Raw genomic sequence first — 867,328 nt, forward strand, 5'->3', positions numbered from 1 at the left:
GTTAAAGTGGGTGCTAAATGCACTGCTGGGTCAAAGCCTGAAAATGTTTACAGGATCAGGGATTAAAATACAGTAAATTACCTCTGGAGCTTCCAAAGCCAAGTGGACCTGAGCAAAGTCAAATGGAAAAGCTTTTCATTTTAAACAAGTGGCAGAGGCTTCGGCATTAGCTGTGATACGTTGTCTCCTCTTGGGAAACTAATAGACAGGGAAGAGCAAGGCTTTAAATGATTTATTCAGTACCCTGGAGATTTTTTTTCTTTTCTTTTGCGTTTCCACATAAATTACACAAGCATTTTATAAAATGAATACACATAAAACACCTCATAAGTGCATAAATTAAAAAAAAAAAAGCCTTTAAAAGTCTTGCTGAAAATAGTTTTTCCAATTGCTTGTTTGTACTGGATGTTTACATTGGCAGTGCTGTTTTTAGATTACAAGTAACTGAAAAATATATACTGTGTGCATATATATATATATATATTCCTGGCATTTGCTATAAGAAGTGCTTTGTTTAATTGTGTGTCATTGCCTCAGTACAATTAAAGAAACAACTAAGTTAAACAGTTGAAAGTGAAATTGATTTTTTGGCATCAGGAATTGCCTTCTAAAGGGAAACAGGTAAAATAAAACATTGAACAACATTTTGCAAATAATATGGAAATAATCCACAGAAAGAAACTGCATTACCCCCACAAACTGCCAGCAAGGTCTTCTCGTTATTAAAATACACACTGATGGGTACAGAGTCTGTGGCAGCCAGGGACAGTTTGGGCTCATCATACAATTGAGATATCATATTTACCGTCCTCAGGAGTCTGTCAGATCCTTCTCTTATTCCCCCCTTGCAAGAAAAAATTAATGAAAAAGGGGAGGAGAGACGGCGAGGTGAGCTCTGAAGGGTTCCCATCTGGTGCAAGCAGAAATTGCTGCTGTTTCCTCCATTTGTTGTATCCCTAAACGTCTCCGGTACAGACGACCCGAGGAGGCTTTCATAAGAGTCATGTTTTCCAGGGAACGTCCTCCTTTTGTTTCAAGCCACCAGTCCGAAGAACACATATATATATATATATACACACTATATATATATACATATACATGGATATATAGGGGTGAGCCCAGGCTTTGCACTACTGCCAGCAGAATCCAAAGGAAGTTTTTTCTCCCCCGGCTGGGTGAACGCCGGCAGCCCTGTCTATCAGGGCTGGGCTTTTGTCTGTCAGCACGTCCGCAAGTTCATGGTCGGCACCAGAGACTTTCAAGAGAACAAGGGCTGGGGGGAGGCAAGACACCACCGCTGCTCCAGCAGCCCCACAGGCAGGGAAAGTCTTTCGATTGATTTCCCTTCCTTTCAGTCCTCATGGAGGGTTTTCCTGGCCAGACACATGGGATTCATGAGTGGTCAGGGGATCGCAGGGTGCCACCCTTCCCTGGGGACAAATAGGCATGTCACACATCCCACTGGGGATGACGCGTGTCCCACCAGGTACAGCCCCACTGGCAGAAGGTGCATGTGCCACTGGTGGGTGCCAGTCTTATTCGCAAGCAGAGGCGACAGTGGTGACACTGGTGATCTTGGTGGAGTCATCAGACCAAGGCTGGAGGTTCTGGAGGGCGAAGAGGGAGGAGTTATGGACACAGATGGGGTCGGCTTGGATGGGCTGGTTGATAGTTTTTTGGAAGGCCTCCTGCTGCAGCTGCATGAGGATGCGGTTTGCTTGCTGCCGCTCAGCCTCCCGCTCCTCCGCTGTCTGCCTCCTAGGAGAGAGGGAGCAGTTAGGGGGGCCTGGAGAAGCAAAAGAGAGGTGTCTCCACAGAGAAAGGGTTGTGCTGTGCTGGGTGCTTAGGGCTGTGGAGAAGTAGGAAAAGAGAGTGCCTAGCCACAGCATGGTCCCACATCCCTGCACAAACTGCCAGTAAGTCACATAAACTAGGGACCAGGGCTGTCTTAGTGGCCCCTGCAAAAATTGCTCCCATCAGAGAAAGCCAGGAACAGCCTACCAGTCTGATGTATTTTCTGCCCATGGGAAAAATCCAAACAGAGCCAAAACACCCGAAGGGGCATACAACGGGATTGCAAAAGGTGCGATTCCCTGCAAATGTGCTCAGTACACAGTGGCAAGAGCCAAGCACACAATGTCCCACCAAGGAACCCAGGGCAGGAGCTAGGTGAGACTTCACCAACTGGCAGAGCCACATGGCTGGGAGACAGGCAATGTCACCCTGGCCTGCCATCTCCTCTGCCAGGCTGTGGTGGCCAGCTGACAAGAGTCTGGATGAAAGCAACAACACGCCCATGGCAGGCAGGTCAAAAATCAGCAAAATGTCAGCTAAGCACTAGAAACACATTCTTAGCAGTGAGACAAATCAAAGCCCAGAATAAACTGACTGGGCAGGGTGGAGAACATTTTTAAGAAGAGGTTGAGCACTGTCTGGAATGACACCAGCGGAGCTGATCCTGTCGAGGTGGGGATTAAGGGGCCTGCAGGGGCCCTTTCCAGTGCTAGTTGGGTCCCAGCTTTGGGTTGTCTGGGAGGAGGGGATGGTATAGGTAGAAATGGCCTGAACACACTTAAATCCACAGTGAAAATCCTAAATCCCCCTTGCCTGGATGATGGGTTAGTCTGGAGGCTACAGACTGTAGTCGCTTCTGCTTTTACTAGTGAATATCACCTGGCACCTTCAGTGATGCTGCTGGGAAAGCCTGGGGGCAGTTCATAGTGCTGGTCCCAGGATGACCCCCAAAGCATCCTCTTCCTTGCTCTCACCCTGGGCCCAAACAACACTCTCCTGGCAGCTTCAGTGGATCAGCGAGAGGGGAAATGGCAGCTTTTAATTTAGCAACTCGGGGACATGAGATATCTCACCTTCTTTGGCTGTGGGGATTGGAAGTGGCAGCTCTGAGCTCCATGATGACATCTCGGAGCACAGGGCAGGGGGTCCCTGTCTCCTCCCTCAGGAAGCGGGCAAGGGCTGGATGCAGGTCATGGGCCTCTGGTGCACCCAAGTCTCCAAGCATGTGGCCAGGGCTCCTGCCTGGGAGCAGGTAGCTCAGGGCTCAATCCCTGCTCTAATCACTGTGTCAACATTTCATGTCAGACATCCCGGTAAGAGTGGGCTCAGAGCAGCAATTGCCCTCCCCGCACAGCCCAGGAGCAGCTCTGTCTCTGCATCTATGAATATTTAATGACTCCCTGCACAATGAAGAGATGCTCCTGGGAGAACAGAGAGAGTCCCACGTCCAGGGCAGTCGGGAGCATGGTAGCTGCAAGCATCCAGCTGGAGCAAAAACCACCAGGCTCCCAAACACCTCCCTGCTCCAAGCAGCTGGCCTGTTCATGCATTCATGTCAGGCCGGGATTTGTAGGTTCAAATCTTCTCAGTCGAAGGAAGGAACTAAACCTCAATTTCCATGTCGCAAACAAGAACCCGAATCTGGGGAGAGGGTCATATAGCACCTTGCTCCAGTAGAGGTGCCCAGGCAAGGAGCAGAGGCGAGACTCTCTCCCCAGCCTGCATTTATTTAAACAGTTAAATCCCTCAGAGAGCTTAAAGCAGCTCTCGGATACTCCACACTGCTCAGGCCAGTGGAGATTCTCCCATGTCTAGTACCATGGCTGAGGTCAGGCTGCAGCCTTTCCCTTAAGCAGAAAAGGGATTTCATTTCTCTTTACCCAGCTATTTTTTTTTTGTGAAATGTATGAATAGGTTTGTATCCTCTGCTCCACTGCCAAAGGGGCCTTAACTTAGCCAACAGACGCAAAGAGTATTGACAGACAGATGAAGATCCAGCCAAACCACATTTGCTTCACTTCCTTAGGGAACCAGGTCAGAAGACATTGCCACAGCACGAGTGCTCCTCCTCCAGGACTCTACTCCTGGCTAACAGAGATCACTCCAGCTGGAGACTTCCTGGCACTTGGGGAGTTGCTCTTCCATGAGCTTTTCAGGAAAGGACTCACTGAAGGGGGGGATTCATCCACATTCTTGGTTTCAAGTTCCTTGTCCCTTATTTCTTTTCCAACCTCTGCATCTCCAGGCAATCACTGTCCTATTCACCCTCGGGGGGATCCCGGGAAAACCATTTTCCCCTGCCTTGAAGAAGCTACTGCCTGCCTGCACCCAAGTGTCCAGTGCTCAGCACCCTGCAACACCGCTGTCCCCTGACCCGCAGGGGAGCGGCTCCTTGCCCAAGTCCTCCCTGAATATGCCTGTCCCTAGACCGGGGCAGGGCCGGGAATGCTCCCACGACTGGGGTGCCGCCCCTGGGGACACTGCGGGAAGCTCCGGGTCATGGCGACGGAGCCCGGGAGCCTCCGTGTAAGCCCGGCCTCTTCTCCCTCTCCTGCCCGGCTTTAATGGCACGCCCGGAAGGAATTTTTTTTTTTTAAAAAAAAGGAGCATTATGGCAAGGAGGTGCCGTAAACCCCGCAGGGGTGAGAATTTTCGTGTTCTGCAGGGCCCGATATCCCGGCAGACCCGGGAGCAGGATCCGGTCGGAGCCGCGCTCCCATGCCGGGGTGCGGCTTTGCCCCGGCGCCGGAGGGTCCAGCGGCCGCGCACCGACGGGTCCTGCCGTCTCTGTCCGCCGCCCTCGAGCGCCGCACCCCGCCGGAACGGGGGCTTCTGCACGCTGCTACAGGGGAAGGAGCTGCTGGAACCGCTGCACCCACTGGGCCCCCGTGATACCACCCGCACCCCCCCACGGCACCACCACACACACACACTGCGTACACACGCATTCCTTCATGTTACATACATGCACACTTACCTGCATGCAGACCTAGCGTGATCACACAGCATAAACACAGACAGAAAGCACACTGCCTGCATGCACACTGCACACGCATCCATATGCAGACAATCCAGTTTGCACACACACCCACATGCATGCTCACACAGAGGCACACACACATATGCCTTGCATGTGTGCACACCCAGGTGCACAGGGCCTTCACATGCACTGTGAAGAGCTATACACTCATACCATGTTTGCACACACAGAGGTGCACACACACACTGTATGTGCACACATACACGGGCATGTGCCCAGATGGCCTACACACACACCCCCCACAAGCACATTCATACCCACAGGCGCTACATGCACACACATGGCTGTGCACACACGCACATTCCCATGCACGTGTACAGACACATCCACATTGCACACACGTGTGACCTTCCCCATGCGTGCACTTGGAGGGCTCACAGCCTGTGTTCAGCCACCCTTAGCAGAGTCGGCAGCGGCCGGGCCTGCTCCCCCGGGGCTGCCCCAGCAGCTGCCCCCCGGGTCTGCCGAGCCCCCCAACCGCTCACCTCCACTTGGTGCGCCGGTTCTGGAACCAAGTCTTCACCTGGGCATCCGTCATCTTGAGGGCCTTGGCCAGGGCAGCGCGCTCGGCCGAGGCCAGGTATTTCTGCCGGTGGAAGCGCTTCTCCAGTTCGCAGATCTGCAGGCGGGTGAAGGATGTCCGCGGCTTCTTCTTCTTGGGGGGCGTGCGGTTCTGGTAGGGGTGACCTATACGGCGTGTTACAGTGAAGGGTGAGAGGGCCACTGGGGGGGACACGGGAGGAGGGGGGATGAGAGGCAAAGAAGCAAGCAGCGACACATCAGCAGAGGGGTTCCGGCTCTCGGGCGCTGGGCTGGGGACCCCCCCGCTGCGAAGCCGCCACTTCGCCGCTGACACCCGCGCACGGGCTGCAAAAACGCGGCTGCGGCCCCGGTGCCTTCGCCGGGCGCTTCGAGCACCCGCCGGGCACCGCTCTGCTTTGGCTACGGAGGAGGCGGCCGATTGCCCGGCGAAGTGCCTGGCGAGGGGCGGAGGGGACCGGCACGGGCCGGGGCTCCGCGCTTCGTGAAAACGGGACTCGGTTTAATTTCGTTTGGCCGCGGCAGTAACCGCCGCCGTCCTCGGCCCCAGCGTTTCGTACCCGGGAAATAACTTCACGGGCTGGAAACGGGAGTTACGTTTCGTTGTGCTGTGGGTTTTTTGTTTGGTTTTAATTTTTTTCTTGTATCTTTGCAGTTTTGTCGTTGTTTTTTAAATATTGTTTTGTTTGTTTGTTTGTTTCCCCCCCCCTCCCCCCCACACACACACAAAAAAAGGAGAAAACTCGCAGCGTGTTTCAGCCGCCGCGGGCCGGGAAGTGACTCCGTGAAAACCAGCCTGGTGTCTGCAGGGGGAACGGCCCGTTTGTTCGCCCGCCACCGTGCCTGAGCCAAGCTAAAGTCTGACCTCGGTTTCTGCCCCCGGGAATAAGGGCCGGTGCGGGCGCTACGGGAGCGGGTGTCAATTTTTTTCCCCGTTGCAATTTCGTTGCTTTTTTTTTTCCCCCTGTTGATCGAAATTTTGCTTTGTTAGCAGCGAAAGACGAGTCCAGATACACCTAAAAACGGTGGTGGGTCCGGAAAGCGGCTACAGCCCAAGCTCGGCTCGGATCGGGGCTGCAAAAAATCTGTTTTGGCGGAGGAAAGGCAGAGCCGAAACCTGCAACCTGGAAAAACTTGCCCAGTTACAGTATGCACGGGAAAAACGACCGTACGAACGATTGGCAACAGGCCGGCCTTGCCGTGCGGGCGAGGAGTGGGTCCGCCGGGGTCCCTTCCCGCCGGCCCGGGCTCTGGTCCCGAAATAACCCTCTGTTTTAAAGGAAAATTTTCCCGGGTGTTGTGTCGGGTGGAGAGGAGCGGGCAGCCCTGTCCAGGGCTTGCGAGAGGTACGAGGAGTTTGCCGTTCCGTTTCCTCCCTGCCCGCCTTTCCCGGCGGAGTTAAAAAAAAAAAAAAGCAACAACAAAATAAAACTAAAAACAAAAGAATGCATTTTAGGGGGAACTGAATGCGCCTGATATTCCACCCCTTCTTGCTTCTGGCCTCCTCCAGGACCGACTTCCCAGGCCGATCCGTGGCCGTCTCTCCACCCGCGGCCGGATCGTGCTTTCCTCGGCGGGCACTGGCTGCCGCGCCGAGGCCGGGCGGCAGGGAAGGGAGCAGGACGGCGGGAGCAGGGAGGGAAGAGGGGGGTCCCGGTGGCCCGACTCACCTGTGAACCTGTCTTTTGTGTATCGCCTGTTGCTCTCCATCCAGGGGAAGGTGAGCCCCGTGAGACTGTTCATGCCGTTCACCGCCGGCACGGCGGCGGAGAGGGGCTGGTGCACGCCGCCGGTCACCGGGCGATGGGCCGGGACGCGGATCACCCCTCCGGCCGAACTCAAGGTGTTGCCGTTCATGCTCACCGCCATGTTCACGTTGTAGGAGCCGGGCAGGCCGCCCATACTGCAAGAGGTGCTGGTGTAGGCGCCGGCCGTGCCGCCGCTCGCCCCGTAGCCACCCGTGACCGTGTTGTAGGCGCTGCCCACGATGCAGCCCAGTCCATAGTCCGCCGAGTCTTGCAGCCGCGGGTGCGACACCATGCAGCTGCCCGGCTCCGACGTGTTGAGGATCTGGTCGATGCCGAAGCTGATGGGCTCAGCTTGGCCTTGGTGCAGATGGTGAGCCCCGAGGTGCTCCATTTCGCCGCCCGGTCCCGGCAGCGCAGCCGTACAGAACGGCCCGGGGCACCGGGGCCGCACCTCCACCCCGGGCAGGGCAGCACAGACCCGCACCGCCCCGAAAACACGGCAACAGCACGCAACGGAACCGAGTACAGCGGGGGCACGCCGCCTACACGCTCAGTCCCATAGCCCGGCAATCACGCACCTCAACACACACGAGCAGAGCCACGCAGAACTGGGACACGGCAGCTACACGCTCAACCCGAAGACACAACAGCAGAGCCATGCGCAACTGAAGAACAAGAGCTGAACAACACGACAGCCGTGCACACGCGAGACACAACCGCGCCACACACACACCCTGGACCCAAGAGCCTCCAGGAGCAGAGACGTGACGCCCCCACCCACGGACACCGGTCCCGCTTCGATGAGACCCGACACCCTCACGCCAACAAGACAAAACCACCCCAAGCCAGGAGCCACTCACCCAACAGAGAGACACACAGAGACACACAAACACACACGCGAAGGTGCCCCGCAGACCCCTCGCCGCCGCGGGCGGTGAGGAGCCGAGAGCCCCGCGGAGCAGCGCAGCGTGGAGCAAAGTGCGAGTGCGATCGCCCCGCCACCCCGCTTGCCCATCAATCACGCTACCCCAGGCCTGCTGCTCCCAGGCCCTCACTCTCCATTGGCTGGATGCTGAAAGGAGCCGAGTGAATGACAGCAGAGAAGAGCACACGAGAAAAGGAGTTTCTTCTTCCCCAATCCCCTCTCGCTTCCCCCCCGCCCTAAAAAAAATCACCACTCGGATCGGCCTTATAAAGTCAGAGCTGGGTGCGCGCAGGGCACCGGCGTGGGTAAAAGAGTGGCAGGTACCGGGTGGCGGAGCGGGACATTTTGTCCCGGAGTTTGTGGCCGTGGGCTGCTGAGGTCCTGTCTGCCAAACCCCGCGGGGGAGCTGGGCACTGGGGGTGGCACGGGGCCGAAATCCCCGGGGGCCGTCAGCTGATCCCGTGCGGGGATCCCCTCCTGGAGGGGTCCCAAAACGGCCGTGCCCCTTTTCTCCAGAGGAGTTCTATCAATTTCAAAAGCCAGAACCTCTCAAAAAGTCGTGGAGGAGGAGAAGGGGGATCCCCCATCTCCTGAGCCCAGGACAGGGACACGCAGGCTGTATGGAGACCCCTTCACGGATGCCCAGGCCCGTGGAGATACTTCTTAAGGGAGGAGACGATGGCAGCCCAGGTCACACCTGCCCCCGGAGAACCGCGGTGGGGCCGGGGAGATTTTCCCGTGGGGTCTCACTCCCCCGGGTTGCGGCCGGCCCCAGCTGCTCCTCACGGGAAAGCGGCGCACGCCGCGGCGGAGTGAGCTGAACGAGGCACCCGCTGCTGCCGGCCCCGCAGCTTGTCGCGCCTCCGCCACTGCCCCCTCCCGCGCCTGCCCGCGGAGACATGGGTGTTTTCGAATAAATAAATTTTAAAAATAAAATTTTTAAAAGATATAAAATAAAATAAAATAAAATAAAATAAAATAAAATAAAATAAAATAAAATAAAATAAAATAAAATAAAATAAAATAAAATAAAATAAAATAAAATAAAATAATAAAATAAAATATCGCTGCCATAATTTGCTGCAAAATTTGTTTTGGACCTGGCCGGTCGGTGCTCCCTCTCCGTGCAGCCGGGAGGGAGGCAGAGCCGCTGGTGAGGCCGGGGCATGGCTGCCTCCTGCATCTCCCTTTGCCGCTGCCGACCGGCTCTGCTCAGCCGGCGCCGAAGCTCCCGGCCGCAGTGTCGAGGGTTTCCCCGCTGGTTTGTGGTCTGCCAGCACCAGGCAGCCCACTCCATCCTCCCCGCTCCCGGCTGGGGCCGGCCCGGCAAGCACCCTCCTCTCTGGCTGGGGCAAACGCTGCCCTCTGTCTTCAGTGTGCTGGTAGTTTGGTGCTCACTGCGGACCGTGAGGGTCCCACAAGACAGCCTGTTCTGGGGCATCCCCCATGCAGTACAAATGCACTGGCAGAGAAACTCGTGCCCAGGCACTCAGGTACACCTCCTCACTCACTGCTATGCATACTATCACATCCACATCCTTGCACACATCCACCCACATGGCCTCACCCTCACAAATAAGCACACACACGAACACCGTCACAAGCTCACAGACACCCATGCTCCCACACAGTCCCACACATTTGATTGCACATGCACCTACATGAGTGAACTCTTATTCCCCTCCCCATTCTCACAGACACAACCCTTCCTGTACTCACACAAATTCGCACAGACATGTGTTCTCACACCTTCACAACTGTGTGCATTCACACACACACACAGACACAGGCATACACACCACCCCGTGGGATCCTGCCACCCTCACCCCAGCCACAACCCAAGATCCCCAGTGGGGACCTACCACTATCACTGTACCCACCACTATAGCCCCACAGCAGGGAGGTTGTGGGGGCACAGCAGACAGCAGCAGGTCATGGCCACCCCTCAGCCGCATGCCCAGCCGTGCCCAGTGCCCAGCCTGCCGGCTCCTCCTCTCCGCCACCCAGCCCTGCCTGCCGGCCGGGGTCAGGTTTCCCCCCTCCCAGTACCTGCCTCATTTCGTGACTTCTGAACTCTTCAGGGAACTCACTGGCGCCAGCTCCATCAACCAAAGTCCTTGTGGTTAGGAGGAGCCGAGAGGGAAGGGAGTGAGAGCTGGGGCCAGCAGGGGCCAGGAGGTTGCTCTCGGGTAGGGGATCTTCTCAGCCCCGGGGCTGCAGCTGCCTTTGCCCTTCTCCAGGACCAGCATGGGCCTCTTCTCCAACCCCTTCCCACACAGGGGACGTGGGGCAGAGCCTGCTCACCAGCCCTGAGCACATCAGGTTGTCTCCACAGGGAAGCAGCAGAGCATGCCATGCCATAGAGTCCCCTGCCAGTGGGCTCTGACATCCAGAGGGACTCAGCTCTGCTGCTGAGACCAGGGAACTTCACTCTCTCCAGTAAATAACACAGCTGCCTGATGCTTCCTGTGCATCCCAAAGGCCCTGCTCAATACAGGGCAAAGCCTTCAACCTTCCCTGCACCAGACATCACCAAGGCTGAGCAGATGACAAGGGCCCCAGAGTGACTGGCTTCAAGAAATCACAAGGCCTCCACCAGTGAGCCAGGCTGGCTAATGAGGCTGCTGAGTCCAAGGTAGCAGCTTTTGAGCAATAAAACCTGCCAGGAGATAGACTAAAAGTGAGTCAGGTCTTTCTCTGCCCAGTGAGCACAAAAGAAAGGGTCAGGAAGAGGTAGGTCCCAACGGGGATTCAAGACTCCCGGAAGTCAATGCAAATTATTGATAGGTTTGGGAATGATGCACAGCCCCAGGATTTAATCCCTGCACAAGCCACCGATTTCACCTGCAGCCTTGGGAAAATGATGCAGCTCCTGGCATTGGAAGTTTGGGCACTGCACATCTAAGCTTCAGGACAACACCCAGTTCAGATGCTTCAGTTCAAATTGTTCCCGGACTCAGTTTCCCCTCGGGCTCTCTGGGGCTGGTGCTTGAGCAGTGCAGTAGAGCACAAGGCTCTGAAATATTATGTCTCAAGAGCGCTGGCAATGAATATATAGCCTTTCTATCCAGCTCCCTAATTCTGGGGCTGAAGAGGACTTGCATGCAGTACTGCAAGTTCACACATCAGGACATGTCACGGCCAGTTTTGGTGCTTTCAGGTTCACATCCTGATGGGAGAGTTTACAAGGGTCAGCACCTGCTTTAAGGTGAATCCAATGATCCTACAAATGGATCCCTGGGGTGAGGGGCAGAGGCACCCCAGGCCAGCCAGCTCTGCCTGGCTGATGCTTGGAGGCTAATCCCCAGCCGGCATTCTCCTTCCTACCAAGGGCTGGGTTTGTCTGTCTTGTAAAGGGCTATGGATGTCAGGCCCTGCAAAAAAAATATTCAAAGACCATACTCTAAGCAGAGCCTGAGGAGACAGGCATTCTCAGATGTTTGCCCAAAGAGCTATTTAGGTCAGTGGGGTTTCTTTTCTGGCCAAAGAAATCCTTCTCTGCAGGAAGCAACAAGCTGGATCAGCCCTCTCCAGAGGTGGAAAAAAGCCTCCAGTGCAGGAGCTAACATGTGCACTAAGTTGCTGAAAAAAGCAGTGCATTGACAAGTCAAATACTCTTGATCTCCGCTTCCCCAGAGCATCTTATGCCCTTCAAGCACCCACAGCCACTTACATATTCCTGCCAGCCTTGAAACTTTTGTCCCCCCTCACCCACCTTGAGCAGCTGCTAGGCAGGCTCATTTCCAAAGCAGTGGTTCAGTCCTGCCCCACTTGAGAGCTTAGCATATCTGTGCAAGGAGACAGCAATGGAGACAAGGGCCCTTCCCGTGCTGCATAAGGCTTCCCTCTCCATACAGGCCTGGGGATCCTTTCTCAGGTTCTCTCATTGATCGGGTGCATCTGCCTTCTGCTAGTGGAGAGGGGCAGCCCCACCAGGGCCTGACCTCCACCTTCCACTCCCATTTTCTTCTGCCTTGCTGGCTTTCCAGGACTCCCCTTAGCCACTGAGCTCTTCTACAGCCTGGGGCTCCCGGGAGCTCAGTATCACAGGCCGTCTCCCAGCCTCGCAGCTGCTGGCCGGGAGACTGCTGTGAAATACAAGCCCTCCTGCAGGGACTAGGCACAAAAGTGGCATGTCTGGGACCTTGGCAGGGTCCCAGAAAAATGCACCAGGCTTGCCCTGAAACTTGCACTTCAAGCAGCGCTTTCTGGAACCTGTAAAATCCTCTCATTTTCCGGAAAGGAGAGCGAGCAACTCTGCCCCAAGCAGGTGCCCAGTGACAAACACACCCGCACCCTATCAGCAGAAGGGTGAACCCCAACTCTTTCCCTTCCTCGCTTTTTAATTCGTTTAATTCATTGGGTTGGGGGCTCTCCCAGCCCCGGCTGACTATTCACCCTGCCACACATACCCTCCCGCAGCTCTTTCCCTCCCTCCCCGACCGCTGTGAAATCAATTACGGCGGAGGAGCCGGTGCCCGTGCGGGGCCATGTGGGTCCGGGCTGCGCACAGGAGCCGGCCAGAGAGCCTCGGGCCAGGGCAGCCCCGCCGGGCAGTCCCCACCGCTCCCCGGAGCAGGGGGACGCGCTCTTCGCTGCACTCGGGGTTGTGCCTCTCAGCGCCGCCTCCTTCACTAAATATGTCGCAAATGTCGCGACAGACGTCAATAGCGAAGCAGGGAGACCCCCGCACCCACCAGCCGGCCTCCCGCGGCCGTGTAGGCTTCCCAGCGCAGATATCGTTTCCCTCATTTCTCACCGAAACCCACCCTATACAGACGGTCCCCAAAGCCCCCCGTCCCGGCGTCAGCGGCGGCTTTTCCCCAGTTCCGCGTCCGCGGGATGGGCGGGCAGCGCTTCCTGCGCATTAAAAGCAATTAACACCATTCGGGGAATTTTTAATTGCTCTATAAAGCACTCTGTAAATTATTACTCCCAGCTCTGTTGATCCCTCGAACACGCACTGACAGTTGTAATTTATGGCTTTGGAAACGTGGCCTCTTGTATTCAGCATAACTCTTTATTACAGTAATGACTTAGCGCCGCTGCACTTAATGAGTATAAAGTGCCCGGCGCAGCGGGAGCGGGCGGCAGACGCAGCATCGCACGAACTTCGCCCGCAAAAATATTTCTCCCCTTTATGGTTACAAACGATCGAGGGGCTACGAGTTAGTACGGCGGGAAAGGAACAGAGGGCCGGGAGAGCGCAGCAGGGCCCGGGCGGGGAGGGCGGCCGGCTCCGCGCCCCGTCAACGATATCTCCGGGGCCAGTTGTTTTCTATCAAAAATAAGTAATGCAGTCCGCAAACTTCCCCCTCGCCTTCGTGTAGTCGCTGGCTTCCTGAGGAAAATGGGTTCACGAGAGAAAAGAGAATGGTCATAATTCATTGCACCAACGGGCGCACGCAACGTGGGTGCCGCGGAGCCCCGCACGGCCCGCATCCACCACCCCCTTGGCTGTGCCCCTGCTTCCCGTTGCCTCGGGTCTGACCGGCTCGGTGCAACAGGCCGGGGGGCTCACACCCCTCCCGGGCCCCTCGGCCGGAAGGTACCCCCGGGAGGAGAGGGAGCGCGGTGGTGGCCGATGGGGGCTGAAGTGCCCGGCGGCGCTGCATGAATATTCAATATTGCTGGTTGCCCGAGGAGCATCTGCTAAGAAGTTATTGGTCCTGCGGCAGCAGCCCAACTCTCCACCGTGCAGAAATGCGTGTAATCCCATTAGCCCCTTCCCCTTGGCCACCCGCCCCGCACCAGCCCCGCTAATGAACAGCGTCTGGCCGCCACCCCCAGGGCACCGACGGCAGCAGGGGACACCGGGGGCTCTGCCCCGTTATTAACTCCCAGTTTAATTAAACCCGCTGTGCCAGTTAATACAGTCGTGCGGTGAGGGAGCAGATAACTGGGTCCCTCCGCCGCCTTCCCTTGAGTCTCTCCTGTTCCGTAAGCTGGCCCCTGCGACAGCCAGGCCTGTCGCGACACAGAGGGTGACGGTCGTGATTTCTCCCCGATCCTGCGGCTCCCCCGCGGGCTGCTCGCTGCCCCCGGCCCCGGCTGCTGGCAGCTGCCTTGTTTGTTCGCTCGCCGGGGTAGCGGCGGCTGCTTTTGTCTCCTGTCCGCTCCCAGCTCGAAGGCCTTTTTCCCCATCAGACAAAGTCCCGTTTTACCAACAGATTTGTGTTTCTCTCCTCCCGTTCCCCGCGTCTCAAAAGCAGCCCTCGGGGGCAGGGGCGCAGACAGCTCCGCAAACGCCGCGCAGGCAGAGAATCGGCACGCCCTGCCGGCTCTGCTAACAAAGTGGCTTTCACTAATGAACAAGAAGATCCAATAATAAGGGCCTTAATTATTGCAAACATTGTTACGGATTTAGCTATAAAAACCTCAAACTCCTCCTCAGTAAATCTTCGCGTTTATTTTTTCTTTTCCCTCCCCGAGGTTAATTAGCACGCAAAAAGCAAATACAAATTCTAGCAGAACCAATGGGTAAACTTAAGTCTAATTTGCTGCTGTTTGCATTAGTCTTTGGAGAGGAGGGCTGGGCAGGAGGGGCAGCTTCCCCCCCGCCCCGCTGCAGGCAGCTGCCATGCAGGTGGGCGACTGCGGGGACGAGTCCTTGCCCCTGCCGCGGGGTCCCCTCGGCCCCCGAAGTCTGGGGACTCCGGCGGGTTCAAACGCTTTTCCTTCGCCGGCAGAAATACATCCACGTTCTGGTAGGGCACTTGGAAAACTCGGCTCGCGTCGTTTGCAGCGCAGAAGATGCGGAGGAACAGAGCGGGGTTGGCATTAACCATGACAAAAAAAAAAAAAAAGAAAAAGGAAAACGATGCAGAAATAGAAAAATCATCGTTTTTTCCAAAGGCGAATCGTCTCCCCGTGGCACAACCCGCCCAGCCCAACGCACCCTGCTCGGTAACACACCGAACGAGTTCCACCCGGGGGAGTAATGTCCCGGGGACGGGGAGTGCGAGAGATTATGTGGGTTTAAACACGATCGGCAGTTTATGCAAATAGCATTCTCTACAGTTGTAAGTTTGATTAATTAATTGCATTTTCAGCTATTGTATTAATTGTATTTTTCACCTGTAATTAGTTGTAATTTCCGGTACTACAGCCCTCCAATTCACCGAGCACACACGGGGAGAAGACAGAGCCGTCTCCATCCGTAAGGTTTTGCGGATGCTGTTTCTAACCGCCCAGGTGGGATCCCGAAAACAAGCTTATAAAGAGCACGACAGAAAACAAACAAATTAAACAGAGCGTGTAAACATTAGTCGGGGGAAGGAGTAGGTGACACCGTTTTTTCAGTCCCATCCACATCACCAGCGGCTTTGAACTGTTAGTCGGGTGTTGTGTAAAGTCGCCGTTTCATGTCACTGCTTCCTCCGCGACTTTCTAGAGCGGGCGCTGGCGGGACACCAGCAGAGCCAGCGGTGCCTCCCTGGCCCGTGGATACCGGGGACAGCAAGAGACGTGGGTGGTTGCAGGTGGGGAAATGAGCTTTACTTTTTGGGAGAAAGTACTTGAAGGTTTCGAAAGAACTGAGCTGTCCGAAGCATTAGATAATCTTCCAAGACGGCTCTCTCTGTACCGCTGCTGTAGCTGAGCTCGGTACAGCATGCCCTGAGAAACAGGGACAACTTCCAGCAGCTCATACCCTGCTGCAAATTCTCCCTAAAATGGGAAGTGGCGATAGCCCGGGCTTCAGAGATGGGGGGAAAGGTGCACAGCCAGCTTTGACCTCCCAGGTTGGGGGATGTTGTATACAGGACAAAACTCTGTTCTTCAGACCCTGCTATCGTTCTGGAAGGTATACAGAGAAATACAGGGCTGGCTGGAAGGATTTCAGTCCTAGGGGAAATCCCAGTCAAGCATTGTGCTTAGCGGGCAGCATCCTCAGAGCTGAGCCCCGAGTGCAGCCTCACAGCAATAGCTGCAGAGAGATGCCAGGAGGGTGCTGGGGTCCGACACTGTGTAGTGTAGGAAGAAGACCTTGCAAAACCCAGGTCCATACCCCAGCCTCAGTCAGGTCCAGGAGAGCTCAAGCTTAGACAGAGTCCCAACAAACACCAAACTCACTGTGAGCAAATCAGCAGCTCTGACATCCCCTTCCCAGGCTCCCACAACCCTTGCGGCATATTTTTTTTTATTTCCCTAGGACTTTTACTGCTCAGAGGAGATGAGCCAAGACATTTTCTCCTCCCCTTTCATAAATATTGCATCTCCCAAATGCAATTACCAAGGGCGAAGTGACACAAGTGTTTGCTAAATAAGATTATGTGATAATGTTAATGTATTTTATGTCTGTGCTGTGACACCAGACAATCCCCCTATTAATAACAGCTCAATGAGATGTGGAAGTTCTTAACAGGGGGCTTTGTGGGACTGGGGATTTTATGCACCAGGGGAAAGGGAAGCACAGTACCATGGCATCAATTGCAAGGGAGGAAGAGCCATTCCTAGGGATCAACTGTGATGGCAAGTGGAGTTGTAAGTAGCCCAGAGGGTCCGGTTGTGCTGTACATAACACACAGATCAGTTAGCTGCTAACAGGGTGTAAATCACTCACAACAATTCATAATGCAACAGGCCTAGGGAGGTTTGTGCACATTATCATGATCCTGTGACTGAATTACTGCCTGGCTATCAGCCATGCATTACCCAGCATTTGGGGGCCCCGTGGGCTCATCAGAAATGCTCTGTGCCAGCCCACGTGTCCCCAACTATTAATAACATAGGCAGAGCCTCACCTCTCATCCCAGCCAATGCAAGACCAAAAAAAGCAACAACAAACCCCATCTCTCCATCCAGCTTCCCTCAGACAGAACAAAATCTGCTCATCAAATCTTAGCCCTCCTCTGTTGATCTCAAGACAGCTCCCGAAGCTCTGACCTTTAACCGCTTGCCTTTCCCTCTCTCCAGTGGCCATGTCCATCTGCCACTTCCTATTGAACCATCCATCCCTCGTGGTCTTCTGCCTCTATCGTGTGACTGTCAACCATGTGCCCATTTATGTATGGCCAAAAGTGACTGGAGATGTCGGTTGCCCAGCCTGAGACATTTAGATGTGGCTTTTTTTTTTCTTTTTTCAGAAAGTCCTTTAAAGACTGTATGGCATGACCCAAGCTTTTCAGCAGTTTTCAGCTCCCAGTGGCAACAAGGTTGACATAAAAGCAGGAGCTCCCAGGTCCATCCATCTGCAGGGCACGCAGCAGCCCCACAATGACTTTGCAGGACATTGTGGGAATCACAGCAACTTTCTTGTGCCAAGCTGCCCACGGGGCACCACGCTGAAAGTTTGAGCAGCCCCAGGCCTCCAAGTCAGGGATTTCCCCATATCCTTTCCTGCAGACCTGCTTCAGCCCTTGAGCTGACAGTGTCCCTCCTAGAGCCGCTGGCCAGTGCTTGGTCCTCTGGGTGGCAGGGCCATCACCCCGTGTTGATGCAAACAGGGAGTTACATGAGTCCTTTGCCTTCTTTGATGCTTCCAGGATTAATTCCTCCAGAGCCCGCAAAGTTTGCTTCTCTATTTCACATTAGCACTAGTTTGTAGCTGCCCTCTGGCCCCCAGGGTGGAAGGTCAATCCTTTATTTACTTAGTCCTTCACTTAGTTCATCTGCAGCTCTTTCAGTGCTTTGGATAACAGACACAAAGTGGACTGCTAACCTGCTCCCTGGCCAGGAGCCTGTGCTTCCCAACTCCTGTGTAGAGAGAGGAGTGTTGTCTTCTCCAGGTGATACCAGTGCAGCACAGCAAAGCAGGCTGTGTGGGAGCAGCTTTTTCTTACCCAGGGGGGTAAGATCTGATTCAGCATGTAACAAAATGAGGGATGCAGAGGCTTCCAGGTACTGACAAGTTCATTTCAAAAATCATGAATGGTAGGGAAAACATATAGCCCTCACATCACCTGGCAGGTCCTGCTTGCTCGTGTCTCTGGAGCTGGCTGTACCACATCATTCACCGCCCTGTGGAACAGCAGAACCCCTGAACATGACAGCATTCTTGTGTTGTTGCGCTCCAGGAGGGGCCCAGGGCCTGTCCTGGGCCCGTTAGGTGCTTCTGTGCCTATGAGAGCCTCAGCAAGCAGATCTAGCGCCCTGTGCCAAGTAGGGGAACATGCCAGCTCCAGGCTCTGTGCCCAGTGCAGGCAGCTGGTTTCCCCTGCCCAGTGCCCTCTGTGCAGTTAGAGCATCCCCAGGACATGAAAGCCTGGTGGGTCTCAGATGAGCCCTGGGGTAGCTGCTGGGTGGGCTCAGAGACAAAAAGTCTCCCAAAGGCAGAGAGGTGCAGCTCTGTAGGGCATCCACAGCCTCCCAGCCAGGACTGGCCACAAAACCAGCAGCTTTCAAACCTTGTCTGCTTGCATGAGCCCCAGGGAGTGGTACTGTCCCACTCCTGGGGACAGACACTGCAGAGCATCTCTCCCCTCACCTCAGATGCTGCAGCTTGCCTTGGGGTGCCTGAGGCTGCCCTCAACCCCCCATTTTCTGTAAGTAACATCAAACCAAACCAATCAATAGTAATAAATAAGCAGTGTTAATCAATACATATTTATTAAATCCTTACTGTTGAATAATATTCAAAAGGATAATTAAAGTACTTCTCAAGTACCTCTAACATTTGTGCAGGGTGTAGGCCATGAAGAAGCAGATGAGGGATTCCAACTCTGCACCAGATGTCCAGGCAGAGGCCAGAGAACAGCCCCATCCCACCCTCTCCTAACAGCCAGGGACCCACAGTGCTGCTGCAGGCAGCGCTAGCTGCAAGGAGCAGAGGTGGTTTCAGGGGGTCAGCTGAAGGCAGACACAAAAGAGGTTTCCTTGAAGGCTCCAGGCACTGGGAGGGAAATGTGTCCTTCACCTGGGTGCCCCAGGCTGAGTGTTTATTCAGGTCCTGCAGAACAATGCTGTAGCCGGAAAAAACGGCCTCCCCGCTTTGCAGGCCTGGCCAAAGGGACCATGTGTCCTCCTCGACCTTGTCCCCAGGGTGGGTGAGTGGTGCCTTGGCTCACAGCCATGCTGCTCATGTTTGTCACCACAGGGGCTTTTTTTTCTTTTTTTAATCTTTTTGTTTCGGTGCTCTCCTGTTCCTTCAGAGGATGGGAAGCAGCAGCGTCTTGGAAAGGAGGCTGGGGATTTGGGGAGTTTCAGGCTGGGAGGGAGCATGAGCTCGTCTGCCCTGACCCCCCAACCGCAGCCCTGTCCCACAGCATCCTCTGGCCACAGCAGTGCTGTCTGTAGCCCAGCACATGTTCTGGGGAGCCTGGAAAAACACAGCCAAACTGGAGCAGTGCCCCTGCTGCAGGTTATAGGACCAAGGCACAGCTATGCCCCAGGTGCTCAGCATTTAGCAGGATTAAACTCTCACAGTGGCAGGGAGTTTTTTTTCAGCTGGAAGACGCTTCAAGGCCTCCTGGTTGAGTGTTCCATGTGTTCCCTGAGTGAGATCTGTGTGCTCCCACTTTGCATTATAGGATGTGACAAGCTGATCCCTGCCATGAAATTAATGAGCCCCGGACACCTTTCCCACCCACCCTGGTCACACATCCACTGCTGCTGGGTATTGAAGGTGGAAACCTTCACTTTCCAAGGACCTAATGCTGCTGCCAGGCTGGCAAGAGGCTCAGTTCACTGATGGTCCAGCACATTCCCAGCCCTGCTCACTCCACAGCAAGGGCGGGTTTTTCTGCTCATGCTTCCTTCCAGATAGTTGTGTCTGACCTGTGTCTGCGTTCTCCCTACTCTTACCTACAGGAGCCTCTAAGGCCATCACCATCTCAGGTGGCAGGGTCATGCAGAAACACCCCGTGACTACCAGCAAACTCAAACATCATGTTCAGTGATGGCCATGGCAGGCTAACACGGAGCTGAAAATGAGAGCAGAAAATCTGGGAGGCTTGAGAAGTGTCTCCTCACTGAAGCAGAGCTGGGATTTGGGGGAAAAAAATGAATTATAGTGGTTCTAGGGCACAGGAGTGGGGAGAACATCATCCCAGGGCTGCATTTCCCAGACTAAGGGTGCAAAGGGGCAGTCACAAAGTACTAACAAGTGGTAACAATTTTCAGAAATGATAATAAAAAGAGCTGAAAGGTCAAATGGATGAAGGTACTTCCAACTCCTTAGGGCTGACTGTGCTCCCCAGCATCTGGTCCCCACACGTCGCCATACCAAAACTGATACTTTATTTGCTCACAGCCTTGCAGAAGTTTTTCTGAGAAAGTGGTGCACTGCACCACATTTGCTCATCCTTGCAGCTTGCAAGGTGGATCCCCTGAAGATGCTGATGGGTTTTGGGGCACTGATGATAGACGCCTGATGTTTAGCAGTGCAGCAGCATTGAGATGACAGCTCCCTGGGCTTGTGCCAGGCGAGCAGCCAAACTGCCTGGCACCACAGCATCCCACTCATGTGCCCCACTGTGTGCACATCTGGGGCTGGCCAGGGGCAGAGGGATGCTGGAGGGTGGGGGAGAGGGGGGTCCCCACCTCCCCAGGAAGAGATGTCCTGGGGGGGAGTTCCCTGCTGAGACCCCCAGTGCCTGGATGTGGACCAGGAGAAGAGGAGCAGGCTGGCAGCCACGTCTCTCCTGCAGCAATAGGACTGGGGGAGTTAGGGACACTGAACCCCCAAAACCTGCCCAGCAATGGCTAATAACAGCAGATGCAGGGAGGGAAGCAGTTTGCACAGCAGGCAAGGCCAAGCGAAGCCCCAGCGGGTCTTCACGGGGTGGGGGTATTCGCAATGTCCTTTTGCCCCTCCCCAGCACGTGCGAAGAGCCTGGGCAAGGAGTCAGCTCCTGGGGATGGGGTCAGGTCCTGGGGATGGGGATGTCTGCAAATGCTTTCTGACGATTTGCTTCTTTCCCTGAAAAATGGCATTTCATTAAATCAGCTTTGAAGTACTAGGGGAAATTCACATGTTGTCCTTGTGCTTCACTTTGTCTCCATTGGATAATTATGAAAAATACAGCTTTCCAAGTGTGACATTTGTTCTTCTTCAACTTAAATATTTCCCTTCCACTTCTTTCTCCAGGCAGTATTTTTTTACTTCATCTCAATTGTGGAAATAAATTATTAAAATCTTCTATTTCTGGTACTAAAAGAAAATAGGGACATAAACTTTCCAGTTTAGAACTTTCTCACTAACAAACTAAGGACACAACAAAACTTTTTTTTTTTTCACAACCATCTTTCTTCTTCTTGAAAAAAATCAAAAGGAAAAAAGCCACCAAACCAAAAAATTCAGTAGTTTCCTCCCCGAGCTGATGGAGATCTCTCTGGAGGAAATGTGTCCGATAAGCTAAAGTGAAGCCGCCTCCCCTGTTTTATCTCAAGCAGCGTGTCAGATGGGTATTTCTAGCAGGATCTCTTCTGGACACTCAGAGCATCAAATTACTCTCCCATCCCGTACTCCTCTGCTGAAATGTTTTGGAGCTGCAGTGGGATGCGGTCCCCAGCCAGGCAGCGGCTGGAAGGGCTCTCGCTGAGGGCAACAAATGTGCATCTCCATCCTTCGAGCCAGGTGCTTCACTGGAGAGGGCTGAGGATTCCCCAGGAGCTGGCCCCTGTGCCACCTGCTATGGCTGGGAGGACCTCTTTTCACCAGGGCTTTTTTGATGTTAAGAAAGCTGCTTCACTGTTTCGGTTTCCCCACTAAGTGCTGCAAGCAGCCACCTCACTGCTGCCTTTCCTAAAGCAACCGTGGACCAGAAATATTTGCAGTTCCTGGCATTAGAGGCATCTCAATTCAGCCTTGAAACCAGAGTCAGCAGCCCTTGCCTCTGCCCCCACACAGGGCCGTGCAGGGAACAGAAACCCTGAAAGCATCCAGCCCCCAAACACCCCATGGCTCTGGTGGGACATCCACTTCCAGCCTGGCTGAGGCTGGTTGTTTCCTCACCCAGTTGAGCCCATGCTCCTTGTCTCAGGGTTTGTTGCTAATATCTCTTCTTGCCCAGGGAAATAACCCCCTTTGCTGTCATTGCCGAGTGATCAACCTGCACTCCTGTCCATCAGCTCCCTCGCGGTTTTGCATCCAGGTCCTGCGATGGGGATGCCCATCCTTGCAGCGGAGAGACAGCCAAGAGAATTCTGGCCTGGAAATGCTGACCTAAAATGAAGCCAATTACTCATTAATTGATGCTGCTCTCTCCCCAGTGATTAACTGTCAAGAGAACCTGTGTCACATTTTGCAAGCCCAGACTCCAGCGCAGCGACACGGTGGGTCCTTTATCAGCCCTGGGGCCAGTCGTGGCACCAGCCTGTCTGAGCCAGCCAGGTACCTCTGCATCCCAGGGCTTGTTTGTTTTGGTATAAGCCTGAGTGTAACTGGGACTAAAGAAAAATACCCATAGCAAAACAAATGCGGCGCCAATGATGGACACAGCCCTGCAGCCAGCACGAAGACAGATGGGAGGAGAGCCTGTCCCAAGAAACCCAGGTAGGGGTGCTCAGAGAGTTCAACATGTGGCTGTTGACTGTGCAATTAATTTCCAGCAGGCCTTGTGACGGCAAAGAACCTGGCCAAGCTCCTCCTGCAGCCTGGATGTGCCCAGGGCTGAAGGGAGAGCCCCGCCACATCCCACTCTGCCCTCCTAGCTGGGGGAGCAGGGCCACCCACAGCAGCCACGGGGCTTTCTCATGGCTTTCCTTGCCCCAGCCTTGCCCAGCACCACCCTGAATAATTAATGTACAAGACAGAAAAGAGGATAAATCACAAGCAATGATTAACATGAGTTATTTTATGTGCTAGGAAGATCTATTGATGCAGCTCTGCCAGGTTGCAGTGATTAATGCAGTGCTGCTCCCCTGGACAGAAGCCCTTATATTCAATTACAGCTGCTGGGGGGCTTCCCAGCAGCAAGAAATCAAACGGTGACAAGACTGACTGGGGAGACCCCAGGCCACTGTAAGAGATTTCGAGTGGATACACCCCATATTAGCCCCAGTCAGGTTTAATGGGGTTCAGACAGGTGAAGAAAACAAACACACACAAAATTCAGGCACATTCTGATATCCCCGTGCATTTGTGATTTAGTGCAAAGCCATCAAAGCCAGTTCTTAGGTCATGTCCATCACATGAATGTGCAGGTTTATCAGGTCAGCCTCCCGATGCCATGGGAGCAGAATACCTGGGGCACAGTGGCTATTTTAAAACTGAAAAAAATGCAGCATCCTGGCTTGATTAACATTAATTAACGATTAATTAACATTAATTAATTAACAAAATTAATGTTATTTTAATTCATTGGTAACAGCTGACTCCGAGTGTCCGTTTTTACCCCGTGCAGCGCTGTCTCTTATAATGCATTATTTCCAGGCTAGCCTGGGAGCTTTGCTCTTTTGTGGTAGGATCCTTCCTGTGCCACATAGGTAACAACTGATTTGTTTCTGATGGCCAGCCGCCTTACAGAAATGCATCTACATCTGCTGGAGTGACCAAAGAAGAGAAGCTCTGGGGGTTTTTATAGCCAAGCTCTTACCAAGCTCACAGGTGTCAGGTGTGATGTGATTTGAATCCAGCTCCTGGGCTGACTCTGTGCAGTGACTATTTTTTGCTCTTTGATCTCTCTGCTATAGTTATACCTGACTCCTTCCTCTTGTATCATTGCCCTCAATAACAAAATGCCTGTTTATTCAGATTTGGGCCTTGCTAACCAATGCAACACCAAACTTAGGACCAGGAAAGCCACCACTGAGTCATCTCTATGCAGTTAGGCTATAACTACATATTTTAGAGCAGTGACAATCACATCAGACCTGCAGCACCCACTAAGAAGAAGGGGAAAAGCTGTGGTCGCAGACCTCTAGATGGCAAAGCCCCCTGCCCCGCTCTGTGGCACACATGGCTCCAGCTCCCCCTGCAGCCTGCCCAGGTTCTCATTCCCCACTGTGTGGCACAGCGATCTTTCAGGGAGGAGTTGTGTTAGCCCAAGCCATTCATACAGAAAGTTATTAGTAGGCTCTTGAGCAGAGTCTATTTTCATATTCATTTGGCTGATTAAATGTAAATCATTGCTTGGAATTATCATGAAGGATCCCAAGCCCCATTAGTTAGCCTGTATTCACAGGGAAGAAAGGGTGTCACCCCCAAGCAGAGGCGTTTCACGGTCACACAGGACATGCCTGGTCTGCAGCGGCAATGAGTGGCTCCATCACTCTCGGGTGATGGCAGACATTGGGGTTATTTGGGATCTGAGGAGCAGGCATCACTTCTTTCCACCCATGGGGTGTTTAAAGCAGTGACATCTGGCCATGGCTCTCTGTGGCAGCCTGGCGTGGAAGATGCTCTCTGAGCATCCCAGTTGTGATCAATATTTGGAGCCTGCTGGCCCTGGCTGCCCTCCCCAGAGCCCAGCAGAGCATATGGGTGTTCCCAAGCCACCGGCTAGTGTTGCAGCAGCTTTTAAGATGTCACCGACCTACTTGCAGAGACCCTCTGCCAGTCACGTTGACTGAATCAGTAGGAGAGTCCAAGGACCTCTCCAGGGTCATGCCACCAGCCTGGCCCCCATGCCCATGTTAGTATCTGGCACATCATGTGGCAATGCTACAAAGTCACCAGCAAATGGAATTTTCTGCTCCAGAAAGGACACAGAAGTGCTGCAGAGTAGGCTAGGAGGGATAGAGATGGACGGAAGCAGTGTGGGGGCACTTCCGCATGGCCAAGGCATTTGCAGGAAGGACACAGTCTCTCTGGTGAGCACTGGCCTCCCGCCGCTGTTTACCATGTCCCCTGTGTTTGGGTCAGGGCCTCACCACAAACAGCAGCATGGCTGGATCTGGTTTCACTCTTTTTCTCAAAGCAAACAAACACAGACAGCACTGCCCACTGCTTCGGTTTGGGGGGCAGCAGGGCAGGCATCTTCCTCCCACGGACACTGCATGCAGGGAGCCTGGGCTGGGTTGCATGCTCCAGGCTGCACCTTCCACATCCCGCCCCACTGCCAAGGCTTCTCCTTGCATCCTGCTGGTGGGAGAAACCAGCCTATCTCTCCCCATGGCAGAGAGCCTTAGGGCTGCCATGCCACTCACACAACAATGAAGTCACTCTTTGTGTGGTATAAGCAGGACAGAAGTCTGCACTGCATGTGGGTTTGGTTGGCAGAGATGCCTGGAAACTCATGGGCATGGTGCTATGTCCACAGGGTGCTCCAGGGATGGGCAGAGAACATCAGGGCTGAGCTGCAAAGCCAAGGGCAGGGAGATGAGGAGGGATCCAGGCTGGGGAAACCATTGGGCAGAGCCAGTCCAGCCTCAGTACCTGGTGTCTGCATTTTGGTGCCCATGGCAAAACCCACCTGCCACTCAAATCAACCCTGCATCTGCCTGCCTCACAACCCAGCCCAGCTGCAGGTCCCAGCTGTTTGCAGACAGATGGGCTGAGAGCCAGCCAGGAGCAGGCAGAGGAGGGAGTCGGGAAAGCTTTGCCCCATTTTGGGCAGCTCACCTGCATGCCTCTGCGGGGGCAGAACCATAGGAGAAGGCAGGTCCCTACTTTCTCCCTCCAGCCCCATCTCAAGGCTTGGCAGCAGCTGGGGCCAGCACTGCTGAGGGTCCCCAGGTACTTTCACTGCCTGGCAGCTGGGACACTGCTATTTGCTGCAGATGAACCAGCAGCATCGTGCTCATCCTCTGAATTCCTTGTTTACTTGGCATATTCTGCCCAGCTTCCTGGAATCCAGCTCAGTGCTGGTAGCTGGCAGCATCCACCAAGCTGGGCACAACCCTACGAGCCCTGGGAAAGCAGGGGAGACTGTCTCCCAGGAGTTCAGGGATGCCATGTCCTGGGCAGCATGTGCCACGCTGCCTGCCATTCCACAGGCAGGGATGGAGTGGGGGGCTCACTCCCCATTGACTTCAGATACTCAGCAGCCCCATACCCCCCAGCCAGGCTGGTCCTGCCACTGCCAGGTCACAGCCCCACCACACGCCTGTCCACGCTTCCCCCTGTTATCGGTTGCTGAAATTCCACCTGTTTTCTCTGCCATTTGTAGTAGCAGCCCTGCCGGTATTAACCCCTGACCCCACCGAGCTGCTCTTTTCTTCTTTCAACAATTGTGTTTACCAACTGCTTGGAGGTTGGCTTTTTTCTCCATGCCAGAGCTCAGCCATCCTGTCTCCATCCCAGGATGCTTCCTGGTCCTTCCCAGCTTGAACAGTCTGCAGTAGCTGTAGCTCAGCACAAGGATGCTGCTCCTGCCAAGCCAGCTGGTGAGACAGAGTATCCTGGCATCTCTGAAAAGCCTGACAAAAAAGTGGTCTTCACCTTTTGCTGGAAGATCTTTGGAATAAGACCCCCATCGTCTCCAGTCCCTGCCCCTAACAACTTCCCACAGGACCCCAGCCTTGCCTGGATACAAGCAGGGAGGACCCCAGCCTCACTCCTCCCAGGTCCAGAGTCACCCATGCTCCTGGGTGCCCCAGTCCCAACTGGAGAAGCTGGACATGTCTGGGGCCTTGGGAGCAGGGACAAGAGACCATTTGGGGGTGAAGGCCAAGAGCAGGGGGTGTGGGGTGGAAGGGCTTCTGTAAACCCCCACCAAGCCAGCCAGCCTGCCCCAGCTTCAGGGGAATTCACTCTCCTCCCTTCACTCACCCTTCCTTAATTATTCTTAATGGGCAAGCTCATAAGAACTTCTATTAACTTTATTAGCAGATCAATTAGTGCTTTTTTTTCCTCTCCTCCTCCCCTGTGCTAATAACCCCATCAAATACGAAGACAGCAACCACAGCAGTACCCAGGAACCTGGAGAAGATGCTTGGAAATGCAGCCTAGCCTGAGCTCCAGATGCTCTGTTGGGCACTTCTGAGATCGATGGATCCTCCCCAAGATATGGCCCAGCAAGGAGGGGAGGGAGCCAGGGAAGGGGAAGATTAATTGGAGAAGACTTTGGCACCAAACAGCTCCAAAATCCAGCAGCATGAGCTGAGTGGGAGCAGTGTTGGCACCAAGATGCAGCCTCTTGCCTGCAGCCCTGCGAGCCTGCGGGGTCGGCGCAGCCAGTGGAGGATACAGGTGTTTGTCAGTGGATCCAGGGGAAGGAGCTGCAGCATCAATCAGAGCTTTGCAGGACAGCAGAGATGGGGCCATGGGAACAGGAGATGGGGGAATGGCTGCAGTCACGTGCTCTGAGCAGAGAGGACACCTGCTCAGCATGGAGTACAAGAACAATCCTCTGCTCTGCTCCATGGGAGACATGAGGGAGGATGTGGATGCCACCAGGACATGCATCGTCCATGGCAAGGAGGCCCCAGGGAGCCCCACATCCCCTTCAGGATGTGGAGGATGAGTGCTGGCACTGAGAACATCATGCAGCAATCCTTCCTCAACCCCTGCCCCTTTTAGGGAACCACCCTCAGCACCCCAAAGGCAGCTGCCCCCTCTCAGCCCTCAGCACAGCTCTTGCATGCCCTCAAGTGCTGGATGCACAGATACAGGAGCTGGCTGTGAGCTGCACAGCCATTGCTGCCTGACTGACAGCCCTTGAAGGGGATGTGCAGGGAAACTGTGGGAGCGAAAGGATTTTGAAATATTTGACCGGAGAGCCTTGCTTGGAAACAGCTCCTCCAGCAGGAACGCCAGCTCCCACCCCTGAGCATGTTTCTCAGAGACCCATGAGCTGCCCACGCAGTTTGTTCCAGCTTGGAAGGATCCACTTGAGCAACCCAGAAAGGCCACAATGTTCCCAGCAGCATGAGCCACGTGTCCTGCTTGTGTCACACTGATGGCTTGCAGCTTTGGCACTGGAAAGGACTCCAGGGCTGCTGAAAAACGCCAGCCTACTGGGACCTGGGGACAGCATGACCATGAGCCCAGGGCTTAGCATGGGCTCCTTGCTTCTCAGCCAGCCAGGACAACCAGAAGAGCTGTGGTACAAGGAGGACTCATGTCAGTGAAGCAACCACAGCCTTTTCTTTAAACCAGCACTCACACTCATATGGAGGACCCATGGCCACCAGCCACCAGGAATAGGACTCTGCAGAGCCAGCCCTCAGTCCCCATGTATTTGGGCCATGGTCAGCCCTTGAGTTCAAAGCTAGAACCAGTATGAGCTGGTTCACCTGGCCAGGTCTCCTCCCAGCTCCTGGAGGATGCCAGGTGAGGAATCATGCATTTGATCTTGCAAAAAAAGTCCCAACAGCTTTTAGTGGCTGCTTGCAGTGACCTCTGCATGGAGATACTGCTCTTTGACTATATCCCCTGAGAAGATGTTCCCAGTCCGAGAGGAGTTATCAAGGGACAATATCCCACACTTCTCATGCAGGGAGGTCCCACTGCCTCCAAATATTATGGGTGATTTGCTATGAACAGCCAGTAGCTGGGTGCACATTTGTAGCAAATGATTCTACAGAGCACTGGAGGTCTCCTAGATTCACTGCAGTGCGGGCTGCTAGCTGAGCACCCCAAATTCCTGCTCCTTCTGTCATCTTTCCAAGTGGCCCAATGTTAGCTCCCTCCTGAAATAGCCCATTCCCCAGTCTCTGGCTGGACTTGCCCCTGCTCTCACCTGCGAGTCTCTTTTTCTCTCTGGAGTTGATCACTCTTTAGAATCCCAACCCTGAGCCTGTAGGACCTGCCCTGTCCACCTCCGAGGCTGGACCAGACAAGGTTTCTGCACAGCACCTGGCCAGCACAGGGGTCCCCAGCCCATGTGGGTAGCGCCCTCCTCTGCTGCTGCGGTGTTGTCAGTCCCAAGGCTCAGAGCAAAGAGGGACCTGCCCAGCTCTCACCACTTCTAAGCTGCTCCATTTGCACCCTGTTCCTGAGGAAGAGCTCCAAAGAGAGCTCCTGGCCTTCATCTGCTGTGGGCTGTGCAGACACAGCTCCAAGAAGCTCCAGTTTGCAGCTGACTTGGAGTGGCTCAGTGGCTCTGTGACCCTCTGGGGACACGTAGGGACTGTGCCTGTCCGGAGGGGTGCCCTGGGCTGAGCATCACCAGCCCAGGGGCAGTCGCAGCCTGGGGGCTGGCAAGGAAGAGCAATGCCATTACCATGGGTCTGGGAAGAGGAGGAAACCCAGCCCAGGTCTTCTCAGTATCAGGCAAAAAGTCTGGTGTTGTCCCTTGGAAAACAGACCCTAAAGGCTTCCAACTTCATGGCCAAGGGCTTTTCCTTCACATGTGGAAGTGGTGGACACACAAGAGGGAGAACGATGCTCCACTCGGATGGGGCTATTGCTGCTGGGGACAGGGGAGGAGAGAGCAAAGCACCGCAGCTCCTCAGCTGCCCCCAGCCCTTCCAAAATATACAGGCCTGGGAAATAATAGTCAATGTGAAAGGAATTAAAAAGGCTTCTGCGTGTGTATGTGTGTGCGAGTCCTGCCAGGTTAATACTGCTGCAGATTTGCCTGACAGCTCCAAGATTGATTACCCGCCTCAGCGCTCTTTATAACTTGATCAGTCGAATTAATCTCTGGCTGCGGGCCCATCTGATGCCAGGCATCACAAATTTAATTTGGAGGTGTACGGGATCTTTTATTCCTCCCTCTCTCCACCCCCCCATCCCTGTCCCTTTCTTCTCAGCTCAACAGCACGTGTGATGCTCCCGCTGCCGTAGGGATGACCTGGGCTGTCAAAGCTTCCTCAGGGCTGCAGGGAATAACATCATCAGGTAAACCCGTACTACCCACAACAACAACAACCAAAAAAAAAAAAAAAACAAAACAAAACAAAACAAAAAAAACAAACAAAAAGAAAAAAAATACAAAAACCCCAAACCAAGCAAACAAAACCCCATCAACAACAACAAAAAACAACAACAGAGGCCAAAGCAGACACTAAGTAAGACATATTAATGTACTAAAGACTTAATGAAGTTTGGGGGGGTGGTGGGGATGGAGGGGAAAGTGCTTACTTTATTAGTTTATGGCCGATTAATGGGAATGGTCATTACAATGATGGAGATGGATTGCTCCCATCAAACACAACCACCAGCCTCTTTCAGAAGGTAGAGGGGTGCCGGCATTAGCACCTCATTGCTTTGCCGGGATCTGGGAAATGGGGTGCTGGGGAGGGAGGGGTGATGGGCTCAGGGTAGGCAGGGGGCTATAAGGATGCTAGGGGGATTTTGGAAGCTGCTACGAGCTTGAGACCAAATGAATGAGGAACTCAGGTGGTGGGAACTGTTGGTTCAGTGCTTTGGAGGAAAGATCCTGCAAAGGAAAGGAAAGAAGTGGGGAGGCAAAGGAGACCTCATGCCAGCAGGCATCCTGGAGGCAATTTAAGGGCCCCCAAAAGTATATTCAGTTTCCAGATCCAGAGGTAGGGCATCTCGGATATGTTAGTACACAGCTCCCAGCCAAGGAAGGCACAGGATGGACAGAAGAACTGGCCAGGAGCTCAGCTCCATGGGTGGTTAACAGCTCTTACCTCCCATCCCCCCAAGGCTCTGTGCTGGGACACCCAAGTGGGGTCTGCAGGACCAAGCCCTGGCCAGGATGTGGAAATCAGTTCACTCCAGAACACAGTAAAATACCTGCTCAAAGCCCAGGTGCCCTGTGCTGATGACCTGGAGGTCCCCAGGCACCTCATGATAATCTGAATTATCCAATAACTCTCCAGCCACTAATTGGTATTTACCCTTTAGCTCCCTGGGGCAGGGTAGTAACTCTCATCCACGAAGAGCTGTACTACCAACTGTCATTTACTAGAGTCGGGGGAATAAATGCATCAGGGAAACTCTTGCATCCACTCAACAGCCTTTGATTCCTCCTGTACCATGGCTGCAGCCCCTTTCATTCATCTCATGCAAAATATTTAGACCAACCATCATGCATAACTTAATTTTTTTTTGCCTTTAATGGCCAGAATATTTGCACCAGAGACAGGACTTGAGAGACAGGAGGGAGCATTTTAGACATCTGTGCACACTTTCCTGTTTGTCTGGAAGTCTAAAGTCTGTTGAGCTCTAGATATGGAGGAAAGGGACAGACAGAGACACATCTTTTATCTTTTTTCAGGTCCAGGGTCCCAGGGCACAGCCGGGCCCTATTCTGGCAGCCTCCTGACCCATCTGCCCAGGCACTGAGTGGCAGAGTTGGAAGCGCATCTGCCAAATCCTTGGAAGAAACCAACATGTGCCCAGGGCAGCTGCCTTCCCTTCGTCCACCTCTCCATAACTCTGGTCTCACAGACCATGGCCTTTCTCTGTAGGGATGGGTCCAGTTTGTTGAACACAGTGGTGTGTGGACTCTAAGAGCCATAGGAGGCTGGCTTCATCCTGCAGCCTTAATCGTACAATTAAGCCTCAGGAGTGATGCAGAGATCCGATGGAGAAGAGCAGGGCTACAGATTTCTATTTCTGCAGGTCCTCTCCCAACCCAGCAGCTCTCTGACTGCATTACCTGGTGGTTCAGCCAGTTCCCCAACCAATTGCTGGGCAAGCCTAAGGTGACCTGGTCTCCAGAGTTTGGCTGAGCAAGCCTACCTTGCAATTTGGTGTTGTGAAGAGGTTGGGATGACCCAGCAGCTCATTTGCCATCCCCACTGATGGTCAAGCTCCATGGTAAGGGAAGGGCTTTACGCCGGCATCGAGCATCAGCAACGCCACTCTCCAGCAGCCACACAGATTCACAGCCTTTCATCATTCCCGAGTGATGAATAACCATCCTAATGAATGGAGGGAAATTGGATTAGTGCTGAATGCCCATGTGCTTAAACTGTGCCTGATTAAACCCCCCATCTGTGCAGGAAAAGGCCGAGTCTCACCACTGCTCAAAAGCCAGAGAGCTGGCAGCTCTTGTGCACGGCCTTATCTGCAGCCTCTTCAGAAATTTCAGGTCTTCAGGAGCTTTTTTTCCCCCCTCCACCCCTGGCAAACTACCCCTTAAAGGCTGAACTGGAAAGTTTGGGGCTGGTTTTCCTCAGTGTAGTGACCTGTTCCCAATGGATGCTTTTGCAGCTAGAAGAGGAAAGCTGTACAAGACTTTGAGTCATCTCTGGACTTGCTACCAATCAGTCTCATCCTCTGTGCCTCAGTTTCTCCATCTCCAACTGATATGAGCAACAGCTTCTTACATGCAGGGACTGTGTTTTCTTTAAAGCAGAGACTGTCTCCCACTAGGAATTTGCTCAAAATTCTGGCCCATGCAGAAGCCACTGCTTTTCTTGGTGGCTTTTCACAGATCCCTTAGAAATAGCCTGGAGACACCTATGTGACTGACAGTTCATAAGACCTGGGTGCCAGGACATGGAGTAAGAAACTTGCCAGGACTGAGGCTGCAACAAGATAATTCAAGGCTAGGATTGATGCTAGGATCTTCTTCAGGTGCCCTTGAAACTACCCAGGACAGGTTATTTCAGCTTGCCTCCAAACTCCAAGAGCTGTAACTCAGGTTTGCTTAAAGCATCTTTATGACAAAAACATATGGAAAAGCATCCCATGTTTCTCTGGAGTCAACAAGCTAAGCCACCTCTTATCTTGGTGGATAGGTTTATTTCTGCTCCCTCACTGTTAAAACAACTGAAAACCAAAACTGATTTTATTTTCAAGTGTTCTTTTTCTTGGTTTGGACTCAGGTCGAGATTCATGTTTTCCCTTTCTTAGTTTCATGAGCCAGACCTTCAACACTTCGTGATTCCTCCTCACAAAGTGACCAGGGGCCCTCACACTCATTTTGATAGGCTCAATCCACCAGACCCAACAAGGCATTTTTCTCTGGACCTGAAATCCCCCCATGGCTCTCCCCTGTGCCAGCTCCAATGGCACCTCCATCCTCCCACCCAGGAGATGGCATTGACCCACAACCCTCCATCCCAGGAAGCTCACAACCTTTGGATGGCCACCCCATGCTGCAGACCCCGGGGACTTGATGCTGGGCTCCTACCCACTCACAGTTCTGGTTACTCAGGATCATTTTGGGGGGAGGAATAGCCACTGCAACCCATCTCATTGGCAAACACAATATGCTGATGCTATCCCAAAGACACAGCCCAAGGAGCCCTTTCTGATCTTCACAGTAAGTTCCATGTTCAGGACACTGCACAACAGCACATCCCACACCAGGTTCTGGCTCTACACCCAGTCCCCAGCTCAGGCCAGTGCTGCCCCATCCTTCCCCAGCCTTCACACACCTACACAGAGGACCAGGACTTTGACATATCACCAGGCCGACCATGAGGTGTTTTGGATCAGCATGACCTGGGTTTGGCTGCCAAGAGCTTTTGGCATTGATTTTTCTCTCATGCTTGTACAAGATGAGGCTGCAACATCTGCTGAATGGGCATTGGTATGTAATGAAATGCAGTCACCGCTCTGACTGACAGCCCAGCAATCATGCAGAAGGACCGAGGAGCAGACAACCAAGCCAGACACCAATCCCAGGACAGCTTTTCCTGGTTTCCATGCAGGGTCAGGCTGTGTTTGTCTCAAGGCTCTGCTGGGTTCAGAAGAATAATCCTTGCCTTTGCATTTCATGGAGTTTGGCCACTAATGCTGCTTTAATTGCTGGGCTCTTTTGCTACCAGGCCTGAGCAGGGAGAGTGTAGCTGACTTAGTCAGCTCTGCAGTGTCATTGCTGTCTCAGTGTCATTTGGAGGTGGCTGTGGGGCCATCCCACCCCAAGGGTGCTGTCACAGGGCCCCACAGGCCCCTGGGGCAGGGACCTGCAGGAACCCAGAGAGATGTTCAGCACCATCCCTTGCCAAGGTGGTGTCACAATCTGACATAGCACCACAAGGGGGCCCAAAAGCCCCCAGCCTCTTCACATCCCCGTGGAAGGAACTTTCCAGTCCAGGACAAGGTTGCCATCAAGGATCCATCACAGGCAATGAGAGCTCAGGCTCTGTAACTCCCGAGGTCCTGCCCTAGACCTCAGGCACATCCCGGCCCTGGGGCTGTGCTGCCCGGCAGCTCACCCTGGGGCTGGGACTACCCATCCTGTACCACCCTACCAGCTCTGCTCCTGCACACCTGTATTCTACTCACACATCAAAGACAACCTGAACCCCTAAATCTAACCCCCCCCTGAGCACTGCACCATGAAAACCCTAACTCAGCCTGCCTGCAGACATCCCAAATGAGCTTGGGCCCCCCAGCTCCACAAGCAAGGGCAGCAGAGAGCCCTCACTAATGTGGGGAAGAGCTGTGGGTGCCAGCAGCTCTTCAACTGTAATGAAAGTCTCAGGTATCCCAGATTGGCCAAATCACCTCCTACAGACGCGGCACAGTGCTGGAGTAGCAATAAAAGTGTCAGGGATGTCTCCTTGTGCATCACCAGACTGCAGCATTTCGGGAGCGGCCTGCACAGAGGTTAATTATTGCTTCCCTCTTTTCCCCTCTCACTCCCAGTTTAAGATGGATCTGACTGTCAGGAGGGGTGACAGATGAAGACAAAGCACAGGTACAGCTCCCATGAACTCTGCGCCCGCCTGTATCATCCTAGAGCAGCTGAGAGCACACGGAGCGGAGCTGGGGGGAGGCAGAGGAGACGGCAAAGAGGGGGGAGAGCAGCAACCCTACCAGCACTATAATGGATATGCTGTGTGGGATGTGGGGTTGCTGGACTGGGAGAAGAGAAATTACAGATTCTTTCGCCCCACTCTCATTTTTTTTTCTTCCTTGCCTCTTTATGCAGCTTCAAGACTACAAGTAAAACTGGCGGACACCTTTCACCAAACATCAAGGACTGAGGTTGAGCATGAGAAAGAGCACATGGTCAGATGCTTTCTGCTCCATGGAGTTTCCATCACTGCAAGCAGACACATATTTGAGCATCTCCCCCTTGAGATTTAATGCAAGAATACCCCACAGGATCAGGGTTCCAGCTTTGCCATCATCACAGGTCTCTGAAGTCTCATTCTGTAAAGCAGCCTCTGGATGGAACAATACTAAGTCTTTTGGGTGGAAGAAGGTTTGGAGGTGCTCTTATGAGCACTCCCTAGCAGACAGACAGTTCTGAGCATCCCTCCTCCATGTGCAGTGCTAGATGACTTGTCATTCACTTCCCTCCCTAGTCAGTGGCTTTAGTGCCAGGATAATTATTGCCACTAAAAGCTTTATTTGACTGCTGGAGGTGGAAGAGATGACCATGACCTTTCTCTGTTTCCCAGGACACATCCCTCCCTCCAAAGAAACTTTCACATTTGTTGACCAGCTTTGTCCTCACAGTGACCAGACACTGCCCAGGAGTCACCCAGCCTCACTGTTCCCAGCTGGGATAGGACACAGCTGCCTTCAGAGTGACTTCTCTCCATTTTCCAGCCAGATGGGAAAAATCAGCTCCTAGGTAGCAGACAGGAGCATACTGGGCTCTCCCATGAAAAGCCAGCTGCTTTGCCTCCCAGGCAGTTTTTTGGTAGTTAAGGGATGCTGTGACAGGGGAGCACGTGTCCCACTGTTGCTGGTTTTCCCTGCTGCCCCCACACAGGAATTCCCCAGACAGCAGGAGCAGGGACTGGCCTTTTCCTCTCCAGGAGGGCTTGGAAGGATTCATCAGGAAGATGGATTTGAGCCTCTTCCCCTGGCACTCCCCACAATCTGGTTTAGCTCTCACCCGTGTGGAGGGACTGTCAAAGCAGCACTCAGCATCTGGCTCCTGGCCGGGAACCTGCCTTCCCCTGGCTTGTGAGCACTGACACTGCAGTGGGTTCAGAAGGGCAGAGCCATCCTCAGGTATCCAGGATGGGAAATTACCCCTGTTTCTACTTCCCAAAGGGCTTAGATTTTATCCCATGCCACGAGCTGAGGGTTGAGAAGCGCCAGCACTGAAAGTTTTAATCCCCGTGGAAAGGCTTTCACAGATGACCCCAATGGGAAGATCTGCCTCGAGCCATTCCCAAACGGTGCCTTTCCTTTCCAGGCTTTCCGGCTGTTTCAACCTCATTTGATGCCATTTAGCTGCAGTTGCTGAAGGAAACATCACTTCAAATTAAACCAAGGGGGAGCACTTCAGCCGGACAACTTTGAAGTAGGAGGTTTTGATAAAAGCCTGTATTTCCTCCCCCTCTTGATCTTTTTTTTCTTCTTCTTTCCAAATGGTGAGCTTTGGCATGGCTGGTACCGCACAGCCAAGGGAAAGGCTGTGTCTTCCCCCCAGGGACACTTCCCGTCACTCAGCCAAACAGCCTCTCCCCCGCCATGATGGGCTCGGTACCAGCAGCTGAACCCGAGTTCAATCCCTCGGTATCACCCAGCAGCAAAACAGCGGAATTAAAACAAAGACACCCAGATGTCCTTTCTTCCTCTTTGTGCCCCCTGCACGGGCCAGCTCCCAGTGCAGGGAGGGTGCAGAGCCCAGAAGATATTTCCAAGGACTTAAAGTTCCTAGAGAAGGGGAGCAGCACAGTTCTCTTAACCTACTGCCAGCCTGCCATGTGGTTTATACACTGAGGCTGCCATATTGCAACCAGGCTAGGATGGCTTCTCCAGAGCCAGAAACGTTCTGCTTCATTTATACTATGGGAATAAACAAGAGGACACTTTTAAGCTGCCATTTAGTTACACCCTGCCTTTCACACAGCTCCTACAACCCCAGGAGCCTTCCGTCTCCCCAGATGCTTTCCCAAGCTCTTTGGAACCTCAGTTCTCAGCCCTAGGCAGGCTGGACCATCAGTGCATCGAGCAAGTCAGGGCTCTGCCCAGCCCCTGGCAAGCCCCCAGTGCTGTCCTTGGACAGCTCATCTCCCACCACCTCCTCCTCCTCCTCCTCACCAGCCCTCCTGGAGGGCAGCAGGAGCACCTAGACTGCAGGCAAGCGTATGTGCCTGCCAGGGAGGATGTATAGGAAAGGCTGAAGAGCTGAGCACATCCCTCCCTACTCGACAGCTAAACAAGCCAAGACAATTAAATGTGCCATTTGATGGCTGCCTGGCAGAGCCGGAGTCTCTCTCTCTTTTAATAAAAGGTCTCTTTCCCAAAGTCGCTCAGGCTGCATTGAGGACTGCAGCTTGTGAAGTGCAAAAGCCCTTCACATTTAATTAAATAGCCCATCCAAGACTGCCTCATGTCGGTAGAGCCCACGGCACTGCCAGAGGTGCCCTGGCACCTCGCTCACATTACAGCCCTTGCCAAGACTTTGGACCCCTACACCTGCACCCCTGGCACAGGCAGAGCACAGCCCTAGCTTGCATGAAGCCACCCCAAACTGGACTGCCATGCCCTCAGATACCAGTGCCCAGAGGGTACTTTAATCTTGCAGAGCTACCACCCCCTGTGACATGAGCCCTGCTTTCCAGAGAGTAGTTGAGATCCAGCAGCTCATTACATGCAGACTGCATAAATGAGGCTCATCTGGAGGTCTCTGAGATGTGAGACAGCCTGTATGGGACAGCAGACTCCCTCAGTGAGTCCAGTCCCACTGCGGACAGTATCATCCTTCTACATCTCTGACCTGCAGCTACAGAGGCCACCCCGCAGCCAGGACACCATGGCCATGGCCTCCCCAAGCCCTGTGCACAGGCAGCTCCGGCTTCCGCCCGTCGCCAGCTCTGGTCCTCGTCAGTCCGAGGAAGGGAAATGCCCTGCTCTCGCCCAGGGCAGATAAGAGAGATGGATAAGGGTGGGGGCAGAGGGGAGGCCAGCATTTGGGTAGCCTGGCTGGTTTTTTTGGAGAGCACTTGCTTTGCTGAGACCTGCAGCTTAACCCTTCCTACTCCAAGGTCAGAGTAAACTGGAGGTAGGAGAGCACTGGAATTTGGGATGACTCCTGAGGACACCATCTTAATGCACTCGGTGCTTTTGGTGCTTTTCTCATATTTAAAGTGAGGTCTCTTGAGCTGAAATCAGAATCATCACTTGTTTCTGGCCCCTCCACCCTTGGGCAGGGCAGACAGCGTCCTCCCCCCCAAAATGCTTGAGAGGGAAGTGCTGGTCCCATCCAGCAGCCCAGTGGCTGATGGTTTGTTATCTACAGGCACAGCAGCTTCAACCCACTGACTGCAGCTGCACTTGCAGAACACAGAATACTAGGGCTCCCAAGACCCTCTTGGTCCCACCGGCCCCAGCCAAGATGCCATAACAACATTTTTTTTTTTCCCTCCTCCCTAACTTAGCTCTCCTGGAAGGAAGGACTGGCTCCAGCAGATGCCCTGGAGAGGTGCTGAACAGCCACCCCAGCCCTCCCCTGCCTACAGCAACATGCAGCTGCAAAGCAAGAAGTGTGGACAGGCACAGGAGATGCGAGTCTCCCACTGCTTCTGCCTTTTCTCCTAGCCATGGCTAAGAGAGAGAGCTGATTAAAGGCGAAGGCTTGGGCTGTGTTTGGATGTGAGCATCCAACTGAGTGAATTTTTTGGAGGTGTTCACTAGTAGGCCAAAGTTGCTGTCCCATGCTCCCCTCCTACATTCCCAAACCAGTTGAGCCCAGTCAGCTGGAGAGGCTGCTGATGGGTCTGAGCATTCCCCACCCACCAGGGCTCAGGGGCTGCTCTGCAGAGCCCCCATCACTCACACTTTCAGGCCTGCCAAGCCAAAGGCACAGTAATTGCAAGACAGATACCCCCCCCAACTTCCGAAACAATGCTCTCCAGCAGGGACCAGACAGAGGGGCTTCCATTTCCGCCTGCCTCCGGCTGTTACGGAGCAGAGAAGTGACAGAGAGCAGCCCCCAGGCAGAAAGGGCTGCGAGGAGAGACAGCAACCAGCCCTGCGATAAGGCAGGTCCCTGCTGAACACCTCCTTGCTGCTGAGATAACCCGCCCCAAAGGGTACCTGTTGTCTCCGCAGGTTGTGCCCAGGCACGGGCTATTGCCTTGCTCCAGTTCATCTCCCTCTCTCCATGGGGTCAAATCCTGGTCCCACACTTCAGCCCCACATGGAAAGCCCAGATCAAGTGGGGTGGTGCTTGGCACAGGGAGCAGACTTGAGACATCAGGCAAGCACACATACTGAGATATAACCAGGATCATCTCCATATACCACTAAGGGCAAGTCCTTCCCCCAGCTGAACAGGGCTGAAGGACAAAAACCATCTGTGTTACAATGAACACCCCCAGCCCCCCCCCCCAATTCCTTCACATGGAGAGCTGTGGGGGCCCTCCTGATGGCCCTACCCAGGGATAGTCACCTCAGGAGGATAAACAAGACACCATGTCCCTTCACTAGATTCAGGTTCAACATCCCACTTGCAGCCTCAGTATTGGACACAGATTCACATCAGCAGACTTTGGGCATTTAAAGCCGGGGTAGTGGAGTCACATCAGCAAACGCAGCTGAAAGGAAAAAAAAAAAAGCAAGCAATCTCAAGAATCTCACATTAAAGTCCTTTAAACAGGCTCCACCAGGCATTGGTGCTGGCAGGAAACAGAGAGTGTCACCCAGCATCAATCCCAGCGTGAACACTCTGCTGTCAACACCAGATAAAGAGCCCGCAAAAGCCCTGCCTGCACTTCAGCCAAGCTGGAACACAGGGGCTGTCTGTGTGGCTTTATCTGACTGGAAAGCCTTCCTTAAGATAGGAGGCTGCTTGCTCTGCTGGAAGGAGCTGCAGGTGCCCTGGAGCCCCTGGATCAGCCCCAGTCTGCTCCTTGGCTAGACTGGGACAAAGCCATCCATCTCCCACAGCTTTAGTGGGGAAGGAACTCTCTGTTGTCTAATATAGTGGGAGCAAAGCTTGCATGTAGGGACCTGCATCTCCTGAAGGCCATTCCCCCAAGCCAGAGCACAGGGCAGTCATACAAACCCCATTTCCATAGGGGACCACCACAGGCAATCCCTGCACCACCTTTCATCCCTCTTCCAGCAGCTGTGCTGGTCTCTGCAGTAGGTGCTGGGGTTTGCCAGGACCCTTCCCAAACAGAAAAAATGCTGCTGGGACGCAAGACCAAGGAGAGAAGGCAAGAAAAGCACATCCCCAGGGGAACTGTCAGCATTCAAGTGCCCAGGAAAGCCCAAAGCAGAGATAGTGAGAAGGCAGTGCCCCGCTCCTGCTAGGTGATGAACACTGAATTGTTTGGGTTGAAAGGGACTTTCTAAGCTCGTCTAGTCCAATCCCCCTGCACTGAGCAAGGACATCTTCAACTAGATCAGGTTGTTCAGAGCCCCATCCAGCCTGGCCTCAAATGTTTCCAGGGATGGAGCATCTACCGTCTCTCTGGGCAACCTCTGCCAGTATTTTACCACCCTCAAGCATGGGGTACTGCCAGCTACATCACCTCTCATCTGTGCACAGAGGGTTCTCTGCAGCCCTGAGCAGGAGAGGACCAGCTGCCTCACACTCAGCTCTATCACTCAGCTGAGCCACCTCTCTGCAGAGATTCTGTTTGTCAGCAGCCCTTGAGCAGGCCCAGGGCCTGAAGGAACAGCCATGTGGCCCAGTGGGCAACACACACACTTGCTGCAGTACCAGCCACCAGCTCCTGTCCCCCACACCTTGCAGCACCTCACCTTGCACAGGCACACTGTCCCCAGAAGCTCAGCTGCCCCCTTTGCCTGCTTTTAAAGGCAGCCCAGGGGATGGCAAGGGTGGAGCAGGGCAGGGCTGCCCAGTGGAGCTGAGTTAGGAAGGGATGTGGGTGAGAAAGTCTTGGGGGAGAGTGACTAAGCCTGAGGCTTTAATCTGCCCTCACAAGCTGTGATGCCAGAGCAGAGCTCTGCCAAGGTGCTCTGGGCAGCTGGGCAGCTGTGAGAGGTGTAGCAGGCAGGGTGCAGGCAGCATTTAATGCCTTACCCCTGTCCATGCAATAATCCCCTTTTCCCCCAGTCTGGCTCACATCCCTGTGCCCTGCCTGGGGTCCCTGTGGTTCCAGCTCAGCGGTGGTGCAGCAAAGCAAATCTGGCTCTGTGTGCCCCTGTAGCCAGCTCAGACAGCTTTCCCCAGCAACCAGCATCCCCCTGCTTGCCATGACTGATACAGTGAACCTGGTGCCTTTATTAAACTCTTTGCTTCCTGTTTTAAGCTTAATAATAAATTGCATGTCACATTACAGCCGTGTTTATTAAAAACCATTGGCGTGGGCTCTGCTCTGCAATGGCATTTGAATTATTGAAAGCAACCCCCCGTAGAGACCTATTTGCTGCAAACGCAGGAGGATTTATTTCCATTTTGTTTATCAGGTGGTGTAAGTGCTGGGTGGAGGCAGGGAAAAGGTCTTGTTCTATTTATTTTCTCCCTGAACCAGCACAGCAAAGACATGCCATGCAGAGGGCACAATGGAAAATGCCACCATGCTGGGGATGGGGACAGGCTGGGGCCATAAGTCTTGGGTTTAGCTGGCTGCTCTGCCCTGCTTGTCTCCCTGGCTCTGGTTGAATTTCCCATGCCTGGTTGCTCTGTGCCTCAGTTTACCTGTTAGCAGAGCGAGGTTACAGTGCTGCCAGTTTCCATCCAGGCATGACCAACCTTCAGCTCAGGCCTGCTGAGACCCTTGCCAGAAGCAACCCATCTCCCATGGGAGATACCCATGGTGTGTGGGAACTGTCAGGGCAGCCAGGACCCTTCTGCAGCTGCTGTTTAAAGTACACACCTCAGGACAGCAGCTGAACATCTCCAGGCTCTGCCCCACCCCAGCTATACCTGCTGCAGCCATCCAAAGACACTCTCAAGAGGATTCTCTGGCTCCCATGAGCATTCCAAGAGACAGTTTTGCACCCACATCCCTCGGGGTGGCATCGTCCTCCCAGCAAGTCAGAGCTGCTGCCAGGGGCGAAGGGAAGGGCATGGAGCAGGCAGGGCTGGATTTGGAGGGTCAGGGTGCTCAAGGGTGCCCAAGGCCCCATGTTCCTTCACCGGCTGCCCAGCACGGTGGCAGGGCTCGGCGTGGCCGGTGGCTTTGCCAGGAGATGGCACTGTTTAGCGGCTAATCACGTCGGTGGCCCAAATTCGGACTCTGGGATGAAGGCACAGATGTGCATCTATCTTGAACTCAGGAGCCAGGCCTGGCACCCCTGAGGGGAGGGAGAGACAGGGACAGTGTGTTTTCACTGGTGGATCATCTTTATTTTCCAAACCTGGTGGGGTTTCCCTGCAGACCACAGAGTCCCGTGGGTAAGTGGCTGCTTGGGGTGCTTGCTGCCAGGCAGCACCAGGGGGGTGCAAGGATGGGGGAGGCACCAGAGGTGCCCAGGTCAGCTGTTCGGGGAGCAGGGCACCCTAGTGTCACCTCTGTGTCAGCTGCTGACCATCTTGGTGGACTCCTGCCCCACACTGGTCCCTGAAGAGGTCTGAGGATGTGGATGGTGTCCCCACACTGGAGGCTGGAGCGGTGGGAAGAGCTGAGGTCCCACAGGCAGCCTGCAGCAGGGACTGGGTGCAACACTAACCACAGGTCTGGAGCAGAAAGCAGCTGCTTTGGAGGTTGGGGGGCCTGTTTTACCTGAATGTCCCCCATAGCACCCCGAGATGCAAGTACACATCAGAGGTGACCAAAATACTTGATGGTATCAGCAGTGCCAGCTTTGTGCGTGTCCTTGCATGAGCTGGGGTCCAGAGGGCTTTAAACCACACAAACCACAGTTTTGGCTCCCTTAGTGTGTCTTCAGGGTACGTCAGGTGCTGGCAGGAGTAGTGCCCCTCTTTCTCTGTCCCCAGCCTCACAGTGACCTGCTCACCCTGGGTGGCCAGGAGGTGCTGGGGCTGGTGTGTGCCCAGGCCCAGTGGCCACGTTAGCATTTCCTGGTCCAGCTGACCCCATCCCTGACGTCAGCCTAACATTTGGGCCAAGCTGCTGCTCTGAGTACAGGCAGCTGGGCAGGCAGGAGCTGCTCAGCTGCCTCTGCCCCCACCACCCCCAGGTAGCAACCACCCAAAAACTGGTCAGCGAAGGGATTTGGCACTGCACGCTGTTGTGGCATGATCACACTGACACCAGGCAAGGTTTGGTTGGGTTCCTAGGATCCTCTGGGTGCCCATAGCCAAGCAGAACATCCACTGCTAGCAGAACTGGGGAGGGACCCCTCCTCAAAAGCAGCCATCTGAGCAGCCAGTGGCAAAGCTGACCAAACATTTTTAGAGCCAACAAATAACCTCAGTTAAGCTCTGTGAAAGTGACCGATTCCAGCCATGTAGCTATATTGGCTCCTTTAATTTTTAAGTGGTTGGAAATGGCAAGGCTGGGAGCCAGGGGCCTTCCCTCCATGCCCCTGGGCTTGTTCTGTTGCCCCTCATACTGGACTGAATGGAGCCCAAAACTGGCTGAAATGTCAGCCTGTAATGCAGACAGCCCTCTCCTGAACTGGGATCCAGGTAAACTGGGAGATAAAGCCTTCAGTTTGGTTAATTTTCACCAAGGACTCATGCTCAAGCTCCCCCCTCCCTCAGCCACTATGTGCCTGCTGCCATCCCTGCAGGGCAGGAGCGGGAGCTGACAGCATCCACTGCCAGGTACACAGGGGATACCACAGGGGCCAGGTGAGGAGCTGAGAGGGACAAGGACTCAGACCAAAATGCAAGTGCCCAGCTGTGCCCAGGTATCACCCTGCAGAGCATACAGAGGGCCAGAGACAGGGGTCTGACCCATCCAAACCCCCCCAGCCAGCCCAGCACTGCACCCACATCCAGCACGACCTGGATTCATGCTGACGCATGCAGGGTGGACAGGGGGAGCCTGGCCCCTGGGACGGTTGGCATGGCAGCCCTGGCCAGAGGCCAGCACCAGGCACCGGCAAGGAGCCCAGCAAGCAGCTCATGCCTGATGAAGCTCCGGGATGCTCTTGGGTTTCCCTGCGGCAGCCTCAGCTTGAACATGGCCCAGTTCCACCGGCCAACTTGTGTGTGAAACGGGGAGGGGATCAGGAGAGATGAAAACACCTTGGCTTCTCTGAGAGCAGGTTTTGCACCCAAAAAAAGCAAAATAAAAGCCAATGGCACGTTTCTGTCTGTGGTCTCTCCCACCACCCTCCGAATCCAATGTAGCAGCCCTGGGAGAATGCTATTATTCCATTAGATGAAAAGAGAAACTAAGGGTGGCTTCTGCATGTCTCCAGCAGAGAAGGGGGCTGCTGACAGAGGGGACAGGGAGCCAGGCAGGCAGGCAGGGTGGTAGCACTGCCGGCTGTGCCCCGTCAGGCTGCAGTGCTGGCTGGCCCAGCCTCACTGGCTGCAGGAATTTTGCGCCACTGCCAGCTCCAGACAGATCCCTTTTATTTGCTTGTTCAGGTTTCGATGCTGTAATTGCATCGTCTAAGCCAGCTCTCAAGAGAAAGAGGAAGAAAAGAAATTTAAAAAAAAAAATAAGGGGGGGGAGGGAGAGCAGCACTGCGCCCAAGCCGCCTGCCTTGTTACATCCTGCCTGCTCCTGCCTGGGGACCGGCCAAACCCTTCCTCCTGGCTCTGGCTCTCCTCTGCAGCTTTGGACCTCCCTGGAGCTCAGATTGAGTAACCCGAAGCAGTTTGGTCCACAGGGATGTTTCGAGTCTCAAAAGTCCTGTAAATGCTGGTGGTTTGGGGGTGAAAAGCCCTCCTTGAGTGTGAGCTCAGCCACAGAATGCCCATGGGAAAGGGCCCTGCCAGCCCTGTCTGGGCACAGAGCAGCACAGCACTGTTCTGGCTTCCTTCCCACCCTCCCCCAAAATGACAATTTGCTCTAAATCACCAGCTCTGGGAGGCAGGTGGGTTTTCTTTAGAAATGGAGTATTTCCAGTGGAAATGGGAGCCTCTCTGTCCTTCCCCAGACACACACAGAACTGCTTTGCTCCCTCAGAGGGACCCTGGGATGACGATGGGCAGAGGTGGGATGGGACTCGAAGTGACAGGGGTGCAAAGAGCCAGCCTAATGTAACCCCACTGCACAGGGGATGGTCTGCTGGGGACCCCCATCCCCATGTGGGGTGAGAGGGACAAGACCCACACCAGAACCAGCTGCAAACACCGGATGGGCAGGAGGGCTCCTCAACTCAAGCACTTCCACCACAGACAAGGGAGCATCCACAGTGTTTGCACCCTCCCCCACTCCCACAATAATCCCTGCAGATAGAGAACAGTCACCTGGTCTGTGTCAGCTTTGACCTACATGTATATTTTAACTAGCATTAACTGAAATGGCAAAGTAAATAGCTGCTTGGTAGGGAAAGCATAAAATCAGCTGAAAAAGGCCAAAGTGTTTCTAACCACAAGGGTAATTGGCCCAACATTGTCCAGGGAAGCAAAAATAGCACTGAAAACCACAAGTGTCTGGGTTCCTTAAATCACTACTTTTCTGGTTAAAAACAAACCAGAAGGATGTTTCAGCAGCAAGTTCCACAGGTCCTGGGGACAAGCCTGGCTGTCTCTGCCCTCGGGACACCCCAGCCCTTGACACCAGCTTCCCCAAAATGCTTCACACAGGGCAGGGATCCCCCTGTCCTGGCTTTCCTTTCCCAGTGAGGCTGCCTGCACCCCCAGAACCCAGTCCATGTCACATACAGCATGGCCGTCCCCACAGTGTCCTACCTGCCACTGCATCCCTGCTCGGTGCTGAAGGACAGACCCACCCTGCCCCAGGTAGAGCCACTGTCAGTCCCAGCCCTGTGCCACCAACTAGCCAGTGTCCCCTCCCTGAGCAGCCCCAGCAAAGGGATGCATCACCGTGTCCCCCACCCCAAAAAAGAGGCTGCTGTGCCAGCGCTGTTCAGAGAAGGAGTTTTGGGCTGGGGGTTGGTGCTCAGGAGACGTCCCTGACCCCTGGGAACAGCCACCATGGGCAAGGTGATCTCCGCGGCTGAACATCCCATCTCTGGGCTAGTAATAGTCCTCCTCACTTTCTCCATAGTCCTCGGGCGTCGTGCGGGGCTTCGGCAGGGAAAAGCCCGTCATGTTGAGCTGGTCTGAAATGGCAGCACAGGGATGATGTGACATTGCCACCGCTTGGTGCCTGCCCCCTTCCCCACCAAGACCAAAGCCAAACCATGCATAGCAGCTTGCTGGGGCATCCCCAGCGCAGCCCTATGCGCCAGCAGCTCCCACCATACCAGTGCACTCTGCCCAAACGTTCCCTCCCTTGTCCCCATGAGTACATGTGGACAAGGATGTGGCACTCACCTGGTGTGAAGACAGTCAGGCTGGCTAATGCCATCACCTCTCCAACCCTGTTCCTGGCAAAGCATCGGTAGGTGCCTTCGTCTGTTACCCGCACATCCTGGATCTGGAGCCAGCCTGTCACTTCGTATTTCTGGGGGCCACCTCTGAACTACAAGGGGGGAGATTTTGGTTATCCTTGGGGCCAGAAAAGCCCGAGTGGGGCTGGGATGGATGGGAAGGGGAATACAAGCCCAGGGAAACTCTTTGCCCCCTGCCTAAGTATCACTCTGGGGACAGGTACAGATCCCCTGGATGCAGGTCCCCCTTTTTCCCACTACCCAGGGGAGGTTGGGGGAATGGGAATCTTCTTGCCCCTGGGGAGGCCTGGGAGCCCTGCTTTCAGCAGGACCCTGCAGATGTGCCCCAGGCTCCCAGTTGTGCCCCCAGTGCCACCATGGTCCCAAACAGCAGAAGGAGACTGGGGTCGTTGCTTTGCAGGGTGGCAGTAGCAAGGAGGTACCTGTGCCACGGACACAGCCAGCCTGGGAGGGCTCAGAGGAAACCAAGTCCCCTGTTTTGACAGGCAGTGAGGTCCCAGGACTACTCTGGCACCAAACATGCTATTTTCTGTTTGTCCCCAGCAAAAAATAACCTTCTCCTGACCCAGCTGGGCTGCAGCTGTGTTTGCAGGCTGCTATTATGGTGCAGTGGCTGGGGGTGGAGGACAGTCAAGTCTACTCCAGGCAGGCTGAGTAGCCCTGCTTGGGGTGAAGGTCCCTGGCCAGACCCTGTGACAGCGTATGGGGCAATGTGAAGGTCAGAAATGTGGAAGGAGACCAGCCTGTCACCCTGAAATATTGCTTGGTCCCACCTGCTCCCCATCCATCCCACCACGGTTTCCTCCCTGCCAGTGCCTGGCTGTGGTGCACGGCCCCTGTGCCTCAGCTCACACCCTCTAATAGCTGGGTACGGCAGACTGGGGGCTATTTTGAGGCTGGCCATGGGCAGGATGATGACCTCTGGTCGTGCCAGCCCTCGGAGGGGAACCCTGCTCGGAGCAGTGGTCAGTAAAGTGCCTGCATCTCCTGGTGGGAGCAGAGGATAACCCAGGCTGGAAGGGGCCTCAGGAGGTCTTCTCCAGCCCTGCTGCAAGTGAAGCCAGCAGGCAGAGCAAGCAAAAGGCAGGGAGGTGTGGATCTGCCTGCTGATGGCCTCTGCATGTTCCCAAAAATATTAGTAAGTTCAAAAACTACTAGAGAAAAATTCCAAAGAGAGCTATGCTGATGGCTCCTACCACCGAGACACCAGCCCTTGCTCAGCCAGTCCTCGTGGTGTGCAGACTCCAGTCACGCCTTCTTGTCTCCAGGCACCCAAGCTTGGCCACCCCCAGAAGATGGCGACACTCAGGTCTTGTTCCCCACAAGCTCTGGGAAGGGCTGGGTCATCCCAGGGCCATGTCCAATGCCCTAGACACACCACTCACCTGGACAGAAATGTGGGGGTCATCTCCAGGCAGCAGCATCTCTGTGCCATCCTTCCTCCACTCGATGGATGCCATGGGGTAGGCAAAGACCTCGCAGCCAAAGATTACGTCCTGCCCGGTGATGTTCCATGTGTCATAGGGAGGAGAGGTGATCTGGGGCTCTGGGGAGGGGGGACAGGAGAGCAGGGTGGGCTCAGACAAGGTTCCACCTTTGGCAGGTCCTGTGTGCTCTCCTGGGCTGGGTGGCAGCATTTGGCTCACACAGAGGTGCTGGGACCCTTCCCCTGACCTTCTCCTTTCCCACTTATAGCACACCCTCACCTTGACCCAGGACACAGTCCCTCCTCGCAGCTGGGTTTGGGGCTCCCTCCCCAGCCCATAGGGAGTTGCTATCCCTCCTGGCCTTGCTTTCCCCACCTGTGCAGTAAATCTCAGGGACACACGGGCAGCAGGAACAGTTCAGTAACAGCAATATTGCAAAGCAAAGCTCTCCTGTGCAAGATTCCTCCTGCAGGGCAAAGGCCAAAGAACACTAATCCACCTCAAGGCTGGTGGGGATGGATGAAGTAGATGAGGTTCTAGCTGAATGAGGCTCTAGCACAGGGCTCAGGCCAGTGATTAAGGAAGACAGCAGGTCCCTGGTTTCTGTACAGAGCAAATATCTCCAGGTCCCACATTCATTCCTGGAGAGATGGAGTGAGGACCAGCCTTCCTACTGACACCTGCCCCAGGATCTGACCCAAAGCATAAGAAAGAGGTTGAGGGAAGGACTCCACTTCCAAATATACCTGGGAGAAAAATCTCAAGGACATGATGATGTACAGAAAATAAAGTCAACCTTGATGCCCCTTGGGCTGTGGTGACAACACTGGGCAACCTGTGTGGACTGGGCAGGCTGGGGCACTGCCTCCCCACCACTGCCTGCCCCCCAGCCTCCTGCTGGCTTTTAAGCAGAGATGGAAATCATGCAGCCAAGTCAAACCACCCCACGTTTCCATTTGCAGGAGGCAGACTTATTTCTTGGGAGCTCTGGGCCAGCATGAACCCGGAGCTGCCGCCAAGAATTTGCTAACAACTCCCTGGAACTCCCCCATCTGCTCCAGCAGGATTTGCTGCTTCCCATAAACCCCAATCCCACTTGGCAAAGCTGCTCCCAGACCTCTCCAGGCATGGGATCTGCAGGGGCTGCCCCAGCGCAGCAGAGCCAGGGGGACTGGGGGAGAGGGATCCCGGAGGCTGGATACCCTGTACCCAGCCCCTGGTGCTGCTATGTCCCTGCAGATGCTGTGGTTTTGCTGCCAGGTGAAATATTTAAACCAGACTCCCTTCCTTGTTCCTTCCCAAGATGCACAAGCCTCCACCCCACTGCCTGCACAGCCATTCCTGGGGCACTACCTGACTCGCAGGGACCCTCGTGGGCCACGGTGAGGTTGACGTCGGGGTGGGCATGGGCAGCTTCCAAGAACCTGCAGATCTGGGCATAGGTTTTGCCATCGGAGCCACAGAGGGCCAGGCTGGAGAGGCAGGCACACTGAGGCTCAGGTACCTCTCCGTGCCGCAGGTCCCCAGTATCCAGTCGGCACTCCAGGTGTTCCCCACACTTGCCATAGAAGTGGTTGGTGTTGTCCAGGTCACAGATCTGTCCCTCCAGGTTGGCACACTCCCAGCAGCAGTCACAGGCATCCCGCACTGTGCCTGCCAGGCACCCGCGGGGCACTGGGCACTCCTCCGGCCGGCACTCGGCACAGCCCTCCCCTTCCTCCAGCAAGCGCTGCCAGCCCCGCTGGAGGTAGTCAGAGGTGCTGGGAAAAGCCTGCCCTGGCTGGAGCAAAGCCCAGTGCAAGGAGAGCAAGGAAAACAGGAGGCAAGAGGAGATCAGAGTCTTGGCTTCAGACATCCTCGCGACAGCTCCTCTATCCCAGTTCAACCATCACTTGGGCAGGGATCTCCAGCACTGCTCTGGCCCCCTTGGCTACATCCGAGGAGCCATCCTGGCCTGTGAGGAGAAAGGATGTGTGTTACCAGTGCAGGGAGTGTTTCTCACCCCTCTGGCTCCTGGCTGACTTGCCCTGAGCAGCACCACTGCATGATGTGCAGGGGAGGGTTGATCCCAGCCTCTCTCACCCCCAGCCCTGCAGCCATGTCCTATCCACCCTGGGGGTCCCCAACTCCTGCCAGGCTCCTCAACCAGCTCCCACTCCATGATGCTGAGCAACTTCTGGTGGGACAGGGCTGCTGGCGCCAGACTCACCAGATTCCACCCTTCTTCCCTGGCAGCCCAGCAGGCAGAGCTCAACCTGCACTGACCCCACCATGGCCTGGGGAGCCACAGGGATGGCAGGCAGCCGGACAGGCTGCACTGCACCGTCACATCTTGGCTGGTTTGTAGCCTGCTCCTTCTCTCCTCTCAGGAAGCCACTTTCAAGCCAGGTACCCCCTTCCTTTCCCCATTTCTTTGCAAGAGTCACGAGCCCTTTTTTCCTCCCTCACCATCCAGCCAAGCACAGTGGAGCAGCTGATCCTGCAGACAAGTGGCTCTTTCTGTGCTGGAGACAGCCAGCCGAGAGGAGCTGAGCCAGGAGGATGCTCTGGGTCATGACTAGCTTTTGTCCTTGTCCTTTCCCTGCACCATAACCCCTCTTTTTGGCACCACCCGCCTGACCAGGAGCAAAAACATTCCCCCAGGAGAGCTCTGTGACCCCCTTCGATGGTCATGTAGGCAACAGGCTGAGCACAGGGCAACTCAGTGCACAAATGGATAGTCAGTGAGCTGGCAGCAGGCCCAGTGTGATCAGCCTGTACCAGCACAGCAGGGTCCCTGTCCCCAAATCCCAAGCCTGCATAACCCATTCTGGGTAAGCAGATCTGCCCCTGGGCTTCCCATCCTCTGTCAGGGGGCCATGAAGGGTTTTGGAACCCATCCCCAGAGGGGGTGATGATGAACGAAACCCCTTTGCGAACATCCCCTGCCCCCCGTTAAACTCCGGCTGCCTTCCCTGAGATGGAGTGAAATTAGTGTCCCCTGCTCCTGGGCAGGGGAGAGGACCCAGGTGACCGGGCTGTCCCCTCCCCTCCTGATGGGAAAAGCACCGAAGGGCAGGCTGCAGCCCCGCACAGCTGCGCCCCGCAGAGCTCCTACCTTCCGGGGCTAACGGAACCCAGAGCGGGGGTGATTGGGATGGCCAGGTCGGTGGGTTTGCAACGTTACATACACATAAACCCCCCCGCCCCGTATAACAAACTGCGAAGCTTTGACCTGTTTACCAGAGAGCACCGAGCCCCCCGGGGCCTGGGGGACCCCCGGCTACAGCAGATGGAAAGAGGCAGGGGGTCTCGGTGCCGGAGACGCCCCCAGCCCTCCCTACCCCGGGCTGCAAAGTTGGTGTCTGGCTCCCCAGGTCCGGGGTGCAGGTGCTGGGGGTCCTGGCTGAATGCTGGGAAGGAGTACGGTGTCCCCTGGGGTCCCCCGGGAGCCACCCCGCCGCAAGTCACCACTTACCGGAGGTGCCGGTGCCGGGGAGCGGCGGGTGCGCAGCGGCCGTGGCGATGGGGCTGGTGGCCCCCGGCTGCTCCGGCACCCGCCGTGATGTCAGCGAAACGTGAGTCCTCCCGCCCCTCTCCGGGCCCACGGCCCATCCCTGGACTGGGACCCGGGCTGGCCGGCACCCCTTCTCTGCCGGGGTCCTGCCACCCACTGCACCCCTGTATCCTGGCCCCGGGGCTCTGTTGCTCTTGTCCCCCCAACACCGGCACCTCCCGCTGAACCCCAACACTGGGGTCACCCCAAGCCGTGTAGTGGGACCTGGGCTGATGCTCAGCTCCATTCATGGAGGAGACTGGGGTGGGGGGCAGAGACCGCCCCAGGCCAGGGGAAGGCACAGCCAGGGAAGCAGGCAAAAGCATCTTTTAACCGGTAGTTTAGGTGGGACACACAGGCTGAAACACTGTAATTAAACGGAGGGATAATTCTCAGGGGATGTCCACACTCACCCTACCCTGGAAACCAGGTACGAAAGAAGTACTGTGGTGCAAGTAATGGCATCACCTTGGCTGGAACAGAGCCGTCAGGAGCAGTGGTGGGACTGCTCCATGCCATAGCAATGCAAAACCCATGTGCACAGGACCGGGGCTCCAGAGCCCCCCAGAAAGCTGCCTCAGTGCTCTCTGCCTCAGTTTCCCTGAGTCAGAAGAGCAGGGGACCCATAATGCCTTTGTAGTACAAACACGCTGTGCATTTACATCTTGCTCCTGCCACTGTGCAAGGGGAGCCAGCAGCCCACTCCCCTCCTCCAGGCAAGGAATTTTAGGGATTTGTTTCCCTGGTGAAGCTCAGTCAAAGCAAAGCTGTTGCAGGACCCCTCAAAGGATCTGGTTTCCTTCACCACACTGCAAAAATCTACTTTTGCTTTCCAACACTCTCCTGCAACTTTGTTCTGGGCTCCACGGCTTTTACTTGGTCACGTTAGGAATCCGGCCATGGCTAATGACGGAAAATGCACCAGGCTTCACCCTCCCCCCCGCTAAATCCACCTTTGCTGGCCAACCCTCCCCCCTCCAGCCCCCAACCACCAACAGGGTTTTCTTGCTAGCTCTGCACTCGGCCTCATCTGCTCCCCCTCCATGGCCCCCAGCCCCTTGGCTCAAGGCTGGCTTCCTCCCCAGCTCCCCTCACCGCGCCCATCAAATGCCGTCCTGGCGTGCCACAGGTTTTTGGGCCCCTCATCCACGAGTCACCAAGCAGCTGAGGCTGCAGTTGCTTTGGGAGCAGGGAGGCTGAGGTTCCCCTGCCCACATCCCCAGAACCAGTTCACAGCCTGAGCAGAGGGGGGATAGGCTGTATGTGACCCAGCTGAGCCCCCTGGGCTGCACTCGCCATGCCCCGCTTCCTTGCCTTGGGATGAAGCATCACCTGTCAGTTTGGGCATCCCTGCACGAAGTGTACCCTTGCCTGCCCCTGCCCCACACCGGGGCAAAGCAATGGGGCAAGCCTGGCCCCAAATGCCACCTTCAGCCCACACAGCTCCTGGCCAGCACAGAGATAGAGCCAGCACTTAAATCCTAAACACCACTGAAAAGCAGGGCCAACAATGATCCCGGATTGTTTGCTTCTCCTGCCCTGGGCAGGGGGGCAAGGAGGGACAGGCCCCAATGCTGCCTCTCTTCTCCACACACGAGGACCCCAGCCCTCACTCTTTCTCCCATGTGCGATGGCCTGGGCACAGGTGCCTGGCATGTCCCTGTTCCTGTGGGCTTACTGTGGCCTGTGGGTGGCTGGATTCACCCAATCACCAAAGCAGCATCTGTCACCTGGAAGATGGAGAGAGGTCATGACTCTGGGTGGAGATCTCCCAGCTGAAGGTGAAATCCAACCACAGATCTGATCGGGGAAAGCTCCAGCCATGGGGCAACATAACCCAGTGCATGGAAGCCATGGGCAGCACAGTGCAGCTCAGGGAAACAAGATGAAGCTCAAACCTGGCAGGTAATTAAACCTCCCACTTAATAAGACTGTTGAATGTGCTAATAAATAGTAGCAGCTATGAATGAAGGGTGGAAGATCTAACCTGTGCTTAACAAGGAGCTGTGTTCAATCACCGTGATTCAATCAGCACAGCTTCTGGCTATACCTTGGGCTTGTGGCTCCAGCTGCTGGGAGTAGACTGGGGGCAGGAAAGGGTGGTCACAGCCCTGCATGGCCTGACACTGAGATAAATAAAATTCCCAGCTCTCTGCCCATGCTGGTCAGTTATCCTTCCTTCCTCCTCACTTGCCTCAAGCCCAGTGAAGCTCCTGAAATTGGTCTCTGAAGGTTCAGCAAGCCTCAAGCACCAAAGCCCCCTTCTTCCTCCCGAGTGCATTGGTCCCTGTCACCATTTGCCCCCCATGATGGTCCCATTGAAGCCAGTAGTCTGTAGATGCTCCCATTGGTACCACAGCCATGACATCCATCCATGGCTCTGTCATCAGGATGTGCCTCTGGTGGCAGAACCATCACAACAGGTCCGGGTTGCCCCACTGACCTTTGCCCCAGCCCCAGGCTGATCTCCCGGACCATTCCACAGGGATCTGGGGTTTCCAGCAGGCAAGGTCTAGGAAAAAAAAACACCCTGGAAAAAAAGCCATGAGCCAAGTGACTCAACACACATCATGTCAGGGAGGGCCAGCAAGCAGCATTGGGGCTAGTGGGGACATGAATGTGGGTTATGCCACAGCAGAAACAAATGTCACTGGGAGATCCTGGGACAGTGATGCAGCCAACATGCTGTGTGGGGCTGTGGGGTTCTCATTTTTATAATAAACTAAACCTCCCTTGTTTCACTGCAAACACTCCGCTGCTTCTCTCCATTTCCTGCTGTTTGGAGCAGCCTGACACAGCCGGGGTGGGGTCAGGCCAGCCCACCCCAAGGCCACGTAGCTCTCAGGGCCTCCAGCCATGTTTCAGAGGTCCACCATGGGGACAAGGGACAAGCAGCAGGCAGGTCCCTCCTATCAGCGCGTCAGGCAGGACCGGCACTGGGAAGCAGCCAGCCTCAGGTTTCTCCAGGCTTTTCCAGAACAAACCCATCAGCAAATTCTTGTGGAAATGGTTGCAGCTGGGAGCAGGAGGGATGGGGGGCTCTCAGCTGCCCCCGAGGAGCAGTGGCCAGTAGCCAGGGATGCTCCGAACCCCGGGCTGCCAGACCACCTCTCCCGCAGGAGCTGTGGCTCGGCAGGGCAGGATGCAGTTCGGTTCCTTCCCCGCAGAAATCCCCCTGCTTCTCCCTGGGATTTTTCCACCAGCCCCATCCAAAAGCAGGTCGTATAATCCGGGGCCAGGAACCAGAGAGGCGGTGGGGGCTGCATTCCCGGGGGTGCCCCCCCCGGCTGACACAGCTATGCCAACTTTGTCACCTCTGGGCCTGGTTAGCGCAGTTCCCACCGCCCCACGACATGCCAGGCTCCCCCTGCATCCCTGACCCCGCAGGAAACAGAAGCACCCCCTAAACGTCCCCCACCCTCCCGCAGCCTCTGCCCGAGGGGCTGACACGGCAGAGGCGCAGGCAGGTTGTGCAGGCAGCGGGCTGCGGGGTCTCTGCTGCCACCTCCAGGGCACTGCTGGCCTCGTCCCCGTCCCCTTGCCGCGACACTCTGTCCCTGTACCTGGGGGCTGCAGATCCTGGAGCAATGCATGGCCACCTCAGCGGCCGCCATCTCCCCGCACCCCAAAACACCCCCCGCCCCGAGCCCACCGCGGGGATCCACACCCCAATGGAGCATCCTGAGGAACTTAGGGATCCTCCTGGGGTGCGGGGACCCTCTGCTCAGCCTGCTCTGGATGCACAGGGCTGCACAGCCCCCCTGGCTGGGGTGGGTGCTCCCGAGAGTGCTGCCAGCTCAGTGGCACGGTGCCCTGTGCCCACTGTCCTCTTTGCCACCCTCCCTTTCCCCAGCCTCCAGCAGCGCCAGCAGGGCTGGAAAGCAGCCAGGGAAGGTGACCCACGGTCAGCCACCCGGCACCCTTTGCCACCAGGGACAGGCATAGGGGAGGGGGAGCTTGCCCACCCCCTCCTGCAAGAGGCTGCCCGTTTCCAGCCGCCATTAAAGAGCAATTAGCTGGAAATTAAGCTGAGAACAAGTATTGATTAGCTCATTAAGGCTGGGGGAGCCGGCTGTGGCAGTAGGAATTGCTGCCGCTCGCCCTCATTATGGGCAAGGTTAAAGCTTGTGGTTGGGAAGCTCATTAAAAACGCCAGGGACCAATCGATGTCCCCAGCCCAGGGCCGCCCAGCATCCCTGGAGACACCCAGCCGCTACCTTTCAGGGACTGGCCCGTGACCTCTGGGGTGAGCTAGCTCAGGAAGGGACTGAGCATCTTTGCTCCCCTGCATCCACTGCTGCATCCTGGGCTCCCTGCAGAGGCAGTGGTGTCACCTTTAGGCTTGTCAGCCCCCCAAAACTCACTGACTGGGGGGGGTCACATTCCTCACTGACCAGGTGACCCATGGGGACAGGTTCTCCCTAGATCAGGAAAGTGACCAAGTCCATGGTCTTTCAGCAGTGCTGCCAACTCTGGGAGATGACAGCCAGTGGCACTGGTTTTCAGGGCAGCACCCCAGACCTTCTGAGTTTGTCAGCTCTCACCCTAGCACTGTCGGCTTGTATGGGTGGGGGGCAAGCCAAAGGGGGTCTTAGGGGTGGGATGAAAGCAGGTGGAGACACAGGGAAAGGGGAAAGACACTCAGAAGCTCTGTGCTAGTGGTGCCATGTCAACCTGTCTTGCATCCTGGCCACCAAAGCTCTAGGGGATCTTGGGCTGAGTCCAGACCCTGCCTGGCCATCCAACCAGACCCAGCCACCCCGAGGCCCTGTGTCTCCTGTCCCGCCTTCGGTGTCCCTCCCATCCCCACCTCTGCCTCTCCTGGCCACTGGCAGCTCAGGGCCAGCTCCCAGTCAGTGCACACATGGTGTTCCTGTGCAGGCTGGCAGTGTGGGGAGGGGCAGGTGTCATCATTATTTTTGTTTTCTTTGCACTGCCCTGGAAATATATTGTATTCTCAGCTAATCCCGTTCAATTACACCACAATAAAACACATAATAAAAACGTAATTCATTTTTCCCGAGCGCTCCATCTCCCTGTGTCTTGGCAAGCTATTAAAAATTTGTCTTCATTTTTCTGGCAAGAGCCTTGTACCTTTTCATCTTTAATTTATGAGAGCAGAATAGCTACTGACAGGCCCTTATTGCACGGCGAGGGGCTGCATTATTTATAAGCCGCCAATGGCTGGCTCAGGGGAGATATTTGCAATATGCCGGGACTGGCAGAAGGAGGGGGACAGATCCCCAACACGCCTGTCTCAATCCTCTCCCCCACCCTGTGTGGGTGCTGGGTGCAGGTGTTTTCCTGGCTGCCCCAGGGTGGGAGCATCCCCTACCCAGCCTCTGTCCGCCAGGAAAGCTACAGCACAGGGTGGTTATGGGCTGCCTGGCCCTTCTCTCACCCGCTGCTGCATCTCTCCATCTTTGGCTTTGCAGCAACACTTGCTCCCTCATCCCAGCTTGGTGCAGGGTGGAGCATGGTTACCTTCTTCCCTCTTCTCCTTGCATGGACACCCATAGCTCCTTTTGACTGCCCTGGCCTGTGGGTGACACAGTAGGCTTGCCGCGGTCCCACAACAGAGCAATGTGCTCTCTGATAGCCGCGCATAGAAAGCAGGATAAAAATATCCTCGCTGGGGAGGCAGGCACAGGCCTGGGGCTGGTGATTGAAGCCGAACAGCCTGTGAGTGGGCTGCGAGAGAGGGTGGGAGTGTGGGCAGAGCCAGGGGGATGCACCAGCCTCTCCAAACCAGCAGCATCCAGAGCAGCAGCTTAGCAGAGCCCTCTGTGCAGTGGTGAGGTGCAAAGCCGACTGTGCTAAAAAAAGACCTCCCGACAGCTGGATGAGCTTAACCACACACCAAGCCAGCCAGAGCCACTGCAAAGGCAGCAGGCTGGAAAACAGGAGCAGAGCCTGGCCCCAGGGAGCACAGAGGCACCCCAGCAGCTGACTTGTCCATCCCTCACATTCCCATCCTCACACGGATGGCAGTCCCTTTCCACCATATACAAAATGGCAAGCAACACTTTTCTCTTTGCTTTTGTATAAACAACCTGCTTTTATTATTTGGTATATATAGGTACATTGTATGTTTATCAAAAATAACTAGAGGAGAATGTGGTGCACTTAAAGCTGTTTAAGAAGGTCTACCTGAAAGCAAGCACTCCAGGAGGGGATAGAATGACCCCTCAGGGGGAGCCCAGCCCTGAATAGAGATGGTATTAAAATGAGAATAAAAATGGAGACTCTCTGCTGGGATTAAAATGTGCCATTTGCTCTGGGGATGGAAGGAGCAGAAAACCAGATTAAATCCCCGGAGCAGCCCAGATGAGAGCAGAGGGTGAGCTGAGATCACATGCCTGGGCTGGGAGAGCCCCCCCAGCATCTGAGCTGCTGTGTGCGCTTGAAATCACTCACCCTCGGCTATTTTGGGTATGGGGAGTTTTCCTCTCCGAAAGCTGCTCTGCCATCCCCAGGCACCAGCTGCTAAACTGATGGGGAACATGAGGTGCCTGCAGAGGGGTTCAACCCATAAACGCCATGATTGTCCACTGCCTCCTAAAGCTGAGGAGCACCATTCAGGCTACACGTGAGGAAGAAATTTTTTACCACTGGAAGAGGTTGCCCAGAGACCTGGTAGATGCTCCATCCCTGAAAACATTCAAGACCAGGCTGGACGGGGCTCTGAACAACCTGATCTAGTTGAAGATGTCCCTCCCATTGCAAGGGAGTAGCACTAGATGACCTTTGAAGATCCCTTCCAACCTGAACTATTCTGTGATTACATTATTTTCTTCCCCACCCCACATACCCACTCACAAGGTCCCTGGTGCTGCTGCCCATGCTCCAGCACACAGCCACAGGTAGGCTGAGCACGAAAGACGTGCGCAGGGGTGGCAGCCAGGATGTCCCCAGCGCGGGGCTGAGCCAAGGCATGGGGACAGGGTTTGGTGTGGTGTAGTGCTGCGGGCATCCTGGGATGCAGGGCTGAGCACCTGGAACCTACAGACACGTAACAGCCAAGGGAAAGTGGCAGCGGCCTCGAAGGGATCTGAGGGGAAAAGCTCAGCAATGTGCTGGCCCAGCAGCTCCGCAGTAGGCATCTCGGCCGCCTGACCCCTGTTCAGAGCCCTTTGTTGAAGTAGACGGTTTCCAGCCGTGGGTCTTTCTCCCGGATCCGAGCTTGGACTTCAGGCTCCAGGCGGCTCACGGACATCGAGCTGCCAAGCAGACACAGATAGAGGGGATGGAGAAGCAACACCCACCAGTAGCCTCAGGTTGGGAAAACACCTGCTGTCACCCCTTCCTCACCTGCAGGCCATGGGGATACTGTCCCCATGGCCCCGCTGCACATGTGTGTGCACATGGACATGTGTGTGCACACAGATTCAAGCCTCTGACTGCTTGAAGGAGCCAAATCATCTCTTGGGAGTTAGAGAGCACAAGGAACCCATGCACCCCCACCTGCACCCCATGTCCTGCCCTGTGGGGCCATGCATGCAGGCAAGGTACCCATCCTCACCTTTTCTGTGGGAAGAGTGCACAGCACAGCGGGGTCGCAAACACCAAGCTGCAAGGGAAAGACACAGAGAGGAAAAGCTGGGCTGCAGGGCAACAAGGAGGCAGCCCATAGCTGTGCTGGGTGCTCAGCCAAGGAAGGGGTAAGGAGATGCCCTGTCCAAGCTCCGGACCCTGCATTTGACTCCTGAAGTGGAGCAAATCCTGTCCCCATCAGTGTGGGGGTACAGCAATGATGAGCAGGAGCCCATTGGAGCTTGAGGTACATCAAGACAGAGCAAAACAGCTCCTGGTCCCAGGACCTCATACCCCATCCTATCTGCCTGGCGGGGGATAACAGCCTGGCTGAGCTCTGGCACCTCTCCAAGGAGCTCTGGGGTGGCTCTCACTGCCCCTGCCAAGCAGACGCCCCAGCAGCATCGCCCCTGTACCCAGGTTTGGTCTGTGCCTGGGGTGGTGATACCTGTTGGCAGAGGGCGACTTACCAGAGTCCCACCAGGCCGACCTGCAGAGGAGCGTTCAGGTACGGGTACCGCTGCCAGGAACAGGGAGAGGCTGAAGTCAGTGGGGCAGATGGGGCGGGATGTTTCCCAACAGGGTGCCAACCCCAAGGGGTGCCAGCACAGGCACATGCTTGGGGGTGTCCCCGTGCCCATTCTCCCAGTACCAGTAGTACCTTCAGGAAAGCTCTCTTCTCCAGGGCATTCATGATCACCGGAGGGATGGCTGGGGCAGAGGGGAAGGAGATGAGTTCCCAGTGCTCACAGCGCCCCTGCCAGCCATGGGACCCTGTCCCACGCTGCCAGGGACCAGCTGCAGCCCTTGGACATGGGTGGAGGAGGGGATACTCACCCATGGCCGGGGCTGCCATGCCGATGCGGGACACCACAACCTGGAAAATTGCCTTCTGGGCTGCGGCTGTGGACTCGCCCAGGCGGTTCCCGTTCTCATCCGTGACAGGGATTCCCAGCTTGAGCTCTCTGCAGGGAGAGGAGGCATGAGAGAGGCCCCAGGGCACGCAGGTGGGGAGATCGAGACACAGGGCAGGGACACAGCACAGGGGCACATCTCCAGGAGAGGCTGGTGTCCCGCTATTTTCCCCATTACTGCCTGTGTAATGAGTCCAAGGGGTCACAGCTGGATCCCTGTTCGCACCTGGGGGTGGTCCTCAGCAGGGCTGGGATGGGGAGTTCATAGCTGGCATTAACTGATAACCCCTTGGGACGCAAAGGGGAGCTTGTACCCTCAAACCAACCCTCCTGGGGAAGGGCTGCCAGCAGGGCCAGGAAGGAAGCTCCCTGTAAGCCCAGGGCACTGCTACCCTCCCTGTGTCCCCTCACCAGTGCCTGGTGAACCCCAATGCAAGCCCAAGTGCCCTATCCCAGCCCAGGGGCTCACCTCTGCCTCATCAGCGGGATGTTGATGCAGTTGGCAGCAGCCACAGCTGCAAAAGGCACGTACCGGCCGATGATGGCTGGCAAGTGCTGTGGGGGCAAGCAGGGAGCATGTCATGCAGAGGGTCTGGGGGCAGAGATGCAAGACCCTGGGGGATTCCAGCACTGGGGAAAACCATTCTCTCTTCCCCTACAACTTCCAGCTGGTGAAAACCCAGGGAGTCTGGCACATCCCACGTCCCCTCCCAGCCCTGGAGGAGGCCAAGGGGTGAAAGAAGCTTGGAGGGATCCAGCTGGGGATGGAACAGGGCCAGAGGGACAGGCCATTTCCAGAGCCATCACTGGGGAGAGGGGCTGACTTGTGTGGGTGTCCCCAGGAAACCCCTTTCCTCCATTTTCTTCTCTGCCCCAGGTGGTAGGGTAAATCCCCTGCTCAGCTCAGGGAGACCCCATGGGGAGGGTCCAGGTGCTTCCAGATAGTGATGGCCAAAGGCCACCTTACCTTGGTGAGAGATTTGAGCCCCAGTGCTGTGACAACTGCCCCCGTGGTTGCACTCACGTAGGCTGTTCCCAGCTGGCTGCAAGAGCAGGAGGTGACACCAATAAACAAGCATCTCCCCAACCTGCCACCCCCTCAAAGGATGGAACAGCATGATTTTCAATAGCTGCAGGACACCTGGGTTCCTCTCCCAGCTCTACCACCAACCTTGACAGCCCCACTGGTGCCCATCTCTAGCTGTGCCAGGTCCCCATTGCCCCATCTCACAGCTCCCCACTACTCAAGATGGTATTCAAGGCACCCTCCTCATGGCCTTTTGGGGTTCCCTGGGGACCTGCTCAGAGGGACGTTTACCTGGGGGAGATGGGTGCATCCCCGCTGCGGTTGGTGTAGTTGACGATGGCGTTGAAGGACTGGTTGACCCACTGCCAGAACAGCACGGCCGGTGTGGTCCTATCAGAGAGAGGATGGTGCTGGTGGTACTGGTGGACGCCACCCATGCTCCTATGGCATGGGTGCCTTGCAGGGTACAGGACGTGTTCCCTCCTCATCCCATAGCCAGAAGGGCAATCAGGGGAGGGCTTTATCCCCCTAGACACCCTCCTGGCCCTGGGGTGAGGAGAGAACGGGTACCTGTAGAAGGTCAGCATGCAACCGGTGATGGTCATGTTCATGGGGACTTGGGCAGACATGCGCCCTATAAGGAGCATCTTCTCGCCTGTGTCAGGGTGGAAAGCTGAATCGTAGATGTACTTTGCCCGCCAAAGCTGGTCCTCCGTTAGACCTGGGGGTACTGTGCCTGCCCTGCCAGGTAAGAGTAGCACCCGTTTGGAGAACTTCTGGCAGCACCCATGCCATAGCTGGTCCCCACCCCTTGTGGGGCAGCTGGGAGATGCCTTGGGGACCAACCAGGCAATTTGGGGGGTTGGCTTTGACTGGAGAAGGCCAGCACTGCTCCCATTCTCACTCCTGGGGATGGCCCTAAGGCCACAACCTGTTCTGGAGCATTGCTGGAGGTACAGCCCCCCCAATACCTGTAGTCCTCCACCACCCGGCGAGCCTCCTCCAGAGTGGCCCCCGAGAGCAGCAGGTTTCGGGGGTCAGTCACCATGAAGAAGTGCTTGGCCCGGCCCTGGAAGGTGCTCTGGTCCCAGCGGGGCTCCCGGATGTTGATGGTGGTAGGAAGGGACGGTGGCATCTTCTGGAGAGGGGCAGTTAATGGGGATGCAGTGCCTGTGTGTTCCCCTCCTGCAGCCCTGCTGCAGCAGCTCTGCAGTTCCCCCAGCCCGGAGGAGCTGCAGGGGACAGGATGCCCCTGAGTTGGACCCCCAAGCCCAACCAGCAGATGGGGCAGCTCCCGGGTGGGGTGACCCCACCGCTGCACCCCCTCACCCTGCAATCTGTCAGTGAGGCTGGCTAACACCAGCCACCAGAACAGTTAGGGACCCCCCAGCAGGACACCCCAGCCACGGGTGAGGGATGGGGACCCCCAACTTCGGGGCTGGTGTTGGTGATAGTCGCAGGGAGGGGGAGGAAGGGCACAGGAAGGAGGAATATCACCCCGCCCGGAAGGCACCAAAACACACGGCACGGCCCCATCTCCACGCCCGCCCTTCCCCGCGAGAACCGGGGCTCTGCTCCCCCCTCTCCGGGCAGATCAACCCTCCCCTCGGCCCTTCCCGTACGCGTAACCCTCCCTCCCCCGCCCCCATAACGACCCCCGCACTCACGGCTTCCAGGGCAGCGCCCACCGTGCCCGCGCCGCCGCTGCCACCGCCCCGCTCCCGCCCGGCGCGCTGACGTCCGGCCTCGTCACGGGGGGGGGCGTCCCCGCGGCGGGGGGAGCCGGGCGGCGACGCCGCGCGGGGGGCAGCGGGGGCCACGCGGGACCGATCTGGCTGCGGGAGGGGCGGTACGTGCCGAGCCGCACGCGGCGTCTGCCCCCCTCCCGCCTCCGATCGCTCGCGTGGGTGCGTGCGCGGGAGTATTCGCGCGTGGGCGCGCGCGCTCTCACGTGGGTGCGTGCGTGTGCGCTCACGTGCCTATAGGTGTCCGTGCGTGTGCGTTCACGTCGGCTTTCCGCTCCCTCGGGTGCACGTGTGTGTGTGTTTTCACGTGGGCGTTCACGTGCGTGTTTCTGCGCGTGGCTGCCCGCACAAGGGGCGTCCCCGTTCCAGTCGTGTGTGTCCGCGGGGCTCACGAGGGTGGTGGTGCCTGTGCCACGCGCGCGCGTGCTCGTACCGTTGTGTTCACTCGTGTCGCACCGGTGTTCACGCGTGGCACGGTGTCTCGGCAGGGCGGCTGCGTCCCAGTGTGCGTCCGCTTGTGCAGAAGGTGCGGGCACAAGCGTGTGCACCGCTGTGCCTGCGTGTGCACAGGGCTGCGTGCATGCGTGTGGCCCGCTGCGCGTGCAGCAGCGCTCCGTGGGTGTCTGCGAGTGTGTGCGCACAGGCGGCACGGCTGGGCTTGCACGCGTGTGACTGCGCAGGGGTATAAACACGCATGTCGTGGACGTGTGGGTGCATGGGGTGTATGTGTGTGTGGGTGCGCGTCCCCACGCCGGCCGTGCCCCCCCAGCCCCTCACCCCTGCCCTTCCCCTCCGCTCGCTGTCGGGGTGTCCCGGGGGGGCTGCCCCGGAGCGCAGCGCGGACCCTGCCGCTGTGGGAGTGGAGGGACGCCCCTACTCCGGTCCCCGCCCCCGCCGCCCGGCCGCAGCCCCCCCGCGGCACCCCCGGCCGCCACGCATCACCTGAAACCGCCACGGTGTCGGGTTCGCTCTGGCGGCGCCGGGCCCCGCCGGGTGGTCACGGCCAGCCCGGGTTGGAGGCGATGCCCCACGGGGAGGGGGAACACGGGGGGACACCGGCTTGCATCACCGGAGCGGGCGGAGGGGGGGACACACCCCCTTCCCTGGCCGTGCCTCAGTTTCCCCTGTGAACCCCGGGGTGCCTCGCGCTAAGGGAGGGGTTTGGAGGGGCACCGCATCCCTCGCCCCACGCGGCCCCGCGGGGAGACTCGCCCCCCTCGAGCCCCACCACGCCGTGCCCGTGGGGAAAACACACACAGAGGGCTCCCTCCCCAGCTGCGAGGCCAGCCCTGGCCGCTCTTGATTGACAGCTCCCGCGCCCGATGGCCGCGCCGGTCCCGCAGGGACAGCCAATCCCCGCGGGCGGGGGGGCAGGGGGCGGTGCTGCCCCCCCCGGCTTCTCCATCCCCCCCGCGCTGCCGGGTGTCTCTTTCGCAGGTGGCACCATGGGGACAGGTGAGGAGGGCACGGGACGGCGGCAGGGGGGGCGGCGGCAGGGGGGTCTCCAGCGCCCCTTTGGGGAGAGAGCACCGCCGGATGGTGCTGGGGGGCGGAAGGAGCAGCCAGTGGGCGCCATGGGGGGCTGCCAGGCGAAGGGGACACCAGCGTGTTCCCCTGGCCAGGATAATGACTTATTTATTGAGGTCAGGCTGGGGCAAACGGGGGACGAAGCGGGGGGGGCCGTGATGGCGTTTCATCCATGCCTGGAAAATCCCCGCGAGCATTTTGCTAGGGGCATCTGCCGGTCCCCTGCCCCATGGCAGCTCCCAGCAGTGTAAACCTGGGAGGACAGAGGGGGCTCTCCCCGTCTCCTGCTGCAAATCTTCCCCAGGGAGGGGCTGGGGGTTCAGGTCTTGCTCTCTGGCCTAAAGCTGAGGTCCCTGACAGGTAAAACCCCTCTGCATCGCAGCATCCTCGCCCCAGGGCAGGGCAGCCTGTGCCTGCCACCCCCATGGTAGTACCCAGGACCCTGCAGCGGTTTGGCCCCCGGGGTGCTGTGGAATGAGAGGAGACAGGGCTTGAGAAGGGGTCACGAAGTTCCTTGTCCCCCCAGGCTGTGTAGCTGTGCCCAGGACCTGTCCTGCCAGCATCAAGTACCTGCACCAGCTGGCCCCAGCATCGCACTGCTAAGAGAGAGCAGTGTCGGAGCTTGGGTATGTGCTGCTGGACTATGCCATGTCCACCCCCAGCCGACGGGCAGCCCTGGTCCCGTGAGGACACGGCCAGTCCTGAGCCAGACACCGGGACGCCGGGGTGCCCAGCGCCACCATGGCCCAGGGCTGGGACGCAGCGCTGTCAGGGATGACGACGGGCAGCCGGTCGCGGAGCTCCAGCAGCGAGGCCAGCCTGGCTCCCCGCTACCTCCTCAGTAAGCAGAGCCGCCTGCTCAACGGGGATGACCGGGACAGCCGCACCACCTCCCCCATGGGCCGTGTCATCCTCATCAACAACCCCATCGAAGGTGCGTGTAGTGTCACAGCCCTCTACTCACCTGCATGGCCAGAGGGCCCAGACACCTGAGTTGCCCAGGCCCAGGAGCAGGGAGAGTTATCCTGGGACTGGGGACATCCCCAGCAAGAGACACCCCTCCCTGTCACTTGGACCCAGCCCGGGTGACACGTTCTGTCCCCACAGCCAGCAGCAATGAGAGCAACATCATCAATGCCATCACGGTGGAGAAGAGCATGGATGGCAAGCTGGGTTTCAGCGTCCGTGGCGGCTCCGAGCACGGGCTGGGCATCTTTGTCAGCAAGGTGGAGGAGGGCAGCGCTGCTGGTAAGTGGGACAGGCTGAGCGACACTGGTGGGTACAGGCACAAGACCCTTTGGGGAGTTTCCAGTGACACAGTGCTGCAGCAGCGATTCCACCCTTCATGGTGGCAACCCACCATTTGCTCCCTGCCGCATGTGGCCACAGAGAAGGGGCAGGGACAGGAGTGGGCAGACTAGTGCTGATGTCTCTGAGTTCCACCCCCAAGCCACAGCAAGGTGACAAGCCCCTCATGCCTGCCACAGCCTTGCTGCATTTGCTGAGCATCCCCACCTCTGCTACCATGGGGTCCAGATCAGGCTGGGGTCACGTTTAAGGAAACACCAAACAAGGACATCAGTGCTGGGTCAGGTGCCCAGCCAAGCCACGTGCCCCTTGCAGAGCAGGCCGGGCTGTGTGTTGGTGACAAGATCACGGAGGTGAACAGCGTGAGCCTGGAGAATATCACCATGAGCAGTGCTGTCAAGGTCCTCACTGGCAACAACCGCCTCCGCATGGTGGTTCGACGGATGGGCCGTGTGCCAGGCATCAAGTTCTCCAAGGAGAAGACGGCATGGTGAGCAGGGTGTCCCTCATGCCAGCATCCCAAAGCCCAGCTCCATGGAGGTCATGGTGGGGAAGCTTGGTGGGGAATGCTGGGGGATCCCCAGGGTGGAGGGCAACAGAGGTCTCCAAGAAAGGTGGGGAGAACCCAAGCTGGGGCACAGGATAGAACAGGAAGGTCTGGAGCAGGCAGGGTGGGTGCAAGCCCCATCCTCACCATCCCCCATCCCCATCATTCTTGTCTGCTGCGTGACACTGATGTCCCCATCCCACTGGGGGACAAGAGCCAGAGCACTGAGGCCCGCCCCAAACACTGTGCCCATGCCCCAGGGTGGATGTGGTGAACAGGCGCCTGGTGGTGGAGAAAAGTGGCTCGACGCCGTCGGAGAGTGGATCTGAGGATGGATTGCGGCGCATTGTCCACCTCTACACCACCTCTGATGACTACTGCCTGGGCTTCAACATCCGTGGCGGCAGGGAGTTCGGCCTCGGCATCTACGTCTCCAAGTATGGCCACCCTGGGGGGCAGGAGTGGGGCATGGCACCATAATCCCTGCTGTGCCCATGCTGGGGCTCAGCACCGCCTCCTTGACTGAGCCCCTCACCCTCACAAGTCTGGGGGCATCACCACAGTGGGTGTTGGGCCATGGGCCTGCCCAGCTGGAGGTGTGGGGCTGGAGCAGAGCTCCGGCGAGAGCTTTGCCCCATCCTTTGCCTGCATCTGCCCTAGGGTGGACCCTGGAGGGCTGGCAGAGCAGAACGGCATTCGGGTGGGAGACCAAGTCCTTGCAGCCAACGGAGTCAAGTTTGAAGACATAAGCCATAGCAAGGCAGTGGAGGTGCTCAAGGGGCAGACACATATCATGCTAACCATCAAGGTACCTGTGGGACCCCTGGGTGAGGTGGGGGGTCAGTGTCCCCCCACACTGGCACTGCCCCAGCTCGGCTTGGCGCCTGTGGGGCTGGTGCAGCTGCTGGCTGGTTGGATTTCAAGTGGGTGGGAGGGGGGAATTTATTATTCATGGCTGGCACTGGATCGGGTTCGCCTAGGGCAGCCAGTGCTCACTGACCCCCATGTCCTCTCCCCCTGTGCCTAGGAGACCGGCCGGTTCCCCGCCTACAAGGAGATGGTGGCCGAGTACTGCTGGCTCAGTCGCTGTAAGGGCAGTGCTGTGCGGGTACCAGCAGGGACACTGGGCTGGGGCACGGGGTGGGGCTGGAACCTGCATGCAAGGGGCACCCATCCCTGGTGGGGAGAGAGAAGGTCCTTGTGCCATGGGGTCCCATGGCCTTGGAGGAGCATGAAGCTTCCTGTGCCAGAGTCAGCATCCCCATGGTCCTTGTGGCCCTGCAGAGTCCCACCTGTCCCATATCCTTGGGAGGGGACATGGAGAGCCCTGTACCATGGCCAGCAGCCCTGTGGTCCCATTGATCCTGCAGAGTCCCAGATGTTCCCATCCTTGCAGGGGACATGAAGATTTCTATGCAATGCTCAGCAGCCCTTCCCCAATTCCCTTGACCCTGTGGGTCCCCACATGTGCCCTGTCCTCAGGAGCTATGTGAATCTCCTTGTGGCCCCATGGTGTGTCACACCATCTCCGTGCTGTGACTTTGCAGTGACCAACGGGCAGCTGCAGCAGCTGTCTCAGACCTCAGAGACCAGCTCCTCCATCTCCTCCTACTCCTCGGGGCCGGTGCCAGGGGCAGTGAATGGGCTGGGGACGGCCACCCTGGGGCCTCCTGCCCGCACCGTGGATGTGGCCATCTCCACAGAGGATGGGCCACGGCGGAGCTGGGCACGGGAGCGTGCTGAGCGGGCCATGCAGACTGAGCCGGCCACCGAGGGGCTGCCAGAGACACGACGCACAGTGCGTCCCCCTGAGCTGCTGCGAGACACAGCCATCCGGGGCCAGAGTGCCCGTGAGCTCCCTGGCACCCACCCGCGACGGACCTTCACCCACTCACCCAAGACGGCACTGCTGCTGGCTCTGAGCCGGCCCCGGCAGCCCATCACGCGCTCCCAGAGTGACCTCACCGTCGCCGGTAAGCACCGGGGTATGGTCCCATGCATGGGACTCAGCCCTGGCTGGGGTCCCCCTCCAACCCTGCACCCCCAGCCCTGGGAGTCCCATAGCTCAGTCTATGCCTCATGTGGTGCCTGTCCCTTGCTCCAGTATCCTATGGCCCCTGATCCACACAGATCTCTGACTGCCACTCCTGGGCATCCTATAGTCAAGTCCCTGGCCCCTATCCCAGCATCATATAGTGCCCTCGCCCCATACGGACACCAGGCCACCAGCCCTAGGCATCCTATAGCCCTGCATAGCCCCAGTCCTGTCCTTGCAGCTTGCCAGGCACCCCAAAGCCCAACCTCACAGCTCCTGGAGACCCCTTGCTCCACACAACAGGTCTGTCTTCCAGTCAGTGTCCCCTAGTAGTCCCTCTGCTCCGCCGTGTTCCCAGCCCAGATCCCCCTTCCCAGGTGCCAAACACCACTTGGTGTGGCATCCCCTGGACCCTCCACCCCAGCCCCTCTCTCTGTCCCCAGAGGAGAAGCGGAAGAAAGAGAAGCCAGAGGGACAAGGGGCACGGGGAGCCCCCCCAGGGCTGCACCGCTCCAAGACCCTTGTCAACCTCTTCTTCAAGGGGGGCCGTGCTGCCAGCCAGAGCTGGGCCCCCCCCAGCCAGGAGCCCTCCACCTCTGACCGCTGGACACGCACCAAGTCCCCGGGGCGCCCTGATGGGGACAGAGGTACTGGATTGGGGGACAGGGTGGAGAGGGATCCAGTCTGGGACCAGTCTACCCTTCTGTGGCACTGCAAATGCCATTATGGCACCCCTGGCATGAAGGGGTTGTAGGAAAGGGGTCCTTGGGCATGCAATTTTGGTGATGGGCAGCAACGCCGCTGGTCATCCGCCCCAGGTGCTCACCCCTCTCCATCTCCATTGCAGTAGGCGCTGTGCAGAAGTTTGTCATCCGGAGCCTGAAGCGGGGTAACGGGGGTGCCTGTGTGCCCAGGGGGGGCTACGGGGCAGGCTCTGCATGCACCTGGCCCTGTGCTGCATGTGTCTGTGCAACTCTGGTGTGGATTGAGCTGGTGGGGGTCATGGGAGGTTGTGGGGTGCCCAGGGTGGTCCCTGCCCCTCTGGCCACTCCTCCTTGCTGTCTCCCCGCCAGAGAAGAGCCGGCGTGCCAGCATCCTGGGCCCGGCCAGCATCACCGCCCTGCAGCCCAACGGCAGTGACTCCGAGGCCCGGCTGCCACACATCCAGGACACCGCCGCACGCCTCCTCAGCCCCGATGAGGTGACAGCCGTGCTGCGCCACTGCTCCCGGGTATGGCACTGTGTAGCGGCAGGGTGTAGGCAAAACAGTGCTGGTGCCCTGGGCTTATCCCCAGGCAGCTCCTGCAACTCACGGGGCACCACAACCAGTGCTACCTGCCCATGTTAAGGTCTGGGAGGTAAACTGAGGCACGGGGTAGGGAGCACCTGTCTGCTAACACCCCTCCTGTGCCCGCAGTACCTGCATGAGGGCAGTGTGGAGGATTTGGTGCGGCCACTGCTGGCCATCCTGGACCGGCCCGAGAAGGTCCTTTTGCTGCGGGATGTGAGGTGGGTGATGCCAGCGGTACCCCAATAACATCCAGCGGGGTGAAACGGACCCAGGGCCTTCCCACTTGCTCTTCAGCCCCACTTCTGCTCCATCCCAGAGGTGGCCGCAACCTGTCCCCTCTCTGTGCCCCCACAGGAGTGTGGTGGCCCCCACAGACCTAGGCCGGTTTGACAGTATGGTGATGCCCCTGGAGCTGGAAGCCTTTGATGCCCTGAAGAGCCGCTCAGGTAGAACCCCGCCCCCCCAGGACCTTGGCTGGGATATGGGGCAGTGGGCAGGGTGGGCACAGCCTGGGGAGGGTGACCATCGTCTCTCCCTGCTCGCAGTGCGCTCGCCTGCCCTCCGTCCAGCCCACCATGATGTTCCCCCCAAAAGACACCTTATCACACCAGTGCCTGGTGAGTGCCACCCCCTGGGGTCTGCCTGGCAGGAGCAATTTGAGGGAGGAGAAAGGGAGGTGGGAGCCAAAGAAGGGTGAGCTGGATGTCTGGGTGCAGGGGGTCCCAGAGGAGGGCAGATCTGGTGTCCCTGGGTGGTCCAGGGGTAGCAGGATCTGTGGAACCTGGAAACCAGGGGTGTTTGGGGAGAAGGATCTGGAGTCCCTGGAGAGAGGTGGCTGGGGGTCCTTGAGTGTCAGAGGTCCTCGAGGGGGAGCAGGGTGTCCCCGGAGGAGGAAGAGATGGTGGTCTTGGTGCCCAGGGGGTCCCTGGGTGGCAGGAGTCCCCGGACTCTGGGGTCCTGGGGGGTCACTGGGCGATGGGGGTCCCAGGGAGCAGGGCAGTGGGGGTCTCTAAACCCTTCTCATTGCAGACTACCGGGGCGGGTTCCTGCTGAAGCCGGCAGGAGCCCCAGAGCCAGAGGAAGCTGGGGGGCTGCAGGCAAGCCCAGCCCGGCCGCGGGCCTCCCCCAGCCCTCACCGGCTTCACCCCCGCACCTACACCCCGCTCCCCGACGTGCCAGTGGATGCCTACGCCTGCGCCAGCCGCCCCCCACCTGCTGCCAGCCCCCAGTCCCCCAACTGGCTGCTGGCAGAGCCACCCCAAGGCGAGGGGCGTGGGCGCTCGCGCAGCCCCCGGCCCACCTGGCACAAGGAGTCCCCTGGGTCAGCACCTGATGGAGGGGCTGAGGTACTGGGGAAGCCCCGGCGGGCACGGCCCCCCCTCGCACCCCTCTTTGGCAGGCCAGGAGGCGAGGCGGGGGCTGGGACAGCCATCAATGGTCCTGGGGATGCTGGCAGAGAGGAAGAGGAAGAGTACCGGCTGCTCTCTGTCACCCTCTCCAAGCTGAAGCACTCGCTGGGTGGGTGACATTCAGGTGGGACCCTGGGGGTGGGGTGGGAATGGGCGTCCCCCTCGACACCAGCATCACTGGGGTGCATGACACCCCCTTGGCAAGGGGCACCCCATTTTGGGGGCAGACAGCAAAACTCTGAGCATTGCCCAGTCGCAGTCCTCCAAAACTAGAAGGGGAGGAGCTGTCCCCAACATGTGCTCTCATCCATGTAGGACTTACCAAGACAGGGTGGGATGGAGGCACAGCTGCACGGGGAGGCAGCGCCACACCTGGGAGTGGGTGGGGGTCCCAACCTACACAGGTACGAGGGTGTTGTGTCTCCCCTGCAGGCATTAGCATCTCTGGTGGCATCGAGTCCAGAGCGCAGCCAGTGGTGAAGATCGAGAAGATCTTCCCAGGAGGAGCTGCCTTCCTCAGCGGTGTCCTCAAGGTATGGGGGGGACCTTGGGGGACACAGCACACACCAGGAGGGGCGGTAGGCGTGAATCCAGACACCCCCATCCTATGGTGCTGCTGAGTGCTGGCAGCCCCATGGCAGCCCAAAGGCAGCTGCACTTCACCCCACTGCCTTCTCTCCTGGGGATCAGGCTGGGCAGGAGCTGGTGTCAGTGGACGGAGAGAGCCTGCAGAATGTCACCCACCAGCGGGCTGTGGACATCATCCGCCAGGCCTACCGTAACAAAGCCAAGGAGCCCATGGAGCTGGTGGTGCGGGTGCCCAGAGGCCCCCCAGAGTGATGCTGCACCCCCACTTTGAGGAGCCATCCCCTGGCTCTGGAGGAGCAGGACAGCTCATTCCTGCACCAGGCTGTCGTCAGTCTCAGCGTAGCCAGAGGGTGTGAGAACCGGAGCTGCTCCACAGGCACAGAGGAGCTGCCTGCAGCAGGACCTGGGCGGGGGGGCAATGCTGGTTATGCAGGAGGGGGGCATGCAGCCCCTGAACCCACTCCGGACACATGGACACAGCCCTGAAAAAAACCACAGCCAGGGGCTCGTTTTTAATCGGCATTTCTGGGTGGTACACAGGCGAGCCAGGCTCTGGGAACAGGACATGACTGAAATAAAGTACAAAAATCCCCCCTCTGGAGCTGGGGGCGACCAAGCCAGAGCTGGACACAGCCAGGCTTTTCCTTTGGTTTGACACCCTGTCTGGGTGCCCAGCTGGGCCCCCCCCACGTCTGCCCACCCCAGGGATGTCCCCAGCTGTCACTCCCAGCACCGTGCCCCTCTCCCCTGGCAGTCTGGGCATCACAAGGGCATGGGCCAGGCGTTTCTTTGCAGGGGGAACAGAGGGATGCTGGGGGTGAGGGCATGGGAAAGGCACTGAGGGTAAGTTGCCCCGCGGCAGGGGTGAGGGGGGACACAAGCAGGTGGGGTGTGAGCTGAGCAAGGGTGATATGTTTTGGTAGGTCCTATAAAAATAGAGTTATTTAAAATGGCACAGAAACAATCCCCTGACAAACACACGGGGGTGGACGGGAGGCTGGCACAGGCAGGGACAGGGCACGTGCCATCACCTTTGGAAGTGGCTGGGTGACAGTGCCAGCAGGGATGAGAGGGAGGGGACAAGCCAGCCCTCCCGCTGCCCAAGGTGACCCTGGCTGAAGCCAGTGCTGCTAATCCCCTGGGCGCTAAGAGGATCAGCTGGAACCAGTTCTGGGCAGCCCTGAGGCCAGGACTCAGCACCCACCTGGCCCCGCATCTCACAGGCATCCCCCCACTGTGATGGGTGCCGATGTACCCTCACCCCAACATCGCAGTACTGAGGAGGGGGCAGCACCTGTGGTCCCTTCTGCCCCCTCGCAGTGACAGCAGCCTCTGCAGAGCTGGGGAGAGAGCAGGGACCCCCCCATGGCTCCCCAAATCCATTGGGCTGGAGGCTCCCTCCACCCTCCGAGCACAGGGCAAGGGAAGGCAGTGTCTCAGATCTCGGTGGCTGTGATCTCCTCGAAGGGTGGGTCGGGGCCGGGGGGGTCACAAGGCTCAGGCGGCGGCTCCTCGCCCTGGAGCCGGAGATGCTGGAGCCGCTGCTCGAGCCGTCGATTGCGGCGGTACATCTGGATGTAGCTGTACTGCAGCTGCTTCTGGTAGTGGATCACCCGCTCCTTCTCACCCTGCCATGTGCTGCGCTCCTGCTCAAAGGCGTCCCGCTGCTCCTGCCCGCGCTGCCGCTCCAGGGCCACCTCTGCCCGCAGCCGCTCCAGCTGCCGCCGCAGCCCTGCACTGCCACGAGGCTCCTCGCTGGATTGGGGACAACCCTCAGCAGGCGGGGGACACCCCTCGGCGGGCTGGTGGCATCGCCCACGGGTGGCTTCCCGCAGCCCTGCCACCTCCTGCTCGAGCCGGCCGGCTTTGGCACGGAAGAGGTCGGCCTCGCTCTTGCGCCGCTGCAGTTCGTTGGCGCAGACCTCCAGCTCCAGTGCCTTCAGGCGAGCAGCCTCCTGCAGCCCCTGCGCCCGCCGCTCGCCTGCCTGCAGCTGCGCCCGCGCCTCCCGCAGCTGCGCCCGCAGCCCCAGCAGCTCGGCACCCCGCTGCGCCAGCTCTGCCTGCGCCTCCTTCAGCTGCTGCTTCAGCAGTGAGATCTCCCCCGACTTCTGGCACACCTGCGGGATGATGGAATCATAGAATCATTTTGGTTGGAAGAAACCCTCAAGATCATCGAGTCCAACCATTAACCCAACACTGGCACTAAGCCACGTCCCTAAGATCCTCATCTACACGTCTCAAACACCTCCAGGGATGGTGACTCCATCACTTCCCTGGGCAGCCTGTTCCAGTGCTTGAAAACCCTTTCTGGGAAGAAATGTTTCCTAATATCCAATCTAAACCTCCCCTGGTGCAACTTGAGGCCATTTCCTCTCATCCTTTCACTTGCTACTTGAGAGAAGAGACCAACACCCTCCATGCTACAACCTCCTTTCAGGTAGCTGTAGACAGCAATAAGGTCTCCCCCTCAGCCTCCTTTTCTCCAGGCTAAACAGCCCCAGTTCCTTCAGCCGCTCCTCATCACGCTTGTGCTCCGGATCCCTCACCAGCTCCGCTGCCCTTCTCTGAACTCTCCTGAACCTCCATGTCTTTCTTGTGGTGAGGGGCCTAAACACGTACACAGTATTCAAGGTGGGGCCTCACCAGCATGGAGCACAGGGGGACAATCACTCCCCTAGTCCTGTTGGCCACACTATTCCTGATACAAGCCAGGATGCTGTTGGCCTTTCTGGCTACCTGGGCACACTGCTGGCTCATATTCAGGTGGCTGTTGATCAACACCCCAAGATCCTTTTCCTCCAGGCAGCTTTCCAGCCACTCTTCCCCAAGCCTGTAGTGTTGCGTGGGGTTGTTGTGACCCAAATGCAGGACTCGGCACTTGGCCTTATTAAACCTCATACACTTGGCTTCAGCCCAATGATCCAGCCAGTCCAGATCCCTCTGTAGAGCCTTCCAACCCCTGAGCAGATCAACACTCCCACCCAACCTGGCATTGTCTACAAACTTACTGAGGTGCACTCAATCCCCTTGTCCAGATCATTGATCAAATTATTAAACAGATCTGGCCCTAATACTGAGCCCCTGGGGCTAATGGGGCTCAGGTGCTGGCCAGGACCCCGCCAGCCATACCCTGCACTCAGCCAGTGCTGTCGGGCAACTCACCTCCCACTTGGTCTCCTCCAGCCGGGGTGCCAGCTCCGTGTGTTCGCGCTGGAAGGAGGCACAGCGTCGCTCCAGCAGGTCCCGCTCCTGCAGCAGCTGGGCCAAGTCCTCCTGCAGCTGCTTCTTCTCCTGCTGCAGCTGCAGCACCTGGAGCTGCAGGACCTGCTGCCCGCGCTGCGCTGCCTGCGCTGCCTGCCGTGCCTGGGCCGCACAGCGCTGCCGCAGCCCCTCCAGCTCCTGCTCACAGCGCCGCTGCTTCTCCTCGTACACCTGGGTGGCAGGGAGGGACGTGTTAGGGGGCGTGGCGTGGCACCCCCATGCTTCTGCTGCCCTCTGTAGGATGGGCACCCCCTGCCTATAGGGAGGGGGGTGGCATGTCCTCCCCAAAGCAGAGGAGAGGCCCAGAAGTAGTGTGATGTAGTGGTGTCCCCTCCCTCCTCGTGCCCCCATCCCTTGTCATGCTGGCCCCCCTATGTCAGCACTCCCAGAGCCTATAGGGCTCCCTCAGCCCCAACACCAGTGGGAAGAAGTCTCAGGTGCATCCAAAATAGGGCACCTCAAGACAAGGCACCTCAGTTAGTACAAATGCTCCCCCCACATCATATGAGGGTCCCCCAGAGCCTATATAGGACCACCCACCGGTGAGGAAAACCCCTATTCCCAAAATCACAGGAAAAAGTATTCCCATACAAGGGTCTGTAGAGGGTCCCCAAAGGGGGTCCCGTGCTCCCCAACCAGGAGAGATGTCCACATAAGGCATCCCAGGCAGGGGTACAGGTACAGGATGGGGGGACACTGGGGCATACCTGGCAGATGGCCACTTCGTTCTCATCCAGGCTGTCGCGCAGGAGCTGCAGCTCAGCCTCCCTCTCCCGCAGCTTGTCCTCCAGCTCCCGCACCAGCATGGCCTCCTCGCTGGGCAGGGGCGAGCGCCCGCAGGAGCCGCTCTCTGAGGACGGCCGGCCCCTGCCGCTCAGTGAGCCCGTGCTCTTGCTGGAAGATGAGCGCCCACTGTCCGAGTTGGAGGGGCGGCAGCCCCCTGTGGGGTCGGGGGGACCGTGGAGGGTGGCTGGCAGGGTGCCCGCCTCAGGGTGCTGGCTGCAGCCCGTGCTGTAGGTGGGCAGGCTGGAGAGGGAGTTGCGCCCTGAATCCGAGAGGGTGCTGGCGCGGCAGCTCAGGGAGCCGGGCTTCTCAGCACCCAGCAAGTGGGTGAGGCTCACCTGGCTCTCTGAGAGCCCTGGGCGCGTGCCCGGATGGGTGCTCCGGAGCTTGGGCACCACTGGTTTGAAGGCCATTGGGCGGATCAGGGTCTTCTCCACATTCTGCCAAAGGAAGACGAGAGAATAGAGGGCCTCGGGGACCTGCCACCATCCCAAGGGTCTGCCTGGGGTGGTGACAGTGGAGTGCCCTCAACCCCAGTGCCTTTGCACCTAAAAAGAGACAAGGGCCGGTCGCTGCCTGCTCTGTCCTTACTCTATGGGGTGCCCATACACACCCTTGGCATGAAGGAAGGGACATAAAGGGCACAGGATCACCACCTCCCCAGGTACAACAAAAATGGTGCCACATGGCCCCAGTTCACACCCCCCAGCCCACAGCCAACCCAGCATGGCACAGGGAGCAAAGCCAAGACCCCAGCACCCACTCAACCTGTTGCTGCCTTCCCCTCACCTCCTCCAGCTTGCCAGAGACAGGGACCAGCTTGGGGGGTGGCCCCTGGAGGTGATCACTGGGGGCTCGGTCATCGTGAGGCTCATCCGAGTCACTGCAGAGGCTGGCAGGAGAGGGGGCGTCGAGCCAGTCGCCGCAGAAGCCCCCGTTGGCGTAGGCGTGGGCAACACTGGGCACGGCCATGCAGGGCTCCTCAGGGGATGGGGGGTCCCGGGGGCTGGCCCGGAGCAGCCCCTCCTGCTTGCGGAATGAGGCGGTGGGGGGCCCCCCATCACAGGGCTGGCCAGCACAGTCGTGGCGGGGCCGGCCGGGCAGGAGGCTGCCGACGCTGCCCATGGCGGCGGGGGGCGAGTGGGTGGCGGTGCGGAGCTTCGCAGATCCCTCAGCAGCTGCCTCAAGGGGCACTGGCAGCGTCTGCACGATGGCCATGGCGGGGGGGCCCCCAGCGGGCAGGGGCACGCAGGCAGCCTGTGGGCAAGGGAGATGGGATGTCAGAGCCATGGGGACTGCTGGCTGTGCCCCAATGGCTGCCAGCATCCCTGGGTGGGCATGGGGGCAACCCCAGGTTCCCAGACATTACATCCAATCTCATGGGTGCAGGTTGGCCCAATGGAAAGCAGACAGAATGAGAGGCCAGATGAACAAGAATGAAACAAGGCTTAGCCTCGGGTGCAGCGCCAGCACCCTCCAACTGGGCTCAGCATCTCAAGGGAGAAGCCCAGGGGTGCCAGGGCCTGTGGGGTGCTGGTGGCACCATGGGGCAGCAGCAACAAGGTCCTGTCCCGCAGCATGACCCCGCCACAGGAAGCATGCCAGGGCTGGAGGCGAATCCCCAGAGGCACACAGAGAGATGGCTCCTGGGCAGCCTGCCCGCCTGCCTGCCCCACGGTTCCTGCCTGCCCCAAGGCACTCGCCAGCACAGCCCACATGGAGACCAGGGGACAGCCCCACAGCCCCCATCTCTTTGCAGTGACCCCACAGAGGGTGCCCTCCAACCTCAGATACCCACAGCAGGGTGCGGGGTACCCCAGAGACCTGCCAGGCCCTAATCAAGCCTCTGCTGACCAGGGGGACCAGGTCGGGGGTCCCTCCCCTAACCCACCCACTGAAGTTGGGGGACTACCATGGTACCACGTGGGTGAGTTGGAGCCTACATGGAACAGCACAGGGCAGGGGGCTCTGCCCCAGGCACCCCCCACTGAACCCCTGCTGGCCACCCACTCCACTGAGAGGACTGCTGCCATGCAGGCAGGTGGCCCAAGATGTGGGCACCAGGCTCTTTCCCAGCCCCAACACATAGGTGCCCCTTGTTCCTGCCCCACATGCCCCTCTCCAGCGGGGGAGGATGCTCTGCTAGTGCCCTGTTGTGGCCCCAAATGCCCCAACCCATGCCATACGCCTGCGTGACGGGCGCCAGCCGACAGGCTGGATCCGTCCCCTGCTGCCTCATCGCATCTTGCACGTGGCTGCGGCTGGCACGGGGCACAGGCGGGGGGGCCGCTGCCCGCATGGTCTCGCCTGCCGAGCTGTCACCTGAAATCAATCTGCCTGCCAGCGCCCGGGGGGACGAGCAGGGAGAGGTACCAGCGAGCCAGCCCCCCACGACACCATCGCCCCCACTGGCACACACACCCCCAGGGACACCGTGACCTCACATAACGCCTGTGACACCCCAGGGTGAGAAAGCAGGTGACCCCCCCCGCCACTAACCTTGCCAGCCGCTGCCCATCCGTCCGGTCCACTTGGGCTCTTGCACCACAAAGATGGCTCCACCAGCCCCTGAAGCAGGAAGGAGAAAGAGGAGCGTGGTTAGGGTGCCAAACAGCAGCGGGGGTCCCTGCGCTCCCCCTAGTCCTCCCTGCCCAAACCCACTGGTGCCAGCATGGCACAGAGGCTGTGAGGGCAGCGAAGTGGCTGGTACACTTCTCCAAACACCCAGGCAAGGCTGTGGGTGCCCTGGGAGGGGTGGTGGGGGCAATGGCCTCCTGTGGGGACCTGATGCTGCCAGAGGGGCAGGATCAGGGACTGGGGAGGGACATGAAGGAACCCCGTCCCAAAGGGCATCTCAGTCCCCCACAGCTGCAGCCAGGACTCCACCCCTGCGAAAACCCCCCAAGACGTGCGGGTCAGGGGGAAGCCCCTGAGGACAGCCAAGTCCCCACAGAGCCACAGAGGGGATGCTGCCACCACCAGGGCCCTACACTCGGCAGCCAGGCTGGGAGGTGGTGGGAAGGGACTCCATCTTCTCCCTCCCACAAGCCCCCCCAGCCCGCTGAGAGGGCCCCACTGCCACCAAGGGGAGCAAGTCACCGGGGGGCAGGGGCAGCCACCCAGCCGGCTGCCAGCGCCCTGTGAAACCTCCCTCCAGCCACCCAGTAAAACCAGTCAGCAACTGGGGCGGCGTCACCACCAGCTGCTCCGTCTGGGGCACAGCAAAGCCAGATCACATCGTTCCGACCCCAAAAAGGCAAGGGAGGGCTCAGTCCCTGCTCCATTGAACCCCCACCCTGAGCTGCTGGGTGTTTCTGGTCCCTGGGGTCCCTCACATGACAATGGCACCTTAGGGCCACCCCAGGGCAAGGGGAAGCAGCCCCTCATCCCTCCCAATGCACCTGGCCCGTGTGCACCCCCTCATGCCCCTCTCTAGCCTCCCCCACATCCTGAGGCTCCTCGAGTGGTGCTGCCCCCTTTGCCCACCCCACACCCCCCCTTGCCCTCCCAACCACCCCATACTGCCCCACTGAGCCCTGCAGCCCCCAGTCTGCCCCACGGTGCTTCCATCCTGCCTGACCCCACAGCTCCACTAAGTGCTCCACGGCTCCCTTGGGCCCCTGCTGCCCCACAGCTCCCTCAATATACCCTAAACATCCGCAAAGTTCCCCATGACACCCCCAAAGTGGCCTACGGAGCCCCAGGGCCTGTACTGCCCCACAACACCCCCAAAGTGCCCCATGGCACCCCCACAGTGCTGCACAGAGCTCCTGGGCCTCTGCTGCCCCTCAGCTCCCCCAAAGTGTCCCTAAAGCACCCCCAAAGTGCTCCAAAACACCCCCAAAGTGCCCCACGGGGCCGCTGGGCCTGCACTGCCCCACAGCTCCCCCAGAGTGTCCCAAAAGCACCTCCAAAGTGCCCCGCGACCCCCAAAAGTGCCCCATGGACCTCCACAGCCCCTGCATTCCCAGGACGCCCCAAAGTGCCCCTGAAAGACCCCCAAAGCGCCCCACGGCGCCCCAGCCCCCGGGACACCCGGTTCCCCCAAAAGCGGCCCCCGGGGCCCGGCCCCCCCAACAGTTCAAGTGCCGGCAGCTCCCCGAAAGCGCTCCCCGTGGCCCCCGCGCCTTGGCCGCCCCACGGTTCGCCCTGAACGCCGCCGCAGCCCCCCCACGGCCCCACGGGACCCCCCGGGCCCGGCCCCCGCACTCACCGCGGCCCCGCCGCCGCCTCCCGCGCCGCGCCGCGCCCGCCGCCCCGCCCCGCGCCAGGCCCCGCCCCCCTCCCCCGCCACGCCCCCTAAGACCCCGCCCCCGCTCCGCCAGGCCACGCCTCCGAGAGGGAAGGGGCTGGGGTTACGTTGCGGGTCCGTGTGGCAGCCGTGTCGGGGGGACCCCCCGCGTGGGTCACCCTCACCCCGTACAGCCCCAGTCACGTCGATCCCACGGCTGGGGGGTCCTCATCTCCTGCATCGCACCGGCCCAGCCCACCCTGGGGATCCCCATCCCCCAAAGCAGCCTCTGGCCCCGGGGAGAAGGTCGCCCCCAAGGAAGTGCTCCCCCAAAATTTGTCTGGGGAACCCAGCCCCCGTGCCAAGGAGACTGGGGGGGCTCTGCCTCATCTGTTGCTCCCCTCCCACGACAGGACGTTGCAGCTCTTGAGACTCTTCAAGGGCTTCAAATTAGAGGAAAATGAGGGAAAAAAATAAACATATAGACCGACCCTCAGCCCGGAAAGCCACGGGGCAGGACTCAGCCATGGGCAGCCAGACACACACCACCCACCCCAGGCAGTCTGGTGTCACCCAGGCTACCCCCCCGGGTCTCCGTCACCTGCTCCCAGCCCCAGTGAGGGATGGGTGGGTGGGCGGGAGATGGGGGTCCCAGACTTTCCCACTGCCCCACTTCCGCTCCACAGCCCTGTGACAGCACCAGCCCAGAGCTAGACCGATGGAAAATAGGGGCCAGGGAGCCGGGGGGACCCTTGGGCCAAAAGGGAGACACCCACAGCCCTCACCCCCACACAAAACCTCACCCCAGCTGTGCTTGGGGCCTGGCATCCCGCACCTTACCTCCATGTCCCCAGGACCCTCCTCCTCCATCACCCACTGCCTGCCCTGCGGGGCCTCACACCTGCACAGACAGCACCCAAGGGTACTCTCCTGGCCCTGGTGCACCCCGAAACCCGGGGCTGGGTGTGTACCGCACGCACCAGCCCCTCATTATGGCTCAGGTTAAAACTATGCCCGGCGTGGAGGCTGGTAATAACCCGTGGGCCGGGGCGGGATGCTCTGCGCAGCAGGGACCTCCCCTGGCACCACACCCCCCAATCCTCTGGGGGACACCCCCTCCCCAGGGTTAGGTCGCCTGGTCACAGGGACAGCAGCACAGGAAAAGCACTCACGTTTTTGCTTTAATAAAACTAGGAAGGGGAAAAAAAACCCAAAGGGATTAGACCAAGATCCAGCCATGGACTTGTCCTACCACGGCAAGGACTGGCCAAGTCACAGTATTTGTGGCCCTACAACCCAGAGGGCACAGGGATGGCCACTCCCCACAAGGTTTTACTGCTGGTGACGTCCCCTGGAGAAAGGGGACAGGGAGACCCTGAGCAGAGAGTGCTGTGTGAGGCATCAGCCAAGCAGGCAGAACTGGCGCGGGAGGACACCAGTGGTGCCTTCAATCCACTGTGAGCAGCGATGCCACGGGGGCCCCAGCTCCCACCACATCCCACGAATAGATCACAGCTCTGGGGCGAGAGCCACCCCCAACCTCTCACACTTCCCTGCACCACCTTCCCCTCGCTGCCTTCAGCCCAGCCAGGACTGAGCCCAGAGACCCATACCCCTGACAGGGGGTTCCCACCATGTGTCCCCCTGCACAGTCCCTCCCACCAGTGACAGCCCAGGATTTTGGCTCTGTTTTAGCTGCAGATTAACAACGTGCCACAGAAGTCCCAGAGCTGCAGGTTACTCCTCCACTACTCAGCCCATGCTGACTCTATTCCCCCTGTCATGCTCCCAGGACTCAGCACCAGTATGGAGCAGTCAGCATTTGCCAAACACCCCCCCCCCCCCCACTGCTCTTCTCCAGGACAAGGCCGCCACTCCTCTCACGGTAGCCCCATGTCTCTCAGAGATACTGTGCTAGTGGCCAAGAGGTTGCTTCATGCAGGAAACAGGGACAGAGCAGCAGGTGGGTGCTGCTCCCAGGGGAGAGGGTTGGTGTACCCCAGCCCCGTGCTCTCAGCACCAGTCCCCATTCCTTCTGACAGACCAAGGAAGAGACCTGCCGGGCTCACGGCTTCTTGGAGGTTCCTGAGCCTCCCTCTGGAGATTTTTTAGCTGAAACTGCCTTCTCCTCCTTCATCTTCTTCAGCTTGACCTTGCTTTTGCTGGATGATGAGAAGGTGAGTGAGGCCTTGCTGAACTCCAGGGGGAAGACACCCACATCCCCATCAAAGCGGTTCTTGGACACCTGCAGGTAGCGCTTCCCTGGCCCCGACACCAGCTTACGGTCCTGCAGGATGAGGACGTTGTCGGCCTCTTGGCTGGCCTGGGGGAAAGAAAACATCTCCAGGATGGTGCTGGCAATGCAGCCAGAGTCACAGGGCTTGGAGCTGCTCACAGGCTCCTTTGAGCCCTGTTACAGGGCATCTCAGGCCACATGAACTCCAGCACCTCCCCACCACTGACCCCTTGTCTTCCCCTGGGACATCACAGTGACAGGTTGGGGAGAGAGGCCTGAGCTGAAGCCACAGCCCTGGGGAAATGAGGGAGCACAGGGGTGGCCATGCACACTCAGAGCCATCTCCTGCCCACTGCTGCACCATCGTGCAGCATCACAAAAGACTGTAGCACTCAGAGGGCCCATCCCTGCACCCTCCCTGGCTCCTTCTTTAATTATCTCATTCTACATCCCACTCACAGTCAATGAGCATTAATTAACCACCTAAAGCCTCAACAGAGCTTTAGTTGGCAAAGAGTTTGCTCCTTGTCTCCATCTCTGTACCAAGGCCTAGCCAAATCAGCATTCCGCACATCCCCAAGAGGTGACCGGAGTCCTGGGGACATCCTGCCCCTCACAGCACCTTTCAGGTCCCCAGTGAAGACACAGGGAGCTGGGAACAGCTGCCCAAAGTATCCCAGCTCCCTCCTGGGAACACGCTATGCCTAAGTGACAGGAAGGGTCATCCCAGCCCAGCTCACCTTGGCAGAGCCAAAGATGGAGGCCGTCTGCAGCTCCTTCTCGTCATCCTCCTTGCGGGGGTGGATGACCAGTGTGATGTGGCAGCTGTTGTCCGTGGCAAACTTGCGGAAGGCACCGACGATGTAGTCCTGGACAGCGAGCCTGCCAAGGCAGTGAGAAGGGGGTCAGTGGCTGGTACTGCCTGGGGTGCGAGGCAGGAAGGCGCTTCCAGGTTCAGCCCATCAGCAGGAAGCACCCAGGGGTACAGGCTCACACTCCATGGGGCAGGTGGGCCCTCGTGGGCAAAGGGATGGAGAGTGACATGGGTCACAGGTAACCGGCTCACCCTTCCCCACTCGCATCCCCCCCGGGGCAGTGATCTCCCTTTTAACAAAACAAGGCTGCCACGCCAGTGCGGTGAGGGAGGCACAGCCAGTGTATGTGTCCCCAGCACCTGCCATGACACCCAATGGTGCCAGCTCCAGTGACAAGAGTGGCAGAGGAAGGAGGGAGCAGCTTGGAGAAGGGCTACCTGTCCACAGAGAGGTGCTCGTGTCCCATCATGAACTGGAGGTTGTCAATGACCACGTGGGTGATGTCGTACATGTAGACAGCATGCTGCATGGTGTCAATCACTGTCCTGGGTGGAGGGAGATCAGGATCAGTTGGGATCAGCCCCAGGGACGCGCAGAGGTGAGAAGGGGAATGCTAAGGCAGGAACAGGGATGGGGAATGGCAGAGCGGGGAGGCACCAGGCTGGTGCTGGTGACAGCTGGCCGCTGTCCACCAGGCCCTGGGCACGTCCCACCTCCACATCACCTGCACTGCAGGATGGGGCAGCCCCCTAACCAGAGGTAAGGTCAGCTGGATCAGCTCCTGTTCCCAGCCCATGGTGACCATCATGTCCTCCCTCCTCAGCAAATGGCAATGCTGCCAGGTGAGCAGGGTGTGGGGGGACACGTCCTGCCAGAAACAGAAGCTGATTTTGGAGTGGCCAGCAAGCACAGGGACAGGTCCCTCCCCTCATCTCCACCCCAGAGGGAGGATGTGACAGTCCCTGTGACAGCAGGGATAGGGCTGGTTGAGCCACACAGTCCGCACGTGCCAAACCCAGGATGTGACCAGCCCCAATGTGCCTCCCTCCAGCCCCAAAGCCACAACCCACTGCAGGAGAAGAGCTCCAGCTCCCTACGGCCCCGCAACACGCGCCACAAGGGGTAAGTGCCACCAAGGAGGAAGGTGTAGAACTATACTTGATGTTCTGCTGGCCATGGAAGGTCATGAAGTAGAGTGGGAGGTCCTCAAAGCGGTCAGCCCACTCGTCATACAGCTCCAGCTGCTCCTCCAGGCGCCGGGTGGCAAACTGTGTCAGCATGATCTTGGCCAGACGGACGTTGTTGATCTCGAAGCTGCCCCACAGCGTGCACACCCCCTGCATGCACAGGTCCAGTGCGTACTCACTGATAAAGGTTGTCTTCCCACTGCCCGTTGGGCCTGGCAGGATGATGAGGGGAGAAATTAGCTGGAGGAGAAGATCTGACCCCTCCTGAACATGCTGGAGGCTGTTCAGAGGTGGAAATGCCGGGGAGCAGGATTAGAGCAGCCCATCCACAGCACAAGCAGCCAGGCTGCAGGTCCAGGTGCATGTGTGACACCTCCAGCAGCCAGCAGGTCCATGTGGGGTGCGGGGAAGAGCTGAGCAGCTAAGGGGTGGCACAGGGAGGCCTCAGATGGTGGGGCGGTGGGTGGGAGCAGGGGGTAGGGCGCACCACTGGGCTTCTTGTGCCACCCTGGGCAGGGAGCCCATCACCACATGGGTGTGCTCAGCCATAGCGCACCCAGAAACGTGCCCCAGCCTCTCATGCATCCCCACGACAGGCTCAGCTGAAGCCATGAGCAGAAATGGACCAGGAAGACTTGTGAGGCATCACCCCCAGCAGGGTGAAGCCACTGATGTGCCCTCTGCTGCCCCCACCCCCCAGCTGTTTGCCCATCACCTGTGAAAATGGTGAGCTCCCCTCTGCGGTGCCCTTTGAGGAGCTTGTTGAGCTCAGGAAAACGCGCCCACTTGACGCCAGCCACCTGCTCGGTGTTGACCAGCTCCCCAAACACCTCCTCACGCAGCTGCCGGAAGGAGACGATGGATTTGTGGCTGGCGGGCAGGGCGGCGCGCAGGATCTTGGTGAGGTTCAGGTCCTGGTTCAGGGCCTCCAAGGGCCGGGGCTGCAGGTCGCCAGGGCGCACCACGGAGCAGCGTCTGAGACTCAGCTTGCGAGCAAAGAGCTTGGCAGCTTCCCAGGAGCGCAGGTCCTCACCCAGCCACAGTGTGATGCGCTTGAACTGCTCCAGGTAGGGGAGGAGGGCGGGGGGTAAGCAGGTGGCCCCCCGTGGAAGGGCCAGGCTGGCCACCCCTGTAGCTTGGTGCAGGGCCAAGGCATCCAGCTCCCACCCAGTTAAGACCAGTTCTGTGTCTCGGCGGCCAATCAGTGGCAGCCCAAAGAGATTGTGATAGGTATCGAAGCGGGGTAAAGTCTCTTCCTCATAAGCTATCGCATCCCCCTTCTTCTCTGCCCGCAAGAGCTTCAGGCCCTTCAGTGTTGCATCACGGGGGCTGAACCAGGGGAAGACAAGGGACTTGGCAGTCCTTAGGTAACGCACCCCGAAGCGTTTGAGGGTGGCGTCTGTCACCAGGGAGATGCCAAACATGGCCTTGGTCTCGTTGGTCTCTTTCTTATCCAGCAGCTCCCAGAGCGGCAGTGCCCGGTCCCAGATGCAGCGGGCATCCTCGCGAGCCCGTCGTGCATCCTCCTCTTGCTCCTCGGAGCTTGCGGGGGGAATGCCGCGGTGCTGCAGCTCCACGTTGGCCTGGAAGTCCTGCCAAGTGCCCTCGGCCAGGGTGGCCGTGCACAAAAAGCTGCCTGTTGTCTTGTCAATGAAAAGCGTGAACGGGGCGCTGGCAGGCGGCGGCTGCTCGTCCCGGCCGCCGGTGAAGAGGCTGGGGGTGTGCAGGCAGCTGTACCCGTCGTGGAAGGGGATGCCCTGGGCGCGCAGGTACTGCCGGATCTCGGTGATGGAGACGGAAGGCACGGGCCCCTCGGGGGAGGGCAGCACGTCCTTCTTGTAGCGCCGCTGGGTGAGGCGGCCCGGCACCCCGGGACTCAGGGCGGCTCCTTTGCTCCTCACAGCCCCGCACAACAGCGGCAGGAGGCGGCCGGCGGCTCTGCAGGGCCGCAGGGGCACCAGCGCCATCCCGCCCGCGCCCGCCTCCGCCCGCGCCGCCCCGGCCCCCACCCGCGGCGCTGCCGACCCGCATCGGCGGCGGCCCCGCGAAACCCCGGTCCCGCGGCCCCGCGGCGCTCAGGCCGCCCCGCTCACGTGGAGCCCCACGGACGCCGCCATTGCCCGGCCCCGCCGCTGCCGCGCTCAGCGCGTCACATCCGGGAGAAGCCGGAAGCGGATGTTTCCCGCTCCCCGCGCTGTTCCGGGTCCGGGTGAGGCGGCACCATGACGGCCCGCGGGTCCCCCAGCCGGTTCCTGACCGCCGTCCTGCACAACGGCGTGGGCCGCTACGTGCGGCAGCTGCAGCGCCTCCAGCTCCTCTTCAGCCCCACCGCGGCCGACTCCCGCGGCGCCAGGTACCGCCGGAGTCACCCCGACTGCTGTCCCCGACCGCCGGGGATGGGGACGGGGACGGGGACGGAGCGGCCTGGCGACCCCTGACCTCTGACCCGGTGAGGGAGGGGCCTACGAGAAGCTGCGGTGACCTCTGACCTGTGTGCGTGGGGAAGGTGCTGCCGGTCTGTGACCCGCTCGGGGGGGCGGGGCAGGGGCCGTGACCCCCGGCGGTGGCGCTGCTGACCCCTGACCTCTGAACCCGGCTGCCTGGTGACCCCTGACCTGCAGACGGCACAGCCCCGCCCTCTGCGCTGGGACCACTGCCCCGAGCGGGAGTGACCCCGCCCATGACCTTTGCTCTGGCTGTGGTGACCTGTGACCCCGCTGACGTCCCCACCCCCACAGGCAGTTCGTGGAAGAGGCAGCGCTGGACTTCGCCCGGCGACACCCCGATGTGGTGCTGTACGTCAGCCCGCGGCCCGGGCTGGCCCCCGCGCTGCTGGCCGAGTACCGTGAGTGTGGGAGCTGGGGGCTTGCGGGGCGGGTGGGGACTGGCCCTGCCCAGCTCTCCGAGGCAGGGGAGCAGCAGCCGCCCCCCGGGGGGCTGCAGGGTGGGGGACACCGGCCTGACCCCCTCGCTCTGCCGCAGTGAACGGGACAGTGCGGGAGGAGCTGATTGCCAGCAAGACAAGCGAGGAGATCGTGCAGTTGGCCACCAAGCTGGCCGGCCAGTCCGGCCTCGACATCATCCGCATCCGCAAGCCCTTCCACACCGACAACCCCAGCGTGCAGGGCCAGTGGCACCCACTCACCAACAAACCCTCCGCTCTCACCGTCCAGGGCCCGCGGCTGCAGCCCAAATAAAGCCTCTGCCCCTCACCTTGCGCCTCCACATCCTTCCCTCCTCCCGCTGTCCCACATCCACAGAGAGATACTGCCGCAACATGTCCAGACAGAGCCGCGTTTATTGCTGGGGGCATGTGGGGCTGCGCACAAGGGGTGCCACGTACGGAGGGTGATGCCCCTTATTGGGGGCAGCTGTGCTTGGGGGTGGCTTATCCCCCCAGCAGCAAAAATGAGGGTGGGGGCAGGACAGGGGAGCCCAGGGGTCCGGCTCTTGGCTTTTCCCACTAAGCCTTGCTCTTCTCAGGGAGAAGGGCCTGGGCTCCCCCTGTTATGGACCCCTGGGGCTGCTGCCTCCTCCTGCCCCCTTGCAGGGCTGAGCTCCAGGTGATGTCCTGATCCTGGCAACGAACAGGGTGGGAACACACACAGCCCCCAGCATATCTGTCCTGGTGTCACCACCCTGTCCCCAGGGCACAACACGTTCTTGTCACCACAGTCCCTCGGGTTCCCTCAGGAGGCGGCAGGAGCAGAGGTAGTTGGGGGGATTTAGGGACAGTGGCTGTCCCTGGAAAGTGCCATGAAGAGCATGAGTCCCCAGAGGGAGCCAGGCCCTGGTCCAGGTCTGTGTGAGGACATTCCCCCTCTCACGTGTTGTCCCACAGGTGACAGGGCTGTGCCTGGACCCAGGTCTCCAACGGCACCACATGGGAGAGCAGAAATGTGGTGCTGTGGCTGCTGGGGAGACGTGGGTGCTGTGCTGGTCCCTCACCATGCTGCAGAGCATAGTGGTGGCTGCTGCCTCTGCTGCTGGTGCATCTTGTTGCTGGCTGCTGCTGCATCCCGCTCTTCCCTGCAGTGCCCTGGAGGGAGTCAGCAGAGCCCTGTCAGGGTTGAGGGCCCTGGTGGTGCCACCTCCCCAGGCACCCAGCCCCGCATTTCACCTGGGGTCCCCTTTCAGTGGGCACACGCCCCTCCAACAGCTGCTCCAGGGCATTTGGGACATAGGCTCCGCACCCCAGCTCCATCCCTCGCTGAACCATCCTCTTCCTGAAAGGAAACCCTGGGGGGCAGATGTGGGGGAGCAGGCAGGGGCTGGCAGCCAGTTAGGCCACCCCTGACATGTGTTTGCAGCCCCCCTCCTGCAGCTGGGGGAACCCCCTCTGCCTCACACTGGGAAGGGACCCTGCACCATGTGAGAGGCACAGGCACCTTAGCGTAGCCCCCAGCCCCGCTCCCAGCTCCTTACCCACGTCTCAGCAGCCATCCAGCTCCAGCGCACCGAGGGATGCCCAGCAGGGCTGCCCAAGTCCATGCGTCCACAACAGTGTCTCACACCTGGAAGGACAGACAGACAGAAACTCTCCCTCGCCCCGGTGTCCACCTTCAGCCAGGTGCCAGCTCCTGCCTCCAGCTTGTGGCCGCCATCGGTGGGTTTTTATACATAAATAGAGCTCCCAAATTTAAATAGATTCTTTTCTTTTTTTTCTGTACAGCGAGTCTCAAAAGTGAGTGAAAAGCTGAAGGAATGGCTGAGCCCAGGCCCGGCCTGGCTCTGCCATCCGGGAGGTAGTTTTGCCCAAGTCTTGTAACACTGCTGGCAGGGGGTGGGAAAAGGGGCCAGATGGAGGGGGGGTCCCGCTGGCAGGATCCCCCCCCCGACCCCTACACGGAGCTCTCGTCCAACTTCTCCACCAGCTGCGTGTGTTTCCGCTTCTCTAGGATCTTGCTGAGCTCCTCAGTGAAGGACGCGCTGTAGAGCGGGGAGGCCAGTGGCTCCTCCTGCTGCTGCAGCAACATGTAGCTGTTGCCATTCATCTTGCGCAGGACGCTGGGCAGAGCCCCCACACCGTTGGTGAGCTCGGCTGGCAGCGGCGGTGGTGGCGGCAGCGGGGGCACGGTGACCGGCATCTCCTTCACCGGGGAGGTGGCAGCCGTGGGTGCCTCGCCAGGGATGATCCGCAGGCAGCCATCGGGGTAGGCGAGCCCTTCTTCATCCTCCTCCTCCTCCTCCCGGCGGCCCTTGCGCAGGCAGTTGGCCGAGACAGTCTGCAGCTCCACACTGGCCGGCCGTGGCTCCCCCAGCACGTACTTGCCCTTGCGCTTCTCCAGGCAGGAGACGTAGAGGAGGACAGTGCTGAGCACGGCACACAGCACCACCAAGGCGACGATGGCGGACACATAGGCCACCTTCACATCACCGGCCGCCTGGCTGGCGGCATGGGGCCGTGGGGCAGTCGTGGCGCCGTGGGGCAGCTCAGGCAGCACAGTGAGGCTGTAGGCAGCCAGCAGTGTCTGCAGTCCCCGCTCCTCCCCATAGCAGCGGTACTCGCCGCTGTGCTGGGGCAGCGTGTCTGTCACCAGCAGCCCGTCCACCCCGACGCGCAGCCGGTCCTGCCCCGTGGCTGGCACCTTGCTGCCGTTCAGCAGCCAGACGGCCTGGGCCAGGTTGGAGCGCTGGTCACAGGGCAGCAGCACGTCATCCCCCCGCAGCACCGTCCGGTTCTTCCACAGCAGGGAGCCTGCGGGGACACACAGCACCTCACACCTGGCCCGGAAAACCTAAGGGACACTGGCATCCCCTGTGGTCCCGAGGGGTGGCACAGGATATATAGCAAGTGATGGGATGAGAGGAAATGGCCATAGTTGCACCAGGGAGGTTTAGATTGGATATTAGGGTTGTCAGGCATTGGAACGGGCTGCTCAGGGCAGTGGTGGAGCCGCCATCCCTGGAGGTGTTTAAAAGATGCAGAGATGAGGTTCTTAGGGATGTGGTTTAGTGCCAGTGTTGGGTTAACAGTTGGACTTGATGATCTTGAGGGTCTCTTCCAACCAAAATAATTCCGTGATTCTGTTCTATGAACTCACCCCGCCCAGAGCTGCTCCGGCATCCCTTGTTGCCGCTCTGGATGTCCTGCACCAGCCCCATCCTGCAAGACATGGGGGGCTTCAGCCATGCAGCCCCAGCTGAGCCCACCCTGATGGGGTCACAGCCACTGCCAGACCTGCCGCTGGATGCCAGACCCTTGGGGGTGGCACTGGGGTGACCATGCCATGGGGTGACATGCAGCAGCATGGGATGGGGCAGGTGGGAGGCTGGTGGGGCCCCTCCTGGGGACAGGCAGCCTGTTCCTACCTGTCAGCAGTGGCGGTGGTGCGGCAGCCCCGGCCGTCCCAGGCGCAGTAGGGGTCCCGGGCGAGGATGCAGTCGTAGCAGGAGATGTACCTGTCGCAGGAGGCCAGGGGCACCTGCAGGACCCCACTGGCTGCCCCCACGTACAGGCTCCGCTAGGAGAAAAGGGCTGGCTCATCATGGGGTGGCTGGGCTGTGGGGTACCCCATGGTGCCCAGAGATCCCCCCAGCCCCACAGAACAGTTCTCCCTTGGTGGGGGTGCATGGGGCCAGGCCCCCAGCTCCAGTTGGTGCTGACAGCTGTGGCTGGCACATGTCAAGGAGGTGGTGACCAGGCTGGTGCCTGACCCCCAGGCTGCTCCGTGGGGCTTTGGCATGTATCCCAAGCTGGACTGACCCAGGAGTTGCGTGCCTCCCACCCCCAAACAGCCCAACGGCAGCTCCACAGCACAAACATGCCCTGTGCATGGTGTCCCCCCACTTCCCGAGCAACCCGATCTTGTTGAAGATGCCCCTGCTCATTGCAGGGGGATCAGAATAGATGACTTTTGAAGGTCCCTTCCAACCCAAACTATTCTATGATTCTATGACTCTTCTACCCCTCACCTGGGCGTGGGAGATCACCAGGCTCTCCACGGGCTGTGGGTCCCTAAACACCTGCACCTCCTCCATGATGTGGATGCTGGAACCCACCACCACAGCCTTGTGGATCCAGCCGTCCCCTAAAGAGCAGAGCCGGGGAGTCAAGAGGGAGTGTGGGGTGTTCCCACTGCCCAGCAGAGACCCAGGAAACTCATCCTGTGCTCACCTGTCCCCATGAAGAGCACATCATAGGAATGGCCATCAAGAGCCCGCACCCTGTCCACGGCCAGCTGGCTGTAGGCCACGTTCTTCTTCACCAACAGTGGCCCGCCACCTGCCGGCTTCACCTCCTCGAACATCAGCGGGTGCAGCTTGATGAAGTCCAGGACGCTGTTGGGCAGGTCCTGCGAGGAGTTGTAACCCTTCCTGCGGGAGCGGTCCGTGATGCACTGCCCAGGGGAGATGGGGGATCAGAAGGGGATGCGACTGTTCCGCAGCCCCCCGCTCTGCATCCCTGGGCACTCACGGAGCCAGGCCGGGGCTCAGGCACCACGCCGTCGTAGCGGGACCACTTGCGAGCCGAGTCCTGGTACTCCATGTAGGGGCCCTCGAAGGCATGCTGCACTGCCGAGATGCTGTAGCGGCACACAGCTGAGGCCTCCATGGTCCTCCTGTGGGGCAGAGCCCTGCCTGAGCCTGGGCAGACACTCAGGTGCTCGCCACCATTGCACCCCCGGGTGCTCATCACCCGCCTGCACATCCCCTTGAGCATCTCCAGTCCCCTCCATACCGCAGAGTCTTAGCCTCAGCCGTTTTGAGCTCTGCCCTGCTCACCACTGTGCTGAGAGGGTGAAGGCAGCATAGAAGACAGTGCTGGTCCAGCCGCCCCCGTCCAGGCTGCAGACGCTGCGCAGCACCTCATAGTAGGGGATGTAGCAGACCAGGCGTGCCTTCATGAAGGACGTCCACTTGCGCTGCAGGATCTTCTTCCCCCCCACGTCACTCTGGGAGGGCGCAGGAAGCGTTTGTGCACAGGCTGGTGGGGTTGTGTGTCCCCCTCTGCCCATGCCTTGGTTTCCCCCAAGGTGCAGGCACACAGCTCCTGCTGCCAGGAGGAGCAGAACTTGGCTCCCTGTGGCTGGGGACATGCCTACCTTGCAGACACGGGCCACCCGGGCCACTCGGGCCACCTGGCTCTTGTCAAAGAAGGATGTGGTCTCCTCGCCTGCCCGCTCCGTGAAGAAGTAGTAGATTTTGTCATCATCACCCACAGGGCTGTCTTTGCTTTCCCGGACCAGCACAGAGGCCACAAACTCAGCATCTGGGGAACGCAGAGCGAACGGCAGAGATCAGCGACCCGCCATGGGATGGGGGATTCCCTTCCTGCCTCGGTTTGCTCTCATGGCAAACCACAAAGGACCCCAGGGCCACCCTCCACCCTCCCCGAGGTGATCCACAGCATCCCACGGCCCATGACACTGGTCCTGGGAGGGGGACGGAGATGTCTCACCGTTCAGCCAGTGCAGCGGTGACTCCTCTGTCTTCAGTGGCCGCTGGTGCAGGTTCCTCCGGATATCGGGGAGGCTCCGAAATTCGTAGCGTGTGGCCGTGTACAAGCCGCCATCTGGGTAGAGCAGACACCTGTCAGCATGGCCCCACAACCTGGGGACAGTGGGGACAGCCCCAAAAGCCACCAGCATCTCGATGCCCCAGGCAGAGAAGGAGGAAAAGGAGAAGGAGGACCAGGTCCTGGCTTGCTAAGTCCCAGCATGCAGAACCCACCCAGCTCAGGACCCCCCATATGGATGCTTGGGATGGGACGAGGATCGGTGGCTTCCCACATGTCCCCGCCAGCCCTGGGAAAGGTGCTGCTTACCCACGATGAGGCCAGTGTAGCCACGGGCAGGGTCGTATGGGCATTTCTCCTTGCCTTCCTCAAAGTGGGATGGCAATATGAACCTGTCAGCATCCTTGAGGGGGGAGAGGGGACAGGGTTAGACAGGAGGAGACAGACCAGCCTCACCTGCCAGCCCCAGGCTCTCTGCAGAGGCTGCTAGTGGGGATGAAGCGATGCCCATGCGTGTGTCATTGTCCAGGCAATACAACCCCCCCCAGCACCCTCCAGCTGGTCAGAAACCACACGGACACCCAGACCCACTGCCAAGGGCAGGGAGAGAGCGCAGAGGGGAAGGGGAGCCCTGACTTCCCACTTTGGCTACGTGTGGGCACAGGCAGGAGCCAGCGCAGCCGATGTTCTGGGGCTGTACCTGGCCAGCAGATGCCGCCCAGCCTGGCTGGGTCCCCCCAGGGGACATCCCTGTCATGGCAGAAGTTATTTTCTTTGGGGTTTGCAGTTCAAAGCATGTCAAATAATGACGAGGCCCTTCCAGCTTTGCAGCTTCGCTGCCAGATTCCCAGGGCGTGTGATGGCCAAACCGGACAGGTGGCACCGCCGTGGGAATGGGCACAGCCCCTCTAGGGCTCCCCAGCCACACTGGGGACATGGCTCCAGGCCCCTTTGTCCCCCAGCTCAGGGAGGGAGGTGGGCAAAGGGCGGCTGAGTCACTGAGAAGCCACTACACAGGGGTGAAAGTCCCACTGCTGGGGGACGTGGCTGCCCCAGCAGTGAGTTACGTGAGTTACAGCCACACAGGAAATTCTTGTGGAGGGGCCGCTGAGTCAGCCCCACCACTGTCACCCTCCCTGCCACCGTCACCTTCCCTGGGCATGCCACTGACCCCCAACTGATCAGCAGCCCCTGCTTTGGGAAGGAACCCTGCAACAGCAGGGGCTGGGGACCAGCTCCAGTGCAGGCATGTCCCACTTCCCAACATGTTCCCCCCACAGCCATCCCCAGCCATCTTGCTATGGGGTCAGAGTCCAACCCCAGCACTGGAATGGGGACTTTATGCATCTGCATCACAGCGGCTGTCCCCAAACAAACCACCCCACAGCCTGGGGGTCACTCACTATCCCCCTGAGCTGGGAAAGGGCTGGGACAGGGGCAGAAACAGAGTGGGGCTGTGGATGGAGGTGGTGGAAGAGGACAGGGGCTGTGCCACCCCAGGGTGACGCAGTGGCAGGGGACAGGTGACAGCCATGGGGCCAAGCAGTACTCACGATGGTGGCACAGAGCGGGTGGAAGGCGTAGGTGCCACAGGCATAGAGGTGGGTGCTGTTCAGGCGCTGCAGGAACCGCACGTGGTTGAAGCACTCAGTCTGCAGAGGGGGAGGACAGGCATCACCACCTGGGGAAAGTGGCAGCGGCCCCCGCAGAATGCCCCCACCAGCTCTACCTTGTTGTTTTTGCCCTTCTGCAGGCAGTCCATCTGCTTCTCCGGAGAGGCTTCCCAGTGGATCTGCAAGGGGAAGATGGACTGTCACTGTGTGACCTCGCATCACTGCAGGGTCCCCCATCACTGCAGGCTCCACCCTCTGCCAGACCCACTCGAGATACTAAAATCCTCTCTTCTATTTAGAGAGGGGACAGCTGCTTAGAGCAGGAGGCAGCACCCTGCTCGCATCGCTCCAGCCCAGGGCGAGAGCGGTCCCACACCCTGACCTGTGGGCAGAAACCCCAGAGCACCTGCAGAAGCCTGGAGGATTTTGAGGTGTCCTTCCTAGGGGAGCAAAGGGGTGTGCTTCCCCCTCTGCCCCTTGTCCAGCCGGGATGTCCCTGTACCAGGCAGCTCTGAACTTTGGGACACCTCCCACCACTGTCCTCACGCTGCCTGGCTGAGGAGAAGGACCAGGCACCCACAGGGGAGCTGGGGACAGAGCTGGGGACAGAGCTAGGAACAGCACCTCCAGGCAAGCCCTAAGATGGTGAGCAGGAGCCTGAGCAGGGACAGGGTGGCCACGATTTGGGCAGGGACCAAGGCAGCACAGGACAGGAGGGGACAAGCAGGCCGTGGTGGGCAGAGGCTGGGCTCACCGTGCGGTGGGAGCCATCGGCCACGTCACTGGAGTTGAGGGCGAAGATGGCTCCCCTGGCGCCCACGTAGAGAATGCCCTGGTCGTCCTCCAGCAGCAGGGTGCTGTAGTTGAGGCTGCGCCCACTGAAGCGCCGGACACCTGAGAGTTCTGCAAAGGGAACAGGGGGGCTGATGCAGGTCCCCGGGGCAGGCAGGTTGCAAGCCACCAGGAAAAGACAGAGGATGGAGCCACAAGTGGGTGGGAAGTCACCCAGCGAGGTTATCAGGCAGACGGTGCCAGGTACCAGCAGTTACAGCAGGAAGAAAGGGAGAGGGGAGGTTTGGTAGGGGGTGAAAGGCACTAATTGGGCTAGAGCTCACAGGAGAAATCTCGCCCTGCTAATTACAACAGCAGCTCCGGGTAGAAGCTGTAATGTCCATGCCCAGCGCAGACCTGCCACACTGTTTGGGGAACCGCTAGAGGAAGTGAAAACACACCGGCAGCCAGCTCAGCTCTCAACCAAACCCAGCCAGCCCAAAAGGGAGGATGCAAAAAACCTGAACCAAAACTGATGTGCAAGGGGAGGGCTCCTGCAGCAAGGCTGGGTGCTCCCTGCCCACCCAGATGGAGAAACCATCCAATTTACGGTGCTGAGAAGTGTGAGGGGGGACTCAGCCTTGGCCAGAGAGACCCCAAGCCAGGCTCAGATCCTCGTGCTGCAGAAGGAGAAAGTACCATGGGGCTTGGGACCCCAGAGGCAGCTGGAGAGAGAACGACCCCCCTGAAAGGAGTCATTGCTTGAGGAGAACAGGGCAGCCCAACTGCAAATGAAACCCTCTCCCACCACTGACCAATGAGCTGAGCCTCACTAACGAGGTCAAGAATGTCCTGTGGGTGCCCAAGGCACGATGACACTGTGGGGCTCGCTGACACCACGGAGGCTGGAGGACAAGAGCCCAGTGGCAATTAGAGACAATATGGCGTAAAACTCTCTGCCAACTATTTGGTCCAGGAGAGCCCAGCCTGGGTGTGATGCACAGCTCAGCTCACCCCCCACGGGCTGCCGGGCAGGGCTGGGGGCTGGCCCAGGCTGCGTCCCTGCATGTCCTTGTTCCCCCCTGGCTTTGGAGGAGATGCCTTTGCCCTGCTCCAACCTGTGGGGCGGGTGAGTTGGGATGGAGGTCAAAGAGAAACAAGTTGCTTTGGTGGCACCATGTCTGGCACAAGCTATGTCTGGGCATCCAACACCACACAACCATGAGGGCTTCAATTCCTGGAGCCCAGAGGACCAGAGGCCCCCCTGTAGCTACCCCCATCCTGAGCCCCCCTGCTCTGAGAGGTTAGTGAAGGCTGGATGCAGCCACGTTGCACCAAACCAGGTGCCAGCAGAATCCTAAACCTCACTGCCACCACCAAGACCCACACCCCCTTACCGTCAAAGGTGACTGTTGTCCTGGGGGTGGCATCCAGGTCAGTGGCAGACCGCCGTGACGGGTAGCCCATCGCCGCCACCGCCGCCATGAAGAGAGTCATCAGGAGATGGGCCGTGCTGCTGCTCATCTTCACTCTCCCCCGGCCAGGGCAGCCACCCAGCCTGCTGCCGACGGCCCGGCACAGCTGATCCTTGGGACGGGCTCCCCAGCTCCCCAGGATGGGGCCAGCCACCAAACCCTCCTGAAAGACAGAGCACCGGGTCAGACGCTCCCGCCGTTCCCAGAACCTCATGAGTAAGTGGGCTTGGGAAGGAGCTGGACGCACACATGCATGGACACTTGACCGGGCATGGCCTCAGCCCAGGGATGGCTTCAGGGAAAAGCAAACCCTCATTTGCCAAAGGGGAAACTGAGGCACAGCACAAGGCATCCAGCCTGCAGCCAGCCCAGGGCATGGACATGAGTGTGAGCAGCGTGACCACCCCTGTGGTCACTCGCTGAGCGCTTGGCTCGGTTGCTCGGAGGCTCATTTTCCTCCAGGTCTGCTCCTCCCTCCTTCGCTCCCAGCCATCTCTTCCTGCAGCTCCACCTGACCGAAGGACATGCATCAGCAGAGCCAGCTGATGCCCCACTGCATTCTCACACCCAAAAAGCAGGCACATTCACCCCAAAAGCAGAGAGCAGGGCTTGGGGCCAAGCCCTTCTGCGGGTCTCTGGGCACACTGGGGTACCCCAAGCCCTGCTCCCCAGAGCGGCTGTGGTGTGACAGGCGGCGGGATGCCTCTCGGGGAGCCCAAGCACTCTGCTCCTGTCCAAAAGTATGGCTGGCTGTCTCCTGCCCCACAAGATAATTGTCCCCAGTGTTTTGCCCCTCTGAAATTATGAGATTTCCGAGGACAAAGGTGCAGGGAAGGATGCCTCAGGCACACAGCAACACAAGGGGAAGGAAAACTCATAGGAGCCCGTTGGCATCTTCATCAAGTCTTTTCAAGAGAGAACAGTTCCCCCTCCACAATGTTTTTCTACAAGGTTTCTGTTTCTCTTTCATCCCAAGTTGCCTTGAAGCTCGGTATCCACCTCGGCTCTTGTTTTCACGCATCTGATCCCTCCCAAATAATCCCCCACCTCTCCCGGCGGTGTCAAGCAAAGCCACCGGCTCATTTTGTAGGTGCTAAGGAGGAAGGAATCAACTGGGTATCTCCGAGCAGGAGAGCTTCCCATAAGCAATCAGAACCTATATGTTTGCTTAGTTTTGGTTTGTATTTTTTGTTTTAAGATATATATAAAGCAAATACCTGGCTCTGTAGAGAAGCTGTTCAAACACGCTTGCTGCAGATGGTTTCCCTGAAGCAAATACCTCGCCAGGTCACAGGCAGAGGGGAGGTAAACCCAAAGTAAAACGAAAGTGGAAAGGGCTTTTGGGGCTCAAAAGGAGAAGTGAGGGGCTGGATGTGGGGTCCAGCCACAGTCCTGGAGCCTGCACTAAACCGCTGTTTCCATCAGGGAGGTCCAGACCCAGACCTTGCACCTGTGCTGGCTGCTGCCCCAGAGCATCCCCAGGGTGGGGCGGAGGGGAAATGCTCCCCCTGCTCCCCCTTGCCTCGCTGCCCCCCAGGCAGAGCACCCATGCAACACCCAACCCCAGGAGCTGGCAGGGTGCTGCCCGCAGCGCTGAGCTCCCCAGGGAGCAAAGGACAGTGATCTGGAGCATCTTCCCTCCAAGGAACTCCATGGCAAGCAGGTGAGTTGGGATGGAGGTCACTGAGAATCAAGTTGCTTTGGTGGCACCACATCTACCACAAGCCAAACCCATCAAGGTTTTTGGGCAAAGCAAGCGGTGGGGTCACATTTGGAGCACCAAAGCACCCAAGAGCACTCTGGCCAGCCCTGTGCTGACACCTCTCCATCCCAACCATGGGACTGGGGACACCAGGGAAGCTGCAGGAACCCTTCTCACAGGGACGTGATCCCAGAATCATACACAGGCCACAAGAGCTGCCGTGAGCCTTGGCTGGGAAAGCAGAGGGGAGGAGAAACCTTCTTACGACAAGGCAAACAATGATTTCCAATAGAAGAGTAACAGCTCTGCGAGCTGCCTGCACACTGCGGGGCGTCCTCCTCACCTTATCTCCCCCAAACAAATAATCCCTGAACTTTGCCTGCTGCCCGGCTCTGGGTGCAACAGGGATTGGAGCCGGGGGCGCAGCCAGGCAGGGACGCAGCTTATGGCAGTGCAAGCACAGTGCTGCCAGCCAGCCCCGGCTAACGTTTAACCAGCGAGAGCACCCAGCCAGCACTGAAGAGAAAAATAATAACAATAGCTTAAGCTGTGGGGTTGTGCAGGGTTCCCAGCCAGGCAGGGACAGGGAGAGCAGCATTCCCTGCTTCCAGGGCTGGGGTCTTCTGCTTTTTCCAGGGGAGAAAATACACTCATTTCCAAAGGCCCCTTTGCCCCAGATCAGGTGTAACTTTGTCCTAAAGGACATTTAATCAGTGAGCCAGTTAATATTTTACTCGAAGGGAAGGGCTGCTCCAAGCTTCTCTGTTTTTTTTTTTTTTCATACGTGGGGTGGGAGAGAAAGAGCAAGAAGGAACTGAAACCATCCTTGGTCCTGCTCAGATCATCACCCCGGGCTGCAGCTGCAGCAACCCCCAAACCCATCATCCTCCTTCTCAGCAAGGTGCATGTTCAAAGCTCTGGGAGGCAAAGGCTGGGGTGGGAGGCAGAGGAGGTCTTAGTCCATGGGACCCCCTGGTTGGGCTGAGGGTGGTTAGGTTGCTCAAGCCCAGCTCTCCCATGGGAAATGGGGAAAAGCCAGAAGGGGAAATGTCACAGAGAGCTTTCTCTTGAGGAGGAACACAAAATGAGGAGAGGAAGAGGCTGAAAAGCAGCAGCAGCTCTGATGAAATCCGAAGTTTAGGAGAAAAACTGCCCAGAAAAACCCATCCCATCCTCAGGTGAGAGCTCCCAAGCTCACTGCTGCCTCACCTACTTCCTGGCACAGGGCGGGCAAACATAGGACCCAAAATATGGCCCAAGCTCCCACCCCAGTTGGTAACACTGAAGGAGAAGGGTGGTGGAAGCAGGATCTGGCTGGGATGGGTTTGTTGGTCCTCAGGGAAGGGCAGGAAAGCAGTGGGACCGCGGAGGCGTGCAGGCAGCGAGTGAGCCCCGGTCAGGTCTGACTGGGTTTACTGGGTCACGATGGAAGCTGTGCAAACATGACTGTGCCGGCCTCAGCCTCCCACCGGCAGCCAGCAAGGCACAGCACACCCAAACGAGCTGGCCCGGTCGGCACCTCCTTAAAATCCCCACGACCAGCGTCTCTGGAGGTGCAAAAAAACTTCTGATGAGTGAATTTCCCAGTAGCAGGCCTCACCAACCTGGATCCAGCCAAATAAACTAGCCAAAGCTGCTGCACCCCTCAACAGCTGCTGCACCGGGAGGTTCTGCTGGCCATGGTGGTCCATTCCTGCTGCCCACTGGTCCTCAAAGCCACCAGGCAGCACAACCTGGGAGCAAGAGCTGGCTGTGAGCTGTGGTCCAGGGAAGCTGTGCTGTCAGCGGCGCTGGCAAATCTGGAGGGACCTCAGCCAGGGTCTTATGGTTCTCCCTATGGCTGTTTCCTCAGTGGCATAGCTGAAAACGATGCCGGCTTTTTGATTTAAAGGGAAGCCAGAAGAATGGAAGCTCTGGGTGGCAGCAGCCCTTCTCCAGCTCACCCCCCGCACCCACCGTGGATGGTGGGGAATAGATGTGCAGAGTGGCATAAGACATTTTCCCATCCCACCACTCTATAGACAGCTTGTGGTTGCTCCACCAAGCTCTAGTGAAGCCCAAGCTGGCTCCCGGGAAGGCTGCCAGACCTTTGTCCCCTCTTCATGAGCTTCCCCGCTCGGTATCATGCATTCCTATGAGTAAGCGCTGCTGCTTCCTGGTGGGAGCCAGGATTTCCAGTGGGTGTCCTCCAGGTTACAGGGCTGCAAAACAGCCTTAACAAAACTCCCGTCAGGGACCGCACCAGCAGACGCCATTTACACTTTGCTCTTTTATGGCAGCCCAGCCCAGGTTCTCCAGAACACATGCATCCAATTCAGCTTTACTCACTGGGGCCAAGCCTGGCACATGAATCCCCTCGAGCCCCCTTGACTCCCTTGCCGCTCACTCCCCCAGCCACGTTCCCACCAGCCCAGTGCTATTTTACGCCCCCAAGGACTCAAGTTGCCCTCAGGTGCAGCCAAAACAGCCCGACCCGTTCCTGGTGCAGGGATGAGGTGAGGAGAGCTCCCAGCTCCCAGGCGTGGGAACGAGCCAAGGAATTACGGGAACAGAGACATCCAGCGAGAAGCGAGCCCGGCCTGTGTCTGCCTGCAAGCTTGGCGCGTTTTGGACCCCCCTTTCCCTGAAGCCGGCAGAACTTGAGTGGAAATCCTGTGAGATGCGGAAAGAGGCGCTGAGATGGAGGTTGCCAGGCAACTTTAATTCAGTCCTTGACGAACTTCCAGCACTTTGCTTCTGCTGCAGAGCCCAACCAGCAAATGATAAAACATCCGCAGGTCCACCCCCAGCCCACGGCATCCTTCTGTCCATCTGTCCATCACAGGGACTTGCTCACAGTCTCATGCCTGGGGTGCCCTGCAAGGCAATGGGTCCCCATGGCAGCATCACCGAAGGCCAGTCCAGGAACGAGCCGCTCTTCCTGGCAGAGATTTGCAGGGGCAGGATTTGACCCATGGGACTGGGTTGGCGCTGCTGCACGGATATTTCTCAACCAGCCAGGATTTTTGTCAACAACAGCAAGAAAAAAAAACGCTAACTAGACGAAAGCCCTGCGGGAAGAGGGGATCCATGCCGGGTTTGGGGGCTGGAGATGGGGAGGGAAGGAGCACAATGACCTCCTGGGAGCCCTCCGCCAAGTTTATTTTAGTTGCTTTCTTTAAACAAAACCATGCTCAACCCTGAGGCATTTCAGCAGACTCGCACGAGAGCTTTGGTGATTCGGGAAGCAGATATATTCCTCTTTTACCCAAATTTGGGATTTAGGCACAGAAGATGGGAGGGAGAGCAGTGACATCGACTCCTCTCAAGAAGCACCCCACGCCGCTTCTGCAGCAGAGCTCCCACACATGGCACAGCCGCCACGGAGCCAGGGGGCGGGCAGCGGGCACCAGCAGGCCGTGGGAACGGGCTCCAAATTTCCCCAGCACAGCACAGCCCCCATCTGCTGCCAGCAGAGCCTCCATGCAGCAGAGGAGAGCACCCAGCTCTGATCCCAGCAATGTCACAGTGGGAAGGAGGCGCAGGAAGGAGCAAAGTGATGGATGGGAGATCAAGCGGGGCCGGCCAAGGACGTGAGGCTGTCTAAAGGGGCATCAGTGCCAGCAGAAGCCAGACATCTAAACAAGCTGAACCATGAGCAATAAAATTAACAACAGCCCAATTTCTGACAGATTTACCCCACTGGCCTGCCAGCACCGTGCCTTTATCTCTGTCCCCCTGCAGCATCCCAGCGAGGAATGCTGCCTGCCCAGCAAGGGGCAGGGACCAGCCATGGTGCATCCCAGTGTGGCTGCAGGGATCAGGGCATTTTAGCTTCTCCCCAGCTCGCTGATTTCACTGTTCTTACAAGAACTTGTTCCTCTCCTCCATCAGGTCAGGTCTGACGCAGGGCGGGAGGTTCAAAGAAGCTGCCAGGCAGTAAGGCAGCACAGTGCCAAGTCCCCACCAGAGCTCTCCCAGCATTCTCATCCAAACTCAGTCAAAACACCCGAGAAAATAAGGAAAACCGCTCCAGCCTCTGCCATGGGCAGGGATCACCTGCCTGCAGCTGGCTGCCAGGCACGGCGACGGCTCCGCTCCAGCAGTCCCTGGTGCGACACAAGCAGACAGCAAGAACATGGTGCCTGGGACGGCAGGGCAGAGCGCTTCTCCACTCCCCATCTGTATGGAAAACCCACCAACGTTAGCCGTCAGTCAAAACAGCTCCTTGCCTGGCTCCACTGCCCCAAAAGCCTTGCTCAGAGCTGGCCCGGGAGGGAAGGGTGCAAGGAGGGCAGACTGAAGGGCAAACCCTTGCAGCTTGGTGGCGGGACCAGGAGCACTAAGGGGTGCCCTGGCAGCCCAGACCCAGGTGCCCCAGGCAGGGCAGCAAATCTCCCCTTGCAGAAGCAATTGCCCGTGTGCTGGAGGCAGTTTGGCTCCTGCAAGCCAGTGGTGAAGACACAGTCCCTGCGGCTTTTCACTCCCACCCAGCACATCTTCCCCCTGCAGAAACCCCACAGCAGCAGTCCTGGGCTGATCCCACAGCCTGGGAGCACCTGAGAGCCCAGCTGGGACCTGTGCAGGAACCGTGAAATGAAACCAGAGGAGGATGAGCTGCAACAGCCTGATTCTGACTTCACCCCACCACAAGCGTGCCCCCACGTCCAGGCCACAAGGGATGCAGAGTGCAGCTGACGAGCCTCGGGATGCGAGGTGCCGACCCTCAGGGTTCCCACCTCCTGCCTGGCAGGGAGTAGGGATGCTCAGCCCTAACAACATCACCTCCAAAACCCCAACATTTTCCATCCTTTCCCGCCTCCACTGCAGCAGGCCAGGCTTCACCACTTGCCAGCAGTCCCTTGGCAGATCGGATGGAAGGCAGACAGCTGGATGGACAGCCCTCCGCATCACAACAAAGTTTCTCAGTGAGGGAGCATTGGCATCCAAGTGGCTCAGCGCTGGATGCGATCTGCAATCCAGCCTTCAAAGGTTTTGTGGCTGAAGCACATTGTCTCCAAGGCAGAAGCAGGAAAATAATTGTAGAATTAAACTCCCAGGAACAACTGGGAAGAAAACAACAAAAGACCCCAACTCTAAATATAAAGGGAGATTTCAGTGCCAGCAGATTTCAGGGCTTTTTGACGCACTTAAATCCATTTGCTTGTCCCTGTGGCTGCACTTTGTTTCATTTCACTGGGCTCATACAATGCAAGACAAGGAATTAACTTGGGTGTTTGTTTAGAGCCGGTTTGTCTTCCAGTTTCTTTCCAAAGCCAGGTTTGAGTTTCAAAGATGTTTCTTGGCAATGCCCGGGGTTCCCACCATCAGCACGGGATGAGGCTTCCCTGAGGGGAAACTGAGGTTCAAAAATCCCACACAACCTGGGGACCACTTATAAGCGGGGGCAAGAGCTGAAGCACAACCTAGCTCGCCTGCTGTGAAACGGGGCTTTCTTATGCAAGCCTGTCCCTCTCCTTTTTATTTATTCCAAAGATAAACTGTTTTCCTTTCAAAAGTCCAGCAAAAACAGATGACGGGAGCAGTTTTATGGCTTCCAGCTTTAACAACCTCTTCTTGATTCCTTTGCTTTCCCTCCAACAAAGCTCCAAATTTGGGGTCAAACTCAATTTGATATTAAACTTTGCGTTCACAACTGCACGGCACAATGCAGCAGCCTTTCCCACAGTCATTTGCATACTACCAGCTTTGCTGCCCCAAAATCAGCTCCCCAACTTATTTGCACAGGCTTGGCTTTGCAACAGGCAAATGAGATCCCTCCATCAGGTAAGGGGAGGTGGGGCTGTATCTGGAGGCAGCTTTTAAGCAGCAAGAAAAGCACAACCCGGAGCACACCCTGAATCGCCAAGCTGCATCCCAGCCTCCACACTGGCTGGCAACATGGTGCCTGAAACCCTCGTCTTCCTTCGGCTCCAAACAGCAGAGCTGAGGACCCAAGAGGATGGAGCGTGTGGGCTTGGCAATGACCTTGCTATTGCAAAGCCCTTGTGCTTGTAAATCACCAGGAGCGGCGGCACAGCCCAGCAAGGAGGGACGTCAGTGTTTCCTCCCGAAGCACGAGTGGGGCAGGGAGCTCTCACCTTTGAACAGGACCATGCGCCTGCCCAGCACCCACAGCAGCAACCAGATGCTTCATGGGAACATAAAGCCTCTCATGGTATCATCCGCACTTCCCCAAGAGGGAGTGGGTACCCCAGGACCAGCACCCCCCTACCAAATCACCCATCACATGAGCCACTTCCCAACAAGTCCCATCACGATGCCAAGCAGCGCCGGCGGGCAAGTGCAGGGAGGGAAATTCCCTGCATGCGGCCAGGCGAGGCTGGCACCGCGTCTCCACCGCACCCACCACTGCCCTCCCGATCGGGGTGCCGGCACAGCCCCCCCTTGCCAGCCCTGCCAAGCACACCTGGATGTTTTTTGCCGGCACGTGACCTGCCAGATTTGCTGAATAAACCTCCCAGCTCCGGCAAACCCACCGCATTCTTGGTGGGGAAAGTGGTGAAAGGTTCAGATGGCTGTTGGAAAAGGCAGGGGGGAGAACAAGCCTACAAAACAAAGCCCTCATCTGCAGGAACCAAAAGGGTTGTTGGGGTTTGGGTTTTTTTTCCCCCCTCCGGTTACAACACAAAAGTAAAACTGAGATAGGGATCACGGCATGCTGAGGGGGCAGCTTCCTGCCCCCGTCCCTCCGGGCAGAGTGAGCCCAGCCAAACCAAGATGGAGCAGAGATGCGTCCCACAGGACACGTGTGCAGCATTGCCATGCCGTCCCCCCCAGGTTTGGGGTTCAGGTGTGGGGTTCAGGGAGGCAAAGCAGTCCGAGCCTGTGGCAGTAGGCCAGCTAGCCCAAAAAATGCCATCATTGTTATGAATAATTTCCCTGCCTCTGGGGGAATCTGCACTCCTCATCCATCTTGGGCAGTTTCTTTGTTTTTGGAGACTGTTTTTCTTGGCATCTGAAGAGCCCTTTCATGTTTCGCCCTCACTTCATGCTCTCAGTTTTAAAGGCCAGCTACAAGCCAACAGCCCACCTGGGTACTGTTAGGGAAGGCAAAGAGAACCCCAAAACCCAGTGCTGCTCCTTAGATCAGCAGATATGAAGCTTGACCCCAGCTCAGACAAGCCACCAGCATAAGCTGATCCCTTCCACCTGGGAGTACCTGCAGACACCCCCCAGAAGAGCATTCCAAGGAGATGAATCCCAAGGAGCCAGGGCTCAGACAAGCCACGTCCCACAGCCCCCCACTTCCCACTGCACCGCCTGCATCAGTTTAGCACCTCATCCCAGCTGCCTGAAACACCAGCTGTCCCCAGGTAACTCTCAGACTCCCCAAATACTGCCAGCAGTCCCCCTGCCCGTAGACCCTTGATCTGCTGGGGAAGTGGGGCTCTGTCTAGCCCTCACTCCAAGAGCTGGTGGCCCATCTGGCTGCAATGTCCACCATCATCTCCCCTCACCCCTCCAGCAGGTTCCCCAAGCCCCACCTCACCCCATACCCCAAACCTGTTTCCAAAGCAACCTACATGCACTGCCCTCAGATCCTGCATGTCCCCACCCCCTCTAGCTTGTCACCCCCAAATCCTCACCTACATCAGACCTCTCATGAACCCCTCTCCATCCTGCTTCCAAGGCTCTGCCCCCTTTCTTCCCCCAAGGCATCATTCCCTGGACTTCAACCCCAGTAGGTCAGCCCCTGCTTGTGCATGTAGCATGTGCGCCCATCACCCCTGATCCTGCCTGTGGACTCAGCATCCGGATCGAGCACACCAAAACCTGCCTGCAGACCCAGACCTGGACCGAGGGACTCAGCACTCAGACCCAGCACCCTCAATTCTGCCGGTGGACCCAGAGACCCAGCACCCCAAACCCACCACCCCCGACTCTGTCTGTAGATTCAACACTCAGACCCAGCACCTCCGACCCTACCTGCAGACTCAGCCTCTGCCTGTGCACGCAGCACCCGGACCCAGTAACCAGATCCAGCTCTCCGGATCCTTCCTGTGGACGCGGCGCACAGCCCAACACTCCCGGCCCTGCCTGCAGACCGGGACCCAGCACCCGGCCGCCGGCTGTCCCCACTCGCGTCTCCCCGGCACTTGCCTGGTGCGGTGCGGTGCGGTGCGGTGCGGTGCGGTGCGGTGCGGTGCTGCTCGGCTCGGCGGCGCAGCAGGTGCGCGCGGCGCGGCACGGAGCAGCCGGGTCCGGCAGGGCGCAGCGCAGCCCGGCTGTGCGCGGCCCCGCCGTACCGAGCCGTACCGAGCCGTGCCGCACCGCCCCCTGCCGCCCAGCGGTGCGCAGAGGCGGAGGCCGCGGTGCCCAGCCCCGGCCCGGAGCCACCCAGCACGGGTCCCGCGGAGGCGCAAGGGCAGGAGCGGCACGGCGGGCGCCCGGCAGCGGGTTACCCCTGCGCTGGGTCTGCCCAGCACATGCTGGGGGGGCAGGCGGCAGCGTTTCTCTCAGCAGAGCCGCGGCAACGCCCCCCCCGCCGCAGGGACGGTCAGCACGCGGTGGGGGGTGTTTGCTCAGCACGGGCAGGTTGGGTGACGCAGCCCCGAAAAGGCGGCTGGCACAGGAGCCTGTGTTCAAGCTCTTTGCCAGGCCAGGGAGGCAGAGGGCTGGTAACTTGGGCTTGTGACTATAAAAAAGTGTTGCTGAATGCAGATAAGCATCGTTCCCACTCTGCCAGCACAGCACCCGTGGCGTCATCACACCACAGCCACCCAGCCAATGCCACAGTGTCCTCCAAGGCTCCTCACCCCCTGAACCCACCCTGGCTCCCTGCACCCCTGACTGAGGCACCATGCCCCATGTTCACCCTGCTACAACACGTCTCCCCATGTAGTCTGCCTTTACCAATGGTGGAAGCTTGTTCGGAAACACAGGCAGGTAATGGTTTCTCTACAACCCCATGTGGAGCCTTTTTGTGCTGGGTGGCTTCTGTGGCTCCTCCCTATAGGCAGGAGCTGCCAGATTCAGGCCTGTGTTTGCTTTCCTTTGGCAAGCTTTCAGCACCTGGCCAACCCTTCCTCCTTACCCGTCGTGGTGGCAGGCCTCCCGAAAGCAAAACCCTGAGCGCTCTACGTAATCAGCAGGTTGGATCTAGGGCAACTGAAAATCAGCTGGAGCGGTAGGTGGGGAGGTGCTGTGCCTGCGCACACCAGATTGCAACGTCCAAAGCTGGCAGGGTGGCCAAGTGCTGCCAACCTCTGTTTACAAAGCCATGCGGTACCCAGTCACAGCACTGGCTCATCCCCTCCGCTCCACACCAGCCCTCCTCAAGGGGTGGACTCTCCAGGAAGGGGACAATGGTCACCTCGACCCCACACCCTGCAGACCCAGAGCTGGACCTGTCGAAGGGCTTAGTGCTGAGTGAGTTGTCCTGAAGCTGCCCAGTATCATCTGAGGATGAGAGTCAGCCCTGACTGAGCCCTCCCCACCACCTGGACCCTTTAGAGTCAGTAAGGTTGGCAGGGACAGGGTGCTTCCGTGGGGAGACCAGGTGACATGCTGCTTTCAAGGTCTTTAACTGCCAGGGTCTGGCCTCCTAAAAACATCATGGGTGTGAGGGAAAGTAGCAGAGGCTTGAATCCCTCCAGTCTCCACACATTGATGGATCTGAGCTGAGGAGGGACCCATCTGGGTACTCCTGTGAATGGGGTGGCTCCTGTCACCCTTGCACATGCTTACCAAGCGGCCACCATCCCCTCACCAAGCCTGAGACACCAGGACCCGTTCCCTGTCCCCATTCCCAGGGACTCCAGGAGAGCAAAGCAGAGACACTACCCACCTCCTCCAGCGCTCCCTGTCCTCACTCCCTCATCTCCTGTATGCTCCAGCAACTAACTACCATTTCCTCCTGTCCTTGGGCAAACCCCCAGCACCTCCTCCACGCCTTGCCTCGCCTCTCCACCCACCCTGCGGAAGCGGGATGCCCACGCACAGGGAGCTGGGCTCACCCACAGCCCTGCCCGGCCAGACCTGGAGCACTGTCCGGGCAGCAGGAGGGCGGCCTGAAGCAGCAGGTGCTGCTGCAAGGCAGGGGTGCTTTTGGCCAGCCTGTCTTGGCCAAGGATGGGGGGTTAGGATGCTGCGAGCCAGCTGGTCCCTCACATCTGCTCCTAATCCATCCCCTGCCTTAGCAGAGGTGCAGCTGGAGGCTGCTGGGCCAGTGACAGGGAGAACTGGCCCGTGGGCACTGGGGAAGGGGGTGCCAGGGTTGGGAGGGGGCTGGCCAAGGCTCCCCCCCTCTCTGGGGCGCTGTGCATGTCCCATCCCGCAGCAACTCTCCCTGCCCGTGCGGGCAGCGCAGGCAGGCAAACTCCCATGTGGCTGCAAGCCGAACTCAGCACAAATTGGAGATGCGTTAGCTCCTGGCCTCACAGTGGGGTAATTAGTGCATGAGCAAAGAGTGAGCAGAGCTTGGCGCGATTCGGCACTGTGTATTTACAGGCCTGAGCTTGCGAGGCTTTAATTAATTAACACGAGTCATCGGCAGCTGAAACGGATCTATTTTCAGAGCCTTCGCCTGCTCTGCTGCCCCCGCAAAATTGACTGAAGGAATTTAGGGCCCCCACGAGGCTGAAGGCCAGGGTCTTGCTCTTATTTGCACGGCTTTTCCAAAAGCCAGAGTGAGATGCAGATGGCAGCGGGAAGGAGCCAAACCAGATCAGACCGCTTCCCATGCCTGCATCCCCCTGCCCCACAGAGCGGTGCTACCAAGCAGGGTGGTCTGTCTTGTGCTCCAGCCCCAGCCCAGGGCCAGCAAGGTGCTGGAAGGGGAATTTCCCATCAGAGCAGCCTTGCAGCCCCCAGGACAGCCCGGAGCAGGGCCGCCTTCGGGTCATGCCACGGCACCTTGGGAAACTGCCCTCCCCGCGGCCATGCAAGGAGATTTTATTCTTAATACTCTTTTCTCCCTGTTAATCCAAACAGCCTTTAGGAAGAATAAATGCTTTAGTGCCCTGATCACCAGCCCAGAGTCTGGTTACTGTTTAATTTCTTCTTGTTGTCCATTAAACACCGTGTCTCACTGAGAGAGGACTGGGCAGAGTGGGTTTGTCCCATGGGACTGCCCTGTCCCTGCCAGGGTCAGCTGCCCTTTGCCTCTGCTGGCAGCTGCCCATCACAGCACAGACCCAGCACAGACCCATGGCTCCGGCACATGGCAAAGCCCACGGTGCCCATGCTCAGCCAGCAGGTTTGGCTTCACCCGTCTCTGCCAGATAACCCCTACCCACAGCAGTGGTAGAAACACCCGTGGCCAGCCCCTTTCACCCTTCTGATGCCCAAGGAGCCAAGGCAAAGCTGTGTCAGCTCTCATGTTTCACTAGGTACTGCACCCCCATCCCAGCCAGCTTCCCAGATGATGCATGTATTTATAACAGGGCCACAGCGCTGTGAAATATTGATGGGATTAGTGTGGATCAGCTCTCCCAGCACACCCTGAGCCCGGGAGCCAGCAACCTGTGCGCTCTTGGGTTGCAGCTCAGCGCCCAGGGCAGCAGCGCTGCCAGCTGCTCCCTGCCCGGCCCGCAGCAAGAGACGTTTCTCCAGCCATCACCAGCCTGCAGCCTTCCTGGGGGGATATGGGGGACCCCGTTACAGCACAAAAAGACATGCATTAAGTTGCTTAATATACAACACCCCTGTGCCTCAGGCTCTGCTGGGTCTGAAGTGTCATCTGGTTTGGCTGTAGCTCAGCACCCACTGCCACCCTGGGTGCCAAGGAAGCCCCACCCTGCCTGCAGGCCTGAAACATGCCAGCCCCCTTGCGCCCCCTCTCAAATTCATCCCACATGGCCAGGACCATAGGGGATGCCCCAGGCACAGGGGTGTCCCAGGTGACTGGCAGGAGACCCTTGCCCTCCCCGCCACCACTGGGAACCAGGTTTAGCCAGGAAGAGGGTTTCATTATGGATCACAGTGGCATATATACAAACAACTTTGTAGGACGGAGTAACAGCCAGCATTAAACTGGAAATACGGCAGGGGCGCACACCATGGAAGCAGTGTGTTATGAAGCCCTCACTTTTGGGGTTGTAGCGCTGACGAGGTGTCGATGACTATCAAACCCATGGTGCTGCTCAGGGCTTTTGTAGGAAACTGCTTCCTGGCACAGGTCTGGCTCCTCCCCAGCAGTGCCTGCAGCCTCCTTTCCCTTGCCCTGAGCAAAAAAAAGTGAGATAAAACCTCAGTATGGTTTGCAAGCCTCTGCAGTCCAGGGGGCAGCAGGCAGCCGACCGTTTCAAGCTGCTCTCCAGAGTAGTTTGAAAGCCAGGAGTTACAAAATCACAGCACTCCAGGAGCTGGGGATTTATGAAACCTGCGAAAGAGTTATGAAACTCATGCTATAGCCGTGCCAGCCCACACTGTACCTAGAGGCAAGTTATAACATCAAAACCACCAGCGGAAAACCAGGTACTTTTCCCTTTTGACAAGAGAAAACAACAACGAGCAAGCCAGCCTTTCTCCAGGCTCCTCCATCCCTTAACCATGTTGTGAGACCAGCATCACTGCTTTGTCTGCCTCTGCGGAAGAAAAGCCCAGCAGGCAGCATGCCAACCCCACACCAGGAGTCCAATCTCTCTGCTCCAGCATCCACCATCTCAGCAGCCCCCTCTGCCCACCCCAGGACCAGCCTGCCCAGGCTCTGGGCCGGGAGCACTGCGTGAAGCAGAGGAGCAGAAAGAGCCACCAGCGATGCCTGGAGCCTGGTGGTGACACTCAGGGCTTCCCAGCAGATGGGCACATGCTCACCAGGCTTGGATTTGTTTTCTGAGAGTGTCATAGACTTGTCAAGCCAAGTGTGATGCTCCACAGATTAGCCTCAAGAAAAAAAATACTCCAGTGGGCAGAGAGCATGAAAAGTCAGGAGCCTCTTCCCTTTGAGTCATTGAGCAAACTTTCCAAACCACTGTTTCTTTGGGCTGAGAGCCAGCAAGGAAAATTACAATTGCAGAAGAATTTGTCTGAGAAAGCTATAAAGAGCTGGAAAAAGGCAGGGGGAGGCCAGAAGGCAGCCGAACAGCCAGCCCGTGCTGCAGCCACTCCAGCCCAGGGCTTGGTTTTGGGCAGGGATGAGACTTTTCCCTCCAGCTCAGTACAGCAGCAGAGTTGCTGCCCCAATTTCCCACAAGATCAGATGCTGGATTTTTCCCCTGTAAGTGTTTGACAGTGGAAATTGGGATGTTTTGCCCAAGGCCATTTGCTGATGAAGCTGCCGGGTGCCAGCAGCCCCAGCCATGGAGTAGAGCGCCGTGCCAGGGTGGATTTTCTCAGGGGAGAAGCAGCTGAGTCACAGCAGCCTCCGATGTGTTTCCACAAGCCCGGCTGCGAGAGACGCACGGGGGTTCACAGAGGACAGGCGCTCACACGGGGAGCCGGAGGGCTTTGCTTTGCTTGTCTGCAAACCTCTCAGAGCCAGTGGAAAGCATGTGCCTGGCTCGGGATCTGTCGACAGCGCACCTGCGGGGAACGGCTGGCGAGACTGCGGGAGGGCAGGCTCCTGACCTGCCTTTCAACCAGGCAGGGCTGCTTCGGGATGCTCCTGCAGCACAGGGGACAAACAGCAGCAGCCACTGGGAATCCTGTGGGAGAGGCGAGGGTGGCGTTTCGGGCTCGTCCTGGCTTTGAGGCAGGAGCAGGACTGCGGTGGCTGCAGGTGGGAAAGGGGCAGAGCTACAGCTCCAGTCCCATTAGGAGTGCCCGGCTCAGCTGGACACCAGCAACCCCTCTGCGTGTCATCCCAGCTGCTCCCAGTAAAAGCAGGGGGGCTCCAGCCTGGTCAGGGAGTACAGGGGGTCTCTCTGCAGCTAGGGCAAAGCCCCCTCTGTTTTCCCTGCATGGCAGGTCAAGTCCCTGGGACATGCTGTCAAGAGCAGCAACGTGTGTCCCTGGGGATGTGCAGGGGCTGGGGAAACACCAGTGGGTTTTAAGAGCTGCCCTTTTGGGTGAGCCAACCTGCACCCTTCAGAGCTAAAGCCAGCAGGGTGTAACAGCCCCCAGCACCCCCGCTCTGTGCCAAGGACAGGATTCACATCCCCATGGCTTCACCTTTTGGCCCTTTGAGCTGCCTTGCCAAGTGACCTCCACAGCCCTACCTGCTCCCAGGCTGACCTGTGGGCAGCCTCTGCTCACCAGGCACCAAACTCCAGTGCTGCTGTCAATGCCACCAAAGAAGAAACAACCCGAGCAGTGCAGTAAATAACCCCTCGTGCACAGAGAAAGCACTGGCAAGCAGAGCCAGGCGCATCCATCGCTTTCACTGTTTTTCTTTGGCTTTGACACTTTGATAGGGGTGAGGGGGTAGGGGAAGGGGAGTAGCTTCCAAAATTTATGAGCTTGGATTTAAAAATATATTTCCTAGAAGAGCTGCAAAACCCAGAGATGGTGAAGGCAAGTGGCTTAAAAGCTGCCTTTGGGAACGAATGCAAAAGCTATACCTGCCTTAGAAAGAGGGATCTGGCAAACCTGTGTGGCTGATGTCGCAAACTGTGTCCCCGTTGGGATCGTTTTGAAAGTCACAGCTCGCTGTGCCATGCATTGCAAATGAAATTAAAGGTAGGGGTAACAAATGACAGGTTAAAATCCCTCCAGCCCTACAGTAATGGCAACCTTAGCGCAGACAGGATTTGGACTGTCACCTTTGGTCTCCCAGAGTTTCTCCTCTACATCACTGACCTCCTGCTGCTCCACACATAGCCAGTCTCCCAGCTCCTTTTGGAAATAGATCTCCTTATGCAAAGGAAAGTGCTTGTAGCTGTAAATTTAACACAAAACATCTCTACCACAGGGAATGACATATCAAACGATAACACCAAATGAATGCCAGGAAGAACAACCACGATATCAGAGCCCTTGGTCTTTACAGACGGACTCTCCCCCAGCAGGGTGCTGCGGAATGAGCAGCTGAAAAATGTTACCCAGTCATTAAAAACATCTAAAAGTAATTTAGCCTGAGTGACAACGATGCTCAAAGCAAGTTATTTGTCTGCTGAGATAAAATGAGCTATTTCAAGCTTGTCTTTTGTCGTAGTTTTCTTTTAAAGTCAGAAAGGACTGAAAAATGCTGAGCTGACAGCCTCCCCAGCAGAGCCCCGGCGCTGCGGCACAGGGAGCCCCCGCCACCGCACCCCCACCCCCTCTGACAGGGTGCTCAGAACGGCCTGGGAACGTGGTCCCCGGGGCCACTGCTGCATCTCTGAGCTACAGTGCCATTTAGGATGGTGGTTTTGCCATGGAAACATCTCCTGCCTAACAACAGATCTAGCAGCGCAAATCCCAAAAGCAGCTTGGCGTTCATTACATGGTAATTTTTACTTCCCTGGGTCAGAGGCCAGAATCTAACCCTTCCTATGCTGTGCCTTTTTCTTTTTTTAAAAACAAACAACCTTAGCCCATTGAAAGCATTGTGTGAGCCAAAGGTTCCTCTGAAATCTCCTTGTGAGGAGATTTTTGGTGTGCTCTCTAGATACACAGAGCATTTCAAATGCCCAGTGTTAAATATTTCAGGTGAAACATAACTCTTCTAAGTGTAGCCAGCCTGCTCTGAAGCTCCAAGTTAGTGAAATTTCTCCGCAGCCTTTGGGAATTGATTTTCTTCTTGCTGGTACCATCTCCCTGTGCTGTTCAGCTGAGTTAATGTATTCCAAAGCTTGATTCCCCCCGCCCCGTAATCAGATTTTGGGAAGCTGCAGTGAGATGCCTTAAAAGCATTTTTTTGTCCTCAGGTGTTTTCTGAGTAGGCTGCATCCCTCACATCCTGGTGCTTTAGCACATCTCTGTACAAACGGCACGTTCAAGAGTCAGCCAAATTCCTTTGATTCATGTTCCTGCATATCCATACAGCTAATTTACCTTTATTAAAAAAAAAAAAAAAAAAAAAGGCAAGAAGAGGGAGCTATTAAGCAGGACAGAGTCCAGGCCAGCAGAGCGAGTGCCGCAGGGCTGGCTTAATGGGCTGCGCGGTCGCTGCTGTCCGAGCGCCCAGGCTGGCTGGAGCCAGGAGCTGCTCTCCCAGCAGGTCTGACTCAGTCCTTCTGAGCCCTGCACCCCTCTCATGGCCACCCCCTAAAGCTCCAGGGTCTGTGGTTAACCCTGCTCGTGCCAGCCTCCCCTGACGATGTTTTCCCTGCGTGGGTTCCCATGTGCGCTGGGTTCGGCCCGACCTCCCTCCCCAGCCCCAGCTGCATCTCTGCGTTGGGGAGAAGGTGAAACAGGAATACGGATAAAGCAGTCTGCCCCCACATCTCACGTGAAGGCTGCCCCGTCTGCCTCCTGCGGCTGGAGGAGCCCGCTGCTCCCGCTCTGCCTGCGCCAGCAATGTCACAACGTCACCCAGCTGCTCCCTCGCAAGGACACGTCCAAGGCAAGGGAGCGAGGATTTGCAAGACACCCGTCACGATCGTTTATTCTTGTCATTTCTGACCCTCAGGGTAAGAAGAACATCAGAGCACTGCAGGCACGAAACAACTAGCTTTGTAGGTCATATCAGCGTGTAAAGTACCATTAGGAACCACAGCACAAAGCATGAATAATGCTCCCTTTATTCTACCATCTACCTCAATGCCCTTTAAATAAGTGCAACTGGTTATTTATGGATGGGGTTTGTATGAGATGCCTGCTCAGGAACACAGGGCTAAAACAGAGCTGGAACAATAAGTTTGCTATGACCCCTATACACCAATGAGAGCAACCACAGGGTTGATGGGCTTAGTGATAGTCCAAGGGATGCTGGGCAAAGGAAGAGCAGGGAGACCATTGTAAATTTTCCTCATACAGATTCATGCCCTATCCATTAAACTAGAGCCATAAACCACATGTCCTTCTATGCCACCCTCCTCCCTGCAGGGCAGCAAAAACTGTGAAGGACTCCAAGCCTGGAAAGGGACCTTCAAGAACTGATCATATCACTCCTGAAAAGCCATGGACAGTCAACCTCAATGGTTTTCCTTAAATCCTTTCAGCAAATAATGACCTAGATTGCCAAAAATGATCTGATAAGGCAAAGGCAGCGAGAGATGCGCAGTGAGTCACCATCTCCCAAGCATGTTGAACTCCCTTTGGTCTCTGCAGTGACAGAAGCCACGCTCCCAGCTGGAGCAGGGTGAGGTTGCCCCCAAGAGGCAAATCCAACACAGCAACCAGAGAGGGAAAATGCTGAATTCTGTTCTGAAGGCACCACATAAGAAGATTAAAAAAAAAGTCCTCACATGCCCTTATTTTTACTTTGCCACTAGCTGCAAACATCTCTGGGTATGGTGGGAGGAGAGAGGAAGGAGGTCAGCTTCGGCGTGTGGTTGGTTGGGCGTTATTGTGTTCTGCGGGAGGTCCTGAACCACACGACTTGTTTTCCTGGTCTCCTTTGCAGTGTCATTAGAAAGATCAAAAAAAGCCACTGTTTTTTCTTCGGCCACATGAGACATCTGATCCCACACACCTTGCCTGGCTCCTTCTGAGCAAGGGCTGGCAGCACCTTCAACAGCAACGTGTGTCTTAGGAGCGCAAGGAGCGTCACAATTGCGGATCCGGCAGTTTGTGAACTGTGAGAAGGCACGATGTGAAATCCCTTGGCCATTCACATAAAGCGCACAGGCACCCCACTGTGCTGGCCAAAAATCCTGGTGCCTTGCAGGGGGCACAGGAGCAGGACAGAGGCCCAGGGCACCTCCCCGGCCACTTGCTCTCGCCCTCCAGGGATCAGCAGCCTGAAGCTTTCTCAGCCAGCGACGGCCACTTTGATTCCATAGACCCTGATGGATTTTTCTGCCATGAAATGCTCTTTGAACCTCTAAGCTTTTAGCATCCACAAGATCCTGAGGCAAGCAGATTCCCAGCCCGTCTCCTTTGGTTTGCTTTGAGCCTTCCTGCTCATAAGAGAACTACGGAGTCTGAAGCCAAATTACAAAGCACCACTGAATAACTTCTATTTACCCTTTTTTAGGCCATTTGATTGTTGAGCCCTCCATCTTATTTTCCAACATTACAAACTATTTCTGAGCCGTAGAGATGCGGCCAACTTACAGCCACTGCAATTTATTCCTGTCCTATACACACACATGCAGTTTCCCTCCCAAATGGCTAAACATGGGATATAACCTAGAATTTAAGCATTCCAGGAGCTGCTTTTCAAGAAGACACAGTTTAAATTCCCCAGGTGAGATGTACCCAGAGTACTCACTGCTCCTGTGCCAGGCTCCTGGTGGGTCCCTCTGCCCCGCTCAGCCGCAGAACATCAGAACATCCCCTCGCCCCCGCACGCAGCCCCTGCCGCAGCACCCCAGCTTACTGTCAGCTCCAAACTGGAAGCGTCATCTCCAAAATGACTGTCGCGCTGACTCCTGCCAGACTCTTAATTACGAGGAAGGCTGACACAGTTTCTCAGCAAACGGCGTTCGCGTACTGTGGGGAAAAACAGAATGAGGGCAAGAGGAAAAATGGGCTAATAAGAGAAAATCAACTGCAGGGAAAAAACACGTTGTGCTGTGCAAACTTTACCATAACAATGCTGAAGCCCCAAATATCAAAAAAATAGGTTAGAACACAGGGGAGACATGCAGTGTTCCATGAACATGGAGGAGAGCTGATATGCGGCGCAGCATCTCACCATCTTAATCCGCCAGGCCTCTCCCCGCAGGTTGGGTTAGAGCAAAGGGGACAGGTTCAGTTTCCAGCATGCAAATCAATGTGTCCGAGAGCCTGAATGATGTCGTCTGGAGAGCCCATGGCTGCCCTGCATGATTTACGCTGCTTTTATAAAAGCCTGCAGCGTGAATAAAGCATGAAGCTTAATGCCTAGCCATCCCCTCCCCATCGCCGAGCCTGGAAGCTTTAAGCTATTTTTATTCCAACCGCAGCCTGGTGGTCAGCCCAGAAAGGAAAGGGACCCCCTGCTCCTGCCTGCGCTCGAGAGCCAGGACTGTCATCTCCAAACAGGCTGTGAGAAATGAGAGCCCAAGACTCGGAGGCAAAGCCACGGAGGCTGCAAGCTGAGTCCCAGCTGCCAGTACGAGCTGCTCCGGTGAAGGACGCTCGCCCTGTAGCACAAAAGCAGTAAAAAACTATTTACCCTTTCTGCTTTTCTCTGCGAGGGCAAAGGAGCATCGCTCGCCCAGCTTCAGCAGCGCAGCGGTGAATGCAAATCCCAAGGGAAGCGCTGGGAGAAGGGTGTGTGAAAACAGCCCTGTATCCCGTGGCCAGGAGCCCTTCATACGCAGCATACGGGCCAAACCTGTCTTGAAAAGCTTCAGGTCTCCCCCCAGGCTGATGGCAAAGACGCCTTGATGACAATGAAGGGAACAATTCCAGTTTCCATCCCCTCCCCTATGACCTCCCCACAAGGAACTGGGAGGTGGCCGGGAAGCTGAAACACAAGCAGTACCTCACCATGCAGAGACAGGGGAGGCATTCGGAAGAGTACAACACATCTAAATGCTGCTTAAAAGTCACCTGAAAACACATCTTAACCAGCAGCCTGGAAGTGTGGAGACCAGCTTTCAGCACACAGACCAAAATACCACGATGGGAAGATATGAATGTTTTTCCTCTCTCATCACCCAGCCCTGCTTTTGATACCAGATAAAATATTCCCTTTCAAATTCCTGACTGCAAAGGCAAAGCAGCACTTGCTGAAAAAAGCAGCAGTCAGGCAAAACTAAAAGCACCTCCACAAGCAGAATACCTTCAAGGAATTTACTTTCTCTCGCTGATCTTCCCCATCAGCAGCCCACACCACTCCCCAGCACTGAAAGCCCTTTTCAACACTAGATAAGAAGGGGCCCCACCAGTAAAGCTGGGAAAATATCCACAAGGCAACACATCAAGGTATTTCACAGCCTGGGGGGAAGATGGGAAAATGCGTTCTGATAACTTAAACCACAAGGAATGAGCCAAATCCACTAATGATGGTCTGACCTCTCTGGGCAGCTCCTTTGGAGCTCCAAGGGTGGATCCCAGAGCAGCTGCCTGGGCTCCTACAACCTCATCAACCTCTTGCTCTGTCTCCAGGTTGTCTCCCGACACAGCACCCAGCCTGTCCCCGAGAGCCTTTTCCTTCCTGGGACACTGAAACAAGCTCTGGTGTGCCAGTGCCAAAAGCTACCCTCTGGGCACAGTGGGGCTTCCCCCCTGGGGAACTTTGGGCAAGTAGTTTCTCAAGAGCCTGTAAGCCCAAGGAACAAGTCCCCGGAAGTACCAAGGGCATGTCCAGCAGCACCCTTTCTGATTTACCCCTTCCAGTGGAAGAGAAAGTCACAGAGACAGTAGAAGCCAGTGGAAGAAAAAACAAACAAACATACCCCCAAACAAAAACAACAAAAAACCCCAAACCCATAACCCACAAAACAAACAAACCAATCAACTCCACCACCAAACAAACAAAAAAGAAAAAACAACAACAAAAACCCACAACAAAACACAAACCCAAGCCATACTACGCTATATATGCAGTTCTGACAAAGAAACATACAAGACCAGTGCTGGCCCTGTGGCTTGGTATATTCCTGCTAGTGATGAGGTCAGCAGAATAACCCTCTCTGTAACCCAGCTACCTCAGCTACCTGCTCAGATGTCCCAGCAAGCGGCAGCTCCCCCCAGCCCACATGCCCACCCCAGAGACCCAGAGCTGGCTGCCAGGCACTGCTGAGCATGGGCACCTTTGATGGAGACAGACCCGGCTCGCCTGTGCTCTGAAAATCACCACTGCAGTATCCAGCCCTCGTGATTAAAAAGGGTCTTTTTTCCACATTGAAATGCTACCACTAAAATCCTATCATGAAGCAATCTCACCGGTGCACTTCATGGTTGTTCCAGTCACCAGCCTTTCCCAAAGATAGTCTCAGCTCAACTATTAGCTTTGGGGACTTTAGAGAGTTCCTGCAGCCACAGCATCAGTGAAGCGTATGTGTCCTACTGACCTTCAGCCAGACCAACCTGCAAGCCATTAATCACTTCTGAAATCCCCATCCATTACTAAGTTCCACAACGGGCGCAGTGAGAATGAGATGTGCAAATAGTTTTGCTGGCAGGATTCTTCACCTTAAAGCCAGGAGGTTTTTTTAAGCCACACAGACACTTGTCAGGAAATCAAAGAAAAAAAAAAAAAGAAAAAGGTAAAGAGCCACCAATGTATATTTTATAGTCAGCTTTTAATTTTTTGTCCATGATTACTGCAATAAAGTGCACCTAATTTCACATGAAATGAGTCAAAATGGCTCTTAATACGGCCAACATAAAACCAACAGATAAATCTCAGTGCAAAATGCTTATCTGAAGACAACCAAAGCAGTTAAGACATGTACTGTGCAAACAGCCTTCTCCAATGCATGTAATTTCTGGGGGCCAGTAAATGAGTCAGAAAAACACAACGGCAGCAGGTTTGCTCTTTCATATCCAGGAGTCCCGAAGCAGCGCTCAGCTCGGCTGTCCCTCGTGGAGACTCTGCGGTGAAACACTGGGGTCACCTCCATAAGGACACTGATGAGCTCCAAGTCAAACCCTGTCTAGACTTAAGCAACTGGGGAATTACTACTCGGCTACAAAACAGATGGAAAAGTCCAGACAAAGCGGGAGGGGGAGAGAGATGGAAAATGCCAGGATGTATACACAGGCATTAAGCATGAAAACGCAGGACTGGCTGAGCTAAGATTTACTTCGAGATCTTCTCCATTTATAGTAAGCTAATCAGCTGTGAACCCAAGAACTACAGCATGTGCTGCAAGACTAAAATAGGACCTGCAGCCGTTTTTTTGTGAAACAGAGCCGAGGCATGCCCACTGCATGTAGGGACACTTAATTAGAAAAGCATGTCTGGTTTTATTTTTTCATTGTTCTATTAAATAAAAGTAAATATCAAAGTGGTTATTTTATCTGGAAAAAAAAAAAAAAAGCCAGCAGTTTCAATGTGCTTTGAACTGCAATACAAAAGCTGTTAATCAACCCCCCCCATCCTTCTTCAAAATATACACAACAGCAACTTCAACTTTACATGGTAAGAAAATATATACACATTACATACAGTAAACATTTTCTACAATTTTTTTAAACTTTATATGACATTAGTGAGAAAAAAATATAAACATTAATAAAATTACATACGATATATTCAACATAGTAAGTAACTGCTATCAGAGGAAAGGTTGATACACTATCAAACACAGGCATAGCAAAGGATGGCACGGCCATACCTACATAACATGACAGTTTTTTTAGCCTAAAGCAGTTCTATTGCCAAAGAAAGATACCCTTTGAGGTAGATTTTGCCAATTCTTAAATAACATGTTGAGATTTAAAAAAGGGGATTTTTTTTCCACCCCTGAACAATGCCACAAGCACAACTTTTGTTTGAACAACGGTAAGCCGATTATCCTGTGAAGGACACAGATGCCGCAGCCTTCAGCTCACTCTCAAGCACTTGAAATGAAAGACAAAATAATCAAGATGAATTTGCAAGTAAAATACCTTCCCTATAAGACATGTCCATCTTATAGCAGTTCTCATTTTGGAAAGTTCCAGGGAATTTATCATACAAGACAAGACAGGTAATCTACAAAAATTAAAAAGAAACAGTATTCTAAAACACACATGTTGACATTATTAAAAATCTCAATTGTTAAGGGAGCTCCAGTTGGTTCTTCTACCAAATACCCTAACTTTCTTCTTCATATATATACACATCCTACAGACAAACCACAGCGTGAGATTTAAATGATGGCATTTGCAGAGAGAGCACAAAAGGAGATCGCATCTTCCTTTGGGTATTTCACAAATAGCTCTTGGATCTTTGTGCACATACCGCACGTGTGGTGAGACTTCACACAAAGGAATTCAGATCTCATATGGCTTTCACAGTTTTTACACATGTAGCCAAATGCTCATCTCTTCAAATCTCCGCTACGTGTATATTTTAAGAACCACATTTTCTCTCTTTAGAGAAAGTGCTAAAGCCAGATATAGATTTGCTTGTTTCTTAAAGAGCAGTACAACAATACTACTGGTGTAATAAGATCTCATTTATAACTTGGTCTTACAGAATCACTTCCTGTGCAGTCATATTCACTGCATAAGTAAGTGTCTGAAGATGAGGAAGTTAAAACGAATGCATCGCTGTAATAACAAATTCAGTTTTGTCATTTGATAAAACACAACCACAGAGCAAAGCAGCATCCACTTAACCTGCTTGGGCACAGCCACTCTTAAGCTCTGTTTCCGCCCTCAAGTCAAAAGAAGAGCAGCCACTTGTTCACATGCAACTTCTGTATTTTGGTGGTGGGGCTTTTGTTGTTGTGTTTGTTTGGTTGGTTTTTTTTTTAGAGACATTGGAGGGCCATACCAATTCTGCTTTGCAGATTAACACAGGCAGGCAGTTCTGTTATTCAGCCCAGTTCTGAACGACTTGCTCACCTGCTCACAACAGGGGAGGTCTGACACTGCTCCTGAGCTCAAATCCCACGTCACAGGGCAGCTCTTTCCAGCCATCTAACACAATGCTTGCAGGTGTGTGCTGGCAAGAAAACCAATACATATGGTTTTCAAATACCTCTTGTGATTAACACTGGAAACGAGAAAACTTCCCTCAGCTTTCAGTATCATAAAGTATGTCTCGCCAATTCAAACAGGGCTATAAGAAATAGCTGGGTTTGGCGTTTTTTTTTTTCAGTTAATCCACTTCAATTTTTCAGGACTACTGTATTCGTAGTAAAAGCAATGTTAATCAAATTTGATCCTTGTGTTCTGCATATTTGCCTGAATCATGCTCAAGTTCTAACTCAGGTGACTGATTTCTTCTGTTCCGACCAAAGTGAAACCCCATTCATTCCACATCTTCCTTGATTTCAGAGGTTTTATGTTATTTTCCCTGAACTAGGCAAGATTTAATTAATCCGGCTCCCAGAAGTCATGCAGTTTTCCCTAAAGAGTAAAAACAAAATAGTAAACAAATCAGAAAACCAGTGACATAAGAGTAGGCAAGTGCTTCGCTTGAGATCACCACACTGTGTTGCAAGTCCCTAAAATTCTTTTCTAAAACAGTTGCCAGTTTCCCCATATGTGAATCAACCCCAAATATCTCTGAAAAAACAACTCTGAAAGACCTGCATCATTATCAACTTTCATCAATTGCTAAGTAGCTTCTGCAGTCATGTGTTATGGGTCTAATTCCCCCTTCTAGAATAGGAAACATCACATACACTACAAAGTGTCTTTTTTGCACACTGTACATTAATAGACTTTACAGACAAATGGTCAATTACATAATTTTAAACTGAAATTAATACTAAGCACATATGCGTAGTATTTCTATGTAAGTGATACACTACATTACTGGAATGATAAGCCTTTCTAAGACAGGTAGCTTTGTATTCCAAGGCAAGACTTGCACAATTGTTCTTATCACATTACAAAATAAACCTCACAACCACAGACTGGAAGAAACAGCTCTGAGCTCTCGCTACCTATCCCAGCAGAGCCAGCCAGGTATCATGAAGACAAATTTTAATGAGAGACTAATAATGACATTATTTACTATTGCATACTTTTATAGAGCACAAAAGGCTTTTCCTAATCACTGCATGAAATTTGACACATACAAAGGAGAAGGAGTTGTCAAGAGCCGTTAAACACATATGAGAAGATCCTTGGACTCAAGTAGTGTCTAAGTCCCAGGCCGCAAGGCCACAGCAGGAGCATCACTGCATTCCTGCCCCAACATCCTTTCCGAAGCATCTGCTAATGACTAGAATCAGAGACAGGCCCTGTGACTCGACTCAGTACCAGCATTTTAGTATATTACACAAACCATTTACAAAAGCAGCACTTTTAAGGGTAAAGACAAAACCTTGATTTTATTGAAGCCAGCAAAGTAAGAATTTCAATTAAAATCTGTTCTAATACATCTAAGCGTATTCCACAGCTATTCTTTTAAAGGTATTTTTTTCTTCATAAATGGAATGTGCTATTTTCAAATGGTAAAAAAGGAGTTAAACGCACCCTGCAATATGAAATAGAGGAAAAAGGTTTTATTACAGTACCTGAGTAAGCCGAGTGGTTTGTATCATATCTTGCCATTTGCCATATATCCTAGCAACCAAATCTTTTACCTAGAAATTCAGATTGATTAGTTTAGCCACTTAAGCTAAAAAAAAAATCATGTCCCCTGTCTCCCCCTCATTCCAAACCCATAAAACCCCAGATAACCCAACACCTGAAGTTTACTGTGAACAAACAATTTTACAGCTGGCACAAAGCATCATCACCTCAACTCCAACCAGATACCTGTAATTTGGGACTCTGAATTCAAAGTCATGTACTCCACACAAGCACATTACAGGCACATGATTCCCCTTGTTAAGTGTTTGGAATCAGCACACAAGTCTCTGGCCTCCAAACACCCACCTCATCCTTGGGGTGAGTGAGGTTTGTTACACAAGTCTGATGCTACCTAAAAAAGGAGCCTGTAACTGCCATCACAAAAGCCAACTATGCAGCACTGCCTGCTTCTGAAATAAACTCCTTACACATAAAACTGTGTTTTTTCATAACCAGGCAAAAGTAGGTGTTTAATCCAAGCCATTCAGAACTGAGATCTGCTTCATATGCTGTGTTAAAACCTAGCACAGTGGTGTCCTCTGGAAGCTACTGTACTATTCCACAAATGACATGATGGGGAAAAACAGGAAGATTTTCCCCTCTCAGTGCAAGGGCTGTAGAAACAAAAGTGAAAGCAACGCAAGATACAAAAATACAAGGCAAGATTAATTAACTTTTTAAAAGGAACTATACTCTGCTAATCTGATGGAATGAAAAATAAAAATGCCCTTGAGAGGTAAGGGTGCACCCAACTGTAAATGTTTGATTTAAAGCTGAAGAAGCCAAGGTTTTTCAGAGTTGAGGTCAGTCACCATCACTGATCTGATGTGGCTTGCTACAACGGCATGCAAAGCGTGAAAGTCAGGAAATTAGGACTATCATTAGCAAGCCCAACACCACAAAGCAAAAAACAGGCAGAGAAGTGATGCACAAAGAGACACGAGGACAAAAAACAAAAACCAAAAAAACCCAAACAAACCCATGAGGCACTCTTAAAATTTTCAGGGCTGGGATGAAAGAACAGTGTACATCAAAAAAGCTAAAAAAACACCAAAAACCCTAAACCAAACAGAAGTCCCCAACTTAGGTGTCTTACCTTAGTTCGATAGAACAGCCTTGCATCTTCCCTAATATCACATTTTATGTGCTTATCTAAGGCACCACAAAGCTTCAGTAAGTGTTGCTAAATAAAGACAAAAAAAGTACACAGCTATTTAAATTCTCCATGTCAAAACTAAAAGATTTCTGCAAATATTACTTCAGTTTAAAAATTATAGGCTTCAATTTGAAATTTTCTCAGAAATACACAGTAAGGAATCGGGAAAACAAAGAAAAAAAGAATCACAAGACCTTCTATCAGTTACAGTAAACCAGTTATAAGAGCTTTAAAAAGTAGTTACAAGTACAGCAGACCTATACATCACAAATTTTCAAGTGCCTACTGCCTAATTTGTAAATCCTTTCTGTCCCCAAAGTAGCAAGCACAGTGCCATTCACATCTTTCACCAGTGAAAAATAGTTCTGAAGTTACAATAGCTAAAAAGAACCTTTTCAGTAATGATGACTCCTGCCATTTTCTTTTGCAGGAATTCGCTGAGCAGGTAAAACATATCCAAGGTTTATGTACTGATCTTTTATTTCTCTCTAAATTTCTCATTAATAAAACAGTTTTGCAACTTCATCATCTCTTGATAATGGCTCCCGAGATCCTTCACATTCTGTCTTTCTTCATAAAAAAAAAAATTCCATTTTGAATCCCTCACTGAACAGCTGCAAAGAGGCTCCACTCTGCACAATGAATGCTGAAATTTTACTTATAAACATTTGCTGGTGTCTCAAGATCATGACAATTTAGCCCATCTAAACTGGAAGAGGACCAGAAATGAAACAGCGATATTGATTTTATACAAAGTCTAGCCTGCACAATATTAATCTACTGCCCCATTCAGCCACATCCCTCTTGCCACTTGATGGCTACCAGGCCAGTGAACAAGAGAGTCCATCTTCATTCAGAAATGCAGAGACACTTTAAAAAAACCAACACACAGAAAAACAAAGCACCAAAAGACTAAACACACACAAATACACAAAAAAAATGTTGACATATCTTCAGAATGGCAGTTGTAAAAAACAAAACTCAAAAGATCATAATGATATAATTACTTTCTTTACCAAAGATGATTTTGTTTCAGATTACACGCTGTGATCATCTTTTTGCATTGAGTAGGGCACTGAGACACGTAAGCCCTGGAATGTAAGCAAATGTTACTGCTTTGCCTCTCTCAAGCAGTTCATACGACAAATTTCTTAACAGCCAAGAGTGATTCCACAGGGCAGAAGGTGCACACAGATACCTGGCAGCAAGCAACTCACACCAAATGATCACAGAAATCTGAACAGGATTACTGAGAGGCAAAGCAGAAGGTATCACTTAGTGGATGTTCACATCACATGGTGTAAGGGAACTACTGCAACAGAACAGAAGATACTCAGTCCCAGCTCTCACTTGCTGCAAGGCTGCACTCCAGCACAGAAAACCATGACGTGTTTGACTATATTTTACCGGATATTTTCAAAGTGTTTTTCTTCTAGGCTGAAAAATTTCAACCCTACTTCAAAAATTCACAGGACCATTGGGCTTCTGTGTTGGGTTAATCTGCAGTTACTTTCTGATAAAGATTAACACAATAAATGTTTGCCGATCTGCAGCCTTATGTTTTGAGGTAATTCCTTTGCAGAAATGCAGAAGAGGTTTCTTTCTCCACAGTAAGTACAGAGAAAGCTCTCCTGCATTTACTTTGCCCCAGAACAGATTTTCCCACTGGTTTGATCTTCTATCACATGATAGCTCTTACCAAAATAGACCAAACATGCATGATAAAGTCTTCTAAAATCTAAAGATCTAACCACTGAAATTACTTACCCTTTGATTAGAATTTACAACATCAAAGAAACTAGCTTCGCTGACTAGATGAAGAAGGATGTAGAGCAGGTAGTATGCCTGGAGAGAAATCAGAACTTCAGCAGTCAAAGCACAATCATTACTCCTCCCATCTAGATACAGCACTACCTTTGCTTTCTGGAATGATTCCACCAACTGTCAGATCAATGGACAAGTATGTCTACACATTTGCCTAAATAACTAATTTGAAACGGTACATTCATATGTTAGAAACATTTAAAACCAGTTTTAACATTGTTTTAAGTTACCTAAGTAACAAAACTCTCTGTAGTTTTAATCACTGAAAATTAAATCCAGCAGTTGGCTTTATTTTCCTCTCATCTGCACCTAGATCAAAATACTTGCTGAGATTTCATGATAGACTCCAATAACCAAAGCAATATTCAGTTTCTGGATGGATACATGGAAATACCAAATCTTTTTAATACTTGTTTACAAGAAAAAAATTCATAAATGATTCATAAATCTCCTTATGAAGCCTGTAGGTGAAGGTCTGGCTCAGCAGCACAGTTTCCACTGATTACATCAGAAGGGACGGAGGCTGGTTCTCTGATTACAGACAACAGGACTCAAGACATCCATGTGACTTTGCTATGAAGAAAATCTGGTGACTTCCCTGTTTGTAACACAGTCTAATACAGGTTCCTCTGTCACATGCTACTTATTTCCTTCCTCTGTGACTATAATAAAAATTGAACATGAATAGTTTTTAAGTCTACAGCTGAACAGCAACAAAATTGCATATGTACAGCTCCATGTACAGAACTGTCCTCAGTTAACAGAAATTAAAAGAAACATCTTCAAAATTGTAGATGCATAAAAAGACAAATGCACTATCAGCTTTGCACCTCCTGTTCCAGTTCTGTGTGAAGGTGATCTCCAGTGGCACTCTGCTGCTCCAGCCCCTCTCTCATCTTCTTCAGCAGATTAGAAGGTTTCATGTACACCAGATACTGATGGAGAAGAGACATCTACAGATACAAACAGTAACAGACTGTTTTACTGGCCATGGAAAACTAGAAACCAAGTGCCACTACAATACTATTTGCCCACTAAGACAAGAATATAAAAGGGATTTTTCATTAAAATGGAAAATGCTTTGGGTGATTTTTGACTCTCCACAAACTAATGTGTTTGTACGGTGCCTCATTAGAAGATCAGCCCTACAAAAAGAAGTGACTCTACATGAACACCAAAGGAAGACCGAAAGCAGCGCAGACCTCTTTCCAACGTCTAAACCAAATGCTAAGGCACATAGAGAACACCGCACTTACAAGCTGCAGAACATGCAGGTTATACAGATCTGCAAATATACTTATTATAATAATCTAAACTAAAAATTACTAATTGGTCATTTTGCAAGGTTCTTTAAAATACGCTTACAGTACTAAAACACAAAACAGATTCAAGCACAAACAGTATACACACTTCCTAAATTTTCAACACAATGCATATATGCTGTACCTGCTGGTCACTGTCATCAGGTATTCCTATATGCTGTTTATTAAGCAGCTTTGAAATTATCACTAGGCTGAGACGTCTTCTTACTTCCCTGAAAAACAATTTAAAAAATTTATTTCCTAGACAATTTCTTAAATCCACACTGTTTCTACAAAGTATATGATGCTAGGCACGGCTTCCCTAGAGATAAAGTTGCCTACAACTATTATATTGGATTATCTGAATTAGGTGCTATTAAACTAGTAAAGAGGCTAGTAAAATATAAGTACCCTTAACTCACTGCAGCTTTTCTTCTGCACAAGTAAACACTGATGGATGCTTGCCTCCAAGCCTGAAATTGAGGACCCAATTCATTCTCCCCACTCAGATTTGTTATAATTAATTCATTTCAAGGATACAGAACTCATAACAGATTGACACTTAAAAGCAGCCATGAATCACCCAAAGAAAATGTAATTTTTTGGTCATTCAGACAAGAATTAGAATAGGTGATGGATGTCAGAATCTGAAGTTGTTAAGCCTTTTTTATTATTGGGTTCCAGGAAGTGTGCACCCTGAAAACTACACATAAAATGTAAAACAACCCTTTTTTCTTTCAGCAGAGGTGATCGAAAAGCTACATATACACAGTAATAATTGCACATACATCTGTAACGTAAGAGAAAACCCAAATATTTTTTTTTAAGCATTATATAATACCTGTTGCATTTATCAGACTTTGAGGTTATACAAATATATCAGCTGTTAATGATACAAATAAATTAGCTGTTAATGATGCTGCATATTTCTGATGTTACACTGTCATTACCGTCCACGTATTATCCAGCTCGGGACCAGCTGAACCAGCCACAGGAGATTATGGTGATGACTGGAGAGTTCACTCATCGCCAGGCAGAGCTCAGGCATCTTTAAAAGAACAATAACAACAAAAAAATCCTGAAAATTACTGAAGAACGGATCTAGTGGGCATTTTCTTCATTTGTAAAGGAGTACACATTACTCCCTAGAAACATACACAATATAAATGTTAAAAGGAACAGGCCTAATAAGAGATGGTGTGCACAAAGACATTTCTGCATTGCACCTATAATTAGGTCTGATAAATACTATTTTACAGTCAGGTTGTTGATATCAGATTGCTTTTTATGACATTTTATCAGCTTAGTGCAATCAATCCTTCATTCTTTCAGAAAGCCAGTTTTAAACATACAGCTATTTTAGTAAACACATGATAAAGTCCAACACAGCAGTCCCCTTGCAGAAGAGGACAAGAAAGCACATCATATAAAAATCCTCTCAATATACCCACCCATCTCCCAAATCTCACACAAATCCAAAGCTCCAAATTTGTTATTACATTTTCAAGCAGTGTTTTTATGATATGTCAAGAAAAAAATGGAAACTTCAAAACAGATGTTTCTTGAAAATTAAGTTGTGGTTTCATAAATCTAGTATTAGACAGTTATTTAAGTTACCTTTGTAGCCCAGTCTTTTATACTTATGAGAAGCTTTACGAAAAGGCACTGAAAATCTATCAAAGGAATTTGCTTTAACTGTTTCTCCAAGCTTATTTTAAATAGCAATAGAAGCAGCAGTAATATTTCTTGATCGGTATATCCACCTTGAATTACTGTTGTACAGAAACCTAGAAACTTTAAAAGAAATAAAAACATTAAAATCTGAAATTGGTTTAGCTTATTTTAAAGCATGACGAGAGCTTAAGTTTTCCACCCTCACATTAACATGTACCTCACATGATATATTGTTCTTGCAAAACCTGTGTACCAACAGCTCCCAGTAACTGCACTTTATTTTTCTTTTTACTTCTCTTGGAGGCTCATCTTTTGAGCAATGGCAATAGTCCCTGGACATTACAGGAGTAGGAACAATCTTCTCCACTGCACAGATAATCCTCATCTAACCAAAAGACTGACAGACTTTCTAAATACACAAGCAATACTCAAAACATAAATGAAGAGATTTTTCCCCACCAAAGTCTTATCAAATGGGTTACTTACAATATGGGATGTGTGTGTGTAAATGAGAACACAAATTAATACAGTGTTAATTCTGTCTCTAGCGGAGGTGCTCCAAGTGCGTCCTCTTGAACAAAGTGTTTTTACAGTTAAAAATCTCTAAAGAAATTATGTTAGGAGGATTCAAATACTTCTACAAGGAACTCTGAAATCAGCTAGAGAGTCTGTATCTTCACCATACAACCTTTAATCACAGAGAACTAGCCTGTGATGTGACCTGCACTCATTTAGCCTGTGGTCTCACAGGGCACAGTGCCTGATCTAAGCGCTCAGCTCCACAGAAGTTGGTCCCAGCTCCACCTGCCCCCTGTGAGCTCCCACCTCATTCATGCCGTCCTGCCCAGGGACTGACCACTTAGCCCTGGGAGCTGCACCAACATCGATGCAGCACAAAACATACCCCCCAGTGTCAGCTCCCCTTCCCAAAATGGAACATAGAAATGGATGGTTTGTACTACATGAGGGAGCAAAGACTTTTGATAAAGTGCTACAGCTGGAAGAGAGGCAGCAGAACTGTGCAGTTGTGAGTGAAGCCAAGAGAAGCCAGGAAGAAAGGAAACTCTGAAGTTGGCAACAAGCCTGCAATAATCCCTGCTGAATGTGGAACTGAAACCCTAAGACATCATCTACTCACAAAGCATGCCTGGGACTGGATTAAGACATGAAGGTTTTTGCTAAAAAAAATAAACCAAAGAAACAAAAAAACCCCACCAGCTTCCCCCCAAAAACAAACAAACAAGAACAAATAAATAATAATAATAAAAATGCACAACTCCCACACTAACTGGAGTTCTCTCACCTTAATCACATTAATTAAATTGTTTTCTGGTAGAGTGGAGAAGGCTGGACTGGCAGAGGTTAGGTCTCCGTTCGGCTGTTGTTCACTCGCTGTTTCTTGCATCTGACTTCTAATAAAAGAAACACTAATCTGAGCAATAAATCACAATTTCAAAGCCCACAAAGGCTTATTTGCATAAAACTGAAGAAAAAAAACCTTTGCGTTTCAAAATGCCTTCAAATCCAAACAATCCTCAGTTACAGTGCACAAACATCTGTCTTAACTTACAACCAAGCACCTATAATTCTACCCAGCTATTTACACAACAATGTTTGTAAACCTCCGATAGGAAGGTGCAGGACAACGGACAATCCTCTGGTTTGACAAATCCTTACCTGGCAGGCATTGTTTAATGTTCTGGTTTACTCACTCTTAGTAAGACCTGAGCTGAGAATTTAAAGAAGAGTATGGCTTGATGGAAGGGAGGGGAAATAAAGGAGAAACTTCTGATTCTACATTTTAAGCACAAGACTTGCTTTCACAGGATCTATGCAATAAATATCAAAAGGAAGACACTTACAAAATATCACACTCGTTAAAGCTGGGCTGAAGATGCTGCAATGGAAAGAGAGATCTAAACGCAACACCCATATTGACAAAAACAGCTGACACATCAGCTAGTGAAGGAATCCATGGCTTAGACTGTTCATCGCTGATGGAAGCTACAAGTAAAAGACATGGAATGGATTAGTTTTAAATTTAGTTATTAGCATTAGCTCCTTCTAAAGGAAATAAATAAGCTCAGTGGTTTGCACTAATTCTACCAGCTACCAGAAGATTTGGTGCATTGAACGATATTTTCAGAAGCACGAGGGGAAAAAAAAACAAAACTAGCCTAACAGAGTATTTTATGCTAGAGAAACATCTTGCCTATGTAACAGAAGAATTACTTTAAAGTTCCACCCATTTTCCCCTCACAGCTCTCTTTCATCACAACCAGCAGAATACACAAGCAGGCAATATTTACTTTTCAGAGAATATATAAATCACTGTTCTGTGTAGATACAAGTGAGAGGGTGTTAAAACAGTGGGACTGGAAGTGTAGCTAAATGAGCTTTGAAAATAGGTAAGGTTTCTAGAATAGAAGTGCTAAACAGATGGAATTCACCTATTTGACAGAAATGAACAATGCTCGTTACAAGAAGGGCTGGTTTGCGTCTGAAAACTATAGAGGATTCTCCATAGGACAGTAAACTAGCAAGGTAACATGAAACCAGATGCAGCGTTTTCCACTAGAATTCTGAATTGGGTCAATTTCACGTTTTAGAGCTAAGTTTGTAAGAAGAAAACAAATACAATGGAAGGTAACTCTCAGGACACTGCAGGTTCAGATCTCAATGTTCAATTCACTAAAAATCAACAACAAAAAAAGATGAATCCTTAGTTAAGCACTGGAACAGAATGTCTCAGAATGGTTTAAAGACCCCACATTTGTCAATTTTAAAGTGGTTAGGCAACTTTCCAGGAGCAATTGTTTGATCCTGCTCCAAGCTCAGAGATCTGCTGGGATCTCTCCCAGCCTTAATTCTTTGAATGCTCATTGATCAGCTTGAAATGTTCATTCAGAACCAACCTTAAGGCCAGCAAAGCACAAAATAAAGGCAGCTACATTCCCTCTCATATCATCTCAGTCAGATGTCAAACAAGATTCAAAAAATGGGGGACAATTTGGACAGACCCGAGCAAGTACTTCAAGAGAACGACATTACTTTAATGATGTTGATAGGGCAGGCTTCAATGAATTAGTGATTTTTGATGGATCTGAATAGAAGGAAGACATGAAGAGCATACAAAGGAACTTGTACTAGAGAAGCATTCGAGAGAACAGATGAAGGAAGGCAAAACACGTAAGTCACAAGTGGGCTGAACCAGAACCCTGGAAGTGGTTTTGCACAGGTGTATGATCTTTTCACTTTTACCATTTATCTGCAAAGTAAACTATGCAGTGCTACATACTGGGCATGACTATGTGAAAAACCTCTTATAGCCCTTAAGCTATGAAATGAATGTCTGCATTTTCCAAAGTAAAAGATGAAAATGAGAGTAAACTTTTGAGCAGACTGGGCTCCTCTTCAGGTCAATTCTACTTGTGAAATAACACAAATGAGTATAAAAGGCTCCGTACCAGATGCACTGCTTTGCAAATACATGCCAGGACATGCCATGGTACAGCTTGCACCCACCCAGTGAAGACCAGCTCCTAGCAGTTGTGCATTATGTCAGTAACAGAAGAACCTAAAATCATGCCAGAATCTCAGAATGAAGCCAGTGCCTTTTACTTCCTCCTCAATACCTTTCTATACTTCACCGAAGGGAAATGCCTTCATTCAAGTGGTGGCTTTTCCATCTTTCAAATACTCACCATTTTTAAGTGTTATTTCCATCAATCTGTCTAAAATCTGGGTGGAAACACAATAATCAGGATGAACAGACATCATCTGTGGAGAGAAAAGAAGTTACATGTCAAACACTAAGTTGCATGATGGCATCACTTTCCTTTTAATTGAAAAAAAAAAAAAAAAAAAGACACAAACCAAATCCAATTCTTATGTAAAATAAAATAAGAAACTGGAGGAGGGGGGGTGGAAATCCCAAAGCCTCTAAAAAAGGATACACCAAGAATAGAATACTGTGAACATGAATTATTTCAAGTAGTGCATAGATTATATTAATACTTTAAAATTAATTATTTGCATAATCAGAATGCTGTAATCCCACATTGAATCTGTTGGTTCTTAAGAAGGTACTGAGGCTTAAGTGAATGGAAACTATCATGTATCCCTTTGGAACACATTTGCACCCATGATTGAATTGAACTCCTTGATCAGGAGTGGGGGTCACACACAGTTAACTACAACCTCTTTCACTCATGGGCAAGTTAAGCATAGGCAATGCTAAACCGAAACAATAAATTATTTGTTTTTCAAAGAACTCTTAACTACAAAAATAGGATTATGAAGTACAGTTCAGGTTTCCTGGAGCACTTCATTAGCTCAGCAAAAAACCCTCAGTTTCCTGCTCTCTAAGTGAGGTGAATTGGTTCACGATTCTTCCTTATCAGAGGAACACCAGGGCTGACAGAAAGGCTAAAAGGCAATTTTTTACTGGCTGGAGGGAAGGACATGGAGGAGCAAAATGTCTCCCTTCCGGCAAAAGCAGAAAGCCATTTAACAGATGAAGGCTGCAATTTCACAGACAGTCCAGCTTTCTTTTTTGTTTCAGGCACAGTTATAGCGTGGTAAATGATAACAGAATGGAGACTGATGAAGGGCATTTTTGTGAGTAACAGAACAATGTCAATTTCTGAGGATTTAGACAGGGACACAGACATCCAGAAAGCAGCCAGCCATCACACTTCCTTTGAGAATGGCTCCAGACTTTCTCCTGAGGCATAATGCCTGACTTTTTCCAATGAAAATTATCTGATAATGCAGGTATCTCTGATAATTTAGAAGGTGATATATGCAGAAATGGTACTCTTCCATACTGCAGCAAGTTTGGGTTTTTAATTTGTTTAAGGGTGGAAGGAAATAAGATTAACATAACAGTGTGATTTGACCCACACTATTACATCCTGAAATCTCTTCTTACTTAGCATGTACTGTGCCCTTTTCAAATGCAGTAACATGTATGAAGATAGACAGGGATGTGCAGCTCTGCAGTCCCTCAGAGTGTCAAGAAAAAGCTGTGTCTACTGTTTTACCCTTAGTGACAATCAAAGTATTTCAGACTGGATAACAGATCAGAACCCAGAAAGAAAGATTTTTAGATTTAGAAGTTGTTAACCTAATGCAACAGGTTCACAAACTTGTTCTGATTATTCCTGATACAACTGGCTTCCACGAAGAACATTATACCTGAACAAAGTATAACTGCATGAATAATACAGTCTCACCTGGAAAAGCCACTTTAGAATTGGTATGGGACACAAGATACAGCTGTAAGCAGAACTTAGAAAGCCATTAATAGCTAAAGAAAGCTGCTGTGCTGCACCAGAACTGCAAGACAAAGATGGGGATGGGGAAAGAGGAGAAAAATCAGTTAGTGGTTGAATCAGCACTTTCACAAAAGCACAAGAACTTCCCTGCTCGTCAGATCATCAACAGCAAAGATCAGAACATCTAAAACAGATTTCTGTCGTATGCTTTTATCTATATGAAATACTACAGTAATTAAACCTTATTTGTTATCTAGAACTACTCTATTTTTCATCATAATGTCATACCGTATAACTTGGAAACATTTGTATGCTTAGAGAATAGCTTCAAACAAGCATTGATTTACACTACTGTACTATGAATCATTATGTGTGTCTATGCAGACAGGCTGCCATGCTCAACGAGACCAGCGAAGAAGATTGTTTACTGTTCAATGACCTGTACCAACACTTCTAGAAGTAAAAAATAGACTTTGTTGGAAATTCTTAAAATAATCTTTTAAATAAAGAGTCTGGAGGCAAACTAAAGCAGTTATAATTAAAGAGTCTAATCTCGCTGTGCAAACTTGTGAGGTGCAAAAAGAAGCTGTTGGAAGAACAGAAAAGATGTCTTTTTTATTATGGAATTATTATAGCTTCAGTCTTCTTTAGAAAGTCAGGTATGTCAGAAGCAGCTGAATTAGTGATATCCAGTTTCCCACATACCCTTCTTGAGTCTCTTCTCTGCTCAGTATCAACTAAACCAGGGAGCTCTGTTGAGAGATCTGTGTCCTAAGTTCTCCATGTACGCTCTACCTGTCTGACTAAACAAGTGGCTAAGAAGATATCCATGTGCCAACTGGACAGCCAGTATGTGCTGGCTGTGTCAACTGCACTGAATGCATAAGCAATTAAATCATAACTGCCTTCTGCAAGGGATGATTTGTTTAATCCTCACTCCCCAAGTCACTGATTTACAAGATACTTTTGAAGCTTATATCCTTGTCGTCTTCAAAACATTAATAAAAAAGCCTGAAGCCAAAGGATTATGTCAAACACATCACTTCCTCAAGAGAAAGGGAGAAGCCACCCTCCTCTTCTTCACACCTGCAATAGCACATAGACATGGACACAAAAATCCTTTAAGATAAAATGAATTATCTCAGTTTCACTAATGCAAGTTTGGAATAAAATGCCAACTGAAATAACCAGAATTTTTCAGGATTTGCACTTGTGGTATTAGGCAAGAATTTGTCCAGCTATTTGTAGCCTGACAGACTCATAAATATAGAATAGAAATCCCTATGAGTTACAGAACAGTTGAGTATATACACACAGACACACTGCAAGCTCAGTAACTGAATCTAACAGATGCCAGGAATCATGACTTTCTGCAATCCCCATTAAATGGAACCCTAAGTCCCAGGTCCATCCAGGACAAAAACACGTAAAAGCCTTTCAGCAGACACAATGCAATATTAGTAGGTCACAAATCAGTTCACCACAAAGGTCTTTCTGTCTTAGGATAGTTTTTTTTTCATGATAACATTTCTCTTCTGCATTTATCTTCCACAAACTGGCCAGGTTATCAACAACAGCCCAACACAGTTGAAATACGGAAAAGGACAGAAAACTTTTTTTTTTTCCTTATGTCTCATTTAAGACGGTTTGTATATTTTTTCCCCCAAGAATTCCAGAAGAGGAAAGAAGGATGCTTCAAGTAACAATTAACTGTTCCACAAAGCTAACCTAGAAAGGAAAATTCCAGGAAGAGTCAGTCTTGCCTACTTAGTAAGACTAAACTCATTTGCATGCATATTTTATCTGATAAACCGCTAACACTGAAGTACAAATACACACAAGAGAGTGAAGAGGATATTCTCACCCAAGAAGGAGCTTTTCTATAGGATTTTGAGGGATGAAATGAAAATTCCTCAAGTCAAGGTTATGTTGATTGAAGACTTTCCCAGAGGTTGATAAATCAAATATATCTTCTCCAGGGTGGTAGTCAGGTATGGCACGAGTTACTACTGAAAATCTCTTTATAAATGCCCTGTAAAATTGAAAATTGCTTTTATGAATTTAAACAGAGTCTATTTGCTGGTTGAGACAGTTATTTTCAGATGATGAACACATCAGCCTCATGTGAAAGATCAATCATTAAAATACAGTAATGTCCAGAAAAATCCACCCAACCCCAAAAGACAATAAAAATGGTTCACAATAAACATAAACAAAAACTGATGGAGAGAGATCAGAAAAAAGGCTAGAAAAGTGAAGAACTAGATTTAATTGGTTTCGGAGTTGGAAGGACCTGTGTTCTTCTGAGAGGTCTTCATCTCCACTGGCATTCTCCTCATCATCTCCAGCTGCAGAATCAGTTTCCCTTCCTTCTATGTCTTCCTGCAACAGCTTTTCTAGTTCATCTACCCTGAAATAACAGCAGCAGCAGAATCTATGATCACCACTTAGTACTTACAACAGAAGACAACAGAATATAAACTCCAAATGTGAACACAGGAGGCAGTAGCCAATTACGCACGGCAAAAGTATGCAAGACATCCAAGCAAAATCCAAGCATCTTGCTATTCCAAGATACAAAGTAGATGTTTCTCAAGGCCTAAAGAATTCCCAACAGTACATTTGATCACTAGTATGTCAGAGACAAATACTCTCAATCAACTTCTGACAGAATTTGTTGTAATTGAACAAAACTTTCAATCTTCTGGATGCATTTTTAATTTTTTTTTAAATGTTAGACTAGTATTTTACAGTATTTTATTGTTAAATAGTTACAGGAGCATTCACTAGTCCATAGTCAGTCAGCCCATAGTTACTAGGATCAGATCCTTTAATAAAAACAGTTATATACTGAGTATACATATATACTCATCACCACCACTTGCTATTAGTACATATCCCACATTACACTTTCTACCCCAAAGACCTCTTGTAAGAACACTCATTAGTTCTGTTCACTGAACTGCGTAACTACTCAGATACAACTCTGGAAACCAAAACTGAGCTACAAACGCCTTTGAAGAAACTAGAACAGTCCATCTACATAAATACTTCTATTTCATGCCTGACCAGCAGCTGCTAGCTGGCTCAGTGACCTACAGTAAATTTAGCCCAGCTCTTGAGAGGTAGACAGATGTATCATAAATCACTCATTATTGCTTGGAAGGAGCCTGTCATTCAGCTTTTACAGTTAAGCCACACTCGTAGGTCCTGTCAGGTGTATGTTGGTGGCATCAGCAGGCAAAGCTTAGCTTGCTGCTACCCAAACTGCATCAGTTGCAGGGAGACGAGGTAAACCTAAGCTTCTACAACTCCATGCCAAATTTTTCAAAGTAGCTGTAAGAAACAAACCTTTTTGATTCTTCTTTCTCCTTCAAAAGATGTTCTAAGCTGTTCACATATGACACCTGGTTAACAACAGGAGTCTTAGAAAGCTGTAAATGAAACAATAAGAAATTAAAAAAAAAAAAAACCACTAGCTATCAATTAATTCAGTTAGACAACAAACAACCATAATAGAAACCTCTTCCAATTTCAATGATATTTTACCTGAATATAAAACCTCAAAGGAGACCCTGAAAAACAGGACAATTAACAGTTCAGGTCCCTTGACAATTTTATATAACAGTCACATCTCCCGCAGTGGTTAATTTAGAAATAACTGTGCTTCACAATGGATCTGAACAGCAAAGCAAGTCACTGCTTCTCTCCCTGGGGCTGACCTCCAGCTAACCTTCACACGGAGCATTGGCCTTTTACCTCACAGCTTTATTATTATCATCCACTGAGACGCTGGGCATCCCCATTTTTGTGTGAGACAAGAACCCCCCAAAATGATTCAGTATCTCTGTGTTAACTTAATAGAGTCATAGAATAGAACTTCTGGAGTCCCTAGAGGTCAAAGCACCATGGTTTGCTAAATCACTTCTAAAACCATCAGACAACACAAAGCTTCCAACGAAGATGCTAATACAAATCCAAGTTAAGAAGGTAATAAATAGAATTAAAAAACCAAAAGCACACTCAAAGAAAGTCTAAACTGCTAGTGAAATCAGCTTGTTTTTCAGTAGCCAGTGTTTATTCAGCTAGTAGCAGACAACACAGATTTGAAATCTTTGATGGCCATGATTCATTTCTCTGGACAGGCAGTGTCTTTCTGACATCACCTTAAATTACAAGCCTCTTACAAGTGACAAAGCTTCTTCCTATGAGCTCCTTTATTTTAGGAGAACACAATTCAATAAGAGCGTACCCTCTCATTAGGGACTGCCTCTTACCCAAAGGTAACAGAGTTAGTTTAAGAATGTAATGTCCACCCAATTAAAAAGTGAGTTAATTCAGCATTAATTTTTATTATTCAGACATATCTTTCAAGTAACAAGCAGCATGAAGCAGCATGTCTTTGTGTGGGAAATCTTGTGGGAAAGCTGAACGCCTCTTACCTTATTTTATATCTGGTTAATATGCCTAAAATTACTTTTGAACTGAGGAATCAAGACTTCACTCCAATGTGCACTTTTGTCCCTTCTCACAAGACAAAAGAAGTTTGTTAATGTATGAAAAAAGCCATAGAAATTTTGGGACAGTTCTTAACCGTTTTGTCTTACTTGGCCATTAATTATGCAGAAACTGGATAGGCCAAACATCGTGGTCACATACGTGTTCCACAAACATTTGATTGAGGCTGCATCTGTTTATCAGTATTAACTGCTAATTACATAGACGTATGTAACCACGTACGTCTGATCTGCAATGTGCTTGCATAATGCATTGTAAGGACAGATAAAATAATTATGGCTGTTCCACATCTGCCTGTGGAGAGAGAAACCTCAGTCAACAAATAAACTATTTCAGAGACTTAAAAACTTGAGGAGAGGAGGATGAGAATATACAGGTATTCTGCTGGTTTCTGCTGCAGAAAATAGTAGTGGGTTGACCCCAGTCAGCAGCTTAGCACAACACAGCCTGTTCATCTCCCCACCCAGTAGTTCAGTGTAGTGAGTAAAAAGAGCAAAAGCAAGAAAACTCAAGACAGTTTAATAAGTGAAGGAAGTGGGGGGTGAGAGGGAAAAGACAAGGTGATGCAAAGGCAATCACTTAGCACCTCCGATAAGCAGGATGCCCAGCTAGACTTCTGAGTAATGGCTACATCACAGACTGACTCCCCCTGCTTGGTTTTGATAGCTGAGCATGACACTGTGTGACAAGGAATATATATATGTATGTATGTATATCCCTTTGGTCACCTGGGGTCAGCTGCCCACGCTGTTTTCCCTCTCAGCTTCTTCTCCACTCCAGCCCACTCGCTCTGGGAACAGAGTGGGGAGAACAGAAAGCTGACGTTGTGCAAGTAGCGTTCCCCAACTGCCAGGAGACTGGTCCCTTGTCAACAACATTTTTGTTCAAAATATGCAGCACCATACAGTCGTTATGAAGACTAACTCCATCCCAGCCAGATCCAGTACAAAATCTTTCTATTTAAATGTAGCCATTTCCAATCTGTATCAACTTTGTCAGGAACGCCACACTAAGTCCAATTGCAGGACTTTCCTAATTAAACCTTTATTTTCAAATAAAACTTATTTAACAAGCTGTTATTGAACAAATAGGCTAGCTTCTAAAAACACAGACCTATTAATCGTCATAATATCCTGTAAACTAGGATTCAAACACTTCTTCATCCATCCCTTGTGAGCAGAGGAAGTAACTCAGCTTTTTCTAAAATACTTCTAATTTACATGGAATTAATACATCACACTTAAAGATCAAGAACTTGTACACAGATTTCTGACAATCACAGACTGTGACAAGGACATATGATAAGTCTAGCACACAGATCTCTCAATGTCTAGATCAATTTCCTCTATTTAACTTCAACTCATAAAAATCTTACCTGATCAGGTAAATGAAAACATTAGATCCCACACATCTTCTAAATGTAACCTCCTGCCTTTTTCTTTAGAGGGGAAAAAGCAAAAACAGAACTCCTAAAAAACACCGAAAAGCATACAGCTAATGCAATCCGGCTGCACAAATCATTTTTCAGCCATTCCAAGGGCAAGCACAGTAACGAGCGCACCCTTCCTCCAACTACATTGCACTGTATAGCATAGGACCCTTAAGCTGTGTAAGCAGTTTTGCAGGCAAATAACTTGAGTTTTCATGCATTATGAACAAAAAAAAAAAAATTATAAGAAAATACAACATAACAAAGCTGATGCAATGCCTGTTTTGTTTTTTAGCCACTTACATGAAGCTTCAGTAATGGAGTCACAGTGTCCTGAGAAAAACTGTCAAGAAAAGACTCTTCCAGGGCTCCCGCCTGTGGCTTGGGACTTGAGGAGAGAATATCTTGCAGTGGCATGAATACTTCTTGGTCGTCATCGTCATCATCATCTAGAGCACATTCCAAATTCTCATCTTCACTGTCAAAACTGGGTTTTGATGCTCCATTCATTTTGGACTTGTCTGTGCAGGTGTTTTCAACTTTTAACTCTCCTGAGAGTTGTGAAGATATATGGCCCCTGTCCAAACGTCCTTCTTTAAAAAACAATGAACACTGAACACTTTTACGAGCCTCTTCTGAGAGAGCAAGTTTCCCAGAACCTTCCACTGAACAAGAATCAGAAGCATTCTCTGAAGTCCTGTCTTTTGTTTTTGAAAACCTGTTGCTGGATTGAATACTGTAAGCTTTATCGTGTGCACATCTTTCTGGTGTTTTCCCATCTTGCTCCTTCTTAGCATCCAACACCTGAGATAAGCCACCATTCTGGAGATGAGATTCCACACCTTTTGTTTGTGTTAAGTGATGGAGAGAAGGCAACACAGTAGTTTTTTCCTGAGAAAAAGTAATGGACTTTTCCAAGAAAATGCATGAGTTAGCCACCTGCAATTGATTCTCTTTGGTATCCACAACAGAAATGTGGTTATTTTTATCAGGACTGTGTGCAGAATATGAAGATAACAAACCTAGAAAGGAACAATTATTTTTCTCATTTTCGTTGCTTGAGTTGAGGTATTCCTCTGGAAGAGTGGAATCGTGTCCAGGTAGGGCAGCACCTTCCATTAGCTGCAGAACACCATCACAAGTAGACTTTAAAAAGACATTTTTTACAAATTCAGACCTCCTGTTTTTACAATTTGGAGATAACCTACTAAAAGCAGGGTCACTCAAACTTGATACTTCAGATTGATTTGAACTGTCTGCATCCAAACTCATGGCAGTGTGTTCTCTTTTCCCAGGAAAGTCTATTTGTTTGGATCGCCCAGAAGACACCTCAGATGAAAGGCAGCAAGAAGAAACAGACTGGCTCCTCCGCATACCAGCAGTCATCCCAGATGACATTCTCAGTGCATTTGGAGAAGATGCCTCGTGTTTTGAAACCTGCTTTGGCTTTGGTTGAGCTGGGTCATCTGTGAAGTGTTTAAGAAAAAAGTAAACCACTGTTACTATAACAGCTTACCCTTTAAAAAACTAACTTCTGGTTTTAAGTCAACTATGACTGAAATTTTTATGAGAAACTACAGTACTTCCCTTCTTTCTGAACACAGTGGATGGCAGTTAAGACTTAGCCAATGCTGTACTGTTATGTTAGTATTGTAACTCAGAAATTAAATTAAATCCTTTTATTTTAAAACACCTCAATCACCACTGTGGAACAGTCTTTCTGTACACTAGAATCAATTGGCCTTTGGAAGCAGACAATAGGCCAGTGGAGGTATGGGACTGGAAGAAAGTTTCTGTAATTAAATATATGGTGATCAATAATGAATATTATGAAAAGTATTTTGGACATACTGCAATAATTTTAATGGTGCTCAATAAAATGCATTCAGAATACAAAGAAAGATGTTTTCAGGCTATGGTTTTATAGCATCAGAGCCCACCATCATTTTCTGCTTCCTGCCTGAAGCTGCCTGCCTGCCTGAAACTGGACACTTCACGGCAACGTACTTCATGGAGCTGATGTGGCTGAGAACTTCCCAACTCAATTTTCAGCCCGATCAGTCAAGCACTGGCCAAGTCCCGGTGCTAGAAGAAGTGAAAACTGAAGCACAGCAGCAGAATCTGATCGGTTTACACAGCCATGGACCCACAACATGGGAATACTCTCCTGGGTTTGAGTTTCCTCTCCCCCCTCCTATTTATTTATTTTAAAACTCATCCTACTGACCTAGCTCAAGCTTCTATTCATGTGAGTTTTTTATTTTAGTTCTACTTACTGTAGAACAAAATCATGTGGTTAAAAGGAACAAAAAGCAACAAGAATACCAGCTAAACTTCAGTGTTCAGTTCAACTATAATGGTTTTTCTGGACTAAGCTGAAAGGCAAAATTCATTAATGACCACTTCAAGAAAAATTAGAAAGAGACACTAAGTGATGAACCTGATCATTTAAATAATATCATATTATCAGCACTGCTTCTACCTGAGGCAGTCTCCCTTGAACCGGAATGTGACATTTTTCTCAAAGGATATCCATTTCCCTAAAAATAAAGACAGAAGGGATAAAGTGAATTGCATACTTTCTAAAACCAGGATGTTGATGTCTTAAGTCAAGTGTTGAATCCAGCATAGACTTATTTCCACACACCCCAGAAATATGGTAATGTATTTCATTTCAAAACATAAAACACAGCTGTAAAGATCTCAACAAAAGGACTCTCCATAACCTGAATTTTAGATCTTCTCCTCAGTTTGGCCTCCAGTTCTAAATCTCTCCACTTTTCAGGCCATTAGCTACTTGTGTCCTTGGGCTATATGGCAAGATAGCCCAGCTGGTTTTCCTCAAACAAGTCATGAGAAACTTAAATAACAAAATAACAGAAAGCATAGACAAGCAAATACAGAGGGAGGGGTGCTAAGGAGAAAAGGAAACATGAGCTAAACAATCTTTTCTGTTCCTTTTATAGCACATTATGGAGGCACATATAATGATCTTCCTTGCAAGTAACCACCAACCTTTTAAAGGATTTTCTTGGTTGATAAAAAAATTAATATAACTCAACCTGTAATAAAACACTATATAATAGGACCACTCCCACATCTATCTAAGTACTATGGTTTAAGTTCATAAATTTGAGTTGCTATTAACTGCAACTTCTATTTAGCAGAAACTTGCCAAGCTGTTCCCTACACTACACTGTTAAAAAACCACAAAGTTTTAAGACACTTAAGAAAATAAAAACGTTTTATCTACAAAATAAAATTTAAAGTTATAATTTTCATTGCATTTTCATGCTTGCATCTAACTCAGAATATTTTCTCTGCTTTTAAACGAGAACTTATCATTTGTAGTAAAATAGTTAAGAATCAGCTTACCCAAGCATGACCTAAGGTTTACAAAGGAGTAGCAAAAGAACAAACTTCTGTTACATCTGAAAAAGGCAGCACTAAGCCTCTCATCCTACACTGAAAAAAACAAAACAAAAAACCCCACACAAACACGTGCACAATGGGTCACTGATTTCCACCTTCAACAACCCCTTTACACACACCTGATGTGATACACTTGTTCCTGAGAACGCCCTTACAGAATGTGGCTGTGATTGTTGAATTCCATGTTTCTTCCGCTTCCTTTCTCTGCGGAGAGCTTCCAATGGCAGCCTCAGTTCAGAGACAGCTGGAGCGCAGGGCCGTTTCATGGGAAGCCCTGGTTTCTGGCACAGAGACATGTTCACAGCGCCATTAGTTCTAGCCCAAGCTTTTCGAGTATCACCTTCTTCTGATGACAAAACCCAATTGTCAGAGTCTGAACTACTGTCTTCTAGATCCATGTAGTCAGTTTTCTGTTCCCAACTATTTCCACAAGACAACGGTGCTCTTGTTACACCCAGACACTTCTCATTTCTTCCCTGCTCCAACTTGGCAGTTTTATCCTTTTTGGCCAAGATACGGCTGTGAGACCCTGCATTAATAAGGATTTTTTCGATCACAGCTTCATGGGCAGGGTATGATGAACGTGGTGCCTTGTATGCTCTGCCATTCTCTAAAATGTTTACACTGTCCTTTTTCCCCTTAAGTCCTCTCTGAAAAGCATCCATCACAGGACTTGTGTTTGGTGTTTGGTCTGGCATCTTTTTTCTTCTGTCCTTCTTTGGAGAAGATATTTTCTTTTCAAAATGTTCAGTGCATAAAGCCGACAGTCCAATTCCTGCATCTTTTACATTTCCTCTGTCTGGTGAGCACAACACAGTTCTGTCTTTATGGCCAGTGTCAGAGAGAAAAGACAAATTGTTTACAATCACAATGTTGGAAAAAAAAACCAAGTCTTATTGGACTGTATTACTTGATATTTTATCTCTCACATGCAATCCAAAATTAATTTACTTAATCATTTCATTTTCCTAGTGCTATGCGATTTATTTCATATCAAAGAATTGCACAATCTGTTGCACAGCTTCAGTTCTTATAAATAATCTAGCCTAAGCATGAGACAATAACTTGAAATAATAATTACATCACTATTTAAAGAAAATAATTTTAATGAGAAATCCATGTTTTCAGTTACAGTATTAGAAAATGTTTAAATGTACACATTTTGACATGTTTAGTAAGCATTATATAGCTGATCAAATCTGGAATGAGATTGGACTGTAACTCTGCACATTTCTATAATTAAAACACATATAAATAACTTCCATTTAAAAAACATATATTTACCTTGGTTTAAAACTGGTTTGAAGAACTCTGTAATGGTCTTGTTTCTGAAGAGAAAACATAACTTTGTCATTTTAAAAGAATAATACCTAAATGGCCATACAGTGAATATTGATAAAATTAAAATGCTGTAATTTATTTCTACTTTTTTTTAATGCAAGCAGCCCTTATGTCTGATAGCTCTTTCTCATAGATTAAAGAAAGTACCATCATCCTCATCACTTTCTAGCCTTCCTTCTGCTTGGCTAATGAAGCCAACCTGTCAGTTTCTTCACTCAAACTGTTTCCTTTATCATCCTAGTAAGTCTTAACCACCCTTCCAGCTTAAACTAAGCTTTTTTTAACTGGGACTGACCTCACCTGTACCCAGTGCTCCACATGAGACCTCACCAGTACCTTATGTGATGGTGTTAACAACCTTCCCATCTCCACTGCCAGCACTTTGAGCTGGTAAGTCCTACCATAATCTTTTTTTTTAAGGGTTATAGTGGGAAGCTGCTGACCTTATCAATACCATCAACAACCAAACCCTCTCCAATGCATTATTAGTTGCAACCAAGTCCAGCCAAACAGCTCTATCTGTAAGTCGTAAAGTTCAACTAACCCCATAACTTTCTTGCTGCCCACACCACTGTGTGTGGGTAGGTTGTTTTGTTTGGGTTTGTTCGTTTGTTTGTTTGATTTCTCTCTTCCCCCACCCCCATTTGGTGCCAGGCTGGAATGCAAACTCCTATTATCAGACTTCTCAGCAGGAACCTGTACCAGCACTGCCCGTTAACAACATACACGTGTCAGCAGCATCTCTCCCAGCGCATATTACAGGCCCCTTTGGCTTCCAACAGAAACTGCAGTCTACAACCATCTTATTTTTACGCATACACATCAAGATTACTAATAGCTTTAAATCAAAGGTATTTCCTCTTGAAAGAAGAAGTGGTGTTCTTGCATCCCAAGCCATTTCTCCATGAGAGAATGACAAGAGGGTGGTATCGGCTCTATGGCTAAACTGCCTGGAAGGTGCTGCCTTATGGATGGAAAGGTTCTTGTACCGTAGGAGCTTTAGTAGCAAACATCACACTAACTGGCAAAAATCAAAACCCATCGGGCTCATGGTTAAGAAGCTATGTGACATGTGCCAAATGAGGCATAAAAGCCACAGCTGAGCGATTTCAGTTTTGTAAGCGGGTTTTTACCTTGAGAGAGTAAGTGAATCAGAAAAAACATTAGTCAATATCTCAGCCACCACAGAAAGCATAGGGAATCGAACTATAGATGCTCTCTTAGCCATAGAAGTTACCAGCTTACCACAAGTAGTTATGCAAAACAGGATGGCTCTAGATCTACTTTTAGCTTTACAAGGAGTATGCACAGTCATTAATACTAGCTGTTGTGCATACGTAGACCAGAGTGGAAGAGTTTCTACTGCCATGCACCAAATATGGCAGCAAACAAATTTTGCACCTAGATGACACCACCTGGGGATTTGAGGAAATTTAGAAGACAATAACTTCATGGCTACCAAATTTAAATTGACTAAAAGGTTTATCTGCAATCATGGCACACATTATTGTAGCGTGCATTCTAGCCTGCCTTACAATTCCCCATGTTAGGTGGTGCAGTAATATCTGTTAGCAAGACAGCCTAATATAGCAAGACTAGGCATAATGTAACAGAAACCTAAGGGAAAAACAGTAGCTCTATAGAGACTGGACATAAGGCAAAGCGGGATGTCCTTGCCTTGCAAACTGGGAAAGTAGAATGTTCCACTAAACCAAGAAAGAGCTACATGACTTTTGCAGAGTAGCAGCACAAAATGACAATATGCATGCTCAAGAAATTAGGTCAAGAAGCTGACACCGGGGAGGGCACCAGGCTGTGAAGACACCAGGGACCACTAGAGACCCCTGACGAAGACTCTTGAATACCAAAGATGGACTGCTGGCAAAGGGCGGAGTTATGGAAATAATTTCTGTTTAATGCGATTAACTAAGCGGTAGAAACAAATGATGCAATAGGCATATGTAATAAATAACCAAGAAGTGCGAATCACGCACATGTTTGATTAGAGGAGCAATCCTCCAAGCACCCAGCGTGCTGTAATAAAAGTGCCTGCTTTTTAACACTTTAAAAACAGTGTTAAACAGTTTTTTTGGCAACTTTTCAGTATCAAGAATGTCACTTCTAAAAATGGGCAGATTGTCTAAATGATGTACATTTGGTCATTAAAATACATCAAGAACTAGAAACCTGCTGCCTTCAACTTCTTCCATGTAGCAAGGAAGTTTACTCACAACTTCAAGGCTATACTTAAGGCTGTTTTGAAAGTTTGTCTTCAAGTTCCAACCAGATATTGGTGTGAGAAAACAAGCATAATACAGATTTGTTTAAACCTTCTTCCACTTTTGTAATCTTTCTGTGTCTTACAAAACAAAGCTGTATCATTACTGTCTGTGTAACAGTGTTTACAAAGGCAAAACTTACTTATTCCAGATTCTGAGCTAACATATTCAAGCATACACACATGACTGTGCTTTCACAGACTCAATAACCGTTTTTGAAGTTCAGGCCAGAAGAATCCACCACTCACTTGTTCAAACTAAACTTGAATTTAATTTGGAATTTTTCCGTAAGCTTATTACTTTCAAATTTTCTAACATGGCTCTGCATTTTTAGCACCTACAGAAACACAAAAAGCTGTTTATAATGCATTGATACTTCTTTAATCAGTCTACTGGCAAGTGGTGACATTTGAGAACATTGTAATTCAATAAAAACCCACCTGTACTCAGAATATGTGAGTGCATAAAACCATCATTTTGGCAGAAAAACTATTTGTCACGCACTACTTACCTCTGACCTGTTTCACATTAATTTGACGTAGACCAAAATACACCCATACTTCCCAACAAGATCCCCAAATTTCAGTTCAAGAGAAGAATCAAAAGGCTAAACTGCAGGTTTATTCGCTGTTATTACTACTGCTGATAGATTTGTCTTTCTGCCCTACACAACCTCCCATTCTGACACCCTGACCTCACCTTCTCACAGCAGGGCTCTCTCCACCTTGCATTCCTCAGTGTTTACCTGTGACCACTCTCGAAACCATTTGGTGCCCACAGCTTCCTGCACTGCACATCTTTCCAAAACCCTTCTGTTTTCCTAACTGGCTGTACTTCTTCCTTCCGGGTTAAAGCTCCATCTGCAATACCAACCACTGTGGCAGCCCAAATCCCATCTTCACTTACCTCTCAGGTTTCTCTCTACACTTAAATCTTGAAGGCAAACCAAACCCAAAACCTTCCACTACCTTATTCCTTCTTGCCGCAGCCACTGAGTTAAAATAATTGCATATCTCCTTCCCACATCCACTATTTCATTGTTGTATCTTTTTGTTGTCTTTTATTCTAAGTGCAACGGCCTTGTAACATAATTATAAAAAGCCTTGTATAACATAACTGAGAGACTAGAGGCACTAGCACTAAAAAGAAAAAGCTTGTTTTTGTGGTTTTTTTTTTTTTTAATGGGATAAAAATTCAACTGGAGTAGAAAGTGATTTGTCTTAGACTATTTGTTTTAAAGGGCTTATGCACTGACATTTTCTACTTTGCATTCTACTGGTTTTTGGAAGTGCAAGGGATACAAACTGTCCCACTAAAATAGAATAATAATTTCTCAAGTGCTGTATTGTATCTCAGACACGGAAGTGTACTAGAAGCTTCAAAGCATGTGATACAGTATGAGGAGGAACATGAGCAAGTACTTGGCTTTCTAACCTGCTTTTCATATATATGGAAGTACAAAAAGAGCACGTGGCTTTTTAGGTGAAGAGCATCATAACTATTCAAAGATTATTCACAGGACAATTTCCACTATTGTTTTAAGAAGAGGTCAAATAATCAGCCCTAAAAGAATGAAGAACTGATGAAAGAATGATAGTTACTGGTTTTCACTCTTTTACCTGACACAAAAGTCACTGTTGTTTAATGTACCCTTGCCAACAACTACACAGCTCTGGTTAACACTTTTCATCAAAATACATAAATTCAGTGAAACATTATTTATCCCTGCTAAAAATAATTCCGTCATTTTTTGGCAAAATATCATCATGAGACACCAGGGAGACCACTAAAAACGCAGATAAGAAAAGGCAAAATCCATGAACACATGATCTCATTTGACAAAGCTACGCAGCCAGGACATGCACTTAACAGACCTTTCAGGTCTTTCAAAATTAAGGGCATAACCTGCACGAATGAGGGAGGAAATTCTTTCACTTATTTAAAAATATAAGCCCTGGAATAGTCTTTAAAAGTAATTAGTACTTACAGTCATATCAGTGCTTATCTCTGATTGGATAAAAACTGTACTTTCAAAAAATCTGTGCTGCGAGCACTAACACTAGATCAGAGGAGGCAAAGCCACACAACACAGGAATAAACTACCAAATACAACTGCATCTTTGATGCAATGGAGCATCTTGAAAAGCACTGCAGAAATAACAAAACAAAAAAGTCACACATAAAACCTCAGAATGTTCTTTTAGATGACCGCAGCAAAACCGAAACAAAATAGTTTCACTTTCTTGGGCAAGAAGCAACATGGAATCGAAACTGAACTTTTACCTTCCCTCTTTCCTTCAAATGTCAAAGCTGTCAAATGAGAGGATGAACAGCAATGAACAAAGCAAGGTGCTGCTGTCCCTGGCCACCACTGCCTTCCTTGGAGACCGCGTCCTCCAGCACCGGTCACAGCTGGGACAGGCTCAAGAGCTCAATCCATGACAACTGGATTTCTCTCTTTAGAGCCGAACTCCCGAAGCCTCCCAAGCTCTGCAGGTGGCTCTGTCCACAAATACACGAGATGGGAGCACATTTGGGTAGAGTTATCTATTTTGAATAATGTGTTTTAGATGCTGGTCAGTACTTGGCCAAACATCTCCAGTTTCCGTGTGTCAGGTGCCTTTCACCTCACGCCAACTGTCAGCACCACACAGACACGGCCCAGCGGCTCAGGGCGGGACCTCCAGCGACGGGAGTAGGATGAAGACAGCGGTCGCTCCTCGCGGCTGGCACGTCGCCGTGCTCCCTGACAGCCTCACACCCCCACCTGCCAAGCCCGGCCGGGGCCGCAAGGCCGGAGCGGGGAGCGGCGCCGCCAGGCTCCCACCGCCCAACAGCCGCGGAACGGCCCCGAACCCGCGACCGCCCCTCCACCTGCGCGCGGGCCCGGCGCGCTGCACGCCGGGAGCCGCACGCCGGGGGCGCCCCCTGCCGGAGGCGCGGTGCACGCCGGGAACCGAGAGGCGCCCCGCGGGGCGGGCTCGGTGCGTCGCGGCGGCTGCAGCCACCTCCCACGCGCCCGCCCGCCCCTCAGCCGCCCCCCGCCCGTACCTGAAGTCTTGGCCCGTCTCTCTGGTCGCGGCCGCCGGCGTAAAATGGCGCTGGAACCCCGTGACGGGCGGACCTAGGGACGGCACACCCACGCCGAGCGGCCGGGTCATGGTGCGGGTTGCCCACCTGACCCCACGAGGCGGAGGGGATGGAGAGGACCGGGGAGACCCGCCGCTCCCGGCACCATAGCAAAGACCGGCGGCCCAAACGACCCTCGCCTCCGGGGCCTGCGGGCGGGCGGCGACTGGATAGTGGGTTTTTTTTTTAAAGCTCGGTCGCTGATTGGCTGATCGGCCGAAGTAGTGGCGCCTCCCATTGGCTCTTTACCGTCGGGGGCGGGACGAGTAGATGGGGCGCATTTATGATTGGCTGCGAGGAGAGCGGGAGGTGGAAGCGTCCTTCCGCGGCCGAGGGAGGAAGGGCTGTTTGGCGCCTTGGTCTCGTGCCACTCACCCCCTCCCATTCCCGCTCTCTGATTGGAGCGCGTGGGGCGGTCCCCACCCTCCTGCCCGCCGGGCCTGGGGCGGCCGCTCAGCCTTCAGGGGGCGCTCACAGAAGGGCCGGGCCGGGCCGGGCCGCGGGGTGCTGGCTACGGGACTTGGGCCGCCTCCGTGAGAAAGCCCAGGCTGCGGCTGTGCCTCCGCAGCCGCTTGACGAAGTCGCAGCTGTTGCAGGTGAAAACCCAAACAGCGTGCAGCCCTGTGCCTCCCCAGCCACAGCCCGCTGGCCAAGTGTCACTATACCTTACTTAAAAACGCCCCTCCCAACAAAGTGCATCCTTTGTGTGACTGCCCCATGTGCTGCACTCCACATGCCAAACGTTTTGGCCCAGGGTCGAAAACCTGGACTAGACAACCTGAAGAACCAGATTTGCAATATTGGAGAACTCCCAGTCCTGTTATCTGTAACGTTCTGTGCAAATTCATGCTATTTGTCTCTGTAAAAATTAACCGTACCAGAATGTCTCCACACCAGCTGCTTTCACAGTTAAAAGCAAGCACTGTCCAGATACACGCTAATCCTGTTACGGTTAGCTGCATTTTGCTTTGTAAACTGTATCCAAGATTCTTACCTTATCTTAAAAACTATGCAGGTTGTATATGAGTTTCATATTTTAGAGAACTAAAAGTTAGTACTTATCTCGAGAGGATAGGATGTGCTGAGAAGGTACATTTGCTATCATCCAAGAGTTTATATAATTTTGAGAAGAGTGCGCATGTGCTGTGATGAAAGGTGAAAAGTACACTAGTGATGAAGACTACTTACTTCATCCTGAAGACCCCCAAAACGACCACCAGAGGACACTGCGCATGCTTAGGGTAGTTCCAAGGTGTTGCAACTGATATTGTGAAATAATTGTGTAACCTAATGAATATGCAGTATACACGTTGTAACTCTAATGAATATGTATGTAACCAAACTGTATAAATGTAGTAGAGTTCAAATCGGTGGTCGAAGCCAGTTTGGGTGCGAACCCCTGGTTTCCCAGCGCTGAAATAAAGCACCACATATAACTACGTCCATGGTTATGTGTCTTTGAACACTAACAATCCCTGTCCCCCGTCTGCAGGAGTAAGAGGTAGCATAAACAGAGCTTCCTTCATCACAACAGTGCCCCAAAGGTCATCTGGGGCAGTTCCTGGTGAAATCAGCTTTGGTTCTGTGTATTTTAGCACTTTGTCTAAGAGTGGAGGTGACCCAGGCCACTCTTCTAATTATTTTCTTGGATCCTTAAACACCAGGGAACAAAACCCACCCAAAGGGAGTGACCCATCTCGTGCCTCTTTCTGCAGCCTGCCTGAGGGAGGCTGGCCCAGGGGAAGTCTGCAAAGCAAAAGAGGTAACAGTAATGGAAAACCAAAATAAAAACAGGAAGCTGTTTTTTGAGCATGTGAAATATCTGATTCTGCCATGTACCACACAATCCAACCCTTCCGCCTTTGTCTTGCTCCATCCCTCAAGGTCTGTTTTTCAAAAGCTTTCATCCATGTAGCTTATGATGTCTTAAACCCAACCTCAAAAGAGTAAAACACTGGCTGCCATCACATCATGTACTTGGCTCCTTTCTTCCTTTAACCCACCCTACACCGTTCTGTCTGCAGCCCGGAGCTCTCTGCCCTGGGACCATCCCTGACTGCGACCTTTGTAAGAAACCTCCCAGGAGGGGATCCCACTGTTCGACAACACACTTCAAGACCCACCCAACACAACAGCACAACCAATTCATGTTTATGCTTGGTGTGATTTCCTTGAGCAACAAATAAAGAACACTTGGGCTTGCTGTAGTATAGATTTGCTTGAAAAGACAATAGTGTGTGTTTGAATTACTGCCTAAGAAAGTGTTAAAGTTTCACACCCAGTGTTAGCCAAGAATTCCAGAAATATTTTTATATCACCTTGAAGGAAGAGATGAAGTTGAAATAATATAAACATTTGCTCTGCTTTTCAGTTTAGTACTTTAACCTTGCAAAATTGCAATAAAGGCATTTTTACAGCTACATGACCTGGAGACGTAAACAGTTACAAAACACAACAAAGGAGTCAGATACCAAATGCATTGGTAGGTTTGCAGGAAATGTGGAGACACCAAACAGCCTCTACAGAAAGTCTGATTCAAACATTAGTGATGGCAAGGTGAAGCTGTTTCTCGTAAGGAGCAGACAGCAAGGACACAAAAACCAGTAATTACCTAAGCAATAACATGGCTTATAAATAATCTGCTTACGACAAGTGAAATTCAGAAACCACAGAAGGCAGGGTATTGTGGTACTGAGGGCAGTGGGGGAAGTAAGAAAAAATGTGCAACAGCTCCAATTGTATCAGATTTTTATTTCTGTTACTTCTTCCCATCACACAGTCTGAACACCCACAAATAACCAGAAACTTTGAAAAAGTACAAATCTAGGAAACTTGATAAGGTTTACAAGTAGAATCTGGGGTATTATGCAAGTAATTATTTGCTATTTATTTCATCTCTTCCTTAATAGCTTTCCAGAGTGACTCACACTTTTATTTTCAAGCAAAAGCAGGAAGCAGCTCAGAGGGTGGAGGTTTTAAGCAGTATCCACAGGGAAACAGGTTGCCCACAGCGCAGCTACATCATGTTGAAGAACTGTGATTTAGCCACAGCCCATTAACATCTGAAACATACCAGTCACGACCATGAATTCTTTATTATAATATTTTAATGTAAATGTTCTAAATAGAGTTTAAAGTGCTGAATCTGAAAGGGCACATACACATTTGTCAAAGAAACAAAGGAGGTGAAATCAAAACACCATTTCAAATCTGTAAAGAAATTGCCTTTTTGGCTTTTGGAAGCATAGCTGGACTTCAGAATTGTCCAATTTTCATTTAAATACATCAGTACATTTGATCTTTCTTTTAGAAAACCACTCATCACCACAGAATTACCTTACTTTAACACTAGAAACTAAGTATTTCTGAAGTCTTTGAATGGCAGCTGAAATCACACTGTAAAAAAACCACATCCATTTCCTGAACAGTTTTTGTTTGCTTTCAATTTCAGAAGCCACACATAGAGATAGTACCTCAGATTTATTTGTAGAAAAGGAAGAAGTTTGTTGCTTCCCTTGGTAGATCCCTCACCCAATGGGTTCTGCATGCAGACACCTGCTCCTCTGGCAAAAAAAGATCTTTTTAGGCACATTCCAGCTTCCAACCCCCACAGCAACTGCAACCACCACCTTTATTGGGTTCTTCTGTGTTGTTGCAAAAGAGCAACCAGCATGTCCACACGTGGCCAATGGACAGAGAGCCAGCAGATCAGTTGTGGAGAAGTATGGACATGTATGTAGGCCAGGGGATACTCACAGTCATGGGGCCACCCTCAGCAGTCAGAAGAGGGCATCATCTGTGTTCAACCAATAGCTCAAACTTCCTCTTCAGACAGTTTGTGAGACAAATGTGGTTCGCTGGGGGCAATTTGCAACCCTGACCTAAATGAAGAAGGAAGTGCTGCAGGTCACAGAGTAATCTAGTGTATGACATGTGGGCCACTGCACATGGATGGCCATCTTAAAATATGAACCTGCATCCACTTTATAACATCACTGTTTCAAAGATCCATATGAAATACTTACCCTAACCACATTCTTTGAAATTCTAGGGACCTCTGGTCTCATTATTGTGACTGTTCATTTCCTCCTTGTTGAATATGCCTGACCTCACCAAATGCACAGCAAAGGATAAGTTGTTCAAAACCATTGACCTTTTGCTACCTCAAGGGAATCAGAGTGAAAAGATTAGATAGTTTTCCAAAGTGGCAGAGGACCATGAAGCTCTCCTGGAACATTAAGTACAAGAACAGAAGCAAAGAAACAAGCAGTGAGGCTGCAAAAGGAATATTTCTCTCAGGAACCTATGCAGAATGACAGGTAAGGGCAAAACCAGGTATCTTAATAAATCTGCCCTCCTTGAAGTTTAACTATTGTCAATTGCCTTTTCCCCGATACACAATCAAGTCTGTGGAGAAAACAACCAACCAATATTTATTAGCATATCTTTTATTAAGCCATTATAATAGACTTATTAATCGCAAATAACTATCCAGACAGTAAATGCTGTTTTTCTTTCACGATTCACACACATGCAATCACTCATTGTTACTCAGTGGGGAAGGGGAAGCTGACCACAATGGTCTTCTCTGATGCAGAGGTTCATACTGATATGCCATATGCATCTAGATGTACCTGTAGAGTCTGTTTAGACTCAGGAAGGGATTTTGAGACACAAGTGCTCCAGGTACATTGTAGGCTGTTTCTCCCAGGCACATCTCTCCCACCAACCACTGTGAACACAGTTGGTCACAGTCTGCAGCACAGATTCCCAAATCTGTCTCACCTAGAGCACTGCTCACCCACAAAGCCCAGCGTGCCACCACTCCAGTCACACATTTCTTTTATTTCACTAGCAGGGATCACTACATTGTGTGTTGCCAATATAATGACACACTTCGGGAGGAGCTCAACTTTCCAGCACCCCAAGCCCAAAAATTCACATCCATCTTTCCCCTTTAGAGATATTAAAATAATTTCTTGTACATTGCATGGTGCATTTTCATGTTTGTGGTTATCTGCTACCACAGATTTTTTCCAATTTTTTTCATTACACATGCATTTAATCATACTTTCAAGCCATATCTAACGCTTAGCTACTAGCAGTTCATGCTGTATATCCCAGAGCTATATTCAGACACTATCATATTCTGCCACAGGTGTTCTGATGAATACTATTGTGTTTAACAGCTGCAGATACCTGCATGTTAGTGTTGCCTAGCTGCTTACTATTCATGCTTTCAAGTTTCCCCTTATTTCAGCTGAACAGCTACAATAATGAGGTTTCCCGTCCTTTACAGCTTTGCTTTGGTTTACCCACACAACAATAACAGAGACAGGGTGGGACAGGAAGCAAAGACCAACTCTGTCTCAGCATCCATTTATGTATCATTTTATGTGGCACATATGGGGAAAGATAGGAAGCAATAGAAAATAGGTGACCAATTTGAATGCATATATGGCAAGGAATGGATAGGGGCAGGAAACATGGAGATTTTTCCTTGGTTTTCCTGGGAGAACACAGATGCTGAAAGAAAGGATAAAATCTGGTAGAAAGGATAAAATCTGCACTTGTGTGGAAGCATTCTGCTACAGGCAAGCCACTCTTCACATAGCAAAGGGGACTGCTGAATACTATACCGTTGTTGTTTTTTAAAGTAGAAAAACACTCATTTCAGAAAGCAGCATAAGGATGTTTTCTTTAGACTTAGCCTGGCTTCCTCTGACTGAAATGTGTACCTGAGCGTATAGCTGTACCTCACACGAACATGTCTGATCTCAGCCTGTGCAAGCTCGTCAAGCTGATGTCCTCCTTTTCCAGGCGCCTGCAGACCCAGCTGTGCCTGCCTCAGCTGCTCTTCGCTCCCTTCACCACCAATTTGCTGCATGGTTTCAGCACAGCCACAAATTACAGTACAGTTCAGATACAGACATTCCCTGGCATTACCAGTTTCCGTTTCTTCCATCTTTCTGGAGAATGTCTTTCCTTCCCACTTTAATTGCCAGATGTTATCAGATTGGATGCTCGCTTGGATGCTCAGCAGAATCCCTACTGAGCATTCCAGAAACCAATTTACACCTCCTTTACCAAGCAGACACTGATATCCTGACATGCAGCTCACTGAGCAGAAGGCTGCAATTTCATTTAGCTGAACATCTGGAGAGAATATTTGCAGTACCACAGATTCAACTACAGTAATAGTTTAACCAATGGGGAATTTTCCTATCTAAAAAATATGAAGTATTTGCTTTTATTTCAGAGCCTGCATCATCCAGGGAATTGGCATCTCTAGCCAGGAACTCAACCAGCACACTAGTTTCCTTTTTTTGACTGGACAAAGAGCTGGCAGCATTGCACAATGTGTCAAGGGGACACATTGTGTAGAAAATACCATCTGTCATAGCTTTGTGTACCATAATAATTCTACTACATTAATACACATTTACAAATCACTACATAGTTTGCTCATACCTTTAACACACATTAATCATTCTCCTGACATGCATACCCATTCCCACAATCATTTTAGTGGAAAGCTTCAAATCACTCAAAGTTCTCCCTGTTCTATTTCTCCTATACCCTAGCTTTTAGTTACTCAAGTCTTTCCAATTTGTGAGTGCCAGGACTCTCAATATGTAATCTTCACAGTAGAGAGCCATATAACTACATACACAAAATTCCTTTGTCATGAGCACTAGAAATACCTTGGTTTACAGCTTAAGCAAATTTAAAAGGGAAATGGCCTTCACCTGTACCTTCTTCAGCAGACATTTGTTATGCCAACATTCACCAAAGCTAATAATTCTCATCCTCACAGATCCCTTTCTATGGAGGCTCTATTGGAGAAGAACAGCACTAGATTCTTGGTAAACATCCTGTTACTCACTGATTATTACTGTAAAGATTGTAATAATTACTCTTTGTAATAATTACTCTTTGTAATAATTACTCTTGACACAAAGGTCAAACAAAAATAGCTATGAAGGGCAATCCACTGCTAGCAGTCCGTGGAAAGGGTTTCCCTTCGGCAGGTCATCCATGTTTCTCTGGCTTTTTTTCCACAACATGAACACATTGCCTTCAGTATACAATGCAACAGAAATGTTACTCAGCAGATTCAGTCAGCTAAATCAAAGTTGCCAGACCTCTCTCCTCTTCTTCCTCTTACATGTTGTGCTGTGACCAACTCTTAAAATTTCTTTTGGAAATATTGAGAGAATCCCTGCATCAGTCTCAAATGTTATCTTTCTTTGGCAATCAGAGACCTAATGAAGTCAGGGGCTGCTCAGCCTGAAAAACAATTCATTGGGAAATACCTGCTAGGACAGGACAAGAAGAGGCACAACCTTCACCAGAAGGACATTTGATGTCGAGTCGAAGTGAATGAACACTTTGTTGTATTTCAAAAACAATATGTGCAGTCAGTCAGTAAAGACCCTTAAGCTGCCTTACTACTATTTTTATCCAAGTTCCATATCTGTGAGTGAACAAATGGAAGGCTGATATATCAAAAGTGGCAAGTACTGGCAAATCTTTTTTTAAAGGACTTTTTCTTCAGTAACTAGCTAAATTTGAAGGACCTGGAGGCCAGGTACCACACAGTTGTCACTTCAGTGAGGAAAAAGCCTAGTGGATGACATTGTCACAGCTTGGTGAAGGAGGAACAGGCTTTTAAAAAAAAAAAAAAAAAAACAGAAGAGATTTGCAAGTTAATAGAAAAAGAGCTTGGGCCAGCAAGTTAACCAGCTGGGATGCTCAGATCTGTTCTAGTAACAACGAAGCTGTTTGCTTTTGGTTTTTAATCTGTCACTGATATCACAAACATGCCTGAGATACCAGCTGGCCTTCAGAAAAGACATAATTACTCCAGCAGAATGATTAGTTAGGGATATTTAGGCAAACTGGCAAAAGCCAACATCTACTTTACACAAATGCAAGCTGTAAACACTAATCTGGAGTATCTCAGTTTTATGACCAACACCAGGGTGGCAACAAGCTTTGTGGACAGCTGTGAAAGGACCACTTCCTCCTACACCAGTTTTAAGATTCATTGCACACCTGCAAAGTGCTATGGATCATGATACTTCGCATCCACCTACCTGTTCCAGGAAAGCTGGCATGCAGACAGAAATGCAGAAATACTAAGGCTGATATGGAGGAAAGCACCAACAAAAAGTGTAAATCAAGCAAGAGCTAGAAGAGTGGCTTGTGTTGACAACCAAGAGCATGATCAGCAGCAATCAGACTGAAATATTGACAGATGAGATGTTTACATCATGAAGCCTGTGCTCTGATAAGGCCATGGCAGAAACAACTCATCAGGAGACCTGGGCTCCAATAAAAGGAGGATGGTGACAAGGTTGTGTCACCTTGTATGTGCCACTGCTTTCTGCTGTCCTAACAGGGAGGCAAACCGGCCATAAGGATACTCACAATGAGACAAAGACAGTAGGCAGCCACCGTATCTAAGACTTATGGAGAAAAAAGAAAGATTGGGGTGGGGAGGTGGTGTAGAATCACTGCAATAACTTTCTGACCTCTTAAGGGAATAAAAGACCTTGGTTCAAACCAATTAAACACTAGATTTAACATGATCAAGAGGAACCCAGAAGATGCAGCAAGCATTTGACAGCCAACATCTCATCCTTTGTGTTAGGTAAGTGATCCTTGTGAGCTTTGACACGTGTCTTGGAGCCCATGAGTATGTGGGTGTGAAAATGGGAATGAAATGTGTGACAATATGAGTGAAATAAGTTTTCTTTAGAGTAAACTTCCCCTTTCATAAAGATTCACATGAAATTGTTACTTTTTTTCAGGCATAGGGCAAGCGCAGCACGTCTCATCTTCCTAGGGTCTCATGTGCTTTCCTACACTCTCCCAGTCCAGCACCCCAGCAAGCTCACCCAGGCTGGCCCACAGCACAGACACAACAATTGTACACCTCGGATTTTCCCCCCCTCAGATACAGTTGTGATTTGCTACAACCCACAGATAAATTTCTGGCAGAGCTGCTGCTGAACAACCGCTCTCCATTTGACAGCCTTGCAGTTCATTGTTTTAACTCACTGCAATCCTTTGTACTGTTCCTTGTTGCATTCCTGAGACTATTTCTCAAGATACCTTTTAGCTCAAATCCTGTTCTCCAGTGCTCACCATCCCTCCCAGTTTCACAACAGTTTAACAAACATACTCTGCAAACATTGTAAGTATACCTTTTATGCCATTATATGGACTGCATGAAAACTGAATACCCTTGGACACTGGACAGACACCTGTAAAAGTTTAGCCAATAAATCCTTCTCATCTGGCAACAGTCCCTTAGTAACTCACCTAAGTATGAGTCAGCACAGTATGGATAAATATGTCCAGCAACTGATGCTATTTAGGCAAAACCCCTGTCAGTTTTGCAGGCTACATGTCAAAACAGACAGATACCTAAATGTACATTGTACAAATGTACATTTGCTCAAATATGCCTTGCCAAATGGTGTTCTGCAGGGCAACATTGTTAGGGATTCATGAGCCTGGTAATTTTAAAGTGGTTTCAGGTATACCTAAGCTAGTCGGAGTTGCACTTTATAGTGATTATATGTAAATATACTCCTAGTGACAAAGTCACAGGGTAATAAGGCAGCTAAATGCAACACAGCATTCAAAAAATCCATCTGCTTTTTGCAAATATTAGATATCTGCAGGCTTATCTTGGATTATTCTTCATCCATTTCTCTTTGCTGTTCAATTGGTACATTCAGTATGCTCAGCCTGGCTAAAAAGGAGAGAAAACTGCCCACTCTCCCCATGCTCCTCTTCATGTTTTCATCACTTTCAGCATCACTAAAACAGGCCCCTCCGCTACAGTATCCTGCTTGCAACCAAACCTCATTCTTTCTGATTTCAGAGTTACACTGAAGAACCATCCTGGGACACCCACAGGTGTTTTTCTCAGTAGTTTATCTGCCATTTAATGATCAACTGCTGACTCTGGAATCACATAAACAATCTGTGCTGATCCCAAAGGTCAAACCCTGAGCTAAGACAAACTGGTACAGTTTCAAAATAAACCTTGGGAAATATGAGTGACCTTCTAAAACCTGAATTGCCATTTTAATCCTTAGAAAGTCAATTTCCAGGTACAAGGTTAGTATTTTCAACAAGCTAGCTGAGTTTTATTATCTGAATATCATCTCTGATAATGAAATGGTTTGGAGCTCAGCTGTGCCTTTAACTTTGCATTGTGTGACAGCCCTAGTTTATAATTAACTCATAATTAACATTATAATGTCTTGTTTATAGAGAAGCTGAGTCATAGAGTCTGTTTATTCTAAAACTTTTGTTTTCATATAATAGCCTTGAAGAAACTGAGGAATTTTTTTTTTCATCTACAAAACATGATACAGCATGAACTCACCTAGAAAGCATTTCCTGTGTTAGAACTATGAGCTGGTAGAATTGAGTCATACAAAGCATGAAACATTTACAGCTTCATTAAATGGGCCACACATGCTCCTGATACCTGTAACAGGAACTAATGTTTAGGATCAGACACCAGACAGACTGAAACAAGAAGCAAAAAACAGAAGAGTGTCAGTGGTTAACTAATAGAACAAATTATCAGGGGAAATGTTGGTTTTCTCATTTCCTGGTGTCTTCAGATCTGTCTTTTTTTTTTTTGGAAAAAAATATGTACTTTAGTTTAGCATAAATCAGTGGGCTAATGTCAAGAGAAACAAATTGCATGGCCTGTGAAAGACAGCCAGTCTGTGGGGTTTAATGCTTTTTGCCTGTTCTACAGCGCTGAAATCCAGGAGAAGAAATAAAAGGTTCCTTTTGGATCTGCCCACACGCACATCCTGCACCCACAGGCAGCTGGTGTTCAGTCCCACGAGGGGTGTTCGGCTGCTGACCACCCCATCCACACACAGCACTTTGCTGCCCGTTCGAAGCCACATGCCAGCTCATTTCACATCCAATTCCCGGCCCTTCTGCTTTTCTCATTCCAGAACATGAAATAAACTCAGGTTTCTCTCCCTCCTGCTTCACACAAGTTATCATCCCAGACAAAACAGATCCTGTGTGTCCTACATACTCGATTATCCCTTTTACTGCAACACAAGTTTTCTGTAGTTTCTCCTGTAGTTTGAGAGTCAGATTAGACAAGGACCCAACAAGCACTTCTAATTTTCTGGGGTCCCACTTAGACCACCACACAAACCCAAAAATATTTCCTTTGGCAGAAAAATATTAACTATGCCTCTTATTTCCTGCTAATATCAGTGAGAAGCTCTGACAAAGAAAAACCCGACCAGCATGGGGTTCAGAGTACTTCACTTACACTTCTGCCATCACTCCACTTCCAAGAGGACTCTAAAAACCAAAAAGGATGGGTTTATTCTCATCAGAAGATCGATACAAGTCAAACACTGCAAAGAGAAAGCAATTAAGCTCAGAAGAGTCTTCACAAACATAACAACACTCAAGATTTATTTTTATGTGAGAGGAAAATGATGCTAATCCTAAGGATCCAACATACAACAAGTAGTTTCTAAAGTGACTGGCCTGCTTTTCCCAGGATCTGTTTACCAAAGTGTAGATCAGAAATGACACGTCCTTAACCTGGACTGAAACAGAAAGCTTCAGTTTTCGAAGAGGTAATAAATATGATTCTCCAGTCTGATACGCTACCAAGCAAATGCGATTTAGGGTTCCTTGTGCACCCATGAATGAGCCTGTGCTGATAGTACAATGAAATTGAAAATATTTGTTTATTGGAGGAACACAAACACTTGCTACTGCTGTAAAAACTGTAGGGTTTAAATCGAAAAAGTATTAATGAATCCTCCCAAAGTCATCATGAGCCTAGCGTAGGCAGGTTGATTTTTACCTAATCTCCCAAGTGTTGGCTTTATCTTCCCTTCATGCTCTATCAGCTCCCTGAGCAGTATCTGCAGACACTCCCTCATCCTCAGCTATTCCTACAGTTCTTTCCCCACACTCCATTTATACCAAGTTTCTGGGGACGAAACCATTGTTTTTCCTTTTTTGCCCCCAGCCACCCAGGTTATTACAAGGTAGGACAAGTGTCGAGGGTTAAGATTGCGGGGTGACAATAAAACCCTGGCAGATGTATTGTTAACCTCCTCTCCCCCCCCCACTTCCCCCTTTTTGCCCCTCCCTCTCCCCCCTTCCCACTAAGGACAGGCGATCGGGAGGGAAAGAAGGACAGAGAGAAGAGAGTTGGAAAAAATTAAAGATGTTTTACTAATGCTACTAATAAGAATAGAGAAAATAATACAAAATGTACAAAACCAATCTTGAAAGTCTCAGCAACTGCAGAGCCGGCCACCAAAGTCCTGGATTAGACTCTGCAGCCAACTGGAGCTGGATTCAGTCTCTCACTAGGCCTCAGTTCTCAGAGACGACCAGCCAGATCCTCTCCTAAGGTCGGCCATAAGCAGAAGGGACGAGATCCTCGTGGTCTCCCACTTTTATATGAAGTATTCACGTGAATGGAATGTTATACACAGTTGGTCAGTTTCTTGGTCACTTGTTTCTCGTCGCCCCTCTCGCGAGATGTCCATCCATGCTTATCAATATGTTTGCATTCCATTGCTAGGTTTACCAAAACATGTGTCTGGTTCTCCAGGAAAATGCAGTTAATATGAAGGCTTTAGCTGACAGGCAAAATTCACTGAAAGAGAAACTTGTTTTTAGCAAAACCAGGACAACAAGGCAGGACTCAAAGCCTGATGAGCTCATGTGGAGACCATCTCTGACAAATGCCTCCCTCTTATGCCACCAACACCTTTGAGGACAGAGGTTTTACTTCATCCTCCCCACCCAGGGTGCAAACCTGCGCAGAGTGCATCAGTTCACGCTGTCACTGCTGTGCACTCGAGGGCAGCCCACATTTCTCACAGGGCACCTGAAGATTTATCCATGTGCTGTGTGAGGGAAGCCAGCTGTACTCCCCAAACAGCATTTGCAGAGGGGGATCTGCTCAGGAAGGCAGTGCTGTTCTCCCTGGGTTGGTGCCCCCAGCAGGTCTCCGAAGTGTTTTACAGCGCAGACCTCAGCTTCAACATGAGCCAGTTCATTACAGCGAGGCAAACTGAGGAAAGGAAAGCAGACTAGATTTGCTGCTGTTCTTGCCGTACTATACAGCACCCTGGCCAGGACACTCAACAGGAGATGAGAAGCAACACCTCGAACAGCCCTGCATGAAAGAGGGAAGGCTGTGAGATGCTGTCAGTACTAACTGCAGAGCTGAGGACAAGAGCTGGCACCAAGGGGAACACTTTCATCCTCTGCTCTCAGCAGCACAAAGCAGGAAAGTGACCCAGAGACAGTATTCACCGAGCTAAGAGCAAACATCTCATATACCTTGAGGCGCTGTAATGAACATTAATAGATTTGTACATAAGTTTTTAATCATATACCTGTGTGTGTCTATAAGCAAGTGATTTAACTTTCTCTTTTGTAAGTACAGTGTGACCCTTGACATCATTGAATCTGTAATCAAGTTGCTGTTTTAATTATAGAAAATCCAATTTAATGGTTTTAAAGCATTTTGTTATACAGCTGTTGATTAAGTGTTATTAGAAGCTATATATTAAACTTGTATTTACCTTAACAAATCCTAAACAGTTGCTGAATCAAAGCTGTGTAACATTCTGTTCTGCAACAGATTTCTGCAGTCTGCTCCTGGCCAGGGACGGCACTTGATAGGGGCACAGCGCTTCCCTGGAGATGGGGTGAGGCTGCGTGGTCTCAAGCTTGCTAGCATGGGCATATCCTTCATGCAGGATATGGACATGACTTCTCACAGGGTGCTCAAACTGCAGCCAGACTTTCATCTTGCGCAGAAGACACCAAGGATGCCATGGCAGGTCCACCTGTGACAGTATGGGAAAGGTTATTTGGAGCAAAATGCAGGAGAACTGCAGCAAGGGGAGAGGTCCTAGAAGGTCACAGTATAGCAAATAACCACACAAGAGCTTGCAAATGGGGTGGAGGGGCCACAGCTGGCCCCAAAGCAGTGGGGACTTCCTGCAGGGGAAGGGAAAGGCCAAATACAGCTTTAAAAAAAAAAAAAAAAAAAGCAGTCAACATAAGTGGTAATGTGAACATTGCTCCAAAATTACTTGAGATAGATAACTCTGTAACTCCACCTTAATTTTCCACCTTTTCAGTGTTGCCACATTCCCTAGAAATCCATGTGAGGAGAGAACTCAGTGGATGACCCAGACCTGAGGCAGGATCAGCCATGCCCGCACCATTCCCAGCCACTGCTTACCTCCAATAAACAATGCAAGGACCTCACTGCTTCTGCCAAGGAGGCAGCTTTCAAGGGAGCGAGGGCTCTGCTGGAGCAGCTTCCAAGGGCTCAGGGAACCAGGCAAGCTCAGGACACGCACCTCAGCATCAAGTTCACGCACAGCTTTCTTCATTTCACCTTGTGAGTTTGCCTAGGCAGCAGCAGAGCTTGGAAAGAGTGCAAATAAAATGAAGAAAAATCACCACCTCGGCCACATAGTGGGTAATTGTTATATATATATATATATATATATATATATATGTTGTTTTTTTTTTTTCAAAGTTATTCACTTCTCTCTATTAGGTCACTGAGTCTAGAAGATGTAAATCGGCATTTTCAGACCAGGCTGTGCAGTTTGAGACACCTCCGACAGCAACAACGTGAGTGTGCAGCCCTCTAGTGCCCACTCCCAGCCATGGTTCGGTGTGGCCATGTTCCCAACACTAGTGTCCCTGCAGAGCTGCCAGAACTTTCTGCCCCTCTTCTCATGAAGGACCTGTCACTTCTGAAACCAGTGACCAGCAGGTCACTGACTTTGCACCCTGAAGCCCATGCCATCTCATTTTCAAACTCTAACTTCCCAGCTTTTGGCTGCACTCTTCATGCGCAGGGTCCGTCCAGGAGCATCCTCCTGCACCTCCTGCTGCTTCAGCTCCACCCAGCCACAGACCTTCCCTCAACTTGCAGAGCTGATACATCTGCATTTCTGTTGAAGGGAGCATCCCCAACATTTTTTTCCTGATTCCTCTAACTTAGCCACAAGTGCTGAACATTTCATTTTCACCTGAGGCATCAGCTCCAACACGGGTTGTGAAGAAGCCCAGGCTTCCTTGAGGTGCCTGCTCCAGCTTCGCTGCTGCACTCCAGCACCCTGCACATGATCCAGCTGCTCCTGTCCTCTCTGGCAGGTGTAACCTCACTAACCCCAAAGGGACCCAAAGCTGGGTCAGCAGCCAGTGTGGCATCAGGGCTGCAGCTGGAGACACCCTACAACCACAGCCCCTGGGCAAGGTCAGCCCTTTGCTGCACACTCAGCAGCAGCTACCACCCCTGCCTAGGGTCCCAGGTGGCTTTGAGGTGTCTTCTCCCCTTGTATCCCCACTTACCTCCACTCCTGCTAACTTCCTGAAGACCCCAGAACACACCTCCAGAAGGGACCCAGCTTTCCCTGAACCCATATGAGGGATCCAGCAACAGGCTTCTGGGTCTGCCTGCCATGACCTTTAGATGCTGACCACAGGTGCCTGCAGTCTGCCCTTCCCATCTCCCACTGGTGGATCCTAACAAGGCCCAGACCCCATCCCAAATGCTCTCCAGGTGCTAAATGAAGCCGGGGTCACCATCCTCTGCTGCTGCAGCCCTGGGGGCACAGCACACAGGTTCAGCACCAGGCTGTTTGGTTTAAGGCCACATCTGTGGGGACAGTGATTGCTCCAGCTGCTGCAGCTGGAAGGTAACACAGGTCTTCATGGACACAAAATGCTTTTCTCATCTGTCATTTATTGCAGTTGGAAGTAAGCTTTTCTTGTGTTTTGTGCTGAGATGTTGAGGGCTCAGTTTTGCTGCCTGGGCTCTGCCTGACACCAGAGGGTATCTGAGACAGTCCATGGGGCTGGCAGAGACATCAGAGGACCCCAGCAGATCCATGTCCTTCTAGAGGCCAGATGGAGCACCCCAGGCCATCTCCAAGGGCCCTGTGCCCCTGTGCTTGGGCACCTGTAGCTGCCAGTCCTGATTATAGCAAGCCCATATTCAAACTGATCTCCTTCTCCCATGTCTAGAGAAAAGCACCTATTTCCAAGTGTCACCTCTTCCTTACCAGCCAGGACATCTACCCGGCAAACTGCACTTTGAGAGCTCTGCCAGGCTGAAATGTGGAGATGAAAGTGCTGCTGCTGTGGGCTGCAATGGGTTTAGCCACCTGTGCTTATGGGGCTGGGGTAGAAATGGGTGCCATGTCCCAAACCACAGCAGAGCCAGCCCTCGCACCCATCCCTGGGGCACCCAGGCTGCTGAGTTGGGTCTGATCCCTGTCAGGTGTTCTCCAGGCAGCTTTCAGTTGCCTGGAAAGCTTAAAAAGGCCCAAGTTTGATGTGTTTTCCTTCCCCACACAGATGATTCACTGCACTTTCCTCTGTAAACAGTGGGTGGATCCTAGCTGGATTTCCGGGAGCGACATGGCACCAGTTCCCGGCTTGGGGAGCTGCAGCTCTGTGACTCCTTCTCCTTGTCCCCCCAGCCTGTCCTGCAGCAAAGCACAAGTACAGGAGTAAACCTGTGCTCCACACACGCTTGCACAGCACTTACAGGGGGAAAAAAATTCCCAGTGTGCCCCAAGCCGGGTTGCTGGATGCAGGAGAGCTGCTTCCCTCGCTGCCGTGTACCCCTCGCTGCCATGTACCCCTCGCTGCTGTGTACCTCTTACTGCTGTGTACCCCTTACTGCTGTGTACCTCTTACTGCTGTGTACCCCTCACTGCTGTGTACCCCTCACTGCTGTGTACCCCTCGTTGCTGTGTACCCCTCGTTGCTGTGTACCCCTCACTGCTGTGTACCCCTCACTGCCGTGTACCCCTCACTGCTGTGTACCTCTCACTGCCCACCCAGCCTCTGCAGGTTCCCTTCCCCACCCTGCAGGAGAGCAGCCTGCCCAGAGAGGAGCCCAGAATCAGGGGCTCAGCAAACTCATTGTATCCACCTTGCGCTGTCTGCAGAAAGCTTGACGCTAGCTAACAGCTAACCGGCTCTCACCTCCCACTGTGCCCTAGTTACGAGATGAGGGCACTGTTTGCAAAGAGAAGTGCTGGCTAAGCCCAAAATCTATATTTTTTTTCCAAAATACTAACTGCAAGTCTCGCTGAAAGGAATTACTTAGAGATGAGCTGACATTTCCCTTGGCATTCCTCATCAGGCATTTGTGGGCATGGAGCAGTGTGAGAACCAGCATGATGCCTATCCCACACTAGGCAAAAGCTTCCCATCACCTGTAACACGGTCCCTAGTCCAAAATCCCCCTGCAAATCTCCGTCTCCTCTTGGACGAGACCTGGGGCAGGCAGGAGCATCCCTGCCAGGAGGGCTGGCAGGGACTGGGGTCCCCCACCCAGTATCCCAGCATACGGGTGACTGGGGTGAAGGGTCCCCCTGCACCCCCATGCCCCAGCCCTGGGCGATGCTGGGGGCAGTGGGAGCCCCGGGCTCAGCGGGGATTTTAGCCACTAGAGGGAGGAGCAGGAGATCCGTCGCTGTAGGGACCGAGCACAGAGCTCCAGCACTGTGCGAAGGGTCCCAGATCTGGACACAGGCAATGATCTCTCACCCTGAGATGCTTTAACCATCCTGGGACACATCCTGCCCCAGCCACACACAGCGCCTGACCTTGGACAGACTCTTTTAAAGCAGCAGCATGGTTTTGCCCATCAGGGGGATTTAAACTCTGGGGAGATGTCAGTCCTGGGTGCAGAGTGTAGGGAAGAGGCAGCATGACACTGCCCGAGGCTCACCAGCCTATTCCAGCAGCGAATCCCAGAATGCGCCTAGTGCTCGTGCTGGACAGCCAAGCCTCCCACTGGCACTCCTGGCACCAGTAGCACCCAGGCAATTCGGGGGCTACACCGGGGCAGGACATGGGGGAGCACCAGGGCCATCCCTTCCCCCCGCTACAGCTCACTGAGACATTTCTGAGGGCAAAGAAACACCCTTTTTCTGTGCTTCTGTTCCTAGAGAAGCCATTTCCACTCTGTGACCTTCAGGGTGGCTCTTCCGCCCCTGCCAGCTCCCACCACCGGTGGGAAACATCAGCCCTGCCACCTTTCCATCAACCCCTTCAACACCCCAGCCAAAAACATGGGTTTCTGCAGGTGCCGGGGCAGTGTTTGGAATGCTCCCTGCCCTGCATCCTCCTCATAAGCCGCTCTTCCTTTATCCTAAATCCCTGGAGTATCATCCTCTGGGCTGGGACCAGAACCTGCAGACCGTCACCCCAAATCCTGTTCTGTTTGCTAATGTAAAGCTTGGTGGAGAGGGACCACCCCCAGCTTGCCCATTTTTGGGGGATGCTGAAGTCAGCACCCACTTTGCAGTTTCTAGTAAGAGGATGGGCTTCCCCGCAGCCCCGCTCGCCTTCGCTCTCACTTCTTCTTCATCAGGGCATCTTTCCCTGACGGGAAGCCTTCTTGCCTTCCGATGGAAACCCGCCGGAGCCGGCAGCGGATGCTGGCTGAGCCTGGCCAGCCGGGGAGGAAAGGATGCGGCCGTTCCTGTAAGCCACCCGTGACGCCCCGCGCAGAGGTAGCGGGAGGGGGGCTCGACTGGAACTTGGCCAGATGCAAATGCCTTCGGAGGAGTGACTCAGCTCTGTGGTTTTCCTCCCTTCCCCACCAGAAGATTTGGCTCCCAAAGAGTTTCAGGGCTGCTGGCAGGCACGGCTGTGCTGGCAGCAGGGCAAGGGGGCACCCCTGCCTCCCTGTGTCTCCTTCCCATCTCCTCCATCTCCTGGGCTCCTTCATCTGTAACCAACTGTTTTGCACCCTCTGCAAAGCTACATGGGGATGGGGGCTGCCTGCTGGCATCTGTGGACCGGGGCTGAAGGGGAAACAGGAACCCTGAGGGGAAAAGCAACCGGAGAAACTCCCTTCCCCCCCCGCCACGCTTCCTCTGGGGCTGCCAGTGCAGAGGGGACTGGTTTGTGCTGTCACAGCACACTTAGCGGGGAGCTGCATGGGGTACGTGCTGCCTTCAGCATCTCTTTGGGGACAGAAAGAGGAGGTTGAGAAGGGTAAATTATATCTCTGGCAGTTGCACCAGCCAAACCCCTATACATGTCCCTCATTCATTTCCATTTCTTGCCTGTAGTGGTAATTTAGGAAATCTCATCCCATTTCTATCAATCTGGCCCGAGGGCAGAAGGTCTCGATGCGAAAATCTGACATGGGATAAATATAGCCAGCCAGGTGGAGGGGGAGCCCCAGCTCAGAGAGACGCAGCCTGAGCAAAACCTTGCAGGGGAGAGAGGCCGTGAGTCCCTGTGGCAGGAAAATAGCCACTGCTGGCCGTGCCTTCGCAGGGAGAGGTTCCTTGCAAGATGTCACTGATGGTTATAACCACAGCTGAGCTCCTCTGCAGCTGTGCAAATGCTTGGCAGAGGGTTTGGTGGGCAGGAGTCCTTCGCACCAGCATCCCCAGGACGGTGGGGTCTGGGTGCATCTGCAAAAGCTGCGGAAACAGCTTGTCCTGTGGGATGCATCAGTGCGTTGGGGGCTGCGTGTGGGTTGCTCCAGGCTCTCCGTGCGTAGGGCTGGCATCCCAAATAGAGGGAATGAGAGCAGGCTGAGCACCAGCAGAGCTGCAGTCTTGCCACCTTGGCTCTGAGGCCACTGGAACAGCCTCTCAAACCCAATTTTGAGGGATCTGGCTCTGCTGATGAGCTAAGGCTGCTGAGCTCTTTCAGTGAGGGCATCTCTGGCCTCATACTGTCATGGTTTCACAGCATAAGAAACACCTGCTGAGCCCAAACTGCCCCAAATGCCGCATCTTTCATCCCAAGGGCAAGGCTGAAAGATGTGGTTTCCCCCATGTATTACATTTCTCAGTGGAGGAATGTGAGCATGCAGGCGGCTTGCTGGCTTAGAGAAAGGAAAGGAAAGAAGCACAAGAGCCAGACACTGAATCAGAGAAAGACTGATGTTGGAAGGTTTAGGTCTGGAGATAGACTGAGCCTCAGCTAAGGCTGAAGTGTGGGATTACCTCTGTATTAGACACCTATGAGTCTATGCTGGAGAGAAATTTTGCCTGGGGAGGGGTGGCTGGTGCTGGCTGGGCATAAGCGTGTATCAGGACTCTGCATTGGGTTTCTCTAGTGTTTACTAACGGGCTGACCTTCACAGCATCTCCAGCTGCAGCCTCCCTGCTGTGCACAGCCTGGGGCTGCATCCCCCAGCAGCCTCCCAGGAAGGGACCACATCTCAGTGGTTATGGAGCTTGGAAAACCCTTGTGTCCCCCTCAGCCCTTGTGTCCCCCTCAGCGCTGGAGGCACTGGTGGCCACTGGCACAGTCCTGCAGGCTGCAGCTGTTTCACCAGTCCCCTTTCCAGGTGTCCTCCCCAGGACACTGGGCAGCTGCATCAGCTTTTGTCCAAAACTCTGCAGGGCTCAGGCTCTCAAATCACCCATCAGCCCTTCCCTTAAAGCCTCTTGCTGCTTCAAGCAGCAACACTACAAGGTATTTTAATTGTCACCTAACTTCTGAGCCACAAAATGCACCTTGGTCCTGCCAGCTAGCTTTCTCTGCAGTCACAGGAGCTCAAAGGTGTTTTGTTTTTTTTTAAACTGTCTTTCTTTGGACAGGCAGGAAAATCAAGTTGCCACCTCTTCCTTGGCTCCCTCCCCAGGGCTGGAAGGTGGATTTTCTTCCCCCATCCCTGCAGCAGTCTGTCCCCCTACCTCTTCTTCCACAGGACACCCCAGGGGCGAACCCCTTGTCCCACTGAGGCTGCAGGAAGCTCCCACTTCCCCCCAATAAACACTGAGCTGCTGCACTTCCACAGGGATCCAGGCCAACCTGTTCCTCACCTGTGCCCACTGCCCTTGGACAACAGGAAAACGAAGGGAGGGATGTGGCCAGACCCTTTCCCTGATGGGGACATCAGTGGCACAGCCCCGATGCTGCAGCAATGCTACAGGGAGTGCTGAGCTGCCAGCTGGGGCAGGAGCTGGTGAGGAAGCAGTGGGGAGACACCCAGCCCCTGGTGTGGGACCAGGAGCTGCTGCGGCACTGGCTGTGGGGAGGGAGCAGTGGGTGCTCGTAAGCCGTGTCATGCCCGGGTGAGACCTGCTGTGGGTGGGAGGGTGGCTCAGCCTTGAGAAATAGGAGAAATTCCAGCTCTCCGATTCACATGCCAAAGTTCTTGTCCAGCCCTGCTGTGACTGAGACACGGGGCAGAGAGCCGTGGCCATGCAAAGCTGAGGCAGGCAGCCAAGCCCATGCCTGACCACCCAAAAATACACCCCAAGCCCCCCAAGCTGATGATGCCAGCTGTCTTTAGGGACTCGTGTGCGTAGATCTGCAGTTCCATCTCCATCATCTCTGTGGCACAGCCTCCCAGGTGCTTCCCACCCCAGAAATGCATGGCAGGCCCCAAAAGCCAAAACCACCCTTCAAATGTTATCTAAACGGGGAATCTCTCGAGCCTCGGCAGGGGCAGTGCAGGCAGACAGGCATGCTGAGGCATCTCACCATCCCCCTATCAATTTGTTTGCTGATTTATTTATTGATTTGCTTGCTGCGGCGCAGGAGGAGCAGCGGTGCTTGCCCCACCGGCAGCTCAGCGCTGCAGCCTGCACCAGGGCCCCAGACTCTTGTTTCCAAACCGCCGGCAGAGGGGAACCCCGGGGGACCTGACGTCATTTCTGAGCAAAAACAATGGTCAGGCATCCAGCAGCACGGAGGGGAAAGGACGGGAAGAGGACGCTGGCCAACGGCAGCTTATGGAAAAGGAGTCTTACCAGGCAGATGTGCTCACCCCACCAGAGCCGAAGGTAACTGGTGGGGGGTACCTGCCTGGCCACGGTGTCCCAGGGGACATCATCTATCAGTGTCCCAGGGGAGGAGAAACAGCCCCCCACACTGCTGACGGGCACGCTGCTGGATGGAACACTGGCCAGTGCAGCGCCAGGCCCACGGCAGTGCCTGCTCTGGCAGGGCTCTGCGGGCTGAGGACAGACACCGCTCCCCACAAGTGTCAGCGACATGGAGGTGACCCCAGCCCCAGCGTTGGCACCATTTGCAGAGACACCGCGTTAAAGGAGGAGGTCAATGGGCTTTGACCAGCCAAGGCCAGGATGCATTTGAGTCCTGCGGGGGAATTTTCACTCCCAAAGGGAGGTCTAAGCCAGACAGGCAGCCACCCTCAAGCCCATGCCAGGGAGGCAGCACCCAGGCATCCTCTCCACTCAGCCAAGGAGGAAAATCCCCCCAACCCAGGACAGTCATGGGGTGCTGGGCAGCCCAGTGCGAGCAGAGGGGGCTGACAGCTGTGCCACAACTTCCCAGGAAAGCAGCCCCCTCTCCGGCATCCAGCCCTTCCCGGGAAGCAGAGGCTGCTGGGGACCGCAGTGCTGGCACAGGGATGCTGGTCGCTCCCTCCCACAGCTTCCCCTTTTCTCAGAAAGCCTGGAAACCAAAGGTGAAAGAAGTGGGTGGAAACTCCGCACGCCACCGTCCAGGAAGAGAAGTGAGTAAGTCGGCTGCAATATTTAACAGTGCCGCCCTCCCCGCTGTTCGCAGACGCGCCTCGACGGGAGCCGGAGCTGCCGGGTGAGTGCCGGGGTCACGCTGCTGCCGCGGGAGGGTCTGTGCTGAAGCTGGGGGGACTGGTGTGGCTGGGTAAGGGGTGACTTCTTGCTGCTGCTCTCCCCAGGGAGCCATAGCCTGGGCGCTGTGTAGGGTGACTGTCCCCATGCCAAGCAGTAGGGCTGCGGTGACGTCTCGTGACCGATGGCAACACGCTCGCTCCAGGCTGCAGGAAGTGGGAGAGGAGGTGCCAGACCCCGCGTGTGGGACATAAGCATCTTTGCTTTTATCCCTGTTTTTTTGGTAATCTGCAACACTGGACCCATTCTGCTAGTATTTTAAAGGGCCAGGACAGGAGGCAAACTTCCCAGGAGGACAAAGCCAAACATCCTGGTTTAATGTCCCAGCCACCATGTCAGCGCGGTGCCGGTGGCTGCGCAGCACCCACACGACTCTGCTGCTTGGCCTCAGGGATGTCCTGGCTAATCAGTAATTCCTGGGCTAATTAGCTGGCAACACTGAAAGGAGGGCACTGCTGCTTTTTTAGCCACATAAAGCAATAAAGCGTTAACTGCCAACCAATAGAGGTACCTGGGGGATCCTGGCAGGGCAGCCGCATCCCCTCCTGGCGCAGCCGCTCATGCTTCACCTTCCCAGGAGTGAGGGGAACCCCCAGCCTGCCCTGTGTCCCCCATGGGATGCGGGGTGGGGACAAAAGCCAGAAAGGGCTGAATGTGACCAGCAGCTCAGGGCTGAATTGGTGTGGTGCTGGTCTCCAGGTGGTGGGGTTGGCTGTGTGTGAGCGTCTGCTTCCCCGCGTCCTCCCATCGCCTCTTGACACAGTTTGCCGTCGGGAAGTTTGCTCATGCGGCCACCTCTGCTGCGCTCTGAGGGCCAGGCCAGGCTGCTCAGCTGGGGTATTTTGTCTTTGCTGGTAATATTTCCCCCACTCGATGCAGAAAAAGGAAATAAGGGTTTTGCAGAGAAGTCAAAGTGTGCCTTGCAAAGCCTCGTGGAGAGGTGGGTGCTGGACAAATGGGGCTGCAGGAATGCCTCCCTGGGGTGGTTCTCACAGCAGCTCAAGGCACACATGGGTGCTGCTGTGGGTCCCTCCAGGGTCTGGCTGCCCCCAGCTCCCAGCTGGCTGTTTGCAATCACTGCGGCCACAGGGCCTCAGAGATTCCTGCCCCAGGAGCAGGGGCTGTGACAGGCTGCAGGTTAACCCAATACGACACAGAAAACCCCACAGCAGCGGTGTCCCATTGGGCACCTGCTTGCCTGGGGTGTCTCTGGACTCACCAGCAATTTTGGGCTGAGGTCAGGAGTCTTGAGGAGCTCATGACTTCTTGGTTCCTGCGCTGGAGCCCATCTTTTCCCTGGTATCTGCTCCTGGGTATGTTTATTTGTTCCAGTGAGCCATCACCCAGCTGCCAGGACCCACGTTGGGGTCTCAAATCCAGACCTCTCCCAGAGGCAGGACAAGCCCGGAGCTGCCAGCACCAGAAGGGGATAGGAACCAGAACCAGCACACCCCAAGCCAGGCAGAGAGGAGGATTAATGCAGTGCAGGGTACCACGGCCTCCCACCTCAGCGAAATAGGTTGCAGTGAGGCCATGAAACTGCCACCTGCACGGCAGGCAGCTGGGCTGATGCAATCCTCCCCAGGGCTGAGCTGGGGCAACAGGCTCAGCACCTGCTGCTCACCCCATAGCTCAGTGCTGCATCGTGACACGTCCTCAAGAAAACGCGGGGTCGAGCCAGGGCAGGGCACCGCCACACCAACAAAACACACAGCACCCACATGGCTCCCGCACCTGTGTTCATCCCCGGCCTCCCTGGTGTTACCTGGCACCATGCTCCAGTGCAGACTAGGGGCCAGGGATACCCTCAGAGACACAGGGACACATCCACCCTGCCTGGGTGCAAGAACGCAAGGCAAAGCTGGAGATGGGAACACCAAGGAGCAAAGGCAGAGCCTGGAGGAGGAGATGTGCCCAGCACACACAGCACATGTGAACCTGCATGAGCATCCCAAAAACACCATGGAAGCACCAGCTTCCACAAGAAGGGAGGTATCTGGAAGCAGGAGGGTGGATCGTGCCTTCCCTTTGCCCACAGTGCAGGAGCCCAGTACTACTGGAGGGGGTCACAGCCTCTTGCACACCACAGCTGCCTGCGGTGCCGTGCCCCAGAGCCAGCCCACATCGCTCCCAAGGCCCCTTGGTCCCAGGAGTGCCATGGATGCCATGTTGAGGGAAGATTGCTTGTGAGAACAGCTAAGAGTGAAAGATGAGAGTTGGAGCTTGTCTGAGTTTGCATTTTGACCTCTTCTTTCCCAGCTCAGCCCCCATGGGCTTCCCATTGCACCCAGTTCAAACTGCCTCTGGTGCCTTTTGGCAGTGGGGGTGCCCCAGCATCCACAGGACACTGACAGTTGCTTGCTGGAGCTGTCCCTGCCCCACCCTGGGGTGGGCAGGGGCACAGGGCACGGTGGGACACATGCCAGGCTGCTGCTCATCTGTCCCATGTGGCCCCAGCACCCACATCACCTCCCTGGGGCCACAGAGTGAGGGAAGGGGATGACTGCTGGAGCACCACCAGGGAGGGCTTGTCGGGGTTACCCCGCTCCTGCTCCTCCGCCTGCCTGCTTGAAACCCTTCCTCTTTCTGTGCAAACCTGCTGAATGGAGGAAGATGGGGAGGAAGGCTTTTCCCTCCCCTCCACCTTTCAGTTCCCAAAAGCAGTGGTTGCTCAGAGCAGCTGAGGGCTGAAGGTGGGTGGCCAGCACTTTGAACAGCAGTGATCCTTCCACCCTTTTGGGAAAAATGCCTTGAAATGGAGTCTTACAACTTAAAAAAATGAAGAACAAAAGCTTTGCATGTGTTTAAATAGCCAGAGACCACAGAGTGACCACCCCATGGCATGAGTTGGCCAAGAAGCGGTCTCAGAACACCCCATCCCTACAAGCCATCACAGACTGACAGGTCTGGTCCCACCCAGCTGTAACATCTCTGACAGACTGCCTGCCTGCAGAGCTGGGGGAGGAGGAGGGACATCACCCCGCTTCCCTGAGCTTGGGGGGCTCAGAGCTATTGAAACCTCTCTGCCATGCCACGGGGGTCTGAAAAACAACATAGTGCACGGTCTGGTCCCTGAGACGCCTTTTTGACGCCAACAACCCGCTGTAGAGTGTGGGGACCCTGGTGTAAGACTCTGTTTACCTCATCTCCCTCCGCCGCTGCATCTCCAGGCAGCCCCTTTCTGTGGTCCCCAGGGTGTGCTGGGACTGGGACCTACAGCCTGGGACCTCACAGCTTTTGCAATGGGACTTGGCTCATTTAGGACACTCATCCAGATGGTGAGTTCATGCTGCCCCAGCTGAACCTGGATTCCCCGCAGATGGATTAAAATAGAGCCCCGAGCCGGCTATTGAGCAATCGCAGAGTTAGCTCCTCGTGCCAACAGTTGCTCGGTGCTTCCCCCTCAAAATCTTTGCCCGTGCTCCAAAGCAGCGTGTGTCATTTCCCGTCTCTTCTGCTGGGCTGTCAGACCTGAAGGCTCCCCTGCTGCACTGCTGGTGTACAGGCAAAGGGTTGTGACCCTCTCCCAGCAGTTACTCCTGCCCAAGCCACACTGAGCTGCTGTCATCGCAATTGTGTCAAACTCTTGCCAAGCCTTTCAGCTATCAGCTCAGTCCCTGGGTTTGAAAAATGAACATCTCCTGCTGAGAACTGAGGCTGCCCAAATCTACTAGCAGCGTCAGCATCTCCACAGCTGCTCACAGGGATCCCCATATGTACCCCACATCTGCCCCTCCCTGCACATGAGCTTTGCAGCCCAAACTGGAGGGTGAGGGCAGTGCACAGCAAAGGGCATGTGAATAGTTATAGGATGCACCAGTATGTCCCGACTTGGCCCAGATTGAGATCGATCCCTCTCTGGATCTGCTCTGTGAGCTGCCTGGAAAAGGCCTTTCACTGCTTCATTTTAAGCTGCAGAATTATCCTTTGTGCCTTCTCAGTCTCAAATATGCAGGTTTCCCTGAGCCTTGTGGTCCTCCTGTGGTACCACTGGCTGCACAGACTGTTTCCATCCATCAGCTGGCACATCTCAGTTCCAGGTGTTCCCATGAGCATTGGTTTTGGTATGAATGGAGCAGAGGGTGTGCCCAGGAGCACCAGGCTGCTCCCACAGTGCTGAGCATCCCCACACAGTGGCTGCTCCCCATTTTCAGATGCAAACACAGAGGAACAGCTTAGACTGAGAGATGTGTTACCACCCACACACAGAGCAAATACGTAGGTGGGATTCCCAGCGCATCTGTGAATATCAGCCCCATCCGGAAAAAAATGGAATTTCTCTTACAGCTCCAGCAGATTTACACAGCTCAGGGCTGACCTGAAGCTTTGCAGGATGACACGTGGAAGCAGTGGAAAAAAATAGCAGCCAACTTGAGCAAGGTTTCCAAAGAAAGCTGTAGCTGTGTACGTCGCTTCTGGAGTGCTAGGTGCCAGAGTTCTCTCCCTGCAGCAGCTCCCAGTTGCAAAAATCTATGTCAGCTCAGTGCCTGCACTGTGTCAGCAACACTATGAGCTTTTTGCTATTTTTTTCCCCCTCTTGCAGATGGAGACGCAGCCGGCTAGGGCCAGGGGAAGCTGACTCGCACTGGCTACTTGGCTCTGAGAACTGAATTCCATAGGCATTAAAGCCTCTAAAAATGCCCTATGGATTCAGTTCTGCAGCTGGGCAGCAAATGAGCTTCAAACCTTCAAGAAGAAAATGCAACTGTGAGCTGTTCCTGCAAGGATTGTGTAAATCTTTGCTCCTGCACAGAGACCAGAGTAGGGATGGAGGTGAGTTACAGTGACCACGAGAAACCCTGTGTTCAGAGAGCTGCTTGAGACGGTGGCCATCCACAGCAGGCTTTCCCTCAAGGGGAAAAAGAATCTAGCTATGGAAGAGTTTCCTTCTGTCTGGAATTGAAATGACACTTCAGAAAATAAATACATTGCTGGTTCCTGATGTACTGCATGCAACTGTAAACCTCTGCTAAGAACACACATTGTCAGAACCACAGCCAGGGTGTGCCCAGCAATCTCCTGCTCAGAGTCCGGGCAGCAAAACCAAACAAAACTTCAGAGAAGATAAACAGGACAGGATGGGTACAGTTAAAGGAGATATCCCTAGCAGGGACAGCTATTTGGAGAAAGCTTTTGCAGAGGCAACAGCCTCTCTTTCCACACATTTATCATCTACTTCTGGGAGACCCTGGCTGCCTACCCTGAGTTTTGGTGACATTTTCCACTATAAGAGAGTTCAAAGCTGCCAGCAGGAATGTATTGGCTGGAGGGGCAGCATTTAGGATAAAGTATTATTAAATTATTATTATTAATTTATGTAGCATCCAATCAACACCACAGGGTAAACCCCATGTTCTCCCCCACCTTGCCCAGAAGCTGGTTTGCAGCTGCTCCAGGATCTCAGTAAAGCAGCCCCTTCCCAAGGCAGGCAGCATCCATCTCCAGCTGTGTCCTACACCAGCTACACGGGACAGCGAGGAGACTCCTTCCAGCACCCCACCAGAGCACTGGTTAGCCACCAGTCATTAGTGGAGGCCTTTCCCAGCCCATTCAGTAAGTCCCACAGCCACCTCTTGCAACACAGCCAAGGAACATCAGCTTGTTGAGATCTCTGCAGCAGTTTTTCTGTTTCAGCCTTCTCAGAGCTTTATCTGGCAGCAGAGTGAACCCATTTCCACGAAGCTGATTAGGGAAGGGAAAATCCAGATAGTTGCTGAGACATGCTGGCTATTGCTTAAACAAACAAAAGTTGTTGCATTAATTGGAAAAAAAAAAAAAAAAAAATCCACTTGCCTTGACCTTACAGCAATTCAGAGCTACCAAGGGCTTCCAAGTTCACGCTCACAGACACTCCGCTTTGCTATGCAGATGGGGAGCACCCAGCTCTCTCCTGGCCTTTCTCCCATGTGGCATGTCAAGGGGAGGCTACAGGGGGGCAGAGCAGGTCCCTATTTCTCCTGTATGCTCAGAAAGCCCCTGCTGGTCCCCAAAGAGGAAGCTGTCAAGCAACAAACTGGGGCAAAGCAGCGTGCTGCCAAGCAGAATAACCCACCATGGTTGGGCAAGAGCAACAAGTCAGAAGTCCTCTCCAATTTTGGAAAAGGTGTCAGATCAGGTCACCATTTGTTCACAGGCGAGACTGCTGTCAGGTAGCTAAAAACCAGAAATACGAGCATTTGCATTTGAGGAATTTTTATTGTTTATTTATAACTATTTAAAAGGTACAGAAGATTGCAAGTAAGTCAGACCCAGCCCCTCACAACCCTCCAGGTTTCCAGCACAACTCCCTTACAAGAGACCAAGTTGTGGTACTGCTCTGGTTCACTGTCGCAACCTCACTGGAGAGACAGATCCCCCACCCAGAGCCAAGGCAGACCCAAAGCAGGGCTTCAAGCAATGACTTCAGAAGGACACATGTCCAGAAGAACTGGCCACCAGTTTACCAAGTGCAAGAGGATAGGTGCACTAGGATCTTCTGCCAGCATGTAGGGAAGTGCTGTGTACAGGCATCACATGGTGATTAAGCACAATGGTATGGTCATAAACAGCAGTGACAAGATATGCAGAAAATTGGTTTTTTTACAGTGTTCAGGAACCCCTCTCTCCTCTGGGATCCACACTGCCCCCAGCCTAGAGGAAATCCTGCTTTGATCTCCTTAACTGAGTGCCAGGAAGGGAGCCAGCTTCCCTTGGACAGGGTAGGAAGAGGCCCGTTTTCTCATCAAGGGCTGCTGTCTGGATGTCCCCAAACCAGACTGTGACTACTCAACCAAACCAGTGAAAATCAAACATTCATTTGAAAGCCAGGACTAAAGAGCAGATCCCAGACAGTCAAGTGCCATGTGGTTTCTTCACAGGATGGGCATTGTGCAAACAGGGTAAATCTGCCATAAGCTTGTGGAGGATGTGGAATAATTAAAAGCCAACAGGAGTGGTGGCATCCGTTACTTGTGCTACTTGCCAGTGGCACCAAGAACAGCTGTCAGCTGGCTCCCATGAGGGCTCTGGAGCATCTGTCCATCGGGTGACTGACTACATCAACGTCTCAGTTTCTTTTTCTTCTTATGGTTCTGGTCCTCACTGCTGTCATCTGCCTCGCTGGCACTGGGGGTCACAGCCTGCTGGATGACTTTTTTTTCCACTGCATATTCCTGCTCTCCTACCTTGGGGTCTCCCTTGATCAAGAACTCTCCTTTCCGGTAGGTTATGGAGACGTTGGTTCGTGGGTAGGTGCCATAAACTCTTCGAAGATCATCCTTCACAAACTCTGGGAGGTCTTTCCTTGGTCCAAACACCTTTCCAAGCTTCCCCCATTGAAGCTCCCCTCTCATTGTGAAGCCTTCTGGCCATGTGTCTCGATACTGATCTGACCTGCGGTAGGCAGTGTAGGGATTGTAGTTTGCATAGGGATTGTAAAGAGGGACGGGGACCACCGGAGGGAAGTGCCAGGCATAGTATGGACGGAAATAAGGATGGGAGGCGCTGTAGAGATGATGATATTCCACCTGACCTCCTGCATAGTCAGGGTAGCCATTCTGGTCCACCACAAAGGTGATGGGTCGGCTGTAGAAGTTGTGCACATGGATGGGAGGGAACATCATGGAGCTGGTCATGTCTTCTGCTCTGCCAGCCCGCAGCGGTGGGTAGGCATAGGCAGAAGGTGGGATCACGGTTGGGTAATAATCCCGTGGCACAAAGCCAGACTGGTACATGGCACAGCAGCTGGGGTTTTATACAAGGGACGTTGCTTCAGAATGGCTGCCGAGTCTCAAAACCTGTGAGGACAGGAGGGGAGGAGAAACAATTTACTTCAGTTATATGTGTCCCAGAACCAGGCTGAGTAAGGAGATACACCTAGCACTGTAAACGCAACAACTAATTAATAAAAATTGCTCCCTGAGCCTGCAGCTTGCAGGGGCAGTAACATGCCAAGAACAAGCAGAGCAACACTGCCAGCAACTGCCTGTTGGCTGCTCAGCTAGAATCACCATTTAACCCACCCAGATCTCAGGGTTACAAGGATGGGAACAAGCTGGTATAAAAACCACTGAGGGCAGAAAAGATGGCTGCACATCCTCGTGACACAGCTCTGCACTGCTGGGAGACCACAAGACAGACTGCAAGAAACTAGAGACCCTTGAGTAGGCATAAAAATGGGGAAGGCAAGCACAAGTGAAAGAAGTGCAAAAATAAAGCAAGCAGGCAAAGAGAGGAGAGAGGAAAGAGGACACAGCCCAGCTTTGCTGCAATTGATTCAGCTGCCATCCTGTTCAGACAAGGAGATCTTAAAGTCTTCAGCTGTCCTTGACCCTCATTCCTCCCAAAGCACTGCTTCTATTCTGATACGCGAACAAGAGCCGTGCCTACTATTTGTTTCTAGAGCAAAATCCAGGAACACCTACATTTCCTCTGACAAGTTCTCACATGAAAACATCTCTTTTTGGTCTCACTAGTTATCATTCCCCATTCCCGTTTAAGTGTGTGTTTACCTTGAGCAACTCTGACCCACAGCTGAATGTGTTCCTGGCCTGCCCTCACCAGATGATCCAAGCACCCTCCAGGGCATTAAGCAATGTCCTCCCATGACTCATTATCCTCTCCCCAAGGCCTGAAAGGGAAGCTGTACATAGCATGGGCTTTTTAAGAAAAAAATGCTACCAGGAATAGGAAAAGACCATGCACAGATCTAAAGGCAGTAAGCTTTTGTGGGTGGAGTTTATTTTCTCCTGCCCCCACCCCGGCCTTCTTCCCAACCCCAGATTTTGTAGAGGCTTTTTGCTTCAGCCTTATTTACAGAGTTGCCTCTCACACAGGTGTCAACCAAGAAGGTAAGACAGAACTCATCCCCCATTTCAGTGCTTTCCTCCAGCCTACCAGGAAATTTGGCAGGTCCCCTAAGAACCTGCCTGCCACAAGCAATTCTGGGTACTACACAATGGAAATGGATTTGTTTGTTTGTTTGTTTTTCAACCAGCACAAGTTGTTCCTGTCCCTTGAGGTTTGCAATCCACACTAGCTCAAGTCTGCTTTTGCCATAAGCGCAGAGCTAGAAGGCCACCCCTGAGCAGGGAAACTGCACTGGAGCATTTAGACCACAGCAGGCAGCACCCCTGAACTAGAGCTGCAGCCTAGGAGCCAGAGCCCATCACAGCCACCACCTCTACAGACAGGAGGAAAGAAAAAAGAAAAAACTCCAACCTACGTCATTAAAGCCCTTACAAAAAAAGGCTCAGACAGCTTAAAGCAAAATAAAGCAAGCTCAAACAGCTTTGGCTGAGGTCTCCCCAGCTCGCTAGCAGGCGTTGGGGAGGAGAGCAGGCAGCGTGATGCTTCCAGCATTTAGCCCAGCTTACAACAGAGCACAGGCAAGGACAGGGCTGGGTGCCTATGTCCTTGAGGGCTCCTAAACATCTCTTCCCATTAGACTGTTATTGAAAGGACACTATTAGGTAGCTTCCAAATACCATGCTTTACCTAACTTGCTCACAAACACCACAAAAATCCAGAGGGCTATTTATATCAATTCAGCACAAGGTGGATAAACAGAATAAATGGTCTCCTAAAAAACAGTCTCAGTGCCTCTTTTAATCCAGTTCAGTCCTGCACCTCTGCTGAGATCCATAGGATAATTTCCATGGATCCTTCATGTTTCAGAGCACAGGGAGCACACAACTATTGCATCCATGAGTGAAATAAAGCAAGCCCAGCCCACCCCTCCCACTGGATCAGTGTGCTCCTTCCGGCCAGTTCGGGAGAGCCCTGCAGAAGCTGTTATCTCATCTTGCTGATGACCAGCTCTTGCTCGAAAGCTACAGATGGCCCATCTACTATCTGCTGTATCACCTTGTATTTTGGCTGGCAGCATCAGTGCTCCCAGGTCTTCCCTGCAGCCACAGGGGAAGGGGTGACAGGCCATCTAATCACTCAGGTTTTAGCACTGAGGCAGCCCGAGCACAGCTATTAATTTCTTTGATTTTGCACTGGAAAAAGAGGAACAGGCAGGGTGGCCCACAGGAGGAAGCAAACCAAAAAGAAGGGGAATGAGATGAGGATTAAGCAGCACTGGAAGCATCCCATGGCAGCACTAACATATGCCTGACCACAGAAGCAAAGACATTTCTCTGGAAGCAGATCACCCCGGAGGAGAGCGGTGACAGCCACAGCGCAGTCAATACCTCGCAGCCCCAGAGGAGGTTTGCAAACCCATCAGGACAGCCTTGGCTCAGTGGCTGGGGCTTTGCCTTCCCTGGGCTCCGCTGCACATCTGCCTGGCACTGCCCTGGCCCTGTCCGCTCCCCAGCACAGAGCCACCGGGACTGCCCCGACACAGGGTCACCTTCGCAAGCACAAGAGCTCAATCCCAGCTCCCAGCTTGCAGGGCACAGCACTGCTCCACATCGTAAGGCATACGGGAGGCACAAAGCTCCTGTCCTGTCACTCCAGAGCTGCAACCTTCTGCTCCCAGGGGCAGACAACATGGTTTACCCCACCATTGCACCAGTGCCTGTTGCTCATATTGACCCTCAGGCTGCTCCAGTGTCCAGAGGCTGGTTTTGGGATATCACAGCTGGAACAAAACCCTGCTAGACTCTGCAGGGCTGAGCAAGGGTGTGACAAATCCACATGTCTGGGAACAGAGGGAGCTTTGAGAGCATCAGTACCCGCCTCACCTGTGTCATGCTCACTGGGAAGTGAGAGCAAGCAGTGCTTCAGGGGAAAGAGGGTTTGACAGAAGGGTGGGGTTTTTTTAGGACATCTGACAGCCAGAAGGCATCAAAAGCCAGATGCTTAAGAAAACCAACCCCCAAACACCAATATTACCTAGTGGTATCCATTGAGGAAATGGTCTAACCCCCAGCCTCTTCTCCCCTGCTCTTATTTTTCTTGTTTTTCCAGTGCCAGCAGCCACAGGCTGCCCTGACTTTGGAAGCCTGCATCCAAGAGCCTCCAGCTCTTCAGCAGCAGCTGTAGAACCAGAAGGGGAGAGGGGATCCTGGCTGACCACTCTCTTCAGGCTGCCATGCTCTTTCTTCCCTTGCTCCAATTTCAAGCTCTGCTATGCCTTGAGAAAAAAAATCACCACATCCATTGCCTGGTACCTGGGTGTCTCAAGCAGGAAAGGGCAAAACAGTCCTTAAAGCTTGAGCTGAGCTCTGCTAAATGCCCCCCTGGTCCTGAGAGCCACTGACAGCCATCAATATACACCAGCTCCGTGGTGGCACAGTCTGAAAGGGTGGATGGGCAGGAACCATGATGTATGTTGCATGAGAGCCCAGCCTCCCCAGCCAGGGCAGTTGGAGCTGTGGTTGCCAGCAGGGAGCAAAAAAAGACCAACCCAGTAAGAAAGGCCACAGCAAGAGACAAGGTAGCCTCTTCTTAAAGCCTTTCCAGCAATTTTGACCTTGATGGAAAAGGGTCCAACACAGCCTGTCTGGAGCTGAATGAGAAGCCAGGCACAAAGCCGGGAGGGAGGGGAAGAGACAGGGAGAGAGACACAAACTCTCAAGGTCACAGCCAACTGAAAGGAGATCACCATCGCAGCTTAGTGAGAACATACTTCAGACTCTTCCTGGGCTTGCCAGAGCTGACTCCAGCAATTCCCTCACCTACCATCCAGCCATCTGGCAGGGCTTCTCCCTCCTCACACGTCTTGGTGCAGGTCAAGGGGACTGACACCACAGCTCCCAAAATACTTTGCCTGCCAAGGAAAGCGTGCTTCAGTGCCAGCCAATCCAGACTGGGTTGCTATGGAGCAATCAAGCAGTGTTTGCAATACAAAACTGGAGAGTACACTTGGTAGCTCAAGTACAGAGATTTTGTTTCATTGCTTTGTTAGGCAGTAACTACAGGTCATGAATCCACCACTAGTTAATACAGAAACGTCCAAGGTTGGTAGGGCTGTTTTAGTATCTAAAGCAGCAGAAATTACTTCCTACCATTACAAAAGAGTGTGGTTTTGCTGGACATGTCTCGGGGCAGTAAAGATTTACTGTCACCCAAGCTAGCACTGAATTTGGGGAGCTTTCTGTTTTCATAGTCATGGAGCACACAAACCACTGTGAACTGCAGAAAACAGGAAAGTGGAAATATTCAAGTCCATGCCAGACTACACATTCTCTAGGAGAGACTTAAAGTGAGCTTGATGGTAGCATGGGCACAGACCAACATACAAGGTGTGCCAGATTATCCAATGTGTAAAATCTCATACAAGTATCTCATGTCTAGAGAGAATGGTGTCACCAAGTCTTCTGTCCACCTGAAGCAGCAACCAAAGTTAGCTGGGTCCTCAGGTCAGGCTAGCAGTTTGAACAGACTTAAATGCTTCCTCAGGGAGCACACTGACAGCCAACACAACTGTAGAGACTTTGGGCCCACAGGAGAGGACGTGGCCATCTATTTTACTCTAAGTATCAATCAAGACTATTATTGCCTCATACCGTTGCCCTGTGATCAGCTCCCAAAGAGAACAGGGAGATTCCATTAAATTACCTTTTTCTCCCCACTGTTCCAGAACCCAAACTTTCAGATCCTTCTTTCTGGCTTTCTTCTTGCCCTCCCTACCCTGCAAAAAAACCAGATCTGTTGCCATTGCCCTGTAGCAACTCCCAAGGGCACAGGGATGAATACTGCAAAAGCAACATTTTCCCCTAACCAAGGGGATGAAGAAGTCATGAGTTATTTCCAGTTAGTCCCTCCATTTTGAGCAGACTCTGCAAAACTGTTGTCATCTGACAAAGCTTTGGCAAACGCCTCCCTTGGGAAAAAAAAAAACAACACAACACCAAAGCAAAACAAAAATCAAACCCACAAACAACCCACACAAACACAAAACCACACCACCACCAAACCAAAACTTCAAGGACTGTTCTAGAGGTGAGAAGTCAAAACCAAACCTTCTCAAACCAAAGGTTTATCCTCCACAGCTCTGCTGTCTGAGTCCCACACACTCGGCATCCTAGTAGCTGGAGACAATGCGTGGGAGAGGATTACAACTACAAAGTTTCTCATTCTTCCTTGTCATCTCCCCCCCCACTATTGCCAACATAAGACAGTGCTCTGCTTGAGGTCTTTGAAGAAAGACTGACTCAGGAGAAGACCCCCAAGTACTTGTTGGTGCAGTGGGAGCACAGCACAGAAAGCCATGCAGCACAACACTGTAGCTTTGCTGCTGCATCACCAGGGCTGATCTGTAGGACAGAGACGCTTGGCTGCCTTCCTAAAAGGGATGCTCGCGCTCAGCCAGATGTGCCTGGCAGCAACACAAGAATTCAAGGAAAGTGCAATAGCTCATTTCAAACTGGGTCCTTTCAGGCCTTAATTTTAACCTCGGGGAGCAGATTCCCACAGCAGCGCTGCTTAACCATGGAAGCGCTTTTAGATTTTTGCACATACCTTCCATTTTCAATGCTAGAAGGGCACCACAGGTTTTTGCTGCACTCTCCAAGAAAAAAGCAAACCCACACTGTCCCAGCAAAAGCACTCCAAGGAGCATTGAATACTTCCACATTATGCCCAGTACAACCAGGTGCCATAAGGCAGTAGCTGATTAACAGCAGCACAAAGCAGGGCTGAGGGAAGAGGTCTTGCCTCCCATTTGCTGGGCAAAGCCCACCACAGCCTGAGACAACCGTTGACTTCTTGGAAGAGACAAGCTCTTACAACATTGAGAAAGGGAGGAAGATGCTGTGTGGTGGGCTGGGATGAAGTGGGGCCATCTCTGTCCCTCTCCTGCACACCATGGCCTCTCCATGTTCGGGTGGCACAGCAGGCCAGCTCAGGAGGAGCCACCTGCTTCAGACTTGTACCCCAAGTGCCACCATGGTCACAGATTTTTATATGCGATTCATTTTCTGTAAAGCCACAGTGCACATAGCAATAACCAGCCTCCTGCAGGCACTGCTGGAGCTGCATACCAGGAGCTGGGCAGTTGTTACACACCAGTGCCTCCTTATGCTGAGCCTCTCTTAGATATTTCTAGACAGAAAGTTTGGTGAGGCAGGAGAGCAACGGCCTCTGCTTCTCAGAAAAGGAGTTCAGCTTTTTGCCTTGCTCCCTTGTGCTGTCTAGTGGCAACAGGTAAAGGAAGCTCACCGATAGTGAACTTAGCTTTAAAATAGCCCATGAGAAAGAAAAGGGCTTTGCAGGAAAGAGCAGGTACTTTGAATGAGAGCTTAATGACTCCCCAAAGAGCAGTAAAGCTACAAGTTGGAAAGGGAAAGATTAGAAGTAGAGATTAGTAGAAACAGGAGAAACCCACCCATCCAGACATTTTTGTATGTTTTTATTGAAAGGTAAGTACAGACTCTATTTCGGTCCTTGGACACACCAACTCCACCTCAAGAGGTGAGCAAGCTGCCACCCTGCCTAGAGGACATTCATGCAAAACCTACTGCACTTGGTGCTCCCCTCCAAGAGGGGTGGGTTCAGAACTGCTCCCAGCTCTTGCACCCTCAGCTCAGCCAAGAGGGAAGATTTAACTTCCGAAGCCAGAAGACTCCAGTCCTCACCCTGCTGTTACTAATGCACCAGGAAGAAAAGAGCCCCAACTGGTACTGGTAATTGTGGAAATAGCAGTTAATATGCATTACAGTCAGTCATCCCTGTATATAGGCCTTTTGAAGAGCAAGCAGATCCGTTTCAGCTATTCAAAGCAGCATTCCCAGAAAGCACTGAAGTCTAGTATGGGTCTGGCATTTATTTCTGAGGTCTGTGCAAAGCCCAGACTCTGCATGAGGTCAAAATACCAGGAAAAGCCCTAGTCATCGCAGAGCAAGCCTTTACTTGACTCCAATGATACAAAAGCCACCCCCTTGCATAACTCTGCTCAAATAGTGGTCAAAATGCAACTCACTGATGACAGAGAAGTTTGGAGCAACCACTCCTCCTGCTCTCACTGCAGCTGCTGGATAACATAGCAGGTCTGGAACAGCTGCACTGCCAAGAATAAAACACGGCGAGCGTTAGAACAGGGTCAGTGCATCAGCAAGCAAGGCTCTGGAAACCAGCCCTGCCTGCTGCCGGTGCCATCCTGACACCATCGCCACCTCAGCGTCTCCCTGCGTAGAGATGCACCAAGGTCTAGATTTTGGACACATTCCAAGCTTTCTCCTTTCTTGACATGTCCTCCTTTTGGTACAGCCTAATGTGTGTTATTAGAGCTCCCACCATGAGCCTCATCTTCCTGCAGGCACCCTTTGCTGCAGAGGTCTTCCTCACCTAAGATTCAAATCTCTGTGCCTCACATCTCAGGACCTCAGTCACCCTTCCAAAAGCCACCACCTTTTTCTCGCCTAAACCCTCTTCCAGACACAGCTCTGCATCTACATACTACTTTTGCTTTAACTTAGCATATTTTAATCTGCACTTCAAAGGATTCACAGCCCAAATGATCCTTGCCATGTTCAATCACAGCCTGCACAAACAGACCCAGCTCCTCCTTTCACTCGAGTTCATCCAATATCCATCATCTTAATCCACACACCCTCTTCCTCAAAGAGAAAAATCTCAATATCAGTTAGCTCAAGCTTCCAAAGTGGGAGATCCTAGACAGGCCCCCAGCTGTCACTTCTGCCCAGCTGTCCCCCTTCAGATTCCAGTCTGAGACAACCAACTCTGGAGATTAACTTTTATTAATCAATCACACCAATAATTCAACTGAATGATCAATAACCTCATTAACACACCACTAATATCTCATGGTTATTTATATAATTTTGCACACAACCATGAAGCTACTAATCAAGTCTTACGAACCAGAAATGGTTGCTATTGAGTTACAAGTGTGTCACCCTTCTGTCCCACACCAGTTAGCACTGGGGTACAAGTCTAGCCACCCCCCTTTGCTCTGCCCTCCCACACAAAATCTTCCCAATATAGACCTGATGAAGAGTCCAGCAAGTTGTCCAAGGAGCATCAATGCAGCATCCCAGTGTGTTTGGGCCCTCAGGCTTCACCACCATCTGCAGATGTCTCCTGCAGTCAGCTGATCCTTCCTTCATATAATTTTATACCTTATCCCCTGTTTCTATCATTTCAGGATCCACTTTTTTTTCCATGATCATGCCTCTTCCTCCAGCCAGTCTCCTCCTGAACAGACAATCCACCCCTAGTTACTTCTTCCCCATTGGTCTCCGTTTTGCTACATTCTTAATCAAGTCTGGCATTTCCGATATCATTACCTTGGCGATCTCAGCCTTACATGGAACTACTGATACTGGATGCTGGCCTTGCAAGGTTCTAACCTACAGGAGTTGCTTCAGACACACCTACAATTATCTGGTTCCTCCTGGTTATATATTGTTTACTTTACACACTGTAAGACAAATCATTCTACTTCAGCCTCAGTTCCTCTGCCCAGCTCCAGTTACCCACAGGCACTTTCTTATCTCGCACACAGACAGTTTGCATAGCAGCACAAGATGTTTTGCACACTGTTTTTGTGCTTTCACAGCATCCCGCTCTCTCAGCTGCCTGATTATAAGTCTTTGCCCTTGAAATGTTTTTGGGAGAGTCTCCTGTTGCCCTGCAAAGGCCTCAGCTGGTTACACAGCCTGATTCCCCAGAGAGGCTTCACGCTCACAGCGGGTTTCTTCCATTAGAGTCCCATGTCACAGCAAACCATTTGCTTTTTAACGACATTTGGATCCCATTCCAGTGCATTCTGCATTGAGGATGTGTGTTTAGAAGTGAGGAAGGCATAACTTACGCACTTGTACTAGTTCTTCCCATAGGATCAATACCCCAAAAAGCGGGAGAGGGCAGGAAACAGATTATCCAGACTTTGGGCTTGTATTATGTATCATCTCTTTAGTGTATAAAAATGCCTTCTGTTACAACAGCAACACAAACTGTATTTCTAGCTTAAGTTCAAACATCTGAGCTAGAATTACCCATGGGAATACTGCTCTTATTGCAGCCCCCAAGGCAAACAGCTGCCTCATCTGCTGATCGACAACTCTGTAATACATTAAAAAATTCCAACTACCTTCTGTTACAGTCTTTAGACAATACAGAACATAGCTCACAAGTAGCATTATTGATTTTTTAATGGGAATCAAAAGGCAATCTTCTGTTTCCAAGAACACAATCACTCAGAAAAGCCCTTATGTGTCATTCTCTCCAAACTAAAGTGCTTAAAGCCTATCATCACACAACAATAACAATTTACGTTAGTACCTTTCACAAGCAGGAGATGCTAGGAAAGCTACAGACTAGAGCACTGGAATGAATCAATGCCCCAACTGAGTTATGCTACTCTATGTGGACTTGCATCTACTAGATAAAACAGCAGATGTGCTGGGGTGAAAGAGGCATAACCTCCAGAGGGGTTTTAGCATTTGTGCTTTCAAAAAGCCAAGCAAAGCGCAGAACACTTCAGTTGTATGCTACTACTACAAATACTTAAGGTAGCACTAGTACTGTTTTGCTATCACAAGTGGTAAAACGTTACAACATAAGCTAGTCTTTCGTCATAAGTGCAAAAAACAGAGATAGACATTTGTTTGGTGTGCAGGTACTCACATCCTGAGAAAAAACAGCCAAGATGATGCCTTCACTTAATTGAGAAGCAAGAAGCAGTAGGGTACACAACCTGATCTTAAGGCAGTTTGCCTTCTATAGTCTCTTTTCACTCATGCACCTTAATAACATATTCAGAGCCAGGAGATACACTAAGATACCACATCACACCTCACAGAAGCTTTCTCGCAGTAACCAGGGCTGCAATACCTGTCTGAACATGCCCTTGTAGCTAACGGAAGCAACAGGAAACTCATTCCTTCAGTAATTATATTACATGCTCAGACAGGGAGCCTTAAGCCTAGCTGCCTGTAGACAAGACTTCTAAAGCCAGGGCAAGGTACATGTCTAAGCTAGTGAGATGCCTTGCAAACAAATAGAACTTGAACCTAAAAAGTTAGTTATAGCAAGGATAGAAGACACAAGTAAAGGAACAGCTAAAGCCAGCATGTGAAGCCAACAGCAAAAAAATCATGAAAAGCGCTCACCAAAACTGCATGGTCTTCCTCAAAGCAGCAAAACACTATTAGCAATGCTCAAAGAAAAACCATTAATTTTAAAGTAACAGACTGAATAGCATTGAAAAGAGCCCATCACTGGATACTTCCAAAATAGACCCTACCTTTTCTCTCTTTTGTCCCCCCCAAGGTGTTGGTTTTTTTGCTTATACTCAGCAACAGGCAGCTAAGCAGGTATTTGTACTCACTGCTCATTCAGTAGGTTGTAAATAAGTAAGAGGCCATACAAATGACTCCCATCAGCACTACCTTGTTGTCAACACCTGCACTGTCATGGGCTTTTACAGATACAATTCCCCACACAGGTTTAAAAAGGGTGACTGGGTCTGCAAGGTCAGCTCATCACTGCTCAGCGCTACTGCTGCAGTGGAGCACACTCCTCAGGGACGCTGAATGCCTCACCCCACCGCAGGTGATCTCAATAGCCAAAGCTAATTACCTACCAATCACTCTTTAATTACAAAACCTGTTGACTGATTAATTGCCTTGCTTCTATGAATTCATAAAAAATTGCCTGTTTGGGAAGATGCTAGTAGGTCTAATACACAAAAATGTTGGTAAGTAATAGGATGCGATGCTACTTTTCAATTAGGCTTTTACCTCAGATTTCCCTGGTAAAATTTGTGAATAGTTGGGTGGGAGCAACTGTTGTGGTACGAGGTGGAAGAAGATGTATACATGAGAAACAGGAGTTGCTTCTTTGAGAGAAGGCCCCAAAGAGAGAACTTAAATGATAAAGGACAATTAACTGTCTCTATTTTGTGAAATATATGGAATGTAATGTAAATAAACATTGGGAGATAAGTGTAAGCACATTTATGTACATTTACATTGAGAGTGGTGAAACACTGGCCCAGGTTGCCCAGAGAGGTGGTGCATGTCCCATCCCTGGTGACATTCCAGCCCAGGCTGGATGGGGCTCTGAGCAACCGGATCTGGGTGAAGATGTCCCTGATCGTGGCAGAGGTGGGGCTGGACGAGCTTTGAAGGTCCCTTCCAACCTGAACTATTCTGTGATAAGTAGCTGATAACTAAGGCCAGAGACAGGCAGTGTATGTGATGGATTACAGGAGGGCTACCTGCCCCCCGGGCAGCAGTGTGCATTGCCTTGTTTACACTTTGTCACTTTGCAGCTTGGCACAGTGCTCTTTTGAGGCTCCCTTGGAGCACTTCAAGGAGTTAGGGTAAAAATGCACCAAGAGTCCAGCTGCTATCACCAAGAAGCATCCTGTGTTTCCCGGCCCGTTCCTCCTCCAGCCCCACAATGCCAGAGAGAGGAGTGGAAGGCTCCGGGGCAGCCTGCCCACTGGAGGACACCCCGGGGGACGAGCCCTGGGTGGCGGGACCCAGCCCGCAGCCTTCGCGCCGCCGGGTCCCCCCGGCCCAGCAGCGTTTCCATGGCGACAGGCGCCGCGCGAGCCGGATGGACCATAGAGGAGCTGACCCGCTCTGGCTAGAAAGGCCCCGGGGAGCCCTTCCCGACTGCGACTCGTGTTCGCGGAGGGGCGGGGCTAATGCAAATGAGGCGGCCGAGGCGGCCGGCGCGGTTTTCAGCTGCTTCCCGGCGAGGTGACCTCACACGAGATGGCGGCCGAGAGGGGGTGGCTTCACTTGCCAGGACACAAGATGGCCTCAGGAGGTGGCTGGGCGCGCATGCGCGGGTGTGCCGTTCGGCGGCGGGACGGCGGGGGCAGCGCCGGTAACGGAGGCAGGTAGGAGGCGCTGAGGGGATGGCTGCGGGGAGGGATGCGGTGCCTTGCGTCCTCCACCCCGATGCCGGCCTGGGTTTGTTCCCCCGCTTGCAGCGGGGCCGTCTGAGCGGGGTGGGGGATACCCCCCTCCCCTCAATGCAGTGGGGCCGTCCGGGTGGGGATTCCCCCCAGTGGCGCCGCCCGTGCGGTGAGAGGTTCCCCCCCTCTCTGCAGTGGTAGAGCCCCGCTGTGGGCCTCCCTGTGTTACAGTGGACGAGCTCATGTGGGCCTAGGGGGTGCCGTCCCTCTCCGCTGTCAGTGCTCGTGGGCAGGGGCCTTAGTCTGTCTGTCCCCGCTCTGGAGCTCGTCGGGGTCTGGTTCTCACGTCCTCGCAGAGTCCCGGCAAGGAGAGATCGCCCTGGCATCGCCCCACCCAACCCGGAGGTGTGGAGCGGGCTTTGGCTGCCATGTCACTGTCACATCTTCCCCTCGCATGGCAGCACAACCCCAGACGGGCCTTTGGCTGCCATGGAGCCTAAGCCCAGTGGGAAATGCTGGCTGTGCCCTGCCCAGCCACTGCATCCTCTGCCGGGGCTGCCAGGCGTCCCCTCAGCATGGAGGGACCTGCGGGTGGGCTGCTGTGGGTGGCACAGCTGCTTGGGCTTGTCCTCTTGGTAGCCAAAGAAATGGCGTCCCCATCTGCGGCCTTGCCCTGCAGGCACCGCCTCGCTCCCCGCATTCCTCCCCACCATGGGTGACGTTGGCTGCTTTGGTTGGTGACCTGTGTCTGCGTTTATCAGGCCCAGAAGTCACAGAGATCTCTGGTGGCCTTGGCAGCTGGACTTCCTTTGGCCCTTTAGTTAGCAGCATGAGGCTGGTGGCCGAAGCCAGGGAGCAGAAGGGAGGTGACAGCTTCTTTGAACAGTTTGTGTTGGTGAAAAGTCTCCCTGGTGAGAGAAGATGGAGATACTGTAGCAGAAGCTCCCAGGTTGCATGGGCAGAGCAGTAAACCAGACCTCTCGCCTGTGCTTCCTGTTATGTCTTAACAAGAACAGGCTCAATATGTGCAGTAATCCCATCCTCTGCCTTCTGTGATTCCATTCTTGGGAGTTGTTTTCTGTAAGGGTTTCACACTTCCAAATCTGTAATTTAGGCCAAGGCTACCTGGCAATGGCCCCCGTAGCAGTGGTGTGGAAGTCTGCTATAGGATTAGCACTTATGCAAATGGTAACATCGTGGGAAAACAGTTCTTTATCTAATATGTTTTTCTTATACTGTAAAACAATGAAATGCTAAGAAAAGGGATGCAGCTTGCTGTTAAGTTAAATGCCTTACCAGATTCCAAGACTATGAGATCTACCCGGTTACCTCTATTAACCAACCTTGTAATCTCATTACAGAATGAGATCTGATTTAATGAGATTGCTCTGCGGGAACACAGTTCTATAGAAACTACCAGCTGGTTCAAGGTGTTAATTGTTGTCCGTGTGGCAGTTCTGTTGACGTGTATGAACTCTGCAGGAGTGATGGAAGCACGTGATTGCTTGTTGTAAGAAGGGTATTACCAAATCTCTCATGATACAGAGCCATCTGTGATTGTTGAATTAGTAAACAGTGCTGGGAGGTGCCCTCAGAGTCTCTTTGCAGTGACACGTTTCCTTGCGTGATCCAGGTGGCATCAGGTTTTCAAGGGCTTCATTGCTTTACAATTCAGATACTGGGCTGCTGGGGGTCTGGGGAGTTCGTTTCACTCTGTCAGCATGTGGGTTATCTGAGGAAGTGTGGAGTTAGGATTTCAGAAAATTGAGAAACTGAGAGTCTTGGAGATATATCTGCCTCTAAGAGGGTGTATGGAATCAAATCTGGTCAGAGGAGCCTAATTTTGTGCAGTATGTCTAGATAGGAGCTTTCCTCGGATAGGAATAGGATTTTGAGACTTTTTTTGGTTTAAGTGGAGTCTCTTTCAGTCAATGAAATAGTTCCGTGGATGGATTCCTCTCTACTGAACAGAGTCCTGCCAGAATCTAAGTAGCTCCACGGTGTGCAGACCCACGGGTGTGTCTGTGCTTCAGGGGCCTCCTGGGGTACCACGCGCTGGGTAGGAAGGAGTGTGCAGAACCTAGTCTGTGCTTACAAAACAGACTTGTCACTGGTGGATTAGCCCAACCAGAGGAAAACATCCACATCTGTGTCCTCTGCCTGAGAATGTCACTTAGGGGACCTGTCAGGAATCAATGTACCCAGCACCAGACGCTGTGCTGGGATAGGTCACAGGGCAGCAGGTTTGTCGCGGGCACAGCTCCAGCCTGGCTTCCCTGGGGCTGGACCACCAGCCACTCAGTCCTATCTGGCCATGAGGAATGTCTGGAAATTGGGTGCCCTTTTGGGCGGCTTATCTAGCTGATGGATTTATTGTCTAGTGGATGCAATGGCACAGAGCTGGTATATTTTTCTAGTCAGCTACCCAAAATCCAGACTATGCAGCAGAGGCAGCATAGTGGCAGCTGGAGCAAGCACAGACGTATCCTAAAGTAGTATTTGGAATATTCCAGCCTGCATTACCCATATAGTGGAGAATGAATGAGAGACTCATCCTGCTACTGCGGTCAGGTCTGCAGATGACTATTTCAGGTTCCTGAGTGGCAACTGCAGCATATAGGAATTGTCTGGCCCCGCTTAAAAGACTGGGTTAGGCCAAGATTCACGTATGCGGCTCTGCTGCCAACTTGGTACAACCGTCTTCCGCTGTGGAAGGCTGGAGCTCAGCTTTGTTGTAAGGCCAAAGAGTTGCTGAGTTGCTGTGGGACACGATGACTTGTGAATCCAGCTGTGAGCTGGCTGGGAGGTTGGAGCAGATGTGCGAGCCCCAAGCTGTGGTGTGTTTCCAGCCACCATACGCCAGCACTCTCAAACAAAAGCAACGCTTTCCTGGTAGCCGGTATTCAAACATCCTGCTCAAGAAGATAAGATCTGCAAACGTCACTGGCAGGAGCAACGCCAGATGTCAGATGCGGAGGTGGGAGTTTCTGAAATAAAGCCTTGTTACTTTCTAATTTACGAGCTTGTTGCTTTATGAGTGTGCGTTAGAAGTTCAGCAGGAATGAATGATAGCTATTCCCTCCTGCAGCTCCTCTTCCCATCACTACTTAAAGCCTAATGTTGAAAAGTTCTGACATACTCCATGAGTAATTTCCATCCCAAGGAAAAGGTTATGAAAATACCAGTGTGGCAGGCTTAAATAGCGCAATGCTTTGGATGTAGAAGCAAAATTGACTTTTTATGGACAGCTATGATTTGTTACTTTTCATCTGCACGTTTGAAGATGGGGAGGGAAAATAAAAAACTAAAAAATGACCTAACAACTATCCCAGCAAAGTGAAATCACTTACAAATGTCAGCTGGCTGGACGAGTTGCACATCTGTCAGGGAGTGACGAGAGAGAAGAAGGCGAGAAGTGGAATTTTGCCTTCTTTAAACAGCGCCGTAGCATGTAAACTACAAAATGTGGTGTCTCTGGAAACTTTAGCAGCTGTGGCTTGTGCATCATGTGCTTAGTGAAGCACCATTTGGATGGGTACACGTGTAAAGTGCAGCACTAAGGACCAAGCGTAGCGCAGGCTTTGCTTTCAAGCAGGCATTGGGTAGCAAAGCCAAGTCCAGGTTTAGGTTTAGCACTGCCCTGGGGTCAGACCCCATGTTCTGCCCCATGGCAGCAGCAGGAGATGCTATTTAGGGGGAGAGCACGAGAGCCGGGCTGCTGGCTGGGGGCCTTTCTGCTCGTCCATCCCCAGCACGCGAATTCCTCAGATTAGGGATGCTAGAGGGAATAGCACCTCTGCAACCTTCTTTGGCAGCAAAAGTCAGGTGTTTGTTCCCTGTCAGGTAAACAAGTATTTTTGTGTGCTTTAAACTGATATCCTGCTAGTTACAGTGAATGCTCCCAGCTCTTGTGTCCTGTCACACAATAGTTCCACCTTCACCTTATCCACCGTAAACCTCGGTCGTGTACCCCTTCAGCCTTTCCTCTCTGCCTGGAGTCCCAGCTGTTCAGTCTCTCCCCAGCTCCCTCAGTCCCTGCATCGCTTTATTTGACCTTCTTTGATCTCCCTCATCTCTGTGTCTCAGGAAGTTTGTTGTAAGGTTAGATGTGCACACAGTGGTCAAGGTTTGGATATGCAGAGGTTTCATATGGTGTAGAATGATACCGTCCATGTGTGCTCCATCCCATTCATGAGGGCACCCAGCTCTCTGGTGGCTTCATCTGCCCGTGAGCCAGTTCCCTGCAGAAGGCTCTTGGGGAGAGAGAGAGCTCATCAGTGGGTCAGCTGGCTGAGCTCTCCCTTCTTAACCTTTCTTTTTACACATCACAAATTCTTGATTCCTTTTCAATTAATGACCGCACAAAACGCAATTTCCCCTTGAGGCTGCTCGTCTGTCTTTAATTACACCCATAAAAGTTCACTGTCTGGCTGAGATCCCCTCCACGCAGTGTCTTAGCTGTGTCTGGCGGTGGGTTTTGGCGTGGCGGGGACGCAGGACGGTGGCTCAGCTCCACGAGGGCTCTGCAGTTGGATCCAGTTGAGGTCTAGTGCTTTGGCCGGGAGTGGAGCTGCTGTGCGGTTTCAATCTAGTGATGTAATTGACTGGAACAAATGCTGTTCCTGCTTCTTCTGAACTAGTTATGAGGAATTCCTTGGGATAGGCAGAGTGGATGGTTATTTTTGCTTTTCTAGTCTTGCCTAGGAGTGGTCAGACTCGTGGCTTTTGGGAAATGCTGAATGGGACTAGAGTTTCACTGGTTTTCATACCTAGCCATTTATTCTTCCCCTTGATCTTCCGTTTGGACTTGCTGCCGCTGATGTCGCAAGCCCAAGAAGGCTAGCGTGGTGCGTAGTTTCCCATTTCTGATGTGCTTATTCTTATCCTACGTTGTGAAGTTGTCCCCATGACGTGTCCGAGCTGGGTGAGTGCAGACCCCGGGGGGCTGAAACAGGAGTGACTTCAGCCCTTTCTCTTGGTTGTGACAGCATTAAGACCCTGTTGTCACCCATCATGCGTACACTGTGAACAGGGCTTCTTAGGAAGGCACGGGCTGGAGAAGCTGGCATGCACTGATGTAAGGACCCTTAACATCTTACCAGACACACAAGTGCCTCTGAAGAGGTGTCTTGTGTTTTTTCTTTGATCTGTAGTGACTTCAGAGTGAGAGGGGACTCGGTCTGAAAAGCACAAGAGTATATTGAGGGAGGACCGTGGTCCCACATCTGGTCCATGCTGGTGTGAGGAGTCCTCCCCTCACACCTCAGCCCCTTGTGAACATACAGTGACTTGTTCTGGTATAAACCTGCTGTTTCCATTTATTTCCTTATATGTTGCTGTCCAGCCAAAGCATCTTTGTCTCAAACACTGATCCTAAAATTCAGGTCATCCCAAGACAAGCTGGACAGCTGCTAAGTGACCTTTGATTGCCTTTATTGCATGACAGGAGTGTGTCCACTGCGTGCTGTCATGTTCTAGTTGTGTCCTGTCATGCCACAAAGCAGCAACGCTGCTTGCCATAAATAACTGCTGGCTGAGCCAGCCCAGGTGCAGTCAGCTGTGACTGCTGGGGGAAAGCAGTGCGCACGTGTGGTGTTACCTCACAGCTGCTGTGTTTTTATTTGGCTAAAATTTACACTGGTATCTAAAAACGTCAGTGACTACGTGTATTTTTTTGAAGGCTGCTTTGTTTTTTTTTCAGCTATATAACTTAATTCCTCCTCTGACCTTGCCTTTTAAGAGCTGGGAAGAGCTAATTGGCTACTTGCTGGATAACAAAGAACATTACAGGGTAAAGGACGGGGCAGCCTCCTAACGAGGAGACAGTTGTACCTTCGGGAGACCGCAGCCTGGCCTCAGCTTAGTGAAACAGCTTTAGTGCAGCAGACAGCTTCTAGCCTCTTAAATCCCCTCCAATCCACTTTTGAACAGCTCCTCAAAGCAATACGAATTCTGATCTCTGCAGACAAAGATTTATCAATTAATTTGATTCAACTTTTAATTAAGAAATTGAACCTGGTTTCATTGGTGTGGGTTGGTTGGTTGGTTTGTTTGTTTGTTTTCTCTCTTGCAGGAGCAACAATGGATTGGCCCCAACAAAGGTGTAGCAGGTGTTGGGATAAGACATCCCATCTGAAATGGAGGTGATCAAGGGAGCTGAACGTCAACTGCACCAACATGGGGTTGCGACTGTTGGCTTGGCTTTTTCATTTGCCCACTGCAGTGATCTACGGGTCCCTGTCGCTCTTTGTTTCCATTTTGCACAACGTATTCCTCCTGTACTACGTGGACACCTTTGTCTCCGTTTACAAGATTGATAAACTGTCCTTTTGGATAGGAGAGGTGAGTCTTTTCCGTAGGCTTCTGCCCTCTTCAGTAAGAAATTCTGAAACCGAGACCACTCCTTGTGAGAGGTGTGAAGAGTGTTAGTTGCAATAGCAGTGTTACCCTTCGGAGAAGGGTGCAAGGGACCCTTCCAAGTGCTGAGCTGGGCTTTCCAGTTTGTCCCACTTACATAAAGGTAGAACAAGCTGTGATAGAAAACACAGACTTTGTTCTTAAGACTGCCTTTGCTCTGGGGATGTTGAGGTGTTTCACAAGCAGGAAAAACCACTGGCCTTGCTGTGTTAACCTGGCAGCTGCCCCAGACAGGGGGATTGAACAGCAGTGATGGGGCAGGGAAGGTGCTCTGGGACGGTTCCTGCTGCTCGTTCACTGTGCCAGCTCAGCCCTGCTTGCTTTGCTAACAGAACAGAGGCTTTGAGTAAGCTGTCCTGTGGTTTGTTTCACTGTCCTGTTTTCTTTTCTAGACAGTGTTTCTGATCTGGAACAGCCTCAATGATCCTCTGTTTGGCTGGCTGAGCGACCGAGTGTTCCTTAGCACGCAGCAGTAAGTTAAGTTCCACTTCCAGCAGAGGCTAGGAAGTTGTTTAGTCTCTGGGGGAGATGATGCAAAATTGGCAGCGTTAAAATGACAGTGTGGGAATGGTTTCTGGGGTGTGAAACTCTTATATACCTCCTTCTCCTGGCATCTTTGAAGTTTATAGTGCTCTTTGTGAGTTATTTTAGTACCCAGCTGTATAGAGGAAGTCACACATGTGTCAGGTAGATGTGACCCTAACCCTTAACAATCACCTGACTTATACAGAACCTAAAATATGTCATTTAAAATCTCAAGCCCCTGCTGTATGGCCAGGTCTCTTAGAGGGGTGCTGGAGAGTGTCTGTATGTTGTTTGGGAGACACAAGGGCGGAAAGGACAGTTATTTCCACCTGGAATGCCTTAGACCAGTTGTTCCCCAGCTCACTGGATCGTGGATCACTGTTGGCCTTTAGCATTTCTCATGTATTTACGTCAAGCTTGTAATGCAAATCATGGTGTGGCTTCCTGCAACTAGTAAAAATTACAAGTGCTTGTTGAAATAATTTTCATTGTACAAGGTGCGGACAGTGCAGTGCTATTAGGGAGAGGCTTGCTCTGGAGAAAAAAAACAAAACAAAACAAACAACCCTTCATGCTTTTTGGCCTTCTCAAACCCAAATTTTCAGTGCATTCAGATATTAGCTGAGAGGGTGTCTGTTGTGGGTGCTCATTACATAAGCAAAAGCTGTATTTGTGTCTATGCCACTTACTTGAGTTCTTTGGAGAGGGAGAATACATGGTCATGCAGAATTTTGTCCAGATGTCTAAAGTATTTTTCTTCTGTTGCAGGCCAGGAGCAGAGATTTCCTCCCCAGAAGTAGTTCTGAAGAGGCTCAGAGCACTAAGTCACAATGGCCCCCTCTTTGCCATCTCTTTCCTGGCTTTCTGGGTTGCCTGGGCTCATCCTGGTTTGCAGTTCCTTCTTTGCCTTTGCATGTATGACAGCTTTCTCACCATGGTTGACCTCCATCACAATGCCTTGCTCGCAGACCTGGCTGTTTCAGCAAAAGACAGGACTAGCCTCAACTTCTACTGCTCCCTCTTCAGTGCCATAGGCTCCCTCTCTGTCTTCATGTCCTACGCAGTGTGGAACAAAGAGGACTTCTTTTCCTTTCGCATATTTTGCGTGGTGCTGGCCCTCTGCTCCATCATTGGTTTTACCCTGTCCACACAGCTGCTTCGCCAGCGGTTTGAGGCTGATGGGAAAGCAAAATGGGACCAGGAATCAACCCTAAAAGAGTAAGTGTCACCAGTTCTGCAGCAGGGACAAAGGCCTGGCATAGATTTGCAGAGTTCTGTTATGCACTGCAGCAAATAAAATCTGTGGTAAGATCCAGGACAAGGCAGACTTTTGTTAATCATCTGTGGTTCTTGTGTGTTGATACAGTTTTCAGAACCGCCTCTGTCACACTGGCTTCTAAGGCCCTCTGAAAATACGACAAAACTATCTCGTGACATCCCTGGCCCAAACTGGAGGCAGAGCCCTGACCTGCTGTATGAGAGTTTGGAATATGAAATGAGTTAATATCTAGAGCACCCAGTGAGGCCTGTGAGTGGCAAAATGTCAGAAGCAGCTTATCATGAAGGCATTCCTGCATGAGACCACCTCGCTGCCCATGTCCTGTGGAGTTGGACAAGCGAATGTCTCTTACCCTTTTGCTTGCTTTAGCTTCCTTATAGCAGCTGGGCTGCTGGTTGGCCACAATGCAGCTGGTTTTCCGCATTCAGCTCCCTTGCTTTTCCTTGGGCTGCCTTACTTGGTTATGAGCTGCCAGCATTTTGCTGTAGTAACACAGCACACCCTGATGTGATCTGCCACGTGAGCTAGCTGCAGGGGTCTGGAAGAGGAGCATATGTGTAGTGAAATGGCTAATAAGAGGAGAACGCTTCTATGGACAGAAATCTGAATTTTGGGTTCAGAAGACAGATGTTCTTTGGGAGACCTGTTGCCTGTGGTTCTTGCTAGCAATAAGCAAACATTGTTGTAGATTCTACTGGTTGCATTTTGTCCAGGGAGCGGGAAGGTTGGGGTAGGAGCTGAGGAGAGACAGCGCTGCATCTACATGAGGAGAGCTGGGTGTGCTCCCCTGCTTGGTGTGAGGGATTTACAATTGCTTTTTTTTCCTCCTCTCTCTTCAGGCTGTACATTGAGAAACATTCTGTCCCCCAGGAGAAGAGGATCACCCTGGCAGAGTATCTCCAGCAGCTCTCCCGGCATCACAACTTCCTCTGGTTTGTCTGCATGAACCTCATCCAGGTAGGCGCAGCAGTAACATGTTTGTGATTCAGAGGATGAGTGCTGGCTCTGGCCTTTTGAGGAGGTGATACAGCAGTCTGGGAATGCCCCAGAGAGGGCAAAGATATTTCCAGCACCCACTTGCTCTTGGAGCTTCCTGCATATGCTCCCTGGTTCAGCATCTGGTAGCCACTCTCCCTGCTTGTGACCTGAGGATAGTTCCTTGGCAAGCTGTGAGGTGCTCCTTTCCTATCTCCACAGTGCAGGCTGGATTACAGGGGCTGGTTGAGTTTTGTGCAGCCCATCTGGGGTACAGAAGCACAAGGCTGGGCTCATGGAAGGGATGAGTTCAGGAGTGCAGTTTGCTGGTGTTGACTATAAGCACAGTCTCCTCCTCCCTTCTGTTTTCCTGAGGCTCACATCACTGTTCTCACTGTCCACCTGGATCCACCTCCCAGCTGGCTTTTGCCATTTCTGTTCTTCATCCTCCTCAGTGATTACCACCAAACGCTGGCAGCCTGCCCAGCTTTGTGTGCTGCAGGTACAGCTCCCATCTTCCTGGGTATCCCTCAGTTCTCCTCAGGCAGGCTCTTGATGCTGGTCTGCATCTTTGTGTTCAAGCCTCGCTGCTGCCTTATCCTTGTCCTCCTGACAGCTGCTTCCTCCCTCCTGCCATGCCACTGTCCCCCCGAAACACTTGTGGTCACTGCTGTCACCTCCTTGCCCTGCCTGCCCCAGCAGCGCTGCGTGCTGAGCAGGAGCCCTGCGAGCAATGCCTCGCCAGCTGGGAAGCGGGGCTGACCCCTGGCACGTGGTGGGCATGGTTGGTGGCATTGCAGCTTTGCAGTCTCAAAGCCTACGGAGTCATAAACTCCACAGCCAAGCTCTTGCTCTGCTGAAGTACTCCAAGGCCCATCCTGCGTGGTCCCTTGGCACAGGGCTCCTAGGATAACAGAGCCCAGAGGGCTCTTAGCTTGTTCTGTCCTCTCTTACTGCTGTTCCAGCTGACCAGCTCATCTGCATGCTGCCTTCACAGGTTTTTCACTGCCACTTTAACAGCAACTTCTTCCCTCTGTTCCTGGAGCACCTGCTGTCAGACCAGATCTCTGTCTCTACTGGATCTTTCCTGCTGGGTGAGTCTTGGGTAGGACTGGAGGGAGCAGCTGGGTTAGGACCTGGCCTGAGTCTGGGTTCGCTCTTCCCAGACTCTGTCTGGGGAGAGGTGTGCTCACATGCAGGTCTCTGGGATGTCAGATTCACACATGTGCGCACCCCACGTGGTTCCCCAGGACTTCTGAGTTGTCCTTCCTGAGCACAGAAGTAATTGGGAGCCTTTTCTAATGATGATGAGCCTGGTGTGCTGGACTCTGGCCTAGACTTCGCAGAGGCGTTGCTCTGAGCATTAGTGGCTGCAGATAGTGTCCCCAGCATGCAGCAGGGAACAGCCCTGAATTTAATCCCTTTCTCTTTGCGGCACATGGACCATTTACAAGCTGCTGGAGACATGTCCTGGAGTTACCCTGGGAGGGTTCTGTGTGGACCAGGTCTGGTCACCCTGTCCTGTCCCTCATTTCTGCTCCAAGGCTGAGTCTCAGCCCGTGCATGACACTGGGGAAGTAGTTTCTTCCTTCCTGCCCATGAGGTTGATGGAAGGTGGCGTCCCTCGGCAGGAAGAGGGTGTGCTGTGCCACAAAGCCACTGAGTAAATCTGCCGCAGCATTTTGTATGTGCGTGGGTGCTCTTCTGTCCCCTCTGTCCTACAGCCCTGCTGGTGATAGCCAGCCTCTTCTCTCTTGGTAGCAGTCCTGGGGAATACTGAAACTCCCTCAGGCTATTTGAGCCTTTGTCTCTCTTCAGGTGTTTCCTACATTGCCCCCCATCTCAACAACCTCTACTTCCTGTCCCTCTGCCGCCGCTGTGGGGTTTATGCTGTGGTTCGAGGACTCTTCTTCCTGAAGCTGACTCTCAGCGTTGTCATGCTTCTGGCAGGACCTGACCAGGTGTATCTGCTCTGCATCTTCATTGCCAGGTAGGCAGGCAGCACTCACTTTTCCTGCCCTCTGCCATCAGGGAAGGGAAATGTCTCATCTCTGTTGTATAGAGAGGAGTGGGAGGCGCAGGGTACAGTAGTCAGAGTCACACAGAAGCCATGTGGCTTCCAGCTCTGACAGCACCTGACTGTGGGATGGATCACTGCAGAACCCAGTGGCTGTGCCTGCAGCAGAGCGAGTGAGGGAGCAATGTTCAGGAAAGAGACTTGGAAGGGCTGTTGGCAGCCTGCAGCATCCTCTCCCAGCTCTGCAGCTTGCCTGGGGCCACAGCCCTCAGTAGGTGCCACAGCTGCCTGTGAGCCTCTGGCCCTGCATGTCCTGTCCCCAGGACTGTGTGGCTGTTCAGAACTGATCCAAGGCATCGCTGCAAGGTACACAAGGCTTACTGCTAGCAGCACTCCTTTCCTGTAACCAGGGCTTCTGAAATTCTTTAAGTGTGGGGGAACCTTTTTCACCCTCCTTCCATTTTTCTCTGATCTCTTACCTCCTCCCATTGTTTCTTGATACCCCTATTCAGTTCTTTGCCTGTTGTTCTGCAGCAACCGGGTGTTCACAGAAGGGACCTGTAAGTTGCTCAACCTGGTGGTGACTGATTTGGTGGATGAGGATCTAGTCCTGAACCGTAGGAAGCAGGCAGCCTCCGCACTGCTCTTTGGGATGGTGGCTTTGGTCACGAAGCCAGGCCAGACCTTCGCCCCTCTGATCGGCACCTGGCTGCTCTGTGCATACACAGGTAAGGATGCTCCTGGGGACAGCAGCAGGGCAGGAGAGGGTGGACCTGTGACTTCAGTGTGCTCTCCACTATGTCCTGCACCCTGGGTGGGTGTGGAGGGCTCTTCCTTTTTGCTAAGCTGTGCCTGGTCTCTGCATCTCCAAGGCCAGTCACTCAGAGAGAATGGATAAGGGTCCATCTCCACTGTCCCCAGCCTCACAAACTCTTCTCTGCCATCAGGCTACGACATCTTCCAGCGCAACCCCTTGAGCAATGTGGTGAGTGCCCAGCCGAAGCTGGAGTCTGCCGCAGCCTTGGAGCCAACTCTTCGCCAGGGTTGCTTTTACCTCCTTGTCTTTGTACCCATCGCATGTGCGCTGCTGCAGCTCCTCAGCTGGTCTCAGTTCAGCTTGCATGGGAAGCGTCTGCAGATGGTGAAGGCCCAGCGCCAAAGCCTGACGGAAGGCCGAGCACCAGAGGTCAAAACGATCTAGGGGTGTCTGAGCCCCTGGGGCACTGCTGGTTCCAGGCTGGTGCAGGACTGCAGGCTAAGCGCAGGGATTGCGGGCTGAGAAACCCTGAGGTTTAGGGTTCAACTGTGAAATGCTGTAATGACAGTGTTTACTCATTCCAGGAGGTGGTCATCAGGGAAGGCAGAGTTGTTCAGTGGCACGGGCCTGGGATAGATCGCTTGGCCGCAGGAGCAAGAAGATTTTATCCCAAGCTGGCCTGGGGAGCAGAGGGCTGCTCATCCCAGCAGAGAGGTGCTGGGTTGCAGTGTGGGCTAGAGACAGACGCATCCCTGGTGCAGTCCTCCGCCCTGGGCATGGCCCTGGGGAACCGCAGCCTCTCCAGCTGAGCAGGAGGCTGCACAGGAACCACAGAAGAGGCTGCTTTACAAGACCTTGCCAGAGCCCTGCAGCTTTGGGGAGTGGAGTGGGAGGCACCTGAGGGGGACCAAGTGACCCAGGGGAAGAGCAGGGTCAAGAGGACCCTGAAGGCCTCAACCTCTCCCACATAGTTTTGCAGTTCTTGGACCAAATCAGTTCTTATGCATTTCTTGTTTCCAGGACAATATCCTGCGTAGCCAGGGTCTGCTGGCTGTGCTTATTTTATGCTGAGGCTTCCTCTGTGGCTTTGCAGGGAGAGTTGTTGCTGGGCTGGGAAAGGCACAGGGCTTGAGCTGGGCTCAGAGCACTGAGCTGGAACATCTCATCATGTTGCCTGTGTTTATCCCTCCTCTCCCCTCCACTGCCCCCGAGGTTAGGGAACCACCCCCTGATGGAGCTGAGGGAAGTGCCTCCCTGCTCAGGCCGGCAGAGGAGACCCAGTGGTGCAGCCTGGTTATTTCCCCTCCCACGGGGGGAGAGCACAGCCTGGAGGAGACACCAGGTCTTGCTTTTGTGCCTTCAGTTCCTCTTAAGAGCCTGTTTGACATAATGCTGGGCAGTCACAGGGTCGAGATTTTACCTCTCTGCAAAGAGACAGACACCTCAGCTCCTCTCCACTTGAAATGGTGGCCCAGAGTTTGACCATCTCACCTGGCTGCTGAGCCATGGACCCAAGGAGGAGAGCAGGGGGTTTAGTCTTTGGTTCTGGGTGGGAGTATTTGGGGCAGGTTGTCACTGAAGGGTCTCAATCCCTGCAGCATGTTTGGGGGCAGGTGGAGATGTGCCAAAGCAGAGCTCTGCCCATGCTGCCTGCAGAAAGGGGGTGCAGGCAGCATTCGAAAGCTGTTGTGCTGAGGGACTGGCTGTTTGTGTTTAGTGCCAGGTTCCCTCTGCGGTCTCAGCCCGCAAACCTGCCACATTGCCTCAGGACATGTGGCTGCCTTCTGCCTTGGACCAAGGTGTTCCTGCCATGAGGCTTCTGTAGCTCTTGATGGTTCAATCGTAAGTTATTTGTGCAACTTCTAATCAAGTTTGAGAATGATTCTTCATTTCATAAATTAAAGATGATCGTTTCTGTAATGTTTGGTGGGTTTATGTGGTGCTGTGGTTGTATAGGAGAAAAACAGCAAAACTGTGCTGGGGCTGGGCCTTTTTGGGGAGGCCATCAGTGCAGACCAGGGCTGCAACCCAGGCCTCTCCTCCCTCAGCTCAAAAGCCAGATCAGGAAGGTAATCCTGGACCAGAAATGGTGCCTCCTCACAGAGATTGGCCAGCAACAGTTCTGCACAGGCAAGAGAAGAACGCAAGTTACCTCCTGAAAATTGCAAATGTGGGCAGACGAGGCCAGGAGGCTTGAGAGTTGTATATGAATGACTTTATTTAAATATGCTGGGCACCACCAGGCAACATGGTTTGGACAGTGTGCGAGGGAACAGTCAGGCAGCTCAAATGAATGCTAGATTGGAGGCGGCACCTTTCAGTGCAGTCACTGCAGGTTACAAAATGGAGCACTGCTGCTTCTGCCAGGTCAGCAGAGGGGCTGGGGGAAGATCACTGGCACTGCCTGGGGTGTGTGCAAACTGCACCAAGAAGGGTTTGCTTCCCGTCTGCACGCTGCAACAAACCCGCAAGAACGCAACTGATCTTACAGCAGAATAAGGCTGAGCACTGCCTGCTCTTTTCTGACAGGTTCTTGCTTAAAAATACACACTCTGCTCTGATGGGGGTAGGTGAACAAGTAACCTGGCCTCAGCTGGGAAGAGACCACCCCACCTGCCTGGCTACAGCCTCTCCGAGCACAGCAGTTCCCCCTGGAGCAGCACCCCGCACCCTGCTGCTGACATCCGCTCAGCTGGGCCAGTGCCCCCGCTTTGCCAGGCCTCTGCAGCCCCCCAGCTCTCACCCCATCTCTGCGCTTGAGGGTGACCCCGAGGTGATGCACGGCAACAAACAGGAGGGAACAGGGATGAACTGCCACAGAGAAACTCCAGCTCCACTGCTACTGCGAGGTCCTGCAGAAAATTAACAGGATGAAAGAAAAAAAAAAGCACCAAATAATGCATAAGGAAGAAAGAGTGACACATGCCAATGCAAGCGGGGCTGTAGGGCTGCCCATGGCTGTGAAAACAGAAGTGAAGCAGCCACCAAGTGAGCAGAAAGGCATCAGCAGTACAGCAGAACGCAGCCATCGCCACAGCCTCCTGCTAAAAAAGCTGCTGCTCCCACCAGTGTCCTCGTACAGTTTATTGTCCTCTCATTTAGTGTATTCACAGAGAACAGGGAGACGCCCTAAAGAGCAGCTGCTGCGCGTTGTCGCAGGGCTGGCAATTCCACTAAGCATGTGTGCTGTAAACAGTGTTAACATCAAACAACGGACAGCAGGGTAGCAGGTGATCAAAGAAGACCCAAAGAGTAATTCCCAGGTGCTGTGGTCAGTATTTGAGATATCCTCAGACATTGCAATAACTAAAACAATTCTTACATTACAATGCACCTTTCCGATTATTATTTTGTCCCAGAACGGATAAAGTACACAAGAGTTATGCCTGGCTGCAGATACATGCTCCCTTTGGCCTGACACTGCAGGAAGGAGGGAAACAGCCTTGACTCTTACAGAGAACAAACATGAGAACTCAGCACTGTATATGCTGGCAGGTTGAGGGGGAACACACAAGTGCCTTCACCCCCACTCTGGGGCACTTGCTTCCAGCGGAGAAAAGGTATTTAAAAAAAGGTACAAGAGAATAACCGTCTAGTACAATGACAGCTGATTAGATTTGCTTTGTTCTACTCCATGCAATACAAACTAAGTCCTATCACCAACTTCTCCAGCTGCGGTGCAGACCCGCACATCAGGCTAAGAAGTTACACATGCGTACACACATTCACACACCAAAAACAGTGGGGGCAAATGGGCTTAGCTGTTGAGAATGTGCTTTCTCTTAATAAAAAATTATATTAAAAACAACTTCAAAAAACCTACTGATGGTGAAGACACTGCTGAAGAAAAAAGTAGCGATGGGGCTTCAGCTACGTGTTTCCAGACAATCCAGGCATTGCAGTCGGCTGACTAAAGCCCATGTGAGCAGTCTGCAGTGGTTGGCTCCCTTCAGGCTTGCTAGGCAGTTCCTATAAGCTGTTCCCTTTGTTTTTGCTTGCTTTTTTTGTTTTAAAGTGACAAATGTGATTGCGATACAGAAATTAAGAGACTGAAATGAAAAAGGAATGGGCCGTTCAGGAGAAATTCAGATTGGTATTTTCTCCTTTCCATTTAAAAAAACAAAACCAAAAATAAAAACAAAACCAAAAATAAAATAAGAAAATAAGTAGTTAGTAGTACTAATACAACCCTCCTGCTGCTGTCGTCTGCTCAGTGAGATCGGGGCATGCTGGCACACACACACACACAGGCAGCTCTCAGACACTCGGACTCAGAAAAGCGAGTTTAGAACTGAAGTGAGTCTTCGGAGGAGACTGAGGACAGGTCCCAGGGCTAGAAGGCTTGTCGCTGGATGGCACGAGCTCCATCTTCTTCATATTCCTTTTTCGAAACCCACATTTTCTTAAAGGTGTCCAGTGAAGCCAGGATAGAACCACTGGGGAAAGACAGGGATGTTACAGGTTAGTGTTGGGAGCACTCTTACACCTCTGCAGAGATGAGCTGTTTCTATTGTGTGACACTTCCCCATGTCAGAAAGGTCCTGAGGCTCCCAGTTACCTGCAACAGAAACATGCTCTGGACAGTCGCTTCCTCTCCTGTTGGCCTCAACCATGCCCAGCCTGGCACCAGCCAGCCCTCCCAAATGACCTGCGACTGCTCCTCCCAACAACAGTGCTCTTCACTATGGATCTGCTCTCACTTTCTAGGATTACAGAGCAGAGTGTAGTTCTCCCAATCTGCAGCAAAGACGTACACAAGAGGGAGAACGTACCTAGAGCCTCTGCCCTAAGGAATGTACTACCTATGAGCTTGTTCTACCTTAGACTCTATGTTAAGACTGGTAAAATGAGGAAAATTAACAGGTCCTGCAGGAGCTTTAAGGAAAGAAAAGGTACAGGGGCTGGCAGTGCGGAGGGAGTCAGGCTCAGTAACCGTGCTGAGCATTGCGCAGCTGAGAGGTGAAACCCTCCCGACACGCAGCACCAGAAGGGACAAGAGTGCAAGTGCCGACAGGCTGCACCTCCCCAGCACACACCCCACAGCGAGACATGTCACTGCAGTACGTACCCAATCCACGTGGAATACAATCTCTCCTGAGGAGCTGATATCTGGGAGAAAAAGAGAGAGTCGGTCAGTACCTTCCCAAGCTCCAGTCTGCTCCTCCTGCCACATTGCCCTCATGTCACTACAGCTGACAGTGCACAAACACAGGTATGGTCCCTCCCACCAGAAAGACACCCAGCAGCTTCCCCTCGAAACAGCCACTGCGGTCCAGGATCCTGGATCATGTCAGAAGAGACACAGTGATGAAAACAAACAGGTTTTCATCACAACAGGAAAGGCTGTTGGGCTGTCTCACAAAAGCCATTTCTGGTTTGAAGCAAATGGCAGCTGCACTCTCAGCGTGGGGTTCTTTAAAGGCCACAGAACACCACACATAGTGAGTGATATAAAAACAAAAGACCCTACCCTTATTTTGACGTCCTTCGGAGCTAGTTTCTTCACTTCGCTCAACAGTCTGTCTCCAAAGCCTACACAAGACAGAAAATACGTAGTCTGAGCCTCTGAGCAAACTCCCAGATTCCATCTACTAACAATGCGGACATGCCCTGTGCAGCCCTACTCAAATATCCCACTGCAGATATCAGAGTGAGACCAGTTTGGAGAGGCGCAGAACACAGCCAGTGGGATAATGGGATTCTCTCTCCCTCAGGCAGACCTCAAACACTGGCTCAACAGGCTCTATGCCTCAGCAGCAACCTGAGACCAGCACACAAGATTTTTAGCTAGGAACACAGGTGGGCCAGTTCTCTCATCCTTCCCTGAGCATTCCTCCTGTGTCCAGCTCATTTGCACTGGGGAGCAGGGTCTGAACAGGAAGACTAGGACCTATCTGGAGATGTCCACCTGTGGATAACAAGCTGACGGGTTCTGGCAGAGGGTATATTGAAATTGATGGGGAGAAAGCTTTCTGCACATGTGCAGCTGACACTTCATGCAGTACTGGGACCATTGGACTCTCCCACACACCAAAGACCTAAAGGAACTTAGCAGGTGCAAGAGCCTTTCACATGCCTGGTCTCAACTATCCTGAAGTAGAGCAGCAGAAATGAGTCACACAGGCAGAGTGACAGGAAGAAAAAGCCCTTTGAGCCCAGGAAGTGACGTGCAGGGCAGTGGTGTCTTGCAGGCCCAGAAGAGTATGACCAGGACTCAGAAAATTAAATAACCCGAGAGAGCAGAGTTCCCGCAGCCCTCATCCCACAGGACAAGCTGGGTGCCCAGTTTCATATGAGAAGGAAGCAAGAGCTCAGGTGTGTCACAGCCCCCTGAAAGAGGAGAGGCAGGAACCTTTGAAAAGCGTGGAGCCTCCAGACAGCACGATGTTGGAGAACAGTGTTCGCCTCAGGTCCATGTCTGATTTTTGAATGGCAAAAACGAGCACTTCGTGGAGTCCTTCACATTCCTCCCCTATCAGGTCCGGTCGGAACAGGAGCTCTGGGGCCCGAAAACGGGCAGGGCCGATCTGCAAGGGAGAAGTTAGCACAGAGGGGAAAAGAGTGCATTGTGGCTCTTTTCATTCTCTACAGTTTGGACTTGTCTTAGGTGAAACTTCAGAGTAACAAAGTTTCCTTGACATTCATGCTGCATTGCTAGCTCCCAAGTGTACACCAGTTTGGTCTACTGCTCCTAGAAAAGGTCCTATTTCCATTTTGTAGGTGAAAGAGATGAAGAAACTTGCTCAGCCCCATAGAGCAGGTCACTGGCAGAAAAGGGAGCAGGTCCACCCCTGGGTGCTGGAGGTAAGACCTGTATTTCCCCTCCTTCAACCATTTTGTAGAGGGCTGTCTTTTGAGGAGTCTTCCTAACTCACTCTTCAAAGCAATTGTTTCTGCACCTCTAGGCAGGTCAAAAGCCACATGCAAAAGCACCGCTGAATTTACAGTGAACGGATTACAACTCACACTCCACACCTGATCTGTATAAAGATCTGCTAGACCAGAGCCTGCACTCAAACAGCTCAGAGTCCCCATTGCCAAACTACATCCTTACCCAGGACTTCCAGTAGAAGTTGGGAGGTTTATAATAATACTCTCTTTCCCTAAAAATTCTAGTTCCCAGTCAACAGTCTGGAATCAGTTCTGGTCTTTTAAAATTATCCCCTCCCACTTAACAGTGCATTAAATTTCCCATCACTGGGCAGAAGGCTACTCTGGAAACCCTGTGCTTCACATGAGGAATCCTCTGAGAGTGGTCCCTACAAACCTCAATAGTGCTTCCATCTGGCAGGTAATACTGAGCCTTCTCAGTTTCCAGAGTGTCATCCTTCTGGGGGTTTATTGACAGGTAGCAGGCACGCTGGAGAGGAAACAGAGTCAGGGAGAGGGAGATGAGAAGGGTAAACCCAAATGCCTCTGAGAAAATACTTTTCTCACTAATAATCAAAATCCATGTATCTCTTTGGGGAAACCAATTTCAACAATATTTTGTGCTGGGGTAAAGAGCTTTTAGGTTCACATTAAGTAAAATACCTATTCATGCTACAGCTTCATTGAGGATGCTCACACCCCCTCTAGCTGCTGCTCACCTCTTGCTTCCAGCTCTCTTACTGCTTAGAATTTACCTCCCTCTAGTGCAGATGGTGTAAATAACCTGTGAGCGCTTCCAGCCTACTGCAAGGCAAAGTAAAACACACACCTAGATCACCTTTAGTGACATTAACCTTGTATAAAGGTAGGCTCAGGTAACTTCACAACAGATTAGGAGCATGAACAAAGTGCATTATTGCATTTCAACAGGGTAAAGGATAACTAAAAGCTAACAGCAAAAAATTCTTAATGTGATCTAAGACGCTCACTTCCTATTTTAAACTACAGGAAACAAAATACTGTGACTTTTCAAACTGCTGCAGCACCCTGTATTTTCTATTCCACAATAAGCTTCGCTATTCCAAATGTTATCATTTGGGTATTAAAAAAAAATAAAATCTAAACAGACTCACTGAAACATGTGAAACATGTGGGCTGGAAGAGGCCTCTTTAGATCACCTAGATGACCTTGCTCAGGCAAGGTCAGTTAGAGCAGGCTGCCCAAAACCATGTACAGTCATGTCTGGAGCAGCTCCACAGGTGGAGAATCTACAAACCTCTTTGGGCAACCTGTTCCAGTGTTTGACCACTCTCACAGTAAACCAAGAAATAGAGAACAACGTTTGCACTGAAGCAGGTATTAAGAGTTCCCCTTTTGAGGTAATTTCTCCTCTAGACTTCTAAACATCTCCAAATTTCTTTCCTAACATTTTCCTCCTTTAAAACAAAAAAACAAGCAAACAAAAAAACCACCAAAACGTCTTGAGTCCGACAGACTCCAACAGACCACAGGCAGCTTTTGGGGCTGACAAACTCCAGGATCTCAGCTTTGTGCTTGCCATGGTGCATTCAGGCAGCATATCCAAACTTCTCCCAAGGCAAGAAAGCTGCAAACACAAGAAGCTGCTCTCAACCCCTCAGATTTGCAAAGCAAGTCACAAATGGCACCAGCATCAACAGAAATCTCACTGCAAGTTCCAGGCCCATATATCCTAGAAATCTGCAACACTTTCCACAGCTAAAATTAATCTTAAAGCGAAGTGTATAGACTAGAGAATGAACATCAAGTTGTTTCCTCCTGCTTGTGATCCCTACCTGCCCTGGATTTTAGAGCCTTGCCCTTAAGTCCAGCACTAGTGAAACGTATCATCAGACTCTGAGAAACTGCAGCACAGATAAAGGCAAAACAGACTCTGAACCACCAGCCTGTCTTCACCTTCATGTTAATAGCCCCTCAATAGGGATTAGATGTGACCTTGACTATAAGTCTCCCAGAATACGAGATGGTTGAGGTTGCCAGGGACCCCTGGAGGTCATCTTCTCTACCCGCCTTGTTCAAGCATGGCCACCTAGAGCAGGTTGCCCAGGACCATGTCCAGGTGGCTTTTGAGTATCACTAAGGATGGAGACTCCACAGTTCTCTGGACAACTAGTGCCAGTGCTTGGTCACCCTCACAGTAAAAAAGTTTATGTTCAGACAGACCCTCCTGTGCTTCATTTTGTGCCTCTTGTCCTCTCACTGGACATCACTGAAATGAGCCTGGCTCTGTTTTCCTTGCACTCTCCCTTCAGGTATTTATATATTAATACATTGGTAAGATGCTCCCCAGCCTTCTCTGCTTGCAGCTCAACAGTCCCAGCTCTCTCAGCTTTTTCTCCTATGAGCGATGCTCCAGCCCTTTAACCACCTTGGTGGCCCTCAGGCAAAGGAATGAGGTGTGGAACTATTCTTAGTAATGGGTAAGCTGGCAATTCCCATTAGACTTCACAAGTCACAACCTCCCTTGGGCAGAAATCCCTTCTTGGATAAACACAGAAAAAGACAGTACATCACCTCCTTGATGGTCTTGACAATCTCAAACTCAGAGGTGGTGTGGAAGTCATAGCCTTCCTTCCGGAGATAGAGGCGCAGGAAGCGTGAGACATCCCGGCCGGCAATGTCAATCCGCATGATGGAGTGAGGCATGGCAAAGCCTTCATAGATGGGAACCGCATGGGTGACGCCATCCCCGGAGTCTAGCACCACTCCTGTAGTCCTCCCAGTAGCGTAGCTAGCAAAGGGGCAAACAAACATGTCAGAGCAAGCAGTCCCAAGTGACAGCAAGTATCCAGCACATCCAAGCTCAGCTCAGGGAGCAGAGATTTCACAGGACGAGGGGTGAGAAAAACCCAACAACCTAGTTCTCCTCATGGTCCAGCAAACTCCTGTAAACTCCATATTACAGAAATTAAAATTGAATTTCAGCTCTTGTTTGAAAAGGGGATAAGTCAGACATCAGGACAGTCTTCTGTTTTGTTTTGGGTTTTGTTGTTGTTGTTTGTAAAACAAATGCATTTCACAGCAACATTTCACAAACACAAATCAAAGACAAAACACACTTACAGGCTAAGCACAGCTTGCATGGAGATGAATAGTGCTGGCACATTGAAGGTCTCAAAAAACACCTCAGCAGCACGCTCTCTGTTCTTGCGTGGGTTTAGAGGTGCTTCCGTCAGCAGCACAGGATGCTGGTAAAGAAAAGAAGGAGCCGTGCTGCAGTAACCAGGAGGCAGCTAGATGTGTGTTCCTGAAAATTTCTGCTCTGTGTATTTATTTACTTTAGGTACCACTAGTGCAAGAGGACAGGTACTGAGGTGTGCTTAACTGTGAATAACCTCTATCAAATCAGAGGACAAGCAGGGCTCTGGTCTAGTTATGAAGAGTGTTAGGAAATCTGCTCTGTGACTGTTCCTGTCCTGTGAAGGATGAACAAGATGACTTTCAGCACCAAAAGTCAGCCAGATTAACCAAAATACAGACACTAAGAAAGGGTAAAGGCATACGGTCTTAGCATAAGCCGGCAGAAATATTCCTACTCCACTTATACAACCTACTGCTCTCAGTCATTTAATAACTTCTTGGTCAGCTCCTTCCAGACCAAAGGATTGTGGTTTTCTCCTTCCTCTGTTCAAAGTATGTCACTGCCAAGTGGATGTGCCTGATGCGCAGGCCAAACAGGTAAAGTTAGAAGCACTTGGCCTAGAGCAGAATTGTTAGAGAGAGTGTGAATAACAAATGTTGAAAGTCAGATTTTCAGTCAGGCCAGAACTAGAGAGGAACTCTGCCTGGGCACTTTTGTGCAGTATTTCCTGAGAGGTGAAAGAGCCCAATTTAACAGCAGACACATTTAGAAAGAAGAGCAAAGGAAAAGTCCCAAATCTTTCCTGGACTTCCAAGACTCCTGTTGTACGATACACACTGAATGTCACCTGTGCCATTCTGTAATGAGGTATCTCACCTCCTCTGAGAACGTCTGAAGCTGGTCTTTTGAATACACATACTGCCAAATGCGCTCCATGTCGTTCCAGTCCTTCACTATGCCGTGCTCCATCGGGTATCGGATCGAGAGGAGACCTCTGTGCTCCTGAGCAAACAGAAAGGACAATAGAGCATACCTGCCAGAGACTCAAAACCACATTTCTGAGCACTATGACTATGATTTCATCTGGCAGACTCATTTTTGATTCACTAAAAGACAATTTAGCTCTAGCATATAGGGCAAAAACTGAACATTAATCACAAACATCTCTCCTAGAGAAGTATTAATGAGATTAAACAAGGTCTTTTTATACCATGTTTGCAGAGCACATTCTATCCCAACAGTTTTCAAGCCAACATACAGACACCTATCAAATGGTATCTTTGTTCTTCCAGCTCAGTCATGATACAAAACATAACAGGCTGGTATTGGGGAATGTTGTTTGGAGGGCTCACAAGAAATGTGAGGCCCTAAGACTCCATGCTGACAAAAGCAGGACTGTGGAAAGCAAGATTCTTGTTCACACCAGGGAGACAGAAGGCAACCAAAGTAGAGCCCATTTCTAAAATTCCCAGTCAATAAGATGGGAATGTAACCATATAGACCTAGAATAAGCCTACCAAAAAAAAATAAATAAATAAAAAGGAAGGATATAGAAGGACTTGGGAAAAAGGTCAGCAGGTTGGCATGAGAATTTCATGAAGCTTCCCACTCCACCTTGGACACACTTAAAAGCAACAATCTATTCTGCTCTTCAGATCTATACACTGGTACAAATGAACCACAGCCCTTTTAAACACAACTGCTACAGCCCCTCCTTACAGCAGCATACAGAGATATACGGAGACGTGCAGCATAGAGGTTTTCTTACCTCTGCCTTTGGACCAATGAAAATGTCCCCTTCTAAAGCACCAGCCATAACACGAATGTGCTTCGGTCTGCCCACACTAGAACAGAGGCAAGAGTATAAATGCTGAGAGCTCAGATACACCCACTACTTTGTGTTACTCTCTGTCCTAACCAGTGCTTTCAAAGTGCTGGGCAAGTATGGGGGCGCTAGCAGGTGCAGACAGACCCAGGTTTGCTCTCAGCTAATCTCAAAATCAGAGGTGAAGGGAACAGATTGTAGACAGTTCTGACCTGGCAGGACATAAGCCAGTTGAGTCTGGCCACACTTTCCCTGGTGATTCGGGACTTATTTGTTCCAACAGTGCCTGGGGGGAACACAGCTAGAGTGAGCAATGGTCTGAGGTGATAGATCCACGTGGTGTTGCCTGACCTCAAGTAGGCTTTCTCAGATTAGACATTTATAGTCCCACACCCCACCTCACCATACAGAACACATTGCTCAGAACACAAATATACTCATTAAAAATCCACCTCATTGAAAATAGAAGACATTCACTATTCAGAGTTCCTGATCTAGCAGTCCTTCTTCCAGCAAAACTCTCAGAAAACTTCCAAGGAAGTTTGGCAGGAATCGAGACATCAGACCACACACCAAAGAAATATAGAGGACTTCACACCTCTCGTCCCAACTTTGTCTTTTTCTCGGTCCTTTTCCTCGTGTCTCAAGAGTAAAGGATCCTACATCTTTGGCTGGGTGTTGAGCCTGACAAAATGATAAGTCATTTTTATGGTGTGTGTCCCCCAGAAAATCTCAAAGTATTTAATAGCAGAGACCTCCCCTCCCTGATGCTTCTGTGAAGCAGGAAGAAGAATACCTTATTTATACAGTTGCAAAACTGGACCATTGTTCCCCTCTATGCATCAAAGAATTGGTACACAGTACTAAGAACTTACCAAGACCAGCAGAATACTTACTAGTTTGGAAAGCAGTATTTTGGTATTTGATCACCTGCAAAACCTGCTTTTATCACACCCGAGCCCTGTAGGAACAACAGATAAATACGTGAGCTTATCATTAATTTGGCCATCTTCACAAGTCTTAAAGGAGTAGCCAAGTACATCAGCACTGCCAGATCCTCTCCTTTTTATAATACTAGAATAAAGCTCCCCAGGGATACATTCTCCAGGCAGAGCTGGGGATGGGAAGGCACCAGCAGGCCAGCTTGGCCACTGAAGGGGAGTAACTAGCACCTTCCCTGGCACCAACATCACACATGGCACAAACACCCTCGAGTGTCCTGGTACTGCTCCACACACACACAAATGCTGCTCTGTACAGGCAAGTAGTTTTCCACCCAATGCTATTGCTAGGGGTGCAGGAGGCTAAATCCCAGCTCTGCAGTTTTCCGTTGATCTTAAATACTCTCTGGGTAGAGGAGAGCACTGCAGAAAGCTGAGCAAGAGCAATCAAACCCTGCCAGCATAAGGAGCCAGTGCTAAAGGGGGAGGATGAAGGCTACAGATTTGGAAAGGATGGAAAGGGGGTGTGGATAAAAATCAGAGAAAGGAGTAGGAAAGGACCGTGTGAAACAGGTTGGAGTGGAGACTAAGGAAAAGAAGATCAGGTGGTGGATAAAGTAGCTAATATTACGGAGACAGGTCACAGAAATGTGGTCAGAAAAAACACTGGAAAATAAACCAGACTGGGGCCTGTAAAGAACAAAGGTGCCAGTCAGACTACAGGGCAAGGGCTGGCAGCAGGAGGAGCAGCTGACAGGATGGGGCTTGTTTAAAAGGGACAATGAAGAAGAGATTAGGTATGGCAGTCAGAAAGGCACAAGTCCAAAAAGCCTCCTGTGACATTCAAAGCAGCACAAGCAGCAAACCCAGAGCGGGTGAAAGCAGCTCCAGGGAGGCCCTGGCAGGGAGTCAGTGCAGGGCACAGCTCCCATCCCTGTTGGTATCATCCGGAGGCATCCTGGGAACCCCATCATCGACTTGGATCTGTGCTGACTCCTTCCGCTCCTCTGTTTCCTCTTCCCATGCAAGTGAATGGCTCCTTGAAACAACGCGTGGCTTGCAGGAACATCCAAGTTTTGCTAAGGAGTGGATTTTCATAGGATCGCCTTTTCAGTGATAATGCTACACTACCATTGGAGCAAATACTTCTGCAGAAAGAGGAGCAATTCTACTTTATCCTGTACTTGGAGCAAAGCACATGAGTTTGCACTGAAACCTGTCAAGTTCCTGATCACTCTCAAGGGCTCTGCAGCAAGACTCCTCTTTTTTGAGGCCAAAAAGGTGTTTTAGCTGCCCCAGAGCATTTTCAAATGAGTAATGAGACAGCTCCTCCACTGCTTTTCCCTTTGCACCACCCATGCACAAGTCAGCATCGCTGCTTTCACCTGGAGGCTGAGGCCCAATGAGATGCTCAGGGCTTTGCCAGAGGAGCTCTGGCTGCAGCGGTTTCTGATGCTGACATCCCAGCCGCCAGCACTGTTCCAGTGCCAGAGGTCACCAGCCAGAGCAGGCTCAGCAGAAAGGCATGTGGGGCGGCGCCGGACACTCCAGTTCACAATCTAGTGCCTTATTCCCAATCTATTTCCATCAGCAGTGCCAGCCGAGGTGCCAGGCTCTGCACAGAGCATGTGTGCTCTGCCATCAAGGCTGGGGCACTCCTGCCTTAAACCTGCCAGAGTTGGACCTGCCGGGATGCATCCAGGAGAGATGATTGTCAGGAACACTCTGCAAACCAGACTGAGCTAGTTATAAGACAGATCCCTTGAATCCCCATGTCCTGACAAACAGCAGCAGGCAGGCTGGCTCACAGAGCAGAGACAAGCTGGCGCCCAGGCAGGACTTCTGCCTCTCGGCAAGAGGGACTCCCAGGGTCTGCACTGCCAGGTACCCATGGGACAAGGTGGCCTCTGAAGCCTAAAAAAGCCTTTCCTTTAGACTGACTCTCTTCTGGCTATTCACTTCAAAGCGAAACGAGGAATAAAACAAACCCACTGTTTTGTTTTTCTTTATCCTAGCTTATAAACAACTCTATACCTGGGAAATAATACCATCCTTTGTAAAGCCCCATAGCAAACAAATTAAATCAAACGCAGTAACGTGACCACATAAGAATATTGTGCTTATTGAACACTGTATTCAAGATAGCGACTGATCTTGTTGCCAGCATAGTCTGCTGCTGGAAAGTGGTTACAGGAGAACAATGATGCTCCTATTTTAACACAGAGACCAAAACTTCCTTATGCTGGGTCCAAAATTACCCAGCATGTCCTGGTGAGATTCCCAGCAAGTCATGCATTTTAATATTTACATACTGAAGTTCAAAGTTAACCGAATGTGTCGGTGGTTCTGAACTCCTGGCTGGAGCCAAAGGCAAATGGCTGGTGTGGATATGGGACTTCAGCACAGTTGTGCTTCCAGGTGCCTGGGGATGAACAGAACGCAACTGTTCGCCATCTCCACACTAAAAATACCCAACAGCACTTTCTGATCTATTCAGTTTTTCTTTAAAACACTTTACTTCTTTGAAGATATATGTGCACCAGGTAAATCTATATCCTATAGATCAGTTTGAGATTCCTATACAATGAGAGGAAAAGGTTTAAATTTTGAAATAACCCTGACTAATTCAGAAGGTTTAAAGACCTGTTTTTTAATCTTTGTTTCAAATAAACAAAAAACCCATGCATCCTCCCTTCTGCTACAAGCTCTGATTTGTTAAAACTTAAAAAGAATTTCAAAATTAACATATTTTCACTTGTAACTATCCTGGCTGGGCTTTCATTTTTGTTTTGGTTTGGTTTGGTTTGTTTTTTTACATGAGCAAAAGAATAGAAGAAGAATAAAAAAAGACATGTCAAATGTAGAAGTCAAGGAAGATAATCTCATGGAAAATTCTCGTATCTTGAAGTAACTGAACATGCCATTTCCACTATCTCTGTGGCTAGTCAGCTATTGATTAATTCATCTTGATGCATTTAGGACTCAAATTTAAATGAAAATCACAAAGAGAGCCAATCTGCCATGCAGCACTTTCTATAGAGAGTACACATTTCATGTTGTAAAACTATTTTATTAGATACACATTTTATAAGATCAGGAGCAAACCAAAGACACAACGGTTGTTACTGGCAGCTTAGCTGTTTAAAACGCCACCACTTATCCTCTTTTACATAAACACAGACAATTCCACAGAGGTCAAGCAAATTGCACTTGCTTAGGCCATGGCTGAACCATGCTGTCTGTTTACATGTGTGTTACATCATCAGAGCTCCCAGACCATCTATTTCAGAGAAAACTTGCTGGAGTGCAAAATGGGAACACAATTCTTTTAAAAATTACTTATTGGACAATGAGGAGTACTAAGGCTGTGCTGAGGTACAGCTCCAGCCCTCACTGCATATTACAAAGCTATCCCTGCTGAAAACACAAAGCTGAGGGTACTGTTTGGTAAGAGAAAAAAACCTTGTTGAGTTTTTAGCTACCTACCTTAATGCCCTTTTGGAACACACGGAGATACTAGAGCAAGGCTGGGAGTGGGAGGGGTCTGGCTTGATCACCAGCTCAGTATCTCGTTTCCCCCTCCCATACACACACAAACACATGAGACAGGGTAACATTCAGGCTTGAAAAGCTGCTTGCAGCTCTTGAAGGAGCAGCAGCGATGAGGCAGCAGGAACGGCAGCACCTACTCCGTGTAGCTCCACTTCCCATCCTGCCTGAACTCAGAGCAGCACCAAAAATGCAGCGTCACCACAAGGCTCCTCGGCTGGCAGCGCTAAAGGCAGATGTCACAACAACTGCTTCATTCTACTTCTTGTACAGGGATGGGTACTCATTTATCAGAGGGGAAAGGAGAAGAATTAGCTTTTATAAGACCAGCTGATAAAATGAGAAGAGAAACAGATTCAGTTGCTGCCATGTGAGCCCTTCTTCAGGTCTGAAGCAGAGGCAGCAATCGTTACGTCAAATAACAAAAGGACAGACTGAAATTAGATATAGGCTGCAATTACATGACTACAGCACAACAAACTCATCCTCACAGTATCAGAGTGCCTGGAAATAACTTTAATGGTTAGGTAATCACCCAATACCACAGCAGAGTCAGTGCAATCCCAGTCTTTTCTAAGAACAATCAACCTAACTTATTCCGTAATGTTTCTAATAATGACGATAACATGTTTTTCTCCATGTAGTCAATTCTACTGCTAAATCTCCTTTTCCATAAGGTATTTCCCTTCATTGTCTAACCTACATGTCTCTGCTGTGATTCCAGAGGAGGAAACAAAACCAAAACTGTATCAGAGAGCTCAAGTTGTAGAAAGTAAATTGGGATCAATAATAAAGAAGGGGTCAGAAGAATAGTTGGCTTGATCTGAGGAGACCTACATCATTCAGCTTATAGGAAAAAAAGCAATAGGTTGAGAAGTACTAGGCTAGCAAGCTCACATGTCATACAGCAAACAGATTCAGCAGAAATTAAGATTATGGAGAAAGGAGTACAGCACTGACCCTCTGAAACAACAAAATCTGAATCACTGGCAATAGAGGTCAGAAGGGAGGAGCATGGATTTGTGACTCACAACACTAAAGGAGGCTCCCTCCAAGATATGCCCTCCCCTGCTTCCTGAATAGACCTTTCTCTTGGGAGGCCAACATGGATGGGGCTAATCAGAACTGGACCCAGAAGTACCTCACCAAGGCACACAATCACTCCCATTGATCTCCAACTCAGCTATTACCCACACAGGTCGAAGGGCTGCTTTGAACTAACAAGAAGCATTATCAGCCAGGAGCCACCATCTGTGACACCACACCCCACTATCAAATTAAATCTGATGCAACCCCTGTTGAGCAGTTCCTCCAGGAGCTCTGCTTCCCGTGGGCTTCAGCACGGGAATGTGAGTCCTGAGTGGCAGCTCCCACTTGCTGTGACTGCCAGGCTGGATGCGCTGGGGCTGTGCTGGAGGAGCGGCTGCAGGCCCTCAGCTCCACCATCACCTGACAGGGAAGAGCGGGCACCCCAGGGCATGCCGGGAGTCCAGCCAAGCACTGCCCCCAGAGCATGCTGGGAGCCTGGCCAAGGCCGGGCCCACCAGCCCCCATTGTCCCCCAGGCACAAAGAGGGACAAGGCGGGGCCGCAGAACCGGGGTGCAGCCCCGCCTGACGGACAGCTCTAGCTGCCAATGAGCACAGCTGCTCCCCGCAAGGGCGTGGCGGGAGGAGCACGGCTTCGCCAGGTAACGGCGAGCAGCCTCCAGTGATTGACAGCCGCCCCAACCAATGGGGACGCCCCGCCCCTCCCAGCCAGCTGGCACCTCGGCGGCGCCGGGGGCTGCTCCCCACCAGCGAGGGGCTGCGGCCCTCCAGCGGGTGAGAAGCAAGCGCCGCAGCCAATCGCGGTGCGCCGAACCGCGGCGGCCCCGCCCCAGCGGCGGCCTGCGAGGATGCAGCGTACGGCGCTGTACGAGGGCCCGAGGCGGCGGCCGGGCCGGCGGGGGAGGGGGGGCGCGGCGGCGGGCAGGGCGCGGCCGTCCCCGATGACAAAGGGATTGCGGCCCGCCGGCCCTTCCCGCCCTCCCAGCTCCCAGGACGCGCGGCCGCCCGCACTCACGTTGTCTATCACGACGGGCTGGTTCGCTATCACGTCGTAGGACTCCATGGCGAGGACCCGCCGCAGCCACCCGTCAGGGAGCAACAGCCCAGCCTCTGCGGCGCATGCGCGGAGCAGCGGCGCGGAGCCGGCTGGGTGCTGTATTCCTCCGGCCGAGGTGCCTGCTGGGAAGTGTAGTCTGCGCCCTGCGCGGCACCAGCGTGAAGGCGCGCCGGAAGCGGGGCATGCTGGGAGATGTAGTGCGGATAGCAAAATTAACCCTTCAGATGAAAACTGCCTTTTCGGCGAGAAACCCGAGTGGGGCGGCGGGTGCCGTGTTCCGGGGCTAACTGTGCCCTTCCACTAAAAAGCACTGGATTTCAACTGGCTGATTTCTGGTTTAATATTTTTTTTTCCCTCCTAATTTTTCTCAACGGAAGAGAAAAAAATAATCACATCACCTTCTGTAGAAGGAATCCATCACTAATTAAAGTGTTTTACCACCCCATCATTTCATGGAATCATCTCTGTGAACTGGTCATAACATGTCTGTTCTGAGTATTACCTGGTTTCTCTGCATTTTTTGAGGTGCAGCAACCAGAAAAGTAGCATCGGTACAAAGAATGCACCTAATAGGCATTCTAAGTATTAAATAATGTGTTGCCTCTTATTTACCATTTGTACTAAAAGCACTGTGAATAACTGATATCTGACAACAATACTAAAATGATATGCTTACTTCAAACTTGGAGCAAGAGTGGATCGCCAGATGAGTTAAAATGAACTTCACAGCCAGTGAGTGCACACAAATGGTGATTGACAACTCGCTTGTCTTGTCCTGCATCTTTCATGTGGACACTGAGACTCTTCTTCTGTAAGTTTCTGCCTTTAGTGCAAGCAGATACTCTCATCTCAGATATTTATCTTCAGTGATTTTCATCATTCACCTAGTATAAAGGAGGGTTTTTTTTGTATGACAGGGTGGAGGGGTTGGAATTATTTCAATACCAGTATTGTATCACCTCAGTAAACGCCAGGAGACACACATTATGTGTGTTTTAAGCCAACATAGCATTCTATACATGAGTCTGTTAAATTTACCTTCTTAGTTGACCGTAATTGACTTCTTGGGTGGATGTCACAAAAAGTAGTGTCACAGGGACAAGTGAAATGTTAAGCTCACCTCCTTTCCCAGTGGATAGTCATTTGTCTGCTTGCCAGCTTCTTGAGTGCATGGGATCTCCTAAAAGGTATGTTGTGAATGTTGATTTTAGAATAAACTCTCAGCTACATAGATCAGAAATGCAACAATCGGGAGCACTCATCCTATCCTCTCAGCACTCTTACAGCTCACTTTTTCTCTATGCTGATTAAAAAGCAGGACACTGCTCTAGCAAGGGTATATAGGACTATGGAACATGCACCAGCTCACACATATGTACAAAGCTTTGCAGGGCACAGGTGTAGTTGCAACTCAGGTACGAGTCAGATCTTCAATGTGTTGCTTTGCATTGCTTCACAGCTGCCACTGGGGTACCTACAGATACAGAAGGGTGCATGGGCAGAACAGAGGCACTGTGAGGACTATAAAAGATACTGAGACAGCAGTAACAGAAGCTGTAAGAGCAATAGTAAAGCAAATACAGCTGTTAGCTGACCAAGTCTTGGAGCATAGCCGTGGTCCCACAGAAACACAGGGTTATGAATGGCACGGGGTGAGCGCTAAGTCTCACACCAGACCCTGTTGCACGGACAGATCAAGCCCAAGAGAGCCAGCTCCTGAACCGCCGCAATTTACAGACGCGCTTCTTCAAATGAGATTAACACAGGCCGGAGATGGCTGCGGGCGGGGAGCTGCCGCAGGACGGCCCTTCCCTGCTGCAGCCCCCTGGGTGAGCCAGGGCCGGGTCAGGTCCCCCCAGGCCTCTGCCCCAGAACCCCCGCCAGCCGGGCCCGGCGCTGCACAGGCCTCTCCCCGCTCCTTGCTGCGGGGCTCCCCCTGAGGCTGCCCCACGGCCACCTCTCCTCTTCCCTCGGGCCCACCCAGGCGCCGGCAACCTTCTGTTCCCTCCTGGGCTCTCCCTCATGCCCACGGCCTCCGATTCCCGGGCCTCCCGCGCCTCACAGGCCCGCTCATCGCTGTGCCCGGCTGCCGCCGCTAGAGGGCGCGCTGGCGGCGTGCCGTGGGGCGGGGGGAAGAGGAGGGGCCGTCCTCCGCGCCGCGCGTCACCATTGGCGGAGCAGCCGTGTCACTCACCATCGCCCGGGCAGCGGGGCCCGCCCCCTCCTCCCGCAGCGCCGCGCGCAGCGCCGCTTGGGCCGGGCCGGGCCGGGCTGGGAGCGGGGCCGAGCGGAGCCGAGCCGAGCGGGCCGCACCGCGCCGGGACCAGCCGCCTCCGCCGCGCCGTCCCTGCCGCCGGGACATGGAAGGCGTGCGGCCTGGCGGGGGTCCTCCCGCCGGCGGACCGGGGTCAGGCTCGGGGTCGGGGTCTGGGTCCGGCTCCGGCTCCTTCCCGTCGCTCTTCCCGCCGGGGCTGCACGGGATCTACGGCGAGTGCCGCCGCCTCTACCCCGACCAGCCCAACCCGCTGCAGGTCACAGCCATCCTCAAGTACTGGTGAGGCGGCCGGGGCTGCGGCCTGGCGGGGGCCGGGGGCTGCTGTGGGGCTGAGGGGGGAACAGTAGGGGGGCTGGGGGCAGTCGGGGGGCTGGGGATGCCGCGCGGGGTGAAGGGGGTGGGCAGTGGGGCAGGGGAGGGTTGCAGCAAGGAGAGAGGGACTGGGGTTTGTGTGCGGAGTTTGGGGGTGTGCAGTGAGCTTAGGGAAGGAGGCGTTGGGGTGCAATTGTGTGCCTGAGGGGTGTGTTTTGGGGAGGTTTCTTGGGGAGGATGCACTGGGAACAGGAGGAAGGGCCTGGGAAGGTGTGCATTGAGGCAGGAGGATGTATTTGGGTTTCTAGGGTGGTTTGGAGCTCCCCTGAGCAAGGGGTAGCTGGTGAGGGCCTTGGCTGGGGTAGGTCATAGGAAAAGGGAATGTGTGCCACCCAGCAAAGGGCGCCCACGGAGCGTGTGGGGCTGGGGTTTCCCCTCCTGGACCCTGGACGGGAAGCAGGAGCTCTGGAGCTGAGGGTGCAGGCTTGGCCAGTGCTGACCGGAGTGAACCTGCGCTCCGGGCTCCCAGCCGGACGCATGCTGTGCATGTACCCACCCGTAAAACCCACGGGGCAGAGCCAGCTCCTCTTGCCCTCACGTAGCCATGTGTTATCACAGACTGCAAATCTGCCGCTGCTGTCTCTGCTGACACAGTGTCTGACACCAGTAACAGCAGTTGTTTATGTGGGAGAGTAACATGAAGGAAGTACTTGGCTGTTTAGCTGTGGAGATAAGTGTCTAGTGTCTAGCCCTGTGCAAAGAGGCTTCCTTTTGCTTTTTACTGTTTCTTTGCTGCTCAACCCCCTCATCTGGGCCTACAGAACACTATCAGGTAACCCCCAAGTGTTTGCTGGACCTGACATTGACCAGTCCCTGCTCCAGCACTTGGGAAAAGTTTAGTAAACACTTAACTTCTGTATTTACACTTCATTTTAACCAGGATGTCTCTACTGATTGAGTCCTGAGCAACAGCAGAATAACATCCTCCCTGTGTTCTGCTCTGACAGCCAAGCTGTTGCTGTTGTCTTCCAAAGAAGTGGCATTTTTCATGCGGTTCTAGCAAGAATTATGTCTGTCAGCCCTTATTGCTTAGTGTTTTTTGTACTTAAACTGATACAGTGGGCCGAGATAAGAATCTGAGACCTCAAAATACAAACAATTTCTTAATCATCTGTGTGGGTTAGAACTGTGGTACTTTGGTGGTCTGATTGGTCTGTTCCTACACCTATTTCTAATCGTATATATTCAAGCTTGATGAGTTTCCAGTCACCTTGATTTGGAGTCAGCACTTCTTTTCCATCAGCAGCTTAAACCAATCCTGACTAGAGTGACCCAAAATGTGTGTGGGATGGAGGGTCTATAATGAAGAATGTCAGAGACCCTTGTTTGGAAAGAAGCCTGCCTGCTTGTTTGCTTAATCGTTTGAATATGGCTTCACCGTGATTGGAACTCAAATACTAGAAAAACTGCTATTGACAGTGATGGCCAGTTGCACGCAAGTAGTAATGTGACGCCCTGTTTATCCCGGCATTTTCCACTTAGCAGTTCTTCTGTCTGGCAGCAAGAGTTGAGAGTTGTGCCTGTAGAAATCAGAAGTGAGCTTTTTCCTGCTGTCCTGTGCAGGAAATTCTTGTGCGAGGTTGAGCTACAGGTACCTGCTCTCCCTTTGATAATGAAGTTGGCTAAATTTGGAGGTTGGTTTTGTTGAAGGCTGGTATAATGACTCCTACCACTGCTTGCTCTCTGTTAGTGTGTCCTCCTTTGCCTAGGCTGCCAGCGATTACTTGGTTTAGATTAGAAGAGGAAATTGCTGAACAAAGTTCCCTGCCTTAGGAGAAATATTGTAACGTTAATCAGCTTTTAATTATACATATCAGTTTCTCTATGGTTAACAGCAATTTTTTTTTTGTTCAGGGAGCTGAGGTGATGTTCTACGGCTTGCATGGCAGAAGAGATACTTACTTTGTAATATTGGTGAATCTGCAGAACTGTCTACCTATTAAATGCAGGAGATTAGCTGTATGGATTGATTCATGGAACTGGTCTTTTTTTTACACTCTATTTGCATATCTTGGGAAAGAGTTTGTGATTGCAGTTGAAACTTCTTGGAAAAGTTCCTGGCTGTATTTATAAAGGTCACGTGCTGAGAAAGGAGTTTCTATCTGTATCCGCTTTTATTTTTAAAATGTGATTCAATATCTCTCATTGAAATATCTTCATACATAAAATTGCTGGTGAAAAAGCAAATTTGTATTTTCCTTGCTTTGTGATAGGTTTTGAGATAGGCAGAATTTGGACTGGACTGTTGTTTTTTCCTCAACTGTCTTGAACTTAGGCCACATACTTGAAAACCAGTGTGCTGGTTAGTGGCCTGTAGCTGTTTGGGGCTCACGGACCATTTCTCGGGGGGATGTCAAAAGGTAGCTGTGAAAAGCAGTCCTGTTGTCAGCTGTGAACAGTCCACTAAGGACTTCTCAGGATGAGTGGATTGAGAATTTTACATTTTTTTTTCTCATTGGGGAGCTGTTTCCTCTGTGCCCACTTTGGGTTTCTTCTTCTACACAAACTTCAGAGCACTCTTAATGTCAGTCAAAGAAAGGCTCTTGGTGCCGATGCAAATCCTGGGTTTCCCCTGAGGCTGCCCTTCTTGCTCCTGAATGAGCTTCATGAATAGAGAATGTAACAAATTTGTACTGTACTTCTAGCTTTGAAGTTGGGCTTTCCTAATAAAATCCTCCAACGCTTCCAGCTCTTTGTGTGAACGTGTGTACTGATATGTAGATTGTGATACAAGGTCGAACCGTGCAACAGCGGCTGTGGGCGGCAGCATGTACCGCAGCAGGCATCAGCAGCCTCAGCTAGTCAGCGTGGCAGCGAAACCTGCCACCGAAACTGGATAAACATCTGTGCTGACGAGCCTTTGCTGAGCGTTATTGCCATGGGTGCATTACTAGCTGTGCTCCAGGTAGCTGGTTTAAAGCTAGTGCTGGCTATTCCTGCAGTTGCAGCAGTTTTAGGATAGGTATATGGCTTGGATTTTTTTTTTTTTTAATGTAGTTAGTCACTGCTGCAGGCTTTTTGTCTGAATCGCTTCCAAGCCTACCAAATTTCTCAGGGAGTAAAGACAATCTGGGTTATTGTGCAGTGTGTAAAGCAGTGGGTAGCTGACTCTGGGCAAGACCGAGCTCAGCTCCCCGAGCTGGCTGGTGCCGCATCCCTCAGCTGCTCCTTGCGTCCTCGGGAAGGCTTGGCCTTTGGAGAGAAGCGTGGGATTGTGGCAGGAGTGAGGGAGCGGTGTCTGGCTCACCTGGTGTGGGACTTACTCTCTGTCTGCATCAGACCTGATAAATGTGCTTGAGTAGTGCTGGGGAAGAGCGAACTCGCGGAGCAGTCCCTGCCCTGAAAAAGGCCAGCGTAAGGGTTTGTCTTGTGTGTTGTCAGTGTCAAAGTGCCTGTGCCAGCATGTTCCAGTGCAAATCATTTGACATCCAGGGTTCTATTAAACCCAGTTTGGAAGCAGTTTTGGTGTGGGGGGAGATGCTTGTTGCTTAGCAGATGGAGGCATTTTGCCTGCATTGCAAATCCTACACACCTGCTCTGACCACTTGCTAATCTCTCACTCTGGTTTGCTGGTCGGTGTATTGACTTCCCTAGATCTGGAGTCTTCCTGGTCAGGTGGTAATTGTGTGTGGCTGTTGCTGTTCACTTCGGCTCCTCGGGGGTGAGTGACTGTCCTGGCTGGAATTGCTTCCACCTGATCTTCTGTCATGGATCCGGGAGTTACTGCTGAGGGGACCCTGAGTGCTGGCTGGGGTGTCACTGCCACACTCTGGATGTGGCCACCTGAATGGGTAACTACAGCAAAGATCTCAGACAGCTGCCAGCACGACCTGGTGCTGGTGAGGGGGAGTGGAAAGGCAGGTGGAAATGTGGTGCATCAGGGAGACTTTTGTGTCTTCTGAGTGTTTCAATCTGTTGCCAGACTTGAAGAATGGGTTTTCTCAGACTGCCCCACTGGGGATCAAACTCTGATTCATCCCTGGTTCTAACATGCATTCACGATGCTTGCTCACCAGTTTACTTTTTACTCCGTAAAGATGACGCCTGTCATATGAGAAGGTTGTGTAATTCTGACTTGGCCCTTGGGCTGCTCACCACTCTGTCCTGCCCTGATATCCTGGGACTGCATCCTTGACTGACCCTCTGGGAAGCTGGAGCTGGCCTGGAGCCACTCTGGTGGCCTTATGTGACTTAAGAGGAGGGAAGCTGTCCTAGGGAAAGTCATTCATTTTAGATAACCCTGCTCTGCCTTTTCTTTTTTTGTTTTTTACCTGCAGCAGTAGGAGAGAGGGCAGCACAGTGCACTTGTGGAGACAGCCCACAGTCCTTTAATACAAGGTGACATACTGCTTTGTACAGATTTGATAAGGTTGGGCAGAAGATTTCAAATAGTTTATCACTATCACTAGAAATCTGTGTAGAGTGTATAGGTGCCTTCTGGAAAAAAGAGGAAACTTGCTCTTGTGGCCCTTTCTGGCACCACCTTTCCTGCGGGTGAAAAACTTGGGGAGTCCCCATGTGCATTAACTCTCCTCAGTGCTCATCTTGGAAAGCATCTTCTTACAGGTGCCTTGAAAGTCAGCTCAACTGGGTGCTGGCCTCTTGCCAGACCCGTGAACCACCTTACTCATGCCTAAGAACTGAAATGCTTGTCAGTGTTTCCTCTGTGCTGCTAGATGGGACTTTTAAGAGGGTACTGGCATTAGGTGGGATAACTGCAATTAAGCTTTGCTTTTTGATCACCCCAGGGCTTCTTTGGTAAGGCAAGATAAGGATCTCCACCTGCAGAGCACAAACACTTCCAGGAGGCATGGAGCAGTGGGGCTGGAGGCTGCTACGGAAGGCTGAGGAGCAGGCTAGGTGCTGAGAAAGTATTTATTGCCCAGCCTGCCATTGTTTGATATAAGGCAGTGGTACTTTAATCAGGGAACAAATCTAAGGTGTTCAAACACTTTTTGTGCTGCCGTTGTGGCCTGTGTAATGATGATATGCAAACCCCCAGGACTAGCAAGGGAGACACCGGCATGCCCTGCAGCCACCCTGCAGATGAAAGTCAGGATCTGAGCAGACAATGCAGACGAGGGGATTTGGTGTGTAGTAAGTGGTTTGAATGGAGGACATCATCTTAGCCTGGATTTTCTTGTTTGGAGCAGCTAAGAATATTTTACCTGAAGAAGAAGCAAATCAGAGGCAGGAAAGAGTTAAACAGCTGCTCATGCTATTCTGTAAATGCTTGTGGTAGGTGCTTTGTCTTGTCTCTTCTTGCTTGCTTCTACCTGTGTGTTTTATGATTGACAGGGCAAACTGAGCAAAACAGCCTAACACGTTCCTTCTTACGACGGGGAGCTGACCTGTCTCTGCGTGGGCAGAAGCGAGGCGAGCGCAGGAGGAGCGTGCTGTGCTCCGCTGTCCCACCAGCCCGGCTTCCTTCTGCCCTTCCAGGCTTTGGTCATGGCTGCTTAATGTGGTCTGGCTCTGCTTCATTGGCTTTTAAGCGATTTTCTTTTAAGGAACTCATTCTAAGGTCGAAGCAGAGGTTGCACTGATGCTTTTTACTCATTCTTGATTAATACAGCTAGTGTATTTTACAAGTTCTGGTACTAATCTTTCTGAATCAACATTTTTCTCCTTGACTGTAATAACTGTCATGCGTATGTTCAGAAGTAGGGATTGTTCTCCTCAAAACTTAGCCATTTCAAATTCTGCTTTGAGGAGTAGCATCAGTGTTGTTTTAGGTTTTTTTTAATTGAGGTATATACCTCTGGACTGAATTAAGAGTTTACAGTGCAGATACAGCTATTGCTCTTCTACTACTACAGTCTTCCAATTTTGTGTTTTGTCAAAGCTTTAATATGATTTTCCAGCGGTTTTTATGCTTTAATATCAAAAACATTGTAGTGTGTTGCACACATGCATTTTGTCTTCCTGTGCTTGAGAATCTTTCTGGACTTAACACAGCCTTTCTCATCAATTATTTTTTTAGAGGTAACTTGGACATGCTAATTTAATTTTTGTCACTGGGTATGTTTTAAACAGGTCTTTGTACAGCCCCTTGTAGCACCTGTGGAGACTTCCCATTTGTCTTGAATAAACTAACTTACCTAAGAATCTTTCTGTTTTGAATGCAGGTTGGGAGGACCTGATCCCCTGGACTATGTTAGCATGTACAGAAACCTGGGAAACCCAGCGCTGAATGTTCCTGAGCACTGGCATTACATCAGCTTTGGGTTAAGTGACTTGTATGGAGACAACAGAGTACACGAGTAAGTGTCATTTACGTTCTGTTGCTGCGTGTTGTGTCTTGTGACGCATTTTGGGGGAGTGTAAGTAAAACCTTGTCCTGCTGTTATTATTTGAACAGCTGTTTTTCTGCTGAGAATACCCTAGCCCTGGTCTCACAAGAAGCGACGTATGTCTGTACTTGGATATAGGAGAATTACTATGTGCCCCTCTGCAGGCTTTGAGTGCTATATATTTCTTTGGCAGTGTTGAGTGCTTTTATTTTTTATTTTTCTTTTAACTGGTTAGGATTTTTTTTTTTAACTGAATGTCTTGTGTTTTTCACTCCTGGTAGTCTGTTATGGTCATTTGCTTAAATCCTGACCCCTCCCTGTGCACGTTAAATGCCTTCCTCTGGAAAAATGCTGTAAGGGCATTTTTCCTGTTGCTGGCACAGCAGTGTTACTGTCAGTGGACTGCCACCCCAGTGGCTGCTGTATGAAGTGCCAATTTGTGTAACAGAAGCATAAAATTCTAATTGTTTTACTGTTTTTTTTTTCTCCAGTAATTAAATTATTATCCTAGCTTGTTGGTATGGATGGTCTTTAGCAGGCATTTTGTATTAGATCAGGCAAGCAGCATGATCTAACCTTATCCTTATCTTTCTCTTACTGACCTTGCTCCTTAACTCCAGTTAAAGTGAGTAGCAGTAGTCAAGCTGTCATGATTTTGGGGCTGTGGACGTGGCCTTTTAACCAGGCAGAAGTGGCAGGAGGTTTCTGCTGTTGCTGTCTCTTTGCGCTGGTTCATAGCTGCAGGGTAAACGTCCTTGATGAATGGTGCAGCAAAGACCTCAGTTTGTTCACCCAGGCTTTCCTTCTTTCGTTTGTCTTGGTTTAGATTCAGCCACCAGGTTTTTTCACTCAGCTGCTTCTCTTGCAACAGCAGCAGTCAGGCAGTTTCTTTAACCTTACCCACATCTACAAGGCAGTTTCTCTGTATTGTTTTCCTCTCATCTTCATGATTACAGAACTGTTTTTCAGAAGACAAGTCTTTTTAAGTTTCTACAAGACCCTAGTGTCACAGAGATCTGCCCGGGACATTTAATCAACACTTCTAACAACAAACCCAGTCATGAGTTGCTGGGGCAGAGGAAAGGTAGGGCAAGTGAAAGAAAGAAGTGAAGTTAGAAACTTCCTTTCCTTGCTTCCACAATAAGACCTTACCATGGCCATGCAGGCCTTCACGTGGTGCCTTTGTTCTCAGATCCTAGTATTTCACCTTTGCCACTGAAAATCTGAGGTTGCCAAGATTAGATGGCATGTTTGCCCACTTTATTTTGATGGGACTCATTTTGGAGGCAGTAAGTGCTGTGCTGCCTTCCTCTCTTTGCTGACTTGTCAGCCTGATATTTTCCCATTGTGAGACTAATTCTCTTTGCTCAGACTCTTTCCTGATGGTTTTGGGTGAGAACAGGGAGTGGACTTGAGGATCTCAACTGAAGATGTGAAGGGTGATGTGTTTTTATGAATGAAGAAGCAAATTATGTAAGGACACAGCCTACCTGGCCCTGGCACATGCTCTGGCTTCCCACTCCTGAAACCTGTCTTCTAGACCCAAACCTGCTGTTCTTCTATAGTGGAAAGCTTGGGGGTGGAGGAGTGAAAGTGTCCCACAGGTGGAATGTCACAACTTTAAATAACTTCCTGGCATGAGACCTTCTAACTCTTTATACTGTTGTATGGTTTGGTCATGAAATTTGGACTGAAGTAGTGGAATATGCCTTTTTCTGGTTGCAGGGCATAAGAATTAAACCCCCCTCTCTAGACATAGGCTGCAGGTGATTTCCAAAGCCTACTGGGTGAAGCAGAAGCAAAGTCTGGAAGATGTGAAGTCTCTGAATGCCCCAGGTGTACGTGAACCTGGGAGGAGGTTTGGGGAGCTGATGTGCCCTGGCACTGTGCTGCCAGGGGCTGCTGCAGCTGGGCGCTGTGGACACACAGGGGCCCTGGCTGCTGCCCTGCGTCAGGGGTGTTGGCTGACACCTCTTCAGCAGAGGCTTGTTCAGATCCATCAAAGTGATCTCCATGCCCTGAGTACGTGCATGTGTTTCCTGTCTCTCTCTCTGGCTGAACAGTGTTCCCAGACGTACCATGTCACTTGCCGGAGATGTTCAGCTGTCTGCAGACTGTCACCTGTATTTTGGCCTAATTCTTGGAGCTACAAAACTTAATACTCCATGTGCTATTGAGAAGGCTGGCTCTGCCTTTGCAGCAAAAAGCCTTAATATACAATTATGCGTGTGGTAAAGCTGTCAAAACCTGCACATCTCTTGAACACTGAACCTGAAGTTGCCACCTGGTAGGCTACCCTTGAAATGTGGCTGCCATGCGAACTGCACGTCGCCAGACCAGCACTGGGTGCACACTGCAGGAATGTAGTGGTTTCCCTGTGTTCTTGGGAAGTTCTTTTTATCCGACAGGGAACTTAATAAAGCCTTTGTTTAAGAAAATGGGAATCAGTTTGTTGCTTGAAGGACTTTGGGATTCTGCTGTCCCAGGTAAAGCGTGCTGTGGGATGGACGGCAGGCGTGTGGGGTGACAGGGGTGTTGTTTAAATCTTCGGAAGATTTCCTTTAAAGCTGGTGTGGCACTGAACTCTGCTCAGCTGCCCTGGCCTTTGGAGATGAGTTAGTTTGTGGAGTGTTTTGGTTTCCCAGCCCTCTCTGCAAAGAGTGCAGGGAGGGATGTGCTTCTATAACCTTGCTGTCCTTTGTCCTTTAGAAAGGGAAGGACAGTATGCTGCCAGAGGTCTCTTGAATCTCCTAGCTTGACTTCGGACAATGTATAGCTTATTTCTTCTAGACCTATTTTGGTATTACAGTACAATCTAGACCAATTATAATGCAGTATTAAATAAAAAGGACTTTCTGACTTTTGAGTGAAGTGATGCTGAATTGGAGGCCCCTGTATTTTTATTTATAATGGAATAGCAAACAGATGTAGCAAGTAATGTGAAAATGTTGACTTTAATTTATATTTTTTAATAAGAACCTGAAAAGTCTGATGTGGAGCTCTCCCTGTGCCTCATTGTTGACAGATTTATTTTCAGTTAAAGCAGCACTATTTCCTGCTCTGCTTAAATATCAGCTCTACTCTGCTCACAGACCTGGTCTGGTTTTAAGAGGCCACAGAATAAGATGGAAGAAATCTAAGAATTTCAAATGGGGAGACCTTTTTCATTTAAAACCGCTCAGTGTTTCATGGTATAATGGCAACCATGACACCAGCTGTGCTGGGCTGATCGCTCTAAAAATCCTAAATCATGACGTCATGACAGCGCTAGGGAACCGCAGACCTTTCAGTGGGATTTCATGCCAAGCCGCTTGCGTGGAAATAAGTGGAAATAAGTCTCTCCAGTCGAGCATGTTGCACAACTTGAGTGGCAGCAGAAATCCTTCCGGGACATTTTTGCAAGTTATGCTCCATTTTTAACTTTTTCTCTCTACTTTAAAATCAAAACCAATGTGCAACTTCTTGAATCTATTCAGCAGGGTTAGAGTAGAGCCTGCCTTTTTTTTTTTTTGGACTGTTCTTGCTTTCTGAAGGGGTTCTTCGCTGCAGTGACGAGTGTGTGTGTAGTGTGTGAGCACGCACTGGCCGGGCCTGTCTGGCCTGTGTGGCTGTGGGAGAGGGGAGATGTCCTGTGCCCTCCTCCACCTCTTGCTGGCAGCTGCTGCCCACGGCAATGTCAGCATCCAGGAACGTGCCCCTGTGCGTCTGCACGAAGCGCAGTGCCTCTGCTGGCAGTTGCAGATCTGTGCCGCGATGCCAGGCTGGCAGCAGCACCATGGCACAGGCACCTGAGCCTTCCTGCAGCTTCCAGGCATGATGGTGACTTCTGCTGACGTGGAAAACAGGTGCCCGAGGACGGCAGCGTCAGCAAGCGCAGCTGGACTCGGTCTCCATCAGTGGCAATGCCAACTCCAGCCCTGGATTCTGCTGTCCAGGGAGCGACGTGCTTTTTCACTAGACCAACTTGTATCTCCAGTTCGCTGTAAGGCTAAGGCTGAATCTCCAATTAACTATTACTGCAGTTCAAGTGCTCCCTCTTTTTGTTAACAGTTCAATAAGTGCGTGGAGAATGAGAACCATGATGCAATAGAATTCCTAAAAACCTTGAATAGTCTTATTTGTATTAAAATTGCAAGGTTGTAACTCAGAACCACAATAGAAAGCAAAGCTTAAATTGTGGCTAGGTTAAGAGATAAGATTTGTATTTGCGGCTTTCCCACATCCTGAGAAGAAACATGCCAACTGTGTTTTGATGTTTAGCTTTTTATGCAGATTTCAATAATTGGGTTTCCTGGTCCACACAAACTTCATATTGACAAGGGTGGTGGTTTTTGGTTTGTTTTGTGGTTGGTTGGTTTGTTTGTTTTTTTCCTGGCAGCAAGCCAGGAGCCCAAGTGCCGCATCCCATTTGCATAAAACCAAAGAGATTACAGCTGCCTTCATCTCTCATACAGATGCAGGGTACCACCCGCGGAGACAACAGGTTCCAACTTGCCGTGGTCCTTTTGATTTGCGCTACTTACCATTTGGATCGGGAGGGAGCGGTGCATGCCGGGATAACCGGGATAACGTGCTGCTCTGTGGGTGGTGCCTCCCTATTAAAGGTGAGGGTAAGCATGAGCCTTTCAAGATCTCCAGTCCAGCTTGTGTTCTGCTTGCTTGTATAGATCCTCTGAATGACCTTAACTTGTAAAAGGGCAAGAATGCTTGTTAGAGCTGGGAGGAAGAAAAAGGAGCGCAAAACTGGATCAGGTAACAAATGCAAGGCTTGCAGAGGGGTGGATGTTTTCTGGAAGGCTTTTTCTGAGCATGAAAGGAGTTTCAAAAGAGTATTTAGAAAATACCCTGAAAGTTGGAACGAGTGCTCTCCTTCTTTTAAGTGCGTGCTGGCTTTTACTTTGAGCCTGCATGAATGTAGGATGGAGTGGTGCTGACAGCTGTCACTTTAGTGGCCTCTTAGTTCTGTAGCCTTTCATAAGTTTAAAAGCTCACTGCCCTCAGCTTGCTAGCCTTTAGCCTTAAATTTTGGTATTTAATGGGTCCCTCAGTGCTTTATAAACCACATGCCTAAAGCACCGCTGAAATATTACACCAAACTCCAAGGTGACAGTGAACACTTTTAAAATGGTGGAGACTGATTCTGCCCCTCTTTGTTTTCATGAAAATGCAATAAAGGGCCTTTGGGAAGACAGTAAATTAGAGAGGAGTGGTGCTTGTTGCGGATCCATATTTCACAGAAGATTTTGAAACAGTTTTGCAGAGTTCAGCATGTCAGCCTTGGAGAGATGAAAAATCAAATCACTTTAGTTTGGGAGTTGAGCCTGGAATTCAAAGAAAGTTACTTAAAACCCAAGCTTTTCTTCCACCTCTCATGGTGTCTAGTTTCTTTAGAGTGTGATATTGAAGCATACTTCACACAGAGGAACTTAAGGACTTTCTTAAATAATAGCATAGTGCTCACTTGGTTGTCCTGGTTTTGTTTTACCAGGCTATTACCTCTGAAGTCAAAGGACACCTCCTGTGTCAGGGCTGGCTGCTTGGTAGCTAATTTGGCACGTGGAACAGGGAAGTGAGGCTGAGTTTTGGGGACATATCCTTGAGGATCAGGAAATAGCAGTTCTGCTCTTGGATCAGGCTTTTGTGAGGTATGACTGTGATAGGTTGGTTGCGGGGAACAGCCAGGACAGCAGTGAAATTGTGGGGATTTAATGTCACTCTGAGGATCTTCTTCCAGGTCTCTGTAGCTTCCTACTTCCTGTTGCCATAGCTTCATCTGTGGGAACTGGACTTTAGCCAGTGCATTGAAGAAATGTTTCTTCTGGGTATTGTTGCTGGAGGTGGAGCATCTGCCCCAGCTTAAAGGGAATGATGTGCAAGAGGACACTGGCAAGCTTTGGTTTAGGAAGGAGATAAAAGAGATAAGACTTCGAGAGCCCAAGATGCGCACCAAAGTCTTATATACCTTTACCTTCCTAGGTCTCATTTGTCTATCAGAGATTAACCCAGATGTGATGCTTATTTTTCTAGTTGGAAGGTTGATGGCAGAGTGGAGAGAGAGACCGCAGAATCAGGGAGTTCTGTGTCAAAAAAAGTATTTCCTCCTAACAATTGCTCATTTGAGAAACCATCAAAGTTGAAATTAGTAGTTTAGCTGCAGGGATGGCAATAAGATCTGTTCTTTAATGGATTTGTCTTGTGGTTGTATTTTTTTTTTCGTGTCTATAAAGATATGAGTTAGACTGAGCTTTTCCTAAAATGAGGGTGCTTTTAACAGGTCTCACCTGTGTGGATTCTTTGGTGTCTAGAAATACGATTGTGCTTCTACTGAAACTTGCTTACTGGGAGTGCCTGTAGATCCTTCTCTTCTGTCTGGCTGTTTGGTTTTGCCTGCTTTGTAGAAATGTAGTATTTTAGAGACAACTCTTCCTTTGAAGGACTTGATTGAATCTGAGTTAAAAAATGTTGGGGAGATTTTAAAGAAGCACATGTACAAGTGTGATCATGTAAGGTTCAATTCCCCATTTCCCAGGCAAAAAAACAGTTAGATCAAGTGTCATGCTTATTTCCGTGCCCCATTGACAGTGTCCTTCCAATGAGTGAGGCAAAGCACCGGGGCTGTCTAAGACTTGTGTTTCTCTGCTGGAGACAGACCTCCCTTGAAGCCATGGTCACCACAGGGAAATCTTTTTTCCCTCCTCCAAGGTGGAATGCACTTGGCTTCAAATGTCATTTGTCGGAGGCAGTTAGCACCACTAATAACGTGAAAGATGTAGCCCACCTACAGAGAGAAGTCCACTTTGTGCTGCGAGCTCTCCGTGTTTGTGTGCAGAGGTCACGGAATGAAAGCATGTTTGAACTGCACTAGATTTGGATTTTTTTGTTGAAGCATTGAAGGAAAACCATTTAACATTTACAGCACAGTAGTTCAATTTACAAGAAGGACTGTTTTCAATAAAAAAAAAAAAAGGAAAAAGTTTGGAAGTAGGTTTATAGCTGAAGGTTGCTGATGGCAGCCCTGCTTCCCCTTCAGTAGCGCATCTGCACATGCATCCTGGTAAGATGAGCCTCTTGCTGCCATGCAGGGGAAGAGGCATGGTGTTCAAACTGGATGATTTCTTTTTGTCAGCAGAACTTTGACATTTATGATCTTGGCATATGGGAGAAGGGTTGGCCTGGGACCAGGCTTCCTCACTCTGATCTCCCAGCTGGGTGCGTGCTGTGTGGGAAGAGGAGCCACTGGGGATCAAAGTTGGGTCTTCTTGTGAAAAAGTGTTTTATTTGATAAAGATCTGTTTAGGATGCTCTAAAAAGCAAGAATTAAAATAGTATTGTGGTATGTGTTGTTTTTTGGGGGGTTTTGTTGTGGTTGTTCTTTTTTTTCAGTGGGACATGAAGGTAAAAGCATTTTTTGAGCTGTGTGGCCATTCTGGCTGCGAGATCAAAGGAGGGTTGACTTTTTTATCCCTTTGCTTGCTGGAATAATGATACTAACAAAATGGATGTTTGAAGAGATGCATCTGAATGCTGTTATTCAGACCTAATCCCCTTTTTTTCCCTCAACGCAGATTTAGCATTGGGAACATACCTTCCTGACTAGTGCTAGAATAGTCGTCTTTTTCTTGATGGAACAGTGGTTACAATTCGTAACCACAAATTACCATCGGTAATAAAATGACCAATTTTATTTGAAAATTTGAGCTATTGGTATCTCTCTCTCCTAAGCTGGAAACTCCACAGTGGTTACCAAACTTGGCTGCCTCTCTACTGTCATCTCGATTTTGAATCGAGGCCCAATAGGCCCTGACACCAGGATAACAAAAGAGGGCTGCAAATCTTTGGTGGTCTCCATTCAGATGGTATTCCCTTCCTGGGACAAAGGGGTGGCTGGGGCTCCTGAGTGCCACTCTGCCTCCAGGGATGGCAAACAAGGAACGGATCATCTGGTGGGAGGCATTTTTTGATCAGCTGACAAAGCTGGGTAGATGGGATACCACCTGACAAAGGGCTGAGGTTTAAAGGAAGAGTTTTGCAATGGGTCTTAAGAACAAAAAGGAAAAAAAAAAAAAGGGCCAGAAAACTGTTTTTTGCAGATTGTAAACAGGGTGGGCGGAGGTGGAGGGGGACCCGGCCATTCTTGGGGAGCTCTAATTTAAGCCCAGAGGACAGAGACAAGGGAAGGAGGGAAGAGCGCACAGATGGCTCATTGTTTTTTCCAGCTCCTCATTCTTGGGCTGCTGAAGTGAAGGGCAATTGTTTTAAAATCCCTTTTGCAAAGAGTGCTGTTTGCTTTTCAGCTATCCCTCCCTGAAAATGCAAACTGTAAACCGGAGGGGTTGGCCTTTAACACCAGCACCTCTTGTTTTGGAGGGTCAGTGCTCTGTCCCAGGGGGCATCACTCCTGCAAGGGATGTGGGGAAGGACTGAGGCATCTCTCCTAAAAGGGATGGGGATGCAATCATATCTGATGTACGGTATAGTTTTCTTACAGCATTATTTTTTGTAGCAAATAATTTGTTAGTATAGAGAAATACTGCCATTTCTATACTGTTATTCTTTCTACCGCTCCAGTTGCACTGGTGTAGCTCCTTCCCCTCCTCCCCTGTGAATTTTTGTGATCTTTCTGGAGCAGGGGCCTTTTTTGGCATAGTTGACAAAAATAAACCATAAAGGCGGCTGTTGTAAAGAATAAGGCTCAACAGGGGAATTTTACCAGTAGAACTACAACAATATAATTATACTGGTAGACTAGTTACAGTAAATTTCCTCATGAAGACAATCCTTAAGTTGACATTTCCTAGCTAAGTTGAATCCATATGTATAACTCTATTACGCAAAAATAATATGTCTCTGGGCCTTGAATTCTTTTTTACCCAGAAGAGTAACGTTAAGCAGAAAAGCAAAGAATTTAGTGTTCAGAGATGGATGGGGGATTTTCTGTAGCAGAGCGGCTGTGATGAGCGTACGCTGAACTCTATTTCACTGGTTATTCCTCCTAAAGTGATTAGCGACGTGAGGAGCGTGTTTGTGCTTCCTGCACTAAAAAGTAAGTGGTACCGAAATACGCTGTAAGTTGATGTCTCCCTCCCAACTTTACTCCTGTTTGTAAGAGAGGCTGAGCCATTTTGCTGTTTCCATAACTAAAGTGGTTTGTCTGAAAGGCAACACTGTTTTGCTACTATTAAAATTTTTAGGGGTAAGCCTGAACCCACTGAAAGGAAGGGGGAGAATGATGCTTTCTTCCCTCCTTTGATTTAAAAAGACCAAGATTTATTTTGTCCTTTTGGATTTTGTCCTTCAATGGATGGAGTCCGTGTAACATTCATAAGCCAGGTGTTTATTTCTATAGGTCAAAAATATCAGCTTATGATTCCTATTTCTGAAAGTTTTCAACACTTCAAAGGAACGCTAGTCATGGAGAAGCAGCTTAATGCTTGAAGGCAGCTTAAAAAAAAATAAAATATATATATATATAGAGAGAGAGTAGACTTTTAATTGCAGCTATCATTTGTTTCCCTTTCGAGAGTCTTTCACCAGCAGCCTGGTGCTTTCTTTTCCCTGGAATTGCAGGTGGGGCTCCAAGGGCCTTCTCCTGCCCATTTAATTGGTTAAGGTTTCTTATTATGCTCATCGATATGTTTTTGAGTGCAGTATTTACAGTGAGATGAGACTATGTAGCACCTCAGCAAGTAAGGAAGTATTGCCTTGATTTCAACAACTGATGAAGTGGAAGATGGGGGATTGAATCCTAGATCCAGCAGGATGCTCGGGTACCTAAGTCCTTCTTGAAAGCTGGAGTTCAGGGCCCTAAAAGCTCCTAAATATCTTTTATGCCTCAGGCTCATTTATTGCACAGCTGAGATCTTAATTACATGAGAGTCCTAAAAATGTGCTTGTGGGTGTGCTAAAGTTGTTTCTTTTAACCTGTGTTCTTTTGTCAGCAGGAAAGGAATGGGAGACAGCAGTGTTTATAATCTACGTAACATGTTGGAGCCCAGATCCTGAGACTTTAGGCAATACTGAAAAAAACTAACCATAGTTGTTAGTGTAGCTTCTGGCTTTGGGTTTTTTTTCTCTTATTCTTTCCAGCCTCCCATACTGCTTCTGAAAGCCGCTTTTGTTATGCCAATGGGTTCTTCCCAGCAGCTGCAGAACTTTCTCGGCAGTAGAGGCTGGGAAGGAGGCAGCAGCCACTGCAAGGAGAATCGGTGCCCTTTACCCAGCTGCTCCCCAAGTGCAGCAATACCGCCTTCCCCGCCACGCTGGCTTGAACTACCCCTTCACTTCTGTTCTTTCGCCTGGTGAGGTTGCAGCTGAGCCTTTAGGTGGAGTTTTGGAGATGTGTAACGTTACCATTCCCTGCAGGCTGTGCAAAGACCAGTGTGTCAGAGCTAAGGGGTCAGTCAGTCCCTGTACGAAATGAGATCTGTGTGCAGATGGAAGGTTGTCTTCCCTGGTGTGCTGTGCAGCACGGTGACTGCATGCTGTGTTTGCAGAATCACCTCCAACTCAGGCCAAGCGAGAGCAATGTTGTGCTGGACCTTGTAGAAATGAAGGACAAGTAGCTCTGAAGTGCAGCACAAATAGCTTAAATAAAATGTTGGAGTACAGATCTCGGTGAGTTGTTTTCTTTTTCACTAGTTCCCTGCCCCTTGTTCTGTAAGTGCCACAGAAAATCCTTATTGTGCTCTCAGCTATTCTTTCCAGAGCCTTTCAGTGGGCATTAAGATGATGCAACTTTGCAGCCCCTTCCCCGGGCCATTGCAGCGAGGCTGTTCGTGTTTTCCCGAGCTGCTGTGCTGCCTGTGCCTGCAGTGTGCTGCCCAGAACCCGCTCTGGGGACACCTCAGCTGGGCTGGAACGGGTTCTGCTGGCTGTGAGGTGGGAAGCCTGGATGGCTCTGTAGATAAATGTGTGAGCCCTCAAGCTGAAAAGTACAGCCAGTCCTTTAGTCACTTGATTCCACATAATTTATTTTTTATTACCTGTTTTGGAAATTGTGAAGATGAAGTGGCTTGGTCTTGTCAGTTTAGTTATGACTGTAATGGGAGATCAGACTATCACCTACTGGTAAAGCTAGGTCCATGGATCGTAAAACAGTGAAAATAAAAAATAAGCTGCCTGTATGTGGGCACCTTCTGCTGGGGTAGAGAGTGACATGTCCCGTGCAACCTCCTGTTTCATATTTTGTTGTTTTAGTCATTTCCTATGTTCAGTATTTGTCCATGCTGTGCAGAATGTGGAGTTAATTTCCCAGCTTTTGTGACCTTGATAGGTGGAGTATATAAGCACTTCCTATATGATGAGTGTGTCATATTTCCCTTTGAAGCAGGGAAATATCATTATTTTACCTCTGAGAATCAAATTCGTAAGTAATTTGTTGAGGAGGATGGGAAGACAGAGGGATTCAAACTCAGGTCACCTGGATGCCATTTTAAGAGTGTTCGAAAGTTTCTTGACTTAATGTTAACAATGAAGCAAATAAATCCCTTTGGCAGCCTTTTCCCCTTAATCTACGTGCACTATCCTTACACGTATGACTGTATGTTGACACCCTCCAGAATGAGACGATGATGCTTCGAAGCCTCTAGAGCTCAAAGGGATTAACCTCCAGCAGCTAAGAGGGATCCTATGCTTCTTCCAGATGCTACTACTTTCATGGCATTGACAGTGGAACCTCGAAGAAGCAACCCCTAAATTGCCTCAACCTGCAGCCCAGCACATTGAAGTGACCTGAAAACTGACGGTGGTTTACTTTAACGTGATAGACTGGAGAGCGTAGCTCAGGAGCTGAGTATAGTAACCACTTCTGTCAAAACAAGCTTACCTCGTGCTCGTGAATTATCAGCTGCGGGCCCTGCCAGCTCAGTTTTGGATACAGGGTACCGGTAGTAGAAGTTCATACCTGTGCTCTTGGCTGTGTTCCTTCATAGGATCACTGGTTGGAAAGGACCTCTAAAAGTTTCCAGTTGATGCCTGCTCAGAGGGGCAGCTTCCCCAGCCTCCCTGGATCCTGTTCCAGGGTTAGCTCAGTATCCTGTGAGAGAGATTTCCAGATCCATGTAACTGGAATTGACCTTTGCCATTTTCCTACGCATCTCTGAGGAAGGTCTGGCTCTGTCTTCCCTTCACCCTCCCGGTAGGTAGTTGAGTGATAACATCCCCCTCTCCTTTTAGGCTTATTTTATTAGAGCTGAGCAGACCCAGCACCTTTCCTCATGTGATGTAGTTGACTGTGGTATGGACACCTTTTAATAACGGTTGTGTGCTGAGTGCTTCTCAGGTGCCTGACTGATTTGGGTGTCTAAAAAGTGGCCAATCTGTCAGGTCCACAAAATGCACACAACAGTTCCCATGCTGTTTGTGTCCAAAGCTGCTGGAAACCCTCACGATATTATCGTGGACTTTGAGTGACACTGTCTCATAAGATAGTTGTGTCTGCAGAGTTAGGAGTAAAATTGATTTGAGTCTGTAATCTGAAGGTTTAGAGGAAACAGTCAATTGATCTGTTTTATAAACATTCAGTATTTACACAAACAATTTAAGAACAAAACCTAAACTCTCAGTCTCCAGGCTTCAGGGACAAGATTGTCACCAGCTGAGTTTTGAAGAAGCTGAATAGTAAAAAGTGAATGAAACTTAAACAGAAGGTTCCTCTTCCTCCTGTAGCAGTACGTCATGCACTGAATGGCAGCTCAGTGAAGCACAGTTCTGTTTGCGTACTGGCCAGGACAAATTGATTCACAAATATTACTCAGATCTATCTCAATGTAAGCTTTCTAAGTGGATACTACATGAGTGTTTTGGAAAACTGAGAAAACTGCCTCCAAATAACTACAGAGCAAGTGCCTCTGCATCTGTTTGGATTTAGATGTTGGAATAATTCTCTAAAAACAATTTAAGTTGTTGTTTCTAGGAAGGTTTTGCATCTGGCTGATGGCTTACAAGTTGGATATGATGTACTGCAAGAGCAGACTCTAAGCAACAGCTTTGAGCAAAGCCATAAACTGTCTCCAGCACCATGTGTCATTGGCTTTCTGACCCTGATTTTACATGGACAGAAGTCTTTGAGCGTGTATTCTTTTAGCATTTGTGTTTGCCCAGCTTATGCATGAAGCTTTTTCTTAAGCTAGAAAGGAGTCCACTAAGACCCTGCGCACAGGTTTGGGGTGGCAAGAGCTCATGGAATTTCCTGTTGAGTGCTCTGAAGAGATAACTGCCCCCTGCTTCTCTCAGATGTTTTTATGTGCTTTTCTTTAAAAATGATGCTTTTTTAAATGCCAGGAGATAATCTGAGAGAATATGTATATAAGCAGGTGGGTTTTGGCCAAAATAACTTTTCTGGATATTTTTCAAGCCTTTTATGTATGGGGGTCGCTCTGCCTATTGTCTTATGAAATTGCTTCACAGGAGCATCCCAGCATGCCATCGGGGGCTTGGATGAGACTTAAGAGTATTTGACAGCTGCACTAAAACCAACCATTTCCCATTAAGCGAGATGCTGTAAGCACTAGGTGGGGTCACTTCTTTGTTTCTTTTTCTTCTTTTTTTCCCTTCCTTGAAGTTCTGGAATCTTGAGTGTCATTTGCTTATAGTGGGAAGACATTGTGTAACACGTATGGAGCTTGAAGTCAGAAGGCTGACTCTCTGCATCATCTTGTTTGGGACACATCATCTCCTGCCTGACACCCTTCCTGGGAGACGGAGACACTGAGGTGTTTGACTCAATAACAACCTGCTGAAGGCTTCTCCTTGGGTTTTAGACAGGAGACCACCCTTTGTGTTGCTTGTTTGTAAGCACATGTGGGCAGTGAAAGGGAAATTGTATACATCTTGATTTTTCTCAGGGAGGACCTGTGAAGTCATTGAGTACCCTCAGTCTTTTTGTTACAGCAGTCTTCTGTGTTGCTAATACTAATATCTTTGCTAGCTAATAGAAAAATCTTCCAGGATGGTTACTAGCTCTGCAGTATTAAAACACTAATGAGAGCTGGACCTTGAAGTACTTTGATCTTGTCAAGCAGAGTGGTGGACACTGCCCATCAGCTTGGTATAACCACCTTCTCAAACTTCTCAAACATCCTGGTAAGTTGACTTGGAGTACTGAAAGCAGTGGATTGGCAATTACCGTGGCTTTTTTTGAAGGGTTGAGGGGGTGAAGATGATGGTAGAATTAAAACTGTTTTCTGATGGAAATAACAGCAGCTCTTCCAGATGCCAGGCTTACAAGTGTAGTGATACTGTATTTCTGCAGCCTTCAAAATGGTATCAGAGTGGCTCACCAGCAGAGCAGGAAGCTTTGTCTTTGTAGAAGATGAGGGGAAATGCAATTCAGGAGTTGAAGCAAAAGGCATCTGTGAAGCAGCGGCATGAAGCAACTGTTTAACGGAAGTAGTGGTGATGGAGCTGAAAACTGCAGCTGGGACAAGTCAGTCCAGAGTGCAAGAGCCTGTGCTCGCTGCCCGGGAGAGACCTGGTTTGTCTCCCTGGAGGTGCTGGGACTGGAGCTGTGACTTCTGAAAGTGCAGTCCTGACTACCCCTGAACTATCCTGTTTAACATCTTTATTGATGATTTAGATGAGGGGATTGAGACCATCATTAGCAAATTTGCTGATGACACCAAGTTGGGAGGGAGTGTCGACCTGCTGGAAGGCAGGAGGGCTCTGCAGAGGGATCTGGATAGACTAGAAAAATGGGCCGATTCCAATGGGATGAAGTTCAACAAGGCCAAGTGCCAGGTCCTGCACTTTGGCCACAACAACCCCCTGCAGCGCTCCAGGCTGGGCGCAGAGTGGCTGGAGAGCAGTCAGGCAGAAGGGGACCTGGGGGTGCTAATTGACAGGAAGCTCAACATGAGCCATCAGTGTGCCCAAAGTGGCCAAGAAGGCCAACGGTATCCTGTCCTGTATCCAAAATAGCGTGGTCAGCAGGACAAGGGAAGTGATCCTTCCCCTGTACTCTGCATTGGTGAGGCCACACTGGAGTATTGTGTTCAGTTCTGGGCCTCTCAGTTCAGGAAGGAGACTGAAGTGCTGGAGCGAGTCCAGAGAAGAGCAACAAGACTGGTGAAGGGACTTGAACACAAGAACTATGGGGAGAGGCTGAGGGAGCTGGGGTTGTTTAGTCTGGAGAAGAGGAGGCTTAGAGGCGACCTCCTCTACTCTCTAGAACTACCTGAAGGGAAGTTCTAGCCAGCTGGGGATTGGTCTCTTCTCCCAGGCAGTCAGCAACAGGACAAGGGGGCATGGGCTTAAACTCTGCCAGGGGCAATTTAGGCTGGATATTAGAAAGGAATTATTTGCAGAGAGAGTGGTCAGGCATTGGAATGGCTGCCCAGGGAGGTGGTGGACTCGCCGTCCCTGGAGGTTTTTAAACTGAGATTGGACATGGCACTTAGTGCCATGATCTAGTAAACGGGCTGGAGTTGGACCAAGGGTTGGACTTGATGATCTCTGAGGTCTTTTGCAACCCAGTTGATTTCTGTGATTCTGTAAATACCCTGACAGAGCTTTCTTCTTCACTGGCTGAAAAAATCATAGCATATGTAAACTCCCATTTTCAGGGATTGGTTCATTTAATATATTTCTATACACAAACTCTTAAACTCTCAAAAAATAAACACCTAGTACACTCGGCTCCTTGTCTAGAGCTGTGTAGCTTTCAAAAGCAGAATTTCAGAAATACAGCCATTTTGCACTGCACTGCAGAAGCAAACTTTGTCCCGTTCCTTGCAAAAGTGAGAATGAAAATTCGTTGGCAAATTGCTTTGATTTAAACTGAAAAGCCTTGGGTTTTCAGAGCTGCTTGCAAAGCAAAGGGCTAGTTTGGCTTTTGATCCTCTTAAGCTGGGCTATTTGATGTGAAAAACGCGCTGGGTGCTCTGCTGCGGGGGGGAGCAGCTTCTCAGTTCTCCGTGTGTGGCTTCAGGAGAGGGGCTGGGGGGGCCGGCCGCACGGCTCTGTAAATAAAGGGGCCTCTATTTCTTTGGATTCTTTTGCTGGAACTAAATATCGTGATCAGTGAAACTCTTACCTCATTAAAGGAACAAGCCAGGCTCCTTCAGTGTATGTGCAGTGCTGCAATGTAGTCTGTTCTGCTGAGCTGATTTGCTGAACAGATAAAGGGAGTTTTAACCCAAAGAATGGTATGTAATATATGACCTTGGCTTTCAAACAGTTTATTTTTATTCATGCGAGAAAATAAGGTTTTAATATTAAATATAGGGTTGGATTTGACTTGGCAGATACCAGAGCCTTCCATTACTGCTGTAGTCATAATATAAAACTATGTGATGTGTGCCAGTGGGCATGCAGCAGGCCAAGAATTTCTCCATCGATGTTTGTTTTTGTGAAAATTTGGGGCAGCTGCTTCACAATTGGGTTGGCTCTAATGATGATGTTTGCCTGTGTTGGACGGGGCAAAGGCACAATATGATCCATGCTGTCTCTTCATGGTTAGTATCTTTAGTTTTGGGGCAAAATATTGATTTCATATTTTTTTCCCCTTCTTAGCATTTCAGGGATGTTTAAAAGAAACTTTCACTCAAAACTGCAGGGTTCAGCAGAATGAAGGCATAAACCAAACTATGTGAAATATTCAGATCTGTTAGCACAGAAATTTAATGCCGTGTTGCAGCTTTCAGTTTATTTACCTGGGGCCATGCACAGATACAAAATACTAATTTTGAAGTGTCCTTCCTGCACATGCTCCATCTCAGGTCATGGTTTTACCACAAAGCTGAGGCGCTTTTGGACCGCTGCATTGTAACCGTTTTGGTGAAGAAATTACCTGCAAAGCACTTCAGTGTTGAGATGCTGAACTGAGCTCCAAAGCTTTTGTTCTAAACTGGCTGTGGTTTGAATTAGTCACCTTCAGATTTAAAAAAAAAATAATTAAAAAAAACCCCAAACTAAAACAAAAACAAAACCAACAACCCACACAAAACAAACCAAAAAACCCACACAAAACAAACAAAACCACAATCAGCCAAACCACAACCAAAAAACCCCACCCCAGAAGCAGAGCCCCAGTCCCCACCTCCCTTCTTCACAAGAAGCCAACCCCGAATAGTGCCAGGATCTTGTTTCTGTACAACATAAAGTGTGTAATAAGGACGTTTTCCTTTGAGGGCTGACACAGGGATGGGGGTCAGGCTGAGCTGCTGCCGACGCTTTGCTGTGGCTTGGAAGGGAACAAGGTAGGACAGGTAGCACTGAACTTGGGGGCCGATGGAAGAGGTCACGAGCAAACCTGGCTTCTGTGTGCTTTGGCAGGACTTCTTCCATCTGTGGGTTAACCTCACCCCTCCATCCAGTTTTATGTGGAAATGAGACGTACCAGTCTTTCTCTTTAACTATATGGGGTTTTTTAGCTTGTTATTGACTGTGGCTGGCTGAAGGTGGTTGACTTTTCTGGAAGTTCAGTGAAAATTGGGAACTTGTGGGAAGGAGCATGAGTTTGACATCTACAAGCCTGCAAGATATGATCCTTTTTGTCCAGTTCCTCAGCAGCCTCCCAAGATAACCCCCAAGCAGTGGGGATGTACCCTACAAGGAGGAGACTGCTGCAGGAATTCACTGTTTCCACATGGAAATAATGGAACATCTTAGTATAAATTAACTTGTTTATGGGGATTCTCACCTTATTAGCTCCCCCACCACGGATGGATTTTTTTGTTACAATAGCTGCATCTTTTATCCTCTGGATAAGGCCGTGAGCAAAAATGGACACAGGTGATTTGAGGGTATGAGCAGCTGCATACAGCCCAGATATGAGGGAGGAGTCTCTATCCTTGTGAAGGACAAAAATCCCTTTGCTTGGTCTTCCATTCATATGACATATGTATCTGGAGGTCTTGGTCTTCTTAGTGGGCAGATTCATTTCCCGTGCATGTGCTGGCTGTGGCTGCTGCTTCCCTCTCTGCCAGTGGACTGGGGCATCCTTATCCTCACAAATTTTGGAGTGAAGAACAGTCAAAGTGCTCATTCCCTGGTGAAAAGGACTTCAGTAAGAGAAGCCAAGCTGCATAACTCTATTACTGATTTCTTCTCTGTAATTTTCATTAGACTTAGGGTCAGAGGCATGTGGCAGGGTTATAGGTTTATTTAGTTCCTCAAGCTCACACGTGCCTCCATTCTCATGTGCTTCCTCTGAACCTTGGCTGGGAGCTCTGGTCCTGGGTTATGGTCCATTTTTCATTGAGAGGAATTTTATGGCAGCTGTTGAAACTCCGTTCAACTTACTTTCAAATACAAGACTTTTTCTGAAGAATAAATCAAAAGCTTTGGCAAAAATGCTAGCTGAAAATGACTATCCTAATTGCATTCTGAATATTAATATTTCTTCCTATGAAAGACTTGTCAGAAATAAACATAAAGAATTTCTAAAATAATTGCAAGCTTTTAAAGCCACATTTGTCACAATTTCTTCAAAAACAAATTAGCAAGCTAAAATTAAACAGATCAAAGTCTTTTACTTTATAGACTGTTACCTCACAACAGCTGCACAATACTGGTGAACTGCGGGTATTTAAATTTTTGCTGTAGCAAAGCAGTGTATTTTCAGCAACCTGTGACCATTAACTACTCAAAAATATTTTTAATCTAGTCACTAAGTATAGATCTCTTACATGCAAATAGGATTTTTTTCTCATATTTGATTGTTAATTTAAGAATTTGAGAACTACAAGCATTGTATGCTGCTGCACTTTTTGAGTGTTTTTTAGAAGAAATATCTTTTGTTTCTTCCGGGATTTTCTGAAATCTTAGAAGGGAAGGAACTTCCTGCTCACTTCCTTAGCTTTTGTTCTATTTATTTTCAAGTAGTTCTTCTCTGTTTTAGAGTCTCTTTCATTACTGTACAAAAAAAACACATAAGTAACATTGCCTGTCAGTTTTATTGCTTCGCAGCTACTGTGGACTGACCAGCGGTGTTCTCCTAAATGCTCCTCTTGCTTTAAATGTGATGGATGTTCACCTGAACGCTTCTGTTACTCAGCAGCTTGCGCAAGGATCGATATGAAGCATGTGTGGCCTTCTCTTCAACAATTATTTCTGAGGAACAGAGAGATCTGTGGAGTTAAAAAAAGAAAACCTCACTAACCTCTAGCTTGATGCATATTAGAAGTAAAGCTGTGATTTCAGAACATGTCTTGAAAGGAGGAAATTCAATAGGGAGCCATCTTAACTTTACAAAAATTTTAACTGTGAAAGATCAGCTTGAAAGCTTTTCATTAACTTTGATCCTTCTTAAAACTGACCCGTTCATGATGTGTTTCAGTTTCTGGTGTATGCTTTTTCCTGGTATAAATCCTTGAAAACTACCAACTTTGAAGCGTTCTTGTTTCTCCCTTTAAGAAATATTTCTGGTTTTCCTTTGCTATCTGATATGTGAAACTAATAAAACCCTACAGGGCTGCTGAATGTTCAAAGGGATGAAGTACAATGGGATGAAGTTCAGCAAGGCCAAGTGCCAGGTCCTGCACTTTGGCCACAACAACCCCCTGCAGCGCTCCAGGCTGGGCGCAGAGTGGCTGGAGAGCAGTCAGGCAGAAGGGGACCTGGGGGTGCTAATTGACGGGAAGCTCAACATGAGCCATCAGTGTGCCCAGGTGGCCAAGAAGGCCAACGGTATCCTGTCCTGTATCAAAAATAGCGTGGTCAGCAGGACAAGGGCAGTGATCCTTCCCCTGTTCTCTGCACTGGTGAGGCCACACTGGAGTATTGTGTTCAGTTCTGGGCCTCTCAGTTCAGGAAGGAGACTGAAGTGCTGGAGCGGGTCCAGAGAAGAGCAACAGGAGTGGTGAAGGGACTTGAACACAAGAACTATGGGAAGAGGCTGAGGGAGCTGGGGTTGTTTAGTCTGGAGAAGAGGAGGCTTAGAGGCAACCTCCTCTACTCTCTAGAACTACCTGAAGGGCAGTTCTAGCCAGCTGGGGCTAGAACTTCTCTTCTCCCAGGCAGTCAGCAATAGGACAAGGGGGCATGGGCTTAAACTCTGCCAGGGGCAATTTAGGCTGGATATTAGTAAGAAATTATTTGCAGAGAGAGTGGTCAGGCATTGGAATGGCTGCCCAGGGAGGTGGTGGACTCGCCGTCCCTGGAGGTTTTTAAACTGAGATTGGACATGGCACTTAGTGCCATTGTACATGTCTGACTGACTTTCAGCACCTGGTCTCTTGATTTCAGTCACAGCTGTTATTTCTTTGGGCTGTCCCATACCTTAGTTCTGTGCTTGGGTACATTTCTTAACTACGTTAGTGACATCATTTCAAATTCTACCACAATCAAGCTTTCCTTGATGGATCCTCAAATGAAGTTCCATTGCCTGATGAAGGAGTTACATCCATGCTTATGTTTAATCAGTTTTAACACTTGTAATTAGCCAGGGTTGAAATAAAGCGTTTCTGTTTCAAACCCAAGTTCTTACTGTGGGAACAATCCACCCAACACTTGGAGCTGGTCACCACTGCTGCTGGTGAGCTGTGTTTTTCAAGTGGAAAGTGGTCTTATCACTTTCCTGGTGGCTCTGGCTGTTTTTAGCAGAAGTGCGATGTTAACACTTTGAGCGCTGTACCTTTCAGATGTGCCAGCAAGGTACCAGCATCCAAGGCATTTGCAAAGTTTCTCCAGAAGATTTGCCAGTGGCTGCAGGTCTTGGAGATGAACTTGCAGAATGATACTGGTTTATGAAAGCTTCTGTGAGGTGTCTTTATGCTCAGTGTAAATCCTTTTTTATTTTCTCTGCCTTTGTGGAACAGCCTCAGCAAGAGTGAGAGATGCAGTGACAGTGGTAAAAAGGGCACAGATATTCCCAACTTGCTTTCAAGTTTGCAAGCGTATGTATTTGTCCTTGGAGTTTTGCATTTTCCACAGGCAAATGTGACATTTTTGGCTGTTGGGGACTTGGAACAGGAGCTTTCCCTTATGTATAAATATTTTTTAAAGTGTTCTTAAGGACTGGTTTTGTTGAAGCAGAAAGTACTATGGAGTATCCTTTATTTACTCCTTTTTGTTAGAGCCTTCATACTTCAATTGTGACTTTATTCTCCTCTCCGTGACCCTATCTGACCAAACCAAATAAATTGATACCTATCTCTGTCAAATGGGGAAATGGGCAGACTACTGCTTCTTGAACAGTACTTGTCAAATTCAAAGCTTGTCCACTCTTGTCTTCCTAGATATATAAGGAGAATGTGTGCGGGTATATATTGGAGCAGAATGGGAATTAGTGCATTGTTTGAGAGGTTATTAACTTTCTGCCTGCATCTTCTTGTTTCTGTCTCCCTTGCAACACAGAAGTTGTATGCTGTACATAAAAATATTCAGCTGTTTCAATACAGAAACCTACTAGACAGTACTTTAGTTTCATCCCACTTCTCAATGTATAGAAATTTGAATTCACACGGGTGAAATAATGTTATTTTCTGTTATGCACTTTCTTTGGTGTTCCCATTTAGCTATCAGTGCAAAACTTACAATGATTTTTAAGAATAAATTCAGGTTGCTGAAAATCCCACCAGTCCCAGGAAAGAAGTTATGGTTTCAAGACTGCATTATTCTAATTGGGAACACTGCTGTGATACTTATCTTCAAAATTGTATTGCATCAGCTGACCTAACAGTGTTATGCCATTTGAACTCAAATAGTAGACTGAAATAAGAGAACTTCTAAACTCCTCTTTTTCTATGAGGAAAACACTCTACTTTTCCCATGATCCTAATCTTGAAGCCTGCTCTCCTTACAAGTAGTATGTTGTGACTTTTTATTTTTCATTCTCTCCAGGTTTACAGGAGCAGATGGACCAAGTGGTTTTGGATTTGAGTTGACGTTTCGACTAAAGAGAGAAACGGGGGAGTCGGCACCACCTACCTGGCCAGCAGAACTAATGCAAGGCTTAGCCAGATACGTCTTCCAGTCAGGTACTGCAGGGTTAAATATGCTTTTTCCTGCTTTCGTTCTGAAGGACCACATCTGTTTCACAATGCAACACTTGTCTTGTCAACACTCAATCAAATCTTGGGAATTATCTTTGTGTGAGAACCCAAAAGAGTGTGTTCCCTCCGTCAGCCCAGCTTGCTGGGGACAAAACCCAGCTGCTCTTCAGGTAACTCCAAATCCTTAGTATTGAAAAGCTGAAGATACAGATCAGTTATTAAACATAGGAATTTGGCCCAGTGGTTCTTTGTTTTCCTGCATTGTTGGTTTCACCTTCTCTTGGTAAGAAAACCTCATTTGCTTATCCTGAAATGGCCGAGGAGCACCCAGCTGGTAAGGTCTCCCTTCCCAGCAGAAGGGCTGTAACTTCCAAAGCCGTTACAGTTCCTTCACAAGCAAGTCTCTTCCCATGGTCTGTGCACCTGGGCAGCAGCAACGCATGTGAACAAGGAGCTGCTGAGATGAGAAAATGTCTAAGTCATAAGAGATGTCAAGGCTGGGAGGGCTAAGGAATTAACAATTGGGAATCATTAGTGCAGATGGAGACTTGCCAGAAAACTGCAGACCAGGGTGCGTACAAAACATCCTCTTGCACTACTCTTTCTGGGTTTCATTTATACCAGTAGGTTGAATATTAGTTTGTAGTGTGATCATGTGAAGACCCTGGGAATGGCTGAGCGCGTAGCATACTAGAAAGGCGCTCTCTGGCATCACAAGATCTGAATGAAAATATTTGAAGAACTTCTTTTAATATAGTTTGAGGTCCTCTGCAGGTAAAGTACCTTCTAAATCAATGATTATTGAATTTGTAACATTTGGTGCTGGCTCTACTAGTTAATAAATTGCTAAGTAACTTCTGATTCTGTTGCTGGTGTTCAGTCAGCTGGCTGACTCCCAAAGGGGAAAGGTCTGGATGAAAACAGGATTGCTCTGCTAACCTCTGTGACAAATCTCTGAGGCACTGGTAACTCTTGTGGGGTATTTTTTCTAAATATTAACTGCCAGAGACTGGTGCCAGCACAGGTTATTGCTTGTCTTCATGTTGGGAGAGTCTCTTGTTACAGTTTAAAATGACAAGCTGCTTTTTTTTTTTTTTTGTGACCTTTGCTGTGTGGCTGTCTTCTCTGATGGCCATTCACGTTTGGGTTTACCCCCTGATCTTGATTTTTGCTTCTCTTAAGCATCTAAATCCATGTGACTGGTCATAATTTTTGCCACTGTTTGATGTTCCTGTCTAAATTGTATTTTACAGTAGCCTTTTGATACTGACCATGCAGTGATGAATTCATACTCACATTTTCTGTGTATTGACTACAGGGTCTGAAGGAAACATCCAAGTCTTATGTCTCCATCTTAATATAAAATAACATACTACATGGTATATGTCAACTTAGTATCATATAAGATCCCTTTTGGAGCCTTTTAAATTTTCTAGTCCAGTGTAGGTTCTCCTAACAGTCTCTTTATTAAAGTAGTTTCAATGCCTTTTATTTGCACATTAAGCAGCCTCCCTGTAGCAGCTGCTTGTTTGTGTCACCCTTTCCGTGGGCGGGAGGAGGTTTGCAGAGTGACTTGGGATTTGGTAGGGTACTTCAGGACAAGCTTCTTGGTGTGGAAGCTGGCACTCCGGGCAGAGACTTTCCTTGCTTGGTTTCCTGCACTGCTGCAGTCTCACCCTTCTGACCTCAAAGGCAATGAATTGTTTTTAAACTGGAAAGAGCGGTTATGCCCATGCATATCAGTCTGATGTGAACTTCTAAGGGCCTCCTGTATTATCCTCTGCTTATCTGTCTGGGTTTGACTTTCTACCCACCCTGACTCTTTAAAGGTGCTGCTCAAACATACGTTAATGGATTCTAGCCTCTGGGTGTTTAGCTCTTGATTTATATTATTAAAAAATCCTGTATATGAATCATAAATTGACTTATTTGAATGTACAATTGAGTATGAGCCAACACTACACTTACCATGCAACAGGCAAACCATGTGCCGGGTTACCTTAGGAAGAACATGAGCAGCAGATTGAGGGAAGTTGGTCATTCTTCTGCATGACACTGGGGAGGCCTCACTTAAAATACTGTGTCCTGTTTGGGGTTTAAGAGATGCTGAGAAAACAGAGTCCACAGTGGTGGGGATCCTGGAGGACATGAGCTCTGAGGAGATCTGGAGGCAGCAGGGCCGGGTTGGCTTGTGAAGAGAAGGTGCAGGGTGATCTGAAGGGAGCCTACAGTTGTTGGGAGGGGAGTTATAAGATTGTGGGGTCAAGCCCTAGATAATACACAAAGGGGCTACAGCTCTGAATTGTAGTATCAGAGGTTCTAGAAGGGCTTCAAGGAGAACTTGCTCATAAAGAGGGTGGCAAAGCACAGGGAACAGTTTATCAGGGAGCTGACAGGGTTCAGGACTCAGTGAAGCTACAGTGACCCTGATCTAGCATTGGTGATGGCTCAAGTTCAAATAGGAAGCTGGAGAAGACATCTCCAGAGGCCCCTTAAAATATCAGAGTTGGATTTTTTTTTTCATACAGCTTTGTGCCCTTCAGCAAGCAGCTGTGTGCTGTCATTGGGTGTTACCAACCGTTCCTTGCCTTGTATAAAAGGAAACTTGGTCTTGTTGCAGCAAGTGATCAGGCTCTAGCTTTATTTTTGTACAAAATTATCACTTGTCTCTTTTGAATAAGAGCTTTCTCAGGCTAAAATCTGCTGCTTAATCATAGATGTCAGGTTAATCCTGACGAGATGATGCATTTAAAAGTAAAAGTTGTAATGGGGCAGACTATCATGTTTCTTCTTGATCTCTCAGGGAAATACCAGTTGACTAGGCGCAGTCATTTTCTGGTTTAGTGTAAGCTCGCTCACTCCGTTCCTCTGCCGAGTCCCCAGTCCTCCTCCTGCGTCTGACGTGTCCCGCTTTGCCTTGCTCATTCCCTGGAGCTGTGCTTCTCAGGCCGGCAGGCTCCAGAGCAATCCCGTGTTCTCCCTTGTGTCACCTCTGGGTGATCGGGCACCCAGGCCAAGGCAGTGTTTTTTTTGTTTTTTTTTTTTTTTTTCTGCCTAATGGGATTTCCCCCAGTTCAACTTGGCTGTTCTGCAAAGCCAGCTGAGCTTCTGCTGTTGGTTGGTATTTTTTTTTCACTTGGTCTTCTACAGGACTTCTCTGGTCAGACATTAAAACTTTAAAACTGTCAAGTATTTGAAGAGGTGGTTCTTCTGGAACCTGCTGGGCATTGGGCAGACTGTGGCATGACAGCATCGTTTTACATGATGAAAGGTTTCTTTTTGTTCAGATTCTTTCTGACTGTGCCACTAGGAACGTTTGGCAAATGCAACAATGATGAGTGTTGTTTGACTCTGGTGTATGTACCTTAATGTTGTCCTCTTCAGTTGTTTAAAGATCTGTGGAGTCTCTTTAATACTCCAAAACAGTCTTGAAAACATTTGATGAACTGAAACAACTTGAGTAATGCTTATGAATCCACTCTGAACGAGGAGCAAGAAAAAGAATTAAAACTGGCGGGAACTTTTTGGATAGGCTCCAGGCACTTTGGCATGTCAAAGGATTGTTTACTTTGAAAGCTGTGCTAAGGGCTAAATTCTTACCTCTTGAATACCAAGGCAACTTTTTGCTTATCACAGATGTGCTTTGCTGGGCCTGGTTGAAGTTGTGGGAGAGGAAGGTGTAGTTGCATTCCTGCGGAGCCTGAGCATTTTCAGATGGTGATGACTGTGCTGAAAACTCACCCAGCAGCTACTGCTGTCCTAAGTACTGTTACTGTGTATTGCAGTTACAAAGCTTGTCTCATTGCAGGTGGTGTATTTTCATAACAGACACTTCTAGGCAAATGAATGTTGTGTTCCTTTGTTTCCATCTCTCCTGCACTGGTTATGCTTTAGAAAAGCAGTCTTCTGCATTGAATTTCAGACCTCTTTGAGCCTTGACTTCCCTGTTCACTGTAACGAACACTTGATGCTTTGTGCTTTTGATTAAATGGCACTATTTCCCCTCCTTCAACAAAACCAAGCTTGCAAGTCTCAAAAAAATTTTGTGGCTTTATCTGTTCTTAATTTTATCACTGTTTGACCATGACCATAAATTCCAGCTCTGTTATTTTTAGTTTTACAAAAACCGAAACCTGCAAACCTTGAAAATGAAACCGCACAATTCAGTGACCTTAGCTTGTCATGGTTCGTGGGTATACTGGGAATATCTCATAGTAGAACAAACTTATACTTCAAACAAAGAAGAAACACTATTCCTGCAGAAAGCTTATCCAGGGCTTGTCACAATGGTTAACTCTTTAGGTGCTGTAGTATTATGATGCTTGATCAGTATAGAGAGACTATGGTTTATGCTTTCATCAAATTAAAATCTGCGATTTGTTTCTCTCTAAGGTAAATTTAGGTTGTTTTCAAGGGTCTGCCTGATATACATCATGAGGACAATATATTTTAAACAAATATGTTGTTTGTCTGAGTTCTTGGTTCTTCCATGTTTCTTGGCCCGAAAGAGAAGAGCTGTAAAGTACAAATTTGGAGAAATTGCCAGGAAAAACTCATCATGGATAGAGCCTAAAGGTCATGGTATGGCATATGTTGTGGTTGTATTCTCTGCAATGCATATACTGTAGTGGGGAACTAGCTCATGAAACGAGCTTCAGAAGTGTTGAGACGATGTCCATGAATTAGTTAGAGGTTTGCAGGTTGGCTGAGCAGTCGGAGTCCCCGCTGCTGCAGGGGGGACAGGTAGCATGAAGTGAGGCTTGAAATGGCAAATGCTGTTCTTCACTCCCATCACACCAAGAAAAGACAACAGACTTCAGGTCTTAAGAAACTGCTAGGAAAAACAAACCATGTAGAAGGCATTCAGGGAATAATAGATGTCTCAGCATGGATTGATCAAGAACATATGGAACAAACTAATTGTGACAAGTAACAGGCACCATGTGGAACAGGGAATGTTGGTTACCTTGATACTGATGAGATTTTTGACAGGTATGTGTAGACAGAGACAAAGAAGGCGTTCGGTAACTCTGCCTTCTCTGTATCTTCTGTCACCAGAGCACCCACCTCATTCATCAGTGGGCCTACATTGCCTCTAGTGTTAGTTTTATCTGCCATGTATTTGAAGAAGCTCTTTCTGTTGTCCTTGACCCCTCTTGCAAGGGGGAGGAGGCCTTAGCTTTCCTAGTTGCCTCCCTACATCCTCTGACAACAGCCTTATATTCTTCCTGAGTGGCCAGCCCCTCCTTCCATGATCTGTAAACTCTCCTCTTCTTCTTGAGTTTGCCCAATCTTGGTAAAAACTAAAGAGGGATGGCAATATTGGCTGGATATTTAGACTCTGAGTAATTGTCAATGTGTTGTCATCCGCCACGAAAGATGTGTAGAGTTTGGATTTATCCAAAATCTATCCTTGGTATTGACCAGGATGACGAAATGCAGAGTCTCCTGATGAAATCTGCAGACAGGGCAAAACATAATGGTGCAGAGGGCTGGACTTCAATTGCCTTTGCAAATTGAAGAAATGGTCTGAGGTACCTGTGTGCAGTAGGGTCAGGAAGGTACAACAAGTGCAAAGTCCTGTGCTTGCATGGGAATAATCCAGTGCACAATGACCAGCTGGAGAAGAAAATTATTTGGAGTTAAGATCACAAATGGGGTATATCTGGACCAGCACTCTCTTCATTCTGGGGGATAAGAAGCTAAATTATCCTGATGTATAAGTGTTCTGTGTATTGGATGTGACAGGGTTCTACGCTGCTGGCAACACCTTGAAGGGAAAGGGAGAGCACTGTTTCTTGTTTCAGACAAAAGACTTCACGGGAGATAGATCCCAGTTGGAGACTGGAGGACAGCAATAAGAATGACCCAGAGGTCCAGAAAATATGACTGTGGAGGAATGATCAGAAGAGTTGTGTTGGTTTAGTGCAGGGAAGAGAAGATGGAAGGAAGATGTGAGAACAGCCTTCAAATATGCAAAAGGTTGCTGTAGGGAATAAAGTAATAATTTTTTCTATGTGCCTACTAGGGATATGAGAGACCAATCACTACTGAATTTCTGTAATTTAGGGTTATGGTTTGTTATTAGGAAAAACGACGAAGCACTAGAATAGTAGCAGGTTCCTCATTGCTGCATATCTTTGAGAACAAGTGAAACTCTTTTTCATGTATATTTTTCAGGAAGAGTTGATCCTTCCTTTAGGTGAGGGTGGAGTAGGAGCCTCAGTGCACTAAATATATTTAAATACGAATTTTGAAGTCTCAGCTAATTTAAAAGTTACATTTTAATATTTAACTTTTGACTAATCAGTAGTAGGAAGCTGTTTGTGTCTTGGGGACTGCAAAACAGTAGTAACAAAATCTATGAGCAAAGGAAGTAAGCATGCAAGATGCAATTTGTGGGTAGTGATTTAAGGCAGATTTTGGCTGATTACCTCAGGAGAAACTTGCTTACACAAATTATTCCTTAGAAAACTTACTACGCTTTTGAAAAGTGTATTGGACAGAACTGATTCCAGCAGGTACAGAACAAGTTATACATGTTGATAACAACAATGACCAGATTAGCTATAGCTGATGTGTTAGGTTGGGATTTTTCCCTACGAACACCTCTCTTGTCATCTCTGCCCCCTCTGCACCATTATGGTAAGAGATTCCCATTTCAGAGGATAAGGTATGAATAGCTTCTCTTGTCCTGTAGTTATTTCTGTGAAACCTGCAGGAACTTACTATCTATGAGCTTCTGTCTTCTATCACGATTCAAGTCCATGGGCCAGTTTCCAAAAGTTACTGGAAGGGAGGATGGTTCTGACTGATGTGTGCGAGTGCCCGAGGCAGGACGGCCACACAAGCCTTCAGCAGCCCGGCTGAAAAGCCAGCCCAAAGTGAGGTATGTCTGGCCTTCCTTCGTTATTTTTGACGTCATACTCTGTTCAGGTAGGAGTTGTTGTCTGATGTCTTGTCTGTAGTTTAAGGAAGCTCGTACACTCTTCCTGCCCATGTCATTGGCTAAGCACATCGGTTTGAGGGTATTATGCCAGCTCTGCGTGCCTCAGTTTCCCCTTCAGTAAACAAGGGTGACTACAGGGGTTGTAAGGACTGCAGGTATAGCTGCACTCTTCTTACTTAGCAATTTTAATCTGATTCAAGTTAATCTGAGCCATGGAGGCACTTTGCATTTGACAGGCGGTATAACTTTTACACTGAAAATGGGACTCAGTGGGATTAAGTGATTTGTCTGGGGTCACAGACCTGCAGCCATTAAGCCAGCGGATACCTTGACACCTACTGCCCTGGTGTAACCACTAGACCTCATCTTCAGATCTTCTGGAGTCCAGAAAGCTTCAGTGTGGTAGCCTCAGTGACTCTTTCTTGCCAACATGTTCACAAACATTCTTGACAGTGGCCAATTTCTGTGTGTAAACGGGGGAAAAAAAACCCAAACCAAACTTGTTGCTTCCTTGAATACAAGTGAATCTTGTCTAGCTTGTTTGTAAAACAGCATTTATTTATTCTCAGTAGGATGAGTAAAGCCAAATACAATCTCTCAGTAACTCATATATATTTTTCCTTCACTGTGCCTTTATTTTTTTTTTTCATCCCCAGGCTGATTTATTGTTCTCTTCTGTTGCTATGGCTCTGTATGGCTCCGTAAAATATATATATTTTTTTCTATCATCTGTTTGTAATATTGACCAGTTTCCAGTGTAGAGCTGGCCCTGGCTCCTCTGTAGTATTTCAGGATTTCAGATTAAAAATGAGGGGATTAACTGTGGTTTTTAGCTCAACAAAGAAGTATAAATCAACATCAATTTCATTTCAACAGAACCTGTTATGTAGTGAACCCTGCTGTGCAAACACTGAAACTGTAGGGCAGTAAAGTTTATAAAACAGCCTCCTGGCCTGTCATTTGCCGTAGGTGAACAGAACCCAACAAAGCGTGCAGGCTACATGCCTTTATTCTGCAAAGGGGTATGGAAATATTAAGTCACTGGTTCCAATTTAACCCAAGTTTGTCATGGCCAAAGCTCTCATCATCTGATAGTTATTCAGTGGTCCATGAGAAATTGCTTGGGTTTTAGCCTAATTCCTCTTAGACGTTTCCCATAAAACAAGCTGTTCCGTGAGCAGCAGCAGCACAGATTTTTACGTTGGTATTTTACGTCTCTGTGCACCAGCCCCTCTACGTCCCACACTGCCACAATAAATCCACTTTTCCCCATACTGCTGCCTGTGAGCTCACCTCCCCAGTATGTCCCATCCCTCTCCCCATCTCGTAAGCCAGTCTTGTCACAACCCCGAGCTTCCAGCTGAGACATACGTGCTGGGGCTGGTACCAAGCAACGTGCTGGCTGATAAAACAAACCAGTTGCTTGTGTGCAGAGCGGTTGGCTGACATGCCAGGCATGACAGGCAGCTGTAGAGCTCATGCTTCAGTCTCCAACCTGTCCCTGGCACTCCCCAAAGCTGGCTTGGAGGCTCTGAAGTTGTTAGGGAGGGAATTGCCAAATACAACTCTTGTGAGTTATCCTGATAGACACTGCAGTGAAGTGCTGCTTGCAGATGGACCCAGACCTTTTTACTTCCGCCTGTAGATCACAAATACAGCTTATGCAGCACTGCTGATAATCCAGGGAGAAGCATCTGTCTGCAAATCAGATAACACCAAAGAGACCTCATGGGAAATGTTTTTGTCTTCAGAGGAGATGACTCTAAGAGGAGGCATTTTGCAGGCACATAAATGCATCTTCTCTTGAAATACTGTCCCAGGGTTGCACAGAGAGAACACTGAAGCTGGGAGCAGGTTTACTCTTACCATCTTGTTGCTGTTGCTGCTCGGGATGCTCAAGGGTTGGAACTCACCTGCTAGCACTGTCCAATCACACTGCCTGAAGCTGGATGCCCCATACCTGTTGCACGTCCTGCCAGATGAGCGTTATTCTGCTATAGCAACTCTGCTCCCCCTGTGTGTGCACACCCGTGAGCCGGCACACAGGGTAGTGCCAGTTGCAGAAATCCTTCTTTGCAGCATGAGGAGATGGCAGCTAACCTTGTGCCAGCCTCAGCCTGTGCGTGCATTTATAGCTTGATTGTGTATCTGAGCTCTCAGAGAGACGTCAGTATTGCAGTGTGGCTTTATGTGCTTTTTCTTTGCATGTTCTTGAACAATGAGGCAGGTAGGCACCTATCCGCTTTCCTGACAAAGCAATTCTCAGACACTTAACGAGAAGCCTTGTCGCTGTTTCGTCTTTGGCATCAAGCTTTCTTCTCTAATTGTTTGTGGGGTTTTTTTCTGTGACCATTCTGGGTTTGGTCCAGCAGAGCTCATTGACATGCATTATTACAGCTCTTCTTTTCTTCCTCTCAAACTGTAAACTTCCAGCGCTTCCTTTTAATGTTAAGATGGTCTTGCCAAACCCTAGCAGGGATCTGTAGGGAATAAGCATAGCAATATTGACCGTCTGCAACATCCGTGCTCTTTGGTGGAGGGAGCCTTTCACTTGGAGAGGAGGGAGAGGACAGGTCTTGGCACTGGTGACAGTGAGACTGGCACATGTCAGCATACAGAGGTGCTTTAGGGTTCCCCAGGTGAAATTAATGCAGCTTCTCTCTGCATGCTTGCAAAGCTTAGTGTTATTTGTCTGTTTGTATGACCATAATTTTGGGGATCTTCATAGTCCAATGATTTATCCTCACTTGTGAGAGGCAAACACTCAAGTCCATTTTGTTGCTGGGTGCGAAGGCACAGAGAGAGGTAAGAGGCTTGCCAGTTGCTGGAGAAGAGCTTCATGGTGGCTCCAGCTGTTACTGAGGCTTCCCAGGCTGTGAAGCAGCACACACCTGGTGGCCTGTGCTTCCTCTGTGTGTGTCCTGTCTCAGTCAGAGGGGTTTCAGGTGATAAAGTAGCTGAGGGCATAGAGCAGAAATACGATTGTGAATGCTGCTGAGTGCTGTTATGCCATTGTACAGGTGGTACATATTCTCTTTCCTCCTGGCAGTATAAATGTAGTTGCATGACCTTACATTCTGGCTAAATTCACTTCTCTGTCTGTTCCAAATAGGCAGAGTGCTGCCCCTTTGCAATACTGGAAGCACCCCAGTTCCAGGCTGAGTCCTGCCCTTTGCCTTGGAGCACTGTCACTCCTTCAGCCACTGATGTGACAATCTGGCAGTAGTTCAGCTCTTGCTGGTTTTGGTAGGTAACATCTTCCTGGCCTATGCTTGGGACTTGGTAGGACATTGTGCCACACCAGAGAATCTCTTCTCCGTGAAATTCCTTTTGCTGTGGTGATAGAAAAGCCTTTTCGACCCTGTAGCCAGGTTTAAAAAGCACAGAACACTTTCTCAGGAACTTGAGAAGAGGGGACCAGCACCACTGCTCTGTGACATTGCCTTTTGGGTGGTGTGAACCTGGACCGTGCGTGAGGCTTCTCCCTGCTGCCTCCCAGTCTGCAGTTCAGCAGTAGGAAGACGTGACTGGGAACCCAGGAGTTTCCAAGGGCACCTGTACTCCTATTTGACTTGGTGGAGGAAAAGTCTATGGCTTATGTTGTCAGTGAGCTAGCTATGTTAATATGAAGTAAAGCCTTTTCTCCTCTACCTCCCTAACCTCATGGATTTTGCGCTTATTTCTCTCCTGCAGTTTGTCTGGACTCATCAGTCAGACTGGGTACTTCTGTGCGTTGTTGTGGAAGCCACTATTGTCTCTCCAGCTTCCAGCTCTCGGCTGAGAACAGGTCTCTGACCTTTTCCAGCCCCAAAGGGTAGGTTGACACTAAAGCACGGAGAGACTTTGTACCAGGAGCAGAGGCACAGAAAGTCTTTGTTCCTTAAAAAAGACTTTGTTGAAATAGAAAGAAAGCTGTCTTCCCTGGACTGCTTTACTGATTACATAGCATTTCTAGTCAGTAAGCAAGAGACCTCAGCACTGCCTGAAAGAGGAGGCTTGTTTTTAGCTGCTACTGCAATTTAGATAAAGTAGGTCTAGGCCCAGTATGAACTGGCTAGATTTCAGATGATCCTGTCCCTTTTAATTCTGTCAGCTCCTGTCCTGTTCCTGACTGAGAACTGAACTTGGCTCATTGCTTTTCAGCTGTTCAATACAGTTCATTCAGTTGGTTTATTAAAAAAACATAAAAGGAGGACCTGTCTTCTCTCTGTGCTTTGCCTCAGTCAGTGTGTCCCGAGGCTGCTCCCAAATGTCAGGGATGGACAAAGCGTTGGTGCTTCTAAGTCTGATGTGCATGTTGCATTTATAAACGCACAAGTTGTTTTAGCCTTCATACTCCATGTGGGCTGCCACTGGGAGAGGGAGGGAAGAAATGGGCATGGAGACCCAGAGAAAGCTGTGTGGCACATGTCCATGCAAGGCTGCTGCAGCAGCCAGAGCGGCGGCAGGACAGCTGCCGGCCCTGTGCCCTGGGGTGCTGTCCCCAGCCGGTGTCATCCCGAGTGGCCGCAATTCAGGATCAGAACTCATCTCACTAATATTTTCAGCAGAGGGGAGCCAAGCTCTCCGCAGGAAGCCTTTTCTCCATCCTACCTGGAGCCTCCCTGCTGCAGGAGGGTGAGCAGGAGCCCCCATGCCAGGGACCAGCAGTCCCCGTTAAGAAGAGCATCTCTGACTCCTGGGGTGAGGATGCGGGGGAGAAGCTGCACGTGGTCAGCCCAGCCTTGGACAAAGGCTCTGTCCCCTGCTCTGAAGGGGGAATGCAAAACAAAGGAAACAGCCCGAGGAAGGCAGAAAACTCCCCCTCCTGCTGATGTGAGGTCCTTTGGCATCTTATATATGAGGTTTTTGTCCCACCCGGCCTTTTCTGGGAAACGGAAGCAGCTGCTCTAACAGTTAAAGGCTTCTGCTCAGAATAGTGTTGCCTCCTCCTATCGAGAAGCTGAAAGCCACAACAGAGGGATTGTTCTGCGGTCACAGGAGCATCCTCTCTCACTGCCTGTGTGCAATTGTTTGGGATGCACAGAGGAGAGTTTGAAGGTTACACATACTGAGTAACCTTGTGAAAAGCACTGGTTTTTCCCTTGACAGCTGCCAAGCCCACGTTAGATGAAACGGCAGAGAAGAGTTGACTGAGTTGAAAGTTGGCTTCACTGTTACATATCCACCTTCTTACACTTTCTATTGAAGATCTGTGCTGCAAGTGGTGCTCAAACTGTGCTTTCTGACTAACCTGCTCTGCACTGTGCTGCGAGCGGCAGTACGCAGAGCTCATTACAGACCAGCTTCTGACGGACTCCCATGCAAAGAGCCTTTGCAGCAGCCTGCTCAGCCAGGAGGCAGCAAATGGGCACAGTGGGGGATGCGTTTTGTTCTTGGTGGGGAAGATAAATTGGGAGAGTATATTCAGAAGCTGCAGGCAGCCCCAGAGCCTGTGAAAAGTGGACTCTCCTGCTTTTTGGTTTAAAATCAAAGCCTTAAAGGAATCACCTCTGAATACTTGGGATGGCATTTTGAAAGGTGCTCCATAACCAGGCTGATCAGTTTGGATTTGAACCATAAATATAGCTTTTGCACTAGGTTTGTGTGTTTCTCTTGAACTACTGTAATGGATTGGTAGAGCTCAATGTGCAACTAATATTTTACACAAATATGTGTGAATACAAAGTTCCCCTGTTTCCTGCCCTTTGGCCTCCTGCTTTGCCAAAGTAAAACAAAATTTTGGCCTGTGCAAGCTTTAAATTCCTGAAAATTTAATAAAAAATAATCAACCACTGAGAAAAATGCTGCAGTGCTCTCTCAAAGACCCTTGCCCTTCCTGTTTGTTATAAGCTCCAGAACTAATGCCTGGGTAACTAAATAACTTTTCTGAAGTGATAACTCCATAGATGTTTTCTCACAGACCATGTTCCCTTTCTTACCCTTTCTTGAGTATTTTTTGCCAAAAGGGATACCCTAGTGCAGCCTTTCAGTCTTTCTGAAAGTCAGACGTTGGTGCTGTGAAGGCTATTAAAAGAAGCTGCTTGAGTCTTATTTGCGTCCTTCAGAGGAGGAGAGTGCCTTTGCTTCCCTTTCAAAGTCCTTGAAAGCTCTTCAACAGAAACATCTCATTGATGTCTGGGGGAAGATCACAAGTGACTGTACTGTCTTATGGGGCTGCTGTGTCCATCTAAGCATCCACCCTTCTCAGTGGCTTGTACATGTGCAAATATGTAGGAAGCTCAAAAACAAGAAAAGTTTTCTCTCTTGCTGCAGTTCTTCTCCCTCACTGAGGACACCTAAAGGTTGTTAAATACTGCAAATACAAGTCTTTGTTTTAGTTGCACCTGGCTGGGAAATATTCGAGTAACTGTAAAACATTCTGGCTTTCACATGTCAGAACACAGGATAGGGGTTTTGAATGAAAGGCAAGTATCTCTTCAAGTTTGCTGTGTGGGACAACATTATCAGTAAATAACCTGTCATTAAATATGTGTTTTGAGCGGAGCCCTTATCTGACAGGAGATCCTGCTGTATAACATCCTTTCTCACTTCTGGGCCTCCACCCCATCCTGAGGCTATTCGGTTGCTGAAGCTGTTGGAGACGTAAATAAGATCCTTTGAAGGGGAGCTGTAAAATGTGTGTTGTTCAGGTGAAGAGTGGAGAAAGCTGGTGGCGGAGCAGCTGGACAGAGATGGGAAGGGTCTCGCCTAGTCTGGAGCTCAGGATTTGGCACGTGGATCACTCCCTTGCAGATACTTGGCTGCGAATGGAGCGGGTAAGATAGAGGTTGTCCCACTTGTCTGTTGGAAGAGGTGAAAGCCCAGCTCTGCAGCACTCGAGGGTGGTGGGTCTGAATGGTGGGGTGTAGAGGACCAAGAACCTGGAGCAAGAGAGTTTTGTGTGGCTGCGAATGATCAACTCGCATCTGCATTTGTTTTCTTTCTCTGCCATACTCAGCAATGCCAGGTAAGTGCTTTCATGCTGCCGTGCCATCCTCCAGCCTTCCATCCTTGTGAAAGGGAGGCACGCAGATAAATCTGGAGGTAGGTGAGAACTGTGGTGTTGCAAAAGCAGGGCAGGAGATGCATCCTGCACCCAGCCATGCTGACACCTGGGGGATGCCAAGCACTAGATGTGCCAGCTCCTGCCTCTGCTCTGCGAGGAGCGGGCACGGAGGAGCTGAACGGAGCTGCGGGGAGGAGAGGCAGCGTGGGAGGAGGTGGCTGGCGGGGCGGGCTGCAGGAGTCAGGGAGAGGACAGGGGGCCCAGCGCTCGCTGAGGGCGGGAGCGCGTCCTGGGCACCAGAGTCACTCGCTGGGAGCCTGCGTGAGAAATTCTCAGAGGCTGCAGTCATGGAAATTGTACCCGCCCGTAGCGATGGGCAGGGAGAAGGAGCAAGCCAGAGACGTGGATGTGCGAGGATGGAAAAAAATGTCCTGGAAAGCAGAAGAGGTAGAGGAGGCCCAGAATCAAATTGGTTATTGCATGATAGCATTTTAGCATTTGTTTTTCGGCTAAAATGTTACACTCTCCAGCGTCACATAAGGCATCTGGGTGTCTGGGATCTAATTTGTGATATGAGAAGCAGTGTTTGTAGCTCCATAAGCAGGAGCTGCAGTACAGCAAGACATGTTCTCCACTGTCAGTAGGGGTGAGGGCAGGCTCTGAGCAGGGCATGGAGGAGCCAGGGATGGGGTTATCCTGCTGGTGATGTACCTGTGCGAGGGCCCAATTCTGGCCCCTTCATCGGGCTTTCAGTCCAGGAGACTTAAACAGTCAAATAAGCTTATATATGCTTGCATAAATTGATGGAGCTCTTTTGAGGGGGTGATTTTTGAGACTTAACAACCTGGAGCTATGCAATAATCAACTTTGTGTTTTAAACCTGCTGATCAATGTAAAAAAAAAAAAAAAAAAAAAAGGATAAATTTTCTGTCTTCTGAATTCTGTCTTCTGAAACTGTCTTCAAATTTCCGAGGCTGAGCACTCTTTACAGTCCTGATAATCTGTTTTTTTCCACGCTGTTTTATTTTTTCAAAGAACTTTTGGCCTAGGCTCCTTGTTTCTAAAAGCTCATCTTGAATCCCTGTAGTGGAGCTATTGTTTAATTGTGCTCCAGGGATTTAACTCTTCCGAAGGCGCCTTGTCTGTGCTGCGTGTCTGCGCGGGCAGCAGCACCGTGTGAATTTGCAGCTCTTTGGAGCGCCGGGGCTGCGGCTGTTCCTGTTTCCCAGACAGGAGATGAGGAGCAGCAAAACTGACCTGAAAAAGAAAAACATGGAGGAAGAGTGTTTTTTTTTTTAATGTCATGCTAGGAAACATCATAGCTTGTATTCTACTAATTCCTTGTATGTTCTTAAAACACGTTCAGCTTGAGTTAAAAATGAAATTACAAACTAACTGCCAGTGGGCCCCACAGATTATATCACCATCGTTTTTTGCTTTTACCAGTCGATGTGTACAGTCCTTTGTAGGCTAGGAAACCAAGCAGACAGACTGTATTTAATTTCATTTGATTATCCCTAGATTATTTTAATTTAATGTGGCTGGCAAATGAGTTTGAAAGAAGTCTTTCTCTTTATACTTTTTTTTTCTTAAATTTGCATCTATATGATAAGTTGCAATAACAGAATTACTTTGAGATTTTTAGACATGATTTTCATCTTTAATTTTTGTATCTGTTTATTATAGGTATGTCTTTGCATACTTGCTTATATCCATTCTTGAGCTAGTAAGAAATATATTAAGTAGCACCAGAGAAAAATATAGCTAATACATTTCAGCATTGAACTTCGTGTCTACGCTTAGTTTCTCTCAATCCTGGCTGTTCAGTCTGCAAAGTGGTACTGAAAAACAGCATCAAATCTTATTTGTGATAGATTGCCAGATTACTCTTTTTTTTTTTTAACAAAGCCAGACTGAATATTATAAATGTGTTGGAGAAAATACATTTATGTAATAAATTATACAGACCGTGCATGGGGTAATAGCAATGCAATAAATTACGTTGTTTCTGTAAGTATTGGATAAGCTGCGTTCAATTTAAACGTCTGGCTGCATCACTGTCATGCTGGTCAGGAACTCACTGGGGCCTTTTTAACATTCCTGCACCCATAAGTCATGGAGTCCAGATCCTCCTTTGCTTTGCCCTCAAATGCAGAATTCCTCTGTCGTGTGTGACTCGCTGCCCGCGGTTTAGCCGAGATCTCACAGTCAGTTGCAAAATGCAGGTTTGTACCTCTTGGAGCAGCAAGTTTTCAAGCTGGTCAGTGACGCGGGTAATGTAGGTCTGGCTTGTGTGAGGAATGTGGTCATCTTGTTTGCATGCCAACGTCCCCAGTGGTACATGCTGTTGCGATCTTATTGGGTGTATTTTTTTTAGACCAGGCTAGCAGAGAAGAGCCAGGCGTTGTGCTCGCACAGCTCAGCAACATCGCTGCCTCAGGTGTGATCCAGGTAGCTGCTGCTTTCTCTGGGACAAGCAGGATTGTTTCTTTCAGCATCGTCTCACACATATCCCAGAATAAAGTTGACCGTGTGATGGTAGCCTGACTTTCCACAGAAACTCGCTGTTGAAGGAGATGAGTGCAGTAGAGCAGCTGTTTTCCTAAAACCAAGCACACTTAGTAGTTAATGTACTTAGGGCTTCTCCTACTCTGCACAGTATCAGCTCCGCATCACTGTCCAGATGGATTTATCTGACTGATTAGTTAGAACAGTTTAACCCACCTGTTGCAGATTTTAGCTGCATTTCAAAGGAGGACGTGTCTTAGAAGAGATACAGAGTGGTAGTCAGGCTACGAATCTATTCTCCTAAATTGAAAATCTATGTAAAGAACTGCATGATGTGACCACGTCAGAAGGGAGAAGTTTCTGGCCTTTGAATGAACGAGGGTGCTGCAATCTGAACTGCCCTGGAGCCAGACCCAGTCTGGGGACTGTATGCCAGGCCACGTATGGTCAGGAGATAGGCTTCAAGTTCCCTGGCTGTCTGCTTGCTGGTAGAACAGCATCAGCTCCTTGTTTTCCCCCATACAGTCCCCTTTGAGTCCCAGATGTCCAAACAGCTGTTTCCCCTCTGCTCTGGGTGCAGGGCAGCAAACTCACCTGAGATGTTCCCTGACCCAGGTTGAGCCTGGGGCCACCCTTTGGGTGGAGCTCTCTTAGGTCAGGTACTTGCCTGGTTTGCTGTCCTTTTCAACTTGCTCCCTGTGGCTATTTAAAGGAGCGAGGGTTTCTAGCAGGATCCCCCATAAAAAGCAACACTGGCAGATTTAAAAAAGAAATTGAAAATACAGTGGGAAGTAATCAGTGTTTCTCTCTGGAGCTGGCTAACACCTCTTGAGCGTAGACTGCGTGCATTACACTGTTTATAAAACATCTTGAGGCCAAGAATATGATTCAGTTTTATTTCTTTAGGCATCAGCTATATTTAGTCAAATTAAAGGTGGAGGGAATGCACTCCAAGAAAATACATGAACAATGTTACACAAAGAAAATTTACTAGTCCCCAGTGGTATGCAAACCTCTGAGTTATTTCCCCAGTTCTCATTATCGAGCAGTTGGATAGTAAAGTTAGGCGAGATTGCGCAGCTGAATTATGACCATTGCTGCACAAAGGAAGCTCACCTGCTTTATGTGGGCTGTAAAAGAAAATGGATAATGACATTTTAAAGACTTCAAAATATGGGAAACTTAACAGAGTGGTCTGGTATAACTGTCTTGTAGATGCTGCTTTTGCAAAATAGAATGGTACAAGAGCTAGTCTGTGGGAAATTTAAAGACTTCTCATTTCTATAGAGATGGAGAGAGGCTTCGGATTTGCTATTATAAATTATGAAATAAAACATTAAGTTTGAAGTGAAGTGTTTTAGTTATTTCCTTGTTTGAGTTCTTTGAGTTCTTCAGTATCTCCCTATGAAGAAGTTTGATTTCATGGAATCAGGGTTGCCTAACAGAAAGAGTAGTTTTTGTTAAAACACAAACTTGCAGAAAAAGAACCAGTTTCAAGTCTGTGAGGATGGATCACCTCGCTGCGCTGGGTTTAACTCCGGTTAGTGCCCCTTCCAAGCAGGAGGGGTGCGAGTGTCACTGAGGTTACTGTAAGCAAGCCTGTGCATTTACAGCATTTCCAGCGTGCCCGTGGTGACCGCCGAAGGGTGTGTGGTTATCCTGGGGCAGGTCAGGTCGCTTAGCTCCTCCTTCCATGGGGGGACATGTAACCACCTTAGGTTTACTGTAAGGCAGAAGTATTCAGCAGCAGATCCTGTGAATCAGCTCACATGCTATAAATCAGTCTTAGTTTACTCCTGAGGATTTTCTGATTTAGCCATACACTAAAATAATTTGGTTTTAATTTTTTAATGTATTTTCTTTGAGTTCCTTTGCTATTTAATTCCTCCTGTTGATAGCTAGATAGTTTCTGTGCTTTGCCATCTGTCCTATGCATTTGACAATTCCCTGGTGAAGTCCTGGTAGCTTTTTCTGGTGACTTGGTTTTGCTGTGCTCACCTCAGGAAACCAGGCTTATGCAGCCATGCTGGTCTCCTGCCTTGAAAACTGACTGTGCTACTCTAATGGTGTTTTTTCCTGCAATTTCTTAGCTTTTGAGGCTACAAGTCCTGCAATTCAAGCTGCTCTCTGTGCTGCAATGGTCTCGGTGCAAGAGCTGATGTTACATTCCATAGGGGTTGCAATGCAGGAAGCGAAGAGCTGAGTTTCAGCCTGTAATTCTGAATTTCTTGAACTCTTACGGGTTTTAATTCAGCTTCATATTATTTGCAGAAATTTTTTTTCTGTGATTTAATTGAGTAGTCAGTGTGAATTTTGTGGTGTTTGTGCGCATGCAAGGGAGAGAGAGATTTTCAAAGTGTTCACTGTTCACATGGACATAAACAGGTGGGTTTCCAGCAGAGACATTTGCATTTGAAAACCTGCTCTAAACGGGCTGGGCTTTCCCAGGAGAAGCAACACCAGCAGTGAAACGCAGGGATCGATCAGCATAGAATTGTGTGAGCATTTGATGAGCAAAATGTTGTGGTATAAAGACAGGGCCCAAGAATAAGCTCTTTGTGGCTTTGTTTCATTCCTGAAAACTGTGACTGAGAGGCTTTTATCATTTAAAAAAAAAAATTAATCAGCCACGTTTTGGTTAACCTGGAAAATATCGCCAGATCCTTTGCAACATTCTCAGTGCTCATTCTTTAATTCAATTTTGATACTAAAAGAAAACAGTTTTTCATTTCTGTCTGCTTTTATTTCCCCAACTCTAAAAGTAAAGTAATATCTGAACTACTCCTTTCAGTCACAGAGCTGAAAGCGTGTAATTTAGTGTACATAATGATAAACTCTCCAAGCAGCTTGCATTTGCTATGTTTTCTTTCTGTCCTAATTTTAACTAAGGAAAACATTCCTTTACTTATCGCAACACTTCTGTTACATGCCTTGTTTTTCATGCCAAGTTCCTTATGGTATTTCAAGTTTATTTTAATTCTTAATCAAATGAGATGTTCAAGAAATTCATCTGCAAAAACATACATAATAAATGTTCAAATACACACCAATGGGGACACCTGGTGGGGAAACTCTGAGTTGCCCAGGGCGCCCCCTGTTAAACCCTCGAACGGGTGTGCAGTTTGCTCATCAGCGGCTGGATGGCTGTGGGGGTTTTTAACCACAGAGGCTGCAGGATAACTCATTATTTCACCCCAGTGCTGCTGGTGGCTCCCCGAAAGCCTCCTGCCCGCACACAGTGTGGTGGGGCCGCTGCACGGTGAGTGGTGTGTGAGCGGCTCTTTAACATGACCAGGCACAAAGCTGCTGTTGCTGGCAAATGCTGCTTCTCTCTTGCAGCTGCAGAAGCTGCCGTGTTCAAGGATTCTCATGTAAGCCCTATAGATATTTATTTGAGAGATGTCCTATTGACATGTATTTGGAAGGTGATGTGGGAGGGTAAAGAGGTGAAGATGCAGGACCACACCTGCTCGTAACTGCAGAGCAAAGGAGAACATCCATCTGAATTGGACCCTGCTCCGTATCGTATGAGATGCTCCAGTCTCAACAGGCAGCAACTCAAGTAACCACCACCATTTTCCAGTCTGTAGTGGAAGCCCTAGTCCTCCTCCAGTGGGCAAGGGCTCCCTTCACACTCTCCTGGAAGAGCTGCCTTGTGAGGGACCGTGGTGAGGACAGCAGCCCAGACTGGCTTCATCCCTGAGCTCGGTCAGGGATAGAGGCACCGTGCTTGCCCGGGCTTTGGAAGCACACAGGCAGTACTCGCTTCATGCCTGGGATCCTGTGCCGGGGTGGGGGGAGGTGGTGGCTTCCAGGCTGGTTATTTGAATGTGCTATAAAAGTTCGACCTGCAGCAGGACGAGCACAAGACCCAGGGAGGAGGCAGGTGGTCAGCTCGGCAGCACTGTTGCACACGTGCTTAGGAACTGTGTGCAAATGGAGCATGCTTTAATTGCTGTGAAAATGGTTTTAGTTGCTTGGTTTACTTTTAACTCATTCAGAAAGCAAGTGTTAGCCTTTTCTGTGGTGGGACAGAAATGTGAAGGTGGGTACTGGTGTGCCTTCTGGTGTGCACCAACTGTGGAACATGGGATTATCTGAGGGTTTTGTCTTTCTAAGGAGGAGAGGAGGAAATGAAAAGAATGCTTACAGTCGTGAAGAGGAAAAGATAATTTCTGACTCTTTGTTTTGGTGGCTGTTCTGACATAGAGTGAAATTTATAGCCTACTTGGTTTTATCATTGTTTGGGAAAGAAGGAACTTATTAATTATAATTCTGCACCAGAGCCACCAGACAATTAGGAGAGAAAATTACTTAGACCATCACAAGTTGGGCTGCAATCTGTAGATTTTTATTAGATATAGCAGAGTATTATTTGTGTGTAGTTCACATTTCATAATATTTTCTCTGTGGCACATCAGTGCTGCAAATTAAGTATGAATTGCCATCCCATAGGCATCCAGTATGACCTGCTGACTCTGCACCCCCTTGCAAAACAAGACTAATACTAAATGAGAGAGAAGCTTATTTGTTAGTAATCCTGTGTTGGTATTAATAACAAAGCAGGACACCATTTTTTGCCACAGGACTCAAGAGAGGGCAATTTTAAAGTCAGTACTTGAATTCAGATGACTTAATGAGAGATGCCTTTCCTGCTTCAGGTGACTCAGAGCCTCAGCAGAGGTGGCTGGAGCTGCTCACTGTGAAGAACCACCAGTGACCGTCCTGGTCCAAGCCAGAGGTCCCTGCCTGACAGCAGTCAGGAGCAGGTGCTACCAGAAGGAATGTTCTAGCTGACTTTACGGACTATATATTTCTCATTTCTCTTCTTTACAGAAAACACCTTCTGCAGCGGTGACCATGTATCGTGGCACAGCCCTTTGGACAACAGTGAATCCAGAATCCAGCATATGTTACTGACAGAAGACCCGCAGATGCAGCCGGTGCAGACTCCTTTTGGGGTTGTTACGTTCCTACAGGTATGACCCAGCAGTGGTGGCTCTGACTGTCACCTCCTGAGAGTGGAATGCAGCTCACATTACATTTCATTTAACTTTGATAAGTCAGATGTTTATTATCCTGCCTTCCGCCTTTCTTCCTTGTTTATTACTGTGGATCTCATCTTTGAGTTGTTATTCATTAAGTATTTTACTGGGATTGAGCACACTCGGTTCTCAGGATAGAGGTCTATCTGATGGAGAAAGGTTTACATGTTGAAACAGACCTGGAGTTGAATATTACATGACTACTCTGAAATTTCAAACATGAACATGAGGAAAAAAGCTGAAACACTTTTAAAAGATTATGTAGAGCTAAATTCAAATTGATTCTATAGCACTATTGGTAAATGATCCACTGGTTTGAGTTCCCGGAAAAGAAGTGTTTGGAGAAGGACTTGGTTGCTTTAGCATTATTTTAGGGTAGAAATGTAGCTTTCAGCATTGACACAAAGATTCTTTAGAGACTAAGTGAGTTTTCCCGTATTGGCCTACAGTTTAAGAAAGGTTCAGGTTTGCTTTGCAAAAGAAACATTTTAAAAATCCCTTGTATTTCAACCCTGCTATTCAGTGAGAGGAGCTTCCTTGGCCAAACAGGTTGGCTTGCTTTCCCGAAGTCCTTCTCAGTGATGTCTCTTAGATATGGGCTGCTTTGGACATTTAAAAATTCTCTATGGAGTTATTAACCTTAGTGGAAGAGCTGGCATACTTTATACCAGCTGATTTCTCCCTGCTCTGTGGAAAACCTTCCCTCCTGGGGGAAAATGCAAGTGTCTATATTGTACAATTTAGGTTTCAGTTTGCTTCCATTTGTCCTTGGCTGTAGTTGCAACATGTAAAGGGGAGCTCCATTACCACAGACCTGCACAAGGCAACTGCTGTGCAAGGGCAAAGGCTTTCCTGAATTTTCTGAGGTGCCCAAAATCTGTATCTTACCAACAAGAAGGAGATGGGTATGGGATTGATCTGTGAAAGGTGAGTTGTGGGACCTGGGAGCAGAGGTAAACAAGCTGAGCAGGGGAATTCCTGGATGACTCTGCAGTTAGAGCTGCATTAGTCCCCATCTCTTCTTCAGTGTGCAGCTGTCCTGGATGAAAGGACAGTCAACTTGTTGCATTCTGAGACTCTGGGCCTCTGATCTTCCACAACACATGTGATTGACTTGTTTTTCCCCTTGGTTTGGTGCTCATTGTTACGGATTTTGACCCATGAGGATAAATGGTTGCAAAAAGAAAATAATTAAAACAAAATAATTTCCTGTTTAGAGTCTTGCTGTTTGTATGTAATTAGTGAATGAAGACGCAGGGAGGGGTGTGCTGAAGCGAGGGTGATCCAGGCTGTTGATGGAGGAAGCCTGGGAGATGGGTGGGGATGAAGCGCATCTCCAGGGACTGGGTCCTCAGAAAGTGAGCTCTGCAAGGGGCAGGGGGTGTGAGGTGTGACGCACCAGGTACGCGCTGACGTTAATGGTTTTCCACGTAGTTCTCTATAGGTGCAGATGCACGCTTGCAGAAGAGGCGCAAAATGTACTTCTGCTTGGTGCTCTTCAGAACTTAGTTTTCAGATTTCCTCTTTTCTGATAAAACAGCAGTTGAACAGATTTTGACCAAAAATCCTGTGTCGTTGGAAAAGGTTTAGAGTATTGAGAAAGAAGACAGAAGGCCATGGCTAAAATAATTTTTAATCCCAAAGAGTGAATCATTGTGTTCAAAGGCACAAGCCAGTGCTTGATGGATCAGGAAGAAACTGCCTTCCTCTGTCAGCTGAAGGGTGTTTCACCCCTTCGTTTGAAGTGGCTGATCTCAGCTGCTGGGAGAGGGACATCTGGTATTGCTCAGTGTGGCAGCTCCCGTCCTGAGCAGCAAAGACGTCCTGCCTCACACAGGAAGGCAGAAGTCTGCAGTTGCCTGCAGTGACAAGAGGATTATGCCATGTGTAAGCAGCTTTACTTTACGGTGCCGCGCAATATGTAACTAGTCAGCAAACTGAGTTGGTCAAGGATTTATGAGCAGCGAAGCATTCCCTGGTGGCAGCAGGTCCCTTGCCTGTTGGAATCCTGGTGCAGTATCACATTTGCCCCCCGCAACTGGCTGACAGTGCAATGTCGTGAATGTACTCAGACCCTGACCTGTCCTGTCTTGGGGGAGAAGAAGTAGAACTTTGGTAAAGCCTGATGTGTTGCCAGGCCCTCCTCATAGTTAAGTTTATACACACCATGCAAGATCAAATATTACATGACCAGGGTACTTCACATGGTAAGTGTAGAGCAAAGGCATAAGGGATTGAAGAATCCCTCAGGTTCCATTTGTCCTTACTCATCTAGTTCATTTTAAGAAATGGTGCTTCTCTGTATCTGCACTGTTTGATCCAGCACCACGTGGTGCATTTTCTCTGCAGTTCTTGCACGGTTCACATCCAGTTTAGTATCTCTCTCTTCATTTATTCCAGATTGTTGGGGTTTGCACTGAGGAACTGCATGCGGCTCAGCAGTGGAATGGGCAAGGGATCTTGGAACTGCTTCGGACAGTCCCAGTGTAAGTGCTCATATAGCCGATATAGGGGAGCATTCCCACAGAGAACAATGCAGTTGTTTATTTTTATTAACAATCTTTAGCTTGTTGATGGAATTTATTTAATCCTGTGCTGTAGCAAGAGATGGGAATTCATTGCAAATCTGTTCTCACGCACAGACACTTAGATGGCAGATTAATGTATGTGAAGTCCACATGTTCAGGGTGAAACAGAATGAGGTCTTGAAAGCTTAATTTCCTTCTTCTTGTGCCTGCAGCATTTTCTCATTGGTTCTTCCTGAGAGAGCTGGGATAACTGTGACTGGTGACCTCTCTGTGTAGTTCAAAAGAAAGGAAGGAGGGAGGGGGTCGGACTTACAGCGCCTCGCAAAGTTTGGGTACTGTCTGAAAGTCAGAAAGTCACTTTCAAGCTGATCGCACTCTTGGTGGGCCAATATGCAACAGGAGGAGTGTTCATGCAAGTGAAGTTCATTGTTATTTCTCCCACGGCATAACAAAGATGGGTAAAGGAGGAAATGGGGTTTAAATGTTAAATGATATGTGGATGCTTTATTTGCTGCCAGGTTGCAACTAAACCTTTTTGGCTTGCATGTTTTTTTTTAAATACTTTTCTATTTAGTGGCAGTTATTGCTGTGATTGTAGCTCAAAAGATTTTATATATATATATATATGCATATATATACACAAAATGGTTCTGAATATGTGTTCCTGGGCACAATAGTACTATCTCTAGTGTCTCATTAGCCTTTGATTGATTGATTGTTTGAAAGACCCTTTGCTGCTGAACTTCTTAAACTTGAACTTTTCCCTTTTAGGCACAAGTGCAGATAATTCATGAGAATTCCCTAGAGTAGAGTGAATTTGTCCAGCTGCAAGCTTTGTTTCTGGGTCCCCAAGACAATAAACACTATCTGCAGCTCCCTTGGCTTTTCTAAGTCAATAAAGATAGAGCACCCCTCTCCTCAGTCTGTTCGCATGTTGGTTTTTGGGTTTTGTGTTGTGGTACAAACACCTTTCCAAGGATAAAATGAAACCCAAATGTGCATGATTTGAAGGAAAAGCTGCAAACTACTAAGCCGCTGATACGGAGTCAGGGCAAAAGTCTCTTGCATCCCAGCAAGGGACTGAAGCAAGTGGCACCTCTGCAGTTAATAATTAACAGCTTCCAAAGTTATGTGAAAAAAGAGCGGCTATCAATGCATCTGAAAAGCTATAAAATATTAACTTCTCTTGCTCTCACTTCAAGTGCTTTAAGAGACTGTAACACAGACAAGGCCAGAGGAGGGGGCTTTTTGACTGCAGTAACAAAGTATCTCATGAAAAAAATGAAAATGTTTATGACAATTCCAAAAGACTTCCATTTTTACTTCAAATGAAAAGCACCATCTAAGGCTGACTACTGCAGTCTGCCTGCACTGTGACCCAAAGTCCAGTCTCTGAGTGGCTGATCTTCACAGTAATCTGTTTTCTGTCACCTTTGTTGAGAAACTTCTTGACCCTTCAGACTTTTATGGCTAATGAAAACAAAGATTTCCCTGAACCATCTGAGTACTCAACCAACTGGGCAAAATGTCTGTTGTGGGGATATTTATCAGAGCAATAAGCTTTTTATGATACTGAACATGACTGCTGATCTCAGCAAAAAGAGCAGTCCCATTGGGTCCATGCTGCATCTTTAGATATTTAATAGCGATCTAAATCTTGACCCCATACCTTGCCCATCTTTCTTAGACCTAGTCTACACTGGGCTTCTCAGTCCCAGTTCAGGTACCTGCAAGATGGAAACCCTGTTCAGTCTTGGGTGAGTAAGTGGATCCACACAGGGGTAGCCTGTGTCAATCCTGACTGGGTGGTGCCAGACACCAGGCAGGTGACAGCGAGGCCTTGGAGGGCTTTCATTATGTACATGGGAAACGTAAAGGACAAGTTCATGCTCTGGGATGTGTATACAACACAGAGGGGCTTTTAGGCTTGTTTTGCACTTGGCCTTGTGCTTCCTTCCTACAGAGGTCCACTCGGAGGACTCTGGGGAGTGCTACCTCTAGGCCTTGTTTGGTTCATTGCCTTTCTTTCTTTGTAGAGCTGGAGGCCCCTGGCTGATAACAGATATGCGAAGAGGAGAGACAATATTTGAGATTGACCCACATCTGCAAGTATGTCTTTAGTTTATAAAATGTCATGTCTTTTGTAGTAGCCAGGGAGAATTGATTTAGTAGTATAAAACAGTTCTGTTATTTTCTGCAAAGGTGCTGTGATCTTCTCAATGTTTGCAGTAATGTCAGAAAGTCTTACAGACTCCCTTTGCCCTCTCGGGTTGTTTAAGAGTGCACATGTTCAGCCTCAGGTGGATGGCAGCTCTAGGAAGAAATTTAAAGAGGGGTGACCAGGAAAACAGAATCTCATATATGAGACAAATTGCTAAGATTTGGACTGCGTGTGATAAAAACATAGAACATTACAAAATTTAGAGATAGTAGATCAAGAAGTTCCTCCTTTGTTTTATATGCAAACATAAGGTGATGTAACATGCAGAAAATTCAAAGCAGAGTAATATTTTTTCACAGCAAATGTGACAGTGTAGCTCATGCCTGTAGGATGTCACTTGAGGCCAAGTAGTTGGTATGGTCTGAAAAATAATGGGAAGCCAAAAGTTATTAATAATCATGGATGAATATATATTAAACCTTCTTCTTCTTTAGCGTTCAAATTAATTTCTGAAGCTTAAAGATCAGAACAGGACCTCTATGGAGGGGTTACCATCCCGTGGACTGCTGCTGCTTCATGTGTTTGGGAGACTGTTCTGCTTCCCTTCAGAGTTATGGTACTGGAGTACGTAGGTCCCAGGCAAATGCAGTGTGGTGCTGATCTTCTTTCGGTGAATCGCTGAGTATTTGTCTTTACCAGAGAACTTATGGCCTAGCCTGGTAGGGCACGTGCATGTGTGCACGTTTTATACAAGCTATTGCGTTTGCTTATGGTCTGTGTGTCTGCATCTGATTAGCCTCAGTTGCCTCACAGCTCTTTTATTTTGAAAGCCTCAGAACAAAACCAAATTCTACTTTTACTGTTTTTAAGAATTCGTTCATCTAAAATAACCCCAGTCTGAGAGACGCACACAAAAAAATGTTCCACAAATGTCCCAGAGTGGGAGGTAATTCAACTACAAGTCCTATGAAGTTTTTAGGTTCTTAATGTTTTTGCCTGCTCTCTCCTCCTGGAGGGTGTTTGTTCTCTGCACACTGGTGATTCCTAATGATAACAGGGTTTTCTTCAATTTACTGTAAATGAAAAGTAGCTCAGCTTACTGGAATCTGAGTCAGCCAAGGCAAGTTAAGGCAAATAAAGAGTACGTCTGCCTCACCAGTGTGTCCTGCCACTGAAAGCTGCTATGTCTGTGGTCTTTCCGGACTTCCTCACGTTGAAGACATTCCTGTTTCTGTTCCCTCTTGCCCTTGCAGTGGTGCGTATGTGCAGTTGTGTCTGTACCTCCATCCTGCTCCGCCGCCGCAGCCCCTGGGCATTCACAGGGCAAAACCTGCCGCTGCTGCAGGGCTGAGTCCCACAAAGAGCCTCTGCTGAGTGCGGGGAGCTGGGCTGGGTGCAGCCACGTTGTTTGCCTCCCGCTCTAATTGGTGACAACAGGATAAAGTGTCGTTCGCTTGGCATTTTCTTGGTGGTGGTAGAGGGTAGGTAGGAGCTGAAAGGCAGCAGTGGAAGAAAAGCCGAGGGGAGAGAGGGAGCAGGCAGAGAGAACAGACAACTTTCTGGGAGCAGGCAAGCACGCTGCCTGCCTGGGAAGCGGGCAGAGCTTGTTTTGAGGCTTCATTGTCTCTGGTGGGAATTGGTTGAGGCCTAAACCCAGCCCTGGCAGCAGCAGCTGTACTTTCTGTTCGGAGTCGCTGAGAATGGATCCCAACTAAGATGTCATCCCAGGATGTCGGCAATTAACACTGTGGCAATGCTGGCTGTTTTCTGTACAGCCAGGCTTCCCTGTAGGCCATTCAGATTTCCCTGGCAGCACTGTCAAACAATCCCTGTCAGTCCCCAGCTCTGCGCTGATTCTCAGTGCTTTGCTTCTGTTCTAGCAGATATCTCAGAAGAGAATAAAGCTGATTTGAATTTCCTGAGTTGTGGTTGCTGCTCTGCGGGTCACGCTGCAGTGCTCTGGCTTGTTTAGAAAGGGATCAATGATTTATAAGAGCCTCAGAGCCATCCCTCCCACATGCTGAGAGGGAAATGGGACAGAAACATCCTTTCTTTGAGGAAGGAAAAAGCTGAACCTCCTTTGCCCTGGGCTCCTCCAGCCTCCTGCTCAGACTGCCCTTTCAAGGAAGGAAGAACAGCCCCTCAGCCCAGGCACATCTTTACTGGCTAAAGATGGGGTAAAGCTGTGCATTGCCCCAGCTGAGAGTCTGCACTCGTTAGGGTTTTTGCTTTTTGTTGTTTGGTTGGTTCATTTAGTTTGTTTTTTTTTTTTCCCCTTCAACATCAATACTTGCAAATGTTATAAAACAGGCATGCAAATTAGTCTGCCTTAGGCCAGCTCATTTCCATCAGCCCCCCTTGATCTCCAAGGGATGCCAGCAGAGCAGCACTTCTTCCCCTGAGGAAGTGCTCTGCGAACCAGCTGAGATGCAGATGATGAGTCCCTTTCCCCCTCCCCAAGACTCTGTGCACCGTCCAGAGGTCCTGACCGTGTCTGTGAGCAGGGGGCCCTGGCTGCAGGGATGGAGAAGCACGTCCCACCAGAGCTTCTGCCCCATGGAGTCCTTGGGGCCCTCTGGGCTCTTCTGCTCCCTGCTCAAGGGCAAGTTTGGTGGCCCTCCCATGCTTCACCAGTCACTGGAATGAAAAATAACTGTGTTGACAAGTTAAACCTCCCCCTGCAAGCTGATTTGGGTCCACACAGAGCACCAGGGAGGGCTCCCAAAGGAGCCACGTGCTAAATATCACTTAGAGCATCATTTGCATATGTAGGATCGGATGTATTTTTATTTCTTTTTCCATTACTTCTATTTCTGGGTAAAACAACTAATTTTATGTTTAGTATATAACAAAAGAAAATCCCAGCAGATTTATTATTTCTCAGATGTTTCCATTATGTTTTCATAGAAGCCAGCTTCCCCTGACGCCGAAGGACAATCCCAACAAGGAGCAGCTTTTCAGGGAGAGAGGCAGAAGGAAAGCAGTCTCTTGAATGCTTAAATCAGGACCTAATGCCTAACCCAGCCACAGGCCTCCACTTGGCCAAAGAGCCAGTTTAGGCAGGTGATCCAGCTTCCCTTGAGTTGGCTCAAGCGAAGGGACAGGAGCACATGGAGGAGGGTGGGACTGCAGCCACTGCAAATTACATCAGCTAAAACTGCTGCACAACCGCACCCAAGTGCTTGTGCTTATCTTTGAGCTGCTCAGATCTTCTCTTGAATGGTCACAAGAACAGGCAATGCCCTTTCTAGGCCGCAGCGTGCACAGCTGGGCAAAGGGAGGAATGTATGTGGGTTTTAGTCTGGAAACTGCTTCTTAGGGAACAGATTTTGCAAAGCGCTGGATGCTCCCACGATCTGACTCCAGTGGCAGGGTCAGACTGGAGGGTAGTAAGAACAAGCGGGGAGATCCGCTCCTGTTGTAACACAGCTCTGCTCTTTCCTCAAATCTTCAGTGTTTCTGTCCTGCAAGCGGTGGGACTTATCACCAATTCTGAGGTGGCCCAGCTGTAAGTAGTGAGATGGAGACCTTGCTAATGCCATTGAGCAGTACCAGAATTGACACCCGTTCAGAAGAAGGGAAAACCCGACAGGGTTGTTTGGGTGCCATCGATAAGAGCAGCCCTTTCTCGGTGTAGCTCAGCCCTGAGTTTGTTCAGCTCAACATTACCCCCTTGTGGGACACAGGTAGAAGTTCAGACTGATGCCCGTTCCCCTGGCAGGCAGGTGTCCTGTGGAAGTTTTGGCTGTAGCTTAGCATGGTCTTGCTGGCGACTGATGCACATGTCCTTGAGAAAATGCATGGCGTCTGAGAGCATCCAGCTGCTTGTTGGTGTGCAACACCTTCCGAGACCCAAACAGTGGTTAGTGCTTGGAAAGTCCAGCTTGTAACGGAGGGAGTTTGTGTATTTTGCCAATGTTCTGCAAAATGTTCTGCAAAAGCTTTGATGTTGTGAACAGACCTGTGTCTCCTTGCACGTTTGTCCTTTTGTGAACACCCTAGCACACTGAAAAGCTGTGGTTGTCTGGGCAGTTTGCAAATGACAAGCTCTTGTGAACGATGAGTCTCTCTGTGAGCTGTTTTGATCGTGGGACTTCTTGGTAAGCTTGGAAAGAGAACTTAAGTTTAGTTATTTAGGGGTTTGTTATCACTGATGTATGATAGGTAGACTGTCAGGCTGTTTTCCATACCGGACTGTATAAATACTCTGAGTTGGTGTAAACCGGAGCTGACACTGAAAGGAGCAGCTCTGCGTACCCCAGGCTGTCGATTTCCACCTCTCTCTTTCCCTGCTTTGTGCCTGCCAAGGCCACGTAGTGAAGCAGTGGGGAAGGGGCAGGAGTTCGGACCAACCTGCTGCAGAAAAGGTTTGTTCCAGTTCAGACCAGCTCCCTGATGTGGCTCAACGTGCAGTCACCGTTAGCGGACACATCAAAGCAGAGAGTGGACGCTGGGCACACAGGGGGGATGTGCAGGAGCTGCTGAGGGCTGGGCTGAGCCAGGGTGGGGTCCAGCTCAGGTTCAAGCCACATCCAAAAAAGTCTTGGGGTTTTGGATCTTTTCAAGCAGGAGAGAGTGGACAAAGGGATTGAGACAGATGGCTCAAACCTGAGTGGAGTGAGTGCCAAATGTGCCTGGGATGACCTCAGCCGGCCGCCGGAGGATGACGAAGACAGCAGGAGCATTTGCATTGGGACCCAGCCGCGGCGACTCTCTGGGAAAGGTAGGAGGTCCTGGGCAGAGTTGCTGTCATGGCCTTTTGGCTTGTATTCTGGTGGGTCTGGGCAGTGGGCTGGGTCATGTGGCATCTTGGGGTTCATAACAAACATCACAGTTACTGGATGGCTCAGTATGTCTCAAGGGAGCAAAATTATTTTTGGTGTGGCCTTTCTGAGAAAGGTAGGAGAGAGGAAAAAGAGATCTTTGTGTGTTTTGTCTGAATGTTTCTTTCAGTTTTTAGGCTATTTCTAACCTGAATTTGCAAAGTTAAACTGAGCACTGGGTGAAACCAGGACTGTAAACACCCACAAGGTGAAGCAACTGCGCTTTCTTAGGCTGCATTGCCATGTTACCATTGTCACATGGGCACAAGCTGGACTGACACTGCATGTTGCTATAGCTGAATTCAAGTGTTTCTTGCAAATACAGAACTCTGGAAAGGAGAAATAAAATACCACGGAGTTCCCCTTTGTGAGATGCCATCTTAGCACGCAGATGTCATAGCTATTACACATGCTTGAAACTATGCATGTTACCTTTCAAATGGGTGAAGCAATGTAAAATTTGAGAGCTTGAGATTTCCTGGAATTAACAATGGTTTCCACAGGAATGGAATCTTACTTGTTTTTAAGTACATGGTAGAAAAAATATTTAAATGCATATAGGGTTTCTTCTGGCTTCTGCGCAAATACCTTAAACTGCGCTGGATCTAAAAAGGCTATTTTCCCTCAGCACTGCAAATGAAAAGCCCGGGACAGGTATATATCCTTCAAAAGATTTTGAAATAATTTGGATATTTTTTTCTCTATCCACATTTCCCACATTTCTCAAAAAAAAAAGATGAGGAAACCTCTGAGAAAGGTGGGAAAGCATCCTATTAAAATATTGGGCCATTAGACATTATAGGAAAATGAAACATTAAAATGACTGCGTCTGAACTGCCTAATTTGCAGTTTATTTTCAAATGTGAGCTTGAAGCTAAGGTTTGCACTGCATAAAATTCCATTCTTTTGTGAGTATTGGTTGCAAATAAATCAACAGATTTGCAGAGCCAATTGCAAAAATTCTGGAACCTCCTTAAACTTGTTTGGTAAAGGAACAAATTACTATTATGTCTAGTGAGAAATGTATCGGGAGGTTCTGTGGGAGCTGCAGAAACAGCAAAGATCTCATTTATGAAAGGATGCAAAACTACTCAGAATTTCCTCAGCAGGAGGGCTTAGTACCAAAGGTTCCAGCTCTCCTTGCCTGACATGACATCACAGTCCAAACCGAGAGAATTCAAGCTGACTTTATAACGTGAAATAACTCCTAAGGTGCAGGAAGAGTGGCACCCTTAGCATCTCTTTATTCTTTCTGAAGAGGAAGAGTTTAGAAGAAATACAACATAGAAACAGGCCTTTAAAAAATAAAAAAGCTGACATCTTGTGTCTGTGACGTTTCTGGGGAAACTAAATCATGTTAAAAATATTATTTTTGCAGATACGGAGCAAATCAGGGAGACTTTGCGGAGAGGGCTTGAGATTAACAGTAAACCTGTTCTACCTCCGATAAATGCACAAAGACAGAACGGGTTGAACCACGACCGAGCACCGTAAGTATCACCTGGCACGTTCAGCTGATGGGAGGAGGGAGCCTAAAGAGCTCAACCTAGAAAACAAAGTTAAAGCTGGGTGGGAAAAGCCTTGATAAGGGGAGTGGAAAGCTGGCAGCAAGTACTTGCAAAGCAAGGGGATAGAAGGAGAATAGTTATTCAAGTTGGGTTAATGGGCTAGTGCTCAGGAGGGCAGATTTTGAGAGGGATTTTAGGCAACCCTTGTTACTGCAGAGTGGTTCTGACTGTGTTCAGGAGGACCTGCTGCTCAGGGTGTGCAGTGTTTGAAATCAGACTGTGGCAAACAGTGCTACGGTATCCAAAGAGATAGGTGGTATAGATGAGCATTTGCTGATAATTGTCGCCTGAGCACTTTGTTTTCAAGTTCATAATTATGAACCTTTTGGTTAAAATGTTGATTGATTTATTTATTTTTTTTTTTTTTTTAAGTGACTTTGATCTTGCCCTGCTTTTAAACAGACAGGTACTGGCAGTAATTATATGCCAATACCGCCCTGGTCTCTAATAGTCTGCAGACTAATGGGTGATTTAAGTGGGACTAGATGGATCTGTAGATCTCTCCTCATTTGTAGTTTTTGTCTTCAGTGAATCTATAGGATATTACCTGTAGTTTCAAGCCATCTGCAGCATCTGCACCTCTGTCTTTTGGAGTTTCTCCCCTTCTCCTCTTAAGCTCATTTCAGTTGCTAGTGAAATGTCTGCCCATCAATTTTAATGTTTTCATCTAAATGATACAGAAAGGCACACATCTTTGCTGCGCTCTTTCATCTGGGTATTTCCTTTGGTTTCCTAGTCTCCGATGAACATTTTTGCTTTCTTGTTCCAGGAGTAAAGATCATCATGAAATCATCTCTTTCCTGTAGTGCCAGGCAGGGACAGCATCCTGCTCTGTTTCAATTCCTGTTTCTTTCTTAATTCAAGCATTTAATGAGAAAAAGATTCCTCATACTTGGTTAGGACCCTGATGTTCTTTTTTGTTACGTTTTGTGCTTGACTTCTGATTTGCCTTACACATGAATGTTTCTGAGTTGCCCAGTCCTTTGGGGAAGTATTATGTCAATTGCTGATGTTGTGTACTAATAACTAATTTGAGATATTGGTGCTTATTAAAAAAAAAAAAAAAAAAATCTCAAGTGGATTTATTATTGCTTTAGGAGTAATCTTACTTTTGCTATATAGTTCTATGGAGCCAGATTGTGACCTGACTCAGATTTTGAGTAGTACTTCCCTACCTGAAGGTCAGTCCCATTTGACCGGTGGGTGGTCCATTGGCTGCACTGAAAAAATAAAATTATACCATTGCATTTGCACATATCACACCCAGCCTTGGGAGTCTTGAAAGTATTGAGCGTGATTTCTCACAGGTTCTGTGCTCCTGCATGAATCTGCATGCCCAGTAAAAGCTCTGAGTTCACAGTGGTTGGGGATGACCAGAAACATTTGGGGTGCACATCAGGTCAGGGAGGCAGCTGATGTAACCCTTAATGCTAGGAGGCTGTTGTTGCTTAGATAAGAAAGCTTTACGTTATTCAGGGTAAGATAAACAGAGATATGTTCAAGACAGAGTGGTGAAAGAGTAGCAGAGGTCTAAGATGGAGCATACAAATATTTACGTGGGTTTTTAACTGTTCTGAGAGAGAAAGGAAGGCAGGTCAAATTCGGAGCCTCATATCCCTGACAGTGATCTTTGTTGCCAATCTGTCTTATCTGCAGCAGCTGCACGACCTGAAGCCTGAGTTGCAGGAATGGCTGGTTCCTGGTGTTTGCCTCCTGGAAGATCAATACATTTCTCTGAGGTCTATGGTTACCATTGTGGAAACTGATAGGTAGCCTATTTCTCCATAATAGCAACTCGGTTAAGGCAAGAGAGCTGTCAGCTGTGGGTCTTGCCAGCGGTTCCTCTGGTGATAGTTAGTATCGGAGAGATAAAGGAGATCTCCTCAACTTAAAACAGCAGTATGTCCTAATACTTTCTTCCTCTATGTTACTGACGGCTTTGAGAGGAGTTTGGAAAAGGTATTCTTCTATTCGAGTGGTGGCTTCTCTTTTCCAGTTCATGTAGCAGATGTAACGGGACTTGTTCAATGCATTGACTGTATTGAGAGGAGTGGTTTGTTCTGGAAATCAGTGTTTACTCACAACCTCTAACTAACTGGTACTTAAATCAGACTTGATTATTACCCTTACTGTGGCTAAAACTTACCAGTCAACGTATTTTCCAGCACAGTGCGGTACAGATGAACCAGAAGAGGAAGATCTTATTAGGTCTCAGCCTTTCTTAATACACTGTCTCAACACATCTTATGTGTTTGAGCAAAGTTGCTCAACGTGCTGCTAAGTACCTGAGTATGATCTGGAGACTCTCATTTCCAGCTGCTGCAGAGGGATGTAACTTAGGAGTTCAGCTTTTGTGTGTTAGTAGTATATCTACACCCATGTTCACTATAGGAACAGGTAGCAGTGGCAAAGGCTGAGACACAAAAGGCACAGAACCCAGTACAGATATAGTCATTTCATAAGATTTACAAGCACCCGAGATGAAAGACAACTCTGCATATAGATCTGGTCCTTCTGGTGTGATCCTTGCTTGGGCATTGTAGGGCAGGAACACAGTTCTGTCCTTCACTGTAAATCTTGTCTAATTAAAGGCAAGTCCTTTAGCTATTGAGCTTCAGTTCTGAATCTATAAAATGGGACCAATAACAATGTCATCTTCTTGAGGCACCACAAGGATAAATGTGTTAACGATTACGAGGTGCTGGCTGATGGGTAGCAGGCTTGTGTGTAATCATATCCTGCACTGTACACACCAGACCATAAAATATCAAACCCGTGGTTCGTTGCAAGGGTCCTGTGGATAACTGGTGCATTAGACGCTCCTTGGGAACTTGACAGAAATGCTCCGTTGGGACATGGCAAATTGTTCCAAAGCTGCTTTCCATAGCAAGCACTGCAGAACCCCAGGCTGTCAAATTTGCACCCAGCTGACATTAGGATGTTGAAGTCTGACACAGACTCTAATGGCTTTGTGCAGAAGAGGAATGTGCTGTTTATTTATCATAGATTTGCAGCCACCAACTGCTTTCCTAGTAGCTTTCTTCCCTTTTATCCTAACCTTACCACCCACACACAATAATCTATCAGGGTTTAAATCAGACAACCTGTTCTGCATTCAGCGTCACAAAATAGTATCAGAAACACGCAAACTTTTGAATATTTATTTGTATAAAGTGTGAAGGATTCAAGTTCCATACAGATTTCTCTGTCTTTGTGTAGTTTCAGTTTTCAGTGCTTATGCAAAAGCCTCACATTGTTTGGTTGCAGATAGGCCTTGATTCAGTTTTCTGGCTCCAGCAAAGAACATGCTTACATGTTAAGCATGCATATTACCAGTTGTTCACTGTCCCAGAGTCCTAAAAAAAAAGTTCCTTTGAGAAAAAGCTGTTTTCTGTCAAACCCCGTTGGGCAGCTGTAGTACTTTGATTCATTAGTGTTAGTACTGTAGACTGTGTAGCCCTTTTCTCCTAAGGATATGAATAAAAGCACTCTTAATGCTTAAAACTGCATCGGACATCTGTTTCTCGAAAAGACTATTAGCTCAGTTCATAAGCAGCCATTAAATCAGTTCGTATGCATTAAACAAAAGAACATGTAAATTAATCTTTGGAAACATGACTAATCATTTCGACCATAGGTAACATAATACTCTTGATTACTGCTTGGAAAAATGAGGCATGTATGAATACGAGTGTACTTTACAGTGGCGCATTATTTATTTCTTAGGATCCATCAGGCTCGTAGGTGCTGCTCAGACAGACGGAATGACAAGGCTCCTGGTCTCCTGAACTGTGCAGATTCAGTCTTGTTGGATACGACGAGCTGTTACCCATAGGGAACGTTTAGATGTCAGACTAAACACTGCTGCTGTTCAGACCTCAGTGGGCTGGAAGCTCCATATGTCAAAGATCAGTGACACTTACGGAGTTTTGCTTCATTCGCTGCTTAATTTCTTGATGTAATAAGTTCTGGGGCCGAGTCTTTAATTGTCCCTGGCAATTAGCTGTGCTCTTCTGGGAGGTACCAGGGTAGTATCTTCATTTTACAGATGAGGACAGAGGAGTTATTTGCCACAGTTGCAGTGAGAGCCATGGTTGGGGTAGGAGAATTTTTGACCTTTTCCACCCCTCAGGGGTCCTCTTGATCACACAGCATTGCTGAAAGTCGTGTTTTTCTGCCCCTTGGCTGACTTAGACCGTTCTCTGCTCCTGTGAGCTGAGGCATGGAGTAGAAACCTAGAGCTAGCACACTGCATTACTGCTCATGTTGAGGCTAAAATTATAAGTAATTGCTACGTTTTGTTGTGCCAGTATTCAAGTGATGTCCATGCGCGTCCCGAGTGTCTGCGGGTGAGGCTTGAGTGGTGGAAAAAGGTCTCCCAAGGCTGTGTTACTTTGACAAGGCTTTTCTAGCGCCTCTCCGCTGTTTATTGCTCTCCCTTTTCTCAAGAAGGATAAAGCGATGTGGTTCAACTTGTCTGATTCCCATGTTTCTGTCTTGGATTTCCCAGATAACTCTGTATGTGCTGGTCTCCTCATGCACAGTGGTCATTTGTCCAGAGACAGACAACAGATGCCCCAGAGACCTCAAATCCCATCTGCATTCAATTTCCGGGCAGAAGGACAGGTTGAGTCTAGGGAAACCTGAACATATGGTAACTCTGTGCCCATGTGCTAATTCCATCCAGCCCTGAACAGTTCCCAGCTGTGCAGGGAAATGAAGACAGGTTCCTGGCAAACAGAGCAGGGAACAACCCTGCGGCAGGTGGGGCTGGCAGGACTGTGCTGGCTGCGACCTTCTGGTTCACTGCACCCTGAGCATCTCAGGTTGTTGCCCTTCCCTTGTGGCAAGAGGGAGAAGTTGTGTCACTCCAGCAGTCCTGGGATAACCCCAGACTGTCACACGGTGTGTCTGCTTTGGAACATGTGAGCAACAGTGACACCACTTGCAGGAGTGGAGCCCACTGCTCATGTAGTTCCTCTGAGTCGGTAAATAGGGCGCGCTGATCTCTCCTTTCAGTCAGTAAAGTTGGGTTAATGGACATTAACAAGCTCCATCTGAGCAGCATTTCTGAGGAAGCTCTGGCAGTAATGTCAAGATGTAGGATTTGCTTCGAGGCGAGTCTGCACTTTGCTTCTCCCAGTTGCGCTGGGGTTTGATTGCTGCTTTGCTTGGGCGGAGGGAGCTCTTGTCTGTGTAGCTGGTTTCCTGTCTTCAGTTCTTGGAGGCAAACTTTTACATAAGGGGAGCATTTCAGCGTTCTCCGAAACTGCCCGGTTCTGGCTAGACTTTCTGATTCTGCAACCACTAAGCAGTAAGTTTCCAATCCAGTCCTGCTTATTTAGGCATGCTCTCTCATCGAGACACCATTCAGTGGTGTCTTGCTGGAGTAAGGAATGCTGAATGGGGGGAGGCAATATACTTTAGGGAGTGTCTCTAAGCATGAGGCTGAGTGCTGGGTGACAAGCCTGCGAACTAGGAAAGCAAATGTCTGGAAAACCAGTGTCAGTAGAAGTGCAGAGCGGTCACCGTGCTAATAACTTGCACTTCTGCATAGCTTTCCCCATCTAAGAATCCAAAAGTGCTTTGCAAACATTGACTTAGTCCTTGCAACACCCCTATGTGGAAAAACGTCTCAGTTTTACAGACAGGGAACCTGAAGCATAAAAAGAGTTGACTTTGCCGGTGAGTCTGCAGGGTGCCAGTGGCACAGCCTAAATCTCTCAATCCCAGTTCAGCTGCAGGTCTGGAACAGTCTGGCCCCTGCAAGCACTGGGAGTAGTTATTATGCAGCTTTCCAAAGGGATATGTGAGTGGCAAGAGGATTGTTGCAACTGGCATTGTCCTTGGAGGTCTTCTGTGCCAGGAACCACACACAGAACATCTTCACAGTCTGGTTTAACCAGGCTGATGAGCACCCAGGCCTGAGCACCCAAGCTAGCCTTGTCTCAGAGTGGCCCCAGCAGGAGCTGTGGAACCGTGTCCTCCCCATTCCTGCCTTTGCCTCTGTGCGTCTGTGACGTGTCCCGTGGCTCTGTGTGTCAAGATGCTCAGGGCTCTTTCCCACAACTGCTGGTTTGCCCTTCAGGGGAAATTGTGGGAAAGACACTGGAAGACTGCTGGCACTTAAGTGATCTTTGACCATATCTTCATTAGGGAGTGAGGAGGTCTGAAACAGCAACAGTTGAGAAGGGAAGAAAGGAGGAAAAAAAAGCAGTCCAGCCTTCCTTTCCAAGCTGTGTAAGCTTGTGCTAGTGGTTTGCATTTGCTAACTCAGTGCTGGGATTTGTACCAAGGAAGCAAGAATCAGTGACTGTAACTCAGGTTAGTGAGGAAGTGGGCACCCACTCCTACAGAGAGCCCCTGCTGCATACTTTGCGATTTCGGTACCTGAGTAACTTGGAAACACAGAAAAATTATTTTCCATGTCAGCGACAGAGCTTGGAAGAGAACCGAGGCCTCCTTCTGTGACAGATCCATGAGATCAAGTGCTGTGATCATAAAGCGAAACGCAAATGCAAGAATAAACAAACCTTTCTTAATCCGATCAACCTGGTTATTCTTGAACCCAATAAAATAAGTGCCAGTGGGGTTGCTTGAGAAGAGGTTGCTATAAACATGACTTGTAAGGAGGGGGCACACAAACTTTGTGCAACCTAGTGATTGCATTGGCAGTTTTCCAGGATCCCCATGGGCTGCTGCTAATTGGCATAAAATTAGGCAGGTTGCAGCCACCCTCATCTTGAATACAAAGAGAGGGCCCCCGGGAGGCTACAAGTTCCAGCGTGTGGCCACTCACATCAAGGAGGAGCACAGCACACTGGGACCTGTAGTCTCCTCCGGCCCTTTCTCCCTGCTGACAGAGTTCTGGGGAAGCTGCAGGCCACATGGGGCCCCCTTGCAATGGTTTGACCACCCCTCTTTCTCTCTCTCTCAAAAAAAAAAAAAAAGAATCGAATATGGCTTTGGTTCAGTTCATGGACTGTTAATCAGCATTCACAAGTTTTAAAAATACAAAAAAACAACAAACAGCATTTCCTCCCTCTCTTTTCCACCCAGAAGCAGACTACTGGTAGAAACCAAAGCTGGAAAAAATAGTTGAAAGTCAGATAAAGTCACCTTGGTAACTGCAGCAATACACTTGCCTAGAACAGGAGACATCAAACCCAACTACAAACAGCTTTAAAGAAACAAAAAGAATGTAATCATCTAAAGAATTAATCTGACAACTGCCCACGTTTACACCTCCCACAAGCTCCCAATCAGAGGGAAATGCGCTTTAATCTCCTCCAGCTCCCCTCCAGTTTCACAAAACACGAGATGTGCAGTCCTTAAACTGGGGCATTTCCGGCACGCTGCTTCCATTTAAATCCACTGCCTTTCCTAATGCAGCAGCCCTGGCTTTTGCAGACTTGTTTTTTCTGGACACTGAGAAACGTGATTTTTTTTGTGGGGGTTGGATGAAGTATTAAATCTGGAATAGACAAAGTTTGCAACATTTTACGTGATAGTCAGCTAGGCCTTAGTCATAACAAATAAAACTCCACTGGCTTTTGCTGCTGATTTATTTGGTGATGGGGTAGAGAAAGCAAAGGCTTATGGGTAACTGACAGTCATAAAACCAGGAATGTTAGTGTTAGAAAGCAAACTTTTTCCACATTTTTCTGAGGCTGAAAACTACAAGCTGTGGATGGCAGCATGTGTTACAACAGGAACTTGTTATTAATAACAACCTAGGAGTCTGCTGACCCTTCATCTGGGCCATCACCCTTCGGAAGGGTCAGCATAAGGATTTCCATTCCCAAAGGGAGAATTTTAATGGGTCTTGACATGTTCCAGAGTCTGGAAGTGATGACACTCTGGCCCTGTGTCATGTGCATGCCACAACATGTCCAGAAGTGCCCCCCCAAAAAAGCTCTGGTTTAGAAAGGTAGGGCTGCCTTAGAAGGTTGGTTTCTGCTGTTGGAGTTTCGCCTTAACTTTAAATAGCTGAAATTGTGTGAGGTCTACTAAAGTGAAACAAGAAACACAGAGACCGTGACTATTTTGGAAAAGTTCCGTGGAAAGGATTAATAATTTCGTACCATTCAAAGTATTAACTACCATTTTGCTTCACTCCTCCACCTTTTTGACAGAAGGGCTGGTTACTTATTAATGTGAAGTCATAATTATTGACAGCCTTAAAGTCATGACAGTTCCGTTTGATAGTTATACATTAGTCAACATCTTCTCTTGAGCATGTAATGACAAACAGCATTCGCTGTTTTTAATAAGACTTAGAAAGCTTTGCCCCTTCTCTCCAGAATATTGTCGTCATTCCTGTTATTGCATTAGCAGCCGGAGGCTGTTTCCCCTCCGGACCACAGCCCCATTGTGCTGGTAGCTGTACTGGCTGGCATGCTGGAAACCTAAAAACCCACCTCAGCTCAAGGGGTTTGGAGCCCAGGGATACGGGCATCAGTCCTGGGGCTGTCTGTCCTTCCAGAGCATGAACCCGCAGCAGCGGTTGCCTTGGAGGGAGGCTGTGTTATGGGACATGCCCAGTGCCCTTAGGCAGTCCAGGTGAGAAGGGCACAGTCTCTTGTCTGTAGCAATAATATTTGCTGTAAAACTCCTGATCTGCTCCAGGGTGTGTAAACTCTGCAGCTGCATTTAATGAGTGCAAGCTTATGGCCCGCTTGAAAATCATGCGTTGCTAATGGCTGACACTTTTGGTAGGGATTGATAAATGAATGATTGGAAGCGGTAGACCACAGGCTTGACTTTCCCACATTTGACTGTGTATATAAGATCTGATAAGGAAGTTGAGGTAAAGCTTAGCTTAAGGTCAACTGATCATTAATCAACTGTAACTGCACTTTCAGGTAATCAGCCTGCAAAATGCTGGCCCACTCCACTCTTTGAAGACCCCACCTACAAAGAGCTGTAAAATGTTTGCTGAAGTAGATTAAACACAGCTTTAAGTGCCACCTAGAGACTACAAAGCAGGTTGTGTCTTTGCTTCGGGGTTAACCCGCCAGACTGACACTCTGCTAACTGTCAGTCCATCAGCCCACCCCATGCATAAGCTCTCTCCTGACCTACTGTGTCCTTGCCGGGTCCATTATTGTTTTTGTGTGGTGTCAAGACAGAACATGGGACACGTTTTACAGATTTTATCTTGTAGGGAGCTGAGCTGCTCTGATTTCTTTTTTCCTGCGTGTCTCGGATCTGGCCGTGCAGAGTATTTGCAGGAAGGCACTGCAAGGTATCAGTTTTAGCTTGTATCCTCAGTTCAGAGCAGGCAGCTCAGCAGCCTGGGGGGAAGGCTCACCTGGGACTAGGTGACCCGGCAGAGCCAACAGGCTGATCTGCTTTGGAAGCCACACTGAACTGTGTTACAATGTGTGTCGTAGATGGGAGTAATTTTGGGACAGCACCCAAATGTAAAATCAAGGAGATGTGTGATCTAAGTCAGCTCATGAGGGTCAAACTGTTTCTTTACAATCATTTCCAGATGTATGTTAAAGGTGGCTCCACTTGGATGGAGGAAGGAACAGTGCTCCCAAACAGACTTTTGGTCTGTCTGGCATGATGGAACCACGTTGCCCTGTGGTATCTCTCAGTTCACCCCTGCTTTCCCTGTCCCCTCCTCTGGTGATTCTGTACTGTAGAAACTATCTTAACAAAGTCTCTACTTAACGTCACATGGAACACCAGGTGGCAAAATATAAATAATGTATCAGACACGTCACATCAGTCCATGTCATCCGCAGAAATCATAAACCCCCTGTCCTTCATTCTTTTTTCTGGACTATCAAATAGGGGATCACACTGATGCTCTTTGAACATATGAAGTGTTTATGATCAAGTATTTTGAGATATACCTGTTTGATTATCTGGAGGATTCTATCTGGCAAAGTTCATAATCATGTAACAAACTAACCTTTAGCCATAGCTTCACAATATGTGAGTCTTGCAGAAATGAATAAGAAAGCAAAGCTGCATTGTCTTAAAGCAGCCTCACTTGCAAGGGAAATCAGTCTGTGGATATCCTACTCATCACGTGTAGAGTCCATCTTCTCACTGTTGCACTTGATGCTGGTGGAAGCAGAGGGTTCTCAAAACCTTTTGGTTGAACTGTGCAAATAAATTATTTGGAGACAATTGTAGGGATTCCTGAGACCTCAAAGATCAGCAAGGGTACAAGGGACTGGACAACTCTTTCCTGCAGAGTACCGCCAAAAAATCCTGATGATAAAGGAAAAGCAGGAGGGAGGGCATGCCTGCTCATTCTTCCAAGCCATTTTCTAGGGGCTTGGGGTTTTGGAGAGTGTAGTTTTGCTCCAGTTCTTCCCAGAAATTATATTTCTTGTATGCTGGGAAGAGATGCACCATGTGCATGCACCAACTCAGATCCTGTGTCATTAAATCAAGGTCAAGAGCTGCGTGCTGGGACTAGTAGGCTGAGGGAAGCTATGTCTCTGTAGGGACAATGAAAACTCAGATGTGCCTTGGTAACAGTTTGCTCCTGTGTCCTTCAATATTTGCACAATCACTCTGAAAAGCAGCAGAAATAGCACACAGCACTGGGATCCTAAATATGTGCATTTTGTCTTTGCATTTAGAAGCCGTAAGGACAGTTTAGAAAGCGAGAGCTCAGCCGCTATCATTCCTCACGAGCTAATCCGCACAAGACAGCTGGAGAGCGTACACCTGAAATTTAACCAGGAGTCCGGAGCACTCATTCCCCTCTGCCTAAGGTGAGTGAAGCCCTCCTCCTCCTCAGCATGTGCTAACATGCTGGTTTTGCCTTGGGTCTTTGTTTCACCATACAGACATGCATGCAATGGGTCTTTAAAGGCCAGAGCTGAGGTATTTTGCCAAAACACATTAGAAACAGATTATTCTTTGCATGTATGTTCCTCATGGTAAGATTGTTTCTCATTGTTTTTATGTTGTCCAGTGTATTTTGAGTGCTGAAATAGGACGGGGTTAGTATAGGGATTTTTTCATTAGTCTAATGCTGGCAACTCTATGATAAAGAAGGGGTGTTTTACTATATTCTGTCAAAGAAGTCTCTTAAGTTGTTAACTCTGGCTTATGGACTCAGACACAAGTGTTTGTGCAAAGCCTATTTGCAGTCAGTTTATGCTTGTAAGTGTGTTTTTAGACAAATTATGTCACTTACATGATTGAAGGAACAAAACATCGCATGCATATTCTACATATTGTCTTTTGAAGGATCAGACTGTGCATACCACTGTAAGAGACTTTTCTAGGTTTCCACAATGTAAGTCAACACTATTTTTAATACCTGTGGCAAATGTAGTCCTTAACATAAAGATGAGCTGTGGGGTAAAGACAAATGATTGCAGGTTGACTGAGTTACTTTAGAATAATGAGTTACATATCTGTCGTATCAGAGTTATCAGCAGCAGGTGCACACTTGCCTGTGCCTGTTGAGAAACCAATGGGATGGTTAACATGAACATAATTTATTTTACATCACAAATGCGTGAACAGTCTGTCCTGATCAGTTACCACAGCTCAGCTGACCAGCAGTAACTCATCAAGCAACTGTGACTCTGTTAGGCACTATATATCATACCTGAATTTTTCCCCCTTGCATGTTGGAAGCTGTTCATGTGTGTCACACAGGCTTTGAGCCTTAAGCACCAGAGCCATGATTTCCCCCGTGGAAAGCATTGAATGAAAAAAACGGAAGTGTAGGTAGTCATGTGTGTATATTTTCTAGGCATTTTATTGAAATGCTTAAGTAATAAGAGGTTACGTTTGTCAAGCGTTGGGGCAGTGGGATTACTAGGTATTGTCGCAGTTGGTAAGTTTGGGCCCCACAATGAGCCTGCTTAGAAAATGCATCTTCATATTCCCACATGATGTGGAGTCTGGATTCCCTCCTGCAGTTTTCATCGTACTGAAGGACTGCCAGTCCCCTGCCTTTACATACTTCAGTGCGTCATCACGGGGATAGGCATCCAGTGGGATTTAGATCTATTCTAGTTCTGAAACAAGGCCCCGAGATTAAGGAGGGAGATAAGGGGGACCTCTGTGCCTCAGAAGGAGGCTTGTGGCCTGCTTTGTGGAGCAAATCATTCATGTATTCCTGAAAATTTAGTGGTTACTGCCTTCAAAATGGTTTCTCATGCTGATGGCAGAAGCTATATTCTGTTGAATACTGCTCACACCCTGTCAATTCACACACACGTTTTTTTCCCCAGGGGAAGACTCTTACATGGACGGCACTTTACATATAAAAGTATTACAGGAGATACAGCCATCACGTTTGTATCAACAGGAGTGGAAGGAGCCTTTGCTACAGAAGAGCACCCCTATGCAGCACACGGACCCTGGTTACAAGTGAGAGAGCCTCCTTACTTTTTCTCCCCCTTCATCCTTTACCGTGTTGTAAAAATGATCCTGCTGAAGTCTTGTGTGGTTTAAGAGTGACAAATCTGTATTTTCTGCTGCAACATCTTCCATAGCTCTTGCATAATATTTCCAGTGGTTATGAACTCAAAAAGTAATGGTGAACTGTTACTATTTATATTAATGGAACTCAAATTGATAAGCAGTGGCTGGAAAGTTCAAAAATCATCTCTGAATACGGTAGTGTCCATTTCCTGCAGTCAGTGAACACTTTACAGGCTGTATTTACTCTTGATTTCTTCCAGAAAGGAATTTGGGGAGGCAGAGTGGAATGACCTAAACAAGAATGGAGCCAGGGTGGAAGAGCTAGAAAGCTGTGGGGCTGTGATCCTACAGAGCCAAGATCTCAGTTTTACATCATCCCCTAGCAGGAGAGCAGCACAGAGAGCACTGCTTCTTTCAGTTTTAGCTCTTTCCTATTGATTCTTTGACAAAAGCTCGTGGTTGCTTGAAGCACCCACACATTTTCTGCACCCATATTTTTTCCGTATCACAGATTTTCCTCGGAAACTCCCCATCTGCTCAGTGTTGAGGGTCAGCCCTACGGAGCACTGATGCACTAATGATATGATGGCGTAGCACTATTCTAACCTTGAATTTCTTCATGGTTATAAACATATTGCGAAAGTAAAAAAGCTTTGAGGAATGTGTTTATGCAGAAAAGCTCATCTCTGAGGGACTATATGCATGCAGTACATCTCTGCCTTCACTGCATTCCTACCTCCCCTGCTATTTTGAAGGCAAGGGTTAGTTTTAGCATTGCAGTGTTGCAGTTAACCTTCCAGTGACTTGTTTTCAAGGCATTCAACTGCCCGTATTCATACGTCTGGAGGACATCATACCTTGAAATCTGTATGACTTGTAAAGAAGCTGATCTTGGCTAGAATCATCTTGTGTGTAGGGATTTTCAAAGAGCTTCCGTGCTTTGATTGTGCTGACTGGAAAGTGCAACACTCCCGTAATGATTAACAGCAAACGGTCAGGTTTAAGGGTGGGTCATTTGCTGTTGGTTCCTGTGCTTGCCAGCACACGATACACAGGATCTTGTGACTGTTTTAACTCCAAACATAAGAGTGTTTGTTTGCATTTACATCACATATCGAAATGTATTGATGTGTAGAGTAGTCAGGTAACCTCTAAACAGTGAAGAATAGCAGTAGTTAGGTCACCATTCAGACGTGTAACTGATATTAACTCTTATCAACCTGTTTGCTTCCATGTCTGCTGAAAATTATGGAAATCTTTGGAGTAGCTGGGAGGGAAAGATGGATAATTGCTGCCTTCCAAGGGGTAAGGAGAAGCAAGTTCCCTCTTTTGTCTCCTACACAAGGTCAACTTATTGGATCTTCTCTTCTGATGTGACTGGCTCTGCTGCTGGCTCCTGCCCCGTCCTGGGATAAGAATGAAGGAGGACAGACCTGGTGGGGGAGGAAGGGAGGCTAAAAGCAGCCTGGGACAAGAGGAGGAGCACCCGGTTGTGTGAGATACATGTGGGAGTGTCGGAGGCTCTTGGCTGAATATGCAATGGGAGGCTTGATCTGTGCTCAGCAGTCCCTTGTGGTCTTGGGAGCGGAGGAGGGAGGTTCATGTGGCTTTACTTCAGAAGTAAAAGAAGTTGTGGTGCATAAAATTTCCGAGGAGGCGAGCTGTGTTTGGTTTAGTCCCTTGCAGCCTGGGCTGGCCAAGTTGGCAAGCCCCACAAAGCTTTCACAGCGAGGCCCAGAGAGGATTTTCTTCCTCCCTCGCTTGGGACCCCAGGCACAGCGACGAGCTCCAAGGAGAGTTGGTGGTTGACAGCAAATCACTGCAATGCAGGGGCTTGTTGCAGAGACAAGTAAATGGAGGGACTGTGGAGAGGAAGAGAGGTGGCAGGCATCTCCTCTGGACTTTTTCTGCTGTCTTAGGGGAGGAATAAGAGCCTGAAAAATTCTGGCCTCCACTCTGCAGCAGCCAGAGACTAACTCCTCTTGAGCCTGAGCTTTGGTGCAGTGAAAGCCCAAACCTGCAGACTAAACACAGCGCCTCCTGTTTACATCTCGTGGGCTGGAGTGAAGCCCATCCAAGGTGGGACAGGCTGGAGGTGTTGCACAGTTTATCGGCCCCCGCTGCCTGGGCTGAGCAATGAGCTGCCGGTCGCTGGGCTCCAGGGGAGGGTTAGCAGACGACGGGAGTTTGGCACGTCCCAGCGCCGTTCCTACCAGACAGGTGTCCATGTCGCCACCGCAGCTGGTACTCAGCGGGAGCCGTTTTAGCGGTCTCAGCAGAAAAGGCAAGGAGTCGTTAGAGCACGGAGATTGTACGCCACATTTCTATCAGCAGGCTTTCCAGGTCGCGTTCGAGGCATGTTAGTAGGGGAAGCCTGTCCCGCTGCTGCCCATGCACTGGGTATGATTAGATTATTTCATTCTCCAGAGCTGTCAAATTGGCACCTTTCCCAAGTACTTGGATTTTTTTTTTTTTTTTTTTTTCATTTAGGTAACATTTAATTAGTTCTAAGAAGCTAAATTCTATTAAAGGTCTAAGCATGTCAGGCTGGTTTATTTCTGAACTTCTTCCACAGTGTCATGTATTGTTGAATAGGGAAATTGCTTTGACTCAGAAATGTACAAACATATTCAAGAAGTCCTCCTTGTTAACACTAGACTCCTGTTTATGTGCTAGTTACTGTGGCAAAGTCTCTGATGTTTAACACTTGCATTAACATTACACATGATCAAAGGCTCTGCAGTTCTTTCTTCCACTCCCCCTTCCCCCAGAGCTGTGACAGCAGAGCCCCCACGCTGCCTTCTCAGCACCTCTCCTTTCCGAAGGGTAGATGTTCCGGACGCACAGAGAAAGGCTGTGCAGGAGGTGTCTGGCCCCACGTTAAGGATGCTGATCATGCAAACAGGCTCTGACATTAACTGCCCCACAGTGACATTTGTATTCGTGGTGGAGCGTCCAAGGTTCTTGGTCCAACAGCTAAGCTATGCCAAGCGTGCAATTCATCACGAATCAACCTTGTTTGTCTCTGAGCCTACCCAAAGCAAGGTGAGGCTGTGCGTGTGTTCTCCCTCCCTCCCTTACTTATGTTCCAGCAGATGATAGGGATGCTCTGTTGAAATGTGTTACTGATCAAGCCTGTCCCAATAAAGTTGCCTGAGCCTTTAATACATATTAATATTATCCTGGGGTAGTTTGTGTCAAAGCCTGTCAGCATGCATCATCCTTTAGGAATTACCATCATTAAGTCTCCAGTGATGGGAGTCAGGACATGCTTCTGCAAAGCTCCTCTGCTTTTATGTGGGGCTCTCTGCCTGTCTAGCACAAAGCAGACTGTTCTCCCCTCCTACCTTGCTCACCTGGACTGCTTACTCTCCCCAGAGGGGAGAAGAAGGTTTGTTTAACACTACCTTTAGATAATTTCTTCTCCTGCTGCTTTAGGCAGTCATTGTTCTGGGGAAGAAGATGACACTCAAGTCTTTGATCATGTGCAATATACATGTTACGCATCAGATATTGCTGCAGACTCTGACGTACAAGCCAATACAGTGCAGTAAAAACAAACCTATAGTTAAAAGAGTCCTTGTTAACTGCAAAATCTAGCACACAGCATTTAAGAAATATCTCTGCATTTTAGCCTTGCCTCTGTTACATATGTGTATTTTGATACTATATCTAATTGAAGGATCATATGTATTCTTTACAAAGCATGCCTGCCTCATTCAGTGCACAAAGGTGCAGCATGTTTAGGGGATGAATCAGGAGTGTGGAATAAAGCAGACTCTTGCTTATAGGACTTCCACTTTGTTCGTTTGTCAAAATTAGAAGGTGCATAGTGAATGAGGCAGATAATTGCAGAAGAATCACAACAGTCTCATGGCAAAGCCTGTTAAATGTTGCCCTGGAGAACTGGATCGTGTTCCTGCCTCTGCTACCCTGTTCTTTCTCAATGCTGTTCCAGAGTCTTAAGCTGAAATGTTTTTGGGTGGCAACTGAGTTTGTGTTCCTTGTTTTCTGAATGGTCACTCGAGACCTGAGGTCTGATCTGTGTACCCAGAGGCCGGGAGGCCAGGAGGAATTCCTCTGCTGGTACCCCTGTGCCCTGCAGTGCTGAGTGGGCTGGGAAACAAGGACCTGCGAGTCTTGAGATGGTCACCCACAAAAAGTGGACATTCAGACTCAGTTTTCTCTTTGCTGATTTTCCCGTGTCTGTTCAGGAAAACCTTCTTCCAGTCATCCTGGGGAGATTAATTCAATGCTTGCCAAGCATTCCAGCTCCACAGATGAACACCAGAAACAGTTTTAGGAAGAGATTAAAATTCATTCTGGCAGGTCAGGAGGGAGAAAGGGTCTCTTTGGGGTAAGGGGTCAGCCTAGGAGCTTGAGTCCCATGTTCAGCTCCCCACTCTTGCAGATTTTCTTCTGACTTTGTTAGGTCTCTTAGCTTCTTTTACCCTCCCTCCCCCATCTGGTGCATGGAGAAGAGCGCTTCCCTGCCTCGCAGAAGTGTGAGGCTGAGCACGTCAGAGGCTGTGAGAGTGGTAAGGACAGTAAGATTAGGTACTTCCAGTGTAATCCATGCTGACAGTAGTCGGATGGAGCGTACTAAATAAAGGGGAAGAGAGTAGGAGGGGACAGGGAAACAACTTGAATGATAATGAAAAGAAATGATGACTAATGCTGCATTCAGTGAGCAGAACCATCCTGAGGACTGAGCAGGGCAGAGGTCTTGTGGGAGAAAAACAGCAGGCGATCCTGTGATTACAGATTTGTTTTGTGAGGCAGACGCACGCTGGGGCCAAATGAGCATGGCGCAGGCAGTCCCTGTGCAGCCATTTCCAAAGTTTTGTGTGCCCGATGTCGCTGGTTTCTGAATGCAGAGGGATTTTTTTTTCCAGGTAATTTACTTGGTTTCAGAACAAATCCTGTTAGGCAGATGGAGGCTATGGTTCATTTGCGGTTGGCACCCCCTGATTCTCGGCACAAGGTCGATGACTCCATGTAAGCCGAGGAACTCACAGAGGCAGTGGGGTGTTATACCCTGGCCCCAGCCGCTGCTGGAGGATGCTCTTTGCTCGCCTCCCATGCCAGTGGGTTTACAACATCCAGCAGACAGCATGTGGATGCTGGGGCTGTGGAAATGGGGTTCTCCTCCAGCCTCTCTGCCCTTTGTGTCACCTCCAGCTTTGGCCTCTGATCTGCTCTCCATCCTGTTTTTCTGTGTCTCTGTCTTACCCTTGTCCTGGCCCGTCTCTGCTTTCCTCTCCTCCCCTTCATTCAAGTTGGCAAATTCCTTCTCTTCCCCCTCAACACAGCCTGACTTCCAGCAGAAATGAGAGCGCTGGAGAGTTTCCCTGCCTTTCGTCCTGATGTGCTGGGTGCCATAGCAATCCCTCGCTGCTCGGAGGAATGATCGGAGGGAAAACTGCTCCTTAGCCCTGTGTTTGGGGCAGAGCCACCTGGGGCTGGGACATGCTCAGTGAAGAGGGCTCTTCAGGACATTTTTCTGCCCTTCTCTGAAAGGCTATGGGCAAACAGTTACTTTCAGAGGCTTCTGACTTGGCAAAGCATTTGCATGATTGGGAGAAAGACTTTCCCTTCATTTGCAGGGAATTTTTTGCTAATCTTCATTGCCCTCCTCCTAAGGGTTAGTTCTAGTGCTTTGCAAGAAAATGATCATCCACCTTTGTTAGCACTGTCAAAAAGTACTTTTTCCAAAATACCTCTCTGAGATAACTTGATTCCTTTTCCCCTAAAAACCTTAAAAAAAAAAAAATAAAAATCAAAAACAAGGCATCCAGCATGGAAAAATAAGTTGAGGCTTAGAACAGCAAGGTCAAACTTCTCATAGAAAATGTTAAACGTGCCTGTGGGCAGGATAGGTACATGGAGGCTGTGGGAAGCGTCCAGCATTCAGGAGCTATCAACATGCGCTATCTGTGCTGGCAGTCGGGGGGCGGGGGGGGGGTGGATTACTGTGAGCAGGGTCATGGGGGATGATCCATTCTTTTGGTTTGGCAACCTAAGGGAAAAATCTGGGAAAGAATATCAGACTGAGCCCAATCTTTAAATATTTTCAGTTTTTCTTGCTGAAACAAGAGCCTTCAAGAGACCAGAAGCTGAAAAAAAAATCCTTTTATGTTGAATGAGACCAGAAATAAGTTTTCTTCAATAAAAACAGAAAAAAAATATCTAGTTTTGCAGAATGGAGCTGGAGTTGTTAGAAGTTTTGCTTTCTCTAATCAATATTTGAGGGATAAAATGCTCGTCTAGGATATGAGAAACTCATGTTTTATCCCTTTCCTTTTATTTGAACCCCTGTTTCTGCTGCTTTGCTTTATGGGCACCACAACTATAGGGTATTTTGGTTCTTCCTCAGCTCATCCAATTGGAGTTGTTCCACATCATATAAAACACTGAATTAGTCACAGAGACGGAGAGCACAAGAGAATGACTCTGTTCCGGTAGCGTTAGGACATTCCCCTGGAAATGAGCACATCTGGTTCTTCTCTCTGCTGTACCACATGTTAAATCATTTATGCTCATTGGCATAATGGCGGCAGCAGCGGTTCAAGGCAGCATTTGGAAAGAGCTGCTCTGGTGCTTGAGATGGTCGCCTGTAAGCGGCAGCTGTGAGTCAAGCCCTGTCTTGAAGAGATAGAGGTTGATTTTTGGTCTCATCAAACTTGAGTAGGTGTGTTATGCCTAGCATGGTGAGTGTAAGAACAAGACCCACAAATGGGTTTAAGTCATGAACAAACCACTCCTCCCCAAAGCAGTTTTATGCATCTTTCCTAAAAAAAAAAAACTTTTTCAGAATCTTTTGGGTGGCTTCCCTCAAATTCTTGAGCAAGTCTAGGGCAATCTAAGTAACACTTTCCAGTAAGTTTGTCTTCCCCAAAACCTCACCACATCATCCCTTTGTGGTGTTCTGTCTCACTGCTGAATGAAACGCTGGGGGAAACGTACACTGGGGTTAAAACATGTCCCGTTAGATCATCACGATCCTCCTCGTATCAATTCTTCTGCAGCATGTTCTCTGGTACTTCGTCCAGGCTGGTTTTGGATGAGTCAAGTTCTTCCATCCTTAAACCGACTGACTATCCCGCCGCCTGATGCCCCTCCCTTGCAACTCAAACACTTTGGCTACTTTTTGTAGGTTTTCTTCCACCCACTTGGAGCATTCCCTGAAATGCCTGTTCTTCCTTTGAATTTTCACTCTGAAAGAATTGGTATTGCCACTTGTCTTGGCTCCCTGGTCAGTCCTCTCCTCAACTGAGCCGAACTTTATGTTCACTGAAAGCAGCTTTGTCTGCAGGTCAGATCTCGTCAGTCTGGGCTCTGAGGAGCCCAGGTCCCCGGGATCAGCCTTGTAATTGGGAATGTCACAGAGAGATCAGAGGAGGTCAGAATCTTTCAGCATCACCATATACTTCCTCTTCTGGGATTGTAACATCGCGATGTGAAGCAATACGGTCCCTGAGGCATCTGTGCGTGGATGTTTTTCCTTTATACAAAGAGGATTGTGAATCTCTTGGAAGAGCAACAGTGGAATTTCCCGTCAAAGGTGTTTGTTGCAATACTGATACCTTTGAGGCTGTAATGAGAGCTGTGGTGGATTCAGGCAGCAAGGTGGCCTCTTCAGATGGTGTCGGGGCTGGGTGTGACGTAGAAAGATGCAGTGACAAGGCCTCTGCCCGGAGCCACTTGCCGTCAAAGCAAAGCAGCGCAAAGAAGGCCAAGGCAAGGGGAGAGCAGAGAGATGGGCTGGGGGATGCTTGTGGCACAAAGCATGATTCATCCAGGGGTTTTAGTGGTAATGTTTCATTTCAGTGGGAAATGCTGATGTACTTTAACTTCACTTTTTGCTGTGCTGTCGACAGTAATTAAGCTGAGACATTTTTAGGGCAAAGGGCTCCTAAAATTTGCTGGATATTTATGTGCAGATGAACAGATGACATGTGGCTTAGGGTATAACTGCTCCACCCATTCCAGGCACAACACCTGGACAGATGAACAGTTTCTTAGGAGGGTTGGTATGGTTTACATAGGGGTTTATTGCAATGTATCCCCACCTTCTCTGGCTGAGCCCTACAAGCCAGCTCTGTACTAAGTCCAGAACTAATAAAACCTTTCATTTCTTTGACAAACCTGCTAGAAAAGCAAGTGGCAATGTTTAATGCAAACAAAGCACTAGGGCAAAGTGTGGGATTGGTTTGTTTCTGGGTAGGCAAGAAAATTGGGTGTTATCAGTTAAAGCACTCCTACTTAATTGTCCCTGGACTAATCGCTTGTGTCTTGCCCTGGATAAAGCATGTTTCCTGAAAATGGATGGAGCTGCAGCTTGATCCAGAAGCTCAGCTTCTGAGGGTCTTCCTTTTGATCAAAGACTTCCCAGCCATGCCAGGCTTTCAACATTGGTGTGATCTTTGTCCCCAGCCAGCCTTTCCTGAGCTGAGAATTTCAAGCCCTCATGGTAGAGTTGAACCCTATAGTGAGAAATGGGGTGTTAACTCTGGGGAGGTACCTATGAGCTGACTATAAAGTCTTTAATGTTTTACTAAGCACCAGTTGCTTTCAAAGTCAGCCGAACTAGTCTAGAGCCCCATGACCTTGTGTACATTTTAGATCTCGCCTGTTTTCAGACACTCGCAGCCATGTACCTGTAACAAGTCACGATACAGGTTTCTCAACTATGTGCAGGTATGAAAGCTTCGACACCGAAAGCTTCAACACGAGCTCCTTCAGTTGACCCATGAGTAAGCCCTGTAGGTCAGGAGTAGGTTTCAGCAAGCTCAGGTGAGACTTGCCATGAGAGGGAGACATGATGCACACAGCCCTTGTCTTCCCTGAGTGCATCCACCAGCCTAGCCTGGTATTTTGTAATGTGTCTCTACACACAGCAGCTATTAGTGAGGCAGTGAGAACCCAAAATTCGAACCTCAGTTGTGCAGTAGCTTGCTGTGATAGAAAACACAGGACTTATCTTTTGGCTGCTCATTGTCTTCCAAGCATTTGCAGCGTGACTAACAGTTACAGAGCTGCAAAGCACACAGAAAATGGAGTCTGGATCTGCGGGCAACGGGATGGCACGTGTCCGGGCCTCTCTGGGTCAGGTCGGGGAGATCCTGGCGCGAGCAGGACTGTGCAGCAATGAAGGAGATGTTTCCGATACCCACAGCTGGCTGGTAAGGCCATTCCCTGTTCATACTGCAAACAGCCATGACAAAGGCTGAGCTACACCCGTAACCAGCTTCGGCAGGCTGGGCGGTGGGAGTGTTTGCACAGAGCTGTGAAAACACAGCACTGCAAGCACCCGGGGCACCCGCTGCTGCTCGGGGGAGCTCCTTTGCTTCCTCAGCACCGTCCAAGAGATTTCAAGGGAGAACAGACGTGCTCAGTGCGCATGGGACGGCTTCGTTTGCCCTCCAGGTTGCAACGGCTTTTCCCATGGCTGCAGCACAACAGCAGGGCTCTGTTTTTCTTTGGGGAGGGAATAAGCTGCTTCATCATTGTGATCTCTGTGCAGTGTCCTGTTGATAAGATCAGTTAACAGTCAGAAGAAAACTCTAGATTCAGGTCTGAAATATAAAGTGAACGGGGCCTGTTTGTTTAATTTGAGCTTCTAAGGTTTAAATCCCAGAGGAAATTAAATTAGGTGCCTAGAGCAATGGCAGTCTGTCATGTTTATTTGCTGGGAATGTCACCTTTAATATCATGCACATATAACGTGTGTGTGTTAATGTAATGGGGTATCATACTGTGCAGGAGCAGGCAAGCTACAAGAACTGGAAACCTGAAATATTGTGACTGAGGGAAACTGAGATAGGATTGGATTTATTCCCATCCTTCTCTGCAGGAGCAAAGACTCACCAGCACAAAGGTGGTTTTGCTGATTGTAGGTGGGGATGGCAGCCTGATCTACATGCACAGGCCTTCATGCTGTTGGGCCATTTTGATTTGGCTGCTTCTAAGAGAAGAAATCTTATCTAGACATGAATCCAAGATGACAATATCTCTAGCTTCAAAGCCCTCTTCAGCAGCTGGCGTGCTGCGGACACGTGCGTTCCCCCGCGCGCCCAGGAGGCCTTGAGAGTGCCAGTTCCTCTGCAAGGGACAGGGCTGCTTGTGCGTTTGGTTACGCCCGTGCATCGGAGATTCCCTTCTTCTCCGCAAAGAGCAGATCTCCCCAGCAGCGTGTGATAGTGAGGTCTGGAGTGGTTTTTTTCTGACATGAGCTGTTGAGGATGAGCTCTGAGTGACACACTGTGTGAATGTTACTGCAGCAGTTTGTCATTGCAGCCTGTGACACCTGCCATCCAGCACAGTTAACTGTCTGTGCAGGGCTTGCAGAACAGTGCCACGATCTTTTCTCAGCCCGCTCCGTACTCAGGCTGCCATCACTTCAATCCCACAAATGCAGTCCACGAGACAGCTGAGCTGTGGGGCACCTGTCCCACTCCACTTGTCAGACCCTTCAGGGAGCCTATTCAGCTCACTACATCAGTGGAATTTGGGATTTTTTTCAGCCAAATTACCAACATTCACTGAGGGGGAGCAGCGAGCTGCAGATGGGCTCAGCCATCTCAGGGAGTTGCACCCCAGGTCAGTCCTCCATGTAGGTTTGTCCATACTCTGGGAGTCTGTGGCTTAGCTGGGACCTGACCTGTCTCCTCCTTCAGTCTTTCCACCCTTTGCTTTTTACCCCTGTGTACCCTGTCTTGTTTTCCTCCAACCTCGGAGCAGCTGGCTGCCTCGCATACGTGGTTCCCATTTCCCTCATGCCTCTGGCACCTTGCGAGCACCCATGAGTCTTCCTGCTGCACTTGTCTTCTAGTCCCCCTGTCAAAGCAGTGGCTCCTCATTCCTGCTTTCTCACCCATCCCAACCTCTGGCATTTCTGCTCATCCGTGGATGGCTGAATATTCATTTCCTCCTTGCCTGATTGCTGTGAATACCAATTCCTCCTCCTTTTTCCGGCTGTTCTGTAGATTTTGATGTCTGCCAAATTGTTTTCATTCCCTCACCCCATTGCAGGCTGCACCTCCGCAGAAACAGATCTGCCTGCTCCTTGCAGAGCCCCAGCTCCCCACACAGCTCTATTCTTCAGAGCTGAGCGATCAGGTTGCCCTTCTGCCTCCGACACAGCGGCTTCCTCCTGCGAGCAGCCAACAGCCAAGTGTCTCCAGTCCAACAGGCAGAACAGTTACAGGCTCCTGCAAGGAGACTGCAGTAGTTTGCGGTAGTGCTGCGTGTTTCAGTGCAACATTTCCCGGCTTGCCAGTCTGCGGATTGGTGCCAGGTTGCAGAGTCCTGTCCAAAGCAGCAAGCTCCTGGATTCTGGCTGGAGCAGGGCTTTTTCAGGCTCAAGGGATGATCCAGGTTAAAGGGGAGAGAACGGCAGGCACCTGGTAGCTTTTCAATCTCTTTTTGTTGTTTTTGCATCTTTGCTCTTACCAAAGGAAGAAAGAGAGACCAGAGTCTTCTCTATCTCTTTCTGTCCAATAGCCCTGCTTATATGTTACCAAAATGAAGCCCAGAGGCCTCGACTTGCCACACAGCCCTTGGCATCCTGGTGGTCATTCCACTGATGTTACTAGCACCAAGGATCTGGTGGGCATGAGAGGTGGCTCTCTGCACGGAGATGGGACAGCCTGGCTGCCCCGAATGGGACAGTGGGGAGCAGCAGGCTGGACACTTAGCTCTGTCACTTTGGTGCTGGAGTAGTCCTGTCTCTGGGAGGGCATGGAGCTCGTGGCTGGGGGGAACAGCATAAGGGGAGAAGAGTGAGAAAAGAGGCCTGGGGATGGTGGTTGCTTCAGGATGGAAAGCAATGCCAGAGACAGAGGAAAGGATGCAGCAAAGGAAGGAAAGGAGGAACAGGGGGAAAGAACAAACCTGTAGGCCGAAATGGGAATAATCTGCTGGATGCTGCTGCAACCCAACTCCCAGGAATGCCGCTCCAACACCCCCTCACCACACAGGGATGTTTGCCTGGTCCCACGCTGCCATCTCTGCTCCTGTGCCAAGCCAGCTGGCCTGCCTGGAGCTCTGGCCTTTACGGCTGTTGTGAGGAGAGGCAGGATGTGTTTGCTTTTAGCTATCCCATGCCTTTTTAAAGAGGGTGGGAGTTCCTCCCCTCGAATTCCCAGGTTTCCCTGCTGTCTCTGGTTTGTGTGACTTGAGGGCTCCATGCACCCAGGGCTGTGGCCTTCAGCTGGTAATTTTGACCCATCGGCAGCCACTTTCCTGGGCAGTTTTGTGCTTGCCAGCCTGGCCTTGAGATGAGCCAAGAACTTTCCCAGCACGGGTACACGTGTGATACAACGTAGAGGTGCCTGGCACTGGCACCTCCCGTACCCGGCATCTGGTTGATGTGTGAGATGTGCCGCGCTCGGGTCAGCGCCCTCCCCGTGCCCAGAGCATGGGCTTTGTGTGGGTCTCAGGCTCTCCCTGCGCTGCCGTTTCCCGATTAAACTGTGCGTTTACCTTCAATGGATCAGATGAAAGCAGCTCTGTCTCCCACTGTCTCTCCAACAGTTGTTATCTTGACCCCTTTTCCTCCTTTCCCACTCTGTCTGTGTAAAGCCGAGCCTCTAATTTTAGCCTGAGGAAGATAATAGAGGGTCAAAAAAAGATTGCTGTATAATTTTAATGTTTCTTTGCAGTGGTTGGGATGGGAGGCAAAGTTAGGAGCTCCTTACCCTCCAACCTTTGTATTGCAGGAAAGAAGGACATGAGGGACGGAGTGAGCTGGTACAGTCCGCTCTCTGCAGAAGTCATTCTGTTTCTTGGCAATTAGCTAAAACTAGGAGTGTAAATGCATAAACTACTGTATTTCCTTTGCAGATCCTATTGACCGAAGAGTTTGTAGAGAGAATGCTGGAAGATTTAGAAGATCTGAATTCTCCAGAGGAAGTAAGGCTGCATCATTCCCATGTATCTCATGTACTGTCCCAGGGAGCTCAGCCCGTCCTGCAGCTCGCCTTTGATCCTGCCCCTGGCTCACGGGCTGCAGCCCTGCCCTGTAGACATGAGGCCTTGCTAAACCTTCACGTTTGCTGTGAACTAAGGCACTGAGAGAAGGGATTGCAAGAAATACAGGGCAGGGGTGGGTACTAAGGGAGACTCTGCATTTCCTTTCTACCAGCATCTTTCCCGACATGGTATCTGAGCACCTCAAATCAAAGTGGTGCAGCCCCTAGGCCAGGTTTTCCTCCATGTCATGCACAGTGTCCTTGGCAGCAGCGCCAGGCACATCACCTTCCCTGCTTTCAGAAAGGCTGAAAGCAGTGGCAGCACGCTTACTGCTGAGCAGTCTGTTATAGGGGCCTCCTTTTTTGGGTTTGGGGAGCAGATGGGGGCTTTTCACATCTGCTGCTCGGCCTTCACCTGCTACCCCTGCACGGTGTGCAGAGGACCATCACCAGCCTGGAAGTGTTATAGCAGCAGCCAAGGGAGCTTTATAAAGCTTTGCTGTGCGGTGCTAAACTTCCCCCTGCCATGTGATCTCTTCCTGGGGAACATTTAACACCCTGTCTCCCATGCATACCATATAAATATTCTGCTTGACTTCAAAGAGTAGTGGCAGAAATGACATGTAATATTTTTAATCCCATTTTTTACAGCTCCCTGCAGACTCTAAAGAAACTTTCCTTGGCTTGTAGAGCAGCCCTCCCATCCCTTGCCCTGCTTCCCTCCCCCCAGGAAAATCTCAGGGCTCTAATTGTTTAATCCAGGGTTGATTCAATGCCAGGATGTTCTTCACTGTGCGAGTGAGGGGAGCATGCTGCTGGCTGTGCAGTGACTTTCAGGCCAGCTTTTATCCAGTTAAACCTAATCCAAAGCTCATTTTTGCTAGTGACATGGAAGCCTAGGAGCGCTTTGGTTTGAAGGCCCATTAGTTAAGGCTTTGGATGGCTCATGTGCTTTCGCTGTCCACTGAGAGGCAGCGCAATGGGCATGGCAGCTCCTGGCACAGTGACCAGGCGCTCAGTTCTGAGTTACTGTGACTCTGCTAAATTAAAAAGTGGAAAACAAACAAATGCAAAGGATGACTTCTCCAAGAGGATTGCTTTGGAACCACTCCTGTTTATAAAACAGAAAATACTTGGGATGAAATGTGATCTTTCAGCATCCAGATTCCTCCAAGGATTTGTAGCTTGCAGGATCTCGGTTTGGGCCAACTCAAGGCGTTCCTCTGCAGCCATGACTGTTGCTGATGATATTCGTGTGGTAGGACGAAGCACTGCAAGGACAGTCTGTCCTTTGCTGCATGAAGAGCCACTCCTGTTAAGTGAAATTAAGTGAAATTATCTGAGTATCTTTAGCATGATTTTCACATACCCTAGACGTTGAACTCAGAGGAATCTTCAGGGCAGTGTAGGGCCACTAGATTATGTGGTGCAAGATACAAGCAGAGCTTGAGGTTTTTTTTTAAAAAAAAAAGTAAGTGGGACTTGGGTTGTTTATGTTTCCTAGGGGAGAAATAGGGGTAGTTTATGGTAGCCACCATCCTGAACGATTCTCCCACTGTGCCCCTGGATCATGGGTCAGACCCTAAGCTGCCAGCCCACTAAGGTCAGTGGGTCTCAACTACAGGTTACCTTCGTACACAGCTGCAAATGGAGCAAGGTCAGGAGCAAATTCACATTAGAGCCGCCCTTGCTGTGGAGCAAGCAGCTGGAGGGGATCTCCTTTAGCAGGAACCTACCACTCAGCTTGTGTTAATGTCCTTCAGAAATGGGGCACTTACAGGAAGAAAGACAAGTAATTGAATAAAGATAGATGTCTCACAGGCCTCCTTGCACCAACTCTCTGATTCATGTAGCCCCTGGGAAGCTTACCCACTGCTGGCCTTGGTCTGAGGGCTCTCCCAGGGGAGGACTGCTGTAGCTGTTCCGAATTGTCCCTGGTGGTGTGGGATCCTGGCGAGATTTCTCCCTGGGGTTCCCATTGGGGTGTCAGGTGGTACCACATCATGGGTGCAGCAGAGTCTTAAAATCATCCTGCAAATGGGCTTTCAGAACTGTCCCCCATGGCTTTTGGACCCTCAGTCTGGGCATTGGGATTGCCTGAAATGCTTGTCCAGACTGGTTGCCATCTGGCTGTGGTCAAAGGTGATTGTGAGAAGGGTTGGTGGTAAGGTTCCTTGGACATCTGCCCCAACACAGTCATGATTGGGACCAGAGATGTTGAGTTGACATCCCAGCCTAAAGTGAGATGCCCTGGAGCAACATCAGGATTGGACCAGTGCACTTGCCTTGTTTGGGAAGCACTGGCCAGTGACAGTGCTGTGTAAACCAGACTGGGAAAAAAAAATCCCTGTTCCCTGTGTTTCAATCAACGTTTGCAAAACAGCCTGAGCAGCCAAGTGCCTGTGTGAATTTGAGGCGTTGTACAGGTGCTCTGCAAAGCCTTTGTACCAGAGGTGGGGAGGGCTGGAGCAGAAATGCTGTTTGGGCACACTGGCCCTCCCCAGCCAGGGTGGCACAGTTTGCACCCCCGGAGGGGATGGCCATTTGCAAGCCTGTCGCTCAGCAGAGCTGTGCTAGATCACAAATATCCCACCCTGTATGAGCAGGAGGTTGAAGCCTGCCATAAGTCTCTCTTTAAAGCAAACGACGGCTCTGGGGGCTGGGGTAGGTAAAAGGAAAGGGACATCGTCAGATAGGAGCGGAGATACTTGTGCTGTGAATTTTCAGAGAGCTTGGGGAAGAGGAATGATGATGGGGGCAGAAACGCTCCAGAATCCGTCTGGTGAAGTAAACAGCGCTGGGGCCGAAATCTCAGAACTTTACTTTGGCAGCTGAGGCACAGGCCACATTATCTAATGTCCACTGCTGTCCAAAACATACTAATGGGGAAATGTTTTCTTAGTGGCCTCTTGTTTGAAAAAATAATAACAACGTGGGGCTGCCTGCCTTTGTAACGATTTTGTTTTCTCTGTGAGTTAGGTTGCAGTGATATACATTAACTGGTTCTCTTTACTGTCTTACAGTTTAAACTTCCAAAGGAGTACAGCTGGCCTGAAAAGAAACTGAAAGTTTCCATCTTGCCAGATGCCGTGTTCGACAACCCGCTGCATTAGAGCTGAATTACACCCTTCTAACAACCGGGAGAGCCAAGTTACTGTCCACTGCCCAGTGACTCACAGGATAATTAATGCAGTAAAAACTCTGCCTGCAAATAAAAGAGTTTGCTGCACAACCACTGCGAACAGAAGAGAAGCTACTCAGCACCAGCCCAGACCGAACTGAGCCCTTTCCTTTATCCTTCCCAAGGCTGAGCTCTCTGGGAACAGCCTGCGTATGTGTGAGTGCGAGTGAGAAATATTTAACTATGAAGATAAGTAGTAAGAATCCTTTCTTTCTCCTAGCTACAGAACTCCCCTCTGCCTTAGCCCAGGGTGTAGATGCTCTGCACGCCTGTATTTACACATGCATTTCTGCCAGGTGCGAGCCTATAATCCATGGATTAAATGTTCTTTACGTGACTCTGGAGTCCTTTTGTTAGCCAAACTTTTACTGACTGCAGAACTGTTCTTCCATGTGCTATTTTTTTTTTCTTTTCAGAAACAGAATGGTATTTCCCCTGTTTAAAGGAGGCCAAAAGCTCACATGCTTGAAGCTGAACAGATTTAAAGATGAACTTTCTAGTTCAGTCAAGAAAAACAAACCCAGATCCTCCCTGCCCTCAAATTAGGCATGTTTTAAGTGTTGGTCTTGGTGCTATTAGCTATGGTATCACTGCAAACAGAGGCAACTTTATTCTCATGCATCCTGTCCTTGTGCCTGAACCCCAGGGAAGGTCGCAACCTCTGGTTTTGCACAAGCAGGAGGAAGAAAGCTACCGGGGCGGGGGAGATCTCCTGTTTACAGTGTGTTTATCTTTAAAGAGATACTGTCAAGTATTTTTTCCTTGCTATTGTACAGAATTCAAGAAGCTAGAAAGGACCATTTGTTCACAGGGACAACTTCAGCAGCTCTGCAGCATCCACGGGGCTGCCTGAAAGTTTGTGAAATGGAGATCTCCACTGCCCTGGCACAGCAGAGAGGAGACTCAGCCTCAGTTCAGCCGACTATTCTCCCTGTTCCAGCAGAGACGGGCCCTTGCGCAGCTCTGTTTTCCCCTCTAGCCTCACCGTGGTGGCTCTTGTTGATGATGTCCCTTCTTTCAGATAGATTTGAACTGTAAAGCATTCAAATCAGTTTGAAAAGACACTCTCTGAGATCCCCCTGGCTTCCTCCTTGGAGCAAAACGTGGTGTGCAGGGGAGGTGGTCTCTGCAGGCTCAGGTTGTGTGTCTGCATTGAGATGCTGGCCCCTGTGGATGTGCTGCAGCAAACCACGGCAGGCTTTACCCCCTGCTGCTGTTGCAGGTTGTTTCTGATGCGAATTCCCCAACCTTCCTCTGCCCATTGTTTTTTCATGACAACTCTTCACTCCTTGTCAGGGGAGGTGCAGCTTTCCTTCCACCCCTTTCTGCCTACAAGCGAACTTGGTGATTTATGCACAGTTGCTGTGTGATCATAATACAAGTATAACAAAAGCTTTTAACACTGAACTCCCCTGATCAAACAGCAAAGTCCAGGAAGCCTTGCAGTACCCCAGAGTTGGTTTTCTGTTTCCTGATTTAATTTCTTCCTGGCAAAGTCAGCTTTGATGTTTTTTGCATATATTTGAGGCTGGTTAATGTTGGTCAAGAAGCAGAGCTAGAAGCCACAAAACTCTCCTTGGACTTGCCACAGAATTCCTCTGTGGCCTCAGGCAAGTCATTCAGTGTGTCTCTGTGCAGAGGCTGATTATTGACTAGAGGGCTGTAGGACCTACCGAAGCATGCCAGGGTTTGCAGGGGAGGGCGTGCTTTGTGTATTAAGTAGTATTTGTATTATTATAATTGTTGTTATATTATAATTTAAGGCAGACCAAATGCAGGGTCCAACACTGCTCAGCAGAACCTTCCTTTCTGCAAAGCTATGAAAGCAATTTACATGTAAATGAGTTTGTCATTTGGTCTGAACTCAGAGGATCATCTTAAAATCCTGCTGTGAAAGAACAAACTTTCAGATATCTGCCTGTGCCAGCCAGAGTGATTTCTGTGCTGTGGCAGACCGCATTCGTCTGTGGGATCTTTGGCCAGTTTTCATTGTCCTGGTTAGCACTAAGCATCCCTTCAGCACTGGAGATGTATATACAGGGGACAGCATGGGCGAGAAAGCGGCATGAAAATGTACCAGTCCAGCTTCAAAAATGACGTGCCCAAGTGTCCCACCCCAAGATAATGAACAAACAGACGATTGTGGCAGTCGGGAAAAAGGCAAGGGCAGCAGCTACAATTTTGTCCCAAAGCTGTCCACCAACAGTAGCCCATGGAGGGCTCTTGCAGGAGCTTGCTGGGGTGCCTGCAGCAGAGCTGGCCCCTTGCCACGGTGCTGGCTGCTCTTCCTGGTTTCCAGATGCTAGCTCTCATTAAAAGGAGCTTAAAATCCACATCTTAGTGGAGAAGGGACATTTGGAAGGTCAATTGTTGCTGTTCCTGCAGAGATCAGCACAGGTCCGTCAGACCCTCTGTGGGCTCAGACACACATCTGGAAAGCTTAGGGCCTCCTGCCCTGTGAACTCCTGGAGCCTCCGCAGTGGGGCTGCACGCAGGGAAAGCACCTCCTCCGAGCCAGCTTGTGCTCCAGTTCTGCCTTGCTATGTGTATGTTTTCTTCACCATATTTACTCTCATCAGACGCTCTGGGTTGGGTTTTCATTGACTTCAGAGTGAGCAGGCTGAATGCATTTGAAAATCCACCCAGTATCCTTGTGTATGTGTATTTTTGTTCCATGTCATGTATTTATATATAGTTCTGTGTATTTGAGTTATGAACAGGTGGCATGCCAGAAATCTCTATTTCTGAGACATTTTCTCACAGATCTTTGCTGGTAGCCAGATAACAATTGAGGGGAAGGTTTGAAGGGAAGGAAATGAAATCTTCCTATTTAGTCAAGGAGAAAAATATTAGGCAAATAACTGCCAAAATAGAAATCTCTGTCTTATTGTTAGACCAACTACAAGAGAGAAACTGGTGAGAGTCAGCCCTTAAGCTCCAGGGTCATGTCGCTGCCTCTCAGAAGTTGTCTAAGAATAAGAAAGTTGCACGTTACTCGGTATCATGAAGAGCTGTTCACCCACAGGACGTCCCCTCCCGACTCGCATCAAGCTTGCAACTGTGCCAAAGTCTTACTCATTGGCAAGTAAATGAGATCTCGAGTTTGGATATTTTCATCTGGGGGAAAAGGACATGCCTGCATGTGAAGGGAATGGAAAAGAAACCTTTGTATTTTAGTGAGCAAACAGTTTGCAAGAGAGAAATGCATCAGTGTTCATATATGTTGTGGTATTTTTCTAGCCCAGAGCTGCTGAGATGGTAGGTCCACTGGTGCCGAAGTTTTCTAGAAAGAAAAGAAGCAGGAGTGTATGAAACCAAAACCTGAGAGGCTTTTGTTGGCTAGAGAATGATCTGAATGGACATGAATGCAGTTTAGAAGCAGCGAGTGTAGGTTTTCTCCCTCCTGGAGAAATCTTGCAGTGGAGGTTGATGGGGATGTTTCCAAAGATGAAGAACCTTGTGACAGACCCTCAATGCCTTGAAAATCCAACATGTGACAGCAGTTTTGAAAGGAGAAGTCCCAAAAGCCAACTCGTGATTAAAAACAGGAGAAAGAATGTATAGTTTCAATATGTATGTGGGATACGATCTGAGCAGAGCAGTCAGTCTTGTAGCTGGTGTGACCTACAGTGATATTTTCAGTGGCTTAGATAGGTGCTGCCTGCTGTGCATAATGTCTTTGAGGATGGTGATATATTGGTTTTACTGTGCATAGATTTGCCAACAGCGATTTGAAATTATATTCTGAAGCTCTTCAGTTCAAATATTCAGTTGCTCTTGGATGGCTTTTGAAATGACACCACCAGGTCATCAAGTGGTCTTTGAAGAAGTGGGGTTTGTGTTGTGTTTCATCTGCGACCAGCAGAAATATTTAGAGGGTGTAGCTTTAAAAAAAAAAAAAAAATCACAGTTGAAGGCAACGCTTGGCTTGGAGGGAGCAGGTGCTGCGGCCAGGTTGTGGTGGGGGAGCGGGTTACAGCCGCCCTCCCGCACCCACAGCTCGGGGTGCTTGAGGCAGCACAGCCCTCAGGTGCTGCAGGGGGAGCAAACACGGGTACAGGGAAGCTAAAAACCAAAGTGAGAGTTGTCAGGGCCTGGGCGCAGTGTGGGGTCCCCGCAGGCAGGTCCTCATTTCCACGCCAGGACCCACTGAGGTCCTGCACAGGCACAAGCAGCTGGGCACGCACGTCCCGCTGCGCGTTCCCGCTCTGGCCTCCACCCGCCGCTGCTGGTGGAGACTGCAGAGGGCTGCAATAGCTGCGCCTGAGGTTGAGTCAAAGATGGGGACTCACCATGTGGCTGCTTCAGTCTCATTTGTTATTTTAATTAGTGTGGGGTGGGGAGTGGAGCTCCTGCTCCACTGCCCCTCGGGAGAACCTCCAGGCTGGTCACTGAGTGAGCTTATTGCTCACCCGGCATCCGTTCCCTTCATCAAAAGTCTCCCCAGCTCCTCACAAAAACCTTTCTCAGATGCATTACTGGAAGGTGCGTGGCTGCCCGTGTGCTTGGCAGGACACAGGTCAGACGGCACGTCGGTGTGGGGTCGCGGCTGCGTGGCTGTTTCTCTGTCCTGATGACAGTTCCCCCCGCCGCTATGGGCATCTGGAGTCCCTGACCCGCTTTGCCGGCTTCTATCTGGCCAGGGCAAGGCAGCGTCGTGTTGGGTGGGGAGAAGAGATCCGCAGATCTTCAGGCCAGAGGAAACACTTAGACCTGTGTGTCCGATTTCCCCCTAGCCCAGGGCACAGCCTTGCACCCTGCGGCTCCACTGAACCAAGTCTTGGGCTCTAGCCCCCATGCCATCGCGGCCAGGTGAGGAGGGGTCCGGCACCGCGAGAACCCTTCCACCTCCCAGGGACTCCAGCCTAAATGTGACTGCCCTTCGTTTAGACTATATATTGTGCCTTAATTCTCCCTGTGAGTGAAGCTGTGAGGGCAGATGGATTGTCGAGCAACCAGGTATCCCTTTTTGTGCATCTGCCCCTATCGATGAATGCCAGCCTGCACAGCAGCCAGACTGTATCCAAAACAATCTTTTGTTGATGGGGTTCACCTCCCAAGGTTCTAAAGCTGGATTTAGGTCTCTGGGACTGTGGCAGCTTTTAATGAGCTCTGTAGCAACCTGCTATTTTTATAACATTTTTTTTTTCTGTTGTGCATTGCCTGCTTGTTTTCTTTTTATTTAAAACAAACAACTTGTGTTCAACATGAGTCCAAAATTTCAAATGGAGAATAAGCCTGAGGTTGCAAATGTGCTTTAAATCCAGCCCCGCATCGACCTGTCTCTCTCAGGCACTGAACCTGTCGTGTATCGTACTTCACCACCTCTTCCATTTCTACTGTGATTCTGTTTCCCCTAAAACAACTGACAGACCATAAAATCATCATAAGCGGCACATCAGTTCAGAAGCATCATTTCCAGTCTGCCATGAAGGCAGCCCCTGCCCTTTCCCTCGCCAAAAGGCCATGGCATCGTTCACCATTCGGCTCACAGGGCTCTGATAGTGGGAGAGGAACATCAGTCCAGAAAGGATGGCACGTGGCAGATGCGGCTGGCCAGTGCCTGGTTGTCTTTAAACTGTCCTGATGCTATGTCTCCCCTCTTTAAAAAGAGGAAGAGAGAAAAAAAAAAAGCCGGAGGAAAATTTCCTGCCGATTGTAGTGTTTTGCAAACACTGGTCTGTTCTCTCGCCCTCTCTCTGCTCCTGGCGAGGCTGGAGATGAAAATGGCTCCTTTGTTCCTTTCCCTGGGGCCCAACTGCAGCGAAAGTGCGGCTCCGGAAACCCTCGCTGCACGAGGGTGGGAGGGACCGAGCTGTCGCCACCGTGTGCGGTAGGTCCTACATAAACACGGCGTGTGTTGACAATGCCGCGGGCAGGATGGGCGCAGAAGTGCACAAGGACTTGGTGGTGCTGGCGGCGAAGCTCAAATGCTGTTCCTGCAAACAGGCTGCGAGACTCACGGGCGGCAGAGGAAGGGGAGGCGGGTGTGAGTGGCCGTGTTGTCCCGGCAGTGACTGATCACGGGCTGGGGGATGCCGGGCCCTTTTGTTCCCAGCTTTTGGCTTTCCCTGAAGTGGCAGTTTGCAGCCCCGTGGAAGCAGATGACATCCCGCTGGGGGCTTGTACTGGTGCCCTGGCCCCCGCGATGGGATGCTGCTTGCACCCATCCAGCCCAGGAGTCCTGGTGCTCCATGTTTGGCCACGGTCATTCAACCCAAGTGTAGTCGTTCAAAACTCCTCTCATCCAGCTCAGGTTGGACACGCTTTTCCCTTTTTTTAAAGGATGGAGTTTTTGCTGCTGGCCGGGGACACTACTTGTTTTGTATCCTGGATGGTTGCTGCAAAACCTAGAGCAAAGGCAAGCTTCTGAGGGCAGGGGACACATGGGGTGACCAGCACCACAGCGAACCCTGACCGCTGGGGCTGCCCTCGCAGCGCGGAGGTGAACTGTTCTGTAGGTCAGGCGTGTGAGTGTGCGGTCTGTGTGCGGGGTCGTGTCGCGCGAGGAGCCTGAGGACACCACCCACGGGGCTGGAAGGAGCCCGTGTTTCTGCAGCCGGTGTATCGGTACCTTGTAGATGGCCTTTCTTCCCCCTCCCCGCCTCCTTTTTTTTTAATAAAGTCAAAAAAAAAAACAAATGGAAAGCTAAACTAGCAGAGGTTTTTAAATATTTTATATTAGTTTCTAATGTAAATTCTTACATTGGTATTGCAGTGCTGGGTGTGTTTCGCCTGCACGTGACTTTTTGTAATATTTTTGTGAATCACAGCGTTTTTGTTGTTTGTTTTTTTTTTTCCTCCCGTGTATTCAAAGTGCATTAAACGTATTTGCAGAATTGTTGGTGTCCTTCTCTTCGGGCGACTTGGCGGGATCACCCGCCTCCGCAGCCCCCTCTTCTCATCGCCACCTTCTCCCCCGGCCCCAGTGGAGCAGGGTCTGTCGCTCAGGCCTCCCCAGCGCAAGCATGGGAGAGAAAGGGATCTTCCTTTCCCAAAAAAGCTCAGCAAAACAGCCACTCCAGGGCCCCAATGGGTGCAGGATCCTCCCTGAGCATCCACTGGCGAAATCCCTTGAGCCAGGGCAGCCCCGGCTCCCTGACAGCCGGGGTGTTCTGCGCTGTTTGGACCTGCCAGGCTGGGGAATGCTCACACGTGGGTCTGAAGACACGGCCGGTCAGCTGAGGGATGGCAACCTCATCCTCCGGTGCGGGAAGGAGGGACCGGGGTGAGTGCCGGGTCAGGTCCACGCTCCCATCCTCCGCCAAGCGCCTCTTGGCTTCGGCGGGATTTGCGGGGGTGTGGATGTGCGCGTGGAGACTGAATGTGTCAGAGCAGAGACACAGCAAACATGAAAAAATATTACTGAGCTAATGTTGCAATGATTTCCCAGTAACGCAGAACGATTTTGCAGTAATCTTTTCACACTCCTCAGTAATAAATTCCTTTAAGGTCAAGAAGGGTGGAATATCTCGCGAGGGGGAAGGGAGATTGCCGTGTGTAGAGGAAGGGTGGCAGGGAAGGGAAAGGATGCAAGGGGAGCCAAAATCCAGCTTTGGGCAGGTTTTGCCCTTGCTCTTCAGGGGTGTTATCTCAGCACTCCCTGCATGGGAAGGGGAGCAATCAGCGGAAAGCGTTCCTGCGAGGATTTGTTTTCTTTTGATGTTTGGGGTGAGAACCATCCTTTCCTGATGAGCCTCTCCCGCAGTCGCCGGCCGTGCTGAAGGAACGTGGCCACAGCTTGGCTGGGTTTTGTCATGTCACTTGAGGAAACCTTGCTGGACGGCTGGGCTCCTCAGTGAGGTTATTTACCCAGGCAGGGGCCTGGGGAGTGAGAGGCTGCCCACAGCTCGTCCCCTGGCCCGAGACCCCCCGTGCCACTCACCTTCCCAGGCCTCGAAGCATTCGCAAGCACAGGGCCGCCCTGCTAGGACATCCAAACAAGAACAGTGGAACCAGGACTGGCCAGGGACCCCGCTGCTCATGCAGTGGGGGAAACCCTCCCTGCTGGAAACTCCGTTAATGAATGAATTAAATGATGCATTTTCACCATCCCTGCAGTGGCTGGGCAGCAGCTCCTTTGCAGCCGATCTCTCCGTTTGGCCCCAAATTCGAGGTGACCGGTGTCCCTGGGGCTGTGGCACAGCAGGGCGCCCCTCTCCTTCCAGCACCCGTCACCCCGGGCCCCACCACCGGCGCGGCCGTGCCCGGCCTGGGCAGCCTCACCGCTCCGCCTCCCCCAGCCAAATGCACCTTCGGGCACTGAATTTAATTAAGGTTTCTGAAAAGCAGTGTCTGGGAGCCCCTCCTGGATCTGCGGCTCTGAACTTCATTAGGAGCGGTTTGTTGCTAATAATGCCGGCAGCTTCTCTAATTAATAATGCAAGGGCTGTGAGCAGATGCCAAGCCAGGAGAGGGAAGGGATTTGTTTGTTTATTTCTCTCCTCTCTGTTTTTTGGGGTTTGGTTGTTGGTTTTTTTTTGGGTGCAGAGGGAGGGCTGGAGCTTGTTTCCCATCTGAAAAGTGAACAGCAGTGCCTGGGAACCTTGATGTGGAAGGGGGTGCACTGTAGAGTGGGAGAGGGATGGGGAGATGGGACCCCATGGGGTGGGAAGAGGGAACAGCCCCCACAGCAACGTGTCCCGGTCCCACGGTGCTCCCTGCCCACCCAGGGCAGAGCCCATGTGGCCGCTGGTTGTGCTGGACTTGGGCACCCAGGGATGGTCCTGACCCCAAACCCCCTCCCGTAGCATCACCCCACAGCATGTCCCTTCCCATGGCATGTCCCCAATCCCACAGCATGTCCTCCATCCCACAGAACATCCCCCAGCCCATAGCAGGATGGTGCAGACACGGAGGGAGGGATTCTCCATGCTTTAGCCCGCAAGGATGTATCACGCAGCACCCAGAAGCACGGGCTAGCAGGGAATTGGCACACCAAGTCCCTTGGGATTTTTATTTTACCCTCTTTTTACCTGGTTTCTCTCCTGCTCGCTGCTTCGCCCAGCGCTGTTCATGGCACAGCCGGCCACAGTAGCACCTTGGCGTGGAAGAAAAGCTCCCAGTAGGACCTGACACATTAACACCCCGTGCTCCTGGGGGCCCCGTGGCCAGGCTGTAACCGGAGAGGGGATGAAGCAGCAAGGCTGGGCCAGGTCCTGCTGCCTCCCCCACAACACGGGACAAGCACCCCCAGCCCCACGGCCGAGTCTTGGGACGGCAGGGAGCCGGCAAGCATCCTCGCCCCGCTGCCGGCCACAGCCTCGCCATCCAGCGCGGGAAAGCGGGACCCGCCGGGGCTGGGAGCAACACAGTAGGAAAGCTCCCTGTCTGCAGCCCACGGCGTGCCCAGAATCTCTGGCTTCTCCAAGAAGCTTTTGAAGCAACTGTTTCCGCTGTCAGGCAGAGTTCACGTTGGAGAAAATAATGGCCCCATCTTGCCCCAACACCTCATCGCACATGCTGACTGGAGCAGGACATTGCACAGGTCATGGCAGCCCGGCTCGGAACGCCCCTCAACAAGGGGTCTGTCCCTTTGGTCCCCGCACTGCTCACCTACGGCAGGGATGTGCTGGCTGCCGGTGCCTTTCAAGCAGCAGCCATTGCTGCTGCAGCTTTCCAAAAAAGTGTAATTCAGGTTTGATTTTGTTCTACCAAGGGGACAAGTATTTTTAATGCCGTTTCCCATCATTAATATTTCCTCAGACTTGGGGGACAGTGAGCAAGGCTGCCCCGCGCTGGAGATGCTCCTGCTGCAGGAGATGAGGTACCCCCTCCAGAAGCGTTGAGGAGCAGGGAGCAAAGAGAATAGCATGGTTAGATATTTAAAAATATCTCCAAGAGTGTCCGAGGCCAAGGCGACCAGGGAGACGCAGCTTCCCGCCCAGGCTGGGATCACCCCTGCCTGCCTAACGCACAAGTCCCTTCTCTGGCTGTCAAAAAAGCTGGAGCGAGCACAGGGCCACGGCACCTCGTACTCCCCGCTTGCTTCTTGAACAGGAAAATTATCTGGAGCATCCGGCAAAGGGGAAAAATAAAGGCAAAAAGGGCTGAGGGGCGGGGGGGCTGGCGGGACGTCCCCAGGGGCGCGGGGCGGCGTGGCAGCCTGCCCGGCCCCGGTACAGGCAGCTGAACAATAACGCAAGGCGTCGGGAACACGCTTGGCGGTGGGAATCCCAGTCCTTTCCTTAAAAGGAGATTTCGGGGGATGCTTTTATTGGAAAATTGTTTTCTGATTATTCAGCTTATTGAGAGTTTTGTTTCGTTATTTGCAACATGACGCGAGGGGGGCTTCAGCTGCGCACGAACAGCGACAACCAAGGATATTTCTGTGGATTTCCAGGCCAGAAGATCCCATTAAATCTTCCTGTATGACCTCCCTTGTTCGCAGGCCAGAGAATTTCACCCAATTCTTCTCACGTTGAGCCCAATAACTTGTGTTTTTGATTCAAGCGGGTGGTCCAGGACAATGTCATGTCTCAGCTCCATGACTTCAATGGAGCAAGAATCTGCCACTGACTTCCTTTGGCTGTTTGTCCTGGTGGCAAAAAAAAGCAACGCACCCGCGGGAGCAACACCCCGCTGCCAACTTATTTCTGATGCGGCTGCATCCTGCTTGCTCTGAACCTCCTTCGGACAAAGGGGGATGCCCACATCACCCCTCGGCCCGCGCGTCCCATGCAGGTGTGCTTTCTGAGCCACACAGATTAATACAGATAAATAGCGGGATCCCTCCCGGTCTGCCGTTAGCGAGAAGCTCAACAGTTAATAAACTTCGAACAGATGTGACCAACATGTCAAGACATGAGAAGTATGTGGTATGGATGTTTATAAGTACATCGACAGACAGCATTCATAAAAGGTTATAAACCGTGGTAATAAGCAACCTATCAACTTGCTTGGACTCTAACACTTGATTAACTATTTATTAAAAGGCGCAGTAATCCTTCATAAGCAGGACCAAATGTAAAGTATGACTCTTTTCATGTTAATAGATGCCTCGAGAATTTCTTCTCCTGCTGTGCGGTGTTGTGGGTGGTTAAAGGCTTACCCTGGCCGTCGGGTGCCCCAGCCCCTCCTTTGTGGGGTGCCTGGGATGAATTCACACCGGGAGCCTCCCGCTCTCCCTGCACCCATGGAGGGGACACAAGAGCCTCCACCCCAGGTTTGGCCATGCCCCCGGGGTTTTGCCGGTGGGGAGCCCTGAGTTTATTTTGGACAGGGTCTGGGTGGGCCGTGCCAGTGCCTGAGCATCCCTCTGGAGACCCCGGCAGGGACCCGCCCGATGGGTTTGGGGCTGCCCCGGCGGCCGGGAGCGACGGGCGGGGGGCGTTTGCTGCCTGGCAGTGCGGGGGGCAGCGAGGGCAGCTCCCCGGGAGGGGAGGGCTGGTGGGGGCTGTGCAGGCAGGAGGAGCTCAGACACTTCTGCCAGGCTGTCCTGGCACAGCCCAGCACCAGCCTCGCTGCCCGTGGGTCCCCATCAGGCCCCATGGACCAGCTGTGCAGGCACCAAGTGCAGAGCTGAGCGGGGTGGATCAGGGACCAGGTATTTCAGAGGGGTTAAAACTACCTACCCTGAGTTCCTGGAGCCGTGGGGTGCCTGGGAGAAGGAGCAGAGCCGAGGGAGAGCCCGGAGCCTGTTCCCTGCCTTCTGCTGCGTCCTGCATCCCCCTGCATCCCCCTGCATGGGAGTCAATCCAAGCCCCAGGCTGCTGATGCACCAGGATGGGACAGAAATGCCTCCAACACAATGGCAGCTTCATCCTTGTGTCAACAGGACCCTCCTTTTTGTTTGCCATCACACTCCTCCTATCCCAGACAAACCATGTTTTCCTTGCCGATGTCTTAACAAGGCCTAAACCCATAATTGCTCCCATTACACAACCAGAAGTGACAGTTTATTATCAATGCTTCCTGACCTAATTTACACAAATACCCTCATGCTCTTCCCTTTGCTCTGGGCAAACAGATCTCTGAGCTTTCAGAGGAAGGAGAGCCCCAGCAGCGGGAGGTGCACGGGCTGCAGCTCTGGGACAAGCCCCTGCCCTCGCCCTGACTCAGTTTCCTCCGGCTGCTCCGAACCAGGGCTCAGCGGTGCCACTGGCCTCGGGGGGGCTGCGGGTTTGGGGGTCGCATGGGGCACTGTGGCTGCGAGTGCTCTGCCCTTCAAAGGAAAACTCAGTAGCTGCCTGGCGGGGAGGCTTTTAACATGCATGTGGCCCTGGGTCATTTGACTGCAGCCGGCTTTGATTGCAGGGAGCACGCAAGAAAAGGAACAGGAAGGCTGAGAAATTGCTCCAGAGTGAAGACTGCAAAGGTTACACCTCGGCCCGGCTGGGGACTGTGGGGGCCTTGCGATGGGAGGGCAGCTGAACCCAGCCGCAGGTTGGTGGTGGGATTGTACCCCGCTCCCACCCGCAGTGTCCCACCAGCGGGTCCAGGGCCACAGCTTTGTGTCCCCAAGTTCATGTCTGGGCCGGCAGCACCGATGAGCTCTGTCCTTCCCCCAGTGAGGTGCCCAGCTACAGTGCAGGAGGCTGTACCAGGGCTTGATGCACCAGGGAAAGGGCTGATGGAGAGAAGGGAGAAACTGGGCTACTGGTACCCACAGGCTTGGGGAGAAGGTTCACTGCTTTCTGCCTCAGCCTTGCAGGCAGCGAGGGGTGCATGTGTGGGGCCCTACACCCCACAGGGGACAGAGGGACAGTGGAACAAGAGCCATGGAGCAGGAGGGCTTGCACTGCTGCCTGGGGGCTGTAAAACCTGCCCTTGCAGCTACAACACAGAACACACACAGGAAATTCCTCAAAAAGTGACTTTTGTATCTGCAGCACAGCCTGGGCTCAGGGCAGCGCCAGCCTGGACGGGGCTGGGGGAGCAACCAGAGGGATTTGTTCCTGGCATCACCTTCCCCTGCCCTGCCCTGTGGTGGGAGACCCACTGCGCTGGGGTCTGCCAGCATTTGCCAGCATCACTTCCCAGTCCCATTAAGATGAATTAGTTACTTTTGACCCCGGCCAGTATGTTTTTCAGGACACAGTGGTGAGGCTGCCCTGGAGCACTGCCGAGGAGTGAGAAATCCCAGGCAAACCCCAGGGCTGGCAAATCCCTCGGATACTCGCACCGTCCATCCCCTGTGAAAGACAGCCCGGCTCCGACAACACCTCTGCGACTGGAAGCAGAGGGTAAAATTAGACTGAGCTGCATGTTTTCCCTCTCAACCACCCAGCAAACTTTTGCAGTTCTTCTGTGGGGACCCATCCTGTCTTGGGGGAAGCAGCTGCCCCAGTGGGGGAAGAGCACAGGAGCCTGTCTGGCTACCCGTCTCCCTTGTGCTCAAATAAAATAAAATTGTGCTAGTTTTTTTGTTTCGTTGAGGTTTTATACATATATATATATGTGTGTGTATATATATATATGGAAGTTTTGTGGCTTTGACGCAGTTTCCTGAAAATCCTGTCTCATCCTGCCAGTGGCTGAGCGAATGCACTTCCCAGCCCTCGGCAGTGAGGGAGAGAATGAGGAGAGGCTGGGGAGGGAGAGAAGAAAGCCTTTGCCAAACTGGCCTGACCAGAATGTGACACAAGAGCAGGAAATGAGTCACACCGGCAGGGCAGCTGCTCCCAGGCATTTGCATAGAAAGTAACCCCACCAGGCAGGGAACTGCTCCGGCCCTGGTCCCGGCTCCCTGCGCTCCAGTCCCGCAGCTGCCGGACCCGCTGCTGCACTCACCAGCACCCACTGGCACCCCAAGGCTGGCCAGGGTGCTGAGCCCCAGAGCATCGCCCCTGCGCCGGGGCTGGCTGTGCAGCCCTGGGTTTGGTCGTTCAACCTCAGATTGGGTTGTCCCACCCTGGATTTGCCCTGGGCCAAAACGGAGCTCCCCTCCGTCACCACCCCCATTGCAGTGCCCCTTGGCCACCTCCCAATATCTTCCTTGCCCCATGCTTGAGGCTTCAGGAGGGAGAAAGCCCAGCATTTTTGCTCCAAGAGGAGCCCCGGTTGCACACCCATTGCATGAGGGCAAAGCTCTCCCAAGGGGCCAGAGGGGCATCACCATCCCTGCATCGAGCACACTGTCCCAGCCCTGTTCCCAGCTGCCGGGTCAGGTGTGAATGTCACTGGATCCCAGCGCCTGGATGTTGTGCAAGGGAATGTGCTTTGCATGTTGCAGGGACCAGGCGGCACACCCAGCTCCTGGTCACTTTTTATTAATTGTAGAGGGCAGGAGGTTTCTCCTGCAGATGCACCAGGCACTCTGCATCTTTCCCCAGCAGGTGCTGGGCTGTGACTATGCCAGAGCAGGCAGGCGATAGAGTGGGAGGGACAAGTGTGACACTGCAGTGGGGACATACATGGGATGGCCAGGCACCAGCAGTGCATGTCAGTGTTGTACTCTGTGCTGCCATAGGGGGTGACTGGCCCTGGGGACCTGTGTGTCGTGCTTCCTCCATGGGGGTGTTTCCCTCTTCCTCTGCCCCAGCCAGGAACAGGGGACAGATACAAGCAGACAGATTCAGTGCTGCAAAACAGGCTATTGCCACCCTGCAAGTTCCTTAATTCCCCAAACTCAGTCTTAAAACTTCAGCAAAAGCACTTAATGCATTAATCACAGGGAGCAGGGTGGAGGGAGCTTTCTCCATCAAACTAAGCCACCTCGCCAGGCTTACATGGAAGGGGACCAGAAGGGCAGTGATGGCTTCTCTTTGTCTGGTTGAATTATAAGTGATCCAAGAAGCACATCACTTTGTATTACTTTTGGAAGGCTCAAGGCTTCTGGGGAAGGTGTGAGGCTGGGTGCTGGACCCCTCGGGAACATCCCAGGGACAGGGTGGTGGCAGGCAAGGAAGCTGTCGCTTTAACAGCCAACTGCTCAGTAAATCTGTGTGAACACCCTTCGTCTCGTCAGCTCGGTTGGGTCCGTGGCCCTAAATAGCAAACAGAGTTTGTGTCTGTTTGTAGGCTGGTTCAACACCCCTGGAGTCTGTCTGGGAAAGCAGAGGCAGGTCCCTGGTGGCAGCTGCCAGGCACAGCCCCGCTCATCCCCTGCCGCAGTGATGAAGGCAGCCTGGCTCTGCAGACCGGGCAACACCTCCCTGCCCCACAGGGACGAGGTCGCTCTGTGCCAGGCAATGTCACACCCCAGTGACAAGTTGTTGAGTGTCCTGGCTCTCTAGGGCATGGGGCAATGCTCTGCCAGGGTGGGAACCCGCAGCCCAGTTAGTGCTAACTGGCCCTTGGCAGAGATGCTGGTACTTTACCAGGGGCTGGGGGGGTGGTGGTCTCTCCAGGGCAGGGCTAAGGGCTGCCAAAGTGAAACTGCCGGCAAAGGGGAACGATGGCCTGGCGGCAGCTGGGAAAACCAAGGCTTGGAGGGATTGAGGGATGTGCACCAGGACTCAGCTGATAACCAGTTCTGTGGCCCCACAGAGCAGACTGGGACACCCATACAGGGCCGGATCCTGGTGGAGGGGAGCTCAAAGCATGGGCAGGCTTTCCGCAGCTATGTCCTGCTGGTGTCCATCGCCCACCCAGCACTAGCAGGAGGGTGTTTGGAAGCTGTGTGGGCAGGGGGGTCCCTGCCTACAACCCCCCCAGGCAACTCCTGCTGGCTGTGGAAGGGTTGCAATGCCCAGCCTGTCTTTGGGGCTCCCCTGGCAAGGGGGAAACTCCGGGCTGGGCAGGGAGATGGCACCATCCAGATGTGGGTGTGACAGCAGCAAGGCCAGCAGTGCTTCTTTGGCAGTGGGATTCCCAATCGAGAGCAGGGTGCATTTTTCAGTTTGAGTCAGCCCCATCCCATCCACCTTCCTTTATTAAATCCTGTGAGATGCCAGTTGGCTTCCCCAGCCCACCTGCACTGGGGGGTATGGGGGGACCCCAGCAGCCCCTGCAGGAAAGCCATGTCTGGGGGGGGGACAGTGGCTGCCACCGGGCGCTGCCTGCGTTTATAAAGAAGTGAGAGTCACAAATAGTTTTGCACTGACTTTTCGAGGAGAGATTTGCCTCTGCGCAGGCAGAGGCTCTGACACATCCCATGCCACCCTGCACAGCTCTCTCCGGTCCTGGCTGCTGGATGGCTTGTAAAACCCCAGAGGAGACTTACAGCCCACAGGCTTTGAGGCCTGGCAGAGGAATTCCATGGCAAACCGCTCCCTTTGCAGGAATCAGTGCTCGAGCCCCGGGAGCTGAGGGCTGGGTGTGCGGGGATTGAGGAGGGTGGTGGGGGGTGACAGAGGGTGAGCCCCAGTCCTGGGGTGGCCTGGCTGTGGGTTTACTGTGCAGGCAGGAACTGGCCAGCTGAGCCCAGAAATAGGTTTTATCATGGCAAAAGGCTGTGGGAACCTCACCCAGAAACAAGAGGCAAGTGAAGTGTCCCAAGCCAGCCTGGGCACTGCACATTGGCTGTGATCCCACCAGCATTGTGGGATGTGCTGGGGTACGGATGCTGTTATTGTTTGTTATTATTTGCCCCGGGGCAGCACTTCGGGACTGGGGTGTGCTGGGCATAATGCAGATAGCAGGTAGATATTATACCTCATGTCTCATCGAAGCACAAGGTGAGAGGAGAAAGGTGGAGGCAGGGAAGTGGGATGGGGGATCCCAAACCAAAAACCAACCCAAAGATGGCTGGTAGCCGTCACTCCATCTCTTTATTGGGGTGTCTCTTGGCAGGACCTGCCTGCGCACAGAGGGTTCCCATAAAGGAAAGCTTGGAAAGACCCTGATCACCCCACCTCGGGTGTGCTGTAGGAGGCTCATCCCTCCAGCAGGCAGCCAGCTGCCCCAGCTGGCCTGTTGCACTGGGGCTATAGGGTGCTATAGTAGACACTCCTAGGTGGCGTCTCTGGACAGTGTGGTCCGTAGCTTTGAGGCTGCGGTCAGGGAATTCCTGGTAAAACCCTCCCGGACGCAAATTGCCATCAGTGGGTGTCACCCAGGGGCAAGGTTGGTGCCATATCCTGAAGCCACTGTCTGAGCCTTTGCCCCTTTGTCACTCCACTGAAAACCTGACTGTGCACCCTGAGCATTTTTTTGGTCTAAATACTCAATTTTGAAGACATTTGTGACCCCCATCGCCAATTGGAAATGGATTTACACCAGCAATGTGATTTATTCCTGGTGGCCCAGCACATTTGGCAGGGCTTGGATATACAGCATCCCACCAAACAGCTGCAGAAACATTTGGTGGGAGAGCTGTTAACAGAGACACCTCTGTGTCCCAGGCTGTGGCAGGAGGTGCTGGGGCAGCCAGTTTTGGAAAGACCCCAAAGGACAAATGGCTGTTGCTCTGCAGACCTGAAATGGTCCTGTGCAAACTAACAGCCCATCCAGGGGGGAGCCAAGAGGGTGTAGGAAGCTCCAGAGGGCTCTTCTGATATCTAGGGCCAGCTGTGGCCCAGATGTGAGCTGGTTCCAGGACAATCAGCCCCTTTTTATGGACCAGCATCCTGAGCAACCCTGGCTCCTGGCAACGCAGGAATGCTGGTGGCCAGGCACGATGGCCCTGCCGCTGGCGTAGTGGCCAGCGGGGACATCCCAGACCGGGACAAACCCGGGCCCCGCGGAGGCTGGCTGCAGCAGCACGGACAGCCATGTCGCCAGTCGAGGGCCGCGCAGGGCCGAGCACCGAGCGGACCCCACCGCCCGCCGTGTCCACTTTAAGGCAGCGCCGTCTCGGGGCGGGGCGGGGCGGTGGGCGGTCCTCGTGACGCGCGGTGGGCGGGGCCGCGGGCGGGGCGGGGCCGGTCGCGCCGCAGCACCGCGCAGCTCCGAGGCGGCAGCGGCAGCGCCCGGCGGGACCTGCGGGCTCCGGCGCCTCCGTTCCGCTCCGCTCCCCCACCCACCCGGACCGGCTCCTGAGCGGGGCGGCCCCCTCGGCGCGCCGGGGCGGGGCTCGCCCGCTCCCCCCCTCCCGGTCGATATATCCCCCGCGGCCGCCGCCCCCATGGCCACCCTGCCCGCCCCCCGCCACCGCCCCGGCCCCCCGCGCCGGGGCTGAGCCCGGTCGCCTCCGAGGCGCCGCCCCCTCCTTCCCCCCCTTCCCCCCCCCGGCTCCCCGAGGAGATCCGCTGCGGGGACCCCCCCCGCTCTTCGTCCCCCCCCGGGCCGCGGCCGCCTCCCCGGGGGCGGTGGGAGGAAGGCCGGGGCGTGGGGCTCCGTCGGGCGGGCGGCGCCCAGGGCGAGCCCAAGATGGCTGGAGGCGGCGGCGGCGGGGGCAGGCGCGGGGGGCTCTGCTGAGCGGCCCCGCCGGGACGGGACGGCTCGGCTCAGGCTCGGCTCAGGCTCGGCTGGCCCCGCAGCCGCAGCCCCTCCGCAGAGCCCCGCCGCGTGGGCGGGGGAGCGAGCGGGAGCGGTTTTGTTCCGGTGACTTTAATTTTTTTTTATACCTTTTTTTTTTTTTTAATTTTATTTTTAATGCGCCTTCGATCTCCGTTCTCCAGTAGGGCAGCTCAAAATGGCTGAGAGCTGACTCTGCTTTCCCGGAACCGCACGCTTCGGCCGGCTCCTCCCGGCTGCCCGCCGCCGCCTCGCCCCTTCCCGGCGGGGCCGGGCCGGGGAAGCGGCACCGGGAGCGGCAGGCGCTCGGCGGGCGGCTCGGACACGCGTCCCTCTGCCCCGCTCTGCGGGACTCCCGGTTCCATCGCATTGTTGCCGTCGGGGCTGCGTCCCCCCGGCCGGCCATGAGACCGGCGTAGCTCGGACACCCCCCAGCCCCCGGACGCCTTTTTTCCCCCAGCCCCGGTGGGAAGCCGGAGCAGGTTCATTCGGGGCCCGCGGGGTTTAGATCCCCCTTTGGCAAAGCCGATCGTCCCTCCCTCTCTGGGAGCGCCGGACGAGGCTGGGAGGGCTGCGCTGGGCTGGGGTTTGCTCTGAATGACCGAGCTCTCCCATTCAAGACCTCGCAACCTCGAAGCAGGCGAGAGGTTTTTTTTTTTCCTTCTTTTTTTTTTTTTCCTGTCTTTTTTTTTTTTTTTTCCCCCTCTTCCTTTTTTTCTCAGCTGTTCCACCGGGTTAGAAGCAAATCTCGGGGGCCGCGGAGCGAATTCGTTTTGCTGCCATCGTCATCATCGCTATTATTATTATTTTTTAATCTGTCCTCTTCCCATTTTGGATCTTAACCCTTTGATCTGTTTCCTTTAAAAGACTCTGAATCCCAACTCCCATCAGGGGGAGAGGGAGGAGAAATACAGGGGAGAAAAAAAAAAACAAAACCGAGCAAGTCAGTGCTCTCAGCTGTTAGCCAGGTTGCTGGGGGACAAAAGTCCCTTTAAAATATTGAATGTCAGTTGCAAACCTAAGAAAAGAAAAATCAGATCCGGAGCGCTAAATTTAGGAGCTTTATACAGAACTTGGACTCTGCTGCTGGATTTTTGTATGGATTTTTTTCAACCTTTGGTAAGTTTTGATTCACCTTCTGGGGTAGAAGGAAACAAATGGCTTTTAGGGGTGGTTAAGACTCTGGGCTGTAAATCTTACAATACCCTGTTGGGTTTTTTTTAACTGTTTGTGTTGCTTTTCTAACGAAGTGGCGGGGATGTCGTGTTTTCTCTCTGGAGATTCCTAGAGCGCTGCTCTGTGGTTTATTATATCCTTGATTTTAAGATCTGGTGCGGTTTTTTTATTTATCGCGCGTGCTGCGGGGAGGGGGGAGTGCAGCCGTTCACCCCCGGGCTTCCCCTTCCAGGAAGGACAGACCCCGGCGTCCGCCCCTAGACCGCACTGAGCGACCGAAGCGGGTGGTGGGAAACGTCGCCAGAGGCCGCCGGCAGAGATGGCCGAGAATTGGAAGAACTGCTTCGAAGAGGAGCTCATCTGCCCCATTTGCCTGCATGTCTTCGTGGAGCCCGTCCAGCTGCCCTGCAAGCACAACTTCTGCCGGGGCTGCATCGGGGAGGCGTGGGCCAAGGAGTCAGGCTTGGTGCGGTGCCCGGAGTGCAACCAGGCCTACAACCAGAAGCCCAACCTGGAGAAGAACCTGAAGCTCACCAACATCGTGGAGAAGTTCAACTCCCTCAACCTGGAGAAGCCCCCCTCCGTCTTGCACTGCGTCTTTTGCCGCCGGGGCCCGCCGCTGCCGGCACAGAAGATCTGCTTGAGGTGCGAGGCTCCGTGTTGCCAGTCCCATGTCCAGACCCACCTGCAGCAACCCTCCACGGCCAGGGGCCATCTCCTGGTGGAGGCGGACGACGTGCGGGCCTGGAGCTGCCCCCAGCACAACGCCTACCGCCTGTACCACTGCGAGGCCGAGCAGGTGGCCGTCTGCCAGTTCTGCTGCTACTACAGCGGGGCCCACCAGGGACACTCGGTCTGCGATGTGGAGATCCGCCGCAATGAGATCAGGGTAAGTCAGACCTTTCTGGAGACGTGGGGTTGTCCGGCCCAGGTGGGCTGCCGGACTCCCTGGCTGCCCTCTTCTCTTTGCTCCCCGAAGGCCTGTGTTTGTGTAGGGCTGAAACAAATCCACCCTGGTGCTCCTCCTCCTCCACCTGGTCCCCCTGTGGCAGACATGTTAGGTGGCCGCTCCAGCCGAACAGTGACGGAGTCTGTGGTTGCTGGGGGGCTCCCTGGGGATGGGGTTCTGTGCTGTGGGTCCTTCGGAGCTGTTTGGCCATGGAACTGGCAACCCCTTGGGTCTGGGCTGTGCGGGGAAGGGTGGAGGGCCTGGGCTGGGGGGGTTTGGAGGGGCCGTTTCCTCAGTTCCTGCTAGGATGCGCAGCCGTTTGGGGAAGGCAGGGCAGCCACCTGTGTCCAAGGTCGAGTCGCCCCGAAATCAGGCTCCCTGGGGGGACAAAGCAGCTGCAGACGTGGACCCCGTTCATTGTAAGGCCTATGAATGTCAAACTGCTGGCTCTTCCCACCCCCTCCCGCCGGGGCCGGTGGCCGCCATCCCCTTCCCCCAGCACTGGGAGAGCTTCATGTCAGAGACCCACGGCTCCTCGCTGGCGGGCATTCGTGCTCGGGGTTTTGCCGAATAATGGGGGTTTTATTAGGGGACACAGGGCAGCCCCCTCTCCCTAAAGCAGCATGGGGCGTAGCACTGGATTCAAGGGAAAGCGAGTCTGTATTTTGCTCGTGGCCAGACCATCTGGCGGGAGCTTTCACCCCTGGCTCCCCACCCCGAAGTTCGTGGCAGGCGTTTAACAGCCCCGCAGGCAGCCCTGCTGTGACCCCACCACCACCTTCCCCCTCTCCCGGGGCTGCCCCTCTGCTCCCCCTCCGACCCTTCGAAAGAGGCCCGACGCTTGTCCGCCAAATAAATATTTAACAATGAATTGAATGGTGATTACTGTAAAATGGGGATGATTTCCTGTGTATTTTGATGTTGCCAAAATGAGTCACCATTTAGCAATTAAAAAAAAAAAAAAAGTCATAAATAAAAATTGCACTATAATTACTTTCCAATTGGATGGCCAGGCCTGGGAGGGGGGCAGCTCTGTGCAGAGAGGAGTCAGCCTGAGCTCACAGGAAGGTTATTTTCCTCTCCAGGTTTTTTGGGGGAAAACCAGAGACCTCCGCGGAGGTGCCAGCAGCTCCGCCACACGCGCTGGAAGGGAAAAGACCCAGCCAGGCTTTTGGAGAAGCGTTTTTCTGCTTCTATTTATAGGGAGTCATTTTGGTCTCCCTCTGCCAGGGTGGGGAGCCACCCCGGGAAGGCTATGCAGGGCCGGGATGGGGCTCGCTTGTGCATTTCCCGGGAGTCTTAGCCAGGGACCAAAACTATTTTTCCAGGTCCTTTTCCAGGACACTTTGATCTCATCTATTCCCGCTCTTGCTGCGTGGGTTTTTTTTTGTTGTTGCTGCCGTTGTTATGGCTGGATGTTCACTGCTCTTTGCGGATGCACACTGCTAATGACCTGGCAGAAAGCTGCCACTGGCTAGGCTGGATTTTGGCCCTGGTGTGAAATTTTAGAATATGTGGCCAGACACAGAATACGTCGGACAGCTGTATTGTAGAGCCGCGGACTTAATTTGTGACCTTGGCCAAAATCCCTCGGTACCTCTGTCGCCGTGTTATCTTAATTTCCTTTCTCTGCGATGATAAGCTTGTCTCTTCCCGCTGGGCGCGTGGCTTGGTTAGGCATTCGGAGGCTGGGGCAATGGAGGGCAGCCTGAAGCGGGGGGATGGCGTGCCCCAAGGATCGCCCCTGCAGCTGGAGCGATTCTTCCATGAACTGGCTGTGGGAGGGAAGGAAAAACACCTTGCAGGTTGCTGGCACCCCCTGCCTGGCCTTGGGCAGGTCTCTGGCTGAAAGCCGCCCCTTGCGAGCCGGCAAGGAAGGTGGCCGTGCTGGCTCCCGAATTAGGGTGCGTGTGCTCGGCCGGTGACGGCTTCCCGCCTGCGGGAGCCAGGCCCGGGATTCCTGGCTGCTTGCTCACCCCGCAGTGGTGAAGCTGCTCCTGGAGCATCCCGGAGAAGGAGGGCTGGGACTGGGGATGAGTAACACCGGGCTTGGGAGGCCCCGTCGTGAGAGGTTTGTTCCATGTGTGGCTCACATTCAGGAAGCCGTTAATTGAGAAATGAGTCAAAGTTCGGAGGCTCAGAGCCCTGTCCTTCGTGTGGGGGGTGTGACGCTGACCCGGTGTGGCAGAAGAGGGATGGGAGCCTATTAACATCCTCCCCATAAACTCACCTTTTTTTAGCATGTATTGCTTTGGCTCTGCTGCCAACCCACCTCAAAGGGCATCTTACCCCAGTTACAGTCCAATTTGAAGGGGAAAAGGTGCTCAAAACTCCTTGGGGAGAACACCGGTGCTTTCTCAGCTGGCAACTGGGACAGGAGACCTTGTGCTGGCAAAAGGGGTTGGAGGTGGGTGTCTGTGGAGGGCTGGCTTGAAGCGGAGGTGCATGCTTGGTGGGCTTGGGTGAAGGGGGCCACTCGGCGTTAGGTGCTGCAGAAACCCGCAGAGCCCTGGCCAGGAACTGGTTGAACTTCACCGTGCAACCGTAATACAAACAGTAAATAAAATATGTGGTTAATCTTTCTTTTGTGGGCGTATAAAGCACTTACCTCCTCTTCCCCCCGTGAGATGTTTTCTCCTTTGTTTCCTGTTTTTGTAGTGCTTAAAGAGGAGAGGGGAAAAAAAAAAGCCAACAACTCACCCTCTTTTTTTTGCTTCTTGTCATTCTGTTTGTGTCAAGGTCTCAAAACGAAACATTTTTTCTTCCATCTTTGCCTTTGCTGCCCCAGCCACGTGCCTCCTGCCTGCTTGGGGGAACCTGCTGCCTCTTGAGCATGGGGGAACCTACTTCCAGGGCTGAAAGTTTCTCCACTGTGAGGCTGATGCATTGCCTTTTTTTTTTTAATCCAAAAAAGGGGAAAAATCCATTGCTGGGATTGGAGCACAGGTCTGAAGGCAGCAGCCAGAGAAAGGGACTCATTTATGGGGTATTACCATGTTTGCCCTGTCTTTGTGTGGGACAAGATTTGTTGAGGCTGGGTGCAGCTGAGCTTGCTTGGGGATGTCCCAGCCGCCTGTCCTCAGCTGGTGGGGAAGGACTTGGGCAAAGGTTCTGCTCCTGCTTCTGTTCGGTTTCAGGGGGTGGAGGTAGATTTCCCTCTGACCCAGCTTGCAGTGCATTTTTGGGAAACTCGAGGAAAATCCCTCTACATTCTGAAGATCTCTGGTGGTTTTGAACACTATGAGGGAGGAAGCACATTATGGTGCTGGGACTTGCAGGAAGACATTGGGGATCTTCCGGCAGGTGTGTAGGAGCATCCCCCAGCACTGGCCACGGAGCAGCACCCATTCTGCAAATCCAGGGGGACGGATGGGGACTGGGCTGCTAGGTCCATCTGCTCCTCTGTGGCTTTGGGCTTGCTTTCTTGGAAGCCCCTCAGATAAGGCCAGCTCAGGTGCTTTCTAAAGTGCCAGAGGGAGGAGAGGTTGAGCCCTTGGTAGTGAGCACAGCAAGAGGTGAATCCCAGGTCTGTACCTGGAATGCTGGCCCTTTGCCAGCATTGGTCACCAGCCCCAGTGCAGAGGTGGCCTCTGTGCTTTTCCTCCCTGTCCCAACTGATTGCTTCTGCGGTTTGAACGCTCTAGGTCTCTAGAAGGAAAATGCCACCAGCTTTTCTTCAATAGATGGCTCTGACAGCAGAGGCACCTTCCTGTTTGAAATGAGTCCCATGTCACATCTCCATGCTGCCATCCGTGCTGGGGGGTGTTTCTGGGACCTGGGGAGCCCCAGTGCTGAGAAGACTGGGGTGGGCTCTGCTGCCAGGATCCTGACGAGTTGTTTTACTCTGAAACAGGTTTGGTAACTTGTGATGGGCTGGATCTTTACAGGCTTACTTATTTACCAGATGACTTGTTTATGAGGAGCGCAGCATGCAGCTCACTGGAGGCATTGTGAGTGCAAGTGCCCAAGTGCTTGAGTGTTAATTTAGCTCTTATGACTGTAGATGGTGTGGGTGGCGCCTGGCTGCATTCCCTGCAGCACTCTTTGAACATACCTGGTCCATAGACAACTTTGTTAGTGGGTCCTATGAAGGTGGAGATGTGCAGGTTCTCCCCGCACCCTCCATCTCAGCCTCCACCAGCACCCCAGAGTTGAACCACCAGCCCCTTCCCCCTCCCTGGTCAGCCTAGCCTGGGTCCCTCCCTCCCCAGGTCTTGCCCATGCCCTGGTTCCTGCCCAGGGGCCTCGGGTGTCCAGCGCCAGGCTCCTAAATGTGACTGATCATTGTGCCCTGGGATGCTGTCAGTTGGTCAAGCTGCTGTGATGAGTAATGACTTATAGGGCCTTGGGCAGTTGCAGAGATCCCAGCACCCACCTTGCCCTGCTTTGTAGCTCCGTGCTGTTCACCACCATCGATCTGTCAGGCTTTGCTGTGCTGCATTGTTAGGGGCAGTGGGGGGATTTTAGTTGAACTGAGAGTGGTCTGTACTGCCCTAGAGAGGTCTCAGCAGTCTGAGCCACCCTGCTGTAAACCCATCTGGGTTTGCTGCCCCAGTGGCAGCAGGTATCTTGGCAGTCTCAGATCTTTGGCTGAACTGGGACAGTCTCCTGCCACCCCAGGGTTTGGATTAAGGGCTTTTACCTGCTGCTTTCCTGCTAAGCTTGAGCATTTTCCTTGCCCTTTGCCCACCAGGTTGCCAGTGGTTGCTTACTCTAGGCCTGCAGCTGGTCTGGCATGTCTGTGTAGAGCCAATCTGAGAAGTGAGAGCAGAGATGGAGGACGCAGGGGGGCAGCCTGGTGGGTTTGGGTGAGGAGGCTTGCATGGAGGGGCCAGCTCTGGTAAAGGAGTAGGACAGGGGCTGCAGTGGAGAACATTCTTTTCCCATGGGGACAAGATGATTTGGATGGATGCTGCTGAAGAGTGAGGTGGGAGGAAGAGAGGGAAGGAGAGGTTCATCTGAGGACCTTGAGCTGCTTCGCAAGGAATAGCAACATATTGTAGCCCAGGCTTACCCTGAGGTCTATAGGACTACTGCGCAGGTGGCGATGTCTTAGGCACAGCCTTGCCCACCCCTGCCAGCCAGCCCTGTCCGGAGAGCTTTCCACCTTGAAGCCCTCCCTTGGAGGTGGCTTTGAGCCCCTGAGATGGACGTGTTCTGGTCTGATCTCTGAGCCAGGAGGTACAAGCCAAGCTTTGGCTGGTGATGAGGGCATAATAAACTTAGCCCAGACCCTTGTTTAGTCTAAATCCAACCTTATGTAAGTGTCTTGTGGATGCTGGCATGGAGGTGCACAGCATGCTGCTCTCCTTGAGCCCACGAGCATGGTGGATAGGGAGAAGTAGGAAAGACCTGGGCTGTGGTGTGACACCCTGGGCTTTCCTCCACCCCCAATCTCGTGTCCCGCATGTGGGAGCCCAGGTGGGCGCTTTGAGGGATGTGTGAGTCCCAGGATCCAGCAAAGCCCCATCCTCGAGCTGTCCCACATGCTTGGCCAACCCTGGTGCTGCCGGAGCGGGGTCCACAGCCTCTCCGCTGCTCTGGTCTTTGCCTCTGGAGCTGAGGAGTTGCCTCTGTCCCCATCTGAGCAGGGAGCCGAAGGAGGGGGACTGGTGAAGGGGGTGGGAGGAGAAGGCAGATTTCCATGTCTCACAAAGGGCACAAGCGATCAGATTCGTGCAACTGCCCAAGAATAAAGAGACTCTTACAGTGCTGGCTGCCCTGACCTCTCTCCTCTCTGCTCCAGAGGACAGCGTGTGACCACACAGGGATTTCTTAGCTGTGCTTTGGAGGGAGGCAGCGGGTTTTCTATCCCCAGATCTGTCTGTAGCTTGCCTTGCAGCATATTGGCCTATTTTTTGCTTCTTACCTATCTGTTTACTGGAAATCTTAGTACATGGTGGTGATTTCTTCTTCTCTTTAATTTCATGTAATTGTTTTGGGTTGGTTTGGGTTTTTTTTGGTTTTGGTTTTTTTTTTTTTTTTGCCTTTTTTTTTTAATCTAACTGAAATGGGGCTGAGAGCAGCAGCGCTTCCAGAGCAGGGACAAAAGTAACCAGGAAACACAGGGCAAGAGAGGAGGGATCGGCACCGAAACAATGAAATAGCCAAGCAAGGAAAGACTGAATGCTCAATAGCACAAGCCTTTGCAGAAATGCCTGGCTAGTGCAGCATTTTATAATCAGCTTCTGTGCTGGGCTGGCCTGCAACAGTAGTGTGATGGGGGAGGAATGCTTTGAATTAGCTGGATGCCAGAATTAATTCTGTCAGAATTCAAATGTACGTGTATGTACGGATTTATAAATAAACACTTGGAGCCGGATTCTGCTTTGCCACGCAGGCTCCGGGGCAGAATCTGGTCTGGCCTGGCATTTTTCTTTTAAAATATAAAATGCAATGGATCTGGGCTAGGTTCTGGTGACTTTGTCAACTTTCTACATTTATCAGCAGCCTGTAGGATCATGAGGTGCTGATTTGGTTGGAGTAAGGGGGGTGGCTCAGAGGAGTTGGAGCTGCTGAGCTCGCTTGCAGTGGTAGCCAGTTTTCTGCCATGAACCTCTGTTTGCTGGTAGATAAGATGGGGCAGATGCGGGGGGACCAGTGGGGAACTGTGGAAAGCAGGGGGGCCAGGCATGTCCTGCCCTTCTCCTTCCATGGGCCCTCCTTTACCCAAGAGAGCTGCAGCAGGCACTTAGAATTGGGAGGAAGAGATGCCTGGTCCCAAATACGGAGGGAGGGACAGTTATTTGAAGGCATGAGACTGGATGCACGCAAGAGTTCTTACATATGTCCCCCAGATGAACTCAGGGAAGAGGTTCCTAGTCCCAAATTCTCCCTGATAAGGACAGCTTTGGCCTGTTCTCGTCAGGGGATTGCAGTTGTACCTCTCTGCCTTGTCATTTGCTTGTGATAGTAAAGTGAGCAAGGTTCCTGGCTCAGGGCAGCTCGCTGCCGCTCTGCACCGTGCTGCCTACATAACACGCACTCTAAGTCACCCATTCGCTGGGACGATGTACCAGAACTGTAAAAAATTAAAAAAAAAAAAAGGCATGAATTAATTTTTCTGTTTCTTCTCTTCCGCCTACCTGTCCTTTCTCAGTTCCCTGGTGTGTGGATGCTCTAGGGGGGCTGTCTCCAGAGTGGGCTGGGAAGATCCAAGCTGCGGATGGCTCCAGATGAGGCAGTTGGCAGAGAGTGATGTTCCGGATGGCTGTGTCTCTCTGAAATATGAGTAAACGTTGTCAGACCAGCCGCCTGTGTGATCTGGGGCTTAGGGAGGGCTGATCTGCCCTTTCCTCCTTCCACCTACCTCTCCCTTTGTGGGATCCCCTGTTTGCTCAGCATCACCCCCTTCTCCTCTCCCTGCCTGGGTGACCTGGAAGCTTCATCCTAGAGCTCGAGCTTTGGAGAAAGGAAAATCCCTGATATCCTAATGGAGGCAGTATTTTCCCTCACTGTAAAACAGCTTAATCCAAACCCTCATTTGAGCCAGTTATTGTGTGGCTTTAAAGCCCCATCCCCTGGAAACTAGTCACCCACCCCCTTTCCTCTCAGTCGATCCTGGTCGGTGGAGCCGAGCTCCAGGATTTGGTGCTTGGCCACACGCAGACACAGATCGATCATGCTGGGGGGTGGGTTGATATTTTTGTGGCAATGGTTTTTATTGCTGATGTGGTTGTTGTTCAAAGTGAGGGGTTGGCGTGGGCTGTGACGGGCTCGTGCATGTGGCAAGGGGAGAGAGGGTAACGCGATTGTGTCTTTCTGCTCATTATCCTCTTGCTAGCGGGGGGGCTGCATCCCTCTCCCCATCTGAATCCATGTGGAGCTGCCGGCTCTGCGGTGGGAGCTGGTTTTCCCTGCAGGTGAACTCCTCTGCGCTCAGACAAAGGGCTGGGGGTGCCAGTTCCTCCCTTTGTTCTCCTGTCCTGGTGCACCCGCCTCCAACAGCAAAAAGCCCCTTGAAGCGCGCCTCTCAAATGGATGGAGCGGAATAAATGCGCTGTGAGGTCTCTGTCCCCCTTGGAGACCCTTTGGGGATAGGGGGGGTCTGCAGTCCCCCTTCCCTGAGCAATTGTGCTGGGCCCTTAGTGATGGGGGTGGCCAGGCTCGGGAGGGAATTACTGCACCGTTGTGGCTGGATGTCCGAGGCCTGGCGAGCTGCACTCGGGTCAGAGATGCTTTGTTGTAGGGAATAGGGACAGGATCTGCCTCCCACAAGGCAACAGGAGCACATTTGTGGGTTATTTTCCTGCCTCTATTTCCTGGCATCCTGCATCAAGGCAGGGGACTGGAAATGACACTTAGCGTGTCCTGCAAAGACTCCCCCCCTCACTTAACGCAGCTCCCAGGGGTGAGAGCCCAGCAGGTAAAACCACAGCCTGTCCTCCAGCCAAGGATTCTGTAGCATTTTACTTACAATAGGGGAGAAAAAGGTCAGTTTAATGGTCAGTATCAACGTGAAGTCTGCTTAGGGGAGTTGGTGTTACCCTGAAGTAGAAGTAAGTGGAAGTGGGGAGACCTCCTATGGAGTCTGGAAGTCCATGGCACCATGGGGAAGTAATCCTGGAGACTCAGGCTTTCCTTGCTCAACACGGCCCTGCTACCAGTTCCCACCCAGTTGCTTTCTCCCTTGGTGCTTCCCAAGGTTGACTGCTGGCTACCACTGTCATCTATGAATTTACATGGTACTGATCTCCATTTATCAAAGTGCTTTTGCAGCAATCTGATAAACCATACCGAGGCGACAAGCAAAAGCTAAACCTCCCTCTGCATGTCAAACCTGCCCACTGGAGTCTTCCTCGGGAAACATTCCTCCTAAAAGGCAAGGCTTAGCTTTGCAGAACAGACAGGAGGCATCTGAGAAGACAACCTTCACATGCACGCTGCCTCCCAGTAATCATAGACACAGATGTTTGAGGAAAACCTTGTGGTTCTCAAAAGGTGGAGGCTGGGAAAGTCTGTCAGCCAAGGTGGAAGATGGACGAACCCATGGGGCAGCAATCCCAGGTGTGTCCCATCCACAGGGCATCGTGAATCCCAACCCTGCCTGCTGCTTTGCCTCCGTGGAGCCTGGCTGTTGTTCTGCCCTGCGGAGAGAGCAGGCGTTAACGTTTTGAAGGTCAAGCAGAAATCACAAGCTAGTCCTGCAGCATGGCTGTGCTAGCCAGCAGGTAAGGAGAAGCCACCACAAGCGCTGGGTTTCTTTGTGGGTGCAAGCTTGCCAGGGGACAAGGAGCTACTGTTGTTGGTCTCTCTCCCTGCTGTAGAAAATGGCAGTGCAGTCATGGCTAGAAATGGCTGCTCTGTTTGTACCCTGCATGCCGGCACTGCCCCCCAATCCCTGTGCGGCTCTCAGCAGATCCTGTAACCTTTGTGCCTCCACCGCATCCTCTTTAAAAGAGGATAATGAAACTGAAAGGGGGAAGCAGTGGGTGTTGGAGGCACCTTGGACTGCTGGGCTTGCTGCAGCACTGCTGGTCTGCTGGAGACCTGAGAACCTGGACTTTGAGTCAGGAGATGAAACACCAGGTGGGGAGAGGGCATCTGGTGAAAGCCACCTCAGTTGTGGATGGAAACTGAGCTGCAAATACAGCTCGCACGAATCAGCAGGATGGGGAGCAGAGCGTTTCCCCTGGCTCCCCAGGAGGATGGAGCTGACTGGGGTCTGAGCTGTCAAGCTCTGACTGCAGAGTCAAACCTGGAAGATAAATGATACTTCAGGGGCCTGAGATCAATAATGTCAAAGGCTGACCCGTAATCAGGCGAGATTAAAAACCAATGACGGGCCTCCTCCTAGGAGCAGAAGTCAGCACGTTGAAGGAGAGGAGCAGGGTTTGCTCCTTTGTGGTTATTCCCTGGCAGTGCCTGCATCCAAAACCCACCTTCCCAGGCTGCCCCCCACAACATCAGCGATTCCCTCCCACAGTCAACATCAACCAGATCCTGCAGGTTCCCCTAGGGCCACCCCCTCTTCACCAGTCCCAGTGCAGCTGGTGCAGAGCATTCCTGCCCTTGGGAGGGCGGCTGAGGTGAAGACAAAAGCAATGCAGCCCGGTGCTGGCCGCCAGCCGCCTTCGCTGCTGGGGGATGAGCTGGGGCTGTGGGAGGCAGAGGAGGTGAGGAGAGGCTGAAGCAGGAGGTCATGTCAATGGTGCGGGTACTGTGATTTGCTGCGTGTTTTAAAGACGCTTGGCTTTGGGGAGCACACTAGGGAGAGGAAATGGGAAACCTGGCTGCAGGTCACTCTTGACTTTGTCCTGAATATGTTGGTTTTACCTGTGCTTATCAATTAATGGGTGCCGTAAGCGTTTAGCCACCTGTGGGCAGGAGGCAGATGGGGTGTGTGGTTGTGCCCATTTTGGGGGTGCTGGAGTTCAGGCTTGTCACAGAGGTGGTTTTTCTCCTGGGTAAGCACTGGGCAGGGGGCTCTGCCCCCATGTGCAGCTGGATCGTGCCTCCGCCAGTAGGCAGCAGCCACAGTCCGGCCAAAGTGGAGAAGGTGGAGTTAATTTATTTGCAGGACCAAATTAAAATAAACTTGAGTCCCTTTTTTCTGTGCATCCTTAGAGGGGTGAACACTCCATCTCAGCTCTGCGGGCAGGGCTACGCTGGGGCTCCTGTGAAGGCTGCTGGGAAGCAGGTTTTTGCCTCTTTCCTTCATGCAAGGGCGATTAAAGGAGAAGGGGCTGCGCCATCTCCTGCCGCTGCCCCTCGTGCATAGACCGGGAGCCGGAGATGCCGCTTGCCTTTGCCCCAGGCTCCTCTTCCCCTTCCTCCCCGCTCCCCCACCCCTTCCCCACCAGGAAGCCTGGCCTTTGTGTGAAGTGATGCCTCCTGACATCAGCCGGCCCCGCGATTTCCTCCGCAGCGGGGAGGGCTAGCAGGCGAGGAGAAGGGTGCCGCGCTCCCCAAAGGCTGACATACGGTCCCGGCCTCTCTGGAGCTGGGGGAGGCTGTGTGCCTGGCCGGCAATGCTGCGGGGTGGTGGTTGCCCCCAGCCCTGCCAGCCTGGGTGTTCAGCAAAGCTTTGCCTGCTGTGTTGTGCTTCCTGAAAGCACCGTGCTGGTGCGTTGCTTCTTGCTGCCTGTGACTCTGATTGCTTCGGCGGCAGCATTATTTGACCCCTCCAGGGATGCAGTGTTGGGCCCTGTGTAGGTGAAGCTTGGACAGGGTTGGCTGTAGGATCTTGCTCCGGTGTCAGTGGTCCAGTGCCATAGAGCAGAAGCGGAGGAGCTCGCAGCAAGGCAGGAGCGAGGCTGATGTCTCCTGGGGCCCAGGGCTGCACCGGAGCTCTGGGAGCACCTCGCTGTCCGTGCAGGCAGAGCGCAGCTCGGCTGCCGGGGGGTTTACGGGGTGCAGCCTCTTGGCCACTCCTCAGAAAGGAGCTAATGCAACACATGGGAATTGGCCAAGCGCCTGCCAACAAAAAGCCGTGGCTGGCGCCTTGCCAGGAGCTCGGGGGCCTCGCATCTCTTTAATTTGAGACGTGTTTACTGGTGGATGGCGTTTTGCAGCTGGCTGGCTGGAAACTACAGGTTCCAGCATGCTCCATCGTGTGTCGCCTGGCTGCTGAGCTCCGTCAGGAGCGTGGTACCACGGGTCTTGTAGTCTTGGTGCTCACCGCTGAGGGGGCTTTGCTGCCACGGCAAAGGGCTCCTGTTCAGCATTGCGGGGCAGAGTCAGGCTGTGAGACACAGGGCTGGTCTCTGCATCCTGCTTTCTTATCCTGCCACCGCCCACTTGCTCGATTCAAGACCAGGTTGGCCTTTTTATGTCACCAGGCTGGGGAGGGCATCTGGTCCTATTCTTACTCGTGTGCAACGTAAATATTTTGGTCTTGAGTATGTTGCTGGGAGCTGGGTGTCACATTAAAGAGAGTGTGATTCATTCATGCTGTTGCTGCTCAGAGCACAATGAGGCAGCCTTGGGACTGGTCCCAAAGATTTCCTGTGATCTCGGCTGGTGGGGAATTTGGGATGTCACGTTTGACTAAGTCAGAACCCTCTTTGCGCGATTCCTGCAAGCCAGAAGTACTGAGCCAGGTGCGGACTGTGCAGCGCCCAGATTTGTTCTGGCATCCTTCGTTATACAGTGTTTGTTCATGCTGCATTTTTCTTTTTACTGGCTTGTTTGGACACGCACTGGTACATTCACGGCACTCAGGCAGTAACGTGAGTCTCTTTCCCATTAGGAAAGGGGCCAGGATTTGGGGGGGCCGGGAGGGTGGCTTAAGCGTAGTTTCTGAGATATTTCCTTCTGTCGCCACACCCTGCATGAAAGAGTAATATCCACGGCTTCAGCTGCTATCACAAGGCTCCGAACGTCTCTTTTTTAATATAGATTGGTATCATTTTGCATTTTAAAGTAAAAACACGCTGCAAGCTGCAGACAGCTGTCGGTTGGCAGCTTTGTTTGAACATCTGGTATTGCTGGGCTGCTGTTCAGTGTGATCTAACTATGGGATTCATAAAGATTATAATCCGGGCTTTCAGATTCTCAACAGCCGCCTCACAAAAAAAAAAGGGGGAGAGAAAAAACCCAGCAGGGAGGCAGCTGAGGGGTCCTTGGCGTTCAGCAGGTCGTGGTCGGACCCCTCGTGGATGCCGAGCGGCGGATGGGCTGACTGTACGCCGCCTTGGCTGCCGCAGGTGCTGACGGGCTGATTCCAGCCTGCGAAACGCTGAGTGTTGGGAAGCTGTAGAAGTGCAAAATCCTCTTCTTTTTTTTTTTCTTCCCCCCCCCCCCCCTTTTTATTTTTTCCAGCTTGTGTGCCGAATCCGGTTGAGTCTCATACTCCTCTGGGTGTTGTCTGGCGCTGGCGAGCTGAAGCAGCAGATTCTGCTGTGGCTTTCGGTAGATGTTTGTAACAGTTGTCTGCAGCAGCAGGACTTGGTTTCTTTTTCTTTAAAGTAAGTGATGGAGGAGCCAAGGCTCACAGTATACATATCGGCATGTCAAAAGCTCGTTTCCAAGAGAAATTGAGTCCCCTTTTCTTGAAGCAACCAAAAAGTTGAGATAGCCACTTCTGTAAGCCACATCCATCCTTCTGTGAGTCAAGCACTTTCACTGGCACCTTTGAGAATTAAGCGGCCTCTAAGCCCCTAGCGGGTTTTATAAATCTTGTTAGTTGATCTGCATTTTTGCAAAGCTCTTTGAATCCAGCCTATTGGTGCGTAAGTCACCTTGACTTTCCGCAAGGCTTTGACTCCCAGCTCGCTTTCAGGCTCCATTTGTCAGTCGGAGGTGCACAAAAAAAATCCGCCCTTATCTTTATTAGGAAAAAAAAAAAAAACGCTGCCTGGAGAAATCTAGCTATACTCTAGTTGGTGCAGGCCAGTAACAGAGGTGCATACAAACCTGTTCTGCCCTTGTTTGTGTTGATTTAACTTACCAGTACAAATTAAAATAGCCTTGAGCAGTTGGAAGTTTAACTAGATCAGTTAGGAGGGAAAAAAGTAAAATCATGGCCTTTAAATCAAAGCAGGGTTTTCTTTCTAGTGCTGCCTGAGCATGGAGAGGGACTTTGTGCCACCTGTACAGCCCTACCGCTTATCTCTGGGTCTCCAAGCAAGACACTGATGGGAGACATAGACACAGATTGTCACCTTTGCACACTTATCGGTGGTCTCACGGCTGGGATGTGTGGGTGTGTGTGGGTATGGCTGCTCTGCTGGGTTCCCCCAAAAACCTGCTCATGCATCCAGATCCTCAGGCCAGGCTCTCTCCAGAGCAGAAATTAGCAGTTTGGGAGCTAGGAACCCGAAGGGGCTGTTGTTCGGATCTCATGTCTTCCTGTGGTGGCTGCAGAGAGGAGGTCTTTGGACAGGGAAGAGGCACCTCAGCCTGCAATGGAAGGAAGGGTGGAAGAGGCTGGCTGTGGTTCACCCCTGAGGGAGGGAGCTCTGAGATCACGCAGGCCAGCTGGATCTTGAATCCAAGATGTTTATCTGGAAGAGGGAGTGAGGGTTTCTCAATTTTGCAGGGGCTGCAGATGGGGCTAGGTTTGCTGCCAAGCGATGGGAGTGGGTCTTTGCAGGATGGCTGCTTTTGAAGGCAAGGCAGCATGTTGGGAAGATCTTGGGATTCAACAAAGCTAGAAGAGGCTGGGACAGCAGCAGATCGAGGTAGGATTGGAGGTGTTGCCAGAGCCTGTTTATTTTTTGTGGTGGCTATGGAAGGAACGACTCACATATGACATGTCAGAGGAACAGGGCTTGAGTGAGGAGCAGGATTTTGTGATTTGACTGAGTTTCAGTGCTGAGCAACCTCCCATTTCTGCCCAGACTGCCATCACCGGAGCTGGCAGAGTGCTGGTGAGAGCCACTTTGGAAACATGGACCAGCAAAAAAGAGACTGCTTTTTTTTTTTTTTTTTACTGGCTTAGTTTTTCAGCTGGATCCGTGGTCAGGAAGGGACAGATGTATGAAAACAGAGACAGGAGAGGGAGAAAAGGAGGTTCGAGCTCCTGTAACGTACATGTAAGTTGATGGAAACGTTCAAGAAACCACAAGCATAGAGTGCGCTGAAGGCGGAAAGGGCAGGACTTCTTACACAGCCTCTTAGGCTCTGAAAAACTCTGAAACCTGGTAAATCCCGGTCGGTGCGGCTGAATTTATCTTTTGGCGTGGTGGGGAGGAAGCACAAGGCAATGTTGGTCATCGGGCCAGATCAACTCCAGGTGTTGGTGTCAGTCTGAAGTCCCAAGTGGCTGGAAACGGTTGCTCAGGGTGCTTGGGTCTGAAACTTTTTGGGATGTTGCTGCCACTGCTGTGGGACCGGTCACTCAAAGGGCGTTTGGTGCTGGGTTGTGCTGGGCAGGGTGAGCTTGTGCTGGGATCTGCAGCTGGAGCCCTGTGCTGGAGAGGCAGCAGCATGAATTTTGGCATTGATTTTAAGCAGCCCCAAACCAGGACATTTTCCCCCTAAAACCAAAAGTCGGGAGGGGGGAAGTGCTCCTCCCTTACATCCCTGGTGGTGGTGAAGATGTGAACCTTGTCCTTACTAAACACAGCGCCGAGCCCTGTGACTCCTCCTGGCTCTCCTTGCTCCCAGGCGAAGGAGGCCTGGACTGTCTTGCCTTCCGAAAGCTGGCTGAGGGGCTGCTGGCCTCCATCCGCGCCCAGGCCTGGGTGGGGATCTCCTCTCCCTCCCTTTCAGCAGAGTGAAAATGATTTCTTGAGCTCCTCGCTGCCCCGAGGGCCTGGTCACGCCTGCAGCTGCAGCCCCAGCAGCTCTCGGAGCTGGTCTTTCTGTCTTGCTCCTGCACCACCCAAAAGCATCTGCTGTCCCCACACTGCTGGGACACAGTGCGGGAGTACATTTTCCATCTCTTCTGGCAGATCTGGGTCAGGGGGTGGCTGTGCTGGCCTAAGTCATGGGCATCACCAAGGCTCATCTTTGTCTTGTGGAGCAGGCGGCATCAGTTGGGACTCACCTGGCTGCACGCTCGGCTTGCAAACCAGCTCCTCCCTCCACATATTCATCTTCCCGGCATGTTTCACCTCCTTTCTGCCTCACCTCCCCACGCTGTGAGCAAGGCTTGACCCTAAGGTCTGGCAGAGTTGGTTCACCCTGCTTTCGCTGCCTCTTACTGTGGTTTGCACAGGGGCAGCTCATCTGGCGCTGGTCCATGATCCCCACAGCCTCGTTCCTACCCTCCAACATGCTGCAGAAGTGGCTTTGGTGTTTGGGGTTCCCTGTGCTTTGGGGAGCACATCGCCCATACTGGGCATTCCATATCCCCCTCCTGCTTCCAGGACTTGTGGGGCTTCTGGCACAGAGGGGATGTTTCTGCAGCTACCGGCCTTATCTCCCTCCTTGTTCATGTCCTTTATCCTCCTTTTTCCCCTCAAAGCAGATCTTTGTCCCTGCTCAGAGGATGCTGACAGCAGTGACAACCGGGCCATGGCTTGAAGTTTTGGTCTGAAAACTGCAGGTAGAGCCCCAGCATCCTTCTCCCATTTGTGCGAGAGGCACAGCCACAAATAACCTCTGCGGCAGTGGAGAGGAGGGGGGGACACAGAGGCCTGGGGAGGCAAATTAACATCCTCAAGGTCCTTCTGAAGGTCGCTTTCCAATGGAGAATAGGTCCCCGTTTCCTGGCCTTCAGAAATCCTGCTGCTGGCCCCACGCGACATAAGGCCTTGTATTTTCCCCTTGCTAACAAGTTCTTCCTTTCTGCTGGGTGTAAACAAGGGGAAGAGCTGTCCTGGGCTGTGGGCACTGGCACAGACCCCTGGCGCTCTGGGGTCTGCTGGCTCAAGGCCTGTGGAGGAGCGTGGTCTGTTGTGCCCACCATCCTGCCAACCTGAGCAGCCGTGAGTCGTGGCTTGGGCAGCACGTCCAGCTGCTGTGTGCCAGCCACGCTGCAGGGATGCCCTGTGCCGGGGTGGGACATGGGGCTTTGCATCTGGGGTAGCTGATGGCGGTGGAATGTGGGGCTTAGCCTGATGGTTCCTCCTCCCTGGCGTGCTGGGGAAGGCTTGGAGACCAGGCAGTATCTCACAGGGAGATGGGGACAAGCATCTCCACCCACCCTGGCGTGAGAACAGGGCGGAGAACCGCCTTTGTGAGAGGCACCCTGTATCCTGTTCCCCTAGCTCGGCACTGGATATTCCGCCTCCAGCCCTTTCCTACAAAGTGCCGACTCTCTTGATGACCGAGGGGGTCCCTTGACGCTAGCAAGGGACCTCTAATGCCCATGCCCTGCATGACTGCTGCTCCCATCCTTTCCTAGCAATGGCAGCTATTAATATCCCAGAGGCTGTTCCTTTCCCCCGTTTCCTTCCCCAGCTGGGATAAACCAGCCTAATCTCTGTGCAGGGAGCACCATGAGAAGAGCCAAGCCCTGGAGCAGTGTGCGTGTGCTCCGGGCTGGCTGGGGAGAGGTGGAGCTCCTGCTCTGGCCCAAGACCTCCCCTCCTGCCTGGTGCTTACTGTAAATGTGTGCAAGATGAAACTCCAAACAGAAAACATTTCCTTCCTGTCCCTGTAAGCGAATCAACCTCCAGCAAGGGCCACGGAGGGTGTGGGGAGTTTGACAGAGCTGCTTTTGCCTGGGTCTGGTCAGCAGGAGACCATGGGAGGGATGGTCAGGGGGTTTGGGCTGTGGAGACGGGTCCCCTTGGGCTGCAGCGGTGTGGGATCTCATGGTTTGAGATCCTGGTTTTGGTGGCACTGGGGTACCTTGGCCCAGAGCAACATGGTGTCAAGGTGCCGGTGTGTTGGCAGGTTGGCAGGTGGGGTGACGCTTTCAGGAGGGATGAGAATAGCTCATTGCGTGGGTTTTTCTCAGAAAACTGGCCAGCTGACAGCAGAGTGGGGCTGGGGAGCAGGAAGCCTGTGAGTGGGAGGCGCTGCGAGGAGAAAGGTTGCGCTCGCCTCCTCGGTCCAGGGCTCTCGGTGCATTAAAATTCAGTCGCTGTGACTTCAGGCCTGTCTCCAGCAACATGCCGGGATGTGGGTCTCAATGGGGGCCCTTGATCCCAGTCCTTGGGCTGAGCTGCAGGTGTCTGGAGCCATTCCCGCAACAGGCATCTGCCCTTCACAGCTTCCTCACTCCGGTTCCACCTTCCTCCTCCTCCTCGCCCTTCCTCCCCCTCGTGCTCTGAGCTGCTCCCTCAGTTCTGGCTTTCCGGTGGTTGCAGACAATGTCCTTATTCACTCGGTGCTGGGATTTGGCGGCGAGGGGAAGGCCTGGGCGTAGAGGAGGAGGAAGGAGGGAGGCAGAGGAGCAAGCGTGCCGGTCCTGGGCCAGCCGTCCAGCTGCAGTTAAAGGCTGTCTGTGGGGCAGGCTGGCTTCCCGCTCCCCCCGCTTTCCTATGGGAATGAGAGCTCTGTGCTCTTGTGGTTTGTCCACCTGCCCTCCTGTACTACCTTCTGAACCCGCAGCTGTTTTCAGCCCAGTTTGTTGGGAATTAGCACCCTGCGAGCATCCTGCAGGTCAGTGTGCAGGGACGTGGTTGCTTTTCCCAGGGGACCAGCCCTGAAGGATGCATAACCCTTATTAGACATCAGAGAAGCTGCATGGGCCTCACTTCACCCATGAACACGGTGAAGCTTTTCACTGCTGCCACTCTCGTTTAAAACCAGAGCTGCTTGGTGGGTTGCGTGGCATCTTTTTGGCTTTGGTGATGGTGCCAGGCTCCTTCCTGATCCCACTGGATGTCAGACAGGGGCTGGCAAGTGAGCCGCAGGCTCTCCCCGCCAGCTCTGCCCAGGAGGCACACAGGGACCCTGGCCATCCTTGGAGCAGGTGACACCTTGAGGCACATCGTGAGATTTTGCTGCACTGGTGCTGGCCCCGGAGCCATGAGCTGCTGGGGGCTTCAAAGAAGGGATGAGGGGAGCACTGGGCTCCTGGCAGGGCAGGGACATAATCCACTGTTATCGTGGGCTCAGCAGCAACCGCAGACTTAGCCCTGTCCTTTGGGAGATGACAGTGGTGAGAACAGCCTGAGACAAGCCAGGGAGACATCTTACCCACAGGTTTGTCCCTGCCTGGGAGGTCTCAGGTGGGTGTGAGCTCCTTCCCACACCCCAGTGCCCCTCTTTGCAGTGGGGGGTTGCCTGGCCAGCTGAGCTGGACCCACGTGTGTGACACAGCCGATGCTTGTGATGCTGCAGCCATTTAATGACTCTTGGATGAGGACCCCACATGCCCTGCGTTATCCTTGTTAAACGCTTTATTTCCATCTTTCTGTCTCGTGGCTGCAGACATTTAATTTTGCAGAAGTTCTGCTCTGCTGGGGCAGCCCTGTCCCCTGGCAGACATCCCTCTGTCCCCTGCCTGGGGAGCTGGACGTATCCTACACTGGAGTGGCCGCTGTTGCCAGTGCAGAGCTGCCCGTGTCCAGGCTCGGGGGGACAGACCAGGAGGTGCAGTGTGGTGTGCAGGGGGCGAGGGCAGTTTCCCTGGCCGCAGTGTCCTCCCAGGAGCGCTGGGCACATAGCAATGGCCAGCGAGCCTTTCCCCAGCACCATCCCACGGGGACCAGCTGTGCGTGTCCTTCCCACAATGAGACCTTGCAGCACTTGTCTCGCTTCCCGCAGAGGTAGTAGCCCTCCAAGCAGCATTTCTGTCCCAGTGCATGACCTCGGTACCCACCCAACTTGCCACGATTGCTCCCAGGGTGCTTCCTGCTCTGCATGGGGCTCCTGATCAGTGCGCTAAAGATAATTCTGCTCGTCTCTGCTTCCACCTTCAGTGATCTTTCTCTTGTGTGGGGTTGATGCCCGTGGCATGTTTGCAGAGAGCCCCACTAACCTCCTCTTAGGGCTCAGCCTTTTTTCTGTCTCCCCCTTTATTTTTTTCCCATGAGGAGGGGGGAGATTCCTTGCAACTCCAGCCGAATAAACTGGTGTCTGTTGACTATGCCCATCTCACTGGGGCCTGTGGGGTCAGGGTGGACCAGCCACTTACCCCTGCCACAGATTAACTTATTAATTAATTAGGTGGGTTCACTCTCAACTGGTGTTGGAATACAGAGCATTTTCAGTGGCTGTTTTGCAAACTGGCAGCGTGTCTTGGAATAGACAAACTGGGATCACGGAGTTGCTCGGAGCCCAGGAAGGGCACTGTACGGAGGGAGCTGCGGTTCTCCCAGCAGCAAGGTCATGCATGAAATATGAGAAATTACCCTGAGAAATTCTGGTCCTGGAGGAGGAGGAGTTCATGACTTCAGAAATGCCAGATCTGGGAGGGGATGCAAGGAGAAGGGATATGTTTTCCTTTTCAAAATACCTAAGGAATTCAGCCCGTGCTGTGGAGACAATGAGATTTCTCCCCTCAGTGCCAGAAGGAGTAGTTCATACCTACGTGTCTTGTTAAGGTTTCAGTTGCCATGGGTGAAAAGCCCTCACATCCCACCGCAATCCCAGGCATGTATGGTTTTTAAATCGCCCTAAAATCAAGAGAGTGGCTCAAATGTGAGATTTAAAGAAAACACTGCATGTCCTCTGTTCTCTCTGATTTTTGTGGCTGTAGATTGGATTTTGGTCACCTTTTCCAGCTGTGAGGGCCTATTAAATTCACTTTCATTTATAGAAGTTATTTTAATATATATATTTTTATGTATATATTTGTGGTTTCACATAATTGTATGATTCCAGGAGCAAAGCACTGTGAGGTTTGTTACAAAACACAAAGGTTGGCAGCTCTGCCACGGCAGCTGCAGGGCGGCGGGAAGGGGACGATGGTACGTGCATGTCCGGGGCTGTCCGGTCCATCCCTCGGGGTCCCTCGTGCTGGTGGGGCTGGCTGGGTGGTGCATGCAGTGATGGGAAACCCTGCTTTTCCCTGTGAGAGCATCCTGGCAGCATCGGGGGAAAGAGCAGGGGCTGCCTCGATTGACCTCCCACAAGTAGGCATGTGGGAAGGCATCTCCTTCCCCAGAAGAGGTGTTTTTTCTATCAGTTGACAGCGATTTCAGTGGGGAGATTCCAGCCTGTGGATGCTGGGGCAGGACCCAGAGCTGGGTGCACTGTGCTCCACACCAGACCTGCGCAGGGGGATGTTGCAAACCGTGTTTTCAGCCAGCAGTGCTTGGGAGCAGGTTGTGTCGTGCACTTGCATGAACTGCTGCCAGAACAGGGTGCTGCGTGTCGCCTCTCTGCCCGGGGCTGCTGCCTGTCCGCCCCACGGCTCTGCCTGGTGCCGGACCCAAAACGCTGGCTGAGCCCTCAGTAAAGCCACCGGCAGTCCTGGCACAGGACCTGGGATGCGGTTCCTGCCTGCGCCCTTGGCTTTCTCTGAGCAATTGGGGTTGCACCCACTCTCCGGAGCTCAGTTCCCACTGTGTGTAACCCGTCAGCAGTTTGCAGCCTCTTAGCGCTGCAGCAGCTCAAATAACAAGCCTTTTACTATGAAAAAATTAGATTTTTAATATGTGCATCAAATTTTTCTCCATGTCGATGCTCCCACCTATTCAGCTGGTCTTAAAAAAAGCAGCAGCGATGCCCTTGGATGCTCGCAAGCCCCCGTGTTTCTGTACCCACGCGCCAGCAAATGCCTCCCCATGCCTGGGGGTCTGCGTCGCTGTTGCTGCCCCTTGGGCCCTGTTTCAGTGGATGTACTGTCTGTGTGTCCCTCTGCACGTGCGTGGGTGGGTGCACGCGTGTGGCACTGGGCACATATGTGGAGTGTGACTGTGAGTGGGAAGGCAGATTTTTTTAGCTCCTCGTTATTATTAGTGGTAGGAGCCCAGCAGCAGTGAGGCTGGAGGTGCCTGAGACCTTAAGAAAAACAACAGGAGGGAGGAGGCTTTGCATTCCTGCTCCCGAATTGAGTCGGAGGTGACAGCCTTTCCCTGCAATGCAATTAATCCCGGCAGTGCCTCTGCCACCCTCCCCCTCCCGCCTCGTCCAGGAATTAATTACTTGATTATAAATCCCCAAGCGACGGTTTATAATAGCAATAATCCCCTCGAAATACGTCCTCACTGCCGCTTTCTTCCCATCTCGCCCTCGTTGTTGAGAGTCTCCAACGCTGCCTCCCCATGCGGGGCGAAGCGTTCTTGCCCGCTGGTGTGGTGGCTTTCCCCTGGGATAACCACTGGGGGGAAGAGTTATAATAGGAGTTGATTTTGAGAGGTGTTTTGGGAAGCCCTGCCCCTGCTCACAGGGACGGAGCCATTCTCTCATGGGTCATGGGTTTCACCCTGGCCGGGGAAGCGTGCAAGAGCGAGGCGCTCGCACCGATGGCTGGGGATAAGGTTTTGTCCCAGTTATTCAGCCGATAGCCCCGGCCCAGCCCCGAGGAGTGGGGGCCGGGGCTGGCAGTGTGGCTGGGGGAGACCTCATTCCTCCTCTCTCTGTCCCTCCCGATTACACTGACGCTGGCTCTGGGGCTTGTCATGGGGGCAGGGAAGGGAGAAGGGATTTGGCGTGGTGTACGGGGGCACAAAGGGGGTGGCGATGTCTCGCGGGAGCCTGCCGGCAGTGGGTGATGTGCCTCCAAATAGTGCTGCCAGAGTGGGAAATGAGCCTGTCCCTGACTCCCCAGGGCGTGGCAAGGGGCTGCCCCCATCCAGGGGACCCAAATCAAGGTCCCCAGCTGATAAAGAACCGCAGCACACATGGCCCCTCTGCATGGCCATTGAAATAGCGAGGTTTCCACTTGCATCAGACACATGGGGGTTTTCAGCTTGGTGATGGCATCCTGCTGGGAAAAAGCCCCCTCCTCTCCAAACCGTGTGGGCAGAGCTGGTGCGGGTGGCACCGAAGCTTCCCAGCACGTGTGGCTGCCGGGCTCTGACGGCTGCTTTTCTCTCCCGTCTCTGCAGAAGATGCTGATGAAGCAGCAGGACCGCCTGGAGGAGCGGGAGCAAGACATTGAAGAGCAACTCTACAAGCTGGAATCGGACAAGCGACTGGTCGAGGTAGCTGGTGCTTCACCCTGCTGTGGCCAGCCCTGGGGACTGTCACCCCATGGCACGATGGGGACAGGTTCCCAGGATGCAGGGGCAGGGAGGAGGGAGGACACGCAGGGGAAGAGCAGCTGGCCAGACCTGCTGTCTCCATTCCTGTCCTGGCAGTCGTATTTTTGGGCGATTAAATGCATTTGAGGCTGCCCTACAGCCTTGTGGGTCCTGGAGTTGAGTTGGGAGGCAAGGAATGAGGCTGTGCCTAAGTATCAGGTGGCCCCTCCACCTCAGCCCAGCACAGCCTTCCCCAGGCCACCCTCTTCATCCGGAGTGCAATGGGAGGGTCTGGAGATAGGAGAACCTCAAACAGACCACTGAAATATCCAGCAGGTGGAAGAGATGCAAGCGTTTTGCTGGGACACAGGTAAAACAAGATTAGCTCGTGGTCCGTAAAGCCCCTCGGCCTCCCAGACCATGGAGGGAAGGGCTCTGAAGTGTGACATGACCTTATCATGGCGGGGGGGGGGACGAAGACAGGGATGAGGGTGAGGATGGGGCTGGGGCTGGGCAGTGTTTCTCAAGGGAGCACATCTGCCTCGGTGCAGCAGGTCCTTGCTTGGCATTACCTCTCAGAGGTGATCCCCACCTGCACCCCAGGAGGTGGGGCCAGGGGATCTGCTGGTTTAGCCAAAGCTCCACAGTCTCCAGCACACAGGAGTCCCACACAGCAGCTGACCACAGAGTTTGGTCTGTGTGGCTGTTGGAGGAGAGCAGAGTTGTAGTGCAGATCTCAGTTTGCACCCACCTCTGCTGGGGAAAGGACCCAGGTGTCCTGGGCCATCACAGCAGAGGTTGGAGGGTGCAGGGGGCCTGACCCTTCTCCTCTCCCCCAGGAGAAGGTGAGCCAGCTGAAGGACGAGGTGCGCCTGCAGTATGAGAAGATGCACCAGATCTTGGACGAGGATTTGCGGAAGACCATGGAGATCCTAGACAAGGCCCAGGCCAAGTTCTGCAATGAGAACGCAGCCCAGGTCCTCCACCTCAACGAGCGCATGCAGGAGGCCAAGAAGCTCCTCAGCTCAGTCCAGGTCATGTTTGACAAAACCGAGGACATCAACTTCATGAAGGTGAGACGATCTGCTTGTGCTGGGGGTGAGAAGGGGCTGGGGGAGGTCTGGCTGTGTGGGGAGAACCGGGGAGGTGTGGGGCATGTTGGTGAGTGGGCGGGGGGCAGTGACCAGCACTAACTGATGCCTCTGGAGGGCTCAGCAGTCCCACTGCTGGAAGGTGAGGAGCAGTGGGGCAGTCTCAGCACCAGCCTCGTACGAGGAGGTGCTGCAGCTGGAGATGGGGCTGGGGCAGCCTGTGCTGGGGGGAGAAGGAGCTCAGCACCCCTGGGCAGCCTGTCCCCTCCTGAGGGGCCACAGAAGGTGACACCAAAAGGGGATGTGGCTGATGTGGCTGCAGTGACAGGGACTGTCCTTACTGACCAGGACTTCTCCTTCCCCTCCTAGAACACCAAGTCTGTGAAAATCTTAATGGACAGGTAAGCATGGCTGGGCAGGTGCGTTTGGGGGCAAAGGGGACTGTTGTGGGGGCAGCAGCAGCACAATGTCCAAGGGAGGAGCAGGACTGGGGATGCTGCAGGGCCTGGGAGAGGCATGTTCTGTGCCTCAGTTTCCTGCTGTGTCTGGGAGGACGAGAAATCCCCTCCCAGGGGCACTGAATCAAGTCTTCACCTTAGACTGGGGAAAACGTAGTGGTGTGTTTGTGGAAGAACAGAGCTGGGACCCAGCACCCCAGCCGGGATGGAACCAGCTGGTTTGGGGCGCAGGGCTCAGTCCAGCTCTGCTTATCTCCTCTTCCCTCCAGGGCCCAGGGTTAAAGCCAGCACTAGCAGAGTGGGGGCGAGCTGGGGTGCTGATACAGGGGCTGTGAGATGTGCGCGATGGCACAGGATGTTCACAGCAAGGCTGGGTGGGAAGGGACTGGCCCATTGGGAGGGCCGGCTCCCCACTGCCCTCGGTGCTGCTCCCCTGGGGAAGGGATTCAGCCCTGGGAGAGTGCTGGGAAAGGAGTGTGGGGGCTTCCTGACCCTCTCCTGAGTGTGCTTTGTCCCTCACACCTCTCCTCTCTGCGCACGGTCCCCATCAGGACCCAGAACTGTACAGGTGGCAGCCTGCCCCCACCCAAAATTGGCCACCTCAACTCCAAGCTCTTCCTGAATGAGATCGCCAAGAAGGAGAAGCAGCTCAGGAAGTTGCTGGAAGGTGGGTGAAGCCTGAGGGGTACTGGGTGGGGGGCATGGGACCTCTCTGCCTCCTGTATCCATGGCTGGCTGCCCTGTGGATCCCAGTACAAGAGGATGGGGAGAGTTGTTGGGGTGCAGGGCCCTCTGGGAACCCCTCTGTGGTCAGTGGGGTCAGGACACGGAGATGCCATGAAGCCAGCTCCTGGCTGTCCCTAGGACATTTGCCTTGGCTTGTGTAACAGCTGTGTTTTGGGGTGACACAGCAGACAGGCCGGCCATCGGCAGGAAGAGTCGGTGGCAAGATGTGGGTCCCAGAGCCCCCACCTCACACCTGGGAACCGACCACGTCCTGGAAGGGCTTCCTAGTCCTCTCTCCTTGGGGATTTGGGTTTGTCACCCAGGCTGTCCCTCTCGGATCCTGTCACAGATCCCATGGTCACGAGCTGTGCACAGGCTCAGCCCGTGCCCGTTTGCAGAGCAGCACTTGGGGCTGCTCCGAGCTTGCTGGCAAGGTCCCAGAACAGGACCTGCAAATTCGCCTGTGTTCAGCCATGTGCCCAGTTTGCCGCTGGAGGGGTGGCTGGGGGACCCTCTGCTCATGCAGGGCTGGACCGCAGGTCTCGGTGCTTCGCTGTGAGTTCAGACCGGCAGCCAGAGCACCAGGGAGCTGTGCTGTGCCGTGCTTGACGCAACCCTCTTCTGTTCCCCTCCGCAGGTCCTCTGAGCACCCCGGTTCCCTTCCTGCAGAGCATCCCCATGTACCCCTGCACCGTCAGCAACTCTGGCGCGGAGAAGCGCAAGCACTCCACCGCCTTCCCCGAGGGCAGCTTCCTCGAGCCATCGTCCGGGACTGTGGCGAGCCAGTACATGAGCCAGGGCGCTTCGGCCGGCGAGGGGCAGTCCGCACAAGCCATGGTGCCTTGTAGCTCCACGCAGCACATAGTTGGACTTCCCAGCGGCCCGCAGCCGGTGCACTCGGGCTCCGTCTTCAACCCATCTCACTACCCCAACACCACGTCATCTCAGCAGTCCGTGCTCTCCCAGTACGGCGGGCGCAAAATCCTCGTCTGCTCAGTGGACAACTGTTACTGTTCCTCCGTGTCCAACCACAGCGGGCACCAGCCCTACCCGCGGTCGGGGCACTTCCCCTGGACGGTCTCCTCGCAGGAGTACTCGCACCCGCTGCCGCCCGCCCCTGCCGTGCCCCAGTCGCTCCCGGGACTTGCCGTGAGGGAATGGATTGATGCATCCCAGCAGCACGGGCGGCAGGATTTCTATAGGGTCTACGGCCAGCCATCGGCGAAACACTACGTCACCAGTTAACCGTCACTCTCCGGAGAGTCCCGCTCGATGATGCGTTTGGAGAGAAAAGTCTGAGTTGGGTTGGCTTTTTTTTTTTCTTTCCTTTTAAATCAAACCCAATTTTTTCCCACCTCGCACCCCTCCAGGATTTTGGGGAGGGTTGTTCTTTAATCTCTCTCTTCTTTTTTTTTTTTTTTTTTTAATCCTTTTAATTCCTTTTTTTAATTTAATTTTGCAAAGTCCTTCCTGCCCCTCGCTGGGAAAAGACGAGGGAGATATTACTGAGAAGAAATTGATGGGGATTTCAGTCGGGCGTCTGGGTCTGTGCATCGTACTCTTCCTCACTCCTCTCTGCCTTTGGAAAACTTCAGAAGGGACAATGGCACCTTCTCTCTTCCCATTTCTCTGAGTTCATTTCTTTTCTGGTTTGGTTCAATTTTTCCCCTTTCCCCACCCCTCTCTTTCCCTTTTTAAGAAGAAAAAAAAGAAAAAAATCTATCATTGATTCAATATGAAACGATACTTGTAGATTTTGGGTTTGTTACCTTTATTTTTTTTTTTTAAGGCATTTTTTTTTTGTGTTTTGAGGCCACTTCTCATGCATATTGGCATTTTTTTTTTCCTCCTTTCAGAGATTTGTAAATACACAATGGCAGGAAATTTAATGCACAAACAAAAAGGGAAAAGAAACTTTAAAAAAAAAAAAAAAGAATAAATAAAAAAAAATCTGTTCTAGTTTTCAGGAGGGGAAGCGTGGCCAGATACACCTCCCTCCTGCGTATCGCTGATGCAACTTCCTGTAACAAGCACTTTGTATAAAAAAAAAAAAAGTGGACTTCCTGCTATAAGGCACAGGTATTTATTCTGTAACCGATTTTAGAACACACACACACACACACACAAAATATTCAAATAAATGTGATCACTTAGTGCAAACGCCTCGCTCTGCTGCAGCTCGTCCCCGGGAGCGCCGGCTCCGGCGTGAGGCTTCTCCGGCTTTGGCTCCCCGCCCCGCGGGTGCCCGCCTGGGGGAGTCTCTGCAGGGCTGTTTCGGAGGGAGCAGCCTGAGGACGGGGTGACAGAGGGTCCCGGCTGGGGAGGGGTCCCCACCGGTGCCGCAGGGAGGGGTGCTGGAGCCGTGGCTCTGTGCCGCCTCTGTCCCAGCGGGTGAGGATGTGAGTCAGGGACAGAGCTGCTGGGTCGCATCCTGCCCACAGACTCCGGAACAGTCCCCATCGTGTGACGGGGACGGCGGCTTTCCTGCCTCCGCCGTGCCGGCACCCAGCCCTTGAGGCTTTTTCCCCCCGCAAAGCCCCCTGCCCTGTGGGGCTCTGTGGGCACCGGCAGCACCTTGGGCTGGCTCCATGCTCGGCCAAGGCTGGGAGGGCGAGGGGGAAACCTTGGGCTGGGGCGTGTGGCGCAGCCGTGGGCTGTCCTGGCTGTGGTCGTGCAGGGGTGAGCTCTTCAGCTGGGAGGACGCAGCCGGCTTCACACAGCAGAGCAGCGTCTCAGAGCCGTTAGGGTTTTTCCGTCGCTGTCTTCAGGCTTGCCTGCTTTAATTTTTTTCCTGTTTGCAAAACGTCCCTGGTTTTGTTCCTTTTTGGATTCCCCCCCGTGCAGCCTCCGTGGGAAACGGGAAGGGGATTGAGTCTCAGTGAGCGGAACCCAGGAAGCAGCGGGTCCGAGGGAGGGGGACCCTCGCACCCAGCTCCCCCAATTCCATCCTGAGGCAGGTGACAGTGAATCCCTTGCAAACAGGGCCCCTTTCCAGGCTGCGCTGGGGGGCAGCGCCCTCTGCCCCGTGTGCTCCGTGCCACCCTGCGCACAGGGTGCGGAGGGCTTTTCCCAGCCCTGTCCTGCTCAGACGCTTCAGGAAACACCCAAACCGTTGGGGTATTTGGGGGTTTACTTCTTGGGCACCAGCGAAGCACCCCAGGGCAGCAGGAGGGAACACAATTCTCCCAGCTTCCTCCACAGGGACCCTGCGCTGCCTCCTCCGTGTCTGCATGGCCAGAGCCGAGGGGTGAAGAGCCCCCGTGGTGATGGAGACACTGAAGCAGAGGCGAGATGGGCTATGTCTGTCCCCATGGAGGGGGGGCCCAGGAGGGTCCCTGATGCACAGTCAGGGCCACCCCCCACCCCAGGGTGATCCCCAGCTATGGCCCTTGTGTTTGGTGCTTTCAGGTTTTCCCTCCCAGCTGTCCCCATCATCATCATCATCTTCGTCCTCCTCAGCACAGCTGCCTCCCCCGCTGCGAGCAGGCAGCTGCCAGCCCCACACAGGCATTAAAGCACCTGTCACCGACAGACGGGGGGATGCGAGCGCAGCTCCCACCCTGCAGGGTGACCCCAGGGGCTCAGGACCTGTTCCCACCACAGATCACCCTCACCCTGCACCTTCACCTGAGGGAGGAGCCCAAAAAATGGGGTGCCCCTTGCAGAACCCTGGTGCTGTGGCCAGTCCAGCCCCACTAGCTGGGAGGAGGACCCTGGTGTCCCGGCTGCCTGCAGCGTGGCACCATCACACCCCACGCATTGCTGGTGGCAGGGAGGGAGGCGATGGCCCCCCAGGGTCACCCCTGAGCAGTGGGAGGAACGTGCGCCCTTGGCCCGGTTGGGCTAACGGTGTCCCGAGCGGCTGGGGGGAAAGCACCGATGCTCGGGTGCTCAGGGGGGTTTTGTTGATGGATGGCTCTGTCCAGGGGGGGTTAAAAGCAGGAGGAGCAGAGAGACATCCATAAACAGCTCAAGTTGTGAATGGAGAGAGACGGATTAGGAGCCGGGTGAAAACATGTCACACGGTGGAAAGAAAAATGAGCAGCTGCGCCAGACCAAATTGGTGCCTGATGAAGGACGTGGGGCCTGGTGGAAAAAGGATCCCAGGGCTGGCGGTGCTGCGCGGGGGAGGCTGATGGGGAACAGCTGGAGCTGGGCACGCACATCTGGCGGAACAGGGCGAGGGGAAAGGCGGCGGCACCGATAACCACTGTGCCTCTGGCCACCACACTTGGGTTGCAGGGCTTGTCCCCCGGATCGGTGCCAGGAGAGGGGCTGATGCTTCTTTTCCAGGTTGATTCTGGGGAAGGGGTGGCAGCGCCATGGCCCCGTCCTTCAGCAGGGATTTACTTGTTGGGGTTTGGGCTCCACCATGCCGAGGGATCCCCAGGTGGAGGAGCCGCTGCCTCTTCCTCCATTTGCATACATGTAAATCAACAATCAACATAATGAGGGCAAATGCAAACCAGGCTTTGAGTTTGCAACCAAGTCCTATTTTTAACCTTGGAAAAGGGTTTCGTCAGGAGCCGCAAGCCCAGCACCAGTACCTGTCGCCACGTCCAGCTGCAAGGGCGCTCACACCCGTCCCTCGCACAAAGCGCTGCTGACCCCACGGCCACCAGTGGGTCAGCACTCACTGTGCTCAGCTCCCAGTACCCAAGGAAACAGAAATCTCACGTCTTCTTGGAAAGAATGCCAACACGGCATCCCGCCCCAGCTCATGGGAGCCTTTTTGGTGGCTGTCCCACCCACCAAACCCCCAGGTCCTGCTAGAGCTGGAGGTGTGCACCCGGGATAAAGCCCCTGTGCCCCGGCAGTGAAGCCCCGTGCTTAAACATGAGGGGTATATTTAGACGGCATCAATTTAAGTTCACACATCAACCTTATAAATATGAAAGCCCATCTCAGAGAGATGTTTAAGATACCTCATCAGCCCTTGGAAAATATGCAGGAATATTAATTAGCCAGATTTGGGTATTATCTTGTAATGAATAAATGAAGAGACTCGCTGCCTAAGATGAATCCCTAGCAGCTTATGTTTTTTTCTGTGTTTTTTGGTTTGGTTTGGTTTGCTTGTTTGTTGTTCTGTTTTGTTGTGGGGTTTTTTGTGTTTTGTTTTCGGTTTTGTTTTGTAAGAAAAGTGTGTTTCTAAGGTAACTCACTGTTTTTAACGCAAGGCCCATGGAGAGGCTCGGGGATGCGGCTGGGCAGGGTGGGACATTCATGGTGCCCCTGACCTGGCAGGGCCCCAGTGGCCCGTGGTTTACACCCCCTGATTTGGTCCCAGCTGGCTGCAGTGCCTCTGGGGACAGCGGAACGGGGACAGGGTGCAGTGCCTCTGGGGACAGCGGAACGGGGACAGGGTTGGAGCCCTGCCCTGGCCGCAGCAGCCCCAGGCCCAGGATGGAGGAGGAAAGTGCAGCCTTGGCTCTTTCAAACCTTATTTTTGGCTTCTTCCCCTCCCGCCCTCCTGCTCCGCTCCCCAGGCTGCTTCGCTCCCTCCAGCCGGGCCAGGACAGGAACTTCCCGGTTGCTGTAGAAACCCAGATGAAGGACATGGTTCAAATGAAAAACGCCGAACAAGAAATGGCTTTGTGTGCACCCAGACGGATGCTTTGCCATGCTGAGATGCAGTGACTTCGGGCCCTTCTTCGGGAGACCTCGTGTGGCTGGGGGGCTGTGGGGACGACAGAGGCTCCCTGCCAGCCCCAAAACCCTGCGCAGAACAGTGACTGGAGGCTGGGCTTCCCCAGGAAAAGGGGTTTGAAGGTCTCCATCACCCACAGGTGACCAGAGCATTGCTGCACTGCGGGATGCAGCAGCCGATGGGGTTTTGCTATCCCTGCCAGCTCTGGAACCATCTCTGCACCTGGCCTTAAAGCTGAAGGACCCCTGGGACCCCAAGGGGCTTCACCACCTGGTTTGCAAGGTTTTGGGGTAGCGGCACAGTTTCCAGCTGCTGGGAAGGGGCTCAAGGCTGAGTGAGGAACAGCCCCAGTGGAGGTGGCTGGGGGTGCACAGGCCTCGAGGTCCAGGCTGGGCTGCGCCGAAGGGCCGGGGGGCAGAGCCGTGTCCGTGGGCGCGGGAAGCGGCTGCAGAGGACACGGGTCGGGACGGAGCAGCCGGCAGCCGCTGCCACCCGGGAAGCGCCGCCGTCCCCGTGCTCGGCCCCGGCGCGTGGCGGCTGCGGGGCCGGGGCGGCGCGTGGGTGCGGGGCGCTGCCGGCTGCCGGAGCTGCCATTGTTCGCCTTCAATCAAGATGTTTCAGGCAGAATGAAAAGCACCAACTGGGGAAATCATCATCACAAAAAATCTTGCGCCTGCAAAATAGGTCAAGTAAGACTCAAAAGAGAGAGAGTGTCTGATCTGCATTGCAAGGAAGAATAGCAACAGCTGTGATCTCCAGTATATATGGATGGGCCGGGGGGGGATAAATATATATATCTATGCATATGTATAACCGCTTACAGCTGTTGGGCCGTATGTTCATTAGGGCCAACTGTTTTGGAGGCAGAGGGATCAGCGCTAATCGGGAAAGGGAGTTTATCATTACATTCAGAAGCAAAAGTGTCAGGAGCAACTGCGGCCCCCCTGCCCCGCAGCCCGCACCAGCTGTGCCGCGCTGAATGTGCTCGATTCAGCGTCCCCCCCAGCCCCCATGGGCCCGCAAGAGCTGCAGCTTCTGCCCTGGCTCTGAAAGCGCCACAAGGCTCAGCCCAGCACCCTGCCTGGCCCCAGGCCCAGGGGCTGCCCCCGGTGCACAGGGGTTGCTGTGCCTCAGTTTCCCCATTCCCCCAGACCAGCTCTCCACGACCACGCCACCTTCCTGGCCCCCCACAGTGTGGCCCCTTCAGTTATCCCTGCCTGGTGCTGGCCTCACAGGTGCTGGCTATAAAAATGAACTCAAAATACATATAAATCCTCCCGTCTGACATCAGGGAGGGTGATGGAGCCGGGTCAGGACAGCTGCTCGGACACCCCAAGACGCCGGGCTCTGCCTGGTCGCAGGCACCGCGCTGTCGCAGGCCCACGGGTGACGCTGGCAGCGTGGGGGGACCCGCGCTCCCTGGCAGCGTGCACCTCAGCACCCCCAGCCCCGACAGCTTTCCTGCCAGCCACAAACACATTGAAACTCGCAGGATCCAGCTCCCATCAGTAGCACAAAATAAAGGTTGCGAAGCCAAGCAGCAAGGACAACGTCTATTTAAAAATACCTCTCATCCAGATGATTTATTTGCAAGGCGTTCCTGCCAGCTCCTAACACAGGGGCCTTACCTACCCAACAGCTCCCCTTCCTCGTAGGATTATTTATCTGGGGCTGCGTTTGGCTGCCCAGCTGTGCTGCCCATAGCGCTGCGGCTCGGAGCCGCACGGCCACGGCACGATGCAAGCAGAGGAGCGAGCTACTTCCAACCTTTGCTCTTCTGAATGGAATATTATTTATTTTTTAGTTTTCTTTTCCCATTAAGAAGGATATAGATGCTCATCTTGGTCAGCTGGCTAAATGGGAGATGTGGAGGGGGCACCCCACCCGTGCTGTTCCCAGTGAGCCTTTCACGGCTTCCCCCAGTGCAGGCGCAGCCCAACTGCGGTTTTACAGGAGTTTTGCTTCCAGCCGGTGCTGGGAAGGGAAATAAGTGAACAGATTGCAATAAAAAAATCCAACAAGCCCAAATTCAGCCAACTGAGCCCGAAGCTGCAATTTAGCCGGGAGCCAATCACAAGGCTGCGGTGCGAGCTTGTTTCCACTTAAACAAAACAAAATAAAAGAAAATTACAACAGCTCCAGCGCAGCACCTGGGTGGGCGCCCGGCCGGGTGGGCAGCAGGGCTGGGCGCAGCCCCTCGCCCACGCGTGTCCCAGCGGGGCTGGGGGTGCCCGTGCAGCAGGCGACAGCTGAAATCTTGGGCTGTGCAGCCGATGGTTCCTCTGCTCTGATAAAGGCATTTGGCCAGGGGCTGCGAGGCCGTAAAGAAGAAGGAAATACTGGTCAAAGAGGAACAAAAATCTCAGTGTTTATTTCTCCTTCAGGCTGTGGATTATTATTATTTTCTTTTTTTCCCCTCCCCGCATCCAATCCACTTGGTTCCTTGTCCTTTCAGGAGCACTAAATTCATCATGTGGATGTAAAGCGGGGCTTGTGCGGGGAAGGGAGCTGTGGTTCGCTCTCGCAGACGCATGCAAGGTCACACGCAGCCTCGCCATAAATTACAGCGTGTCCCACCGTAAACAGCAACAGGAGAGGGGAAGCGCAGCAGCTTCAGGGGCAGGGGCCGCAGGGGCCGATACATAACGGCCTGACAAGTCAAACAACTCTCAGGGTGTTCACTTGCCAGAGAAATATTTTTCACATCCAATCCATTAGGCAAACAAGATGAAAAAGTATTTCCTACTTCGCTGAAAAAATACCAGGATTCAGTATAAAGCATGCCTAAAAAAAAAAAAGGAGAAAAGAAATTAAGTGTGACCATCTATAATGTTATTTTCCAGTGGCTCTGACAGCCTTCCAGGCATCCTGGCTGTGCAGGGAGGGACCTGATGCTTTAAAGAGCTCTAACAGCTTCTTGTTTTTTGGCCCATCCTGGTGTTGCAGGAACAGTAATGAGTCAAATTAGTTGGAAAGAAGCAACCCCAGAATTCGCTTCCCCCTCCAAACCCACTCCAAACTCCACTTCATGGAACCAAACCCAAATCGTTCGCTGCTTTTCTTTTTTCCTTTTACTGCTAGGTCAGTGGGAACGTGTTTCATGACACGCTTTTCTCTAACCTACGAAACTATTTCTGAACCAAGAAGATCCTCCCCAGGTTTGCCTTTCTCACTGGCTGGCTTTCCTGATGGTTTTGGACAAGTGAAAATCCAAAGGGAAAAGGCTTCTTCCAGCAGTTTCAACCACTTCTAGTGCTGGCGGCCGTCTCTGATGGGGGACGAGGGGGAGCGGTGAAGAGCAGCCGTGCAGACTGCCTGGCGGCTCCGTGGGAAGGCACAGTCCTCGCCTGACCGCTGGAAATATGAGCCTGTCGAAGAAAAAAGGATCACTCCCAAACACGAGTTGGCTTTCTACTAAATTTTAATTTCTTTTTTTTTTTTTTTGACAATGACATCTAAATTATGTACCGAGTAACAACATGACCAGATATTGCAAATACCCCTTTTTTGGTGAAATTTGAAAAGGGAACATAAAAGAGCGAGCTTGTGTGGACCCAGCCAGCCCAGGGAATGCAACAGCCGCCACCTTTTTACATTTGCAGAAGAGCGAGCCCTGTGGGGGGTGTGTGGGGGGGAATTTAAGTAAGCTGGTCTCATCCCAGTACACTTAACAATAAAAAAAGTCTGGTGATCAGTTATATTTTCGTCAGAGAAAAAAGTCATTAATGTGCAAGAAGCGGTACTGGCAGGGGGACAAACAGGAGAAGGCTGCCCGGGGCTTTGGCGAGCACCCCCAGGGCAAGGACAGACACTGCCAGCAGAGCTGCGGCCACAGGACACGAGTCCCCTGGCCCAGCGCTCGAGGTGGCAGCAGGGGCTGGCACCCACATCTCCTCACGTGCCCTTGGAGAATTTCACTGCTCCATCATGCCTCCCCTCCGGAGAGCACAAAGGGGCAGGAGAGGCGGCCTTCATCTCTTGCAAAGGTAAAGCCAGATTTAACCATGTGAAAGTGAAGCAAGGCAAACTCCCCGCGGGAGGGGAATTAACCCCTGCGATAAACTTCTCGAGGTCTGGGGTGGATCTGTCACTCCGAACCTTTAATTCAAGGCCGGGTGTCTTCCCACCAGAGATGTTTTAATTCACCCACACCTCACCGTGCCAGCGGGGTGGCCTTTAATGGGCTGTGTTATGCGGGAAGTCAGGAGAGAGGAACATCACGGTCCCTTCTGGCTTCAGAAATCTATGAATCGATGCGACGTGTGGCAGAGCTCCACCCATAGCAATGAGACGGTTTGCGTCCCCGAATCTCATTTAAAGGAAGGCAAAGCAGAGAGCATCGGAAGGACAAAGCCTTGCGTGTGTAATTACCATAACCCGAACAAGAGCGAAGGGCTGGCAGAGGGGCAGGGGTTTTGCTGGACGGTGTTTTCGGCTGGCCCCAGCCTGGTTTACAGGTGGTGTTTAGCCAGGTGCAGAGGGCATAGCGGATGTAAATACATTCAGATAAGGAGCAGCAAGTGAACAGAACCTCAAATTCTTTTACATTTTCACCAAGTTGATGCACAGAGAGATGTTCACAACACAAGGAACATTGACAGTCATCACTTCAGGATATTTTACTTAAGTCATGGTCATTTTAACCTTCCACCTCCATCCTCCCAGGACAGCTTGCTCTGTCACAGTCTTCCTCTCTTACTACCTGTCGCAGGTAAACCAAATTCATCTACTGGATTACGGGTGAAGCTCTGGCTGGTACACATGCACGCAACCAATACGTGTAGCCACACGCAGACGTAAGGAATGAGCCAGCAAACACTTCTGGATCCTGAGTTCAGTAAGGCAATTCTTTCTTCCAAGTTGAAGTGATAGGAGAATTGCTATGTATTTATTTTACACGCATTTCCAAGATTAACCAATGTGAGCCTAAAAAAAAATCAAATTACCCTCCTGGATGCTTTTTTTGATCCAGAAAGCTATCTGTGGCACAAGTAGGGTGTCACAAGGTAAAAAATGCCACTGGTAAAAAATGTATGGAGAAGGGAAGCACCAACTCAGCTCCCTCACAAGTGAGAAGGATCAACACGTGAGCCCCCAGGGGGACTTTGCCCTGTCCTGCCTGGACCAGAGGAGGGGTGCCCAAACGTTGCAGCCCGCACCCCGCACACAGCGCGGGCAGCTCCAGAGCTCAGAGCCACACAGCTCTGTCGCTCGGCCGGCACGAAGCGCGCCTGCGAGAAACGGCTGCAACTCTTTACAGCACTTGCATCATGCAAATGCATTAATCGCAAGGAAAAGATGATGCTGGGATGCATTTCTCCTCCTTGGGCTGACCCAGGAACATGTGTTGTTCAGATTCCCGGGGTTCCTGACAAGCCAATGCAGCTGAGTCGCCACTGAACAAGCTAAGTTTAAATGAACATCTCATCTCATGACTCCTTACTCAAGCCATGGAGCTGTGTCACTTTGTCATTAGAGACTGCTTAACAGCTCGCTTGAGCCGGCTCTTTTCCCCCTCCCAGTTGTCCAGTGTTTAAAGCAAGGCTGTGCTACGCCGGCACACATGTCCTGCATCAGTGCCAGAGACAGATGCACTCGGAGGGTGCTGACTCACGGACGCGGGCAGATTAAGGTTGGATTGCTGAAGCTGTTGTTGTCCCAGCTGTCCCTCTGCCCCCAGCCACAGCAGAGACAGCTGAGCTACAACCCCTGAACCGCTACTGCACATCTTGATGTACGGGGGGACCCGGAATCAGCCCCACATGATTTTAATCTGCCAGAGCTGTAACACGTAGGCAGCCAGGGGCTGCTTCACATACAGTGCAGATGTTTCTGCCGTGAGGTGGAGACGGCCGGGGAAGGGAGGAGCGAAGAGCTGGGAGCTCCAGGGGTGTCAGCCGTCTGCCCGGGTCCATGAGTCAACTCGCTGACGCGTGGTAAAGCCACATGCTTTAGTACACGCAGCTTTCCCCGTCCTGCCTGCCGGTCCGTCTCCAAGAGGTGGAAGGGGTAATGCAGTCCCTAGTTATTCTCTGGCCTTTCGCAGGCAGGCAGCAAACAAAGCTGGCAAGCAGGGCAGTGGGATTATTTTACCATCTGTGCATTAGAAGCTGGCCCAGGAGTCACCAAGCTCGCTTCACGCAGGACATGGCTGCTTTGGCGTGCTAATGACTCCTGCTCACTGTCAGTTGGGGCTATATTTGAATTGGGGACGAGGAGGTGGAAAACACATTCTCTTTCCTATTTCAGTGATTGCATCCTTTTAGAGGAAAGCCAGATTGGGGCAGAATGAAGCCTCGTTTTACAGAGTGCTTCCCATCTGCCGTTCATCAGCCTCCTCACCCCCCAACAGGGCAACCCGCAGTGGCCCCGAGCTGGGGGGCCCTGGGCAGCCCCCTCGCTGAGGGGCAGCCCCCTGACCCCCAAGGGCTAGGCAGGGCCTGCTGAGGAACGGGCGGTAGTAGAATATATTTTACATATTTCAAAAAGGAAACCTGGGACCCGGTATCTCATTCTAGAAAGTAATCACGGACTTAATTGCATTTTGCAGCAGAGTTGCCTTAACATCAAGGGAAAATCAACAGGGATTGTTCAACATCAAGACTAATCTCACATACGGAATTTACTGAACGTAGGAACCACGTTTTTTGCTGGCTCAAGGTGAAATGCTGGGCTGAATTCTCCTTCAGCTGCGAGAAAAGCCCTAGGCATGCTCATCCTGCATTATTCCAACTGTAAAGAGCTTCAATTATACACATATAACCCTTTTCTCCCTTCTATGGCGGTGTCGCAATGCAACAGTGCCTCGTTATGATCAAACTCCTCTTTTATGGCTATAGGAATATGTGGAAGTCTTCTACCCTCATTACACAAATGACTCCTTAGCAGCTTTATTTTAAGAAACTACCCACAATCGGTAACATAATCGCATTTTATCTGTCACTGAGGGGAAGCTGTGAATGACACCTGAGTGTGTCCTCAGCAACCGCAAACCTGCACGTATAGGGCAGGTCCTATGCATCTAAGCAACTACAGTAACTCACCACTCCCTCTGCTCCACACTGAATCACAGTCTCGCTTCTGCTTACAAACTTGCTTGCTAATCAGACATTTAATATTATTTATGCATAGGAAGGAAATATATCATTCCTTTATTGGGATAAAAAAATTATACTAAAGAGCAGGTCGAGTTCCAAATCCAGCAGTGGGTTTTAGCTGATGTTGTTCCCTTTTCTTTCTCTCTTTTTTTTTTTTTTTTTCTTTTAACAGCTGTAGCTGTGCACAGATGGAAAAACATTTGGTCAGAAAGCAGCAAATTAGTGTTTTCAGGCTAGAATTCTGCTCCCACCGCTCCTCCATTTCCATGCAGCTCAGAATGCTTTATTTCTTCTTAGCACTGACATTTTTGCACACCCAATTCATGCCGTCCTTCAGAGAGAGAAAGGTAATGTTAGTCAAGCGAAGGGAAAAGGAATCCCCCAATCCTACCCAACCACCCTTCTGCGAGCACCGTGTTCTGCCTCCTCATCTAGCCCCCTCCTGCCTTCTTGTGCCCAAAAATGCCGTGGGTAAAAATCAAGTGTTTAATTGCTTGGTAGATGTTGTCACACAGAGGTTATTAAATCTTTCATCTGACCATAAAAAGTATCATCGTCTCATCATGTCGCTATGTGTAGGTCCTCTGAGGAAGGATCACTTTGCAGTCGAGGTACGTCAGTGGCAGATGAAGGCTCAGTTCCAGGTGCAGCTACAGATGATTTGTGTAACCTCAGGCAAGTCAACTTGTCTTTGAGACCATGGATTTTAGGGGGCTGTTTGTTATACATTGAGCTCCCTCTTAAGAATACAGCTCTAATTCTCTACTCAGCTGCAAGCCTTGAAATCCAGATCCATGAAAGCCACTGCAACAACCGGATCTGGACCCTGCTCCCGGTTCCTGAGGGGTCCCACAGGAGTTCAGTGAGAACAGATGTGGCCATGTTTTAAGAGGAGGATATACTTTTCTGAGCATTTCTGTAAAAATATGTGCACGGCATCCCTGACCATCACCACCAGGATGGTAACACTTGTGCTGTGAATATCCGAGTCACAAGTTTATTGCTGAGATCCCAGAATGGAATATGCTATTGAAGGGCAAAGCAACATTTTATCTGCTCCTGTCACTTATCTGTTGTGAGATGCGCAGAACAGAGCACAAGATGCACAATCTCTTCATATTTGTGTCCCATAGCATCTAATACCTCTACCCTGTCTACGAGGTATCTCTGCCAACAGGGCGGCTCAGGGCAGAAAGAAGGCTGGTAGGGTTTCTGGGATGAGAGGACAATGACACATCTTTGTGCTCAGAAATTGGGCAAATGTCACCTTGGAGTTCTGGAAGGGGGGATTTCACTGTATTATGGTCAATGGTCATTTTTGGATCATTAAAACAATAGTGAGACCCTAAGAAAGACCAGAGCCCTTGGGCCAGCATCGCTGCTAGCCCTGTGGTAGCAGTGTCACCGGCTTCCTATGCCCTTGTCCCCAAACTGCCCTAAGGCTGCCAAGGACCCCAGCTGCCCCAAGGACAGGTGGCCAAAGGCACAGCACAGCAGGCCCCTGGGGTGAGCTGAGCGCCACCGCCGTGCCTCCGTGTTGCCCCTCAGCGCGAAGGTGGCGGCTGCGTCGGAGGGGAGCTAAAGAGTTAAGAGAGAAGAGAGGGAGTCCTCAGGGCTTAATCAGAAGCAGAGAGGTTCTCACTTGAAAATACCAATTCACCTTGATAGCTGCGCTATGTGACACTTCTTATCTGAAGGGGAGCAGCAACTTCTGAGATCAGCCCTTGTTGCTGCGTTAAATAAAGAATAAGCGAGCCCAGCTTGTGCTGGGGTGCACATGAGGCCCTACACTAATAACACTTCTAACTCTAACCTTGGGGAGGGTTGATGTCTCCAGTTTCATTTATTTATCTCCACAGCAGAGATCAGTGTAAAACAAATTGTCTGAAATCCTCAGAGCAAATGGGAAAAGAGGAGAGGTAGATTCATTTTAAGGCCCAATAGCTTTGTGTCTTCCCCTTTCAATAACACTGATAACCTAGGTGTAAAACATGTAATGCCTTAAGCAATCAATAGCGTGGTTTAAAGCTTATCACTTTAGAGAGAGAGGGAGCAAGTGATTCCCAGCATGAGGAATGCCAGGGCTTAACAATGGGGCTAGGAGGAGAGGTGTCAAGCCTTTGGCTCGATTGTGTGCTTTAGAAATCTGCATGATTGCCTGCAAAGAGTAAAAATAAATAAATAACTCAAAAAGCTCCCACAATGATTTCAGCTTCCCCTGCCTCGGAAGCAATAATCACATTTGCACACATCATGGCATACAAGGCAAGCAGAGCTCCTCATTCATTTTGAATGTAGGTTTATTTGCTGAACCAGAACAGCTGAGACAGCTTAAAGTAATAAATATCAGCTGACACCCCTCTGCTATTCAGCACACTAATCCCAGAAACAATACATCACTGAAAAACAACAAACACGCATCTTATCTTCTACCTGATCTGACCACAACCTGAATTCACAGTGATTAAAACTCTGCCTGCCGTTCGGGAGCTCGGGAAGGGGAAAGACGGACCGTTTCAGTGCCAGCGCAGCAAGGGTCATAAAGCAGAGTTTATGATGGGATTTACCACGGCTGGGAGCCTGGCTGCATCAAGCATATAACGAGGGCAAAAGAATGACATAGCAAAATGCAAGAGGAAAGGTGAACTCCAAGTGGGCTTGAAATATGTAAGTAGGTCACTGAACTTTTAAAGCAGGAATAGATTTTAAAATCTCTCTTCTGGTATAAGTTAATTGACAGAAAAAATCACATTTAATTGTAAATATCTCTCTGCCTGACAGGGATAAAGGGAAAATGAACATGCTCAGCTCTACGTGTGTTGTATCAAAGGAGTATGTGTAAGACACCTTCCTCATTTTCGGCCACACCACCACTACCTCTGGAGCTTCCGGTGCAGCTTCCTCAGGGGGCATGTGTTCTGCAGCGTCCCCAGATGCTTTGGAGAATAGCAAATACAATGGAAAACAACAGAAACTAAAAGGTATGTTTGCTGTTTTTCTACCTAAGATTTGAATCAGGATGGAGGGTTGGTATGATAGAGAAATCCAGGGAAGCTGCTACAAACACAAAGAGCTGCTATGGGGAAGGCACACAAGAAGGAGGAAAAGGTGCTTGAAAGAGTCAGGTCCACAAGGAGTCAACTGTTGTCATGCCTTGTCCCTACACGCTTTGTCCCTACATCTGCATGTTTAAAAGATGGTTCTGTGCAGAAAGTACAATCCCTACAGTAACATTTAGATCTTGATAGATGTCCTTGAGCTGCTTTGTTGAGACATAGAGGCATTGGCAGGTGCTCTGAGGATGGAGACGGATACGATATTAGTATTCCAGCCTCAAGTCAACCCTGGGAAAACTTAGCCAGGAAAAGATTTCAGATCTTTTAGCTTTGCTTCTCTTAGCTTCTTAACAAGCAGCTAGTAAACTTTACCAAAGCAAAAAGAGAGAGAACTCCAGGGAAGAGGATAATGCTTCTTGCAGAGAAATGCTGCTTGGCACAACCCCGCCTTGCTGCAGTCACATCTGCCGCTGTGCCAAGGGAGTTGTTCTCCAGCGCCCTTTGGGAAAGGACTGGTAGAGCCTTCCCCAGGAGAAAGAAAAAGTCCTGCTTGAGATTAGCCCACTGCTCACTTATTCTCTGCATTATCAGCTTTGCGGCTATGGGAGTGAAGTAATCTGACTTCAAACACAGCGAACAAGTCCTTTCCACCCCATAAAAAGCCTCCCAATTTCTGCTCCCCTGCAAGCCAGGGATCAGGCAAGGCCACAAACTTGTGACCCCTAATGTGACCTTAAGGACAGCAAAGCTTAATCCTTTCATGTAATCCTCTGTCTGCCATAACAAATTGGGTCAGGCAAGTGCAAAATTCTCCATCTCTAGCATTTTTGGTATGCATTATTTTAACTGTCACTTTCTTCTCCCTCTGCACAGCTAGGACTGTGCCTTCATTATCTGCCATTTCTTTGCACCTCCAGTCATACAGGCTGGCTTTTACAGGCTCCCCGAAGTACATCATCCATTGGCTCTCACACAGATGTGAGCTTTTCTTTTGTTCTCTGAGACCTTGCACCCTGATGCAGTGCTGTAGACTCCCTCCTTACCCTGCTTAAAAATCACAACACTTTGCCCTATAATCTGAAATGTGGTCACTTTTCCTTGATCAGCACCAGCTCTGCCTGCCCCGAGAGAGCTACAGTCATCAAAATTGGTTTTAAATCACATTTACAAGTAGCCCCAGAACCTTGCTAAGATGTGGAAGATCCCCATCTAGCCTGCCCTGGTTAAGACAAAACTTAGTTCTGAGGATACAACATTACTGGGGGTCCTGTTGTGAATCTTGCCCATATGAAAGTGCTGACTGGCAGCATCAGCATTAACTGAGGTCTTGGGCTTCATTCTCAACTGGGTTGAAACAGCCAGGGAGGAGAAGGCGGCTCAGCCCCTCCCACAGTCCTTTGGGCCAGACCAGCGCTGGCATAAATCAGAGAAGTTTAGTGGCTACTCTCAGTTCCACTGGCTTTTAATGGTCTCCAGGGGGCCATTATGCTTGGGAGACTCTGGACACAATATGCTGCAGCATCATTCTGGAGATGATTCCTCGGGGCAGGCTGAGCTCCTGCTGCCTTCATCAGAGACTCTTGCTTCAGACAAAAAACAAGCTGCAGAGCACAGACCGGTCCAAAGCCTCAAGTCATGTTTCATTCGCACCCTGGCCCCTAAATAACACCTCCAGCAGAGGAGTCCTGCCTGCTTTCACCCCAGCCAGCCAAGGTGGAATGTACACAGCTTTACAAGCCAAGGACTACACTTGGAGATCTGGTCGCAAAACACAACAGCAAGAGAGATGTTGTGAGGCAACAGTTCCCTTATGTTTCTCTGTTGACATCGGTGATCACCTCCCTCGCTTGCTGTCCCCATGCAAGGGTCTTGGTGTAAGCTGGTGCAGGACGTTGCTCCAGAGGCAGAGCCCCAATGGCTGTGGCATGAAGAAAAGGCTTTCCTGCTTTCCCAACTAGGGCTGAAGGATAAAATCTAGATCCAAACAGACATTTTGCCTGAAAAAAGCCTTTAAGCGGGAGGGATGCCACTCCTCCCCCAATGGCACCATGAAGTCTGATTAACAAGAGGAGTGCTGCCCGTGGTTACAGTCAGCAGGTAATGAAGTCTTCAGCTGGCATAACGGGGGCTACCAGCTGCTTTCCAGAGAACGCTGCATGGGCTTTCCAGTTAACCCAGTCACCTCTCTTCTGAGCCTGCCCAGGACATGGCTGGGCCCCTTTTCCAGAGTCCCCAATGGTTAATTTGAAAAGGGAAGATGACGATATGGAATCCCTCCTTAATTAACAGTTTTATTAAACAACCCATTTCAAATAATAGTTAACTTCTCTAAATTTATATCATTCTATTAACCATAATCTAATCTCATTAACCTTGAAATCCCCAGTCTTAACTACCCAATTCTATACACCATGGTGCTAGCAGCTAAACTAATTAAGTGACCTTCAAACTATTTGTCCTTCATGTATGTGCATTATTTATCTCTGCTCATTGCTCTTCCTTCAAGCTGTCACAAAAATCTTCCCCTATGAACTCTGTTCCTGCACATGCTCAGTACTAGATATGCCACCACTCTTCCTTTTAAATTCTGTCAGTGACGCCTCCAGTTTTACTCTCGCTAATACATTGCCTCAGCAGTGACGGTTAGCATGCTTGCTCCTTGGCTTTCATTCTGAATACCTGATGCTTCCATGTCTTCATTTATTTTGCTGTCACTCATTGTCATTTCTTAAAGAAGGCCTTGAAGCAGTGACCTGAGATTTAACTGCACATAGAGAGCTTCCTTTCTGAGCCACTGGCAGAGGTACCATAATCCTCAAAACTACCTTTCTTAATATCAGTCTTTAAACAAGTTCTTCTTTGATTCCCCTGAATTTTGAGCATGTTGACCTCTCCTTAGAGTCAGGACTGAATATGCTGTTTCTTCCTGGGCTGATCCAGCTGCAACCAAAATCCTTTGTTTTAAAAGCCATCTCCCAAACCATTTTGTTCAATCAGTTTCCAAGGGAGAGTTTGGCATTCTTGCTGTCTGATTCGACAGGGCTGGAGTTATGACAGAGGGGAAATGTAGTGGCTCTTCTTCTACAAGTTGTACAGAGTTTGTTGTGACTTCCCTGACCTTCCCGCAGTAATCATTTATGGAATAAGCTGCAGTATTTAGGGCAATGAGACTGCAGTCAACAAAGCAGGACGTTATCTTGCCTACATCTAAATTAATTTGTCTAGATAAGGATGATGAACAAAATATATAGGCCTGCAAATACTTTTATTTAGCTCGTGTCTTCTGAAAGTGAATGCAGCAGCAGATTTAATTTCTCCTGCAGAGAGTACCGGGCTGCATATTTTACTCTACTGAATGTATTGGGATGCACCGTACTTCAAGGAGAAGGCACAGTAAGGAGGAGTTATCAAAAAAGAAGTGCACAGGTCACTCCAGCGAGTCCACAGACCAGAGCAAGAAGGAGGCATTTGTCAAAGCTCATGAACAGAAAGTGCCACTTTCTATCACTTAGTTCTTCCACATGCAACACACGTCCCTGAATTTCATTTGTCACTTTACCGTCCCTTCACAGCTGAAGAACTAACTTAGACTTCCATAAACTAGAGGAGGGCCTGGAGGAGGGGAGAAGGTGGCCTATGCTGGCCAGCAACCCTGTGAACTACAGCCTTGCTTTCTTGATCATATTTCTTTAGACTGGAATATACCCTGACACTGTGCAATGCATTTCCTTGTACCACCACCAATTCAAACTGAAGATTAGAGTTGAAGCCTTTCACAAGATTGGCTGCAACATAGTTGAATTTGTATCTCAGCTAACTAAATAAAGGCCCTTTGGAGGACATAATCTACTATGTTTAGGTCTAAACATCAGGTTAAGAATTTTAAATCAGAAGAATTGCTGTACTGGCTCAGACCAATGGTCTATCCAAGCCAGCATCCCCTTTCTGGATACCAAGGGAAGGAACATGCAGGAACGGGACCCCCCCTTGCTCCGTTCTTTCCTCCCTGTCCATGGCCCAGGGTGTTCCTCATGGAAGAGCTGCCTCCAGATCTCAGGTTAATTGCCTGTGGATCTCTTGTTCAGAAATTCACTTTGTATTTTTCTGAACCAACTGATACCTTTGGTCTCCACATCCTGTGCCAATGAGATCTGCAATTTAATTATGTAACTCACAATGAAGCACTTATTTCTTTTAAGCTGTTGTCTGACTACTGCATTAGGAATGCCCTTCCTCTAGCAACATGAAAAATAATATGTAATCTATCTGACATTTTTATACCTTATTTTATAAATCCTGAATATTTTCCCACTCTCTGTCCTCTCTCTTCCAAGCTGCAAGTCCTAATCTGTTTATTATCTCTGTGTACAGATGCCACTGTGTGCTACTAATCATTCTCAATAGAGGATTCTCAAATATCTCCTAATTCTGAGCAGATATGTGGACAATATTTTTTATGAAGGTAGTTAAGTGCTAGAAGAGGTTACCTAGAGAGGCTGTGGAATCTCCATGCCTGGATATATTTATAACTTGACTGGACAAAGCCATCAGCAACCTCCTTCAGACTCACAGTTATTCCTGCTTTAAACATGAGGTTGGTCTAAACACCTTCTGAAGACCCTTCAACCTTATTTTTTTGTTGGAACCTATGATTCTACTACTACTAAAATCTTTTTAGATGGGGCAAAGGCAGAAATTAATGTCATGTTGAAGGTATGGACCCAACATGTCTTTATCCTGCTACAAAATAAATGTTTTCTGGGATGTTTCATGTTGGCTCTCTGATAATTCTCTAGCATTCGACTTTGCCCTCTGGTCTTTGATGAGCACTAAGCTGTTCCCAATGATCTGCTTCTGAGCAATGGCAGCTAATTTCGACTCCATCATTGTGTGTGTATAGTTAGGGTTGTTGTTCCTCATGTGCATTATTTTGCACTTGTCAACACTGAATTTCATCTGCCACTTTACTGCCCACTCAGTGTTGCGAGCTGCTTCTGTGACTCTTCATACTCAGCCTGAGATCTGTCTGTCCTGAACAGCTCTGTAGCATTTGCAAATAAGGTTTTACTGAATCTGCAATGAAGATAGATGTCTTCACCATTCTGTTTCTTTAAATATCAGCGAAGGGAGTACTCCCAACTGCTCGGATTGTGAGCAAATATTTCATTCATTCAGGAAAGCCTAAGAGTGAACTACACAAGCCAAGGTCCCATTTACATCACAAAGAGCTTCTGTACTGCAGGAACTGGCTACAGTGCAGGAGCCCAAAACACAGCTTTTACAGTTCAGCACAGGAACACCGCTCAGCCCCCTCGGTGGGTTTTTGGTGCCTCACATGCTGCCATTAGGAGCAGTCTTTGCCCCACGTGCAACTCTAGCGTTTCCTTGGATCAGAAAAATCGAACAGTTTCTATCTGGCACCTGGATTGAGCAAAACGTCAAACGACATTAGTAGCGAAGGTAAATCAGATTTCTAAAGTGCATACTTGCAACAGTCCAAGGGGTTAATAGTAAAAGATGATTTGTTTTGTGAAAATTATTAACTTGACAGCAGTCTCTTTAGAATAAATCAATATCTTCGTTTGACCCAGCCAGGGGGTCCTGGATGGGGAGGTGATCGCTCTCCCCTTTCCTGGGGATGGAGCAATCCCAAGGGCCCACAGCTCCCCCTCCCCTTTGCACAGGTGATGAGACACGTGCCCCCTGTGTTCTGTGCTGCAAGGGTTTGGCCGTGCTGACCCTCCTTTGTGAAGCAGCCGGTCCAGCCCCACCCTGCAGATGAACAGACAACACTCTCTCACAGATGGCCTGCTGGCACAGCAAGCCTTCTCCAGAGCCTCACCTGTACTCCCTCTCCTGAGAGAGCCGAACAAGACTGGATCTGCCAGACTCTGTCCCGGATTGTGTGTAGGTTCAGTCCCTCGGCAATCTCCGAAGCAGGGGCAGCCGTCAGCAAATCCTGCTTGTTAGCAAATATGAGCACGGGGACTCCACTAAGCTTTTCTTCGTCCAAAAGCTCAGCCAGCTCCTATATCATTTACAAGGGAGTTGGGGAGGAGTAAGATGGAGAGACGGAAGGGGAAAAAACCTTCAACCACCAGCGGCTGTCTCTAATTAGAAATATATTTAGGGCAAATGCTGGAAGAGTGTGTTCCATTGAAACCTAGATCTTATTATAAGAGAGCAAAAATGTATACAATCATCCCTGCCCAAGGTTCAAAAGCTATTTCTTCCAATTACAGGTTACAAAAATCTTCATCTTGGTCTGAAATTAGCAGTTGCCTTAAAGGCTACAACTCTGTGTTTTACCAGTCCCTGCTCCCAGGAGACCAAAACTGATGAAACAGCAAAAAAACATGTAAATTGGCAGTATGAGGAATCTGTCCTAAGTTATTGCCTGACTGGCATTTGTACTTGAGCAGCTGTTGACACCAGCCCCAATACCTTAGCTAATAATGAGTTTCAGGGTTTTGTTCCAGGTTTTATACACTCCAATTTGAGCTGGACAGGACTTTTTTTCTCCCCAGAAATCGAAATCTTCCTTCCACAAGAAAGTGCTGATGCTTCTGAAGGCATTGCCTAGCTGAAGACAAGCTAGATCAACTTTACTAGCTGGATTTTGGCTCCATATGCACAGCACACATTGGGTGGCATCTTGAGAAATGGGTTTGTTCATTCAAAACTGGGTGACTCAAAGAGATTCTTTTAATAGCCCAAATTGGAGTCTGCAGTGGATCAGCGATGGCTGAAATACTTCATGTTTAGTGTTGTGCAATGGCCTCATGCGAAACACGCACACAGTCTTAAGTCACTTCCCTATGTGAACATATGACAAACCCAGCAGAACTTGAACCTGTAGGGACTGCTGGCATTACAGACAGATGAGTTCATGAGATTTCTGTGGGCTCCTTATTCAGCTGGAAAGGTCTCATGCTCTCAGATACTGTCCTAACAACTTTCATTCACTGGCTAGAAACTTGTGGATTAAATGAGTGCATTTGGGGAGATGCTAAACTGCAGCAGAAATCTGACTCCATCCCCCCAAAAGCAATGTTTGGTTTGGAAACCAGGACGAGAGAATGGAGTTACAGAGTTGGCTGAGATTTTTTTCAACAAAATAGGTCTTTCATCTGACATGGCTTATTTATTGAAACCAAAAGTGTTTGCAGAAATCTGAGGGGTCCAGGCTGACACCACCTGACTCGGGCAATTACTCTAAGCTTCTGCTTCTTCTCACTCTCTTTTGTCCAGTGAATATTTCATTACTGATATAAAATGAAATAGTTTAAGCAGGATGAAGATTCTCCCCACCCCTAGAACAACCAACAGTTCTGCTGTCAGGGTGTGCCCATGATACGTGAGAGGTGAAAGATCAAGTGCCTCCTTCAAATTAAGCAAGAACAGAGGGCTTTAAACTAAATCTCCTATTTCTGAGGGGTAAGGCTGTTGCTCGCTATTTTGGGACCCTGTCACTTTCTGAATTTCACAAAATACAGTTCAAAAGTCCTATTTTTGTTCCACCATAGAACATAAAAGGTTACAAAATGGAAATCTTTTTTTCTGGCCAGTCCTAGTTACAAAGTTCTTAGCTTTTTATTTTTTTTTTCAGTTACATCCAAAAGACAATCAAGTCAATATGATTTCCATTTCAACTTCGTAAATAAGAAAACAGGATTCCTCAGGGTCTTGGCTTGGCAAGGTTTAAAGGACTTAGGGAAGCTTCTGCTTTCACAGTATTGGGCTCCTTTTGCTATTATTGTATAACTGTAATGAAAAATGTTCTATTTAAATGGAATTAGGCTACCTATTTTCCTTGTTTCACATCTACCAAAATAATCTGCATTGATGTTGAAAGGCAAGTCTCTCTTGAAATGCAAATTTCCCTCATAAACAACAAAATCATCTTCCTAACTTTTGTGAGCAAGGGGCACTCAGAAGCACTGAGTTACTTCAAAGGAAGCTGGGCATAAGTAACTTACCTGACCTGTTTCTTCAAACCTCTTCCTATCTGCGCTGTCAATGACATAGATCTGAAAAAGAAACGAGAGGAAAAGTTACTATTCCCAGGAGACACTCTCCTACAATATCACATGCTTAAGGGAGCTAAGCCTAATAATAACACTTTTGGGCATAAAAATCCCTGGTATTATTTATAGCAAATGTTGACAAAACTTCATGACGTTTGGAAAGGAGAGGAACTACCTCTTTTAAAGCTGGGGGGCTGAACAGCCACGTGGGTAGGATCAGAATGGAGCTGGGGGCAGTACCGGGGATGTTCTTACCATCTCCACAGCATCTGTTATCTGAAGGGAACAGGAGACTGCCTGGTATCTTTTCACATGACCAGCTTACAAGCTGAAGCTGAGCACAGGAGAGCAAAACCTGGAGAACCAGACAAGATCTTTCACCCCAGCCACCAGTGTGAGCACTGCGCTGGTGTGACTGTGCCATGCTGCCCTCTAGCAGGATGCGTCACCTCCTCAATAAGCCACCGAGGTACACAACGGTACTCAGGGGACAGGTGAATACATTGGGGACATTGAGTTCCTCTCCATCAGGTGGTTGGAGACGAGGGCAAGAGACTCCATCTTCAGCAGCCAGTTTGTCCACTAGGATGATGAAGACAGGGAGCAGCTGGCTCACAAAGACTGGCAGCAGAGTCCTGCCACCCTTTCAGGGCCGGGCACCACATCTCACGGTCCATGAGGAGGTCCAAACCGGACACCTGTTCCCTGGTATGAAGAAGGGTGGATTCCCCAGCCTGCAGGCTCCCTGCCCAGGGAGGGGGTCTCTACTTCTCCAAGCAGCATGGCACGTGCAAATATCTGTAAGTGCAAACGAGCCTTCTCAGTGAAGGCAGCTCTAGGTCTGCTCAGGCTAAAACACTCCTCAAAGGCCTGTCTAAATATGTAATTAGTAAGTCCAGCCACTCTCCTTGCCCCCAGCAATGCTATTGAAGTTCAGAGCGCACAGGTATCAAGACACATTTAAAGAAACAGAGAACCTCAGTATAACAGTCAGGCAAGAGAAGCCTGGCATCCCTTTTTTGTTGCTTGGTACGGAAAGGTTTTTGAAGGAGAAGGGCACTGGGACAGGAGACAGGGACAGGACTGGTGACAAACGCTGAGCATTTTGCTTCCAGTCTGTGCCATCCCCTATCAGCAGTGATTGAAGCTGCTAGCATGTCATCTGCATGTTCTTTGGTGGCTTCCAGGGAGCAAGTGTCAGCCTGGTCTTCAGGGAATAGATGAGCACAGCACCCCACCATCAAGATAAAGAGCATCCTTGCAGGCAGCCTCAGCATCAGACTCCACACTTACAGGATAATTTTGACCAAATAGTAGGGGGAGGGAAGATCTCTAGCAGCAATATCTAACTGTAGGCACTCCCTTAATGAGCAGTGTTAGAGTTGTTTGAAATGGGACCAAACACACAGCAGGAGAATCTGCATGCCAGGCCTGAGGAGGTAATCCAGCAGCCTCACAGACCTCTCTGCTGATCACTTGGGGTCTCTGGTCCTCCCGGGGCCGCGCTGATGCACACTGACAGCGGCTGGGGGACACGCAGCAGGGCAGGACGCAGCTGCACAGGGATGCGTCAGCAGGGCACGCACTTGGTGCCATGTGACGGAGAAAGGCCTGTGGGCACGGCGTGACACACAGCCGCTCCCCACGATGTGATCCCAGGCACGTGCACCAATACTGTATCAGCTACGCCCGTGCTCTCTGCCCCTGCCAAGCATCCACCCCCATGCACCCCATTTGGCTTAGTAAATACAGACCAAAAGAAACGAAGAAGCTGCAGGGCTGACAGTTGTGCTCTGGGCTGAAACTGGCTTGTCATCTGTCCTCTTTTGAGATATCTCAGGGGAAGCTTAGCAACACATGAACGCAATAGCTCAGCGCTACTTCTCAACTGAACGGTGGCACCTCCCATATTACGGCATTTCTCTAACTGGCAAGGAAGAGAGCTGAGTCCCAACCAGCCAGGATTTCTCCTGCACAGCTCCATTCTGTGCTAGGGAGCTATTTTGCAAGATGAGAATTGGAGACAACAGTGCTTGGGGCAAAAGCCACAAAAGCACAGCACAGCGAAGGTAAAGTATGTGCAGAGTGCCTACTTCCAAACCAGAAAGCACTGTGCCAAATAGCTGCAGGTGCCTGTCTGAATATGCAATCAGCCAGATATCCACACCTTATTTGCCTGGGTTAAGCTTCCAAATATCACAGGTGTGTGATGCAAGACCAAACTCTCATTCAAAGGCACCTGCATGGATCTGAATTTGCAATCACTTCCTGCTTTTTAATACCCTTTAGAGGGTCCTTTCTGCTTTGTGCAGCATAGCTTAGGAAAACACAGAAGCAGTGGGTCCTAGGAACTGTAGCATATCTCATCTCCACCTTCCTTCTAAGGCCAGGGCCACACAAGAGCCTGTTTCTGGCTGTGGTGCTCAGTAGCACAGCTCGCCAGTCTGAACAGCCATTGAGTACACTGTGCTGGAGAAATGGAGCCCGAGAAAAAAACTCCCATAAAGTTGGGTGCCTCCTCTGAGAAACAGGCCAAAACAAAACATGGAGTAAGTGGGCTGGGCAGAAAGTGCAAGTGGTGGGACTGGATGAAGAAATATAATATGAAGGATATTTAGGCTCAATTTACAGAGGCACAACCGGTACCAGGTTTGTCAGAGGGTAAAATTACTGGGTAAAATGGGGCTGAAGACTGGCAGAAGAGACAGAAGGAGCGTCATCAGCATATACCTGATCCCACTTTTGGTGTGTATGCACATAGCAAAGAACTGCACTAACATGTTGACAGCTCCCAGTCTAGGACTGGGTGTCAGCACAGAGTACAGGCTGGGGAGCTCAGATCCATGTGTGCACCTTCTGAATTCCCACTATCACTTTCCCTAAACTGATTCTGCTTCTATCTACCAATTTTGTAAGAAAAAAAGTTTTCTCTGTACATTGCTTTACCTGGGGTGGGAGGAGGGCAAGGAAAAAACCTGCTTTAATCTCCTTCAGTCTTCAAATTCACCTTTATTTCTCACCTCCCATGCAGCACACACTGGGAAGGGGAGAAGCTCACAGGCTGGTGTAGCTCATTGCCTTTGCCTGCAGAGTTCCAGATATTGTTTTGTGGTTGCTCAGCCTGAGCAGCTGTCATAGCAGGTACAGATCCCCTAGCTGCTGCTTGGCAGTGTTGACTTTGATCTGCTCACCTACTGCCTCCACACCACACACAGCTGCAGAGCTTGCACTCAATGGGTGCAATCACCTCACAGCCATGCCATGTCCCCCTGCTCAATGGCCACAGAGAAGCATACGAAGCTTGTCCTGCTAGTTTCTCAAACCTAGATCTTTCCCCTTGGAAGATCTCACCACTACTCTTTGCAAAAGAACCAACCAGGTTTATGCTGTGGTGGCTGCCCTCAAACATCAGATTTCAAATTAAGGCTGCAAAAAGGGGGATCTGTACAAGATATTCCTGCGGAGTTATTAGCCCTATTTAAATAACAGCTTCACTTGAACAGTGCTTTCTAAACCTGCAGGTGCAGCCAAGTACTTCAGGACCCCGACAGGAGCCTTGGAGCAGAGTCCTATTTCTAGTTGCGCTGATCCTTCTGTGGAAATGCACTGAAGCTCCGAACACATTGGTGAGTACATGTGTGTGACAGGAGGGAGGAAGGGTGTCTTTCTGAGAGAGCTTCCCACTTTCCCACAGGAGTCCTGCAGACCTTGCTTAGAATAGCCTTTTCCCTGCTCCCACAGGCAGCATTGCTTGGGGTGGGGAGAGTCCTGGAGGCCCCAGCCTGCCTTCATCCTGGCACATGTGGCTGCACGTTAGAGGTGCTCTTTGAAACTAGTCAGGACACCACTTGGAGGGTCGCAAGGTAATGTGCTCTGGTATGGAAACACAAAGGTAAAATAATTGTACTCATCTGTAGCTAATTGTAAGGTAATTGCAGCTAAGATATCAAAAACACTAAAGGACAGTCTTATGATTAAAGGACCAAAGCAAAATACAAGAGTCTCTCTGTGTCCCTCTGCCAGAAGCTTTCCTATCTGATGCCAGACACAGCATGTAATTCTGCTGTGCCTCAGTTTCTCCAAGTAGAAAACAAAGGTACCATACTGACCTACATCTACATGAGGCTTAATACACTAATGCCCATGATAGGCCTTCAGAGTCTCCAGTGAAAGGAGCCATAGATGGATAAACTACAAGTTATTAATGTTCTTTCATCTGAAGGAGACTTAGATGAGAGGAATGCTACTGGCTATAACGAGCACCATCCTGTCAAAGAAAAAACAGGCAACTGAATAATTTATCCAAATATCACTGTATTTTTCTTACTGCGCCCAACCAATCTTGCCATTCCACTCCGAATAACTCCTGTTACAATGGCAATGGTGTTGCTGAGGACTGGGACATTACATTACTTGTTCCTGAATTTCTGGCTGAGACCTTGGAAAGCCATTGCATGAACACAGCATTCAACTGCAGCCAATACTCACAAGGATATCAGTATTTTCAAAATAGTTCCTCCAGTACGGCCTGATCTTCCTCTGTCCGCCTATGTCCCATACGTTCAGCTTGAAGCCTTGAGACTGTACGCTTTTGATGTTAAAGCCCTGGAAAGAGCAGAAACAAAGCCACATAGAGCACAAACCTGAATGGCTGGATCATGTTCATGGGCAGACACCAACACCTTATATATCCTATGCCTGCAACATGCAGCAAGATGGGCCAGGCAGCCACAAAGATGGATCAGCTGTGGGAGAGGCCCTGGCAAAAGTGAACACAGCAATCAGTTTTGCCAGTGTTCTTGGGTCAAGGGTTGACGCTGTCATGGCTACAGAGACATATGATGCAGTTATGGCCCTGCGAGGGATCAGCAGGGTGGGTGCAGGAAGAGGTGGGAGAGCTGCAGATAAGGAGAAAACAAGGGAACTGTGAGAAGCAGGACTGAGCTTGTGAAAGCTGAGAAGACAGTCCCAGCTAACATGAAGCCAGAGGTCTCAGCTCAATTCGACATGACACAGCTAATGCTGGGCTTAAAAGAGCAACAGCTGCATGTCTGAAGGGTCCATTTCATCAATTAGAGCACCAATTGAAAGGGCATTCAAGTAGAAAAACAGGATGTGGCGTGGGCTGGCAACATGCTGCCACACCACCCAGGGGACTGGGGCTTGGAATCGGGGTGTCTAGGCTGTGAGCTTTGGGAGGCAGCTGCAGGGTGGAGGGAAGCATCTCCCATAGCTCTCTAGCAACCTCCTCTGGTCAACACAGGGGACATGCTGCGGTGCGTCTGATGGGAGACATTGCTTGCCCCAACCCCAAGGCTCAAAGAAATGGGACCAGAGGCATCAGACAGGGAGTGATGGAATACACAGGACCCTTGGAGCTGGCTGGGTGAAAGATGCAAGGAGACAGGGGCTTGCCCGATGCTGCAGCATCCCCTATACATGGCCCCTGTTTGGAGAAGACAACAGGAACAAAGTCTCATCCATCTAACCCTAGCATGACCCAAAAGCCTTCTGCAGAACTCCTTGGCACTCATCCACTTTTGCACCATCTGACAGACCTGGCCTGATGCACTCTGGCTGCTTCAGGGAGCTTCCTCTTATGCAGCTAAAACACAAACTTAATGGTGCACCAGGCTCCAGTTTGTCCCCCTTTTACTGAAATACACTGCTGAATCATTAGTGCTTTGTATAACAAGGCAGGTGGGACCACAAGAACTGCCTTGGGCAGGGAAAGGCCTTCCTCACCTGTGTTGGCGTGATATGGCTGATGTCCTCAGATGCCAGCTGTTTCAGGAGTGTGGTCTTGCCTGCATTATCCAGTCCCAAGAGGAGGATTCTCACCTCCTGGTCTGGGGTGCTTTTCAATTTACGCAAGATTGACAGTAAACCCTAAATCCGCAAGAGAGATGGCAGCTGTTATTTCCCCCTCTTACTGTTTGCCCCCACCATGCCATGCCCTCCTCCCTTGAAATGGGTTTTGTATGGCAGTGGGTCCCATGACACCCTGAACCCCTTCCTGCAGTCCCTATTCCCATTTCCTCTTCTTCTCCCCCCTTGCTCCAATTTTCCTTCATCTCAGAGAGTACCGACGAGGTCTCAGACTGCACAAATGTCGCTCGGTGGAGTGCACCAGTGGCTGCACGGCTCTTGTCACACAGCTGTTTGGCATTCCCTGTGCTAGGAAGACAGTGCCTACACATATCATGTGTAGGACCTGCAAACCTTGTGAGCTCTTCATTATCTTCATCAGAGGGAAAACCCCATTAATTTAATCATCCTCCTAGTTAACTGCAGGTTACTGTGTACCTGACAGAAGTTCTTTTCATTGTAACTCCCTGATCATCTCAAACCCCGTTTATCTGTCTAAAACATGCTGGACCCATGGGGCACGTGCAGTTCTGATTCTCAGGATGTAGCACTTAACTATCTCAGATCACCACACATCCTCACTAAGAAAAGCACAGTGGATTTCAGTCATTAGCCAGGCTCATCTCTCTGAGCTGACAGTATCACTCAGGATTAGGGAACAGAATATGCAGGTCAGCTCATTTACAACTGTGCACATTACAGCAGCACACCCAAGCTTTTGCCAGTGCCACCACTCAGAGACCTGCATCTCTCTAGACTGGCCGGAAAAATATTCTGGATCCTGGCAAGAAACCAAGAGATGCAAATCACCCTGCTGCCACCTACCCCTCGCTGCCCAGCCCAGCCCCACAGGAGAGGGGCAGTTGCAACCAAGGGCACAGCAGCTGCCTGGGTGTCCTTGGACACGTTGCCATGCTGCTCTGCACCCCCCTGCTTGGCAGGGATGGCTCCTTGGAGCCTGAGCAGCACACACCACACTGAGACCCGGCCTGGGGACACAGATGGTCTTGCAACTGATTTGCCTCAGCAAATCCAGGGAGGAATACACCTACAGCCCTTTCTGGAGCCCTCAGGACTCCTGCTCGGTCTCTCCCAGACAATTCCCATGTCCTGAAGGGCAATGGCAAGGCGTTTCTCTTCAGCCGACTACGATCCAGAGCCGGGAACAAAGTTCAAGTATCAGCACAAACCCAGGCCTACGGGGGCCCATCTCTCAAGCTTTTTTGTTCTCCCATTTGCAAACTGGAGACAATGCTTCTTGTGGACCTGCAAGGCTGAATCAGTTAAATGTCATGAAATGCTTTGTTGCTATGAGGAACTACACCCTCTAAATATTCCTGCTGGGAGCCAAGGACTATTTGAGCCATGAAGGTTGCTCCCAGTTCCCTCCAGATCAGGGCAATCGGAAACCTGTCCTCAAGACAAAGAGCCGCAGGACATGGTACAACTGTCACCACTGCAACGTGTCCCCCGTCTGCAGCAGAGTCCCCCTGCCGACTCCTGGGGAGCCCAACTCAGCCATTTGGAAATCACCACTTTCAGTCGCTCGTCACGTCGTTCTGAGATGTGGAATGCTTTGGAAAGGACGCAGTGCTACAGGTCACGATGCCAAAGCTTTCAATAGAGCAGGATAAAAACACACTGAGATTCAAATGCACGTGAGATTCAATCCACCTCTTTAAGCATTTTTGATTTGCAAGTAACTTATCGGTTTTCCATTTAATTACCAGACACAGCTCAAAATACATGCACAATGTGTAAGAAAAGGGAGAAAAGAAGGAACTTAGTAAAACTGGGTTTCAAGGATATTGGTAGAACGTTGCAGGATGCCACTGTTGCCGTGCTTTTAAAAAGCACTGTGGAAAGCTGAGGTTCAGAAATTCAGAGCTTGCACAAGGAACAGCAAAACTGCAGTCTTACAGCCCACTAAGCGGGCTCAGGGTATCACCCATTTCATAAACAGGCTGGTAAAAAAAAACTGGGAATCTAGGGCTCCTTCACAGATCTGTTAATCAGGAGTGGACTCCGCTTGATAGAGGGTGCCGTGCCTGCACAGTGCGGGCACAGTAAATCCCCAAACTGCTTTTAGCTGAAGTGTACAGGCCTGTAACATCACGTGCTGAGCCCTGAGGGAGCAGATGTTCACAGCTGGCTCTTGCCCATGGGCCCGTAGCTAATGAATTTGAAGGGCTGTGCTCAGTGCAGCCAGTCACTGCAAGCCCTCCCAACCCAACAGCTCACCTCCCCGGGTGCAGGGCCCAGCCCGTGTTCTGCCCCCATGTTGGTGTGTAGTTCCACACGTCTGAGAGAAAAGGAACAGCAACAAAAATATCTCTAATGCTTACTTGTTTACATGCATGTCCTAAGTGCCCTTGACTTCATTAAAAACCACAAGTTTAACCGCATGACTAGCAACACACATTTTCTTTTCACCTGCAGTCAAATTTACAGTTGTGTTTGTTGGCTTGTAAATCTATGGATTTCAGCTTGGTGTGGACAGACCCCACAGGGGAAGGAACTCTAAAATTCACACATTTTCCCTCCTTTCCAACAAACCACTGAATTTCCCATTCTTATGGGCCTGACCCAAAGCCAACACACACCAGCCAAAGTGCTACTGCCGCCTTCAGAGAGCTCGGAATCAGGCCCTATTATTTTAGTTTATTGCTCACAGTTAAAGAAAGAAGCTGTTGAAATGCTAATCCTATTCACAGCACCACTTGCTAAGAGCAGAGCAGCATATCCCAGAGCAGATCAGGATTAGGAGCCTTTATATTTCAGAATTCAACTCCAAAATACTGAGCGCAAAGAAATGTATTACAAAGTATTGCTTATCTACCACGGAGCAATTCTCAGGGGTCAGGAAGAGGAACAGTTGTAAATGTTAATAGAGCTTCTCCCATTGTAGACAGATGCTATTTCTGGGCTAGTATGACAGCCTACGAGAAAACGATCAGCATCGTTCCATATTCTACTCAAGTGACACTGCTGCATGGCTGATCACAGGATTATCTGGGGTAGCCAATAGAAGAGAGGATATATATAGAAATAAAAGTATTCTCTAAGGTATAAAGTAAGCTGATTTAAAAGGCTGAAAGACAAGCAAGCCAACACAGAAAAGTGGACTTTATTTCAGTAGCTGCTGGCATAGGTTACACGGTCTGTATACACAACTTAAGAGCCAAATAATAGTACTGGCTACTATGATTGTTACTACTTTGTGAATATTATTTAAAACTTGCACCCAGCATCCTCCATTTAGTTACTGAAGATTTAAGATTAAAAAGAGCTATCCACAGATAGGTTTCTAACGTTTTTATTTTTTTCAACTGGTCTTATGAGCACACTGGCTAGGAAGACAGAAAGCATCTCCTGACAGCTTAGTAGACTGGAAAAAATAACCCAGCCGAGTTCCTTGCTGCATGTCACTGCTATGTGGGACAAGCAACCCTTACTGCACACATACTGATGGACAAGCATCTCTCCGCTTGCAAACACAATGCTGAAACACCTTGGGCTGATCAGAGTCAGAAAGCAACCCCTTGTTATTGACAGGAGATGTCAGGTAGAAAGCCGTGAAACGGGAAAATTCGGTACCAAGAGGATGCTCAGAAGCAACAGGAGAGGAGCAGGCCATTGAAGTGGAGCAGCAAACAAATGTCTTGATGCTGAGACTTCACCCACAGTGAGGAGGGAGGACACCCAAGACACCTGCCTGGCAGCCAGGCCAGCAGCACTCGCCCACTGGGGTGTCCAGGGTGAGGAGCAGGACAAGTCTCAAGCAGGACGGTGGAGACATTCGCTGGCTGAGGAGCTGCAGAGACAACGCACGGGAGTATAAGGGCAGCGTGTCATTTGCACAAAACTAAACGGACTGCGGCATCTGTAAGAGAGAAGGGAACTGCAGATGCTGTTCAGATAATGAGCAGCACAGCGTGGCAGCGTGCAGCCTTTGAGTAGGGCAGCCATAGAGAGCAACTCAAGGCTGGGCACAGTCAGCCAGCAACTGCTTCTTGGTCACCTCTGGGTTAAGCAAACTATGTTTTATATCAGATCGGCTTGTTTAAAAACATCTTTGTCCTTGGTGGAGAGGGTTTTCTTTACAAGCACCATGAGGAGACAGACTGATGGGGTCAGCAATGAGGACACTGCACTTTCCAGACAGTGATTGGGGGCATACAAAATGAAAAAAAAAGACTCCTGACAATTACTATGAAATCAGAGTGGGGCATTAAATTCAGAGATGCAACTAAATGGGCAAGAGCACTCATAAACACATCGAGCATGAAAGCAAAGCCAACCATCTTATTAGCATCCTTCAGAAAACAGGGATGTGTGGTTTTATGAAAGTATATCATTGCTAGGTTTAAAATACCCAGTGAATTATCAAAGGACTTTCAGCTATAGCTGCATGCAGTAATCCTATTCTCTTAAAAAAAAAAATACAGACATATATAAAAATACAGTGACATTTATAGTCCTAGCTAAGGGTTTTGTGGGTTTATTCAGCTTTAAATCCATGCTGTATATGGGTCTTTTGAACTACTTGATGCATGTAACTACATCCTGTACCACAGAAGCCGCTGAAAGGAAGATTCACTTTATAGGCCAAAGCAAAAATTGGTTTGGGACAAACAGAGCATTGAGATAATCTGTTTAAACATTGTATCAGATTGGCAATATAAAGCCATAATGGAAAGAACAATTTCCCCTTGTACCGAGGGCTGGATACACAGGGCATGGATAAAGCACAGCCCACAAGCCGCTGTGGAGCACAGTTGATTCCTATTAGTAAAGGGAAGTAAATGTTTTCTGTTTATCAGCCACAAAGCTCAGATAATGAATTCAAAATAAAACCACCCTCAGACATTAGCAATTGCTTATCTACTAGATGTGGATATTTACCTAGAACCAAATCAATTCATGGAGATGCAATACGGCCACAAAGCTCAGCACCTCAGCCTGCTGCTGTGGCCACATCTCCCCACCCTGCACAGACACCCTCCTCCCCACTGCTGCAACCACACGTCACTTGTCTTCACCCTCAAGGTCCTTCCCAACCAAGCCTGTTTGCTGGGGAGGTGATGGTTCCTGTCTCCCCGCAGTTCATGATGCCCCAGCACTGCCAAGCTCTGTTCTCAAACCTTTGTCCCTTTCCTACACCCATGGGAGAAACTTCACAAAATATCCATAAAACCATCCCAGGATTCTCCCGCTAGTTCCTCCTCTGCCACACCTACAGTCCTTGATGAGGTTTAGGCAGTGAACATGACAAGTTTGAACCTGTCTTGGGCTCTCCTTGCTTCTATTGCTCAGTTATCTCTCACCTGAGACAACTGTACTTCCGCGGTGTGGGGAACATCTCTGTTCTCCCTGCACAGCGCTTAAAACAGCTCTGGCCCACAATTTACTTTTAATTAAGCAACATGGCAGCAGTTCTCTGTTTTTAAAGAGTAAGTTAGAGGGTGCACGTGATGGTTTCAGAAAGTCACACAGGAAAAGCTGCCATGGGGGAGGATGCGGGGCTTTGTTGAGCCAAATATCCAGCCTTCAGCAGTGGATATTTGAGGCTACATTCCTTGTCCAGGGTGCAATCCTATGCACTCAGAGCTGGAGGAGGGGAGTCCTTCCTGACAACTGCACTGATTAGCTGGTGCCCTGAAGAATGACGTCTGATTACCTTCCTCTTCGGCTGCAGAACTGCAAATGTCACTAATGGTCATAAAATCACACAGTCTTTCAAAATACAACCAAAGTAAATTAATCTATTGAGCATAGTTTATTCAATACTTCTTACTCTGGCAAAACTCCCGAAAAATCATTTGCTTGCTGCGTGTCTCCACCATATGGAGCACTCAACACAGACTTTCTTTCCTGAATTGAAATCCAACATTTATTTGAGTCAAGTCACCTACAGAGTTCTTCCAGCGCAAACCTACTAACAAAGTTTTCTGTCAAAGAGGTCGCACAGTACTTTCTGGTTTGGTGTATTAACCAATACCAGCATGAATCCTCCTTTCATTAATTAAAATCAAACTCCTCTGGTTTTAGCAAGTCTGAAGGAAGCATTATGCCCTCTGAAGGCATTATGCCATCAGAAGAGCTGATGCCCAACCAGACAACGTCAACAGCCTTTGTCTGGTTGCAGAACTTTTGCAGAACCTCACAGTCCTGGCGAGTTGCTGGTATACTGCCCTATCTGCAGGTAGTTTCTCATACCAACATCACAGTAATTAGTAAAATAACCCAAAAAATTACATGGAACTGTACTGGGAATCTAAAGCAGTAAGGCACTACTAAAGCTCTTGGAAGCATTATTTTTTTTTAATGGGGCCATTTTAAATACAGCCTTATTGCCAAACAATGAGGGACAAAGGAAGAATTCTGGGCACTAGGTACACCTGTAGCAGGCAACAGGTACATGCTGGTTTTGCTAAAAACATGAACTCAAGACCAGCAGAAAGATGCCTGACTATGCATTTAGCTATGCTGGTATTTCATCCTCTCCACCAGATCTGCCTAGTGTCAGCTAGACACTCCACGACTCAGTTTCCTCAACTAGAAAGCAGGGCCATGCTTTGACAACCCTGGTTCTGACATGATGATGTCATCTTCAATCAACGGTTTTAGAAAAACACTGGCTATCCTCTGGCCCCACTATCTATCAATAACATACCATCTCAGTAAAGATTATTATTACAGTGACGAGGAAGCCACAAGCTCTGCTTCACACAGCATTTCCTAAGCTTTGGAAAGCTGCATATCCTTTCATGTAGCAGCCTCCCTCTGCCCTTGCTGTGCGCCCACCACAGATGCTGCTTAACGGCGCCAAAGACTTCAGTGCTCCACATCCCTCATGCTCTGCAGTTTTATGGCTCATCTTTCTCTCCGTGCTCCACCTATGACCTTCTACCACCCCTGCCCCATAGCTGTGAGAAATGCTGGTATGCTCTGCAGAAGGAGACACTTCCCCTCTGTACTTACTCACTTGGATGAACACTGAAATAATTTAAACCTCAGCATTAACCCTCTTATCACTGGAGTTGGAGCAGTCAGTCAATGAAAGGGGTTTAAGCACTTCCCAATGCAACCATGATATGCCAGAAACATGCTCACGGGCACTACCATGGCTCAGATGTCAAGCAGTAAATTGTTACATCAAGCTGTCTGGTTCATTTCTGACTGCTGACCCACACCCTCAGGCTGCCGTAGCTGCTTTGGATATATTCACTGGTGTTTCAGACAGTTTTCACCACTAAGGATTATTCTGTTTTAGTGAAAGTTGAGAATCTAGAGAGACAGTGCAGAGCTATGCAGTCCTCTGCCCAGCCCAGCCAGCCCACTGGGCACCCCAAAGTGCCACCCACCCTGCCCAAGAGGTTGCAATTCAAAAAGCAGCTCCCAGAAATGAAAAACAGACAAAGAGGCAGTAAAATGTTGTATCAAGTAACATGAACACTGGAAAACACCCAGTCCGCCCTCTCCACACACAAAGCGCTTGGATAACAGCAGCCAGATCCCAGACTACACCAGCTTATCGGGACATCACAAGGCAGAGGCGCAGATTTGGCCAGCAGCAGCTGCAGGCCAAATGTGTCCCACAAAGCACTGCACTGCTGGAGGCAGCTGCCCTCATCTTTACAGCAGATGTCATCCTGTGATGGCTTTGGTGTCTGGTGTGACACGCTCCATCATCAACTGATCTAAAATAGAGCAGATCCCACAGGCCTTATCTCAATCTCTTTCTCTGTGGCCCAGCAGGTGGGGACGCAGCCAGAATTAACCCAGTGAAGATGAGGAGCTGCTTTTGTAGCTCTTGCTTATGCCGCCTGCCGTGCTGTCCACTCGCATGAACCCAGCTTGTGTCCAGAGGGCTCCTGGATGAAACATGGCTTTGCCCTTGGGAAAGCTCTTTCCCCATGGCTGTTTCCTTCTGCCTGTGCTCTCTGCATGTGCTGCATCCTTTGGAGCAGCTCCCACACCTACCACAGCTCTCACCACCCCTCACCTGGCAGCCCCAACTCTTCCTTCCAGTCCTGGCTGGAATCTGCCAGCATTCCACTTGTCCCATCCCAGCTACTCTGGCATCTAAACCCAAGTTGTTTCCAACACCCAAGTCCATCATTCAACTTTACCTCAACCTCAACTCAGAAGACACTACATCCTCACCACCCTGCCCATCTCCCAGCATTGACCTCCACCCTAACCAGATCCTTCGCTGCACCCAAGACCCAAACTCCTCCTTTCAGTCCACATTGCTCACTGTCAATTCATTCCTCCCAGTGAATGCTTCTTTCCTCCCCAGGTACTCTCTTTATCTCATCAGCATCAAAACTTCACTTCCAGCCTTTCCCATGGTGTATTCTTACCTCTTCTTTTCAGCACAGACTGTCCCTCATCTCCCCAGCCCCTGGCAGACCCCCCCAGAGCACATAACATCCCAGCAAACTACTCTAGCTAGCCAATGTTGACTGGGTTTTCTCTGTGACTCACCAGTCTGTTCATCCCACCCAACTGGCAGGTTTCTTTCTGGCTCTGAGGACTCTGCCTCAGTCCAGTCCATCCCTGAACACCCAACCCCTTCATCCAGCCTTTCTTTGCCATGACTGAACTCCCCTTCTAAGGCAGTTTGTCAACAACCAGCCCTTCCACATCAGCAAGCTCTCCTATAGCCAGGATCCAAGACATTGGGGTGGCCACCTCCCACCTTGGCTGGATTGTCCAGTGTCCCTTCAGAGTCACAGATGCTGCCAGGCCCTCCATGGTACTCAGCCCCTGAACAGTGTCCTCCATCCTTGCCAGGTTTCTCCATCGTTCCTTCCCTCCTCAGGCCAAATGGGCCACTGCCACCCTGCTCCCTAGCCCTCCTGAGCACCCAACACTCCATCACACCTTCAGCACCTTGACTGAATCAACTCTGATGTAGCTGAAGATGTCCCTGCTCATTGCACAGGAGTTGGACTAGATGAGCTTGAAGGTGTCTTCCAACCCAAACAGTTCTATGACAGTATAACTCCAGGCAGGCTGATCTCTCCTCAGCACTGCCCCCCCAAATCCCCTAACATCCTAAAGCCTCCCAGCCCCTACCAGGACTCAACTCAACCCCATTCTTTGGGTCCCACACAGCCTCCAGCTCTTGACAGAACCCCAGCCAGGGTTTCCCGTGGCTGGAAGCCCCAAATTTACACTGTCCCCAACCCTAGCGGCATCGCTTTGCCTAAGTGCCCCAGCCCCCGGGGACCCAGGCCCCTGTGCCCTCCTGACTAGAAGCCACTGTCTAACCAGGTCCCTGGTGCCCCAACCCCTCCACACTATCCCCCGGTGGGCAACCTCAGTGCCTGTGATCCCAGGCCTGTCAGATCCCCCAGGTGGCTATCACCAGCCCTCATGGTCCCAGGCTTGCCAGATCGCCCCCCGTGGATCCCGTCCGGGCACGGCGGCCCCACGGCCCGCGAGATCCCCGAGTGGGTGTCTCAGGTCCCACGACCCCACGCTCCCCCGGGGTGGGCACCCCCGGCCTCAGGCCTGCCGGGCCCCTCAGGTGGGCATCGCCGGCCCTCCGCTGCCCGGCGGGCCCAGGCTGCCCCGGGCCGTCTGCCCATGCCGGCGGGCCGCGCGTCCCCGCCGCGCTCCCCCTGGCGCCCCCCGCCCCACTCACCATCCTCTGCGCGGCCCCGGGGTTACCATGGGCAACTGCGTCACACACACGCCGCCGCTACGCACAGCGTCAGCGCTTCCCGCCGTACGTACGGAACGTGCCGACGGCGGGCGGGAGGGGCGGGGCTAGCTGCGGGCCGTGGCGCTAGGCCCCGCCCCCTCAGCCAGCGCATGCCTACAAAGGGCCGCCCTGCCGGGAGGGGACGGGTGTGGTTGTGGGGGTGTTTGTGATTGGCTGAAGCTGTCCACGTGTCGCTAGGGCCGCGTGGGTGAGGGACCGGGGGCCTGCAGGTAGCGCCACGTGGGGCCGCGCCACGGCGCGCGGGGCGGGAGTGCCGTGCCGTGCCGTGCCGTGCCGTGCCGGGGGTGCGGTGCTGCTGGCGGGCCGGGTGTGGTAGTGCTGCCAGGGCGCCATGCAGCACTACGAGCCGGGCCGGGCCGTGGCAAGGGAGGCGTGCAGTGTAGCGCCACGCCGCGCTGCACGCTCCTCACGCTGCTATGGGAACCATGCAGTGCGGTGCCACGGAGGATGCGGTACAACGGTGTGGGGGAGAGTGTGACAGAGTCACAGGAGTGTGTCGTCGGTGTTACGGAGAACATGCAGTGCAGCAGCAGTGCCATGAGAGGGTGCAGTGTAGTGCGGGACGGTGCAGTGGAGTGCCACAGGGGATGCGGTGGGGCTGTGCAGTGGAGGCACAGGAGGGCGCTGTGCCACAGTGGGTGCAGACAGTGTTCGGGGAGGGGCTGCAGCGCAGGCATTGGAGGGTGCAGTCTACTGCCATGGGGGCATGCAGTGCCGTTGAGGGACACAGCACAGTGCAGGGGATGCAGTGACATGCGATGTGTGTGGGGGGTTGCAGTACAGTGCCCCAGCAGGGAGCACTCACAGGGCAGTGCCATGCAGCCTTGGTGGGGGAGGGGGAGCTGGGCCCTGCAGTGTTGTGCAGCACAGTCCCACCCTAAGGAGTGGGTGCCAGGTGCTGGGGATACAAGTAAGGAATACATGCAGGGAGGGTGGTGTGTGAAGGAACAGCCTTGCTGTGTCTGGCATTCAGCTGGTAGCAGGGTTGCAGGGGGCTCCTGGGCTCAGAGCTGCTCAAAGTCTAACTTTCCCATTAAATATAAACATGCTATGGTTCTTGCCCAGTTAACTGCTCCTGTGGCCACAGCAGCCTCACACCTGGCAGGCAAGCGAGGCAGGATCCTCCTGAGCCACTCTCTCCCCCTGCCCAGACCTGTGCTGAAATGGCCACTGTCCCCAGTGGTTTCAACATTGACACCCCACGCTGGGACCAGAGCACCTTCATGGGGCGCCTGAAGCATTTCTTCAATATCACCGACCCGCGGACCGTGCTGGTGCCGGAGGAGGAGCTAGACCGGGCCAAGGCCCTTGTGGAAGGCTGGAGGTGAGGGGCAGGGGTGCAGCTGGGGCAGGTGCCATCCCTCTGCCTGCGGCCATACCCGATCACCCTGCGGGGGGATGGAGGCAGTCATTCACAAGTGGGCGTGCTGGGATGTAACATCTGTTGGAGGTGGTTTGGGGGAATTTTTTCCAGGCTTCTGGGAGCCTCAAGCTGGGACAGGTTTCCTCTGCCTTTTATGTTTGGTGCCCTGGGCTCCATGCCCTGGCAGCGCCAGGTGCCAGTGGGTCTGCATGACAATCGCCAACGGGCTCTGGGCTTGCAGGGCTGGGCTGGTGCCACCGGGAAGCAGCCAGGAGCAGCTGCTCTACGCCAAGAAGCTGTATGACTCGGCCTTCCACCCCGACAGCGGTGAGAAGATGAACCTCATCGGGAGGATGTCCTTCCAGGTGCCGGGGGGCATGGCCCTCACTGGCTGCATGCTCCAGTTCTACCGGTGAGCCCCTGGGGATGCTGGGCCCTGACAGCCCACAGCCCCTCAAAGGGTCCCCAATGGCTGAGGCATGGCCAGTGTGCCTACTCTGGGGCTGGCTGTCCCTGTGCCTGGTCCCCAGTGCTGAGCCTGTGACAGAAACATTGTGGGTCTTCCTGGCCCCTGGTGTGGCTGGGGACGGTCTGTCTTCACCCTGCGCTCTCAGCTCAGCACTTCCCGGGACGCTTGTAATGATTAACATGGCCAAGCCATGCATCACCTTTGCTCTTGCTCCATGGACCATAACAGCTGCCAAAACTGGGGACTAAACGTGCTGCCAGGCCAGGCTGCTACAGCATCCACAGCTCATGCCAACGGCCCCCTGCATTCCCCTTCCGAAATGGCTGCTGGGATGTGAGCGATCCTCCCCAATGCAGAGCACGTGTGGGACGGACACTGCTTTTCCAGTGGATCCCCATCCCACCCCTGTTTGCTGGTGAGGTCCAGCCTGGGTGAGGCATCTTCCAGTGCTGCTGGGTCACACTCTTCCCAGCCCATCTCCACCCTCCCACATCCCAAATCTTGCTCAGACCCACATCACTCCGTTTACCCTCCTGAAACACCTCAGTGTCCCTGGGACACCAGTAGGAGCCCAGGTGTCCCAATCAGCCCCAGAGCCACTTCTTTCCCTGTGTGCCCTCTCCTTTCCACTCCCATTGACAAAGGCTTATCTCAGCCCAGCAGGGTGGCTGCCGCCCCACTAAGAGCTGTGTCTCCCACCCATAGCTGAGAGCCCCACAGGGCTGGGCCCCCTTGTGTGTTCCAAAAAGCTCCACAGCAGCCAGGACTCCTGGGGTCATTTCCCAGCTCTGCCACTGGCTCGTGGCTTTGTTGTGGTGCCTCAGTTTCCCTTGAGTGACACCAGAGGCATCTTGGCTGTCCCCCTGGCAAGCTTGGCCACAGGCACAAGCCATGTATCTCTGGTGGCCCTTGGGCATTCTCTTAGTCCATTCCTTCTGCAGGACGGTGCCTGCTGTGGTTTTCTGGCAGTGGGTGAACCAGTCCTTCAACGCCATCGTCAACTATACCAACCGCAATGCTGCCTCCGCCATCTCGCTGAAGTGAGTATGGTCCTGTGTGGGACAGGGACCCTCTGTGCCAGGACCCCCCTGAAGCCCCATAAAGACCCCTCATACCCTGTCTTGGGCACCAAAGGAACAGGATCAATGAGTTTGTTTTTTCTCTCTCTTATTTGGAAATTGCTGTCCAGGCAAATTGGGGTGGCTTATGTCATGGCCACCAGTACAGCCCTGGCCACTGCGGTGGGACTCAACCTCTACACCAAGGTATGCTGGGAGTGGACTGGCTGGGGTAACTGCCCACATCCCCTCTCCCGCACTGATGCCAGCCTGTCTCCCGCAGCGAGCGCCCCCCTTGCTGGCCCGATGGGTCCCCTTCGCAGCCGTGGCTGCTGCCAACTGTGTCAATATCCCCTTGATGCGGCAGCAGTAAGTGTCAGTCGTGGCCAGGGCGCTCAAAGGACCTGGCTTCCTCCAAAGGCAAGCCAGTGGCAGCCAGGCTCTGGGGCTCCCTGGTTGCTCTGCCAGTTTCCCATCGTGGGGGCTGGAGGGAGTGGGAGGATGAGAGGGAGGTGAGCCAGGGTCCGTGCATTCATGGTGCTGGTTCTCTGGTGGAGGGTGTGGGGTGGGGTGGCTCAGCCTCCGTGTGGAGCAGGAGGGGGATTTTGGGGTAAGGATAGCCATTCTGTGGTCTGGGCTGGAAGATCCCGCAGACCCAAAGGCCTTCTGTATGTGATGATGGGAGAGCCCCAGTCCATGATGTCCTGGTGCTGGGACTCCCTAGATGAGGCCCATGTATAGATCTGTGCCTGCTGCCTGGGGTCCCCTGGGGGTCATGGCATGAGGATCTGGGGTGCTGTGTGGGGGACTGTCCCCTGGCCTGGCTGCAGGTCCCAGGTGGGTGTCTGGACAGCCACACCCTGTTTGCAGACGTGCCCTGAAGATGGCAGCATCGGCTGGGCTGGGGACTACGGCACCCCAGGGCACTGCAGCCCTGGGGCAGGGCTCCTGTGCCAATACAGCACGGGGGGACCCCTTGGCACCCCCTCACCCAACTGCTGTGTCCTCCTCATGACCCGCCAGCCATTCCAACCACCACTCACTGCTGCCTCTCCCCACCAGGGAGATTATCAATGGAGTGACAGTGACGGACAAGGACAACAATGAGCTCGGCCGCTCCAGGGTAAGTCTCAGGATGGGGATCCAGGTCAGGGCATGGTGTGGTGGGGACTCATCCGCTGGTCTTGCTTGCAGAGGGCGGCGGTGAAGGGCATCGCGCAGGTTGTGGTCTCCAGGATCACCATGGCGGCACCAGGCATGAGTGAGTGTGGGGTGGAAGAGTAGGGGGACAGACTGGGGCTCCCCTGGGACCTGCTGCCTTGCCCTCCTCTGTCTCAGGATACCCCATGGGAGGAAGAGGGAGGGTGGCCCTGCATCCTGGGTGACATCTGGTCTCATCTCACTGATGGAGCTGGTCTCCTCATCCTGCTGCATCCGTCAGAGCCCTCTGAGCCTACAGCCCCACATCCCCTTGCTCTTGCAAGACCCTCACTGTGCAGCAAGCCCAGCAGGAGGGATGGGAGCACAAGGACCACAGAGCATGTTTAGATAATGGATGGGGTTCCTGTGCCCGATCCCTGCTGTGAGCAAAGAGCCAGCAGCTCCCAGCACAACCAGCCACTGCCACAGCCTCTGGGATGACGGTCCTGCTGGGGCAGCCCCATGGGCTGGCTTTTTGGGGGGGGCTGACCTCTTCTTTCTGCACCTAGTTATTTTGCCCGTCATCATGGAGCGGCTGGAGAAATTCGCCTTCATGCAGGTAAGCCCTTGTTTTTCCTGCCACAGTTTTCCAGCGGGTCCTGCAGTGCCCCAGCTCTGCTCCTCAGCCACCAAGATGCTGGGAATGAAATGGGGGCATTGCAGAGTCTAGCTTGTTTTGCCCTGTTTGAGTCACTGGTACACCAAATGTCTCTGATGACATGGAGAGGCTGCGAGAGGATGGCAGGGATCAGTGGCTTCCTGGAGGTGTTGGGCATTCAGCCTTGTTGAGGGGAGAAGTCTCTCTACCCTGTGAGCAGGGCTTGCAGTGAGGCTGGGGACTCACTCCCTGCTCTTCTCTTGCAGCGGATCCGGGTTCTCCATATGCCTCTGCAAGTGCTGCTGAGCGGGGGCTTGTAAGTATCTCACTGCTCAAAAGGCTGTGGGTGCTCAGGGCGTGGCTTCCATGGGTGCCTGAGCAGCACTCTGGGGCTGACATCCCTGCAGCTGGGGGCGCAAATGGGCTGGGATCCCCAACACTTAACACTGGCTGTTCTCTGTCCTGCAGCCTCCTGTTCATGGTGCCGGCAGCCTGTGCCCTGTTCCCGCAGAGATGGTACCTATCCCACTATTTCTCCCTCCCGTGCAGGACCTTGGGAGCCTTCCTCCTCCCCTGGCTCTTCTCTGCCCATCCCGTGAGAGGCATGGTGGGCACCTCAACCCAAAACAGTGTCTGTCCATGTCTGCTGGTGCCCTAGGCAGCAGGAGAGCACGTGCCTCCCCTGCTCTGTTTCTGGGAGCAATGGGACCCACAGTGCCATGGGCAGCTCTCTGCCCCCAGTACTGGGGGTAGTGAATGCCAGGGATGGGTGCTGGTTTTGGTGTGAGCCTGCAAGATCCCAGGACTGCAAGGGACCTTAAATGGCAATTGGGAGGGAGGGTGGCCTTACTGGTGGTCAGGGAGGAGGTTTGCAGATCTCAGTGTCTGTCCCCTCTCCCCACAGCTCCCTTGCACTGGCTGACCTCGAGCCAGAACTGCGCGACAGCATCGTGGCCAAGCACAGGGACAAAGTGCTGCACGTCTATTTTAACAAGGGACTGTGAACAGATGCTGCCTCAGGAGTCTTTGCACCCCTCCGGCCCCCTGCCACCACCAGCCCTATGTCCCCTGAGCAGGGCTCGGAGGCGTGGTTGAACCAGATCTGCCTGCCCCAGCCCAGAATAATTTCTGCCAACTCCTTCCACCAGAGAGGCAGGATCTGGCCCTGCATGCCCAGCTTGCAGCATCTTGGCTTGTCCTGAGCCATCTTTTGCTGCCTGTGTCCCTGCCTCCCCACCTCTCTCTTGCCCTGGGTGATGGCTGCGCTTCCCATGCCTTCCTCTGGCCCTGAGCGGGAGGGATCTGTCTGCTCTGTCTGAGGATCAGCCCCACGAGCCATCAGGCTCTCTCCCCCTGGGCTCAGAGCACAGTCCTACCTCTGACGGCTGGTGCCCTGCTATCACCCATGTCTTCTACCAGGAACCAAACCACATTGTTGCCTTAAACCACCGCAGTAGCCTCTTACCAAGAGCTGGATCCCGCCTTGGCAGGTGGGAAGGGACCTGTCTTCTCTGCACAGGGACCACCCCAAAGTCCAGGGACCAATGCTTGGACCATTCCTTCCTTGCTCTCAGGTTCAGGTTTTATTCACTTTTTGCAATTGCCACAATTGAGAGAAATTGGTGGTGGTGATGGTGGTGTTGTTAAAAACAAATAATTGTTTTTAAGATCTAATGTTTGCAACTACCCCTTCCTCTGAGCAGAGAGCCAGCCATCACTGTTGTCCTGCATCTCACTGTCCTCAGTCAGACCAAGGCCCCTTTGGACAGGAGGAAGGAGTCATAGCAATCACAAAGTTATTGAGGCATTAATTCAGGTTCTGATTAGCAGCACTGCAAACAACAGAGAAGAAGATTAAAAAAATAAAATGCAGTGATTGTTTTTGTTTTGTTTAAAAAAAAAAATAAAAAAACCAAAACAGCTGTGAATTCTGCTTTTCACTGGTCTCCGGGTGTCTGGTTCCCTGGGCAGGGCTCTGTGACTGACTGGGCACCAGGCTGAGGGTCTGCACAGGGACAGAAGGAAGAGCTGTGAGGCTCTACAAGGGCTGGCACAAGCCCTGAAGCCTTTGGGCAACCCATGAAGCCTTCACCAAGAGGCTGTTGGGGCTGTAAACAGTACTGAAGCAAATGACAAAGAGAAGGTGACAGTGCTGTGCTCATGGTGACTCTCATCCCAGTGGAAGGGCTAGGGGGATGATGCTGGGTGACCCTTGTACACCCATGGGTGCTGTTTGTCTTGGCCAAGTAGCATTTGCATGATGCTAATCTGGGTCTGTCATGGGGCCTCTCCTACCCCGAAGAAGAGCAGCTTGAGTTTGCTGCAGCCTATTTACAGAGGAGGAGAGGGCCCCAGAGTTCAGCCCAAGTCCTGGGCTAAAGTCCTTGTTCTCAGCCACCTGCATCCAGGCTCTCAGCTTGCTAATGAACATGTCTCAGTGGGACAAGCAAGTTTCTAAGATGTTTGCATGCTTCTAAGACATAGCTTCTCAAAGAGCCCCATGGCTCAGTGGATGGTCCATGCTGGTCTCTCCAGCCAGGGGTGCATGTCAGATCCCACAGGGCTGCAGCATCCCCACATCAGTTGTCTGCCCAAGTGGAGACCCAGGGTCTGCAAAGGGCTTTCTGGTATTAACCACTCTGCTCCTACAGAGAGAGCAGCCAAACCCAAACATACATTTTGAAGAGCCAAGCTGTATCCACAGCAGGTTTGCTTCTGCCCAAGCTGCAACAACAGGCAGAGGATAATGTCTCCAACCACATGTAGCTACAGCTAGAAAGCTGCACAAGAGCTGTGAAATAATTAGTAGGTCAGCAGAAAATAGGAAAACATGTTCAAACTTGTGTATCTGTTCCCTGGGCATTATTTGATCTCTTGTTAATGCGCAGTTAAAATAGATAAGCACATGAAATGAAACAGATGTCACTCCTGTTGGGAGTGGAAAGAAGCCACAAGGAGACATCTCTGCTTTTCTTAAGCTCCTTAACTCAAGCTGCTCTTGCCCTACACCCAAAACTGCTTTGAGCCCTTTCAGAAAGGTACCTGTAGCAGCCTGTGCTGTGTTTGAGTCCAAGGCACCTCTGGCAGCCTTGGAAGCACAGGGGTGCTTGTAAAATGATGTGCTGCACACCCTAAATGTGCTCTTCCCCTGCACATTGTGGCCACGCTCTTGCTGTTGACCCTTCCTGCATTTGCAGGTCATGTGGCCAGCGATGCCAGGGCAGCAGCCACCTGAAGCCAAGGTTGGGACCATGCTGGGAAAGCCTCTGTGGTTTTGTCACTCCTTTTTTCCTACCCCTAGCCATGCCAGAGGGGTGATGGAGGGATCTGAAAAGCTATTGACATCTTGCAGGAGCTCTCCCCCACCCCAGGGAGTGGGACATGGCACAGTTTGTTGCTCTTGGCCAGAGGAAGAGGGTTGCTCTGGGCCTAGAGGATCAGCAAGCCATCCTCAAGCCAGACCTTCCCCTCGAGTTTATAGCAGTGGATTCTCTCTTCACATCGACATGGATTTATGCCAGCTGACAGTTCAGCTCAGCGGGGTTTCTAGGTTGTAGCTCAAATCTCCCCTGGAGGATTCAAGTAATCTCAACAGCTCATGTTGCTCCAGTGTCAGGAGATGTTTGTTGCAACCAGTGCCTGCCTGCACTCCCCAAAACCACAGTAACTCCCTTGACCTTGCTGGGAGCAGAGGGGTCACAGCCAGCAAGTCCCTGTGCTGCCAAGGGTGGCTCTGGCCAGCTCTGCCTCCATCTCCCATTGCTCCAATGGGAAGGAAACTTCATTGCAAAGAGTCAGAGCTGGACTCATCCCTGTTTGGGAAGAGCTGTGAGTGTTAATTGCTTTCCAGCGATGAGTCATACCTGATCTAGGCTTGTCCCATGTGCATTCGCTGCCTTCTCCCTGCTGTGCCCCTAATTTCAGAGCCAGCTGGGAACAGGAATAAATCTCCTTTAATAATTGTGCGTGGCTGAAATGTCAGTGCTTCAGTATGTTTACAACCTCCCTTCAAATGATAACCAGATCAAAGGTGTTGTGTTGGGCCGTGGCAGAGCCTGGGGAAGGGCTGGGGAGGGTGGGGGTCTCCTCTGAGCCATAAGCAGCCCCAGCAGGCAGTCTTGGATCACAGCTCCTTACCAGCAGAGGCTGGTGAACTGGCTGCCTGTGGAGAGAGGAGCAAGCAGGGTGCATGTGCAATAGGTTCCCACGTGTTAGCCCATGCCAGCTGCAGACAAGTGAGCTGATATGGCGGGGTTAGGTGTGCCCCAAGTACTGCCCTGATTGAAAAATGCCAGGGTAGGAGATAAGCTGCTAAGTGGATTGTTTTTTTCTGCCTGTTCTTAATGTGTTATCCAAGCATCTGATAAACCTCATCATGCCAATCCAGCACAGAGGCTGCCTGGCACGCCAGGAGTGGCGGTGTGAAAAGCCACTGCACCAGAAACACAGGCCATCTCCTTCCAGCTGCGAATTAACCCCAAGTCCCAGTGTCCCCACTTCTCCTGGGGCCGCAAGCCCAGGTGAGGGACCGTGGTGTGGGGACACACTGGGACCATGGCAGCAGATCCTCTTCTCCACAGTCCTCCTATAACAACGTGTGGCTGCCCACTGGGCGCCTCAAGGCCAGACCCCTTTTAGCACCCTGTCCATGTCGAGCTCCCCGGTGTGCTCCGGGTTCGGGAAGGCTGTTTGGATTGGGAGCTCTGTGGGTGCACTGGGGCGCAGGCTGAGCAGGGATCACAGTAACCAGGTGTGACCAGGTGAATGGGGGATGAGTGCCTGGCTGCTGTAGGGGTGTCAGGGAGGCTGTGGCAGGCCAGAGGGTGCTTGTGAACCCCCTTTTTGCCATGCCCAGTTCTGCCCGCGGGGGTGCATTGCACTGGGGGTGCAGGACCAAGGGGCAGCTTCCCACACCACTCTCCAGCCAGTTCCGCCACTCACAATATGGCAGACCTGGCGCCATCCCAGGCTCTCTCCCCGGTCCGCCACACTCAAGATGGCAGCTCCCTGCGCAGCCCCTCCTTGTTCTGCCCTAAGCGACAGCATGCTGAACCAATGGCCAGCCGAGCGGCCCACCGCCCGTCCAATAGGCGACCGACAAGGGCGGGGCCGGGAGCGGGGTGCCCCCTCGGCTCCCGTCCCGGGCCGCAGTCGGGCTGGGGAGGCGGGGAGCGGGGGGTGGGGGGGATGGCGAGGAGGCTCCGCGCCGCCATGGCCTTGCTGCTGTTCCAGGCCCTGCCCGAGGGGCTGCCCGCCAGCGTGGAGCCTGCCCAGGTAGGGGCTGCCCTCGGGGTGCCGCCTGAGGGGGGGTCTGTGGCCGTGCCGTGCTATAGGGCTGTGTCCCTGGGCCGAGGGCGGCTGTGCTCTCCGGGGGGAGGGAGGTTGGCTTTGGGGTGTGGGGTCAGGCTGGGCTGGCAGGGGTGGGAGCCTACATGGGGTGCCAAGGGGCTCTTGGGGCGGGGGGAAGAGGCTCTTGGGGGCCTGCCCGAGGTTTGGGGAGCTCCCTTGGCCTAAGTGAAGCCGGAGGAGATGCAGAGACCCGAGTTTGGCGGTGCCTGTGTGTCGTGGAGATGGAGAGGTGGTTCAGGGATCCAGGCACGGGTGCCAGCGCCTCTTGGAGGTGCTTTGTACGGCAGCGGGGCTGCAGGACGTGAGGAAGGGTGTTGACTAGAGAAGATGGAAAGATGGCTCTAGTGAGGGCAGAAGACTTAAACTGCCAGGTGCCCAGGGGCCTACGGATGGAGGTGCATGTGTCTTTTGGGATGGTGACAAGGAAGAGGGTGGCCTGCGAGGGGACAGGGGTGGGGGAGGTTTCAGATGAGTTGAAGGTTGGCTGTGGAGCAGCTGGCCAGAGGACCTGGGTTGGCAGGGAAATGGGACTTGCACAGGCCAGGTGAACTTGTCTTCCCTGGCAGGAACTGTGGTGGAGAGGTGCAGTGCAAGTCTCTGTGCAGGGGAAAGGAAGACGGTGTGTGGTTCAGCTGGGGTGAGGGGAGTTAGGCCCTGCCTTTGTAGACTTTGATCACCCGCTTACTACCTTTTTCATACCTGGAGAGGGTTTGAATGAAGTTGATTCTCCCTTCTTCATCTCTTTACTCTCTTTCCTGACTATGCTGCAATGTGTACTAGTGATATTCTTGGGTCTTCCCGTGTAGACACTTGTAGATCTCTCTCACCTTGATCTGTACGCTAAGTGTCACTTGGAGAGGACTGTACTAGACCAAGGACCTGTGCACAACCTGGATCTTATTGTTCATGGGGTCAAGATGTTTCTTTCACCCTATGTAGAACATAGATCGAATATGATGACTTCTGATTTGATGTGGTGTATTTCTTATAAGGTACAAGTTGTAGTTTCCATTTGTTGAAGGTCTGAACCAGTGAGATGCTGACCTGTGACTGTAGGTCATAGATGCTGTGTGTTGCACGATACTTAACGTCACACGGGTACAGATGGGGAGTATCCCTTCTGGAAGTGGTCCAGCAAATTCTTCCCAATGCTTCTGCTGGAGGAGGAGATGAGGAATTTGTCTATGACTACAGATGTTATCCCCCTTTTGGATATCCTTTTCAGGGTACTAAGAGCACCAGATCCACTCTAAAAGCTGTGTAATTCCTTGTTGGCAGTGCCATCCCACATCTCCTTCAGCTGCACTGAGGCAAAGTTTGGCCATTGCTCCCTAGGGAGCCAGGTGCAGGATTGTATTGAACTGTGCGTTTTCCACGTTGTCTCAACTGCCTTTAACAGGTAGAAGTCCTAGTGCTTGTTCTGTTTCAGCTGCAGGCTGAGGTATGTAAATTAAGTGTATATAAGCACAATCTCAGGTCCATTTTGCTCTCTGGTTCTTGCGGCATTCCAGCTGTGAGCAGTGGTCAGGTGGTAGGATTATCTCTACAAAAGTTGTGAAAGTCTTCAACCCCATATGTGCTAATAAAAATACCATACCTGCTTTGAAGACTCTGAAAGGTGCTTCCTTCCTTGTACAGCTTGTACTTTAGTCAAGGAGCAGGTAGAAGAAAGGAATAGGAAGTAGAAAAGGAGGAAAGGAAAAGGGAGGAGGGTGTGAAAGAAATCATACAGCTATGTTGCCTGTGGAATAGTTGCATACGTGACTTGTGGATATCCTCTCCAGTCAGTGCACCAGAAATAATCCTAAAATAATAGTAAGTCTTGAGTGGTACAATACATGAGAGTGGGGGAGAAGAGCTTTGGTGGCCTGTGTTTTCTTTAGAGGACTTAGATACGGATACATCTTTAACTCATTTTCTTTTCATAGTTTATCTATATAAAACTCTCGTGGTTTATTTTAGATCTCAAGTATAGACTCTGTTTGTCAAAAGACTGGTGTTATCTTGCTGCATACTAGAGACTGACAGCTACCCACTCAAAAATGACAGTGGTAATGTAGGATCTTGAAAATGAGCATGTAACAAAACTTTGTCTGCTTTGGTGTTGCCTTAGAGCCTGATTTCCTCAGAGCTGATGGGCTTGTAGAGAAGAGCTGCAGTGGGGCACTGCTGGACTTGGAAGGTCTCAGCACCAAGGATTCCTGTGTTTCTAGCTGAAACCCTGACAGGATTTGCCTCTTGTCCTCTCTCCAGATCATTGCTGCCCTTTCTGCCTCCTGTGACTGTTGCCAGTTCCATGTACCTTGCAGACATCCGCCATGCCCTGCTGGCTTCTGCTGTTAGGGAGAGCTTGTTGTTCAGGGTCTATGTCTCCTTGCCTGCATAAACTGGCCCCCAGACCTGGTGGTCTGAGGCTGGGAGGTGCTGCAGGAAATATGTCCTCTAAATAATTAAGGAGGTGGAGCTGTACTGCCTAGCCGCACTGAACAAACATTCCCGAGAACACACTGTACTCTGCAGGAGGGTCTGATTTTTTCAGGTTAAAATAAGTCCAGGCTGCCTGGGATCTTCAAAGACCTTTCATTTAACTAAGGTTGGTTTGGGGTGGTGGATGGAGGAGGATGAAGATAATTTGCTCATCACCATCCTGAATGCAAGTTTGTCTCCATGACTGTTTATTTCAGTTTCGCTTGTAATCAGAGCACAAAACTCTTTTAACTGGAGTTGAAGTGTTTATCAGTAGATTATGGGCAGAAATATTGCAATTATGTAATAAAATCAGGATAAATGTCACAGGAAGAAGAAATCTAGCCATGTACAGTTCTGACTGTAGATGTATAGCCTTAACTGCACTCCTTAGATGGGTGCTCCCCTCTCGGTTTGAGGGAGAAGAAAGTGAGGAAGTAAGTCCTTAATATCTTTAAAAATGAACTTGATAAATTTTGTAATGTAGTTTGTCTCTACAGGGCAGAGCAAAGGTTATTTGATCGCCTTAACTATCTGTCAGCTTCCCACGCCTGCAGCTTAATTATCACATAGTTTTCTCAACTGTTGTTTTCTTTAAAAACAAGAGATTTGAGTGAATGTTAACTATGTGACAAGTCTGAGGAATCTGTCTTTCTCTAGTAAGGTGGTTTAGAGCCAAACACTGACAGAAGCACGGTCTTCTTAAAGGCCCATTTCATCCCAAATTAGAGAGTTTGGTTGAAGTACTGTGACTTGAGGGATGATTCATCGTATGTGACAAAGAGGACAGACAGCTCTTTGCTTTAAGGAAGAATTCAGCGTGACTGTCGCTGTGGCTAACACCCGCGTAACACCGAGTTTCTGTCCAAGGCTGTGCTGCAGCTGTGACCACAGCTCTGATTGCACCAGTATGGAGTTACTGGGCTTCCTCCAAGAGTGCGGCTGCATTTGGGCCCTTTCAGAGCATCGCTTCAGGTAGTTCGTGAACTGAACAGTAAAGTTTCAATTGTCCTTGTGTAAGAAAGGCTCATCTCCTCATCTGTTAAATGTAAGACAACTTTTTTGATTATGGTAATCAGCTGCAACTGCACTTCCTTGTCTCCTGAAATTGCATCAGGTCATTCAGGAGGAGAGTTGCTTGTGTGACCATAGGATATAGTTCATCTGCCATGACATTTTTGTGACTTTTGTTTTTTGGCTTGCAAATTTCCACAGTTTTGGCAGGAGGCAGCAGAGATCAAAGTACGTCCTGTACTTGTTCAGGACAGGAACCTCTAAATAACTATGGAGATTGGATTATGGACTGCTCGTACTGCAATGATTATACCACCGTGAACTCCAGTGTCTCATCTGTATAGCACACTTTTCTCTCTGATTAAAACTTTTTTGTTTTTGAGTTGCCTTTACAATTACATGCAATGCTGTGAGAATTCTCCTTGTGCCTCTGCAGCTGTGCAGAAGATGGAAAGCCTGGTCTGAAAGTGTCCAGTGCATCCTGGGGAGGAGTGTGGCAGTTTTCTTCAGGATAGTCAAAGCAGCTTTGTGACTGGAACCTGTAATTGCCTTTCTGAGAATTTCCCTGCCACTCTTCAAATATTAATTAACAAAAATATAACACTACCTTAAGAATAAGCTTGGGCAGCTTTTGTGGAGTTGTGCTACGCTGTGGGGGGAACTTGGAAAGCTTCATCTGCCAGAGTTGTTTTCATATGGCTGGGGATTTTTCCATTCTCCGAGACACATGAACCAGGCTGGGTTGGGCCAGGTCAGCCTCATCTGACTGGTGGCAGCATCCAGTACTGGCTGTCCCCACGTGGTGGCTTTGCTGGGTACCAGGCTGCTGGGCAGCAGGGATCCTGCCCAAAGCGGTGATACCACCATCCACCTTCCCAGTGAGACACAAGGATGGATGTGCTCAATGTTTGGCCACAATTCCACAAGAGTTACTCAACTCTGGCTAAAACACTTATCAACCCCTCACTTCGATTCCCAGAAGTGCTACTCTCCTCAGCATCTTCAGCCATTGCTTTTCTGCTTGTAAAAGTGGGAACTGTTCTCTTTTATATAGCTCTGTCAGCCTGTGCTAACCCAGCGTTATGTGCAAGTTCACCTTTCTGTGGTATTTGAAAGGCATTAATGTGGGTAACAGTTTGTGTTTCTTTCTAATCTGAAAATACGTGGACATCCTCCGAGGTAATGGGCAGTATATTTAGTAAATGCAAACCACCCACCTTGTTGCTTTATGTTTCACATGTGTGTTTTGTTTGTTTTTTCTTCTTTCCTGTAAGTCATATTGGGAGGGTTGGCAGGATTGAACAGACATTAGCTTGTGGCGTTAGTTGGGCTGGTGATCTTCTGACCTAGTTCTCCATCCAGCGTGGTCTGTGATGTGCCCTTTGGTCGTGGCTGTGCCTACGCAAATGTCTCCTTGTCAGGCATGTCCCGCAGTTTTAGTAACGCCAAGCTACACATGGCCTTTTGTTCTGTCTCCTGACAATGTGCATATTTGGTTTGGGGATGTTCCTCTTATCTGAGCTGCCTCATTTTACAGGGTACAGGCTAAGAATTTGCCCTTTCCAGTTGGCTGCATAGCAATCTTCTCAGCTTATTAATGCATTTAACTGGAGACTTTATGGCTGTACACGCTCCTGACTTGCATTTGTTTCAGAGGGTCCTTGAATCCAAAATGACTGGGCAAGCTGCTTCTGCTAGGATTGCACTGCTGTTTGTGCAACGTGGGGGGAAGGACTCAGCATGTCAGAGACATCTCAAAAGCAGTCTCGGAGGCAGGGCCATTAGTCATGGCAGGGCAGAGAGGTTCATTGCACGTTGCAGGACAACGTGGTTGCGCCAGGTTTTGGTCTGTGCTTCCAAGTCGGAAGAAAGCAAACACAGAGTGTGGGATGGTGTTCCCGGATGACTTCACAGAGGGATGCTGATGGGGAAGTCAGGTCCCTCCTCCCCCCTGCTATCTGCTGTGATTAGAAAACCCACAGCTAAGAAGATAGGTTTTGAGATACCAAAACCTGGGTGCTGTGGCAGCTGAGCTCTCACAGTCAATTGCTTGTGTGGCTGAGCCTGTGAACAGTGAACATAACAAATATGCCTGAAATAACAGCTGGCTGGAGACAACAGGCTTGCCAAGCAGGAATTGCATGCCCGTACCTTGCCTGTGACAAGGAGCATGTATGTTCATGTGGCAGTCACAAATGATGCTTCTCTGTGATTTCACAGGTACAGTTTGACTGCAAAGGGAGGCTTGAGGGGCTGCAGAGACCTGCTGTTTATCTGGACAAGGAGGAACTTGATTCTCCTCTAATGATGTGATTATCAGTGGGATCACTGCCCCCAGTGTTATTTTTAGGTGACCGCTGTAGTCTCTGCAATGGCTTGTGAAACTGTAACGGAGCACTTTGCAGGAGGGGTTAGCTGGGTGCAAAGCGAGGTGATGCTGGCAGACCGATGCGGCAGACTGAACCATTTAAGGCCAGTGTGGCTGGTGCTTCCTGGCACGTTGTGCCCTGAGCAACACCTGCAAATAGAAAAGAGAGATTTTATTTTTCCTGGAGGCAGCCTGTAGTGCTGCTGGTTTGCAGGCCTCCTCCACTGAACCACTATCTGTCCACCTGACATCGCCCAAGATCTGTCCAAATGGGAAAAAAGGATATGAGAGCTGGGTGCTGGGAGATTTAGATACAGTTTCCCAACTCTTCCTTCTTGCCAAGCACTTCTACACAAAAAATCCAAGTGCTGGCAGTGCAGTGGCAGCTTGCTAGCTAGTGACCGCTTGAGCATGGAAGAAATCCCCAGTGTATCAGGGGCAGAGCTTTTGCCATTCAAAATGCTGCTGGCCTCTTGCTGATGGTGGGTTGTAGAGGTGTAGGTGGGTATGGGGAGCAGCTGCCAGTACTGACAAGCTCAAGGGTGCTCATTTAGCGAGGAAGGAAGACAGGGACCTTTTTTTTTCCTCAGGGCAGTTCAAGACCTCAGGATCCTGAGTGTGGTCCTTAGGACTAGCAAAGGAATGAGTTCGCCTCAAGGAAGGAAAGATCTGCTAGCAGTAAAGAAAAGGATTTTCCCTTATTTCCTCTTTAATCTTCTGCTTTACTATGAGGTGGAAGTTTGTTACTTCTAGTGGTGATGTGTTTGTATTTAATCTCTGGGTCTGGTGTGTGCAAGCCAGCGATGGAAATTTCAGAGGCAGCTCAAGAACAGAGGTCCACAGGGCTGTTTTTGTTTGGTTGAGGTCTGGGAGGGGTCATGATCAAAGCAAAAACTAACCATATGTTGTCTTGTCTTGAGGCTGAGGGAACTTGTTAAGATGCTGATTTGCCAAAAGTCCTTGAGTGGGACAGAGAGTGACTTTAGCAGGAAAATGAATTTTGTTAATGGAAAGAAGACAGGTCACAGAAGGAGGTGAGCTTTATATGTTTATCAGTGTCTGTCTCCCCATTAATTAATTTTGAAGCCCCTGGACAACTAGAACCAAATTTGGTAGGAAGAGACCTCAAAGATGCATAAGATTTCAACGGAATTCCTGAAAACAGATATGCAGAGAGAGATCTTGAAAAAACCAAAAGCCAAACCCAAACAAACAAAAAACCAAACCAAACAAAAACCCCCAAACAAAACAACAATAAAAAACCCCAAACAAACAGGGAAACATCACTGAGAAGCTACACTTGCGAGGTTATTAAGCACTGGGAAATTGGTTAGTTGCTCCATTGACTGACTTGATATATGCCCTGGTTTCTGGAAAAGCTTCAGTTGGAGCTCACAGTTCACTAGCCTGCAAAGTCAATCAGCCTTGCAGAACAAATTGACGGGAGGTCAGCTTAACGGAGCTCCCGTGGTTACAGAACTACTTTCATTTTTCTTTTTTGTCTTCTGCTGACTGAACAGCAAATTGAAGGGGAAAAGGCTGATCAGCTGTAGAAACAGTTATGAAGAGTGTTTTGCTAGGAATCTCACCAGCCATCTTGACCTTTGCCTGTGCAAAAGGTGTTGAGCGTCGCCTGTTGGAAGCGGGAAGGAAACTTGAACATTAGTGGTGTGCCAGCAGACGGTGGAGGGGCTTTTTAGTGAGCAGAACTGATTTACTCTTTTCTCTTGTGTCCTAGCACACAGATATAAGCAGTAGGTCAAGTACTGTTGTCCACAAGAGACTTTTTTTTATTACTTGATATGGAACTGGGGCTCGTAATCGGGGATAATGCTGTTCAGTCAAATAATGGAGCAATTGTGGCAGCCACACCAGAAGCCTGATAAGGAAAGAGTGTAACAGATGCAGAAATCCTCACCCTTGACAAGCTCTGTATTCCTAACTCTTTGTAATAAACTTTTTATTTGTTAATACTGTATCAGTAGTAGCATGTTTTTTTTTAAACCTCTTTCTCTGTGTGGGAGCCTCTTTAAATCCCAGGTGATGGATGATGGCCCATGGAAGCTGCATGTCTTCTGCCTCCAGAAGATCAGGCTGTGCCGTTGCATAAAATATCCCCCGTGACAGCCACCCCGCTGGTTGTGGGCAGATCGGTCCCACGGAGCAACCTGCTGCAAAAGCACTTTTTAGAGCTCTCTGGCTGAGCTAAGCGAGAATTGGGAGTGACTGGTGTGGAATGAAAGGGTTAAACAGTGGCTGGGGTCAGTCTGAGCTGGGAAGCAGGGGAAAGGCTGGAGGAGGTGATGGGCATTGTACAGTGGTGCTGTGAAGACTGGACAAAAAAACCTTTTAAGAAGGCAGCATATCTTCAAGGCCATGATACTGGGCTGATATCATCTCATCCTGTGTATCAACTGTAATTGTATTGGGAAAATTACCAAAAGTGCTCCCCTCCTCCTCCTTGGGGGAGGAGGAAAGACTTTTTTTCAGATATGATCTGAAAGACCTTTCCTCTGTGCTTGGAAAGCATTTAATGCAGCTACCTGAATGCGTGTGAAGGTCATGACTCATGTCTCGGTCCCTAGTGTGATTAATTCATCCTTTCCTTACTGGTTGTCTCATTTGTTCGTTTTCAGACCACTTTTCAAACACTGAATGCTGAAAAGAGGAGGGTTGTGAGAGTATTGTGTTGTCTTCAAATTACCATGTCTTTTTGACTTCTTTTTAGAAGCAGCAAACTTCACAAACAGCTTGCATTTTCCTCGCCAGTCTCCTGTGACCTGAAGCTTAGATGAAACAGGCTTGCAGACATCTGTCATTGCTGATTGTCTCCATTTACTGACACTTAGCACTTGGACTCTAACAAAGCCTGTCTTAAATTGCAGTGTCAAAAATAAGAGCTCTTAATTAATTTTCCTCTCCTGTTCCTAGCTGTATTGTTTTCTCTCTGTCTCATTGTTTTGCTCCGTTTTCCTACCCATCTTATTAGGAAATTTTGGCATCTCACATACTTGATTATTAAATATTGCTCTCATGTTTGTGGCTCATTGTTTTACTGATTTTCTTGCTTTTCTGCTCTGTCCTTGTATCTCTGCCCTTCCCAGGTCTTGCTAGAGTATGTGATAATGCTGAACCACCAGAGAGGAGTTATGCCGTGGAAACAAGAGTCAGGAGTTTTCTTCTCCTTGGGCCCATTTTGTGCTCTTAGGCCCATCCCTTGACTGCCAAGTCCGAGGATCATCCTCTCATTAAAAGATGAATTCAGGAAGTCTGGAGTGATTTTGCTCTTCACAGTATTGTTTTCCATCCTGAAACCTGTAGTCTGCTTTTTCTAGATGGACTAGCTGAAGTAGCAGTCCTTCTTTATTTGCAGCATGCCATGTATTTATTGAGAAGCATTGTGCCAGGAAAACTTTAGATTAAGGGACCATACAAATCTGTTGTTGCCTTATTTCACCTTTGCTGGCATGTAACTTCAGGCTGATACGAAGTGTAAGGGCTTGCTGAATTCCTTGCGTGGACAAAGACCAGATAAATCTCTCTTTCACAGCCTTTAACAGAGCAGATAAACTCTGGGAAACAGAAGGTGTTGCACTGATGGCTTCTTGTCTGTGTTGCGTTATCTAGCAGTGCGTAACCAAAACTCTTCTTGCTATGATCCTACTCTAAAAGAGTTTAGAAGCACAACCAAGGGATTAAGTATGTTCAGTGTGTCCTAATAAAAGAGAACTAAATTTATGTATGTAAGCAGCAAACACTTTGGCTTGAGAACATAGAGATCTGCAGGAGAGGAAAACAGCACTAGACAAGATGTTGACAGTGGCCTGGCTGGGTGCTGTGTCACTTGCATCTCCATCTCCTGGAACCAAGCACACGGATGGTGTATTTGTGTCCATGAAACCGCATGTCTTGTGTGAGTGTAATCTGAAGGCTGGGTGAGCTGCTGCTGTTGATGTAGCCATTATCATGCTGATAGTACAGAAAAAGTTAAGTTTACAAATCTGGAAACCTTAAGTTCTAGTGATATTTTACAAGTTGGGACAGACTCTTAAATAAATGACCCTATATTTTGCTTATTTGTGTCCTTGCTTGAGAGCTCTTTTTACCATTAGCTCTTCTCTCGCACAGGCACTGCCTGCCAACAGTTTTTCTGAAGGCACTTTCCTTCAGGATAGAGTGCAAGGTAAAACTTGTCTATGCTTTTAACTAATGTTTTTAAAGAAAGCCCATTAACTTGTTCATTTACAGCTCTTACACTGACTGCTTCTGTGTTTGTTGGCTTTTTCCCTGTCCTGCCAGGAGGTATCTTGCATATTCTGCAGTGGTGAGGGCTCTTGAGGGTGAAGTGTCTTGATAGTTTACTTAACCCAAAGGATTAGTGCAAAGGTAAATGATAGAAAAAAAAAACAAAACAGTTTTCAAAGGAAATTTCTTGGGTTTAGTTTTTGGTTGGTTGGTTTGGGGGTTTTCTTGAGGGTGAATTTATAAAAAATCATAAAAAAGAATGATTTTTTAAAAGCCACAGTGTGCTCCTGAGTCCGTGCTTTGAGACACGGGTACTTTTTGCAAAATGATTTTTATAAATTCACCCTCAGTTTTTCAGTTCTGATCCTAGCTTACCATATGATATTAAGAAAGTAATTTCACATTTTTCATCTAAAATGGGGACATTAAAATGGTGACTGTACTATGAACTGTGGGGTTTTTATATCAAAATACTGGGAGATTGTGTGGTAGCAGGTGTATAAATACTGTGTAATTTCCCTGTTCAGCTGGAGGTCTGGATGAGGGTCGTCAAGTCTAAATTAGTAATTGTTAACCAAGAAATTCCTGGTTTTCTTCTGCAAGGTTTTGGTCCAAAGGTTTTCAATGCCCTCAAGTACTATGGTCAAACTTTACCTAATTGTTGAGATACAGTTTTATTGTTCTTGGCTTCTTCTGTACTTGGTGTGGGGACTGTTGTTCTCTGTCTGGAAAGGATTACTGTAAATAATCAACATGTGAAGACAGACAAGGATCAAGCACCTCACAAATCGCATATGCTGTATTTACTGCATAGAAAATGAATAGTCCAAGCGAAAGCTTTTCCTTCTTTGCAACTCTCAGTGAACTGGTTCTGTAGTGAAGTCAAGAAGTTGAATTTCTTGTATCATATTTCCCCTTGGAGGCAACAGCACACAGAGATGCAGACTTGGGACTAAACCAGCAGGTTGACCGAGCAGAGCTGTGAGATGAGAGCAAGGCTGCTGAAATGCAAATGCAGGATCTGGAAAGGGAGTACGGAACACAAAGTGGCAGTGCAAACTGTTTTGATAGCTGCATTTTGGCTTGAAAAATCCTCAGATATTTAGAACACGGTAGTCTCTTTTCTAGACCTTTGAACTGCACACCAGAATCTTTGGGTGGTGGTGAACCTGCCATCCATACCCTGGAGAGTGAAGGGAGAGGCAGCCCAGCGCAGGTTTTCAGCAGGTCCTGTCCATTATGGGATGGCGTTGGGCTGGGCAGGCAGAGCTGCTTCCGAGTGCCCCTGAGATGTGGCCGTCAGCACACGAGCTTGCCGTGCTTTCTTTGGCAGCGGGGAATTTGACTGCCCAGCAACCCAGCTGCTGGGAAGGCTCAGACATCTGTTTTAAGTTCTATGCAGGATGGGATACTTTTTATAATACCCAACATTTCTGCAAAGAGGAAGATGATCTGATGTGTGTAAGGAGGACATTTTATATTTGCCTGCGAAAAAGACATCCTCTGTTTCCAAACAAGCACGTGTCTTGTATCTCTTGCTATTTTACCTTTCACCTTTCATTTAGGTGATGAAATGAACCCTCGAGTTTGATTTCCTAGTTCTTCAGTGCTAATCTGCCTCTCTCCCCAAGTGCTTGGGCTTTCCATACAGCAGAAGCCTGTCAGATGATCATTGTGTTCTTCTGCAAAGAGGGAGCAGGCTGCTTCTGTGTGGGTGGTGGGTGTTCATCCTTGCAGTTGTTGCTCTCATTACTTGCTCAGTTTGTGTCAATAACAGCTTTGATCCTCTTATTTAAATGAGATAGTGGGTGTCCTGCAGAAAAGACCTCTTTAAAGTGCCTTGCAAGGTTATGCTGCTGCATGATGGTTAAAAATTCATAAAACCATACTGGACTGGACGCTATGAATGGTTTCCCAAGTACAGTTCTCCATATTGTAGTCTGCAGCAAACACTATTTATGCTCAGTGGATTGACCTCATGTGGACTTGTGTCTGTGTAAGTAGCAGCTGAAATCAGTGGTCTGAGCACTAATGTGCAAGTCACAGACAGTAGGGTATTATTTAGTGAGAATGCTCCACAAGTCTCTTGCTGCAGCATTTTCATTCAAAAGGTCACTTCTGTGAGTTCGTGCACAGCTGAATTTAATGTTCTTTCTCAGCAAGGCAGACCACACTGGAGAGTGCATAATTATAATAAATACAACTTTGTTCTCAGCTGAAAAATCCATCTGAAATAATTTTTTTCCAGCTCTTCCAAGAAAGGCTTTTAGTAAGATAAATAAAAACAATTCTTGCAGATTTCACATTCATTCGGTAGGAATGTTGGTGGGTGTAGGGTGCCTCCACTTAAGTCACTCATCACAGTGCCTTCTGGGCTCTGTCAACTTGTATATTCAATAGCTGGCTAAGGGTAGCATTTGCAAATTGAGTTTCTTGCAAACCAATTAAAACCAAGTTCATTATTTCTTACTTGGTTTGAATCCCGGTTATTACTTTTGAGTAAAATTGCTCTTAACAGCGAGTACAGAGAGTTCAGTTAGACTGTCAACTTGGGCAAACTTTAAACAATGCTTTGATAGGTGCATCTGTTTTTAAGGATGTGTGCATACTCATACAAGCTTTTGTGGCTTTTTTTGGTTGGCACTTCTGTGTAGTCAAAGCAGATCTGTTTTCTTCTGTCTTCTGTTTTGCAACACTGGAAATACTGAAAAAGTCTCTGCCTAAATACAGAAGGAAAACTAAGAGTTGTGTTTTTTTTTTTTTCCCTTGAGCTTCTAAGCAACTACTTAAACAAAAAAATAAATCCCTTCTTTGCTTTCATCTTTCAAGACACTGCGGAGAGTGTGAAATTCCCTAACTTCCCTTTCTTTTAATTTTTTTGTCCCAGTTGATCATGGTGCTGCTGCTGGTGGAAGCTGAATCTTTGCGTAGTTGCTCTGGGTCTGTGAGCAGTTCTGGTTACCTTTGAGGTTTCAGAGGGGCTCTACAGAGTGATCCTTGAGTGTCTTTGTGCTTTCCCTGCAGACATCAGTTTCCTTCTAGACAAGCAGTTTCCAATCTTCTCTAATCAAAACTGCCACAACCTTTGGTTTGGGAACTACCTGGTAATACTATAGGGTAGGTTGTTGCTGCAAGGTCACTCTTCTGCAGGGCTCTGCTGGCATCTGTGAGGCTGCATGGGAGAAAGGACTCGCATGGCAGCGTCAATGGTAAATGAAATATAACGGAGCCGTTCTGCTCATGCTGTGAATCTGGACAGCTCTGTGCTGTACTGCCTGGCATGAAGAACTGTGTGTAAGCACCTCATGTCTCTCTTGTCCTGTTCCTTTTTCATTTTGGTGAGGAGGTGTGGGTGTCTTTCTAAAAGAAAGAAGAGCCTGATAGGTGGGCAGAGAGAAAGTGGAGGGAGGTCACTGAAATCCAACCACTCAGACTTCATTAAATGGAAGTGATCATGCTGGGCCTGGGGAGGAGAGGTGAAAGCTCACTTCTACTTCCATTCACAGTCTGTGTGCCAGATTAGATATTCATCTCTCAAGGACTTGATATCTCTTCAAACCCCAGTGGGTTTCCATTGACACTAGAGAATGATCAAAAGGAGAATATGTTCTCTGTCATCAGACTGTGGGCTTGTACCTTATGGTCACATTCCATATTGATCAGGAGCAGATTTCATCAGCACTTAGATCATGACAATCTGCCTGTTTTTTACTCAAGGTATTATTTTCTCTCCTTGCTTGTCTCCTTTGTACCTGCCACCACCTTTCTTTTCCTGATGCAAGTCTTTGTGTTCTCTTTATCTGTTGAAGTGATCAGGATTTGAATACTTGGTACTTGCTAATGAAGCTCCTTTGGCAGTGAGAAGGCCGGGGAAGCTCACTGAAGCTAATTGTTTTTTTAGGATCTCTCTACGCATCCTGGCCCTATGTGCAGACATGGTTTTACTTTTGAAAGATTGTTTTGAGCTAGAAAATCAGTTCTTGTCCCAGAATGAAAACACACATTCATCAAAACCTGAATTTCACGTGGGTTGTGTAAACATGTAATTTGGGTTAGGCCCGGTCACTGGAAAATCTGCAGTGCTGCTGTCCAGGAAGTTACAGTGCAAGAAACGTGGGGAACTTCACAAAGTCATGTTAACTGTGTCTCCCTGGAGCATTGATTCAGAAATCCTGACCTCTGCATTTCTGCCATGTGCTTTATATCATGCTAGCGATGTTGGTCACTTGAGCAGTTGCAACATTCTTGTATACATGTGTTTGCATGACACTACAAACTGTGGAAAGAATAATGCGCTGCTTCCCGAACCGCTTTCCAGAGGTTCTCACTCTGCCCCAGCACATGAGCCAACACTCTGTCAAAGCACTGTCTGCTTTGATCCAGGCCATGTTTTCTATGGTCAAATCACGGAAACCTTTTGCCAGGGGTCTGTGCACTTGAATTTCTAGGGATGATGGCTGGGGCACTCTCTGGCACTTCTGCTCTTTGCCAAGCCACCATCCGTGTAAGGTTTTAGGCTGACCTGGGTACCCTGTTCCTTATCCCCATCCGCTAAAGGTTTCCTGTGTGAGATGCTGGTTTTACGCTCTTCTTTATCAACTCTGGCAATAGTTCCGAATTAAATGTTGCTCAATATTTTCAACATGATCTCGGGATGACTGCTGATTCCCTCAACCTCTTGTTTTGTTTTAGAATTTCTAATCCCATTTTTTATGACTAAGTTCAGTTGCGTGGTTTCCACAGGGAGGATTAGGGTTTACTGCCATAGGTACGTCATTCTGCCTTTGAAGCTGCTTGCTCATGCTTTCCTTGGCAAGCTCTGGCAGACACACTTACGAACAACAGAGATCATATCTTTTTGAAGCTGCAAAAGGGTTAATCAGAAGCACATTTTTGAGACCAAGTTGCTTACCCTTACAAGCTTTTACTGTGATGGTTTTGGATGCTTTTGGAAGATTTATCACCAGCCTTTGTAATTTATATTAAATTTTTCTTTCTCAAAATTGTTTTAATGCTATGTGTGATATTATTAAAATTAAATGTGATAAGCAACTTCTCTCAGCGAGCCTTAAATTGCACACCCTTGGGTGCAAACTGGAGAATGTAACTGTCTTCATGGGGGTGGCATAAGATTTTTGGCTGGTGTGGTCCAGGTGGCTGAACGAGCGTAGGGCATTTGAAGTACATCTGTAGCTTCAAAACAAATCCAACAAAAGGCCTTGCATCCCCCAGGCAGGCAGATAGCTGTCTGTACAGATGCTTTTTCTCTAGAGCCCCTTTGTAGAAATGGTCACAGTTGTGCCTGATGTGCAGGGAAAGCAGCCGATTGCTCTTCAAGGGAGTGTTATTCTTCATCAGGGAGATTAAAGGTATTGCTATTGATCGGGAGATTTCTTTGTGTGGAGACTCTCCAATGAAATGGAGCCACCTGCATGTATGCAGTACTTCTTTAAAAATGTTAAACAGGATCTACCCTCTGATGGGAATCATTAACAGTGCTTTTGGCTCTATCTGCCTCTCTGGCAGATGTACCATTGTGAAATCTTTACAAGCTAATAAAATATTAGAGGGTGCTTCACTTCAAGAGGAAACTTGATGGCTGCTTTCAGCCGATGCCTCTTTGAAACCAGGTGAGAAACCCGGTTGCCTCATCGGGACTGGCACCCACCTCTGCTGGCAGAGCACCAGGGTGGTGATGCAAGGTCCACGGATTGCAAAGAGCCTGAATAGTTCCTGTAGGACAGGGGTTAGATGCCAGGCTCGGCATATTCAGTGCAATGTAGTTGATGCACAGATCATGAAAATCTTGGTTTTAATACACTGACTCAAAGTGGAGGTATTTGTACTTTTTGATCCAAAATGTGTCTTGATTTTTAGTGCATTTCTAAAAATAGAAGGGAGACTTTTTGGACTTGCTGTGTTTAACCCAGCCTGGCAGTGAACATTGAGCTTTGCAAGTTGTGACTTTTATTACAAAGTTATGTCTTGTGTGCTTGCAATATAAGGATCTTCCAGAAAATCACAGGAATCTGATGACTGGTCTTTATATTTTTCTTGCTTGTTAAAATTGCACAAATCTAGAATCCTTTATATGCGAAGATTTCATTTATCTAAAGCTTTTCTTTTCTTCCCAGCAAGTATCATCTACTGGTATTTAAGTATGTGCTGATGCAAGTCTCTGTGATCACAGATAGTTACTATCAAGTGTCACATCATTAGATCACCAGTTCAAATCTAGTCCAAAGTGGTAATGGGTGTTTTTATACTCTTAATGTCTTTCAGGATTTACGTTTTGTTGTTTAAACTAAAAATAGAGAATTTGCTATTCAGAATTATGGATTCAAGTGGAGAATAAAGACCAGAACCAAGTTTTTCTATAGCAAATATTCCTGTTTCGCTTGTGTTAGTGTCTGTATGTGCTTGTCAGCATATATAGTGTTTTAGGAGGAGTAAAAGTAGCATCCTCCCAGAGGAGCGTGTGGTTTGCTGCAGAAGATGTACCAGAGAAAGGTGACCTTGTGTTGCAGGGAAGTGTATGCATTACTCAAGTCTGGTATTTTGGTGTGCTTTCCTATGGCTTTTAAATTGAGAGCCTTTGAAGAAAGTACAGGAAGACACAGACTTTGAAGAGAAAGAAATTTTGATATTGGAAATGCAAGGAGAGGGTTTTGAATGGCAGCAGAAACACTTTTGGATGAAGTATTCAAATTCTTCCAGGCAGCTGCTCTCTTAAAGCATGATGGTTGGCTGATGTTTCTTCCAGTGTTCATATCAGAATGTTTGTATAAAGCTTCACGTCCAAATCTCACCTCTAATCTGAGGTTTCTGGTCAAGAAGTGTCGACTTCAGTTTAGAATAAAATCCAGTACTTACGGTAACTCATCGGTCTGTTCATTCCCCAGTCTGTGGAGAGCTGGAAACGGTTCAGTTCAGCTGCACAGGCTCTCAGAGCTTTGCGGTTCCTTCCTGTCAACTCGTTATTCTAAAGCTGGGAAATCCTTGCAATCTCTTTGAGATGTGCTGGGATATGGAAAGCCTCCTGTATCCCGGCAGCCAGGGGCTGACCCCTTGCTTGCTGGGATCTGCCTGCAGCCGCCTCTTCCAGCCTTTCCCTGAGTGTTTCTGAGTGCTCTGGCTTGTTTCAGGGACCACCTTGGCAGCCCATCAGGAATCAGCTGCCGTCATTCAGGAAAGAAGCTGAAGATACTGAAGTATGAATTCTGGTGTCCTGGTGGTTAGAATCTGTTAGCAGAGACCTCAAGATATGCAGAAGAGATACGTGAAAGCCAGTACAAGTGTTCTCTTTCTTGTGCTCCAGAGTGGAGAAACGAGGATCTGAGTTGGCTTCCCCACCCCAAAGGCTGTCACGTAGCTTCCCATCCATCATGTGCCATGGAGGTATAAAACATATTAATGAGGTATGGAGACAGGAGAAAAACATATTGAATTACATTTTGAAAAATGCACATAGAACTTGAGTTATCACTGTGGCACTTTGTGAAAGGGATTCCAGTCCTATGGGTCTTAAAAATAGGTTTTCATAGGCATGTAGTCTGTAACAAGTCTTCAGTTGTGTGGAGTTCTGATTTCTTGGCACTTTAAGAGAAATTATGAGATTATTCCTTTTCATTCCTGATGCCAGTTACTGCCTCGATTTTCCTGATTATCTTAGAGACTGTTGGCAATACATTTATTACTTCCTAGTTAGAATATTTTGTTACAATCAAGTATGTCAGAAGCATTGAGCACATATTTCTGCCTCTTTTTTTTTCCTTGATGCTGATTTGCTTTCTAAAGGCAGCATTGAAGTTATGGCTTAGCAAAGGAATGCCAGCCACTAAACAACTTCTGTCTGTATTTTAAGTCTCTGATTGCTTTTTGGCTTGTAGCTGTGATTTCAGCCAGAAGCAGTATGTAGCTAGGAATCTATAAATTATCATCCTTGTTTTTGCTGGAGACTAAAAGGGAAAAGTTACTGAAGTGCAAAGGAAACCTCTTTTTTTTTTTTAAGCTGAGTCATGGCAAGATGGGTAAGTCACAAGGGAAAATTTAAATCTGGTGTTTACTTACTATAGTTAACAACGAAATCTGCCCTTTGCAGATAGTTATTAGAGTGAATCATGCTTTCAATCTCCTTGTTATTGTGGAAGAGTAAAAGAAATTACAGTTATCTTTTTTGGTTTTTTAATATGTATTTGGTCTAGGACAGGGCTAAATAAAAGGAAGGTGCCATATTTTTACCAATAATTCTCTGGAGATTTGCCCTAAAAATACGGTTATCATCAACAATTGCTAGTTTTCACAAATGGGATAACTTTATATTGGTTTTTCCTTATTACAGGCAAAAACCAAAATAATGGGATGTCCATTTCTGGAATCTGTAATCTTTTACTTAGGTATGAATTCTGGTTGATTTCAATACATATACAAACAGGAATACAGTGAACTAGCAAGAAAAAACATGTCAAATCTTTTGCACAGTGTAAAATAATAGATGTTATCTATAAATATTAATGACTCCGACTCCACTTCTGATATGATAAATTCCATTCTTATTCCGCTGATGGAAAATAAAATAAAACAGTGAATGTCAAGTCCAATACAGTTTGAAAACTGACCACAAGTTATTTAGGAGTTCCAATTCTGTCTTATATAAAGGCCATCATTTGTCTTGCAAAAAAAACCCAGCTAATGTTAAAAAATGCGTTATCTTTTTGAAAACAGATGAAATAGATTGCAGCAGGGAGTAAGCATAAACTCAGGAGGCAGGCAGGTGTCGAGCATGGCTGAACAGGACTGCGAAGACTAAAGACAGAACCTCTTTCCCCTCTCTTTTCAGGCTATAAGTAGGACCAGAGAACACCACCTTTCATGAGGGTTGAGCAGGCTTTTCAAACCCCTCTGGTGTGTGTGTAGTGCCTTAATATTGAGTCTTGGTGCTAGGTTTTCGTGACACATGCCGTGGGCCGTGTGGAGTGAAGCTGCAGGTTGTCAGCAGCCCCCAGGCATGCCTTTTCCACTCCCGGAGTCCAAGGAGTATTTAGATATCACTAAGATTTGATGTAGGTCAAATTGAGCACGAGAATATCAGGGTGTCCCTGTGCAAGGTTCTGTCATGCTGCCAGAGGTGCTGTGCTGAACTGCTGCGTGCAATGAAGGGCCTTTTGTGATTGCATTGATCAAGATAGTACCATGGGTGTGCTCCTCATCCAAGGGGAAGAGTGAGGTCAGTAGGAATGAATGTTGTGCTGCAGCTCAGACTGGAAAAGAGATACTTTGGTGTCCTGAGAAGAATATGTCTCTGACTTCTGCTTTGGGGCATTCAGTCTAACGTGGCAGTCTTAATGTTGCGTGGTAGGTGACTTTCTTGTCTTCCTTGTTGTGCTGCCCTACTTGTTCAGGTGGAGACCAGTTCTGTACTTTGCCCTCTGTTTTCTCCTCTGGCAGAGGATGTTTTCTGGTGTCCCAGTACATGCACTTCAGCCTTGCTCGCTGTCTCCTCTTGGCTCAGAATTACCTGCTGTGTTGCTCCTTGTAGATGGGACCAGGTGTCCTGCCCTTAAGAAAGCTGTAGGCCTGGTCTCAGGTCACCTCCACAGGTCTTCTGGATGTGATACATAGCATGGGAGCCATTCAGATGTTGGGCTTTCAGATATTTGGATATTGTGGTGGGAATGAAGGCAATGAGGAAAGCAGCAGACAGGAAAATCTTCCTGTCTGCTGCATCTGCCAGCACCCCTGGAGGAATTAAACTGAGATGTTCTCTTAACTCTTCAACTTTTTGGGTAAGGTCTGCCTGTTAGTTCAATGAGTGAGTTATTTTATGTCTCGAAATGTGTGCAGAAGTGGGTTAGCTACATATACTTCTCTCAAAAACTCAGAGAACATAATGTTTGCATTCTCACAATTTCCCACATTTTCTATACTGACACAATGACATTCCTTGTAAATTGAAGGCAAAACATAATGATCTTTCCTTTTTGGTCTTGCTTATGAGTTGTATCTCTGATCAAAGGATATCAACAAAATCATTATCTTCTTGGTTTTACAAATTTGGCTTTAAAAAACCCCACAACTCTACTTAAAACTTGGCAAACACTACGTTAGTATGTGAACAGTGGGGACGGGATAGGGGAAATCACTTGGCTGTTGAAAAACTACATATGGTAAATCACATGGAGCTTTCAGTGTTTTATTTATAATTCTGCAAAGGCCTCTTCTAATTTGAAAAATAGAGTAGACCAAGTAGTGACTTCTGGAAAGCAAACAGCTAGATTTTTCCATGGGTATTTTTAACACAAATATTAACTTCACAGATTGTAACACTCTTTCCTCCTTAAACACTTTCTTTTAGCCTTCAGGATGTATAATTGAGTAAACTAATATTGCAAAGAAAACCTTAACTCCTGCGGCATTTGGCTTTTAAAACTCTAATTGTGAAGCCATAAGAGATGTTCTGTTTTCATTTAGCAAATATATACTGAGTTTCCAGAAAGGTAACTTGATTTACAATAAGCATACCCAGTGGTGACCATATACTTTTCATGTTTGTCTTATAATGAAGGATTAGAGTATTTCTTTCGAAATCTTTTCCAGAAGAACACGAATTTAAACCATTAAGTAATGTTAAGGTTAGAACTGAAGCTGGATTTTCAGATTTGGCTATATATGTGAACAGATGTTTCCAAACACAAGTCCTTGGAATTATTTTACTAGCTAATAATGCAACCATGAGCTTTATGTTAGCTTCATTCTGGGCAGTGTTTTGCTGAAATCGATGTAAGGTAACCAGAAAGAGCGATAGAAGTGGTTGGCCTGAGAGGCTCTAGCATTCTCCTTCTGCTCAAATTCCTGAACATGGTTAACTCTTTGCAGAATGGCATTTAAGGTTACATTTGGAGTCATTAGGTTATAAACAGCCCACAAAATATTTTACATACTTCCTTGTTAATATTCCTCTGAAGATCAAGATTCCCTGGGGAGAAATGAGAATATGCACCAAAAACATTCTCAGTTCTTGAGGTTTATCCACAACTTCCTAGATCACTAAAGATCAACGGTCTCAAGGAGAATTTATTACAAAACAAATTTTGATGCAGCTCTCAGAGTCCTTATATGTGGGGGGGATATACTTGGTAATGCGCTTTCTTTTAGTTGTCAGATATTCATATTTTTGCTGGCTGGCTGAGATGTAGATCGAGATTGGAAAATCTTTCTGACTTGAATTTGGTAAATTGATACGAACCTTCCTTCATATTCAAGAATGCTTTTGAGTCTCAGATTGTGCTGGGAAAAGGCACGGCCGAAGTGTTTAGTTCTTGACAGAATGTCTCAATCTCTGCTACTGAATAGAGAGAGAAGTCCTTTCATTTCTGTTTCTCAGTAAGTCTTATGGGAGGGAAGTTCTTGACCCCTCTTGAAGACGCCAGAATGTCTCTGAGATCTGACCCACCATGTATTTTTTTTTTTGCCAAGAATAAATCCATCTCTACTGTGAAGAAGTGGCTGTTTTGTGCTCGGCACAATCCATGCAAACCAGGGTCTGTGGGGGCACTCAGTTGTACTTGTAAGAATGGTCTGGTCTTGTTCTGGCTGTAGCGTTTACTGCCTTAACTGGATGTTTGACATCTGCAGTGGTGCATCAACAGCCTGAGTGCCCGTGCTCGTCGCTCCTGTGGTCAGCCGGCCTAGGGCAACACTCTGGAATAAAACAAAACCAGCTTGTCCTTCAGAAATGAATTTTTTTGCAGATTCCACTGTTACTTTGCAAAACATTGGGATTTATAGACCTGGCAGGATGGCTCTGGCAGAGTTACCATGTTACAGCAGGCTGGGGCTCTCTGTCATACCCCTGTCCCAAGTATGCAACTCACAAGTGACATCCTTGGCATCTCTGTGTATCCAGTTTCTTCCAGCTCATCTAGATGATGGGCAAAATGTGGAGGACCTGCATGAGAACCTGGGGAGAGCTTCTGTAAGCAGCAGGCACTTGGAGCTAGTTGAAGTTTATAGGTTGTGGGAGCCACTGGTGCATCTTTCTGCTACTCAGGAGTTTAGGAAGGAGCATTTTCCATGTGTTTGAGTTTTTGGAGGCCTGGCTATCCCTCAGGGTGGTTGGAAAGCTGGTTGCGGACAATTTGACAGCAGCACTTTCCACTAATGAGGAAACAGCAGGGTTGTGCTTCCTCCAGCCCGCTGTGAAAGGAGAAGTACAGAGGCTCAGCTGCTCAGAGCTACACGGCTATAGAGCATAATAACAGCTCCATGACTTTTCTCTAACTACACAGCTCAAGCATACGCTAACTGCATGTTAGAGAACTAAAGCTTGTCCAGCGTGCTTGATCGGTAGCAAAGCTGCTTTATTCACTTGTTACTGATCTGGTTTTCAAATCGAATCCTTCAAGCATCTGTAAGGGTGGCAGACACACTGCCACGGGTTCTGCCGGCTCACTTTGGCAGATTCAAGTTCCATTTCACTAATAAGTTTGTACATTCACAAAAGATTGCTTTTTTGATTGCAACTTTGCTTTGAATTTCCCAGGAATTTGGGGACATTTTTGATGGTCGCTTATTTTTCCTCATGGTGACTTCAACTCAGTGTGAGTTCAGACTTCAATAAATAGTCCACTGTGTGCTGACACTCTAAAAGATAGTATCATGCTGACAGTTTATGCTGAATTCTTTCCACAAATAGGGTATATGTTTTTAGAAGTCTTAACATTTTTCTTCCTCATGCCAGACCTGCATTTTAAAGGGATCCTGAAATAATTATTATTAATCTTCATTATTTTTTGCTGGTGTTAAAATAATCTATTAAATACAGTCATTTGAAACTGACTGGACAGTAAAGATTTTACTGCTTGTGTAGTTCATCTTTGGTGTAAGAATTGCATTGCAGCTAACAGGAACACAAAGGTACAAAGGTTTAAGAAAAGGTTTTGCAAATAGATGTATTGAGGGGAAAAAAAAGAAGAAAACGTGCAAATTCCTGGTTGTAATTCTATACACATTAGAATGAGTACTAAATGTAAAGGGGTCAAATTAAAGGAAAACTATAAGGAAGAGAAAGTTAGAAAATGGTGATGAGCTTCAGTCTCTAGTGAAGTACTAAAATAAATCCCTGAAGGTTTTGTAAGCACCAGGAAATGAGCAGTGTGGATTTATCAGGAACAACCTCATGGGGGATGCGGGGAATTAATTTAGTTGATTCAATGGATGTTTTACAGCCCAACCTGAGTGAGGGAGCACATGGGTTATGGGGTACTGAGTAGGGAATCTGTGTTCAGGATGAAATAGTAATATAGTAGGTTCGTTAAGTGCCTGGACTGTACACTGAGGAGCAGTTTGTGGTGGTGACTGGGGTTCTGGAGAGGTTTGTTCTGCCTCTGTGCCAACAGTTTGGGAGACAGAGAGCACTTGAGATGCGGATGGAGGGTTGTGTGCACTTTTTAAGACAGGAGAGCAACTCTAGATAGTCTGAAGCCTGTTTCACTTTTTCTGAGGGAAAAGTGCAGAGAACTCACTGGATGGAGAAAGTGAAATAGAGGGAGTCTGGAATTTTGGGATGTGTCACAAATTGAGTGCAGTTGTTGAAAAAACAAACACACACCTCTCCACCCCAAACCTTTAATGATGTAGTAATAGAAGTGTCCTATACAGGTATGTTGTAATACTCCATGCTAGGAAGTAATGTGCACCATTTTGGATCCCACATTTTATGATGGACTTAAGTTGCAGACTGAGTAGAGCAGTAAAACGGTGATTTAATCCTTGTAGTCTATGGAAAGACTTATTTTGTCTTCTGAAAACAGTTTATAGAGGAATGCAACAATTTTCCAGGTGAGCTAAGTTAAAAAGATTACTCTTACCAGTTGTTTTGTTTTAAGCGGAGAAGGAATTACTGCTTTATCTCGTACTAAGGCCTGAATTAATGGAAAAGAACATCCTAATTTTTAAAAGAGCATTGAGCACAGGAACACTTTGCCTTTTGAGGCAGTGGGAACACTAGTGATTGGAGTCATCTTAAGAAGAGATGAGAGAAATGTTGATGCTTTAGGTGCAGTGGATGGTTCCCAGAGCAGTTTGACAGGGTGACCCCCTGAGCAGCCCTTTCAGCCTGCTGCCCTCTGGGTTCGCATCTTTCGTCTTCCAACAGCCCTGATGTCTGAAGCCTGTTAAGGAACAAGTGCTTAAAGGAGGACAGTCTGATGACCAGTTTGTAATTAAAGCCGTAATTAAATCCTGCTCACAGATGTTGCTGTCCATCCCTAAATTCTTTATGTATTTTTACCTGGAAGATGTCGCTTTCTATGGGCTGATGACTTTACAAGTGCAGGTTGGGTCTCTGCAATGAAATCAGTGGGCAGTTTTCTCACTTGTTTCCAGGAAAAGGAGGGTTGGTCCTGGTTTTCCAACGGAGATGATGAGAATTCCTACTTCCCAAACTACCTGTTTCAGCGGAAAAATACTACTGTAGGAGCCTACGATGTGTCAGAAGTGAGTATTTCTAAAAACTGAACATATTTCCTTGCCTTAGAGTTTCTTCATTCAACAGTTACCCACAATTTTTTGAGCTGAGTGCTGAGGATGACGTGTATATCGTTCACCTGGAGAAGAAATTAACTGGCTTCTGACAGTTTGGGTTTGTTTCTTGGTGGTGGTGGGCTTTTTTGTTTCAGATTTACTATTTTAGTTTCATTAGGCTAATTCGCACCAATGACCTTTCTGTAAAAAGGTAGGATGTCAATCAGGTTTTGATCTGTTTTGATTTTTTTTTTTACACAGATGCATATGGACTGTTTGGGTTATGCTATGGGAGAATTTAAAAGAAAACAAGGGTTGCAGGAGCACAAGGCCACTGGTATTGTGATCCAGAGCAAACGCATGTCTGGAAGCCAGACTTTAGCAAGGAGAAAGCAAACACTTGGCCTCCTCTCTTTTCTGCAGCCTGTAACCTTGCTGCAGAGAAATGTGTGACAGAGGTAGAGTAGCATGGGTCACCCTGTCCTCGGGCAGCCCTGCTACAGCCAGGGGAGTGTTTGCTTTATCTGCCAGTGGAATAACAAGCACTAATGGAAACTGTAGCAGCTGGGATAAGATAGTACTCAGAAAGGCAGGTTATGGTGATCAGCATTACTTCCCAAGATAAGGCTGAAATGAGTTAATTTTGGGGCATCGAACTATCTGAAATAAAGCATGCTTATGCACACGTGTTGCCCCTTTACCTAAGGGGGAGGCCCTACAGATGCCATGCAGGTGGGTGAGCGAGACAGCCGTGTATGAAAGGTATCTGCCCTTGGAATGGCAAAATTGCCTGGCATGCAAGTATGTTGCTGAAATTTAGAAACTGGCTTTGATTCTAGGTGCCACCAGTGCTTTTAATGCTTAAGCAAAGTGCAAACTGCGTAATATCACAGCTGATGCTGAAACACGACACTGGGACGTCGCTTCCTCCCATCCGCCAGTTCCTTCCAGAGCTGCTGCTCGGCCCATTGGCGGCCGCCAGATGAGCTGAGCCCAGCAGGAAATATTTGGGTAACCGGTGCTAGGCAGAGAAATAATAACCATTAGTTGTATTTAGAGTCCAATTGTTGTAGCATTTCAAACAACTTTCTGGTGCTCTCCCCATTTTATGGTTACAGAAAATAGCTGCAGAGAGGGAAAAGGCAGCAGGATGGAGGAGCTGGTGATGGGAAGCATAGAATTTTTACCCTGTATGATTGGATCAAACCAACTCTATTTGTACCTGGAAGCCTACATCTGTGAGCGCTCTGCTTAATGTATATCATGCTTTCTCTGGGCTCTCCTTTTTGAGGCAATCCTAAAAGCTCTCTTCTCCAGCTGGCAGAGCAACAAAGTGTGTGGCCTTTTGGGGAGCTTTTCTTCCTGGTTAAGTTGTGGGCCAAAGCAGAACAGGGGAGAGATTAGGCTTTAAGGTCTTGGTATTTCCTGCTGTTCACATACATGGGTAAATACAGCTTGAAACTGCAGTTAACAGTACACTATGCTCGTTTATTTATTCCTTATTTTTGTTTACTCATCCTTTCAAAATAGAGGTGAATTTATGTTTTTCTTCCAAGTACTTGGAGGGATCCTAAGCAACACAGTAGTTCAAGTCAGAAAAGACAAGCTTGTGTTTACGATGAGGTTTTCTGAAGTGATTTTTTTCCCCTAAAGTTGCATGTTTAAAAAGTTTTAACTGTTGATGTTAAGAGCTGATAGCTCTCTTAGAGTTTTGTCTAGTGATTTAAAAATGATGCGTTTGATATTGTTGTGCTGTGATCTTTTAAATGTTTGTGGTATCAAGCTTTCTTAGTAGTTAAACTTGTGGTTTCCTTTAGTTCTTTGCTTTGGTTGTATGAAGATATATGTAGATGATCTTTAGTGCTCTTCATTTTGGAAAAGGAGAAGACTTCTGTCTTTTTGCTAGGCAGACCATGCTGTGTGGAAGGGCTTTCCTCATCTTTGTGCCAGGCTCTAACCACAAACTCTGATAACAGAAATCCTGTAAAACTCTAGGTACTATACAGCCCATTGGGTTAACTGACAGACTTTTAATTTTGGGAGTACCGTATTGTGATTCACATGTATTTTCTAAGAGGAAGAGGATTCAGTTAAACCCCAGTTTGTGTACTGCAACCCCAGTCATCCCTGCAGCGCAGAACCCACCTATTGATGGGGATGCAGGTGCCATGGCAGGGCCTGGAGTAAAGTCCTGGGATAATAGTAGAAAAGTGCTTGAGGCTTTACATATGTTGGGCAATTTGAGGACATTTCTTTGCTTCACTATAACCTATGCTCAGCAGTGTAACATTATCCAACCATAATAATCCAGCAGGGTACTTACAAAGAGGCAGCTGCTGATGTCTCTTTGTTTTCCTGAAGGATTTCCCAGAAAATCTGTTCCTCTCAAGAAGGGTACAGGCCATATAGGAGTGGTGCTCTGCTGGAAACAGAAACTTAATTCTCAGAACTCTTACAATAAAAGAACCTCTTTCCTGTAAAATGAGCTGAAGAAAACAAGACTGCTGTATTTTGGGGGCTTTTCTAAATTTGTTCAAGATGTAAACTTAAGCTCAGAAAAGACCCATGAACTTCAGAAAGATCTGACCAGGCTGTATGAATAACAGATCTCCTGGCAAACTCTTACATGATGAGAAAGCCGTTTTAACCAATTGTGTACCTCTTGTCAGGTTAACTACCTGCACTGCTCTTGAAGAAAGAGCCAAGCATCTTTGAGCAATTGGGTGCCCATTTGACACCAGTTTCTGAGCAAAGTGTGGTTTTAAGGTTCATAAGAAAAGTACCAGAGGTTAACATCAAAATACTTCCTAATTTTCAGGGATGCCACCACTTCAAGTTACTTGCATCTGTATGTGTGTGATTACCTATTCACGTCGCTGTGGGTTTTTCCCAGTCAGCATGTGAGAAACTGGATTTTATCTGAACAGCAGCATTTTGTGGAGCAGCATTTGTGAGAATGCAAAAGGGGCAAAAGGCCATGACCTTTCTTGGGTTTTGTCTTCTTGCTCATGGTGAGGTGATGTGATTTCGGCTGATCCTTGACCCTCTTCTCCTGCTGCAGACTTCTATCTTAGGTGTATCCTGGTGATGACATGCCATGTAACCACCCTCATCTTAAGTGGGTTCTCTCTTTTTGTGGTTGGTGCTTTTTAAACACATTTGCAGGCTGAGATCAGGCTTGATGTGCAGGGGACTTGTTTCTGCCATAGTTAAGTCCAGCAGTGGCAGTGCTGCATCCCAAATAGTTGCTCCATGTATATAAGTATCCTGCTCTTTGAAGGCTTCTAAGTTAAAATGGTCTGCTGTATAATTGCCTGTTACCCAAGCCCCTGATGAAAAAAAAATCCCATTCCTGGTACCCCAGAGGGTTGTTTGGAGCAGTGTTATCCCATGAAATCTACAGGCAATAGTAGAGTAAGGAAGAAGAAAACCTTAAAATCAATGCGAGTCACCCCAGAACTAGTGCTGTTAGCTTTGGCAAATCCTGTCTCAACAAAAAAGCCGGCTGCCATTTTGGCACCGAGACAGACAGACTTGGCATCAGCCCCTCTGGCACAAAAAAAATGCTTCGTGGGAGCTGGCACCAACACTGTGAAACAAGGGTAAGGCCCAAGGGAAATGCCAAGCAGACATGAGATGAGCACTAAAAATAGTGAGTTGCTGTCATTTGGAGAGAAAACAAATAGCACTTCTAAGAGCGGGGCATCTAAGATCTCCATGAAGGTTGTGCTGGTAAGCAGTGTTGGGACAGTGCTGTCTCCCATGATGATGTGACCAAAGGACACACACAGGCTGTATTTTTGGTACCCACATGGTGCAAGACTCTAAAACTAGTACAGATGCTCACCGTCTTGATTCCACCTTTGGGGGATCTTGTTACTGTCTGTGGGCTCTGGCTCCTTCCCTGTCTGGAGCAGGTCATCTCCTCTTGAGCCCTTACTAAAGGTCCTGTTTGCATACACAGGCATAAGGAAAACAAGAGCTGTAGTGCCAAAAAGCAAAGAGCCAAGCTGGTGTCCTTGTACCACCCCAGACACACTAGCGCTCCTGGAGACAGTCTTGTCAAATGTTTAACAGCTGAACCCCCCCTCCCTCCTCCTCCTCCTCCTCCCCCTCCCTGCAGGCCCGGAGAAAGCCGAGTAGGCTTTCCAGTGACTTCATTGCCACTCCAGACTAAAACTGAAGCCTGACATTGGTGCCCAAAACCTGGGAACACTAAAGGGACAGAACTGACCCTGTCTCCACTGAAGCAGTTAGTGTGACCTCTGAGTAGGGCAATTCCAGCTCTTTAGTTCCTCTCTGCCTCAGTGGTGAAGAATTTTAAAGCTTTTTAAGACCTCTAGGCTTGAATCACAGGCCTGAGTTTTGGAGCAGTAGTCATACAGAATGGATGATGCAAATAGTCTTCAGCATTACGATTACATTGGCTTGGCCACAGCTCTGCTGCTGTGAAGAAAAGCGTGCTGGACCTGTGGCTATCACTTTCCTGTCCTTGGGGAAAAAGCAATGGGAAACAACGTCACTGAGGGTTGGAAATTTCAAGCTACACTTGGCAAAAACTATTTTGGTCTCAGAAAAGGAACCTGGACTTTTCATTGACATCACTCTTCCTACCAGCTCAACAGCAGAGTAGGTAGGAGTGGATGTGTCCTTTTTCGTCTCCTCTGTCAGATGGGGTTGGAGAGGACTCCTCTTGGGTATCTCCTCCACATCTACCCCATGTCTGCTCCCTGCCTTTTCTTGAGTGCCCTTCTTATGATAGCATAATACAGAAAGCAGCTTCAGAGAAGGGATTGCTTTCTGTACAAAAGTGCAAAGACAAGTGCTTTACTGTTGGTATTTCTTCACCCAAGTGTGAAAAGTGAAGAGTAGGACAGGCTTCCGATGAAATACCAGGTGACAGAGTGGGGAGTGGTTTCCTCTGCAATGCCCTCTTCTTTGGTTCGGGGCTCACACATGGCTTTCAGGTGGAGGATGCAGCACATATTTGCACTTGTCCGCTTGGCTGACAATTGCTGTTCAAGATTCAGCTGGGATCAAGACTCAGTTGGAATCAAGCACGAGCCATTGCCATTGGGGATCTCTGCAATTCTGAGGACATTTTTAAGTGCGCAGTCTCTTCCTCCCTGGTTAACCAGTTACTTAGAGACAAAGACAGGTGACAGCAATGGGGCTGAAATGCACTGACCCTATTTACCTCCTTTGGCTTAGTAAGCTGCAAAAGTTTTTGCACTTTTAAACCACTGAGCTGGCAGAAGTGGCGACGGGCTGCAGGGAAGAGGGACCTGCCCAAGGACAGATTCTAACCACTGCAAGCCCTTGTGATTCATTGCACATTAAAATTTATTGATCCAGCAGGCTGGTTGCAGCACTGGTTCACAAGCCAGTTCCAATATGTATGGTGTCTTCTCCTGCAGTTATTCTTTGCTCTCTCTAACAATGATTAAGTTGGTTTGGCCTGACAAACATTAAATGCAAATGACTTCAGTGTCCTTGCTTTGTCATTGAACTGCACAAAAATTGGGGGACCTCCTTTACCCCACTCCTAAATAATATACTAGTACAAGACACAGTGGGTCTGAAAGGTTTGTTTTGGACCATGTGTCCCCTAAGCAATATAGCAGATCCTCTAGGTCCTGCAGGTGCTGGGAAATTATCAGACTGACCTGTTCTGTTTGTCCTCTGGAATTTGTTGATGACATTCCCTGTAGGCAGTGCCAATGCTATACATTACATGAAACCAGGGCACCTGCTCCTCATATTGGAAAGTCACCGTGTTCTTGTAATGGTGCCGCTGGGGGGGAAGTGGCCCCTTCAGTCTTCAGGAATTGACAAGTGTGCAGATTGTGCCAGGTGGGTGCCCAGCCAGAAGTGGTTTCCAGGTGGATCTAGCGTTGCATCTCTGTTCCAGCATTGGTGATCTCCCAGTGTCTCATGCTGGTTTTGGTAGCAAACCAAGCCCCGTTAGAACACTTGCTGTTAAGGCAGATAGAGCTTGGTTGTTGCTGGATGTTGTCATATTCTAGGAAAACAGAGATCTGCTTTTACGCCTTTCTGTACGTTTCTTTCCCTTTTTTCTTTATTCGTAGAGCCATCTCCAGGATGGCGAAAGACAAAGTCACCCTCATTCAGGTTGCTTCTTTCACACTTTGTTTCAAGTGCCTGGCAGACCTGTGTAGTCTCAGTTCTAGCACATGAGGCTGTGGGCCAACTATTGAAAGTGGTTTGCTGATGCTCCAGGGGCGCTCCTGTTACCAACATGAAAATAAGTGTGCAGTGGGACAAATGCAACAGTCATTAGAGAAAATTGTTCCAGCTTTTTGGTCAACCTATATATATATATCTATATCTATATCTATATATCTATATATCTATATATCTATCTCTGCAGAACCATTGTATTAAAGTTCAATTGAGGGGATATTATGCACCACTGTTCAGAATCTCTCCCTGCATAGGACTCTAATAGTGGAGCAATGGAGAGTAGCCTTCTGCCTCAAGCCCCATTTGAGCTGCACAACTTCAATTTTTGTTCCAGTCGTGTTGCCATAACTGGATCATCTAAAGGTCAAGCTGTCTCCTCAGGAGGTATCAAAATGGATATTGTATCTTGCTGGGTTACTAAACCCGCTTGCAAACATGTCCCATCAAACCTGGAAAGCAACTCTGAAATGGCCTGAACAACTTCGATCATCTTCTTCGGTTGCATGCTAATATCTGAGGTTGCGAGGCTTGTGTCAGGCAAGCAGCCTCCTTTACTGACATCAAGTTTGGGGCAGATGGCGTGTTCAGGAGAGCAGTACTACAGACTGATAAAGCCTGGAGGACATTACTCCCTCTTTTTCAAAAGAAACTTGCTCAGCATTATCCTGTAGTGGGATCCACACTGACATGCCAAAAAAGGATGGTTGGTGGCTACCTAAACAAGCAAATTTTCAAAATAATGTAAATCCCATAATCTGTCCTGACATTAGCCCTGACTTTTTAGAGCCCTCAAGAGATTAATCTACAGAGAAACTGTAAAAACTGATGTTTGCTCTGTTTGTTATATCTCGGATAGACATACTTTTGTGTCATAGATGAATGGCCTTTGCAGATGTTAAACACCAGGTTTGTATAAAGGATGTGAAACCCATGCTAAGCCTGCCTTAGAGCTGCTCTTGCTTTCATTAAAATAATTATTATTTCAGCTCTGGTTACCCCCAAGCGGAGAACAATAGAAAATTAGAAAGGTGTTGGAAATGGACAACGAGCAGCTGAAGGCTTTGGGAAAAGATTTTACTTTAAGAGGATAGGGAAGATTGATATCTTTTATAAGAAGATAGCTAACAGGTACAGAGTAATGAATGGGTGAGAAGACGGATGGGGACTTCTGTTCCCACCTGCTAATAATACGAAAGTCAGATTAGAAGGTGGTGAATTCATTCCTAATGAAAGGAACTATTTGTTCACAACCACCATCTATGAAACCCGTTGCTGCAAGACAAAGGATTGGGGCAGGACTTATAACCTTAAGAAGAAAAAAAAAAAAAAAAAGAAGGTTGCTAAATTCACACATAAATTAGGATGCTTTTGCTTTTCTGCTAAGTTACTGGCTTTGATAGTCCTTCACAACTTGTCTCAGATCTGGAACGACACTTTGTCTTTTGAGTATGTGCTGGGGGAGAGGTGGGTGGTTAAAGTTAGATTCCTTCTGACAGTAGGGATTTAGAAATTGCTGCATTGGCTCAGCCCTGGGATCTGCCCAGTGCAGGGCTCTGGATAGCAACAGCCAAAATCAGATATTTCAAAGGACAGTGTGAGGCCACAGAACAGATTACTAAAACAGAAAGCTGCCCTTTTACATCATTGGTGTTTGTCCACAGAATTGGAAAAGCAAAGGTTAAGAGTTTGTTTGATCCAAGAGCACAAAAGCTGGAAAATCCCATTGCCTGGCTGATGTTTTGTATCCTCCAGGAAATTACTTACGTGCCTGTTTTCTCTTAGGAAAAACAGAGATGTGCTTACCTCAAATGGCAAGTTTATATGGTGGCTTTAAGTTGGTGTAAAAATAAGTAATACTAGCGTATAGTCTTGCAGCCTAATTGTGCAGAGGCTATCCAGTGGGGTTCTCATTTGGGAAACACCCCTGGGCTGGGCTGGGTGGAGGCTGCAGCAGTGGTCACCCAGGGGTTTTGGCATGTGGAAAATGGGTGTCTTTTTCTGACGCTGCTGCAAGCTAGCTGGCTGGGGGTTGGGGGGGGTCTGTTCTGGTTTGGTTTTATTTTTAATATTTTTTGCTGGTGTTGCAAATTAGCATTTGTAAGAATTATATGTAGTTTCTCCCTCTCTGTCTTCTGAAGTCCTGAAATTATTGTTGAAACTGCTACTAAAAAAGGGATTCCGTGAACTCTGTGGAAAAAAAAGTGTATTCTGTGAACTCTGTGAAAAAAAAAAAGTGTATCCCTTCCCTTGTTAAATATTTTAATGTGTTGAGTTCCAAAAGCCAAAGAGGCCAAAAGCAAGGGGAGTTGCCCCTCTGTCAAATATCCGCAGAGCTGCTGCTGGGACACATGGGAGTGGCAGTGGTGTCCCAGTCACCCCCGACAGACGAGGACAGCTGCTGATTAAAGAGAAGCACGAAAAAAGAGGTTGCTGAACTTTCAAAGTGGAGGTAGAAAGGGAAGTTAAATTTAGATTACCTTCTGCAGTGTCATCTCTTACACTGCTGTGGAACTTGCTGTACTCCTTGCTTGGGAGAGGACAAACAAGACATGCCATCCTGGGCACCAGATGATAAATTTGTTTATAAGGCTTAATTGCCCCTTGGCATGAAAATGTCCAATGAGATCGAGCAGAATGAGAAACCTTCCATCAGGGCTAGACACATTTTCCTTGGGGAGAGGTGGATTAAAATGTCTTCCCATCACCTGTCTGATTCTGAAGGGGCCCGATCCTGATCCTACTGAAATCAGGGGAGTTGTTGCTGTTTCTTTAGTGGGCCAGGAGTTGAACAGTGCTGTAAGAGTTGCTCAGAAAACATGGACCCATGGTGGTAGGCAGAAGGTGGCATGGGAGTGCTTTGGATCTGTGAAGACTTTACCCAAGTCCCTGGGGTCTGGAGATACTTGGAAAAACCATGGTGGTTGCTCCTAGGGCTCCAGTGCTGTTCAGCAAGCAACATCAGCCTTGCTTTCTCCTCAAAAACAGATTAAATGTCTATTTTTGCTTAGCAAGATTTAATCATCACTGAGGAGCTGTCGGCTCTTGCCAACGTTTTTAATAGATTCCCCTCCGCTTGCAGCACCCGGTCTGCAGGGAGGAGAGCGCTTCTGCTCCCGAGCCACCCGCTCGCACCCGGCAGCTGTCTCAAGCTTCAGGGCTTTGCCTCCTTCTTTTTTTTTTTTTTGGTTGGTTGTTATTTTTTTCAGAACTGCCCGACCTGATGTCATTTCCCTCTTGCAAGCAGCCCGGCTGGGCTGCGTCTGAGATATGTCACGGGGAGTGGGAGGAGGAGGAGGGGGAGCCAGCGAGTGCGTGCAGTGTCCCAGGACCCTGTTTACTTTGCATTCCCAGCCGAGGAAGCCCTGGTTTAAATAGGATCGGAGGATCGGGCTGCCTCAGCAGATGAGGAAATGGTCACTGGGGGGCTTTAAATTCCTGCCTTCCCATGCGCTGGTGCGGAGGATGAGCCTGCAGAATGCCTTTCCTCCTGGGTCTCAGACAGGTAACCGGCTTCGGTGCGGTGGGAGCTGCTCGCTCAGGTGGAGGATGTGGCTGATTGCTTTTATTTTTATTCCCCCACCGCCAAGGAAATGATTTCCCAAAACGGAACTGTACAAACAGCCCTTCCCCACCCGTGGCGTTTGATCGAGGAGTGTGGCGGCGTGAGAGACGCTTTTTATTAGCAACGAAAGAGCACAACTGCCAGCCAGGCACAGAAACTCCGCTGTTGTTGTAGCCTTTGCGGCGGGGTGGCTCTTTGTGTCGTGCTCCTCTGCAGGTTTTATTTCGTTGGGTTTTAGAGTACTTTCCACAGTCCTTAATATGGAATTGTGTTTACTTAAAAACACGCCAAACTTGGAACCCTCTTCTTGTGCAGGCAATATTTTGATCATTAAACTGTGTTTTGTTTTATTTTTTTTTTAAGACACTTTTATGTAGATCATCTCTGACAAAGGTCACCAAACAGAAAATGGCAATGTGCTCTGACTCCCAGTTTGGTAACTTTTTAATTGTTCTGGGAGAGTTTGAGCTTGAACAAGAAACTTGGAATAATTTAATTGCTGGTAATGTCGAGTGGAATGAGAAACGGTAGCAACTGCCCAGCTGCTCCCCGCTGGAGGAGGTGCCAACTATGTGTTCCTAGGCTCGGGGAGAGCAAACCCTTTTTTTGGTCTGGGAGGCACATCCGTAGGGGAATCTAGCTGTGAACTCTTCCCAGCACTGCTGGGATCTGTAATCCGCAATAAATAGATATTGCATGATATCAGAGGGCTGCTTGCAGTTTCTGATTTAGAATTGAAAAATTCAGGATCAGCCCGTAGCGTGTTTTAAGCTGCCTACTTGCAGTTGTTTAGAAAGGAGGGCAGAAGGACTTCCAGCACACTGCTGAGTAAACAGTGCTGGCTCTTTCTCCTTATCAGTTCAGTTTTTGGTGAAATGCAGCTCCCCCCACCCTCCCTTCCACCCTGCTGGACTGAAACAGTTTTACATAAGAAACTACCTCTAGCACAATGACCTTCTGTAATTGAGTGCAATAGGTATAATGATAGTTCACTTGTTAGCACTCAGGGCAAAGAGACTTTCCCTAAAAACCCCAGAACTGAACCAAGGAGGGAAATTCGGGCGCGGAGGCTGAATGAGTGCCTTTAGGTAACTCTCAACCTGCAGTGAGACAGCTGCCTTAAGTGTTGAGACTGCTTGAGTCTCATGAGTGTGCTTTCCTTTAAAGTTCCTACTTCTAAATTAATCTTTTTGTTTTAGAGAGGTGTTTGGGACAATTGGGGTGCTGCACAAGATGTAAAACCAGAAGTTAAGTGTAATTCGGCTTTATTTTTTCAAACTGCGAACATCTGGTTATCTCAGTGGGCTGGATGGTACTTTTTGCTCTGCTTGTAAGTTTTCAGCATTGATACAGAGGCATTTACAGGAAGCAGAAGAAGGTGTTGCCTCAAAACACAAGGGCAAAGCTCTTGACTATTTTTATCCACTGATGAAGGATATAGTGGGAAAGAGCTGCTTGTGGAGCTGCTTAAACTTTTCTTAGTTTTAACCATTTTGAGTTTTAACCATTCTTAGGCTTAACAAAAATCTATTAAATATTTGTAATTGTGTCCTTCATGCAGATAGTGTTCAGAAATTTCTTTTTCCGCTCCTAAAAGAGCAGGAAAGAAAAAAAAGTTGTTAGTGAACAGTGCTATTTAATTAAAAGTGTGGGAGGATTTCAAGAACATCTCGTCATCAGCATCTGTGCCTCTATTGTCTCCTGTGTTTGCACTGGGACTGCAGACACTTGGTTGTCTGGGGTGTCCTTTGCTGTTGTTGTTCCCACTCCACACGTGGGGTGCTGATGCCGAGTGGGGTGCCCTCCCATGAGCTGTGTGGCTGGGACAAAAGGTTGGTGGTAAAGCTTTGGCTCCCCAGGAGCAGCACCCCTTGCTCACCAAACTGCTGGTTCCCCTGGATCTGCCTTCCCTCTCTGGGGACTGCTGGCATTGCAGCACATGGACAGCCAAACACATAGTAAAAATAGGGTGTTTGGTTTGGGGTTTGTGTGTTTGTTGGGTTTTTCTTTGGTTGTTGCACTGGGGATGATGTTTAAATGCCTCAAAAGCTAGGTCAGCTCTGTCTGGCGTCAGCGCTATGTGGGTGTTTAAAGCTCCTGTCCCAGGAAACATGATTGTAGAGGATCTCAGCTTTCAGTTTTAAGTAAGCATTTCCTCTTAGGGTTGCAGGTGGAAGCTTGAACACAGTCATCTAATTCACTGCATAAATGTAAAAAAACAAAACCAAAAGTTAAAATGTTGGATTCCTAACCTTTTCAGTTTTCATTTTAACTGCTTGAGATTTTTCAGTGTTGTAAACTGTTTGCTGGTTTAAAACAAGAAAATGCAAGACAGCCTCCTCAAAGCTGTAATTTCCTAGAAGCATCTATCTTTAATGTGGAAGGGCTGGGACTGCAGCTGGGAAGCTTCTAGCAAGGTGAGGGAGGTAAACAGCGTGGCACTCAGATCCCAGTGTGCAGTTCTGGGAATCTGAACCGAAACTTGCGATAAACAAAAATGAAACTTGCTCTTACTGAAATAACACCAAGGGGTCTGTGATCTGTGAAAGGACAGTGTTCCTTTGGAGTATTTCCGCAAGATAAATGGACGCAACAAACCAATTTGTTCCTCAGATGAAGGTTAATAAAACCTCGGAGGTTCTGCATCCGCTGGGGGTGAAGATGGGTCTGCTGTGACTGATTAATCATGGTGATTTAAGTATAATTCTCCTGATGCTTGCATTAGTGAAGCAATAAATGTTGTGGATTAGAATTCCTATTTTGAAGACCTTTATTGTGCCTGAGACAGCTCAGAGGCATCATTTCTCCCCCACTTATTATACTTTAAGTATTTGGATGTTTGCGTTTAACACATTGGGGTTTTTTTGCACATTCTTATGAAGAAATGTCCAGACTTGATGCATTTTTCTGGCCTCAGCTGTCTGTCGTAAGGCAGGCTTGCAGGAATTTATCCCCTGACATGCTGGCAGGGGCTGGCACCCGAGGTTCCAGTAACTCCCAGCAAGCAAAGCCGCTTTTATCTTTACCAGTCTTATGTCTTTTTGTGAAATTGAACCCACCGTAAGCACAGCACTTGCTTAGATGGTGGATTTTTGCTTTTATGTTCCAAAGGACTAGCAAATATGGTGTTTATGAAGAAGGGACACGTCTGGGGGCTTTGGTTCACGCTCAGCTGGGTGGGCGTCAGTCCTGAGCTGCCCCGCAGGTCCAGGGTTCAGCTGCGGTTCTGCCTGTCCCTGCTGCAGTCCCGCTTGCTGCCCTTCTCTGAAAGGATCTAGTGATTTTTTTATTTAAGGTGAATTTTCATTAGGAACTGGGGGACAGCTGGCAAACCAGAAATTGCAGTGAACCCTGTGTACAGCAAGATTGGGTATTCCAGCCTAATATTTTCAGTAGCAGTTTTAACTGACTACCACTCGAGTCTCTTATCTGACAGAGATGCTCATCTTCTTTGGTAGCTTTGTGTTTGCATTCTTGTGAGCTATTGCTGATGGGCTTGGCTAACCAACACTAGTGATAGTTTGATATGTGAGTTTGAGTAAAAGCCAACTCAAAAATAGTGGGTGTCAAATACAGTTTTTTCTGTTGGTTGTTTCTAACGTATTTAAGATACAGACAGTCACTTCCATTCTGTTGCTCTGGGTGCTTAAAGAATATATATGGTTCAAATACTAATTGTGAGTTACTCAAAATACATATTTTTAATATATTTTTCTGGAGATTGTGTCACTTGCTTAAATCCATCCTGCTTTGTTGTTATGGGTGCGGCTGGGTACTGAAAGCGAGGGACTGCTGCCTGCGAGTAATGAGATTAGTGAAATAACTAGGTCAGGTTTTTTTTTTTAATTATTAAATAGATGCTTATTGCCAAAGTCCTCTCTGATGGCCGCTAAACTAGAGGGTCTGGAACGGTCACAGGTTGAGCCTGAGTCCTGTTAAAACCAGCAGCATCTTGCCCTCCGGTGGATGCCAGTTTGGCAGTCTCCCCTCTGCCTGCTGCTGGGCTTTCCACTGTGTCCCACTGCTTGCATGCCTGTTATTCAGCTCCTTGCCCACCTCTGTCATTCCATCATTAATCCTCATCCCTTCTGGTTCAAATAGTAATTTGCTACATAGTGCCTTGACAAATGCTGTACCGAAGTTTGGAGAGAATAGGCAGTTAGACTAGGTCTGGAAAAAAAAATGGGCTATCCTAGAAGGGAGGAATGGCACGTAACCTGCTGCCTGTAAATGCACGTCCCATTTCAAAGTGTCTTGCAGGGTGTCTGGGTATTACCAAGGTCAGGATGAACAGATACTCTTGCAGGTTGAATGGCACAGAGGCCATATAAATGCAAGGGCGCTCATATTTAGGATAATGGAGGCTGAATTTCTGTGGAAAAAGAAGACAGAGCAAAAAGCTAAAATGGTTATTAGATCTCTGTGATATCAGCCACTGCTGGTTTTGGTTACCTGGTGAATGCCGGCTGAGGAGTCGTCTTTTGTAGGTGGTTCACTGCCAGCCATGCACTTTTTGAGCGTGGGCTGTGGTGTTTGTTGCTGCAGTTGCACATATTAATTTTCAGCTTGGAAAACAGCCACACTGGTCAGGAATTTGCTCATCTTAGTCTTTCTTTTTTTTTGACATAGCAACAGTGTTCCCAGGTTAACTGCTGACTCTTCAGAGTAGAAAAGCGAGAAGTGCCTTGATTCTTTTATTGTCATGGTAGTCCACTGTCAGTTCTCATTTCCCTCCCATTTCCTGCATTGGCTTCAGACACAATAAATCCTAACAGAGTTACAGGTTTTAAACCCAACCATTTAGTACTGAAGATCTTCACAAAAGTAGGGTAAGGAGATCTGATTCCATCCTTTCCTGCAGCAAGGGGCAGTTCAGACAACTTAAGAGACCTCCTTGAATGCCTCCTGTCGTGACTAGGCCTCAGGTTTTGACCTTTAATTTGTCACGTAGACCTCTAGCAAAGGTCCAATACGAAACTGGAAGGTGGAGAAAATGATTGGCTTTTTTCCCTGGCACTGACGTTAATGTTTGCTGTAGCTTCAGATGTGACAACATGTGACACTGCCTTGAGTTGTGTTATACCTACCACTGCTGGATATTTTAAGGATTATTTCTAAAAGCACTTGACAGCAAAAGTGTGCTACTGGCAGGGTTGCCAGTGTGGTTGTGGGTTTATCACAAATGCCAAATATCAACAAGAAAATAAGTTTAAAAAATAATTTTTATTCAAACAATGTTGCTTTTTAAAGTTTATGACAAGTGACAATTAATCAAAATGGCCATATCTGAAATGTGAAGAGAGTCTCCAAATGCACCAGGATGAGATCTTCCCTACTCAACCATTTTTATGAGAAAGAGCCTGCACAAATGGCCTCTGTGGGACTGGGTGGGGAGAGGAGACAGAATCCAGGACTGCAGAGCCTTCTCCTTAAAGCTCCCAGGTTTGGAGTGTATCTCGGATCCAGTGAGCCCAGTGCTTCAGATCTGCATCAGATTTTTGGATGATGCCAAGGAGGCAGCGATGCACATGCAGCCTAGACTATGCGCCGCTTTACAGGACAAAACCAGCCCCTGGAAATTAGCTGGAAATCTCCTCAGCCTCGCAGGTGGGAGATAACGGATGGCATGTTCAGTCATCTTAGTTGTGAAACAGGAATGTTCTGCTCTGATGGCGTTGAATGCTCTGAGAGCAGACCCGTGTAGATGCTGCTTAGTAATCCTGTCTGGAGGTGTCTACAGAGAGCTGAACAAAGGCTGGCAGGAGGGATGTGCTTGCCTGGACAGCAGGGAAACAAAACTGTCCTTCATCAGGGAAACCTGCGCTGGAATGTGATAGCCATTGGCGATTGGGGGAGACAGTGCTTTTGGAAATAAACCTTCCCCCTCCCCTGTTTTCATAAGACTACCTAAAAAATGCAACAAAACTTCTTTCTAGTAGTTTGATAAAAACTCCATGATACTAAGAATGATTTAAAATTACCATTACAAGCACTACTTGAAATGGAAACTAGAAACAAAGGCAAGTCAGTAAAATGTGAGTGCTCCAGTTTCTGTGAGATAGTTTTCCCCCCATATATAGTTTTCTTACCTCTGAAACTCCTGCTTCAGTCCCGCGCCTTGTCCATGCCTGTTGCTGTGGAAGAGGCACTAGCGTGCTTTCATAGCACGAGCACTTGTGATATTGTTTCCCCTGAGACATTTAGGCTATAGATAACTATATTGCTGATATGTCTTAAGTAGTTACCGTTTGGCAACATATGACACAAAGAATGAATGGGAGAAGTTGAAATAATACAACCCTGATGGCATGAAGAGTGCAGATTGATTGAAGTGCTTGGTGGTAGGCAGAAGATTCCAAACAAAAAATGTCACGGTCTGTGTCACAGCCCATACTGCTGGCAGTGCGCAGCCTCTTGCGTGGCTTGCAAAACAGTGCAAGAAACCATGCACTGGCTCTTCACAGAAATGAGTCTTAAGTGAAGAGAGAAAAGGAGACTGAAACACTCCGTCCGAAGGAGATACCTGTAAGGAGTCCCAAAACAATGCTCTCCTTGCGCTAGAATCTTTGCCTAGTAGCCTTTTTCCGAAGCTTTGTTGCTTTTACGTTTTATCTCCTTGCCTGTGCCAGGCTGAGTAACCAGTGTTGGAGGGAGCTGTGCTCTGAGCAGGGGTCGGGCCATGTGATCTCCTGGGATCCTTTCCAAACTAAATTATTCCTTGATTCTGTGAAACTGTTTGGAAACAAGGGTGACAGTTCTGGGCCTGACACATGGCACGGAGTTTGACGGCTCCGTGTTCCCAGAAACCCATTGGTGGCCGGGCTGGCACAGGCTGCAGAAAGGCTCCAAGAGGAGCTGTGTGGACTTTGAGGAGCACGGCTGGTGGCCGGCACTGCAAGGGCTGTAAAACCCTGGACTTTCTGAACTGTGGGAGCTGAGCTTTAACTGTGGGAATATTCAGAGGTACCAACACTTATGCATTAGCGAGGAAGATGATTTCTCTTAGTCAGTGTGTAAAGAAGCTCCAGACAGTAAGATTTGAATTCTGCTTTAGATGGGAAAGCAGGATGTTGCTTGAGACTTGATCTCCAGAAGCACGTGGGAGCAGCCTGCAGAATACCAGCTTGGCTGCTGAGGATCTTCTGTTCAACATGTAGACCCATCCCCTTATAGATGTGTTTGCCAGCTGGGCTAACAAGAAGCAACCCTGCACATACACCTCTGGCACTGTGGAAGGGTGGTTTCAAATACGAGATTGACAAGAGGGAGGAGTCAGGAGCTTCAAATAAAAAGGTATTGTGATGAAAGTCTCCAAAACCAGGACTGCTGCAAGTCCTTAAGTGAGAAAAATAGAGTGATGTTGAACCTGTTATAGGTTGCTGCTGCCAAAAAACACCAACGTGTTTTTTATTGCTTCTCTTTGAAGCAGACAACGTTGAACGGAATATGCTTTGGGGAAGTAAAGACACGTAGCCAAGGACAGACTGGTGTTGTGATGCAGAGGGGTTCCTGAAATGGCACTGTGGGACTCTGTTCTTTCACCAGCTCCACGTGTTTCATTTGCTGGTTCAGCAGGTCACATTGATCTTTATGCGTCACAAGCACAGACTTCAGCCAGTCACTTTCTAACTTGTACATTATCTACAGCATTGCAATTTTGCAATGAGATCTTAATTTCTCAATTCTGTTGATGTGAGAGCCAAAATCTATGCTGTTCATCAGTTGCATTAGTTCTGCAAGGCCAACAAAAATGAGGGAAAGTGTAAATATAAGAACAGATAAGAGAATAGATGTGTCCTGTTTCTTGTTCTTTTGCTGACTGAAATTACCATTTTTGGAATGAATGGCATGCCTGAAGCAGAAAATGCTGTGCTAGCTCAGTACTGTCTCCTAAAAGTTGCTCTCAGCTACTGGAATTAGAGATGGGAAGCACCACCTTACCCTATAGGAAAATGTTGTCTGCTATCGGCAAGTGGCATCTCAAGGATATAAAATGTTTGCTTCAGCTACCTGCAGTAAAGCAGCTTGACTGATCTGTCCGGCAAAATGTTCTCTGTTGAACCTTGGGTGGTAGGATGTTCTTCTGCCTACAGAAGTGAAATTGCTGCCGCAATTCAGGTGCTCAGGTGAGGGACCCACAGGCTCAGCGTTGGGGAGGTTACGGTTCCAGCCAGGATGCTGCGTGGTGGGGGGGCTGGTGCTCCCCCGGGTCCACAAATAGACTGAGTCTCCTTAAGAACTTAGTGCAGGACTCTTCTGCATTGAAACTGCTGCCTTGCATCACTTGTTCAGTGAGGTGATGCATAATTTGAAATGGACCTGGTATTTTGCACATATGGGGACACCACAGAGGCTTGCGAGAAATGTGGCTGTGGCGCGCTCACGTGAAATAGAGGACAAGCGCAGTTCCGCAAGTGATCATCCGCTGATGATCGTTCCTCTAGCCTGCTGCTTGGGTTTGCTGTTCCTCATAGCTGATTGGGTTGTCTTGGGCTTTCTTGTTTGGTATTTTTTTGTTTGGGGATTTTTTTTTTGGAAAGGTGGTACTTACATAACAAATTATTTCAACACATCTTTCAGTGTAAACCTTCCCACATTTGATAAAGGTTTGTTTTCACCATTGATTTTTTAAATTAAAATCTGTTTATTTCTTAAGAAACTGTGTAGTGTTTTCTAACTTCCAGGTTGCCCCAGTGCCTATTAGAGGAGGTACAAACCACAACCTGTATAATGCTTCTGTTTTCCTATGTCTCGTACTTTTTCCCACCCATGTTTTCAGACTAGCAGGAAGACAAGGGCTTTTGTGAAGCGGTTCACCCTGTGAGGGACTGAGACCTCACACCATAGTCCTTTTCCATCTGAAGTGTCCCAAGGACCTGCTGGGTGATACGGTACCGCTGACTTGGCTCTGCTCCTGGACTACTTTGCTATTCCAGGAAGAACTTTTACAGGAATGCTGATCTTATGTAAAGCACATGGCTAATTATGAAGGAATCATTTTAGATTGGAATCTCGCAGGAACATTCTGTAGTTATCATTTAGATCTAAATGAATCCAAGCAGTCTTTTCTCAAATTATAACGTTCTGTTTATGAATGCATTTCCTCCACTTGGCATTCAGCCCCAGTAATACAGTGATATTGTGTAAAATGTGGAACAAATGACATCTCTTCTTTAAGAGAATGCCTGGCTCACAAAGCAGGGTAACTTGTAATGGGAAAGGAAAGGAATTATGAGAAAGCAGTGGTGACTAGATGCTAAAGCAATGTAACCGACGAGTTTGGAGATACATTTTTCTCCTGGAGAGTCCTTTTGTGTTCTTCAGTGATCCTTAGCTGCATTTTAACCTCTTTATGTATTCTAGAGTTTCCCAAGACCATAATTTGAGACTTTTCAAATGCTTGTAGATCATTGAGTAAAGATAACAACATTTACAGAAGATACTGACAAAGCATCTTAAAAGTGTGTCTGTTTAATTTTAGGACAAGGAAACCTGCATGGGTGTCAACAATCAAAGTTACATATGTGAAACGGGCCACTGTTGTGGACAATCCCAGTGTTGCAACTACTACTATGAACTCTGGTGTAAGTCCTTCTGTTTTGTATGGCTTCCCTTCCTAATCTGCATGGCTCTCATACCACACTACGGGTCTGGCTTGTGTCCCATGGGGTTTTGTGTTCAGCCCTTGTTATGTATTGCCATTTGCATTTCGCTGCAGCACAAACTGAGTTGACCTGACATGGGAAGGGAAATAGGGTTGTTACAATGGACATTGCCTGCTTTTTGAGGACTAATGGGTCATTTTGCCACCTTCATGATGAGATTTGTTGTTTGGTCTTTTCACTGATTTGGGCAATGCTGGTGGTACTCAAAAAAACAAAACCAAAACCAAAAAACCAACAACATTGTATGCAAGTGAGGAAACCAGCTTGAGGGAGGAATGCCAGTATGCATAACACTAGCATTTTATGTACTCAGAGAATTAATTCAGTATCTTTCATCTTATTGTTTTAGTTCTTTGCAAGAATGACAGTTTGAATCTGATTTATCTTTCTAAAGCTGTCCTTTCCAGGAGAGGGGCCAGGATGTTTATTTTATTCTCTTCAGGACACACTGTGTTTGGAGTAAAGCTCCTTGGGTGGAGAGGGTCTTGGGCAAATCCTGTCTGCTGACATTGGCTGAATACTGTGGGGTGTGAGGATCATTGCTCGTTGCATCCCCTTTTATCTCCTCTTTCCCAAAATTGGGGTTTTAAAACTACCCATGTCACGAGCGAGTGGTTGAGTGAATCTACCTGCTGAAGTCCCTTTAGATGGCAGCAGGCAGGTCAGAGCAGGTTGACAAAACTCTGGTAAAGAGAAATGGAAAAATGGGATGTTGAAAAGATAGGAAAGTAAGAACTGCTGAATTTTATGGGCAAACTTTTAGAGTTGTGGCATTCTGATGGTGTCTTCCTTTCTTGAGGAGAAGCACAAAGGGTGGCACACTGATGTTGATGTGGTGGTGTTCTGCCAGGAGCCTAGGCTGAGAAGGCATCTGTGCTCCCAGAATTTAGAAATGTGGAACTCTGAACATTGTACCCTACATTAGAGGCTGAAGATATTTTCTTACCACACCTGATGGTATCTTGTAGTTTTTATGCAACTGTGCCATCTACGTAATCCCTCCGCTGTGCCCACAGTTTCACTTTCTCAAAGTAGCGTGTGTGTGGAAATGTATTATACATACAGAGTGTCACTTAACCTGGGTCCAAGGACAGGAATAGCTGACACTTCATCCTTTAGTACAGAAACACGCTTTTACTTTTTAAATTAACCGGTGAAGCATTGAGGACATGGTTGTAAATTAAGCAGAACTCTAATAGACTCCTTCAAGGCACAGTGTGCATCAGACTGTAGTGGCTGGCTGTGTCAATACTAATGGAAGGATTTGAGTCTACTGCGGACCTTTTACAGCAGCTTTATTTTCAGAAGTCTCCAAACAGTTCAGGAAACGGTTCAGGACAATCTGGGCAGCTCCAGGGACCCTGGCAGGATGAGAAGCAAGCATGAAAGTGTGACTGCCTTGGGCTTCCTTGTGCAGATCGTAGCAGTCAGCAACACAGGCAGGACAGATGGCTGGAATTTGTTTGGACTGTATGGGGATACGTGGACAAAGCAGAGTGGGGAAGGTCAGACCCAGTTTTGGATTTGTGTGGGTTGGAATGCAGAGGAAGAGGCATTTGTGCAAGGCTTTACAGACTCTGTGGCAAGCAGGGTCTAAATTGAGCAACAGCATGGAGTACAGCTGCACACTGCAGCTTGTTGTACAGTCACCATGTTTCTTGCATGGACATCGCGGACTGAGAGGCTCACTTTGAACTACATACAAACAATACAGTCTGAGCAACAACCCCCTGCCATTTTAACAGAATGGTTTTACTTTAACTGTGCTCTCAGTATGGCACAGACTTTTATTCTTGGCAGTGCCTGGCTGCACCATAAGAGTTCTTGGAAGATAAAACCAGATTTTGTTAGAAGGAAGCAGAATATTTCAGTCTTCTTTCTAGAGCAAGCACACATGTCATAGAATAATAGAATATCCTGAGTTGGAAGGGACCCACAAGGATCATAGAGTCTGACTCCTGTCCCTGCATAGGACAGCTCCACAGTTCACACCACCGGTCATGCCAAGATCATAGAATAAACATATTGGTTGCATGTGCTGCTGGGTGGTTCCTCTGTGTTGAGATTAATGTTCCTTCTGCATTGCAGAGAGCATCGTATACCATGCTGAGATAGAGGGATAATGTAAACATGAGATCTGTTCTTCTAGGCTTTCTGCAAATTCAGGCGAACATGCAACATTGATTTAAAATTGGTTGATGTTTTCAAAGCTTGCTTTGCCATTATGGATGTTAGGAAGAAGTTTCTGGGATGGGGATTGGAAGGAGGCACAGGAGGAGCATGTCATTTAAATGAAAACTCATATTCTAGAGCTTGCGACCACAGCTGCAGAACTTATCTGCCGCTCCAGGAATTGTTGAGTATCTTTGGTAGGCACATGTGGCAGGGCGCTCTTAAGACCTTCAAAGTGAACAGCAGTGATAGCGTATGTAAATAGTCTTAACATGAGCAGTGAATTGATGGTGTAGAGAGCAACAGCTTTACATGCTTGTGGGAATATATTAGCTCTTTAAAAGTTAATAATAACTTTTGGTTAATGAACAGTTAACTTAGCAGCACCTTTTAAGTATGGCTTCCTGGTTGTTCTGTGTTTTGATTTTAACCATTGTGTACATGGACTCAAGTAGCTTTTGAGAAGTTTCTGCTCCTCTTGACCTTCTCAGACCACCAGTGCTTTTATGTGCCTGAAAACAGACCTTCTTGTTCGTCATGTTGAATTAAACCCTGGATTTATTTACCACCACAGCTTTGTGGGGAGAAGAAGCGGAGGAGGGTGGCATTTAAAATGGACCGGTCTGTCTTTGCTGGACGTGCCTTCTGAAATATGATCCTGTCTTGTGGTCATTTGGAGTTTTTCCCGTAAAAAGGATCTTTTTCCCCATTTAAGAATTTGAGGGAAGTTTGACATTGAAAATGACTGATCTCAACATTTCTGGACAGCAGTTAATGTTGTAGTAATTATAAGCTTGAGAGTAGTGGAATAGTATGCAAAATCAAGGTATTTTTTTAGGGGGTAGAATGTAGGAATGGAGAGCATGATATGCCAAGCAGGTGGACAGCCTGTGTTTAAAATTAGATAACAGCCCGGTTCAGATTCCCCACCCATCTCTCATTAAAAAAAAAAAAAAAAAAAGTTACCATGTTGCCAAATAATAGAACTATATCCAGGTTTTTATATATAGGCCTAATAGCTGTATAAAGGTCTAATTAGTTCTTAGCTCAAGCTTGGTGACATGGGGGAGGGAACAAAGTGCAGAATGTCTTTTAATTTCGTTGGACTAAAATCATTGAAAGGGAAGAAGGAGCTTTACTGTTGCATTTCCTCAGCTGGGGAAAAGTGTGTGTTTGGGCGGTGGTTGAGCTGGTTCAGCATTTTCACGTAACGTTTTCTTTGGACTCCACAGAGAGGTCATGGTCCCCAAGGGTGAGATTGTGTCTTGGGACAGTGGCAGCAGCTGCTGGATTTTGCTTACTATCAGTTTTTTATTCAGATCTGTCATGATGTGATTGAGATTTGCTGGAGTTTTCCAATGTTGGCCTTTTTCCAGGCCTCACAGGTGTCACATTGCTCAAATGTTCCAAAATACCACTTCTCAAAATACAGGAGAGAAGGTAATCGAGAAGTGTAGTTACTGCATTTTGTGGATTAAGAGTGAATGGTCAGAATTCTGGATTTTCCCAAGTTTAACTGTATAATGTGGACTGAAAACCAAATCCAGATCTCCTGCCATCCATCCTTGTGTTTCTCCTTGCCTGTTGAGGACCTGTGTGAAATTAGATGATTCCAGAGGCTCTGAACACAGGAAGCAAAACTGTGGAAAGTATTTTGTGTGGTGTGGTTGAAAGCAAAGTCCGCTGTGCTTCAGGAGTCGCAGAGCATGGAAACAGGCAGCTGGTCTGGTCCATGTGTGCAGAAGATCTGTTGGAGGACTTCAAAGTTAGAGGACTTAGCTGGACTTGGGTTGTTTAGGTGCTGTACAGCAAACCAGCACTGGCTGTGAGGGAATGTTCAGATGTTGGATGTGTCTATTTTTGTTCATTTTGGTTGCTTTAATGATCCTCTCTGCTTCTGAAAGGGAAAAAAAAAAAAAAAAAAAAAATCTTGACTGTTTGGGCCCTAGTGGAAGGGCTGTACAGGAAAAAACGTTCTGTTTGCAGGCAGCACAGTTGATGTTTTTGCTGATTTTGAACATTTTGCTCATTTCTGCACACTTCCCCTTGGAATCTCTAGACAGCTCTTTTCTCCAGAAAGCATGCTGCCAGAAAATTTTGGCAAGGACTCGGTTAGTTGCTATAACTAAAGCAACTGCTGTACTGTGTACATGTTCCAGGTCAGCTTTATGATAGGAGTTCATTTCCAAGATTTTGCTGCAGTCTCCAAAGCCCTCAGTCAAACAGTACATCAATCGCATGTTTTCTTCCTCATCCAGTGTTATCTTATCCTTCAGTATAACCACATCCTTTTTCAGAGCAGGACTTGCCCTGTTCCTTGCTTCTTACCCAGCCTCCTACGTGGTTGTACTTGCTTTCTCTTTGCTAGGAGTATCAAACTTGACGTTTGGCTGCTGTTACTCCTCAGCTGGTGCTTCAGCGATAACGCTGCCATGACACAGCCTAGCTGAAAGTATAGGGCAAACAAAACATGTCACAGCCATGCAGAAACTCATGATAAATGGGGTCACTGAAGGGGTTATTTCCTGATTTCCTTGTACTTTTTGTAGCCTAATCCAGGCAGCAAAGTCATGTGAAGCTTGTTTTGGTGTGGCTCAGTAGAATTCACAAACCCAAAGGAGAAGGCAAGCTATCTTGCACAGTCCAAGGGTGCAGATCTGACTTTGGCCCAGTGTGTCCTGCTTCCCCCTGCTCTGCGGTAAACAGCAAGGAGAGGTGGGAGAACTTGCTGGTGGTGCTTCAGCCCCTGCCTGCTGTGCCTCCAGCCCAGCTCCTCACCAGATATCCAGATCTGTTGGTGCAGTGTTCTCCACATCTTGTTCCCAGGTGTTCTGAACATGGTCTCAGCAGGATGTTCCCCTCTGATCTCTGTTAGACCACTGTTCAAAACCAATATAGGTGTCTTGAGAGGATTAAGTCAGCTGGTTTTGACTGGACTTACAAATGTGTCTTCTGAAGCACAGGAGCAATTGCTTTTCGAAGGCTCCCTCCCCAAGAGAGAGGCATAAAAACAGTGTCTGCAGATTTATTGCTTCAGATTGATTCTCATTGCAAGACAAGCAAAGGATTTTTCTGAAACCTGTCCTTTTCCATCTCATCTCATAGCAGCAGGTGTAGCATGTATACTGGATACTATTCTGAAAATTAGAAACCAGCTCTGGTTAATGTCCATCTCCTTTGTCTGAGTTACCAGTTTGGGAGCAAGCAAGCAGGAGTTGGAGATATTGTTTTCAGCTTTTTCCTTTTCCCATTGTACTCCACAAATATTCAGTAACTTTTTCCTGCAGTGTGGTCAGGCTGGTGCTGCAGTTCCACTGATTTAAACTGACATAAAACTGTCACTGAAAGTCACAGTTGTTCTCTTGCTGCTGCTTTGTTTGGCAGAGGAGTTTCAACCTGCTCTGGTTCCCTCAAACTGGTTCAGAGCACAGTTGCACACAACTTTGTGCTGGCACGAGAAGAGGTGGAGGAGGCAGCAGGAGGTATGGAAGAGGCAGGCAGGAGAGGACCACGTCATTTAGCAGCCGCTTTTTTACCTTCTTAATGTTGACGGGCTTGTGGCCGCGATCCTTTCATCTGACATTCTTGAGCAGCAGCTGCCTTAATTCGTACAGACTTGTGTCTGGAGTGGCAGGAGACCACATGGTCTCTGTGCCAAGGACGCTATTAAACCCAAGTGCATCCAGGTTGTGGTACCAATTAAATCTCTCTCCTGTTTTTATGATAGAGTTGGCCCCGTGAAAGACGGTTTTTTTCCCCATGGCTGACTGTGAGGCCACCATTTGGGACATCATTTTTTAGTCAATGAAATTGTCCCACTTCTCCTTCTGTTCAGAACCGGCTCTCATGGAGCCAAAGCTATTACCCAGATGCTTGTCAGGCAGACACAAAACCACTTTGCAGTATGTTTTGGCTTGCTTTTAGGGGACTTCTTGCCAACAGTACGATGGCATTTGCCCAAGTTTACCGTGAACTTCAGGGCAGATTTCTCTGTTCCTGCCCTTGGAACGCTCCAGAAAATGTTTTCCATTTTGCACAGGATAAAAGGAGCTTCCCTCAACGGGAATGCTGATGGCAACATCCCAGGCAGCACACACAGTATAGCATCCAACTAAACACTGCTCACCCTTTTTTTTTTTTTCATGAGGAAGGAATGCTCTGTTTTTTTTATTCTTGAACTATTTTATTTTTAAGTTTGGGCAGAACTATGGTTGGTGTCCCAGGAAGGTTTTTCTTGAAGCTCTAAGCCTGGCACGTTCTTTCATGGCTGACAGAAAACATGTCCAGTGTGTGCCCACGTGAGGGGCTCCCTTCCCCAAGGAAGCTGTAAATGTCGCAGCTTTCTCATTCTTAGGATTTCCTCTGTTTGCAAGATGATTTTCATGGGAGGTAATTCTGTTCCCAGGTCTTTCTGCAGCTCCCATTCTGACTCTCTGAGCTTGGCACTCGTGTAGAGCGTACGGATCTGAGCCTGTCTTTGCTGTGTAAGAGGTTGGTACTTCTCTTTCTTATTTTCGTGAAAGGCTTTGATGCTCTGGCAGGGAAATCTCTTGGCAAAACCCAGCTCCTTGGCTATGTGCGATTCACTCTTTGGTTGCATCATTATCTACCCATTGACATCACCAGTGAATTTGACAGAAAATATGGCAGTCTTTCTCAGGACTTGGCCTTTTTTGAATTGGAGAGTGTTTAAACTTCTGACTCTTCCATAAACCAAGAGTGAGCCTGAAATTGCCTTTAGGTCTGACAGTCCCCTGGTGCATGTTTAGCTTCAAACCGGTGCGTCGCTTCTGTTGATGCTGTCCATCAGCAGTTGGTTTTTTCCAAAGACCCTGTTTGCTCTCTGCCTGTCATGTTGCCCTCAGGTTACCACAAGTTTTTGTTCCCGGTGGTCACTGCCAGGTTGGCAGTGGGAAATACTTTCAAATCAGACATTAAATAGCAAACTTGGCTCAGGATGCCCAGTGTCTCCCAAACTTTACTCCTTTTCCAGTGTCTGCAGCAACAGCTCAGTACAGTGCAGCTGAAAGACAGCTCATTTGGGAAGGAGGCACATGCTAGAAGCCCAGTTTTACTTGGCTTTTAGAAGCCTTTTAATGCCCAACTACTGTTACCTTTGCACGTTTCGCCTATTTTCAGCACAAGGCAGAGCCAGTACCTGCTTTTGCCATGAATGAGGTGTTGGCGTGTACCACTACTGTGCTCATCCTCCGTGTTTCCCCACTCGTGTAGTATTGTCTTTTGGTGAATTTGAACTTCTTCTCCTTCCCACCCCCCGCCACATGCAGGGCTGTGTGCGTGGGCCGGTGCTGTGCTGGGCTTGCCTCCCTGCTGCTGGTTTGGAGCTGAGCATCACCAGGTATGCAAATGCAGAGCTCTGCCCTGGACCTCTTCACTGTTCGCTCCATACTTTTAGACATAATATTTACAATTGCACTTGGCCTCGTATGCATAGCTTTATTCCAGATAAATGACCATACTATGTATTTGCTAGGCTTTTACAGTTTTTCTGTTCTGCAGCCAGAATTGCAGCTGTGCCCAAACTTCTGGCTGGGGCGTGTTGTAGAACCTTTTATGGAGGCCCTGGGCTCCCAGCACTGTGCTGGGCTCGCAAGCGAAGCTGCGCCCTCTCCATCGCTCAGCGCTGGCACCCCTGCTCAAGCGACAGCTGAGGAGCCCCTTGTGTGCCTCAGCACCTATGGGTGTCCCATCCTGTTGCTTCCTATGTACTGGGGGGGGTTTCAGCCCAGCGGTGCAGATGTGCTGTTGTGTGACAAGGTGGGGACAAAGCCATTAAAGAGGACTTTTCTGAGCCAGGCCAGCACAGGGCTGTGGTGGGCATGCACTGCTGACCCCCTGCAATCCTTGGGCTTGTGCTGAGTCAGGGGTTGAGTAATTCCTAGAAGCGCTAGGGAAGTGTCAGCGGTTAATGAAACCAGGCAATAATGTGGCATTAGCGGGTTCTTTTGCTGGAAATTCCCATGAAAAACAACAGATCGCATCCACTTGTGGTTGCAAGTGTGGATAGACCCTTTGCACGGGAATGGAGGTGTTGTTCCTGGCACCATGGCCGGATTGCAATCCAGCAAATTATGGCCTGTTTACTTAAAATGCCACCTGTGGTTTCAGTAGGATCCAGCATTAATTTATTGTCCTAAACTGTTGTATGTTTTGACTGCCTGTTGTTTACAGAGTTGCTGCACGTCTTCCCAGGGATGGCTGAGCTTACTTTGACCCCTACTCTGAGCTTGTGCATCGGTTTGTCTGCAGAGCACTGTGGGATTTCTTTGGAATGGGTAGAGAAGTTTTCTGAAGGACTAGTTTTTTTTAATCTTCTGGATGCAGGCTTGGGTGGGAACAGTTATTCCCCGCAGAAAAATTTGGCTACTACAGCTGAGATTGCTTAACAGTGGCAGTTCTCCAGGACATCTCAACTAAGTGCTGCTTGCTGCCATTGCATCTAGAGTCCTTGGAAAAGGGCATGATCAAATGTGTTAAAAAGCATCTGTTTTCATGACCGTAGCTAAAATCCCTGGATAGCTGGGTGTAACTTTCCATTGTTTTTGAAAACATGATTATAGACTGCTCTTCAAAAATGAGGAGTACTTGGAAGATGAACTGCAGGCCTGCTTCAGTGTAGGCTGGTGTGCTGTGCCAATGCTTTTGATGAGCGTGTTCTCGCTTTTGATGAGTGTGTTCTTGCTTCCTCTCCAAGCAACAGCCAAGGAACCTCCTCTTAGTAAGAAATAAAGTGTATTGGTGGGAGTCTTCAAACTGTGAGACAGTGGTTGTAAGTACCTGGCTCTGGAGGGAAGAGTGGACTAGACCAGTCCCTTAAGGGACTTTGAGAAAAGGACTTTTAAGAAAGAGGAGAGTGTTTAGAGGTCAGTTGACACTTTCTCAGCTTTGTTTGAAGGAGGTGCAGAGAGCAGCTTGAGCGCTTCCTCCTTTGCTTCTCTGGAGTGAAGATCAGTCTTCTCTCTGCCCTTCATGGTACAGCTGAGCAGGCCGGCTAGAAAAACTGCCTAGGAACCTTGATTTCCAGCCCAGCAAAAAAGTGATGTAACACCTTCATTTGATAGCAGCTTTTGATAAGTTTGGGTATAAGGCAGAATCCGGTCCATTAGGGAAACAGGTTGTACAAGGCAAGAGAGAGATTTCAGTTTGCTGTGCCCGAATACATGGAGAATTTGGGTTACAACACAGGGAGGTGAATGTCCCTGCTCAAAATGCTCCCAGGCATGAAACGGCATATCCAGTTCACCTGCAAACAGCCCCGTGCAAGGCTCTGGGATGGCTGATACGGGTTGATGCACTTTGTCCCGAGCCAGGGTGATACTCTTCTCGTTCCTCAGATTCCTAAACTGTTCACCTTTCCCCACCCAGCTCTTAGCAGAGAAAACATCGCTAACTCAGCAGGGGATGCTGAAAACATCAAGGTATTGTAAAGGTGGGACTAGAGGTTTTCACTGGGGAGGAAAAAAACAGGGCAGTTTGATCTCCCAGGGCAGAATGGCCATGCTGAAAATGGGCTGTAGGAGTCTTCGTTTTGTCTCTTCGGGAAAAATGAATAGTGGCAGAGGTCTTACCAAAAGAAAAACAGTGTTGTCTGCTGAGGAGGGGTTGCCAGGCCTACGTGTTTCTAAAGGGGGAGCTCGCCTGGTATCCTTAGCTTTAAAAACTGAGCTTAAAAAAGATGGAGATGACAGACACCTCTGAGGCCGGTAGGGCTGAGGGTTGCAGTTGCAGGAGACAAAAGCCTCATGTGCAGTGAATGTTACAGCTCTCTGAAATGTGTCTCAGAAACATTTTTCTAGTGCATGCAAGCATGAAGAGTGATCTACAGAAAGAAGGGGCTATTCCACATGTTGGAGGGAGTGGAGAAAATTCGGGAAGTGCTCTTTTAGAGTTCCCTTGTAAAGAGCGGTGGATGTATGGTACAACAGTGCACAGAAGCCAGCCGTGGCCGCAAACAGAGCAGAAGTTAGGTTTCGTGAGGATTCAGAGTGGGGGGGTTGTTTAATTGCATTTTGGATAATTTAAGACATTGAACACAAAAATAAGTTTTAAAAATATTTTGAGACATTTATCTAAAAAGAGTATGTTTTTGTTAAGCATAACAATGAAGGATTTGGGCTGGAAATTAAAGAGCAGTGCAAACAAAAGCAAAACAGAGTGTTTGGGGTTTTTCTCTTCTTCTGTGGTCAATCTGCAGAGTGTCTTTTGTGTCTTGATTGTTATTTTCAAACCCGAGGGGCTGTGGGAGGCAAGTTCAATGCTATTCACAGCTCTGCTCGTATTTTCAGCTGGAAGAAATAATATCCAAGGGGTGGGACGGGTGGGTGGGGGGAACCTTAGCTCTGTCTCCGTGTTTCATTCTTCTCCAGAGTTGTGCCTATCGAACATACTCCACGTTGTACCAAAGCGTGTTCAGTGTTACCCGAAGCAATCAAGGCCCTCAGAGCAGCAGTTGCCCACGCAGGCGTGTCCGTGTCGAAGCCTCCTGACACACCGTGTATTTTGCCTTTAGAGCAGTGCAGGGTTCAGATCCAGGCTTTCTCATGATCTTCTCCATCGCCTTCCTGGGGTTTGCTGGGGTTGGATGTGGCTCTCACGCTGTGGCTAACACTTGTTCTCTCCCCCCCGCAGGGTTTTGGCTGGTGTGGACCATCATCATCATCCTCAGCTGCTGTTGTGTTTGCCATCACCGACGCACCAAGCATCGTCTCCAGGCCCAGCAGCGGCAACACGAGATCAACCTGATCGCTTACCGGGAAGCCCATAACTATTCAGCCCTGCCCTTTTATTTGCGTATGTACTTCACACCATTTTTTCCTGGGAGTTGTGGAGAGCAGGGCAGCAGTAAGTTTCCTGTGCTGGGGGGAAGCGGGGAGCAGTGCTTGGGCTCTGCAAGAGACAAGGAGCAGCTTTGCTGCCTAAGCTTGGCTTGTAGATAGGAGGTGACATATTCCAGCTGCTGGATGCATTTGAGTTCCCTTTAGTCTGGAGTTGAACCACAGCAGTTACAGAACCTTCACACCCACCCTTGATTTGGCTCTGTGAGTGCAGCGATTCCCTGGGTCTTTTTCTGAGAAGTTTCTTAAAATATCTCATTCAGGAGTTTGTGGATGCTTCTCCTTCCCAGCCTGCACTTGCTGCCAGTGGGACTGAGATGTGGGAAGTGGCTTCACAAAATTTGGTCAAACAGGCTGGGTGGGAGTGGTGCCTCCGCAGGGACTGTGCTGGCTCCCAGCCTGTGCTGCAGATCGCACATGATGCTGTTGGTGAGCAGCCCCAGGAGTTTGCACGAAGGAGCTGTTGCCCATGGCTCAGGGAAAGTACGATCGCTTTGTTCACTCCTTTGTGCCCTGCTGCACAGGAGAGTCTGGGCCTTTTGGCTGGAGGTACCACAACTGAGTTTCCTGTAACAGACTGTTGAATTGCGTGTATGAACTTGCTTTTCTTGTTTAACTCTTGCAGCCACCTCAGAAATAATCCCCAGCAGTGCTTTCTTCCCCAGCCCTAGGGATACACAATTGCTCATGGAAAACTATAGTGCCATCTTTAAATGTTTCCAGTATTCAAGTCCATTCTGTCTATATAGGCTACTGTATTGCCTCTTAAAAAATAAGCAAAATCTTTCATAGATTCGAGGGACTGTAAGTACAATAAACCAAGCTTGCTTCCCGCTGCTGCCCATTTATTCTGACTGCACCAGAAAAACTGAATCCAGAACTAAAACAACAACCAAAAGCCAGCATCCTAAGGGCCTTGGAACTGCTCGTGTCTCTTCGTATTTGCACAAATCTTTGTGAAATGAAATCTTTGCTCTTGAAAGTAGAAACTCAGCTAAGAAGCCAGTGTTGGAGAGGGCTGGTGAGCTCTCTCCCAGATTGTTCCCTCCAGCCAACACAGGCCATCCATTGGTGTGGTTTATGGGGCTGTATTGGGGTACAGGGTACATGGTGGTGGTGGGAGGTTCTCCTGGTGGCCCTGAGTGTAGACTTGAGAGCCAGGAGATGCAGCTGTTGCTCCCAGCTGTGTCCACCTCCTTCTGTAGTTGTGCCTCCTGCGCGGCAACTGCTGCTTCTCTGTGTAAGGCCCATTGAGCTGTTCAGTGGGAAGATGCCAGTAGATGACAAATGTCATACTGACTTGTATTAGTGCCTTGTCTCCTGAAATAAGCTGTTCACGATATAACTTCTCCTTGTCTCTCACTTTTAGGGTTTTTGCCAAATTATTTACTACCTCCCTATGAGGAAGTGGTGAACCGACCGCCGACCCCCCCGCCACCATACAGTGCCTTACATCAGCAGTGCGTCCCGGCAGGCAGCAGTAGCACAGTCCCGGACACACCAAGGAACCTGCAGCCAGCGCAGAGCAGCTTGGCAGCGCCCAACGGCAATAACAGCAGTACTGACAGCACCGCACCCCCCGGCCTTGGGGACCTCCAGCCCTCCCCCACCACCACGCTGGTCGAGCGGGCAGTTGCCAAAATGCAAAGCGTCGAGCCCGGAGGTACCAGCACGGGAGCCGAGCTAGTGGAGAGGGCTGGCCCCGATAAGGATACGGAGTGCAAGGAGGAACTGCTGAAGGGGTACAGCTCTGAGAGCTTAGAGCAGAGCAGCGCCATTCCCGACGTGAAGGACAAGACGCCGGGCAGGCAGCGTCGTTTCACCGGTGACTCGGGCATCGAAGTCTGCGTATGCAACCGGGGCCATCATGACGACGACCTCAAGGAGTTCGATGGGCTCATCGATGATGCTCTGGATGGGCCCCTGGACTTCTGCGACAGCTGCAGTGGCCGCCCCCACGGGGACGAGGAGGAAGGGCTTTTTAATGCCACGGAAGAGCAGCACCGTGAACACAGCCACCACCACCTGCCCCGGCAGCCGGTGTGTGTACTCTTGAACACAATAAATGAGCAGGACTCTCCAAACTCTCGTACCAGTAACTCCCACAGCTAAGGTGGCAGAATGGAAGGGAGAATCAGGGGGAAAAAAACCACACACAACAAAGAAATAAGAGTAAAATAAGAGGATTAAAACTTTAACAGGAGGAAAAGGTGATACAACCTTCTTATTTTAGTTTGTTTTTCTTTCTCCCCCTCCAATATAATTCGGGGACTAGTCCCTGAAGGCCTGGCTTGTGGGGGACGGGTTGCTCTGGGTTTTGTTAATCATGTCCGTCCTGCTCTGTGGGGCAGGGACTGATGTTTCTCAATGAGACCTTCTAACAAATGGAACTTTCTCAATGATGATTTTGGTGATGGTTATTAAGAGTTTGTTGGTTTTAGTTTTCCAGAACACTGCTTTATCTCGCAATCAGTAAAGCTCAGCAAATCTCACCCTGGGAGGATACGAAATCACCGTAAGGCTTCACCCTCCAGGTGTCTTCCCAGAAGCAAGCAGCTTCTGACAGTGCCGGCAGTCAGTAGCCCAAGAGTTCTGGTTTGATATAGTGCTCTTGAGGCATTGGGGATTTCTTCTTTCTTTCTTTCTTTCTCTTCCTTTCTTCCTTTTTTTTTTGTTTTGTTTTGTGTGTGTTAAGTTTTCCCGAAGCTGATGAATGCCTGAACACATCAGCCCTGTAACCTCTGGTGCTTCAGTGTTTAAGACAGCAGGTAGGAAATTTCCCACTTGAAGCTGGTGACTGAAGGACCAGTTTCTTCCAGAAGGAGTGTTAGTCTACTGTAAGCAGTTTGGAAAGAAAAGGTTTGCAGAAATTTGCCTTTACATGTCATTTTTAAAGACAAGTGTATTCTTTCAATGCCTCCAAGAGCACAGTTAGAAGTAGAATCCAGGCAGCTGGGCTGCCTTCCAAGTACTGTGGTCTGCGAATTACCTTTTCCCGGTGTGCTGCAAAAGGGCTTGGCTTTATTTTTTCCTTTGTTTGCACCCCGAGAGCAGCACACTTGAGTTGGGATGACAAAAAAGAACAGGGCTCTCTTTGGCCAGCGTGCCTTCAAGCTTCAGCAATGCATGTTGAACAAATGGAGACGAGAGCTCCGTCCATTGCAAAGGGATGACTTACCATATAGATGTGGAAGACCTGTGCAGTATTTTTTTTTTTAAATCCAAAAGTTTGGTGCGATTCTAATGTTGACCACTTAAAAGAAATGAATGTCTGTTTTCTTTTTTCTTTTTTTTTTTTTTTAATGGTGGCAACTGGCTACTGTACAATGTCTGTGAGCGTGTGTGTGTGACTGCAATCCATGCATGCGAGTCCTACTGGTAATATGAAAACCTGCTGTACGACTGCAAGAAAATTTACTGTAGCTTTGCTTTAATAAACGGTAGAGATGTTGTTAGAAACAACCCGAAGGGAAGGAAAAAACAAAAGAAAAAGAGCTGAAACTAACATTCCCTGGAGTGCTCCTATGGAAGAGAGCACAGTTCGGACTGTGTATCTTGTTCTCGGGTTTTCTCCCCATCCCTTTTATAATTATGGTCATCCAGATCATTACTGTTATAGGGGAAAAAAAAATTGAAAGCTGAACTCAGACATATTCAGATTTGATTGATTGAAAACCAAAATCAGTTTTAAATAAGGTGGAAACCAAAATATAATGCCTTTTCTGATAACTTGCCCCGTGTATGTGTATCATTTTGTGAGTTAAGAGCAAGATTTGTCTTTAGTTTGTGTTTTGTTGTTTGTTTCCTTTTAACTGGAGGTTTGTAGCAGTGTGCTGGGTACCAATGGCAGAGCAAGACAAGTGGTGCTTATTGCAGTATTTTACCCACACATTTGAGGAGAGCCCTTTTACCTCACAAGGTTTAGGAGAATCCCGCTCCTTTGCTCATCACAGCCATTCTCTTCCATCAGAACAGCTGATGAGGACGGCTCTTCGGTTTGTGTCTTAGGGTGCTCTCAAGAGTGAAAGACTCTGATTTGGATTCAGGAGACCTGGCTCCTGGCTGCCTGGAGTGTGAGAGGTGACGGGGACCCTGTGCGTGCCCCAGGGCCGGGTTGGCTCGTTGTGCGCCCCCGGGACTTGCCACTTCCGGCTGTGTCCACCAACCACGCGTATCTTTTGAGAAGAGAATTAAAGTTTCCAAGTGCCACCCCTAGGAATTCTCTGTGTATTGGCACCTAGCTTTGTTCCTTCTGCCACAGAGGAAGCTAAAAAAGCACACTGGTCCTAACAGAGTGGGGTTTTACTGCTGTAAATCCTGGGGATGGCCCTGTGCCAGTGGGGGACCCTCTGCCAACATTTCTGTTGGCTAAGACAAAAATCTGTGTCATCCTGCCATCCTGCCATCCCGCTTAGGGCAGGGGAACCACCCACTTCTTCTCTGGACATAGAGGTGAGTACCAGTAAGCCAAGCTGATGTTTCTAATCTTAAGAAGTAAGGAAGAAGCAGTGGTGTGCCTGTTTTATGACTCCTGGAGGTGTCTCAGGCTTTTAAAAACCATCAAGAAAGAAACAGGGCACAAACCAGGTCTCTTAAGCTCACATGTGCCTGAGGAGGAGCAGGACCATGACCATCAGCACGGCTCTTCAGGCTTCTGGACCAGGAGCATCCAGTGTGGGGAGGAGGAGTGGTGTGGGGCGGAACACCGGCAGCTGAGCTTCACAGAATCACAGAATGTCAGGGACTGGAAGGGACCTCAAAAGCTCATCCAGTCCAATCCCCCTGCCGGAGCAGGAACACCCAGATGAGGTTACACAGGAAGGCGTCCAGGCGGGTTTTGAATGTCTCCAGTGTAAGAGACTCCACAACCTCCCTGGGCAGCCTGTTCCAGTGTCTGTCACCCTCACTGAGAAGAAGTTTCCTCTCATATTTAAGTGGAACTTCCTGTGTTCCAGTTTGTACACATGGCCCCTTGTCCTGTCATTGGTTGTCACCAAGAAGAGCCTGGCTCCATCCTTGTGACAGTCACCCTTTATATATTTATAAACATGAATGGGGTCACACCTCAGTCTCCTCCAAACTAAAGAACCCCAGCTCCCTCAGCCTTTCCTCATACAGGAGATGCTCCACTCCCTTCAGCATCTTTGTTGCTTCTCGGGGACATCCTGGTTGGCACCTCTTCAGAAGAAAAAGCACAGGCAGGCAGAGGGCTCCCAAAGGCCCAGATGTGGAGCTTTAGAAAGGTATTTGATCCCCCATGTATCCCTTTGTAGAAAGCCAACATGGCCCAAACAGAGCTGTGGGCATAAAATGCTGGAGATGTGAGGATGTGGGCAGGTGTGCATCTGTAAGCTTGGAGCACCAAAAGACACCTATTTCCAGCTATAAAGGGCAAGTGTTTTGCGGGAGTTGTGAGTATGTTGTTTCAAAACTGAGCTGCAGGCAGCGCAGCACAACTGAGAGCAAACTAGTGTCAATCCACAGCTCGGTGTTCTTTACAAAGAGTTTTAAGTGTTGGTGTCGGTAATACTTGAAGTCTGTGTTTGCTGGAGTCTGGTCACTGCTGTGCTGCTTACAGGGCATGTTTTTGGACACCGAAGTTGGCTCTGAGGACAAGGACCCAGTGCGGAGTTGGGGTGTGTCACCTGGGGCCAGGTGCTGCACGCCCTGGCACAACCGGGGCTCCTGGGACCAGTGGGTCCTGCAGCATTGCCTCAGTGTTCCCGAGGGACTCTTTGGCTCTGATTATGCAAAATCCCCCTCTGGGAACACCACGCGATTTTCCTGCAGTGTGTGGTCACATGTTTGTACCACCCAGGGGATGGGTGTCGGGTGTTGGCTGAAGATGGAGGTGTGGAGGGAATGGTGTGTTCTGGTGCTTGCTGGCAGCCTGCTCCCAGCTCCTACCTGCCTGACTCAGGGCTAAGGAAAGCTGAGGTGCAGTTAAGCTGCTGCGTTACACAGTCACTGGAAGCTTCCTGGGGCAGGAAACCTGAGCAGGCTTCCGGGACAGAAGCAAAGTCAGCAGGCTCCGCAGAAGCGCGAGGCCGCGCCGCCCGGCGCTGGGAGCTTTGGGCTCCCTGGTGCCCTCGCCGCTCTGGGACGTGCGTCAGCAGCGAGGGCCCGGGACACACTCGCTTCCTGCCCGTGCCGGCCAACTCCCACAGCCCAATGGCCTCGTCTCTCCCGCGCGCCCCAGCCGGGCACGTCCCGCCGTGACCCCTTCCCAGCAGGGCTGGAGCACGGTCCCACCGCAGTGAACAAACTCCCCTGGCCCCTCTGAAGCCCTTGCCCACCCTTCCAGTGCAACACATCCTGGGGAGGGTTTTTCCCCATATTTCCCCCTCATGCCCCCTCCCCCCGCCTTTTTATTTTCCTTTTGTTTATACAGCAAAAGCCCAGGCCGGGTCTGGCAGGGAGGAGGCAGCCCAGCAGCCCCTCCGCTGGAGGCGAGCCCTGCGGCATCCCGGACGGCCTGGGAAGAACAGGATGAGTTGCCTTTCTTCGTCAGAGCTGGTTCCAATGCCTTCCCCTCCCTTGCAGCATGGATCTCTTCTTATCAGATGGGACCGGTTCCTGCACCGGGGGCCGTGGTGGTGCAAGCGCTGCAGTCTCTGTGCTGGGGCTGCTCACAGGCTGCTGGGTTCTTTCTCAATTTGTTTTCGGCTGGAGAACAGCTGTGTCCCGAGGTTTGTGCTTACTCAGCTCACCTGGCGCCCTGCCCGCTGCAGAGCACGCAGGTATTTTGCGCGTTGCCCACTCCTCCTGTGCTAGTCGTGGTACTCCCAGCACAGCCCAGGGCTGTCTGGTGCTCCCCAGCTGAGCCCTGTAGCGCAGCTGGGTCAGTCAAGTACTGCAGAGGTGGCTGTGCCCCCCAAAACGCGATTGTGTGGTGGAAAGGCTCGGGCTCGCTCTGCCCAGTGCCCATGGGTCCCGCCTTGGTGAGCTGCACCTCTGCTTCATGGGGTACCTGGGGTACAATGGGAGAAGAGCTGTGAATGGAAAAGCTTCATCTTTTCTCCTGTCACTGATTTCTCTCTTGCAGACCCCCTCTGCCACAGGGAGGCAGAGCCGCTGGTTCCAAAGCTGCCCTCCCAGCCCCCTGGTCCTTCTCCCTCCTGCCCTGCTTCCCCCAAAGACCCCCAGCAGCCCCAGGGGGAGGGTGGGGACACAACATGTACCGAACCATGACAGCAGCAAGATTATTTCAACAGCAAAAACCTTGGCATTCCCAGTGCCTGCCCACATTTGGGCAGCCAAAAGCTGGTGGCAGATGTTAAGGTCCCCTTGGCTCTCCTCTGGGCATGGCCACCTCATCCTCCCAATTTTTGGGTTGCTGGTTTGCCCATTGCCAGGTCTGAACAAAGCCAAGGGGCTTGTCCGAGGTTGTGAATTCGTGTGGTTTGGGTCTCAGGAGATCCCAGTTTCTGCAGGGAGCTCACAGGGGCGGGAGGGGGCCACCACTGGCTGGATTCAGTGCCCCACAGCCCAGGTGAGACTGTCTGGTGGGGCCGGGAGTTTGGGCACAGCAGCACAGCCCCGGGGCAGCTGTCAGGACAGGAATACCAGTCGAATGATTCAGCAGCTCCCAGCGCAGGGAGCAGCCATGCTGGTGGCGGTTTACCAGCTCACGAGCCGCCGGGCAGCTCGTGTTGGGTACCGAGCTCCCCACGGCGGCATCTTCTCCTGGTCGGCTGGTTGGGAGGAGGAGGGCTGGGGCAGGGGGCAAGATGCCCCCCTGGACTCGGTGTGATGGGGTTTGTGGCACATGGCTGGTCTCCAGGCTCGGGGACAGAACGTGCCAGCCCTGGTGAACGTGGAAACCCAGCTGGAGTGCGAGCTTTGTGCAAGTGTCTGCAGCTGGAGGTGTTCTGTGGTTTAGAAACATTCCTGGTACCAAAATCTCCATTTCTGCCCCGAGGTACACCCTGGCTTAGAGCACTTGCTGTGAGTGCACACACCTTGGCAACGGCACTGTGTGTGCAAGGTGCAGGGAGAAACCCACTTCCCTTACCCAGAGCAAGCGCAGTGCCTTAGCAAAGGGCCACAGAGGTGCTGGAGGTCCCAGGCTGGTGCTCCTGGAAACATCAGGATGCTGCGGTTACTGGAGACTGCAGGAAACTGGAGAGGATCTTCCCCGCCAGCGCATACAGGATCTGGGGCAGGGATAGGACCAGGCTGGCATGGAGGTGCCAGGGATGTCCAGAGCATCATGTTTAGCCAAGTTTTCCCCAAACCCGTTTTGAGCTCAGTTCTCCTTCACCCAGACAGCTTCAGCCTGCGCTGGCAGAAGTGGAGGGATCGGAACCCCAGCGGCAGCCCTGGCGTGATGGAAACGGGCAGGGGACGGGGAAGGTGTGTGGGGCTCTTACAAGCCAGCAGAGACTCCGCGCAGCAGCAGTGGGGCTGGGGTCTTGCTGTGCTCCCCTCTGCCCTGCTTCTGGTGGGTCAACTGCACAAATCACCCCAAGGATTGTCCCCAGGGCGGGTGTGTGCACCGCTGTTCTTCTCCAGCTCCTCCTGACCACCCTGACCCCTCACAAATGCAAACTGGGAGGAGAGAAGCTCCTCCCAGTGCTGTACTGGGCTGCAAACAGGTCTCCTTCACTGTCCCTGTGATGTGGGCTGACAGGACCCATTTGTTACCGGATGCTGAGCTGTGAGGAGGATGGGAGAAAGCAGCGTTGCTGGCGGGTCAAAAAAAAACATACACTTTGAGACACAGAGTAGAAAGTTTAGTGGTGGGGAGATTTTATGTCAGTCTTCCCACCTGCTAGCAAGAGAGAAGGCAGGGGGAAGCAGAGAAGGGGGATAACGTGCGGGTGTGCAGGACTGGGGGTGTCACACCACGCCGGGGCTGTGCGGGGCTTTCCCCTCCGTCCCGGCTGCATTCCCTCCAGGTGCCCTGAGCCACAGCTGTGTTGCTATTTAGTTAAATATTAAGAGGTCAGGTAATAGAGAACCAGAAACCTAATTGCATGCATGGTGGTTTTTGGCAAAAGTAAACGTGGCCCCTCGTGTTACAGGAAGGTTATGCTGCCTGAGGTAACGGCCATAACCCAGCTGGACAGTGAGAGCTGGTGCTGGGGACACAGTGCAGATGTGAGATGCCACATCAGTACATGATGAATGTCAGCAGCCCCCGGCTCCATGGGGCTGCACATCGGGCCTGGGGGCTGCAGCTGAGCTCAGCCGCAGGGTCCGGGCACCTCTGAGTGCTGTCGGTGTCCTGAGCAGTGGGAACTTGCGCTTCCAGCTGGAGCTGGGGCTGCCTGTGCCCCCCCGTGGCGGCTCACACCCTGGACAGGGCCGGACAGCCCTGTGGCACTACACAGTGTTTGTGTCCCCTCTGGAAGGGGCTGCGTGTGTGCACGTGTCATGCGTGTGTACATGTATGTGTGTGTGGGCGTAAATGCTCCAAGCTGTTTCCTTCTTTTTCCCCACAAGGAGCGGGCAGGGGTCCCAGTGGCAGGGGCATAGTGTTTCAGGATGGGCCAGGGGAAGGCAGGGCTGGGGGAGCTCCCCTTGCTCCTTGGGGGACTCAGCTCCCAGCCCGTGTTGTGTTCACTCTCCCTAATCCCAGCGAGACCAGCCAGGGTCACTCTGCCCAGTCAGAGCTGCTGGGCACAGCCTGGGCATCCCTAACCCCCACTGATCACTTTTCCCCCTTACCTGGGTGGGATGGACCCTCCTTCCACCCCAGATGTGTGGGTGGCTGGTCTCCACGGCTCACGGTTGTCTCTGGACCAGCCCCCCACCCCACATCTCTGGGGGGCAATGGGGATGTTTGTGTTAGCACCCCGTAGAGGGGCCACGATCTCCCAGCTCAGCTCAGTGCTCACATGAAGTTGTGGGGGCACCATATATCTCAGGCACCCTCCCACCTCCTCCTGCTCTCCATCACCTTCCCAAAAAATAGCAAGAGCCATGCTGTGTTGGGAACAGCTTTATCCGGAGAACCCCACATCCATGCAGCAGGCAGGTCATTGCTTCTGTGGTCCCATTCCACCTGACTGCTGCCTGGGGTCCAGGGCTCATCCCCATCACGAGGCCGCTTGCCAGGCGTCCCGCAGCCTGGCCTTCACCCGAAACTTCTGCACCTGCAGCACGACGCCAAACTTGCCCTCCAGCGAGGGGAGGGGCTGGTCCTGGGGGCACTCGAGTGTGAACCTCTGCAGCACCCAGGCCAGGAAGAGGAAGAGCTCCATCTTGGCCAGGACTTCGCCCAGGCAGACGCGGATCCCGGCCCCAAAGGGCAGGTAACTGGGTGAGGGTGAGTGGATGTGCTGGCCCCGCTCATCCAGGAAGCGACCTGCAAGGGGAAGGGGCACCATTGGCAGCGATCAGTCCCTTCTGCCTGAGACCTGCCTGAGTTAATCATGTGTGTCCCTCCCGTGAGCTGCAAGAGGGTCAATACCACAGCCAGGACGGAGCAGGATCCGACCTCCCACCACCAACCTCCTCCGGGCTCAGCTGCTCCTGCTGCGCCCACCCACCATCCCCTGCCCCCAGGGAGGATGGGGAGCACCCAGCCCACCAGGGTTGAACTCCTCAGGCTTGTCCCACTCCTTCTCATCGTGGTGCACAGACCAGAGGTTGATGACGACCCTGGCACCCTTGGGGATGGAGTATTCCCCGATGCTGCAAGACAAACACGGAGTGAGATAGTTGCTCCATCCCATGGTCTCTGCCTGCATCCCGGCTGGGGATGCACGCCCTGGGGGGTCTCACCTGGTGTCAGCAAGGGACACGTGTGGGATGAGCAGGGGGGACACGGGACGGATGCGCAGCACTTCACTGATGGTGGCCTCCAGGTAGGGCAGCAGTGGGCGGTCACTGAGGTGGGGGTGACGCTCCAAGCCAATTTTCTGGTCCATCTCCTCCTGGATCTTGCTCTGGACCTGGGAGCGGAGCAAGGGCTGGGACAGGAGTCTGGGGAGAGGGGTGTCCTGTGCATGGGGGCTCCCCATGGCAGTGGAGTACATCCAGCTCACCAGCATCTCCTGGTAGGTTGTGCAGGGCAGAAGTAAAATGCCCACAGCCTGATCACACATATTCCCAAAGCCTGACATCTTTTTTGGCACCTGCCTTCCCCAAAGCCCCTCAAGATGTTCCTGGTGTCGGAGGGAGCTCAGGGGCCCCCACCATGGGGTCCAGACCCTACCTCAGGGTAGTGGAGCAGGTAGAGCACAGCCCATTTGAGCACAGTCGTGGTGGTCTCCACGCCAGCCCCAAAGATGTCTCCCACTGTCATGAGTAGGTGATCATCCGTCAGCTCCAGCCCTGGTGTTGGGGGGCTGCTGTTCTCAGCACTGAGCCTCACTTGCAGGAGGGCATCCATGAGGTCCCTCACGGCGTCCCCACAGAAGGCTTCCTGCCAGGTGACATGCATAAGCCAGGCTGTCCTGGGCACAGTTCCCCCCATCCCAGCTCCAGCACCCAGATGCTCCTGAGCATCTCCCTGTCCTGGCCCTGTTGTCACCTTGTGTTCGATGAACTTCTGCTGGAGCAGCTGGTCCCGGACCTTGAGGCATCTCTTCAGCAGGGCCAGGTCCTTGTTGGGGAAGATCTGGGGGAGAAAAGCCCCATTACAGAAAAGGGCTCCAGCTCAGCCCAGCATCCATGAGCCCTCAGGCAGTCGCTCTGTGCCCACCAAGGTATTGGCTCATGCAGGACACTGTGGCAGGGACCCTCCTAACCCTAGGAGGCTCAGGTATGTCCCTCCTGCAGGACAAATCCCAGCTCCTTCCTCTTTTCTGAGGTGACAGGAACAGGCAGCGCCCATGTCTCTGCTCACCTGGAGCCAGGGGAAGATGTCCACCAAGCTCTCCTTGGCCACGGTGTCCACAATGCCCTGGCTGTACTCCAGCATGGCTTCGAACTCAGGGTCCCCGCGCCGATACGAGGAGTTGAAGCAGAGGGAGCAGACCACGTTGGTGACAGCCCGTGTGAGCTCGGGGGCCACGTCCAGGGCCGTATCCTGTGCAGCGCTGAGCGTCTCGCACAGGGATGCAGCCTCCCGGCAGACTGGGGTGGGAGAGGCAAGAGAGGGGGTGATGGTGAAGCCAAGGGGGTGGAGGGGGAAGCAAGGAGGGATCCCCATTCATTCACGATATACAGCCTGCAGAGAGCACTCCCCAACCAGGGCTGAGTCCCGAGGGGCTGTGATGGTCAGAAGGGACAATGCTAGGTGCTGGGGAGGAGCAGAGAGGACTGAGACGTGAAGGGAAGTCTCTGTGTGGGGCTGGACACTCCTGGCTGGAGCAGGGAGTCTGAAGGGCCAGGAGCTGGCTCTGTGCCTCAGTTTCCCCAGCTGTGAGCGAGGAGAGCCAAAGCTCAGGGCAGAAAATGCACAGGAAGAGGTGTTAGTAAAGTACTGGGGGTGGAGAGAGCAGGATCGAGCCCCCACTAGGCAAACTGGGGGGATGCTGAGAGGATTGGGCTGAGCCACTGAGTCACCCTGTGGTTCCCAGGGGATCAGGGCACAGGGAAAGCAGCTGGATCAAGCATGGGAGGGAGACAGAGCTGGGAGAGAGCTTGAGGGTTGGCAGGGGGCACTTACTGATCCTCTCCAGGGTGAGTGAGCCCTCCCCGAACATGGAGAGGGCAGCATGCACCAGTTTGCGCTGGAACTTCCAGAGGGGGCCGTAGCTGGCGAAGGCAATGTCCTTGCCTCCCCGGGACAGCAGGTCTGTGGTCACCTGTGGGACAGGCAGCCCTGGGGTCACCCCACTGCAGGGCAACCCCACAGGGTCCATGTGTCAGTGAGGGATGATGCTGAGGGTCTCATCCCAAGGATGATCTGGTGGCAGCTGGTGACTGGCGCTGGCAGGCAAAGTGTGGGCCATGAGCTCTGCTTTCCCTCTGCCAAGGACTGATGGAGAAGTTTGGGGACAGACACCAGGGTTAGGGGCTGGATACCCAGGACACTTAAGGGGTGCAGGGAGCCTGGTGGTACCGGAACCCCTGTCCCCGTGTCCCAAGATGCAGCCAGCCCCAGTGAGGAACGGGCACCCTCAAGGTGGAGGATGCGCCAGGTTTTGCCCAGGGAGCAGAGCAGAGAGGGGCTGCCCCCCATCATTTCGCTGCAGGCGGGATAGGGAGAGGAGACAGACCCTGCTGGGTGCTGGTGCCTTTCTTGGAGGCATCCTCTGCCTCACCCCACGGTGCAGAGCGAGGGGACCCTCCAAAACCTGCTGCCAACTCACGGTGCGGGGCCGTCCAGCGAAAGCCTTTCCCTTCTTCAGCAGCACCTCCCTGGCGTGCCGGTAGCTGTTCACCACCACCACGTAGTGGGAGCCCATCCAGAGGGCGTAGAGGCTGCCATAGCGTCCCTGTAGGTGCCAGAGCCGCAGGTGGAGCTGGGGGTGCCCGGCCAGCTGCAGCAAGCTCCCCACCAGCGGCAGGGCCGGCAGGCTCCGCGGACGCCCCAAACCTGTCCCCGTCCCCAGAGCGGCTTGCTGGCGGGCCAGTGCCCAGGCACAGAGCCCGGCCAGGGCCAGCAGCAGGGCGGCCAGCAGCAGCATGGCGGGGCCGGCGGGGGGCTGCGGCAGCCAGGGCGCTTTATACCGGCTGCGGGGCCATCGCCTTGACCGCGAGGAGGGCTCGGCTCCTTATCGGGGGACGAGGAGGGGGGAACCGAGCTCTGGGACCGCAGCCAGCTCCGCAGCTGGGCACCCGGCGTGGGGCGAGGGCAGCGGGGCCATGGCCGTGCCGGGGGCCGTGTGGGATCTGTGCTCAGCGGGCTGCGGGCCAGGGGACACCCAGGGCCGGGTCTGTCCTCGGCGCTTTGTCCCCGGGGTCCCGCAGCACGTAAGGGGTGCGGGGATGACCGAGTGTCCCTCAGGGTCTCCCCTAGGTGCCATGAGTGCAGCTGGGGGGACACTGGGGTCCGTCCTCAGCCTGGGAGCCCCTCGACATGCCCGGGAGGTGATGTGCGGTGATGTGCGGTGATGTGCGGTGATGTGCGGTGATGAGCAGCACTGGGCAGCACTGGGCAGTTGCTGAGAGGCTCTGGTTAGCCCTGGTTAGCTAGCCCTGGGCAGCACTGGGAAGTGCGGGTCAGCACTGGTCAGCCCCGAGCAGCACTGGGTAGCGCTGGGCAGCCTCGGGGTGTCCGTGCCGGGGGTGATGTCCACGTTCGAGGTGTCCCGGGGTGGCTGTGCGGGGCCGGCTTCTCCGCAGAGACACCCCTGCGCGCCCGCGAGTCCTGCGCCTTCCCGACTCTTCTGGCCCCCGGCGCCCGCCGTAGCGGCCCCGGGGGGCGGGGCCGGGTAAGATGGCGGCGGGCAGTGCGGCGGATGCCCAGGCGCGCTTCGGGCACTCGGTAAAGGGGCTCCTGACCGAGAAGGTGACGAGCTGCGGCACCGACGTGATCGCCCTCACCAAGCAGGTGCTGAAGGGCTCCCGCAGCGCCGAGGTGAGCGGCGGGCGCCGCCGCCCAGACAACCACACGGCCGCGAGGCCTACGGGGAGAGGCCGGGGCCCGGCTCGGCTCGGCCCGGCCCGGCTGCCCCTGGAGCAGCGTCCGGCGGGGCGCCGAGCAGGCGGGGGGCTGCGGCCTGACCGAGACCCGCCGGCTGCGGGGCCGGGGCGCTGGGAACTGTACTGCCAGTTGACATCCCTGGGCCGCGACATCTCGGGGACAGCGGGGCCCGGGCTGCGGGCACGGCCGTAGGGCTCTTAGGGCTGGGGTGGCAGCACTGCCGGGCTCCGGGTGCGCCCTGGCAGCGCCAGGGAGGCGGGAGGCTGCATCTACCGCATTACACCTCTCCAAAGTGACGGGCTGGAGCGATGCCTCGGTCCGTCCCTGAGCCCGTGTGCCCTGAGGCATGGGCACAGCCCCGCGATGCTCCCCTCAAGCCTCTCACCGTGTCAGCTGCGCCCCTGGACTGTCAGCTGCACGTGTCGGGCAACTGAGCAGCCCTGACGAGTGTCTTGGGGAACACAGGGCTGCTACCTCTTGGTCTGGCCTGTGCATTTGTCTTTTAGCTCCTGAGTCAAGCTGCTAGAAACATGGTGATGCAAGAAGATGCCATCCTGCACTCAGAAGATGTAAGCTGTGTTTTTCTTCTAGAGCAATAGTGTTTCTAGTGGGTAGGAAGAGAGGAGGGTTATAAGAAGGGCGATATAGACATGGTACTGGAGCCCTGTAATTAGATACATGAGTTCAGGAAGTGGGGCTGGTGGCCAGAGTGATCAAATGCTTCTTCAAACCTACATGTTCTGCTGGTCTTTCAGTGACCTGCAGCACAACCCAGCCCTTAAGCTGTGCCACCTCTACCAGAAAGTTCAAGGAACCATAGGTTGAAACAAAGTGCTTATTGTCTGTGCCTGTCACTGGGAAAGAAGAGGGGAGCTTGCCACCACTGACAGATACTGCTGGGGGTGTTTTGGAGGTGGTGCAGTGATACAGTGATGGCCATGCTGTAGGAACTCTCTGGGGCATTGGGACAGCTTGCCCTGTGACTGCTGAACTGCTCCTGTCAGACATTTGTTCTTTGTCTTGTTTTCCACAGAGTTTAAGGAAAATGGCCATAATAACCACTCATCTACAGTACCAGTAAGTAAGGGGTACCACATTCTGTCTGGGGAGCTGAGTGGGTCCCTTGATCCCTTTCTGTTCTACTTAAAGAATTTAGATGGAACCCACTCAGGCTAATCCCTCTTGCCCGGCTCCTCAAAGCTGAGCAGACCTTGGAGCTGGGATCTTCCAGCCCTTTCTAGCTCTGCTGGTACAGCATAGACTGTTTTAGGGTGGAAGCTGAGATTTTTGCCTCCTGTTTGCCATGCCCTGCATCTCCTGTGAGAGTGTGATGCATCCAGCGCTAAGAGGGAGAAGCCAGTGCCACTGCTGTCCTCTCAGGACTTAACCAGAAACACACAGGGGCTTTGGCCTCCTGAGCCCTTGATCAAGTTCCTTTTCTTCAATGTAGCATGAATCCTGTGGCTAATATTTTGTTTTGCTAATGCTTTTTTCGTCTCATTTTCTCGTCTAGGCAGGAAGCAATTCAGAAGAAGTGAGTACCCAGCTGAGTGCATGCCAGGAGGACCCGGGAGATATATGTAGGGGTTGATGGAAAGGGAAGAGTGGTGGATTACAGTGAGGGAAAACAGTGAAAAGGCTTTTGCAGCTGCCTTTGAAACAGATGTTGGTCCAGTAGGATAGTGTTTGAGTGCTGTGAAGAGACAGGAATTTGAGTGAAGGGGTGATTTATACCAAAACTTCTGTTTGTTTCATTAATATGATTGATAGAGCCTGCGAGGTCATTTATGACAGGAGATGGGGGCAGTGGCGCGCAAAGTGAGGTTTGCCTTGTGGGGACACGGAGGTGGATTTGGGAAGCTCGGGGTTTCTCTTTGCTTTAGTGTCAGCGCTAGAGCTGTTCCGGTCCCTTGGGTGGGTACAGGCAGCACAGTGCAGTCTGGGGAGCAGATCTCACTGTGAACATCTTCTTGCTTGGTCCCCAGCGTCGAGCAGTCCTCAAACCTGCAGGACCAGCTGAGGCACTTGCTGAAATGAAGTGCAGCCGAAGGCATGTGGACATCTTGACTGGTCCTGAGGGCAGCCAAGCATCCTTTCACCTGAGCCTGGGGTTCAGACCTATGTCCGGATGGTGCTGGATGTCAGCTGGGATATGTGCAGAGTGCATGTTCCCGAGCACGCGGGTCCCTCTTGCGTGTCCCCATCCACGTCTCTGCTCCAGAATGCTCTCCTGCTCGCCAGCGCCTAACTGAAACAAACTGACCTGAAACTTCACTCCCCACAACAATTCCTGTGTCCACTTGCTCCCCATTTAGTGTGAGGTGCTCAGCCCACACCAGCACCCCTGGCAAGAAATGCGTCAAATAGAGCTGTGGCTTTTAAATACAGGTGCCTACAGTTTGACACTGGTCTGCATTTAGACACAGAGTGCAATTTATTTAGGGCATGTTAATCAGTGGGAGTTCTAAGTGCCTGGCTGGGCGAGAGAGATGCTTCAGTGTGGACTGAGGTGCCGGTCCCAGGCCAGAATTTCTGAATGTGGGAATCTGGGCACACACCTCTGTCACTGGTCCAGCTGGACATGGTTTGGCCAGCATCCTGCTTAGAGGTTATCTTATTTTCCACTCTGCCAGAGTTTGGAACGTCATACCCTTGCCAGCCCATCTGCACTGCGTTCAGCCTTCAACTGCACTCCTCATCCTGGGCTGCTGCTCCCACTGTTGATGTAGCAGCCTTGGTTGTGGTGTGTGCATCTGGTTGGGAGGGTATCCAAAAGCCCGTCTGAGAAGAAGGCAGGAGACCACCAGGAGCTGGTGTCCTCAGTTCTGCGCTGCTCTGCGTTAGCAGGCTGGTGACTGGGCTCCTGTTCGCATTCTGGGGAGCAACATCAGGCCCAGGCTATAAATACCGTGTCTGGTTTTTGGTAAGTCACTTATCTGCGGCACTTGGAGTGCACGGGGAGCACTCGTTTGCCCAAGTGTGCTTTTCATCAGCTGATAGAAGGTGGCAGGCTGAAAGCAGGCATCAGCCTGCCAGGCTCTTGTTGGAGTGCTGCTGGGGTTTGGCTCCTGGGCTGCAGAAACTTCTCCTGGGCTGGATTTCACCATCCCCTGCAGTGCCTCTGCCAGACTGGGCTTCACCACAGCTCCTGCGTCCCCGTGAAGGTGTCACTGTTAGCCCAGGGGCTGTGCAAGGGTCCTGATCCCCAGCTTTGCAGATGGACTTGGGGAATGAGGGTTTTGCCTGAGCTTCTGGGTAAGCTGTGACTCACTGAGAATAAAAGTTGTGCTGAAAACCACTAAACTGCAGTGGAGACTGTGGTGGATGCTGTCATGGGTGGTCCCTGTGCACGTGCAAGCCTGTTTGTGACAGTGGGTGTCCCCTAGGATCCCCTACCATGGGGGCTTCTTTGCAGATGCAGTGTCCCTGCTGTGGGGGGCTTGTCCCCTCAAAGGTGCTGTCCTTTGCAAGGGCTGGAGCAGCTCTGCGGCATTAAACTCGGGTCTCTGCATATTTGAGGTGAGAAGGGACAGGGCAGTGCCATGGGGATGCAGCACTGCTGGGGGGAGGCTGTGGGGTGGGATTTTGGGGGTGTGTGTGGGCAAAGCCCGTGGGTGCAGGCAGAAGCCTTCGCTGCAGGCAGAGGCTGCGGGCGACAGCAGCGGGATCTCCGCGGGAGCGGGGACGGGACTCTCGGCCGTGCCCGGGGCCCTGCGGCCCGGAGCGGGGCCGTGTGCCCGGGCTCCGGGCGGGCGGGAGCCGGTGCCGGGGCGGAGGGCAAAGCCCGGGGCGGTGCCGGGTACCGGGGCGGAGCGTGGCCCAGGCTGGGCGGAGTCCGGCCGAGGCGGGGCGGCTGCGGGCAGTGAGGCAGCCGGGGTCGCTGCGGCGGCGGGGTGCTGGGGGGAAATACTGGGGGGATCCCTGGGGCCGAGGGCTCGTTGTCGTACGGGGAAGTTTCTGAGGGCTGATCTCTCTAGGACAGCTGGGGTTGGGGATTTTGGGGAGGGAGGATGTTGTCAGAAGCAGAAGCATCCCACTAGGCTGCAAGTTTGGGGGGATCTCCCTGCGTACAGCCGCGTGGGGGTGGGACACAAAAAGTGCTCCTGTGTTCGGGGGAAGTGAAGAGGGTTCACAGGGCTTTGGGGAGGGCCTGGGGCGGTGCCCATCGCTGTGGTGTCAGGCACCAGCCCCACGTTCCCGTTGCAATGGCCGCCCCCTGCGGAGAGCAGATCCACCGGCAGGTGCAGGTGAGGGGCGGGACGGGGCGGCGGGCGGGGGCACCGAGCCCAGGCTGTGCCGGGTGCCTGCTGCTGTCGCAGGACCAAGCCCACTTTGGGAACAAACTTCGGGACCCAGATAAAAACGTCAGATGCAGCTGGCTGCTTTGCTCCCGTTTCCCGCAGGGATGGGGGTGCTGAGGAACCGCACATTTCCCTGCCCTCATTCCCTGTGGCCCTCTCAGCTGGGGAAATGGTGGTTGCAGCCTGCGAAGTTACTGCAAATGGGAATTAAATCAACCCCCCCTAGTGATCAAACACGTCTGTGCATACAAGCAAGGCGAGCCGGGGAAGATGGGGCCAAAGGTCTGCTTGACGTCAGCCTAACTTTTAGCTGGGTGCAAACAAGAGTGCCAGTGCTGGAGGACACTGGGGGTGTGTACAAGCTGGGTGCAGACATTTTGGCACACTGGGAGCTCCAAGGGCACAGCTTGCTGTAGTTTGGTGAGTTCTGTCCTTCCATCTCAGGATTACTATGGCAAAGAGCTGCAGAAGTCGGAGGACCTGAAAACCAATGCGTGCGTCACCTCATCCAGGCCTCCTCTCAAGGTGGTGAGAGATGCTTTGGAGCGTGTCCACGAGGAGGTGGTGGCCAGGTAAACCCTGCGGTCCCTCTCCGCTGCTGCCTCCCCATGGGCTGCAGCCCCCTGGACTGCCACACCTAGGGGCATCTCTGGCCAGCTCAGCTCGGCATCCCCCCAGGTACTATGGCTGTGGTCTGGTGGTCCCCGAGTGCCTGGCGTCATGCCGGATCCTGGACCTGGGCAGCGGCAGCGGCAGAGACTGCTACCTGCTGAGCCAGCTGGTTGGGGAGCAGGGCCATGTCACTGGGATAGATATGACCGAGAGCCAGGTATGTTATGGGGCCGGGGCTTCCCCTCATCCCCTAAGCATCCCCCCACCGTTGTTCCCTTCCTCCTCCCAGGTTGAGGTGGCAAAGAAGCACATTGCCTACCACATGGACAAGTTTGGCTACCAAAAGCCAAACGTGGAGTTCCTCCAGGGCTACATGGAGAAGCTGGGTGATATTGGGCTGGCTGATGAGAGCTACGATATTGTCATGTAGGTACCGCACAGGGCACTGCCACTCCTGGTCCTGCTGCTGCCTGAGGCCACAGGCTGGGGTCTGAGGTCTGCATCCCACAGGGTCACCCACTTCAGGAGCACGTTAGGAAAGGGAAAATCCCAAGGCAGAGTCTGTGATAGAGGCTGGCAATATAGAAATTGCCCTCTTCATGGTCAAATTGGCATCTCCAAATCCTGCATGAAACAATTGAATGTGCAGAAGCCAGTTGATGTGCAGCAGCCAGTAGTGCTGAATGTGTGAGAGGGTGAAAATGAGCCTCAGTCTCCTCCTCTCCAGCTCCAACTGTGTGATCAACCTTGCTCCTGACAAGAGGGCTGTGCTTCGGGAGGCCTACCGTGTGCTGAAGGTAATGCCAAGGCCAGTGCCCGCGTGGAGAGCCTTGCTGCTGGGCTGCCACTGGGATGCAGCAAATGGGACCTGGCCAGATGGGGATGCAGTATGGGGCCAAGGGAGGGGACCTTCCTGGAGGGTCCTGCAGCAGAGGGGTAGCTTTGAGGGATGCCTTGTTCTCTCTGCCCCTTTTGTCCAGTTGCTTCTTGGGGTCTCCCTTCACTCTTTGCTGCCTTCCAGCCCGGGGGAGAGATGTACTTCAGTGATGTCTATGCCAGCCAGCACCTGAGCGAAGCTGTCCGGAAGCACAGGGTGCTGTGGGGTGCGTAGGGCTCTGCGGTGGGAGTTGCCTGGGATGGTGGGGCTGGACCTTTGCCTCCATCACCTGTGTCCTTGCCTTGTGCCAGGGGAGTGCCTGGCAGGAGCTCTGTACTGGAGAGACCTGTACAACATTGCTGAGGAAGTGGGGTTCAGCCCCCCGTGCCTGGTCACCACCAGCCCCATCACCATCAGCAACAAAGAGCTGGAGACCATCATTGGTGAGGGTCCAACCAGGGATCGTTGGCTCCAGATGGCCATGGGGAGCTGTGCTGGGATTCCAGGTCTGCTGTCTCCCAGTCTGGCTCCTCAGTGTCCAACCCATCAGCCTCTCCCTTGCAGGCAACTGCCGCTTCGTCTCTGCAACTTTCCGCCTGTTCAAGGTGCCAGAAAGCAGCCGGGCTGGGCCAGGACAGGTCATCTACAATGGCGGGATTGTGGGACATGAGCAAGAGCTGGTGTTCGATGCCAACTTCACCTTCAAGGTGCGGGGAGGCACTCTGGGGCTCCCCAGGATGCCAAGCAGTCCTGGTCTGTAGGGATGGGGATGGGGTAAAGCTGATGAAGCAGCGTCCTCTAAGATTTTGGGGGTAAACTTTGCTAGAGGGGATGGTGGGTGGGAGCAGAGGGGCTTTGTAAACCAGGAGAGGTGCAAACAGGGTTGGGGAAGGGAGCCAGACCAGTGCACCACATTGGGGTGAAGGTAGTAGCGGGTGCCTTCTCATGGGGGTCTGGAGCCAGCTGCTTCATCACTGCAGGGCCAGGCTGTGCCCCTGCTTTCACCCTTTCTCATTGTCTGGCTATGTGGCTGGGGTCCCCTGGGCCATGTATCCTGGACCCCAGACCTGTGACGGTCCCCTTGTCCCCAGGAAGGAGAGGTGGTGGACGTGGATGCTGAGATGGCTGCGATCTTGCGGAGCTCCAGGTTTGCAGAGGAGTTCCTGATCCGAGCCAGCGGGGCCAATACTGCTGCACCCCAGGGCTGCTGTCGCAAGGGCATGAAGGTTGGTATCAGGCAGCTCCATTGATGGGTTCAGGGATGGAGGTGTGGGTGTCCCGTGGCATCAAAGGTGCCCTGGGGTATCAGAAGAATTGTGACATGATACCAAGAGACCCGAGTCCTTCTGGAACAGGCAGAAGCCCACAGGGCACTGAGGGTGGTGTCTGGTGCCTGAGTTAGGGCAACTGCACCCCAGTGCAGGCTGGAGCCCTCCAAAGTGGGGGGTCTGCTCTAACCACCAGCTGTGAGAGCCCCTCGTGACCCCCAGCCTGTCCATGGGGGGTGTTGAGGCTGACAGCTGGACCTGCTTGAAGTCTCCCAAGGGGAGACATTGTTCCTTCAGGAGATGACTGGGGAGAGCCTGCTGCAGGGGCATGATGGCCTGTCCCTGCAGCTCCTTCCTCTCCATTGCTCTCCCAACACCTCCTAGCTGCTGATATGAGCTTGGCCCTGGCTGTCAGCCCTGACCCCACAGCCCAAAGCACTGCTATCTGCTGGAAGCCTCTCTTCTCCTCCCCTTGGTGGTCCTTCCAGCCTGCAGATGGGCCAGGAGAGGTTAGGAAGTGGGCACCATCGGTACATGAGGGAGATAACGCCATGCAGCTGCGTGTCCCTGAAACACAACCTTGTACTTGGGGAGGGGAGATGTTCTTGGGTCCCTGTCCAAGCAGGAGGCATTTCTCAGATAAAAGCAGAGCCAAAGTCCTAGACAAGCTTTTGGTGTCCTCCTTGCAGCAGAGAAAAGAACTGGAGTGACATGCGGGGCTGCCCTCACATTAGCTATGGGGGATCTACTTGGACTGCCCTGCTGGCAGCTTTCCTGAGGTGTCTCATGCTTCCCTCCAGTCTGATCCTACCTCATGTTGTTTTCTGCCCTCCAGGAGAAGATTTGCAATCCCTTCCAGCTGCTGGAGCGGCTGGCGGCCCCAGGTCCTGCCTCCTGTCCTGGTGGCACCTGTGGTCCCCCAGGGTGCTGCTGAGTGGCAGGTGATGCCCCCACACCAGCTCGTGCCAGCAGGGCAGGAGGATGCAGCCCCAGCAGCGTGTGGCATCCACTGGAGAGCAAATAAATGGCTGAGCTCGAAGGCCGTGTGCTCACAGCCAGGGCCTGCGTGGTGCTGTGCTTTTGTGCTGGTGATGGTGGAGCAGGTTGTGCACCATTGTAGTGAGGATGGGCAGCTGTCCTGTGGGTCCCCTCACTATGGGGTTGGCAGCAGCCACATGGCTTGGACATGCAGATGGGGATGGTCTCTGTGGGAAACGGGTTGTGTGTCCCATTGTGTCGGACAGCAGGGCTGGTGTGGGTTTGGCAGCAGCTCTGTACTGGTGTTGAGCCCACGGAGCAGAGCGGAGATGTTTGCAGACCGTGTCTTGGCAGAGCAGGGTGCTAAAGGAGGCCCTGGCATCACACAGAGCCTGACCCTACAGCCTGCACCCCTCTGCAAGAGCTCAGCTCCTATCTGAGGTCTTTGGGATCCTGCAGCTGAGGTGCAAATGCTTCTGAGAAGCAGAAAGCACAGCAAGAAGCAGCCCGGTTGCTTTTTTCCTTCTTTTGATCTCCCCATGCTAACCCTCCCCATGCAGGGAGCCGTGAGCATCTGCCAGGCAAGGTCCGTGCAAGCTCCCAGTGGCGGGCTGAGCAGCTCATCAAGGCAGCTGCAAACGAGCATCTCTCCAGGGCCGCGAGCAAGAAGGACTGGTCACCTCCTGGGGGCTTGGCCAGGACAGCTTTTCCGTGAAGAACTCAAGATGGCACATGGGTTGCAGAGGGATGTCACTGTTATTTGTATTTAGGACAGGGAATGCCCCGCCTGCAGGTCCCCACTTGCAGCCCCACAGCCCGTTCCAGGAGACCGGAGTTTCTGTCCCTTTCCCCGGGCAACGCTGCTGAGGTTTCTGTTTTTGCCCGCACTCCATCTAGCGGGAAAGCCCCGAGTCCCCGGCAAGCGTCGCACCTGCAGACTATTGCAGGGAAATGCAGCGATTTTGGAAAAGTAGAAACCTGTCTGGCTGCATCCCACAGCAGGCGAGGAGTGAGGAGCAAGGGCTTTGAGGCTGTGGTGGGAGGTGATGGGCTGTGCTCCTGCTGCCCTCTGCGAATCCCACACACCCGGGCCGCAGAGGCTGTTTGGGGAAGGCTGGAAGCTGCTGAACAGCAGCAGCACCCGAGCCCTTGGGGGAGCAGCTGAGCTTAGAGATGAGGGACTCCTTCCACCTCTCCTCACACACTGATTCTCCAGAAGGAACCAAATTTTGCATCTCTGCTACTTAAACAGCATCTTGCTGTGGCATGGGGGAAGAAAAAGAGCAAAAATTACAATATCTGGGTTTGAAAAGAAATGTGGACAAATGCCAAGGATTCTCTGGAGTAGCAGTAGCAGTGGCTGAGGAGGCTCCAGGTGGTAAGGAGGCATTTCCAGAACAAGAATTGTGAGCAGTCAGGTAATGCCCGACTGACAGACAGAGACAGGGAATCCAGAAACAGGTATGAAAGGCTGAGAGGTTCAATAGCTCTTCATGTTCTCTGTTGGAAACAAAGCTGCAGAATACCTTGTCTTGGGTGAAATGGCTAGAAAAGGCAGTTTGCCATCTGTCTCAAGAGAGATACAATATGGTTTCTACTTGTAGATGAAGCTTTCAAATCTCTGGTAAACGTGGCTCCCAACAGAGCTGTATCAGGACAAAGCACTCAACTGGGCCTCCAGTGTTAATTCCTGACAAAATTTGGACCACTACAAAAAAAAAAAAAAGAGGATTGTAAAAATAATTCCAAGATTTTGAAGGATTTCTTAAGTGCCCAGGCTGCTTAACCTGCCCTCTGCCATCAGAAAAATAGGGAGGGAAATCATTCACAATATAGAGATTAAACTTAAAAACAGTGACCATAAATGTGTTTTCCTGGGAAAGTCACCTTGCCAGCCTGTCCTTTTGGCTTTGGACGAGACTATGAGTTTGGCCTATTGAGTATAAAAATATTGGTAAGCTATTTGGTTTAGAGTTATACCATGATTAAGAAAGCTATCCTTGGTGTTACCTGGAGTCAGAGGGCATGTGTTTGCTGGCTTCAGGTGAAGGTCCCTGGCAGACCAGCCTCAGGCATGGCTGTGACTTGGCAGGTGGGAGGAGCTCTGAAAGGTATAGAAGAACCTCACTGAAGGAAGCAAGATGCTGTTTATTTTCCCCCACATAGCCCTCTTCTGTGATTACTGACAAAGTCATTCTCAAAGCCCCCAAACAGCCCATCCTGGGAAGTCTGTGGCAATTAGCTCCTTGTATCAAAGAGAGCCTTCCCAGTGTGAACGGAAGAGCAGATGGGGCGGGGGGCCCTACCTGCAAACCCCTTCATTAAAAAGGCATGAGTCCCTGCTGCAGCTTTTCAGCTCTCCTGGGGAGAGAGGTGCCACAGCGAGGTCCCCCCTCCCGCATGCATACAGAAAAAGGCCACAGCTAAATGCCACTGCATTTGCATAGCACTATTTTTTTCTGAATTCTCAGCATTTTGGGGAGGAAGCAACTGAGAGGACTTTTCCTTACCCTTGACTTTGATTTTCAAGCATTAGAGTAGGGGTCCTGTCAAGGATATGAATGTAGGGGTGTCTGGTCTGCCTGGCTTTGCTGTGTGCACAGCCTGGGGCTTCTCAGCCCCTAAGCCATGACAAGAGGAACTCCTGCAGCCCTGTCTTGTGTGAAGAACCCCAAAACAATCTGTCCAACACCCTGGTCTGGGTGTTTTGGGGATCATAGAGAGGTGTCAAAGCCTGGTGTGAAGCTGTGCAGTACTGGTGTCCTGCCTCTGCAGGCAGAGAAGATGTGGTGAGGGCAGAGCAAGCCATAAGACCTGCTGCTCTGATTCATCCTGGGGTGAATGGGAGGTGATCCCCAAGTTTTGAGTCATCGTGGTTAGCAAGCAGTTGCTGTGGCTCAGCTCCGTGGGGGAGCTGACCTGCAGAACTGCCCCAAGATGAGCTGCATGACGTTTGGGACAGGAAGGATTTGTGATGCAGCCCCTGGAGCACTATGCTCTGCTCTGCTCCCTGCCATATTGAGTTGTCCTGCTCAATCCTCTACTCTTCTGTTTTCCGATAACTGAAATGGAGGGGAGGCTGGTTTACCTCCTCTAAAGGGTCACCTTGAACACAAAATGCTGTCTCGGCCACCATGAGCCAAACTGGATGCTCCCACAGCTCTTCATCTCTGGCCTTCTGGGATGCTAAAGTGTGCCCTGTGCTGTATGTTGTTCTGACTGATGAAAAGTGGAGCAACGATGGTTGCACTGTGGGGCAGTTACCACCCCAGCTGGGATTGTGGCACAGCAGCTGCGATCTCGGAAATACCCGGCTCTTGGGGTAGCAGGCCACAAACACACACTTAAATTTCAGGTCTTTTCCCAAATTGTGGCCTATCAGCCCTTCATGCATCCACGCGCTAAGGTCCAACTGAGTGGAGCAGAGCAAAGAGCCTGAGGAGGTTTTGAACATCCCCAGTAGGAGCTCCAAAGCCTCCAGCTCTGTGCAAGCCAAGTCTCGGCATGGGGTTTGTCTAATTTGGTGAGGCTGGAGGTGCTCAGAGCAGCTGAGCAAAAGGTGGAGATGAGAGAGAGGGGCGCAGCTCGTCCGTGTTTGATATTTAATGTTCAATTTCGCTCGCAGCAACGACAAAGCCGAGCAAATGCCAGGGCAGGATGCCCGTCGGGGTGGCGGGTGCCCGGCGGCTGCAGTGCGACGGTTGAATCTTTAATGGCTGCACTGTGCCGCACCGACGGCAGCTCGGGGCAGAGCAGGGAGCGCCTCCGCCCCGGCCGCCAGCAGACCTGGTGCCGAGGACGCGGCCCCGAGCACGGGGCAGCCCGCCCCGAGCAGCCCTCCGGGCCGCTGCCGGCGGAAGGGCACCGGCGGGAGGGCAAGGGGATGCGCCCCGCCGGGCCGGGCCGGGCTCCACCGCGCGACGCCACCAGGAGGCGCTCCGCGACCACCGACCGGTGCGGCGGGGGAAGGCGGGGCAGCGCACCGGGGCCGCTGCGGGGGGCGAGCCGCCCGGCACGGCGAGCTCATGAGCAGTAGCAGATGTAGAGGGCCGGACCGGGGCGGCGGGAAGAGCTGTCCCGTCTGTCCCGGCCGTCCCGACCGCCCCGTCGCCCGGGGACTCGCAAGCCGCCCCGCCGAGCGCCGCACACGCCGGCCCCGGCCCGCCGGCCGCACCGCGCCCCCATTGGTCGCGCCCCTCCGAGGCTCCGCCCCGCTAGCCCTGAGTCCCGCCGCCATTGGACGTGGCCGCGTGCCGGCCCCGCCCCCGCCCGCCTGGCGTACACACCAGAGTCACGCGCCCCCCGGGCTGGGGAGGCGGTGGCAGGCGGCGGGGCGGGGCCGGGCCGCCACGGGCGGAGGGGCGGGCGCTGATTGGCGGCGCGGGGCTACGGGCCCGCCCCCGAGGCGGGCGGGGAGGGGCGGAGCGGGCAGCGGCTTGAGGCGGCGCTCGGCCCGGGCCGGCATTCGCCCCCTGTCGGGTCCCGCGGGCAGCTGTGCCCGCCGCCTCGCCCGCCGCCGCGCCGTGCCCGCCGCCAGCGCCGCCGGGGGAGCCGGGGCACGCCGCAGGCGCCTCGCGGCGATGCGGGGCTGCGGCGGCGCCGAGCCCTGACTAAAGATGGCCGCGCTGCCCGGTGGGAACATGGCGGGGGGCGGCCGGGGGGCGCGGGTGCTGCTGCTGCTGCTGCTCGGCGGCTGCCTGGGCCGGCGGCCCCCGGCCGCCACCGCTGCCGCGCCGCCCGCCGCCGCCGTCGTCCCTCCCTCGGCGGCGGCGGAGGAGACGGTGATCATCGGCCTGCGGCTGGAGGACACGGACGACGTCTCCTTCATGGAGGGGGGCGCGCTGCGGGTGAGCGAGCGGACGCGGGTGAAGCTGCGGGTCTACGGGCAGAACATCAACAACGAGACCTGGTCGCGCATCGCCTTCACGGAGCACGAGCGGCGGCGGGGCGGGCGGGCAGCGGCGGGGCGCGGCGGGGGCGGCGGCGGGGTGGCGGGCGGCGGCGCCCCGCAGCGCTGCGGCATCCGCACCTCGGACATCATCATCCTGCCGCACATCGTGCTCAACCGCCGCACCTCGGGCATCATCGAGATCGAGATCAAGCCCCTGCGCAAGACGGAGAAGAGCAAGTCCTACTACCTGTGCACCTCCGTCTCGGCCCCCGCCGCCGCCGCCCTGGGGCCCGGGGCTGCCGGGGGGCTCGAGGGTGCCGAGGGGCCGGCCGGGCCCCCGCCCTGGGGTGAGACCACCTGGATCTACCATGATGGCGAGGACACCAAGATGATCGTGGGCGAGGAGAAGAAGTTCCTGCTGCCCTTCTGGCTGCAGGTCATCTTCATCTCGCTCCTCCTCTGCCTCTCGGGCATGTTCAGCGGCCTCAACCTGGGCCTCATGGCCCTGGACCCCATGGAGCTGCGCATCGTGCAGAACTGTGGCACGGACAAAGAGAAGAACTATGCCAAGCGCATCGAGCCTGTGCGGCGCCAGGGCAACTACCTGCTCTGCTCCCTCCTGTTGGGCAACGTCCTGGTCAACACTACTCTTACCATCCTGCTGGACGACATTGCCGGCTCTGGGCTGGTGGCCGTGGTGGTCTCCACCATCGGTATCGTCATCTTCGGCGAGATCGTGCCGCAGGCCATTTGCTCTCGGCACGGCCTGGCCGTGGGCGCCAACACCATCTTCCTCACTAAGTTTTTCATGATGATGACCTTCCCGGCCTCCTATCCCGTCAGCAAGTTGCTGGACTGTGTCCTGGGTCAGGAGATCGGCACGGTCTATAACCGTGAGAAGTTGTTGGAGATGCTGCGGGTCACCGACCCTTATAATGATCTAGTTAAGGAGGAGCTCAACATTATCCAAGGAGCCCTGGAGCTGCGCACCAAGACTGTGGAGGACGTGATGACTCCCCTCCGAGACTGCTTCATGATCGCTGCTGAGGCTGTGCTTGACTTTAACACTATGTCTGAGATCATGGAGAGCGGTTATACCCGCATTCCCGTTTTCGAGGGTGACCGCTCCAACATTGTGGACCTGCTCTTCGTTAAGGACCTGGCTTTTGTCGACCCTGATGACTGCACTCCGCTCAAGACCATCACCCGCTTCTACAACCATCCGCTGCACTTTGTCTTCAACGACACTAAGCTCGATGCCATGCTGGAGGAGTTCAAGAAAGGTGGGCTCGTGCCTGTGGTGGGGTGCAGGGGTGCTGCTCGGTGGTGGTGAGCATCTGCCTTCCTGTGCCGAGCTGGCTGGGAAGGCAAGGTTGCTCTGCAGGGAGGTCTTGGGTTCCTGCTTGCAAAGGGGTTTGGGAAGGTACATTTGGGACAGAGTGGCCTGTGTTCAGGCATCTGCCAGATCTGCCCATTCCCTGGGCCAGAAAGCTGCTATGCGGCTGGTATGTGCCCCTGGCCTCTTCTCCCCACTGCACTGGGTTGTGTGTGTGGGCACGGTGCCAAGCAAGGTTGTTTTCCTTCTTGCTTTTTCCACTCATCTGTCCATTATAGTGAGAACCGCTGACGGGAATCCGCGCCCGTTACTTGGCCGTGTCTTCTCTGTGCTTTTTCAGCTGGTTTGACAGAGAGGAACGGGTGGGCTGCTCGGGTAGGTCGCCCGTATCTTTCAGGCTTAGTCCGTGCACACGTGCTGAGATAAACAAGGCGTTTTAGCTCCATTCATAGGCTCAGCCAGCTGACCTCAGCTCTGTGCTCGTGTTCCAGTTATTTTGATTGACACTTTGATCTTCTAACTCATAAATAGTTTCAGGGTCTTAAAATATATTTGAAAGCACCTGTTGGTGCTGCGCTTCAGTTTTCCATTGGCTTCTCTCCGTCCCCAGGACCACAGGCTCAGCAGAGACATGAGCCTTTCTACCTCTCCGGCGTAATGTGTGTATTAGTTGCATCAGAACAGGACTGAGGCTTTCTGGGTTATTCTTAATTGTAGGAGGTGTTGACCTGACAAATGCATCTTAATTCCTGCTAGAAGCTTTTGCTTGTGAAAAAGGAGAAAAAAAAATATTTTGCTTTCCTTTTAAAATCTTTTCCTCTCTGCAAGCCAAAAAAATAAAGCTGTGGCCTGTGCAGGAAGGTGCTTTCAAATAAATAGTTAAGAGAATTTCAAACAGATTGGATGAACAAACTCTTGTGCTGCAGAACTGAAGCCAATGGGAGCTGGTCATACCTGGGGAGATCTGACCAAAGTACCGCGTAGCAGCTCAGTCCCTGGGAGGTGATCTGGCTGAAAGAGGAGATCTTTACAGCTGCACTGACCCCACAGTTCAGTTAACGGGGAATAGCTGCGTTTACCTTTATCAGCTGCGAAAAGGTACCTTGAAAAGAACTTTGCAAATTGGTGAATGATCTTTCTATGTTACAAATGTAAATTACCACTTAAATTTCAGGTGCTCTTTTGTCCACACCCTGAGCTTTGACGGCATGGTGTGGGATCTGTTTCTTCCTGCTTAACTCAATTTTTGGGTTTTGGAGGGTTACCCTCATCTTTATTTCATCTTCACTGATAGAAGGCAGATATACTTGTGCTTTTTACTGACCAGAGCAGCAGTGGTTTTGTCTCTTTCTGCCTCTGGCTAGTGATGGGTAAACCTTACCAGGGTTTGAAGCTGTTGGAGGAGTGATGAGGGAGAGTCTCCCTTGGCTGTGGTTTCTGCGCTGCAGGATCTGCTGCTCGTATCTGGGAAACTCAGTTATGTGACTTAACTGTTGGCTGGTTAAGGTGGATTTCACTCATGTACAGGTATAGAATTATTTTCTCCCCCTGTTATTCGGACTCCAGATAGCATGTCAGGGTTATTAACATGTAAACAGACTTGGGGTGGTTTTAAGTTCTGTTTGTAGCAATGTGTTTGAATAAATTGATGTTGTATCAGATGCTTTGTTTCCTCTGTCTGAAGGAGATGAAACATACTCCTGTGTGTTGTTAACGTAGGGGTCCTTTTATTTAATAGCTGGGAGAATTAGGTGTGCATTTTAAACCTGCAGGTGTGGGTAAGCCAAATATGCCTCCTTGCAGTTTCTAAAGCTTGTGCTTAAAATAGGCTTCTTAAAAATCTCCTGTGTCGCATGGAAGGGGTGGATCAGAGATGGCTTTCCCTGGTAGCAGAGGACTTCCCTTCTCTGCACTAGGAAACGTCCCAGTAGCACAAGTTTAGGATGACTTCTAACGTGCTTGTTCTTTTCTGAGATTGCTGTGTCCTGGAATAGTCTCTGTAGTTGTGGATTAATTCAGGGTAGTTTGATCATACTTAAGTGTTTACTCCCAAATAGCTATGCTGGTTGGTCTGTATTGACAAGCCCTGGTATTAGGACCAGCTCTGTCCTAACTGGTTTCTCTTTAAAAAGTGCAGATATGGTGGAAATAAATGGCTTCCTTTGTGTCCTTTGAAATGAATGTAAATAACTGATAGCTTGCTTGATCTGGCATAGCACAGTGGCTTTTGCAAGAGTTCTTCAAACCTTCTTCTTCAGAGCAACCTTGCCAAATTCCCGTGAGAATGTACAAATTAAGGGTGAGAATCAAATTGCACGTTCCTCTCTGGTAGAGTGTGGAAAATAAATAAGCTTAGAGTTTTTAATCATTCCCTTCCCACCACATTGACCTTCTGTTGCAGTGGGCTTGCTTCAAAACTTGCAAGTACGTATGTTTTTCCACCCAGGTCCCTGCTACCGGGCGGCTGGTGTGATCATGCTGTCAGTTGAAAACTTTAATTGGCTTAAGGAGAGAGGTCTGTGTTTTTTAAAGAAGTTTGATAATCTGCTGGGTAGATGGGTTTTTGATGCTCACTTTTTGAGCAGGAACAAAATATTTTTAACACTGAATGGAGGTTTACAAGGAGGAGATTAAAAGCAAAGCATGGCAGGATATGTCCTTATGCTGTTGTGGCAGATGAACCAGGTAGTTCTGTAGTTGTTCTGCTGCTTGGACTGAACAGCTGGAGGATTTGGTGGTGGGCCTATTATTTATGTTTGTTGCCCATAATTGCAGAGTAAGTATCTGTTTCACTTCTATGCTGCCAGGCACGAAACTTAATTTTAAGAGAGCTGCAGCACTATTCCCACTCCCTTGTTGCTCTAATCTCTTAAAATACAAACATGATTTCTGAAGCAGTCTGCAGAAAAGCTTCTCTTCTAAAAAGCACCGTTTACTTGCAAATAAATACATAGCTTTTGAAAGGGGCAATTGTCTATTGTCTGTTCCCATTGACAGACCTTAAACCTCTTCCAGCACCCATTTGCCTGCAAGTTGAACATACTATGTGTTTAACTTACTGGAATCCAATCATTCAAATTTGATGCAAGGAAGTATAAGGTATTCTCCATACTGGCCTAAGAAATGACCTGCCTGGTTTCTCAGCTCAGAGGGATACCTCATTTGAAGTGGGGAGCAAAGTGTCACCTGTTCTAGGGGTGGTCTGTGTCCTGGCTCCTAAGCTGCAGCAGGGAGCGAATGGGTGACAAAGTCAATTTTGGAAAGAAGCTAGTGAACTGTCTCCACTGGTCTCCTTTTTATTGTTGACAAGTGTGTGGGCTTGCCTTTTTTTTTTTTTTTTTCCCCCTTTTTGTCATTTTTCCTCGGTCTCAGCTCAAACGTTCTCTGTCGCTTTCTCTTGGTGTTTTTCACAGGCAGATCTCTGCATGTGTGATCCTAAATCCAAAGTGTTCTATTTCTAGCTCTGTGCCTGCCAGAGCTACAAGAATTCAGCTTGAAAAGCCTCATGTTGTAATACTAATATTTTAAGATTGGCCCACTTTCTAAGAGCCATTGTATGGCTGCTTTCCTGGTGGCCTGGGCGGCTTCGGAGGGCAGCAGTTTCTCAGTCAGAGTCCTCGTATCTGGGAACTTCAAGTGCTATGTTTTGATCTTATTTCTATCTGTCTCCACTATTCTGTGGGATCAGAGTGAACAGCCTGTTACAAAGAAGTCACAGGAACTGTGTGTGGCGGTTCTGAGTTCTTGTTTTCTGAAACACATGGCAGCCTTGAGAAAACGCATAGATTCCTAATTAAAATCATTGCCAACTTGGACCTTAAATATTCTTGTTTCCTAAAAGCCTTGTCAGATTTAACTTGAGGATGTTATCTTCATGCTCTGTTGGCCTTATGTTATCTGATTTTAATAATGTGTATGTTTGGTGACTATATTTAGTGTGAACATAGGACCTGGAGGAAAACTTTGATTTCTAGTTCCTCTTCCCAATCCAAAGAAAACCAAGCCCCACCAACCTGAAACCTAAACCCCTTACTTTTGAGGGAGCAGAGAATATCTAGACCTACTTACTTCTCTTTTGAGCACGTAGTTTGGAAGCAGGTAGGACGGTAACTGGTAGCCCAGGGATCCAAAGTTTTGCATTACTGTTGTTGGTCTGAGTTTTTTTTTTTCCTTCTGTTACTAGGTTACTTATCTTTTTTTTAACAGCCCTAACCCAGGCTTGTAGGTGGCTTCTTTACTGGTTCCTTTCAGGTTTTATGGGTTCCGATTCTGCTGGATCATACGTCTGGACTTTCCATGCAAAACCTTTATTTAATGGATCTGAATGCTCACTTTCTAGTTTATCTAACGGGTTGTCTGTCTCCTGAGCCATTTCTATGTGTGAGCCTGTGACTGCAGCATTATGAGAAACTGGAGGAAACTACATAAATCCCTTCTGGGATTATCAAAGGCATGTAAACTCCTTGTAAAATACTCTGGTTTTCAAGGCTGTTTGGCTAGCAAAAGGCACTTCCTCTGATCCTGGTGTTGAGGAGGTCCAGCATGGAGACTTTTTTGTGTGAGAATAGGGGAGTGTTAAGTGGAAGGGAGGGAATTTGCCACCCAGATACAGAAGACTTAGCATTGATATGCCTGCAGATTTGTTTCATGGACGAAAATGTCATGTGGATGTGGGGGTTGCCTCATGACAAACTGTTTCTTGGCTGTCTGACAGCAGAGCACCCTCAGGTACTGTGCTGTCAGGAGCTTTGCTGGCCTTGCAGAGCTCCTGGGGGATGTGTGCTGGTTCCTCTGGAGAGAGCAGATGTGTGTCACTGCAGACAGCCCTCCTGCTGGTGTGCTGAGGGAGAGGCATCAAGGGGAATGCCTTCGAGAGCAGCTCCAGTTCTTCCTGGGCTCCCTGCTGTGAAGCTTTTTTAGGACCAGGAGAAGAAGAGACGCTGCTGGAGGGCAGCAATGCTCCCTGGCCTTGTTGAGGAGCCCAGCTGAAGGCTCCGTTCTGCTGCTGAGAGGAAAGAAACTTGTGGTCCAGGTGGCTGGCAGGGAGAGGAGTAAGTGAATTAAATGGCTTGAACAGTGGAGGCTTGAATCCGATACTCATGTTGGGTATGATCCTTGGATTGCTTTTTAACATTTTGCTAGCAACTCTTGTCATTCAACAGACAAGAAGTTGCCTTTTCCTCCCCTCAACTGTTTGCTAAGTTAGCAAACGCTTTTCTGCACTGAAACCAATGGGAGTGAATTCCACCACAGGTGAACCATGTTCCTATCTGCTTTCTCTGTGTCTGTAAAGGTTATCTGTAATAGGCACAGACGTAAACTTCAGGTTAGTCCGTGCAGCCAGCAGCATTTCACAGCCAATTGTGGAGTAGAATAGAGAGAAAAGGCAGAATGTCAACTTCTGAGCATATTCAGTAGTGCAGGGAAATGATCAGATAGCTTAACCATTGCAGTATTCTTCCAGGGTTGAGTTTTTTTTGAGTTTCACAATTTCTCTGCCAATGTGAGGTTCTGAGGAGCAGAACACTTTATTGGTGAACTTCAGTTGACTCTAGGGGTGTAAGGACAATGACAGCAAATCTTCTACAGTAGTACATTGTCTGATAGTGGCTGTGGCTGCTTAGAGAAGGTATTAGAAAAGAGCAAATTTATTTTGTTCCCCATGGAAGCTTACTGATCCCATCAGGCTGTGATTCAGGAAGTTCTGGAACTAAAGATGCTGGCTTTGTTGAATAGCCCTAGATCCTTCTTTCTTTCTGTGAGTGTCTGATTAGACACTGAGCCTTGGTCAGCTCTTGCACATAGACAAACAGCAATGTTGCATTATCTCCCGTCAGTAGCCTTGTGGTGCTAGTGGCAGAAAGAGACAGATCTAAAGGTTACATTTCTGATTGTGACTTCTGTATGAAGCCATCCAAAGGCAGGCTTTGTTTCAGCAGGCTGTGACATCGCTTTAGCTAGTAGTTGAGGAAATAAGGGAGTTAGCTACCTCACTCTTCATACATGTTCTGAGTATCAATGCCATTAAACTGTAGACGAGATCTACCCCTCTTGGTGTTGGCTAGTGTCAGATTTTGTCTTGCTCACTGGGAGGGCAGATGTTCTAGTGCACAGGAATGAAGACCCGAAGAATTTGCAGTCTTGCTACTTTGCCTCTTCTAAACACTTTACAATATGTACTTAATAGTAAGAGTCATGAGTCAGTTTGACAGCTGCTTAGGCACCATGAAAGGAGTGATCAAACAGTGTATTGAATGAGTCTATATCTCATCCTGCCTTGTTTTTTCCATAATACTTAACAAGAGCTCACTTTTTCATGAGCTTATGTGCCTCTACAGAGCTGTGGTGCAATTGCCAGTCTAGGTAGACCAATTGCACCTCTAGTATTGAGTCCCTCCTGGTTTCACTACAGGAGCTTGTAAAACGAGCTTTCAACACAGAGTGCCTACATACTCTGAAACATACCCTGGTGAGCATCATCTGGCACTCTTCTTAACTTGTCAAGGTCCTGAAATACAGCTTACCAGCAACAAATAGCAGTGTAAATACTTGGTGCTAATGAGCTACAGCCAACAGCAGCACGTGGGTAACAGTCCCAGAGCAGGTGGTTGATCCAGCCTGGCTCTTGTTGAGGTCACTGAGTCATTTCAGGACTATGTAGTGATGGGCTTTTGTTTCACTTTTCAACAATATATAATAATAGAAAAAGAGATGCATAAATCTGTCATTAACCTTCTTCTGGCGGAATCCGCCTTTTCCCTTGTCCTAGAAATCAGTATGGCCCAATAGTTGCTGGCAGAAGAAGCTGTGATGGGAATAAACAAGGGATAAGTGTGATGGTATGCAAAGCGTCTGTGAGAAGAACATAAAAAGTGAAGCTGATTAAAGAACGATAAGGGGAAGAGATGACCTAGTCACCTCGGTGTATGTCTTCTTCCAGGAGGTAGGTGTAGGGATGAGAAAGGGATGGCCTGCAACAGGTAAGCTGAGAAGCTCATTGGTGTTCTAAATGGCTTTTTGTACAACATGGAGTAATAAAGTTCTGAATCTTCAAAACGTATTGTTATGCATTGAGGCAGAGAACCCAAAGTTGCTAAAAGATTTCCCACAGCTTCTTTAAAAAAAAACAAACCAAACCAAAACCAACAACAAAACACAAACCCTAAAACAACTAAACCAAAACAACAAAAAACCCAACTAATGTTATGACTCCAGGACATGCAACCATACCATGTCTTTTGCAAAGTAGACTTGGAGGAACCAGGTCCCTATTTGATACTCTGACTTGACAGAAAGTTGCAGTGTCAGAAGGACAAATGACAGAGAGATCCATCATGCTTGGAGAGAAACTGGTGGTTCTTTTGACTTACCACCAGAGTTGCATGTACCAGCTGTGCTTAACACGGTGGCTGGCTTAGCTTTTCTTTCCATTTCTGGTCCCCAATAACAAAGGGGCTTTGATTCCTTCCAGACTTGTTCCCACTAACTCTTTCCTTTTTTGTTCTCCTTTACTCAGAAGTGCTCTCTTCTCTGTTCATGACTCTTGTCTGTAGTAACTTTCCACTCAGGAGAATCATGAGTAAGGGGCCCTTGGAGATGTCCAAGCCATTGTTCTTGTGTTTTGTGTTAAAATTGCCTAGCAGCTTTCCAGAATTTGGGGAGGCACCCAGTTTTCACTAAAGAGGAGAATGACTTTCAGGATTTGCCACACTTCTGTGTTGTCTATGGGACATCATGTGGTCCGTTTGTCTTTGATGACTGTGTTGTTTTAGCACACAGCCTGTAAATGCAAGTGATGTTTCTTTGCCTGGGTTGGTTGGCAGGTTGGGAATTAGGATTCTTAGATGGGTGTTTGTGGTTGCTTTTGTGATTTAAAGACATGAGTCAGTGTTACTCTTTACCTGCTGGTGATGATATCTGCTGGAGAGGACTAGTGAAAGAATACTAGAAAAGCAACTTGTCTTGTAACCAACTTGTCTTAAAATACCCAAGCCCTAGGTTGAACAGAAACCTCAAAGCCAGGAAAGCTTGTGTGAATGGGACTGACTTGTTGCCTCCTTGCATTGAAGCATTTTGCGTGTCAGTTGTTTGTTATAATAACTTTAGTGTTTAAATATGAAGCAACAGTCCTTCTCATCAAGGAGTTGTACTTTGAAGGGCAAAGTAAGTGTGATGCCTGTCAATCTGGGAACTGAAATCTGATGATTATTGAGGCCTCAAGAGTTACAAGTTAACGCGATTTTGCTGCAGTTACTAATTAACCAAGCAAAAGTTTTGCTCCAGCCAAAGAAACTGGGGCCAGAAGATGAGCACATACAGTTAGTACAAAAGATCTGTGTAGTTTTGTTTTCTGTAATGCTTTCCGTTGGGATTGCACCATTCTTTTGCTGTCAGTCCTAAAAGGATTTACTTTTCAAATGAGAGCACTGTTGTAACATCTCTCTGCAGGGTGAACTGTGCTATCCAGACTGGGTTCCTACTTGCTTGAGGTTCTGTCCTGCAGCAAGTATGAATGAAAGGTTTTCTTTTTTTTTTTTCTTTTTTTTTTTTTTTTTTTTTTTAAAAAAAAAAGTATTTTATGGCAGTGTAATCTCTTACAGTGATATGACAGTGCCATCCATGACTGTTGACCTCTGTGGAGGTGAACAAGGCTTTATTTTCCCCACTTGTCCATGGGTAATGAGGGCAACAAAGTGCTGATGCCAGCAAACAATTTTAAGAAGGATCTTGCCATTTCTGGTTTCCTTCCAGTACTCCACCTCCTGCTTTCAGAAGATTGTCCTGCCTGCCCTTTGCACTGGGGGGGGGTTCAAAGTGCAGCACTTGGCTGAAAGCGAGTCCGCAGGACCCTTCTCCGAGCAACAGTTATGTGAGGACAAGGCTGATCACTTTTATTGCTTGTGAATTGCTTGTCAGCAATTTCTAGGCTCCTACAAAAAAAAGGAAGCAAATCTGCCAGTGTGAACTTGTTCTTGATAAAAATTTACAATCTGGCATCAAAATAAGGTGTGGCTGTGGGTTTTAGGCAAGCTGCAGGCTTACTTCTTCCTTTCTAGTCTGGGACATCTTTCCATTGGAAGCAAGTACAGGTCTTACAGTTACAATTCCAGTACACAGCAAGTGCAGACAGTGGCCTTCAATTGATATTACAAGGTGCCTAGTAAGAGACTTCAGTGAAATTTTGTACTAGTTAAGGTAGGCCTAAATTGTGAATTATTCAGTAGCTCTAACTTGAACTCCAAGGGACATCACTAAGTTTTTGCTTCAGGAAGGATAAATCAGTGTGGTATGTTTTGCTACGTGAATTTGTGTGGGTTTTCTCCTCTGCCATGTAACTGAGGTATGTGTACAGATAAAGCTTTTTGACTTTTGGATTTTATTTTAGTGTCTTGATGTAATATGTGTGGAGGCGGGGAGGAAGCATCTGTCAAGATACCACTTATATGAAGACTTGCTGCCTAGGTCTTGCTTTTCTCCAGCAGAGGAAAGGTGTAAGGGATGCCTCACCGAAGACTGGGGCAGTGGTCCTGTGAATACCTCAGTATATGGACTGCATGGCTGTAGTGGTGTGGGATTTATGCTGCTCTTCAGATGTGATCTGGTCTTTGTCATATACTGGTTCCCTGCTCTCATGGGGAATAACTTTTATCTTCCTGTTGATAATCTATTTTACCTGGAGCCTTTTGTAGTGGTTAGGCTTGAAAACACTTATAACTCTACAACTAAATTCAATAACTTCACGCACTCACTGGGAGTATTTTTTCTTTCCTTAGTGTTGAAGCATTGCTTGTGCTATGTGAATAGGTTGTCTCCCAGAGGAATCAAAATCCCTATCAAAATCATTGCCTATTTCTCTCAATGAAAATCCTGTACAGTGTACTTTAGACTCAACATCAGCTACTGAAAGTTTGAGTGCTCACTTACAAGAGAAATGAGAGACTTTCTTGTATCACATGTGGAGGAAAGCCTGCTTCTGTTCCTTCTATACCAGCGTGTTTGTGTTTTCCTATGACCCTTAACAGAGGTCACAACATGCTTAAAGCTTTATTCCTGTTCCATGTGATGGACCCTGCCTCTCTGTCATAATCAGAACTGACAGTTTTGTAGGTCTTTCTGTTGGGTTGACAAAGGCCCAGGGTGATTACGATCACTGATGTTGTCGTGGTTTAACCTGAGCTAGCACATACAACCACGCTAGCTGCTCACTCACCCCCTCCCCAGCCCCCCAAATAGGGGACAGAATTGAAAGGGGAGAAACTTGGATTGTGATAAACACAGTTTAATAAAATAACAAAATACTAATACACTACTAGTAAATATCTATATGATAGAATATAAAATAAAAGATACTCAAGGCAATTCCTCACAAAGTCCGTCCACACCGAGCAGCCAGTCCCAGGAAGCAGCACCTGGTCCTGAACAGCTGATCCCAAAGAGAGAAAAGGGGGAAAAGGCAGAAAGACCCTGAGGCCTCTGCAAAATGGCAGGTTGGCAGAAAGGCTGAAATAAATGCCCTGAACAGAACTGCCCTGAACAGGTCTTGAGAGCAAAGAGAAGAACCTGAGAGAGAAAGAGCCCGGAAGATCCTGAGTCTCCTTAAATATGAAGCATAACGCTAATGGGATGGAATACTCTTATTGATTAGTCTGGATGTCAGTCAAGCTCTGCCCCATCCATGCCCCCGTCCTTGATGCCTCACATCTGGGGACAGATCACTCAGAATGTCCTTGGCTCTCAGACCAGAGCAATTAAAAACATTAACTCTGTCCCAGGGTGTTATCTCTCGTTCTCAAACTAGGTCCAAATAATGACAGTGCTAGCTATGAAAAAGAAAGGTTTCTAGCTGCATGAAGAATATTAACTCATTTTCAGTCAAACCAGCACAAATGTAGAGTTGCTTTTCCGGTAGCTTACTGTTTTAATCCAGCTTCTGTTACATTATCTGAAGGCTCCCAAGGAGAACCTGGAAACGGAGAAGTTGCACAGTTCACCCTGTAGGCAGTCTCGGTGGGGGGTGAAGCTTCCCAACGTGGGAATCCCCTGAGGTTAGAGCTTGAGGAAGGCAGCTGGGGCAGTGAAAAAACTTAATTACCTACAAAATGGTTGCAGTCTCCAAAAACTACAGCAATCTGTTGCCTGTTGCCAATCCCAGGGTTGAACCTGTGAGTGCAGTTGTAGTGTGTGCAGCCGATGTACAATCAAATACAGTAGTTTTCTTTTTTCCTGCTTTTTCCAGTGCCCCTGGGGTTAAGGGTGGGGATGAAGGTTTCCCTGTCCTGTGTGATGCACCACAGACGGGAATCCCGATCTCTCCTCCTCCTCTTTGTGGGAGCACACCTGCTATGCATGGGGTGAGAGGTCTACCAGGACAGTTCTGTCAATAGCTCTTTTCTTTTATATATATATATATATATATATATATATATATATATTTTCTTTCCAGAACAGCTGTTTTGGATTTTCCATTTTTTTCTGTAATCTTTGAACAAGCTTTATTTTATTTTTTTTTAATGAGAGAAAGTGTGGAAGGGTGTGAGGTGAAGACACAGATACATGTGAGTGTTGAGTGCATTTTCATTTCTGATTCCTGGCCTGAAGATTGGGTTTAAACTTGTTACTTGCCTGCTGTTTGAACATGATCCAATGGTAAGAGGCTTTAATACATTTCTTCTTTGCAAATCATCAACCTCACATCTTCCAGTAAAGGAAAGAATTTGGGAGCATAGCTTCCAAGAGTAATAGCCCTCTCAGCCCCATGTAATGTACGGACTCCAACCAAAAAGTTCCAAGGAAAATATTCAGAAAGGAGGAAGTTTTCTAGCTGTCTCCCTGACAGTTTTGCATTTAAACTATTGGGCTTTGCAGAGAGATCAGTATGCTTTTCTTTTCAGATAGACATACAGCCATCCTGGAACCAGTAACTATGCTGAAATATCTTAATCCATGCATAGAGTAGAGAAATTAACAAAATGTCTCTTATTTCCCAAGTTTATATTGATGGTGCTCTGTAGTTTGCCACTTTTCCTGCTATCCAATTAATCTCTAGCTGAAAACATACTTGGCGGTATTGGAGGCTGCATCCAGGTACCTGCTTTCTAGTTGTATCTACTTCCTGATCAGCAAAAAGAGCTGAGTGCCTTGAGAAGTGCTTGAAAGGATTAAAGGAGGATGCTGAGCAAAGAGCCACCATGAGGAAGCTGATGGGCTTGGAGACTTGGGTGGTATTTATGCTCAGTCTGGGTCTTGCTCTGTTTCCTCTGAAAGGCACTAAAACAGCAGTGTCCTGCCAGTTTTCAGAGGGAGCTTCAACATGACCATTCTTTCAGGAGGGAATGAAGTCCTTTAAAATCAAGAGATGCTTTTAACAAGTGAGATTATCTTAACCATCCTCTTCAGTGCTGCAGTTGGTAGTTGTGACAAGGAATTAGTGGATACTATGACTAAACATGTACCCCCCCAGCTGGAGGCAGCATGCAGTTTCTGGGAGCAAGAACTCTTGCTGTGGTAATGCTTGTGAACAATTTCACTAACAAAACATTCTCATCTATCAGTGTTTTCTGGGGATTTGAGAATGGTTCGGATCTAAAAAACCTGAAGATAAGACTGGATGCCAATGCTCTTGCAGATAGGAACAGATTATTTTTTAACCTCATAAAGCAGAGTTTAAAGCATACGGGAGATTTTTCCTATTGCTGTTTGTTTCCTCCAAAATGGAAAAATGACGCAAGGAAATCAAGGACATAACTGCTTCAGGTGTGTCGAGAGTTGGGCAAGGGTGAAGTGGAGGATTTCCTAAGTGCTGTCCAAAGTTGCATATAGACCATGATACCTTCTCCTTGTGTTTCAGTTACACTTTGCTCTTCGATGAATACTAATTTTTGTCCCCTCCCCTTGTATCAACTGCATGGCTTTTTGGGACCCAGTATGTTTCAGCTTTCCTCTGTAATTTAAAGTATATAATAAGATTTTGGTTTAATCTTCACTTAACAGCTTCCTTGCACAATGATTGCAACTTTCTGTAGACTGACAGTCCCTCCAGTCCCCTCAGATTTTGCTTCTCTTGCCCTGAGGTCCTTTGCTGTCAATCTCTTTATTTAGTGTTTTCACTCTCCTTTCTGTAGATCAATGTGTAGTTCTCCTGGGACTGTTGGCAGAAGGTGAGGAAAATCAAGAGAGAGACTAGGAGACAGTAGCAATAGATAAGGCCATCCACTAGACAAGTGTGTGGAGAAACAGTTAAGGTGAATGCCCCAATGGTTAATGCTTTGTTCTGTGTAGCTTTACGAGTACTGAAATTGCTGCTGTAAAGTTCATTATCGGGTGCTTTCTAGCCTCTTACTGACACAGGGGTTTTTAATCTGTTGTTTTTTCCTTACTGTGTCAGATGTGCCATTTATCCTTTTATCCTATGCTGCTTGGCTTTAGTTTTCAGACAGTTTTAAAGTAATGGCCAGTTTAGGACTGATTATGAACTAAATATTTTTCTGTTTTGCTGGGCTGAAAACCTAGTAGGCAAGTCTTTAAGTGGCATGCCTGATAGTGCTTGAATTCCTAGTCTTGAGGGGTCTGCAAGTAGCTCTCCTTTTTTCTCGTTGGTGACAAGGTGGTAACTGAAGAATGATTAAAAACCTTGGCTCCCTGGTGAGCCAGGAAGTCTCGAGCTCTGTTCCTGGTGCAGCTGGAAAGTTGTCCTTGCACCACGGGCAGGTTTGTTACACCAGTGGCTAACACAACCATGTTCCTTGTTGCCATTGATTCCACAGAGTCTTGAGCAAGCTGGGTAAGAGAGGGATGCAGGGACATAGATCCAAGTCTGTTCTCACTGCTGGTGAAATTTGGGGTGAAAAGGATGGCTTAGTCGGGCTTTTTGCCCTATTCTGTGTGTGATGTTGTGAGATGGGGAAATAGCAGCTTGCCAACAACAGTCAAGGGGACGTGCAAGATCTGTCCTTTTGATAGTCCAGCCCTGCCCCAGGGGGGTGCAGGACACCTCCTTGGTTCACCACTCGCTCTGTCCTGCTTTTCCTGAGTGTACTGGCAGAGGCTGGATTCTGCCACTGCTCTGGTTGTGTTGGGCCCATTTGCACATCAGGGTCTAGGCTGGACTTGCCTCCATGACATACAATTGAAAGAACCCGTGTTCTGTTGATACCATTATCAGTATGTCTCTTCATGCTTCCGTTAATGACTGCTGTCTGATTAAAGTCTCTGTTACTGCAGAAGCTCAGTGTTGGACTCGTAATCGAGGGCACCGTTGTGTGGTGCTAGCCTGAAGAGTTCTGCTGCAATTATGATCGTGTTGTTCTGTCTAGCTCCATCCTGGTTCTTTATTGTTTTCTTTGAGATAGGAGGTAGGAACAGGATGGAGGAGCTGAGAAATTTGGTGCTTATCCTGTTCAGAAAATGGATGTGGAACAGTGAAGACATGATCCATTTTTTCATCCTTCTCTGGGGGTTAGGCTTGTGCAGGGAAGGGGTGGATCAGGGACCGGTTCATCCTTCTTCCCTTGACTGACTGAAAGAAGAGGTGAGTGAATGGTGTACTCCAGTAAAGTGTGAATTTGGAAACCTCATTGGAAAAGTTGTTACCAGAAGTGACAGAAATAGATTTCTAGTTTCAGAGAAAAATACTTTTCCTTGTTTTTTATTTTCTTTGTGTTGGAACAGGGAGACCAATAGAGTGATGGTGGCACTAGGTAGCCTTTGAAAGCTGCATAAGGAAGAGATAGGAGTGTTGCAACCTTTGGGTTGTTAACCTTTTGAAGTCGCATGGGGTAGATGTCTCATTACCCTTGCCCCAATGCATGCACATTTTTACCTGTGACATACCAAGCAAATTGCCTTCTGCCTCAGAGATGGTGAAGAGTTGTTAAACCTGTTTGGCTTCGAGGCAGTCATTCTGGGGATTCTCTTTATCTGCACGCGTGGGGGTCGAGAGGCCTGCAGAGCCACTCTCTGCTCCCTGTGTGTGGTGTCCGCTCTGCAGGACCAGTGCTTCAGGCAAAGCTCCTGTGTTGGGCAAGGGGTTTTAGTAAATGCTTACACAAATAGCGGTAGGTGGTCCGGCCAGGGTCAGGTAAGGGAGCTGCAATGCTCGCGGGGAAATCTGCAGCCACAAATGAACAAGCCGGTGACTTCTCACAGGAGGGAGGGTGCTTGAGTACAGTGTTTGAAGATCTTATTAGAGAAGAAATAGAACATTAAGCTGGCTTTGCAGTTTGATTTAAAATTGGATACTAAATTCTTGAAGCCAATTGTCATGCATTTATTTTCCCTATAAGAATAAGCTGTTTTTAACATAGGCGACTGACGGTGTCAGCATCAAAGTGCTGAGTTCAGCATGAAGAAACAGCTTATCTGCATCATGTACACATAGATGCATCTTGGCAGTGACTGTGTTTCTTGCTGTATAGCATGTCTGTAGCAGGGGACAATAATACTGAACAAAACTATGGGCATGTCTGTCTGCTTAGATGTTGTGGGCTTTTTTTTTTTTCTTCAAGTTATTGCAAACTCTTGTGAGATTGCTGAGACAAGTCTGGATATGGGGGTGGTCAAGGAGAATCCAGAAGTTCTGGAAAGAGAGGGAAAGTGAGAGAACTGCAGGTGTTCAGTGCATGGGAGAAGGCTAAAACATAAAGTACAGAAAAAGAAAACTATCATAGAAAAATAGGAAGAGAAAGTAGAAAGAGTAAAACCTACTGATGAGAATCACTGAAGTATCTGACCTCTCTCTGCTGCTCTTTTCCCAACTATCATGCTCCTAGCTTGCTGTTTGCACTTGCCTGTGTTTTTGGTGTCTCAGTGATCCATTTAATGTTACCAAAACAGGTGCCACATAGACACAGGCAAATGAGCTTTCGTACTGTTCCACTCAAGGATATGACTCATTGCTGAAGTGATGGTTCATTTAGCAAAGCAGTTAAACTAAAAGTATGGAAATTGTCAGGGTTTCCAGTGATAAATATTTCCTTTGGATATTTTTGTGTTAAGCACACAGCAAGGAAACTTTTGTCTGTGGACATTGGTCTATTAGGAGTTGACTTGTAGTCCCAAGTTTAATTGATGTGAGCCTCATAATGCAGGTAGCTGCTTGGTAGTGGAGGTTGAGCTAGATTTGAACCGGCAGAAGATGATTGACTTGATCTTTTAATCTGTCAGCTCATTCTTCACTCCTGTTTTCTGTTTGGATGTTGTAGTTTTGAGATGTTTTTGGAAAGGGTAGTGGGAAAATTTGCAAACATTTTTCAAACAGAAGATGGTTTGTCTTCATGGCTGGGAGGGTTCATTTGGACACTTGCTCTGAATATTTTCTTGTTTTGTTTGGAAAACGGAAGTTCTTAGAAGTTAGATGGCCTTGGCTTTCTTTGTTCTTTCTTCTGTCTCGGACATCTGTATCAGCTCTCTCACCGAGCTCTTTATCTTACTTGGCTTTTCTGTGGATGCCTGGAGGCCTTGGCTCACATTCTCAAGAGTGTCCACTGGTTCAAGAAGCCATTGCTGCTATCAAATTACCTTGACAGCTGTTGTCCCATTTCATATTTGCCATCCCCTCCCCCTGCCTCCCTTGTGATTTTTGGCAGAAGCTGTGGCTATTGAGCAATAAAACTTGGATCCGAGAATCCTATTGCTGGTGGGAAAATGAGATGAGAGCGTACTAGTTAATGCCTTGCAACTTCTTGCTGATGTATAATCAGTAGCATCTTCATTTAAAAACAAAACCTACCACTAGCTACTCTGTGGCTTGAGCAGATGGTTCACTTACTGTTCATCCAGAGCTGTGTGATAGGTGCTGGTGTCTTAAAAGAGCACACTCTATACCAAGATGTCCATCCAGACAAGCTCTTGATCTGGATTCCTTGACAAATGCCTGTGCATAAGGACTGCAAAGCAGCTGGGATGCTCATGTTAATGAAAGTAACCCATAAGGGCACAGCTGACTTTGTCTTCTTGTTTGTTCTATTGATGATCCTGCCCCTGCGTAAGCTGGAATAGAGCTCCTGTAGTTTAGCAGACATTGAAGATGACCTTATAAGAAGCAATTGGTCTTGCTTGGATTTGAAGCAACAAAACGTAGAGAGAGGATTTGGGGGCTCTTCTTTTGTGTGTGTTTGAGGGTTTCATTGCCACTCGTTTAAATGCAACCATAAACCACTTCTGACACCTGACAGAAATGGTGTCGATCTTGGGACTAACTATCATAAGACAACTACCATCTCTGTAAACCTCTCCTTTTAAGATGTTTTGTGTTTCCTTTTTCAGTTGTTTGAGAAGTTGGCTGATGCATGGCATGCTTTAATCTCTACTGATCCTTCCTCTTGTCCCTGTTGGAACATGTCAGCAACTAAATTTTGTGTAACATACTGGAAAAATTAGGAAGGAAGGAAGGAGCAGATCTTAACTGGAAAGATGACTGACAGAAAACAATTAATGCATCCAGAACACTCAGTTCTGAGGAACGCATATAGGAAAAGCATATTAAAAAATTCTTTTGCTTGCAATGTGTGTGATTTACTATCTGATAACATCAGTGTGAAATGTAAAGCTTGTAAAAGTCTGGATCAGACTAGCCTTAATGCATGTCTTACAGCTCCTAAATTATCGAGCCAGAGGGGGAAGCCCAGGCTCCTCCTCAAACACGTGCTGTGACTTTTTTGTATGTGTCTGCAGAGAAGGGTATTTTAAGAAGTTGGCAAATGGTTCTGGTGCATGTGGAGTGAAATCATGACTTCAGTCAGCGGCCGTAAATTTGAGGGTTGGTGCCTTGGGGCTCCGTCCTGGCAGGAGCTGGTGGATTTTGGCATGTTATGGCGTCTCAGCATCTTGGGTGCTGTGGGTCCTCCTGGGTCGTGCTGAGGAAGAGCCGGGAGGTAGTGTGACCAGCTGAAAAGCCAAAGGGGGAAAACTCAGAAAGCATAGGGTCAATGAAGGTGTCTCTCACTTTGGAAAAAAATCACAATTATGTCAACATTATGCCCTGGAAAAGAAATAGAAGTAAAATAGGGAATGGATTACAGCAAGGGAAAAAATAATGAAGAGTCCCTCCCTTAGCTGTAATGTTTGAGTTGCAGGGTGGGATACATGGGTAAAAATAACATTTTACTGACTTTTCTTTCCCCCCGAAGGAAAACAAAAAATATTCATAAGGCCTTAATTTGGTGTAAACTTGATTAAAGCGTGTGGCAATTTTATCCTCCCTGCCCTGCATCCCTTGCTATGCTGGCATTTAACACGGGTTTAAACAAGGTGCTCCTTGGTCCGGTCTCTCCATGGAGACTGCAGAAAGCGCTGGAAGGCTTGAGCTTCCTGCGATCCCTGGCACGTCTGCGTTACGCAGCCACGTTATTGTAGCAGTAGGGGACCTGTTAGTTTTCCAGCCGCAGTTCCCAGCCAGTGTGTCCACTCTGCAGTGTAGACTCCTGCATGTTCGGTGTTAAAATAGTTCTATAGCTTTCAGGCATCTTGCATTTCAAATATGGGTAGAGAAAGAAGTGCTGGCCTTTAAGGCAGGGGTTTCAAAGCTTTTTGATATCAAAGGCCATGTTGACAACTCGGCAAGCGCTTGTGGGCCCAAGTGCGTTAGATCCTTAGGATAGGAGCTGACTTGCTGCAGGCATTGGAAAGGATTTTTTGCATTGTTCGAATGTATTGTCAGGTGTGTTATGTCCTTTCTTAGCAATGTGGCTGCTGAAATGTCTCGTCTTTCATGCTAGCCTTGGCTTGCTGTCCTGTCAGCCAGAGAAGGGGTTCACTTGCTGTTACAGTCTGCTCCAGCTCGTGTCTTGCTGTCCAATCTCTTCAGCTTAAACCCACTTTTCTGAAGAATCCCAGCTCCTGACCCCTCTGCTGCAGCAGCTCATGCTGTGGCTGCGGAGGGTGGAAAGGGGGCTTTGGGGAACATATCGAGCTCGGTGGTGGGTCGCATGGTGGGAGCAAGTGCCTGGGCTGTCTGTCTGTCACAGCCCTCTCCCAGGTGTTCTGCAAACCCCGGAAAGCAGCCGGTTCTGGCAGGGCAGAGCTTGTCTATCCTGGTCAAGGTCTCAGAGGTCTTACCAGGTTACCTGTTTGTTGACTGTTTGAAATACCAGCGTGTGTCGCTTCCGCTCTGCTCTCACGCTTTCCAGCCTTGCTGAGCTGCCGCTTTGCTTTCTTGCTTTGTTGGTTTGTTGTGGCATTTGAGCATCTTTGGATGACAGACAAACACCCTACCAGTACTCAATGAACTGTGCTTAGATCTGTAAGATTTATTTTCATTTCCTATGTGAGGCAAGTGAAGTGTAGAGGTCAGTGCTACAACACAGTGCAGAAGGATAAATGCAATACACAGAGATGTACCAAAACTTTTCTTAACAGCCTTGTTGAAACCAGTGCAGCTATGACAGTGTGGAGTGCCACCAGGCTAGTTGTTCGAGTCCTTATCTGGCTCATGAATAGAGCTTGCGCTCAGATTGAGCTCTGGGGGCACCACTGGCTCACTTGCTGCAAGGAGCACAGCTGGCACAGGTGTTTCAGCTTTTAAATGCAGTCACAGGTTTTGGTCTGAGGTGGAAGCACACTTTAAGAGCTATGCTGTTTTGCATGAAAGACTAAACAACAAATCTGTAGCAGCATGGAGGAGAAGCCAGTTCTCCTAACTCCTGGTCATGTGCTTTCACCACAAAGACCCTGTTTCTTCTTTTACTTAACTGCAGAATTCCATTAGATCAAAAGCTAGTTAAGGAAAATAGAGCCCCATGTGGTCCTGTGTGGTTACTTAGGCAAGTGCTATTTTTAGGAATCCCAGTTGAGTAAGCCCTGGCTCTTGCTGCTGTTAAAATCCATGGAAGCAAAATTAAAACTTTTACCTTCATCTCAGCTGCATGGAGGCCACTTGGCTCTAGCCATCTGTGTTTTGTAGGGTGTTTTTTTGTTGGTGTTTTTTTTTTATTTCTTCACTTGTGCCTCCCCCAGCTCATTCTCTGCCTTGTGGGGAATTTTTCCCTTTCCAAGTGGGAGTTAATCAGTTCCTTGGGTGTGGGAGATTTGGAATAAAGCAGGTAGGAAGTAATGATTTCTGCACCTCTTGTTTTCAGAGATGTTAATGAGCTCTTGCCCTCCAGTACTAGGATTCTGCCTAACTCCACTTAACTGCTTCTCCTTGCTTTAGCTTCCGTTGCCCAGTTTCATTGATGTGTAGAAGATACCTCTTGCTTGCTTCGCCCATACCAAGAACAGGGATCCCAGGTGTGTAAAATGTGACTTGTTTGCAGCTCTTTTGCCTTGGTGATGCTGAAGAAAATGTCTCACAAAGTTCTGCGTACAGACCTGCTCGACAAGCTTTGTAGGAGCATTTTGAGGGCAATGGTAGAAGTAAAACAGTTTGGTCTTGAATTAAAGATAGAAGAATCTAGTTTCTATTCTGAAAACAGTAGTTTAGAGTCTGAAGACCCTGTGTTGGTTAATAATTTTCCTCAGGTTGTGTGATCTCTGCTTGAAGTACTCTGTCTGAAAACAACAGCAGCAACAAAAAAACCCTCCACTTCTGAAATCTTGTATTAGGGCTAAAATTCTCTGCATTACCAGGCTGCGTGGTGACAGCATGGCAATATTCTGTGGAATATTTGAGGGCCTTTTAAATGCAGAGGAAATTATTAGTAACCTTTTCAGCTTGGTTGACATTAGGCACTTGCTAATGTTTCATGTCAGGCTGAGGTGATGAGGAATTAGTTGGGGATTATATTTACCTGTGCTAGTGTAAATGCAGTTATGTGGGCAAAGTTTTAGAATGTTTTGGTTTTCTCCATTTAGAGATCTGGCTTGAGCTTGGCCAGCAGAAGAGTGGTCTCACAGATATGAATTGCATATCTCCTCAGACTTTGTGAGCCCTAGCTAGGACTGACATGCAGAGAAGCCACAGGTGAATTGAACTGAAGCAATGCCCTAAAACAACGTTAGGGAATCATTAGCCTCAGGACAGTTGTGGGTCAAGACATCCTTGGACTGTGCTTAGAATGTGGCACACACAGTGCTACACTGCTGCATCCTTGGTAGTATGGACGTGATTGTGTCAATGGACAAGGCTCGGGGATATTTAACATATATATAAAACAATCTGTTTGCTAAATGATTCCTCTTCCACATATGCATGTCATTAGCTCTTCTTCTCCCTTTTCTTTTTCTTCTGAGTGTTCACAGACCCCAAAGATGATGTGGTTATTGCTCCTCAGGGCTAGAATTATTTTCTGTCTGGACAATTTGCAGGCTTCATGGCTTCCTGTCGCAGAGTGAAAGCCCAAATAATAATCCCAAATTCTTTGAAAAATGTGGAATAGATAACACTTAGCTGCCCTTCACATGGACTGGGGATCAGAAACAGCATCGGCATGTAAACTGCTGCAAAGATCAACCGTGCAAAGCTACGGTGCTGGGAACCAGGAATGTTCATAATAAAATATTGATCACTTTCCTTGCAGAATAGGAAATTGAGGTAATATCTTGTTGCTGCAGAGTCTCCTTGCTGCAGTTTAACTAAAGAACAGGCCACTGTCAAGCCACGGGATGGAATTAGACGGATGTGATGTCCCATGGTGACAACCACTGAACTGACTGGTGAGCCGTGACATCAGGTAAACTGAACAAGCAAAACATTTCTTGCTTGTGTCCTTGTAACTGGAGAAGAAAACACAGGTTGTGATGTCAAATAAATTAGTTCTGTAAATGTGTGCTTCTACCCCTAAACTCACACTTTCTGGGTGGCACTGCAATGAGTGACTTTGCCAGCTAGTCTGTGAGTCAGGTTTTTTTTTTTCCCTAAAAATATTGTTTCCCTAATGGCATTTTTCAGTGATTTTTTAATTTAATTTTATTTTTAAATTCTTCTTTGATATCCCAAACCAGTGTTTCGTGTGCTAGCCTTGGGTGTGGTTTTCACCCAAAGTCCTACTGAGATATAGGATGGCCTAGGTATCACCCGTAGGATACTATTTTTAAGGTAGAATTTTGCAAGAGGCTAGTGAGAACTGATTTTTCAGAGCAGTTAAATCCCAGGGGTATTTTAAATTATTTTCTTCTTGTAGAAGTTTTTTTGAAGAAACACTTGTGGAGTATTGCCATGTTATGTTTTGGAGCATTCAAAGCAGAATGCAAAAGGCGACTGAATACGGATGTCCAAGAGTGGTGATGTTCATTTAGCATTGTATTTGACTTCAGCTGAATCGAGTGGAGAGGGTTAGTCCCTGAAGAGTTGCCTTTAAATGGCTAATAGCATGGCTATTCTTACTCTGCTTTGGTCCCGTGTTTCCCCTGTAAGGGAAGGGAATGATTGTGATGCTTTTGGGAGTTGCAGGGGTGTGAGAAGGCTTGCAGATTTGGGCTCTGTAAGAAGCTGGCCAAGAACAGTTTAACAGCAGGATTTTAGGTCTTGCATTAGCCACTTATTGGGGAAAGAACCTGCGGCTCTTATTCCCCAGTAGAGGAAATAGTGAATATTAAGCAGGGAAGACTGTGTTGAGAATTACAATATTACAAAAAGATCACTGTGCTTTGCTTCCTCCATCAGCCAAGCGATGCAGAGGGAGAAGCTGACTCACGCCAACCTGCTTTGCAGGCTTCTTTGAGTCGAGCTGTTGGAAAACTGTGTCACTTCAGCCCGAGAGAGTTGTAAGAACAGACGTACGGTAATATATTAAAATTACATCAAAGGCTCTGGGAGATTTTAATGAGATCAGCCCAGTATTTATTTTCATGGTTAGGAGCAGAAATAGCTGAATAATGTCATGGAAATATTCTGGAATGAGGAGATGTAACAGCCAAGACTGTCACTAATCTGGTAAAAGGCTTTGTTAACTCCAGACAGGCTGCTTCAGTTTAGGGTATTGAAAGGTTGTAGACAGAGGGTTTAGGCAGAGCAGAGACCTGGTGAAGGTCCCAGAAATGTGAAAATCAAGTGAGCATGGCAGAGTGCTCCTTGCCATAGCTCTTTGCACCAGCCACAAGGCCAAGTCAGCATTGCTTTGGACTGTACCCTCTCTTTACCCTTGTGACTCCTTATTAGTCTGGACATTCCGTTACAATGGGCTGGAGATGCTGCTGCGGTGGGTCGGGTCCCAGGTCCCTGTGCTGCTGCAGCGGTGGCTCCCCTGGCAGGACCTGGCTGCTCCCCAGCACAGGTATCCATCGGTGTTTCTTTGCAGACAGCCAGGTGCCGCAGTGGGGTCGGACTGCCTGTTGTGCCCAGTCTTAATTTTTAAGGGTGCCCAATATTGCAGGGGAGTTGGTGCTTTGTAGCCCCAGAGGGTGTCAGGGACCAGCATCATCTCATCATCCTCTCCTCTGTTCCTTCCTCCCCATGGCTCTTCCCAGCTATCAGCCAAGCTCTGGGCCTCTTCATGCCCAGGTGCCTGTGCTGTGTTCGTGGTGCTGCAGAGGGCCTGTCGCTCAGCTGAGGTGTGGACAGTCGTGTGTGCCGGTGCCAGTGAGCCATTCCTAATCCTTGGGTTTGAGAAGGTTTGACATAGTCCCTTCATTTCTGTGCTCTCCTGGGGCCCCATGTGCTAGTGCTGCACACACTGTGTATGTGTGCGAGCAGGACACTAAATATTAAATATTTTCCCCAGGCTTCACTGAAGGAAATAGATATTCTATTTATTTATTTCTTTTTTTATTTAATGGCATGCATTTGTTTCATTCGCTTTGCCTAAAATGAAGGGAAATGTTGCTCTGCTGGTCAGAGGTTTGCTGGAAGCAGGGCTGCTGCGTGTGTGGCCATGATAGGAATGAATGTATCTGATCTGGCAATTGGTGTCCTGCAACTGTTGGGTTACGTTGCGTTACTTTGCAGCTTGTGGAGATTCTTTGTATGGCATTTCAGCGGCAGCAAGGGCTTTAGCCACTGGTACTTGGGCCCTGCTCCTGCAGTTTTGAGGAAATGCATCGGCTCCTGTTGGACTGCATGGTGGATATATCCCAGAAGGAGCAGGAAAGCCACAGACTGAATCAGCAATGAATGTATTTAGCAATATGTTTGCACCTCCCAAATTAGTATTGAGGCAGTGGTGGCTTGAGAAGGTGTAGGTGTTAGACTGGAGCCATGTATTTGGTTCCCATTTGGAAGCAAAATGAGGGATATGAGAAACAGAGACTTTTCAAAATGGGAACTAGTTCTTCTTTCCAGGTGACTAGGCCAGAAAGTCTTCAGTAAGATTATTTCTTAAGAAGAATTTTTAAGATCCAGATCCAAAAATGCAATACTTTCTCTAGGATTGTATTATTGCCGTTCTACTGATTTTTTTTTTTTTTTTTTTTTTTTTTCTTTTCAGACCTGAGCCTCCATGGTACTGGAACAACTAAATCTCTTCATGTACTTATCAGTAGCTGACAACATTCTCAGAACATTTATTTCATTTTCCTGCCTCAATCTCAAATGTTTTCCCTCTTGCCTTCAGCTACACAGCATCTGCCATGCTAGCGTTGTGTTTTCTTCAGAGTGAGTTATACTTGGAAATTTAGGAGAGGCACAGGAGAGCTGTGTGTTGTGAAGAGGCCTTTTATAAATTAATGGAGAAGTTGCACTTAAACAGTCCTTAAAACACCCCAGGCTCTTCTCAGCATGGCCAAGTGTGTTCTGAGAGTCAGCCCCTGAGGGGAGTGGGATGGGGGTGTCCTTGCCTTGCAGTGTAACCTCAGTTGTGTGCATTTTCCATCAGCTTCTGACAGAAGACTTGTAACTTGCTTCCATTACCTTTAAGGTCTTACTGGGCTTAACTTGTGTATCTGATACCAGTACTTTCCTTTCTTTGTGCATACTGCATGTTAGAAAGGCATGAGACAATTCCCTGATCTCTTCCTTATGCAAGAAGTGATGCCTGCTGTTGCCCCTGCTATTCTTTACAATGGCTGACATTATACTCTGAATTATTAATATACTTGGCCAGGTTTTACTGACCTGCATCTCTGTGTTGCCAAATGGAGGGCCCATGGTATGTCTGCTGCCTATGGTAAAGCACTTACATTGGTGTGAAAAGGATAGACAACAGACACACTGCCCGAGAATGAGCAAAGATGGGGAGGGAGGAAGCTCCGTGAAATGTTATTTGGCTCCAAATACACAGTCTTTAGGTACTTGATTCCCATGGACTTGGAAGGGGGGCAGGCATTCTAAAGTGGGTTTGCAACTGCGATGTTTTTTGTGGAGGGGTGTTAGCCCAGGTCTTGGTCTTGTACGTAGACACACAAGAGAATTCCCTCTGACAACTGGATTGCCCTTACTTTGTCCTCTTCAAAGGCAAACACTGTTAGACATCGTAGCCTAACCCTGAAACATTAATCTGCCTTACATCAGAGAGGAGATGCGTTTTGATTTTCAAAATGCCTTAATTGCCTTCTATATTGTCATTTTATCACTTAAATTGAACACTTAAACATATGACTACCAAAGAGTGAGCCTCTGGATTCTTTAAATTAGAGCATGAAGGTTTTCTTCATGCTGAAAATGCAGCATTACACTTTGAAAGAGAATAATAAAATGTGACTGCCTGAGATGAGCAGTTGCTTCATTGTGCATGACAGAGCAAATCAATTTTCCTCCCATTGCTTTTCCTCTTGGGAGAAAACGTGCCAAAATAGTCAGTACCCTGTGCTATGAAGGTTCAGGGTTAGACAAATGGTGCACTGAGGTTAGTGCTTGCTTGCTTTCTTTTTTTCCCCTCTGCTAATGGCTTTAATAGTTTTGCCTTTGGAAGTCCTAGCATAGGATTTCAGATGTCCTAAAAATATGCTTGGACTTCACTGCTTCACTGAAAGATTTCTAGTGTTTTGGTTCTTTTTTCTCCTGTCATCCCAGACACTTTTTTGAATTTGGCAGGCAAATAAGAAATGTAACTGTATTAAATGGTTTAAGGTGCTTGTGGAGAAGGCTTGGCTCAGCTGTGTGTGTTCTGTTCATAGACAATCTCTTCTGGACAAGTGTTTCTCTTGTTTTCTAAGATTAGCAGTACAGCGTTATACTGTTAGATGAATTATTAAAGCTGTTGTGTGGAGCTGGCAAACATACCATCCCTCAAGGAGAGGGAAGTGAGATACATATCATTTTAATCCATCAAATTTTGTGTTGTAGAAAGAGTAATGCAATCTAACAAGAGTCTCTGTGAATTGTAAACAGAGGTAATAAGAGTATAGAAGCAATCAGTGCACATTTAAGAAACCAGGGAACGTCCTGAGCCTTGTGAATGTGTAGGACTGTGGAGACCAGGGTTTTGACAACTGGTGCTTTTTGTTGGCTCTGGTAGTCCAGCATCCCGGTAAAGGTATGAGATTTTTAGGAAGTGCTTAGCACTTGGATGACTGGCTCTCTGGGAGGGGTCGGTTTGAACAGCCAGGATAGCATCTGAAAAATATGAGCCACAGTACGAGAAGGGACTTTCTTGAAATCTGAGAAACTAACTTGGCCAGGGATGCAGCTACAGCTACCTGCCTGTACAACTCTTGTTGTTTGTTTTTTTGAGGTGTTTTTTTTTTTTTTGAGGTTTCTTTTCTCCTTCCCAAAATAGCCCTGCTACTCTGTTTGAAAAGGATAAAATAAGAAATCCTCCTCACAATGTTTTTTTTCTACCTGTGGCAGCCACCAGTTTGACTACAGCACAAAGTTACAGAAATGTCCTGAAGTTCTCAGAAAAAAGCATGATCAAGAATATTATTGCATAAAACTTTAGGTTTTGAGAAGGTAGGAACTAAAAGCAGCCAGTTTGAGTAACGGTCACATAGCCACTCCTAAAAGCTCCTAATCACTGGTAACTTCTGTGGGTGTCCAGAATGCTGCTGTTTATGTCTGCAGATGTCTGATTTGTAATACTGAAATTACAGCAAAGTGTGCCACAGATGTTAGTGTGTTAAAGTAACACATTTAAGGCATTGTCTTGGATTCCTCTAAAAGATGTTTTGCGCAACAAAGAGGATGATTTATGAAACTGAAAATAATGTATAGGCAATGATGGACAAATGCATCATCTTTGTGTTAAACAATCAGTTTTGGCTTTGTAATTTTGTACAGGTCTTCAGCTGAAGGCAAGCACAAAATAACCCGTGCTGGCTCTCTGGACCTGGTAGGCTACAGGGTGCTGCTGATTCTCAGATGAAGCTCAGTTTCAAAGAAGGCTGGGAGGCTCTGTGAAGACTTCAGCCTGAGTGATGCCAGCTTCACAGAGAAGTTAAAGCAAACTGAACTTCAGGACTAGAATCTAGTGTATAATAGTGATGCTGTATATTGTGATATAATCAGACCTACTGGAAAGGTGCGAAGTGAATCATGCAGAAGTCAGAATTGGAGTTGTCTTAGAAAGAATCCCTCTCTAGAAGACTGCTGTGTTGGTCTTTAGGCCATAGCCTTGCTAGATGTGTTAAGTGACAGCATATCAGCTGATAGTCACACAATTTTATTCCTAGGCTGAGCCATCACCTGATGTTCTCGGTGCCTCAGGTTTCATACAGACTTTTTTCAGGTGAAAACGAAAACATACTTGAACATGAGATGGAAAGGTGTTAAAGAATGTGACATTTATTTAGTGATCCTGTTGTGGTCAAAAGAGCAGCAGCCAGTGATGCAGCAAAGGACAAGCCCTGCTACCTCCACTAAATTGAAAACTTGAGATGTCAATCGAGTGACTTGGCTCAACATAAAGCCATTTAAAAGAGCTTCCACTTCCCCGGGTTATTGCCAAATGTCTGTTTTGAGGCATCTGAAGGCAGCATCGCTACTGAAATGGGCTGTGGATTCACTAGTCCATGAGCTAAAGACAATGCCACATGTGTACGTTGCCTGTATTAGTCTGATGGTGTTCTCAGTGCTTTGGTGGTGCTTGGTCCTTCCAATCCAGTTGGAAGATTCCTGGTACAAAGAGATGCTAGTGGAACTCTCAGTACCCTGTCTGTTCAGTTAGCTTATCAGAGTAATTTTTTTAATGTTGCCTTCACCAGAGGGGACCAACACATCATGAAGATAAAAGCTGCTCTCCATCTGTTTTATCTGTGGTCATTAATTAGAAACATGAAAGAAACAGACTTTGGTTCAAGGCTGATTGATTCTTCTTCACAATTTAGGCATCCTGAAAGCAGAAACACTGCTGCTCTATAGCCAAGTAGGCCACACAGCTCAAACTAAGATAGCTGGGCTTGCTCACACAGCGATGGAAGATTTATACAAATTATATAGATGCTGTGCTTCTTGTTACTTGCAAATAGAAGTTCTTGCAGGGGTGTGAGAGTTCATACTTTATGTATTTGCATGCCTTAATCTTAGAGCCTTGGGGTTTCTAAGTGACTTCTATAATTTGTTACAAATTACTTTTCCTAAATCAAAATAATTTTGAATCCTGAGACCGGAGGAGGAGATTAATACATTAGTGCAGTTGGTTTGGTTTGTGTCTTACTGAGATATGTTGATAAGATCTCTACTGAGCCTTTCTGGTGCATATGGAAGGAGTTGAGCAGGTGCCTTTTTCTACTGCTATGCCTCTAAGTCTTTGTGTTGAAGGTCTACTTTGTGTGCCTCCACAGACCAGTTCTGGTGGGGATAACTCATCACATCCTCCCTAATTATAGAGATGCATTCAATACTTTCCTTCCCTTCATAGCCACGTAGCAGGAGGAGGCAGACAGTCTATCTGGAGAATAAAGGAAGCTTAGGTTTGGTAGTCAGACATGGCATGATGTTCCTCTGTGGTGCATCTCCTTTCAGCCCTGACTTCTCTCACTGTCTGTCTTCTACCCTTGCACTCTGGATTTAGTTGATGAAAAGAATTTGCAGTGGAATGAGGCAGAAGCACTGAGTTATCTTCTGCGTCGCCATTGATGCCACTGAATTTGTGAGCTGGATTCCCTTCCTGCAGTCTTTCTGGTCTGCACAGGCATTTTTCTGTTTTTTCAGATATTTACCAGAGTGGGGCCTCTGGACTTCTGAGTTCCGCCAGTCAGGAAGCATGCTTTTTACTGTTGGGTCAGAATTCTTCTGGAGAAGGTAGACTGGGAAAGATCATGGGATGTCCTTTGAGGATGCAAACACAATTGAGTTTGATGAACCATTATCTAAAATAGACAGAACCTGTTATCCTGGGTAACCTGTGTGTTTTTACAGGCTAGAGAATGGGTGCAGCTACTGAAAATGTGGGTTTTAAAGATAAATAATTAGACCGATACTTGCATGGGTTATGCATTGGTTCCATTTCAGTTCCTTCACAGAGATACTCTCAACATAGTCCTTCCAGTTGTGGTACCCAGGTCACTTCACAGCAATTTCTAACTTCTAAATTCTTCTTATCTATGAGAAATACAAAAGCAAAGCCAATAATTATCTGGTGTCTTTAAACTGAGGACAGTTCCCCAACAACAAAACCATTACCCTGAGCAATTGGCATCTTGCTGCTGCTTCTTGACCAGACTAGAAGCAAATATTCATCTGTGGTGCTATAGCCCAACACTCAGCAGCTCTCAATATGCCCTTGCATGATGCCTGCTTCAGCAGGACTGTGATCTCCACCTGCCAGGTGGTGCACGGATTGTCAAGTGGGAAGAGTATTTCAGTGTGCTCAGACCTCTTCTGAGAGAGCTGGATGTCTAGTTGTGCAAAGCTCCATGCAGCTGCCTAGGATTGCCAAAGGAGCGTTTTTATTTGTAGCTTGCTGTGACTTACCACACAACAAATGTCACAGTTTTGAGAAGGTCAACGAAAATACGTAAGGAAGGTTTGTGCATGCTGTGGGCTACTCTTTTCTAAATATCTGGAAATGCTCTTGTGGATTGTAATGCCAAACTGACCACAGCATTTAACCTGGGAGATCTAATCCACTGTTTCTCACAATTCTGTCAAACACTGTTGAAAGTTGAGTGTATTCAGTCCAGTTGGGTAATTCATACTAGAAGAGTTTGAGTCAGATGAAGGTTCCTTGAGATGTCTGAAAGTGTCTCTGCTTGTGTTTCCTCTAATTTTTTAAGCAGCATTAAGAGGCTGGTATAAGATTCTCATCTAATTCACTTCCCTGCCTCTTTCTAAGACTAGATAAGAATGGAGCACAGAAACTGGATTAATATCTCCACTTTTGTTATTTAGCTGTGCCAGTACTTCCAAAAGCATGTGTTGGGCTCTTCTTTACTTTTAATGTCCATTCAGGCTGTCCTTTCTAAGGTCTGCCAGTGTCCGGGGTGGTAGCTGGTGCTCACAGACATCCATGTCTGCACTCTGCTGCTCCTCTTAGTGCAGGGACATGGTCTGTAGGGACCATGGCCTGCAGAAGCACCTGCTGGTTCAGGCAGAAATCCAATTCATCTGTTGTCCTTCAAGATACTTTCATAAAGGTGCTTTGCTGGGTAAGCAGAATGTTGTTGTTTTTTTCTGAATAGGCACATATCCAGTAAGCACCCAAAGCTGCAATGCAAAGGATACTGCGCTGTGGCAAACAGTCCTGGAGGTCAAGGATGCCCTTCAGTTAGACATGTTCACAGCTCTGAGCCAGCAGATTCAGCTGCTGCAGTGAGTTCAGGTAGTTACTATAATGTGGCAGGAAAAGTAAGCATGAAACCCGAACAAAAATTTTATTGGGCTAATATTGAAGAGCAATGTGGTTTAAGGTTAAATGAGAAAAGCTGCCTTTTCCTCTTCTTTATTTTGTTCTGCACTGCTGTTTTATCTTCGTGGTTTCAGTAGTGCAGAGGACTATCAAGGATTAGAGAAATGGTAACCAGTGGTTCCTTCTTGTGTTGCTAAAAAGGCACTATTAATAAATCCTTCTAGGGCTGCTGGGCGAAGGAACAACACTGTGAGGAGAGTGTCCTCTTCTTATTTCATCTTGGTGGCCAGCATAAGTTTAGCTGACCTTCCAGGGTGGATGGGAGATGTCATCTTGTGTATCATTTTATGCCTTTGAGTTGAGAACCCTCTGGGAACTGGGGCTTGTTACAGCAAAGAAGGACTAATGGGAAGCTTTATTTGATGCTGTTGATGTCATTTGGAGGGCAGGGTCCGAGGCTTGACAGGAAGCTTGTGTTTGACCTTTCACAAAGCCATGGTCTTCATGCTGGTGGTCATTAATTCCATTCCTTTTAAGGCATTGGTGAGATTATCTTGATGTCCGAACCTTCCTTGGCTCCTGCCGGATAGCACTGACCTGGGTGTAGTCTGGAGCCTGTTTGTCTAAATGTAACTATCTTCTCCTGGCAGTCCCTGCAGATCCGGTGTCCATTCTTGTATTGTTTGTCCTTGTCAGCTGTCAGGTTGTGTTGACACACCTTTCCTTTTTGCTATGGAGAGATCTAAGCAGCTCTGGCCTTGCGTGCCTTCGTTCTTCTCCGTGGCGATCGGCACAGGCTGGTACTGAGGAGCTGTTCTGCCCCGAGACTGCCCGACACCTCTGCCATGGTACCGTGGTACCTGAAAGAGGTGCATAAACTAGACCTCTCGTTGAACTGCTCACCCTCCTCTGTTTTGAACAGGCGTGCTCTAAAATTCATTTCTCTTAAGTGCTGTTGAAAGCTGCTTCTGTATTAGACATATTCCTTGGTTTACTTGGCTAGCTGGCCACCTAGGGATGCTTAGCTGAAATTACCCCATGGAGTGTGCTTCTCCTGTCCTGTATTGGAATAAGTATTAGTTAGAAACAGACCGAGCAAGTTGTGTATGTAAAGAACATGGAGGTTGGTTTAAAGCCCCTTGTCAGGCATGACCATTTTATCTTTTCCTCTGAGTCATCAGTGTCCAACTGTCCCTTTTGCAGCAGCGGTCTGTCCCTGCACAGCTTCGATATGGTCCCTTGTCCCCCCAGCTTGTGGGTCTGGTCAGAATGGCAGGAGGGCAAGCCTCTGGGTTTAGCTGACAGAGGGGACAAAAAAATGACACCAAGACAAGCATGTTTTGTTTAAACTACATACAGCAGTCTATTGAAATGGTTGTGGTACTGCAGCATCTGTCACTGTGAGGGGAATCCCCTTTTGCTTTTTTCTTATTCGCAAGATTGTCTCTTGGTATTTGGAATTTTTCCAGACCTTCAAGTTATTGTGTTCTTTGTATAATTATGTGATAATGATAAAAGCGAACGCTGCTTCCTTAGAAACTGACCTCTGCAGGGTCTAAGTGAGGGTGAAAGTGCATTTTGCATGTTTGCATCCTGTACAGTGCAAGTAGTTTCTGATATTACTTAAACACCGAGTGGCAAAGAGAAGGCGTAGAATACAGCTTGCTTCTTTCACAGCAGTTGCTTAGAAATTACTTTAAATTCGAGTGAAAAGCTGCAGATGTGGAAAAAGGCACTTGCCCCTCTGTAATGGCAAATACTTGGACTCCTGTTCTTTTGGGGCAGCATTCTCTGACCGGTCATTGCTAGAAATTCTTTAGTGGCTACAAAATGATGTAACATCATAGGTGCCTTGGCTGAAGTTAGGAAGAAGCACACTTACTAGGTTGTTAGCATACTAGAAAGCAAGCATGTTGGCAATCTGCTTTGCAGGTACTGACCCTACTGACTCGAGTGTCCTTATTTTGCAAGTTCAAAGCTGATAACATAGATGCTGACTCTGAGTTCCACAGAGATAACTCAGACGTGATTTCTATAAATCATCAGATAAAATTGATATTGTGGCTATAAATAAAGATGAATATATTCCACTTAAAACAGAGGAATTCAGAGTTTGAATCCAATTGCTTATACTGGAGCTTTGCCAATGTCCTAGGTAAGCCTAATTAGAAATGTTAATAAATATTGCAGGTTTAAATTCACCTTTAATCCTGGGTACGGGATGGAATATTGAGTTTAAAAAAAAAAAAAAAAAGGGCAGTTGCAGGAGCTTGGAGGTTACTTGGAAGACATCTCCTGGTGGAAAATTACTGTGAGAATATACGGCTTCTGTGCATGCATTGACTTGGTGATAAAGTCATGGACTGAATTTGGGGCAGGGTAGGAGAGGACCTTTATATGCTCAAGAATTTTCATGGAATTGCACACGCAAATCTTCAGCCAGCCCATGGAAATGAGGGTTAATCCTGCCCCAGGCTGCACAGCTGCTCAGACCTCCATCCCATAGGAACAAAGAAGGTGCTATTGCTCTGCAGACTTCATCATCTTCAACTAAAGGTCTATCAGGTGTCTGAATTATGTTTCTTCTCTGGGTTTTGTAGGCAATCAACTCCCTTTTCATCCTAAAAGTAAGGCAAAGAAGTGTAAGTCACATTTTCTCTCTCCTTTTTTTTTTCCTGCGAATAAAGTACAACATGCAACTTATGTCTTAATTTTTGGTGGGTTCTGTTCAAAATCAGGCCACTACCAAGCAGCATCCAACCTTCTTTCCTGCCAAATACTCTGAACTCCATAGGAAGTCTTTAGTAGCTCATCAACCACTAACTGTTCCTATTATAGAATATGCTGACTAGTGAAGCTAAGCTGAGGAAAAAAATAAACCCTAACTGGAATTGAGTGTGCTTAAGAATAATGAGGGATTTTTGTTGATTTGTTTCATCTGCATTGTGCTATACAAGAACAGTATCAAACCCATAGCAATGTCACCAATTTGTCAGACTATTGATCATCTACTTCACATGATTTCCTGCAAGCAGAGCAAGAAGGTATTTTGGTCACTAAAAAGCAAACCAATCTTAAGTGATGACTTCTGCAGAGTACCTATGATGATAAGGAATGAGTTTATGTAATAATTACACTAGAGGTCAGTGCAGAAAAGGTCTGGCAGTCAACTCTGCAGGTTATGGATGCATCTCCTTACCTTACAGCTTGACTATTGATAAGGAGGGAAAACTGACCCTCTTTAACTATTTATTTATTCTCTTTATCCTATAAGATTTCTTTGTGGCTTCACGCTAGCCTTGTTGCCCAGTGCAACGCTGCCTGCAAACCTGTATTGAGTAGTAAAGTGGGGGAGGGTGAAACCTTGTGTACTTGGCTCATTAAGAGGTTCTCCAAATGATTTGACAGCTTGTCTTCAGCAGCTCTTTTAAATGGCTCTGACGCTTCAATGGGAAGGTCAGTACTGAGGAGGGGAAAAGTGCTGAAGAATGCATTAAGACTTGCATCTTTTTGCAGCACTTTGGAATAAGAGCATTTTCTCTCTGCTTCCAGTTTTCTGCTCTTTCAAACCACTTGGAGGGAGTTACATCAGTCACGCACATGAGCTCACCTTTAGGACTGGGCTGGGGTCATGATCATGGTCATATTCTGTTGGGGCAACTTGCAAGTTAACCCTGCTTTCATATCCCACATCAAAGAAGAAGGCATATTTCATGCTTTTCTGGACACAAGTGCAGCAACTCTCCACACCGTCTATTCCAGCAGGGCTGGAAATCTGCTACAACAGAAGCCTGCCCCATAGCAAAGCAGTTGTATTTCTAACAGCTGGGAGACAGCTAACAGCTTCTTCGGCCTCTCTTGCTTAGGAGCCTGAAGATGGTCTGAATTTTTGTCTGTTTTGAAGGCAAAATCAATACTGATCTTATTTTAAGATCACGCACAGCAGAAGGGAGGTGATGAATCTCCACCCTGATGCTTCTGGATTGCTCTCACTTCCCACATGTGGGTTCTAAATGCAATTGGTGTGGGAGCTGCGTCAAAATGCTCTGTCGCCTTCTGCTGCGGACATCTTCATTTGCTGAAAAGGGGTTGTTGAGTTCATGCTTGTGAAATTCTTGTGCTCCTGAGAAATAAAAGCAACACTTCTTTTTTTCATTGGGTAATGACAGCAGGCTTGTGTGGATACTTAAATGTTAAGCCTTACTCAGAAGCGAATGTCGCAAGGCCATGTCTTAGGCAAGAGGTTCTACCTGGTCTTTTCCCTCCATTCCCACAAATTCTTCCTCTGGTAGAGAATTAGATCTGGTCACAGTCATAGCGTGTTGTGCTGGGAGGCCTTTTAGTCATAATTGACATTGCTATGGTGACAATTTCTGTCATTATTGATCAAGCTTATGCCATTTTGACAACCCAACTCACAAAACACATTTACACATGCATGTTCCAAAACACTTAAAGCAGCTTGTCTTTGTGAAGCAAAGGTTACTGGTTAAAAGAAAACAAAAAGTGAAGAAGTCCTAATGTTTCAGGGGACAAGATTAACTTCTTAAATGTCAGAAAGTTTTATTCTTCCAGAGAGGTGGCATTTCTCAAAGTCACTCAACCTGTGTTGTGCTTAAGGACCTGTTTTTAAACAGAAATAGCTCCATGAATATTCACAACCCACATCTGGTCTATTGTGTCTGTTGTATGTCCAAACATAGCAGCTTGTTCTTGTGAATCATTGGAATTTTGCAAAGAGTTATGGTAGATGTTTCTATCTGACTCCTTTTCACCCACCAAGCGCTCAGCAGCGATACTGAAGTACCAGCCTGGCCCCTCAGCGCTGTTGTTTCCCTGTGTTCGCTGCTCGGCAATGATTGTACGTGAGCCAGCAGGGAAATAAAGACGACTTCTGAGATTTGGTGCTAATAGAGCATTGTCCTGACCTTGTAATTCCAAATTTCAGAACAAATGCCTCTAGTCAGCCTCATCGTTAATTGACACAACCGCTCTTGGTATGATGTAGCAGAAATAATCATCTCGTGATGGGCTGGAATATCTCTGCTAACATAACTGCTAATTGGTAACTTGATTAAGCAGAGCACTACGGTGGGGTTGTGCGCTCAGTGACACGTGTCCTGACACTGGCAGCTGTGCATGGTTGATAAAAACACTTTGCTATCCCTGTACATGACTGTGTGCTTCCGTGCACTTCTTGTGGTGCCAGAATTGCTGAAACGGGCAGTCCAAGTGGGAGATGGTCCTAATGCTGTTGTATTTCCTCTGTGGAGATTGACTGCCCAGTAAAATAAAGATATTAATCTTTGCAGATATTAATCAGCAGATATTAATCTTTGCAAACGTTGCATTGAAACGGTATCCGTACTGATCTGTATAAACCAAATTATGTTCTGGTTATGTGTACTGAGCTTCCAGCAAGGCACGGCGTAGAGCTGGTTGGCAGACTAGTCTCAATCACAGCCTGTGAGGAGTAGACTTCCCTGGTGTTCAGACAGCACCTAAACTTGCTCCATGTACCTGGGAAACGCAGTTTCTGACGTTGTCAGATCCCTTAAGGAGAAGTCTCATGTAGTTCAACAAAGTTCTAGCTTGTCACTGATACAAGAAGTGTGTTGGTACTTTTTTTTGAAGCTAAGAGGCCATGTGAGCAAGGTTTTGTTGCAGCATGATTACTGTACTATCTGCTTTTCTGTGAGAAACTTGAGGTATGTGAGAGAAACTGCAGAAAAGCATGTTTAGAGTTCTTTGTTACATGTCTGATGCAACCATGGAGGCCTCTGCCACTGAAAAATGGGCTTTAAAAAAAACCAAAACAACAAACTGCAGCTCTCAAACCAGCTTGTCAGTTCATCCCAGGAAAAGCAACATTTAGATCAAGGGTACATTCTGCACAGCACATCTCGATGTGTCCTGCCTGATGCATCATGGAGAGAGAAGCGTGTCTGAGGTGCTCTCTGCACAATGCAGCACTTGCTCCGCTCGCTGCTGTGAGCCTGACCACAGGTGATGGTTGTGCTGAAGCTTCCCAGTGTCCCTGTGAGAAACCTGGGCGTGGGGCTTTTTTGTGTTCCGATTTGTTTTTCCTGCTTGGGCTGTCTCTTCATCTTCCTTCTCATGTCTCGCATTGGGGAGCAAGATGTTTTATTTTTGTGGGGAAGGGCAAGGAGAAGAGGCAGAACTGTAGCTGGTTTATCAAAAAATATCTGGAGTGTGTAAGCTTCGCTCACTGTTGCACTATTCACTGTGCCTGGTTACATTCCCACAGCTTAACCGAGACTGTAGAGCTTTTATTAGTAATTAGCTCGTTGTGGCTTTAGGGCTTTCAGACACGAGTAGTTGTTTTCATTGGGGGTATTAATTATGAATCACAAACCTGTAAACAGCTATAGCCAAGAATGTGTGCACGTTTGCAGATATGACTGTTTTGCTGTTCAGCCGTGGGTTAGCTCTGTACTGCCCTCATTGTTGTTGCAGAGAAGTGTATGGAAAATATGTTTTTAACCTCCTAGATGCTATTGAGTTCCCGCATAGCAGTCTGTAAAACTGGGGGAAAAACGGCCTGCTCATTTGATTTCTAAGCAATCTGGTTTAAACATGATGGTTTGAACGGGCTGGAGCAAGGACTCTGAGAGCCCACTTTTCAAAAGGCCCTGCTTTAAAGATCTTCTTATAAATACACTTTAAAATTATTTGACTTGAATCTTCTGGGGGGGTGGGAAGAGCGTGTTTACACAGGACAGTCTTAGCAGCTTAGCGTCACTGGTGCTGGCTTCACTTCCAGTGTTGTTTTCCTGATTTTCTGCAAGCAGCAGTACCTGGCTAAGAAATCAAATTAAATTATCTTACTACTGAAGTTGATAGCAAATATTCCTTTTAATTCAGTGCAGCTTAGTTTTTCCCCTTTAATGTGGGATGAACTTGCTCACTGCTCAAAGGGACAGGATCCTTGTGTACCAGGGGTCTTGGAAGGCTCCTAACAGCCTCTTGTGGCTGTTGACATTGAGCAAGATAGAGTGGATAGCAGGGACTCAGGTTAGAGAGCTGGTAGGGATGATGTGGTATCCGCATTTCTGCTGTGGAAATAGTCTCTGACCATGTGTGATGAATAGCTCTTGCCCACTGGATTCATCAACAGAAAGGAGAGAGGGGAAAAAACCCCAGGCAACACAAACCAGGATAACTGCTTTTTATGATTCTCTGGTCATGAATTGTGAGAATGCAAGAGGTATTTTAATGCATGTGTTGGGTTGTTGATGTCTGACAAAAAGAGCCGCTGTCTGGGGAAGAACAGTGTTACCCTTTGTTAGCTGTCCTTTCATCATAAGAAAAGCTGTATCTTCCTCTCTTAAACGCTGCTTGTGTGCAGTCCATGAGAAACTTCGTTTGTGTTAGACTTAGGTTTTGAGGGACACACAAAGACTAATCAGTATTGCTAGGCTTGGTGGGGGTTTTTTGTTTGTTTGTTTGTTTGCTTGTTTTTGGTGTGTTTTTTGTTGTTGTTTTTTGTTTGTGGGTTTTTTGTTTGGTTTGCTGTTGTTGTTGTTTTTCCAACAGGTTCCCTCCTTGCCTTCACTTGCTCTTCTTTTGATTTTTACTAAGAATTCTCCCAGTGCCTGTCTGACCACCAGAAAATCCCAAACCAACCACTCCTGCCCCAAAAACCCAAACAAACCCCCCTAACCTTGACTAACTCATTTTGTAAAGGTGATAAAAACTGAACCATAAGTTGGCTTTTGAGAAGTAATTTTCTTGGGCAAATTCTTGAGGCACTTTCATTATTGTTGATTTCCTTTCTTCAAATGTGTTTTGTAGTGGGATATAGAAAGAAACACAGAAGATGTTTTGTTAGAGAACTTGTTTTTCATTGCAAGGTCTTTATCTGCTTTAGATTTATGTAAAAGGATGGGGGAAGATGTTTTTACCCAGTCTTCTCTCCTCCCCTTCCAAGTTAAGAAACAGATGGTCTGACCTGTGTAAGGCTTTAAGTGTTGGAATTGGTATCAGTGTCTTCATAAGAATTATTTTAAAAAAAACAAAACCCAGGAAGCGCAGTGTCTTTGCTCAGTGTGAAAGCTGGTCTGTACAAAAATAGCAGGCTCACAATATGTGACTGAGATGATTCCCCTGGCCTAAATAAGGAAAGCGATTACCTGATGTTTGCAACATGGCTTTGCTTCTAGCGCTTCCTCCTGTCGTCAGGAGGTACTCGTACCTGCCTTCCTCCCCCTGCCCATCAGTATGCACTTCTCAGCAGTGTTGCAGCTTCAAATATCTCATAATCTAAGCACATCCAAGTCCTGGCTATTACTTGAATGGCAGCTTGCAAGGTGGTGGTTTGAAATGGGGCTGGTTTGATAGTTTTGCCTGCATCAGGAAGGAAACTGATGGTGAATTGTTGATGGTGGAAGGTATCTGCCATATATATTATAATCTACATATAGATGGCTAACTGTGATTTTAAATTAAATCTATATTTGTTTCCTTTTTAAGTTAATGTTTCCTGAAAATAAAGGTAAGCTTATTGCTAGTCTTGATCATAGGCAGTTAGACTAATAGTTCTTCACTATGATGGAGCCCAAGCCCACCAGAGAATAAGTTTGTATTGTTTTCTGTAATGAGTATATTGATTTTGGAGAGGAAGAAATAATTAAAACTGAAATCTGTTTAACACCTGTTAGTTTTTATGAGTATTGTCTTTTCAGTTAATGAGATTCTGATTTGGATCTCAGAATCAAATCAAGCCTTCTCAGTACAGCATAGCTGAGGAGTATTTCTGTTGGAAAACTTGTACATAACTACCATGGTTGAAAAACAGGAGCCCCATGAAAATAGATCATAAACCGGTGTACTTTAGTACATAATGAAGATGTCAGCCCTACTGAGCAAATCCTGGTGGAATATCTTTGGAGTGGTCCTTGTTTGTATTTCTCATTGTGCTTCTTGGTAGTCTTTATGGATGTGATCATTGCTTTAACTGAATGAAATATTGTAAGTCTTGCTTCTAACTTCTCGTAAACTTTTTTAACCTTGTTTAGCCATTGCTGTCTGCATGGTGACGTTTGACCTGTGTTGGCCAGTGGCTGACCTGCAACATACAGTTTGAACCTTCATTTGCTCTTACCACTTACAGTACACTGCAAAAAGGAACAGAAGTTCTGTGGGCTGGGCTATTATTTTAATAGCCAGACGTCACCTTGGCCTATGAAGTGAGCTGATGGGGCTGGAGGAGCATCCTGGGGAAGGCTGCTGAGTGCTCGCCGTGTGCTCTTGTTCTCTGGGCATCTGCTGTTGGCCCTGGGCAGAGAAGAGGTTCTGGGCTGGGGATTTTGATTTTGCCTCTTACAGCTATTTCTACAGAGAAACCGCTCTGCTCTGCTGAAGCTGTAGGCATAACTCTGCTCCATTACTGTGGCTTAAAAGTGATGTTATGTGCTTGTTAACTGAGGCTGTGATGGCAGCGCAGGTGGAGAAGAGGGGTGGCTTGCCCATTATTGCTGCCTTTCTAGAGATTACGGGAATTAAATAAGAATCCATAGTTGGAGCTGTAATGGCTGCTTCCTGTCATTTCTGGTGCATCTTTAACTTACCATAATCACCATGCTCCATTCTGACTAAAGTCTGTCGTGTCACTTCTGGAGTCCTCTGTGCATGCCATCTGTGGACAATTATCTTGCCTGCAACTGCTTCATCTGTTGACATTTTCTTACACAAGAAAGTCTGCGGAAAAGTGTTCATTTTGTTGCTGCCTCCTTTACAAAAAGGGATATCTGGCACATCTCTAACTGAAGCCAAACAGTTGTTGAACAGGATGAAAATTGTTTGATCTTGCTTATGTTACAATATTTGCTACCCTGAGCTGTTACGCTAAGAGCAACATTGGCTTTTGTTTCTACATGGCAGGCCTACACAGGCAGCTAGCATAGTGGATAAATAACATGCTAATTGCTATGGAGCTTGACCCTTCAGCAGAAGTGGAGCTGGCTGCCCTGTGTGCGTGGCGAGGTAAGAGTTTCCATATAGGCAGTTACCGCAGAGGAGTTAATGAGCTGTGAATGCGCCGCGACCCTGCAAGTAGTTCATTGCCTGTGTCTCCGCAGCTCTGTCGGTGTAGCACACATCATGACTTCCTCAGCTCTCTGATCTTTGGGGTCACACCTGCACCAGTATTTCACTTATATGACTATCTAGATGATCGTACTTGTTTACAAGAAACGCAAATGTTTGGTGTGACTTAAAGCTAGTCTTAATAATTTTCGGTTTATATATGAGAAGTCCTTCTTAGCCTCTCTTTGTCAAAGAAGCAACCTCTTGTACGCGAACTTCAATCATGATGTAGGTTTAATTTCGTTTTGTTCACCTTCACCTTAGGATAACAAGTCTCACTGAAACCGAAAATAACTTTCCTAAAGACATTTAATGCAGATGCTTATCTGCTACTCCAGTTCAGACCTGGTGGCGAAAAGTGAAATTCTTGCTCCTACCAGTTCATACGTAGAGAGATATCCACAACCATAAGATATTAACTTTGAAAGGAGGAGTGCAATTTAATGCAGTGTGTTTTAATCTAGGACTGTTGCGGTATATGCGGTGTTCATCCGCAGTGATGTCTGATTGCATGTATAGAGACTTTCAAATTATTGTCAGATCTTTGTGGTGTTTTGCAAACCTGCTTGTCCAGCTTTGTAGACTATATTCCCGTGTGTTGTTTTGCTGGGGGATTTGTATCTTCGGAGGCATGGGGATTTTGCTGCTTTTTTTTGTTTGTTTGTTTGCAAGCAGGCTAGTAACGAGAAGATGCTTATGGGGCTAGGGAATAGCTTTCCCAGAGGAGCTGGTATGCTCTAATGGTTCTTGTTCACAGGGTGTACTTTAATCTCATCAGGCATAGCTAGCAGGTCCGGCTTAGCAAAACGAGCTGTTCCGCCAAGGTTTTGAAGTCACTAATATTTTTTTTTCCTCTCTTAACTAACCTCACTACACTTTCTGTAGTGTGATCATGCATTTGGCCAGGCAGCAGTACAAATCCAAACAGACAAGTAGTGCAGCCATTGAAGAAGAGCAGAATCCAGAGTCATCTAGGATCGGGAAAGGCACACAGTGTTGAAACCAAGAATGCTTGGGCAAAGTTGAAGGGTGTAGAAGCAGGTCATCTATAAAAGGCTCTCAAGGAGATAAGAGAGTTTTGTGTCTGTGATTTGAATTAAGCATATAACATTAACTTTCAAGGGACGATGAAAATGAGATGAAATTGAGAGGTCTTTAATTTTACAGTTGATGTGAGCTTTTCATTGAGTCTTTTGGAGGTGGGCCAAGGAAGAACCATGAAATTCTTCAGCAGGGCAGGCTCAGCTATTTCTTCTGTTTTTCTGGAGAAATGGATCTCATGTGCAAGGCTTCTGCTGCAGAAGTTCACAAAGCTTCTCTGTTGGAAAAGAGCTAAGAGCGTCACTGTCTAATTAGCCAAAACACTTTAATCCTCCTGCTAGACTACCTGCAAATATGCCTTCAAGCAAGGTACGTGTTGAACTTCAGCTAAGAGTAGTTGTTTGGGAAAATTACGAAGATAAAGCAAGTATGAGAGATTGTCCTAATATATAGAAACTGAGTCCCTTCCTGCCCTTCTGCTCCAGACCTTCACTTTGATTCTCTCTTACTGTTTAAATTATGGTATGTTCTTACTGAATTACTAATTAATTTCTTCTGCTGAATTTACACCACAGTACCTGTAAGTACTTTAATGAGAGCTACTGCTGACTCAACTCTGCATCAGAGCAAAGATCCCCCCACAAGTAGTTGCTTTCTTTTTGAACAACAACTGTTCAAATTTCAGTAGGAAGCTACAGTGCTACAATAACCTCTACTTAATTTCCATAGGAGCTACTTTCTGGTGCTAATTTCACGCTTGATAAATACAGTCCCTTGTTGCCTAGGCAACATGTTACGGCACAAATGTTCATTACTGCACTACTAGTTAATGAGTCTCCAGTGTTCTGAAAAAATTACAGCCAGAATTAAGTGGGTTTATTCACTTTAATCTTAAGTCACCCCCAACCTAAGAGACCAATCTGCAGAATGTTTCCAGTTAGGGGTGGTGCCTAAGTGCAATAGAGACAGAGTAACCAGGAGAACTTGCAGAAGTGTTTGGGAGAGCACTGCCACTGTAAATGCACACATCCGTCTTGATTTTTCTTTTAAAGGTCTGCTGTTTTATGAGGATGACTTTGTTATGAATAGCAAGATATTTAAAAGTTTACAGTTGCGATATCTAGAAATACACTTCTTATCAAAATTAATAATCTTTCTTAGTGTTATCTGGCTTGGCCAAGTGAGCGTGACAGTCTCTGAACTATTTCAGAGGTGAATATTTGTGTGCTGATGCATCCTGTGCTTTGCATCCTATCGTTCCCAAATTTATTGTAAAGCAAATGAGGGCATATTTGATTTAATGTCTTGAGGCAACAGTAATATTTTCCAATAGGAACACGTCAGGGACGTCTTGTCAGCAGTTAGTTTTGCACCAAGTTCTCTGTTTCTTTTTTTTTTTTTCTTGTAGAAGGTCTCATTTGTAAGGATTTGTTCAACTTGATTCAGTTCACTTGTAATTAAGGCAAGAATTCCTTGGTGCTCAGTTGGGTGAGAGGGGGCTCTGCTTGTTGACCTTTTCTTTGGTGACTCAGCATGGAGAACTCAACACTTCCCTGCCGGGCAGAGACCATTGTTAACTTCTATTCCATTATTATTTTTCATTTAAAAGCTAATTTACTCTTTTGCCTTCAATCCCTGTCATATACATTTTTCCAGCTGTTAAGTAATATGAAAGTTTGGCAGGCTGCACATGTCATCTTGCCTTGGGAAATCAAATGGGAGGATTACATAACAGCTGACAGTATATTTGGCTCCAGAATGTCATTAAACTAATGAACGTTGAGTTTTCTTTCCCAATCATGATATTCTTGAGTTCAAAACTAAAAACTCTTTTTACATGAAACCTGGAGTGCATGTAGGTGAACTGCAGAACTCCAAGAGCTTTCTGATCACACACTGTTAAACAGAACATACTCCTCAGTTTAAATATTGGAAATGCAATCTGCATATACGGAAATAAGTTGTCCCTAAGTGAATTGAAAATAATTTGGTTTTTAAATTTTGTCTGCCTCTAACGTTACTATTACAGTTCCCTACATTTGAAGTGGGTTGGTGTTCATGCTCTGAAGGAATCCCAGACTGTCTATTTGAATGTAGAAAAGCGTTGTCTGTATTCATTTGTAAAAAAAACTTTAAAAAAAGAAAAAAAAAAGAAACCTTTTTAGGATTTGATTTTAAAAATAAATGATTCTGTTTTGTTACTGTTGAAGGCTAAAGAATTCTAGGACATACAATGCCTGGTACAACTTACTTTATTTCTTACTTCTAAAAACTCAAAAAGGCCTTAGAGTGAAGTTCATTTGCTGGTGTATGTGTTTTTACTGAAAAACAAAGCTTTGGTCTAGAGTTACTAAATCTGCCTTTTTATCATTGCAGCTCCTTAAGGGCTTCTGTAAGATTAAAAAGAAAAAAAAAGATCACTTTCATTTAGTTTAGTTTAGAAGCCTAGTTTTGTGTGAAGAAGCAGTTTAACATATCTCAGAACTCCCTTAGATATTTATTGTAAGAATATATTTGGTGGCACAGGATGCTGGATTGGTGCTGTGGCTACAATAAAGGTGTTTGCTGTGTTAGAACCTATATGGTAACTGCTGTATTAGCAATACAAGTCAGAACACATGTTTGTACAAAAAAAATTCTTACAGTACTATATTGACCTTTTACATATTTGAAAATCTGCAACAGACAGGGATTTGGGCTTTTGTCATGTGGGTATTTCAGATTTTGTTTTGTTGTGGTTTTTAAACAGTCTCTCTTCTTTAGAGACACCTTTATTGGGCTAATGAAAAAAACAGGTTTCCAAATCAGAGGAGGCTGTAGTGGGATGTGTGGGTCTGGACTCCTGTTGAGGATGCTGTTTACTATAATGCACTTGATTACTCCTTCTTAATAGAAGAAACTTGTTCAACTCATAAGTCCTGTTGTAATTTTTGTTGCCATCTGTTATGATAAACAGAACACTAAAGGCATTTAGGGACATTTTCACTTTTTGAATATATCGAATCAAAATTGGGATTCTGGTGCTTAAAATGAGCGTTATCTGAAGCAAGCCACATACATGATGTGAATAACGAAGATGCTATGCAAGTAGTCCATTAAACTACCAGTTTAGTAGTCTCTAGTGTAGGTGATTTGGATCTTCATGTCTGTGCATTTTAACAACCCTCATATGAATAGAGTAAATTTGTTTGAAGTGGGGCCCTCAGACTTAAGACTTTTCTTGCACAGCAGGGAAGCCTATTTTGCAAAACTAATCAGAATCCCAGGGCAGGTGAGAGGCTTGAAACTCTGCTATGTACTTACACATGTACTGGTTAATGTAGCTCAGATATCAAGGGCAGGTGATGGAAAGCACCGAATAAAAAAGCAGCATCAAGGATAGCTGGATTTGGTAAAAATAAATGGATATTTTAATGGCTCGGTTAGCATAACAAGCCTGATGCAAAAGTGGAGCCTATATATGAGTTGCAACCATTCTAAGCAGCAGTGTATTCCTTTTTCAATTGCAGGGTAATTTTCTTAAGAGCATGGCATTTTTTCTTTGAAAGCTGTGGCAAACTCTTCAGGGTTCCTGTGGCAGTACCTGCTTGTTGATCTAATGGTACCTTCAAATTTGAATTGGGTCTCTTTCAGCAGAACTTGTCCCCGTTACTATGTCTCCATCAGGAAACTGTTGTTTTGTGCAGGATCAAGGCAAGTGACTAATGTTCTTTCAAAATCTATTCAGAATCTGCTTAAAATTAAGAGCAAAATAAGCAGCACATGCTCCTTTTGGATAACTTGGTGCTTGCAATCTTGTGCTTGTGCTGCAAGTAGTACAGGCAGAGTGGATCAACCTGGGAACTAGAATTATGAGTGAAAAATATATGGTTCTGTTTACTGCATGTTAAACCTGTAGGCAGATTGGAATTACTGGTTCTGCTTGCTTTGTATGCATAGCCTACCCTGCACAGTATTCAGGGCAAAAAGTGTATTAACACTCGTATAAAATACTTCAATCTGGACATAATGTTCAAGGTGCTGACCAAGTGTACAAAGTGTTTTGTTAAAAATGTTCAGGCCCACTGCCTCGGGGGAAACTGTTCTGAGTGTACTAAAGCAAGATGGCAAGCTGGGATGAGGGAAGGGTGAAGATTTAGCTGGCACAAAGAAGGCTGGGATACGGTCTTCAGTTACAAAGCCTTCTGAAGGAGAAGTCATCCATGGTAGCCACTTCACAAGGATGGTGCCTTTTCTTAGGAAAGTCCCTAAATTGCAGATATGTTCCATGGAATATCAATAAGAGGTAAGACATACCAGTCCCTCAGTGTTACATCTTGACCATTGCTGTGAAGAATGTGCTGGTCTAGATGGACCTCTTTTGGTTTGACCTTGTGTGGCCGTTCCAGTGGGGAGCTCCTGGTGGAGTGTCGGGACTCAGGCGATGGTTTCCCAAATGATCAAAGTTGTAAGGCAAGGTGAGATGGGCCTGCCAGAGCCCGACCTCCTCCCTGCAGGATCCCACTTCATCCATTCTCACCCTCCACAAGTAAGTGCAAGTTACTAAACCCAGAATAAGCTATTCACTTTTTTTCTGGATTAGCTTTCTGCAAATCGGGTGCCCTGAATGGGAGAAGGGCTAGAAAATAACCAGAAAGGGACAACTTGAGGACAGAGATGTCAGTGACTTAGTGTCTGTAAGCACTGTCTGTAAGCACGGGAAAGGCTGGCAGTGAGCTGCTGCTTTGTGCAATAGCCCACAGCCCTTCGGTCAGTGTGTACATTAGTCTTTTTGATAGACTTACGTGAATGATGTTGTAAGTAGCGTTTTTTCAAGTGTGCACCACTGCCAGGCTCCCTGCAAGTTCCCATCACAGTGTTATGTTACTTTTTTTTTTTTCTTTTTAAAGTTTGCTCCAGCCAGATGTCTTGCACATCTGCTGCTGCCTCTACACTTCTTGGTGTTCCCGGTGGGTGTTTCCAGACGCTGAGTTGGTGTATGTGCTGCCACACCTGTGTTGCAAGAGGAAGCTGCCACAACTTCTAACCCTGAAGTTGAGCTGTGTATTGTCTCTCAGGGAACTGTTATTGCTCTTTACACTGTGTTTTGGATCATGTGAGAGCACCTAGACATGACATGTCTTGTGCTGGGTATGATTATTGATGCCAGTTTCCTAACTGTATTCTTTGATCATTGATATCTCCTCCTCTCTCCTTCCTTTATCTACCATCAAAAAGAAAAGCTGCATTCAGCCATTTTCAACTTCTTAATTAAGTGCATCTGCCAGAAAACCTGGCGCTTTGGGCAGAGGCAGCTTTGCTGTTGTTGCTGTCACCGGAATGGCTGTACCCTGCTGAGGAACTCTTGGTCTGCACCCGATGGGCTCGGATCATAGAGTTCAATCTCACTGATGGGTGAGATAAAACCCTCTGTTGGTGTTAAACTGTTAAACTGTCGCTTGCTCATCATGAACTTCTGATGGCTTTAATTGTATAACCTCTAGGACAGCTGTGTTGTATTGCAATTGTGACAGTTTTTCTTAAAAAGAGTTGTTTTTAAGATGGAAGTCAACATTTGTCTTCTGTCAGCAGGCAAGACTATGTTCCTGTTTAAAGAGCAGTGAACCTGAACTGATTCAAAGGGTTTTTCCCCTTTGAAGTAGCACTGTTCTGTCTCCAGAGCCTTACATGCCTGTTTTTAGGAAGGGTACCTGTTGCAACACATATTTCTAATACCTGCCTGATTTAACAACATGTGGTCATCATTTTCGTGTGAGGACACAGTCTATTTCTTAAGCCTGGTTAAGTATGACTGTAATTAACTCTGAGCTTGGGGTAACTGTCTGGGTTTTTGTTTTATTTTGTTTTTTGCATGAGAATAGGCTGAATTCACATTTCCCAACCTTATTGGAAAGGATTTTCAAAACCAGCATGAAGGGTCTGGCAGTAACACGGGAGGGGAGGATAGCAGTACCCCAGGGGCTGCAGTGATTTATTTGGATCTGGTTGAATGGCTGAGAAGGAACTCAGAGTTCCCGCCTGCTCTGTGGCTGACCCACTCCTGAAGCACAAGTACCTCTGGGACCAGCTCCTCTGCCCCCTTTGGCAGCACCACCCCTAGCACCAGATTAATAAATCTGTGTGGCTGGATGAAGCTGGATACAGTCAAAGACACATCTTAACATGTTTGCTGTGCTGTCATGTTCCCAGGTACCAGCCTGGGGAGCAGCCACCCTGAGTCCGAGCAGGAGCCCAGCTTGTGTCCTGTTTCTGGCAGTGGCAGAGAACAGGAATCTTCAGAATAAAAGAGCAGGGTCTGCGTATAGGAGTGTTTCCCCAGTACACCTTCTCCACCTTCAGGCACCTGTGACTTCAGACTTCCCTGAAGGAGAAGCAGGATCCTTGTATTTAGCAACCTTCAGTTGACTTCTTTTCCTTGAATCCATTCAGTTTATTCTTTTAACTCATTTATTTTTATGACCCACAGTATCCCGTGCCGAGACATTCTCATCCATAGCTTCAGTGCGTGTGGCTACTTGCTTCCTTGATTGTTTTGACCTTGCTATCAGTTCATATTCCTTATCACTTCTGCTGGGAAAGAGCATGACCAATGCTTTCTTTGCTACTTTTTCCATGTCGCTAGCTTTCGTAGACCTGCAGAAGCCAGCATGAATCTGGAAGTGCTTATTCATTCAAACTGCTTATCCTGATGGTGAGGTGCGAGTGTATGATCAGTGTGAACCTGAACCAGCAAAACCTGACTCACCAGCTGACCACAGGAGTTGACTGCTCTGTCAGGTTCTCAATCCCTGTTCTTACCCAGTTGATTGAATCTTACTTTGTTTTGTTCTTGCTGTATTAGGCTGTACTGTGGAGCTTCTTTGACCATGCAAAACATCACTGTGTCCAGAATAAGGAACAGAGTATAATGGAGGCCTGAAGATGCAGGGGAAGTTTTAAATGGCAGATTGTGCCCTGAAATAACTGTACCAGAGGAATGGGCTGTCAATATATTTATTTTCCTAAGGCAGTCAGTAAAAGGCTTCCATGAAGGCATCCATGAAGGCTACGTATTAGGGAAAATTAATGACAGAGCAATGGAATAAGTTAATTAGGGAAGTTTTGGACAGTGCTGGGAGGTAAGGAGAGTCAAGGAATGAGGTCACTGAGAAGATGGAAATAGTATCACATTTGCCAGATCAGATCATTTATCTTTGCCATTGTAGACCTCAAGCAGAGGGCGATATAAAAGGGGTGGGGTTTTTTTTAATAATAAGCTGGTCCCTTCTATTTGTCAGTGAGGCATATTTCCCTGCTCTGAGGAATCTCCCCTGAAAACTGTATCTCTCTGTTCTCAAAGATACAATAAATAAGGTTTGTTAACACCTTAATAAACTCAGAGGTAGGAAGGCTGTTAGGTAGTTCAGAGAGTGAGAGCACAGTTTAGCTGATGATGCTCTTGTTAGATCAGTTTAATGCTTTGCATCACAGATGATGTTTCTGTAACCGTAATTACAACATGCTTTATTTTAAAAATGCCATAAAAATAGGACTACTTTTAGAAAAGCATTTAGGAAGGCAGAATTTGAATGTAATTTAAAGTGACAGAGCTATCTTGGCTTAGGATAGGTTCAGCCTGCAGCTTGTATAGTGCCTGCAGCTTGCATAGTGCCTGCTCCTTTACACTTCTGAATTGGATAGCTAGATTCCCTTGTTAATCTGTGCAGTTACCACTGAACGTGTTCTTTTAGAAGTAATTTTGAGCTGTGCTTTGAACAAATACCCAAATGTGAGTAGTTTCAGTAACAGTGCCCATTGTTGCACTGATTCAGTCCACCCTGGCTGCTCTGGCTGAATTCCTCCTCACTTCTCTGACTTACTAAGATAACATTTCTTTTCTGAAAAGAAGTACTATCTCCCTTTTTACTCATTTCCTTCACACTCCTTTTTTCCATGCCTTTTTGATATCAGTGTTAGTTAATGGTGTGCATTAATTGAAAAATTCTTCTCCCTACTTAGCCATGATTTCTTTTTGTTGTCTTCCTGGGGTACTTCATTACTTGTCTTAGACCACACTTGTCTGTAACAGGCGTAAGATCATAGTTGAAGGGAGTATGACACAACCTATAACAAGGTTTAGTTGTATATTGTCTGACAGAAGATGGGATATTTTTATACCAGCAGTTTCAAAGAGAGCTGAGCTGACTTTCCTTGGGCTCATCTTAAAAACCCCAAACACAGGTCAGCCCAGTGCAGAGATTTTTGTGATTGCCTTGGGCCTGCAGCTAGCACATCCAATATACTTTTGTTAATCTGCTGCTATGCTTAGTCTAATAAGCTGCAGGGTCTTGCAGATCTGTCTTGGGTTGAGTTGTCTCTGTGCTGTAGCCTAATTTCTGCTTTAGACGTGCTCTTTGCATGTGCCTGATGGATACTTCCAGTCTGCGTGTAGGATCTGTGACTGGGAGTAGTACAGAGTTGTAGAGCTTGTCTCTTGGCTGGAGGCAAGAGGTGATGATGATTTATTTCCCTTTATCTCTTTCTCCCAAGACTTCGTATCTCCGTGTGGTTTTCTGATGAACTTCGAAGTGAGGGTTAAATTCTGACAAGTTTAATAATTGATGGTTGTTTTTGGTCTCCAAAGGACCCTCCTCTACTTCCTGTCTTGAAGATATGGGAATAAAGTTTCCGTGGATGTTATCAGGTGCACTTGTCTCTTGTGTTGCCTGGCACCATCCTACATTTTTCAGAGTGATGGTTGATAGCTTTGAAACCAAAGCAAGCTCTCACTGATCATTTCTGCTGTGTATTTTTATCCAGGATACATTACAATCAGGGCAACCCGAGTGATGTCTCCTCTTTCTATCTGGAAATACCATTCTGGAGAAAGTTGACACTGTTTTATCTGTGTTTTCTGAAGAAACTGTAGCCTATTCCTGTCTGTTCTGGATGTCTGCACACACTTTTTTTTTTTTTTTCTGATTGTACTGTTCTCTTTGTGCTTTTATTGCTCACCTTGTCTAGCATTGTCACTGAATGATACGGGCAATCCCAGGGTACTTTGACCTCTGTTGAGCAACCTTTGCCTTCTCTGTGGGTTTTGAATGTGTTCTTTGTAGCAATTCCGCTGTGGGGATGTTATTTCATCCTCTGGCAGCTACTGCAACATTAAGTATGTAAACTTCGCTTAGTTTCAGAGGAACACGGGCAGTGGAAGCAGAATGGAGAGGTCTCAGGTGTGCGTGGGGGAAAGGTGATGCTTGGCCTCTGCACAAGCTGGCTTATGTTTCAGTGGGAAAACTTGCCTTGGACCAGATGGGTTCTGTTATCTCTTGAGCTATTCCTGAGGCAGCATCAGACCACAGCGCCTTTCCAGTGTGTGGTGTTGTTCTCTGGCAATTGAGAGTTCCCCTGCTTCAGTGTCTGTAATTGTTCTGCTGCTGCTGGGTTTGCTACCTGGTGTCTGAGAGCCATGCTGGAGAGATTGTTGAAGGCAAGAGCCCAAGCGACCTGTGAGGTCACCTTTGCTGTGTTTATTACAGTCAGCGTGGGTTGGTTACCCCAGAACAAGGTCTCATGCTGTAAAGGTACAGCACACAGGGTAATGACCGACCTTGGCTCCTCAGGGTACAGTCTCAGTGGGCTTGGAACAGGGCAGTAATATTTGGTACCATAGCTTTTTGGAACAATGGTTATCAAAATTAGGGATGGTGGAGGGCCAGAAAGACTGATCACATGAGAAGAGAGAGAGCAGACAAGCAAAGATGAGGACACTGCATTCAATTAAAGTAGAAGGAAAGCTGTGAAGCTGTCTAAATTGCTGCTGTCTTCTCTCTGTGGGCTCTCATGGCTGGGAGGAGGGAAGGTGCCAGGACAGCCTCGTGCCTTTTATGGAGCCATCAGGTGGTCTCACTTGTCCCATTCAGAGTCTGATGATGGCTGGAGTGAGATGCATGGCAAACCTTCTCTGCTGCACACCAGTGCAGGGATGCCCATGCATATGGCCTGTGGGCTATACGTGCAGTGCAAGGGACACCTTTCAGTGTCAGCAAGTGTCTCTGCTCTCCTTGTTTTGCGTGCAGAGTCATGTATATATTACCAAACTAGCCTCTGAACCTGAGGTGGCATCTAGCCTGGCCTCACTGTGCCTCAGCTCTTGCATGCATGATGTTTTGGTGAGAATACCAGGCTTGAAAGATGTCCGGAGCAGACTGGCTTTAGTAATTAGCTTTGCAAAAAAAATATAGATTGGACTGTGACCAAACTTCTCATTCTGGTCATTCCATTTCCAGGAGAAGTAGGTTAGAAGTAGGCTGGGGGTGAATGTGTGCTTTGTGTGTTCCTCTCCTCCTCTGCAGAGAGGAACTCTGAAGGGGAGGACATGGGATTACTGGAGCTTTTTAACTTTATGGGGGGACGGTCTGACCTCAGTGCTAGCTCATCTTGGGGAAAAAAAAGATATCTCTAGCAAATTTAGTGTCCCTCTGGAAGCATCTGGGATTTGCTTTTCTGTCTAAAACAGTGCTGGGGCTGTGGCTCTGCCTCACTTCTGCTAAATAAGCTCAGGATATAAGTAATAAACTCTTGAGCAGAAACCTGCCTGTAGGAGCTGGAGCAGCCCTTCTTGCGTTTTGCCTTTAATATAAGATTTGTTTTTTGCAGCCTTTCCCTTCCCAGACTCTTGTTCCAATCTCTTTGCTGCCTAACTCCTCCTACACCTTCCATTTTCCCTTGCATTTTCTATTCTCTGACCCTTCCCTTTAAGATACTCCTGTTTGGCGTTTTCCAGTTGGCCGTTTGCTTGCTTCTGTCTTGTTAACCTGTTCCTTTCTGCCTCTTGCCTGTCTCCCTGTGTTTTTGTGCTATGCAATGCTAGTAACAGTGTGACAGGCAGAAAAACACATGCTCCGAAGCTGTAGCTGTGGTGGTGACAAAGCTGAGACCTCGTACTTTGGTTTAGTAATCAATGAATCTGAAGTGTCCATAACTGACATTCTCTGAAAGTTTTCTGCCTGTTGTGTTTCTCCTAGTACTTTTACTGTTTCTTCCTCCTCACACCACCTTTTCTTTGCCCTTATTATATAGAAATTTGAAAGTTTTGGGGATGAGGATTTTATCTTCTCTGTTCTGGCCAGTAATTAGCACGATGGGCCGGTCTGGCACGTTTCTTGGGTCACGCACAGTGCTCTAGTTGGCTCTGCTTCATGTTCTCCTAATGTAACAACTAGGTGGTTGCCCCCCATGTTCTTGATCTATGACACCCCCATCACCCCCACCCTGCCCAGAGCAGCTGTGAACCGGCAGGTGAGCAAGGCTGTGTGATGCTGCAGGAGAGAACTCCTGTGGCGTCTGCTGTGTGGCCAGCTGCACAGAAACAGGGGGCATGGGCTTAAACTCTGCCAGGGGAAATTTAGGCTGGATATTAGGAAGAAATTCTTTACAGAGAGAGCGGTCAGGCATTGGAATGGCTGCCCAGGGAGGTGGTGGACTCGCCGTCCCTGGAGGTTTTTAAACTGAGATTGGACATGGCACTTAGTGCCGTGATCTAGTAAACAGACTAGAGTTGGACCAAGGGTTGGACTTGATGATCTCTGAGGTCTTTTCCGGCCCAGTCGATTCTGTGATTCTGTGAAACCTACCTCGATGGAGGAGGAAAAAGCTGGAGATCTCAGAAAGATCACAGTCCCAGGACAGGTGCTCCAGGCACATTCTGCAGCACCAGAATTTAACAATAATGACTAGAAATACCTATAGTATATAATTTCTTCTATAATTCTTGTGGTGTCTTTAGCTTGTAATGAGTAGTACTATTTGACAGTAGCTGTTATTCACGTAAAAGTCTTGGTGTTGTGTATTAAAGAAAGAAGCATCTCCTTGCAGGGAGCTCCATTCTGGTTTGGATCATCTGAACCACTGAGGATTTCAGTGTGCAAAATCTCCAGAAGAGTTCGTGTCACCTGCGAGTGGTCTTCCTGCTGCTGCAGGAGCACAGGACACCTCAGGAGGCGGGGGAGGCATTGCGAGAGCAGACGGGCTTTCATGGGAGGCTGCTCACTCCTCTTCCCCACTGCCTTGGTGGCACTGCAGTTGGCCGTCAGGCATGTGCTGACACAGACCTAGTGGCCAAAAACTTCTTTCCCTTGCTCCTGCATTAATCAGCTGTAAGTTGTGGCTGCAAACGACAGCCCCTGTTCAGGTTTGATCGATGTGGAGCTTTCAGCACAGGAGAGCTAAAAGAGAAATAAAACCAGTGTTACAGGGGAAGAAGGGTGGAAAGAAGTTCCTGTACTTCCTCTTACCTTCACATTAGTGGCTGGCTGGCATGGACCCACAAGCCCCCGAATGCAGATGTTCCCGATCTGCCGCATCCCTTCTGGAGGGGAGCAAAAGAAGAGGGTGCTTCTTTCCATGGTGAGCGGGTACCCACGGCTCGGGAGTGCTGCTGTGTCCCAGAGGGTGCAGGCCCGAGCGGTGCCTGTCCAGCTTGCCTGCCTGTGGCCTGTGGGAAGGGAGGGTGGTCTGTGAGCGGCATGAGACTTCACTTTATTGAAGAGTTGTGTGGATTGTGTGTTTGTTTGTTTTTAAAATGCCACTTGTCTGTTAGTTTCCAACCAATTGCTTTCTATAGTACTGTGGTGGTTAGCTGAGGAGGGTTGGAGCAGACTGCTGACTCCCTCCTCCAAGCATCCCAGCCGGGAATTAGTTTTGTGGATTCGGTGCTGCAGTTTCCAAATTGCAAAATAGGATTTATCCTCACTGTCAAGGGTTCTCTGTTTTGTCAAGTGACCTTTGTTTTTGTCCTGCAAAAAACAAATCACTGTTCAGTCTTGACCGAGATGCAGAAGATAAACAACACAGATAGAGACATAAGTCAAGTCTTGGACTAGCTTAAAAGGAAATAAATTTTTGAACATTGCAGAGATGCAATTTGAAAAGTCTTCTTCGTCAGTAAGCAAGTAAATAAATAAAGATCCCACTCGCCATTGACTTAGTGCACCTGACCAAACGTTTCTGATCAGAGAGTGAAGATGCTGGGGATCTGAAGGACCTACTGAACTCAGGAGATCCAGGCTGGCTGCTCTGTTATCTGATTGCACTCAGGTATGTTGGGTGCCAAATTTGGACCCCGTGTCGTGTAGGAGAGATGTTGCACTGTCTGGAATAACAAATTCCTGGTGCTGAGATTTTGCATGCGGGGAAAGATGGGCTGGAAGGGTAAGCCAGGGCTTGTGTGTTTTACTGACATTTTGCCTTCACAATACGTGTTTCAATATGAGTGTCTTGAAAAGACATGGAGGGCCGTCAATGGCAACTACGTGGATGTCAAGTGGAGACCATTGTGCTCAAGGCTTGATCTGGTGAATATCTGAATGGAAGTACCATTGCCAGCCTCCCTGAAATAAATAATGGATGTGAACAGCACCTTATACTTTAAGGTTAGCAGTTTCCATTTCTCTGTGGTGTTGAGTAGCTGTCCTGTGACAGTCTCTGTAACCATACAATGTGATAATGTGTCATATTTTGAATTCTTCCCTCATTAGGCTTGCTGTGTACATGAATATAAGTTAGAGTGCTCTGTGCCCATCTCTGGATGCGTTGGGCTCTGTGGCTATGCCCAGGGCGGGATTTGGCTGGTCTCTGGAGGTACAGCACAGCCCCTGTCAAGGGAATAGGAATGTGTGTGGCAGGAGGAGGTGCTGATGCAGAGACTTGAACTTCAGTCCTGCAGTTCTTATGCTCTGTGAACCTTGTCTCTAATTATACACTGAAAACCGTAATGTGAAAAGGTTGTGTAAGCCGGTGATTTTGTCCTGGCCTGTGCCTTATGGACTGAAGTTAAGGCACTAGTACATGGGAAACATCTCAAAACACAAGGCAATCTCTGAAGCTGGGTTCTGACCCTTTCTTACGTGGCTTTGGGGAAGATGCTTATACTCAGTGTCTCGGGTTCTTTCTCTGAGCTTTCAGTAAGTGCAATATTGGAGGCATCTTCAACGCTTAAGGTAAACCCTTGACTTAAGGGAAAAAAGTCTACATGCTAATTGCATTTTCTGATATATCTCAGCAGTAACTATGTTAGAGGCTCTGCTCTCCCAGTCTTCAGAGCACAAAATGGCCCCAAGCTCCCTCCTTCAGCCTCCGTGACTCACGCAGAGGCAAAAGGTCGGCTAGTTCTGGAAATTTCTAATTCTGTTGATGTCCTTAGAAAGGCCCTTAGGTCTGTGGTCACCCACTCAGTCCACCAGCCAAATGAAAGTTGATTGCATTAAGAAAAGATGTTTTTTTTCTTGTTGAAACGTCAACAGCAGACCGAGTGAGTTTCTTGGAACTGTGTTTCATACCTGTTCTGTTAGCAGCCTGTCGTCTTTGCCTTCTCAGGACTCTGCAGTTCAGGTCAAAAAGGAGCGCAATGTTCCAAGAAAATTAAGAAAATTGGCCAATGCAGAATGCTGGGAAATGCAGCTGTTCCTCTGGAGATCTTTTTGATCGTGTTAGAGGGTGGGATTTTTTTAATCGGCTTTATTTCTCTGTAAATCTTCAGACTATTTTTTTTTTTCTGCCAGCCTAGTTGCAAAAATAAAACCAGCTATTTTGAGGGATCCTGCATGATTCTTCTTCACCAGGTAGTCTGAGGCTCTCTGGTATTTTGAAATATTTATAAATATTTATATCTGGACAATTGAAGAAAATCCAGCATATGAAATGACCATGGAAATGAGTCTACAGTCTGATAACTTGTGGCTTATTACAGAGGGAATAGAGAGCATGCAATTGCCTACAGGAAATATTTGCTTGGATGGCATCCCAAAAAGATGCTGAACCTTTCCTGTTCAGGAGAGGGGTGGGGGCAGGGGAGTGATATGTGTTGGCATAAATAGTTTAGTGAAGTAACTGGAAGAGGTTTTGATAAGGGCTGGAGGAACAGCCTGAAGGTGTCCTTGGTAGCTATTTTGGCTAATCACTTTTTGTTGGTTCACTGATCATGTAACCATTCATTCTTTTCCGCCATCTCACAAACAAGTTCTTATGTTTGTATAATATTTCTACATCCCTACATAGATGCCTTCCTACTGATTCTTCACATTTTGGTATACAGAATTATTTTGGATAGCTTGCTACTGTAGATGGTACCTTGTCACTCCTTTTTTCAGTGACTGCCACAAATTTTCCTGAATGCTCCCTGTTTTTTCGGTTTTATTCTCGTCCTTCAACTTCAAACATTTGGGCCAAAAAGATTACACAAGAACAAGTATCCATGACCTGTTCCTGCGCTGTGACAGGTGCTGATCGAGCAGGAATCACTGGTGTTCATTTAACGGTATTAAAGATGACTCTATCAAATATCTCATACTGCTTCTGACTGTTGCATCTTTCGGGAGGAGGATGAAGCCCGTTCTGCTCTGAAGGCCTAATGGATTTGAGCTGTGAATAGTAAATTCTGGGGATTAGTGGATGTGTTTAATCCCACTACTCAACCCAATCACCTCTAATCTTATTACAGTGCTCAGCTGATTAAAATGAATGGTGATTCTGATGGGGATACAGTTTTCCCTAACCAATTTGCAGGTCTTCACAGCCACAATTTTGTAAGCTGCCCTATGCTCCTGTGAGGTCCTGAGTGATTCTGTCCTTTGCTCTGTAACTTACACAGTTGAGTCAACCTTTCAAGAGCTTAGTGTGTGAGCATCTGTAATAATAGTATTTAATTGACGGGATCGGTGCTTGGATTTAACCTTCCTTCTTTCCTATAATAAAATCCTTGTTAATCGGAACATGTTCCTGTGGTCCGTCTTGTATGTTTAAAATCCCTAAAAAGGGAAAGAGGAAGGAAGCGCATTTGTCAAGGGGGAGAAGCTTGCTGGGCTGCCTGAAATCAGTACATCTACAAGATTAATATATTTAAATAATAAAAGAAACACTGCCTGTGCATACTCTCCTATTGCTAATGACTCTGAGATACAACTGATCTGATTCGTGCCATGTCTGTCAAGAGAGTCCCAGTGCTGAACATGGCAGTGGAGGTGACAACTTGTGTGATGAGGTGTGACAGGCTATAAGCTTCCAAGCACCTGTGTGGACGTAAGGCTTTTCTGTTTTCTGGTACTTCTCCCAGAAGCTTGTGAGTGATGTTCAGTGGAGTTCTGTGCTAAGATAAATTGGTATTGGTGCATTGAATAGGCAGAAAAACGTGGTCTGGAGAAGATGAGACTTGCCCAGGATGTTGATTACTCAACTGTGAAGTGGGAACAGAATCCCCCGACTCTGCCCTTTGTTCTAGTTGCTGAGTTGTCCCGTCTTCAGTTTTTGTAATGATTGCATGTACGAACCCAGCTTTGAGTCACTTTAATCCTGTAGAGCTCATCTGTTTGAGAATTTTAACTATGATTGATATCCACCCCCCACTTCATTTCCAAAAAAGCTCATGGAATTACACATTCCAGTCCCTGTAGCTGGAGCTGTGCTTCCCGCAAGCTGCCCAGCTGCTGGGAACACGGCTCCGAGTGCTGCCCAGCCCTCCTGGAGAGGAGAAGGGCTCTTCCCTGGCTCAGAGCTTCTCGGGGGCTGTGGAAAAGTTCAGCTCTCTGATTTGTAGTGACCATCCCTCTTGACACAGGAGAAAAATTATATTTTTCAACAAAAAAACCCTGAAAATCTCCCAAGGGTCGGTACTATATCTCAGTATTGCCCCATTGCCATTGTATTCGTGGAATGCTCTGCCACCTTTTGACTCCACCAAGAGTCCTCATTTCAATCTTGAGAGTAGAGGCTAACAGAACAGGTGTTAAACACAGTTTCGAAATGACTAAGGCTTAAACCGAACCTTTTCTGTCCTTCCTTTTCCCCCAGAGGAACCCAGTCCTTTCTGAGCAGTCAGACAAGTAAACACCTGCCCCATTCCCTGAAACCTCTGCTAAAGGGAGACCAACGGTGTACAAATGCCACCTTCTCATCTTTCACTCAAAGTCAAGTGTTTTCAACAGTGTTGTAAATCACTACCACCTTTTCACATCACCCTCTGTTCTCTTTGGAAGTGGGCTGTGGATGTCTGTAAGTCAGTCTGTGGGTAGTCATGCCGAATATCCCCTCTGCAGCAGAACTGAATGAGCTGTGTTTGTTGTTTGTTTGTTGTTAACCTTGTCTCGATCCAGATGGATGCTGAACTGTATCAGTCACTGTATGTGCCCAGCAGTTGCATCTGTCTGCATTCGTGTATGCACAGACATGGTACATGATCTTGCATGTTCACTGAATATGTACATGAAAGATTAAAGGTTTCTTGAGGATGGTAAAAATGAATTACATGCAGGAGTTATTGCTGCCTTCCACATTGTATGGCATAAACCACCCCGGCCTCGAGGAACAAGTAGTTTTCATCTAGCTGATAGAGAAGAATCAGTCTGCCAGTGAGTTTTCCATCTGCTAATAACTGGTGACTTGTGGAGAAGCTTCTGGTGAAGTACGCTTTAGGGCACTGCAGTTGAAATTATCACAGGCAGGTGCAAAAGTGTCCCTTCCCATACAACTAAGATGTTGTGTTTGAACTTGGATTTCTCAGTTCCAAGGAGGTGCCTGTTGCAAGCCTTAGAGGAGCATCCTGGACAACTTTACTATTTCACTTGTACCTTAGAAGACTACATTAACCAAAGGATTTGGTGCCAGAACGCAGCTTTTTGCCAGCTGCTAATTGCCCGGCACTTTGGAGCGGTGATTGCTGTGAGCTGTGGCCCACTGGTGTTTTGCCATTGTTTCTCCTGGAGGATGACGTAAAATTAACCAAGGGAGTGGGAATGAGGGCAGCATACTTGGGAGAGAAGGGGAAATTACGCAAAAACCTGGCAGATTTTCTAGAGTAGAGAGATCAAACTAAGGAGCTTTACTGACACGCAGCAGTGTCAGGGTTGCTGACCCCTGCCAAGATATATGCCAAGTCTGTGGCTGGCTGCCTGCCCGTGGTATTGTTCTATATAAAGCACTTTTTCATTAAAGAATGTTTGTATTGCATTCAGAGCTGGCTGCATAAATATCTATTATTAAAAAAAAAAAATTGAAACTCAAATCTCTCGTGTTGTACTAAAGTAGGATTTTTGGTTGTAATCCAACATATTCAAATAATGGTAGCTGTCTTAATGAGACCTTTACTCATTAAATAGTCCATGTATACTGCTGAAGTTTTAAAGTCATCCACTGAATTCGTAGAGATCGCTGGCTGAGTGCTCAGAAACGGAATTGTTTTGAAGCGCTAAAGCAACTTTAGATGACCATAACATCATAGGTAGGTACATAAAGGAATACAGAGAGGCTATTTCAATTTCTGAATTTTAATGAACAGATAAAATCAAATTGGGAATTGAAAAAGCATGATAAAAAAGTAAAATAAGTCTATCCATTAATAAAAGAGCAGGAGTGAGATGGTGGCATCTGCCGGTTCCAAGAGCTGATTATCACAGACTGCAGACAAGTTCACTTCTTTCACTGCGGACAAAACCTCCTCTTTGATGGAACAGTTTTAAAATGCAAATCATGTCCAGGTGAATGTAAACATTTAAAAACTATTTACCTGCTATAGTTAAAATGTGAGATTAAAATAACCTTAAATGCTGTCATCTTTTGCATGTAAACTCAAGTCTGCTTTCTAGTTTGATACAAATTGTAAGTATGTTTAAAAAACACTAGCACACTTAACGCTGTTTCATAACACGAGAAGAAATCAGGAGTAAGTGTGGGTATGTTGTTCCTTACCCAGGTATGGTTTGCGTGGTCCATGAACCGCGATGCTCGACTGGCAGCCTCAGGACAGGAACCGGGCAGGTGCTGGGGATGCTGCTCAGCCCCGCTGTCCTGCTGCGGAACGCGAAACCACAGCCAGAGGCTCTGCCAGTAGTTTCAAAGATCAAGGTGGTGTGGGGTTGGGTTTGGTTTGTTTGTTTTGGTTTGGTTTTAATGCCACTCAAACTGGAAGGAAATACTATACAAATCTGCGGCAGAGAACCTAGCTTTCTATTGAAAAAGTTTTATCTGTGATTCTTTAGCTTGAGGAAAATGGAGTTTCAATTCTGGAGGTTCTTAATAGGAATTTAAATTCTAAGTCACATACCTTTATTTCCCCATCTGAAGTCCAACGTGATTCTAGTGGTGGATGACTTGTGAACTGCTGAAGCCAGAAACCCCTGCTTTATAGTCTCTGCAAGCAGCTCTCAAATCTCAGCTTTCAAACACTATGAAGCATTAAATTCAAAGTGTAACAGTTCACAAGGTGTCTGCTAAAATCCCAATCTGCTTGAACTGTGGAGCAGAAAGGGAACAAGAAGCTTTGTAACATGTCTGTATTTCGAGGTCTGATGTCTTTTTGTCATGACCTGAAGCACTTCAAATGGTCCTGAAGAGCACTGCTACTTTTCTAAGTGTTTGTCCTACATCTCTGAGGAGACCTGTCTATACAACCTCTTCTGTTAACTCGTTCCTCTTTGCTGGTGGAAGAGCTCCTGTGGGAGGCTGCGCATGGAAACCGCAGTTTCAGACTGTGTTGCGCCTGCTTGCTTCATGTTTGGGTTTTCAGCAAACTAGAGAAGTGTTGGATAGTGATTGTAGAGCACACACTTATGTGTGGGACTTGGAGGAATATTTTTTTCTCTGTTAAAACATATTTACATCTTGCAGAGAGAGCTTCTTGCCTTCCTGGTGGTAAACATCCATGTGTGACACTGAGGATGTGATACCTAGAAGACTCCAAACCAAAAAGCCATGCGAATACTCTCAGGGATCCCATCCATCTCTTTAATCTCTTTCGGGGTCTTGGCTTGTAAATTTGGGGTGCTTGGGGTTAGAACAGTATGTTGTAGCCCATAGTATTGTGGTGGTTCCACAGAAACTGATGTATAAGTAGAACCTTGTTTCTCCTCACAAGGCATTGAATAGATGATGCTGTCCGGGAGGAGGCCCGTAAGGACTGCATTCTTGTATCTGTTGTTCCTGACTTGCCTGTAGGCAACCTGCGAGCTCTTTCCCTTGTTCTTTCTCTGCTACTTCTCTATTAGAAAACATTTTGTCCACAAAAAGAAATGAATTGCCCAGAGGCAGAAGTACAAGTGTTCTTACTTTCTTTTCCTTCCTGGTGAGACCCGAAGCAAGATGTCTATGGGCTCAAGTCCTTTTCCTGTTCCTTTTTCTGCGTGCTGTCAGACCCGTGCAGCTTCACTTTGGAATGGAGTAGGAATGTGTAGGAGTCAGTCACTGTGTCCCAGCTGAGGAGCAGGAGACTTGCAGCTCTGGGAAGATGGGCTTGCTCAGCCACTCAGTGAGAGCAAGTACGTGGTGGGATTTTGACGCGTAAGACTAATGCAGCAAAACTGACAAATAAGTTCCTGTGGTCAGCTGTGTGTATTTAACTAGGGAGAGGATATTCTGTTAGTAGGAAAAAAAATGCGTTTTGGAATTGTAATACTGCAAAAGAGCTTAGAAACAATGTCAGGACTTCCTCCCCATTCTGACTTAGATGAAATTGTTTTACTGATCCCACGCTGCACATTTTTACTGAAAGGGCTACGTCAAAAAGACTGGGTTTGGGAAGAGTGCTTGTGTTACTTCAAACATATACCTGTACAGTGAGTCAGTACAACTTTTGGGCAAAAATGGTGCCATGTTTATATCTTATTTTTGGTGAAATGAAGGCTGGTGAATTAAAGACTTGGGAGCACCTTCCAGGATTGAAGACGGCACAGAAAACCGTGCTGATACAGATAGTTTACTGCTGAAAGCCTGCTTTGTAGCCTTGGATTAATTTCTCACTGATATCCCGGGGTTTAGGTGTTTTGGAAGTGCTGCAGAACTAATAACTCTCATGTAATTCAGTGATGAAAACCCTTTTTCCAATTCACAGAAAAATCTGCATCTCCAACCCCCAACCATTCCATTTAATTCTTGTATTTTTCTGGAATAAATAGGGAGAGAAGTGCAAGGCAACTGCTTTCATAGGTTCCCAAAAAAAATCTTTAATATTCCCCAGATGTATGAAAATGACAGATCCCATCAGTGGAATGAAAACACCAGCCAATAAAATCGGATTAAAGTTAATTTAAAGCAGGATCCTGTAATTAGGAAATTCCTGTAAAGTTGCATGAACTTGTCATCGTAACATCTTCAGGCTACAAGCGTGGTTTGACAGCCCTGCTGGGACAGAATTTAAAGTTGTTAAGCTTCACTAAAACACTTGTTTTTCTGACAGCTCAACAAATTACATCTATAAAAGGCAACATGTAAAGATAAATGTTCTGGACTATCCACACCTGTTCTTGTTCTGCTTGGCACTGTTTTGTTGACCACCTGTTATACGAGCCCTTTGTGAAGCTCCTTCCCCTCTAGGGGTGCACGGAGATGGAGGGCAGTGCTTTTGTGTTTCAAGGTGCCCTTTTGGATCCAAGAAGACAAACTGTTCAGTGAGCAAAACCGCCTGTCAGCTGGGAAGAACTGTTACACTATTGTCCAGTTGCTGTCTCTAGATGAAATTGAAAGGATATCAGAGGGAAAGTGGAAGATCAGGAGACCCAAACATCCTTCAACAAATATATTTTCATAAACCTACTGCAGCTCGAATTAGAATGTACTCACCCATAAATCCTTTTAGCAGACATAGCACCATTAATTTATTCCTCCTCTCAATATTATTAGAAGAGTTCTTACAAAGAAATAAAAAGCCCAAGGCTAGTGATGATAAATTCTTCATTTAAAAAAGATAAAAGAAACCTCAGTGATATAAATTTCTCTTTCAGAGCTGCATTAGAGCACCCACTGTTAAAGTGAAGGTCTTAATGCAGCTTTAGCAGAGCGGAAAACATTCTGTAAGAGTGCTTTGGAGTAGGAAGATCAATGACAAATGCATTATTGGACTTTATGAGCTGCTTGAATCTTTAAGGCATTCTGGAAGGGAAAAGTGTAATGCAAGGTTAGTTAAAATTATTTCAGAAAGTGCTGCCTCGCTGAAATGTGTTCATTATGTTCTTCAATCTCCCTTTAAAAAGGGCTTGGTGCTTGGTGCTTTACATTCTAAGATATGCAATGACTTGCATGGCTTTCTTTTTATGGGGTGCAGGGAAGGTGTGCTGAAAATACAGCATGATTTATAGAAGGTTCAAGCAAGTACATTTTGAATGTCCATACAAGGATATGTCCTGTAGTGGTGCTGTCAGCTTTTGGTGCAGGAGGTCAGGGCTTGAGGCTGACGCGTGTGGTCACCATGCAAATACCTGCAGCGAGAATGGACTGGAGAGAAGGCAATTATAACCACACCAGGCTCCCTCTATCTAGGCTCTTTTGGGAGATAAAGTTCCAGTTTTCAGTCTCTTTCACATGCTGTTGGGTAATCAACCATGACCCAAGTCTCATGCCTGGACTCTAGAGATCCTACCACCATCTGTTGTTGCGACACCTCTCGTGATGGCAAGAGTGACACAAGAAACCTGTCCCAGTGTCTGTATTTCTGTCTGCTCTGTTGTGCCAATATCACTGTCTAAACAGCTGTACTGTGAACTGAAGCAGGGAATGGACTTGGGTTTAAAAAAAATCTCCTTCTCTAATGGTATTTTTAAGTGCGATTTATTCCCTGTGTTTCCCCACAGCCCTCTATACTGGTACAGTGACAAGGGCCGAAGAAGGGCAGGGGCCTGTGGTAAGGGGTGGGGTGGTAGAGGCCACCATGGAGGAACATCTCACCTCCTCTTGATAGGAAAGCTGGTGGGATGGGTGTTTGTGTCTCATTAGATGACATAGCCTCTATTGACACCTGTCACTTCACAATCCTTCAGTTTTAGATTTTAAAGCATATATCTGTGCCATCAAGAGCTAAGGGATGAGGGTTGTTGGATCCAAGATAGGAGCAAATTCTTACAGCTTCAGAAATAAAGCAACCCTGTGGGAGACAGTGAAGCTGTCAGTGTGTGTCACACTGGGTCTTGAGTACTGCGCCATGTCACTCTTGGGTATCTTGGAAGAGCTGGGTTGGTGTGTCGGGTAGTCTTGGTTCACACACGTAAGCTGTTCGCTAGTTCAGGCTCCTGGAAGGGTGGATTTCTTCCCTATGTGCCTCACTTTGCTTGGGTGACTTTCTCAAGGGGGAAGCTGCAGTGTAAGAGTTACCCCAGAGGCGGTTGTGGGAGCGGCTGTGACACACTGAGGAGGGTGGAAGAGGCAGCAAGAACAGGGCACACAGTAGTAACAGCGGATTTGTTACCCTGTGATAGCTAAACAGGGTGGGGAAGATGCCATACTGGGGCATGATTCTGGGAACTGCAAAACCCCTGACAGGTAAGAAACTGAGGACTGCACTAGCTAAGAGCTGCTGATGGACGGTGTGCGTCAGGGAGGCTTCAGAGCTTTTGTGAAGGGAAGTCATGTCTTACAAACAACAAATCGTTAGTAGTAAGCAGCGGTGGGATAAAAGGGATTCCTTATATGGCCATGTAGCTGAAGAATCTGAGGTAAAGACAAAATGATGAGTTTTCTCAGTGGAAGGGAGTTATTAGTGAAGTGTCCTGTTTGCCTGAGCTAAGAATATGACTCTAATCAAGAACAGTGAAAACCAGGATCTGACAGAGGTGCAGAAGGACTTTGTCACAGTGAGCAATTAAACCGTCAGGTTAAAATAATTTAGGAAAGATGCAGAGTAACCTGGTGGTGGGCTCTGAGCAGGCTCTCACCATGCTGCAATGAGACGTGGGAATAAGAACTCACTCCGGTTTGTGCCATTCCCGTTCCACCCGACCACAGCAGAGCAGCCAGAAACCAAATGAATGTGGGATCTGAGTGCAGTGGTGAAATGGAGTTGAGAGAGTTGAACTCTGGAGTTACTAGAAAGGTAGGCATGGTCTCTGGTGAGAGGGAATTAGGGCTGCAACACAGTAGGTACTTAGAGAAATCTTGGAAGCAGCCCAGTTTCTGAGGAGAGTTCAGGCTTAAACCTGGGGTGATGCTGCTGTTTGGCAAATCCCAATGCCAATTGCTGCTGGGGGTAGGAGGCACGTACTTAGATTGTGGTCGGTGTGTAGACACTGACAAGCATGTAGGGAAAGCGTGCCTTTCCTGTTGAATAACCTGGCCTGCAGATTTGATATCTTCCCAGGAGTTTATTCAAGAAACAACCTTTCTCCAGTTTTGTGCTCAGTTAATTGCACGGAGGTCATCCTCTCCTCAATCAGTGCCAAGAGAACATGCTTTCCATTAAAGAGACACAATTTTTTGGGCATGAAGTGAACTTTTAGTATTTGACAGGTCCTGAGAAGCAACTTCCGGTATCTGGTGGGGGAATCCAGAGTGCTGCCCAGCTCCTCGCTCCAGGGATCTGCTATCCATCTGAGAACTACACCTCTCTTACAGACAGCTGTGGCTGGTGGTCCTACCTGCCTCTGTTGGATTACTGGTGTGGTTGTGGGGATGGAGAGATGATCTGGTCTAAAAGTAACTTAAAAGCTTGCCTTGCTTAGTCCAGCTGAACAAAGCTGAGAGTTGATATATTTATTCTCCGTAATGGTTAGAAGAAGGCTAAACTTCAGAAAAGGAGAAGAGGTAAAGGACAATACTAGAATAAGAACAAGTTGGCATAAAGTGGCTATGGATATATTTGTACTGGAAGTGAGGGGAAGGTTCCTTCACCATTACAGCAGTCAGGTCTGGAGCAGCGTGCCAGTCAGTCATGGGAACAAGATCACAGCAAGATGGTTCTTGATGGTGCTTATAAAAGGGATTATAAAACAATTGGTCTGTAGCAAATGACATGCAATAGCCCTTTCCAGTGGTGCTACTATGTGAGAAGGTAAGATACAAGTTGTAAATGAATCAGTCTTTACAGCAATGTTATCATCTTAGAAAACTGGGAGTGGGAAATCAATTCCTTCTGCTTAAGGGGTGAGCTGCATACCCAGTTAAACCTCCCAGACAAACACAACCTCATTAGAGCTATGCTTGGCTGCTTATTCACTTGTGACATTTGTGATTAAACGCTTAGGAAGACAAGGCTCATTTAGTATTCCCTGGTGGGCATTTGGTTCAGGCATTATGATTTTGATTGAAAAGCAGCTGTTGACCAACACTGAGTTTAGCTGTATTGGAAAAGTAAGAGCTGATCACAAGCAGTGGGTGACAGTAGACCGAAGGAAGAGGGCAGGATCCTGTTGCTTCTACAAAGGAGGAGCTGGGAAATACTCTGTCTTGCTCCTCCTTTATTACTTGCTCATAAGTTCCTAGGTAGGAGCAATCTTGCAATTTTAGTTGTGGCTCAGGGTCCTGACTGGGTGAACTATCTGTCATCTGTAATTACCATTAAAAATCCTTCCTAGCATGAGGTAGAGGTACAATTACCTGCTCCTTTCGCTATGCCGATCACAGTAATAGGTGATAAATACAACTCTGAAGTATTGGGTTCTCAAATCGATGGTTACATTACCACTGTTGTAACATTGTTGGATATTCTGCTGGGGCAGATGAGCATCCATCCTGTTTTTTGTCTCTTGATAAAGCTTTGCTCTTGGAGAGCCTTGTGGCAGTGGGTTTCACAATATTCATTGTCTGGAGAATGTTGCTTTTTTCTTTTCATAGGCTTTGAATTTACCTGATTTCTGTATTTGTCAGTTTAGCCTAATTTCCTGCAAAAGGGCACTCTGACGTCATCCCCTTCTCTCATCTTTTATCACGTTCTGTCCAATAACTTTTGAAACTTTATGTTTTATGAAATTTGGCAAAGGAAGAAAATTCTCCAAAGCTTAGAATTCCTACAAGTTCTGGGAAGCTCGAGGTGAGGAAGGTGAGCAGGGGGGAAATCCCAAAGCTCATGTTCCCGTGGAGCAAAGGCGGCACCATCAGCTTTACCCCACATCTCTTCAAATTGTTCCGCTCATTTTACTGGTTGTCAGAACAGTGCCCACATTTCTGAACCATCCATGGCATGTGTTGTTCCTTGCCCAACATTGGAGGTTTTATGAAGAACCTAAAGCTATTAATTAGGAATATAGGTTGGAAAGTATTTCAGGGAGCAGAGGGAGAGTGTGAAATAGAAAATACCAGAGGCAAGCAGTGAGGGAAGGGGGAAAGGTTTGCCAGAGAGTCATGTTTCATTAGGTCTAGTAACTCTGTAAGGGCTCGTATTATGAGGGGGAAGTAGTATCTGTATAGTACACTGAAAAAGGGCTAAATTCCTGTTCAGCTAGGAAAGTGTATTCCTTTGGATGAAAAGGATGTATAATTAAGATCAATAAATGTTTTGGCATTTTGTTTTGAGTTTGTTTGGTTTGCGTTTTGGTGGTGTTTGTTTGGGTTTTTTGTTTGTTTTTTCTCCACAGAATCATAGAATGGTTTGAGTTGGAAGGGACCTCCAAAGCTCATCCACTCCAACCCTCCCTGCCATGATCAGGGACATCTTCACCCAGATCAGGTTGCTCAGAGCCCCGTCCAGCCTGGCCTGGGATGTCGCCAGGGATGGGGCGTCTATGACTTCTCTGGGCAATCTGGGCCAGTGTTTCATCATCCTCGTTGTAAAAAATTTCTTCCTTATATCTAGTCTGAATCTGCCTTCTTCTAGTTTGAAACCACTCCCCCTTTTGGTTGTTGTTGGTGGTGGTTTTGACTTTTTTTTGTTCCCCCTGCTGTCCTGTGTCCTGCCCCCTCGGCCCCGCCTTTTTTTTTTCCCCCAATGAGGTGAATTAGATTACTGTCTAGGCATAAAACCACATCATATCCCAGTTTTGTTGATCTATAGGATCTGGGAATTGGGCAAACTGGATGAGGCAGAACTGGACAGGGTAGCCAGGTGCTGTAAAACGCTCTATTACAACACCTTTGTGAAATTAATTTGAATGGATATATTTATATTTTTTATATTTCATAATGTAATTGCAGTACTGCTTAATTAAGTGGAGTGGCTGGATGGCCACTGACCTTTGTTGCTAAAACCTCTTGAAAGGAGTGGTGGGCTATGATGTTACCAGGATACCTGTGGATGTAAATCTAGTTTTATACTGCACTAGGTCGTGATGTCTTTAGGTTTTTAAGACTGGGAGGGGTTATTTCTGATTAAGAGTGACCTCAGAACAGTGAAGGTAGGGTGGGCATTTATCCCCTTGTTTTACTCCAACTACAGGATTAGAAGTTCAGACAGTGTTGATAGAGGTTGTCTTTTCTGGTGACTGAAACTGAAGTCCAGATTGTAAATTTTAGGCATTCCTGTTAATCCTAACCACATGCTAATCTCATTTTTATCCTCATTTTCTTCTGTAATTTCAATAGATAACATTCTTACTGTGACTTCATAATAACCTGTTGCCCAGCCTAGACAGGCACTGTTCAGGAAACTGCTGCTTTTTATGCAGATGCTGAGAACAATACTAACAGCAGGAGTGATGCTCTGATATTCAGCTAGGTAGAGAGATCTCTAAGGGTCTCTCTATTACTTTTTGAAATTCATATTCCTTTAAAGGTAGTGAGCTCAACACTTAAAAGCTTTGGCCATAATTATTCTGTTTGGAAAATTGCAGAAATTCTGTATGTGCATCTAGGACAAAGTTTCACCCTTTACTAATGAGAATAGTGAATCAAAAGCAAAAATATTTCCATAGTTATGGGATACTGTGATGAACTGCTCATCACATAAATCTGTGCAGCTCAGAGGCAATGAAATTAGGAAGCAGCTGGTGAAACGCACCATAGATTGAATTTGCTGCTAATAATTATGAGCCTGTTTGAGCCAAACGCTTTTCCCCTTCACGTGTGCCTTGGGAAGTGCCAAACCAATGAATTATTCTTCTTACCAAGAGCAAAGGGTAACTTCTACTACTGTATTTTCTATTAAATGTGTTTTTATTGGATGTAAAACAGTTGGAGAGAAAGTAACAGAAATACACACGTGACTGAGGAAAAGGAATCTACAGATTTTATTGCAGTCACCCAGTTACTGACATCACAGCCCTGATTGTAAATCTTTGGACACACATTGGCTTGTTGTGAGGTTTCTCAGTTGCCTCCCCTAAGAATTGCCAGACAAGGTCATACTCAAGGTCTGTCCAACCCAGTGTCCCATCTTCAGCAGTGGTAGAGACCAAATCCTTTAGGAAACCATGGAACAAGGATTTGTATGTGTTAGGACCCATCTTCCCACTAGATCCTGTCCTGGTCTACAGTAGAGGAGGCTGGATGTATAAAACCCTGTGCTCTCTCACTGTTTGATGCTGCTGTCCTTACTCAGAAAGCCTTCTGGATGAGAAAGCAGGAACCTTGCTGATCCCGTAGCTCTTCTTTGGTGGCTCAGCATGAATCTAAGTTGTGTCAAGCTTGTATTCTCCTGAAGGGGTATTTTGGATAGTGGTACAGTGCCATCTGTAGGGAAGTAGTTAAAGAAGCACAGTAAGACATAAACTGGAGTGACTGTGTAGGCTATGGATGGTTAAGAGTATGTCCCGCTGCTCCCCACTCAGCCACTGTATTACATCCACTCGTGGATTTCAGTGGGAATAAACCACACTCGTTGCCTCAAGAAGCGCTTGTGAGGCTCAGTGCTGCTTATCGGCCCTGGATTGCCCTTACGTGGAAATCCAGCAGCCAACTTCAACTAAACCCAAAGGGAGTCAGGAGCTGAAGAACTGATAAATGAGACTGGAAATCCTAAGTACTTAGAGTTCCACTGACAAATTATTTTCATAGGTGATTTAAGTGAAATGCTGGTATAGCGAAGGTATAACCGCGCTGCCTGGGTTCCAGTGTGAACTGGCAAAACCACGTGGCTCTTCTGGGAAACCCTGTGTATGTGCTGGGCACAGACTGGCAAGCAGGGTTCTGTACTTCACGTCTCCCAAGCGGCCACACAGCACTGGTGGTACCGACTGGGGCATCAGTCCTACAGCCGAGCCTGAACACAGCCCACGCGTTGCTCTGATTCCCCTTGCAGGTCCATGCTGAGTGGGCATCCAAGAGCTGTTTGTAAGTATTGGAGAGGTGTAATAACCTGAGGAAGAAAGTTTCCACCTGGTGCTGCTGGGACAAATATAGAAGATGCTAAATAAAGAGGAATGTAAGCTGAGATCATCTGCAACACAGGAAATAAAAATTGCTTTGCAACTGTGGGTGACGTATGGAGTTTCTTTTTTGAGAATATCAACCATCTTAAGAACTGCTTTTCTCCTTTTCCCTCAAATATATAAGTATGTAGGAGGATTAGGATGGTACTTCCTAGACAAGATGCCTGAACTTTTCATTTCCTCAGATGCCAGTTTTTTGTCTTTTCCAGTTTATTGTCTTTGTATGTGAAGTTCTGAAAACGTCTCATTACCTGTATCTCACAGATTTGTTGCTAGCAAGTAGTATACTGCTTTTGAGGCAAGTCCTCCAAACTCCTGATTGGGGCACATGAAGCTTTGATATAGAGATATGCTGGCTTTAAGTCTAGTGCCATTTAAAGAGTTCTGGTGATCCCAGTGTGCTAAGCAGTGTGTTCAATGCCCTTGTCACTTTGAGAGGTAGGACATTCAACAAGGCCTGGGAAATTAATGTTTCCTTTATAATCTTTGTCTTACAGGGAATTTGTCATCTTCATTTGTGTACAACACATAACTAAAGAAAGCTGTAGTGTAGCCTCTGTGGTCTACAGGTAGAACCAAGGCATTTCAGGCTGTGTGGCTGCTGATTAAGTACAACTGCTCTGAGTAGTGCATGACCTTTCTCATGCTGGGCGTGGAGTTCAAAAGTACCTGGACAAGTGCTGTCTGTGCTCCAGGTTTCCTGCCTCTCTGATACTGTGCTGTAGAAGGCAATCCTTCCCCCTTGCTTGACTCCTGCCCTCTGTCCCCTGGACCTGCACTGGGCTGACACATTTTGTCTTCATTAAATAAGATGTTCTTGTGCCTGACATTCCTGGAGAATTGGAGGTGGGTCCGGACAAGTTCCTTTCAGAGCTCTTATGGACTTTTCTCCTGGACCCTGCAAGGTAATTGAGCATTTGTTATTCCAGACTTCCGCAGAACTGGCTGAAGGTGATAGCTTTGGACTCCCCACTCTTCCCTTTTCAGCTGTCCTAAGGTCCATGATAGTGGATGCTTCCAAGGGAGTTTTGTACTTTGTGTAGCGGTGTTGACCGTTGTGCAGAGGTGTCTTCTGAAGAACTGACTTCATGTGCGTGACAGAAAACTCTTGTGGAAGGAGAAGCAGAAGCAGTTGCGGGAAATCCTCTACTTCCTAAGTAATGGTGACTAAACATTAGGTGGGATCTCTTTGGGTGGGAATGGAGGATTCTTTCTGTTGACAAAAGTCTACTTATGATTTGATTCATTTTCTTCAGGAGAAAGAGGGAGGCAGCTTCCAGGAAAATAAAATAAAAACAATTTTCTAGCTATTCTTTTGACACTTGAGATTACCTAAAAGTTACTGCTCTGGCAAGGGAACCTGTAGTACTGTTAACTCAAACCTGCGTGTTAGTCGTGGTAGGCAAGACTTGTCACGGTGTTTTGTTTTCCTTCTTGGTTAAAAAAAGGCTAGAAATACTAGTTTAGGACATCAGTGAGTCTATATTTTAGTGACAGATCTCACATAGTTGGGTCCAAACCCACAGTTAGGTATTTGAGTATATAGACTCTGTTTTTTGAAACCCAGCTTTCAAGTTAACTTGAGACCTACATGGGAAAGGGCTTTTTCTTCTCCTTTACTAAGTCAGACCTACCAAATTCACTGTTGATGGGACGTTTTATAAATTAGTACTTTTTGGAAGACAGGTCAGGTTAGGTTTATGATGGAAACCCAGTGACATCTCAGCTCTGGAGTGACTGCTGTTCCTCCATACTGAGACTGAAGGAGCATGAATTCCCCGGTGGGTTGGGGAGCCATGGTCTCCTCTGCAGGGCGGCCTTGTGGCACAGTGTCCCTTGTCTGAGTGTTGGCACAGGACAAGCTGCAAAGAGAAGGTGCACATCAGCATGCATGGGGTGCAGTCCTCTGGCTGGAAGGTCACTGTCTTCTTCTTGGAGCCTGTGTGACCGCTGGGAGCAGAACGGCCCTGGGGCCTGAAGCCTCGCTGCCTGAGGATACGGGGAAAACAGGTAGCACACCTTGACGCAAGCGGTGTAAGACTAAATGGCTGTGAATGGAACAACTTACCGGCAACATTTTCCATTTGTGGCTCCATGTTGAGGTAATTAGCCCAAATGAGCTCAAACTGCTGGAAAACTGCAAGAGCAATGGAAAATAAAAAGGTCACTGTGCGTTGCAGGGGTTAAACGGCTCAACTTAAAAACCTGCAGCTCTCTAAATTAAAGGGAAAACTGCAGTTGTTCAGTAAGTTTAATACCTCTCCAAAGGACCTCCAAGATGCTTATAACTTTTACTTGTCTCTCCTTATTTCATTGTTTGAATCAGAATTGTTTATACTTCTCTTTAAGTTTGCATTTAGCTTCAAGGTTGATGTAAATTCATCAGGAAAGAGTTCAGTTTACCCCATAATTATGTGTGTTAGGGCCTGGTTTCAACATCCATGCCAAAAGCAACAAACAGCACAGTGTCCCCTCTTTTGCACCCCCTTTCCACCTACCTCATGGCAAATAAACTTAGTTTAAAAAATAGTTTAAAATATTAAAAAAAAAAAAACCACAGACAAAGCAATATGCGTCCTCATGACAAATCAAGATTTCCCTTCCATTTTCTGCTCTGAGCTCTCTTCTTTAGAATACCAGAGTTATGAGTTTTGACCTTGAAAATTTGGTTTGGCTCAGTTAGAACACCTGGTTCTTAGCACTGGTGAGATGGACAAGGGGAGCTGGCATAGATGGGCACGTCCGGAGGGTGTTTTTCTTTGCCATAGGCTCTAGAGTGTTTCCCATGTAGGAGGCTAAGCTCACAGGTATCAGTTGATGCTGTTACTTTCTGAGGCTGAGAAGAGGATTAGAGTAAAGAGGCTTTCAGTAACTGAGCATAATTGGGCTAGAGCCCTTCACAGTAGAAATAGCAAACTGCTGATGAGAAGCTCTGAGGGGAACTTCCTGATGCAAATGGCGGATGAGCCAGCTAGAAGGCGAGCACTGCTGGATCTCTTCCTCACTAACAAGGAGGGTCTGCTTGAAGTGGTAAAGGTTGAAGGCTGCCTTGGCTGCAGCGACTATGAGATGGTGGAGTTCAGGATCTCATGTTGCAGGAACAGAATACCAAGCAGAATTAGAACCCTGGACCTCAGTAGGGCCAACTTTGGCTTTTCCAAGCAATTGCCAGGGGAAATCCCATGGGAAAGGGTATTTGAAGGTAAAGGGGCCCAAGGTAGTTGGTTAGCATCTGGGCAGGAACAACCCCAGGTTCCGGTATAAGTTGGGGAATGACCTGTTAGAGAGCAGCGTAGGGGAAAGGGACCTGGGGGTTCTGGTGGACAGCAGGATGACCATGAGCCAGCACTGTGCCCTTGTGGCCAAGAAGGCCAATGGCATCCTGAGGTGTATTAGAAGGGGGGTGGTTAGTAGGTCAGAGAGGGGTTCTCCTTCCCCTCTACTCTGCCCTGGTGAGACCACACCTGGAATATTGTGTCCAGTTCTTGGCCCCTCAGTTCCAGAAGGACAGGGAACTGCTGGAGAGAGTCCAGCGCAGGGCAACCAAGATGATCAAGGGAGTGGAGCATCTCCCTTATGAGGAAAGGCTGAGGGAGCTGGGTCTCTTTAGCTTGGAGGAGACTGAGGGGTGACCTCATTCCTGTGTAACCTCATCTGGTTGTTCCTGCTCCAGCAGGGGGATTGGACTAGATGATCTTTTGAGGTCCCTTCCAATCCCTAACATTCTGTGATTCTGTGAACAGAATTTGGAAAGCAAACTTAAACACACATATACTCTTCCTTAAAATCTGTTGCTCTCTAATGCTCCTGGGGGAATGGGTGAGTCTTTGTGTTGGTTGATCTACTGTGCTGCCACTGTCACACAGAGTAGAGGCTTTCTTTTGCTATCTCAGTTTACCTGAGGGATGTATTATTTTTGGAGAAGAGGAGATAGCTGAAAGAGCTTCTGGTTTTGTTCATTTGATCTTTCTCTCCTTTGTTTAATTTCTGTCTCTTCTTTCCCCTTAACCTGACGCAACTGTTTTTATCACTTTAGATGTGTGTATTATCATGAGCAGCTCTACAGTTTTTAGCCTTGCTATTGCTGACAGTAAAAGTGAAGAAGTGACCTGCAAGCCCTCAAGCAGAGCCCCCTTGCCCCTTGCCTGCCCTCACCCCTCTTCAGTGAGAGCTGTTGTTGTTGAGAAGGGGAGTTGCACCTCCTCTGTGCCTTGTTTTTTCTCACATGACAGGCTTGTGACAAGGAGTACTGATCATTTCCAGCAAAGGATTTTAGGGGAAGGAAATTCACATGCAGCTCAAATTCCCCAAAGTGGGGAGGAAAAGACAGGAGCCCTGTGTACTATCCTGGTAGAGACAAGTGAGCCACAGTAGGTTTCTCATCAGCTTTTGAATGTGCTTAGAGCCCAAAATGGGCTCTAATACTGCTTTTGCCTTTGCTTTTCAACAATTGAGAAATGTTATTTGTTGGGGTAGGGAAAAACATATTGCCACCTACTAACAAATGAGGTGTGGAATTGGGTGACTGAAGATTATTTTGGGGAAACAGTTGAATCTTATACTGACTTAGTTCTGATAACAAAGCTTATCTCTGCACACTTGAGAAGCTGCAGGAGGTCCAGTAACTAGTCTTACCACACATTTGCATTGCTAAGAGGCTGTTCAGTCCCTCTGTGTAAACAAAACCATGACTGACCAACCTCTTGCATGACAGATCTGCGCATTCCTGACGTTGAGTTGATGCCCGTGCTGGTACAAGTAGAGGTGATGAATGAACAACCATGCAGGGCACATGTCACACTAGACTGCAGTCTCTTTACCCCAGTGAATCTGTATCTGGGCAGGGAGTAAGGTGTTTCTGTTCAGGGACAGCAATGTGGCTACAGTGCAGTGTTTCATATCCCTGCATTCCAAACCTTCTCTGGTTAGAAAGCTGCAAAGAGAAATGTTGGAGAACGTAAAAAAACAAAAGGCATCTTTCTGAATCATTTGCTTTCTGAATCATTTGGGGTAAACTCATAAAAATGACGTGCCCAGGTGGTGTATTCTAGCATTTTCTATTCTGCCTGCTTTTAGTATATGTGTCGAACCTTGGCTACTCCAATGTGGTTAAGAGAGAGGCTCAGTTCTTCTTCCTCAGTAATCCTCTGTTAGTGAAATCTGAGTTCTTTGGTTTGCTAACCTAGTGATGTTAGACAGGACTGGCATTTCATAGAGCAGAAGCTGAACAGAGGGACTGGCAAGCTAGGAGGATCAATAACAGTTGTCATGCCCTCTCTTTCTTTGCCTGAAGACTCTAGCATGGGCTTTTGCTCCATGCATGAGCAGTGTCTGGGAGCATGTTGAAGCAGGGTCCAAAGCAGAAGTCTCTTACTTGCCTTTCATTCTAGGCTATTGAGTTCCCTCCTGTGTTGTTCTCATCAGAGTTAGCTGGCCAAACCCTTATGCTTGGGATGACGTCTGCCAAAAACACCCAACAGAATTCCTCCTTCCTGCAGACCCAGCTGTCTGGAGAAGTAGTTCCTTATGTATCTAAAGAGCACAGCAAGTACTGAATCTCAGTGCCTGGTGTCCCACCGGTCAAGCAATGGTCTCTTATGTTGAGTCAGGACAGCTGAGTGAAGAACCCCGTGTGCTGAGGCTTGGGTGGCTTTCAGCCTGGTACTCCATGTGCTGGGGCCTTTTCCCATCAGGAGCCACAGGTCACATTCCTCCCTAGCTCTTACTCTAAAGCAGGGGGCTTTGGTTGCCAAATAAGTCTTTTCAGACAGGAAGGAATATTTTGTGTAGAGGATTTACCTGTTAGTGGATTAGGCTATCCCAGAGTTAGCAGCCCTGCCAACTCCACAAGAACCTGCCCCACTGCTGCTGACTTTGGAAGCTGTTCCCTCTTGCAGCCCTTGAGACCAAGCTCTGCCTGACCCTGCTGCTCCTTGGCAACTTGCTCCATTCCCCCGATGGAAGTGTTGAACAGGTAAGCCTAGGAAAGGTGCTGGTCAGGGCTGCTGTTTTCAGAGATGTCGTTATGTCTTTCAGATGGGAGATGGGAGTGCAACTTGAACAAGACTTTACAGCACATTGTTGATTCTTAAGTTGTCCCAGGACCTCTGAATGACCAACCATCAATTAACTCTGACCTCTTGTGGTTTCAAAATCTGAATCCAAATGCTGAGGTTTGACTCTCTCTGTCTCAAACCCTTGACCACAGTTCCTATTTTTAAGCAGGGATGGAAGACCGTGATCTTCTGGAATTCATTAGCTTCCTCCCCCGCCTCTCTCCTCAACTCCTTCTCCATCTATCAGAGATGTTGGGGTGTTAGCGCGGCTGGCGTGTCCTGTTAATTGCTGCAGTGGTACATCAGGGCTGCAGCTTGAGATACCTGCACTGCCTTCGAGTTGTGCTAAAGCATCTCAGTATAGAAGTGGGCTTCATTGACTTACAAAGCAACTTCCAAGCCCAAACTGCCTGGTCTTGGCATTTTCTCCCTTCTCCATGGCTCGCCCTTCCTCTGCTGTTCATATTTTTGTTTTTCTTGGGAACATCCAGTGGTGTGGTTGACCTCCTGCGGGTCAGGGTAGAGCTACAGGCGTTCCTGCAGCTCCTCACTCGGCTGTCTGGCTGCCCAAACCACACTTCTTTTCCCATGGCAGCCGGACCACCTGCTGATGTCCAGCTCAGCCTGTCCACCAGCTGCCAGCTCGGCAGAAACCCCGGGGGTTTTAGCTCTCCTCGCAAAGTGCTAACTTGATTATTGGACTTTGGATTAACGTAAAGGGTCTGGGAGCAGAGCACAGACCACAGCGTTAGTCCACTGAGGCATGTGCTTAGCAGCAGGGGTGTGTTTCCTTCGGGTTTCATATTTAGGTTAAAAATGCTTTCTTTTGGGGGCCAAACAGTCATTCTCAGACACTGTAGTCAGTCTTACTATCAACCCCGTGAAGACTGCGTGTCTAAAGGAAGTGACAGAAATAGATAAGTTTGTTTCCAAAACAAAACCCTTTGGTCCAGAGAAAAGATACCTGCCTCTTGGGAAAGAGAAGGTTCCCATCTCTCCTACTTGTCTGAGCTCAAGGTCTCTTGTCCTTTGTCTTTGACTTGTTTCCCATCGCTTATCGTTTGCTAGAAAAACATTCCAGCATGTGTGCAATGCTAGGCCACCAAAAAAGATGAAGAAGAGATGGATGCACTGCTGCTTCTCTATTTATAGGAAGAGAGACGGACCAAAAATGATATGGGAAAATTCAAATCTTTAAATACTCTGGGAGCGATGGATGGAAAAAGGGCTGCTTTCATTGTTCACAGGGTTCAGGAGACTTTCTCACGAACACTTTGGTGTAACCCCCTGGGCAACTTGCTCATATGACTGGGGGGATTTCTGTGCACAAACCCCCCTCTTGTTTGTGGAGTATCTTATTTGATTCAGCAAATAACTGCTACAACGGTCGTACCTTCTTGTCTTAGCATTTTGCCTTCCTTCTTGGTACTTTCTATGCTAGTCCTCTCATGTATTTTGCACACCGATATTAGCACTTCTGGTAATTTCATTTGTATTCATGCTATTCTATTTACCTTAGGTTTGACCATTTTCATTCCAGTCACCACTTCGTAATCCCTTAAACATATGAAGATATTCCTTATCTCTTTTGAGAACAGTAGACTGCTCTAAGATATCTTTTCTCCTGTCAGATCAGTGAAATCTCTTTCTCAAGCTGCTTTCTTGCTGTCTGTGTTTTCTTGTGCCATTTTTTAACCTATTTCCAGAAGCACTACCATCTTCTCTCAGACCTCCTCCACTAATCAAGTTTCATTAGCCCTAGTGCTTGGAAAACACATCTGCTTCCTCGGTGTTTGACAAAGGAACTGTTATCATATTTGCTTGCAGATTAATGGTTGCTCTTGATTGAGGATTTGAACTCTGTGCTGTCTGCTCTCACCTCAGAGACTGGCTCAGACCCATCACAAGGGGACAAGGAGCTGTTCTCAGTTTTGGTTTTTGAAAGAGTGTTTAATAGGAAGGTGTTGAAGCGGAAAGTGCAAGGGTAGAGTGATGCTGCCCTGAAAGCAGTGAGGAGTCTAAGGCACATGATGGAGGGTGGGAACTGAAGTCTTGCCATTGCAGGAGAGATGTCGGTGGGCAAGAGCTTTCTGCTTGTTCTCGTACCCTTCAAACGTCTCACCCCTGTGCACCTAAAACAGTATTGACCACAGCTGCACGTTCTGCCATGAGCTCTTTCACGCTGCTCCTTTTGCCCACAGAACCCTTCCTAGCGTTATCTGGAAAGCATTCCCCTGGAATCACTTCTGTTGTGACACCCATGGCAAACAGCCATTTTGTAATGGCCAGACCACCAGGCCAACTTGCTGGTGTTTATATCTGCCTAAACGGTAAAACCCGATGAAACACATCAGTGCTTGAGACGGTCATACAGTCCCTGCCATCACCTCCCCCTCGCTTGCCCCCAGTGAGGCTGGGTTACCCTGACCTCTCTTATCCCCGCATTGCCATGGCTCCCACTGTGGGTTACCCTGCAGGGGCAAGCAAATTACTGTGTAATGAGCCGGAGCAGAGATGGTGGTTTGAGCACTGATTCAAGTGCTGCCACAGTGGAAATAACATCAATCTCATTTGCCATTCCCAGAGTTCCTCCCTTTCTTCTCCCTTCCCTATATTTTGTTTCTGTTGATAAATCTCTAAATGGTGCCCTTAAAAAAACCACTGTTGCCAACCACTAATTTCAGCTTTAGCTTTCCTTCGAAATACATCCGTGTGGGATCCAACACTCGGGGTCCATCCCAGGGCTGTATCTGCTCTCGCTTTCTGCCCATGGGAGCCCGGGGTGACAGACAGCCCTGTGCCCTCCCTGGTCTGGGGGCTCCTCTGCTTTTGAGTTCTGTCATCACTTTATGTGGTGGTTGGTCTCCATATTAGTCATGTAAGCTCTTGCTAATGTTACTTGGAAGAATATATTTATTTTGCAGAGACTGGTAACAATTTGATTTCAGGCTTTTAAGTCTTGGTTATTGTATATGGTAAGGAAGATTGCTTCATATTTGGATGGAAAACTTCCAGCAAATAATGTGGTCTGGCAAATTTTTTTTAGCTTGCGTCCAAAGACTATTTCTGATGTCTCGGTAAAAGGTATCATAAAAACAATAAGCCTCTTGTCAGTAGAGAACTCAGCTGTGAGTAGAGAACTCAGGGTTCTACACTCCCACTGAGCATTTTTAGCAGTCCACAAATTGAAAAAGGTTGAAGCCTATTGTTGCGGTCAATTTGGCAAATCATTTCCTTTGAGTTGTTATACTGCATAAATATTTTGCTGTCCTGCCAAGAGCTGTTGTTCTGCCAGACATGTCATCATCTCAATGAATAATAGATCTGAGCTCCTGATCACTTGTGGTCATAAAAGAACTTGGTGTTCCTGTGAACCTGAGTAGATTTGGAGTTCTGGTCCCAGGATCTAGAGCTACTCTTGTTCTGTGGTCACCACACTGTCATCTAGCTTGTTCTAGATCAGAAGGTGGTACCCTTCCCTTGTGCTGTGCAGCTGAACCTATTATATAGTTGCCTATTTTCAGCCAGCAAGAAGGTGGTGATGTGAAGTGGGACAGAGATCTGTAAAGTTTTTGTAAGAAACCTTTGAGATTTCACTGCTTCAGTTGCACAATTGAATTTATTAATCCTTGATCCTGTTTGCGTTTCTGGATACTTGGTGCAACAGGAGTTACAGGGCAGGAGAGAAGACAGAGCTTAGCAGCCTTTTGATAAGGGGATTGAGTGGCCATGCGAGTAAGCAGGTGAGATGCCACCAGCCGTTAAAGACTGAGAGGAGGCAAGCTCTCTTCCTGATTTCTGGAAAGCCATCTGCCACTCCTGCTGTACACAGCTATCGTGAAGCTCTCCTGACAGCACCTACTCTAACCTTGCCCCATTCGGACCCGTCTCTTGGTTGGTTTGTCTGGTTGGCTCCAGCTGTAACCCTGAGACATGGGGCTGGGTATGCCATTATTTCAGTAGCTTTATTGGATTTTAGAAAAAACCTTAAGCTATTTATCGTGCAGGTCATCCAAGGGTTCTTTTTATTGATGGTAATTTTTGTGGAACTGCTACAAAAGTAACTGGCCTTTATTGCTAAAAATTTTCCTTTTCATGAAAACCACAATTCTATACTTGTCAAGGAAGGTATTCAAGCAGTGGTGTTTGGCTGGATGTTAAAACAGGCTCCTGCAACAGTTTTAAGTACTATAGTCTAAGTGCTGTGAATGGAGACTCATGGTTTAGAATAATACTTGAACAGATGTGATAAGATGGGATTGAGAGCTGCTTGCTTAAGAAAAGGGGGGATATTCTTCATCCATTTTACTACTTCCTCTGAGGGCATGGAAAAAAGTATTTAAATTTTATCCATTAAAGAATCATCTCTTGTATTTTCTGCATGTTTTATTTCCCTCAGCTTAAACACTGAAACAGATTCGTAAATGTTACATTTATCTTTTGGTTAAATGCAAGAAATGTGATGTTCTGGACACCAAACCATGGAGGAGTGATTTGAGAGTAAAATTCAAACCCCTCAGACTTGTGCAAATAAGTCTTATGAAGAACGTTTATCACCTTCATGTAACTATCGAAGAATATTTATTTTATATAGAAGGTGTGTTATAGTGTGGAGCACTCTCACAAGGGCAGAAGTTGTGGTAATAGTTTGAAATGTTTCCTCTAAAAGAGTTTTAAATGCCCAGGAGCTTAGTGAAGCTGGTGGGCTTTTGTTCCTCAGGAGATGGGCTTCAGGCCCCAAGAAGAGACCTCTTGGCACCTTTCTTGTGGTTCATGACAGAGATTTTGCTGGAGTGGAAGAGAAAAAAAAGACTAGATGTCTCTTCAGTGAGCCGCTTGGACTTGTCTCCCAGTTTGTTTATTTTATTGTGTGTTTCTTGTGTCAGAGAAGTTCTCAAGGGAATTTACCATTCAGCATTTCATACAGAGACCATAATAAATCCAAAGGATTTTTTTCTGCTTTGTCTACTTTATGGCAAAGCTCACTGGAACTTTAATTCATTTTTTTATCGTGTGTGACTTCAGTTCCATGAACTATTATTAGTCATACAGTGAGGAGACATCTATATATAAACACAAGGGTTTTTTATGTTTCCATATATACTCAGGTTTCTATATATAAGCAAAATGCTTTCATAGGAATATTTAAAAATATTTGTCACATTTTGTCGTGTATTTTATGGTGGGAAAGTGTAATCGGAAAAAATGCGTTTAGATCTTGTGGGACAGTAAGGTAAAATAGCTACTTGTGTGAACTGGGTCTTTTTTTAGATGCAGGCGCTACAGAAATAGCCAAGTGACAGCCCCACTGTGAACCCCCGGTGCAGTCCCTTGTCGCCAGGGTTCGCTGCTCCGTCTGACCCGATGAGGACGCGGTGCAGCCTGGAGCCACCGGCACCTTCGCCTCTCTCAACCTGCTGTAAGCAAAGATGCAGGGCGGTAGATGATACGTATGCCATCTTATTTAGCCTAAGTGTGTATTTGAGTTCTACATGGAAACATATGGTGTTTTGAGTAAATAAATTGTGTGTGGTCTAATGTAGGGTTTTCTGTAATCCCTTTTATTAGCGACTTTCTAGCAATTTTCTTTTTCTTTACTTTGTTATGAAGAAATGACAACCTCTTTCCTGCAAGTGGAAATTATAGAATTATTGTGAAGTTTGTTGTGTGCCATCATTTAGGGGCTGGCACAGGGTCTGTACTGTTAGCACTGTGAGGAAGATTGCTTGGGGAGCATTTGGGTTTTTTGTCTGGTTGGTTGGTTTGTTTTGCTGGTTTGGGTGTTTGTTTGTTTGTTTGTTTGTCAGTTTGTTCATTATTTTTTTCCTTACCTGACCTAGTCCTCCGTAGCTTTGGAAGTCATTGAGTTAGAAAAGTCAGAAATACAATGGTTCTGTAAGTTTTCAGTCGTGTATGGATAATAGAGGAAATTTTTCCTATTGTCCCCTCCAAGATAAAGATGAGGGCTCAGCCCTGCCCTGCTCTGCCAAGGCTCCATCACCTGGCCAGTAGCTGCAGTGGTGGAGGGACCTTTGCTGAACAGGCAGAAGATGTGGGAAGAAGTTCAAGGGCATTGCAGGCCCCAAGAGATGGTCTGGGGGAAAGGTGAGGACATGTTGCTATTGCAGTAGGAGATCGACAGGGGAAAGTAAGGGTGTTGCAGTGGGGAAAGATAGGAGATGTTAGACCTATCTGTTTAAAAAACAAAAAACCACCAAAAACATGTATGGCTGTGAATCTTTAGCTTTTCCAAACTCTCTCATGCCCCAGTCCTTGGATATTCTTCTGTGCACATACAGTGACACACATCTGTTCTGCTATTGTTAATACGCTGCATAAATACTGTTGTTTGTACTGTGGATTTAAGGGCAAGTCCTGGTTTTCTGGTTGGGGCTCCTGTTGATGTTTTTTGTATGGCCATACCCAGAATGTTTAGATTTACAAGTGGTCACAGAAAATAACAGTGAAGTGTGCGTGTGTATGTTGCATGACCTAGTTGCCCATGTCTTCTCTAGCAGAAGTTAGAGCACATTAGTGTTTATTGGGATGTAGAATTATTCAGCCTAGCCCTGGCTAAAAATAAACAAATGCAAGGCAGAAGTCATGAAAAATGGACCCCATTGCTCTGAGGCCGTTTCCATGGTCAGAGGGTTTTAGGGATGCAGGGATGCCGGTATAGTGCCCTGTCGGAGCGCTCTGAGTGTGGGCACAGATTTGTGGGCAAAGCTGTATGTGTTGTTGCTTGAGATTTAATCCACCCTCTGCCATCACAAGGGGAGCTCATTTGACCTGTGCCAGTGGGTTCAGCCATGGTAATTGAGATTGTTTCCCTAGCTAGTTGAGCTGTGCTCTACTGTAGCTCTTGTTGGAGTGTTGCAGAAGGAGCTGGGTACACCAGGCCAGTGCATTGCAGCTGTACATAGCAGATTATTCAAATGGACCCTTGTGAGCTCCTGCTGTCCTAAGATACCTTTATGCAATGCTATTACATGGTGTTAGTAGAAATGTATGGGAGCCTAGGCTGAGACAAAATCATCAAGATGCTCTGACACACACATTTACAAACAACGTGAACATTCTTGAAGAAGCGATAGAGATCTGTCCCTTGCCAGAGGAGATTGAATGAAAGAGTGTTCTGCTTAGATCAAAAGCCCTGTTCCTTATGAGAAACTACTCCACAAAGCTTGTTCTCAAGTAAAATTGTCAAAATAACTGAAGTCCCAGAAGTCAGTGATATTAAAGCTAAGTATCCAGGTCATTTGAGAGCAAACATGTTCAGGTTCGTTTTGAATGGGACTAAAATATTGATGGAGACTTCTGCAGAGTACCAAAGAAAACAGGGTTTACTCCATTACACCTTCCCTGAGCTAAACAAGCAGATCACGAAAGAAATACCATCCTGGCAGAATTACTGTTATGTCACTAAAATATTACGTCTTCTCTTTATGGTAAATATTTTACAAGAAGAATTTGAATAATATTGTACTATAGGTGAGAGTCACGTGTAATTCCCTCTCATCCACAGCCAGTGGTTAGAAAGCTGCTGAGCTACACTGATTTATGTGCCGTCTTTGAAATAATTTTGGCCTGAATTAAAAAAAAAAAACAATGAGCAGCCATTCCACTAATTCTTTCAGTTGTCATCTTGCTTCCTCAAATACCATGCTTAATGTCTCTGTCAGTGGATTAGGAAAATTGTGACAAATACTGTAGCAAAATATTTTAGAAAAATTTGGTGACAAGTTCTATTGGAATAAATCAAGGAGTTGCTTAAAAAGATAGTAATGTAGATCTGTGAAAGGCAACTATGTTGGTTACTCATTATAGACTGTGGTCTCTGTTCCAAACTGATTTTCCTCATGATACGGGTAGATACTGGTGAACCTTAGTCTTCCGGATTAGAGCTCTTCATCACAGCAATCCCAGTAGTGGCAAGTGCACAAATTCAGAGTCTCCTGCTTTAGACTCCTTTTCTCCTCTTCATTTTATCTTCAGTGTCTTGCTCAAGGGACAAGGCTGCCTCTTCACCTTATCTCCCGTTCTCTCCAGCGGCTGTTGCTGAAGGAGCGGGGCTTTCCTGTCTTATCTGAGAGGTTTCCTTCCTCCTTCAAGAGCTCTCGGCAAACTCAGCCTGCCAGAGGGCTATGCCAGAGGGTGACCCAAAGAAACACAATTAGATGGTTGTTCACAAATGGAAACTTTAAAAAGTTGCTTTATGAAGTCAGTAATTAAATATATTCATAGTGTAATTGCCACAGAGATTGATCTTTGAAGTCCTCCTTTCTCCATTTCTAAAACCTGACCCAGTAATACCATTTTTGAGAAAATTAATCATGCCTTGTGTAGATGTAAAGTTCATGTTGTATTACTAGTTCACTTGAAAATCTTACATATTTGAGTAATTGAAAACTCCTAGGAACAAAGCAAGTTGATCTACGTTTGTTCTTCAGTAACATTAAGAATGCATTCAAATATGCCATCAGTACTGTCAATCTTTCAAACAAGGCAGTTTACTGTAATCTTTCCTTTTTGTGCAGACACTGAATCGGCATTTGCACTCATTATTTTGGCCTCTTTGCATGATAGGCTTTTAAGGTAACACATCATAAAGATAAAATCTACTTAAATCCTTAGCAAAATGCAAAATCGTTAGTGTTTCCTTTCCATACATTATTGTATTAGTATTTTGAAAAAAAAAATGTGGTTTGCTGGCGGTTAGGTATCTATTATACAGCGCTCAGTTCTGAAGTCACAGGTGCTCTTCTGCCTGTTTGCTGTTGCGTCAGACTGTTTCAGCATGTCTTTGGGTGGTTCAAAGGATTCCTCCCTGCCGCCTTATATCCATAAGTGTTGGTCTGTAGGTGTTCTTGATGAAGAGGCATGGGTCCAGGAGTCAACAGTGCTCTGCTCTGTGTCGTTAGCTAAAATTGCACCAAAGCAGAGTGAAGATGCTGCTGCTGGTGGTTTCATGAGGTTGGAAATGATCACTCCAGTTGATGTTCTCTGATCTGTGGCTTTGAGTCTGTCCTGACACTTTACCACGTTTAGGTATGTCATAATTTAGCCTTTAAAAGAGTCACTTTTTGGCCAGAGGATATTCCCCACTTTCCCACTGAATTTGCTGACAGAGTGTGAGAGCTCTGTAGCAGCCGTCCTTGCGTTGTCACTCCTTGTGGCACTTGACCCGAACAAAAAGCCAGTGGGATAAGAGGTCGTGTTTCTTGTGCCTTCAGCTTGCTGCAGTGTCCTTTGTTTCCAGCTGAAGCCACAGGAAGCTGGTCTGCAACGGCGGCTGTCCCGGCACAGTGGGGTGTCCGTGCGCCGCGGGGTACGTTTCGGATAAATTAATGTGCAGCCTCAGAGCACGGGTGCTCGCAGCCCCAATCCTGCGCTCGTGCGAAGTCAAGGGCACTGGCGCTGGTTGTGTTCACAGGCGTGTGTATCCTGCGGCTGCGCTCGCTGTGGAAGGGCATGCACGTAAGTGGTTCTGGGGTTGTATTAATCCTGCTGGGTGAAGGAAGCTGTCACCAATTTAGAAGGCTAACAGGGTAGCTTTTTGTTAAGCTTCCTCTCACCGCTGCCACAATATAAATTGGAAAGCCTTCTGCTGAGCTTGAAAAATCTGACATGCCGTAGACCAGCCAGGGTTTTGAGCTGCTGGAATTGCTAACCGCATGTGATATGAATGGTCTGAAGTAAAGCAGGTCATTAAAATAGAATATCAATTATCTAAGATGTTGGTACCACAAGAACTCTTTAAAATTTATGTTCTAAATAGTGAGCTAAAAGTAAAATACAGGAGCTGATGATGGTAACAAAAAAAAGAAAATATATCCAGGCCCCAGTTCCTATCATGACCCACAGTCCCAAGATGTGGCCCTTCCTTTTCAGCTCATACACTTTGTTTGCAGCACAGTTTAGGTCCTTATGTAAGCACGCTGGCCTCAGCTAACCTCCTCCTAATGTCCAAACATGTTTCTGTTGTGCCTTCTAGTCCTTTACCTTTGTCGGATTTAAAATCTCATGGTGTGGATGCCTAAATCTAGAAGCTCCCCAAATTAAACTCAGTTTGTTCTAGGAATTGAGGGAGGCAGGATTAGAGGGAGGATTAGATCAGTAGGATTTTTGGCTGCGATGATACAGAACAAGGCTATTGTTTCTGTTGGTGTTATGTTTTGGTTACCTGAATATCAAAGTCATTTGAGTTCATCGTTGTTCTGGGTCGACTTGTATTTCTGTTGCTCAGAAACATGTCTTGAGGCTCTTGTTTTTATTTAGTGGATTAACTGTTTGTTAGGGGAAGCAGCCCGTTGGGCAGGTGGAGGACACCAACAAGGTGACAGTTTTTCTCCTGCACCCTTATGAAGGGCTCAACAAATTGTCCCCCCTAGGGCAGGGGAGAGGGTGGAAGATGGGGTGGGCACAGCTCCTTTCAGCAATGCAAAGCAGCAGAAGGAAACGCTGAACAGGCTGTGGCAGATATTGGGCTTTGCTGTGGAGTTCCAGGCTGAGGTATTGATCTCTCAAAGGAGATCTGCCTGGATTCAGCAGCAGGCCAGCACCCAGACCCCACCGATGCCAGGATCCGGGACCTCTCTTCTCCATCTGCTCACTGCTGGGTGGAGGGCTCAGGAGGACCTGGAGCCTGGAGCTGAGCAAACCCCAGGTTTGCACTCCCTCTGCTGGCTGCACTTTTGCTGGCTGGTGTCTGCTCTTCATCCCTGAAGGAATGCTGAAATCAGTGGGGAGAATCTTAAACAAACAGAGAAGTAATAAAATTAGCATGATTCCTTTTTAGGGTGCTTGAACACTAAGAAAAAACCCCTTGTTGGCAATGCTGTGGAGGTGCAAGTCAGTAAGGAGATGCATTTCTTACACTTCTTTCCAAAAGGTCATTATTTGTCTTGTGAAGTGGAGGCACAGGGGAAATCACATCAGCGTAAGTCATACCTCAGTATCTTTTGAATGTCATGTGGAAGACTTGAACCCTGACCAAGAGTGACTTGAGTATTCTGTTTGCTTGCCTTGAATTTTATCTGAATTTTTTGCTTTGTGTTAGCCCAAATAGTGACAAGTCTCTCTCCAGATTCAATATTCTCTCTTCTCAGTGTTGTCACCTCTTCTCTCAGCTTTAGTTTGCTGTACTCCCTGAAGTGCTTCCTTGATTTGTTTTTTAAATTTCCAGCCTGTTTCTCATCTCAAGCCACCAGTGTCCTGATATCACAACCTTCCCTGATATCACAACCTTCCCTGATATCACAACCATCCTACCCAGGCTAGAGCCTCACAAGGGTGTAAAAAACCACTTAGTTTTTAGAAGGGTGTTTTCCATCTCTTCCACTTCTACTTCGGATCCAGCTGATCCTTCTCTAGGGCATTAGCTTCCAGTTTTGGGAAGCAGCTTGTGTTTGTCCATTTACCAGGCTGAAATCAGATGTTCTGGCCAACACTGAGAGCAGCCCAGCTAGTGGTGGACATTTTACATCCCCATGGACACTGGTTATTGTCAGTCCCAGCCATATCAAACCCAAATTCCCTACCAGATAAGGACTGCATGACTGGGAAGTGTTGGCACACTATCCATGGCAAGGAAATCATAACTAATGCTCACGGAGTTTCTGAAACTTTATCTCTCTGCTTTTCAGTTTCACTCTTGCTGCCTGCCTACACGTGGTAATAGTTTTTCCTAAATGTTCGCACTTCTCTTCATTCTCCCCTAAGATTTCCATTTTGATAGCAGAGCTCTGAGTTTGAATGACCTTTTTCCTTACTCTCAAGCTATTTCTGGTTCCCAGCTAATTTCTGTTACTCATGGACCTATGGTGACTTCTCAGCTTCTGACCCAAGTTTGTTGCCAGGTTCAGTTCAGTTGCATGGAAAGCTCTCGCTCTCTGCAGCTCTCACTCGTAGAAGCAGCAGCAAAGTCAATGAAGTTTGGCAGCGTGGTTCTCACCAGGGTCTGACCAGAGCGAATGGACGGGTCAGGCAGCAGCACTTGAGTTGGAGTGCGTACACCGAGTGATAGGCCGCTGGAGATGGAACGTGTTCACTCATCGCTTCTCTTCCATCTACCATGGGGCATTGGAGAATTATGGAGTCCTTTCAATGAGCGTCATCCAGTCAAGTTTTCAAAGTTGCAAATAACTGAGCTTCTGCCATTTCCCTTGGGAAAGTATTCCTTACAAATACAATTCACTGTCAGGAAGTCATTCTGAAACTCTCCCTAATTAATTGTTTTGTTTTGTTTGGGTTTTTTGGGGTTTTTTTGTGTCCTCCCACTAAAATGGGCTTTAACACAAAGGATCTATTTAAAGCACTACTTTTTTATTTTCCCGTGAAGGCTGTTGTGGTTTCTAGTTAATGTTTGTGCAAGACTGTAAGCTCTCTGGTTTAAAGGCGAAGAATCACCATATTCCCTGTGGTTATGCTGATACTTTCACTCTTTTCCTTGAGGGTCTGGATGAGTTTCATGTGGCTGCGTTAAATGAATGTTAGTTATTGGGTTCCCTTCCCAAATACACATCAAATATATATTAAAAAATTGTTTGTTTTGCTGCTAAAAAGAGCAGGATCTAAAAAGCCTAGTCTAAATCTAGATAATGCAGAAGTTTTGAGTTTCTCTTGAATCTGTGAACAGTGTTGTGTTGTGAACCCAAAGGCACACCAGTTAGTGTGGTGGGGAGAAAGCACCAGTCTGATTTCCTCATTGAAAATAATCAAGGTGCAAAAGCAAACAGCGTGAATACGAACTTCTGCTAATAGAAGAGAGATTTAATGTCCTTGAACTGTGCTGCAGAACAGAAATTTAGGAAAACACTTGTTACATAGGTATAATTGCTTGCAAGCCAGTGCTATTCTAGTGGGAGTTGTTTTTAATGGTTAAATTATACAATGCATTTTAAAATCGATTGTTTTGCATAATACATTGTTGAACCTCTGAATCTCACTGGCAGATGAAATTGTTTACCTTCATAGAAAACAGTCAAAACCAAAACAGTTGCATAAAAATAACCCAGGAGATTAGTTACCAAATTCAAGGGCAGCTAAACACCTCCTGGGATTTTTCTCCGTGTCATTGTAGGCACATTAAACAGGTTGTAGCTTAATGTTCCAGTGCACTCACCAACAGCAAATGGACTCAGATTACTGGTTTTAACAAAAATGGATTAGCCTGATTCTAATTTTACCACAAAATGACTTAACGGGAATCTTCTGCTTTATAAATGCTTACCATAAGTTTGATTTAGCACAGATTTTTTTTTTGTTAACAGAAGGAAGCTGAGGGCCTTTAGTGAGATCTGCTTCTTGCATGGGGAAAATAACACATGGAAAGGTTCTCAGTTACTGGATTCATAAACCTCCTGCTGCAGAAATAGAAGCATCTCTAGTTGCTTACTCATGATATAAGCTTATACACGTCACGTATAGGTTGTTGCTCACTGCTCAGAGTTATGTGTCTGCTCTTGGACTGCTCGCTTCCCAAGGTCATTCTTTTGCTCTGAAGCTGTGCCAGCACTATTATAGTTTTCTGCAGCATAGTCTGGCTAGTAGTGTCATTTCACTATTACTTTTGGTCACGTACAAGCCTGTATTGTGGCATTCCAGATCAGTAAAACTTGCCATCTTTACATATCATCCTTATGTACTGAAAAATTTGCTATTTTTTTAGGTGCCTAAGCAGAAATTCAGGAACTAAAAGTCCGAAATGAAGTTTGGGATGGGATTTCCATCAGGCCTCCCCCTTCAAAGTCTCTTAGAATCACAGGATAATTTATAAAGGGACTTCTGGAGGCCATCTGGTCCAGCCCCCTCTTCAGGGCAGTCTACCTTTGAAGTTGGCTCAGGTCACTGAGTTTTGAATACCTCCAAAGGTGGAGATTTCACAGCCCCTCTGGGCCCCTATTCCCACATTTGACCACCCTCATGGGGAACAAGTTTTCCTTATCTATGCAGTTGGTTTTCATTGCTGCAAGGGTGTGCCACTGGCTGGTGTAGCTTGTCTACCAGGACCTCAGGGTCCTGTTCTGCAGACCCAGTCATTCAGCCCCCAGTACAAATACACAGGACTGATTTTGTCCAGATTTGTGACTTTGTGTTTGCATTTATTGCATTTCATAATGTTCCTGTTAGCCCGTTTTTCCTCTCATGTGTCTGTGGGGAAGTGGCATGTGAGAGTGGGCTGGGTACAGATCTATCCATGCAGACAAGACCCTCTGTGCTGACTAGAGCAGATGTTGAACTTGATCGGATGTTTTCATCTCTAGTTTGAACTGCATGGCAATATTCTTGAGATCCTTACTCTACATGTATAAGTACCCCAGGATCAAAGGGTGAAATATTTTTTTCTTATTTCTTTTTTCAAGGAATGCTCAAGGTACTGTAAAAGAATCAGTATTTCAAGCATTTCTTCCAGTGCTGTTCTGCATGGTCAGTCAATCACATGGACTCTCTCAAGCTCATTCTAGGTTCACTGACTCACGCGGATTTCACTAAGCATCTTCATGCTTCTTAATTAGCTTAATAAATTAATCAGAAGTTGTGGTACAGAGCAAAATCCAAGCTGAGCAGCAAGAGTTTGAGCAATGGGATGAGACTGGATTTGCTTTTAACAAAACTCCTTGGTCCTTTAGTTGCCAATGAATGTAACTGAGCAATTAGCGTTTGTCACGACTCGTCTGAAGCTGTGTGCGTGTATAAGCTCCAGAGGCTCTGATTGATGTTATCCACTGTTGCTGTTGGTGCGGAAGCTGAGGCAGAAAGCAAGTGCCACCTGCCCGTGGCCACAGAGGAGCTGTGGGGCAGAGCTCTGCCCCCAGTTCTGTCCTGGTGCTGCTTATTGCACGTCCCTCAGGTCATTTCTGCCGCTGTCCTCAGATCTGGCCGTGCTGCAGAGCTGCCTGCTTCCTCAGTCTCACTGCATCAACATGACTGATTAAAGAAAGATTAATGCCATAGATGTAGTGTGGTTAGACACCGTGGCCAAAAAATCAGTGAAGTATTGAAATTATTTATATATTTTTCCATGTACGCTTGCTCTCTCTCAGTTCAATTCGTATTCTGGTCTCAAAGTCGTAGGAATAATATAGGCAGTCCAGGTTTCCTTACCTAGACATTTAATTTGTTCAACTCCTTGTTGAATATGTGTTGTATGTCCTTAGCAGTGGAAAACACTGTTGAAACTTCACTTTCTCAGCCGAATAAAACAACAATATGACAAATACCAGTGGCCTGATAAAGTCTTTGAATAAAGCTGTAGCCAATTTCTATTTAAAACACTCAGAGGAGTCATTACTTTACTCGCAGGCCTTTTTTAAAGCAGGGCACATGCTATGTTGTGCTCTTTTACGACGTGTAAAGAACTCTTTGCACTCCTCTGGCTTTTCCTTTAGCCTTTTCTGCCTTGATTACTTCCATACACGGAGGGTGTTTTGCAGTCACCTGCGCAGCGGTATGAGAGGACAGCCACGCCAGGAGTGCATCCTCATGCCACCTCTGTCAACAGTGCTGATGCACGTTCTGCTGTTTGGTGATTTCTGGCAAATTACTGGATCTGGGTCAAAATTAGCTTACAAAGGCCCAAGAAATGTAATTTTCAGCTCTGGTCTGCTGTGTCAAGTGACTGCATGAGTGTTGGAGCCAGTGCAGAGGAAGGAGACACTGGGAGCAGAAGGCAGCCTTTTAGGGGTAGCCCCATGAGATTACCTTAAATTCATCTGACCCCAGCGAAGTGGTGGGTTCGTGAAGGTCATGAAACTTGATAGTCAAGAGGGAACAAAGGTTCGTGTCAGCCTGCATGTGGATAATTTATCTTTTTTCAACAGATAAACTCTCTGCAACGTGTAGTTTTAATAATGAGGGTAGAGCTGAACATCGGTGTTACCCACCAAAAAGTCTTATGACATTTGAAACTAAGACAACTTTCAAGGGTCTTGATACTTTGGGTGATAAATAAAAAAAACCCTAAAAATCAGAGATCATGGCAGAGCCAGAAAAAAATGTTTCTAAAGCCTTCTTTTTCTTATAGAAAGTGCAAAATGTTGGATAGATGCCCGTAACTAATTCCTTGTCAGCTCACTTTGCATAAGAGATCAGTAGTGAGTACAGACTTTGGCCACTGGTCTCATGATCATGACTCTTGCTCAGATCAGAGTGCTGTGGCCACTGAAATGGGGAGACTGTAACGTATTTTAAATTCTTGATGAGGACCACACCCCAATGGAGAGGGCAGGTAACTGGTTTTGTGGCTGGAAGTCATGCACAGCTTCCCGTGGTGGTGCAGCCCCTCAGCTCCTTTCCCAGTTCCATAAATCTCTCCCGTTGCTTGTAGATGTGTCCAGGACTCTACTGTTAGAAGGACTGTCCTTTTCAAAATGTAGAATTTTATCACCTAGTTCAGCTTTATCTTACGCAGTGCAGAAGCAGAGGAGAGGGCTGTAATTTGGTGATTCTGACCAAAGCTGAAACAACGAGCTTGATAGCATTGTTTGTTTGTTTGTTTTTGAACTTTGCCTGCTTTTACAGATCTGAACACTCTTACTAATGTGTGTGAATGGTGATCCTTGGGAATTCGCATCTGAATAAGCACGTGCGAACGAGCTGCTCTGGTCTGCGATAGAAAGCTTCTTGTAGGAATTATGTCTTTTGACTTGAAAACAAATATACTAATATCTGAGCAGGCTCTGGGAAATAAATTACAATATTTTTATTTGCCCGTGTGACAGTTTTTTATGCCACAGTCGTCCTTGAGCGTCATCATATTTGAAGGATGTAATTGGAGTAATGTATTACAGAAGAACAGCAATGGTAATAGTACTTAGGTCTTTCATCTTTGTATTAAGTCACCTTTTTTTTTTTTCTTTTAATGCTGTTCATTGAGTGTTAAAAGGAGCTGGAAGTGTTACAAGGAATGCAAAGAAATAAAACCTGGCAGAGTGAAAGACTTTCAGTACAATATGAAAGTTGATCCTTTAAAATCACAAATCATCTTTCTCTTAATTCACTGTAGAATAAGGTCTCCTCAAGATAAGACTCAGCAGTGCTGTGGAGTTGGTATTTAAAGTATGTCCATCTGCATCTAAACGAGTAGCTCCAAGACAATCAGATTATGCAGTAGTTACTTTGGTGAGAATATCGCCTAAGTGGAATGGAAACTTCATTTTGAGTCTAATATTAGACCCTGCTTTGGAAAATTCCTTTTAAATGATCACAAGCTGGGAATAGCAAAAGAATTTAACTTTCGACAGACAGCATTCACCAAGAATTTGTTTTTAACTGCTTATGTTGGGTCCCTGGGAAAGCAGATGTGAAAAACTTACCAAAGTGAATTGACTTGACCTGATGCAATGTTTATATCAGTAGTTGATAAGTTTTCCTCCCTCGTCTAATTTGTTCAGGATATTTTCATTCTTTAAGCATGAATAAGTCTGGGTTGGAATAGTTTGAATGCTTGGTGGTCTAATAATCTGAATCTTAAAACATGCAAACATTATTGCCTATAAAGGGGTCTAAGCAAAGCTGAACTATTTTGGTTATCTTCCACGGATGGGGATAAGTATCGTTTCTGAGACTGGCAAAGAAGAACATGAGACGAGGTTGCTTACCTCCTCATAGTTCAGAAAACATTGATATCTGCTCTGTTCATGCTTCAAAATGCTACTTGTATTTGGTGAGCCCTTTGAATGCATCTTAATTTTTATGCGTCTTTACAAAGGACCGGCTTTCAATGGCAGGTAGGGAAACTGGCAACCAGGGATGTCAAAGCAGATTCAAAGTGTCATGATATTATTATTCCTGCAGCAAAACAGACTTTAGGAGTTATGGAATACATTGTGAATGATGCACAGCACAGGGATTTTTAGAGCCTCTGTTATCTCTCATTGTGGCTTTTCTCTCTGTTGATCAAACACTGTTACTTTGATTATTTTAATTAATTAATTCCTAAATAAGCCTCTCCTTCTGTATGGAGCATGTCTAAATATATTATTTTTGAGAGAGGGAGGGCAAAAAGAGAAACTCATGGATTGGGCTGACCTCGCCAGCTCTACCCTGTCCACATGCTTCTGTGGTTTGGCCATTGCTGCTGTTGTTTCCAAGCTTGAGGAGAGCATCCACGGGAGCTCGTTGCAAAGGAGGCCTCCAGCCTGGCCATCCTCTGCCAATGCGTGAGACACGAACTGGAACAACAAGATAATATAATAAATTCAAGGCCAGGGTGACAGTTTCGCTGGGAAAGACATTAGAAAGAGAACAGTGATCTCTTGAGCTGCCCTCCTTTGGTGCATTAGGTGGATTTATCTGACCCAGGAATGCATTTCTTGGACAGAAATCAGATTATGATTTTAAGCATCTGCCTCTTTTTTCATGAAACCTGGCACCAACCTTTTTGTCCTTTTACTTGTACCTGTGTGTCTATAATTCTGCTATAATTTCTGACCTTTCAGGAATATGTCTAAATTGCTGATCTGTCTCCTTGCAGGCAAGTCTCACCTGGCTATAGTACAAAGAGTAAACAATGAAGGAGAAGGAGATCCTTTTTATGAAGTCCTGGGAATTGTCACTTTAGAAGATGTGATTGAAGAGATCATCAAGTCTGAAATTCTGGATGAAACAGATCTATACAGTGAGTAGAAATATTTGCACTTTGTTTATAGACGAGAGGGTAGACTCCATTCAGCAGCGCTTGTGTTGCTAGTGGCTGTGTTGAGGGATGTAAGTTGCTGATTTAAAATCTCAGTGGTCAAAAGACCTGCAGATCCCTCAGATGGTCAAAGTAATTTTTGTTTTCAAAGCACAGGCACTTCACCTCTTCATGTTGTATTAACTCAGAAACAGGACAGCTTGCTTTATTTGACCCTTCCAACAAGAAGGTTTGCATCTGCAACAATCTGGTCTCTCCTGCTGGCTATTCTCCACCACAGTGGCCTGGTTAAACCTTTTTGTTACTGTGCTCACACCTTCCCACATTTTTCCCCAACCTCTCTGCCCCAAGGGCCTGTAGTCCATGTCCTACCGTACTTTAGCAAGAAGGCAGGCAAATGCCATGCCTCAGGAAGGGGAATAGAGTCCCTTTAGAGTCTCTGTCACTCATTCAGAAAGCCTGAGAATGGAAAGTCTTCTGCAGGGCTGAAATCCAGCATCTCCTAAATGACTCCTCTTTTTAGCACTCAGCACAGCTCCTTCCTTCCTTGTGTTAACATATGTTGAGGGAGATGATGCTGCAGGTCAGCTGTTACCTGGGACTATAGGGATCTGGACTCTTTCCCAGTTTAGAGTCTGTCTCATCTTTGGTCAGTTACCTCAAGTGTCTTTGCTTCTCTCACCATCTGCACAGTCTGGCCTGTGCATACTGGACTTCCTTTCTGTCATTATTCATCTGTCTTATCTGTACTTTGATCACTTGCTGGCAGATGCTGTTTTTTTACTATGTGTTCGCGTGTAGCACAATGACATCTCTAGATTCTATTGTGACAGAAATAATAGAAATAATAATTTTAAATTCCTTTAAAACTGTTCAGTTTTCCTTTGCTGTCTTTTTCTTCCTTCATGAAAGCGATCTGAATGTTTCTACAACATCGTTTTCAGGCCAACACAAGAATCTTCTATCCTCTCTCCAAGCCAAATGAGCACTTTACACTGTGGGATAGACATACTTCTATTTTTCCGAATAGATTGTTATTGTCTGAAGTACTTTCTGTAGCTGGTCAGTATTTTACCAGTATTTGTGTGCCTAAAGGTTCATGTAAATCACAGTTGTGTTTTACAGTATGATAAACAGTCTAATTACTATGCAAATCACAGAAGTCCAGTTAGTATCGATTTCTTTTCATACCTTCACAAATGAATTGTGGGCTAATCAGTTACAACATAATGCTTTCACAGGGTGAAGTCACACTTTCTTTTATATTGCAAAAAGATCCTATCTTTGTCACATCACCTTTGAGATATTTCCATGTTTCTACAAGTGAAAAGACATTGCATATGCTTTTCAATGTGTTTTTTTGTTTTGTTTTCCCCTTGTTTGTTAATGGAAACCATTTAGATCATGTTCTTCAGGACAAAAAAAAAAAAGCTTTGACCATTAATAGAGTGTTAGAGGGCAAGGGAATCAGAATTTAATTTTGCTACCTGAAGACTTCCTAGGTTAACAAAATGGAGCTGGTGAACATGAGTTCATTTGAAACTCTCCTTCCTGGGCAGGTTTTGCTCTTGAAAATTCCTGGTTCGGTATAGGAGGGAAACTTCACTTCTTTGGCTTCCTGGAGGACACAGGAATTTTTTTGGGGGTGGCTCCTGCTATGTACTGTTAAGATGAACTTTCTTTATGAAGCACAGGAGTTCATTGCACCGTTTAGATTGAAGGAAAAGGTAACAGTAAGGGGGAGACCAGAAATACAGAGAAGCTGAGAGGATCACAAAGATGCAGTAGGTTTTGCATTTGAGCAGACTGATGTGCTTCCAATTGGTGTAGTGATGGGAACATGCTTTGATTTTACTGAAGGTCCCTTACTGTTCACTATATGTTAAAGCAGCTCATTTTTCATGTTGATATCAGTGTCAGTGCTTGTAACCCCATCTAGAGTTCTCTGATCCTGTCTATTATAAGACTGAGCCACCTTGCCCAGCCCAGCCCAAGACAACTTGAAACCTTTGGCATGATTTGCTCTATGCTAGGTGGTAACTTAAAAGTAGACCTTATAAAAAATGTTGGCAGCATCGTTACGCCTATGTTCTGAAGTTTTAAAAATGTTTTGTTTTCTTTGATGGAAACTTGGAATATGATGAACTGGCTGACCTTGGTGTTGGAATCGTGCCTTTCTGGTGTTTCCATGACCATGGATTTGAACTGTGTTAGGATAGAAGCAACTGTAAATTTACAGTTTGTGCTGAAAGCTGCTCTCACTGCTGAAGCTCAGCAGCTGAATTTCTTGAGGGTTGCATGTCCAGTAAATGTGCAGTATTTCTTCAGATTGCTCTAGTCTGCTGTGTTTTATGGCTTGCAGAGGTGTGCAAGGAGAAGAAATGTGAGCAAGAAAAAATACTTAATATGTCTGACCTATCAACATCTGGATAGACTGAGTACTTCTGAGCATGAGACTCTGTATTGGAGAGGCTGATGAGGTGGAGAGAAGAGGTTTGTGTTGCGATACAGGATACATCTCAGCCAGTGTCACAATGAAGAGCTGTCAGTGTGTTTGGCTCTTAGTATTGGAAAGTTAGAGTCATGGAGTTGTTGAGGTTGGAAAAGACCTTGAAGATCATGAAGTCCAACCGTTACTCTAGCACTGCCAAGTCCACCACTAAACCGTGTCCCTGAGCACCACATCTACACGTCTTTTAAACACCCCCAGGAGTGGTGAGTCAATCACTTCCCTGGGCAGCCTCTTCCAGTGCCCAACACTTTCAGTGAAGAAATGTTTCCTAATATCCAATCTAAACCTCCCTTGGCGCAACTTGAGGCCATTTCTTTTTCTCCTATTGCTTTTTACCCAAGAGAAGAGACTGACAGCCACCTTGCCACAACCTCCTTTCAGGTAGTTGTATAGAGTGATAAGGTCTGCTCTCAGCCTCCTTTTCTCCAGGGTAAGCAGCCCCGTTTCTCTCAGCTGCTCCTCATAAGAGTTGTGCTTTAGACCCCTGACCAGCTTCATTGCCCTTCTTTGGACATGCTTGGTGCATTTTTTCATGGTTGATGCACTACCCAAATTTCTCCTGCACCCCCATGGTGGCAGAGCATTTATCAACCTTCTGAGAGGCCCAAGAGAGAAAGCTGTATGTTCTGGGTTGGCTTCATGCTGCAGAGTCTGCTTGAGGAACACGGAGTTCACCGTTTTGACTGGTGGCCTGTCTTATTTTGCTCTTTCTAATTGAAGATGAGTTTAATCATCCTTTTGATGCAACTGGAATGCTGCTGTTTTGCACTCATACCAATTCAGAGAGAGTTAGCCCCACGTGAAATCTGGGATTCTTCTACAAATGAAATACTTTAACACACCCTTGTGCACGTCCTGCATGTTGTGGATAAATAGCCTGGTTCTAACACCAGCTTACATTGCAATTTTACGTCCTCACCCGTGTGCTGTTCAGCAGTCCATGCAGGGGCATTCAGTGCTGGGCACATGAGTTGCTACAGAGCTGCACTGGTGCCGCTGCAGTAGGTTTCACCTAATAATTTTTCTTTTTAGCCTTGGCAAGTAAGTTCCCTAAGGGGAAGACCACATCATACCCTAACATTCCTATTTCCAAGCAGCTGTCAAAATATGTATGTTAAATATATGTGCTAATAAACTCTGTATCACTTCTCTCATTTAAGCCATGGAGCTATGGGAATAAAAATTGTTTGCCCTAATGAGTATTTCTGCTGTCATCAGTGAAAGGACAGCAACCTAGAACAGGTTGTGCAACACCGATTTGTCTGGCAAGACCTATGGATATTGGCATGGTGTGTGTCAGGCTCCTGTGCCAGGAGGGCAGAGCTTTGCGTAGCTGGAATCTAATCTTTAGATACACCAGGGTGGTTGCCACCCATTAAAATGTGCTGCTTTTAACTTGTTGGCCATTTGGATTGTGGACTTGCTAACCTTCTGTTGTGGTAGGCTACAGGAGCTGCATCTTTACATGAAGCTATTTTAGGCTGTTTTAGAGCTTCAGGTTTAGTCCTGCTGACTTTCTGTCAGTTGCCAAAACGTGTGATAAACAGGACAACCTTGTTTTCCCAGCTAGAGACAAAAAGAACTGGCAAAACTAGCTTAGTTGATTCTTAAACCTTTCTTTTAAAATGAAGAAAACTCACAGGCTTAAAAAGAGCTGTGCAGTGTGTGGGGCATAGACTGTCAGCCTGGGTGTGTGCATCACTTGGGGAAAGAGAGAAAAGGGGTGTGGGGTATGTGATGAGTGGGACTCTGGCATCCACCTCTGACTGCCTTAAGCTGGGCATCCCCGTACTGAGTATGGGTACAGGGTCAGTGAGTCTGGTCCTCTGGGAGCTGTACTTTCTTTTTGCTGGAGTATCTGATGGATGCACATCTCAAGCAGTTGCTTGTCTCTCTGCTTGTACAGTTCTTGTGTGCCAGACAGAACCATACTTCCATTTGATGAAATGTTTTTGTCCTCATTCTCTTGTGGAGCTCACTGCAGATATCTGCTCCATCCTGCAGACAAAAGGACAAAAAGGAGCACAGGAAGAGAACAGAACGCTGCCCGGAAGGTTGTGTACATGCATTTGCAGTGCCCCTCAGCTGTCTCTAGTCCAAGCTGGCTCCTTCAAGGAAATTCATGCAATCATTTTCGGTGTTCTGGAATTTCAGGAATATTACAACAGAGATCACAACCTTACTTATATTTGGACCCATCCTCTTCTTGAGTTCTCTCCCTCAGCCCAGGAGCTCATGGTCAGCCTTGCTGCCTTTGATTTGAAGGAAAAGTCTTAATATTCCCAGAACCTACTGAAGACAGTTGCAATATTTGTTGATATCTCACCAAAAGTTATACTCATGCATCACATTGTTTATGTTGCGGTACCAAACAACGTCACAGCACTTTGTGAGCAGATGTCACCTCAGTGTGCCAAGGTAACTTCAGTGCCCAGGTCTCCATCTCACTTACTGTAGAAAGGACAGACAGGAAATAGCTGGTCCAGATTCAGTTACTTCTGTCACCATCCAGTCCTTGGTTCCTGTGTCTTATAAGAAGCTCAGAAGTTGTTTTGATAGTGAAGAACAATGAAAACCATCCATTACAAATATAAGGCAAGATAATGGCCTTAAGCCATATGGCTCTGCTCTCACTGTATAAGATTATAATCAATAGCAGGAGAAATCCTGAGATGCTTTACTGCCCTGCTGAAGAGACATTTTCCTGTCCCAGGCCCAAAACTCATACTTGTGGTGACATTTGTCTCTCTGAAGAGAGCAATGATGGAGCTCCTTGTGAGAACGCATCTCAGTGACAGTGTTCTAAAAAATAGCATTCTCTGAGCTTTTCAGTGAAAGCACTGTTTTTATTCTTCTTGCTGCTTAGAAGAGTTAGGACCTAGTGAGATCTTCTGGCAGACTTTTCTCCTGTTCACCTTTCCTGTTCTCCTGTTTGGTATCCATCTTTCTTTTAACTGCAAGTACCGATAAGGTCTGTCTCAGAGTATATTCCTAAAGCAGTGATTGGTTTTAGTCTGTAACTGCTCCCTTCAGTGATTTCTATTTGTGTAGTCCCTGATGTAGCTGAGGTCTTGGGTAAAGTACTAGTAGGGTAAGAGGCTTCTGGTTTCAAAGAAGAAAAAAGGCATGGGTCATCATTGTTCTTCTCCATGTGCTTGGAAACAAATATCTCAATTTTTCTGATTGGCACTGCTCCCAGAATGAGCTTTAGATATCTAGAGTGGGTACCGTACTATCAGTACAATGTTGCTGCTCTGTCTGTGATGGTCCTATAGTGGAGGCTTGTCCAAGAGAAGTTGAGAATCTAAATGTATTCATAACTAAAAGGCTAGGTTAGGTGACTTGGGAAAATCTTTCTAGAAATCTGTTACCAGTATTGTGCATTTCCAAGCTGCCAACTCAGCTACTCTGAGCCTTATGTAGTCTGTCACATATATCAGGACATGTACAGGACTCCAGTTCTCAGTGGCTTGTTTGCTATGATACATCACTTAAATAATCTTCGCATACATAACCCAAAATCTGGCAACCACTTACCTGGAGTATACATGATGTTTCACAGCCTTAATTTCACCTCTTCACACTCTTTTGTGTGTTTGCCTGATTTCTCTGCAGTAAGTGAATGCACCTGTCTGTGGTCCCCCAAAGTCCGGTCATTTTAAACAAATGACTAGGGGTGTGACAGACTAGTAGCTATTGTGTTTTCCTTATCTTTCCTCACTAAGGCTCTAGAACCTGAGCCATCCCTCAGGTCTCAGGGACTCACAGTAATTGCCTTAAGACTTGGGTTTTCTGCAATATACAGTGGAGCTCAGAGCTGCCTGACAGCATTCTACTGCTTATAGCCAACGCCACCTTATACACTGTGTCAGGAGTAGAGCAAGACCCTGCCATCTGAGTGGAGGCCTCTTCTCCCTGGAATTGATGCATACCATACCCCAACATGCCTAAACCCTCTGCTTGCCTGTTTCCTAGACATTTGGGCAGATAAACTCAGCAGGGGGATGATGACAGCTGAGTTGTTTGTGTCTCTACAACTCCATCTTTCATGTTGTCTTTCACAAATAGGGACTCCCCACCACAGAGCCTGGTTTAAGACACAGATGAACCAAGTGGCAAGTATTTAGCTGAATAAAGGACAGGACTCCAAAATCACTAGCAGGTGAATTCCCATATTGTAACTTGTGAAGCTGCTCTGTACTTCATTCTAGCTTCAGTGCCTGTAAATTGACGAGGACAAAAGAAACTCTATTCTTTACACATTGGGAATTACCTGGACTAAAGGTGTGCAGATTTTGCCAAAGCTGTGAAGGGTCAGTGGAGCCATGGTTCAGCATAAGAAATAAGCCATTGTGTATTTAGTCTATGTACTTGATGGGAATTTTATAAGGAATATATATGGAAAAAGTAGCTGTCACAGAGATTGTTTTAGAGCAACACCTTTTGATTGTTAGTAGCACTGAGCAGGACTCCTCTTCCCTGCCTAGAAATGCACATGCATCTTTTGTGTAATATGCAGAGCTGCTCTGCAATTAGGTGTTTGCAAACGGAGGCTTTTCCCCCATTGAAGTGACAGAGAAGGGACAGAGACCGTGGGCTCCTGGCTCTGCAGGACAGGGGCTCATGGTGGGATGAGCCCTCACCACAGTTCCCTGTTTGTTTCTGGTTTGTGTTGGGTGCCAACGAGCAGGGTCTTGCATGCACTACAGGGGGGTCTGTCTGCACCCTGTGTCTGGGTGTCCATCCCGACTGACTCCATCCAGCGCGGTTTGTGTTGGACCTCTCCTGTGTTTCTAACAGAAATCGCTTCCTTCCTTTCTTCTCCCACCCTCCCTTCCCCAGCTGATAACAAGACGAAAAAGAAAGTAGCTCATCGGGACAGGAAGCAGGACTTCTCTGCCTTCAAGCAGACAGACAGCGAGATGAAGGTTAAAATATCACCGCAGCTCCTCCTGGCAATGCATCGGTTCCTCGCAACAGGCAAGTGCGGGTTATCTTGTTTTGCAATCGTGCCAGAGCCTCGGAGGCAGTTTGTCAGCAAAGGCCGGTGAGGTGGGTGGGACAGTGCAGGCGGGAAGGGAGGCTGGATTGTGGGGTGACAAATAATGCCACTGTTGTGTTTTTCTTTTTAAATTCTCTCCTCTCCTGTGTTCAGTGTCGGCATGAACCCTCTGAGACATTTACCAGGGGTGGACCAGTAACTTTAAATTGGTCTGAAAGGTAAGGATGAATGCCAAGTGCCGCACTGCATGTCTAGAGTCCGTCAGATTAACGACTAGCAAGTACACCCCGTTAGGAAGAGCTCAGGGAACAAACCAAAGAGGACTCAATACCATTGGCCAGCTGACTGTAATTGCACTCTGGCGCCTTCTCCAGAAAGAGATGCTGGACGTTTTGCAGGAATGTCTCAACCTGTTCCGTGAGACTTTTTGACTCCAAATGAAAAACTCTCCTGACACATTTAATACAGACTGCGCAGGCGGTTGAACTGTGCTTTTTAAAATGGATTTCTGGCTGGCTTGTGTGACCTCCGTTGATGACTTCAGGTTTCAGAGGACAGTTGTCTCCATCCCAGAACAGCTTGATGTTTTAGCCCTTGGGTGGGCAGTCTGGCAGAGGCCAGGGCCTTGAATGGTTTCTTGCAGCTGACACTACATTTCATCGTAAAGTTGGTCCCTTCACTTCAGAGATGAGACCTGTTAACAGGAGAGCTTGTGGAAAACATACCTTCCTATTGCTCATGCTGTCTCTCTTTGACATTAAAGACTTCTCACACACAGGCGTTTCAGACGGGCGTCTTTCACTGCCATGTTCAACATGTATTCATGGGTTGAAAATGATAACGTTGTTTTGTCTCAAGTTTGCCAGCTCAAGTTGGAAATTAGCACTTCCCTTCCTCTAAGATGCAGTAACTGCCTGCCTAGATGCTCCTAGTCTGCCTTCCTGCTTTATTTTGCCTCTGTGACTTAAAAGAAACATGTACGTGACTGGTTATCGCATCTCAGCTGAATGGCAGTAATTCCTTAGAAGGCTTGGACTCCTACAGCTCATGTGCACTTGAGTGTGTCCTTGGTGAAAGGAAGCAGTTCAACAGGAAGATGCGGATTTAACAGCAAGCAAGGCGTTGCTCGTGTAGTGGTACAAGACTTGATGGAATTCCCTAAACATCTGCTCAACAGACGTAGTCTTACAGTGCTACTTCTCTACTTGTTTTGTGGATGGAAGGACTGTGTAGCATAAATCCAGGTCTGGCTGTGAAGCCACTGCTAAATGAGATGAAAGCTACAGTTTTGGTTTCTCTGTTCTAAATTGAGAATAGAATCTTTAGCAGATGCAAGGTCACGGGTCATTAACAGTCCTGTTCTGAAATGAGGCGTTAGGAAAGCTTATCAATTTGCATGTGTAAATCTCAACATTCCTGGCCTAACTCTCCCACACAAGGATGAGCTTTTCCACTTCAAACGCTCCTGTTGGGAACACTGAAGAGCAAGTGGGTAGGGGATGTGTTCTGTGTCAGGCGTTAATCCCACATGGTTTGAACTGACCTGCACTGCCTCTCACTTTGAGTAACTCTTCCCATATGAACCATGGCAGCCCCAGTTGTGTCACTGATTTATGTAGAACATCTATCTAGAACAACTTTCTAGGCCTTGAACAGTGTTTTGTTTGGGTTTTTTAAGTGCAATAAATGCAGTAACCCTTTGAGGAAGGAAGAAAAATATTCAAAGGTTCTCTGTGCCCCAATTGTAAAACTTCACCATTTACAACTCTCCAATGAGCCTGTACAAAGAACCGTGACTCTGAACTCTCAAGTGGCCAAGGCTGCCTTTCTTTTTCTTTTCCCTTTCAGATGAAGACATGGTTTTTGGTTGTATTGAAAGATACTTCAGTAATGAAAGTTGGGGCGTTCCTGTTTTGTTTTTGTTTGTTTTCCCCCCTTACAAATCTAACAATCTCAAAAGACAGGAAGCCTGCAATACCATAATGGATCTCTCTGCATCTGTGTGTCTTTTATAGGCAAATGCTTATTAACGAGTATTGCTAACTTCTTGCCAGGCATATGAAGTGTAATGCCAAGTTGTGTCTTGTGTTATAGAAGTAGAAGCCTTTGGTCCATCCCAGATGTCAGAGAAGATCCTTCTCAGGCTGCTAAAACATCCCAACGTCATCCAGGAGCTGAAGTACGATGAGAAGAACAAGAAAGCCCCAGAACACTACCTCTACCAGCGAAACAAGCCCGTCGACTACTTTGTTCTCATTTTACAGGTCAGACATGTGATTATGTAGATGTGTGCAAAATCATGCATCTCCTGACAAATCCCTCTCTATACCTCTTCTAGTTGTTGAAGTTTGTCTTCTTTCAAACATGGGAATGGAGCTATGGTTCCTGGGAACTGCTCCTGCCTCTTCTATGATCTTGCCAACCTTGAAGAGCTCACTCAGCTGCTTTCAGCCTCAGTTAAACCACCTGTGAAGGGTAGACAGCAATTCCCACTTCCAGTCATCTGTTGGAAGTTGCTGATGCTTTAGGTGTCACTAGGATAGGCAAAGCAAAGGAATCCCTGCATTCAGCTGGCATTGTTTGGAAAACAGGGCTGCAAAAAATGCCATGGCATAGGAGCTTGGCCAGAATGCTGTCCTAATGCATTTTTTTCCCCTTTGTAAAAGGAAGCACGGGGAGTTCGACAGTTTAGAGAAATGACATTTTTCCGTGCAGTTTTGAGGTCTGTACCTTTGGTGTTGAGAAGCGCAGGTTTCGGTGGGGACATGGCACCACCTGCTGAACGGCTGCCACCTCCTGCCACAGGCCCTGCGGTTCATGGGTGCCCTGCCATCCAAGCACTCACCCTACCCCGAGGCTGCTGCATTTGGGGGGGTTTTAGGTTGCTCCCTTAGGTGGTGTGGAGGGACGGTTTTCTGCTTGTTCTGTACAGGATTGCTTCCAGTGCTGCTGTCTCCCAGGTCTTGTCACTTGACAGGAACGCTTGAGTGGCTATGTAAAGCTGTATACAGAAACTTCGCTTCCATCTAGCACCATTTGAGCAGGAGCAGCCCTTTGAGATTTTGCTGGAAACGCGCTCGTGTTTCTATCCTGGATAACTGTAATCAGTTTTGGCTATAAAAACACAAGCATCATAGCTAAAGTAGAAATACAGGGCTTGAAATCTTCCTTAACGTGACCTTAAAAAGAAAGGGGGGGTGGGAAAGGGTTTTAAACAATGTCAGTGATAAACAATGAAGAAAGCACTGGAATATGGTATTGTGGATTCATCATACTTCTCTTTTAAAAAGGGATTAATTTTTTAAAGTGTTTGAGGAGCCACTGGTAGCTCTTTGCTCTTTCTTATTTGCTGAATTGTTGCAATCTGAAATATTCCAGAGGCAAGATAACGTTCCTGAATGAGGTAATGCTGAAAAGATATAAATGGAGGACATGTACGATGCAAAAGAACAATCAGTTCTTTCTGAGCTATTCTTCAATCAATAAATATTTAGCAACAACAATATGCTGGCTCCATAATGCATTTGGAAAAGTGAGTCTTGCAGTGCATACTATAAAAATGGTAAAAAGGTTCGTTCTGCAAGGATCAAGAGAGTATAAATATTCTGCTTTTGTTACTTAAATGGTCTTGGACTTATTCTTGGTCTCCTGATGTAAGAGAATACTTTCACAGTAAAAGCATGCCAGAACACAAGTAAATATCTATTCTATGCATGAAATTTACCACTTTAATCTCTGTAGAGTTACTGTTTTGGCGGGAATGTCACCCGTTTGCATCAGCTTTTCTCTTAGCTAATGGGAAGTTATCTGTAGTAGTCTGAGGTTTGTTTTTATCATTGTGGTTTTTTTAAAGTTCCTGTTAGAACATTAAACAGTAGAAAAGCAGAAACGATACGTGCATGCTTTTAAACAGGGCAGAGCACATCCAGTAGAATGCATGGGGAATTCTTACCAGCTTTGCAGCTGCTGTGACTGTGCCAAGCGTGCCTGGTCTTCATGTGGCCACCGCTGGGAAGCCAGGAGGGGCTGCGGGTGCTGATGGAGCAACAGGCTTGGCACTGAAATTCAACTCCTGCTAGTTACCAGTTTGTAGCTTTTTAGATACTAACTCTAGGCTGACTGTATGTGAAGATCAAAGCCCACTTGTGTATGTATTTTGGAGACCTAGTCTTGGCTGGTGAATAACTACCAGCAGTAAGTAGGTTGAGAGCTGTGTTTATAGCCAGTCTTTGTCTGGGTGATGAAATTGTACCTCTTGGAAGGCTTATAATGAACAAATAAGCTACTTATTTCTGTTGTGGAGTGAAATTGGTTTTAAAAGGGATTATATGAAGTTGTTGCTTGTGATAGCAGGAAAGTGGATTTGTGAGCTAGGCACTCTCTTCCTGCTAGGTAGATTTTTGTGGTTTTTCTCATCTGGGACAGTTAGGCAAAGTGGCTTTGTATCAGGTCTCATGCAGGCTGAGTTCATTTTCATGTCTTTCTGCCTCAGTACGGTACTATAAAGTTAAAGGCATGATTATTTATTTTAAATGGTACTTAATGAAATAAACACACAGGAACTCATTTTGACCCAATTTGGTCCAGTTGATATTCAGTTTACCTAGTACACATGGGATAGACAGTCTCGCTGCCCTTTCCAGCCTAGCCAGAGGGAAAGCATTGCACGGAATTACGTTGTTTGCCTGAAATCCAAACATTTGTGTTGTTCAGCCACGAAGCTGCGTGAGATTTCTGTCTGCAGCGGTGTACTGTAGCTTTCAGTGCAGCACCAGTAGGGGCGGATGGATGTGAAAAACAGGCCCCATTAAGAAGCCAATTATTTTTGGCTACTCATATACCAAAGTAACTGGGATGTTGATATGGTGGGTTCTGCTCCAGAGTCCCTTGTAGAATGTGATATTAAACATTTGGCTCATCCCATATCAGAAACAAGTACGCTTGTGTGATAGTGTGGTTTTGTGTAGCTTGGGAAGCCCTGAGGGTCCTTCTAGGTAAAACCCTGCGAAAGAGAAAGATCTTAAGTTAAGGGTACTGACGTATGTAAAAAAAGTGCTAGAAACCAAGAAAACCAAAGAAGCTCCAAGACTGATCCTTCAGGAATAAGGGCTTTGTTTCTGTAGGAATCTCATAGTTGAAAGCAGCCAGCCTCCTCATGTTTTGTCTTCCTTCTCCTTTTCCTGTGGTTGTGTTAGAAGGGACTTTTTGTGAATGTGAGCTGTGGCCCAAAATGTCGGGGCGTCTCAAGACCCCAGGTGACTGTGCTACATATAAACTTGTTGTGTTTCCGGGGGAGTATTTTTTCCCTCTGCATTGAGGGAAAGCAGCCTGGCAACACCTGAAGCGGGGCAGCAGTACCACCACAAAACACCACTGTGATCCCGTTCCTCTACAGGGTCTTAGCTGGCCATAGGGCACCAAAGACTGTGATAGATCAGGGAACAGGAGAGTATTGCCCTCCAGGGTCTGTCCCTGTTTAAGCACCGTTACAAACTGCAGGGACCATGACACTGCATAGGAACGTCAGGCAAAACCAGCTTTCAGGGCTCACATCTGGTCTTGTGACTCAAGACCTACGGTCCCTTTTAATTGCAGCTCTCTCTCCTTTTCCTTAACAGGGGAAAGTGGAAGTGGAGGCTGGGAAAGAGGGGATGAAGTTTGAAGCTGGTGCTTTTTCCTACTATGGGGTGATGGCCCTCACAGCATCACCAGGTATGTCCTCTTACCTTCTGCTTCTGGAATGCGCTCCTGCACAAGCCTGGGAGTGTGGCAGGAGGCGGCTGCACAGGGTGTTCCCCCTGCCGTGTCTGTGGGCTGAGGTAACCGATAGCTCTTTGCCAGCGAAGCCGCCTGCCTGGCACAGTGTCCTGGCAGGGACCGGGCCGGTGGCAGCGCTGGCTCTGAGACCCGGTGGCTGGCAGGGGTTTGCCGGCTCCCGGAGGATGCGAGTGTTGGCCTTAGCGAGTGATGTGTTTGCGGGAGGACAGCTGTGTGGTTTTCTCAGGGTAGCATAACGGGGACTGAATTAACGGGAATAAATAATTAGTGGCAGAGGGACATCTAGTGGTGCACTTACAAACGCCTGACTAGTTTGGGGATGGTTCACTTTACCACTCTTGTTTCTAAAGCCGTCATGAGGAAAGGGAGAGCAGTGGTGCAAGAAAAGAGATTGCTCCCGTCAGCTTGTGTGGAAACATAACTGAGAAAATCAGAAGTGGGGAGAGCTGGGGCCTGAGGACGAGGTGTGAGCCCATTCCCACCACGCTGTGAGCCAGTTCCCGGAGCACAAGCAGCACAAACCACAACCACACAGGCGCAGGCTGGGGGATTGTTTTATAATCTGCCAAGAGCAGGCTCCAGTGCTGTGTTTCAGCATTCAGTGATGTATTTTGGTGCCAGCAGTGTCACCGCTAAGATTTCAACTGGGAATCCACAGCCCTGCTGGGGAGAGCTGTGGCACTGGTGCTGGCGTTGGCCGACTGCTGGCACAAAGCTGCTTGCTCGGCTGCAGGGAGAGACATTTCTCGTACTGAAATCAGGTCCTCCTGTTGCAGCAGGGTTCGTGTTCCATTTGAGAGGCAGCTTGTTTTAGTTGCACACTTGTGAGCACTCCCTTTACATGTGTGTACCTACGAGTATGTACATTAGTGAATGGCATTGGAATGAAAATTATTTTGTAAGTTTTGAGTATAGCCTCATTAAACTCTACAGACAGCAGCAGTTCTCTTGGACACGTGAGCTCCCTGCTAAAGGCAAGACTAATTCTTCCTTAATTAGGTGCACTTAAATTTGATCAGTCTAGCTTAAAACTTCTGAGTCTTGAGAGATTTGGAAGTGTGCAGAGCACTGGGTGGATTTTATCTGAGCGGTAGCAGCATTGTTCACGACAAATCCTGACACATGTGTGTCTGCAACCACATCATACCCTCAGCTTCACAGCTCAGCTTTTGCAGTATGGGCCAGGCACAGAGCTGGGTTAGGCATGGTCACTTCTCTCCTGCCAGACCTACGCTTGGAAATCATCACACTTGTGGCATCTCTGTTTTGCCAGCATTATTCACTTTGGATGTTTTCATGTGTTTTTTTATTCGTGTTGCTGACTGTCCCCACAAACATGCCAGCTGCCTCAAGTCCTGTGAGGTCAAATGTTCTCCTCTTCGCATGCCCTGAAATCCATCTTGGATTTTGTCATGTCAAACTTAAGGATATGCACCATTTAAAATTAATCTGGGCCAACCTTGTGTTCATTTACCTTCAGCTGGTTGGCTTTTTACCAGTAGCAAACCCCTTATTTTGCTGGCATTCCCTTCAGGTTTTAGAGAATTTGTTTTATGATGTCTTGCAGCATCCTGAGATTTCCATTAGGATGAGCTCATAAAACAAATTCCTGTTGCTTTGTGTAGCCAGGAAAGTGAGAGTACAAGTTGTTGCAGAACAAGAGAAAACTGCTCTTTCCTGTCTTCTCATTAGACTCCATGTGCCTGCCCTCCCCACCTGGAATGTGAAGTCAGTAAACAAACAAACCAAAACAACAACAAAACAAACAAACAAAACAAAACCAAGCAAAAATCCCCAAACCAAAACAAAAACCTAAACCAAACAATGACAACAAAGAGGGAAGCTTTTTCTTTAACTACAGCTGGGGAGGGATTTGCAGTAAGGATGAGCAATATGTTGCCCATCCTGACAGGGATGAGCTTGGAAAATCACAACCTCGCTTGACATTTTACTGAAAACTTGAAGAACTATGAAGTATCCTTTGGTTTTATTTCTGTTTTTGTTTGACCCCCATAAGGAACAGAGCCCACGAAAGCGCTCTGGCTTGATCTAGCTCTTTGCTTTCCAGGCTGGAGTAGGCACCCCTGCTCCTTTTGAACTATTTTAAAACTGAGCGTACCTTGCTGGGCAGTTCTGTCTTGGATGATCATTCAAATTAGCATGTGAAAATTGTTCACTTCACTGTAATTCCTTAGGCTTGTTTTTTGGTTTATTCCTAAAATTGTTTAATTGTCTTTTTTTTTTTTTTTCCTTTTGTTTTAACCCTTTACTTTTCCACAGTTGATTTGCACTTTTGGTTTTAGTTCTTCAGTGTGTGAACTGGCTCCTTCCCCTGTCAAGTGTGGATAGCTGCCGCCCTTCTGGTTGTGATCTCATCCTTTTTCTCTCCCTCTTCCAGTTCCCTTGTCCCTGTCTCGTACCTTTGTTGTCAGCAGAACAGAGTTGTTAGCAGCAGGTTCTCCAGGTAAATCCGCATGTTTCTATTTTCACCATTCTTGTGACTGCCCTGATGCCATAAAAAGTCAGCTGCAGTCTGTATTTATCTGACCCCTTTGCTCGTTAGGAGAAGTCCAGCACAGAGTTATGCCTCGCAGGTAGGTATCCCGAGCTTTCGTTTATGGTAACTGGCAGCAACACGACAGAGTCATCAAAGCAGAAAGAGCTAAAAACACGTTGAAGAAAATGTATTTGATAATGTGTGCTTGTTCTTGTTTCTCATATGTACGCTGGTGGAAAATTAGGAAGGGAGATTTTTTAAAAGAAGGTATTCTTCCCCAAACTGAGGCTTAAAAAATTCAGAAGAAAATGCATTTGGCAAAGGAGAATGTCTGCTGCTAAACTGCCATAAAAGGAAAACTTCTTTAATGAAAGACTTCCTATATTCTCATACGGTTAAATTCTATGGTTTGTATACAGTCTGACCATTTCAATTCCTCAAAAGCTTTGAGCTTTCTCTCAGTAACGTTAATGCCAGGGACCAGCACGGTGATTTACTGAGTGGACGGATTTGCAATGGAATGTGCAAGAAGGTTGTGGGACCTCCTGTGGGGTTTTCTGGTTCCCATTTTGGTTAAGACCTTTCCTTGCTGAATAATGAAGTTGACTGACACAGAAATCCCTTTGGAGAGCTGAGACCAAGGAGGGAACAAACTGGGCCAAAAAGAGCTCTGAGATGTGGCCGAGTGGTTGGAAATTGGGAAGGGTCGGGAACTGAGCTTTGCAGACAGGGCACGCACAGAGTAGTTGAGAAAAATGGAACCCCATCAAGGGAGGCTGGAGGAAGGGGAGAATCCTAAAATAGTTTGGGCCACAGTGGACATATTTCTTCCTTTTGAAATCTCTTTCAGATGACATGTGCCTTTCCCTAGACCTAAAAGCAAACAAGATAATGATATGCATATTTAAGTGAAATGTCTCCTAAACATTAGTACATATCATGCATTTCATAAACTTTCACCATCTGCTTCCTCTATTTTCCCTCTTCTTTTTTTCGCTTTTGACAATGCGTTTCACCATCAATCCTTAAATTAGTCTCATGCACATTCCAAACAAACTACAGGTTGTTGCCCTGCAGGGGAGTTTTTTTCCTTCCCTGTTAAAGTTTCCTACGGCTGAACTTCAAAGAAGGGGGAGAAATTTAATCTTTCTTTAATTAAAGTACCTGATGGCTTTCTTTTAAGCTCGGGGGCTTTGATTGTCTTTTTTACCTTGGTTCTTTTGTTTTGCCAGGTCGTCTTGTATTTTTTTTTCCTTGCTACGAATAAGTATACGCTTTGCACATGCAAGTTGTTTCCAATAGAAATGCCAAGCATATTTTCCTAGCTTTTTCCCCAACTGAAAAAAAAAAAAAGAAAAAAAGAAAAAAAAATCAATAGTGAAAATAATAATGGGAAGAATCTCCTTTGACAGGAACTGATATGGTAAGCCTGGTCACTATGACAGTGTGGTACCAGTTTTGATGAAACCTGGACTTTCTACTGGGTCCTCCTAAAAAGGATTCTGTAGTTTAACCCCAAATTCATAATATAGTTGTACTGATGTCTGTCTTGTGGTTTGTGCTCTTCATCCTTTACGTAGGAAGGTGAGGAGTATGGAAAAACCTGGGTAGAAAAGATCTGTCCAGATGTGGGCTGGCCTGCTGGAGGGGGCCGGACGCTGCCACCAGCACAGACCTGCCTGGTGTTCCTCTGTCATCTGCCCTTTCTCTGTCTTTCCTTCTTCATTAGCTTCTCTTCTCCCTCCCTGACTTGTACGTGGGCCAGAAGTGATGTACTTTCCCTCAGATTTTTAATAATCATACTTCTTTGTTCTGCCCCTTTGTCTCACCAGTCCTTTAGATATAGATATATATAGATATGTACATATAGATATGATTTCACAGCATCACAGAATGTTTTGTCGTGTTGCTCTCTGTCCTTCCTTGGTTTTTATTAGTAATATGCTGTTCTCCAGTGGCGATTACAGCATCAAGCCCTGTGCGCAGATGGAGGTTTGGCTGCTGGCAGCGGTTGTTGCGGCCTGCTGTGGCCTTCCAGACGGCAGGTTGCTGTGGAGGAAAACCTTGCAGGGCTGCGAGCGCTTCCCTCTAAGCCTGTAGCCGATGTTGCCATAGGGACCTGCACTAATTCCATACTGCAGAAATGGCAGAAAAATTGCTGAGTTGTCAGAACATGTATTTTTCGGTTCCCTTTTCTAAAATTGAAGGAAGGATGACATCAGAGGGATTTTAAGTGGGGAATAAAAAACAGGGCAATTCTGCCTTGTATCTAGAAGCATCTAAAATGTTTAGGAAAGGTTAGATGCAGAGATGTAGGATGGACTGTGTCATTTGGGCAAGGAGAGGTTGTATTTACAGTGATTAAGTGGCAGAGGCAGGGTTGAATTTTAGGGAGTGCTTTTTTTAGACATAAGTTTATATATAGAAAAGTCTTCAAAAAAGAATTTTAAAAGCTTGCAAGTATACTGTTGCTGATTAGCTTGAAGAGGCTCTATGTTTTAAGATAATATGAAAGTGATCTTTCAGCTGAGAGTGGGGGTCACATGGTGAGTGGCAGGGTTTACATCAAGTTTCAGTTTGGAATGGCTGGATGAAATTTAACGGCACTAAGATCCCAAAATTCGCCAGTCTCGAAGACGGTTCTTTGATCCGTGTGTACTGTGTGTGTGCAGGGACAAGCCGTCTGCCAGAGGGCCTGGGGGCTCTCTGGGAGGCACCTCTGCCCTCCTGTCTGCTGGGTCACTGCGTGGGTGGGAGCTGGGGATGCAAAATGCCTGTGGCTTGCTGAAAGCACGTTTACTTGAGATAAACAGGGGCCGGTCACACTCAGAGGGGACAATTGCAAGATTTTTCAAGTGAAATCCTGCAGTGCTTAAAGGCCAATGGTGGAAAATGATGTCTCTAGTTTACCCCTTTCTTGGACACAGATTTTTCTCTGTAGCATGGACTGTTTTCCTTGTTTTGCTGACTGGCATGTATCGGATGGAGCTTGCTTTCCTCCACTGAGTTTTTGCCCCTTCAAGCACTGGGAGGTACTAGAGGAAATGTCAAAGTAACCATCACGTGGAGTGCACTTTGATCCACTTACGAATTTGAAAATGTCTGCTCTAACTCAGGGAACGAGGCATATGTAGGTACCAGGTGGAATAAAAGGGAATAAGAGTTAGCTGGGGCTGACTGTGGATGAAAGGTCTGGTATGGAGTTAACGATGATAAATCATTAAGGAAAAAAGATCTATTAAGCATGGTCTGCCTATCAAGAGCTCCCACCAGCGGCAGGACTGTGACCAGCGGAGCACAGGCCATGTCCATCGCAGCATTAACAAAACCAGGTTTGTTTAGGGCATACTCAGTGATGTCAGCTACCAGCTCTGTACTCAAAATGTACTCTTTTTCAGGGTAATTTGGTTGTCTGGCTGCATGTCTAGTTATAAGTGGATTAAGTGTTTGCAGTTCTTTTGTGCTACATCATGATTCATTATGTCCCTTTGAAACTGCTGACTTCGAATGTTTTGTACCTGATTTAAGAAATCTCTCACTCTTGCCTGTTTCTCAGCTGAAAACAAGTCTCCACCTCGGCCCTGCGGCTTGAATCACTCAGACTCTTTAAACCGAGGTGATCGCATCGATGCAGTGACACCGACGTTAGGGAGCAGCAACAACCAGCTGAACGCCTCTTTCCTCCAAGTGTACGTTCCGGACTACTCAGTGAAAGCACTCACAGACATTCAGTTTGTCAAGGTAGGAAAAAAGCTGGAAAGGCCTCTCTGGAAAGCTGTGCTTGGCTGGTAGAATGGGGAGCCTGGGGAAGGGAGGTCCCACTAGCTCTGTGAGTAAATAGGATTATGAAAGCAGCTGTTTAAAAATCACTTAAAATTACTTTTTCTCAGTATCTGCTGTCTATCAATTTGTCTTCACTGTTCCTCTCATCTAGACCTGTGAGCAGATTGGTCACGTAAGTTTCTGGTTTTCAGGTCCCTCGAGGAAAGATTACAGAAAATAACCTCTCTCTGCTTTTAGTCTTGAAAGGTGTATCCTTATGAAGCCTTCGGAGCCACCTGAAATGGAGATCCTTCATTATCAGTGTCCTTTTCTAAAGGAGACATTTTCTGCTGCTTGCAGTTTTTATTCACTTTTGATTTTGGTTTCAGTTTGGGGTTCTTGGTCTTACTTTCCGACTTGTCATCCTTCTTCTGCTTGGAGAAGTCTTGGACATTTCTCTTTATCTTAACTTCACATGTTAGGCTCATGTCTCATACTACCAGTGAGTTGCTGCATGAATACAGCTCTGCCCCCAGCATGGTGCATCCCACGCTGAAGTGTGTGCGAGTCCTGTGGGATGAGAAATGTTGCTGAGCTGAGGAACAGCAAATGCTGGCAACAGTTCTAGCCCAGCTGGGACTCCAGGGAAGCTGACGTCCCATGGCCAGAAGTTGACCTTGATGCTTTTCTTAAATAAAGTGCATGTTCACAGTTTCTTCTCCAGTGATTTGTGAACTCAACTTCTGTCAAAGTTAATTCAATATTAAGAGTGTGAAATAAAGCAGAAATACTAGAATGCTAAATCAGTTATTCCGCAGGCAAATTTTAAAAGGAGAGTACAGTCTTCCATTCCAAACTTGACAAATGCAAGTGTTGTGGCTGGTGGTTCAAGCCTTCAAGGTTTAGGTCAGTAAATATTTACCACCAGGCAAGTGATTCTGACTACAGGTTTCAAGGGCTGATCTGCTGTGCAGAGCAGCTGCTCTTCTTTTGCTGGGTTATGTGGCGTCCAACTCTCACTGCGTTCATACCGAGGCTGATGAACGCTAAGCTCTGGTGTCTCTGCAATCAGACTCACACACCTCTTTTTGCATCACTCTGCTTCACACATAGGACAGAGTACTCAAAATCAGTGTTCTCACTGTGCCACATGGGCGTTTATTCAGTTAATACCTTGTAAGCCAGGGCCGTGACCTGCTCGTGCATGTTTGGATTTCGCTTTTGGATTTGTGACCTGGTGTGTCTGACTCTCTCCATTTCCAGTCCCTCTCTTGTGTTGCTGCTGAAACTTTTCTGAAGTTTCTAAAGTTTCAAACTTTTTGAAAGTTTCTAAAGTTTTCTAAAAGCCTTGTTTCACCTCTTGTACCTTCCTGCCTGCTGTGATAGCCCACTGCTGTGGTAGCCCACTGCTGTGGTAGCCCACTGCTGTGATAGCCCACTGCTGTGGTCGCACATGGGGCTGCCAGCGCATGTGCATCCCGCTGCCTGTCCTGGCTGAGGTGGCCAACCTGGAGGAGTTTACGGGGCTGAACCTTGTGGTTCCAGGAGGAGTTCTCCCCTCTACCACCATATGCAGCAATATGGGGCTGTAGGTTTCCTTTCCTGCAGGGCATCATGGGCAGTAATGCTCTGTGTTCTAGGCCAGCTCCTGTCATGACTGTTCTGCTGAGTGCAGCCAGCTCTTGCAGAGGCCAGTTGCTGATTTGGTTTCATCTCTGTGGAAATCCCAATCTTTTCTAGAATCGAATGCCCTTATGTGTCAGAATAAGGCTGCAACTCCTGCTGTGGTAGCTGGCCTAGACAAGAGCAGTAGTGCTTGTACCCTCTGGCTCTGTGGGGTCACCTAGAGCCTTACCAGGAGCTCGCTGATGTTGGGAAAAAGACTTCACTGAACTCTGATTCTGCCCTAAAAATTTGCATGGTTAGAAGGAAATGGAGATCAGATTTAAAAATCTCAGCAGAGGAATAAATCCCTGCCTTTGAACAGCATGGTGGTAGCACAGCTCTGTGCTTCCACCCTGTCTGTGGAAATGTCACCATGCCGTGGGGTTGAGTTGGGATGCTCTAGGCTTGCAAAGCACAGGGATGTTTTATAGGAACAGGTAAACAGGGGTTGAAGTGTGATCATCTGTGAAGGGAGGGCCCTTTAATTTCACAGTGTGTCCCACGGGAAACACAAAAGTGTGACTGTCTGGTTTTGTTCCTTCTGTGCTTGGAGCAGATCTCAAGACAGCAGTACCAAAATGCCCTGATGGCATCCCGGATGGACAAAACACCTCAGTCCTCGGACAGTGAAAACACTAAAATCGAACTGACTCTTACGGAGCTGCATGACGGTTTGCCGGACGAGACAGCAAACCTGCTGAATGAGCAGAACTGTGTGACTCACAACAAGCCCAACCACAGTATGCACAGCGAAGGGGCCATCTAGGAGCTGACTCCCCACGACCCACCCGTCCCATCTCCTCAGCAGGACCAGCCCTCGCTCCTTCCTGCCTCCTCCCCGAGTGTGAACACCGTTAGTATGTGCTTGCAACACTGTGCTGCATCCAGTGTTCTGAGACCAAAGACTTTTGCATCCGTTCTGGGAGCAGAAGAGGAAGAAACAGGAAGAAAGGAGCAAAGAGCAAGACAGAGAGACTAAAGCCCCAAGCGTACTTTGGGAATGGTGAGCCACCCTTGAGAACGGTGAAAATACTTCTTGCAAAGTAGAATCATGTTTATTTTTTACCTGTATTTTTGATCCTTGTTGGGTTTTCCCTCCTCAAACACATATGGAGAAGTTTCAAAGCTCCTCCAGTTATTTTTTCAAGAGAGATCATGTTTTTAAAAAGTATTTTACAGAGTTTTAAATTGTTTCTGTCCCTCCCACACCTCAAATGGGCTCTGTTGTGGTTTTGTGAATTGGCTTTGGTGTCCTTAGGCCTCTTTTCACCCCTCATTGGTCCTTTTTGTTGCCCTGTTGAAGAAGTTCATAACTGGTACTTGTATGTTATTTGTGTCATAAGAATGAGCAAGCTTCAAGGAACTTGTGGTTTCAGGCACCTGGAGGGCCAAGGGATGAGTATTATTACATTCTTCCAGTTAAGTTTCAGGGAAGGAGTGGTTACTTTGGTAATGATCTCTCCAATTTCAGAAGGTTTCTTTGTAAAACAGGCAAAACATTGTTACACTTACAATTTTGTAACCTCCAAACACTTTGTGTATATTGAAGATGATACTGGGGGGAAGGAGTTAATTAGCAAAACTGCAGTCTTGTGAAATGAAAGCTGGGCCTACTTTTTCATAGCGAAGTAACTGGGTGATTTTTCATTGATGTTCCTGACGATTGCATGGTGAAGTAATGCGTGCACCCCAAAATGACAAGCTTTTAAGCTCTTGTGTGCCGTAGCGGTCTGCGCACCGTTACCATGACCAGAGCAGATGTGCAGTCTTTGCTAAATGACAGAGAATATCAGTCCCTGTCCCCCATTCAATCTCTAGTATTAACACAAAAAATGCTGCTACAGTTACGCCCAAAGTACATGCTCCAGGTGACAGTAAACCTCTGCCAGCGCAAGGAGGGGCTCTGCTGTGAGTCGGGACCATCCTGTCCTCCCCAGGAACTGACAAAGCTTTCCGGAAGCGAGCGTATTGCACTTCAGGGATTCAGAGAGGTTTGTTTCCAGGCTGTTCCCAGCCACGTTCCTTCCTTTGAGTGGATTCAGTGCATTTCCTTCTCTCTTGTCCCTTTTAACAGCCATTTGAGATATGACCGTGGTAGCAGAGCAGAGATTCTTCCACCCAGCTGCTGCTAGTTTGGTGCACCCTGTGTTGGGCAGGAGAAAACAGTTCCTGCACCCCAAAAACCTGAATGCAGACTGGGTGCCAGCAAGAGGCCCCCATGGCAGTTGTGCATCACACGTTCACTGCTCCCACAGGTGGAGTCCAAGTCCTCAAATGGAAAAGGTCTCCCCTTCCTGATCCTCTCCCCTTTCAGTGCTGTCTCAAACAAAATGTGAATGTTTCCCTCAGTATCTGGAGAGACTAATAAATCAGGCATTGCAGTTTCTCTGTTTTGAAACCCTTTCATGGCCTCTGGCTATGTAGCATTTCCCTTCCCTTCTATACATCCAGATAATCTCATCTGACCCTCAGAGAAGCCCCCAGCCCCAAATGCAGCTGCCAGCCCTCCCTGTGCCCGCACGCCTCTCCCATCTCTCCAGCTCGCCGGCTGGGAAGGCACTTGCCGCAAGTTCCCGTGGTCTGTCTTGGCAAAAGTGGCCGGAAAGGTGCGATATTTTGCTGCAGGGTCTCCTGGCAGGAAGGCGAGTGCACGCTGTCAGAGCTGATTCAGCCCGTGTCTCCCCGAGAGCAGCCCCAAGTTCTGCTGTCCTCCCTGAGGGGAGGGTGCACTTCTTCCTTGGAGCCCCCCCGAGGATGAAGTCCCCACAAGGGGGCAGAGAAATTGCGCGATATCTAACTTGTGCACCCAGCGAGGAGCAAACAGCGGGCCCAAACCCTTAATTTCACATTTAGCTTTTTATTAACTTTTTTCGAGTTCCATCTTAAAGTGTTTCCTTACTCTCCATCCTTGCTCTGATGTGCACGAGCCCACCACCACCAAGAGCTCAGCATCGGCACGGGCTGAGCTAGACCCTGCTTGTTCCCAGAGAGCTGCCGGTATTGCACCTTTCTTACAAAGCAAAATGTTGAGATGTTACAGCGTTTGTCCTCAGCGAGGGACTCACCTCGCCAGTTTTCCTCTAGCGTTGCTGAATGTAAAGGTTTGTTGGAAGTGTTTGACACAGTGGTGAACTTGAGATGCAGTATCCATTTTGTCAAACCTGCCGAAGGAGGGAAGGCTCAAGTCAGGGCAGCCTCTCCATGGGACAAGGTTGCTCGCTGGATCTGACCTCTGCTGGTTATGGCAGTTTTGGGTTTGTTTGAGTGTCTGTTTCCCTTTAAAAAAAAAAAAAAAAAGCAAAAAAAAAAGCCAATTTTTCCAACCAAAGCCATGTGATCCCAAAGCAAATACCTCCTGCTTCTGCCCATGCTGCACTGTTCCAAAATTCGCAGGCGATTTTTTGCATGACTATTTTCCATCATGTGTACAGATCCAATAATGGAAAGTGAAATAATTTCCATAAAAATAGTTGATTATAGATGTGTTTCATATGGAAAATATGTACCTGACCCAGAGGGGTTAGGAGCTGCTACTAGTAATTAGCTTGAAGAGCAAAGCATGGTCCTCTCCCTGGAGGGGAAAAAAATCCAGTCTCCCTGTTCTCAGGGTATTTACAGTTTTACTGTTTAACAAGCACGAGGGGTTCCCAGCCCTCCTGGTGGGACCCGTCCCCCGCAGAGCAGCCCGGAGCCCAGCTCAGGGTCGCTCTGAGCCTCCGGACGGCATTGGCGGCACCGGGGCTCCGCTCTCCTGGCTGCGGCGGAGCTGCCGCGGCGCCGCAGCCCGTGCCTGGCGGGGGTGTCCTGCCCAGCAGCTCTGCTCCCCTCCCCTCGCGTTCAGGGGGGCTCAGAGGCCGCGCCGTAAGGACACGTGGCAGGGCTGCCGGTTGTCACCGCAGCTCAGGGCACCAGCTGGTGGCTTTGGGAATCATTGGACTTGACCTCAGACCTCGGCAAGGCTTTGACTCGTAGAAAGGATACTGCATCTTCCTATGTCAGCTCCTACTGCCGCCTGTGTGCCCCTGGTCCGTCTGCCCCCGGGCGCAGGCAGAGGGGCGGACGATGGCCTGTTGGCCGGGGGAGGCTGGGAGTGCATCTAGCCATGGTTTCTACTGTCAATACAATTTTGCACAAGAGTTCTTTGAAGTGAGGTTTTCAACACTAATATCTTAAATGCACAACTGTGAATTATAACTTTTACACTCCTGTTGGTTGAATTTCCTTTAAATGAAATGACCCTGAATCTGTTGTAACTATGATTTTTTTTTTTTTTAATTCTGTATATTGCCAAATCTTTGTAAAGAGTGAAGGAATGTTGTTGCTTTCCAATGAGAATCTTTCTCCAAACGAGACTGACTCTGGTGACGTGGAGATGATACAAAGCATGCTAGTTCTGAGCGGAGAGGGGCTCAGGGTGAGCTTAGCAAACCGACCTCGGCCTCTCTGTGCGCCCCAAGCTCACCCCTCCAGAGTTTACAAAGTGCTTGTTGTTTGATTCCCAGCTTGTCCGCTCCCTGGAGCCCCTGTGCAGCCGCAGCCGCTGCCCGGAGGAGCTCAGGACGGGGTGTCCTGCGGAGGGACCAGGGGTGTTGCAGCGTGTCTGGGCTGGCCAGGGAGGGGTCCCAGAGGCTGCTGTGGCAAGACCAGGTGCCGCCCCCATCCAGTTGCAGCAGCAGAGCGAGCTCCATGGGGCAGGTCCTTCCACCACCTTCCACTCCTGCTCCCAGCCTCTGGTCCTGTGCAGATCCCTCTTGTGCTCCTTTTGCCCTCACTCACACGCGCTCCTGCTCCGGGCTGAGCAGGGATGGGGTGACGCCAAGACCTGTGTGGGACAGCTGGGGCTGGACCTGGAGCTCAAGGTTGGAAGAGGGGTCAGCCACTCATTCACGTTGTGCTTGCTGTTCTGTTCCTCCTCTCTTCTCCTGGACTTACTCCCCTTTTCCTCACTGCAGTGGTTTTTTTTGTTTGGTTGGTTTGTTTTTTTCTTCTTTAAGTGCCTTTTTGTGCAGGTGGAGCTGGCAAGAGTAGGAGTCTCAGGGTACGGCCCTTTGCACTCACCTCAGACCTGGAGAAGACTCAGGGGGAGCAGGATGCCCATGGACATCACCCATTGCTGCTTCTCAGCTTTCAGGGCCCAGCTCAGATAAGGGTGAGATTTTTGGCACTGGTAGTGTCAGGCTCTGGCTCAAATCAGCTCAAACCAAAGAGGCAGCTGTGGCGAGGGCTGCCTGGGCAGCGGTGCTGCTTCCTGCGATCTCTGCAGAGCTCAGCCGAGGGGCGCGGGGCGTGGATGGCAAAGAGCAGCGCGGGCTCCTCGTGAGCGTCCTGTGTAAGTATCCTGTGTGATGGAGTGAGTTCTCCAGCACCCCTTGGAACACGCATCTTCCTTGTGCTGAAATAATACACTATCTATAGAAATTCCCACGTGAAGGATGTACCATATTTTATATGATAACTAATACACACCTCTGTGGTTTTAAAAGTAGTACCTGTGTACCAGTTGGATTACCAGTAGAAAACTGGGGCTGTGGGGGCGGGAAGGATGCTGCAGAGAGCACTTCTTGTGACACTAACTCGAGGCTTCAACCCCAAGGTGTCTGACCAGCGTTGAGGGGATCCTGCGTTCGCACTGTGCGCTGCCATGTGCAAAGCTGGCACGAGCAGAAAACCAGCAGGTGCTGAAAGGCTTGGAAGCACCCGGTCCTTGGATACTGAGGGTTGGTTTGGCCCAACAGTGAAATGACAAGCTTACCTAATGCGACCAAAAGCCAGGCATCTTTTCATGGCACGGAGGAGATAACAGCTTTCATCCTGATGAGCAGCAGAGAGGACAGGCTCTACACTACACGCTGGGCGGGGAAGCTGCCCTCATCCCCGCTCTGTTGTTTTACTTGGTCCATTGGTGCAGGTCTCTTGTTGGTGCTATCTCTGGTGACAGTGGCCTCGCTCCCATGCGTTGGCAGCACAGGTGACTCAGAGGCATCCGTGGCTTCCCGCAGAGTCCCTGGCCAGTCCTGCTCGGTGTCTTGCTGCTGCCTGGAGCCTGGCTTCATGCTGGGTTGTGTTCCTCTGTGGTTACTTTCATGGCTGTGTCCGGGCAAGGGGACGCTGCTGCTGCGGGTCCAAGGCGGTACGGTTGAGCTTTTTGGTCTGGTTGTGCATATTTGCTGTTCTGCTAGAAGCTGGACACGGAACCTGGGGAAGCCAGAGCGTTCCCTAGGAGAAAGCCTGGGGTGCCAGGTTATCCCAGCGCCCTCCCTGAGCTGCAGGGATGGGATGGGGGGGTTGGAAAGCATGGTACAGGTGGCAGAGAAAGGTGTTTCACAGATCGGTAGCGCTGAACTCAGTCAGAGTGACATCTTGTTCTCATTATCCTGAGGGCAGACTCTGTCATGGTTCTGCACCTTGGAAATACGGTACTCAAAGCTGCTGGTCTTCTGTCTCCAGCTGAAAACCACCTTTCAGCTCTCTCCTGAGGTTTCTCCTTTGGACCCTGTTTACTTCTGAGCAGGACCAGTCGCTGGGATCCTGCAGAGGACGGTGCCCTGGCTGCCCTCGCCCCTCCAGCGCAGGTTTCTGCCTAACAAAGTGCTCGGTATTTAATCCTCCCCCCAGCAGGAGAGGTTTGGCTGCTGGTCACAGCGGCCGCCTGTCCTAGAGCCTGGCTTGAGGTTTGTTGACTGTCGTGAGCCAAACAAGCACCTGAAATGTGCAACGGCTGCAAGTGGCACTGGTGTTCTAGAGGTGGATTTGGTGTCTCTGTTGTCTTCTCTGGAAGCAGTACAGCAGTTAGCTGATCGCAGGAATTGTTGGGGATGAAGGGCTTGTCCCAGCATTTAGTGCTTGATGGAGCAGTCTAGCAGCCCATTTCACCTGTTTGGAGACCACAGAGCTTTATAAAAGGAGGGGGATTTTTGTTTGTTTGTTTGGGTTTTTTTATATCCTCTGGGCATCACTGTGGTATCAAATCCTTCCAAATTCAAGTGAAAAACTTGTAGGTGTCAGATGAATAGCCTGCATCATAGGCCTTTAGTTGGAAGTGCCAATATTGAATTCTTGCCTTCTGGGTTTGCCCAAAGATGAATGAGGGTAGAGGAAGCGCCTGGCGAGCTCCTCTGGTCACAGAAGTGACAGACTGGCCGTGCCTAGATCAGCTCTAGCGTCACTCCTGCTTTAAAGTCTCAGGTCCCAGCAGGCTGGGCTGGGCTGGCTTGGCCGGTGGGATTTTACCCATGGTACGTGTTCTGTCCTTCTGCGTCACGCTGGCTAAGGGTAGGAAATGCTGCTTGAAGGGACTCTGCCTTCCTCGCAGACCATGTGAAATTTGGGTAGTGGAAACCCAGCAGGAGCCCGCACCAGTGCTCCGGTCCTATTTGTTCCATGTTCTCCCGAGAACAAGGGTGACACAAGGGTGACACAAGGGTGGCTTCCGAGCGGTTCAAGGTCGGGCCCTGCTGGGGGACCTCAGAGCTCATGGCGTCTGCGTTTTCCAGCCCGCACGGCTGCAGCGCCAACCTCCTCACCTGAATTCAGGGGCAGGCGCCTGGATGCCAAACACGTTGTCTCTAAAAACCCCAATGCCGAAGCTTTGCTGGGAGCCACAAGCGGCTGGTGCTCGCCAGCCGGAGGGCTCACACCACACCTTCCTCCTGTGGCCGGGTCCCTCCTGGCTGCCGCTGGCCCGGCCGTGGTCCCCCCGCTCAGAACCATGGCGTTTTTGTGGCGATCCGAACCCCCGCAGCCACTCCAGCCGGCTCTTCCCTTTGTCTTATTTGCCATCGTGCGTGGTCTTTGCGAATTGTATCATATTGTACATGACTTCGGGTTTCCAGAGTTGTAGTATTCTGACTACAGTATTTCCATGTGTGTACATAAACCTAAATAAGCACAACTGAAATCCTGAATGAAGTGTATACGTTTCATATACTGATTGTCATATGAATGAATTTTATAATTATTCCAATTTTGTTGTAGATTTCCAATCTTTCCTATTTATTTTGTACCAGATTTATTTGTATATTTTGTGATTTTGTTTAAAAGCATTTTGTTTATTTCTATTCTTTTTAGATAAATGATGATTTTTTTTTTTTTCTGTTGAACATTCCAGTTTATGCATTTTTCCCTCCTCCATGCTCCCTCCTCATTTCCAAGGCACAGATTCTGGCATGCGGGTGGTGGGGCTGATGTCAGTGATCCCGGACCCAGAGCTCTGCAGATCACAGATTGCTATTGGCGCAGCTGCGGTCTTTAATCTCCACTTCAGCTGTTGAGAGGCTGGATCCTGTTCCCCTTAGAGCCAGGTTTTGCTGTTAGTTTTAGTTGGGTCTAGGTCCGTAAGTCCTTGTGGCAGGGAGGGCCATGCTGGTGGTTTTGCTGACCAGGAGCTGGGAAGCTGGTGGTGACAGCAAGTATCTGACTTTCCAAAGTTCCCTCAAGGGTGAGGTCCTTTTTTTTTTTTCCACTAATAAAACCCCTTATTTACAACCTGCTCTCCATATATGTTTGTTTGTCCAGGAGCGTAGGTGCTGTCTGTCCATGGTGCGTGTTCTTGCCCAGCGGTGCGTGACTCTGGGGATTGCCAGTGAGGGATGCGGCTGGTGGTGATGGTGGCTCTGTTGGATGTTGCTGGTGGAGTGAGTCTGTCTGTCCCCTGCATTAGGTGCCACTGCCTGTTCCCACTGTCAGGACTTTGGCAGCAGCGGTGTGTGGAGCCTGCAGTGATGGAGAGGTATTTCTGAGCAGAAGAGCAAGCCTGTGCATATTTCTCCTGCCCAGCATCACTTCCAGCTCCATGGTGGAGGAATGACCCACCTTTTCCTGAGTGCCAGAAGCAGCCCTCCCATACAGCTGTCTCACCCTTCTGTCCCCCTTCAACTCCTGTCCTCCTCACAGGTGTTTCTCAGCTGCTCTCCCTGCACTGGGTTGGGCAGCGTCTGCTCAAGCCTTGTGGGGGGTTTTGCTGTACCCACTGCAGCCTCTGTCCCTGTTTCTCCCCTGCAGGACGGCCCCATCTCCCTGGACCTCGCTCCCCAGCATTGTGGCGGGGCCATGAGGGGACTGACAGGTCCTGCAAGGCTCTGCCTGCTGCTTTCCCACCATCAAGTGAGGGTCAAATACTTTCCATTGCTCCCACTTTGAAGAGTCTTCTCCCCAGCACAGTCACAAACAGCCCAGGGCTGGGAGTGAGCTATTTGTGGCAACCAGTGAGGAAGGAGGAATGCACAGAGCTCCCCAGACCTCCCATTTCTGCAGCCGCACCCCCTCCCCCCGCCCCAGCTGCTGAGCTAAAGCTTAAAAAAAGTTTTTATAGTTGGAGCAATGAGGGTTAAACACAGCAAAGGCCAGCATAGCCTTCAGCGAAGAGGCACGGGAGTGGCTCCCCAAATCTCTCCTGCAGTTGACGTCACTGTGGGCAAGTGTTAGCTGCTATCCAGCCCCCAAAATCAAGGGGTCAGGGACCCAGAGCTAGGTTTGGGGCTTTTAGCAATCCCTGATGTTTTGGCTGGTAATTGTTGACCACCATCTGCAGCCATTTAATGTTCGGGCCCAGTATGTCCTTCGGTGGTAGCTCTGAGGGTGGGGCTGCTGCAGGGCTGGTTTGGTTGGCACCAGGGGTGTCAGCACTGTGCTGTGCTCAGGGCTGTCCCCATCCCTGTCCTGGCTGGGCGCAGGCTACAAGCAGCCTCTAGCTGGTGCCATGGCTGTGGCAGCACTGGCCTTCCCTGGGTGTGTTTTTCTCTGTTTGAACAGGTTTGCAGCTCCTGGTCAGCATGGGCCATTCTGTGCCACCCTGGACATGCAGTCACACATGGTGGGGAGCAGCCCTTGGTAATGCCAATGGGAAACAGCCCTGGAAAGGTGCAATATTGGAGGAAGAGGCCAGGGGTGGTGGTGTGGTGTTGCCCTTTCAGCCATGGAAAAGTACCTTCTCTTTCTGAATCCAGGCCAAAATCTTTGTTGCCCCGTGCCTCCCAGCTGAAGCCAATGAGGATAACAAAAGCCTCATTTCCACCCCACCACTTAATGCCCACCCACTCCCTGGCAATGCATCAATGCAACCAAATCCCAGAGATGCTTTCTCAGCCACCCATCCTGCTGGGACCCCCACAGAACAGCCCTGGTTCTCCCTGCCACCTCCAGCACAGCTCTCGTTATCTCAGTGATGCGCCACAAAGCACCAGGTGTTTCTTAGAAACATCATTTATTGACTTGAACAACTGCCACTATAGCAGCAGAGTTTCCTGCTCAGATGGTGGTGGTGTGGTTCTTTTTTGTTTGTTTTTCATTTTCTCCTAATGTACTTTAAAATGGAAAAAAAAAAAAAAAAAAAAAAGATTAAATGAGTTTATGGTACTGAAACAATGATCAAATTCATTACAGAGGGCCCTCCTTGTAATCCCTTCACACACGGACGGCACAGGCTGGAGTGAGGGACGCTGCACCCACGACACGGAGGAGACCTGCAGGGCGCTGCTGCCTGGCTGCGCCAGCCCCACGCCTTCCCCAGGCTGCCTTCAGACACAAGGACCGCTTGCCCGTCCCCACGGGGCACCCTCGGCCACCCCGGTCCTCACACGGCAGCCTGTGGCCGTCACCTGCCTTGGCCGGGGACACAGCCTTGCCCACCACAACCTGCGCTTGCTCTGTGCCCGGCCAAGGTCAAGGCCGCTGCTGGCCAGACGGGAGTTTCCCGGCTCCCAGCACGGGGGGGTTTCTTGGTTCAGGGCGGACAGGCGGGGCCCGCAGCACGCTGGAATAACAGGCCCCTTCACTCCCGATGGTGGCTGAGTTTGTCTTTGGGACACTTCACTTAAAGCTGAGCAGACAGAAAGGTCAGTAATAGGCCTTAGGAAAACAAAGCAACTAACGTAATGCTAAAGCAGTAGCTTCAAGCTCCTGGGTTAATATTTACTGCTGAAACTATAGGAGTTGAGAACACAGTGTGCAGCTCAGCTGCTTGAGAAATGCACTGGAAGTCATGCATCACATGCGGATGATGAAAGAGAGCTCTGAAACACAGGGAGAGGATAACAGGCATCTACAAGCTGAAATGTGTACAGCTGCAGCTACGCAAGTGAGAGCTGGAATCCCACCACCATCCATGATGGCCAGAGGAATCAAACCACTTACAGAGAGAAACTCGTGCCAAGCAGAGGGTAAACTGAGCGCTGGAAGCCACAGCAACAACCTGGCTAACACTGGGAGGGGGCAGTTTTTAACCCAGAAGCAGAGGGTTAAGGACAGCAATCTGATGGGCAGAAAGATATAATTTTGTCTCCTGCAGGGCCCAGAGCATCCCTTCCTTCTCCACAGCGAATGTAAAAAATGGCAAAAACCGTTCACAGGACATTGTTCAAATGAAAACCAAATGAAACACATCATGGGAAAGGGAGAAACATGCAGCATCCCTAAATGTAATGGGAGCAGCATGACAGCACAGGTGGGCAGTACAATCTGAATGCACTACCCCGCAGAATCCATCAGCCTTTTGAACCGTCTGCACAACTGAAAACAAGGGTCTCCTCCTAATTAGTGTTAATTTGTTCAAAGTTTCTGGACACTTTCAAAATGTGCCTTTTCAAGAATCACACCCCCCAACCCATCACCCCAAGGGCCCCAAAAAAGGAATCCGCTCCTGATCACTGCTAGAGTCATGGTTTGTCTTCAGAGATGCTTTGCTTTTTCCTTCTTATTCCTCTTCTTCTTCTTCTTCCTCTTCTTCTTCCTCATCATCATCTTCATCATGGCAATGTGTGATTTCCTGAGGTGCCTGGGGGAAGAGGTTGGGCGGTTTGATCTCACTGATGGAGCGGGTCAGTTGATGCCGCTTGTAGTCAGAATCTTTAAAATCCACTGAGGTGCGATTGCGCGTGGCCATCGGCGACTCCTTCTCATTGATGTCGACGTGCGTGTGCTCTACCGTGGACTCGTGTGGCATCTGCATGTGGGAAAGAGAGAGGAGATGGCATAGTGTATCTCCCCGAGACAGACAGAGAGCAAACCCCAGAACTGTTAGGCCACAGTGCACCAAATCCCACCCAGTCCTTCAAGATGCTGTTCCTGGTGCTTGTGGAAGCCTTAACGCACACAAGCGCAGGCACCTTTGGGCCCCTGCCCGCCTCCCCCAGGTCTGCGACTCACCAGGACGTGGGCGGCTCTGAAGAGGTAGCTGAAGGGGTAGTAGAGGAGATTGATGAAGGAGGCTGCATAGAGATCAGCGTAGCGCATCACCTGGCTGGCAAACAGGGTCTGCCGAGAGCCGCTGCGGAAGAGGCTCCCCATCATCCCGTAGCACATGTCCATGTCGTGGGTCACTTTCTAGAAGCAAAGGGCAGGTTAGATCCTTAGCCAGGCAGGCAGCAGCACGGAGCTGCAGCAGCACTGGAGCACACAGAGGGCTGGGGGCTACACGAGATCTGCAAGAATCTCCAGCAAGGCTTTCTGCGCTCCTGTCCCGTGGCATCGGAGTGCAGCCCAGCCTCAGCTAACAGAGGGGAAGGCAGCAGCAGGCTCAGGACCAGCACCTGCCGCAGGCTGGTTGCCCAGGGCTGGCAGGCCCAGAGGCCCCAGACCTGCCGAGCACCCATTCTGCAGCAGTGAGCACCGTCAGGCAGTGCTGCTGTGTGCATGAGGAAGGAGACCCTATTCCAGACCAGGCTGCCTTTCAGGAGTGCCAGTGACACCAGTGAGCTGAGAAGCTCCAGTGTTTGCATCCACAAAGACAGAACGGCTTTGCCAAACCTGCTGTGCCCACCCAAAGGCAGAGCAAAGCATTTCAGGGCTGAGCAGTGGGATGGGGTTGTCAAGCCCTTTGGGATCCAGAAGGATGAAAAGGGATTTTTATGATTGGTACCTTAATGCGTCTCTGGATGGAGCTGATGTCAGGGCGTTCATTGCTGCTACTGTCCAGATGCCTAGTTACAGGCGAGAAGGTAAATACATGGTGTGAAAAGCCTTTCAGAACCAGATGCTGTGGGATGGGGGCTTAGGGGAGGGAGGCTGGTCTGGAGGGGAAGGTTGGTCTCGTGGGCAGAGCCCATGCTGGGTCAAAGCTCCAGCAGCAGTGCCGCTAACCCAACCCCAGGGGTTTGTCAGAGCCACTCATTAGCTGTCACTAGGCTGGGAGAGGCAGCAGGAAAGCTGTCAGTGTTTGAGCACTCACTTGTATAGCTCAGCCAAGAAAATGTCCAGACTCTGCAGCTCTTCAAAAAGGGCTGGAAAAATCCAGAAAAGAAAGGGTAAGTTTAAACTGTTGAAAGCAAAAGGGCTGAAAGCAAACCCCCCATCCTGCCCGCTCCCCTTACACGGCGGTGGAGAGACCGTGCATCATGGAACATGGCACCTCACAGCCACCGCACAGGCAGAGGGTTCTAGCACGCTCTGTGCCACTGGCAGAGCTTTGGGCTTGGTTGCTGGTTCCCCCTTTTGTTTTTGAGGCTGAACCTTCACAACCATCATCAAAACCTTCCAACCAGCCACAGGGCAACTTCATAACCCCCAGACCTATTTACACACCAAAGGGCAAACCTGGGAGAAAAGCAGTAGTGCTGGAGGATGGGAAACACACAGCACTTCAGCAGGAGAGCAGCAGAGGGAGCAGGAGAAAGCAGCTGGTGAGCAGGGACTCCCTGCAGATGGGAGGGCAGTCTAATGGCTCAGGCATTACAGGGACAATAACCTGGGTGTCTTGTCAGATACTTTTTACTGGAGAAGCCAGAACTCCATACAAAGGGGGAAGGTTTTTGGAGCAGGGTTATGGATAAGGAACAACTCAATCCCACCCAGCTGCAGCTTTTCCCCCAACAAAGGGGGAAGGTTTTTGGAGCAGGGTTATGGATGAGGAACAACTCAATCCCACCCAGCTGCAGCTTTTTCCCCAACCAAGTCAGTGCTTGGCTGAACACATGCAGGCAGCTTGGGAAAGAACACAGGAAAGGCCTGGGACCCCAAGGCCTGCCCATGGGAGCTGTTCCAGCTCCTGCCACCAACACCCAGCCCTGGGGAAAAAGGCCCTGAAGAACAAGGCAGCAAGTGGGGGTGACCTCTCCCCTGCACCCCTTTGCCCCGCCGATCTCAGGGGCACAGCACCAGCCAAGCGAGAGCAAAGCCTGGCTTGCGGCTTGCTACTGACCACTTTTGTCTGTCCAGACGTGCAGCTCCTGCGCCAGCTCGGGGATCACCAGAAAGGTCCTCCAGCCCTGGCGTTTCTTGGATTTGAGGATATCTCCAAAGATATGGTCTCCGATGTACAAGATATCCTTCCCTTTGGCCCCCAGCAGGTCACAGACTGTGTCCGAGGAGCCTGAGAGAGGAATGGCATGACTCAGAATGGAGAGTCAAAGGGAAACGTGTGGCTCATTTCAGAGGGCCAGGGTTAGGGACAGAGCAGGTACATTTTGCTTCCAGAAACCTCCACTGCTACACATAGCACCTCTGCTTGGCCATGACAGCACGGGGCACTTCCAACCTACCTGGGAGTTCACCTTTGGGCAGCTTTGCCCAACACATCCCCATGTGAACAGCAGCAGCAGAGGGACAATGCTGCTTCCCACCCCATGTGAGAGTAATGGAGCCCTGGGCATCACAGACAGCCCTGTGCATCCACCCACAGCCCTTCCCTAGCTCAAGAGACCCTCTACGTGAGGTGAGAGCTGAGGACACTGCTTTGGGCCAGCTGCAGCTCCCCCATCACCACAAGCCCCGCAGTGGCATTTCCCAGACCCTCCCAGGCAAGGAAGAAAAGGGTGTTTTAAGGAGGAACAGGTCCATTTCTTCCATGCATTGGGCAGCAGTGATGATGGAGAGCTGCTGGAGGGGTGTGCAGAGGGCACAGTACACTGTGCTTTGGGAAACACAGCCGTGCCTGGGGCCTGGCATGAGTCCTCTCATGGCCAGAGTGGCTGAAGGCCACAGGGGTATGTCAGAGCCGTGCCACAGGACAAAAAGGGTTCTCGCCTCACCTCCCGAGTACACGATGCCATGCTGCAGTGGGCCAGTGTAGGTACCAATCTTCAACTTCCCAGTCACCTGAGCAAAGAGGTATTGTATTAGTACGGATCACCAGTCTGGATCTTTTCTGTCCTATTGATACTTTTTGTGTCTATCACTCCCAGGCAGCCTAGAGGTGGCTTTTCACATTGTGTTCCTAATGCCACCTGCAGTACGTTAGGGAAGCCAGCAAAGCCTCGAGATCTGCTGTGTCCCACGTGATGGGGTAGCTCAGGAATCACTAAGAGGAGAATCCAGCTCACCATCTCTAGGGCAGGTCCTGCCTAAACAGTTAGTGCCTATTGACACTGAGATCTCACAGAGGAGGTGTGAGAGTCCTTGCAGCCATAGAGGTGACCTCCATGTGCCACTCACCGTGTCCACCTGCCGCAACACGGTGCCTTCCCCGAAGAAGAGAGGTTTTCGTGCATCCACCAGGATCAGGTCGAAGTAGGACTGCCATGGCTGATGGGCGCTCCCAGGCTGCAAAGGCAAAACCAAACCCCAGAATCAGGCACAACACAATCAACCACAGGGGGTTTAACTGGAGTGTCACTGGCCACAGTCATAACCTTGTGGCACTGTTGGTCCATCAAAATCCCCTTGCTCGTGCCTCATGTGGCACGATGCTAAAAGCACTCCCCTTTCGCAGCAAGCCCATCCCAGCTGTGAGGACTGAGGATGTGGTGTGAGACAGGAGAACTACACTGAATATCCATATCACAGCACAGCTGTCGTGTAAAGAGATGCTGTAAATGACTCCGCTGCCACTGTTTCTGAAGGTGACATCAGGCACAGACCCAGACAGATGTGACTTCGCAGTTTCAGCCTTACAAGGCCACGCTGGTACATTTGCCAGGAGTGGGAAAATTCCACAGAGCATGGCTCCGAACCACAGTCCTGCCTGAAGGACGCCGGGTGTTCATGAGCCCTTTCTGCTCCATGCAACCGCTCCTTCTGACATCAAGACCACAGCAAGGACTTTTTCGATTTACCAGTTGTGGTGATTTTCCATGTTCTGAAAGTTTCTCCCTTGGCCATCTTCTACCTTTAGAGCATAGTGTGAAAACGTGTCTTTTGAGTGAGAGATAGCCTCCCACGGGGAGCCTGAGAAAGTAATATAAATTCAGCTCTCTGTCAAAAAATTGCAGGGCTGAGTTTTGACCTCAGAAGACCATAAAATCATGATTAAAAATTTGGAGATACCATAGTCAAGGCACCATCACCCATAAATATTTCTGCTGTTTTATAAAATTATTTCCTTTGCTTAAAGTTTCTTTTTTAACAATTATCTAAAACATTGTGCAAGATTTCTAATAAACCTGGCTGCAAAATGCGACAGTTAAAACATGTTATCACTAAAATAATATTATCATTAACACAGATTATTGCTTGAGACCAGATGATGCCTCTTTTCTCTTTGTTATATTGTATTTGCTTTGATCCTATTCAAATAGGACACAAAACAGCAAGTGTATTTTAACCAGATTAAAGCAACTAATCCCATGCAGCCGATGAAGCAGGATTAAAATGCTTTCCAGCTACACAGATAATTAGGCACATCAAGTCCTACTGGAACTGCAGGCTAGAAATCACATACCTTTGGTCCGTGTGGAAAATCAAACAAGTAAGTCATAATTTTCTGAAAGACAGAAAGAAAGTATTCAGAGATGCATTTTTAAACATCCATTTATGTAGTTTATAAAAGCATATTTTTCTGCTTTTATCTCTTCAGATTACAGAACTTTATTTTCAAGATTTAAAGGAAAGCCAGCATAAGATTTGGAGATAAAATTTATGGATGGAATTTACAGTGACAGAAATTAAAACAGTAATATTTATAATCAAATAACACATTTGCCGCAGGAATCTACACACTGCTTCAGGTATATCTCTCAATGCTTTAAAGTAGCACATACATATTTGGATTAGCAGTGTTGCAATATCCTGACATTGACCTGGAGTTGAAGTAACCTTGTCTATTTCTGCAGTACAGCAGAGAGCCCTCTTAGACCTCTCCAGGACCATGGCCTTGGTGAGCTGTCTGTACTCAGAACAATCTCACTTCAAAGGAAAGTTCTGCATTTTAAAGGATGCTGGAATCTAAAATGAGAATCGCTTTCTCTTTCAGCCTTTTAATTGCTGAGGAGCTAAGTGAGGCACAGAGGGACTTAAGCCAGGCCCATGCTAGGTCAGTAGCAGAACCAGGACTACAAAAGATGACTCAAGACTTAATCTGCATTCACCACTAAACCATCCTACATCTAGCTTAGAAAACACCTGGTTCTCCACCAGAAGATGTCCTACCAAAACCCATACAAATGAATGGCTGGGTTTTGCTTATTCCATTATACACCAAACACAATAATTCAAGCAGGACTTACATCTGTGTATTTATAATCACTGTTCGTGACAAGAAACACCTTCCCAACTTCATTCATGCGGCTGAGCAGTAGTGGCAGCTTCCCCTGAAAGCCAAGGGACATGAAAGTCACACACAGAAGCTACAGAGATTCATCAGGGGCAAAGCACTCTCAACTACGATCCCACCAGACAAAAGAAAGCAAATCAAACCAACGAACAATCAAACCCACTTGTTTTTCACTGGCCAGAGCCAGGAAAGCTTCTACTCCCTTCCACGCAACACCCTCCAGAGCACGGCCCAGGGGAGACTCAGCAGGGCTGCGGTGCCTTTGCCAAACCCAGTGCCAGGGACCCTTTGCTGCTCCCAACAATCTGCTCGGTGCCAGGCACGCTGGAGCAGCTCCACCAGCTCCAAGTCTGTTCCCGAAATGGGCCCAGAGGCAGGTGAAATCTGAGCTCACAAGAGCCGCAAGTTGGAGCTTATTATAATTCCAACCTCAGATTAGGGAGAGTTTATTCTTGGGGCTATTTTTATAGAATCATAAATCTCAGTCCATTGCCAGAGTAGCTGATTACCTCACAGGACGGTTTCCTAAGAATTTTGCAGGCATGTAACTAGAAACAAGGTTAACTGCTTTAAAGTGATATTCTACTGCAGAGCTCATCTAAACTAAAGAATAATTATACCATAAGTGGTCCAGAGGGGCCTCACACACTGCAGAGGGCAAAAGCAAAGAAACCAGTGGAGTTTGCTCAATCAGATGTGCTGAACACACACTTTGGGGCTATCAAGAGACTGGTCACTGGTGAGTCTTTCAGGATCTTTCCCTCAGTGCCTCATGGTTAAATGCATGTAACATTTTTGTTAGATGGCTAAGGAATATTTCTGTCTAAAAATATGCTAATTCGTTGCTTTTTAAAAAGAGGTCTGCTTGGGCAGAGAAAACATGGTCAGGGAACACAGTTGCTTTCACCACCAAAAGAAACAACATGAGCCTTGCCAGCATATTCACCTGTGTCCCGTGATAATGTTTCCTCTGGCTTTTATATTTTACGTTAAAAAAGTGTACGTGAATACGAAATCATGTGGATCACTGGCTCAGAATAAAGGCTGCATCCGAACTTTCCACTTTGTCTTTCATTATTACAATAGAAATCACAGTGTTATCTGTTTCATGATTTAGTAAAGCAAATCAGCATGTTTATTTCTTGCCTGCTTACTCATTACAGAATGTCACATAGCACAAAGTAACTTCACACTTACATCTTTCACCACATACTTCTCCAGATTCTCAAGGGTCTTTTCCTTGAGTGATCCCTGAAATAGAAACAGAACCCAGTGAGGTAATGGAAACTTATGATGTAAGAGACATCAAAGTAATGCCAACTTTCACACTTTAAAATGCTGTGAAAGTACAAACCAGGGCGAATCTGAACCAGTGACTCTAGAGATGAGAGGCTTTGAGTAGCAGGGACCATCACAAACTCAGTGATCCATCGATTCCCTCACCATGGTAAATAATCCACTTCAACAGCATTTTAACCCTTTCAGAAGGGAATACAATAGAAACAAACAAACAATAGATTTGCCATACCAAACAAGACAGTCAATGACCTGTCTCCAACACTGACCATAATGCTTTACTCAAAGGCCAATTCCAACATGTATCATACAACACTGCGTAAGGAAAGAAAAAAAGATTCCTGACTTCTGCATGGCTAAAAGGACCACCACAAATACAACTGTGAGCAGAGTTCTCCTGTGATGGTTCTCCATCCCTCCCCAACAGACCTCTTGAATGAGAAAGAACAAGAAAAATCATGTCTTTAACCAGATGTTAATGCTCACAAAATTATATTCTAAATTTGTGCACATGTGTGAAAAAGATGAACTGCTTCTCCACTCTAAATAGATAAGAGTTTATCTGTTTACTGCAGGTACTTTTCAGACAGCATAAGATAGTACCAATGTAAACTATTTACAGTAAAAAGCTGTTTTAATAATTAGGACAATGTACAAGTTGTGGACTGTAAGTGCAAATAATATCATTGCATCACATTCTAAAGCCCATGAATTACAGTACAAAAGTGGAATCTGGGCACAATAAAAAGGAATAGGAAGCCAAGACAGATATGCTTCAGTACTAGGAGGGCAGTCAAGATCTTGACTTACATGCCACTGTGATTTACTATTTGCTCACTAGGCGGCAAAGCAGGGCTCTTGCCCAAAACTGGAATAACACATCTTAACTCATGAATTACACACCAGTCTCTGTAACTCTGTAACTCAGTTACAACTACAGATGTCCCAAGGAGTTCTTGCAATCACCTTGTAATGAACCCAGTCAACAGCATCTCTGACATCCTGGAACATACTCCTGAAGGACATGAAGAGGTCTCCATCTTTAAATCCCGTTTCACAGCTGTGAGGAGAAAGAAGAGAGATTGTAGCGGCCAGTCATAGCAGGTAAGAAATACATCAGAGACAGTTCCAAATGTTTGGAGCTTGTGTTTTCATCTTAACATAATGGTTTCTTATTTACTACTTTACTGTGGCTCAGAGTTGAAAGAAGGCTACAACAAGAGTTTAACAGGAACTGCGTGTTACCCAAGAACATTTGTTTAAAATCTAAGGACGCGAGCTCCTAACTATGGGCCTGTGACTCCACGGCAGTACTACAGCTTCCTGTCACTGCAACTTTTTATTTCTCCTCCACAGTATTACAAGAAGGAAAAAAGACTGGGACTGTGCAGTTTGCAGCATTTTACAAATGATGAATGGTACTGAGAAAATAAGCAAAGGGCTGTTCTTCCTCCCTCCTTCCAACACTAAAGAAAGGGGTGCCATGGAAATCAGCTAAATGTAATACTCACTGCTGAGAGGAGGAACTGCTTCTGTGTTGAACAGTTAAGATTTCACATGAGAAATTTCCTCTACAAGATACTGTGGCGGTATCTTTGAGATACCCATGAAAGTTTGTATCAGAAGAAATCAAGGAGGATTAAATAGAGCTGTATTTATTATGACAGCAACCATCATGCTTGTCCTGAGAGAGGACACTTCACCTGATGGATTCTCAGTATAAACAGTTGCCCTGCTCCCAGGTAAAATCCCATTAAACCTTTGCCTTCTGCTCACATAATACGTAAAGATGACCCATCCCATGAGTCAACAGCACAGCAGCATTCACATTTGCCAGTTCAAACCACAGCTTGTTTTTATGCTTATACCTGTTTGAAAGCTAGGTAAGTACTCATGTTGCACGAAGAGCCTTTTACACCACACTGTGCCTGCGCATTTCACCGTTAAGTGAGCAAAGTCCTCAATTATGACATGAGGGACTTGTGGTAACTGGCTGAGGAAATTTAGCTTTTCAGTTACCAGTTCAAACACGGCTCCAATGGACATAGGTTCAAAATGAGCTCTCTGGTGCCTGTAATCACTCTGTAATAAGTGTGTGGTCTTACAAGCTGGCCCAAATACCAGCATCAGTCAGGATGGTGATACTGATATATCCTGCGGAGACCCTCATAACCAGTCTCTGCTGCACACACAGATCATCTTGTCACCACTAAATTCTCTAAATGTCAGAAGAGTAAGAGGCCTGAACTTTTCCCCACCGAAACCACTTGAGGGGCCTCCACTGATATTAAGAACAGTTCCATCTGTGCTGTATCACTCTTTATAATAATAATCTCACTGTACTATCAGCACCTTAAACCGGAGGGAATACGTACCTAGTGTACCGGTCACAGTTAGTAAAGAAATCTACTAGGCAAGCCAATAGGTAGGTCTCTGCAAAGAAATAAAGCAAGATTTTAAAACAGAGACAACAGCATACGGTCAGCTAAATTTGGGCCCTGTGCCTGAAAGAAGAAAGTTAATGCAAAAAACCCACCAACAGATAAATACAGTAAAACATTAACAAAGCTTTACTGGCTTCAAAGGCACAGAAACAGGCCTGTGTTGGCTCACATTATATACTCACCTGGTAGATTGAATAATGTGTTCAGAATGTAAAACCTATCTGTGTCATCTCTCTGGATAAATTTGTTTGGATATTGATCCCGTGTTTCAGGCCTGAGAATAGATAAGGTGAAGAAGAATGAAACCACAAAAAATAATGACGATAAAATGTTCTGACCAGCAAAACACAGTTGTAGCAGGGTCCATTAACTAGAATCTGTTGTGCTTTAATCAACACCCAGCTTTCCCACATGCATTAGCAGCACAAGAGCAAAACTGCATCCACCGGCGTTCCCTTCCCCGTGCTGGCTCCAGCAGAGTCAGGCACAAAGCCCTCACTGCTGAGTCAGCAAACTAAACAGAGCCCACACAGGGAAACAGAGTGGTCAAGAGTCCACAACTCAAGCTTAAGCCCCATGCTGCTGGCTATGAAAATGCCTTAAATCATCTGCACTTTCATTGTTTGCTTATCTTAAACTTTCCCCCACTTTCCATGTGTTGCTTCACACTCCCCCGAGCAGCTTTCAGCAGGGGAGCACAGGGCTGTGCTGCAGGAGGCTTGCCTGGGGCCCTCCGCAATTAATCAGCAGGGTAGTGATGACTAAAGTCATTTAATTATTCTTGTTTCCTTCATTTCTGAAGCTTCTCAAGATCAGCTGTGACTCTAAGAGGAACCTGAGTGCATATATAAGGGCTTTTTCTAAATTCTGGGTTCCTGGTGCAAGGACTCGCAGGCCTGCAATGACAAGGCTTGTCACCTTGGGAGCCCTGAGCTGGCCTGCGCTTGTCATCCATCCATCCATCCATCCATCCATCCATCCATCCATCCATCCATCCATCCATCCATCCATCCATGCGTCCACACAGCAGGGATACAAGGGGATTTGCCAGGACACATCAGGTATGTAGCACTGCTGACCCCTCTGCTTCCTAAAGCACCTTCTCTGGGGCAAGTGAAACAAGCAGGAAATGGCATCTGAGGCCTCACTTCTAACACCCTCAAAGGTCAGAAACACAAAGGGGTAGAGCAAGCTTGTTCCTTCCCCAAGCTAGTTCAGGCCCTTGACCTTTCTTAGAGTTAACAGTTACACAGGGCACAGGTCCTCTGAGCTCCCAGGAGCTCTCGCACAATGGCTTTGCCTTAAACTGACAAGCTGCTGATGTTAAACTGTGCCAGGACAGGTGGACAGCCTGCGGATTATACCATCAACCCCTTCCCACAGCACATTTTCTTCTATTCCCAGCACACTGCAGATGTGCCTGTGCTGGCACAGAGCTTTCCACTATAAATACCCTGGGCTGTTGCTGTGTCTGGGACCCTCAGCACATCCCCAGTCAATCTGGGAGCTGTAGGAACACCAATACAGCATCTGCTGTTAGTGGAGTCCCCACAACTCCTAATGGCATGGGTGCCCTGAGGATCAGGGACACAAAAGAGCTTATTAAGTGAAAAATATCAGCCACGAGTCAGTACTCACCCTCTGAGGAAATTAAAGCCATGTGCACACACTAGAAGGTTCCCATAGGCATCAACTTTCAACAAGTTTCCATAGTGGGTATCAAACACCAATCCTCTGTTAAGAAAACCATTTAAGATATGAAGACACGTGCATTGTAAGCGGTGAACATTTTAATAGCACTTCTTTCCAAAATCAGCTCTAGAACAGCTTGCTCACTTGGCATGGGGCATCAGAACAGAGTTGCTTTTATGCAGATGGGGTCCCTACTGTCCCTCTTACGTGGCTGCAGGTGAGCAACAGGAGCCCAGCATTGCCAGGTGAAAGGTAGAGCCAATCTGCTCCCCATAGACTTGAAAAAGGAACCGTTTAACCCAGCAGAGGCTTAGCGATGCACATCCCAGGGAAGATGGGGACCTCTTCCACAGGGTCACAAATCTGACACCTGTGTTTGTGGTTACCTGACAGCCCTGCTGGGCTGCAAGGAAAAGCGAGGTGTGGTAAAGGAATTTCACAGACAGAACCAGATGGGGCAAAATGCGCAAAATGCTTTGTACATTCCTCGTTACAACTCCAGCAAAACTCTGTCTCACTTATCTAGTAGCTTGCACCTGGAGAATACAGCCTTCCCAGAGAGACATCCCTCTGTCCCCTCCCTGGGATGAAGGCCATGGACTTAAAGGACTCTTCATCGCAGGTTTGTGAAGCGCTACTCTCTTGTTATGGGCATGGGCGCACCCAGCAACAGTCTCGGTGTAGAACATGCTGAGAAGAGGGAAGGAAGGAGGCTGCCAGAGTGAAAACTGGAGCACCAAGCCAACAGAACCTCTGGTCCGGTCTTCTGTAAAGAAGCTCCAAAGGAGCCAAATAAGCAAAATCCAGCACAGGCACAAGTGGAAACAACTTAGAGGTGCAGAGTTAGATCAAAAGCCTTGTTTAAAACAAGTAATATCCTTTTTTATCTCTGCTATCAAAAGACAAAATGTAATAATTTAGTAACTTTGCACTCTTTACTTTTGGCATTTGATTCATCTAGACAAGTCAAATGGATTGGTCCCAGTCTTACTGCTCTTTGCTGTAAGCTTAATTTTCAGGATGTCTTATGCACCAGGACACTATTAATTAAAATCATTAAAGAAAAATGTTCTGAGACAATCCAGAAGCCTCATGGACAGTAAAGGCTCCTTCTCCCCTTGGTTTTGATTTAACTTGCAATCCAATTGTGTCTGTGGTGTCTTAGCTTTGAAAGGTTATTTTTGGGCCATGTTTTCAGCAGGCCTCTTTTCTTGCACTGTCCCACTTTGCTGGCATGGACACACGTGCACAAAGGCCCTCCACATACTGGAGCAGTCTGCTCCCTTCCCCATGGTCTGTGGACAACCACAAGCTTCACAGGTACAACTCTGAACACCTGGTCTCACATGGTGCCTATGAACTTTATAGAACAAATATTCAAGGCCTAGAGCAGGCTGGGTCAGTATCTGTAAGTCATTTACCTGGTAGGGAATGCAGGATCATACACAAAATTGAGCAGCTCATGAGGGTATCCAATGGAAACTAATCTTTCTACGGTCAGGTCAAATCCAAGAGATTCGTATTCAGGGGATTTATACACTGTACCAAGATGAGATTTCAGTTAGAAAATTTTGAAAACAGCTAGGGGGTTAAACAAGAAGGTAGTTAAAAGTAAAGTACCCATTTGCCCTCCTCCCTCCTCCACATCACACACTCCCTTCTTCGCTCCTGCCCTTCGCTGCCTCGGGTCCCCAGCCTGGAGCCACGGTGGGATTAGCTCATGTCCCAGGACTGCAACCGAGCGGAGCCACAGTTCAGGATTCAGCAGCAGAGCGCACCAGATGAAATATCCGTCGATCTATCACAGCTCTCCGCATCAGGAAAGCGTATTTCACACTGCAGCTCCGCTCCCTGCAGTCCCGTTAGGCAGATGCACGAACACTCCCTGTTCCACCTGCTCCCATCAGGTTTTGATTTGCTGTGTTTTTGCAAAGCTCAGGAAGAAACCAATAATTTTGGGAACACATGTATTCATGGTTAGAAAGCCTGAAATGCATCACTGCTGTGCTACTGTTACTGCTCTGGATACAATCCCGAAGCTTAGCATTTTCTCCAGATTTCATCCCAGGGGGATTTATATTTGCTGCAGACTATGTTAGCTTGAAGGTAGAGCTGTCAAGTTAACATACGACTTGTTTGTTAATAATACCATATGGTACTGTAAAAATCTGTTAGCTATTACCCCTGTGCATCAAAATACTACTCTTTTAAGCAAGCTTACTGTTCTCACATTTCAGAGGAGCTGCTCATCTGTGACACACACCTTAGCCCAATGCAAAAGACTTCAACCAAGTCATTCCTGCCATCAGGCCTGTCTTCTTCCTGCAAATGACCTTCTCATGTACTGGAAACGTTACTGCTTAATCAGATCATTAAATTAACATTTAAAAGGAAATAACTGTGTTTTTATGACAGATGGACATCACTGTGTTCCTCTGACAGTGTGTTTACATTTCCTGCATTTCACCGTCTTAAATTTGTTCTAAGATGTAACAACGTCAAATACAACCCTTGAGCACAATGAGGGTTACCATAGGTTTGGTAAAGCCCAACAGTCTCAAACACTTGAATATTTCAAATTTAGCTGAGCAAAATACAAAAATGTGCAAACTACACAGTAAGCTCATTAGAAGACACACTGTTTTTCCTGAGAGAGATCTGGCACATCTATGGGCCTCAATATAGATATATTAATACACATTGTCTATACTGCCCAAGTAATCACCACCATATATATACTGTGCAATATAGAAGATCAATCTGAGAGGAGAAAACAAATACATAAAATATTACAAAAATACTAAAAAGGCAAGGACAATAGAATAAACGAGACTGCCAAAAGACTCAGATTATAGTAACTATGATAGAGGGCTCCCATATCTCTTAATAATCTAAAAAGCACCAGAATCCTAAGAATTAATATTCCCCATTCAACTAGCGCCATTAAAAATGTAATAAGCAAATCTTTAATTTTCTTAATCAGATTACTAAAACCAATAAAACAGTTAACAAAATCTTCAAGCATTATTATAGCGATGGCAAACATCAACAACAGGATACAAGATTGAACACATGTAGTCTTTTCTGTCCTTTAGCAGAGGAAGGGTTGATTGAGCAATTGATAGGAATAAGCAATCAAAATTACAGCTAATGAAGAAAGCAGTGGCTAACAAGGCAATTCTGGGGAGTGAGCTAGAGTTGGAGGGAGCAAAAGGCAGTTAGGTGATGAACAACACTGTGAGAGTGACACCAGAGCACCATCTGGAAAAGGAATTCCTCTGATGCAGGACAGTAAAGGTACTTTCCAGAGAAAACAGTAATAAACACATCCATACATACTCTCAGAAAGCAAAAGTGATGCAAATCTCTCTGTTACGTGAAACAGCCTCCAGTCCCCTGCACTGTCCATGAAGCTGCTGAACTCCTCCTTATTAGCTTCCAGAGAATTTGACCATGCTACCAACCTATCCACAAAACGTCACTCTGAAACAAAACTTTTATCCAAGGAAACCCTGCTCTTCAGCAACTCACCAACCATGGTGATGCTGCCCAGACACAAAGAATTTCAAGGAGCACACTGGCATCTCCTCTGGACAAGCAGAAGTGGTTCATCAACAACTCCAGCAGAACCTTTCCAAGGAAACTGTAGAGCTTTCTGTTAAACAACCTGTGCATCTTGTTCACACTCCACCAGAGAATGGCTGTGGTGGGACATGTGGCCAGCTGCTCACAAAATGCCCTCACTCAGTTTCCTCCTTTCTGTGTTTGCCCCTCTGTCTTAGATTTATCACTACAGACCTCCTTTCAACTCTCTAAGGCAATAAGCTGAAGCACCAGTAGGAAAAAAGCTGAAGAACAGGCATCAACCTTAGCCTTCATCATCCCAAGTCTCTGTTGAGAAAGTACTGCAACAGCGTTCACCTGAATGTTTCTTTTTGGAGGGCAACTATTCCCCTTACCTCTCAAGCTCCAGATTTTGCTTTCATGACTTGTCTTTGAATAAAACCAAACTACTAGTCCATTCATGCCTCAGGGCTCTTCCCTATTTTTCTACCACTCCACAATATCTGAAAAACGAGAGCCTTCTCCTTGATACACAAACTAAACAGAGACTCGAGAAACTGGACTCCTGGATACAGGAAAGGGACAATAAACATTGTTGAGTTACCACCATACTTACTGTTCGAGAGAAACTTTCCTTTAATTAGACATACAGCTGGAAACAGACTGAGAGCTCACTGAGCCCACCTTAAGAGCACCTGACACCACGGCACGTGCTGCACCAATGGGTACGAGCCACAACCCACTGACATTTCTCATAAGCTGCACAAATGTCTGTTTGAGTAACATCAGCTTCGAGGCAAACAAACGATCCACCTCCTCCAGATCAAGTATGAACAGGCTAACACTGCTGCAACTGTGGCAGCACGTTCAGGGAAGACGCCCTATTTATATGCATTACCACACAAAAAAATGTATTTCAATATTGTACACAGCGCTGGCCACTCTTTCTTGTATCTTATTTACTTCAGGCATCCGTGAGAAAAAAAGAGTAGAGGACGGATCTGCAGCTGCATGATGAAAAATAATTTAAAATCTTCCTGGGACAAACACCCTCCCTCAGACCTGGTTGCTGAGGCCACAACTGGAGATAATTTGTATGTCATGGCGATGCCATGAACTCAGCTATTTGCCATGCAGCATCTCCCACGCTCAGCTCTTTCCCCCTCTACAGGCACCCCCAGCTCTGTGACAGCTGAGGAGGCAGAACCATAAACCCATTTTCAGAGTGTCCTTGCCCAGGATGACTCGCACACGGGATGACAGTAAGACCAAGGCACAATTTACATCTTATTCTGATTTTTCTCTTTCTACTACTTGATGTCCACATCTCTGTCCCTGGGCCAAGTCCTCAGCTCCAGAGGACCATGATACTTCAATAGTCTGTGTTCCAACACAGGCAAATGCTTGGGTGATGCAGGGCAGTCGACACCCGGCACTCACAGATTATGCAACCAGGATGGAAAGAAAACAAACGAATCTTTAAAAAAAAACCAGAAGCCTGTTGACAGCATTTCAGCCTCCCCTTAATACCATCACTTGGCTTAACATTATACTATTGAAAGGTAAATAGCAGTACCCCAGGAGTGAACATTGCAAGCCTTCAGGTCTGTGATGAGTGCGGGCATCCCTCACACGGGAAGTGCTAGGAGGGAGGCCGATCTGGAATGAGCAGGGGTTGTGCAGTAAGGTATGCAATTCTCATGCATTTGAGTGATCATTTTTACCTTTGCTGCCAAGACACACACAGTAACAATTTTATAGCCTTCCTGAAAAGGAAAAAAAGGAAAAAAAAAAAAAAAAAATCTCTACAGAGGCTCCAGCTTATGCAAAATGCTGCTGCCAGGATTTTAACTCACATGAGGCAGATGCAGATTCAGAGTGTCACTCCAGTCTTGACGGAGTTACACTGGGCTCCCCTGTTAAAGAAAAAAATCAGACTGATTTTAAAACTGCAACAGCTCTGTGCCATGTGGGACTGTATCTGCTGGAGCTCTGTCCTCTGGTAAGCTCAGAAGCCGGCCTGGCAGCTATTCCAAATACACTTACAACTGATTTATAGAAGAGGCACAGTTGGCAATCGTGCAACCTGCAGGCAAAATTCTGTCCTCATATCCACAAAGCAGTCTTAGATCATCAGCTCAGTGATAATTACCAGGAAGATGTTACAAGTGCATTGCCCAAGTGACAAAAACTCTTCAGTTTCTCTCAGACACAGAGCAACTGGCTCAAGAAAGGGTCTTTTTGGGACTTTGCCATTATTGTCCATTCCTCAGTCGGTGGCAGATTACTCCTTTCAAGGCACAGACTTTCACATCACAACACACCTGCATGCGTTAGCATAGGACACTTGGGAGACTGAGTCAGGAGCTACTCTGGGAATGTGAGAAGAGAATTTTGCCCTACATCTGAAGGTGCTCCCAGCAAGAGCCTTGCACACTAGGTCAGCCTCACACAACATGTCTAAATTAAATTGTATACTTTAACACTTATGCTTGGGCTTTTATGTGCAAAGCATTGCAGTATAAACTGGTACCAGACCTGCACATAATGCTGTACAGTATTGCAGTGCACTGGTTTGCAAGCACACACAGTAAGAAGACCAGACCTATTCTGCAACTTAGAGCTGTGCACAGAGTAATCAGGAGTAACTCAGAGGTCCAATTTGCACTAAATACAAAGCTGAGTTGGAATTATGTTGCAAAAAGGATGCACAGAAGTATGCAGACCACCTGGCAGGCTTCTCTGAAATTAAGTGTTTAAAGCCTGTTTTGTTTCAAAATAAATAGCTGGGGAAGGCTGTAGTGCATGTGATGGCTCTGTTTAAGCTGTGAGGATGAGAAAGCCCTTCAGGGGCTGCCCATTTCTTTCCTTGTTCTTGCTCCGCACACACAAAGATTTCAAATTCAAGCAGGGCAGCTTCTCGTTGAAGATATAACATGGTTTCTTCCCAGGCTTGTCAACACTTCTCACAAGCTGGTCATGGATCACAGGAGAGAAGCAGGAGCTAAAACGTATAATAACCACCCCCCTTTTTGTGCTGCTTCAGCCACGTCACTTTTGTGAGATCTATTTGCTGTCTCAGACTGCACGCCTGCGAGCCAGCCCTGCCTAGCCATTTTATTTCCCACCACTATGGATGTGGTGCTTGTAGAACCCCTGAATTGAGAATAGCGTCAAGACACGGGTTTCACACTCCACTGAGGCAGCTGTGAGGAAGCAGCTCCTCATGGCCAGCGCCCTGGTTTAGGAAGGGAAAGGTGAGCTCGGGAGGTTGCTCAACAACAGCAGCCCACAGTGAGCAGTTCCTCTAGGGGGAAGAGGCAGGGCCAGGACTACTAAATGATGACCTTAAGTTTTATTCATCCCTGCCTTCATTTTTTCCCCATCTGTCACACTCTTGACAGTGTGCTTTCTGATGACGTCCTAGCACCTCCTGAAGGAGTTCCATCCCTTCCATCTGCCAGCTCCTCGCCTGCCTTCCCTCCCTGCTAGAAGCCAAAAACAACCCAGGGGAAGGTGCTTGCCCCCAATCTCCCCCCGCATCGGCAGGGGACTTGCCAGGAGCAGCTCCCTTCTGCAGCTGGTGCGTTGCCTGCTCTGAGCCTCTGGGCACACAGCAGCTCGACTCCTTCCCCACACAGGTGCTGAGAGCCCATCCACGCTGTGGCTTCCCCATCCTCGGCCTGGCCACTGAGAGTCTCTTGGGAATTCAAACACCTTTGTCTACCCATACTGTTTTCATTGGCAGATGAAACTAATTAGCTTTTGACTTTCAGGTGTTCAGATAAGATCAGTATTTCTCAAACTAGAGGTGATGACCTTCTCCAAAGGGTTGCAAAAAGCTTTAACAAACACTGAATCTTCAGATATTTTACCTGCTATCTGGGTTCTCCAGAGGTCACACAAAGACAGATAAGCCAAAAGGTGTACAGATAATGCAAGGGGTTTAGCCTTTTCTCTGAAGCACAGGAAATACAGCCCAGTTACTTTGTTTTAAGTCTTGAAGAAATCAAAGTAAAATAACTAGAAATAGGTTTTCAGTTGCTGCTTATTCGCCAGTGAGTAAGGCATGCAAATCAGGCAGTTAGGGACATATATGGACAGGTGGGTAACTAGTATTCAGATTTATATACATCTCAGGCACAACATGCATAATTAAGCTTGTTCAAATACATTTCTGAAATTACACAAACCTGACTCAAACAGCAAGGTCAAAATGCTGCTCATTTTAAATGTTGATCCATATTCTGAATTGCACCACAAATAAATAATGCAACTGTGTACTAGAAATACATTTATATCAATGTTGTACTGACAAAAACTGCTTAGTTAAGGCCTTGAGGCCAAGATCTTTGTTTACAACCCCGTCCCCTATAACAGTACAAGTATCTACGTATTGTGCCTCAACAGTGTCTATCAAATGAGATCCCAGGCTAGTGTCCCAAAATAAGATGGCTCTTATCTCCAGAGCTCTCCATTCTGTCAACATCTCCTCTGCACATAGCCCCAAGGCTGCGCATTTAGTGACAGCTACCATCAGGATGTCTGTGACAGTCACCCCTCCATGACCAACCAGACCACTATTTCACACAAACACCAAATACTCATTCCATGACACTTCTGATCACCCAACCTGCAACTCCAGCTGAGAAGCCAGAAGGAAGCAATGAGTGACCAGTCCCAGAGGTGTTTGGGACACCGGACTTAATTAAAAAATAAACTCAACTGAAGCAACCATACCAGTTAAACATACTACTAAGTGTTAGGCAGGCATTTCACATAGTGCCATAGCTTGAGGAAAGTTTGTCTCAGATATAGTGCCAGAGGTCTGGGGATCCTCAAAGAAGTAACCAGGTAGTGAAGAATGCTATCTGACCCCTATATACTAACACTCCTTTCAGAATACCTATTGTTTCATCTTTAAAACCCATTACAGAGATAAGCCAGTTTTCATTGATTAGAAAAGAAGGGGATTTATACTCTAGAATACTAATGACTTCAGCTCCTGTGTTATGGGGTCTTTTCTAACCAGGGGAAGTGTTGTCACGCACTATCACTGAAACATAATGAAAGCAAAACGGTAACGTTTCAAACTATGCTGCTCTCTATGTTAAAATAATTCATCACTTACACAGGAAGTAATCTGAAATGTCACGTTTAAGTTTCACACCTGGGTGTTAGCTTTCCTTTGGTTTTGACAGTGGAGTCAGACTGCTCAGCTCTGATGGGAGCCCAGACTCACTCCTGGCCTGCACAGCCTGGCAGGGTGCTGCCACTTCACGCTGGAAACACAGCAGACGATTTTCTTTTCCATGAGAACTGGAAACCCTGCAGAGGTAACTGCACTGCGGGAGCCTCCCTACAAACACGCTCAGCTGGCCTGACCGTCCCAGGAACAGGGTTAGGCACAAGCCTCCAGCACCCTTGCCTTGCATTTCTCTTTCCAAAGACCTGTCAAGTGTTACCTCAATTTCTGCCATGGCTACTGCAGACATTTCACAGCATCCTTGCTGGACACGAAGGGAAAAAAAGGACACTCCTGGTTAAAGCCCTGGTTGCATACAGCCCTGATTTCAGTTCATCTCTGCCCACGCTGCTAAGTGCCCCCCTGCACACAGGGCAATGGAGTCACGCATGTCTGTGCTGTGCCCACCTGGGAGCTTGGTGCCTGTAAACGAACTGACGAAGTGGTAAACGTGCCAAATTGTAACCACAAGAAATCCTAAATGAAACCCACGGGACAACTCATATGTTTTCAATTAGAAATGTGGTGAATCACTGACTTGCCATTTGTTTATTGAGTCGCCTGAACTGTGACCATAAATGATTTGTGTAAGGTCAAAACAAGTTGAAAAACAGCCAGGAGCAGACCCCAGTCCTCCTGACTCTTGGGTATTATGCAAAGCAGAACTATAGAATTTGAATTTTCATAGTACCAACCAAACAAAATTGGTAGCAACAGTATGTTTTATTTCTTTGAATTGATTCAGTTTTTCTATCTGAAATGAGAAGAAACTGCTGCCATATTGATTGTAATTTTAATTTACCCAAAGAAACCTTTTCAAACACAGAAGTATTCTGTGCACTAAGATAAAGCTGAGCTTTAAGCACACTTTGATATTTAATGTACCTATTTAATGTACCTTTTCTATTTCACTAGAAGCTATGTATTTGTAGTGATGAGCAAACAAGACCTTGACAAAACCTCCAGGTGCATCTCAGGATATTTTCATATGCTTAACACACAAGCTGCTCTGCCATGCATGAACAGCCACATCTTGCATTAAGCCTCTTGTGGCCACAGATGTTTTTGACAGTAAATCTGATAACAGGAAGAAAGACAAGAGTCACTAATCATCAGAAGGTTGAATCTTTTGGATCAGAGCTTCAGTGGTTCTTCAGCACCCTTTTCTGACAATGACAAATACAGGTTTTTGGGTGGAAACCAGCAAACACCTATGAAGAAGCACAAAGACTCCACAGTCCCCAGCTGCAGCAGTGCCCACGAAGCAGATATGCACCCACTCTGCAGCCTAAGGCCGATGGAAAATTCCTTACCTCTAACTCTCCTGCAAACATCCCCAAGTGCACAGCTTTCAGCTCTAAAACCTCTAACCTGGAACCATATCAGCTCCTATTCTCCTACTCTGCATGCTAAAATGATCTGTAAAGACAGGATTTGTTGTTCCTTCAAGGACTGAAACAGAATTGTATGTTCAGCTTGGCTCTGAATTGCTGGATGTTCACTTCAGGTTTAGTGTTGCATTCCTAGTTGTTTAAGAAAAGAGTGTTGTCAAGTATCACCAGCTTTAACTCTTCCCAAAGCAGACTTACTAGTGCTCTCATGGTAAATTCCAGATATTTTTAGCTTGCTGCTGCTGCACTTTGTTTGTCTTCGATGTAACAAAGATTTAGGCTGTTTGGATATGCCTCAGAGGCTGGCAAAACAGAGCTTAGTGTTGGAACAACTTCTTCCGCTGAATAAAAATTCATGGCTTGAGGTAACAACAACAGCACTGAGGTCACATTTTGCATGTTGAGAGAAGCAATTCAGACAGACTCTGTATTTCAAGGAAACTTCAGTTTGGCTGTTTTAATAGTGGCATAACATTTCTTTGCACTGGAATAATATTTTAAAGACGACTACATGGTCACCTGGTTCTTTTAGGGGAATTTTTTACAGTTTCCCTGACACAAGAGAATCTTTTTTTTGTGCTTACAGGTGGCCTTCACAATTTACCTCTCTCAGACACAGCCCACTGGGACTCATAATCCCCTACTGGAAATATCCCTGCATTTCCATGGAAACAAACTACTGTGCCAAAATATCAGCTTAGTTCTTCAATGAAGACTTCTGAACAGGGAAGAAACAGTCGCATGTGCTTCAAGCTCAAGCATAATTTGCTAGCATCTAGAAATAAAAAAAAAAATTACTTAAAGGTATAGCAGCCATTTATACACTATATCTAAGGCATTATTTAGGTGCATTAGTGTCCAAACAGACCCAGCTTCTTATTTCTTTCCACATTCACTCAAGATATTGGGCCTCAAAAGCTACACATTTGTTTAACAGTGTGCACCTGGGCTTATATGTAGCACAAGTACTCAGGCTGTCAATAAACCACATACATAAGTTTTGTGTTGTGTGCTAAAATAAGGCATTCACAAAGCAATAGCACACATGTGATCTCAGAGCTAAAGCCTTCTGTACACTCAGCTTTGGTTCCTCCTACAAAGGAAGCTGTTCCCATCATCACAGGGGTATTTGCAATTTAATAGTACCTCTGTTGTGGTATTAAGATTACTAGATAAGGGGGTCTATTACACTGAAAAATACCTCCATATTTCCATCCATCCATCTGGCAAAGACAAGAACTGGCCATTGGTATACTAACAGCCTGCTGACCCAGTCTGGTGTTATTCTCATGTTTTTAAGAGCAAGAAAACAGAATATAGCATCTTTTGAAACTTCCTTTACACTGTGAAGACTTGTTCTTTCAGCAGCTTCTGTCTAACACTCTGATTCTACGAGAACCCACAGACAGCAGATTAGCAGTTTGTCAGTCCGTGATTTACTGGGACGGAGCAAGCAACACGTATTTTCTCCACTCCTCACTCCCAACGCCAGCATGTGAGATCCCACAGCTCCAGACCTCGGTTTGCTCATTACACAGCTTTAAACGGCCAAACTCCGAAGAGCAGCAACACAAAGAGAGCAGGGACAATATCCACTCAAGCACTGCACTGGTATTTGAAAAAACATCCAGCTCAAAGCATAGCAGGAACAACTCAGCTTCTATATCTGCCTTTAGCTTTAAAACACTAGTGGCTAAACCAGCCTCTGAAATCTGCAAAATCTGCACCTGTTTAACTGGGAACGTGCAAATGTGAAAATGCAGACAGCAGATGTGCAATGATCAACACATCTCTCATTTTTTGCTAGGACAGTTTGAAGGCTACTGTTGCCACTCTACCAACCCCCCTCTTTAGTCACCATACTATTTCTATATAACACAAAGAACTGTATTTTCCAGAGAACTGGGAAAGAAGCAGAACTGCTTAGTATCTCCTCAGAAAAGCCTCAAAGCCTGTAGTCCTTACATCATGATGAAACTGAAGACAAACCTTTAACCTACGCAGGAGAGCCTTTTTTACTTAGAGGAGAGCACATTTGTATTAGAGCCCATTGCCAATAAACATACAACAACAGTTTCTAAACAGAAGAACAAATATTTCTTCGTAGTTGCTTACATTATGAGCTCAGGACCTTTTTAAAGTATTCAGTTCAACCTTTCCTATATAAAACTCCCATGTTTATACTTTGTCTCTCATCTGTGTAATCCAGAATTTATTTATAGAAGGTACACATTCATTAGTCCCACTTCTGAGCTGTGTAAACCGAAACACAGAAAACTGACAGAACTCAGCTACAGTAAAAATACCAGATCAATTGAACCAGTTCTCAATTCAGCTGCCACATTTCCTCCTAGATCACATGCAGCAACAAGCAAATCCTGCCTTCTGGTTGAGTGTATCTTCTCCAGAGTTAACAGGCAAAGAAATGCATTTCAAAAATAAGATGTGGGTGTGAAAAACTTCCCTCTCCTCTGAACTGTAAGGATGGCTTAGACACAATAAGCTACTTGAGGAAGGGGCAAAACCTGTTTATGCATGTTACATTTCAGAGTAAGTTGGGAAAGACAAGCTGTCCTTCCTGTGTCTTTTCCCATGTGATGAGAAGGGAAATGCTGCAGCTGAAAGCATAAGCAATTTTGCAATAAAATCTTTGCAGTGCACTAAATCGTGGCATTAAGTTGGCAATGTTTCCAGCACACCAGCTATATTCCAATCAGATTATGTTGCATTAATCATATTTGCACACAATAAAACCAGTATTTTTCAAGCCTCATTTCTCCTTTGTTATTGAAACAGTTTTCAGCAGCCAGTGATGATTTTATTATTGATTTCTGCAGAACATAGAAGCAGCAGTGACTGAAGTACAGGAAAAGCATTCCAAATGAAAGCATCCTGCCTACTGATATCACATCTTATCTACCTCAGAGTTAGAAAATAAAACTTTCAACAAGGCTGTAAGTTTTGGAGAAGGAGGGTAGTCACAGATGAATCTTTCCAAGCACAATTGAGTTTGTAATTCTTACTAATTCCCTCTCCATCTGCCAGTGGCATGGTGTGAAATTACATCCAGTTTGAGAACTGCTTTAGCCCTGCTCCTGTCAAGGGACATCTATCCATCACCTCCTTGTGCAACCTGTCCCGTTCAAGACCTAGTAATGCCAAGGCCTCCTGCATTACTTTGATCCAGAGCTAGTAATTACAAGTGTAGTTCACACTGAGAGGGAAGCAGCCAAATAAAATGCTGTGTGAAATCAATTTCTCCCTGCCCCATTTCCAAGGGGCCTCACAGACTCCTGGCTTCAGGTGAGCATTGCAGACTCCCTGCTGACATACCTTTATCATTCTTCCTGCAGTTTGCAGTAAACACAAAACAAAGGCTATGAATCTTCTGGATTACATGCAACATTTTTCTTTACCAAAGCATGGGCAGTTTTGCCAGCACTAGTAAAACAGGAAGGCAGACAAGAATTGTTACTGACTAATTGTCTTCTAGCCAGTATGAAAGGATGAATAAGCAGAGATGAATCATTTGGATAATAAAAGAAACCAATGTTTAGCAAACAAAAATGCACTACAAAAGGACCCTTAAGCTCTCTAACTTAAGGATTTAAACAGGATTTTCTTCAAAAATTCCCAGTTCTGCCCTGACGGCGAGTGCAGCCCTTCACGGGTACCTGCAGATCCCAGAGCTGCCATCATGCTGCCACTCTCCAAGGAGCAAGGGAGCCCTGGTAGGCAGCAAGGTCAGCGGCAGAGTGAAGGGCTGCTGGGGCAACAGCTGCGTAACATCACTGTAACTTGCCTTAACCTCTGCTAACAGCAAGGGCTGAAATAGATGATGACTCTTGCTTGCGTCAAACCCTCCAGGATTTTAAGCAGCAACTGTTTTAACTATGCACACAAACCACAGCCAACCCTGCTGTTCTTCCTGCTCCTTTGACTTTCCTCCCGATAGCACCTGGTTTAAAAGAAACATTCTTTTAGGTACTAAATGTGATTCTCTAACACAAGCAAACCAAACAGACTGAATAGGAAGGGGACAGCCAGCTTCACATACAACACAGATTTCTGAGCCTCTATTATTAGTGGATCAAGCACATAAACTTAGGGAAACACTGGAGCATCTATACATGTAGGAAATCTCATTCACCCCATGAGGATGCAACAGCAATCCTTGATGGGAAAACAAGGAATCTAAAACCTTAGAGTTATTTCAATTTGCTTTCATTTTGTTTTGAGCTCCTAGCAGTTGAATTAACACTAGCTGTATGTAACCCCAACAACTACAAATCCAGCAATTTAAGATCCATAACTTCTCAGAAGAGAAGGCTAAAACCTTCAGGCTCTTTTATTCAAGACAAAAAGACTTTGCTCACCCAACCCACCCATTAACAGTATTTCTCAACCCTATGCGAGGAAAGAGAGAAACACAATCAGAAAAACGGAAGTTATTAAAAAGAATTCAAAGTTTAACCTAATTTTGACTTGACAGCAGACAAAATCACTGTGGCAATGCTATACCAGACAGCCTCAAATTTTTTCATTTCTGAGTTAAGTAGTCCTTTAATAAGACTAAGAAATACTACTCTGTAAAACAAATGCACGGAATTATATTTTACGTGCGATGTAACACGATGATACTAAAACGGCTGTCAGTTGGCAAGCTGATATTCTCAGTCAGGCTAGTAGGAGAAAACACCATCACTGCAGCATGTGTGTAGTAGCTGTTACAATGTACTTCAAAATGAAAATGCCATGTCCCTACCAAATTTAGATTATTCTAGACAGAAAACAGTGTTATTGTAAGTAGGTTTGTGTCCTTACAAGAACAAAACTGTCTCAGGCTTCTGAAGTTCAAAATAAGTGATTCTGATTTCTACGGTATTGAACTACCTCCTGAGCGAGACTTTGGGCACTAGCAGTGGCCACTGATTTGGGAAGAAGGAGAAAAGAGTGACAACATGTTTTCTTTCACTGACATTGCAGCCTTGCCTTCACAAGATAGGTAAAAAATAATCATTCTTCTTCTGAGATGTCAAAGTATATGACTGTCAGCTATGAGATGAATGTCATCAGTTTATTTCTGATGTGAAAGTTCACAACAGACTGGGGAAAGGACACGGGATACCGTTTTTGGCAGGGTTAATGGCTCTGACTGCCTTCAGTCATTAAATACGAAGATTGTGTTTGGGATATTTTTAAACAACTTTTCAGAAACCTGAGTTAGCAATAACTGAAAGTACAAATGCAGAAGACTAGATGAGGAGCTGGTGACACTTGGGATGCTTCTGTTCTTCTTCCTTGGTCTATTTACATGTCTTGAATGGCCTCCAAAGGACTTGTGCTCAGCTTGCATTATCTGGTATACAGATACCATTTAGCTACCATTTCTAGATGTTAAACTACAGATAAACTAGCTTTTACTTTTTTTTTTTTTTTTTTTTTTAACTCTAGACAGTAGTGTGTCCATGTGAAACAGTGTATAAGGAACAATGTGCCCAGACAGAAAACACAACAGGGTCTAATGAATGCATTACTACATACTAACATACACTTCGCTTGCCCCACTTCTTCATTATAATTTTCAATTAGTTAACTATAATAATCGTATTCTAACACTATGCTCTTTAAAGCCCCTGCAATTAATAAGTATTTTTTCTTGTGTGTGACAGTTATACGTAGCAAATAATGGCCAGATAACAAAAGCCCACATGCAGAAGAAAGGATGACTCTGAGACATAAGATGACAAACAGGTAATTTTGCAAGTTAAATTTCCCAATCAAGTGAAAGGGAAATAGTACTTACCAGGCATAATGCTCTTCATCTGCAAAAGGCTTTCCAACCTAATTACATTCTCACAACTTCTTGTAAAATGATCTGCAACTATTATCTCTGTTGTACCACAGAGCAAGTCATAGGACAGCAGCTTACCCAAGAGTGGTCCAGACTTCCAGTTTTCTGCTCTGACTACATCTCAATTTCATTTTCTGCACCATACCCTGTCACTCAACTCCCCTGAATGCACCAACTTTGCCTGCTTAACTGTAGCACTGTGATCTTCCAGCCTTGGAAGGTCCAGGTTTTCATGTCCCTGAGAACTGCTTCAGAATGCTTGAAACATTCATATTTTTTCCTGTCATCAAATCAAGCATCATTTTGTGGATAACAACACACTTGCTCTGTGTTTACTGGAACAAGCAACACTTGAGTAAAATGAACAGTTGGAGGAGTGAGGATAGTGCTGAAGCTCTCCTTCTGCTAGGATGAAAATTAGCAACATGCTGCATGCTCCACGCCAGACCCACTGGGATCACTTGAGTCCTTGGGAAATGCTGCCAGTTTGCAAAAGGCACAGAAGTTGTTTTTCCTTTATGGAAGTGAAACCCACAACCTTTTTTTTTTTTTTAAGTATTTGTTCTTGAACAACTGTTTGACGCTCCTTAAAGGTACTGCCACAAGGCTGTCCCAGCTGGGAAACGCAAACACCAAAAGCACGCGCCTGCAGTCAGATCCAGCAGATTAACAATGATACACTTCATGACTTTAAAAGCGGCAGGAACTTTAAACAGATGTATAAATAAGGCGTTGAACAACCAAACATTTTATATATAACTACCGCCTCATAGATAACTGCTTAAAAGAACAAAACCAAGTGATCTAAATATAAACTGCAACTACCTGCCACAGCCTCCAAAACTGCTCCCTGCTGCACTGCGTTGAACCATGAGCACATGGAAACCTTCCTGCCCTTTCCTTGGCCACAGACCCCAGCTCCTGTGACCCTCACACTTTCCCCAACCACGTTACTCATCTCTCATTCCTTCTCAGTACACAGTTACTAGGTGACCATAATTGACACACTGCATTAACCTGACAGGTGAACCCGACACTCCACCTCACATTTTCTCAGTTTGTATATATCCACAACAATTATATACTGAAATATCAAGGGTGATAGGAACTTTTTATCCACAACCTTAGAAGTGGTAATGAGAAAGAAGGCAGGATTTACATGACATCCTCAGTAACAGCCTGTATGATACTATAACCTAGGGAAGAGGAAGTGGGATTTTTATCTCTTCCTTCCTTAAAATATGTAACATCATGCAAGCCTGATAACGTAGAAAACAGTAACTTTAGTCTCTCCACCCAACAAAAGTCTCAGAGAACTTGCCTGTAGTGCATTTCAAAGATGGAGAAGTCATGCAAACATTTTTATGAAACTAAAAGGTCTTATGCAACCTCTCACAGCCCATGTGCCATAAAGAATGCGCAAAGCTTTCTGAATGAATTTGTGTAGCCCGCCATATGCCCTAAGCATAAAAGAAAACACATCGTTATTCAAAGCCCAATTTGCACTGGGGGCAACATCAAAATATAGTGGAATCTAAGGAAGCAATTAGACTTATTAAGCTTTGGTTTCCTTGACACCCATAATCACTTGAAACTGTACAACAGCAACACAGCTTGTGACCAAATACAGCTTGCAGATAACAAATGTAAGGGAAACATCCAAAATGAAAGTGCAATGAATAGTGAATGATTTATTTGCTAATAGAAGAAGCATCTGCTAACTGGAGTAGCTCAAGCAGAAACTGCTTTTTGCTCAACAATAGGCAATATTCCAAACTAAGCCAATGACAAAAAAAAAAAATAAGATACTCACCGGCAAGTGTGTAATCCATATCAAAACCAAAGCACTTTATCTTTTCCATGGCTAAACTTCTGTTTACAAAGACCCTGTAAAGAGAGTAGAAATAAAGCCATAGGTATGAGCATTTTCAAAATAATCACATTTTAGAACAAGGATATTCTGTGAGCTGTCAGGATGTCTGGCTCTCACAGGTCAAAATCAGAAAATATACCCGAAAGCGGAGGCTTGTTTCATTTTTTGCCATAAGTTCTCCTCAAGCAAAGCCATGACTTTGCAGGGTTATTCTAATTATTGGTACACTGTCTAAAGACATAACGCATGTATGCACACACATGGCTTTGCATGTGACCTGCAAAAATTCCTAAGAATAGAAGTGCAAAATCTCCTGAAGCAGAATTCAGAGCTTAAGTGAGAGGAGTCTGGAAGCAGAGGATGGGAAGCAATACAATTTGCTTGATTAAAACACATTATTACCAAGAAGTAACAAGGAAAGAAAAAGAAAATAACATTTCTGTGAATAAACTCACAGCATTTGAGCCTTCTTTGGAACTAGAACTAGAAATTCCATGCAAACCTAAACAGATCTATTTCCATATTTACACCAACAGTGTTAAAAACATGTAAAAGTGACTGAGATAAATTTTAGTCCACAACAATATGCTATTTCTACAGTGAAAATTTTTCTTTTTATTTATAAATTCCCTGCAACTCCTCAACAAAACTGCTATTTTTTAAATTCCACTTTTACTATAAAAGCTTATTGCAACGAGAATCTAAGCTGAATACTTCCATGCTCTTATTTGATTACAATGTTTTAATACACCATATTCAATTTAGTTCAAGTAAATAACATGGTAAAGAAGTAGGTCAGAGAACACAACAAAAGCCTTTCTTGCTCCCTGTTCCAACTACTACAGTAACTAAGCTGCTTATGTTTCCCCAGAACTTTAAACCTTATAGCAGATCTGTAATTCAACAGGACTTCTTTCCACTGTCTGTCTTATCTGAACTTTAAGGACTAGAATGAGAACTCAGCTGCAGGATGGAAGCTGAGCTTCTCGACACCGATCTCGGACAGAAATTCCACATACTGCTCGAGCTGTGATGCCAAGACAAAATTCTCCTGTATGAGAAAAGTCCCAGAGCCTTCACCTGTACTCTGATACGTGAAAATTCACCAAATATTTATTAAGTACATTGCCCTCAGCGGAGTAATTATCCTCTTAAAAACTGAAATCTGCAGCACTGCCGTGTAGGAGGAGCGACACAGGGACAGAGATAAAGCAATGGAGACGGCAAGTGCAAAACCAAGCACTCATACGTTCTGAAAAGCTGAAAGAAACCACCAGGAGATTTTCCTCTGCACACGCGTTCTGGGTAGGTGGCTGGCATGACCTGCCCCTTTAACTGCCTGTCTCGACCCGCCGCAGCTCGGATTTTAACAGCAAACTGCTCACATCAAACTATCACACTTCTCTGCAAGTCGCCTTACCTCATCTCTCCCCGATGTGCTCCCTGTTTAGTTCACAGCAGGCTGATTCATCTGCTTGTCTGAATCACATTACACAATTCCTTTAAAGCTTCCCTAGCACCGATGCAATTTTGCTTGGATCTGATTTGGCTTCAGAAGATCATTATGTCTGAACCGAGCCTTAAAGTACTGTATATCTTCTTGGACAGCGTTCTAGAAAACACATCTGTGGCTAATTTAACCAGTCACTGGATATCGTTGTTGTTCCACACAAATCCACTTGGAATACAGTTTCTCTGGCAATAGTATCCTTTCCCCCTAACCCTGCACACTCTCTCTGGGAGTCACAGTTTCCTGGCAAAGTGCCTGACTTTGACAATGGGGCTTGTCACCAAGGGGCCTCGGAGGTTAAAGATGACGCTCTTTTCTGATAGATTTATGTATTACCTAAACAAGACAAAGTGATGGGAAGAAAAAAAATGGAAACTAGTAAAGAACTGACTTTTGGAAATATGAGATGGGACCGTAAATCACTAAAATTCACTCCTGAAACAGCCAGCTTTTGAGTCGGTGGAGCAAATTACCCGAATCTGCAGTCTGAATCCGTGTTTGTTTGTCTTTTAACATCAAGACAGCTCTGATTCACAAGAGTCCAATGTGGAATGCTATTTGGTACTAAACAATCTCATACTCTTTATAATGAAGATGATTGTGGTCTTTTGCTGCTGGTGCCAGAAAACTTTATTTTTTAGCTAATTCTAGCATATGATTTCTGATATATTTGTGCAGTTTGTTTCTGAAAGTGGAGAGCTCTAAGAAGGAATAACATACCTCCAGGAGACATTAGGAACATTTTTTTGTCCCACCTGGGGAGACTGATTTTTTTTTTTTGCCTGTACACTTAGCTCCCGGATCATAGTTTTCTGTCCTTTTGGACAGGACAGGAACAAGAAAGGAAATTTAAAGATGCTCAGAAGAGCGTTTCAGAATTGCAACCATGGGAGCAGTTTCCCAAATCAGGACAAACACCAAGCACTAAGACAGAGCTGAATGCGCGTATAAATAGGGTAATACGACAGTGCCTGTGAACAGCAAAAACAAGGGAGCTGAGACCCAGGAGATCTCTTCCAGTCCAGTCTGCCTATGTTTAGATGATGACGACACCAAACTGACAGAAAACTATGCAAAAATCTCTAAGGCTCTGATATTTTTTCATTGCTTGCTTTCAGAGTATTTACAAACTGAACCCCCAGGCTGAAAAACAAACAAACAAACAAACAAAACCGACAAAAAAACAGCACATGTTGATACTGAAGATCTGGAAAAGTTTACCAAAGCCAATGAAACAAACAACATTTATTAGAATATTTTTGTTCCAAAATAAGTCTTACGACTAAAAGATGAAAATTACTACACCAGCCCCCTCTTGGTAACAGCTGGTGAAGATCTCTCTTTCTCCATCAACTTGTAAATATTGCCTATGACCTAGAAACCCTGTGTGGCAGGGTCTAATCATGCCCCAACAGTGCACCAGACCTGGGAGATTTCAAGGCATCCTACCGACTGATTTGACATAGTAATTTCTTCACCCACCAGTGCCGGAGTGAAGCAGAGCAAATATTTTAAAAAGCTAAAGAAGGCTATTACACAACATATTCAGGACAGGAAACAACAACATTTTAATCGATTTAAATTTGGATATGCTTTGGCAGATTAAATGGCAGACTAAACAGTGGCAAAAAAAAAAACCCTGGAACTAATTTCAGTTCTCTCATGAAAACCCAGCCAGATATTGGGTTATTTTGTAGGCACTCGGGGTCTCAACTTTAAATCCCGATAAAGGAAGACATCTCCCATGCACGGTGCCCCCCTAGACACAATAGGCTAAGTAGATACGTACAAATATTTACTCCCAGAAGGTGACCAGCTTAATTCAGGAGGCTTACTCAAAGTCGTAAATATCTGCAGTATCCTAGAAACTAAAGATTTGAGATTAAATCACCACAACCGTTTCTGAGAAGAGTCAGGTGCTTCTCAGAAGCTGCAGACTTAGCCCATTTCAAAGCTGTGCTTAGATCCCAATCAAAGGTACACTCAGCCTGATTTCAAGAACACCGATCAAATGTGCCTGTTGCTACACAAATGTAACGGCTCCACAGAAGGTATGTTACAGAGAAATGACAAGAGCTGTTTCAAATGACTATAAGGCAAACCAACAGTAAGATCCTAAGAACCTTAACCACCTGAGAGAAAAGATCCTCTGGTCTCCACAGGAAATGATGAGATGACAAGTTTTTTACAGCTCATCTACAAAAACAAAAGTCAAAGAAGCTTCCAGATTACAAACAGTGAAGATAAAGTCAGAATAGGAGCAAAACTAAACTCAATCTACATTTTTAGGCAGGAAGTTTTAATCTACAATATTTTTTCCACTTGCAAGAAACAGAAGAAATCACACTTTCCCTTCCCCTTATTCTGTTTTTTTTCCTTTCAGAAAATAATAGTTTTAATTAGGAGCACTGAAGTTAAAAATTAAACTGATCTAAAAATTTAACAGCACTGGGCAGTAAGACAAATCAAACTGCAGGCACAGTGTGAGAACACCCGCTCCATTCCTTGTGCTGAGCGTCAGAGGTGGGTATTGCCTAAACCGGGTATTGCCTAAACCGGGTATTGCCTAAACCAGGTATTGCCTAAACCCACCTGCCCAGCCTCACACCTGTCTGCAGCCAGAGCATCTCCTTACACAGGACATTGCCTTTCTCTTGCCTTCATCTTCCTTTCCTGATGAAAAAACAAGCTTAGCCTGGCACAGATCCATGCCTTTGGAAAAATGGACGTGAGGAGCTGTTTAAGGGAAATGATGAAGAACATTTCCTCCCTAATGAGTTTTTCCTCGAAGATTAAAACCTGCTGCTTGGCCACAGCAGAAGGCTCTCACTGATGACAGTATTTATTTTCTTTTTGAGCTCTACACATTGTGCTGGATAAGAGAAAAATGTGTTTTATTGCAAGGAAGAACAAACTGCTGCGCGTGCATAAAAGGAGTCACAGAACCCTGATATGCTCAACACTACAATTCACAGTCCTTTATATTTTTACAAGAGAACTGATCTCGGTTTTGCTGCCTTTCTTGTCAATTAATTCTAAGGCCAGAACATAAATCCTCACTCTTCTCGAGTAACACAGAAGAGGAGTGAATGCAGAGAGAGAGAAATGTTTTTATTTGTGCAAAATCTCAAAAGCTTTCTGTGCCATGAATGAACCTTGAACAGATAATATTCTTGTAATATGACGAACAAAATAAAAAAAACGCACAGAATTATACAACTAAGGAAGAGCTCAACACATGGCTCATGACACCTCAGAGTGAGACAATGAAAATGAACAACGTGAGGTGAGGTCTGCATCAGAGCACTTCCATAATACTTTTCCAAATATGTCTAGAAATATGTTGCAGCAAGAATCATTTTTAGTCAGGAGAGTATGTTTCACTGGAAATTTAATAAATACAAAGAAATCTGCAACAGTGCTGAGTGGAACAGCAAACACAGTGGGAGCTGGCTAAGCATGACCTACATACGTGTTTAAAAAGACCGGGGTGGACAGTTGGCCTTGAGCGAGTTACAAAACAGCGACTAACTAGCTAGAAAGCTCAGATTCCTGCTCCCTCAAAGTTTAGGCACTTTGCTTAATCTTCACTTTATGGACAACTTCCATGTTTTAATAAGCTAGAAGAGTTAAAAAGAAATAAGAGGGAACTAAACAGATTAGCTTTTAATAGCCTCTCATGTCCAACACAGCCTCTTTAAAAGGTTAATTATGAAAAAAAATCTTATGTATGCTACTCATATGACAAACAGATGTTCTCAGTATTACTAGCCAGTCCCCATGTGTTGTGTGGTTGGGGGAGATGTCTCACTACATGACATTATAGTTCTGGTTACAAGTGACTTCCACCAACAGCAGTGAACTTGAATGAATCCCTCACCAACTTCACTTGCCAGGCACAAATCATGTGAGTAACCTTAAGACACTAACATACATCAAAATGTCTTGTCTTTGGGTGTGGATGTTTTAGTATCTGTCTTAGAAGGAATGAGAAATAAACTGCTTTAAACTACTAAAACAAATGCAATTATTCTTTTGCCTCTTTAGGCAGGTAATGACCATTCCATATATTATTATTTATCATACCATTTTCATATTTTTCTTTTACAATGTTAGATTTTCAGAGTTTCATTTTATTTGTTCTTCAACCAAAGAGGAATATTCTGATGTCAGTATGTCTGTCATCGTATTTAGAGATAGTGCTTGGGCTCGCAAGGACTTCAGGCAGATGAAACGGTATCAGGGAAGACAGAAGGGCACAAAAATTTCCTGGCTGCTTCTAGTAACATTTCCAACATAGTGCCCCGCAGTTTCACAAGACTAACTGTCCTTGCGCAACTGTAGTGATAGAAAACTGGACAATCAGGTTCCGACTGGAACTTAAACGTCTGATGAGGCTTGTACCCAGAAACATGACTATGAGCACTTCCCTCTGAAATTCAGCAGTGATCAGATGGAAGGCGATAGGCTTGGCCATTTCTGTTTCCATTGTTTGGGTTTTCTTCCCAGGCAACAGCAAAGTTCCAAGAAGCTCACATATGGATTCCATCCCAAAATAACACCCGTCTGCTCTGTCAAACTATTAAAGCCAGGGATCATGGGACATTTTTAATGTAATTTCTTTATTATTAATTTGGCAAGTGTTCTGCTTTCTCATAAGCTTGCCCATTCTGCCGCCTTAACGCTCCCTCTCCCTCCTCTCTCCAATGTCCAAAGCACTAAAGCAAAATAAATACAGAGAGCCACACGCTGCCCTGGGCTGCACACATGCCACCGCGCGAGTCCACGGAGGCTGCACAAAGATGTATGAGGACAGACCACTGTCAGCAGTGCCTGCAGAGCCACCTCATTGAGGGCAACATCAAGATGCCACACATCGCCTATCCGAACGTGCCTGATTAAAAGAGCATTTTCAGACCAATAAAGGCATTTTTCTCATTTGCCACCTCGACAAACTGATCATTTTAAGAGAGAATTTTTATATAGCTACACAAATAGATAAAGTTTCAAGCCTCGTACCTTAGTTTATGTAACTTTTCCACCTGTTTGCAATCACTGATGATCCAGTATCAATAAAGTGAAGAAACAAGATTAGCAGTCAATAGCCCGGAGTTTATAAATTTAAACAAACTAAAATATATCTTTAACCCTAGAAATCAGACCAATCAATTGGTAGTCCTTCTGCTTTGTCATCATTAAAGTATATACCATTTTTTACCAGGATCTCAGCATATATTATCAGTTTAAATCACTTAACACATGTTACCACCATAAGATGCTTTAAAAGCCAACTGAAGTGCAAAACTATGAAGGAAATTATTTAATACTCTCTGATAAATCAGCAGGAGAATTAGGATTAGGAATCACAATGCCACATCCCCTGCACTAGCCAGTAAACAACAGTGCAAGAGAACAAAATTAAAACAACAGAAACCCCATGTTCAGGATGACAAGTCTCAAATGACTCTGGTGCCAAATGGTAAAAGCATCCCAAAGTCTGTATGTTTAACCAAAAGGCCATCTCAGCCTTACGGCCCTGTTAAGCAAAAAGCACCAAATAAAAGTAAACGCAAATACCTGTTTCCTGGATCTTGGTAACTGTCAGTAACAAGAGTGGATGGAACACCAACTTTTTCCATTATTTGCTTTAACTAGATGTGGTTGCTATTTAAACCCTAAAGAGCTATGTGAGATAATCCAGAGGGTGCCTAGAAGTGCTCACTCCAAGTTAAAAAATAGACACTAAGGCAATTTCGTGGCTCAGAGTCAACCTAGTTCTTGCCTAATTACTATCACATTAAATGACAGTACTCCTCCAGAACAAATAACCTAGTGATTATCCTCTACCCGGAAAAGTCAACAAGCAGCACATGAGGGAGGTGGCCTCGCAACCACTCACACTAAGGAAAAGCCACTAACAACTACACATCCATTTTATTTCCGAATTAAAATGTATGTTGCCAATAGCACAGTAATACAGTATCCTCTTACCAGTGACCTCTGCTAGAGAATGAATAACATCTAGCTTGTATATTAATTCATCTTCAGACCTCACCTCCAACAGGCTCCAACAATGTTGTTTAACAAGGTTTGTGGCTGATAGTAACACTAGCTAACCAAAAAGACTTAATTAAAGTCATCAGAAATACTCTGAGGCTAAAACCCCACCACTTCCCCTCCCCTATAGATTTTTCTGATTCTTGATGTTGCTCATACAGCCCTTGGGCTCTACAGCATATGTGTTCATATTCACAAGCTTTGCTTAATTCATCAATGACATCAATACTCTAATTTCCTAAGCAGCTATACTAACTGATTCAAACACCAAGCAAAACTTTTGGGACAAAAACAGCTACAAGAGGAAAACAGCTATAAATATTTGATTTTGAACATTCTTGCCTATGGCATTCAGACATGATTATCATATAGTTATCATAGTCTGAGTCAGTATACATTACACCAGTTAAACCAGTCTCAACTGGGAGTTCTGTCAACAATGTTACATGTTGAACATCCATCCATCAAGTATGATACAATAAGGGCAATACCCGAAAAAACACACTCCTGGTATGAACAACCAGAATAAAATATGACTATTAGAGTGGCATCTTCAGAGCTATTTTTTTATAAAGTTTTTTTAAAGTTTCGTTCCTACAAGAACACTTTTATTTTTAAGGTAAATTATTTTTCTCAGATTGGAAACTTTTCCCCTTATTTTATGCTGCTTCATCATTTACAATTCAAGTACATCAGATCAGGCCTAGTTCATGAGAACCAGAAAGTTAAATCAATTGTTCTAGGTATCTCCACTGATGTTTAAGTAAGTATGAAGTAAAAAAACAGTGAAACAAGTTTTTAAAATTTCACGCTTCAGAAAACTACTAGCAGCATTTAGAAAATCCCAACGAATTACTTTGAGCCCAACTGGGCTTTCGACACTGATATCAAAAGCCAGCCCCAGTTATGGTCACCTGTAAATGTGGCCCAGCTGCCCAGCTCCTCTAGCCTTCCTGACTGACCCATAAAATCACTGGGACCAGCTTTAAGGTTAAAAGAAAAAATAATTTTAAATTCAGTGGTCTTTTTTATTCTTTTTGTTTCTAAGTCACTTTAATGTTTTTAAGGGTTTTGTTCTTCAGATGCTAGAGTAACAAGAAAAAGAGACAGAAGAAAAAGAGACTGAAAGACAAATAAAAACAAAGAGAAAGAAAAAGAAAGGGAAAGAAAATAATATTGACAATGGATGCCTTATCTTTTATATCTTTTTCATAAAGCTGGCAGTCCTTTAACAACATCCAAGAGTCAGAGTATACTTGGACCTCACTGAAACAATTTACATCCTAGAACTGATGGCTGTGACCAGCACACATATTCTACATCTAAGCCATTATTAAAATACTAAAAATAAAATATAAACCAACAAGGGGAAATAACTTCAGTCCTATTCTATCATGTTAAGTCTGCACTTATCTTTAAAGTAAAATCACATCTGTTAACACTAAGATCACAAAAAATACCAAAAATAGAAATCTGACAACACTGCCTCTGGAATGAGGTTGTTTCAGATTCTTACAATACTGGATGATCAAAATAACTCCCATGAAACTGGTACACCAAAGCCATTAATAGCACAGATTTATACTACAGTCTTGGCATCAGGTTCTCTCATTCTCTCCCGTTCCCTCCCTCTCCCTCAATCCCTCCTTCTCTCTCTTTTTAAAAGAGGGTAGTAGTTTCAAAACTACTTCATGTATCTCCAATGTTGTGCTTTCCATGAAAATCTGAAGGGCTGGCAACTTTTCTGCTCAATATGTTTTGAATAACACATTCCTAGATTCTAAAAAGGAGTACTTAAACTATACCACAGACTAATTTTGGACTACCAGATCCCAGCTCCTAGTGGGAAACCCTCCTTTATACGAGTACACTCTCATCTTCCATAAGGAAATTCTTTCTGAAAGTAAAGATTTCTTACATGAGGGTAAACATGATGACTTGAATGTGTGAGCTCTTAAGGACAAGTACCGCTTCGTTTGGACCTTGTACAACACTTAGCAGACTGTCAGCACCTAACCATAACAAAAGCTGAGGAAATATTTAGAAATAAATAAAAAAATAAATAAATAGGTCTTATTCTGATTTCATTTCCATCAGTCTAAATCAGGAGTAACACAACTACAGTCACAGGTAAAATTATGACACAAAGGTAAACCTGTCAATGACTTCAACAAGGTAAAGATTTTTTTGCCAGGGAATGGTATAAATCCCTCTCTTTTTACATGCTATATATAGTTACATTCATTAGACATCTCCATATCTGACAAACCAGCTGACACAGACAGACTCAAATAATGCCACCACTTAAGACATGTGCCCCAACATATTCACTGAAAACTGGAAAGCTTCAGAAATGCATCACAGCATCCATTACTTAGCCTTACACATTGCAACTTGCACAAACCTGGCCTATCATATAATGCTAAGGCGTTTTTTTCTAATTATACTCCATTTGGAGAATCAAAAGATACTAACACTTCCAAAACACTTTCTCAGAAATACCACTGTATATGAATCACAAATGCAACATGGCATTTAAGCATGAGGTTGGGAAATTTGACTCTGTTTCTATATCAGACATACATCTCCTCAACTCCTGCTGAATATATTCTGATCATCATACCACATGACTTCTCAAACTGAACAAGCTAAACTTTGAAGATATACCTCCCACAAACAGAATACTGACAACTACTAGATGCTGTTGTTTTTAACTCTGTAACAATCCAGACATCTGATAAAGATACAGACTGCATCCATCTTCTATGCTCTATGCCCGGAACCTTGGGAGCTGTGGACTAAATTCTGTGCTCAACCAAATCAATGTGATCTTGTGAAAACAATCTAGTGTCTGTACTTTGATTCCCAAACTATAAAACGAGAGTGATACCATTTATTTTATTCCATATACTATCTTGTTTACATAGACTGCAACTGTTTTACAGCAAAGATGGTTTTAGGCACACCTACCATAGAAAATGAAGTTGAGATCTTGACTAGTGCTTCTACATGCTCCTGTGGCACACACGATTAACCATACTAGAAACAATTCTCAAACGCTTAATTTCTGATCTAATTTTATTTCCTCCTTATTATATTTGTGCATTCCAGTGTCTAATGCTCTGCCAGTTTGAACTGCAGTAATTACTATAACATCTCTGCTACTGCGTATTTCTTGACCTGAAAGCCTGTATCCCAAAATCTAACTTTGATTAATCTTTCAACTGCATTAAGAAATTGTACCCTCACGCACTCTAGTACATGTATCTCAGCTCTACTGATAGTAAATTCCTCCAGGCCAATACTGTGCTACGTTCTAAGTTCTCTTCCACTAAACTAACACTTCTGCAAGGAAGGTGTGAACAACCTTTCTGTTTAACCAACAAGCAAAAAACAAGACATCCATTTTATGCTTAGTTTATGTCCCTCTGTCTCAGCACTTCAGTTTTGGGGTTAAATGAACAACTTACCGGTGATAGGCTTCCCTGCGGTACTTTTTCAGAGCATGCCCATCCATGTTTGCGGGGAGATCTGCTGCATTTTGGAGTCGGTCGCTCCATGAGGTTGTCATCTTCAAATGCTTATTTATTTCTGAAAGAGGCAGAAGAGAAAAACTTATTTAAGTTCACAGCTTTTTTTTACCAGAAAGTTGTCTGTTTCCTGGTATGAGGAAATGCAATGTCATGCAGGAAGTCTTGCAAAGTAGCCGTGGAATGATTTGAGTTTGCAGGTCAAGAAAGATGCTTTCCTCTGAGATGTTTAATGAGACAGGGTGTTAGAACAGTAGAGCTAGGAAGGCTTTGCCACATAGCACGTAGTGCTTTTCCACTGCAAAGTCATTCCTATCCATGTGGTGAAACACGTTTAGAAACAGAGACTTGTTTTCACTGCTGAAAAGGAGTATTTTTTGACACTAGAGTTACTAGTATGCATTAGCTATAGCTGATGGAAAACCTACCCCTTACACATGAAATAATTTAAGCAGGGTAAACCCTACAAACCCCAGCAGGACTGATCTTGCTACTTTTACCACAAGGTAAAAATATAGAGCCTTGTCTCTGGTCATTTGATCTCTAAGCAAAGACAAAGCTTCAAACTGATGCTAAATTAGCAGAAACAATTGGAAGGAAAGTAGAAAGACGATCTTTTGTCCTCTGCAGTTCAGCCACATTCAGACAGAGCACAAACACACTGCAAATCTGTAACACTAGCAAGGCACACATTCACCAGCAGGTCTTCACAAACACCTGCACCCCTTCCCAAGTTCTGGTTGTCAAAACCAAACCACTGGACAGTCCTTCTCATCGAGAAGGCCCTGCAGTGAGGAAACAGGGGTCCCTTTCCCAACTGTTACTAGCACACTGGGGCAATCCTGCTCGCCCCCTCCTCTGGCCAGATGTGTGTCCTGCTGTGTCCCTGGCACCAGGTGGGTTGGTGAAGGAGACCCATGGTGAGTCAGTTCAGCTCACCAGTTCAAGTCCTCATTCATCAACAACAACCAAACAAAAACAAACAAAAACTGGGTAGTCCACCACTAGTCAGCAGGCTGAACCCAGCTCAACCTGCCACAACGCTATCTTTAGTGTCGGTGTAAAGAATGGGGTGGGAGACGCATCCCACAGTTATACCAAGTTAGGTACAACGTGAAACCACATTCTTGTGTAACCCACACAACTGCTGGACCGCAGGACTTGGCTTGTTTGCCCTTCCTTAAAGGAAACAAAACCACCCACAAGCTACAAGGGTAATGATAGAGAAACCATTTCTAGATGCTTTTAAAATATGACTGCACTCATTTTACAGAATGGAAACTAGATTATTTCCCCAAAGTAGAGAGTGTGTCCAAACCAGAGCGTTGGAAGTCATGGCACTTTTGGCGGTCACAAACATGCTTACTCTCCTAGAGGAAATCTGTGTAATTTTTTAGTTTTAAATTTGATTAAAGAGCAACAGTTGCAATTGTAACGGCATTTGTTAGTCTATTTACCTTCTATCTGCTGGTCATAAAAATCAAACAGAGGGCAAACAGCTTGTCTGTAAAAAATACGTTCCTCCCTCCCTCAGCATTCTCTGTGTGCCTCCCAGTTACTATAACTAAGGTTTACAAACGTATCTTCTGCCATATCCTAAAGGTCACCAAATTTAGGCCCTGGCAGGCTGCCCAAGGGACCACATGCCAGAGCCGAGAGCTCTCCCCCCCAAATTCCCTGCAACACACCCAGGAGAGGAGGTCACCGCAGCAAGAGGGCAACGGGCCATCCCAGCCAGCCGCAACTTCCACAACCGGGCATGCAGGGAGAAGCAGCTTCTAAAATAGCCCAGGCCCCGGCCACCAAGGGCTTACAAGTAATTTCCAGCTATTTAAACCGCGCACAAAGGCAGATGGAAGGCAGCACGGGGCACAGAACTAAACAGCCTGCAAGCATCAACCACTTCAAAGGCAGGACACTGCCTCCAGCAATGCCTCTTAGGGCAGCAATGGCAGCCACAGCCCGTGGGCGAGGAGAAGTGCCCATGCAAGAGCGACAGACTCCAGGTCAGCAGCTGAGACGTGCAGCACTGTGAGGGAGCCGGTACAACCCCAAGACTGCAAAATATAGAAAGAGCTTGTGTCCGCAGAGGGTGGAAAAGCGCCTGCTCCACAGACATTTCAAGATGGTGCAGATCACCACCATCTTGGTCTTACCCAGAGCTATTTTAAAGCTACTAGCCTAGAGCTACAGGTGCAGATCCAGAAGATGTAAACATTTATGGCCTCTAAAAGGCATGTTAAATAGGTCTGAAAAACTGTTGCATGGCTGATCTTTTGACTCTTAGGCAGCTCTGGGTCTAGGTCTTCCAGCTGAAACAAGTCCAAATCCAAGCTTCCAGCCACTGAGAAGGGCTACACTGTTCTGCTCACCCAGCCAGACATAGCAAGATTCAAAGATTTACATCCACAGCCACAACCAGAAACTTTCCGTTCTGCCAGCCCCTTCTTCCCACTTCATCTGCTTCCCATCACCATCACACCACATCAGAGATGCTGATGCAGGTACTAGGACAGGACAGTTCCCAATGGCCATCCAAGCCAGACATCTAATAGTTCACCAATAGCATCCTACAAAATACCCTAAAATCCAGATGGCAGAAGAACTGTAGCAGGCTACCTTTAACAACAACCTTTCTAAAATTTGTAGTTTGAGCTATGTGATGAAACCCTCCCCTACAGTAGGAGAAACCAGACAGCATCATTTTGTGTGTGCTGGGATTCAAAAAGCTGAGACCTGAGGCAACCACAAAAATCTGAGTTTCCATAATTAAGCAAGAAAGGCCTGAATTATTTTAACAATTCAGCAGTGTTTTGCTGTAGCTGTGACGAACAGAGTTCATAGGCAGGACAAGGTTTGTAGACAGAGGCAATATCTTTTATTAGACCAACTGGTATGGCTGGAAAAAATAGACAAGCTCTTGGGCACTGAAGTTGTCTAGGTTTTCAAACTCTACCCATTGCTCTAATAAAAGATATTACCTCTACCTTCAGGCTTTACCCTGATTTATTTATTAAAATCTTTCTTTTAATGTCCAGAGAGCATAAAATAAAAAAATGTTATGCGGACGTTTTGTATTACATGAACTCAAAGGCACTCTTACAGCTTAGCAGGCTCCACTGGCACTGTCACAACAGCTCACTGCTTTGAAATGAAACACTAAAAACTGACAAAAGATATTGTAATGGATGTTCCCTACCCAAAAATCTTACTCACACAAAAAGTCTCATGAACTTTAATTAAAGTGTTCTGATGCTTCTAAGGTGTAAAAATCAGCCTACCTGCATGGGTAAGAGACATGGGACCTGATCCCTGAATACAAATTCCCTTTCCCAAATAGAGAGAGAAACATAAGAAGGGCTGATTCTCTCCATACACTTGTAAGCCACTGGAATAAACATCTAAGACGTCAGGCAGCCAGCCAGGCAAGATTCTCAACTCTGAAATACGATACATCTTTCTTTAGTTACAAACCTATTTTTGAAATCAATAATCTGTAAATAGCTTCACATAAAAATAGAAATCTTTACATAGATAAAGCATGTCAGAACACCTCCCCATAATTTACTGCAAACATGCTCCTCACCAGTCTTAATTAAGCATCTGATAGCACTTATGATACAGGGTTTATTTTGAAAAAGTATTTAAAATCTCAGCTTCAAAGCTGTGTTACAGAGCTACTATCCAGGACACATACTTGGGTCCAATTGTCAGATTTTGGCTGATTTCAAGTATTATCCATAGTGTATTTTTTTCATACATATAAAATAACATGTCCAAAAGCATCCCCTTCAAGTTTTACTATTATTTTTCTTATCTATTTCAGTCAACAGTTAGAAATGTCTGCACCTGATAATACTCGATGTGTTCAGCTTAGACGGACTGCTTGTATTTTTTTTCTCAGTTTGTTTTAACACTCCGATGATGCAATGCCAAATCAGAGGCACACGCAATACAACATAGAGATGAACAAAATAGCAGTGCCAACTCCACTTTTTCCTGGATATTCTCTGGGAGCTTATATAGCAGAAAACAAAAGCATCACTAACCAATCCCAAGGTTGTAGCGTACTCACACTGATTTGCCATGCACTACATCCGCCTCTTCTCACATGTTTTGCTTCAAGAATCATTAATACCTTGTCAGTACGACCCACACATGTACGTGCACAGAGGAAAGCGAATAGAGAGAAAAATCATCACAGCTAACGTTAGCTCCTTAAAAGCTTTGCATCTAGCTGGGGGCTGTGGGTGTACAGACAAATCTTGTGGTACCCTTGCCAAACCCAGAGCAGTTCCTGGCTCCCCATGTCAATGCTGCTCCATCGCAAGGGACTTTGTGAGGTCTCAGCATGAAAGCAATGAACCATGTTAAATCCTGAGAAAGGGAAAAAGCAAAGGGAGGAGGACCGAGCTTGGCTTGTTCAAGACTCATATCAAATTCCTGGTCCAGGTCATGGCCCGGCCTCACAAACAGAGCAGGGGGGGGGAAAAAGCAGTTTTTTCTGCAGCTGAGGGGACTGACCATGTGAGGGTGGTTAAGAAAAGTGAGTGACTCACTTCCCAGGAGCGTCCCTCTCCCTCCACCGAGGGCAGAAGCAGATTGCACCTAGTTCAGGCTAGACACTTGGGACAGCTGGCATCAGAGGAGGTGAAACCCACTCTGCTAGCATCAAATCCTCTGACCCTCTGAAGTATTTGACATCCTGGGATGGACTGCAGAAAGTGTCCAGGACTGTGTCATCCCCCTCAATAGCATCTCCTACTGCCACTGTGCGATCAGGGGCCAGGCAGGCCTTTGGCCTCACCCAGCACAGCAGCTCTCACGCCTGTGATGCCAAAGCGCTTTACAAACTCTCATTCACATAATACATCTAGGGGCAGTAAAAGGTGCTGTCCCTGTTTTGTCAGCTAAGGATTGCGAGGCACAGAGAAGGTAATAACACAGAGCAAGCGGGAATCAAATGCAGAAGGCCTAATACCTCAGTCCCTGTACTAAAAAGCAGTCTGAGTTCCTACCAGTCAGGACGAATCAGAGAGATATGCTGCATCTTCCTTGTGCACTACACTTGAACATGAATTCTAATTTCAATAATTAGCATCAACTGGCAGACACTGAGAGGTAGCTAAAAAGTATATAAAATATAATTTCATGCTTAACACTGCCAGCTCCATAAATATACGCATGCCTTGATATATGTGCCCTGTTTGAAACTGCCTGGTAGGAATGCTTACACTGATATACCCTTAGCAAGCTCTAAACTCTACACATTCCTAAACATTCCTGACTTCTGTGCCTTGCAGAGGTCAAACCCTGCATTCACCTCTGGCCTTCCATGTTGCACCCGCATTTTGTGGCCTACTTAATTGTTTGTCATGCAACCACTTCAGTCTCCTCTTCAAAACAACCGTTTCAGTCTCCTTTTCAAAACTATTTCAGTCTCTTCTTCAACACAGCCATTTCAGTCTCCTCTCCCACTAAGCAGAGTCCGAGAGGGAAGAGCCCTCAAAATACTCCACGACCCCAAACTCTGTGTGTATCACAAACTCACCAAAGGGATGTAGCAGACAAGAGACATCTCAGGGCTGCTGGAAGGCAAGGTGACATAGAATTTCTAGAACTAAAAACGCCAACTAGTGAGAAAAAAAGCCTGGTGAGTGGTATTTCCGAAACCCAGGAGAACTATTCATGTGAGGTAAACACCAAAATCTCTGCTCACGCTCTGCTTGGGAAGAACAATGCAAAGAAAATGGGTGGAGGACTCCCCAGTCCACATTCTAATGTTCTTGATAACTCAGAACTGCAAGTCCTAGATGTACAGAAGTCAGCATGATCACAGAATCCAGAAGTACTACCAAAATACACTGGAAAACGGGAGCAGCTACTCCTTGAGCTCCTACCAGTGCAATGTGAAAAAAAAAAAAAAGTCTTGCGATAAACCAACTTGCAAAATTTGGTGGAACTCTCACTTTTGCAGAGCTAAGGACAATATAAAAGAGATTTTCAAAGTAAGGTAGGAACAAGAGAAACCCTAGCAAGGGAGCAGAGGCATTACCGAACAGAGATGATGAACAATGCAGAACAATGCAGAAGGGGTAGAATTCTTCAGGAATTAGTTCTAGTTTGCATCGGAAAAAAAAAAAAAAAAGGATGATAGTGTGTTAATCCCTGGATGATAAAGAAGTACATCCTGTTCAATTTGCTACCCAAGAGAATGTTACAGAATACACATCAGAGATGAACATGTTTAACCAGACAGTCTGACAAAGTCTTCCCAGGAATCCTAAAATATTTAGCTGCATACCTTTCAGGCAACATCAGCTTTAACTGATGGCAAACCTAGGAAACATACTGAAAATGACAACATTGGATTTGATTAATGAAGAATTAGAAGACAAAAATATAAAGTCTTGGTCAAGGTATCAGTTACACTAGGTATCTAGATCACGTCTACAAATTCTTGAAGACTGAGCAGTACCTGTACTCACGCATGACAAAAGCCGCTAAGGAGTTGGCTTCTGACTCGCCCCAAGCTGCAGGGATTGCATGGATGCCGCACAACACCCCGATCTTATTCTGAATTGCAGCCTTACACGCGCGTTCTGTTAGTTTGCATAGTTCCTTCCCTCTCCCCCACAATCATGGGATGACAGTTCAAACCACTCTGTTTTACTGCCAACACTTCTGCTTAATAGCCAACAGCAAATTGTTTCCAAAAGGTGTTTTCAATTAGTGACGCTTTTGGAAAATTAGTATGTCCATGACTTGAAATCTCTGGTGACACTGAAAAGCCCACAAATATAAGCAGTGAAGCTTGTAAATGATTTAAACCAGAAAATTGACTTCTTTTTTTTTTTTTCTCCTTGTGCCTAAAGTTAAGTTCTTCACTTCAAGAACTTCCACTTCTGGGTGGCCACCTCTCTGGACAGCATGGCTTCAGGTTCATGACAGCAGGAAGGACAAAGTATGTTCTTCCTGTTAGAATACTAAATTACTTCCTAGATACAATTCAAAGCATGCTCTCAGCTCATGATAATTAATAGCTGAGGTTGGTTTTAAGCAGGATAATTCTATAAGCCCATTACAACATATTAAAGAGGTAGAGATCTGCTGTTAAGAACCTGTTAGGGTCAACCACAGACACACACACTGAGCTCACAGCAGCTCCCACTTGGCAGTATAGAAAGACCCACTGGATTATTATACATTAGACTGATAAGACTCTCCTTGCTCCATAGATTGTACAAACCCTCCCGCCTCCAAGTTTTGCCACCTCCAACACTGGCTTTGAGTCCGCCCGTAGAACAGAGGTAGCTCTTTCTTTTGGGCATCACCGCAGTGCTGACATCAAGAAAGCAGCTTCTTTTTCCAAGAGCATGCTTTTAGTGAAATTGGTAAAGGATTTCCAGTCATACATTTATTTGCCTATGGTCTGACTGACAGATGGGTTATTTCTAGATGGGTACAGTACAAGAAGGGAGAATGCTACTCATGTGGCTTATTATAGGATTAGATTTAATTTCAGGCTGAATTTTACCTCTGTCATAAAGCCAGATGCTAAAGCAATGGCCAGATAACAGATAAGTGGTAAAATATATTTAACAAAACCCTGTTTTGTTTGTTTGTTTTTTAATCACAGTATTTCTGCTGATAACCATACCCCCCGAGTGGCCTCATAGTGCCTAGAGCTCCAGTAATAATCCAGGACCCAAACGCATTAGACACACTAAAAACCAGAAGAGGTAAATTGGGAGCTCCTTTTGGTTACCATCCATTTTTATCCAAGGACTTCTAGTCATTCAGGAACTCCAAGAAGCACTAGTTATTGAAAATATTTTAAGCATTATTTAATTATAATCAATTTTATGGATAGTTGAAAAGTAATTTGGAAAACTACAAAATCCACAGTGCAACTCTGTGAGGAGCAAACCTCAAATGTGACGCTCTCTGAGTGCCATGGGACCATCCATTCTTCTCATTTATCTGTAATTGAGTTTACTGCCTTGAAATGGGAACCACAAATTCTCCAATGAGCCAATTAGCATAGTTTCTAGTTTCCATATAGCTTGTGTTTCTCGACATCTCCTGCTGAATTACCATTTTAGTTAAGTAATTTCCAAAATGCTGCTTCTTATACAAACAGTTTGTTAGAAGTAATGTTAGTTCTCCATTTCTCTAAAGTCTAGTGTGCCTCGTATTGTCCCATCAGTAGAAAAAAAGAAGGCAGATCATACTTAAGGAATGTGAGACTTGATCCAGAAGAGCAAGAGCTATGCCACAGAGAAGAATCAGCAAATATGAGCTCTCAAAGAAATGCTGCGACTGCAGGACAAATATGATCCTTGGATGTACAAGACCACCAAGCAGGACTCCATGTGCGTATATGTCACTGTTACAAACAGTGCTGGAAAGCTGTCTTCAGCCAGCTCAACCAATTCAAGAACAACACTGATTATATTGAGGAAGGAATAAAGCTGTGACAGAGAATAATGCTGGAGCAGAAGATGGGCTAATTTACAGAGAGTGGTTCCGCAGGTGATTTGAAAATAGCCTAGAAGCATGTACACACAGGAAAGTGGTGAGACTGTGGAGGGCTCTTTAGCCTAGCAATGACAGAACAAGAGCCTATAACTGGAAATTAGATAAATCCACACAAAAAATATTAACAGAGAGGACAGCTAATTATGAAAAAACAAATTTCTGAAGTAGTTTTTCCATCACCAGAGGGAAAATGAAGCGTGGTAGGGGGGGAGTGGGTGGGTAGGGGTGATTTTTAAATCAGCTTTTTTCACGAAGTCAAGAATTAATGAAGAAAAATCAAACAGTCTGAGCACACAACTGGTCGGTCAAACACAGTATCATGCCTCAGGTGACTCTTCCTCACCTTATAAATCAATGTATCAGTGAATAAGAGGCAAAGGCACAAGCAGTATGGGAGAGAAACCTCCAGAGACAGGTTTCACCTGGAGAGAAGGCAAATGTATCAAACTGTTCTGAGCGAACACCAGCATGAACCGTGCACCCCAAGGGCTCGGGGAAACTCATTTCCTTGGGAAAAGGGCTCCAGCAGCCTGCAGCAACCTCTGCTTGGGGGTTCCCAAACTGCCGCCCAACTGAGTGCCTGCCAATCGCAAGCACAGACCTGGCTAAGAAGATTGTTGTTCTCAATGCTTTTTGTTTCCAGCTGTTAAATTCCAGTAAGAAACCCATAAGAAAATGCAAATATTTTACTTACACTGTTTTTCCTGTAAGCAGTTGCTCTGGTTGCACAAGGTCCTGAAAGACTGAAAACTACAGATGAATTTGATCCCTCTGCTCTGATCCAGTCCACCCAAAAGAAAATATTTAAGAGTTCCAATGTGTTTGATTTAGCTGAAAACTGGAAGGTAAGCTTTTATGCAAGTGCCTACCACAACAGCAATTCAATGTTTGACTGATATCTGCAAATATTAGTATCATTGCTAAAAGGATAAAGCATGACAGCATGCTAGCTGAGCTACAGGTGAATATAAACAACACGAAAGTAGAAACGTCAGCATGGAAGTGAACATACTGAGTTCTGCAAATCAGAAAGTCAAGATTAACTTTTCTATTCCAGCTCTGTTGTTTTATATCAGAACAACCCGAGGCACCTTCAGCAACAAATAAACTTGCCTGCATGAATAGACAAGTATAACCTCTGGTACTCAGCAGTCAGAGCTTTGCTCCCCCCTTCTCAAAGGAGACTGCTGGTTTCTTCTGTCTCTTTCAGCTTGTCATCCCTAAGTAACACTCTTGGTGTTCAAACATGTGCAAGGACCCGTTACCAACTCAGAGTAGCTGAACACCTCTGTGTGAGTTACAGTTCCCAAACAGAGAGAACAAGATGAGACGTGCCATCCCCGGAGAGAGAACTGGAAAGCCATCCTTCACATACAGACTTCAAACCAAGGAACAACTGCCACTCTAACCTGCTATTAAGGATTATACAACAGCAGCTCTTTTGGCAGCAGATCACGGTGTTTCAAAACAATGACGCTTTTCATCAGATTCCACTGTGTTTCAGGAAGCAAATACAGACTTAGCGGGTCTTTCCAGAAGTGCACTAGCAACCGACAAAGTATTTGAGATGCCCAACTCCGATCAGCAGCACAGTCATTCTGAAAGCATGCAACTGGGTCAGCTTGGATAACACTAACAGCCAAAAGTCCTCTTTATCTTCTTAACACTGAAGGTGAGAGAGGACATTTTTATTGGCTTTCCTGACTGACTATACTTACTGGTAAAAAACTCTCTTGTCCCTGAAGATCATGTCCATGCTTCATTAATATTTTATAAAAAAGCAAAGATACTGAAAGCTTATTCTGGCTTTTTTCTAATTTTTGAAAGTCAAAGGAAAAATAACGATTTTTTAGAGACACTTGATCCCTTTTCCAAACTGGATAGGCCCTCTCTTATGTGTTTATGGGCTACAAAAACAGATGTGACAGCAGAATCAGCATCTGAACCATCTCCGCAGGCTGGAAACATGAGCTCACATCTCCCCCAGCCTTGGCGGAAAGAGGTCCCTGCTCAGCCCAGGTGTGGACAGCCAGCTGGCGAGTCAGCACGAGTCCCAGCGCTCTGGACACAACACTTGCCAAGGGACGTGCTGCTGAGTAAAGAAGCCGGCATACTTGAACTGGGGAACACTGGCTCCTCCTTCATTAAAAAAGTTACTGAAAATAAACACTGAGATCAACAGCTGAAGACGATCCGGTAATTAGGAGAGCTGCTCTGTCAAAACCAGTCAGAACTCTTTTTGTCTTGCTAAGAGTTTTCTTTTTCAGTGCTCTTCTCTTCTCTTCCCACTTTCTTTAAGAAAAAGCCTATCAAATGCTCATATACTAACCTGGTCTCTCTTCCTTTTGAGATCTTACCCACCAACAACAGGCAGATAATCAACAAAAAAACCAAACATCTTTCCAAAAGAAGGATGAGCTGAGGACTGTGGAATTAAACCAGACCCAGGAGACAAAGCTTTAACACCCAGCAAGGCCACACACCTCATACACAAAACTTCACCAGTTTTCAACTTGCTGTTTGTCCACAAAACACAAACAAGACAATCTAATGATACTGCTTGGTTATAAAGGGCACTGTGACGATAAATACATAAATATTTTAGCAAAGAGGATCTTGATTCTCATTTACCCTAACATAGAGGGCTCCAGAGGCATACTAGTCTACTACAGATATCATGGGATTCCTACTTTTGCCCTTAATAATGCTTACCTGTCTCTCCTCAGAGACACATTCCCTGAGGCTGATCTAGCATTTCAAGCGAGAACAGCAAGAGTCTTCTGCATCTAGGCTCAGCTCATTGAAATCACTGTTGGGCTGGCTCTAACACCCTCCTGAAATGCTCACAAAGGCCAGAAGTACAACTCCTTCCTTCTCTATGTTCCTCCTAGTTCAGTAACCACAGGTACCCCTCAGGTGACCACACAGAAATCCTCTTTCTCCCCAAACCAGAGGCTGGAGTACACTCATCATGGAGACCAGAAAAGCACATACTCAAAACCTTTCCTGCACTCTGTACTTAGCAAGCAGCCCCACATGGCAGCTCCTTGTCGATGAGAAGCAAGCTACATAGACCTACCAATCGAGTAATGATAAAGATGAACAAAACAGGGAACATGAAGTCTGTAGGTGTTTTGAAGTGCTCTTATGGTGTGAAGTTCCTCTCTGCATACAGAGCACAATTCATTCCTTTTCTGACCTGTTTTTTAATCAGAGGCAAACATAGTAATTATGGTCTGACTGATCACAAATGACATTACAAGTCTGTCCTCAGGGCACAACAGTGTCCCCACCTAGGTATTATCAGCCCCCAAATCTCATTTAATCTTGACAGATGTGTAGTACCTAGGCACCACTGCAGGAAACTCTACAAGCAAATTAATTTTACAAATACTTTCTCTGCAGTATTTCCATGCACTTCCAAAAGACTGGTGATTCACACAGCATTTCTTAGGCAACCTACATAACTTAATTAATCAGTAAAATAACTGAACATCTATGATAACTCTGAGCTTTTGTTAAGTCTCTGGCTTCTCTTTGATAACGCAACTGTCTCAGCTTTATCAAGCAATACCAAAGGCCTATATTATACTGTTTTCTAACTGTTGCAACTTCTTCAGAAACTTTTTACTATCCCATCCAAGCAAAACACAAACCACCAAGTTCATTTGAGGAAAACAAAGTCATCTTTCCATGGTCTCTTCACCTCACTGTTTTTGAAGACATTAAATCAACCCTTCTGACATAGAAGACTGTTCCCTGGCAGAGCTGAGGAGGACACACATAGTGCTCTCTCTGTACTTGTCTCAGCATAGACGGTGCTCTGAAGGAACACGGACAAGGTGACAGACCTACTCCATCAGCTGTGACCTGGAAGAAAGCTGCCAGCCTGAAGGGTGAGAGAACATGAACAAACAACTAAGAAAGCATCATAAGCAGGTCCCTGTTATCCCAAAACCAGAGCCGAGAGCTCCCGACACTGAACCTTCCCTCTGGCTGGGACTTTTCGGGGAACCTCAAGCATCTCATCGGTGTAGACTTGAAGACTCATTCAACAGTGCGGTCTTGTGCTCCTGCTGTGGATGAGGAAACAGCTTGAATCCCCTGGGTTCTGAGACGCCTTTAAAAATGTTTGTCCCAAGCAGAGTAGTACAACAACCCTGATTCACCAAGAAGGACTTCTTTTTCAGCATGTTACCTGACCTGCTGTAGCCTCTAAAAAAAAAGCTGACCATGTGCCCAGCCAGCACAAAGCCTCCTGTGCAGCCACAGAAATGACTCCTTCTAATTGCTTTCAAAACAGCAACTGGAAAAAACCCCAGCCCGGCTCTGAGTGTCACAACACAGGGAAGACAGCTGTCTACATGTCCTAACCTTTCCAATATTCGTTTCTTGACCCCACCAGCATACATCGATTTAGGAGGACTGAAAGTGCTTTTTATTACTGTCTTTGTTAATATCTACTCACCAGATGTCTGTGAAAAAAAAAAAAAAAACAACACCACCAAAAAGGAGTGGTAGATGAGTAAAACACTGTTAGTTTTTCATCATCTGTTCACTCCTGATTGCTCAAGTTTAGCAAGCAGAGTCTTTTGGCCTTGGCTCATAAAACTGCCAATGCAATACTGCTAGAGAAGTTACAATACATGTAAAACAAGAGGTTAAGAACCTACCTACTCTATTATAATAAGAAAAAAAAAAAATAGGAAAGGTTAGAAAACAAATGTTTTTAACAATCTCTTAGAAAGGCCACAGTGTTATTTTCCTGGATCAGAGGTGAGAAAGTCCCCAAATTATTGAAGGCTACAGATAGATATGTCATCTTAGATCACAGCAAGTACAGCTCTTTCCAGTTTGTATAAAATTTGCTCATAAAATACACATCTGCTGATGATTGCAGCAATGACATCTTTTAACATACACACTCTATAAAATCATCCCATTTCAACACCATTATGAGCAGGATACTAATAAATGCCAGAACATGTGTGAGACATGTTCTGCTCAGGATGTCTGCAGTCACCAAGTGGTTAATGGTACAGGCACGCTAATGCCTTCTAAAAGCTAAATTCATATTATTAACTAAAAAGGACTTAGCAGAAGATTGTCTGGTATGGTAGTCACTGCTTAGCTTACAGGTAAAGCAAGCATTTTGAAAAATAGAGGAGTTTTGTGTCTGCTTATTTGATCCACTCACAGCTTTAGGTAGCAAATGCTCATTTTTTAATAATTTTTCCCTAGCAGAGCTCTATCCAGTCCTGTCAGCTGCAGCCCTGCTTTTGATTACAGGTAGAAAAGCTCTGCTGACCACTTCTCCCTTGAGAGAGACACAATTCATGTGTTTGTACTTCCTTTTAGGCAATGATTTGTTTTCCTTTTTTTAACAAAGGAAAGCAATGTGGAAATGCAGCATCCCAAACCATGGAAAGATTCAAAACAAGCATTGCCTTGCTGACTTGCCCTTCATCACTGGTGCACCAACTGACTGATGCTTGCAACATGAAGCGGAAAATGAAATCTGATTCCTGCCTCAGTTTCCAGACAGCAGAACTAACAGATGATTTACCAGTCTGGCTTGCTTCTGTGTTAAATTCCGCTTTCCAGCTTCACTCAGCCACTTGTATTCAATGATGGGAAAGCTACAGGAACTGAACTGTAAGAGCAGCTTCCAGGGTCAGCCTCAAGCTAACTCATGCTCACAGCACCTGCAATTTATGTTCAACTGATCAGTTTTTTTTCTTTAGGGAATGAGCCCATCCTGACCTAAATGCATACACAGAGAATAATACTACAAAAATGGAACTGAACAAACAACAAAAAAGAAACAATTATGCAGCAACTACAGGGATCTGTTCTTAAAAGGTCTCAGTGAATACTGCATAAGGTGTCAGAAACAACATGACTTCACCAGGACATTCAGGACCAAATCTTGCAGCCCTTTCCTGTGACTTCAAAGGCCACATATGTCTTTGCATAGCCTTGAAATGGAATTGCTTTGTAACATCCAAAAAGGTGACTTGAAAAGATCAGAAAGAAACATTTGAAATGCTTTTGCCAACATGTTCAGCTCTTCCTTTGGGGGGGAAAAAAAAATCCAACAGAAAAATGGTATCTCAGATGGAGACGGAGAAAAGAAAGGAAATCAACATCTAAAAAGATTATTTATAATTGCAACTGGTTCTATTTATTGACTTCCAAAATTACCTAAGCAGCCTGAAGTTCACTAGCACTTACCCTTAGATGTTATTATTGGTAATTGCTGTGTTGTGATTACAAAGCCCTGGCATAAATCTCACTCAGCACTTCTTTGGGTTTCTGAGGGCAGAACATTCACATGCTCTTCTCTGACCCCATGTTCCTAATTATTTGCCGTGCATGCCTATGTGCAACTCATCACCAAGTGGATCAACCCAAACACCAGCTGAATTCAGCTGGGCTAGAGATTTTTATATGCTTCATGCTAAACCATCAGTCTTCTCTCTTTTAAATTTACTTTCCTTCCTAGGTTACTTTAGAAGCTGATTAAAAGTTTCTCTTGTTATATGCCACGGACAGATGCACTACATTTGATGCAAACGTCAAGAGAAGCAGGGTCCAAGTAGTAAAGTATGAATTGATTCCCACCCACAGCTACCATTCTCCAAAGGAGATAAGGAATACTGATTTGAGCAGCAAACACTATCTGAACAGCTAAGCGCTCCCTCCTGAGCCCAGCGTACCCAGCTGGGATGCAGCTGTTGCTACCACAGCAGAGCAGGAGGCAGCAACTTGCACAAGGAAGGGGCAACCCCCCCAGAGGGTCCCACAACCCAGATCTGGCCCACCACAACTGCCAAAGTTGGACCACTGTGGCTGGAAAGTATTTTGGGGAAGTGTACCTTCCTGGAGTGTTCAGCGAGAATTTGCTTCCTGAAAATCTAGCAAGAATGTATGTTAAGTGTTTTATGTATTATGCCAAGGTTAACAGGGAGAACTACAATACAAGGCCTGGGTCAAAGCCAGCTAATCCAAAGGCCTGTTCTTAAGTAAACAGTGGAAAACCACTCCACTTCAGAGCCTCCCGCACAAACCCGTACAGGAAATCTCTTTCTGTTTTACCCTTTCCTCTGAACCAATTGTGCCAAGCAAGGTTAAATTATAATCTTGTAGTAAGCATATATGCAAAATAGTCAGTCTTTGTTTGAAAATATCTGGAATGCAGCTGGGAGCTGTGAACACTCTATTACTAAATTAAGCTAAGTTTGGATCACATAATGACTTCAAGGAACCTTTGTTTTAAAATAATCACTTGTGGTGAAAAGAACCAGGCTGGTAGCTTTGGAGACCAAAACTGTCTTCTGATTTACAGGATGGGTACAACACAAGCGGTACTAGTGCACTTTGTTCCCACACGTCTGCTTCTACCAAGTTCACTTTGGAGCCACCTTCAAATCTCAAAAGAATCACATCTCCCTGGACATCCCTTTCTTCTTCCATTCACCTACAGAAGCTGTGCCCACACACCCTTTAATTTCAAAAGAGAAACCAACAGGTTGCTCACATCCCAGCATCATTTCTATAGGTACCTCATTACTGCATCTCCTGTTCTTCACATTTAATGGGCTAATACCTTTGCAGAATTTAAAGCAGTTTTAGCTGGTATGATGCACAGGGTAAGAACCCACTTGTTTTCTTGCTTACATGCTAAGAGAAGGTAGCATGCACATCACCACAACGGCGTTTCCAACCTCCCCAGTTTAGTCAGAACATTATCTCTATGAAACAACCAAAAGGGGGCTAGCTGTGCTGGTAAATCCCACAGCAGGTACCCATACCCAGAAGATGACAGGCTCAGGTCACCAGCAAGCAACATGTTTGGCCTCTCCCATGCTGTACCAGAATGGACACAGTGACAAGACCATGAGGGGTGGCACACAGCTTTCACTGCTCCTACACTGGGGGACCCAACTGTCCAGGAAGTAAGAGCAAACCTGCTTTTGACCTTATAGTAAGGTGCAGAAACTGTTACACATTCAGGTAGTAGTTAAGATTTTACACAGACTGCTGTGGTTTTTTTTAGGCTGAATTACTCACACTCCCTTCTAGTTCTCATGCTGTCATATAAAAAACTGTATTTCCCCTAATATGGCTTCATATAGGCAGGTCTCCCAAGCACCTTTTCAGCCCTGCAAACACATGCTTAATGACTATGCTTATGTAGGCGGGTTTAGATTATCAATTGCTTACAGTGGCTACCTTAAATACCTACGCAATTTTTTCCAGATGTTGCTTAAGGTCAATTTACAGTACATTAAGTTCTATTTATTGTACATGCTGGATTCTCTCTGTGGTTGTGTTAAGAAAGCAGACTCTTGTTATACAGGCTCTCTATGTAGAGTACACAGTCCAAGGTTTTAGGAACCATTCCAGTTAAGGAGTCGTAATGATTAAAAAGCAAAATACAGCTCATTGCTACAAACATCATTACCATGACACATAATAATAATTTCTTTAGTAGCAGAAAACAGATATTTTACAATAGGAAATATTTATATGAATGTGCACTTTGAAGGTACTCAATAAGATAATGCTTCGGAACAGAAAGCCAACTTTTGAAGACACAGACTGTGGCCATTTCAAATATAATTTCAAATTACATTTGTGCTGCTAACACTGTAAATAAAATTTAAAAAGCAGATGCAGTACAGACAATAAGAGAAGAATTCCCATGCGCTGACTTGGTAACATATCCCATCCCAAACACATCCCAAAGAGTGAGACAAAGCTTCTACTCCCAGGCACATTCTGTTCAGTTTTCTGTCCTATTATTCTCACTGCTAAAAAAGCCACAGCTGTTTTATATCAGTACCCCCAGCATTCGTGAGCCACCCAGAGGCAAGGACAGGGTGTGGAGCAGGCACTGTGAACTCATCCCAAGGTACATCACTCAGGCTGGTCTCTGCTGACGTACAGCGCTGTCCTCAGTTTCCCTTGGGGCAGAGCCGAAGTGCCTTGCTCTCTGCATGGGTTTATGCTGGCTGGCATACGAGTATTTCTTATCCTGAAGCGATTAGTTACAGAGGTGTTCTTTCAAAGGAGTGGAGACAAGGCACAGCCCTGCCAAACAGCAAGGCAGTTCCTATGACAACTTTCCACTGCAGCCTGGCTGGAGACCATTAATCCACCTTCCCCAGGCCAAGCAGCTTCTACGTGGTAATGTTATTTTGGGTCATCACAGACCACTGTAGGATTTTCATCAGTGGCTGAGCAACGGCTGGTTGCATGGTACTGAGCCACCCAGATCCCACAGCACTCCCTAATATCTAATCTCTACAAAAGAATGGGTTCCCTGAGTGCCACTGCCTGACCTCATTTTTGTCTCTTGCCCAGGATTGCCAGGGCAGAGGTGCAGTCAGCCCTTCTTCCTGTACATCCCTGTCTGTCGGCATCTACAGTTTCTGCAGGATTCAAAGGTTGCAGATCAGCTCAGCTTGTCCTAGAGTACCAAAAACCTACTCTGTGGCCAGCCTGGGGCCATCCCCAGATATCAGCTCACACTACAAGCAACCACCCATCTATCAGCTTTTGACCAACGCATTATTTTATTAAGCTGAACTGCAAATAACCGTTATGATGTGAGCAAATAAGCCTATCTGCTTTCTCAATAAGCATCAGTTAAACATCATATTTTAATAGCTTGCTTCCCTTTTACTTTAGATGCAAAAATAATATACTTGTATATTTTTAAAGGAAACAAAGCACTCCTTTAAATGTTTCCCAAAGAGTACAACACCACAGTGTTGTAACCAGTAAACACCACACTAAGGTTTCTGGTTTTTTTTCAAAAACTAAGATTGCCCTGGAAGCTAAAAAAAAAAAGTCTAGGATAAGTATTTCCAGTGATTTCAGGAAAGGTCTATTAACTTTCAATTCAAGCTATATTAGGAATCAAATATTACAAAAATAACAATTCAAGGGGGGCTGTTGTTGTTGTTGTTGTTGTTGTTGTTATTATTAGTATTATTATTATTTTAAAATGTCTACAAACTGGAAATTTGCCTGGGAAAACTCCAGCTTGCATCTGATTTTTGCTAGCATATGTCCTAGAAACAGTGTATAACACTAACACTGCCAATGCAAATATACTAACAGGCTGTTAATTTCAAACCTCAGCTGAAAACATTTCTCCCATTCTTACAATTTTTCTTCCCATTTATCTCTGCAATTGTACTTAATTCAATGGAGCATTTTAAATGTAATTCGGTGGTGCATTTTGCCATACAATTTGTTTGAATGACGCTATACAGAGTAAAGGTTGTATTGTACTATATAATGAAACTACGTGTATGCCTGAACAAACTCCAACTGCTGTTAATCAAACCAGCAAGTTCCTGAATGATCTTTTGAACTCCAGACTAACAGCAATAGATCATTTTAAAAAGCAGTTCTACTCTAAAATATGTTTAGGTTGACACGGGCTGACAAGGACTGACAGACTCCCAGAGCTAAGTTGATCAGTTTGTAAGTAAAACACCGTGGTTTTTCCTCACTGCTAGAACTACAAATTCAGCACATGAACCAAAGATCGAAATATAGTTTTGTTTGCCATTTTCAATCAAACCACATAGCACCTGAAAGGACCTGAAAATCTTCATCTTTTTGAATTTATTCAGTAGTGACAAACAGGTATGTGGATCAATACATTTCAGCCAGTGACAAAGTGACAAGATGTTTTTCTAAACTGGCACAGAGGATAATTTGGGTAGGTAAGAGGGTGATGTTTCTAAGTGACTACTTAGAAAGCATTCTGCAGTCTTCTGAGGTTCAAATGGTAAATCTTCTAGAGTTAAAAAAAAAAAAAAAAAAAAAAAGAAAGAAGAAAGTATCTCTTAAAACATAAGTGATTATGGCTTGGGAAGGAATGTTCTCAAGACCACGTCAGAGAGAATCCTTAGTATCCAGTTTGGCAGCCTTTAGAAGCGCTAGCAAGGGAATAAACTTGGGAGTTTCATAATCTCAGTGGTTCCAGGAATTTGTAAAACTGCCTGTGCTACACGAAACAGTACTGGCCTATTCTGTCATCCAGTCTGCCAGAAACCAATGTAGGTTTGTCTTTGTCATACATTTTGCAATATTATTTTTGGCACAAAAAGAGGGATTAAAAAAAAAACAAAACACAACTAAAAAAACACATAATCAAAATGTGAGCAAATGAGCAAAGCAGTTTTGTGGTTTTGTTTTTGTTGGGGTTTTATTTTATTTTTTAATTTATTTATTTGGTGCTGCACTCCTGGCTTTAGGTTATCAGCTCAAGCCCAATATAGCTGGAGTGCCAAGATCAACTCGAACGAACAGAGCAGTGACAATGAGCCGTGTTCTGCCCAGAGCCGGGATCAGACTCGCTTTCCTCAGAGAGGCGGATGGTCTGTACCCACCTCCCCAGACGGGCCGGCGCTTTCCCCAGGGGGAAGCTGGAAGGTGCCGCCGGGACCCTCCGGTCCACGTGGGGCGGAAGACGGAAACGAACTCAACGGGTGCCTGCCCCAAACCTCACAAACACCTTCCCGAGGGCTCCTTCTCACGCTGCAGCTCGGACGGCAGAGGGGGGCACGGCCCCGGGACGCAGCCCACCGGCCACAGGGCGGGCACAGCCTGAGGCAGGGAGGGGGCAGCTCGGGGTCCCGCCCGGGGGTGCGGTGGGGAAGGGAAGGGGTCGGGGGTTCACCCCGCCGGGACGGGAGAAGGGGCCCATAAGGGATGGGCTGCGGGAACCCAGGGGTTGCCCTGCCTGGGACGGGATGGGGAGATGACGGGGGCTCCCGGGGCACAGCGGTCGGACAGGGGAGGGGACCGGACGCGTTCCGGGGAAGCGGCGGAGCCAGCGGGCGCTGCCTCCGAGAGGATCCCCTCGCCGGCAGAAGGGGAAGTGCCGCCGGCCAGCACCCGGGCTGCACTCACTGCCCCTCCCCTCCTCAGCCCCGGCCGCGGACAGACCCCCCGCTCCCCGGGGTGCGCGCCTGAGGGGCGGGGGCGCTCACCTCACCCCAACGGTCCCCGCCAACGGCCCCCGCCACGCGCCCGGCGCACGCACCCACACGCGCGCACTGCCCCCGCGCGCCCGGGCCGCTCTCACCTCCTGGCGCGCTCGGAAGAACTGCCCCGCACAACTGCCGCAGCGCACAGCCGGCTGCATTGCGCAGGCGCGGCCCGCGCCCCGCCCCGCCCGGCGGCAGGGACCGGGGAGAGTGTGCGAGGCCGGCGCTCAGCCGCAGAGCAGCGGCGGCAGGGAGCGGGGCAATGTGCCACCCCTCGGAGGAGCCGCACAGACACCCCCTCCAGCAGCCCCCTCGGGGCCCGGCATCGCTCCAGCCAAAATCTCTGGGGCTGCACTCCCAGCCCTGCACCCCCCGGCCCTGCACTCCCGGCCTGCTTGAGCCCCCACAGTTCTGTCAGACGGCCTCAGTGTTGCTGTGTGCCATGCAGGCTGAAGGAGCTAGAGCTTTGGTTAACACAATTATTGATTTACTGGGGAGTGCATCTGCAGCAAGGGGGGCAGGATGTGCCACATCTGCTGCGAGAAGGGTGGCAAGGAGGTTCCAGGAGCAGCTCTGAGTGGTGTGGAGAGCGGTGGCTGGGGCTGGGGGACACTGGCTGCAGGCAGGAGGGGTCCTGCCTGCCGGTCCCACCAGCAAGCACGGGCCTGTGTCTGTCACCCCTGCAGGTATGCCGGTCCGGGCTGGAAAGGCTCAGGGAATGGTTGTGCAGAGCAGAAAATATCCATTAGGCCATTCCCAGTTGTGCCATGCTTGGCCAGTGCTGGCCCAAAACGTGCCGAGCAAAATAACCCTCCCTGGCAAAATGAGCCTCCCCTTTTCTGGCTGTTTTTCCTGACCCTGGAGGCCACAGTCCTGGTCACCTCGGGGTGGTCCCCACCAGCGACAAGGGTGACAGCAGACATCCGCCTGCCCCAGCTCGTCCCGCGCACACGCGGCTCTGCCAAACCACTGGCACCCCCCCTCTGGCAGCGGCTTTTCCAGCCCTGCCACCACAGTGCTTCCTTCATCTCCCCAAAGACACTGCCCTCGGCTTTCCCTGTCACTCTCTGCCCTGCTCCAGGTGATGAAGGCTCTGCAGCCGCCCCCCACAGCATGGGGACATGCCACTGGGCAGGGCTTTGCTAGCTTGGGCACACTTGGCCCATCGTGGCTTTCCAGGCTCTGCAAGCCTTGCTCCATCCCCTCACCAAGGGGAAGCACCTAACAGCACCAGCCTTTAACACATTCCCTTGATTCTGGCTAAAGCAAAGCCCATTTTCAACACAGAACCCATGGTGGGGTGGGATTGCCCACCTGGGAAGCTCAGCCTGCACCTCCCAATGCACTGGAACATCTCACAGCACCTGCACTGGGCACCCAATGAGGGGTTTCACTTAAAGATGCATCCACCTGTATTTGGGAGCTCATTTCCACACATCCTTGTGGTGGGGCCCTTAGTGGAATGTGTGTCTGTCTATCTTCCTGTGTGTCTGTGCATCTGCCCAACACATAACCCCAGAAGATGCACTGGAGCCAACAAGAATGACTAAAAGTGCAAAATGGCTTTTCTGTGTGGAAAATTAAATAGGCAAAAATCCTTCAGAAAGAGACTGAGGGGGATAAGGCAGAGGTCTGCAAAATCCTGCACAGGGAGGCGGGTGAGGAGGAACTGTGTCCCAGCTCTTCTACTGTGTCCCACAGGCCAGGGGCATGGAATGAAATTAGCTGGCAGCGACTCTGAAGCACAAAGAAAGATGATGGGTTTTCACACGGTACAGTATCAAACTGCGGATTACAGAGCACAGTGGCATCCAAGACATGAACTTGCGCTGATTAGGCAAAGGCCAGGAAACACAGGGATGTGACTGCTGCCTGGGGAGCCCCAGAGCTGCAGACAGACAGAACCAGAGCAGCTTTACCAGGGAAGCGTAATTCTGCCAGTCAGAGACAAACTCCTGAGTTAGAGGGACCCAGTACAGCCACTTTATTAGTGTTTTTGCATGTGTGCAACTCAATGAATACATCCTTCTTTCTTATATATGTGTTTGTGACATGTATGTTTGCTCCCTGATTTTGCTGCCCCTACCTGCAGAGCTCTGCCTCCTGAAGTGGGTCAAACCCACCTGTGCCGCGGGAGATCTGGCAGCAGCCTCCCAGTAGACACTCAGATCTGCCTTTTTCCCACCACCAGGAAGCATTTCCCTCTCATGTGGTTGCTGCAGTGGAACACTTACCCAGAACATTAGTTTAATGGGCTGTGCTGGAACCCAGCTGGAAGGTGCGTATCCCATTGCTGTGTGTGCGCAGCCCAGAGGGCGGCTTTTTCCTCTGCATCACAAGCCCAGGCAGATTGCAGCTCAGGAGATAAATTGTTTAACAAGACACATAACCAAGGCAGCTGCTGTGCCAAGATCATGGAGTTTTAAGTTGTCCTCCTGCTCTCACATGCAAGACTTGATTTTTGAAGCAAGTGGGAGGTATGGAATGGTCCTGGGCAATTTAATCCCTGATAGAACACACCAGGTTTCAGTAGTGTACAATTCTTAGCTATGGAACTGTTTCTCTTTATTTTGTTTTCTCTTTTCTAGCCTTATGAAGATCCTCCTGATGGGATATGTGTGTGTGTCCCAACAGAGACCTATGTGTTGCTCAGGCATCAAGGTTTCCTGAGCCTGAACGGAGCCCAGGAACTGCCCTGATTTCAGTTTGTGCCCACATCCAGCTTACCATCTCATTTCAGGTCTGACACACTGGTGTTCAGCTTGTCTCCAGCCTCTGGCCTCAGAGTAGAGTAGAATAGGATAGAAATAACAGAATAATAGAACTGGGGGATTTGTGGCATTTGAGTCTGTGTCTTTTAAGGAGTTCCTTCCAGTCTGCCAGGACATGGCTCCTCAACATGGCCACACTGCAGCTCTCCCTGTCACTGGGAGGGCTGTACAGCTCCCAGGATTGTTGGCCAAGTCACCCCTGTGGGCTGGGTCATGGGCTCAAGGGGCTTGCAAGGGAATTGCATTTGGGTACCACACACTGGGGATGAGGGTCCTACTGCAGCTGCGTGGAACATGGCAGCTCATGCAGAGGTGGATCCCAACATCTCAGCCACACTTTGCTCTTCTTAAAGAAGCAGCTGTCCAGCAAGCTGGAGCCACATCCTTGTTCGGTGGGATGTACGTGAGTACTGTCACTTATTGACTCCAACTCCTTGTGCTCATTCAGCCACAAGGTTCCAGCAGTCACAGTGGCAACTGGTTCAGGTCCCACCTGTTTCAATGCAGTCTCCTTCCCTCTATGTAGACAGACACAAGAACACCTCGTCCCTTTGGGAGTCAAAGGGATTTGATCCTAGGGTCTTTACCCATGGATGTCAACAGACATCCTTGCATTTCTTCTGCTGGTGGCGATTGTGACACTCCTAACTCTGCTGTTAGACTACGTGTGTACAGCAGTGCTAAAACAGCACAAGTATGGAGGCCAGGATAGGCTGCGCTCCACTTTTCCAAGACAGAAGAGAACCACAACAGCCTTCGCCATGAGCAATAACCAGAGCAAAGTCATCAAAATGATGCCACACACATAACTAACCACAGCTAGAAACTTCTAAGTTATTTGATCAGCTGTTGCAAGTAGCAGAAACCTAACTTATGATATTGTTAGGCAATGCAATGGATGTCAAGGAAGTGGTAAAATGTACTTGTGTGTGAAGAGTATGAAAACCTGAAAAAAAACCCCAAACAAACAACAACAAACAAAAACAGACCAAGGAGAAGATTCCTGCATTAGCAGTGTGAGTCAGGCAGCCTGGGCCAGGCATCATGCTCTGGGGCCAGGGTGGCACATCCCAGCCTGCCACCGGAACATAAGCTACTCAGATGATTCAAGTGTTGTAGCCTCACAGACGCTGGCCTAAAATGGGCTTCAGGAAAACTAAGTCCTTCCAGGAAAACTACCTGAGAGCATATCTGAATCCTGGAAAAACAGACACAAACCAGGTCTTTCACCCAAGTGTGTGTATAGTTCCTCTCTCTTTCCTTTATCTCCACTGACCAACACTTTTAATTTCTTCTGTGTCCTATGGTACAGAGGGAAAGGACTAAGGTAGGGTTTATTTGTGTGTTAGTTCATCCTACCGACAATCCCCAATTGCACGCCTAGGACCAGCCTGCTGCTGCAGAGGGGCAGTGCTCTGCCTTGGGCTGGGTTCATCCCACTCTCAAGTGAAAGGGAAGTTTTTCTCCATGGGGTTTCTGCCCCAGGCAATGCCTTTCTAAAGCATGGCTGCAGTCAGTGCTCCTGTGCACTCCAGCCAGAGTTGCTGCCATGCTTGCAGGGCTTCCTCTGGAGCCACAATTATTATTAACTCCTGAGCCCGAGGAGAGGTCAGTCCCAGCACCATCTCTCCCCATTTGACTGATACATTTGAAACAGTGACGTATCTTCTGGAAGTCATGGATCTCTCCAGTGCTGGACCTGGCTTGCTTGTCCTCCTTGCTCATCTGTTGGACCTCACTTGTCCTGTCCCCTGGTCACCTGTGAGGAGAAACAGGCACAAGAGGAGTAGATGAACTGAACATCAGTGCAGAGCCCACGGCACAGTGATGTACAGCAGGAGGCAGAACCTGGTTGCACATTTCACCACATTCCTCATACCTGGATCACAGTTATTTTAAACTGTTTTTCCATCTCACAGCCACATTTTGTGTTGCTGTTCCCAGAGACCTGTCACTCCCCACTGATGTCTTGGCAGGTCTTTCTCTGGGGTGCCGTTTTCCTGGGCAACAGCGCTTGATCTGGAGGTGTGGTGTGTGTGTCCTACTTCCCATCAGCTCTGCATCTCTGGGTACTCCCACCAAACCCCTGCCAATAGGAAGGCCCAGCCCACTGGAATCACAGAACCACACAGAATGGTTGGGGTTGGAAGGGACCTCTGGAGGTCATCTAACGTAACCCCCCTGTTAAAACAGGTACACCTAGAGCAGGTTGCACAGGAATGTGTCCAGACAGTTTTTTAATATTTCCAGAGAAGGAGACCCCACAACCTCTCTGGGAAGCCTGTTCCAGGGCTTGCATGGACAGGGGCAGCTGGGAAGACCCCAGCAAGAGTGATTCGGGGTATTGGGGGTGGGGGTGTGCACGTGTGTGTGTGCATGTGTGCGCCTGTCTCTCCATCTGACTCTTTGTCTCTCCATGCGTCTGCCTGCCTCTGTCTCTCCACCTGCCCATTTCTGCTTCCTTGCTTCTGTGTTTCTGCCTCCCCTTGCCTGTGCATCTGTGTGTGCATCTGTGTGTTTCTCTGCATGACTGCTTGTCCCTTTGTCTGTCTGGCTCTAAGTGTGTGTATGTGTGTGTCTTACTGTGAATGTGCCTGTCCCCTTTTGTGTGCCTGTAGGTCCGTCTGCCTTTCTGTGTGTGTGTGACCTTGTCCATCTGGCCGTGTATGTTTGTGTGCTCTTTGTGTGTTCGTCCATCTGTCCCATCCCGTGCCCCGCCCGCCGCCACAGACCTTCAGCACCGCAGAGCACGGACAGCTCCCGCCGACTTCTACCGCGGCGGCCCCGGGGACGCGCACCGCGCCGCGCCCAACATCGCGCCCCGCACCGCGCACCTCACCGCGCACCGCACCGCTCCCCCTCCCCGCCGGAGCGCCCCGCCCCGCGCCCCGCTCCGCGCTGCGCCCCGCCCTGCCGTACATAAGCGCCACCGCCGCCGCCACTCGGGCCCCGCAGCCATGAGCTACAGCGCGGAGCCGGCGGCGCTGGCCGCCTCCTACCGCCACCTCTTCGCGGAGGTCCCGCGGCGCCCCGAGGGGTCGGCGGGCCGGCGGGCGCGGCCGGGAGCGGAGCCGGGGCTGGGGCGGGAGCTTAGCGCCGAGCCGCGGCGGGCGCGGGCCAGCGAGAAGGAGCAGCTGCAGGGCCTCAACGAGCGCTTCGCCGGCTACATCGAGCGGGTGCGGGCGCTGGAGGAGCGGAACCGGGCACTGGCGGCGGAGCTGGCGGGGCTGCGGCAGCGGTCGGCCGAGCCGCGCCGGCTGGGCCAGCTGCTGGGCGGGGAGCTGCGCGCCCTGCGCGCCCGCCTGGAGGAAGCGCACGGGGAGCGGGCGCAGGCGGCGCTGGAGCGGGCGCGCCTGGCCGAGGAGACGCAGCGGCTGCGGGCGCGCTGCGAGGAAGAGGCGCGGGGCCGAGCCGAGGCAGAGCAGGCGCTGCGCTCCCGGCAGCAGGCGGCCGAGGGGGCCGCCCGCGACCGCGCCGACCTGGAGCGGCGGGCGGCGGCGCTGCGGGAGGAGCTGGCGGCGCTGCGCAGCGCCCACGCCGAGCAGCTGGCCCAGCTGGGCGCCGTCCTCCGCGCCGCCGCGCCCCCGGCACCACCTGGGCGGCCCGACCTGGCGGCAGCGCTGCGGGAGCTGCGCGCACAGTACGAGGCGCTGGCGGCCCGCAACCTGCAGGCGGCCGAGGACTGGTACCGCGCCCGCTGCGCCCGCCTCCACGAGCGGGCGGCCCGCAGCCAGGAGGCCGTGCGAGCCAGCCGGCGGGAGGCCGGCGAGTGCCGCCGCCAGCTGCAGGCTCGGCTGGCGGAGATGGAGAGCCTGCGCGGCGCCCACCAGTCCCTGGAGAGGCAGCTGCAGGAGCTGGAGGAGCGGCACAACGCCGAGGCCGCCGGCCTGCAGGTGAGCCGGGAGGCGCCGGGCACCGTCACCATCCCTTCCCCGCGCAGGGTCCTCGGTACCGAGCAGCGCCGCCCCGGTACTGTACGGCACTGAACATCCTCCTCCCGTGCAACCTGCCCCAGCGCTCGCCACCCCTATCCCAGCTACTGTGTAGCACCGAGCATCTTCACCCCACGCAATCGCCCCCGGCGCTGCACAGCGTTGAGCATCTCCCTTCCATGCAGCACCGGCACTCCCCCTCCCCTGGTCCTGTGTAGCGCTGAGCATCTCCACTGCGTGCAAAATCCTGCAGCGCAGCTCCACCCTCTGCAGCAGCCCCTCCCGCAGTGCTGTGCAGCGCTGGACACCTCGCCCCAATGCGGTGCCCCCCCACACAGTGCAGCACCCAGCACCCCTGCTATCCCGTGTTGTGCTGCGGTGCATGCAACACCACCGCCCCTCCATCCACCAGCACTGCACAGCACCAACTCCCTCTTGCCTTATGCAGTGCCCCCACAGCACTGCGCAGTGTCGGCCACCCCTGCAGCCTTCCCCCGCCCCCGGCAAAGGTCCTCTCTGCCCTGCACAACAGATCATGCCTCACCAGGGCATTGTCTGCTGCCTTCACCCTTTGTCTATAGGCAGAACCCCAGAAAACAGGTTTCAGGGGGATCAGGGAGGATCGGGACACTCCCTCCAACACCCCCTTCCTGCAGGGGACATCCCTGCACATGGCAGCTCTGTTTGAAGCATCACCCCATCCCTGCTCTGTCTCTTTAGGGTCAGCTCCAAAATGCACACACATCCCCTGTCATTGTGGGTAATTCCTCGAAGCTGTCTGCCCAGGCTTGGCCCCTCGCCCTGTGGCCTGGCTCTTGGCACCTGCCCTGCAGAAACTGGAGCTCTGCAAACATTAAGGCTGAATTTGCAGCCAGATCCCAGCATCTCCTGTGGCTGTGGAAAGACTCATGAGGGGCAGACACTGAGTACTCCATATCTCTTATTCCCTTACTGCAGTTTTACCACATTTTCTTGCTGCAGCCAATGTTCATGATTTATAATAAAATAAATCCTGAGATTGTTCCATTACATGGCTATTAAATGATCTGTGGTTTCTAAATCAAGCCATTTCCTTCTAAATACTGAAACAACCACCTTATATCATATCTGGAGGACATTGTTATTTTACACCCAAGTAATACCTTCTCATTTTCAAGGCCAAATTTTGTCAGGCTCTCTAGAATTTGTGACTGTAGCTCCAAGCTGCTTGCAATCTTCCTGAATAGTTGAGGTCTTCTTCAACAAATATTGTGGAAATAGGCAATATGCGGCATTTCCTGTAGTGAGTGAAAGGATTACACACGGTAATCTTCTTAAATAGTCTCGATGCCATGTGAAAAGAGGGATTCTAGGAGCAACCTGTCAATCAGCAAAAAACCCCCAATGTAACTGGATTAAACAGCACCATAATTGAAATTGCTTTAGGGGCAGCGTAGCAGCATTTTCCTACATGCCCCTCAGGATCTGCTTTAAGTGTGGTAATACTTAGGAGTTTTTTGAGCAATGTGCTTGTGTAGCAGCTAAATAATTTCCCTAGCTGCAACCAGTGGAAAAAGATGGAAGCCTGTCTTGATAAAGAATATTCACAGAATCACAGATCACAGAATACTATTGTTCAAGCTTTTAAAATGTTCCTATAGACTGCTAAAGCAGGGGCATGTCTTTACATTTGTAGGCTATCCAGTCAAATATGAACCAATATGTGAGAGTTTTCTGCTAGGGGGCAGGTTCGCAATCGTGTGGGGAAGGGGCTTTCTTCAACCACCTGGCAGAGATGGGGTATGGAAGAGAGGCAGAGACGCGGTAACAAGGATAACCTGTTTTTAAAGAGCATTTTGTTCATGTGGACTGCAGGCAGGGGAGGCGGGCTGAAGGCACAGAGGGTCAGAACAGCAAGAGTGGAGCCGTCCTGGAGCAGGGTCACCCTGAGTCCCTGCCTCCTGTCACGGCTTGGTGCAGCAGCAGTCTGGCTGCCTCAGAGCAGAGATTTTAATCTGTACTGCAGTGGCATCCATGCACGCCCTGGGGCTTTTCAGCTGATGCCCCAATGGTTTCCTTGAACCCTTTCCCATTGCCCAGTCCCACCTCAGAGGCACAGCTCTGTACAGCTCTCTTGCTGCAGGAGATGGTCGGGGCAGCACAGGTCAAGGCAGAGCCCCAAGGGTGGCCCATAAATGTCCCACAAGGCGGATTGTGTCCAGCTAACTTGACTGTGAGATGCCACATGCTGCATCCAGGATGAGGTGGCTCTGCTTCTCTGAGGGTCTCTGCTTAAACTGGGTTTGCTGTATCAGGCTCAGAGCAGCTCCCTGCTCCTTGTGTGGCTCCATGTCTCATGGCTGTCTCTGCACAAGGAAGGTTATGCAGGACACAAAGGGGGGGCCAGGCTGGGAGTAAGGACAGGGACAAGATGGGGATGAGGACAGGGAGAGGATGAGGACAGGGAGATGATAGGAACAAAGTGGCAGGACAAAGCTCCTTTGCTGGAACAGAAGAGATGAAACTGCAAAGGCCCAGCTGTGGGAGGGGGTGCGGGAGAGCAGACACTGGCCATTGCAGGGCTTTGCAGGCAGGGCTGCACCGTCACTTAAACACAAACTGCTTACTCATTCCTGCTCCAAATCACACTCCTTCAGTGGCACAGTGGGGTGGCCGACAGCAGGAAACCATCTGATTGGGAAGATCCCCATAGAAGCAGATTTCACTGCTTTCAGGCTGCTGCTTAGATACCTGGATGCATGTGTGAGAAAACCAGGCTGGTTCTTTTCTGACAAGAAAAAAATATAAAAAAATTTAGTCTCCTTTGTTAGCAGTAGATCTGGCCTTGGACTCTTCCACCCTGCTGGTAGAACTGGGTGTAGCAGCCATGGCAGGGCAAAGCTGATGGAAAGGATGCTAGAAAGATGTCATTGAGCACCCTGGCTCTTGCAGCGCAGGCCCTTGACTTTGTAACCCACCCACATACCTGTGTTTGGAGCCGCCTGCTCTGGGGCTCTGCAGCATTTTCTGGGGGAGGTGCCAGATTTTCGCCCTGAGAGCCAGCTCTTCCCTCCTGCCCTGGCAGCACCACCTCTCCTTCCACCACCCAGACGTGTGTCCCAACCCTTCCTGAGCTCCACAGATGCAGACTGCAGCCCTTCTCCAATCATGGGCTGCTGCAGTGCTGGGTGCTTGTCCCACTAATCCACCACCTCTGCTTTGATGATATTTAAGCCCAAAACTTCCCATCCGTCCCCACCAGCTCTTCCCTCTGTAGCAGCTACCTCATCACCCACAGGACCACAGGACTGGGGACTCCACCACTGTGTGCTATTCTCCCCCACCTCCTATCTCACAGACCTTGCTGCAGATGGGAAACCATAAAAATACATCAATGTATAAATCCTCCCCCCACCGCCCACACTTACAAGTCATGCCTGGTGCTCTGCCTGCTTCTTCATCCCTGTTAGCACGAGATTTCATGGTCCCAAGCTGCTGGTGGGATGTGCCATTGTGGACCAAGTTCCCTTTGCAATTTCCGTGTGTCTGTGATAGGCAGAGCAGAAAACCTGTGGGAGAGGTCCCTGCTACAAAATGTGGCCCTGAATGCCCTTGCCTTTGCAGGACACCATCGGGCAGCTGGAGGATGACCTGCGAAACACCAAAAATGAGATGGCTCGGCACCTGAGGGAGTACCAAGACCTGCTTAATGTCAAGATGGCCCTTGATATCGAGATAGCTGCCTACAGGTAAGGCTGCTCTGACCCTGCGCTGCCTGGCCAGCACAATCCCTCCCAAACACAATCCCCTGACCTCACCAAGCTGGGATATTTTCAAGGGCCCAGAAAATATCTGCCTATGCACTCAAGAAGCAACACCATCATGTTGCTCATCTCACCTGCCTGGGCCTGCCATGCTCCTGCCTGGGGAGCAGCCATGAACTGTGTTCCTCAGCCATCCCAGAAGTTGTGGTTTTACCTGGGGACAGTTGGGATTGGAAACTTGTCTCTCTTGCAAAGTCAAAGTAGATGCAAAAGGCAGAGTGCCTCTGGTTCAGTTTTATTTTCCTGGCATTTCTAAAGGGAAAGGAGAGTGCTGGTCTCATATACCCCATATTGCAAGTGCTCCAAAAAAGATTGACTAAAACATATGATTTTGAGACAGTTTTGTGGTGCAGTGTGACCTGAGCCAGTGTCCACCAGGCTGGGGTGATGGTCTGGAGCACTCAGACTTACTCGCAGGTCACAGCACACCCTCAAGCTTTGCAGATGTTTAATGTGAGATGTCCCCAGACTAACCTCTTCCCTTGTGATGTGCTTGCAGGAAGCTGCTGGAGGGAGAGGAGAACCTCTTCAGCACGGGAAGTGCCGGCCTTTCAGCGCTCAATCCCCTCCCCAACCCCACTTACTCCTTCCAGCCAAGGGGCTTTAGTTCCTCTACTCTGTCCTTCATGGAGGAGGAGCAAGGAGAGGTTATTAAAGTGACCTCTAAAATATCCACCAGCAGGGCTGAGGTGTTTGGGGGGACCATAAGCTCTGCCAAGAAAAAAGGAAGATTAAACCTGCATGAAGGAATTGTTGCGAATGCAAAAATGTAACCATCAAGACCCCATCTGTGTTGCATTTGAGGGGGAACAGTCTCCACTCAGCCTTTAAATCGCCACTCCGGGCACAATGCCACGCTGGGCTTGTGGGAAGCCCCCCCCTTAGAAACACTTAGCCCCCCGGGGACACTGACCTAGGGCCGGCTTCCTCACGGGTCCTGCCACGAGGAGGCCGAGCTTGGCACATTGGTCCCTTTTAAATGGGGCAGAGGCACGGGCCAGATGCATGTTGGTGGTGGTTGTGGTGGCACAGTGGACTCACGGCACCCACCATCCCTCCTTCCCTCTCTCCTTCCATGGCAGACAAGGGGGAGCTGGATGGGACCGCTCCTCAGCTGGCTCTCCAGGGAGGGGCGGGCGAGGGAAACAACACGTTTACTACAACTAGTTTCAAGGCTGAAGACCTTCACTTGCTATCCAAATCCACGTATAGCTAAACCCTCACTTGTCAAGTTGTAACTGTCCACTTTTAATCCCAGAAGCACAGAAATAGCCCTACTGGACTGTAACCGCACCTGATGTCTGGTCTATGAGCCGCTTTTTAAACTATAAGGAATGTTCATTTTTAATTTTTTTTTTTTTTTGCCTGGACAGATGTCTGGTTTTCAGCAGCGTTAATCCAGTCAGGCATGGGGGGTTTGCTAGCAGTGGGTACAGGGCAGGGAACCAGTGCATCGGAGGTGCAACTCCTCATCTGGTGTCTCCAGCTCCAATACATCAGGGTCTGCAGGCCCCTTGTTTGGCTGCACAGTCATCATGTGAAAACCCTGTGTTCACATTAGCATTGTGCCCCAGCCGGCACTGGGAAGCAGCAGGACTCCCAAACACAAGCCCACAAAGCATCCTCGTCTCCGCTCTAACTGTCCAATATGTGCCAAATTTGATATAGGATTTATAACCATAGGTTTCCTTCAATGCCTTAAAATTGCCAGCGATCGCTTTTGCAAGAGCCGGAGACTCTGCGTGTGCTGAGTGTCAGTGCCCGGGCAAGGTCATCGTCACGAGACCTTACTGCCCTCATGGTAGTGCCAGAGTAGTTCCTGGAACCAGAAAATCGTTTGCTCGCACTCTTTCCTCTTCTGTTGTAAGGCACAAGTTAATCAATAAAAAGAAAGAAATAGTTATGTGGATTGAAATGAGATGTTTTGTCTTCTTTGCTGCTGGTTCATCTTGGGGACACAGATCGGTGTCTGGCCTGCAGCAGGTTCGGTCCCCAGCAGTCCCTCTGGTCCCCTGCAAAGAGCTCGGTGTTGGGGTGCAGCTGCCAAACTCTGCTGCTGGGGCTGCCAGGCCAGGCTGGTCCCACCAACAGCAGCGGGGCATGTCTGGGTCTCACCCACAGGTGCCTGTCACCGTGGCTCGGTATCATAGAAGAGTTCATGGCCAGCAGACTGAGGGAACAAGGTTTCCCATGGCTGAACACACCCTTATTTGCCCAGAAAATGGACTCTAAGGCTTTGATTTGCATCACACCCCTGACCATTCAGTCCCCAGGTATCTGTCCATGTTTGCCTTCACAGGTGAAGGTGAAGTGATTTTCACAACAGCAAATGAAAGAAGTGGGGGTGCACCCACCTCCCAAGTAAATGCAGGAATCAAAGATGCCTGCAGAACTGGTGTGACCAGCTCAGGCTTTTATTTGGAAGATGCCCATGTTCTGCCTGTCATGGGCCTTTAGAGGGGCACATATGAGGACAGCAGGGCATAGGGAGAGCATGGGCAGCTTCCTGTGGTGTGTCCCTCCTAACAGCACCCTGTCCTGCTGCCTTCCTGTTCCTGCCTTGTCACACCATGTCATGGCAATCTGCTCCAGAGCCCCAGGGACATGGCGTGACAACCACAGGCTGTCTCCACTAGTGCTGCAGACCAGGAGCAGCACGGCCACTTCCCTTGACCCTGCTGCACGGATAACCTCGGGGACGATGCCCTGGGGGTCCGTTCACTGTGGGATGACGGAGCCCTGGGGAGGGCAGCCCTCTGGGTGGGGGAAGTGAGGGGCACCTTTTGGAGGCAGGGGAGCAGGCTCAGGGAATGGCTGGGGCAGCACATCCCACCAGCAACCTCAGCACAACAGTACAGAGCAATTCGGGGTGCCCAGGCAGAGCCTGGGGGGAGGGCAGCACCCGCAGAGCTAAGTCCAGGGCACTGGCACATAAATACAAGGACGGATCAACCAGCCTCCAAATATCTCCCGGCTCAGCTGTCAGTTAGGAAATGCAAACATGCAGCATTTCTCCCAAACCATAGAGGAAATAAAAGGCAGATGTGACTGTGCAGCTAATGTAATATATTCTGAACCTCAAATACCCTCCAGCGCTGCTTTCTTTCTGTCCCTTGAGTACAAGCAGCCTGACTTTTCTTTCATTCCCAGCACAAGCCTCCATCAGGATTCCTGCTTGCTCAGCTGGCTGGGTGCTAAAAACTGGGAATTTTACTTTGGCAATACCAACATGGAGGGGCTGCAATCATGAAGGAGGGCAAAGGAGCCGGGGAGGATGAGGTGCTGTTTTGGAAAATGGCTGTTTTGCAAGGGCCAGCTCCAGAGATTTCCTGCATTTCTGGAGCTCTGCAGCATTTTGATGCTGTCTCATGGTGTTAAGCTCCAGAGGTGGGAGCGGGGCAGCAGGCAGGGAAAGGACCTGGGCATTTAGGGTACACTAGAAAGGAGCAGGCTGGAATTCAGATTACCTTATAGTTTTGAGAGCCCCTCTGATGGGCTTTGTCCCTCTGATCTTACAGGCTCCGAGGTGCCAAGCTTTAAGTACCCTGATAGCAGCAAGAGACTGACCAGCCCCACAAACACCCTCCCAGGACTGGGGGTGAGAGAGAGCCCTTACAGGAGGGAGACACCCCACTTTGCTGAAGGGCAGAGCCTGGATCCAGGTGTTGTTCAGCAAGGGAAAAGCTCCCAAGGTGGGCCAGGGCTGCCCCCAGCTCTGCGGCAGCTTCCCAGCTCTCTGTGCCCAACCTCTGGCCACAATCCCTGTGCTGTGGGACCCTGGTAACGCAGTGCAGACACAGCCCCTGGGGACAGCTTGTTCTGGGCATTTCCCAAGGTTCAGCCCATTTCGGCTGCAGGATCAGAGAAGGGACTGCTTAATACTCAACCAAGGCACCCTGAGCTCCATCTGCGCAGACCCTGTGGGCCCCAGATGGCTGCAGCTCCTGGGTGAGAAGGCTGAACTCCTCATTGAATGCATGGCAACACATGGCCCCTTCTTACCTTAAAGGAGGCCCATGTCCACACTCTCCTCATCTCTAGGAGAAGAACAACGACAGCAGAGGGGGATGATCCCAGCTCAGCATGTTACCAGTGCTGACCTCCAGCTGCCTCCATCCAGGCCTCCTTTTCTATTGCTGTCTTCTTCAGGGTCACTCCTTTCACCTGCATGCTTACGTGCACCAGAAGGCTTCTACAGTGGAGCACTAACCTGGAACAGGGCAATAAATCCTCCTTTGTGGTCCCATCTTTCTTACTGGGTTAAACACCAAGGCTGCCTGAGAAAAGGAGTGAGTCACACTGCAGATGCTTAAAGATTTATACCTCTGCAGAACCTCAGCCTCTCAGATAAAAGGCAGCTGCGGACACAGACTGCACCATCAGCTCAAGAAGAAGCAGAAAGGGGCCACTGCTCCACAGTGCTGTGTTGCCTTCAATGCTGGGGAGAACTCCAGCCTCCACGCAGGGGTGCAAACTCCCACCACGGGGCTGCCCGGTTGCTTTTTTCCCCTGGATGGAGATGCTGGTCTGTGGACCATGCAGCTGTGCTTTGGGGCTGCCCAGCTCTGCTCGTTTTGTTGCCATGTGGGCGAGATGGGACAGCCTGTGCAGCATGGAATGTTGGCTGGGGCAGGCCCAGGTCACTCTCCTGCTACTCCAGTGATGGAAGAGCCATCGTGATCCCTGGAACCAGGGATTCTGGAACCATCGTGATCCTGGACAGCTGTTCCTGCAACAACTGTTTGTGCTGAGATGTACAGCTCCTTAAAAACAGAGAGAGTCTCTGCACACGGAGAAGTTTTGCTAATGACGCTTGTCCAGATGCTGGAATTCATTAAAGAACAAGCCAAAGAAAAAGCAGCCAAAGACAAAATCCTCAAACATCTTCCTTTGGCAGGAATGCAAACATCTCCTTTTCCAGACTAGGGGAGAACCCTGTCATTCTGCAAGAAGGAATCAATAGGAGCAAAGTCTCTTCCAGCACCTTTGGGCTGGATCCATCCAGCTCTAAGCACAGAGATCTCAAGGAGAAAAGCTTATTTCCCCTGTGGGTGACCCATGTAGATCACTAATGTCAGCAGCTGAACAGGTGCATCTGAATGACCAAATGTCCACATCAGTGGGGTCTGACACTTTGAAGCAAAGTTTATATCAAAATAGCATGAGAAATTCCAGCTCATTCATGCAAATCTTTTCAGGCATTATGGGAGTGAGGATCACTTGGCAAATGCAGTGTAACATGCACACAGGGCACTGCCAGGCGTGGGGTGAGAGAAGGCTCATTGATCCTGTCCTGTCCCAGCAGATTCCAGCTGAACCAGAAGGGCTGCAGAGCTGGCGTCTGCAATCACGGGGCAGGAGGGATGCACTCCTGCAGCCTGTGCAGGGGTCTTCATCCAAAACCCAGATAAACCAGAGAAGAACCTGCAACTCTGTGACAAACGATTATATCCTTGTTAAAACAGGATGTACCACAAAGACATTTCTGCCCAGAAGTGGCCACTCTATTGGAGCTCGGCTGTGTCCATCATAACATGAAGCAGGAGCAGCATTCTCACTAAACACAGACATACCTGCATAGATGGAAGGGAAATACCCAGAAAATTTCAGAGAGCAATTCCAGAGCACTAGGTATGCATCCGTTTGCTGCCTGTAGATAGGAGCAAAGCTCTTGAGGTGCTGTGAGCATCAGTTCTGACACTACAGAGGCTTCAGAGTCCATTGCTGTGGCAGTGGGGTCAGCTCAGCTCCTTTGCCTTTGAACAGAGGCAGCTGCTGCTGCCTGAAGCCCCAGCAGCACAGGAGACACCAGCTCCCAGCTCCCCTGTGCCCAGAGCAGCCTCATAAGTGCTCTGAGACACACGTAGTCATTGTCCGAGATGGTGAACATGCAGAGACCCAAGTGTGGTCTGTAAGAACAAGCTGTTTGGAGATGTCATTTGGAAAAGCTGAGGTCAGACTGGAAAACCTGGTTTGCACTGAAGCTTAGAACATCATTAAGTTTAGGCAAATTTTCAATGGAAATGCAAAAAAAAAAAAACAAACCAAGTCCCAGATACAAGGCACCTCATTAGCAAATTCCTAGTCTAATGAAGAGGCCTGAGAGCTGTATGAATAAGAATGCCTGGCAATGCTTAAATCAAGCCAAAATGTTTCAGCAAGCCACAATACTCAGGCTAGATTATTAAGGAAGCAAGGATTACAGGATCATACTGTGACTGAATGTCCCTTTTACCCCCAGTCACTTTTTATGCTCATCAGCTTAGCTTCAGACACATCTGAAAGAGCTGAAGGTCTCAAAGATACCAAACTCCTCCAAGTTTCATGCAAGCAGGTGCGTGGGTGAAATAAGGGAAGCTCAACTTTTCAGACACCAGAAAACACATTCAGAGGGCAGAGGTCATAAGCGCCTCAAGACCAAGGCAAGTTCCATTGTGCATTCCTCTGCAACCAAAAGACAAAGCTGTAAACACAAAAAAAAACCCCAAAACCCAAACCACAAAAGCCCAGCCCAGAATGAAACAAGCTTATTTATTTTTTTTAACTGTTCACCAGCTACTTGTTTCTTAAAACCAGCTGAATCCTTTGGGTTTAACTTCTCCATAGCTAACTAAATCAACCCACTTGTAGCTGCAACAACCTGCAACACAACAAATTCAGTCCAGACGTTTACCACTTGACAAAATTTTAAACAAATGAAAGTCAAGGCTTCAAAAGAAACACACTTGGTTGCTTTGGTAACAGACACTGTTCCCAGTCCTGTTACACCTGCATTAATGAAAGGGATTCTCAACAGCTGTCTGTTAGCTGCCTGCCCTCACATACCCAGCAGTAGCATAGAGTTGACACACACAGTGCTTTAGAGAAATTATTGCTCCGGAGGAACAGAGCTGAGAAGTGAAGAACTCAGCTCAAGGTCATACAGCAAGTCAAGGACAGGGCTGAAAAGAGAACGGAGGTGCCCCTGTGTTCAGTTTACCTGCTCACACAGAGGAAGACACCACTGCTCCTGTTCTGCATGTCGCGGCACACAAATAATCTGTTATTTTATTGCCATCAACAGGGGAAATGTTTTCCCATGTCCCAAGACGAAGGAGGAGGAGATTGCAGGTTCTTGTGAAGGGTGTTGGGCTTCTCACCTGAGTTCTTACCTTTCAGTCTCCAGTATTTGCAAGAAAGGACACAATGGTTTATCTGTGACCACAAGTTACAGAAATGCTCTGCAAGCGGCGTGCTCTGAGCACATGGTGACATCTTGGAATGACTGGTTGCCTCCTGGCACCAGGTGAAAATGGCTTTAAGTAGCTCTCCCAGGAACACGCTATTTTTCTCACTCTTTGCCAAGCGCCACCACCCACTTTTCCACTGTTAATGGTTCCCTTGGAAAAGAACAGACATTTTAATATTTCATTTCCAAATAGACTATATTAACAAGCAATTAGAAAATAAAAGCTCTCCTTTCCACTTCATGAAATATTTCTTCTTTTCTTCTGCAGATCATTGCTGCTTTGAAACAAATATATTGTTGTTCTACTAAATCAAAACCCGGTAAAGATGGTGGTACAGCTCCAGCAAGAATTATGCAGCTGCAGGGCAGTCAGTCAATGTTGCATTTCACCTCATGGGTAAATGGATTACCATTTATCTCTCAAGAATAATAAAATTTGACCTGTTCAATGATTAAATCTGTATCTATGGCAACTGTCTGAAACCTCAGCAAATGTAAATACCCCTTGGCTCATTCAGCAAGGGTGCCTTAAAGATGACATGAATAAAATTCAACATAGAATCACCTTGCTGCTTCTCTTTGTGCTGAACTAGTTACGGTTGCAGAGGAGGAGGAGGTAGAAAAACAAAAAGCAAAAGGCATGAGAATGTGCCATTTGCAACATTCCACCTCTCAGCAAGTATGTATCACAGCAGAATAAGTATATTTTAAAGTACTTAAACATTCAGGCTGGCACCTGGTGCATTCCATTGAGCATGCAGCATTTTAGAAGATTCAAGTGAACAGCTTGACCATGTCCCTTTAAAAGATAGAGATGTAATACATAAAACCTTCTATTGTCTCTGTTAATAGGCACTATCCCAACTGCTGGAGTAAATCCTCCTCCCTCCTACTTGTATGGAGCACAAATTTAATAATAATGATACTCCACACTGAAAAAAAGGGAAAACAGAAATGCTAAGGATGTAATTTTAATTTGTTAAGAGACTTAACATGCATTGACATAAATCATTTCACATGAATGCCTCATGATTCCCTGAAAATAAATTCAACACAGACTAGTATTAGACAAGCCTGAATTATTTTTCAGTAGAACTCAGTGGCTGTTTCACATCTATGCAAATCAGTGTTAAGGGTTCTCCCAACTTGTGTGTGTCACAGTCTGGTGGCAATGCCGATCAAGGCTGGGTGCAATACTGGTGTTAAGAACATAAATGTTATACATTGCCACATAGCGTCCCTCCATTTAGAGGGCTCAGCTGGATATTTCACTAGTCTCTTCAATTTTTTCTTATTACATTCAATCTGTATTAAATGCAAAGAAAACCAGCAGAATGTAACAAACATGACTCAATGCTCCTGACTTGATTGTAGCTTGATTCTGCATCTATAAGAACTCCAGACACTAGGGTTCACCATCTCCTCTTGCTAGGAATTGGCATGTCTGTAAAGTGACTCAGACTTATGCAGCAGTACAAGTAGTACTTAACTAAGATCCGCGTTAGCCATGACATTGCTAAGTAGGTAACCAGAAAATAAAACCAGAATTATTTCATCAATGAAGAAACAATAGTGGCTATAAAATAATGAATGAGTCCAAGCACACCTTCCCTTGCTTCCAGAGCATGAAGCTGGCTCATGTCCCACGAGGAGAGAGATGCCACCTCATAGTCGGCCTGTGGTTACAGCAGCTCTTCTATCATCAGGACCAAAAGTGACTGGCAGAAAGCCAAGGTTAAAAGGAGACCAACAGAAATAAAACAGCAGCAGGAGAGCTGAAAGAAGATTGGCACATTTTGAAGCAAGCAGACTGATTATCTTTACGCAGGAAACCACAGAGCCCACAGCCAAAGGTCACCCCACTGCACGCTGAGGTGCCAAGCAGAGCCCCAGGGGTGCTGCAGGCGCTGGAGAGCAGAGAAAACGTCAGTGCCTTCAGGGTGCACTGCAGGGTGACAGAAAGCAGGATGTTCAGTCAGCAAAAGGAAGCTAAGAATATGCTTTCTGAAGGCAGGTGACGAAGAAATCAAGAGAAGCAGACAAATGGGAAAGAAGAGGTCACTAAACATTTGTATCAAAATATCACAGGCAACAGACCTTCCATCCTCCTCATTAAGCCACTGAAAGAATGACATGGAAAGCCTTGGCCTTCTGCATTTTAGCTGGCATGTGATCTACCCTACAGAAAATATCTTCTTATAGATATTGCAGAAGTCTTTTGTTTTAAACAAACAAACAACAAAAAACACACAAACCCCAAACCAAAAACCAAACAAAAGCACAAAAAACCCCCAGAAACTGACACTGACATCAGAGCCAGCAGCAGCAAGTCATCTTGAGGCTATACAAAAGTCAGCAGTATCCTAGAATAACACTAATTTAAATTAACTATCAGCTTCCACATAGTTGTTGAACTTTGAAAATAAGCCCTTTTGTAGACATGAAGTTCAAGCCTGAATTCGGGGAGAATTTGCAATGTAAAAGGTGACTATGCTGTTATACAGAGAAAACAAATCCACGAGTGATAATGAAACGGGAAGTGGCAGCTCGAAGCACGTGAGCCAGATGCCTTGTACAAAGTAAGAGCCAAAGAGAAAGATCCGGTTCCCAGAGGACTTGATAACAACACCCATAAACATGAATGAAAATAACCTAGAGGTGGTTTTGACAAAAAGGATGTATGTATGGAGGAAAAAGGGGTTCTGTAACTACTGAGGAGTATTTCTCCTGTATCTGGGCTGAAAAAACATCTTGACATCTTTACTGACTTATTTCTCACTGTAATCCTCATTAAACTGAAAGTCCCAGAAATTGCATATTACTTCAGCTAATGATGCCACACAGTTAGCTTCAGTGGAGATTCTGGTATCAAACCACCCTTCACCACGCAACCCACTAATTGAAATTTGTAATTTGAATAACCCCAGAGCATATCCAGCAGTTCATGCGCTATTAATTTTGAGGCTGACATAGGGAACATGGCATGGACGTAAGAGCTCAAATTTAAGTTGGCTAAAATAAAGTTTATTTTACTGTTACAATATATAATCTCTTATCAACACAACTCACAAAGTGTTTACAAAATAATCTCATTTTCTACTGCATTTTAAACACTACTTTTATACAAACTTTAAAGGTAAAATAGGAATTCGTAGCTAGAAATATTTCTGTTACATTTTTTAGAAGCATCACAAGAATTACTTCAAACAACTTTTTCTTATGGTGTCATCTTCGGAGGCAAAACTGAATGTTTACTGTAAAAACCTGAGGAAGGATTCATGAAAGCTTTCTTTAGACAAAGGATGCCAGTCCTCTTAGGTGGACAGTGAGCAAGTGCATTTGAGCCAACTTAGGTGCTCTGAAGCTCCTTAAAAAGGAATCTCCTCCCCTTCCCTACACTGATATAGGGAATGAGGGGTGCCTGGCGCATGACAGGAGCTGTTGTGAATCCCCACACTGATGACCTCGTATGCAGCAAGACCATGACACACAAAGCTCTGGTCCTTAATGGTGGGCAAGAAATCTTAAACAGAACAGAATTTGAAGTATTACAGTTGCCACAAAACCTAGTATTCAATATGTTGAAAGTTACCTAATATCCTCTGTGAATCTGGTAGCAACAGGCAAGTATTACATTACTCAGCCCTGGTTTCCACTACAATGCACTAATACATATTAGGAGGAGTGGGAAAAGCTACCACTGCTGCTAGAAAGGAATGTGCTAAAGTGAAAGGGTTTCTGCTCCTGCCAGTCAACAGATTTTACATGACTGCAGAATCAGGCTGACAGTGATTATTTTACATACAACAAGCAGGCAGAAAGAGGTGCTACTTTTTTTTTTTTCATGCATAGTTTAACCAGCTTATAGCCAGCTCATCTCCATTAAGACTAGAGATGCATGAGCCACCTTTTGGTATAAGCCAAACTACCAGCAACTATATTTCCAGTGCAAACAAAATTGTCTTTCTTCATGAAAAACTAAATTTAATGCTACTTCTCAAAAAACAATGCTTATGATGCATCATTTTCTACCTATTTTGGTCTGTGTTTCTAAGTTCCTTTCCTCTCCCCAAATCGCATCCCAAGACAGATGATCATGTTACTCTTTTTTTTTTTTTTTTAGGCAAATGACTGTCTCCTCCCCAGAATAAATTATACTGCCCACTGAAGATCATCCCTGAGAGCACTGCTCTAGCTAAACACTTAGAAAGTAAGTGATATCTCATAGCTTAGAGGAAAAAAAGACTGCTCACCTCGTGAGATCTTGTGGTTTTAGGAAGTAAAAAAAAAAAAAAAAAAAAAAAAAAAAACACAGCTACTCTGAGCATTTAAATTCCCTGAGCTGAGTGAAATTTGAAGACAGTAATTTGTAACACAAAGCATAGCAACATCTATAGCTGTACTTACAGAAGCTGTAATTTTCTACAGTGGTAATGTCAGACACTAAATTACAAGCATACAGCAGTTAGTGGTGGTTCCTTTTACTTGCTTCCTGCCACAGGAGATACGATGACCTTCTTTGGTGAAAAACAGCGGTGACGAAGCTTGATGAGCCAGATTCTTTTGCCTTCTGATGTTCTAGTGATCTTTAAGTCACAGCTAGTGGAGATACTACCAGGCCATAGTGCAGTACAAGTAAACCATCCTAGAGAGAAGAGAAAGAAACTGTATTATCACATCACTTCACTTTCTCCACAAGGCATTTCTGTCTCCACCTGGTACGACATTCACTGTGCAACAGAATCTCAGCTTCAGTCTCTCTCACCATTTTATACCATGTCCCTTCCATATGGCAAATACAAGTTTTGAAATATCAAGGCAAATAATTATACTCCCCTCTGCTCTCTGAGATGGACAAAGGGTTAAAAAAAAAAAAAAAGAAAGAAAAAAAAGAATAAAATTTGGTACTTTGCTTTTATTTTAAAGTTAAAATGTAATTATGTTATCTTCATACAATAGGGTCTCGTTTACAACTCATGCTGCTTTCCAGATGATACTGTGAGGTAGATAAAAAAAAAAAATCACTTAAGTAGTTCTAGAAGGTGATGCCAAAAGCTGTACTGGAAGAGCACAGACTACTGCTACACATTCATTAAGTAATGAATATAAGGGATAAAAAACCAACCAAACAAAAAAACAAAACACATACAGCAAAAAACAAACAACCAAATCCACCAAAACCAAAATCCCCCAAAAACACCCAAACCAAAACAAACTATTAGTCATGTTTCTCATCTTCTGAGACAGTTCCATCCATATAATAAAAAAATCTTTCACCTGTGAAACAGGACACTTCCCAACTCATTAGTCTCACTTATGTCACTTAATTCACACACAGTCTGCTTCCACCATTGATTCACTGGGAATCTGACTCGTTGCATTAGACCTATTTATATGGACAGGCTTTAATAAAAGTTTTCTTTTGAAGAGAACTGCATTAATCACAACTGACATGTTAGAACTTCTACCATATTTTGCTTCAGATGTTTTTGTCTATTAACATATAGAACCTACGATATGTTCCAGAGAAGATACAGTTCTGTGTGAGGAGGTATACCAGCATATTAAAGAAAAATCTTTAATAAAAAAGTTAATTACAAAAAAATCCCAACAACAAAACCCACAGTAACAAGACGGCTGCCACTTTCTGTATTATAATACATTATCAGTAGAAAGCACTATATTAGTCTAATCACAGTGTTTTGGAAGAATACACATAATTTTAAACAAAAATTTGTTATCTATGTAAAAATGCTTTTGACTGGTTGGTGTACCCTCAGCTACTCAAAAAAATCAGAGCCATTTTGCATCGGAGAAAATTTAACATTAAGAAATTGATCTCAAAAAGACTCAAGAGAATGTGCTTTTCCACACCTCCATGAAATGCTCTTTTTCTTCCCTTGGGAATTCTTTTCAGACAGTGCCTATCAATACCTTTATGTTCGGTCTGGAACACGATCTCTTATTAGAAAAATAGCCTTGTTTTGTCTCTAGTGCCACAAAGCCCTTTCAGCAGAAAACCATCCTAATTGCTGCTGTGTACAATTATTTTACTCATTCTTCTACCATTAGTTTCTTTGTCTGGCAGCTAAATGGTGCCACTGGAAGGAAAGCTACTGTTCTGGGGGGGGGGGGGGGGGGGGAAGAAATACAGTATAATATTTTCAAGGGAAAAATAAAGTGGAAGAGCTATTGGAGTTTTCAAATGTGATGGTGAAAGAAAACAGATTCATAACAAGGGAGAACAGATCTACAACAGTGATACTTTGATCAATTTAGCCAACATGCTCATTTAGTACGACCTGAAACTGCTCCTGGCTACAGACTTTGTCATGTGTTTAAAGAGAAGATTAATGTTCCAAATCAGGAAAAGAGAGCACTAAAATAGGAGCCTATATTAAAAAAAAAAAAAAAAAAAGTAAAGTTCTAAGAATGGCCATATCAGGGCAGATCAAATGGCTACTTAGCCCCATGGTGAAAGTCTAGATAAAAGCATATGAAAAGGGCAAGTATGCTACCTCTCTATATAATTTTCCCATTTCAAAAGCCTTTCTCAGGAATTTCCTGAGTAGCAAAGTAGCTTTCTAGAAAGCATCTTCCCATGATTTTTCTTCTATGAATGTGGTCTGTCACTTTTAAATCTATAAACTTCTGGCATCCACAAGTCAAATCTAAGGGAAATCAAACCCAGTTTGCATCACTGGAGATGGTGATGTCAATCATAAGATCATGACTGAAAATCCATAAAAAAAGGAATTAAAAATGCGGGCACTGAGAAAAGTGGATCAAAGTATTCAACTGTCAAAAACAACCAGAAGGGTCATGTTGGAAAAAAAAAGGACAGCACATTAAAACACCTATCGAAGAGACCATGTTCAGGCTACAGCAAATATACATGTTCCCTAACTCTACAGGTGATACAAACAGCTTCAGAGCAACAGCAAACATGGTGTGAGTCCCATGCAGCTTAACTTTTGTTTAAAGGATGCTTAAAATGAGAAAGGAGGGCCTGCTGGAGGAGAGATGCCAGTCAACCTTAACTTCAACAGACTGGAATGGAAAAAAAACTACAGGGTTTTTAAAAAATATGTACCTAACTTGAAATCACTATATCTTTGAAATTTGGTCCATCTTCCTGAAACACCCTGTTATTTTGTTCCTGCTTACTAAGTTTCCTTCATCTTCTCATTCTGTTAATAACCAGAAATCCACTGCTAACTCATAAAAGGATAAAGGAGGAGGCAGGAGCTTTAGCTCATTTACTCAGTGCCCAGTATAAAGTGGGATGACCACATTTCAATATGAAGATAGGATCCTGATCGTCCTCATTTCTTGTTAGGTAGAACAGGTACTATGAAGTTACTTATGAATGTCTCGGCACACAGCATGTTGTTACACCTTCACAAACATAAACTTCCTCTTTGTGCCTGTTAGTTACTTCAATAGAGAAAATAAGACTCATTCAAACCGCCTTTTTTTAAGAACTGTGGTCAAAACAAGTTTTCCCTCCATGCAGAGTTTCCTAAAGGAAAGAAATATTTATACAAGACATGCTACAACATATTATTTGATGAATGAGTTTTCAGAAGGTAATTTGGCAGTAGGACATTCAAAGAAATTATCTATCTACACAGGAAATAGCCCTGTTAAACCAAAGGCCAAACTCACTACAATTGCTTCTATACAAAGAGAAGCTGGGAGTTAACCCAGTACTGGCACTGCTTACTCTGTAATCAGTCACTTTTTAAGTATTATACATTTATATATACGTTCAGCTGCTTTTTCTAGATAGTGTTCTTAAAAGGAAATCCAAACAGAGAATGACCTCTTGCTGCTTATGACAAATCTCAAATCAAGCTAGCTCAGACACCCCTAAAAAAACAAACAAAAAAACGGCAAAGTGAAACATGAGCCTCTCTTCCAGCAAAACTCCATAGTTCTTTGCCATACATTTGTGAACCTGATGCAACAAAAAAAAAAAAAAAAAAAGAAAAAAGGGAAAGGATCCTACCTGTTACACCCAGCTATAAACTTCAGAGTGGAACTGACAGACAGAAACGTCACAGTATATACACCTTTTGATGTTGTAAAAGCAGCAGCAAGAAAAAGTGGGGCCACTTTCCAAGTTCAATATCCCCATAGCAAAGAGTAAAACACTTCAATAGCAGATATGTGCTAGAGGGTCACAGTAATTAAATTATATCACAGCTTTTACTGCATAACTCAGGAGAGACCAAAAAATTACAATGGCGTTGGGTTACAAAAAGGTGAGAGTCACAAAGAGAGCATTATAATCTGTAAGACCTCCGTGCCAAGGGCCAAGGACATAAAGGAGTTGCCCTTTTTAGCTTTTCCCATGTGTGAGCTCATTAAATCCATCAGTGGTGCAGAGTTCTGAGGAGGCCAGTGTCAGACAAGTGAAAACAACAACCAGCTCAGATCATGTTGCATTTATGCAGCAGAGGGTAAGAAAGTAATGCAAGGAAGAAATACATTATATAGCTAATAACAAGATTCCTTCCTCAGCTACTTGATCAAACTCTTAACTACAGGCAAAACTCAATGCCTGGTAACAAAATTGAGCCTTTAAAAAAATTCCGTCAGTGCCTTTGATCTCTCCTTGCAGTAAATTCCACAAGTTTTACACTGTTTTAAAAATTAAGCAAAGTTGCTTCTTTTTATATAAATTCTGTGCAGCAATTTTTTTTATGTTTTTGCCCTAAACAGAGTTAGAAATCCCATTTCCAAGTAATTAGAAAGATTCAAGCAACAACCCAATTTCAGAAATGTTTAAATATCTTGAGATCTACAAGATTAAACAGGATTTATTCCTGATGTTTTTTAGCCTTTTGTCTACTACTCAGAAAGTAACACGTTAATTGTTTACACTCAACCACTAAAATTAGTTGCCTATTTACTCCAATTAAAACAACCCAAACAGGTTACTATGGGGCATGTATGAAGAACATCTATTTTACAATATTTGATCTTCCCACACCTGTTGGAAAGGCACACAGTTATTCAGTGAACTAGCTAAAATCCTGCTAGTTTACACCTGCAGGAGACTTCAATTTACTGAGGCTTTAAGGCATCACTACACATTGTTACTCAGTATGGAAAAAAATAACCAAAATCTTCACAAAACCATCTTGGGCATTTAAGAACCACTCAAGAGGAGTAAAAAAGCCCCTAAAAATTGCAGTGATTATGGCCCAGAAAAATAAATTACACACAACATATATTATGCTGTATCTCATTGGAAGAAACTTCCAGTGTGAATGTTGCCAAAGAACGCATGTTAAACTTAATGCCTTTGGCAAAGAGAAGCTTATCTGCTTTTGAATCACTTTTCTCAGCAAAAAGAATAACTGCTGACATGAATGAAGCTGCAAGTGAAAAATGTGATTCAGAAGAGCAGTTATTTTTCTCCTCCAACAACTGACTGTATTAATCTATTTAAAAAAAAAATCACAATGTTTATTCCTTTAAATGACTTTGTATTGCTTAAGTAGCTACTGAAGCTATTTTCTTTGCATGAAATGTCTACGATGAATCTCAGAAACTGATAAATGACAATGGCACTTCTGAGGAATGCTTCAGCATCCTAGCAAGAGCTGTCGGGGCATTCCAAGGTCCAGCACTCTTGGAAAGGTTGGAAGGCTATGATGGCACGAGATGTCCTTGGAACTCAATGCGAAATCCATCAAATGTTCCTCTGCAGTTGTAGTCTCACTGGGCCAGAACAGTTATGCCCCTCATTGAATTTCAGGTCTCGGTGGGAAAAAAAAAAACAACCCCTACCATTTTAAGATTTGAACTCTTAATTTCTTTTTTTTTTTTTTTTTCCCCTCTGAATGACTATCTAAAAACATTATCTAAAAACTTTATCTTTCAAATTCCCTGCCAAAAGTGATTATGAAAGCACAAGACTTCACAAAAAGCTAAGACCTTTTTCTGTTTGTTTGCCCAAGAGAGCAGGCTTGTGAGAATTTATCACTAGCATACTGATTTTGTAATAATAAGACTTGAAACATCACTGGAGAATGTATCCTGAGATAACTGTTCTTTTTGCAGAGCTGCTGACTGGTACTTAGCCACTAAACATCAATCAGGCAGACCCAATTCTGACAAGAAATGAGAGACACTAAACTCCAACTAGGCAGATCCATTTCTGACAAGAAATGAAACTGATGCAGTTTTCCTTAAAGTTCTTCTCCAAGAGCATTTTTCATACATTAAAAGCTTTTGTGCTAAGATGAAGTCTAAAAGCATGTACATTTGACTATAGCCCTGAATTTAGAAATAAATCTTACTAGAGGGTACTTCCATCACCATGCGTTGATTGCTGCATTGACTTAAAAAAGTCATTACTTTAGAAGCAAGTTTTTTACCAGTGCCACTTCCTCCTTGCTTCTATCCCCTGCTCCCCAAAACAGGTTAGGTACATTTTCATTTTTTCTTCTTATTATATAAACAGCTATGACATCAAGTATGGCATTTATTGCCTTTCACTGCAGAAACAGAGGTACACACCATAAGCCTCAAAGATTTTTAATGTTTGCTAACACTAATTAGCATGAGCTACACAAGTCTGCCCTGACCATGGGATCCCTCCTGGTTACTCAAATCAAGTACTGGTGATGCAATGTCCAAGATACCTTGAAATCAGCTTTTCACTTCTTGCCCTGACACAGAAGTCCCCTTGTACCATGAAAGGGCTCAGCAGGAAATTTAAGTGTAAAAGATTGTGCATGTATGTGCACAGACAAGTAGAGAACTGAATTTGCTACTCTTTTAGCCTGACATCTGCTTAGATTCCTTTTCAAATAAAATACCAATCTAATTCCTATTTCTCCCCCTTGTACTAAATATTATCTTTTCAGATTTCCAAGTTTAGATTATTCTACAATTTACTATATATCACAATTTTATATCTATCTTTTACTATGCACTGGCTAGACTACTTCATTATTTTTGTTGCACTTCTAAAATTTTGTGACCTTTCCCATTATAAAGATCCTTGAAAAGATTCCCAAGGAAATTTAAAAAAATGCTTTCTTATTTGCAGAGCCAGGAGTCCTTAAGACAGTAAGTTATCAACAAGAAGCAGCTGACTCATGCTGTGATCAGGACCGGTATAATATGCATCAAGCATATTCATTGCATTCATTACTGTGTATCTTTGGTTTGTGCTTTTATGAGCAAGTTTATTCCCCTGACCCAGTCACAAGGACAGCTTTATTTGGGATGCTTCAGCTCTTTGATTTCTTAAAGAGATGCAGACACCAGGGAGGAAAACAATGAATGTTAATTGAAAGAAAGGTTGGTATATTTTGTCATTGATAAGACAGCAACTTGTTTCAGAATAGAAAAAAATGCACAAAAAAGCTCACATGCAGAACATCATCCAAGCATCAAGAACACTCTTAGCACATGGTAAACTTCTCAGCTCTATTTACAATATAAAAAACATTTTGCATAAGCTGGAGATATTTTTTTTAAGTGACTTCTTCAGAAAAGATGGTGCTATCTGATAGCTTAAGAAAGAAGTCTTCTATTGTAAAATAGAAAACCTGGAACAAAGCCCCAGATGCCACACACACCTGTACTGCACTCTCTCCTATGGCTTGACGAATTTCCCTCAGTGTCTGGTAGTGTTCCAGCAGGTGATCACCACATATTATGTCCACCTGTGAAAGAACACAAACATGGTAAAGTTCAACCTGTCTTCGGACTAGCAAAACAGTACCAAAGCCTTTTACGTGTCATTAGAAGAGTTTAAGTCTAGCATGCTAGACACTAAAGCCATCTTTACCTTTGTTGGCCCAATGTACTTAGCATGCACAGCACTAATGTGCTGCCCTAATGCTGCCCACCTCACACACCTAACATGGGTCTCTCTTCTGGAACAGAGAGGACAGTTTATTGTTTCACTCCCAGTTTGGTGCATCCACTGAAAAAAGCTGTTCAGTAATAACTCTGATGAATTTAATGGGAATTTAGATCATGTATTAAAATGATCCCACAAACATCCAGAGTCATTCATCAGTTGCAAAAGAGTTGTTTGTGCCACTGACAGAAAATGAGCCATTGTTTCCCCCACTCTCACCTTCAGTAAGAAACACATGAATAAGTCTGCTTAGTATGACTGTTTGGAAGAAGTGTTTCAATAGAAAAGAACAGCTCACTGTATGCCACTGTCAGCATTTACTTCACACAGTTCTCCTTCAAAATGCAATCCATACTTCCGTGATGCAAGTGAAGGGCAAACTCAGCAATTCTAAACAATGTCCTCTGCTGCAGCTAAACTATGCCAATGATGTCTGCAATTCTGGAGGAGGCACTTCTGCTAAGTAACTGCCCACAAAACCAGTAATTTTTTGGGGAAAAAAAAAATAAAGTCTCTTTATAAAATTACTATGAATTACTATGAATTCACTGTGCATAATGTAAATCCAGTCTCTAACATTCCAAATTAGAGCAGCTAACAGCTAACACAGCACTCTCTCAAGTACAGGGAAATGAGAAGGCTCTCCTCTGTGAATTACAATGACAAAACCTCAAAATTAAAGTTAAGAGCATTGAAAATGAGCTCTCTGGTTTCTGCAAGAAAAATGTCTAAGCTCTGCCACTGCAGTATTTGAGGAGCATACTGCAATATCATTACATATTCTCTCATATGGCCACTTTCTGCTAGAGGAGGCACTCTGTGTTCAGCTATTCAATTCCCCTGGATTTATGCTCTTCTGCATGCTGACCCGCTATCTCTCTCTTGAAAAGACTGAGGAAGATTTATGCTCTGTGCTGCATTATTCTGAGAATCAGGAACACAGGAATTCTCCTTAACGGCTGAAAAAGGACTAATTCACTTCACCATTGTATAGTATGACAATGACGCAAAACACTCCATTCATGTTAGGTTGAATCTTAATGTGAAGAAGATTTAACTGCCTAGTACTATTTCTGCTTTTAGCTTCTAGGAGGAAACCAGCAAGTAAAAACTAATCTGGACATAGCATTAAATATTCATTAGATATTGATCCATACATACACACGCATATATTTAGTATCCACATTTGATGTATTTAACACAGAACCTGAAAGATTTTCTTTTTTGAAAGCTGTTTACAGTTATTTTTGCTGTTTCACATTCATTGTAGCCTCTGTGGTCATTACTGCAGAATTCAGTTCCTTCCCCTCAAATTAATGCAAGAAGTTTCTTTAGCTTTATTTTGAGGATATTTTTATTTGTTCAAAATATCTAATCACCACCATCTGAAAGCTACAGGGACTCTCACTGAGAGGAAACCAGCAAATGAAAATACATTACTTCCTTAGAATGATGAATAATTTATATCTGATTTGCCTTGTCACCGCTGAAAAGGTAAACAGAATGAATAAATACTCATTACTGAGGCACACAGTCATGCTGTATTGTCTCAAGCAGTTACTGCTGTATGAAAACACAGCCTTAACTCCAAAGGCAGCACTTCCACCATTTGCCTATTCACATCAGTATCAGCTTGATCTCCCAATAATTGACAGCTTGAAGAATTGTTTGCACATTATGAAACTCCTGCACCTTCTCAACTGAATGGCTACTGAAGTATATCAAAGAAATGAAAACTGGTTTTGACACGCAATTCCTATCAAAATGATTGAGAAATATGAAGTCAAATTATTCTGCATTGTATTCTGCTCCTTTGAATTCTTATTTGGAGGCACATGTCTACATTTGCATCTATACCTTTCATTTCTAAGTATTCTAATGAAAATCCAAACATGTTGCAAATGAGCTGGGAGAGTTGTTCCTCACAGATCACAATATTTCAAATGTTTAATTTTTTTATCCTTACTGCATTGAAAAAACCCACAAAAAAAACAACTAGCATTACTTCTAGACTCTAACAAACAATGTAAATGTTCTGTCTGAATCACAGGCATTACACTGATCAGTGACCCTGGAAGTGCCACTACAAGTGGGATACCTGACAAGTAGGGTCCAGATCCATTTTTCTTCTGAGGAATTTCTCCACATGTCCAATTGTTGCCGCCCCTGAAACACGCACAAACTTCTTTTCCAAAGGCTGCAAAGAATAAACATAAGATTTTAAGACAATGTACATTTTCAGCCATCATCACTCTTAAATCCCAAACCCAAGAGAAAGGCTCATAACAGAGTAAGACAGCTTCCATTTTCTGGACCCTTCTCTCTCTGATCTGCTTTCAGAGTACCTCATAGGAAAAGGACTAAATACGTTTGAAGACTCCAGGTTCAAACTCCCTCCTGTTTTTAACAACATTTAAAAATAACAAACTACTGACTTCAGTCCTATTTCACTATTGAAGTACTGGAGAATGATACTTGCTATCAATGCTGCATAGAAATTAGTATTACACAGCAGTTTAAGAACTTCACACCACAGATAAGCGTTTACTTATCAGAAGCACTTGAATTATTTCCTAAAGTTTCCTTATTTAAAAAACAAAACAAAACAAAATCAGGCTTGTATACCAAACATGGTTCCGATAATAAAGCCATGTCATTTTATAATGCAAGGAGCTTAACTCCTTTAGCATTCTAGAAGTATTATGGCTTGGACTGGAATCAACTTAACAGTCCATGACATTCCAGAATCAATTAAAACACACTACTATGAGAACACAAGGACAAGACTGGTCTGAAATATTTTTGTATAATTTCTAAATACTTTCACAGCAAGGACTGCAATGACAAGACATTTGTTATGCAGCCTCAAAAATTTTAATGAGTTTTTCTTCTGCGGATGAAATTTTAAACAGCTGACTGGTGATACTGGCAGCTCAGCAAAGAGGCACAAAGGCAGAGCAGATGAGTGCATTCAGTGTGATAAATGGATTACCTTTTGTGTCAATTAATTAGATTTTTATGTTGACTTCTCAATAGCAGTGATTTACTATCCAGGTTCATTGTACTATTTAAATTTGAAAGAAGGATCAGAAGGTCATGGACAACCCTTGAATTCAATCATGAATTTAAATATGTGTCCATGATAACTGTGGCTTTGTAACAATAGTTTGATTTATTCATGCACAAGAGCTAGAAATGACAGTCACATATGATCTAGGCAACCATGCTGCTGCAAGCTTGATGATGCTGAGTTTATGCTTGCTGTATGTATAAATCACAGGTTATGGCCATGTACCTTGTAACCTGTTCTCTCCCCTCTCCATCCTCATTAAAAGAAGAAAAAAAAGGTTGAAAACCCTTCATATATGAAGTTCAACATCTAGTTTAGAAAAAGAAGACAGATAAACAGATCACTGAGGACAGAGAAATGCTAAAAATGGATCAGGGTATGTTTATGAGAAGTGCATATGAAAGAACATTTGGAAGGCTGACGAGTAAACCTCTTGGTCATGAAGTGGAATAAAAAAGAAGCATGAAGATAGAAAGTGTAGTGAAGAAAATAAGGATAAAAAGGAAGAAGAGATACAGTGAAGCAAGGGTTTAACATACAGCAAGGAATTGCAAAATGCTGTAGAAAAATACTAGTTAAAAGATATGGTATTTCTTAAAACTCATATAGATGATATACAAGTCTAAATAGACCCATAAGATGAGTGGCACTTCAGTCTATGGACAGTAGGATTACTTGTGGCACAGAACTATTCCTGTGAGTAATGGGAGTAGCCTTTCATCTTCAACATCCTCAAAACACCACAGTTAAAATGAACAGGGATATTTATGGCTTAAAGACGAAACAAAAAAAAAAATCCCCCAAAACACACAAAAATTCCCTTTCATGAATCACAAACACTCCTTAACGATGTTTGAGCCAGGTGTCATTTTTAAAAGGCAACACTACTTGCATTGGAATGGCATGTTGCAGAGGAAATAAGTGTCTGACAAATTTCAATATTACAACACGTAAGTTAGTCAAATGGTTGAACTGCCCTCAGTCATTCTTCTGTGGCCCAAAATGAACAAGACAAAAAAACAAAGCAGAAAGAAGGGCAAATATGAGGCAGGAGGAATGGAAGGTGATACAAGAGCAAGAAGACGAAAAAAATAGTGTGAAATGTAAAGGTAAAAAGAAGGAAAAATTGCTGGGTAGCTGTAGGGGTGTAATAGGTGAAGAAAATTCACTGCAGACATTTTCAGGAATGTTGCCCCATCCTACAGATGAATTTTGTTTTACGAAACTACGCTTGTCTTTTGTAAAAATTCCTATTACTGTATTTTAAAGTTTGAAATTGCCTCCTAAGCTCTGCCATAACAAATCTAACTACTATTAAAAATAGTATGAATAACTGCAATCAAATCTAACGGTTCAGATTTGTGCCTGAAAATGTATTGATTAGAAATCAACTCAGCTGAAAACATGATGGGAATTAATAAAATGGTACACTTAGGAGAATTAATATTTAAAGTTACTAACAGGTGTTTTTCTCAAACTTTTCAACAATAAAATTTTTCTGCTAATTGTACCAGTTAGGTGTCTCTTATATTTTATTATTCTGTGTCATCCCATCTTTTAAGTCCTACAGTTCCAATGCAATGAAAGATTAAATGCAACATACACAGAGTAATTTAAAATTACATCTCATTCTTGCCCTTCAACAGAATATTGTTTTCTAAATGTTTAGTCAAAATACTGGAAGGACACACTCCGAGTATCTCTGAACTACATCATATGAAATGATGAAGGCAGCAAACAATGTGCACTTTCTCAATGAATTTGTACCAAAGCAGCTCAGTAAGAAGATCTGTATTGGAAGAAGAGTCTTCTTCCTTGGCAGGGATTGGGAACGCTAATTGTTTAGCAGAACAGCCACTCTATAGTTGTTAGTGAAGGGATGAAGAAAAGAATAAGCTTTCTGATGACTAAGGAAGCGTATAATGCTGCCTAGACAATCTGTATATTTTTTTGTTATATGTTTAAACACATAGCAATTTATTGTACTATTTTTATAACTCAGGCTATGCTTCCTCTGAATAACCTATGCAAGCTTTCCCCTACAAATAGAGAAACTTTTCCAAAAACCAGTATTTTAGACAATGTCTTCACCTTTGTTTAGGATTCCAATAAAAGCCATAAGAGAGCATTTTTTGGGGAGAGATGCAAGATTAACAACCTAGAATCACTGAGGTGAAATTTCATCAGTATTGTTTCCATTTTCCCACTAAAACTTTAATTACGTAGCCTCAGAAGCATTCTTTTCCTATTCTGTGATGCTATACAATAATAGGTTTGAAAGTACTCTGTAATTCAAGGTTGGTTATTACTATGCTGATGAAAGTTCAGGCTGCACTCAGTGTAAGAAAAACAAACTACATTAAATACATTCAGGTTATACATATTTCTGAAGTAAATCATAAGAGAAAAATTCAAATCACATCTGTACCTTAAAATTCCCTGTGCCTTCGTTAGCTCTGAAAAACAAGAGAAGAGTAAACACAATCAATATTGCTACAGTTAACAGTTATTAACACCCTCAAGCTCTTTATTATAATAGTCACTTACTGATTTAATAGTCTAGCATATCAAGCTTATTTTCCCAATCAGGCTCTTCCTTTCACTAAACTCTAATACATGAGATAATATTAGACTGAATTTATCTTTTTCTCCTACCCTTTATTTTGTACTCCATTTTTCTCGTGAATTCAGCTATTTGTGACTTTAACGTTTGTCTACATGAAACGGAAACAAACCAAAACAAAACACAGCCTGAAGCCATTTTGAAACACAAGACAACACTCATTTTCATAGGAATAGGTTGTAATGTTAATGCTACTTAAACATCCATACTTCATCATCCTTGATATTTGGAACTTTAACAGACAGTACCTAAGAAGTTGCTTACAGAACATGCCCAACCACAGAAGAGGATTTCTGGGCCAGTTGTTGGCCTTCCAGACTGTTTATACCCCAGGATTAATGCTAATGCTATCTAGGAACTCAGGAAAACAGCAGGTGTTTCTCTGGAAGGTGAGATACACACAAAGGTGGCAAATGACCAAATTCTCAGCTGGTTTCAACAAAGATTCATTGATTTGCACAGTCTGAGCATGTGATCTGTTAATACTACTGATCGTCTAGACTCCACATCACCATCTCATAGTGCAATGTATAAATTTCTCAATTAATTAAGCCCAATTAATGACATTCCACTATTCCTGCAGTGCAGTAGCAAGTATGTACACATGAGAAGAAAAAATGCAGTATTTCATTGCACTGAAGAGGGAAATCAAACATCACTCTAAATTGACTATACTTTTACTGACCATTTGATAGCAAACAAAGGTATCTGTAATGCTTGTGCAGGCCACACAGTAGCGTGGCACTTCAAGTTATTGTAATTGAGTATCTCTACCTCTAAACATGTTCTGGCTACCAGTTAAGTAAAGCTGTCATCAACTTCTGCTACTGAAATGAAATGTAAAGTTACTAAGAAACAACCATAGAAAAGCTTTGCCATTACGGCTCTCATTTTCTTTGATACAGTTTCACAGTCACAGGCAACTATATTATATACTCTAAGGACACAATACAGAGAGACTTTCAAAGTAACAATTTCTGCTGGCTGGTCCAATCCACTCCAAGTTTTCTTTAAATAAAGAGCTTTCTTAATCTCTCATTGTCAAGAAAAGCTCTTTGATTTTTACCTTCAAAGGGGAAAACATATTAACCCTTGAACATATAAAGTATAAAAGAAGATCAAAGGTAGTCAGTAAAATAAATTGTGAAGTAGATGCTGTTAAGCCATCACCCTTTTTCTGTTAGAAACATTCTGTTTCCATCCATATAAGTAACAGAAACATAGCGGACACTTTCACATAGTATAGATGGTATTTGCACAGTGTTACCTGCTTTGCTGCCAACACTGGAACAGAAGCTCAAAATAAAACTACCAGAAAAACAAATACAACAGTACAGGTTCTAAAGTAATTCTGTTCTACAGACAGGCAGATAAATGTTAACTAGTTTTGAGATTTAAGTTGCCCAACATCTTCCTCTTGCTTTGAAAAAAAACCCAAAACATACTTGCCGAGAATCACAGGAGGGGGAGAAGTAACCAGGAGACTTTCAGAGTGAAGATCTAACCCAAAGTACTTTCACTACAATGAGTTCAAAATGTCTCTAATCCTGCAGTCAAGACAATCTAAGGAAACTCTCCTATAGAGTCACCACATCTTCCAACCTGAAAGGGTCGCTAGGACCCCTTATTAATTATATATGTTTTAGACCACATTCATTATAGGGAAATAAGCCTTTAAAAGTACAATTAAAAATTATAATTAAGTTTTGAGTGTACAATACAAAATAGTCACACGCTGAAAAGCTACGTGTCTTTGTTTTCCTCTCCCATTCAACACAAGGCTCTTGGTTTTACTTATGACAATCGTGCTCTTAATGCTAAAGCATTAATTTCCTCTGTCTCATTTCTTCAGTTCATGAATGTATTTCCATACCATCCTACTCAGCAGAATGGCAGTATAATACCATGTTTAAAAAGAGGAACCTGAGACAGACTGTGTTGAAAGGTAACTAAGAACTCTAAGTGCCCAATTTGGAACATAAAAGATTGGATTTGTCTGCAGAACACTAGATACAACAGCTTTAGTCTGACTCCCACTGCTTTCAGCTGTGCTTGCAAGCATTCAGCAATTCTGCAAGTTAGGCATACAGAAAATGAACAATGGAATTAAGCCAGGTATGTGGATTCACAAGGCCATTTTATAGAACAGTCACAGATTGTTCCCTACTGGCTTAGTTTGAAGACCTTATCTTTTCTTCCTGCAATCCTACTTCTCACGCAAGAAATAAAAAAGCCACATGATGGGCAACACTTAAAAAAAAAAAAAAAAAAAAAAGAAAGAAAGCCAACAACATAAAAACCCACACATCACTACCTACCTGGCCAAATTTTACCCATGAAGGAAATTTGCTCTGTACTCTGAATAAAATAAGACATGGTGGAAACACTGGACACATTGAAAGACTGGGACATGATATCTACAAGAGTGAGACTGAATCACGATGGTATGCTTTGTTGCATAGAAGTTCCGAATTTCTGATGGCTTGACTTAATTTGTGTAATAGTTTGCTATGATTATGTATTGGAGTCCTCTGAACACTTTGTTCAGGCAAAGTCAGGCCAAAAGCGAGCACAATCTGGGTAGAGAGGCAAGAGTTGCAAAAGACAAGCTACTTCTCTTCCACAACTGAGGTTCTGCACAGTATGGCACTAGCAAAGTAGTTACAGCTTTCAGTCCTTTCTCAATTACGCTCTCTCAATCACTAACATATAAATTTACACATGGCCAAAGGAATACAATTTATCTTCCTTGTGTACCTGAAAGCAACTGAAGTGTTGGGGCTGGATTTCCCCCTCACAATCCATGGCTAAAGGAAAGTCCTGATACAAAAGCTTCAGGGTAATTCATTAAAGTCTGGGAAACTGTCAGCTAAACTTAATAGTGGACCACATTATTATTGCCACCTATAACATTTAAAGGAACATTGCTCTTGCTGCCCAGGTTGCAGTCGCTGAGTTACATGAGCAAGTCCTAACATAGTCAGCATTAATGGTACTGCCACCTACAGGGATTAAGGAACTTTAAGAGATAGGTATTTCATAATTCAGCTTACTGATACTACATTACTCCGTTAAAAATAAAACAAACACGTTAAGATTTAAAACTATGCTTTTTAGGAAACTGTTGTCATAGAAAGTCACCTTTCACATTTAATTATCTACATCATCTAGCTATGCATAGTTGGCTATCACTATTGCACAGTAAGTTAAAACCAGCTCTCCATCTGCTATTTGAGATGGTGGAAATGCACATTCAATGACAACTAAGCCAGTAACAGTCCGACCTACACAAGCAGCACCCTCGTCACTGACTTGCTCTTACATTTGCCCACAACTCACCCAATGAACTCCAGAAGTATGGAGATGTCAAGTTCTGGTGGGATCCGGAACACAGAGCCCAGAACTTTTCGAGGTCTTCCTCTGCTTGCTGGAACTGGCTGTGGGACAGCTAAAATATTCAAATAGCCAAAATGCAAACATAACTTGAAATAAAAGCAGTATAAGATGCTAAAACACGCCAAGCAAAACAGATGAACTCATAAGCAAAAAGGGTCTGTGCAATTCATTCTATTTTCTTATTACTAAATCAGTTCTTTATACATTTCATGTTGTATATCTGAACCAGAGTTTTATTAGCTTCCAGCATGGCACTTCTCCAAAGAGCTGTTTATTTGATAGCAAGACAAGAAACAATTAGACTAATTCCTCATCTGTCAACAGACTTTGAAGTTGTTATTTTTACCCCTTGGTGATGCCCATAATTTATTAAGATCAAGAAAATAAAATTAACACACATATATATATATATTTCCTGGTTGCTGACAAAATAGAACATGTTAAAAAATAAATCCAGCCACAATCTGGGTTTAACTACTACCTTTTCCATCTATTTTTGTAACTGAGAACTGTGATAAGTTACCGTAATCGGGCAACCAAGAATCTCGTATTTCCAATACTACATATCTTCAGTTATAAGCTAATATTTCAAGGAAAGGCCTTAAGAATAAATGGTATTGTAAATATTTCCTTAACAGTATTCTCTAAAGTGATGACAGCTCACCTGGTTTGGGCACTTCTAATCCTCTTTCTTTATAGAAGTCATGCATTTGTTTTTTCTCTCCTGAAAATAAAGCAGAACAAACAAACACACACACACACACACACACACACAAAGACCAAACCAAACAAACAAAAAAAACCCAAACACCACAGTAGACAACAGATTAGAATGTTATTTCAGATGCTGAGAATATCTATCTAGTTTCCAATGCTCAGAGCAGTAAAAACTTCCTAAGTTCCTACAGACCTTCACCATAACTAGTATTCCAGATGAGGTTGGGACACTTAAGATACCATGACTAAGAGTTTATTAGTAAAAACTGGGAAGACATGAGAGAGGAGCTGGCCATTAACCACACTGAAATAACTGCAAAAACTAGCATTATTCTGGCTGTCATGACTCTTTTTATAGCATCTATAGGCTGTCATGACTGTACTTATACCATCTATAGTTCATATATATATATATATATATATACACACCCATGAGACATGTATATTTCACTCAGTCCACAGAGGCAGACCATACAGATTCATTAGCTCCCCAAGTTCAAGGGAAATGACGTGACAGTGGAAGTGTGGAAAAAAAGAAAAGCATTTGAAAGAATCAGTCTTAGCACCTTTTTTTCAACTGAGGCAAGTGAACTTGTTAGATGTAATGACATTTTCTGTACTTAAAAAAGAATATGAGGCATGGCTGTGAAATATTATCCAAATGTTTGTCTGGATACAGTGACACCTGTGTTTCATGAGACAGGGTACATACAAATACCCATAAGAGCATTTAGCAGCCAGAAAGACGCCAGTTGGCACAGCTAATTAAGAAAGATTTATAATCAAACATTACAAAGCTATTTTAAAGAACTAAGAATAGAAATGGGGCATTGAATTACTGTTTTCTGTTCAGTTATCTCTAAATTGATATAATAAAGAAAGGGACTTACTTTCCTCCAAATTGACAACTAATTTATAGACTATGTCTTGCAGTTGCCGGTCCAGTCTATTAAAGAGAAAAACAAAACAAAACAAAACAAAATGAAAGAGTCTTTGGTGCAATACAGCATGGTTTGAAATTATAACAGAGATGCCAAATACACTGTCGAAATACAACCTACATAAAGAGAAGAGTAACAGAGCAGCAACTCCACATCTGCCTAAATTAATGTCCTGACAGCAGGGCTCTAATAGAAGCAGCCATGGAAAGTTAAAAGCACCAACCCTCAAGAATTCGTGAACAGTTCAAGAAACTAAAACTCCATTCTCAGAGCTAGTAAGTATACGATGCCAACAAAGCTTTGTCTAAAAGGAAATCAAAGTGAATAGTGAAGATCTCATATCACCTCTAACAATAAGGAAATATATAAAAATACCCGGGGGGGGGAATAACAAACTATAGAAAGGGATACAAACTAGATAAAACAAGAAATTGAGTATTTTTATCTTTGCTATTGAGATGAAACTTAAACAAAGAACAAATGCATTTCTTGTTCCTTCATTTGAAATAGGAAAGCACTACAAGTCTGTAAAACAAAACATTTAAAAGCAAGCAGCAAAACATGGGAAAAAAGATACCTATAAAAATAACATGAACTTGTTACCTGATATTATAAAGGGGCTGTGTCTGATGTACAACAATGTTGCATTTTGGACATCTGTTGCTATAGTAGAAGTGTCTCACTATGCAGCTTTTACAAACTGTAAAGAAAAGAAACCTCATAAAAGTCACATGTCCACTATACAACACCATCTGTTTAAGCATTAGAAGCAATTACACCCAGACTTCTCAATTAAAATTTGTCAGAAACAAAACAAAGCAAATCTTTCAACTTTAAAACTCAAGTAAACAACAGCTTTCTGCCTGTACAGGATACAATGCTTTTGGATATTCAGTTAAGATTATTCACAGGAATAACCCTAGTCCAGTTGACACAACAACATGTGTTCAATGTTGTAATTGTGTTACCAGAAAAAAAGGAGAGCTGACTGCTGCAGACAAAAGGTCTGCTAAAAAGCACCCTACAAGTAGTTTCAGTAGAAAAACCAAGGTAAGAAATTATAATTCTGCCGTTTTCATTGTATTTCACATGTACTTTAAAAAATCGGAAGGAAAGCTAATGAGCGAAAACATCCAGAATAAATAACTTACTATTGAATCAGCTCCATGTCACCCTGAACACAAACTTTTCCACAACATTTACCAGGGAACTTCTCAGAGATCACCACAATTGCACTTGCAACATTATGCTGTCACTACTAACAGCTGTGCATTTTCTTAAATTACAAACGGCACTGAATATTACATAGCATAGATAAAACTAGTAAGCAGTGCCACACTAATTAAAAAAAAAAAAAAAGACAGAGAAAAATATGATATTTCCCTCTAAGTAGTGTTAGCAGCTGGAAGGACCAGGAAGTTGAGATTCTTGAATTCAGGTGGGAACATGGGTGTGGCTGAAAGATTCAGCTCACAGAAAGTGTTTTATTAGCTTTGAGAGAAAATAGTTCTGTTAGCAATAGAAAAACTGCTAAGACAACAGAAAAAAAGAGGGGAAAAATAACAAAACAAGAACACTGAAATAAGTTTTTTTTTATTCACCTATTTCTGTTCATCAGTCTATAGACTAACTGTTCTATGGAGGCATGTAACAATTTCTGTATCTGAAAATTTATTTCCACATGGCTGCCTACTTAGTTTTGTGAGCTTAGAAGCTGATATCAGTAACAACTTAGGAAACTCTCTAGTCCATTGCGAGCAGGGTCACTCAACTTTCTTTTCTCAGCTACATACCCAAATTCTTACAGCCTACTTAAAAAAAAATAAAATTCCTTAAGGAACAGAATAAATACAATACACATTCACATCAAACAGAGAATTATCTTTTTGAAAGCAGAATATCTCGACAGCTAACCTTTGTTTGAATTTGCAACTAAACTCTTAAAATGACAATACTGATACTTACAGGTGTGCAGACATTCTGTAATAGTTGTAGCATCAATAAAGTAACCTTTGCAGATGGAACACAGGATGTAAGGGGTCAACTCTGCGAGGTTTATCATACGCTACAAACAAAGACATTTTGCAAGAGTTTGAATACAAAGGCTAAGCCATGAAATTTCCTGATTGCAGCTTCTAGAAGAAGAATTCTTCTAGAAGAATTTAATCTAGTCATCTGAACCAACCTTTCTGTGAATGGCAATGCAATTTGTTTCATGAATCATATCCAAAAAGCAAACTATAAACTGCCCTTTTGGGAAGAGTTCTTTTGGATAACTCTAACAGAATATTAAATAATAAACAAGACTGAAGTGGATACTAGAAGCAAATAATACCATTATTTGAAAATGCTCAGCAAGCATGTTGGGTCCCCCAATCAAGATATGTAACTAGTGCTGTGTTTTGTTTCTACACACAGTTAGGGGTTATAAAATATATATTGAAGCAAAGACTAAAATTTCAGTGCTCTGAATTCTGGTTACTAAGCACATTTCTCAGGAAAGCATACAAATAATTTCACAATTTTCCCGTTGGAAGTCTACTATTTCAAAAAAGAACAAATTTATTTGATAGCAAAGATCTGAGATCTGTCTGAGAAAGGTAACACGTGAGATTATGTTCCACTTCCTCTAGCCTCAAAGTTAGGCTAAGGGGCTTTATTTCTCACGACACCACTCTTTTTGTCCACATGCCACCATTTACCACTCTCCCAGCTACACCAACAGTTTGTAGGGGCTTCATCTAAATGAGACAGAAAAAATGAACTTTGTTAATAATAAAAAGCCTATTACCATACAGCTTACACTGCCTAAGCAGGGGTCCAGACTCACACCTGGAAGTCTTCAAAAGTCTGTAAAAGCACGTAAAAGTTGAAGTCCACTGCTTACAGGACCTGCCTGAAAACTGACCTCCCGCAGACACCAGGCCCCACCTGAAGACGTTGTGTTTCACTGCCAGCAGCCTCCCCACAGCAGGGCGGGTTGCCCAGCACACCACCTCGTGCCCTCCTCACGCTCACATTCCCACCCTCGTCTCACAGCTGTCCCCGCGGTGCCCTGTTCCGCACCGGAGCCCCTGGGCCCCCGGCCGGGCCGCCCCCTCCATCCCGGCTGGTCCCGCCGTTGCTGCCGCAGGGAGCGCGCGCCCCCACCTCGAGCTACACGCGCCCCGCGGGGCACGCCGGGAGCGGGGCCCGGCGCGCGACGGAGCCGTTGCTCCGGTGGCGGCCGGCGCGTGCCCTCGCCTCAGAGGACGCTCCCCCTCACACCCCCCGCCCCTACCTCCCGGTCGTCGTCCGAATCGAGCTCCCCGTCGTCCGTCCCGAACCGAGCCCCGGCGTCACCCTCGAGCTCCTCTTCCTCCATCTCCTCTTCCTCGTCGTCTTCGTCGTCGTCCTCATCGCCGCTGGACTCCGAGCGGCTCCGCTCGAACTCGAAGGGGAGGGAGCGCGACCCCGAACAGCTGGGAGCCCCCTCCATCTCCTGATCCTCATCGGCCGGGACCGCTCCTGCTCCATCCCCAGCCGACAGCCCCGAGACCACGGAGCCAACCTCCACCTCCGTGTCCATGGCTCGGGGTGGGGGGTGGAGACCAGGGCAAACGCGGGACTGTGTGCTGGCCGCCCGCAGGGGAGGGCGGGAGCGGTAGTCCGCCAGCGCAGCCCGCCCAGCGCGCGTGCGCGGTAGCGGCGCGGGGCATGATGGGAACTGTAGTTTTAGCGGGCATGGGCCCGAGCCGTTGCGCATGCGCTGAGTCTCAAAGAGCTGTTACTTGTAATCGCTAATAGCGCTTTTTTCTTACCGTCTTTTTACATTTGTCGCTCCTCCAGCTACGAACTAGGCGGCTTGCTAATGAAGCACAGGTAAACGTTTAATTTATCACACAAGCACATCAGTCACAATATACCTGTCTCATTCAAAAAAGGTTTAAATTCTGTAATATCAACAAATCTGTGGTTACCAAACGCGAATAAAAAAAGCAACATTCGAAATTCCTGGAAAACCAAGTGAGCTAGCCATAAGTAATTTAACTCGGAGCAAGGCCCATAAGGGCACACAGTCCCGAGGCCACCCTGGGTCTGCTCTGAGAAGGGCACTGGTAGTGGCTTGTTGACACCACGGCAACCCATTTCTGAACGAGGTTTTTCGCACACGCGCTCCCCAAGCACTGCTGAGCTCCGTGATTCACATCCACGGAGCCACTACGCAAAACTACACTTATTTAGCGGCAGGACTCCCACTGTACAGCGGCCGCCTCACAGCCGCTCCTACAGACTCAGGCCACCCCGCTGCCATAAAGCGCTCCTGGCGGTGTCGCAAAATGAAGTCGCGATTGTCTCGGCAGGCAGCAGCAGCAGTATCCGCCCTTTGCCCGGACTGTCGCAACAGCGTCCGCGCCTGGCGGCAGCCGCCCGCTGCCGGCGAATGGGGGCGATGTAAGATGGCGGCGCTACCTGAGGAGCCGGCGGAGGTGGCGGCGATAAAGCCGGACCCTGACGCGGGGACGTCGCCGCAACCTCCCGCTGCTCCTCCAGCCGCCGTAGTCGCCGCTCCAGCCGCTCCTCCGGCTGCGGCGGAGGGGGAGCTGGCGGGGACCGGCGGGGATGCGGCTCCCGCTAAGCCTGCGGCTCCGGGCCCGGCCGCATCCCCGACGGCGCTGGACCGGCAGACGCTTGTGGCCGTGCTGCAGTTCCTGCGGCGCAGCAACCTCCGCGAGTCCGAGGAGATCCTGCGCCGCGAAGCCCGCCTGCTCGGAGACGACCTCGGCGCCGCTGCCCTCAGCCCCGCCGGCGCCGGGCTGCTGGGAGCCCCGGGCGGGGATGGGGACGCTGCCGGCGGCGAGGCGCTGCTCAGCCGGGTCACCACCGCTGCCGCCACCGCCATAGGAGGCAGCGCCGCCACCGTCGCCGCTTCCAGCCCCGGGGTGGCGGCGGTGGCCGCGGTGCCGCCGGGGAAAGGTGGGCCCGCCGGGGGCTGCGGGGTCGCTGCGCGGGGCGGGTGGCCGCCCCTCTCTTGGCGGGACCCCTGGGGCCTTGGGGGGCCATGTGCCTCCCGCAGCTGCTCTCCGTGATGCGGGGCAGAAGGGTCGCTGTCAAGTCGTGCCTCCCTCGGGGTGGTGCTTCCTGGGGTGCGAGAGTCCAGGGTGGCCTTCTGGGCGGGACCCTTGCGTGTGTCATTCCTGCATACACCTCGGGAAGAGATGTGGGTCTCCTGGGGGTGACCTCCGTGGGGTGAGGAGCCAAGGAAAGGGTATCGGTTGTGTTTGCAGGGAGTGCTGTCAAAGCGTGAGATGCTTCCCCTTGTCTTTTGTGTCCAGTCTCAACTAACGGTGCTGCAGGAAGCTGAAGGTTTCCTTTGTAGTTAGAGATGATGATCCAAGATGTGGCTGCAGGGCTGAGAATGGAGGGCTCTTGTACAGGCTGCATTTTGAAAAAGGCTCCACGGAATACTTTTAGAGGAGGCTTTATACATTTCTGGATTGATTTGCTGGGTACTTTATATGTCCTTTGGAAAACTGGACTCAAATATGTTTAATCAAGGTGTTCTGTGGGACAGCTTTACGGAATAGTATCATGAAATTGCAGAAACTGGTATGTCTGAGTTCCGGTAAATGTATAGTATAAAGTCAGCTTGTTCCTGGTATCACCTGATATGATTGTTTTTACATAGAAGACAAACCAATGAAAATGTCTAATGACTGCAATGGAGAGCAGAGCTCTCAGCATTAGCAGGTGACAAAAAGTCACTGCCCTGTAGTGGTTGTGTAGCAGTCTTGGTAAATTGTTCACTTGATGAACTTAATTTGCCTGTGTACTGGAAGCAAAATAATTATAGGGGGTTTATCTTACAGGCTTTGAAAGATTCTGCTCCTTATTTGACAGTTTCTAGCCCTAGTAGCAAAGATAACTTATTTTGGTGATGTTAGTAGCTTCTTCCTTTACACTTGTAATCCCAGCTGAATTAGGCACTACGATAAACACCTTATAGGCAACTGTTGGCAGGGAAAGGGCAAAAATGGTTGGAGGTGGTAGGAGAATTGGCTGCAGGACTGTAGTGTGCTACCATCCTCTCTCTTGTGTCATTTAAACTTAGTGCTGAACAAGCACAAGACTTAGTGTCATGTTTTACTGAGAGAACCTTGCTTTACCAGCGGAGCTGTTAGCTGCTGTATATTTGCTGACTCTTGCAGGCTGTCTTGCAAGCTCTTGTTATATGCTAATGGTTTTGCAGTTGGAGGTGGTGTTGCTGTGGAAGATCAGCCAGATGTGAGTGCAGTATTGTCAGCCTACAATCAGCAGGGAGACCCGACGCTGTACGAGGAATACTACAGTGGATTAAAACACTTCATTGAGTGTTCCCTGGACTGTCATCGAGCAGAATTGTCTCAGCTGTTTTATCCTCTCTTTGTGCACATGTATTTGGAATTGGTCTACAATCAACATGAGAGTGAAGCAAAGTCTTTTTTTGAAAGGTAATGTATCTAATTTGTTCAATTGCATTATTTTGTGTTTGTTCTTTGATTAAATCTGTAAGCTATAGTAGCATATGTATATATACACACATGGTGCCATGGATTACAGTAATTGTTCTTAAATCCTTTTCCAATCTCATATGTTAGAAAGATGTGCAAACTGTGTGCTTTTGAACTGTCCATGTGCATATTTGGAACCATCTTTATAGTGAGATGTTTGGCTCCTTGATGCAAAGTATCAATGAAGAGATGCTGCTTCTTTAGAGAAAGATTTTTTTTTTTTTAATTTTTTTTTTTAGCACTGGAAAATTGCATGGAGATGCCCAAGTAATGTATGCTATAAACATTTGCTAATGTCATAGCATGTATGTTGGAAGTCTTCAACTAAGTTTGAAGGGATTCACTTATGGCTAATCTACAATTTTCTGTTCTCTTACTATGTTTCACTTATTTATCACTTGAGAAAATAAAATTTAATTTGTTTTCTGGATTCAGGCCAATTATGATGTATTTCAATCCAAAAGGAAGATTTTGTCTCCCTCCAGTATGGTCAGCAAAGATGGTTCTGTAAACAGTTAAAATGTGCTGTGCTGCAACTGTTTTATAACATGATTTGAGTAAAAATGGAAAACTCTAGACATATGTTAGCTATTATATCATGGAAGTGGAGAGTGAGAAATATATTCACTGTGAAATGTGCATATTCACATAATGAATCAGATATAAATATACCCAAGTAGTCTTGCGTAATAAAAAATGCCCTGTACTTTATGATACCACAAATTAGAGTTTCATTTCTGTAAATAAACATGTTAGTGTAACTATTTACTTCAGGCAAGAACCCTTTGGGTATGTGAAATTCTGTGAGGTTCCGTTTGTGTGTTGTCTTCATCTCAGTTTTTAACCGTTGAATATTCTTTCTGTGCACAGTAAGTCACTGGTGTGTCTTCCACAGGGCGAAACTTATTTCAGCAGAAAAATAATCCCATGTGTAATCAGTAGCTTCCAAAAGGTCCTTAGATATATATTTCGTGTTAGAGCAGTGTAAATAAGTGTGCACTGAGGAGATAATGTTTTCATAATGAGTATTTTATCTCATCTTAAATTGTTTCAATAGATTTCATGGGGATCAGGAGTGCTATTACCAGGATGACCTGCGTGTATTATCGAGCTTAACCAAAAAAGAACACATGAAAGGTAACGAGACCATGCTGGATTTCCGAACAAGCAAGTTTGTGCTGCGTATTTCCCGTGACTCTTATCAGCTCTTGAAGAGGCATCTTCAGGAAAAGCAGAACAATCAGATCTGGAACATTGTTCAGGAACATCTTTACATTGATATCTTTGATGGAATGCCTCGCAGCAAACAGCAGATAGATGCTATGGTTGGAAGCTTGGCTGGGGAGGCAAAACGAGAGGCTAATAAAGCAAAGGTAGGAGGGAAAGATTGTTGCGCTCTTATAATTGAACAGTTCTCCCAAGTTTTTCAGGAAGATGCCTCAGTATAGAATGACAATGGTCACTTGAGATCTTAAAAGACAGCATGAACAGAACAAAGGAAGAGAACTATAAAAATAGTTGTTGGCAGGAGTAGAGAGACTACCACTGTCTGGTAGAAAAAACTGTTGAACCCCTTTGAGTGACAACCTTGTATTTAGCCCATTGAACTAAGAAGCTAATTCCTGAACTAAATTACTCTGTCATTTAAAAATGTTTGGCTTCCTCACTTGTACAACAGCTGTAATTCTTACCACCAGTTGTTACCACAAGTGCTGTTTGTCTTGACAGCGTAGTACTGCAGTACTATAGAGATAAACTATGTAAGCCATAAGGATTCTGCTTTAGGGAAGTGCTAAGATGGTGGGAGAACTTAGAGTTGTCCAGATCAGTTGCTGGGTTAAAACAGCACAATATGTACTACATTTGTTATGGGTTAAGCAGTAACCTATGCAGTGATATTACACTAAGCAGTTTTAAAGGGGCAGCTCTATTGCTTGGACTATTACACTAGAAAGTTTCCATTAAAAAAAAATAGTTTTCAGTAAGAACAGCAAATATCGTTTTGTCCAATGTGTGTTTTACTGGCTTTCAGGTTTTCTTTGGCTTATTGAAAGAACCAGAGTTTGATGTGCCATTGGATGATGAAGATGAAGAAGGAGAAAATGAGGAAGGAAAGCCAAAGAAGAAAAAGCCTAAAAAAGATAGTGGAGGGTCCAAAAGTAAAAAACAAGACCCTAATGCTCCTCCCCAAAATAGGTACCAAGGGAATGATGTGTAGAGAAGTCTTTTCAAATCCAGTGTTGTCATGCCAAATCTGCATCACTGTTCACATGACATTTTTAGCATTTTGGCCACTTCAGCTGTACACAGCTCTAACCATAAGACTTGTAAGCAAGGTAGTGGAAAGCTTAGCATATAACCATCTGTCTTTGCCCTTCAAGTCAATCTAGATTTCCCGTGATAAAATTTTGCTCAGTTACCCACTAATCTTTTCAGATCATACTCGATTATTTATCTTGTTCCTCTGCCCGTCTGAAATTCTTAAAACTACTGGCTCTTGTTCTCATCATTTAATCTTCTACACAGTCTTTTGTTTTTCTAATTCTTGGTTTTTATTTGAATACTGAAGTAAAGGGTTGCATGCAAAGGTTTTGCTTTCTTTGTTTAGATTAACAATATGGAAAGCGCTTTCAGTTTGGAAAAATGTGTGCTTCTTATAGAATTCCTCTGCCTGAACTGAAAGATTCTGACAAGCTGGATAAAGTAATGAATATGAAAGAAGCTGCAAGGCGTGTGCGTCTTGGTCCAGAGTGCCTGCCCTCCATCTGTTTCTATACGTTCCTTAATGCTTACCAGGTTGGTAAAAGAAGAGTTTGGATAATTTGGAAAAGGGAATCAAAATTATGAACATCACCCTTAATAAAGAAAGAAGACTTAACAGAGTTGGCTGGGGTTATTGCAGTATTCGGAATAAGTGTTGCAAAGTTGATGTTACAAAATATTCAAAATTCTCTTTAAAGACTCCTTAAACTATTTAATTTCCATGTTCCTTGGTTTTGCTCTGATTTTGCCATGATTTGTTCTTTTGCTTTTCCTGTGGGGCCCAAAGTGTATTCCACAGAATATGGCAGATGGCTTGCATTGAAATACTGCAAAATAGTACTGCTTTGTCACTATTGACTATGCTTCATTCAGATAGTTTTATTTTTAATGGTGCAGTAACTGAAGTGTGTTTCTGTCTATCCTAGAAAATAATAATAATAATTCCATCTAATTTTTGTAAATAACTTCAGCTATTTTTTGTAAGTAAGTTGAGTTAATTTTCTTGTTAGTACCTAGGATTTTGTAATATTTGAAATATGTAATGAAAAATACAAACAATATAAATGGATGTTTTGTGTATAGGGTCTGACTGCAGTGGATATTACAGATGACTCAAGCATGATTGTAGGAGGCTTTGCTGACTCTACTGTCAGAGTGTGGTCTGTAACTCCAAAGAAGCTACGTAGTGTGAAAACAGCAGCAGGTAATTAATAACGCTTAATATGAGCATGTGTTACTTGTGTTACTGTGTTTTTCGTGAACAGAGAGAGCTGTTTGTGGCAGGAGAGTTGTCTCCAGCAGTTAGATGCTTTCACTTTGAAGAAACAATATGTAAAGAGATGTATGATTGTATCTTCTATATGACCATTAGAAACATTTTTAAAGGAATGAGAGATGTTTGTGCACACCTGCTGTGAGGTGGTTGGCGCATGGCGCTTGGAACTAGCCGTAACTGGCATGGAACTACCCATTATCTTAACTGGATGGTAACTATGGGGTGTAGTTAGACAGTTGGGTTTAGGTGATCTAGGTACCCTGGGGGAAATTATAGGAGGGAACTCTAAGAAGAATGGAATAAAATGTTCTGTAGCTCAACGGCACAAATCAATGCAAACCAGGCTTCTTTAATCCCTCAGTTTATGTAACAATGTGTTGCAGTTAAAGCTAGATACCACGCAAACGTTTCTTACTCTGAATATTAAACTGAGATGTGGTCATGGTGTTCAGCAAATGGTAGCCTACAGACTAGAAGTTATCTTAAGTTCTGTGTGGTGTGCAGCTGTCAGGACATGTCTAGAAAGTGTGTGGCATATTAACTTCCTGGGAAAAGGTGTGAAAATTTGGCATCTCTTGCTATCAAGAAGATGTTAATGTGTTTGGAGGTTGAACAATATATGTATGAAAAATAGCATGTCCGAATTAATTTATTTTAGCTCTTAGTGAAGACTTCAGAAAGAGCAATTGATTATGTAAAGCATTATTTTCACCTTTTACAGTGGTGAAAAGTATTTTAAATGCCATTGTATATATCAAATTTACCAATTCCAGATACTTTGTCATGTTCACATCACACTTGCCTCTTTTAGAAAGAATTCGTGTGTTTTCCTGTTCATTGCATTTGTCTTTGAACTTTTGACAGTTATTATGATACATTAACTTTGAAATATTGCAGACCTCAGTCTCATTGACAAAGAATCAGACGATGTCTTGGAGAGGATCATGGATGAGAAAACAGCAAGTGAGTTGAAGATTTTATATGGTCACAGTGGACCTGTCTATGGCACCAGCTTCAGTCCTGATAGGTAAAATAAGTTTACAAGCTAACTAGTTTACTTGTCTTTAGTTTTCGTTGTGTGCTACTAAATGCAAACATGTTCTTAATGCAGCAGATTAAAACAATTCTTGTTTATGCAGATTTTAAGAAACCGTGTACAAGTGTAAATGCTCATTATGTTCAAGGCACTCTTAGCTATTCCTGAAATCAAGTGGAGCTGAGGATGCCAGCACCTTTTTTGAAGTTCAGGACTTAAATGGCAAAATAGACCATCTTTTTGCAAACTGTAGTTTCAGATGGGTTTTAACTAAATGAATTGTAGAGAGGAGCAATACTGCAGCATTGATTTCACTTATAGTATTACAAAACATAAAAGTAGACTGAGTAGCATATCATTGCACTTCAACTTTCTCATATTCTACTGAGACTTTATTTTCAAAATGTATTGAATAGAATCTTCAAAGTAAGAGATTTTAAATCATTATGTAATTATGAGAGTCTGGACAATAGAAAAGTTTAAATGTCTAAAGTGTTGCTTGTGCATGTGGCTCGTCAGGAAAAAAACACCACAGAAACACAGCTGAGAAGTAAATTTGTGTGAAACATGAACACAGAGTCTATAATTATGAATTGAAAATGTGAACATGGTATGAATTCTCTTTCAGGGAATCCTGAAATTTAGTTGAGAGTTACATTAAAATATTCTTTAAAGTAACATAGCGTAGCAGTTTACTAGTCATTTTTTCCTATAACTGGAATTCCTGAGTAAAGATCAGCTCTGTGCCATGTGGTTTGGGTTTTTTTTGTTTGTTTTGGTTTTTTCTCCCTCAATATTGTTGTGTCATCAGAGTTAGTCATCAACATCCAGTTATCTCTCCTTTTGCATAGGGGCCTAGGACTAGATTCTTCTTGAATTGTTTATTGTTGCTTACCCCACTAAAATGCTGATTTATATGTGACATGTTAAACAGATGCTGTTCAGTGGACAGATTTTTCTTATCATAGTTTTCTTACCGTAGACATCTCAGTGTTCATGCAATGGTTATATAATCCATGTGTAAGTCTGATATATAGTATGCTCTACTTTCTCCCATGACAGGAACTATCTGTTGTCCTGTTCTGAGGATGGCACTGTCAGATTGTGGAGTCTCCAAACATTCACGTGTTTGGTGGGATATAAAGGACACAACTATCCAGTATGGGATACGCAATTCTCTCCTTATGGTTATTACTTTGTGTCAGGGGGACACGACAGAGTGGCTCGGTAAGAAAGTGGATGGGTTTCTTACTTGTCTGGGTCAATTTGTGGTGGATTAACCCTTAAAGTGATCAGCTGACCCTATAGCCTACCCTATTACTGGAAATAAATTTTATTTCCTGTCAGTTAAAATGCTGAACAAGTGTTTGGATTTTTTTTTTTCCAACATACATGATTATCTGATGCCTATAAAGAGATGCTGTCCTCTTATGTGACCATCTGATTACAAGTATTCTCTTCCAGTTGTTTAACAACTTGACAATATTCTTTTTCTCTCTTCTGAAAGTATACTTTTCCAAAACAGATCTTGCTAATTCAGTAAACTGACCAGTAAGAAACTACGGCATAGTTACTTCCTTTCATTCCTCATTGCACAACAGATCCTGAACTTCATTAAAGTTCTTTTTATGAGTAAAGCTGGTGTTTGTTTATTTTTTTTTTCAGTCTATGGGCAACAGATCACTACCAGCCTTTACGGATATTTGCTGGCCATCTTGCTGATGTGACGTGCACCCGATTCCATCCAAACTCCAACTATATTGCCACGGGCTCTGCAGACAGGACTGTACGGCTCTGGGATGTTTTGAATGGGAATTGCGTAAGAATATTCACTGGACATAAGGTAAAGGCACATCGCTCACAGCATGAAAGTGATTTTATTTCTGTGATGGGACTCTGAAGAGTAACGAGCATGGCTTGACTGACTGAATGTGAGCTGATGTAATTAACTTATTAATTTGTTTGGTTGTGTCCACTCCTCCTCGCTCTCCCCCAATGTCTTCTTTAGGGACCAATTCATTCATTGGCATTTTCTCCTAATGGACGATTCCTGGCTACTGGAGCAACAGATGGAAGAGTTTTGCTGTGGGATATTGGACATGGCTTGATGGTTGGAGAATTAAAAGGTCACACTGACACTGTCTACGCGCTCAGATTCAGTAGAGATGGGGAAATTTTAGCATCAGGTAAAATTCACTGGAAAGAGTGAAGTTTCCATTGTGTTCCCTCAGTCTGAAGAGGAATGATATAATTTGTTACTCACATTGAGGAAGACAAAGTAGAATCACTTGCTTAGCAAAAGCAGAAACTTAAAATGCTGGTAGAAGGCAAGTACTTCACTAGGCTGTGAAGTACAACCCCTCACTGTTCCAGGACCTCAAGGGAAGGGTCTGTGTGGTTAGACGGTAGGGAAGGTTGGATCTGTGCACAGTGCTGGGGCTGGCATCTGAAAGTGAGACATAACTCTAGGGCAGAAGTGGCTGGACTAGAGAGGAACGGGATACTGGAGTCGCAGTGGGACATGCAGCAGGACTGAAAAGAAGAGAGAGGAAGAGATAGAAAGGAATACTGTTTCTTCATGGTAGATTTTTGATATAGAAATGTGTGTGTAATATTAACAATCAGGTTTATGAGCTGCAGAACTTGTGAAGCCTGCTTGCTTTTCCTGCCTGTCTACATGGATTCTCTGGTGTCTAAAACAGCAGAGCTCCTTTGCCAGTTTTCCCTTCATGAAGGCACAAAGTTGTGTCTCTCTGTGTTTAGAAAACTGTTTTCTTAACATAAATTTGAATTTAATGAATTTGAAACTTGTTCTGATCTGCCACCTGGTCAAAATTAGCCAACAAGTTGAACTTACTGATAGAAAAAACAATGAACAGACACTGTAGTTACATCAGGGTAATTTCTTCATGAAACCAGACTAGGATTATTGTAGATTTATTTAGTAGTATGTTCCTAAATGCACTGCACTGAGAATCCTCAGTGAGCCACTGCTGCAGGAGTGAAAGCTGACAGACAGGGCACAGGCTTGATCCAGCCTGCAGGGTGGTTACTTCAGTTTATCTACCAACGCTTCTGTGAAAGCATGGGGCACTGGGCCTATGAAATTCTGATGTCTTGCTTGTGTCAAACAAACTGTTATTGACTTAGAATCATAAATATTTCCTGAAATTGGTATCTAGCCCACACGATAGTCCAGTGCAGGGTGAGGTAATCCAAGACCAAGTGTTTTGAGAGGGTAGCTCTTTGTGCTTTACCCACAGGGCATTCAGGTTAGATCATAGAAAAGGTGAAATCCTGGTAGCTTTTATGTGTGTATTCAGTGTGGCAGAGGCTTGTTAAAGTCTGTTTCCTTGCAGGATAAGGGCATAAGTCTAGTTTTGAGCAAACCTACTTTTTGAACTTTCATTTTTGTTAACTTGCTCTGCAGTGACTTTTTAATATACCTTTGTTATTAATAAAAGACTATAAACTGGTGTTCTTTTTTCTTTTTAGGTTCAATGGATAACACAGTTCGTCTGTGGGATGCTGTGAAAGCATTTGAAGATTTAGAAACTGATGACTTTACCACAGCCACTGGACATATAAACTTGCCTGAAAACTCTCAGGACTTGTTATTAGGTACATACATGACCAAGTCAACCCCGGTCGTACACCTCCATTTCACACGCAGAAACTTGCTGCTGGCGGCGGGAGCCTACAGCTCACAGTGAGTCGGCAGCTGTGAGACTGACTGTGCCATGTCGTGGCAGTAGCAACCTCAGGACATGAGATGAGGAGAAGGTCTTGTCTAGGTGGATCCCACTAGTCCGTTGAAGGAAAAACAAAACTATGTAAACTAATTGCAAGCAGCATCTTAGTTCTGCTGATTCATATTTATCCACAGTTTGAAAATGCTGGCGATTGACAAGACATCGTGGCTGTAAAAGAAGAAATTGTTTGTGGTGCTTTGATGGAAACATATATATATATGTATTTGAAAATGTCTGTCTCCTCTCAGAGATGATACTGAAATCTACTGAAACTTGTGGAAAGTTAACAGCCTTGGTATGTGTTTTCAAATAATTTTTTTAAAGCACTTAATTTATGGTTAGCAAATGTTTAATCAATCTCAAACACAAGTGAAAACTGTTCAGTTTCAGAAAAGAAGAATGTAGTTTAATCCACTGTGGCCTGGGCTGGGCAACAGGTATGGTGAGAGCATCACACCATCGAGCAGGTCCTGCAGGCAGAGGCCTGTGGGGAACTGCTGCAAAGTTCCATGTCTGGGTTTTACGCATCCAGGTACCAAGTCCTGAAAAGATTTCAAACTCCTGTGCCTTTTGAGGTATTGGAAATGCAGATCTTGTCATTCTGTTTTCACAGGTAGCCAATGCTGTGTGATAAGCAACCAGAAGTGCAATGTGAACTTTATTTACTTTCATACTTCATTGTATGACCAAAAAAAAAAAAAGTGGGGGGGACTGAGACACAACCCATTATTAAAACAGTGGACTTAAACCGTCTTATGTTGTATTAGATCTAAACAAACTTTAAAAACTTCTGTCCTTTCTGCATAGGGTTTAATATATCAAAATGTAGAACTAGCCAAGAAACTGAAACGTTATTGCAGAGTAAACGGCTTCATCAGTCCTGTGTATTATCAGTTTGCTTTTGAAAGGCCAGCTTGTCTGCTGAAGGGATAATTTCCACCCACAAAAACATTGTATCATCACAGTAAGTCCTCCTGGACAACCACTAAAGCTCAGTGCTTTATTTCTAAAGGAGGGTAAACCATACGAAACACCAGTAAGTGTAACTTCTTCCTGGGTCTTGGAACGGAAAATGCCACCACCAAAGGACAGGCCCAGTTTGGTGTGGTTATTGGTTTGGTTGTGTGGGGTTTGTTTGTTTGTTCGGTTGGTTCCCACCCCCCCGCTTCTCTTACAAGCTGTATACAGGGAAATCTGTTTTGTGTTCCTCATTACTTTCCAGTAAGGGATTGGACACTTTAACAATCTGCTGATTTTAGTGAAAATAAAATCAGGACTTGACATTTCTAAGGTAAAAGAGATGAAGGACTACCTCCCCACTTATCCTTTTCTGATTCTTGGAGTCAAGGTATATTACAGTCATTATTCATGACAATAAAGGGTGTAAGAATCATTAGGAAGCTCACCTGGAAATTTTCTTTGAAGAAAAAAGGTTAAAACTAAATTATTATGGAATTTTGTGTGTGTGTAATGGTACCTCAACAAAATTTTCTAGCTCTCAATATGACAGTTGGATTTAAGTTCAATTATGGTAAATCAGACAAGTTACCTAAAGCAAAGCACATACAGCTTTGACAGCTTAAAGAAAACACTGCCACATTCTGCCTTTGTATTTTGTACAGTTTTATACTTTTGATATTATAATAAATACTAGAACCACAATTTGTGTCTATATGTTATGAGAAGGTATTTTCTTCCCTTGAGGGCTGCAGTGGAAGCAAGAGCAGTGCTTGTAACTGTGAACACTCTGCTAAGAGAAACAAAGTAATTCAGAAACGGTTAAGTTGATGACTAGCCATGTAACGTGAATCTCCTAACAGCAGGTGCTGGGTTCTACTTAATTAGTCCTATTACACTGTTAAAAACACCACTACTCATCTGGAAATTTGTATACAGCAGAGGCCATTTGTGCAAACAGACTCATAGGAGAGGAAGCAGACTAGACTTATTCAGAAGGCCCAGCGTGTACAAGTGGCTTTAAGGTACGTGCTCTAGAGTGAGAAAGCACAACCTGTGATTTCTCTCCTGTTTTTCCACCATCCAATGCCACCTCCTGCTACCCTCAGTTTGGGAAGTGTTATTTGTGTGCTTTAGCATCACAAGTCCCAGGTTCAACCCCTGCTGCACCTTCTAAGAAACACGGTGCTGTGTAACCACATTCCCACCTCAGCACTAACGTGACATCTAAGGAAAGTTCTGAGATTCAACTGAGATATAGAAAGACACTGTGGAGAATGTGAGGGACAAGTTGTAGTGTTGGGCAGGGAGGGGGCTGCATATACAGAACTCCGATAGGAACACCTCATTTATTAAGTGGCTATGATCAGGCAAAAATAAGCACTGAGCTAAAGTCACTGTTCATGCACATGCAGAGCTACAAGAGCTTAACACCAGCAATGTAAGTTATTTTCTTTCTGACAGGTGTCTTTCTAGGGGAGGCCAGTACCAGAAAAAGCTCAGATACCATAACTTTATCAGTCTACTTTTAGAGGTTTTCCATCAAAACCAAACAGGTTCTATGCAAAATATGGACAACTGAAGCAGAAGTAGTAATCTGCATTGTATTAGTAACAAGAAAGAAGTCATGGTTTCCATGTAAGCTACAGCATAGAATGCAAAAAATGGAGCAACCAGGTAACTGCAAACCCTGCATGCTGACTGTTACCCACTACGACATGAAGTGTGGAAATGCATTGATCAGCTGTAAGCTCTGTGCCCGTGTCACTGTCACACTGCCGAAGTCTTTCCTCCATTACTACCAGGTGCTCAGAACACTTTAAGATGTGTTATAATAGCAGAAGAGTTAAGATTGTAATAACAGTAATCAGCTACTTCACCTCCACTACAAATAACTATTTTTGACTGAGGAAAAAAAGAAAGGCAAAGTGCCACATTTATGCTTTTTTTGCACCATTTCATATTTCCAACAAAACAAGTAATTATTTATATTTTATTAGCCACAAAAGATCATCAGCTTGCATTACACTGACACAGGTGGGAGGTTCAGACATGCCAGCAACCTGCCGAGAGAAGAAAGGTCAAATATAGCACGTCTTGCGCAGCGGTACCCACAACTGAACACACCCCCTTCCCCAAACTCAAACCATTTTAGTCACCAGCAGGCAAATTTCAGCACATCCAGGAAGAAAATGACTGACATCCCTTTAACACACTACAATGACACTCGAGCTTATTGTTTTGTACCCTTTTTTGCAGACTATGAGGAGAGCCCGTAGTTTTTTTCCAAATGCCATTTCAGTGGAAATTCTGTGTTTGAAAGTGACTCTAGAAATCTGTAACACTTGGTTGTTGCTATGCAAATCCAAATGTTTCTATATGGGGCTAGCATAATCAGGTGTGCAACATATACAGTTCTATTATACGGTGCTCCTTTATTGTGTTCAGAGGGAGGTTTTAACACACTGCATTAATCCCTGTTTGGAATTATCTCACAGCTGTAGGCAAAGCCTGATATACCTGCCTGCAACATCCTCCCATTCCTTCTTCCTTCCCTACTCTTCCTCCCTCCACGCTGTCCCTAATTCCATTTAGAATATGAGAAGAGCAAAGAGAAAATTGGTATCCCACATCTACTGCACCCCCCTTTAACAACCTACTTAATTCAGAATGACCCCAAATAAGCTGATATTATCGTTTAGTTGAGGTTTAAAATTAGAAATATGAAGCTCACACGCCCATCTCTCTCTCTAATTATACTGTATTATTAGCAACTCGTCCTTTGTCACTCTTTCTTCCTGGGCTGGCACTGAAAGATGGAAGAACACCAGGCACTTACCATTTATTTATCTGCCACAGCAGGAGTTTTCTTTTTAGGTCTAAGCTTGAAGTACAAGACGAGCATTGCAACACCTGTGTATGTTGCTATTACATACTGGAAAACATAAAAGATAAGTTTAGCTTCAGTCTAAAACACAGAAAACACCATTATACTAGACTGCAAACATTAATATACATAATACATACATTCCTCCTGCCTGTGATAGTATAGGAATTGAAGTACTTCTGAAATCCAGTGAACTGGTGTTGAGATCCAGAGTCATGACCAGCCATGGTTGCTTGTCCTTACCTGCAATACAGGACAGTTAATGAATTTAAAGTCAGTTGGACTGGATCAATACAGAAATCAAACTAATCTCCACAACAAACTTAACACTTCTGTTGTCAGTTACTAAATCTGCCTTCAGGAGGTTCAATAGACAGTGGATATACGTAAGGAGCAGGCACATTCAGAGCACGGTACCTTAAAGTACAGAACAGGTGCCACAAAGGCAGATAAAGACACGGGGGGTTCTGAAGGGAACGAGAGCCCAGACAGCCCCGCACACGCTGGCTGTGCTGAGGAGCCCGCTGCCCTCGCACCGGCCGCCACCGCCCCGCAGCCGGGCCCGCCCGCCACCCCAGCACCCCCTCGCCTCAGCTCGCGTCCGGCCGGGGGAAGCGACGCGGCGGCGACCGGTGCTCGGAAGGGAACGACGCCGCGGCTGAAGGTCGCGGGCGCCCCGCAGACAGCCCCGGCTCGGCGCCGCAGAGAGCCACTTTCCCGCCCGGCGGCGCGGCCCTACAGGAGGAGGCGCGGGCACAGGCCGCAGCCGGGCGGGCACCCTCCCCGCGGGCACCCCGGTACCTCAGCGGCTGCCCGGGCACCTCCGCCGTGCTCTGCCCTTCGCCAGCGCCCTCCCACAAGATGGCGGCCACCAAGCGCCGCGCGCAGCCGCCGCGGGCCGCACGGATTGGCTGTGCCCGCCCAGGGGGCGGGTTCTCCCGGCCTCTTTTCTGCTGGTTGGCTGATAAGCGGCGTCGCTGCTTCCGCTTGCCTTTTGCCCCTTGCCCCGCGTGCTGCTTCCGGTTGCCTCTCCGCGATCCCAGCGTGCGGCTCCCGGCACAGCAGCGAGCGGGGCCGGGGCCGGAGCGGCAGCGGCCGGCAGGTAAGGCCCCTGCGGGCACAGCTCCTGCCCGGCCCAGCCGCGCGGCCTGGCCGGTGCAGCCGGCTCGCTTACCGGCCGCGGGAGGGGTCTCTGCTGCTTCGCGACCCCTGTGATAAGCGAGCCGCGAGGGACTCTAGTTTTATTACGTTTTATTACGTTTATTATGTTTAAAGGAGTTCTGTGTGTCTAACAGACTACTTTAAATTTGGCAACGCAGTGTTTTAGTGTCAGTTTCTGTGGAAGTGCTGTTGGCTAAAGTGATAAATCGCATGTGCACGTGTTGTTTACAGGACGAGACGTAGACAGATGAAACGTATCAAATATATATGTATAGAGTTTACACAAAGTTGTATCCCATCGTATTAACCTTTAAGGGTGGTTTCCAAGAAGTAAAAATGCAGTGAAACTTCGTGTTTCACTCACTTTCTCCTTCGTGACTGAAGCTGGTAATTGCAGCTTGTCCACTGAAGATACCAAAGATCTGTTCAGGAAACTTATGGCTAAAGCAGTTTTATGAATATCTATGTGCAACTAAATACCTTAAAAAATTAATGTTTTAGTAGAATTGGGCAATAGTAAAAAGTATTAGGGATGTGCATACTTAGATGGACCATTGCAAAGCTTAGATGTAGTAAAACGTTAAATACATTTGGACATGAGTTTCTGTTTTGTCACTGATTAATTGTGAAGTAGCCATCCAAACTATTTCTTGGTTTGAGGGTCATTCACTCTTATGTCTCTTCAGTGTTTGTGAGGAACAAGCATAACAGCTGCAGTCTAATCTCTGTTTTGTCATTTGTCCTATAGAATTGCAAGCATGGCATCCATGGAAGACAACTTTCCTCGAGGGGGTATCCAGAAAAAACCCACAGTGGGAAAAACACCCAACTCAAAGTTAGAGCGGGACAATTTGTTTGATGTATGTTGTTTTCATGTTCTTGATTAATTCTTCTCAGAATATGACCTGCAGTCTTTCCAATCCCTGCTTTCTGTAGTAAACTGTAGAAGGGACTTCCAGAAAGAGATAACTGCTGACATCCACCTTCTTCTGATCTCCTGAAGGTCCCTGCTGTCTGATGCATGTTGAATGTAATGACAGAAAAAGTTCAATCAAAATTATTCAGTCAGGCTTTAGCTCTTAAGCTTTCCACAGGCATCTTATCCTGAGGCGCTTGTGTAGCGAGGGGAGTGGATACAGACTACGTTTGGTCTTTCTTTTTCTGTCAGCAGAGCGTGGTGCAAATCACTTGTGCCACTCTTCTTCATGCCCAAGATTCACAGTTCTATAAATGATCTCCTTCAATCCAAAAGGAGATATTCTGGATGATTTGCATGTGAACATATAGCAGTTACCAAGGTTGATCTCTTTTTTTCCTACAATGCTAGTGTTTTCTTCTAATTTTATTCTGGGCAGCAGAGTTCTGCCTTAGTGCAAAGTTGATCTCTTTATCCACTTTTATTTTGTTCCTCTGCTTATAATCTACTTTAGGTTCACCATGAAGAAAAATCTCAGAAAAGAAAAAGGAGCCAAAGGGATCAAGGAAAGCAGAAAAAGTTCAAGGCAGACAAGACAGCTGCAGCTAAAGACAGTGTTTTAAATATTGAACCACTCACAATTGAGGTTTGTGGATATTGTTTGATTTTGTTTGCATCTCTCTTCTGGGCTGTCTCAAAACAACATGTTCTTGCTCGCTAAACCTGTAAAATACATCAGTGATTCAGGACAAAAGTGTGTTTACCACCCTGTTATCACTGACTTGCCAAGATACCCACCCTGTGCTGTTCTTCCTGCTTTCCCAGGTGCTCTGTGAGGGGATGCTGCTCCTTGGGTGTATAAAAGAGGTCAGTGACTACGAGCTGATCGTCAGCTTGCCCAGCGGACTTACAGGGTTTGTGCCAGTCACGCAGATCAGTGACACCTACAGCAAAATGCTGAGCAAGCAGGTGGCCCAAGGAGAACTCCTGGAGGTGAGACCTTGGCCTGGGGCTGTGATTTGTGCTTGGGAGCTGGGGAGTGTTAATAACACCTCAGAACCAACCCTGAGGTCTTGTATGGGAGTCTGGCTTCTGGTGTCTTGCAGCTGACTTGAATTTGGTCACTTGCAGTGCCTTAGGCTGGGCTGAATAGTCTGTCAACTTCATAGCCTGTGGAACGTGAAGGGATTTGTGCTGCCTGTCTGCTGCTGAAGCTAAATACTGATCCGGGCTGTAGACAGCTGGGGGAAGAAGTTGAGGAAGTGGTTGGAAGATGATGTGAGGGCGTGGGGATTAGCACTGTCCTTGCCATTTAATTATGTGTTGCTGCATGCGACGTGCTGCTGTGTGGTGCTAATGTGGGCTGACCTTGGTTTGGAACTGGCTTTTCCAAGCAGACTTTGTGATTTCCTGATAATGTTGATTGTTAGAAAGCATGAGAAGGAAGTGATCTCTTATCCTGTCTCTCTGGTGTCAGCACTCCAGAAATTGTTCCAAGGTTGTGTGGGATGTAGTATCTGCTGGTGTGCCAGCCTTTTGATGGTAATGGTTTTCCTTGATGAAGGTGGAGGTGAGGTTTGGGTCACGGTTGGCTCTGTACAGATGTTTTTTCAGCTGCAACCTGCTGACTCTGGCCCCCACAGTATTCCTTTTTAAATGAAGCCTGCTAGAGCTGCTAATGTCCTGTAAGGTCATCCCTGGTTCTGTATTGAGATCCTGGTGTTTGTGGCATTTCTTGTATTCTAATGTAGTGTTGACAGAGAAACAGGACTTCCCTATGAGGTTTTGATTTCAAAAGCTACTTCAGTAACAAGTTCTGGCCTTTTAATATTATTCAGTATTGTAAAATTTGTATGTTTCTTTCTTGGTCATCTTTCTGGTCAGGACTTGAATTCGCTCTCAGACATGTATTCTCCAGGGACACTAGTCAGGTGCATCGTAACCAGCGTTGAGAAAAGTGCTGATGGACGTCGGAGTATCAAATTATCGATCGACCCCAAGAAGGTCAATAATGGTCTGAATGCTTCGGCACTTGCATCGGGCATGGTACGTGTTCTGGGTCTGTCACAGCCTCTGGGCTTTGGAGGTGCTTCTTGCACAGTGGGTGGGGGAACGTTTCTGTTTGTCTTTGCATGGGATCAGAGAAGAATTGCTCCTGCTGTGGAAGAGACCTGGGAGGAGAGAGCAGTACTGGGTCTTGGTTCTAGGTTGTCACTCATGAAATCCATTCACCTGATTCTGTTTCAATATGAACAAGTTATTTAAAGACTTATTTCTGAGTAGGTTTCTATGTTATTTATGCAGAGAATGATAATTAGCCTGCTTTGCAGAGGTTCTTAGATGTTTACATTTTGTGTTTCCACCTGTATGGTTGCCGGCATGTGCACCTGCTACTTTTGAGCATCCCAATTTTTTTCCATACTGGTTTGTGAGCTCTATATGTGCATAGTCAGATGACGGTAGAGTTGAGACCCCACTGCGTGTGAGCTCTATATGTGCATAGTCAGATGACGGTAGAGTTGAGACCCCACTGTCAAATGAGCTCTGTAGTAAGAAAGAATGTAGTGTTCTTTCTGCTGCTCTGGAAATCTTCTCTGTCCTCATGAAACAAGTGAGTATTTGGGTGGGGAATCTCTCACCAGATGTTCATTCTTTGAAGATCCAGCTGTTTTGTCATGTTACTTGTTTTCTGTGCTTCCCTCCCAACAGCTGCTCTCTGGCTTTGTGTCTAGTGTGGAAGACCATGGGTACATCATTGATATTGGAATCAGTGGGACTCATGCTTTCCTACCTCGTCAGAAAGCCCAAAATTATATCAAAGCGATCAAGAGAGGTAAGTAGGAGTGCAGGAGGAGTTGCTGGGCTTAAAGTGGAGTTGGAGAATGACGGGAATTAAAGATTGTTTTATCTGTGGTGTTAGTGCACCTCAATGAGGTTGGGTCAGGGTGGAGTCATTGCAAGTTGCTGGAAACAGCAGTTTTGTGGCTGGTCTGCAACAAGCCGTTGGGTTTCAACCTGTTTTCTGACAGGCTGTTACTGTTCCAAGCCCATCCGTGCCTGCTGGCAGTAGCCTGCACTTAGATTGAGAGGTGTTCTAACTTCTTAAAATACAGGGAACTGTGAAAAAGCTTTGGAAGAAGTGGAAGGGAATTCCTGAGTGTTCCTTGTGCAGGTTTTATGCTGTGACTTGTCTTCATAGGGTCTGACTTGAAAATAGGCCAGAACCTGAACTGTGTTATTGTGGAAGTAAAGAACGAGGGAAGAGTGGTCCGTTTGTCCATTGACCGATCAGAGGTTGCTGCATCCCTTGCAACAGAGCAACAGAACTGGACGCTCTCAAATTTATTGCCAGGGCTGGTGGTCAAAGCTCGAGTGCAGAAGGTAAGCTCTGGTTTGGGTTTGTTGTTTTGGGTTATTTTTTGGTTTTGCTGAAGGTAGGGAGTCATTTGAAGTAGAGATGGAAGCTTATGCCATGAAAATTTTTGTGCTTGCACTCAGTTACTTTACAGAAGCAAACACTGTCATTCCCATAAGGTCTGATCTCTGTCCTGGATGTGATGCTGTGAGTATAAAGGCTTCCACCTGGAGTTGGTGATGAAGCTTGAAGCAGAACAGGATCCATTCTGTACTTCTCTGGCCTTTGCCTAGGAAAAGTATTCCACAGGTTGCAGTATTCTTCAGAGTAAGCATAGCATTATTGAAAAACTAAAGGAGTGGTTTTGCAAAATAACGTAGAAAGCAGAATTGTTAGCGGATTTCTGTCTCTTGTGATGCGCTTGTTGACTAGCATTGACAGTGAGTGCAGACCTTTTTGGCATCTTTTCTTTCCCCTTTCTAGGTGTCCCCACTGGGGATCAAGCTGAGCTTTCTGTCTTCCTTCACTGGCATTGTGGATTTCATACACATGGACCCAGAGAAATCCATGAACTATTCTCCAGATCAAGTGGTAAGGAGAGAACAGGGTGGCTGGAGCTGCTATGTTGCTTGCAACTTCTCTTCTCCAACATTTTGGTGGAATAATCTCTGAAATATCACTGATGATAGCTGTCTTCATTATCTTTTATTTGAATTGCTATCATGATTGCTTTACAGTTGTAAAGAGCAAAGCCATTCCTGGGGTAATGTAACACTTATTTGGGAAACATGAGAGACTTGAAAGTGATAGAAAATCTATTGTGCGGTCACATACCAGACTAGCCCAGAAACAACAGACAGAGGCAATAATCCCTCGTCAGTGAAGCTGCTAGAATTGAAGTCTTAGTAGCAATATTGGGGAGTGCTTGTACATGAACAAAGAGTTCAGATGCCAAGCATGATGTCTAAAAACATGAGCAACGTGCCTTTGTCCTCTTCTGTGTACATACTCCTGTTTAACAAATGTGTTCTCTTCTCCCAGGTGAAAGCTTGCATCCTCTCCGTCCACCCCACTTCCAAGGTGGTGCGGCTCACTCTGCGGCCAGCCTTCCTCCACCCTGGGGGATCCCCAAACCAGCTTCTCAGTGATCGCGTGGGGGCAGTGGTGGAGGAGTCGACAGTGAAAGCTTTCTACAAGCAGTTTGGTGCCATCTTTGAGTTTGAAGATGGCACTCTTGCGTTTGCACGGGTCAGTACCAGGGCAGTGAGGGAAGTCCTTCCATAGCTGTCTTTGCCTCCTGGGGAAGGAGGCTAGGACGAGGTTTTGCTTTCCACCTTAATGTTCTTTCTCAGGCAAATACAACAGAATTAGGACAACGTGGAAGGTGTTTGCCAAATCATACCTCCGCTTGTTCTGGTTGGAATGTAGGAGAGCTGTTGAGGAAGAACTGGTGAAACCTGCTGCACAGAGCTAGTGTTAGAGGAATGATTGGGTCAGATGCTCTATCAGTGCTTCCATTTTCAACCACTAAATTGTAATTATTTTTTTTATAGTTGAAACATCTTTCAAAAACAAGAAAATCCTTTAAACCTGCAGCATTTAAGACAGGATGCAAACATAAATGTCGGATCATTGACTACAGCCTGATGGATGAGATGTATATTGTATCTCTGAAGTAGTAAGTTTCATAGACTCTTCAAGAAAATTGGTTGAAGGATTCAAAAAGTTTAGTCGAGAGTGGAAAATGCTACCTTGGTTTGCTGGGCTGGAATTTGCCACTTGGGGTTTTTGGCTTGTATCTCTGTTGGCTCGTGCCAGCTTGTCTGGGAATCTCACATATACTCCCCATACTACAGAGAACTGGGACTCCATCAGTGTAGCTGGTGGGCTGAGACACAGGGAGACTAAATTAATTTTGCTGATATCATGTCAAAGGAGGCTGAAGAGGAAATGGAACCTTGGTCTTCCAAGTCCCAGCCCATTTAGCTTCTCCCTCTTAGTATTTCCATCTACTTGGCTTTAAGCAATGCAGATGATGGGCTTCCTTTTCATGGAGCCATGGCTGGTGGCCATAACTGTGTGGCTGTCACCTGGAACGCAGCCTGGTGAACCTCCCTGAGCTTTATGTCCAGAGACTGGTTTTGGGAGGTGGGTTGGTTGGGGTAAAACGCAGAACTCTGGAGTTGTAGAGCACTGGGTGGGGTGGGAGGGTGGGTGTAATAATGGATATTTGGGATAAGGCAAAGATCCTGAGTTTCCTTCAAGTTGACTGATTGGTCATCTCTTGCTGTGTCTGTTTCCTAGTAAGATCATTGAAGCGCGGTTTCTGCAATACCAAGATATCCACACGGGAGATGTGGTGCAGGTGAGCTTCTGAGGGACTGACACACTATTGTGTGGCTGTTATATTTACAATAGATCTAGCTAATGTGCATTTCCTCTGCCTAGTATGTATATTCAACTTCCGATCCAGACTAGTGAGATTAAAGTGAGGAGAAAAAACCTCTCCTTGCAGGACTTGATTAGTGGAATGCGATACTTTCCGTGTTTTGTTCAGGTTTTCATTCATGATGTCAGCAAGGCAATACAATTTTAGCCACAGTCAGTCATTTATTTATGGCAACGAATACATTTTTAGAAAAACTTTTGTGAAAGAGACTAAAACTTGCCTTGCACTCAAAGTAGAATTTCATGTATGGACCATCACAATCAGCTGATGGGCAGAAGATTACGCAGTTGTGATTGTTCTTATGTTGGAGTCATGACTGTATTGGATATGTCTCTGGAAACAGCTCTAGTTTGCCAGAGTCAATCAGGATTTTGTAGAAGTAGCCTACGCTTCAGGAAAAGAGGCTGTAAAACAACCTCACTTAATGTATAAAAGTTAACGGGTCAGATTGGTTGGGTGGACTGTGGGTTGGACTAAGTTGTGGGTTTTTGTTTTTTCTTTTTGGGGGGGTGATTAGATTTGGTAATAATAGGTAGTGCAATGTCTTGGCTGTTTCCTACCTGTGCACAGTCTACTTTTCATGCTGAACTTACAGATCCTTTTCCCTATTTTTGTTGCTAGGGCAAAGTGTTTGCATTTAAACCCATTGGGATGCATGTGAAAGTGACTGATGGGATTAAAGGGCTTGTGCCGTCCTTGCATCTCGCTGATGTGATCCTGAAGCAGCCTGAGAAGAAGTACAACATAGGAGATGAAGTCAAGTGCCGGGTGAGAGCTGCCAGGCAGGGTCTTCAGCTGCTTTGCACATCTTTGTTCTGAGTACTTGGCAGCTGGATTGATCAGACAGTGGCAGACGTGCATTTTGTACCTTCTTGTACTCCATTCTTTTAGGTGCTAGAGTGCAATCCTGCAGTAAAGAAGCTGATCCTTACTCTAAAGAAAAGTCTTGTCCAATCGAAGCTTCCAGTCCTCTCCAGTTATGAAGATGCAAAGCCAGGTCTGATCACACATGGCTTTGTGGTGTGTGCAAGGGAGTTTGGCTGCATTGTGAAGTTCTACAATGATGTCAAAGGTCTGGTACCCAAGAATGAGCTGAGCTCAGAACCCATATCTTGTCCAGATAAAGTCTTCCATGAAGGCCAGGTAATTAACGTGCCTACATATTACTTATGTTTGAAGGCAAAAGAGAAATCTGCAGCTGATTTGGCTTCAACGTGGGTTTTCCCCTGGAGGAACCAGCTGCACCAAGGGATGTCCATGTCTATTCACTTTAAGTAATAGTCATGCTCCATTTAAACAGATTAGGCTGTGAAAGGGCAGCTTTGAGTATTTCACAGAATTGTCTTTGTTTCTAGGCCCTCTCTGTTCTGGTGTGCAGGAGGCACCATGGTATGTGATACAGGGACTACGCTTGGTTGAGTTATTGAGATCTTAGTAGAAGTTTGGAATTCTAGGCTGCAGTGTCTTCTAAGGAAGTTAAAACTCTTACCTGCAGAATCAGAGGGATGAGGTTTTCTGCCTCTGCAGTACTCTTATTTTCCTGTTTATTTCAAATCCTGTACATCTTAAACACGGCACTCTGGGAACCAGGCTGTTCACCAAGTTCATGTCTTTGTTGTGGGTGAGCTTATAAAGATCTCAGCCCTCTGTTTGTTTGAGGTTTTTTTGTTTCTTTTTGTTTTGTTTGTGGTTTTTGTTGGTTTTGTTTTGTGTGGTGTGTGGTTTTTGTTTGTTTTTTTTGGTTTTTAAACTTGCCGCTTATTGGCTGGCTAAGGAGAAGGGTAATTTTCAAGTCAAGGTTTCTGACTGCAAATCTGGAGATCTGGATTTTATTCTCTGCTACAGATTTACCACATACAGATCATTTAGTGATTACGTACTTCCATTTTCCATACATGTGATCAGAAGAACATTTGTCTCTGGTTGAACTGGTTAATTTAAAGTCACTGGTTGGCTATCCTGGTTGTTAGGGAGTAGTGTGCTCCATTTGCGTATCCGTGTCTCATTTTGTAGGTAGTAGCACACTGAGGAGGAGGGTCGGCTGAATGAAACTTGGTTTATCTTTTTTTGCTGCAGGTTCTCAAAGTAATGGTCTTAAAATGTGAACCCGAGCAGGAAAGACTCTTGTTGTCCTTCAGGTTATCAAGCAAGCCTGCTCCAGAGGACAAAAAGGAATGTACTCCAAAGAAGAAGCAGGAAGTGAAATATCAAATCGGAGAGGTATCGAGTTCAGTGATTGCTCACTTTTTTGCTATTTCCTGCTTTTCCAAACAATTTGGTGTCACTTTGAACAACTTTACTTCAAGAAAAGCTGTTGGTGGCCAGGAACTAGCATAAATGTGCATTTCTTATTGTGTTGTTTGCCTCCTGGATCAAAACCAGGATCTCTCTCAGAGGTCAGGATAAAGGAGACCCAGGGCAGTCCTTCTGAAGGTACCAATTAGTGCCCCTACTCCTAGGTGGAGTCCTCTTTCTTCTGGCTGCTGCCGATGTTCTTAGTCCAAAAGCAGCTGCTTTGCTCCCTGGAAAAAAGATAACTTCAGAGTAATGTTCTGAAATGCTGTTGTCTTTGGAAAGAACACACTTTTCTAGCACTGTGCAGATACTGCTAATACAGGAACAGGACAGTTCTAATCTCTAATCTTGTTTAAGTTATTCCCTTTACCCTTCAAATAAAAAGTCACAACTGAGAGATTGTTTCTAGCTCTTGATTTCTCTGGGAGCTTAGAATTATTTTTATTTTACTCTCAGTGTTGGCATGCTTTTGAGGCTCAGCCCTGGTGATGTGAAATTTTCTCATATATACCCTGTTTCCCAGAAAATAAGCCGGGGTCTTATACCATTTTTGCTCCAAAATATGCTTACTTTTTATACATGTATAGCTGCCTGGACACTATTTAAATTGACTTTTTTATGAACTGTAACTAGGGTTTATTTTTGGAGTAGGCCTTGTATTTCAAGCATCCGCAAAAATCCAGTAAAATCATGCTAGGGCTTATTTTTGGGCTAGGTCCTATTTTTGGAGAAACAGGGTAGCTGGGAGGCCATATCAGGGCCCCAGCAGTGCAGCACTTAGTATCCTGTGCATCAAAAGGGATGACTTCAAAGACACTTGGAATTTTATATCACTGTATTTGTTCTCTTTACAGATGGTTGATGTGAAAGTCTTGAAGAAGAAAGATAATGGGCTCGAAGTTTCTATCTTAGAAGACGAAGGCAGTGTGGTAGCCTCAATTCCCACAGCTCACCTCTCTGACTTCGTTGCGAACTGCAAGCTTTTGTGGCATTGTCTTCAAGAGGGAGATGTCCTGCCAAGGGTGATGTGCCTAAGTGACAAAGGAGGAGAGCGTATTGTATCCTTTGCCTCCTCAACCAATCAAATAAAGCAGGTGCAGGGAAGGAGTTATCTGTCATGAATCCAAAGTATCTGCAATAAACAGAAGATACACCAGTTAGTGTGTTGAACTGGAAGTGCCTGTCATGATGCTTCAAAGAGTCATTATAAACTGCTTGTGTTAAAAGTGAGGCTCAGCTGCTGCTAGAATCCCATCAGAACCAGGACTTGGTTGTGAATTGGCTGATCTTCCCAACCAGCTTCAGGGCTGTTAAACATATCACAACCTTAGCAAAAAATTTGCTGCTTTTATACCAAAAATTAGAATGGAAGTATTAGTGAGGTGACATTTCTGCTCGTGAGAATCACACATCTTTAATGCTGAGCAGATTGAGAGACATTGATTGCTAAATTTTAGTGTAGAGAGAACAAGACAATAAAAGGAATTGCAGGGTTTTGAGCTCCTGTACTGTCTAGCCTGCAAAAAGTGCTCTAGCCTCAATGGTTAACACTATCAAGAGATTTGTTCTGCATCAGGCTCCTTTTATCCATATTTTCCCATTTTTCCTAACTGGTTGTTCAGATCTTGAGCAGAAAGTCTGCAGTGATTTCTGCTGTACAGGAGGAGCAAGTTGTGAGAAGTTTCCCTGAAATCCAGCCTGGGATGCTGCTGACTGGTTACGTGAGGAATGTGATGCCCTTTGGAGTGTTTGTGGAGTTCCCTTTTGGTGTAACAGGACTGGCGCCCAAAGTGGTAAGTGATGCATTCACTTCAGTAAGCAGTATGTGTGCAATCAGACATGCTTGAAACATGGCTTTTAGTAAAGGAACTATAACAAGGAGGGAACAATAGTTCTGTGGATCCTGCATTTATACAGCTTCCTCGAGTAGGGTAAAAGCTGCTTTTAGGTTTTAATTCACTTCCAAAACAAAGTGAAGGACTTTATGCAAATGAGCTTAAGCCTCAAAGGTGGATTTCTTGTGACTTCAGTGACTAATTTCAATTGATGGCTTCTTTGTTTATCTTTGTTAATTTGTCATGCATTTTCATGAAGTCTTAACTCAAACCCTTCTTCTGAAAAGCACTTCAGGTGCTTGCTAGTTAGCAGCTGTGCTCAGTAACCCTTACCCCTTTCTTTCCTTTTCACAGAGCATGAGTGACAAGTTTGTGACGGACACCAAGGACCACTTTGTGGTGGGACAGACTGTGATCGCAAAGGTGATGAGCACGGATGAGGAGAAGCAGCGTGTGCTCCTCAATTTGAAGGTGTCAGAGTGCAGCTCAGGCGATTCTGCTGCAGAGAGCTTTGCCCTGCTGAATCAGTATTTCAAGGAGATGAAAGAAATCAGGAACTTGCTGAAAAGAAGAGGTAAAAGATTGCACATGTTCTGCTAAAAGGGATCATATCACAAAAAAGGGGCTACAGAGGAACAGAAAAGGAAATCCATTTTCTTTTAAGTGAAAGGAAGGTCAGTTCAAGAAAAGAGTTGGCTTCCAAGAGGACTTATTAGAAGGATGTATGTGCAGTGTCTGCCATTGACAAGGAGGCTTTTTTGTAACAAGCCAAATAAGCTTCTCTTTTCACTGAAGTCTTCTAGGCTTCTTACATTGATTTCAGGTTGAAGTTTAGAGAATTAAAAATAAGGGGATAAAAAGATGAACTGTGAGGACCATATATAAAAAGAGGAAGGCATGTGCAATGGTGCTAAAGGATGGATTCCTTGCAGGGCCTGTGAAGGGTAAGGAAGGCCAGGGTGAGACTGGGTGTACTATGGAGCAAACTTTTCTCCAGCCTTGAGACGCTTTTTTTGGTGTGAATAATTGTAATTGCTTTATGAACCAATGTGAAAGTTGACTGAGATGTGGCAGTAGTTTCACTGTTTAATTGTGTTATTTTCAATCCAGCAATGGTTAATTTTTAGTACTCTACGTTCTTGTATTTTAAGAGCTTTAGTCTTCTGACCTGATTCTTGTGGTCAGCAAACAGAAATTAAACTCTGAAGAGTTTAGAGGTATGAGGGATATTGGACAAACCTGTGAAACCTATCTAACTTGCCAACAGACGTCTAGGCATGTGTTTTTTCTATTGGTTTTTGGTTTTGCTGCCCTTTTTGTTGTTGTTTGTGTGGTGGGGTTTTTCGTGTGTGTGTTTTTTTAATGGTTGTTTGTTTGTTTGGTTTTTGAAGAGTGACTCATGGAAGTCCAGAATGAATGTATTTTTGTGTGTCTGAGTCAATTGCCACAAAGCAGCAGTGGAGCAAAACAGGCTGCCCAGTGCCAAAACCTGAATTACCCCAAATGTCTGAAAAGAGAATGATGATAGGCGATATGAGAAGCTCTCATTGTGTGCAAAGTCATGCCTTAGAAACAGGCTCGTAAGACTTCCCACTGCTCATTACTTAGTTTAGGAAAAACAGCACTGGAGTGCTTACATGCCATGTAAGAATCAGAATAAACATCATGTCAATTCTTCTCTATACTCAAAAGAGATGGAAGGACAGAAGGCAACTGGACGTGGCCTGAGTCAGTGCATCAGTGTCCCTTGCTGTGACATTAGAAAGTTTGGGCAAGTTACCTGTCTGATGGTAAAGCCATGATCTTTTGTCCTCTGATGCTCTGAAGAACAGTACATCTGTTTAAAGTTAATTATGCTTTTAGAGGGTTAGAAGGCTTTGATTTAAGAATTTCCTTACTTGCCTGTTATACACTGCAGGCAGCAGGGGCTCATTGCATTTCAGCAAATGGGACCAGCTTTGTCCATCAAAATAAAGAAGAATCATTGACAAGAATAATGATGTATTATTTGTGTGCATACCCTATTTGCTGGTAACTCATAACTGCTGAGAAATTACCATTTCTACCTTCATCTAATTGTGTTTGTTTAACTATGACGGTGAAGGACACTAACATTGTTTTTTACTGGCAGTCAAGAACTGCTCCTACTAGTCTCATGGTACAAAAATCTGCATTTGTGCATGATGTGATCATCAAGTTCTTTTTTATTATTGATATTTGTGTATGGGATAACTGATTTTCACAGAGGGATTTTTCAACCACCCTGAGCCTTAGCCATCATCTGTTCAACTAGAATCTGTAGTGATGCCTTTACTAGCTTCAGTACAAGGATAATTATGCTGGCACTTGAGTGCTTGTGATAACCCAAACTAGTACTCACATGAGGATCAGTTTGTACAAATGGATTTGCCTACTTGTATTACAGGTTTGCTGAATGAGTCCTCAAGCAAAGGTTTTCTCACATGCTGTTTTTCTAGCGTTAGGAATACTGGACATATTTCAGTTTATTTTTATCAAATTCTAGCTTTACTTTTTTAGGTTCTTTTTATATCCAGTAATGTTTGATGTTTTGTTTCCTGTAATTGTAAAGTGACAGGTCTGGTTTGTGCTTTTAGCAGTAATCTATTTTGCTTTCACCTTTTTTCTACAAGCAATGCTGTGTGACAGTGTTTATACAAGATTGGAAAATGTTCTCTACAAAGTTATCAGATCCTCAATTTCTCTAAAGTGTTTCTACTTTGACTGATTCTTAGAATTTACCTCTTTCCCTTTCTACAGATTCAGGAGTCCAAACTCTGTTTTTTATTATAGTGGTGGATATAAATTCTTGTTCATGCTTTCTTGAGCAAATGTGAAAGCTGTTTTTGTTTTGCCAAGACACAGCATAGATGAAACAGATTTCTCACTTTTTCTTCTCTTTATTTAGAAGAGTCCAGCATGGCCCAAGCCCTTTGTGAACTGGTGCCTGGGAAGCAGCTGCAGCTGGTGGTGCAGGATGTGAAGGAGGATGGCTCAGCACTGTTCAGTGGCAGCTGTGTCGCAGGCTTGATTGTGACAGCCACTCGCTACCATTTAGGAGGTGAGGGTCTTTTCTTTGCCTCCTTGCTTTGGATTTCACTATTGGACTTTGAAACCTCTCTCCTGAAATTAATTCTGCTGAGGGACCAACTTGGGAGGAGTCTGATCAGACTAGGGATGGACTTAAGGAGTAGTTTAGTTTCTGGATGTGTTGCCAGCCCATTTGTGCAATTCAGAAGATATCACTTAAACCTACCTGTGCCTCTGTTACACCATCTGTAAACTGGACTAAATCATGTGTTATATCTTGGCCTCATTTCTGACTGGTGACTGGTCACTAGTGGTGTTCCTCAGGGTTTAGTCCTAGTGCAAGTTGTGTTCAGTATATTTATCAACAATCTGGATGCAGGACTTGAATGCACCATTAGCAAGTTTGGTGATGGTGCTGTTGAGTTTCTTGAGGGACAAGATGCCTTACAGAGCAGTCTAGATAGATTGAAGCATTGGGCAGTGATTAATGGGATGAAATGTTAAGTCTGAATGCTGGATTCTGCACCTGGGATGGAGTAACATCGGGCACAAAAGTAAACTGGGTGAGGAGTGGCTGGAGAGTGGCCCTGCAGACGGGGATCTGGGGGTGCTGGGTGGCAGCAGCTCAGTACGAGTCAGCAGCGTGTGCCCTGGCAGCCAAGAGGCAAAACCCATCCCGGGGAGCATCACAGCACAGCCAGCCACGCAAAAGAGGTGATTGTCCCCCTGTATTCAGCGTTGGTGCGGCCTCATCTTGAGTACTGTGTGCAGTGGTGAGACTGGACATAAGGAAGCATTTTTTGTACTGAGAGGGTGATCAAACACTGGCACAGGCTTCCCAGAGAGGTGATCGATGCCCCAAGCCTGTCAGTGTTTGAAAGGCAGCTTACTCTTTTTTTTTCTTTTTACTTTAGAAACATGTTCCTTGGACCATGTTCTATCTGAAACTGCTGTTAATTTTTCTTTTAAATCAATGTGACTTTAAAACAGGATGGCAATTTCTGTACTTTGCAGTTCAAAAATTAAAGCAGAAAAGTGCCATAGTATGCAGAAACAAACATGTACATGCTGAGATAATGAATAAACCAGTGAAACTAATCTAAACTGCTAACTTCAGCAGGACTAATATCCCAGTACTTCTGCATTCAGAAGAATTTGTTTCCTCAGCAACAGGTAGATTGATGATGGTTTTGTGCATATGTTACCATAATCTTTTTCAAAACCTTTATTATTATACCTTGAATTTATGTTTAATCAGCCTCGTCTGCATTATTTAAGAGGTGCATTTTCATAAAGTCAATTTAGTTCTTCCATCAAAGTTTCAGACTCTTTTTTTCTGAATAAAAAACCCCATTTTTTTTTTCCTCCTCCATTAACATTGGAGAAATCTGTTCTCTTCTTAAAGAGATGATTTATACATCTGGCTGCAAAGTTTACTTTGTTACAGTAACATGATTACAATTAGTAACTAAACAGTCTTTATTGTTGTGGTCTTCAGAAATTAAACTGAACCACAGGCAACCCTTCCTATCTGACATGTGCCACTAGCTCAGTTGTTCATAATTCTTCACTGTCATCAAGAGATAAATCTTCTTGTTCTCATTTGTAGACAAAAGTATTGTTCCTGGTGAGAAAACGAAGGCAGTGGTTCTGCATGTGGATACCCTCACATCCAAGGTGTATGTTTCTCTTCGGGAAGAGCTGTTAAAAAAAAGAGCCAAGCAAGTACGTGTTCTGTTTTTAGATCTGTGTGTTTCTGTTCATCTATCAAACTCTAGGTGATTGCTAAATTTGAGGGGGGGGTGGGGCAGGAGGGGGCTACTTCCTCCTTCAGAACTGCAGGAGGTAGTGGAGAGAATCAAAATCTCAGCAGGGTAAGTCACTACCTTCATTTCTGTCTAGCGGCTCACAGAGAACTCCCAGCACTCTGCCATCGTGCAGCACATAGCAGAAGAGTTTGCCATCGTGTCTCTGGAAACAGGCCAGCTGGCAGCTGTCCCCATAGCCTCTCACTTCAATGACACCTTCCGCTTTGACTCAGAAAAACTGAAGGTGGGACAAACAATCTCTGCAACCTTAAAAGTAGCGAAGGTGAATGACCACGGAGTCTTATTAGCAGTACAAGGCCCAGGAAAGAAGAATGTTTTTGTAAGAGTCCGGAACGAATCTGAGACAGCATTAGAAGAAATGATTCCTACTGTGAAACACTCGCTTTCCCTGGGGGATGTTGTTACTGGTACTGTTAAATCTGTCAAACCAACCCATGTCACAGTTGCTATTGATGACAAGGTGACAGGTTCAATCCATGCATCCCGGATTCTGGATGAAGTGGCCATAGGCTCTTTTCCAACATATACTCTGAAAGCTGGACAGAAGGTGACTGCCCGAGTCATTGGAGGCAGAGATGTGAATACTCACAGGTGGGAAAACATGCTTATAATATTACTTTTTGGGGGAATCAAGGGGTGAAACAGTTACTCATTTCAGATGATCTAGGCTGTTCACTCTGTCACCAGATACTGTTACAGCTATTCTTGCTGGAGTAGTTGAGGCCTGAGGAAATCTGTTATTATATTCTATATGAGATCCAGGTTTCAGTGAATTAGGTCTCTACCTGTGTCACTGTATTTATTTTGAGTATGAATTGCAAGAACAAAAATGATCTCTAAACTCTTGAGGTCCAGTAAATACAAGCAGGATTTGGCCTCAGGGGCTAAATTTGCCAGAGTATTTTGGGTACTCAAATTGCCACTGAAATAGTACTATAAAGAACTGGAACTCAAAGGCTTTGGTAGTTTTAGAGGGCTTACACCTGTTTTCTTGCCAATGCAGAGGCACTACAAGTGACTGGGGCCTGGGGAGATCATGAGAAGCTTTGAACCTTTTCCTGTTTTATAGGTACCTGCCCATCACCCATCCACACTTCACACGGACCATTCCGGAGCTCAGCATTCGACCAAGGTGAGTGTTTGGCTCTGTGGTGTCTGCAGATGCTTCACCAACTTTATATCCTTGTAGGTTCCCTCCCTTGTTCCTCCAGTTTGTGAAGAAGCTGACCATGAGCAAGGAGCTCTGCATGTATGCAGTGTGGCAAGGCCTTTTATTCCTTCCTTCACAATAACTGAAGTGCAGGAGCTGTGTTAAACCTCTCAGTGTTCTCTTAGCACACGATTTCCTTTGAATGTCCTTTTGGCTTCAGGTTCTGGTAGTCTCGATTCTGATATGTCTGTTTATGTCAGAAGGATTCACTCTTAAGCCCAGGGAAGAATGAATTCCCTGCAGAAGGATGCAGGTGGGGAGGGGATAGGGATGAATGTCATAAAGGCATTGTCACAGTAGTACTGGATTACCGTAATCTCTTGGGTTTCTAACTCCTATCGTCATCATTAGGACCAAAGATGTCTTACTGTTGTCCTCTTCCTTTTTTTGTAAACAGTGAAATAGAAGGGGAAATCACAGCAATGGTGGACCTGAAAGAAGATGATGGCCTGAAGAAAGCTGGACTCTACAATGTTGGACAGACAGTCACCTGTTTTGTGAAAAAGGTGAGGTCAGAGTCTTCCTAATGAGTGTGCTGAGGGAGGCAGCAAGTGGGGGTGACCTCAGGGGCCTTAATTCAGCCCTAAACACTGACACTACTGTGGTCTTCATTAACTGTGGGAGTGTGTCGTGCAAAGTGTGGTGTCTTATATGGTGAGTAGAAGAAGAAAGTCACATTTTCTATACTTGACGAAGTTGAGCTGGCTCATCCTCTTCAACATGCTTGTTTGTTGCCAGCAGATGCTTCCCACCCTGCCCTCTAGTGAACTGGCTTTGAGAAATTGTGTGTGCTACCAGTGCTAAGTGTGCTCACTGCTGCACTTGCCTGTGAACACAGCAGCATTGTCCTTATAAGAGTAGAAGCCAAATCACCAGTTTTGCTTGGTGCAAGAGCCAGGGCTGGAGGAGCTCATTCTAGTCTTAAAAATGAGTGAATCCACCAGAGAAGGTTTTTTTTTTCCCAGGGTCTCATGATATCTTCTCTGGTTATTTGGTGTCTTCTCAGTATAACATCCTCAAAAATTGGCTGGAAGTAGAAGTTGCCCCTGATATTCGAGGAAGAGTTCCTCTTCTGCTGCTGTCTCTGAACACCAAGGTAAGAGGCCATTAGAGATAAGGTACGTGCACATGGCTGTAAATAACGACTGCAGACACTTCTGACATCCATCTGAACTTATGCTCTCGTGCTCTGCCCTTTCAGCATCACTGCTCCTCACTGACAGGTGAGTATGATCCCTGTAGTGAGTTTGTCTGAGGATGACAGAGTCATTGAAGCAATGCTGAGCTGTCAGTCAAGTGTACACATTAAAGATGTGTGTAGAAAGTGTAAAACTTCGTATGAGAAACACCAGTCAGAGTTGTGCCAAGCTCCATTTCTGGTAATAAGTGGAAATCTATCTTTTCTTTCAGGTCTTAAAACATCCAGAAAAGAGCTTCAAAAATGGTCAGGCAATATCGGCTACAGTGACTGGAACAGATGTCACCGAAACAAAGCTCTGCTTGTCACTCACAGGTATAGTGGAGCCTTAACAGCAGGACCCCACCATAAATGATTCTTTACTCAAGAGGTGGGACTGCACTGACCCCTCAGGTGAAAATGTTACACTCTAGAGACAAGTTGTACCTCCCTATAGGACAGAACTAACCCCTGGGACTCTGACCCAGATGTAGCAGCACACAGGGCAAGAGAAGTCAGGCCTTTACACTAAAGAATCTCTTTCCTTCTGTCTCAGACTGAAGCCCTTCTCTGAGCCCTTATGAAAATTTTCCCTTCTGATTTCAAACATGAGATGGTACACTTCTCAACATCTGCGAGTTATTCTGGATCCTGGAACTGTGCAACTATAGGGGACCTTGTCTGGGCTGCTGAGGCAAATATTGCTGTGAACTGAGTGCATAGACTGCCCCTTACCAGAAGTTGGTGGGTTTAATATGTGACTAGGCAACTATAATTGGCTTCACTGACTCATTACCCTTGCTGCTTTGGTTGCATACTTTTGGAGTATTATGAAGCCCTCTTCCTCCTTCACTTTTTCCAGGAATTCAGTCACTGGAGCAGGGCACCATCACTGTAGGCTCGGTAACAAAGGTGACTCCACACATGGGTTTGACCATTGCGCTGCCAGGTGGGAAGACTGGCAAAGTCAGCATTTTTCACCTGAATGATACTTACACAGAGAATCCTCTGGGTGACTTCAAAGTTGGCAAGATTGTCAGGTCAGTAATTCTCTTTCTTGTTCTCTCGAGCTGTAAGGCTTAGAAATATCCTTCCTTTGGTGGCAGGCTTTTTGCTGCCATGACTCTAGGTTCAGTCTGTAGCTAAGAAGTAATATTGATTTATGACCTTTTATGCTTTTGGGTCAAAGTCTTGTGTTTTCCACATATGAAAAAGCCTCTTTTCAGCTGTCGTCTTGGACCATGTTTTGAGAGTAGCTAATCTCTTAGCTGATGGGACTGAGACCAGTTATCCCAGCTCTGCTGTGGTTCTGTGGGCTGTTTGACAAGTCAATTGTCTTTACATTCGTAATGCACAAGTAATTGCATTTCCCTACTTCACAGACTTGTTGGGAAGGCTGGAGAGTGCAACAGGCCAAGTGATTCAGCTGTAACAATCTTTTAAGTCTTTTATACTTGCAATAGGACTGGGTAAAGAAAGTAGATATGTTTCAAAAAACCCTTCAGCTGGTTTCATGAACTGTTGTGTCATGCTGATTTGTGTTAGACAGCAAGTGTTCCAGGGGAACAGAGTGGTTTGTTTCCTCTAGAGCTTCATTCTGCTAGTGAAAGTATCTGTTTTCTACTTATGGCTTTTTTAACAAGTAAAAAAAGCTTTGTTTTCTCCCCTTGCTCTGCCATGCAGGTGTTACATCCTCTCCAATGAGAATGGCAAAATTCAGTTATCTCTCCGGCAATCCCGGTATGTGACTTCTCTCCAGACTGTTGATCTCCTGTTTTTCAATGTTCAGCTGCATTTTAACCATTTTGATTAAACAACAGACTTAGTCCTAAATGTCTCTTAAAACTGAGCCTCTTGCTTTTTCTTCTCTATGGGACAAAAATGCATAAACCATGTGGAATGAAGTATCTTAGAAATAACTGGAAAAATCCCTGAAGTCAATGCTGTGCAGGTTTTCAGACAGCATTTTAGTCTCCTCAGTTTCTTGGTGTCAGAGGAAGCCAGGCTGATCTGTTTTGTTTGGCTTTGTTTACAGCAGCATGTCTATTCTCCAGTGCTAAGGGTAGCTTGGCAGAGATGCAGAGAGTCCATTAGTACATTTGAATAAAATGAAAGGTGTCTCTGATCTGCTATGTTTTCCAGAAAATACTAGCTGTTGTTAATACTGATTTCTTTTTGTTGATAGCCAGGGCAGAATGTGGATTATGCAGGTAGGTGCTTTAACTTCTAACCTGTTTTCTTTTAGGCTAAACCCGAAGAGCAACAGCAAAGTAGAGGATGTTGAAATAACATGTATTAATGATGTTAAAAAAGGCCAGCTAGTGAGAGGCTATGTCAAATCAGTCACTCCATCAGGTGTATTCTTTGGGTGAGTAGCATAAGAAAATTATGCTGGGAAATGAGGGGTTTTGGAGAATTTTATTTTGAATGTACGATTCTGGAATCTTGTTTGGGGGCGACCTCTGGCATAATGCAATGTTGCAAAATAAATTTCCTCATGGGAATCAAGATGTCATTGCTGCTTTCTCAAGCCTTTTAAATTAAAGTAAGGGAAAGCTTGGGCAATGCTATGTAGAACTGGTGGTGCCACAGATCTAGTCACTGCACTTTTTTCCTTTTTCCCCACTATGGAATACTTATTTTTGGTTTTCCTCCTCTTCTCAGCTTGTCCACTTCTCTTCTGGGCCGAATCCTGTTCCAGAATGTTTCCCCTTACTTTGTACAGAAACACTCCTTATATGAAAAGTACTTGCCTGAAGGAAAGCTGCTCACTGCCAAGGTGCTTGGGTAGGTCCAATGTTCTTTAAAAGGGGCCATGAATTAGTAGAAAGGAAGTGGTGGAGGAGGAGAGGGTGGAAAGAGGGAGGATAAAAGGCATGAAAATTTTAAAGATATTCATATCCTTGTAGTTGTTATAAATGCTCTGATTTTCTTTTTCTCTTCTCCCGCTGTTCCTGGCAATGCACTATAGTGTAAATGGAAAAGAAAAACATGTTGAGCTCTCTCTCTTGCCTGAGGACACTGGGATGCCAAATGTCTTGCCTGAATCTCTCTGCCTACCACGATATGGTGCAGAGAGAGAGAAAAAAGAGGCAGATGATAAGGAAAAGAGGAAAGAGCTTAAGCTGAAGACAAAACGGAGAAGAGGAAACTCTGAAAGTGAGCAGGTATGGATGTGATTGTGCAGGATATGCTGAAGGACTTGATTGGTCCAAATACTGAAGGGACTAGGGCACCGGGCACCACCCTCTCTCTGTTGTTAGGCTTGTTACCTTGTAATCAGAATTGCCTTTAAGATTCACCCCAGTTGTTGCCTTCCACTGTCCACTCATTTCCTTTTGTTGCAGGAGGCGAAACCAAAAAAAAGGAAGATCTGCCCAGCAGATGAAAATGACAGTGGAATTGAGGTATATTACCGGGAGGAGGAGGATGATGACCAAGAGGAGGAAGCAGCTAAAAAGAAATCAAAGGTGAGAAGTTTGGAGGAGAATCTGAGTCTGACATGATTTCTAGCCCTATTGAGGTGTGTCAGTTTTCACTTGGATGACAATAATACCAGATAAGCTACAAGTAGGAGTGACACAGACTGGTGTTTGTGTCATCTGAAAATGGCTTGAGATGGATCAAGTTTAAATTACAGCAGAGGTGACCAAAGTTTAGTGTTTTTGTTGGTGGGCTGTTTCCAAGTGTCACAAGTCAGTAGTACTGGCCAGAGGGAAGCCACAAGCAAACAGGTGTTGTCTGATCTCTGTGTAAAAACTTCACATTAAAACCCATGGCGTTCCCTGTTGTCCTCCAAACAGATGAGGAAACCTGGTGAAGCTCCCAGGCTGCAGGTTTCCACAGGCTTCACCTGGGATGAGGACATGAATGCAATGGATATACCTGTGCTGAATCTGAAGGAAGAGAGCTCAGAGAGCGAAGAGGAGGAGGATCCGCAGTCGAAGGTACTGTGTACTAGTGTTGCCTGCACAGAAGACACCACATGGTGGCTGCAATGAGATGTCTCAGTATTTGCATGTCTGTTTGCCCCGGAGCAAAGCCTTTTAACTCAAGGCAAGATCTCTGACAGCTAATACAGAACTTCCTTAACTACTGTGAGCACTGGGATTAACAGCAGATATGTCTGAAGCAGAGGAGAAAAGGCCCTGATTTAGCATAGCTGTATGAAAATAGGGCTTCTCATGTTGACATGCAAAAAGTAAAAAAATTAGGATCAAACAAACATTTTCATGAAAGTAAAGCTTTTGTATTTGATGTCAGGTCTGTTTTTTATTTTTCTGAGTGTTGTAAATTTACAGGAAATTTTCTTGGAGATGAAAAACCTTCTCAAATTTTAGTCCTCTTGTTTAGAAAAACATGACAAAAATCTTTCATGCTGTAATTTTAGAAGAGTTTTCCAGTATGAGGAATTGAGCAAAATCAGAAACAAACTTGTGAATTGCTTTCATGAGTTGCTCTTCAGGATTTCCCATCCCTCAGAGCTCACCTCTGTGAAGGCCGTCCATGGCCAATGCTTTGTTGCCCAAGGTGTAGCTGCCTTGTGCAGAGAATGATGACACTGTCAGTTCCCAGTTTTAGACCCAAGTCACCCCAGTGACTTACACAATTTCTCTCCATGTATCTTGAATTTTTACACAGGGTGGTGGTGGTGTTGAGCACTGGCCCAGAGGGTAAAGACGGAAGAATGAGAGGGAGGGGTGAAGTGTGAGTCCTGCAGTTGGTGTGCAATACTAGCAAAGTATTTGGTCCCTCAGTGTATTGTCCTAAAATAAATGAGATTTCATGTGCTGCTGCTCTTCTTGGAGGTGTGAACTGTGAAGACGTGGGGTGTGTGTACCATTTTTCTTCTGTCTTAAACAATTGGTCGCATCTCTTGCTATGAAAACTGCCTAGCCTTGGACATACTGGGGCCCGGCTGTGCTTTAGCTGAGCCTGTCTGTTCCCCCATGAAGTGCCTGCCTTTATGTTCTTCCAGCTGAAGAAACGAACAAAGAAAGAGAAGGAGCTAGAGAGGCAGAAGAAGGAGAAGGAGCTCTGCAAATTAGAGGCAGCTCTGATGGACCCCAGCCGACAGCCACAATCAGCAGATGACTTTGATCGCTTGGTGCTGAGCAGTCCCAACAGCTCCATCCTCTGGCTGCAGTACATGGCTTTCCACCTCCAGGCTACTGAGATTGAGAAGGCCAGAGCTGTGGCAGAGAGAGCACTTAAAACAATTTGCTTCAGGTAATAACAGAGCTCTGCCTTTCTTTGCTCCAAAGAATAAATCATGGCAGAGTAGTTGTGGTGGGAGAAGAGCACTGGTGTGTGTGCACATGTGTGGAGTGGCAGAATCTGTTTGGTGAGCTCAAAAGGATGAAATGGTAGCAGTTGTCAGCTGGCCCTTTGAAGGTCTGGCCTGAGTCACCACAGTTGACCTGCCGCAGACCTGCTGCAGCTCGTGAGCCCAGTAACTGCCCAAGGTATCACTGAGCAAAGACACTTCTGAGCGCTCAGGAGGGTTTGGAGGAGCATAATGCTGTCAATGATGTTGTCCTTAAATCAAAACGTGAAACAAACTGTGCAACTCTTTTGGCTTTTTCTATAGGGCTGCACTCATGTGTTTAAACATCTCTACAGCATGATTAGGTATATTATGCTTTCTTGAATCATCCATGTGTTTTTTCTTTTTTTTTAATTACAAATAGCAGTGATCAAAAGCTGTAGTGTGAAATAACTGCTGTGCTCTATTCTAAAAGTTGTGTTTCAGTGAGCAGTATGCTCCCCTACTTCATCTGTCCTCCAGGCAGGCATCGGATCAGTGCATCTTTGTAAGGTGATTTGCAAAAAGCTGGTGAAGACTGATAAAAGGCTAAATATTCTTGTTCCCATCTGCTTAAAGGGAAGAACAGGAGAAGCTGAATGTCTGGGTGGCTCTGCTGAACTTGGAGAATATGTATGGTACCGAGGAGACACTGATGAAAGTCTTTGAGAGGGCTGTTCAGTACAATGAGCCTCTGAAAGTCTTCCAGCATCTGTGTGACATCTACGCCAATTCTGAGAAGTACAAGGTAAGATGGTGCAAGCAGGTCCCAGGCATTTATCCCATTCAGTCATGCCAGTAAACTACCAGTGCTCGCTGTATAAGCTTCCAGCTGTCAGACATTAGGCCTGTCTTGTTCCTAACTGGGATTGATAGCTATGATTGACCATGGACAAGGAACTATTGATACTTGATTCTCTCTTATAAGTGTTTGGAGATACCTGGGCCAAGAGTAAGAATTTTAAAGCTACAAGGCTTTATTATGAATCTGTGTGATCTAACACAAGTCTACCCTCCCAGCAAGCAGAAGAATTATACCACACGATGATGAAGCGTTTCCGTCAGGAGAAATCCGTGTGGCTGAAATACGCCTCTTTCCTTCTGAAGCAAGGCCAGACTGAGGCTACGCACAAGCTTTTGGAGCGTGCGCTCAAGGCTTTGCCCACCAAAGAACGTAAGTACTCTCCTTCCTGTTCATAATGTGGCCCAAGTGTTGACCATGTGTCTGCAGTAGCTGGGTTGCTCTCTGATATCTCTGCCTGTGACAATATTAGAAATAAGTGGAAAGTGCGGCCAGTTGGTGCTAAACATGCTGCCTTTGACTATGTCAGCCTGGATATCAATGCTAAACCCTCCTGTAATAAAATATGCTGTGATGGGCAAAAGCAAAGGATCCAGAGCAAAAAAGATAGTGAGTCTTACAGCTCTCTAGAAAAGTTCAGCTGATCTAGTGCCGGGTTTGTGGGGCTACCCATGGATGCTGCAAAGATGCATTTTGGATGTGAGACTAAACTTCTGTCTCCTGCAAAGAGCTGAAATGGGAAGTGAACTGTGACCCTTCTCTCTCCCACTCTGGTGCTACCTTTGTTCAAAACCACTTTACAACAGTGCCTTTTGTCTCTTGGTAAAGATGATGCTGTCTCTGTGCCTGCCTCCCTTCTGTGTAATTATCACTTGAGTTTTTTTATAGGGAAGAGGGCTGTTGTAGTACCCTAACATGTCATTACTTGTTCCAGATGTGGATGTCATTTCAAGGTTTGCACAGCTGGAGTTCCGTTTTGGGGATCCAGAACATGCCAAGGCCCTCTTTGAGAGTACCCTCAACAGCTATCCCAAGCGGACAGACATCTGGTCCATCTACATGGACATCATGATCAAACAGGGCAGCCAGCAGGAAGTGCGGTGAGTTGTGCTACAGCAGGCTGGGAGGGGGCAGAGTCCAATGCTTGGAGCAATCCTTGGAAAGAGCAGAGGTACCCTGCAGCATGAGGTTGTCTAGGGCCTCCCAGAGCAGAGCAAAGAGTTTGACTTGTTGTTTCTGAAGGGTAAGACCAAACTCTTATGTATCTTGTAACATAAAAATTGAGAAACTTCTCTTTTTTTCTTTTATTTTTGAGAGCTGACTAAAGGAAGTCCAGCTTCCCACATTATGGATCCAGCCACATCCGCTTAATGAATGCAGGGTCAAATATCGTAACTGGATCTTAGCTTAGGTTGACCAGCAGCCTCAGAGTTCAGCAAGCAAATAGAAGGCTTCTACTTGGAGGTTTTGGCCAGTTATCAGGAATATATTTCGTCAAGCACCAGCACTTCACAGCAGGTTGAATGTCTCCCCTGACTTCCTGCTCTTTGTTCAAAGGCAGGATACAGGGCTTGTGTTGAGTGCTGTCACCAACACAGTGATCTGAATCACTTTGGTTTCTTGCAGGGACATCTTTGAGAGGGTCATCCACATGAGTTTGGCACCAAAGAAGATGAAATTCTTCTTTAAACGCTACCTGGATTATGAGAACAAATTTGGTACAGCAGAAAGTGTCTTGGCTGTTAAAAGAGCAGCACTTGAGTATGTGGAGACCAAGAGTTCCCTTGCTGACACCTAAGCATGGCACAAGGAAAAGCAGAGAGACTTAGCGCTCCGTGCAGCGTGGGAACTGAGAGGTGTGGACTTCCACTGTGAGTGTCGATGGACAGCGAGTTTCTGGATAGTGTTGGTCTATGACCAAACAAAACTGGAGGGAACCGATCAAGGGAAAAGATTTGAAAAATGTTTGCAGCTTTGTCCAGATGTTACAAATAATCCTGGTCTGTTGATGACTTTGAAGACATGTTTTTAAATATAGACTGTTTTATAACCAATACAAACCTGTTATTTTTTCCTGCAGAAATGGTGCAGTTATGATCCACTATTTTTAGGTACAGTGATGTCCTAAAATTGATTTCTTTATTTGTCGAGATGTCAAAGAAGATTCTTGCCATTGGCTGAATTAACTGCCATTGGCAGTTGGCTGAACTGCCATTGGCTGAACACTTTGAAAGATTTGTCACAAGTGCCTTTGTATTCCTCACAATAGGCAGAGCAATGCAGAATTGTGGTATAGCTGAGGTTGAAAGGGACCTCTGGAGGTGATCTGGTTCAAACCCCTGCTCAAAGCAGGGGTCAGCTAAACTAGGCTGCTCAGGACCATGTCTGGTTTCATTTTGACTCTTCCAAGGATGGAAATTCCACAAGTTCTCTAGGGATCCTGTTCCAGTGTTTGACCACATTCACAGTAAAAAAAAAAAAAAAGTATTATATTTAAATGGAATTCCTTGTATTTCAGTTTGTGCCCAATTCCTCTTGTCCTGTCACTGAGCACCACTAAGAAGAGTCTGGTTCCACCTTTTCTGCACCCTCCTGTCAAATATTTATACACATAGATAAGATCCACATTGAGCTTACTCCTTAGGCTGACCAGCCCCACCGCTCTCAGCCTCTGCTTGTATGATGGATACTCCAATCCCATAATAATTTTCCTGTCCCTCTGCTGGGATTTGCTCCAGTAAGCCTATATCTCTCCTGTACTGAGGAACCCAGTAGTGGGCACATCGCCCCAGATGGTCTCACCACTGCAGAGTAGAGGGCAAGGATGACCTCCCTCTGGTTATGATGATCCATGATCACAGCCATCTCTCATATCAATTGTCAGTGATTGATGACAGAAATAGTGATTTTTTCAGTTGTGATTGTGTTTTAAGATAAATCAATGAAGCAAAAGGAAAAAAAAACTGTTTTTTCTTTGCTGAAAAAAAAAAGTCTCCCCAACCTAGCCTTGTGCTTGGAAAAAAGCCAAGTATTGTGGTTACTAAAGTAGGCTCTGTCACTGGTGGTGGTGCCTTACGATCCATAGTCTTGTAACTCTCTAGTAAGATGTGGATGTGACATGTTTTAGTGATTAAGAACTGAAGGCAAGGGGAAAAGCAGTGTATGCAAACAGGTGTGATTATCCAATGTATACACGAGTGAGCAGGTACCCAGCTTTGAAGTATCAAGCTTGGAGAGTGTTACTTGTGATAGGTGCTCTGAACTCAAAATCAGAGCTCTGCAGGACCCCGCTGTTCTGCCTCTGTGAATACCCAGTGTTGGTAAGGCTGAATGATTCAGCGTTTAATTAATTACCAAGCCTGTTGGGATCCAGAAACAACTCATTTCTCTTCTTGCCCCCAGGGAGAGCAGGGTACTGTACTCAGATTTTCCTTACTGCTCTTCTAGAGAAGGAGGCTGCTTACAACATCCAGTAGCAGCTGCTGCTTTTTTTTTTTTGTTTGTTTTAAGAGCACAGCTGCAATGATAGTGCTTTTTTTGGGGATTAATTAGTTAAATAACAGAATATGTAAATAAATGTTGCGATAGAAACCAAGATCCCTTTGAGGTATTATTTCTTCTTGACTACCGGGACTATTATAGTCTCTACAGTAGTCAGCAGGGAAGATTAGACCTGTGTCTAATTCTCCATACTGGAGCAATGTGGTTGGAACCCATCTTGCTGCTGGGAAGTGTGCCCTGATTGTTCTGTGATAGAGTTATTTTTGGATTCTGGAGGGAAAGCAGAGGGAGCGTGAGCTCGCAGCCCGTGTGATCTGGCATGCCAGGGAGACAGGCAGCTCGATTTCCACCTTGGCGTTTTGGTGAGAAACCTGGCCCGCTTGCTTGTGCTGGTGAGTAAGGCCACGTGGGCTGACGTCTGTCACTGGGGAAGGATGAGCAACAGGGACAGCAGGGGTATGTGTGAGGATGCTGATGGGCTACCAGGGCCAGAAGCCCAGGGCTGTCTCAGCAGGGGCCATACTCAGGGCTGCAGAGGAGGGAAAAAAAATCCCTATAATTGCAAACAAATATTTCTGAGTGCAGTGGCTTGTTCCACTCCTCACTGTCAGTTGACCACTCCAACTTGCCTCTCCAATAAGAGGAGGGAAAATGAACAAGCTAGACAAGCCGAGAGCCCATCCCAGCACATGGAAAGTGGCTGGAATTAAAGGAGAAGGGAGATAAACAGAGCAAGAACTGGTTTATGCTCATGGTTTATTCTTAGGATAAACAAATCCATTGTCAAGTGTCGTGTCTTGCCCCTTTCCTTCAAAGGAGGGGAGGAGAAGGAACTGGAGCACAGGTGGTTCAAAGGAACAACGAGGACTATCAAGGAGGGAGGCAAGGGAAGGGAAGGAAGGAAGGGAGGAAGGAAGGGAGGAAGGAAGGAAGGAAGGAAGGAGAACGCTGCTCTGTTTCAGCAAGTCACCTTGTGTCTGCTGACCTGTGTGTGGGGGCGGCATGCGTGTCTGCACACTCACACTCGAGGGCCAACGAGAAGGAATGCAAATGAACTCTCTTTCATCTCAAGTGAATGCAATTTCATTTAACTTGCATATGATTGTTCCTGCAGATTAGTTGTTGGTGTAGCTGGTAGCCAAGCCTTCCCACAAATGCAAGGGAGATCTGTAGAGAAGCTGAACATGGGTGCTGCATTGCCTTGCCCATTAAGCAGTGTTCCAGCCTCTTAATGCAAGGGAATACCCTCCAGCTCTCTCTTGTAATGGGATATATTTGTTAAAAGGTTTCTAAATATGTTTTCTTTGCTGCAATTGTATATCCTGCTATACAAGATTTTTGTTACTGACTGCAAGAATAACTAAAAAGCAGCGTTACTAACTTGTAATGTGTGGTAATACTTTAAAACTTCGCATTCTGGAGTCATTTGGATAGGAGAGGAACTGAATGTTTAATAGAAAGAAATAATAAGTTTCCAGTCCCTGAGTTCAAAGAGAATGTTAAATTGTGCCTTTTGTGCCCCCCCAAAAAAAACTCAGAAGGCAATGAAAAATAACTCTTATTTAATAATTTATTTCAAATCTCCATGTGTGTAAGCCCCTCTGAGTTCTTTGGGTTTGAGTCGTTTTTTGAACAATGTAAGGCTTTTCGGTAAACGGCACAGCATAAAAGGAAATTATTCCTATAAAAAAACAGTGCAAGTAGGAAAACCAAACTTCATTGTGCTGCCAACTCTTGGAACAGCGTTGGGTGCATAGGGCCGGCCCTCAGGAGAAAAGGGCCACTGCTCCACTGTCCCAGAGGAGCAGCCTTGAAGCCACAGTCAACGCAGCATCACAGCGAGGACAGGACCTCTACACCTCTCTGGCTTTGCTTTCTCAGGGTGCAACTTAGTCCATAAAAAAGACCATCCCCTGCAGAGACCATTTAAGGCAGTGGAAAGGGTTTAAGAAAGCTCAGTGGCAGGAGGGTAGGGACAGGACTGCTCTCCTCTTCCAGTTCCTACTATCCCTCATCACTGCAGGGCTGCAGTGCCACCGCAGCAGATGGGTATATGTAATGTGGTCTTTTGGCTGGCAAGTTTCTCACCCTTTTCCCTACAATGCTCCATTAATATAGCTAACTAACTATAATTACATAGTATATACACTTATGTATGTATGTATACATACATTTATGTAAAATTTTGGTTGAGGTCTTGCTGCAACTTGCAACGCGAACAAGCGGGCCTCTGGTCTGGTGGTTGGAGGACAGATGCGGTGAGCAGCAGGCAGCAGTGTGGCTTCCTGCAGGTACTGCTTCCTCTGAGCCGCCACCTCGCCCAAAAGCTGTTCTGCTGATGATGCTGTCTTCTGGGTTTATAAACTCATGATTGTGACCGTTTGGGCTCATTAGGGATCACCAGGCACCTCACTAAGAGCAAAACAAGTTTGGTGTCCTGCCCAGATTCCAACTTGGTAATTACAGAGTGTCTTTCTGAATACTGGGGATGTCGGTGATTCCTCCTGCCTTAGTCTCTCAGTTATTTGCTGTGCTGCTGTATTACTGACCCATTCCTTTCCAGGTGCCATTGCATCCCCCTTGCCACAGGCATTTACCCACTGCTTCCTTCTTTTTCCTTGCACTGTGAAGCCCGTAAAGTGCTCCAGGACCTGCCTGCCCAACAGGCGCTGCACAACTGCAGAAGAAGGAATCGATGTCAATAAAACAAGTAGGTGTGCAGAGTGGCTGGGGCTAACCCTGCCATGGGGGAGACGAACGGGACTGCAGGAGTCATGGTTAGAAATGTCATGTCTACCTCTTGCTCCCTGAGGTTTCTGCTGGTGCATTAAAAGGCAGGGAGCACTGGAGGTGAAGTGTGTGTCTGCTCTCTGCTCCCTTCGGCTCTCTGGGAGCTGCAACGAGACATTGGTCTACGAGGGAGGGATTCCCCAGCTCAGTGTATTGCTGTCAGCCTCTACCTTGCAGCTGATGATCCCTATTTACCTGCTAAGAGAAGTAATTTTGCTGGGAGGAATATTCCCTGTGAATCCCTCAGCTGTGCACTGATACTGTTATGCCTGCCAGGTGATCTGGGGAACCACTCCCAGCACCTGTCTTAGGAAGCCAAAAAGAGCATTTCATGGCCTTCTGGACTTGGTCCATTCCCTTCCACCCCTTTGGCCCATTTGTGGAGCCGGCTGTAGAGGGGGAAGCCCTTGTTCTCCCGGTAGATGTAGACACCCGTGATGGCGTTCCACTGGGGGCTCGGCTGGACGCCCTCCACTGGGAACTCCTGCACCAGCTCCTTCTCCTCCTTGTCCAGGGCCACAAAGCCAAAGAATTGCTTCACGTTCTTTGCCGCCAGGATCCTGGAGTGGACCTCGGCTGTGCGGCGGAAGAGCTTGTCCTCGTTGGAGCGGTACTGGCCCCAGTAAGACTCCTGCCGGTAGCTCAGTGGCGAGCAGCAATGCTTCAGGCACTTGGTGAGGAAAACCAGGACCGCGACAATGCCGATGAGCAGCCAGCCGAAGAGCTGAAAGAGGAGAGAGAGGCTGTGTTAGGACAGGGCACGGTGGTTTTACCTACTCTGTGTGGCTTTCTCCCCAGCATGCCTACCTGGGACTCGTATCTCAGCCTCCGTGTCACATCATCCCTGTACTTGGTGAGGTTTGCTGGCACATCTTTACAGGGAAACCTGGCCAGCGTCTCGGCCCCGTACTCAGCTGGGAACTTGTCCAGAGAGGACGGCCTGACAAACTCGCTGAGGGCGCAGATGTAAGCCTCCCCGCGCAGCAGGGAGATGACCGACCAGGTAACGGGCGCCACGGCTGCCCGGCCCATGATGGAGCCAAAGAGGAGAAAAGTGGCAGCAGTCGAGAAGTTCTTGGTACCACGCTTGTGGCACTCAGCCACCACGTTCCACGTGTGGTTGTTCCAGATGACACCGATGAGGAAGAGGGCCAGGGCTGGGACGCCGATGGCAGCCAGCCCGTAGATGTAGTTGCGGGCAGGGGAGCAGGGACAGTTGAAGGCGAAGACTGAGAAGAGCTCCTCGCTGCCCACCGTGCCCAGGGCCACCAGGCCATTGAAGATCATCACATCCTTGCTCTTGAAGAACAAGGAGAGGAAGCGGAAGTTCTCAGCGATGAGAGCGGCCATCTCGTCCTGGGGATGAGGGGAGGTGTGCCCTGCAGCAGGGGGCTGTGCTGGCCCACCTTCCAGCACCGACGGACGCGACGATGGCGGGTGAAATGGCCTTGGGCAGGCTGTTGTGCAAGGGGCTGCTCCAGGAGCCTTCACCGCTGTCACTCCTGCCTGGCGTCCCAGCCTCTGGAAGTGGTTGCAGATATCAGAGATACTTAAAAGTGGCCAAAGAGGGATTCAACCTAAGCAGCGAGGGAAATCTTGGTCATTTCAGTTTCTGACTAAACCAGAACCTCCAAATGTGGTCTGCAGCAAAGATTACCAACAGGACAGCTGTTTCTGCCACTGTCATTTGCAGGTTTGTCGTCTTTCCTTCTCTTTGGTTTTAGTCACCTCCTGCAGAGGCAATTACTGTCAGCGTCGCTGCTGGACACTTGATGATCTCCCAAGCCTGCAACGAAGGAGGACGCTGTGTTACTGGGGAAACTGGACCGGAGCACTGCTGTTGGGATGCGTCCCCAGCCCTGCCGCTTGACTCACGCTAGTCCAGGTACACACAGCACGTGTGTGCTGGTGCTGCGCTGCCTTGAAGGTGCTGTGTGTGGCTTTTATGTCCCTCTTCAGACCCGATGAGTTAATATTTAGTAACAGGCAAAGGTATGTCAGGGAGGCAGCACGAGGTGCTGTGAGATGGCTCAGCAGGTTTGGGGGCAGGGAAATGGAGAGGATCAGGCAGGAGCAGCCCCCACTGACAGAGGTGAGCGGATGCTCAGGGGCTGTTGCTACCAGGAAGAGAAGTTACTTTCTGGGAAAGAAGAGCGTATCTTGATGACCCGGGATCCAAACACCAAATGCCAATAGAGCTGCATCAGCAATTATGTAGGCGTTTTTGCTAGGGCTAGGTGTGGTGCTCCTCTCCCACAGCTGGCTGACATAACCATGCTGCCTGTCCTGGCTTGGCCTCGGACTGCTGGCCTCAGATGGAGACCCTCAGCCTGCACACTTGGTGCCAGAGATGCACTTCGCTGCCCTTTGCCTGTGCAACTTCCCCCAGCCCCTTCTCCCAGTACAATGCTGATTATAATGGGATGCCTGCCTCACTGGCACGGCTGGCCCTCAGCTGTGCGGACTGCAGGCTCTCAGGATCAAGTGAGGGAAAGCACGTGCCCTGATTTTTTTTAAGGACAGGGAAATAATTTGAAAGTGTATCTGTTCCCTCCACAGTGATGCCAGCCCATCCCATCCCAGCTCCCCCATGCCACTTGCAAGCTGCGTTTAAATAATTTCTTAGGTGACTTTCCATCTGTGCCACATCCCCACAGGGTTTCGTCTCAGGAAGCCCCAAGCACCTTGCTCGCTCTGGGAACCCTCACTCATGTGACAAAACCCGCAGGGCTCAGGGTAACTGCTGTCATCACGGTTTGCTGGAGACAGGAAGGACTCGGGCACCCAAATAACCGTCTCCGGCACCCTCTGCAGTGCCAGCAGCATGGGGGCACACCCAGAGCTCCCAGGGAGCCTGACCCACAGCAGGGCTGCCCCGAAATCTGCCCCGATGCTGGAATCTCCCAGCCGGCGTGGGTGGAGCAAGGCTTCCCCTGGCCGGCCCCAGCTGTGGGGAGAAGTCTGCAAGGAGATTCGTGCAGAGGAGGAAAAGGCACATTAATCCTTGTGGTCTCTTGTACAAGGGCTGCTTGCGCACTGTGCTTTTAATCACTGTTGTGCTTCGGTTCATCTGCTGCCCCTCCAAATCCTGTTTTACCCTCTTTCTCTGTGGGGCAATGGGAGGGAAAGGGAGCAGAAATTTGGCCTTGGTTCCCTGCAGTGTCTAACCCATGGCAGTCCCTTCAAAGTCATGCAGTGATATTGCTGAGTTCAAACACAAGCAGCTCTTAATGTCTTCCTGCATCTTCCCAGTTTTCCATATGCAAAACTCCCTCAGTAAAGGAGACAGACCAGATGAAAACTGCAGCCATGTGCTGGGAATCAGGCCCCCGGTTTGTGGTACCCCACATGTGCAGCCAGATGCTAAACCTGCGATCTTATTCTAGTGCGTGGGGTTCAAAACCCTGTTATTAGAGTTACCAGCAAATAGCGCTGATAAACAAGGCCCTGAGACCTTCCTGACAGTGCCCGGTAACCAGCAAAGCAAAAATAAAAGGAGGTGGCAAAGGGGAGTATGGCATTTTTTGGGGGGAATTACCCTTCCTCTGCTTGGGGGTTATGGTGCCTGTCCAGGAGAGGGGTGAGGAGGAGGGGTGGGGAGAAAGTGTTTGTAGCAAATAATTTCTTAGCAGCCTCTGTTAAAGTGTTTTCCCCGAAACAAACATGAAAGCAAGAAAAAAGCGAAGTCACTTACTTGAAAAGTTGTTGAAACCAGTTCTGGAGCCTTCTCAGTTCTTTGTGCGGTTTTTGCTTCGGCTCTGGTTGTGGGGGGTTCCCGGCAGTGTGCAGGGCTGTACGGAAGTGGGGATGCAGCTGAGGTCAGGCCAATGGGCGAAGCAAAAGCTGGTAAAAACAGCATTAAGAGTTTGGCGGCTTCCTTTTTCAGTCTGCAACGCACACTCGGCTGTCGGCTTTTAGGAGGAGGGAGGAGGTTGTTCTGGGGCCCTGTGTTTGGGTGGGGCGAAGAGTAGGCGCTTGGCTTCTATGGGGTGCAAAGCTGTGCCTTTAAAAAGAAAAAAAAAAAAGGAAAGGAAAGGCTGAGAATGAGTCACTGGAAAAAGCACATCGTCTTTTTTCAGACCCGCGATGCAGCTGTGCAGTCTGGCTGGGACAGCCTGGGGTTTGCCTGGAGGACGGCAGCGATGGGGTGCCTTGCTGGGATGCACAGGGGAGACGCCGGAACCCCCAGCCTGGGGAGTGGGTGCAGCCCCCATGGTTCCCAGGGGATGCAGTCGTGGATGGGAGAAGCCTTTGATCCCTTGTGAAGGGGCAGGAACTGCTGCTTTTGTGCACGGGAGCTGACAGAACGGGTGAGGAAGAGAAGAGCCTGGTTGGTTTTTGGAAGAAGCAGGAACCCACCATCATGAGCTCTGCAGGGTGGCTGGGTTTCCTTCCCACTGCCTGGGACCCAGCAGCAGGGCTGGGGAGCCATGTGTGCAGGGCTGGGCGCAGGCCACGATTTGGCGAGTGCGGTGCATTCCTGCCCAGCTCGGCTTTTCCGCTCGCTGCTTCCTCAGCAGAGCGATGCCTGCGAGGCAGCTGAGCGCGCCTCACTTTCCCCTTCCGTTCCTCCCTTCTCTCTGCTGTCTGTCCCGTGGCTCCAGCACCTGCCCAGCCTGTTGCAGAAGCTGGAAAGCCCCATCCTCCTTCCCCAGCCTCCTCCTCGCTGTGTCCCTGGGGTTAAACTCAGCCCTCCCAAGAAAATGTCTTCAGCACAGACAAATCTTGAGCAACACCCATGTTCCCCTCTGCCCAGAGCAAAGCTAAGCTCAGCCTAGCGTCAGCAGTTCAGCCGTGATTTCTAGGCTGAGTCCTCCTTCTTACCCCCAGATCTGGGGTCCCAGGTGGGTTTTTGCAGCTCGCAGGTGTTTGGGTGCAGTACACTCCCAAACCTCAGTGACTGCCTGGGGCTGACTCCTCTCCCGCACCCACTGACTTGGCGAGGGGGCCCAGGGCTCGGTCTGTGCTCGGGTGCTGCTGGTAACCAGGCTCAGCACCGGGACTGCAGCCCAGCTGAAATCCCAGGGACTGTGTTGGGGTGCCTAGTGAAAGGTCTCCTCCCAAAGGTGATCAAAGGTGGTCCCAAAATCCAGGAAAGAGAGGAGACCCTGCTTACTCTGTGGGGACTCTCTGTGGCTGCTGAAATTGCAGCGTGGAGGCAGAGCTCTGACCCTAAAAGTCTAAACTAAAAGTGCAAAAGCCTCTCTTTGCAAATACACAACGTGTTTTTGCTATCTTAATGACTCTGCCGTGGTGCCCGCTAGCCCTGCTTGCCATTGTGGGGACTCTGAGTGCGCCTTTGTTGCTGAGACATTGACAATGCTGAACTGCAAATAATAGGAGTGGAAACAGCCTTTATCTTTTAATCTCCTTTGCTTTGTAAATCAGGTTTTTGTGCCTACTAATTTCTGGGCAGGTGCCTTATTTAAATTTGGAGGTGTGAAGATTAATGATAAATCTGTGTCATGCTCCTTTCTCCTGGGAGTCAGCTGGATTCTGCCTGCCCTTGACTATGGGCTTGCTAAGGCTTTCTTACAACACCTCAGAGAATTTCCTCGTCATTTTGGCCCTTTGTTCTCCTCTCCCCACAGCCTCTGTGGAGTTACACACCGATAATTAAGGTTTATGTAAACGACAGTCACTTCAGTTACCAGCCAGCCGTAATAAGCTGAACAAGAATGAGGCAGCAGAAATTTCAAGGAGATGAGCATTTTGAAGGGGATGCGGCAGGGGTAAAACTTGTCTCTCAAAAGGGGTTTTCCTTCTGCGTATCAGTAATAAAATCAGGGCCACCAGGGAATGCTCTTCAAGGCTGTGATTTCCATAGTCACCTTGAGGGCCTGTATCCTGTCACCATTAGTTTCTGTGGAAATGTGCAGCCACCTGGTACTGGGTAGGGTTGATGGTGCCTCCCCGGCTTCCCCTCCGAGGGCCAGGGCTGGCTCACTGCTGGCCACCGCGCTGGCAAAGCAACCCGACTCGCGTGGCCTCAGCAGCCCAGGCTTGGCCTGGGGGCCCTCCCAGTCCTTTTATTGCATTCAAATAAACGCACACCAACAACTTTTGTAAATAGCTTTTATAACCCTTTGTGCCTGAGCATAGAGTTTGAACAGTAGTTCTGAATTATTGATTTGGCTCCTTAAACAAACACCCAGGCAGGTTATTAACGTCAGTCTTTGTATCACGGAAGAGTTGAGGTAAAATTGCAAGAACAAACTGTCCTGCAGCAAATCTGTGGCAGGGGGTCGGCCTGGGCCCTCATCCTCCATGCTGCTGAGTGATAGCTGCTCTCCGTCTAGATGTGGCTTCAAGGAGCATCTCTGTGGTCTCATTGAACAGTACCTGTGACGCCAACCTTGACATTCCCATCACATGGAATACAACGTAAGATGCCCCCTCACTAGCTTGTTGCTTGGGTCAAATTTAATTTAAAGCTTTTCTTATCCTGGAAGGTGTGTGTGTCTGTGGGGATGTAGTGTTTGGGGGGGTAAGGAGGGGGCTTTTCAGTTTCACAGCTTGGTTTGAGAAAGGGGGCCCTCAGCTTGTTTCATCACCAGGGGATTTTTAATACTGACAAAATCCATGCATGCTACCCAGCGCTGAGCACGTGGTAAAAGAAAGGAAGTTTCACGCATCTCGTAGTGTCTGTCTGTCCGCCACAACACAAACCTGGTTCTTGGTGGTGTGGGACACACAGGAAATTGTGCTTTTCAGCATCCCAGGGGCTTGTCCATCATGGCCTGGGACAACTCTGCACAAAACTCCTTGCTTGAATTACCAGTGCTATAGGATTGGATATGGGAGCAGATGGGATGGAAATGGCAAGGCCTAGCCCTTTGGGTGCCAATTCCCTGCAGCCCCCATGGCACTGCCCATCGCCCCTACCCAGCTCAGATGTCCGCCTGCCTGCCCTCTCTCCAGCCCCTCTCCCAAAAGCCTCCACACAGCCCTGCACCCTCTCACACCCAGCTGTAGTAGACAGCCATCTCCCTTTGGGGCACAGAGGGGTGCGCAGGGGGCTGCCCTCCCCCTGCCCAGCCATTGCCACTGGGAAGGGCAGGTGGATGGAGGTGCAGTGGGGGCTTGCATCTGTGCCAGCTCTTCAGGGCTGTGTTCATGGTGCTCTGGTCAGTGATGCCCAGGAGCTTTTCGGCAGCTTCCCCGGCATCTGCAGGGGCTTTCCTGGGCAGGTGGCAGCGACCAGCTGTCAAGTCTGTGCTCATGCCCTCAAAGAACTGCTGGATGCAGACCTTGGCAAAGCTTCTGGCATGCTCCGCACACGTCTCGTCGAACAGCTTACGCTCAATGTCGATGTAGTGGGACCAATACCTGCTCTTCAGGAAGGCAGCCTGGGTGAAACAGGGCCGGAGGGATCTGACCAAGAAAGCCAGCATAGTCATCAGCAGCACGAAGCACCAGCCCAGAGCCTGCAGGGACGAGGGCAACCAAACCCATCACAGGCAGAACACACACCCAGCACTTCCCACCAGCCAGCAGGAGCCCCCTGGGCTGCAAACAAGCCTGGCTCCACTTTGACTTGTTTGTCATTTTACTGAGTTTACATTGCAAATGCTGGACAAGGAGACCCAACGGTTAACATAAGTGCATCTGCTCTGAAATTTTGTTCTATGCACCCACATAGGCAGCACCTCTCTGCTTCTCACCGTGTGTGGCATCAGCAGGTAGAGACCTCAAATAACACCAGACCGAATCCTTCACCCAGCCCTCAGTGCTGCCTCTGGTACAACTGTGCCTCACTTGGGTCTGGGATAGTCTGTGTCCTCTGACTCACAGCTAACATCGGTCTGGATACTCCCCAGGTTTATGCATCTGTCTAACCCTTTTCCTGAGCTGTTGGACTAGGCAACATCTATCGTGGATAAGCCATGGCGACAGGTTTCCCTGTTAATGGGGTCTGACAGGAGGGGTGAGATGAGGGCAGAGCCAGGACCGGTCTGTCTTGTTCACCATTGGTCTCAGCGCAGGCTGCCGCTGGGCTGTGCAGGCAGAGCTCACGAGGTGAGCCCCGCTGTAAATACAGGCCCCTAAAAGTGTACCTGGGAGGGGTGTGTCTGGGTAGCACCTCTTGTTTTGCAGCTCCCAGTGCTTCCCGGTAGTTGGGAATTAGGGTCTACCCAGGAAAGTCTGCTTTTTGTCTTTGGAGAAGTTCCTGTGCCTCCATTTATTTTCTTAAATTGAGGACAATAACTCCTGTCTGCCCTAAGGAGGTTGGGGGAAGAGCTGCTTTTAAAGAGGAGTACATGAATGATCAGAGTGGGTCAAACCATCCTGTCTTGAAGGTGACCAGAAGCAGAGGGCCTGAGAGGAATTAAGCACAGGACAGGTGCTTAGTGGCACTTCTTCATTTGTGGTTGCCTGGAGTGGTTAATAAACATGCTCTGGCTGCTTCCATGCAAGTAGCAGAGGCAAGTGGCATAGACTGTTACCAGCTCATTGCTTGCATGCATTATAATAAGCAGCAGGAGCAACCATGAACAACCGGTGAGTTACATGAGGAGGATGACAGCCCACAACCTAGCAAGTAACATCCACATCAGCTCCTTCTGAACTTGCTCTGAATGAACCTCTGTGTACAGCCTGGCTGTGTATCATTACCCTGCAGTCCTGAGCTGGCCAGGCAGGAGGCTGGGACTGAATTATCAGGATGACCTACAGCTTTAGTCTCTACACTACACTGGAGGCATAAATCCCCAGAGCTGAGTCTGAACATCTTGTACCCTTGTGAAATCACCAGTCTCTGCTCTCGCAGCTTCATTTCAACAAGGAGGTTCTTTCACAGGAAAAGCTAAGGCTGGCAGTGCCTAACCTGAACCACCAGCAAAGGCACAGCCCTGATGCCTCTTACCTGCGAGATGCAGCGCAGGTACCTGACAGCCACTTCGTTGGCAATGAGCTCCTGTCCATCGTAGATCTCCTTGCAGGGGATGCGGGCGAGGACCCGCTTCATCTCCCCTTGGGAGAGGCTGGGGTGGCTAGCATTGCCCAGGGTCTCCACGGGCACTGAGGTGCAGAAGGCGCAGGTGATGCACTTGCCGTCCAGCAGCGTCACCGAGACCCAGACCACTGGAGCGATCATGGCCCGCTGTGCCATGGAGCAGAACATGTAGCGCAGGACAGCTGGGTCCTTCCCTCGCTGGCCCTGGGGTCTCCTCCACTCCTCTGCCAGCATGGAGACATTGTTGTTCAGCACAAAGCCCAGCAGGAACAAGATGAAGGGGGGCACCAGGAGGATGCCCAGCCCATAGACCAGGTTGTAGCTTGGCAGGCATGGGCAGCTGAAATCAAAGGCTGAGTATATCTGGGCACTGGCGAGGGCCATGATCCCACAGATGCCATTCATAAAGGACTCCTGGTTGGACTGAAGGAATTGGAAGATCATCCGAAACTTGTCCATCTTCCCTTGATGTGATTCCTCCTCTCAACGGAGTCCAAGCTATGGCCTCGGTTTACTTCATTTTTTCAAACTTCCTCTTCAAAGGTGGGCATCAACAAGCCTCTGTGCAGTTCACTGATTCAGTCATGCACTCTTACAGCCCCAATATTTAAAGCAGAAAATGAAATTATTTTTTTTTTCTGCTGATTTGGCTGCCTGCAAAAGTTCAGAATTTGCTTAATCGTGCTCTTCTTTGGATCTGTGGGACCTTGGTTGTTTCTGGTTTGCTGTCCTGGCTTTGTTCTTCTCCATGTCCCCATTTCTGCAGTCTCCTGGTCACCAGTCCCTGTGGCTGAAGGGTGCGGGTGTTACCATGGCTGTCAATGTGTGCTCTTCAGAGCAATGTGTGCACTGGGCAGAAAGGGGAGTTGGCTGGTCGGCCTCAGTGAACCTGTTTGCAAATGCAGGAGGTGGATGCTCCTCCTAGGACTGAATGGGACGTCCCACCTTTGCCATACTGGCACACAGTGAAAAGCAGGGCATCAGAGCTTCCCTCACCTCCCTCCATGTCTGCATCACCCCAGCAGCATTTAATGCAAGTGCCTCACAGATCTGCCAGACCCCTGGTCTGTACCTGGTTCTGCTTTACTGGGAAATGCCTTTTCTCTGTTTTATTCTGTAGAGGGCATGGAAGAAAAAAGGAAAGGCAGAGGAAGGAGAGATAAAGCTCCTGGTGCTCTGGGATGTTTTATCTGTACTGCCGAATTCTGTTATTCATTCCTCTCCGTCCTACAAATGTCCATTTTTCAGCCAGACTTACCAAATGTCACTTGTAGCTCTTTGGTTTTCACAGCCCTATGCCCTCACGGCTTGCTAAAATATCCTTTAAAACCTGACTCAAACAGTCTGGTGACATCCAGAGGCACACAGTGCTTTTCCTGACTTTAGGGCTGGAGAAAAACAGGCAGAGAAAGGAGAGAGGGCTGCAGGATCAGGGGTGCAGAGAATGAAACCTGCTCCTCAGGCAGGTCCTACTGAAAGCATCAGAGTTCCAATGTCAATGACAACCAATGGTAAGACCAGGGGTAATGGGTTCAAACTGGAACACAAGAGGTTCCACTTCAATTTGAGAAGAAACTTCTTCTCAGTGAGGGGTGACAGACACTGGAACTGCCCAGGGAGGTTGTGGAGTCTCCTACTCTGAAGATGTTCAAAACCCACCTGGACACGTTCCTGTGTAACTTCATCTGGGTGTTCCTGCTCCAGCAGGGGGATTGGACTAGATGATCTTTTGAGGTCCCTTCCAATCCCTAACATTCTGTGATTCTGTGGTGCCTCTGCTTTCTTGGGAGATGGTCCCTGCCCAGCAGAGCTCTGAGATTCAGGTTTTCCCTCTTCCTTTCACCTACTTTCAATGAGCGTTTCTGAAGGGCTTGAGTGTACTTTACTCTAAATGGCAATGATAGTGGCTAAACAATCTTCTTGCAGCTGTCTCTTGTGGGTATAATCCCAGCCCCTGGATAAATTTGGGATGTGCAAGGAGGAATACAAGGAGGATGTGTAAGTCCTGCCAAGGGCGGCTCCTGTCCCCAGAGGTTTCTGAGCTGTACCAGATGACCTGCAGGCATGGACAGTGCAGAACCCTTCCTGCCCATCAGGCCAACAGGTACCAGCAGCCCTGGGGGCTGAGGGTAGAGTGGAGCTGCTGCTCCTCTGAAGATCTCTCAAATCCTGCTGGGAAGGGCAGAGCAAGGACTACCTGAGCCAGCAATGTGCATGCATTTAGCAGGAGAGGCTGGGGCTGGGATTTGGCCATATGCCTTGACTTGAGGCTAAGGCATCCAAGGACACGTTTCCCATGCAACCAGTGCATGGTGCAGAGAGTGTTGAACTAGGTGGGTGCTGGACAGGCCTGTCTGTACAGCACGGGATTGCTGACAGCTTAGCCATGCCACTTTACCTGGGCTTGTTAATTCAGTAGCAACACGAGGTGACCTGGACCCAAGAGGACCTGAGTACATGCATTGCCCTCCCTGCTCTTTGCACACCAGGAGCAACCTGGGCAGAGCCAGCTCAGGTCTGTGATGGACATGTCCCACGTGTTGATACTGGGGTGCAAATCTTCCCCACCACTTCCATCCCTTTCTCCTTTCACAAGGGCATGGCTCAGTTCAGTTCATTGCTGTCAGCTCTGCAGACCTGGGGGCTTTCTGGTGCAGAGATCCTGTGCACAGTAGCCAGCATGGAGCCAACCAGGCAGACTCTTCCCCAGCTTGCCAGAACTGAGACAAACACTAGTGAGATGTGATAGCTATGTTTGGGCCAGGCTTAGCTCCTACAGCACAAACCTGAAAGAAGTGGATTGTGTTGGCAGTGCTCACCTGCATCTGTTCCCAGTTCACAGAGAAACTTTGACACACTAGGTTGCTCCCTCAAGCTGGCCAAAAAATGGGGGAATATTGGGACTACAAGTGGCTGTAAAGCAGATGGTTACAGTATTGACTACCAGCAAGATGTTCAGTCCCTCTGGTCCAGGCCCCACCAGTGCTGTTGGCATGAGTATCAAACATAGATCTGACTGTCTGGGCACCAGCGTGGCTGCATTGGTGGCTGTGAGACACGTCACCAAGGCACGCTGTGCATAAGTGGGTGGCATACAGGAGACACTTTTCCTCAAGGTTTTGCAGTGTGTCAGTAGCAGAGGTAGGAAGCCAAACCAGGTGTTTTGACCATTAGTCAGTGCTGCACTTTCTGACGTCTCCCCCATACCAGCCCTGGGACTCGGTTGACAGTGCCAAGTTCACCCTGAGACGCCACCACAGAGGTGAGCACAAAGCACATGGGCAATACCTGGGCAGTGTTAGCTCTGCCTGCTGTGGAGAGGTTAATTGCATGATCTCATCAAACGGGAAGAGATTTGGCTGCATGAATATAGATGAGGCTTATTGTATTGCTGTCTGAGAGCTCTGGCTGGCTTCGCTGTTCATCTGGTGAGTGGCTTTTTGAAGGGCAGTTCACAGCAAAGCATGTGTGAATCAACCTCATAAAAAGCAGAGAGCTTTTTGATCTGCAGGAAAACTCTGCCTTTCATTAAACATGAAGGAGGGGTCTGAGCTCGCTGGGTGTGCAGCACTGGCCATTCTCATTGAAGCTCACAGTAAGTCAGTGGGTTTCAAACCGGAATAGAAGCCAATGCCTGGGTTTTTCTTTCTGTGTTGCCTTGTTAGGGAGGACCTTGTTTTCATGAGTTTGCCAACAGGAAGTTCACTCCAACTGATTTGCAAGAGAAGGCAGAGCCGGTGCTTCTTCCCACAATCCCAGCCTGCTCGTGCTTTGGGAATGAGGTTCTGGGAGAGAAGATACGTGCCCAAGTCTCTCCCAGTGTGGTGCCCTGCATCTGGATGCCAAGACAGGCACCAAGCCAGGGAGTCAGAGAGACCTTTTCATGTACCAGTCAACATAGCATACAGAGATGAGTGACAGGAAAACGCTCGCAATACCAACCAGGAGAGTTGAAGACTGGAGAAGCTGTTTCTGCAGTCAGCCCTGCTGTTTCCCAGGCTCTTGGCAGATGAGGATCCCTGAGCACATCAGACACGCCTGTAGGTTGCGCATCAGACCAGTCCTGAGAGACAAAGAGCTGCTGAAGATAATGAACAAGCCCCTCTGCTCCCACTCCCATAAGAGGATGCACAGTTCTAGCAGATCTGGTGGGAAGGGACCTCAGGAGATCATCTAGTCCAACCATTCTGCTCAGAGAACACTCATGGACACTTCTAATTGGGTTGTGAATATCTCCATGGATGGAAGTGCCACAATCTCTTTGGGCAGCCTGTTCCATCACCTTTGAAGTAAATAAGTGTTTTCTTTGGTTTAAATGGAATTTCCTGCATTTTGGGTTTGTGTCTGTTGGCCCTTGTCCCATCATGGAGTGCCACAGACAACTGAACCACTATGGAGAAGATTTCTTCTCTGTCTTCAAAGGGGAACACAGCATGGGACTCAGGGAGGCTGGGAGACATAAAGACCCACAGGCCCATCCAAGTGGAGCTACACTGTGACCAGACTGACCCTCCCAGCAGTGTGTGAGCCTTGCAGACCTGCAAAGGCCTACAGCAGCTCCCTTAAATCATCTGGTTTTCTCCCTCGTGATACAGATAACAAAGCTGTTCCTCTTCTGCTCTTTTGCATTTCATATTTTGTGGCCACACTTGGGTGACTTAAAACTTGAGAACATGGAAAGCAGCTTGCAAAGAGGAGCGGCAGACCTCTGCTCTGGGGTGATTAGGAAAATATCCAATTTGACTAGTGTGGAATGGTGAGTCCGACCTGAGTCTCAACCTGAGATTTGTGGTGTCATGTCCAATAAATGTAATCCAGAGATGAAATTTGAAGTGCAATGCTGGTTTCATAAAGATAGCTCAGAAGCTCCCTGGACCTACAAAGCTCCTGGTGGAAAGACCTCTGTGTTGTTCCTGAACGGCACAGGGCACAGCTAGGATTGTGCTCTCTCTGAACACGTCCAGTGGAGCTCAGGGATTCAGCTGGAGCTGATTTTGCCATGCAAATAAGAAAAACTCCGCAGCCCATCCCTCTGCACCCCACAGCTCCTGGCTGGACCCCAGATGGCAGAGGGGTGCAGCTGCCCACAAGTGGGCACTGGAGTTCTTTGGCCTCCCTGTGTTTTGCCAAACATCTCCTCCCTCTCTGACCCTGTGCACACAAACATCCTGGGGAGGAGGTGACCCACCTCCCAGCAGCTTGATGGTGACCCACCTCCCAGCAGCTTGACGAGTTAATTTGAGGGACTAATGTGTATTTTCAATTCGACCATTCATTTTGGATTTAGTCACAATGTGGTGGCGGGTTTCTTTGCCCCTTCCCCACTCTCTTCTTTCCTCCTAGAGGCCCTGCTTGCCATGTCCATCTGTGCACAACCAAGATGTTTCTTCTTCCCTCCCTCTCCTCACAGCCCCTCCACCTTGCCCCCCACACTCCCAGAGACAAAATGGGCATCAGTACGAGCCTCAGCCTGGAGAAATATATGTGTCTGTACAGAGTTAATTTGCAGTAAAGACTTTAATGCATCCAAGCAGCAATGCTGAACAGAAATATCAGTCAAACAGGCGCCATAGTTGGCACCATCTCCAACAGGGTCTGGAAAAAGGTAGATAAGAAAGTAATTAGCATTAGAGGCTCAGAGATACGGTTACATTCAAACAGTTTTGAAACTAGGGATGGAAATGCCCAGCTAGGTGATGCAAGGATGACCCTCTGGATAGATTGGTTTGTACTAAATCTAGTAGGGGACTGTTTAAAATCCAGGTTGAGCCTTCGCCAGCAGAGTCAGCATGTCCTTTCCATGGCCCAATGCTGGTGCTTTCAGCAGCCACCTGAACCCCAGCACAGTTCCCTGGCTCCCAGTATGTCATGCAAAGGCTCCATCTCCTTTCCTTCTGCAAATCCAACCCAGTCCAGGGACACTTATCCAGAGGTATCTTCAATTAAATTTGTGCTGCTCCATGAGTTTCAGTGTGTTGCCATATTTTGTTTTGAAAACGCATGGAAATATTGATGGGTTGCTAGAGGGAGGCTGAACAGTTTGGCAGTTAGGCTGGGGGCAGCCAGAGCTCTCAGAAGGCAAGACATAGGAGATGGTTTTGCCTTTTTGAGTAAACATGTTGGGTGTGGTACTAAAAGAGTTGCCAACTAAATTATTCCAGTGTCAGCACTGCTAACTTTCCGAACCAGGTTTCATTGAAATGGGCAGGAGCTCCTCACACCTCTGTGAAGCTGCTGCTCCAGTCAGTTTGCATATGCAGTGGTTAAATCTTTCCTCAAGCCAGAAGGGTTTTATCACAGCTGTAAGGAGCTGCAAACTCTGATATGACAAAAGCTCTACACTGAGCCCTTGTTTGAGAAATGTTGTTAGCAGTGACTGAGTCTGGGACATTTGAATCTTAAGTGCTGGGCATCGCTAGGTTATTTTGGAAGTTTTGCTAAGCCTGCCCTGGAGCTGAGCCTTTGGGGTTGGGGTTTTGAAGAAAGCTGTGGGCACCACTGTTATCTATCTGTTGGTAATTGCTTTGGGCAGATACATGACAGTGTCCATTCAGTGTCTGCAGGATAAAGCTCCCTTTACACATTGATGTGCTGGGGGAATTTGGATCGGGTACCAGAGCTGTCTGCCCATAGCAGAGGAGATTTCTCTTGTCCCAAGGGATGCCTCTGGGTCGCCTGGCAGACATCCAAGGGAGGCTTCTCATAGTACCACATCTTCAGAAGTTTATTCACCTGGTCCTGATCTGTGATGCCTCGGAGAAGATCTTCCTCTCCTTCAGCCCCCTCTCCCGCCTCAGGCGAGCTGAAGCTGTGCAGTTTGATCTCTTCCCGCATGCTTTTGAAGAAGTGGAGGATGCACTTGTGAGCAAAGAGCCGGCTGTGCTCACAACAGGTTTCCTCAAAAACCTTTTGCTCAATATCAATGTAGTTGCTCCAGTGTCGTGCCTGCAGGAGGGCGGTCTGATTGAAGCAAGGTCGAAGCCAGCGGACGAGGAAAGCTGCTATGATAAGGATCAACAAAATGCTCCAGCCGAGTGCCTGGGTGACAAGAAATAAGCAATGGAGCAGGAGCAAGACAGGCACAAGGACAGGCACGAGCTGTTTGCCTGTATCTCTGAGACAGGGGATTTGTGTGGCTGGAGGGGAGGTGTGGCATATCTGACTCCTGTCCTTGATCTGTCCCTGGAGCCCAACACCCCTAAACTGAACTCAGAGGGTCAGTATAATCTCCTTACAGTGAATATTATCTGTGCACCAATAGCTCACTAGAATAATGTTTGCAAAGTTTAGCCCAGAGCAACCAGGCATTTGCTTTGGGCATGGGGGTGCCCCTGGGGAAGGGGACTTCAGTGCTCTCCTCTTGGCACTCCAGTGATGTTCACCTGCCACCTACACCAGCTACAGGGCCCGGGAGGCCCTTCAGGAGGGTGAAGACAGACATGCAGCTCCCTTTGGTAAGAAGGAAAGGCTTGTTTTCAATGCACTCCCACCGGTCCTCATCCCTGACCTGGCACTCCCACACCAGGAGCAGGGACCAGCCAGGGCTCCACTCCCCATTGTGTTCTGTTGTCCTGTTGTTCCTGAGCAAGCTGCTTTTATCTGTCTCAGCGTGTACTGTCCTTAAAACAGCAGGTCCTATCTGTGAGGTTAGCAGTTAGAATGGTCTTCTGACACTGGACAGGACCTTAGGAGACACATTCCTTGCAACCTGCTTTTTATTATCTGGGTTTAGAAGTTGCTGGTTCTTCTAGAAACAAAGTTCTGTTAATTAAACCAGCCTTTATTTCCTTCCTTTTCTCTACCCCTATTGACTCTTGAGATTACCACTGAGGATGGCTATATTTTGGGGCATAAAGAAGCAAAAAGCAGTCTTGCTCCCAGCCTGACCATCATGAAGCTATGACAAATCAAGGAAGAGCAGGAACGGATGACACATGCCCTGGGCACATCACCAACATGGGGAGCTCTGCTGGCAGTGACCTACCTGGGACCAGCAGCGCAGGTACCTGGTCACTGCCTTGCGGGACGTGTTGTTCCTCATGAACTCGTCATCCTTGCAGGGCACTTTGGCCAACAGCTGCTGCACCTGCACCACGCTGGTGTTGGCAAAGCCCACAAACTTCTCAGGATCCACAGAGCTGCTGAAAGCACAGGTCAGGCATTTGCCATCCAGGAGGGTGACTATGATCCAGACAACAGGGGCAACCATGGCTCGCTGCATGATGGAGGAACACATGTACCTGGAGCAGGAGAGAGACGAGTGACTGGGTAAATGCTGGGATCTTTCTCCTCATCCAGAACCTTGATGGACACAGGCTGCCCTATGCCGAACAGTCCTCCTGGAGCCAGGGAGCTGACTCCCAGGACTGTCCTCGGCACTACTCCAGCTAATGCCTCTTCTGCTCTGGGATCTCTTTGTTGGTGCTGCCTCCCAGCAAGGTCTGTATCAATGCACAGCATTGCTCTGCATGCTGCCTGCATTCGATGTGGTACATGGTCCTCCCATGATACGCTTGTCTCAGCTGTATGCTTATGTCTTCCATGCACAAATCCTTGTCAGGTCTCCCTTGTCTTCTTCATTCAATCTTTATTTTCTCATCAGCTGAGTTTCTACCTGGAAAATCACTTTTCTCTGCAACTTTTCTTGTCCCACTCTGTGCCAATCTGTGCAGTGGAAAAACTTCGTATGTATAATAACAGACTGAATGTAATTCTGCCCTCCCTTCCACCAGTGTAAGTCAGTAAAAACTCAGATGAAGGGAGGGAAATCGTAAGGCTGTTGATAAAGAATGACCATAAAGGAAGTGCCATTCTTTCTGCACATTCAGGTGCCTCATCTGCTTGCATGTATGAGCCCCAGGAGAAACCCTGAGTGTCCATCAGAGTGCAGGCAGCAAGGTTTCCAGGGTGGCAGCATAAATAAAAGTTAGTGTCCCCTGGGGAGGGGACAAGGCTCTGCCTTCACTTCTGCTGTGGTCACCTGGGAAGCACATACCGTGCCCTTGCCCCTCTAGGCTCACAGGGAAGGGTCTCAGGAGCTGGGCTTAGAAGAAAATGTATTACCAGGAAGATGCAAGATATGGAGGCAAGACAGCTAAGCAGGAGGTGAAAACAGGGACACTGTTTCTGAAGCAAACCCCACCTGATGACAGCGAGGTCCTTCTTTCTGCGCCCCTGAGGTCGCCTCCACTCCTCCAGCATCACCAGGGACTGTCTGTTGAGGATGAGGCCACAGAGAAAGAGAGCAATGGGGGGTACGAACATTATCCCCAAGCCGTATGCCATGTTGTACCAGGGCAGACAAGGGCAGCTGAAGTCAAAGCAGGTATACATCTTTACGCTAGCCAGGGCTAACAGCCCACAGATCCCATTCATTACAGACTCTGAATTGGACTGGAAGTACTGGAAGATTGTCCGGAAACGGTCCATCGTGTTCGTTCAGCCAAGAGTGATCCTCCTGGGAAATTCCTGGGCTGCTTGGCACAGCCAGTCCAGCTCTTTCCCTCTGATGCTGCAGGGTGGGGGGTGTGGCTCAGCCCGCGGTCGGTCAGGGCAGGAGGATGGAGATGGAAGAAAGCTCCTGTGGCAGGGCAAAACCTTGTCCTGGGGCTTCCTCACTGGCACGTGGCTTTCACAGGCCTGTTTCTCACCCAGTGGATATCTTCTGGGGCAGTTGGTAGCTTTTCTAGGTGAGCAGATGGATACAGCTTCCAGCAGCTGTTTTTTCTACCTTGTTTTTCAACTTCAGGGCTGTCCCACATGCCAACCAGCAAGAGCCTCTGGTAGTGCTGGGTCCCTCCCTCCCAGAGATGCTACCTCTCAATGGAGAACTATTGGTTGATGCCTGTGAAATGCTGTCTCTGTTGACTGAGGGCTGTTGAGCAATTGATTGGCCGGGAAAAAACAGGCAAGTCAAATGAGCTCATCTGTGTTACCGCTGCTGCCCCGTTTCTTTTTGGTGAAGCACATCTCCAGGCTTGAGCAGGGCGAGCGGGGGCAGGGAGCACACACCTGGCTCTGAGCATGCCACATCACTGGAGCTTACATTTCCCTATGAAAATGGGCTTCGAGGACCAACCCTTCAGTCAGGAGGCTGTGAGAATCAATAGCTTTCAAAGCCTGGAATGACACTTTGGGGCAAAGGCTGCTTTTGGCAACACATCGTACACGTACCGTGACATTTGGACCATACCTACATCCATGTCCAAGGCCCTTGCACTGAGGCTCCTTCTTGTACCCCATCAGAGGGCATGGTGAAATCAGAGCAGCTGGCTCATTTGTCCTGTGAGACTGGATTAGCATCATCTGTCCATTTTAAATATCCCAGAGACAATTCCTCTTTTCCTCTCAAAAGTTTATGTTACAGGTAAATACAGCTCGTTGCCACACAAAGAAGCACAGTTTTTTTCTAATATATTCAACATAATTTTCCTTTCCCCAGCTTTCATCTGAAAATATTTTCAGATTTCTTCTCAGCTCAGGTTTCCACACGTATTCAGAAAAGTGGGGAAAAAAGGGTATTATATTTACCTATTTTGTTAAAAGAGAGAGAAACCATCTCCACCAACGTACACTTGCTGCCAGCACTGAGATTTCTGCCTACACCAGCTCCCATTGCAGGGCTGGTTGCCTTGATAGGATGGCACTGAATTGTGCAGCGTGGTGGGAGACCTGTAGTTGTTCACAGCACAAACATCGGGTCTGGGAGGCGCGCTGACTCACAGGACCACAATGTCATCTCCTCCAATCTAAACAGCAACTCGCACAATTACTTTAGTGAAATACAATTGCACTAACCATAATATTTGTGTTCTCCTTTACCTGTGTGTGGAAATGACTGTTAATGCTCATCCATCAGCAATGCAAACTCGCGGCTAATCAGCTAGTGTTTCCTTTTTGCCATTATAGGACATCAGGCCCCCTCTGTTTGCTGCTGTAGGGCATCAGGAACCCCGACTGAACTCCACCGGTGATTTTTAGCCAGGGTGCAGCCTGTCTTGTTTCCCAACTCTTTTAATGCTTGTTTGGTTTCTCATTTAACAGCTTGCTTTTATGTGCTAACTTGGGTTCAGGCAGTGTGTATTCTCTGTGGAACAATTACTTTAGAGAAATTATTTTACCTTTCCAGCTCTCCTGAGCAGAAATGTAGTAAAGGCTAAATAGTTGCTCACAGCTCAGGAAAAGAAGATGTAGAAAGAGTAGGAGGCATCCTCTGGACGGTACAAGCTACAAGGGAATTTTCATTGTCTCAAATGCAATCGCCTGGCCTGGATGTTAAAAGCCTGTAAAAGATGCCTCAGGGTAATTACTATACTCTGTTGTGATCTGGGATCTCACCAGTAATTCAGAGATGAGACACAGTTTTTGAATCGTAGAAGAAAGGGAATATTCCTTAATTTGTGGCAAAAGACATCAGGAGCTTCCTGGGGAGAGAGAGAAAGGACCCTTGAGGTAAGTCAATTGCTAGACATGGGCAAATGCTCAAACTGATTCTCAAAACTAAGCATGCTTGATTACTCAGTTCTTAGGGAGAAACAAAGAGGAAAAGGATTAAAAATATCTGTGTCCTCTCCTCCAGCACACGTTCACCTCATCATTGCGGAGCATGGGGAGATGGAGATTCCCCACTTGTTTATGAGAGTAAAATACCAGCCATAGGCATTGTGCCTTGGATGATGGAAAGAGTAGTGAGTACGGGTGTGGGAAACCCCCACCTTATATATGAGAGATCTTTTGGTGCAGCACAGCCATCTGTCCCTTTTGCTTTGGGGAAAAGGATGAATTCATCACCAAAATTTGTGTAGGTCATTTAAAATAAGACAAATTCAGCAGAATGGTATGGTCAGTTTTGTGCATGAGCCTTCGGTGCTGGAGCAACACCAATGCTGTGCACGCAGCATGCACGCCTTCAGGGTGCGTGCATATCCAGAACAAGCCCTTGCACCTATATTTAGATGGGGACCAGAGAGCCAGCAACATAGGTTCAGCATGTCTGGGGCTGTGCCCTTGGTCTGTGCCACCAGCTCTGTTCTTACTGCTGGATCTATCCTGAAGGAGGGAGGCAGGAGCACTGTGGCTGTGCCAGTGACCCTCATGCTCCCTGGCTTCCCCCAAAGCCCAGCAATGAGGGAGCTGCTGGGGAAATGAGTTGCTATGTCACACTTCAGTATACTTTTTCTACACTGGGCCTGGACCTTCTTTCCCCCAGGAAAGCCAAAGTCTAGGAGCAGCCATTTCACCTGTCCCATAGCTTGCTCTGCTGGAAACAGGCCGTGGCCATGAGCTCTTGTTCCAGCAGCAGGGAAAGGCCCCCAGGGTTCTGGTGGGAGATGACAGGTTACTTCATTAGGAGCTGCTCGCAGTTGTTTATAACTTTGACAAATGATTTAATTACCTGTACTGATTTTTTCTGTGCTGAAGATCTGCCTCAGGCAAAATATTTTTAGAAAATTGTTACATGGATTCGTCAGCTGCTACTGAGGTAAGGGCACAAAAAAGGGACTCTTTTTCCCGCCTTAAGAACAGGGGACTGTGCAACCAACCTGCAAAGGCACAGCTAACCCTTGGGCACTCAGTTAGACATCCCTGAGAGCCTGTCTATACTTGATCAGCTGGTTGTAAATGAGCTTTGTTTTTTATTACCTTTTTTGAGACGGTGTGGGGATCAATCTCCCACCGGTATTATAATATCTGAGGACAGTGGTGCAGTGTCATTGCCTTCCTTCTCTGCAAATCTGGCAGAGGATTTTACCCCTCACTGCCTGGAAATCTTTCATCATCTTCAATTTATCACAGCAGAAGTCACCTTCCATTTCATCTGCCCATGAAGAAGGACGTAGGCAGTATTTCCTCCCTCTAAACACTACATAAACTCCTGAATGGTCACACAGCAGATACAAATTAAAGAACTGTTGGCTCCACAAGGCAGGGACCACCTGAATATGAGTATTTTTGCACAGCTGAATACTCTGCTCAGGCTAAGCAGATAACAAGTAATGACCATTAAATGATTAATGAGACGCTAGCAAAAATCATGGCAGCATTGTAAAATGTAGTTTGCCTTCACTAATAATTAGTGAAATTAGATACTCCTGTGTTCTGCCTTGTAACTTCATTAAAGCACCAATATGCAGCTGACTGTCAGTGAGGAAATGTATGGTTTAGTTGTGTGTTGTTCTTCTTAGGAACTCTTTATATATTGCTCACTTGGCCATTAGGACTTAGCTTTTTGGCTTATGTGGAAGCTCTGTTTCCTGATCTCTGTGTTATCCCCAACCTTGACCTAATTCACACAATTTCTAACTGAGAGAGCTTTTTGCAAGGCTATTTATCTGCTTGGCTTGGAACTGATGCTGCAGTGGGATCGTTTGAGATGGAATCTCTTCTCATCTCGAGAGCGAATTAGGGTATAAGATGGAGAGTTAGGGAATCAGACTGATCTCTTAATATCTCGGCTCAGTGATTTTTCAGACTCTTTCTGATTTGCTAACGCTCACATATCTTCTATCAGAGGTGCAGGCCGCAGATAGCAGATTTAAGGCTGCTGATATTTAACTAGCTTTTCATGTTATTTTTCTCATATTTTTCAAATTAGGCTCTGGCTCTAGAGAGTCCAGAGTTTACAGCTGAAAACTACTGATAACAAACTGTTCTTGAGAGATCAGTTTGTCTTCAGTTTGTGGAGATATCATAGAAACTCTTTAGCTGTTTAGAAGGAGATGGAGCTCAGGTGATGAAACACATCTCGGAGCTGTGATCCTGGGCCTCTGCTGCTGCTGGGGTTTGGGGCTGACACAGTCATCATCTGGTGTGATGCATCACAAACTTCAGGAAGGAGACCAAGTCCTTCAATTGCTGGATTCATGGCTTTTAAGCCAAAATTTCTATCTGTACTGTGTTGTTAATACACCAAAGAACCTCAGGTAAGTCAGAGCTAAAAGCTGCTTCTGCCACCTGTTTTTTGCCACTGTCCAGAGATGCTCCTGGTTAGCAGGTGCACAAGCACTTGCAGATGTTGGCTGCCAGTGCTCAAATTCTGTGCACAAGTTGGTTTACCATCACTCTTCTCCTGGCTGTTATGTTGGAATATCTGTAAGACAGTACAATCTCGTTTGATATAGCCATAGGGAATATGTCTTTATAAAATAACCTCCTGATTATGTTTCCATATCTCATTACAAGTTGTTCCATGTTGATAGTCAAGAACACGTGTTGTGTAGGAAGTACTACTTTCTGTTGACTCTTACCAGCGATTCAGAGACACCCTAATTAGTGTCACACATCTTTTGTAAGATGTGATCCTACATTTCTCTAATTTGCATGTCAGGAATAGAAAACATTTGTAAAGATAGAGAAATTTATTAGGAATTTTCACAATTTTTTCTCAATTTTTTTTTTTTTCCCCTCAATAAGGGCCTTAAGCAAAACTACCTGTGTTTTTGAATCAGGCACAGAGTTATTATGTGAAGAAGCATCCCAGTGTCATTGCTGTACGCTCTGGCACAGTAGAGCAGGAGCTTTAAAAACGAGGAGCTAGGGCTGGGAGGAGGGAAGGGAGCAGAGCAAAGCCTCTAAATGGTGTGGAAACACCTTTTCTTGTGCAACACAAAGTAATGCATCAACCTTAAATAGTGCATTTATAAGAGCAAGCACGTTCCTTGTGCTTCACTTGCAGAGGGAGCCATCACCACGGAGCGGTGCTGTGGCTCCTGCTGCCGCTTCCCCCTGCGCTGCCTCGGATGGAAGGGCTGTCCGACCGCCTGTCTGGTCATGCTCAGAGGCAACAGGGGGATTTTTCAGGAGTTCTGAGCATCCCTGGGAGAGCTGCCAGGCGGACCAGCGCTGCCAGCCCTGCTGTGCTTTTGATCAGTGATACAGTCGTTAGAACTTCAGCAGCATCAATGTAATGCTGGAGGTTGAAGCACAAGCGCAGTTGTCATTCAGATGCTCGGGCTCATGTCATGTATGTATGCCAACGATAAATCTTTATAAAGTTTTAAGAGGCATCAGGCATTTTCTGGGCTAAAAGTGTGGTAGAGCAATGTTAATTCTTTCTTATGCACTGCAAGTGAATGGCAGCGATTGGACTGGTAACCAAATGTGAAGCAATTCCACTGACAGGGCTGGGTGATGGTAACGGTTGTGATCTCCACTGCTCTGTGTTGTAAACCTTGAATCAGGAAGAGGAGTTTCCCAATAAAAGTGAGATATGGACCAAGACATCATAACCAAAGCACTACAGATGTTTTCCTGTTACAAGAAAATCCAGTCTCTCTCCATATGGGTTAAAATTCATCTCAATGTTCCTCGATGCTGTGAGGTGGGAAATTTACTGTCCCGGTGGCTTGTGTAGTTGTTCATTCTTGTATACAGTGATGGTTTGAAACCCTGCCTCTGCAAGCGGAGGGTGCGTGTGCAGCGAGGCATGATGTAAACCGTCACAAACAGCAGTATTTAGTCCAGTCGGGGTTTAGTTTGGGTATCGTTCAGGCACTGGTGCTGAACTCCGAACTTGTCTCAGAGTGAACCACAGACAAAAAAATTCAGCTTATTATGACATTTCTCTGCAGAGAAAACAAAACAAAACGGCATCTCTTTCTCATCAGAAGTCTTTAGTCACATCCTTTGACAGCCCCTTTGCCAACCACCCCGGCCCCCGGCGGTGCCGTCAGAGGGAAGCAGCCTCAGCCGCTCCTCACCCGAGCAGACGTGGCCCCGCACGGGCGGCAGCTGCAGCCGCTGTCACCCAGGATGGAGCCTGTGCGAGACGGGGTGAGCGGCTCTGACATCTCTCTACCCTGAGCTGCTGCTGCTTTTCTAAAAGCCTTTTCTTCCAGATAAAAATCTGTCTTGTCTTACAGACTGCTCTGCTTCAGAGTAGCTCAGCTGGAGAGCAGCTATCTTTTTAGGCGGTTTGTTCAGGAGTAAGGACGACAGGATTGTTTGGAAACTGTGAAGAGGACATCTTCATCAGGCAGGAAAATATCAAAGTTTTATCTTCTAGCTTTTCTCCTTATCTGTTTCAAAGAAGGAGCTTTTCCCATAAACTGTGGCTCAGGTAACAGCTTAAATATTATGGAAGTTGTGAGAGCTTGTGACCCAGCATATGCGCGTACACACAGACACACACACAAACTGCTGCCTGATCATCAGTTCCTCTACAGAGTAATAACTAACTTCTTATCCTAAGTAAAATCTGTGTTCTGATATAAAAATACTGTTTCATTCACCTACTGATGCTAGGGCCACCTGAGCTAAAACATGTATCTGAAGCATTTAAAACTGTTGCTTAAGAGTAGCTGTAATTAATCTTCTGGCAAAATTAGAGTCTTGTTTCACAAGATTGTCATCTAGCTCTTGACTTGATCTGTGTATATAACCCACCTTCTCACACCGTTAATCTTCTTCTCTGTGTATGTTTATGATATTTATATGGTGCTGGGTGTCTCCAGAATGCTGTGAACACAAATGCACTTATCTGATTGTGGCAATTCTGTCTTACTCCCAGGAAAATCCTGACCTGCCTTAACCTTCTTGAGGGATCTCTTCCTTTCATCAGCAGCAGATATTCTCTGTTATGACAAATGACTTGCGAATGATCTCTGTGGCAGATTTTGTCTGTGCTTTGCCATGATAAATGAGAAACCAACAAATCCTAGGAAGCTCAGGATGTTCATGCTCAAATGTATTTTTCCTTTCTCTTAAATGAGAAACCAACAAATCCTAGGAAGCTCAGGATGTTCATGCTCAAATGTATTTTTCCTTTCTCTGCACAGGTCTTATTTTTTTCTCACACATTCTAACTTTGGAGCTTGTCTCTGAGCTTAACAGCTTCAGAGACGGAGCTCTAATGCCTTATCAGGGGGAAGATGGGAGGAAGAGGTGGCTGCAGGTTGCTGTGAGTTGCTGCATTGCTGGTCTCTGGCATGTTCCTGCTTGCTTTCCCCAGGTACATAATCACAAGGAGTGCATGGTTCCAGAAGGGGCAACTCCAAGAAAGCAATCCAAAGCAGCAGGTAACCTTATAGGAACTGTATGGTAAAACCAACCAACCACCCTAACCCTCCAACAAGCTCTTGTAGACTGCTAAGGACAAAAACATGCTACCATCAGAGACAGATGGTTCTTCACTAAAGAAACTCTGTCCTCTCAGTCCTGGTCCTCAGTGCAGAGCACAGAATACCTTTGGAAGACAAGAACATGAACTGCCATTTATAATTTTACCAAATACCAACAATCATGGACTGAGCAGAAATGGTCTTCCAACGCATATTGCAATTTTCCATATTTTCTGTCCCAAGCTAAATCCTTGTGGTCCCACAGGCAGTAATTACCTGCTTTGCCTTGTGTCCTGTAGAGGATAATAATCTTCTCACTCTGCCTTTGGTAACATCCCACCTCTGTCTAATGACTCCTGAGTTTCCAAAGCAAATAGCTAGAATCACATCGTGTGGGATGATAGGATCCTGTGGCTTCATAATAGCCGCTCCTCTGCTCTTTCAGGATTTATCTGCAGTAACAGGGTTTTGGGTATGAGCCTTTTCAAGAGCTCTGAATGTCCCTGAACTGTTTTGTTCTAAACCTCCTGGGCAACTCAGTGTCTTGACTTTGGCATCACACACAGCATTAAATGTGCTGTTGTAAATTAATCCCTGTCTCTTCATCAAGACCTTTCATGGGCAGACCCCTCATCCACTGCCACCTCTTTCCCTCCATTCTTTATGATGGGAATGTGTTCATTTGAGTCATTTCTTGTCTTTAAACCTCGTTAATTTTTCCCTTTTCTTTAGCTGATAGTAGTCCATTTCTGCAAAATACCGTGCTGTAGTGACTATGAGCAGCACTACAGAAAATATTTGAGGTCCAAGTCGGAAAAAATTCTGGAGTGACAGCACAGGTGAGTGAGGAGGATACAGAGAACTGATTCCTCCCTGACGTGGTTGCACTTAAAGGCTGAGCAGGTTTCTTGCAGCTCATTTCCCACGGAGGAGAACCTTCAGCTCAGTCTGCTCAGTACCTCTGCAATATTTCTTGTATTCATGTCCATTTTCCTGGTGCTCCTTTCTCTGTCTGGCCTCCCCACGCTCTTTGCCAAGAACCACCCTTGCTTGTTAGGAGTAAATCATCTCTGTGTGATTGAAGCTGATTTTGGGGGGGAACCAAGCCAGCAAACAGTGGCCACAGAACAAACACAAACCAGCTTCAAAGCTGCAAAAGTTACAAGCAGCACCCGTAGCTGACCTCACTCTGATGTTTGCTGGCTTCCAGCCACAGCTTTCTGACCTGAGCAGCAGAGCAGAACCATTAGGCCATATAAGTGCAAGGTAGAGATTGTATTCTGGCTTATTTCACATTATCAAATTCTCAATCTCTGCATCTGGCATAATCACTGTTTTATTGCCTGTGTCCTCTTTTAGCTAGAAGCGCACTCTGGAAGCATACAGAAGCATTGCAAACCCAGCTCTTGCTATTGAATTGCTGCCCAAAATGAGGCTAAATTCCACCCTAAAGGGTTTTGACTACCACAAAGATGGAGGGGGTGAAAATAAGAACTGTAAGAATTATATAAAAGAAAAACCATGCCTTGGCAATTGGTCTTAACTACTAGTAAGGCCATAAATAGGGCCTTGATCTGTTCAATTTGTGGAAAAGAAGGTTAAATGGTGGAACCAGAATTCATAAATATCTACTGTGCCTGCTGGTTCAAACATAAAAACAACTAACGAGCTCCACTGACATGGAACTTGCAACTCAGCAAATCCAGACTGGGAGGGAATTGCAAGTTTTTAACAGACAGTCATTTAAACACTGCAAAAATTAGCCTAATGGTGTAGTAGCTTCTCGGTTATTTGCAGTTTTAAAATTGAAGGGGAATTTGTTTTCTAAGTTTCTCAGAAACACAGAAAATATTGTCATTAATTCATAGGCAGGGAAGGAACATTTTCTTTTGAATCCGGTAGGCATAACTCATGCAGAGCCTTTTAGAAGAGATAATAGTGTCAGAGATATATATTCATCAGTAAATGAGAGCTGAAAATCTATAGCTGTTCGTGAAGTGAGTAATGATGGGTGATGCTCAGTTACTAGGCTCTAATGCTGCCTGCAGGATTTTAGTGACAGCATGAATAATACGAGTGTTGCAGTTCGAATTGGAGTATTTATTCATGCGGGAAGGGAGTATTTAGTCCTTATGTTAACATTTATCAGAACCCAGTGACAGTATCTGATTTCATCCAGTGATCTGTTGTACAGACTGGGAATTTTGAGAAAAGAACAGATCTGTCAGCAAGATTATTCAAATAAGCCCTGTTGGGGACTTATGCTCTCCCCTGTTCCTCCCGGTTTAGCTGTGTGTTTCAAGAGTACAGCTTTGAAACGCATGCTAGCTGTTCCTGGCCGTCAAGCCAAAATTAAGGCTGATATTAACTGTGTGGTTAGTCCTCACTGCTGGGACAGGACTGTACCCTTGGAAAAATAAATAGTTGCACCTGTTTTGATGAATTCAGCAGTTTCTGATATTCTCCTGGTGAGAAGTGCTTCCCATCATGAATACACTACAAATTGTCTTTGAGAATCAACAGGACTTTGTGATACTAACCCTGACATTTCAGAGTTTCTGGCTGGCTCCCACCATTTGAGTCAAAGAAAAAAGAAGTTACACTAGATATTACGAGCAGGCTGCACATCCAGCACCACCAGTAGGACTCTCTGCAGACTGGGAAGAGAAGTTTATTGCTGTTGTTTCCACGTCATCTTTTTGAGATTCAGCCAACTTCAGTGCAATCTGCTTGGTTCTCCTCATGGAGGCCTGGAGGCAATTAATGAGCAGCCCGGTCAGACTGTCTGGGGCCTCTGAAGGTGGTGCTGAGCTTCAGTAACTATGCAGGGGTTGGCCAGCTTGGATGGGAGCTTATCAGAGGACAAGTACTAGGGTTGTTTCATGTTTCTTCAACTGGTCTAAGGCTGAGTCTGATGTGAGGAGACCAGCTTGGTAAACTGGCTGTTTGGTACTGCTTTTGTCACTCTGCATGGTGGTGTTGGGGGGCTGTTTGCTGTCTGGGGGCTCTGTAGACTGTGGAAGACTGGGAAATTTTATTACTTTAAGTTTATTTGGAGTTTGTAAACCTTGGAGGCTATGAAGCTGCACTGCTGTCATGGAACCACATGGGGAAATGCTGAGCAGTCTGGATAGGAATAGGATTACGTCGCTCCATCACGAGGTTAGCAGTGGGGCCATGGGCTGTCAGCAGCTCTTCCAACGAGGAATGTGTTGAGGGGGGAAAGGAGCTGGACCAAAAAGGTTTTAAAATATCTTCAGTGCTCATGTGCAATATGGTTGGGAAACACCACCATAAAATAGCTCCACCTGGAGGTAAAACAACATGTAGGGACAAGACATGCTTAATAGCTTGGCAACTGTCTACTGACTGGCATACCAAACCTGTTAGGTGCCTTCCCTTTGATAATCTAAACCACCATTTTAGATACTGAGGATGTCAAACACATTTAGAGGTACAGTCTGACAGCTCTTAACACACTTCCTCTTTCTCTAACTGGAAACATTTAGTAAAAGTTGTTTGTTTCCCTCCCTCCAGTATTCCTTGAGGATGCTGACTTCTCAGAATGACATAAAGTTGGCTTGTGATGACCCAATTAGAAATCTGGCCATCTCCACTCTTAGTTTGGGCAGTAGATTTAATTAAAAGCAAATATTTGGATTCAGAAATAGGATATGAGGTAGGCACTGGCATCTGTCATCAAAGTCTTGATATCTCTCTGCTTTAATAGAAATCCATTTAGATTTGCAAAGAATGTAGAATCTTCTTTAGAAGGCGAATATCCCTCCAACTCTATGTTCTGCCACAACAATCTGCCCGCCACCTCAGTAGAAATATCCACAGAGATGTGTGAGACTGAAGGGAAGGTCTGTTGTCCAAGAAAATGTTTCAAGGGAGGATTTACCCATAGGTAAAGTGAATGGGAGCAAAAACCCTTGCAACACTGGCCAACATATGGGGCTGGTAAATTCTCTATAATGTGCTAGGGAGGAATCTCTGGCTTGTACTGCTGGAAATAGGGGTCGGGGCTGGCTCACAGACAGTGAAACTCCAAAGGGAAGATCAAAGGCTTGACTATTAGCTGTGCTAAATTCCTGTTAGATTTCTCTTGTAGATCAAAGGACCCTTTAAATAGGGAGGAGGTGATTCCCCTGGAAATATCCTCTGCTCAGGACTGACCTGTCATGTAAGCCCCAGCTTAGTGGTGAGATCTGGGCCTCTGGGATATGGTACAAATTGCCCCTTGAAGCTTTCTGCTGGGGAAGGAAGCAGCCTTGGGGGTTGTTGTAACATACACTTGAGGCTCAGCAGGTCCCACGGAGTTCTCCAGCATGGGGAGCACAATAAGCTTGAACTAAAAGTTACTTAAACCTTCCTTGTCTAAGTATTGCAAGAGTATAACTGATATTTGCATGCCAGAGTTCAACGAATGTGACCAGTATGTGTGGGAGAAATTATTATTTTCTAACCATGCTATTTATTCTCCTCTGTAAATATTAATAATCGTCTTCTTATTATTGACTTTGAACATAGCTCATAACAAATACTTATGCAGCACTTAGCAAAATGGCTGCTAGAAATGTAGAAGTTCTCCAGCTTCTTCTTGTGAGTACAGGGGTCAGACACTGTGACCTCTGTTACGTAAAAAGGCTGACTTTGTTCATTCAAATGTAACTTCCTAAAGGAATCGGTTATCCAGAGGAAGCAAGTCTCTTGCTCTTTTTCTTGCTCTTTCATATAGTGCAGTTATTGGATTTGTATGTATTTCATACTAGCAGCTTCAAGGAGAATGTAGCAACCAAGTGAAAGAAATAGAAAATCAAAATTTTATAGTATAAAGATATGTCTACAAAGACTTGAACTGGATCTTGAAAAACCTGTGAGAGGACAAGACTCCGTCTATCAGATGAAGACACTACATCATGCAAGGCTTGGAGGTTCGAGTTAGCAAACTTACAGCTGGACAGTATGCACATATTTTTAACTGTGAGGTCAATTATTGTTGCAGCAACTTCTCTTGAGTGTGAGATCTCTGCTATTACACAGTGCTTTCAAGTTAAGGGTGCACATCTTCCCAAAAATGCTGCTGTGAGTGAGCCCCAGATTGTTCCTATGGTGGCAGGATCACAGAGTGGAATTCCATGTCTTCTGTGGCACCAGAGTGAAATGCTATTGGGATGCTGAATATCGTGGTCAGTGTTGGTCCCCACACAGCCGTGCAGACTGCTGGGGAAGGCTTACAGGACACTGCAGCAGAGGAGTATTAGTTTTAAGGCAGATAAATGAAATGGCTTTGCTTGCTTTTATGGAAAGTGTCTGGAAGGGCAACATGAAAGAGCTGCTCTCCATGAAGCTGCTTGATGGACAGTTTAATAAGGGGGTTGATATAGGGTGAGACATCTCAACCTAGCAGCTGCAAAGCGTGAGAGGGACAAAAGTAGGAGGACTGGAGGCATAAGAAACCCTATGAAAAATCCATGCAGTCTCTCTGTGCCTTTCTCCCTCTTCTGAAAGTTTTCCCTTTCCAGTAAATGTGAAATAGAAGGTTGACTTTGAACAACTGATGGAGGTAAGAGCCTCAGAGGGTTAGGACAGACTTTGTCAGAGCTTGTGGGGCAAGAAACAGTATGAATTGCATAGTGTCACATGCGGGGTTGGAAACAGCCTGGAGGTTCAGGGTGTATGAGTGGGCTGGATGGAGTGTATACGTGAGCATAGGCTAATTTCTACACAAAAGTAGAAGGGGGCACAATGACAGGCTGATAGCTGCTGGCAGTCAGGCTTAACTAAAGACAGGAATCAACCCTATTGTCCTGCAGGATGGAGCTGGGCTCTGAAAAGCGTAGAAAAGCAAGTCTAGTAGCTTGATGCCAGCAGTAAGAGGAACCTGCTGGGCTGCACAAGCATCAGTCCAGGAAATCAATTTTTCCATCAGCCACCAGGATGGATATTTGTGCATATATGATGCACCAAAGTGTCATGTAAGTGCTACTGTGGTTCTGCCTTTAAGGCCAGGCTGAAGCTTCTGTTCTTGTGCAGATCCTGTGCTGATAAATGGGAGAACTTCTAATGTAAAGGTCAGAAAACAAACAGAATTAATCTGAAGCATCAAGGTGGCTGTACAAAACATGTTTTCCCAGTCTGCACACTGTAGAAACAGTGCATCATGAAAGATGTAAACTTATTTCCTACCTCACTTGTAGAAAACTAGTATCTACATTTCTTACAAAGGAGGTGACCTAGGATTTAGCTTTCTCGGGGAAGGAACACCAAATATGATGATCACCTGTCATTATGACTTTTCGTTGACTGTTGTCTGTGACTAAACTGTTAAATGTTGGTGGAGGTTTACATCTACAGATTTGTTTCCCCTCTTTGCTTCAAGCTAATATTTCTAGAAATGTCTTCCTAGACTTTGCTGGCTGCTGCTGTAAAATCTGTTGTCCTGTTAGACACAGAAACCACAGGCAAGAAATTTTTCACCTATGACGGAGGGCAAACTCTAGCCATCCTGTCCTATTTTAATTCATAATGCTGAATTTTATTCCATCCCATCTGACTTTTCCATCCAGCTGTGCATCAGTTTCAGAGGTGACAGCAATTGGGGCAAACCTTCCTGATGTAGCAGCTGTGGGGCATTTCATTTTGGGGTGATACATGCCATGTCAAGAATGCCATTGGCCAACTGCCATTCAGGCAATTTAAAATACATAAATTAGGGGATTAGCACAATAATTAGGTGCAGTGAGTATTTCTCAAATGATCTGTTCTCCCTGCAGCATACAGATCTGTACTTTTCATGGATAGGTGTGGCTTTTCCTTCCACATCTGTTGAAGTTCTGATGCCAGCATTTAATTACGGCAAATTAAGTAACAACTCACATATTTTGCAGATCCTTCTAAAATACATAAGGCAAAGAATTGGGTGGGTGTGTGAAATCAGCAGGGCCCAGTGGACCGAAGCTTGCTCTGGAAGGGATGTATGGCATATCCCCATACTCAGTCCCTTTGCTGCTTTGAGTGCCACGTAGGTCAAATCAGCTTGTTGCCTCAGTTTCTCCATCTGGAGGTGGAGGAAAACAGGAAAATGAGGGAAACATTCAATCCTTTGGATTACTGTTGAGATAAATGTTTCTAATGTGTGTACAAGGTGGTTAAGCCATGATGCGTCAAATTACTTAGCACCTCCACTCACATGCCAGTGAGTGGTCCAGCCTACTGGATCCCATGCATTTCAAAGCCAAAAGGACCTCGACAGGATCCACTCACTGCTCTGTATTTTATTCTATGATGCTCATCCCCTGGGTCACGCCTCCTAATCTGAGCATCCTCTCAGGGTGTAAATTCTGACATGTGTTTGCACAAGTCTCTGGCAATGCTGGCTCAGGCTTTGCATGTGCTCCTGTCCCGGTGATTCTTCATAATTATACCTTGTTTGTGGTTGCCTGGTTTCTTGTGTAACCCCTCGAGGGGTGATGTGCCTACAAGGCACAAGCACAGGCTTTGCAAAGGGAATTTTTAACTACATTTGCTTTGTAGCTGCATAGTGCTTCAGAGTTAGAGATCTTTGCAAAATACAAAGAGTCCTTAGATGCAAAAGCACTCAGCTGGTCTTGTCCCCTTCACAGCCTGAAAGCGTGCCTGTGTACCAGATCTAGCATTTAGATGTTACCCTACAGTTGTCTCACAAATCCTTCTCCACATTTAGTCTCTTTCCTCTTTGGCGTATATCTGAGCTGAACAGCTGGAGCTCATCCTTGCACCCGGCTTTCAGGTAGGAAGCCATGGGTGGTGTCGTGAGTTAAGTCAATAGATGTTGTTCCATGAGCAGATGTGACTGCAGCGGCTTTCTCCTTGTGTTTGTTCATAATGATAATTGTGATGTTAGGACCTTTACCATAGCCAATGCTCATTTCAGATAGTATTCATGGGCTGATTGCATTGTCTCCATTGGCTTCTCAGTACAAATTACAAACTCGTGGTCAGCGTCCCCTGTGCAGACACAGAAGGCGGAGGGGAATTATAATTCAGTGCAAACTCATCCTGCCCTACCACACAGCATTCTCTCTCCACCAGACCCCCACTACCTGACAGGATTGTTACCAAGAAACTGCGTGTTTCTAATTAGCCAAACCAATTTATGTCACTAATACTAAAAAATCAGCAACATCCTGACTCACTGGCATGAAAGCCCTGTGGTTTTGGCAAGCTTTTCATCGTTCCCTGTTGCTGCAGCACAGGAAAAAGGCAAAACCCCAGAATCAGTGTGATCCTGTTTTGTCTGTCAAGGGCCCCTGTGATCACAGAGCATATTTCTCACCCTGCTCAACATTTTCTGCAGGAAGAGCTGACGTAACTTGGCAAGGACAGCAAGACAGCCCCTCCTTCTCACTCCTTCTCCAATGGTGTCAGGAGGAAATTCAAAGACTCTTTGATAAAGTGAACCAAGATATGATCACAGCAAAACCCTGGTGCTGTTTAGCATTCCTCCCCATGGTGTTAACTGTAGGCTGTGGTGTCAGGCAAAACAAAGCCCATTCCACACAGAAGTGGAACATGTTGCTAAGGTGAATCTATAGAGCTTCCCCCTTTCACTGATGTAACTGTGCTTTACCTCAGTTCTCCAAGGTGAAAAGGGAGCTGGTTGAGCACATAATCTATCGATCATGTGAGACACAGTTTAATCTTCATGTGATGGTACCAAGATTAAATTGGTGCCTCATGTCTAAAACTCAGAGTGGATTTGGTGGAAGCTGAAAACACTTGGTCCTTCTGGGAGCAGGTCCGCCTTGCAGTGAGCTATCACACAAGGCATAGTTTAGCAGCATGCATGATGCATGTGTGAGTGCCTGTAATTTAATGGACGACTGCACAGAAATGTTTCTTATGCTATTATATGGATGTCCTCTATGCCTCCAGTTCAAAACTCTGGTACCTTTCCTTTTTCAAGATCTCTTTTATACAATGGAAAGATGCCTCTTTCCATTATATTTTGCCTTCTGCTGACACCCCTTTCTGCCACATAAAACATGAGGTTTCCCAGAAAAGCAACAGTTCTTATAAAAAGATCTCTTACAATTCAAGGACAGGCACAGAGAGAGATTAGAGAAAAGAAAATGCCAAAGAGCATAGATTTTTTTTTTTTTTTTTTTTTTTTAATTTTCTTGGTTGCAGACAATTAGGTTCAGCAAGACGGAAGGCATTGTGTGATGGGGAGCTAGAGCTGGAGTCATAGAATCATTTTGGTTGGAAAAGACCCTCAGGATCATTGAGTCCAACCATAACCTAACCTAACTCTAGCACTGAACCATGTCCTGAATAACCTCTTCTACATGTCTTTTAAATGCTTCCAGGGATGGTGACTCCACCACTTTGCTGGGCAGCCTTTTCCACTGCTTCACAGCACTTTCCATGAAATTTTTTTTCCCAATATCCAATCTAAACCTCCCCTGGTGCAACTTGAGGCTATTTCCTCTTGTCCTATCACTTGCTACTTAGAAGAAGAGACCAATACCCTTCATGCTATGGAGTACCATGTAAGGGCCATTGTAGTCCCATGTTTCTCCATGGGCTCACTGTGATGAGCTGGCTGGAAATAAAATGTTCACAAAGGATATAAATAAAAATGTGACTCAGTCTCCGTCCTACCTCTGCTCACAAGCTGCCTGCTTATGATGGCAGATGGTGGACTTAACATGGGACCAGAGCAGGACAACACTGAACATCAACAGGCTTGTGTTCGAGTAGTTCAACCCCTGCACTGCCATGGCAGCACTTTGAGTGGCATGGTCATCCCTTTTAGCTCCTGAGAGGATGAGGAAGGATGCAAAAGTGTGGTGCACGTCACACTCATATTGCAAGCTAAGGCTGGGCGGGATGATAGTGGTTCCTCTGCCTGGACTTCTGCATCACATGCACCAAAAGAAATCCTCATCCTGAATTCAGCATGAGATTTTGGTTGTAGATTTTCAATGTTTCTTATCAAGTCTTATTGTTTGACCTCAGAAGGACTTTTTCTTCTTGTGCATGCACCTGAGTGACTTCAGAGAACAGTGCATCCTCTGGCTCTGTGGGTGGGTAAATCATGGCAGCAACAGTTTTCAGCATAAAAATATTCATGTGTGATCCCTGGCCAGGAAGGGCTTTTCTTATGTTTACCAGGAGGAGGGAGAGGAGAGAGTAGAGGTGGATATATAAACAGACAAAATCACCTTTTGGAAGGAAGCTGAACATTATTTTTTTTTTCAGCAGAAGGAGAGAAAAAGACATTTTACAGCCCTGACATAGCTGACCTGAAGCTGCCCTGAATAATTTACTGAAATGCTGGATGAAGCTTGCAAATGTATGTTTCTCCAGAACCTACAGTCCTCTCTAAAGAAAAAGGTAATGTAGACATGCAGACAACCAGCGTCAGCTGTGGATCTATTTTAGTGTGATGCCACTTGGACTCCTCCAGGTCCTGGATTGTGCTCACCACAGCAAAAATCCCTGTATAGCTGAGGTGTTGCTGGGGTGAGGGAACCTCACCAGCCTGTATGGTCCTGGCTACTTTCATGGAGCAACTCACTGGCCTTGGGTGCTCCAGAGTGGGCAAAGTGGTGTGTCCACCCCATCTGGTGGTGCGCAGGTGTGATACTAACATTGGACCTTCTCTCTCACAGCAGATATGGGCATGGTTTGTGCGGGTGTGAGAGTGTTTCATGCCTGCAGCACCGGTGCCTGTGTACGTGTAGCTGTGAGGAACCTCATCTCTGCACAGAGGGCTCCAGCCACTCAAGGCAGTCACTGTTCATGTGGGCCGTGGTTATATTGCAGCAGTTTCAGAAGCCAGATGTGCAGGCAGTCCCCCATGCTAAGCATTTCACCAGTACAGGCTTCTGACCCTTCACAGGAGAGACCTCCCAGTGAAGTGTTTCCCTTCACCCCATTTCTATCCTACCCTGCTTCCCTGAGCTTGGCTGGAGCTCCTTGCTGCTTAGAGAGTGAAGTAAAGCAGTGGGTGCAGGCACCCACCCACCTTGCTGGGTAGGTTGGGGACCAGTAAGGGACCCACACATCCCACTGACTATCTCCCTTCTTGTCCACCTGCCCCAGGACCGGAGAAGGAGCTGCTTGCCCATCTGCTTTGCCTTCCCCTGAATGCTGCTCTGATGTTTTCGCATCCATGAGAATTCTAATTGCTTTAGGACAGTCACATCCTAGCACAGCATGTCTGCTTGGCTGGATGTTAATGCATGATGCAGCTTCTTTGAGGGACCTGGATTCAAGCACAAATTTCCTTACTGGGAGGGTGCTGGGCTGGCCTCGGGGAAGCAGGTTTAGCGCCAGCAGGTGTGAGGGAGGTCCACCCGAGCAGCATCCCGGGGAGGTGAAGATGCACTGCTCCACGAGGTGCCTTTCCTCATGAGCTGGGGAGGAAAATAGTGTCCATGACCCTGTGTCTGCCCCTCGGCGTGCGTCGTGCTGGGCATCTTTGTGATGTAAGGGGAAGCCGGAGCTGCAGGGTGCTCTGGGGGGAAGGCCGGCCGCGTTTGCTGCCGGGCAGCCGAGACGTGGCGGTGCTGCCGCCCTCCCCGCGGGGTCCCGGTCCGTGTGCCCGGACCGAGCTCTGTGGCGATCGGGAGAGGGTCCTGCCTGTCCCCACCTGTCGCGCCAGCGGTGGCACATCTGGGCGATGCGCGGAGGCCCCCCCACTCCTGGGGCGGAACAACTGTCTCCATGGCGACAGGGCGCGGCGGGGGGGGCTGCAGTGTCCCCGCCCCGCCCCGCAGTACCGAGCAGCGGCGGAGCCGAGCGGAGCCGGCGCGGCCCCGCGGAGGGCGGCGGCAGCGCGGGGCATGGGGCCCGGCGGGCGGCGGGCGGGAGCGGGGCTGTCGGCGTCGGAGTGAGCACGGGAGACGCCGGCGGAGCGCTGCCCCCCCGCCGCTGCCACCGCCACCGCCCCCGGAGAGAGACCTTGAGCGGTGCCGCCCGGCCCGGCTCGGATGCCGCCATGGGGAGCCGCTTCTCCAGCATCCCCGCGCTGCCCCGCGGCGGCCAGAGCCGCCTGCACCGCGCCCGCCACCACCACCTCAAAGGTACGGCTCGGCCGGCGTCCCCGGCACGACGGACACCCTCGGTGCCCCGGGGCACCCGAAGCACCCGTGCGGTTGTGTGCGGGATGGGTGCTCTGGGCACCCCGAGGTGGGATGGGCACCCAGACAGAACACTAACCTTGGGCACCCAGGGATCCCACATTGGGATGAGATCCCTAGGCACTCATAGCACCCTGAGCACCCAGTGCCAGATGGGCACCCCCAGCATCTCGGGACAGGCTGGGCTTCCATGGCACCCCAGGGTGGGATGGTTCCATGCCTGGCACCCCATGGCCTCTGGCAGTGTGAGCCCCACCGCTGTTCTCCCAGCCCTGCCCCATGGGTGGCTAATTGGTGTGCAGGGTTCACCAGGCAGTGGCACCTCAGGAAAGCAAGGGACAATGTGACAGGGGGGTTGGACCACCAAAAAGTCCCCAGCTGCATCTTGGTGAACATAAGCTTTGCTTTGGTGTATTTTCTGGGTGCTCCAGGAAAGTGTCTGTGTATGCACGTCTGTCAGTCCTGTTTGGAGGAGGGCATGGGATATTTGGGGCTCCTTGTCCAGCTTATGTGGTTATTCTGCACCTCATAAAGATGAAATCCCTTTTCTGAAATCCTGGGGCACTGTCCAGACCAAATCCAATGGGCATGACTTGTGTAAGGTGAGCAGGAGTGACTGCCCAAGGTCTCCTCTGTCCCTGCCCTTTTTTGCCTCCTTTGGCTGTAAACCGTGTGGGTGGTGGCAGAAAATAACCCGTCATTCTTGAAAGGGATTTCCTTGGGCAGCAGTGCACACCATATGTGTTCAACGCTACCTAGGTACCTCTTCACTAAGCACATTTTCACAGCCAAAGGCACTGAGTGATGAGAGCAGAGGATGTCAGCCATCTCTCTGTAAGCAGGGAATGAGGGGAGATGCTGCTCCCACAGCCATTTCAGGTGGTCAAAACTTGTTGCAGCTTCCCTAGTGTGTTGCAGAATTTGCAGCCACCAGTGTGGAAAACAGAGATGTTGCTGTTCACCTGCATTTTTACTGAGCTTTCAGATACATCTTTGACATGGTATAGGGGAGTGGAAGTGGTTAATGGTGAGCTAGACAACTGGTTGTTATACTGAAGGATTTTCTGATACTCGTGATATTCTTCTGTTACACCTCTCTGCTCCTTTCCTCTGTACTCGGATGATTCAGAACAGTTTTGTGAAGTGAGGGTGATTGTATTACAGCTTTTTTAATGGCCATGCAAGGAGATGTTACAAATGCTTACTGCTCTGTCATGGACAAAGTCAGTCACAAACTCAGCCCAGTCAATGGCTGTACTTAAAATTGACTTGCAAGGAGTGGGATGCTGAACCCTAAACGGTGAACTGTTGTCCTCTAACAATGCAAACATGAAGGCACAAGCAATGCTGTAGTAGTTGGTATGCAATTGTAAACTGCCAAGGAGGATTTATCTCTTAAGAATCATGCTGTCAGCTGGAAATCTTTCTGGAGCAACCTTAAGCAGATAAGAATTTATGAACTGGAGCCAGAAGGGACACTGGCACTTAATCCATTATCAGTGGCTTACGTGAGATTTTTGAAGATGCCCTGTATGAAACACCTGATTTTTTGGGGGGGAGGGGTGTGTGTGTGTTAATGGCACTTTGTTTCTTTCTTTCTTCCGTTAATTTACATTTTTATTAAATGTCTACCTGTGTTGAGGCAGCAAGCAGAAATGTTCTCAAGGCTGTAACATAGCAGAGCACTGAAATAATTTTGGTTTGGAGTAAAGAGTTAAGAAGACATTGCCTTTGTTGTAAAAAACAAGCAACTGCCAGGGACAATATGTGCCTTTTCTGTCTTTTTTGAAAGCAGACTGCCTCGGGTCCTACATTTAAATACAGAATAAACAAGTCTGATTGCATCTGACAGGTTCCTGTAAAATGGTCTGGAGGCATAGCAGCAAAAGTATGAATGTCACACAGTTTTGTTACATATCTGCCATTTAACATTTTGTAAAGTGTATTTTAATTGAAGGTCCCCAATTGTTCTTCCCCCGGTGTCTGGCTCAGTGCTAGGGATACTGAATTTTCATAATTTGTCCACCATCTACTACTCTTCTTCTGTGATGATTTCTTCACAACCTGGTGCCAGGGATGATTTAGGCTCATTCGTGCCAAAGAAGAAACTATGACTGCGTTAAGTTTCCCAAGGTGGTCTGGGGCCCCTGAAGTCAGTCCCTGAACCTTGCAAGTTCACCTCTGCTGTATAAGAAGTAAGATCTCCATTCATCATAGAGCTGTTGCCCACGTGTACTGAAAATTTTGAAACCTCTCTGTTAGTCCTGTTGAAAATAGTCGCCTTTAGTTACGCAGATTTTCTGGGGACTATCTGATACTTTTGGTGGTACCGAAAGCATCACACAGAAATATCGCTGAAAACTGGAATGGCTGGCAGAATACTTGCTTTGCTTTTGGTGGTCGTGCATAAGAAGGAAAGCACCCAACTTGATTCTCAGACTGCAGCTGCAGTTGTAAAACCAGGTATCTGAAACAGGCAGGTCTTTACTGAAGATGCCTTCAATAGTAAACCTGCAACCCTGGCCTGATGATTTTAGAGTTGCTTTCAAAGTAGGGCAGTGCTTTAAAACCTGTTTTGTCCAGTCCTTTATAAAATAACTTCACATTACTGTTCACTAGTAACTGATAGACATGAACACTTTGCGATTACCTGTTCCAAAGCAGTATGTTATGCCTGGATTGTTAATCCAGATTTTGGTGTCACAGCCTGCCTGCAGGCTTCTGCCATCTTGGGGGCAATGAATTCTAGTCAGTGGAAACAGAAGTCCTCTAGAACTGCAGCTGATCAGATGCCACGGTCTTGGTGTGGATGTTAATCTTAAAGTCACGGCCAGTGTTTGTAAAGAGGTTTTCACTTGGTGATAGCATGATACGGAGCTTGAGGTGAGATTATTTTCAGCATTCTTGTGAGTATTTCCCTTCCCATAACCCAGACATGGCTGTTTCTCTGGGGTGACGGAAGGTGATCCATTGTGTAATTTCCTAACACAGAGCAAAAGATCATGATTATCTGGTAACAATCTCCTAATGATGCAGCCAGATAAAGTCCAGGAAATTTTTGCTGTTCATTCTCTTTGAAATATGGTTTGCAATAACTCTCAAACAAGGTCTGTGTTATTGTTTGGAGTGGAACTGAGTAGGAAAACTTCAGTTGTATCTAATCTGGATTCTGAGATGAAAAAGGTCAACCTTTGCATCAGTGGCTCTGTGTACTGTTTATTTACTAGTGCCAGGGCAGTCTGGCTTGAACTGTTCAATCAAAGAGACTTCTATTATTTCTTGAGACATACATCCCCAGTTCAACTCATCTCCCTGTCCCAGGGTTCTTCCAAGACAGTCTATTAAGTCTTCTCTCTTAATTCTCCTTTTCAATCTTGGTGTATCTTGGTAAACTACTCTCCGTGCAGTAGGGGAGACTTACTCACCTCAGGGTAAGTCATGCTTGACCAACCTCATTGACTTTTATGAGAATGTAACAAGGTGGATGGATGATGGCAGAGCGGTGGATGTGGTCTACCTTGACTTCAGTAAAGCCTTTGACACAGTCTCCCACAGCATCCTCACAGCTAAGTTGAGGAGGTGTGGTCTAGACAATAGAGTAGTGAGGTGGGTTGCAAACTGGCTTAAGGAGAGAAGACAGAGAGTGGTAGTCAATGGTGCGGAGTCTAGTTGGAGGCCAGTATCTAGTGGAGTGCCTCAGGGGTCAGTGCTGGGGCCAGTATTATTCAATATATTCATTAACGATTTAGATGAGGGAATAGAGTGTACTGTCAGCAAGTTTGCTGATGACACCAAGCTGGGAGGAGTGGCTGACACGCCAGAAGGCTGTGCTGCCATCCAGCGGGACCTGGACAGGCTGGAGAGTTGGGCGGGGAATAACCTAATGAAATTTAACAAGGGCAAGTGTAGAGTCCTGCATCTGGGCAGGAACAACCCCAGGTTCCAGTATAGGTTGGGAAATTACATATTAGAGAGCAGTGTAGGGGAAAGGGACCTGGGGGTCCTGGTGGACAACAGGATGACCATGAGCCAGCACTGTGCCCTTGTGGCCAGGAAGGCCAATGGCATCCTGGGGTGTATTAGAAGGGGGTTGGTTAGTAGATCGAGAGAGGTCCTCCTTCCCCTCTACTCCGCCCTGGTGAGACCACACCTGGAATATTGTGTCCTGTTCTGGGCCCCTCAGTTCCAGAAGGACAGGGAACTGCTGGAGAGGGTCCAGCGTAGGGCAACAAAGATGATTAAGGGAGTGGAGCACCTCCCTTATGAAGAAAGGCTGAGGGAGCTGGGTCTCTTTATCTTGGAGAAGAAGAGACTGAGGGGTGACCTTATTAATGTTTATAAATATATAAAGGGTGAGTGCCACGAGGATGGAGCCAGGCTCTTCTTGGTGGCAAACAATGATAGAACAAGGGGTAATGGGATCAAGCTGGAACACAAGAGGTTCCACTTAAATTTGAGAAAAAACTTTTTCTCAGTGAGGGTGACAGAGCACTGGAACAGGCTGCCCAGGGAGGTTGTGGAGTCTCCTTCTCTGGAGACATTCAAAACCCGCCTGGACATGTTCCTGTGCGACCTCACCTAGGCGTTCCTGCTCCAGCAGGGGGATTGGACTAGATGATCTTTTGAGGTCCCTTCCAATCCCAAACATACTGTGATAGTGTGATACTGTGACTGTTGCATCTTCCAAATCTCTGCAGCTGTTGCATTTCTTCCTACTGCTCAGCCTTACTGGCTACGTTGAACTGTGATGTATGGGCTGTGTACCCTGTTAGAGCTGTTGTGTACTTCCCAGATTTGCTGGTCCAGAATGCTAGAAATCCAGTTTTTGCTAGCCCTTGGGCCAGAGGTGAGGCGTGGGACCTGAATGCCACCTTCTGTGCTCCGTGGGCAAGTGGTTCTTCATCCTCACTTGTCTCTGTGTCCTCAGTTTCAAGAAAGCTTAGCCATTTCTGTGGACAGCAGATCAATATTACATTGTAAAAGCTAAGAAGTATTACTGTCTCCTCTCTTAAATCCTTTCCTCCAGGCTCTTGCTCAGGTTTGCTGCTCTTTCCTGAGCCCTCTCTTGCCTTGGAAGGTAGCTTTTCCATGGTGAGTGACAGCAAGCAGGATTTCTTCCTGTCATTTTTATCACGGGTTAATGCACCCATGATATTTATGCAAAAGAATGTATGTGCTGTATAACAGAGACAGCCCGAGCTAGTCAGAGATCCTCTTTTTTGGCAGTGGCTGATTACTCATGGGTTATTCTTTATTATTTGCATGACAGTGGTATCTGGAGGCTCCCGTTGAGATCTGAGTCATGTTGTGCTGGGTGCTTCCATGGTCCCCTGTACTTACTGCTCATTCATATAGATAACTCTTATGTGTCTGGGTGATCTCTGTGAGATGATTTGGGGTTTATATCCCCAGAATATCACATGAAGCAGGCTGGTACCTTTGCAGGACAGTTCTTCTTAGCCCCTTTTTTATTAGGAAACCTGAAGTCAGGGTCAGGAGTGGTTTGCTGAAGAGAGTGACTCTGCTGTTCTGGCTGCAAGCCCCCAGAAGCACAGTCTGTTGTGCAGCACTTTACCAAGGAGGCAGGGGCTTTGTTGCTTTTCCTGCCCCACAAGAGAGACCAGTCATGATTATACAGTCTTTGCCTGAGTTTTTACAGTTGCTGTTCCAAACTCTGTATCCTACTGACACATAAGTACATCTGACTTTTTTCTTCTTTCGCTGGTATTTTATGAGCTGCTGAAATACATGCAGAAGATAGTAATCTGGCTGGTGCAGGCATTTCAATAATTATATGTTGCTGATAGGAAAGACTGTCCTGGTGCCAGCTCCATTTTGTGCACTGGCTAGATAAAACTAATGGGGAGTAAGAGGACGCCAGCAGCTGATGATCATGGGGATTAGAAGTGGGGGTGCAAGCAGTACACTGGGGGCAGATGCCGGTAGTGATGCTTTGAGATAACCTCAGCTCCCACTGCTATAATAAGTGGTTCTTCCTTAAAGTAATATTTAATTTACTTCCAGCCTTAGACAGTTAGAAGTCTCATAATTCAAGGCTTTGAAGGATGCCTCCAGCTTCCTGCCCTTCTGCTTTATTCTGTCCTGGATTGCACTTGTTTCCCTCTGGCCTGTCAGTGTGTCTGGGTTGTAGGTATAAAGTTTTTCCTTCCTGAGGTTCTCAGGTTTATATGACTTCTAGTTCTTCCAAGAACTAGATTTTTTCCCAAGCTACTGAACTTTGATTTCTTGCATTTAAATTACCTGAAATTGCCCATTGCTCCGAACACAGCAATTTGTCAATCTTATTTTTCCTTTCCCATTGCCCTTTTCATAAGGTGCTGAAGTCTCTTGGTGGAGCAGGTAATGCTGCAGCTTGTCAGAAATTTCCTGGAAAAATTGTCTGGTGCGTTGCCAACAGGTGATGTTCTGTATTTCCCAAGAGCAAGAAAGGGTACTTTTGAAAACCAGTAGGAATCAAAACATCAGTGAGGTGACTGAGCTGAAAATGTCAGTCCAAGGCTCAGTAGCAGTGATAAAAAACAAATGAAATACTAGAAATTATAAGGGAAGACAAACAGAAGAAAATAGAGGCCGTGATTAGATTGTTGAATCAATCTGAATATTGTTTGTAGTTCTGGTTCTTCCCCTTTCACTATCCTGAAAAGACACAGGAGGACTGGAAAAGGTTTTGGGGAGAGCAACAAGTACAGCTAAAAGTCTGGATTGATTTCATATAAGAAATGACTGAATAAACTAGAACTCTGGAAAAAGGGACAACTGGGGTGGGAAATGGCTGGCATGTAGACAGGGGGCAGCAATCCACTCTTCAATGTATCTTCTGGTACAAGAATTAGGAGGACATCAAATGAAGTCGATAGATTCCAGCTCCTTTTGAACAAAAGGAGGTTTGGCCATCTGCAGTGTCTAGTAGCTCTGTAAAGCTCATTAATTGTGGATGTTATGGATGCTAAAACGGGTCCTGTTTTATGGGAGAATGGAGGAGGTAATGAACGAGGAATCCTTTGAAGTTATGTACTTTGCTACATACAAAGACCACATACTTGCCCTACTTATATGGACTTCCCAAGGGCATCTTCCTAAGGCCACACATGTTCAGCTGAAAAAGATAATGCTGAAATGAGAAGTTAAAACTTCTCCACATCAGTGACATGTGGAGCTGGGTTGTTCAGACAGTGCAGTGATGGACAGAGGGATAGGGCCTGCTCTAAAGCTGGCTAGTCTCCAACTGAATCCATCATTTTTTTCATGTGCATCCCTGCCTGGGTGTTTACAGAGTGGTTTGTTGCCATGGCAGCATTGAAGTCACAGAACATCCCAGTTTTATTTGGGAGAGTAGGGATCGTGACGAGGTTCCTGTGCAAAGTCCCATCGCATCTTTCTTGGATGAGGCAGTGCCTCCTGCACCCTGTGGTTTTGAAAAATACAGATGCTTTTGCATTTGTAGACTCTTTTGGAGCAAGAGAAAGCAGGTTCTCTCTGCTTATGTTGACCTCCTGAGTAACAGGGGACTAAGTAGCCCTCACTTCATCTTGTTTCCTAGACTGTTGAAATAGCAGCTTTTGTGAATAGCCCTGTATCTGGGAAGGTTTCTAATACAGAGGCTTGGAAGACTTCAGATTTGGCAGCTGTTCTTACCTACTGCTGCTAGGATAATTGCTCGAACCAGCTACTTCTGCTTCGCTGAAATTGTTGCCTGTGGCAAGTACATAAGTACATGTTATTTTACTTATGGTGCTTCTACCACTTTATGGTGACTCCTTATTTTAAGCTGGGGATCCATATGTGCTCTAACTTCCTTTTCCTTGAGATGTTAAGATATCTGAGCAATCCAGTTGTGAACTGTCCTGAGCAGTGGGGCCTGCAATGCTTGAGTTTCCATGTTATCTCCATCCAGAAATGGTTGATCTAAGATTAACCTTAATAGCAGCACTGTGCAGGTGCTCAACGTGTGCTGCGAACTGCCAAATCCCAAAGTAGTCTCTTACTTTAATGACAGCACTGTGCAGCTGCTCCGTTCTGTGCCACAAATTGACAAATCCCCAAGTAGTTTTGCGGACAAGAGCTGAATTTTAACTGAAGCTTAGGGTGTGACAGTGGTTAAAGTTTCTGCTGTGACTGTGATGTGAGCCTGAGCTACCTTTTAACCTAGCAATCTAGAGCGTTGCAAGCTGTGTAGCTGGGGAGAAGGACAGACACTTGGACACTTACCCATACTAAGGTCTGGGATGATGCAACTATGTGATTAAAATTGAGGTGGGGTAGGTTTTCATCTCCATTCATTCTTGGGGATCTCTAGCTGATAAAAGCGTGTTGTATGTATGATTTTAGTTCATGTTTACACTACTGGTTACTTGTCTTCCAGTTATAGGATTAAAATAGGATTGTGTTTTAGAATTACAGGGTGGTGGATGTCATGGTGGTATTATGTTTATACAATTCTCCATTAGTCCACCTCATTTCAACTCTTTGCAGAAACATAGGGAAAAATTCTCAGCTCCCAGAAAACTGTCAGGTTAAACCTCAGGTCTATTTTATGCAGAACTCTGAAAAGTAAATGTTAATAGTTCTCAGCCAGCCTTGGAGATAAAATACCATGCAGGTTTTTTAGGTTAAAAACCCCCTACTTAATCTAAAAAAATTTTGGAAAAAACAGTAATAAAATTTTAGACAAAGTTGATTCTAAAGTACCAGTGTTGCTTGCAAAGTGCCCTTCCTCTCTTTGTGCCTTCATATTCAGTATTGGGGTTTCACACTGATAACACTGAGACTTCCAGATGTTCCTGCATATGTGGGCTTACACAGATGTGCACAGGCATATGCAGGGGTTCCCTGTTGATTATTGATCTTCTATTTTTTATGATATGACCAGAACACACCCTCTGTCTAGAACTGGGACTAGAGAAGCAATGGTGGGGGGCTCTATAACTAGCCAGTGGGGAAGCAAAGAAGGAGTCTGGCTTCTGAGGAGACAAGGGACCGTGGGATGCTGAGCAGAGCTGGAAACCTGGGATCCTTTGTCTCAGTGGAATTAGTCACTTTTGAGGTGAATGGGAGCATGAAAGTCTTTGTGAGCTGCCCCTGTCTGGACATCCCTCTGCTTCACCCTACTTGAAAGCTGTAGCTCACACCCTGACCCAGTCAGAAGAAATGAAATCATGTTATGCTTGATTCATTCTAATTTACATTGACTTCCCATATGTCAACATACGATTTAAAAACCCCACTGATCATCTTTTATCCTCTGTTAGGCATAAGCTCTGCTTGATTTCCCTTTAACTGCTACTTGGATGGAGACGTGACTGTGTTTTTTGCTCTGCTGCTCATCAACACCATCTAATGTAAAGCTTAGTGTTGGAGTCTTAACTTGCTACTGGACAGGCTTTTGCCGGATAAGCCAAGCAGCTGTAAATCCAGAGCTTATTTACCATTCAAATTCCAACTCTTCATCAGAAGGTTAGTTCAAATCTCCTCCTATTTAATATAGCATTTAATTGTATTGGTATTACTCAGGTTTTTTTTTCATTTGAGCAACTGGTGCCATCGAATTTTTAAACATCTATCTAGCTTTTAGGATCATTTTTGTCCATGATGAATGCTTTTTTTTTGTATTTAATAAGTATTTACCAGGTAGGAAGGGAAGAGATGGTTTCCCATAGTAATATTGAGCCACTGTAGAAGACAGAATACAAATAACTGTAAATGTGGCAAACAGAATCTGTGTATTACGTGAGTGAGTCACTTGAATAGATGTGATGGAAAATGGAAAAGAGAAAATGTGGCTCACTAATTGACTATGTTGAAGTATCTCAGCAAATACAAAAAGAGAAGAAGTAGCTGAAATAATTACTTTTTTAATTAAAAAATACAGTGAACACATGAGAAAGGACCTAGGTAGCTTTTGATGTTAATACTGGATTTCTACATTGTTGTTCCCATGTCTGTATATCATTTAGTGTACCGGTTTTGACAGTACGACCCTTCAACAATGATATCCCTTGACAGGCATAAAATAAAACAAGGGTGCAAAAGGTCCTCCGTATTTAAATTCACAAACACCTTTTGTTTTTAAAGGTTTAGAGTTGAGATGCCAAGTGGTAAGTACTGACAGCTTTACTCTTCCACTTGACATCTGCCCTGCGTTAGTTGTGGCAGAAAGTTCTCACCCTCCGCTGGGTGCCTCGTGGCCTGTGGAGATCATCTGGTGTTCCGTGCAGTTCCTTTGGACAGTGGTTCTCTGACCCTATTGGCATGCACTGGAGGACTTAGCAGAGAGATTAAAAAGCAGTTTGAGGTTTCAACCAGAGAAGTCCTGCAGGTGGGACCTATAGCAGGAAGTGGAGTGAGCTATGGTTGCTCTTGCCCATGCAATGTGTGTTTGGTGGCTGAGCAGACATTATCAGTCCAACACAAAGCCCAGGAGGAAAAATTACCCAGCAATGGGTTCGAACAGAGACCGAGGGTAAACTCCCAATTTGGAAATGTTAATGTGACATCCATTATTAATAACCCCGCTGCAAAAGAAAAAATGCTTTGCTACAAATGAAGCTGTGACACAGGGAAGTGGCAGGCAAAATTAAAATTTCATACTTGCCATGGTCTTACAATAAAGGTTTTGTGATACACACCCAGCAATGCTGCTATAAATAGTCTTGTTATCTAATCTTCCACCTCGGAATATGACAGAAGATTACAAGTAGGAAAACAATTCAGTGTAGCTTTTAGCTATTTTCCCACTGCTTCCCTTGTTTCTGCTGGAGCATTATTGCTGTGCCCCTTGTAATTTGTATGGAGACAACATTATTCAGAAGTACAGAATGTCACTAGGAGGAGGAGAGTTCAGATAAAACCCAGAAGATTTATGACATAGTTTAGATAAAGCCATGTAGGAACTGAGATGAGGGAAGTAATGATAATTTGCCATCCAGCGGTATTTCTCAGGGTGTGGTGAGACCTTATTCATGCCAGCTCCATTGGGTCAGGTGTGGAATGGGGCATGTTTTAATAAGGTGCTCTACATGCTTGATTGTGGAGGGAACCCTTTTGCTAATGAATAACCCAGACACATCATACAGTATGGGTTTTGTCCATGCAGGTCCAGGACCTGATCCAAAACCAACAGAAGGTGCCCAGAAAATTTCACAGTGGCATAGCTAGCAACAGATGAAACTTCTTTCTCCTTTGATCTTATTTCCCAAGGGAAAAGGAGTTGGTTGGTGGCAGGGATGACATGTCCTCTCCTCCCCTTTCTCTGCCTTGCCAGTGATGCACATCCTCATTTCTGACCCTTCTTGGAGCCCTTCCTGACCCGTCTCAGATGGGTCTGAGTCCTGGGAAAGCTCCCCTTGAGCAGGGGCAGCTAAAAAAGATCTGCAGCTTTTGTGTGTGGACACAAATAACCCTTTCCCACAAAAGACTGAATATTGCTTTCTAAACCTTCACGAAGTTTTCTTGTGGCAGCCATGGGAGGAGGCATGAGGGAGTATGCCTGTTGTAGACCTGAAGCCCCACAAGACTTGACCCACCCTTTTTTTGCTATATGAGGGAATTTAAGAAGACTTTGTGTGTTTGTTCAAACCCCAGCACTGCTCATCTGCTGTGGGTTGGCTTCCCTGCCACGTGGCTCAGAGGAGTCTCTCTACCAGCATCATGTTGACACATGTCCAGGCAGCTCAGCAGAGTGTGGTGGTGGGCACACACATGTTCTCCAACCACGGTCAACTACAAAAACCCTCATCTCTGCCTTTGTCACTCCTTCTCATGGAGAAGCTAAAACAATGACAAAACTTGAGGACTTGAGTCTCACTGTAGCTGTTACAGGGAGGCAAGAAAGAACTTGTGCTATCCCCTTGTCCTAAAATAGGCTGATGTCTAGGGAGGGAAAATTATTTATTTATATCTTGCATAACAATTCAGCAACAGGAAGACTCAGTTAATCTCTTCAACACAGTAGTCCTATTTCCATGAATTCTAATAGAGTTTGCGTGAGCCAGGCTCAGGATACAGTTTTGCCTCCTAGGGAAAAGCTGGGACTGGAGGGTTTCACCCTATATTCCCAGTTTGCTGACTTAGCTGAGCTAAGTCTCCATCTACCCACGTCACTCCCTCACTGTCTGAAAACATTGGCAGCATCCTTCTGAGAGGAGGCAGTGGCATTCAGCTACCCCTGACTCACTCCATTGGGCACTTCTGTCTCTTGTGGCTCTCTGAAAAGCATCCTTAAATATTGTTAAAAGCACAAGAGCTAAAGGACATACCTGCCTGGCTGAACTGGGGCCCAACGCTGCTAGTAAATTCTTTACCAGCCCAGATCCTGGTATTTCAACTTGAATTCCCAGGCGTAAGCAATTGCAAGCCTGTCAGGTGAAATGCTTTCTGGACAGCAGGGTGACCATGAGCCAGCACTGTGCCCTTGTGGCCAGGAAAGCCAATGGCATCCTGGGGTGTATTAGAAGGGGTTGGTTAGTAGGTCCAGAGAGGTTCTTCTTCCCCTCTACTTTGCCCTGGTGAGACCACACCTGGAATATTGTGTCCAGTTCTGGGCCCCTCAGTTCCAGAAGGACAGGGAACTGCTGGAGAGAGTCCAGTGCAGAGCAACAAAGCTGATCAAGGGAGTGGAGCATCTCCTGTATGAGGAAAGGCTGAGGGAGCTGGGTCTCTTTATCTTGGAGAAGAAGAGACTGAGGGGTGACCTCATTAACATTTATAAATATTTAAAGGGTGAGTGTCACAAGGATGGAGCCAGGCTCTTCTCGGTGACAACCAATGACAGGACAAGGGGCATCAGGTACAAACTGGAACACAGGAGGTTTCACTTAAATATGAGAAGAAACTTCTTCTCAGTGAGGGTGACAGACACTAGAACAGGCTACCCAAGCGGGTTGTGGAGTCTCCTACTCTGGAGACATTCAAAACCCGCCCGGACACCTTCCTGTGTAACCTCATCTGGGTGTTCCTGCTCCGGCAGGGGGATTGTACTGGATGATATTTTGACGTCCCTTCCAATCCCTGACATTCTTTGATTCTGTGCCATGGGCTTTCTTGTGCTGTAGCCTATTCGGCAGGAAGTAGAGTTACCTTCTCCTGATTAGATTCTCCAGGCAGACTGAATTTGCTGTTGCGACAAAAGTTTTATATATAGTAAAATGCTCCCAGGCATGCCTTTTAGTAGTGCTTCTGGGCTAAAGCAAGGATTTATTTATAAGAGGCACCCAAACCATGTTATGCTTGGAAGCAGAGTTGGAACAGGGTGCTTTTGCTCTGATTCAGGGAGCTGATTGAATTCAGTAACAGATATCAAGTATTTATGTCCTTGCTTGAGTTCATCTGTTAAATTTTAGAGTGTTAAAAGCAGGATTTATTTTTGGAGTAAACATATTAAATAGCGATGGGGAGTTCCAGCTAGGTATCGGTAGGATGGTATTTTATTATTATGCGTGGTTTTCCAAAGTGTACTGCTCAGACTGCCAGAATAGAAAGCTGTGGGGATAATGCATTGCTCTAGATTTGCAGCAGAGTACTTGAGTTGAGTTCAGAGAGCTCAGTGTCTCTGTTTGTGACATTGCTTGGTATAATGAAGAATACAATTAAATTATATTCGTTGTATATATAAAACTGCATTGAATGTATTGTTACACAATTGTATTATTTGCTGTAAAATTCCTGACAGTTGTCCATATTTCTACATTAACATGGCGGGGGTGGGGTAGAGTATTTTAATTTTAAGTATGTTTTTTAGCATAGTGACAAAAGTCCAAACTCTAGAGAAGCTGTCACTTGCTGTGGAAACCATTGCAAACACACCTCGTGATTCCTTTTGCTTATTTTCCTGCCTACCAGTAGTCTTTTGTACTTCTTTGTTCAATTTGTTCTGTAACTTCATCTAAAATAGCCCCTGGCCTTTATTTTTGTTTATAGCTCATTTATAGCTCTTAATAGTTTTAAATTATTTCAATTTTATTATCACTCCTAATGAGTATTTCACCCTATTAATCATTATTTAGCCTTTTAATCTTTCCATGGGCCATCTTGAAGCCCTTGAACGGTGACTCTACAGCTGAATCAAGACTCAGGGTGAGGATGAACAGCTGACCCATAAACTTCAGGCAAGTTGTCGCATTTCCAGTGCCTCTGAGCCATCTTATGCCTCAAAAATTAATGCTGCTTACAAATTGCTTTCTGCTGTGCTCCACCAAATACTAAGATGCTGTAATTATTTATGACAGTTAAAATCTCCTGATGGATTCAAATAAAAGCCAAACATCTAGGGAAAACAAGTCCTGTGAAGGAGAGTTATAGTATGAAAGAGAAGATGGTTCACTTTGTCTGCAGGTCATGTTGAACGGCAAGCTATTATAGAAATACATATAAGAGATGGAGACCTAGATGTGCTATATTTAAGGGGGAACTCTGTAGCTGCTGCCATTAGACTATTTTCAGGTGTTTGTATGAGTGAATGACCCAAATATAGTTTAAGCCTGTGACTATTTCATTTTAATAGCAAGGCAAATACAGGAGGTGAAGGCTAAGAGCACTGCATCTAATTTAGCAGTGTTGCTTTAGCAACATCATGCAGGATGTAAATAGTCTCCTTGGCAACACTTCCTAAGTGTCATTAGATAAGCGATGGTTATAAACATGGAAGCAGATCAAAATGAGAGACTTGTTCTTGTGCTGTGCCTTTTGATAGCCCCAGACATCACGATTAGCAGGATGGCAAAAGGAGAGAGGAAAGCTGTTTGGAGAAATGTGGCGCTTGTCAGTGTTTTTTAAGTTGTGCTTCGAAAAATCACACCAGTGGTGATGGGGTTTTCTGACTTGGTTTAAATAAGGTGTAAAATAAAGGGAGAGTGTTGTTTCTGCTCAGAGACATACGCAAAGTGTCCTCCCTCCTCTTGGGGGGATGCAGATTGCAGATGCTAACCCTTCTGCCATCTACCCTCAAACCATATACATGTCTCTGGTGAGCTTTGAGTCTACAGCTTAGGAAAGGGAGAGGAAAGGAGACTCCAGAGCTGAGCATGACCGTGACTCTGCTGTCATTGCCCTGGGGAGAATGTGGAGGTTGGGGTGGTGGTGAAGGATATGCTTCTGGGTTGAGACCAAATGCAGGATCTGCTCCCTTTCTGTTAAGCTTCTCCTGCCCCAGCGTCACTGCCAGCGGATTACCTCTTCAGGAGATTTGGGTTTCTCTGTTGAATTCTGAAGACTCTTTCCTAGGGATTAGCAATGCAGTAGGGATGAAGGTGAGAAATGGGGTTACTTAGTGCTCAGAACCAGGGCAGTTGCTTCTGCTGTTGGCATTGTCATGTAGAAAACAGTCGTGAATTGAGTCAGATTTTCTATCTCATGATAACTGATTTTTTTCTTAAAGCCTCAGTTTATGGACTGAAGGGATTACACAAGAATCCTAGCTTTTGTCTAACCTCCACTCAATTTTATATACTTCCATGTTATAGAGAAAATGGCTCAAAAATCAGAAAGCATACAACAGAACCACCAGTGGTTTTGTTTTACACTGTTCTTAGTTTTAAACCCACTGGTTAATGCCCAAGGATATCATCCAAGGATCCGGATGCCTCATAATGTCAACTGGAACACATGAAAGGCAGTGGAAGGAGGGAGGTCCACAAGAGCATCAAAATGGGTTTATTCTGTTTTGGGATGAAAATCTGAAATAGCAGATGGTTTTATTTTATCATGAGCTTGACCCTGCTTGAGTGGAGACAGACAGTTGTTGGCCTTCTGCAATTTTTTTAAAATCCTCTGAATCTAGGCTAAGCTAGACCTTTGTAGCGAAATACCTCCTGATCTGTGACCTTCAGGTCCACACACAAGTCCAGTGACTGGAAACTGGTCAGTCCAAGGGTCCCTTTTCCATTTCAGCAGTGTGCAGCACCTTGCAATTTAGATATACAGCAAAAGACTAACTGCAATTTTTCCTATTCTAATGCAAAAAGGAATTCAAATGTCAATAGTCTCTCTTTACAAGGAGAACTCAGAATTAAGAAAAAAGATAACAACAACAACGACGATGACGACGAAAACACAAAAAACAACCGTCCCCCACAGCCTTATTTTGGTCCCAAATCCTCTTGGAATTCATCCATCTTCATACAGCTCGTATCTTGTGAACTCTGTTGTAAATGTCAGTGCTAATTAATGGGACCTTGGTCCTCCATGTAGTTAAGATGGGTAACAATCCAACACTTGTTTGTGAGGTGGGTGCCCTTACATATCCCCTTCCCAGGGGAAGGTGCTGGGGCACATGCTTCGCATGTGAAAAGCTGCAAGAGGCAAAGCCCAAAACACCATTCTACCTCTGTAGTGTCAAAAGCATTCAGGTGAAGCTCTCCTGAGCTGGGTGAGAGGAGTGTTTCCTAACCCTTCTAGAGATTAGAATGGAAAGTCTGGGGTCCCTTTACTGAATTGGCCCCATCCCACCCCTATGCTGGGCTCCTGGGAGCCCACTGGAAGGCACTGGTGAGTTTTCTGCTTTGTGAGGGAGACGCTGGGGTCGCTGGACCCTGGGATGCTGTTTCAGCCCTAAGGCAAAATGTTGCTACCTTCCCTGTGCAGCGTAACAGCCTTCATTCATGCAGCGGGTCTTGGGATTGATTTGAAGGGGAAGTTTGTCTCTGCATTCCAATTGTTCTGCAGTAGAGGGACTGAGCAGCTGTTCCTCACAGCCATGGGCCATGGCTTAGTAGGACATGGGAATCTGGACAAATGACTCTGCTAAATGGGAGCTCAGTCCTCAATCTGCCCTTCCCTCTGCTGTATGCAGTAAAGCGTTTCTCTCCAGGACAGATACATTGCTGTGTTTCTGCCGTATGTCATTTGGATACTGAGTTCTTGAACATTTGCAAGCATCATTTTATAAACCAGCTTGGACAGGAAACTTATCTTTATCCCTGATATTCCTGGTATGAGTCTCCTGTAGAGAGATGAGACTTGTGCTTTCTGTGGAGGATCAAAGGGCAGGAGTGGTGAGTGAGGTTTCTCTGCATGCCCTCTCATGGCACTTTGGGGTCTCCAAGTAAAAATGTATGGGGGACAGGAATTGAGACCTAAATCAGAGTCATGTGATGAAGGACTGGTGACTCTTCTCTGGGAGCAGGTGGTGCTGTGGCCATGTGTATGGACACTACTGGTGGACACAACAGGAATCCTCAAGTCCCAGGGAACTCCTCAATGCCACCTGTCCTTGTCATTGCTTAACATACTTCTCTGTGGCTCTTCACTGAGCTCTGATTTTGCAAAACTGAACATGAAACTATCCAGGATGATTAATACCTGATTCTGACTGGGTCTAGCTGAAGAGCTGGCTGGCATTTTCTTCCCATAAGCACCATAAAATGCAAAGCACTATCATATGGGACATTAGCAGATTTTCTCATTGGTCACAGCCCAGGGTGGAGTTCAGCCTGAGACTCGTTTTCCATGACAGGGCAGACCTTGCCAGCTCATCTGAATGTGTGCAGTCCTTTTTTCACCTGTGGGGATCTCAGGGGGTACACTGGCCTTGCCTGTTCCCTGGGGTGGTTGATGCAGCTGCTGCAGCCCAGACCTGAGCCAGCTCAGGCATTTCTGCACTTGCACCACAGAGACTCGTTCCAAATAGCACCTCTGCATGATGCAGGATCATTGCCCATTCAGCAGAAAGAGCAATGGTTTTGTACTCCTGGTCCTGCTTCCTGCAGCACCTGGGTTGTCCTTGGAGATCTGTTCACACACAGAGCCAGCCTTGCTTCTTGGGGCTAATGGGAGCACAGGGCCCTGTGGTGAGACCGTGAGCCAGAAATCCCACACCCTCACCTCGCACACCTGAGATCAGAGCACTCTTGCTGTTGTGCAACTGCAAACTCCCTTTAAATCAGTGTTTCGATACAATCAAGGCAGCTCTGGCTTTTTTGAAATCTTGTGGGGTTTTTTTGTCCATAGTGGGAACCAGGAGTTTCACACCCCACTGTGACTTCCTAACCCACATGGAAATCCCTTCTTTTCTCTCTCGATGCTGTGGTTTTGCAATGCAGCCTCAGCAAGAGGTGGGAGACCAGTGTGGCACTGCACCACAGCTCTGACAAGGGATGCTCCATCACACCTGGGACAGTGACAGACATCACTCCCCAGCTCCTCACCCGCTCGGTTCCCATCCCCTGTGTACTGGCTGCTCCCCCTGCCACACACCCAGCGCCGGACACTGCCCCTCGCCCAGCCCCCAGCCATTGGGGCGGTCTGTAGATGGGGTCTCAAGTGCCTTACCACTATAGGAGGGCACCCCAGTGCCTGAACCATGAGACTCCACTCTCTAACCCCTCCTTCCTCTGGCTCTGTGTTTGCTGCCTGTTTCTTTATGATGCTCCTTTCTGTGTTTCTTCACAGAAAAACAGACCGCAGTCAAAAATCCTTCTCAAGCAGCTGGGCCAGCCATGAAGCAACTCTCCGTTTGACACACAAGTCCCTCATTCAGTATTCACCTCTGACAGTAGATGACTTTTGGCCACTCTCTCCTTGCTCGGATGTGGCTGCTACCTGTCACTCCCTGGGTGCTTCCTCTGCAGCTGGGAGCTGCTTTCATGTCCGTGCAGCCATCCGCCGTGTCTCGGACTGGCACCCCTCTTTGTTATTTTTATATTTTAGTGGCCTTCCTTGTGCAATAACATGAATTACCCTTTAAAATTTTTTTTTATTTATTTTTTTTTTTTTAGGTATCTTCTTAGCAGAATATTAATGCATATAATTAAGATAGTATTTGGCTCTTGAATCACACTGTTCATCCCAAAATTGGCTTAATGACACAGCTGCTCTTCTAGAATGAGGCTGTGTTTGTTTAAAAGCTTAACTATGGAGATAAGGGCAAAATTTCTTCCTCCAAGGAGAAAACCTCCATTTCAGATTTTAGCTATGTTGTAAACAGTGGTTTCTCCATTTTAAGAGGGGGAGAAGTCAAGGGAATGGTACTGCTGATTTTTTTTTTTTTTTTAAATCCTCTACATGGAGAGGGAGCCACAAAGCCTGTCTGTCTGTCTGTCTGTCTATCTATCTATCCATCCATCCATCCATCCATCCATCTATTCTCCTGCATTATTGAAGGTAAAAAGCTTGAGGATCTTACATTCCGTAGGCTGGTGTATATGTGATTCCTCTGATTTTCCTCTCTCTCTGGCGTCTTGAAACTCAGGTGTCCCTAACAGCCAGACAAAATCTATAATGTAAGGCTCCTACTTTTCACCAGCTTCCAGTTTGTGAACCATAAAAGTAGCTTTAACTGCAGCCTTAACCTCTTGGTGTTACAACAACATGGAAGAGAAGTGCCTCCAGACAAGTCTGCATGATTATTTCAGCTTTCTGTGAGACAACTGAGAAGTTATGTTCAATTTTGCTGTCAATTCTTCCACTTTAAATGTTGCTGCTGTATACTATCAGCCCCTCCTGCGAGTACTATTGTGTTTGGCACAATGCAGTAAATCAGATTATAGCTACCCTTTATTACCTCTGATGCACACAATTTCAGCAGTAGAGTTTTGTTTCAGAGGAAATAAATGAGGATAGTTAAAGTCAAATATAAATAGAGCTCATTAAAAAACAAACAAACCAGCCTCTGTTTCATTATGTGACTCTTAACTGCACCATGAGAATTGAAGTAGCTCTCATTAAAGTCCCCTGGCAGCCTTGTTCTCTTCATCTTCTTCTGCAGAGTCGCTGACAAGCTCCTAGGAGCTCTTGGGGACATGAAACCAATCTGCAACTTGGAATGGGAGAGAAAGGGAGAAAGCAAACAGAAGCAGCCTGCGAGCATGTGCATGCAATAAAATGAGCGTAGCCCTGCCAGAAGAGATGAGGTCCTGATTGTCCCTGTGCAGAATTCCACTGCTTCCCTGCACCTGAGACCCCTCTCTCATGCTCTCGCATCACCATGTCCTTGCCTGGCTGGGCTAAGCCAGAGAAGCCTCCTGATTTCTTCTCCCTTGCCCAGTGTCAGTGTTTGTGCTCAGGTTGCAGGTGCTGCTGGGGAACCCACTCCATGTTTCCCCCTGGCACGCTGCTGCAGGGCGGTGGTACCTGAGGATGGGCTGTGTGGTGGGGTCAGGATTGTTTCCTCGCTGGAGGAACAAGCATCCCCTCCATGTTTCCCCCTACCACCATAGCAAAGCCCAGCACTGCCTGTAAAATTAGAATAAGCTGCTTATTCCCACTTGCAGTCTGTGAGGAGCCTCTGCCCTTTCATCACCACAGCCGCAGGAAGAGCTCAGAGTCTGATTTACACACTCACCCTCCCTGCGTAGGTGGGTTTATGGTGGGTTTTTAAGTACATATGTTTTGAGGGAAGGGAGAAAGTAAAGTAAAAAAAGCAGTAATGTACTCAGAACATGGAAAAAATCCAGCTATGGTAACAAAATATAGTATATAGCGGTCTGTGCTGGAGAAGTAAAGATTGCAGAATGGTACCCAATGCTAATTTACAAGCAACCATTAACTCTAATGAGGCTTCAGCTATTGCCTTAATGAATAGTACACACTTACTTTCATGAGATCCTGAGTGTGTAGGTACAGTGAATGGAAAGAGTCCTGGAAAGGATATTGGACAGTATTTGAAAGGAAGACCTGTAGTTGTGGAAGAGGAAGTTAGTTTCAAAGCAGAGGTAAAACATATTTTCTTTTGAAAAGGGTCTATTAAAGAAAAGACCACGTGAGTCTCATCACTGCTAGTGGGAGATTAATATTCTGCTAAAGGGAATAAAACCGCAGTATCTCTTGAGCAAATCTTTCCCACATGAATGGGAGAGCTCAAAAGCAAATAGCATCTTTATGTTATTTATGATTTCTCTCCTGGAACTCATGTGGAGCCTGCCATGGACCTGGCTATATCAATTGCACTTTTCTCATGGTTGTCCCCATTACAAGCACCAGTTCAGTCCTGCTGTTATCACCAGTTCAATCCCAGCATCCATAGCACTAGGATCAGAGAGTCCTTGGTATTTTAAAGCCACATATCATCTACTCCCGCTCCCTGCAAGCTTTACTGGCACAATGCCTGAGTGCCAGGCACAAGGGCTCCCACTGTTCCAACTTTACATGGAAAACCATTCCAAAGTTTTAATTAATTTTAATTCACAATAGCGGAGCAATTTGGTGCATGCAGATGGAGATCAGTAGAGAAGTGTTAGTTCATTGTGCTTTAGTATTTTTTTATGTATACATATGTTTTACATAAAGAGTTGCAGCTTACTCAGAACCTGGACTGGACTGTGCCTGACTGTTTAATTACTGTTTACACAGAAGTAATTTGCAAAGTGTTAATTTCCAAAATCAATGCACTCCAGTCCAATAAATATTTAACGCTTCCATCTGCCATTTTTAGGTTAGTTACCAAGCTTGCTAGATTAAGTCTATAAAACAGTTGTCTACTGTTGACGTAAAGAAGGGGTTTGAGATCCAGCTTTCATGGAAACCTAGAAAAAAACAGGTTTCCTGAACCCAGTTATATTATTTTTTCAAGATTAAATATGGATAGGGAGAACATTGCATACAGAGACAGGTTTATAGCAGGTAGGCCTGTGTAAAATTACATCTGAATTTTATGAGGGAAAATAGATGAAATCTTTCCTAGTGAGACTACAACTGCAGATCCTAGGTCTGGATTTTTGGGAGGAATCTAGCTGGAGCATGGCAGCATCTCTATCAGTGCAAAAAGCCTAATAAAGTAAAGGGCACGATGGCCATTTCAAAGAGCAAAGAGGAGGTGAAGAAACTCCCTGCCCACACAGGCAGCCCGCGCTCCCCTGGGTTGTGGAGGGATGTCAACCTCGCTTCGTGCAAAATGGGGCAGCAAAACTTGCCCCCCTCTGGCTGCATGGCAGCCTGTTTAATTACTGATATGCATGGAGGATTTGGAGCTCTCTGGGTGGGAGCGCCCTGTGCCAATGCAAATGTCACTGCTCTCAGTACAACACAGGGGCCTCGACGATTAGTTCTATTTTACTGTTTTTCTAGTATAATTATGTTTAACTCATGTTGTTTCATCAAAGTGTCTGTCACTCAGGGCTTGGCCTCATCTTCTTAAATAGCTGGATATAAAATTACAATGTGTTCCTCCTGTGAGACCATATTTCCAGAACCTCATGACAGCTTTATTATGACACAGGGGTTTCTGTTTAACTGAATGGAAACACTGAATTATCCTTTAAAAAAATAAAAATCTCTTGTGGTTGGATCATTAGACTTGTGCCGTATTCCATACAAGGTTACCCTAAATCAACACAATAAGTATCTTGCGCTGTGGCCTTTAAGCTTTTTCGCTGGGTCAGGGTGGGACATTAGTTACATGGGAGGCAAATTGCAAAGTATCAAGCTGAGCAAGACTGATTTTCCAGCAGAAGATGTTCACTCTTCAGTCCTTCCACAGTTTAGTGGCAACTTCCAGGGATTATTCAGAAAGCAGTGAATTAGTAGAGACGACTCTCATGTGCCTATGGTGCCTAAAGCTCATCTAGAAACCTGGAGGAGCTTTGCTGCCAGTACTGCCATGCTTTAAATTCCAGACCCCAAGCTGCTGTGAGTTGGGTGGAAGCCTGTGCCCATAAACAGGAACCTGTAGTTCAGATGTTTTTTAGTGATGCATTCAAATTATTGTCCAAAGCTATTCCTCTCTAAAATCTTGCGTGTAAAAGACCAACCTATCCAAACCTAATAGGACCATGATGAAATTGTTTCCTGCAGCTTTATGCTGTGCAGCTGGATGCAGTATCTCCAGCTAATGTACCAGGGACGTGCAACAGCAAAGTTCTTCTCAATGCATTTGATTAAGTTGCTGCTGTAGTGGATAGAAGGCTTTTGGGATGGGTAGATACGTCAATCAACCCAATAATGACACTTCTGGATTAAAAATTTTGCTGGATTATGGAATAAGCCTTTGAATTGCTACTGTGGTGGGCTATCCTTGTGTAGCCAAGTACTACCATCTCTTTTTGGCTTTCGTGTGGGTAATGATGTACCAGAAAGTAAGAAAAAAAGAGAAGCATAGGAAGTTGGTTTGGAAGCATAATTTGTAGTATTACTTTGCTACGAGTGTCTCGTCCCCCCCTTGCTTTTTTTTTAAGATGGCTTTTAAGCTTTGTGGGCCAGGTGCTGAATGGCTGCTCTATGGCTTAATTAACCAGTAACTAACCTCAGGAAATCCCCAGTGGCTGGAAATAAATATGAAATTAAGCCATCCTTTTGGCTAGTGACTATGCCTCTACTGCCAGAAAAGTGGGGTCCTGGGCAGTTTTCTTGCTGTTTTTATCTGGTTGACTGAGGGAGCCAGGACCACTGCAAACTGGTGAAGTGAGAGGGAGCAGGACCTGGCTCTCTGTTTCTTACTCTTGATTTGGATGTATGCATGGTGGTGGGGCAGCCCTAAGGAGCAGAAGGCACTTTCTGTCCCCATCATCTCCTTTGCAGCCGCCCCTGTAGGAGAAGAGAATCTGAACACAGAGAAATCTGCTTGTTAATGTAAGACAGCATGGTCTACTAGGCACAGCAGGTCTTAGAGGAGATAAATCCCTCTATTTGATGTTCCCAGCTCTCCCACGCAGATACCAAGGCGTTTCACCTCTCTGCGCCTCACAGTGCCTGTACATAGGGATAAAGGAAGGAGAGATGTAGAGTTGCATCATTGCTGTTATGGTCTAATTCTAACCAGAACTGAGTGGCAGGGAAGCACCGTCAGTTCTTGGTTCTTGCTGTCGTCATTTAGACGCAAACTAGTGACTTGGTGTGAGTTCAAAGAAGGTTTGAGCTGATCAGTGTTGGGTCTGCTGCAATCCCCCATTTTCTCTCCAGCCACTGGTGGTCACATGAGAGGATCCATCTCTTTTGGCCAAAAAGCAACTCCTCCCCACCTCTTATTTTGAATTGTTATTTTTTGGCTGGGTCAGCTCCTGATATGGGCTTGCTGTGCCATGCGATGTGTCCTGAGGCAAGGAATGGGATGGTCTGACCAGGGAGAGAAGCCAAGTCATCCTTGTGGAAGGATCATCTCATGTGGCTTTGCTGAAAATTATTCTTCATCGGAGGGGTTGTACTGAAGACTGAAGGCCTGTTTGAACTCAGGTTGTGGGTTGTCATTTGACCAGCTTGTTGGTTTGATGCAATTTAGGGGAGATTCTCCTCCTGCTGACACCTCTTCTACTCTCTGTGACAGCCCCGTGTAGGCAGGACCTCTCTGGAGATGCCTGTATGTGCACTGATTCACTGTCCCTTGCAGCCTCCTGAAAGCCAGTTTCCCAGGCTGTGATTTTCAGGTTTTTGTGAACCAAGAGTCCAACTGTGCATCACAAACTCAGCAGATGAAGCCAACGAGGCAGCCTTGTCATACTGCTTCCATCTATGTATCTCCACCACAGGAACCAATGTGTCTTCCACAGAGGCCAGGCAAGACCACTTGGTTTGTGGAAGAGCAGGCCTCTTGTGAGACACAGTTCTTTGCCTCTTCATCATCTCACTACAGAGGCCTGGTTGTGCCACCTTTGTAAACTTCAATCCAAGGAACTTGCTTATGAAGACCATATTAGTATTCTGCAAAGAAAATGGGAGTGCTTTCTTCATTGGGTCTACTCAAAGGACTAGTGTGTGTCAGCTATTGTAGGAAATAAAATGGCTGCTGGAAAAAATCAGCATTTTAAAAAAACTTATGTGCTGCATTGAATCATTTAGGTTGGAGAAATAAGTTGGTTTAAAGGGATGGGGGCTGGTTTAGGGGAGCATTGCTGTGAGAACCAGCACTGCCCCAAGCCTGCAGGGTGAGACCCCCAGGTATAACTTCACTACTGCCATCTCCTGCAGGGCAGCCAGCACAGAAGAAGCCATGTGAAAAAGATAAGCAAAACCAAGCTGAGGAATAACAGCACTTCCATAATACTGCATTTCCTGGGTATTAGAGTAATTCCATGATACAGGAATGTAATAGTACAAATCTGGCCGATAACCGTTTTGGTAAATAATAATAAAAGAGCTATGACAGTTCAGCTCTATCTTGACTAATGTAGTGATAGTATCTACCTTGAAGAGAAAAACACAGTAGCACGGAGAGTTCTTTTCTGCCATTTGTCAGGTGTGCAGATGCCATTGGATGACATTCAGGCTCATGCAGGGGACCAGCACACACCTACACATCTTTGGGTCTGTTTAAAATACCCTGTTTCTATGTCCTGAACGTTTGTGCTTGATGCATTTCACCCTCTGTATGGAAAACAGCAACTTACTTCCCACATTTAATGTGGAGATTGTGTCTCTTGAGCAATCAGGAAAGAGTGAAATAGTAACCCCGGCAATCTGTTTCTCCTTTACCACATTAATAGCATTTGCTAGTGTTCAGAGACCTCTGCAGCCCTGAGCAGCAGTATGGGTTGCGTGTTCTTATTAGATGACCGAGAGGAGCCAGAGATAGGTGACAAACTTGGCTAAATATCAAGTACTGAATGAAAGAGCTTGTATCTGACCAGGTGGGAAATGACAGGTCCATTGCTGTGCCTTCTTCTACTTCCCCAGACATACCTTATGGCATAAAAGCTTGGAATTATTTTGCTTTGGGTGGAGTTAATTGGAATGGGCTGCTGAGTCATCTCCTCCAATCTGCATATTAATGAAGCATCATGCCCTTCTTCCCACCCAGTCTGGCAGCAGAGGGATGAGGAGGTTCCTGGTAGTGGCTGTGTGGTAGAGGTGGGTGCTGAAGCTCTGAGACCTGGTTCTCCTCAGCTCTGTGGTAAAATATTGCCTTCCTCTAACGTGTTTGCTTTGCATTTACCCCTTCTGGTTGGAGCCAAGGTACCCTGCATCAGATAGACACAGATGTTCATGTGTGACTAGCTCAAGAGCAACAAGAATATGGTGGGAGCTCTGCTTTTACCTACAAGTGTGCAGCTCCTGATAAGTAGCCCAGGTGAATTGTCAGCTCTATTTTTATTTAAATAATGGTTCTTAGAACAAAGAATAAAACTCTAATTTACTTGGATGGGAACAGACTCTGACTTTCAAGGTGGTAATAACCAGTGCTGTTGGAGTTTATCTCTCAGTAAGCCAGAAACTCCCTCTAGGATTATGGTCCATGTGCTCTGGTGTAGTAAGAAATATGCAAGCTCTGCTTTGGAGAATGTGCACCCTTCTTAAAATGATCTCCTATAGATCTGTATGACTTGCCTGTCAAGCTTTAGTTAGTTCTGTGTGAAAAGAAACAGCTTTAAGTTCACAGAAGTTCAGCTTCATTCGTCTTTCTTTTTGGTTGTTGTTTTTAAAGCAAAACTAGATTAAAATGGTCACTTAAGTAAGGTAATGTTATTTCCAGCTTTCTAAGAAAGTCTTGGACAGGGGAAAATGCAAATCTTTGCTAGGTTTGGCAACTTCCTTGGAAACTCTATCCCTGCGTGAGAGTGCATTAAGTATAATGCTCTCTGGCAGCTCTTTTGGAGTCTGGAAGCTGAAAGGTAGCGAGCAACTCTGTATCATGGACTTCTGACGACTTCATTAAATCAGAAATCAGGAATCTCTCACACTTACTACTCAAATTCCTGTAGAGGAAAGCAGATGGTCACAATTTTAATGGCATTTCAGTATTACTTTGTTGTTCCTCTTTCTCGAGGCCCTGGGTTGGGGTTTGTGCTTCAATATTACAGCAGAGGATGAACCTCATTAAGTCTCTGAAGGCCAGGTTCTATGTGTAAGTTTGCTTGGAGCCTCTCTGCTGATGCCTGCTGCTATATTGTCTCTTCAGCTGGGACTTCATCCAAGTTTGTAAGCAGAAACTAGGCTCAGCCTCTGAGTTTGGACCTAGCTCTTGAGTTTTCTTGAAGTGCCAACTGGCTGGGTGTTGGGTACCAACTGTACCAACTCTGTTAATAATTTACACAGTCTTGAGAGATAAAAATCAGTTTCTAAATCTAGAACACCAAAGCAGTTGTAGCTGATATTCAGTGTGGAAATAGTTTGGTTTTTTTTTTATGTGTGTGCGGTTGTGTGTGTTTGTTGTTTTGGGGGTTTTTGTTTGTTTGTTTTTGTTTTCCTTGGTTTGTTACTAATTAGATGTGTGTGGCTGGAAACATTATATTGTTTTGTTTTGTATCTCTCTTTCCCTTATTGCATGAAGACTTACCCATTCAACACTTAACACAATGTAAGACTGTTAGCAAACATAAGCTGGTTGATATTTGGCGTTCTGATGCTTGACTGGAGGGAAGATCTACAACTTAAAAGGGTGTTTAGGATAATAAAACCCAAGCCTAAACTATGCTTGGGAAATAACAATGCTTGATGTTAGCCCTGAGGGTGCTCAGTTATTCACTTAGCAGTGAAATGAGATCCTTGAATGAGAACTGTATAATTGTGCTGGAGCTTTGTGTCGGGGGTTGTGGCTCCTGTTCATCTTCAGTGTGATGTGTGACCTGATGAATTGCTTTGCTAAGGACCCTGAGAGGTGGTGATCTTACAGCTGTCTTCAGCTACCAGGTATTTCTCTGATTCCCTAAGTATTAGAATCGGTTTCTTTACTCTGTTGCAGACAGGGTAATTTCTCTCTCTCTTTTTTTTTTTTTTTTCCTTTTGCTTTTTTAGCTCTTTGTTATCATAACTAACAATGATAAATGTTCAACAGAAGCATCCCTTCGAGGGCATTCTGTATCCTAAAAAATAGATCCTTTTGTCACTTTACATAAATGTTTTACACTAAGAAGAGCTGGATGTGTGACTGAGATGAGTATGAAGGCACAAAGGTTGACTTGGCAAGGTCATGCATGCGGTGGTTTAGTGGCACACACCCTGTGTTCTCATGTTCATTATCCCACAACTGTTTCAGCTCTCTGGCACATGGCTCGGCTCCTTGGCACATCCTTTATTTCTAGCATGATGATTTGATGCTGTTTTGCCATTGACTGCATTTAGTCTTTTGCATTGATTCTGGGCATATGGTTACTGGGAAGTCTAACAAGAAATTCAGGGAAAAAAAGTATATGATATCAATTGGACTGAAAAGATTTATTTTAATAGCAAAGATTAAAGGAGCTGAATGTGAGTAGCTTTGCCAACCAAAGGCTAAATAAACAGATATCTTTTTACTGTATTTGATGGGTGTAAACATGAAGAAGAGTCATTTAAGGTGCTTACTAGATAGAGCAAGGGTGAAGTGAAAGGGGAAAACTTGATGTGATTAGTAGGTAAACTTTGAGACATCACTGTGCTATAGAAACCCCAGGTCTTGTAACATCAGACTTACTGATTCAACACTTGTGTAATAAGTTTAGTCTTGGAACAATCCTACCCTAGTAGAAAAATTAATAGATTTGGGCATGAAGGAGTTATTCTGATCCTGTAGCCTGCTCCTTGGTACAGTAAGTCTTCTCCACACTGGGTGCTCAGTGATGGTGTGTAGCCAGGGGACCAATGCTAGCCTTGCAGGGAGTTGTTTTTTCCTGGTTAAATTTGTGGCAAAAAAAACACTGTATAATTATCCAAGGAGGTTGATGTGTGCTGCTCTACCTTTAGCATGACTCTATTACAGACAGCTTTCTCAGCTGTTGCTGGTGTGGAAAGTGGTGTGGTTTGTGTTCTTGTCTGTTCTCAGCCTCAGAAGACAGACAGCTGGAAAGACCAGATCTTCAGACTTTGATCCTCTTGGGATCTTCACACGGGTTTAATCTTGCTCTCCCTTTCCCTGAGCTCTTGCCCAGCCATCTTGCTTTGCCTTCAGTGCTTTCATCTCAAACCCCTTTCTCTGTCCTTTGTGTCAATGAGGTGATGGAAATCTATTGTGCAGCAGAAAACATCCTAACCTCCTTGGGATGGCACTGCTGCCTTTTACCCCCCTCCTCCCAGACAGCCGTATGTGTACAAGAGTGTCAGTGCCCTCTTTTCTCACCCTCTGTCACCCAACTGCCTGGTTGGGCTACAGCCCCTGTAAATCCATGACTCACTCTAGAGCCTCTCATAACTAAAAACCAAAACCAAACCAACCAACCAAAAAGCCTCCAAAACAACAAAGCAACCAATAAAACCCCAAACAAAAAAACACCAAGCACACACACACAACACCACCAAACACAAAACGGACCTACAAAATAATCTATCTTTTCCAGCATTTTTCTCATTTTGTTTCTAGGGCTCTGGCTTTGCCCACAGGTGGGTTGGGAAGCCCAGGTCTACCCTGCATGGAGCAGACCTGTCGCGTTGCTTTTGCTTCAGCAGCATCTAGTGGGGGGAGTAATACAGTTCCAGCAGGGGCAGGATTCATCCTGTACTGCAACTGCTGACTTTGTAGAACAGCCAGAGGAGCGAGTTGATGTCTGGAGTCTGAGATGAATTCTCCTTTAACCTATGTTATAAGCAAAGGCTGCTGAGTAGAAAAAAAAAGCCTTTTTTTTTTTTTTTTTCCTCCAGGAGGCCAATGTAGGGGTTTAGTGTGTGTTTGTTTGTTTTTGGTTTTTGGGGGTTTGTTTATTTTTTGTTTGTTTGTTTTTTAAATTTCAAATGTGGGGAGAATAAAACTATCTGGAGGTGAATGAGCCACTTTCATGAGTCACCAATAGTGGGAAGAGGGGATTTAATATTTGTGAATCAGAAGCAAAAAGTGCAGTCTGTTCCCTGCTTGGTGTGAGAGAGAAAATAACGGACAATTTCAGAAAGCTATTTTCTCCTCAGAAGAAGCAGCAGCAGCGGGTTTTAGATACCACTTTGACATCTTGGAGAGCTCCTGTTGGTCCCTGGGCTTACTGTACCCAAAGGTGCTCATTGCTTTGTGGGTTCTCCCAAATCTCAGGACTTCTGTCCCACACTGCCAGTGGCTTTCTTGGTGTGATGCTGGGAATGTGCTCCCACCACTTGTCACTCACTTTCTCCCCTATAATATGAGGCCATTGCCAGTAACTTAAAATTTATGAAGAGCCAGATGTTGTGCCTTCAGCAGCCCATTTTCTTCTTCACAGAGGGAAGATGTGTAAACGCAGGTGAGTGCTGCAGGCAGCAAACTGCAAGGCAGTAGATCATGCCCGGGTGATGCTAATAACTCTGAAATGCCTAGTTGGTGCTGCGTAAGAGTGTTACTCCCCAAAATCTCATCAGAGGGAGGGAGTACAGCCCTGGCAATAAATGCACCAGGGCGAGAGGGCTGCCTGCATGGTCTGGGAAGGCTCAGTCCTGGGCACTTTCTGCTCCAAGGGCGCAGGACCCTGTGCACACTGCATATGTTCTGTGGCTCCTCTCTCCAAGACCTGTGGGGTTTGGACTCAATGAGTAGCAGAGGATGCGTGGGGCTTTCCCCCCGTGTCCGCCAGCTGTCACTGTTGCTGCGCACACCCCGGGCAGCCGGTGCCTTGTGTCTGGCTGCAATTTACCGCTCAGCCTTTGGACACCAACGCCCTCCCAGGCTGGACCGGGCCCCTCGGGACAGACACCACAAAATGTGTAATTTGCTACCCCAAAAGACTGAGGATGTTTGGCTCATCCCTGTGTAAGTGAGAGTGTTTAGCCTCATATTAACAACCTGTTCCTGCAGCTGCAACTTTATTGCCTATTAAAAGGCTCTGTAAGAGCTCTGGAGATAATTTTAAGTGCATACGCATTTCCCCTCTTTCGGGTGTAACTGTTTTAGAGAGGTTTTTTTTTGAGGGGTTGTTACAGAACTAAAACTCCCTCAAAATGCTTCTTCAACTAAACGATGGCTTGTAAAATTGAGGGGGGGCAACTAATAGTAAATGAGAAGTGGTGGTCACAGCAGGATCTGGCAGGTCTTGGCAGCGTGCAAACACACATGGGTATCCACACCTATCTCTGTGTGCACAGGCACTCAACTTTTTCCACTTTGTACTCCGTGTGAATTTCCCTGGTTTAGTTGAATTAATGGGAACTGTTTGTTGTTGTAAAGTGAAGGAGATGGAGTTTTGCCTCCCCAGTGGGAAACAGCTCAGAGACGGGGGCCTACCTGTGTGTGTTTGCTGAGGACTACTTTAGCACTACTTTGTAGAAGCAGTTAGCATCTCTTCAAGGTATGGCACTTTTACCATTCAAGCTGACAAACACAAAATTCAATTGATACTCATCAACCTAAGAGAAAAATAATCTGAAATTAGCCTGATATTCAGCCCATGGTTTAAGAGACAATATACCTATATTTTAATCAAGTTTTGCTCCAATTCAGATATCCCAGAACTTGATACTTGAGAGGACTGAGTCAGCATAGTGTTACTTGAATTAACTATTGATGTACATTGTGAAGATTATGCAGCAGCCAAAACCCTCACCACACCATGTTTTACATGTAACCTTATTTTGAATTTGATGTTCTGACACTTATTGGACCAGATTCTGCTGTGAGAGATACAGATGTAAACTGGAAGTCATATCATCCCTCAGCAGTGCTACCCTAGACTTGCAGCAAAGAGCAGCATCTGACCTTTAAAATTTAATTCTGGAAAAGCCAGTGCAAATCTACACAAAATTATCCATTTAGATTAGATCCTGCCTCATACAAACATAATTCAGAGGAGAAAGTGAGCTCCTGGCAGAAATGGATAATCCCAGCCCCTGCCCTGTGCTCATGCATTTGCTGTTGTCTCCTTTCAAACTTGTGTTTTCTTGTTGGTTGTCTCTCTTCAAGCTAAGCGTTAAGAACAGAAAGTTGATGTTTTTTGATAGTTTACTCAATTCCTGACCAGATTAGAAGTGCTGACTACAAAGGGGAAGAATTTGTGGGAACATGTGGCTGTGCACAGTCAGAGCTGCGTGAGGAGTCTCCTGGGAAGAGCTTGGTTGAGTTTAAAATGGGTTTCTTCTTTAGCATCCACGCCACCACGTCAGTTGGATCCCTTCTGTGCTAGGTGGCTGTGCGTCTGGGGGGAAAAGGCATCTTTCCCATCTGCATTTCTGCTTTTAATTTGGTGGTGCAGAGGCCTGGTTTGCAGCCAGGTGAGTAGCTGTGCTTGCAGCTGTGCCTGCACCATCCATGTCACTATGTGTCTGTACCATGGGCTTGGGAGTGCAAAGGAGGCGAGTTATCATCAAAAAGGCTATTTGTTTCTCTAAGGTATTTACGTGTACAGTTCACATAAACATAGCTTTGAAGGCATCACTGGATCTGGGTATGTGGAAGGTGGGTGATAAGGAATTTGGTCGTTTTTGAGCTCCCCTGCCTGCACCTGGGTTCTGCCACTCACTGCTCCTCCAGACTACTTTTAATTGCTTTCTACTGATGTGGTGACTTCTGTCTCAATGCCCAGGAGCCAGCAGTAACACAGGCTAGTGGTCACGGTCCCTGCACAGCAGTAACAATGGAATCGGTCCTCAGCTGAGATGCTTTCTTGCTTTTCTGGCTACAACAGTCCTCTGCCTGCAGCAGCCCCAGCATTTCCCATGTGGGGTGAGGAGCTGTCAGCCTGCTGCTGGGTTTTGGGAAGAACCAGGCATCTCAATAGCTTAATTCTGGGGCAATAGTGTATTCATGGGATTGATAGGACACAGTCTTGATTTATGGAAGAGTACCTGGGGATGGGTTTCCTCTAAGTGTTGGTGAATGATGGGGTTTGTGCCCTTGTTGACTCATAGGACCTTCCCTTGTTTCTCTTGTCTCCCTCCCTCTTTGTTTAACCACAGGCACTGCATTGAAATTCTGTTGCTGAATAAATGTCACATCCCAGGCAGTATTTGCCTTTGTTTTCCGTATTTCCTTGCCATGTTGATGCTTATCATGTTTATCAGGTTTGAGTAAACAGCCTGTGGCTGTGCAGAGATGGGAAAAGCAAAGGAAGGGTTAAGCAGGCGATACCCAGATACTGCCAGCTGGGATGCGAGCATATGTCCATGTGTCAGGCAGAGGCAAATTCAGTTTGCCTAGGCTGAACCTGAGTAAATAAGCTCTGCTGAGAGGCAGGAATATTAGGTTGAGATCAGCACTGCACAAATTCGTCATACAGCTTCCACATGGCTTAGAGGACAGATACAGTAAGGCTGCATCTGTTTGAGGAGTGCAGTGTAAAAATAACTAATTCAAGCCTTATTGCACTAAATAGCAGCCCTGATAGTTAGAAAAATAACTGAGACAGTTTAAATAACAAGGGGGAAATGAAGTGACCTGCTTGTATTTACATTCATGGCAGCAGTAAAAAGACACAGGCTATGTGGGGTGAGTTTGCTGCAAAGCAGTGAAACTTCCCCTGATCTGATGTTTAATAGATAAGCTTAAAAAAATCCAACCTGCACACTGACAAAAATAATTGGGAAATAAAATAGAAAAACTGTCATGGGGCCACACATTAACTCTGATCCACATCCAGAGAAACTGGAAGGAAATGGTGTGGTTGCACCAAAGTGTGACTTGGGGCTCATGTGTTTTTACTCCTTGCTGAATCTGTACCAAAGACTCTTAAGAAAAAGGAGATAACCCAGTGCCAGGTTCACTGTGGCGCAGTTTCTAAAAGAGGCCGCTGGCCGCAGAACTCTCCTTCTCTGCTCTCTGGAAACAAACAACCAATTTTTCATTTTTAGTGGTTAATTCTGAAAATATGAAGGTCTGTTTAGTCTTGTCTTCTTAACGTAAACCAGCCAGAACAAGGCAGCTTGAGGGGAGTTTGCAACAAGTTCCCTTATTTGGAATAGCAGTCACTGCTGTAACGTGGCAGCCGTGGGACTCTCCCACCCTGGTGGGGCTCAGGGGGTCGGGCTGGTCTTGTGATGCATCGCAGGGATATGCCGAGGGAACCGCAGCGGGGATGGACAGGTTTGAGTAAGCACAATGGGCCAGATTCTGCCCTGCACTTTGCTTGTTGGTTGCACCCAATTTGTAGGAGCAGGTTGTGATGTGAATGGGGCCTGGAAAGATGAAATGCAGAAGAAAGTAAAATTTGTGTGGAGACAAACTTTGTCAAGTAACTTCCATAGCTGTGCTTTTCTGTTTTCTTTCTATAGGGCATAAGGCCATCTTACAAACTCTTCCAGAAAGAGCTGCTGTCCCTTGCCAGTCAGGCATTTGCGGGCAAGTGCCACCTTTTGTGACGGATACTTGTGTCAGGGCTGTGAACAGGCTGGTGCAGTGGCTGGGTGACTGTGGACCTGCCCAGCATCTCCCTGTTGCTGCCCTCCTTCCTTCTCCTCTCCACAGCTGTCCTCACCCTGCACATGGTAATTTTGACCCTACAGAAAAGAGCACAGAACATTATATTGTCCTTAATGTACTCTCTTTTTGTCTACCAACATCAGATTTTCAGTAACTTGCTAATGGTGTGAACTTGTAAGCCTTTCAAATTCATGACTTTCTGTGGTCTGAAATGACATCCCTCCACCCTTGGCAAAAGGGGGAATGAGTTCTCTGAGCTCCTGCTGAAGGTGTGCTGGGAATTAGGGTTTGGTGAGCTGGGCTCTGCTTGAACTGTGGAATGTTCTGTGTGTTTGAGGTCTAGTTACTATTTACCTTTAACAAAAGCAGAAAAAAAAAAAATTAAACATGTGCATTTCACTTCTATATGGTTTTTAGTTAAATTATTGTCCCTTATGCTGAACTATTTATTTACACTCTCCTCTAAGGCTATCTTTCTCCCTTCACTGGTCGTATAAGAGCCTATTTTTGCTCAGCTGATGCTGGTGAGAGTGCTCTTTCTTTCATATTGTCCACTGTTAAAATACCTTTATTTGTTCTCTTCACTGGAATTGCATTGCACACTTATATTGCATGGCAGATGCTAAGCACTCTTAAAATATGATGATAGTTGGATGTGCATTCATCACTGGAAGAGCCTATTTTTTCATTCAGTAAAGCTCGAATGACAAATTCAGATTCCAGACAAATTCTGTGTCATCCTAAGAGCTTTCGCAGTACCAATAAACTCGGTTTTAATGCAGCTTTTTTTTCATAAATTCCAAAGGTAGATTTGATTCTATAGGTAGATATTTATCATTTAATAGTCTTCTAACTGAATTTCCATAAATGGTGTTTTTAAGCTCTCTCTAAATTATTTCCATGCCATCTGACATATTTCACAGACCATTTTCACATCCTAATGATTATTCTAAGACAATGGAAATCTGCATTGCCATGAAGAAATGTTTCCTTTTCACACAGCATTTTTCTTTTTAAGGAGTCAGTATAACAACTTGTATTCCTGCTCAAGGTGCTTTATAAATTCTGGATCGAGTTCAGCAATTCAACCTTATTTAACAAAGCATGTTAAGTGCATATTTGAATGATACCTGCTACAAGTTCACATGCCAGGAAAGGGAGAAGACCCAGAACCACCTGCCCCCGTCTCTCAAACTAACTAGGGGATCTGGAGGCATTCCTGTGAGTGCTGCAGCTGCCTGTCCAGGGTTGCAGCCATGTTGCCACTCCAAGATGAGGGGAGCCAGAGCTCATCTGAGATGCTCTGTCTGGTGGGCACTTGTTAAATCAGTGAGTTTTGTCAGGATTGCTGCAATTAGCTTATGTTCTTTGCTTGGAGGATGGAGAAATACAGGAGCCCTCCTGGCTCTGGGGATGGTGGGCTGTTTCTAGCAGCTCCTCAGTCCTGTTCAGACTGCATGGTCCCATGTGATTTTGGAGCAGCCAAGCTCTTTACTTTTGCCTGCTTACTCAGATGAGTGGGATGAGCTTTTGTGTATTTGCTCCTTTTTCAATCTTTCCATTACTAACACTTGCTCTTAACGGAGAATCAGGACCACAAGAGTTTATTCCCCCTTTCCACCCACCTTTCCCTTTAAAACTCCCACTTTCAGAGCAAGCAATAATTACAGATGCCTTCAGATTGCTTTGCTCTCTCTGTAAACACAGAGCCTGACATCTGGCATATTTTGAAGTTACTTTATTGAATCTTGATAGTTCCTGTTAAATAGACTGTGTGTGTCATACCTCAATGGCAGTAAATAGATGTATGTCTTCCTGCATAGACTGAATGGGAGATGCTCTTCCAGGCAACTCCATGGTGGATGCAGGCTGCTGACCCTGGGAAATAAGGACTGCTTCAAGAAGAGTGGGAGGGCATACACATGCTCATGGCTACACTGGTGTATTGTTAAGATGCTGGTAGGAATGGATCATAAGATAGATTAAAAAATATATATGGAAGAGACAAAATGCTGTTAAAGACTGAGTGCCTTTTGGGGGAAGACTTATTTTAATAGACTTGAATATGTATAGGCATGGAAGCTCACAGTGTCTTTACCAGATTTAAAAGCCAGCCTCCCTTTTCCCTCTTCTGAACAGAAGTTCCTTGCTAGTGTAGTATGAAACTCACTAGTTTCCAGTGTGAGCCAGGTGTTAAAGGAGGTTTTATTTTTACAAATTGGGAGATATTCTACAGTGTTCCTGACATTGCTGTATAGTTAAAAAAACCCCAAAGCTTCTAGCATGATGGTGTGGAAATCCTACTGTATAACATGAAATTCAAAGAGAGACAATGGCATAGGAACCAAGAAGATGAGCTTAGTTTTTAATGCAAAGGTGAAGCCAACTTCTTACTCCAATTAGCAATCTGGCTAATTGGTGCTGTTGGATTTAAGATGCCTCCCTATAGCTAAATGTGGCCCCAAAAATCATTAACAGAGAGTATTTTCACAGCTTTCTGCTGAGGTGAAAGCATTGTTCCTAACTTACAGGTTGGAGAAGAAGCAGAGGGAGGTGAAATGATTTGTCAGGGATTACAGGGGAAGGTCAGTAGGGTCAGGAATTGATACCAGGTATCCTAAGATCTCTTCTGACTTTTTGTCTCTGTTGGGGGAAGCAAAGTTTCTGCACTGGTGACAGCAACTGACAGAGGAAAAGCATTTATTTTTTTTTTTTTAAGTTACATTTGGTATAAACACAATTCATTTTCAATACTTTGTGTTCATGCAAGTCTTGTGACAAAGAGACTGGAATTCGTTATGAAGGGCTATAATTCTTGCACATTGGAGGGGGAGGAATAAAATATTTCACTTAATCTCTATAGCATATTCCATATTTTCCTTGCTTTGGTTACATTTTTGTGAGGCAAACTATGAATTCCCTCGCCTATTATTAATTTATTGTTACTGGAACATAATAGCACAGAATGCATTTCATCCAGGAAAAAGCTTCAGCAGGGAGTGAGTCATTGATGGTAATAAACTTCCGTCCCTCTCAGTAGACCATAGGACCACTTAGAAAAATGTTTTTGCCATGATTCCTGAATTGCTTGTGCTTTGTACAGCAGCTGGTAGAGATAAAACTGAACAGAACTGGGCAGACTCCCTGTCTCCCCTCTATTACTATAGCATGTTTCTGAATCATACACAAAAAATGTTTTTGGTATGTAAAAGTTTCTTCAGAAAAGCAACTCCGACTAGAAAACGGCAAATGCTGCAGTGAGGATACATTCTCGGAGCATGATACTGAGTGTGATGTCTACCATATCCATAGTGCTCAGGGAGGTAGCAATGCAGAAACATGCAGAGCTGAGCTCTCTATCTTTGTCCTTCTGTGAGACCTGTTGTCTCCTAGGAGGTCTGGGGCCTTCAGGAGGCAAATCTGAACTGAATCAGATAGTGGTTGCAGCTGCTCTTGTTTGTGTGCAAGATCTCAGTTGTAAAAGGCTGGTCTTGTGTTCAATGGAGATGTGTTGCATGCTCCCTGCTCTACTGTATGCAGGTACCCAGGAGCAAGTGCCCCTTTCGGCTCCAGGAGAGCAAAAGGTGTTTTTGTTTATATCCTTTTGTGCTCTCCATGAAGAGGCAAAATATTTAGTGATTGGATAGATAATAAACAGCTTTTGAGGATGCTAGGTCTGTTAGGTCTTCCATCAGAGACTTTTCAAAGCTCTCCAGATACTACTGCATCCACAGGGAAGGATGCATTGTGCTGTTGCTTTCCAGAGTATTTGGGGAGTATTCGGAGAATTACTTCCTTCCCATCTTCAACAAACAAAGGCTTCTCAGTATTATATATGAAGCTCCTAGTCTACTGTTAGGACTTTGGAAAACCTGCAGATACCTGTGTACCTGACTTCCTGTAATTTACTAGAAGACAGTCTATATGTTGGCATCCCATACAGGTCGAAGTTGCAGGCAGACTTCATGCCTCTCAGTCCAGAAGGTACGCTCCTAAATATTTGTTGCTGCCCACTTGCTGGGGTTTCAGGCTGCCTTGTGCCTGCTGTGCTCTCCATCCTTGTTCTCTCTCTTAGTACATGCAGGAAAGCAAATTGCACATCCATAAAAAAGACGTATTTGTTTTCACCAAATGGATGCTCGTGTGAACCACTACTTGTCCTCTCAAGTGCTTCCTTGCTTGTAGAAACACTTGATACGTCTCCGCAAAGCTGTGCTCAGATGTATCACTGTTGATAGGATCCTCATAGACATGCAAATCCCACCTCCAGTGCATAAGCTGGGTATTGTGTCATTTTCTTCATGCAAACTCCAACAGCTGAAGGCTTGGGGGTGATGAGTTTTGTGCTGTGTTGCTGGAAAGGATCTTGTCAACTCACTGGAGCAGATGGGGCTGATGAGGAGGTTGTGGAGGTCAGAGCTGTAGGTGGAGCGGTGCTGCCCACTGTGGGGGAGTGATGTTCTTGCTGGTGCTGCTGCTTACTGAAATAGGTACCACTTTGGAGCTGCTCTGCACCTGGCTTGCATAAGGCCAACCAGACTGCCTGCTTTTCCTCTCTTGCTGTGGCCTGCAACATCACTTCCATGATGCTGCCTTGTCTAAGCCAATTAGTGTGACAGTGGCATCCTCCCGGGCTGTCTCCCGTTCTTGAAATCTTGCTCAGCAGGTGCCTGGCTCTGATGCCCACCTAAAATGCTGTTGACTTCTGTGGAGTAACCTTGGTTTGGTTTTGTATGAACAAGATTGGAATTGGACTACAGTGCACAGGTTTTGAGATAGGAAGTGAAATACATTGTTTGTTCTGTCCAGAGACCTTGAATGTTGTAAGTACTGAAGCTGGACAGCCATGGGGGTGACTGGACACCTGGCATTCAGTGGCTCTGAGCCCTTGATCTTCTGCAAAATGAAGGGGAGCTGCACAATATCAGCATATTTAAGTCAGGAACACAGGTGCACAAATACTGTGTTTTTGAACAGTACCCAGAACGTGCTTATTCCTTGGCTGGGACTGACTTCATTTGTTTTATCATTATTTGTTTAATTTATCTGCTGGGATGGGCCAGCACAGTATAAACAGAAGAATAATCAAGAGTCACTGCAATTGCATTTAAACTGGTTGGAGTTCATAAAGTTGAAGAAAAATTATTATATGTACTCCTGTTCTACGGTTACCTAACAAGCTCATTGAGTGGCAGAAGAGGAGCGCACAGTGAGATGCAGGATGGACTGCGCGGGCTCTGCAGTGATGCTTATATACAGTGGTGCAGTGGTTAAGGTATTCTTCAATGCTCACATTTAACCATGAGACAACCAGGGTGAGGGAATGGGAAGGAAAGGTAAAAGAAGACAGAATGTACTTTTTTTTTGACATCTGTATAATGGTTGCACTGATGTGCAGAAAACATCTTGCCATGGGTACATGGCAACCAGTGTGTAAGTGTGAATTGCAAGTGCAGTGATACCCTTTTCCCCCTGGGTACCTGCTGTACCCACAGGCAGTCTCGATGCAGAGGTTGTCACAGACTCCTGACTGGCTGCAGCATGTTTGCACAAAGCCCAGGAAATTCAGTGCCAGTTCTGGATAGGCTAATAAATGTTAAAACCCTCGAAAGCTGTATGTGGAAACTCTAAAGAAAATGAATGTGGAGTGCTGCAGGAAAGGATGGCTGGATGCTGGCTGAGTGCCGTCCCCAGGTCTGGCTGGCTGCTGTGTTCAGCTGTCCTTGTAACCAATCAGTCACCCCTGTTCCTGTGGGATGTTTTCCTTCCCAGGTCCCTGCTGATGACACTTGCAGGTTTTCCTCCTTTCCTAGCCTGTGCAAGCTCTTGTGAGCTCTTCTTAGTCACCCATGTTCAGCCCAAAGCACTGCTTCTGCATAACAGTAGAGCTCAGCAGTGCCCAATCTGACAATAACTGCATTGCTTGAGAGATACAGAAGTCCAAGGTCCTTCTAGAAACATGGTTCATGCCAATACTGTGGATATACTGGGGAGCTTTTGCTGAAGTAGCATTGCTCGTGCTATGTTGGAAGAGCAGCCCATGATCAGGTTGGGCTCCTTTGCTCCAGACCCACAGTGTGGGAAGATCCACTCTTGGTCTTGTACAAACTAGTAGAAGTCTTGTCACTGAATTCAACCGGGACAGGGCTCAACTGTGATATTCCTTCTTTGCAGGAAATAAGGGATTTGATAGACATCACTAATTTTTGCAAACAGATGGAAATGTTTCATTTGTGCATTCCACTAAATATAAGGAAAATGGGCGCTGCCCTAATTAATTCTAGATACATTTAGATAATGTGGGTGAGTCCTGCCTGGCTTTGTCTTTTGTCTGTGTGATCAGTGGACATCTGGACCATGAGCTCTGCTGGACATCTTTCCAAACCAAAAATTAGTGGGGAAGAAAATTCCTCCTAAATTTCATGTATTGCTAAATTTAGGCCAGTGTGTTTACTTCCTTACAGAAAAGGGATATTGCTGTAAGTAGGAGCCTTTCTGATACAGGAATTACTTCTATTGATTCTTCTCTAACACAGATATTTTGAAGCACTTTTCTTGCTTCAGTGACTGGTATGGATTTGTTTCCTCATTCTATGGTTATCTGATGGCTGCAGCAGGCAGTGGTCTGTCTATCTGCAGTTGATTCTGATTCTTGCCTGTATTTTTATCCTTTTGAGCGAACACACAACACAATTACTGTCTTTTTTGTTGAAAATTAAGCATACAAATAGCGATGGGCACTTGTTCTCGTTCGCTGCCTGTTTTTCAGAATAGTGGCAGATGCTGAGATATAGTCAGTGCTTAACACTGGACTCCATCATGACCAAGTGGAGAATGTTGACAGTCTGTGAAACAAGTTTGTTCTCAACAGCTCTCTAGTGGATGTGTCTCTGGAGTTTACCCAGGTGACCTCAAGTTGTGTTGTAAATTCAAGGTAGCGGGCCTTCATTTAAAAGGCAGAGGAGTCATCTGTTAACATTTCATCCCAGAGTTCTCGAGTTCTTCTCTTTTGATTGAGGGAGGTCATGCAGGATGGATGAATAGTGGAGAGTTTGTATAGATATTGGGGACAAGAGTGTCTTTTGGATATTTCAGTTTGCCTGCATTCAAGGTATATTTAGCAGATTTGTGAATAGCAGGCGTTGCTCAGTTAACATGGCATGTTTGTGTTCATTACATTAAACCTTGAAGAGGAGAACAGGCAAAGTTACTAGTTAACAGCTAAAGCTGGGTCCCCCCTGTGACAGGCACCTCTTTCCAACAGGGCTCTGAATTCTGTCTTCTAATGTTGTGTAATACACTTTAAAATAATTGCTTGCTTGTAAATATTTTACTATTTGATTACACTTTAAAAGGCTCTTAATATTTAAATCTGCACCCTGAAATGTTTTCTGCATAGCAATTAGAGTGCAGCCAGAGAACAGTGCTGCAGCTTAATTGCTTGTGGATTCAAATGGTAGCAATGCTGTTTTCTAACAAGTGTTTCTGTAATTTTCAAGAACAAGGGCCAGTGAGAAGCTAAAGTATTAATTATGTTGGAAAATATCTATATTTAATTCCAGGACTGTGGAATCTGAAATGGTGCGTGACCCAAAAGGACTTTATCTTGGGTAGGAGATGGTTAGCTGGATGATATAGATTTGCCTGCCTTGATTGACTTCAGAAGTAATGCACTCATAGGAATGAACTGGACTGGAAATTGCTGTATTGAGCGTATAGTATTTTAGGTGTAATTGTCATATACATCATCACAGACGCTATAATCATCCAGATCATCATGCAATCATCCTAGTTCTCTGCAATAACTCAGTTTTTCATGCTAGCCTCTTTCACACCCATATCAAATGTACTTTTCATTACTTCTTGTTAATATTCTTCAAATGAGCAGGTTTTCCTTTCCTCATTGAATTTATTAATATTTACTAGGGGCTATTTTCTTCAGGAGGTACCACATTTGTGTCCTTGGAGACTGCTTTCCCTCTGCTGTCTTCTGCCAGCCTTCCCAGTGCCTCTTCTTTATTTATTAATTCTTGCTAGTGATTACATTTCCTAATTAGTGTGTTCTCTGATTTCACTTGATGTGCTGCAACCATCTTAGGTTGATGTGACTGGACATGCAGCTGTCCATCAAATGATCTTATGGATACTATGGCTAACTCCTTCCCAAACACAGAGGCATCTGTTCCATGGAGTGTATTTACTGGAAAATGTGAATATCCTCATGGCTTCTGGTTTCTTCCCATCAGCTCAGCTGCTTACACATATTAATGGATTTGACTGATGGAATGTGCACTATTCTCCATCAGCTTTTAAAATGATCCCTGACTATTAAATTGTTTAATAATTCTATCTAATTCCTTTCACCCACTTTTTCATAGAAGTTTGGATTTTAGTGGATCTCATTTATTTTATGAAACAAGTTTTTTGTGTGTGTGGTGTTTGGTTTTTTTTCTGAGCAGACATTTGTTTAATTGACATTTCTCTGACATCTGGTAAAATATCTCAATCATCAGTCATATTTTTCCATTAATTCTCTTTCCTAGCTAATTTTGCTTATAATTACTTTCATTTTTGTGAGTTGGGCCTTTTTATCATATGCATTATTCTGTAATTACTCTTTTGAACTTACTATATTTCACATGCCAAATGCAATCAAGTTGAGGAACTGAAGCACCTGGCTGCTACTATTTTTATTCTTTAACTCCTCTTTCTGTGAGAAGATGAGATCTGATGTGGCATTTCTTCGTTTACTGGAGATCTCAGAAGCTGAACATTCAAATTACAGCTTAGCTTCAGTTAAACACTTGAGTCTTAGAAGACGTGGTTGGAGCTCATTGCTGATGGCATTGCTGGGTCAAGCACTTGCTGCTGTGGCTCCACGCTCCCGAAACAGCTGCCAGTTGGGCACCCACCCCCAGTGAGACCCTCCCTGTTGTCCTTATTGGAACCTTTGCTGCAAAAGTATTTGCTGTGTCTTCTCCCCAAATGACTTCCCAAGCTGATCACATCAGAGGTCCTCACTGCGGATTTGAGGAGCAAAGCACTCGGCTTGTGCTTTCCTTGCTGCCGCACCAGTGCAGAAAATGCAGTGCTGCAGCTGACAGCACCAGGGCAGCTCTGAACTAGTTGGTAAGAAGAAATAGCCAGTACATTCCTTTATGTTTTACCTATTCTGCTGGAGAGTCTTAAAATATTTGAGTTATTTGGTGAAGGAGCCTGCTTGTCACGATCTCTCTGTATTGATTATCATTTGTGTGATAATTAAGATGCCACTTAGGGTAGACTCTTGATACGGTGATGCTTCTGAAATGATTATTGCTAACAAAGCTTCCCTCAGGAATGGATTCACCTCCATGATGAGGGAAGCAATAGCATTTTACTGCACGTTTCAGCAGGCTGAGAGGTTGGACATCATCACTTAGTGTGGCTCACTTGCTGGGGTGTAATTAGTTAAGTAAATGGTTATGTGCCCATGCCTTCAATCCTTTAACTGGATCAACGACTTAACCTAGCACAGCAATTCCTAATTCCTTTAGGGAACTTTACTCGTATCCTTGGCTCCCTCCAGTCCAAGAGGCTGCTGCTTTTTCATTAGTGGTTATCTAGGAAAGCAGCTAAGAGCAGCCTTCAGAATTAGTGTCAAGACTGACGTTAAAGGAATATTTGTTCTTATTTGAGGTGCAATGGATCATTTTAAAAGCAAAGAATTTGCCCTAGAAAAATCTCTCAATCAATCAAATGTCTGCAGTACCCCTCTGCCTATGATACTGATCTCACCCTCTACAGCTACGTTTTAAAACAAAGATACAAGATATGAGTGCTGGGGATTACGTGAGATGATTTTTTTTTTTTTTTTTTTGGAAACTGGTCTTTTGAAGTGATCTTAAAAACTGATCATTAGCAACTGTATCAATAGCTATGTTTTGAAAGACTCTGAAAAATGCCTTCCCGTGTGACTGTTTTTTTGGTGGCTTAATGTCTGAGTTAGGCTCAAGTTCATACGGTTGTTTAAAGAGAATCAGCACAATGCTGTTCTTTGAAAGAAAAATTTGTGGGTGCAGATAAATATTAGTGTAATAAGGATCTAGGAGGCAAACTCGGTGAGAAGTAGGGTAATTCTGCTGCTAAAGAATGAAATTTTATTCTCAAGGGGAACTGTCAGAAGCCACAGAGCTGGGCTGGGGCAGTTGTTCACCTTAGTGGTGGGTGCTGAGCTAGGATGACATGTCCAGTTTTGGCCAGCATGCTTTGAGGTGGATGTTGGAAACAATTAATAGAGCCCAGAGGAGGCAAAAAAAGAACAATGAGGCAGAGGAAGCTGTTTCCAATGGGAAAACTAGAAAGAAGTGGATGAATTTCCTTTGAGGAGGTAAAGTCTTCCTCACAGAAGGCTGTGAGAAAAACCAGAGCCATTGCCTGTCCTTCAGGGGCAGGGAAGGGGCAACCAGCTTCAGTGGAATATTTACTCAAATATTTGGGAAAAAAAACTTCTAGAGGTGAGGGTAGATAAGCACTAGGATGGGTTACTGCAGGAGAAACCTGTTTCACAGGAGGTTTTAGTAACAAGTCAGATAACATCCACCAGCTCCAGCTCCTCACCGTGCCTCGTGCCCTATGCATGCTGGAGCATGCTCTGTCCCTGCTCCCTCACATCCGTCCCCACACACACTGTACATCCAGGCTGGTCCTACTGACTGTCATGGGCTGAGTCCTGGCAGAGAAAGTCCATCGCTAATCCATGCAAAATGTATGTGCACTGCAGTGGCACCATGGGACAAGTAAGAGTTTGGTGGTTTAATTCTGACCTGGTGGGACCACCTTGGAGGTGAAAGGGTGCTCAATCCTGTAGAAGAGTATTATATTATAAGATTAGGATTGAACTGCTTAGAGTTCAAATGGGCAATCCTGGATTTCTTTTACAAAATCATAGCTGAAATCTAAATTGTAACTCTAGCAGTAAAATCTAAAAAGTGAAAACGCTGCTATCTGTAAAATCCATAAAAGCAACTTATAGACACCTTGCTGATCTTATCTCTTGCCAATGGAAAAGAGGAAAAATCAAGGTGTCTGGTCCGCATGTATCTTAGTGTCCAAATAGCTGAGAAAAGTAGGCAGGTTTTAGGTCTTGCCTTAGTAAATTTGTTTTCCTGTCCTTTTCCTTTCAGAAGTACTGGCTTGGTATAATTTTATTCCTTTTTATGCCTGACACAATGAATATTTTTCTGTCTCTGATACAAGAACTATATTGGGAATATCACCTGAGAGCTGAGCTTTAAGGTTTAACTCATTTAAACTGCTAAATAATTGGTCAAATTTTCACAGTTTTTGAACACACCACAATCCTCTTAAATCCTCTCTGAAGCCTCAGGAGTTTGGCTGCTCAGCATTATCCAGCTTGCTGTGAATATCTGGCCTCTGAAAATCAGTCCTATGTGTTTATTTGCTCTGAGCAGTGCTGTTTAAAGTGTTGTGTGATAGATGAAGCTAATTGCTGAGCACTCCGAATACACCTGATCTGCTGCTCACCGTCCAACTGTATCCAAACCTCTGTTCTTTGCGAGCACCTGTGTTATGTGGCAAGATCCTGCAATATTAGAAGTTGGGACTGAGCAGAGCAGATAAGAGCGACTTGGTGCTGGAGCAGCAGATGCGGCTCTTGTTTTCTGCAAGGAGATGATTCCCTAATCCTCTTAAGGACAGCCTGGCTAAAATCCCCTCTGTGACATTAGGTGTGGCTCTGGGCCAGGTGGCCTCAGCTTCTGTCACTGGCCTCATGAGCTGCTTTGCTCCAAGGAAACTCTCTGTGCAGCTGCTGAAAAGATGCTGTAAAACCAGCTGAGCTGCCAGGTGTGCGGGAAGCCCTGGGTAACAGCCAGCATTGTGGTACAGTGAGACCTTCTGCTATGTGGAGCTAAGTGTTCCTGTGTGGTTTTAGGTCCTTGGAGTCTGTGGGTTTCACAGAATTGCTGAGTTCCCTTCCTTGCAGTAACACATGTAAGAAGGTAGTAAAAGAGTGGGCAAAGATAAACAGGGGTGACAGTGTGAGGTGAGGGATGAATAAGATAGTATGGGAAAAGTGAATAAAGGATGTGGAAACAAGGGCATTTCCCCCCAGTTGCCGTAGTTGATATTCTTTGTATAAGGCAGCAGTGATCCTTTAGAAAGTGCTATTGTCCATTATTTCATTCTTAATAAAACATAACCTCAACAGACATAAAAACCCAAGCCCCATCCTGTTGCTTTCCTCCTTTAGTGCCTGACACCTTCTTCCCTTCCCCATCTCCTTGCACCATACTCAGAAACCAAAACCTGCATCTTGAACATTCCTCCCAAACATGCCTTCCGAACTGCTGCGAGGAGTGATGAAGGCCATGTATGAATGCCATATGCCACCTTTGTATTTGTAACACAGCACTGAAATTACTGTAAAGACAAATGGCTTTTGAGATTGTTGTTTTCCTTTCAGTTTGGTAGACACAACTATTTTTGTCCTTGTTTTAACTAGCCAAAGAATTTTGGTGAGCCAAAATTCATCTTTGGAATGATACAAAATGCATTGTGGGACCACATCACGGCTACAAAGTTCCCTGGATTTTGGTGAAGATAATTTTGGACCCGTGCAATCCTGAGGTTTTTACTTGGGCAAATGTCCCACTGACTCATCCAAGAATACCATGTTAAAGTCATCAAGAAGAGATTATGAAAGTGTCTGAGACTGTATGTGGTACGTTTCTGTAATACATTTTTGAATGCCCAAATCGACTTGTATTAGCTTTATTTTCATGTTTTCTGGTTTATTTTTAATTCTTTTGCCACTCTTGTTCATCTGTTGTAAAAAGACCCTTCCTGACATGAGAATAGAGGCTAAAATTTATGGTCTTCCTTCCTTTGCAAGAGATAGTGATGGCAGGGTCTAGAGTTGCTGGTAGTAACAATTTCAAGGGGAAGAAGATAACATTTTAGTCCAATTAAACACAATTGCTTTTCTGTGCACTGCCATGGCTTAGTCCTTGTGACTTGAAATTCAGTTGAAGACCCTGGGACTGGGAGCCATTTTTAGGCTGGAGGATGTTCAAAATCTTGGTATCACTCAACTACTGACCCTCTTCTACAGATTGTATATGAGTAATGTGTAAAATGTAAGATGTGTCAGTTCACAAGATAACTTTCAGATACCGATTGTGATTTGCTTACTCTTTTGTAAGTTATGGAAACCTATACATTTTAAAAGAGCTTCTTTCTTAACCGAAGTCCCGCTCCTTGGTTTAATCATTCAAGCAGGAACTAATTGCCCTCTGAAGGTATTTACCTCTGTTCAGTATCTTTCATCAAAGAAACTGCTGATTATAAAAGAAGACCATATGTAGGAAAGGAGTCTGGGGTCTGAGCTTTCAAAAGTTGAAACAAGCAATTTACTTGAAGTTTGGGCACCCTCAGCCCTGTTCCTTGCTCAGCCCCTGCCTCTGAAGTACTTCAGTCTTCCTGGGGTTTGGTGCATTTCATTATAGATAAGAAGATGATTAAGAAAAAAAGAATCAAGGCAGTATCTGCATCAAATTAGTGTTTAACAAACTGTAAAGCATGAGACACTTGCAGCATTATGAACTTTCTTGGCTTCAGTGAAGCTACTCTGCATTTCCACTGATGTAAAGACAATCTTAATCTGGCCTCCTGGCTGCCCCGCTTCAGCAATTGATTCTAAATCAGCCTTGTTATCCAAACATTTAAAATTAAAGTTTTGTTACTAATTATGTTGCTGCAATTCCTGACTATTTTTCTTCCTAGTTTAGTAAAAATCTTTCTGACATTTAGCGGATTGACATTCTCTTAGCATCTCCACAACAATCTGTCCTGTTTAAGAAGGCAACATTTTTGGAAGAAACTGCAGCATCTCTGCTGGAAACTCAAGTACCTGGCAAGAGAAGCTTGAGATACTTGTTGAGTTGGCCAATTTCTGCTGCTATGCTTAATGATTGCAATGGGCAGTTGTGTGACTTGACATGTCTTTGACTCTCTAGAGTTCACCTTTTGTTTTCTGTTAGAAGCCTTGGGGAAATATTCACCTTTTATTTTCTGTTAGAAGCCTTGGGGAAATAGCAACATGGAGTTACAGACCACAGCAAGAGCCCTGTTGTCCTGGGTGGTTCATTCACTGTAGTGCTGGCTGCTCTTTTTGGTGAGAGGTGATTGATACCAGTGTGACACAGGTCATATTTCTAGTGTGTTTGCACATTTCCTCATTCCTGTGGTGGGAATGATGGCTGCTTGCTGGTCAGATGTTGCCATCAGCACTCAGTGAATATTTTAATAGCCTTAAGGAAGGCATTAAGTGTTGGATGATGGTTCCTGTTCCCAGAGGTCTGGAGAAGACTGGGGCAGGCAGAAAGATTTCCATGTTAAAGTTATCACTTTATGACTATATTTTAAGGGTCTACCTAGTTAAGAAGTAAACCCATCCTAGGCCAAGGACACAAGACCTGTGTCCTCTGAAACAGAAAAACGATTGAAAGGCAGTCATTACTCTGAAAATAAACATGATGGTTGAACAGTTTACCCCCTACCTGGGGGTTCCCAGCTCCAACTGGGGACTGCATTTCCCCAGCCACCCAGGCTGCTCTCTCCACTGCTGTCTAACAGTGCTCTGATGGCCTCCTTGCACTCTTCTTTCTGACACCTGAATAGCATTGCTCTGCACTTGAGTTTCACTTCCACCATTTAGTGGTGAAGTGGTCTGTCAAAGAGCCTTAACAACTGTGAAAACACTCTGAAGTGTATAAAAATACTTTAAAGAGGCATTCTCTATTGTTTTCTGTTGTGGGCAACTCTCTTCTAGGCACCTGATCACTTAGAAATGTGAAATGCATCATGTTGACCTCCACTGATGCCTGTGCAGATTCAGATGGGGATGAATACACGATGTGTGCTCAGAGTGAGGCTCAGCTTTTTTTGTTCATTTGTTTGCTCTGTATTGCAGTAGTTCAGTGGCTGCAGGCATTCTTCCATCTTGTCGGGCAAATCAGTTATCTTGCAGGATCAGCTGTGCTCCTTGTAGGCAGAAGGGGATTGCATGTCTGTTTTTTTACATAATTTACTGCACAGCAACAATCATTTTCTGTTGTACTTGATGACAGGTACTGGATTCCAGGTTACCCATATTGAAGTATGCACTAATTTTGCTACAGTCCTTTTTGGTCATTAGTGAAACATAGGGTTGACTTTGAGTATTACAAACTAATTCAACAAGGGTTACTCAAAGTTCAGCCTTTTAGCAGATACTTAGCTTATCTTTACTTCTCCCTTTTGGAAGATCACTGTTTATTCTCATTTTGAGCTCCATGATTTGGATAGCTTTTTACACATTGCTCATTATAAATTACACTTAGTGTGTTTCCATTTGGCATGGATTCTTCTCTCTCTGAAAGCTTATTCCAGGATTTTTTCACTATCTCTGTTTCATTTTCAAGTGGCCCTTTTATAACCTTGGTGAGAATTTACGTGTAATTTAAAGCCTTGTTTCCAGTTTCAGTTTACAACCCCCTTTCATTTATGGCACAAGCACAGACTTTGTTCTGCTGTAGATACAGCAGTTAAATCAGTATTGTTGAAATGGTGGTGAAGATATGGTTGCAGAGACAACTTACTGGCAAATTGGTCACTGTCTTAATTTCAGGATGACAGCAGAGAAAACATCAGGGCTGTGCTGAGCCAGAACATCAGTGATAAATCAGTAGCAATCAGTACATCTCCACAAAATATTTACTGATGGATCCCTACTTATCAAATCTTTGGGGTAAAAAAGTCCTTTCCCTCTTGCCCAGGGGTCTTTGACTTCATCTAAAAGATAAGTTCTACTTTTTTCTTGGTTGAAGTGGGCGTATGACTTGCTTAGGCATTGCTTACTCTGCCTGCTGCTTTGCTGTCTAAGAGGCCATCTATTAAGTGGTACTCTGGCAGAAACTTATATTCTTTTATATAGCACTTGTCATTTGAAGATCTCTAAATCTGTCCAAAGTGGAGGAAATTTATTATCTCTATTTTGTAAATTTAGAAACTTAGAAACAGACACTCAAGGTCAGAAAACCATTGCCAGCCCTGGAAATAGAACCCAGCTCTTTTGAGTCATGGTTTCTGATCTTGCAAAGAACTAGATCGCAAGTGAGGAAAGGAAAACAGTTCTTAAAACCACAATTATTAATTTACTTCTGAACTCATCTTCTGTTGCAGTTAAGTTGCTAGGCTGCCATGGTCTCTTATTTACCCATGCAAGACAACAATATAAAACTGTTTGCACAGTGTAACCCAAAACATTGCTTTACACGCAGTGGCAGTAAACCATTGCATAACTTAAGAGTGCCCGTGTGTGCCCTGGAATTGGCTGGGTTGTGTGGGCCAGTGTTGTCCTGTAGTGCAGCTTCAGCTGTAGAACTGGATCCAAAGGAAAGGGGATGTCTATCAATAACTATGTACGGAGCCTGTCAAAATAGTGCCTTCATCCTCCTTTGATCCAGGATGCTGATGAAATGTAAATAATATAATACATTTTTAGGTGTGAGGGCAGTGAACTCGTAAGAAGCAAATGGAAAGTCCTCATATTTTGCAGCATGCAGTGAAACTGCTGTTTTCTTGCTTCCTCAAGTCATTCACAAATACTGTTTCACTCACTACTATGAAGTAGGGAAGCACTTGCAAACCTAATTGGGAACCAAGTATAAGACAAAATAGCTATTTGTGCAAAAGAGCTGCAGAGACTTTGTCTTCTGAATGCAACTGGCTTGGAGAACACTACTGCTGCTTTTAAAAATACCAGATGCTGGCTTGCTGTGCAGCACCTCCCTGCGAAATGCTCTCCCAAATTCCACCAGTCTGCTCTTAGAGAAAAGGGAATCAATTTTTCATGTTGTCTTTGGTGGAATCATCTCCTTTCTGTGATTCACAACTTGTCTCTGTTAGAGGTGGTTGGAGCCTCGACATAATGAAAACATTTCAGTTGTATCTATGTTCTTAAATTGGGCCCCATCGCTGTGCTCAAACATCTGCTCCCTGAGGAAGACCATTTGCTTCAGTATTTTGATTTGGGAATTGTACTGACGTAAATAGACAGCAACATCAGATTCAGCATCTTGAATGCACTTTCCAGTCTCTGCGTATCTTCAGGCTATCTGCTAGGCAAAAAAAGACGATTGAAAGTATTTCCAGTGAATTCACTTAGATGTTAAGTCATTTAAATTCTCAGCCTTTTTAGCCATTATTGTTACTGGACATTTGTATAATGGCACAGAGTAGTGCTCACTACCCCCCCTCTGCATTCGCCCCAGTGTGTAGGATGGTAGGCTTGGGAAAAGCAACTTAATGGGATCCCTTTGTTAAAATGGGCAAGTCATGTCTGAAATGGAGGGCACCCTGTTCTGATTGGAGAAGGTGGATTTTGTTTTTATGGAATAATACAACAAAATGCTCCTGTGTCACATTGATGTAATAGGCAAATTTAAAAATCCTTGGCTTGAAGATGGATCAGGACTGTTACATTCAGCCACCCTAGAGTGGCCAGTATTCTGGTAGAGAGTCCACAGTAGTGGTGGGAATACCTTTTTCTAATTCTGAAATGGGAACTAATTGAATGCTAAAGTCCATTTGTGCAAGCTGCTGCTGTTGAAATGAGTGATAAAAAATCCTGAAAGGCCTGTTAGTCTAAAGCGAAGTGAAGGTGTCTGCTGTGTGTCGCTGCAAGACGTCCCAGCAGACTTGTCGCGTTAAAGGCAGCTTGCACAAGTGCTGCCCATCCTATTGTGTTGTCTTTTCTGTTTTAAGGTGTGTAACCTAAAAATCTTTCTTTCAGGTTCTGTTGGATTTTTTTAAGCTCCCCTCATGGTTCAAAGGATGGCCTTCATCTAGTTGTAGAAATAGGGCAGGTGTTTTCCATCAGTGCTGTATGTCTCTGTTCTGCCCCTCTAACATCTCACTTCTGACTTACCAAATGAAGCTCCTTCATTAGAGGCTCTGGGGGTATCTGTGATGGAGGTACCCACTGCAGAGGCATAGGGAGTGATGTCCCTGAGATCAGTCACTAAACTCATTCACCTTAAAAGCAGAGTAAAAGTAGAGTCAGTAGAGATTTTTTTTTCTCCTGCAATGAGTTTTCAAATGCCTCCTATAAGTGCAATTCTTGGTAGGGTTTAGCACCCACAGGATTTGATGCAGAGGGGGAGTCTGGTCTCCCAGGCACACACACCAGGGCATCACCCTACAGCCTGCCCTCAACCCCAAGTCCTCCTGTACTGTTTCTGTGGTCACCTACTTTCTCCCATATAACCACTGCCAGCAGCATGACCATCTCTTACAGGCAACAGAAGGAATGCAAGGCTGTGCTGAGCTTTTGTGTTTTCATCACCTCCAGGCAGATCTATTTATGAATTACCTCACTACGCTCCCAAGCTGTTTGCAGGGAGAAAGGACCAAAGCCAGAGGTGTGCATCTGGAAGCAGGCTCAGTGGGGTTGGTTGCTGTCTTGTAGTGTCATCCAGAGGATGTTCAAAATGAGAATCACTCATGTGTTTTTATGATAGTGTATATTTACGAAACCTGAACTAGGCCATGTGAGATATTCAAGCTATTCAGAATATTGGTGGGCTGGGCAGTGCTGAGGTAGGAGACATCACGGTGCTGGACTGCCTGCATCCTCCACTTAGGCAACTAGATATTTCCTGCAGTCTCTGCTTGTGAAACCTTGCTGTCTGTTCAGGCTCCTTCTGAATGTCTGAGGTGTCAGCCTGCAGCAATGCTAACAGACAGGAAGGGTGGTGATCATGGTAATAACTACTCAATCTTTACATTTACATACCAGAGAGTTGCACATTTTGCCTCTGTAGACCAAATGCATTGAATATCCAGCAGATATTTATGTCTCTTTATTCTTCCCATGAAGATTCTACCATTTCATCCTGTATTTTGGAAGTTCCCTGCATTCCTGGTTTAACACAAGGATTGCAGGGACTTCTGAACAGCATTTCCCTTCCTCTCCTCGCTCAGGGCTCTGCGTACCCCATGTGCCAACTGCCACAAGTCAGTGATTTGTGTGGCCCCTTTTCTTAGTCTGTGGGAGAAATAATGTAACTTGTGATTTTCCTGTAAACTTTCTAGGGATGTGGGACAGAAGTGAGATGAAGAGTTGTCTTGTCCACCACTACCTGTTCATTTCATCTGCAGGTAATTAAGGATGCAGCAGCTGTAGCATCTGCACGTTGGATGCAAACAGATATGTGTCGCCCCTTGTTTTTTTCTTATGATTTTTTCTTTTCCCTATTGATCCTTCCCAAAATCAATACCTTTCTGCCTCATCTTGCCTGGAAGTCTTCCTTTCATTTTGCAATGGATCCAGTCAGGTGTTGCAAGGCTGTTGTGCTCAAAGAGACCAAACCTGTTGCCTGTGATCTGAACAGAATAGCCCACTCTTCTCACCATTTTGAGACAGGAAAACTCTTGTCTATGCGCTGTCCTTCCAATCATCTCTGACAGGCCTTTGGAAGATGCTCTGGTGCAGTTTACAGAAATTTCCCTCTATTGATGGGCAGCTGAATGAGGGATCTGTTTTGCTATTACTTATTTATTAGGCCGTGGCAGAGTGCTGATATGAGCACAGAGTGGACTGTGACATTAAGCTATGCAGCTCACACTCACCCTGGATGATACAACAGTTTAGAGGTGTGTTTAGTTTCCTTGTCTCTTTCTCTTTTTCTCTTTTCTTTTTTCCTTTTTAAATACATATGGCTTAGCAAGCAGTGCTCTGCTTCACAAATGGGAAAAGGCAGTTGACTCAGAAGAGAGAACATGTAAGGAGCAGCAAGTGTTGTGGAGTGGTTGCTGTGCCACTGCCACTCATCCTCATGTTTGGAGGAGGAAGCTCTTCTCTCCACGGCATTTCTTTGGCTTGCATTTGGATAGAGCAGCTGCAGGGACAACCTTGTGCATCTCCATCCCACCCTCAGAGCCACAGAGGCTGGCTTGGGGATGGGTGGAAAGGAGGCATGTGAGGGGATTCTGCTCCACACAGAGGGGAGTGATGAACATCCTGTGAGATCCTGGTCTCCATCCACAGCCCTGGGCTGACTCTGGCAGCTGCCAGAGCAGGATCTGTCCTGTAGGAGACATTTTGTTCTTAAGCCTCAAAGCAAGAAAGTGGATTAGTCATGTTTTGCCAACAACTGATGGTGTAAACTCCATGAAACAAGTGAGCTGAAGTTTGAGAGGGTTCTGTGGACACATTAGCTTTTGCAGTCTGGGCGTGGAGCAAATCCTTTAACTCTTAGCAAGAGTTACAGCCGTGGGGCCTATTCAGGATTTCATTGCCATTGGGAGTCCCTCTGGTTGCTGAAGGTAGCATGTACTGACTAAAGTTGCTGCATGGCTGATGCTGGGAAAAGAGGTTTTGCTTTTGATCAAGTTCTATTTTCAAATCACAGGCAAGAAAAGTCATTCTTGAAATTGCTGTTTTACTGAGAATACAGACAGGGAGGCCCAGTACAGTGGTGGCTGCACAAAAGGTTACTCATAGGAAGTGGCCTGAGAACTGCAGGAAGGGTCCCTGTGGGCTGCAATGACACCTCAAACTGGGTACACTCTGTGCAGCGAACAGTTTGAGTTGTCCCATTCTCTGTTACTTAATTACCTTTGGTGAATCTGGGATGTTTACATGTGTGGTTGTTAGCTAAAGTTTGTCTGCTCCTGGTTGAGCAGTTAATTGCTTTTGATCTGTTAATAATGAGTTTTCATTCGCTGCTCACATCCCCAGTGCAGGACAGATCTCTTTGTGATAGTGCCTCTCCTTACTGGTTGGGTGATTGTATCTGTCTGGTTTGGGAAGGGCAATCTACTTTCTCCAGATGTTCCTATTAACACAGTTTTGCTTGTCTGCATGTTTATCAGTAGGGAATATGACTTATTTCCACTTATGGTGGGTTTGTATTTTCCAGTAGTGTTTCAGAGCATTGCAAATTTATTTACTAAAAGATCTGGCTGAGGAAGAACTGTGATGTTGTGACCATGTTGTAAGGCTTGGAGAACGAGGAGAGGCACTCATGCTGTTTGATTTTTGCATCTTTTAATGTTAAAGTAGGTTTATTTTATTTATTTATTTAATGCTATAAATACTATATGAATATGAAGAAATAGCAAAATAATTTGTTACAGCAGGGAAGCTTCCTGAACACAAGCAGTAATCAGAAAAGATGCTGAACTCAAATGACATGAGATTTGCAATGATTGCCATTTCTCTAGGGCTAGTAATAAGGAACTTGCCAAATGTCACAGCTGGTCCATCACCAGAAACAGTCCATTAAAATGTTCTTTGCTTCTTGGCCTGGGTCATTTGTGGGAAGAGGGGCAGAGGAATGGGCAGCTCTCGAGCATTGTGGTCCTGGTTCTGTGGATCTGGCACTGGTTCCTTCTCACATCTCATCTGAGATCTGACCCTCTGCTGGTTGGGGATGGCAGTCTGAGGTCCTCAAAGGACTTGCGGTCAAACCTATCTGTTATATCTCTGGCTCTTGCTGGCCATGTTTAGGTATCACCATTCATCCAGCATTACTCATTCTCTTCCACACCTTGCCTGGTGTTGGAGCTCTCTGTCTCCATGGTGCCTTGTTGTATTACTCCTTGCTTATTTAAAAAGGAGGAGGAAAGCCAGGTGTCAGACCTCATTGTGCATGCTGCTAATTCACACTTGTACAGCCCTGCTCTGTAATTTTTCATATGTGACTAAAGGTGAATCATTCCACTTACTGTTCCACATTTGTCTTAAGAATTTCTAACAAGGTTTTGCAGGAGTGTAGGGAATAACTGAAGAACCCCACACATTTTCTTCTTTTAAAGAACCCCTCACATTTTCTTCTTCTGAAGTAGAATTCCCATTTTCTTTGGAATACAAAGCCTGAACACCTGACTTACTAGGTATAAAACACATGGCAAAGGCTTTAGGGATAGCGTGCATACACAAAACATCTGCTACGCAGATAGTATTTAGAAAATGATGATATCAGAGCCTGTTGCATCCCAAGGGCTGTAAGTTGTGGAAATGTCTCTAACAAACACAGCTCTCAGAACGAGACCTATACCCAGTTTTGACAGTCCTGAAAGGCTAGATCTGGATCTAGTTGTGGTGCATGATTAAGCCCTGCAACTTACCCAGAGATTAGTTGTTCA

General features: G+C 47.9%; 29 protein-coding genes across 49 annotated transcripts; 13 read left to right on the top strand and 16 right to left on the bottom strand.

Annotated features, from left to right (window-relative positions):
* Nucleotides 1–1,535: 1,535 nt before the first annotated feature.
* On the bottom strand, nt 1,536–7,513 carry TLX1 (T cell leukemia homeobox 1; the record flags this gene model as incomplete). The annotated part of the gene is made up of 3 exons (XM_082053587.1): nt 1,536–1,758; nt 5,320–5,521; nt 7,045–7,513. The coding sequence occupies 3 exons, from the start codon at nt 7,511–7,513 to the stop codon at nt 1,536–1,538; spliced, it is 894 nt and encodes a 297-aa protein (XP_081909713.1).
* Nucleotides 7,514–45,511: 37,998 nt separating this feature from the next.
* KAZALD1 (Kazal type serine peptidase inhibitor domain 1) lies at nt 45,512–50,979 on the bottom strand. The gene is made up of 5 exons (XM_082052798.1): nt 50,895–50,979; nt 48,791–49,391; nt 47,396–47,556; nt 45,934–46,081; nt 45,512–45,719 (listed from the first exon to the last, which is right to left on the bottom strand). Exons 2-5 carry the CDS (start codon nt 49,290–49,292, stop codon nt 45,634–45,636), a joined length of 897 nt encoding a protein of 298 aa, XP_081908924.1. The 5' UTR covers nt 49,293–49,391; nt 50,895–50,979; the 3' UTR covers nt 45,512–45,633.
* A 6,019-nt stretch (nt 50,980–56,998) lies between these two features.
* Nucleotides 56,999–62,384, bottom strand: SFXN3 (sideroflexin 3). 3 transcript variants are annotated; one of them, XM_082054351.1, is made up of 11 exons: nt 62,114–62,384; nt 61,418–61,584; nt 61,017–61,187; nt 60,738–60,836; nt 60,387–60,462; nt 59,889–59,974; nt 59,343–59,470; nt 59,167–59,216; nt 58,976–59,025; nt 58,495–58,542; nt 56,999–58,192 (listed from the first exon to the last, which is right to left on the bottom strand). In XM_082054351.1, the coding sequence occupies exons 2-11, from the start codon at nt 61,579–61,581 to the stop codon at nt 58,096–58,098; spliced, it is 969 nt and encodes a 322-aa protein (XP_081910477.1). In that variant the 5' UTR covers nt 61,582–61,584; nt 62,114–62,384; the 3' UTR covers nt 56,999–58,095. The 3 variants fall into 3 exon arrangements, with proteins under 3 accessions (XP_081910477.1, XP_081910475.1, XP_081910476.1); XM_082054349.1 differs by having other exon boundaries at nt 61,418–61,678; nt 62,114–62,195; XM_082054350.1 differs by lacking the exons at nt 59,889–59,974; nt 60,387–60,462 and having other exon boundaries at nt 62,114–62,232.
* A 1,898-nt stretch (nt 62,385–64,282) lies between these two features.
* On the top strand, nt 64,283–71,219 carry PDZD7 (PDZ domain containing 7). The gene is made up of 16 exons (XM_082054352.1): nt 64,283–64,652; nt 64,826–64,966; nt 65,342–65,516; nt 65,834–66,010; nt 66,234–66,381; nt 66,601–66,661; nt 67,121–67,546; nt 68,052–68,255; nt 68,456–68,497; nt 68,682–68,839; nt 69,026–69,117; nt 69,254–69,345; nt 69,445–69,516; nt 69,929–70,417; nt 70,741–70,841; nt 70,999–71,219. The coding sequence occupies exons 1-16, from the start codon at nt 64,460–64,462 to the stop codon at nt 71,146–71,148; spliced, it is 2,721 nt and encodes a 906-aa protein (XP_081910478.1). The 5' UTR covers nt 64,283–64,459; the 3' UTR covers nt 71,149–71,219.
* A 183-nt stretch (nt 71,220–71,402) lies between these two features.
* LZTS2 (leucine zipper tumor suppressor 2) lies at nt 71,403–79,199 on the bottom strand. The gene is made up of 6 exons (XM_082054353.1): nt 79,154–79,199; nt 77,440–77,508; nt 75,730–76,197; nt 74,865–75,380; nt 74,059–74,328; nt 71,403–73,013 (listed from the first exon to the last, which is right to left on the bottom strand). Exons 3-6 carry the CDS (start codon nt 76,156–76,158, stop codon nt 72,333–72,335), a joined length of 1,896 nt encoding a protein of 631 aa, XP_081910479.1. The 5' UTR covers nt 76,159–76,197; nt 77,440–77,508; nt 79,154–79,199; the 3' UTR covers nt 71,403–72,332.
* Nucleotides 79,200–80,334: 1,135 nt separating this feature from the next.
* TWNK (twinkle mtDNA helicase) lies at nt 80,335–85,475 on the bottom strand. Its single transcript, XM_082052397.1, has 5 exons — nt 84,125–85,475; nt 83,381–83,621; nt 82,660–82,767; nt 82,148–82,289; nt 80,335–81,494 (listed from the first exon to the last, which is right to left on the bottom strand). The coding sequence occupies exons 1-5, from the start codon at nt 85,374–85,376 to the stop codon at nt 81,237–81,239; spliced, it is 2,001 nt and encodes a 666-aa protein (XP_081908523.1). The 5' UTR covers nt 85,377–85,475; the 3' UTR covers nt 80,335–81,236.
* Nucleotides 85,476–85,574: 99 nt separating this feature from the next.
* On the top strand, nt 85,575–86,621 carry MRPL43 (mitochondrial ribosomal protein L43). The gene is made up of 3 exons (XM_082052400.1): nt 85,575–85,762; nt 86,148–86,254; nt 86,392–86,621. Exons 1-3 carry the CDS (start codon nt 85,632–85,634, stop codon nt 86,604–86,606), a joined length of 453 nt encoding a protein of 150 aa, XP_081908526.1. The 5' UTR covers nt 85,575–85,631; the 3' UTR covers nt 86,607–86,621.
* Nucleotides 86,622–86,761: 140 nt separating this feature from the next.
* On the bottom strand, nt 86,762–95,883 carry SEMA4G (semaphorin 4G). Of its 7 annotated transcripts, none has more exons than XR_014184051.1 (16): nt 95,649–95,883; nt 94,235–94,383; nt 93,597–93,659; nt 93,421–93,519; nt 92,177–92,270; nt 91,811–91,924; nt 91,455–91,621; nt 91,135–91,304; nt 90,827–90,971; nt 90,527–90,749; nt 90,325–90,440; nt 89,722–89,873; nt 89,454–89,515; nt 87,839–89,107; nt 87,530–87,635; nt 86,762–87,448 (listed from the first exon to the last, which is right to left on the bottom strand). XR_014184051.1 is itself a non-coding variant. In XM_082052396.1 (14 exons), the coding sequence occupies exons 1-14, from the start codon at nt 95,773–95,775 to the stop codon at nt 88,251–88,253; spliced, it is 2,538 nt and encodes an 845-aa protein (XP_081908522.1). In that variant the 5' UTR covers nt 95,776–95,883; the 3' UTR covers nt 86,762–88,250. The 7 variants fall into 7 exon arrangements, 1 of the variants encoding a protein (XP_081908522.1); XR_014184053.1 differs by having other exon boundaries at nt 87,530–87,648; XR_014184054.1 differs by having other exon boundaries at nt 87,530–87,648; nt 87,835–89,107.
* A 23,738-nt stretch (nt 95,884–119,621) lies between these two features.
* Nucleotides 119,622–150,053, bottom strand: SLF2 (SMC5-SMC6 complex localization factor 2). Of its 2 annotated transcripts, none has more exons than XM_082054499.1 (20): nt 149,796–150,053; nt 144,409–144,452; nt 143,244–143,947; nt 142,175–142,232; nt 139,996–141,158; nt 137,097–137,179; nt 136,039–136,155; nt 135,610–135,777; nt 133,704–133,806; nt 132,171–132,246; nt 130,329–130,470; nt 129,770–129,878; nt 128,410–128,586; nt 127,743–127,840; nt 126,938–127,025; nt 126,322–126,444; nt 125,435–125,512; nt 123,608–123,694; nt 122,454–122,522; nt 119,622–121,335 (listed from the first exon to the last, which is right to left on the bottom strand). In XM_082054499.1, the coding sequence occupies exons 1-20, from the start codon at nt 149,903–149,905 to the stop codon at nt 121,303–121,305; spliced, it is 3,630 nt and encodes a 1,209-aa protein (XP_081910625.1). In that variant the 5' UTR covers nt 149,906–150,053; the 3' UTR covers nt 119,622–121,302. The 2 variants fall into 2 exon arrangements, with proteins under 2 accessions (XP_081910625.1, XP_081910624.1); XM_082054498.1 differs by having other exon boundaries at nt 143,244–143,962.
* Nucleotides 150,054–192,201: 42,148 nt separating this feature from the next.
* Nucleotides 192,202–206,210, top strand: MFSD13A (major facilitator superfamily domain containing 13A). Of its 2 annotated transcripts, none has more exons than XM_082054522.1 (9): nt 192,202–192,302; nt 198,394–198,662; nt 199,130–199,209; nt 200,031–200,480; nt 201,381–201,498; nt 202,514–202,610; nt 203,335–203,506; nt 204,068–204,261; nt 204,481–206,210. In XM_082054522.1, exons 2-9 carry the CDS (start codon nt 198,498–198,500, stop codon nt 204,732–204,734), a joined length of 1,530 nt encoding a protein of 509 aa, XP_081910648.1. In that variant the 5' UTR covers nt 192,202–192,302; nt 198,394–198,497; the 3' UTR covers nt 204,735–206,210. The 2 variants fall into 2 exon arrangements, with proteins under 2 accessions (XP_081910648.1, XP_081910649.1); XM_082054523.1 differs by having other exon boundaries at nt 200,031–200,177.
* Nucleotides 206,211–206,483: 273 nt separating this feature from the next.
* Nucleotides 206,484–222,806, bottom strand: ACTR1A (actin related protein 1A). 2 transcript variants are annotated; one of them, XM_082054525.1, is made up of 12 exons: nt 222,661–222,724; nt 217,004–217,068; nt 216,706–216,791; nt 216,051–216,126; nt 215,159–215,284; nt 214,264–214,388; nt 213,715–213,931; nt 211,558–211,650; nt 210,643–210,817; nt 209,761–209,822; nt 209,359–209,399; nt 206,484–208,726 (listed from the first exon to the last, which is right to left on the bottom strand). In XM_082054525.1, the coding sequence occupies exons 4-12, from the start codon at nt 216,096–216,098 to the stop codon at nt 208,624–208,626; spliced, it is 990 nt and encodes a 329-aa protein (XP_081910651.1). In that variant the 5' UTR covers nt 216,099–216,126; nt 216,706–216,791; nt 217,004–217,068; nt 222,661–222,724; the 3' UTR covers nt 206,484–208,623. The 2 variants fall into 2 exon arrangements, with proteins under 2 accessions (XP_081910651.1, XP_081910650.1); XM_082054524.1 differs by lacking the exon at nt 216,706–216,791 and having other exon boundaries at nt 222,661–222,806.
* A 2,116-nt stretch (nt 222,807–224,922) lies between these two features.
* Nucleotides 224,923–321,554, top strand: SUFU (SUFU negative regulator of hedgehog signaling). Of its 2 annotated transcripts, none has more exons than XM_082053981.1 (12): nt 224,923–225,256; nt 231,478–231,612; nt 253,423–253,559; nt 274,856–274,998; nt 277,465–277,550; nt 279,629–279,701; nt 284,320–284,476; nt 285,955–286,066; nt 296,752–296,886; nt 298,366–298,504; nt 311,405–311,473; nt 314,556–321,554. In XM_082053981.1, the coding sequence occupies exons 1-12, from the start codon at nt 225,063–225,065 to the stop codon at nt 314,643–314,645; spliced, it is 1,470 nt and encodes a 489-aa protein (XP_081910107.1). In that variant the 5' UTR covers nt 224,923–225,062; the 3' UTR covers nt 314,646–321,554. The 2 variants fall into 2 exon arrangements, with proteins under 2 accessions (XP_081910107.1, XP_081910108.1); XM_082053982.1 differs by having other exon boundaries at nt 284,323–284,476.
* An 11,096-nt stretch (nt 321,555–332,650) lies between these two features.
* TRIM8 (tripartite motif containing 8) lies at nt 332,651–361,938 on the top strand. Its single transcript, XM_082053109.1, has 7 exons — nt 332,651–334,111; nt 334,401–335,057; nt 357,398–357,493; nt 358,372–358,605; nt 358,993–359,024; nt 359,633–359,748; nt 360,445–361,938. Exons 2-7 carry the CDS (start codon nt 334,488–334,490, stop codon nt 361,050–361,052), a joined length of 1,656 nt encoding a protein of 551 aa, XP_081909235.1. The 5' UTR covers nt 332,651–334,111; nt 334,401–334,487; the 3' UTR covers nt 361,053–361,938.
* A 5,859-nt stretch (nt 361,939–367,797) lies between these two features.
* Nucleotides 367,798–399,299, bottom strand: ARL3 (ARF like GTPase 3). Of its 3 annotated transcripts, none has more exons than XM_082053973.1 (6): nt 399,161–399,299; nt 389,380–389,523; nt 388,123–388,239; nt 383,587–383,637; nt 381,450–381,635; nt 367,798–368,238 (listed from the first exon to the last, which is right to left on the bottom strand). In XM_082053973.1, the coding sequence occupies exons 1-6, from the start codon at nt 399,161–399,163 to the stop codon at nt 368,197–368,199; spliced, it is 543 nt and encodes a 180-aa protein (XP_081910099.1). In that variant the 5' UTR covers nt 399,164–399,299; the 3' UTR covers nt 367,798–368,196. The 3 variants fall into 3 exon arrangements, with proteins under 3 accessions (XP_081910099.1, XP_081910100.1, XP_081910098.1); XM_082053974.1 differs by lacking the exon at nt 367,798–368,238 and adding an exon at nt 372,590–372,882 and having other exon boundaries at nt 381,450–381,566; XM_082053972.1 differs by lacking the exon at nt 367,798–368,238 and adding an exon at nt 372,590–372,882.
* A 74-nt stretch (nt 399,300–399,373) lies between these two features.
* SFXN2 (sideroflexin 2) lies at nt 399,374–405,801 on the top strand. 3 transcript variants are annotated; one of them, XM_082053971.1, is made up of 12 exons: nt 399,374–399,450; nt 400,393–400,565; nt 400,846–401,016; nt 402,015–402,113; nt 402,263–402,338; nt 402,415–402,500; nt 403,194–403,254; nt 403,326–403,392; nt 403,841–403,890; nt 404,196–404,245; nt 404,398–404,445; nt 404,834–405,801. In XM_082053971.1, the coding sequence occupies exons 2-12, from the start codon at nt 400,405–400,407 to the stop codon at nt 404,931–404,933; spliced, it is 969 nt and encodes a 322-aa protein (XP_081910097.1). In that variant the 5' UTR covers nt 399,374–399,450; nt 400,393–400,404; the 3' UTR covers nt 404,934–405,801. The 3 variants fall into 3 exon arrangements, with proteins under 3 accessions (XP_081910097.1, XP_081910096.1, XP_081910095.1); XM_082053970.1 differs by having other exon boundaries at nt 399,385–399,450; nt 400,307–400,565; XM_082053969.1 differs by lacking the exon at nt 399,374–399,450 and adding an exon at nt 399,587–399,701 and having other exon boundaries at nt 400,307–400,565.
* Nucleotides 405,802–409,076: 3,275 nt separating this feature from the next.
* On the top strand, nt 409,077–468,085 carry WBP1L (WW domain binding protein 1 like). Of its 5 annotated transcripts, XM_082052926.1 has the most exons (5): nt 409,101–409,203; nt 433,757–433,867; nt 453,142–453,244; nt 464,147–464,308; nt 465,722–468,085. In XM_082052926.1, exons 1-5 carry the CDS (start codon nt 409,117–409,119, stop codon nt 466,462–466,464), a joined length of 1,206 nt encoding a protein of 401 aa, XP_081909052.1. In that variant the 5' UTR covers nt 409,101–409,116; the 3' UTR covers nt 466,465–468,085. The 5 variants fall into 5 exon arrangements, with proteins under 5 accessions (XP_081909054.1, XP_081909052.1, XP_081909056.1 ...); XM_082052928.1 differs by lacking the exon at nt 433,757–433,867 and having other exon boundaries at nt 409,077–409,203; XM_082052929.1 differs by lacking the exons at nt 409,101–409,203; nt 433,757–433,867 and adding an exon at nt 443,384–443,600.
* A 6,050-nt stretch (nt 468,086–474,135) lies between these two features.
* Nucleotides 474,136–477,878, bottom strand: CYP17A1 (cytochrome P450 family 17 subfamily A member 1; the record flags this gene model as incomplete). Its single annotated transcript, XM_082053626.1, has 8 exons — nt 474,136–474,664; nt 474,890–474,993; nt 475,084–475,253; nt 475,517–475,726; nt 475,835–475,921; nt 476,150–476,379; nt 476,915–477,053; nt 477,561–477,878. The coding sequence occupies 8 exons, from the start codon at nt 477,876–477,878 to the stop codon at nt 474,396–474,398; spliced, it is 1,527 nt and encodes a 508-aa protein (XP_081909752.1). The 3' UTR covers nt 474,136–474,395.
* Nucleotides 477,879–478,592: 714 nt separating this feature from the next.
* BORCS7 (BLOC-1 related complex subunit 7) lies at nt 478,593–481,252 on the top strand. Its single transcript, XM_082052208.1, has 5 exons — nt 478,593–478,771; nt 479,344–479,406; nt 479,871–479,914; nt 480,351–480,371; nt 480,823–481,252. The coding sequence occupies exons 1-5, from the start codon at nt 478,631–478,633 to the stop codon at nt 480,872–480,874; spliced, it is 321 nt and encodes a 106-aa protein (XP_081908334.1). The 5' UTR covers nt 478,593–478,630; the 3' UTR covers nt 480,875–481,252.
* Nucleotides 481,253–482,874: 1,622 nt separating this feature from the next.
* Nucleotides 482,875–486,949, top strand: AS3MT (arsenite methyltransferase). The gene is made up of 10 exons (XM_082053584.1): nt 482,875–483,084; nt 483,583–483,710; nt 483,817–483,967; nt 484,040–484,176; nt 484,478–484,547; nt 484,772–484,853; nt 484,939–485,070; nt 485,192–485,334; nt 485,719–485,853; nt 486,731–486,949. Exons 1-10 carry the CDS (start codon nt 483,043–483,045, stop codon nt 486,827–486,829), a joined length of 1,119 nt encoding a protein of 372 aa, XP_081909710.1. The 5' UTR covers nt 482,875–483,042; the 3' UTR covers nt 486,830–486,949.
* A 4,540-nt stretch (nt 486,950–491,489) lies between these two features.
* CNNM2 (cyclin and CBS domain divalent metal cation transport mediator 2) lies at nt 491,490–619,177 on the top strand (the record flags this gene model as incomplete). The annotated part of the gene is made up of 8 exons (XM_082052820.1): nt 491,490–493,047; nt 588,343–588,486; nt 595,859–595,996; nt 598,113–598,282; nt 601,637–601,730; nt 604,195–604,260; nt 607,850–608,034; nt 610,277–619,177. 8 exons carry the CDS (start codon nt 491,490–491,492, stop codon nt 610,484–610,486), a joined length of 2,565 nt encoding a protein of 854 aa, XP_081908946.1. The 3' UTR covers nt 610,487–619,177.
* A 725-nt stretch (nt 619,178–619,902) lies between these two features.
* On the bottom strand, nt 619,903–682,334 carry NT5C2 (5'-nucleotidase, cytosolic II). Its single transcript, XM_082054694.1, has 18 exons — nt 682,249–682,334; nt 661,536–661,656; nt 650,439–650,512; nt 633,993–634,110; nt 632,518–632,613; nt 631,062–631,153; nt 630,811–630,868; nt 629,402–629,495; nt 628,337–628,390; nt 627,093–627,176; nt 626,309–626,350; nt 625,084–625,191; nt 624,681–624,747; nt 623,852–624,022; nt 622,883–622,934; nt 622,574–622,634; nt 621,862–622,038; nt 619,903–621,658 (listed from the first exon to the last, which is right to left on the bottom strand). Exons 2-18 carry the CDS (start codon nt 661,634–661,636, stop codon nt 621,410–621,412), a joined length of 1,698 nt encoding a protein of 565 aa, XP_081910820.1. The 5' UTR covers nt 661,637–661,656; nt 682,249–682,334; the 3' UTR covers nt 619,903–621,409.
* Nucleotides 682,335–687,878: 5,544 nt separating this feature from the next.
* On the top strand, nt 687,879–694,519 carry INA (internexin neuronal intermediate filament protein alpha; the record flags this gene model as incomplete). The annotated part of the gene is made up of 3 exons (XM_082053840.1): nt 687,879–688,814; nt 692,457–692,581; nt 693,156–694,519. 3 exons carry the CDS (start codon nt 687,879–687,881, stop codon nt 693,427–693,429), a joined length of 1,335 nt encoding a protein of 444 aa, XP_081909966.1. The 3' UTR covers nt 693,430–694,519.
* Nucleotides 694,520–702,892: 8,373 nt separating this feature from the next.
* On the bottom strand, nt 702,893–726,144 carry PCGF6 (polycomb group ring finger 6). The gene is made up of 10 exons (XM_082053299.1): nt 725,802–726,144; nt 724,487–724,586; nt 723,125–723,221; nt 722,471–722,526; nt 721,528–721,587; nt 720,807–720,915; nt 717,273–717,300; nt 713,873–713,971; nt 711,488–711,574; nt 702,893–704,529 (listed from the first exon to the last, which is right to left on the bottom strand). Exons 1-10 carry the CDS (start codon nt 726,087–726,089, stop codon nt 704,473–704,475), a joined length of 981 nt encoding a protein of 326 aa, XP_081909425.1. The 5' UTR covers nt 726,090–726,144; the 3' UTR covers nt 702,893–704,472.
* Nucleotides 726,145–726,823: 679 nt separating this feature from the next.
* On the top strand, nt 726,824–738,087 carry TAF5 (TATA-box binding protein associated factor 5). Its single transcript, XM_082054502.1, has 11 exons — nt 726,824–727,477; nt 728,751–728,991; nt 730,109–730,424; nt 731,084–731,247; nt 731,712–731,847; nt 732,397–732,517; nt 733,487–733,616; nt 734,688–734,852; nt 735,291–735,468; nt 735,634–735,811; nt 737,121–738,087. Exons 1-11 carry the CDS (start codon nt 726,841–726,843, stop codon nt 737,336–737,338), a joined length of 2,484 nt encoding a protein of 827 aa, XP_081910628.1. The 5' UTR covers nt 726,824–726,840; the 3' UTR covers nt 737,339–738,087.
* Nucleotides 738,088–739,924: 1,837 nt separating this feature from the next.
* ATP5MK (ATP synthase membrane subunit k) lies at nt 739,925–742,161 on the bottom strand. Its single transcript, XM_082054503.1, has 4 exons — nt 742,023–742,161; nt 741,362–741,464; nt 741,174–741,269; nt 739,925–740,397 (listed from the first exon to the last, which is right to left on the bottom strand). The coding sequence occupies exons 2-3, from the start codon at nt 741,446–741,448 to the stop codon at nt 741,177–741,179; spliced, it is 180 nt and encodes a 59-aa protein (XP_081910629.1). The 5' UTR covers nt 741,449–741,464; nt 742,023–742,161; the 3' UTR covers nt 739,925–740,397; nt 741,174–741,176.
* A 93-nt stretch (nt 742,162–742,254) lies between these two features.
* On the top strand, nt 742,255–770,200 carry PDCD11 (programmed cell death 11). The gene is made up of 36 exons (XM_082054356.1): nt 742,255–742,323; nt 743,131–743,242; nt 743,813–743,944; nt 744,124–744,291; nt 745,183–745,344; nt 746,008–746,131; nt 746,498–746,679; nt 747,137–747,244; nt 747,695–747,901; nt 748,207–748,331; nt 748,958–749,018; nt 749,724–749,870; nt 749,994–750,245; nt 751,179–751,322; nt 752,252–752,455; nt 753,020–753,190; nt 753,587–753,806; nt 756,159–756,311; nt 757,890–758,005; nt 758,183–758,700; nt 759,179–759,241; nt 759,717–759,825; nt 760,326–760,415; nt 760,730–760,832; nt 761,359–761,536; nt 762,180–762,236; nt 762,742–762,864; nt 763,161–763,283; nt 763,468–763,663; nt 763,844–763,966; nt 764,300–764,443; nt 765,475–765,725; nt 766,381–766,549; nt 766,822–766,975; nt 767,538–767,703; nt 768,230–770,200. Exons 2-36 carry the CDS (start codon nt 743,141–743,143, stop codon nt 768,399–768,401), a joined length of 5,517 nt encoding a protein of 1,838 aa, XP_081910482.1. The 5' UTR covers nt 742,255–742,323; nt 743,131–743,140; the 3' UTR covers nt 768,402–770,200.
* Nucleotides 770,201–771,645: 1,445 nt separating this feature from the next.
* CALHM2 (calcium homeostasis modulator family member 2) lies at nt 771,646–776,791 on the bottom strand. The gene is made up of 3 exons (XM_082054357.1): nt 776,589–776,791; nt 773,702–774,680; nt 771,646–773,618 (listed from the first exon to the last, which is right to left on the bottom strand). The coding sequence occupies exons 2-3, from the start codon at nt 774,242–774,244 to the stop codon at nt 773,202–773,204; spliced, it is 960 nt and encodes a 319-aa protein (XP_081910483.1). The 5' UTR covers nt 774,245–774,680; nt 776,589–776,791; the 3' UTR covers nt 771,646–773,201.
* Nucleotides 776,792–779,853: 3,062 nt separating this feature from the next.
* Nucleotides 779,854–782,309, bottom strand: CALHM1 (calcium homeostasis modulator 1; the record flags this gene model as incomplete). Its single annotated transcript, XM_082053851.1, has 2 exons — nt 779,854–780,321; nt 781,761–782,309. The coding sequence occupies 2 exons, from the start codon at nt 782,307–782,309 to the stop codon at nt 779,854–779,856; spliced, it is 1,017 nt and encodes a 338-aa protein (XP_081909977.1).
* A 6,117-nt stretch (nt 782,310–788,426) lies between these two features.
* CALHM3 (calcium homeostasis modulator 3) lies at nt 788,427–791,279 on the bottom strand (the record flags this gene model as incomplete). Its single annotated transcript, XM_082053343.1, has 3 exons — nt 788,427–788,888; nt 789,835–790,090; nt 790,993–791,279. 3 exons carry the CDS (start codon nt 791,277–791,279, stop codon nt 788,427–788,429), a joined length of 1,005 nt encoding a protein of 334 aa, XP_081909469.1.
* Nucleotides 791,280–867,328: the final 76,049 nt, after the last annotated feature.

The sequence above is a fragment of the Streptopelia decaocto genome (genome assembly GCF_964273445.1).
Source record: "Streptopelia decaocto genome assembly, chromosome: 5".
Lineage (NCBI taxonomy): Eukaryota > Metazoa > Chordata > Aves > Columbiformes > Columbidae > Streptopelia > Streptopelia decaocto.

What these genes read in the sequence shown, in the direction of transcription:
- KAZALD1 (XM_082052798.1), bottom strand. Translation starts at nt 49,292, where the DNA reads ATGTCTGAAGCCAAGACTCTGATCTCCTCTTGCCTCCTGTTTTCCTTG. An exon ending in ACCCCCACATTTCTGTCCAG is followed by an intron (nt 46,082 to 47,395) that starts GTGAGTGGTGTG and finishes CCCCCCTTGTAG; the next exon opens with TTCAGAGGTGGCCCCCAGAA. An exon ending in CCTGACTGTCTTCACACCAG is followed by an intron (nt 45,720 to 45,933) that starts GTGAGTGCCACA and finishes CTGCCATTTCAG; the next exon opens with ACCAGCTCAACATGACGGGC.
- SFXN3 (XM_082054351.1), bottom strand. Translation starts at nt 61,581, where the DNA reads ATGCCACCGTCCCTTCCTACCACCATCAACATCCGGGAGCCCCGCTGG. An exon ending in GTCGGCCTGGTGGGACTCTG is followed by an intron (nt 58,543 to 58,975) that starts GTAAGTCGCCCT and finishes TTTCCCTTGCAG; the next exon opens with CTTGGTGTTTGCGACCCCGC. An exon ending in GCACTCTTCCCACAGAAAAG is followed by an intron (nt 58,193 to 58,494) that starts GTGAGGATGGGT and finishes TCTGCTTGGCAG; the next exon opens with CTCGATGTCCGTGAGCCGCC.
- PDZD7 (XM_082054352.1), top strand. Translation starts at nt 64,460, where the DNA reads ATGGCCCAGGGCTGGGACGCAGCGCTGTCAGGGATGACGACGGGCAGC. An exon ending in GGAGGAGGGCAGCGCTGCTG is followed by an intron (nt 64,967 to 65,341) that starts GTAAGTGGGACA and finishes TGCCCCTTGCAG; the next exon opens with AGCAGGCCGGGCTGTGTGTT. An exon ending in TGCCCTGAAGAGCCGCTCAG is followed by an intron (nt 69,346 to 69,444) that starts GTAGAACCCCGC and finishes CCCTGCTCGCAG; the next exon opens with TGCGCTCGCCTGCCCTCCGT.
- LZTS2 (XM_082054353.1), bottom strand. Translation starts at nt 76,158, where the DNA reads ATGGCCATCGTGCAGACGCTGCCAGTGCCCCTTGAGGCAGCTGCTGAG. An exon ending in TCTCTGGCAAGCTGGAGGAG is followed by an intron (nt 75,381 to 75,729) that starts GTGAGGGGAAGG and finishes TTCCTTTGGCAG; the next exon opens with AATGTGGAGAAGACCCTGAT. An exon ending in ACGAAGTGGCCATCTGCCAG is followed by an intron (nt 74,329 to 74,864) that starts GTATGCCCCAGT and finishes CCTGCCACCCAG; the next exon opens with GTGTACGAGGAGAAGCAGCG.
- TWNK (XM_082052397.1), bottom strand. Translation starts at nt 85,376, where the DNA reads ATGGCGCTGGTGCCCCTGCGGCCCTGCAGAGCCGCCGGCCGCCTCCTG. An exon ending in GAGCACCTCTCTGTGGACAG is followed by an intron (nt 82,290 to 82,659) that starts GTAGCCCTTCTC and finishes CTGCCTTGGCAG; the next exon opens with GCTCGCTGTCCAGGACTACA. An exon ending in CCATCTTTGGCTCTGCCAAG is followed by an intron (nt 81,495 to 82,147) that starts GTGAGCTGGGCT and finishes TCTTTCCCCCAG; the next exon opens with GCCAGCCAAGAGGCCGACAA.
- MRPL43 (XM_082052400.1), top strand. Translation starts at nt 85,632, where the DNA reads ATGACGGCCCGCGGGTCCCCCAGCCGGTTCCTGACCGCCGTCCTGCAC. An exon ending in GCCGACTCCCGCGGCGCCAG is followed by an intron (nt 85,763 to 86,147) that starts GTACCGCCGGAG and finishes CCACCCCCACAG; the next exon opens with GCAGTTCGTGGAAGAGGCAG. An exon ending in CGCGCTGCTGGCCGAGTACC is followed by an intron (nt 86,255 to 86,391) that starts GTGAGTGTGGGA and finishes GCTCTGCCGCAG; the next exon opens with TGAACGGGACAGTGCGGGAG.
- SEMA4G (XM_082052396.1), bottom strand. Translation starts at nt 95,775, where the DNA reads ATGAGCAGCAGCACGGCCCATCTCCTGATGACTCTCTTCATGGCGGCG. An exon ending in TGGTGATCTCCCACGCCCAG is followed by an intron (nt 89,874 to 90,324) that starts GTGAGGGGTAGA and finishes CTTTTCTCCTAG; the next exon opens with CGGAGCCTGTACGTGGGGGC. An exon ending in CCGGAGCAGCTCTGGGCGGG is followed by an intron (nt 89,108 to 89,453) that starts GTGAGTTCATAG and finishes GTGTCCCCGCAG; the next exon opens with GCTCCCTGCTGTGGAAGAAC.
- SLF2 (XM_082054498.1), bottom strand. Translation starts at nt 149,905, where the DNA reads ATGACCCGGCCGCTCGGCGTGGGTGTGCCGTCCCTAGGTCCGCCCGTC. An exon ending in GACCTCTCAGAAGAACACAG is followed by an intron (nt 135,778 to 136,038) that starts GTCCTTCCAACT and finishes TCAATTTTACAG; the next exon opens with GGCATTTATAAAGAGATTTT. An exon ending in ATTTAATTAATGTGATTAAG is followed by an intron (nt 128,587 to 129,769) that starts GTGAGAGAACTC and finishes TTTCTTTTAAAG; the next exon opens with TTTCTAGGTTTCTGTACAAC.
- MFSD13A (XM_082054522.1), top strand. Translation starts at nt 198,498, where the DNA reads ATGGGGTTGCGACTGTTGGCTTGGCTTTTTCATTTGCCCACTGCAGTG. An exon ending in TGTCCTTTTGGATAGGAGAG is followed by an intron (nt 198,663 to 199,129) that starts GTGAGTCTTTTC and finishes TTTCTTTTCTAG; the next exon opens with ACAGTGTTTCTGATCTGGAA. An exon ending in CAGGAATCAACCCTAAAAGA is followed by an intron (nt 200,481 to 201,380) that starts GTAAGTGTCACC and finishes CTCTCTCTTCAG; the next exon opens with GCTGTACATTGAGAAACATT.
- ACTR1A (XM_082054524.1), bottom strand. Translation starts at nt 222,708, where the DNA reads ATGGAGTCCTACGACGTGATAGCGAACCAGCCCGTCGTGATAGACAAC. An exon ending in CGAAGGACGTCAAAATAAGG is followed by an intron (nt 209,400 to 209,760) that starts GTAGGGTCTTTT and finishes TTTTTCTCCCAG; the next exon opens with ATATCAGCTCCTCAGGAGAG. An exon ending in TTGTATTCCACGTGGATTGG is followed by an intron (nt 208,727 to 209,358) that starts GTACGTACTGCA and finishes GTCTTTCCCCAG; the next exon opens with TGGTTCTATCCTGGCTTCAC.
- SUFU (XM_082053981.1), top strand. Translation starts at nt 225,063, where the DNA reads ATGGAAGGCGTGCGGCCTGGCGGGGGTCCTCCCGCCGGCGGACCGGGG. An exon ending in GGGTTGTTACGTTCCTACAG is followed by an intron (nt 274,999 to 277,464) that starts GTATGACCCAGC and finishes CATTTATTCCAG; the next exon opens with ATTGTTGGGGTTTGCACTGA. An exon ending in AGATTGACCCACATCTGCAA is followed by an intron (nt 279,702 to 284,319) that starts GTATGTCTTTAG and finishes GATCTTTTCAAG; the next exon opens with CAGGAGAGAGTGGACAAAGG.
- TRIM8 (XM_082053109.1), top strand. Translation starts at nt 334,488, where the DNA reads ATGGCCGAGAATTGGAAGAACTGCTTCGAAGAGGAGCTCATCTGCCCC. An exon ending in TCCGCCGCAATGAGATCAGG is followed by an intron (nt 335,058 to 357,397) that starts GTAAGTCAGACC and finishes CCGTCTCTGCAG; the next exon opens with AAGATGCTGATGAAGCAGCA. An exon ending in CGGACAAGCGACTGGTCGAG is followed by an intron (nt 357,494 to 358,371) that starts GTAGCTGGTGCT and finishes CCTCTCCCCCAG; the next exon opens with GAGAAGGTGAGCCAGCTGAA.
- ARL3 (XM_082053972.1), bottom strand. An exon ending in GCCATATCACGCCAACACAG is followed by an intron (nt 388,240 to 389,379) that starts GTGAGGAAGGCC and finishes TGCTCTTTCCAG; the next exon opens with GGCTTTAACATCAAAAGCGT. An exon ending in TTGAAAATACTGATATCCTT is followed by an intron (nt 383,638 to 388,122) that starts GTGAGTATTGGC and finishes TTTCTTTTTCAG; the next exon opens with ATCTATGTCATTGACAGCGC.
- SFXN2 (XM_082053969.1), top strand. An exon ending in GCCCTTGTGGAAGGCTGGAG is followed by an intron (nt 400,566 to 400,845) that starts GTGAGGGGCAGG and finishes CTGGGCTTGCAG; the next exon opens with GGCTGGGCTGGTGCCACCGG. An exon ending in ATGAGCTCGGCCGCTCCAGG is followed by an intron (nt 403,255 to 403,325) that starts GTAAGTCTCAGG and finishes TCTTGCTTGCAG; the next exon opens with AGGGCGGCGGTGAAGGGCAT.
- WBP1L (XM_082052926.1), top strand. Translation starts at nt 409,117, where the DNA reads ATGGCGAGGAGGCTCCGCGCCGCCATGGCCTTGCTGCTGTTCCAGGCC. An exon ending in GAGCCTACGATGTGTCAGAA is followed by an intron (nt 433,868 to 453,141) that starts GTGAGTATTTCT and finishes GTTTAATTTTAG; the next exon opens with GACAAGGAAACCTGCATGGG. An exon ending in AGCCCTGCCCTTTTATTTGC is followed by an intron (nt 464,309 to 465,721) that starts GTATGTACTTCA and finishes TCTCACTTTTAG; the next exon opens with GGTTTTTGCCAAATTATTTA.
- BORCS7 (XM_082052208.1), top strand. Translation starts at nt 478,631, where the DNA reads ATGGCGGCGGGCAGTGCGGCGGATGCCCAGGCGCGCTTCGGGCACTCG. An exon ending in AGGGCTCCCGCAGCGCCGAG is followed by an intron (nt 478,772 to 479,343) that starts GTGAGCGGCGGG and finishes TTTGTCTTTTAG; the next exon opens with CTCCTGAGTCAAGCTGCTAG. An exon ending in CAGGAAGCAATTCAGAAGAA is followed by an intron (nt 480,372 to 480,822) that starts GTGAGTACCCAG and finishes CTTGGTCCCCAG; the next exon opens with CGTCGAGCAGTCCTCAAACC.
- AS3MT (XM_082053584.1), top strand. Translation starts at nt 483,043, where the DNA reads ATGGCCGCCCCCTGCGGAGAGCAGATCCACCGGCAGGTGCAG. An exon ending in ATGCCAACTTCACCTTCAAG is followed by an intron (nt 485,335 to 485,718) that starts GTGCGGGGAGGC and finishes CCTTGTCCCCAG; the next exon opens with GAAGGAGAGGTGGTGGACGT. An exon ending in GCTGTCGCAAGGGCATGAAG is followed by an intron (nt 485,854 to 486,730) that starts GTTGGTATCAGG and finishes TCTGCCCTCCAG; the next exon opens with GAGAAGATTTGCAATCCCTT.
- NT5C2 (XM_082054694.1), bottom strand. Translation starts at nt 661,636, where the DNA reads ATGACAACCTCATGGAGCGACCGACTCCAAAATGCAGCAGATCTCCCC. An exon ending in GTGATTATAAATACACAGAT is followed by an intron (nt 626,351 to 627,092) that starts GTAAGTCCTGCT and finishes TCTGTCTTTCAG; the next exon opens with AAAATTATGACTTACTTGTT. An exon ending in TTCTTGGCTGAGCTATACAA is followed by an intron (nt 622,635 to 622,882) that starts GTGAGTGCTCAA and finishes GCCTGTAACTAG; the next exon opens with GCATCTGGACAGTAGCAGCA.
- PCGF6 (XM_082053299.1), bottom strand. Translation starts at nt 726,089, where the DNA reads ATGGACACGGAGGTGGAGGTTGGCTCCGTGGTCTCGGGGCTGTCGGCT. An exon ending in ATTCGGACGACGACCGGGAG is followed by an intron (nt 724,587 to 725,801) that starts GTAGGGGCGGGG and finishes CTTTGTTTGTAG; the next exon opens with CGTATGATAAACCTCGCAGA. An exon ending in AGTTGTCAATTTGGAGGAAA is followed by an intron (nt 721,588 to 722,470) that starts GTAAGTCCCTTT and finishes CTTTATTTTCAG; the next exon opens with GAGAGAAAAAACAAATGCAT.
- TAF5 (XM_082054502.1), top strand. Translation starts at nt 726,841, where the DNA reads ATGAAGTCGCGATTGTCTCGGCAGGCAGCAGCAGCAGTATCCGCCCTT. An exon ending in GCAAAGTCTTTTTTTGAAAG is followed by an intron (nt 728,992 to 730,108) that starts GTAATGTATCTA and finishes TTGTTTCAATAG; the next exon opens with ATTTCATGGGGATCAGGAGT. An exon ending in TGGGGAAATTTTAGCATCAG is followed by an intron (nt 735,812 to 737,120) that starts GTAAAATTCACT and finishes TTTTCTTTTTAG; the next exon opens with GTTCAATGGATAACACAGTT.
- ATP5MK (XM_082054503.1), bottom strand. Translation starts at nt 741,448, where the DNA reads ATGGCTGGTCATGACTCTGGATCTCAACACCAGTTCACTGGATTTCAG. An exon ending in CTATCACAGGCAGGAGGAAT is followed by an intron (nt 741,270 to 741,361) that starts GTATGTATTATG and finishes TATGTTTTCCAG; the next exon opens with TATGTAATAGCAACATACAC.
- PDCD11 (XM_082054356.1), top strand. Translation starts at nt 743,141, where the DNA reads ATGGCATCCATGGAAGACAACTTTCCTCGAGGGGGTATCCAGAAAAAA. An exon ending in CGGCACTTGCATCGGGCATG is followed by an intron (nt 745,345 to 746,007) that starts GTACGTGTTCTG and finishes CCCTCCCAACAG; the next exon opens with CTGCTCTCTGGCTTTGTGTC. An exon ending in GGCTTTGCCCACCAAAGAAC is followed by an intron (nt 766,976 to 767,537) that starts GTAAGTACTCTC and finishes TACTTGTTCCAG; the next exon opens with ATGTGGATGTCATTTCAAGG.
- CALHM2 (XM_082054357.1), bottom strand. Translation starts at nt 774,244, where the DNA reads ATGGCCGCTCTCATCGCTGAGAACTTCCGCTTCCTCTCCTTGTTCTTC. An exon ending in GGCTGAGATACGAGTCCCAG is followed by an intron (nt 773,619 to 773,701) that starts GTAGGCATGCTG and finishes CTCCTCTTTCAG; the next exon opens with CTCTTCGGCTGGCTGCTCAT.